This window comes from Aquarana catesbeiana, linkage group LG02, assembly GCF_042186555.1.
Source record: "Aquarana catesbeiana isolate 2022-GZ linkage group LG02, ASM4218655v1, whole genome shotgun sequence".
NCBI lineage: Eukaryota > Metazoa > Chordata > Amphibia > Anura > Ranidae > Aquarana > Aquarana catesbeiana.
Window position 1 is genome coordinate 373,628,974 of NC_133325.1, and position 1,153,433 is coordinate 374,782,406.

At 41.5% G+C, this 1,153,433-nt stretch overlaps 1 protein-coding gene across 1 annotated transcript; it reads right to left on the reverse strand.

Annotated features, from left to right (window-relative positions):
• Positions 1–68,082: 68,082 nt before the first annotated feature.
• Positions 68,083–809,309, reverse strand: TMEM132E (transmembrane protein 132E). Its single transcript, XM_073615123.1, has 9 exons — positions 807,882–809,309; positions 268,172–269,063; positions 214,162–214,302; positions 169,429–169,621; positions 169,100–169,243; positions 144,905–145,110; positions 94,541–94,820; positions 74,874–75,065; positions 68,083–70,814 (listed from the first exon to the last, which is right to left on the reverse strand). Exons 1-9 carry the CDS (start codon positions 807,991–807,993, stop codon positions 69,744–69,746), a joined length of 3,231 nt encoding a protein of 1,076 aa, XP_073471224.1. The 5' UTR covers positions 807,994–809,309; the 3' UTR covers positions 68,083–69,743.
• Between the last annotated feature and the right edge of the window lie 344,124 nt (positions 809,310–1,153,433).

Here is a 1,153,433-nt window from a genome sequence, read left to right on the forward strand (position 1 = left end):
ATTTGCGCTCTTTTAACTCCAGCATGAAAAGCTGAAAACCAGTAGAATAAAAATGGCAACAGGTTGTATTTTTTAACACAGGAAATAAAATGTCATTCTAAAGGTGGACTAATGGGTAAATATAGAAATAGAAAAAGACCCATCGCTTACTGCAGTTTCCTTTCTGCTTTTACAGAGAAAAGATGATTAAAATGTGGAAAAAAAAGAGGCTGTGTACATACTCTTAAAGCTTTCTTCAGCAATTTAACAAAATGTTAAAGCTGTGCAGCTGTTGTATTTAGTTGGCTACAAATCTGCTTTTTGGAAGACATTGTTAAAAGAAACCTATGCAGAAATAATATCATGGTTGTCATGGTAATCCATTGCCTTCAATATTTTCTGAGTTATTAGCCCAAAACACAAATCCAGGTGAGGAATTCTGACATCGTTCTAACCCAACTTGCTGTTTAATTGTTCTGGGTCAATGAGATTGATTTACTAAACAAGGCCCTGTTCACTTAGTACAGTTATTATTGATGAATAAGTTAAAACTATGGGGATGGTTTCTTACGTGGGTCATGATTGGTGGATGGCACGTTAAATGTTCTTTGCACTCTATCATGCACTTATCACATGCCTGATGATGGGGTCTTGCGTGGCCACAAACCATTGCACTAAATAAACATTTGGACATTAGTTCAAACCTTCAAAGCTTGGTGTGCAAATGATATATACTTTTGTTTCAATCATAAGTAAGTGAAACAATAATAATAAAACTGGATTTAGAACATGGACGGGAATTTTAAGTTAATAACTTACTATATGTACTCATATACATTTTAAATGAGCAGCAAATACTCCTTTAGTAAATCAAGCCCATTGACTAAGACTGTAAATAAGAGAGATGGCCAGGCAGCTTTATAGTATCTCGCTATAGGTTTCATTTAAAGATGAACTTCAGGAAACCAACTAAATAATGTACAGTGCCTTGCAAAAGTATTCACCCCCTTGGCATTTTCCATGTTTTGTTGCCTCACAACCTGAAATTAACATGGATTGTTTGAGAATTTGCATCATTTAATTTACAGAACATGCCCACAACTTTGAAGATTTTTTTTATTGTGAAGCAAACAGCAAATAGGACAAAATAACAGAAAAAGTCAACTTTTGCGGCTATCACAGCTCCAAATTGCTTTGGATAAGTCTCTATGAGCTTGCCACATCTTATCACTGAGATTTTTTGCCCATTCCTCCTTGCAAAACTGCTCCAGCTCCTTCAAGTTGGATGGTTTGCACTTGTGAACAGCAATCTTTATGTCTGACTGTAGATTTTCTATTGGATTAAGGTCTGGGCTTTGACTAGGCCATTCCAACACATTTACATGCTTCCCTTAAACCACTCAAGTGTTGCTTTAGCAGTGTGTTTGGGGTCATTGTTCTGCTGGAAGGTGAACCTCCTTACTAGCCACAAATCACACACAGAGTGGTAAAGGTTTTGCTCAAGAATATCCCTGTATTTAGCACCATCCATCTTTCCCTCAACTCTGACCAGTTTCCCAGTCCCGACTGCTGAAAAACATCACCACAGCATGATGCTGCCACCACCATGGTGTTCTTTGGGTGATGTGATGTGTTGGGTTTGTGCCAGACATAGCGTTTTCTTTGATGGCCAAAAAGTTAAATTTTAGTCTCATCAGACCAAAGCACCTTCCTCCCTACAATTTGGGAGTTTCCCACATGCCTTTTCGCAAACTCAAAACATGCCATTTTGTTTTTTGCTGAAAGTAATGGCTTTCTTCTGGCCACTCTGCCATAAAGCTCAACTCTATGGAGTGTACGGCTTATTGGCTTTCTTTGTACAGATACTCCAGTCTCTGCTGTGGAACTCTGCAGCTCCTCCAGGGTTACCCTAGGTCTCTGTGCTGCCTGTCTGATTAATGACCTCCTTGCCCGGTCCATGAGTTTTGGTGTGCGGCAGTCTCTTGGCAGGTTTTCTGTTGTGCCATGTTCTTTTCATTTGGTTATGATAAATTTGATGTTGCTCCTAGGGATGATCAAAAATGTGGATATTTTTTTATAACCTAAACCTGACTTGTACTTAACAACATTGTCCCTTACTTGTTTGGAGAGTTCCTTGGTCTTCATGGCAGTGTTTGGTTAGTGGTGCCTCTTGCTTAGGTGTTGCAGCCTCTGGGGCCTTTCAAAAAGGTGTGTATATGTAATGACAGATCATGTAACACTTAGATTACACACAGGTGGACATCATTTCACTAATTATCTGACCTCTGAAGGCAATTGGTTGCACCAAAGCTTTTTATGGGCTTCATAACAAACGGGGTGAATACATACGCACATGCCAATTATCAGTTTTTTATTTCTGAAAAATAATTTTATGTATATATTTTTCTAATTTTACTTCACCAACTTAGACTATTGTGTTCTGATCCATCACATATAATTCAGATTAAAAAAACATTGAACTACAGGCAACAAAATATGTATAAATGTATAAATATGTATAAATATGTATAAAATGTAAAATGTAACAAAATAGGTAAAAAGCCAAGGGGGGCGAATACTTTGCAAAGCACTGTATATATATTAATATGGAGCTGCATTGATTTGTGTATTTTAAATCTGCTTGGAGTTAAAGTAGAAAGGCAAAAATGTAAGGGAGCATTATAACCTTTGCTAGGGTTTTTTTTACATCTGTTTCACTCCCATTGGGGAGAATTCCTTTCACTTCCTATCCCATAGCCAAAACAGGAAGTGAGAAGAAATTCCTCCAAAGTGAAAGGTCACCAAAACCATGTTGAAAGATAAGGTGAATCTCCCTGAGACTTCAGTAAAAAACCTGACAGTTGTTCTATATCCTCTCCACTCTAGCATCCAGAATTAAAAAATAAATACGCTTTTCAGTTATACTTCAAGCTTTAAAGTATGGCTACCTCAATAAAGGAGTGCAATGTAAATGTCCAATGTACAGTAACACAGTAAAAAACAGATTCCTAATGTACTATGTATGATAATTAGAAGCCCTATCCATTCTTATTGGTTGCTTTAAGTTGCTGGGCATTGCTCTATACCTTGAGAATAAGGTTTCTTGAGCTTTTAGAGTTGGTAAAAGCTTATGAATAGTGCATCTAAATGGAACAGCAAATAAAAGTTTTGGAACATCTGCTACTAAATGCAGTGAATGTCTATTTCACCTGACTGTGGAAATTCTACAAAAGGGAGTTCACATAGAAGCAAGTAAGCAATATGTCTTTGACTTTAATGATATCTGTTTAAAATTGTATCTCCTTGAATATATTGGCGTTAGCAATTTGCGAATTGAAAATGGAAATAGACAACACTTAGTAGTTCTGTGAGATTTTATGGCAGACATCAAGTGTGTGTTCTTACATTCCCCAGGCATTATTTCTTGATGATAATTGTAGTGTTTAATTGCAATAGGAGTCACATTAATTTCTTGAAGCAGTGGTGCTGCATTACCAATGTAAATTAAATGCATGAAGAGTAACTGCTGTGGCTTTGCCTGGAAGCTGCAGCTTTTTGGTCTCGTCCCTTCTGATCTTCAAGTTTGAATGTTGCCCTGAAGCGGATATGCTCAGTTAGAATGAAAAGAGGAATGTGAATAAGGCATCTATGGGGGATAGAAGAGAAACATTGAGTTATCAGAGGCAGCTAGTGGGTGACTATCTTAAAGAGAGAGAGTGTGTATGTAATAGCAAGATGCGACTGAGCTAATCCTGATGTGCTAGTTATGCTGCTAGTGCTGTTTATCAGTGAGGGCGGCTGTGCTTTAACAGTTGTAATCCTCTTAGGAGCTGAGGAATTAAAGCAGCTCGGACTGCATGGCTCCCAGATTTAAGGCAACAAAATCCTATAAAAGTAACTTATGTGTACTTGGTGCAAAAAGTGAGAGTTTTATGATACAGTAAAATTAGGAGTGAAATATTATTCTATATGATATATTAAGTTTTTTTTTTTAATAGAGCTGTAAAATAATAAAACAAGTGGAACCAGTTACAAATAATGATTGCCAAAGCCTTCATACTAGTTTCTGTGATGAACCAAGACGGATAAACTTTTCAAATATTTTCTCTTATACGGTGTTCAGCATAATATCAAATTAGTTGATGCAAAAATGAATGCACCTCACAACAAAAACTCCCACATCTAATATTTTGTATGACCTCCAAGATTTGTAAGGACAGCACCAAATCTTCTAGGCATGGAATGAACACGTTGGCGACATATTGCAACATCCATCTCTTTCCATTCTTCAAGAACAACCTCTTTTAGAGCCTAGACTTTGGATGGAGAGTTGTATCTTCAGAATTCCCCATAGGTGTTTGTTTGGGTTCAGATCAGGAGACATACTTGGCCACTGAATCACTTTCATCCTGTTCTTCTTCAGAAATGCAACAGTGACCTTAGATGTGTGTTTTGGATCATTGTCATGTTGGAAAAGTGCACGACGACCAAGGGCACGGAGTGATGGTAGCATCTTCTCTTTCAATATAAAGCAGTACATCTGTGAATTCATGATACCATCAATGAAATGCAGCTCTCCAACATCAGCAGCACTCATACAGCTCCACAGAAGGACACTGCTACCACCATGTTGCACTGTAGGCAGGGCCGGCCCAAGACATTGTGCTGCCTGGTACCAAGAATGAAATACTGCCCCCCCCAAAAAAAAAAATCACGCCCACCAAAAGGCCCCCACATTCATACATCTATAGCATGATAACTTAAGAGGACCTGTCATGGCTCTATACATGTACAACCCCTGGCAAAAAGTATGGAATCGCCACTCTTGGAAAATGTTCATTCAATTGTTTAATTGTGTAGAAAAATAAATAATCACAGACATGCCTCAAAACTATTTTGATTTAACATTCCAACCTTTTGGCTTTAAGAAACACTTAAAAAAAAAAAAAAAGAAAGAAAACTGTAGTCAATTGCAACTGTTTTTGCAGATCAAGCAGAGGAAAAAAATATGTCATCATCAACTAATGTCCTTTCAATTGATGGAATAAGAAAAGTGTCCAAAATCTCAATATAAACTTGTGCATTTATTGAAGATTTAATGACCGTCCTCTCCCCCGTACCTTTACCTGACATGCAACCCCATATCATCAATGATTGTGGAAATTTGTATGTTTTCTTCAGGCATTCGTCTTCATACATTTCATTGGAACGCAACCAAACAAAAATTCCAGCATCATCACCCTGCCCAATGCAGATTTGTAATTCATCCCTGAATATCACTTTCATCCGTTCATCCACAGTCCATGATTGCTTTTCTTTATCCCACTGTAACCGTGTTTTTTTCTGTTTAGACGGTAATGATGGTTTTCATTAGTACAAATCAAATGGGAAGGTTGTTAAAGGGAAGTGTACTGGTAGACCAAGGAAGACATCAAAGCGTCAAAAAAACTAAAAGCGTAGAAAACTTAAAGCAATATGCCTTGAAAACATAAAATACAGAACAAAACAAATGAGGAAGAAATGGTCAGTAGGGATGAGCTTTGAGTTCGAGTCGAACTCATGTTCGACTCGAACATTGGCTGTTTGCAAGTTCGCCGAACAGCGAACAATTTGGGGTATTCGCGCCAAATTCAAATGCCGCGGAACACCCTTTAAAAGTCTATGGGAGAAATCAAAAGTGCTAATTTTAAAGGCTTATATGCAAGTTATTGTCATAAAAAGTGTTTGGAGACCTGGGTCCTGCCCCAGGGGACATGGATCAATGCAAAAAAAAGTTTTAAAAACGGACGTTTTTTCAGGAGCAGTGATTTTAATAATGCTTAAAGTCAAACAATAAAAGTGTAATATCCCTTTAAATTTCATAGCTGGGGGGTGTCTATAGTATGCCTGTAAAGGGGCGCATGTTTCCCATGTTTAGAACAGTCTGACAGCAAAATGACATTTCAAAGGAAAAAAGTAATTTAAAACTACTTGCGGCTATTGCATTGCCGGTCCGACAATACACATAAAAGTTCATTGATAAAAACGGCATGGGAATTCCCCACTGGGGAACTCCGAACCAAAATAAAAAAAAAATGACGTGGGGGTCCCCCTAAATTCCATACCAGACCCTTCAGGTCTGGTATGGATTTTAAGGGGAACCCCGCGCCAAAATAAAAAAAAAAAAACGGCGCGGGGTCCCCCCACAAATCCATACCAGACCCTTATCAGAGCACGCAACCTGGCAGGAAAAGAGGGGGGGACGAGAGAGCGCCCCATGCCCTCAACATTGGGAGGGTGCTTTGGGGTAGCCCCCCAAAACACCTTGTCCCCATGTTGATGAGGACAAGGGCCTCATCCCCACAACCCTGGCCGGTGGTTGTGGGGGTCTGCGGGTGGGGGGCTTATCGGAATCTGGAAGCCCCCTTTAACAAGGGGACCCCCAGATCCCACCCCCCCTGTGTGAAATGGTAAGGAGGTACAAAAGTACCCCTATCATTTCACTAAAAAACTGTCACAAATGTTAAAAATGACAAGAGACAGTTTTTGACAATTCCTTTATTTAAATGCTTCTTCTTTCTTCTATCTTCTATCTTCCTTCCTCTTCTTCTTCTTCTGGTTCTTCTGGTTCTTCCTCCGGTGTTCTCGTCCAGCATCTCCTCTGCGGCGTCTTCTACCTTCTTCTCCTCGGGCCGATCCGCACCCATGGCATGGGGGGAGGCTCCCGCTCTTCTCTTCATCTTCTTCTCTTCTACTTTTGTACCCCCTTACCATTTCACACAGGGGGGGCCGGGATCTGGGGGTCCCCTTGTTAAAGGGGGCTTCCAGATTCCGATAAGCCCCCTGCCTGCAGACCCCCACAACCACCGGCCAGGGTTGTGGGGGTGAGGCCCTTGTCCTCATCAACATGGGGACAAGGTGTTTTGGGGGGCTACCCCAAAGCACCCTCCCAATGTTGAGGGCATGTGGCCTGGTACGGTTCAGGAGGGGGGGGCGCTCTCTCGTCACTCTTTTCCTGCGGCCTGCCAGATTGCGTGCTCGGATAAGGGTCTTGTATGGATTTAGGGGGGGACCCCCACGTCATTTTTTTTTTAAATTTTGGCCGGGGTTCCCCTTAATATCCATACCAGACCTGAAGGGCCTGGTATGGAATTTAGGGGGACCCCCACGTAATTTTTCTTTTTAATTTTGGTTCCCCTGTGGGGAATTCCCATGCTGTTTTTATCAATGAAATTTTATGTGTATTGTCGGACCGGCAATGCAATAGCCGCAAGTAGTTTTAAATGACTTTTTTCCTTTGAAATGTCATTTTGCTGTCAGACTGTTCTAAACATGGGAAACATGCGCCCCTTTACAGGCATACTATAGACACCCCCCAGCTACAAAATTTAAAGGGATATTACACTTTTATTGTTTGACTTTAAGCATTATTAAAATCACTGCTCCTGAAAAAACGTCCGTTTTTAAAACTTTTTTTTGCATTGATCCATGTCACCTGGGGCAGGACCCAGGTCCCCAAACACTTTTTATGACAATAACTTGCATATAAGCCTTTAAAATTAGCACTTTTGATTATTCATGTTCGTGTCCCATAGACTTTAACGGTGTTTGCGTGTTCGAACAAACTTTTTTCCTGTTCGCATGTTCTGGTGCGAACCGAACAGGGGGGTGTTCGGCTCATCCCTAATGGTCAGAAACTGGAGTCAGTGTCTGTGATCGAACTGTAAGACATCACCTAAAGGAAATGGGATTTACATACAGAAAAACCAAATGAAAACCATCATTACCACCTAAACAGACAAAAACACAGTTACACTGGGCTAAAGAAAAGCAATCATGGACTGTGGATGACCGGATGAAAGTGATATTCAGCGATGAATTACAAATCTGCATTGGGCAGGGTGATGATGCTGGAACTTTTGTTTGGTGCCATTCCAATGCAATGTATGAAGACGACTGCCTGAAGAAAACATACAAATTTCTACAATCATTGATGATATGGGGTTGCATGTCAGGTAAAGGTACGGGGGAGAGGATGGTCATCAAATCTTCAATAAATGCACAAGTTTATATTGAGATTTTGGACACTTTTCTTATTCCATCAATTGAAAGGACGGTAGTTGATGATGACATAATTTTTCAGGATGTAATGTAATGCAGATGTTTGTTTTAGACTTTTTTTCCTCTGCTTGATCTGCAAAAACAGTTGCAAATGACTACAGTTTTCTTTCTTTTTTTAAGTGTTTCTTAAAGCCAGAAGGTTGGAATGTTAAATGAAAATAGTTTTGAGACATGTCTGTGATTATTTATTTTTCTACACAATTAAACAATTGAATGAACATTTTCCAAGAGTGGTGATTCCATACTTTTTGCCAGGGGTTGTATATAGGAGTATAAAGAGGACCTGTCATGGCTCTATAAAAAGGAGCTGTTATGGCTCTATTAATGTATAGGAGTATAAAGAGGACCGGTCATGGCACTATACATGTATATATAAGTATAAAGGGACCCGTCAGGGCTCTATACATGTGTATATAGGAGTATAAAAGGACGAGTCATGGCTCAATACATGTATGTAGGAATATAAAGAGGACCTGTCATGGCTCTATAAAAAGGACCTGTTATGGCTTTATTCATGTATAGGAGTATAAAGAGGACCGGTCATGGCACTATGCATGTATATATAAGTATAAAGAGGATCTGTCATGGCTCTTTACATGTATGTAGAAGTATAAAGAGGACCTGTCATGGCTCAATACATGTATGTAGAAGTATAAAGAGGACCTGTTATGGCTCTATACATGCATATAGGAGCATAAAAGGACCTGTCAGGGCTCTATACATGTGTATACGAGTGTAAAAGGACCTGTCATGGCTCAATACATTTATGTAGGAATATAAAGAGGACCTGTCATGGTTGTATACATGTATAGGAGTATAAAGAGGACCTGTTATGGCTCTCTACATGTATATAGGAGAATAAAGAGGACCTGTCATGGCTCTATACATGTATAAAGAAGTATTGGAAGTATTGTATTGGTCATGGCACTATACATGTATTTAGGAGTATAAAGAGGACCTGTTATGGCTCTATACATGTATATAGGAGTATACAAGGACCTGTTATGGCTCTATACATGTATGTAGGAGTATAAAGAGGACCTGTCATGGCTCTATATATGTATATAGGAGTATAAAAGGACCTGTATGTGGCCGTAATGTCAGCTGGCCACCTACAATCGTTCCACAGAGAGCTAGAATGGGGATCTGTCAATGTAAACAGACAGATCCCCATTCTGACAGGGGAGGAGAGACAGATCTGCTGTTCCTAGTAATTAGGAACAGAGATCTCTCTCCTCCTTCAGTCAGTCCCATCCCCCCAGTTAGAAACACCTCCCAGGGAACACATTTAACCCTTTCCCTGCCAGTGACATTTACACAGTAATCAGTGCATTTTTATGGCACTGATCGCTGTATAAATGTCACTGGTCCCAAAAATGTGTCAAATGTGTCCGATCTGTTCACCGCAATGTCGCAGTCTCACTGAAAATTGCAGATCACCACCATTACTAGTAAAATAATAATAATAATAAAAATGCCATAAATCTATCCCCTATTTTGTAGACGCTATAACTTTTGCGCAAACGAATCAATATACACTTATTGTGTTTTTTTTTTTACCAAACATATGTAGACGAATACATATTGGCCTAAACTGATAAGGAAATACCACTAACAGAAAGCTCTATTTGTGGGAAATAAAGGACGTAAATTTTGTTTGGGTACAGTGTCGCATGACCGCACAATTGTCAGTTAAATCGATGCAGTGCCATATCACAAAAAAATTTATTGAAGTGCATTATTTCTATTATTACATTACTATATAATATAAAATAGTTCAACTCACTATAATGCAGAATTAGTGGGAGCCTGAGCGTGTCACTTGCCACATCACCTGCCTTCAGATGTGGATTGTTACTTGCCGTGTCACCTGCCACCAGATGCGGATTGTCACTTGCCACATGTTGCGGATTGTCACTTGCCATGACGTGACACATTGCAGATTGTCACTTTCCAAAATGTCACAGATTGTGGATTGTCACTTGCCACGATGCCACCTGCCACACATTGCAGATTGTCACTTGCCACACATTGCGGATTGTCACTTGCCACAATGTCACACATTGCATTTTGTCACTTGCCACATCACATGCCACACATTGCGTATTGTCACTTGCCACAAGGTCACCTGCCACACGTAGCAGATTGTCACTTGCCACGACGCCACCTACCACACGAAACGGATTGTCACTTGCCACGTCACCTGCCACACATTGCGGATTGTCACTTGCCACCACATCACCTGCCACATGTTGCAGATTGTCACTTGCCACGTCACCTGCCACACATTGCAGATTGTCACTTGCCACAACGTCACCCGCCACATGTTGCAGATTGTCACTTGCCACTTCACCTGCCACACATAGTGGATTGCCACTTGCCACGATGTCACCTGCCACACGTAATGGATTGTCACTTGCCATGTCACTTGCCACGACATCATCTGCCACATGTTGCAGATTGTCACTTGCCACTTCACCTGCCACACGTAGCGGATTGTCACTTGCCACATCACCTGCCACACATTGCGGATTCTCACTTGCCACAACATCACCAGCCACACATTGCAGATTGTCACTTGCCACAACGTCACCTGCCACACATTGCAGATTGTCACTTGCCACAACGTCATCTGCCACACATTGCAGATTGTCACTTGCCAGAACGTCACCTGCCACATGTTGCAGGTTGTCGCTTGCCACAACATCACCTGCCACACGTTGCAGATTGTCACTTGCCACTTCACCTTCCACACGTAGCGGATTGCCACTTGCCACGACATCACCTGCCACAAGTAGCAGATTGTCACTTGCCACGTCACTTGCAACGACGTCACCTGCCACACGTTGCAGATTGTCACTTGCCACTTCACCTGCTACACGTAGCGGATTGCCATGTGCTGTGTCCCAGAGTGAAGGCAGCCAGCAGAGAGATGATGTAATCTCTCTGCTGCCGGTGGCTGCACAGTGAGGGCGGAACTGCAGTGATGCAGGGTGGGCGGTGAGAGATGATGTAATCTCTCTGCTCCCCGCCTGCCGGCCCGCTGATTGGCCAGCAAGCCCGCTCACACCGACTGTCTCGCCTTTTCATTCTGCCGCCAACCCGCCCCCTGACTAATCCCCTGTTCTGCCCGTGCACTCCTGTCACCTCGGTGCTGGGCTCCTTACAGTGGGATAAGCAATGGAGCAGGCGGAACAGGCTGGCTGGCAGGTGGCAATTTGCCGCCCCCCTGAAAGTGCTGCCTGGGATGGATGGTACCATCGGGTCCCATGGTAGGGCTGGCCCTGACTGTAGGCATCATGTATTTTTCTTTGTACTCCTCACCTTTGTGCCTTTCAAGGAGTTAACTTCTGTGGACAGCCTGGACATCTCTGTGAGATGGTTGCAGTCCCATCATTGTTAAATTTTTGTATCAATTTTTCTACAGTATTCTGACTGATAAGTAAAGCTTTGCTGATCTTCTTGTAATCTTCACCTTTCATGCCTAAAGAAATTATTTTCTTTCCGAGGCCTTGTGACATTTCTCTTCCATGTAGTGCCATTGCTGACAGCATGAAATGGAAAGGGGGTTTTCTTTGTTTGTCTGCTGGACATCTGTTTAATGAATAATTAGACTCACCTGTAGTTACATTCTTGTTAATTAGGATTTTGTTGTCTCTGATTCTATAAGGAAAGTAAAGATTTTCTGACAAATCTGTTGGGGTGTACTCATTTTTGCTAAGCACTGTAATATGGCCACATGACAATTGCATCATCTGCAAGTTTCCTTTGATGAGTACTCTGATGATGAATACTCCTACTGATACAGGGGAAATTGATTACCTCAGTTCAGTGGTGACCCAGCAACCCGTATGACTCCTCAAAGTATTTGTCAAGAGAATTGGAGTACTGATTCAAGTGAATAAAAAGGTGATTGCTGACTTATATGGGCAAGGAGGAATCCAGAATCATTTACTCATGGGGGACACAGAGAATTTATCAATGCCAATAACAGACGCATACAACCAGCAAGCAGTGTTTTTAGATAATTTTAGGCATCACAATAATTTATCATTCAAAAATATCACCTTTCATATAGCTGCCTGAACAGATATCAGATTCACTGGAAGACCTCCCAGATTCTTTCTATGCTCTTAGTCAACTTGAAGGTATCTATAAAGGTAGTGTGTTTTTTATTATAATCAACCCATACCGGCCAAGAAGGCTTTGACTGTCTCTTCTTTAGAGTGTAAAGAGGAACTGCAGTCTGCTCACGTAATTTTTAATAAAAATATCTTTGCCATTCTGTATGGGGATTGGACTGAGTAGGTGAGGAGACATATCGTTGTTCCTACTTACTAGGAACAAACAACATGTCTCCTCTCCTCTGACAGCACAGGGATTTGTGTGTTTATGCAGGGTAGTCATTCTGCCCCCCATAAATAGACGTGAGCCCATTGGGAACCGATTAAAGCAGATACTTATTTGTGGGCAGCACCAGCTTTAAAGACATTCGTCTACTTTGCCCATTCAGTGACAAATGGCTCCATTCAGAAAAGCATCTTACATGTGGTATGTAGGTGTCCAGACACATTTTGCCTAAATATCCTTTGCGATCCTAAAACTGTCAATTCACTTCATCGTATTTACTGCAAAATACTGAAAGCGCTCGGTAAATACCGCATGAACAGCCCTTAAACTCAATTCACAGAAGGAAATAAATAATTAAATGCATGTAATTAAGTAGTGATCGAAGCATGAGCTATTTATAGAATATGTACTGGTTGTTATGGAGCAGGCGTCTGCCGGTGTCCTTAAAAACCAGTAAATAACATATTGTTAAGGAGCGGGCAGCCGCCATGTCCTTAACAACCAATGAGTCATCAGCAATCAGCAGGATTTTTCAAAACATTTTTGACGTGAGGGTTCCCTTCAAAATTTATACCAGACCCAAAGGGCATCGCATGGATTTGGGGGATACTGCGCCATTCCTTTTCTCAATTTTTCATTATGGGCAATTCTTTTTTTTACATTCAGCTGGAACCCCACTGACAGCTGATAACTCATTGTTTCTTAGGACACGGCAGCTGCCTTCTCCTTAACAATATGACAGTTACTGGTTGTTAAGGACACCAGTGGCCTCCTGCTCCCTGACAACATGGTATTTACTACTGTAAAAAAATACATGCCTGCCACCAGGCATTAAAATAAAGCATATTTTCACTACTAAAATACCACATAACTCCATAAAATAACTCATGCAGTATTTTGACAGCGTTTTTTTGTGGATGCCAAAAAATGTTCTGAAAAACACTGAGCAGTATTTTACTACATTTTTTAAAGGTGCTCTATACATCTTCGTGAATGGAGCACAAAGTCCCTTGCTATCCCACCCCCTCATCTCACTAAAACACCCCTTTATAACTCTTCCCTGTTGCTTCCTCCTCAATTGCAATCAGCACAAAATACCCATTTCTACCAGGTATGGGGCTGTTTCTAAGAGGCATGGGAAGGAGATAACTTCCTCCCATGATTCAGTGCCCAGACCTAAGTTACTAACTGCCAAGCCCAAACAGATGATGCAGGAGAGGGCATCATCCATCCTGTGCAAGTCCCTACGCCATCTGACATGGAATTTACACGTGATAGTTTGCAGCGGCTCAGGTGGAGGAAGAAGTGGTAGAGTAGCACTACAAAGGTGATTTAAGTTTGTCATAGGTGAGCCAGCAAGGGACTAACTCAATTTGCCCATTCGTTCCCTTTAAAGTGCACCTGTGATCAGGCTATTGATTCAATTGAAATACATATTCTTAACAAGCATTAAAATAGCTCTATAACAAGCCATCTCTTAACCATCCAGCTGCTTTTTTGAAAAGCTACTCCTTCTCAAAATCTTTTGAGATTGCAAGACAGACTCTATTGTCCAGTCTCAGTAAGTTTCTAACAGCTTAGAAACAGTTGCTGGCTGCTTACATTAGAGGGTATGCATGCTGCCAATATTCTGTTCTCATTAAAAAAACAACATAATGCCTGTGTTAATTTTTTTATTCACAACACTTATAGATACATAAATGAGTGAGGGCATATTTTAAAGTGCTTTTACAGATGAAAATATTTGTGTGTGCATGATCTGGGCACAGGTTAGCTTTAAGCAGTGCTAACATTTCATCTGAAATGATGCACATTGCTGTCTACTGGTATTTGTCTGAACATCGTTATTGGTCATTACAGAATCTATGCTCTTGTCTCATCAGTTAAATTTAAGAAGTAAAATTTTTATCATGTTCATTATAGTCACTACAATTCTCTTATACTGTCTTTTCCCCCATACCTCAAGTTTTTACTTTTCTAGTCTGATCATTTGTATGCTGTCATGGATACATAAGGAATTTTTTTTATAAGGATCTGAACTGTAATTTTATTTTACTTACGAATCTCCATAGCAGCACATAGGTAGTTTAATTTCTTATTGTCTTCTTTTAGACAATGAGACTAATTATGAGACTTGGGAAAAGGAAAAAAAGAAGTGAACATTTTTCTATAGAAATGTCTTAAGGCGTAACCACAACTCATTTCCACTATTACACACCCTTCAGTTGTAGAATAATGAAGGGCATAATGTTAACTAATACAATTCCAAGTAAAACTCCAATAGTCATTAGTGAACATATCCTGACTGTTTACCTGTGTTCACAAGACTTCTGCTTAAAGTGGCATCAAACTCTTCAATTTTTTTTTATTAATCAGACATCCAGGAAAGTTATGCCATAGTGCACTAGTATGCACTGCATATTAGCACATTATGTCAGATTTACATTTCAACCAATGCCCCTCAGCTTTGTGATGTCAATACTCTGGCTGGTTCTGGGAGCATCCATCTTCTCTCAGTTTTCCTTCTAGGTTCTGTCCACTTGAATGACCAGGCCTTGATGATGTCACTCCCACGCATGAGCACAGGAGTTGTATCATTAGGGTGCAGAGCAGTGCTGCAAATGTACACTGAGCTGTGCATGCACAGCTCAGTGTTCATTACCACTGACAGCAGACATAGGGAAGGATTTATAACATAAAGACCAATAGATCTCTTCTTGAAAATGTTTATTTAAAGGATAAGTTCGCCTTTCATAACATGTTACATATTACATCTATATTCAGGGTGTAACATACAATATAACCTGTTACTGTTGCAGCAGCCCCCTTACCCCCCGATGTGACAGCGAGTAGGGGATCTTGTCCCCTCACTTGCTATCACAATTAAAAAAATGTGAGAATTACAAGTACCGATAGCCTTTGCAGCTGTCGGCTTATAGTTCTCAATGAACTACCAGGGCTCTGTTGATCTCTCTAGGTAGTTTGTTGATCCTGTTAGTCTGTAATTGCCTGCTCATATGAGGTATGAGCAGACTCCTTACACTGACAGTCTGCGAGATCTGCTGATCATGGGTGCAATGCTTTGCAGGCTTCTAGAAATAAATAAAAAAATTACATTTTTTTTACTCGCAAAAAGATGTGCATTTCTTCTTTTTTTTTTTTTTAAGGTGAACTTATCCTTTAATAAACTAAGTTTAGTAATGTAAAATAAACCTAGAAGAACGTAGGCAAAATAACATACTGAATAGTTGTAAAATGTGTAAAAGTATGTTTGATAATGTTTATGGTTTGCCACAAAGATATGGGTTTGAGTTTTTAAAATAAAGTACCTAAGCTGAGATTGTTCTATCAAAGTTAAACAATCAGACCCAACACTCCTCCAATTCACAAGTGTGGTTATTATACATAGAATATTAGGCCATCTCCCTATCCCTGCCTTTAAGGCATTACAATACACTGGCATTCATTCAAGTATAGATAAAGACCTGCTCAATTGCTTGAGATTCCAATATCAGTTTCTTGATACAATTGCTCACACACAATATATGAAATGTATATATTTCTCTGGAACATGTGTAAGGGTAAACGGGTGGGGTCCAGTTTCATGTGCAGTGATTATAATGAGTGTGCTGTACTTAATTTGTTTTTCACCTTATGCCCTGTACACACGGTCAGACATTGATCGGACATTCAGACAACAAAATCCATGGATTTTTTCTGACGGATGTTGGCTCAAACTTGTCTTGCATACACACGGTCACACAAAGTTGTCGGAAAATCCGATTGTTCTGAACGTAAAACACGTACGTCCGGACTATAAACAGGGAAGTAGCCAATAGCTTTCATCTCTTAATTGTTTCTGAGCATGTGTGGCACTTTGTGCGTCGGATTTGTGTACACACGATTGGAATATCCGACAACGGATTTTGTTGTCGGAAAATTTTATAGCAAGCTCTCAGACTTTGTGTGTCGGAAATTCCGATGGAAAATGCGTGATGGAGCCTACACACGGTCAGAATTTCCGACAATAGGGTCCTATCACACATTTTCCATCGGAAAATCCTATCGTGTGTACAGGGCATAACTCTTTATATTACTCATACTCCTAAAGGATGGCAGTCCCCTTCATATCAACAAGAAAGGGTTTATGTCTTTTAACATTTGCTTGTCCACTGGTGCTGACTGACTGATACAGCATTATTATATAACTAATTATATATTATTATAAAGGTTATTATATACCAGCTCTGTGAAACATTACTGTATATCAGCTTAGTGTCACATTATTATATACTATTTCAATGTTACAATGTTCCTTTTGCTTTGTCTGATGAATGGTGAGTCACAGTCAAGAACAGAATAAAATAGACTCAGCCGTCAACATGGCATGCACTTTGATGATATTACTATGAAGTATATTGCATGTCATTTTAGAAAAATTCAGACATATGTCTAATTCCAGTTATGCAAAACTTTATGACTAATATGAATCAAGTAATACTATTAGATACATACAGTATAAGCACCAATATTAAAAAGATGCTCTAAAAAGATCTTATGCTTTAGGGAAGAAAAAAAAAACTTTGCAGAAAAACTGGATATCTTCTGTGTATGTCATTGCTCGGCAATAAGGTTGCACCAAAGTGGCAATTATGTTATGTGATTTGACCCATATTAAAATCTATTCACATGCTCAAATGATAGATAATCACAATTACCTTTTCACACATTGGCCTGCAATATCAATATAGCAATACTGGTATGGAGACATAATGGGGGTTATTCACTAAATCTGGAGAGTGTAAAATCTGGTTCAGCTCCGCATAGAAACCAGTTAGCTTCCAGGTTTTATTGTCAAAGCTTAAAGTGGCTGTTAACCAACTTCTTTCAAATCCACCCATCCCCTCTGTACCATAATAATAAGTGTCCCTGTGCCTGTGTATTGTAAAAAATCTGCCGAACTGTACCTATATAAGCTTGGCTACCGGCGCTCAGCTGACTTGTCAGCTCTCTTCTCTCTCGGCTCACAGATCCAGTGGACGGGGCCGAGCAGTCCCACTAAAGTCAGCCGAGGAGGAGGGGGAGAGAGGAGAGAGAGCCGACAGTCAGCTGAGTAATTTCCGGGAGCCGCGGTCATATAGGTACAGATCGGCAAATGTTTTACACCACAAAGACACAGGGACACTTATTACAGTACAGAGAGGATTGTAGGATTTAGCTACAGATGTGAGAGCAGCAGGAACGGGGGGTGGTGGGGATAAGCTGCTACGAGAATACAGGGAGGGGAGAGGGGATGAGGACAGGGGAGACACAGGAGAGCAGTGCAACGTATGACAGAGGCACATACACTGACAACGGTATCAGGGCTCAGCAGCCCTGTATATCGTAGTCAGCGTACAGGGGGAAGGGTATAGCCAGGCAGGATCAACCAGGTATTACAGGTGATACAGGGGGCCAAATGACACAGCACAAGCAATGTGCTGTATAACATGCTTTAAGGGAACAGTAAGGGAACAGGATCTGTTTTTTTTTTTTTTGTTTTGTTTTTTGTCTTAATAAATGCTTTAATTTAACAAGCTGAAATTAGAAGCTGATTGACTACCATGCACAGTTGCACCAGATTCTGAGAGCACCAGTTTTAGTAAATCTCCCCTACTGTTTTTTCCTCCTAGATAGCCCTTCTTTTAATAAATCACTATACAACTGTTTTTGAGTTATTTTACAGTTCAATGGATGAGTGAGTTTGGGGTGGAAGAACTTGACTGACCTGCACAGAGTCCTGGCCTCAACCCAATAGAACGCCTTTGGGATGACTTAGAGCAGAGACTTCAAGCCAGGCCTACTCATCCACATCAGTGCCTGACCTCACAAATGCACTTCTGGAAGAATGGTCAAATATTCCTATAAACGGGTATAGTCATCTCAACACAGAGTGGGGATTTTGTGTGGCTCAATCTTGACCCTGTGTTGACTGGAGTAAGAACCAAACTGAAGGCATGGAGTAACCTACCCCTTTCCCTCATTGGATGCATCAACCTGCTAAAAATGAAAGTCGTTCCTAAATTCACATACATTTTTAGAAACGCCTAGATTCAAATATAGCTCTCTGACCAGACCTGTGGATAATGGGGGATTGGCTCTTCCTGACTGTCACAAGTATTACTTGGCCACCCAGCTTGTGATCGCCCATTGGTGGTTACACCCGGACTTGACCAACTCTGCAACGGTGCTGGAGGTGGCTATAGTTGGGTCTTTGGAGGCCTTGCAAGGGCTGCTGTTCAGGGGAACTAAAACCCCACATCATCTTACTCCTTCCATGCATACCACCATACAAGTCCCCCGATCGGGGCGCTCCCAGAGTGAAGCTCTGAGGGCGCCCCAATCGAACTCCTGGTCTCCTCACACTTCACTGTGGCTGAACCCTAACCTTTCGCAGTCCAACACTATCCCAGATCCGCAGGCCTGGGCTAAATATAAAATAGTGAAACTGGAACACATCATCACAAACAAGGAGCTGCCCCCTTTTCACATTTTACAAACCAAATTCAATGTACCTGCACATGCACATTTTCGGTATCTTCAAATTGCTCATGCCTATAGGTGCCAGTTCCTAAGCCAACCAGTTGAGTTATCATACTCAGAGCTTGAATCTACCCTCCGGGTGAGGGACTTGGAGGAACCCATGTCCCAGCTTTATGGGTCCCTGCTCGTTGCTGCCGATCCCGGGTTGTCCTCCCTCTGCAGGAAATGGGTGGGGGATATCCCGGAACTGGATAATGATGACTGGAGGGAGATTCGGGAATTTCCTTTCTCCCCTCTGGTTTCAGCAAGAGATAAACTGGTCCAATACTACATTTTACACAGGGCTCACTATACACCTCACAGGCTCCATAGGATGTTGGCTGCATACTCTCCTTTGTGTTGGCATTGCTCACACCAACCCGGAGATTTTTTCCGCATTTTTTGGAGCTGCCCAGCAATTAAACATTACTGGCAAGAGGTCATTCAAGTAATTGCAAAGGTAACCAAGACCAGTGTTCCCTATGATCCTAAATACTGTCTGCTGGGGTTGGTTGAACAAATGTCAGTGATTAGTGCGAGAAAAGTACTTATATCCCTGCTACTGTATTATGCTCGTAAAGCCATCACGATGACCTGGAAACAATCACCCCCCCGTTAGATTTTGAAAATGTCTGATAAATGCCAGTTTACCCTTATGCCCACAAAAGTTTGATAAAGTGTGGACATGTTGGCTAGAAGATGCCACCACAGCAAGTGAAGAAGTACGCAAGACCTGGACTGGTAATATATTTAAAAGTGAATTGAGCCCAGATATTCTTATTCTGAAGTATCCTGATAACACCAGTTTGAGCACAGATCCCCCCTGAACTGAACCTCTCCCCATATTGGGGTAGTAGTTAGTAGTTTTGTGTTAAGTTGTACATAGAATTCAAGTTACGGTATGTTGCTGTAGCCAAAGTCCCCTGAAAATATATAACAAAAAATTTTTTTCCTCAGTTTAGGCCAATATGTATTCTACATATTTTTGATTAAAAAAAAATCGCAATAAGCGTACATTGATTGGTTTGCGCAAAATTCATAGCATCTACAGTTAGGGGATAGTTTTATGGCATTTTTATTTTTAATTTTTTTTATTAGTAATGGCGGTGATCTGCAATTTTTATCGGGACTGCGACATTATGGCGGACACATTGGACATTTTTGACACATTTTTGGGACCATTGTCATTTATACAGCAATCAGTGCTATACAATGCATTGATTCCTGTGTAAATGACACTGGCAGTGAAAGGGTTAACCACTAGGGGGCAGTGAAGGGGTTAAGTGTGTCCTAGGGAGTGATTCTAACTGTGAGGGGGAGTGGCTTGAACACACGGGACAGTGATCACTGCTCTCGATCACAGAGAGCAGTAGATCTCTGTCCTGTCACTAGGCAGAACGGAATGCTTTGTTTACATAAGCATCTCCCCATTCTTCCTCTCAGTGACACAATCGCCGGCACCCGGCGGACATCGAGTCTGCGGGACCCGCATTCACGGAGACTGCGGCGGCATGCGCGTGCGCCTCCAGCGGTGCGTACGCGCTCGCGACAACGATTCTTAAGGGGACGTACCTGTATGCCTTTTTGCCTGCCAGTGCCATTCTGCAGACGACGTACATCGGCGTGCACTGGTCGGCAAGCGGTTAAATGGTTGGTGCGCATTCATTTTTTTTTGCTAAGAAAATAATTTTATTATCCTGGAAAGGATCTGTTTTGCCTACGTTGACTCCTTTGCTGAAACTCATTAATGCTTCTCTTCCCTTATATAGACTTACTTTTGAGCTTAGAAAAAAAAAAAAAAAAACAGATAAAATCTGGGGCATTGAATTTCTAACCCCCTTGCTTTGACCTCTCTGGATCCAGCATGCTGAAATTATGGTTTTATCCTCCTAACATAGCTTAACTGTATCTTGCATTGGAGTACCTAGATGTTTTGCACCATTATGCTGTGATTTATGCAACTGTTTTTTTTGTCTTATGAGACTTGTGAGACACTGCAAAGTTGCTGCTGTTGTTTTTGTATTTTCTGTTTTTTTGTATTTTTTTTTTTTTGGTGTACTTGATTTTGTTTTTTATGCACATTATTGAAAAACAGAAACTCAATAAAATATATAAAAAAAAATATATATATATGTAGGAAGGCCAGTATGGTGGCCCGAATTTATGGGAGGAGCCCGGGGGGTATTTAAGCAGCCCGCTCACCTGTGGTGCTTGTCGGTTTCCTGTGCGCGATATACGCCACTAGGCCGACTATTCGAATACCAGCGTCTGCAAGTTCTTGTCTCGCAAGTTCCCGCATTCATAATTTCCCTGCTCGAGAGTTTAAAAATCCGTGTTACCGATTAGAAGTTCGTACCACGCGTCTGGCTCGGCTGTTGCAGGTAGGGTCCCGTCAGACTTTTGTTTTCACGCATTGTTAGATATCATGTCACTAAACCATGATATCAAACTCACGAATCACTCGGAAATTTCACAATGTAACCGCTATGCATACCACTCGCACCATCGTTATGTTACCATTTGTCGTTATTTGAAAAACCACCGCGACGTAGACGTCGCTTCATTTCAGGCATGTCTAAATTGTTATCATGCGTCAGCAGATAACCGTTGTGATTCGCAATTCGCAATTTCTTATCGACCCATGTCAATTCGATACCAAGTAATTTCTCATTTCAGAACATTTCTAAACATTTCTAACATTTCAAACCATTTCGAATCATTTCATTCATTTCAGTCACGTACCGCGCTCCGATTTGAATCCAGTCGCATCTAAAGATGCACCGATTCACTCCGGTGTGCCCCAGTAGTTACGGCCTTATTTCAGTACATGCTCCAGAGTCATGTTCATTGTCAGTCGCTCGTTACGACTCACCGATTCGTACCTCTGTCATGGTTATCATTTCACTGCCACGTATCACGCTCCAATACGAATTCAGTCGCATGGAAATGCACCGATTCATCTCGGCGTGCCCCAGGTATTTGCCACATTTCAGTACATGCTCCAGAGTCCGATTCGCAGTCAGCCGCAACAGCAGCATGATCGATTCGTGCCTCTGTCATGGCAACAAACTGTTACACCTGCACTTACCGCGCTCCGGTTCGAATCCAGTTGCATCTTCGATGCACCGATTCATTACGGCATGCCCCAGGGCTCGGCCTCATTTCTGAACATGCTCCAGAGTCCAGATCGTAGCTAGTCGCATACATCGGGCGACCGATCCGCATCTCTGTCATGGAATTATTACCATTAATTTCACTCCCACATATCGCATCACCGTTTCGAAACCAGTCACATCCGAGATGCACCGATTCATCACGGAATGCCCCAGTTGTTTCAGCCGTATCCATATTTATACCAGAGCTCGGTTTGTTGCCAGTCGCAAATGTGGCACAACCAATTCGAGCCTCGCTCAAGGTAAAACATTTCTGTCATTTCGTTGTTTCATACTGCGCTCCGATTCGAATCCACATGCATCCAAAGATGCACCGATTCGTTCTGGTGTGCACCAATGTTTCTGTTGCCTCATTTGAATACATGCTCCGGATCCCAGTTCGTGGTCAGTCGCAGTCGCGGCATGACGGAGCCGGAGCTCTGTCATGGTAAGAGATTTCATCCATTTCATGATCAAGGCAAACTTTTCAAATCATATCGTTTTCACTATATCACAACCGGCAGGCCCCAGTTGGCTTGGCCTCATTGGCGCAGTCACGGCACACCGATTCGTGCCTCTATCATGGCATAGACATTTCACCCATTCTATTTAATTTCATGCATCTGTCGCTTAAACACATTACAAGTCACTTTTCAAGTCAGGTAGTCAAACCCTTCACCGATTGTCATCTGTCATTTCCTCCAGGTCAGTCAAAAGTTAAAAAAAAAAAACAAAGCCACACCCCGTCTTCCTTGGAAGTTCAGTCATGGTCCCAATTCATTGGTTAAAACCTGCGCCTCACTACTATCCCCCCTTATAGTCGCACAATCCGATTTATGTTGGTATCATTTCATACACCTTACAAACTGATTCGTATCAGGATTCATTGTATACATACAACATACAAAAGATTCATATCGGTTTAATTTCATACACGCTACAGCTTCGATTCAAATCTAGTCGCGTCGGTGGCAAAGCGATTCACATCGGATCCAGATTCATACTCTTCACGATCCAATTTTACATTGGATTAATTTTCATACACTCTACAAATGGTTCTTATCAGAATGATTTAATATGACCGATTCGTATCGGATTCATTCATACACCTTACAACCAGTTCATATCGGACTAAATTTCATACACAAAAAAAAATAAAAAATAAAAGCACAACGTCTTGCAATCATTGCAAGCACGCATCCAAGCACAACTCCCCGCAATCGTTGCAAGCACGCATCCAAGCATAAACTTCTTGCATTTGTTGCAAGCACACGTCGAAACATAACTTCTTCCAATCATGGCAAGCACACATCCAAGCACAACTTCTTGCAATCGTTGCAAGTACGCACCCAAACATAACTTCTTGCAATCGTTGCAAGCACACCCAAGATCAATTTCTTGCAATCATTTCAAACACGCAAGCATTCATAAACTTCTCGCAAACATTGCAGGCAGGCATTCAAGCATAACTTCTTCCAATCGTTGCAAGTACGCATCCAATTACAACTTCTTGCAATCGTTGCAAGTACGCATCCAATTACAGCTTCTTGTAATCGTTGCAAGCACACATCCAAGCATAACTCTTGCAGTCTTTGCAAGCACGTGCAGTAACATGTACTTTTCACAGTCACCACAAACACATCTTCAGCGACATAAACTCCCTTGCAACCGTTGAAGCACACATTTAAGCACAACTCTTACAATCATTACAAAACACGCATCTTAGCATAACTTCTGGCAAACATTGCAAGCATACATCCGAGCATAACTTCTTGCAAACATTGCAAGCATACATCCAAGCATAACTTTCCGCAATCATTGAAAGCATGCATCTAGTCACAACCTCTTGCAATTGTTGCAAGCACACATCTAAGCATAACTTCTTGCAATCATTGCAAGCACGTATCCAAACAGAACTTCTCGCAATCATTGCAAACACGCATCCAAGCATAACTCCTTGCAGTCCGTGCAAGCACATGCAGTAATACGGACTTCTCACAGACACTGCGAATACATATCTATTGACACAAACTCCCTTGCAATCGTTGCAAGCACGTATCTAAGCACAACTCTTGCAATCATTGCAGGCCTCGCATCTTAGCATGACTTCTTGCAATCAGTACAAACACATTCCTTAATAGGCCAGTCGTCTCCAGTGGCATCTTCATACGATCCACTCGTCATTTTCTGTATCATTTCTTGCTTAGGTCAGTTGAGTTCAGGTTCCATCCCGCACCAGGTATCGTATTGCCACACACAGCTGGCTCATTCTCATAACACTATCAGGCTATACCTAGTCAGCATCCAGCATTTCCTGTCCTTACAGTACTCCAGAGAGCCGTTTGTGTCTACGGCCCATACAGTTAGATCCCTTCTACGTGGCATCCAGAAGCATTAGCCCATAACTAACGGCAACACTTGCCCATCACAACGGCCATCTTTACGGACATGTCACAAACCTCACACATTCCCCAGTCTAGTCATCCAAGCAGCCATCTACCTGGCCTTCTGTGGTTTTCTACGGCCTAACAAATTCACTTTTACTGGCACTAGCAGCCAGGTACTACGTAGACACCACTTGACTCACTGATAAAACCATTACGTCTTTTCAGCTTGCGGTCTCCAAAACTCAACAAACGGAACCGAGGTCTACAATAACCTCTTCCGAACTAACAACTCCACGCAGGCCAGCCCCCCCCTTGACAAGCTGACCCGCATCAGGCCAGTTCCCCAAGACTTCACCCATACACGGGTGTGTACTAAGAAGCAGCTTCAGTCTTTCCCGGGAATGCTCAATTTTGCAATACAGGTCATTTCCCCAGGATCGATCTTCTGTGTCTTCCTCTCCCACACACAGGACCCCGTGCAGAGCCTTAACTTAGATGCCGCGGTGGTAGCGGTCCTATCAATGCCGGAAAGTCCCGTACTACGTGAATCGGTATATCAATGTTTATACCATCTATGTCGCCCTTATCACCCCAGGTAGTGACAGATGCCACAGCCTCCACAGGCTTTGCTGCAAATTTTGGCCACCATTGGTTTACAAGAACATGGCCTCCAGAGACACTCCTAAACCCCGTGTTTACACGGACTTCCTCCCTCTTCAAGCGATACCCGGTCATGGCAGCCGCTCAACTCTAGGGTCATATCTGGACAGGACAGGCCGTGGCTTTCGCCACCGACAACCGGTCCGAGGCGATCTTGATGAAGCCAGGTCCGCATCGCTCTGTTATATCCTTCCTGCTCAGGCTGGTGCAATTATCTTGGCAACACCAGTTTAATGTCCACTGTACGTTCATTCCAGGCTGCCATCTTCGGGGACATGTTTACTATCTTTACTAGTTCGCCATTTGGCCTTCTCCCCAGTTTGCTCATACAAGCAGCCATTTACTTAGCCTACTACGGGTTCTGGCAGCCCAGCAAGTTCACCCGCAGCAATCCCGCAGGCCAAGTCCTGAGTAGTTGGCTCTCTACCAACACCATTTCTTCCTTCACCTTGCAGCGTCTAAAACCCAGCAATCAAGCCCCACGATAGACATCCATCTCCATAAAATAAACAACGTCCGGTGTCCTGTAACCATACTCGACCGCCTACTGTCACTCCTACCGGTACACTCAAACTCTAGTCCCTTATTACCTTTTCGGGCAAACCCTTGAGTGCCTGCCAGTTCATCAAACACCTGGGGGCTCTTCTACGCAGTCTACACCTCGACCCCAGTCAGTACTCCAGTCACTCTTCAGTATCGGGGCAGCCTCGGCAGCATTTCGGCATGGGTCCCAGACCACGTCATTAAGAGACTTAGCAGGGGAAACTCTGCCTACCTCGCCCGTTACATCCCCACACCTTAGGTGGAAATGGCACAAGCATCCACCAAACTTGCTCAAATAAACAAAGATAAAACTAATAAAACTACACCCCCACCTGAATGTTTTTGCCGTCTTATTTTGGCATACCGGCCAGGTCCATTTCATATGGTAAGTCCACACTTCCAGGTCTATTTCCGATGGTAAGTCTTATGTTAACTATAAATGTTATCTATGTCCATATCAGACATAGGGCTCCAACCATAAGTAGGAAGGCCAGTATGGTGGCCTGAATTTATGGGAGGAGCCCGGGGGGGTATTTAAGCAGCCCGCTCACCTGTGGTGCTTGTCGGTTTCCTGTGCGCGATACCCACCCTCCCATCCCCATTTAAGAGCATTTCTCAACTATTCATTTCTCTTTACAGAATAATCATTTTTTAAACTAGGGTATGCCCCCTTATTTTGGCATACCAGCCATCAGACCAAGGCACACTTTCAGGTCCATTTCATATGGTAAGTCCACACTTCCAGGTCTATTTCTGATAGTAAGTCTTATGTTAACTATAAATGATAAATGTTATCTATGTCCATATCGGACATAGGGCTCCAACCATAAATATATATATATATATTTATTTATTCTATACTGGCTCTACAGTACATCGTTTGAATGTGTGAAGAACATTAGATTGTAAGCTCTTTGGCAGCAGGCACTAATGTATATAGTTCAGTGAGCTCCTTAACCACTTCCCGCCCGCCCTATAGCGGATTGACGTCCGGGAAGTGGTTCCGTTATCCTGACTGGGCATCATATGATGTCCAGCAGGATAACATGCTGAGCATCGCGGCGATCGGTGGAGCGGTGTGTCAGCCTGACACACCGCTCCACCGATCTTGGTACAGAGCCTCCGGCGGAGGCTCTTTACCAAGTGATCAGCTGTGTCCAATCATGGCTGATCACGCTGTCAATGGGAAGAGCCGTTGATCGGCTTTTCCTCACTCGCGTCTGACAGACACGAGTAGAGGAGAGCCGATCGGCGGTTCTCCTGACAGGGGGGTCTGCGCTGATTGTTTATCAGTGCAGCCCCCCTCAGATCACCACACTGGACTACCAGGGATCGCCACTAGGACCACCAGGGAAGGGGCAACATGTGGATGGCCAGGTATGTACCCCATGGCCATCCACATGTGCCCAATTTGCCCAATCTGTGCCAATCAGTGCCCACAAATGGGCACTGATTGGCACCATTATGTTCCAGATCTGCCCAGCAATGCCCCAAATATGTTTTATGAGTGCCACCTGTCATTGCCCATCGGTGCCACCTGTCATTGCCCATCGGTGCCACCTGTCAGTGCCCATCTGTGCCCATCAGTGCCCATCAGTGCCCACCTATCAGTGCCCATCAGTGCCACACATCAGTGCCACCCATAAGTACCCATCAGTGCCACCCATATGTACCAATCAATGCCACCTATGAGTGCCCATCAGTGCCGCCTATGAGTGCCCATCAGTGCCGCCTATGAGTGCCCATCGGTGCCACCTATGAGTGCCCATCAGTGCCACATACCAGTGCCACCTATCAGTGCCCATCAGTGCCACCTATCAGTGCCCATCAGTGCAGCCTATCAGTGCCCATCATCAGTGCCCGCCAGTGCCACCTCATCAGTGCCACCTCATCGGTGCCCATCAGTGCCGCCGTATCAGTGCCTATCAGTGCAGCCATATCAGTGCCCATCATTGAAGGAGAAAACATACTTATTTACAAAAAAATTTAACAGAAACAAAGAAAAACTTGTTTTTTTTCCGAAATTTTCAGTCTTTTTTTATTTGTTGCGCAAAAAATAAAAACCACAGAGGTGATCAAATACCACCAAAAGAAAGCTCTATTTGTGGGAACAAAATAATAAAAAAAAATTGTTTGGGTACAGTGTAGCATGACCGTGCAATTGTCATTCAAATTGCGACAGAGCTGAAAGCTGAAAATTGGCCTGGGCGGGAAGGTGTCTAAGTGCCGGTATTTAAGTGGTTAAAGTGCTGAGGAAAAAGTACTAGCACTGTTACAAAAGCTGAAGAGAACCTGCTATTTTCATCCCAAAACAAGTTGCTGATAATAATGTGCTTTTTTTTCAAATCTTTAATTTTATTTTGTTTAATTATCCACTTTTAGACTTTGTTACATGTACAGACAAAAAGAGTTAATTGAGAAACAGCATCAAATGGGCACGGAAATATTCCAGGCAAAACTCAGATCAGAGAGATCCACAAAGTGTAAATGCAATTTGGTTTTAAGGCACTGTAAAATAATATTAATATATGACTGAAGTGAGGAAGTTTCTAGAATTACTACAAAAATATATGCAAGCAAATGATAGCAGATCAGCCTAGCCTGCTCACATCAATGCCTTCTTCATTCTCAACTCATTAGCTGCCTTTTTATGCCAACCTAATCGAAAATCATATTAGCACGCAATGTTGTTGCTTGGACTAAAATTAATGCTAATGCACTGTGATGTTAATCAATGACAAGGTGTCAAACCAATCAGTGTTCTCATATTGTGATGTTATCAGATGTCCCTAGGGGCAATGAGCATTATCCCAAAACACACTATTAAATTCCTTTTATTTGCAGCTCTTGTCATACATGTAATGACTGACCTGTCTATTGTTGCAAAAATAGCAACCAATTATATAGAGCATGAGATGACCAAAGTGACATTCTTTCATATCTTGAATTACTGTGATAACTTACACAGGCTACACAACTGTGATCTTTATGTTTCTCATGTTCAATAATACATTATTTTGACACTAAAGTCATGCAGCAGTGAAGACAAGCCATTTCTATTCTGCTCAAGGCCCATATTTGTTAAAAGTCTACAAAGAATGTTGATGCTTGTGGAGTTCCAATTTGGATGTGATGGGGACATTTTACTTTGATTCTTGATTTTTCCCAAGCTACAAGGATACCCCCTTAGTAAAGCTGATAGTCTGAACATACTACTATAATATATACAGTGTGGTAGTGGGGTGATTAAAATGTGGTAGGTGTTTTTCCAATGAGTTGCGCAAGTCCAAACTGTATTTTAAGGCATCGCAGCCTACTTTTATTGAACAAAATGGAAAGTTCATATACACATACACATCAGTTGCCCATGCGGGGGTTTCCGCCATCAATACAAAACTTCATCCGAAAATGCCAAGCCACCTGGCTCCCTTGTTAGCAGCACTGACTGTGTTGTCCAGCTATTCTGGCTCACTTGTCTCTCTTAGCTTTTTGTCGCAGCATCCTGCTGCATGACCCAATCCTGGCCTCTGGACAGATTTTCTTGCAACACCCTGATCAAAACCACCTGACTCTTGGAATGAGACCTCCTGTCTCCTGGCTGGTGGCTGGGGCACTTCTGACCCCTGGGTGAGACCTTCTGTCTCCAGTATGGGAGCTGTCTCCAGACTGGGAGCTCTGACCTATCCTCAGGCCTGAGTATATAATGACCTTGCACACCTGTGTACTCACACAGGTTGATGGCACTTGTTAAAATCTGGACACAGGGTTAAAGGTTCTGTTGCACGCAAACATTTTGGAATGTTCAAGCTTCAGACCCCAAATCGGGACTACAGAATACAGAGAAAATAAAAAACACAGGAATTGGGACTACGGTATGAGGCTCGCCTCAGATCTGTACATGTGTGTTTGCACACGCTCATTGCAGGTAGGGCAGCTTATTAATTTTAAGAGGCACACACAACAAAGGGAAAGGAGTCCAGTCCCTTTGCTTTGAATCGCACAACGCCAGGCCAGATGGTGTTGCAGAACCATATGGTTTGGCGAGTGTGAAAATGTGCCGTAGGTGCCGATGTTTTGGGGTGGCACCCCCACGCATCTGCTAAAGTGCAGCAAGTTTCTCTGTGAATCAGGTACATATATGCTCTGCTGATATGTGGGAATGCATGCAATTTCACATGTTTCCCCATCCACAGATTTGTGAACCAAGCTTAAAAGAAGGGGTCTGTGATGTGAAGGATCTGAATCATCACACAAACATGCAATGCGGACCTCTGCTGACAGAATATTTTACTGACTGGATCGTCACAAATTTATTTTAATACTCCCAGCTCTAGGAACAATTTTTCTCAATTTAATAAGAAGAGCATAATGATAAAACTCAAACCACAAGCTAGATCATGGGTGCAAATATTTTTTTTTTTATTTAGCGCATTCATTTCTACACACACTTTTTTTTGACTATTGGGTAGATCATCCATTCTGAAAGTATGGTACAAAGTAAAGCATAGTAATTCCCAGTCTGCTAATTTGGTGGCAAAGAACACAGAACAAACAATGATTCCACCTTCCCTTCACCTTAGTAAGAACATTTGGTTTCTTCATATAAAGTTATTTAACATTTTGTAATATAATAGAGGCATTAAACATTTTATTTATTTAATTATTTATTTATATTAGTATGGACCTTGTTCATCTAATCTGTATATGTTTATTTTTTACTATATCTATTTTTTATGTACTTATTTGGGGTACCGTCATATGTCATTGCAGGATACTGGGGGTTCTCTGGTTATTTCCATTAGTTTTGTAAACATTGATATTTATTATGGTTAGGCCCAAAAAAGGAAAATTGTATTTGCAATAAAATACATTGTAAATTTGAAACATTGCATGTCTTTTTATTTTTAAAGTGGATCTTCATTGCATCTGAGCACCACAAACCAAAAACAAAATTTACTTTATTTGTAATATTCAAAGGAGATTCCCCTATCTACCTATGTCTCCGTGCTTTATTTTGTTGAAAAATCTCTTTGAAACACACCCCCCTAGAATTTCTGGCCATGGCCATCTTGAGTTAAGGGCAAATCATTCATGTAGCATTTACTTCCTGGAATCCATCTGCCCTTAGCTTAGCAGCATGGGGAATAAATCAGCGGCTAATCAGCGGTTTCAGATTTAGGTTCTGTTTTCCAGGCTGATCTTAGCTGCTTTGCTGAAAAAGCCTCTTTCTTGCACAGATCATTGGCTCCTGTTAATACAATAAATACAACTGTATGAGTATGAAAGACCAGTAGGGATAGGAATTCAATTTATTAGGCAGTAGGTGTTCAGTCTACAAAGCATTGCCCACTGGCTGCCCAGTGCTTAGCAGGAGTGAAAAACACCTGCCTAGTGACCCTTTTTGCCCTCCCTGTTAACCCAGTCTTATGGTGTCATACTGATTTGGGGTCCAGACTGTCTGTGATTTTTTTCACCATGTTTTACAGTCACGCCTGGAAAACACAGATATTTTTTTTTTTATTCAAAAGTCCTTTTCTTTTTGCTGCAGAAAAAAAAAAAAAAAAAGCACTAGACATGGAAGGGAAAAGATTCATGCTTTTATTTTGGTCATACTAAAGTAAAGTAAAGCTAAGTGCAGTGACCTAAAAGATGCTTTTACTTTTAGTGTGCTGAATAAGTATATATAAAATCAGAAACCACTGAAACTGTAAAATAGCAGCTAGACTTAACCCTCCCATCTGGTTTTGACAATACGCAGTGCTTTAGAGAGTAGGTAGAACTATTTAACATCATCCTCTGCTCCAGAGAGCTTGAACCAGCTGTAAAGGGACAAGGAGGTGACATCAGAGGATAGGGCAATTTATCAAAAAAAGACAAAACTATCCGAAGGCAGGGATACTGGTAATGTGGAGGCCCTGTTTAGCATTTCCCACTCTTCCTACACTAGATTAATCTATAATCCTACACAAAGTCATTCAGAGGCAGAGGATGGACAATTGTTCTAATGATACATTTCTGGAAACTGTACATATCCAAAAACACATGTTCCAAAGAATCTGAAAATCACTGCCTCCAATAAACTCCAGTGGTGTACTTTAAACCTACAGCTCAAAGGTTTAATGTCAAAAATATACATCACTCCTTAATGCCAGTAACAAAATGAGAACTTATCACTAACTGCGCTATATGCCTTTAAAATGAGACCCCCAACAATCCATAGATTAAAAGAGAAGTATGGGTTTACATAAAAATAAACATTGATACTCACCTAGGTGGATGCAGCATCGGTCAGATGTTACATTTGTCCCACGCCACTTCATAGACTGAGCAGAGAGCCGGTGACTGTCAGTCACCAGCTCTCTGCTCTGCCCCTCCAGCGTCACTAGAGTGCTGGGCTGTCAAGTGGGTGGGAGTGGTTGGCTCAGTCTCCCAGTGGCTGGCTGATAGGCTAAGCCAGCTGCCGGTCCAAGCATCTGGGTGGATCCCAACTGAAGAGTTGGGATCTTTCCTGAGACTGGACCAGCCCACTGTTGGACAAAATTGGACAAACTGCATTCCTGTGATCTCCAGGGAAGTATAGCCAAAAATAGCTTTGGCTATATTTCTCATTTAAGTCCCAATTCTTGCATAAAAACAACATGCTTTGATCTTCTGCAGATGTCTCAGAGTTAATCATGCACAAAGGGATGCCATGGGCTTAAATACAAAAAGATAAAAAGACACTAAGAAGCAGACAATCTTGTGCAGAACGGACACTAGCACTATAAGTGAGAGCTCCAGGCTGCAAACTCTCCAGTATGTACTCTCAGGCTGGGGAAAGCGGATGTCTCCTTTCCCTTTCACTTCCTTTCTCTGACTGAGAAAGTCAGACTTGAGAAAGGGGGACAAACAAAAAACATACCCAGCACTCAGAGGACTGCCACTGGTTCACGTTGCTGTGTGGAGCTTTGACCTCTGGGGGACACACCTGCTGACCTTTGATGGAGGTCCCTATTCCAATCCCTGAGTCCTAACCTTGTTCTTCAAGGGGAAACCCTAACCTTAACCCTTAATAGAAGAAGCTTGTGATAAGTATGGAGCGAAGTACCTTTTAACACCCTGAGGAAACACTACCATTCTAAAATTCTGAGTCAACAGAACAACATTGCATTCTATACTCAATATAATCATAAAACGTTTCATATTAAAGTGTTACTAAACCCACAACAGTACAATGTATATGCATTAAAGTATGCTTGTTATGCTCACTGTGGAACCTAGGCGACCAAAGAGAAATCCCCTAAGTGGACTTTTGAGGCACTCACATAGTTGTAGAAAAAACATATATTTTATTAAACAATGTAAGCATGATAAAAACAGAATTGTTGGAATGATTGCAAAGACTATATACTAGATACAGAGTCACCACAATGATTGACTGAAGGTTCTCGACGCGTCTCAGAGTATCTATGTCTCCTTCATCAGGGGTATTTATAAGAGAGTCAATCATGCATCTAAAGTGTAGTCAGACATAAAATATATGCAAAGCCATGCGCTAAGCAATGTTTTTCCATATATATAACATGTATTTTTTACAAAAAATAATATGTAATTTATAGACTTACATCTTTTATGCAGGTATATGTATACAAAACATTCCAATAGAGCAATTAAAAACAAGAAAAGTAACCAGAGATGTGTCCCCAGATGGCTGCCTGTGAAAGTACCTTGTTTTTCACAATGTATTAAAGTGTACCATCACTGAAAGATTTGGGTACAGCCGGACCGATATAGGAGGCATTGAGCCACACACAGTACTGAAGCCTGAGGGAGGGCATGGCCCTGTAAGTGAAAATAATAACTGTGACAATAGGGGGCACATTGGATGGTGAGAGTAGCTTAGCCTAAATGTACAAAATCTATGCAGATATTGTATGTTGATATACGTAATAGGCATATTAAGTATCCTACCTGCACCAGAAAAAGGCAAGAAGTTGTTATGAAATTGATACAAAACACTGTATGGTAGATATCAAGCTGAAAGGTAATGGATATATGACATAAAGTCACTTATACTTGTATACATATGTCAGTGAATGTTAAAGTATGAATTAGGTAGTTTATTCATAAGGAAACCTCAAACTACTTAGATTGTCTGCCGTCATTAGGTGGAACGAATTTAAAGATACTCTGGTTTACAATTTTTAAAGACAAAAAAATAATAACAAATCCCACCATTATAGTGGGATCATATATAATATAATCTATAGCCCTTAATATAGATAACTGACTAAGCCTTCAATAGACATGCGACTAAATCAAAGTATTGGTAATTTGTTTAAGTTATTTATAATTAATGAGGGTTAGCATATAAAATGCAGCAATAATGTTTTTATATAGAGGGAAATAAAATACTCTGAGGGACCAATAACGCTAATGGCCAATCAGAGGTCAAGCACATAGTCACCAACAACCACAATGTAATTCCAATCGAAATACCTGATGTATAAGAGGCCACAGCGTGGAGACACATCCCAACAGCCAAACCCTCAGGTGGATGTCAGCCATGTCTCAGAAGTGTGCCTCGTATAATAGTCCCCCTCCAATGACGGGATCCGTTATTAATTTTTTGTCTTTAAAAATTGTAAACCAGAGTATCTTTAAATTCGTTCTGCCTAATGATGACAGTCTACAGTATCTCACAAAAGTGAGTACACCCCTCACATTTTTGTAAATATTTTATTATATCTTTTCATGTGACAACACTGAATAAATCACACTTTGCTACAATGTAAAGTAGGGTGTGTACAGCTTATATAACAGTGTAAATTTGCTGTCCCCTCAAAATAACCCAACACAAAGCCATTAATGTCTAAACCGCTGGTAACAAAAGTGAGTACACCCCTAAGTGAAAATGTCCAAATTGGGCCCAATTAGCCATTTTACCTCCCCGGTGTAATGTGACTCATTAGTGTTACAAGGTCTCAGGTGTGAATGGGGAGCAGGTATGTTAAATTTGGTGTTATCGCTCTCACTCTCTCATACTGGTCACTAGAAGCTCAACATGGCACCTCATGGTAAAGAACTCTCTGAGGATCAGAAAAAAAATAATTGTTGCTCTACATAAAAAAGGCCTAAGCGATAAGAAGACTGCCAAGAGCCTGAAACTGAGCTGCAGCATGGCGGTCAAGACCATACAGTGGTTTAACAGGACAGGTTCCAATCAGAATAGGCCTTGCCATGGTCGACCAAAGAAATTGAGTGCATGTGCTCAGCATTATATCCTGAGGCTGTCTTTGGGAAATAGACGTATGAATGCTGCCAGCATTGCTGCAGAGGTTGAATAGGGTGGGGAGTCAGCTTGTCAGTAGTCATGATGTAGTCTGTACGCCACACACTACATCAAATTGGTCTGCATGGCTGTCATCCCAGAAGGAAGCCCCTTATAAAGATAATGCACAAGAAAGCCCGCAAACAGTTTGCTGAAGACAAGCAGACTAAGGACATGGATTACTGGAAGCATGTCCTGTGGTCTGATGAGACCAGATAAACTTATTTGGTTCAGATGGTGTCAAGTGTCTGTGGTGGCAACCAGGTGAGGAGTACAAAGACAAGTGTGTCTTGCCTACAGTCAAGCATGGTGGTGGGAGTGTCATGGTCTGGGGCTGCATGAGTTCTGCCGGCACTGGAGAGCTACAGTTCATTGAGGGAACCATGAATGCCAACATGTACTGTGATATACTAAAGCAGAGCATGATCCCCTCCCTTCAGATACTGGGCCGCAGGGCAGTATTTCAGCATGATAAGTTGGTGCATTCAGGATTGTGCCTCTTTGCTGGCTTAAATGCATCCAACATCCTGTGCAGAACTATACTTTTGGTTCTGGCCCCCACACTTCAGCCAGGTGCAAAGCACATATCTGCTTCGGGCGATGATGTAGTTCCGGTGCTTCACTTCCTGTGGGCGGCTAGAATTTGCATGGCGTGTTGTACTTCTGGTCCACTGGAGAGCGCAAAATCTGGTGCAGCTGTGCATGCTAGCCAAACAGGTTCTAACTTCAGCTTGTTCCATTAAGCTTCGACAAAAAAAAAACTGATAGCTGATTGGTTCCTATGCAAATCTGCACCAGATTTGCAGTCTCCAGTTTTAGTAAATCAACACCAGTGCATTTGTAAGAGTTTGAAGTTCTGTTTAAATTTCAGGTTGGTCCTGTATCTATTACAGTATGTAATGTACTGCGTGTGTTTACATCCTAGTTCTTTATTTCTGTGTGCCTTTTTGGATGGTAAACTCTGACCCTATCTGATGCTGCAACAACCCTTCTATGTGTGGGGAGGAGCTATAGGGTGTATTTGTATATTTAAAGAAGGAAACATTTGTCAGCTATATCTCTGAAGAAGGGGGTACTTCCTCTGAAACGCGTCAGTTTGCCGACATTGTAGTGTACCAGACAGGTCACTCGATACCACAGTGGATCATTATTTGACACAATACAATGCTTAAAATATTCCTCTTTTGTGAGTATTGATTTGGCTTGTTGTCTGATATATCAATAAATCTTGCGGTAATGTACTAGACATTTATATCCTCCTGTGTGCTTTTTACAGTTGATAAAGGGGGACCCATGCCCAAAATGCTCAATGAAGGCAACCATAGCCACCTGTCAGAAGAGGTAATCAGTACGTCCACCTATGATGCTAGCAGAGGGCTCCAGTGCAGGAGCACAGTCCAGAATGTTGGAAGATGTTCACTTTCCCCAGCCTGTCAGCACATACTTAAGAGGATACAGCCTGAAGCTGTTGGTTACACTGCACTGCTGGCCATGATGCGAATGTGCATTCTCCTGTACAAAGCACTTCCCTGAGGTGGTTACATGTGAGTGCAATTCTTTTGGATTTTATTTTATTCATCTCTTTAAAGAGTTTAACTGTGTCTGTTTCACTTTATTAATAATACAAGTGTTTTTACCCATATTTGTAATAACTTTTAAATTTGGTGGTAGTAAGTCCTTTTTTATTGTAATCCAAGCAAACTATATAGGAGCAACTAGTAAACCCAGCATAGGTTCAGATTGCAAACAAACACGTCATCAGTTTGTTGGTGTGTAGGTGGCAACTAAATCAATGGACTGATGTAGTTCCATTCCCTGAAAACGTCTACATGGTACGTTGGTGCAATGTACTGTAAGGGAAAAATAAATAATTGTGGTTAGCTAAAGCGGAATGCTACCCAAACTTTTTTCAAGAATACTAAACACTATAAGACTAAAAATGCCTCTTTTATATACAGCATTTTTGTTAAATAAAGCATTTCTGAAATAATAATAAAAATTGTATATTTAATCCAGTATCTTAATCATTCATGAGTTACTGTAGAAGCCAACTGCACAGAACACTCTCAGAGCCTGTGTATAAATGTATTTTGTTATTTTCTGTAATTAAGGTTTGGTACCACTAAATTATGGATCATTACCGTATTTTTATCTTAGTTATTTGGCTTAAAAAATTAAAGTTACTTTTGACAGTTAAGAATGCTTCAGTGATATTATAAAACAAGGAATGCAATGCAGTAATTTACAGTAAAACAGCATTTATGGACCAAAAGCTATGCCACCTACTGTGTGATATTCTAAAGGTAATGTGCTGGCTGACATGTGGCTCAGTGTTGATAATCACTGTGTCGTGCTTATTATTGATTAACTATGCAAACAGCCTGGCGTTAAAAGCTTGCTTCAGCACCTCGGACAGAACTCTTAACTGTGACTGTTGCCTACCAGAAAATTGTGACAGATGTTAAAAATATTGCTAAAGGTGCAATCAGGCTTTGAGCTCCTTTGCAAAATCACTTCTTAGTTTTTTACTTTAGAGAAATCCTTCTAGTACAGGAGGCTCCAAGCCAGCTGCTTCAATATATTTTTGCTATATTCAGCAATATATTTTATTTTTAGTATTTTACAGCTGCAGCCCACTAACACAAAGGTATCAGTAAACACCTATTAAAGAAGACCTGCAATTGTGCATACATTACAATCAAAAGATTAAATGAGCACAATACTTTAAACCAACTTCAACAATGGATCAGCCTATAGCCTCATACACATGATCGGACTTTGTACAAACTTTCCCTTGGATTTTTGTACAAAGGGTGTTGGCCATAAACTAATTAAGCATACATACGGCAGGACTTTTTCAGCCAACTTTCACCAAATCACGTGGTTTTTCAGCTCTTTATCGCCACCCTTTGGTCAACTTCTGTATTGTTGTCTGAACTTTTGCATTGGTTCTGAGCATGCGTGTTTGTACTTTGGACTAAAGTCCTATAGACTTGTGTACACACGATAGGATTTTGTACCATAGGACTTTTGTTGCCTGAAAGTTTGTCTGTTTGTACAGCCAACATTTGTTTGATGAAAAATGAAAACGTTTGTCTGATGGAGCGTACACACGGTAGGATGTTGCCTTAAAACAGCTAATTTGCATGTTTGTTGTCAAAAGGTCCTATCATGTGTATGGGCCTTAATGAACCATAATATCCGTGAAATGCCCTTACAGCTTCAAAGCCTCATCGAAATGCATTTAAGCACTTTTCCTACCACTTGGCCCATGGGCTCTCACCCACTGAAAATAAGAAATAACAGATCAATACATGTTTATGGTGCTGTCATTTCTGTAGCAATTATATGAAAAATAAAATAATTTTGAAAAGTTCTCCTTTCCTTGTCCTACAGCTACTGTCAACCAAGTGGCCAATCTCTTCCCTAATACCATTGTCAGAACACAGGTAAGTTGATAAAAATGTAAGGTCTTTGAAAAACCTGATCAAGGGATATTAAAATGCTGTTGTTGTACTTTCAAAACCATGACTAGTTATGATATAAAGAAACAACAAATATACAGAAAGGCAATTTTTAGTTTATAGGGACATCCTGGCTCAACACTTTGCATCCTTTCTTTTCTTTGGGAATCCCAGGGCATTTGTTGTTTTGTTTCTCAAGTTTATTTTCTGTGGTCCCTAACTTTATCTTGTCACTAATGTCTAAGTCCACATGTTTTTTGTCTGAGATTGAACACTGTCTGCTGTCCATTGGTTGTTTCAAGGACATGCTCATTACTTTTCAGACCATCATTTACAAGCTGTCTCCAGTGGGGCACATCTGAGGGTTTTGAGCATCATGCTTCAAAATCCACAGAATCTTGCAGATGCCAGATATAAGCTTGAGTTGATGAAAACACTCAATAAAATCTTTGACTTATGAGATTCCAAATTTGTTAAATCTAGGCCAAATATAAATGTGAGTGGACAAAACCACTAATTTAAAGGGTAGGTCCAGTCAAAACTTTTTTTGGACAAATTGTGAATGAGTTAAATAAATAAAAAGTCCCCCAATCTGTGTTAAAAAAGCAACTCAAGCCTCAACACTCACCTTCAGTCTGGAGTTGTTCCCTGCAGTTCTTCTTCACCACAGGATGTCCTCAGTCTTCCGGAAAGGAGTCTCCCGTGAATTCAAGGCATCATGGGCCTGCCTGCTGAGAGGGCCAAATTCTGGTGCCTTTCATTTACAATGAACTAGTGCATCACATCAATGCTACACCCAAATCAATGTTTCTCAACTAAAGTCCTCAAGTACCCCAAAAGGTCATGTTTTCAGGATTTTCCTCAGGTGAAACAGCTGTGAGGAATTACTAAGGCAGTACAACTGATCAAATCACCTGTGCAAAATAATGGCAAGCCTGAAAACATGACCTGTTGGGGGTTCTTGAGGACTGGAGTTGAGAAACACTGTTCTAGATCACCAAGCCCAGTCAAGAGGACCCTGGGGCATCACTTGATCTGTTTGAAGACTTCAGAAAAGGTAAGTAGTAAATGAAAGCACAATATATATGCTGGAGGACCTTTAGGGGAGTGAACAAGAGGTGTCAAACCAGGAGTTGGACTTTAACATACCATGTATAAATCTGTGACTCTACTCCTGAATCTAGCCTGCCTGTGAGAGCATCTTTTTACTGACCACAGATCAGATCTGCCTTGTATCTTTCTCTCATATTCTGCAAATAATCTCTGTTATGTGTTAAGGGGTCATCAGGTCAGTTAGGGATTAAAGGGATGCCACACTTAACCAGTTAAATTGTTTGTCTGATATGCTTTCACGCTGTGTTTTAGTGATCCTTTAGCACTAGCCATTGTGTTGAGCTGGATAATTATAATTTAATTTAGTTTGACACTAATATCACACCTATCTTCCAGGCAGGTGTGTCAAGAGTGGGAAACAAAAAACTTGAGTTCCTTATTCAGAATACTATCACCCTAAAGTAATGTAGGAAGGTGGGGGGGTTATATGCTATTTACCTGCCCCTACGTAAGCTACTAAATTACTTACTACCTTTGCTTATGGTAAACTGCTAGATATAACCTAATTGCTTGAGTATATTTAAAATAAAAGAAAGACATCAGGTTTAAAAAACATAATGGATAAAAAATGTCAATATGGCATGATGGATGCAGCCTGGGCCAAACTACGTTGATGGAAAGTACAGTGTGGTCCAAATCCTCAGGTTAAATCCTATGGCTTTAGGAACTGCTGAAGAATCCAGTCCAGCACACTTAACACAGCACTTCTGAGAGAGTGAAGAGATCTCTGAGGGGCAAACAGACAAAAAGAACAAAGTGCACAGACTAAGTGTGGTGGGTGTTTTAAACATTTATTAAAAGGAAGACAATTAGCAACTCACACAAAGTAAGATGGATTATGCTTATCATAGCTCTCAAAAGGATTCCCAGCTTGGGAAGACACCAATGGAACTGTCACAATTGATACACTGGAAATGGTCTGGATAGCACCGGCAATATAGTGTGTGGATGATCTCATGCATTACAGTCATTGGTGCATCTACAGCTAGGAGGAGGAGGCATCCTGGATCCCAAGATGTAACTAATGCTGCAAGGAGTGGAGAATGGTAACTAGGGTGACCAGACAGCCTCAGGACAGGAAGCAGCACGTGTGGATCGATTGAGCACATCCGAGGACAGGAAGTGATGTCAGGGGGTGGCGACATGTTTTGAAGCCAATACCTCTTTTTCAAGCCAAGCTTTGAATTTTCCTTGGTGTCTTCCCCAGCTGGGAATCCTTTAGAGAACCTTGATAAGCATAAATTGTCTTACATTATGTGAGTTGCTAAGTGTCTTCCTTAATATAATAAATATTTGCATGCCCATTACACTAAGGGGTTGATTTACTAAAGGCAAAAAGACTATGGACTCTGCAAGAGCAGTTGCTCCAGAGCTTAGTAGAAGCTCTGGTGACTAACATCATCCAATCATGCGCAAGCAAAATCACTGTTTTTTTCTTTTTCTTTCGCGTGATTGGGTATTCTTTGCAAAGTGAAGCTTTATCTCATTCACTAGGCTCTGGAGCAACTGCACTTGCAGAGTGCAACTGCACTTTGCAAAGTGCATAGTCCACTTGCCTTTAATAATTCAGCCCCTTAGTCTGCACACTCTTTACTCTTTTTGTCTTTAAAAAAAAAACATTCTTTGATATAAAGCAACACCCCAATCTTCATTATGTTACAAATAACTAGATAAAAACAATAGTTTTAAAGTATCTGTCTTCAACTTGTGTCATCCTGTACTGAGCCCTACATTAATTTTGAAGAATCAATGGTTATATTTGAAAATCAACACTCCATCTGCAAAATATACTGAATATTACAGTTTCGCAATGACTACCTCTAATAGAGAACCATGGTAATAGTAACTGGACCACAGGATTTTGGCAGCCTGTACGCTCGTATAGTTGATTCTTTTATTTACTTAACTGGAACCATTTCCATTCACCATTACTCAGCAATGCAAGAAAATAACTGCATGAATTGCTAGAATAAAAAAAAAACCTAAGATCTATTTCCGTTTGGATAAAAGAAAGTTTTGGCACAGCAGCACTATTTATAAAGTATTGTGTTGGCCAAAAATTCAGAACATGGTGAGGTAAATTAACTAAAGAAATGGAGGCTGTTCTCTTAGAAAGTGAATGTTCTCTTTGAAAAGTGTATGTTTAGTCTGCATAGTGAATATTCACCTAACCTACAGAGAACATACTAAAGCTGTGTTCACGTTAATTATTCAATCAAATATGTCATTTTCTAAATTTCTCTTGCACAGGATTGGGTACTCACAGTGAACACAGATTCACCTTATTTACTTAAATAGACTCTATTACTATAGTAAATCAATTCCAATAAGTGCACATGCTATCAAAAGCACCCCGCATATTTGCATTAACCTGGCAGTTACTCTCGTCCAGCCTCATGTGCTACTGCAGCAATGGATCGCTTAAAAAAGTGAGTTTTTAAAAAAAATAAATAAACAACAGGTCACCATTGCATTGACCTCTTGCAGCTGGGGAAAGTAAGACAGAGCTGCAAAAGTAACTTATATTATCTGATCACAATAAACCACATAAAGCACATTTTAGTTTTAATTTCTCCTTCAAAATGAACACCTAGAATTCCTGTTTGTAATGTACCATAACTCAAGTCACGTTGAGTCACTTTTTGTGACATATTTGACATTTCATATACAAGTTCTTATATTTTTGCTATTTTGCCCAGTCTTATATCAGTCAGCCTCTAATCTCTTGTAAACACTCTGCTTTTATCATCCTTTCAGTATTTATTCCCTACTATTCCTTTTTGGAACCTCATCAGGTTTGCCCCTGTGATCTGAATAAATCTGTGAGTTCTCTTTTTCCTACACAGAAGGTGACAGCTGTCAGAAGCTCCCGGGATAGGGAAACAAGAAGGCCTCGGGGCTCAGTTGACAGCAAATAAGAACTTCAGAAGAAAGAAAGGAAATCTGAAAAAGCTCTGAACTTTTATCCCCTGGGTAGTTGCAGTAAAATTAGAATCTACAGCAGATAAAGTCATAGATCACATTAAAATGAACAGTATAACACACAAAATACACACTAAAAGGTCACAGGTTGGCAATAAATTATGATGTTTTAGAGTCAAAGATCTCCAATTCTTTGCATACCCTCAAATGTATAACCCTATGCCATAGGATTGATTTACTAAAGGAATAGCAACATTCATGTTTATTTACCTTTGTAAATTAAGTGAAGTCTTTACTTTAACCACTTGCTGACCAGTCGCCGTACTTATACTGCGGCTGGTTGGCTCTCCTGCGCGAACCGACATACCCATACATCGTTTCGTGCATCTGAGATTGTGGGCGCAAAAAATAAAAACCGCAGAGGTGATCAAATACCAACAAAATGAAGCTCTATTTGTGGGGAAAAAAAAGGACATCAATTTTATTTGGGTACAACATCACACAACCGCGCAATTGTCAGTTAAATTGACGCAGTGTCACATCGCAAAAAATGGCCTGGTCATTAAGGGGGCAAATCATTCCGGGGTTAAAATGGTTAAAAGCTCAATCATTTGCAAGCAACAATCCACTGCTTTTAAATTCCCTTGCACTTGCTCAAGTACTCAAAATGAACACAGTTTCAATATATGAACAATAACTTTGCAAAGTCGGTATTCTGTACTCCTTTAGTAAATCAACAATTGCAGAACACATACATTGCAAAATGTTTTTTAGACCATGCTCTTGTTGGGTCTAACATACTAAAGAGTAGGGTGAGCTAAAGTGTAGGGAAGTAAACACGAACATTCAGTCATGTGTAGATGAATGTCAAAACTTAAAGGTTAACTAAACCTTCCTATCCTTTTCAGCCAAGGAAGCTGCCACCTTAGGGCTAGTTTACACTTGCTTCAAAACAGGGCTTCGGACACGCTTTGTTAAAGCTCTCTAAACGCCAGTCAAAGCTCCTGTCACTAAATAAAATGGTTAGCTTACAGTCCTGTTTACACCTTGCTTTTTGCTTGGTGCTTCGATGAGGCTTCAGTGGGACTTCGATGAGCCTTTGGTGACGCTTTTATGGGGCTTTGATGGGGCTTTGACGGGGCTTCAGTGAGGCTTCCTGGGGCTTCGATGAGGCTTCGGTGGGGCTTCAGTGGGGCTTCAAGGGGGCTTTGCCATAGATTTCTATGGAGGCTTTGAAGATGCTTTGGAGCGCCACTAAAGTTACATGGGGTATAATTTTTGAAGCAAAGCTGAAGCAAAACAAAGCAAAAGCAGGGTGTAAACAGGACTATAAGCTAACCATTTTATTTAGTGACAGAAGCTTTGACTAGCATTCAGAGAGCTTTAACAAAGCCTGTCTGAAGCCTTGTTTTGAAGCAAGTGTAAACTAATGTGTGTTGAAGCTGAAGCAAGTGTAAATGAGCCCTTAGTCTCTGTTTGATTTGTAACTGCCATGATGCTGCACATGTGATGAGTTCTGACACCAGCCATTTGATGATTTGACAGTTTGGTTGGAAGCACAAGCAAATGTGACAGCGTTCCTGGCATGCCAGAAATATCACAGTTTTTTTAAACCGTTAAATTGATGGGTTTAGTTTTACTTTAACAAAGCCTGTCTGAAGCCTTGTTTTGAAGCAAGTGTAAACTAGCCATTAATGTGTGTTGAAGCCAAAGCAAGTGTAAATGAGCCCTTACTCTTTTTTTTTTAATTGACTTAAAGTTGAACTAAACACAGAGATTTAATGGCTTCCCAACACAGTTACATTCGAGACATGCTGTGAATGATAACTGTAATGTTTGCTTGTGCTCTCAACTCAACGGTCAAACCATCAAATGGCTGGTGTCATAACTGATCACAGGTGCAGAATCATAGCATATCAACAGAGGCCCAGATGGTAGCTTCCTTGGTTGTAAAAGATAGGAGGGTTTAGTTCCGCTTTAACATACTCCAAGTTCAATACGACAGAGGGAGTGCAAAGTCTTACAGTTTGTTTTATTTAGAAAGCAGGCACAGCTTGAGTAAACAGTTTTGTCTCCTGCCTGCATGCTGCAGGGAAGGGTGCTTGCTCTTTTCAAGAAAACAGTAGTAGATCCAACACACCTACTGCTGAGCCTCAGCTTGAACTTCCCAATCAGCTGGGGGCATAAGCTTTGCTAATTACAAAACTATAGATCTGACTTAACAGGGGGAGTGGTGTTGGCTTTCTGAAGAAAACAAATTAAGACATTGCACACCTTTTGTATCAATTTACCAGCAATATCATTTAGCAGAGTTTAGAGCATTTCTACGGGTAGACATTGGAATTTGTATTTAGGCACAATATAGTTTTTTTTAACTCTAGATGGTGCTTCATTTATTGTTGGGTCATACTACTCTTTACAATTATTTACTAAGGGCAGTAATAGCCAATAAGTGTAATGGTGGCCATGGCTTCCAGGGTATATAAAGCATTGCAGCTTGATGGACGCCTCTCAGCCCATCCCCCTGATGACATCATCTGTGATGAAATGCGTAGGGTGGGGCCTACAAGAGTGACAATATCATGCACGCTGGGTTTGATTGGCGGCCGGGTCCGCTTGGTCTGCTTGGAGGAATGCTGACTTATATGACATGTTTTGGAGCTCTGATGTAAGTGCTCACTATGAATTTTAAATAAATAGTTTCATAAGGTATTACACTACGGTCTTGCTTTGTCTCCTTCATTTCTAAGACTGTGGTGGCTCCCATCCCACAAACACAGTAACTGTCAGGGGAGATTAACCCCTCATGCGCTTTTTGACCACTTACTAGCAGTAGTGGTCAACATGATCTGGTAAGAAGCTGGAGTGTTTTATGACGTTTTGGGAGCACCTTTCTTGTCCTACTACACATTGTTCCAGATGATTTAATCCCTCATGCACTAATAAACTATTTATTAGTTTAATAATCATCACAATCTGGTAAGAAGCAGAAGTGTGTCCTTTCTACCTGGGTGCACGGATCTGATTTATATCATATGGGTGATTACGGCTTTTAGCATTAGATCATCAATGTTTTAACTTTTTCTATGCACGTGGGCTTTTATATTGTCTATATTGAGATACAATCAGAGCATTGGTGGTTATAATTTACTTTGTATGCTTAGAGCGAACATTTTTGTTTATGAGTGGTTCTTGTGTTGGCATATGATTTTGCAGTTTTCAATATCATTCATGTTATAGCGCTGCACATTTTTCTTATGTAAGAACTGTCTGCCCTGACTCTCAATGTGCTTCTGCATTGTTATCCTGTCACACAGACTTTTGATGAAGACTACAAGTAGCAGTTTCTAAAAAAATGCATCACATAGATATGATCCACTGTTGTCATTCTCAGGATATGTGCTCTGAGAAATACCTTATAGCCATCACTGCAGTATATTACAGAGTTTGTAGTCAGGAAATAATTGCAAAAGGATGCAAAATTAGCAGCACTAAAACGCAACAAATACCGTACTAAAGGGTGAAAAGGTATTTTCTAAAAGAAAAGAAGAAAAATAATAATAATCCATGGTGCTCTAGCAAAGTAAATGTCATTTATTAGGGTCTACACATAATTTATTGTGTATGACCTTCCCTCTCCACTAAAGTCCATGAGAATTCTTACTGCGCAGAGTCAGCTTAAATGATTTCTGGATGTTAATATAAGAAAGAACACTCTTCATGAATTAAGAACTATTAGTGATTTAACCATGTACTACTTCTGCCTGTACCTGGGTAAAACTGTAGACCTATTTAATTATAGTTACAGCCTTCAACATTTGAGATAATTAGAACCTTACAGCTTTACATTTCACAAAAAAAAATCATAAATAATAATAATAATAATAAAACATAAAAGTTGTACCCTTTTGCAAAAAATTTAAAATATTCTTCCTAACGGAGCTATTAAACTTTGCTTTTGAAACCACTTTTAGTAAATTGAAATGGTTTAGTAATTGTTTTAGAAAAAACTGAGATTGAAATGGAAAACAAAATGCATTTATAAAAAGAAATATATTATATATTTTTGTATTTGCTGTCCTGTTAGAATTCACCATTAAATAGGTACATCCAGACATCATCAGGGAAAGACTTTGGGTTGATGTACTAAAGACAATCTAAACCAGTGATGGCGAACATTGGCACCCCAGATGTTTTGGAACTACATTTCCCATGATGCTCAACTACACTGCAGTGTAGTTGAGCATCATGGGAAGTGTAGTTCCAAAACATCTGGGGTGCCAAGGTTCGCCATCACTGATCTAAACTAAGGAAAAGTTCCCTTGCCAACACCTTTTTTTTTTTTTTTTTTTTTTAAATGAACTCCTGCATACAAATAGAATACCCTTGACCGATGCAAACATCCCTGGGCCAACAAGTCTTAGGAGAAGAATTAGTTGTCCATAATAGACTATCAAAAACTATTGATTGAACTGCAGGAGGGGCAATCGGGCATGTCTATTGCACAATTATCATAGAGAATAATTGTGAAATGGTCAAAAATCTTTTTGACTGCCGTCTTATGTCTACAAATATTTTGAGGGTCTGTTCATGAACCAGAAATGCATTATACAGTATTTAAAAATTCAATTATTTCTTCTGTTACTGGTTTACATCCTTGCCCTGCAGGTCAGTATGTTTTTTAAAGGGGACCTCTATGTGTACACTGTCATGCACGTGCATAAGTACAAATAGGCCCTAAGAAATGTGGGGCCATTGTAGCAAGATTGATGTACATTTCAAAAGAAATTCTTGTTTCATCCAAGTTAATAATAAATAAAGTGAATAATACTTTAAGATTGAAACTATAATATAGTTAATAACACTAATAAAGTTGGTCGACTGTAGCAAGTCTAATAAGTTAGGTGGAGTCAATGACTGGCTGCATTATATATTTAGATTATAAGGCAAAAAATATTAGGGATCAATTAAAAAGTGTATAGTAAGCAAAGGGGAGTACCAGTACCCACCTTGTTTGCCCTTGTTCTCTGGTAGTGGATGCTAGAACACCAGAGACTGGATCCCAAATGGCCAGTGGAGTTGGAAAACTTCTGCCTGACACTTAAGTAGAACTTTGGCTAGGCTATGAACTTTCAGATATTTACATTAAATTTAAAGCCTAACTATGAGCTTGTTTCTGCCCAGCACCACCCCACCCAGAAGTCTGAGGACACTACTGTAAATGCAGTACGACATGATCCCACTCACTGCCTCATCCACTAGAGGTAGATTGTCCATTGAGGATTGTCACACACTGGTCCACATTCTGCTCAGTGACTATAACCTTATAGACTTTAAGGAAGAAGAGGACGTTTGAAGATTTTCCTTTCCCTCGCTCTCTCTTTTGTGTTTTTGTCCTTTCAATGAAGTTTCTGGCCTGTGAACTCTTTTCCCTCCGTTATCCTTCTTCCCTATCCCCATCACAACTGTTGCTTGTTGAAATGTTTTGAAATGTTTTTGAATGGTTTGCTTTTGTTGTGTTGGCATGTGGGATGTGAGGAGCAGGGGTCTAATTCTGCATTGCATGTCTGACATTGTGCTGCTGGGTATTTCAGTGGTACCTTAGGGAACACATAATGCTTTTGGATAAAGCAACGTCATGCATGGCTGGACAGTTTGTGCCCTGCACAACATGTTATGCCACGTACACACGACCGGTTTTGCCGTCGGAATAAACTTCGAAGGTTTCTCCGAAGGAACTCCGACGGAATTACATTCAAGTTGTCTTGCCTACACACGGTCAAACCAAAGTCCGACCAAAGTCCAACCGTCAAGAACGGGGTGACATACAACACTTACGACGGGACTAGAAAAAGAAAGTTCAATAGCATACAGACGAGCGGTTTTCCCGATAGGAATTGAGATGAGGCATACACACGATTGGAATATACGATGAAACGCTTCCGTCAGACTTTTTCTGTCGGACATTCCACTCGTGGGTACGCAGCTTTAGGCATCATGCCATTGAGTAAATGTAATTTATTGTGTGATTGTACTGTAATGTAGTGTATTTTTGTGTTGAGTCACAGTACAGAGTGCAATATATTTTATATAAAATAAAGTATATTTTTTTCAACAAAAAATCACTGCAGCATCCTTATTTCAGTTACAGGTGTATCAGTAAGGGCCACCCAGCCTGCAGAAGAAGTTAGAGTCACTTATGACAGATTGACACTGAGATGCAAATGTATTTTGAAATTGTCTTTAACTATGTTAATGGTCAATGTGTCAACATTCCATAGTGGGTTAAGGAGTAAGTTAATGTAGGATGAAATATGTTATTCCCATGTTATCACAACTATTCCTGATTGTTGGTTGTTGATGGATGCATCCCAAAAGTCCTTCCAAGAATGGTGCCATATTGCCATTATTAACCTAGTCAATACAAAGGTTAAAACCCTAGCACTGAAATGTTAACATTAAAGCTGAACAACAGGCAGATATAAAATACAAATGAATGTAGTTGTATTTGACTTGGTATCAGGCTTTTGCAGTCTAAGCTCATCAGAAAGGGAGAAGAAAGCAGCACAAGAAGCCAATCAATTGTGCTGCAGTGCAAGGAGCATGCTGGCAGGAGGAGATAGCAGAGTGTTGTAGAAACAACAAGCTCATTTGTCTACTGACTCCTTTTTCACTGTTCAGTCACAGGGTGGTGGAGGGTCAAGACCACCAACAGACTTTTGTGGTATGGCAGAGCTGTTTAAGTCTTAAAGCTGGATCAACAGACATAAAAATCATTTAGCAGTTTATTTGGCTGCTTAGTTGCTTTATATGTATTTGAGCTATTTGCCAGTAATTCAGCCTTATCAATTAGTTTATGCCAAAAGAACATACACCTAAATCTAAAATTTTATTTTCAGAATACAGTATATAATTATAAAGTGTCATTCAGTGGATGCAATTTTAGGTGTTCATTAATAATGAAGGAAGTGACACGCAGAGTGCAGTAATCCAATGCCACCAATCAGAATTTATTGTTGTTTTTTCTGGCTATGCTAAAATGCTAAACATTGAATTAAATCAGTTATTGCAGAATCTATACACCAGTGTTCTTTAAATCAGCTCTAAAATATCATTGAGTGTCAAACAATAGGAAATAGGCAATGTTTTCCAGTAAAACAGTGTGCTTTTTTGGTTCAACTTACTGCAACCACATTTAGTAGACAGGGTAATAATTTAATTTTAGTATTTAGTCTAAGCAGCATCTACCTCAAATATATGAAAATATATTTATTCTTTTATTGCTTTTTCAAAAACTGCATAGGAGTCATTTGTTATTTACTTGTGGTCAAACCCTTGTGTTGTTTCTCAGCCTCAGATAATCACAGACACATATAAAGTATACAGGGTCTGTAGCTGATTAAATTCAGACAGGGTTTTGACTGAATCCACAGCTTAAGTATATAAAAAACTAAAATACAGAACTAAATACAGAAAAGCAAAACTACTTTCTACTACTTTAGGGCAAAAGAAAAAAAAAGTAAACCTGTGAAAAATAAATGGATACCTCTCAATATATGAAATAAGTATGCATAATGCACATATTTACTCTAAATTGACTCCTGAAATATATATGGAAACAAAATAAGTCTTGGATAGAAAAAATATTGGTTTTAGAAAATGCAATCAAAAGGTATACAGTATGCATCAATGTATTCTTTGTTCTCCCTTGTGGTGTAAAATGCAAAGGCATTCAAGCAGAAGGTCAGACTGTTAGCTCTGCAGTGTTCCATAAAAGGCTTTCCTCTATTATCTGTAACTCCTAACCCTTTAACCTAACCAGTTTCTCTTAAGGCTCTTATTTTTCTCTGAGCTTAATTTAAATCCCAAAGCCTTCAAAAACCAAACTTAATTTAACATATAAGAATATCAGATCAAACATTTTCATTGTGTAAGTGAATTCTTCAGTTTTTAAAAAGGATTTGTCACTTTTTAGGTATCTTATTCATCAATCGGTTTGATGTGAATTATGAAAATGGCTATTTTCGGACCTTACTTCCTTCCAAAGAAACAGTGGACTTTTTTGCTGAAAATCTATCCTTCCTTGTCCATATTAGGACATTCCATCTGCTTGATATTTCTCCCAAGGTTGCTGTCCATAGTAATCAAAAAGGGTGGACAATCAATTTGTGCAGATTGTGCAGCAGCACAGGGGCCATTTAGAGCTCAGCGGCACATATACACTAGATGTACAGTAGGTCTGGCAGGTGTTGGATCCCCTCTCTCTTTCTCCAGAGAGGGTAAGAGGCAGGATGCATTCCTCATAAAACAACAAAAGAGAGGGTGCAATGACCTAGTGCATTACCATAACTCAAATGTTATTAAAGCAAAAAATATGAGTGAATACTTACATATGCATATCATGCACAAGCATTTCTAGACAAACTGATGAGACCGACTCCAAATCCACCATACTTCGCTGATGGCATGAGAAGACCTCATAGCATCCAAAAACAGCTGTTTTTGGACCCTATGAGGTCTTTCCAGTGTCGGGACAAGCTCATCCAGCACCCCAGCGGAACCTACCCCCAGCAGTCATAAGGTTGTCAATAGGAGTCATCACAAGAACTGACACTGTGCATGGTGGGAGACCCCTGTGACAGAGAGGAGATAGAGAGCACAGCCACCTGGCTCTCTACTGCTCTCCTTACTGCTCCCAGCACTTAGCTGACAGGAGTCGTGATGCAACTGTCACTACTCCTGTCAGGCATACAATCAAAATGCTGGTGTACCCATCCCTGCAGTATACAACGGCACACCCAGGGCAGTCACCCCTCCTGCCCCACCCCTTGTCCCGGCCCTGGGTCTTCCCATGCCATCAGCTGAGTGTGGTGGATTTGGTGGATTTGGAGGTGGCCTCATCAGTTTGTCTAGATATGCTTGTGCATGACATCCTTTTGTGAGTGTTCACTTGTTATTTTTTGCTTTAATAAAATTTGAGTTATGGTAATGCACTAGGTCAGTGCAACCTCTCTTTTGTTGTTTTGTAGTTTGCCTAAGGATACCCGCAATCCTGAGATGTGTACTACATGTATATGAGTAGCCAAGATGAGAGTCATTTTATGTGCGCTTCTGGAATAATGGTCAAACATTCCCATAGACACACTCCTAAATCTTGTGAACGGCCTTCCCAGAGGAGTTGAAGCTGTTATAGCTGCAAAGGGTGGGCCAACTCAATATTGAACCCTATGTACTAAGACTGGGATGCCATTAAAGTTCATGTGCATTTAAAGGCAGGTGTCCCAATACTTTTGGTAATATATTGTATCTATCTATCTATCCGGAAAGGGCTTTGTTACAGTCTTCTATGTAAACACACGGAAGTGACATCACAATGTCACTTCCGGTTTACTTGGCTGCCAATGGCGCCACTCTTTTAAAAATTACAATATTCAGAATCGGCATTTTTTGGCAATCTGAATACTTTGAAGTGCAAAGGAGGGATTTAGGGTCTTTTAGACCCCCAAATCCTCCACAAGAGTACCTGTCAACACCTATTACTATTACAAGGGATGTTTACATTCCTTGTGACAGCAATAAAAGTGATCACATTTTTTTTTTTAAAGTGACAATGTCAAAAAATAAAAAAAAAATAAGAGGAAAAAAAATGTTTTAAAGCCCCCCATCCACGCAAGCTTGTGCAGCAAAGGAAACGCATATGTAAGTCATGGCCGCATATGTAAACGGTGTTCAAATCACATATGTGAGGTATCACCGCGATCGTTAGAGTGAGATCAATAATTCTAGCAAAATACCTCCTCTGTAACTCTAACCTGGTAACCATTACATTTTTTTAAAGCGCCACCTATGACGATGTTTAGGTACGGTAGTTTGTCGCCATTCCATGAGCGGGCGCAATTTTAAAGCATGACATGTTAGGTATCTATTTACTTGGCGTATAATCATCTTTCACATTATACAAAAAAATTGGGATAACTTTACTGTTTAATTTTTTTTATTCATGAAAGTGTCTTTTTTCCCAAAAAAGTGCGTTTGAAAGACCGCTGAGCAAATACCACGTAAAATATTGCAATGAGCACCATTTTATTCTCTATGGTCTCTGCTAACAAACAAAATATATATAATGTTTGGGGGTTCTAAGTAATTTGGTAGCAAAAAATACAGATTTTAACTTGTAAGCAAAGGAATAAGGTTTTAGTGGTTGGGTTTAGATACACTTTAAAAGAGCTATCTTTTTCTTGGTCCACTTCTATTTTGCGCTTACATTTTATATAAATATAAAGCACTCAGAGAAAATTATCAATAGAATTGCAGAAAGGCTGCCATAGTTGAAACATGTTAGCGTGCTATTTTTACATGAGCTGCATGCCTTTTTTGAGATATATATATATATAAAAAAAAAATCTTGAGGTCTTGGCACTTGTGCAGGAATTTTCTTATGATATGGCAAAAAGCCCAAAACACATCTAGAAAAATGAAGCCATCGAAGTGCATCAAATTCCAGCCTCTAAACATCAATATCAATGGGGAGAAGTCATTCATAAGTCCAAGATCAGCACATTTTAAATTTACATTAAAAATGCAACTCCACGATTGATAAATATGCCCCTATGGAAGGAGTTAGCTCTGAAAATAGCAATTTTTTGGCAAACAGAATACATTAGATACAATTTACGCCTTGCATCAAATTGATTGACAAGAAAGACATTTTAATAGTGATAAATATTTTTTAGAGTGCTCATACTGAGAACAAAATTTTCAAGATACGTGTTGATGTACCATAACATGCTTAATTGTACCTCTGCTATAAAAAAGAAATCATTTGTCACCACTGCTATAGTCTATGAAATTTCCTGTGCAAATATGGTATTTCTTGGTTGGGATTTGAATGAAAAGCATTCCCCCGAATTTTAAACTGGACAGTTCTCACCTGTAGTGCAAATTGACAGAGGGAACATGCCTATTCTTACTGTAGTCCAGATGTTTAGTGCTGACAAAGGGGTATTTAATATTATTTATTATATTATTATTTATTGCATCGCAGATACAATCAATTTTTGGTATATTTAACATATCTTTAAACTCAGCTGAATTTTTTGTGTCACCACAGTTTTAATTTTCAGCACATTTTGCAGAAAAATTATAGGGTAAAAAAAAAAAGATAAGTGATATATTTTTACCCCTTTCAACATTTCTCTCAATGGCTTAAAGTAGTCTCAATGGCTTAAAGTAGAACTATGGTTACAATTTTAAATAATGTATTATGCAGATTGCCTATAGCATTAAAACAAATCAGTTTGTTTTGCATAGTCTCCCCTCTGATGATATCTTTATATCTGCTGAACCTGCCAGCAAAACTCTTGATGTGCCAATTTTTTTGATTAGAGTGACAATGCTCTTTATTCTGCCCTTTCCATTAATGTATAATAAAGGCTGGTTTAAAAACATCTATTTAAGTAAAAACAAAAGTCAACAGAGTGGTTTACATTGGCCATGGTTAGAAATAATTGTGAACAGAAAATGTGTCAGATTTCAGATGATTTATATCTCCGTAGTCATTCAGTACAGAAGCTAACTGAACTACCCACATGTAAATTCTATAGCCGCTAATGAAAGTAGGTACAAATTTGAATGTGACAAACAATTATTTTGCAAATTTAGAACAGCGCACAGGTGATAATAGGAAAGCAAAAATGTGAAAGCCAATGCAAATTTAACTGTCAAACAAATTCTACAAAACAACTCCAAATGAGTTTACAATGAAAATTCCACTTATTGCTTAAACGAAACCTGTCAAAGTTCACAAAGTATCGAAATGTACAATTCTGCTGAAGTGCAAGTGCTGTTTTTAAACCTCAAAATCAGACACTGAAAAACAGCACAAATCACACTTCAGTATTATTGTCAGGTTGCTAAAGCTTTAAAAGAAAGTTAGCACTTTGTGCAAAATGATTGGTACTTTTTATAGCATATGACATGTGCAGGTGTAGGTGTATTCAAGGAGAAGTAAACCCACAAACTAACCATAACTGCTATTCCAGAATTTAGAAGCATGTAGAAGAACTAACAAATATTTTTTATATCTCACCGGCAGAGTTTCCAGTGTTTTGTGTTCCCAGGTCTGCACACCTGTCAAGTTTGTTGCAAAAGGGGTTTCATTCCCTGGGTTGGACTTATAATTTAACATTATGAATATGTAACAGGATAAACTTTACCACCCTAAGATGGTGGGAAAACTCAAAATGTCAGGGTAGGCAGGAACAGAGTCAGGAACAATGGCAGAAGGATACCCTATACTCCCCCAGAAGATATAATAAGTCAACAAGGTTGATTTACTAAAGGAACATAGAATGTGCACTTTAGAAAGTGCAGTTGCCCCAGAGCTTAGTAAATAAGTAGAAGCTCTGCTGACTTCTATCATCCAATCATGTGCAAGCAAAAATCCTGTTTTCTTTCCCCTGGCATATGGGTATTCTTTGCAAAGTAGGAGCTTTATCTCATTTACCAAGCTCTGGAGCAACTGCACGTTGCAAAGTGCACAGTCTATTTGGCTTTAGTAAATCAACCCAAGTAAAAGAAATATTACTTTCGGATGGACTGACCTTTAACATGTAAGTATAACCTAGTTTTGGGTAGAGTAGGGAAGGCTTGAAATGTCTGTTAGTTTATTCTTTGCTGTGTGTCCCATCGGGAGGCTTTACCTTCAATTCCAGTCCTAGATATGCAAAAGTATGTGAGAGAAGATCATAATAAGCAGAATCAGAATTCCTCTCTTAGTTGTCAGCAAAGCAAATGTCTCAATTGAAAGATTGTCCCTTATTTCTTATTCTAGGGACAGCGGTTTTGGATTTCTCATCACTTTGTGTCTTGGTAACACTGATCATCAGGACAATTACAGAGGGTGAAACTATATAGCCGCTAGATAAATGGCAATAAAAGCACAACACGGTTCTATTTCTTCTCTACTCTACCCAAAAAACAATTGGCTATAGAAACACTTTGAAAAAGATGTCTGACATTTTTGTTATATGAATTGGTTACACCATTGGGCTGAAGACTTAAAGCATAACTGTACTTTTGTATTAACGGCACTTTCAATGTTTTCCTTTAAATTGCTCTTCTCTTGGCCTGGAATGCTTTCAAAAAGTCTTATGCTCAATACATGTTACAATCTGATTGCACAATATTTGTACAATTAACATTAGATCTACCAAAACAATATTATATGATAACATAACTAAACTATATGTAGCGTATCCCCCGTATGTGATGCCCACTTAACTGGAACAAATTGTCTTCAGGGACACTTCAACTATATACACTCCTTTTCTTCCTCCTGCACAATCTTTAGTAAAGGGCCTTTACAGGCAGGGACTGCGGGCCCTATACTTGAGAAAAATGGGGTGACACCACTAGCACTTTCACTGCACTTCCTTTCATGGTCACTGGACCTAGCACCACCTCTTCAGGCTCTTCCAGCCTGCCTGGCTGCAGCAGCCCTTTCTAGCCCTCCTGCATACATCCCACAGTCCTCCCAGACTGCACATTCACCAGCCCACCCAGCTGACTTTTCCTGGAAACTTCCTGGACATGCTCGCTGTCTCCTGTTGTCCTCACTCTTGCTTCCATGCCTCTGGACAGGACGTCTCCATGTGTCTTCATAGGATCCCTCCAGCACCTGAGACCCAGGCACAGGGTCACCCCCCAGACTAGGGGGCTACCCTCAAGGGCGACCAACAGACTCCTCAGCACTGCATCTCTAGCTTTCACCCAAACTCTACTGCTCCTGCTGGCCTGACTCCGAGCATTTAAGAGGGGCCTACCCTCTGCCAGCCCATTTGCTGGGGATTGACTTGGGCCCCCTCAATACTCCAGCAAGCTTCTCCTACCCTCACTCCCATTTTTCTAGAAGCTTCTCCAAGATTGCAGCAAGTAGGGGGAGGTACTAGAGGTTCTGCCTGATGAGTCATCCAGCCTCCCTGAGTCACTCACCCCGACCCAGATTCAACCCAGCCTGGCTCTCAGCCAAACCAAATTTACCTACACTATCAATCAATTTGTATTAATCGGGCAGGCCCTTGCATTACATTACTACATGGTGGTAGAGATAAAGGTGATTATACAATCGGCTTGTAACATGTACTGTGAACTTTACACTCACCTATCTTCGTACCTGTCAGATCCCCATTGTGTGTCCCACTGCGAGTCACACAGCTGCAAATGCAAACTCACCCAACCGGAGAATTGTGCATGTGTGAAAAACAATCTCATTCATTTCTATGAAGAGGCCCTCATTGAAACATTTTAGTGGTGCTCTGCCTCTCTATAGGAATGCATGGGATTTTGTCACACATGCCTAGGAAAAAAAACAGACCAGCAGGCAGAGTTTGCAGAAACAGCTGTGCAGCTTTCAATTTAGGCACCTGGGTGTCTGTTTTTACCATTATATGCATATACTTCCTTAGACATATACTTGGTCCCTCCCAAGCTTTACTGTTGTCCAGCAAGGCTGCCCATCACAGGAATGGTAGGGCTTAGAACACACTTCAGGCACCCTGAGTGATTATACTAAAAATAAAAACTGACATGTAGGGTCCCAGAGGTCCATGCTGTGTGCTAATAGTGCTGGGCTCTAGTATTTTCTAGTCACATTAAATTAACACTCCAGTGTTTTTAAGAAAGCCATTACTGTCTGATCTACAAGCAGCATCCCAAGACATCCCCTTACTTCCAGTGATGCTGAACATGTGCTCATCATCCTGGAATTAGCACACAGCTTGTGAGTCAGACATTTTCTCCATGAGAAAATTATTTTTCTGTTGACATATTCTATTTAAAGAAAAAAACTTCACATTCAAAAAATTACACAGCATATAATATTTTTATTATATATATATAGGTCTCTTTCACACATACGGACCGTTTGTTAGTTTTTCATCCATCCGTTGATGGATGAAAAATGGACATCAATGCATCTCTATGGCAAAACGGATGTAAATGGATGATCCGTCTATTTACATCCATTTATATCCGTTTCCGTCAACATCCGTTTTTTGGAATGGATCAAAGTCCTATTTTTCTTCCGTTAAAAAAACGCATTGGACGAAAAACAGATGTTAACGGACAAACGTTCAGTTTTTGCGTGAAAAAATGGCTCTGGAACTCAAGTGGTTAAGCACTCTAGCAGGTGGATCTAAAAAACGGTTGAAAAACTAATGACAAACTTATGAAAAACTGATGTAAAAACGGATGAAAAACTAATGACAAACTTATGAAAAACTGATGTAAACTTCATCCATTTTTTCTTTGAAAAAACGTGACTGAACTCATGAAACAAACAATCCACACGTGTGAAAGGGGCGTTAGCCATTTTTGCAATTTAGTGTTGTCAAAAAATACTTTAAATTTTAATCTATAGTTGCAGTGAAATCCTAAGGCCTCATGCACACTGGACGTTAAAATAACGTTAGCTTTGCAATGAGTTTTTCAATGTTTTTTAACGTTTTTGTAATAGCGCTTTTTTAGCTTTTTTTTTAGCATTTTTCTGCGTTAGCGGGTTTTTTTTTATATATATATTTTTTAATGGATCAAAAACGTCAAAAAATGCTGGTTAGCCGCATTTTTGAGGGAGTATCGGCATTTTTCAGCGTTTTCAGACGTTAGAGCGTTTTTACAGCTGAACACAGCTGAAAAACTCCTCTCAGAACCCACTAGTTTTGTTTTGTTTTTTAAAGCCAAAAAACGCCCCAGCCCAAAATTGCTGATAACAGCCTATGTGTGCATGGAAACATAGGATAACATGATGTGGAGTTTATTGACTGTAGAAAAAAACATCTGAAGCCAAAAACAGCTGCTGTAAAAATCGTTCAAAAACGTCCAGTGTGCATGAGGCCTAAAACTGTAAAAAAAAAGGTAAGTGTGACTTCCCTGCAATATGTCAACTTGGAGCTACCAGAAATCAAATGTACTATTTGTCGAATTGGCTTACTTTTTTTTTTTGGAAGTCTTACAAAAGTTAAAAACACATTTCAGACATCAGTTGCATTAGGAGTCTTAAGCTGGCTATAGATATACAGTTTTTGTTTTTTTTCATTCAACCAGAAGGTTGGATGAACAAAAACGGACAGATCCGCTCATCAACAACAACAAAAGCAATGTTGATGTAGGGATCTCTCCCACTCTGCTATTGAATTTGTTCATGGGGGACTCTCACCCCCCCCCCCCCTTGTCCTAATACACAGATCAGCACTTGCAGCCATCGACCGAGAGTGCTGGTCTAATGCTGGTTTTCCAACAGGACTATTTGACAGAAGTGGGTTGTTAGGTCAGCTTCTGTTGAATAGACAGCAGTACACACAGGCTGAAATTTGTCTGGTTACTGCTGAACCAACTAATATTAACTACATGTGTATCAGGATTTATTTTGGTGAGACTCTATATAGGACTCTTCCACTGCTACATGGATGCAGGTGGTGCTTCTTTCCTTATACCAACACTGGGACTGATCAGGAGATGACAAAGGCAGAGCCTCCCATTACTAGCCAGCAGTGTCATATATAGCATGGATTAGTTAAAGGAGAGTGTAGGTGTGGCGCTGTTCTAATTAGAAAATGCTTAGGTGTTAGAATTTAAACCTGATATAGTAATACTTCTGTGTTGCACCCTCTGCAGAGTGCAATGCTATAAGACCTCAGAAGAAACAAGAAAAATATGCTGGATTTATATGCTGATATTCAGTATATATACACCCTCTGCAAAGTACAATACCATGTGATTTATATACTAGTATTCAGTGTTTTGCACCCTCTGCAAGATGCAACAAAATGGGAAAGAAGCCTTTGAGAGAATAAATGATAATCTAACTCAATGTATTTATATTAAACCAGGGTGATGGAAAACAAGAGATGTAGAAAATATAGCACCTATAATAAAAATATGCTACTGTGTTACACCCTCTGCACAATACGTCTCTGAACCAGTATGGTTGCCTTTGGTGTTACACCCCACAAATTGCTGATGAGAAACAAAAAAGGAAGTGTAAACTAAACCTTATTATCAAATTATATTGGTGTTATACCCTCAACCAGTGTGGGGTACACTGTGATAATGAAACACTTCTTCAATAATGCTGCTAGCAAAACATTTCTATAAGTGTGTTACACCCTCTTATGTATGTATGGTGCTGAAGTGAGATGTGTTTTAAATGAGTGCTGGTGCAATATTAAAATATATGGACTTAAGAATTGTTGTTTGATGTGTTATGCCCTCTGGCAGGTGCATTCACAAAATTGATGTCTACAACTGGTTGTGACCGACAATCTGCGAAATATTTAACCCAGAGGGGTTAGATACCCTGTGATATAGTGATTATTATTAACTTAATAACATAGATACCATTGGTAGGATAAATATACAAATTAAATATGGCAAAATAAACCAATATAAAAACCAAACAAAGTGACTTTTGCTCAAAAAGTAATAATTTCTCAGAATCTTCTCATTTGAGTGACAGCTGATGTTGGTGATTCTTATCCGTGCTCCTATTGTAAATGCACTCACCAAATGGCCTCACCCCCCCAAGGGGTACTGCGCAGTCACAGTATATGCCACTGTGTAGCAATCTTTAGAACCCTTGGTCCATGCTTTAATGGTGCTGTGTTGGCGGTGTTTCAATCGTTCGCCATATAGAAGGGATCCCCATAGTGTAAATCCGTATTTAAAATATTTTTATTTCATTAAAAAATAGGAGATATACTCACATCTAGTACAAACTTTTAAAGCATGCAAATAAAACAGATGGATGCCGTCAGAATAGCCAGCCCTGACCGGAAGTGACGCAAAGAAATTAGTAACTCCTATTTTTTAAGCAAGCACTGGACACTTTTTGAGCACAAGTCACTTTGTTTGTTTGGTTTTTTATATTGGTTTATTTTGCCATATTTAATTTGTATATTTATCCTATCAATGGTATCTGTGTTATTAAGTTAATAACAGTCACTATATCACAGGGTATCTAACCCCTCTGGGTTAAATATTTCGCAGATTGTTAGACACAACCAGTTGTGAACATCAATTTTGTGAATGCACCCGCCAGAGGGCATAACACATCAAACAACAATTCTTAAGTCCATATATTTTAATATTGCACCAGCACTCATTTAAAACACATCTCACTTCAGCACCATACATTTATAAGAGGGTGTTTCTTCTGAGGTCTTATAGTATTTCACTCTGCAGAGGGTGCAACACAGAAGTATTACTATATCAGGTTTAAAATCTAACACCTAAGCATTTTCTAATTAGAACAGAGCCACACCTACACTCTCCTTTAACTAATCCAAGTATACTCCACCCAGGTGATAGTATATCTGTAGGGGCAGCAGTTCATTTTAAAGTTTATCTGCTTGTACTTTTTTCCTGCGCGCAGATTTACCTATAAACTTCCATACATAGCATGGTTTGGCACCCAAGGCTAATCATTTTTTAAGTATAAGTTCACCTTTGTGAATAAAATAATAAATGCACATAATTTTGCAGAGATTTTATGCAATTTGCATTTTTTTGCATTTATTATTTTTTTCACTGGCACCTGCAGAGCAAAGCACCCACAATTAGTGGATCACGGGTGCAATGTCAGGCTCCTGCACACACTGCCCAAAGCTTTCTGCCCATACCTCTGTACAGGCAGACAGTTCCTGAGTTGTAGGCAGTGTGAATGAACTACAAGCCTGCTGATCAGCGTGCTCGCTTCCTTACAAGTATGTTTACTGCAGTGGTATTTATTTATTTTCAGCTTATTTATTCACAGATTCCTGTTAATAAATTACGCGCCTGTGTACGGAACCCCACACAGTAGTGCCATTTTCAAAATGTGACTGTGGGTGCGAGGAGAAGAACCCCTGCCGCTGTCATAGAGAGGAAAGATGAACTTATCCTAACACCCCACACCAAAAAAATGTATCTGAAACAATAAAGCAGCATGCTACACTGACTTGGATGTAGCAAAATCATGCTTACAATGGGAAGGGCTTGAAGGGACATATATCTGTAAACATATATCATAGTCCAAAAAATGCTTTAATTACTGTGCAATAAATGAGAGTCTGACAGACACATATAGCACAATCAACACCAAAAAAATTAAGCACATCCAGTATATATGATTTTCTGCACAGCCTACCTTAGAAAAACGTATGGAGTATATAATGTACTTAGAGTGCATTGGTCAGGAGTCTTTAACAGCCCGGTATATAAATTGCAGTAGTCAGGAGTATGACATATACAACATAGCACCTGTAGTGTATTTTTGCGTAGTGCAGGGGACCATGATGAGTTCCTAACCCACAGAGGCAGGGGTGCGTAATGCAGAGAATGGAGGGGCCAGGTGTGCATGATGCACAAATTTAAGGGTTCTGGAGTGTGTAATGCAATATTGCATAATAAACAAAATGCAGGGGCCAGGAGTGTAATAAACTGATGCAGGGGTCAGGAGTGTCTAACACACAGAATGCAGGTGACATAGGTTCACAGCACAGAGAGTGCAGGGTTCAGGAATGCATAATGCAAAAAGTGCAAGGCTTAGGTGCATAATGTAGAGAGGGCAGGGCTCAGGAGTGCATAATGTAGAGAATCCAGGAGCTAGGAATAAGTAATGCACAGAGTTCAGGGGTTAGGAGTGCATAACACAGAGAGTACAGGGACAGTAGTGCATAATGCACAGAAACATTGGGGCTAGGAGTGCATAACAAAAAGAGTGCAGGGCTCAGGAGTGCATACAACAGAAAGTGCAGGAGTCAGGAATGTGTGACGCACTGGCCACTGTACAGAAAATAACCCCCTCTTCTCAGTACACATTTCCCATAAGCCTATGTCCCCCATAGCACAGCCTTCCTTAAAGAAAAACTTAATGAGTATATAATGTACCTAAAGTGCTTTGGTCAGGAGTACAGTAGTTATTAGTATGAAATGTATAATATCATTTTTACTGTACTGCAAAGGGGCCGGGAGTGCCTAAAGCACAGAGTGCAGGGGTCAGGAGTGCAAAATACAGAGATTGGTGGGTTTCTGAGTGCAAGAAGCACAGAGGTCAGGGGCCATGAGTGTGCAATGTAGAAAATGCAGGAGTGCATAACGTTCATTGTGCAGGGGCAAGGGAGTGCATAATGTAATCAGTAGAGGGCTTGGAAGTGCGTAATGCAGAGATTGAAGGGGTCAGGAATGTGCAATGCCCAGGCCACTGTGCAGAATAGAATCAAAAATTTCCCCCTTCTCCCAGTCCAAATCTTCCCCCCAGTCGCATATTTCTCACAGTATAGCTCTCCACCAACAGTCCTAAATCCCCCATTCCAGCACATGTCCTTAGTACACACCCCCATTACAGACCTCACCTACCTGTACAGAGCCCCCTCTCCCAGCCTAGCTGTTCCCCCTCTTACTGACATACAGCAGCAGTTCACAGACCTCAGAAGAAGTAGCAATTCAAAGTTAGGGGAAGTCGTTCCCTAGGCTGTGTCATGATACCATAGGTGAAATGTGGTCTCCCCTTGTTTGTGAACTGCCACTGTCATACAGGCAGATGCAGCACTGCAGTGCAAATGCCTTAGGCAATAGAGCACTGAGCAACATAAAGAACAAAAAGTCCAATAGTCGCAACTCCCACGAAGTGTCGTCACTTGGTGATGACTGCGCCCCCTTAGGTATGCCACTGCTTGTCACTTTGAGAATTGACATGTTAAGACAAACATTTTGAATCTGCAATAAAGTTTGCATAAGTTGCACAGTGTATATAGATAATATACTGTATATTGTATGATATGTAAGTTCTTTGAATGTGGAGTTTTTTCTTAAAATGGAATATGTCATCAGACAAACTACATTTCCCATGGAGAAAATGTCTGACTCACAAGCCGTGTGCTAATTCCAGGGCAGTGAAGCACATGCTCAGCATCACTGCAAGTAAGGGGATGTCTTGGCAACCAGTATGCTGCTTGTAAGACAGACAATAGCAGACAGCTTTTTAGCATACAGATTTCACTTTGTTTTACAAATTAAATCAGAAACAACAGAGTAGCTTTGTGATATTTAGTTCTCTAAGCACTTTGTACTCATGAAGGTAACAGCTGCTGCACTAGGCTTATGACAGTGTCATTTAAGACTGCCCTTACACATGACTGTCATATCGTGAACATGTTATTTTGTACCATTATAATTCCTATGTTAAGAAATGTGATTCTTGTCTTGCATTGTAATCCCTTTTGGTACAAAATAAATAATTTGTTTAAAAAAAAAACAAAAAAAAAACTCAGTGCCCTTACATGGGTAAAAAGATCAATGAACTTCTGGCTCACTTTCTTAAGCTTATTATGATGTCAGGGGTTCTCTTCATCTCCATGATGAGGAGAAGTTACCAAAGTGCACCCACCCATTTCAGCGTAGCTCTATAGATCAGCGGACTATAGAATGCAGTTTTGCACATTATTAGCTTGCACGGGCCTGCACAGATATGGAGTGTATGCTACTGTAAACTCTGTTTAGCAAAAGACTGAAGAGAGGACCACAGAAAACTGTTTGAGGTCAAAGTCAGTGTAAAAGAGCAGGCCTTTAGATCTAGCGTCTTTAGCGATTTGTAAGTGCACTTCCAAACATTAAACCTTGGGTTAAAATTTAACTGAAGTTAAAAAATAAAAAAGTGCAAAGCTCTTTATTGCAAAAAAAACATGTAATGCCTTTTCTGCAACAAAATATACTTACCTGCCTATTCATAATCCCCTGTAGAATGTATACTAAACTATGCATCCGCAGTTCAGTTTACATTCTGGCACACTGGCTGTGCGTAGGGATGACTGCACTTCTGTGCATGCTTGGGAGTGGCGTCATCCCACATGGTCAATCAAGACAAACGAAGACTGGCACCCAGAAGAACTTAGGAGAAGCAGCCAGCGCCAGTGAGAGATCTTGCGGGCATTGGACTGTTAAAACTAAGGTAAGTATTTTTGTCTTTAGTTCCACTTTAAAACAAAACAAGTCAGGCGAATAAATGGTGTTCCATTAAGAGGCATATTTTTCACATTTAAGGGCTTGGATTAACATTGTAGTAATTCATAAACTGCATTGGGGTGTCATTCATTTTCACTAAAACCACAGCACACATCTTTTAGTTCACCACCAACATTTTATATCCAGCCTTCAAGCCTGCTTATCCTAATGGGGCGTACACACGGTCGGACTTTTCAGCTACAAAAGTCCGACAGCCTGTCCGACAGACTTTCGACGGACTTTCGACGGACTTGCGGCGGACTTTCTAACGAACAGACTTGCCTACACACGATCACACAAAAGTCCATCGAATTCTTACGTGATGACGTACACCGGACTAAAATAAGGAAGTTGATAGCCAGTAGCCAATAGCTGCCCTAGCGTGGGTTTTTGTCCGTCAGACTAGCATACAGACGAGCGGATTTTTCGACCGGACTCGAGTCCGTCGGAAAGATTTGAAGCATGTTTCAAATCTAAAGTCCGTCGGATTTGAGGCTGAAAAAGTCAGTTGAAAGTCCGGAGAAGCCCACACACGATCGGATTACCAGCCAGCTTTAGTCCGTCAGCGTCCGTTGGACTTTTGTAGACGAAAAGTCCGACCGTGTGTACGCGGCATAGGACTGATATTTTCATTTTGAGAGGTTTCTATCTTGGTAAATCACATGTCTAATGAATCTTTGAGAATTAAACTGTTAACAAATTTCCAACATAAATTCCCGGTTGATGATGGTGTCCCAGCCCATCCATGATAAAGTGATGTAGCATAAACAAATACTTGAACAATCTAGCTGCAAGAGAGTGAAACGTTTGCTATGACTTTGGCAGAGGTGGTGGCAATACAATTAAAGCTGAACTTCTGCTTTTAGTGAAGTTTAAATAGTTTATTTGGACCAAGCTCATCCAAACAAACTATTACCTTTACTAACAGATGCAGCGGCTGGGAGCACTGTATAAACTGTATGTAGCCTCAACTATATACATTATACAGTGTAGTATCCAGCAGAGAGATAGGAACTTTGCCAACATCTCTGACTCATAGAATACTAAGCTACCTGTGAAAGGCTAGTCTCAGTCTAACATGACTTTGATCTGGGATGTGGGACAGGAAGTTCCCATCCCAGTGCCAAAACCTAGCACTATACAATGTATTAAATTATTCATCCAAAGCAGCGCTTTTGTCAAAAATTAAAATTGACTAGCTACCAAATGTCCAACAACATAAGTGTACTTACAGAGAACAACAGAGGTAGCAGATGGTGATGAGAGCAGAAAGTTCAAAACACACACAGCTGAAACTCTTATGCCCTGTACACACGGTCAGATTTTCAGATGGAAAAAGTGCGATCGGATTGTGTTGTCGGAAATTCCGATCGTGTGGGGGCTCCATCGGACTTTTTCTGTCGGAATTTCCGACACACAAAGTGTGAGAGCAGGCTATAAAATTTTCCGACAACGAAATCCGATCGGTTAAATTCCGATCGTGTGTACACAAATCTGACGCACAAAGTGCCACGCATGCTCAGAATAAATTAAGAGATGAAAGCTATTGGCTACTGCCCCGTTTATAGTCCCGGCGTACGTGTTTTACGTCACCGCGTTCAGACCGATCGGATTTTACGACAACTTTGTGTGACTGTGTGTATGCAAGATGAGTTTGAGCCAACATCCATCGGAAAAAATCCATGGATTTTGTTGTCGGAATGTCCGATCAATGTCCGACCGTGTGTACAGGGCATTAGTGTTATCTGTAAAGCGTGCACCTTCCACCGGATTCCTCTGACTCGTGTATCACAATGTCCTCGATCGGAATCTCAAACAAAATCCTTTTTTCTGCTCCTAAGAAAAAGCTGTTCCATTTTGTATTTAGGATACTAATTAAAAATGGGAGGGACTGTTTCGATAGAATCAGCTGGTGCACATTGTGTGGAGTTAGCCCTGGATATCGGTTAAGGCTCGATTATAACAGAGGTCTGGTGAGTTCAAACCCCAGAGGGGTGTGTGATACATGAGTTAGAGGAATCTGGTGGAAGGTGCACGCTTTACAGATAGCACTAATGCCCCGTACACACGAGTGGAATGTTTGACAGAAGAAGTCCGGTGGGAGCTTTTCATCGTATATTCCGATCGTGTGTATGCCTCATCTGACTTTTTACGTCGAAAATTCTGACGGACCTAGAAAGAGAACATGTTCTAAATATTTCCGATGGAACCAATTCCTATCAAGAAAACCGCTTGTCTGTATGCTTCCGACTGTTCCAAAAACGACGCATGCTCTGAAGCAAGTACAAGATGGAAGCTATTGGCTACTGGCTATTGAACTTCTTTTTTCTAGTCCCGTCGTACGTTTTGTATGTCACCGCGTTCTTGACGGTCGGACTTTGGTGTGATCGTGTGTACGCAAGACAGCTTCAGTGGAATTCCATCGGAAATCCGTAGGAAAAACCTTCAGAGATTATTCCGACGGCAAAACCCGTCACGTGTACTGGGCATAAGAGTTCCAGCTGCTCTTATCACCATCTGCTACCTCTGTTATTCTCTCTAAGTACACTTATGTTGTTGTTAATACGGTTTAGTATTGAGATTTTATCTGACGAGAGGAAGTGATCTATTTTGATTAGGTGGCTGCTGAGGTATACATGTCTTGTGAACATTTTAATTTGAGTTTGAATATTTTGAGTTTAAATTTAATTTAATTATTTTATGCATGTCATTGGAATTTGTGCTCCATAGCACTGAGAAAAGGGAAATAGGTATCAGGAGAGTGAAAATAAGTTGTTCCCTTTTTGTTTTTACAATCTTTTTCTTCTGACTGATTTATAATGCCTAGTAACACTGTGTTTCTGAGTGTAGAGGGAATCTTGATAGAAGAGAAGACATTGCTTCCTAATGTCAGACCTTGCCCTCTGATGACTGGTAGTCAAGCTACTAATGCAGGAATAATCAAGGCAAAAGGAGAGGTGCAGAAATCAAAGTTTCACAGATATAATGAAGCAGGGAGATTCTTGTCTGCAGTTCATCAGGTACACCTCCCTCTCCTGCAAGGAGAATTGTGAGAAGCACAGAAGTGACATCACCAAATCTCACTCCCAATCCCATGAGACTAGCTGTCAGAGGTAGCAGTGCCTTACATAGTCTTACACTGCAGATATATATCTAGGAGGCTGTAACCACTGTGTTATTTTTTAGGGGGAATTAAAAAAAATGTATATTTATGGGGGTATTACTTGGGTACAATTAAATTATCTAGGTATTTGTTATAACATAGCAAGTCTGTATTTTGAGTTCAGGTTCACCTTAATGATATATGACATGGCCCATTCAGATTCTTCCTTCTTACTTGAGCCTTTCTTCATCTTCTGGTTGCTATTATACTGTGACATGATAAGACTGTACTTTTATTTTATTCTTTGAAGTACAACTTTGAAAGAAGTAATAATAATAATAATAACAACAACAACAACAACATAAACACCATTAGTATTTAAAAAAAATAATACACACATGACTTTGGTGCACTGCCAAATTTTATTTTCCCTTATATTGACTTAGGAAAAAAAATTGACATAAATGGTGGTTAAATTGTCTTATATAAGGAGAATCTATTATGCACCCATTCATCTCTTCTGGGAATTAAGTTCTCCTATGAATTTGCTCTGCTGATTTAGCAGGGACTGTCCTCCATACTGGTTGTTGTCTGTAGCTTCTATTAACAGAGCTGAGTGTTCTTCTGCCATGACACTCAAAGCATTGTCCCAAAAAAAACAAACAAAAAAAAAAAAAAACAGAAATAAATCAAATTAAAAAAGGCAGTATTTCTATAGTGTTAAGGATCCGGCAGAGTATTATTATCTTATTCCTTTGAAAATATTTATAAATCACACCCTGGTAAACTCAAATTAAGAAATAAATGCATGTTTTTATATAATAAAATAAAGATACATATACAAGGTTTAAGGTTTTGTTTGAAGAAATCCTACTACAAGAACTCTTCAGACTGAACATCACGCGAATGAAACACTGACTCATAGAATCAAGGATTCATTTTTGAATGGAATAGCTATTTCTAAGTAAGTTTTAAAGGAAAATTTTAGTTTTCCTACAGTCAAATATAATTAATTCTGTGGTGGCATGACAAACGGAATGTTGTGGCAACTTTCAAATTGGCAAAATAAACAGAAATTACTGGGTCTGCAAGCATGTGTCACTAATGGAACCATCAAGTAACATAATAATTTATTTCCGTGTAACAATCCTTGATCGCTAATCTTGCAAAGATGGCTACGTCTCCTATCTTGTGCCATGGCACAGCATCACCAGGAATAGCAATTTATAAACTGCATTAGTTGCTCTATAACCCTGAGAAAAATTGTTACAATTGAGGTGCTATATAAATCTGTTGCATTTAAGCATTTCCATGATTGGTAAACACATTCATGAAGCTGTACTGTTAGCTGTCAGCAGGTTTTTCTTTTACTGTTAGATAAGTGGAAAGCACACTTGCACTGCTAACTCCACAATAATCTTTTGGTATTAATATTACATAGTTTGGCATAACATAGTGTAATCAAAGTCTTCCAAATGTACTCATTATAGCTTCCTCAATTTGATGGCAATGTACCAATTCTATGTTCACTTTTTAAAGAAAATGTACTTTCACCAGTTGCAGTGAGCTGCCATAAGAAATTGTTTAGCTCCTGCTGTAAGGATTTTTATAGTGTATTGTACTTTACTAATAATACAAGGAGCCACACTTGTTATTTGGCTTTTCCCTTCGTTTTGTACCTCAGAACCCGAATATACATTGATGGTTAATATTTAAATAGTGTAGTATATGAAGTTGTTTGGAAAGTTGGAGGCAAATAAATGCTTATTTTTCCATCCCACAGATTACAGAGACATAAGCAGACAACATGCTCTTCTTTCTTTGCTATATGTGCATGTGTTTTGGGCAAAAGCGAAGAAGAGAAAGACAGAATAACAAATGTCTTAAGTGACTGACTATCATATGAAGGAAGGAAAAGAGGTGAGTGGCAGTGTATGGGTTTAAATACGTAGAGACATAAAAGGGAAATTGTCCCATTTTCTGTGTTCTAGAGAAAACAACAGTCCTAATGGGCGCAAGTTTGTTTTGTCTTGTCCATAATAACATCCCAAGCAAGTTCCAAGGCTATGCCATTTCTGTGACCCTCCTGATGTAGTTTCTGAGTTCATGTGGGTCCCTCAGTCCCATATCCCGACACACCCATTCAAGATCACATTCCTCTGTACCCGGCACTGCATCATAAGCACTACCTTCACTAGGCAAACTAGTAAAAGTAGTAAACTTTACACGTTTGCGCTTGGATGTGGGAGATGAGCTTAATGGGTCCTCGCTGGCTTCCCTACTTGAGCCACCCCCACCAGAAGAGCCATCTCCACGTCCATGAGATTGACTTTGCACACTAGCCTGAGAACTGCTGTTACTGCTGCTTCCTCTTGCCTCTCCTCTACAGCAAGAAGAATGATGAGGAGGTAGTGTTCCTGTTTCCAGGGGGTTTCCAGGACTTTCAGGTTGTGGTGATAATTCTCCTCGAGCCCTAAGGGGCTGTCCATTTCCCAAGAATACCCAGTGGTGAGAGTGATCTGGATTGGCCTGCCCCTCTGGGGGAACTCTTTTGTGTCTATACTTAAGAACAAATACAATGCAGTTAATGAGAAAGACCAGAATGGCAAGGCAGAATACTCCTAGAAGAGCATACATCCCAATCTCCAGGTCTGTCAATCCACGTGGGAGTTGAGGAAACACTGTAGGAAGTGGTAAGGGATATTCCCCAGGAACATGTGAGCTGTGCTCTTCAGATGTTGTGGATAGGGTTGTCATAGATGTTGTTCTTGATATGTCTCTGTTTTCTTGTACAGGAGAATGTGGTGGGACCTCAGTCACCAGTTTTCCAGGATCACTTTCTCCACCTGGTTCAATAGAGCCAAAAACAACATGAACCACAGCTGTTGCCGTTGCAAGTATACTTTTTCGCTTAGTCTTCTGGCAGCTCTCATTAATTATCATCTCTGCTTTCAGTAAAGCCCCTGTTCCTTGTTCTTCACCAGCAAGAACAAGAGGAAATGTATGATCTGGGCTCACAGATACCACCTGTTCATCTGTGCTACTTAGAGACAATATATAATCCTTAGGATCATAGAGCGACAATGGAGCTGAAGTACCATCACTGAATATTAACCAAAGGTTCACCAAACCATCCTGCAAAAGAGTGAGAATTTAATTAGTTTTACCTGTAATTGGCCTAAATCTGGTAATACATTTTTTATGGCTTAAAAAATGTAAAAAGTTAACTCAAAATTTTCACAGTGTTTCGATTATTGTGATACAAATCTAATTACACATAAAATGATAATAATAATATGGACATATGAATACAGGAGACAGTATATTGTAGCTCCACCCTCCCAAATATTTGTTTATGTGATCTATTTTAAGTCTGGCCTCGCAGAAGACATGTATGTGTAAAAAGATACTGTATAGAGAAAAATAATGTGCTTAGTGTGAATGAAATAAAAGAAAATGATCAATTGACAGCAGCACTCACAAGAATGTACACAACAATATCCAAAAACATAATAAAAAAACGTGCTGCGCTGTCTAGTAAAAATCAATTAAGAAAGGAAAAAAAATTAAATATATAAAACATCATATAATATACAAATTATATAATATATAAATATATGAGACACCATATAATAATAAAGTACAAATCCCTGACATCAGTGCAACACCAAGTGCTTAGGTAGGTGAGGCAAAAATATCTTCTTACCAGATCCAAAGATCTATCAAGGTCTATATTTGCATCTGTGAGCTTTATTACCCCTCACATTAGGTGCAGATCATCTTAGCTTATCCAGCCTCCTCATGGGGAATCATTGGTGAAAACAAGCCACAGGTAATGATCACAGGATATCCACAGAAGGCGATCCAACCATTAATCATATGAGAAAAGGAAAACTCATTGTGCAGCTTCCAGATCAAAAACGGGCAATTTATTAAAATACTACTTACAAGAAAACTGTAATCACAGGCATTTGGAAATACACCGTCCTAGCACTCTCACTAGATGTCACCACTATTTCCTGCCCTGCCTGGAAATAGTGATGACGTCAGTACGCTCGTGAGCGGAATAGGATGGTGTATTTCCAAATGCCTTTGATATTACAGTTTGGTTGTAAGTAATATTTTAATAAATTGCCTGTTTTTAATCTGAATGCTGCACAATGAGATTTACTTTTCTCATATGATTAATGGTTGGATCGCCTTCTGTGGATATCCTGTGATCATTACCTGTCACTCCCCAGCGATGAACCTGCTCAGGCCGAGGCAGCACAGATTACTTAGGAACACTTGGGAAAGGATGATTCGTTCCTCCAAGACTTCCACTTAATTGGATAGCCCACTATGTTGAAAAAGGATTTTTCCCCTGGAGGAATCTGAGGAGGAGACTATCCCTGCTGGCAGGCATTTGCTTGAGTGTGTTTGACCTCTATAACCTGAGATCCAACAGTTCTAGTAAGTGGCGCTGATTTATTAAATTTAAAACTATGAACAAGAGCACCGGATGAACACACTGTGTGTATTTTTATCACCTTGCACTCTTTGGAGTACCATATGGACTTTGTGTTATCACTTATATGCACTTTATTAGTATTTATTGCCAATCTTTTTATTTATGATTTATTTTTGATCACTATATATATTGTTCATCAGTGAATGCATGGTTTCTTTCTATATATATTCTTTCTATATACTCTCAGAAGACATACTGGCTTAAAGCAGAGCAGGGGGAGGAACAAATAACAGTAGGAATTGAAAACCTCTCTAGGCCAGTAGTGTGCACTCATCCTTATAATGGTTTTGTGGTCAAATCCATCCCTACATTGAGAGTAGAACATTAGTTACTACACCTACGGTAACTCCCAACAGATTAGGTTTGGGCAAAGAGGTATTGTAACATCCCGTAAGCTGTCCTATATCGGGATGCTGTAGAATATATATAAACTTATAATAGAGGAGGTAGATTAAGTTAAACAGTGCCATACAATGAATGTTTTATTTGCCCTTTGAACTATTCTCAGTGTCTTCTACACATTACTTTAACTCTTTAGCTGTGGGCGGGCCCAGTAGATTGGGTACCCAGTAAAAGGGCGAGCACTCACACAGACACCAATTAGTGGTATCAGTTCTTGTATTTGAATAGAAGTAGTATTGCAGAAAGTTACGGAAATACTTTTACTGATAATGGTACTAATACTTGTAATAACAGTGGTGATAGCACTTGGAGTAACACTTCCTGCAGCTAATACTCTGCTTCTACACAGTACAGTCCAGATAGTACATTAGTCCAGGCATTAATGGCACGTGTTGCATCATAAGGCATAGAGGGAATCATTGCTTTGTACCAGCATGTTACTCAGCACTGGCACAGACATGCGACAGTAAATCATACAGGCTAAAAGTAAGGGGCTATTGTTAGCAAAGCCTACTTTACCAGGATAACATACTGCTGGAGGGGTGGCTGATTGGAAACACAGATAGTGGCTCTTCTAGGCTGGCAAATATACTGCAGCAGTGGCTTCAGTGAGTGAGAACATGAAGAAGATAACCGCGTCCCTATCCTGTTCCTTCTCGAGCAGGAACTTTTCCCTATGCTTTCTCTCTTCCTAATCAGAATGGAACCTGTCCCTAGCCTCTCTCCATTTTCCCAAAGCCTGCAAAATCTAACAGGACACTGGTATTTATTAACACTGCCCACACGAAAGAAGGCCAGCCCAAGACACTCAGTGTTGCAGTGTCCTGTCAGACAGCTGCTCCTCTGGTGACATCATGGTGTTTGCAGAGGAACAATGTTTTTCTCAGCTTCTGCTCCATCTGCACAGTGGAACAGCAACACAGCACCACAAACAGGATAGAAGACAAACTGCACCTGCATACATAGGTTATTATACGGTACATAATATACATTTTTATAGGGGCACACTTTTAAAGCAGAGTTCCAGCCTGTAAAAAAAAAAATTAAATGTCAGTCAGCAAATAATGTAGCTGCTAACTTTTAATATAAGGACACTCACCTGTCCAGGTATCCCGCAGTGTTTGCACCCCTAGCTGATTCCTCCATCGGCTGTGGGTGCAGGTGCTGACATCTTCACTAAGGGAAACAAGAAGTGAAGTCTTGCAGCTTCACAGCCTGTTTCCTAATGTGCTTTCTGAATAGTCCCTGCTCTCTTCTGGGACCTGTGTGCCTCCCAGAAGGCAGCAGGGGGGAAGAAGGAGGGGGTGGAAATTTTGTAGATCACCACGATCGTTGTGCAGCGATCTTAACCAGAAGTGGGAGTGGGTACCTAATGTTGACAGGTATATGCTCCCCCCCCCAAAAAAAATGCCAAATGTGGTAGTAGAGTAGGGGGGAGAGGCTGCGAACAAACGGATCTTTCCCTTTTGGGTGAAGCTCTGGTTTAAGACTGATATTGAAGATTTTCTATTAAAATAATATGCAGTAAAATGGGATGTTTAAATTATCATACAATAGCACTTCATCATACCTTAAAACAGGACAGTACTTTTGCCTGAAATAATTTATTTTGAAATCATATAAGCTTTGCAAAAATATAAAACTGTAGATAATGATAATATAAAGTGCTCAATAAAAGTAGTTGACAATGTAGTGATGTGATGATTTCTTTGCCCAAGTGTATACTCTTGTTATGCAATGTTTGTTTGCCCTTTTCCAATATGGCTGTGCTTTCTCTCTCTCTCTCACCAAGGATGAGGTCATCAAGAAGAGCAAATGTTTTGTGGGTAAGTGGGTGGAGAGAGGGACATGTGGCAGAAGGAGAAGAGTTAATTCCTGCTAAGAGAGAACAGACTGTGTAGTGCTGCAGCTTCACCTCACTGAGACATACATAGAAACTGTTAATGATTGCATGTTCCTGTTTAGAAAATACCTTACATTGGATGGTTCACTGAATGTTATTTCTTCAATACATGGACTTTCAAATACAGTGCTGTGTGGATTACTGTCTATGTGGAGATATATTTCTCAATTGGGATTTCACTTGCTATTCACAAACCCCAATTGAGTGGAGGCACTGTGCTTGTTAGAGATCCTGTCCTAATCACACTGATTATGAAGACTCTCCTCCTAAATACTATACAGGTGATGTCATCATTTCTCAGTAGCCACAGAGAGAGAGAGAAAAGAATAGCGCTACGACATCAATGCAAATTGATCTGGAGTTATCAGGGAGCACCTACCTGTTTTGGAAATTTTAGCATGTGTTGAGCAGTAGTCTTGGCTATTATTGTGTGACTGTTTCCTGGGCTGGCATGCAGGGAGAGAGAGAGGCCAGATATCACCTGTGCCTGAAGCTCTATGATGCTGACTTTCTCCTCAGTTACTGTAATTGTTGTTTCACCTAAAACGGCCTCCATAAGAGGGGATACCACCTATTCAGTTTAGAAAGAAAGAGAGCTTAGTTAGCAATTATTAACCTACAGAATAAACATAATTATGAAAAATAAAATAGACATTCAACATTTAGCACCATGAAAAGCCCTACATTTAGGTAACACACACACACATATATATACTATATATACACAGTATCTCACAAAAGTGAGTACACCCCTCACATTTTTGTAAAAATGTTATTATATCTTTTCATGTGACAACACTGAAGAAATTACACTATGCTACAATTTAAAGTAGTGAGTTTACAGCTTGTAAAACAGTGTAAATTTACTGTCCCCTCAAAATAACTCAACACACAGCCATTAATGTCTAAATCGCTGGCAATAAAAGTGAGTACACCCCTAAGTGAAAATGTCCAAATGGGCCCATTTAGCCATTTTCTCTCAACGGTGTCATGTGACTCGTTAGTGTTACAAGGTCTCAGGTGTGGGGAGCAGGTGTGTTAAATTTGGTGTTATCGCTCTCACTCTCTCATACTGGTCACTTGAAGTTCAACATGTCCCCCCATGGCAAAGAACTCTCTGTGGATCTGAAAAAAAGAATTGTTGCTCTACATAAAGATGGCCTAGGCCATAAGAAGATTGCCAAAACCCTGAAACTGAGCTGCAGCATGGAGGACAAGACCACACAGTGGTTTAACAGGACAGGTTCCACTCAGAACAGGCCTCTCCATGGTCAACCAAAGAAGTTGAGTGCACGCACTAAGCGTCATATCCAAAGGTTGTCTTTGGGAAATAGACGTATGATAGCTGCCAGCATTGCTACAGAGGTTGAAGGGGTGGGGGGTCAGCCTGTCAGTACTCAGACCATAAGCTACACACTGCATCAAATTGGTCTGCACGGCTGTTGTCCCAGAAGCAAGCCTCTTCTAAAGATGATGCACAAGAAAGCCCACAAACAATTTGCTGAAGACAAGCAGATTAAGGACAAGGATTACTGGAACCATGTCCTGCGGTCTGATGAGACCAAGATAAACTTATTTGGTTCAGATGGTGTCAAGCGTGGGTAATGGCAACCAGGTGAGGAGTACAAAGACAAGTGTGTCTTGCCTACAGTCAAGCATGGTGGTGAGAGTGTCATGGCTTGGGGCTGCATGAGTGCTGTCGGCACTGGGGAGCTACAGTTCACTGAGGGAACCATGAATGCCAACATGTACTGTGACATACTGAAGCAGAACATGATCCCCTCCCTTCGGAGACTGGGCTGCAGAGCAGTATTCCAACACGATAACGACCCCAAACACACCTCTAAGATGACCACTGCCTTGCTAAAGAAGCTGAGGGTAAAGGTGATGAACTGGCCAAGCATGTCTCCAGACCTAAACCCTATTGAGCATCTGTGGGGCATAAATGGTAGCCTTGATCACAGCACGCCAGGTAGCATCAAGCCAGGTATAACAGACATAGGTAACCAGATCTCCATAGGTCGTTCCCAATGCTCATAACAGTGTTGCAACACCAGAGAACATCTCCAGGAAACATAAAAGAACAGGCTTCATGGCGGAGTAATCTTAACATCAATTTATTGTGAATAATAACAAGAATTGCACTCACATATTAGCAGATGAAAATTTGCTTGTGTTATGGTCTCATAACATGAGAATCTCCAACAAGATGGCCGCTGCCTCCTGGCCTACAAGCTCCACGTCTGGTCACAAGCTCCTCCGATGACAGGGAGCAGTACATCCCTGACATGTTGCTAGGCAGAACAGGGAAATGCCTTTCTTTATGCTCACGGAGTACGCGCACCCACAATGCCACATCTTAAAGGGGACGTACAGGTGTGCCTATTTGCGAAGCCTTGCCATTGTGCCGACATACATCGTCGTGCGCTGGCAAGCGGTTAATCATATTAGCCCCTCTCTAGTGTCTGATGGTGTCAATGGCATAAAAAGATAACGCAGCTGGATCTTTCTTATGTACCAATCTAAAATGATTGGACACACTGTGTTTGGGGAATCTATTATGGATGTTTGTTATATGTTCACCAACACCCACTGCCAATGTTCTCGAAGTCCTGCCCACATACTGATAACCACAGATACATTCCAAGACATAGGTTACGTGTCTGGTGCCACATGTGATACTTTTTTTATTGGATACTGTATGCTGGTTTGACGTGACTTGAAAAAGGTGCGTTTCCTAGGAGCTGTTTTTGTACTTTTACAGGGGCCACATCTTCCACATCTGTAAAAGCCTTCTAGATTGAACATGGTAGTGGAGGGGTTGAGATGTTTTTCACTAGCCTTGTTCTCAGTCACAGAGCTTTGCAGTATATAAACTTTGTGTGATGACTAAAACATCATAGGCTTGGTCTTTTTCCTTTTTTGTAGCTAGAAGGGTATCTCTGTTAGCATTTCCCACCAGATCTCTCACTTCCAGCAGGTGATCATAGGGATAGCCTTTATCTTTAATCTTTGTACCAATACAACGGTCTTTTCTATATAGTCCTGATGCATCGTACAGTTTCTTTTTATACATGTAAATTGGCCTTTTGGGATAGCCATCTTTCACTTCGGGTGGTGGCAGCTTCGGGTTGGAATGTAACCATTCTGATCTGTATTTTTGAAATAGGTTTTGGTGTTTAACATATCGTCATTCTTGAATATATGTAAATCCAGAAAGTCTATATGTTCAGATAACTTCATTCTAGGTTAATGTCATGCCCTTATGTCCAAAATTTGATATTATTCACATTCTTTTACAAAGAATTGCATATCATATAAATAATCACTTCATTAAGAATCACATTTCAGGTATTAAATATTAATTTAGAGTTAATACCCTTTTTTGACCACTAGATGGCCACTAATTAGCATATCACCTTTGTTCACTCAGTGACCACTCTGTAGGTAACTTTCAAACACATATTAATTACCACCACCAGAGGTCCTCAGTATGAGTCAAATTGCATGACATACGGATTAACTCGTTTTATTTTTAATGATATTTTTTAAATTTTTTCGTATTAAAATACTTTGACATTGTAGTACTAATGGTATATATGGTTGCATGTGTGTAACTATTAGATTGTACGCACTGCCAAGGTACTAATAGGTGATTGTAATATTCAATTACAAAATCCCGAGTGAGGGTATAAATGCCCTCACCCAAAATGGCGGAACTAGAGCTTCCTGATGATGGCCCGCTGATTGAATGAAACGTGTCAAGGTATTACCACATCACCGGGACACACTTCTGCCCAAACGAACACAAGGAATCGGACAGCGCCTCAATAGCGGTATTTACCACCATTGTGGGCCAATGTTCCCCAAAAAAATCACCTGTTACACACGCTGGGTGCTAGGATGTTCAGGCACCCTAACATGTTAGTGATACTTGTTACTTTTAAATGCTTTTAATAAATGTTTTGGAACTATATTTTGCGCAATGAGGATTCTTTTGGTCTGTTTATCTGTATGAGGAATTGCACTTCATGAGACGCCAGCAGCGGATCTCTACAGGGGTCTCCCCACATACTTAAAGGACCATACTAGAGATAGTTGGTCAACTCCAGGGGGTAAGTTTACATCTATGTGGGACACCCTTGTCTGAGCACATTGAAGCACGGATATATCAACTTTTTTTTTTTTTTTCAAGAAGTTTTTATTTCGTTTTTTCCAACATACAATAAAAGGTATGACATATATTGTTGTATACAGATATTTTGATAGTTTTGTACATTCACAGATAATATAGACATTACGGTGTTAACTCAAGTCTAAAAAAAGAAAAAGAAAGAGAGCCGTAGTTTTCAGGAGTGTATGCCTATAAGGGGTGATTGGATGGATAGAGCTAGATAGATCCTAACAGAGTAGATAATTGACTAATATGTTAAATGCCTGGATGGATCCGATTAGACATTCTCTGTGAATACTAGATTACTTGATATTAATAGGAGAACCTATGGGTGAGAGGAGAACTCAAACTAGGAGAAAAGGGGGGGGGAGGAGGGCCATGTGAAGTATGAGGTTAGGAAGTAGCCTCTTGTGGGGATGTTTTCTTGTTTTGCATCGGCTGGTAGGAGTCGTGGTATGAGAAGGTGGATTGGCTCACATTTGCTATTTCCTCTTGGGAGAGGGATGAGAGCATAAAGGTGTGCCATTTAGAGTGAAAGCGGTCTGAGGAGGATTTCTGTTTGAAGTCCGTGTTAATGCAATCTTTGGTAAGTAGATGCGATAGCTCTCGTTTGACTTGGGTGATGTTGGGGTGCGATGGCGAGATCCAGTTTCTCAAGATTATTCTTCTTGCGATTAGAAGACAGGTTAGGGACCACCCTTTGTGTGAGGCGTTGACTTTTAAATTCCCTGAGGGGGTTGTGACGCTGACGGTGTATTTTGACCAGGGTAGGAGTATTGGGTCCCAGTAGCCAAAGATAAGGAGTAGCGGGTCCTTGGGTAATTTTAATAGAGTCACTTCGAATATGTAGGCCAGAACTTGGTCCCAAAAAATTGAAATGTAGGAGCAGTCCCAGAAGCGATGGGCCAGGGAAGGTTTCCGGGTGTGGCACAGTGGGCAGAAGGCTTTGCTCATGTCTGATTTTGTCGATGAGAAGGGTATATAGGCTCTGTGAGCTATTTTTAATTGTGTTTCTCTCCATATTTCATTGGGTGTTAGCTTTTGTACAGAGTTGAGGCCTTGCAAGATTTTTTCTACTAAGTTGGAGTCCGGGAAATCTTTATTCCAGTTTTTTATCGATGATGCTGAAAGAGGTGAGGATGACTTAAGTAGAAGGGGTTCGTAGATGTCCGAGATCTTGTACGAGTTGTTTGATATCATTTGGTCTATGATGTTTGTTTGGAATCTTTTATCTGCTTGTTTGCACGTCTCTTTTAGGAAGCTGATGCATTGCCTATAATGAAAGGTATGAGTGGTAGGAAGAGCGAAGGTTTCCGCAATGTTGGTAAATGGCAGTGGTCGGCCCGTCTGGATGTTGCAAAGGGAAGAGAATTTTGTTAAGCCTTTTCGTTCCCATATTCTGAAAGGTTCGTGATCTAGTCCTTGTGGGAAGGCCGGATTACCTTGGATCGGGAGATGTGATGACATGAAAGGAGATGACTTAAGTATTTTCATTGCTTCTCTCCAAGCCACCGCTGTGTCTCTTAATAATAGATTATGTTGGTGGGAGGGGGGGACTGACTTCCATCTGCAGTGTAGAAGGCCCACTAACGAGTAAGGGTGGGCCATGTCGGATTCCAGGGAGAAATTTGAGTAGCGGGAGGATTGCGTTATCCAGTCTATGCTGGTTCTTAGCAGGCATGCTATATTGTACATTCTGATGTGTGGTAAACTGATGCCCCCTTCGCGCCTGGGAAGGTGTAGTTTTTTTAGAGCAATGCGTGGTCTTTTGTTTCGCCAAAGGAATTTTGTTAAGGAGGCATTGAGCGAAGTCGCATCTTTATGATGTAGCAGTAGCGGAATAGTTTGCAATGGGTATAGTAGTCTTGCGAAGCTGACCATTTTTACCAGGTGGCATCTTCCCAAGAGCGAGAGGGGCAGGTCCATCCAGGCATTTAATGCTTGAGAAATTTTTGATAGTAAAGGAGGGTAGTTTAGATGGTACAATGATGAAGGAATTTTTCCTATTTTTATCCCTAAATAGGTGATATGGGATTTCGCGACCGGGAAAATAGATTGTTGGGTCCATTGTGGTACAGAGTGAGTGCCAATGGGAAGAATTTCGCTTTTGCTGTAATTGATGCGAAGGCCAGAGCACAAGCGGAATTCATCGAACACCCTTTTAATAGTTAAAATATCTGAGGGGGGGTTGGCCGAGAATATGAGGACGTCGTCAGCAAATAGGGATGTGCGCATATCATGTGTGCCTATTTTTATGCCATGCAAGGGGGCTGCTGATGTTAAATATCTGGAAAGGGGTTCAAGGGCGATATTAAAAAGGAGCGGGGATAGGGGACATCCTTGGCGAGTGCCCTTGTGGAGACGAAATTCTTCTGACATGAGGCCTGCTACCACTAATTTTGCTGTTGGGGCTTTGTACATAGCAGAGATGAGATGATTGAATGGGCCAGTAAATCCCATCTTAGACATTGTCATAGATAGCCAGTCGAAGCTAACGTTGTCGAAGGCCTTTTCTGCGTCTAATGTGATAATGGCGTGGTTGGTGTTTGGGTGGTGAAGTGCATGTTCTAGGGCCATCATGACTTTTCGAATATTGAGGGTGGCGGTTCTACCTTTTACGAAGCCTGATTGAGCGGGGTGAATTAAAGAAGGGATAATGTCTGCCAGCCTGGTGGCCATAATTTTTGAGAGGATTTTCACATCTAGGTTGAGAAGTGATATGGGCCTGTATGAGCCTGGTTCTTGGGGGTCTTTACCCTTTTTGGATAGTAATTTTATAAGAGCCTGGTTTCCCGACTGTATGTAAGCTCCCCCTGACCAGATATTCTGGTATACTTGGAGGAGGGTGGGTTCCAGAAGGGGTTGTAGGGTCCTGTAGAATTCACTGGTGAAGCCGTCTGGGCCTGGGGCCTTGGAGAGGGTCAGGTGGCGAATGGTTGTTGATATTTCAGTGGGGGTTATAGGAGCGTTAAGGGATTCTAATTGTAGTGTGGAAATCTTAGGCATGGTTATTTTTTCTAGGAAAGTGCGTGCTTTTTGTGTGTCTATGGGGTCTGGGGCGTAGAGCGTAGAGTAAAATTGTTGCATGACTTTGTTAATTGTTTGTGGAGTGGAGTGGAGGGCGCCTGTGCTATCGCGAAGTGATGTAATGTGGGTAGGGCGGAACGGGCCTTTGCATAGACGGGATAGGAGTTTGCCCGCTTTGTTTCCAAATTTGTGAAAGGTGGCTTCTATGTAAGCCTGTTTGGTGTGTTCAAGGGTGTTTGCCCATGTATCGAAATCCCTTTTTGCTGCCTGCCATTCCAAACGATTGGCTGGAGAGTCCGCGGTGTATAAAGTTCGTTGTGCCTGGTGTAGGCGTGAGCTGGCTGCTTTGTATTTGGACAGGGTGTTACGTTTAAAGGAGGTTGTATAGGAGATGATACGGCCTCTTAGGAAGGCTTTACCGGCGTCCCAAAATAGGTTGGGGTCATGTATGTGAGGGGCATTGTTTAGAGAGTATTCCGTCCATGCCTCGGACATATATTGTTGGAAGTCAGTGTTATTGTGAAGGAAGGAAGGGAACCGCCAGATGTTGGGGTGTGGGGGTAAGTTTAGATTGTCGAGAGTTACCTCTATGGGAGCGTGGTCGGAAATGGTTATGTCGTGTATTGCAGTGTTCTGGAGAAAAGGGATTAGGTTGTCAGAGCCAAAGAAATAATCTATTCTTGTGAATACTTTGTGTGGGTTGGAGAAGAATGTGAATTCCCTGTCTGTTGGGTGGGATAGACGCCATAGGTCCTGTAGATGAATAGAATCCATGGTGTTTGCGAAGAGAGAGGGGGCGGGAGGGTTGGCGCATGGATTTGAGTTTTTTGGTGAGGATCTGTCATCTATCTGATGGAGGGTGTCATTGAAGTCCCCTCCGATTAGGTGTGGGAGGTGAATGTTTTCTAGGAGCCAACCGGAGAGGTCTGAATAAAATTGCTTGCCTGGGCTGTTGGGGGCATATACATTTGTGATTATAAGTTCTTTAGAGCCTACTTTTACATGTGTGGTGAGCAGACGGCCCTGATTGTCGGTTTTTGTCGACAGGATTGAGCAGGGGAGATTTTTATGTATGAGTAGGAGGACGCCAGCTTTGCGTCCTGCTGCCTCGGAGCCTAGTACAGTGCCTACCCAGAGTTTCTTCATGCGGTGGAAGTCAGGGGCTGAAAGGTGTGTCTCCTGGAGTAGGGCTATATCGGTTTTGAGCCGTCTAAGGTGCCTAAGAATTTTCATTCTTTTTTGAGGGGATCTGAGACCCTTTACGTTCCATGAGATTATTTTCATGTTGGGGGGGGGGTTGTGAAGGGTATGGGCAGATAATGACAATTTATCGTTTTGTGGATGGTGAGTGGAAATACCAGCTATGGCAAGAAGTATGCCATTTTTGTAGTGGTCAAGAGGCATTTTAGATGTGTGGGAGAGATGTTTTGGGCCCTGTAGAAGGGGGAAGAGGGAGAGGGGGGGTATGCCATAAAGAGGAGGCAACATAACGAATAACATAAACAATAATGCTGAGAACTTCACTTTTTTCCGCATGGGATCACTGTGTAAGTCAACTCCCATAACAGGACAGTGATGGTTTGGGGCCCAATTGGCCCGTGGAAGGGTGGCAGGCATCTCTAGATGGGTTTAAACCTGGAATTTTAGGGGGGGGGTGAGGGTGAACGTTGCCGTACACAGTGAGACCAGGGGAGCATAACCGTATAGAAAAAAAAAAACTGTGTTCAAACAGGTATTGCCTGATATAATGATAATAATTCTGAGAACTGAGAACCGTCAAAACATATAACATTATACATTACGTGATGCCGTAAAAGGGAAGGTAGAAAACCTGAGAAGGGACAAGTTGATACTCTGTCCGTAGGTTATATTAGGTAGCCCGCAATGGCGGTTGCAATGTTCAGTTCAGCGAGGAGTGAAGCGATGTTGGTCCGGGTATGAAGATCTGAAGCGTTTGGGGGAATCTTTGTGTGGACTCCGTTGGTCCAGGGAGCGGTTGAGTGGGGTGCCCTTGGAGGGGGTTTGCTGTTGAGTGTTGGAGAGTAACGATCGCACGTATGCTTCCGCTTCTGGTGGGTCCTGGAAGGATAGCTGTTCACCACTGGGTGTCTTGAGGCGTAGGGTGGCTGGGAATGCTAGAGTGAATTTTATTTGTTGCTTGAAGAGTTCTGTGCATATTTGTTGGAAGGCTTTGCGTTTTTTTGAGACCTCGATGGAGTAGTCGGCGAAGATCAGAACCCTCACACCATCAATTTGGAGTGTGCGGGTTTGTCTAAATTTTTGGAGGATGAGAGCTTTGTCGGAGTAGTTTAGATATTTAGCAATGATGGGGCGAGGATTCTTGCGCTCTTCATTGTATGGTCCCATTCTGTGGGCGCGTTCTACCGTGCAGGGGCTCGTTATGCCTAGCGCCTCAGGGATGCGTCGGGAGCAAAGGTCTGATAAGGCAGAAGATTGTAGCGATTCGGGTATCCCCACGAATCGCAGGTTGCTCCTTCTGGACCTATTTTCCAAATCATCAAGTTTTTGTATTATGTATTGATTTGTCTTGTCCTGCGCTTGTTCTGTGGCTTGGGCTTGGTACATCTCTTCTTCCATGTTTGAAAGGCGATGTTCTAGCTCATGTAGCCTGGTGTTATGCTCTCCTAGCTGGGCCTTAATTTGCTTCATCCCCGCATTTACAGCGTTTTCCACAGATGTTGAGATCATGGGGGACAGGAGAGCTGCCACTGCCTGTGCTATGTGCTCTGTAGCATGGTCCCCTGTGAGCTGTGGAGAGGGGGCTGATAATTGAAAGGCCTGAGAGAGAGGGGCCTGAGGAGAGACGGATTGTGGCTGTGGTTGAGCTTGGGAGGCCTGAGGAGATGTGTGTGGGGCTGCACTGCCACTTACTTCCATGTCTGCCGGCTGGGCGCCTGTGTGCAGGTCCGTGTAGGCCGAAGCCGGGGCCTCGATTTGCGGCTGGGCCGGCGGCGCCGTCTGGGCCGTGTTGGTACGGGGGCCGCGGAGTTCTACAAAACGGTCCATGTATTGGATGCTGGAGCCCGAGTTGCTTGAGGGTGGATGCGGGCTTCTGGGCCGGTTTTTTATGCAGATTTTTGTCCTGGTTGCGAGAGCTGTGAGGAGAGACAGCTACTCCATGCGGCGCCGGAACCGGAAGTCGATATATCAACTTTGAGCATGAGCACTTTATATCACTATATTACTGGGACTGTTCTATATTTGTGTATATCATTTTTTACTGGACCTAGTGCAGTGGACTGTTTACTATATTTTCTATTGCCATTTTGAAAATTTTTTTACTGCAGCTGGACTGGTATTGTGCTTATTACATTTCATATCCATTGGCGCTTGGTTCTTTTACTTTTACACAGCCATTATTGTAACAAAAGTGAGCACACTCCTAAGAGAAAATGTCCAAATTGGGCCCAAAGTGGTAATATTTTGTGTAGCCACCACTATTTTCCAGCACTGCCTTAACCCTCTGGGGCATGGAGTTCACCAGAGCTTCACAGTTTGCCGCTGGAGTCCTCTTCCACTCCTCCATGACGACATCACAGAGCTGGTAGATGTTAGAGACATTGCACTCCTTCACCTTCCGCATTGGGCAGTGACAGCTTGGCTTAAGTAAATCAAATTTTAAGTGTCTGTAAATTATGAATGATTCAACAACAGGAAAGGCAGCACTACATTTGTGTGCTGTGCAATAGTTGTCTGGACTGTCAAGGGGCTTAAAATTACTTTCTGGTAATGTCTGTTATGTAATGCAAAGTATAAATAATTTCATTTGGAAAATGTATCACACAATTTAATTTAACTTTCCAGAAGACTGGTTTCAAAAGCTCTGCATTAAACACATTAACTTCTGCAACTTCCTGGGATCATGAATAATTATTGTTTTTCACCCATTTGCAAATATATGTAAAAAGAAAAACATTAAATTATAAGCATCTTAATAAGTTTTCTTTCAAAAAAATGTAAAAATACTGTGGAATCAGGTTGATTATGTATATAAAATCCCTACCAAACCTCAGAGTAGTCACCCTGAATTAACATTTGTTAGAAGACCATGAACATAAAATAAAATAAAATATGACAAATATATGAGCTATAAATGCTCTGTCTTATTTCACATTTATATTATTTAGCAACTTATACAAGTGTGGGCTCTATCTCAGCACATGATAAAATCTGATAAAATCTGGTATTAACCTTTATTGCTTCAACTACCCCAAGACACTGTTTTAATATATTCTTTTGAAAATTAAACATGAATTACAGTCGAGTCACATACATCACAACTGCTATCATTATCAGAAATAGAAAAAGAAAAAGGAAAACGTACTTCTTCAATACTACTACAAAATCTTTAGCTCAGGTAAATAAGAAATTCAGTGTTAATCAAGTCAACTTTAATAAAGTGTGATTACTTGCTAGTAAAATGATATTTGAATGATATTCAGTAAAAGAATATAAAGATTCAATACCCTATATTAAATAAAGGAAGATTTATTTTCAAATAAAGGGATTGCAATAACAATGGAAATTGTCAATTCAAACAGAAGAGATACTATTGCACTGTAAAAATAGAGGGTCCCCAGGTATTCAGCATAACTATTCAGATATACACAAGCTCGAATCTGAATGGATAGACTTCATGTAAAAACAGTTGGCAATTGTCAAGAAAACTTGTAGGAAATGCAGGTCTGATCTCATTAACATTGCTGAGTTATATGTTCTGCAATTTGATGCTGTATGATAAAAATAAATATAGTCTAAATAAGTATTATCAGTCACTATGACATTCCTCTTCACAGAGAGTACCACGCATATCACTTTATCCTAGCTTAATTTCCATATCATAGTGCCATCATGAAAGCCTTTAACTACAGTTGTAAATATGCAGTTCAAAGGACTTTCAGTATCCTCTTAGAAAAGCTGGTAATTTGCCATCTCAGAGTAATATATGTACAAAGATGGTTATATGGAAAAATCTTTACACGCTATCTTTGCTTATGAAACTCCAGCTACAGAAATTATCAAAATGTTCCAGAAACCTGTTTTTTTTTTCCACAGTAATTGTTCTCAAACAAGTGGATGTTGATGTTCTTTGGCAAATCATATGTCAATGTTAATTGTAGAGGATAGGTACTTCCCCTTCAGGCCTGTTTATTAAGCAGATGGTCAGAGAGGCTGGATGATGGCTGTTTTTCTGTCTGTGGTGAGGAGACCTGGATGATGCATGGAAGCCTCTATACTCTGACTGTGACCTGCTGGGTGAGCTGGCCGGTAACTGGGACTTTCTTTCCTGTATGTGCTGTGGCTGGGACACTGAAAGATGCATGTAAGCCTCTCTTGTGCTGATGGGAAGATTTACCTGCCATGTGTAGACTGAATCTGAAGACAAAGACTGTCATTTTTCTGTCTGGTGCTAAATTAAGCAGATTTTAAGTGTAATGAACTGTCACCCAGAAGCCTGTTTACCCCTCTGATCCCAATGTATTTAAACATTCATCATTAAGATAATACCTGCAAAAATAGTTTTATGATTGTGTACTATATATCTGTTTAAAGTAACATGGTAGCCATAGCCATGAATAACTTTGGTGGCTGGTTCTTTTAAAGTGTAACTCCATACCAATCACAGAGTTTCTGATCCTTCATCTACCCATGCATATTCCAAACTGTTACTTTATGCCATGTAAAAATCATATACTTAAAGAAAAAACTAATTCACAACAACCTGCAATATCCTCAGCTGTGCTCACTCTTCTTGCTATATCTGGGCTCCATGAGCTACATGTGACTGCATACCCCATAAAGATTTGCAATTACAGTGATGTGCTGGGGTGGCTTTTGTGCAGTCTCAGGGGGGTTCTCTTTTCCTCTGTCACCATTCCCAACAAACCCCACCACTTCTGTTTTGTCACCAGCTATTCTTCTGTGAATACTTGGTATAAGTTTTTGGGCAGTTAACCATATCACTTCACAATTAACAACACCCACTAATAGCGTCTGGAGAATGTTCTCGTCTCCCCTGTAGCCTAATAAACTACAGGGGGTGCAAAGACAACACTTGCTGCAACTGGGAAGGCAGACATACAGTATCTCACAAAAAGTGAGTACATCCCTCACATTTTTGTAGATATTTTATTCTATCTTTTCATGTGACAACACTGAAGAAATTACACTTTGCTACAATGTAAAGTAGTGAGCGTACAGCTTGTATAACAGTGTAAATTTGTTGTCTCCTCAAAATAACTCAACACACAGTCATTAATGTCTAAGCCGCTGGCAACAAAAGTGAGTACAACCCCTAAGTGAAAATGTCCAAATTGGGCCCAATTAGCCATTTTCCCTCCCCGGTGTCATGTGACTCGTTAGTGTTACAAGGTCTCAGGTGTGAATGGGGAGCAGGTGTGTTAAATTTGGTGTTATCGCTCTCACTCTCTCATGCTGGTCACTGGAAGTTCAACATGGCACCTCATGGCAAAGAACTCTCTGAGGATTTGAAAAAAAGAATTTTTGCTCTACATAAAGATGGCCTAGGCTATAAAAAGATTGCCAAGACCCTGAAACTGAGCTGCAGCATGGTGGCCAAGACCATACAGTGGTTTAACAGGACAGGTTCCACTCAGAACAGGCCTCGCCATGGTGAACCAAAGAAGTTGCATGCACGTGTTCAGCGTCATATCCAGAGGTTGTCTTTGGGAGATAGATGTATAAATGCTGCCAGCATTGCTGCAGAGGTTGAAGGGGTGGAGGGGGGTCAGCCTGTCAGTGCTCAGACCATACGCCACACACTGCAAATTGGTCTGCATGACTGTCATCCCAGAAGGAAGCCTCTTCTAAAGATGATGCACAAGAAAGCCTGCAAACAGTTTGCTGAAGACAAGCAAATTAAGGACATGGATTACTGGAACCATGTCCTGTGATCTGATGAGATCAAAATAAACCTATTTGGTTCAGATGGTGTCAAACGTGTGTGGTGGCAAACACGTGTCTTGTCTGAAGTCAAGCATGATGGTGGGAGTGTCATGGTCTGGGGCTGCATGAGTTCTGCTGGCACTGGGAAGCTACAGTTCATTGAGGGACCATGAATGCCAACATGTACTGTGACATACTAAAGCAGAGCATGATCCGCTACCTTCGGAGACTGGGCCGCAGGGCAGTATTCCAACATGATAATGACCCCAACCACACCTCCAAGATGACCTCTGCCTTGCTAAAGAAGCTGAGGATAAAGGTGATGGACTGGCCAAGCATGTCACTAAACCCTATTGAGAATCTGTGGGGCATCCTCAAACAGAATGTGGAGGAGCGCAAGAGGGTTAAGGCAGTGCTGGAAAATAATGGTGGCCACACAAAATATTGACACTTTGGGCCCAATTTGGACATTTTCACTTAGGGGTGTACTCAGTTTTGTTGACAACGGTTTAGACATTATTGGCTCTGTGTTGAGTTATTTTAGACTGTTATACAAGCTGTACACTAACTTATTTACATTGTTGCAAAGTGTAATTTCTTCATTGTTCTCACATGAAAAGATATGATAAAATATTTACAAAAATGTGAGGGTGTACTCACTTTTGTGAGATACTGAATATATATATATATATATATATATATATATATATATATATATATATATATATATATATATATATAATGAATTCACTTAAGGTAAATAGGCTGCTCACTTTGCAAGAGAATTCTCACTTAGCTTAGTGAATACAGTGAAAATTCCCTTTTCAAAGAAACCCAATCACGTGCAAGGAAATACCAGAAAATACACAAACTCATAGCCAGAATTCTATGTAGCACAGGATGGAAAGCATGGAATTACCTCTATGCATTGAAACAGAATGACAAGGTTTGGCTGAAAAGTTCCAACTCTCCAACAATGAGAGAGATTAGAGAGATTTTCTTGAACAATGGTGTCTGTTATAGATGATCTTATTCTAGAATTCCAGTAATCATAATAAACTAAGGGTAGCGGATGGCAAGATTTTTATGTGAATTGGTACCTTTACCTGCATTCACACTTGAACAGAGTGTGAGCAGAGCATTGCTGGTGATTTTGATGTGTCTTGGGGGCATTTTAAAGTATTTTACAATTACAATACAATTTTAATAGTGTTTTACAAGATTTGTGTATTGTGGTAAAGATCTGCTAATTTCCACCATCCAACCATGTGCAAGAAAAAAATTAGGTCTTTTTCTACTTCCTTGCAACTGATTGGGTATTCTTTACGAAGTGAAGCTTCACCACATTCGCTAAGTCCTGGGGAAAATTCGTGCAACTGCACTTGCAAAGTGCGCAGTCTATTTGCCTTTAGTAAATCAACTCTACATTGTAGAAAAGTGTAATTTCTTCAGTGTTGTCATATGAAAAGATATAATAAAATATTTACAAAAATGTGAAGGGTGTACTCACTTTTGTCAGATACTGTATAATCACAGCTATTGCCCTGATTTATGACTGAACTATTTAAGGCAGAAGCGAAGAGAAAATCGAGGCTGGAAATTCTTATATATGTTTAAAAATTTAAACTGTAGTTTCAGGCATTTATCACCATAGACAATGGAATAATGAACTCTATATATTGTAAATATTATTTTTTAGATAAATATGTCATCAAGACTGAAAGATAAGTAAGGGTTAACAAATCCTTCAAACCTAGTAAAACCTTAAGGATAGTACATTTTCAATTCAGCTACAACAGTCTTTTAAGACTAGTTATAACCTTTAGGGGATTATACAGATCAGTGTTAAATGAAAGAAAAAAAAAAGTCCTAGTTAAAGATCAAAGAAACGCAAATTCTGGTTTGTAGCAAGATTCCTAAACATTGCTAAGTATTTTCACAGTTTGCATTATAGTTTTAATTTGTTGACGTTGCGTAAGATATGCTTATCTGATGTTTGTGATCCCATTTAATGAATAGGCTTATTAATAGGAATATGAACATTCTTAGGACAACACCATCAACAGAAAAACAGTCAGATGGACTGTAAGTTTGTGGCCAATTCTACTTGCTGGCATTTTCCAATGGAAACAAGTGTGTTGTAGCAAACTTTAATTTCTATGTGTACTTTGAGGAGATGGCAATGTGTGTGTGTAGTGGGCAGTTCTAGGACATGGTCATCCAGTGCCCAGGGTGAAGATTTAAAACTGTGCCACCCTCCCCCATGGCAGATCAAAAGGCAGGGCTAACAGTAGCATACTAACAGTAGTGTACTAAACATGCCATTCCAAAAGGGGGGAGGGTAGAGAGAGAGGGGACTGAAAGAGAGGGGATGAAAGGGAGGGGAAAAAGAGAGAGAGAAAGGGGGTGAACGAGAGAGAGGGGGGGTGAGAGAGATGAGAGAGAGGGAGTGAGAAAAAAGGGGAATAGAGGGAGGGTGAAAGAGAGAGATGGCGAGAGAGAGGGTGGTAGGAGAGAGGGGGTGAAGGGGGTGAGAGAGAGAAAGGGGGGAAAGGGGGGTGAGAGAGAATGGGGTGAAAAGAGAGGGGGTAAGAGAGCGAGGGGGGCAGTGGCGGGGCCCATCCATTAAGGGCGCACAGGCGCCCCCCCATCCATGCATCCAGCCCCTTGCAAGACGCCGGATGCATGAATTCCAAAAGGATGGGGTGTTTTTTTAAGCACCTGATTAGATCCAGAGGCTCTAATAGGCTTTAGAATATGGTGGGCTTAGGGCCCAGAGAATGCAAACCCAGCCCACCCAGGTGTGTTACAATAGCGAATGATTAGTCGCTATTGTAACACTGATCCTCCTACCGGCAGATCACGAAGCGGGCCTTAGGCCCATCAGCCGATTGACTGAAAGGACAAGCGATCCTATAGGATGCCTAGGAGGAAGGGATGAGACACACGGCTGCTGTGATGGAGGAAAGGACACAGGAGCCGCTGCCCAATGCCCGCCACCTAGATGGGGTAAGTGCCGGACCGAGCGGCAGACAGAGAGCCGGTGGAGGGGGTTGAGGTGCTGCTGGGGTGGTGTGAAAGAGAGAGGGGGGATGAGAGAGAGAGTGAGTCTTTGGGGGGCACAGTACAGTACTTAACATGGGGGGTAATAGCACAGTACATTACATGGGTGGCACAGCAGAGTATGTTACATGGGGGGAAGCACAGTGCATTACATGATGGGCACAACATATTACATGGTGGATACACGAATATAGCACATTACCTGGTGGGCAAAGCACAGCACATTACATGGTGGGCACAACACATGACAAGGTAGGCACCTATTCACCACATTCAATAGTGAGCATGGCATAGCACATTACATGGTGAGCACATCACATTATATAGTGGGCACAGCACATGACATGGTTGGTGCTGCACTACACAGCACATTACATGGTGAGAACAACACAGCACATGCACTCAGTGGGCACAGAGCCTTATATGGTGGGCACAGCACATGATATGGCATGATATGGCAGGCACAGCACATTACTTGATGGGCACTGCACATTACAAGTGGGCACAGCACAGCACCTTATATGGTGGGCACAGCATATTATATGGTGGGTACTGCACATGACATGGTTGGCACTGCACAGCACATGACAAAATAGGCACTGCATGACACCACATGACATGGTGGGCACGGCACAGCACAGCACATTACATGGAGGGCACAACACATTAAATGGTGGATGCAGCATATGACATGGTGAAAACTGCACAGCATATTCCATTGTGGGTACTGCACGGAACATGACATTACATGGTAGGTACAGCACATTACATGGTAGGCACTGCATGGTACAGCACATGACATGATGGGCACAACACAGCACATGACATGGTGGGCACTGCACAGCAATTTACATGGTGGGCACTGCACATGACATGGTGGGCACTGCATGGCACATCACATTGCATGGTGGGTATAGCACATGACATGTTGGGCACTGCATGGCACAGCACATGATGTGGTGGGCACAGCACATTACATGGTGCCCACTGCATGGCACAGCACATTGCATGGTGGGCACAACACATTACATGGTGGGCACTGCATGGCATAGCACATTACACAGTGGGCAATGCACAAGACATGGTGGCCACTGCACTGCACATTACATGGTAGGAACTGCACATGGCATGGAGGGCACTGCTGCACAGCACAGCACATTACATGGTGGGCACAGCGCAAGACATGGTGGGCACTGCACAGCAGATGACATGGTGGGCACTGCACGGCACAGCACATTACATGGTGGGCACTGTATGGCACAGCACATTAATTCTCATAAAATATCATCACAAACATGTGAATAAAGAACACTCATCGAGCTACTTGTCTGTTACTTAACAGTCCTGGACACAGTGCACTCCAGAGTTCTAGGGGACCCGAAATTTATGACAATTTCTTAATAAAGTGACTTTGTGGGATAATGCACTTGGCTGGTGCACCCTTCTTTGTTTGTTTTTTTGCAGTCTCTTCCCCCTTCTCCTGGCTCTTTAGTGAGTATAAAAAAGATCATTCAGGAGTTCTCATATCTGAATGCCATTTTATATGTATTAACAGCATTATTCAGAACAAAAACATCTACCTCACCTTGAGCCCCCTGTGAAAAAAGTGAAGACCCATAAACATTCCTTTTAGATATAAACCTTCACCGTTAGTTATAAGATTTACTTTGTCTTTTTCTTTGGATTTGTTTAGTATAAATACTTAATTTATTCCTAGGCTCTAAAACTGGATAATTATTTTGATGCTATAGGTGAAACAATTGTGATTTTAATACAGAGAAGAAAGGAGTATGATTTGGACGCAAGCTAGAGTACACCATCCATAATCCCCTAAAAAAATAAACATCACAAAAAAAAACTAAGCAACAATTATTCTTCATTGTATGATATTAAGTAAAATTGCAAAAAAATTGTTAAACAATAGTGTACAGGTGTTTTCATTCACAACTTAGAGTGGTTCTAAAGGCAATACATTTTTTACCTTAATGCATTACCTGCATTAAAGCGGAGTTCCACCCAACAATGGAACTTCCGCTTTAAGGGAGGTGACCCCCTGACATGCCACATTTGGCATGTCATTTTTTTGGGGAGGGGAGGGGACACGTCACAGGTCCCAGATGATTGCCTGGCCAGTCACAGCGCGCCGTGCGGCTCACGCATGCACAGTGCATACCTGGCTGTGAAGCCACAGCCGGGCACCCACAGTGACAATGCCGGCGCCGCAGAGAGGAGGGGGAGACGAGCGGGGCTTCGTTCCCCCAAATCACTGGACCCTTGGACAGGTAAGTGTGCGACTATTAAAAGTCAGCAGCTGCAGTATTTGTAGCTGCTGACTTTTATTTTTTTTTTAAGCGGAACTCCGCTTTAAGGTAAAAAATATCCCAGTAGTTGTATTACCCCCCCCAATATACTTACCTGAGTCCTATCTCAATCCAGGGCTGTGCCTATCTGCAACACTGTGGGTCTCTGTTTCTCTCCTAACAAGACACAGAGGCAGCAGTGGGAGCCAGTGGATCCTGCTGCTGTCAATTAAAGTGGGGGGCACACTGTGTGTGCTTACAGACGCACACAGCCTGGCGCGCGCCTGCACATGTGCCACCATAGCACACAGGTTTATATGGGGGCACAAGTAGAAGAGAAAGGAGCCAAGATCACCGGTGGGGAACCTAAGAAGAGGTGGTTCAGGGTCCCTCTGTGCATTACCATTGCCCAGTGCAGGTAAGTACACCATGTTTTTTTATTTTAATAATAAAAAATAGATTCTTTGCAACTGCTTTAAAGAAAGTGCAAAGGGCAAATGCTGCAAAAAAGTTTTTCATTGTAATATACAACTTTATCCCATTGAAAAAACTGACCTTAAATAATGTGGTACCAGGTTCTCTTCCTGCCAAAGTATTACTATCGACCATTTCAGCTATTCTAGAGTCTTCCACTTGCATGAAATCATTGACTAGGTCTGTAACTTCCACCATCCAGTTTGGACCCAGCATTGTAATAACTTGGTCAGTGCCTTCAGAAGATGTAGTGTGGAATTGGGTAAAAACTTGCAAAGTGGCATGTTGATATTGTAGAGTACAGCCTCGATTTAACTTTCTATCTTCCTCTTCATCATCATCATCACTGTCACGTACAGACCTGCCAATAAAAGACAAAGAGGAAAACTCTGTAAACTCATTTTATTTCCAGTAACATAGTGCTTTATAAGCATCTTTACCAAAGAGCAAGCTTGCAGCAGTTCTTTGGAGCTGGCTTTGATACAAATTTTAGGTTAGTGTTCAGTTATCCTGATCAGTACTCAGCTCTACATTAGCCAATTTATTACTACAAACATATTTAAAATGTTGTTGCTAATAATGTGTTAAAATATTTTTGCATGGAAATTACAAATGTTTCAGATATTTACAGAAGAGTCTACAATAGGTTATCACTTTCCTGTTAAACCCAGTTTTATGTAAATGAAGCCTGTTATGAGAGAAACATTGAGGCTGCCATTTCTGAAAATGCTAGTTGCCTGGCAGAAACAATGACTCTCTTGCTCCTATACTTTGAGATACTAATGTGCATGTGTAAGGCTGGCCAGAGGCTAGCCTGTATTTGTGGGAGGAGTTTGAGAGGGCTGTTTAACCCTCCTCCTCTGTCAGGGCCGGGTTGTCGGAGGTTCTGGGTGGATGCACGTCACTTTGGCCTCTTTACAGAGCGGCGGTTAGCTGCAGCCATGGTGTCGGTTCCTCTCCCGGGCACCATCGGGGACCACCCGGTCCCCCCACTGTCATCCCTGGGTTCCACCAGCATCATGGGGGCCGCCAGTCTGTCCCCCTTATAGCCCCATGCTCCATCCAGCATCGTGGGGGGGCGCCCACTTCTCCCGGTGCTCCTGAGGGGGTCAGTCCATCCATCCTCCACCCACCTACTTTCCCCACAGCTCCATGTGGCCAGCATGCCTCCCACCCGCCCACATCTCCTGGTGCTCGTGGCAGGGGGGTCGTCCATTCTTCCATCCTCCCCACAGCCCCATGTGGCCAGCGTGCAGCCCGCCCACTTCTCCCGGCGCTCATGCCGGGGGGGAGCAGGGGGGAGCCATCCTTCCCCCACAGCTCCATGTGGTCAGCCTGCAGCCCGCCCACTTCTCCCCGCGCTCATGTGGGGGGGAGAGGGGGGCCATCCTTCCATCCTCCCCACAGCTCCATGTGGCCAGCGTGCAGCCCGCCGCTGCTCCCGGCGCTAATGCCGGGGGGAGCTGTCCTTCCCCCCACAGCTCCATATGGTCAGCGTGCAGCACGCCCGCTTCTCCTGGTGCTCATGCCGGGGGGGGAGTGGGGGGGCCATCCTTCCCCCCACAGCTCCGTGTGGCCAGCATGCAGCCTGCCCGCTTCTCCCGGTGCTCATGGGGGGGAGGGCATCCGTTCATCCATCCTCCACTCACCCACTTCCCCAGGGCTCCATTTGGTCAGGGTGCCGCCCGCCCGGTTCCCATGGTATTGGGGGGGTCGGGGAGGGGTGTCGTCTGTCTATCCTCCACCTTCGCTGGGCTCAATTCCACATGGTCGGGGGGGCCCAACTCGCTTCTCCCTCATCCCTGTGTTTCCTGCCAGTGCTGGGGGGCTGGCCGCCCGCTTCTCCTGGGGGGTGGGCATCTGTTTGTCCATCTTCCACCCACCCACTTGCCACTCACTTGCCAGTTCACCTCCCTGGAACTCACACCATGCATCATGGAGGAATCGCCCGCACACTTCCCGGTTCTCATGGGGGGATGCTCACCCGCCAGCTCACCTCCCAGTACTTACGTGGAGCATCATGGGGGGGATCCCTGCACGCCTCCCGGGCATCCACCGCTTCAGTCACAAGTGTTATATCATGGTGTTTCGGCCCCAGGATTCTGTCATAGCGTTACAGCCCCAGGATTTCTGTCATAGCGTTTCAGCCCCAGGTTTCTGTCACAGCGTTTCTATCTAGGCGTTTTGTGTCAGCGTTTTTCTGTCATAGTGCACCTGTCATAGCATTTTCTACCTCAGCAGTTCTGTCGCAGCATTCTCCCCCAGCATTTCTGTCAGGGTGTTCCGCCCCAGTATTTCTGTCATGGCGTTTCTGCCCCAGCATTTCTGTCGTCACGTTCGGCCCTGCATTTCTTTCATGGCATTTCTGCCCTAGCGTTTCTGTCGTCATGTTCGGCCCTGAATTTCTGTCAGCGTTTATGCCTCAGCATTTCTGTCATAACATTCAGCATTTCTGTCTTGACATTCAAAATTTAGAAAAGAGGGACTTTTTGACTTTTTAGGCACCACTACAACAAGTATCTATAAAAGAATCAGTTTATTGAAAAATACATACAAATAGGACATTGATTAAAACCACAAATCATATATATACATCGAAGTATAATGAAGAGATAGCTATACAAAACCATCTAAATATGTAGTTGTTCAGACGTAAGGATAATCATCCCAGGTAGCAATCGGTCCGAAAAGGTGGCTGGATAGCAAGTCCGCAGTCGATTAACTCGTGTCATGTAGATATTCAATGCTCAACATGTTTCGTGTGTCTTCAAGCTTCTTCAAGAGCGAAAAAGATGTATTGTGGCTGACAAGATACATAACATATAATTAATACATAAAACCCTAGAGACTGGCATCTGAGAAGATGCCAGATATTGCAAAATCAAACAGTTCCATGCCGATTGGACCAATGCGGTAGAGTGTGGAGCACCAGCCCAAAGAGGTGATGAAAGGCTACCATGGGGGCGTGCACAACATAATACTAGATGGTATCTAGAAACTGTATGTACCAAGGTCCATCTAGGCTCATGTGTATTGATATATAAAAACTTGCAAAAACAGACTTATTCTAATTTTATTTCTTTATGAAGACTATTGCTGTTTAGAGGTTTACACAATTGCTAAAAAGTTCTATATTAATTGCTATTGATGATTGATCTTTTTGTTTTTTCTATAATATGTTTCTCCTTCTTCCTTGTTGTGTTGGCTCGATGTGGATTTTGTGGGCGCCACCTAGTGGTGGGTTCTTGGCTGCCATGCGGCCGCCTAGCGTCACACCAGCACTGTGGGTGTGACGCTCACATCAGCTGGCGTGGGTGGATCTTCCCTCATTCCCCCATGCCGCCTGTTGTGGCTCCATGCGGCGCACAGCGCCCCTCACGCTGGATGCGCCGTTGGTTTACATGACGGCGCTCCGAGTCAGGTGGCGCGCATGCGCAGTGTGAGCTCTCGGCCGGTCCGGATGACGCCACGTCGGCTACGCCGATTGGTTGACTACGGACGGGAGGTGCACACAAATAGGACGGCGTCCTGTCACTGTGTACTACCCGTTCCAGCGAAGGGAGGGCACCACGCGTCTCACACTACGATCCTTGCAATCCAGGTATTTTAATCTGACAGAGTTAACAACCATAATAGATAGGCTGTGGATCTTTCATCCAAGCATACCTTTTTATAGCTGGCTCTTTTTCCCCTGCTTCCCTTTGCATCTTAGGTAAAAGTAACACCTAGCTATCTCTTGTGACATTTTGGCTCTGGCACCTTTGTAACAGGCTGAGACCTTCCTAACCCTCCAGTTATATTTACATATATCTACATGAAACCGATATGGAGTAATATCTTCTATCTTTAGTTGCCGGTGAGTGAGCTGATGCCATAGCTTTATTAATTCTAATAAAATTTAAGATCTGTAGATTATGGTTATTTGAAGTCGTTTTTTTTCTTTTAAAAATTCTGTTCATAGGATATAATACCAGCCTATTTCCATCTAGACGCGTGCTCATTTGCAACATTGCCCGCCTCTCTCCCTGGCCTGTGGGCTATTTTACTTTTACACGATTTTAAATAAATTTATTGTGTAAGTACTTTATATAAAATACCCCTGCCATTAGCTCCTCTCTTAATTCCCCCCCTTCCTCCTTTTTTGCCCTTTCCTCCCCCCTCCTTCCGCTTTTCCTCTTTTCCCTTTTCCCCTCCTTTCCTTCCTTCCTTCTCTCCCTGTTATTCCTCCCCCTTTGTCCCTTCGCCTCCGTTCCTATTTTTTCTCCCCCCCCTCCCCCTCTTTCCTTTCCTTACACACCCCCCTTTTCTCCCCTTCTTCTTCTGTTCCTATTTTCTCCTTGTTCCCCTCCCTCCCCTCATTGTCTTTCCCCCATACCCCCCCTCTCTCTCCCTTTGCCCCCCCCTTCCTTTCTTTGGTGGGTCTCTTACTTATTAATTAAAAAATATTTCTACCCCGTCACAGTTTCTAGATACCATCTAGTATTATGTTGTGCACGCCCCCATGGTAGCCTTTCATCACCTCTTTGGGTTGGTGCTCCACACTCTACCGCATTGGTCCAATTGGCATGGAATTGTTTGATTTTGCAATATCTGGCATCTTCTCAGATGCCAGTCTCTAGGGTTTTATGTATTAATTATATGTTATGTATCTTGTCAGCCACAATACATCTTTTTCGCTCTTGAAGAAGCGTGAAGACAAGCGAAACATGTTGAGCATTGAATATCTACATGACACAAGTTAATCGACTGCGGACTTGCTATCCAGCCATCTTTTCGGACTGATTGCTACCTGGGATGATTATCCTTACGTCCGAACAACTACATTGTATAGCTATCGCTTCATTATACTTCGATGTATATATGATTTGTGGTTTTAATCAATGTCCTATTTGTATGTATTTTTCAATAAACTGATTATTTTATAGATACTTGTTGTAGTGGTGCCTAAAAAGTCCAAAAGTCCCTCTTTTCTAAATTTTGAATGTCAATACTAGTTATAGGACGTGGCACAAGCATACCTTTTATGTATCCACAGTACCACTCTGTGCTATGATACCTTTTCCAATTTAGCATTTCTGTCTTAGCGTTCTGCCCTAGCATTCCTGCCATAGTGTTCTGCCCCAGCATTTCCATCATAAGCGTTCTGCCCCGGCATTTCTGTCTCAGTGTTTTTGTCATAGCGTTTCTGCCCCAGGATTTCTGTCACAGCGTTCTGCCCCAGGATTTCTGTCATAGCGTTCTGCCCCATCATTTCTGTCATAGCGTTCTGCCCCAGCATTTCTGTCACAGCATTCTGCCCCAGCATTTCTGTCACAGCGTTCTGCCCCAGCATTTCTGTCACAGCGTTCGGTCCCTGCATTTCTGTCACAGCATTCGGCTCCAACATTTCTGTCACATCGTTCGGCCCCATCATTTCAGTCACATCGTTCGGCCCCAGCATTTCGGTCAAAGCGTTCGGCCCCAGCATTTCGGTCATAGCGTTCGGCCCCAACATTTCTGTCACACGTTCTGCCCCAGCATTTCTGTCATAGCGTTCGGCCCCAGCATTTCTGTAACAACGTTCTGCCCCTGCATTTCTGTCATAGCGTCCTGCCTCAGCATTTCTGTCATAGCGTTCTGCCCCTGCATTTCTGTCATAGCGTTCTGCTCCAGCATTTCTGTCAATGCGTTTCTGCCCTAGGTTTTCTGTCATAGTGTTTCTGCCCCAGGATTTCTGTCACAGCATTGCTGCCCAGGATTTCGGTCATAGCGTTTCTGCCCAGGATTTCGGTCATTGCGTTTCTGCCCAGGATTTCTGTCACAGCGTTTCTGCCCAGGATTTCTGTTATAGCATTTCTGCCCCGGATTTCTGTCATGGCTTCCTTCTGTCATGGCGGCATTCTGCCCCAGCATTTCTGGCTTGGCGTTCAGTCTCAGCTTTTCTGTCTTAGTGTTTCTGCCCCAGGATTTCTGTCATTACATTTCTGCCTTAGCGTTCTGTCATAGCGTTTCTGCCCCAGGATTTCTGTCTTTGCTTTTCTGCCTCAGCATTTCTGCCTCAGCGTTCTGTCATAGCATTCTGTCATAGCGTTTTTGCCCCAGGATTTCTGTCATTGCATTTCTGCCCCAGGGTTTCGGTTCTCACGTTCCTGCCTCAGCTTTCAGTTTCAGCATTTCTGTCGTAGGGTTTTCTGTCAACAATGCTGTCCGTGCGCTTCTGCCCTAAGATTTGTCATAGCGTTTCTACCTCAGCATTCAGTCTCAGCATTCCTGTCACAGCGTTTCTCAGAGGGGCATTGTTGTTCAGTCACGGCATACTCCGGTAGCTGTTTTTTATCTTCGTTGTTTGTCATGTCTCATCGTATCTTTGTTCATGTTTGTACCTGGGTCAGTTAGCTAGGGATCACATGTCAGGATCTGTCACGTCAACAGATCCATACGGGCTGAGGTTTCGTTTGTTAATGATTGTTGACCACAATTTTCTCGCCCGTATACCATACGTCATACGATGTTCATTCACCACACCTGTACGACTACCCACCACGGTCTGTGGGTACACCAGCCCTGAGTTTTTCAGTTAATTACCTGTCTCTGCACTGAAGGTTACTCGGGCTCACTTACTACTTACACGAGGGGGGGTCCGTCATCAGGTTCATTCATGCGCAGTGGTCTTGACATTTCTGTTCATGTTTTCATACTTAGTTAGGCACAGAGGGGCGTTGTTGTTCTCATGTCTGGTTGTCTGTCATTTCTCTAGTTTGTGTTCTTAGGTTGGGCTGTATTGGCATCCATACTGTTATCAACCATGCTTGCTCTCACTTTCATCAGTCCTGCCCGTTGTTAGGGCTAATTGTTTGGTGCAGATGTTGTTTTGCCACTGGGCTCACCCTTGGGTTGTAAGCAGTCGTCATTCTTCTTTCAGTTGACATCCTGTTGCTTAGAGGCCCTGGTTACCACCCAGGGATTTATAGTCTATCTCAGGGTGTGTGCTGAGCCACATCCCCTTGTCGGTCCTCAAGTGGTAGGTTGGGCAAATGTCGTCATGATTCTGGATTCCACTTTCGGCTCTGATCTCTTGTCTAGGATGTTGCCTGGAGAACTGCTCAGGGACGTCAGTCCAGTCATCTTTTCTGATCCCCAGCCTGTTCCAGGTAGGGGGGTTTCAGTCACTTTGGGCATGACTGTATGATGCCATGGGACTTATTTCCCCGGGATGGAGTCTGGCCCTTGTTCCTCGGTTCAGGATTCAGTCTCGGTTATCAAGTCACAGGCTGAAGCACAACGCGATCGTATCAGGTGGAACCAGTGTTCTGTGTCTGGCATGGTTTCTCCATTTTTTGACGATGCTTATTGCCATAGCGCATGAGTCTTATCCGCCTACTTCTTCACATCCATCAGGTATCTAGCATTTCGCACTCCTGCTAGTTGTCTTTTTGCACTCACCCTCTCACTTCCCCAGTCCAAGTATGGGTAGGCCGAGGGTTGGGGGCATTTCACTGAGCTACTTCGCTGGTGTCCGTTTGAAGCATTTCTATCTTCTCGGCCATCATTTTGCAGGGGCTCCTCGGGCCAGCCCTTGCTCCCTTTCCCCCACGTATCCTCTCATTCTCAAGCAGTTTCTTTCTCAGGTCTGGGTTGTCTCGGGCATCAAGCTCAATCCAATCTTTCACTGGACGGTCAGTTGGGTTCTGGGCAGCTTTGCAGGTTCTATGGGGGGTTCCTTCTCATCACTAAGTCAGGAGTCGGTAGGTTTCTCCTACCACAACGGATGCATACTGTTGCCATCTGGTCGCACGCTACTCCATTTGATGGATTGTTACCTTCCTTTCTTCACCTAAATTTGTGTCTTTTTGCCCTCTTTTCAGGCATACTAACCAGCTAGGCCATGGCTCACCTCAGGCCTTGGTTCTAAGGAGTATCGCATTTCTCACTCGAAGACTCTGACTACAAGTGTAAGGCTGGCCAGAGGCTAGCCTGTATTTGTGGGAGGAGTTTTAGAGGGCTATTTAACCCTCCTCCTCTGTCAGGGCTGGGTTGTCAGAGGTTCTGGGTTCCCACCCACCCATTTCCCCAGCCGCCTAACATACTCATAGTACGTTTTCTTATTTTACATTCAGGGTATGCCCTCTTTTCAGGCATACTGACCAGCTAGGCCATGGCACACCTCAGGCCTTGATTCTCAGGAGTATCGCATTTCCCACTCGAAGACTCTGACTACAAATTAGATCTAGGCCAGTAAGTCAAAGTATTAATGCTAGTGGTTCATCATAACAGCCAGGTAATTAACATTTCTAGAAGGTTTGCAATGGCAGCCCTCTTGGTCGCTTCACGAGGGTTCTACTTTATTATGATAAAAAACAAAGTACAAAAAAGTCACAGTGACTTAGAAACCACCTGCATGTTTTTGTTGTCAATATGCAAACTGTATCTTTAGGCAAAACCTTTATTTTGGTTTTAGATACAGTGGGGAAGGGTCAAGTTTTTATTACCGTCTGTGTCCTCATTGGGGAGATTCAGCCTTCTATTTATACTGGTGATCATTATCATTGAAAAAATAAGAGAGGGAAAATCAAAAATTTTGGAGTTGTCCACAGAAAAAAGGGTAAGGGAAAAACTTACAGAAAGCAGGGAACACCTGTTCTTGGGACAATTCCCTCACTTTGGCAGATTCACTCTAACCTCCATTTTAAGTCTCTAGAACAGGAAATGAAGATAAATGACGCCAGTGGTACAAAGAATACAAACAAAAAAATTCAAGCTAGGTATTAACCATCCCCTACACTATTCAAAGCTCTAAAAAAAATGTAGTTATTTGTAGATTTTAAAGTGAATTTTTAGCTAAAACGGTTCTTTCTAGTTTTAGGTAGTGCAGGTTTAGATCCTCAATCAAGGTTTTACTGCCATCTGTGTCCCTACTGCAATGATTAATTCTCTCTATATGTCCTGGTTTCAATTATCACCAGAACAAGAGGTTGGGGGTATTCCTTCAATATGGACACCTCTTCTGGTGACAACTGTCTAAGAGGGGATTTATTTAAAGGATCTATTCTCACTTCCTGCATGGTCTCCAGGACAGGAAGCGAAGGGAAATCTACCCAATTATACACAGACACCAAAAGAAACCTGACAGGCATTTTAACCACTTAAAAAAAGTTGAGATTAGAGATACAATGTTCTTACATTATCAAAAGTTATTTTCAATCCCTTTATATGTAGTTTACATTGTTGGCCATGCAATTCAATTTCTTGTTAAAAACTTCCTGGTATAGGGTGACAAAGCTTTTTCCCTCTCTCCTAATTGTTCTCTTGTGTTGCCACCCTGTCAGATGAGCTTGTCCTGGAGACTCCAAGTGCCTAATTCAACACCTAATACACAGGTATGGTGTTATCACCATCAGGAAACCTGCCTTGAAAAAAATCCATCCAGCCAATAATACAGTGCCTGTAGACACTCGGTGGCCATAAGAAAACATTTTGAGTAATTATAATGCAGTGTTTTACAACACTAAATGTGATTCACTGATGTTTGCATCTACTTAAATTGGTTGTAACGGCTCAAAGTTTTTTTTTACCTTCATCCATTCTATGTGCAGCAGCCCCCCAATACTTAACAGAACCCCATTGTGACCCAGAAATATGCTGGAGAGCCTCGGCTGGAGTCTGCCTCAGCAGAAGAGAGGGGGGTGGGGCCAGGCCACAGCTCTGTGTGTGAATAGACAAACAGGGCAGCAGCTAGGGAGCAAGCCTTCTTGGGTGCCTCCACAGCAAGCTGCTTGCTCTAGGGGCACTTAACAGGGGGGGCAGGAGCACTAGCGGGGGGACCCGAGTAGAGGGAAAGAAGGAAGAGAGTGCAAACCCATTGCACAGAGCAGGTAAGAATGTTTTTCAAAAATGCTTTTAATATCACTTTAGACTATTGAAAGAATATTTGCATTTGCTTGGTGTGGAGTGCTAGACATCACTGTCCTTTTTCAAAAAAGCAACTAAAGCTGGTCATTAATGGATCAAAATTAAGTTGGTTTAGCAGGAACCAGCCAACTTTCGATCCATAAGTGACCACCCCTGATCAACTTCTGTCAAAAGGAACAGAAGTCGTATTCTGGCTGTGGAGAGTCCCACTGTCCACCATCCACGTCCACCACCCACCTAGCTTGTGTGGACGAAGGAATTTGTTCATTTTTTTTTCATTCAGCTCACTGACAAACCCCCCACTAAAAAACAAACAAACTAGTTGTCTATGGCCAGCTTTAGGCTTATAATAACCAATCATGTAGTATGCAGTAAGCCAACATGAAATCATAAATGGTTCTGGGATTAAAGTTTGCTTTTATAATCTAAAGTAAACCTGTTATTGACCTGGTTGCACCTAGCTCCAACAGTTTGTAAACAAAAATGCAGTGAAGTCAGTATTTCTGTTCTACATAGTTATTCTGGTACAGGGCAACAGGGGTAGCCAATCAATTGGCATTATAAGAAGGATATAAGCAATGCTAGATCCCGTATTTTTTTTTTTATGGCAGGTTTTCACTCATATGAGTGCAGCATGATACATTGGAATTGCTCAGGTAAAGGATGCAGACATGTATTCTAAAACTCACATGATCTTGTGTATTTTAATATTCTAGTCTGCTTTTGCCTTCTTTATACATGAATTTATTATCTGGGTTTAGCCTGATATGTCATTTCGGAGCATTTACCTTGGTAGAAATTCAGATTTTTTTTTTCTTATTTGGAAAGCATTACATAAAAAGTATGCTAAGATTACCAGATATATATACCAGCATAAGCAGCCGCACACAATTACAACAGAATAGCCAGTACCAAGGTAATTTCTTTTTCTATACAAATATTACAATGCATGAGTGGATAACTTCAACTCCTAACTCTCAAGGTTTTGCATTCCAGTGTTTGTATGGAAACTAAAAGAAAACTGTATAGTGGAAAAGAGATGAAATAGTTGATTTAGAAATTGTAAATGAAAGACGATGATTAGCATATGCTGCACAAATGCCAAAATGTGTTTCAGGAGACGAAAAGGATACAAATAACTAAAAATGAGAAAACTACAAACAGAACTAGAGGATGCAGATAAACATAAAAGAAGCGCAATGGCAGGAAAAAGTCAGTGTGCTTCTGCACAGAAAATGGAAATGCATAAAACAGTACAAATAGCAAGGCAATTTACATCTGCCAGCCAAATCGAACCCATTTGTTGATACTGTTTTTTATTCTTATTTACAATTTATATTTAGTGCATTAGCATGCTGGACCAATTCAATGAAAACACATTAAACTGATTTGATTTCCCTTGAAACAAATTAACCAAATGCCATGAAGGATTAAAGTCTACTGCAATTCCTATTGGTCTACAGTTACAGCTATGGTGGGAATTGACAATTCTGTGGAAATGTGTCCTTTTTTCTCAAGACAGCAATGCAAAAAACATGCCACAATATATATATATATATATATATATATATATATATATATATATATATATAGTCCATGACACAGCTGTCCTTCAGTCTGTTCATCAATTAATTCTATGATCTCTGAGATCTATGCATTATCTATCACTGTCAGATCCTGGATAAGTAGTTTAAAGTGATTGTAAATGCTCACCTTGTAAAAAAAACCCATTCAGATTAAAATAGAAATGAAAGGTAAATACATTGTATAGATATAAAAAAATATATATAAATACCTTTTTTTCTCTTTTTATAAGTGATCACATGCCCTGTTCTTAGCTGCATAGTAGCTGGGGGGAGGAGAAGCAGCAGTACACTGAGCTTCCCAGTGAATAGCTGTGCTGGGGGATCATCTAAGGACAAGCCTGATCATTGGAGGAGAGCACACTGAGTTCCCAACATAGCTAGGGAACCAACCACAGTGTGCTCTCCTGCTTAGTGTGGTCAGTTTTTAATAGGAAAGTGAACAGACTAGCAGGAACACCAGGGATTTCAAACAAAAGAAGAAATACAAAGAGAACAGGATACTTTCTCATACAAGTACATGGTACAGCAGGCACATATCAGGAATATGAAGTGTTGGGGTAACAATTGCTTTAATGCAAGCTAAAACAGAAAGTTTTTTTTTGTTTTTTTTTTACATTAGGCATAAATGCTGGAGGTCCTCTAACCCTGTGTATGTAAAAAACCTTGGTGGCACACATATACACCATCCACAATCCTGACATACCCCCCCGCTCAGACCTGTGGGAAGGAGCACATTTTGCAATCATACAGTGGGAGCATGGCACTTCATCAGTATTTCATTGTTGGATTACTGACCTGTTTTCTATACAATTTAAAGTCTTGCAGAGCCATCTTATTCCATTTGTTCAAAGCTACCCCCTTTAGATGAGAATGACCTGTAATCAATTGGAACAGCCTGAATAGTTCTGCAGGGGCTAGTTTCTGGCTTAGGTATACTAATTAATGTTCTTAATTTCTTGGGACAAGACTGCTCCCAGGCAAACTTCAGAGGAATCAGTTTCTACAAGAAATTCTTGATTGAATGTTTGGATAGTAACACTTATCCACGACACAACACTACTTTCGTCTCTCTTGGCCTCTTCACTCCATTTTTTCATGAGTGATTTCTGAGGACTCCACAACCTAAGCTCTCTTGCTCCATAATAAACAATAGCATTAGCGTCTATTTATAGAGGTTTTATACAGTATCTCACAAAAGTGAGTACACCCCTCACATTTTTGTAATTATTCTATTATACCTTTTCATGTGACAACACTGAAGAAATGACGCTACAATGTAAAGTAGTGAGTGTGCAGCTTGTATAACAGTGTAAATTTGCTATCCCTTCAAAATAACTCAACACACAGCTATTAATGTCTAAACTGCTGGGAACAAAAGTGAGTACACCCCTAAGTGAAAATGTCCAAATTGGGCCCAATTAGCCATTTTCCCTCCCCGGTGCCATGTGACTCATTAGTGTTACAAGGTCTCAGGTGTGAATGGGGAGCAGGTGTGTTAAATTTGGTGTTATTGCTTTCACTCTCTCATACTGGTCACTGAAAGTTCAATATGGCACCTCATGGCAAAGAACTCTCTGAGGATCTGAAAAAAAGAATTGTTGCTCTACATAAATATGGCCTAGACTATAAGAAGATTGCCAAGACTCTGAAACAAAGCTGCAGCATGGTGGCCAAGACCATACAGCGGTTTAATAGGGCAGGTTCCACTCAGAACAGGCTTCGCTATGGTCGACCAAAGTAGTGGAGTGCACATGCTCAGCGTCATATCCAGAGGTTGACTTTGGGAACTAGACGTATGAGTGCTGCCAGCATTGCTGCAGAAGTTGAAGGGGTGGGGGGTCAGCCGGTCAGTGCTCAGACCATACGCTGCACACTGCATCAAATTGATCTGCATGGCTGTTGTCCCAGAAGGAAGCCTCTTCTAAAGATGATGCACAAGAAAGCCAGCAACAGTTTGCTGAAGGCAAGCAGACTAAGGACTTGGATTACTGGTACCATGTCCTGTGGTCTGATGAGGCCATGATAAACATATTTGGTTCAGATGGTGTCAAGTGTGTGTGGCGGCAACCAGGTGAGGAGTACAAAGTGTGTCTACAAAGTGTGTCTACAAAGAGTACAAGTGTGTCTTGCCTACAGTCAAGCATGGTGGTGGGAGTGTCATGGTCTGGGGTTGCATGAGTGCTGCCAGCACTGGGGAGCTACAGTTCATTGAGGGAACCATGAATGCCAAGATGTACTGTGATGTATTGAAGCAGAGCATGATCCTCTACCTTCGGGGACTGGGCCGCATGGCAGTATTTCAACATGATAACGACCCCAAACACACCTCCAAGACGACCACTGCCTTGCTAAAGAAGCTGAGGGTAAAGGTGATGGACTGGCCAAGCATATCTCCAGACCTAAACCCTATTGAGCAACTGTGGGACATCCTCAAACGGAAGGTGGAGGAGTGCAAGGTCTCTAACATCCACCAGCTCCGTGATGTAGTCACGGAGGAGTGGAAGAGGACTCCAATGGGAACCTGTGAAGCTCTGGGGAACTCCATGCCCAAGAGGGTTAATGTAGTGCTGGAAAATAATGGTAGCCACACAAAATATTGACACTTTGGGCCCAATTTGGACATTTTCACTTAAGGGTGTACTCACTTTTGTACTTCACCAAATTTAACACACCTGCTTCCCATTCACACCTGAGACCTTGTAACACTAATGAGTCACATGGCACCGGGGAGGGAAAATGGCTAATTGGGCCCAATTTGGACATTTTCACTTAGGGGTGTACTCACTTTTGTTGCCAGCGGTTTAGACATTCATGGCTGTGTTGAGTTATTTTGAGGGGACAGCAAATTTACACTGTTATACAAGCTGTACACTATTTTGGGCACCTGTTTACAGCTGAGAATCATCTTTAAGAAGTCTTTTTGATTTAATGACCTGACATTGAATTCGCCATCTCTGGATACCATTATTAAGTCTGAAGTGACCCCTAGACTGAAAAGCTGGGGGTCGTCTTGATCCGGTGAGTGGGGACACATGCGGGGGTGTCTCTGTACACCTGAAAATCTCTGAAGCACGGGGGGCAGGAGGCGGAGCCTAGCGGAGCAGACATGCATTGTTAGAGCTCCACACCGCTGAGGAGAGAAGAGAAGGACAAAGTGGAGCCTGCAGGCTCAAAAGGTATCCATTTGAACCTTTTTGCCCCAGGGAACATACTGTGAAAGTTTGGGCAGGAAATATGGTACTGGGAGGAAACCGTGGCAGAAATAAAAATCACCTCACAAAGAGCTCACAGGCACTTACTGCAGCTGAAGCAGCTCCAGTCACCTCACAAGATACAGCATCAGGGCGCTCTCACAGACAGTAAATGTCACAGCAAGACTCTCCATTTGAGTCAGATACAGAACAAATCCTCTCACAAACTTCTCCACAAGCCTCCTCAGTATCCCCAGTAATATTATTACAATTTGAAAAGATGCTTCATAAGGCTTTAAAACAAACCTCAGACCAAATAACAAAAAGCCTAACCAAAGAAATAAGAGAGCTGGGAAACCGCACCGCAGCCTTAGAAATAAAAATGGATGAAATTGAAATTACAACCCAAGAAAATATAACAGAATTGGAACAATTAAAAAAAGAGAATTTAATACTTCAAACTAAGCTCGAAGATTACGAAAATAGAGCCAGACGTTCAAACTTGCGCATAAGGGGAATACCTGAAACTGTGACAGACCTGCAATCTACTATTACTGCTCTATTACAAGAACTAAAGCCAGATATCCCTATTGAACGTTTAGAACTGGACAGAGTACACAGAGCCCTCACAGCCAAAAAGAAAGATGGACCCCCACGTGATATAATCACAAAATGTCATTATTACAGAACGAAAGAACAAATACTAATTGCTGCAAGAGAAAAAAAGGAACTTAATTTTCAAGGACACAATTATCAAATTTTTGCTGACCTATCCCAACTTACTATTACTAAAAGACGATCCATGAAACCCCAACTAATGGAACTGCAACGCCATAACATTATGTATCAATGGGGCTTCCCCTTTTCAGTCAGATTTAACTACCAAGGTACAATTTACAGAAGCAGATCAGCAGATGAACTACAACAAATCCTTTTAAAATTAAATCTGACAGAACCCACAAGCAGCAACACTCCACACGCAGAAGAATGGCGTCATCTTCACCTTCAGGCAGCACCCAGAAAATTTCAGAACAAAATGGGAATCATCATTCTCACAAAAGAGGCCGTTATGCCACATCATCCATGGACCAAGAAGATTCAATGGACTGACATCCTAATTCCTGATATCTCTTCATTTATTATACTAAGAGATGGTTCTCTATAAAAAACCTATATTTATAACTTAATGTAACTGCATTCTGATAGTCACACACTGTGTGGGATCATGTTACATTCCAGTTATATTTCTTATTACTTCTGATTCATATAGCCTTAGAATATATAAGTGAAATAAGGAAATTCTTGTTCCGTTATATATTATCAGGTAATAACAATAGATTTATTACTTTTTAGGACAAATATGTTCAATAATCCAGAAGTAATGGAAGCTTTTTCTTTCTTTTCTTAAAACAAATATATTATTACCTAACTAGTTCCTAGAATTATGTTTTTGTTTATTCTAATCTGAAGCAATACAACCTCAATTTTATGAGTTAACATATCTAAACAGTTACATATGAATAAAATATGTAATTGTTTACTCTAAAAGGGTTAAAATCCCAAAATAATTCAAACTATCTTCATCAATACCAAAGTTATTAACAGTACCTTTCTAACTGAATTATTTAGCCTAGGGCAAGACTAACCATATACAACCACCCTGGAATAAATAATTTCAACAAAAACTATATTCTGCACTCCAATTAATGAAACATCATTTTGATGTCTTTTGACATAGCACTTCTCTCCTGTAAGCGGAAGATCCGTGTACCCCCATTAGCCCTCCTCATTCTCCCAACCATATTATGTGGGAGTGTGACGAAGGCACTTATTCCCCTGAGAGAGATATTTATTCTCTTTCACGGGTAAATTGTGATTACTTGCAAAAAATAATTTATACAATGTATCATCTAATCTGATATGTTTTTTGTTTACTCTTTACTCCAGAATTCACTGGTTTCTTTTCTATCTATTCATCTCTTCAGTCCACACAGGTTGATCTGCGCAGACGCTGCCGCACGCTAGCTGGAAGTGACGAGCTCGGCGCTCGTGGATGTTTTACCCCCCAGCTGTTTTTAAATGTAAGTGTACGATTTTTAGGAAGGTTTTAATAAAGTATATGACATACGGATTATGCTATGTGCGGTTTCTGTTTCCTATATACCGCACTAAACAACTCTGCATAACGGGTGGTGGATTTGGAAGCAGGGAGAGTCCCTCAGAAGATTCAGAGCCTGGGATTATACGAGCTCGGCGTTCGTGGTTTGAGGCGTGCGCTCATTGTCTAAAAGTGAGTGCAACCCCCCCTCCCCCCTCTCTCCCACCTGTGTCTTTACATCAAACGGTATCATACCATATACCACTCGTTCTTTGTTGTTTATATATGATACACGGCATCACCAACCAACGTCATCTGCTGTATTGCTGGACTCCCCCGCCTGCGGGGCCTCCTCGACATATGCTGTATACCTTACAGCTGTAAGGTAAGGGGCCTGGGAACACGAAGGTGCCCCCACCTGTCAGCACACTGGTTTTTTTCCTTCCCCCTGATTCATCAACACCTTATCTATATCCAGGATTGTCACATCTGGTGGTGGGACTGTTGTCATCTTTATCATTATCATTTTTTATTTTTATGGTATTTTTTCGCCAAGTGTTGGCGGGACACCAACACCAATCACTGGGACTATTTTTATGGACACCTATATCCACTTTGTATTCACATTGTCTATTATTCACATGTGGACCTAATTATTAGTTATATACTATATTCTATTTTTATACACATGGTTCTAGTAATGTCATTGGAGTACCTTTTCATGTTATCACGATAGATTTCGGATTTATGATTCTTCTCTAGCAGATTCACATACCCTTGCACATACGTTGCTGATATACATTTATTTGTATTTTTCATTTAGATTTGATCACAGGAATTTGGGATATATTATCCCTTGATAATTTTTAAATTTTTTTTTATTTTATTTTTTCATACATTTGCATTTGTGATCTTGTTTACACATCATTTATTTATAACGGAGGTTATTTGATCCATCTAGTATAGCCCCCCCTCCCCCTTCCCTTACCTACCCGCACCCCCTTCCCTTTCCTTTTCTATCACAGCGCAGCCACCACCTTCTTAGTATATTATTGTTTTATCTGTTTTGGAGCAGTTTTGTGTGTTGCAGCAGTGTCCCCTTAGTATAGGATTCCTCTGACAGCGCAGGAGTCTTCTGCACAGCTATTTGATCTATTGCCATGGCACCACTGAATATACTTTCCTTGAATGTTCAGGGAATAAATGTCCCTCAAAAAAGGACCAAAGCCTTCCGTACTTTCCATAACAAGAAGGCTCACATAGTATGCCTCCAAGAAACACACTTCACCAAAGATTCTACTCCAAAATATATTTCTCCTTTTTATCAACAAATTTACACGGCTTCTGCCTGTACCAAGCAAAGGGGAACTCTAATTGCATTTCACCGATCCACACCATTCACCTTATCATCAGAAATTAAAGACCCAGAAGGTAGATACCTGATACTCATGGGTTATATAATGGATACAGCAATCACGGTGATTTCCTACTACGCTCCTAACAAACAACCTACACCATTCCTCTCACATATATTACAAGTGATTAATACACACAAAATAGGAACAGTGATAATGTGTGGGGATTTGAACCAGGTCCTCCTCCCATTTCTAGATAAATCACCTTTTACACCATCCAAAACAACCTCTAGATTACCTTTTTCTCAACTTCTTTCCAAATACAATCTGGTAGATTCATGGAGAGAAAGTAACCCAATGAAAAAGAAATTCACTTATTTCTCGCACCCTCATCAAACATTCACCAGAATAGATCATATTTTTCTAACAATAGGAATGATACCAGAAATTATTTCATCAGATATAATTCCGATTCCGTGGTCTGACCATAATGCAGTATACACTACTATAGCCTCAGCCATACCAAAAGCGCATGACCCAACGTGGTACTTACCGGACATAATGCTCAAACACCCACTACTTCAGATGGCCATTGAACAAGCTTTAAAGGAATACATATCAATTAATAATACAACAGACATCTCCCCAATAACACTGTGGGAAGCTCATAAGCCTGTCTTGCGTGGTACAATACAAAGACAAATGGCACTATTTAAACGGGAACGCAAAAATCTAGCAAAAAAACTAGAACTCAATTTTAATGCAGCCTACATATCATTTCAAGATAATCCATCTCAGAGTACAAAATCTCATCTGGAAAAATCTAGATTGGAATACGATCTATTTCTCACTGAGTCAGTTGATAAATCCCTCAAACGCTCCAAACACAATTTCTACATGAATACAAACAAACCAGGTACATATTTGGCTCGGGCATTAAATTCAACTAACAAATCTTTCAAACCAATACGTTTGAAATTATCAAAAAATGTTTACACTTGTAATCCAGTTAAAATAGTCCATAAATTTCACTCACATCTCGCAACTTTATACAAGACAAACAATGAATTTAATCCTACAGAAGCTGAATCCTTCTTCTCAAAAATAACTTTACCTGAGTTATCTCAGAAGCAAAAAAGCAGTTTGGATGAGCCTATAACTATAGATGAAGTTGCTAACGCCATAAAAGACCTAAAACTTAACAAAAGACCAGGCCCAGACGGCTACTCGGCTTTATACTATAAAACATTCTCAGAAATACTCTCTCCCATTCTCACTGAAACTTTTAACAAACTTCTAGATGGACATTCTTTTCAGCAAGAAACACTAATGGCAATTGTTTGTATGATCCAAAACCCCTTTCTGATAATACTTCCTGTGTGAATTATCGGCCTATCTCTCTGTTAAACCTCGATATTAAATTATTAGCAAAAATAATAGCAAAACGCCTCAATAGCATTATAGGAAAATTAATACATAGAGATCAAGTAGGCTTCATGCCAAATAGACAGGCAGGCGATAATATACGCAGGGCAGTGTTATTGGCACATATTGCTAAAAAACGGAAAATCCCTTTATGTTTTCTATCTCTCGATATTAAGAGGGCATTTGACACAGTATCCTGGCAATATATGCAATATTCATTACAAAAATGGGGTTTTGGACCCCACTTTTTAACATGGATCAAAGCATTATATAATAAACCCAAAGCCTATATAAAATATGCTGGATACAAATCTGAAGCCTTTAATATCGAAAGAGGTACCCGACAGGGTTGCCCATTATCTCCCTTATTATTTGCCCTTATACTCGAACCCATGGCCCAATACATCAGAACAAACCAAACTATAACTGGCATTGAAGTAGGAGGTATTACACACAAATTATGTATATTTGCAGACGATATATTACTTTTTCTATCATCACCACAGGTCTCTGGTCCTAACTTAATACCAGCTCTTGATGGATTTACAGCCCTATCCGGCCTTATGATTAATCCTAAGAAATGCCTAGTGCTTAATATTTCACTCACAAACATGGAATTGATCCCGGCTAGGGCTGCACTCCCATTCACATGGGCAGAAAAATCAATCCCATATCTTGAAATTCATTTAACAGCATCTCATTCTGACTTATTCTCAACCAATTATCCTCCTGTATTAAGACAGATCACAAATCTAATAAAACAATGGTCGCAACTTCCTTTATCCTGGATAGGGAAGATTAATGCAATCAAAATGACTATTCTACCCAAATTGCTTTATCTATTCAGAGTCCTCCCTATTCCAATTCCTTCCTATTTTTTGAGAATAGTACAAAAAAGAGCAACTTCGTTTATATGGGGCTCTTCTAAATCACGTATACCTATACACACACTACATCTTCCCAAAAATAAAGGAGGCCTGGGATACCCTAATTTTACTAACTACTACAGAGCAGCACATTTGGCCATTCTGTCCAAATACCATGCAAAACAGGAAATCCCATTATGGGTATTTATAGAGGCTTCAGAAAATGACCCTCTATTAATATCAAATTTATTATGGCTTGATCCTAAAGACCGCTTTAAAATTCATAATCCCATAACTAAACACTTCTTATCTCTCTGGGATAAACTAAAAACCAAATATCAGTTACAATCTCCACACAATCCTCTCCTTTCTTTTATCAGAAATCCGGCCTTTTATCCGGCATGGATCTACCCAAATTCTTTTAAAGCTTGGACAACATCAGGCATTCAGACACTAAATGACTTCATAGCATCTAAATCATTCCTTTCATTCCCATCGCTTAGAGAAAAATATGATCTACCAAACTCTGAGATATTTAGATATCTCCAAATCAAAAATTTCTATACACCATTCCTAAAGGGGGATACACCATTATCCCAATTATCCATTTTTGAATCAATCTGTACAAAAGATCCATTTGCTAAAGGTACAATTTCATCACTTTATAATCAATTATATGGAGTAGCAAATCTTAATAGACCCTCTTACGTTCAGAGGTGGGAGGAGGACCTGGGACGAACTTTAGAAGACACGGACTGGTCTAACATATGGCTCACATCTAAGTCATCTTCACCCAACATCTTAGCACTGGAGACAAATTATAAAGTCCTAACTCGCTGGTACCTTGTACCCGCTAGAGTGGCAAAATATTCACCTAATACCTCAGCTCTTTGTTTTCGAGGATGCCCAGAAATAGGCACATATTTACACATATGGTGGACGTGCCCAGTAATCCAAACCTTCTGGAAGGAAGTCTTCGTAATTGCATCTAAAATATTTAAAAAAATAATACAACCAGATCCATATTTAACTTTACTTAATCTAAAACCAGAATGGTTAACACTCTCTCAATTCAAACTTATGATCCAACTAATAACGGCTGCAAAACAAACAGTGGCCAAGGCATGGAAATCTCCTACATTGGTACTAGCAGAAACAATTCACAGAATGAATAATACAATGTCCCATGCTAAGATGGTAGCCATCAATCAAAATCAAATTCCAAAATTTGAAAAACTTTGGCATCCTTGGATAAAACAACAGTTCCTGTCAAACTTCAATGACTCTGTCCTGTTACCATGGTAACAGATTAAATGACTTACAGAGACACCCATTCTAAGGCTTCAAAGAGAACTAAAAAGAATAAAAATTTGACGAGCGGGACAACCTTGTGGACCATACCTCTACCTTTCAACCCTTTTTCTTCTTTCTCTTTCCTTTTCTCCACCTTACAATTAAAGCTCATTATCAGAATTTATTTGACCTATATACACTATACTTGTAAACAATATGTATAGTAGGTATAAATCATTTAAATACCTACAAAAGTAACTAAGGAAATGATATATATCTTTAATTTAGGTTTACGTGAACCCAATGTTTAATATTTGAAATTTCATGATATTTACCTATATAAACCCTACTGTAAAACATTGAGCTTACTTTATAGATCCTTGTAAACTTACTTTATGTATCTTTATAACATTGTATACTCAATAAACTTCTTTTGACAAGGAAAATCTCTGAAGCACTTTGCACTTTCTTCACAGTGGATTTGAGCACTTTAGTCACTTTTTATGGACTTTATGTTTATTATTTATTTTTTATTTTTTCTGTTCATATGATGTTTGTAAATGATATATGATGTTTGTAAGCGCTGTATTTATCTATTTACATTTTTCAAGTGTTTAGCACCTTGTGTATAGCAGCTACATTCACTACCCTTTTTATGTTTTTACACCATTAGTGCAAGTGTTTATATTTAGAATATACGTTTTCCTAATTTTTTTTTTTAAACGCTGCTGTCATTTGTTTAATTTGATCTGCCACATTTAACTAGTGCCTATAGTGTATTCCAGTTAATTTCAGTTTAAAATAAAGAAAGACTACCTTGATCCCGGAAGCTGGCAGGGGCCATGTCCACTGTGGGCATCTGAAGCCCTCTGGTATCTATTTCCGGGACTAAGTGCAGCTGGATACCCAGCATGCACCTCCCGATCTCGCGCCTACGCAGTAATGTCATCCTTCTGACACATTGCCATAGCAACGGTCTGGAAATAACACGAGATTTCATCACTAGGCGATTCGCAAGGATACATGACGACGCTATCCCAGGAGCCGTCGCAAATTGCCTGGTGACGTAATCGCCTAGACGGACACTGCCAGAAGTGCAGGGGAAAGAAGAATATAAAAGGTATTTCCATTGAAAATAAAAAAAAAAGAATTTGCATTGGGAAAAGGAGGGGATACCATAGAGAGCAAGTACATAAAATGAGTGGAACTCCGCTTTAAGAGTTTAGTTTACACAGAGATGTAGGCCCTTTACCTTTCTCCTTTCTCTACTACGTCTGCCTTATTTCCTGAGCAGATTTTAGGTCAGGGGTCTTCAAACTATGGCCCTCCAGTTGTTCAGGAACTACAATTCCCATCATGCCTAGTCATGTCTGTGAATGTCAGAGTTTTACAATGCCTCATGGGACGTGTAGTTCAACAACAGCTGGAGGGCCTTAGTTTTAAGATCCCAGCTTTAGGTAATGCCACAGGAAGGAGTTGACCAGCTGATCTCATTAGCGCACACCCTGCATTATTTACTCTCAGGTGGTCAACTCCTTTCTGTGTCATCATGACCTAAAGTCTGTCTAGGAAGTAAGGCAGAAGTAATGGATACATGTTTTTAAACAGCCATGAAGACAGTGAGGTAAGCCTTTGTAGAATAAATGGAAAGTAAAGTCGTTTTATTTTTGCAAAATAAGTACATTAATGCTATATTGGTACATAGGGGAGCTGGAATTTAGAAGAAAAAAAAAGGTGAACAAAAGTGAACTTAGCCCTTAAAGTCAACCTGTTGCTTTGTACTGCACAGGTTCACTTTAAGCAAGTAGACAATTCTTTGCCAACAGTTACCATACTTCATTAATACCCTTCCAAATCTGCAGAGAGATTGTGAAGTAATATATTGCAACTTTAATTGTAGAAATTCTACTGAATGCTGAACAGCACAAAATTCTCTTCACGTAAGTTATTCACATGAATCTGTTCCAAACGTTGCCCTTTTCTCCCTCTCATTTAGGCTCTGTTTCCACTAGTGCGTCCCCAAAGTCGCGCGATTTTGCCGGGATTTTTTACCGCGATTTTACCGCGACTTTTTACCGCGATTTGAAGCAATGCCTGTATCTATGGACCTCAAGTCGCATCAAAGTGGGACCAAAGTAGTGCAGGGACTACTTTGAAGTCGCTGCGACTTGAAGTCGCACAGATATGAACGGTACTCATTGGAAATCATGGGAAACAATTTGTCATGCGACTTTTCAGTCCCAAGTCGCATGAAAAGTCGCACTAGTGGAAACAGAGCCTTACTGTCACTGTACAGACTTCACATTTATTCTTCAAGGAAGGCTGCATTTTCTTGGGGGTGATGCATGCCTCAATTCTTTTTTTCTCTAAATGTGGAGACTAGCCTGTCACTTAGTGGCATATACTCTGGTATCAATAAAACAGGGGGAGGAGGACAAGCTGGTGTGGAGAGTGGAACCACCTTTAAAAATAAGCTCGTAAATCTAAGTGGAAAAAATTAATTGGAGAAATTATCTTTACATATCCAGATGCCTGTGAATTCGCCCATATTCTGTTTTCTCATCCCTAGAGTCTATGCTACTGTAGTAGAATGGAATCGTAAAGCATTACATTGAAGAGCTGAGATCTTCACTGCACAGAGCATATTATTCTCCTTGCTCTTGACAAGATTTATTCACAGGTGTAAAAGCAGCCCTGAGTCTGATCCAGCTGACTGAGCCTTCTCTCGCTTTTTGCATTCAGCCATCACCAGCCCATTAAGGCAGGTGATGCCACTTGTGTGCTCAGTAGACGTCCTCGTCTCATATTTGTGATTTAATTCTGGGTCAAAAGGACTGCAGTCACAAGCTGAAAACAAGCCGGAGACAAAAAGGAATAATGTGCATTGTTTATAAATGAAAAGAACATTGCTATCTTCTTATAGGCAAATGAAGCAGTTTTTTTTAGGCTGGAAAGAGTTAAAGGGAAAAAAAATTAAGCTATTTCTATTCTCTCTCTTGAAAAACAAAGTTACCAATTTTCCCCCTGGCTGAAATCACTAGAAGGCAGTGGTGCAGAAAATTGAAGAGGAGAAATTGGAATTTTCTTATGTTTAAAGTAACAGTGCGTAGCTGTGTGGTAGAATAGGGAACACAGGAGTGGTTTCTAAGGCCCTGTGTACCTGTGACTATAGTGCATAATGAGTGCACCGAGCTGGCATTTTATAATCACCGAGGGGGAACCTGCCAGCCTAATTATGTGTGGGATATACATCTTTCAGTCTACTGCAACAAAATTGTGCATGAAATGGCTGTGCTGTCACTCTAACTTAAGCAACTATTTACTATACTAAGTGAGAAAAGGAAAATAGTCCAACTGCTTCACAGGCTTTGCAATAAAACACTAGCAGATCTCAAGTTTAACCTTCAGTTTAGCTATGGTATATACTGTACTTATAAAGTATATACTATAAATAAAAGGCTTAAAGTCAGTTATAAATGGCTAGACATTAACTGAATAGAAGATGTATGAGTACATCTAGTACCTTTTAAAGGCAAAATACTACCTACTAGTATTAAAAGTATATACAGTAAATAAACATTCTTAGAGTCTGTCATCAACCTTGAAATGACACTGGGAATCAATGTGTAATATTCATCTCCATAGAAACGTTAACACCATAGTTGTTAAGGCTGTCTCGATTATAGCAAATTTACCTGCAAGGTGCCCATTGAAATGATAAATTAATGTAAGACGTTATTTGTTGCTACTGCTGAAGACATGGAAAACAGTAAACTGGTTTCACAAAAAAAAAAGACAAAAAAAAAAAAAAAACACACATTTTTAAACAGTTTTAAAACTTCATTTGCTCCTAGATGATTTCGAGTTTCCATTCACCAGAAATATCCTAACCTACAAGTTATTACCCTATCTCTAATTAAAATGCAATCCCAAATCATGGAGTCAGCTATTTTCTATGTTAAGTGCCATATAAAAGTTAAACACAGGCACAAGTGGCACTTTTGTATATGTTCCCTATTCTTGACTATTGTGTGTGCTGGTAAGTGAAAGAATACAATGGTTATCCTATTTATTATGCCAAACAGGTCTATGGAATTTCTAGATTCTACAAATGCTTAGGTCTATCTTTCAGTTCTACATTTCCATATTTTCTTTTTCAGACCACTTTTATCCAATATCCTGTATCATTTATAGTAATACAAAGAGACTGTAACTTCTTTGTTGTAGGTTTTTGCACCCAGAGCAGAAATAAGGTGAACAGAGTACGTTTCACCAATGAGATACCAAACCAACAAAACAAACTGGTCTCTTCTCAAAATCCTATCAAAGCCCACTAACCAGTTTCTACATCAACAGTGTACCTGTGTTAACCCCCTAATCTTTTTCCAGATGATGCGCATAAAGCTTCCATCACAAGTCACCATAATATTTGCATTAACCATTCACTACCCATTCTCCAGAACATGTTCATTAATCGCGTAGTGGCCTTGTTTCAGAGGGTGCATTATGTCCTTAGTCACCAGTTTCCACTGTGTGTGTGTGCTAACTCCTCAGCGACTAGTCTCCAGATTATATGTGTATCAACTCCTTGGTAGCTAGTCTTCAAATTATGCGTATGCTTATTAACTTTCAGTGATCAGTTTCCAGAGTATGTGTGTACACCACCCACTAAATAGTCTCCAAAATATGTGACAACCCCTCTGTGATTAGTCTCGGGTATATATTTATGAATACCTTTATTGGCCAATGTTAAGAAAATATGCAGTAACCCCTCAGTGGCTAGAGAACATACATTAACACGTCAGTTGCCAGTTTCTGAAGTATGCGCATTGATCCTTCAGAGTATGTGTAATAATTCCTCAATGTTTAGTCACCAGAGTATCCATATTAGAGCTTCATGCTCCAGAGTATGAGCACGGAACTTCAGTACTGAAGCAATTTAGTACATACACTATATTGTCAAAAGTATTGTGACACCTGCCTTTACAGGCTCATGAACCTTAATGGCATCCCAGCTATAACAGCTTCAACTCTTCTGGGAAGGCTGTCCATAAGGTTTAGAAGTGTGTCTATGGGAATGTTTGACCATTCTTCCAGAAGTACATTTGTGAGGTCAGGCACTGATGTGAACGAGAAGGCCTGGCTCGCAGTCTCCGCTCAAATTCATCCCAAAGGTGTTCTATCGGGTTGAGGTCAGGAGTCAAGCCAGTCAAGTTCCTATACCCCATATTTGCTCATCCGTGTCTTTATGGACCTTGCCTGGTGCACTGGTGCGCAGTCATGTTGGAATAGGAAGGGGCCAAACTGTTGCTTTTGGTGCTGAAAAGTCACCCCGGGCCACACTCGGGAACACAGCTAGGGAGGTTAAGAGTTCCCTTCACTGGAACTAAGGGGCCAAGCCCAACCCCTGAAAAACAATCCCACGCCATAATCCTGCCTCCGCCAAATGATTTAGACCAGTGTACAAAGCAAGGTCCATAAAGACATGGATGAGCAAGTTTGGGGTGGAGGAACTTGACTGTCCTGCACAGAGTCCTGACCTCGACTGGAAAGAACACCTTTGGGATGAATTAAAGCAGAGATTGCGAGCCATGCGCTTCTGGAAGAATGGTGAAATATTCCCATAGACACACTCCTAAACCTTGTGGACAGCCTTCCCAGAAGAGTTGAAGCTGTTATAGCTGCAAAGGGTGGGCCAACTCAATATTGAACCCTATGGACTAAGACTGGGATGCCATTAAAGTTCATGAGCCTGTAAAGGCACGTGTCACAATACTTTTGACAATATAGTGTATGTACTAAATTGCTTCAGTACTGAAGTTCCGTGCTCATACTCTGGAGCATGAAGCTCTAATATGGATACTCTGGTGACTAAACATTGAGGAATTATTACACATACTCTGAAGGATCAATGCGCATACTTCAGAAACTGGTGTGTTAATGTATGTTCTCTAGCCACTGAGGGATTACTGCATATTTTCTTAACACTGGCCAATAAAGGTATTCATGAATATATACCCGAGACTAATCACAGAGGGGTTCGCACATATTTTGGAGACTATTTAGTGGGTGGTGTACACACATACTCTGGAAACTGATCACTGTAAGATAATAAGCGTACTCATAATAGCTGCAAATGGTGGGCAAACTCAATATTGAACCCTACGGACTAAGATTGGGATGCCATTAAAGTTCATGTGCGTGTAAAGGCAGGCGTCCCAATATTTTTGACAATATAGTGTAGCTAAAATACGCATTTAGCAGTTTACCTATAAAAACATACTCCTTTGTGGATTAGCAGTACTACCTAATGGGTCACCTCCTTATCACTAGACAGAAGTATTGATTGCTAATTTATTACTCAGCAGGATGGATGAAACAGATGGACATGGAAGCTGCACTGCTGCACCAGGGAAGAAGTGGGTCACTTGCTTGGCTGAGCATCCACCACTGTTCGCATACATTGGTCATGCCAGGCACAAGAATCCACTGATTCTTATTGCTGAAATCCGATATATGCAGATAAATGCCTACAGTATGTGAAGAAGGTCATACAAGTTTTCCAGTCATGTCTGACTTAAACAGTAAACTTTCTATGTGATGGGAATTTTTCACAGCAAATGTTGATCAGAATGGATGAGCGATTACAGTAAAATATAGAAGGAGATTATCTCAGATGGATAATAGATAAATAGAATTATATAATGCAATAATTCAAATATAGTACAAGTATGTAAAACTGTGAAAATGACATAGGAAAGTGCCAATGGTTCTGTCCGAACCTAGGCCCTCTGTTCCACGGGAGTCAATCATCAATGGTTGCTAGGAAAGCAGCAGGTGCTTGCACCCACTGCGTCCTTAGGAACTGCTGAAGATACTGGGAATCCCTGACACATAAGCAAAGGGACAACAGTAACATCACTGTCCAAAACTGGCCACTAGTCATGGTCAATTATATCACCACTATCCCTGCCCCTTCTGTTATATAGCAGATGATAGCTTGAGGAGCACAGTGGTGTAGTGGTTAGCACTCTCGCCTAGCAGTAAAATTGGTTTAAATCCCAACCACGACACTACCTGCCTGGAGTTTGCATGTTCTCCCTGTGCCTGCATGGTGCTCCAACACTCCAAAGACATGGTGGTAGGTTAATTGGCTTCTGTTCAAAATTGACCCTAGTATATGAATGTGAGTTGGGGACCTTGGATTGTGGGCTCTTTGAGGGTAAGGATGGATGTGGGTGTACGACGTATGTGCGGAGTGCTGCGTGAATTGGTGGCGCTATATGGGTACCTTAAATAAAAATAGGGATAATTGTAGACACGCACCCACACTCACTCAGGTTGAACTGGATGGACTGGTGTCTTTATTCAACCTTACTAACTATGTAACTAACGATGTAACTATGTAGCTGTCATTAGTGTCAGGAGAGTAGGATTGTCTGTTTTTTGTGGGGTTTTTGGCAAGTTGGAGGTTTTCAATGAGGCACTTTTTTGGGGATTTTTATTCTTTTGTTAAAGACTTGGGTAAATGTGAGACACAGTTCTGTGATGGTTTGGTCTTGAGCCTATAACTAGTTTCCTTATTTTTTGATCTTTCGTTAAAGGAGACTTCCAGATTTCAATAGGCTTCTTGCCTGCAGACCCCCAAAACCGTTGGTTAGGTTTGAAGGAAAGATACCCTTGTCCTCATCGGCATAAAGGGGACCTTTTGGGTCTGTGTGTCATTTTTTCTTTAAAAAAAAAAAGAAAAAAGGAACCAGGAGGTAAAAGTCATTTGCTGGAAATGAAAAACATTTTTTTGGCTTTGTAAATTTTATTGTAATAAAAAAAAAAAATCACTGCTCCCAATCAAATCAGATTTTATAATCCTTGTTCCACAGGTCAGGTTCGGGGTGCCCACCATGCTATTTTTTGACTATTAGCCTTGAAAATGGGCATTTTTAATTTGAGCGATTTGGCTCCCACTGACTTCAATGGGGTTTGGGTTTGGTGTCCAAACTTTGAAATTCGCTGAACTATGCTCAAACCCAGGGCAGTTCAGCTCATCTCTAATAATGCATTAATTTTAACTAAAGATTACACTATAGTTTTCCTTACAAAAACCTTTTCATGCTGCAATAATAGCTGCTACATGCCACTGTTTGTCAATTTTTAGTTATGATAAAATGCTATTGTTTGTCTGAAGCTTCTATTTATTTATCATACTTCATATTTTGCTTGCACAGTTGAAAGCATAATAAATAAATATGAGCCTCAAATTAACATGCTGATATCACCAGAACACCAGTAAATAACACTCAGCATAGACATGTTGCAATTAAATAGATTAAGGGTAATTTTAAGGACCACCAACGGGAAAAATAATATGTTCTCATAATTGTATTCACTTAATTCTTGTAATGATAGAATTTACTGTATGCATTTCTTTTTTCCATTTCAAATGTTTTAGTTTATATTTATTTCTGCCTGTATTTACAGTCCCTTGAAAAAGTATTCATACCCAATTGACATTTTCCACATTTTGCCATGTTACAACCAAAAATGTAAATGCATGTTATTGGATTTTTATGTGATAGACCAACACAAAGTGGTACATAATTGTGAAGTAGAAGTAAAATGCTACATGGTTTTCAATTTTTTTTTTTTACAAATAAATATATGAAAAGTGTGGTGTGCATTTGTATTCAGCTCCCTTTACTCTGATACCCCTAACTAAAATCTAGTCGAATCAATTGCCTCAGAAGTCACCTAGATAGAGAATAGAGCCCACCTGTGTGTAATTTAATCTCGGTATAAATACAGCTGTTCTGTGAAGCCCTCTGAGGTTTGTTAGAGAACCTTAGTGAACAAACAGCATCATGAAAGCCAAGTAACGCACCAGACAGGTCAGGGATAAAGTTTTGGAAAAGTTTAAAGCAGGGTTAGGCTATAAAAAAATATCCCATGCTTTGAACATATCACGGAGCACTGTTCAATCCATCATCCAAAAATGCAAAGAGTATGGCACAACTGCAAACCTACCAAGACATGGCCATCCAACTAAACTGACAGGCCAGGCAAGGAGAGCAATAATCAGAGACGCAGTCAAGAGGCCCATGGTAACTCTGGAGAAGCTGCAGAGATCCACAGCTCAGGTGGGAGAATTTGTCTACAGGACAATTATTGGTCATGCACTCCACAAATCTGGCCTTTATGGAAGAGTGGCAAGAAGAAAGCCATTGTTGAAAGAAAGCCATAAGAAGTCCTATTTGCAGTTTGCGAGAAGCAATGTGGGGGACACAGCAAACATGCGGAAGAAGGTGCTTTGGTCGGTCAGATGAGACCAAAATTTAAATTTTGGCCTAAAAGCAAAACGCTATGTGTGGCGGAAACCTAATGCTGCACATCACCCTGAACACACCATCCCCATCATGAAACCTTCCAGTAGGACAATAACCCTAAACATACAGCCAGAGCTACAATAGAATGGTTTACATCAAAGTGTATTCATGTGTTAGAATCTCCCAGTCAAAATCCAGACCTAAATCCAGTTGAGAAACTGTGGTAAGACTTTAAAATTGCTGTTCACAGATGCTCTTCATCCAATCTGACAGAACTTGAGCTATTTTGCAAAGAAGAAATAGGCAAAAATGTCACTCTCTAGACGTGCAAAGCTGGTAGAGACATACCCAAAAAGACTTGCAGCTGTAATTTCAGCGAAAGGTGGTTCTCAGAGGTGCTGAATACAAATGCCCACCACACTTTTCAGATATTTATTTGTAAAAAATTTGGAAAACCATTTATCATTTTCCTTCCACTTCACAATTATGTGCCACTTTGTGTTGGTCTATCAAGGGATCTCCAAACTACGGCCCTCCAGCTGTTGTGGAACTACATGTCCCATGCATTGTAAAACTCTGACATTCACAGACATTACTAGGCATGATGGGAATTGTAGTTCTTGAACAACTCGAGGGCCATAGTTTGGAGACCCCGGTCTATCACATAAAATTATCAAACAAAATACAGTTAAGTTTTTGGTTGTAACATGACAAAATTTGAAAAATTAAAGGGGTGTGAATACTTTTTCAAGGCACTGTATATTTTTCACTATATTTCTACTCACATGCAGACCAAGCTACCAAAAGAGCTTATAGGCATTACTTTTTATTCCTTTGGTCTAATAAAAAAACATTGCTGCAAATTGTCAAGTACTTTTGTCAGTGTTATAATTTGTGCCAACATCTTTTTCTGTCATGTTTGCTGGACAGCTTGGTCTGTATACAAATGCTGAGAAAAACAGTCAATATGAGGACTACTATTGTTACATACTGTATGTTCATCCAAAACAGTTATCAGAATACAGCATTTTGGCAATTGTGGTTAAAGTAGATCCAAAGGCACAGCCTGGATTGAGTAAGGTCGGGTTATAACTTAGACCCAATAATGACCAACTGAGAAATGCATCCCAGCTTAGTCTCTCTATAAATTTATGGCAGCTTATGGGGTGGCGCAGATAGGGGCAAGGCACAGACATTATGGCTCTGTCCTGAGTGGCTCTGTCACGAGTGATGTGCAGTTTCACCGACGCAGTTATCAATTCTGATCATGTCTTCTCTGCTCTTTTACAGGTAATTGTCTCCTATCCATCTGTACATCCCTACTGAACTGACTTTGCTGTTACATATTTTTGGTAATTGTCTCCTATCCATCTGTACATCCCTACTGAACTGACTTTGCTGTTACATATTTTTGGTAATCGTCTCCTATCCATATGTACATCCCTACTGAACTGACTTTGCTGACTTTGCTGTTACATATTTTTGGTAATTGTCTCCTATCCATCTGTACATCCCTACTGAACTGACTTTGCTGTTACATATTTTTGGTAATTGTCTCCTATCCATCTGTACATCCCTACTGAACTGACTTTGCTGTTACATATTTTTGGTAATTGTCTCCTATCCATCTGTACATCCCTACTGAACTGACTTTGCTCACTTTGCTGTTACATATTTTTGGTAATTGTCTCCTGCTGCCATATCTTTAAACTTCCATATTTACTGCTAGCTCTATAACAAACACACTGCAATAGCAATATTACTGGTGATTGATTCTCAACGCCATGTGGCTTGAGTGATCAAGAGAGGTAATTAGCTTTATGACCCTTGTCTGTGTCTGTAGCTGGTCTGGCACTGGCCATCTCTTCCTCATATTCAGGTGTCTCACATCAGACCCAATAATGACCAACTGAGAAATGCATCCCAGCTTAGTCTCCCTATAAATTTATGGCAGCTTGTGGGGTGGCACAGACAGGGGCAAGGCGCAGACATGATGGCTCTGTCCTGAGTGGCTCTGTCATGAGTGATGTGCAATTTCACCGACGCAGTTTAACCTCCCTGGCGGTATGGTTATTTCAGATTTTAGGTGCTGAAAGCGGTACAATTATTTTGCACAGAAATTTGGCGTTTTATATTGTAGGCCTGTAATTCTTAGGAATAGTTCACTTAAATCTGTCCAAACAAGAGTCTAGTAGACATCCCGGGTATGATAAAGTTTGAAAAACGAAATAAAAAATTATAATATAATAAATAACTATAAATAATTAAAACACATAATAATATAATAATAATAAAAATTATATAATAATGTAATCAAATCAAAAACACTGAAATTTGCACAGTTGCAGAATTTTAGCTTTTATTACTTTTAGTGTTTGATGACGGATCTCCCCACAAATCACTATCGCTCAATTCTGCAAGTGATTATAATTTATTATCGCTTTTTTCTAGCTGGTCTAAAACCACTTTTGATGTAAAGAGACAGTTTTGGTTGCTATGGACAATCTCCAGTTTCCAGGCAGAAAGAACAGTTTTATATATATAAAACTGCATGCAGGACACTGGGCAGACCACTAGGGACAAAGGGGATGTGTAGTTATTTGATACAGTACTGTAATCTGTAAGATTACAGTATGCTGTATCTATACTATGTGTTTCACTTTTGAATTTACCGCCGAACTCCGTCCCCGTGCGTCGCAACGCTCGCAGGGAACGGAGCTCGGCACTGTGAATCGAGCGAGACACAGCGGCTCGCCGATCACAGCGGGGAGACATCGCAGGAACCAGGGGACAAGGTAAGTAATCTCTTCCTGGATCCTGCGATGCAAGCCCGAGTCTGGCTCGGGGATACCGCTTTTGGTATGTAAAATCCACCCCGAGCCAGACTCGGGAATACCGCCAGGGAGGTTAACGAAAGCAGGATAACTAAAACTGCATGAACAACAACAAGAACTCTGCTCCACTCTGCAAGGCGACAAGCAAACCAGCTTTAACATTTATTTTATTTTAGGTTAGTTTCCCACTCTCTATCCACTAACATGCTCCTTATTCTCTTCCTTCTTACATTGGTGTCTTCTATCCTCAAATTATCTTTACTCTACCCCTCCTCTCTTCCCTGCAGCATGCACATATCACCCTCACTCCTACCCTCTCCCTACTATGGCACCCATCATCTCCTGCATTTGCTGCACCCACATGCTGACATAAACACCAGGGCCCCTAGACACGTGCGCTCATGCACATCCCACTCCCACCTTGCCTTCCTAGCCCTCCTCCTTCTCCTAGTCTCAGGTGACACTTCTCCTAATCCTGGTCCGCCATTTTCCAAATGCAAGCCACATATCCAATACCCCTCCCCCTCTGGTGACCACTGCAATCCACTCAGTTTAATTTCTATCCCTCTGCGTCCTCAAAGCACCCCACCAATCTCATGCGCCCTTTGGAACGCCCGCTCCATCTGTAACAAGCTAACATCTGTACATGACCTCTTCATCTCTCATGGCTTGAACATACTCGCCATAACAGAAACCTGGCTTCAAAATTTTGACTCAGCTTCTCCTGCTGCCCTCTCCCATGGTGGTCTCCATTGGACTCACTCCCCCAGACCCAACAGACAGAAAGGAGGTGGAGTTGGCTTCCTTCTATCCCCACAAAGCACCTTCCAAGTCCTTCCTGTCTCTTACTCTCTATCCCTCTTCTTTCGAGATGCACTGTATTCACCTGTTTTCTCCCATTTCTCTGAAGATTGCAGCAATTTATAGGCCTCCAGGACTGGTATCGCGCTTTCTTGATGACTTTGCTGCCTGGCTACCCTACTTTCTCTCCTCTGAAATACCCACCATTATTCTTGGTGACTTTAACATTCCTGTCAATGTTAACAGCCCAACTACAGCTAAACTTCTCGACTTAACCTCATCTTTTGACCTAACCCAATGGACACATACTTCCACTCACTCCAATGGTAATACCCTTGACCTTGTATTCTCCCATCTCTGCAACCCTGGCAACCTCACCAACACCCCCTTTCCTCTATCTGATCACAACCTCATTACTTTCACTGTATCCTTGCCTCCAACCACCCATCCCTCCAAGCAGCAAACAATTGCTTGTAGAAACCTTCGCCACTTTAACCCTTCTCTTCTCTATTCTGCTACTGACCACCTATATGACATAATCTCTCCCCTGTCCTGTCCTGACCTGGCCACCTCTGTCTACAACAGTTCACTCTCATCATCACTAGTTGCACTTGCTCCTCTAACCACACGCAGAATCAGGCCCCGACCGTTACAACCCTGGCAAACTGACAACACTAGAAATCTCAAGAGACATTGCCGTGCTCTTGAACGACTGTGGCGTAAAACCAAATGCCTGCAAGACTTCACCCTATATAAATCTGCCCTTCTAAAATACAATTCATGCCTCCATGATGCCAAACAAGCCCACTTTGTCTCTCTTATTAATTCCTTGTCATCCAGTCCCCGTCGGCTCTTCTCAACCTTTAACTCTCTGCTTCGTCCACCACCCCCTCTACCCATTAACTCACTCACTGCCCAAGAGATTGCCAATCACTTCAAAGACAAGATCGATGCAATTCATGAGGACATCTCCACTGTGCGTACGTCTTCCCCACCCAACATACCTTGCCTAGCAGCACATTCAACACTCTCCTCTTTTGAATTGGCTACTGCGGAAGAGGTTACAAAAATTTTCTCGGATGCCCACCTAACCAATTGTCCCTTGGATCCTGTTCTCTCACAACTACTACGGTCACCCTCTTCTTGTATCCTATGCTCCCTCACCCACATCTTCAATCTCTCCCTCTCTAGTGGCATCTTCCCCTCCCCTTTAAAACATGCGCAGATCACCCTCATTCTTAAAAAGCCCTCACTGGACCCTACCGACCTGAACAACTTAAGACCCATCTCATTTCTCCCAATCACCTCTAAACTTTTAGAACGCTTAGTCTACAACTGTCTTAGCTCCTACCTAAATGAAAATAACCTTCTTGACCCCTTACAGTCTGGCTTCCGCTCGCAGCACTCCACGGAAACTGCCTTACTAAAACTCACTAACGATTTACTAACTGCTAAAACCAAAAGCCAGTACTCCATATTCCTACTACTTAACCTCTCTGTGGCCTTTGATACTGGTGACCACCCGCTCCTTCTCAATAAACTACATTCCCTTGGCCTCCGAGATTCTGCTCTATCCTGGTTCTCTGCCTATTTATCACAGCGCTCCTTCAGTGTCACCTACAACTCTGTCTCCTCCTCTCCATTGCCCCTTTCTGTGGGGGTCCCCCAAGGCTCGGTTCTTGGACCCCTTCTCTTCTCTATCCACACCTCCTCCCTTGGTCACTTAATAACTGCCCACGGCTTCCAATACCACCTATATGCTGATGACACCCAAATCTATCTGTCTACTCCTCACCTCACTCCTTCAGTCTCCTCTCGCATTACTAACTTACTAACTGACATATCAGCATGGATGTCGCACCACTTCCTTAAACTAAATCTCTCTAAAACTGAGCTATTAATATTCCCCCCCGCCCGTGCCCCCCTCCATGACTTTTCCTCAAAATCTACAATGCAACCATCAGTCCCTCCCCTCACGCCAGGGTACTAGGTGTTATCTCGCGCCTTGACTATTGCAACTCCCTTCTCATTGGCTTACCTCTCCATAGGCTATCCCCTCTTCAGTCTATCATGAATGCTGCTGCCAGACTTATCCACCTTACCAACCGCTCAGTGTCTGCCAACCCTCTACTCCAATCCCTACACTGGCTCCCAATCACCCAGCGAATTAAATTCAAAATACTAACCACAACATACAAAGCCATTCACAACTCTTCCCCGAAATATATCACCCAAATTGACCTCTCCGCTTTTCTCAAGACTTCCTGCTTTCAAGCTCTCTCATCTCCTCTTCCCATGCTCCTCTCCAGGATTTCTCCAGAGCCTCTCTCATCCTCTGGAACTCGCTACCTCCATCTATCCGGCTATCCCCTACTCTTGCTACCTTCAGGCGATCCCTGAAAACTCATCTCTTCAGGAAAGCCTATCACGTCTCCAACTAATCTCCTACCACTTCCATCAGCTCATTCCCCACAGTTACAACCATTTGTACCACCTGCCCCACCCTATTAGATTGTAAGCTCTTCTGAGCAGGGCCCTCTTAATCCTCTTGTATTTTATTGTATTATAACTGTATTGTCTCCCTTTTATATTGTAAAGCGCTGCGTAAACTGTTGGCGCTATAGAAATCCTGAAGAATAATAATAATAGTAACTCCTGTCAGGTTTTTTTGCCATCTGTGTCCCATAAGGGAGGTTTCCCTTCACTTCTTTTTCCCATTGTCAAAACATGATGTGAGAGGAAATGTCTGCATATTAAGGGAATCTCTTGGGGCCCCACAGGTCACTAAATCTTATGCATATTACTGTTCTGTGGTTTTCTTTTACTTTATAAAGATCATCCTCACCAACAATTGTTGCTCTTAGCCATTGGTTATCACTAAGGCCTTGTAGGCTGAAACACATCAACTGATCTTATCTTAGTCTGTACACTGTGGTTTCTAAGTAAATATGAAGATTTTTAAGAGCAACAATTGGTTGTTACTCATGGATTACTTTTTTTAGACAAACAACTGTGGATCAAGCACCCGAGATCTCTACTGATATTGGGGTTTATTTACTAAAGCTGGAGAGTGCAAAATCAGGCTCACTTCTACATAGAAACCAATCAGCTTCCAGGTTTTATTGCCAAACCCTAACTGAACCAGCTGAAGTTAGAAACTGATTGGCCACCATGCACAGCTGCACCAGATTCTCAGTGCTCCGGCTTTAGTAAATTTACCCCATTGTGTTGTATGGGAAGAAGCACAGAACCTTTTTGCTTGCAATATTTTCTTTAATGTCGTGTACACACGGGCGGACGTTTCAGCATCAAAGGTCCGACAGTCTTTCCGACAGACTTTTGACGGACTTCCGACCGAACGGACTTGCCTACACACGATCACACCAAAGTCCAAAGGATTTGTACGTGATGACCTACGACCGGACTAAAATAAGGAAGTTCATAGCCAGTAGCCAATAGCTGCCCTAGCATAGTTTTTCCTCCGTCGGACTAACATACAGATGAGTGGATTTTTCAACCGGACTCAAGTCCATCAGAAAGATTTGAAACGTGTTTCAAATCTAAAGTCTGTCTGATTTTCGCCCGAAAAAGTCTGCTGCAGGTCCGATGCAGACCACACACGGTCGGATTGTCCGGCGGATTCGTCCCGTCGGACCAATCTGGTCGAAAAGTCCGCCCGTGTGTACACGGCTTAACTTTCATTTTAAATGATGACAGTAAACAGGACAAATAGAGAGGGAAAATCTCCCTAACAGAGGCACAGACGGCAATAAAAACCGGGTGCTCTAATCCATCTCCTGTTTTGCCTTTAGTTATATTTTAAAGCTAAACTCCAGACAAACAGCTAATTGTACAGATGAAATACATCAAGATGAGCTGTTTTACCTGCCAACTTTTTTTACATTTTGATCCTTCCAGTCCTGAGATTTACACAGTCCTGCCACACAGCATAGCCAGGTTTTTGACACCAATTTCTCTGTTGCAAATAAAATGACTTCGTCACCACAGGGTCGCTTATAAAATAGGGCCAGCCCCTGTAAAGGAAGCCCATCCATACTTACCTTTCTAGCAGCCCATGTCTTGAAATGTCCCTGCTTTACTGCTTCCTGGTTAAGGTTTTAAGACAATGGGGATAATTTATGAAAGGCAAATCCACTTTACACTGCAAGTGCACTTGAAAGTGCACTGAAAGTGCACTTTCAAGTGCAGTCGCTCTGAATCTAAGGGGTAGATCTGAAATGAGGGGAAGCTCTGCTGATTTTATCATTCAATCATGTGCAAGCTAAAATGCTGTTTTTTATTTTCCTTGCATGTCCCCCTCGGATCTACAGGAACTTTTATTTCAAGTGCATTTGCAGTGCAAAGGGGATTTTCCTTTAGTAAATAACCCCCACTGTTTCAAGCCACAAGCTGCTGGAAAGGTAAATACAGATTTTAGGATTTTAGAATATAGGCTTTTTTACAGGGCTGCCTTTTTTCTTCAATTTGCTACACCTTGTGCAGCTCAGATCAGTGTATCCTGACAGGGGGAAGTCCCTGTTATCAGAATAAAATAGCGTAGCAGGGGAGATCCCTGCATCCATAATGCTTCTGTGGATGTAGCGAGTTGTAGTTTTTTTTTCTGTTCAACCCGCTGGTTGAATTAATAAAAGTGTCTGTGTATACCCTGCTAAATTTTATTTATTTTTTTTATTTTTTTTTTCATTAAGAACTACTTTTGTCCCTTAACTTTTGCTAGAACACATTTAAAGTTCTGAAGTGCACATTTATTGACTGTTTTGGAATGTAACCTTAACTTATTTTTGAACTAGCCAGTAAATCACAAAAGTCATTACAGCACCGTATTATTATGTTTTTTTACAATATCAATAAAAGATAGGATATAAAATTCAGCTGAGAAAAAAATGAAGCGCTTGAGGTATAAATGCATCAGTGATTGAGGTGTACATCATGCTAATGGTGTTCTGAGCCCCATCATTTTTGTGACCTTGTGTATGCCTTGAGTGTGTCTATGTTTTAGCCTACAGCTAAACTTAACAGTGCATATATAGGTCTCTGATAACAGCATTCAAGGGCAATTTCCACTCAGAAAAAAAACCTGTACTACATTTTAAACTTTGAAAAGTGAGCCATGACCTTGAGCAGTCACCTCAAGATTTTTTGAGTTACTTTTATTATTCATAAAAAAACACTTCTATGTCCCTGGACACACCCTAATCACCCTGTGTGGTGCAGACTCCCCCTGCTTAGACCCCTAATATTTCACTAAAGCCCCTTAATGGGCTCCTGAAAAAAATTGAGAAAAAATAAAAACTACTGACACTGTCCACAGCCCTACTGACACCAATCTCTGCCCTACTGACACTGTCCATTGCTCTGTTGACATTGTCAGTATACTGTATATACACATGCACACCCTAATGCAGTAGGCTGTGTACACTTATGCTTTGACTTAAAATCTATCGATAGACAAGCCTTTTTTATTCTTTGTTTTCATTTTTATTGCTGTCCGTGTCTCCGCTGGGAGACTTTATCAAGTCTTTTTGCCCTGGGAAGTGATGGGAAAGCATGATTAAGGCCAAAGGCTGAAACGTGTCAACTTGCTGTATTAAGGTTTCATGTACTGTGGAGTGATTAATAAAAAATTTTTTTTTGAGCATAATATGGAGCTGCGGATTGTTTACTTTGATGTCTTATCCAAAATTTTACAGCTGTCACAAGAATAAGATGTGAGAGAAAATCATACAAAGGGGACACCTGTTCATTGTCAATGTCTAAGAGGGGATCTTCCACCAGTTTGTAGCTTTCTTCTAACTTTCTGTTCCATTGCTGGGGCAAGAAAAAAAAAGAAAATTCCCCCAATGGGATTAACTTTTCTCTATTGTATGCAAAACTAAACAAAAGATTTTTGGCTATAGATGTGTTTTCCTGTCTAAAACAAACTTGTACCAAAACCATGCACACTAATTTTGTACATATTCTGAACAAGTGGAAAAAGCATTTTAACCTCCCTGGTGGTATGATTAATTCGGATTTTAGGTGCTGAAAGCGGTACAATTATTTTGCATGGAAATTTGGCGTTTTATATTGTAGGTCTGTAATTCTTAACAATAACACACTTAAATCTGTCCAAATAAGAGTCTAGTAGATATCCCGGGTATGATGAAGTTTGAAACACAAAAACATAAATTATAATATAATAAATAAATATAAATAATTAAAAAAAATAATAATATAACAATAATAAAATAAATTTCCCCACGATTCACTATCGCTCAATTCTGCAAGTGTTCTAATTTACTATTGCTGTTTTCTAGCTGATCTAAAGCCACTTTTGACATAAAGGGACACTTTTTGGTTGCTATGGACAATCTCCAGTTTCCAGGTAGAAAGAACAGTATAAATAATATAAAACTGCATGCAGGGCATGGGCCAAAGCACTGGGGACAAAAGGGATGTGAAATAATTTCATACAGTACTGTAATCTGTTAGATTACAGTACCATATGTGTTATGGTTTTTACATTTTTTGAATTTGCCGCCAGGCTCCGCACCCGTGCGTCGCGCCGCTCGCAGGGAATGGAGCCTGGCACGGAGAGGCTTCGGAGGAGACACAGCCCACGGACACTGCGGGGGACATCGCAGGATCCTGGGGACAAGGTAAGTAAAGCCGCACCAGGATCCTGCAATGTAATCCCGAGTGTGGCTCAGGGTTACTGCTAATGGGACTGAAATTTAACCCCGAGCCACACTCGGGATTACCGTCAGGGAGGCTACAGCAAGGTGGGATTCACTTCTGTATCTATAGCCATTGTAACTAAATTCATTTTCAAACTTCCCATCAGAGGTATTGAAATCTTATCTTTTTTTGCAGCAGAACTTGGCTGCCTGTCAGCCCTCTAATGGAAACACCTAGCAGGTGTTTCTAAGCTGTTTGAAAACAATTAACACTAGACTTTAGAGTTTTTGTTGTGACCTCTAAATATCTTTGCTTTGAGAATGAAATGTTTCACATTACAAACTGATAAGCCTCGTACACAGGATCAGATTGTTGGCCAACAAAACCGTGGACATTTGTCCGAAGGGCGTTGGCCCAAACTTGTCTTGCTTACAAACAGCAAGGAATTGTCGGCCAACAAACACGAACGTACTGACGTACTACATGGTTTTTCAGCTCTTTAGTGCCACCCTTTTGGATCCTTCTGCTAATTTCGTGTTAGTAGAAGTTTGGTGAATGTTGATTTGCGCTTTTCATTTCGCCCTTTTCTTTTTGCGCTTTTCATTTCACGCTTTTCATTTAGTGCTTTTCAGTCCAGCTTTTCAGTTCGTTTCTGAACGGCCGTTCGTCAACCAGACATGTTGTGGAATCGGAGGAGATAACATGTTATTTATTATTGGCCTTGGAGTTATTGCTTTGACATTATTTTTTTGGTTGAATAATGATTTGATTTGGTATATTTTCTATGCTTTTGGATGCATAGAATGCACTTATTGGTTAAGTTCTATTAGCAGATAGCATGTCTAATTCTATTTGTTTAGTTTGCAATAACTCCATCAGTATCACCAGCAAAGCAGCTTCATTATTATCCCATTAAAGAAGACGAGAATGTGTGCTGCATTTCGAGATTTCATAATTTGCCACGTGACAAATGTTAATTCTCCATTACGAACGCTAGTTTACAAGACTGACTGCTTCTGGCTCATCCTTGCTTCTGAGCATGCGTGTTTGTACTTTGTACTTTTGTCCGACGGACATGTGTACACACGCTCGGAAAATCCGACAACAAACATTTGTCTGCGGAAAATTTTAAAACCTGCTATCCAACATTTGTCCGCGGAAAATCCGACAATAATTGTCCGATGGAGCATACACACGGTCGGATTTTCCGCCAACAGCCTGTCAACACACATTTCCGTCGGAAAATCCGATCAAGTATACGAGGCTATAGAGGTCAGGGAGTGTGTGTTGTTAAATTACTTTACTACTTGTTAACCTCCCTGGCGGTATTCCCGAGTCTGGCTCGGGGTGGATTTTTCATACCAAAAGCGGGAACCCCCGAGCCAGACTCGGGATCGCATCGCAGGATCCAGGAAGAGTTTACTTACCTTGTCCCCTGGTTCCTGCGATGCCTCTCCGCTGTGATCGGCGAGCCGCTGTGTCTCGCTCGATTCACAGTGCCGAGCTCCGTTCCCTGCGAGCGTTGCGACGCACGGGGACGGAGTTCGGCGGTAAATTCAAAAGTGAAACACACAGTATAGATACAGTATACTGTAATCTTACAGATTACAGTACTGTATCAAATAATGACACATCCCCTTTGTCCCTAGTGGTCTGCCCAGTGTCCTGCATGCAGTTTTATATATATAAAAACTGTTCTTTCTGCCAGGAAACTGGAGATTGTCCATAGCAACAAAAACTGTCTCTTTACATCAAAAGTGGTTTTAGACCAGCTAGAAAAAAGCGATAATAAATTATAATCACTTGCAGAATTGAGCGATAGTGATTTGTGAGGAGATCCGTCATCAAACACTAAAAGTAACAAAAGCTACAATTCTGCAACTGAGCAAATTTCAGTGTTTTTGATTTGATTACATTATTATATAATTTTTATTATTATTATATTATTATTTGTTATAATTATTTATAGTTATTTATTATATTATAATTTTTTATTTCGTTTTTCAAACTTTATCATACCCGGGATGTCTACTAGACTCTTGTTTGGACAGATTTAAGTGAACTATTCCTAAGAATTACAGGCCTACAATATAAAACGCCAAATTTCTGTGCAAAATAATGGTACCGCTTTCAGCACCTAAAATCTGAAATAATCATACCGCCAGGGAGGTTAAGAATATGTACACAATATAGTGTTCATAGTCTGGCACAGGTGCATTTCATGTTCCCCTCTCCAATGAGAGTGACCTTATTAACCACTGAGTCAGTCTTAGCCCACGTTCACAGTGGGCCGATTTGGCATGCGATTTGACATGTCAAACTGCATACCAGATCAGCGGCTATTGCTGGCAATGGCACCGTCCAAATCGGTGCGGCGCCGACTGCATGAACCCACACAGATGTCTGTCAACTCTGTAGTCAGATTGTATTTCCGGTTTGAAAACCTGCGAGTTCAGCTGAACTCACACGATTTCTAACCCGTATCAGTATGAACCTAAGTTTACTGCACAATAAAAAGGCAGTATAGAGCACAATTAAGTTCTCAGTATTAAAGGGAAAGTAAATCACAGAGGTGCATAAAAGACTATTCTAGCTAAATAGGTAATAGCAATAATCTTGTGGCGCCTTTTGTTACATGGGATTTTATTTTTATATTTCAATGTTTTTATTGAAAGTAAGAAAATACAATGGTAGAAAATGTCACATAAAAGGACACATACATTTCTCAGGAATTCATAGCCATAAGAACACATTGTACACTACACGATGTACATTATTGATGCTTAGAAGAACAATCAATACAATCATCAACTATAAATCACTTAATACCAGAGAGCTCTCTGGTAGACGCTCTAAGATATAATAATGGTGAACAATCATCAATGCAAAGGTTGGTTGATACAAACTAGGTCCACGTAGAACCAAAGTAGCATCAAAATGTATAACAACATGTTATGTGGGGAATAAATTGTAAATAGCCATTTCACAGTAGGGGGTAGTAGGACGGGAAGGTAAGGGAGGGACATTGGATAGGAGATTATGGGGAACCCCAACTAGTGAAATTCCTGAAAATAAAACTGCAATAATGGTGAACCAACAACATTTGAGTCGCCAAAAAAACAAACAGGGAGAAAAAAAGAGAACAAAAAGAAATAGGGGGAAAAAAGAGAAGAGATCAAAAGGAAGAGGGTCTGTCATGAACTTGCTAAGGCACAGACAGGTATTGAATCCATGGGTCCCACCTTTTATGTCATTTTTTGGTGTTTTTACAATCCAATTAAGCTTACTTTTAACGTAAATCAAGAGGATTTGCCAACTGCTTCCAATATTTGACAATGCTAATTCTTGCTGCCAAGAATATGTATGAAATCTGTTTCACTGACTCTTTGGAGACATCTTCAGGTAAATTCTGGAAATGTCCAGGTTCAGGAGATCTACGGATATTCACTCCCGTCACTGAATAGACAAAATTAAATATCTGAATGCAAAATCTGGAGACTATAGGACAAGAAGTTTAGCATTCAGATCAGTGAGGGAAGTGTATAACGCAGATACTCCTCCCCTCCAGAAACTCCCACCTTGAAAAGAAAACCCAAGGGACTTTATTTTTAAATGTCTTAAATGGAGTACAGGTTCACGTTAATGGTAATTAAAACTTATTACAACTTATTCTTTGGCTTTTGGTTTGTAACTTGTACTATGGGTATTTTGTAATTATAAAATGGTAGAGGATATCATACAACCAAAACATTTTCAAAATGAACATGTCACCAGACTCCACGGTTAGAGCTTTGAGAACTGCAGGTCAACCAAGAGAATAAAACTACCCAAAAGTGTCAGATCTCCAAAAAATTTTACAGGATGGGATAATTTCTACTAACTCGAGACTGGATAGTACTTGGTAATGCAGGCAGTGGAAAAGGTAAGTATTTAACTTCCTGATTTGCAGTCATGGCTCTTTGCATATTGTTTTACTTAACCACTTGACCTCTGGAAGATTTCCCCCTGTTCATGACCAAAGCACTTTTTGCATTTGGCTTTTTTAACTGGCAATTGCACGGTAATGCAACACTGTATGCAAATTACATTTTTTGATTATTTTTTTTACACAAATAGAGCTTTAATTTGGTGGCATTTGATCAACAGTGGGTCATTTTTATTTTTTGCGATATAAATGTAAAAGACAGAACATAAAGAAGATTAAAAAAAATATATATATTTTTTTACTTTCTTCTATAGAACATATCCCCAATTTTTTAAATTTTTAAAAAATTTTAAAAATCGAATTTCTTCATGAAAGTTATAGCATCTGGTATAGATACTGGAATTTTTATTTATTTATTTTATATTAGTAATGGTGGTGATCAGCGACTTATAGTGATAGTATGGTGGCAATTTAACAATAACTGACGCTGGCTGGGAAGGAGTTTACATCTAGGAGTGATCAAGGGGTTAAATGTGTGCCTAACAATGTTTACTGTGTGTGTTATGTGCTGCTTTTACTAAGCAACCTTGCTGTTTTTTCCCAGCTTTGCAGGGAATAAAAAATCAGCAGGATTGCTGTCAGTGTTTGGAGCTCTGTGTTGTTTACAACACAGAGCTCCCTTCCCTGAATGACAGAGCTGATCGGCAGGTGCCGGCGACCATTGGCCAGGACCCATTGACCAGCTTGTACTGTAACAAATTATAGCACAGCCGGGGCAGCAGGTGCGTGTGCACCCCCTACCCGGGAGCACTGACCATATATCAGATACATGATCCAGTGCAGAGCAGCCGCCCTGCAGTAGTATATCGGGGCAGTCGTCAAGCAGTTAAAGCATAACTAAACCCTCCTATCCTTTAGGGCACTTTCACACTAGGGAGGGGGGGGGGGCGTTTTAGCTGCGCTTTTCAGCCGCTAGCGGGACGCTTTTAACCCCCGCTAACGACCGAAAAAGGGTTAAAAGCGCCCACTAAGTGCCGCTGCCGAAGCGCTTTGTGGGTGCTTTGGCAGTGCTGGCCATTGATTTCAATGGTAGGGGTGTTTTAGGAGCGGTGTTTTCACCGCTCCCACAATGCCTCAAAGATGCTGCTTGCAGGACTTTTTTACCCAACCTGCAAGAGCAGCGCCCCAGTGTGAAAGCACTCAGAATTTCACACTGGGGTGGCAGTGGAGGCGCTTTTCAGGTGCTATTTTTAGCCCTTTAGTACCTTACAAAACATCTCAGTGTGAAAGTAGCCTTACAGCCAAGGAAACTGACATTTTATACTCTGTTTCATCTGCAGTTTCCATGGTGCTACACATGCGATCAGTTGTGACCTCAGCCATTTGATGGCTTGACTGTTCAGTTGAGAGCTAACATAAGCACAATACTAATAGTTATAATTCAAGGCATACCTTTTTGGTGGGTTTGATTCCTTTTATGACAAGATCTACTTTTTAGTGAACTTTTTTAGTGGTTGTTAACCTTCACATGAGGTGACTAACATTAGGTGGTACACAGAGATGAAACAAATCCTCCTACATAAGTTGTAGCTATGATTCTGCAGGCTTTTCTTCTGTAGATCATTCTTAAAAACACAAAGGAAAGGATTTCTTCTTAGATCTAGGAGTCAGACTGAGATCTGAAGTCTTCACGCTCTGACTGGAGGGAAGGGACACACACCCCTTCAAATTGTACAAAGAACAAGCACAGCTGTGAATGAGTCACAGGCTGAGTGCTGCAACTCCCTCTCCCATCACAATTTTAACTCTGGGCATTGGGAAAAGCTGCCAGAAGTCATGCTGACAACAGAGGAACCAGGCAGCAGAGAGAAATCACACTAAGGGCTCTGGAGAGACACAAACACGGTATAGGAGGATGTGCTTTTTTAATACTTCATGTCAGATGTGCCCAACCACTTTACGTAAATCTGCTGCTTTGGGCAAAGCAAAGGGTTCAATTTAAAAGAATGTGTTAAGTTTTCTTTACTTTAAATCCGAAAGATCAGGACATAATACTACATTTCATACAACCAGGATGCTATGCCCCACTATAGCTACTGGATATGATATATAAATTGTATATACATCAAGATACCTTTGTACATTTAGACATCTGTATATTTCAGTTAGTCAGGTCAATGTAACGGTTCACTAGTTCAAGGCTTCCTCAGGGCCCAGAATGCTAATAGTAGGGCAGATCTTTATATTTATAGAAAAATATAGAAAAATCAATGATATAACAAAGTATATATGAAACAACAATATTACTCAATGTGTATAATGTGCGCAATGCTTACATCACTGTGGCGGATCAGGGGATGCTAATCAGCTGAGCCTGGGGGCGGGCACTGGGGCACCACAACCCTGCCAGGGGCAGCAGAGAAGTGCAGGGAGCTATCTTTCTGGGTCCTGAGGAAGCCTTGAACTGCAGAAATGTTACATTGATCTGACTACCGGAAATATACAGACGACTATATGTATGTTGCTGTATATACAATTTATTTATCATTTTCAGTAGCTATAGTGGGGTATAGCATCCTGATTGTATTAAATGTAGTTATACAGTTGCAACAAAAATGTGAACCCTTTTGGAATGATATGGATTTCTGCACAAATTGGTCATAAAATGTGATCTGATCTTCATCTAAGTCACAACAATAGACAATCACAGTCTGCTTAAACTAATAACACACAAAGAATTAAATGTTACCATGTTTTTATTGAACACACCATGTAAACATTCACAGTGCAGGTGGAAAAAGTATGTGAACCCCTAGACTAATAAGATCTCCAAGAGCTAATTGGAGTGAGGTGTCAGCCAACTGGAGTCTAATCAATGAGATGAGATTGGAGGAGTTGGTTACAGCTGCCCTACCCTATAAAAAACACACACCAGTTCTGGGTTTGCTTTTCACAAGAAGCATTGCCTGATGTGAATGATGCCTTGCACAAAAGAGCTCTCAGAAGACCTACGATTAAGAATTGTTGACTTGCATAATGCTGGAAAGGGTTATAAAAGTATCTCCAAAAGCCTTGCTGCTGTTCATCAGTCCACGGTAAGACAAATTGTCTATAAATGGAGAAAGTTCAGCACTGCTGCTACTCTCCCTAGGAGTGGGCGTCCTGTAAAGATGACTGCAAGAGCACAGCGCAGACTGCTCAATGAGGTGAAGAAGAATCCTAGAGTGTCAGCTAAAGACTTACAAAAGTCTCTGGCATATGCTAACATCCCTGTTAGCGAATCTACGATACGTAAAACACTAAACAAGAATGGAGTTCATGGGAGGATAACACAGAGGAAGCCACTGCTGTCCAAAAAAAACATTGCTGCACATTTACAGTTTGCACAAGAGCACCTGGATATTCCACAGCAGTACTGGCAAAATATTCTGTGGACAGATGAAACCAAAGTTGAGTTGTTTGGAAGAAACACACAACACTATGTGTGGAGAAAAAGCGGCACATCACACCAACATCAAAACCTCATCCCAACTGTGAAGTATGGTGGTGGGGGCATCATGGTTTGGGGCTGCTTTGCTACATCAGGGCCTGGACGGATTGCTATCATCGAAGGAAAAATTAACTCCCAAGTTTATCAAGAATTTTGCAGGAGAACTTAAGGCCATCTGTTCACCAGCTGAAACTCAACAAAAGATGGGTGTTGAAACAGGACAACGAATGGCTTAAACAGAAGAAAATACGACTTCTGGAGTGGCCCAGTCAGAGTACTGACCTCAACGTGATTGAGATGCTGTGGCATGACCTTAAGAAAGCGATTCACACCAGACATCCCAAGAATATTGCTGAACTGAAACAGTTCTGTAAAGAGGAATAGTCAAGATTTACTCCTGACCATTGTGCACGTCTGATCTGCATCTACAGGAAACGTTTGCTTGAAGTTATTGCTGCCAAAGGAGGTTCAACCAGTTATTAAATCCAAGGGTTCACATACTTTTTCAACCTGCACTGTGAATGTTTACATGGTGTGTTCAATAAAAACATGGTAACATTTAATTCTTTGTGTGTTATTAGTTTAAACAGACTGTGATTGTCTATTGTTGTGACTTAGATGAAGATCAGATCACATTTTATGACCAATTTGTGCAGAAATCCATATCATTCCAAAAGGGTTCACATACTTTTTATTGCAACTGTATGTGCTGATCTTTCTGATCTAAAGTAAAAAAAAAAACTCGGCACATTCTTTTAAATTGAACTCGTTGCTTATTATCCTGATTTTGTCAACATCTGGATCATAGAGGCAGCATATACCTATATTTTATTGATGTATTTTAATATTTTTTTAACAAAACATATATTTTATATAATTCATTTGTGTGGTCTCCAATTTTGAGCCTATAAAGTCCAATCCTATAGGTGGTGTTTGAACAATTTCCTTTTCCATGTATATGTGCAGATATGAAGTCAAATCAGTTTTTTTTTACATTTAATAGAAAGTAAACAAAATTGTCGCAGGAAATAATCTCGAATTAGTGACTTTAGCAATCCTCAGTGTATAACGTAGCTAAAGCATTCATTTTTCTTAAGAATTGGAAAACATTATATCATCATAGCCATTAATGCAACATGTGACTGACAAATTAATAATCTGTGTTCTTTTTTTGTGAATAAAAAAAAATACACAAACACCTTATTTTGTAAGCAGAGATGTCAACAACTATTTCATGGAACACTTCATCTGTGCTTTCCGCTGGCACACACCTTCTGTACTGAAAGCCCAATTCACAAGACCCAACTCTTTCATATATCAGGGCCAGGGCAAAAGTCAATGAAAAGGTTATGCAAACAGTAAGATTTGTCTGGAGCTCTAGTTTTCAACATCTGAAAGACTGATGTTCATTAGCGATATAGCCGCTCTGAGCATCTCTGGAGATAATCACACAGTCTAGAGGTTTATGAGGTTAATGAATGAAAGACATTTAGCTTACACAAGGAACAAAATGACTTCTTGAAAATCTCTGTCACCAATAAAATATCATTCCCTCTTTCCAATTTCATTATTATGAAGGATCCTCCATTCCATGAGCTCTACTAGCACAATTTAATAATAATTAATTAGTAAACAGGCAAATTGTTATTATATCATTTAGGTGAGCTACATTCATTGTAGATAAAATACGCCTACCTTCTATCTGCTAATATTGGGATTCTCCAGCCTTTAACCTGGCTTAGTTTTGTATCAGATAACTCGATCAGCAGAGGCAGTTTGGGGACCCATACAGTCATTTCTAGGGGTGCATTCAGATGTTCGTAGGTAAAAATGGCTTGGGCATTCATCGATCCCCTGCTCTCCTTCCCACTTACAAATACATAGTCACAGCTGCTTGATACCTATTAAAAGAGGGAGAAACAGTGTTATAATAGACCTTTAATCAATTTTACAAGTCTGCATAAATTAATTCCTACAGCAACAGTATAATTTTTCAAAAAAAAAAGCTGTACATTTTATCATTAAAAATCCATCCTTGAACTCCAGTCCAGTGATTTTGCCTAAATTTAGATGATGTCATCATTCTGCTGCCACCAGGAATAAGCATTTTCACAGTCTCTTATCCCCCAGTGATCAGATTTCAGCAATGTAACTTTGTACCAAGTCACAAAGGGACTGATCTGCGTGAGATGTCTGAACACATTTCACTCTGAACAAAAATGGCACCATCCTTCTGGAAAGGTCAGAAGAAGGTATTGTTAAGGGTATTATTGTGAACTTTGTAGGAGGCAATAAATATCTTTAAGTAATAAATAAGGCAATACATAATGCGGCGTACACATGACAGGTTTTGCCATCGCAATAAACTCCAAAGGTTTCTCAGACGGAACTCCAACGGAATTCCATTCAAGCAGTCTTGCCTACACACGGTCAACCCAAAGACTGACCGTCAAGAACGCGGTGACGTACAACACTTATGACGGGACTAGAAAAAGGAAGTTCAATAGCCAGTAGCCAATAGCTTCTGTCTCGTACTTGCTTCAGAGCATGCGTCGTTTTTGGGCCATCGGAACAGCATACAGAAGATCGGTTTTCCCAATAGGATTTGGTTCCGTCTGAAATATTTAGAACATGTTTTATTTCTAGGTCCTTTGACACAGTGGACCACCCCCTCCTCCTCAAAAAACTCCACTCCTTTGGTCTCCGTGACTGTACTCTTCACTGGTTCTCATCCTACCTATCCCACCGCTCCTTCAGTATCACCTACAACTCTACTTCCTCCTCTCCTCTTCCTTTCTCCGTTGGGGTCCCCCAAGGCTCTGTTCTTGGACCTCTCCTTTTCTCAATCTACACCACCTCCTTGGGTCAGTTGATTGCCTCCCATGGCTTTAAATATCATCTCTACGCTGATGACACCCAAATCTATCTCTCCACCCCCCAGCTCTCGCCATCTGTCTCCTCACGCATTACCAACTTACTAGCAGACATATCAGCCTGGATGTCACATCACTTCCTCAAACTCAACCTATCCAAAACCGAGCTCATGATATTTCCTCCCTCAGGTGCCACTTCCCCTGATTTCTCTGTCAATATCAACGGCTCAACTATCAACCCATTCCCCCACGCCAAGGTCCTAGGTGTAATCCTGGACTCTGAACGAACCTTTCGACCCCACATTCTATCACTATCCAAAACTTGCCGCCTCAATCTCCGCAACATCTCCAAGATACGCCCCTTCCTGACCAATGTCACCACAAAGCTTCTAATCCACTCCCGTGTCATCTCCCGCCTCGACTACTGCAACTCCCTCCTCATTGGTTTACCTCTAAATAGGCTATCCCCACTTCAGTCCATCATGAATGCTGCTGCCAGGCTTATCCACCTCACAAACCGCTCAGCATCTGCTACACCCCTCTGCCAATCCCTCCATTGGCTACCACTCAGTCACCGAATTAAATTCAAAATACTAACTATAACTTACAAAGCCATCCACAACCTGGCCCCCAGCTACATCTCTAACCTAGGCACAAAATACCTAATAGTTCTCTTCGCTCCTCCCAAGACCTCCTACTCACAAACTCCCTTGTCACCTCATCCCATGCTCGCCTTCAGGACTTCTTCAGAGCCTCTCCCATCCTCTGGAATGCTCTACCCCAATCCGTCCGATTTTCTCCTACTTTATCCACTTTCAGACGATCCCTGAAAACTCATCTCTTCAGAGAAGCCTATCTGGCCCCCACCTAACAACTGTACATTTATCTTCTCAATCAGCACATCACCCACAGTTATTACCTCTTGCATCTCTTGACCTTCCCTCTTAGATTGTAAGCTCTAAGGAGCAGGGCCCTCTGATTCCTACTGTATTAAAGTGTATTGTATTTGTACTGTCTACCCTCAAGTTGTAAAGCGCTACGTAAACAGTTGGCGCTATATAAATCCTGTATAATAATAATTAAAAAAAAACAAGTCCGATGAGGCCTACACATGATCGGAATAGACGATGAAAAGCTTCCGTCGGACTTTTTGTGTACGCGCCTTAACAGTATTGTTGCGTGTTCTGCTTCCAGTTGCACACATGTTTTTATTGCGCGTGGTGGCACCGTTTCCGGCTTCAGTCTCTTCAGAGAAGCCAGAGCCGGCGGCTCCATTTTGTGTGTTCCCGGAAGTGGATGTTAATCAACACAACTGACACCATAAGGCTGCAGCTCATTTCTGGGGTACTTTTTCTATATAAGTGCAGTGGCTACAACAGATGGGCACCCCAGATGATGTCTTGTGAGACGAAACGTGTTGAACACCCGGCTGAAGTCACTGCTTTCTATCTCAAGCTCTTTTTTATTTACTAAAATATGAGTGTATTTCCTTTTTTAAAAATAAATATTTTTCAATTTCAAAACGGAATTATGCTATGTGCCTACCTTCCTTTTCTTTTGTGTTTTATTTGTATATGTGTATATGCACGCTGTTTATATATTTTTTCTCATTTTCTTCTGATATTAATCATTATTAGCACTGCACTATTTTTCCACTATTTTTCCTGCTTCTAGACCTTCTTTTTGTAGACAGCATGGTATATTTGTTATATTTTTAATAAATAACAGTATTGCCTTACAGATTACTTAGCATGCATGCCTTTAACATGAAACAAAGCTAGTTCTACTTTAAATTACCTGTATCTGAGCATCCCCTCCCCCCCCCAGTCCCAGCTTTTCTAGCCATGGCCATCTTCAGTGAGGGCAGATTATTCATATAGTATTTACTTCCTGGAATTCATCTGTCCTTAGCTCAGGCATGCAGGTAGAAGGGCAGGAGGGTGTGCTTAGCTGAAAAAGCTCATCCCACCTTCTAGATGAAAGCAAAAGAAATCCCCAAGAAGACTCCTGGGATGTATGATATCACGTTGGCCTAGGCCATAAACCAGGAATCAACTTAAAAAAAATGTACAAAACTTTTTTTTTAAAACAAGTAAATATACTGTACCTTCCTATATATTTACTAATGCTAGCTGCTGAAAGGGGGGTTCCAGTCGAAATTTTTTTTTCTAAAAGTCAGCAGCTACAAACACTGTAGCTGCTGACTTTTAATAAGGACGCTTACCTGTCCAGCAAGCCCACGACGTCGCCCCCCCGAGGCCAATCCGTCCATCGAAACGGCCGCCAGCGCTTCCATCCTAACTAAGGGAAACAGGCAGTGGAGTCTTGCGGTTTCACTGCCCGTCTCCTACTGCGCATGCGAGAGGCGTGTGGCGCTTTGTGAATGGCCCCCGTTGTTTCCTGGGACACACACAGTTCCCAGAAGGCAACGGGGCCGCTCGCTGAAGAGGAGGAAGCGCTGCAGAATAGGAAGAGGCAGATTAGGACGACTGCCTAGCAACAGGGGTTTCAGGTAAGTTAAAACATTTTTTTTTTTTTTTTTCAATTTTTTTTTTTTAAGAATTTTAATGCTATTTTTTATTTTAGGGTGGCTCTCCACTTTAAGGATTAAAAGTAGTTCATGTTGATTGAGAGAAATTAGTTCCACTTTAATTTACAATGATACAGCCTATTTGAAAGGAGTAGGAAACTATATCACTTACTAGAAATGACCTTCCATTGGGTAAAGAATTCAGAGTAAACAGACACTGAGCCATTTCTACTGTGACCCCCACATTTTTGGCTTGTGAAAGGTAATCACCAATAAATGAAAATTGGATTTCGGGGGGCAGGAGGCGGAGCCTAGCGGAGCAGACATGCATTGTTAGAGCTCCACACCGCTGAGGAGAGAAGAGAAGGACAAAGCGGAGCCTGCAGGTTAAAAAGGTATCCATTTGAACCTTTTTGCCCCAGGGAACAAACTGTGAAAGTTTGGGCAGGAAATATGGTACTGGGAGGAAACCGTGGCAGAAATAAAAATCACCTCACAAAGAGCTCACAGGAACTCACTGCAGCTGAAGCAGCTCCAGTCACCTCACAAGATACAGCATCAGGGCGCTCTCACAGACAGAAAATGTCACAGCAAGACTCTCCATTTGAGTCAGATACAGAACAAATCCTCTCACAAACTTCTCCACAAGCCTCCTCAGTATCCCCAGTAATATTATTACAATTTGAAAAGATGCTTCATAAGGCTTTAAAACAAACCTCAGACCAAATAACAAAAAGCCTAACCAAAGAAATAAGAGAGCTGGGAAACCGCACCGCAGCCTTAGAAATAAAAATGGATGAAATTGAAATTACAACCCAAGAAAATATAACAGAATTGGAACAATTAAAAAAAGAGAATTTAATACTTCAAACTAAGCTCGAAGATTATGAAAATAGAGCCAGACGTTCAAACTTGCGCATAAGGGGAATACCTGAAACTGTGACAGACCTGCAATCTACTATTACTGCTCTATTACAAGAACTAAAGCCAGATATCCCTATTGAACGTTTAGAACTGGACAGAGTACACAGAGCCCTCACAGCCAAAAAGAAAGATGGACCCCCACGTGATATAATCACAAAATTTCATTATTACAGAACGAAAGAACAAATACTAATTGCTGCAAGAGAAAAAAAGGAACTTAATTTTCAAGGACACAATTATCAAATTTTTGCTGACCTATCCCAACTTACTATTACTAAAAGACGATCCATGAAACCCCAACTAATGGAACTGCAACGCCACAACATTATGTATCAATGGGGCTTCCCCTTTTCAGTCAGATTTAACTACCAAGGTACAATTTACAGAAGCAGATCAGCAGATGAACTACAACAAACCCTTTTAAAATTAAATCTGACAGAACCCACAAGCAGCAACACTCCCACACGCAGAAGAATGGCGTCATCTTCACCTCCAGGCAGCACCCAGAAAATTTCAGAACAAAATGGGAATCATCATTCTCACAAAAGAGGCCGTTATGCCACATCATCCATGGACCAAGAAGATTCAATGGACTGACATCCTAATTCCTGATATCTCTTCATTTATTATACTAAGAGATGGTTCTCTATAAAAAAACCTGTATTTATAACTGAATGTAACTGCATTCTGATAGTCACACACTGTGTGGGATCATGTTACATTCCAGTTATATTGCTTATTACTTCTGATTCATATAGCCTTAGAATATATAAGTGAAATAAGGAAATTCTTGTTCAGTTATATATTATCAGGTAATAACAATAGATTTATTACTTTTTAGGACAAATATGTTCAATAATCCAGAAGTAATGGAAGCTTTTTCTTTCTTTTCTTAAAACAAATATATTATTACCTAACTAGTTCCTAGAATTATGTTTTTGTTTATTCTAATCTGAAGCAATACAACCTCAATTTTATGAGTTAACATATCTAAACAGTTACATATGAATAAAATATGTAATTGTTTACTCTAAAAGGGTTAAAATCCCAAAATAATTCAAACTATCTTCATCAATACCAAAGTTATTAACAGTACTTTTCTAACTGAATTATTAGCCTAGGGCAAGACTAACCATATACAACCACCCTGGAATAAATAATTTCAACAAAAACTATATTCTGCACTCCAATTAAGGAAACATCATTTTGATGTCTTTTGACATAGCACTTCTCTCCTGTAAGCGGAAGATCCGTGTACCCCCATTAGCCCTCCTCATTCTCCCAACCATATTATGTGGGAGTGTGACGAAGGCACTTATTCCCCTGAGAGAGATATTTATTCTCTTTCACGGGTAAATTGTGATTACTTGCAAAAAATAATTTATACAATGTATCATCTAATCTCATATGTTTTTTGTTTACTCTTTACTCCAGAATTCACTGGTTTCTTTTCTATCTATTCATCTCTTCAGTCCACACAGGTTGATCTGCGCAGTCAGCTCTGCATAACAAAAAGTAAGTCAAAACTATTTGATCTATTGCCATGGCACCACTGAATATACTTTCCCTGAATGTTCAGGGAATAAATGTCCCTCAAAAAAGGACCAAAGCCTTCCGTACTTTCCATAACAAGAAGGCTCACATAGTATGCCTCCAAGAAACACACTTCACCAAAGATTCTACTCCAAAATATATTTCTCCTTTTTATCAACAAATTTACACGGCTTCTGCCTGTACCAAGCAAAGGGGAACTCTAATTGCATTTCACCGATCCACACCATTTACCTTATCATCAGAAATTAAAGACCCAGAAGGTAGATACCTGATACTCATGGGTTATATAATGGATACAGCAATCACGGTGATTTCCTACTACGCTCCTAACAAACAACCTACACCATTCCTCTCACATATATTACAAGTGATTAATACACACAAAATAGGAACAGTGATAATGTGTGGGGATTCAAACCAGGTCCTCCTCCCATTTCTAGATAAATCACCTTTTACACCATCCAAAATAACCTCTAGATTACCTTTTTCTCAACTTCTTTCCAAATACAATCTGGTAGATTCATGGAGAGAAAGTAACCCAATGAAAAAGAAATTCACTTATTTCTCGCACCCTCATCAAACCTTCACCAGAATAGATCATATTTTTCTAACAATAGGAATGATACCAGAAATTATTGCATCAGATATAATTCCGATTCCGTGGTCTGACCATAATGCAGTATACACTACTATAGCCTCAGCCATACCAAAAGCGCATGACCCAACGTGGTACTTACCGGACATAATGCTCAAACACCCACTACATCAGAAGGCCATTGAACAAGCTTTAAAGGAATACATATCAATTAATAATACAACAGACATCTCCCCAATAACACTGTGGGAAGCTCATAAGCCTGTCTTGCGTGGTACAATACAAAGACAAATGGCACTATTTAAATGGGAACGCAAAAATCTAGCAAAAAAACTAGAACTCAATTTTAATGCAGCCTACATATCATTTCAAGATAATCCATCCCAGAGTACAAAATCTCATCTGGAAAAATCTAGATTGGAATACGATCTATTTCTCACTGAGTCAGTTGATAAATCCCTCAAACGCTCCAAACACAATTTCTACATGAATACAAACAAACCAGGTACATATTTGGCTCGGGCATTAAATTCAACTAACAAATCTTTCAAACCAATACGTTTGAAATTATCAAAAAATGTTTACACTTGTAATCCAGTTAAAATAGTCCATAAATTTCACTCACATCTCGCAACTTTATACAAGACAAACAATGAATTTAATCCTACAGAGGCTGAATCCTTCTTCTCAAAAATAACCTTACCTGAGTTATCTCAAAATCAAAAAAGCAGTTTGGATGAGCCTATAACTATAGATGAAGTTGCTAACGCCATAAAAGACCTAAAACTTAACAAAAGACCAGGCCCAGACGGCTACTCGGCTTTATACTATAAAACATTCTCAGAAATACTCTCTCCCATTCTCACTGAAACTTTTAACAAACTTCTAGATGGACATTCTTTTCAGCAAGAAACACTAATGGCAATTGTTTGTATGATCCCAAAACCCCTTTCTGATGATACTTCCTGTGTGAATTATCGGCCTATCTCTCTGTTAAACCTCGATATTAAATTATTAGCAAAAATAATAGCAAAACGCCTCAATAGCATTATAGGAAAATTAATACATAGAGATCAAGTAGGCTTCATGCCAAATAGACAGGCAGGCGATAATATACGCAGGGCAGTGTTATTGGCACATATTGCTAAAAAACGGAAAATCCCTTTATGTTTTCTATCTCTCGATATTAAGAGGGCATTTGACACAGTATCCTGGCAATATATGCAATATTCATTACAAAAATGGGGTTTTGGACCCCACTTTTTAACATGGATCAAAGCATTATATAATAAACCCAAAGCCTATATAAAATATGCTGGATACAAATCTGAAGCCTTTAATATCGAAAGAGGTACCTGAGAGGGTTGCCCATTATCTCCCTTATTATTTGCCCTTATACTCGAACCCATGGCCCAATACATCAGAACAAACCAAACTATAACTGGCATTGAAGTAGGAGGTATTACACACAAATTATGTATATTTGCAGACGATATATTACTTTTTCTATCATCACCACAGGTCTCTGGTCCTAACTTAATACCAGCTCTTGATGGATTTGCAGCCCTATCCGGCCTTATGATTAATCCTAAGAAATGCCTAGTGCTTAATATTTCACTCACAAACATGGAATTGATCCCGGCTAGGGCTTCACTCCCATTCACATGGGCAGAAAAATCAATCCCATATCTTGGAATTCATTTAACAGCATCTCATTCTGACTTATTCTCAACCAGTTATCCTCCTGTATTAAGACAGATCACAAATCTAATAAAACAATGGTCGCAACTTCCTTTATCCTGGATAGGGAAGATTAATGCAATCAAAATGACTATTCTACCCAAATTGTTTTATCTATTCAGAGTCCTCCCTATTCCAATTCCTTCCTATTTTTTGAGAATAGTACAAAAAAGAGCAACTTCGTTTATATGGGGCTCTTCTAAACCACGTATACCTATACACACACTACATCTTCCCAAAAATAAAGGAGGCCTGGGATACCCTAATTTTACTAACTACTACAGAGCAGCACATTTGGCCAGTCTGTCCAAATACCATGCAAAACAGGAAATCCCATTATGGGTATTTATAGAGGCTTCAGAAAATGACCCTCTATTAATATCAAATTTATTATGGCTTGATCCTAAAGACCGCTTTAAAATTCATAATCCCATAACTAAACACTTCTTATCTCTCTGGGATAAACTAAAAACCAAATATCAGTTACAATCTCCACACAATCCTCTCCTTTCTTTTATCAGAAATCCGGCCTTTTATCCGGCATGGATCTACCCAAATTCTTTTAAAGCTTGGACAACATCAGGCATTCAGACACTAAATGACTTCATAGCATCTAAATCATTCCTTTCATTCCCATCGCTTAGAGAAAAATATGATCTACCAAACTCTGAGATATTTAGATATCTCCAAATCAAAAATTTCTATACACCATTCCTAAAGGGGGATACACCATTATCCCAATTATCCATTTTTGAATCAATCTGTACAAAAGATCCATTTGCTAAAGGTACAATTTCATCACTTTATAATCAATTATATGGAGTAGCAAATCTTAATAGACCCTCTTACGTTCAGAGGTGGGAGGAGGACCTGGGACGAACTTTAGAAGACACGGACTGGTCTAACATATGGCTCACATCTAAGTCATCTTCACCCAACATCTTAGCACTGGAGACAAATTATAAAGTCCTAACTCGCTGGTACCTTGTACCCGCTAGAGTGGCAAAATATTCACCTAATACCTCAGCTCTTTGTTTTCGAGGATGCCCAGAAATAGGCACATATTTACACATATGGTGGACGTGCCCAGTAATCCAAACCTTCTGGAAGGAAGTCTTCGTGATTGCATCTAAAATATTTAAAAAAATAATACAACCAGATCCATATTTAACTTTACTTAATCTAAAACCGGAATGGTTAACACTCTCTCAATTCAAACTTATGATCCAACTAATAACGGCTGCAAAACAAACAGTGGCCAAGGCATGGAAATCTCCTACATTGGTACTAGCAGAAACAATTCACAGAATGAATAATACAATGTCCCATGCTAAGATGGTAGCCATCGATCAAAATCAAATTCCAAAATTTGAAAAACTTTGGCATCCTTGGATAAAACAACAGTTCCTGTCAAACTTCAATAACTCTGTCCTGTTGCCATGGTAACAGATTAAATGACTTACAGAGACACCCATTCTAAGGCTTCAAAGAGAACAAAAAAGAATTACAAACTGACGAGCGGGACAACCTTGTGGACCATACCTCTACCTTTCAACCCTTTTTCTTCTTTCTCTTTCCTTTTCTCCACCTTACGATTAAAGCTCATTATCAGAATTTATTTGACCTATATACACTCTACTTGTAAACAATATGTATAGTAGGTATAAATCATTTAAATACCTACAAAAGTAACTAAGGAAATGATATATATCTTTAATTTAGGTTTACGTGAACCCAATGTTTAATATTTGAAATTTCATGATATTTACCTATATAAACCCTACTGTAAAACAATGAGCTTACTTTATAGATCCTTGTAAACTTACTTTATGTATCTTTATAACATTGTATACTCAATAAACTTCTTTTGACAAGGAAAATTGGATTTCCTAAATTATGCACCATGAACTTCTACTACTCATATCGTTAATAATTTTATGGCAGTCTGAAAGTGTTGCCCCTTTCTGCCTCATCCTGGCAGCCCTTTAGGTGGATCCTAAAGCAGTATTAAACCCAAAAGCAAATAATATATTCCAGCTTACCAATCATTAGATGTGGTGGCTGCATTTGTTTTTTTTTTTGTTTTTTTTTTTTAGGCTTCTGCACTCTGTTTTCACTTGGTGATCTGACGAGTAACACATTTCCTGTATTAGAGTGACCCCCCCCCCCCCGGATGAATGAGAACAGGGGGCACATTTGGACAGTAGCATTGTCAGTCTGATAGGAGGGGTCTGTTAGATGGACTAGCAGATTTAAATATACTTATATACAATTAAATACAGCAGTTACAGCTATTTTTTTTTTTGATAAAACTTTTACATAAAAAAAATAAAATCCGATCGGTAAGCACCCTTGTTTTTTTTCAACACTCTTAACTGATGCATTTGCAGTAGAGCATGTTCTGTTTAAAAACAACATACTGATTGGCCAGATCACCAGGTGAAAATAAAGGAAATAAAGCCTCAAAAAGAAAAGTAATGCAACCATCACATCTAAGAATTGGTAAGGTACAATATAATAAATGTTTGATTTTGGGTTTAATATCACTTTACCCCCAGAAGGCAGGATGGACTTCATGATCATGTGATTGCTGTGTTTGGCTAATCATAACTAGAGATCAGGAGCTTTTTTACCAGCTGGTTCAGTGTGATCGCACACACAACACAGAAACCTCCGTTTCGTGCTTCCAATTCGTTAGGAAATGTGATGGTGGCAGTCTCAAACCCCAATGCGACCCTCTAAAGCAGGGGTTTTAAACTGGTGGCCCTCCAGCTGTTGCAGAACTAAAATTCCAATGAGGCATTGCAAGGCTGACAGTTACAAGCATGATTGCCATAGGCAGAGGCATGATGTGAGGGCCGCCAGTTTGAGACCCCTGCTCTAAAGGACCGTGTCACTAAGCCAATCCCCACCCAACCATGGGAGTGGTGGGGAGTGATGTAACAGTGCTGAAGTGTTTATGATATTTCAGCAGACACCACCTCAATGCCAGTTTTTCTAACTGCATTAACATTTCCAGATGGCCATGTGTTACGATCCGACAACCAACATATTATGGAATAGAAGGAATTGTTATCAAACATGATACTTATCTCATGATATCAAACTTGATATTTATCTCATGTCTATTCTTTCTAGGAGCTGTAATGTGTTCGATCAGCTTTTTGCACTTCATTAACAGTGGTGTATGGTATCTAACTCTTCACCATTTTCTTTCACAATCAGATAGATGCTTGTTATGAATGTATTTTTTGTATAAACAGGAGTATGGATTATGAATGCATTTGACAGCTGGACATGTATGAAAATGGCAGTTTCAGGTCAAGTAGAAGCAGACTCAAATATTTGCTATTATCTGGTTTTATGATAGCCAATTACAAGTCTCTAGGCTATTGGAGGTTTACAACCCCCAATTATGTGAAGGTACATTCGAGCTTGTTGAATGCTCTGCTAGAAGTCTTGAAACATGGCAATTTTGGGAACGGCGAGGCTGTGCAGATTTTACTTGGTACCATTTGGGCATTCCTACCACATTCACTTGAGCTGGTTATTTTCTAATGTGGGGTGTTAAACCTTTTCTGTGACTGTTAAAAGTTGTCATTCCTTGCTGCAGTACAAACATCTGAATTAAATCTAAACAGTTTGTTGCAGACTTGCAAATGTTAGAGAATTAAGGGTAGCACTGTGCTCATTACGAATCCCCATTCACTTCACTCAGTTTAGGGTTCATCAGACCACATTATCATCACAGGAAGAACGTAACAAGGATCGAGTTTTCAACTGCTACCAATTGGTTAACAATCGAAAACAACTGCTGTGCAATTTTCCTTTGTTACTTCCCATGGCGTGCAGTCATATTGAGTTGGTGGGGTTTCAGTTGTTATTTTTACAGATTTTTTTTAATGAGAAATATCTGTTTCAAGCAGAAGAATCAGTACAGTACATTGAGAATGTTTTATACAAAAAGGTATGCCAATATACACAGCCCATCCATAGTAAGAGACAAGTTCGATCACAATAAACAGAAGAGAGTTACAGACAAGAAGAAGGAGCATTGAAAGTGATATGTGCACTTCTTAATGTTTTATTTACGGTATGTCATTTTAGCACAGTCAACTTTAATATTTGTGCATCTGTAGTTTGTATTTAAGGATCTGTGCTACTGAACATATATGAAGGATTCATTCCTGTTACAAAGGTCAGGATTTTTAAAAGAGAATTTCGGAACATATATACACCGTATTGTCAAAAGTATTGGGATGCCGGCCTTTACACACACATGAATTTTAATGGTATCCCAGTCTTAGTCTTTAGGGTTCAATATTGACTTGGCCCACCCTTTGCAGCTATAACAGCTTCAACTCTTCTGGGAAGGCTGTCCACAAGGTTTAGGAGTGTGCCTATGGGAATGTTTGACCATTCTTCCAGAAGTGCATTTGTGAAGTCAGGCACTGATGTTGGACGCAAAGGCCTAGCTCGCAGTCTCCACTCTAATTCATCTCAAAGGTGTTCTATCGGGTTGAGGTCAAGACTCTGTGCAGGCCAGTCAATTTCCTCCACCCCGAACTCACTCATCCATGTCTATCTGGACCAGTAGGAGGCTATGGTTTGCTGAAGACAAGCAGACTAAGCACATGGATTACTGGAACCATGTCCTGTGGTCTGCTGAGACCAAGATAAACTTATTTGGTTCAGATGGTGTCAAGCGTGTGTAGTGGTACCCAGGTGAGGAGTACAAAAACAAGTGTGTCTTGCTTACAGTCAAGCATGGTGGTGGGAGTGTCATGGTCTAGGGCTGCATGAGTGCTGCCGGCACTGGGGAGCTACAGTTCATTGAGGAAACCATGAATGCCAAGATGTACTGTGACACACTGAAGTAGAGCATGATCCCATCCCTTCGGAGACTGGGCCGCAGAGCAGTATTCCAACATGATAATGATCCCAAACTCACCTCCAAGACAACCACTGCCTTGCTAAAGTAGCTGAAGGTAAAGGTGATGGACTGGCCAAGCATGTCTCCAGACCTAAACCACATTGAACATCTGTGGGGCATCCTCAAATGGAAGGTGGAGGAGCGCAAGGTCTCTAACATCCACCAGCTCTGTGATGTCATCATGGAGGAGTTGAATAGGATTCCAGTGGCACCCTGTGAAGCTCTGGTGAACTCCATGCCCAAGAGGGTTAAGGCAGTGCTGGAAAATAATGATGGCCACACAAAATATTGACACTTTGGGCCCAGTTTGGACATTTTCCCTTAGGTGTGTACTCACTTTTGTTGCCAATGGTTTAGTGATTAATGGCTGTGGGTTGAGTTATTTTGACAGCAAAATTACACTGTTGTACAAGCTGTACACTCACTACTTTACATTGTAGCAAAGTGTAATTTCTTCAGTGTTGTCACATGAAAAGGTATAATCAAATATTTACAAAAATGTGAGGGGTGCACTCACTTTTGTGAGATACTGTATATAAAATCACCAATATATAGAATGCAGGAAAACAATCCAATTTACCTTTGCTGAGATCAGATGAGTAAAACATGAATATTAATTGGTTGCCACGACTTTCTGTATTTTGTTCTGTCATTATGCCTTTGTTTTTCCTTTTTTGCATAGACCCAACATATGTGGTTTTTGAACTAATATTTTTTAAGAAAGCAATTTAACAATGAATATAGAGCTTTAGGGGAGCCAAAAATCTATAATATGGCCATGGATGCCAGTTGCACATTGTGGCGTTAAAGCTGTTCTGTTACAGAGGTTTATATTCTATCATAATTTTTGTAAGTGTAGAAATGTTTGATACATTTATTCACAAAGAGCTTTTCATTGCAATCTCAATAATACATTGTATTTTTAATAGAGAAGCCGTGATGTGCTTTCTTTGCTAAAGTCAATCACACTTCATAATTCATGCATGATACAACATTATTTTAATCAGTTAAGGAAACTATGACTACAGTTTTAGCTACACTTAAATGCATTGTAAATGATCATACGGTGTGATAAACTTACAAGAAAGATACATTTATGTGGGTGGAAAGGATAAAATAAAGTGCTTTATTAAAATATATATGTCAAAAAATTGCAATAAAGAAATAATTAAAGGAATTGAACCTGACAATGTTCTTAGAGTATGCATTTGTTGAAAATTAACTAGTCTTGCCATTACAGATTGGTCATCTCACCAACTCATTTCAGTTATCTTCAGTAGGGAAACCTAGATCTGTACCTAGAGAGGCATGAAAACTCAATGTGGCCCGCAAATGCAGAGATTACTACGCGTTTGCACTACAGCCTAATACATTTTACATAGATAGATAGGTAGATAGATAGATAGACAGATAGACAGATAGACAGATAGACAGATAGACAGACAGACAGACAGACAGACAGACAGACAGACAGACAGACAGACAGACAGACAGACAGATAGATAGATAGATAGATAGATAGATAGATAGATAGATAGATAGATAGATAGATAGATAGATTTTTTTTGTTTAATGGGAAGCTGGGTAGGTGCTTGAATTTGATTTATCAGAAATTCACTGTGGAGATGAGCTCAGACTGGAAAAAGGAGAAACAATATAAGAAGCCAGCTGTTCCACAGTGCTAATGCCAGGGCCATCTTAAGAGCATTATAGGCCCCCGGGCAATACAGTGCGCTGGGGCCCTGTCTACACAATCACGCATGAGAATAGAAATGCAAATTATCAATGAGGCTATATTTATTGGTACTCCCAACAAAATCAGTGTTTAAACATTAACACAACGTTTGGACAAAATTAATGGGCACAGTTGCTGTGTTTGATGGGCACAGTGGCTGTGTTTAATGGGCACAGTGGCAGCTTTGATGGGCACAGTGGCAGCTTTGATGAGCACAGTGGCTGTGTTTGATGGGAACAGTGGCAGCTTTTGAGGGGCACAGACAGTGGCTGTGTTTGATGCGCAACTTGAACGTACTTAAGTGGACAATGTTAGATCTACTTGAGGCCGCCGGCCTGGTGCAGTACAGTGTGTCACTCACAGCAGCAAGGCAGCGCCAGCTATCAAGGGCCATCTTTCCGCTCCGCTCCCTCTCCACGCTGTCTGAAGAACATGGCAGAGGTGGGCGGAGCTTGTTCACTAGCAGCTGGGGCGACTGCGGCGCGCTATGAAAGCTGGTGCGGCCGCGGCCTCTGACTGATGTCACTGGTTGCTAGCTAGACGCCAGGCGGCCTGCGATTCTAGCAAGTGAGCAACCAGTGCAGTCAGTCAACTTAGGCAGCAGATTGCAGCACTGAGTATCGGCCCTGGATGGGGCCCTCCAGATAAGTGGGACCCCCGGGCAACTGCCCAGCATGCCCAGTGGAAAAAACGGCCCCGGCTAACGCTAATAAGGGACATGTTGATTGTAAGTAAATAGCAGAGTGACACAAAGATAAGCTTATCGGTATGCTGATTCATTTAGAAGTCTTTTTATTCACATTTGAATCATAGCTTAAAGGGTTACTAAACCCACAAACAAAAATGTAATATATTGTAGCTTATCGATCATTGGATGTGGTGGCCACATTTGTTTTCTTTTTATTTCCAGGCTTACTTTATTATTTTTATCTGGTGATTGGCCAGTAACATACCCCCTGCCTTAGGGTGACTACATTTACTCCTCCACTGTATCGATAGAGGGGCAACATAGCCACCGTTGAATAGCAGCATTATCAATCAGTGGTGAGGGAAGTGTTATATGGACTAGTCAATTTAGATTAACTTGTTTTAACAATTTAAAGCCAAACCCTAGCTAACACCAATAAAGCTGTTACAGTAATGCCCTGTACACACGGTCGGACATTGATCGGACATTCCGACAACAAAATCCTAGGATTTTTTACGACGGATGTTGGCTCAAACTTGTCTTGCATACACACGGTCGCACAAAGTTGTCGGAAAATCCGATCGTTCGGGACGCGGTGACGTAAAACAGCTTGGTCTGTTAGAGGAAGTTGAAAAAAAGACTTACTGTCTGGATCACCAGGTAATAAACTAAGTTACAGACTGAATTGTATATGTTATTTTTTATTATGGTCATACACTTACACTTTAAAGTGGAGTTCCACCCAAAAGTGGAACTTCCACTCATCAGATTCCTCCCCCCTCCGGTGACACAGTTGGCACCTTTCAGGGGGGAGGGGGGTACAGATACCTGTATATTACAGGTATCTGTACCCACTTCCGGCATAGATAGCCGCAGAATCTGCGGTTATTTACGCCATTTCCTGCTCCCTCCCCGCTGCCTGCTGGGAAACACACGGGTCCCAGAGGCAGCAGGGACCATCCGTATTGCGCTGCGCGACTCGCGCATGCGCAGTAGGGAAGCGGGAAGTGAAGCCGCACGGCTTCACTTCCTGATTCCCTTACCGAAGATGGAGGCGGCAGCACCCGAGGACGGAGAGACGCTTCGGCCTCGGGTGCCGACATCGCGGGCGTCCTGGACAGGTAAGTGTCCATGTTTTAAAAGTCAGCAGCTGCAGTATTTGTAGCTGCTGACTTTTAAAAAAAAAATTTTCGGCGGCGCTCCGCTTTAACAATGGGGTATCCCTAGTCTTAAACTGTCAAGCATGATTAAGTACAGGTTTATATGACAGGAGCTAAGCCTAAATGCTTGGTATTGTTATAATGAATCCTGCATTGCTTATTGAACCTGCAATTTAAGATGCTTTCCAATGAACCCCTCATGGACGGTGCTTGTTACTCACATCAATGTTGAAGTAAACACTTAACAAAACATCAGTGTAAATAATCTAGTAAGGACGTGAGCTTAGAAGGACCATTAAAGGAGCAGGAAAAGCACCAATGTGTATATGAATGCTGTGGTAAAGGGCTCTCCCAATGCAATCATTAGAATGCAAAAAGTGATTTATACAAATAGTATGTATGCATTCCAAACCATGTATAAACATGTATTAGTGAATGGCTTCACCTTATACATGTGCACAAATGTCTCAGAAAAAATAATTAATATATTTATGATTGCTCAAACAAATATATCATGAAAAGTTCAAAACAGCTCCAAAATTCTTTCTAAATGATTCCACTCCAATACCATGTGAGAAATAAAATCTGTGTTCCAAATAATATTCATGACTTTTCACTTTGACCATAAGACATGAAGTACCTCCTCCAATCCTGGTACTTCATGTCTTATGGTTACTTGCTGGCCAGGGCCATCTGGTGAGCGCAATTTGTTGTCACTTTGGGTGAAAAGTCACAAATATTATTTGGAACACGGATAAGGTATAAGGTGAAGCCATTCACTAATACATGTTTATACACGGTTTGGAATGCATACATACTATTTGTATAAATCACTTTTTGCATTCTAATGATTGCATTGGAAGCACCCTGTACCACAGCATTCATTCTTCATTAGTCTTCACTAATTTCAGGGGCAGCAACCCTTTTTTACTTTTTGTTTTATTATTGGCGCCGGTTCCATTTATTTATTAACCAATGTGTATATATCTTTAAGAATAATGTCTATAAAATATGAGCTCCGTGCTTCTAAAGGAATATAAGCTAGATCCTGACATATTCTATGTGAAGTGTAAAGGAGTATGACCTAGCTGATCTTTTCAGTATAATGGGATTTCTGATGGCTTTCTATGGGTTAAGGCATACTACTGTGCTTTGCTTAGCGTTATTAAACTCAACAGTTTTCTTAAGCCCAGAAAATTACCAGGTTGCCTGCTGTGTGCTATATTGAAAAACTGTCAAACTGCAAAGCAAAAGGATGTTCAGCATAACTGGGAGCCCAGAGTACCCTCAAAACCAGTGTGTTTTTAAATATTCCTTTATACAGAAGTCATTTCTACTGCATGCTTTCCATTTAAGATGCACAGTGTGAGCTAAGCTTGATGCAGTAGTATGACCTTAAAGAAGACCTTGCTAATCTCAGTGATGAATTGACAGCTTACTTAAACAAGTGGGAGCAAAGTATTTTAAGTTCAACCTCATGTATTTTAACTCGGTATACAGAGCAATCAAGGCTCTGGATCTGGAAAGTTGCACGTATCCATGGATACCCATTATCATTAAGGACATGTTCTTATACAGCCCAAATGGAAGCATCTCCATGGTGGAAATAGGCAGGCATAGACAGCTGCTGGAAGATGAAACACTTAGCTGATATTGTGCCAATTACAAATCACTGCGGCTAATATGCCGCATGACCTCATATCTTTTAAAAAAGATATACAGAAGGAACTGCAGATAGTCTTATGAATTGATCATCATGCATTCTAATGAAGTCTATGGACTATAACACTAATAAACTGATGCGTTATTAGGGCGAGGACTTGCATTGCATTAATATAAAACCTGCCATTCATGACATAAAAAAGCCATGCACAATTATCACACAGTGCATGCAGACATCTTAAAAGTATTAATGATTTGTTTAATCTAGGAGTAATAGTGATTACTAGTATAACTGGATTATTCATTATTATTTGTTTAATCTTAAACACTTTACTTTAATCTCCCAGGTGCCAATCTCCAAACATCTGGAGTACTAAAATACAGAACCTTTGTAGGACCATCAGGCTCTATGTCCCTGTACAGGTGAGGAAATGAAAACTGGAATGATATAGTACTGTATAGTATTGTATGGCCGACAGAGTTTTTTTTTTTTTGCCTCACTTACCTTTGTAATCATGGTTCTAAATTGCAATTTGCCAATTCATTACACAATCCTTTCACTCAAACCTGTCTGTACAGAAATCCTTGAACTGAAAATGGCCTGGGCCACACTGCTGCATTTATACTGCGTACCATAACAGCTGCAATTGCAATGTTTCTGCTATCATCTAAATTGTAATTATTCCAATACGAAAAATCCCAGCGCTGTCATTACAGCGCTGTGAAATTCATATACAAGCAAAATTAAAATAAATAATACATTTAAATATATATAAATGTGCTATTTTATGAAGTCCAATCCAAATGTGAATACATCAAGTCTTTAAAGTGGAGGGCCACCCTAAAATAAAAAAATAGCATGAAAAATCATAAAGAAATTAAAAAAAAAAATTTGAAAAAAAAAACCATTTTTTAAACTTACCTAAACCCTTGTTGCTAGGCAGTCTTCCTAATCTGCCTCTTCCTATTCCGCGGCGTGTCCTGCTCCTCGATGAGCAGCTCCGTTGCCTTCTGGGAACTGTTTGTGTTCCCAGAAAACCACGGGGCCATTCACAGAGCGTCGCGCCGCTCACGCGTGCACAGTAGGAAACTGGCAGTGAAGCCGCAACTGCCTGTTTCCCCTAGTTAAGATGGCGGTTCCGGGACCCGAGAGCCGAGGGACGGGTCGGCCTTGGGTGGCCAACATCGTGGGCACCCAGGACAGGTAAGTACTTATTTAAAGTCAGCAGCTACAGTGTTTGTAGCTGCTGACTTTTAAAAAAAAATATTCCTGGCAAGAATCTCGCTTTAAACAAAGTGCAAATGTGCTGTTACTCTTCAAAGTGCAAAAGCAAAGTGCACTTTGAAGAGCAACAGCATGTTTACATTTTGTTTAATGACTTAATTTATTCACATTTGAATTGGACTTTATAAAATAGTACACTTGTACATATTAGATTTATTATTATTTTGCTTGTATATGAATTTCATGTTTTTATATATGTAAGGACAGCACTGGGATTTCATATTGGTAACTTATGCCGCGTACACAGGAATGATTTTGCCGTCGGAATAAACTCCGAAGGTTTCTCCGACGGAATTCCATTCAAGCGGTCTTGCCTACACACGGTCAACCCAAAGTCCGACCAAAGTCCGACCGTCCAGAACGTGGTAATGTACAGCACGTACGACGGGACTAGAAAAGGGAAGTTCAATAGCCAGTAGCCAATAGCTTCTGTCTCGTACTTGCTTCAGAGCATGCATTGTTTTTGGTCCGTCGGAACAGCATACAGACGATCCGTTTTCCCGTTTGGAATTGGTTTCGTCGGAAATATTTAGAACATGTTCTATTTCTAGGTCCATCAGAATTTTCGAAAAAAAAAGTCTGATGAGGCACACGATCAGAATAGACGATGAAAAGCTTCCGTGTTACTTTTTCTGTCGGACATTCCGCTCGTGTGTAAGCAGGTTTAGAAGGAGTATTTTTTGATTTGTTTCAGCAGCAGTCTCACACCAGATAATTACATATATTTTGTATCAAAACACCCCCATACTGCGAGTACATACCTATTAAGTAAAAAATTGTATTATCATTGTTTTGATGTTGTATGTGCACCTATGACATTTATTGCATCACTAAAATCTGAAAATGGTCCCAGGATTTTCAGGTGGAAACATAGCATTTAAAATATGTCAGGGATACCGAAGGGTCTGTAAAATGATAATAAACGTAAAGTATGGTAAGAGACCTAATATAATATAATGCATCAAGCAAATTTGCCAATTCAAAGTTATGATCTGCAGACAGGACCCAACCATAGATGTCCATAGATGTCCAAAGAACACCATTTTTGGTATTGTCCCTTAGTTAATACTTTTTGAAAGCAAGTATTGGTTTATGCATCTGTGGTTATAGCACTGGAAGATCCAATGCTAATTTTGTTTAGCTATTGCGAGACCACTTCAACAGGACAATCAGAATAATCTAATACAGAATGGGTCCACATTTGTTTAATCACAGCAAGTAGGTGCATACATAGAGAATGGCTCAACCCAATGTCTCCAAATTTGGAAAGGGTATAGAAAGATATTTTAAAAATTAGCTTTATTTTATCAATTTGTTGATGGGGGGATCAAAAGTCATAGAAAAGGAACCAAGAATTGGTTCTAAAAATAGAAAAGCTATGTTGTCATCTAATTGGATGAATATACAGTGTATATATATTTTTTAATCTGTTATATTTTTATAGTCTATAATAACATTCTAGATTTCAATCTATCAGTAAAAAATGTTTATATACTAAGAGAGAGTTGGTGAGAAATCAACAGCAACTGAATAACCTAGAAACCCAATGATTAGAGTTGGTCTGGTGATTAGTACTAAAGAGAATGAGTTAGGACAAGTTCGGAATAATTGATATTATGATATTACTAAAAGATTTTTTTTATATATATAAATATTGATGTAAAACACATCTCATAATTTATGTTTGATACACCCTCTTTTTTAATGTATAATTTATTTGTTTGTTTTTGTAAAGAATAATTTTTTTTTGAGGATACTAGTATCAACCCTGTACATCTGTACTTATAGGGATCAAGCTGCTGTAGGGCGAAGAAATGACAGCCACTGTCTGTAGGTCCTAGGTTTGCCACCATCTGCTCTAAGTTGAAGAAAGAAGGGGAGAACGTATTTAAATAACCAATTAGTGATAACTAAGGATTAATCAGGGGTTAAATAAATCACACATTTTATGTATGTGTAATTTACAATATACAAAGCTACTCTTGGCATTTCCAATACAAAGCGTGGGACCCTACTGTCCAATTGACATCTGAGCCCAGTGGATTATGCCAGGACAGTGACCCCTGTGCTGCAACAGCAATTAAATGTTGTATTTCTGTTCACTTAGTTTCCCTCTGTTTCTCCATCCTATTTTTGTTCACTTGGTATGTTCCTTCTTTTCCCCATCCTGTTTGCTGTTAATATGGTCTTTAGTTAGACACGGCTCTCCTCCCTTAGCTTTGTTTTACCATTGCTGAGACAAGACTCAGGAAAGTCGGTGTATTTGCACCCTTAAAAGACTGAAACAACATTCTTTATACTTTGTAAGCTAAAATAAAACTACATCAGATTCAATATCTGTGTCTTGGTTAAGATTTAGACTGTCTGTGGATCTTGCCAAGTCAGCAAGTGCCATATTCTATGTCCACTGGGTCTAGGCATTATGTCTTTGCATAGATCATCATTTAAAACAGAACAACCCCAGATGCATTTCCCTCACTGCAGTGCCCAGTATGGATGCTTCTTTTGCCTCTGTTAGCCTGGCCTTGATTATAGCACGTCATTGACAATATCTGATACTGATACATATTTAATACATATTTGGCACCCTTGGCAAAGACTTCAAAGGGTGCTCCCTGTTCTACGTAATCTCCTTCAGAGCTGTATATTAATACTCATAGATGTGCGCACAGGGTGTGCTGGGTGTGCCTAGGCACACCCTAATCACCCTGTGCAGTGGCAATTTCCCCTGCTTCCGGTCTCCCCCCCTGCAGTGCTGCCAGCTCTCTCCCACTGACTGTTGTGGGGGGATGTTTCAGGATGGAGGGAGGAGTAAGGGGCCCAGTAAATATTTAATGTACTGCCCCCTTCCTTTTCTGAATGAACACAGTGAGTGATCTCTACTGGTCATTCCTGTGTAAATTATTAACTCAAGCATGAAAACTTGTTTGTGAATGAACAGGAAACCGCTCAGCACAGATCACTTCCCATTCATTCACTGTCCAGTGCAGCTGAGGCTGCAGAGAAAGGGACTGGGGATGCCCTGTCCTCAGTCCCTTTCTCTGTCTCAAAAGTGAGATATCAAGGGTCTGTTTAGACCCTTGATATTTCACCAAAGTCCCCCAATGGGGTTCCTTAAAAAATTGTAAAGAAATTGATAAAAATAATATTGTAAAAAAATTATGAAAAAATAAAATTATTAAAAATAAAAAAAGTAACTACTAAAGTAAAGTAAAGTAAAGTAACTAAGTAACTAAGAAACTACTGACACCAATCTCTGCTATACTGACACCACTGCTGTGTGTTTGTGCTCTAGGGTGTACACTGTAATGCAATAGGCTGCACATACGAATGCTAATACTTATAACTAAAGGTATAAAGAAAATAAAAAGACAAAAGAGAAATTAAAATGAGAAAATGAGATACAGATAGACAATGCTGAAAAAAGAAAAAAAAAACAAAGTAAACACAAACTTATCCTTAGCAAAATTATAAGCTTGTTGGATTTCTGGCAGGTTAAATATAGCAGGTATCCCCACACTGTACAATCTTTTTTTTTTCTTTAGGCTTTCTTTTCTTCGTTGTCACATGGTGATCTGGCCAGTAGGTCTGTTGTTTTTTAAAAAAAACAAGCTCTCTTGCAGATTAGCAGTGAGATTAGCAATAAGACAACCCATTTAACACTAGCAATTGTGCTTACAATGACCAGTTTTATTTATTTATGTAAAGCCATTATTCCCAAAATGCTGTAACTGCTTATGAAGTGTTAGCTGAAGTTTGGCTTCAATTGGTTACTATATTTAAATATGCTAATACACCTTAAACTCCCCTCCCCCCAGACTGACAATGCTGCTGTCCAAGTATGCCCCCTGTGCTCATTCTTTCAGAGTGGAGGCACTGTAATACAGTGTGCTGCTTGCCAGCTCACCAGGTGAAAACAGAGGGAAAAAGCCTCCCCCCCTCCCTAAAAAAAAGAAAACAAATTCAGCCACCACATGATTGGTAAGTTGTAGTATATTACATTTCGAGTTTGGGGTTTAATTCTGGTCTTTACAGCATTACATATAATTAGATGTTCAAATAATTCTACTATTACTACTGTATTTCTATCACAGTTTTATGGTAATAATTTAGGGCTGTCATTCATATACTTTTTCTTCGGCTGATGCTAAAGTCTGCCTGCATAAATGCTCTTAGTGACACAGCAGTGACAAGCAGTCTTTTTGACTCACTTTGATGATATCCTCGTTGCTAGATTTGCATGATACAAAAGTTGAAATATCTGTGATGACTCCAGATGTTTCAATAGCCAGAACTTTCACAGGGATTGCAACTGTTCGTCCTGTCAGAATAGCTGTATTAATTATCTCTGTGTCCTGAAATAATAAAAAAAAAAAGCATATACATTAGTGCACAAGTGCTCTGGTACTGATCAGACATATGAAATGGATACTGAGATGAAAAAAAAAAAAACAGATGACCAGACCTAAAAGATGAAAAAAAAATCTAATAGAGGAAAGTTAAATAACATAGAAGTATGGGATGAAAGAGGAAATCTTACCATTGCCAGAGGCACAATAGCTCGAATATCCTTCTGTATTACTGTTAACTCTGTTACTGCTTTCTCCATTTCAGGAGGGGGTTTTCGACCTTGATACTCTAGATGCCACATTATCCGCCTTATGACAGTTTGACTAGTGAAATTCTCCATCTCAAAGTCCAGTTGCATTATCAAATAAGGAGTTTCTTCAGTCCTACAGATAATTGAAAAAAAATAATTCTAAGGTCATGGAACATATATACATATATAAATATTACATATATATATATATATATATATATATATATATGAAAGAAGTGGAATTGTTGCACAAAAGTTACTTTAATAAAGCAGTTAAAAATACATGGTATTCATGGTAACAGTTTTGGGCTAACACAGATAACTTCCTTCTTCAAAACAAAATACCTTCAAATGACCACATGCATGATGGAATATATAGCTCATTAGCATAATCATGTTATTAAACAATTAAACAATCTGGAATCAATTAATTACTGAATGATAATGTGAAATTCATTATCAGTACATGATACAACTCAATATTGGAGCGAAACAGTCAACAGGTATATCAAATTTACCACATCGCAAAGATATTGTTATATATATATATATATATATATATATATATATATATATACACATCTAATAAATATTTACGATATTATATAGAAAACAAATTAACACTGAAAGTAACAACAAAACCACCCAATAAAAAATAATACAAAATATTAAAGATATATAGCAGGGATATGCAATTAGCGGACCTCCAGCTGTTGCAGAACTACAAGTCCCATGAGGCGTAGCAAGACTCTGACAACCACAAGCATGACACCCAGAGGCAGAGGCATGATGGGACTGGTAGTTTTACAACAGCTGGAGGTCCGCTAATTGCATATGCCTGATATATAGGAATGAATGAAAAAAAAAAAAAGAAAAAAAAATGAAAAAAAAAAATTTGTTCTTTTCATCTCTTTTTTTTTCATTTTTTTCATCACTGTGGTTGTTAAAGACCTTGATTCATATTTAAAGTGGATGTAAACCTGCGATCACCCTGTATCAATTAAAGGCACAATACTAAGGTGTCCATATGTATAAACATGCTTTTGGCTTTAGGAGACCTGCAAAAGTCTTGAATCGGTGGGCAGGTCTCTTTGCTGGCGCTCTGGGGGCAGAGTCGTGACATCACATGACTCCCCGCCCACCTCTACACTCCCCCTAGCCAGGCAGCATCGCGAGGCAGAACCTCACACCTTGGCAAAGAAAAGTGCACGCAGATCAGTGTCACGCTCAAGGCCCCCATCGATGTGCGCAAGTCATCTACTCAGTACTAAGATTCCTTTGTCACTGTTGATCTCGTGGATCACGCTCCCTGAGTACCATACAGTCAAAAATCAGGAAAGGCACCACATGACTTCAGCATGCCCAATCATGCTGAGGTGTGGAGCAGCCAATCCCAGGAGCATTATGAAGCTGGAATCAGACACACTCCCTCTGCTCTCATGCTTGTGCATGAGAGAAAGAAATTGGATGTCAATCACAGCAGTGGGGGTTGTGGCGACACAAATTTCTCTGTGTGTCGGTTTTTAGCCTAGCAAAAAAAGAGTATTTCAAGAGGATTGCTCAGAGTTGAATTAACTCTTCATGAAAAGACTGGGCACAGATGACTTGGCATCCTCTACTGTACTAGGTAAAAGTGTTCATAATTTTTTTTGGGGGGGGTTACATCCACTTTAAGTCCCCTATTCACATGGTTCTTGAATTTACATCATGGACTGCTTTAAAAGGTAATCATCTGCTTAGGGTGTTTTCACAACAATGTGGAAGAAAATGTAACAAAAAAGTCAGGGTTTCCAATCTACTGTAGCTGAATTACAACAGTGAGAAATGCTGTTGAAGCACTTTTCTAGTTCGGATTATTACCTGTATTTCATGAGGGAAAAGTTTATGGCCTCAGTATAACCAGCCTTAGCTAAGCATGACCTATGTTCATGTACAGAGAACCATCCTGTGGATGGGAGCTTACAGCTTGATTTTCAATTTGTTTAAAAGGTATTACAATTAATTTGTATCATATATATATTAGACATACTCTACTACTCTAAGTCTATCTCATTTTTAATTGAGGCACAAGCTCCAACTTTTTTTCCTCACCCTCTTCCCTTTGTAAAAGCCAGATTTTGACCTTGGAATCAGAATCATATTTAGGTCCCATATCTACATGGTTCTTGAATATACACCAGGGGCTGCTTTATAGGGTGATCATCTGCTTAGGGTGTTTTTACAACTCTATGGAAGAAGAGGATACAAAAATTCAGGGTTTCCAATCTACTGTAGCTGATTTCCTACGGACAGAAATGCTATTGAAATACTTTTCTAGTTCTGATTATACACTGCATTTAATTGGGGAACAGTCTATGGCTTCAGTATAGTCAGTCTTAGCTAGACCTATATATTAGTCCTAGCGTGACCTATGTTCATGTAGAGGGAACCATCCTTCGTTTAGCAGTTATTAAAATTAATTTGTATCATATACAGTATATACAGTACTAGACAGATTCTAGTAAGTCCATCTCAGTTTTAATTGAGGAACCTGGTCCAACCTCAACTTCTTTTAGTCATCCTCAATAAATAACAAGGTAGCGTAAATGCTGCTCGTACTTATAACAAATTAATACATTCCCCTATGTTTCCCCTTGGGACTTTTTTTGCAGCCTTAGTCATATGCCACACCACTAATTGTGCATAAAAAAAAAATTCCCAACTTTATACAAAGCCGTAATAAAAAAAAGCACATCATAAAATATGCATAACTCTGGTGTAAAATCATATTGATGTTAAACATACTAACAACCCCCCCTTATATATCACCTTCAGGTTGATATGAGTAATGATTAGAATGTTTCCATTAGTAAGTCCTGCCCTGTGGGCTTTTCCTTATCCTCTTCCCTTTGTAAAAGCCAGCTTACCACCCTTGAAGCTTGTTAAGCGGTGGGGTGGGGTGACAGCCATGTGTGTCGAAATGTTCTTCCTTCCTGCAGATTGAAGGCAAATCTCCAAACGCAATGTGTACAGCACTTTGCTGGTTCTTTTCTGACAGAACAGAAGCTGGCAGCTTGCTTAACGAGAAACCAAGCAGTGAGATTTTTTTTTTTACAAAGCAGAGAGGATGAGCAAAGAATAAGAAGAGGTAAGCGAAAAGAGCAGAGAGCAGGCAGACAATGGCACCGCAATTCTTCTTTTTTTAATAGTGAATATAATACCTGGCAACACTGAATCATCCTGAAAACAGGGGTAATGTAATAAGGATATGGGAGTTTCCTGCACAAGGCTATTGCTCTCCTTTACTGTCTCACCTGGAGGCAATGTGTTTTGGTGTGTATAAGGATGGGAATGGGGGGGGGGGGGGGTCACTGCACTAAAATTCTGTACAAAGTACCATATAAAATGAGGCTGTCCAACCTTATCTGCTGCACTTAAAGTTCTAGTCATCATGTCCTAATGGCTCCATACACCAACTGGTTAAAGCATGCTAAGGATGTAGATGCAATGCTGTGAAAATCACCCATGGGCAGATGCTTTTCACAGCATTCAAGAGAGGCAACACCAAATGTCAGAATATAAAGCCTTCTCTTAGCACATTCTAGAGCCAACGATACAGTTCAGCAGTGTAATTTTAATTGCCACATACTTATGAAAAATGCAGTCAACCTCACTTATTAAAATGCCAGATCTTGTGACTGGGACTTTCAGTGCACTGGACTACTGATATTTTAGGGACCAGGTTAACGAGGATATCAGAGTGAAGTGTACAACAACACTTCAATCATGTAGCATCACTACAAAGATATTTCCACTTTCTTAAGCAGTCTTAGAGAAGCTAGACTCCTAAGCACAAATGAAATGCTCTTAATAATGTGCTGGACTTCTGCTGAAGTGCAGCTCCATTGCTTCCTGCTAAGCTCAAGCCCCTTTTCAAGTTATGCTGTGGTTGGTACAAAGCACCGCACCACCATTTCACACAGTCAGAGTAGGGGGGCTTATTAGAAGGGGCCAGTGCTTACTATCAGAACAATTCTTTTTCACTTGTGCAAGTATAACACCCTCTAGTGTGCTAGAATAGGTATCGTTAGGTTTATTTTGTTAGTGTAGGTAAAACGTTTTGGCTTGGCTGGCAGCCAAGCCTGTGTTTAATCTGGGTCAGGTGAGTGATCCAGTAATGGCTGGTATGACTCAGCAGAAAGCATCTCTGAAACCTCCCCCTACTTCTGGAACTTGCTGGAAACTTCCAGAAGAATGGGAGGGAGGTTAGGAGGGGCTGCCTGGAGTATTCATGAGGGATCTGACCAATCCCCAACAGATGGGTTGGCAGGGGGCAGGCCCCTCAAATACTCAGGGTCAGCCCAGCTGGGCAGGAGAGTTCAGATGGAAGTTGGAGATGGAGTGCTAGGAGGCTGTCAGTGGGCTCTTGAGGGTAACCCCCTAGTGTGTGTGGGGGGGGTAACCTCGGGTCTGGGAGCTCGGGTGCAGGAGGGATCCTCCGATATCCCAAGAAGGAATCCTGTCCAGTGGCACAGGAGCAGGTGTGAGGACAGCAGGAGCCAGTGAACAGGTCCGGGAGATCTCCAAGGAGAAGACAGCCAGGTGGGCTGGTGAGTGATACAGTAGGGGAGGACTGAGAGGCAGACTGAGAGGACTGGGTGAGAGCAGTCTGAGATGGATGCAGAGTCAGTCTGGGAGGACCATGGAAGGAAAGGAGAAAGGGGCAGCTCCAGCCAGGTGGGCTGGCAGTGCCTGAAGAGGTGGTGCTGGGATCAGTAGCCACAGAAGGACAGCTGGGCACTAGAACTTTGCTACACAACCAAGGGGCCTGTGGTCCCTGCCTATAAAGGGAATTTGCTAAAATCTGACTGAGCCCTATTGTCAGATCACCTAACAGTGTGCCAGCTGGTCCTGGAATTTTGTGCTTCAAGCAAGTGTTGTGCTGGATGAGCTGAGGAGCATCTAAATTGATTGTACAGAAGAAGTTGTCCCTGGAAAGTTCTGCTAATGTCATGTGGGCATCCCATAGTACCCTTAACCCCATCCAAGTTCAATACCCCTAATAAAACAAAAAAACAAACAAAGTTGCATGGACTGTTTCTTGACCCCAGGGTGCTGTGAAAACTCTGTGTGCCTAGCTGTTCAGGGTGGGGGATCCCTATACACCAGCTGCTCCTGCAAGGGTAGCACTGCTCAAATGACCCCAAACTACAGCTTGATCCATATGTCTTGGAGTAGAGGAATCTAATGTACCAAGACAGAAAACTTTGCAGTTTCACACATGAGACTATGTAGTGAGGCAATTACATAACAAGCTGTTCCAGCAGAGAGCAGGCCAATATTATCACAGTTATTTCTCTATTGACAAACTCTATTAGCAGAATGGCAACTGTAGCTCTTACAGATTTTTAGCGTAGATCTGTATCAAAGCATAGATCTACATCAAAGACATACAGGAAGAAGGTGTGCAAGGAAGACACAAGGGTGAGTTTTACGGTAAGGCTTATTAAAGTAAACTCTTTGGTATGCGGAATAAGCAACTTATTACACCAGTTAATGCGCAGTTCTTCAGTAACTTGCTATCTTACAGCTGAGGCTTTCTAAAATGATGACAACTAGAAGAAAAAGATTCTTGGTCGGCATAGAAAATGTTCAATTTGTTTCACCTAACAGGTGAGAATTTCAGACAGAGGCCTGCTGAGAAGGAGTTGTGGAAGACAGCGAAAACTAAACTATGTTACTGTATCATAGAGCAATGAGACGAGCCTGCCATGCTCTTGACAGTCTCTCAGTCTCTTAAATATAATATATTCTCACCAAGAACTCAGGTCTTATATGAACACAAAACCTCATAATGTTTCTAGTAAAGACAATTTCCAGCTGTAGTACTCCTATGAAGAAATCTCCTAGTGTCTTTATACATTCCAGGTACACTCTAATCAAATATAAAAATGCTGCATTTACACTGACTCAAGGGACAAACACTACTTGCTAAATTACAGTTATTTTCATCATGGTATTTACCTTGTGTGACTGGCTGTCCAGTAAGATAAATTCCTATATACTGTATGCCAAAAAAATATAACCAAATATATGAAATATGAAGGACAAAGTAATCACATCTACAGGGACACATTTTCAAAACAGGCAACTGTTGTCTGGGGTAAGATTTTGCTAAATGTCAGTACAGTATTCTCATATATATAAAGCCAAAAGCAAATAAACATTATATCCAATTCTTATGCCCCGTACACACGGTCGGATTTTCCGACCGTGTGTGGGCTCCATCGCACATTTTCCATCGGATTTTCCGACACACAAAGTTTGAGAGCAGGATATAAAATTTTCCGACAACAAAATCCGTTGTCGGAAATTCCGATCGTGTGTACACAAATCCGACGGACAAAGTGCCACGCATGCTCAGAATAAATAAAGAGATGAAAGCTATTGGCCACTGCCTCGTTTATAATCCCGACGTACGTGTTTTACGTCACCTCGTTTAGAACGATCGGATTTTCCGACAACTTTGTGTGACCGTGTGTATGCAAGACAAGTTTGAGCCAACATCCGTCGGAAAAAATCCTAGGATTTTGTTGTTGGAATGTCCAAACAAAGTCCGACCGTGTGTACGGGGCATTAGATGTGATAGTTGCATTTCCTCTCTTTATTAGGTTTTTTTTTCCCCTTTATTTTCTACTGGTGATCCAGCCAGTAAGTCTGTTGTTTTTCGGCAGAACAAGCTGCCCTGCAGATGTAGCAGTTTGAGGGTTGAGACAAACCATTGGCAGGGTTTTTTTTATTTATTTATGTAAAAACGGAAAAGAAAAGGAAAAAACTGTTTGCTTTAACTACCTAAAAAGTGTTAGCTGGAGTTTGGCTTCAGTTTGTTAGTGTATCTAAATCTGCTACTGCATCTAACACTACCCCCCCTCCAGACTCACAATGCTGCTGTCCAAAGGTGTCCCCTTTGCTCCTTCATCCAGAGTGTAGGCACTCTAAGGTGCCACTGCCTACACTGATTCTAATTCTGTCTCTATGAATCATCTGCTTTTGTCAGTGTGGTTCTGATTTTGTCTCTATGAATTATCTGCTTTAGTCAGAGTGGTTCTGATTCTGCCGCTATGAATCGTCTACTTCTGTCAGAGTGGTTCTGATTCTGTCTTTATGAATCATCTGCTTTAGTCAGCGTGGTTCTTATTCTGCCTCTGTGAATTGTCTGCTTTTGTCAGAGTGGTTCTGATTCTGCCTCTGTGAATTGTCTGCTTTTGTCAGAGTGGTTCTGATTCTGCCTCTATGAATTGTCTGCTTTTGTTAGAGTGGTTCTGATTCTGCCTCTATGAATTGTCTGCTTTTGTCAGAGTGGTTCTGATTCTGTCTCAGTGAATTGTCTGCTTTTGTCAGAGTGGTTCTGATTCTGTCTCAGTGAATTGTCTGCTTTTGTCAGAGTGGTTCTGATTCTGTCTCAGTGAATTGTCTGCTTTTGTCAGAGTGGTTCTGATTCTGTCTCAGTGAATTGTCTGCTTTTGTCAGAGTGGTTCTGATTCTGTCTCAGTGAATTGTCTGCTTTTGTCAGAGTGGTTCTGATTCTGTCTCAGTGAATTGTCTGCTTTTGTCAGAGTGGTTCTGATTCTGTCTCAGTGAATTGTCTGCTTTTGTCAGAGTGGTTCTGATTCTGTCTCAGTGAATTGTCTGCTTTTGTCAGAGTGGTTCTGATTCTGTCTCAGTGAATTGTCTGCTTTTGTCAGAGTGGTTCTGATTCTGTCTCAGTGAATTGTCTGCTTTTGTCAGAGTGGTTCTGATTCTGTCTTTATGATCATCTGCTTTTGTCAGAGTGGTTCTGATTCTGTCTTTATGATCATCTGCTTTTGTCAGAGTGGTTCTGATTCTGTCTTTATGAATCATCTGCTTTAGTCTGAGTGGTTCTGATTCTGTCTTTATGAATCATCTGCTTTTCTCAGAGTGGTTCTGATTCTGTCTTTATGAATTATTTGCTTTAGTCAGAGTGGTTCTGATTCTGTCTTTATGAATCATCTGCTTTTCTCAGAGTGGTTCTGATTCTGTCTTTATGAATTATTTGCTTTAGTCAGAGTGGTTCTGATTCTGTCTTTATGAATCATTTGCTTTAGTCAGAGTGGTTCTGATTCTGTCTTTATGAATCATTTGCTTTAGTCAGAGTGGTTCTGATTCTGTCTCGGTGAATTGTCTGCTTCTGTCATTGTTGTTCTGATTCTGTTTCTGTGAATTATCAGCTTTTGTCAGGGTGGTTCTAATTTTGTCTCTATGGATCATCTCACCTTTTGTCAGTGTGGTTCTGATTCTGTCTCTATGAATTGTCTTCTTTTGTCAGTTTGATTCTTCCATAGTTAGTCAGATTGAAAAAAAAACACAAGTCCATCCAGTTCAGCCAAAAAAAAAAAATGATACAATCCCATATACACAATCCTATACCCACAGTTGATCCAGAGTAAGGCAAAAAAAAAAAAAAAACAGCGAAGCATGAACCAATTTGCTGACAGGTTAAATCGCATGTCAAATTGGACCCCCTTACCCGCAATAGGAGCGTCCCAATCAATGCAATGCCGACTTTGCGTTCCTGCACTACTTTTGGCGACTTGGGGGGCAATTTCAATATATATCTGTGCATGAACCCACACAGATGTCTTTCAAGTCGTCCCCAAAGTCGGACTAAAATGCGGCTTTGAAATTGTGCGCATTCAGAAGAAATTGCGCGATTTCAAAGCTGTGTTTAGTGTTTAGTAACTAAAGCTGAGAAGCTGATTGGTTACTATGCACAGCTGTACCATATTTTGTGTTCACCAGTTTTAGTAAATCTCCCACATTGTGTGTCTTTTCATTGGTTACAGTGTGTTTTGCTGTGCTGCCGTAAGGATTATGACATTTTCATGCTGGAAAATGTTTGCAGTTGTACAAAAACTGTACTTGCTTTTTTACCTGAACTTTGTCCCATATGTCATTTTTTTAATCCTAAGTGTTTTTTATTAGTATTTGTACTAGTGCATTAGTATTTATAAATAGCAATGCTGACAAAGACATGCACCTATGTTGTACACATTCAGTCATAGGAACAGATAGGACAACATATCTGCAATATAGCATACACATACCGTAGACCTTTGGAAAGTTATTAAATTGTGGAGACAAATGTGAGACCTAATTATAGACCGTTCACAGGAACAAGTGCAAGATAATATAGCAAAGCACATATAATTAGAGTATAATAAATGATAATATAGCTAAGTGCATATAATTAGAGTATATTAAGTTGAGAAACTATGAAAACCAAAACCAAAAAAGTGTTGCCTGTCATCTGAAATATAGGGATATTTTGAACTTATTAGTACCTTTAGACAGAACAGATCACAAATGAATATATGGCACTGCAGCCTGAGTACAGCGTACCTAAACACATAAGAGCCACTGCAAATCAATTAGGAGCTGCATCTAATGTTCAGCAAGTAGAAGATTCTGCTTACTACATACCCAACATTTTCTCCCATTATTACAGGCAAGCTTTATTGTCATAAATCAGTTTTTTACATGGGAGGGTTTAATTAAACTCTGTTTTTTATTGTTGTAAGGTAGGCACCCCAGATTGGATCTACACCATAGCTATTAAAGTGTTACTAAAACCCACAACAGTAAAATCAGTCTGTATATGCAGTATAGCATGCTTGTTATACTCACTGTGGAAAAAAAGGATGTTTGAGCATGTCTTCTCTGGTCCCCCCCTTCTTCCACAGTTCCCAATCCATCTTCTGATAGTACAGAGCCTTGGGGGCTCAGTTTGATGTGTATTGCTAGAGAGTTTTTCTTTTTTTGGGAGGGTGCATGTGATCGGCACAGGGTCAATTGTCCAGGCAGAGGATCAGGGGTCCTGCAGCCTCACAGGACAGTCAGAGGAGAATAAAAAACTCATCCTACAAGCTTTAACCAGTACTTGGCCAGACACTGATAGAAGTCACAAGACTGCTATATACTGATGATGAGAAAAGGTATTTAGTATTTTATATTTACTAAAATAATTGCATTTCCATGTTCTGTGTACTGTGGGAGACCACATATAGTGAATGCAGGGCCCTGGATCTAGTAACACTTTAACTTCTTGGCAGTGAACAATACCTCATGCAAAAAAGGTGCACAGATAAATGTTTAATTCTAAAGACTCAAGAGGACCCAGTTGACATGGTCTAGATGCATAGCTCCCAACTGTCCCTGATTTTGAGGGACTGTCCCTAATTTGGAACAAAGTCCCTCTGTCCCTCTTTCCTCCTCATTTGCCCCTCATTTTGGTCTGATCATCTATATTTGTATATAAAATTCACTTTTTATCTTTCAAAAAGTGTTTCCCAATGCTAATTTCTAATTTGCTGCATTTGTAAATTTCAAAAGCCAGTATATTGCAATAGTAATAGTAAAAAAATGCACTTGTGAGTTAAACTAATTTTTATTTATTTTATTTTTATTTATTTATTTATTTGTTTTATAATTCTCTTTTAGGGGGCATGGCAGGGGGTGTGTTCTATGGCTACATACTTTTGCTAATAGATGTCCCTCGTTCCCCTCTCAAAAAGTTGGGAGGTATGTAATTGTACTGTGGAACCCATAAAATCATGCAAAAATGATTAGCTCCCAGTAAGCCTGTTTCTGTGGGCAGGACCAGAGCAGGTGAAAAAGGGAGCCAGGGGCCCCTTAACACTTGTTTATATCTTGCTAACAGAATTGGTGTCAAATAGGTATGATGAAGTATAAATAGATTTGTGAGCCTATCTGTATATTTTAGGAAGACTAATCACAGGCTGGTTAGAACATCTTCCCATCAATAAGACCCAAATCAGCCTACCATAAAATATTTGTATCATAAGCCTGGGCTCGTGCTGTGGGGTCCTGAAAGGCATGGAATTCTGAAATCATTTGTTTGGGAGAAGCTCTGACCGTAGCAGCAGCCAAATGATTATCTGCAAGCACAGGTAATTGCCTAGGCTGAAGTCTAAGCTGAAGGTATCAGAAAAGCATAGAATTCAGCAAATTAAATATGAAAATATATGTCTGAGATGTGAAGTAGTATAAATTGAAGTCTCGCAGTGACAGACCTCCCTAATTCTTAGAATGTTTCAGAGTAGACTAGTTCAGTTTGTGTCTGCTGGAGCAACAGATAAAAGGTTTAAGTAGAGAATCCAACACTTTAAAATATTTCAAGGGCAAATAGATCAGAGTAGAACAAAATATAAAAGATTTTGGGGAAAAGAATCATTTTTAAAAAGGTTAAAACATCTTATGGCACCAATCAGTAGACCATAAGTCCCAAACTTCAAGTTCTAGCAAAAATAACTTATTTAGTTGCAAACTTTCTTCAGGTCAGCTCTGGAACCCAGCTATACCTCTGCTTGCATTCTTTATATCGAAAAAAAAGATTGATGTAAAAATGCAAAAAGAATTATTGGTGTTGCAGAGCCTTTATGTGGGAAGAAGCTCTAACTTTGTGCACTGAAAATAAATGGAACCAAAAGCATAAACAAAATTTTCACCCCTTAGTGTCTCAAAATGACACAGCACTACATACTGTGCTATGGTGGCTTTAACTAGGTAAGCTTATGCATTAGTAATGCAGACGAGTATTGCATCGTCAAGAAAAATGATGTATCTCCCTCCTCACGCTAAATCATGGATAAATAAAAATAACTCCCCACTGGTTGCTATGGACGAAGGCACTTTTTACTGTAACACTGAAGAACAGGCAGAGTGCATAAGTCCTTCCCCAAGGTTGAATTCCTCAACTAGTAGTGGAACAAAGCATAGTTCTCTGGCTCAATCAACTTTGGTTGCTAGGGGCAATGGCTGGCAGGTTAACTGTGAACAGGTGATCCCGGACGACGCCCGCAAATGTAGCCATGCCCTGTAGGGGTTGCTGAAAGTTGTGGTTCACCTGTCACACTGCCCAGCCCGGCATCCATCTTTAAGGCACTCAGAGACACAGACCAGTCCATAAGCTTTGTGGGTTTTTTTGTATTTCACTGAGGGTATTGAACTTGGATAGGAATAGGAAATTATGGGATGCCCAGAAAGATTTAGTGCAAGTTGCTTGGGACTACTATATACACACTCCTTCAGTCTTCTCTCCAGCACTCTTCCTTAAGACCTCTTTCCCTTTACTCCTCCAGCACTTCACTTGTTGCAGACCAAACTAACTAGCACCACATGGTTAGGCCTGACACTGACTCAGCCAGGCCTCAGTGAATTGCCTTTGGCAGGCAAGGACCACAGGCCCCTACTGTATTTGTAGCAAATATAAAGTTCTTGGTGCTAACTGTCCTCTTCCCAGCTACTGATCCCAAATAACTCTCTTCAGGCCCTGCCAGCCAGCCTGTCTGCAATGACCTCTCTTCACTGCCCTTCCCACACTGATTCTGCACCCATCTCAGACTGCAAACTCACAGTTCTCTCAGGCGTGCCTCCCCAGTCCTCCTTACTGTGCTTCATTCATCAGCCCTACAGGCTGTGACCAGTTGTCCTCCCTGGAGTCTCTTAGCAGTTCTCTCCCGCTGTCCACTCCTTGCTCTCTCATGTGCCTCTGTTTCCAGGATCTCTTCTCTCCTCCTGGATGCACCCAAATCCTGGCCCAAGGTCACTCCCCCCCCCGGGGAGTTCCCTGTGGGCCCCCGCAGCCTGAACACTCTCTCACTCCAGCTCTTCCACCCAACAACTCCTCCCCAGCTGGGCTGACCCTGGGTACTTATGGAGGCCTGCCCCCTACCAATTCAAGTTGGGGATTGGTCAAGGCTCCTTAATATACCCCAGACAGCTTCACCTCTCCTTTCCTCCTCTCTTTCTAGCATCTTCCAGAAAGAAGAGGGAGGTGACAGTGATGCTACCTGTGAGTTACCCAGCCCTGGCCTGAGCCACTCCCAGCCCAGAATGAAAACAAACAGGCCTAGTCACTAGCTAGGCCTGCCTAAATTTTCCTGCCCTATGGAAAAATCCTCACCCTAGCACCTACCTAACTAGAGGGTGCTACACACATATATATATATATACAGTGCCTTGAAAAAGTATTCATACCCCTTGACATTTTCCACATTTTGTCATGTTACAACCAAAAACGTAAATGTATTTTATTGGGATTTTATGTGATAGACCAACACAAAGTGGCACATGTAAACTAATATTCCGCGCTTAGGACGAACACAAATAAGAACTGCAGCCCCCCCAAAAAAAAGAAAAAAAAGGAAAAACACCTAAGTGAAGTCCAAATAATATAACTATGAAAGGGGGATTGGCGCTGTTCACTATTCAAATCAAGAAACCTTATCTCACTATAAGGGAAAGTAGTGTAACAAATCTGGGTGAGAAAAATAATGTATAAAAAAAAAAAAAAAAATTTTTAGCGTGTAATCACAAAAACATGAATATCAAATATCCAAATCACCCCAAGAAAATTAGTGTCATATAAAAATGTGAAAAATTACCGTAAGTATGGCTGAAAACACTGGTAAACATAAAGACTAATTCATGATAAATGAATAAAAATAGTTGCAGATGATAAATGAATAAAAACGAATAAAAATGGATAAAAAACACCCTAAAAAGCAGTGAATAACCCAAATTGCGTTATACAAATGTGTATATGTAAGATATAAATCGTGAGATAACAAAAAGTGAAACACTAAAGAGAATAAAAATAAAAATTTTTTTTGATAAAAATGGTTAACAAATATGTGATGGTTATCCATGCGAACAGACACTGCAAAAGTTCGTACAAATATCCAAAAAATTGTCCTATGTGTAAAAAATCCTAGTCACCAGCTAGGCCTGCCTAAATTTTCCTGCCCTATGGAAAAATCCTCACCCTAGCACCTACCTAACTAGAGGGTGCTACACACACACATATATATACAGTGCCTTGAAAAAGTATTCACACCCCTTGACATTTTCCACATTTTATCATGTTACAACCAAAAACGTAAATGTATTTTATTGGGATTTTATGTGATAGACCAACACAAAGTGGCACATAATTGGGAAGTGGAAGGAAAATGATAAATGATTTTCAAAATTTTTTAAAAATAAATATCTGAAAAGCGTGGCGTGCATTTGTATTCAGCCCCCTTTACTCTGATACCCCTAACTAAAATCTAGTGGAACCATTTGCCTTCAGAATTCACCTAATTAGTAAATAGAGTCCACCTGTGTGTAATTTAATCTTAGTATAAATGCAGCTGTTCTGTGAAGCCCTCAGAGGTTTGTTAGAGAACCTTAGTGAACAAACAGCATCATGAAGGCCAAGGTAAACACCAGACAGGTCAGGGGTAAAGTTTTGGAGAAGTTTGAAGCAGGGTTAGGCTATAAAGAAATATCCCAAGCTTTGAACATCTCACGGAGCACTCTTCAACCCATCATGCGAGAATGGAAAGAGTATGGCACAACTGCAAACCTACCAAGACTTGGGCATCCACCTAAACTGACAGGCCAGGCAAGGAGAGCATTAATCAGAGAAGCAGCCAAGTGACCCATGGTAACTCTGGAGGAGCTGAAGAGATCTACAGCTCAGGTGGGAGAATCTGTCCACAGGACAACTATTAGTTGTGCACCAAACAAATCTGGCCTTTATGGAAGAGTGGCAAGAAGAAAGCCATTGTTGAAAGAAGGCCATAAGACGTCCCATTTGCAGTTTGAGAGAAACTACGTGGGGGACACAGCAAACATGTGGAAGGTGCTCTGGTCAGATGAGACCAAAATTGAACTTTTTTGCCTAAAAGCAAAATACTATCTGTGGCAGAAAACTAACACATAACCCTGAACACACCCTCCCCACTGTGAAACATGGTGGTGGCAGCATCATGTTGTGGGATGATTTTCTTCAGCGGGGACAGGGAAGCTGATCAAAGTTGATAGGAAGATGAATGGAGCCAAAAACAGGGCAATCTTAGATGAAAACCTGAAATGCCGCATACACACGATCGGACATTCCGACAACAAATGTTCGACAGGAGCTTGTTTTTGGAAATTCCGACCATGTGTAGGCTCCTTCGGACATTTTTTGTTGGAATTTCTGACAACAAAACTTTGGGAGCTGGTTCTCAAATTTTCCAACAACAAAATCCGTTATTGTAAATTCCGATCATGTGTACACAATTCCAATGCACAAAATTCCACGCATGCTCGGAATCAAGCAGAAGAGCCGCACTGGCTATTGAACTTCATTTGTCTCGGCTCGTTGTACGTCACTGCGTTCTTGACATTCGGAATTTCCGACAACATTTATGCGACCGTGTGTATGCAAGACAAGTTTGAGCCAACATCCGTCAGAAATAATCACAGGATTTCGTTGTAGGAATGTCCGATCGTGTGTACACGGCATTAGAGTCTGCAAAGGACTTGAGACTGGGGCGGAGATTCACCTTTCAGCAGGACAACGACCCTAAACATACATAATATAAATCACAAAGACTGTAGCGTCAATAAATAATAAACAAATTAGACACGTGCGGTTCGTTTCGTACAAATCAAAAATTTGTACGAATTTCCGAAAATGTGTTCATTGAGAAGCATCCGAAATACGAATTTCTATGCTTCCGAACTGTATACGAAATACGAAATTTCGTTGACGAATTTCGGATCCAGATTCCGTTACAACAGAAACGTGACTGGTGTTTTGTTGACCAATCAGAGGTTTTCTTCTGCTGCTGAGTGAGGGTTGGGAAAATTACCTTTTTTAATATGGGAGTTGGAGACTGGTACTGGTAGTCGATGGGAGATTCAAAATCGGACAAAATAAGAATGCTCATTAATATTGTTTTATTATTGTCATAATAATTAAGATTATTCGTTATGATGAAGTTAAAAACCCAGGAAGTCAGCACAGGGATGGTGGGAGCCCCTCATAATGAGCACAGCAGGGGTACAGCCCCAGGAGGAAGTCAGCACAGCACAGGGATGGTGGGAACCCCTCATAATGAGCACAACACAGGGATAATGGGAGCCCCTCCTAATGAGCACAACAGGGCTACAGCCCCAGGAGAAAGTCAGCACAGCACAGGGATGGTGGGAGCCCCTCATAATGAGCACAGCAGGGGTACAAACCCAGGAAGTCAGCACAGGGATGGTGGGAGCCCCTCATAATGAGCATAATGAGTCGACGACTGCCATATTGAGAAAGGTATTTTTTGCTTTTTAAATTCATCATAACAAACGTTCGTAATTGTTAAGAAAAGTTAACGAACCTAACAAAATTTCGTACGAATCCAAATTACATTTCGGACACGAATTACGAAATACTAATTAACGGCTAATAGGGATGAGCCGAACACCCCCCGGTTCGGTTCGCACCAGAACCCGCGAACGGACCGAAAGTTCGCACGAACGTTAGAACCCCATTGACGTCTATGGGACTCGAACGTTCGAAATCAAAAGTGCTCATTTTAAAGGCTAATTTGCATGGTATTGTCCTAAAAAGGGTTTGGGGACCCGGGTCCTACCCCAGGGGACATGTATCAATGCAAAAAAAACTTTTAAAAACGGCCGTTTTTTCGGGAGCAGTGATTTTAATGATGCTTAAAGTAAAAAAAAAAAAGTGAAATATTCCTTTAAATATCGTACCTGGGGGGTGTCTATAGTATGCCTGTAAAGTGACGCGTGTTTCCCATGTTTAGAACAGTCCCTGCACCAAATGTCATTTTTAAAGGAAAAAATCTCATTTAAAACTGCTTGCGGGTTTAATGTCATGTCGGGTCATGGCAATATGGATGAAAATCAGTGAGACAAACGGCATGGGTACCCCCCAGTCCATTACCAGTCCCTTTGGGTCTTGTATGGATATTAAGGGGAACCCCGCACCCAAATTAAAATAAGGAAAGGTGTGGGGCCACCAGGCCCTATATACTCTGAACAGCAGTATACAGGCGGTGCAAACAAGACAGGGACTGTAGGTTTGTTGTTAAGTAGAATCTGTTTGTAATTTTGAACATTTTTAACGTGTTTAGCTCCAGCCAAAAAATCTTTTCTAAGCTTTTTGGAAAACATAGGGAAGGGTTATCACCCCTGTGACATTTGTTTTGCTGTCTTTCCTCCTCTTCAGAAGATTTCACCTCACTTTTTTGTCCCAATGAAAAATGTTTTTTGAAAATTTGGGTTTTTTTGTGGAACAAGGATTGGAAAGCATCAGTGGAAAGGAGAACTTGTTTTCCCATATTAACTCTTACAGGAGAGAATTTCCCTTCCTAGGGGTAGATTTCATCTCACTTCCTGTTGTCTCCTTCCGTTTGCAAGTAGGAGTCGTTTGTAAGTTAGATGTTTGAAAGTAGGGTCCTGCCCTATATACTCAGCAGAAATTTGGGCCTTAGGTGTTGCTGTGGCCACAACACTGTAAGCCCTCACAGGGCCCTGCTGTGAAATATTAGATCAAGAATTGTAATTACATGCCCCTGTTGAACAGGAGCTGAAAAATTAGGCCTTAGGCACTGGTGCTGGTGCCACAACACTGCAACCCCTCACAGACACTCTAGTTGGAACGCAGGAACGAGCCCTGCTGCAAATTATTGCTTCAAAAATTGTAATTACACGCCCCTGTTAGACAGGGGCAGAAAAATTGGGCCTTAGGCACTGGTGCTGGTGCCACAACACTGCAACCCCTCACAGACACTCTAGTTGGAATGCAGGAACGAGCCCTGCTGCAAAGTATTACATCAAAAATTGTAATTACACGCCCCTGTTAAACAGGGGCTGAAAAATTGTGCCTTAGGCACTGGTGGTGGCGCCCAGAACCAAAAATGTTCTTACAAGCTATCAGCGTGATGATTGAGGAGGAAGAGGATAATTACTCAGGGATAGTCACTCAGCATCAGCATAGGCAGTCTTTGAAGGGATCTGAGATTTCAAAAAAAATTATTCGGTTACATCAGCATCAGGTGCTTGGTAGCTGGTGGTGATCCAAGACTCATTCATTTTTATGAAGGTCAGCCGATCGACCGAGTCGGTGGACAGACGCACCCTGTGATCGGTTACCACGCCTCCAGCAGCACTGAATGTGCGTTCCGAAAGAACGCTGGATGCAGGACAGGCCAGTAGCTCAATTGCATACTGTGCAAGCTCTGGCCAGTGATCCATCCTCAAGACCCAGTAACCCAGAGGATTTTCGGTGGGAAAGGTGTCCAAGTCTGATCTTGCCCCTAGGTATTCCTGCACCATGTAAAACAGACGCTGGCGATGGTTGCTGGAACCGATCATACCTTGGGGCTGCGGACCAAAAAATTGTCTGAACGCATCGGTCAGACGGCCACCTTCTCCACCGCTCCTTCTTTGACTGACCGAAGCCTCAGCAACACGTTGTCCAGAAACAGGAGTTTGTAACCTCCCAGTCTCTGGGAACGCGTTGCACAGACCTTTCTGCAAGGCCTCCCGAAGATGTTTCATCCTCTGCTCCCTCTGCGATGGCAAGATAAGGTCCGCAACCTTACCCTTGTAACGTGGATCAAGGAGGGTTGCCAGCCAGTATTGGTCCTTCTCCTTGATACCACGAATACGAGGATCCTTACGCAGGCTTTGCAGGATCAGGGAGGCCATGCAGCGTAGGTTTGCTGAGGCATTCGGTCCGGAGTCCTCTGGGTCACTAAGAACGACATGGTCCGCAGCCACCTCCTCCCAGCCACGTACAAGTCCATGTGTTTCTTGGGACTGATCCCTTAAAGACTGCTGCTGATGCTGAGTGCCAGGCTCCACCTCCATACTGACACAATCTTCCTCCTCCTCCTCTTCCTCCTCGTCCTCTTCCTGTGTGATCGGCGGGCACGCAGGAACACTGTCTGGATAAAGGGGGCCTTGAGAGCTAAGGAAGTCCTCCTCTTCCTGCCTCTGTTCTGCCTCAAGTGCCCTGTCCATTATTCCACGCAGCGTGTGCTCCAACAGGTGGACAAGGGGGACAGTGTCACTGATGCATGCACTGTCACTGCTCACCATCCTCGTGGCCTCCTCGAATGGTGACAGGACAGTGCATGCATCCCTGATCATGGCCCACTGGCGTGGGGAAAAAAAACCAAGCTCCCCTGACCCTGTCCTGGTGCCATAGTCGCACAGGTACTCATTGATGGCCCTCTGCTGCGTGTGCAGCCGCTGCAGCATGGCCAACGTTGAGTTCCACCTGGTGGGCATGTCACAGATTAGGCGGTTCTTGGGCAGGTTAAACTCCTTTTGGAGGTCCGTCAGCCGAGCACTGGCATTATATGACCGGCGGAAATGCACACAGACTTTCCTGGCCTGCCTCAGGACATCCTGTAAGCCCGGGTACCTGCCCAAGAACCGCTGCACCACCAAGTTAAGGACGTGAGCCAAACAGGGCACATGGGTCATTTGTCCCTGTCGGAGGGCAGAGAGGAGGTTGGTGCCATTGTCGCAAACCACCATTCCTGCCTTAAGTTGGCGTGGCGTCAACCACCTCTGAACCTGCCCCTGCAGAGCTGACAGAACCTCTGCCCCAGTGTGGCTCCTGTCCCCCAAGCACACCAGCTCAAGCACCGCATGGCATCTTTTGGCCTGCGTACTTGCGTAGCCCCTTGAACGCCTACGGAGCACCGCTGGTTCCGAGGAAGAGGCCATGGAGGAAGAAGAAGAGGAGGGGGTGGAGGAGAGAGGTGTGTCACAATCAGCATTTTGGAGGCGTGGTGGCGGAACAACCTCCAACACTACTGCACCTTGTCCTGCATCCTTCCCAGCTGCCAGCAGAGTCACCCAATGCGCCGTGAAACTTAGGTAACGTCCCTGTCCATGCCTGCTGGACCATGAGTCAGCGGTAATATGCACCTTACCGCTGACCGCCCTGTCCAGCGAGGCATGGACATTGCCTTCCACATGCCGGTAGAGAGCCGGAATCGCCTTCCGTGAGAAAAAGTGGCGTTTGGGTACCTGCCACTGAGGAACCGCACATTCCACAAACTCACGGAAGGGGGCAGAGTCTACCAACTGAAAAGGCAGCAGTTGAAGTGCTAGCAATTTTGCCAAGCTAGCATTCAACCGCTGGGCATGTGGATGGCTGGGAGCAAACTTCTTTCGGCGGTGCAGCAGCTGGGGCAGGGAAATTTGCCTGGTACAATCTGACGTCGGTGTACCAAAAGCAGATTGCCCACAAGTACTTGGCTGTGACACACCTAATTCTACACCTTCATTCCTCTCACTGCAGGTCTCAGAGAGGACTGAAGGTCTAGTGGGGTTGGAAATCTCAGCTGATGAGGAGCAAGGAGAGATCCTCTTTGTTCTTTGGTGTGGGTCTTTTAGATACGCTTGCCAACGAACTGCATGGCAGGTCAACATATGTCTGGTCAAGCATGTGGTACCCAAGCGGGAGATATTTTGGCCACGCGAGATACGCTTGAGACATATGTTGCAAATAGCAGCGGTGCGATCTGATGCACTCGTCTCAAAAAAGGCCCACACCAAAGAACTTTTTGAATAACGCGCAGAGACTGCAGCGCCCTGCACATGTGGAGCTTTGGGGTGTGATGCAGTCAATGTGCTGCCCTTAGGCTGGCCCCTGGAGGGCATCCTGCCTCGTTGGTGATGTGCTGCCGCCTCCTCCTCCTCCTCCTCCTCCTCCTCCTCCTCCTCCTCCTCCTCTCTCCTATCAGGCACCCACGTTGAGTCAGTGACCTCATCATCCCCTCCCTCCTCATCACTGGAGCAAACCTGGCAGTATGCTGCAGCAGGGGGAGCATGACTGCCAGATTGCTGTCCTTCTTGGGCACCCCCTCTGTCCGCGCTCATGTTACTGCCTTCATCGAGCTCAGTATCGTCATCAGAGCCTTCCAAACGCTGGGCATCCTCCTGGAGCATGTACCCAACACTGTGGTCAAACAGTTCGAGGGAATCCTCATGAGGACATGGTGGAGCTAGGGAAGGAGTCACTGATGACATTGAGCTGAGGGAAGAGGCCGCTGCTTTGCCAGACAAAGCACCCTGGGCATGGGTGAGAGAGGATGAGGAGGATGAGGACGGCTTGGTCATCCACTCGACCAAGTCTTCCGCATGTTGCGGCTCAACATGGCCAGCTGCCGAAAAAAAGGCCAAGCGTGTCCCATGGCCACGTGCTGATGAGGATGCACCGTCTCCACGACCAGCACTAGACACAGAGCCTGCTTGCCCTCTCTTATTGGCTTGTGACTGTCTGCCTCTCCTTCTTGGCCTTCCAGACATACTAATGGCCTGTAGCTGCACTAAGCTGGGATAGAACACCTGTAATTTTCTTCAAGTAGCTTTATATACTGTAACCAGACAAGCCTGCCTGTCAGTAGGAAGATAACAGGAACGGATCTAGCTGAACACTGTGAGCAGGACGCACTGTACTAAATGTAAATAGTCTAGCTGCCTGACCGTGGTACTAATAGGATCAAATAGAACACCTGTAATTTTCTTCAGGTAGCTTTATATACTGTAACCAGACAAGCCTGCCTGTCAGTAGGAAGATAACAGGAACGGATCTAGCTGAACACTGTGAGCAGGACGCACTGTACTAAATGTAAATAGTCTAGCTGCCTGACCGTGGTACTAATAGGATCAAATAGAACACCTGTAATTTTCTTCAGGTAGCTTTATATACTGTAACCAGACAAGCCTGCCTGTCAGTAGGAAGATAACAGGAACGGATCTAGCTGTACACTGTGAGCAGGACGCACTGTACTAAATGTAAATAGTCTAGCTGCCTGACCGTGGTACTAATAGGATCAAATAGAACACCTGTAATTTTCTTCAGGTAGCTTTATATACTGTAACCAGACAAGCCTGCCTGTCAGTAGGAAGATAACAGGAACGGATCTAGCTGAACACTGTGAGCAGGACACACTGTACTAAATGTAAATAGTCTAGCTGCCTGACCGTGGTACTAATAGGATCAAATAGAACACCTGTAATTTTCTTCAGGTAGCTTTATATACTGTAACCAGACAAGCCTGCCGGTCAGTAGGAATTTAACAGGAACGGATCTAGCTGAACACTGTGAGCAGGACGCACTGCACTAAATGTAAATAGCAGGAACGGATCTAGCTGAACACTGTGAGCAGGACGCACTGCACTAAATGTAAATAGTCTAGAAGATAACAGGAACGGATCTAGCTGAACACTGTGAGCAGGACGCACTGCATTAAATGTAAATAGTCTAGATAGAAGATAACAGGAACGGATCTAGCTAAACTGAATACAGTGTATATATATATATGCAACACCTGGGATGCATATATATACACAATACACTGTAAGTGCAGCTAACTGACTGACTGTTCTGCCTAATCTATCTAACTCAAATCAAATGACACTGTCTCTCTCTCTCTCTATCTCTCAGCACACCGCACACCGGAACACACACTACACAGGGCCGCCGTGCAGGCGGCCTTATATAGTGTGGGGTGTGTACTAAATGCCCTGAGCCGTAATTGGCCAAAGCCACCCTGGCTTTGGCCAATTACAGCTCTCTCTACTGACAGCGCTGTGATTGGCCAAGCATGCGGGTCATAGTGCATGCTTGGCCAATCATCAGCCAGCAATGCACTGCGATGCCGCAGTGAATTATGGGCCGTGACGCGCCACACGAATTTAGCGCGAACGGCCCATAACGTTCGCAATTCGGCGAACGATCGAACAGCCGATGTTCGAGTCGAACATGGGTTCGACTCGAACACGAAGCTCATCCCTAACGGCTAATATGAAACGGAACAGAACGAAACGAAACAAATTTATTGACAGCGCACATGTCTAAAACAAATGTCCTAAAAAGACAGATCACATAAAGTCCGCCAAATATAGAGGATAAAGATGGTAAAATTGAAGATGATATAGTCTCTGAACCAACTAAACTGGATAGGAAATAGATGCACTCATCACCGCTGTGATTGAAAGAGCAATCCTGCTTAGCAGACTGTGTTTACCCTCAGATTTTAAAGGGTCATAAACGCATATAATCTGTCTTTTTAGGACATATGACCCTTTAGTTTGTTATTTATTGGCCCTGCACTCTTTGTGATTAATATTCTATATTAAAAAATATAAATTCAAGTCAATCAAACTGTGTATCAATAGAAAGAAACGTGGTGTGTCCAGCAGATCATTTCATTTGGATGACATGATGCAATAGTTTGGGCCTTTTGTTAATGTTTGAAGCATCTGAAATAACATAACAACATAATGAATGATCCGAATTGCTTCAGATCCATTTGTCTTTATTCTAGAGAGCGTAGTGTGAATATTCTAATAAGAGTCTTTTTGTATTGGGGTTGAGAGACCATTCATCTAATTTGTATGTGCGCAGCCCAACAAACATATTCAGTTGGGAATAAGGAAATTAATTCAACTTAATAATATACCGAATGAATATTTATGTTTGGGATGAGAGCACCGCGATAGTCTTTGACTCTTGGATAATCAGCTGATTCTTTTTTTATTAACATTTTTCATTATTATACAAAGTGCACTACATATGAAATGGAAACATTGCAATGAATACAGTAAGGTATAAAAGTGAAACAAGATGATTCCTACATATTGTGTTTGGGATGGATGGAGGTGGCTCAATTGGAGTCCCCAAATCATAACATAACAAATTAATCCAAAATTAATTTTGTTCCATTTGTTACTTTCAGATGCACATAACTCTAGTCAATATTGTCCAATCAAAACATTAAAGAATGTAAGGCGCTACTAAACCACCCTAATATCCCATATAAGTGATACTGAATATAACACATTCCAAAATAAATCCATAAATATTTTCTCAAGTCATACTGTATAAGTGCATAAATGTCCCAAAAAACATAATAGTCCTTTTCAAAGTTCTCCAGCCACCGTTCTTAAAGTGATTGTAAGGGTTAATTTTTTGTTTTTTTTTAAATAACAAACATAGCATACTTACCTCCACTGTGCAGCTCATTTTGCTCAGAGTGGCCCCAAACCTCATCTTCTGGGGTCCCCCAGTGGCTTTCGCGGCTCTTCCCACATCAGATAACCCCCTAGGAGAAGAGCTCTCCCGGGGGGGGGGCGCTCCAGAGTCCAGCATTTGTATCCATAGACTCAAATGCCGAGCTCGGCCCCACCCCGGCGCTCGCGTCATTGGATTTGATTGACAGTAGCGGGAGCCAATGGCTGCGTTGATTTCAATCTATCTCCGTAGAGAGCACATCTCCGTAGACAGAAATACGGGGCTCAGGTAAGTTAAATGGGGGGGCTGGGGGGCCGGTCACTGCCAGGTGTTTTTTCACCTTAATGCATAGGATGCATTAGGTGAAAAAACACAAGGGTTTACAACCCTTTTAATGATGTGAAGTGCTTTAATCTCCTTCAATTAGTGCTCCACCACAGTGTGTATAAAATGCACACTCGTCAACCATGAGCTTTAATCAAGCCTCAAATGATTTTGGATAATAACCGATGTTAATCCTCAGATCATAATTCAGATAACCCACATGTGGTATTGTATAAGATCCACCAACACCAGGCACTCCAGATATCTATCTTTCTCACTCACTAGTGAAATGACCCAAAAAGGATGATAAATCGTGATAGTGTAGTACTTTTTTTAAAGGATGAATATAAAACTTCAAATGCACATTTACATTTTTGGGTACTTCCGTTAGCACCAACATAAACAGCCTTAGGTTTTGTTGCAAGTAGCTTGTATGGAGCCGGCTGCATTCCAACCCCCGAAAGTGATGCACAAGACCCGACAGAAAGTGACGTCAACGATCGAGGAAGCGCAGTCTCAATGCATTTCACAAAGTATACATCATCAGGAAGCTCCAACTTCAAATATGAACTGAGAAAACATTTATAGATTTATTTTGGAATATGTTATATTCAGAATCACTTATATGAGGTATTGGGGTGGTTTAGTAGCACCTTAATTTCTTTATTATTTTGATTTTAAGGTGGGTTCATCCACTTTTAGAGGAAGCTGCACATACATACATACACATATTTTATTTCTTCACGTTGTTGGCCTCCAAATTAATTATATTGTTTAAGATATTGTCAGCTAATCAGCTAATTTCATTTATCTTTGTGGGTTAGACTAGTAGGGATGACTCAGAGTGCATAAATAATCACCTAAAATTACAAATGAACACGTTAAAATGAATATTCCAATCTTCCCAAATATCTTCAGAAAATATAAAATTATTCGTAACAATGAATGTACGCAACAAATCAGAATATACTAAACATATTCAGTGAACAAATCTTTCTAACATAACAAATATGATGAAATGAATCCAAAATGAAAAGGAAACACATTTTTTGTCACTGGGTATTGATTTGGTTCCTCCCACCCACATATTAGACCCACATATTACTTGCAGTGAGCCTTACACTGGTAAGACACTGGAAGGACCCAAAGATCCCAACCATAGGAAAAATAATTTGAATGACCCAAACGCATGCCACTTATGAAATACTTTTTGCCTCCTCTATGGGTAAATATAATGCAGTCATTAACTCCTGGAAATCTTGGACAGAATGATATGATAGATATATATTTTTTGAACAATGAAGCTCTTTTCAATTGGTTTTAGCCATGTGACTAAGCTTTAATGACTAGGCTGATTACTAATAAATGACTTTTGACTGTATTATAAATATGCCAAAAGTATTATGTACTATTTCTTTCTTTCTTAAATATTCTGTTATCCCTTTAGTCAGTTTGACTGGTTTGTTTACTAATGGCCTCTTCAGGCACAATGTTGTGTTTCTTCTTTGTTTTTTATAAACTATGAAAACGTAATAAAGAAATATTGAAACTAGGAAAGACATTTTTTCCGTCATGCACTTGTACTTGTAATGTCTCTCTCTTAGGCAGAAAGCAGCTATCTGGCTGTTGGGTCCTCCCTGTATATCTTCTATCAGCTTCAGATGATTTTTAGCCAGTGGCTCAGTAAAGAAACAAAGTGTCGCATAGTGTAATCCCATAAAAACTTTCCACATTTATTAAAAACACAAATCTACTCACATTAAAAACATTATGTGAAAGCTTATCTAACAGGCATGTGTAGCAGCAAAGGCAGACAGTCCAGTTATGCTGGGATCCAAGTCTTTAACAAGCAACTTCAATGTGTCTCTCCTGAGCCACCGGCCTCCCACTATATATACTCGCCTCACACACTATCCAGTTCCTCCCCTGACACACGTTTCGCCATCACTGCATCTTTTTTTGAGAGTTTTATTTTACGGTTAACATGTCATTTTGGTACCAGTGTTTTAAATTCCTTCAAGACTATCCCTTCTCCACATAACGATTATTATTAATGTGCGGACTAATACAGATTTATGTTTCAAACCGCTATTTTTACCATTTCGGGCTACCATTTCCGTAAAATTCCTGTTGACAGCATCAAAATGTTTTTTCAAACTCAATTTTTGTAATGAACTTGTGCGTGTCTATAAATACCTCAAATTTCTTCCGGGGCTTCCTAGGGTAACATATTGATTCAAGGTTTAAGATGTTTAATTCCTGTTTATTTAAAGTACCATGATTGAGGTAAACAATCTTGTTATTATTGTGGGACTCTGTGTAGTTTCAAATGGACACATTGTTTTGATTTATTGGACACTGGTTTATATTGTCTTTGATCTGCTGGACACATTTTCTTTCACTGGATACACAGTTTGATTGACTTGAATCTATAGATTTAATTAGAGTATCAAGTGCTGTGTCAATAGGCTTAGCCTAGGTCAGGGGTAGGCAACCCCTGACACTGGTGTCGCAAGCGGCATGCAAAGCCTCTTTTGCCGGACTCAACTACCTCCCCATCAGCAGAGCAGTGCAGGGAAGTGTCGGTGAGACACTAATGCATTCCAATTTCAGAATTCCCCATGCCGCACTTGCACTGAGGGAGAGGCACTATGCCCCCACACATTGTAAAAGATTGTTTGGTTCTCTAACTTTTCTGTAGCTGTGATCGTCAGCTTTTGTGATGGGGAAGAGATTGGGTGCAGTTCTGCTAGGGACAGCGGTCCCTGTTTGCAGGAGGAGGAGGACTGTCTTGGCCAATCACAGTCCTGCTAGCCCCGCCCACCATCTGAAGGAAAATGACTCGCTTAGTTGCCACTACCAATTTCAGAAAGAGGGGATTTCACTGTGATTGGTAAAACCACAATAAGGTGACAGTTTGTGGAATTACTGTTGCGCTTCTGGGAACTTTGTTGAAACTTTGTTGAAATTATTCCTGAACTTTTGTGTCACTTACTACTGAACCCCTGCACTCTGTGTCCCTTTAAGCCACAGCCAGTATTCAGCACAATGAAAATCACACCGAACCACTTTTTCTAAAGCTGCGGGGGCTCAACTTATGATCTTGCACACAGGCCCACTGCTTTCAGAAAATGCCCCTGACCTGAGCTTATCATTGCGCATCCATTCCATATGCTCGCATGTGACATCACATACATCAAATACATCCCATACATCTCATACATCACATAGAAGCATGTGGGCTGGATGTGAGAGGTGGATCAGCAGGATGAGTGTGCCAGGACAGGTAGATGTGTTTCATCTCTGCTTCCTTTCACCATCTGCATATCACGCATATCATAGATGAGAAGAGGGTGCAGTGGTGGAGCAGATGAGCAGGAGGATACAGCGGTGGGGAAAAAGAATAGGAGGGGTTCAGAGGTGAAACAGAAGAGCAGGAGGGTACAGCGGTGGGGCAGATGTGCATAGAGGTACAGTGGTGGAAGAGATGAGAAGGGCGTTCAGCAGTGGGACAGAAAAGCAGGAGGGTACAGTAATGGGCCAGATGAGCAGTGGGGTTCAGTGTTGGGACAGAAAAGCAGGGGGTAAAGCAGTGGGGCAGTGTGAAAGGAGGTGTATTAGTGGTGCAGATGAGCAGGGGGTTACAGTGGTGGGAGCAGGAGAGCAGGGGAAAAGTGGCGGGGCAGGAGAGCAGGGGGAACAGAGGTGAGACAGATGTGCAGGAGGTACATTGGTGGGGCAGATGAGAAAGTGGGTTACAGTGGTGCGGCATATCAGTAGATGGGTTCAGTGTTAGGACAGATGAGAAGGTGATTCAGTAGTGAGACAGAAGAGCATTGGTATACGGCGGTGGAGCAGATGTGCAGTGAGATACAGTGGTGGGGCAGATGAGAAAAGTGGTACATTGATGGGGCAGATGAGCAGGGGGGTTACAGTGGTGGGACAGAAGAGGAAGGGGGTACAGTGGTGGGGTAGATGTGCAGGAGGTACAGTGGTGGGAGGGATAAGAAGGGGGTTCAGTGGTGGGACAGAAAAGCAGGGGGTATACAGTGGTGGGACAGATGAGCAGGGGGGTTCAGTGTTGGGCCGATAAGAAGGGGGTTACAGTGGTGGGAAAGATGAGCAGGGGGTTCAGTGTTGGGGCAGAGGAGAAAGGAGGTACATTGGTGGGACAGATGAGCAGGGGGTTACAGCCATGGGGCAGAGGAGCAGGGGGTACAGAGGTGTGACAGAAGTGCAGAGGGCTGCAGAGGAGAAAGGAGGTACATTGGTGGAACACATGAGCAGGGGGTTATAGTGGGGCAGAAGAGCAGAGGTGGTACAGATGTACAGGAGGTACAGTCGTGGGACAGATGAGAAAGGGGTTACAGTGGTGGGGCAGATGAGCAGATAAGTTCAGTGTTAGGATAGATGAGAAGAGAGTTTGTTGTGGAACAGATGTGCATTGAGGTACAGTGGTGGGGCAGATGAGAAAGGGGGAACATTGGTGGGGCAGATGTGCAGGGGGTTACAGAGGTGGGGCAGATGAGAAAGGGGAAACATTGGTGGGGCAGATGTGCAGGGGGTTACAGTGGTGGGGCAGATGTGTATGGGGTTACAGTGGTGGGGCAGATGAGAAAGGGGGTACATTGGTGGGGCAGATGAGCAGGGGGTACAGTGGTGGGGCGGATGAGCAGGGTAGTACAGTGGTGGGGCAGATGTGCAGGGGGTTACAGTGGTGGAGCAGATGTGCAGGGGGTTACAGTGGTAGGGCAGATGTGCAAGGGGGTACAGTGGTGAAACAGATTTGCAGGAGGGACAGTGATCTAAGGTGTGAAGGTGCAGGAATTGGGGCTGATCTGAGGCGTGAGAGTGCAGGATGTTAATTTTAAAAAATCCTTTTCGCGATTGAGAGTGTGAAGTTGACATTTTTTTGTTATAAAATCGGCATGCTCAATTTCTTTCAAAATATTTTTCGGCACACTGTGCTCAAAAGGTTGCCTACCCCTGGCTTAGGTGATATTCAAGAACAGTTGCTTGCATAACAACAGAAGTGATGGGTATTTAAAATAAAGTAGCAATAAGCCAGCATCTTATACTGTATTTGTTGTGTCTTGCAGTTTATTAGCTTAAAGATGAGCAAATTGATTTGTGAATTGAGTGATTTTGGCACAGCGTTTTTTTTTCAGAGAATCAAACATTTCCATAAAATATATGTGTATATACAGTACATTGGTCTTATTTGTGACATCATGACATCAAATATCATTAAATATCCTGATTGTTATTAATCCAGAGATTAGCCAAAAATCACTTGATTTGACTTGATATGTGAAAAGACTCATTCATCCCTACACAGAAGGTATCCCGGACAATTTTAGTTAATAAGGATAGTGATTTTTTGCATGTCAAAGTGGATCGGTGTAATTGTGTGATAGCTTTTTCAGCTAGACAGATCTGCTCTGATACCCAATCATATGTGTGACACTGTCATAATGGTTTGAGACTTCTGGCTATCAGGGAACTAACAGCCACTGTGGCCATACAGCAGAAATAGCTGCCTATATTAACCAAGGAATAGAGGCCATTTTTTGTTTTTTCTGCTGCTCTAACCTGATGGATGGTGAAAACTCTCTTAACGCTGGGGGTAACTGCACCCTGTTAGTCTTTATTATGTAAGTCCAATTATGTGCACGGCAAATATGTGCGGTATATTAGGAAAGGTTTTCTTGTGTTTCACATTTAAAGGGAGACTTTAATGATTTTTAGTCATTTTTTTCCCCTGAAAATTATATTTTTCTCTGCTTTGAGTTCTCGATTTCTCTTCAAGCTCTTTGGTCTCTTTAACCTGAAGAATAAGATCAAATTTCTTTGTGGTTCCTGGGAATTAACTTTTTTAAAGCAGATCTTCACTCATAAAGTAGAATTTGCCTCATTGGATTCCCCACACTCCAAAAAAGTTAAAAGCCAAACTCTTGTCTGTTCATTTTTTTTTTTTAATTGTTACCTTTTTTCAATTCCTGCATCACACACATCCCAGGAGGCTTCTGCTGAGGCATACACAATTTCTGGAGGAGGATGCATCCTCAGGAGGCCAGCTGCCTTAGCCAAGAAGTGACAGGTGCCTACCAATGGCTTAAAGTGAAGTGATTGTGGCAGGGGGCCTAGTTTACAGCAATCTAGCTCTAGATCACACCAAATCAGCAAGTGCTTTGCTTGTAAGTGAATGAAGGATATCCCAGCAAACCTGGTAAGGGGGGATTCAATTTTTTTTTATGGGGGTTAGTGATTTAAACCTTTGTCAATCATGCCTTCTCCCCTCATCCCTCTTTTTAGTAGCCAGTGCATTACTCTACTGTCAGCCTGATTTCTACTGGTCTATTGTCAGCTGGTATGTAAGGAATGATAGACATCCAATCTAAGATAGGAATTATATCCAGAATCAGATAAACAAGCTTCCTGGTACATAGCCAACTTTACATTACAAAAATAATTAGGTCCAGGTTATTTGCCCTATCCCTTTAAGTATATTCTTTCTCTGTATTCAGAACCAAAAGCCCTGACTGCAATATAACTGCTTTCACTGTTTTCTTTTTGGAATGACATTGCAGAAAATAAATGTTAGCTATATATTGTGACATGCGTGTATATATTACATATTGCAGTTTTTTTAAACAAGCGCAGTCTGCTAAAATGCAAGGCTCTGGTGTGCCATTTCCAATGCAGATTGAAATCGGCCTTCAAAAGGTTAGAGACAGACGATGAATTTAAAGTGATCGCAATCACCTTTTTTTTCGGAAAACAACCCGATGAAATATTAATGGAAAGGAAAAAGCAAACCGCTTTAGACCTCTTCCCCGCAGGGCTTTTACATTTCAATGCAATTACACTTTTCCTCTTCCTCAGACCTGTATTTAAACTATACTTTAAGATCTCTTATGAAGCCTCTTAGCATTCTGATTCAGAAAGTGGAAACTGTTGCCTGCATCGTTAGTAGAATCAACAGGGTTTTCCAAACAGAACAAAAAGTATAATAAATGATAGTTTGGCCACCCATACACTCTCAAGTGTCAGTAACCAAAGAAGTCAAGCAGAGTGAGTTTAGCAGCTAAAGTGATTGTTCTTCAAACATACTGTGTTGTATAAGTTATGCAAAAAATATGTACAAAACACTGGTCAAATTGAAAAATACAATTCTATTGGATTCAGTGAGCCCTCACAAGCACAGATCTCTCAGTGTCCATCATTTTTGAATAATAATCAATCAATGGTAATTCCTAGATTTCTCAAGTTTCCAACACGTGTTTCAAAGTTAGTCCAAGTCTCTGACCTGAAAACAATAAAAAGTGTCCAATAAACTACAAGCTAAGTTTCTTCTGAAGGTCTGTTTATTAAAGTGCAAAGGTACAAGTCCTGGTATTTAAAAATGTTATTTTATGAGAAAAAAAAGGTAATAGAGTAGGAGATAAGCGGACAGATTGGGGTAAGGCATTCAATAGGATTGGAGAGGCTTTGGAAAAGTCCTGGAGGCGAGCATGGGAGGAGGGAGCTAGAGAGCAGGAGATCTTGAGAGGAACAAAGAGAACGAGTAGGTTGGTATTTAGGGACTAGGCTAGTGATGTAGCTGGGGCTAAATTGTGGATGGCTTTGTAAGTAGTTGTTAGTATTTTGAATTTAATTTGTTGGGTAAGCGGAAGCCAGTGGAGGGATTGACAGAGAGTGGTAGATGGGTGTTGTCAGCGTAGATGTGGTATTGGAAGCCATGGGAGGCTATCAGCTGATCCAGGGAGGAGGTGTAGATTGAAAATAGGAGAGGTCCAAGAACACAACCTTGGGGGACACCAACAGAGAAAGGAAGAGGAGAGGAGGAAGTAGAGTTGTAAGAAACGCTAAAGGTGCAGTTGGATAAGTAGGAAGAGAACCAGCGAAGAGTACAGTCATGGAGACCAAAGGCGTGGAGTTTTTTGAGAAGGAGGGAGTGGTTAACCATATCAAAGGCAGCAGGGGGTCCAGGAGAAGGAGTACAGAATAGTGTTGATTAGTTTCCACCGTTAGCCAATTATTTGTTAGTTTTAGGAGAGCAGTTTCTGTGGAGTGTTGAGGACGAAAGCCAGACTGAAGGGGATCAAGAAGGCTATTATCAGCAAGGTGGACGCTCAGTTGGTTGTAGACCAGATGTTCAAGGAGTTTGGATAAGAAGGGGAGCAAGGAGATGGGGCGTAGGTTGTTAAGATTGGATGGGTCCAGTGAGGGCTTTTTAAGTATGGGGCTGACAAGTGCATGTTTTAGAGAGTTGGGGAAGATTCCAGAAGAGGGGTAGAGATTGGGGTAGAGATTGAAGATGTGGGTTAGAGAGTGTAGCATAGAGCCAGAGGGTGAACATAGCATTTGCGAGGGAACAGGATCCAGAGGGCAGGTGGTAAGGTGGACGTTAGCAAGTAGTTTAGCAACCTCGTCTATAGTGGTGGGGTTGAAAGAGGGAAGTAATGATTTTGTACCTGTGATTGTACCTGTGGGCATGAAGTGTAAAGCGTGGAGGGTATCTGAACAGTAGAGATCTCCTCGCAAATTGTATCAATCTTCTGTTTGAAGTGATTGGCGACCTCCTGGTAGTGAGTGAGTTGGCAGGTGGAGCCGGTGGAGGATGAAGTAGAGATTTGAAGGTAGAGAAGAGTTGACGGGGACGGGATGATAAGTTTCCAATGAGAGTGATAAAATAGGTCTGCTTGGCAGTGAGGAGGCTGGAATTGTATTTTTGGAGGGCAGATTTATATTGGTTGAAATCTTTTTAAGACTTATGCTGTGTACACACAACCGGACTTTCAATGGACTGAATCACGTCGGACTTTCGACTGACTTTTCGTCTGACTTTTGTCGAATCGGACTTGTCTACACATAATCACACCAAAGTCTGACAGATTCGACCGTGATGACGTACGACCAGACTAGAATAAGGAAGTTCATAGCCAGTAGCCAATAGCTGCCCTAGCATTGGTTTTCCTCCGTCAGACAAGCATACAGATGAACGTATTTTTCGACTGGTCTCAAGTCCGTCGGAAAGATTTGAAACATGTTCTAAATCTGAAGTCCGTCACATTTTCGACAGAAAAGGTCCGCTGCAGGTTCGATGAAGCCCGCACACGGTCAAATTGTCCAATGGATTCGTTCCGTCGGACAAGTTTGGTCGAAAAATCCGGCCGTGTGTACACAGCATTAGTCTTACGCAACAGGTGCTCATGAGCATGACTATGTTTTTTCAGACTTCTAGTATCATCTGCTTGCCAAGGTTGAAGGGGTCAGGGCCTGAAGCTGTGTGTAGTGAGGGGGGCCAGTGAGTCCAGTGAGGCTATAAGTGAAGCGTTGTAGACAGAAGTGGCTAGGTTGGTGCAGGATAGGGGTGAGATTTTGTCGTAGCAGAGTAGAGAAGAGAAGGGTTGAGATGACGTAAGTAAATAAATAAATAAAGAAAATAAAATTTGTTTTCATGAAGTTAAGAAAAACACACACAGCATAGGCATACGTATAAGACCCCTAAAACACATTCTGCTACAATACCACATGTGTGAGGCTTTTTCATAGCCTAGCCGCATAGAGAGGCCCAAAATCCAAGGAGCACCTTCAGGCTTTCTAGGGGCTTAACCAGTTGCCGACCGCCGCACGACGATGTACGTCGACAGAGCGGCACGGGCAGGCAAAAGGACTTACATGTACGTCCTTGCCTGCCCGCGGGTGGGGGGTCCGATCGGACCCCCCCGGTGCCTGCGGCGGTCGGCAAATCTCCCCCGGCGATCGGTGGTGAGGGGGAGGCCATCCATTCGTGGCCCCCCCTCGCGATCGCTCTCAGCCAATGGGATCATTTCCCTGCCTCTGTATTGTACACAGAGGCAGAGGAAATGATGTCACCTCTCCTCGGCTCGGTATTTTCCGTTCCGGGCCGAGGAGAGAAGACTGTAATGTGAGTGCACCAAACATACACACACAGTAGAACATGCCAGGCACACAAAACACCCCGATCCCCCCGATCGCCCCCCGATCCCCCCCCCAATCACCCCCCCCGTCACAAACTGACACCAAGCAGGTTTTTTTTTTTTTTTTCTGATTACTGTATTGGTGTCAGTTTGTGACAGTTACAGTGTTAGGGCAGTGAGTGTTAGGCCCCCTTTAGGTCTAGGATACCCCCCTAACCCCCCCTAATAAAGTTTTAACCCCTTGATCACCCCCCGTCACCAGTGTCGCTAAGCGATCATTTTTCTGATCGCTGTATTAGTGTCGCTGGTGACGCTAGTTAGGGACGTAAATATTTAGGTTCGCCGTCAGCGTTTTATAGCGACAGGGACCCCCATATACTACCTAATAAATGTTTTAACCCCTTGATTGCCCCCTAGTTAACCCTTTCACCACTGATCACCGTATAACTGTTACGGGTGACGCTGGTTAGTTCGTTTATTTTTTATAGTGTCAGGGCACCCGCCGTTTATTACCGAATAAAGGTTTAGCCCCCTGATCGCCCGGCGGTGATATGCGTCGCCCCAGGCAGCGTCAGATTAGCGCCAGTACTGCTAACACCCACGCACGCAGCATACGCCTCCCTTAGTGGTATAGTATCTGAACGGATCAATATCTGATCCGATCAGATCTATACTAGCGTCCCCAGCAGTTTAGGGTTCCCAAAAACGCAGTGTTAGCGGGATCAGCCCAGATATCTGCTAGCACCTGCATTTTGCCCCTCCGCCCGGCCCAGCCCAGCCCACCCAAGTGCAGTATCGATCGATCACTGTCACTTACAAAACACTAAACACATAACTGCAGCGTTCGCAGAGTCAGGCCTGATCCCTGCGATCGCTAACAGTTTTTTTGGTAGCGTTTTGGTGAACTGGCAAGCACCAGCCCCAGGCAGCGTCAGGTTAGTGCCAGTAGCGCTAACACCCACGCACGCACCGTACACCTCCCTTAGTGGTATAGTATCTGAACTGATCAATATCTGATCTGATCCGATCAGATCTATACTGGCGTCCCCAGCAGTTTAGGGTTCCCAAAAACGCAGTGTTAGTGGGATCAGCCCAGATACCTGCTAGCACCTGCGTTTTGCCCCTCCACCCGGCCCAGCCCAGCCCACCCAAGTGCAGTATCGATCGATCACTGTCACTTACAAAACACTAAACGCATAACTGCAGCGTTTGCAGAGTCAGGCCTGATCCCAGTTTTTTTGGTAGAGTTTTGGTGAACTGGCAAGCGCCAGCGGCCTAGTACACCCCGGTCGTAGTCAAACCAGCACTGCCGTAACACTTGGTGACGTGGCGAGTCCCATAAGTGCAGTTCAAGCTGGTGAGGTGGCAAGCACAAATAGTATCCCGCTGCCACCAAAAAGGAAGACAAACACAGGCCCGTCATGCCCATAATGCCCTTCCTGCTGCATTCGCCAATCCTAATTGGGAACCCACCACTTCTGCAGCGCCCGTACTTCCCCCATTCACATCCCCAACCAAATGCAGTCGGCTGCATGAGAGGCATTTTTATGTCCTCCCGAGTACCCCTACCCAACGAACCCCCCCAAAAAAGATATTGTGTCTGCAGCAAGCGCGGATATAGGCGTGACACCCGCTATTATTGTCCCTCCTGTCCTGACAATCCTGGTCTTTGCATTGGTGAATGTTTTGAACGCTACCATTCACTAGTTGAGTATTAGCGTAGGGTACAGCATTGCACAGACTAGGCACACTTTCACAGGGTCTCCCAAGATGCCATCGCATTTTGAGAGACCCGAACCTGGAACCGGTTACAGTTATAAAAGTTACAGTTACAAAAAAAGTGTAAAAAAAAAAAACACAAACAAAAATATAAAATAAAAAATAATAGTTGTCGTTTTATTGTTCTCTCTCTATTCTCTCTCTCTATTGTTCTGCTCTTTTTTACTGTATTCTATTCTGCAATGTTTTATTGTTATTATGTTTTATCATGTTTGCTTTTCAGGTATGCAATTTTTTATACTTTACCTTTTACTGTGCTTTATTGTTAACCATTTTTTTGTCTTCAGGTACACCATTCACGACTTTGAGTGGTTATACCAGAATGATGCTTGCAGGTTTAGGTATCATCTTGGTATCAATCTTTTCAGCCAGCGGTCGGCTTTCATGTAAAAGCAATCCTAGCGGCTAATTAGCCTCTAGACTGCTTTTACAAGCAGTGGGAGAGAATGCCCCCCCCCACCGTCTTCCGTGTTTTTCTCTGGCTCTCCTGTCTCAACAGGGAACCTGAGAATGCAGCCGGTGATTCAGCCAGCTGACCATAGAGCTGATCAGAGACCAGAGTGGCTCCAAACATCTCTATGGCCTAAGAAACCGGAAGCTACGAGCATTTTATGACTTAGATTTCGCCGGATGTAAATAGCGCCATTGGGAAATTGGGGAAGCATTTTATCACACCGATCTTGGTGTGGTCAGATGCTTTGAGGGCAGAGGAGAAATCTAGGGTCTAATAGACCCCAATTGTTTCAAAAAAGAGTACCTGTCACTACCTATTGCTATCATAGTGGATATTTACATTCCCTGAGATAACAATAAAAATGATAAAAAAAAAAAAAAAATGAAAGGAACAGTTTTAAAATAAGATAAAAAAGCAAAAAATTAATAAAGAAAAAAAAAAAAAAAAAAAAAGCACCCCTGTCCCCCCTGCTCTCGCGCTAAGGCGAACGCAAGCGTCGGTCTGGCGTCAAATGTAAACAGCAATTGCACCATGCATGTGAGGTATCACCGCGACGGTCAGATCGAGGGCAGTAATTTTAGCAGTAGACCTCCTCTGTAAATCTAAAGTGGTAACCTGTAAAGGCTTTTAAAGGCTTTTAAAAATGTATTTATTTTGTTGCCACTGCACGTTTGTGCGCAATTGTAGAGCATGTCATGTTTGGTATCCATGTACTCGGCCTAAGATCATCTTTTTTATTTCATCAAACATTTGGGCAATATAGTGTGTTTTAGTGCATTAAAATGTAAAAAAGTGTGTTTTTTCCCCAAAAAATGCGTTTGAAAAATCGCTGCGCAAATACTGTGTGAAAAAAAAAAATGAAACACCCACCATTTTAATCTGTAGGGCATTTGCTTTAAAAAAATATATAATGTGTGGGGGTTCAAAGTAATTTTCTTGCAAAAAAAAATATTTTTTTCATGTAATCAAAAAGTGTCAGAAAGGGCTTTGTCTTCAAGTGGTTAGAAGAGTGGGTGATGTGTGACATAAGCTTCTAAATGTTGTGCATAAAATGCCAGGACAGTTCAAACCCCCCCCCCAAATGACCCCATTTTGGAAAGTAGACACCCCAAGCTATTTGCTGAGAGGCATGTCGAGTCCATGGAATATTTTATATTGTGACACAAGTTGCGGGAAAGAGACACATTTTTTTTTTTTTTTTTTGCACAAAGTTGTCACTAAATGATATATTGCTCAAACATGCCATGGGAATATGTGAAATTACACCCCAAAACACATTCTGTTGCTTCTCCTGAGTACGGGGATACCACATGTGTGGGACTTTTTGGGAGCCTAGCCGCGTATGGGACCCCGAAAACCAAGCACCGCCTTCAGGCTTTCTAAGGGCATAAATTTTTGATTTCACTCTTCACTGCCTATCACAGTCTCAGAGGCCATGGAATGCCCAGGTGGCACAAAACCCCCCCAAATGACCCCATTTTGGAAAGTAGACACCCAAAGCTATTTGCTGAGAGGTATAGTGAGTATTTTGCAGACCTCACTTTTTGTCACAAAGTTTTGAAAATTAAAAAAAGAAAAAAAAAAATTTTTTTTTTGTCTTTCTTCATTTTCAAAAACAAATGAGGTCTGCAAAATACTCACCATGCCTCTCAGCAAATAGCTTGGGGTGTCTACTTTCCAAAATGGGGTCATTTGGGGGGGGGGTTTGTGCCACCTGGGCATTCCATGACCTCCGAAACTGTGATAGGCAGTGAAGAGTGAAATAAAAAATGTACACCCTTAGAAATCCTGAAGGCGGTGATTGGTTTTCGGGGTCCCATACGTGGCTAGGCTCCTAAAAAGTCCCACACATGTGGTATCCCCGTACTCAAGAGAAGCAGCAGAATGTATTTTGGGGTGCAATTCCACATATGCCCATGACCTGTGTGAGCAATATATCATTTAGTGACAACTTTGTGCAAAAAATAAATAAATAAATAAATAAATTGTCACTTTCCCGCAACTTGTGTCAAAATATAAAATATTCCATGGACTCAACATGCCTCTCAGCAAATAGCTTGGGGTGTCTACTTTCCAAAATGGGGTCATTTGGGGGGGGGGGTTTGTGCCATCTGGGCATTTTATGGCCTTCAAAACTGTGATAGGTAGTGAGGAGTAAAATCAAAAATGTACGCCCTTAGAAATCCTGAAGGCAGTGATTGGTTTTCGGGGCCCCGTATGCGGCTAGGCTCCCAAAAAGTCCCACACATGTGGTATCCCCATACTCAGGAGAAGCAGCTAAATGTATTTTGGGGTGCAATTCCACATATGCCCATGGCCTGTGTGAGCAATATATCATTTAGTGACAACTTTTTGTAATTTTTTTTTGTCATTATTCAATCACTTGGGACAAAAAAAATGAATATTCAATGGGCTCAACATGCCTCTCAGCAATTTCCTTGGGGTGTCTACTTTCCAAAATGGGGTCATTTGGGGGGGGTTTTGTACTGCCCTGCCATTTTAGCACCTCAAGAAATGACATAGGCAGTCATAAATTAAAGGCTGTGTAATTTCCAGAAAATGTACCCTAGTTTGTAGGCGCTATAACTTTTGCGCAAACCAATAAATATTATTGACATTTTTTTTACCAAAGACATGTGGCCAAATACATTTTGGCCTAAATGTATGACTAAAATTGAGTTTATTGGATTTTTTTTAGAACAAAAAGTAGAAAATATCATTTTTTTTCAAAATTTTCGGTCTTTTTCCGTGTATAGCGCAAAAAATAAAAACGGCAGAGGTGATCAAATACCATCAAAAGAAAGCTCTATTTGTGGGAAGAAAAGGACGCAAATTTAGTTTGGGTACAGTATTGCATGACCGCGCAATTAGCAGTTAAAGCGACGCAGTGCCAAATTGGAAAAAGTGCTCTGGTCAGGAAGGGGGTAAATCCTTCCGGGGCTGAAGTGGTTAAATCACACATCTAATTTCTTGACGCACCAATTAAACTTTTGGAGGTCCTGGAACACCAGGACAGTGGAAACATCCACAAAATGACCATATTTTGGAAAGCAAACACCCAAGGTATCTTCCAAGAGGCATGAGAAGTCTTTTAAAGGGCCACAAGGTTTTGCCACAAGGTTTTGTAGCCGGCAATACATTACAGCTGCGAGAAATTTTAAATTACATTTTTTCCTTTAGAAATGTAATTTTGCTGCAGCACTCTTCTAGACATTGCACATATGTGCCACTTTTACAGGCAGACTAAGGGGGCCCCCCAGGCACGATATTTAAAGAAATATTTCATTTTTATTGTTTAACTTTAAGCATTATTAACTGCTTTAGCACCGGAAGATTTTACCACCTTCCTGACCAGAGCACTTTTTGCGATTCGGCACTGCGTCATTTCAACTGACAATTGCGCGGTTGTGCAATGTTGCACCCAAACAAAATTGACATCCTTTTTTTCCCCATAAATAGAGCTTTCTTTTGGTGGTATTTGATCACCTCTGTGGTTTTTATTTTTTGCGCTATGAACAAAAAAAGAGCGACAATTTTGAAAAAACTCATTATTTTTTAATTTTTGCTATAAAAAATATGCCCCAAAAATATATAAAAAAAATATTTTTTTCCTCGGTTTAGGCCAATATGTATTCTTCTACATATTTTTGGTTAAAAAAATTGCAATAAGCGTATATTGATTGGTTTGCACAAAAGTTATAGCGTCTACAAAATAGGCAAGAGTTTTATGGCATTTTTATTAGTAATGGCGGCAATCTGCAATTTTTATCGGGACTGCGACATTATGGCGGACTCATCAGACACTTTTGACACTATTTTGGGACCATTGTCATTTATACAGCGATCAGTGCTATAAAAATGCACTGATTACTGTGTAAATGACACTGGCAGTGAAGGGGTTAACTATCGGGGGCGATGAAGGGGTTAAGTGTGTCCTAGGGAATGATTCTAACTGTGGGGGGATGGGCTTCAAGTCACATGACAGTGATCACCACTCCTGATGACAGGGAGCGGTGATCTCTGTCATGACACAAGTCAGAACGGGGAAATACTTGTTTACATAGACGCTTCTCCGTTCTGAGGCTCCATGACACGATCGCCAGGAGACCGGCGCACATCAAGTCCGCCAGTCCCACAGGCACGGTCACGCCTCCGGCGGCGCGCACGTGCCTGCTATTTGCCCACCGCTGTCATTGTGCCGACGTATATCAGCGTGCAGCAGTCGGCAAGTGGTTAAAATCACTGCTCCTGCTCCAAAAAATGGTCGTTTTAAAAACTTTTTTGCATTGCTATATGTCCCCTGTGGCAGTACCCGGCTCCACATACACTTTTTATGGCAATAACTTGCATATAAGCCTTTAAAATGATCACTTTTGATTTTTCATGTTCGTGTCCCATAGACTTTAATAGGGTTTGCATGTTTGCTAGAACTTTTTGCCTATTCGCATGTTCTGGTGCAAACCGAACCGGCGGGGGGGGGGTATGGGAGTGTTTGGACCTTCCCTAATTGCATCTTGTGTATCACAAAAATCAACCAATACTGCATAGAAAACAGTTTACTAAATGTCACCTCTGTACGAGTGGTCAGGGAAAGCTGTACCGAAAAGCCAAGTAGGTACGTGGCTGCCTCCATAGCACAATGCTATGTTCCAAACATATGCCCTAAAATTTCTTCAAAGTCCCATTATTGCCCTTTTCTAAAATATCTTGTATATAGTGAAGGAATCCTTGGTACAAAAGATCTACCAGGAGAAAAACAAAAAATAATTTTAAAAAAATGTTGACTCACCAACACTAACCTTACAAAGAAAAGAGGGAAGGTGTACCAACTATTCTATTGCGAAATATTACAATCCAAGATATTATTTTCTTAAGAAATATAAAGAACAATTAATGTAGACAAAATACAGTTTAAAATAAACTTGGCCAAGTATTTAAAAGAAAATATATGCAATTTTTGATGGAATTGGTCATTAATATTGATTTGCAAATGCCATTTATTTACCCTATGATATATTATGTTATCATGTATTTATGTTTTGCTTAACTCATAGGCCCCTTTCACACGTACGGACAGTATGTCCGTATTTCATCCATCCGTTTTCGGATGAAATATGGACATACATGCATCCCTATGGGACAGCGGGTTTCAGCGGATAAATATCCGCTGACACCCCATATCATCCGTCCCCGCTATCGTCTGATTCTGCAGACGGAAGAAAATCCTATTTTTCTATCCATCTGCAGTGTTCATCCGATCCGTGTTCATCCGATCCCCCATAGGGGAGAGCGGAGATCTGACAGGGCAGTCCCTGCACTGTGTGCAGGGACCTCCCTGTCATCTGCCAGCTCAGTGGGGATCAACGGAGCGATCCCCGCTGAGCAAAGCGGATGTTCATGGGGTGGATCATCATGGATCCGTCCCGTGTGAAAGGGGCATTATGCTGCGTACACACAATCGGACATTCCGACAACAAAGTTCTGGATTTTTTTTTTTTTATAACCTAACCCTGACTTGTACTTCTCAACAACATTGTCCCTTACTTGTTTGGAGAGTTCCTTGGTCTTCATGGCAGTGTTTGGTTAGTGGTGACTCTTGCTTAGGTGTTGCAGCCTCTGGGGCCTTTCAAAAAGGTGTTTATATGTAATGACATTTCATGTGACACAGATTGCACACAGGTGGACATCATTTCAATAATTATGTGACTTCTGAAGGTAATTGGTTGCACCAAAGCTTTTTATGGGCTTCATAACAAAGGGGTGAATACATACACACATGCCAATTATCAGTTTTTTATTGCTGATTTTCTTTTATTTCAGTCTCCCTGTAAAATGTACGAGGGACTCATCAATGCAGAAATTTTATTGGGAGTATACATTTCGGAAAATTATGAGGAAAAATAATTGAGAAGTGGCCTAATTTTGTAAAGCCTGTCATATCGGTGACTTTGGGGAGGTCAGGAGGCAGGAATCTTTTAATTATTTTATACCGTGTCTTGGTCATAGTCACGGAATAAAATGGCATAAAATGGTAGTGAATGTGGGTGTGTGATACTGGTTCTGATTGGAGATCAGGTTATGCAGGCTCTGGTGACATTGCATCGGTGTGGCGGTGATTAGGAACATTGTTGCTGCCTTTACTGGATCTACTGACACTGGCACTGGTATGATTAATCATCAGAACAGTGTTGTTGGCTTCACCTACTCTGTTGACACTGGAACTGGTGTGGTGGCAATCAGGACACTGGTGCTAGCTTACACTGACTTGCACCACTCTGGTGACACAGTAACCAAGGGTACTGGCTGGCATTTTACAAGCTTTAATGTTGAGTTAAAAATGCTCCCCAAACACCCTATGAGCAGTTTTGAAATATTCTGTGTTGTTTTGGGCAGTTTCATCTTCCTGTGTCCCCATTCAACTCTCCTTGCGCGCTGGCGGATGCCTGACACGTAACATCACCCCACCGAGGGTCAGGGCTATGCTGCGTTCCCAGCGTCCGGGGAATCAAGCTGGAACACATGCCAGCCTAACAGGAAGAGGCAGGGAGGGTGGGCTGGTGGATGATTTTCCCACCGCTCAGACTTCATAACCGCGCTGTCTATCTATTCAAACGCACCTTCTTACTTAGCTATGTGAGCGTTAACCCCAAATATAACACACCTTCTCCCCATTCACACCTGAGACCTTGTAACATTAACGAGTCACATGACACCGGGGAGGGAAAATGGCTAATTGGGCCCAATTTGGACATTTTCACTTAGGGGTGTACTCACTTTTGTTGCCAGCATTTTAGACATTAATGGCTGTGTTGAGTTATTTTGAGGGGACAGCAAATTTACACTGTTATACAAGCTGTACACTCACTACTTTACATTGTAGCAAAGTGTCATTACTTCAGTGTTGTCACATGAAAAGATATAAATAAAAATAATTTACAAAAATGTGAGGGGTGTACTCACTTTTGTGAGATACTGTATGCTATTATACCCATGCATGCAATGTTGTGGATTTTCATGTATCCACTGTCTATAATACATAGTTAACGATTATTCAAAAACTTTTTTGATTGTTTTGCAACATAGATATATGTTGTACAAATCCTTATAATATCTAGTTTCCTTTTTAGTATATTTTTTCCTCTTTCATTGTTTTCCATCAGGCCTATGGTGACTCCTGGTGACTGTCACTGGTGTACGTCTCAATGGTTCTCGTTCTGATTTCCTATGTGGACATTTGGGTGGATTGTCTCACTGCCGCTTGGATGGATGCTACTGTTTTTAATGTTACTTGGCTGCTGTACAAGCACTTTCTTCCTAAATAGCTTGCTGTTTGTAACAATTCTGTAAATTGTAATGATCTTGGTCGCTTATCTGTCTGTCTGTATGTTTTTATCTTTAGAAGTGACTATGTTCTATCATCATGCACCCCTGAAGAAGAACCCTTTTCTAAAAAGTGTCGGGTGATTCTGTTTGCATCTGTCACTTGTGACATCAACAGTATTATGTAGAGCATTGTGCACTTTAAAATTTTGGATGAATAGATTATTACACCAGCCAAGAAAGTGTTTTTTAACCACTTCCATACAGGACCATTGTAAAATGAAGCCAGCAGGAACATTTCCTCCCTCCAGGTGGACGTCATCTGATGTTCAGTTCTCGCCGCTCACAGCCGGTCACATGTTTTGTGTTAGTAATCACCGCTCGTGAAAGCCCCCGGGGGCGCGCAGCGTGCCGAACGGAGATGAGGCATGTCCCCCGGACACAGCCCATCCCTGATCAGGGTAAAGAGCCAATGGTTTCTATGCAGAGCTGCACCAGATTTTTCACTCTCCAGTTTTAGTAAATCAACCCCACTGCCTTTTGGCTTGACAAAGATCCCACTTGAATCTGACTTTTATGAGCTCGGGGGTTGATGCTTTTCACCACTCAATCTCCTGCTGACTTTAGCATCCTATGGAAGAAGTAAGTGCTAACTTTGAGTGGGATTTAAGATATCTGGCAATTTTTTGTACCCATGATGACTATTTATTGTACAGAACAGGACAATTATTTATTGTTTACTGCTTATAATTCATGTTTTTTTGTATTTAAAAGGCATTGAAAGCTTTGCCTCTTTGGTTCAATTCACAGGCAGATATTTGTGCTATGGTCATTAATTTATTTTTATCTCTTATTTTGCTGAGCAATTTTCATAGTTTGATTGGATTTAACATATATCAATGTTTCAAATAAAAAAAACAGTACATTTCTGGAATGTGCTGAATATAGATTAAACAATTCTGTACCTGTGTGGCAACCCTTGAACTTTTGACACATCTATGGTCGCTGTTGAATGTTTTCCTCCTGTCTGAAGCTCTGAGTTAACAAACCATTGAGAATCCCGGGACCTGGTGTTCTGCAGATTTATCCCCTTCTTAGCCTTCACCCTATACATGACAAAGAGAAAGGAGAATATTAATGAAGAAGGCCCCATTTCCAGCTGACATACTGTTGATTCCATAGCAGCTCCATTCTCTGGTCTGTTCTTTTTTGATATCACCAACTAAAATAACCAACACTCTGTAAATTAGTTATGCTACACAGATGTTCTGCCTAGGATGTCTAAGAGACCAATATATATTTTTTCTTTGAAATCCTACAGGATCTTTTTTGACTTTGTTCAAAGTTGTTTCACAGTTTGGCCTCTTTGATTAACCATTTCTTTCAGGGAGCAACAGCTGTACCTAAAAAGTGTGTTAAAACCTCTGTGCGTCTCAGAGAAATAACTGTGCCAAACATAAAAACTGCCTTACTAGATTAGGATAGTTTTGAAGTGATTGTGTGCATCCTAGGATTTTTTTTTATCCTGTTTATGTGAGTATTCATTGTAGACATCAATGAAGTCAAAAAAGGGCAAGGAGTAGTGTAGATAAAAGTAGGGAAGGAGGGGGTGACTTGGATCACTGCCAAGCAGCGTGAGACCTTCTGAATGAGACTGGGTAAAAATAAAAATATATATTAACTGTACTGCACAGGAGAACACAGTTACAATGGGAAAACCTTTTATTAGAAAATAGAAGACTATACAACCAAATTTAAAACTACATACCGGTCAACAAAAAATTATGTATTCATGCTAAATGCAAAGTGGTAACATTTCTTTGAAGTCATCATACAGCATTATTATGAAGCAAATATTCATTCACAAGTGTCAAAACCGTTATGTTGGTGAATTCATTTTCAATTATGATTGATGTGAGAAAATAATCCTGGCCATACAAAATCCAGTTTTCACCAGCTCAATCCCCCTGGAATGCTGTTTTCACTGTTTCACCAAATTACTTCCTGTAAAATTTCACAAACTGTTCCCATATCTATTTTACTGGGATCTATTTATTGTATCAAGAAGCATCTTCTCTGTTTAGTTTAGCTTGTGTTGTGACACTGTGCCATTGGAAATCTCCAATAAAGCCTAGTACACATGGACCGAATGCCAGACGGCATTGGTCATTCAATAGAAACCGGCCGACATTCGGCCCATGTGTACGGCAGCTGCTCCTACAGAAGCCGGACATTTGGCTGGCTTCTGCCTATGGGGAAATAAGGAAGAAATTCCTAATGCCACACATCCGCAGAGTCATGTAGTGATGGTGGTGAGAGTGGCAACCTCAGCCTGGGCTTTGGCCAGGCCACAAAGGGGCATAACCGAAAATGGTATGGCAATGGCTGAGAGCGCTGACCAGAGTGTTCTAGTGGGGGGGGCCGCCCTCCCCTGTCAGAACACAATAGCACAGCAGGGGAGATTATTGTACTAACATCGGATTGTTAGTACAACAGCCCCGGCTTGAGCTGTCATTTTTTTTCATTCAACCCAGCAGAAAAACTAGTATTGTGTACATGGCTTAAGACCTACTACTGCGGAATGGGCTAAAGAAATGTGTCATGCCATGAGAATGGAAAATCTGACTGCACAATTGCATCATAGACACACAACTCACTTTGAAACCTGATGTCCCTGGCTTTTGTATATGCACTTGGAAAATGCCACATCTTATTTATAGCTTGGATCTGATAATCCTAGGTGACAACATTGCCCATAGTTAGTGATGTCTGTCAGTTGCATGTCCAGTTTGTTTCACAATCCTTTCTTGCCCTATCTCCTCCTTAGGGCTCCTCTTTTTTTCTCTTTTTTCCTCCTCTTTCCTCAACTTCCTTTTCATACATGTGGTCTCTTATCTGTCACCTGTCGATTTGCAGTTTGAATGATGATGTCTCATAAAGACGATTGATCTTTGTTCTTTTTGACATGTTACCATTTGGGAGTCATACATCTATTTTAGTTATCATCCGGAAATGCCACGGTTAAAATCTGTCACCAGAGAGGTTTCACTGAAATTTTGCAATAGGATGACAGCTTTCCAAAGAAGATTTTTGCTTGTTTTGGGTAGATTATTATTATGTATACAGGATTTATATAGCGCCAACAGTTTACAAAGCACTTTACAACATGAGGGCAGACAGTACAGTTACAATACAATTCAATAGAGGAGGAATCATCAAAGTAGATGTTGTCTCATTTCATGTCTTATACATTTGGGGGAAATTCCCCCAAACCAGCATAAAAAATTGAAAGGAGATCTAAACCTTCGCCACTATCTAAAACAAAAAAAAACCAGTGCTTGTCAGAGTTCCACTTTAACAAACAATATCAAGGATGTGACAAGTAGTTTAGGAAATCAAATGAGAAACATTATGAGAAACAGAGGGTGGCACTGTTGCAGAGTTTTGTTTTGGCGCGGATCAGTGCTGAGGACAAGTGTGGAGTGAGAGGGAGGAGCGTGAAGAAGACCGGACCAACCCCCCACCCCCTAGAGTGGCAGCACAGTGGACCAACCCCCCAACCGGACTGTCCCCCCCACGACCGGACCGGACCCCCCCACAACTTTTAGCGGCAGTGGGTGACCCCGGGACGCACAGCGGTCGCAGAGCGGGACATTGTGGTTTGGGATCGGGTGTACTGAGGATAGTATCACACCACAGATGTGAACAGAGGAAGTGGGAGGACATCGAGCGGGAATGGGAGGTGGAAGGCTGACAAGGAGAGGCGGCAGACACGAGGAGGGACAGTGTGAGAGACTGATTAGTGAGACGTGGCACTAAGGGTGACTGACTGACTGCTAGTGTCAGATTACAAGGGGAGGCTGTGCAGAGTGACACAGAGACACAAACTACAAAACCTGACTGACAGTGTATGTGAGTACCTGAGTATTGGGTGTACCTGAGTATTATGCCACGTACACACACGCGGACTTTACGGCAGACTTTGTCCGGCATACTTTTCGACGGACTTTACGATCAGACTCGGTTTTTGTCCGTATGTCCGTCGCATACAGACAAGCGGACTTTTCGACCAGACTCGAGTCCGTCGAACAGATTTGAAACATGTTTCATTTCTAGGTCCGTCAAACTTTTGAGAAAAAAAAGTCCCCTGGAGCCCACACATGATCGAATTGTCCGACGGACTCCGGTTCACCAGACCAAGTATGCCGTAAAATCCAGTTGTGTGCACGCAGCATGAGGAGTACCTGAGCATTGGGAGTACCTGAGTATAGTGTGTACCTGAGTATTGTGAGTACCTGAGTATTGTGCGTATCTGAGTATTGGGAGTACCTGAGTATTGTGTGTACCTGAGTACTGGGAGTACCTGAGTATTGGGAGTACCAAAGTATTGGGAGTAACTGAGTATTGTGTGCATCTGAGTATTGGGAGTACCTGAGTATTGTGTGTACCTGAGTATTGTGTGTACCTGAGTATTGGGAGTACCCGTGTATTGTGTGTATCTGAGTATTGGGAGTACCTGAGTATTGTGTGTACCTGAGTCTTGGGAGTACATGATTATCGGAAGTACCAGAGTGTCGTGAGTACCTGAGTGTTGGGTGTACCTGAGTGTCCAAAGTACCTGAGTGTCCGGAGTACCCGAATTTTGGGAGTACCCGTGTGTTGTCTGAGTGAGTAGTGGTGGGGATCATTAGTACCTGTGTATTTGGTATACTTGTGTATTGTGTGTACCTTTGAGTGCACGTGGATCTGCAAGTGCACGTGGTCTGTGAGTACATGTGGTCTGCGAGTGCATGTGGTCTGCGAGTGCACATGGGTCTGTGGGTGCACGTAAGTCTGTGAGAGCACGTGGTCTGTGAGTGCATGTGGTCTGTGAGTGCACGTGGGTCTACGGGTGCATGCGGTCTGCGAGTGCACGTGGTCTGCGAGTGCACACAGTCTGGGAGTGCACGTGGGTCTGCAGGTGCATGTGGGTCTGCAGGTGCACACGGGTCTGCAAGTGCACGTGGTCTGCAAGTACCTGTGTATTGTCTTGTTGAGTATCTGTGTATTGTATTGTTCATTATTAGTGTTAGGAAGCTAGTTGTTAGGTCATTTGGACAGGGTGTAATCCCCAATCCTCATTAAATTGGTAGGTAAGATGCCCAGTGGGTGTGGAGATGCAACTCGGTATGCATCTTGTGGCATGTATGCTTTCCTAGATTATCTGATCGAGGGTGAATACTGCTGTGCAAAATGTAAGCACATTGTTTCACTGGAAGCCCAGGTTCTGAATCTAGGGAAGCAACTGTCAGCACTAAGAAGACCCTCCATACTAAAGGATAGCCTGGAACGTACTCGGCAGGTGCCAGCACAAAGGCGGGTGGAGACAAAGAGGTGCAGGTACTAGAAAAGAGTAGATGGGTGACAGACAGGAAGGATAGAGAGGGAAGTGCCAGGGAGGCCAATCCAGGGCTCGAGTTTCCCAATAAGTACGCTCCATTGAGTGACATTGGTGAAACCAGTCAGGGACCAGCACTGCTGGAGCTGAGGGACTCTCCTAGCTGCCAGGAGAAGAACTCCTCCAGCGAGAGTGGGGGGAAGCGAAGGGAAAGGATTGACAGATTCTGATGGTAGGGGACACAATTCTTAGAAGGACAGAGAGGGCAATCTGTGACAAAGACCTGAAGCGCAGAACTGTATGCTGTCTACTGGGCGCTCGGGTTCGGCACATCACGGATGTGGTGGACAGATTACTGGGAGGAGCTGGGGAAGACCCAGCTGTCATGGTGCACATTGGCACCAATGACAAAGTCAGAGGCAGATGGAGTGTCCTAAAGAGCGATTTTAGGGACTTGGGAGCTAAATTGAGGAAAAGGACCTCCAAGGTAATATTCTCAGGAATACTACCGGTACCTCGAGCCACGCCAGAAAGGTAGACGGAGATTAGGGAAGTAAACAAGTGGCTGAGGAGCTGGTGTAGTAAGGAGGAGTTTGGGTTCCTGGAGGACGGGGCCGACTTCTCAGTCGGTCACCAGTATTATAGAAGGGACAGACTGCACCTAAATGAGGAGGGCGCAGATCTGCTGGGAGTAAATATGGCCAAAAAGTTAGAGGGTCTTTTAAACTAGGCAATGGGGGGGAGGGTCCAGAGGTAGAGATAGTCAGTGTGGAACATATTCCACAGGGTAGTTTTGGGGGCATTATTGGTAGGTTGACTAAAGCACATAAACCCAAGGTAAGTATAGTAACAAGTCCTAGTTGCAATCTCGGAACACCCAATAAGAGGATAGTATGTGCCCGGTCTAAACTACGTGGCATGTTCACCAATGCCAGGAGCCTAGTGAACAAGATGGGTGAACTAGAGATACTGTTGTACGAGGAGGATTTGGATTTTGTGGGATTTTCAGAGACCTGGTTCAACAACTCTCATGATTGGCTGGCAATCATTCAAGGATATACCCTTTATCGCAGGAAGAGAGAGGGTAAAAAAGGGGGAGGAGTATGTCAGTATATAAAGAATAATGTACAAGTGAATGTGAGAGATGACATCACTAAGAGAGCTAGGAATGAGGTGGAATGCTTATGGGAAGAGCTCCAAAGGGATGAAGCTAAGGTGAAAAAAATACTGGGAGTATGCTATAGGACCCCTAACCTGAGGGAAGAGGGGGAAATGGACCTCCCATCACAATTTGGGTTAGCAGCAAGGATGGGAAGTGTTATCATAATGGGGGATTTTAATTATTCACATATAGACTGGGCGGAAGGAACCACGCATTCATCTATATTGCTGTGTACACACAGGCGGACTTTTTCGACCAGACTGGTCCAATGGAACGAATTTGTTGGACAATCCGACTGTGTGTGGGCTTCATCGGACCTGCAGCCGACTTTTTCGGTCAAAAATCAGACGGACTTTAGATGTGGAACGTGTTTCAAATCTTTCCACTGGAACTCCGCCGGACCCAGTTCCTATCGAGAAATCCGCTCATCTGTATGCTAGTCCAAAGGTTGAAAACTGACACTAGGGCAGCTATTGGCTACTGGCTATGAACTTCCTTATTTTAGTCCAGTCGTACGTCATCACGTACGAATCCGTCAGACTTTGGTGTGATCGGGTGTAGCCAAGTCCATTCATTCGAAAGTCCGTCGGAAGTCCGTCAAAAGTCCATCAAAAGTCCGTCATAAAGACCATCAGACCTTTGATGCCGAAAAGTTCTCCCGTGTGTACACGGCATTAGGCTCACCAGTTTCTAAATGTCTTGCAGGGCAATTTCATGGGTCAGATGGTAGACGCACCAACTAGAAATAAAGCATTACTAGATCTACTGATTACCAACAATACAGACAGGGCAATTTAAGAAACAACTATCACAGGACAATTGGCTTCAGTATAAATCACACAAATAGGACACATAAGGGGAATACAAAGACACTGCATTTCAAAAAAGCCAACTTCCCTAAACTACGGACCTTGCTAGAAGGCATAAATTGGGATAAAATATTAGGAACAAAGAACACGGATAGATGGGTTCGCTTTAAGAGCATATTAAATATGGGCATTAGCTAGTGCATCTCATTGGGTAATAAATTTAAAAGAGCAAACAAAAGTCCTGGATGGCTTAACTCCAAAGTAAAAGTGCATATAAAAGCAAAGGAGAAGGCCTTCAAAAAATACAAGGTTGAGGGATTATCATCAGCATTCAGACTTTATAAAGAATGCAACATGAAATGTAAGGGTACAATTAGAGCGGCTAAGATAGAACACGAAAGACACATAGAGGAGGAGAGCAAAAAAAATCCCAAGAAATTCTTTAACCACTTCCCGCCCGCCCTATAGCGGATTGACGTCCGGGAAGTGGTTGTGTTATCCTGACTGGACGTCATATGACGTCCAGCAGGATAACATGCCGCAGCGCGCCCCCGGGGGCGCGCATCGCGGCGATCGGTGGAGCGGTGTGTCAGTCTGACACACCGCTACACTGATCTTGGTAAAAAGCCTCCAGGGGAAGGCTCTTTACCACGTGATCAGCCGTGTCCAATCACGGCTGATCACGCTGTCAATAGGAAGAGCCGTTGATCGGCTCTTCCTCACTCGCGTCTGACAGACGCAAGTAGAGGAGAGCCGATCGGCGGCTCTCCTGGCAGGGGGGGTCTGCGCTGATTGTTTATCAGCGCAGCCCCCCCTCAGATCACCCCACTGGACTACCAGGGATGCCACTAGGACCACCAGGGAAGGGGCAACGTGGATGGCCAGGTATGTACCCCATGGCCATCCACATGTGCCCAATCTGTGCCAATCAGTGCCCACAAATGGGCACTGATTGGCACTATTATGTCCATGATATGCCCAGATCTGCCCAGCAATGCTCTATCAGTGCCACCTGTCATTGCCCATCTGTGCCACCTGTCATTGCCCATCTGTGCCACCTGTCATTGCCCATCAGTCCACCTGTCATTGCCCATCAGTGCCCATCTGTGCCCATCAGTGCCCACCTATCAGTGCCCATCAGTTCCACACATCAGTGCCACACATACGTACCCATCAGTACCACCCATATATACCAATCAATGCCACCTACGAGTGCCCATCAGTGCCGCCTATGTGTGCCCATCGGTGCCACCTATGAGTGCCCATCAGTGCCGCATACCAGTGCCACCTATCAGTGCCCATCAGTGCCACCTATCAGTGCCCATCAGTGCCGCCTATCAGTGCCCATCATCAGTGCCCGTTAGTGCCACCTCATCAGTGCCACCTCATTGGTGCCACCTCATCGGTGCCCATCAGTGCCGCCGTATCAGTGCCCATCCGTGCCGCCATATCAGTGCCCATTATTGAAGGAGAAAGCGTACTTATTTACAAAAAAATTTAACAGAAACAAAGAAAAACTTGTTTTTTTTCGAAATTTTCGGTCTTTTTTTATTTGTTGCGCAAAAAATAAAAACCGCAGAGGTGATCAAATACCACCAAAAGATTTGTGGGAACAAAATAATAAAAAATTTGTTTGGGTACAGTGTAGCATGACCGCTCAATTGTCATTCAAATTGCAACAGCGCTGAAAGGTGAAAATTGGGCTGGGCGGGAAGGTGTCTAAGTGCCTGGTATTGAAGTGGTTAAGTATGTAAACAGTAAGAGGCAGACCATATTGGCCCCATAAAGAATGAGGAAGGACATCTGGTTACAAAGGATGGGGAGATGACGAAGGTATTGAATTTATTCCCTCCTCAGTCTTCACGAGGGAACCAGGGGGCTTTAGTAATCAAAACTGCAGTATTTATCCTAATGACACATCACAGGAACCACCCTCATGCTAACAGAGGACAGAATTAGAATTAGACTTGGGAAAGTTAACATTAATAAATCACCAGGAGCGTATGGCTTGCACCCGAGGGTACTTAGGGAACTCAGTCAAGTAATTGCCAGACCATTTTTCCTAATTTTTACTGACAGTCTACTGACTGGAATGGTACCAGCAGATTGGAAAAAAGCCAATGTAGCACCAATGTTTAAAAAGGGCCCAAAATACATCCGTGGGAATTACAGACCAGTTAGCCTAACATCAATAGTATGCAAGCTCTTGGAGGGGATGATAAGGGCTATATAAACTATTCTAGTAGTTTTACATAATGGGGCAACATCCACAAGTCCATATAGGACACCCAGCGCTAGAGGTGAATTATTCTTCCAAAGCAAATACACTTTTGCAAACTGGTACTGACTAGTATTCCAATGTTTCTCCATCACCCCACCTCTGATGGAGAAGGGCAGGGGAGGGTCAACTGAAATCTTCCCTATCATTTGATGACGCCATTGGCCATTAGGACTATATAGGGATATACAATGTACTATTGACATAAACACAAGCCCACTCACACACCACAGTTTGAACTGGATGGACTGGTGTCTTTTTTCAACCTGAAAACCTGTAACTTAGTGTAACTAAAAGGCATGCCAGCTAGTATACAATTTTTGAGCTTATTTTTAGGCATTTTGCCAAGGCACCCTGAAGAAACCTATTAAAAATAAGAAAAGGTCTGGTGTCACCGGTAACCCACCTCCATCCCTGTAATATGCAACAAAAAAGTATTCACCCTTGGAACTTTAAATGAGGTGGGCACCATTTGGCCAAAAAGCATCATAACAGTAATTGAAATATAAAGTATATGCTCTTATTCAGGTAAGACTCATGCATACATTAGTATCATCAGCAATGGTCAATTGTAGAATAACATACATATGAATTGAACAATAGGTACATAAATGAGTAATAGACATGTAATACATGGGCATCTAATGTACCCTAGGAGTAAAAAACATGTGATACATGGGCATCTAATGTATCCGACGCGTTTTGCGAGACCCAGCTCACTCTTCAGGGGTTGATGTGTGTATGGATGTACCTAAGATGAAAATAAATGGGTAGATGGTATAATATTGATAAAGTAGTTGCAGGGCATGGGGGGCATGATGTAAGAGTCTATACTCACCACTAAATGAAGCCAAAACGGCAGGTGTGCGATTCCCAGAAGCAGCAGCAGGTGTCCTACCCGGGAGCTGAGGAGGCAAACCGGTGGGGCAAACCAGAGGAAAGGCATGGTGCGCATGTCAGAGTGTGTCCCCAAGAAGCTCACTAGGTCCATTTGTAATAAAAGCTGTAGGCGTAAATAAGTATAATAATGCATTAAGTACTAATGATATGTATGTGTCTCTGTATGAATAGAGAGCCTGAGCCAAGGATAGTAAGGACATAGGAGACTAAAGGGGAAAGGAAAATGGCAAAGAATTGCCAGCAAGTGGTGAGAGTCAAAGGAATAGACAAGAGAGAGAGAAAAGGAGTGAAAAAAGCCAGATTAAAGTTGAAAAAATGGTGTCAAAAAAGCAAAAAATAAGATGAATGCTCAGAGTGAGCCATGTGAGAGTAATGAAGTGTACCTGCAGTTGGTGTAAAATAGGTGAGTCTGGCAAGTCTGTCAGGTGAATCAACAGTTGTTGATTACATTTCATTTCATATTTCATTTCATTACATATGGACCTAGTGAGCTTCTTGGGGACACACTCTCACATGCGCACCAAGCCTGTCCTCTGGTTTGCCCCTACGGAGTCTCGTTTAACTCTGCCTCCTCAGCTCCCGGGTAGGACACCTGCTGCTGCCTCTGGAAATCACACACCTGCCGTTTTGGCCTCATTTAGAGGTGAGTATAGACTCTTACATCATAGCCCCCATGCCCTGCAACTACTTTATCAATATTATGCCATCTACCCATTTATATTCTTTCATCTTAGGTACATCCATACACGCATCAACCCCTGAAGAGCAAAATGGGTCTTGCGAAACGCATCGGGTACATTAGATGCCCGTGTATCACATGTTTTTTACTCGTAGGGTACATTAGATGCCCATGTATTACATGTCTATTACTCATTTATGTACCTATTGTTCAATTCATATGTATGTTAATCTACAATTGGCCATTGCTGATACTAATGTATGCATGATTCTTACCTGAATAAACGCATATACTTTATACTTCAATTACTGTTCTGATACTTTTTGGCCAAATGGTGCCCACCTCATTTAAAGTCCCAAGGGCGAATCCTTTTTTGTTGCTGAAGAAACCTAGGGCACTCCAGGGTACCTGGGCACCCTGGTTGAAAAAGGCTGTTCTAGAGTGACACCCAGTAGGGTAGTCGCTTCCGAGGTCACTTTGCCACTGGAAATATGCCCCGAATGGTAGAATCGTCTATCTTACATTAGATTTACAGATCTAGATTTAGATTTAGATTCACAGATTTAGATTCACAGATTTATCCTAACAGATTATAACAATAGCATTATGGACAGATACAAAGTCTACAAGATTGCTCAAATTTTTTTCCAATATGGTTAAAAGAATATTTTTTTTTTTTCTATGGAAAAAACGATCCATCACAGCACACAGGGTGGAGAGACAACTCTGCAGCCACTTCAGATACTCTGTGATCTTAATGACTAAAATGAGAGAGAAATGACTTCCAAGAAATCAAGAGGATAAAAGTAAATTGCAGTTCCCCAATTCTCTTCAAAATACCAAACAACACATTTGCATGTTCATGTTAAGATTGCAATAATTAAGATAAACATACTAAAGAGGATCATCATTTTTCCAATTTGCTTGGAAAGCATTAGATTTTCCCAATTTGCATCAGTTTGTAAATCAATTCACTCATCTCTAATTTTTACAGCTGCGCAGATTCTCATTATATATCAGTATACCTGACATCTGCCTGCCTATGGCCAACTTAGGAAATATATAACAGCCCTACAAGATTAAATAAATGAAGTCCTGGCAGGCTGGCATGAGATAGTGTTCGCTCCTTCACAGATACATTCATCCAGTACATCCTCATTGTGCATGGCTGACTAATCATTCATCCTCTTCCAAATGAAGGGTCTAATTGAAAGGTACAATGTAGATCCCCTGCCTCCCTACCCCCAATCAGAAAGCCTGACAGGAAGGGAGGTAGATACACAGAATCGGGAGTATGATTATTCAGAAGCTGGAATAACAGATTAGAGAGCAGCCCCTCCCTCTACTGCGCGCCCTGATTACACAATTAAGAACTAAAGATAGTGACAGCCGGGGGAGCAGCTGACAGGAGCTACCTGTGCTACTATCATTGTAGCCTCCCTAACATGTGCAGTCAGGGCAGCCATTGCCCGGCAGGGGGCTCTGTTATCATTTACTTATACTAAAATCTTATACTAAAAAGAAATAAAGACAATAAATGATCTACTAGTGCATAGGTATGCTTTGTGTCTATAACAATCTAGGTCTTATAGAGGTCACAGTCTTAGAACATGGACAAACTACAGCAACTGCAGTGCAAAAGCTGCAAATGATAAATTGTTATGGCTCTAGTCTAGAGCATTAACTGGATTACATAGAGCCAAGTGTAAACACATGACATTCTGGAGGTGTAATTGTGAGATTAAGAATCATCAGGTCTCACCAACAGTGAATAATTTGCAGATCTCCGTTTAGGAAATGTAGTGGGTTACAATGGAAGAAATGCCTAAGCCTAACTATAACCATCCTTAAAAGAGAATTGCGGGTTTTGAGAAAAACAAACAATTCTACCGAGACCGCAGTTTAATGTTTCTTCAGGCACAATACAGCAAGCAGCTACTTTAGTAAGGCTGGATTGTTTTAGCTTCTTGTGAATGTGTTTTTAATACAAATAAAGCACATTTTAGTAAAATGGTTTTTTCACTGTTGGAGACCCTTTTTTCATTCTTGTTTACCATATGGGGAGTTCCACAAGAGAGGAGAGACAGGACTGGAAGCCATATTATATGGATGTCATCTGTATGATGCATGATATGCCAGTGTATAAGAAGAGAGGCATTGTTGTCAGTGAATCCTAGTCTGCTGGGGTGAGGCGTTTGAGCACTGGAGCCATTTTTATTCATGGTGGAGAGACTGAACTTTGTTGAGAAGAGTTTATTTAGAACTGTTGTAGGATGGACTAACCTTTGTTTGTCATACGCTTTGTCTGTTTAGTGTTTATTTAATATAACTCATATTTTATGTTTGTAGCCCCTTTCTTGTTATTTTGTGTTACATATTTTGGGTATATGAAAAGGAAGGCTGCAGCGATATTACACATGTATTAATATTTTTGGGGTATTGTACGTCTTTAGCGCTGAGTTGGGTGATTATATTTAAACAATTATACTCACCTAGGTGGATGCAGTATTGATCCCATGCTGCATCTGCCTCTCCACCCTGAGAATTGAGCAATCAAAACCTGCTGATCGCTCAGTTCTTGGTCTTCAGTGAGCAGTAAACTGTTCTGCTGTGCCCCTCCAGGGCTCACTGGAGCGCTGGGCTGTGTAAAGGGCAGGAATGACTGGCTCAGGTTCAGGCATCTGGGTGGATCCCGACATTAAAGTCAGGATTTCTCCAGAGTCTGGACGTGCTGAGTGATGTGGGTCCCAGGAGTTCAGAAAGAAGTGCACTGTAACCTACAGGAGAATTAGGGCTAAAAGAACTTTGGCTTCCTCCTGCCTAACCTAGCCTAAAAGATCTGTGTACTTACCTAATTTTAGAACATTCTGGTCATGCTGTGGATCACCTGTGTCAGTGAGTATCTGCTGCAGGGGAGAGGACGGAGTGCCAAAACAGCTGGTGGAATGGGAGCCTATAGGTAATGTCAAGGCTAAGTGAGAAAAATTAGCTGCACACCAACATCCGTCCAACAGGTTTTTTGAAAGACTGCCACCAGTCCTGGTGAGCAAACCACAAGGACTGGTGGTCAAAGTTCTTTTAGCCCTACTTCTCCTGTAGGGCTCACAACCATAGGGCTCACAACTGTGAACATGTAGACCAAGTGAGAAAAATTAGCTGCACACCAACATCCGTCCAACAGGTTTATTGAAAGACTGCCACCAGGACTAAAACAACGGACCAAGGGGTGACGACTTTCACACATACATTGTGCTTCTTCAAAAGGTTTTTTTTAGTCCTGGTGGCAGTCTTTCAATAAACCTGTTGAACGGATGTTGGAGTGCAGCAAATTTTTCTCACTTGGTCTACATGTTCACGGTTGCTAGCCGGAGCTAGCACCCAGCCCTTCCTTTTTAGTGGATTATATTACTTATCTGGAGCAGCGATCTGTTGGGTGCTCCTTTACACAGAGCTGCAGGATTACTTCACTGTACTGGAGTGGTTTGAAAATAAGTAAGTACACAGGTATTTTTTTTTACAGTCTAGGAAGGATAGGTAGGAGGAGGAAGGAAGCCTTTTTAAGAATAGTTATAGTTAGGGTTTTCTTGCACTTTATAGACCGACTGAAGTAGGGAGCTGTAATTTCTGAGGTCATATTAGGAGAACCACAAGATATGTACTATTGGAGGGCCTGAGCACAGGATGGGTTGACCGCAACTTACTGTTCCTCATTTGAAGGAGCTATCCCTCTTTTGGAACCGATATCTCTCATTCCTCATCAAAATTCACTATTTTTGCACTAGGGTAGAGGTGTATATAAATAAATGTACTATTTCACTGCAAAAAGTAATTATAAAACACTCAATTTTTATTCCATCCTTCAGGTTGCTGCAATGATTATTTTTAAACAATAATATGAAGGAAAATGAATGGTAATAACAGCTCCAGTGGGTTCAAAGTGTATGTAAACCCTAACAATGCATTTCTCTCATTTGCTTTTGTTTGCTGAATACACCATTGATACCTGTTTACTCTACTAGCTACTACCTGGTGAGCTTTGTTATCCCAGGACAGGAACTGTGTTATTGGCAACATCGCCACATGAAAACAAAGGAAAAAAAAGAAAACAAATGCAGCCACTGACAAGCTGAAATATAATATAACATTTTTGTTTGTGGGTTCAGCTACTCTTTAAACATTCATTCTTGCAATTTTATTAAACATGATCCATGTTATCGAGGTGTGTGGCAAGGGTACATCTTTTGCCTAAATCCTGTTCTTGGAAGGTTTGATTGCGATGAATGCAGAGAAGGAAGTAGATGGTCAGTATTTTGTAAAGTGTATGGTAGAGATGTCAGGACTCAAACTCTGCCTGAACAGAATAAAATATTTTTGGCAGGTAAGACAGCTCACAGATATGTACTTCAACTGTGTATTTAGCTGTTTGCCTACATTTATACTTTACATCTATGGAGAGGAGAGGTATCGGGATGACAGCTCCAGCATCAGCTTGTCTGGAGGGGAACAACAGCCATCAGAAAAAGCTTTCTAATCTATTTGATCAATCGTATGCTGCAGACAACGGTTGACCAGGGATGTCTAAGAACAATATGGCTGTGACCGCTGGAGCAGGAAATGCTCATCTAATGCCTATGAGTACCCTGTAAACATATTATAGACAAACTCCTTTTGAGTGGATAAACATGCACAGGCTTATAGAGCGAGCATTTATACCCATGGCATTATAGGGATTTTCGTAACATCCTCACTATAAGCTTTATTCCACAATACTGATTTGCTAAAATATTAATTCCAACTGATCACATTTTCCCTTGAAAATGACTGGCTCTATGTATCTGCAAAATCAACCTTATTTGGCAATGATTGACTTACCTCTGAGTACATAGAAAGTAATGCTAAACTGAGTAATACCATAACACACCAGAATTTCACTTTACTTCTCATAAAATGTTAATACAATTAGTATCTCAGCTTGTGCTAACATAGTTACCGTATTTATCGGCGTATAACATGTACAGGCGTATAACAAGAACATTAATTTTAAGAGGGAGGTTTCAGGAAAAAAAAAAATTAAATAAGGAACTTTGAAGCAAAATAATGGTCAGTGCCCATCTGCAGCCTCACCATTGCCATCAATGCAGCCTGATCAATGCCCATCTGCAGCCTCACAAGTGCCATCAAAGCAGCCTCATCAGTCCAAATCAATGCAACCTCACCATTGCCATCAATGCAGCAGCCTCGCCATTGCCATCAATGCAGCAGCCTCACCATTGCCATCAATGCAGCAGCCTCACTATTTCCATTAATGCAGCAGCCTCACCATTGCCATTAATGCAGCAGCCTCACCATTGCCATCAATGCACCAGCCTCACCATTGCCATCAATGCAGCAGCCTCACCATTGCCATAAATGCAGCAGCCTTACCATTGCCATAAATGCAGCCTGATCGATGCCCATCTGCAGCCTAGAGGGGACAGGGAGGGGGGCAGGATGAGCGCTGACAGATTACATACAGTGAGAATCTCCTATGTTAGATACAACAGTTGTCCAATGGCGGCCCAGGAGACAGGACTTTCTATTACAGAGGCTGCCAAGTAAACAGGAGATTCTCACTGTATGTAATCTGATGGCGCTCATCCCATCCCCCTCCCTATCCCCTCCGAGGCAGCTAAAATTGAAGTATTGGAATATAACACGCACACGCTATCTGCACCCGATTTTCATGGTGAAAAAGTGAGTGTTATACGCCAATAAATACAGTATATCAAATCTAAAAAAAAGAGACATAAACATCTAGCTCAGCAATAAATGACATAATACAGTGTCAGAAACTCTATTCGCTAGTTCATCCAAAAAAAATATGCTAAACAAAAAGTCCATACAATTTTTTTTTGAACTGTACCATTGAGTTCCAGAATATTCTTTTTCTGAAATGGTACCCAAAGGCAAATTTTCAACATGAGAATATACTAATGCTTTGTACAAAACAATGCCTTTCTCAACAATAAATTAACACAAGATCTTGCTAGACTTAGTAGCAGAATGACATTGCATGTTGTTATTAACCACCAAGTACCTAGGACATACATTGTATGTCCTAGAGTTCTTTCTCCCAGAGCCCATGCTTGTAGCTGTCGAGAATTGCTGTCAGTTTGACAGAGGAGGTCCTGATATTTGTATTAGACCTGCTATTAAATACTATTTCATACTGGTGGTGGTGGGGAGAGAAACAGCTAAGGCCGGCCATACACAGTTCAAATCTCGGCTGGTTCAGCAGGAACTGGCTGAGATTCAAACTGTTAATGGCCAAATTGAATGTACCAAGGTGATTGATCGATCAACTTGGATACAACCAGCCTTCCAAATTCTCTTATGATTATCGCTAGTGGCTGCTACAGCTTCTAGCGATAATCACTGTCTTCTCTCAGCAGGGACAGCTTCTCCCGTCCTCCCCCCGCAGGGAGAAGACAGTGGCCTGGCAGGAGGGATTCCCGCATAAACCCTGTCTGTGTTGTTAGGAGAATTGAGTGAATTTCTTTCCTGCTACCCGGATTTCAGGAAAGAAATTTGCTCCATGTCTGGCCAGCATAAGTCACTTCAGTGTTTGTTAACATGTTAACAAACACTCATACACTGTAGAAACCATCGAAAGCATGCTGACCAGCTGCATCATTGTCTGGTATGGGAACCGCAGTTCCGCTGACCGTAAGACCCTGCAGCCGCTAGTGAAGACGGCTGAAAAGATTGTTGGTGTCTCTCTTCCCTCCATCCTGGACATTTTCCACACACGATGCTCCAGAAAAGCTACCAGTATCGTGAGGGATCCTACTCATCCCTCCCACAGTCTCTTTCAGCTCTTTGCCATCAGGTAGAAGGTACCAGAGTATCAAAACCAGGACTGGCAGACTGTTCAACAGTTTTTTCCCCCAGGCTGTGGGAGCCTTCAACTCCAATCCTCTTTAAAACCTCTTCTATTCCTATATATTGTAATCAGGAATGTCTCACATCTCTCCTTTTTACTCCTGAATATGCACTAGACACTTTTATAAACACTTGCTGCTACAAAGACTTTTGGAAACATATAGTATATGTACAGTTACGTAGTTCCCAGATGTGTATTCCTCACTGTGTTTTTATTCTTTGTACATCTAGTATAATTATGTTTAATTTGTATGTAGCACCGTGGCCCTGTGAGATATGACATTTCGTTCTACTGTATGTTCTTACGTGCAGTGGAATGACAATAAAGCTTGACTTGACTTAGCTAATTGAAGTTCTCAGCAGAACAATATGCAATGGGGTTAATTTACTAAAACTGAAGAGCACAAAATCTGGTGCAGCTGTGCATGGTAGCCAATTAGCTTCTAACTTCAGCTTGTTCAGTAAAGCCTTGACAATAAAACCTGGAAGCTGATTGGTTTCTATGCAAAGTTGCACCTCATTTTGCACTCTCCAGTTTTAGTAAATCAACCACAATATGTTTGTGTTTTGTTTGTACATACGTTACTGAAGAAATCCTAAAGTAGAAACAGAGTCTAGTTTTCTTTTTTTTAGATCTTTTCTTTTTAAATCTTAATTAAACTCTCATTATCATTAGTTAGTCCTAATCAAGTTCTTTCTCTATTCACTCTTTTGCTCCATTAAAAAAATACTGTTCCTACAAAAAATAGTTTTTGTTTTGGTTTACTTTTACTTTCATTTGTAAATAATCTATCATGCTTGGTATTGGGAATATTATCTTGCTGTCAAGGTAAATGGGGCAAAGTGCAGAGTAAAATTAGCTGAAAAATAAAAATGACTTTGAAGCACAAATGGTAAAAGTAAACATCAGCCAAAACATGTTTTCTCCATTTCCAATAGTGAGGTAGACTTAAAACCTCTGTAGGGCTTTTACTCTGCTTTTAGCTGTCCAATGAAGCAGTCAAACGCTCCTCAAAAGAACATGCTGGATCCAAATGTTGTGCTATACAAAGCAGGCCAAATGTAGCCTTTGAATTGCCATGCGTACTACTCAGTTAGAGTAAGTTGGATTTTGCTGACCTCCATGTGACATTTGTCCCAAAGATATAGATTTATTTTGTGCATGGTCCGTTACCAACCCTTGAAATGTCTTTCTTACAGATGAAGTGGGTACTCTAGCAGCTTCTTAGCACCATGTCAGATAAAATGCATGTCTTTGTCTCATTAGGCAAGCATAAAATGATAATGAAACGTGCTCTGTCTTTCTTTTGTTTAATGAAAGAAAGACATAAAGGAGAAAGTACTTTAACAGCTGCTCATGTGCACAGCTAAAAGGTACCCGTACAAACTGGATGACGGTAATTTGTTGGGAAGTCATCCAAGCACTGGAAGACCTTTTATGTACTGATATACAGATATGCAGCTAGGCATATGCTGCACGTGCAGAACATGTCTCTATGTATCTGGCTTATGTGCAGAATCCAAAGCAATGGAACAACAAGTGAAAATGTAGGTATACTTTCTGTATGATGTGCATAGATCAGGACTGGAGCATGGGCATCGCTAAATACCAGCAGCTGAGGCATTTGCCCAGGGCCTACTGCTGAGCATCTGGAGTCTAGCCAGCTTTCAGCAATGCTTTGCAGAGTGACCCCCTACCCATATGTGCTTGCATAGTTCTGGCACCAAAGTTACTAAACAGTGTGGTAGCAGTGAACCCTCTCCTTTCATAAGTAAGTAAACACAAATCTATTTAGCTCCCACTGGCCACAAAGGTAAGGGGGAATTTAACCATTAATGTGAGGGGCACGTCCTCGCTGAACATTATGTAGCACCGGCTTAGTATTGCCTCTGTAATATATGCAGAGTATTGCTCTCTGAAACATTGCATTGCATTTTCTGGCTAAACTGATAGCAGGAGGAGAGACTCTATTAGGTACAGCTATAGGATTAAATACAAAGAGAATCAACCAGCGCAACAGCTACAGTACAGCTACAGGATTGAAGGCAGATTGGTTACTGCTGTAGCTAAGAATGAAGCCAACCCCTAACAACAAAAACAGGGAAGTACAGGATTGGCTAGCAGCCCAGGAGAGCCGTGATTGGGAGAGAGAGAGGAGGACACAGGAGGAGAGACAGACTGGCATCGTGGCAGTCAGACAGAAAAAAAAGTATCCCATGTGCCTGTCTCCTGAGCACTTCCAGAGCCTGTGATGCTGTCCGTGACTCTCCTAAAGGGAGGTGCACACTTGAGAGGGGAGTTTGCAGTGGGTTATTCTGGCTTTCTTTGCCTGATTACTGAAGATGTGCTAACAGTGCAGTGAAATCTAGAGACAAATTTCAGTACTGCAGCAATCATCATCATTATCCTGTTTGGAGAATTTTGTGGCCTGTGTTGCTCCCATCGCCATCTGAGTACTCAAACACAGGATTTAAAGGGCCCCAACGCTGGCAGACTCTGTGTGTGTGTGTGAATAGAATTCCCACTGGCCAGTGGTTAGCTAGAACCTACAAGACCTTGATAGGCTTTTATAGTCAGTAATATCACTTTTGGGTAATTGTTGAACATTATTTTTGTATTGTGCAACTGACAGTTTCATTCACCACTCATTAAGTGCATTTTTAGGCAAGGCCTCCCACTGGCGGTTAAAGTGAACGAACACCAATCCTGTTTTAATTTGCTGAGCGGTTGTACTATATCATTGCATTTAATATTGGTATTCTGTTAATCAATTTATCTATTTTCATGGCTTATTGCTAGTTCTAATAAAGCCCTGTTAAAAGTTTAAACGGTGTATTGGTGTTACTTGGACCCAGGTGAGGGTGAGTCATCACTGGTGTGGGACAGAAGACCTGTATATTACAGCTGCCCCTTGCGGGGGTAGCGCTACAATTATATAAGAGGGCTGTTACCATTAACCTCCAATCTAGAGGGCCCTTCTCTACTAACCACTAATGTAAGACATTGCTTCAACATTGATCACCAATGAAAGAAGGCCCTTTTTCACTGGCCACCAATATAAGGGGACACTTCTCTGCTGATCACCAATATAAGGGGACCCTTTATTAACCACAAGTGTAAAGGATCACTGTTCCACTGTCCACTAATGTAATAGGCTATACATTTAACACTCTAAACAGTACCCCAGATATACTCCTGACCTCTGCACTCTGTAAACTTTGCTGTATGTTACATACTCCTATCCACTGAACTTTTCCTGTGCTGTACATTTTATATAGGCTAAGACAAAGTGGTATATTTATTAAAAAAAAATTCTCTCAAAATAGCTTTCACCCAAAATGCACACATTTTTCTAATTGCATTCAATATGAAAAATGTGTCAATCCTTAGTTATAGTTGTGTGAAGCATATGTGAAAAGCATTTGTAAAAGATACCAAAGTGTAAGCTCTTTGTCTACATTCTTCATGCAGAAAAGTGTAAGTAGTGGAAGTGTTTTTTTAAAGTAATCTCTTGTTTTGAGGTTATAAGTGTCCATGCAACGTTTACTTGTGACATACATTTGCAGTTACAAGACTACAGAAAATGTATGCAGCATATACAGACTTTATTTTTTCATGCCTCTTTAAAGTGGGAGTAAACTCCCATGCATTAATTTTGCCTATAGTTAAGCTTATAATAAGGCTTACCTATAGATACTCTAAATATCTCCTAAATGTGCACTGCTTAGGAGCTATTTACTATAGATACAGCCAGTGACATCACCAGCACATGCACTCTGAAGGAACGGCAAACCCGTGCTGTTCTTTCAGAGTCCTGTGCCATAAATGATGGCGCCAAAGTGCATGCAGGGGAGTGATGTCATTGTGGCTCCGGACACTCCCACAGCTGGAGTCCACGAACCCGGAAGGAAGAATGGATGAAAATGGAAGCACCTTCAGCTTTAACAGCACCGATGGAGGGCTTTGTTTTAAGGTAAGTTTTACATAATGTGCTAGTATGCCATGGTTAACACAGGAAAAGAAGTCCCCGAACCTTTTTTGAAATTATGCATGCAGAGTTGTGCTACAGTTGACTGCGTAGGGTGCCATTAATAATTAATGGCGCCTCTGTGCATTTGCTAAAGTACAGTGCGGTTCTCTGCTGATCAGGAACGCAAACAATTTTGTGGGCGTTCCCACCTAGCCCAAAGGAACCTGTAGTATTTTTCATGTCTTTTTTCTACTGAAAAACATAAGAAAAAGGTTGGTTATCGATAATTCTCTTTTTTTTTTACCATTTTTGCATGGTTTGTAATGAAGTCTGTACATGAGGCAACTATATTTGCTTCCAGTTAATCCTCTTATCTCACAAATATGATCCCTGAATAGGCTCTGCAGTCTCTAATAATGTCAAACACCAGGTACCAGATAGTCAGAGACATGATTTTTGCCAAGGCTGTAAATGACAAGATAAATCAGCATTTTTTTATTTATAGCAAAGAAAGAGGTATAATTTTGCTAAAAAAATCCTCGCATTCCCAGTTGATTCATATAGAGTGTGATTTTTAATGAGAGGTCAATTTTAAGGCAGATAAGTCAGCAGAAAGCAAGTTATAAGAAGAAATCAATTAACACCACTCTCAGCTCAAAATGGGGCTATTTCCAGCCTGTGTCCTCCTCTAAGCTCAATGACCCTTTAGGCCTCATATGACTTGTTCTCACACAGTATGCTGTTGTCTTTTTTTGTTAGTTATATGTATAGTTTTGGTGCAGTCCCAGTGGAGATTTGATACAGATACTGTTGGAGTTGCATCCAGTTGAGTTGGCCTATATGCGAACAACCACTGGGTCTGGGGCGGTCATCTATAAGTATGTGTCATCCTTTGCCACTGGTTGACATTGAGTGATGTAGAGGCCTGGCATTATGCATCAATTCAGGTTCGGTGCTGGTAGTTTGGTGCCATCAAGGTCACTTACGGTTATCCCAGAAGCAATGTAACTAGGGGAGAAGCAGTGGATGTGTTTTACCCAGTCATATAGGTAGGTGCCGTCAGGGGGGTGGAAGACCTGCTTACCTCTATTTAATGAGGTAAGCAGGCTTAAGAACATTATTTCGCCATTTATGAACACATGGGAAGAAATGATTTTACCAGAGTTTAATTTATAATATTTTTATTAATTGGGCTTCCTTCTCTGTCTTATTTTAGATATCCTTATGCATTGGAGGAATTTTTCTCAGTTGGATTATATCAGAGGGGTTTTCAAAAGATTTGGCGTTACACTTTGGCATTGTTTGGTCTTTTTTCCTTGCTATTGAGGTAATTCAGGGTAAGTTTCATTTGACCTCTGATTTGTATTATGCATCTATATATATTTCTTACTAGATATGGTTACAAATTTTTAGTTTTTTGTAAGGGGGAACCTTTATTATTCACAGGGATGTTTTATGGAGTTTTGCCCCTGCGATGGCATAATATCCACCTTTATACATGTGTCTCTTATAGTCTGTGTTTAGACTCGGAACTACCATAATTATGGTAAGTTTATAGTTATGTGTTGTATACACTGGGTGATTGAATTTACTTTTATTTTTAAGGTGTAGTTATATTTAGCCATATAGTGTGTGGTGTTATGAAATGTTATGTGTAGGTGATGGGATTTGGTTGTTCGTTGTTATTCCTCTGCCCCTTTTTCTTCTCTGTGTTTTCAAATCAGGGACAGATTTTGTTTCTTTTCTACGTATAAAAGATTTTGATTTGATGATTGTTTTGTATTATATTTATGCATAATAATATTTGAATATCTGGGTTATTTTCAGGTGACATTCCTCTTTCCAGATTTGATTTCTTGTATATATAATTCCAGCTCTGATCCTGAAGAAGTGAGTTTATCTCGAAAAGTGTCAATCCTAAAGTGCAAAACCATGAATATGTCAATCTGGATATTTATTGCTTTTAATGAGTTACATTTTTAAATTTGTAAAAAAGTTTGTTTTAAACTGTATGGTTGTCTGTTTCTATGTGGTACACGGAATGACTCCCCCCAATTTGGGCTTAGCGTTGTATTTATTGAATTTAACCGCTTCAGCCCCGGAAGATTTTACCCCCTTTCTGACCAGAGCACTTTTTGCGATTCGGCACTGCGTCGCTTTAACCGACAATTATGAGGTCGTGCAACGTTGCACTTAAACAAAATTGACGTCCTTTTTTCCACAAATAGCACTTTCTTTTGGTGGTATTTGATCACATCTGCGGTTTTTATTTTTTACGCTATAGACAAAAAAAATAGCGACATATATATATATATATATATATATATATATATATATATAAAAACACATTTTTTCCTCAGTTTAGGCCGATATGTATTCTTCTACATATTTTTGGTAAAAAAAAATCACAATAAGCGTATATTGATTGGTTTTGCGCAAAAGTTATAGCGTCTACAAAATAGGGGATAGTTTTATGGCATTTTTATTTATTTTTTTTTAATTAGTAATGGCGGCAATCTGCAATTTTTATCGTGACTGCGACATTATGGTGGTCACATCGGACACTTTTAACACTATTTTGGGACCAGGATTGCCACAATGATCTGACCGAAATTGGGAATAAGTACATGTCAAAATCAGGTACCCACACTCCTCCCTAAAAAAAAAAAGACATTCCAAATATGGAAGAGGGTGGGTGGGGGCGACTTCCCCTTTTTAAGGATGGTACCCATGGAAATATATTTTTCAGCAAAATAGACCCATCCACTCTTTGTTAGGTAATTAAAGAGGGAATCAGATTAATAGCAGATACTCTGGGTGAACTGTCTTATATTTTCCTCAGGTCATACAGTCAAACATATTATGAGTGCATTTTTTTTTTCACTATGGGAATAGTACATCATGTTCAAGTCCAGTAATCATTTCCTTCCTTTTTTAATTTTAATCAAGGCCAAGGGAATGTTCATTAAAACAGTTTGAAGAAAGTATAGAGCATGAACAAGCTTTATTGGCAAATATGCTGAAGAATGTAATGGCATTTTTTTTTCCTACAGAATGCTTTTGCAGCATTTGAGCTGTCTTCTCTCTATAGGTACCTTTTGCTTAGAGCCCTTGCACACTGGGGCGGCGTCGGCGGTAAAACGCCGCTATTATTAGCGGCATTTTACCGTCAGTATGCGGCCGCTAGCGGGGAGGTTTTACCCCCCGCTAGCGGCCGAGAAAGGGTTAAATACCACCGCAAAGCGTCTCTGCAGAGGCGCTTTGCCGGCGGTATAGCCGCGCTGTCCCATTGATTTCAATGGGCGGGAGCGGTATACACACCGCTCCTTCACCACTCCGAAGATGCTGCTGGCAGGACTTTTTTTACCGTCCTGCCAGCGCATCGCTCCAATGTGCAAGCCCTCAGGGCTTTCACACTGGAATGAAAGCAGCGGCACTTTCGGGGTGGTTTGCAGGCGCTATTATTAGCGCAATAGCGCCTGCAAACCGCCCCAGTGTGCAAGGGCTCTTAAAACAGCATAACATATATAATTTCTAAATTATTTTTTTTGTAATGCTCAGACGGCAGCCGACCAGTGTACAGAAGCCGCGCCTCCTCCTCGTTCTCGTCCGTGATAGGGGAACGCTCAGTTTGATATCAGTGAGTCATTGTTCAGTGTTCCACCATTTACAGACCTCCTCTCGTCCTCATCCCATGGATGAGGACGAGAGGATGTCCATGAAAGGTGGAACACTGAACAATGACTGCTGGGAAACTGAGTGTTCAGCCTATCATGGACAAGGACGAGGAGGAGGCGCGGCTTTTGTACACTGGAATGGCCTCTGCAGGGAAGGGCTGCAATGGACACGGAGAAGGGCTGCAATGGACACAGGGAGGCTGCAATGGACACGGGGAAGGGCTGCAATGGACACAGGGAGTTATGCAATGGACACAGGGAGGCTGCAATGGACACGGGGAAGGGCTGCAATGGACACAGGGAGTTATGCAATGGACACAGGGAGGCTGCAATGGACACAGGGAAGGGATGCAATGGACATAGGGAGGCTGCAATGGACACGTGGAAGGTATGCAATGGACACAGGGAGGCTGCAATGGACACAGGGAAGGTATGCAATGGACACAGGGAGGCATGCAATGGACACAGGGAGGCATGCAGCTGCAGATGGGCATTGTTGACCCTCTTTTCCACTTACAGTAGCTGCTGCATTTCTCACCCTCGGCTTATACTCGAGTCAATAAGTTTTCCCTGTTTTTTTGTGGTAGGTGCCTCAGCTTATATTCGGATTGACTTATACTCGAGTATATACGGTAATAAATTTTGTAATTCAATGTTAGTAAAAAATAACTTTTCCAATACAGTCTGTGAAACCTCCATGATTTTCTAAAATTGCTAAAAAAAAAAGTTGCTTCCCAGCAATAAGTCAAATGGGGGGGGTGGGGGGGTGGTCTGTACTCCATTTTTGTAAAGAAATCCTCTGGAAATCGAATGTCCTGCTTATGTGATTAACTCATTGCTTTTCCCAAATGTCTGAAATGTCTGCACAGAGCTGAAAGACAAATGTAAGCAGACTAAACAAATAATGTTTAAATACATATTTATTCTTACAAGGTAGTTGATTCTAACTTAAAACTTGAAGCTTTGTGCATTTATTCTAGATCTGTGCAGTGATCCTGCATGAAACAACTCCTGTACCTTGCCATTGTGCATGAGTTTTCTGCAATAAAGAGTGGTCAATGTTGCCTTAAAGTGATTGTAAACAATCACCTTGTAAAACAACCTTTTCAGTTTAAAATAGAAATGAAAGGCAAAACATTTTTGTATAGATATAAAAAAATATATATATATATATATATAATGTATATATTATGATCACATTCCCCCCTAAACTCAACTGCATAAGAGCTGGGGGGAGGAGAAGCTGCAGCACACTAAGCTTCCCAGTGAATGGCTGTGCAGTTGGGGCGTGTCAGGACAAGTCTGATCATTGGAAAAGAGTACATTGATTTCCCAGCACAGCTAGAGAACTGACCACAGTGTGCACTCCTGCTTAGTATGGTCAGTTTTTAATAGGAAAGCAAGGGGACTAGCAGGAAGAAACAAAGAAGCAGTACATAGAGGACAGGATACTTTCTCATACAAGTACATGGTACAGCAGGCACATATCGGGAATATGAGTGTTGGGGTAACAAACACTTTAACTACTTATGCAAAGTCTTATATCTGCCCCGATTACGTTTTTTTCTTTTTGCAGGCAGTCTGTAGTGGGTGGATTTGCTGGGTCATTCCCACAATTCTACTTTCTGCACAAATATGTACAGTGATAATGTCTTAAAAAAAGGGTGGGCTCAGGGCACAGAGCACTGCGCCTTGAGCCAACCCAGTTGTGTGACAATAGTAAATTAATATTTGCTATTGTCTTTCTGATTCTCTTCTTGGCCAATCAGGAAGTGGGACCAGAGACCCAATTGGCTAGGGAGTCTTAGGTGCCTTTTTAGGTGCAAGACCCGACTGGCTCTTGAATCTCATGTGCCCTTTTATGTGCGAATGGATCACCGATCGAGCAAACGCTGGGGGCAGGGGTGGGGTATATAGTGCAAGTGCCACCTCCCCACAATATTGAGCACCAGCTGCCACTGCCTACAACAGTAAAATCAGTCTGTATATGCAGTAAAGCATGCTTGTTATACTCACTGCGGAACCTAAGGGGTTATTCCTCTGCATTGTGTAAAACAGCTGTTTGATTCTGGCTTCTCTGATCTTCCCCTCCTTCCGCTGTCCCCTGATAATTTCCTGATAACACAGAGTCTATGGAGTCAGGCTGCATATGCACAGTTTAGTGTGTATTGCTAGAGAGTTTTTTTGCTTTTCTTGGAAGAGTGCATGTGATCAGCACAGGGCCAATCAGCACTGTCCAGACAGAGGGTCAGGAGTCCTGCAGTCTAATAGGACAGTCAGAAAACTCCTTCTACAAGCTTAAACCAGTGCTTGGCTGGACACTGCTGCTTATGAGAAAAGGTATTTAGCAGTTTATATTTACTAAAATAATTGCATTTCCATGTCCTGTGCACTGTGGGAGACCAGATATAGTGAATGCAGGGTCCTGGGTTTAGTAACACTTTAAAGGGATGCAGATGATGGTCTTTATTATGACATGGAGATTGCTTAGCTGGCAAGGCTAAAGCCAGACCCTTCAACTGTAAGTTTGAGAAGGAACATTGTAAGACAAATATCAATTTGCTTTGCAGAGTTTTATGAATCGCAAAAGTGGCTGAACAGAATATTTTAACTATTTTAGCAGCAAAATGGTTTTACATCTATAGACACTTCAACTGTGTATTTAGCAATTTGTGATTTGCTCTGATTATTCGGTATTAAAAAAGTGTAAAAATCACAGACATAGTTAAGCAAATGTTTGTTTTAGAATGATCTGCTGGTGAGATGTTTCAGAGCTGAGCGGGTTAGGAATTTCCACTTGAATGCAGCACGTTATAACAGCAAACGGTGGATTGTACGTGCAGTGTCAATGCTGATATGAATGACGTCAGGTCACTTGTACTAAACCCTGTATGAAGAGCCGACATTTTTTGTATTCTAATATCTTCCACCTAATCAACGTTACAACTCTGTATTTATGCAGTTGTCATGCATCTCCCAAGTCACTCGTTTCCTTAATCCGTGCTGGCATTAAAAGGGCTCATTAAACAGGCAGATCGTAACGTATTAAGGTACATGCGTCCAGCACATTGAAGGAGATGGAAATTGTTGTGAGCCAGTGTGAGAATTGGAGCGCTCAGCATTCTGACGTGCCGCCGAGGCTTCACGCTCGCAGCCGCCATTCCCTGGGGAAAATGTGTACGCAGGCGCAGCCATTACTCTGATTAGGGGCAGTGAGCACGTTGGGCCTAATAAAAGGATACACGGCACAGCATATGGTTTGTCTCGGTTATGTTAATAACCTGAGCAATTACAGCAGAACAAATGGTACAATTGTAAATGTATCTCCTTGGGGACTCATTTCTCTCTCTCAATCTCTAATAGTTTTGTCCCTCACTCTTCAATTCCTTTGCAGCAGACTGCCAGCAGAATTCTCCTTGCTTGGAAAGCTTCATGAATTTTGCTTAGACAGTCTGCGTAATTATGCATTTTGTGATCCTAGTGTTGTTTGTACACGAAATGACTTGAGTCTGAAGGAGACAGAAAGCCAGTCGGGTACTAAGTGTCCTTCTACTTTAGCAAGTGACTGTATACCACATGACATATGTTCTGTATGTACAAAGATTATGCTGTCCTATGAAAAAAAAAAAAAAAAAAACATTTAGTAACAGTGTGCTGCAAAGGAAATAATAAAAGAATGCATGATTAATACCAGGATTTAAAGGGATGTGGGCAAACCTTATTTCAGGACAGCTGTTAGTGGTCACAGGCAAGGCTTTATACTAATTCCTAGCAGCATGTTCCTACATATGGTTCTGGGCAAGCATGTTCTCCTATGACACTAGTTATGGTAATGGCTTGTGTTGATGGATTTTTCATCTTAATAAGAACTGCTTCTTTCTCATACAAATCTGTGGGAATGCAAAAGAAACTGAGGAAGGTTGAGAGAGTGCGCATGAGCGGGACTTCCGGGAAGACGTGCTGACCAGGAGCTCCGATCCGGCCGAGCCTTCCGTGGTCCCCAACAGCTGCATCCACTAGCAGGAACCCCCGATCTAGACCCCACCAGGCTTAGAACAGTCTCAGGCACAAGCCTGTACATGTATGTGGAGATACCCTCAAAAATCAGAGGTCAGCCGGCAACTGGATTTCGGCCTGCCTGCCCCCACTGCTTCCAAGATGGTGGCAGCGGCCTCTCCACGCGGAGACACAGGGGACGGGGACTCTATAGCTGATCCCCCTACGACCGACCAGCACGCTATCTCTCTGATGACGACTCCCATGAGTACCCAGCCACCACAGTCCGTTTCCCCGGCCTCTACCGAGTCACTCATTGGCAGAGCATTGTCTGACATGCTCCATACCCCCCCCCCCCGCTGCAATCACCTATTAACCTCCCAGGCTCCCAGCTGGCTCCCCCCTTGCACTCCCCCCTCCAGTCTGATATGGCCCAACTATTGAACTGTTTCTGAGACATGCTTGCAGGCCTGGCTCAGAATGCCACACAAATAACCACTTCTATTAAAGCTGACCTACAAAACTTGGGGGCTCGCATTGATGTGATTGAACAAACCGTTGATCACATAGTAGCACGCACCAATCAAAATACTAATTGCATTCAATCGCTGCAAGACCAACTCAAAATTGCACTAGGAAAAATCAACGATTTGGAGAACAGAAGTCGGAGATACAACTTCCGCATCAGAGGTATCCCTGAAACTGTCACCAACATCCACAACACAGTAAAGCTCTTTATGAAAGAAGTCATCCCGGACATTTCAAGCCATCAACTTGAGATTGATAGAGCTCACAGGGCGCTCCAACCACCCCGCCAAGATGGGCTCCCGAGGGACAGTGGTTAAACCCCACTACTATGAGATCAAAGGGAGAAATTATGAAAAAATCTCGGAATCTGGATAGCTTTTCCTTCCAGGGAAATAAAATTCAAGTTTTTGCGGACATCTCCCAGGCCACAATTCAAAAGAGGAGAGCCCTAAAACCTCTCCTGGAAATCTTAACGCAGAGAGCCATAAAATACCGCTGGTCCTTCCCTTTCCAACTTCTGTTCCAATACAAGGATAGATCCTACGGTTTCTCCTCTTTTCAAGAAGGCGAACATTTACTTTTGCGACTCGGTTTCATCACCCAGGAAGTTTCCCCCCAGGAGCCCCCCAACAAACTAAGCTCTTCCAAGAGACCCCCCCCCCCAGGATGCCCCATCACTCCGATCTGGAATAAGCAGCAATCGAAGCGACGTCGGGACTCTCATCCGCCCGGATGATTCTTAACCCAATGGGCCCTCTAAGGTCCTTGTTTCCTTTTTTCCAGGACTTCCTCCTCTATTTGTGTGGTGACTGGTTACATACCAACTGAACCCTTCTCTCCATCCTTGAGAGCAGAACAATTTCTCCTCTTCCTCCTCCCCCGACCTCTCCTCAAAGGTAATGGGTGAAGGCTCCAAATTTTTGACATTTCCTCTCTAAGAAAATGGACCCCTGTCTCCTCAGGATTGACCTGATAGCTCGAATCTCCTGTGCCTAGGTGGTCCTTAGCTTCAACCTCGAAATTATAGCTTACCCCTTCCTTCTCCCCTTCCCCTTCCCTTTCCCTTCCCTTCCTCACCCCTCCCACCTTCCAGCAAACATCCGCTTAGAGCTTGGTCTTCAGTTCTGTTTGAATCGTATATGTTTTGTTATCTGTTATAGTTACTCATTTTTATTTTTTCTCAAAAGCTCTTTATCTCTCACGCTTTGAGGTTCCAAAATTTATTTATTTTATTTATTATTTATTTCAGGTACTTATATAGCGCCGTCAATTTACGCAGCGCTTTTACATACACATTGTACATTCACATCAGTCCCTACCCTCAAGGAGCTTACAATCTACGGTCCCTAACTCACATTCATACATACTAGGGACAATTTAGACAGGATCCAATTAACCTACCAGCATGTCTTTGGAGTGTGGGAGGAAACCGGAGTACCCGGAGGAAACCCACGCAGGCACAGGGAGAACATGCAAACTCCAGGCAGGTAGTGTCGTGGTTGGGATTCGAACCAGCGACCCTTCTTACTGCTAAGCGAAAGTGCTATCCACTGCACCACTGTGCCTTTAAAGTTGGGCCCGGTCGGGTTAGCTTGTCACTCCCTCTGTTGTGATCGAGCGGGGTTTTCCCTCTGGTTACACCAGACACACAACCTCGGCTGAGGTTGTCTTTGTTTTTCCGAGACCCTATATTTTTTTGGGTCTCGGTCTAGGACTGAGCTCATTAGTTCGGTCCTCCATTTTCCTAGGTGCCTACGCCTGGTTTTGTTCATTTTTAGTATGTGGAATTCACTAACCTTTCTCTCTCACTTTATTTTCTCCTTGTCTCTTTTTTTCTCACTTTGTCTCCCTTTATAGCTATCCCAGGAGTTTGCACAGAGGACCATCATAATCCAGACTCTCCTGCTGGGGTACCGAGCCCACCCTCCCAGACTCAAGTTCGGTTCAACAAGGATCCGGGTAGGTCCACACCACACACGCTCGTATTCCTCCTCTCGTGACCATGGCTGACTCTTCTCCATTACAGAGGGCTCTTAAGATTGCCTCACATAATACCCAAGGCCTTAATTCCCCCGTGAAAAGACGCAAAGCCTTTCAAAGCTACAATTCTAGGGGCTTAGATGTAATTCTTCTCCAGGAAACCCATTTCCCCTCCAATTACTCCCCTTCCTTTCTCCACAATAAATATCCCACTTTCTTCCTAGCAAATGCTAATTAAAAAAAAATGGGGAGTTGCTATATTATTTTCTAAACAGACTTCATTCACACACTCTTTAACAATTAGGGACACTGAGGGTAGATATATCTTAGTCAAAGGTTCGATTGAGGGAAACCTCTACACCCTCATCTCCTATTATGCACCTAACAGAGGCCAGGCCAAATTTTTCTCTTCCCTACTTGCAAATCTTTCACCCCACTTCGAAGGCAGGGTGATCATGGGCGGGGATTCCAACATCACTTTTGACCAGGTTCTAAATAAATCAGACATAGGGATCCCCCACCTTAAAAAACCCCCCAAACAAAGTCTCCGGATCGCCAGACTCCTCCACTCTCTAGGTCTTATTGATACCTGGAGGGAACTAAATCCATCAACAAAAGATTATACACACTACTCAGCCCCTCACAAAACCTATGCTAGAATTGATCACATATTCATGCCCACTTCTGAAATACACACAGCCTCCCAGGCCTCCATACAAGATGTCCCGTGGTCCGATCACTCCCTAGTGACTCTAAAACTTTTAAATTCTTTATCGCCCCCAGGATCACGACTTTGGCGCCTGAATGAAAAACTTCTCTCCAACCCTGTACATTGTATTATGCTGGAAAAAGATATTAAAGAATATTTCCGGATCAATGACACCGGGGACGTCTCTCCTAGCTCCCTTTGTAGTGCACACAAAGCGGTGATTAGAGGGAAGCTTATCCAACTTTCCTCCCAATTAAAACGCGTACGACAAGCGGACATTCTAAAATTAGAAAAAGAGTTCAAAGAACTCAGTTTTTCCCATAAGCGGAACCCCAATCCCACCACTCTCTCTAAACTAGCCTACACCAGATTGATCCTAAATTTAGCATTGACTTCCAATGCAAATAGACATCTTCATTGGATCAGCGGCAGTCACTACATGCGCGCTAACAAGTTTGGCCCTCAGTTAGCAGCCAAACTCACCCCGAACATAGGATCTTTGCCCTCCCCAAATAAAATCCCTGTCGGGTTCTCTTACCCAACACCCTAAAAAGATTCTAGATGCCTTTCAATCCTTTTATTCCAACTTGTATTCTTACAGCTGTCCTATTTCCCACAAAGACCTAGACTCCTTTCTAGAAAATATCCCACTGCCAAAACTATCTGACTCCCATCTATCTTGGAGTCCCCATTTCAAGAATCTGAAATCCGAGCGGTCATAAAAGACCTCAAAAAAGATTCTGCCCCGGGCCCCGGACGGATTTTCAACCTTCTACTACAAAACCTTTACAGACATGCTCTCTCCATGTCTGGCCCGTCTCTTTAACCCCTTAAGCAAGTCCTCCCCCCTTGATCCTGATGCCAATCTAGCCTTCATCTCGGTCATTCCCAAACAGGGTAAAGACCCCAGCGAAGTGAGCAATTACAGACCAATCTCGTTAATCAATAATGATTTAAAAATTATGACAAAGATATTATCGAACAGACTAGCATCATTTATAGGTTCTTACATACATAAAGATCAGGTAGGGTTCATCCCGGGGAGGCAGGGACTGGACCAAATACGGAGAGCAGTAAACGCAGTCTCCCTCATGAAGTCAGGATGGGATGGCAGCCCCCCTCAAGAGGGCTTCCTCCTCTCCATCGATCTTCAAAAAGCATTCGACACTGTTGCCTGGCCCTACCTTTTTACAATTCTACGGAAATGGGGCTTTGGCCCGAATTTCATTAATGTACTAGAATCCCTTTATCATCAACCAAAGGCACAAGTCAGAATTCAGGGTCACCTTTCAGATCAATTCCCTATAAAGAAAGGCACGAGGCAAGGTTGTCCCCTCTCCCCACTTCTTTTCGCAGTAGCTATTGAAACCTTAGCCATCGCGATAAGACAACATCCAGATATCCATGGAGTCCGCTGCGGCCAATCAATGCACAAATGTGCTTTGTTCGCGGACGATGTCCTCCTATTTATTACATCCCCCCTTATTTCTACCCCCAACATAATCCAGCTTCTCCACGATTTTGAACTCGCCTCAGGACTCAAAGTAAATATGTCAAAATCAATTGCTCTTAATGTATCAACTCCCCAAGACATTGTATACAGACTGAAATGTCAATTCCCATTTTCCTGGAACCCCACCTCCATTCCCTATTTAGGCATTAATCTCACATCCGGCATAGACCAATTGTTCAAATATAATTATCCTCCAATGTTTAAAAAACTCACCGAAGACCTGAATCAATGGTCCCTCTATAAACTATCCTTGTTAGGCAAAGTGAACGCTATTAAAATGACTCTTCTGCCCAGAATATTATACCTCTTCCGCTTCCTCCCTATTCCAGTCCCCAAATCACACATTCTACACTTACAGTCCGCCATCATCTGCTTCATATGGGACAAAAAGGGACACAGATTTTCCAAGGATGTTCTTTTTAGACCCAGAATGAAAGGAGGCCTAGGTTTACCTAACCTGTGGTGGTACTATCAGGCAGCGCAGTTAAGCCAATTCTCCATAATTTATCTTAAAGGGCCTAAACCAAATTGGGTGAACATGGAACGAGAAGCTGTCCCTAATTATACCTTAGATTTCTTGCTTTGGAACCTTCCTAAAAGACGCCCCCCTATACTAGCTCCTACTTTATCCCGTTTGATGAAGTTATGTGATTCCCTACATAAGATGAGACCCCTAACCTCTACCTGGCAACCACTTGCCCACATTTTCCGTAACCCCAAGTTCCCCCCAGGTCTAGATATCCTAGCTTTCAAATGGTGGTTAGACAAAGGCCTCTACAGAATTGGACATTTCGTTAATTCTAATGGACCCCTCACTTTACCACTCTGCACCTCAAAACTTGATATACCCCATCCAAAAAATGTAGGTTCTATCAAATATCACATTTTCTGAACCATTTATGGAAGAGCAGTGAAAGCCCACTCTCAGTAACTCCCTATGAACAGTGGTGCTACTCGGCCGTGGACACGAGAGGAGGAATTTCTCTCATATACTCTTCTCTAGCTGAACCATCGGAGAAAACGGCCTACATGTTGAGCTGGGAGCGCGACCTTGACCTCAGCTGGGACCTGGACCTATGGCATTCCAATTTTGCCCGTTCTTTTAAAGGTATACTGAATATGTCCCTGATTGAGGCTAGCCTCAAAACTTTAACACGCTGGTATTTGGTACCTTCTCGTCTGGTCAAATATTACCCTCGAACATCACCTCTCTGTTTTAGAGGTTGCAACCACATAGGCACTCTTCTACATATTTTATGGGAATGTCCTAGAATCAGAATGTTTTGGAATAAGATTTTCTCCCTTATTTGCAGAACCTTTGGTTTTGCGATTAAGCAAGACCCAACTATCGCCTTACTTAATTGTCCAATCTCTAACACTTCTAAACCTAACCAGACTCTGATTCGGTTTATTCTCCTTGGAGCCAAAATGACTATTACCCGGTCATGGAAATCTCCGACAGTTTCCTTCCGCTTAGCAAAACAAAAATTTCTTGGATAATGTTGCAAGAAAAGATTTCCAATACCATCCTGGACAATTTAGACAAATTCAAAATCTATGGGAACCTTGGGCTACCCAGGTGGGGATCTCCCTATAACTTTGAATCATAAAACATAGGCTCGATTCTTTCCCAGGGTGGACCTCGGATACCCTCTTGTGATAGTCTTCTGTGCTTCTCCTCCCCCCCAACCTCTGTCACACGCACTTTACCTTTTCTCTTTTTTCTCCCTTTTTCTTCTCTTCAATCCCTTCACTATACTTCTTGATACTTCTTTTCTCTGGCTCTCTGTATTAATAGGACCTCCTTTAAATAATCAATGGGTTGATCTCGGGAAAGGCTTCCCTTCATTGCTACCTCAAGTCCTTTCGTATAAGATACTCTAGTTCCTGAGACCGACCTCTTTTCAAACCGAAACTGTCTTTTTACAACCCAGACTGTTGCTTCTTTGGTAATGACTTCATTCTTGTTTTTCTTGTCATTATTGCGTTACTCATTGTTCATAATGATTTGAATGCTTTATGCCTCTGTATTTTCTCTCTTCAATTTATGCTCTGGGTTTCTGGACCTCTCAACCTCCTGCACAGCAAGATCCCGGATGGGGTGTTGGTGGCGGGGGGTGCGGAGACCTCAGAGCCTTACCATATAACCTTATAATGGTCTATAAGCCTGGTTTTATGAATACTACTTGTTTTCTTTGTACTAGAAATCTTCTATGCACCCGATGAGCAAAACGTTCAATTTTATTTTCTGTTGTATTGTTGAAATTCCTCAATAAAATTATCTTTAAAAAAAAAAAAAGAAACTGAGGAAGGTCAAATGCATCTTAAAGAATATGCAAACCCAACATTTCAAATTCCTGATATGTGCCTGCTGTACCATGTACTTGTATGAGAAAATACCCTGTTCTCTTTGTATTGCTTCCTTTGTGAAAAATACCTGGTGTTCTTGCCAGTCCTTCTGCTTTCCTAATAAAAGCTGACCACACTAGGCATGAGAGAACAATGTGGTCAGTTTTCTGGTTGTGCTGACATCTTAGCCTGCTCTCCTTCAATGATCAGAACTGCCCCCTGCCCACACACACACACACACACATAGTCAGGAGAGCAGTGTGCTGCTGTTTCTCCTTCTCTATCTCTCTGAGCTCCTTATCCACTTAAGACTGGAAATAATGGTGTTTATCCCTTTCATGACTAAGCCTATTTTTGACATTTGGTGTTTACAAGTTAAAATCCGTATTTTTTGCTGGAAAATTACTTAGAACCACCAAACATTATATATATATTTTTTAGCAGAGAATCTAGAGAATAAAATGGCGATTGTTGCAATATTTTATATCACACAGTATTTGTGCAGTGGTGTTTTTAACACAACTTTTTGGGAAAAGGGACACTTTCATGAGTTTTTAAAAAACCAAGCAGTAAAGTTAGCCAATTTTTTTGTATAATGTAAAAGATGATGTTACACCGAGTAAATAGACATCAAACATGTCCCGCTTTATAATTGCACGCACTCGTGGAATGGCGACAGACTACGGTACCTAAAAATTTCCATAGGTGATGCTTTACATTTTTTTTTACGGTTACCAGCTTAGAGTTACAGAGGAGGTCTAGTACTAGAATTATTTCTCTTACTCTGACGATCGCGGTGATACCTCACATGTGTGATTTGAACACCGTTTATATATGCGGGCACGACTTCCGTATGCGTTTTCTTTGCTGCGCAAGCTCGCCGGGACGGGGGCGCTTTAAATTTTTTTTTTCTTATTTATTTTATTTATTTTTGTATTAATAAATTGTGTTTAAAATGAGTGTAAACATCCCTTGTGACAGTAATAGGTGGTGACAGGTACTCTTTATGGAGTCATTGGGGGTCTAAAAGACCCCCGATCCCTCCTTTGCACTTCAAAGTATTCAGATTGCTGTTTTCGGCGATTCTGAATACCGTATATTTCTTTAAAACCGACGCCATTGGCAGCCGAGTAAACGGGAAGTGACGTCATGACGTCGCTTCCGTGTTTACAATTAGTAGGCTGGAACGAAGCCACTTACGGCTTCGTTCCAGTCTGTCCCCAGCCCCCGGTGGCGGCGGATTGGTGATGGGGCCTCCCGGTGGAACGGGAGGCCTGGTAAGAGCGGCGGGAGGCGGCGGCATCCCCTCCCGCTCCTCCGGTATAACAGCAGCGGCTTTTATCCGCATTGGTTGCTATACCTGGAAAGCCAATCGCCGGCTCTAAAAAACAGTACTGGGATGACACCTGCAGCTGCGGGCATTATCCCGGTAAAACCCCCGAAAGCCGAGTACACACATCTGTGTACGCTCGGCGGGAAGGGGTTATATATGTTTTTTAATGTATATACACAAATGTTTTGCCTTTCATCTCTATTTTAAACAGCAAATGCCAGATTGTGCGTACAGTGTCAATGCTGATATGAATGACGACAGGTCATTTCTTCTAAACCCAGTATGAAGAGCCAACATTTTTGGATTCTATTATCTTCCACCTAATCAATGTTACAGCTCTGTATTTATGCAGTTGTCATGCATCTCCCAAGTCACTCATTTCCTAAACCTGTGCCAGCATTAAACAGGGCTCAAACAGGTAGATCACTAAGGTGCATGCGTCCACCACGTTGAATGAGATAGAAATTGTTTCATTCCCTAAGAACTGCTGCTTTCCCCTTAAAAATTTATGAGACTGCAAAAACACCTGAGGGAGGTCAAATGCTGCTTAAAGAATATGTAAACCCAACATTTCATATTCCTGATATGTGTCTGCTGTACTATATACTTGTATGAAAAAGTATCCTTTTATCTTTGTATTGCTTCCTTTGTGTGAAATCCCTGGTGTTCCTGCTAGTCCCCTTGCTTTCCTATTAAAAACTGACCACACTAAGCAGGAGAGCACAGCATGGTCAGTTTTCTGGCTGTGCTGAGAACTCAGCCTGCTCTCCATCCCCCCCAGGAGAGCCATTCACTGGAATAAATTGTGCTGCTGTTTGTCCTTCCTTAGCTCTCTGAGCTCCTTATGCAACTGAGAATAAAGAATGTGTGATCACAAAAAGGGGAAACATTTTTTTATTTTTTTTATTTAAATACACAAATGTTTTGCTTTTCATTTCTGTTTGAAACTGAATGGGTTGTTTTACAAGGTGATTGTTTACATATACTTTAACTCCACCTGTAATGAATTCTGATGATATAAGAAGCATCTCTAACTGATGTAAAAAATGCTGTGTTTGCCCATTGAAGAACATGGACAGCTGCCTTTATACAGTATAATTCATGCAATTTGAAGTTTTTAATTGGATGCTCTTATAGGGACCATGCAAAAGTAAAGTTTTCGTTTTTAACGGAGCCTGGTGGGGACCCGGCCACTTATATGTCATGTAACAGTGACTTCGCCCTATTGTAATTCCTTCTGTTACTGTCCACATTTCTGTGTATTTTAGCTTCCTCTGTATAAATCGTATTATAATATAACGCAGCAACCTCCTACAATAGCCACAACAGGTGTGCAGACCAAAGATCTCCAACATCTACTAAAATAGTTAAAGAATCAGTTTTGGGTAAAATAACTCATTAAAACTTTTTAAAAATGTAGCTTGAAAAGTCAGAGTCCCATGATTTTTTTTTTGTTGTTGTTTTGGATAGGAACCTCCACCATGTACTGCTGTCTGTGTCCATTGAGATTTTCCCTCACTATTTATCTATTTTAAATTAAAAGTGTTGCTGCAAGTCCTAAACTCATGGCCATACATACAGGAGGTTGCAGTCCTAACTACTAGCACTATACAAGTGGACATATCCATCACTTTCTTTCTGGATGACTGCACAGAAAGTGAGTGCACATCTCTTCAGTGGAGATGTAGACAGCAATAAAAACCTGACACCTGACAACTTATGTTTTTGCGCATTGCACCATTTGTCAGTTATAGCAAATTAGGAAATTCGATTTATCAGTTCACTGAAGACATTATTACATATGAACTTTCTATATGTATATATTCTGTATGTAGGCATTTTGTATGTAATATTTCTATAATTATCCTAAGGGTTATTGCTTCTTAATATATCTCTAACTTCAGGCTGGTAATAATTGTGAGTTGTCTATTTAACTGGACCCTGCACTCCTAACTTTAAAAAAAAAAAACCTGTGTGTGTACTGTATATGTGGGAAAGGGGAGGGGGCAAATTAGTTACCATACAAACTTTTACCCTGCTTCTGCCCATAGTCCTTTCGGCTAGATCTGAGCTACTGGGGATTTTGTAGGAAATATACTGACACTGGATCGCAAAGCTGGCTAAACAGAACTACATATTTTTGGCAGGTAAATCAGTTCACATACACTTATATATATGTAAAGATGCCTGCAATGCTACACAATCAGAGTGCAACAAATAATCACAACGTGCAACAATTAGTCACATATCTATATAAAATACAAAAACATACATATAAATATATCAATCTTATAGTGCAGTATAATATCACAATGAAAATAAATTATATATGTATAAAAGTCCATAAAGTGCAGATAAAGTGCAAAAAAGTCCTGTATAGTCCAAAAAACAAAGGTAATTCCTCCACCAATGAGATTGTTGCCACACTCTTCCCAGTGTAAAGAAGCACCAGCCACCACCTCATGAAATGAGCACTCACCAGAAAATGTGCTACATGTGTAGCAAGCTTAGCGTGTCATCATAGGTGGGTGAGAACCCAGGTAGCCTATTGATCTACAGTGCTCTCCTCTCCAGTTCCCAGCACCAACCCAAGCTGCAGTAGATAAAGCTCACACTTGAGCCAGCAAAGAGTATTAGTGTAATATTTATTGCACCATGAGAATCACATACATAGCTCACCAAACAAAGAGACCGATATGCAAAACCGCTGTTACTCACAAGGAAAGCAGCTGCTGAACAATATCATACAGAGGCTTGACGTCAACACTAAAGTCTCTGCCCCATGCACATTTCAGCCAACGTATATTTACCCAGTAAATGTGTAGTATACTACTAAAAGTTTATAAAATACCTAAATTCTAAGCTACAAAGAGCTGACTCCTCAGAGGCAGTGTCTCGGCTATTATGGTTAGTTTTTGCAGTTTTTTTTTTTCTCTCCAGACTAAGCTACACAACAGACAGCTTAATGACACACAAGTCTCAGTGACTCCAAGAATAGATGATGAGAGCGATGAGCTTAATTGGTTATCAATTTCCTTACGTCCTCCCCTATAATTGTTCTGTCAGTTACTTTAAAAAGGAAAGTTAATTTTGACTTAAAAAGTACCACCTATCTGTGCCCTAACTTTGCAAGAAGTGTAAATTTAAACCAAAAAATAGACATTTTAATTATCCTAAAAAAAGATTTTAATATAAATCAACAGTACAGAGCCCTTTTAGGACACTGGTGGGCCTATGTTAGACATGTAGTGATCATCCCCAAAGGGGCCAGTGGAAATAACCCAGATCTCCCTTACTTGTTTAGACGCTGCCAGGCCTGGGTACAAGTGCACACTGACAACATTCAGACTAGAAGTGTCTTTTTGAAGATTTATTGCAGTACTTGAACACAGGCGGATAGAGGAATGAGGGTTCAAGATACTCCACATATGCACACAGGCATTAGAGGACAGATAGATTCTCAAGCAAAGTCTTTTAGTGGCAGCCTTAAGTAGGTAAAGGTGACAGCCAACCCTCAAAACACAAGTACACCTGGAGCTCTTTGTGAAAGGTCCTACTCACAATGTCCAGAGGCAGCTCCCCAACCCACTCCCCTGCAACACTCTTCAGTGAAAGGTTTCCCTCTCCAGCTCAGCTTCCTCAGGTGATTCCAGCAAGCTTCTTTAAATCCAGGTTGCTCCAATGCCCTCAGCCAAGCACTTGCTGAGGCCTAACATCAACAGATCTTCAGTAACACAGCTGCCTCCCAGGGGCAAAGGCCCCAGAAGAGAGAGACCCCCTCTAAACAGACCTTCACAATCATTTATCTTCTCCCCAGCCACACCTTCTGGGCCTCCCTCCCAAGGATCGTCTGAGGTCGTCAGACAAATATTCATAAATCAATGGCTAACCCTTCTACTTTATTTCTGACAGCTTTTTCCGAAGGCAGGCAAAAACAATCAATCACCAAGCTTAGGGATAGTACTGATCAGACTTTAAGAATAAATTGCTGCTCAGCTGAGTACAACAGAGCCAAAAACTAATTTTAGTCAGCCAAAAAATGGTCCAAAGAGGTGCCTTGTGGAAGAACTGGTTGGGTCACCTAGAGTAGAGCTCCTGTGTGAATTGTATGTGTATGTCGGACTCAGTACTCAGTAGACACTCACTACTCCTCTATATGGTGCTGGAACCAGAAGCCCATCTATTGTGTTGATTGTATTCTTGCTCCAGGTCACCAGCTTAAAAAGTACTGAAGTACATAGCAGCCAGTTTCCTAGACTTTTCAGCTGTAGGTCAGTAATAGCAGCCCCAATATTTGTGTTTGGGTTAGATAGAAGCTGGACCTTTTAAGAGGTATAGTTATTCTTCTTTTAGGAGCCGTTAGCAAAGCTGCTCTTTCGTTACATCACTGATTATTTGGTTTTTGTGCATTACAGGAATCTTAATCAGGCATCACAGTGATCATGTCAGGGCTGGGCTCAGCCCATCCTTCTCAAATCTGGCCGCTCAGCTGTCGGCAAATTGCCAGCTCCTATCTCTCCACAGTGACTCACCTGTTGATGATATCCTGCTCGTCAGTCCTGCCTACTTAAGCCATCCAGTCCAGATGATCTCTGCTTTCACCTTGGTCACATCTCTAGAGACACTCTCCTGTGCTCCTGTTAAAGACTTGTTTGGCTGACATTCCTTCTGGCTCCAGATCCTGCTTGCTGTTCTACTACGCTAATTTCTGGCTCCCTGACATTTTGGCTTGTCTGACTATCCGTTCCGGTTCCTGAACTCTGGCTATGTTTTGACTATGTTTACTCTGTTTACCTTTTTTTATTATTATTAAACAAGTGTGATTTAACTGTACTTCTGTCTCAGTCTGATTCATGGTTTCTAACAGATCATAAGGCACAATGCCACTCTGATCAGCTTTGTGCCTTTGCCTGAGGTGAGTTAGGAAAGGTTTGTTAAGGGCTGTGTGCCCACTGGCTGAGGAGGCAACCAGCAGAGAGACTGCGAAAATATGGGACAAACTGCATCCTGCATTGAATTGCTATGAGAGACAACCTTTTATGCTGAAATGGTGGTGGTAATGTTCTAAAGGGGAGTATGGAGGATATGAGATGGGGCTGATTGTGCAGTAAAGGTATGGGGAGATTGTGACAACAGGCAGTATGTTCTGTAGAGGAATATGGAGGAGAGGACACAGGGAAGATTGTGCAAGAGAGATATGGGGAGATTATGACAGCCGGCAGTATGTTCTGTAGAGGAGTATGAAGGATAGGAATTGAAGCAGAATGTGCAGGAGAGGTGTGGGGAGATTATGACAGCAGACAGTATGTTCTGTACCTGACTATGGAGAATAAGACATGGGGCAGGATGTGTAGAAGAGGAATAGGGAGAATGTGACAGCAGGCAGTAAGTTCTGTAGAGGAGTATAAAGGATATGATGTGGGGCAGATTGTGCAGGAGAGGTATGGGTAGATTACGACAGCAAGCAGTATGTGCTGAAGAGAAATGTTTATGATGATGGATAGTAAGTGCAGAGGACATGACGCCCAGAAGAAGAGTGTAGATGGTGAGCAGTATGTGTTTGAGAGGAGTGGGTGAGAGTGTTCAGTGAGAGTTCAGAAGAGGAGTGGGTGAGAGTGTTTTCAGAGAGTGTTCAGAGAGTTCAGAAGAGGAGTCTGGGGAATATGGCAGTGAGCAGTATGTGTAAGTTTGTGATTGACTGATGGTTGGTACCAAAAAACCCAAGCTTCCGCCCACTTCTTCTTGGATAGGACAGGGACCTACCTGCTGGTAGTTGTTTATCTTCGCTATATTGTGCACAACTCCTTGCCAGAGGCCTTCCCACAACATTCCTGGCCATTAGCCTTTATATTCTCAAGAAAGGAATGTCCACACAAAGATTAAAGTTTCTGAACTTTACTGTTGTTGTTCAAAGATAGCAGTGACACATTGCATCACACAGACATACTATCCAGGTTTATTTGGCATTCTTTGCCAATCACATATAGTGGATTAACCATAGCAGTCGTTATGTGAAAGCTGCACACTGTCACCACTAAGCCATCTTTCCGTATTAATTTTCTCTCTCTTTCCCAGGGTCATTAGTACTCACTCATGACTCTCCTTTATGTCGCTCCAGAAAACAGGACTTCTAAAGTTACCCCTCTAGTGTCTGGATCTCCAGGTGGATTAGCACTTAAACAGAGAACACTTAGCCTGGCCTAAAAGGTCTTTGCAACCTGCTCCTAGCCTAGGTGACATAAACGGATGACCCCGCCTTCCTCTAACATCACCTACTGTCAGAGGGGATGGGGTCACCCGTTTGCGTCACCAGGTGGCCCTCCCCTCAGCTATATAACAGCTGTCATCACGAAGAGGCTTCAGTCGACGGGAGCCTCCCATGGAGGCGGAGTGGATGCCTTTTTGGGGTTTTTTCAGTTCGTTGGGCGGCGTGATGGACGATGGATTTACATCGGGACATTTTTATTTTTTTATTTTTTAATAAAGGATTTGTCCCCATCAACATGGGAGGAGGCCCTAGTCCCCATCAACACGGGGACAAGGTGTTTTGAGGGGGTCCTAAGCCATTTAAAGAAAAAAAAAAATTGGTGCAGGTTTCCCCTTAATATCCATACCAGACCTGAAGGGCCTGGTATGGATTTTGGGGGGACCCCCACATGTTTTTTTTTTCAATTTTGGTGCAGAGTTCCCCTTAATAATTATACCAGATTCAAAGGGCATGGTAATGGACGGGGGGAATCCCATGCCATTTTAAATTACTTTTTTTCCTTTAAAAATGTAATTTTGCTGTGCTATTGTTCTAAACACGGGAAAAATGCGCTACTTTACAGGCATACTAAGGACACCCCCCAGGCAAGATATTTAAAGGAATATTTAATTTTTATTGTTTCACATTAAGCATTAATATAATCACTGCTCCTGAAAAAACGGCCATTTTTAAAACTTTTTTGTGCATTGATATATGTCTCCTGGGGCAGGACCCAGGTCCCCATGCCGTTCTTTTCAATGATTTGTATCTATATTGCCAGGATCCGACAATTCATTACAACCATGAGCAGTTTTAAATGAGATTTTTTCTTTAGAAATGTCATTTTGCTGTGATATTGTTCTAAACACGGGAAAGATGCGCTACTTTACAGGCATACTAAGGACACCCCCAAGGCACGATATTTAAAACAATATTTCATTTTTATTGTTTCACTTTAACCGCTTACCGCCCACCGGCCATCATATGACGGCCAGGCTGCGCGGCTCTTGTTCTGGGCAGGCGTCATATGACGTCCGTCCATTTAAACAGGGCATGCACATGAACATGTGCGCGTAGCCCTGTACTATCGGTGGTGGCATGTCACGGAGACACCGCTCGTCACCGAGGGGGTGAACAGCCATGCCCAATGTTTACCGCGTGATCGGCCGTGATGAAGTCATGGCTGATCACAGATGGTACCTCCCCACTTTGCACGGTGCATGCGTACAATCTCGCTACCTGTGCATGTCGGTGGCAGCGTGTTCCCGGGAACACTGCTCGTCACCGACGCTGGTAAACAGCCATTGGCTGGCGGCTGTTCACCACATGATCGGCTGTGATCCTTTCACTAAATGTAAACACAGAGGGGTAACGAGATGTTACCGGCTTCTCCTCCTCACACACCGATTGTGTGAGAAGGAGATTGCAGTAACATCTCGTTACCGCTTACAGTGTACACCAATCACACTGATTACCCCCCAATAAAGAGGACCTGTCACAGTCCATCAAAGTACCTGTCACAGTCCATTAAAGTATCTGTCACAGTCTATATGAGTACCCGAGTACCTGTCACAGTCCATCTGAGTACCTGTCACAGTCCATCTGAGTACCTGAGTACCTGTCACAGTTCATCTGAGTATCGAGTACCTGAGAACCTGTCACAGTCCATCTGTGTACCTGAGTACCTGTCACAGTCCATCTGAGTACCTGTCACCGCCCTTCAAAGTACTCGAATACCAGTCACCAGGCCATCGGGGTACCCGAGTACCTGTCACCAGCCCATCAGAGTACCCCAGTACCTATCTGCAGCTCATCACGTTACCCGAGTACCTGTCACAGTTCATCTGAGTATTGAGTACCTGAGTACCTGTCACAGTCCATCTGAGTACCTGAGTACCTGTCACCGCCCTTGAGAGTACCCAAATACCAGTCACCAACCCATCAGAGTACCCGAGTACCTGTCACCAGCCCATCAGAGTACCCCAGTACCTGTCAAGGGGCCATTAGAGTACCCGAGTACCTGTCACCAGCCCATCAGAGTAACTGAGCACCTGTCACCAGCCCATCAGAGTACCCGAGTACCTGTCACCAGCCCATCAGAGTACCTGAGTACCTATCAAGAGGCCATCAGAGTACCCGAGTACCTGTCACCAGCCCATCAGAGTACTCGAGTACCTATCTGCAGCCCATGAGAGTATCGGAGTACCTATCAGCAGCCCATGCCTCATAGAATATACGTTGGGGTGTTTGCTTTCCAAAATGGGGTAATTTTGTGGGTAATTCCACTGTCCTGGTGCTCAAGGACCTTCAAAAGTGTGATAGGTAGGAATGAAATGAGATGTGTAATTTATGCTCCTAGAACGCCTGAAGGTACTACTTCAATGTTGGGCCTCTGTATGTGGCCAGGCTGTGTAAAAGTCTCACACATGTGGTATTGCCATACTCAGGATGAGTAGCAGAATGTGTTTTGGGGTGTAATTTATGCTATATACATGCTATGTGTTAGAAATATCGTATAAATAATATTATAAAACTTTGTGTAAAAAAAAAGCATTTTCATTGTTTTTCCACATTTTCCAAAAACTTCTGAAAAAAAAAGAACCATTCAAAAGACTCATTATGCCTCATAGATTATACGTTGGGGTGTTTTCTTTCCAAAATGGGGTCATTTTGTGGGTAATTCCATTGTCCTGGTGCTCCAGGGCCTTCAAAAGTGTAATAGGTGGTTGAGAAATGAGATGTGTCATTTATGCTCGTAGAAGGTGCTATTTTAATTTTGGGCCTTGTATGTGGCCAGGCTGTGTAAAAGTCTCACACATGTGGTATCTCCATACGCGGGAAGAGTAGCAGAATGTATTTTGGGGTGTAATTTGTTGTATGCATATTCTGTGTGTGAGAAATAACCTGATAATATGACAATTTTGTAAAAAAAACAAAAAACTTCATTTTGCAAAGAATTGTGGGAAAAAAATTCAATTTAAAAAAACTCACCATGCTACTTACTTAATACCTTGGAATGTCTACTTTCTAAAAAGGGGTCATTTGGGGGGTATTTGTACTTTCCTGACTTGTTATGCCCCGTACACATTATCAGACTTTCTGACAACAAAACTGTGGATTTTTGTTCGAAGGATGTTGGATCCAACTTGTCTTGCATACACACATGGTCACACAAATGTTGGCCAACAATTACGAACATAGTGACGTACAAGACGTATGTGATATCTCCATTACGAATGCTAGTTTTACAAGACCGAGTGCTTCCGGCTCGTACTTGATTCCAAGCATGCGTGAAGTTTTGTGCAACGGACTTGTGTACACACAATCAGAAAGTCCAACAACAAAGTTTTGTTCGCGGATAATTTGAGAACCTGCTAGCCAACATTTGTTGGCAGAAAATCCGCCAACAAATGTTCGATGGAGCATACACATGGTCGGACTTTCAGCCAACAAGCTCACATCCAACATTTGTTGTCGGAAAATCCAATCGTGTGTATGGGCATTAGTAGGAACTTTCTCCTTCATGATAAAGCCTCATGGGTGGGGTGAAATGTGTTGGGGGTGTGGCCTGGATGAGGTGTGGCCTGGATGGAGTCCGGCCTGAGACTGTCTTCACTATAGTCACTGTCAGGCTTTGATGGATGTGCAACGTTCATGTCGTGTATGGAAGTATAAAAAGTAACTGGCATGTATGGGAGTATAGAGAGGAACTGGCATGTCTGAGAGTTAGGGTAGTAGTATATTTCAATCCTCAGGAAGAATTTAAGGAGAGGAGAGGCCTGTTTTTTTATTTATTCTTGTAAAAGTATGCAGCTTTACTGGTTTTGGACTCAGGATGCAGTGCTGAAGTAGCAAAGCGCCCAGCAATGGATACTTTTAACCTTTGGAAGGCCCCTTGAACTGGTGTGCCTGGATCAATTGCCCCTTTTACTATTACAGTAAATGAAGTCCTTTAGCAATATCACTCAATATCATTCAAAATACATTTATCAGTATATATTTAAAAAAAAAAATCACCTACACTTGTGGGTTTTGCTGGGTGTCCAGTACTGTTATTTGTTGGCTGAGCTGTGCTGTGTTTTTTTCCCACTTAGAGCTGGGTTTATAAAGGTCTTTCAGTGCATTGCTGTTAGAGTATTGAGTGTTTTGTAGCGCATTGGGTACCTTTTGTTGAGAATTCAGCATGTTGTTTTTGACAGTAATACTTTTTGTCTACCTCATTTGTGCTGATAACTGTTAGGCTTTCAATGGTAGCCAAAGTAACCTTGTCTTCGAGCACCCACGGAACGCGCCATAATGAATGGTGAGACCGTCAATGCACTGCGAGATTGCAGTGCATTGATGGCTGCTGATTGGCCAAAGCATGCACCTGACCTGCATGCTTTGGCCAATCACAGCGCACTCTGCTGTGAGAGCCATGATTAGCCAAAGCCAGGGTGCCTTTGGCCAATCATGGCTCAGGGGGCTGAGTCCACATCCCACACTATGTAATGCTGCTTACACGGCAGCCGTACATAGTTTTATGAATGAGAGCAGAAAAATTACATTTGCAAAGGTAAAAATGTCATTTAACTGCTCTCGGCTTTAATGTATTGCCGGATCCCGGCAATGTAGATAAAAATCATTGAAAAGAATGGCATGGGTCCCCCCCCAGTCCATTACCAGCCCATTCAGGTCTGGTATGGATATTAAGGGGAACCTCGCATCAAAATAAAAAAAAATGGCGTAGGGTCCCCCCCAAAATCCATACCAGACCCTTATCCGAGCTTGCAACCTGGCAGGCTGCAGGAAAAGGGGGGACGAGAGAGCGCCCCCTCCTGAACTGTACCAGGCCATATGCCCTCAACATGGGGAGAATGCTCTGGGGTACCCCCCAAAGCACCTTGTTACCATGTCGATGGGGACAAGTGCCTCATCCCCACAACCTTTGCCCGGTGGTTTGTAGGGGTCTGCGGGCGGGGGGCTTATCGGAATCTGGAAGCCCCCTTTAGCAAGGAGACCCCCAGATCCCAGACCCCCCTATGTGAATTGGTATCGGGTACATTGTACCCCTACACATTCACCAAAAAAAGTGTCAAAATGGTTAAAATGACAGGAGACAGTTTGGGACAAGTCTTTTATTAAAAAAAAAGTGTCCCATAATGTAACTCTATCTTCAATCACAGCTTCCGATGACCCGAGAAAAAAAAAAGAAACTGGAAAAAACCCTGCCTCGATGGGAGGCGTTCTGTTGACTGCAGGCCTTTTCCAATGACAGCTATTATATAGCTGAGGGTGGGGCCACCCGGTGATGTAAACGGGTGACCCTGCCCCCTTCTGACGTCATGTGACACCTGAGCTGGGGGGCACCCGGGCCGAGCTGCAGATCTGTGTGTCCATTCCTTGGCTAGGCCTCATTGGCTCACTGACTTTGATTGACAGCAGCGGGAGCCAATGACACGCTACTGCTGTCTCAGTGAATGAGGAGGGCGCATCCCGGGCAGTCGAGTTTCTCCTGCAACATCGCTGGATAGAAATGAGCTCAGGTAACTATTAGGGGGGCTGGGGGGAGCTGCTGCACGCAAAAATGCATAGGATGCATTAAGATAAAAAAAAAAAACCTTCTGCCTTTACAACCACTTTCATTTTATTACTCCTATACACTACAGTAAGTATATAACATCCTGTGCTGAAATTTACAGTTCTTACTGAAGTATGGTTCTCATAGTAGTTGCTCGCTCTCAACCTCAGCCAATCATAAAACTTTTGTATTCATGTCAGTGAATACAAGGTGTTCTTTGATTGGATGAATGGGATCCTAATGCTCACCCGTCCCTTCACCAACACAATATGCCTTGTATTCAGTGAAAAGAATACAAGATGTTTTATGACTACTGAGGTCGAGAGTGAGCAACCTGATATGAGAACTGTCATCCAGTCAGAACTAAGATTTATTGCTGAATATTCAGCGTTTATGGTGTTATATAAGAATAATACAACTAACGGTTATAGCAAACTCAGCAGCCGCCTATAGGACACACAACATTGTTGGTTCATACCATGCAATTGTCTAAAATGTGTTTTTATCCTGGAGTCTAACTTTAGTTTTTGGCCTTAGATAGAGTAGGGAAGGATTAGAACTCATCCTTCAAGTCAGGAAGAGAGACAAAAATCAGCAGCAGGGACTAAGATAACAGTAAAAGGTCTGGTGAAACTTTAGTGCTGTTTAAGCCGCGCTTTTTGGCTGCTAGCGGGGCGCTTTTAACCCCAAAGAAGGGGTGTTGTGGCGCTTCCGAAGTGCTTTTAAGACAATGGGCAGGGCGTTTTGGGAGTGTGGTACACAGCACTCCCAAACTGCCCCAAAGATGCTGCTTGCAGGACTTTTTCTAACATTCTGCAAGCGCACCGCCCCAGTGTGAAAAGTCACACTGAAATGAATGGGAGGTGGTTTTCAGGCTCTATTTAGAGGCTATTTCTAGCGCTAAAATACCTGAAAACCGCCTTAAAGGGGTCTAAATGAGAAAACATTTAAAATAAGCACAAACCTGCAGATGTGAGAGAAACATCTTATTGTTCTCTTGTAAAATTGACCCCTTTCACACTGGGGCCGTGGCTGCATTAGCACTAAAGCGCCGTTTGTTTTAGCGGCACTTTATCGATGTTTAAGCGGAGCTTTTCGCCCACTAGTGGGGCGCTTTTCGGGGTTAAAAGTGCCTGTGTTGCGGCGCTTTCAAATTGCTTTTCAGGCGCTTTGGAAGCGCTGCCCATTAATTACAATGGACAGGCCATTTTGGGAGTGCTAAAAACAGCGCTCCCAAACCACCCCAAAGATGCTGCTTGCGGGACTTTTCCTAATGTCCCACAAGTTCACCTCCCCAGTGTGAAAAGTCACACTGAAATGAATGGGAGGCAGTTTTCAGGCACTTTACAGGAGCTATTTCTAGCGCTAAAACATCTGAAAACCGCCTCAGTGTGAAAGGAGTCTTACAATTTAGTTTGTACCAGTATGACATTTTGATGATTGCAAGCATTATTATCATGACTTGAATAGAGGAATGACCATTTGTGTGGAACTATAGATGAACTGTAGCAACTTTGGAACAGTCACAATAGATGTCAATTGGTAGCATGCTGGAGTGGCTTACTGCAAAAGACAGCTGTTTGCTTGACTCATGGGACAAAAATACAACTTAGAATTTTTTGTATCATTTTGGATTACTTTTGTGCACTTTTACAAGCTTAGTAGGCTCATGTTGAAATGTGCCATAGCATGTTGCTGAGCCTACAAATCATAGGCGTTTACCCATTTCTGGCCCAATAACTCCAATTTATGCCCATACAAAGCAGCCTAAAAGATCACTAATGCAAAAGACCAATTTTAAACGCAGCACTGCTTTGTGCATTTTCCAAGCTGCTGTCATTGATGAAAACCTGTGACATTTTCAAATTCAAGCATTGCAGAAGCTTGTTAAAGTCAAGGAAATTGAATACATGTCATTAGTAAAGAGCACAATTTTTTTCCTGTGCAAGTCACAACTGCTGTCACTACAGGCTCCTGAAATGGGTTGAACATAACATCATGTACAGAAACAGATAACACATTTGCACAATGTCATCCATCTGTGATGTGCATTTCTATAGAAGTCACTGTGCTAGAAAAGGACACTGAGGCTCCTATAGTGTAAGTAAACCTCTTATAAGTGGCATGTATACCTCTAGCCTCACTGCCAGAAGGTATTTCTAGCAATCTGTGGCACCAACTTGACTCAGGAGCCACTTGTTCCTTTTTAGAAATCTGAGCATTAACATCTCTACAGCTTTAAGGTTCCCTTGGTTTTGAGGGACATTTGTGAATATCTACATGCACCAAATATGAAACTGGTCTTACTGAATGCCCTAGATTTTAAACATTTTAATGCAAAATAGTTTGTAGTATGCTTTTAGGCTAGAACAAACTACTAGGCTGATTGTAATAGAACAGCTCACAGGAGCTGAAACAAACCCACAAATCCTTTCAGATTGAACAGACCTTCTGGCCAATGTCATAATTGCAAAGAAACAAGCCAAGGCCGGGGCTCAAAAGAAAGGTAATCTTCTCATTTTAGTACATTACATAAAAAATCTTAATGTGAGTGCATCAACACAGCATAATTTAATACTTTATCATTTTCTATATAAGTATATAGACATTAACTAAATAGTGTTCCAGCTTCAGGAGCCCCTGTAGTTCCTATATTTCCCTAAATATATAATGTTAGTGCTGCAAATTTTCTAATGCTGCTAATGCATGTAGTTATGTTATTTGACTTTGTGATGTTGACAAAAAAATTATATTTCTCAGCATAGGCTTACCAAGTCTCAGCAACAACTTACAGTAATGCCGCGTATACACGAGCGGACTTTTCGACCGGACTGGTCTGACAGACTATCCGACGGACTTTCGGCAGACTTCCAACGGACTTTCCCAAGGAACGGACTTGCCTACACATGATCACACCAAAGTCTGACGGATTCGTACGTGATGACGTACGACCGGACTAAAATAAGGAAGTTGATAGCCAGTAGCCAATAGCTGCCCTAGCATCAGTTTTCGTCCGTCGGACTAGCATACAGACGAGCGGACTTTTCGATAGGAACTGGGTCCGGCGGAGTTCCGACGTAAAAATTCGAAACATGTTCCAAATCTAAAGTCCATCAGATTTTCAACCAAAAAAGTCTGCTGCAGGTCCGATGAAGCCCACACACGGTCAAATTATCTGCTGGACTCGGTCCGTCCGACCAGTCAAGTCGAAAAGTTAGCTCGTGTGTACGCAGCATTAGAAGACATATTCAAACTTTCAGAACTGAAGAATCTGGGGAAAACAAGGCAGTTGTAATGTAAGACAGTGGTTTTCAAACTCAGTCTTCAAGTACCCCCAACAGGCCATGGTTGCAGGTTTTCCTTTATCTTGCACAGGTACTTTTAATCAGAGTCAATGGCTCAGTATTTTGGACAGTTATTTTATCTAAGAGACATTCCCAAAACATGGCCTGTTGGGGGTACCTGAGGACTGAGGTTGAAAACCACTGATGTAAGACACACTGACAAATGAGGCCATGCATTGGATGCATGTAATTTATTACAGTGAATTGTTTTATAAGTGTATTTTGCTGCATATATAGAGTGTATAACCAGGCTTAAAATGCTAGTATGCGATGTGCTTTTTAACGTGCATTTGTTCTACTGGCAGTATGTGTACAATATTCCTAACTGCCCTGAGTACACAGTGCATCATTTGATAATATGAAGTGACCTGTTCTTATATGTTATGAGGCTAGCTTGAAGGACTGCTGTATGCCAATGCCATCGATACTCCTATGGCATTCTGTTTTTCGTGTTAGTACAGTAAGCACCAAAAGCAGATTGCATGGGTTACTCAGGACTCAAAATTTCAAGTCCTGAGCTACTAGCCAGGCCTCAAGGGTTACTCACCACGAGTTGCCCCACCCAACCCCTACATGGCCCCACCCCTAATTCTGCCCCTAAACACACCTTCATAAATTATCTCATGAAATGACACTTAAATGTTTTATGCAGAATTAAGTTATAAAAATAAATATTAACAACAACTTTATCAGTGCCCATCAGTGCAGCCTCACCTGTGCCCAACAATGCAGCCTACCTGTATCCATCAATGCCGCTTCATCTGTGCCCAACAATGCGGCCTACCTGTGTCCAACAATGCCGCTTCACTTGTGCCCAACAATGCAGCCTACCTGTGTCCATCAATGCTACATCACTTGTGCCCAACAATGCAGTCTACCTGTGCCCATCAATTCTGCTTCACCTGTGCCCAACAATGCAGCCTACCTATGTCCATCAATGCATCCTACTTGTGTCCATCAATGCATCCTACCTGTGTCCATCAATGCATCCTACCTATGTCCATCAATGCAGCCTACCTGTGTCCATTAATGCAGCCTACCTGTGTCCATCAATGCAGTTTACCTGTGTCCATCAATGTAGCCTACCTGTGTCCAACAATGCAGCCTACCTGTGCAGGGGAAGAGAAAAGAGGAAGAGGATTGCCAGCCGGATCATCAGAGCGCAGAGGAACATCACTGTAACAGCTTTCATTTCAATTGCTGTGTATTCCCCACACTTGCCATCACATACAGCCCCCCTCATGGCCTAGGGACTTTGATATATGTCACACGCCCCAGGATTGGACGGGTGTCCAGGAGGTAGGGCTGTATGTGACAGCGAGTGCGGGGAACACACGGCAATTGAAATGAAAGCTGTTACATTAATGTTCTGCACTCTGATGATCCAGATGGCTCTTTCTTCTCTCTTCCTCTGGGCGATCACTGGGAGAAGAGCTCCTATTCAATCCCGCCTGCTGGTGGTGCTCCTCCCCGCTCCCAATTTGAGGGCTGGGTTACTCTATATTTTTACTCTATACATTTTTTACTCTACATTTTCTATGTAAAACACACCATTTACATTAGAACATCACACACTATGAACATAAATAACATTGTTTCTTTGAAACAATACATACTGAATTGATTTAGACTGCAGTATTACCTGAGAGTGAAGTGCTCCACTGTGGAGTTTGGTTGCAAGTAAAGCAAGATGCTAAGGATCTCTCCTGGTCTTAGAGGTCGGTCTGGTAGCCTTATGAAGATATTTGTATCCAAATGCTGTTCCTGTATTTGCTGCACCTGAATTGGTTGATACAGACTTACACTACCAATGCGGAGAAGGGGATGCTGAGTTGGAGCTTCCCCTCCTCTCCGTGACCCTATTTCATTTTGGCAATTTCCATTTGAGTCTGGTGCATGTAAAGTATAGAATAATTCTATTTGCTGACTCTCTCCATTAAGGTCTGCTGCATCAGGTGAGGCTTTCCGTCTTCCCAGGGGTGCAGCTGGTAACCCAAACCAGCTTTGTGGGAGTTCAGCCTGGGCAAGACAAGTAGCAAGACTTCCCCGTAACCGGCAAGAACTCTTGAGTTCCCGCATTTCCCGGAAAACATGTAACCGAACACAGGGAAGACGTTCTGTGACACCAAAATCATCCCAATCCCGGCCAGCTACATAAAAGAGCACCTGTACTACTGGTTGGGTGGTAGGCACCCTTGTACGAATTATATAAGCTCTCATTTTCCAGTTTACAGTTAATCTGTCTGGAACCTCCAAGATGCTAGAAGGCTGAAGAAGTTCCTTTGGCAAAACTTGTCCAGAAGCAAAAGGTCCCAATGTGACATTCAGAATTGGTAAATCCTTTGTCTGAAACACCACAAAAGGCTCCGACCGTTGTAGGAGGGGCATACTTGAATTCCATGTTGGTAGAGGACCATCTTCTCTTAAAAAGAAGGCTAAGCGGGTATTGGAGAGGCGGTAACTCACTGGCAGTAAAGCAGATGGAGATGGTGGAAGGGCTGTTGGATGGATTGTGGGGAGCACTTTGCAGGATGCTGAAAAAGAAAAATGTGAAGGTCAGGAAACAGGTAAGAAGCTAGGCAAGACCTATCAAATTAATACTTAGCATGGCATGGGTCTGTATCCTCTACTTAAAAAAATGTGTTGCATGGGTAGAAAAAAAAATTAGTTTAATTCTTAAAAAGTCAGTTGAGAAGTTTCTCCTTTAACATAATGTTCTATCTATCTATCTATCTATCTATCTATCTATCTATCTATCTATCTATCTATCTATCTACTACTCTCTCATTTTACTGAAAAACAAGTCATACACTGGCTTTTGTTAGAAAACTTTTTAATTAAATGCTGTTAATATAAATGTTTAATCCTCATAATATTTGCTGTAATCACAGCATAGACCTTTGCTCCAGGAAATGTATGTTATTTATTACAATCTTCACCCTTAGAGATAGAACAGATACGGTAAAAGTACTGTAGGACTTAAGATTTTCTTTCTAACATAACCACTAAAAAAAAAAAAACATTATTATAATTAATGGTGATTTCAAATAAAGTATCACAGAAAACAACATATTCAGGCAAAAAAGGAAAAATTGGTAAAGCATCTAAATGATGGCACTGTTATGTATATATACATAATATATATAAATATATATATATATTTATAAAAAATATATATATGTATATATACATAACATATATATCAGCTACTTTGCCACAGCTATTTGGCATGATTGCATCGAATTGCAGAGATGAAGGAACAGGGAAAAAAATAAGACAAGCTGAGAAAATCACTAAAGCATCTCTGCAAACCTCTAAAAATGTTCAGAGGAGAGATCACTTGGTACTCAGTGCTCTGATGGTTTCTTTAACAGTCAGGTTCTGAATTCTAGCATGGAAAGATCTGTGAATCGTGCAGAGTTGTAGAGGGGGAGCATGTGTCACTGCTTCTAATGGGGGTTAGGGAAGAGTATTTTCCTGCTTAGTATTCACACCCAGGCTCTTTGCTGAATGCAGACTCACTATGCATCCAGAACTTGACCAGAGCTCATCAGGGAGATGGGTGTTTGCCAGACACATGGAGGACAGAGTTGATTTCTTAACCCGTTTATGAAACAAACATGCTAATCAAATATTTGTCTGTAAGGACATAAATAACTGTATGGCTGCTGTTACACTGCATGTTTAAACAACACACATCATTTGACCTAACGCTGCCAAAGAGATACGTCTCCATAAAGATAATGAACTGCTTTTATCTGGGGATCTGCAAAATCATAATCAATGCAGATGATGGATAATGTTTGAAATTTTGGCTACTTTACTTTGGTCCTCTTATGCTCTTGTCTAATTGCAGCTGCCGTACTATAAGGATAGGAGTATGGCAGCTGCCTCTGCTGACTTGTTTTTATAATGTGCTGACTGGGTTTGTCATCCTGATCCTGGCTGCGCAACCTAGTGAGCCATTGATCTGGAATGTGCTTGCAGCTAGTGAAGTCTGCACTCATCCCTCATATTTGTTCTAGGTTGGTGATGCTACACATAGTTACATAGTTAGTCTGGTTTAAAAAAAGACAAAAGCTCATCCAGTTCTAACATAAAAAAGTACACAAACACAAATAGAAAACCACCATATACACAGGGGTAGATTTACTACTGTGCATGGTAGATAATCAGCCTCCAACTTCAGCTTGTTCAATTAAGCTTTGACAAAAAAAAACTGGAAACTAGTTGGTTTCTATGCAGAGCTGCACCAGATTTTTCACTCTCTAGTTTTTGTAAATCAACCCCTATATCCATAGTTGATGCAGAGGAAAACAAAAAACAAATAAAAAAAATCCTTCCTGATCCCTCATAAGGCAATCAGTTATTCCCTGGATCAATTTTACCTATTAATATTAGTATTCAGTTAGACTATTGCAATTAGGAAAGAATCCAGGCCTCTTTAAAAACATTCTACTGAGCTGGCCAAAACCAGCTGTTCAGCTGTTGAGGGAGTCTATTCCACATTTTCACAGCTCTTACTGTGAAGAAGCCTTTCCGTATTTGGAGGTTAATTTTTTTTTTCCTCCACACGTAAAGAGTGCCCCATTGTTCTCTGTCATGACCTTAAAGTGAATAACTCAACACAGAGTTCACTATATGGATCACTTATGTATTTATACATGTTGATGATATCCCCCCTTAACCACTTGACCTATTGAAGATTTACCCCCCTTCATGATCAGGCCACTTTTTGCAATACAGTACTGCAGCCCTCAAATTTTCCATGCCTTTTCTAGTGGAAAATGGGGGCTGGCGAGGAGCTGGGCTGTCTTGGAGCAGGGGGCAGCACCGCCGGCGGGCGGGTTGATCAAGAGCTGTTCTCCCAGCGATCACCCCGGAGGAATAGAGCATGGAGGAAGAGGAAAGCCACTGAATCACAGAGCACGGATAGCCCGCTGTAGCAGCTTACATTAGAATTGCCTCCACTCTGCTCAGAGTCACACACAGCCCCGCCTCCTCCTGATCCCACACCTGTGATAGACAGAATGTGGGTCCAATGCTAGGGTGCGTTCTGCCTATCACAGGCATGGGGTCAGGAGGAGGTGGGGCTGTGTGTGATGGGGAGAAGAGTGGAGGCAATTGTAATGTAAGCTGTTCTGGCATTCTATCCTGCTCTGTGATCTTGCGGCTTTCCTCTTTTTCCATTCATGATCTGGCCGTTCTCTCTTTTCCTCTGCCCAGGTGAGGCTGCAATGGTGGGCACAGTGAGGCTGCAATGATGGGCACAGTGAGGCTGCAATGGTGGGCACAGGGATGCTGCAATGGTGGGGACAGTGAGGCTGCAATGGTGGGCACAGTGAGGCTGTAAGGGTGGGCACAGTGAGTGAGGCTGCAATGATGGGCACAGTGAGGCTGCAATGGTGGGCACAGTGAGGCTGCAATGGTGGGGACAGTGAGGCTGCAATGGTGGGCACAGTGAGGTGGCAATGGTGGGTACAGTGAGGCTGTAATGGTGGGAACAGTGAGGCTGTAAGGGTGGGCACAGTGGGGCTGCAATGATGGGTATAGTGAGGCTGCAATGGTGGGCACAGTGAGGCTGCAATGGTGGGGACAGTGAGGCTGCAATGGTGGGCACAGTGAGGCTGCAATGGCTGGGACAGTGAGGCTGTAATTGTGGGCACAGTGAGGCTGCAATGATGGGCACAGTGGGGCTACAATGGTGGGCACAGTGGGGCTGCAAAGATGGGCACAGTGTGTCTGCAATGGTGGGCACAGTGAGGCTGCAATGATGGGCACAGTGAGGCTGCAATGGTGGGCACAGGTCACGCTGCAATGATGGGAAAAGGTCACGCTGCAATGATGAGAAAAGGTCACGCTGCATTGATGGGAACTGAGGAGGCTGCATTGATGGAAAATGGTGAGGCTGTGCTGAGGGGCACTGATAATGTTGTTGTTAATATTTATTTTTGTAATTTAATTCTGCATAAAACATTTAAGTGTTATTTCACAATATAATTTATGACGTGTTTAGGGGTGGAATTAGGGGTGGGGCAGGGTTGAGGTTGGGTGGGGCAACCTGTGGCGAGTAAACCTTGAGGCCTGGCTAGTAGCTCCTGACTTGAAATGCCTGGCACCCACAGATTGGCTTCTGCTGTGAATAATCACAGCAGAAGCGGACCAGAGGCAGCACGTGCATTCCCCCTGCAGGCAGAAGTGCAGGATTACATATACTGTATATACGTGATCCTGCACACAGCTGCCGCCCTGTAGCAGTAAAACTTCTACAGAGCAGTCAGTAAGTGTTTAATAGCCTCTTCCCAAGAGAGAATACATTTGGTTCCTCTAATCTTTCCTCACAGCTGAGCTCCTCCATGCCTCTTATCAGTTTCGTTGCCCTTCTCTGCACTTTCTCCAGTTCCCCCGATATCCCTTTTGTGAATTGGTACCCAAAACTGAACTACATATTTCAGATTAGGTCTTACTAATGATTTATGTACTAGGTAGTGACTCTAGGATTATGATGACAGCCCTGGTACCTGCACCATTTAAAAACAAGTCTGCAATAGTTCCCCCCACCCCATTTCTCCTTCTCTATCTTCACCGGTCCACACTAATTTATATCATAATGCAACAATTACATGTATCACATCAATATGACTCATACCAATATGGAATTCCCTAACAAAATTAAAATAAACTGACAAAACACAATTTAAAGAAAATTAGTCTAATTTTCAAACTATACTTAAAGCGGTAGCAAACAGCTGAAACCTCCACCCCCCCAAAAAAAAAAAAAAAAACAAACCCCTGCAAGACAATGGCATAATGTTCTAGTATTCACTTTTTTGATGGCAGATAAAGTATAGGTGGATAGGTGTCATAGATCCATTTGGTTTCTTTTTATCTAAGGACACTTTCACACACGGGCTTTGAGTTTTAAAACAGACTTTAATATGCATTAATGCACCTATAGTGTTATTGAGTGTTTTGGACATGTTGAATATGTGTTAGGTGACACTTCTCAAATGCCCCAAGAGATATTTTCTTTTAATCTTAGAAGGGAAAAAATGGGCAATGGCCACTTTTGATCATTTGCAATTGTGTTTTAAATGCACAGTAAACTCAGGCGCATTTAAAGTGTGTTTATGATGCATGTGTAGCATGTTTCAATTTAAGTAAATAGAGGTGGTTGCAAAGGGATTTATTTACTAAAGGCAGACTGTGCACTTTGCAACGTGCAGTTGCTCCAGAGCTTGATAAGTGATACTGACTTCCATCATCCAATCATGTGCATGCAAAAATGCAGTTTTTTTTAATTTACCTTGGACATGATTGGGTATTCTTTGCAAAGTGAAGCTTTACCTCATTTACTAAGCTCTGGAGCAACTGCACTTTGCAAAGTGCACAGTCTATTTGCCTTTAGTAAATCAATCCCAAAGTGTCAACAACTGTCAAACTCTGCAGATATCATCATTTTTTCGGTGCTGCAACACAAGGCAATGCTTACACTGCGATGTGTACACCTCCATTCAATCCCGCTTTTAGCAATTTTGAGTGGCGTTGATAAGCAGCCAGAAAGAGATACAAACACAATCCTATTGTCAATTTTCATTGCCTGTGTGCAACAGCCCTGAAAGCTGTTTAAAAAAATTTGAAGTTGCCTGAAACCTGCTGTGTGTATGACCTGCATCACAGCTATGCATACTCACTGCATTAGTGGTTTGCATATATTGACATAAAGGGGTTGATTTACTAAAGGGAAAAAGACTGTGTACTTTGTAAAGTGCAGCTCCAGAGTTTAGTAAATGAAGTAAAGCTTCACTTTGCAAAGAGTACCCAATCACGTGCAAGAAAAACAAATTAAAAAAAACAGCATTTTTACTTACACACGATTGGATGATGGAAGAGCAACTGCACTTTGCAAGGTGCACAGTCTTTTTCCCTTTAGTAAATCAACCCCACTGCATGCAAATGCAATTGCAAAACATGAGAGTAACATTTTAGCTGCCAGTTAAGAACACAGTGGGCTTGGTTTACTAAAGATGGGGAGTGCAAAGTCTGGTGCAGCTCTGCATAGAAACCAATCAGCTTCCAGTTTTTTTTGTCAAAGCTTACCATGCCGGCTGTATCAGATTTTGCACTCTCCAGTTTTGGAAAATCAATCCCAAAATATTTTTAATATTTGAATGTGTTAAGGAAACTCTCAATCTAACAAATTAATCTATATTAGCATGACAGTTAGTTTACTTTTGCAGAGTTGTAAGCAGGTAAACTTTTGCAGTATTAGTAATTCTGCTCAACATGAAGCAGTGATAGATCAGTGATTTCTTTATAGTGTTCATAACCCGGGGCAATGGTCTCTGGAGGACAATATTAGGCATACCTCTCTACTAGTAATGTGTTTACCTCTAGCAGTAGTTTGAAATATTGACACCACTACAATAGTATGATACTGCAGAAGAATGTTGGCATGGCAGTAATGACCTGTAAAAAGCGGAGAGATTGCTCCCTAATGACCATGCAATGACAGGGTGAAGGAGCTTCAGGGGTGCCAGAGGCATGCTGGATTGTAAACAGGTGCAGCGGGTTGTTTACAGCTGTGGTGGCTATACTCTGACATGCCATTATATCCACTATGATGTCCCGTTTTAGAGCAGGCAAAACACCTTGCAATCACAAGATAACCTGAAAAAAACCGCGGCAGGAGTACAGTAGTATACTCAATACCCTACATCTTATACAGCAACAAGATTTTACTGGGAGCATCATAGACAATACTGGACTGTGAGAGGTCAAAATGGCAACAAATGACAGAATACAAGCCAAGGGGGAGGAAGCAGATCAAAGATTAGGAAATCACAAGTCTTTGAAGCATGAGATCTGAATACAAAAATGAAATATATATAAGAACAGCTGATAACCTGCTATGACAGATAAAGCAGAATGAGATTTTTGACATACCTGGACCTTAATATGCACAGTGGAAAAGTACAGTAATAAGCAACATTTCTATTCATGTTTTTTTATAAGTTTATCAGTCATTTCAACATAAAGCTGCTCCACTTAATATGCAAAGTTAATTTAGTCGACTAATACGAATAAAACATTTTAGTTGACTAAATGAATACTATTTTAGTCGACTAAAACTAAAACAATTGAGATGACTAGAATACAACTACAACTAAAATGCCATTTTAGTCAAAAGACTAAGACTAAAACTAAAATTAACACTGGTATGTAGTGCATATTCATACCTCAATAGCATAAATAATAACATTTTAGATTTTTCACTCCAGCAGTATATACAGGCATACCCCAGTACACAATGTAGTTTATTTACTAAAGCTGGAATGTGCAAAATCAGGCTCACTTCTGCCTAGAAACCAATGAGCTTCCAGGGTTTATTACCAAAGCTTAATTGAACAAGCTGGGGTTAGAAGCCCATTGGTTTCTATGCAGACGTGAGCAATGATTTTGCACTTTCCAGCTTTAGTAACTAAACCCCATTGTGTACTTTCAAGTAGGGTATGCCTGTAATGAGTTTGGAAATTGTAGAGGAATGTTAAGTAATGCATTACAATTTAATTACACTCATTAGATTTTAGATAGAATGAGTTTTAGTCGACTAAACTGTACTGGAGATTTAGTCGACTAAATAGGACTGAAACTAAAACAATTGCAGAAGACTTAAATGGACTAAAACTAAAATGCCATTTTAGTCCTAAGACTAAGACTAAAACTAAATCGAAAATTTCTGCCAAAATTAACACTGTTAATATGATATGAAGCCAACTACTGGAATCATGCATTAACTGGGAGAAAAGCATGTGTTTAGCATTTGTTGTAATGTTTTTATTGGAACTAATGTAATATAATGCAATATTAGGTGCAAAGAGTAACTAAGCAGGTTTAATCTCCTGTCAGCTTACAGTGGATGATATCTGACAGGTTACTAAGGATTTCTGCTATCTAGGTGTACTCCTTTATTCTGCATGTTCAGGATTCATCCATTTACAGTCATACTTAAATGTTACTGAAGTGTTCTTCATTTCATTGCTTTTGTTCCCCTAAATTATGAGGCTTTTACACAAATGCCTGCCAATAGTGTTTGATGAAGAAAGAGTAATAGAAGACCTGAATTAAGCCTCATACAAACGATCGGATTTTCGGGAGGGAATTGTGTGATGACTGACTGTTTGCCTTAAAATCCAACCATTAGTATGCTCCTTCAGACAAATTCTTTCCAACTTTCGGCCAACAAATGTTGGATAGCAGGCTAGTAAATTTTCGTCGGACAACAGTCTTGTCAGATCTTCGTATCATGTGTACACAAGTCCGTCACACAAAAGTCCAAAGTACAAACACGCATGCTTGGAATCAATGCTCACCAAACACAACATTAGCAGAAGGTGCCCAAAGGGTGGCGCTCAAGAGCTGAAATTCCACATAGTATGTCACTACGTTCGTGTTTGTTGGTCAACAATTGTGTGCTGTTAGTATACAAGACAAGTTCACGGCACACGCCCTTCGGAATAAAGTCTGAGGCTTTGTCTGCCAACAATCTGTTCGTGTGTACGAGGCTTAAGTTTCCCTTCCAGGAGTAAATGCTGCTACAGGCTCCCTCCAATGCTGCTTGCAAAACCTGTGATGCCTAATAAAGGGGAGGATCAGCGATTAAAAATAGAGCCCTATGATTTTGGTCAATGGGGCCAACATTGGGAGAAGCCTACAGCAGTATATTCTCCAGGAAAGGTAGTTTCAGCCCTTCAATTTTATGTATCAGTACAGGCAAAAGTATTAACAAAGAATACAGTTCACATGTAAATATTGGCCACTTAGAAAATAATCAGTTACAGCTGGGTTTATACAATATGAACATTTAGGCTGGGTTCACACTAGTGCAAATTGGATGCGAGTTTCCCTGCATCCAATTTGCATGTCAGAGATTGTGAGCAGCTCTCTATTGAGCCGGTTCACACATCTCCGGAGTGGCTCTGGTGCGAATTTGTACAGGAATCCTGTGCGTCTTTTGGTCCTATTCAGGTTCGAACGCAGCCCAAAATTTGGGCTGAAATCGAACCTGAAACGGTGAACAGGGACGCACCAAACCCCTGCTGTGAGCCGCTTGGACGTGCAGTGTGAACCCAGCCTAAGTCTTAAATTATTAAAATATTAAATTATTTGTGGGGTTTACCTATAAAAGATTTAGATCTGATTTCTTATTTAACTTCTTGTATATCGGTGGGTGTTAACTGCTTTACATCACAGATGCTCTCCAAGCTTCTGCATGAAAAAGCTATATATATATAAAGCTTTATTTATATAGATATCTATATATATATATATAGATCTATATATATATATATATATATATATATATATATATATATATATATATATATAGATCTATATATATATAGATCTATATATATATAGATCTATATATATATATATAGATCTATATATATATATATATATGTAGCTTTTTCATGCAGAAGCTTGGAGAGCATCTGTGATGTAAAGCAGTTAACACCCACCGATATCCAAGAGGTAAGTAAAAAAATCATATATAGTACGTGACCGTAAGTAAGTCTGCACAGTTATGTATTCTGTTTCTGCATAAGCCTATCCGTGACTAGTTGACTGGTTCTCATTAAGATTTGGGACATTCCTCTAAAAAGCAGTACATGGCCTCATACTATATTACATGGAACTGTGTTACTCTTTAATAATTCAATAATATGTATAAATGTAGATAAATAATTCTGTTCTGCACTGCAGATGTTGGTTTGTATCACTGTTCCCCACTTTAGCTTTAAAAAACTTGTCTCAATTTATACTAACATTGTTTTTACCGGAAATATTTACATATGCTATAAAAGGTGCTATATTGTCATGCAACGACATATGTGATCTACTAAGATGTAGGAAAATACACAGAAGTAGGTGAACCTGATGCAACAGTGAATAATTGTTTTTTTTTCTATTCATATCTCTTAGGTTGGGTACCCATGGGTGTTTTTTTTTTTTTATTTTCTAGTGCAATCGGACTACTAAAATTGCTCACTGTTCTGTTTCAAATGCTACTTTGTGCATTGGCATACCTCTATTGACCCAGCCTGTCCAAGCAGTATGGTCACCTGGTGAAATGGCACCATCCAAAGGCAGCTTAACTCTTCAAAAAGACACAGAACTTTAATCCAATGAAAATGACCTCAGATGTTTTTCCAGTTTTAATAAGTATAAGAAAACAAAGGGGTCAATTCACAAAAGGATTTCAAATGCGATACGAAGGTCATGTGACTCATTTTCATAAATATTGCATGATAAAGTAATAAAAGTAAAATATTGAACGTTAGGTAAATAATACAAAATGAGATAACTCATTAAAGTAAATTCACTAAAGAACACACTATCCGTTATTTATCACCTGCCAGTAGTCTGTATTTTAGCAAAGTACAAAATAGGAATGAGGGGAACTCTGCAGTGTCCAGCGAGATAAAAGTATACAATGTATCAGTGTGGAAATGTTCTTCCCTGAGCTCAGGAATGAAAATAAATTGTAACATTTCACCACAAGGAGATGGTTCTGTGAATGAAAGCATGCTAGAAGCTTTCACAGTTTCATAATATTTCTATGTACATTTATTTACAGAACAATCTTCCTCTGGTGCAGTGCTAGAATGAAAAAAAAAAAAGTGAAATAAAAAAATAATGCATAAAACATGAATATTTAATGCATTCAGTAAACAACGAATGTTTTTTAAACTGACTACTTTTGGTATACACGCCACATGTGTTATTTTAACTCCAAAATGAATGTGACATTTATCTCTTAGTGAATTAACCCCAATTACTTTCCAAAACTCAGTTTCTATGAAGAGCTAACACTTACTGAGGGAACATGAAAGAAACAGGGAGGGTCTATCTAGGAATAAACTAACTAGTGCTGAACAGGGGAAAAACAGTTGGAGATACCAATTCACACAAGTTGTAGTGGTTCTAAACTACCACCTGACATCAGCATGTTACAGAACTATAATAATGTGATGCAATTAATGGGACAGAACACCCACGTCTGCCCATGCTTAATCGCTAGATTGCTTAGATTGCTACATATGCAGCCTCATCTAGTGGCAATTGATGGCTCAAATTTAAATTATTGGGGTTGATTTACTAAAACTGAAGTGTGCAAAATATGGTGCAGCTGTACATGGTAGCCAATCAGCTTCCAACTTCAGCTTGTTCAATTAAAGAGGAGCTCCAGTCTCCCCCCCAAAAAAATTAAAAGTCAGCAGCTATAAATACTGTAGCTACTGACTTTTAATATAAGGACACTTACCTATGAAGGAATCCAGTGATGTTGTCACCCGAGCCGATTCTTCAATTGGTTTCTGGTTCAAGTGCCGGCATTGTAAGTAAGGGAAACTGGCAGTGAAGCCTTCCAACTTCACAGCCAGTTTCCTACTGTGCATGCCCAAGTCGTGCCGCACTTTTTGAATGGTCCCGCAGTCTTCTGGGACCCGTGTGTGTCTCAGAAGGCTGCGGGGAGAAGGAGGAGCCGAACATGCTCGTAGATAACTGTGACGATCTGAGTCGGAAGTGGGAGTGGGTACCTGTCAAAACCAGTAAACCCGCCCCCACAAAAAAAAGTGCCAAATATGGCAGTGGAGGGTGCAAACAAGCGGATCTTCCACTTTTGGGTGGAGCTCTGCTTTATGCTTTGACAAAAAAATCTGGAAGCTAATTGGTTTCTATTCAGAGCTGCACCAGATTTTGCACTCTCCAGTTTTAATAAATCAACCCCATTAGGTCACTATTGGCGATTATTTGCTAGTGCATGCTACACTCCTTCATTAATTGTTTGGTCATCACTGCGGATGAGTGTGGTTGCAAAAGTTGCCTACTGCACTCAGCCTTATGCCCCGTAAACACGGTAGGACATTGATCGGACATTCCGACAACAAAATCCTAGGATTTTTTCCGACGGATGTTGGCTCAAACTTGTCTTGCATACACACGGTCTCACAAAGTTGTCGGAAAATCCGATCGTTCTGAACGCGGTGACGTAAAACACGTATGTCAGGACTATAAACAGGGCAGTAGCCAATAGCTTTCATCTCTTTATTTATTCTGAGCATGCGTGGCACTTTGTGCGTCGGATTTGTGTACACACGATCAGAAATTCCGACAATGGATTTTGTTGTCGGAAAATTTTATAGCAAGCTCTCAAACTTTGTGTGTCGGAAAATGTGTGATGGAGCCTACACACGGTCGGAATTTCCGACAACAAGGTCCTATCACACATTTTCCGTCGGAAAATCCGACCGTGTGTACGGGGCATTACAGTTTCAGCACTAGGACTAGCCTACTAAGTCAAATGTCCTACATGAAAAAATATTTCACTTTGAATCTTCGGTGCTGAGTGAATTAGCATTTTAAAATGTCTGGCTGTTAATAAATAATGCTGTGCAGTAACTGTGCAGTAACTCAAAGAGTATTGTTTACTGAAGTGATCTGAACCAATGTTAATATCAAGGAAATTCTTGTTTCCAATTATCGGACAAGTTTATTTATTTTCGCTTTAGTAAATGGACTTCAAATCCTCTCAGACCACTTTTGATGACATATTTGATCTGATTTGTATGTGTTACCATACATCATAACTTTCTCCAGCTTACACTCTCAGGATTATTAAATAAGGCGGTACAAAAAAAAGCATATGCGTAAGGTTAATTACCCCACCGTAATCAATCAGTATTACATTTTTCATAATTAGATTAGAGGGCTACGTTCACATTTCTGCATTTCGCATGCATTGCAACTGCAAAGTGTTTTAGAAACGTTTGCATGTGTTTTTTTTCATCTTTGTGGGAAATGTGTTTTGCTGAAATATGCCCCAAAGATGAAGCAAGTTTATTTTTTTTCAAAACACACAGCACCTAAACATATACAAGGTGTATTGGAGGCTTAGCCTTAGATGATCACTTACAGTGAGGGAAAAAAGTATTTGATCTCCTACTGATTTTGTATGTTTATCCACTGACAAAGAAATGATCAGTCTATAATTTTAATGGTAGGTTTATTTTAACAGTGAGACACAGAATAACAACAAAAAATATTCAGAAAACCACATTTCAAAAAAGGTATAAACTGATTTGCATTTTAATGAGTGAAATAAGTATTTGATCCCCTATGAATCAGCAATAATTCTGGCTCCCAGGTGTCTTAAAGAGAGTGCTTCTAATCTCAGCTCGTTACCTGTCTAAAAGACACCTGTCTACAGAAGCACTCAATCAATCAGATTGCAATCTCTCCACCATGGCCAAGACCAAAGAGCTATCCAAGGATTTCAGGGACAAGATTGTAGACCTACACAAGGCTGGAATAGGCTACAAGATCATCGTCAAGCAGCCTGGTGAGAGGGTGACAAAAGTCGGTCTGATTATTTGCAAATGGATGAAACACAAAATAACTGTCAATCTTGCTCGGTCTGGGGCTCCATGCAATATCTCACCTTGTGGTGTTTCAATGATCATTAGAATGATGAGGAACCAGCCCAGAACTACACGGGAGAATCTTGTCAATGATCTCAAGGCAGCTGGGACCATAGTCACCAAGAAAACAATTAGTAACACACTACGCCCTGAAGGACTGAAATCCTGAAGTGCCCGCAAGATCCCCCTGCTCAAGAAAGTACATGTACAGGCCCATCTGAGGTTTGCTAATGAACATCTGAATGATTCAGAGGAGAACTGGGTGAAAGTATTGTGGTCAGATGAGACCAAAATCAAGCTCTTTGGCATCAACTCAACTTGCCTTGTTTGGAGGAGGAGAAATGTTGCCTATGACCCCAAGAACACTATCCCCACCGTCAAACATGGAGATGGAAACATTATGCTTTGGGGGTGTTTTTCTGCTAAGGGGACAGGACAACTTCACAGCATTAAAGGGACGATGGACGGGGGTCATGTTCCATAAAATCTTGGGTGAGAACCTCCTTCCCTCAAAAACTAGTACTGCCGAACTCATTAGATTGTTTAAAAAAAATGCATTCCTACATGAATAAACATAACAGGATATTATCATTTTTAGGCAAGCACACCAGGGGCAGCTAATCTAGGGAATATCAGGAATTCAGGAAGAATTTTTTTTGTTCCCCATTGGAGCAAATTGGATAATGCTTGATAGGGTTTGCTTTTGCCTTATTCTCGATCAATGTAGATTTATAATTGTCTATATGGAGGTTTTCTTTTTATTTTTTTCTGTTGGTTGAACTAGATGGACTAGTGTCTTTTTTAAACCTGACCAACTATCTAACTAGGTAATTACTTAATTGTCTAGCATGTTTCAGGAAATAGGGAGTTTACTGGGAAGAGTAGAGAGCTGACCTTATCAGTGTGACACTCCTTCATCCAATCCATGGCCTGGGGATGGGAAATGACCAAATTATTATATTTGTTAGTGATCATTTACACCTGCAATTTGATTGTTACAAATAATCAAAGGTAGATTGCTTTTCTCAGAGTGCCAAGGGGGCAGCTGACAGGCATTCAGGAGGTGATACTGCAGCCTCCTAAATACCTGTGTTTTTTCCCTGACAGCCAAATAGGCATTTAATTGAATATTTTGCAATTAAGCTGCAATAGCATTTTTTTGCCTTTGCAGCTTAAAGTGCTTGTAAATGATCACCTTATAAAACAGCCCATTCAGTTTATCACTGAAATGAAAGGCAAAACATTTGTGTATAGATATAAAAAAACATTATAGATACCTTTTTTTGCCTTTTTATAAGTGATCACTTTCCCTCTGTTGCCTCTGTTGGCAGCTGCATAAGAGCTGGGGGAGGAGAAGCAACAGCACACTGAGCTTCCCTATGCAAAGAGGGTGTGTCAGGACAAGTCTGATCATTGGAGGTAAGTACACTGAGTTCCCAGCATAGCTAGAGAACTGACTATGCTGTGTTCTCCTGCTTAGTGTGGGTAGTTTTTTTATAGGAAAGCAGAGGGACTGGCAGGAACACCAGGGATTTCTCACAAAGGAAGCAATACAAAGAGAACAGGAATGGGATACTTATTTATACAAGTACATGCCACAGCAGACACAGATCAGGAATATGAAATGCTGGGGTAACAAACACTTTAAGGGGGACAGTTGAGGGACTAAAAATGTGGCTCAGCCACCCCCCAACTGCAAGTGTAAGTTAAGACTAATAGACAGAAGTGATGTCAGCCACCTAGCTATGCATCAGACAGAGGTGTGATTAGTGTCAATAGTGAACAAACAGAATAAAAAATGGCCACATAAACACAGCATAAACTCTATATAGGGTATGCAAATGTGTATTTAACAGTTTGGCTGGAATTCAGCTTTAAAAAAAAGTCACTGTGCATTCTTTTAGGAAAAAAAACAGACAACATGCAGGACAGATAATGAAGTATATTATCCACAAGCTATGTAAACTATATGATTAAACCCAGCTACGGAAAGGCTTTTGTACATAATCATCAATGTTTCCGTTGCTAAACAACAAAAATATCCTCTAAAATAAATACGTTCTGGCACCGTACTGTCATTGTCAAAGGAGCTACATTCCCGTGCGTCCTTGCTTCTTATATCCTGTAGACTGTAATCATGCAGCAGAAAGGGAATTATCGACTATGTTTCTCTGATATCCCCCACAGATCACATTTAAAGATTTCTTTATACTTTAACGATGTAAAATAATATATTTGGCTGGTTTGGAAATAATTATAAGTTCCACCGTTGAAAACTTGTAAAATACTTAAAAGACAGTTGCAGTCAGAATACAGATCACCAGTTCATTTCTATCAGATTATATGCATTTGGTAGTATTCAGTCAACATTTTCATTTTATTTTTCAAATTTTTATTAATATTATATTTTACTATTATTAATGATACTTTTAACAGACTTTTTTTTTCACTCTACTGGATTGCCTCTGCAAAATTGAAATTAGAGGAATTTATTAAAACTTGAGCATCCGGAATCTTGAGCAACTGTGCATGGTAACCAATCAGCTCCTATATTTCATTTCCAAAGCTCAACTGAACATGCTGACAATAGATTGCTGTGTACAGATGATCCAGATCCTGTCTGCTCCAGTTTTGATAAATTCCCCTAAATGTATGATGTTCTTTCTCATGGACATTTTTAGGAGAAAGAGGTACAAGGAAGGCTTCGCAAATAAATGATCACTGGAATGGGCCATCACGCGATCAGGAGCCTGCCTTACCAGCTTTTGGTTGCTATCCTAAAAGCGGGAGCTGGCCTCAATACTGGGTGGCACACACACCAAAGCACACTCCCAAAACAAACACATAAATATGTCTCAGCATGGTATAATGATTAATGACCAGCCAGCAAGAAGCTGTTAAAGCTGTATTGTGAACGAGGTTACTTTAAACAGCCAATCATGAGAAGGATCTCTATATTTCCAAACCCCCTACACATGATTGTATGCTTGAACATACAAAAGCAGGAACTTTCACATGCACATGTGTTTTTCTTTTGAATCCCAGTATGACATAGGGTACATCTTACAAATCTTATGAAAGATATAGTTATTGCTCAGCTTTCTGCTTTATTTAGGATTCCCGTTGAGCACATGTACCTGGTTCTAGATGACAGCATAAAACCAGTATGAATTTACTTATAGCTATAAATAAAAGATGTAACATAACAAGATGACATGGTTCTGAACGTGTATTGACGTTTTTCTTTGCTATTACTGCTATGTACTTTATGACTGTTTCTGATCCACCATGTTTGGCACACTACTTTTTATTGTACTGTACTATGTGCTTTGCTGAAGAGCGAAATAAAAACTATAAATATTACAAAAAAATAAAAATAAAAAAAGAGACGCAACATAAAGTGCCAAAAAAAGACACTGTTTGGGTGCAGCCATATGCTTGTGTCTAGTGAAGTATCCTTGATTCTGTGTGCAATTGGTTTATTAGGTAGAAACCAGACATAATGAAAGTTTTTTATTGGCAGCATACTCAGTATATGTGTGAGGATTAAAGACAGATCATGATAAAAGGTGGATAAATGTGATTTACAGATCACACATATATATACAGTACTTATCATACTATAGCTTACCATAGGATTTTATTTGGCTACAATAATGTCATTGCATGGAAGAGGGTAAATGTAAAGCACCGTAACTGCAAGTTAGTGGTTGAAGCAGTATTTGTTATTAGAACAAGTAATTCATCTTTCCTGCACAATTTATTTATTTCGCCACTCCAGTTATAATTCCTAATATTGTGAAAAATGTTTTTCAATATTAAATAACTATTCAATGAATTCAGGGCGATTAATTTTACTCAATTCTGTTTTTCACTATAATGACCTATAACACTAAAACTATCCCTTCTCAATTTACTGTATTTCCAATGTGATTACTATTTTATAAGCAATTATTAAGCTTAAGATATTAGACCGTTGTGCCTCTGGGGCATTAATATAGCAATGAACAACATATGCAGGAATGTGTTATGAATAGTAATTAAGGCTATTTCAAGTCACTAGAAATATATTATATATATTTTCACAGATCCAATATTTAATTCACTTTTGTTATGAGGTACCAATAATAAAGAAATGAAAGTCTCTGGAAATTGAACATTTTAATGCTGATATATAGTGTAATCTTGTAGTGTAAAACTAAATACAGTGGAACTCAAAGCATGATTTTTTCTGAACAAATAATCTACCAGGAGATAGCAGTCAATAGAGATCTTGCCACTGGTTATTTTTAAGAGATCAATACAGGGACCCTAAAAATAGAGGATATGTAGTTCAGCAATTATTTTCCACATATCCTGTTTAGGTGCAACATGACCACCGTTATTAGCTTGGACCTTCCCTCAACAGGGACAATTCTATCCTGTATTTATATAGCACTGGCATATAATACATCATTTTACAGAGTTCAGAACTATTCAAGTTAGTCCCAAGTGGAGCATAAAGTCTAATACCACTAGCACACAACATACAATCTAGGGCAAATTTTTAGTAAAACCAATTAACCTACTAGTATGCTTTAGATATGTACGGAAAATTCATGAAACACAAAGGTGAAGCAAGCCAAATCTGTGTAGCGAATGTTCTAATGGGATTCAAATCCTGTAATTTAGTGTTGAACAGTGTCAATTGCTAACTACTATATCACATTTTTGGAGAACTTTTTTTTATAAACTCATAGTCAACCTGCTTTATTAAGTAAGTTTTATTGAACATAGTCTCGTGGTCGAACTTCAGTCATCTGATATTTGTTCAAACCTGTTAGCAACTGCACATTTACTGCAGTCAGTTTATCCCCACAAGCAAAAAAAGGATTATATGTGATCTACTTGTGCATTCATCATAAGCGAGCTTAAGTAGGTCAAGGAAGCATTCCTAAGTTTTAATCTACCAACTTCATGTTAAGTAAACAATGGGAGTAATTTGTTTAAAGATGGCAATGTGAAGCACACCTGATTTTTGTATTGACATAAAATTTAAAAAGTTCTTATTTTTTATAACGCTCATTTGTAGAATCGAAGGGATCATAGCATTACTTCACTTTTCTTCAGGTGATTTTAGCCGATAGCTAACTTTGCAAAATTTTGGAATTTCAATAGAAGATAGTTAAAGTATATCTAAATGTCCCACCCTTTTTTTTATTTTTGGATAGATTATGATTACAACCCTTATCAGTTGACACAATCCTCACCAGAAAAAGTTGTTCCTTTTGTTAGATGTTTCCTAAATTGCCATTTTGGTGACAAATAGAGAATGTTATCTAACAGGAACACAGACGACAATTAAAACTGAAAAGGGTTCTAACCCCGCCCCATTCTATAAAAAAAAGGTTTGTTTTAAACAAACAGTGATAGCCTATTTTTTTGTTAGGATATATGGTAGACTCAGTTCAAAATAAAAGGTCGAAAATTCATGTAGAGAGTACAGTCTACCTACTCTTCACTTCAAAGAGAAGTATGACCAAAGCTTCTTTGGTCATATGTCTCTTCTGGATCACAAGAGTGCATTTACTTTTGCTTTTCTGTGATCCAGAATCTCTTGGCTGACATCATGGAGCCACTCCAGTCTCTCGCAGGAACCCGACCATATTGTCAGGGTCCACCCAGTTGCTTGATTGAGAGCTTGCTCTGGCACGTCACTGCTCTCTGCTCATGTGATCGCTTAGTTCTCAGTCTAAGAGATAACGTGGGACAGCTGCAACATAGAGGTGAGTGTGTTTGCTTGTTTTTTTCTATACCCCAAACTTCTCTTTTCCGTTTATCATCCAATATTACTTTAGTGCTCCAGCTCAGCCCATTCCCTTTTGTCAGTAATTTGGTCATTTAAGAACCCATTTTTCTTACCCTTAGTACTGCAAGAAATGTAATCCTAAACACAACCACTGTATGTTCCTTGTTTTCTCTCTCATACGTTAAGGCTGATGTATCATTTCATCAATGCTAAATTTAGTGAAGCCGCTCAGGTCACCAATCAAATTCAAACCGGTCTTGATAGCCTGAACATTACTGGTAATTCATGAGAGATGAAGCTGAACATTGCATCACATTTTAGTTTTAAGGAGCCCACTGTGTCCTATTCCCCACTCTCCTTACATATGTGTGGACCTCTCTTGAATCAAGCCTGTGTGGATTATTAAGAACTCATATTAAGGTATATTGAGTGAGCATTTTAAATGTCCTTCTTTGCTAGCATTAACAGTTTAGTGACCTGGAATTGCTCTTTGGCCAATTCTAGAGTATTCTTTTGATGGTTTCTTAATGCATCATTAATTATGTGGTGTTAAGGGCATGGTTTTCTTTTCAAGAGAATATTCTCCATAGCTTAGTAAATGCAGTGAAGCTTGGCTGACTTCTATCATCCAATCAAGTCTGAGCAAAAAGGCTGTTGTTTTATTTTTCTTGCACGTGACTGGATATTCTTTGCAAAGGGAAATGTCACCACATTCAATAAGCCCTGGCAAAGTGCAACTTACCTTGTGGCCTTTTTGCCTTTAGGTGATCAACCCCTGTATGTCATTTGAAAAACATTTTTAAATACAACTGTTCCACCACGGCTTTGTAAACTCTGGGAGTTGGTTTTACTAAGCTCCATATTCCAAACTGTTAATTGATAATAGCGTAGAGGAATATGTGAAGAGCTATCAAAATACAAATATTTTATTGTATGAAATACACCTGTATATAATGATACATTTATTTGATTACCTTGTTAAACAGGTTTCCACATTATAAGTGCAATGGCACTGCATTGCTTGGCAAATATATATATCATTAAAGTGATCAGAATATACATGTGCAACCACAGACAGTCTAAGTATGTTATAATGCAGTATCAATCTAAACGTTAAATCCAACAACAAATCATAAAAGATGTTTGCATGGCTGAAAACAATCTTATAGGGAAGAAAGCTCACAGTAGTGACTTTAGTCTCTCAGTACTAATCAGAAGGTGATTACTGCATGCAGTCTTATTGGAAATAATTTAACGATTAACTTCTAATTTGTAATACCCTAACATTACATTGTTATGAATTACCATTGCCTAGCTATCATTTTTAGTCAGTTTTGAATTAATGACTGTTAAAGATGCAGAGGTTAATACCTTGGAAAGCAGTATTATTTATAGTACATCCATTCTTCATTTTTCTTCAGCTATGGATGAACTTTAAAGTTAATACAGACTATTTAGAAATATCCAACAGTGAGTATTTATATCTTTAGCCAAGCTGTATTTGTACATTATTCTAGGCTAAATAAAAGCTAAGTAAAATGTAGTTTAGGCCTAAAAAATGACTAAAAACATAAGCACACGAAATACTAAAATTATTATTCTACATTATTATTCTTTGTTTTCTGTCCTATTAGGGTAATTTTCCTTCATTTTCTGTCCCAGAGATGCAACAGGAAGTAAGAAGAAATCTCTCAAAATGTGGGATGTTCCTCTCTTAGACAAATATCCCCAGTGGAACATTTACCCTCACCTCTTAATCAAGTAGCAACTCTAAAATAAGGATATTTCCTGATTTTTGCCTGAAAGGACACACAAAGAGACTAACTCGCTTCAGCAGAAGTCGGGGTAAGGTTATTGTTGCTCTAAATAAAATAGAATAAAAATCACCTTTATACATAATTTAAAGTGGATGTAAACCTTCACATATACCCAGTGAAGTGAACAGCCTCTGATGATACACAGAAATTAAACAAATCTCCCTACATAAGTTTTACATGTATATCTGCTGTCTTCAGCTTTCTATACTCTTTAGAAAATGCTCTTCGTGTTAGAGATTTTCTATTCCAGTTCAGCGCTGGGAGTGGATTATTGGCATTATGGCATACAGCCAAGAAAGCTGATTGGAGGAAAGGCACACACCCCCACTCCACATTGGAAAAGGAATGTGCAGAGCTCTGCCCTGACAAGTCAAGCTGTCTGCTAATCTATTTATAGCAGCCTCCCACGACACAAATTTCAGGCTGCTTTTATCTCCTGTGTCGGAGAACTTGTCAGAAGTTATCTGTCTCATAATATAGCTACAGAGCAGGAGAAAGCCACAGGACTTAATGCTTTGAAGAGAGAAAAGAAAACACTGCAGATATATGTGCTCAGCTCAAATTTCATGAATTGGGTTTACATCCACTTTAAGACCTCCTTCTGCCTAGTTAGAAGTTTTCTGAAGCAAAACATAGACTTTAAGAAGAGGAGGTTAGACACTGTATTCTTCTGAGATGTAGCAGAGAGTAGGGATAAAATGGAAAGACAGCCTCATTGATATCACAGTGGACAAATCTGATTATAACTTTATCCATTCATATTTCTACTTATAGTGCTTGCTTTTTTTTCTACCACCTTCTTAAAAAAAACTGCTGTATATATCAAATTTAAGTTTTTTTCAAAACTTGATTGAAAGCTCAATTTAAATCAATTGAATACATTCTAGGTGCATCAAAAAAGAAATGTTTCAGGTGGAGTTGGAACATGACATCACCATGTATCATTGAGTCTGCTGATCACTGCCTCCAGACATATTTTATTGTATTAGCAAAGTGTGTGCCCTACCAGAATGGGGCACAGAGGAGGTGCTTGTTCTATGTGTGGAGTTGTGGAATTAGCTAGCAGTTTAGAGGCAGAGTCTTCTGGGCCCGTCCATACATGGAGCTTTCCTGTCTGTGCTATATGTTTTTAATCAGTTGCAAATGTTGTTAACTTCTACACAGGTAGTATATAATGAATGAAACAAGTTCCAACACAATATTATATTTGTCGAGTTATAAACGCAAACTGACTACTGTCTCTTTGTATCCACAGATATTTGTAGGGTGTTGATTTTCCTGAAGAAGCAGGCTCTGACATGTGAAACGCATTGAATAAACAAGATGACCCCTGTCTGGATAATGCGATTAAGGATACTATGATTTTATGCATGTCTGCATTATAAGGAACCCTGCCCAACGTGTTTCCCCACAACTGTTGTCCTCTGAGAATGGAGATCTCAATTGGAAATTGGGATCAATCTCCAATCTCAGAAGACGCCAGACCTCGGGAAATGTTTCAGGTGGAGTTGGAACATGACATCACCATGTATCATTGAGTCTGCTGATCACTGCCTCCAGACATATTTTATTGTATTACTGCATCTATCATCTGTTTTTTATGCAAGTGCAATAAATTTTTTAATAAAGAAGAAGGTTTTGATACACAGCACCATAAGGCTTCTCACTATTTGTGCTTCCCATATATGACTGCGGGTGAGCAGCATTCGGCACAGAGGTAGTGATAGTTTCCTGTATATAAAGTATGCTCCATGGAGGAGATGTTTTAATCACTGAAGGGTCTGGTAGTGACGATACCTATCCTGGAGTAAACAAGCTTTTTCGATCTCTGTGATTCTAGATCATTATTGTCTGATAAGAGTCCTTTTCAGCTTAAGGAGCACCTGGTTTGCACTGGAGCACCTTATATGGAAGTTCATGAGCACAGAGCACTTTAATCACACTGAAATTTGATATTGACTTTATAGTTATTTCACATTTTTTAAAAAAAAGTTTACTATTTTTTATTTTTGTATTTTCTTTGAAGTATTGTGCATATGCATTATTTATTATACATATGAGTTGTTGCATCATGTTGTATTTATTTTATGTATGAGCACTGAGTTATCTCATTTTAAGTTAGTCACTATTTAAAGGGGCAGTGCACCATTTACACAGTCATCGTGTATATATATTATGTATTGTATACTGTATATGAATTGTTTTATCACTTTATATTTTTTTCTGTATGAACACTAGGCATTGATCTTTTGATCAATCACTATTGAAAGAGACAGCACACTATTAACAAAGCCAATTAAATAGTCCAGTATTCAGGATAATTTATTTGCAGCAGTCCTATTACCACTTTGGAGCTGAGAGCAAGGGCTGATATATGTATTTGAAGCTTCAGTTTGTGTTGGTTGAGCCAGCACCTTCTGTCAGCAGCAGGGATGAGTCATTGGCTGTTAAGGAGCTGGCACCTGCCAGTAACACTAACGACCAGTGGCTCATCTCTGCTAGCAACCAAATCACATAATCTCATTGAAAATTGGACCAAATTGCAGCTGCACTAGTTGCAATCTCCCTACATAAGTTTTACATGTATATCTGCTGCCTTCAGCTTTCTATACTCTTTAGAATGTGCACATTGTGTTAGAATTTTCTCTTCCTGTTCCAGCAAGTGGAGGGGAGTCTTGCCATATGCTGTGAGACAGCTGATTGGAGCAAAGGCACACACCCACTCTCCTCATAGGCAGAGACTAGCAGAGCTGTGTTGTGAATGGACCAGCTCTTTGTAATCTATTTATAGCACCCGCCCTGACAGAAATTTCAGGCAGGTTTTATCACGTGTGTCAGAGAACTTGTCAAAAGTTATCATCAAGCTGATAATAGGAGAAAAGAGCAGGAGAAAGCCACAGGACTTAGTGCTTTAGAGAGAGATAAGAAAACGCTGCAGATATATGTGCCTAGCTCAAATTGCACGAATCGGGTTTACATCCACCTGAAGGACAACTTGACCTCTGCATCCAAAATGACAGTGGCAGCTTTAAGAATGTAAACATTAACCTCATGGCATTCCTCCCTCATAACTAAGGTCTTTTCTATGATCTGTTGTAATAAAAAACATAATGATTTCCAGTTTTCAGATGGACGCAAGAACTATATGATTGACAATGTTTTGCCACCCTGAGTTACCTATTGTACCAGTTTTAATTTTACTGCAAGTCTTTTCTTGTCTTACATTCTGTTTTCCTATCGTCTTCCTAAAATCAATTAAAGGTTCTTCACCTATTCTTTGATCTGCTCGCAAAGTTTAGTGCACAGAGACACCCTTGGATTCATACAGCATTACGAATGTCTAAAGCTGATGAATGATAGACAAATATATATATATATTTTTCCCTGATGAAAGAAGGATCATCTATCTTAGAACACATTTAATGTTTCATGAGCAAGATTATACCAAACAGTATTGTTAAATTTATTAGCATGAGGCCGTGCAGCTTTTTTCACCTTTCATGTAGTCCAGTTGAGAATATAAAAAGGGAATATGTCTGCGTGTGAGGGCCCTGCAGATCAATAATCTATTTGCTTTCTACAATTCTTGAATCAAGTGCCCCATTAAAAGCAATAAAGTGATAGGTGCTTGCTGAGGCTTGCCACATTATCTGGAAAATCCAGTAATCATTCAGTCATCAAGGTTTTCTAAAGCTGTAAGAAAAAGTTAGCTGCAGAAGTCCAAGCACAAGCATAATCAAGTTAAATAAGAAGAAAAGTGACTTATCCTTAAAAGACCTTGCATATACAATATAAAAAATGGGTCATTGCTACAGAACTCTGTATGTCACAGTAGAGAATGGGCTTATTTAGTTTACCAAAGGCTTAATAACATACTTTCTTGAAAGTAATCACATAGTTTAAAGGCCACTGTTGTGGTTTTAGGTAGATTTTACCTTAACCACTTAAGGACCAGCCTTGTTTTGAGATTTTGGTGTTTACATGTTTAAAACTGTTTTTTTTTTTGCTAGAAAATTCCTGTGAACCCCCAAACATTATATAATGTTTTTTTTTCTAACACCCTAGATAATAAAATGGCGATCATTGCAATACTTTTTTTCACACCGTATTTGCTCAGCGGTCTTACAAGCACACTTTTTTTTTAAAAGATTCACTTTTTTTAATAAAAAAATAAGACAACAATAAAGTTAGCCAATTTTATTTTTATATTGTGAAAGATAATGTTACACCGAGTAAATTGATACCCAACATGTCACGCTTCAAAATTGCGCCCACTCGTGGAATGGCGTCAAACTTTTACCCTCAAAAATCTCTATAGGTGACGTTTAAAAAATTCTACAGGTTGCATGTTTTAAGTTACAGAGGAGGTCTAGGGCTAGAATTATTGCTCTCGCTCTAACCATTGCGGCAATACCTCACATGTGTGGTTTGACCACCGTTTTCATATGCGGGGGATACTCACGTATGCGGTGTTTGCATCCCTAGAAGTAATTAACCCTTAAGGAGTATCTCACTAATAATATACAGTAATTCCTATTGCAGAGAATGTCTAAAATGTTACTTGTATCTTAGTGTAGACTTCTGGGAAAATCAGTGAGCTGATCACACAAACAGGAAACAAAATTTGTGGGGAAGTTCTGTACCCCAACTGTGTACAGAAGGCCTCTAGGTATCCATATTGCATTGAATTTTACAGAAAATGGCAGCAGCTGCAGACTGAAAATGAAAGGCAATTTGTAATAACATTATTTTACAATATAACTTGTGAATCAATTATATATATGCTATTTTTTTTTTTTTTTTTATGAAAATGGAGTAACCCTTTAAGTTCATGTTTTTAATTGATGTTTTATATAGGTTTTTTTTGCTCTTCATACAAAAAAAAACTTGTATTACAAAAATAATAATAAATCAGGGTGTCCCCATTACACCGGATCCGCAGAACACTATGGGTTCACTTCACTGACTTATTCTGATCAGTGTTTAAATTTCCACTTGAGCTTTTAAACTATTCATACAGGCTTTTTTTAGCAAAACTGATATGAATCACACAGAAAAAAATCTGAAATAGCACCCAGAGCACCATCTACTGGCTAAGAAATGGAATGCATAGCATTCATTTGCAGTAAATCTTGAGTAAAAAAGGGAAACATTTATATATATTTTAGCTCTGACCAAACAATTACATTTATACGTGATAATATACAGAATAAATAAATAATTTAAAAACATAAATCAATGCAAATCCATATACACTACAATTCCATTAGGGTTTGGTCATTTAGTAAAAAAACAAAAACAACAAAAAATTGAAGCATAATTAAGGGTGTACAAGATTTCTGCACAGGAACCAGGGCTGTTGTTATTATTTGCGCTAAGTAGGTTGGCAAAATCAGACAAAATCAGGCAATAAGGCAATGGGGTTGATTTATTAAAAGAGAGTACAAAATCTGGTGCAGCTGTTCATGGTAACTAATCAGCGTCTAACTTTAGTGTGCTCAATTAAGCTTTGACAAAAAAAAAAATCCTGGAAGCTGCTTGGTTTCTATGCAGAGCTGCACCAGATTTTGCTCTCCCCAGTTTTAGTAAATCAACCACAATATGTTGGTTTACTAAATGCAAATAGACTTTGTAAGAGATTGTTTACTTTGCAAGGGAATTTTCCCTTAGCTTAGTGAATGATGTAAACTCCTGCTGTCTTCCATCATCCAATCATGTTATACAATTATCAAGATGATTGAATGTGGTTGGGTGTTCTCTGCAAAGTGAAACCCCCCCTGCAAAGTGAGCTTTATAATATATTTTGATAAATCAACCCCTATGATCTTAGGAAAAAAATTGGGATACATCTTATTGCCTACCAAGAGTGATCTGGGCCTCCAACATTTATCAATGTCCTGATAAGAAAAATTCCAGTGGCAATTCTAGCACAGCTTAATTTATTGATGTATGCACATTAAGCACTTCCAAGATACTTTTATGCATACAGGTGAAGAACATTGTTTAGTGTTCAGGAGAAACCCAAAACCCAACTGACTTTATTGTGCAACCATTGATGTTTGGATAGTGGAAACATCAGGGAAAGTCCAATACAGTATGTCAGGAGGAAAACAGTAGAATATAGGTTGACTGTGTCTGCAGGTGACCCATAGCCATTTTTAGTTGGGTAGTGGTGCACAGGTCTGAGCCTTGGAAGATACCCCTATATCATGTCAACGAAGCAGTAAAAGTGAACTGTCCTGCTGCAATGCTCTGGAGCAGGGGACAACCTTGGGTGTTAAATGCTCTATCAAATGGGGACCTGTGTATAACCAGATCATCTGCTCCAACCAGATCCCCCTGTTGTGCCAGTTTTTTTTATCATATGTAGAGCAAAGTTGACGGAGGGGACAGGAGAGCCAGAGAAAGCCGTGGGAGAGGGAAGGCCCCCTCCTGCTGGTTGTAATAGAAATCAACTGGCTAGTTAATCGCTCCAATTTCTTTTACAAGAGATACCTGAAGCTGCAGGTATCATTCCGGTATAACCACCGAAAGTCCATGTCTTTATGGACCTTGCTTTGTGCACTGGTCCAAATCATTTGTTGGAGGGGGGATTTTGGTATGGGGTTATTTCTCAGGGGTTGGGCTTGGCCCCTTAGTTCCAGTAAGGGGAACCCTTAAGGTATCAGCATACCAAGACATTTTGAATAATTTCATGCTCCCAACTTTGTGGGGATGGACCCTTCCTGTCCAACATGACTGTGCACCAGTGCACAAAGCAAGGCCCATAAAGACATGGATGAGCGAGTTTGGGGTGGAGGAACTTGACTGGCCTTCACAGAGTCCTGACGTCAACCCAATAGAACACCTTTGGGATGAATTAGAATGGAGACTGCGAGCCAACCCTTCTCGTCCAACATCAGTGCCTGACCTCACAAATGCGCTTCTGGAAGAATGGTCAAACATTCCTATAGGCACACTCCTAAACCATTTGGGCAGCCTTCCCAGAAGAGTTGAAGCTGTTATAGCTGAAAAGGGTGGGCCACTTCAATATTGAACCTTACGGACTAAGACTGGGACTACGGACTAAGACAGGCTTCTGCATGACAGATGTATTATAAAGCAAAGGCCTGTTCCCATCATGGTGACTAACTAGTAAACACAATAATTGTGCTATTGTGGAATACAAAAAAAAAAGTAACAAAAGAGAGTCAAAGAGCAGGATAGCATTGTGTTAACTTTCATAGCTGAAGTGAATACATTGGCATGAGTACTACTGTAAGCTTTTAACCATCCATGTCCATTTGTGCTAATTGTGACAAGGTTTTGGATCCCAGTAATCCTTCAGATTTAGACCCCTTTCGCACTGGGGCGGTTTTCAGGTGCTTTAGCACTGGAAATAGTCTCTGCTAAGCGCCTGAAAACCTCTTCCAATTCATTCTAGTGTGACTTTTCACACTCAGTTGGTGCGCTTGCGGGACGTTTTGAAAAGTCCTGCAAACTTCATCTTTAGGTGGGTTGAGAGTGCTGTATTTAGCGCTCCCAAAATGCCCTGCCCATTGAAATAAATGGGCAGCGCTTTCAACGTGCCTGGAAAGTGCTTTGAAAGTGCTGCAAAACCAGTATTTTTAACCATTTTTTGGGGTTAAAAGTGCTTTAGAGATAACGGCCGGCGCTTTCAGTGTAAAAGCACTCTTAGGGATTACACTTCAAAGAAGAGCTTTGACAAGGTAATGTGGCTTCTACATATATTTGTAAATGTATGCAACTAATACTGGTTTTAATGTTGTAGATTTTTGTATTGTATTGTTGTATGAAATGCCTTGTCCATGTGCACCTTACTTTAAAAAGCCAGTAATGAACTGACTAGAGTTATGCCTCGTACACACGGTCGGATTTTCAGACGGAAAATGTGTGATATGACCTTGTTGTCGGAAATTCCGACCGTGTGTGGGCTCCATCACACATTTTCCATCGGATTTTCCGACACACAAAGTTTGAGAGCAGGATATAAAATTTTCCGACAACAAAATCCGTTGTCGGAAATTCCGATCGTGTGTACACAAATCTAACGGACAAAGTGCCACGCATGCTCAGAATAAATTAAGAGACGAAAGCTATTGGCTACTGCCCTGTTTATAGTCCCGACGTACGTGTTTTACGTCACCGCGTTCAGAACGATCGGATTTTCCGACAACTTTGTGCGACCGTGTGTATGCAAGACAAGTTTGAGCCAACATCCGTCAGAAAAAATCCTAGGATTTTGTTGTCGGAATGTCCGATCAATGTCCGACCGTGTGTACGGGGCATAACAGTAATTTTTGTTTTGCTTGTTGAATTTGGTGCAGAGAAACACTGGAAGTCTTCAGCTGCCATTATGTTGTGCTCGGTAGACATGTGCAATTTGTATCGTAACAAATTGAAATTCGGTCAAATTTTGCATCTTTCGGACATTCGAATGCATATGAATGGCCGAAGAAAAGAATAACGAATTTCAACCAATACGAAAGAAATTATAACGAAAATAACAAATTAATTAGTAATGATTGGTTAATTCGTTAAAGGTCTAATGAAACAACAGGTCGACTTGGAGTAAATCTTACTGTTGTGTTACACTATGTGATTTATTGTCATTTCATCTGTGTTGCGTTGTTTGGCTTATTATTGCTCTGTGTCTTTAAGCTGTGTTCTCTTGTCTAAGCTGAACTCTCTCTCCCACCGTACTTCTGCATATCCCCTCCTCTTTCTTCTCTCTGATTCATTGCTCAGTATTCCACCATGCTGTAATCATCTTTCCAGGTGGCTAACAACATCAAAGTTTTTCTACCTATGAATATCCTTCATTAAACGGAACATTCAAAAGGCTTCATCGTCTGTTTCCTCCACAATGATTTTATTCATCGAGTTAAGCTGTCTGAATTGATGCAAGGGATAAAAAAGGTCACCAGGTCCTATAAGCCCTATTTGAATCTGGAGATAAAGTTTATGGCATTGTAGTTGAATCAGAACACTTATGCCCTGTACATACGGTCGGATTTTATGATTGAAAATGTGTGATAGGACCTTGTTGTCGGAAATTCCGACCGTGTGTAGGCTCCATCACACATTTTCCATAGGAATTTCCGACACACAAAGTTTGAGAGCTTGCTATAAAATTTTCCGATAACAAAATCCGTTGTCGGAAATTCCGATCGTGTGTACGCAAATCCGACGCACAAAGTGCCACGCATGCTCAGAATAAATTAGGAGATGAAAGCTATTGGCTACTGCCCCGTTTATAGTTCCGATGTATGTGTTTTACGTCACCGCGTTCAGAACGATCGGATTTTCCAACAACTTTGTGCGACCGTGTGTATGCAAGACAAGTTTGAGCCAACATCCGTCGGAAAAAATCCATGGATTTTGTTGTTGGAATGTCCTCATTGTCCGACTGTGTGTACAGGGCATTACAGTCCAATCAGCTGATTCATTTTGTGCTGGAGGTTGGATTACTGGCAAAATGTATTCCTGAGAACTGAGTGAGAAGGGTGTTGCACAGTATTTGGGCAGAGGAGAAGAGCTTTGGGAAGAAGCAGAAGAGATATTGCATGTATGTGTTAATGGATTCAAGCTCTCAATATCAGATTCCTCCTGGTACCAGCAGCAGTGACACAGCACAACCACTGGCAAAGTGCATTCCTGAGAAGGGTTTTTATTGTATTGTATTTGAGCAGAGGAGATGAGTTTTGAGAAGCAGCAGAAAATATATTATTGTGTGTTTGTTAATGTATTAAATAAACAAACAACTTTCTGAATTACGAATCATTATCACTAGTATAGATACATACATAGGTGTGCCAGATGTACCCAGGCACACCCTAGTCACTCTATGTGGTGCTGATTCCTCCTACTGCCCTGGCTTCTTTCCGTGTTGTCCCCCCTCCCACTGCAGTGCTGCTGGCTTCCATCCTCTCCAGCATCCAGGGGGTGTTTCAGGATGGAGAGTGGGGTAAGGGGGTAATCAATATGTCATTTACCAGCCCCTTCCTTTCTAAATGAACACACTCATTCACTGTGTTCCGTCATAACTGAAGCATTGTAAACTGTGTTTCCTATGCTTCAGTTTGTGATTGAACAGGAAACCGCTCAGAACAGAGCACTTCCCATTCATTCACTGTCCAGTGCAACTGAGGCTGCAGAGAAAGACATGTGTGTCTGAGCTTTGGGGTGCTAATAACTACAATAAGCTGCATACACCTAAGGATACATGCATGAATAACAAATTATCCCAAAACGAAACAGTTAAACAATAAAATGAATCGATTCTTTAAAACTAATATATATACGCTACAGAAATAACAAATTAAAACTAATATCTATACTCTACAGAAATAACGAATTATCCGAAAATGAATTAACGTAACATAACGAATATAACAGGATGAAATTATGCATTTTACGAATGAAGATGAAACTAAACAAAATTTTCAGTCGTGCACAAGTCTAGTGCTTGGCATCTGGACTTTGCACCTTTAAAGTGATTGTAAAGTCTAATTTTTTTTTCTATAAAAATAACAAACATGTTATACTTACCTGCTCTGTTGCAGTGGATTTGCACAGAGCAGCCTGGATCCTCCTCTTCTCTGGTCCCTCTTCTGTGATCCTGGCCCCTCCCTCCTGTTCAGTGACCCCACAGCAAGCAGCTTGCTATGGGGGCACCCAAACCCCCTGACACGGTGCTGCGGTTAGGCCCCGCCCATTTTCTCTCCTAAATGGCTAATTGACTTTGATTGACAGCAGTGGGAGCCAATCAGGAAGGAGAGTCCTGGATGGCTAAGACACTTGTGGACATTGCTGGACAGGGATTGGGCTCAGGCAAGTGTTAAGGGGGCCGAGGGGGGCTGGTGTACATAGAAGGCTTTTTATCTTAATGCATAGAATGCATTAAGATAAAAAAACTTCTGACTTTACAAACCCTTTAAGGAGAAATTACCTACCACCAGGCATACTGCCCTCAATTTATTAATTGCTATATACAGTATGTCCCAAAATGGGAGCTCTTGAGTTAGGGACCACAGTTCACAAAGGGACTTTGACAGGTCAATGTGAAAGGAACCTGGATTAAACAGCGTTTCCTGCCACTCTGTCCCAGGTTCCACCACGCTTATTCCTTGGATAGACCCTCCCCATACCTGTCTTTAGAAGTGACTCCACCACCTAGTGTCACACTGGCCCGTACACTATAACATTCCTGGCTGGAGGTCTGATCCCAAAATAATGGAATTTGCACTCCAATTTCATTTTAACACTTTACCACTTTGGATAAGCTCTTCTCGTACACATCTCCATTATAGAATAATTTAACAGTTGACTTACTGACAGGGTCTTGAAATGCAGCGGAAAAACACCTGTACCATGGAATGATATTTAAACAGTAAGCCTTAGACAGTGCACATCACTAGTTAACTAGTTTCGGCCATCTTCCTACTCTTTCATAATAAATCCCACACAGTTGGTTCATCACACCATATTGACCCTCAGTTCTAGACCCCAAAGCCCTTCTGCACCAAGCCATAGACCCTCTGAAGGTCAGAAGTGGCACGATCTCTCCATCTATATCCTTTAATATGCAAAATTGTCCCACATGGCAGTCTTTTCCAGCCGGGCACTCTTGCTCTCTCTTCCAGAATTCTGCTATACATGTTGCTGTCCAGGGGTGACCCAATCCCATATCCCAATTCACCTACAGCTGGCATTTATAGGGGCACTATTTCTAGACACTACAAGAGGGGAAAAACTTAAAGGGACACTAACACCTGCCATCAAGTCTGACTTATATATATATATTTCCAAAAGTATGCTATTAAGACCTTGGTTTTTAATGTAAATATTTAAAAGTATAGAATTTGTTTTGCTGACTAGCTGGCTAGTATGCTGAGAAGATTTTTTTCACATTGCATTGTTGTATGGAATGTCCTGTCCATTGTCCACATTTCTTTAAAAAGTTAGTAATGAATTGATTGGAGCTGTTTACATTTTTGTTTTGTGTGCAGTAAAGTAGTTAAGCTATCCTTGGGGCTACAACATAAAAAGGGTGAGCATCTCTGCTCTAATGCATTTGTAGATATTCTAGACCTGGCTCTGATCCACAAGCCAATAATCTGTTATTGTACAGAGCAACACTACAGGCACCCTGCACAACATGTATTTCTAGATGAAGTGAATATGTAATCTCCCACTATCACATCACTGATCTCTTTATAACTCAATGGGTTAAAAAATTAATGAAGCAAAGCTGTGAAGCTCTTTTTGGCAGTGCAAGGGATAATCATTTTCACGTTGTCTAACTCTTTTAGAGATAGCCCTTCTAGCTGCAGGATAAGAAAGGCTTCTGTGGAGCTTCAGAAAGTAATATTTTTTTTGGATTTCATTCAAATTCTTTTTCTTTTTTTTATCAAAAGACTTTCTGGGTTAGTCGTGCCTGTTACAGAAAAAATTGCATTAGGAACATTCATTTAACCCTCCCAGTTATTATTGAGAAATGAGGTTATCAAGAAGTATGAGTTGGAACTATTCAATGTATATATAGTTTAATATGTTAAGTCAAATAACCCTACACTTCCTCTACTTAATGGACCTATAATCTATTTTTCATTAAATTATTTCTTTGTTTTTCTACCTCTTTGTAACGTCCTGGGTGATCTCTTGAACCTCTCCCTCACTTTGTTTATTTGGAATGAGTAGTGCATATAAATTGCAGTTGTGTGTGCTACATTATGCACACTACGCATCCCATAGTCCCTAGTCCATCTCAGGAGAGAGCAAGAGAGCATGGTTACGTTCCTGCTTGCAGTGGGACAATGGGGAATAAATGAAGCCACCTCTAAGAGGAAATAAGATCACAGCAGCAACAAAAAAACAAAAAACAAAAAAAAAAAGCATTTGGAGATTCAGAGGAGAACAATATTAGGAGATGTACAGTAGAAGATGTAGAAGGAGTATGTTGACAGTTTTGTCTACATTTTTAGGTATTATACTGCATATCTGTTTTTTCCTCTAGATCCATGTGCCAAAGGCACCCTCCAACAGGTCATTCCTCCACTATTTTTACTAGCAGGTTAGTGCTGAGATCTGCTTGTTATAATACAAATCATGTATCTAAAAGTTCCTATGTGAATCTTTTAGCGATATTGCAGCATGCACTCTTATAACAGTACAACTGACAACTACTTCTATAATGTACATGAAATTATATCCTCAGTGTGATGGGTAAATATTTTTGTATGTATATGTAGTTACAAGTTTTTTACACAATACTTGTGCATAGCATTCAGTAAGTGATTGTTTCTGATTGTGGCCCTTTGATTTCAAGTATTTATATATATATATATATATATATATATATATATATATATATATATATATATATATATATATATATATATATATATATTTGCTTTTGTCCTTGTTTTTTCTTACACTTTTTATTACACTTTTCAAAACAGCCCTGATGAAGGGGAAGTCTCTAGTCCCCCCAAAATGCGTTGGCCTCATATTGCTCAAACTTCAAATAAAATACAAATTAATTACCTCTTTGATCACCAGGCGCTCCTTTATCCTCATTTCTTCTACATTACACATGGAGTTGACCGTAAGGACGCACACCAAGCTAGCAGTCCAAGCCCATAACAGGGCTCATCACCACCATTTTCCAAACTGAGCATGGACTACTGGACACAAATTCTTTCCCTCTGCCCACACACTACCAATCTACAACACTGACTTATAGATTCAGTCCAGCGCAATCTATACCCATTCTTCTCAACCATCGTCTAACATACAGGCAGTGAACACCTTTTGTACAGATTATGCAGACCACAATTGTACATTTGTTGATGTCAGTGAAACCATAGGAAAAATGTGTGAGTGTGTCTCTCTTGGAAGGGGAAGGGCTAGGATCTGAATAGGCTGCCACCCTAAATGCTCTGCAGGGAATGAGCGCATACCTGTGTGTTTGGCAGTCTAACAATTCAGCCTCTTGGAACATGGTATTTTAACTGGTGTGAAAATTGCAATGCAACAAGGCAGTTTCTGGAAAAATGGCATTTGAACAAGGCAGTTTATGGGAATATAGCATTCTCAAAAGGCAGTCTTTGGGAACATGATAGTTTAACAATGCATTCTCTAGGAGGGTGGCAGTCTATCAAGGCAGAGGTAGGAGGAAGGAGGTTCTGATTCCCTTATATAGATCTTTTGTGAGACCTCATTTAGAATAGTGTGTCCAATTCTGAAGACCTCACTTAAGCAAAGATGTTGATAAAATAGAATGAGTCCAGAGAGAGGTAACAAAATGGTGGAAGGTCTGGGGGATAAAACCTATCAAGAGCGACTTCAGGAACCTAATATGTACAGCCTTGAGGGAAGAAGGGTAAGGGGAGACATGGTTTAAACATTTAAATACATCAAGGGAGTAGAAAAACTCTTTCATACCCTATATCATACTATGCCCTATTATGATAAGAAATGGTCACCATGGTCAGATCATTGCACTATTTTTGCATGAATCCCTCTACCCACCCTTAATTGTATACACAAGGATTTGTCATTGTTGATGTTTTTGTATTTTATATTCTAGATTTGAAAATATACAACTATCGGACACCACCACTCTCACCTTATAATGTGATTGATACATTGTTAACTGTTCTATGCTATCGTAAAATGACAATCTCTTTGTACCACCTTTTGCACTCTTCTATTAAAAAAGTTTGTAACCAAAAAAATAAATACATCAAGGGGGTGAATAGGGTTCAGGAAGGCGTTTTTTCAATATAAAAACCAAAATCAAGAACGCAGGGACATGACCTCAAACTAACTGAAAGGAAGTTCAAAACTAATCTTAGAAAGTATTATTTTACTAAAAGGGTAGTTGATGCTTGGAATAAAATTCCAGCAGGGGTAGTGAGACAGTCATCAGTAAATGGCTTCAAACATGCTTGGGACAAACATAGATCTATAGTCAGACAATAAAGTTAATGAAAAAACTAATGAAAAAAAAACGCTGCCCAGGTGGATCCTGTTGGCTACGACTGGGTGCTGTGTGTGGCTGCATGGACACCCAGGGCTTGGGTTCCTTTATGACCCCTCACCTATTTCTGACCTTTGTCAACTGTGCTGGTGTCATGATCCCTTCTCTGGCCTACTCTCCATCACTGGGCTGCCCTATCCCACTTTCTGGGCGGGTCGCCTTCGGAGGTTAACTCCTCCTGCCTCTGCATTCATTGGTCCCTTGGTGCTAAGTTGCGCTGCGCATCACATGGTACACTAGACCTACCGCCCGGCACCCCGGGAGATATAGGCAAATGGAGGACTCACTGGCGCATGCGCACTGGCCTCTTTACATCCGCACTCGGTTGGTGATGTCAGACGCCGACCGAGTGGGGGTATATAAGGCCGGAACATCCAGCTTTCCATCTGCTGGATCCCAGGGGCGCCTATGCTACTACTCTGAATTTCAGGTATATTTTTTCCAACATATCTATTTTTAATGGCTTTATTTCGATTGGCATAGCATTATTTGACCCAAACTATTTTTGTACTACCACGTTAAGGTCTTGTTCTGACATCTGATGCTCTGAGCAATTTTTGAGAGTTGCCTTACCCTGCTGTATATGTCTACACAGTGTGATTGTAACTTTGCTGGGTTGCAACTATACCAGGGCACCTACTCACACACCTGACACTATAGATGAGTGATATACTGAATGCCCTACTTTGCCTGAATTCCATTTCTTAGATTGATAGCACTATATGCATCCCTGTCCCTATTAATTTAATTTAATTACTATATATTTTTTTATTACACTTTTTTAATTTCACTTTTATTGTTTATTTATTTTCTTACACACATGTCCCAATTAAGGCATATGTTCTTTTTGCGACATGTGTCCCACTCTTATCATTTAATTACCTCATTATCTGGTATTTCATCCTTCCCATATATTGATTAATTAAAGTCATAGTTTTTCCTTTGACTTACTTTATACTTTTTTCTCCCCTGCAGAGAGCCTCTTGGTCATGTTAGGAACCGTAGCCTTGTTCAATTTAGAGTCTCTGGTGCCCCTGTATGCGTGTCTCTTTCTAACCGAGTTTTTGTAAGTATTGAGGCTATGTTAGCCCATTATATAGGACCATACTATGTCCTTAATATTAAACTTCCTCCCTCCTTATATTTTTTTCTCCATTTATATTGAGCCTGGTCCTTATATGTCCCCTGTAGCCACTTGAATACGTCGCACTCTCCGTGGTTGCTGGATTCCTTTGGTGCGCGCCCATGGGGGGCACTCTTAGGTAGGTAGGGACTATGTGGTGGGTGATATCACGAGCCATGCCACACGATCAGTTTGGTATATGCGTTTGTTATTTTGTATGCTTTGTAAATCAAGTACTAATCTGTTACCAATTACTGAAATGTTGTTTTTGTATCCATTGTTATTAGAGCTATTGTCTCACACTGGTAATTACGCATTCCCCTGGAGAAGCCAATGTTTGGCGAAACATGTACGTATTCGCTACCAGTAACTACTACAGACATATGGATAATCTGGCCAGTATTAGTTACTATATGTTACTTTATTTAAAGTGTTACGTTATTTTAAGCACCTATGATTGTTTTGTTATACTTGTCTTGTAATAAAATATTATACAGTTTAATATATATATATATATATATATATATATATATATATATATAATGTTGGGCACCGTCATAATCCCAATCCCCAATTTCCTTATTTTCTACTATTACCAGGGATGAGGTGCCGCATCTGTTGAAGTCACTCAACCTACACCCTACAACAACCTATCAAAGTATTCTCTGAGAGTAAGACAGCCAGCAAAGCAATTATTGAGAGCAGTACAGTCTATCAAAACAGTCTTTGGGAGAAGGACAACCTAACAAAGCATTCTTTGAGAGTAAGGTAGCCTAATAAAGCAGGCCCCAGGAGCAAGGCAGCCTCACAAAGCAGTCTATAAAAGCAGGTCACTCTAACAAAGCAGTCTCTGTGAGCAGGGCAACCTAACAATGCAGACTCTGAGAGCAAGGCTTCCTAAAAAAGCAGCCCCTGGGAGCATACCAGTCTAGCAAGATAGTCAGCAGTGTTGGAAAGCTGTCTCTAGGAGCATGATAATCTAAATGGGCATCTCTGGAAACATGGCAATGTTACCCTGCTGTTTCAGTGGTAGCAGGTCAGTCTCTGGAGGATGCCCTTTCATTTCTTAACAGGAAACTCAGACAGAAATACAAAAAGCTGCCAGGGATTCTAATCCTTCCCACTCTTTCCAAAACCAAAGCAAAAACATTTTGGAGTTGTGCTTTAAACTTTAAGCGCCACAATATTTCAGCGCTCCATGTATAATAGTTACCATGACCCTTATGATGACTGAGCCTCCAGTCCCTTCCTGGGCCAAGAAGCATCAACATCCAGGATTGAAAATTACCAGTGTAACTAGAAGGACCAATGATAATTTATCAGCTTCTGTAACAGTTTTATCAAGAAAATGAAAAATGCACTTAAAATCCTAGCTAATTGTTTATTTAGACTCTTTCAAGTAGAGGGAATAACAAACAACAGCCAAAAACATGTCATGCCAAGTACCGCTTGTATAATATACATTTTCCTCATTTTCAAGACTACCAGTACGCTCATTAGCAACAGTAATAAATAAGGTTCTACCCACAGGTAGTCAAAAGATTTCTAACTAGGGAAATAAGACAAAATCTTTGGATGCGAGTCAGTAAACTGGAACAATTTGCAAAAATTAGCATACCCTGAATCATTTCAGTTTGCAAATATTTGAGCTCAGTATCAAACGAAAAAGCAAATATACTCTGTTAATAACCCAGCTTGAGAACATACTGAATTATACAATAATGCTTGCTGCTTTCATGAAAATAAATGGAGCAAAATGAGAAGCAGTGATTTAAGATGAAATATATATGAAAATAGCATTGTATTTACTATAAATATGTGTTGTGAATTATTTTTGATCAACAGCTTAAGCAGTGCATACATTAAAATATTACAGTAAAAATACATTCTAGCCCTAAGCATTACGCTAATGTAGACACTGTTGCAATTGCCGTCTATATATTATTACTGGAGAAATGTCTTTCTTGTTCTATTTTCTGGTTGGAAGATGTTATAACCACACCAACAGGATAGTGATGTCACCATTAGCTTGATGCAGTACTACTTATTGTTGCTACTATATATTAAACCTGCAAGTTGTGTGAGGTTTTGCACAGTACATTAAACAATGTTTATCTATATACCAATAATGTTTATAATCTGATATTCCTTATATTATTGCATGTGCTCTTTACCATAAGATAAGGTAAAATCAATAAACTTGTTACTAGATTTTTGAGGTGAATTGCTAGAAAATATTTAAAAACAATGTTTATATTCTAGCTTTGGTTAGACTGGGAAGAGTTAGAATGCTTGTTGGGTTTTTATTTCTATCTGTGTCCTTGCTGGGGATATTTAACAACATTATGGGGTTGTTTTACAAAAGTAGTATAGACTTCTCACTTAAAGTGAATGGTCTCTGAAATTTGAAAATAAAGTGAAACTATTCACTCAATGTAACTAATCATGTGCTTGCATAAATCCAGTCATTTAATTGCCCTGGCACAAGATATTTAAAATGAACGCAGGCTCAAATTGAGCATTCAGTTTGGTTAGTTATCACCCTTTACACCTTTATTAGCTCAATCCCCATTTGCACCGGTGTCCATTGTTATCAACACCAAAAGTGAGGGGAAAAGCAAAATATTGTCATTGGAACATGAGTAAAGGAAAAATATGCCAGCTGAGAGACCCTTCTTCCGATTACATTTCCCCTAGTTTTTGGAGAGATTATAGCTTTATGGGTGGATATGCCATTTGCATAGACTGCACAGCTGCAGAAGGTTCTACTGTAACTTATGAGTCAACTCATGCTAGATGTCGGTAAGGTGGGGACTGTTACATGGACCTGGACACACCTCACTTTAATCTGGCTGCCAATAAAAACACAGTGAAGTGGATTTACAAAAACTGGTGCACTCAGAATCTGGTGAAGCTGTGCATGGCAGCCAATCAGCTTCTAACTTCAGCTTGTTTAACCACTTGCCAATCACGCTATAGCCAAATGATGGCTACAGCGAGGCGGACCAATTTTGGGAGGTAGTCATATGCTGCAGCGCGTGGGCACCACGCTCCGTGATCACTGTGTCCCTAGGGCACAGCTGATCATAGATTGGGGTAAAGGGACAGCCAGCAGCCTTTTACCATGTGTTCCGCTGTATCCAATCACAGCCGATCACAATGTAAACATAAGTCAGTTTTCGGCATTCCTTTCTTCACACTGACAGCGTAAGGAGAGGTGAGCAGAGCCAATAACCAGCTTGTGTGAAAGGGACATCTACACTGATAATCAGGGCACTGATTATCAGTGAAGTCCCAACAGTGCCCACCAGTGCTGCGAATCAGTGCCTCATCAGTGTCACCTATCAGTGCTGCCTACCATTGCCCATCAGTGCTGCCTATCAGTGCCCATCAGTGCCTTTCAGTGTCACCTATCAGTGCTGCCTATTAGTGCCACCTATCAGTGCCCATCAGTGCCACCTTTCAGTGCCCATCAGTGCAGCTTCATCATTGCCTCCTCATCAGTGCCCACCAGTGCCACCTCATCAGTCTCCATCAGTGCAGCCTAACAATGCCCTTCAGTGTTGCCTCATCAGCTCCCATCAGCGGACATCAGTGAAGGAGAATAATTACCTGTTAGCAAAAGTTTATAACAAACTAACAAAAACATATTTTTTTCAAAATCTTTGGACTTTTTTCGTATTTTTTTTAGAAAACAAATAAAAACCCAGTGGTGATTAAATACCACCAAAATAAAGCTTTATTTGTGTGAAAAAAAAAGTTTCATATGGGTACAGAGTTGCATGGCTGTGCAATTGTCAAAGTGTGACAGCGCTGAAAGGTGAAAATTGGCCTGGGCAGGAAGGGGGTAAAAGTGCTTAGTAGGAAAGTGATTAATTAACCTCTGATGATGTCATCTATGACGAAACGATCATTGGGACGCTACACACGCTCTGCGCATGTGCAATTGCTTTAATGCTTGTTTTATGGACTTTTTACCTGTAAGGAATTCCTTTTAGTTTGTTTGTACTGAAGATTCGTTTTGAGCTAGATGTTGTGTATGCAGCATTTGCCATTAAAAATACCCAAATAGACAATATCACACTATTAGAGTCTTTGTTTCCTTGCATATCTGCATTCCCTGAACACCCCCCTGTTTGGTTCGCACCAGAACATGCGAACAGGTAAAAAATTTGTTCGAACATGCGAACACCGTTAAAGTCTATGGGACTCGAACATGAATAATCAAAAGTGCTAATTTTAAAAGGCTTATATGCAAGTTATTATCATAAAAAGTGTTTAGGGACCCGGGTCCTGCCCCAGGGGCCATGTATCAATGCAAAAAAAAGTTCTAAAAACGGCCATTTTTTCGGGAGCAGTGATTTTAATAATGCTTAAAGAAAAATAATAAAAGTGTAATATTCCTTTAAATTTCGTACCTGGGGGGGTGTCTATAGTATGCCTGTAAAGGGGCGCATGTTTCCCGTGTTTAGAACAGTCTGACAGCAAAATGACATTTCAAAGGAAAAAAAAGTCATTTAAAACTACTCGCAGCTATTAAGGGTCGTGGTGCTACCCCAAAGCACCCTCCCAATGTTGAGGGCATGTGGCCTGGTACAGTTTAGGAGGGGGGGGCGCTCTCTCCTTCCCCCCTCTTTTCCTGCGGCCTGCCAGGTTGCGTGCTCAGATAAGGGTCTGGTATGGATTTTTGGAGGGACCCCACGCCATTTTTTTTAATATTGGCGCGGGGTTCCTCTTAATATCCATACCAGACCTGAAGGGCCTGGTATGGAATTTAGGGGGACCCCCACGCCATTTTTTTTTTTTTATTTTGGTTCGGGGTTCCCCTGTGGGGAAATCCCATGCTGTTTTTATCAATGAACTTTTATGTGTATTGTCGGACCCACAATTCATTAACCTCCCTGGCGGTATGATTATTTCAGATTTTAAGTGCTGAAAGTGGTACAATTATTTTGCATGGAAATTTGGCGTTTTATATTGTAGGCCTGTAATTCTTAGGAATAATTCACTTAAATCTGTCCAAACAAGAGTCTAGTAGACATCCCAGGTATGATAAAGTTTGAAATCATAAATTATAATATAATAAATAACTATAAATAATTATACCAAATAATAATATGATAATAATAGAAATTATTCAATAATGTAATCAAATCAAAAACACTGAAATTTGCTCAGTTGCAGAATTGTAACTGTCATTACTTTTCAGTGTTTGATGGTGGATCTCACCACAAATCACTATCGCTCAATTCTGCGAGTGATTCTAACTTATTATCGCTGTTTTCTAGCTGGTCTAAAACAACTTTTGTTGTAAAGGGACGGTTTTGGTTGCTATGGACAATCTCCAGTTTCCAGGCAGAAAGAACAGTTTTTATAATATGTAGCACTGACCCCCGAAGGAGCTGCTGATATTTTGATTTGGGCTTACCGTTACCATCTTCACAGTGTTCATCATAGAGGTCCCATAGTAGTTACTCGATAGAAAACACTGGCTCCAACACTTAGTCCTTTTTTCAAGTTTTATTAAAGAAAAAATAATGTGCAATAGTAAGGTAGAGGGTGAAAGGGATTCAGGTACCTTGAATCTTGCGATTAGCGGTAACTTCTATATTCAGCAAGCAGCACTTCCACAGCTGGATTTAGCAACCACCGGATAGGTCTCTCTCACCAACCTAGCAGCCGATGCGATGCTCTGACACGGTCTCTGCCACAGACCTGACAATCTTGAATAAACTGATTGCTGTACTTGTTACGGTCTCTGCCACAGACCTGACAATCTTAAATAAACTGATTGCTGTGATTGATACCAGATGCGTCTCCGACTGAGTTCCCAGGCTCTTCTCAAGATACCAGCCTTATGCTTGGTCCTCTCCTGAAGAGTCCTCCCCTGGTCACTACAATCCCTTGCTTCTTCCCGCAGGCCAGAAAGGAAAGAGACCATCCTATGGACCAATAGGCCACTAAACTTTGGGCCTTCTTCCAGTAGCTGGGCCTTGGGTCCACCAACCCCAAGGCAAAATTTTAAGCAACAGCAATTCCCCAGGCCAGGAGGGCCATGAGGTCAGGAAGCGCCAACCCAACAATATGGTGTCTGTTCCTTAAATACCCCTACCCAGAATACACGGTGGATGAACCATTCCCACCGAACTGTGTCTGAGCAAAGAGTATTAAATATGTCCTACCAGACTGTATTTACAACATCCACCAATGGTAACAGCACCACCCTTGGTCAGATGGAAATTTGCACTGTCCAGCCAAACTGGTACAGAAACCAGTAAATTTAGGTAGTAATAAGCTGAGCCAAACTGTAGCTTCAACTAACTTAAGTTTGAAAAGAATAGTGTCTGCTCTTCAGGAGCAGGGCGCTACAAATATAAAACTGCATGCAGGGCACTGGAGAAACCACTAGGGACAAAGGGTATGTGTAATTATTTGATACCATACTGTAACCTGTAAGATTACAGTATACTGTATCTATACACTGTGTTTTACTTTTTGATTTTGGCACCGAACTCCATCCCCATGTGTCGCAACGCTCACAGGGAACGGAGCTCGGCACTGTGAATCGAATGAGACACGGCGGCTCGCAGATCACAGCGGGAAGACATTGCAGGATCCAGGGGACAAGGTAGGTAACCTCTTCATGGATCCTGCGATGCGATCCCGAGTCTGTCTCGGGGTTACCGCTTTTAGTACTGAAAATCCACCTTGAGTCAGACTCGGGAATAACGCTAGGGGGGTTAATAGCCGTGAGTAGTTTTAAATGACTTTTTTTCCTTTGAAATGTCATTTTGCTGTCAGACTGTTCTAAACAGCTCTGCACTTTACATTTTATAAGTGATTAATTAAGCTTTGACAATAAAACCTGGAAGCTGATTGGTTTCTATGCAGAGCTGCACCAGATTTTGCACTCTCCAGTTTTAGTAAACAACCCCCCCAGTGAATAAGTGTTTTTTATTTAGGAAGTAACTGAATAGGGGGCCGAAAAATGGACTTGCACTGGGGTCCTTTGATTACCCTGTCTGCCACTGTTCCATTTACTTCCTCTTGTACATAAGAATTTCAGAGAAACCCTACCCAGTTGGAAGCACAGAAAGCAAAAAAATCTAGAGGGGGGCTAACCTTTCCACACGCTATACAAAACAGCAAAAAGGGTTACGCTGTAAAAATGGAAACTACACTATTACACTAATCCTCTGTTATAACCTCAACTGTCATCATGAGCACTACATGAATGACAATTAAACTCCAGAGACGCAACCAGCTAGAAGGATCAATTGCATTGTCTGTTCATGATTTTGTGGATAATAACTAGATTAGCAAACAGGGGACAGTTGAGGCAGATCTCATCAGAATCCAAAAAAAAAACTCACTAAGTGCTTTCTGTTGTCCAAATGCTCCACCCCAATCACACAGGTGTTAACCCCTGAAAAAACACGGCTTGCTTTTTTCTACAGCTACACTTACGCATGGTAAACTGTCCACAAATACAAAGTTAGAAATGCAGACTTTCCCAACAACTTTTTGTTTAGACTACTACAGTACATCCGTAAAGTATTCATAGTGCTTCACTTTTCCCACATTTTGTTATGTTACAGCCTTATTCCAAAATGGAATAAATTCATTATTTTCTTCAAAATTCTACAAACAATACCCCATAATGACAATGTGAAATACGTTTGTTTGAAATATTTGCAAATTTTGTTAAAAATAAAAAAGGAAAAAAATCACATGTACACAAGTATTCACAGTCTTTGCTCAATAATTTGTTGAAGCACCTTTGGCACCAATTACATCCTCAAGTCTCTTTGAGTATGATGCTACAAGCTTGGCACACCTGTTTTGGGCAGTTCCTCACTTTCTTCTTTGCAGGACCTTTCCAAATCCATCAGGTTGGATGGGGAGCATCAGTGTACAGCCATTTTCAGATCTCTCCAGAAATATTCATTCGGGTTCAAGTCTGGGCTCTGGCTGGGCCACTCAAGGACATTCACAGAGTTGTCCCATAGCCACTTCTTTGTTATCTTGGCTGTGTGCTTAGAGTCATTGTCCTGTTAGAAGATGAACCTTTGCCCCAGTCTGAGGTCAAAAGCTCTCTGGAGCTGCCAGTAAAAAACATCCGCACAGCATGATGCTGCCACCACCATGCTTCACTGTAGGGATGGTATTGTCCAGGTAATGAGTGGTGCCTGGTTTCCTCCAGACATGATGCTTGCCATTCAGGCCAGAGTTCAATCCTTGTTTCATAAGATCGGAGAATTATTTTCTTATGGTCCGAGAGTCCTTTAGGTGCGTTTTTGCAAACTCCAGGTGGGCTGTCATATGCCTTTTACTGAGGACTGGAGTGGCTTCCGTCTGGCCACTCTACCATACAGGCCTGATTGGAGTGCTGCAGAGATGGTTGTTCTTCTGGAAGGTTTTTGTCTCTCCACAGAGAAAAGCTGGAGCTCTGTCAGAGTGACCATCGGGTTCTTGATCACCTCCCTGAATAAGGCCCTTCTCCCCCGATCACTCAGTTTGACCGGGTGGCCTGCTCTAGGAAGAGTCCTGGTGGTTCGAAACTTCTTACATTTACCGATGATCGAGGCCAATGTGCTCATTGAGACCTTCAATGCTGCAGAAAGTTTTCTGTACCCTTCCCAAGATCTGTGCCTCAACACAATCCTGTCTCGGAAGTCTACAGACAATTCCTTGGACTTCATGGCTTGGTCTGTGCTCTGACATGCACTGTTAACTGCGGTATCTTATATAGACAGGTTTGTGCCTTTCCAAATCATGTCCAATCATCTGAATTGACCACAGGTGGACTCCAATCAAATTGTAGAAACATCTCAAGGATGATCAGTGGAAACAGAATGCACCTGAGCTCAATTTAGAGTGTCATGGCAAAGGTTGTGAACACTTATGCACATATGATTTTTTTGTTTTTTTATTTGTAATAAATTTAAAAAGATTTAAAACAAACTTCTTTCACGTTGTCATTATGGGTTATTGTTTGTAGAACTTTGAGGAAAATAATTAATTTAATCCATTTTGGAATAAGGCTGTAATATAACAAAATGTGTAAAAAGTGAAGCGCTGTGAATACTTTCTGGATGCACTGTAAATGACCCCTACTGTATACTGCAGAACTGGTTTATTTCAACCAGTATTAGAAAACCCATTCACATTCTTTATAATTATTATTTCTAATAAAACAGTTCTAGAAGTGGCGATAGAAAAAATGTGATCTATGCATAGTAGTATGGATTAAGCGATTAGTGTAGTACCGTACAAGTTGAACAAATACATGGACAATTACTTACAAATGTCTAAAATCCCAGGATAGTATATCGCAGGATCTTTTTTTAAATCAGCAGCTTGGCTGTGTAGTTTTGTGCAGACAAAAATTAGGCATCCTGTATCTCCTTATCAAGGCCATTTCACTTTTATCCGCCTAATTAACCTCTATCCATGTCTCTGTTTGCTGTGCAAGGCTAATATGAAGAAGATCAATACAGATATCTTGGCAAGGGTTGTCCTATTAACTGGCTCACAGTTAGAGAGAAGTGAAGTTGTGAGGGCCAATGAGAGTAGCAGTCCTACAGCTAGGACTCCATAGACAAGTATAGTTTTTTTCTTGGCTTTCATTTTTAAAACACTATTAGAATTAATGGTCTCTCTTTTCTGAAAAAAAAAATGTTCTTATAGTGGAAAGTTACATTTTCAGTACAAATGATGCACAGAAAGTAATGACAGTGGAAAATGACTAATTCTCTTAATATTCATATACCTAAGTAAAGTAGACAATGGGGGTTATTTACTAAAGACAAATCCACTTTGCACTACAATTGCAAACTACAAGTGTAAAGTGCACTTGAAATTGCACTGAAAGTGCACTTGGAAGTGCAGTTGCTGTAGAACTGAGGGGGATATGCAAGGAAAACAAAAAACAGAATTTTAGCTTGCACATGATTGGATGATAAAATCAGCAGAGCTTCCCCTTATTTCAGATCTACCCCTCAGATTTACAGCAACCGCACTTCACTTTCAGTGCAATTTCAAGTGCACTTTGCACTTGTAGTTTGCACTTGAAGCGCAAAGTGGATTTGCCTTTCGTAAATAACCCCTTCTGTGTCCCCATCTACCTCACATCGCAAACTATTGTGAATTTTAAGGACATTTTCTTCCACTGTGGCTGCAGCTGAAGAGGTCAATGAGGGCTTGTTTTAAAGTCAATTTACTGCCCAATACGAATATAAATGCTTGATGGTCTATAGCTTGGCACAGGTTCACTTTAGGCTCATGTAGCACAATAAATACAGTGCACTTGCTTTCTATGATCAATTCCTGCCAAATACCCAGCTTTTTGCTTTACAGATATATGTATGCAACCTTTAATGCACTGACAAAATGTAATTTTATCTAACAGTAGTTACAGTAAAAAAGCATAATATATCTCTGAAAATGTATATAAGCAGTCAACAACTATGTTGTTATATGCACAAAGAATTTTGAGTGGTCAAGCAAAAAAATGAAGATGACATGATAGTGTGTCGAGTAGGGGTGGGACACCGTACAGAGCTTTCCATTGGCTTTGTAATATGCAACAAAGAAATGTCTGACACAGTTAGATGGCGAAGAGGGAAAAATATACAGCTTCCAGTAGTATACTGAAAATTGATAAAATGCTCGGGTGGACATTTATTAGGCAGTTGTGTATTAATTAATGTGCAATTTACATGCAAAAATGTTAGAATGAATCTTTGGCTCCATTTTGCAATCAAAGCTGCATACTTAGTAATGTGTGATTGTTCAACCAAATAGCAACTGTATGCTTATTTCTGCATGCCTATTTTCTGTTGTCTATCACAACTGTGATTATCTCTTTTGCAAGCTAATTTAGCCTTACATCTGTCACAGAACTAAGATGTGCTAAAGAGCACTTCTTAAACAGACAAAGATATGCTCATTGCTTCTCATTTATTATGCAACGGTGTACTGGTAATAAATCTGTCCCTAACCTGTGACATCAAATATAAAATGCAACAGATTAGCAACTGAAGTCATGAAGTATTGATAACTGTCCTCCCCCGTGCCTTGCAAATAGACATTAACTGTCATGTGGTAAGTCTCTGGATCTTAAACATGTTTATAGACATGTTAGAGATGGTGGGTATATTTAATGGGTAAAATGCTCGATGAATACGGAATGGTTGCTTTTACTAAAAGAGTAGAGAATGCTTACTCGGGCAAGTGCATGTTCGTTTAGCTTAGTAAATATTCAATAATTTACATAATTGGATAATTGATGGGATAATTGAAGTGAACACAGCTTTGCTACATTCACTCATGTTAAATTGGCCATAGATGGATAGACTTTCGAAATGAAAATTCTTAGGAAAATTTGTACAAACATTTTCAGAATATTTGAATGTCATTTGAAAAAAAATTTTACCAAAGACTTTACCAAATGAAAACACATACATTCTTAAGCTGGCTATGCATGTATTCAAATCCGGTTGCTTCAGCAGGGACTGGCTGAATTTTGATCCATGTATGGGCTGGCTGGTTGTACACAAGTCGATCTATAGATCGTCTTGCATACAACCAGCCTGCCAGGTTTTTCTTGAACGATCAGTGCCGCCGGCTATAGCTGGTAACACTAATCATTTGGCTGGGGAGGCTCCTGCCTTAGAAATTTGTTTGTTCAAGAAAACTTTGCCATCCTGCTCCTTGGAATTTTCCCATCACTGCCATCAAAAACGAACATCGATTTGATCCACTAATTATTAGAAAAATGAGCAAACTTTTTTAGAACATTCTTTTCCTAAGAATGTTCATTTAAAATGCTACCCATCTACGGCCGTCTGTGCTAAGTAAACATACTCTTCTATATTCTTATAGAAATCAACTGTAATGAGTTTGGCATTCTGCTGGAAAGTTTTATATTGGGTCCTGATGAGTGGAATGATGTAGATGTGGATCTGTATTTTAACTAGACATGTGCATTCATTTTCATCCGAATGCATTTTCGTCTGAAATTCAGGTATTTTTGTTATCATTTTAACAAACGATAACGAAAGTGCAGAATCCGAAAAACGAAAGATCCGACATAAACGAATGCTTTATTTTCATTTTCGTTGCTACAACAGTTCGATATAGATAGGAGATTCGACACAATGATAATAACAATCTGTGTCCATCAAATCTGTAGTCGAATGTGTCTAACCTTAACTCTATTAGTCTAAGATTATTCTACATAGAGAGAAAAGATTTGACATAGAGAGAAAAGATTCGATGTAGGGGAGAAAAGATAGATAAAAATAATGCTGATGATGAATGTTATTGGCTGATTGTAACCAAAGAGAAGGAGCAGTAAAATAGCTAGAACTAAGTACACACGTACTTTGGCTTATGGTGTCTGTTGAAAGTTCTAAGAAGATTCGACGGAGCAGGTAAACTATACAGTGTCGTATAGTTTAGCTGCTCCATCAAATCTTCTTTGAACATTCGACAGACACCATAAGCCTTCAATGACAGATTCGACCTTAATTTGGATTTTCGGACGAATGCAATTTTTAACGAAAAAACCGAGATAAATAAAAACGAATTTTGGGAGTAACTAAATAAATGTATTTTTCGGACGAAAACAAAATTCCGAAAACGAAATATTTCAGTGTGCACATGTCTAATTTTAACTAGCTTCTTATTGTTGATTTATTATAACAATACTCCTTTAAACAACACTGTATTTGAACATGTCCACTATTTGTGGCCCTCTGAAAAACTTTTAATTTCACTCTGGTCCCTACATAGATCTGTGTTGGCACCCTTTTGCACAGGATACATGATATTTTGGCAGAGGCAGGTAGGTTTTTCATGCCATTTTGTCAGTGAAAACTCAAATGTTTTCTAGGAAGTTCAATCAGGAGATCTAAATAATTTATTATAATGGACAACATTGGAGCAAGAAGATGGAGCCTTCCTTTGTGCAGTGAGCAGTGTGACATTCCAAACATTGACAGAGCAGAATTGGGATCCATGGACAGAGATAATTTACCAGAATCCCGAAAACTTAGACAGTTTTGTATAGAATAACCCTTTAACAGCTTTGCACAGTGAAAGTTGATCAACTGCAGCTGGATACAAGAATCAAGAATGAGGGTTCTTGTGAAAATATTTCTATACCAATTATATTCCGTTCATAACAAGGACAAGCACTTATAAGTGATTATCGCTGTAAAAAAAAAGACTTGTCAGTTTACCAGACTCGTAAAACTGCTGATTACTTAGTAAATTTAAATCACAGATTTATCATTCTTGACATCTAAAGTCAGATTCCATTGGTACAATGATAGGACAGTTGTCACATGTTGTAAAGAAGGTTTACTTAACCTAACATGACAAAAAAGCTGGTAAAGCACCAATGTTTACATGCAATCATTCTTGCAAACATGCATTATAGACATAATGTTTTAGTTCCATGAATTTCACCTATTCCTTCTGACCCTTTCATTCATTTTAAAATGTTGTAGTGCAAACAGGGGATGGTGTATACAATATCCACACACACCTTATTTTGTGTAACACCAAAGTTGGTAATTTAAAAAATGAATACATTATCACAAATCAAATGAACTATACTAAAATATACCTTACATGGTAATATTTAGAAAACAGTGACTGTGATCAATTACCAAACATTCACTGTCATTTAAAACACATAAACCAGGAAGATATGTGATCAGTGAAGGTTTGGTGTATGTCAAATTCACCACTTTATAAATATACCTCCTATGTTTTGACCTACTTCAAGTACCAGCCTTACGATATACAGATTGCATCATTAGCTATACTTAGCTTATACTTTCACACCTGATTAACATGGTTTCCTATAGAAAATGTTCACATATATGCGTTTTTCAACCGCTGCTTTTTTTGGAAAGGGTCAGGGACTTTTTTCCCACAGCAGATTGCATTTTATGTGTAATAGACTTAAATGGACCCACACCAAAAATGCAAGAGTTTTTCATGCATTTTTACATACATTTTGTTTATTGTTTTTTTTTGTCTCCATAACAAACTGTGAATAGCCAGTTATTAAAAAGTGGGCGGCTGCAGCGTCCTTAACCACCGATGAGTCATCAGCTGTCAGTTGATTGTAAAAAAAAACAGTTGCAGACAAAGAAATAAAAAAAGGAAAAAACATGTAGGGTCGCCACCCAATCCATATCAGACCCTTCGGATCCGGTATGGATTTTCAGGGGAACCCCATGTCAAAATTTAAATGTCAAAAATGGCGTAGGGTCCCCTGCAAAATCCATGCCAGACCCTTATCCAAGCATGGGGGGGTCTTGGAGAAGGGGGGCTCTGCACCTCCAAAGCACCTTGTGCCCATGTTGATGGGGACAAGGGCCTCTTCCCCACAACACTGGCTGGTGGTTGTGTTAGTCTATGCCCAGGGTGTTTATCGGAATCTAGAAGCCTGGAAGCCCCCCTTAGCCCCCCAGATTCTGGCCCCCCCATGTGAATGAATATGGGGTACATTGTTGGAGTTCATCATAACTGACGTTGTATCTACACCGGGGGACATTGTTTTTGTTTTTTTAAAGTAAAGGAATTGTCAAAAACTGTCTCTGTGCTTTTATTTCTTTTTGACACTTTTTTTGGTGAATGAGTACTCATTCACAATGGGGGCGACAGGATCTGGGCTCCCCCTTGTTAAATTAGTATTAGACTGTGCTGTCCTTAAAATGTGAAAATAAAAAAGTATCTATACACATATATATTCAGCAAACAGGTGGTGAACAGCACATCAGCAGTCTTCCAGTGCAATGCAATCAGTCCATCCCAAATGGTCTGATATAGAAAGAAAGTTCAGAGAATTGCTGCACAAAAGTTTATTGACATGAAAAACATACAAAAAAACATACACAATGTATCAAAAACATCCCATTATATAGTTACAGTTTCGGGCTATATTGCCTCCTCAGACTGGAACATATCACAACTGAGTATTCTTTTCACATCATTTATAAGAAAACATAAATGGAATCAATTGCACTAACAAGATCATTATGCATCATCACATGTGTCAGAGATCTCTTTAATCAAAATAACTTGGACCCGCAAGGTTATCCTGAAAATTTGGATGTTAGTGTAAATGAAAAAAGGATCACGGACAGTACTTGTTTTTGTTTCAAATGCACTAATATGGCTACCATCATCTCAAGCCTTTCAAAAATACATTTTAATTAAAAATGGGATTCGTTTAAAAGAAGTTAGGACAATTAATGTACACTGAGCAGCAATGAAATGCAAAAATATACATTCATAGGGCAATTTGCTACATCAGCTCTATGACAATACAGCAATATGGGTTAAAAAAGTTCCACATATAAAGAAATTAGGTGGAACTCCCATGCCATTATATGTTATTTTCCTACTATTTTACTCGTATAAAGTCATATAACATTTTAGTGTCTATCCATTTAAAATAGCCAGAACAATGATTGATCATTGTGACTTGATGTGATATGCACATTTTTCTTTTCCTTTATTAAATACACGATAAAGCATAATCAAAATAATAATGACCAAACAGAGACCATAAAAACTGAGTTCTTGGGGACAGTCAAACACTAAAGAAATAAGTAAAAAGAAAGTATGACTGTAATCCTTTGAGGCCAATAATTGATGACCAACTCTTGTCATTAGGAGTAACAGAAATGTGTATCCATAAGTAGCGCATAAATTCCAAGTTCAATTTTATACAGATAGAAAATGCATAAATGATTATTAAAATATATACAATAAGAATAGCAAAAGAAAATAGGGAATATCTGAACAGGCCTTAATCACAATACAGAAGTTTTTTTTCGTAACTTCATTTGGGAACATTAAACATTGTTCACATTCAGTTACTTTTCCTGTTCTGCTCATAATAACTATATTTAAAGCTTCACCTGAAAAGACACGATTTTATAAGGATATGGTGAAACAGCAGAGAGTGAATAGCCTGGCATCACAGATAGGTATCATGCTAGGTGCAGCACTTTAAGAGTTATCTATCAGTATCCCTATATTCCCTGAGCACTGCACTTGTCCTTCCAGTGGTGCATACAGCTCTCTGTCAAATTTATTAGGCATGTAACCTTTCAATGTGCTCCTCGCTGTGACTCTTTATCAACTGACATGCCAATAGCAATGGTACCAAAGAAAATATATACCATGCAGTGACAGTGATGAGAACAGATAGTCAAACTGTCTGCTGAAGTCATGTAGAAAAAATTTGCAGTGTATCTGGGTGCTACATAGAACCTATGTCTACTACACCACTAGAGCAGTTCTGTTGATTATTCTTAAAGACTCCTTAAACCTACTTTACAAAAAAAATACAGTAAAATTGGTAAAGGCATTGTTGATAGAAACTAGATTTTAATTGTTAATTTTATTGTGCAGTTTAGAAAAATAGTTGACATCTCACAGACAGATCTGTTAGACAATATTCACATTGGTAAGAGTTTGTTAATATATATGGTGAAGAAATATATATTTTGGATGAACAATTTTTTAAGTGTTTTCAGGCTATACATTCATTTTTAAAAGTACTCTTTGGGGTTGATTTACTAAAGGTAAATGGACTGTGCAACGTGTAGTTTTCTTCTGCAAGTGCAGCGGCTCCAGAGCATAGTAAATGAGGTAAGGCTTCAGTTTGCAAAGAGTACCCAATCAGGTGCAAGGAAGATAAAAAAACAGCATTTTTGCATCGACATGATTGGATGATGGAAGTCAGCAGAGTATCTGCTCATTTACTAAGCTCTGGAGCAACTGCACTTGCAGAATGCAACTGTACTTTGCAAAGTGCAAAGTCTTTTTCCCTTTAGTAAATCATGCCCTATTCATCAGTCTTCCGGCAAGCTGCCAGGTTATTTGTATTGTTTTAGGAAAGTTTAAGCACAAATTTTGGATTTGTTTTTTTTTTACTTTGACGCGAGTTGCACTACGTCATTCATATTATTTATTATACAAATATTCTTTCAACACAATTTACATATATAGCCTCTCCAGTCCATAAGAACAGTTATAAAAAAAACAGTAAAACAATTATAATACCCCTGATATGTATTGGATATTCTCCATACAGGTTTTACAGACAGTCATAATTAGCAAACTTCACATCTCATAAACATTGGGCTTCTTTAAATCCTAACCAATATTTTAGACCTGGGTCTAAACTTTGCTGAGAGAGATACTTAGGCTGTCGTTGTTGACCTCATTCTAAAATGTTAGGTGTGTGGTTGTACCACGGATCAAATAGGGTTGATTTACTAAAGGAGTAGCGGTTGTTCATCTAGTAAATTGAATATTAGTAAATAAGGTAAGCCTGTGTTCATGAACACCAAATCATGTGAGGAAAATGAAACAGCTTAGAGCCCCATCTTCTCAGGCCTAGGTTCAAAAGGAAGCAAATTGAGATAGGAAGTGATCCAAATATTTACCACTTGACTTTTTCAGCACACATAATCAGGTCTACCAATTTTAGTGGTTGGCTAGATTATGAAATATTTATAGCACACATTGCTACCATTCAGACATAGCCTGCTGGAGAATACTTAACAGAACCTGGCAGAGAAAAAAAACAAACTGTGCTAAGGCTAAGTTCATATATCTGTTGGTGGAAAATTAGCAAAAGCGCAAATGTTACCAAACCATAGAGCAAGGGTCTGCACTTAGGCATTAATTCTTAATGGCACCCCCCATGCATCAGCAACTGCAGAGTATTTTTTCATGTGCCAGACCTCAGTTTAGAGTGGCATGATATTTTAAAAAATTGTCAGGGACTTCTTTCCCTGCTTCTCTGCTGGTAGGGCAGCCCATTGGAATGAATGATCGGCCCTACATGCAAAGCCCAGCCTGCACATGTGTGAAGCTTAAACAAAAATACAAAAAGCAAATCTGGAAAATAAGTCCCTGCAGACTATATCTCAGCAGTCTAGCAAGGTGGCTGACTGCATTACTTGATGTGCACCTCACCCCTAAAAAAAAGAATCAACACATTTGTATGTGAAATATGATCATAAATATATTATATAGCAAACAAGTAAATATTATATTAAAATGTATTTTTGTGACAGGTGCTCACTGAAAATACCCAGTGGCTTCTTCTAATTTGCAAGCTCTTCAGTAGACTGTATGCAGTGACACAGCTAACGTGGAGGTTTCCAAATTTGCATCAGGTATCTCAGTGCTAATGCAGGCTTGCCTGTGGGCATATCTCCTAGTCAAACACTAGACTTGTAAATTAGTCAGGAAACAATTCATAGATTTAAGAGATCTAAGATGTCTTTGCTGACAGATAATACCATTGTTTCCCCTGAGGCATGTTATGAGGACACATTTCTAAGCTAGTGTGGATTTGATGCTCATTCCTTCACGATAATAAAGACAACCTATATTTTAGCAGGATGTTTATAAGAATGATTGCAATGATTTCATCTTGTCTCTGAATTTGTTTTCATTAGATAACATAAAAATTGCATGCTCATATGAAACATAGGCATTTTAGCGGCCATATAAAAAATAAATATAATATCGGTAACATGCTATTATTAGATGATACTGTATATTTTTGTACACATTTTTATCCTTTTGATCACATAAATTTGAATTTACAAATGTATGCAGTTAATGGTTCTCCTCCAAGCTTAGTAATAATGCACATGGCAGGGCAAATAGTTTTATTGAAATTTTACTGTTTCAACCTTATACTACGGTTTACCACATCTACAGTTTAGATATGGTACCATTTTTATGGCTAAGGCCTGCCATAGACTGAGCAATTTTCTTTTCTGCAACCCATTGGGAGAACACAGTGATTATTGCTAGCGGCTATAACAGCAATTAGTAATAATCACATGTCAAATCCGACAGGCTGGTTGTACTCAAGTTGATTAATCGGTCAACTTGGGTGCATTCAGCCTGCCCATATTGTAATGGAAATATTGAGGCCTACAATTATTTTTACCTTCATGAACATTATTGTGAACTTTTGATAAGGGTCTATTTCTCAGTTTCAAAGAAATTCCAGGAACTGGACAATCTGAGAACAGCTGTAATAAATAGACATTATCAACCAGCCCTGGAGTTATGTGGCCACCTGGTAGTGTAATACTCTGTGGGGGTTGTCATTTTCTTTAAAATACTCAAATGAGGTGATGGGGGAAGGAAGGCAGTTGGAACGATCTGTCTTTATGACAGCTGATGACCTCCAGCTGACCAAATATCTTGAGATTCTGTCATAGCCTAAGAGTACCCTCTCCCCCACCCCATGTTGACTGAATGTGGCAAAGTCTTAGGATATGCGAGCGGGTGTGTCTTTACCTGGATGGGTGGGAGTAAATGGTTATAATAGGGGTGTCTTTGCAAGAATATATAACACAAAAGCAAAGCCCTCTGCTCCCTATTTGATCAGTGGCTGCACCAGGGGAACATAAGGCCTCTATGTGTAACGTATCTCCATTATTCTTTTTCCTTATACTGTAACTTTCTTTCATTCTGCATTTACATTGCAACATTATTCTTTTTTGTTTTACTTACTTTGTATTTTATTTGTAATGTCATTGCTTTTAAAGTGTTACCATCTACTCTATATTTAGTTATTTTTGATTAACCCCCCTAGCGGTATTCCCGAGTCTGGCTCGGGGTGGATTTTCAACACCAAAAGCAGTAACCCTGAGTCAGACTCGGGATGGCATCACAGGATCCTTGTAGAGTTTACTTACCTTGTCCCCTGGATCCTGCGATGTCTCCCCACAGTGTGAGCGCCTCGTTCTCCGCTCGATTCATCATGGAGCCGATCTCCATACCCTGCGAGCGTTGTGATGCACGGGGACGGAGTTCGGCTCCAAATTCAAAAAGTAAAACACACAGTATAGATACAGTATACTGTAATCTTACAGATTACAGAACTGTATCAAATAATTACACATCCCCTTTGTCCCTAGTGGTCTGTCCAGTGTCCTGCATGCAGTTTTATATTATAAAAACTGTTCTTTCTGCCAGGAAACTGGAGATTGTCCATAGCAACCAAAACTGTCCCTTTACATCAAAAATGGTTTTAGACCAGCTAGAAAACAGCGATAATAAATTAGAATCACTCACAGAATTGAGCGATAGTGATTTGTGGGGAAATCCGTCATCAAACACTGAAAAGTAATGACAGCGACAATCCTGCAACTGAGCAAATTTCACTGTTTTTGATTTGATTACATTATTGATAAAATTGTTATTATTATTATATTATTATTTGGTATAATTATTTATAGTTATTTATTATATTATAATTTATGATTTCGTTTTTCAAACTTTATCATACCCGGGATGTCTACTAGACTCTTGTTTGGACAGATTTAAGTGAATTATTACTAAGATTTACAGGCCTACAATATAAAATGCCAAATTTCCATGCAAAATAATTGTACCGCTTTCAGCACCTAAAATCTGAAATAATCATACCGCCAGGGAGGTTAATAGAAAGTTTATTTTCTGTATAAATAAATTAGATCTTTATTTTTTAGCACAGCTATCATTTGTTATTAATTTTATTGGTAATAGCCACATCAGCATTGGCTAGATTCTTATTCTAGACAAAAGGTTGTAGGCACTTATTATATTTATCATCAAGCAAATAAGTGAGGTAGGAGAAAGCTCCAAAACAATACATGGTTCGAATCTCATCCGGTTCCTGCTGAACCCGCTGAGATTCGAACCGTCTATGGCCGGCTTAACAACATTTGTAGCCAGTACAGATAAAACTGTTAATCTTGCCAGAATTTAATTGTCCTTGTCACTTCTGTCCTGTGATCTGCACTGAAAACACAAAAAGCTATCTTTCTTATCTAAATTAAAATTATTTTAGCCACCACATAAAGACATACATAATAGTAGTCCAGCTTGGGTGGCTGCCTCCATAAATACAATATTGGTCTTATGATTATGAGGTGAAAATAAAACAATAAAAGCCTGAACAAAAAAAAAGAAAAAGAAATGCAGCCACTACACCTAAAGACTGGTAAAGCTGCAGCATATACCATTTTTGGATTTACTTATGCTTTAAGTCATACTGGGTTTTAGAGGACTTAGATAACAAAAAATAGGTTTCCAGTAAATATAGTTAACTGCTTTTAAAGCCCTTCCTGGGTTGAGAAAGACAGTGTAAAGAATTATGACCTATGGTATAGTGATATACAAGTCAGTAAGGTGATGCACACTATGGTAAAGGACACTATTCCATAGCAACATTTTGCAGCAGGACTAGAACAAATATTTACGAAAGCTAGTTTATGAAAAGTGAAGCACTCAAGAAGAAAACAATAATCAGATAAATGCCTGTACTTTACGGAAGAATAAGCAATCCTCAAGTAGAGCAAGCTGTTAAACTATTAACTCTCCTCTCACTTTATTATGTTCTCTTTATCCATGTTTAAAGTACATCAGTGGCCTGGTTATGGATACTAAAATACTCCAATATGGAACAATAGTAGCTATATGGAACTGTTTAAACTGGAAGGGTTTGAAATTTGGAGGCAGAAGGGACTAAGGTACATGATACAGTTATTTCAGGAAGATGAGATGAAAACCTTTAGTGAATTAAGAAATAAATATAATATCCCAAACCAAAGATTTTTTCAATTTTTACAGCATAGGCATGCATTAAAAGCACAGGGTCGATGGCATGAATTGAAGTTTAATAAATCAGTGGTAATAGCCTTGCTTGATAAGATGGAAAGAAAAAAGGGTTTGATATCACAATTATATGATATATTATATGAGAAAACTAAAGGTGCTGTAAATATACCTGCAAGATCAGCATGGGCTGGCGATATAGAGCCAATTTCTGATGAACAGTGGGCATTGGCACTGTCGGCAATACCTTTGGTTTCTCTATCTCCAACTCAAAATTTAACACAATTCATCCTACATAGGGATATTATACACCTGAGAAATTATTTAAATGGAAACGGAGGAATACAGACCAATGCCCTAGATGTAAAGGGAGGGCAGCCAACCTAATACACATGATATGGAGATGCCCTAAACTCCATCACTATTAATAATGTATTTGAGATTAAGCTGTCTATAGAACAGGGGGGATGTCTCCTGGGTATCATGGACAAACTAAGAATTCTGGGGGAATACATGGTATCAATAAATTGAAGTTTATTTCAGGCTCGTAAGCTTATAGCACAAAAATGGTTGTCACCATATGCACCTACAGTAGCAGAATGGAAAATGCAAGTAAGGAAAACCATAATTAAGGAAAAATTTACCTTGTTACATAGAGGCAGTCTAGGGAAATTTGAAAAAATATGGAGAAGATGGTTTGATATTCTGGATGTATGATGAAAGGGGACCAGATAGTTGTGGGGGTGATGGGGTGAGGGGGGGGGGCATGGGGGCCAGGGGTGGTGGTGGGGGTTTTGTCTTTTTTTTTATTATTCCCTCTCCCATATTCCTAAGCAGAAAAAGAGTTTCATGACAACCCTCACTAGGCTCTGTGGGTACAGTCACTGTGGATTAATTCATCCTACACAGTGTAACTAAGGACCCTGAAGTAGGGTTGCAGTTGGTTAGTTACTCTTAAAACATCTGTTTGTGTACAATAAAGGGCTAGCAAGCTGTCATTCCCTGGCTGGCAGAGGATGCAAGGGGAATGTGCTGCCATTTCAGTGCCTCTGTTATGAAATTTGAGGGTGAGTGTTTTCAGCTAAAAAGGTTGGTAAGGGCTTGTTTTAAAGCTCATTTTCTTTTAAGACTATATAAGTACTATAATGTCTATACACTGGCCAAAGATTAGATGTTTGATGCAAGCATAGCTTTGTTTAAAAACATTTAGTAAATTGCTTTCATTCATTTTCATTAAATCAGCAGTGCTCAAGAATATGTAGGTTTATTTAGAGGAGTACAGAGGTGTGTTTTCAAACAAGGAAAAGACGAGTACATTCTACTTTGTGCTATGCCATATCATCAGCTATAGATTCAGCATTCTTTAAAAGGTGCTGTGCTTGCACTTGGGAGACTGTCTTTGTTTATTAACTCTGGAGGTAAATTCATCCCAGTGCAAAATCAGGTAATTGTCAGTGATCATTTATCGTCTGTCAGTGTCAACTATATACAATAAAATGTGCATTTTGCACTTAATTTTTTATTGTGCAATAAAAGTTTATGCAAAGAAAGCAATTGCAATAAATTAATGGAGCAGATCTCTAGGAGCATGCAAATTAACAAGTTTTAGAGAAGTAAATTAATTTCTTTTTTAAAGTTTGAAAACACATGAGGCATCATTTTTGCATTGTTGAAGATAAGAACAAAAAAAAAAATGCCACAAGTTTTACTGTGTGTGGTCAATTTGAAAGATCATAAAACATTAAATAGATAACTTCCACGTTGTCAGGAATCATAGTTTCCAGTATTAGTGCCATGAGACATGGGTTGTAAAAAAGCATACCTACCCAGAATATTAAAGTGACTATGGTTCTGAGACTGGATTAGCTATCATCACTGTTTGTTGTGGCTATTATCCAAGGAATAGCACAGATGTTTCAACAAGGCTCTATAAAAAGCCCCAGGGAAACAGCATGAAGCCAAAATAAAGACATTAAAAGTATGCTTATAATCATTCCAACTATTAGGGAACCTCCTATGCACACCAGTAAGCAAGCTATCTAGACAGAGGACATTCAATGCATTAAAAGTATAGCTCCTAATTGTTAAAAGTGCAAACAGTTAGCAAAATGTACTCTACTTTGTATTTCTACATCAGCAGGACAGATAAAATAAAGAGCATCAGTGTAACTAACCATGAAGTAGATGGTTGAGTGATTCCTACAGTCAATGATAAAGTGATTAAAAATTAAAAGGACGCACATTTCCAAGGAACATGAGTCTCCAAGGTGTGATACAGTGTGATAAATAGTGCAGAAAACACAAACAATGACTCTGTATTAACTGGAAATGGAGATGTCACATACAACTAACTTTACCCCATTTGCTTTCCTCATTTCAGGTTGAAGAAACATAATTATCAAAAAATAGGACTAAGCAACTTACCCTAAGTAAATCAGTCACAAGGGAACTATATGAGATGCTGTTTCTGCCCTTCTTGTTTTCTAGTTGACAGGTAATGCTGATCTACTGGCTTCAAATTGCAAACATGGTATAAGCATGCTGATACAGAAAGTAGGAGAAAGTCCTAATTTGTTTGCTTATTCTGGGTCAGTGGCTTGAAGTCCCAACCTACTTTTTTATTTTCAGATAGAGTTTGCAAGGGTTAGACACTCTGTCAGGATTGCACTTCCCAATGTAAGCAGCTACACCACATTTGCTCAACTCAAAGTTCAGATTTTGGATTGTGGGTTCCCTAGTGATGTCCTGGATGCAGCCTTATCTTAGGTACATCTTATGCTGTTTTAAATGCCACAAATAAAATATCTGCAGTGTGTTAAAATGTGGTTCTGTGTTTACCCATCTCCAGTCTGCCCAGGAATAAACAATTATGAAATACTTTAATTGTAACATTGACTACTGTATTTCCATTTTGAAGTGTCCATGTTCTTTTGTATATGTGGGAAAAACATTGACTCTTTTTAGTGCCAATTTCCTAAGAGGTGCTGAAGCATAGAAACACCATCACATTGGCACTTTGACAACCCTGTTCCCCAGTAGCATCACTAGGGTGTCACCTGGTGTGGTAAAACATGGTGTCATTGCTTGTTACAGAAAGAATCGTTTTCGATTTTTACCCTGCAAACGGCAGCTTCCAGGGGCCCCAATATTGTGATTGTCCTACCGTTGTTCTCCCTTGTGACTTAAATTTTTCTTTTTGTTTGCGTTACTTAGTACTAATATGTATGATACTTCCGATTAAGCATTAAACTATGCTTTAATGCTCAAGTTGTGCCCGATTCCTCACATGTCAGCCACCCTCTCTTTGGGCACATTCCTGTTTGGTGCAGATTAGGAAGTGAATATGTTTCCCAACATTACCATCTTGTGACAGGACAATACCAAGTCCTGTACTTCTCTGTGCTTTGCTTCCATATAGGTGTAACCTACTAGTTTTTCCTTTGTGGGTATGAATTTATATTTAGATTAATGTAACCATATGATCCCTTAAACCAAATGAGACCACTATTTTGAGATGGAATTACATGGATGTCTAGTAGCCTTTTCACTGCATGTCCTGATGAAAGGGATTTACATGAAGACACCATCATATCATCATATGTGATTATTTATAATATCCTAAATATCCTAAAAAGTCCTTGGCTTTTAAAGTAATTGATTAGCTAATTTGGGGTGATGGTATCCTAGGACTTTCACTCATCATTCTGCTAACACCCCTCCCCCCTTCTCGTTTTTGAATGGACACAAGTGCATGCAGATAAAGCATGTTAAGAGTAGATATAAAACTTGTTGCCTGAAAACTTGCAGTTCTTTGACAAAGGCAAACTGGGCACTGGCTGGAGAAGGTGACTTCACAAGGTTACTGATTCAATTTGTGAACAGTCAATATATAATGCCCAATGGCCTGTTTGTTGGCTGCTTATACAATAAGAGGTACCACTCAGCATTGCTTCAGTATGCCACGTGTTTTATTCTAGGTGCCACTTTATGCATTGATATACTTCCTTTAAACTCCGGGTCCATCCAGGCAGGATGGTCATCTCCTGAATAAACATCCTTCACAGATAGCATAAAGCAAAACTTCACTCTCTCAGTCAACAGGAACTATTTTTAATCCTTATGCTGCTATCATTTGTAATTAGATAAGAAGGTCTTCAGTTACTTCCTGGTTTCCATGCCTCAGAAAATAATATCATACATCCCAGGAGTCTTCAGGAGGGGAGAAGGAGTTTTCTCAGCTAAGCACACACTCCTGCTGGCATGCCTGAGCTAAAGGCTGATGGATTCTAGGAAGTAAATGCTACATAAATCATCTGCCCTTGCTCAAAATGACTATGGCTACAAATGCTGGGGGGGGGGTCAAAGCGATTTCTTAGCAAAATAAAGCATGGAGACATAGATGGAGGGGGGAGTGTGCTTTAAATTATAAAAATGAATTAAAAAATGTTTTCGGTTTGTAGTGTTTAGATATAGTGTAGTTCAACTTCAACTCTTCAATAAGGCACATAAATGTAATCCAATGCAGTTTTACTTCAGTAGATAGGATATTCACTGATCATTTAAAGAGCCACAGCTTTATGTTTGCTATGAAGGCTAGAAGCACACTGAGCAAGCAAGGAGATAAAGGGAGGATCTAGCTAAAAGCCTCAAGGGAATAGGGGCATACCATTTAGAAATGCAGAAATAAATAAGTTATAGTAACATCAAACTGATGTAAGAGGAGTCATTTTCTAAAACTGGAGAGTGCAAAATCTGGTGTAGCTCTGCATAGAAACCAGTGAGCTTCCAGATTTTTTTTTTTTGTCAAAGCTTAATTGAACAATCTGAAGTTAGAAGCTAATTGGGTACCATGCACACCTGCACCAGATTTTGCTCTCTCTAGTTTTAGTAAATCAAACCCAAGATGTCAGCACAAAGACATTAACATATATATTATGGAATCCAATGCAGTAATGTATACATGGTGTGTGTCCGGAAAGTTTCTATTAACAGTCTTCTTGTGTTCTTACTATACAAATACCTGTCAAACACTATTTCTAAAAAAAAACAAACAAAAAAAAAAACCTGAATTCGTGGGTCAAACAGTTGTAGCAGCATGCTATCAAAGAAATCTCTTCATTGTGAGTGAATCTATATCTTGTCTTGCATGTATTATTTACAGCTGTATTGCATTCCTTAAGGATCACGGCTCGCATTAGTTATAGCAAGCAATGAACTATTACTTAAATGGGCTTATATAAACAATACAAGTAGTGATGTGCAGTAAACAACAGTAAACAATCAATTCACTGATGCCACAGTGTGTTGTGATTAGGAGCTGTGGGACACTGCACTTAGTGCATTGCTTCTTGCACTGCAGTAATCATTTGCCTCCTTGTCTTATCATATTGGGGTTTTGCTGCTTTAGGTAAGGAATAATGTAAAAATAAACAAACTGAATGCACGTGCAATGTATTTGATGCCAGAATATGGTGTTGCTGATGCTGTTCCAAACTAATTTAATGTTCCGTAAAACAGCTGTACAGCTTTAAGACTCCCAAGCATGTTAATTTAATCATTTATGTAATTTCATGGTTGCTCTTTCAAGGGAAAAACAGCTACATAATAACGTAGCTCTTCAGAAAAAAAAAGTTCCCTACTCCATAGAAGCTAACATGTTAAAGTTCCCTACTCATAGAAGCTAAGAGCAAGAGTTATTAAAGAGTTTGTTACCCCAACACTTCATATTCCTAAAAATCTAGCTGCTGTACCATGTACTTGTTTAAGAAAGTATCCTGTTTCCTCATTGTATTGTTTCCTTTAGGTGAAATTCCTGGTGTTTTTGCCAGTCCCCTAGATTTCCTATTAAAAACTGACCACACTAAGCAGGGGAGCAAACCATGGTCAGTTCCCTAGCTATGCTGGGAACTCAGTATGCTCTCCTCTAATAATCAGACTTGTCCTGACATGCCCCTGCTGCACAGCCTTTCACTGGGAAGCTCAGTTACTGCTTCTCCCAGCTCTTATGCAGCAAAGAACAGAGGAAATGTGATCACTTATAAAAAAGGGAAAAAAGGTATTTATAATTTGTTTTATATATTTATACAAAAATGTTTTTCATTTTAAATGCATTTAATTTCTATTTTAAACTGAATGGGTTGTTTTACAAGGTGATCGTTTACAATCACTTTAAAGGGTTTGTAAAAGTAGAGGGTTTTTAATCTTAATGTATTCTATGCATTAAGATAAAAAACCTTCTGTGTGTAACAGCCATCCCAACACCGCCCGATACTTACCTGAGCCCCCTCTCTGTCCAGCGATGTCCAGGAGTCCCTCAGCTGTCCTGGACTCTCCCTCCTGATTGGTTGAGACACAGCAGCGGCACCATTGGCTCCTGCTGCTGTCAATCAAAGTCAGTTAGCCATTCGGGAGAGAGAGGGGGGCCGAATGGCAGCTTTGTGTCTGAATGGCTGCTTGCTGTGAGGGCACTCAACAGGAGGGAGGGGCCAGGAGCAGCGAAGAGGGACCCGAGAAGAGGAGGATCTGGGCTGCTCTGTGCAAATCCACTGCAACAGAGCAGGAAAGTATTACATGTTTGTTATTTAAAAAAAAAATGAGACTTTACAATCACTTTAAAGCGGAGTTCCACCCTAAAGTGGAACTTCCGCTCATCGGATTCCCCCCCCTCCGGTGTCACAATTGGCACCTTTCAGGGGGGAGGGGGGTGGGGGGTGCAGATACCTGTATAATACAGGTATCTGCACCCACTTCCGGGAATAGCTAGCCACAGCTAGCCGCAAAACCCCCGCCCACCCCCGTTGTGTTGTGGGAAATACACAGTTCCCACAACACAACGGGGACCAGTGTAGACGCGCAGCGCGACTTGCGCATGCGCAGTAGGGAACCGGGCAGTGAAGCCGCAATGCTTCACTTCCTGATTCCCTCAGTGAGAATGGCGGCGGCAGCACCCGAGGATCGAGGGACGGTTCGGGTGCCGACATCACTGGACCCTGGGACAGGTAAGTGTCCTTATTTTAAAAGTCAGCAGCGATTTTTTTTTTTTTTTTGCAAAACTCCGCTTTAAGTATGTATTATGTGGTTGTAATAGTATTATTAAGTATGTATTGTTTTAGATTTGTTTAGTGCTTCCTGCAGTTGTTTAGTATTGTTTGTAGCCATTTTTTCTAATTTTACTAGAGTATATTATTATACAGTATGTTTAATAGTTACTGCAATTAGAAGGCGAAGGACCACGCAGAGTATTCCATGCTCTTTTTTATACAGGGAAGAACCTATTGCAACATATTTAATTTATTAAGAAGGTTTTTTACTTCCCCATGTATCTGTTCAGACAGAAAAAGACATTCATCTTTGCTACAACAGTTCTACATTGCAGTTCTCAGATGCGTACAAAATCTGAATTCAGTCCCATGTGTTAAACATATCAGAGAAGGGATGAAAGGTTTATCCAGCACAGACTTCTCAAAATGCACTCCTTGGCCTTGCTAACCTCTCGCTCTGTAGCTGCGCATGTCTGAGCTGTTCAGAGCTAATTAGCTTTTTCTAACGAGGAATAAAGAGTCAGAGCCAGCATGGGGGTACATGGTTAGAAGAAAAAAAAAAAAAAGATAACACTAATGAAAAGATTTCTCCTCATACCCTCTGGCAAATATGAGGCAGCTTAGAACTCATTTATTTGAGGAACAAAAAAAAAAAAAAAACATCCAAGTTTAAATTTAAGAATGGGGAGACTGGAGCAATTCAGTACACATTAGATGCTACACAAAGCCAAGAATTGAGGGGGAAGAGAACCCCTACCGTGGGCTTTGTGAAAGAACATTGTAACATTCTCCAACTGTTTCAGTAGTCTTCTCAAGGGCAAAAGAAACAATGTCCACTGCATTTCTTGCTTGACACATGCTAGAAACAGACAAATCTGCTTATTATAGTCAATTAAAGAAATTCTAACACTAGCATTTCAGATCAGTAAGGGATTCATTACAGCACAGGTGCTCATTACTAAGAGTTTCTAATGAGCAAAATGCCAAAACCAGAAATCACTGAACAGAGGTGAGATAATGAATGGAAACACTTCTAATGCACACTTGTTGGCAATGCCAAAGAAAAGTTTTAAATGTCTGAAAGTTCTTGTTTAGATGCTGAAAGCTGTATGTGCAGAAATAGCTAAAACATGACGTTGATGTTGCTTTTCGACAACTGGTTGAAGGAGTATGTGTGTCTGCCAGTGCTACCGTGTTGAAAAAGAATTCAAGAAGGGTGTAGCTTTGTTTTTCAAAAACCAAGCTGCTACGTTTTTATTAGCTTATATCTTTTGGGTTCTGGCAGTAGGACTTTGGCAATACTCAACTCCTCCATTTACTGGAGTCATGAAGGCGGCTTCTCATTTTCACTGTTTCATTTTTGTATATTCTATTACATAACATTCCTGGGCAGCAATTGAATTCATAATTTCATACTTGTGCGTCAGTGACTCAGAAAGAACTGAAACAATTAAATCTACAGGACAACCAGGCAATTAGTATAATCAATAGCAGCCTACATATTTTCTTAGTACAGGTTCCCTTTAAAGCGGAACTAAAGCATTCTATCCTTTACAGCCAAGGAAGTACCATTTTAACCCCTGTTTGATTTTCATTGCTATGGTCCTACACAAGTTAGTTATGACACCAGCCATTTGATGGCTTGATAGTTTGGTTTAGAGTATAAGCAACTGTGTCAGTTATCATTCACAGCATTTTTTGAATATGGAAGATCTTGCTGCCTTTAAAGATACAAACTAGCAGAGTCTTTCCAAAATATGAAACTATAGATGAAATTTTCAAATAACTTTCTTTTTCCTGCAGCCAAAGTAAAAAAAAGTTTTGGCTATAGATGCACTTTAGGTTTATATTCAATTGTATATTGTTACTAAGGCTGGCCATACACGGTGCAAATTTCTTAACTGCAACTACGGGTTCAGTGATAATTGAAATAGAATCTGGCAGACTTGTTGTACCAAAGTTGATCGATCAATCAACTTGGTACAGTCATCCTGCCCTTTAATGGTTCGAATCCTGGCTGATTCCTGCTGAACCGTGTATGTCTGTCCTAAGTATAAATACAACTTATTATAGTTTTAGGTCTTCAGTATGCCTCATAATCTGAGTTTAGTCTGTAGTTTTGGGCTTTTACATACACTATATTGTCAAAAGTATTGGGACACCTGCCTTTACATACACATGAACTTTAATGGATCCCAATTTCCGTCCGTAGGGTTTAGTATTGCATTGGCCCACCCTTTGCAGCTATAAAAGCTTTAACTCTTCTGGGAAGGCTGTCCACAAGGTTTAGGAGTGTGTCTATGGGAATGTTTGACCAGTCTTCCAGAACCACATTCGTGAGGTGTTCTATCAGGTTGAGATCAGGACTCTGTGCACGCTAGTCAGGTTCCTCCACCCCAAACTCGCTCATCCATGTCTTTATGGACCTTGCTTTGTGCACTGGTGCACATTCATGTTGGAACAAGAAGGGGCCATCCCCAAACTGTTCCCACAAAATTGGGAGCAAGAAATTGTCCAAAATGTCTTGGTATGCTGATGACGCCTTAAGTGTTCCTTTCACTGGAACTAATGGGCCAAGCCCAACCCCTGAAAAAAACCCACACCATAATCCCCCCTCTACCAAATGATTTGCACCAGTGCTCAAAGCAAGGTCCATAAAGACATGGATGAGTGATTCTGGGGTGGAGGAATATGACTGGCCTGCACAGAGACCTCAATCTGATAGAACACCTTTGGGACAAATTAGATCAGAGACTGTGAGCCAGGCCTTCTCATCCAACATCAGTGCTTGACCTCACAAATGCACTTCTAAAAGAATGGTCAAACATTCCCATGGACACACTCCTAAACCTTGTGGACAGCCTTCCCAGAAGAGTTGGTGGGCCAACTCCCATATTGAACCTTACAGACTAAGACTGGGATGCCATTAAAGTTCACGTGCGTGCAAAGGCAGACGTCCCAATACTTTTGACAATATAGTGTATCTTGTGAGATGTGTTAATGTGTATTTAGACTAAAAAATGTATTTGTTCTGAATAGTGTAATAATATGCCCAAACCATTGTGACTCCATTTTGATATGCTTTGCCATCTCAGTATACAAGATAGCTTAAATCTGCAACTATAAAAGAATGCTTAGAAAATTGCTCGCGCAAGCACTGAACTCTATATATATCATTGTGGGTTGGTTTGTCTTTTCCTGTTCACTGTTCTGTAGGCCATGGGACAGGATGCATTACATATGACTCATAACCAGATGACCTGTTGACTCTTGTAACCTCATGAAATATGTATTTTAGGGGTCATTGACTTGTATAACCATATATTTTATACCAACATATCATTTGCTAACCACTCCCCCCTCCCCTCTTTCTATTGGTATGTTCAACCATATATAAGCTGTAACACACCTAATAAAGGCAGACATTTTTCAAATGTACAACCTGCTTCTTGTTTCATTCGGTGTCTCCAGATATCTGAAGGCCCTGTTGGTGTACCTATAAGAAGGGTGGTCATCCAGAATACCTACTATTTCCTTTCAAATAGCACTCAACATCTGGCCAACAGATGTGCACTGCAGCACACTACAATACCTGATAACACAATACCATGCATTATAGTGCACTGCATTACAAAAATACTACAAGCACCTTTTTTTCCATGAATTTTGGTGAGTTAGGCAGTCCATTCTGTTAGGCAGACAACACAACACATAAATATGAGCTGGTCCACACTGTTCCAGCCCACTTAGGTGCATTAAGAAAGCTTCTCACACTAACGTGAATTAATTTGAATGAGTTGTCAAACCACTACAAACGATGCATGCATGCAGCATTTTCAGCAGTACACTACAGTTAGTAAGTTGTCACAGACTGCGCTTCGAAGATGGGTTAGAGTATCATTAAGAATGAATGGCACTGCATCATGCCAACGTCACGCCAACGCACATAACACATGCTGCATTATATTGCACTACTGTGCATGTTGCTGCACCACAATCATGTGAATGTGAAACCTTTAACTTTTGGGAAAGTGCCTATATATCCCTTATAGCGATCTCACATTGATATAGTATCTATAAACAGAAAATACACTAAAACCCATAAACATAGGAAGGTCAAACATCTTGCATTTCAAAAAACACTATCCTGACACTTAAGAACATTAGGTCCCTTTACACCTCTGTGCAGGTGTAGTTGTAATTACCTGGGAGCATAATGGTAAAGGTATTAAAAACCTTCATACCTGCATAAGATGTGTATTGATTATTTTTTTCATGCTGTTGTTTGCAGCTCTGCACACACAGCCTATAGTAGTGTAAATAATAATATTCTTTTGTCATAAATTTCTGCTTGCTTGAAGCATGAGACATGCGACATGGCATTGCATTGGTTAATCCATGACCTCTATCTGTAGTCTGAAAACTGACACTTCCTTTGGAAAAAAAAAAAAAGAACAACACATTCCACAATCTCTTGATTTCTCAGTCTAGCACTCTTCAGGTGAAAGCTAAATCTGGCAGACACATGCATGCAAACTCACAGATACAGAGAGCTCACTGATGAAGTTGGAAGATTGGAAGATTTTTTTCATTACAGCAGCACTCGAATATTTGTTATGTGACACAAAGTGGAAGACAAGGCATACACTGGTCAATGTGACCATGAACAGGAAGCTGTGTTGTCCCTTTGGTGATTGGGAACAGCCAACTGAAGCAAACTATGGAGAAAGAAGGTTTGAGAGCTAGGTTGTTGAAAAGTTAATTTTTATAGTGCCACATCCCTTAAATATGTATAGAATATAGAAAGGTTGTTTTGGGACTTTTTAAGCGCATATGAGACAAAGATATAGAAAAAAATATAGAAATTTAATAGATTAAAAGCAAACCATGGACAACCATGGCACTACAAACTTCAGCCCCAACATGTGAGCCCATCATTACTAGGTAAGGCAAATAAACCACACTGGAAATATAATTACACTAATACCTAGTTAAAACAACAAAAACATTTGAAAGTGTACAATGCACTTAAGTATTATTACCTGCCTGGATTATATATGGTTTTGAGAAACAATACCACAATTCCAATCTGTCAAAAAACACTACTATGGACAGATATAAAAATATCACTCACAATATATATATGTATATAAAATGCAAACCCCCTCAAAACTCACCACTGACAACCCCAGGTACCTCCAACATGTCATAGACAAGTCACAAGGGCTGTGTGTATTCAACATAAATGTAAAAAGGAATAGCTATTGCCCCTTGTAGGAATAACCTTGTCAGACATAAATAGACATTTATTGTACAAATAGACTTCATGCATAAATATATAGTTACTGCCTGCAAACTCAATAAGAAAAGTGATGAAAAAATTGTTTTAGAAGCTTCAAAAATCACTCTGCATACTGCAAAGATAAATATGACTTGTCATAATATCCCTAGCAGCAAGTTAGATGACCCATAAATACAAAGTCTGTATGGAATTCATTTGTTTGGCAAAAGAGAGCTATATAGTTTGCCCCATTAATAAATCCCTCAACTTATGTCACAATTATTAGTGATTTCTTCAGTCCATATTAATATTCAGCTTCACACGGGTCATCGCATACTGTATTTAACCACTTCAGCCCTGGAAGGATTTACCCCCTGGGATGTAAATTTTCAAAAACCCAGCGAACCCTTTTTGCGATACAGCACTGCATCGATTTAACTGACAATTGCACGGTCCTGCGATGTTGTACCCTAAAATTGACATCCTTTTTTCCCCACAAATAGAGCTTTCTTTTGGTGGTATTTGATCACCTCTGCGGTTTTTATTTTTTGCACTATAAACAAAAAAAGAGCAAACATTTTGAAAAAAAGCAATATTTTTTACTTTTACTATAATAAATATCCCCAAATATATATTTTTAGATCCCTGGGATACAGAAAATGAAAACTATGAAGTATTAAATCTCATCCTTCTGTACTCTATCTAAATAAAAAAAATGGTTATACATGCACTCTAATACAGAACTCTAGACAAAAACACAAAGCTGAAGTGATGTGACTTTGACACTGGAGGCACCATTTGGGATATAAAATTATGTTCCATTAACCGGCAGAAGAAGCCTGCAGAAGCACATATAACATACCCTTGCCAACACAACATGTTTCTTCTGAGTGTTTTGGGCACCAACTAATCTTTGCTTCCAATTCAAGTGGGCACAACAGTAAAACCTCCCCTTCAACAAAACAATTCATTAGGAACTAGTGCTCACTTGTGGGGAGCTAGCTGTCTGTAACCTTCCTCAATACAGGTACTGTTGCTTAACTCTCCACTGGCACTATAAAGTTGTTATGAAATTAAGTCTAAAATTGTCATCAATGTGCCTAGTAGTAGATGCATACACATTAAAAATGCCATATCTGCAATGCTCAGTTGTGCATTTTGTTGTTTTATGTTATTGTCGACAGTTCAAAAATAATGAAAATGTTCTACTGCATATGCTGGAATCTAGAGTTTACTTAAAATCCATTTTTTTTTTTGTTCAGAATTGGACTTTGATGCTCTAGTAATGAAAGTGCATGTTAGATATAAAATCAGAAAAGTATAGAATTTCTTGAGCTGAAGGCCATTTCCAAAGCAACGCTTTTGCAGAGGAGAGTAGAACAAAACTTTTCTCTGTCCTCGATGAAGAGCACAATATGAGCTAAAGAGCTGTAATGTGTTGTCGTCATAGCAACATGGATAAGTCTGCCTAAGAGAACAGCTTGGACCAGCCAGATGTCAGCTTAATTGGCATACATTCGAAAACGGAAGCTCAGGCTTGTCCACTACTGTAAACTGGGACCAGAAGAATCTCCCTCAGTAATGTAGTGTTAGTTACTTGGGCACAGCTACATAACACAATTTTTACAGCTAAGAAACAGAAAAAAAGTACATGTGTACATTTTCAAAAACCCAGCTTGGATGAGCTAAGTTACTACCATCAACTTCAATAGATGGACAGCAAAATATTCTAATATGTGAAGTGCTCAGGCCTTGGTTGACGAGCAATTTTTGGTATTTCATAGTATGTTTCTTTTTATAAAGATTTGGGTGCAACTTTTGTACATTTCATCGGGGCATCCATCCCCTCTTTGTTCTCCTGGTATCTTCCTTTTTGAGCTGTGCTATCTTATTTTGAAAACACAGCTCATGCATGCTTAAGCATGCATGTCAGGTCATCAGGATACAATAATTAATTCTGCCTAATGGTACCCCCTTATTGTATTCTAGCACTCTCTGAACTCTGCCTGTCCTGACCTCAGTTTGTTAGCAGGCTGTAGACAATGGAAAGCCTGAAAGGTGCAGCTTATGGTGTCAAGTTGGGAAACCTCCAAGACTATTTAGGAAATCTAGCAATGAAACAACAATCATTGTAACGTAAACATCTTCTACTGTTAGCCCAAAATCCTGTACTTATTGTGAATGTATAATCCTCCACTTCTCATGCTAAACTTTGAACACAGAAATTATTTTTAGATTCAGTCTGGCAGCATGAAAGTGCAATATATATATGCCACTACATAAATCTAAGTTATAACACTAACTCATTCTAAACTACTAGGCACATCTCAACGCCTGTAAGGCACTTTACTGGGAAAACTTATAATGATAATTACAGGTCTTACTACTGAAAGCTGCTGTCACCCACAGGACTAAAATGTACATATGATCAGTGGAAATAATAAAGTATATGCAGCTGCATAAAGGGAAAAAAAAATGGTGCAAAACCATCTTACTATTTTTATTTTTATCACATTGCAGCAATGATCCACAAAAGAGCTGCTAGAAAAACTGGGTACTCCTAATGTTTTCAGTGATGACACACCCTGTAACTGGACCGGATAGTACATACAAACACCTATAAAGATATAATGGGATTTTATTAGGGCAGAAATAATCTCTGTTAGTAGTGAAGGCAACAGGCTGATAACAGCTAGATTATGAAAAGGTACAATGAGGTGAATAAAATAGTATTTACCCCTTTTACTGCCAATGAAAGGTGTTGCCGAAAACACACTAGACTTGTAAAACACAATTCTGCATGCAATAATAATAATAAAAAAAACAGTATTCATAATAAAAAACAAGATGGATGCAGGTAACTGCTGGTGCCTAGCATAAATTTATTTGCACTAACTAACCACAGGTAGTGGATAACTCTGCACTCCTTTAAACTCAACAGTGGAGCACTCAAACTTCAAAGGAAATTTATTGTAATCCACAGAGAATAAAGGTTAAATTTGCAAAGTGTTCCAGCTATCCACAGTGAAAGAGTGCAGAGATCTCCTTCCAGAGGCATTAGTGTTCCCAAACAGGTGTATGAATTGTTCAACACACCCTCAATCCCAATGTCCCAATGGGGGATATCCACTTTGAAATATCATGTCTTCTAATATCTGCCCCCACAGGCTGGATGAAGATGGATGAAAGGTAGGCTGCACTGTCCTGGCTGGATGGTGGTGGATGATGGGTAGGCCACACTTCCTCTTTCCCCTAGTCTGTACTCTGTCACCATTCAGGTCCCTCAACTTCTGGTGGTCCACATTGTTTTCCACCACTCTGCTCTGGCAGACTGCCCTAGAAAGTTCCTCTTATGCTATGTATTAGTAGACTCCCTGCCTCCAGGCTTATATCCCATGCTCCGTCACTCTTTGTGACTACTTTCCTCACATCCCAGTCTAGTTAGTGGGACCTAGCTTCCAGGTTGCTGATACCGCTAGTCAAATTCCTTTTATCTCCCTTGTTTTAACACCCTATCCATCAATAGTCTGGGGCAGGAGAAACCAGATGCAGTGTGACTGCAAACGTGTCCAATATGCTTAAATGGACTGCCTTCCGGGCTACAGTGTATACCTGAAATTAGTTTTAAACATGCATATCCCAGGTTTATTTATGCAATATTTGATTACTCAGAATTTCTGATGTCTGCATTACAATATGTTTTAATAATTAAAGTTTGGTCAAAGTGTAATATTAGTGCACAGTAAGATTGTTTTTTTAGAGTAATAAGTATGAACTATGCATTGGCTTAAATAAATAGAGCTTAACAATTCTATTACACACTCAATATCAGTGCTGGAGAGCACAGGATTATGATGTGAGAAGCTTAGAAGATTATAGATCATCATTAAATGATAAGGTCAGGTAAATCATAACACCTAACCAAGTTCTTTCCAGGGGCAATGGGCTGCCTGTAGTTATAACAGTTACTTTTAATCATGGCAACACATTCATTCTTTTTCATTAGGATACTGAGTGTCTGTTCATTTGTACACAGCATCTAGCACCGGGTAGAGACTAATGCCTCGGAGGTAGGCTTATTCATACATTATATTTATAGAGCAAATAAGCTAGCAGACACAATACTTTCTGGGCAGCCATAAATCCTGTATTGTTATACCATGAGGATTCAGAATAATTTCGCTTAGTACACAACATGTGCGTCCTGTAGAACTTTTATTGGCATCAATACATTTAAGGACCACTACCAGGTTCAGAGGTAGTTCCTTGTTTGAGCAGCAGTGGATGCAAAACATATACATGTCTACTGAAGCTAGTTTTGTGTTGGGCAGAGAAATGATTCAATGACTACCAAGGAGTCATGCATGTTCAGCTGATAAAACACCAGTTGGGTGTAGATGTGATTAAAAATAATTGACTTAAACTTATAGTAGCTCCATTGAATGGGATTACCAATATTTTTTGAGAATTGTACTGGACTGTAGATTTAACTGGTTGAACTTTAATTTTTGCTGATACATATTGGTATAAGAGCAGAATTCTTATCCAAGAAGTGACAGGTTCAAAGGGGAGAATAGAAGACAAGATGCCTTCATGCCACAAAATGATGAGTGTTTCTAGCAATTATGTATACAGTTATGTTTATAAACAACTACGAGTTAATTGCACCAGCCTTAAATGCAATAAAAACTACATGGTTAAAAATTATATCATCATTTTGTATATGTACAGGCATACCCCACTTTTAAGTACAAAATTGGGTTTATTTATTAAAGCTGGAAAGTGCAAAATCAGGCTCACTTCTACATAGAAACCAATCAGCTTCCAGGTTTTATTACCAAAGCTTAATTGAACAAGCTGGGGTTAGAAGCTTATTGGTTTCTATGCAGAAGTGAGCCTGATTTTGCCCTTTCTAGCTTTAGTAAATAAACCCCATTGTGTACTTAAAAGTGAGGTATGCCTGTATTAGGCCTAACTCCTCCAATTGATACTTTGGGTTTGGGGATTATTGCTGTGATTGACAAGTCATCCTGTGAACAACTGATAGCACTCTGAACTGATAGCGCTCTGAACTACAGTTCAGAGTGGATCTTGGAAAAAATAAAATAATTGCAATTGCAAAGCCTTTTAAATACCTTTTAAATACCTATTTTAATTTATGCCACTGACTACAAACAACAACGCTATTTTGAAGTGTAACGTACACAAACAATGTTTTGCATTTTTCTGATATGTGACAAGCATATGCAAACTTGGCAAACAAGAAAGCAACATTTATGGTAACAGCAGTTTTTATGAGCATAGTATTTTCTAGATGAAAATCCCTTACAAATACTGGTCTAGTGTGCTAGCAAAATCTAATTTATGAATACCTTAAATGGCCCATGAATATGTAGAGAAGATCTGTGTCATTGGCCATTGTGTCATTGCAATATATTGCATCATAAAACCAAGAATTTCCTTAATTTTCTTGAAGTAACCATGTACAATAAAAAAAAATGATGATAGATTCTAGCAAGTATTAGCACAGACAGTGACTTATACAAAGGAGACTGCATAGGAAACATCCACAGTGCATTTTTAGAAAAGAATAATTGTACACACTAAACTTAAAAACTAAGCTAATCTTTTCCAGAAAATAAGAAAATAGCTTATGCAGTCAGGGGGCCCAGTAAATATTAAAAATCTGTGCCACTTTGTAAAACGATCATTAATTTTATTGTTTTATCCACAGACCATTTGTGTCCTTTCAGAAGCCTGGCTAAAAAAACCCTAGTTAGAAACCCTGATGTCCGGCCTTGTTGTTAGGATGCAAAAAAAAACATAGTTTTTTCACTCCTAAAATGCTAATGCCCCGTACACACGGTCGGATTTTCCGATGGAAAAGTTGGAGAGCAGGAGATAAAATTTTCCGACAACAAAATCCGTTGTCGGAAATTCCGATCGTGTGTACACAAATCCGACGGACAAAGTGCCACGCATGCTCAGAATAAATAAAGAGATGAAAGCTATTGGCCACTGCCCCGTTTATAGTCCCGACGTACATGTTTTACGTCACCGCGTTTAAAACGATCGGATTTTCTGACAACTTTGTGTGACCGTGTGTATGCAAGACAAGTTTGAGCCAACATCCATCGGAAAAAATCCTAGGATTTTGTTGTCGGAATGTCCGAACAAAGTCCGACCATGTGTACGGGGCATTAGAGTGAGCATCCAACATTTTTCACATCCAAGCAATAAGTCGGGATGTGGGATTTGCTAACCAGGAATTTTTTAGCCAGGCTCCTAAAGTGGGTTCCTTGACTGCATAGGCTATTTTCTGGAAAAGGTGAACTTAGCCTTTAAAGTAAAAAAAAAAAAAACTAACAATGAATTTGCTAGCCTTTTGTCTGTTAAATAAATCATTACAGGTATTTTGTTAAATCTATTTCATTAATACAAAAAATAATGATCATTTCAGAAATTCTAAAAATGTCCTATGTCCTGTCCAAACTTCCTTTGTTATAACAAGCTATTTATCTCTTCTCATTGTTCTTTTTTATCATGGGCAAAAGAATAACTCACCTTTATTGTTGTAGATATCTGATAGCGGGATTGGTAGAGCAGTTCAGCAAAATACACTAGGCAGGTCTGTCAATATTTATTCCACAAAATAGCTGTGTGTTGGCAGCCCTCAACAGGGCTTAGTAGCTGAGTGTATTTTGGGTAAATCAACAGGTATTTGTTTGCACTTGCAGGGTCTTTAAAGGAATAAAATATGGGAAATGTGCAGAGATGTACTGCATGTATTGTACTTTATATTCAACCTTGACATACGCTTTAAATTCATAAAATAGCATTCTTTTTTCTGTAATTTGTTATAGTGGTATTATATTCAAAAACAAAAAATAAAATATACATCAGCTTATCAATTCTTAGATATGATGGCTGGATTTATTTTCTTTTTTAGGTTTTTTTCACCTGTTGATCCAGCCAGTAACACACTTCCTGTAGCATTGTCAATCTGGGGAGAGGGTAGTGTTGGATGGACTAGCACATTCAGATGGACTTGACTAATGCCGCGTACACACGAGCGGACTTTTCGGCATACTTGGTCTGGCGGATCAGAGTCCGCCGGACAATCCGAACATGTGTAGGCTCCGGCGGACATTTTTGAAACATGTTTTAAATCTTTTCGCCTGACTCAGTTTCTGATGGAAAGTCCGCTCGTCTGTGTGCTGGTCTGACGGAAAGCCTGCTCGTCTGTATGCTGGTCCAACGGACCAGATACGACGAAAGGGCAGGGTATTGCATTTCGCGCTCGCTGCAATAGGAAAAACAAATTTTCCTATTGCGGCGAGCGCGGGGCATACCAGGCCCTTAGGTCTGGTATAGATTTTAAAGGGAACCGCCTACACTGAAAAAACGGCATGGGGTCCCCCCTAGAATCCATACCAGACCCTGATCCGAGCATGCAGCCCGGCCGGTCAGGAAAGGGGGTGGGGATGAGCGAGTACCCCCCCTCCTGAACCATACCAGGCCGCATGCCCTCAACATGGGGGGTGGGTGCTTTGGGGGAGGGGCGCCCTGTGGGGCCCCCCACCCCAAAGCACCTTGTCCCCATGTTGATGAGGACAAGGGCCTCTTCCCGACAACCCTGGCCGTTGGTTGTCGGGGTCTGTGGGCGGGGGGCTTATCGGAATCCAGGAGCCCCCTATAATAAGAGGGCCCCCAGATCCTGGCCCCCCACCCTATGTGAATGAGTATGGGGTACATGGTACCCCTACCCATTCACCTAGGGAAAAAGTGTCAATAATAAAACACACTACACAGGTTTTTAAAATAATTTATTAAACAGCTCCGGGGGGTCTTCCTCCGGCTTCGGGGGTCTTCCTCCGGCTTCAGGGGTCTTCTTCCGGCTTCGGGGGTCCCTCCGGTTCCTCTTCTCCCGGCGTCCGGTTGGTTCTTCTCCACTCTCTCTGGCCTCTTCTCCCGGTGTTCCAGTTCTTCTGCCAGCTCCTCCGCTGTCTTCATGCCGCTCTTTTGCCAGTGGAGGTCCGGACTTCTGGGCTTCTTGTCTTCTTCCCTCTTCTCTTCTCCAGATGTTGACACGACGCTCTCTCCGGCTGGACTGCTCTCTGAGCGCTCCGCTGTGACTTATATAGGTGGATACCCCGCCCCCTTATGACGTCACAGTCCCTGGGCATGCTGGGACTGTGACGTTTTAGGGGGCGTGGTCAACATCACCCGCTGGCAAAAGAGCGGCATGAAGACAGCGGAGGAGCCGGCAGAAGAACTGGAACACCGGGAGAAGAGGCCAGAGAGAGTGGAGAAGAACCAACCGGACGCCGGGAGAAGAGGAACCGGAGGGACCCCCGAAGCCGGAAGAAGACCCCCGAAGCCGGAGGAAGACCCCCGAAGCCGGAGGAAGACCCCCCGGAGCTGTTTAATAAAGTATTTTAAAAACCTGTGTAGTGTGTTTTATTATTGACACTTTTTCCCTAGGTGAATGGGTAGGGGTACCATGTACCCCATACTCATTCACATAGGGTGGGGGGCTGGGATCTGGGGGCCCTCTTATTATAGGGGGCTCCCAGATTCCGATAAGCCCCCCCGCCCGCAGACCCCGACAACCAATGGCCAGGGTTGTCAGGAAGAGTCCCTTGTCCTCATCAACATGGGGACAAGGTGCTTTGGGGTGGGGGGGCCCCGCAGGATGCCCCCTCGCCCAAAGCACCCACCCCCCATGTTGAGGGCATGCGGCCTGGTACGGTTGGAGTGGGGGGCGCTTGCTCGTCCCCACCCCCTTTCCTGACCGGCCGGGCTGCATGTTCGGATCGGGGTCTGGTATGGATTCTAGGGGGGACCCCACGCCATTTTTTCGGCGTAGGGGCTTCCCTTTATAATCCATACCAGACCTAAGGGCTTGGTATGACCCGCGACGGGGCTCACAAGGTGTCAATCTCGCCGATAAAAGCGGCAAGATTGACTTCCTTTTGTAGTAACGTCGTACCTGAGTCAAAATGAATGGATTTGTCCGTGTGTGGGCAAGTCCGTTTATTCTGAAAGTCCGCCGTAACTCTGGCGAAAGTCCGTCGGAAAGACGGGTGGACTTAGCCCGCCGGAAAGTCCGGTCGTGTGTGGGCAAGTCCGTCCGTTTTTAAGTCCGGCGCACCTGACGGACAAAGTCCGTCGGAAAGTCTACCGGACCAAGTATGCCAGAAAGTCCGATCGTGTGTACGCGACATAACAAGTTAAAGCCAAACTCCAGCTAACAGTTACAGCCACCAGTACACAGTGTTTTCCTTACTTAGAAGTATACTCAGGGACAACAAAGGAAAATTTTCATTACACTGGTGTCTACTAGGTAAATGATTTTGTTTATTAATATCACACTTTCATATTTTTTTTCAGTGTTGGTCATTCTTTTTTTCTCTTTTTTTGCATTTTTTTTCCTCCGACCTTTTATAATGGATCTAAGGGAAATATATCAAAGGCAATGCTAACGTTTTTTAAGTGGCTTTAAGGGCATCTCTGGAAGTCCTGTCTCTTATGCCACGTACACATGATCGGTTTTCTCATCGGAAAAAGATATGATGGCTTTTCCGACGCGATTCCGCTCAAGTTTGCCTTGCATACACACGGTCACGCAAAAGTTTGCTGTAATTATGACCATCAAGAACGTGGTGACGTACAACACTACGAGAAAAACCGAGAAAATGAAGTTCAATGCTTCCGAGCATGCGTAGGGATTTTGCGCATCGGAATTGCCACAGACGATCGCATTTTCGTTTAGGAACTTTTCCCGACCGAAAAATTAAGAGCATGCTCTCAATCTTTTGCTGGTTGGAATTTGGCCAGCAAAAGACCGATGGAGCATACACACGGTCGCATTTTTGACAAACTGTCATCTGTCTTTTGCGGGCCGAAATTCCGATTGTGTGTACGCGGCATAACAGTCTTCTTCAACATGACAGCGGTCACCCCAAAATTGGTAAAACCTGAACAAGAACCTTCATAGCAGATTTAGTAGGTGGAGTATTTTTTGAACCAAAGCTGCAGATTTAAGAAGCTTGAAAAAAAAAATATATCATTGTGTTAAAGCGTATATGATATTCAGAGGCTGGGTTCCAATCAACTTCAGCTTACTGAAGGTTAGTTTGGTGTTGTTAATTATTATTATTATTATTATTTATTTTATTTTTTTTTGCTCTGTATTCAACTAAAGAACATGCACGATGGAACAAAATTATGTCTGACTCAGAAAGACATGCTAAATTAGAGTGATTCATAGCAGAACTGAAAAAGCATGATAATGGGATATTAACATAACAAAAAAACATAACTTTTTCATCTTAACTTTCAAATGCATACATTTATGTGTCTTCTAAATCATCTAGATGCCCTTTTTATCTATAAAAAAAGGAAGATGAATAAGAGGAGTATTTATAAAACAGTGAATGTCGCATTCACCAAACATCACTGTATATAAATAAATCAATTAATCTTTAAAATGCATGCAGCAAAATGCACCTGCAGCAAATATTTGGTGATGTCACATTCATTGCTTTAGACCTGGTCATGTTTTCAGGATTTCCCTCAGATGAAACAGCTAAGGCAGTGAAACTGATCAAATCCCCTGTGCAAAATAATGGCAAGCCTGAAAACATGTCCTGTTGGGGCAACTTAAGGACCGGAGTTGAGAAACACAGCTTTAGAAACATACCTTGAAGACTTTGGCGTTGATTTACTAACGGCAAATAAACTGTGCAGTTTGCAAGGGCAGTTGCACTTGTTTTCCCCAGGGCTTAATGAACGTGGTGAAGCTTCACTTTGTAAAGAATGTGATTGTGCAAGAAAAAAAATAGATTTTTGCTTGCACATGATTGGATGATGGAAATCTGCATAGCTCCCCAAATTCACTAAGATATGGGGAAAATGAGTGCAACTGGACTTGCTAATTACACAGGGTATTTGCCTTTAGTAAATCAAACCCTTTATCTTTGGTTCCCATACAAACTCACATGTAGAAACAAGCCTTTGCCTGGAATTCATAAAGAACATTGTAGATGTCTTGTGGTAGTGTAACAACTAATGGAACTTGTGACAGATTCATGTATGAATTAGTAAGGTGTATGTGACACAACTCTGACAGATCTGTCACAAGTATCTCTCCTGTGAAGTGGTGGAATGTTACTTGCATAGAAGCTTTTGGAGAAGTTGGGAGAATAAGGGTTCTTTCAAATTGGTGGCCAGGGGGGTGGAAAAAACAGTGGTTGAGAGCCACACCTGAATTTTAACACTACAGCTAGACAGGGCTGTTCATATGCCATGCCAAAAATGCTTTACTTTATGGCATTTTTAACAGGGGGTGCAGATTTTTCCAGGCAGCACCACCTGTCAACCCACCCACTGACTTCAATGGGGCCACACTGCAACCATGAGCTGAACGATCAGCTCGCATTTGTGGCATGGTCTCATAGTGTAAAATTGCCATGGATAAAACATAAAGCTGTCAGCTACTGCTATTCTGCCCTTTGAATAACAATCCATTGTGAATCATTGTTCAAAGGGTGGTAAGCAGTACTTCTAATGTGAAAGAAGCCTAATGGAAATGTATCAATTATGGGTTTCAGGAGAACTTAAAGACAAATTCTGTCACAAAAGATGTTGCGGCTTCATTTATTGCAATCAACTATTTACTTCAATATGAAAGAAGTCCTATTTACTTCTATTTTCCTTATCATTGATATGGTGGTATTTCTTTATAAATAGGTCACAACAGCGCCATAAAGCAACAATTTCACAAATAAGAACTACTTTGTAGCACACATTGAAGATGTTGCAGGGTTTACGTGGATTTCTCATGGATTTCATGGAAGACTTCCAACTACATACACACCAGAAATATGTTGCAAATGGCTTATTGAATTGCCCCCTTTTTATTTCAATGAATGAATCCAGAGATAATGTTGTTGATAGACAGTAGCATAATGATACACTGGGGTTTATTTACTAAAGGTAAATCCACTTGGAAGTGCACTTGGAAATGCAGTTGCTCTAGATCTGAGGGGAAGATCTGAAATGAGGGGAAGCTCTTCTGATTTCTATCATCCAATCATGTGCAAGCAAAAATGCTGTTTTTTTATTTCCCTTGCATATCCCCCTCAGATCTACAGCAACGGCACTTCCAAGTGTACTTGTAGAGCACAGTGGATTTGCCTTTAGTAAATAAACCCCAACGCTTCTAAATGTGAGGAAGCTCCCATGGCAAAAACTTGCAGTAGGATGCCAATGCCACCATCTATTATATTTATCTTAGTTGCATCATGGTTCACATGTCAGGAATTCAGTATAATATTCTTTTTAAAGGAAGTTATGAGACCATTTCCAATTAATGTTCCTTTAGCTGCTAAATTCTGCAGTAACCACATCAAATAAAAATATAATCATTTTAGTTTACTTTCGGTGTTCAAATGACAGATTTCTGCCAGCGCATTATTTTTCTTACATAATATTTCATTGTATGGATCTGTGTAACATCTATACTCCCTGTTGAGAAGACCTCACACCAAGAACACCTTATACACCAATCCTTACCTCCTGCGTAACATGGCAGAGAAATATAAACACACATTACTCTCATTTATGATCTCAATGTGCTAATGAACTAGCTTGTATAAGAAGGCACGAACCATCTTACAACACAGCTGTAGTCTGTATCTGCAGAGATACAAGTTATACCTCCAACTGGGAGAAAACATTACATTTGTATATACACAAAGCTATGCCTATGTGTCACTGGAAAACAACACACAATTAATATTCCACTAGTAGCAGCAAAAGAAACAATTAATTAATAACATAATCAAACCAAATGGTGCCAGGTAATTAGATCATTGTACTTTGCTGCTTTAAGTACAGTAATTATACTGAGAATAAGAAAGCAAAAGTATTACATTTATCCATAGTGACTTGCAGGCAAACAAAAATATAAAAAAAAAATGAGATTTTCAATTTAGGCCTTAACAGTTGCTCTAAAAATAATTTTCTTATGGCATGAATTCACATCAATTTCCCTGCTGTATAATTATCCTAAAATGAAATTTTGTTTTGCCATTACATTCATGCTGTAATTCTAGAACATGCTGAATCCTGCACCCAGACTCATTTATGACAGTGCCAAGTCTACAGACAGATGGATCAATGAAGTGTCCTACCACATTTTCCTTATGTGAGCATCACTGCACAGCCACTCTAATGGATCCCCTTGCTGCAATAGTGGAGACCCCAGTGCAAGTGAAATGTGTCTAATTCCTTCTAAGACCCATCTATTTGCTCTAGACTTGTGTAGAAAAGTGCACCACCTCTTCATATACACAAAACATTATGAATACTATACACAAAAAAGTGTACAATATTTCATTCCAGCCTACAGGATGGGACAGAACAAAAATGAGACAACAATTTGGTATTTATTTACAATACCCCTATTTTCATGCATTCAGCTTTGTGTATAGTTGATCAAAATCTGTTGCTTTTGGCTTACCCTATTTTCTTTTCAATCTTTCTTTAATGTCTCAATAAAGATAGGTATTACAGTTTATATTAGAGTAATAATTTTACTTGTAGAATGTTGTGCTATTATTGATGGTGAGTACCGTGAAATCCTAATATTGTCTGATAATGTTTTCTTTTGATTCTAAAATGGGATGTTGTGCAGTTTGGATCATTTTTCAGTTCACATGTTATAAACTAGTTTACAATATAGAAAAATATTACATATAGGGAGTCAAAACTATTTTTACCATGTGCTTACTGGGCACTTAAACCCCCTTCCTGTTCAGACCAATTTTCAGCTTTCAGAGTAACAATTGCGCAGTCATGCAACGCTGTACCCAAATACATTTTTATCATTTTCTATCACACAAATAGAGATTCCTTTTGGTGGTATTTAATCACCGTTTGTTTTTTACTTTTTTGCTAAAAAAACAAAAAAAAAAACAGTTTCATATTTTATTATAAAATTTTGAAAACAGGTAATTTTTCTCCTTCATTGATGTGCGCTGATGAGGCAGCACTGATGGGCACTTATAGGCTGCACTGATGGACACTGATAAGCTGCACTGATAGGCTGCACTAATGGGCACTGATGGGCACTGATAGGTGGCACTGATGGGCACTGAAAGGTGGCACTGATGGGTGTCACTGATGGGTATTGATGGTTGGTACTAATGAGTGGCACTGAAGGGCACTGATAGGTGGAACTGATGGGCAATGATGATCACTGATGGGTGGCACTGATGGGCACTGGTAGGTGACACTGATAGGCAGCACTGATTGGTGGCACTGATTATGAGGCACTGATGGGCATTGATTGGCAGCACTGGTGGGCATTGATAGGTGGCACTGTTGAGCAAAGGTAGGTGGCACTGTGGGCACTGGTAGGTGGCACTGTGGGCACTGGTAGGTGGCACTGGTGTGTACTGATAGGGGGCACCGGCAGGTGGCACTGGTGGGCACAGATGAGGCAGCCATGGTTCTCTGTGTGAGGGACCTATGTTCCTCTGACAGAAGCCGGTGATCGGCCTTTTTTCCCCCTCACGCTGACAGCATGAGGGAAAAAAAAAGATTACCGATCTTCTGTTTATATCATATGATCAGCTGTCATTGGCTAACAGCTGATCACATGGTAAGGAGCTGGGATCGGCCCCTTACTCCAATCTGTGATCAGCCGAGACTCATAGATTCAGTGATCACAGAGCGTGCCGTGGGAAACTCATGACAGCCTCCCAGCAATTAAGGCCCATCCTGTAGCCATCATTCGGCTATGAGCAGGAGATGGTTAATATATTGTGAGTAAAAGGTCTAAATATATTGACATTCGTAATATGCACTGGTATTGCCTAGGTTATACACTTCATCTGAATAAAAATGGAGGTAATATGATCAAAAGGCATGGGTATCCTAGTTTTTATTAGTTTAGGATTGACAATAATCACATAAGGTGTTGAAAAGGCTTCAAAGGTATAGCTATTGGAGGAGAATTTTTAAGATGTTAAATGAATACTCTTTTTTTTTCTAGATGTATCTTCAGAGAATAATATAGAACATCAGGAGATTGATGAAGAAGAAAGATATAAGAAAAGAGAAAGAAGAAGCTTTGGGGTTTTAGGGAGAGCAGGAGAAATGGTATTATAGGATGGTTCAGTTGGCCCCATTCTCACAAACATGTTGCATTACAGTGGATTGTGAGAAGTATTTTAAGTCTCTAGAGGAATTAAATAAATAATTGTATTTTTTAACTGCATGTACATGTGACAGTCATTTTGCATGTTTTTAAATGTCACAACACATCAAAAACACATTTAAATGGATATGTTTTCCTATGATAACATGCATTTTGGAATGCACACATTGTGGATGAGCCTTATGTTTAACCCAGACATTGATCAATGGCATCAGCATATCATATGTGATAGCACTCTCAATCAAAATAGGACCACCAATCTATTGCTGCTTGGGGACTGATTGGTTTATTAAAACTCGACATAAACAATATTATTACTACTACTTCCGATTCTACACCTACCAACCAAAATAACACACGTGCTTCCATAACCAAACCATTTACCTAAAGGAATACAATAAACTATTACTTGCAGGTTTAAATTAAAGTCACAGAACTCTGTTGCAAAATGTATTTCTTTTTCTACTTCATAAAAATTCGTATTCATTTATATAACTAGCGATGTCATTCATTTTCCAACAAAACAAAAATGACAGCACTCTGGTATTTTTGAAGATGAAATTAGACTCAGCAGTAGAGAGTATTATAAAAAAGGAGCAATAAGTCTTCAGTACTCCATGATTATAATATAATGCATAGACAGCCTTTAGTCAATATTGATGTGTGTCTTCGAAACAGACTGTCTACAAATCCATGCACTGGCTTTAAATCAATTTCATAAATAGCCACTTACTTATTTTTATCTTAGCATATTTGTCTATCATTAATGTGACAGATTGCAACAGGACCAGACAGAAATCTTTGCATATTTTTCTCCAAGCAGGTACTTCTTCTAATGATAATAACAGGGCACAGTGTTAAATAATACAGCTATTACTAATTCAATCAATCATTCTCTGTATTTTGGGTGAATACATGCAGAAAAAACGCTGTTTTGCTGTCTGTGTCCTGCTAGGGAGATTTTCCTATTACTTCCTGTCTTGGAGATGCAACAGGAAGTAGGAGGAAATCTCCTCAAAGTGAGGGTAATTCACATGATGTAACACAGTTGTCACCAGAGCATTTGGAAGATTTCCCCTCATTTCTTACTCTCAGGACAGCTCTAAAATTTAGGATTGCTCCTTACTTTCTGTCTCAGTGACAATGGTCACCAGGTCCATTAGAAGGCTAATTCTCTACACCGGGGCACAGATCACAATAAAAACTTGGCAGAGGGCCTACTCTTCCCCACTTAATAATTTTTTTTTTCCTTTGCATACACTACAATCTATAAAATAAGTAATTCTAAAAAAAAGTAATTATTCTTTTTTTTTTAACCACTTGCCAACCAGCCGCCGCAGTTACACTGTGGCAGGGTGGCTCTATTGTGCGCATTGCTGTACCGGTATGGCGATTTGTGTAATAGATACAGTGGGTTTCGCGCCAAAGCCGATGTGTGTGGCCGGCGGTCGCGATTTTTGCTGGCCACCCACGATCACTTCACAGAGAGCCAGAATGGGAATCTGACAGTGTAAGCAAAGAAGATCCCCATTCTGACAAGAGAGGAGAGAGATCTGCTGTTCCTAGTGATCAGGAACAGTGATCTCTCTATACTCCCAGTCAGTCCACTCCCCCCACATTTAGAAACACCTCCCTAGGACACACTTAACCCATTGATCGCCCCCTAGTGTTTACTTCTTCCATGCCAGTGTAATTTACACAGTAATAGATGCATTTATATAGCACTGATCGCTGTATAAATGTCACTGGTCCCAAAAAAGTGTCAAAAGTGTCCAATCTGTCCGCCGCAATGTCACAGTCCTGCAAAAAAACACTGATCACTGCCAATACTAGTAAAAAAAAAAAAAAAGAAGAAGAAAAATGCCATAAATCTATCCCCTATTTTGTAGACACTATAACTTTTGCGCAAACCAATCAATATACGCTTATTGCAATTTTTTTTACCAAAAATATGTAGAGGAATACATATTGGCCTAACCTGATGAAGAAATTGTATGTATTTATAAAAAAAGGGCATACATTTTAATTGGGTACAAAGTTGCACGACCACGCAATTGTCAGTTAACCTCCCTGGCGTTATGATTATTTCAGATTTTAGGTGCTGAAAGCGGTACCATTATTTTGCACAGAAATTTGACGTTTTATATTATAGGCCTGTAATTCTTAGGAATAATTCACTTAAATATGTCCAAACAAGAGTCTAGTAGACATCCCGGGTATGATAAAGTTTGAAAAACGAAATAAAAATTATAATATAATAAATAACTATAAATAATTATAACAAATAATAATATAATAATAATAAAAATTATTCAATAATGTAATCAAATCAAAAACACTGAAATTTGCTCCGCTGCAGAATTGTTGCTTTCGTTACTGTTTCGTTAGTGTTTGGTGACGGATTTCCCCACAAATCACTATCACTCAATTCTGCGAGTGATTCTAATATATTATCACTGTTTTCTAGCTGGTCTAAAGCCACTTTTGATGTAAAGGGACGGTTTTGGTTGCTATGGACAATCTCCAGTTTCCAGGCAGAAAGAACAGTATTTACAATATAAAACTGCATGCAGGACACTGGACAAACCACTAGGGGCAAAGGGGATGTGAAATTATTTGATACAGTACTGTAATCTGTAAAATTACAGTATACTGTATATAATACTGTGTGCTTTACTGTTTGAATTTGCCGTCGAACTCCATCCCCGTGAGTCGCAACACTCGCAGGGAACGGAGCTCGGCACTGTGAATCAAGCGAGACACAGCGGCTCGCCGATCACAGCGGAGAGACATTGCAGGAACCAGGGGACAAGGTAAGTAAACTCTTCCTGGATCCTGCAATGCAATCCCGAGTCTGGCTCGGGGATACCGCTTTTGGTATTGAAAATCCACCCGAGCCAGACTCGGGAATACCGCCAGGGGGTTTAAAGAGACACAGTGCCGTATCGCAAAAAATGGCCTGGTCATTGAGAGGGTAAATCCTTCCGGGGCTGAAGTGGTTAATAAGTCAGCAGCATTGTTATTGTATGCTAACTAGACCCATGTTTGAATTCAAATAGTTTAGTTTCCTCACATGCAGAGATTGTGTTCACACAATTATTAATTGTCATTACATGACAGAATTAGTATATATAGTATTATTGATTTTAGTAGACACTTTGGCATAAAGGGCAGTCCAATGTTGTAATAGCATTGTGTGCTATTTTGAATATCGAATACTGTATAATTTTTTAAACACTTGTCTTTACCCGCTTGCCGACCAGCCACAGTCATTATACTGTGGCAGGTCGGCACGATCCCGTCAACCGTCGTAGCTGTACGTCGGTCCCTGTAAGCAGGATAGCAGGCGCGCGCCTGCTGCACCGTGGGGGTGCCGATGCACGTGGCCGGCAGTCGCGATGACCACCAGCCACGTGCGATCACGGGCACGAGAGCCAGAACAGGAACGTGTGTGTGTAAACACACAAATCCCTGTTCTGTAGGGAGAGGATAGACAGATTGTGAGTTTCTACTAGCTAGGAACAACGATCTGTCATTTCCTCCCGTCACTCCCATCCCCCTACAGTTAGAACACACACTAGGGAACACGGTTAACCCCTTGATCACCCCCTAGTGTTAACCCCTTACCTGGCAGTGACATTTACACAGTAATCAGTGCATTTTTATAGCACTGATTGCTGTAGAATTGTCAATGGTCCCAAAAATGTGTCAAAAGTGTCTGATCTGATCATAATGTCGCAGTCCCAATAAAAAACGCTGATCACCGCCATTGCTAGTAAAAGAAAAATAATAATAAAAATGCCAGAAATCTTTGCCCTATTTTGTAGACGCTATAACTTTTGCGCAAACCAATAAATATACACTTATTGCGATTTTTATTACCAAAGGTATGTAGAAGAATACATATCGGCCTAAACTTAGGAAAAAAATTGCTTTTTTAAAAGAAATTGGGGATATTTATTATAGCAAAAAGTACAAAATATTGTTTTTTTTCTAAATTGTCGCTCTTTTTTGATTATAGCGCAAAAAATAAAAACTGCAGAGGTGATCAAATACCACCAAAAGAAAGCTCTATTAGTGAGGAAAAAAGGACGTCAATTTTGTTTGGGTAAAGCGTCGCACAACCGCTCAATTGTCAGTTAAAACTACGCAGTGCCGTATCGCAAAATATGCCCAGGCCATTGAGTAGCCAAATCTTCTGGGGCTGAAGTGTTTAAAGAAGAATTCTAGATATGGAGAGTTGCCTTGTCCAATCAGAGAATGCTTTACATTCATTGAGAATATGCAAAGCATTCTCTGATTGGCACCCATGCTGAGCAGCCTACCTCCTTTGTTCAGAATGCAGCAGGGAAGCTGAAGATCAGCCAACTTCAGGCAAGGCAGGTGCCTACTACAGTGATTTCCAGCTTCTGGAGGGATCCCACAGGTATGGTACATGCATAGTTACATGTCCAAACATGTAACTATGTAAAAAATGGCATACCTGGAATTCTTATTTATGTTCAATCTAATTTTACTGAGACATTTTTTATACAAAAGAAAAGAAATACAAAAGCAAACAGAAAAGACATAATAAAATTAATTAAACAAACATATGTGTGTGCCTCAGGATGAGAATGGGTATTATACCTCAGGGAAAGAAATAACAAATGTTGTAGGACAGAGCTTAAGGGTGGCAGAGAGCCAGGTACAGCTTACAGGTTGCCATCAACAACATAATATAATATGTAAATAAGGATCGTATGGTCAAAGTGGCAGACAAAGGCCCTCCAATGTCCTGACCCTCTGAGCAGCAGGAAATGCTAAGTTTAAAAAAAAGGGGGGGGGGGAGGGGAGAAACAGTAGAGGGGATGTATATGAGTAAAGGAACAAGAGAAAGAGGGGGAGGGAGCAAGTGGAAGAAGGGTGGGGACACAACCCAGGTAGACACCCAGATAGAAAGAAATGGTGCACGGACCTAGTATATTACCCTAAAACCATATCAGTACTACATTGCATAATTACAATTGCATAAAAGCTCATCACAAGGTCTAGCATCAAGATTCCTTGCATAGTACGAATGTGAAATTCAGTTCATATTACAACAAATTGCAAAACAGGAGGTGAAGATCCTCAGAACCTTGAAACGCGTTAGCCTATTGGATCTTCACCTCCTGTTTCGTGAGTATAATTCTTACCTTTTTTTAATATTAAAATATGGTTTTAGGATAATGCACTAGGTCAGTGCGCCCTTTCTTTCTTTTTCTTGTGGTTCCAGACTATCAGACTTCCTCTGTCTTTAGAGGGCAGCAAGACATGGTTAATCCTTATATAACCAAAAGGAAGATACAGAACATCCTTCCCAAGCAAGTCCACTCCCAAGCGCAGGAGAAGTTGTGTTTGTGACTATTTGTAGAGGTACCTAGATAGGGTGCCACTCAGCAAGAGGTAGCTAAAAGGGTGTACTGTTGCCCTGTAAGGAGCTCTCGGAGTTCAGAAGATTATCTGTATATGTTTCTGGAAAGCCATGTCTGATAGTATTATTCATATGTGTCTTGTTTATGCACCAGAAGGGACTTCATGCTTTCAATGTGATCCATCTCTGTGACCCATTTAAGGAGGGATGGAATATGTGATGTCCACCAGTGACATGGGATAATAAATCTTTTGAAAGATCCAGGCAGGATAGAGAGCAGGACCATCTGGGGTGTGTTAGGAACAGTTCTATTGGTAATACGAGCATATATGCACAGAATTAAAGGGATTGTAAACGATCACCTTGTAAAACAACCCCTCAGTTTGACATAGAAATTAATGTCAAAACATTTTTGTATAGATAGAAAAACATTATAAATACCTTTTTTCCCTTTTATAAGTGATCACATTCCCTCTGTTCTCAGCTGCATAAGAGCTGGGGGGAGGAGCAGCAGCAGTACACTGAACTTTCCAGTGAATGGCAGTGCATTGGTGGCATGTCAGGACAAGTCTGATCATTGGAGGAGATCCCACTGAGCTGCTTGCAAAGCTAGAAAAGTGACCCTGGTGTGTTCTCCTGCTTAGTGTGGTCAGTTTTTAATAGGAAAGCAGAGGTTCTTACAGGAACACCAGGGATTTCACACAATGGAAGCTATACAAAGTGAACAGGATATTTTCTCATACAGGTACATCGGTACAGCAGGCACATATCAGGAATACAAAGTGTTGGGGTAACAAAAGCTTTAAGTGTCCAGAATCCATGGATGGGGAGACACTCCCACCAAATATGTAACAGCGAGCCTGTTCTTGTGAGCTAAAGCCAATACAGATCAGTTACTGTGGCATAAATTCGGTGTAGGCAAGGAACCTGAAGTTGGTCTCCTGTGTTTTACTGACTAAAGACAAATGGTGCGTAAGGCAAATGATTTTTCCCAATCTTCCATGGATAGATGAACATTAAAGTCTGATGGCCATTTAGCTGTATATTCTGGAAGGTCAGGATGGATTTTTTTTTAAAGGGTTTTATATACCGCTGAGAAGCTATGCACAGATGGAGAATCCTGCAAAAGCAAGACTTCCAGTGGTTCAGGGTCTCTGGTCAGTAATTCCCTGTTGGGAAGGGAGTGGAGGAATGATTAAAGCTGATAATATTCAAGCCATTGGGCGAAGGAAGCCTTTCTCGCTGCCATGAGAGCCTGAAGCACCAGGAGCAGTCCCCTTCAAAGTATTTGTACTAACCATCAGTGTGTGGCCTTGTGCCAAATTAAGAAGCGTGATTGTGTCAGAGCTGGGGGAAAATAAGAATTTCCAAAAAGAGGATCACCAGGCCCACATGCATGGACAGAGCCAGTTTGGAGACTAGCTTATCCTTTTTTCTCAATAAGTGGGAGGTAAAGAGAGGCAGTGAGGAAGACGGGCCTCTAGAAGTGGGTTAATTCAGGGGTGAAAATATGGAATTGGCCACTTTGATGACAGTAGATTCTGCAAAAGAGGCAACACTTTGCAGACCTGTGGTTCACTATTAGATTCTTAGTTTGCAGAAACCCAGACACACAAATATTTACAAAGCTTTCTGATAGGAAATATTGGAAGACAAGTCAGGTGCATGCTTCTTCATGTTAGTCAAACATTTGAAAATTTATTTGGCCTCAGTGGCTTTTAAAGCTGAAAGAAAACAATTATGAATACAAAAGCTTATGGATGCAGAAGCTCACTATGATAGGACGTATTCCACCACTGAGCGAAAATAGCTATTATATGGGATAGTTAAAATCCTCCCTTGTTGTCTTACAAATTAAAATGGGTTTCTACGCCTCTCCTGTGTAGTAAAGAATATGAATTAGCAAAAGACTCATTTGGCAGAATAACCTGTCTACCCTCTGAAATGTCAGACAGCCAGCCAAGAACCTAATATCTACGGGGGCATTTGTGGTAGTTATGTTGTTAAAATGGTAATCAATATTATTTTTTCATACTGTAAATACACATTAGGAAAAGACTCTGGCTTCACTGAGCGCTTCAAAAACATTAATAAAGAACAAGTAAAATACATTGTAATCTTCTGTCTTCTACTGTATGTAAAAATCCTAATCCTTTTTTTTTTTTAACAATCTCTGTAACAGATAAATAAACTCTTCTCTGGACAGAATGAACTCAAAACTTGTTTAACGTTTTGTCCAGAAAATGTCTATACCCAATACTATGGAGTTTAGGGTTAACATAACAAATGCTAATGCTTTAAAAACCTGTAAGAAATACATGAAATAATACAAGAATAACAAATACAAGATAGCAGAGAACATGGCAGGAGAGAGAAATTACACATAGGGGTTGATTTCAGGGGTGCCTTCCCCTCTCTCCAGCCACCCCCTCTATGACTAATGAATAGATTTATGCATAGCATGAATTTATCCATGGCTGCCGCTGCCACCCCCTATTTAGGCGTCCCGCTCCTTTTCGGACGTCGGGTGCCTGAATTCCAGCGACAAAGGAAGTGTTTTTTTTTAAGCACCTCATTAGAGCCATAGGCTCTAATAGCCTTAAAAAAAGGTGTACTGGAGCGCAGAGCATTGAGCTCGCAGTCCACCCAGATGTGTTAGAAGAGCAAATTATTATTTGCTTTTCTAACACCGAGCCGCCTCTCCACCAATCAGGTAGCTCGGGTCTAATACCCTTCACTTGATTGGCTGAAGGCACAGGTGCCCAGATTGGATGCCTAGCAGACCGAAGAAGAGAGGAGGGGGAAGCATGTAGGACACAGGAGCCGCGCACAGCTCGCTGCCGTCACCCGCTGCCTGATCCGCCACTAAGATGGGGTAAGTGCCGGGCAGACTGCAGGCGGACGGGATCACAGTGGCGGCATATGGTAGGCACAAGTGGCTTGATATGATGGGCACAATGGCTGCATATGATGGGCACAGTGGCTGCATATGATGGGCACAGTGGCTGCATATGATGGGCACAGTGGCTGCATTTGATGGGCACAATGGCTGCAATTAATGTCACAGTGGCTGCATTTGATGGGCACAATGTCTGCATTTGATGGGCACAGTGAGGCTGCAATTGATGGTGTTTTTTCAGTATTTTTCAGTTTGTTTGCGCCCCCCCCAAAAAATTTTGAGCACCAGCCGCTACTGGTTGATTAACTAAAGACAAATAGACTGTGCACTCTTCAAGTGCAGTTGCTCCAGAGCTAAGTAAATGATCAGAAGCTCTGCTGACTTCCATCAGCCAATCATGTGCAAGCAAAAATTAAGTTTTTTTATTTTCCTTGCACGTGATTGGGTACTATTTGCAAAGTAAAGTGTTACATCATTTACTAAGCTCTGGAGCAACTGCACTTGCAGACAACAACTGGACTTTGAAAAGTGCACAGTCTATTTGCCCTTGGGTAAATCAACCCCTTAGTGCTCTGGATAGAGACAAGTACATACTATAAGGATATGCTGTGTTCATATTTCTGAGGTTTACAACCACTTTAAGCTGGCTTTTCATATATAAAAGTTACTACATGTAATTTTCCGACTTCTAACTAAACCTCTGTGAGAGGTTGTTTTCTGTAGAAAGGGAATGGTCCACTCACCATGTGTGCACAGTTAAGTTCACAGTGATCTTGAGGATAGTGGGTGCATTGTTCATGACAGTAATCTGTTCATTAATGAATATCCTTATAAATACTCTTGAAGAAGAAGAAGTACCCATTCACATGTTGAAAACACCAAAATGCAACATAAAAGATGTATGCAGCATTTTTGGCAGCACGGTGCACAGTAAACCACATCAGTACATTTCTGCATGCTGTCCTGAGCTGTAACGCAAGTGTTTTAAAAAGGTGCATTGGCGTGCTATTCGGAATAAATAAGAGAGCATAACACCAACACACTTAATACACATTACTGCATATTACCGCAGAGCAAGAGTATGAGTGCAGCCAGAGTCTCCAAAATTGAAAACAGCAGCATTATAGCTAATGATTGCAGGTGAGAAAAGACAGCAATAGCTTTTATAGCAGCTACCATTAAAACAACCTTTGAGAACAGGGGAAAAATCTGCCGTGATAAGTAGGAGATAAAAAAGGACCAGATGATGTTAATCCTAAATATCACAGAGAAAGTACTCTTTAGGAATGATGTAATTCAATAAATGTTAATGGATGTCAATGCATTTAGCACCAGAGGGGCCATTTTCACCATGACCATTATATGCTAATATAAGTAGATTTCCTAGAGCATACTATTGACCAGTTAAAAATGTCATTGTTTGGCCTTTCAACAAAAAGGAAATGAAAACAGACTGCTATAGCAGTTAATTTTTACCTGCTCTAGGACACATATAAGGTAATGTATTTTTATAGACTGGTTAGTTCTTCACATAAAAATTAAACTGTTTCTACTGTCTCTGACTAGCTCAGGATGTGAGAAAAACATGGTCAGCCACTGCTGACCTCCTTCTAAAGTTGCTCAATTTTTGGCTATTTCACTTACCCTTGAGCTTTTAAAGTTTAAGAGTCACTGACCCTGGACATACAGTATGTGCAGATCAGGAAAGTCAGAGAAAACTGAAATGTCCATATTTGCAATTGATTCTTGCAGCAACAGGGCTTAAAGGCACAGTTATTCAAATTTGGTAGCTGTGTCCTATCTAAGAAAGAGGCATATACAGAGCAGCAGTCAGGATGCAGGGGTCAAAACTAAGTAATTTACAGAACAGCTTGCAGATTTCAGTGGTCGGGAGTTAGTGTACCCTTACAATGGTTGTCGGTGGTGAGTGCCCCTCTAAATGTTGATGATCAGTGTTGAGTGACCCATAACTCTTGGTGGTCAGTGGTGTTTTTCACCCCATAACATTAGTGGTCACTTGGTCACCTTTATGGTCAACATACTGCCAGTATAGTCCCTTGCTGCTCAGTGGTGCTCCATTGTGGTTAATGCCTGCTTTAAGGTCAACATATCCCCAGCAGTGTAGTCCTTTGCTGCTCAGTAGTAGTCATTGGTGGTTAGTGTGCCCCCTGTATGGATAACATACACTATAATGTCAAAAGTATTGGGACACCTGCCTTTACATGCACATGAACTTTAATAGCATCCCAGTCTAAGCCTGTAGGGTTCAATATTAAGCTGGCCCATCCTTCGCAGCTATAACAGCTTCAACTCTTTAGGGAAAGCTGTCCACAAGGTTTAGGAGTGTGTCTGTGGGAATGTGTCCATGGGAATGTTTGACCATTCTTCCAGAAGTGCATTTGTGAGGTCAGGCGCCGATGTTGGACGAGAAGGCCTGGCTCACAGTCTTCACTCTAATTTGTCCTAAAGGTATTCTATGGGGTTGAAGCTAGGAGGTTATGCAGGCCAGTCAAGTTCCTCCACCACAAACTCGTGCATCCGTTTTGTTGATGGGACTTTCAAGACACAAATTAATCAATTGAGTTAATTAAAATATATAAAGTTTATTACAAACATTCAGTTTTTTTTAAAAAACAAGAACAACCATTTGTTGTTGGTTGTTGTTCTAGTTTAAAAAAAATATATTTTTGCAACAAACTTTATATACTCTGATTTGTGCCTTCAAAGTCCCACCATACCTATGGTTTTTTTTAACTCTTTTGAATTTAAATATGAATTAGGGATGTGGCACTCAAAGGCCAGATAAATAAGTTATCTGTATATTCAGATATTTGCCATGGGCAGCAGTTATCGACACATTGCGAATTCCAATCGCTTAGCACATGACATTTCCATATTACAGCAGTAAGAATATTGTGATCAATTTGAAAGTAACGAAACATGTTGGGGGCGTGGCTACACGGCAACTGAATTTTGACGCTGAGCATGTTATCTGCGAGTGCGAGTGAGGAGGGGTTGGAGACGCAGCACGCAGGCACCCGGCATGTAACTAACATATACCAAAGGCAATTTGTTTTTATCTGCGATGTAAGCACATTACTTTTTCATTAAAACTGTTACCTAAGAGGTTTTTACGCTATTGGAGGCTTCATGTTGATTTTATCTCTACATGTGAAGAAAGCTGTCATCCATTCGAATCTGAGGAGATCAGAGTAAAGTGATTCAATCAAACATGTAATTGAAATCTACAATCTGGTGAGCCTCATTCTATTAGTGTGTGGATTGGCACTTGTCCATTTTGGTGAAGAATCTACGGTATCCAAAATTTTCCACTTTATGGAGAGTTGCACTATTTTCACAATTGATTCTGTTTTGGATATTTGAATTTATTTATGATGGACATTATTTTTGATTTTATTACTGACACTTTTGAATAGTTTTTATTGTACTTTTGCACTACTGTGATTGTGTAGATTGGCACTACGATGTTTTTCACTCTTTATTTTAATAAGAAAATTATCTCTGCATTAATAAAATACAAAATTTTTGCCTGTTTAAAACCCCCCAAAAACAATGCACAATTTTGCTCCAGAATAGCAAAAAATGTCTCAGGTATGTTTGCATGTTTCAACCATGCCCTCTCTAACTTACTGTTTCCATAGGTTATACGAGCATTTTTCAACCAGAGTGCCATGGCATGGGGTGCCCCAATTGACCAAAAATTGTCAAGTGGATCAAGCCTGCCTTTTTGTTACACCAATCCACAGTTTTTTATTGTGCGGCATTAAACCCCTGGACACCGTGCGGCCAGTCACTGGTATTCTAACAACCAATGTTATCACTGGTTAATAAGGAGGACATCGGGGACCTACACAGCATCCTTGTTTGCTCCTCTGCTGACCGTCTCTGTCATCACTGGGATCATTTAGCTGAGTGAGGGAAAGGAAATGAGGAAGAGGAGAAATGCCAGGATACTAGTCAGTACCAGTTTGCAAAGATAGAAGAATAAATCACCTCTAACGCTGGGTGGTCCAAACTAAATTATTAGTTTAGTTTTTTACAGATTTTAGAATGGGGTGCCTTAACATTGTGCATAATTGCAAAGGGTGCCTTGACTTAAAAAAGGTTGAGAAACACTGGATACCACTTTAACATTCCATAAGAATTCTGAAAACTGCTGTATTGAATTGAATTTTTTTCAGTTCCAATTATAACAGTAAAATATCTAATAGAAATAGGCTTTAGTCTACAAAGTGAAATTAAACAACAATGGAGAGATTTAACTTTATCAGGAGAGATTACTTTATCATGGAGGGGAAGAATATAGAAAGAAGGGGAATGGGAATGTAAAGAAGTGATGCCAGCCAGGTATCACTCAAAATCTGCAGTTAATGTTTTCATGTCTGTGCACAGATTGTCTGCTACTTCAGAATACAGCAGTTTATCAAGAAATGGATTTGCAGTGGATTGATATCACTTAACAAATGACTTATGTCCTTGGTGTAAGAATTCATACTTACTGTTATGCCACGTACACACGATTGGAAATTCAGCCAGCAAAAGGCCGATGAGAGCTTTTGGTCGGAAAATGCGACCGTGTGTATGCTCCATCAGACTTTTGCTGGCGGAATTCCAGCCAGCAAAAGATTGAGAGCATGATTTCAATTTTTTGGTCGGAAAAAGTTCGGATCGGAAATTCCGATCGTCTGTACCAATTCCGACACGCAAAATTACAACGCATGCTCAGAAACAATCCAACGCATACTCGGAAGCATTGAACTTAATTTTCTCGGCTCCTCGTAGTGTTGTACGTCACCGCGAACTTTTGTGTGAACGTGTGTATGCAAGCCAAGCTTAAGCGGAATTCCATCGGAAATACCATCCAAGATTTTTCAGGCAGAAATTCCGCTTGTATGTACGCAGCATTACAGTATTTTCTCAGAGCAAACAAATGGTGCCTATTCTGTTTGGTTGGGTTTGTTGCAAGCATGTTTAATGCTGAACAAAGACATCTGGCACCCAAAAAGAAACATTTTCTCTATAGTTGTAACTGCCCATTGTTCGGTTATTCAGTTATTACAGCTGAAATTGGTGGTGCATAATTATGATGTCCATTTACCAATTCTTGCTTGCATTAAAGCTACCAATAGACAGACAAATGCAGCAAAGTATCCGCCTGCCCATTTTAATATCAGTGTAGTGATGGCACTCAACATGATTCTCTTCCTAATTTAGTTAATGCCCAATTGAAGCCTTGCTTTCTATACTGGATATACATATATATATATATATATATATATATATATATACAGTGGGGCAAAAAAGTATTTAGTTATCCACCAATTGTGCAAGTTCTCCCACTTAAAATGATGAGAGAGGCCTGTAATTGTCATCATAGGTATACCTCAACTATGAGAGACAAAATGTGGAAACAAATCCAGACAATCGCATTGTCTGATTTTTGAAAGAATTTATTTGCAAATTATGGTGGAAAATAAGCATTTGGTCAATATCAAAAGTTAATCTCAATACTTTGTTATATATCCTTTGTTGGCAATGACAGAGGTCAAACGTTTTCTGTAAGTCTTCACAAGGTTGTCACACACTGTTGCTGGTATGTTGGCCCATTCCTCCATGCAGATCTCCTCTAGAGCAGTGATGTTTTGGGGCTGTCGTTGGGCAACACGGACTTTCAACTCCCTCCAAAGGTTTTCTATGGGGTTGAGATCTGGAGACTGGCTAGGCCACTCCAGGACCTTGAAATGCTTCTTACGAAGCCACTCCTTCATTGCCCAGGCAGTTTGTTTGGGATCATTGTTATGCTGAAAGACCCAGCCACATTTCATCTTCAATGCCCTTGCTGATGGGAGGAGGTTTGCACTCAAAATCTCATGATACATGGCCCCATTCATTCTTTGTACACAGATCAGTCGTCCTGTTCCCTTTGCAGAGAAACAGCCCCAAAGCATGATGTTGCCACCCCCATGCTTCACAGTAGGTATAGTTTTCTTTGGTTGCAACTCAGCATTCTCTCTCTTCCAAACACGACGAGTTGTGCTTCTACCAAACAGTTCTACTTTGGTTTAATCTGACCATATGACATTATCACAAATTCCTCTTCTGGATCATCCAACTGCTCTCTAGCAAACCTCAGAGGGGCCCGGACATGTACTGGCTTAAGCAAGGGGACACGTCTGGCACTGCAGGATCTGAGTTCCTGGCGGTGTTGTGTGTTACTGATGGTAGCCTTTGTTACGTTGGTCCCAGCTCTCTGCAGGTCATTCACTAGGTCCCCCCGTGTGGTTCTGGGATTTTTGCTCACCGTTCTTGTGATCATTTTGACCCCACGGGGTGAGATCTTGCGTGGAGCCCCAGATCAAGGGAGATTATCAGTGGTCTTGTATGTCTTCCATTTTCTAATTATTGCTCCCACAGTTGATTTCTTCACACCAAGCTGCTTGCCTATTGCAGATTCAGTCTTCCCAGCCTGGTGCAGGTCTACAATTTTGTTTCTGGTGTCCTTCGACAGCTCTTTGGTCTTCACCATAGTGGAGTTTGGAGTGTGACTGTTTGAGGTTGTGGACAGGTGTCTTTTATACTGATAACAAGTTCAAACAGGTGCCATTAATACAGGTAATAAGTGGAGGACAGAGGAGCCTCTTAAAGAAGAAGATACAGGTCTGTGGTGAGAGCCAGAAATCTTGCTTGTTTGTAGGTGACCAAATACTTATTTTCCACCATAATTTGCAAATAAATTCTTTTAAAAATCAGACAACGTGATTGTCTGGATTTGTTTCCCCATTTTGTCTCTCATAGTTGAGGTATACCCGTGATGACAATTACAGGCCTCTCTCATCTTTTTAAGTGGGAGAACTTGCACAATTGGTGGCTGACTAAATACTTTTTTGCCCCACTGTATATATATATATAGATATATATCTATATCTATATATCTATATATATAGATATATAGATATATATATATCTATTTATGGTTGGAGCCCTATGTCCGATATGGACATGGATAACATTTATAATTAAGATAAGACTTACCATCGAAAATAGACCTGGAAGTGTGGACTTACCATATGAAATGGACCTGAAAGTGTGCCTTGGTCTAATGGGCGGTATGCCAAAATAAGGGGGCATACACTGGTTTAAGAAATGATTATTCTGTAAAGAGAAATGAATAGTTGAGAAATGCTGTGAAATGGGGATGGGAGGGTGGGTATCGCGCACAGGAAACCGACAAGCACCACAGGTGAGCGGGCTGCTTAAATACCCCCCGGGCTCCTCCCATAAATTCAGGCCACCATACTGGCCTTCCTACTTATGGTTGGAGCCCTATGTCCAATATGGACATGGATAACATTTATAATTAAGATAAGACTTACCATCGAAAATAGACCTGGAAGTGTGGACTTACCATATGAAATGGACCTGAAAGTGTGCCTTGGTCTAATGGCCGGTATGCCAAAATAAGGGGGCAAAAACATTCAGGTAGGGGTATAATATTTTATTGGTTTTCAGTTATTCATTGAGCCAATTTTGAAAATGCCTGTGCCATCTCTACTTGAGGATTGGGGATATACCGGGCGAAGCAGGCTGATTTCCACCTGCCTAGTCTTTTGATGACGTGGTCTGGAACCCCATGGCGGGATGCTGCGGAGGCTGCTCCGATGCGAAAGGAGTGTCCGGAGTACTGACTGGGGTTAAGGGGAAGATTGTGGAGAAGTATCCTTATGTGTTTTACAAACTGACAGGCGCTTAAGGGTTTAACTGGGAATGGTAGAAGAGGACTGGTGTCCGGTTGTTCAGGCAGGAGTGACAGGAGACGGTTGAGTACAGTGACTGGACACCAGCTGTTATTGGTTTTGTACAGGTGAATGTCCACTCCAGAGCCTGTTTGTTGGGTTTTAGAGACCTCGAGGTGAAGGATGAAATGGTCTTGGTAGCGAAGCAAGTGCCGTCTGCATAGTACTTGGTCTGTGGGGTTGTTATAGGTGAATTCGCCAGGTCGCAAGAACCCGTAGTAAGCCAAATATATGGCTGCTTGTAGGACCGTGCTGGGGAGCAGACCGAATGGCGAAGTAGCCAGCATAGTTGACATATCCCTGAAGATGGGCCCCGTAATGGGTAAGCGCTTGGTGCTGGTCGCTGGTTGTTGTTTCTGAATGCCCCTTAGGATGGCTCGTATGGCGTGTGATGAGAATAGTGAAGGTTTTGTGGGGTCTTGAAGCGTCAAGAAATGTTGTATGCCGGCTAGGTATAGCCGAATGGTATTGTAAGATAAGGCCAGCTGAGTGTGGCAGTATGAAGTGAAGGCCAGTACCTGTTTGACATCTGTTGGTCCTTTACGGCAGGATGTGAGAAATTTATTGAACGCCTTCCAAGTGTCTGGTAAGCTTTGAGTGTGTTATGAGAGTGAGTGATTGATGAGCTGCGTTGCTCCGTGTAAATGTTGAACTAGTCCAGGGTCAGTTGTGACCAGACAGGGATAGGGGCCGACACTGGTTCGGCTCCGGGAACCTGTTTGAAAAAGGAGGTGTAGTTAAAACGTGACAGTGCGTCAGCAGCTAAATTGTATCTGCCTGGAATAAATGCACAGTGTATGTTAAACTGATGTTGTAAAGACAGTTGTACCAATCTGCGCAGGAAGGACATGACTGCTAGGGATTTGGACCTGCCTTTGTTAATGATGTCTGCCGTGGCCTGATTATCGGTGGTGAAGACTACGGTTTGCCCTGTCCAATGGTGACCCCAGAGTTGTGCAGCTGCCACTATGGGATAGAGTTCGAAGAGGGAAGATGTTCGAATAAAGCCGGGTATCAACAGTATCTGTTGAGGCCAGGGTCCTGAAAACCATTGGTGGCCAAAAATTGCCGCGAAACCTGTGGAGGCTGCAGCGTCTGTCACCACCTGGGGTGACTGGGCCGAAACCATGGGTATAAATAGGGATATGCCATACCAGGCTCACAGGAATTCCTCCCACAGAGATATTTCCGCTATTGCTGCGGAGTCTAGATTTAGGATCTGGTCGGGGTCTTGTGTTTCTGACAGGAATCTCAGCAGGCGTGACACGAAGGTGCGGCCTTGTGGAATAATTCACATGGCGAAATTAAGCATTCCCAGGAGAGATTGCAACTGCTTTTTGGTGCACCCTTTGGTGTGGGTGAATTTGTGAAGGACCACCCTGATGCGGGTTAGTTTGTCGAGGGGGAGACTGGCTTGCATAGCGCAGGTGTCTAAGTTGACCCCGAGAAAGGTGATGTTGTGTGCTGGGCCGTCGACTTTGTGCTCGGCGATGGGAACATTGAGATTTCCGAATATCACTCTGAGTTTGTCGAGGTCTTCTGGGGGCTTGCTGGGAGGTTCTATTAGTAGGAAGTCGTCCAGGTAATGGATGACTTCTTGGCACTGAGCCTTGTGTAACAGTATCCAAGCAAGGGCCTGAGCGAATGTGTCGAAGAGCCAAGGACTACTCTTCGAACAAAACGTCAGTTTTGTGGCAAAATAATATGCCTCCTTCCACTTGATGCCATGCCAGCACCAAAGGGATGGGTGGATAGGCAGGAGCTTGAAGGCATCCGAGATGTCGGCTTTGGAAAGCCAGGCACCTGTACCTGCTTTTATGATTGCTTGTATCGCCATGTCCACGGAGGAATATTTTAGGGAGAATTCTTCGGAGGGGATCAGGGAATTGAGACTGGGGATGTGGGAAGAATGAGGCGCAGACAGGTCGTACACCAAACGTAATTTATTTGTGAATTTGCCCTTGACAAGCCCAATAGGGCTGACTCTCCAAGTGCTGAAAGGGGGCTGAGTGAAAGGGCCTATAACGTACTCTCGGTCTACTTCTGCTTGTAAGAGCCGATCTATGGCTTGTTCGTCAATGGCTGCTGAACGAAGATTCCCACATTCGTAAGTACTGTGGGGTAGTGAAATGAGGCCGGTGTGAAAGCCTACTGTGAAGCCCTGGATAAGGTAGGTGGCCAGGGAGGGGGTGGGATGTGAGGTAGAGTCCTAGCCATAAGACGTTGATCTGGCTTAGTCATGCCCTCTTCTGTTGTTTGACTTCGCACAGGTTTCTTGGGTGCGCTCTTTGGCATAAGGTGCAGATGTGGAGTAGGCGGCACTGACTGAAGTTGCAGGACCCGTAATTGTAATTATTGCAGATGGCTGCCCCTCCCACGGTTCGGACTGGGCGTCCGAATTTGTCCACCTGAGGCATTTGTTCAGGGGCCGACTGACCCTGAAGTGCACCGGAGGTAGAGGGAAATTCGAAGGGACGTCTGGTTGTCGCATTGGCGCACCAGGTGGCAGTGTGGGTGGAGGACTGGCAAATCGCACACAGGGGTGAGCGTAAGCCGGCAAAATGGCGGCAGAACAGCTCTGTGTCCATGAGACTCCAATTTGTTGTTGTTTGGAACTGTGTGAGTCTGGCAGCAGCCTTTGCGGAAAAGGAACGGTGGTAGTCATAAAAGGAAAATCCTCCATACTTGTAGCCCAAGTCTACTACCGTATGGAGGTATAAGTCCAGCTCTTCCCTTCTGCTGGGGGCGGCTGAACATAGGACGTCTCTCAGCATGCCAAAGGCCAGGGTGAATTCTGGGACGGATAACTTGCGGTTCAGTCTGGGGTCTTTGGCTTTAAGGACCACCGATATGTCACCCCAGGAGTAGGCCTTATTTTCTGCCAGATCGTGCACAGAAATAAGGAGAGAGGCCAGGTTGACGTCCCTGCCGTCCAAAATGTCCTTCCTGATGCTGGTTGGAACCAAATGGGAGGGGTAGACAATGGGGCTCCAGCCTGAGGTACCTGCAGGAAGGGGTGTTAAGGTTTGGGTTGCGGTTGGGTCGGGGATAGCCGCGGCCGGTCGTGCCTCCAGGAGTGCCACCCTGGTTTGTACGTCTGTGACCGAGGTAGACAGGGACGACACCATCGTGTGAAGTTGTGAGATGGCTGAAGATATTGACTGGAGGGATGCCTGCTGGGTACTGGGTCCTGCTGCTGGTGGGGGAAAGAGGAGTTTGAACAGCTCGCCTTTCCTCGCTGTGGCGGGGAAGGGCACACCTCTGTGTCTTAGCTCTGCCGTCAGTTTGGGGATAGTCCATCCCCTGAGGGACTGCACGCTGCCGCTCTCTGAGAGCGGGGAAGGTGACAGAGGGGCCGTGAAGTCTTCGCTGCCGGCCTGTGACATGGTTGATCTGGTGAGAATATCCTGTCTTTGAGCTCTTATTTTTGGTTGACTGTAACCTATTGGGGGTGACATAAATTTCAAGTTTTTTCTTTGATTCCCTGAGTCATACTTACCCGACTTATTTTCTCCCACTTTTTTTTTTTTTTTTTTTTACCTGGGGGGATATCGTCCAACCTGGTGCAGGGTGGACCTACTGAACTTTGACTGACCTGGAGGAAAATGAAAGGTGATAGTTCGTGAAGGGTTTGCTGACTAACTTGAAGCAATGACTTGTATGGTGCTTACAATCTTGTGACAATGAAATGATTTGAAATGTTTGCCTTGATTATAAAATGAGTGAACTCCATGACAGAGGTCCGGCTCAGTCGTGTTGTGACTGATCCGACCGTGAACCGGGCTCTGGAGCATGTACTGAAATGAGGCAACTGAAAAACATTGGTGCACACCAGGACGAATCGGTGCATGTTTGATGCATCTGGATTCGAATCGGAGCGCAGTAAGAAACGAAATGAGAGAAATGTTTACCTTGACCGAGGCTCGAATTGGTTGTGCCGCATTTTGCGACTGGCAACGCACCGAGCTCTGGTATAGGTATGGATACGGCCGAAACAACTGAGGCATTCCGTGACGAATCGGTGCATCTCGGATGCGACTGGTTTCGAAACGGTGATGCGCTGTGGGAGTGAAATGGTAGCAATTCCATGACAGAGATGCAGATCGGTCGCCCGATATCTGCGACTAGCTATGATCCAGACTCTGGAGCATGTTTCAGAAATGAGGCCGAGCCCTGGGGCACGCCGTAACGAATCGGTGCATGGAGGATGCGACTGGATTAGAAGCGGAGCGCGGTAAGTGCAGGTGTAACATATTGTTTGCCATGACAGAGGCGCGAATCGGTCGTGCTGCTGTAGCAACTGACTACGAATCGGACTCTGGAGCATGTACTGAAATGTGGCTAATACCTGGGGCACGCCGAGACGAATCGGTGCATATCCATGCGACTGAATTCGTATCGTAGCGTGATACTTGGAAATGAAATGATAACCATGACAGAGGTACGAATCGATGAGTCATAATGACTGATAATGACGTGACTCTGGAGCATGTACTGAAATGAGGCCGTAACTACTGGGGCACACCGGAGCGAATCGGTGCATCTTTTAGGTGCGACTGGATTCGGATCGGAGCGCGGTACGTGACTGAAATGAGAAATGATTTGAAATGGTTTGAAATGTTAGAAATGTATTTAGAAATGTTTCAGAAATGAGAAATGATTGGTATCGAACTGACGTGGTTCGAAAAGATTTATGCATTTACGAATCGCTATGGCTGTCTACTGACACATGTTTAACAATTAAGACCTGTCTGAAATGAAGCGACGCTTGCGTCGCTGTGGTTTCCTCAGATAACGCGAAATGGTAACATGACGACAGTGCGAGTAATACACATGCGGTTACGTTCGTGAAATTTGTGAGTGATTCGTAATTCTGATATCACGGTTTAGTGACATGACATAACGTACGTAAAAACAAAAATCCGAGGGGACCCTACCTGCGACAGCCCAGCCAGATGCGTGGTGCGAACGAATCGGTAAACGCGGACTTCAAAAACTCTCGGGCACGGAGATCACGAATGCGGGAACTTGTGAGCCAAGTATTTGCGAATGCTGAAATCGGAATAGTCGGCCTAGTGACGTATATCGCGCACAGGAAACCGACAAGCACCACAGGTGAGCGGGCTGCTTAAATACCCCCCCGGGCTCCTCCCATAAATTCAGGCCACCATACTGGTCTTCCTACATATCTATATATATATCTATATATATATATATAGATATATATATATATATAGATATAGATAGATATAGCTATATCTATATAACTATCTATATCTATAGATATATATATAGATATATCTATATATATATCTATATATATATAGATATATCTATATATCTAGATATAGATATATAGATATAGATATAGATATATCTATATCTATATATATATAAATAGAAAACGCGAAGAAGGATTGCTGCACAAAAGATTTATTTACGATGAAAAGATTACATCAAATATCAAATACCAGATACAGCTGGTGACATATTGGGCTCCAACAGATGACGCCCTTCCTCACAACCACATATCTGCACGCCAGATTTGTGGTTGTGAGGAAGGGCGTTATCTGTTGGAGCCCGAAACATCGCCAGCTGTATCTGGTATTTGATATTTGATGTAATCTTTTCATCATAAATAAATCTTTTGTGCAGCAATCCTTCTGCGTGTTTTCTACATTTTGGTCCGTGGGAAGCACTAGATTGCTAGCACAGCTAGCACAGCTTAAAGTGGACACAATCAGTGCACCTCACCCCTTGAACATTTTCTATCTATCTATCTATCTATCTATCTATCTATCTATCTATCTATCTATCTATCTATCTATCTATCTATCTAGATATGTAATGTGGTCATAATAGAAACTGCCCTGTGATGGCAGTGAGCTGGAGAGCTTGGACACTGCTCTCACACAGAGTGCAGTGGTCAGGCACACCCCAGAAAGACACAAGACTAAAAATTGCTAGGACCACATCTAGTTGCATACATATATAAATATTCACCATCCGCCAGTTTGTCGCTGTCTCACTTCAAGTAGTAAGTGCAGTCCATATAACCCAAAAAGAGCATCTAAAAAAACATAGGGTTAAAGAAACCCACCAAAGGAGTCATAGAATGAACCAAGCAGCATGCTCCTTGGTCCATTTTATGACTCCTTTGGTGGGTTCTTTAACCCTATTTACCCCCTACACAATGCTCAAATCAACAATGCTGCTCATCAGGCATGAACATTTTTTATTGGAGTACTATGTAGGGGCACAGACTAGTACAATCTTTGTGACAGCATAGGTCTGGCTCTCTAATGTGCTGCCCCAACAGAGCTTCATCTTACAGTTTTATTCACAAAAACATAATAACAATACAAATCACGTTCTTTACTTGGTATGCAGCCTGACTGCATAAAAAGTATAAAAAAGAAAAAAAATAGCTTAATAATAATAACAGATAGATGAAGTACTTGCACATTGAGAATGTTGTTTCTCATTCTCCTAAGAAAAGCTTAGGATTGATACCAGTTCAAACGTTCAAACAAGAGCTCTTGAACACTCTGTGTAATAATCAGTTTTTTGGTTAATCAAAAGCACTCATATTCACATACTAGTGAACCCATACATGATCCAATGGTCGAGCAAACATCACAAGTGAATCTATCTTTGAATGTCAAAATACTGTATGTAAGGCTAAAAATATGAAATTCCTTGAAGATTTATTTTATTAAATTTTATAGATAGAGAAAAGCATATTTTTAAAATACATCATAAACTTTCATCTGTGCTTGGACAGCTGTTACTCTTTTATGACTGTGGAACTACAAGAGAAGAGATTTGCTGAGACTAGCAGCTTCCTAAAAACCCGTTGAGAAACAGGTGGCCCAATTCTATTTTAAGACTAGTTCACAATATCGTGTATAAGCGAGTTGGTCTTATAGTTGAGTAGAAGATATAAATCAAAAGGAATACAAAAGGAAAGCAGGTGGGCTAGAGTCTGGCAAGATAAAAAGTTAGTTTCAAAAGCACGTGGAACTATAAGATCAAAATATGAGATGTCATTTCACAGAGGAATGGAAATATGTGGGGTACAGAGAAGGAGAGTGAATGTTAAGCAGACAACAAGGGAGAATCAGCGCAGGCTTCAAAGCAAATGAATATGAAGAAGAGCCTTGGGAGAGCAAAAACACAGCGTTGTGGGTTTTCAAGGAAAATCAGTCAAGGGAGTTCAGGAAAGCAGATAAGAACAGAAGAATACAGGGTTGGCTAGACGACTCCACCAAGATAATTCACAGTAGCTGATTTATCTGTCATACCTACTATATTTCTGCAGAACGTGGTTTGTTTTGAAGATTGGCAAAATCGCTAAAGAAACACGCACTGGATACATCTTACAGTAATATAATTAATCACTCACTCTTTAAGTAACAAAACACTGCAGGGTTATACATAATAACATTTTGAACTCTCAGTACCCTTTGTGCTACCAGAAAACATCTTGCTGCACAATGCAATTAAAACATTTTATTTTATTTTTAAACTTTATGTTGGATTCAAAATTGTAACCACTTATATTTAGAGATCTAAGATACTTAGAAACAATAGAATTATGTCTTATACACCGGAGCTCCTCCTTAAAGGAAGCACTCCTTGCAAAAGAAGGCAGTTAATTTGTAAATGTCCCACAGCCCGCTCCGTGAAACTTTGCTGTATTGAAGAGAGAAGCTGGATGAAAAATGATCAGCATCCAGGCACATTTTCAGGTATGTGTCCACCAGCCCCTATATCAGTACTGTGTCCTGCAGTGATGTAGGGTTGACAGATCAAACCTAGGGCCGGATTAACATAGGGGCTATTGGAGCTGTAGCTCCAGGCCCCTTACCTTAAGATAGGCCCATTTGCCCAGAAAAAAAAAAATCACAAATAAAACACACAAAAAAGCGATCGAGCTTTAAGGGTCGTAGAGACCCCAAATTTTGGGGATAGGTAGCCTAGCCCGCTACTGGTCAAAATTTGGGGCTCCTAGGACCTATAGTACCGGAGATACAGTGCTCCTTGTGCAGCCTGTCAGAAGCTACGTACAGAGTGGCCAGTTTAAAGCTGACACACTAAGCAGACTGAGAGGATGAGTTTACAGTGCATCTCCTTACTTCTTGTCAGAGGCACTGAGCTCAATGGACAGCTTGGAGTCTTGGACCAATGGTAAAGTACCATTGGTCCCAACTGTCCAAAAAAAGGCTGTCTTCTCACTGCAGTGTCATAGAAGGGGCATGTGTCTAAAAGACAAATACTCCCTTCCAGCCCAGCCCTCTTAATTAGAAGGAAAAAACACGGGTTTATGGGTATAAAATTTACCCATAATCCATGTTTTTCTCACACAGTTAAGAGGGAGAATGAGGATCTTCTGCTGCTGAAAAGGTACTGTTTTAATCAAGCTAAATTATATATTATTATGCTATATGTTATAACATAATCATTTATTATTCATCTATTTACTGTGAAATTACTGGTTTGAAGTTATAACTTTAGTAATTTGTCCATTAAGCCACCTGCTTGAGTACAGTTTTTAAAAATATAGTAAATTACCTTAAAGCAAAAAATAATAATTATTTGTATATTACATACTTATGGTAATTAACCCCTTGCCACCCAAGCCAATTCTGACACTTCTCTCCTACATGTCAAAATCATATTTTTTTTTTTTTGCTAAAAAATTACTCAGAACCCTCGAGCATTATATATATTGTTTTAGCAGTCACCCTAGGGAATAAACTGGTGGTTGTTACAACTTTTTATGACACACAGTATTTGCGCAGCAATTTTTCAAACGTGTTTTTTTTTTAAATCAATAACAAAAAACACTAAAGTTAGCCCGAATTTTTTTGTATACTATGAAAGATGATGTTACACCGAGTAAACAGATACCTAACATGTCACACTTTACAATTGCGCACACTTGTGGAATGGTGCCAAGCTTCAGTACTTAAAAGTCTCCATAGGCGACACTTTAAAATTTTTTACAGGCTATATGTTTAGAGTTACAGAGGAAGTCTAGTGCTAGAATTATTGCTCTCGCTTTAGCGATTGCAGCTTATGTAACCTGTGTGTTTCTGGCTCTGATACTAGCCAGTGTCTCACTAGCCACCTCCCTTCAACTTATATCACAGGTGACCCTTTCCCAACCTGCAAATGACAGACCCTACTCCAAAAGATATCACTTTCAGTTACTCCCCCCACCTGCTGATTGATATCCCTCCATGACCACCTTTCACCCCCCTGCTGACAGACCTCTTCCTCAGCCTGTCCCCACACACCCTCTCACCTGCTGACCTGTGGATGGGGGAATCACTCCCACAGTGTTATTGTGTTCTACCAGTGGGGAGCCTTCCCTACCCACAAAATACAATGATCAGTGTTGCTAACTATAGCTGGCAGCACTGATTGTTTTGGGAAAAACCTGACAGGCTGGTTGTACTCAAGTCAATTAATAGACTGACTTGCCTACAACTAGCTAGTCCATACACAGATCAACTATGCTGGTCTATGCTTAATTGGCTTAATTTCAATCCATGTATGGCCCACTTAACCACTATGTGGTCCCTAAATATCATTCCACAAACCATTACATTTTTCCTTCCCAGATTCCTTCATTCTCCTCACGTGTACATAGTGCTCACGGTCATACTCTCCAAACTTCTCTCCTATACATACTGCCCTTTGTCATACCCTCCACACTTCTCTCCTATACATAGTGCCCACTGTCATACCCTTCACACTTCTCTCCTATACATAGTGCCCATTGTCATCCCCTCCACACTCCTCTATTGTACATACTGCCCACTGGCATACCCTCCACACTCCTCTCCTGTACAAACCGCTCACTGTCATGCCCTCCACACTTCTCTCCTATACATACTGCCCTCTGTCATACCCTCCACACTTCTCTCCTATTCAAAGTACCCACTGGCATACCCTCCACACTCCTCTCCTGTACATACTGCTCACTGGCATCCCCTCCACACTCCTCTCTTGTACATACTACCCACTGGCATATCCTTCACACTCCTCTCCTGTAAATACTGCACCCATCATACCCTTCACACTCCTCTACTGTGCATACTGCCCAGTGTTATACCCTCCACATTCCTCTCCCTTACCTGCACATACTTCTCACTTTTATACCATTCATACTCCTCCCCTGTGCCTCTTAACCACAAAAACAGTTCTTTAAAATTATATTGAATATCCTCAATGTTACCAACTCTAGAATGGGCACACTTGTGTTAGTTCAACTAAAGGAAATCTTCTCAGTCCTCATATTTGTTCTGCCCATTATTAGTACTCATTTAATTTTGTGATTACTATTGTGATGTATAGTGGAACATAGGGGATGTCAGCTACTCTAAATATACCACTGGTAAAAAAGTGTCCCTGAAAATATTTTTGAAATGTTGGCAACTATTAGGGGTGCAACGGATCGTCCATGATCCGTAATCCGTACGGATCAACCTCCGCGGATCGGGACACCCGCGATCTGCGGAGCGCTCTGTGGCCTCGGACATAGGAAAGGCCGCGGCTTCGGCCTAGCTCCGGAGCGGCGGCCATCTTGGTACACCCGGCGGCTGGAGCGATCACTTGTAACAAACCGGCGTCATATCATGACGCCGGTTTCTCTCTCCCCCCTGACAAAACTCTGCAATGCCCTGACAATACTCTGCAATACCCTGACAATACTCTGCAATGCCCTGACAATACTCTGCAATACTCTGCAATGCCCAGACAATACTCTGCAATGCCCTGACAATACTCTGCAATACTCTGTAATGCCCTGACAATACTCTGCAATGCCCTGACAATACTCTGCAATACTCTGTAATGCCCTGACAATACTCTGCAATGCCCTGACAATACTCTGCAATGCCCAGACAATACTCTGCAATGCCCTGACAATACTCTGCAATACTCTGCAATGCCCTGACAATATTCTGCAATGCCCTGACAATACTCTGAAATGCCCTGACAATACTCTGCAATGCCCTGACATAACTCTGTAATACTCTGCAATGCCCTCACAATACTCTGCAATGCCCTCACAATACTCTGCAATGCTCTCACAATACTCTGCAATACTCTGCCATACCCTGCCAATACCCTGCCAATACTCTGCCAATACCCTGCCAATATACCCGCCAATACCCTGCTAATATATTATTACAGTGGGGGAGATTGTGGATATTACAGTGGGGGAGATTTTTTTTGTTGATCCGAAAATGATCCGAACCGTAACTCCTGATCCGAGGAACGATCTGAACCGTGAGTTTTTTGATCCGTTGCACCCCTAGCAACTATGCACTTGGGCACTGCCCAAGAGCCACTAGGTCAGTAGGGGGTCCCATGAGAGGCTCCTGGGATCTATGATATTAAAGCGGTAGTAAACTTTGCTAACATTACTACTTTTTAGAGGCCCTGAGGTGGGTTATGCCATAATGTACAAGTATGCACAGCATATTAGCACATTAGGGTACACTTACCTGTTAGACTGAGCCCTCCAGTGCTGTGCTATGATCAATCCGGCGGGTACCGGATGCTTCCATCTTAACCAGGTCTTCCTTCTGGGTTCTGTGCCTTCAGTCACTTGCCCTGGCCAGGCTGTGTTGCTGTCACTCCCACGCATGCTCATGCGCATCCTCTCTCTCTCCCATCCCCCTCTCCCTCTAATCCTCCCTCCCTTACACCTCACCCCCTTTCTCTCTCATCCTCCCTCTCTCTATTTAATTTAATTTGTTATAACAAAAACAAATTTTATTTTTATTTATTTATTTTTATAAAAAACTCCACCAAAATCCTTAGCACCAGGCCCATGATGTTCTTAATCCGGCCCTGATCAAACCACAGAGTACAGCCCAAGGCACCTGGCACTTCTTCAATTGTTATATGCAAAAAAATCAATAGCAAGTTCCATGTAGTGGGAAAAGTAAGTTTCTATGGTTTTGTTTACAGGGAGCTCTTCTTTTAAATTTGTTTAAAAAACAACAGAGTCACTTTAAAGCGTATTTCCACTTCTGCAGCAGAATTAGGATAACACCTACTTTATATTTGTTACATGTTCCCATTCATATAACGTGGCTTTAAAAATACTTAAAAATTGCAGCCTACATTTATTAGTCTTTTCTCTCTCTAGTTTTGAAAAATCCTACTTAGTGCTCCCTGTTAATAAGGGGACTGCGGACTTGTGTTTGCCATAATTAGCCTTGTCTGTACTATGCTGAAAGATTTCTTTAATACTAAAGATGGCCAGAGATAGATCAAAATTCAACCAGTTTAGCAATGTGCAATGTGTGGCTGTTGCCACTCGACAGAAGTTGATCTAATGATCGCCTACTGTCGAACTGAATTGTTGGAGAATTTTCCTTGATTAGTGGCTGCAGCCAATGCGCTGCAACTGCTGTTCACTGTATTTTGACAGCAGAAAGCCCCCACTGTCAGAGTACAATGTCTCAGTGGGGTGGATTCCCTTATCCACTTTGACAGGTTTGTTTTGAAAAAAAAAAAAACAAACATGTCATACTTACCTCTGCTGTGCAGATGGTTTTGCACAGAGTGGCCCCGATCCTCCTCTTCTGGGGTTCCTCCATGGTGCTCTTCTCGAGTGAACCGTCGGAGATGCGCTCTCCTTCGTGGACACCCATGCGGGCGTGCTCCCGTGTCCTGCTGCTGCGTCCATAGACATAGATAGCAGGACTCGGCTCCGCCCCCGTCACCCGCGTCATTGGATTTCATTGACAGCAGCAAGAGCCAATGGCTGTGCTGCTATCAATCTTTCCAATCAGGACACGAGAAACCGTCCGGAGCTGGTGTGCTCGTTCCCATCGTGGGAATTGCGGGGCTCAGGTAAGTATAAGGGAGGCTCGAGGGAACTGCTGCAGCACAGGAGGTTTTTCACCTTAATGCATAGAATGCATTAAGGTGAAAAATGGCAAGGGTTTACAACCCCTTTAAAACTAAATGAGCAGGACTGTATGTCTTAATAAAGGGTTAATGTTTCCCAGGCCTGGCTGGTTCATTGTATGTTTATTTTTAAAAATCTGTTCTTCATTTTTGTTCCTTATTTGTACATTGCCATCTCTTCAAAGAAATAGAAACTGCCCATAGACTCCTGAGTATATTCCTGCTCCAAGCAAACAGCTAAAAAGGTAAAAAAACATATGTTTTCTTTCATAAGAAAACATATTTTTCCAATTATTTTTAGGTATGCTATGTAAATGAGAACACATAACAGACATAAAAAGGTTGACTGCTAAAGTGGAACACTTTTACAGGTAAGGCTACTTTCACTGGAAGTAGCCTCACCCCGATTCCCTAGCCCAGTGGTCATCAACCCTGTCCTCAGGGGCCACTATCAGGCCAGGTTTGCAAGATAACTGAAATACATCACAGGTGATATAATTTGCTGTTCAGCGATTGCAGTATTCTAGTCTGCATCTCCCCAAGGTAATATAAAACCTGGCCTGTTAGTGGGCCCTGAGGACAGGGTTGATGACCACTGCCCTAGCCCTTACCCTATTCTGTTCTATAATCTTTCACCCTAGCTGCTTACTAACCTCTGGAGGAGAGCTACTATAGCTTATTGGTGACTTAGTTACATTTTTCCAGTTGCAATCCTCTGTTCTTGCACAGTGAGCCCCCATACACTCTTAAGAAAAACTGATAGATGCAAAAGATAAATGTAGAATTAAATGTGTACAAACAATACCTCTGCTTGCAAATGTATTTTCAGAACTGAATTTCTTCATAGTCATGTCCTACATCAGCAATACCACCAGGGGCAGCATATAGCTGCCCACAAGCTTGTGTAGAAGAGCAGGAAATATAAATTCAGTACTACTAACAGTAGAACTCTAGCCACACCATTTTTTTTTATTTTTTTGGATATTGTGGAGCAGTGTTAGCATATCTGCCAGGTTTATTGCTGTATTTGTACCCACTGGGAAGACTTTGCCTAACTTCCTGTGTGATCACTGGGACCGGAAGTATGCAGAAGCTCTCAAGAGAAGACAAGATTAGGACATAGTTAGTATTTGGAAGTTTTGTTCTGCTCTTTAACTGGTTGTTTGCTTTAATTTAAAGTGATTGTAAAGGCAAAATGGTATTGCATAGAGCAGTCCCTTACCTCCTCTTCTGAAGTCCCCCACCGGTGATCTCCATTCCTTCTTCTTCCATGTGCCCCCTTGCTGTTGGACAGCACTGGATCGTGAGAGGAGTTGGGTAATTGTCTGGGGTTGGGGGGGGGCAAATAGTTGGGGGGGGGGTTCACCTTACTGTAGAGAATGCATTAAGGTAAAAAACCTTGCAACTGGCCACGGAGAAAAAGGGAAGTTTCTCAATAATCTACTGGTCACTGGCAATAACCTCTGCTAAACTCTCATATATGATAGCATGGGAGAGTGATCCTCAAGAACACCGGGACTTGAAGGAATGGCATTGAGCCTTCTCCAGATCCTTCAAAGGAATCTACAATTAATCCCTAATACAAGCGAGTCTTAAGGTGCTTACAAGATGGAATCTGGTCCCAACAACACTAGCTAACATCTTTCCTTCTTCCTCTATGCTTTAGAGGTTGCCATATGTTAGGCTCGATGATACACGTGTGGTGGGACTGCCCAAAAATTAGGGGTTTTTGGAAGAAGATTTTTTATCTCATCTGTAAAGTCAAGGGTTGTTCGATTCTAAAATCCCCATAAGTGGCTCTTCTGAACTTCCTCATTCCGAAAGTCCCCCAAGTCCCCAAACATAACAAAAAACAAATCTTCTTTATTTTGTAGGGAGCCAAATTATCCATAGTTAAGGCCTGGAAACAACCCAGAGTTTCAATTCTAGCAACTAAGAGGAAAATCTCTTGGATAATGTCCCAATAGAAGATGGTAAGCACCTTACTAGATTCAGGTAAAAAAAATTGAGGCGACATGGGAACTGTGGGTGCAACACATGGGTATACCACTGATTCCGGGAATCAACCAATCTTGAGGGGGGGGGGGGTGTGAGTCTGGGGGGGTTGGCTAACCTAAATCTACTCTTTTCCCTACTTTGCTTTCTTTGGAGATTCTGTTCTTTCCTTTCTCCTTTATTTTTCTAGAAGATAACTTAGAAATATGACTCTGGCCTTAGGGCCCAGAGAATCTCTTTTGTTGACAACCTCCGTTTGAATAGTTTATTGCATACTCAGTTCAAGTTAGACTAGTTACAGGTTTACAATCATCATAATGTGCTCAGAGACAGTAGTCTACAGGCTTAGACAACTCACTTTTTCCCTTTTGATCGTACTTCTCTTAGCCCTAAGATTTCCTGATTTAAGCTTTTTTGAACTGGTTTAAGTGAAGAGAGCCTAAACTCAAACTTTATGTAGATGAATAATCTCCCTGTCTCTTCACTACAATGTCTATGATATCGAACTTTGATTAATATTTTGGACAATTTCAATGCAGTGTGGGAAACTTGAGGCTGACGGTGTTGTCCACCAGCCTAGGGATGCAGCTTGTACCCATTTGGGGTGTCGGGGTGGAGGTAAACACCTCTAACATATGTATCTTTAATGTTCCAACTATCGTTCATGTTCGTATTATACTTCCACGTATGACTGGAAATGCCATTGTCATATCTATTTCTGTACTAATTTTTTCTGATGAAAACCAATAAAAAATGCTGAAAGAAAAAAGCTTGCAATTTTAGAATCACTTTAATCTATATACTGCATATACTTTTAGATGCCATTTTCCTATATTTTCCACATTTAGGTTAGAAAAAGTGAGCAAGCATCTTACTGGTAGCCCCAATTGTTTATAATTTTTTTTTTTGCTTGGAAACAGATATTTTTCACTTCCTGGCACTGTTTAAACTTTTTTTCTGTTTATGTTTGTTCAACATTAAAAACGTATACCTCTTTTATACCTCTTTATAATTGCATTATACGTGAACACAAATCAGTTTTTGGTATACACGCTATCATGGTGTACAAATGTAATTAGTTACTCTGAACCAATGTGAGGCATTTTGCACCCTTTATTTACTGTGATGACCAGCAAAGGAGCTGGTGGTCAAATCTAAGATGTCTGAATGCTTTTAGGGCTTCTTGAGCATGAGAGATTAAAGACAGCTACTCGATGGGACACCTGGAAACAGTGACAATAATTGAATGCAGTAAGCTAGAGCAATCAGTGAACAAAGTATTCCTTTGCAGGAGAGACATGCAAAAGAAGAAATGAAAAGTACATTAGTTTGGCACCCAACTGCAGCACACTGCAAGCATACTCTATATGTATCTGTGTAAGCAATTCATTTTCAGACAATACACTGTGTATATTTTTTGTTTCATGTGACTAAATGTAATGACAGGCAGCACATGTCATTTTTTTGCAGGATGACAGGATGGGGAGGATGCTATGTCCCAAAAAATAACTATGGTAGTCAACATGGCCCACTATTACTGTATATAGATAACACAAAATAAATAGCCAAGTTGTTTCTCACAGAATGCTAGGTTCACTCTATATTCTGAAAAGCGTTCCACGGTGGATCACTGTTCAGAATGTGGCTAAGCAACCACTGTCAGGAGTTCAAGAGATGATCCTGCTGCCTCTCAAGTGCTAGTTTTTTTTCTCTCTGCCAAATGTCATCTTATAATGGCGCTAATGCGCTATAACCACAAGCCAAAGCTCTCACAGTTGCCGCATGGCTACATTTGACTGGCCAAGTTTGATGGGTAATGCCTCCTGTCAACTTGGCAAGCTGTGTTAAACTTTCTGTGATGCAGAACACTGCTACTGCAGCATGTGAACAGCCTCTGCCAGCTCTTTTTTACATCTTACACTTTGAGACCCAAATGCAAAGGGAATCTAACATGAACCACAATCTCTTTCTGATTCAGAGAAGCAGATGTTCCTTTATAAATGTGACACATACTAGTTTTAGAATATTGTCATGCAGATCCAATGGTTTCAGTATTTTATGAGTTACTGACCTGGATCAAGTATGCAAATTAGAAAATCAAACTTTCTTGATTTGCATACTTCTACCATGTTCGCTTTTGATAAAGTATCAAGACCAGAAACAGCCAGGTGTCTAGCAGATTTAAAAAGAAGCTGTCAATGGCAGCCTTAATCATTTTCTCAGTACAGGTTTCAATGTAACTAAACCTACTGTATTTGAAATCACTTCCCTCAAACTAATACACAGCAAAAGTCAGAAAATGGCTATTGTCAACACAAGTGTCTGTATCACTGCAGGCAAACATTGGTATCACCTAAATAAATTTGCCCATTCATATATGAGTCACTGCCGGTCTTGCCATAATCTTTTGAGGCTGAATGAAAATGAACTGCCCACATTTTACAAGTTCACAAATACTGCCATATGTTTAGCTGAGTGAGCAAATAACAGATCCTGCTGTACCACACAACCAAATTATTTGCCTATCTCCAGCTTGATCCTCACAAAATGCTTGAATCTGTTAAGTAGCCTCCATTTTTTACTACAGGGGATGCCACACTTTCTAAACAAAAGACCAGATTACTGTCATTCAGACTTTAGGGGGGCCAGACAGTGGTCAGTGGGAGTAGAAAATGTCTTGCATCACTGGGATTAAATAATTCCTCGGGCTTGGTTGTCAGCAGGAGTAAGGAAATTGAATAGTGCCTGTGGTCAGTAGGAGGAGGAATAGGGCCTCATTATTGGTATTGGTAGGAGGAATAGTGCCCCATCATTGGTGTTAGTGGTGAGAATAGGGTTCCCTTGTTGGTGTGAGTGGAGGGAATAGTGCCCTCTCATTGGTGTCAGTGGGAAAAATAGTGCCCCATTGTTTGTGTCAGTAAAAGGAATAGTGCCCTGTCAGTGTCAGTGGGGAGAATTGAGCCCCATGGTTGGTGTCAGTGGTAGAAATGTTTCCCTTATCTTAGGGATCAGTGGAAGGAACAGTTCCCCATCATTGGTGTCCATGGAATCAATGGTGCCTCGACATTTGGGCCAGTGGAAGGAATAGTGTCCAGTTGCTGATATTAGTGAAAGAAATGGTGCCTCGTTGTTGTCAGTGGAATGAATAGTCCTCATATCAGTAAGCAAAATGGTGCCCCAAGTGCCAAATAAAGGCAAGCAAAGGGCTTTATCTGACCAGTAGGCCACAGTTTGGAAGCTTTACTAGATTGTGTAGGGCCAGGACTTTCCTTTATGACAAAGCCCTTTTGAGAAAAGGTAAAATACCTACAGCCACATTTAAAAACTGGGTATTATTAATTTTATCACTATGATGACTGCTAATTGCTATGTGTAGATGACTGAAGTAAGGCTTCCAATCATGCAGTGTCAGTGCAATTATATATCAAGATCTGAAATACTAAGTCTTATCTTATTAAATGGCTCTCAAAACATAAATGTACACGAGCTTTCAGCACACATACAAATTTTAATTTGAAGCTTAAGAAAAAGTAGGAAGCTCTTTACAAATTAGAGTAACCAGTTTAGGATTTCGTTTTTTTTAATATTTTTTCAAACAGAAAGTAATCATAGAGTTGTGTTAAATATCTAGGGGATCAGAGGATAAACTATTTAAAGTAAACATGTTCTGTTAATATAACATAAGCTGTCATTGCTAACGTCTCTCTCTTCTAGATGCCTTATCTGTTATGCTGATCCAATAGCTTTGGTATATTCTGAAACTTAGACTTGGAATGAGTATACTGACAAAAGATGCTAACTTCGCTGTCTGCAAGCTTATTCTAGATCAGAGAAAGCATTGAACCCATTGGATCACCATACCAACAGAACCGGCATGTTAAGAAGGAGGTTAATAATGGCAGTCTACACATTTTCTGTCCACTCACATTTCATAGCTTGGTATTTGTATGTTCTAGTTATTTTCACTGACACTGAAAACCTACAGAAACTGGAGTGGAGTTACTAAAGGTAAATAGCCTGTGCACTTTGCAAGTGCAGTTGCTCCAAAGTTTAGTAAATGAGGTGAAGCTCTGCTGACTTCCATCATGCAATCATGTGCAAGCAATAATGCTGTTTTTTTAATTTCATTGCATGTGATTGGGTATTCTTTGCAAAGTGAAGCTTCTTCTCCTCTACTAAGCTCTGGAGCAACTGCACTTCCAATGTACATGGTCTGTTTGTCTTTAGTAAATCCACCCCATTAAATCTACCACTCATAGGCAATAAAAGTAGTGGCTGATTAAGACCATAATGTTAAATAAAGTAAAAAACACTGCTGACAAATGTAACATTTAGCTTTTATTTATTGTAGAGTGGATAACAGCTCTATGTAGTACTTTACTAAGATGCATTTTCTCTCAAACTCAAAAGTTTTATATCTGAACCAATAAGCCATAGTTCTAGATTATACCCGTAGGTGGCACTGTAGGCAGAATCTGAAACGGTGGCTGCCAGTTCTAATGAAACTATAGGAGAACTGGGGAAACTCTTTGTTTTTTTCTACATGCTGTTTAGAGAATACTGCAACCATTTAACAAAAATAAATAATGAGCCAAAAGCTAAATGTGTTACAGGCACCTTCTGACTTAGTAGCAAAGGGTGTCACATGCTAAACTATAGATACATTTTAAATTTGGTGTTGTTATCCTTTACATGAACAGGATGGCATTTGCTTGTGGCTTTAAGGGATTTCAAATGAGATCAATTCATTAAAGCAGCATGCTACTAATATGAATGTTTACGATTTTCATACCTACTGTAATGAAGAAATTTAAGCCACATTAATAAATGTTCTGCAAACCGTTGCTAGCCTCAAGGCAAAAAAGGATTATAGTGCTAAGCAGAACCCAGAAGAAAACACTGCAATATGTTTAATTTTCCAGTAAGCTTAATTCTTTTTAATACTCTTTTGGCTTTCATTTAGGTTGAAGAAAGAAGTCTATGCTGGCAATGCAATTCATTTAATAGCAGACATCTCACAGAATAGAAGCAAAAATGAGCATCGAGGTAACTCCATGGAGGTGTCACCTTTTTTTTTCTAGGTCATCGTGTTGTATAGATGAAGGATTTGTCACTGGTCTGTGTTGAGAGGATTCCCTCACAGAGAGAGTAGCTGGCTGGCTGTTGCTTAGTCATGGAGCAGGAAATGAACAGGTCATTGAAAGGAGAGATTTCCTGGGCATTCACTACCCTTGGGTCTGTACAGCTGAGGTTTTTAGACATTAATGGATACAATAGCCAGGGAATAAGAGCAAAGGAACAGCACTAGAGCTGCTAGAAGCTCAGCACAACATCCCGATCAGACAAGAGAAAATACGTCTAATAAAGACTTGGCAAAATGAAAGAAAATAGATGATGTAATCAGATTTGTTTTACACCTGTGACACTGTAACTAAATTCATTTGGATGATATTGTCAACACGTTATAGCAAATTACTGCTGAAAAGTGAAATCTTATCTCTAAATCTTTGTGAATATTTGATTTAAAAACCTGCCCCACTGTTATTTGTTTTATTGGCACTTGAATGTACATTGCTATCAAGAAGAGGGATCATTACTGGCAGGTATCAAGGATAAGGATCATTACTGGCAGGCAACCCTTCTTGATCCACTGACAAGGGTAATGTTGCAGAACTCATCCTGCCTTCTCAGAGGGAGCAGAGGATCAAACATCTTCAGGAGGCCTTGAAGAAATGTTTGTGCAATGCATTTCCAGACCCTGGGATGTTACCATTTCCTGGTGCTGGGCAACGTGTTGCTGAGGCTTCATTCAGTCAAAGGAAGAGCGGTGTCGAAGGTGGCCGTCTGACCGATGCCTTTAAACTATTTTTCAGTCCTCATCGCTAAGTTCTGATCGGTTCAAGCAACCATTGCCAGCTTCTGCATTATATGGTGCAGGAATATCTAGGTGCAAGAACAGACTTGGAGACCTTTCCAACAGAGCATCCACTGGGTTACTGGGTCTTGAGGATGGACCACTGGCCAGAACTTGCTCAATATGCAATTGAGCAATTGAGCTACTGGCCTGTCCTGCATCCAGAGTGCTTTCTGAACGCACATTCAGAACATATGAACAGGCAAAGAATACAGACGAACACGCGAACACCAGTAAAGTCTATGGGACACAAACATGAAAAATCAAAAGTGCTAATTTTAAAGCTTATATGCAAGTTATTGTCATAAAAAGTGTTTGGGGATCTGGGTCCTTCCCCAGGGGATCAATGCAAAAAAAGTTTTACAAACTATGTTTTTTTTCGGGAGCTGTGATTTTAATAATGCTTAAAGTGAAACAATAAAAATGAAATATTCCTTTAAATATCGTGCTTGGGGTGTCTATAGTATGCCTGTAAATTTTCCCGTGTTTAGAACAGCAAACTGAAATTTCTAAAGGAAAAAAGTCACGTAAAACTGATCGCGGCTGTAATGAATTGTCGGATCTCGGCAATATAGATGAAACTCATTGAAAAAAAACGGCATGGGTCCCCCCCCCCCAGCCTATTACCAGGCCCTTTGGGTCTGGTATGAATATTAAACCCTGAACCAAAAATGTAAAAAAAATTGTGTGTGGGACCCCCCAAAATCCATACCAGGCCCTTCAGGTCTGGTATGGAAATTAAGGGGAACCCTGCGCCAAATTTTTTAAAAAATGGTGTAGGGGTCCCCCCAAAATCACACCTTCCTCTGATGTCACGTGGCGACAGAGGGGGGTGGGGTCACCTGTTTACATCACCAGGTGACCCCGCCCTCAGCTATATAACAGCTGTCACTGAGAAGAAGCTTCACTCGGCAAGAGTCTCTCATGGTGGCAGAGCTGTTGCAGCTTTTTTTTTTCTTTTTTCAGCTCGTCAGGCGACGTGAGATGGATTTACATCGTGGGACATTTTTATTCTTTTATTTTTTAATAAAGGACTTGTCCTAAATAGGGATGAGCTTCGAGTTCGAGTCAAACTCATTTTCAACTCGAACATCGGCTGTTTGCCAGTTCGCCGAACAGCGAACAATTTGGGGTGTTCACGTCAAATTCGAAAGCCGCGGAACACCCTTTAAAAGTCTATGGGAGAAATCAAAAGTGCTAATTTTAAAGGCTTATATGCATGGTATTGTCATAAAAAGTGTTTGGGGACCTGGGTCCTGCCCCAGGGGACATGATCAATGCAAAAAAAGTTCTAAAAATGGCCGTTTTTTCCGGGGCAGTGATTTTAATAATGCTTAAAGTGAAACAATAAAAGTGTAATATTCCTTTAAATTTCGTACTTGGGGGGTGACTATAGTATGCCTGTAAAGGGGCGCATGTTTCCCATGTTTAGAACAGTCTGACAGCAAAATGACATTTCAAAGGAAAAAAAGTCATTTAAAACTACTTGCGGCTATTAATGAATTGTCGGTCCGACAATACACATAAAAGTTCATTGATAAAAACGGCATGGGATTTCCCCACAGGGGAACCCCGAACCAAAATGTAAAAAAGAATGGCGTGGGGGTCCCCCTAAATTCCATACCAGGCCTTTCAGATCTGGTATGGATATTAAGGGGAACCCCGGCCAAAATTTAAAAAAAAATGGCGTGGGGGTCCCCCTCAAAATCTATACCAGACCCTTCAGGTCTGGTATGGATTTTAAGGGAACCCCGCACCAAATTTTTTTAAAAAATGGCGTGGGGTCCCCCCAAAAATCCATACCAGACCCTTATCCCAGTACACAACCTGGCAGGCCGCAGGAAAAGAGGGGGGACGAGAGAGCGCCCCCCCTCCTGAACTGTACCAGGCCACATGCCCTCAACATTGGGAGGGTGCTTTGGGGTAGCCCCCAAAGCACCTTGTCCATAATGGGGGACCCTACCCCCCTCTAAAGTCACGAGGAATGCCACAGGGAAGTCCCCATCAAGTCCCTGTGCGTCTTATTTAAGAACCGTCAGAAGATGAGAAGCATCACACAGCGGGAGCCTCACATCATGGATGCAGAGCGGCCCGAGAAGAAGAAGAGGAGAAGACACCGCGGAGGAAGATGCCGGATGAGAACACCGGAGGCAGAACTAGAAGAACCAGCAGAAGAAGATGGAGGAAAAAAACGTAGGAAGATAGAAGAAAGAGGATAGAAGAAAGAAGATGGAAAAAAGAAGACTTTAAATAAAGGAATTGTCAAAAACTGTCTCTTGTCATTTTTAACATTCTTGGCAGTTTTTTAGTGAAATGGTAGGGTACCCCCTTACCATTTCACACAGGGGGGGGATCTGGGGTTCCCCTTGTCAAAGGGGGCTTCCAGATTCCCATAAGCCCCCCCGCCCGCAGACCCCCACAACCACCGAGCAAGGGTTGTGGGGATGAGGCCCTTGTCCCCATCAACATGGGGACAAGGTGCTTTGGGGGGCTACCACAAAGCACCCTCCCAATGTTGAGGGCATGTGGCCTGGTACGGTTCAGTAGGGGGGTGGCCGCTCTCTCATCCCCCCTCTTTTCCTGCGGCCTGCCAGGTTGCGTACTTGCATAAGGGTTTGGTATGGATTTTTGGGGAGACCCCACGCCATTTTTTTTTTAAATTTTGGCGCGGGGTTCCCCTTAAAATCCATACCAGAACTGAGGGGTCTGGTTTAGATTTTGAGGAGGACCCCCACACCATTTTTTAAAAAATTTTGGTTCCCCTTAATATCCATACCAGACCTGAAGGGCTCGGTATGGAATTTAGGGGGACCCCCACGCCATTTTTAAAAAAAATTTTGGTTTGGAGTTCCCCTGTGGGAAAATCCCATGCCATTTTTATCAATGAACTTGTATGTGTATTGTCGGACCGACAATTCATTAAAGCCGCGAGTAGTTTTAAATGACTTTTTTCCTTTGAAATGTCATTTTGCTGTCAGACTGTTCTAAACACGGGAAACATGCACCCCTTTACAGACATACTATAGACACCCCCCAGGTATGAAATTTAAAGGAATATTATGCTTTTATTGTTTCACTTTAAGCATTATCAAAATCACTGCTCCAGAAAAATGGCCGTTTTTAAAACTTTTTTGCATTGATCCATGTCCCCTGGGGCAGGACCCAGGTCCCCAAACACTTTTTATGACAATAACTTGCATATAAACCTTTAAAATTAGCACTTTTGATTATTCATGTTCGAGTCCAATAGACTTTAACAGTGTTCGTGTGTTCGAACAAATTTTTTGCCTGTTCGCATGTTCTGGTGCGAACTGAACAGGGGGGTGTTCGGCTCATCCCTAGTCCCAAAGTGTCTCCTGTCTTTTTTACTATTTTTGACACTTTTTCTTGTGAAATGGTAGGAGTACAATGTACACATTACCAATTCACATGGGGGGAGGCCGGGATCTGGGGGTTCCCTTGTTAAAGGGGGCTTCCAGATTCCGATAAGCCCCCTGCCTGCAGACCCCCACAACCATCAGGCAAGGGTTGTGGGGATGAGGCCTTTGTCCAACATGGTGGGGACAAGGTGCTTTTGGGGGCTACTTGTCCCCATGTTGTCCCCATCTTGTCCCCACAAAAAATGTTGTGGCCATGTGGCCTGGTATGGTTCAGGAGGGGGGGTGCTCTCTCGTCCCCCCTCTTTTCTTGTTGCCTGCCAGGTTGCATGCTCAGATAGGGGTCTGGTATGGATTTTGGGGGTAAGACCTACACTATTTTTCTTTATTTTGGTGCAGGGTTCCCCTTACTATCCATACCTGACCAGAAGGGCCAAGTAATGGACGGGGGGGAACCCATGCCGTTTTTTTCAATGAGTTTCATCTATATTGCCAAGACATGACAATTCATTACAGCTGCGATCAATGTTAAATGACTTTTTATCCTTTAGAAATTTAATTTTGCTGTGGTACTGTTCTAAACACTGGAAAACTTATCCACTTTACAGGCATACTATAGACACCCCCCAGGCACGATATTTAAAAGAATATTTCATGTTTATTGTTTCACTTTAGGCATTATTAAAATCACTGCTCCCAAAAAAACTTAAGTTTTTAAAACTTTCTTTTGCATTGATACATGTCCCCTGGTGCAGGACCCAGGTCCCCAAACACTTTTTATGACAATACCTTGCATATAAGCCTTTAAAATGAGCACTTTTGATTTTTCATGTTAATGGATTTTGAATTTGCCGCGAACACCGCATGATGTTCACTGTTCAGTGAACAGGTGAACATCGGGCTCATCCCTATTTGTAATAGATCACAGAGTGCGCCTGTCCACAGACTCTGTTGATATGCTCACATTCATAAAAATTAATCATTCTTGGATCAGCAGCTATCAAGCACCTGATGTAACTGATTGAATTTGGTATGGATCTGGGATCCCTTGAAGACTGCCTATGCTGACTATCCTATTCCTCCTCAATCCTGATGATGCTAGCTTCCAACAATATTTTTGGTTTAGGGCACCACCACCCAAGGCCCAACTTTTCTGCCCCTGTTTAACAGGAGCATGTATTTACAATTTTTGATCTAATATTTCACAACAGGGCCCGTTCCTGTGCCCAACAAGAGTATCTGTGAGGGCTTAGGGTGTTGTGGCACCATCACCACCACCCAAGGCCCAGTTTTTCTTTCCCTGTTTAACAGGGCATGTATTTAATTTTTTTGATCTAATATTTAAATGCAGGGCCATTTCTGTGCCCAAGAGTATCTGTGAGGGGTTACAGTGTTGTGGCAACACCACCACACACTCAATCAAACAGACTCCAACCTCTCCACAATGGCCAAGACTAGAGAGCTGTGTAAGGACATCAGGGATAAAATTGTAGACCTGCACATGGCTGGGATGGGCTACAGGACAATTGACAAGCAGCTTGGTGAGAAGGCAACAACTTTAAGCGCAATTATTAGAAAATGGAAGAAGTTCAAGATGACGGTCAATCTCCCTCGGTCTGGGACTCCATGCAAGATCTCACCTCGTGGGGCATCAGTGATCATGAGGAAGGTGAGGGATCAGCCCAGAACTACAGGGCAGGATCTGGTCAATGACCTGAAGAGAGCTGGGACCACAGTCTCAAAGAAAAATTAGTAACAGACTAGGCTGTCATGGATTAAAATCCTGCAGCGCACGCAAGGTCCCCCTGCTCAAGCCAGCGCATGTCCAGGCCCATCTGAAGTTTGCCAATGACCATCTGGATGATCCAGAGGAGGAATGGGAAAATGTCATATGATCTGATGAGACAAAATAGAGCTTTTTGGTCTAAACTCCACTCGCCGTGTTTGAAGGAAGAAGAAGGATGAGTATGACCCCAAGAACACCATCCCAACCGTGAAGCATGGAGTTGAAAACATCATTTTTTGGGGCTTCTTTTCTGCAAGACAGGATGACTGCACCGTATTGAGGGGAGGATGGATGGGGCCATGTATCGTGAGATCTTGGCCAACAACCTCCTTCCCTCAACAAGAATCTTGAAGATAGGTCATGAATGGGTCTTCCATCATGACAACGACCCGATGCAACAGCCAGGGCAACTAAGGAGTGGCTCCGTAAGAAGCATCTTAAGGTCCTGGAGTGGCCTAGCCAGTCTCCAGACCTGAACCCAATAGAAAATCTTTGGAGGGAGCTAAAAGTCCATATTGCCCAGCGACAACCAAGAAACCTGAAGGATCTGGAGAAGGTCTGTATGGAGGAGTGGGCCAAAATCCCTGCTGCAGTGTATGCAAACCTGGTCAAGAACTACAGGAAATGTATGATCTCTGTAATTGCAAACAAAGGTTTCTGTAACAAATATTAAGTTCTGTTTTTCTGATGTATCAAATACTTATGTCATAAAATCATACAATGTGATTTTCTGGATTTGTTTTAGATTCCGTCTCTCATGGTAGAAAAGAACCTATGATAAAAATTACAGACCTCTGCTTTGTAAGTAGGAAAACCTGCAAAATCGGCAGTGTATCAAATACTTGTTCTCCCCACTGTATAGGGCAGGCCATATAGTATATATATGCTGTTCATAGTATATAGCGCCTGGGGGGCTGGGGAACCCCAATGCCATTCTTTAAAAAACATTTGGTACAGGGTTTCCCTTAATATCCATACCAGACCTGAAGGGATTTTTGGTATTTTTATGTATATTGCCAGGATCTGACAATGCATTACAGCCGTGAGCAGTTTTAAATGACATTTTTCCCTTTAGAAATGTAATTTTGCTGTGGCACTGTTATAAACATGGGAAAGATGCGCTACTTTACAGGCATACTAAGGACACCCCCAGGCACGATATTTAAAGGAATATTTCATTTTTATTGTTTTCACTTTAAGCATTATTAAAATCACTGCTCCTGAAAAAAACTTTTGTTTTTAAAACTTTTTTTGCATTGATACATGTCCCCTGGGGCAGGACCCTGGTCTCCAAACACTTTTTATGGCAATAACTTGCATATAAACCTTTAAAATTAGCACTTTTGATTTTTCACGTTCGTGTCCCATAGATTTTAATGATGTTCGCTTGTTTGCACAAATTTTTTGCCAGTTCACATGATCTGCTGCGAACCGGGGGGGTGTTCGGCTCATCCCTACTCAAGACTACCAGCTGCCTGTACTCATAACAAACAATCATCTAGGCAGGTTGGATGATCTCCTCTATCCTTAGCAATGCCAGCATTTGAAGCCATGAAACTCCTAATTGCCTTTCTCCATTCACTTAGGCAAGAACATCACCTGAAAGCAGCCAGAGAAAAAATCTAGGTAGGTTGTTTGATAGCAAACCTGAAAATTATAAGCAAGGGTTATCTGCTTCTACTCAAACATCGTCATCTGCTCTTGTCAAAGTCAGACAGTTCCGTTGGTAATCACTTTGTGGACTACGAGCACCAAAAACTCAGTCTTTAAAGTGGACTTATCATTACGATCAAGCATTACACGTCACATAGCTTATTTGGGCATGCAGTGTTAACAAGTCTCATGTTTATTTTAAGTCAACAAGCATCTCTTGCTTGCAATAGAAGAAAACTGCTGATTTCTCCTTCCTCATGTGGTCTAAAATCTAGGGGACCTTGGAAACAAGGAATAAGTGTTTAAAAACATCAGAAAGTAGAGAGACAATTGCTTCCAATGACATTAAAAGCAGTATTAAAACACCAAATAAAAAATATAATAATATTATTATTATTATTATTATACAGGATTCATATAGTGCCAACAGTTTGTGCGGAGCTTTACAAATTGGAGGCAGACAGTACAGTTACAATACAATTCAATACAGGAGGAATCAGAGGGCCCTGATCATTAGAGCATTACAATCTAGAAGTGAGGGTCAAGTGATACAAAAGGAAATGACAAACAATCAAAGGGTTAATACGGCACACTCTGGAAGTAGCTATGTACATATAACTGAAAAAGCAGGGGGGGGTTGGAAAGGGGAAGGTTAGGGTCGGGTGAGAAAATGGGAGGGGGAACTTGGTGGTAAATGTTAATGTTTCACAACAAGTTCAGTTTTAGTCCATGTTAGGATGAAAAAATGCTGAGTATGTGGAAGGCAGACAGTCCGTAAAAACTAGAAGGAGCTCTGGAACAACACAAGAGAGAGAAGGACCGTGCCTTCTAAATGCAGAATGTAGATAAAATCCAGCATATAGAACAGTAAGATGGGTTCATCCGCATGTTCCCGGGCCAGTGGAGGGGATCCTGAGTCCTGGATCCTGTGTCCTGGGTCCACTTGTCCAAATGTCATTTGTTATGTTATTTTCTGCACAGTTATGTAAACTTATTTTTATGGTTGGAACTCTGCTTTAAACACAAACAATTGTGTTTGGCATATGCAGAGTGGAGAGTACACACTTCCCTGCATTGGATTATTAGGGTAATGCATAGAGTCTGGATAGGGTTCCCTAACGCCATAATATTTCAGATTTTACTGCATTAATTTTGTACCTAGTTGCAGACTTTAGGCATACTAGAAATGCCCCAAAAAATGGGCATGTGCATCCAGTGTCTCTGCCTTGCTGCTGGGACCCCCCCCCCCCAAGTATACAGCCATTGTCAGCTTTAATTAATCAAAGACGGGATCATTATATACTCAGAAAAGGCGTAGGCAGCTGCAGCTGTCTAAAACCTAGTATACACTATTTTTTTTTTAACCCAGCAGGCTGAAGAAAAAAAAAATGAAGAGCTTGGGAGGAGATCCTGTACTAACTATCTGATGTTAGTACAGTGATCTCCCTGATGAGCTACTGTGTTCTGACAAGGATTGCCCTGATCGGATGAGGATTGGCAGGTCTTTTTCGGTCTGCCCCTCCAGCTGCCGTACACACAAGCAGAATCTATTTCTATTGAACTGGCCAATACCGCCCAATATTCAGATGTGTGTACGACCCTTTTAAAAGGCCATACATTATTCAATTTTTAGATAGATAGACAGATAAAATGTAAGCATACTTACAAACACATGAGATCCTCATTAATATCAAGACACTATCACACATATTCCATTGTTATACTAATACATTAGGCTTCTGTATCTTCCTCTTATGCCCCGTACACACGGTCGGACTATGATCTGACATTCCGACAACAAAATCCTAGGATTTTTTCCGACGGATGTTGGCTCAAACTTGTCTTGCATACACACAGTCACACAAAGTTGTTGGAAAATCCGATCATTCTGAACGCGGTGACGTAAAACACATGTGTCGGGACTATAAACGGGGCAGTGGCCAATAGCTTTCATCTCTTTATTTATCCTGAGCATGCGTGGCACTTTGTGCATCGGATTTGTGTACACACGATCGGAAATTCCGACAACGGATTTTGTTGTCGGAAAATTTTATAGCCTGCTCTCAAACTTTGTGTGTCGGAAAATCCGATGGAAAATGTGTGATGGAGCCTACACATGGTCGGAATTTCTGACAACAAGGTCCTATCACACATTTTCCGAAGGAAAATCCGACTGTGTGTACGGGGCATTAGGCTATTTTTATCCTGATCTTGTCAGTTACAATCTCTGATAAGTGAGGGAAACCATTTTTTGTGTTTTTATTACTAATGGGATAAATGTAATGAGAGAATTTGGTTGCTCAAATAAGAATTATATCTGTAATCAGCAGCTTCATTGTATTTCAACATGCCGTAATGACATTCACAGGGCTCTCATTTTTTTGAAGCAGAACATTGGGACACACACATAAGAAATGTCTATAATTGGTACCCATCACTTTTGCTAACAGCAGTAAAACAGGTATAAGTATCTGCTCTCTCCAGTTAATTCAAACGCATAGCAAGTCTATCTGCAGTCTGTAATAATAAACAGTTGAAGCTGCACCTTTCCTGTAAAAGCTAATAAGCCAAGCAGTCCTGGATTCTCTTGCTCCTCTTTTAAATGAAAGCTGTATACCATGCCATTCATTTTTAATTATTTATGACACTTAAGATCATTGTATATTGTTGAACACAAAGCAAGTGCCAAACTGAAATGCTTTAGAGTACTGCATCAACCAATTACATTCTTTACAAATGTTAATAGATCTTATAAACAGATGAAGAATGAGTATTGTCATCAAAGGGTACATTATACACATGGGGTTAGAGTTCATTTCAAATACAGTAAGGGCCCATTAGAGGTTAGAAAATGTGTGTAACACCCCTCCTGCATTGGGGGTAGAGAAGCGGACTCACTTCCAGCAGGTAGAAGGCTAGCATTTGTCTCAGGGTGGATCCATGGCCACAGTGGAGCACCGCACGACAAGGAAGGGCACTGGTCACTCTTTTGTAGTTTTATTGCTCTGATTTCACAGAGAGAGAGGATTAGGTCTCCAATAACAACTAGAGCTTCCAGACTTCATTAGTCCAAAGGGGTGCCAGGACCCTCCCCTCATGCAGGAATCTTCTGGGCTTTTCCTCCTTGGAAATATATACTCCTCAATGGCGTATGTGCATAGTGGAATGCTTTGAGGGGCCCCTAGACGATGAAATGACTTTGCACCAGCAATGGTGGCTTTAAATGTGGTATCCATTTACACTGGCGGATGCTTTGAATTGATTTGGATTTGTCTGGGAGTTGCTGGATTTCTGGGACATCTCACAATATAAAGTATACAACCCCTGGCAAAATCTATGGAATCACCAGTCCCTGAGGATGTTCCTTCAGTTGTTTATTGTTGTAGAAAAAAAGCAGATCACAGACATGGCCAAAAACTAAAGGCATTTCAAATGGCAACTTTCTGGCTTTAAGAAACACTAAAAGAAATCAAGAAAAATAATTGTACTGGCCGGTAACAGTTAGATTTATAGAACAAGCATAGGGAATAAATTATGGAATCACTAAATTCTGAGGAAAAAATTATGGAATCATGAAAAACAAACAAACAAAATAACACTCCAACACATCACTAGTACTTTGTTGCACCACCTCTGGCTTTTATAACTGCTTGCAGTCTCTGAGGCAATGACTTAAAGTGGTGTTCTGGCTGAAATTATACTTTTTAAATAAAAATACGCCTATAATACACAAGAATAATGTATTCTAGTAAAGTTAGTCTGTAAACTAAGGTCTGTTTTGTTAGTTTATAGCCGTAGTTTGTTATTTTATAAACTTACAGCAGGCCGTGGCCATCTTAAGTGTGGGCATCTGAAGCCAGACTGTATTTCTTCCTCAATCTCATCCTTGCAGATCTCCCACATGCTAAGTGCAGCACAAGCAGTGTAATAGGTTTCAGGTCAGGTTTCCATAGCAACGGCAGTGTCAAAGGAAGTTGCCGCCCCTTCCCAGAAGGCATTGCAAACAGGAAATGATACGATGGGCCACGGCCAGGGAGGAGGAAGTGAAAAATGAATACAGCACATATACAGTAGGTGCTGAGAAAAAAAAATAAAAAAATATCCAATTTGTTTATAGTGCACAGTTTAGTGAGGGATGCTGAAGAGTTGTAAAAGTGGGCGGAACTCCACTTTAATGAGTGATAAACAGTACTCTTCATCAATCTGGCTCCAGCCTTCTCTGATTGCTGTTGCCAAATCATCTTTGCAGGTTGGAGCCTTGTCATGGACCATTTTCTTTAACTTCCACCACAGATTTTCAATTGGATTGACTGTTTGCAGGCCATGACATTGACCTTATGTGTCTTTCTTCAAGGAATTTCACAGTTTTTGCTCTATGGCAAGATGCATTATCATCTTGATAAAAGATTTCATCATCCCCAAACATCCTTTTAATAGATGGGATAAGAAAAGTGTCCAAAATTTCAATGTAAACCTGTGCATTTATTGAAGATTTAATGACAGCCATCTCCCCAGTGCCTTTACCTGACATGCAGCCCCATATCATAATTGACTGTGGAAATTTGCATGTTTTCTTCAGACAGTCGTCTGCATAAATCTCATTGGAACGGCACCAAACAAAAGTTCCAGCATCATCACCTTGCCCAATGCAGATTCGAGATTCATCACTGAATATGACTTTCATCCAATCATCCACAGTCCACGATTGCCTTTCCTTAGCCCATTGTAACCTTGTTTTTTGTGTTTAGGTGTTAGAGATGGCTTTCTTTTAGCTTTTCTGTATGTAAATCCCATTTCCTTTAGGCGGTTTCTTACAGTTCGGTCACAGATGTTGACTCCAGTTTCCTCCCATGTGTTCCTCATTTGTTTTGTTGTACATTTTCTGTTTTCAAGGCATATTGCTTTAAGTTTTCTGTCTTGACGCTTTGATGTCTTCCTTGGTCTACCAGTATGCTTGCCTTTAACCACCTTCCCATGTTGTTTGTATTTGGTCCATGTTTGTTCCAGCCGACTGTGAACAACCAACATCTTGTGCGACACTGCGTGATGATTTACCCTCTTTACCTACATACTAACAAGCAGATTTAATCTGATGCAGGTGTTAGTGTTTGTAATGAAAATTTACAGGGTGATTCCATAATTTTTTCCTCAGAATTGAGTGACTCCATAATTTATTCCCTGTGCTTGTTCTATAAATCTAACTGTTACTGGCCACCACAATTATTTTTCTTTATTTCTTTTAGTGTTTCTTAAAGCCAGAAAGTTGCCATTTGAAATGCCTTTAGTTTTTGGCCATGTCTGTGATCTGCTTTTTTTTCTACAACAATAAACAACTGAAGGAACATCCTCAGGGACTGGTGATTCCATAATTTTTGCCAGGGGTCGTATGACTGACTTCTGATGATGGGTAAAAGCCTTGTGAGCTGCCACACTAACCCTAAATTAACCTAAAATAAACACAGGAGATATAAATATAATCAGCTGCCCGCACTTCCCACACTTCCCCAGATGGTGATAATACAATCTATATAACACACTGTGTAGCGCTGATAAATATGGAAACAATACTATATAAATATATGAATCCAATAAACACTATACATAACATAAATGTCTAAAGCATAACAACATATAAACACTATAAATAAAGTGCTTGTGTTTCGTGATATTGCAATCAGTCCTCAATGAGGTTATTAAACTAAACAGCAACAGTCCAAAGTGCTCATGCTCCGTGACTTTCAATTATTCCTTGATGAGTGTTTAAACTAAACAGCAAAAGTCCATTGTTTAAACACTCATCAAGGATTAATTGAAAGTCACGGAGCACAAGCACTTTATTTTCATATATATGGACTGGTGCTGTTTAGTTTAATAACCTCATTGAGGACTCAGTGCAATATCACGGAGCACGAGCACTTTATTTATAGTTTTATATGTTGTTATGCTTCAGACATTTATGTTATATATAGCATTTATTGGATTCATATACTTATATTGTATTGTTTCCATGTTTATCAGCGCTGCACAGCGTGTTATATAGATTGACTTCTGATGAGACACAGATGGATTTTCACCTAGGGAATGTACTCAAATTTACTATTATCTTTCCTCTAAAGGGTTTTCGGCAGTAGTGACCTTGCTGGTATTATTATCCAGTGCTCAAAGCATCTCTAATTTTAGGAGAGAAAAATTTTGAAGTGAAATGTAGCTGATGGTTGCCTACATCCCTGAATTAGTAGTACATGGAACAGAAACCCTCATAAGGGTTTCTGTTCCACGTACAAATTTTTGGAGAGAATTCTTTGGATTGGATTGAACATGGCATAGTACCTTATCAGGCACTTCCATGCTACTGTTGCCCACTGGTTATCTGCTGCCATATCTTTTCCACCCATGAATAATATCATGGCTGCTCATGGTTATATTCAAAAATATAAGGTCTTGAGGAAGCAAGGATTGTGAAACACATCAACCTTTTTTGATCTCTTGCTGTAACTATGGACATAATAGAAATTGAGTAGTCTTCTCTGGTTGAACTTGCTGGTTCTACGGGATCGAAATGTGGAATTTAATCTCATATGTGTTTTTTATATTTATAATAAATAAGAATGCCCTCTTTGTACCAGTAAAGTCTATATTTGATTTGATTTAGATATATTTATCTAGGGGATGTGGTACATTATTTACAGCCATTTTTTTTATACTAATACACTCCTCAATCAGACAGGGCAGCTAAAATGATCCTGTGCTAAGCCCCATAGGACTCCTACACAGTACAACACTTTGCACACAGCTTTCCCTGACTGCAGCCTGGGGGAGAGAGTTCATCAGGCCATTCCCCAAGCTTTTATAGCCTCCCTCAGCATGCACCACTGAAAGAGTGTAGTGGGAGCCAGAGAAGACACAAATGCTCAATAGCAAAACGTTGATTTTGTCCAATAGCTTTAGCTATAAGTGTGAGGGACACTTACTGTAGTGGCAACAGTAGGGTACTGCAGCAATCCTGAAACAAAGGGGAGATCCTAAATGGGAAACTAGTAATTGTCCTAGGTAAACTACTACCCAGGAAACGTAAATTTAGATACCAACTAAAATACAGAGTGGCAATATTTATAGCTGCAGAGCATGTATACCAGCTTTGTTTTGTTTCGTAAATAGGTGGAATCTGCTGTTTAACAAAGTATGTGAGTGGGTAGGTGATTCTATAGAACAACGTTTATCAAACTTGTATATATGTAAAGTTACCTACTGAACAAGCACTACTAATGGGACTTAACAGGTTTGGGAAGTACTGATGAAAAGTAAAAAACCTGTGAGACATCAAGCTGCAAGATATGTTATGGTTTGGAGAGGAGGCAGCGACACAAATTATTGAAGATAAACCTTATTACTTGGAATTTTAAGGGAGATAGAAGAAAATGGGCTGCCAGAATATGTGTCTAGCCAAAATTGAAATATAATTTGTGGTTATGGCTTTAAAATAATCTGGAAGGTTACATGTTTCTAAGATCAAGTAAGTTAAATCTAATCACAGGTTTTAAACTCAACAAAAATTTGCGAGGGATTACTGTACTTCGGATTGAACAAGCAGGAAATAAATAGTACCCCTCAATACATCCTTCTGCCAAGTGTCTCTTTCATTAACTGGTCATGTCCCATGTCCTTGGACTGCTTGCAATTAAGATACAAATCGATTAGTGCTTATTTTACTCAACTCACTTATACAGCTTATTCTCTGCATGAAGTGAAAGTGAATAGACCAGTTAGCTGTCTATAGTCAGCATCACAGAAGGCGGTTTGTGGCATGAACCTACCTAATGTATTGCATCAGTATTCTGAGACTGCTGTGATGGCATTATTGGGTTGCAGTATCGGCTGATTTGGTTATAAAACTGGAGATTTAAAATCATAACTAATTCAGCAAGTAAATCCTAAAAGCAATCAAAGAGATGGGGTTGAAGAGATATTTGTTCTTTAGAGCTTGGAACCTGATTTCAGATGGGCAATACAGAACACATAGAGGACTTTGTGCATGAGGATCTCTACTATGGTAATACTGTGTAAGGAATATAACTGAGCTTGTGCATGACTTGAGTTATTTCAGAATTCTTCATTTTCTTATTTTTTCCCTTTCGTATTACTGTATGCTCAGATGTGTAACATGGAACAGGAAGAGAGTATGGCTTTAGCCTGAAAACAACAAACTTGAATTCATGCAGAAATTATATATTTATTTTTGTTATGTAAAATAGTGACAATATAGACTACATAAAATCTTGATCCTAAACTGCTTAGGGTTTGTTTACCAAAAGCACAAAGGCGTATGTCTGGGAAAATGAAATAAAAAAACAAATGTATTTAGTACATCTTTCCAATACATTCACATTACTCAGTGTTTTATCCATTTAAAATGCTGTGAGTTCATAAAAATATCTGCTGACCCTGTCAGAAATCCAGTGAGTTCCTAACTATCCATGGACTCTGCCTTTGATGGAGTAAAATTCCAAGCAATGTTATCAGCCCTTCATGGTTTTCTGTGTGGACAATAGAGAACACATACCTTGTGTTATATAGATGAGGGGAGGTGTTCTGTAGTCAAGAGAACTGGGTAGGGCTGACAACATTCCTTGGGATTTCAGTGCAGAAAATGTCATTGTTTGTCAGCTCACTGCAGGAATTTAGGAGCACAATTATTTAGTAGCATTCCAACAGGTATTTTTCTATACTTGCAGTGTTTTTAAAGACATGGTAGATACAGGTGCAGCTGATAAAGTTAACCAGTTTGGTAAATTGTCAATTGTTCTCCACACTTTTCAGTGCAACTAAAGCCCGGTACACACATTCAGTTTTTTTCGTTCAGCCAACTGAACTAAGAGATTGATGTACTAACTAAGAAATGTTAGTGCAGTGATCTCTCCTGTTGTGCCTTTGTGTTATGACAGGCATGCCCCCCTGCCATTGGCTGCAAGCGTTGATCAGATGCTGGTTTCCTAGGCACATCCCTTCAATAAGGGCCCTTTCACACTGGGGCGGGCGTCGGCGGTAAAGCGCCGCTATTGTACAGTAAGTGGCGCTTTACCGTCAGTATGCGGCCGCTAGCGGGGCAGTGCTTTCATTCCAGTGTGAAAGCCCTCGGGGCTTTCACACTGGAATGAAAGCAGCGGCACTTTCGGGTCGGTTTGCAGGCGCTATTATTAGCGCAATAGCGCTTGCAAACCGCCCCAGTGTGAAAGGACCCTAAAAGTCAGTCCTTAGACTGGCTTCTGTCAGAAGAACAACTATACACATAATCTAAATGTCAGCTGGTTCAGCAGGAACCATGTGTACCCAGCTTAAGGGAACAGAGGTGTGAATATTAAGCATTTATTTAGGATATTGTTTCAGGGGCCTATTCACACCAGTGGGAGTGTATTATGATTTGTATAACATGCTCCCGCTGGTGTAGGGGCTGCGAGATGCATTGTGTTACAAACAATTACAATGTTTACCTTTTTGTTTCTTTTTTAAACTTTATTGAAATGACACAAATGTCATTTAATTCATCTATATGTATCACAGTACAATCCGTTGTAACACACTGTGCTGTAATTGGACATAAAGTAAATTGCTTTGTCTATGCATTGGAACTGCATTGGGCAATGATGACTAATGCAGCTCAATGGCGCTGGTGAGTCCAAAATGATGCACAGTTGTTTATATGCCATTTCCTTCGAACAGATACCGTATATATCAGCGTATAACACGCACTTTTTCCGCTTAAAATCAGGGGAAAATCCCCCGTGATCCCCCACCAATTCTGAGCCTTTTGGCGGCTTTCGCCCACTCTCAGCGGCTCTTGGCGGCTTTCGGCCGTTCTTGGTGGCTTTCGGCCATTCTCGGCGGCTTTCGGCCATTCTCGGCAGCTTTCGGCCGTTCTCGGCGGCTTTCGGCCCCTTTCTGCCATTCTCGGTGGCTCTCGCAGTCCTACGTGAGCCGCCGAAAGCCGTGTGTGTCCGAAGGCCGCCGAGAATGGCCAAAAGCCGCCAAGAGTGGCCGAGAGCCACCGAGAGAGGTTGAGAGAGGCTGAGAGCCGCTGAGAGAAGCCAAGAATGGTGGCACAGATGGACACTGACAAGGATGCAATGGGGGACAAGGTACAGATGGACACTGACAAGGCTGCAATGGGGGACAAGGTACAGATGGACACTGACAAGGCTGCCATGGGGGACAAGGTACAGATGGACACTGACAAGGCTGCAATGGGGGACAAGGTACAGATGGACACTGACAAGGCTGCAATGGGGGACAATGGTACAGATGGACACTGACAAGGCTGCAATGAGGGACAAGGTACAGCTGGACACTGACAAGGCTACACTGACACTGACAAGGCTGCAGATGGACACTGATGAGGCTGCATTGATGGGCATTTAAATATAAGTTTTTTTCCTTAAACTTCCCTCCTAAAAGTTTTTTTCCTTAAAATTCCCTCCTAAACTTGGGGTGCGTGTTAAACATCGGCGCGTGTTATACGCTGATAAATACGGTAATTATCAGAACCCTAACCGAGAGATTATTATAAAAAGATCAATACATTTGTAAACACCAACTGTTTTTATTACTCTTGAGCTTAATAGCTAAGGTGACAAGCAGTAACCTCATAGTGAGGTAATTATTTCCTTTGTTCTTTTAATTTATTAGTCACATATAATTAGCTAAGTGTGATGTGAATTAGCTGTTTCCAATGTCATACCAGTAATTAGCTTATTTAGCATGGAAGCACCAGTGGCAATAAGGATGTTCAAAGTGCTATTATGTGGCAAGCAATGGATTGTACTTCTGACACCATGGTGCAGGACATGTGCACATAGACACTAAGTTGCAAGGGCAATTTTATTTTAATTATTTATTTATTTATTTAGCAGGAAAATCCAAAGTCCAGTAATGAGCTGTGTTAGCTTGAACACAGTTTTTATAATGGTCTTTACAATCCAGTTCAGTTGGAACCTTTCAGGGAAGTAACAGCAGTTTCATCAACCATGAGGATGAATACTTTCAAAGACAGTCCAAAGTTGTGGCATGCAAAGTTCTTTAACTGGTATTTATCCAACTCAGTTAGGTGCAGCCAGGTTGTAAAACCTGTTTGAATATGGTACAAATGTTGGCTTTGGATTGTGTTACCTGAGCTATGGCATCGTCAGGGACTTCACACTTGACCCACTCATGTAGAGCTTTCCATATTCTATTCTCATTTCACTGTTGGTCCGGTCACCAGGGGAGCACACAAACACACATTTCCTGGCTTGCAAAGGCTCATATAATCTCACTGAACAAGTAGTGTCTTTGCTCCATAATTGTCTCCTCATAAATCAACTGGGGCATCACACCATGCCTATAGAATAACATGGATTGGTTTATTTTTCTTGTAAAGCCAACATGCCCAAAATGGCAGATGACTGCCATGCTGACAGTGATTCCTGCACTTCTCAGCTGTACACAGTCTAAGCTCCATTCTCAAAGGTGAACTCAGATTAGTCAGATTCCTGGGCACTTGTAGAAGCCACAAACAAAAACCTGTTAATCAATTAGGCCTGCAAAGAATGTTTGACGGCCCTTTATACTTGCATTAATCAATCATATTTTAGTTAACTATAATCACATTTGTGACATACGTGGCTGCTTTTTGCTTAGCATGTGCACTACAATTAAAGAATAGCATTAGGAAAATTGACACTCAAGGTACATTTTTTTAGCTCTTTTACTGCATAAAAGCAATTGCCAACATTATGTATTTTGTCAAAGTATGACTTGACATAAAGGTCTTGCATGTCCTCGAAACATGACATTTATGATTGCTGTTAAGCTGTAAAAGAGCTAAAGAATTTACATGAAATGCTGGCCTTTCCTTATACAATGTTCTAAGCATTACAAGCACCGACTGTGCAACCCTGAAACTACAAGGTGATTTGTGTGCAGAATGGACTTTACATTTCTATTACCAAAAAAATCCAAAACAGTCTAGGGGGGCCTTTTTAAAGGCTTTTGCAAGTTAAATTGGATGGGGTTCAGGGAAGTGTGTGATACTCCAAGAAACAAACAGGAACAAAGAGGGCACGCTCCTTTGTAGCAGCTTCTTCACCCAGTCCCCTTACTAGCAGGGAATGACGTTAACAGCACTGGGGCACCTTTATTAGTGTCTCAGACCAGGCAAGTCTCATGCCGCGCACACACGACCAGACTTTACGGCAGACTTTGTCTGGCGGACTTTTTGACTGACTTTCCGAATGAACGGACTTGCCTACACACGATCAACCAAAGTGAACAGGCTGGACACTCAGCAGGATGGCCAGGAAGGGCAGGGAGCTCTCCTGGCTGGGAACCTATCCTCCAGGGAAAATAACCACTCTCTCTGTGGTTCCAAATTATTTATACATACTCCAACTTCCCTTTGGGCACACCTCCCCAGGGATTGGCCGGAGCTGCATAAATATTCAGGCTGTTTGTTTGACTCTCCCACCGACTAGATTCTGGAAATCGCCAGAAAACAGGGGGAAGCTATCAAACCTGCAGCCCATAGATCACAGGGAAGCCCAAAGCAATTTATACATGACTCAACTGATAACAAGAGAGCCAAAGAACTAAATTTGCCTTACCAGACTTAGCAGCCTAACTAGGAGGGTGCTGCAATAATAAAAAAAATAGTAATCATAATAATCAGCAATGAACATTACAGACTGAATTTTAGTAAATGCAATTATAGCGTGACAAAAAGCATCTGAGAAGTCCTCTACAGGTGGAGAACAGGAGCTGAAACCATCTTTCACCCATATCATTCACATTCATGTAACAGGGAGTCAGTGCTTGTGTGCAGGAGGTCACCGTTTTGTTGAAATGCAATTATAGCTTGTTGTTCTAAATTAGAATCTATGTAGAAATATTTTCATGCAGTCTCTGACATTTTTTACATTGCTACCCAATGCCATTTGTTTTGAAAAGAGCATAGTTGGTGAGGCTGAATAAAGATACCAGTCCATTTAGTTCAAACTCACAGTGTGTGTATGGGTGCATAATTACTATTTTCCATATCCCTGTATATTGCGTTCACTAAGAAATGCATCTAGAAGTTTTTTGAATATTTTTTTTTAATATTTTCCAAACTCCCCACTGACACCACCAACTGTGGAAAGTTCCACATCCTTACTGCTCTAACAGTAAAGAACCCCTTAAACAGTTTGTAATTAAACCGTTTCTTGTCCAACTTCATTGTGTGGATATAGACAAAAATAATTCTGCGCTGCCAAGATATAGAATGAGCAGCTAACACAACCAGCAAGGGAAACAACAGTAAGATATAAAATAAGTGTAGCGTTATAAAAAATAATATATAGAAAAGTCCAATGTCATAAACATTAAACCGGCAGTCCAAAGTAGACCTGACAAAGAAGAGACTTTCTGAGGAATGGGACGGAAAAATCTTCAGAAGCTAGACACTTCAAATTCATGTATCATCTGGAGTGAAAATATACACAACACCACCAATAATGAAGAGGCTTACCAGATTGAGTGGACCCGCCAGGGCATACGCCAAGAGGGGTCAGATAGGCTTAGGTGGTGAGTGTCTGCAGACAGCCTGGAGGAGCGATGAAGTGGCTCTCACGTTGCTGTGTCAACCAAACGGATGTCTGAACCGAGGAGTGTGGAACAGCCGACACGTAGACCGGGTCCCCCGGAACGGTGTTGAAAACCAAATGGTGGTGGTGAAAAGTGGGGGCCCCACTGTCGCCACTTTTATTACAGTGCTGTCTTTTAATGGATCTGCATGTGAGTGTATACCCATTTTAATAAAATTCTCAGTTTTATAAAGATTTACACTATTTGGCCCTTTTTTTTCTTTGCCTGTTTTTCACCACCACCATTTGGTTTTCAACACCGCTCCGAGGGACCCGAACTACGTGTCGGCTGTTCCACACTCCTCGGTTCAGACATCCGTTTGGTTGACACAGCAACGTGAGAGCCACTTCATCGCTCCTCCAGGCCGTCTGCAGACACTCACCACCTAAGCCTATCTGACCCCTCTTGGCGTATGCCCTGGCGGGTCCACTCAGTCTGGTAAGCCTCTTCATTATTGGTGGTGTTGTGTATATTTTCACTCCAGATGATACATGAATTTGAAGTGTCTAGCTTCTGAAGATTTTTCCATCCCATTCCTCAGGAAGTCTCTTCTTTGTCAGGTCTACTTTGGACTGTCGGTTTAATGTTTATGACATTGGACTTTTCTATATATTATTTTTTATAGCGCTACACTTATTTTATATCCAACTTCATTGTGTGGCTGTGTGGCTTTTTTAGAGACTTAACCCCTTGGTGCTGCCACCTTCGTGGCCCTTTAAGGGGTTTCAAATGCTGGGAGGCAGGGATGGGGTTTATGATCATGTGACCGCCGTGACTGGCTGCCAAGGCAGTCACATCACTGGAAAGTTCCCGATTGCGAAAAAGGTGATCAGGAGCTTCCCCTTAGTCACTGGTAACTGCGCCAGGAGTGCACAGGAAGTGTGCTCTCGGCACAGCTGTGTTTGCAATCTGGTATGCAAATCTGGAATCTCTCTGTGCCAAGGCCCCATGCACCAAGAGGTTAACATTAATCGGTTTCCTTCCAGTGCTAGAGTCACCACTCAGACTTATAAACTGGTATCATGCCCCCTCTTAACTAAACCAATTACACTGGCGGTTAGTGGAAACAATCCACCTAGCTGCTGTATACAACACATTATCCAATACACAGCATTATACAACAATAACAACTAGTATTAACAAAGCGCTATAGCAATAAAAGTGCATTATGTGATATTAATTACGTGCAAATAAATTTTATGCACGTGCCTTATTAAAGTGAATGTTCAAACGCCTTTGCAATAAAGTTCCTCGCACAAGGTAATGTGCACCACAATTCACAGCATGAATCTTTAGTAAATCACTCCACCAATGTGCCTCCACGAACGCTCAGGAAAACTCACCAAAGAGCCATGACCTCCCAATTTGGAGTAGGTCAATATGCACCTTATTCCCTCAGGGATCAAACATCCATGGGTTATCCTAATTCTTCAAAATAAAACTTAATTGCGCTAGCAGTGATAATATAATTAAAAAGTGTTTAGGAAACACGATATATGCATGTAAATCCCAATCAAAAAATAACAATAAGTGCATAAACCTTATAACAAAAAAATAGTTATGTGCTAAAAATCGATAATCAGGCATCAACACCACCTATAATCTGTCCATAAAAGAATGATTCCAATAAAAATAAAAGTCCGTTTGATTTGTCTAGTCACCAAGCCATAAGGACTAATAGATCGAAGTAATTTCTATCGGACGTGCATTGATTGCAGAGAGAGAGTAATAGGTGTGCGCTTACCCCTATTGTTGGACCTCCTCTGTGGCAAGGTCTTACGAGCTTGCAGATTTAGCCCTCTGCAGGGACCAAATGTTAGTAACCAGGTCTTGACAGCGTACACCGCAGACTTCAGGATGGTCAGGATAGTCCAACTGCTCCAGCATCAGAGGGGGGACCCAAGAATGGAAAGGCCCATGGACAAAAAAGACATAAGGAAAAAAGAAGAAGCTCCTATGGTGTAATATCGTTGGGGTTTTATTGGATAAACCACAAATGAACATTTAAAAAATCTCGTAAAATATTCATAAAAAGCCGGCATAAACAAAGGCAGAACGCCCGTGCAAAGTAAACCTTCAGAACACGTGATGGCAAGCACTGCGAGGCCACGCAGTGCTTGCCATCACGTGTTCTGAAGGTTTACTTTGCATGGGCGTTCTGCCTTTGTTTATGCCGGCTTTTTATGAATATTTTACGAGATTTTTTAAATGTTCATTTGTGGTTTATCCAATAAAACCCCAACGATATTACACCATAGGAGCTTCTTCTTTTTTCCTTATGTCTTTTTTGTCCATGGGCCTTTCCATTCTTGGGTCCCCCCTCTGATGCTGGAGCAGTTGGACTATCCTGACCATCCTGAAGTCTGCGGTGTACGCTGTCAAGACCTGGTTACTAACATTTGGTCCCTGCAGAGGGCTAAATCTGCAAGCTCGTAAGACCTTGCCACAGAGGAGGTCCAACAATAGGGGTAAGCGCACACCTATTACTCTCTCTCTGCAATCAATGCACGTCCGATAGAAATTACTTTGATCTATTAGTCCTTATGGCTTGGTGACTAGACAAATCAAACGGACTTTTATTTTTATTGGAATCATTCTTTTATGGACAGATTATAGGTGGTGTTGATGCCTGATTATCGATTTTTAGCACATAACTATTTTTTTGTTATAAGGTTTATGCACTTATTGTTATTTTTTGATTGGGATTTACATGCATATATCGTGTTTCCTAAACACTTTTTAATTATATTATCACTGCTAGCGCAATTAAGTTTTATTTTGTATGTCTATCACTTCATGGATATTTGAAGTTTTTTTTGCTGCTGCAATCTTTGTGAATACACATTATACATTATTTTCACGTATTGCTCACTAGCGCAGGTTGACCCCACCAGTTTTTATCCTAATTCTTCATCTTAGTCTCTCCAAGAATATGCAAACCAGAGGGAAGCCAGAAGAAAGAAGAGCGCTAATAGTATACAACCCTTTATTAAAATTACATTTTACACCACAAAAGCAAGGATTAATGTGCTTACATTAAAGTGTGCATTCTGCCATGCACTTGGGTTATCACGCTTTATAGTGTGGCGGTCCAGCTCCAATATTCCTAGTGAAGCATGGCTTCTTTTCCCTGTTCAACCTGGGTGTATTTCACCACTTTGGGGTTCCGGCAGAATGACGTCAGTTTCTGTAGCTCCACCTCGATGTATGTTTCGTCATGATGACGATCTCAGGAGGCGTTACAGGAAGATCCATTTATAGCTCTTACTTACATGTCCCCTCTTTACTTTCTTTTCTCTAGGATGAATATGTTTAATGATTGCAGTTGTTCCCCATAAATGAGGTCCTCCAGGCCTCTTTTAGCTTTTTTGCCCTTCTCTAGACTCTCTGCAGTTTAACATATAACTTATTCTCGATGCCTTGTTTATAAGACAACCTTGGGAAAGTACTTGAAGACATAAAAACATATCTGGCTAGGTTGTTCTGGAGTTGCTTTTCTGGCATAAAAGAATCACAGTACTCTACTTGAAATTATGACTCCTTATAACCAGATCTCATAGTCCTGCTCCATTTTACAAGAACTACTGAGTAGCTATGTTTGCTAAAAAAAAAAAAAAGCTTAGGAAATGGCACAATTTTGCATTTGAAATAGTTGCACAAACCATATGGTTACGCATAGAGAGTGATTAGTACTGTCAGTGTTCATACATACCAGATCATTATCTAATCTGAGACTTTCTGTGGGTTGAGAATCGGATGACACAATTATCAATGTTGGAAATGTGGCTTGTACATAGTTCAATGTAACAGACACAGATGTGAGGGATTATATATTCCATTAGACATGACAAAACTGCTCTGTAGGGTGGTATTTAGATCTGAAAACAGACCAAAGCATATTTATTAAAGAAAAGTAAAAGGGTTTTCAGCCTGAGCACTGAACAGAAAATAATTAGCCGACATATCTATTATTAGGTGAAGAGTTGGAAACTACTGTTGTTTGGGAAAAACGACAGAAAATTGAGCTGTAAATCAGAAATCTACCTGCTGTGTAGCTCTCAACGGGCAGGAGAATATGGCCATGGGAGCCCTAATTACATTTCACGTCTTCATCGAAACTGCTTCTTGGGGGTGTGTGACTAAACGCCCGCCTTACAGACTGTTGCATGCAAATTGCAAATTGAAAGATCACATTGTACATTGTGACACTGTTCCATATCTGGAGCCTCAGTTATAGTGCAAGCCTTGTTCCTTTTTTCTCAGACTGGTTTCATAAATATCACAGATAATGCTTTGCAGTGCCAAGGGACTACCATGGGGATTTCTGTGCTGTCACATCCATGCTGCGCTGTGGCAGATGTAACAGAAGCAGCAGGGCATAGATGATTCAAGAAGAGGAAAAATGAAGTATGCATGTGAGTGTGAATCAGAGGCTGGATAGAAGGGGGTATTATAGCGAACATCATTTTTCCATCAAAACTGCGGCTATCATAAGCGTGCTGACTTAACTGCAAGACAGAGGCATGAATAGACTAATCTTGCTATACACGTCTCTCGAGCAAGTCAGCATTGCTTGGGAGAATGCAAAACTTTTTCAGTAGAAGGACCAGAGACAGACAGAAACAGGAATGGAAAAGTTGTTAGTGAAATTTGGCTTACTTAATGAGGCATAGTGCAGCAAGCAGAGGTAATTACAGTAACACTAATACCCAAGTCAGAATTTGTCTTTCTCTGAGCTGACTTTAGTTTGCTGAATCTGATTAGGTGTTCTGGCTTATTCACTAAAATATCAATGCTCTTTGCACAATGAAGGAAAATAAGAACATAAGGCAATGGGAACATTGGCTCAGCAATCGTAAATGTTTTACATTTAATAAATAACAAGCACTTTTAATGATCCCCTTACTAATTATTGTTGTAGTTATGGGCAATGCACCATGTGTCAAGCATGCATATGTCTGCATTTTATGCCACAAACTGTATAACATACTTTATCTACAGTAATAATAACACAACAGAAATGTGGGCGGCACAGTGGTGCAGTGGTAGCACTCTCACCTAGCAGTAAGAAGGGTCACTGGTTCGAATCCCAACCAAGACACTACCTGCTTGGAGTTTGCATGTTCTCCCTGTGCCTGCGTGGGTTTCCTCCGGGTACTCCGGTTTCCTCCCACATTCCAAAGACATGCTGGTAGGTTAATTGGATCCTGTCTAAATTGTCCCTAGTATGTATGAATGTGAGTTAGGGACCTTAGATTGTAAGCCCCTTGAGGGTAGGGACTGATGTGAATGTACAATGTATATGTAAAGCGCTGCGTAAATTGACGGCGCTATATAAGTACCTGAAATAAAATAAATAAATAATAAATGCTGTACTGGGTTCATAGCACTGGTCTTCTTTATGTCACTAATGTTGTGCTAAATGGTGGGAGTGCACGGGCCCATGATTAAACAAAGAAAAATAGCAATCAGCAAAATACCTCTGTTAAATAACAACAATTAGACACCAATGTTAAATAACTGAAAGCTACAAGTCAGCTTCGCCCTGTGCCCTCATCTTAAGTTAATTAGATGTTCTTCTTAGTGTATGCAAACCACAATGAACTTCTCTTAAAGGATAAGTTCACTTAAAAAAAAAAAAATGGTAAATGCACATTTTTTTGCAGGTAAAAAAATATGCATTTACTACTTTTTTGTAGGGGCCTAGAAAGCATTGCACCTGCGATCAGCAGATCATGGGTGCTATACAGGTCTCCTATAGACTGTCAGTGTAAGCTTCCTGTCTGTACATCATATGGGACCCAAAGAACACCATCCCCACAGTGAAACATGGTGATGACAGCATCATGCTGTGGGGATGTTTTTCAGCAGTCGGGGCTGGAAAACTGGTTAAGGTTGAGGAAAGTTGGATGGTGCTAAATACAGGGATATTCTTGAACAAAACCTGTACCACTCTTATGCCCTGTACAACAGTCAGATTTTCCGACGGAAAATGTGTGATAGGACCTTGTTGTCAGAAATGCCCACCGTGTGTGGGCTCCGTCACACATTTTCCATCAGAATTTCCAACACACAAAGTTTGAGAACTTGCTATAAAATTTTCCGACAACAAAATCCGTTGTCTGAAATTCCGATTGTGTGTACACAAATCCGACGCACAAAGTGCCACCCATGCTCAGAATAAATTAAGAGACAAAAGCTATTGGCTACTGCCCAGTTTATAGTCCTGACGTACGTGTTTTATGTCACCGCATTTAGAACGATCGGATTTTCCGACAACTTTGTGTGACCGTGTGTATGCAAGACAAGTTTAAGCCAACATCCGTCGGAAAAAATCCATGGATTTTGTTGTCGGAATGTCCGATCAATGTCCGACCATGTGTATAGGGCATTAGTGTGATTTGAGGCTGGAACAGAGGTTCACCTTCCACAAGGCCAATGACCCCAAACACACTGTTAAAGCAACACTTGAGTGGTTTAAGAGGAAACATGTAAATGTGTTGGAATGGCCTAGTCAAAGCCCAGACCTCAATCCAATCGAAAATCTGTGGTCAGACTTAAAGATTGCTTTTCACAAGTGCAAACCATCCAACTTGAATGAGCTAGAGCAGTTTTGCAAGAAGGAATGGGCAAAAATCCCAGTGACTTAAAGCTGTGATAGCCGCAAAAGGTGCAATATAAAGTATTGACTTTAGGGGGGTAAATAGTTATGCCCATTGACTTTTTCTGTTATTTTGTCCTATTTGTTGTTTGCTTCACAATAAAAAAAAAAAATCTTCAAATTTGTGGGCATGTTCTGTAAATTGAATGATGCAAATCCTCAAACAATCCATGTTAATTCCGGGTTGTAAGGGCAACAAAATACAAAAAATGCCAAGGGGGTGAATACTTTTGCAAGGCACTGTACATTGACCCCTTTTGAAAGCCTCCGCAGAGCAAGATCCCAGCAAGATTAATATCTTTACTTTACTCATCGATCATTTCCTTTAAGAAGCCCCCAGTGAAATCATACTATCTCCAATGGGAAAAGGATTTGGGAAAACAATCAGATCCAGAGGACTGGCAGATTATGACAATAACTCCTTACTAAGAACTAAGAAGGTGTTCTATAGATGGTACTATACACCAGCTAGGCTAGCTCGCTTCATATCTTCCTATCATCATCCTATCATCATGGGCCATAGGGAATTATGGCCCATATTTGGTGGGCTTGTCCTAAGGTATGAAGACTGTGGGTCAGGGTTTACACCCTTCTTGGTAATATGTTTCCTTCCAATCTTAAAAGAGACCCCTATAAGGCCCTTCTTTGTAAACCCATTCTAGAATGCCTTTGTCGGGAACGCCAGTTGGCTCTGCACCTATTTAATGTAACTAATTTGACCATTACGAGGCATGGAAAATCCCCATGCTTAGCCTTGAAGCAGTTCAAAAACACATAAATGACATCATGATCAATGAGAAACTGATGGCCCTTGCCTCGGACACTCACAATACATTTTGTAGTGTTTGGCAGCCATAGTTAACCACTTCCTGACCGCCTCACAACGATATACATCGGCAGAAGGGCACGTACAGGCAGAATCACGTACCTGTACGTTGTCCTTTAAGAGGCGGCTTGCGTGCACCCGCCGGGAGCTTTATGAGTGTGATCGTGGGTCCCACGGACATCGAGTCCGCGGGGATACCCGTGTTCGTCTCACGGAGAGGAAGAACGGGGAAATGCTAATGTAAACAAGCATTTCCCCATTCTGCCTAGTGACACTGTCACTGATCACCACTCCCTGTAATCGGGAGCGGTGGTCAGTGTTGTGTCACACACAGCCCCTCCCCCCACAGTTAGAATCACTCCCTAGGACACACTTAACCCCTACAGCGCCACCTAGTGGTTAACCCCTTCACCGCCAGTCACATTTACATAGTAATCAATGCATTTTTAGTTGCACTGATCACTGTATAAATGTGAGTGGTCCCAAAATCGCGCCAAATGTGATCCGATCTGTCCACCATAAGGTCACAGTCACGATAAAAATCGCTGATCGCTGCCATTACTAATAAAAAAATTATTAATAAAAGTGCCATAAAACTATCCCCTATTTTGTAGACGCTATAACTTTTGCGCAAACCAATCAATAAACGATTATTGCGATTTTTTTACCAAAAATATGTAGAAGAATATGTATTGGCCTAAACTGAGGTAAAAAAATGTTTTTTTATATATTTTTGGGGGATATTTATTATAGCAAAAAGTAAAAAATAATGCGTTTTTTCAAAATTGACGCTATTTTTTTGTTTATAGCGCAAAAAATAAAAAACGCAGAGGTGATCAAATACCACCAAAAGAAATTTATATTTGTGGGAAAAAAAGGACGTCAATTTTGTTTGGGAGCCACGTCGCACGACCGTGCAATTGTTAGTTAAAGTGACACAGTGCCGAATAGCAAAAAGTGCTCTGGTCTTTGGCCAGCTAAATGGTTCGGGGCTTAAGTGGTTAACATGCAACCAACCCTCCAGGTTCATTAACATACTTCTTTCAATTTAACGGTCTCCCGATGCACCCTCGTTGGACTCCCCTTTCTTTCTCCCATTTCTCTTTTCTCTCTTTTTTCCTCTTGCTTCCCACCTTCTGTTTAAACACTCTTCTCTTTCTGTATAATTGTCTCTCTGACACACCTGGTTTCCAGGGGTGGGTCTAGTGAAGATAGTTACAGGGATAAAAAAAATTTGCAACTAGTATACAGTTTATATATGTACGTATCACTTTTTTATCACTTGGGGTCTCCAAGTTTTTGCTCATCATATGGTATAGTTCGAGTAATGTTCCAGTGCCCGGCTGTGGAGGCACAGCCGGGTGCCCACAGTTAAAATGCTGGCGCCGCCGAGCTGAGGGAGAGATGAGCGGGGCTTCATTCCCCCGCATCGCTGGACCCTGGGACAGGTAAGTGTCCGATTGTTAAAAGTCAGCAGCTGCAGTATTTGTAGCTGCTGACTTTTCATTTTTTTTTTTTTAAGCGGAACTCCACTTTAAGTGGTTAATAAAAACGCATCTATTTAAGCTATTGCGTTTTCTTTTTGCTCTGAGCAACTTCAGAGAAGCAGTTTCCAGTGAGGAGATACAGAGGATCAAAGATAAAGGGGTGTTTCCTTTCAGGGTTATTAAAGACCACTAAACCAGAAGCGTGATTTGACCTGAGGGGTCTTTTCCTAAGGTGAGCGGACAATTCACCTGGAGGTGGCGGTGGTGGTTTCTATCACTGAATTTTTACTGCTATGTGGTACATATTGGAGCAAGGTGTCTAAGGAAGGATCCTAGATTCATTATCATTTTGTGGGATGTTTTCACTTTTATCACATATTTACTTGTGTGTAATTTATTATCATTTACGTTTAATAATAATTTTCATGCTGCTGAAGTATCAGCAGTGGTAGGCTTTATATGTGTCAGCTAAGCAGTAGTTTTTTTGGATTTATGCACAGGTTGAATTAGCACACTATTCTTTTGAATGTGTTAAAATTTATGTTGGTGTGAGATCACTATCTAATGGTGCAGCTGTTATAGTTATACATTTTTTGGATTCTTGCATAGCAATGCTCAAGTATTCCATACTTTTTTCTTTTTTTTTTTTTTTTTTAATGAATGCAACCAAAACATCTAAGGACTGGTAAGCTGCAATATATTACATTTTTAAGCTCATCTTTCAGTAACTTGATTGACGAAACAAATGAACAATATAAGTATAATGGAAGCACAGAAATGCTAGAGCACCAAGCGATGTATATATTCATTTATATAAAACATTATTATTTCATACCTATCTCAAAACATCTTGACTTCTGTTATTGAATATTCCTCCTCCTCCTACTGAAGTTTAAAAGCTGGGCCCATTCGGAATGAGCTGTAAAATCCCTCTAAAGCTATTACAGGAGCTGACATTATGATAAAAATCCTCTATAAATTCATCAAGAAAGGCTGAGATGTTGGATAACAGCAAAAAAGGAGTTATTTTATGACTAGCTTTGACATATTACTACTGTAGAATATTTGATTGTGTGGGAAAATATTTTACTTTGGCTTTCATGGGTTCATTGCTTCAACACAATTAAGAATGTAACATTTACCAAATAAATATATAGTGGAATTGCTGAGAAGTGCCAGCTAGTTCTATGTATGCAATTTGAAAAAGAGAAAGAGACAATGAAAATAATTCATTTTTTATTTTCTGAAAAAAAAAAAAAAATAAGAAGTCTGGTCAACTTTTTCCCTCCAGTTTCTTTTTTCTAAAAATTGACAGAAAAGGCAGCTGTAAATGTTATCACATTATGTAACCCTAAAACACATATACGCATGTTTATTCTATATATTTCCAGTGCACATTTATACTGTATATATATATATATTGTAACCTGGGGGACAGGTAGCAGGTACAAAGCTCCCTGGGATGAGAAGTCTTTCAGGCACAGATACCAAATCCAGTGAAATAGTGACAAACAGTGTGGTATTTATTTGTGATATATACAAGTCTATATACAGGTGCTGTACAGTGTTCCAAAAAACAAATAGGAACAAAAATAGCCAAAACAAAACCTAGCCGTGTCTCGGCACTAACTAAACAATATTTACAGATCCTAACTACCAGGCTGAGCAAGCCTACAGCTTGTCAGCTTCCACATACCTTTTTGCTCTCCTACACAGAAGATGTCTGAGTATCCCAGGCCAAGAACAAAAGGCTGTCTGCTCAGGTGAACTTAAATTAGCCTGGGGGAGAGGACCAAGACCTGAACTGGACCATGGATCAGAGATCCCTGAACGTGTATAAGAGGAGCCTGGGAGATGTATAAACCCCAAACAGGACTTTTCCTGGCTCTCTCTGGGACGCTCTGCTACCTATCCTCCCCCCTTGTTTCAACCCCAGAGTTGGAACACCTGTAGCCCAACTGGAGTGAACACGGGACAGGGCATCTACATTCCCCATCTCAACACCTGGCCTGTGTTTTACAGTGAATGAGTAATCCTGTAGAGCAAAAAACCACCGGTTCACCCGTCTATTAGTCTCCTTCTTTTGGGCCATCCATTTCAGAGGAGCATGGTCAGTTATTAACTCAAACTGGCGCCCTAACAAATAGAACCTGAGTGTGTCCACGGCCCACTTTATGGCTAAACACTCCTTTTCAATGACTGCATACCTTTGCTCATGGTCATTGAGCTTTCTGCTTAGGTACACCACAGGGTGTTCTTCCCCATTGTATACCTGTGATAGTACTGCCCCGATACCAACATCAGACGCATCCATCTGAACCAAAAAATCTTTGGAGAAATCGGGGGAGTACAGTACTGGTTGTGCACAAAGAGCCTTCTTCAGGACTTGGAAAGATTCCTCTGCTACTGAGGACCATTTCACCATTACAGAGTCTTTCCATTTCATAAGGTCTGTCAGTTGGGCAGCTATAGTTGCAAAATTTGGGATAAATCTTCTATAATACCCCGCAATGCCAAGAAAGGCCCTGACCTGCTTCTTGTTTGCAGGACGTGGCCATTCCTGGATGGCTTCTATTTTATTCACTTGAGGTTTTATGACACCACGCCCAATAGTGTAGCCCAAATACTTGGCTTCCTCTAGACCAATGGCACATTTTTTTGGATTTACTGTAAAACCTTCTTTGAAGAGGGAATCAAGGACAGCCTGGACACGGGGCAAGTGAGACTCCCAGTCAGTGCTATGTACCACTATGTCATATAGATATGCTGCTGCATATTGTCGGTGGGGTCTTAGAGTCCTGTCCATGGCCCTCTGAAATGTCGCGGGGGCATTTTGCAACCCAAAAGGCATTTTTTTATATTGAAAGGAACCCTCCGGGGTCACAAATGCAGTCTTCCCTTTGGCGCTACCAGTCAGGGGTATTTGCCAATAACCTTTTGTTAAGTCCAAAGCGGTCAGATAGCGAGCCTTGCCAAGTCGGTCTATAAGTTCGTCCACTCTGGGCATTGGGTACGTGTCAAACTTTGTCACTGCATTAAGCTTCCTGGAGTCATTACAGAACATCCAAGTGCCATCCGGTTTTGGGACTAACACGATGGGGCTAGACCAGTCACTATTGGATTCCTCAATGACATCTAGCTCCAACATTCTTTTAACTTCCTTGCTGATGTCCTTTCTCCTCGCTTCAGGAATTCGGTACGGTTTGAGCTTGACATGGACCCCTGGTTCAGTAACAATATCATGCTGAACTGCTGAAGTTGTGCCAGGTAACTCTGAAAATTTGGATTGACATAAATGTGACTATCAGCTGTGCAACGTGATAGTGTGTAGCTAAATGTAAGAAAATATATAAAAAAACCAAATACAATATTATAATGAGTCCATGATCATATCAACGACCAATAACATAGACATCATGGTCATGTGAATGTTCAATGAAGGTGAACAGTATAAATGTAGGATGAGTGAGGTTTCTCAATTGTGATACATGGTTCACAGAGGTGGTGTTCCAATACTCAGTATCCACAGCAAAGAATAGATGGAGCAAATATGCTTACCGGAACTGGTGGACACGTTTGCCATACGGCTAGGTGTCATACAGGCTTGAGGATCGATCGATCCAAACAGATGTAGAGGCGTATACGGTAAGTTCCACTGGTTCCTCTGTAGCAATGGTAAACGGCCTGGGGACAGCAGATGTTCAAAGTCCAGTTACAGGCATTTCTCCAACCGGTGTATATTGGGGGGAATACACCTTTCACATAGCCACCATGGGGATATGGAAAAGGAAAAAAAGGCTCCACATAGTGCTTTAAATCCAAAAAAGCAGGTTTATTATAAACCAAACAGGGTAAAAAATTCAGATAACAGCATCCAGGATAAAAGTGATCACAATAAAGAATAGCGTGGTACCAAGAACAAAAAAATCAATTGCAAACCGACATGTTTCGGACTAGAGGTCCTTCTACTGGGGCATATGACCTCGGGGATCAGAAGGGACTCACCACCCTTAGGCGTTACCGGGAGGGACCTTGCAGTTAACGCCAGTCTATCTTTCCAGGGCTTTAACAGGTTTATATGGTAAATCTGTTCGGGCTTCCTTTTCCCTGGTTGATATACCTTGTAATTGACCTCCCCAACTCTTTCAATTACTTCAAAGGGACCCTGCCACTTAGCCAGGAATTTGCTCTCAACAGTGGGAACTAACACCAGGACCCTGTCACCAGGTGAGAAAACACGGAGTTGGGCCCCCCTGTTGTATATCCTCTGTTGGGCTGCTTGGGCCTGCAGTAAGTGTTCTTTTACCATCGGCATGATTGCTGCAATCCTGTCCTGCATTTGAGCGATATGCTCAATGACACTTTTATGGGGTGTCTGCTCCCCCTCCCAAGTTTCTTTGGCTATGTCTAAGACTCCCCGAGGGTGTCTCCCATAAAGCAACTCAAATGGAGAGTACCCCGTGGAGGACTGGGGAACCTCCCTGATGGCAAACATCAAGTATGGTATCAGGAAGTCCCAGTTTTTCCCATCCTTGTCAACAACCTTTTTTAACATGCTTTTTAATGTCTAATTGAAGCGTTCCACCAAGCCATCCGTTTGAGGATGGTACACCAAGGTTCACAATTGCAACACCTTAAATAACTTGCACAGCTTTCTAGTTATTCGTGACATAAATGGGGTGCCCTGGTCTGTAAGGACTTCTTTAGGGATTCCAACACGACTAAACACCATAAACAGCTCTTTGGCAATGTTTTTAGCAGACACAGTGCATAAGGGAATGGCCTCGGGGTAACGGGTAGCATAATCCATGATTACAAGGATATGCTGATGACCTCGGGCAGACTTGGGGAGTGGACCCACAAGGTCCATGGCAATCCTCTCAAAGGGCACTTCAATAATGGGCAAGGGCACTAAAGGACTTTGGAAGTGTTGTAGTGGGGCTGACATCTGACACACAGGAGAGGATTGACAATAATTCTCAATATCCTTCTGTATCCTGGGCCAATAAAACCTGCGCAACACCCTTTCAGTAGTTTTCTCAACCCCTAAATGACCTCCTAGCAAGTGCCCATGGGCAAGTTCCAACACCACCCGTCTGTATGGCTTAGGGACCACCAACTGTTCAACCACTTCATCATTTTTTTTACATACTCGATACAGTAAATCCTCATTGCTGCTAAAATAAGGAAAACAGAGCCTGTCCCCTGATTCGACAGGTACATCATTAATCACCATTACATTTTCCCAGGCCCTGGCAAGGGTTGGGTCTTTTCTCTGCTCGGTACCAGAATTTTCCTTGTGTACATTAAGGTCAGCAAACTCCAACGTAGGCTCAGATTCAGCAGATGGCTGTCCAGCTCCACTGGTTGTGGGGACCTCCTCAGGCTCCTCCAGCTCTCCTGTCATAACTGAGAAAGGAAAACCCGGGGAGCCCTGAGAAGAGTCCCCTGAACCCACATTGTCAGTAGCGGCCAGGAATTCTGGCTCTTTCACCGAGTCAGCTACTGCGACCGGGTCGGGACGATCCCACAGTTCCCAAAACTTAGGGAAGTCCCTACCAACGATGGCCTCGTGCACCAAGTGGGGCACAAGTCCGACCGGATGGGTCACCGTACCTAAGCCAGATTTAAACTGAACAGTGGCTATAGGATACTCGCGGGTATCCCCATGTACACAGATTACAGCAACTTTTTTAGCATGCAAATTCACAGTTTCAACCATCTCAGCTGTAACCAAAGTCACTAGACTTCCAGAGTCCAGCAAGGCCTTAATAGGCTTATTATTAACAGTCATTTGGCACATGTGTTTTCCCATACTTGGTGCTGCAGCGCATGAAACAGCAGCAAACATAGACTGCCTTCTTGTTTGCTGCTGTGTAGCGTTTGCTTGATGCAGTGCAGCGTTTGCTTGTTGCTGTGCAGCATTGGATTGTTGCTGTGCAGCGTTGGATATCACCAATTGTTTTAGGATTTCCTCCATGTTTAGTCACTCTAGGTACTAGTAACTTACTACAGCTGGTCGCAGTCTCCACCATATGTAACCATGGGTTCATTGCTTCAACACAATTAAGAATGTAACATTTACCAAATAAATATATAGTGGAATTGCTGAGAAGTGCCAGCTAGTTCTATGTATGCAATTTGAAAAAGAGAAAGAGACAATGAAAATAATTCATTTTTTATTTTCTGAAAAAAAAAAAAAAAAATAAGAAGTCTGGTCAACTTTTTCCCTCCAGTTTCTTTTTTCTAAAAATTGACAGAAAAGGCAGCTGTAAATGTTATCACATTATGTAACCCTAAAACACATATACGCATGTTTATTCTATATATTTCCAGTGCACATTTATACTGTATGTATATATATATATATATATATATATATATATATATATATATATATATATTGTAACCTGGGGGACAGGTAGCAGGTACAAAGCTCCCTGGGATGAGCAGTCTTTCAGGCACAGATACCAAATCCAGTGAAATAGTGACAAACAGTGTGGTATTTATTTGTGATATATACAAGTTTATATACAGGTGCTGTACAGTGTTCCAAAAAAACCAAATAGGAACAAAAATAGCCAAAACAAAACCTAGCCGTGTCTCGGCACTAACTAAACAATATTTACAGATCCTAACTACCAGGCTGAGCAAGCCTACAGCTTGTCAGCTTCCACATACCTTTTTGCTCTCCTACACAGAAGTTGTCTGAGTATCCCAGGCCAAGAGCAAAGGCTGTGTGCTCAGGTGAGTTTAAATTAGCCTGGGGGAGAGGACCAAGACCTGAATTGGACCATGGATCAGAGATCCCTGAATGTGTATGAGAGGAGCCTGGGAGATGTATAAACCCCGAACAGGACTTTTCCTGGCTCTCTCTGGGAAGCTCTGCTACAATATATATATATATATATATATATTTGAATCATAATTTGATTCAAATATTTCCATGTGTATCAGTTTATTTATTTTTTTAGCCAATCCGAGACTGTTAACCCCTGCTTCTCCTGTACCTTGCTATAATTTATTTTTCACAAAATTATTTACTGATTGGTCTGCTGGTTGTTCTAGTTCCATGGCCACACCCACATGCTCTCCATTGTGTATATATAGCTGTCCTCCTCTAGAGGGCAGCAGGCCAATAGAAGGAGCAGCCAGCTCCGAGCGTGTAGCCTTCACCACTGCAGCTCTGACTGACAAAATTTCAGCCCTGCCTAGGTCCAATCAGATGCCGGTGACATCACTTCCTGCGGTCCATGTTGGCCAGTGTGGAGCTTCCTGCTTCCTAGCTCCTGGAGAAACACTGATTCATTCTAGCCAGCTGCTTAATCCTTTCCAGCTATCCAGAACAGTAGTGGGACCCACGGAGCCATGTGGAATGCCAGGACTGCACTTTACTTTGACGAGCATGCATCTTGTAAGTGTTTTTAATCTTATTCTATTAAAGTCATAATTTTAATACTACACTCAGGTTGGTGCCTCCCCCTACCTGTTTCTTCCTTACATGTCTTGCAGAGTTCTGGACACACTCTGAAGGATGGCTGCCTTCCTTTTTAACCCTTAATACCCCTTTCTTTTCCAACCACCCAACCTATGGATACATCACCATCCAGCGATTACAGCCACAGACTATAACCCTAAGGATTACTCCATCTGAAGCGCCAGATAAAGACTGACTATACTATTAATTCCTCATATGGGTCGTGGAATTTGGAGGCTTGTAGAGATTTTAAATGGGATAGAGCCTCCAACCTTTACTACGAGAATCAGCCAGCAGGTGTCCATAAGATGTAAAGTGGAGCAGGAGACAGTTATAAAAATATTGTGGACTGTTTGGGCTACTGAGGCACTGCTGGATCCTGTGACCCTTATTTCTGGTACCCTGAAGCAAGTGGGAACTTTAAAACCCTGTTGTGGGGCAGGTTTATGCTGACAGTGAGCTGAATCTTTGTTTTTGTACCAGAAGATTATCAACTGTTTTGTTTGTAAATATGTATGTCTTACATACTCTATAACTATTTAATTGGGGCACCCAGCAGGGCTTGCCCATCAGCACCTACTCTACTGTGCGTTGAGGTACTATTGTAAATGAATGGCACTGCAACGCACCACACAGTGTGCCCTGTTTTATGGTGACTCACAGTAAATTTTACTGTGCTTTACTACAACACATAAGTGCAGGGCACCTCAATTATTTTAAATTAACATATATCTGCATTAACTTTTTTTTTTTTTTTTAACTGGCTGAAGTTCAGTTTTAAAATCTGTCATATCTTCACCAAAACTGAACTTTAGTCCATCTTATAAAATCTGCATTCAGACTGGTGCAAAAATGTAATACACATAACCCTAAAAGCAGACATTTCAAATCTTAAGAAGTAGATTTCATGGCACGTTAAAGCTGAACATTTAAATCAGTGGCCTGAAAAATGCACTGAAGTATAAATAGAGCATTTTTTTATAAGGATCAATCTGAATAATTAAAAGGTTCTATTAGATTATGTATTGTGACTGGCAACTGTTGAATGTTATTTTTAAATTACTGGTTCATGTGAAAGCTGTCACAGTTCAGAGCTATGGTGTGAAATGTGGGTGTAAACTATGATTATTGCCTCTATTGCTGATATTAGGACAGCGTGACAGTATGTTTACCTGCTTATGCGCCTGCCCCTTGTTTAAAAACATTGCTGCTGGAAGGGGAGGGGAGGAATTGGTGCAGGAGTAATATATTATAGGTTCTTGTACAAAGTTAAGTCTGCAGACCTGTCAGAAAAATTGTCCCTCACTGCCTTATTATTCTCATGGAAATGAGCAAGGTGATGTAAATAGAGTTTCTGCATTAATTAACTTTCAAAGGGGAGAAACACTGTAAAGATTAATAAGTGCAGATTTTATAATTAGACCTAATTAAGGATTCAATGAGAGGGACATGCAGCCCATCCGTCGTAGTATAGACAAGCAGTCCCAATGCACTGCTGCTGTTGTGGGGGTAGGAACAGTGAATAGGATTAAATATAGCACTGACTCCTAAAAGGTGGATAGGGTAATGTATCCTGTGCAACTACAAGTCCCAACAATGCTTATCCTGTCTTGGGTAATGGTTACATCATAACACACTGTCAGTCTAAATACTGCCAAAATATGTGCTTGTATTGTTAGGAATAGTATTACCATAATCTGCATTTTCTTTATCAATTGTGTATAAATGTGTCTAAAAGGAAAGGATCATCACCCAACCCAATTCTAGCTGTCAAAATATTTTTGACTACCATGGAAATATAGACACTTTTACTTTGAGAATATAGTGTGATATAGAAGACCAATTGTTGTTACATGACAGAATATTGCTTCTATGCAGGTTTTCTGTGGAAGGAAAAGAGAAGCTGTCAGCGCTGACTTTTTCCTTTTGATACGGACGTGACTGATAGTCAGCGGCTCTTTGCTCTCCCTCCAGTGCACACTGGAGCTCTGGTCTTTGGAGGTGGGGGGAGAGGCTGGCTCAGGTTCTTAGTGGATCACTGAGAGGCTGAGCCAGGTGCTGGTCCAGGTTTCTTTCCTAAGCCTGCTGTCAGCTAAAAACAGGTAACATGAGTGCAGAACGAACTGCCCTCCTGCGATCCATAGGAGAAGTATGTCCAAAAAAGCTGTGGCCATACTTCTTTTTTTATAATAATTAAAGTTTTGTTTTAGAGGCTTATCACCAAGTGGTGATTCTGGATCAATTAAGATATTGGTGGACCCCATCACCGGATCATGTATGGTATTCCCTTGAGTGTTCCCTTTTGGGATCATCCTTGCAATGAACACTTGGAGCAATCCTACTAGGTTTCCACCCTCAAGCACCTCCTAACTATTAGAGCAGCTTTAACCACCTGGCAGAACCTGTGTCCCCAGCCCCTGAAATCTTACTCATCAGATATAGCTTCCCTTTCACTCACTTTCCTGGAAACTATGTCACCAGACCTGTCCCTCTCGCAATGGGCGGCAGCTGGAATATCCACACTCGGATGCCTAATTGAATCTACACACTGCAGACTTTCCAAGCCTTGCAACGTTCCTTTGGACTGTCTAAATCTGATTTCTACAAATACCTTCAAATCCAATCCATCCTCTCAACTCTCTTCAAACGAAGATACCACATTCCAACAGATATTATATATTTTTTAGATAAAAGGGGGATTTTGCAAGCCACAATGGTATATTGCCTCAAATGTGGAAATCACCTAGCTGCCCGCGCAGAACACGTTTCATATGCCGTGCAATACAATGTATACAAAAGATTTGCTGCGCTAAGGTGAAAATATCAATCTGGAGATTATTAATGCATATGAGGTATACTGAAAACACTGCATAAGCGGCTTACCCAGCCACAGCAAGGCACAAAGGATATATATATTGCATAGTTAGTACAGTGAGCTCCTCCCGAGCTCCTCAGTTTTTTTTTACCCTGTGCGGATCATATACAAAAATGGATATAGAACCATGAGGTTATGGTGTCCTAGACAGTTTAAAACAAGAAAGCCACATCCTGTTTCCCCATGGGCCAACTGTCAGAAATCTATAACAAAGGACTTGTCCCAAGTTGTGTCTTGTCTTTTTTAACATTTTGACACTTTTTTTGTGAAATGGTAGGGGGAATTGTACCCCGTTACCATTTCACATGGGGGGGGGCGGGATCTTCGGGTCCCCTTTTTAAAGGGGACATCCAGATTCCAATAAGCCCCCCGCCCGCAGACCCCCACAACCACTGGTCAAGGGTTGTGGGGATGAGGCCCTTGTCCCTATCAACATGATTTAGGTGATTTAGGGGGCTACCCCAAAGCACCCTCCCCATGTTGAGGGCACATGGCCTGGTACGGTTCAGGAGGGGGGGCGCTCTCTCGCCCCCCCTCTTTTCCTGCGGCCTGCCAGGTTGCGTGCTCAGATAAGGGTCTGGTATGGATTTTCGGAGGACCCCTACGCTATTTTTTTTTAAATTTTGGCGCAGGGTTCCCCTTAAAATCCATACCAGACCTGAAGGGTCTGATATGGATTTTGGGGGACTACTACACCATTTTTTTTAAATTTGGTGCAGGGTTCCCCTTAATTTCCATACCAGCACCAAGGGGCCTGGTATGGATTTAAGGGGGACCCCATGCAATTTTTTTTAAATTTTGATTCGGGGTTCCCCTTAATATTCATACCAGACCCAAAGGGCCTGGTAATGGATGGGGGGGATCCCATGCTCTTTTTTTCAATGACCTGTATCTATGATCTGCATGTCCTTCTGTGATCTTCTACATGGGTGACATATACCAGGTCACATGCCTCCATCTTGGTCCCGTTCAGCTGGTTGTCTCTTCTGTGTGCAAGCAGCCAGCTACCAGTGATGAGCTGGGCCCACTCCCTGGCCTGCCTTTCGACACCTCTGTGTGCTCGATCCTGCAGCCTCATTTGAGATTTCATATATCCTTGGATGTTGCAGGACCCAGGACAGAAAGGTGACGGGGCCAGGGCCAAAAAAAGGAGATAAACACAGAAAAAAAATGTAATTTTGCATGGGCAGAAAGGGGCGTTTTAAAGGAGCTAACTCCTTTTAAGGAGTAAACTTCTGTCTTTAAAATATATCTAAAGCTAAAGTTGTATTTTTGGATAGACTGATGAGTTATTATAACCCTGTTGGGATTTTATTGCTGTTTGTGTCTGCATTAGGAAGATATACTGTCAATATGTCCTGGTGAACATTAGCACTGGGACTGAAAGTGAGGGAGAAATCTTCTAATGTGGTGATAGCTGTCACAGAGGGCATTTCATGCATTTGCACAGATTTTCTCTCATTGCCTGTTGTATCTATAGAACATGAAGTAAAAAGAAATCTCCCCAATGGGACACAAAAGGAAAAGAAGAACTTTTACAGAGGTTTTCACCATCCTCTATTCCATCCAGAATGAAAAGAAATGTTTTGGCTTTAGTCATATTTGAAAATGTACTATTTCACTTTAGCAAAAAAAATGAATTTCTTAGTTCATTGAGTAGAAAGAAATGATTAAATACAGCACTGTTCACTAGTATATAGAAACTCCAGGTTTAGAAAAATGAGTTTGTTAGATTATTAAAGGAGTACTTAGTCAAACTAAGTATCAGTCAACATACATAAAATCAAGTCATGTCTACTATACCTTTTTTGTGAATGTGTATTTCCAGAACTCTCTGTAGGAAAATTTAAATCCTTCATTACCCAAACGGTGTACTGTCAGGACCAGTTTTAGAAAACTAGGGCCCTGAGCAAACAATAAAATTATGGCTCTTTAAACTAAAAGTCTGTACTGTGTTATAGTGGTGTGTCAACAAATCGAGGGTCTTCAAATGTAGCAGAAGCAAAATGCGGGTCTGATTGAAAGTGGTGCAGTAAATAGTGCAACATCTTTCAGCCTCTACAATACATGCTAAGCACATAAACACCTCCCACAGCAGTAGCATAACACCTCCTGTAATCAGCAGCATAATAACTACAATAGATTACTCTAATGGATTAAAAACATTTTTTCTGGAACCCGCTGCCAATCTACAGAATGGGGCCCTAAATGAGGTGGGGGCCCTAATAAATTGTTCAATTTGCCCTTCCTCCTCCCCAACGCAAGCCATGAGTACTGTTTACCATTGGTAAACTTTATGGGTCTACTTTTTGCTCAGATCACACAGTTAGTGGCCAGTGTTGTTCGAAACATACACAGAAAACCTTGAGTAATGCTCAGGCCATTTAGTGTACATTGGGACAAAATACAATGCAGATCGTTAGATTTTCTGAAAAATAAAATACTTTTAGAAACAAAAGTAGGCAACATTTCATACAGCATCTTTATAGTATCTTATCCTTATAGGCTTTTGTGTTTTGACTTTAGTTTTCTCTAAAGGATTAAAGGCTTAATGACACAGCAGTTGTTACACAGTGAAACAGTCTACAGAATGAGCTGCTGGCTTGAGAAAGGTGAAAAGGTAACATGCTCTGAACATCTTTAGTGACACAAAATAATTACATACAGATGCATTGTCTAGTTTCCTTAGTTCAGTATAGTGTTTTTGTCAAGGACATGGCATGCGCAGACGTGCATTTGCAGGTGCCCGTCTTGCCAGGCATAGGCTAACGCCTATGCGCATGCGCAGGGAACGTAAGCGCTAACAGGTGAAAAATATACGCATGAGCGAAAATACGCGTGTACGTTAGCCATTAATGCTGGTGCCAAATGGCCTATATAAAGTCAGCAGCTGCACTCATGCAGCTGCTATATGATCTGCAGCTGTTCCCTGTGTTCTGATCCTGTGCCTGTATCTGATCCAATGTTGACCTGGCTTCCTTACCACGCTGCTATCTCCAGTCCTGACCTTTGGCTTGCTTGACCTTGCTATTCCTGCCTGTTTGCCTGATTCCGCATTGCCAAACCCTGCCTGGACTCTGACCACTCTCTGCCTGCTGCTTATGCTGATTGACCCTCTGTGTATGACCTGGCTTGTCTGACTCCGCTCCAGCCTTCTGCCCTCCAGCTCTGCAGCACACCTGCATCCGCTATCATGTATCTGCCGCACACCTGCATCCGCTATCATGTATCTGCAGCACACCTGCATCCACTATCCTGTATCTGCAGCACACCTGCATCCGCTATCCTGCGTCTGCAGCACACCTGCATCCGCAGTCATGCATCCGCAGCACACCAGCATCCACTGCTCCTGCTACTCATCAGCTGCTACCTCTTCCAGCAAAAGACTTTGCGGGCACTCTAACCTCACCGTGCTCTCACGGCCACTGTCGCAACTCCAGTGGTCCCTGAGCCGGGGCTGTATGAGAGGTCTCCCTTTGCACATCAGGCTCATCTTCAAGGTTCGTGACAGTATTAAGTAAAGCAATATATTAAAGATATTCTCAAGGGTTATTAAGGGTGACCTGTCTCTTTATTACTTTTTTCTCTTCTGTACACAGTGTCCAGTGAGCACTCAGGCAAGGTTAGGGTTTCAGTGTTCACTTCAGCTCATAAGAGGGCCTCCTTAATAGGTAATATTCATTCTGGGAAGTGAAGCAGAAAACACCTAATAACAATAACAGCAATGTACAGTTTTGACTGGTAGCTCATTTATGTGCATTTGAAAGGGACACAGAAAACCATGGAGCTTTGAATAAGTCCTCAATCACATCTTCGTCTTTGATATATATATATGCCAAAGTATAAAGACATATTATGCTTTCTTTTTGTTATGATTTGAAGGAAGATTTAGGAGTATTGTGGACCTATTATGTCACCTTTGTTTTTGTGTGACAATTTAAACGGCAGTAATTTGTATGGGAGAAAAATTATGACTCATATGTTCATTTCAGGTCTGACATGTTTTGCGGAGGTACAGAAAGCTACAAACTATTAGACGTGAACAAAAATATAGGCAAGGTAAAACAAAACACACTCTAAAGAAAAACCCCAGGATGCACATTTTTTTTCCCTAAGCTTCCCTTCCTTGTGCAAACAAAATACAACAGCAACAGAAAGTTTTTCTGTTACTTACTATTCTGCAAAATTAATGTTAGGTGTAAACAAATTATGTTCTTGATGTGCTCTTCTGGTCCTGCAGCTATGTCTGACTGATGTCACATCCTGAGGATGTTAGGTGCACCTCAGAAAACTACAGGGGTCTGTCAATCCAATGCTAATGTTGGGTGGGTCATACCAGCAACTGGGTTCCCTCATTATACTGTGGGAGAGATGAACTGGAATTTGGTTCTGTCCATAGCTACAAATAAACTACACAGTGGGCTAGTCAGATGAGAACCCAGGTCCTCCCACTACACAGTCAATGAGGCTATATAGGGATGTTACAAGGCCAATGACTGGGACAGCGGGGATAGTGGTCATCAATCTTATGAAACAGAAATAAAGGGAAAGACCCCTTATTATGCAGGAGTAAAAATGTGATTACTAAGTGGGTGAAATACTGCTTTGGAAGACATAAATAAAATGTTTAAAGGTAAGGACTCACTTATTAAATATATCAAATATTTTTTGAGACTTACCAAGTTTTCTTTTGGTAGTATTTAATACCCACTGGGTGTTTTGTTTCTTTTTAATTTGTTACTATATAAAGGAAACAAGACCAAAAACATATATTCCAAAAATAACAGGACAGTACGAAAACTCTGAAAATTATCCCTTTTTTGGAAAGTAGGCAGGTGATCTAATTTTCTACCACCATTTTTGGAAAATTAAGAATCATGCTGGTATTGAGGTGGTAAAATATGGAGCTTGGTAACTGTATATATAACAGTAAATATACAGGTCATACACAGAGTGCGGAGGCAGTGAAGAGTTTAACCACTTCAGCCCCGGAAGATTTGGCTGCTCAATGACCAGAGCACTTTTTGCGATATGGCACTATGTCAATTTAACTGACAATTGCGCGGTCGTGCGACGTTGTACACAAACAGAACTGACATCCTTTTTTCCTACAAATAGAGCTTTCTTTTGAACAAAAGAAAAGGGAGTTGGGGTAAATAACCCCCAGGAGTTTTAAGATGCTTAGAATAAATGGTAGTTGAAGTAAACAAACATACAAAATCTATCCATACAAAAGTTTTTTATTTAATTTTTTACATGTTAACAAAAAAGTTAAAAAGTCTCTCAATATCCATATCTAATTTGACAAAGACAATGGAAGAAAAGCCACACAATAAATACTTGAGTGGCTTTTCTTCCATTGTCTTTGTCAAATTAGATATGGATATTGAGAGACTTTTTAACTTTTTTGTTAACATGTAATAAATTGAATAAAACATTTTTGTATGGATAGATTTTGTATGTTTGTTTACTTCAACTACCATTTATTCTAAGAACCTTAAAATAACCTTAAAATGTTATTTACCCCATCACCCTTTTCTTTTGTTTATTCTTCTCATGGGATGTGGTGCTAAGGTTGATTGTTCCTGTCCTCTTCATTTAAATAGAGCTTTCTTTTGGTGGTATTTGATCATCGCTGCGATTTTTATTTTTAGCGCTATAAACAAAAAAGAGCAACAATTTTGAAAAAAACACAATATTTTGTACTTTTTGCTATAATAAATATCCCCAATTTTTTTTTTAAAAAAGCTAATTTTTTTCCCAGTTTAGGCCGATATGCATTCTTCTCCATATTTTTGGTAATAAAAATCACAATAAGCGTATATTGTTTGGTTTGTGCAAAAGTTATAGCGTCTACAAAATAGGGGATAGATTTATGGCATTTTTATTATTATTTTTTACTAGTAATGGTGGTGATCTGCGATTTTTATCATGACTGTGACATTATGGCAGACACATCAGACACTTTTGACACATTTTTGGGACGACTGACAATTATACAGCGATCAGTGCTATAAAAATGCACTAATTACTGTATAAATGTAATTGGTAGGGAAGAGGTTAACACTAGGGGGCGATCAAGGGGTTAACTGTGTTCCCTGACTGTGTTTTCTAACTGTAGGGGGAGGAAACTGACTATAGGAGATGTCAGATTGTGGTTCCTAGCTATTAGGAACTCACCATCTGCATCTCCTCTCAGAACAGGGATTTGAGTGTTTACACACACACGTCCCTGTTCTGCCTCTCATGCCCACGATCGCTCGTGACCGCCGGTCACGAGCATCGACACCCCCACAGTGCATCAGCACACGCGTGCCTGCTATCCTGCTTAAAGGAGCCGATGTATAGCTATGACAGCTCACAGGATTGTTCCTACCTGCCGCAGTATAATGATGGCGGCTGGTTGGCAGGTGGTTAATGTACAGGTCACATACAGTGGAAGAAGGGAATTAATATGCAACATAGGAGAAGTGAAAAAGGCAAATATGCAGGTCAGACAGAGAACGCATGGAGATGTGCTGTACAGGTGATGAAGGGGGAAAAGAGTTACAAAACATATTCCACAATCAGTTACAATGAATCTGCTGCTGCTGATCTTTTCATTCATTCATTTTCCACACATCTTTACTTCACTCCCCCTTTCTTGTAAGAGGAAGGGCAGGGCTCATCATTCACAGTGATCACAAGGTATAGAGAGAGCCGATCTGATTAGTTCTGCACATTTTGCCTGTGATCTAAGCCAAGCTGTCTGATGATAGCTCAGATCAAAGCCATTCATGGGTGCTGTGGCCACTTACATGCATTTTCTGAAGTGTCACACCAGAAATACATGTTTATCATTCTGCCATTCATAAACATACAGCAGTAGTGAAGTGGTTAATCACCATATACATGGGGGGATGTAATTTATTTTCTATCACACCAAGACAACACCTGGACAGATAATGTTAGGGCCTCCTTTACATGTATTGCAGCTTCACGTGTGAACAAGAATCATGGCTCCTTAAAGGGTAAGTTGACCTTTTGGAGCATGTTACATGTTACACTCATATTTAATTTCAATCGTTTTTATTAAGTTTTAAAACTACAAATACAAAGATGAGCAAAATGAATATTTTAACAAAAAGTGAACAAATATCTCAAGAGAATATATCATATACAGTAATGTATAACAAAACCTGAGAATCAGATATAGAGCAGAATAATAACAAGACAACGGGAACAGCGAGCCATACACAAGGTATCAATCATTATTAAACGCGACATGGTCAGATTGTTGAAACAAGCCACACCGTTGAAATAACTATATAAAGAATTCAAAGCTCAATAAGACTGTTCAAGTATACTAAGAAATAAAGTGCATGAAATATGCTGATATGAAGATAAGGATATGTGTACTGAATTTAAAAACAAGAAGAAAACCCTGCCAGATACCCCAAAATAGTGAGGGAGGGAGAATCTTGTATAACATACTGTATAGGATGGCTTCCCAGAGAAAGACAATGGGTGTTGCTGTGCCATCATTGCGGACATGCTGCGTAGTACGGGTGTTGTAACCAAGCTGACCATTGTGCCCAAAAGGAATGGCTTTTGCTATTGGGGGGAAAACAGAAGTTCAAATTGGGTCTAAGGTTACACCCATATTTAAGGTGTAACATGTAACATTCTCCAAGCACACCCCACCGATGCCCCAGGAATCTGTAAATGAATAAACTACAAGGTCCATCTTCCATTATGGCAGATGGCTACTAGTTCTCAATGAGCTATGAGGGCACTGGCACTCTTGTAGTTAACCACTTTTTACCCCCCTTCCTGACCAGGCCATTTTTTGCTATACGTCACTCTAACTGACAATTGGGCGGTCATGCGACAGTGTACCCAAATAAAATGTTTGTCCTTTTTTTTCCCACAAATAGAGCTTTCTTTTGGTGGTATTTGATCACCTCTACGTTTTTTTTGCGATATAAACAAAAAACAACTGACAATTTAGAAAAAAAAAAAAAACAATATTTTTAACTTTCTACTATAAAACATATCCCCCCCCCCAAAAATGTAAAAAATCGAAATTCTTTATTAATTTAGACCAATATGTATTGCTAAATACTTTTGGTAAAAAAAATCTCAAAAGGCATATATTTATTGGTTTGTGCAAAAGTTATAGTGTCTACAAACTATGGGAGATATTTATGGATTTTTTACTTTTTTTTACTAGTAATGGCGGTAAATTGGACACTGACATTTTTGACACTTTTCTGGGGACCAGTGACATTAATACAGTAATCAGTGCTAAAAATATGCACTATGACTGTACTAATGACACTGGCTGGGAAGAGGTTAACAACAGGGGTGATCAAATGGTTAACTGTGTGCCTCGCTGGTTTTCGACTGTAGTGGGGGAAGTACTTGTACTAGCTTGAAGGCACAGGTCCATGTCCCTGCTTTTACAGAACAGCGATCTGCCTTGTTTATGTAGGTAGGATAGGTTTTACAGCAGGATCGAGCCTCCGGCGGAGTGCGTCCAAGCCCCGGAAATGCAGGATCACATATACATATATATATATATATATATATTTTATATATATATATATATATATATATATGTATATATATACATATATATATATATATATATATGTATGTGTGTGTGTGTGTGTGTGTGATATCCTGCGCGGCCGCCCTGTAGCAGTAATTGCGCTATAGGGTGATCAGCAATTGGTTAATTGATATTTCCTACAGCTTTTAAACACAAAGGAGGTAAAGAGGTACAGGAATAAAGCTGTAGCAAGCATCTGCAGGAGCCTGATATTGCACCCACAATACACTGATCATGGGGGTAATGCACTGCAGGCTCCTAAAAAAAAACACACATTTTTTACCTCTAAGAATATGTTCCCTTTTTTTAGAATGCATTACAAAAATGTCTGCCTTTACAACCACTTTAATCACAAGAGATACTCATGGAGCCAAATTATAACTGTTGTCCTAACTAATGGTGATTCCAGCTGTCGTTATTTTCCAGTAGTTAAAGCGGGATTCCGGCCTGCTAATTTTTTTTTAAAGTCAGCAGCTACAAACACTGTAGCTGCTGACTTTAAATAAGTACTTACCTGTCCTGGGTGCCCGCGATGTCGGCCGCCCGAGGCCGACCCATCCCTCGGCTCTCGGGTCCCGGCATCGCCATCTTAGGTAAGGGAAACAGGCAGTGGAGCCTTGTGGCTTCACTGCCAGTTTCCCACTGCGCACGCGCGAGCGGAGCGGCGATCTGTGAATGGCCTTGTGGTTTTCTGGGAACACACACAGTTCCCAGAAGGCAACGGGGCCGCTCAGCTAGGAGCAGAACACGCCACGGAATAGGAACAGGTAGATTAGGAAGACTGCCTAGCAACAAGGGTTCAGGTAAGTATAAAAAAATGTTTTTTTCAAATGTTTTTTTTTTTATTTTTTTAGGATCTTTGGTGCAATTTTTTTTCAGGGTGGCCCTCCACTTTAATGAACTGAAAGCAGGCAACTGAGCATTTGGGCATTTGTGAGCAATGCCTACAAATCCTTTCACTGTTATTTCTACTTCATTCATGGTGTTCCCTATTGTAATATGTAAGAAAGTACTCTTATGCCAAGAAATGGCCCACATACAATCAGAATACAGGCACAAAGGAAACGTCCCTAGCAATATCCTCAGACACTTTCACAAGCCCCTGCTTTGAACTTTTAGAGCTGTTCAGACTTCGGTTTGAACTGCTTTGAAAATACAGACCATTGATCGAACTGTAAAAACATAGGGTGGACACTCATTACACATTAATAATTATTTCAGTAGTTTTTCTTAATGATCGTTATTGATCTTTCATGGAATATTAGCTTTCTTGTAACGAAACAGGAAAGAAAATCCTAATGAATGGTTGTGCTGTTGGATGATTGAATGATAAACCAGAGTAAAATAATTAATATATTAATGTTGCCCCCTGTATAAGGCAGGATACAAAGGTTTTAAATAAAATGACCAGCAAACACAATTGATACAGAATAATTTGGTATAAAAAGTCAGTATACGTTCATTTTACAGTAAAGTATATGTGATATTGCTGTGTATGCTTTTGTTAACTTAAACAATAGACAGCACAGCAGGAAATAATTTGACCACTGAATAACTCCCCCATCACAAATGTACACATACAGTATATCTGCTGTGGCATGATATTATAATCCTTGTTCTGACAATGAGGAGCAATACACTATAAGGAAAAATTGGTGGTCCAAATTCTAGGCTTTTCCTCTACTAGATATTTGATGCAGACATTAGCAGATCCAGTTTAATTGAAAGGCAATATAGTGTTGCAAGGGGGGCACGTAGACATCTCTTTTTCATATTATTTTTTCTCATGTAAGTCTTCAAGTAGTAAAACAATAGAAAATAAGAACATTTATGAATGGGCTCACTTTAAAACCTGAATATCTCTGTGATATTTCTTTTCCTGTAAAAGATGGCATTGACCCCGCTTCTCGTCAACATTCCCCTGTTGTCCTTTATTATGATGGGTTCCCCTCGCAAAATAGTTTGCAGACTATTTTGCAGGGATGGGGTCATAAATGACTTCTACAGGAACAGAGGGGATTTGCATATTTCCCCTATCGTCTTTCAGGACAGCCACCATGAGAGATAGTCTCCTCCTCTTCCTCTTAGGAAACACTGCGCCAGCCCATAAATTCTCACTTCCCCCTGCCAGACCTCAGTATTAGTGTTTCCTCCGGTGGGGAGACACTGTGCAAGGAACCAGGCTTTTCAGTCAGGGGACTGTGGCTGTTATTTGTTTTTTTGAGCCTGTAAATGGGAGCAGGGGCTTCCTATGGGCATGGGGGGGACTTACCCCTCGATTCGGTGGCCACCACTTCCTAGCTGAGCGCAGCTTCAGGCTGTGGGGGTTCCCTATCGCGGTCACAGGGCTGCAGCAGGCTGGCGTCCGCCCTTCCTGTATACTTTACAGGCCGCTCTCTTTTTGGAACTAGGCGGGCCGGACGACGGGCGACGTCATTTCCGGCGGAAGGGCGGGGGCTTGCCTTTGACCCGCGGCTTCCGGTTCCGGGTCGCAGGGCTGATAGGGAAGCCAGGCACAGGCTGGAGACGAGTCTGGGACGCGCACAGGCAGCGTTGGACTCGGTAGTAGCAACCACCTGCAAGTCATGTCGGAAGCGGATGCTCAACCAACGGACACTACCTCCAGCCTTCCTAAGGTAAGAGTGCCTTGGGGAAAAGTACTCTTTACCTAGGATTGTCCCTCCATGTATGGTTCCTGTCATGGGGGGGCAGATACCCTGGGTGGTCAGGGGAGGGAGGCTCAGATCCCCATAGATGAAGGAGGGTCTAGTGCACTCCCAGGGTTGTATCCTTGTTTTTTTAAAAAAAAAAAAAAAAAAAAAAAAGTGACAGAAATGTTTGTTTTTCCTTTCTTGTATTTCAGAAAGCTACAGAAAAATCTAAGTCTACCCATAGCTCTAAGAGGAGGTGTGCCTCTTGCAGGGACACATTAGGGGAGGCATGGACAAAGGTCTTGTGTAGGGAGTGCATAGACTCCCTTGTTAAGGAGAGGGACTCTGAACAGGAGTCAGGACTTGCAGCCTCAGTTAAGGAGCTCTCGTCCACCTTTTCTTCATTTAAGGCCTTATTTGAAAGGTTTCAACCTCCCATTAGTCCAGCTCCCCAGGATACAACCCCGCCTCAGGCGCAGGGCTCTGCTCCTGCCCAACCTGCAACTTCAGTTAGGGCAGAGGAAGCTCCAGGGCCTTCCGGAGTGGAACTAAGACAGCCAGATAGTTCCTCCTCCGATTCCCAGGATGGTTCAGAGGGGGAGGACCAGGACGGGGAGTCCAGGAGATCCTCCAGATATAAATTATCCCTAGAGGAGGTAGAGGACCTCTTAGGGGCTATTTATACAACCCTCGGTATTCAGGAGGACAGGAAACCCCTGACCCTTCATGACCAGATGTACAGAGGCTTGGGGGAACAAAAGAAAAAGGTTTTTCCAGTTCATGAAGTACTGGTTGAAACTATCAAAAAGGAGTGGCAGGATCCCGAAAGGAAATCCTTTTTTTCTAGATCCTTAAAGAGGAGATTTCCGTTTTCGGATGATCCTACATCTGTCTGGAATAAAAATCCCAAGTTAGATGCTGCTTTCTCCCAGGTTTCCAGACACACTGACCTGGCTTTTGAGGACATGGGGGCCCTGGTGGATGTCATGGATAAGAGAATAGACTCTCTCCTTAAAAAGACGTGGGATTCAACAATTGGTAACTTGAAACCTGAGTTGGCTGTCACAGTAGTGGCTCGCAATCTGGAGCACTGGCTCTCTAAGATTCAAGAGCATATTGAGGCTGGAACGGCAAAAGAAACCATTCTGTCTTCTTTCCCTACGATTCTGCGGGGTATCGCCTACATAGCTGATGCCTCGGCAGAGTCAGTACGTATGACGGCCAGATCAGCGGCTCTGGCCAATTCGGCCAGGAGGGCCCTCTGGCTAAAAACCTGGCCGGGCGATAGCGCCTCTAAAGTCAAATTGTGCGGCATACCGTTAACGGGAGACCTTCTCTTCGGCCCAGGCTTAGAGACTGTCTTAGACCGCACAGCAGACAGGAAGAAATCCTTCCCGGTTAAGCGGAAAACCCCTGCACCTACAAAGAAGGGGTTTCGTCCGCAAAAGCGTAAAGAGACTCCAAAGCCGGAAGGGCAAAGGAAGTTCTGGGGTCAGAAAGGCAAGGGCAGAGGAGGGGCGATTTTTCGCCCTCCTAAACAGCCCCGTAAAAGTCAATGACTCCCCAACCATGGTGGGGGGAAGATTGGGGGCCTTCCTCCCACAGTGGGAGGCAATATCCCCCAATCGCTTTATCCTAGGGATTATAAGAAGGGGGTACCATATCGATTTCACAAATCTTCCTCCTCGGAGATTTTTGGTCACGCACCTACCCAGGTGTACGGCAAAAGCCGAGGCTCTGTTGGAAGCATTAAGAGATCTGGTAGATCAGAATGTGGTTCTAAAAGTTCTAAAAGCCGAGGAGGGAGAGGGGTTTTATTCACACATCTTCGTAGTGAAGAAACCCACAGGGAAATTCAGACTGATTCTGAATCTAAAGCCCCTGAACAAGTCAGTGACATACAGGAGATTCCGTATGGAAACAATTTTCACGGTGAGAACACTGTTGCCCCGCAACTGCTTTATGGTATCCCTGGACCTAAAGGACGCGTATCTACACGTTCCCATAGCAGAAGCCTCACAGAGGTTTCTCCGGCTAGCGGTAGATCTAGGTGGAACAACGGTACATCTACAGTTTCAGGCGCTGCCTTTCGGGCTATCCTCCTCGCCCCGCATCTTCACCAAGGTCTTGGCGGAGGTGATGGCCTTTCTTCGGCTCCAGGGAATATCAGTGATAGCATACCTGGACGACCTGCTCCTGTTTGCAGCGTGTCCACTGCAGTTAGTCAGGGATCTAGAACTTACAAGAAGAGTTCTTACAGGTCTAGGGTGGCTAATGAACTTGGAGAAATCCAGTTTGATTCCCTCCCAGTGCATTACCTACTTGGGCTACCAGTTGGACTCAACACTACTGAGAGTGTTTCTTCCAAGAGAAAAAATACTAAAGCTGGACAGGGCAGTGGCTGGTCTCCAGTGCAGCAGTCGGGTCTCCATAAGAGTTCTGATGTCGGCCCTGGGTCTTTTGACCGCGACCCTCCCAGCAGTGCAATGGGCAGGTCTGCACTTTCGTCCCTTACAGTCCTTTGTCCTAGGGGTATGGGATCACAGCCAGAGAAGTCTGGATGCCTTGGTTCAGGTCCCATCCCAAGTAAAGAGATCCCTCTGGTGGTGGAGGAGGGTCTCAAACTTGTCGCAGGGTCGTCTGTGGTTCATCCCAGTCTCTCAGGTGGTAACCACAGACGCAAGCGGCAGAGGTTGGGGGGCGCATCTGGGTTCCCTTGTAGCACAGGACACCTGGGAGGGAAACGAACTCAGAAGGTCGTCCAATTGGAAGGAGCTGAAGGCAATCGGGCTAGCACTCAGGTTCTTCAAAAAGGAGCTACAGGGCCACCATGTACAGGTGCAGTCGGACAACTCGTCCGCCGTAGCTTATGTGAACAAGCAGGGAGGCACAAAGAGCGGAGTACTGCTGGCATTGGCATCAGACATTCTGAGCTGGGCCGAGACTCACACTCTCTCACTCTCAGCAGTCTACCTGAGAGGAGAAAAGAATGTGATAGCAGACTTTCTCAGCCGAACCAAGCTGAGAGAGGGCGACTGGATCCTCAACCAGGAGGTTTTCAATCTCATCTCAGAGAAGTGGGGTCCTCCAGAGGTAGATCTGTTCGCGTCAAAAAACAACGCGAAAACCCCTTGTTTTTTCTCCCTAAACAGAGGGGAGGGAGCACGAGGGGTCGACGCATTGATCCAGGACTGGCATTTCAGAATCTGCTATGCCTTCCCGCCCCCAGCGTTATTACCAGCAGTTCTCAGGAAGTTTCAGATGGAAAACACGTCCCTGATTCTGGTAGCACCACATTGGCCAAAGAGGGCTTGGTTCTCAGTACTCAAGCAGCTAGCGGTCGAACCTCCCTTATTCCTGCCACCTCGAGAGGATCTCCTCTCACAGGGCCCAGTCCTCTGTCCACAGGTTCACCAATGGCAGTTAGCGGCCTGGCTACTGAGGAGGGTATGCTGAGAGCTAGGGGTTTTTCTGAGAAATTAATCTCCACCCTCCTCAATAGCAGGAAGAAGGAAACACGCCAGATATATAAAAAAATCTGGGTACGTTTCAATAAATGGTGTGCAGAAGGCTCCCTTGCGGTACATAGTCCCACAGCTGTGTTGGAATTCCTTCAGTGCGGGGCAGACAGGGGTTTATCCATAAGTACCCTTAAAGGTCAGGTGTCAGCACTTAGTGCTTATTTAGAGAAACATCTGGCCACCAACCCCTGGGTGGTCAGATTCTTTAAGGCTCTGTCTAGACAAAGACCGGTTCAAGGTCCTCCCTTTCCCAAGTGGGACCTATCGTTAGTTTTGCAGGGCCTGACGGGAATCCCCTTTGAACCTTTAGAGGAATGTCTACTAAAGGATCTTACGTTAAAAACAGTTTTTTTGGTAGCAGTGACAACTGCCAGGAGAGTCAGCGAGATTGAGGCCTTATCTGTTAGACCTCCTTTTTGCGTTATTTTTCCAGATCGGATCATCTTTAAGACCGATCCAGCATTTTTACCTAAGGTTGCTTCTGGTTTCCACAGAAGTCAGGAGGTAGTTTTACCCTCATTTTGTCCCAACCCCTCGGGGGAAAGGGAATTAAAATTTCATTCTTTGGATGTAAGGAGATGTATCCTTAGATACCTAGAGCTGACCAAGATGTTTAGAAAGTCAGACTCTTTATTTGTTTTGTTTTCTGGGGCCAGAAAAGGATGCAAAGCGTCTCGACGCACTATTGCCAGATGGCTCAGAGTAGCCATTGGCCAGGCCTATACATTGGCAGGGAAAGAAATCCCAATGGGTATAAGAGCACACTCTACTAGAGCTATGGCAGCTTCGCAGGCAGAAAGGGCTGGAGCAACGCCAGAGCAAATATGCAGGGCTGCAACATGGTCCAGCTACTCCACTTTTGTAAAGCACTACAGAGTGGACCTGGTGTCGGCTAGTGAGCAAGCCTTTGGGCGAAAGGTATTGCAAGCGGTAGTCCCACCCTAAACTGGTAAGTGCTCGTTTATCCTCTCATGGTGGCTGTCCTGAAAGACGATAGGGGAAAATTAGAGTTACGTACCGGTAACGTCTTTTCCAGTAGTCTTTCAGGACAGCCCTAGTTACCCACCCGAAATTTTTGGGGGGGTCTTACAAAAGACCAGAACGCAGCATGATAATGATATGGAATAGTATGTTATTAATGTGTTCTTGTGTCTCCCCAGCTGACCGGAGGTAATCTCGGAATATACTGAGGTCTGGCAGGGGGAAGTGAGAATTTATGGGCTGGCGCAGTGTTTCCTAAGAGGAAGAGGAGGAGACTATCTCTCATGGTGGCTGTCCTGAAAGACTACTGGAAAAGACGTTACCGGTACGTAACTCTAATTTTTCTGCCTATATTTCTACTGATCAATTTAACCACTTCAGCCCCAGAGGATTTGGCTGCAGAATGACCGGGCCATTTTTTGTGATTAAGCACTGCGTCGCTTTAACTGGCAGTTGCACGGTCGTGCAACGTTGTACCCAAACAAAATTGACGTCCTTTTTTTCCCACAAATAGAGCTTTCTTTCGGTGGTATCTGATCATCTCTGAGATTTTTATTTTTTGTGCTATAAACAAAAAAAGAGAGACAATATTGAAAAAAAAAGAAATATTTTTTACTTTTTGCTGTAAAAAATATCCCCCAAAAATATATAAAAAAACGTTTTTTTTCCTCAGTTTAGGCTGATATGTATTCTTCTACATATTTTTGGTAAAACAATAGCAATAAGCGTATATTGATTGGTTTGCGCAAAATTTATAGCATCTATAAAATGTTTTAAGGCATTTTTATTATTATTATTTTTTTATTAGCAATGGCGGCGATCTGTGATTTTTATCGTGACTGTAACATTATGGCGGACACATCGGACATTTTCGACACTATTTTGGGACCATTGTCATTTATACAGTGATCAGTGCGATAAAAATGCATTGCTTACTGTGTAAATGACACTGGCACTAAGGTGCAATGAAAGTGTTAAGTGTGTCCTAGGGAGTGATTCTAACTGTGAGGGGGCTGGGTCTGAACACACAGGACAGTGATCGCTGCTCTTGATTACAGAGAGCAGTAGATCACTGTCCTGTCACTAGGCAGAATGGGGAATGCTTTGTTTACAAAAGCATCTCCCCATTCTACCTCTCCGTGACACGATCGCCAGGAGACTGGCTGACATCGAGTCTGCGGAACCCGCAGGTGCGATCACGGAGCAAACAATGGGGGCGCATGTGCACAGGCATGGCGGGAAATTGAAAGGGACGTACAGGTACACCCATTTGCCCAGCCGTGCCATTCTGCTGACGTAAATGTACATGCGGCGGTCAGCAAGCGTTTAATGTAGTCTTTACTTAAGCTCCATACACATGGGCCGAATGCTGGGCGACATCGGCTGGTTTAATAGAAAACATCCGACATTCGGCCCGTGTGTATGTCAGACGGTCTTAAGGAAGCCGGTCATTCAGCCGGCTTCTGTCAGATGAGCATGCTGGAAAACCAGCAGCAGGCTTTCCCCTGTCAAAACACAACAGCTCAGCTGGGGAGATCACTGTACTACTGGTAGATCGTTAGTACAGAGGCTCCGAATGGAGCTGACAGTTTTTTTTCATTCAACCCGCTGGGTTGAATGGAAAAAACTCATATTGTGTACCAGGCTTTAAGGCGAACTTAGATTATTCCTCCTGTTCTCAGTGAGAAAGACCAGATTTTGGAACATATTTACATGAAATTGTATGTATAGCCAAGAGCATTTTTAATGTTTTGGTTAGAGAGATAAAGGATAAAAACTCCTGTCAAATTTTTATTATGAAGAGTCCAGGTTTCATTTCTTCAGATTCTTATATCATAAAAATCTGACACTTTTTGGGGGTTGAAAAGGGTCTCCTTTCTCAGGGCTTAAAACTGTTAAAGTGTGTACTGGACTGATAGGAGGGATCCTGTGGGGTAATTAGTTTGATGATCGTTCCCGGTACCGGTTAGGTCTTCAGTCACCACTCCTGGAAGAACTTCCTGAGCAGAATCAATCCTTCTATACAGCTTAAGATCTGACTGGAAACACCTGCTCTTTTACGACATCCAGCCCCCCATATCTTTTTTCTATTTTCTGACTGTTGTCACTGAGACAGAATGTGATGTAAAATCCAAAATTTGAGTTGACACCATAACAAGAGTTGAGGATAAATCTTTACCCACTTCAGCCCCGGGAAGTTTTACCCCCTTAATGAATAGGCCATTTTTTTGCAATGCGGCACTGCGTTATTTTAACTGACAATTGCGCGGCCATGTGACGATGTACCCAAATAAAATGTATGTCCTTTTTTTTCCCACAAATAATTTCTTTTGGTGGTATTTGATCACCTCTGCATTTTTTGTGTGTGCTATAAACAAAAAAAGAGCGACGATTCTGAAAAAAAACTATATTTTTTACTTTCTGCTATAAAACACATCCAATAAAAAAATTTCTTCATCAATTTAGGCCAATACTGTATGTATTCTGCTACATATATTTATTTAAAAATCCCAATAAGTGTATATTGTTTGTGCAAAAGTTATAGTGTCTTCAAACTATGGGATTTTTTTTTGGCCTTTTTATTTATTTTTTTACTAGCAATGGTGGCGATCAGCGATTTTTAGCGAGACTGCGACATTGCGACAGACAGATTGGACACCTAACTGACACTTTTGATACTTTTTTGGGGACCAGTAACATTATTACAGTGAGGAGTGCTTAAAATATGCACTGTTACTGTACTAAAGACACTGGCAGGGAAGGGGTTAACATCAGGGGCGATCAAATGGTTAAGTGTGTGCCTAGCTGGTGCTTGCGAACTGTGGAGGGGGTTGCTCTGACTGGGTAAAGAAAGAAATCGATCTTCCTGCTTAGCGGGAACACAAGATCTCCATCTTCTCCCCTGTCAGAGCAGCGATCTGCCTTGTTTACATAGGCAGATCGCCATTCTGCCTCTTCCGGGAACAATCGCAGGTGACCGGCGAACGTCGGGTTCGCCGGTGACCGGCGGACATAAGGTCCCCCGGACCCGCTGATTGGCATCCCCTGTCTCCAATCAACCCCCCCAGTGGCTATTGCACAAAATAAAATACAGGTATGTCATTTCGTGCAATAGCGCCAACCTGCCACAGTAATTATGCGGTAGGCAGACGGCAAATGGTTAAATGGAGACACAATGTTCCAATGAGCGCTTTTTTTTAGTTTATAGGGATTTCCTGTCTCTCTTTCTGTTGTGTCTCCAGAAAAGGAAGCATAGGGAAGTTTCCCCAATGGGATACAGATAGCAAAAAATTTAACTAAGAGAGGCATTAGCACTTCTCTACCCTATTTAAAACTAAAAAGAAATGTTTGGCTTTGCATACATTTTAAAGCAAGGCTTAATTATTTCCAAAGAGCAACAGCAATGTTACATTGGTATTAAAACAGTATAAAAACAGATTACCAATTAATTTACAACAAAAACATGGATTATTAGATTTCCAAACTGAACAATCATAGAAAACTAACTCTTAAAGAGGAGTTTCAGGTTCCAAACGTCTGTAGCTGCTGACTTTTAATATTAGGGCATTTAATTGTCCAGGAATACAGTGGTGTTCTCACCTGAGCCAATTTTCCATTCAGCTATCGGGTGCTGGCATCTTGACTAAGGTAAACCGGCAGTGAAGCCCTGTGGCTTCACATCCAGTTTCCTACAGTACTGTGCATGTGCGAAGTGCGCCGTGCTTTGTGAATGGCTTAGCTGCAGGGGAAGGAGGAGGGGCAGCGGTGAACTGAGACGGAAGTGGGAGCGGGTACCTTTCAAAATCAGGTACCCGCTCTCCCCCAAAAGATCCCTAATGTGGCAGTGGAGGGCGGGAGGAGGCAGACAAGCAGAGCTTCCTCTTTTGGGTGGAGCTCTGCTTTAAGTACTTCTACTACAATGGATGCAAACATTTGAATATTTTTTACCAGAAGACAGTTTTAAAAATAACAATGCCCTCTAACTACATTGTAATCTTATTGTCAGATGAAGTATATTTATATTCAGGCTTTTTGTAGAATTCTCTTGTTAATGGTAAGGTCGAAGTAAATTGGCAATTAAATTATAGAAAACAGGAATGAAATGTTCACTGAATCATATTAGATGATACATAAACATACTTTCAACCTGAAGGCCAGTCTCCTGGTAGAGATGCAGAGACATATTGAAATCAGCACCTTATTGTTTAATGTGTCAAAACATTCCTCCTTATTTAAACACATAAACCAATAGGGAAAATAAAAAACTGAACATTTTTAAGGTCCTTTTCCAAAACATCCCATGATAAAATCCATTTTAATATAGTTTTCTTTATAAAGAAAGCTAATTTTATTGTAGCTCAACATCCTGGGTTTTTTTCTGGAATGTTTCAGAGGTCTTATTTCTTGAACTTGAAAAAGTCAGAGAAGCATGTTGGGTATTTTTGTTGTTTTTTATTTTATTTATAATGCTAATTAAAGATGAACTCCAGCAGATATAAAAGACACAATTAATGCTTGTAATAGTTAATATACCATTAAATGTATTTTAAAGTAGTGTAAGTATCTAAATTTGGCTTGGTATCAGGTTCTTGCAGTCCCCAAACAGAAGGACTGGAGAAGCGAGAGAAAGAACCACAGAAAGCACAGTGAAAGAGAAGTAAGCTCATAATTGTGCCTATTCTACGTTCACACACTCACAGGCTGAGGCTGTTCCAGGGTGACATGGGATTAAAGGAAATGGGTTGAATGATGCTGGCCATTGGACTAGCAACAGAAAAAAAAAAAAACTCTGAAAAAGTCTCTGAACTGAAGCTTAAAATTAAAGCATAAGCTGGTTTTGTTAATTTAGCTTTTAATGGGCTAGTCATTTTCTATCATGTTATTTCTACCCGGAGTTGTGCTTAAAGAACTATAATGAAATGTATATTTTATTGTGAAGACTATGTTAGTCTGGAGATGCATTTAAATAATGAAAACTAACAAAAAAGTGCGCTAAGAATAGTATATGTGTGCAAACCGCATTTAAAGCAATCCACATTAATATAAATCATATATTAGAGTAGCGATTGATCAAAAGAGCTGATGATAATAAAGTGCAAACTGTGCTATAGTGTTAGCAGACATAAATTAATAAAGCAGCTTGTATATAAAGTGCAAGGTATACTAGAAAGCTGCCAAACTTCAACAAACGGACAGTTTAAATTGTCCCACATTCAATGCAGGGTAACCCCTAAACAGTCCTGTAAAGAGTGAACCTCCTCAGCAGTGAGAAGAAATAGTCCATATTTGAATATCAGAAGGAAGAAAAGGGAAGTTCCATAAGCAGTGCACCACTTCAAGGGGGCACCTGAAAATTTCACAGTCAGTCAGGTCACACAGCCAAAAGGTACATGAAGAAGAAGGAGATATGTATATGGAAGTTTCCCCGTGCTCCAAAGATGTAACAGATGGACTCTTACCCGAACTGATGGACCTCCCTTCTGGCGAGGTCGTACTGGCAGGCAGACTTAGCCCTCTGCAGGGACAGTGGATGGTTCCGAGTCCTCCGGTGTAGCGTTCATCTACGATCTGGAGCAAACCAATGCTTCCTCCTGCCGGGGGGTGACAGACCCACTCAACCCAGAGGGGAGTGGGTAAAAATAGAGAAAGGGCTCCGATAGTGTAGTATTGGTAAAATTTATTTTGAAGGCCCCTTTGAAGATGTCAGAGTATGACGAAACATGTAGGGCGTGGCTACGCATCATAAGCCCTCTCTCAGCCTGCCCCATGATCTGCACGGGTGTATGCTATTTTTATGCCGGCAAATTTTACACTTGTCTTTTTTTTTAATTGTTACAGAGCCCATTTGTTGTGGCTATGCTGTTTGTAATATACAAATAAAGTTTACCAATACTACACTATCGGAGCCCTTTCTCTATTTTTACCCACTCCCCTCTGGGTTGAGTGGGTCTGTCACCCCCCCCGCAGGAGGAAGCATTGGTTTGCTCCAGATCGTAGATGAACGCTACACCGGAGGACTCGGAGCCATCCACTGTCCCTGCAGAGGGCTAAGTCTGCCTGCCAGTACGACCTCGCCAGAAGGGAGGTCCATCAGTTCGGGTAAGAGTCCATCTGTTACATCTTTGGAGCACGGGGAAACTTCCATATACATATCTCCTTCCTCTTCATGTACCTTTTGGCTGTGTGACCTGACTGACTGTGAAATTTTCAGGTGTCCCCTTGAAGTGGTGCACTGCTTATGGAACTTCCCTTTTCTTCCTTCTGATATTCAAATATGGACTATTTCTTCTCACTGCTGAGGAGGTTCACTCTTTACAGGACTGTTTAGGGGTTACCCTGCATTGAATGTGGGACAATTTAAACTGTCCGTTTGTTGAAGTTTGGCAGCTTTCTAGTATACCTTGCACTTTATATACAAGCTGCTTTATTAATTTATGTCTGCTAACACTATAGCACAATTTGCACTTTATTATCATCAGCTCTTTTGATCAATCGCTACTCTAATATATGATTTATATTAATGTGGATTGCTTTAAATGCGGTTTGCACACATATACTATTCTTAGCGCACGTTTTTGTTTGTTTATTTGAATGTTTTTTACACTGATATTGGTGTTATATCCGTGCAGCTTTGAGCTTGGAGTATTCTGAAGCTTTAGCGCGGTTACACTTCTTGTTTTAAATAATGAAAACTACCTGCTACTGGTGTAGGAGAAGCTGCATGTCACAAGAAGTAGTAAACCTGGTGCATGCAAAACTGGAATACACCAGCCACGTTAAAGCAACTGCCATCATTCATGGCTATTTTTCATGATTTGTGATCAAAGACAATGGTAACTTTGGTGAACACACCAGCAAAATGTCTAATTCTACTGTAAGCCACATGTCCATGATATATAGACAATGCCACTTTTTTCTTATGTATTGTATTTGATCTTTGTCTCCCATAATGCCCTGACAACCACCATATCAGCCTCCCCTGGTTACAACTCTAACTTATACTTTCTTTGAGCAATAATGTTTTAATTTGCTTTAATTATCGATGCTTAAGTTGCTTAAAGTTGTTCTATTCTCTATGTTTCAGTTTCCAATTATTATTAGTACATATATTACCAATTAAAAAAAAAACATTCAAAACTAAAAATGCATGTTATTTTGTAAAGACTACTACCAGAAGAGTTTCCTTACGTGGTACCAAATCCTTGGAGGGCAATAATGAGCTGCAATTATCTGACTTGGTCAGATATGTAGCATGGACACCTGTCCACATGAAATAGAACGCTAACTGCAGCATCCATTAGAATGCTAACCACTAAGACAGACATGGCAGACTGCATGCATTTAGCTACCAGGGCAAATGGCAGGGCCAAAGGTTAACATGTGACTCAATGCTATAAGGACCAGCTGCTCTGATCACTTACTGAATTTTTAATGCTGCATATTCTTCCACTTGATGCATCCATTTTCTCTAATAGGATGAAAGAACAAATCATGTCAGGCAATTGTGACATTTTAAACATAAAAGAGAAGCCACTTGATGTAGGACCAGGGCACACAGCATCAATCCACTTGTTATCTTGAGGACCAATCTTGCAGTACACATTCGTTTTTTCAGCATTTTTAATTCAGTTTAATACAATTGTTTTATTTTTAGGTAACTGTGAATTTTCTTTCTTTTCTTTCTTTGGATGTCTTATTTATCTTGATTTGATTCTGTACATATCTTAGTTTTCTTTCTTTGTTACTGACAGGACCAAAAAAAAAAAAAAAACGTTTTTTTTTTTGTTTTTTTTTTTTAAATGCAAATTGGAAGCTCATAAGAAAATCTAATACTCAAGAAGCAGCCCAGCTCACTGACATGCCCCCCATACACTGTCTAATCAAAGCACTGCTCAGGGATCAAGAGTAATGTTGAATAGACCAGTGTTCAATGAGGAGTGTCAGGCCACAGGAGAGCTTATGTGTGAGAGATGTGGGTCTGTCATTCTAAAATGCTGGCAGCAAAAGGATTGTTTAACCCTTGATGCAGCATTTTGATAAAAAAAGTAAAAAAACAAAAAAACAGCACATTTATTACAGTATAAGCAGCCTGACTGCAGTAATGAATAAAAAGGATCCACTTGGGCTTTAAAGCTGTTGTAAACTCTTTTTTTTTTTTACTAAAATAATAAATATGTTACATTTACCTGCTCTGTGCAAGGGTTTTGCACAAAGCGACCCGGTACCCCCTGGGTTCCCCCACTGGCTATCTTGGCTCTTCCTCTTCTCTGTGGCCCACCATAGGAAGCCACTTCCTGTGGTGGCACATGTGCAGGTTCACTCCCAAGCTGGGCTGTGTGTCTGTAGACACACATAGCGCAGCTCGACCCGACTCCTTGTTCCCTCCTCATGAGATCTGAGTGACAGCAGTGGGAGCCAATAGTTCCCACTGCTATCAATCTGCCCTGTGAGACTAGGGAGAAAGCAGCACTGCTGCAGATCACCACAGTGCTGGATTGATACAGGACTCAGCTACTGAAAGCTTTGTTTACCTTAATGCATATAATTCATTAAAGCAGAGCTCCAGCCAAAAGGGGAAGCGTCACTTAACTGCCTCCATCCCTCCCTCCGCTGCCACATTTGGCACCTTTTGGGAGGGAGCGGGTACCTGGTTTTGACAGGTTCACCCCCCCTCCCCTCCTTCTCCCATAGCCGGCCCATTCACAAAGCACAACGCACTTCACGCATGCGCACTAAGTTTCCCTTAGTCAAGATGGCGGCACCAGGACCTGATAGCCAATTGTAAAATCAGCTTGGGTGAGGATACCGCTGGATTCCTGGACAGGTAAGTTCCCTAATATTAAAAGTCAGCAGCTACAGTATTTATAGCTGCTGACCTTACTTTTTTTTTTGGGGGGGGGGGAGCCTGGAGCGCCTCTTCAAGGTAATAAGGAAAAAAAAGACCTTTTGACTTTAGAACCACTTTAACGCACTTGAAATAAAACATTGCATATTAATATTTAGTAATCGTTTATCTGGCCAGCAGGTGGAGTTTGAATCTCCTTTTCATATTGTAATAATCATAGCAGTGACTCAACCTTTATTAGAGGATATATATTCTTTTTTGGGTCTGGTAGTGGATAGGATGGTGTCGTGATTGATGATGGATTTACATCTGGGGACACTGTTTTTTTAATTTTTAATAGAGGAATTGTCAAAAACTGACTGTTTTTTTTTTTTACACTTTTTGGTGAATGGGTAGGGGTACTATGTACCACATACATTCACATAGGGGGCGGGACCTGGGGCCCACTTTTTAAAGGGGGATTCCAGATTCTGATAAGCCCCCTGCCTGCAGATCCCCACAGCCCAGGGATGAGGACCATAACCCCACCAGCATGGGGACAAGGTGCTTTGGGGCTCCCCTGCCCCAAAGCACCCACACCCCCATTAAGGGCATGTGGCCTAGTATGGTTCAGGCAGGGGGGTTTGCATTTCCTGACCTGCCAGGCTGAATGCTCAGATAAGGGTCTGGTATAGATTTTGGGGGGACCCCGACGCCATTTTTTTAAACATTTTACTATTGCCGGCAATGGTATTGTATTGCCAGCAATTTAAATGTAATTTCATTCATTTTGTTTTTTCTTAGAAATGTCAGTTTTGCTGCAGTAGGTTCTATACATGGTACAGATGAGCCACTTTACAGGCAGACTAAGGGGACCCCCAGGCACTATATTTAAAGGAATTTTTAATTTTTATTATTGCACTTTAACCACTTCAGCCCCGGAAGGATTTACCCCCTTCCTGACCAGAGCACTTTTTACAATTTGGCACTGCGTCGCTTTAACTGCTAATTGCGCGGTCATGCAATGCTGTAACCAAACGAAATTTGCGTCCTTTTCTTCCCACAAATAGAGCTTTCTTTTGATGGTATTTGATCACCTCTGCCGTTTTTATTTTTTGCGCTATACATGGAAAAAGACCGAAAATTTTGAAAAAAAATGATATTTTCTACTTTTTGTTCTAAAAAAAATCCAATAAACTCAATTTTAGTCATACATTTAGGCCAAAATGTATTTGGCCACATGTCTTTGGTAAAAAAAATGTCAATAAGTGTATATTTATTGGTTTGCGCAAAAGTTATAGCGCCTACAAACTAGGGTACATTTTCAGGAATTTACACAGTCTTTAATTTATGACTGCCTATGTCATTTCTTGAGGTGCTAAAATGACAGGGCAGTACAAAACCCCCACAAATGACCCCATTTTGGAAAGTAGACACCCCAAGGAAATTGCTGAGAGGCATGTTGAGCCCATTGAATATTCATTTTTTTTGTCCCAAGTGATTGAATAATGAAAAAAAAAAAAAAATTACAAAAAGTTGTCACTAAATGATATATTGCTCACACAGGCCATGGGCATATGTGGAATTGCACCCCAAAATACATTTAGCTGCTTCTCCTGAGTATGGGGATACCACATGTGTGGGACTTTTTGGGAGCCTAGCCGCATACGGGGCCCCGAAAACCAATCACTGCCTTCAGGATTTCTAAGGGCGTACATTTTTGATTTTACTCCTCACTACCTATCACAGTTTTGAAGGCCATAAAATGCCCAGATGGCACAAACCCCCCCCAAATGACCCCATTTTGGAAAGTAGACACCCCAAGCTATTTGCTGAGAGGCATGTTGAGTCCATGGAATATTTTATATTTTGACACAAGTTGCGGGAAAGTGACAATTTATTTATTTATTTATTTTTTTTTGCACAAAGTTGTCACTAAATGATATATTGCTCACACAGGTCATGGGCATATGTGGAATTGCACCCCAAAATACATTCTGCTGCTTCTCTTGAGTACGGGGATACCACATGTGTGGGACTTTTTAGGAGCCTAGCCGCGTACGGGACCCCGAAAACCAATCACCGCCTTCAGGATTTCTAAGGGTGTACATTTTTGATTTCACTCTTCACTGCCTATCACAGTTTCGGAGGCCATGGAATGCCCAGGTGGCACAAACCCCCCCCAAATGACCCCATTTTGGAAAGTAGACACCCCAAGCTATTTGCTGAGAGGCATGGTGAGTATTTTGCAGCTCTCATTTGTTTTTGAAAATGAAGAAAGACAAAAAAAAAAATTTTTTTTTTCTTTTTTTAATTTTCAAAACTTTGTGACAAAAAGTGAGGTCTGCAAAATACTCACTATACCTCTCAGCAAATAGCTTGGGGTGTCTACTTTCCAAAATGGGGTCATTTGGGGGGGGTTTGTGCCACCTGGGCATTCCATGGCCTCCGAGACTGTGATAGGCAGTGAAGAGTGAAATCAAAAATTTACGCCCTTAGAAAGCCTGAAGGCGGTGCTTGGTTTTCGGGGTCCCATACGTGGCTAGGCTCCCAAAAAGTCTCACACATGTGGTATCCCCGTACTCAGGAGAAGCAACAGAATGTATTTTGGGGTGTAATTTCACATATTCCCATGGCATGTTTGAACAATATATAATTTAGTGACAACTTTGTGCAAAAAAAAAAAAAAAAATGTGTCTCTTTCCCGCAACTTGTGTCACAATATAAAATATTCCATGGACTCGACATGCCTCTCAGCAAATAGCTTGGGGTGTCTACTTTCCAAAATGGGGTCATTTGGGGGGGTTTGAACTGTCCTGGCATTGTATGCACAACATTTAGAAGCTTATGTCACACATCACCCACTCTTCTAACCACTTGAAGACAAAGCCCTTTCTGACACTTTTTGATTACATGAAAAAATTATTTTTTTTTGCAAGAAAATTACTTTGAACCCCCACACATTATATATTTTTTTAAAGCAAATGCCCTACAGATTAAAATGGTGGGTGTTTAATTTTTTTTTTTCACACAGTATTTGCGCAGCGATTTTTCAAACGCATTTTTTGGGGAAAAAACACACTTTTTTACATTTTAATGCACTAAAACACACTATATTGCCCAAATGTTTGATGAAATAAAAAAGATGATCTTAGGCCGAGTACATGGATACCAAACATGACATGCTTTACAATTGCGCACAAACGTGCAGTGACAACAAAATAAATACATTTTTAAAAGCCTTTAAAAGCCTTTACAGGTTACCACTTTAGATTTACAGAGGAGGTCTACTGCTAAAATTACTGCCCTTGATCTGACCGTCGCGGTGATACCTCACATGCATGGTGAAATTGCTGTTTACATTTGACGCCAGACCGACGCTTGCGTTCGCCTTAGCGCGAGAGCAGGGGGGACAGGGGTGCTTTTTTTTTTTTTTTTTTTTTTTCTTTATTATTTTTTTGCTTTTTTATCTTATTTTAAAACTGTTCCTTTCATTTTTTTTTTTTTTTAATCATTTTTATTGTTATCTCAGGGAATGTAAATATCCCCTATGATAGCAATAGGTAGTGACAGGTACTCTTTTTTGAAAAAATTGGGGTCTATTAGACCCTAGATTTCTCCTCTGCCCTCAAAGCATCTGACCACACCAAGTTCGGTATGATAAAATGCTTTCCCAATTTCCCAATGGCGCTATTTACATCCGGCGAAATCTAAGTCATAAAATGCTCGTAGCTTCCGGTTTCTTAGGCCATAGAGATGTTTGGAGCCACTCTGGTCTCTGATCAGCTCTATGGTCAGCTGGCTGAATCACCGGCTACATTCTCAGGTTCCCTGTTGAGACAGGAGAGCCAGAGAAAAACACGGAAGACGGTGGGGGGGGGGCATTCTCTCCCACTGCTTGTAAAAGCAGTCTAGAGGCTAATTAGCCGCTAGGATTGCTTTTACATGAAAGCCGACCGCTGGCTGAAAAGAATGATACCAAGATGATACCTAAACCTGCAAGCATCATTCTGGTATAACCACTCAAAGTCGTGAATGCTGTACCTGAAGACAAAAATATGGTTAACAATAAAGCACAGTAAACGGTAAAGTATAAAAAATTGCAGACCTGAAAAGCAAACATGATAAAACATAATAACAATAAAACATTGCAGAATAGAATACAGTAAAAAAGAGCAGAACAATAGAGAGAGAGAGAATAGAGAGAGAACAATAAAACGACAACTATTATTTTTTATTTTATATTTTTGTTTGTGTTTTTTTTTTTTACACTTTTTTTGTAACTGTAACTTTTATAACTGTAACCGGTTCCAGGTTCGGGTCTCTCAAAATGCGATGGCATCTTGGGAGACCCTGTGAAAGTGTGTCCTAGTCTGTGCAATGCTGTACCCTACGCTAATACTCAACTAGTGAATGGTAGCGTTCAAAACATTCACCAATGCAAAGACCAGGATTGTCAGGACAGGAGGGACAATAATAGCGGGTGTCACGCCTATATCCGCTCTTGCTGCAAACACAACATCTTTTTTGGGGGGGTTCGTTGGGTAGGGGTACTCGGGAGGACATAAAAATGCCTCTCATGCAGCCGACTGCATTTGGTTGGGGATGTGAATGGGGGAAGTACGGGCGCTGCAGAAGTGGTGGGTTCCCAATTAGGATTGGTGAATGCAGCAGGAAGGGCACTATGGGCATGACGGGCCTGTGTTTGTCTTTTTGGTGGCAGCGGGACACTATTTGTGCTTGCCACCTCACCAGCTTGAACTGCACTTATGGGACTCGCCACGTCACCAAGTGTTACTGCAGTGCTGGTTTGACTACGACCTGGGTGTACTAGGCCGCTGGCGCTTGCCAGTTCACCAAAACGCTACCAAAAAAACTGTTAACGATCGCAGGGATCAGGCCTGACTCTGCGAACGCTGCAGTTATGCATTTAGTGTTTTGTAAGTGACAGTGATCGATCGATACTGCACTTGGGTGGGCTGGGCTGGGCCGGGCGGAGGGGCAAAACGCAGGTGCTAGCAGGTATCTGGGCTGATCCCGCTAACACTGCGTTTTTGGGAACCCTAAACTGCTGGGGACGCCAGTATAGATCTGATCGGATCAGATATTGATCCGTTCAGATACTATACCACTAAGGGAGGTGTACGGTGCGTGCGTGGGTGTTAGCGCTACTGGCACTAACCTGACGCTGCCTGGGGCTGGTGCTTGCCAGTTCACCAAAACGCTACAAAAAAAACTGTTAGCGATCGCAGGGATCAGGCCTGACTCTGCGAACGCTGCAGTTATGCGTTTAGTGTTTTGTAAGTGACAGTGATCGATCGATACTGCACTTGGGTGGGCTGGGCTGGGCCGGGCGGAGGGGTAAAACGCAGTTGCTAGCAGGTATCTGGGTTGATCCCGCTAACACTGCGTTTTTGGGAACCCTAAACTGCTGGGGACGCTAGTATAGATCTGATCGGATCAGATATTGATGCGTTCAGATACTATACCACTAAGGGAGGTGTACGGTGCGTGGGTGTTAGCGGTACTGGCACTAACCTGACGCTGCCTGGGGCTGGTGCTTGCCATTTCACCAAAATGCTACCAAAAAAACTGTTAGCGATCGCAGGGATCAGGCCTGACTCTGCGAACGCTGCAGTTATGTGTTTAGTGTTTTGTAAGTGACAGTGATCGATCGATACTGCACTTGGGTGGGCTGGGCCGAGCTGGGCGGAGGGGCAAAATGCAGGTGCTAGCAGGTATCTGGGCTGATCCCGCTAACACTGTGTTTTTGGGAACCCTAAACTGCTGGGGACGCTAGTATAGATCTGATCGGATCAGATATTGATCTGTACAGATACTATTCCACTAAGGGAGGCGTATGCTGCGTGCGTGGGTGTTAGCGGTACTGGCGCTAATCTGACGCTGCCTGGGGCGACGCATATCACCGCCGGGCGATCAGGGGGCTAAATCTTTATTCGGTAATAAACGGCGGGTGTCCTGACACTATAAAAAATAAACAAACTAACCAGCGTCACCCGTAACAGTTATACAGTGATCAGTGGTGAAAGGGTTAACTAGGGGGCCATCAAGGGGTTAAAACATTTATTCGGTAGTATATGGGGGTCCCTGTCGCTATAAAACGCTGACGGCGAACCTAAATATTTACCTCACTAACTAGCGTCACCAGCGACACTAATACAGCGATCAGAAAAATGGTGACAGGGGGTGATCAAGGGGTTAAAACTTTATTAGGGGGGGTTAGGGGGGTATCCTAGACCTACAGGGGGCCTAACACTCACTGCCCTGACACTGTAACTGTCACAAACTGACACCAATACAGTAATCAGAAGAAAAAAAAAAAAAAAAAAACCTGCTTGGTGTCAGTTTGTGACAGGGGGGGGGGGGTGATTGGGGGGGGATCGGGGGGCGATCGGGGGGGGGATCGGGGTGTTTTGTGTGCCTGGCATGTTCTACTGTGTGTAGTGTGTTGGTGCACTTACATTTCAGTCTTCTCTCCTCGGCCCGGAACGGAAAATACCGAGCCGAGGAGAGATGACATCATTTCCTCTGCCTCTGTGTACAATACTGAGGCAGGGAAATGATCCCATTGGCTGAGAGCGATCGCGAGGGGGGGGCCACGAATGGATGGCCTCCCCCTCACCTCCGATCGCCGGGGGAGATTTGCCGACCGCCGCAGGCACCGGGGGGGGGTCCGATCGGACCCCCCACCCGCGGGCAGGCAAGGACGTACCTGTAAGTCCTTTTGCCTGCCCGTGCCGCTCTGTCGACGTATATAGTCGTGCGGCGGTCGGCAAGTGGTTAAGCATCATTAAAATCACAGCTCCTGTAAAAAATATCTTTTTGGAAAAATGTTTTTGCATTGATAAATGTCCCTCAAGGCAGTATCTGGACCCCCGTGGCCAATTACTTGCATATAAGCCTTCAAAATGGGGACTTTTGATTTTTCAAGTTTGGGTCCAATAGACTTTAATAGGGATTGCCGAGAGGGTCAGAACTTTTTCTCTGTTTGGGAGTTCTGATGTGAACCGAACAGGGGGGTGTTCAGCCCATCTCTACTGCTAGGGCCATTTTACCCTTACCCTCATAAATCCTGTATATTATTAATAATACTTGGCAGAAGAGGAAGTTAGGAATGGTTAATTCTGACAATGTTTTTATTGTTAACTTTGCTTTTCTATCCTGATGACAACTCACACCCCCACCTCCCATTTCTTGTACAGACATCAGCAGGGAACAGAAAGTGAGGAAAAATCTTCCCAGTGGGCTCACAAACTGATGTAAAAACATGAGAGAAATGTTAACCTTTCCCCTCGCTATCAAAAGCTAAACATTTGCCTAGGTTTAGAATTTAATAAAGACAGTATGGCTGCAAGATAATAGCTTTCTGACCAAATGCTCCTATCTGGTCCAGCTGGCTCACTCATGACCACATACTCTATAATAAAGTGAACTTCTCAGGATATAGATATGGGTGCTGCCATTGCTGACTTGTTTTAGAATGTTTATGTCCAGAGTGTGTCATCCTTATCCTCCGACCTCCTGCCTATGAAGGGTGGGATTAAGAGATTGTAATTGATTGTTATGCAGTTTAGTACCAAATGATTTACTTTATTATTAGCATAGCTAACATTGAATATTTCATTCTGGCTAGTGCCAACAGTGCCTTGCAAAGTATTCAAACCCCTTGTAATTTTCCACATTTTGTCATGTTGCAACCAAAAACATAAATCTATGTGATAGACCAACACAAAGTGGCACATAATTGTGAAGTGGAAGGAAAAAGATAAATGGTTTTATAAATAATTATGTGAAAAGTGAGGCGTGCATCTGAATAGCCCCCTTAACTCTGATACCCCTTGCTAAAATCTAGTGGAACCAATTGACTTCAGAAGCCACCTAATTAGTAAATAGAATCCACCTGTGTGTAATTTAATCTCATTATACATACAGCTGTTCTGTGGAGCCCTCAGAGGTTTGTTATGCCGTGTACACACGAGCGGACTTTTTGACGGACTTTCAACGGAGTTCCGATGGAGTTCCGATGCAACGGACTTGCCTACACAGGATCACACAAAAGTCCGACTGATTCGAACGTGATGACGTAGGACCGGACAAGAATAAGGAAGTTCATAGCCAGTAGCCAATAGCTGCCCTTGCTTGGTTGTTTGTCCATCGACTAGCATACAGACGAACAGATTTTTTGACCGGACTCGAGTCCATCAGAAAGATTTGAAACATGTTCTATTTCTAAAGTCTGCCTGATTTTTCGACAGCAAAGGTCCGATGAAGCCCACACGATCAAATTGTCCGGCGGATTCGTTCCGCCGGACCTTTGCTGTCGAAAAGTCTGGTCGTGTGTACACGGCATTAGAGAACCTTAGTGAACAAACAGCATCATAAAGGCCAAGGAACACACCAGATAGGTCAGGGATAAAGTTGTGGAGAACTTTAAAGCCATGTTAGGTTATAAAAAAAATATCCCAAGCTTTAAACATATCATGGAGCACTGTTCAATGCATAATCCAAAAATGGAAAGAGTATGGCACAACTGAAAACCTGCCAAGACCTGGCCATCCACCTAAACTGACAGGCCGATCAAGGAAAGCATTAATCAGAGAAGCAGCCAAGAGGCTCATGGTAACCCTGTAGAAGCTGCAGAGATCCACAGCTCAGGTGGGAGAATCTGTCCGAAGTATAACTATTAGTCGTGCACTCCACAAATCTGGCCTTTATGGAAGAGTGGCAAGAAGAAAGCCATTGTTGAAAAAAGCCATAAGAAGTCCCATTTGCAGTTTGTGGGAAGCCATGTGGGGGACACAGCAATCGTGGAAAAATGTGCTCTGGTCAGATGAAACCAAAATTGAACAATTTGGCCTAAAAGCAAAATGTTGTGTGTGGTTCAAAACTAACACTGCACATCACCCTGAACACACCATCCCCACCGTGAAACATGGTGGTGGCAGCTTTATGTTGTGGGGATGCTTTTCTCCAGCAGGGACAAGGAAGCTGGTCAAAGTTGATGGGAAGATGGATGGAGCCAAATACAGGGCAATCTTAGAAGAAAACCTGTTAGAGTCTGCAAAAGACTTGAGACTGCGGCGGAGGTTCACCATCCAGCAGGACAATGACCCTAAACATACAACCAAAGCTACAATGGAATGGTTAAGATCAAAGCATAGTCATATGTTAGAATAGCCCAGTCAAAGCCGAGACCTAAATTCAATTGAGAATCTGTGGCAAGATTTGAAAATTGCTGTTCACAGATGCTCTCCATCCAATCTGACAGAGCATGAGCTATTTTGCAAAGAAGAATGGGCAAAAATTTCACTCTCTAGATATGCAAAGCTGGTAGAGACATACCCAAAAAAACTTGCAGCTGTAATTGCAGTGAAAGGTGGTTCTACAAAGTATTGACTCAAGGGGGCTGAATACAAATGCACACCGCACTTTTCAGATATTTATTTGTAAAGTATTTTGAAAACCATTTATCATTTTCCTTCCACTTCACAATTATGTACCACTTTGTGTTGGTCTATCACACAAAATCTCAATAAAATGCATTTACATTTTTGGTTGTAACATCACAAAATGTGGAAAATGTCAAGGGGTATGAATACTTTTTCAAGGCACTGTAACTGTTCCCACTCTACAGGTTCATCCCCTGAATCTATGACTTTGTTTCCTAATGTTGGCCAAACAAGTGTAAAGTATTTCAACATCCTCCTTGGCTATTGAACATAGGGGGTTATTTACGAAAGGCAAATCCACTTTGCACTACAAGTGCAAACTACAATTCCAAAGTGCATTTGAAATTGCACTGAAACTGCACTTGGGAGTGCAGTCGCTGTAAATCTGAGGGGTAGATCTTAAATGAGGGGAAGCTCTGCTGATTTTATCATCCAATCATGTGCAAGCTAAAATTATGTTTTATTTTCCTTGCATGTCCCCCATTGGATCTACAGCGACTGCACTTTCAGTGCAATTTCAAGTGCACTTTGCACTTGTAGTTTGCACTTGTTGTGCAAAGTGGATTTGCCTTTCGTAAATAACCCCCACAGTGTGTGTTAAGTGATAATAAGCATACAGTATAGGAAACTCCCTGATCAATGATTTTCCCCTTTGCCCATTTGCATGATTTAGAGGGTGATGATCAGAAATATATTTGATAGGGATATGCACTGTCATTTAATTAGCCCTTGTTTGTGTGTCTGTGTTGCACAGTCATATTGCAAACTGTAGATCAACCAAAAAGGAAAGACTAAAGAATGAAGGTGACTTTATAACAACCCCCAAGTGTATAGAAATAAAAAAAAAACATAAGTATTCTTGTAATACTAAAAGTTTATACAATGCTATTGTACACAATTGTCTCAAGACGTATTCCTCTTTAGACTGAATTGCACCAATTTGTACAAAATTGCAATCTCTTTATGTGCATTTTCCTCAAAATGAGATAACTGAATAATTTAGTTAACGGCTCTTCATCATTCAATGCAGACTTTTGATTAGCAAACAAAGCAGAAACTTTGCATATCTGGCAAGTGAAACACCAGTGCAAGCAAATTAGTGTTTAAATGATAATTTACAAGATGATCAGTAAGCATAAATTACAATTTATCTGTAAAACTGAAACATTATATATACAGTATATACACAATATTTTATTATACATCAATGCACATTTCTTGCCACAATTATATATATATATATATATATAAAAAAAAAATATATATATATATATATATATATATATATATATATATATATATATATATAATTCTGAGGAGAAATGTGCATCCAAAATCATCTGACTTAATGTACAGTAATTCCATATAAAAGATAGCCAGAGCCAAACTTTTTTTTTCATTTGAGACTTGAGAATAGGGGAGTGTTAAAACTGCTGTTTTTTTCCCCCATTTGTTTGTCATTAGGATAAGTTGCCTTCACTTCCTGTCCTGTGGACCTAATAGAAAGTGAGATAATATCTTTTTAATGTAAGAGATATACCGTTTAAGGTAGCTGTCACAGGAACAAATATCCCCATTGGAAGATTTCCCCTCTATTCCTGTTCTGGTTGCAACTCAAAATTTTGGACTTGACCATACTAGTAACTTTGGTGATCAGAACAAATCAAGAGTGTGAATTTCGCTTAAGGGGACAGGTACAGCAAAGGAGGGGAGAGAGTAAAAAAATGAAGGAAGTAAGGAAAAGAAATGAAAACGAAAGAAGAAAGATAGAGAGAAAAAGAAGACAGGCAGGTGGGAGGGGGAAGGAAGGATGGAGAAAGAAAGGGAGTGAGGGGCCTTTTTTTTTAGGAAGATAACACAATTAATATAAGCACATTTTTCAATATACTTTCATCATGATTCATTCCTCCTTATGAATCAGTTATGCTCTGTCCATTTGAATGAAATCCCAGAGAAAAGATTAATCATCCATTAGGAGCCAAGTGACTTGTGGTTTAACTTTAAATTTTGCTCAGATTCTTCTCAGCTAGCAAAACTCTTCTAGCCAGACATCTTTTGCTTCTGTATAGTTTGATGTGGTCAATCTATAAGTCAGGCATTTTGGATTGACAGCTATTGATATGTCTGGCAGTGGGGGTGTCTAATTTATTATGGATGAAGCTGACATGCTCAAGGACTCGACTGCATAACTGTGTCTGAAAATCTTGATGATCTATAGCTTACTGCTAATATATACAGTATAACCAGATAAACAATTTAGAGGGTAATGTTTATGAGAAAGGAGGAGGAACAAGGAGTGCTAACCAGTTTAATCAATATTAGGGGAAGGGGTATTTTTATAAAAGCCTCATGGAATGCAGATGCACTGTATGCTGATGCATTTTAAGGTATCTAAAACATTGTATTACAATATCAATCTAAATACTGAATTTGAATCTTTTTTATTAACTCAGATGACCTTTTATCAAGTACCTTTATTTATTATTAAACCTATACAAAATGACATAGTACCCATTCAACATGCCTAAGAAATATGAACCCATATAAAATGTCTGCTATTTGAAAAAATTTGAATAAATGTTTAATGTTAAAAATGCGGGGAAACTAATACTATGCCTAGGTAAAGGAGTCCATACACAAACTATTATATGTGAACATATTCAAAATACGGTAATCTATAAGTGTACCAATATTTTCTTTTTTTCTCACTTATTCCTATTAATAAGAGCAAATACAGTATATAAAGGACCAAAAAAATGAAAATACTGGGATGTATTCAAAGACAGGCTTTGTGTGGCAAATCTCTCATCCTTCTTGAATTTCTATTTACAAATCGTATTTACCAACAGTTGATGCATTGAACCCAATTTGTATGCATAGTTCATGGTCTGCCTTATTTGTTACAGTAAATAATAATTTAGCCTATGCAAAATGTGCTTACATTTTATACATTTCCAGTCATGGTAGATATTTTTTCTGATGTATATTATACAGACATAATGCAGTATTTTTAGAAACATTTCACAATGCCCTCATTTATTTGATAACCATCTACTATATCAATATGAGACATTTTTTTCACTGAGTTTCAAGATTTTCTTTCAATTACAAATGTAAGGTATGAAGGCCAAGTGCTGATATTTAAGACAGGATGTCTTTCCATTATATAGTAATTCAGTTGAAGACAGCCAGATAATAATGTTTGGTTTTTTAAAAAGAATAGCCCATACTATTGTAGCAGGACATTTAAGTGCATTAGAGACATTAATATGACCACAGAAGACAATCTACCTAAATAAATGAATTATGCTGTGCTCCATCAGACTACTATCTGACATTCACCCCACCAGATGTCATGGCTATTTACCCCATCCCAGCATCTGTGCCTCTCTTCCTTGCATTAGCACTAAAGCTATTAGGCAATCCATGGGGAAAAGATTTGAGGGCCCATGGGACTGACCTAAGCGACTCCTTCCTACACAAGTCTTGACTAATAATAAACAGGTCACTGTTCATACTGGAAAAGAAATTTCCCTAAATGAGCTCATCATCATTACATGCCACTATCGATCCTCTTCCTGCAAATATATGAGATGAATACATTTATAAGAAGGTCAAATATGACAGGTGAATAATAGAACACCGCCTCACTCCTACTTGACTGAAGCCAGGAAAGCTCTATTAGCATAATCTACATGAGAAACAAAATAAGGTTTATATTCCAAGGAAGTACAGATAGCAGTGTAGGTGATCAAAGTGCAGTAAGCCACCAACAGCCAATCAGAGGTCACAGACATGAGTTTACAATGTTTGATCTAAGTTACACTACTATATACATCATTATTTCCCATTTGAATTGACTTGATTGCAAAAGTCTAAATGTGCTATAATGAGCAAACTATTTAAAAACACTTGCTTCTATAGGACAACTTCCATAGCATATAGCACCAGAAGAAATGTATATCTAAAAACAAGGCAGGTGCAGTAACAATAATTAGAAAAATTGTGTTTAATAATATACATTTACAATGCTCTCTGATTTTCAAAGGGCCACAAAGAGACATTTAGAGTTAAAACACAAAAAAACCCCCCACCACAAAACAAACAAAATACAAGACGTATGTAACATCAAGCATATTATAGAGGCCATAAAGTCTTATGAGGCGCACTTTTGACCGGACTGGTCTGACGGACCAAATCCGGCGGACAATCCGATCGTGTGTGGGCTCCACCGGACCTTTAGCGGACTTTTCCAGTTGCAAATCTGATGGACTTTAGATTTGAAACTTGCTTCAAATCTTTACGTCGTAACTCCGCTGGACCCAGAAATCCGCTAGTCCGACAGACAAAAACCGACGCTAGGGCAGCTATTGGCTACTGGCTATCAACTTCCTTATTTTAGTCCGGTGTACGTCATCACGTACAAATCCGTCGGACTTTGGTGTGATCGTGTGTAGGCAAGTCCAGTCGTTAGAAAGTCCGTTGAAAGTCCGCCAAAAGTCAGTCAAAAGTGTGTCGGACAGGCTGTCAGACTTTTGTAGCTGAAAAGTCCGATCGTGTGTACGTGGCATTACCATAAAAACTGATGCAAACGATTAAGAGAAAAAAAGTTCCATTACAATAACATCCAGGTGTACATATTTCTGCAAAACCTTCTAAATAACTGACCGTTCAATCTATAATGAGAATGCCATTAATTTGACTTCATGATCAAGGTGAGTGCCAAAAGCCAAAATCCAAATACATTAATTGTGGATATAGCACAATGATGTCAACAATCTGCAGCAGAAAATTATCATCATTACAAGACAAAGCTGCATCCTGTGTGCAGTTAGAATGGAATATAGGATTACCTGTCATGCCCAGGCCTGTAATGCTAGATAGCAACTATCCTCGGTATGTTATGGGATCAGTGGCCTCCATAAGAATAAGAGGTAGAGTCTACTGATCCCATTCCCATAACATACATACAGTAGGATAGCAGCTATCTAGCACTACAGGCCTGGACATGACCACTAATTCTATTTTCCATTATAACTTCAAAATCTTAGAGTGAGATATATCTGGAACATCTCTAAATGGTATTAAAAATGAATTATTGAAGGTAAATCCTTTTAATTTAGTATACTACAATTTTCTCTTACTAAAATATAAAATTATATTTCTGAGCTTAAAGAGGAGTTCCAGTCAAAAAAAAAAAAAAAAAAAAATGAAAAGTCAGCAGCTACAAATACTGCAGCTGCTGACTTTTAAATGGACACTTACCTGTCCCAGGGTCCAGCAATGCGGGGGATCGAAGCCCCGCTCGTCTCCCCCTCCGTTCAGCGGTGCCGGCATTGCAAATGTGGGCGCTGGGCTGTGGCTTCACAGCCTGGCACCCGCTGCGCATGCGCGAGCGGCGCTGCGCGCCGTGATTGGCCGCTCAGTCACCTGGGACCTGTAATGGGTCCCAGATGATTGACAGGAGGGAGGGAGCAGAGCCGAGCCCTTCCTGTGCCGAGGGGGAAGTGATGTCACCAGCCCAGGCACTGGAAGAGGCAGACTACGAGGGACCCCCTAGCAACAGGCATTTAGAGGTAAGTAAAAAAAAAAAAAATATCCAAATTTTTTTGTATTTTTTTTTTTAGGATTTTTCATGTAGTTTTGTTTTTTTGGGTGGAACCCCACTTTAAAGTGGAACTTCAGTAATTTTTTCAACTTTACATCTATTAAATCTTCTGCCCTTGTTGTTTTAACTTTGGATAGTAAAACATTTTTTTTTTTCTGCCAGCAAATACCTTATACAGCTCACTTCCTGCAGTGTAAAATTTTCTCGCTATGAAGTGGAGGGATAATAAGAATGTTTTCGTTCTTACCTCCCTTCATGCAGACATGACGGTCCAAATTACTACGGCGACTGGTGTTGTGGAGAAACCCCTCTGTGTCCACGAATATAACCAAAATATGGGAGGGGTGGACCTCAACGACCAATTGTTGGCGCCGTACCTAGTTGCCCGTAAGGCCAGACGCTGGTACAAAAAAGTGTCTGTGTATTTATTTCAATTAGCTTTGCTGAACGCTTAGTGCTATACAGAGCTTCAGGATGGACTGGATCCTTCCTTAAATTCCAGGAAGAGATCGTCAGAGCCCTTCTGTTTCCAGACGGTGCTCCACCTCACCTTTCCCAACCAAATGCAGTAAGCCAGTTGCATGAGAGGCATTTTCTTTATGTCCTCCCGAGTACCCCTACCCAACGAGCCCCCCAAAAAAGATGTCATGTCTGCAGCAAGCGCGGATTTAGGCGTGACACCTGGTATTATTGTCCCTCCTGTCCTGACAATCCTGGTCTTCGCATTGGTGAATGTTTTGAACGCTACCATACACTAGTTGAGCATTAGCGTAGGGTACAGCACTGCACTGACTAGGACACACTTTCACAGGGTCTCCCAAGATGCCATCGCATTTTGAGAGACCCAAACCTGGTACCAGTTACAAAAGTTAAAGTTACAAAAAAAGTGTAAAAAAAAAAAAAAAAATAACACAAAAAAATAAAATAATAAAAAACAAAAATAGTCGTCATTTTATTGTTCTCTCTCTCTCTATTCTCTCTCTATTGTTCTGTTCTTTTTTACTGTATTCTATTCTGCAATGTTTTATTGTTGTTATGTTTTTATCATGTTTGGTAACCATTTTTTTGTTTTCAGGTACGCCATTCAGCTGCAGAGTGGATTTATTTATCTTGACAGCAACAGCGTTTGCTCCCACGATACATAAAGCCGTGACTCCAGCGCTGTCGGAGGTGATTTCACCACCACAGTTACATACTTCAGCATATATGCAGAAGTGTGGGGGCAGCAATGGGTGGAGGAGCGATTTGCTTCTGCCTTTTGCAGGAGGATGCCCCCATGCTTCGGCATATATAAACGGTGCATGTATGCCCATCATTAGAAGTGGGTGGATGAAAGGAGGTATTCTAATGGTGGGCATACCCACCGATCGACATCTTTTTTTCATTCAGCTCACAGGCTGCATGGAAAAAAAAGTTTACAATATATGCCCAACAAGGACCAGCAACGTACTGGTATGTTGCTGGACTTTGAGTGGTTATACCAGAATGATGCCTGCAGGTTTAGGTATCATCTTGGTATCATTCTTTTCAGCCAGCGGTCGGCTTTCATGTAAAAGCAATCCTAGTGGCTAATTAGCCTCTAGACTGCTTTTACGAGCAGTGGGAGGGAATGCCCCCCCCCCACTGTCTTCCATGTTTTTCTCTGGCTCTCCTGTCCCAACAGGGAACCCAAGAATGCAGCCGGTGATTCGGCCAGCTGACCATAGAGCTGATCAGAGACCAGAATGGCTCCAATCATCTCTATGGCCTAATAAACCGGAAGCTACGAGCATTTCATGACTTATATTTCGCCGGATGTAAACAGTGCCATTGGGAAATTGGGAAAGCATTTTATCACACCGATCTTGGTGTGGTCAGATGCTTTGAGGGCAGAGGAGAGATCTAGGTTCTAATAGACCCCAATTTATTCAAAAAAAGAGTACCTGTTACTACCTATTGCTATCATAGGGGATATTTACATTCCCTCAGATAACAATAAAAATGATTAAAAAAATAAAAAAATGAAAGGAACAGTTTAAAAATAAGATAAAAAAGCAAAAAAAAAAAAAGAAAAAAAAAAAAAAAAGCACCCCTGTCCCCCCCTGCTCTCGTGCAAAGGCGAACGCAAATGTCGATCTGGCGTCAAATGTGAACAGCAATTGCACCATGCATGTGAGGTATCACCACGACGGTCAGATCGAGGGCAGTAATTTTTGCAGTAGACCTCCTCTGTAAATCTAAAGTGGTAACCTGTAAAGGCTTTTAAAGGCTTTTAAAATGTATTTAGTTTGTCGCCACTGCGCGTTTGTGCGCAATTTTAAAGCATGTCATGTTTGGTATCCATGTACTCGGCCTAAGATCATCTTTTTTATTACATCAAAAATTTGGGCAATATAGTGTGTTTTAGCGCATTAAAATTTTAAAAAGTGTGTTTTTTCCCAAAAAAATACGTTTGAAAAATCGCTGCGCAAATACTGTGTGAAAAAAAAATGAAACACCCACCATTTTAATCTGTAGGGCATTTGCTTTAAAAAATATATAATGTTTGGGGGTTCAAAGTAATTTTCTTGCAAAAAAAATAATTTTTTCATGTAAACAAAAAGTGTTAGAAAGGGCTTTGTCTTCAAGTGGTTAGAAGAGTGGGTGATGTGTGACATAAGCTTCTAAATGTTGTGCATAAAATGCCAAGACAGTTCAAACCCCCCCCCCAAATGACCCCATTTTAGACACCCCAAGCTATATGCTGAGAGGCATGTCGAGTCCATGTAATATTTTATATTGTGACACAAGTTGCGGGAAAAAGACACATTTTTTTTTTGCACAAAGTTGCACAAAGTTGTCACAAAATGATATATTGCTCACACATGCCATGAGAATATGTGAAATTACACCCCAAAATACATTCTGTTGCTTCTCCTGAGTACGATACCACATGTGTGAGACTTTTTGGGAGCCTAGCCGCGTACGGGGCCCCCAAAACCAATCACCGCCTTCAGGCTTTCTAAGGGCGTACATTTTTTATTTCACCCTTCACTGCCTATTACAGTTTCAGAGGCCATGGAATGCCCAGGTGGCACAACCCCCCCCCCCCCCAAATGACCCTATTTTGGAAAGTAGACACCCTAAGCTATTTTCTAAGAGGTATAGTAAGTATTTTGCAGACCTCACTTTTTTTCACAAAGTTTTGAAAATTGAAAAAAGAAAAAAAAATTTTTTTTCTTGTCTTTCTTCATTTTCAAAAACAAATGAGAGCTGCATAATACTCACCATGCCTCTCAGAAAATAGCTTGGGGTGTCCACTTTCCAAAATGGGGTCATTTGGGGGAGTTTGAGTTATCTTGGCATTTTATGGCCTTTGAAACTGTGATAGGTAGTGAGGAGTGAATCAAAAATTTACGCCCTTAGAAATCCTGAAGGCGGTGATTGGTTTTTGGGGCCCCGTAGGAAGCTAGGCTCCCAAGAAGTCCCACACATGTGGTATCTCCGTACTCAGGAGAAGCAGTAGAATGTATTTTGGGGTGTAATTCCACATATGCCCATGGCATGTTTGAGCAATATATCATTTAGTGACAACTTTGTGCACAAAAAAAAAAAAAATTGGTCACTTTCCCGCAACTTGTGTCAAAATATAAAATATTCCATGGACTCAACATGCCTCTCAGCAAATAGCTTGGGGTGTACTTTCCAAAATGGGGTTATTTGGGGGGGGGTTGTGCCATCTTGGCATTTTATGGCCTTAAAAACTGTGATAGGCAGTGCCCGAGTGGCTCAATGGTCAGTCCGCCCCTGCACACTATATTTGCGCAGTGGTCTTTCAAACGCAGTTTTTTGGGGAAAATTTTAATTTAACAAATAAACAAAAAACAAAACACAATAGTTACCCCAGTAAATAGATACCTAACATGACATGCTTTAAAATTGTGCACGCTTGTGGAATGGCAATAAACCACAGTACTTAAAGTGTTACTTAACCCAGTAATATGAAAATAATTCATCTGCCCCCCTGCCCCACAATATTGCCATTATATATCTTTTTGGCTGATCTGTATACCACGGTCAGTGATAAACTGCAATGTTTCTCCAGTCCTGTGAGTTCAAGAAGGTGGAGAGTTACACTGCAGCCTATATGCACGCCCACATGTGTGATGCAATATCATGTGACCTAGCTAGCTCTGATCAACAAGTAATTATTCTCTCCAGCATATAAGACACAACTGAGCATGGTTGGTTACTCTGCCTGTGATAGACAGTGCAGGATGGGAAGGATCTGTGCACACAGGATAAAAACAGTCTTTTGACATAATGCAGAGGATTAACCCCTTAAGTTCCACAGTGAGTATAACAAGAATGCTATGCTGCATATACAGACAGATTTTATTGTGGTGGGTTTAGTAACACTTTAAAAACTCCATAGATGACAATTTAAAACTGTTTACAGGTTACCCGTTTAGAGTTATAGAGGAGGTCTTGTGCTCAAATTATTGCTTTCACGCTAATTATCACAGTGTGATACCTCACATGTGTGGTTTGAGCACTTACAGTACGTATGCGTTTGCTTCTGTGTGGGGGCACAGAGGGATGGGCATGCTTTATTTATTTATTTATTTTTTTCTTATTTATTTTAGTTTTTATTTTTACACCGTCCCTTTATATTTTTTTTCTTTTGATCACTTTTATTCCTATTACAAGAAATGTAAACATCCCTTGTAATATAAATAAGCATGACATGTCCTCTTTATTGAGAGATCTGGGTTCAAAAAGACCCCAGATCTCTCATTTATCTTTAAAAGCAAAAGAAAAAAATATATTTTTGACATTATAACTTAAAATAAAAAAAAGAACCAGATTTGATGTCAGAGGTCATTCAAAGGGCATAAAGCCAAGTGGGGGCCATCTTGCCCTCATTTGAATTACTGGCCAGCAAACGGCCACACTGGATTACTTCCAGGTTTATTGACAACTCTGGAAAGCTAGGAAATGACGGGAAGCGGGGGGAGGGGGTTCACCTCTCCCACCGCCCATAAAAGTGATCCCACGGTGAATACACCCAAGGGAATCACTTTTATTTTGTAGAGAATCGCTCACAGTAAAAAATGATACTGGGGTTATGGCAGCTAGCTACTGCCATAACTCCAGTATTTAATGTCAAAGTGATAACGTATATTTACTGTGGGCGGTCGGCAAGTGGAAATCAAAGCTAAAATAGTTAGATAATATACTGCAAAATAGTATGAACAACATTGTACCTTTTTCCAAAAAACCTGGCCTATACAGGACAAATGCAGTGCTTTTATCCTCAAATTCTCTTTACATGCTTAGTAGGATAGGAGCCTACCCGAAGCTGAGAATGGGGTGGGATCTGTGTTAGACTGACCATTATTCACTACAAGCCAGTGGGGTTTATTTACAAAAGGCAAATCCACTTTGCACTACAAGTGTAAACTACAAGTGCAAAGTGCACTTGAAATTGCACTGCAAGTGCACTTGGAAGTGCAGTCGCTGTAGATCCGAGGGGACATGCAAGGAAAATAAAAAACAGCATTTTAGCTTGAACATGATTGGATGATAAAATCAGCAGAGCTTCTCCTCATTTCAGATCTACCCCTCAGATTTACAGTGACTGCACTTCCAAGTGCACTTTCAGTGCAATTTCAAGTGCACTGTGCACTTGTAGTTTGCACTTGTAGTACAAAGTGGATTTGCCTTTTGTAAATAACCCCCAGTATGACTCAGCTCCTGCATTCCCCTTTAGTGTTTAGTAAGCAACTTCCCCATACTAAGCATTTACAAAAAATGTAACACCTGAAACAATCTTGCGGATGCCACGTGGTGGCATGCAGTGTTTATGGACAAACAACATGAAGATCATATTTTTCAATATGCCCTTTAACTATTACTAAGAGCCCTTTCACACTGTGCCGCCTAGGGCGTCAGCGGTAAAGCGGCGCTATTTTTAGTGCCGCTTTACCAACGTTTTAGCTGCGCTATTCGGCCACTAGCGCGGCGGTTTTAACTCCCCGCTAGCGGCCAAAAAGGGGTTAAATCTGCCCGCAAAATGCAGCCGGAGTGGCGTTTTACCGGCGGTATCGCAGCGCTGCCCCATTGATTTCAATGGGGAGCAGCGGTGGAGGAACGGTGAGTTCACCGCTCCTTTACTGCTCCAAAGAAGCTGTTGGCAGGACTTTTTCTGACACCCTGCCAGCGCACCGCTCCAGTGTGAAAGCCCTCAGGCTTTCACACTAGAGTGAATGGAGCAGCTGTTTTAGGGCAGTTTGCAGGCGCTATTTTTAACGCTATAGCGCCTGCAAAACACTCCAGTGTGAAAGGGGTCTTAGGGAAAGACAGTAGCATTTTGCTGTGTCACTACAACGTATTTCCCTGCAGAAGACAGCTGTAGAGATACTAATGGCCCATACACACAATCCAAAAATCATACAAAACATACCAATTTTGAAGGGATTGTACGATAATATGATCGTTAGTATACAGCTTTCTATAGTCAATCACGATAGTTCATCTGATATTATCCGATGGGACAAGCAGGAAAATATTTCTCGTACGATACCAAATCATACGATTTGCATGTAATCAGTACAGTTGTACTGATTACAATACAAATACAGTACACTACAACCGATTACATCACTACCAAATTTTTATTTTGATGTACGAGAATTTTGTTAACTTTAAAAAAGTCTGACGATCTGTTGTCTGATTTTCAGGTCTCGTGGGTATGAGGCATTATATTTCCTACAAAACACCATGAAGTCATGACATTGTTTAGACAGATACAAATCTTTGGTAGCAATTATAAATATAATGACCATTTTGGGGAAGCAGTACCTAAAAAACACTATAATATGTCTTCTTGCTACCAAGATGGGGCATCTGCACACTGCTGTTGTGCATTCAGTATCCATGGAAAACACATTTCTTCTCTTATCTGATTAAGCGTGATCAATGACATGCTCATTATGGACCAAAAGACATTTTGGACCATAATCAAATAGCATTCAGGACTGCTTCTTTTGTATATTCACAAATGACCCTTCCTATTACTGATGTCTAAAGCCACTTTTAATGTTTATGATTTGCGGTACATAGCGGATCCAGCCAAATTCTTTATTTTGGCCTATTACAATTGTAGCATACAGCATCATGTAATGGAATTGGATGCAGTCAGTTACCCAAAATGTCATGAGTCATTTAATTTCCTGCTATAATTATTCAGAAGACAGATAATCAAAACCATTGAAAATATTGCATGAGTGCCAATAATAAAGCATCTGGCTCATAAAAATAAAAAACAGTCAATAGCCAAAGCTTACTGCGTTCTGGAGCAATGTTTCAGCTAATGGTATTAGATACACACACACACACACACACACACACACACACACACACACACACACACACACACACACAAACACACTTTCATTCTCTATAAAGTTTGTCATGGGATAGTGTGCTAGTAACAACATTATTCACAGTTTTACAAATCATGAAAACACCCCATTAATAGACACAAAAAAAAGATACATTTCAGTAAACATTTTAGTTTTAGTTTGGAATACCACTACTATAGCAATATGGTATCTGCTTGGAAGTAGACACACTTCGTCTTCAAGCAATGGCCCAGACAATGTTGTGTCTCTCTTACTAATGTTCCGGATAATTATGCAACCTGTAAAGAATTCCAGTGGATTGTATAAAGTATTGAGACTCCCAAGACTATTTTCTGTGACAAACAAACAAGTGAATGCCCAGCAGCTTCGACATCAGAGTTTCTACCCAATTTGAGTAAGAGCTTGTAATTTTTAATTGCTCTCTTTGAAGATGCAGAAAGAGGATTTTCAGTGGGATTCATTAAATTCAAGAAATGGACTGTGTACGATTAGGAAGAAGCAGATGGATACAAGAATGCAGGGTTATTCTGTAAAAGAAAAAGCACATGCAAGAGAAAAAGACGGAAAGGCAGAAAAAAAAGCATTAAAGAGTAGAGGAAGTAGAGATATTGAGGAAAGTGTGATGCTCCGCAGATATCAAATGGGATATAAAGCATGTGTTAAAACTTCCATAGCTCTATAATTTCTCAATTAAAATTCAAAGGTGCTGGGAAGCAGGGAAGATGCTTGGAGCTGTTAGCAGAATGGTTAAAGTTACTTAACATTATATAGAATAAACTGCAGCCGATTCTGCATAATAATAGAGTCATTTTGGTATAGCTTTCAGATAATATCCTAAAGGTTTTCACTCAAATCTGGGCAGCAGAGTTTAAATTACACCTTCTTACAGGTCTTTTCTATTCTTATTTTAATATGTTAAGCTTCAATCTTGTTCCCTCTTACTCAAAGTAAAAGTACATTAGATCCCATTGGAGAAAGAATTGTCACCAAGTGTCACTTAATTAAGGTTACTTTGTTTACTCGGGGCAAAGTGATGGACTGTCTTTTAAAACTCAATCCCTGACCTACTTTTAAGCCTAGCACACACTAGTTGTACAGTGATCTTCCCTGCTGTTTTAATGTCTGTTCTTACAAAAGGACTGCCTCTCTCCGTCAGAACACTCTAGTCAGTAGACTCAGCCATTTGATGAGATCGGCGGCCTTTTGTCGGTCATGCCCCTTCGACAGAAGACTGCTGAATGGACGGCTTCAGTCTGACCGACTTCAGTACACACAAACCGAGTTTTGACAAGTTTCTATTAAATTGGCTGATGCCGCCCGACATTTAGCCCATGTGTGCTAGGTTTTAATCACCTTCACAATGCTCCCCTTCAACTCTAATGGGAGTGCCAAACAAATGTCCAAAATTTCTTAATGATAACATTGGTTTAGAGCAGAAAAACACAGGACAATCAACATATTTCAGGGAGTCACAGAAATCCCCCTTCTTCACCACACCAGATAAAAATGTATTTAGACCCCTTTCACACATCGGCAGTAAAACGCTGCTATTTTTAGGCGTTTTACCGTCGGATTAGTGGCGCATTTCAGCCACTAGCAGGGTGCCTTTACCCCCCGCTAGCGGCCGAGAAAGGGTTAAAACCGCCCGCAATGCACCGCAATAGTGGCGTTTTGCCAGCGGTATCCCAGCGCTGCCCCATTGATTTCAATGGGGAGCAGTGGTGGAGGAGCGGTAAACACACCGCTCCAAAGAAGCTGCTAGCAGGACTTTTCCTGACGTCCTTCACACTGGAGACAATGGAGCAGCTGTTTGAGGGCGGATTGCAGGGGCTATTTTTAATGCTATAGAGCCTTCAAAACGCCCTCGGTGTGAAAGGGGTCTTAAAGAATAGGTACACAGGCTCAAAGTAGGTTGTGATCTACCACATCTAAGTGTATATCTATATATTAAAATGTATTTAATACAGAATTTACTTAAAAACATTTATTTTATCAAGACTACTCTTAACCACATTTTAAGAATAGTTTTATCCCAATGACATGGTTTTAAAGCATATTCTATGTTAAACAGATTTTATTTAGCTTTGTATACACTTAAGTAATATAGTGTGTTGCCTTACAAATCATATATGCGCAAACTCAAAATTCCATTAGAAATAATTGAAAAACAACCTCATACTAAAAAACTTACAGTGCTTTGAAAAAGTATTCCTACCCCTTGAAACTTTCCACATTTTGTCATGTTATGACCAAAAACATAAGTATATTTTACTGGGATTTTATATGATAGACCAACACAAAGTGGCCATAATTGTGAAGTGGAAGGAAAATGATAATGGTTTTCAAAACGTTTTACAAATAAATATGTGAAAAGTGTGGCGTGCATTTGTATTCAGAGTCAATACTTTGTAGAACCAACTTTCACTGCAATTACAACTGCAAGTCTTTTTGAGGAGTTCTCTACCAGCTTTGCACATCTAGAGAGTGAGATTTTTGCCTATTCTTCTTTGCAAAATAGCTCAAGCTCTGTTAGATTGGATGGAGAGCACCCGTGAACAACAATTTTCAAGTCTTTCACAGTTTCTCAATTGGATTTAGATCTGGACTTTGACTGGGCCATTCTAACACATGAATATGCTTTGATCTAACTCATTCCATTATAGCTCTGGCTGTATGTTTAGGGTCATTGTCCTGCTGGAAGGCCAACCTCTGCCCCAGTCTCAAGTCTTTTGCAGACTCTAACAGGTATTCTTCTAAGATTGCCCTGTATTTGGCTCTATCCAACTTCCCATCAACTCTGACCAGCTTCCTTGTCCCTGCTGAAGAAAAGCATCCCCACAACATGATGCTGCCACCACCATGTTTCACGGTGGGGGTGGTGTGTTCAGATTGATGTGTAGTGTGAGTTTTCCGCCATACATAGTTAAATTTGGTCTCATCTGACCAGAGGACCTTCTTCCACGTTTGCTGTGCCCCACACATGGCTTCTTGCAAACTGCAGGACTTCTTATGGCTTTCTTTCAACAATGGCTTTCTTCTTGCCACTCTTCCATACAGGCCAGATTTGTGGAGTGCACGACTAATTGTTGTTCTGTGGACAGATTCTCCAACCTGAGCTGTGGATCTCTGCAGCTCCTCCAGAGTTATCATGGGCATCTTGGCTGCTTCTCTGATTAATGCTCTCCTTGCCCAGCCTGTCAGTTTAGGTGGACAGCCATGTCTTGGTAGGTTTGCAGTTGTGCCATACTCTTTCCATTTTCGGATGATGGATTGAACAGTTCTCCATGAGATGTTCAAAGCTTGGAATATTTTTTTATAACCTAACCCTGCTTTAAACTTCTTCACAACTTTATTTCTGACTTGTCTGATGTGTTCCTTAGCCTTCGTTATGCTGTTTGTTCACTAAGGTTCTCTAACAAACCTCTGAGGGCTTCACAGAACAGCTGTATTTATACTGAGATTGAATTACACACAGGTGGGCTCTATTTACTAATCAGGTGACTTTTGAAGGCAATTGGTTCCACTAGATTTTAGTTAGGGGTATCAGAGTAAAGGCTGAATACAAATGCATGCCACACTTTTCGTATATTTATTTGTTTTGAAGTTTTGAAAAGCATTTATCATTTTCCTTCCACTTCACAATTATGTGCCACTTTGTGCTGGTGTTTCACATAAAACCCCAATAAATTACATTTACATTTTTGGTTGTAACATGACAAAATGTGAAACATTTCAAGGGGTATGAATACTTTTTCAAGGCATTGTATAACAGTGCAAAAAGGGTTTAAAAAGTGTCCATAAAGTGCCTATTAGAAAGTGATCCAAACTAGTCCCATAAATTCCAGAAAAGCCAAGAAAGTTCCTTTCAATGTGTCGAATAAAGCATTTCTTCTTCAGGAAAGAGCCCTCTGTGTTCACCAACACAAGAGATCGTAGCAAGATGGAGGCTTACCAGATTGCAATGACCCCCTTATTCAGAGCAGTCACAAAAGGCAGATAAACTCAGGCCTCAATGGTGTCTCTCCACATACATGCCAGGATCGTCAGTAAACAACATTCCTCGCACAGCACATTTGATTGGCAGTGGCAAAAACTCACGTGGAGGCAAGCATATCAAAGTTGCTTATAGTGTAAAATATCATTTGGTACATTTATTCAACGTAAAAATTGCAATCTCAAGCATATAAAAACAATGTGTATTAGAAAGTCACCAAAGGAAAACCATGATTACTTCCTGTAAACAATGTTCACCAGGAGTGTTTCCCAGATAGCAAGGAATTGAGCTGAAAGTTTGAAAATGACTTGCTAAGCTATTGCTAGACTTGCCAGGCTTCACAGGTTTGTAGCACAATTGCAGCAAGTCTGCATTGCATAACTCCAGATCAGCTTTCTTTGCAAACATTCTGCAAGTCTGCTGCAAGTTCTGGTTCAGTTATGTTGTGCAATAGTCATCCCACCACAGGGGTCACTGTGACTTGCAGAGCTCGTGCTGTAAACTCACCACTGCAACCTTGCTCTTGCTAGCGACTTGCCACACAAATTTGTTTCAAATTGGATAAGTGTCAACTGGAACTAGTGCTTCAAGTACATTCTGCAAGTCAATAATTTGCCAGTGAAAATGTGAAGCATTACTATGCTTCAGTTTAGGAATGAACAGGATTCTCCGTACAGAGCTCTTCCTTCATTCTGTAAAGTTGAGGCTGCAGAGATAGAGATTGAGGACTGTGTTCAGCTGGCTCCAGGCTTGAAAGCAAAAGTGATGCGGTGGCTATATAGCCGCCTACTACTGTAACATTGCAGGCTGCACTGTGCACCCCCCACCCAAAAGCACCACCCATCATGGTTCCCAGGTACCCCCCGCTCTTACTAGGAGCCCACCAGGACCACAGCTGCCAAATTCAGGATGGATAGCGGGTGAGACCGAGGCACATCCATGCCTTTATCTCCCCTGTACTGACAGAAACCAGAAGCAATGATGATTTTGTCACTTACGGTTTCAGATCCTCCATTCCCTGGCTAGATGTGTGACCCTTAATGTCTCCATAAAGTGTACCTGTCACCTGCCAAATGCTATCACAATGGCAATTATTAACCTCTTGTGATAGAAATAAAGTAGAAATAAATACAAGAAAAAAGTTAAAATAAACAATACAATTATAATAAAATGCATAAAAAAAAAATGCCATAACCCCTGTTACCTCACATACGCCCGTAAATGCAAACTCACAGGGTGCACATGTGTATGTAAACCGCAGAGGCACCACATGGGTGACATATTGTTGTGAGCGTCAGAGTGAGAGCAAAAATTCTAGTACAGGAACTAGAGGTTAACTCTAAATTGATGAGCTGTAAAGGCTTTTAAAGTGTCACCTAGGGAGATTTTTGTGTAGTTTTTTGTGATATCACAGTTTCATGCAATATTAGGACTTGACATGTGTGGTATATATTTACTCGATACAACCTCATCTTTTATATTTTACCAAATAATAGGTATTATATTGTGTGTAATAAAGTAAAACCACTTATGGGCTAATCAAGTAAGTAGTCAAAGGAATTGCACCATCAACAATAAAGGAAGCTGCCGCCACTACAAATTGTGTCCCGCTATTTGCATCCTTTGGAAGAGCCTGGGCTAATACAAGTTTTTTTTTTTAATATGTGAGTTTACTACTTTTTTATAAATAATGTTTTAGAAAGTACTTTACTATGGCAATCTTTTCTATTACATATTCCACTCTCTGGAGAGGAGGAATTTCTGCCTGAAGCGATATCATGCGGAGGATAACTGAGGAAACCTTTTATATCAATTGCTGTTTGACCTATATGAAAATATAGGTCTCAATTTCAGGTGAGCTACTAAATTACAGGGTGGTGGAGCACAGATTTTTAATGGTTTGGGATCACATAACGTAAGAAGCTGCTTTGTTTTTGTGTAACCATCACTGGACTTCATAACTTTTTTCACTATATTTTATCACTATATGGAGTTGTTTCTATTAATGACAGCACTGGAAACTGGTTATACCACTTAGGAGGACTATTACTTCTATTTATGGGTTTATTTTATTGGTTTATTTTATTGGCACTTAATGTATATCACTTTTGTTGTTTGTTCATTTATATTAACATCATTAGAATCTTTTTGAATATTGTATAAAGCACTGAAAATTGTGAATACATAATTAATATAGATTTTGGTTGATATTTACAGCACTGGTACACGCTTCACAACCCAGTAGGGTGTCATAATTAGCATTTCATTTTTTGTCATATTGGGTTTCATATAGATTTGGCAACATCAATTATGATTTATTTCTGAGCAAGAGTATCTGTTATGTCTTTTACACATTGTGCTTTTTTGAGTTTGATTGTTATCACATTTTTAAATTTGAGGATTCATTAAATTTGCTGGCTGTTTAAGGTAGCCTGATTATATTATGTGTGTTTGCACTAAAATTCATTATATTATAATTTTTTACAGAAAATTAGCTTTTGATAAACATTTGCACAAATATCATTTAACATAAAATTCTATCGGCAAAAAAGAAGATTTTAACTTGTGTGCAGAAAATGTAAAAATTGTTCTAATGCTGAACTAGGTAAAATAATTCCCTCATCAAGATATAAGCTTTATCACCATAGATACTGCTATACGGTAAAGCGTCTGTTGTTCTTTCCATTTATATAATGTGCATGTTTGTTTGTTAAATGGCCTGGTAAAAATATTCTACACATTTGAATTTCTGTTCCATTTATTGAAATGAAATTGTACAAAGATACTCTGATGCTGAGTGACTGCTGATTGGCTATGCTGTAAAGGGAACTTCTGATTTATAGTTACCCTTTACTCCTCCTACCATGGATTTCAGCTACATAAGGCAGTTGTGTGTGACAATATGTCATCATGCATTTATGGTACATTTACTGAATGTCATTACCGTCTAACCTGTAGAGAACTATGCTGAAGCATATAACATGATGATGCCTTATAAATAAATGATGATGCTATTGCATGCTGTTAGGAATTGTTTTGTTTCTCGTAGTATGCTTTTTAACAGAAAGCAGGTATTTATTTTCTGAAAACTAGGGATATGTAAATTGGGCAAAATTCAGTTTGCAGAATGTTTGACAAACCCAAGCGGAATGTCTACTAACCCCAAACATAGTGTTGAACCCTACTGAGGTCTATAGGAGTAGCATAGAAAAATAAATAAATCCTTTAAATAACTTGCTTCGGGAATGCCTTGAAGCAGGGGTGTCAAACTCAATTTTGTTGTGGTTTTATCAACAGTATTGTATTGAAGTATTGAATCTCACGTGTGCTACATACAGAGTGCAGGGTTCAAGAGTACAATACGCACAAAGTGCAGAACTCAGGAGTGCGTTACACACAGAGTGCAGAGTTCAGGAGTGCGCTACACACAGATTGCAGTGTTCAGGAGTGCGTTACATACAGAGTGCAGAGTTCAGAGGTGCGCTGTTTACAGAGTGCAGAGTTCAGGAATGCACTATGCACAGTGAGCAACCCCACCCCCAAGCTTCCCCTTGCATCTCTACTCTCTCCTACCTTGCCTAGCTCTAGTACCTCCCTGTGTAGGTGGCTCTGGGAGCCGCTGAGAATAAAGCTGCTCCTTGTGAACACAGAAGGCTTCTGTGTTTACAAGTGACAGCGAGAAATGGGAGTGGAGGGTAAGAGCCAGAATGGAGTTCTGCCATGATCTGGCTTCAAAAGGGTACGTGAGCCATGTGACAATGCCTGGTGGGCTGGATTGGCCCGGAGGGCCTTGTGTTTGACACAAGGTGCCTTAAAGGATACATTACACCTATTCATATTTAGGGTGTACCAAGTTACTAAGTGAGCAGCCCCCCCCCGAGTCTCCATTGTGTCAGCGGCTGGGGATATTCTCCCTGCACCCACTGTCACAATTTAAATAAATGTGGCACTGCAGGACCCCCCCCAACACATCCTTCATTCACAGATCTGTGAACGGGACAACTACAACTACCACCATTGCGGCTGATGGCTTTTGGTTCTCAATGAACTACCAGGGCACTGATGAGCACTCTTGGTAGTCCATGGCTCCTTCATTTCATTCGGTAACTGTTGGCCCAAACCTTGATGTGCATTTATTATTTTTTTAATAAAAGGTGAACTTATCCTTAAAGCTTCCCCATTAAGTTATAAAACACTACAATTAGGAGGTACTTTGCAAAGCAGGAGTGACCAAGCCTCCCTTGCAAGGCACTTTGCCCCCCATGTTTGTGGACAAGGGCCTTATCCCCACATCTCGTAAATAAATAAGGAGTACATTGGTACCCCTTATTACTAATTTTTCATAAAAAAAAAAAGTAAAATGTAAATAAATGCACACACTGTGAAAAAGACCATTAATAAAAACGTAATGAAAAAAAATATCGCTCAATGTAAATATATTGTAAATCATGTCATCCAGAATCATTCACGAAGATCCGCTTACCTGATACTGTTTCCCCACCTCCTGATGATGTATCCCTGCTGTTACAATGAGTGATCAGATCCCCAGCTTCTCTTTGTACCAAAACAGCTGGCAATCCTGAGTGACATCATTTAGCAAGATACTTAGGAACATATTAAGTCAATGATATCAAACAGGAGCTCCAGACCACATGCCTTTCAACACTGGAGGGGGGGCACCTTGCAATGCGGTGGGGGTCCAGAAAATACTCCTCCCCATGCAAGACACTTTGTTCACATATTGAGAAGACAACGGCTTCAACCTCCCCATCTGTTGGTTTATCAGAAGCTAAAAGCCCACCTAGATATCTTCTCCCCTGGAGGAATTAGTATGAGGTACATGTATACCCCTTATTACTGTTGTCCTGAGAAACTTCAAAAATATATAAACCCACCTCCTAATAAAGTCTTAAATTGCAATATATATCTATAATCTATAGATAGATAGATAGATAGATAGATAGATAGATAGATAGATAGATAGATAGATAGATAGATAGATAGATAGATAGATAGACAGTATATAAAAACAAGGTCCCACAATGTAAATTAATCACCAGTCAAGTTGTCAAGAAATGTAGATCCAGTGTCAATGACAGTCTGTTTATCATATTTCCCCACCTCATTTCCACCTCATTTCCACTACAAAATGACAGATTCCTGGCCAGCTTCTGTTTGTAAACAAGCCAGCTGGGAATGATGGGTGACATCATTGACCAAATATGGTCATGGCCATATTTGGTCAAAGTCATTACTCAGTATTCCTGCCTTTTTTGTTTATCGGCAGAAGCTGGCTGGGGATTTTCCATTTAGCAGTACAAACAGCAGCCAGGGACTCACATGGGTAAACTGGCCAAATATGACCAGTTTGTGCATCTGGGGTCAGGTTGAACTCACGTTTGACTCTAAGCCATCCTTACCGAAAACGAAGAATGAGCATTCATCATCATTTTCTTTTAGTATGTGTGTGTGCATTTTTAAATTTAACTGCAAGGAATCTCTGATTACAACTTAGATGTTTTACTTTTAATCAAGTTTGCTTAACTCCAGCAATGAGAACATTACAGGGGTCGGTGAGCTTAACAATTCAGATATGATTGCTCTTAGCAGGAGGTTTAGTTACTTCAAGAAAAAACAAGATACATCTGCATATCTTGTCTCGCTTTATAATAAGAAAAGGCGCTGTAAGGTAGTGCAAGAAAGGACAAAAAAAAAAAGGTAAGCAATACTTATACCCTATTATAGTTATACTGAGCCTGCATACTAAAAATGCCTTACTATAAAAATGGAAAACTTCAGTTACCGTGTATTATGCTTATTTTACTGCAAAATAGGCCTACATTTCCATAAACACAGTACTCTAAGTGTAATCAGATATATTTTTAACTGCTAACCAGGAAAATAAATGATATATTGCTAAAAGGCACCACACACACATCTATGTAAATTTAAATAAATAATTGAAGAAAAAAAATGATCAATATGATTATTTTTCATCATGATTAAACAAGTAAAAAATTTGAAAATGGGTCTGCACATACAGTGCATCCGGAAAGTACTCACATGCTTAAATTTTTCCACATTTTGTTATGTTACAGCCTTATTCTAAAATTGATTAAATTGATTATTTTCCTCAACATTCTACAAACAATGCCCAATAATAACAACCTGAAAGAAGTATTGTTTGAAATCTTTGCAAATGTATTAAAAATAAGAAAAACAAAAAGTAAAACTATACATACGTATTTAAAGCCTTTGCCATGACACTCAAAATTGAGCTCAGGTGCATCCCTTTTCCACTGATTATCCTTGAGATGTTTCTACAACTTGATTGGGGTCCACCTGTGGTAAATTCAGTTGATTGGACATGATTTGGAAAGGCACACACCTGTTTATATGAGGTCCCACAGTTAACAGTGCATGTCAGAGCACAAACAAGCCATGAAGTCCAAGGAGTTGTCTGTAGACCTTTGAAACAGGATTGTATCAAGGCACAGATCTGGGGAAGGGTACAGAAAGATTTTAGCAGCATTAAAGGTCCCAATGAGCACAGTGGCCTCCATGATCTGTAAATGGAAGAAGTTTGGAACCACCAAGACTCTTCCTAGAACGGGCCGCTCGGCCAAACTGAGCAACTGGGGGAGAAGGGATTTATTCAGGGAGGTGACCAAGAACCCGATGGTCATACTGACAGAGCTCCAGCATTTCTCTGTGGAGAGAGGAGAACCTTCCAGAAGAACAACCATCTCTGCAGCACTCCACCAATCAAGCCTGTATGGTAGAATGGTCAGATGTAAGCCACTCCTCAGTAAAAGGCACATGACAGCCCCCCCTGGAGTTTGCCAAAAGGCATCTGAAGGACTCTAATGCCCCGTACACACGGTCGGAATATTCCGATGGAAAAGGTCCGATCGGAGCGTGTTGTCGGAAATTTCCGACCGTGTGTGGGCTCCATCGGACATTTTCCATCGGATTTTCCGACACACAAAGTTGGAGAGCAGGAGATAAAATTTTCCGACAATAAAATCCGTTGTCGGAAATTCCGATCGTGTGTACACAAATCCGACGGACAAAGTGCCACGCATGCTCAGAATAAATAAAGAGATGAAAGCTATTGGCCACTGCCCCGTTTATAGTCCCGACGTACATGTTTTACGTCACCGCGTTTAAAACGATCGGATTTTCCAACAACTTTGTGTGACCGTGTGTATGCAAGACAAGTTTGAGCCAACATCCGTCGGAAAAAAATCCTAGGATTTTGTTGTCGGAATGTCCGAACAAAGTCCGACCGTGTGTACGGGACATTAGACTCTTAATACACTATTTGATTTTCTACAGATTTTTGTCTTCAGATTTACCAAAACCATGTAGTGCAAGGGCCTGCCTGATTGCATACAAATTGAAACTCTTAAGGTTTGACCTCATATTATATGATTTGGGTAAATCTCAAGACAAAAATCCGCAGAAAATCTAATAGTGTGTATGGGGTCTTAGACCATGAGAAACAAAATTCTCTGGTTTTATGAAACAAAAGATTGAACTCTTTGGCCTGAATGGCAAGTGTCATATCTGGAGGAAAACCTAGGCACCGCTTATCACCTAGCCAATACCATCCCTACAGTGAAGCATGATGGTGGCAATATCATGCTGTGGGGTTTTTCAGCAGCAGTAACTGGGAGACTAGTCAGGATTGAGGGAAATATGAATGCAGCAATGTACAGACACATCCTTGATGAAAACATGCTCCTGAGCGCTCTGGACCTCAGACTGGGGCAGAGGTTCATCTTCCAACAGGATAACGACCCTAAGCACACAGCCAAGCTAACAAAGGAGTGGCTATGGGACAACTCTATTAATGTTGTTAAGTGGCCCAGCCAGAGCCTAGACTTGAACCCAATTTAACATCTCTGGAGAGATCTGGAAATGGCTGTGCACCGACGCTCCCCATCCAAACTGATGGAGCTTGAGAGGTCCTGCAAAGAAGAATGGGTGAAACTGCTTACCAATAGGTGCGCCAAGCTTGTAGCATTATACTCAAAAAGACTTGAGGCTGTACATGGTGCCAAAGGTGCTTTAACAAAGTATTGAGCAAAGGCTGTCAATACTTATGTACATGTGACTCTTTTTTTGTTTTTTTATCTTTAATAAATTTGCAACATTTTAAACAAACTTCTTTCACATTGTCATTATGAGGTATTGTTTGTAGAGTTTTGAGGAAAATTATGAATTTATTCCCTTTTGGAATAAGACTGTAACATAACAGTATGTGAAGCAGTGAAGCGCTGTGAATACTTTCCAGATGCAGCACCTCTTATTCCTATATGTTATTCCTTTTGGTGCTAGTACTTACTATCAGCTTTCTTTTTATTAAAGTGACAAAGTCACAAATGGTGTTTGGCCATTTGCACAGTAAAAATAAGCTAGTTCTAATGATGTGTTCCCCATTTTTTGGTTGCAATATATACTTTTACTCCTCTTGGCACCAAAGTTCCAGTGCTGCAAAGTGTAGTTCTAGCTGCAATATATTCAGTATTTAATTCATTGCAGGTCACTCGCCTCTGCACCTATCATTAAAAACATTTTCCTTGATAAATGATTATCTTTATGCTTCACAACTCACACCTCTACACCATTGGCTCCAAAACTCTCAAGAGATATTATGGACAGATATTGAAACCGCACTTACTAGTGCTAGCAAACTTTTGCATATCTTACTGGCAGACTCCTGGAAACCTTTAAACATTAAATCCTTTCCCCTACCCACCAGTGCATCCATGTTAGCATGGAGAAAGTAAACCTCCCAATCTCTCCAGGACCCCCTCCCACACCACATTCGCCTCTCACTAAGATCATTGGAACTCCTTATTCTCCTTATGTATATCTCTTCAGCAATGGGATGAAGTAGGTATCCACTGGATAGTTAACCTCTACCAAACTAGCCAACTGAAAACATTTGAATCTCTACGAGCGGAGGATGACCCTCAGATCTGCCATTTACTCATGCATGAGAGTATCTAGCTTTAGGGATGAGCCGAACACCCCCCCCCCCCTCGGATCGGTTTGCACCAAAACTTACGAACTGACAAAAAAGTTGTGTGAACATGCGAACACCGTTAAAGTCTATGGGACACGAACGTGAAAAAGTGCTAATTTTAAAGGCTTATATGCAAGTTATTGCCATAAAAAGTGTTTGGGCACCCGGGTACTGCCCCAGGGGACATGTATCAATGCAAAAAATAGTTTTTAAAACAGCCGTTTTTTCAGGAGCAGTGCACTACTTTACAGGCAGACTAAGGGGACCCCCAGGCATGATATTTAAAGGAATTTCTGCTAGCAAACTGGTATTCTTCCTTACTTTTCCATAGACTTAAACATGCATATTGGCTAAACAAAATACAAGTGTGTGAAAAGACCTATTGCATAAAAGATCTTACAGCATTTGAATCATGATAGCACATTTGACCTCCATCCAAATTCTATAGGTAATATTATTTAAAAACAATTTCAGTCACCTTATTTCAATCCACACATAACATTTAGAGGTGTTACCCTCTGAGGTCCACTGACCTCTATACTGACATCAACTTATTTTGTCTCTATTTCTTTACAAGGAAACAGTTCCTAGTAAGGAAAGCTATAGTCTGAGAACCAAAGTAAAACTACTGCAAGCTTCCAGGTTTGTTAAGTATATATAAGCGAACTGCAAAAAAGCTGATTATTTTATTATAGACAATGTAATACGTAGTATGCCTAAGATCATCAATCAACACACTGCACATAATTTCTATTAACATCACCAAAAACTATTAAATATCTATGGGGTCAGTTAATTTAAGCATAACTTCTGAGATACTTTCATTACCACAATCACTTTTAATTTTAATTATAAAAATGTTTAATTTTACAAAAGATAAAATATTTTTTCATGAGAATAAAATATCTGTTCAACAGTAATAAAGAACTTCAAAAGTTATACAACTTTTTCAATTAAAAAAAATACCCATTCCACGTCTATGTGAAATTCCTGTAGGCAAATTAAAATTAAATAAAGTAACAAACCCAGGTTTAACCCCTGTCTATACTTCACTACTTTATAACTACAGTAACAGAGTTATGTAACTATAACATACATAGAGACATTATAGTAACCCCATCAGACAGTTTTTAGGTCTCACTTAATTTCTCAGTTGAAAAATTCAAGCATGAAGCCCATTACAAATTAGACACTTTGTTCTACCTTGTCACATTTTAAACATACATATTTTAACACATTTCAATGAGTTTCTATAAAGGAAATCATTTTAACTATAAATTGTGACCTTTTAAGTGTAGCATTATTTAAAATGTGTTTGACTAGTGTCATTTTCTTTAATACCCTTCACATGTCCTTGTTGCAAACTACATTTTTTTAAAATGGAGACTTAATTCCAGGGTTAACCAACTGAATGCTTTCCTTAAAACCTAATCCAATCAAACTTTTTTCCTTTGGTTTTGAATAGAGTAGGTAAGGGTTAGAACCTCTGGTGATACTCAGTTGCTGTTTGTGCCCCTATTATGAGATTTCCCATTATTAGTGACTATAGAAACAGTGAGGAGAACATTCCCCCACAGAAATAATTCCTAACTCTTCCCCAAACTATTTAACCACATAAAGACCAGCCTCGTTTTGGAATTTAGGTGTTTACATGTTTAAAACAATTTTTTTTTGCTAGAAAATTACTTAGAACCCCCAAACATTATATATTGTTTTTTTTCTAACACCCTAGAGAATAAAATGGTGGTCATTGCAATACTTTTTTTCACACCGTATTTGCGCAGCGGTCTTACAAGCACGCTTTTTTTTTGGAAAAAATTCACTTTTTTGAATAAAAAAATAAGACAACAGTAAAGTTAGCCCAATTTTGTTATATTGTGAAAGATAATGTTACGCCGAGTAAATTGATACCCAACATGTCACGCTTCAAAATTGCGCCCGCTCGTGGAATGGCTTCAAACATTAACCCTCAAAAACCTCCATAGGCGACATTTAAAAAATTCTACAGGTTGCATGTTTTGCGTTACAGAGGAGGTCTAGGGCTAGAATTATTGCTCTCACTCTACCGATCACGGAGATACCTCACATGTGTGGATTGACCACAGTTTTCATATGCGGGCGCTACTCACTCACTCGCTTCTGCGCATGAGCTCGTTTTATTTATTTTATATGATTTTATTTATTTTTACACTGTTTAAAAAAGAAAAAAATTGTGTCACTTTTATTCCTATTACAAGGAATGTAAACATCCCTTGTAATAGAAAAAAGCATGACAGGTCCTGTTAAATATGAGATCTGGGGTCAAAAAGACCTCAGATCTCATATTTACACTAAAATGCAATAATAAAAAAAAAGTAATTTAAAAAAATGACATTGAAAAAAATACGTCTTTAAGACGTATGGGCGGAAGTGACGTTTTGACGTCGCTTCCGCCCTGCAGTGTCATGGAGATGAGTGGGCACCATCTTCCCCTCACTCATCTCCAGGCACAGCAAGGGGACAGACGCGATTGCCTCCACCACTACCGATGGCTCCGGTAAGCGGCGGAGGGCACTGGATCATGGCAGGAGGGGGGGCCCTCTCCTGCCACTGATAAAAGTGATCTTGCGGTGAATCCACTGCAGAGACCACTTTTATCTTGTAGCCGACTGCCACATGAAAACGGGGATACCGGGGTTATGGCAGCTAGCTGCTGCCATAACAACGATATCCGCTGCAAAGTTAGGACTTACATCGGTGTGCAGCGGTCGGCAAGTGGTTAAAAAGGGTATGTTTTTCCATCTGTTTTTGTATTGGTAGTGGATGTAAAAAAAATGAGAAACTAACAAGCAGCTGATGAAAAACTGATGAGCAACTGATGAAAAACTGATGAGCAGCTGATGAACAACTGATAAAGAACTGATGAAAAACTAATGAGAAGCTCATAAAAAAGGATGAAAACTTCATCTGTCTTTTTCTTTGAAAAGTCATGGCTGAACTGATGAAATGAACAGATTCATATGTGTGAAAGAGGCCTTACAATCTTGGGTAGAGAAAGAATTTACAAAATGATGGAAATCATAATGACCAGTCAATCATATTTTTATCGGAGGTGTTGTTAAATTATTGATCACATTATTGAACTGCCATCAAAGTATAAAAAAAATGTTGAATGTTTGGGAACAGGTGATCTACACAGGATCTCATAATGACATTGTACAGACAAGATTACTTAAAGTTGTTCAACACTGAGAAAGGCATCAGTATGTAATGTTTTAAAACAAAAGATACCTTCATTTGTTGAAGTTAATGTTGCGTTTAAAGCCTATGAAACACAATTTCTTACACACAGCTGGATTGAACTAGTAGCGTGTTGAGGGCTAATTACAGAAACAGAGTGCATATGCTGCTGTGCAGGTATACACATCAAGGATGAGCAATGAAGAACAGCAATAGACAGACCACACTCTCATTAAAACATTTCTAAATCGATTTAATTACATTTTCTAGCTGGAACACTGAATTTGACACTGCACTGTGTACATGTCATATCTCTATTGTAGACACACAACAAGCATGCAGTCATAGCTTGTAAAAATCACATTGGACAATTTTTTTGCTGCAGCTGATTTTGCAGCACTGAAATGCTGAAACATCGAGCATCTATTGAAGAAAAATAAAAACATTACATAGTTTGTATCCTACCCTTTATATCTCATGTTTATTTTCATCAATAATTATAATACTCTTCTCTTTATTTCTCTCTGCTCATCTTGCTTGGGGCCATGTTCCCATTCTTGTGTTGGTAAATGCTATGATCAGATCTTGAATTTGAACAGATCTTGGCACAGTTAAAAACACATACCCATGAACTCCTTTTATGTCATTCAGTGGGAAACAAACCAAAGTTCTAGCATGCAGACTAGATCATTAATGCATTGGCAAAAATGGTTAAAGCAGTATTAAACTCAAAATCACACATTTATTATATTGCAATAGTACTGGATAGGCAGCACTGATGAGGAACTACTGATGGGCATTACTGATTGGCATCTGAATGGCACTAACAGGCATTACTGATGGGGCATTGATTGTCTCATTTATGGGCACTGAATGGTACTTTGATGGGCACTGACTGGCGTTACTGATGGGGCACAGACTAGCAGCTGATGGGCACTGATTGGTAGCTGATGGGCACCTCTCATGGGGGCTGCACTAATAATCAATGTGCTGATTATCAGCGTAGACCCCCCTCTGACAGTGAGAGCCGCCGATCGCCTCTCCCTGTCAGCGCAAACCAAGGAAAGCTGTTTACTGGCACTTCCTGGTTTATGCTGTGATCAGCTGTGATTGGTCACAGCTGATCATGTGGTAAGGAGCCTCCATCAGACGCTCCTTATCATGACCGGAGATGCGTTGTGTCAGAGTGACCCACAGCACCACCGATCACTGCACTGTGCGCCCCTGCGGGTGCCGGCATGTTATCCTCATATGACGCCCAGTCAGGGTAACAGAACCACTGCCCGGCTGTCATTCTGTTATAGGCCGAGTGGGAAGTGGTTAACAATAGATGACTCATCAGCTGTCAGCACATTCCCTACTGACAGATAAGTCAAATAAAACATGCACGCAATAAAAAATTATGAAAAAGAAACAGTGTGGGCCCTTTGGGTTTGGTATGGATGGTAAGGGGAACCCCACATTAAAGTAAAAAAAAAAAAATAGCACGGGGTCCCCCCCCAAAATCTATACCAAATCCTTATCTGAGCTTGCAGTCTGAAAGGTCGGGAAAGCTAGGGGACGAGTGACTACTCCCCTCCTGAACCATACCAAGCCACATGCCCTCAACATTGGGGGTGCTTTGGGGTTGTAAAGGGTGCAGCTTCCCCCGCAGCCCCCCCAATACTTACCCGAACCCGATCCAACAATGTGCACAAGAGCAGTGGCTCTCTTGGGTCTCTCTCTCCTCACTGGCTGTCAATCACAGCCAGTGAGGAGGGACCATTGGGAAGTACTGAGCCATGATTTATGTGTTCCATAGACACACAGTGGCGGCTCGGGAGAGAGCATGCACATGTGCCCCCATAGCAAGCAGCTTGCTATGCGGGCACTCTGCAAGGGGAATGAACCAAAAGCGCAGACGTGGGGCCTGAGGAGAGGAGGATTGAGGCTGCTCTGTGCAAAACCATTGCACAGAGCAGGTAAGCAGCATGTGTTTATTATTTTAAAAAAAGGGGGAATCTTTAGGACAACTTTAACTTATTGGCCCTGGTTTCTCATCCCAGTTACACAGTCTACGAAACTAAACTGAACTAAAATAAAATTATACATTTTACAAGCAAAAAATAAATTAGGTATAATTATTACCCAATGTATGAAATAATAAATATCTTTGAATAATGTTTGACAGCAATTCTTTCCTGGAAGAACCATTTACTTTAGTTATCCTGTCTAGCCAGAGACCTTCAATAAGCATCAACTTCTGTCAGTCTTTCCAAAGCAGTGCCAGGCTTAGCTTCAACATTTATGAAAATATTAGAATCATTGCTTATGAACAGCTTGTCCTGTTGTATGAACAAGAACATTTTCATTACCTTTCTCTTCAACAGCTTAGAACCTCTCTCAAAGAGGTAATGTACCGAAGCAAAGCAGAAATATTGAAGAACGCATACTCTGATGTATCTTGTATATAACACATTTTCATTGTTGTAGTATTCAGTTTTTAATTTCAAGTTTGCAACTGTGATCTAAAATGCATAAACATAGGATTTTCTTTCTTTTGTTTCCATCAGCGCATTTTTATGGTTGTATCAGCTATTTATTTATTTTTTTCAGCACGAGCAGAACACTACGAATTCCATGCTGCACAATGCATAAGGTAATGTTACATTGCTGTGCGCTGCACCTGCTCTTTCCATAATAAAAGGCATTTTGCACCACAGCATGTGCATGAGGTTGAAAACATTCTTGTGAAGAGAAGAATAAGAAATAGAGAAACACAGCATCAAGTACAATATGTCATCCATGAATGTTCAAGGAGTCCAAAAATTCCTCCCATTTAATTGGAAATCAGCTAAGTGAATAATTGCTACAATTGCTGAATTACCACGCCAGCTCAATTCCTAAACAAGCCAGCCAATGAAGCAGAGGAAAAGCATGTTATTGAACATTAGAGCTCATCGCCCAATGTAGATGGTGACTGCTTTAAGCACAAGACAGTTTTTTATTACGTGCAGACATACATTATTAACATCAGGTTGCAATGTTTTCTAGGGACAGTTTACAACTGCATATGTGCACATTATTTCTGAGTATTTGTCCATCAAGTTCTACCAACAGAAAAATGAATAAGTACATCGAAATACTGCATTCATTAAAGCCAAAATCCACAGTCAAACCAGGTGAAAGCAAACAAAAAAAAAAAAAAGAAAAAGAAAAAGAAAAGCATGGTCCAATGGCCTAAAAGTGAAGAAAAGAATCCTTCCCGATCCCGTCAGCCATTTGGATAGTCCCTAGATCAACAATCTATGGTGTTACTACTACTACTTCATGCTTAATTCTATCATCATAATGAAATAAAAGTAAAAAAAAAGATGTTTTTCATTCAGGAACTTCTTCAGTTCCCATGTTAGATTTCAAAAGCAAACATGAAAGCTGACTCTATGATGAATACAAAATATTTTACTGTGGGGGGAGGGAATGGTGTCTGCCGACCAAGATGGCTGCATGAGCTAGTAGCTCCTCTGCATGCCAGAAATCATCTGCCTGCCTGAGACTCCAACCACCCTCCTGACCATGTTTTCCGGTACCCGCCATCTCCCTGCACTGTCAACAATGCCTAGATGCAGGAGTGCCGCCACTTTTGAAGAAACTCTTGAGTTTCTTCCCAGACCTCAGCAAAGGACCACAGCAAAATAGCAGCGGGACCTAATATACGCTTGTCGCTGCCGGACCTCTAGCGGCCGCTCTACAGCAAACTGCTTCAGCCCCTGCAGACCATGGCCAAGGCCCTGAAGGCCACAGCAGCTCTGGAACATCTATTCCTTCTTCAAGGAGCCTGGTGAAGTCCAGGCTTCACAGAGACTTAACCCAGGCATCCAAAGATGACCAGCATATGGAGGTAGGTGCACAGCCACTGTCTCTACCTTCTGTGCCTTCACCTGATGACCCTAACAATGCATTCCCCATGTTGGGCCAACCAGTCCCAGACACAACATTGAAATGCATGCTGCTCTTTGTGAGCTTCCCTACAGGCAGCTTTATTCTCATGTGTCCACAAAGTGTCTACAGGGGTTCAAGATCTTGGGGATAGGCTGAAACACATAGAAAACAAGATAGTAGAATTTGCCACCACATTTAAGACCCTAGCAGATGTGTACGAGGTCCAAAAAAGATTACTTAACCTTGGTGAAAAACAAAATCGTGGCCCTAGAGGACAGGTCCCGGCACAACAATTTAAAGAACCGTGGCATTCTGGCAGCAATACAATCCTCTCAACTACCACACTATGTTTGGGACTTATTCCAGGATGTCATACCTTCACTGACCTCTGCGGACCTTACCATTAATAGAGTCCACAGCATCCCAAAGCCACACTTTCTCCCCTCTAATGTGCCACGAGATGGTCCTGCTACACGTTAATTTTTATCAAGTGAAGGAGAGATTGCTGGAGGCCTTTCAGAAAAAAAGACCACCTTCCTAAACAAGCTGTAAACTTACAGGTTCTCCCAGATCTCTCAGCACATGCTCTGCGTCAATGCAAAAAATCTAGATACTATAACCAAGGCTCTACGTAACCACTCACTTGGATACCAATGGAAATATCCTGCTAAATGACTTATCACTCAGGAAAGAACTACCTTAACCGTCACTTCTCTTGACGAGCTTGGGGCATCCTCCCAAAACATTCAACTCGGCCCTCCGCTAGATCCTCTCCTTTGGGACTCTCAGGAGAGTGGCAAGTGGTTTCCAACAAGAGCAATCACGAGCCGCGCCAACAAGAGGGCCCCAGTTCCTAACTTTCATCACTCTTTCAGACCCCTAATCTCAAGATTACCATCTCACAGAACTCATCATGATGTTGCTCTCTAACTCCTCCCAAAAGGGTTGCAGCCCATCTGCGCTCAGTTTTACTAGAACCTTATGGTTCTGCCAACCTACATTGGCTTAGTCTAACCCTACTACCTAGTTTTACTGTTTTTTATGTTTCTACTCTAGCCTCATTAGTATGGTGTCTGTTATCAACAGCCTCCACAATTATGCAAACAAGACCACTAGTTCTTTATTAAAATAGGCCTTTGCAGCTCTTCCACCTTGATTCTTGAGTTTTATTACCCATTGTTATATACGATACTTTGATGGTTCCTTTAAATAACTTCATAAATGCAAGGGGCCTCAACCACCTGGCTAAATGACACTCTCTCTGGCATAAAGCACGATCACTACAGGCGGATATACTTGCTTTCCAGGAGACACATATCCATACCATTGCCATCACCAAGTGTATCCATAAAGACTTTTCCCACATATTCCTGTTTACATATGTTTTTTTTAAAAAGTAGGGTGAAGTTAGCGATTAAAAATACAGTGGCATTCACATTGCACAGTGGCCCAGGCAGCCATTTTATAATCTTGACCTGTGATATCAATAAACCATACACGCTGGCTAATTTATATGACCCAAATACCAAAAACATTACTTTCTTTGCCAAGCGTTCAATAAATTGTCCAGGATTAAATATGGTAGTCTCCTCATCTGTGGGGATTTCAATCTGACAGTTGACCCTCACCTGGACATATCCACGTCTCCTAAAGGTCGTGTTCCCACCTTGTGGCCACTATTTCAGGAAGATGTTTATAATGTGTGGCGTTGTTTACATGCCAATGAGAGGGACTACACTTTATTTTTCTCAAAGCACTATTTCTACTCTCGTATAGACCTGTTTGTAACTGATAAATGGCTGTTACAGCAAGTATACCATTTCAACATCACAGATATCACATGGTCGGACCATGCTGCTATCACTATTACTTTGGTGGAAAAGAATGCTTGCTTACTGTTAGTGTATGGTGATACAAGCATAAAATAATTAAGGACCTGTGCATTGGTGCTTTGCTCTCTCAGCATCTCAGGTAGTATTTTCTCCAAATGACACTGATGATGTTAATACCTTTACAGTATGGAATGCCCATAAGGCACTTATGAGGGGTGTAATTCTGAAACTAATTCTGAAACTATGTGCCCACACTAAACACAAATTCAACACTCATTATAATGCTCTGTTAAGTGAAATTTATGCACTAGAAACTAAAAATAAATCAAAGCCTAATCAAGACACCTCTGCTTCTCTTATCAGGTTGCAGACAAAACTTTGTGAAATCTTGCAACTTCAACATGATAAATGTTTACGCTTCCTAAAACTTCAATATTATGCTCATAATAGTGGCCCAGGCAGCCATTTTATAATCTTGACCTATGATATCAATAAACCAATCATAATAATCAATAATAAATCAGGCAAATTTTTAGTCAACAGACTCAAAGCTCAGTGTACCAAAAGCAAGCTCACTCATATTTTCCACCCTTCCACCAACCAAAAAATACTGAGCTCCCAACTCACTCTCTGCATATACTTTCACGGATGCTTTCTTTTTCTACACATTGAAAGACAATTCAGCAATACCTCAACCCTCAGATTCTGATATTGAGGCTTTTTTTGTCCCGCCTAAATCTACCAAGTTTGAGTCCAACTCAATTAGGCCACCCAAATGCCCCTATCACCTCAGATGAAGTTATTAATATAATCAAGACCCTACCTTATAACAAATCACCGGGCCCTGGTAACTTTACAAATGAGTTGTGCTTCCTAAACCTGGAAAGGATCCAACCACCCCATCTAACTTGAGGCCGAATGCTGTGCCTTGAAACAATATTTATACACCTTGAAATTTTCCACATTTTGTCATGTTAAAACCAAAATCAAAAATGCATTTTATTGGAATTTTATGTGATAGACCAACACGCAGTGGCACATAATTGTGAAGTGGAAGGAAAACGATAAATGGTTTTCCTAATTTTTTACATATAAATATCTGAAAAGTGTGGCGTGCATTTGTATTCAGCCCCCGAGTTAATACTTTGTAGAACCACCTTTCACTGCAATTACAGCTGAAAGTCTTTTGGGTATGTCTCTGGAAAGTAGCATCACTGCTACTTTCTGCTGGCTCCTATCCTCGGAAGCACGGTGAAGAGTAGAGCTGTCTATGAGTGTTTTTATGTAACAAGGCATTGTACAAGATTTCCCAATTGTGAGTGGAATATTTTATGTTCAAAAAACCATCATTGCTTTTACAATCTTGAGCGATGATGCTTTTTCGTTTGCTTTGCACATTTAAGCCTACGGAGTGAGTCCCAAGGTGTGCAGAGAGGAAACACACAGGATCCATTACCCATCAGTGAATGGTCCATTCCAATGTGATTACTTACTGTATATTACAAAAGGGTGATTTGACCCAAGGCGGTCTATCGATGAGGTGAGCAGGCATTGCACATATAGGTGGTGGTGATAATCTATCCTTTAATCTCACACTTTTATTATAAATATGTGGCACGGATTGTGGAGTGAACTATTCTATGTTTATCACAGAAGAATCTGCATAATTATTTTGTGTTTCATGTGGACTGTTTTATATATACACACATAATTTGCACATGTATTTTTATTTATATTTGATGTCTTTTACATGGTATTATTTTTACACAGTACCACATGTGTTTTTTCATGTATGTCATTTGATTTACAATTTTTAAGGATAAGAGCACTATTATTTTTATCACATTACTAATTATTTGTGTTAGATCACTATTGAATAGTTGCAGCTGTTCCATATATCACTATAATTTGAATTATAATGTTATATAGCAGCGCTTGGGTATTCTCACTATACATTCAATACAAGGCCACATATTATAAATATGTTTGCAGATGATGTCATGTTCCTTTTGACAAACCTTACTGAACCACTATTCCAGGCTCACAATGTCTTTAAACAGTTCAGTTCTGTTTCATACTACAAGATCATTTTTCTGCATCGCTAAAGTGTGAACCCAGGCTAGGAGTTTCATATGAAATCAAAAGAGAGCCAGATGCCCATACGACCAGCCTATTAAACATTAATATATGTTTAAAAAACAGCAGGAGGTATAGGTATAGTTGACCTCAAAGATTATTATCATGCTGCCCCATTTAGATCAAATGCGCCATTGGTTCCATTCTTCACATGAGACACTATGGGTGGATATAGAAGCGGCTTTAGCCCCTACACATGATCTGCTCCTCCTGCTGCTAGCAGATATTTTGGCACCTCCCCCCAGATACTCTCCCCTTACAACTAAAGCCTAATTTTCAGTGTGAAGAGCACTTCTCACAAACCTGAATCAGTCCCAATCAACTACAGAGGTCAGGGTGCCTACTACAATTTATGGTGCACTTTTACCTCACCTGAATCGCTCTGAATGGTATTGTTTCAATATACACTGGGTTGATGACCTTTATGATGTTAACAAATTCAAAAGTAATATCTGCATTGTCTTTTTGTGATACAGTAGTCAAACCTTTTCTACTGTGCTTGATGTTTGGTTTTATTCATTTCCATGAATGCATGCCTTCCTGAAGATGTCCAATTAGAGATGAAACTAGTTGAGGCAGTGTTCTGCAGCTGATATGTTACATCCCATCCTTAGAGCGCAAGACAGCTTCTGGTCTCAGAGTGGCCATCTTAACCATATGCGCTGTAGGTACCTGCTGTTGGTCCTTAGGCACATACACACATGAGCGCAGTGTAATTGTAAGGTTTTATATGGTTTCATAAAGTTGGCTGCTTTGCACAATTAACCTTTTCCCTGATTTTGAATGGTGATGTATGGCATTACAAGAAATCACTTCCTGGTACATGTGAAAGGTCAAGTTGGGGACAAGATACACAGTGGGCCCAACCAAAAAAAGTACAGTGAGACCTATCTAGTAATAGAACGTCCATAGTGGTCACCTGGAGCACCTGGAAGCGGCCATGTGTTTATCTGTTACTAATTGCACCAGCACCTGTTCACTTACCTTTTGTTTTTTAAGCAACTATCATTTGAATGGGACTTATTGATACATTGGACATTAGTTATTTTTGGTGCTGTTCATGTATTTTATTTTTTTTTTTTGCACTTTTATATGTGGTAAACTGTTTAGTAATCTTGATTCACATTTTTGACAGTGCCGTCTATATACACATTTATAGGCTTCCTAACGTTGCAGCTTAACACCTAGGCTTCAGGCCAAAAGGAATCCTTTCTTTCTAAGTACCTCTAGATCTCACAACACCAAGAAAACTGTCTAGTTTCCTCAAAGTGATCAAAAAGGATGAGGCTATGTTTATCAAGAATTTTTAATTATTATCAGAACATTGCTATCAGAACTGTTGCAATAAAACTGCTATTCAACTGTTATCCAAGTTCCTAAAAAGTTTTAAACATGCTTATATATTAAAAAAACAAAACCCCTTACTCTACAACTTCAAGTAACGTTGACTGCACTAGCATTTGTTTCCCTGATGGTCCAGCACCCGATCTCTGGCAGGTGAGTGCATAGCTTTGGAGCGGAGAACAATTTCTCTTCCACATTTGTACCGTATATTAAAATTATTTGTTATGAAAAAGCTGATTATTTTAATTTCCTATAAACAAACAATGTAAAAATGACCTTTCAAATGAATACCTCTATGAGCATCTGAATATATCAGTTAAGTACAGTACATCACTTTAGTTAGCATGTCTTTGACACATAAAGAAAATGATGTAGTGCTTCAGGCAAATTTTTATAAGCAGATTGCTTTTTGGCTGATTCAAGTACAGAGATAAAAATCCTTAACATATTGATAAAACTTGATAAAATAATGACTTATAGATGGTTTAACCCCTTGAATGCCAGTGATGTATTACTTGTATTACAGCTGTCCCCTTTCTTAGATAGCCAATGTTATGCTGTATATATCTATATTTTTTTTCTTACTTTACATATACAATCTTTGCTTTAACACCAAAAAGTTAAAACATTCAATGAATTTCCAGACCGCCATAGTTACGTAATAGAGAGCACAGTAAAAATACTTCCATTTTTGGCATGCAGTCTCTTATTGAAACATTGGATGGAGCCATCCAAAAACTGTTCTGGTTCATTTCCTGATGTTTAAATTTCAGCTTTAGCTATTGAGATCTGTAAACAATAGGGCTTTCTGCATCAGAGGGGTTAAGGAGACTCAGAAAACATGTGCAATGGTGGTATCCCTATTTACTTTTCTGGGTAAGGAAACATTTTAAAGGCATTACAAAGTGAAGGATAAAAGCAGTAAAGATTTGAAATGTAAAAAAAAAAAAAAAAAAATGTAAGCAACTTATTTACAGTTATGTGTATTTACAAATGTTCAGTGCATCATGTAAATGTTCGAGTTTAAATCAAGACATATTAGTAAGATATTAACTCAACACAGGCTTCATATTTCATAGAAACTTTGGGATTATATTGTGTTTGTAAATGCAATAATTACAATGCTAATTTTTCTGTATTTTTGTATTAAAAATATCGTTATAATTAACATTTGCACAATTATTATGGGGCATGCAAAGCCAGTAACACTATATAAAAGACGCTATAGGTTCACTTCTCATAAAATAGATGGCTTGGTGTCTTAAGTAAATCTTCAAGTCTGTAATACATTTTTACACTTTTGAAAAAGTAATAGCTTGGGTTTCTGTGATGCAAAATGAGAGGTAACTCATCTCAATAAAGGATCCATTTCTAGGACAAACCTACATTCATATAGAAGACAGCAAGGCAAGAATATGGCCACTAATATAGAGATACAGCCCTGAAGCACTGTAAAAATAATTTATTGTTCTTTCACACAGTAAATTATAAACTTTGATAATACTCTCACAATTTCTAATCTGCATCAGTCAATCATAATTGTATGAAATGAAAAAACGAAGATGTATGTTGGTACAACAGTAGAGACAGGCCAAGAATCAATATTCAATATAAATGTAATCATGTTCAATTTTGCATGCAGCCATTTTATAGCTGAATCAAAGAGACTTTATATATGATACAAATACTAATCTAGTAAGAAGACTTTTTTCTAAAGAATGGTTATATTTGCAGATTATTCTTACTTTTACAACAAGATTACATGTCTGCATCCCATACTATGAGGTACATTCATCTGAATCAAGTGTATTTAAGGCAGCAGAACCACTAGACATGGGTACATAGGGCATGTGTCCCAGTCTCTACTTTGGTGCCTTTGGTCAGCGATGCTCAGCTTTCTGCAGGCACCCTCCAGAAGATTGGTTTCTTTCCTGATAGAGCCTTCTTTTTTTCACTGCCAATGACACTGGCAGAGTCGGAGTGAAAACTGATTTCAATGCTGTGGCTTTCTTCTTTACATTGACATTAATCTGCCTCCCATGTATTAGGGAGAATTGGGCCCTATGTAAGGTATCAACTTCCTTATCTCTTCAAGTTCAAAAGGTACCCAAACCTAGCCTGCCTTGTGGTTGATCCAGCTCTGAATTCTTCCTCCCACTATAATCAATGTAGAGGCCAATCTGCCTCTCAAAGACTTCTAATGGGAGTTCTTGCTCCTTCAAGTAATCAATTCTTTGGATGTTTCTGCTCCTGCTGACTACTAATTTATGGGGCAGACTTCATCTTACTGAGTACTAATTGTCATTCCTGCACCCACTGGCCACTACTGCTGGGGCATACCTGTTCCTACTGATCACCAATGGTGGCACATTCCTCCTGTCACTGAACACCAATGCTGGTAAATACCTGCTGACAATGAACAACAATGCTGGTACATTTCTGCTCCCACTGACCATCAACCTATATGGCAGTCTTTCTCCTCCTGACATCTACCGTATATAAAGGGAAATCCTACTTCCCTTTACTCCAATGTAAGGAACTGTCTTCCTCCCAATGACCACCAACGCTGGGACATTACCACTCCCACTGACCACCAATCTAAGGAACATATTCCAACCTAAAAGTAACAATAAGTAGCAATAGCTCTGAAGTGAAAACACCTCGTAACCTCACCTCCTATATGAAAACCCACTCCTTGTCATTAAAAGATAAGGATAGTGTTTTAGTAGAGGCTCTAGCATTTTACATATTGGGATGAAAAGAGCCTAACCTCAGCTTTTAGACTACACATTGTTTACAACCTGGGGTAGGAACTAATGGACATCTTAGAGATACAGGGATTGACTTGAAGAGTGACAAAATACTTGCAAGTGCTTCACTAGTGTTGTTACCTTAGACACATTTTAGTCAGGCCTAGTTCACGTTAACTCACAGACATGCAGAGAAGTAAAATAAAAAAAATTACATTTTAAAAACAGACTACAACCTTTTTCAGAGCAGCTTTTCATTTATTCTACTAGAATAGTTACGGGCTCAGGAATGCATTAAAGAAAATACATTCATAAAGTAGTGATAAGTGTTGGGGGTCCAGCGTCCAACAAACCTACAATTTCACAACTGAATATAGCCTATGAATAGCTGATAGATAGATAGATAGATAGATAGATAGATAGATAGATAGATAGATAGATAGATAGATAGATAGATAGATAGATCAAAGATAATATTAATTGTATTTAATATACTGCTAAGAAGTTAAATTTGTATGTATTTATAATCTATAATCTCACAGTGATCATTATTTTAAATTACACTGCTAATTATATTCTCCAAGTCAATAATCCTCTCTATATTTAGCTTGGGCTATACCACTATTTCCATTAATATGAAAGGGTCAAGTGCTCTTAGTATTTTATGCAAATTCAGAATTATAAAATAAGTCCACAAATGATTACCATACTGTTGGTGCATTTTGTAGTAGGTGTTGCAGGACATTTCATGTTTGCTTACAAAGGCTAGTCGCTTGGGGAGGATTTTACAGAGGCACTTGTTTGATAAACACATTAAGCACACTGAGATAATTACAGATAATCTACAGCCGGCAAGCTCTTTATCACAGCTCAACAGAGGAGGCTTGGGAGTAGACACTAGACTGGCGGGAAGCCTTGCAGAGAGGCAAATTATTTAGCATACGTCCAGGAAGTGTGCTTACAAAAGAGGATAATTTGGCTCAGAGTTTCTAGCACACAGAGAAGCACAACATAGGCTCATTGCTGCATGACTGATATTCCAAAGTTGGATCTTCATAGACTAGCAGAGGACAAGCTCAAGAGCGCTGCCAAGAGAAGATGCAAGCAAAGTCAGCCAGAAACAGAGCAGAAAATATATCTAAAAGCAAGGAATTAAATCCATGCATCCTTACGTTACTGCACAGGGTGATGAAACAATGGGGACCAGGAGCAATAATTTCTCAACTTCCTGGAAATCCACTTTAAGGAGCATATTCACATTTGCACTGAAAATACATCTTTCCAGTATATTTAGTTCAAATACAAGCAATTGCATAATCAATCACCAAGCTTATTTATGAGATTGATTAATATAAACCTCAGTAAGAGAAGCTGAGTAAAGAGAATCTCTTTGTTAATGTATCCATGGAAACCAAATGCCCATTGTCTGACACCCATGGATTTAAAATGTTTGGCCTGCATTCTGGAATATAATTACTATATATATGGGGGCGGCACTGTGGTGTAGTGGAAAGCACTTTTGCCTAGCAGTAAGAAGGGTTGCTGGTTCAAATCCCAACCATGACACTACCTGCCTGGAGTTTGCATGTTCTCCTTGTGCCTGCGTTGGTTTCCTCCGGGTACTCTGGTTTCCTCCCACACTCTAAAGACATGCTGGTAGGTTAATTGGATCCTATCTAAATTGTCCCTAGTATGTATGAATGTGAGTTAGGGACCTTAGAGTGTAAGCTCCTTGAGGGTAGGGACCGATGTGAATGTACAATGTATATGTAAAGTGCTGTGTAAATTATATAAGTATCTGAAATAAATATTATTTGCTCCTCATATTTATATTGCATTAGTATATGTTCAGGCACTTTACAGTGTACAATGAGCTATTAATATCAGTCTCTGCCTAATAGGAAGTTACAAGCTATTGTCAAAAATTGGCAAACAAGCACATGTACACATTTTAAGGCTAACTTGTTTGGATGCTGATTAACCAAACAGCTTGATTTTAGCCTGGGAGAGGAATTTGGAGAAGGCAGTAAAAACTCACACCCCCGATGGAAATCAAATCCCAATGCAACAAGCCAAGAGAGTCATAGTTTATGCTTGTAGGATGCATGAATGTGTGTTTGTGTATATATCTGACAAAAATGAATATTTTTTTTGTCTATGAATATCCATTGTGGGTTCATACTGTGCATATGTGGCCTGTGTAGAGAATCTAAGAGCCAGCAAAACTAACGTGTTTTAAGTTGCGAGTACTTATGAGCTCTGTAGATACCGGTGTGGCTATACCTAATATGTGTGTCACAATTTTTGTTGTTGTACATAAGCACGCACCTAAAGCACACATTTCTGATCTTATGTGTGGGTACATGGGGACGGAGGCTTTAAAAAATTTGGGGGTGATTTTTTTATATATTTTATTTAAAGCGGTTATAAAGGCTTATTTTTTTTCTCTTAAAATAATAAACATATGAAAAATAGTGACAAAATATGTGCTGTGCTAAATCAATATAGGCAGCTAACACAAAAGGCAGTAAATAAACCTCAAAATTGTATATGTAAAAAGTGTAGCGCCAAAATAACGGTGCTAATTAACTCAATCATAAGGTAAATGTGACAGTAAATGTAAAACAAAAAGGTCCATATGAAATTGATATGAGTATCCACAAAAGTGTTCAAAACAAACTTCAGTAGTCCAAATGCATATAGCAGTGAAGGAAAGGTCACTGGTGTGTTCACCAGTGTTAATTTTGTTGACTAAAATATTTTTGTCGGTTAACTTAATACTATTTTAGTTGACTAAATACGACTAAAATGAAAACAATTGAGATGACTAAAATACGACTACAACTAAAATGGCATTTTAGTCAAAAGGCTAAAATAGGACTAAAACGAAAATGGCATTTTTGGTAAAAAGACTTTGACTAAAACTAAATTTAAATTTGACATCAGAATTAACACTGCACTACCACATAAGAATGTGTAAGGGGCATCTACTAAGCTGCTAAAAGAAAAAAAAAATAAGGAAAAATGCTTTTCTTGATTTTTTCATGATATATAAAAAGTTCCCCACCAGGCGCTGCAGTTACTGCGGCAGGTTGGCTCCCCTGTGCAAATCGCCGTACATGTACGGTGGTCTGTGCACTAGCTTTTGCCCGATGTCTGCCGGCCACCCACGATTGCAGTTTAACCACTTCAATACAGGGCACTTATACACCTTCCTGCCCAGACCAATTTTCAGCTTTCAGTGCTGTCGCAGTTTGAATGACAATTGCGCGGTCATCCAATACTGTACCCAAACTAAATTTTTATAATTTTGTTCCCACAAATAGAGCTTTGTTTTGGTGGTATTTGATCACCTCTGCGGTTTTTATTCTTTGCTAAACAAATAAAAAAAGACTGAAAATTTTGAAAAAAATAAAAGTTTTGCTTTTGTTTCTGTTAAAAAATGTTGTAAATAAGTAAGTTTTCTCTTTCACTGATGGGCACTGATAAGGTGGCACTGACAGGCACTAATAAGGCGGCACCGATGAGGTGGCACCAATGAGCGGGCACTGACGGGCACTGACGATGGGCACTGATGGGCACTGATAGGCGGCACTGATGGGTGGCACTGATATGCAGCACTGATGGACATTGATAGGCAGCACTGACGGGCACTCATGGGTGGCGCTGGTGGGCACTAATTGGCGACACTGATGGGCACTGAAAGGCTACAAAGATGGGTTCTTATGGGTGGCACTGATGGACACTGATAGGGAGCACTGCTGGGCACTGATGGGCACTGATAGGCGGCACTGCTGGGCACTGATGGGCACTGATACATGTCACTGATGGGCACTGATACGCGGCACTGATAGGCATCCCTGGTGGCACTGGTAGGCATTGTGAGTGGGCACTGATTAGCAGCTGCCTGGCCATTGATTGGCAGCTGCCTGGGCACAGATTAGTATTTCCCTGGGGGTCTAGGGGGCATACCTGGTGGTCCAGTGTGGATGGCTTCCCTGGTGGTCCTGGGCAGCTTCCCTGGTGGTCATGGGCGGCTTCCCTGGTGGTCCTGGGTGGGATCCGAGGGGGGGCTGTGCTGATAATCAATCAGCACAGACCCCCCCTGTCAGGAGAGCAGCTGATCGGCTCTCCTCTACTCGCGTCTGTTAGACGTGAGTAAGGAAAAGCTTATCAACGGCTCTTCCTATTTACATCGTGATCACCCGTGATTGGACATGGCTGATCACGTGGTAAAGAGTCTCTGTCAGAGACTCTTTACCTAGACCTGTGTTGCGGGGTGTCAGACTGACACCCCCCTGCAACAACGATCGCTGCGATGTGCGCCCCCGGGGGCGCGCAGCGGCTCAATATCCTGTGGACATCATATGACGCCCAGTCAGGATATTGAAACCAGTTTGCCGCCGTCATTCTGCTATACGGTGGGCGACAAGTGGTTAAACAAGGCAGATCCCCGTTTTGACAAGGGAGGAGAGAGAGATCAGCTGTTCCTAGTGGGACAGCGATCTCTCCCTACTCCCAGTCAGTCCCCCCCGAGAGGTAGAAACACCTCCCTAGGGAACACTTAACCCATTGATCGCCCCCTAGTGTTAACCCCTTTCCTGCCAGTGGCATTTATACAGTGATCAGTGCATTTTTAAAGCACTGATCATTGTATTGGTGTCACTGGTCACCAAAAAGTGTCACTTAGGGTCAGATTTGTCCCCCACAATGTCGCAGTCCCGCAAAAAAATTGCAGATTGCCACCATTACTAGTAAAAACAATAAAAAAATAAAAAGTCCCTAAATCTTTCCCCTATTTTATAAACGCTTGAACTTTTGCGCAAACCAATCAATATACGCTTATTGGAATTTTTTACCAAAAATATGTAGCGGAATATATGTTGGCCTAAACTGAGGAATACATTTGTTTTTTTTATATATTTTTTTGGATATGTATTATAGCAGAAGTAAAAAATATTGTTTTTTTTTTCAAAATTGTTGCTCTTTTTTTGTCTATAGCACAAAAAATAAAAACCGTGGAGGTGATCAAATACCACTAAAAGAAAGCTCTATTTACCAGGTTGCAATTCTGACTTTTTCACACTGGGCAGGGGTACTCGACAGGGATGTCCCCTGTCATCTTTATTATTCGCCCTAGCCTTGAAACCAGGTACCCTATTGAATCCTCTCAATTTAAACTCTGCAAGTATGTAGATGACGTTATTTTTTTTGACTCAACCCCAAATCTCTCTACCCAATTTATTTTCCATAGTATCTAAATTTGCCTCTATCTGTGGCCTTTCAGTGAATATTACAAAATCTACTGCTCTCCCAATTAATATACCCGCTGCTCAGTGTGAGACACTCCGAGGATCCTTTCCATTCTAATGGTTGATTGACAAAATGCTCTATCGCGGCATCTACATCACACCACAGTTGTCTTCCATTTTCACTGCAAACTATCCACCATGTGTATCCCGACTTCGGAACTTGCTTAAAGTCTGAAGTTCCTATCGCATCTCATTTTTGGGAACAGTCCCGGCTGTCAAAATTACCCTGTTACCAAAACTCTTATATCTGTTTAGAGCCCTCCCCATCACTATCCCAAAAACCTTTATTGACAATCTACAAAAAGAGGATAATAGATTTATCTGGCAGGACAAAAGACCTAGATTTTCTAGACACGTTTTATATAAATCTGAATCTACTAGTGGCCTAGGATTACCTAATCTATGGTTTTACTTTCTAGCATCCCGCTTTTATCTGATTGTCCTATGCAATATCCCAAACTCAAAGGTGCCTTGGGTTAAGTTTGAATTCAACAACTCCCATATATAATATGGTCATCCTCCATCTCTAACCGTAAACTTACCTCACTCAATTCTATCGTAACGCTATAAAAGTAAGCTTAGTCTGATGTCATCTGCACCCCAATGTTCGTCCATCGTAGGAAAACTTCATTTTCCACATCTTTTTACTAACCAGAAAGCTTCTCATGGTGGAAAACGAATTCCATGGTCACTTTAGCAGATCTCCAATTAGGTGGTACATTTGCCATTTTTGATCTCCTCTGCTCACAAAAACAAATCCCACTTTGGGAACATTATCACTATATGCACCTTTATATTCTCATTATAGTCTTACCCCATCCTCCCCACCTACATCCTTTGAACAGATCTGCCGTGACTCTGCTAGAGGCCAAGGCCTTATTTTAGTGCTCTATAAAACTGCATTAGCCTATTTCTCTAGAGAACTTCCATATAGGAATAAATGGGAAAATGACTGTGATGCACAGTTTGCTCCAGGGTACTGGGACATAATGCTGGCTAACCTACGCAGATGTACAAAGTCCTTAGCAGTCAGACAAACGGCCTTTAAGGTATTGACCAGTTAGAATTATACCCCCTCTAAACTCCAGCCATCTTCCCAGGAACATCTCGACTTTGTTTCCGGGGATGCCAGCTCCTGGGTACCTTCAAACCCATTTTTGGGGAGTGTGGGTTACTTTCTCCAGTATGGAATAAAATAACCTCTATAGCTTCCACAATATCAGGTACTCCCCTACAGCTCACAATTTCAATGTGTCTCATTGGAGCACCAATCCCAAGTGTCTTCCGCAAGGTCTATTGCCCTACATTGGAAGTCCCCAGTAGTACCCCTATCCTCCATACTAGATAGGGTTGATGCTGTTATGCTAATGGAAGGATTTTGTGTACCCTACAGGATAATATGCACTTGTTTGATCGTAAATGGGACACTTGGAGAACTCATAGGCATATTCTGCTATCCTAAAATGATATATTGAAAATATGTGAAAAATTGCTGCGCTAAACCGCTGATCAAACTAAAATAATGAAATATATACAGCTGCTAACACTAAAATGAACAAAGTCCAAAATAAGTGAAGATAAAAAAGTGTATCTCTTGTGAATGTAAATCACTGTGATAGTGAAATATGTTTCAAAATATAAACAAATGTGGTAAAACGAATAAAATGAAATAAGATGTGATACAACAATGGTGTATGCTGACTAAAGTAAAATAAAGTCCAAACACTGCTAGAGCAGTGGGTGGACATTCATCAAATGCAAAGTAATAGATGGGCACTTCTTACCAGACACGGTGGGCACACCTGTCGTACGACAGTGGGCCAATCAGGCATATGTTTTGACCTACAGTCAAAAACTTATCAGTGCTCCCAACTGGACGGGGGACGATATCAATGAAGAAATCTCTCCAGAGGCAGGCGTTGTTCTGATTGGTCAGTCCAGATCCAAATGTAATAGCCGAATAGACTCAGGCAAATCTTCCAAATAAAATATAAGCCAGACCTCAGGAGGAAATCAGTAGACAAGTGAGTGACACAATGGAACGGTGCCACATGCAGACCATAAAGAAAGAGAAAAAGAAGAAAAAAGTTTTTGACTCTTGGTCAAAACATATGCCTGATTAGCCCACTGTCATATGACAGGTGTGCCCACCGTGTCCGGTAAGAAGTACCTACTGCCAGTTTCCTGTTGTGTCACACTGCCATCACTGTGTTCACTTTACTCTCATCATTTGCCACAGAGGATATCACTTCAGTTATATTGACAGGACTTCCATTCATGAACTTTTTGTGTTTCTGCTCTAGCAGTGTTTGGACTTTATTATACTTTAGTCAGCATACACCATTGTTGTATCACGTCTTATTTAATTTTATTCGTTTTACCACATTTCTTTATATTTCGAAACATATTTCACTATCACAGTGATTTACATTCACAAGCGCTACATTTTTTTATCTTCACTAAAATGATATTTTACCAGTTTAAGTTACCATGCTTTGCACGAACAATACCCTCAGGTATACACCCCCCCCCCCACACACCGATTCTTTATATATTTGACATTTTTGACAGTGATTAATCAGTATTTTTCAATGACTCTTCTGTATGCTTTTAAATTGTTCTTTATTTTTGTATTCAAGAATATCCTTCTGGCATCAATTTTATGTTGTATATTGTCACAAGAATGTATATTTTATATACTTTAATAAAAAAAGTTTGTAAACAAAAAAGAAAGGTCTATTTAAGGGAAAAAAGGACGTCAATTTTGTTTGGGTACAATGTCGCACGACCACGCAATTTTCAATTAAAGCAACGCAGTGCTATATGGCAAAAGATGTCCTGGTCATTAAGGGGGTAAATCCTTCCGGGGCTAAAGTGGTTAATGTTGGTAATATATTCAGATAATATGTGCAATGGCATTACAGCTAATAGAGTCTACAGTTTTTTTTGTTTTTTTTTATAATTTCACGTTGCACTGTTTGTATAAAAGCAATATTTTTGTTTGTTTATGAAACTTTGTTTTATTTATAAAGACGTTGTATATCACAGCGGCTAAATCTGTGTCTGTAGTGCATGTTCAACCCTTAATACCATAAATAATAACATGTTATTAGATTTTTACTCCAGGAGTATATAACGAGTTAGTAAATTCTAAAGAAATGCTTAAATAATGCATTAAAATTTACCTAAACCCATTAGATTTTAGACTACTAAAATGTCCTGGAGATTTAAGGCTACTAAAATGTACTGGTGATTTTAGTCTACTAAAATGTACTGGAGATTTTAGTCTACTAAAATGTACTGGAGATTTTAGTCTACTAAAATGCGACTAAAACTATATCAATTCAGATGACTAAAATATGACTCAAACTAAAATGATATCTTAGTCAAAAGACTAAAATATGACTAAAACTAAAATGGCATTTTAGTCAAAACACTAAACAAAATTGAAAATTGATGCCAAAATTAACACTGGAGTCCACTCCAGTGCACAAAAATTGATCAGTGGTGTCCAAATCACTATGCCACTACCATCGAGTGAATTGCAAACTCACCATAACAAATTGCTGCTGTTAAAGCAGCATGTATGCCTTACAGCAAACATGGAAAAATCTCTCTGTATGTAACACAGCACTATCCTTGCGCTGCTCTAAGCGAAGTCCAATTGGGAATTTAGAAACCTCACGGGGAGCCCAGATAGATTTATCATAGTGTAGTAAGGTTTATTGATCCAACGGTATAAAACAGAATAACATTGAAGGTAAAATCACTCATATAAACAGCTACTGGTGACCTGGAATCGCACAGCGGCAAGATGTCAGCACCAAATCCCCCGAACTGATACGTTTCGTCCAATGGGACGTTATCAAGGGGACTTTTTCTTTACATTTATTGTCACATTTACCGTATGATTGAGTTAATTATCACAGTTATTTTGGCGCTACACTTTTATATCTATAAAAAACACATTATGATTACCTGCTATTACTTGTTTTTACACATAGCAGCCACTTATTTCATCTTCTGGGATCCCATGCTGACTCTATCTACTCCTCTTCTCCTCCAAATGCCCCCATAGAAAGCTGTGTGCTATGCCAGGTAAATGTTTAAGGGGGGGGATCTGATATTTGAAGGTTTTTTTACCTTAATGCAGAGAGTTAAAACCACGTTAACTTTAATTTTTAAAACCTTGTATTTGTTTTTTACAGTTAACTTGCTATCACAAGGGGACTGCATAAAACTTTTTAGCCCAAATCACAACACATTTTACAATATGTTGGCTAGATATGGGCAGTCTAGCTATGTGTTAACTGCTTATAACGTGTGTTGAACAGTAGAAAAAGCTGTTATAGATTTGCATATGGCTTGATAACATTGTCATTGAGCAATCACATCCTCTATCCCATCTACTTTTTTTTTTTACGTAAAATGTGGGCCATGCACACATGTAAGTACCTTCAAAATGAATATAATGAATAATATATATATATATATATATATATATCATGTATATGCTTCTTGATGCAGGTTCTAGCTTAGATGATCAAAACAACTTTTCAATTCTTATTTTCCAAATCACAAATAGAGGATGGAAATTACATGGTATCTGATCCTTCAAGAAAGCCAGTGTCATTGAGTCATATATGTAAATTTGCAGAAATTATCAAAGAACAATCTGAATCTAGCTGAATTAGTGTTTTGTAATTTGAAGCAATTAAACATACCCTAGACTTAGATTATTCACTATTGTGATGATAATACTGTTCAAGGTTATTCAGTGCATAACAAAATGTTTCTACTTTTATTTAATTATCTTTCTTCTCTTGACTACACAGTATACTACACTATAGTTTTAATTCTGCAGTTCATGAATACTGCTGGTTGGAATAAATCTATATTGCATAAACACAAAAATAAAAAAATGTCTAGACAAGATCTTAATTTAACAATACTAACATTTTGAGAATTATTAGAGATATTGGATAACAGTTATAAATCATTTTTCTGGGAAATATATCAAATTATAGCATTTTCCCTATCCAATAGTTAATGTTTTAGGTCTTTACCTTTGATGTGTGCTTCAAGGTAAATAGAACTATGACCTCCTTTAAAAAAATATGTGCTGCAGTATTTAATTATGTACAGTGGGGCAAAAAAGTGTTTAGTCAGCCACCAATTGTGCAAGTTCTCCCACTTAAAAAGATGAGAGAGGCCTGTAATTGTCATCATAGGTATACCTCAACTATGAGAGACAAAACGTGGAAACAAATCCAGACAATCACATTGTCTGATTTTTGAAAGAATTTATTTGCAAATTATGGTGGAAAATAAGTATTTGGTCACCTACAAACAAGCAAGATTTCTGGCTCTCACAGACCTGTATCTTCTTCTTTAAGAGGCTCCTCTGTCCTCCACTCATTACCTGTATTAATGGCACCTGTTTGAACTTGTTATCAGTATAAAAGACACCTGTCCACAACCTCAAACAGTCACACTCCAAACTCCACTATGGTGAAGACCAAAGAGCTGTCAAAGGACACCAGAAACAAAATTGCAGACCTGCACCAGGCTGGGAAGACTGAATCTGCAATAGGCAAGCAGCTTGGTGTGAAGAAATCAACTGTGGGAGCAATAATTAGAAAATGGAAGACATACAAGACCACTGATAATCTCCCTCGATCTGGGGTTCCACACAAAATCTCACCCCGTGGGGTCAAAATGATCACAAGAATGGTGAGCAAAAATCCCAGAACCACACGAGGGGACCTAGTGAATGACCTGCAGAGAGCTGGGACCATAGTAACAAAGGCTACCATCAGTAACACACTACGCCGCCAGGGACTCAGATCCTGCAGTGCCAGACATGTCCCCCTGCTTAAGCCAGTACATGTCCGGGCCCGTCTGAGGTTTGCTAGAGAGCAGCTGGATGATCCAGAAGAGGAATTTGTGATAGTGTCATATGGTCAGATTAAACCAAAGTAGAACTGTTTGGTAGAAGCACAACTCGTCGTGTTTGGAGGAGAGAGAATGTTGAGTTGCAACCAAAGAACACCATACCTACTGTGAAGCATGGGGGTGGCAACATCATGCTTTGGGGCTGTTCCTCTGCAAAGGGAACAGGACGACTGATCCATGTACATGAAATAATGAATGGGGCCATGTATCATGAGATTTTGAGTGCAAACCTCCTCCTATCAGCAAGGGCATTGAAGATGAAACATGGCTGGATCTTTCAGCATGACAATGATCCCAAACACACCGCCTGGGCAACGAAGGAGTGGCTTCATAAGAAGCATTTCAAGGTCCTGGAGTGGCCTAGCCAGTCTCCAGATCTCAACCCCATAGAAAACCTTTGGAGGGAGTTGAAAGTCCGTGTTGCCCAACGACAGCCCCAAAACATCACTGCTCTAGAGGAGATCTGCATGGAGGAATGGGCCAACATACCAGCAACATTGTGTGAGAACCTTGTGAAGACTTACAGAAAACGTTTAACCTCTGTCATTGCCAACAAAGGATATATAACAAAGTATTGAGATGAACTTTTGATATTGACAAAATACTTATTTTCCACCATAATTTGCAAATAAATTCTTTCCAAATCAGACAATGTGATTGTCTGGATTTGTTTCCACATTTTGTCTCTCATAGTTGAGGTATACCTATGATGACAATTACAGGCCTCTCTCATCTTTTTAAGTGGGAGAACTTGCACAATTGGTGGCTGACTAAATACTTCTTTGCCCCACTGTATGCATATGCACTTACAGTTCTTATTTAGTCTCCCTGCAAAGTCCCACAATTATCATTTAAAACTGCCAGTGAAGTCCACCTAAATGTTGTCTCCTGTAATAAATTTTGTCACTATTTTTCATAATATGTTTATTATTTTAAGAAAACAAAAATAATCCTTTATAAGCACTTTAAATAAAATATATTAAAAAATCCCCCCCCACCAAATTTTTGAAAGCCCCGTCCCCATGTACCCGCACATAAGATCAAAAATGTGTGCTTTGGATGCGTGCCTATGTACAACAAAAAAAATGTTGTCCTGCTTGTATTATAGTGGGATGAAAAAAATCACTGCTGATTCACACCTGGCCACACTTTGTTCACACTACTTTCTGGTTTGACAATACTGCCTGTGATGTTGCAGTGTTTCAAAGGGAGAGCATTTGAGACACAAAGAAGAATTTGGCTCAATCAGGGAAGGTAAAGGAAGTTTTTTGTTTATTTGAGGCTTGTGCATTGCTTAGGTAACTGGATTAGTCTGAGGGGATGAGAGATGCCGCACACCACTAGCTCAACAGGTGAAAAGAAATATGAACTGCCTCAGCCTCAAGCTCCTCCTGAGCCCCATCTCTGATGCATATCACCCCTTTCATCGGGGCTTAATCATAGAGATCTCTAAGTTGATGATTGCCTCCATTAAGTTTTTAGCTGCCGTAAGTGTGGTATCTCTAATAATTAAGAAAAATAAAACATTTGATTTGAACATATGATTTTTATGCTTCTAAGCCAGCCGCTGCTGCAATCTGATAGCATATACTAGAAGAAGTTTTCAGATTGATAAACCTGTAGATATAGCTGTGAAACTATATATGCAATACCCGGAACAATGTTTAATACCTGTCTGTTTATATAGCAGAACATCAAAAGATACAGAGCTACACAGACATAACTACATGTAACTCAGATTTTATTTTAGGAATGTTGGCTAGTATAGGCAGACAGAATTACTGTTGAGATGTCAGAATGACATTAAAAGGGCTTTATCTTGAAAGGAAAACCAGTTATCTTACATACAGCTTTTAGTTTGGCCCACATATAGCTAATAGAATATATGAAATGTTACATATTAATAGTATGCCTTTTCATTGATAGCCAAGCAGGTAGTGCACTAGTTACTAGTCAACAAGTTTAGCATTGTACCTTTTGCTGATACTATGCTGAAAGGCCGCTGTTTACAGAACTTAATGAGGCTTATTTACTAAGGGGTTGAGATTCTTTACATAATTAGCCAATCATGTGAAAAGCAAACTTCTGACTTATGTTATCAGCACATCAGTATTTAAATCGAACAGGATTTTACTATTTACATGACTGAAGTTAATATTCACACAATTTATGGCCTTAATGGTCATAAGAACAATGACCCAAACCTTACTATAAGGCTCAGTGCAGGGTTATACTCAGACAAAAGGAACTGCAAAGCAAGCAGTGACTGATGTGCTGTTTCTTTAGATAAATATTGCATACAGATATAAAGCTATCATTTAAAATTGTATAATCTCTAAAAACAAAAACACAAAAAAAACTTTGCTTGCTTACAAGTGTTTATTTATGACAGATGGAGCATGTCAACTAACAAGAAACATAACACAATATGAGAACAGACTGAACAATGAGAACTTATGCAATTTACTATATCTTTTTACTGTTTAGTGCAGTTAATGAGGAATTCCAGCTCTTTCGATATTATTTTTAGTTCCAAATAGCAGAAAGTGCCTCAGTTACCACACACTAATGTATATAAGCTGGAATCTATTTATTATCGTTACCTGTATCTCTGGGTCACAAGATAATCAGATCTACTGCACTTGATGGCTTTTAGGCAGCATGGCATGTTCTAAAGCTATGGAAGTCACTACCATCAAAAAATTATTAACAGAATTGACAGAAGAGTAACTGTGTTTTGCTAGTTTGTAGCTCTTCTATGACTTGCTGAGTTTGAGCTTTACATCCACTATGATGCATGTCTACAATGTCTACAAAAAGAAAAAACAAATTAAAGAGACGTTGAGCTTTTTTTTTTTTTATTTTTTTAAAAATCATACTTATCTAGGTGGATGCAGCATTGGTTCGATGCCGCATCTGCCCCCCCACTGACTGAGAACCGAGTGATCAAACACAGCCCATCACTCAGTTCTCAAAGCTCTATGAGCAGGGAGCTGGTAACTGTTTGTCACCGCTGTCTGCTCTGCCCCCTCCCCCTGTGCTCACTGAAGCACTGGGCTGTGGCGGGGGGCGGGAGCGGCCAGCTCAGGCTCTTAGAGGATTGCTGAGAGGCTGAGCCGGGTGCCAGTCCAAGCATGTGGGTGGATCCCAACTTTATTGTCGCGATCTTACCTGAGCCTGGACCGGCTCTGTGATGTCAGCCAACAGCGGGCTACAGCCTACTGTCTGCTAAAGACGGGTCACAGAAGTGCAGAACAAACTGCACTCTTGTGATCCTCAGGAGAAGTAAAGCCAAACAAGCTTTGGCTGTATTTCTCCTTTAAGGAATATTACTTAGCAGTAAAAGAATGAATACTAGAATTCTGCAGGAATCCACATCCTTGTCTTTAAACTGTTTAGAGATTTGATGGGCTGCTAAAAAGATCCATAGATAAAGTAAAAAACCCAAGCACTAGCAAGCTAATTACAACATATTTTAAGCACCAAATTCAGTGTCTTAGGTGACAGGTCATAGCTATATAGCTATGCACAAAACACTACATTAGTAGTTTATCACTTCTAACAGTGACAAATCTCACCAAGCAGTTACACATAAAGGAAATCCTGATATCTCTGGTTTGATCATGTGAGCATCTCCAAGCAAGGAGCATACAGACAGGAACATACAGTGCAATCATTTGTCTTTAACAAGAGACATTTTTACTGCCTATAGTCATGAGGAAAGCAATTCTTTAATTTCAAATTTAATCAAGAAGTATACTGTAAATCACTCAATAACTCTCAGTGTAATTAACTTGGTCATGGCAGCAGGATCATGGGAGTGTGGAAATGTACTCATTGTACATGTATAGAGTGCAATGAAATACGTCCCTCAGTACTTGGAAGATGACATACTGTATATTATTTGAGGTTTGTCATAGAAGAGTCCTCATCATTATGCTTGAGGGAAGACACAACGTAGTCACAGCACAAGAAAAAAATATAATGTGATCTATTACAAAATCAAATTTTCTGTTAGTTTTACTAAGCATACATGTTGCCCATTCTTCAGCACTGGCAGTTAGGCCTCATTCACACATTCAAATACAGGCAAGTGGGTTTATAGTCTGTTATCATAGACTTCAATAAAAGGAGTTGAGATGATTCAACTCCTTCCAGACTCCACATGAGGCTTAATTTTCGAAGCGCAGTGATGCAACACAAATGCTTCATGTTTTCATAATGTGAACAGCACTGTGTGCTCTCCATATTATCAATTGCAGACTTGCAGGTCACTATTTCAGGACTGAGAGCAGCCAGCGTTAAGCCCACCCTCTATCCAATAGAACGACACCAGGATGTGGACTACTAAGATTGAGGGAGATATAGTTTGTTTCAGATTGAGCTGGCTGGAAAGGCTGGAAGGAGAAAAGTGCATATCCCATAATGCACTGGGGGCAAAGGGGCAAATTGGTACTCTGCTGTTTTCTCCAGCTAAGAAGACATGTGAAGTCTGTTCTGGGAGGACTGATTACATGCCAGGCTGCTAACAGTTGGTTCATTGCTGCCCCAGAAAGAGTGAGAGGCACAGTGACAGACATTCCAATAGTTGGTGGGAGGCCAAATACAAATATGACACAGGAACAGGGGACCCAACACACCCAGAGGCACCTTTGGAGTAAGCGCTACATACTTATTACTATGACTTTAGTCAAAGTTGATGTATGATAAACCCTAGTTGAGATACATTTAGTCGCTAATGTGGCATGTATTATAAACAATTACCATTTTGCATGGCATATCTTAGTGTGTGTTTCTGATGGTAACATGCCTGTGCAATGTGTGTAATCTCCTTCCAACAACTCAGAAACAAAATTGGGATAGAGCGCTATCATCCTATAAAAGGAAGTGCCTGAACAAGAACATTTATGGCAGGATTACCAAATATTATTTAATTGAAAACTGCAGATTTAAAAATATTTAAAATGCATTTTTTTTAGAATTACTCCTAACACATTAAATCTTATGTAAGATTTTAGTGATTGGGTGTACAGATGCTTTAAGCGTCTATGCATTTGTTATACTAGACATCTCTTAGATTGGGATTCGGTACTTATGGTACCATTAATTTTTCTCAGAAAGGTATTCTCTTTGTTTATGGGTTTACAAATGGTATACTTTAATGAGACCATAAAGTCAGGCATAATAAGTTAGTGCGACTTGCTAAAAAAGCTTTGATATACATCCTGCAAACAAGACTGTAGCATTTTTATGACACAAACACTAACGAAAATCCAAAATGCACAAAAAAATGAAGAATGTACTCAAAGTATTCCCTACTAGCAAACTGACTAGATCATTTCCAGGCTGGGATGACAAAACATAACAGAAGAATGAATAAAGGCAAAGGTGTCAAACTAAATGGAGGTTTAAGACCCCGGTTAGAGGTGGGGAAGTGCTCCCTAAGACATTCTTATCAGTGCTCTATTAATGTCAACAGCACTAAGAAGAATTGCTTTTGTGTACACAAGATGATTTACAAAATAAGTAGTACAAAGAATACAATTCCCAGCCTGCTCCAAACTTACTCAAGTAGTGATGAGCTATGAATCTTCCAAAAAACATTTTACGACCCATGCAAATTATGAGTTTACTGCTATTTGTTGTTATTTATGTCACCTTTTTATCTGTGAATTGAACATAAACTTGAAGCCAATAAACATTTATTAATGGTAAACTGTAAAAAGTATACAATGAATACAAAGAAATGCAATTAAGATATGATGACTACTATTACTACCACAACTACTATTAATAAAACATATAAAAAATATTGATATTAATGTCACACTTGTGCGACTTGTTCTGCGACTTGGGACTGCAAAGTCGAACCCCATGATTTCCAATGAGTACTGTTCATATCTGACCACAAGTCACGGCGACTTTAAAATAGTCCATGCATTACTTTGATCTGACTTTGATGCAACTTGTGGATCATAGACCCCAAGATTACACAGGCATTTCTTCAAGTTGCGCCGAAGTTGCGTCAAAGTCGCGTGGCAGAGTCTTGCGACTTTCAGGTCTTACAAGTGTGAAAGGGGCCTAATGCCGTGTACACACAGGTGGACTTTCCGACCAGACTAGTCCGACGGAACGAATCTGTCAGTCAATGCGATCGTGTGTGGGCTTCATCGGACCTTCAGCGGACTTTTTCTGTCGAAAATCAGACGGACTTTAGATTTAGAACATGTTTCAAATCCTTCCGATGGACTCGAGTCCGATCGAAAAATCAGTTCGTCTGTATGCTAGTCTAATGGACAAAAAACATTGCAAGGGCAGCTATTGGCTACTGGCTATGAACTTCCTTATTCTAGTCCGGTCGTACGTCATAACGTTCAAATGACCAGACTTTCAAACGGACTTTAGTCCATTCGTGTGTGTGCAAGTCTGGTCGTTCACAAGTCCATCACAACTCCGTCGAAAGTCCGTTGGAAAGACCGTCGGACATTAGATGTTGAAAAGTCCGCCCATGTGTACACGGCATAAGAGTGTGTGTTTATTTGTTTACCCCTGGAGATAGTTTTAAAACTCCCAAATGGTTTATGGAGCATATCAAAGGACTGCCAAATATAACCTATATATTAGTGAACAATGAGCAAATACTTATATAATAATAAAAATGTATGCACACACATACACTATATATATTAGGAGGAGATAGCAGAATAACAGAGAACTAAGCCTATCAGTGTACTGTTTCTTTTTAAATATTTTATTGGTAATTTCACATACAACTGTTACATTAAGCTCAATACATAGTACTATACGAATAGTTGACAGTGTATATAAAAATAAGGTAAAAGAACATGAGCATATAGAAAACTGAATAATATAACAGCGGGTACATTCTTAATCAAGCAACATTCTGGATCAATGTAACTAGATACATGAATGGTTAAAGGGAGCTACATTCCCAGTTTTACTACAATAAAGTGTTGGCCATTCCCCAAAAACAGTGGTGGGGAGGCCACCGAAACTATCACATGTAACAGAGTACATTACCAGTATTTAACTTTGGTGGGTAGGTTAGGGCAGAAGAGTAAAAGAAGGAAAAGTAGTAGTAAAGGGGGAGTCTAAGTGAAGGAGATGTGGATGAGAGAAGCAGAGGGGAGAAAAGTACCGGTCGGTCCACGCGTGCACAAGAACCACTTCATAGTCTCCAGGTGGTACTGAGACCCACCTAAAGTAACAAGAGGCTTTCGTCAATATCAGCGGGTAAAAAATGTTCAACCCAGGGTTGCCAGGTTCTGGAGTGTTGAGGGACTTTATCAAGGGCTTTTCCAGGCCTTAGCAATCGTCTGTTTGGCTGCGGTAAATAAGTGAAGGAGGAGACGGAGTTGTGATCTGGTGTAATCTTGCGGAAAATGATTAAGGAGGGCCATTGTTGGGCTAGGAGATAAGGCAACTTGGTGGAGGGTGGATGCCATCCGGAATACTGTTGCCCAGAAGCACTGCACCAGGGGGCATGTCCACCAGATATGTAGGTGTGTACCCCTGTCTCCACACCTTCTGAAACAGCTTGGAGAGGACTCAGGTAGAAATTTAGCGATTCTAGCTGGGACAAGATACCAGCGCATTAACACTTTATAGTTCGCTTCTGAAGCAACAACATTTTGGGATGAGTTTTTTGTGTTAGACCATATGGTCGTCCAGTCATCCATTTTAAGGCTAATGTCTAAGTCCCTTAACCATCGCTGTGCATAGGTGGGGAGATCCGGGGGCGGTAATGTAAGGTGGGAGTATAGACGGGAGATAATACCTGGGGCATGCGGGTCCGAGTCGCACATATGCTCAAACTCAGTTAGAGTATCTAGCCCAGAGTTAGATTTTATGATTGTTTGAGCAAAGTGTTTAATTTGAAGGTAGCGGAAGCATTCTCTGTGGGGGAGCTGTGCTTGCTCCTGGATATTTGGGAATGTTTTTACAGAGTCTCCACTAACTAGATTGCAAATGCGAATCAGGCCCGCCTGGACCCAGGCATGGAAAGAAGCTGGCTCTGTGCGAGCTGGGTAAAATTGGGGGTGGCCTAAATAAGATAGAAGTGGGGAGTGTGGAGAGATTAATTTAAAGGGGGTTTTCAGTCTGTCCCATAGCTTAAGCATGTGTTTTGTTAATGGATTGGTTATGGGTCCTCGTGCTGATGTAGGGAGCCATAGTAAATTCGCTACATTAATCGGGTGTAAGTCAATGGCCTCGAGGGCAACCCAAAGTGGTGTCTCAGTTTTAGCGTGGTATAATATTGACTGGGCTAGACGGGCTGCATGATAATAATGCGAGAAGTTGGGAATGCCTAGGCCGCCACAGAGCTTGTTACGGAGGAGAATCGATCTCGCCACTCTGGGCCTAATAGGGCCCCAAATGTATTTGAAAACTTTGTTTTGTATGATCCTATGGTAATAGGGTGGGACTGTAATAGGGAGCACTCTGTATAAGTACAGAAGCTTTGGCAATAGGGACATTTTCACAGCTGCGATATGCCCCAACCATGAGACGCATAGAGGTAGCCATGAATTAAGTAGAGAAGATAGCTGGGTGAGCATTGGAAGGTAGTTAGATTGGAACAGGTTGGATGGGTCTTTAGTTAGCTTGATCCCTAAATAGGGAATAGATGAGGAGGACCAGTGGAAGGGAAAATTTTTACTTAATGTTTCGAGATCAGCTTGTGGCAGAGACACATCGAGGGCCTTAGACTTGGATTGGTTGACTTCAAGTCCAGATATGCGAGAAAATTTACCTAAGGTGCTCATAAGGTTTGGTAGTGTAGTGTGGGGTGATGTAATAAACATTAGTGCGTCGTCAGCAAAGAGACACAATTTATGAAAAACTGACGCTACTTCCAAGCCTCGAATATCAGGGTTAGATCTAATCAGGGCTGCTAAAGGTTCAATTGTGAGTGCGAACAACAGGGGGGATAAGGGGCAGCCCTGTCTAGTCCCCCGTGCAATAGGGAAGGGATCCGACGAAATCCGGAATAGTGCACATATGCTTGTGGGTGGTTGTAAAGGGCATTGATCCAACTTAAAAAATTTGGGCCAAAGCCCCAACGCTGAAGGATATAAAATAGATAAGGCCAGGAGACTGTTTCAAAAGCCTTCCGTATGTCTAGGGAAAGGAGATGCATAGGGATCTTACGGGATTGGGCCAGGTGTTGTAGGAGGATTACACGTCTGATGTTGTCACTCGCTTGTCGTTTGGGTATAAAACCAACCTGGTCTTTATGTATCAACCCTCCGATGATGGGATTGAGACGTAGGGCAAGGATTTTGGCTAGGATCTTGATGTCCACGTTGAGAAGTGAAATTGGGCTATAGTTGGACCATAATGTACTGTCAGTGTTTGGTTTGGGGATCATTGAGATAAGGGCTGTCAATGTGTCTCTGCCAAAAGAGTGTTGCTTTAGTATGGTATTAAAAGTATTGATAAGAAGGGGAGATAACTCTGCAGCAAATTTCTTATAATAGAGACTGGGGAGGCCATCGGGACCCGGCGCTTATGAGGTTTGAGGGTTTTGATGGCTGCTAAAACTTCATCTGTCGTGATCGTACTTTCCATGAGCTCGCGACTGGTTTCAGACAGGGTTGGGATTGGCAAATTATGAAACAGCTTCTCTGCTTGGCGCAATGGAAACGCTGTTTTAGAATAATAAAGATTTGCTAGCTGTTTACGGAACTCTGAGAGAACCTTAACAGGATTGCTGGTGATTATGTCTTTAGCCAGTCTGAGTCTGATGGGAATACGAGTACGGTCTGGTCTGCGTAGACGTAAAGCCAGGTAGGTGTCTGGTTTGTTTGCTTTGGTGTAGATCGTGTGGTTAGTCCTACGGATAGCCTTATCAGCCGTCTCAGCCAGAAGTAAGTCTAATTCTAGTTTAATTTTTTCTAGCATTAATTTGTGTGTTTCGGTTGGGTTGGCTTGGAATAAAAGGAAACTATCGTGGTAATCTGATTCGAGTTGACGCAATTTGAGTTTCTTATCTCTATTGAGATGCGATGCCACTGAGATGCATGTGCCTCGTATCACGGGTTTATGTGCTTCCCAGAGCAAAATGGGAGAGATGTCAGGGGTGGCGTTGTGTGTAAGATAGTCTTTAAGAGCTACCTGGATATCCAGACAGTATGATTGATTGGTAGTAGAGAGTCATTCATGCACCATGATCTGTTGGTAGCTTGTGGAATTAAGGATGACACTGTGGTGAGAACAGCACAGTGATCTGTCCATGTGATTGGTTGGATGTGTGAGTGGAGGAGGTGTGGAGCAGATGCTATGGAGATAAATATATGGTCGATCCTGGAAAAAGATTTATGTGGGTGCGAGTAAAATGTATAGTTTTTCTTAGTGGGGTTGAATTCTCTCCATGTGTCTAGGAGGGAGGCCATTTGTATTAATTTACGAAATTGTGTAGAAGGGGTGTAATGTTCTGGGGCATAGGGCGATTTATCTATGTGTGGCTGCAACACTGAACTGGAGTCACCACACAGGAACAAGGTTCCCCTGCAGTGTGTTTTCACAACCTGTAATAAATGCGAAAAAAAAGGGTTCGGATTTGTGTTGGGGGCGTAATAGGAGACGAAGGTTGTGGTTATGTCCTGTAATAGTCCTACAAGGATTAGATAGCGACCTTCAGGGTCTTTTATCTCAGACAGGGGGATAAATGGCATGGTGTGGTGGAAAGCTATTAAAACTCCTCTATGCTTTGTGTTTGCTGAAGCAGTAAATACCTGTGGGTATTTAGAGCTAAAAAAGCTCGGGGTTTGGCGTGTGGAGAAATGGGTTTCCTGGAGGGCTACTACTTTAGCCTTTAATGATGCAAAGGTTTGAAACGCTTTCACTCGCTTATGTGGTGAGTTTAGTCCCTTAACGTTTAGGGTAAGGATTTCAAGTGGGGCCATTATAGGGTGTGTGGGGAGCCAATAGCAAAGAGTACAGGGCCCGCACGAGCCGACCGGCTAAGAGAAAGTGAGAGAGTAAAGGTATAGAATCAAAGAGGGGGGAAGAAGAAGGAAGGGAGAGGGAGAGCATAGGGTGTCGGGCGAAGTACTGAGTGATCCCCCTGATAAGGAGGCAATAAGTCAGTAGTGCCCGACTAGTGTGTGCACTGAAAGTCCAGTCAGAGAGTGGGCGCACCGTAGAGAGGGTGAGCATTGACTGCTCCCCGCCGCAAACGGGGATAATAAAGACAATTTAAAGTAAAGTAAAGAAGAAAACAAAAAAAAAGAAAAAAAAATGTAAGTTTTTCCCCCTTACCCCCTAGCAATGTATATAACAGTAAAGTATCAAAATAAAAATGGGGGGGGGGAATGTAAGAACGCAAGGTACATTTCACTTCAGTAACTGATAGGCACGTGTTTGAGTTTTCGTTTAAGGTCATTCCCATGAGGAGTAAATATCTTGGGATTACAGGAGAGGATGAGAAGGGAAGGAAGGGGAGGGGAGAGGGGGGAAGGACATAAGGAAAGAGGGGGAGGGGAGAGAAATAGACAGGAGGAAAGGGGGGAAGGGGAAGAAGGGGGAGAAAGAGGGGTAAGGGGGGAAAAGGGGGAAGGGGGGGAAGAGGGGGGGAGAGAGGGGGGTAAGAAGGGGGAAGGGGGGGAAGGGGGGAGGGGAGGGGGGAGAGGGGGGGGGAAGGGGTGAGGAAAAAGAGGGGGAAAGGGGGAGGAGCGGGGGAAGGAGGGAAGTAGGGAGGGGTGAAACGGAGAGACATGGGATGCATACCAAAAAGGTATACCTGACAATAGTAACATATTAACCAAAGTGCAAAAGTTATATAACTGTTTCATTACCATTACTTGATCACGGAAGTGGCGAAATAACGGGATTGAACTGGCTCACCATAAGCGGGCCAGGACAAGCGCCTGTTAGGTATGTTCATTGTGCAATTACGTTTTTAAGATCAGCATGGCAGTAGTATCAAACAAAAACTTTTATTATATAGTGCCCCCAAAACGCCCCGTCCATTGGAATGAATTGGCAGCACTTCCGAAGCACCGCAACACAGGAGTTTTTAACCCCCTCTTTGTGGTTAAAAGCACCCCTATGGCGGCCGAAAAGCACTGCTTAAACAGCAGTAAAGCGCCACTAAAGCGATCGGCGCTTTACTGCGAATGCAGCCGCAGCTCCAGTGTGAAAGGGGTCTTAGGCATTTACAAAGACAGCATATGCATACAGAGAAACACAAATACACACTTTTAGTTTTCTGCATTTTATAAGTCACCCTAGGCCACCCCTTTACATACTGTATTTCATGTGCTTATTTATTTTATGTTATGTTATATTATAAAAAAAATATGTAGGAAAGTTCAAGGGTTATCCCACATTATGTCACAGTGTAACATTCTGTCATGAGTTATCCTAGCAGAAGGATCACAAACACGCTTTAAATAAATAAATAAATAAAATGTGGTTATTTTGTAGTTTATAAGTCACCCCTTTGATATCTGTCTACAGTTCATACATATTTTATATACTTACTTATTTATGCTATGGAAAAAACAAACCAGCAGCAAGGAGGAAAGTTCAGGGGTTATCCCACATTATGTCACAGCAGAACATTCTATCTTGACTTATCTTAGCAAAAGACAAGGTAGAAGTGTAAAAATAATTCTCTTGCTTGTCAGTGCAGATTAATTAGAGTGAACTTGTGAACTTGTGTGAACTCGGAAATGGCCCCATCTAAGAAGACAAGAGCTTTAGCAAATGCTGAATAGCAGGTAATATCAAAAAATATGGCCCTTTATAAACATATATTTCTCTGTAAGTTTTCTATTTTTTATAGCATGGACATCTGTTTGTACAATTCTCATTTTGGTTAATTATAGCACAATATTTAGGGCACATTAGATGTAGTCTGATGTAGTATGGTGATGCTGTGCATATATGAAATTATGGGTTCATGAGAATAAAGAAATGTGTCATCGTTGCCAAGTGTAGAGTGTATTCATTCACCTTTCTGCCCACCGCAATCTGTTTCTATGTGTGTGTTTGTTACATGAATTGCATTCCAAATCTTTGTAGCCTTGGTTACAAAAGAAAGATGTAAGGGAATGCTGCAACAATGGCTTCATATCACTACAGAGCATGGTTTCTGTGTCTGGATAGATAAATTAATAAATTCAATTTTCGGGAACAAGCAGGTTGTTAAAACTATTTTCTAAAGCCATTTCTGTTATACCACATTATCAATTCATGGCAATACAAGTTGGTTAATTAGGTTACAGGAATGTATCCCCATTTGTTCAGGTAAATATATATGCAGCATTTTTTTTTACCATTCTTTGCTGACTTAACTGGAAAAAAGGAGGAAAGAAAACGAATTGCTTGGTAAAAAGGTGTAAGAATAGTCCATAAATAACAGATAGAGCTTGGGGATTCGGAAGTGATTTGAGAAGAAAATGATGTCCTGCTGAGAGGCATATAAGCACATATTTGTATGCTATCAGAATGTGGGTCCCTTGCTAGACAGTAGGTTATTGGCTGAAATAAAATTCAACTCAGGCTTTCTTAAAGCTGGACTCCAGACAAATAAAAGTAATTTACTGTAAATATATTCCTCAAAAGCTACACCAAGGACTGGAGAGTGCAAAATCTGGTGCAGCCCTGCATAGAAACCAATCAGCTTCCAGGTTTTCTTTATCAAAGCTTTATCAACAAGTTCCAGTTAGAAGTTGATTGGCTACCATGCACAGCTGCACCAGATTTTGCACTCTCCAGTTTTAGTAATAAAATCAGTTCTCAACCACCCACCGCACACATACTGCAGCAGGGTGGCCGCTCTGCACCAGATCACGTACTTAGTACATGATCTGACACTTCCAGGCCCGGGGCATGTGCACGCAATGCAGGTGAGCCACTTCTACTGTGATTATACACAGTGCGAGCCCAGCAGCGGGTACTGCAGACTCGATTCCCACCAAAAACCTGGTGATTGTACAGGGCACAGGCAGAACAACAATCTGTCTGTAAATGAGACAGTGTGCTGATCTTTTGTTTCTGCTAAGAAACACCAATTTTTGCCTTCCCCTAGTCAAAACACCTCCCCCACATTGAGTAAGCACAACCTAGGCATACTTTTAACCCTTTGATGGTCCCTGATGTTAACCCCTTTCCTATCAGTGTCATTAGTACAGTGACAATGCATATTTTTTAGCACTGATCACTGTATTAGTGTCACTATTCCCCAAAAAGTGTCAAAGGTGTCAGTTAGGTGTTCGATTTGTCCATCGCAATATCTCGATCCCGCTATAAGTCGTTGAACACCTCCATTACTAGTAAAAAATAAATAAATAAAAATATCCCATAGTTTGTAGACGCTGTAACTTTTGTGCCAACCGATCAATATACGCTTATTGGGATTTTTTTTTAGCCAAAAATATATATGATATAGGATATGTTTTATAACAGAAAGTAAAAAAATGTTTTTTTTTCAAAATTTACGGTCTTTTTTTGTTTATAGTGCAAAAAATAAAAACCGCAGAGGTGATCAAATATCACTAAAAGAAAGCTCTATTTGTATAAGTAACTCGGTATCATATTGCAAAAAATGGCCTGGTCGTAAAGGGGCGGTAAAGCTTTCCGGAGCTGAAGTGGTTAACCTCCAACTATCTTTACACCAAATGTCTTTACAATCCCAAATATTATTTTGTAAAAGTAGCAGTGACATCACTAATGTGCTGTGCATAGCCTGTGAAGAAATCAGAGCTGTGGGAGGGACACAGAAGACCCACCCACTACAAGCCGCCTGCAGAAAACTACAGGAGGGGGCAAAGATAAGACAAATCACAATGCATAAGAATAATGAGCAGCAATGACCGGTCTTTATTACAGGAAGCTCCTGCACAGAAGCGAAGTTTTAAAATGGATTACTACACAGATCTGGAAGAAATACATGCTTTGAGAAGACCGTGATAATTGCAAGCGGCTATAGCAGCGAATCTGGCAGACTGGTTGTACCCAAGTTGATTGATCGATCGATCGACTTGGTACATTCAGCCTACCCATTAACGGTTCAAATCTTATCTGGTCCTTGCTGAACCTGCTGAGATTTGAACCATGAATGGTCAGCCTTAGTGAATGTGGTGAAGCTTCACTTTGTAAAGAATACCCGATTAGGTGCAAGAAAAAATGTTTGCTTGCACATGACAGGGCGATGGAAAAATCAGCAGAGCTTCACCACATTCAGTGAGTTCTAGGGAAAATGCAAAGTCTGAATGCCTTTAAAAACTGTCTTGGCCCTCCTCCCCACACCGCACACCAGCACAAACTGAGCAATGTGTTGATTGCCTTTGCATAGAGGGACTATTGCATATGCATATGTTGCTAGATATGCATATGTTTGAGTGACTGCAAGATTTGTGTATGAATAGGCTGCCTCACAATTTGCATATGAATGTGCTGTGCGCCTATCTTTACAGGGCCAGGATTAATGGGCGGAGATAATGGCAACACAGCAAACCGTGATCCTCGGACACTAACCTTCGAGGAACAGGTTAATTAAAAGGTGGCATTGTCCCAGAATATCAAGAATGATTGGTAAGTATGTGTTAACTTGTGCTATTTTGTGCATTACTGCGCATGAAGTTAAAAAAGCCAATTGAAACATATCCATAATTTAGGACAGTTTTTTCTATATAAGGAACATCTATTTTTTTCTTACTAAACCTTTGAGATTGACCCTTGCTGGTCTTCAAATTTTCCAGCTTGTCCCTGCTAAAGAGCCCTGAATTTTGAAACTGCTTTGAAGTCTGCCATTGGTTTTGTCTGATTCATTTGTTCTCTATAGAGCTATGCTTATATGGTAGCCTGAATAGTTACTTTTATGGCTTATTCCTTCTTTATGCCATGAATTTCAACAGAAAATGACTACTGACACCCTTAGCATACGTTTATCTCTAAGTAAAAGCTTTAATTACTACTTTCTGCTTTCCTGATGTCAGTCAATTCCCCAGCCCATTCACACATCTTCTCAATAAGACATGCATCTGACAGACTTTTTTCCAATTAAGAATGAGTAAAACTCCTTTCAACAAAGCCCATAAATGTTTTATCCACATTATTACCATTCTAAAATATGCTGCTGCTGGCATATCTACAATAAATGCATGGAGTGTCTTTTACAGTTAATCTAGAACCATGCTGTTTCAGTGTAACCATGTATTTCATAAAGTATATATTTAAAACTCCTAAAAATTAAGTGTTAGAAATTAAGCTTAGATAACTGTCCTAATACAATTATCTATTGTTACATAGGTTGAATAAAGACACCAGTCCATCCAGTTCAATCTGAGTGAGTGTGTGTCTACAATTATTTCCATTTTTATTTAAGGTACCCATATAGCGCCACCAATTCACGCAGCACTCTGCACATACATCGTACACCCACATCGGTCCCTACCCTCAAGGAGACCACAATCCAAGGTCCCCAACTCACATTCATATACTAGGGCCAGTTTTGAACAGAAGCCATTTAACCTACCAGCATGTCTTTGGAGTGTGGGAGGAAACCCACGCAGGCACAGGGAGAACATGCAAACTCCAGGCAGGTAGTGTTGTTGTTGGGATTCGAACCAGCGACCCTTTTTACTGCTAGGTGAGAGTGCTAACCACTACACCACTGTGCTGCCCTTAAAGATAGAAGATTGATACTGTAGTTATCTATAGTTATCTATAGCAAGCTCCAGACACACTTGCTATACACATATGCAAAGTATATAAGTATTTGCAAAATGACTCATAATTTGTAATTTGTAAACCTCTTCCAGACAACACAACCAGGATGGTGACATCACTTTCTGTAAAGGCCTATACACATAACAGGACTTTTTGACAACAAACATGCAAATGAGCTGTTTTGGGGCAACATCCTACCGTGTGTACGCTCCATCGGACAAACTTTTTCGGTTTTCATCGGACAAATGTTGGCTGTGCAAACAGACAAACTTTCCGGCAACAAAAGTCCAGTCATCTATGCCTCTTAGCCTCATACGAAAGTGGAGGCATGAGGAGCTGGTGAGTGGTTGCCCATAGGGAGAGTGGTCACTGAACACAAAGGTGTGGTGGAAGAGTATATTAGAAGAACTCACATTCCTATAACAGAAGGACTTGCTGTGGCACAATTTATGCTGTTTATGATCACTATCACGGACACTATTTGTTGCACTTTCATTTATAGACTGTATATTAATTTTTATCACAAGGGAATTATTTATAGCAGCATCTGAGTAATATTAGCACTGAAGTCACGATATGTATCAGTTATTATGGTGTTTATAATTGAATATTTTTTACTGAGTATGATGTGGGGGTATCATTAAGATACTTATTTATTGCACATATTTTTACAAAAATTAATAATTTGTGTGTAATTTGAGTTGCACTATATGTAGATACACACCAGTAAAAAGGTGGTAGTTAGATTTTCTATTTTTCACCGTAGGGAGTGAATTAGATGCGTTGGGAATAGCGCCACAATTTAATTTGTCACGGGAGGTGATTGTTAGTTACCACTCAGTACAGATTTAAATTCCATTTCAAATATGAAATATTGATTATTAATCATAGTATTATTCATACTTACATTTTCAGCTAGCAGGTGGATTGGCAGGCTCATTATCTCATGCTTAGCAATGTAACCTTATCTGTGTTACTGAAAATAAGCCAACTGTTTATAAAGCTGAGAAGTTTATACATCAATGACCCACCTCTTCTCTCCCTGCCACTACTTGACAGCTTGATATACTTTCAATCAGAAAGAGACAGTCTAAAGGCAAACAGTATCTCTCTTTAGAAGGTCCACAAACATAACTGACATGGGTGCACCTTTTATTAAGTGTTTATTTTACAAATAAAGCTTTTTTTAGAAAAAAAAAAAAAAAAAAACATAAGCCGTGGCTTAGGCTGATATAGCTGCCAGGGAAGGCACACAGCCACTTAAAACCATACTGCTGTCCATTGCACATTTATGTGTATAGTGAAAAGTTCCAGACTGCTGGCTGTCAGTGCAATCCTGCTCGTTATTAGTTTCCTAAACAGGTTCCCTACACATAGGACCAAACTGCTAGCAGACTAAAGCCCCGTAAAGATGGGCCGAATGTCGGGAGACAACGACCAGTTCAAGAAAAAAAGCCCAACATTCGGCCCGTGTGTATGTCGGGCTGTCCGACCGAAGCAGGCTGTCCAGCCAGGTTATTTTGGACGTGCATGCTGGACAACCAGCAGCCGACTGACTCCCGATCAGTGCTCTCAGCCAATGACAGAGAGTGTTGATTGGAGTGTTCTGGTGGGGGGACCGTCCCCCTGTCAGAACACAATAGCTCAGTGGGGGCGATCACTAAACTTACCTCACATGGTTAGTCCAGCGGCTAAGGCAAGACATATAATATTCAATTTTCTTTTCTTCAACCATGAGTTTAAGAAAAGAAAATTGCTTGATTCCCCCACCAATGCAGTCGGTGTTGATGGAAGACTTTGTCCCACAGTGCTATTGAGTTCTGCCAGAACAGAGCACGAGGTACCTTCCCCACTGGCAGAATACAGTGATCACTGCCAGCCAAATTTTGATCAGTCTAACGTCCGCTTAAGTTGTAACAGTATGCCCTGCTCTTTCAGTAGGAGGTACTAGGTTTACTGATATAAATTGTGAAAACGGTCTCTTTCATCCTCTCTACCTCCTGCCTCGACTTGCCTTGTGTGAGTAATGTCACATATAATTAGATTAATATCAAGGTTAGCATTCAACTGAGGTAAAAGAGAAGTGACATAGGACAGTTGGCCTGATGGGGCAGGAAATAAAGATCTGGCCCTACACACAGAACAATTTGTTGCCTGTGCCTCCTCCACCTTCATAGGATCACAGGGAGGCAGGAAGCAAAGTGATGTGTTTGTCACTGACCTCCCCATTTCTGGCTGAAGACAGGGAGCAACACCCAATTTTTAAAAACAATATCACCTGCATGACTATTAAAGACATGAAGATACCATAAGTATTTCTTTTTCTTTGTAGAAATAGCTTTTCTAGTTCTGAAACTGTACTGCGGATAAGGTATGCGGTCAGTTTAGATGCAGACAGCACATAGAGTTTTTTCTTGAAATAACCCATCTAATCCGGCTTTTTGTAAAATTGTATTGACTTCATAATTAAGAGATAAATATAATTAAGCAATTGTCCCTGGAGCCAGAAACATTAAAATGGAAATATTTAGGATTATATAAGCTGCTTTCTCTAGCTATCTGGTTGTGAACTTATCAAGCATCACTTTATAAATATTAGCTGACGATGCCGGCAGCATCCTAGCAGGGGGCAGATTTCCTGTGTAGCTGCTTCTTTTACTGAGGAATCTTTTCCTACTGAGCAGACAAAAAACAGAACAGACTCACACTTTAGTATATTTAAATGATATAATTCAATACATTATACATGTATACGCACACGGAGGCTGACACAATGGTGGTGAGATATTAGTTATGGACATTATTCCTTATCCAGTTATTATCTAGTATTCATACTTTACATTCTATCCATTCTCTAAAATTACCCTAGTTTCATTTAAAGGCACATGAGATCTTTTTCCTTGGCTATTGCTTCCTAATAATGACACAGTGTATGTTTTAGAACTGCCGTGAGCTTTCAAAGCTAAGTAGATAGTGGCTTTCCTATCATAAAGGCAAGTTTTATATAATGTCTTACCTAAGTCTTCCTATTTAAACAAGAAGCACCGTGGACTTGAAAAAAGAGAAATCACTTTTATCATGCCAACCTCATGGGGACTCAATATAAGGAAATGCATGCTACTGTTAGCTTTAAAAGCATTTTTTTTACATCTAAGACTATGCATGTAAATAATAGAGTACAGTTAACATTCATGGCGGTTTCCTATTTCTGTCTGTGACCCCATTGGAGAGACTTTTTCCCACTCCTGTACATATGACACTCGGTGCCTGGGGGAACAGTTGTCACTGGAATAGGGGCGGGGGGGGGGGGGTAGTTACGTTTTTTCAGTTTCTCTATGAAAGTAAAAAAAAAAAATCCTAAATCTCTTTAATTATACAGAGACGTGTGTAAATTAGAATACCACAGATCAGTGACTGGGAGAATTTTGGGTGAAGAAGATGGGTGAAGAAGAATCTGGGTGGTTTGGTAGATCATAAGTTTAATTATGGCATGCAATGCCAAGCTGCGGTATCCAATGTGAGCAAAGTTCTTTCTTGTATTAAGAGGGGTATAGACTGCAGAACGAGAGAGAGAGATCATTTTGCCCTTGCACAAATCATTAGTAGGACATCATTTGGAATATGCAGCTCAGTTTTGGGCACCAGTTCACAACCAAACTAATAAGAGGCATGGAGGAGATCAGCTATGAGGCAAGATTAGAGGAACTGAATTTATTCTCTCTTTGAGAATAGGAGATTAAGGGGGATATGATCAACATGTATAAATACATAAGGGATCCATATAGTGAACTTGGTGTTGAGTTATCCACTTTAAGGTCATCGGAGAGGACAAGGGGGCATGCTTTGTGTCTGGAGGAAAAGAGATTTCATCTCCAAATACAGAAAGGTTTCATCACAGTAAGAGCTGTGATAATGTGGAATAGACTCCATCAAGAGCTGTCCAGCTCAGTACATTGCATTAAAAAATGCCTGAATTCCTTTCTAAATATGCATAATATAACTGGATACTAACATTTATAGGTAAAGTTGATCCAGGGAATATCCAATTGCCTCTCGGGGGATCAGGAAGGAATTTTTTCCCCTGCTGGAGCAAATTGGTTCATGCTTTGTTTTTTTTTTAGCCTTCCTCTGGATCAAATGTGCATAAAGGATTGTTTATATCGGGTTGTATGATTTTTTTCCCCTTTTATGGGTTGAACTAGATGGGCTTTTGTCTTTTTTCAACCAGACTAACTATGTAACTATGTTATAAACAATTATAAAATGAAAGAACTGACTTATAAACAAGAAGTGTTGTTTATTTTAATGTAGTATTTTTTTTACACTTTACTATACAATTAATTAAAAGTGATTGAACATACCAAAGCAAAGCGTTAGGTCAAATGCTAAGGCACACAAGCCCTTGCAATCTGCAGGAAGGAAGTGGACAAATGAGACAAGAGCTGTCTCAGGAACAGGCTGTATGATATAACTGAGCACTAAAATCTTTAAATAATACAAGACATAAAAGCACCATATTAACAAATACAGACTTGTTAAAAAAAAAAAAAAAGAGCATGTGTAATATTTAGGAAAGAGTAACACCAATTAAGTGATTATCCGAGAAATGCAGAATGCAGAAGTGATTATCCCAGAATGCAGAAATTGAAGCGTGCTACCCTGTGCTAGAATACTGTATTGTCCATTTCTGGGTAAACGCAGTGCCTTGCTCCAAAAGCCATAATCAGTGTCAACTTATCACAGCAATAAAGAAGTCATGCTAATAGAACTAAATTGATGCCAGGCTTCTAGAGTTATTAGATTTTGCCATGTTACTAGAGTTAATTTAATCAAGTGCTTTAATATGAAAGTGAGCATGATGCCACGTTACTTAAACGCTGCCATGTAACTACTGTGATGCCATTTTACCGAAGCAGTTTATTATTGTAAACAAATGACAGCTCCTCACTTTTCTTGTTTGCAGTTGGCAGCTCAGCTAGTAGATATGCTAAATGTAATGTGTTATTTATTTATAAACCACTTTGGACTCTCACACCTGTATACTTCCTGTGGACCAGAGCAATCATTACATTTCTGCTATGGCCCTGTTTATTTAGCAGTAGGGATGAGCTTCGTGTTCGAGTCGAACCCATGTTCGACTCGAACATCGGCTGTTCGATCGTTCGCCGAATTGCGAACATTATGGGCCGTTCGCGCTAAATTCGTGTGGCGCGTCACGGCCCATAATTCACTGCGGCATCGCAGTGCATTGCTGGCTGATGATTGGCCAAGCATGCACTATGACCCGCATGCTTGGCCAATCACAGCGCTGTCAGTAGAGAGAGCTGTAATTGGCCAAAGCCAGGGTGGCTTTGGCCAATTATGGCTCAGGGGATTTAGTACACACCCCACACTATATAAGGCCGCCTGCACGGCGGCCCTGTGTAGTGTGTGTTCCGGTGTGCTGAGAGATAGAGAGAGAGAGAGACAGTGTCATTTGATTTGAGTTAGATAGATTAGGCAGAACAGTCAGTCAGTTAGCTGCACTTACAGTGTATTGTGTATATATATGCATCCCAGGTGTTGCATATATATATATACACTGTATTCAGTTTAGCTAGATCCGTTCCTGTTATCTTCTATCTAGACTATTTACATTTAATGCAGTGCGTCCTGCTCACAGTGTTCAGCAAGATCCGTTCCTGCTATTTACATTTAGTGCAGTGCGTCCTGCTCACAGTGTTCAGCTAGATCCGTTCCTGTTATCTTCTAGACTATTTACATTTAGTGCAGTGCGTCCTGCTCACAGTGTTCAGCTAGATCCGTTCCTGCTATTTACATTTAGTGCAGTGCGTCCTGCTCACAGTGTTCAGCTAGATCCGTTCCTGCTATTTACATTTAGTGCAGTGCGTCTTGCTCACAGTGTTCAGCTAGATCCGTTCCTGTTATCTTCTAGACTATTTACATTTAGTGCAGTGCGTCCTGCTCACAGTGTTCAGCTAGATCCGTTCCTGCAATTTACATTTAGTGCAGTGCGTCCTGCTCACAGTGTTCAGCTAGATCCGTTCCTGCTATTTACATTTAGTGCAGTGCGTCCTGCTCACAGTGTTCAGCTAGATCCGTTCCTGCTATTTACATTTAGTGCAGTGCGTCCTGCTCACAGTGTTCAGCTAGATCCGTTCCTGCTATTTACATTTAGTGCAGTGCGTCCTGCTCACAGTGTTCAGCTAGATCCGTTCCTGCTATTTACATTTAGTGCAGTGCGTCCTGCGCACAGTGTTCAGCTAGAGCCGTTCCTGCTATTTACATTTAGTGCAGTGCGTCCTGCTCACAGTGTTCAGCTAGATCCGTTCCTGTTATCTTCTAGACTATTTACATTTAGTGCAGTGCGTCCTGCTCACAGTGTTCAGCTAGATCCGTTCCTGCTATTTACATTTAGTGCAGTGCGTCCTGCTCACAGTGTTCAGCTAGATCCGTTCCTGTTATCTTCTAGACTATTTACATTTAGTGCAGTGCGTCCTGCTCACAGTGTTCAGCTAGATCCGTTCCTGTTATCTTCTAGACTATTTACATTTAGTGCAGTGCGTCCTGCTCACAGTGTTCAGCTAGATCCGTTCCTGTTATCTTCTAGACTATTTACATTTAGTGCAGTGCGTCCTGCTCACAGTGTTCAGCTAGATCCGTTCCTGTTATCTTCTAGACTATTTACATTTAGTGCAGTGCGTCCTGCTCACAGTGTTCAGCTAGATCCGTTCCTGTTATCTTCTAGACTATTTACATTTAGTGCAGTGCGTCCTGCTCACAGTGTTCAGCTAGATCCGTTCCTGTTATCTTCCTACTGACAGGCAGGCTTGTCTGGTTACAGTATATAAAGCTACCTGAAGAAAATTACAGGTGTTCTATTTGATCCTATTAGTACCACGGTCAGGCAGCTAGACTATTTACATTTAGTACAGTGCGTCCTGCTCACAGTGTTCAGCTAGATCCGTTCCTGTTATCTTCCTACTGACAGGCAGGCTTGTCTGGTTACAGTATATAAAGCTACTTGAAGAAAATTACAGGTGTTCTATCCCAGCTTAGTGCAGCTACAGGCCATTAGTATGTCTGGAAGGCCAAGAAGGAGAGGCAGACAGTCACAAGCCAATAAGAGAGGGCAAGCAGGCTCTGTGTCTAGTGCTGGTCGTGGAGACGGTGCATCCTCATCAGCACGTGGCCATGGGACACGCTTGGCCTTTTTTTCGGCAGCTGGCCATGTTAAGCCGCAACATGCGGAAGACTTGGTCGAGTGGATGACCAAGCCGTCCTCATCCTCCTCATCCTCTCTCACCCATGCCCAGGGTGCTTTGTCTGGCAAAGCAGCGGCCTCTTCCCTCAGCTCAATGTCATCAGTGACTCCTTCCCTAGCTCCACCATGTCCTCATGAGGATTCCCTCGAACTGTTTGACCACAGTGTTGGGTACATGCTCCAGGAGGATGCCCAGCGTTTGGAAGGCTCTGATGACGATACTGAGCTCGATGAAGGCAGTAACATGAGCGCGGACAGAGGGGGTGCCCAAGAAGGACAGCAATCTGGCAGTCATGCTCCCCCTGCTGCAGCATACTGCCAGGTTTGCTCCAGTGATGAGGAGGGAGGGGATGATGAGGTCACTGACTCAACGTGGGTGCCTGATAGGAGAGAGGAGGAGGAGGAGGAGGAGGAGGAGGAGGCGGCAGCACATCACCAACGAGGCAGGATGCCCTCCAGGGGCCAGCCTAAGGGCAGCACATTGACTGCATCACACCCCAAAGCTCCACATGTGCAGGGCGCTGCAGTCTCTGCGGGTTATTCAAAAAGTTCTTTGGTGTGGGCCTTTTTTGAGACGAGTGCATCAGATCGCACCGCTGCTATTTGCAACATATGTCTCAAGCGTATCTCGCGTGGCCAAAATATCTCCCGCTTGGGTACCACATGCTTGACCAGACATATGTTGACCTGCCATGCAGTTCGTTGGCAAGCGTATCTAAAAGACCCACACCAAAGAACAAAGAGGATCTCTCCTTGCTCCTCATCAGCTGAGATTTCCAACCCCACTAGACCTTCAGTCCTCTCTGAGACCTGCAGTGAGAGGAATGAAGGTGTAGAATTAGGTGTGTCACAGCCAAGTACTTGTGGGCAATCTGCTTTTGGTACACCGACGTCAGATTGTACCAGGCAAATTCCCTGCCCCAGCTGCTGCACCGCCGAAAGAAGTTTGCTCCCAGCCATCCACATGCCCAGCGGTTGAATGCTAGCTTGGCAAAATTGCTAGCACTTCAACTGCTGCCTTTTCAGTTGGTAGACTCTGCCCCCTTCCGTGAGTTTGTGGAATGTGCGGTTCCTCAGTGGCAGGTACCCAAACGCCACTTTTTCTCACGGAAGGCGATTCCGGCTCTCTACCGGCATGTGGAAGGCAATGTCCATGCCTCGCTGGACAGGGCGGTCAGCGGTAAGGTGCATATTACCGCTGACTCATGGTCCAGCAGGCATGGACAGGGACGTTACCTAAGTTTCACGGCGCATTGGGTGACTCTGCTGGCAGCTGGGAAGGATGCAGGACAAGGTGCAGTAGTGTTGGAGGTTGTTCCGCCACCACGCCACCAAAATGCTGATTGTGACACACCTCTCTCCTCCACCCCCTCCTCTTCTTCTTCCTCCATGGCCTCTTCCTCGGAACCAGCGGTGCTCCGTAGGCGTTCAAGGGGCTACGCAAGTACGCAGGCCAAAAGATGCCATGCGGTGCTTGAGCTGGTGTGCTTGGGGGACAGGAGCCACACTGGGGCAGAGGTTCTGTCAGCTCTGCAGGGGCAGGTTCAGAGGTGGTTGACGCCACGCCAACTTAAGGCAGGAATGGTGGTTTGCGACAATGGCACCAACCTCCTCTCTGCCCTCCGACAGGGACAAATGACCCATGTGCCCTGTTTGGCTCACGTCCTTAACTTGGTGGTGCAGCGGTTCTTGGGCAGGTACCCGGGCTTACAGGATGTCCTGAGGCAGGCCAGGAAAGTCTGTGTGCATTTCCGCCGGTCATATAATGCCAGTGCTCGGCTGACGGACCTCCAAAAGGAGTTTAACCTGCCCAAGAACCGCCTAATCTGTGACATGCCCACCAGGTGGAACTCAACGTTGGCCATGCTGCAGCGGCTGCACACGCAGCAGAGGGCCATCAATGAGTACCTGTGCAACTATGGCACCAGGACAGGGTCAGGGGAGCTTGGTTTTTTTTCCCCACGCCAGTGGGCCATGATCAGGGATGCATGCACTGTCCTGTCACCATTCGAGGAGGCCACGAGGATGGTGAGCAGTGACAGTGCATGCATCAGTGACACTGTCCCCCTTGTCCACCTGTTGGAGCACACGCTGCGTGGAATAATGGACAGGGCACTTGAGGCAGAACAGAGGCAGGAAGAGGAGGACTTCCTTAGCTCTCAAGGCCCCCTTTATCCAGACAGTGTTCCTGCGTGCCCGCCGATCACACAGGAAGAGGACGAGGAGGAAGAGGAGGAGGAGGAAGATTGTGTCAGTATGGAGGTGGAGCCTGGCACTCAGCATCAGCAGCAGTCTTTAAGGGATCAGTCCCAAGAAACACATGGACTTGTACGTGGCTGGGAGGAGGTGGCTGCGGACCATGTCGTTCTTAGTGACCCAGAGGACTCCGGACCGAATGCCTCAGCAAACCTACGCTGCATGGCCTCCCTGATCCTGCAAAGCCTGCGTAAGGATCCTCGTATTCGTGGTATCAAGGAGAAGGACCAATACTGGCTGGCAACCCTCCTTGATCCACGTTACAAGGGTAAGGTTGCGGACCTTATCTTGCCATCGCAGAGGGAGCAGAGGATGAAACATCTTCGGGAGGCCTTGCAGAAAGGTCTGTGCAACGCGTTCCCAGAGACTGGGAGGTTACAAACTCCTGTTTCTGGACAACGTGTTGCTGAGGCTTCGGTCAGTCAAAGAAGGAGCGGTGGAGAAGGTGGCCGTCTGACCGATGCGTTCAGACAATTTTTTGGTCCGCAGCCCCAAGGTATGATCGGTTCCAGCAACCATCGCCAGCGTCTGTTTTACATGGTGCAGGAATACCTAGGGGCAAGATCAGACTTGGACACCTTTCCCACCGAAAATCCTCTGGGTTACTGGGTCTTGAGGATGGATCACTGGCCAGAGCTTGCACAGTATGCAATTGAGCTACTGGCCTGTCCTGCATCCAGCGTTCTTTCGGAACGCACATTCAGTGCTGCTGGAGGCGTGGTAACCGATCACAGGGTGCGTCTGTCCACCGACTCGGTCGATCGGCTGACCTTCATAAAAATGAATGAGTCTTGGATCACCACCAGCTACCAAGCACCTGATGCTGATGTAACCGAATAATTTTTTTTGAAATCTCAGATCCCTTCAAAGACTGCCTATGCTGATGCTGAGTGACTATCCCTGAGTAATTATCCTCTTCCTCCTCAATCATCACGCTGATAGCTTGTAAGAACATTTTTGGTTCTGGGCGCCACCACCAGTGCCTAAGGCACAATTTTTCAGCCCCTGTTTAACAGGGGCGTGTAATTACAATTTTTGATGTAATACTTTGCAGCAGGGCTCGTTCCTGCATTCCAACTAGAGTGTCTGTGAGGGGTTGCAGTGTTGTGGCACCAGCACCAGTGCCTAGGGCCCAATTTTTCTGCCCCTGTCTAACAGGGGCGTGTAATTACAATTTTTGATGCAATACTTTGCAGCAGGGCTCGTTCCTGCGTTCCAACTAGAGTGTCTGTGAGGGGTTGCAGTGTTGTGGCACCAGCACCAGTGCCTAAGGCCCAATTTTTCTGCCCCTGTCTAACAGGGGCGTGTAATTACAATTTTTGATGCAATACTTTGCAGCAGGGCTCGTTCCTGCGTTCCAACTAGAGTGTCTGTGAGGGGTTGCAGTGTTGTGGCACCAGCACCAGTGCCTAAGGCCCAATTTTTCTGCCCCTGTCTAACAGGGGCGTGTAATTACAATTTTTGAAGCAATAATTTGCAGCAGGGCTCGTTCCTGCGTTCCAACTAGAGTGTCTGTGAGGGGTTGCAGTGTTGTGGCACCAGCACCAGTGCCTAAGGCCTAATTTTTCAGCTCCTGTTCAACAGGGGCATGTAATTACAATTCTTGATCTAATATTTCACAGCAGGGCCCTGTGAGGGCTTACAGTGTTGTGGCCACAGCAACACCTAAGGCCCAAATTTCTGCTGAGTATATAGGGCAGGACCCTACTTTCAAACATCTAACTTACAAACGACTCCTACTTGCAAACGGAAGGAGACAACAGGAAGTGAGATGAAATCTACCCCTAGGAAGGGAAATTCTCTCCTGTAAGAGTTAATATGGGAAAACAAGTTCTCCTTTCCACTGATGCTTTCCAATCCTTGTTCCACAAAAAAACCCAAATTTTCAAAAAACATTTTTCATTGGGACAAAAAAGTGAGGTGAAATCTTCTGAAGAGGAGGAAAGACAGCAAAACAAATGTCACAGGGGTGATAACCCTTCCCTATGTTTTCCAAAAAGCTTAGAAAAGATTTTTTGGCTGGAGCTAAACACGTTAAAAATGTTCAAAATTACAAACAGATTCTACTTAACAACAAACCTACAGTCCCTGTCTTGTTTGCACCGCCTGTATACTGCTGTTCAGAGTATATAGGGCCTGGTGGCCCCACACCTTTCCTTATTTTAATTTGGGTGCGGGGTTCCCCTTAATATCCATACAAGACCCAAAGGGACTGGTAATGGACTGGGGGGTACCCATGCCGTTTGTCTCACTGATTTTCATCCATATTGCCATGACCCGACATGACATTAAACCCGCAAGCAGTTTTAAATGAGATTTTTTCCTTTAAAAATGACATTTGGTGCAGGGACTGTTCTAAACATGGGAAACACGCGTCACTTTACAGGCATACTATAGACACCCCCCAGGTACGATATTTAAAGGAATATTTCACTTTTTTTTTTTTTACTTTAAGCATCATTAAAATCACTGCTCCCGAAAAAACGGCCGTTTTTAAAAGTTTTTTTTGCATTGATACATGTCCCCTGGGGTAGGACCCGGGTCCCCAAACCCTTTTTAGGACAATACCATGCAAATTAGCCTTTAAAATGAGCACTTTTGATTTCGAACGTTCGAGTCCCATAGACGTCAATGGGGTTCTAACGTTCGTGCGAACTTTCGGTCCGTTCGCGGGTTCTGGTGCGAACCGAACCGGGGGGTGTTCGGCTCATCCCTATTTAGCAGTAACCTTTTTATTACTTAAGATGACAAAATAATGCATACAGTGCTGTATGCGTGAAAACGTGTGTGTTCCCTTCCTGACTTTTTTTTTTTTTGCATATTTGTCACACTTAAATGATTCAGATCATCAAATAAATTTTAATATCACACAAAGAAAATCCGAGTAAATACAAAGTGCAGTTTTTAAATGATGATTTCATTTATTAAGGGAAAAGAGCTTTCCAAACTTGCCTGGCCCTATGTGAAAAATTAATTGCTCCACCCCCATGCTAAATCATGAATCAATTGTGATTATTACCCACGTTTTTTGGAAAGCTCAGTTAAATGTCACTTGCCACACCCAAGCTTGATTACTGCCAGACCTGTTGAATCACAAAATCACTTAAATAAAAGCTATCTGACAAAGTGAAGCATGTTAAAAGATCTCAAAAAGCAATACATAATGCCGCAATCCAAAGAAATTCAAAAACAGAAGAAAAACAAAGTATTGTATTTATCGGTGTATAACACGCACAGGCGTATAACACGCACCCCAATTTTAGGAGGGAAGTTTAAGGAAAAAACTTACATTTTAAATAAAGAACTTTAAAGCAAAATTAGGGTCACAGCTCATCAATGCACCCTGCTCAGTGCCCATCTGCAGCCTCTAAATTGCCCATCAATGCACCCTGCTCAGTGCCCATCTGCAGCCATTAAATTGACCAACAATACAGCCTGTTCAGTGCCCATCGGCAGTCTATACATTGACCAACAATGCAGCCTGTTCAGTGGCCATCTGCAGCCTCACCTTTACCATCATTGCAGCCTCGCCAGTATTGGATTATCCCTGTTGTCTCCGAGGGAAGAGGAGGAGTGACCACTGCTGAATTACACAGAGCCGTGGTCTCCTGTGTACCCGGCGCTCTGTCACTCACAGCCACGCCTCCTGGTCCTGCTCATATGATAGACAGAGCAGTGGCCCAATGTGGGACCAGGAGGCGTGGCTGTGTGTGACGGAGCGCCGGGTACACAGGATATCGCAGCTTTATGTAATTCAGCGGCGCTCACTCCTCTTCCCTCAGAGATAGTAGGGATTGGTGTTTAACACGCGCCCACGATTTTCCCCTGGTTTTATATGCCGATAAATACGGTAATTGGCTTGTATCAGCTGAAAACTGTTACAATGCCATTTCTAAAGCTTTGGGACTCCAGTGAACCATGGTGTGAGCCATTATCCACAAATAGAGAAAACTTGGAACAGTGGTGAATCTTCCCATGAGTGACCGGCATACAAAAATTACTCCAAAAGCACAATGATGACTCATCCAGGAGGTCATTAAAGAACTCAGAACAACATCTAAAGAACTGCAGGCCGCACTTGGGTTATGCAGCAGGACAATGATCTGAAACACACTAGCAAGTTCACCTCTGAATGGCTCTAAAAAGTGGATTGGTCAAAGTCCAGACTTAAATCGGATTGAGATCTTGTGGCAAGACCTTAAACAGACCAGTCATGCTCAAAAAGCCTCCAATGTGGCTAAATGAAAACAATTCTGCAAAGAAGAGTGGGCCAATATTCCTCCACATATGACTCATTGCCATGTATTGCAAACTCTCGATTGTAGTTGTTGCCACCAAGGGTGATACAACCAGTTATTAGGTTTAAGGGGCAATTCCTGTTTCACATAGGGCCAGGCAGGTTTGGATAGATTTTTTTCCTTAATAAATTAAATCATAATTTAAATAGTGCATTTTGTATTTACTCGGATTTACTAGGATTACCAACTAATATAAGGAGTTAAATAGAAACAAAAACATGTTTTTCTTTTCAGATTGCTTTATATATATATGCAGACTGACTCTCTCTTTTTGACAGCAATTGCCAGCACATGGGGGGTGCAAAGGACAAGGTTTATTATACATGCTCTGTGTACTTTGATGAAAGTCCAGTGAAAAATATTTTTCTAAAGTTTGACACCAGTCTTTGGCAATCCCTTGTAGAGTAGAATTCAAATTGGGACAGTACTTTGAGCCAATCGGATTCTGTTCCATGCACATGTGCTGGAAAGAAAAATTCTACCTGGAGGAGAGAGCAAGAGACATGAACTCATCAGTATGCTGCTGCTCCTGCAATGTTCAATCAGGGGCTAAGTCCAAGGAAGCGACCAAGTGGAATTGTGATAAAGAAAACTGTAATTAGCAACCTGGCTGTATGGTCTGACTGGGCAGTGAAGATCTCAAGAGTGGCTAAAAAAATTGCAAATTCTTTGACTGATAAACTGCTATGTTCTTGTAGTGTAGGCTTTGAGTATGTTTTAGAAAACAGTACCACACCATCTTTAAATGTTTTCACTGATTTGTCTCTTTTGAGAAATGTTTCCGTTCATATTGTATAATAATTACTAGGCAGCCTAAAGACTAAGGCCATTCATGCATGGTTTGAATCGTTAATGGGGAAGCTGAGTTGATCGATCAATCAACTTGGGTACAACCAGTCTACTGAATTCTCTTGTGATTATCGCTAGCCGCTGCTCCACCGTTAGTGATAATTGCTGTCTTCTGCCGGCGGGCTCCCCCCACTCACCCAAGACAGTGGCTCAGTAGGAGGGATTGCCGTATCAACACTGTCTGTGTTGATGGGGGAATTGAGAATTTTAGAAAAGAAATTTGCTCGGTCGGCTTAAGGCTAGCTAGATATGTTAAGATTTCCTCCTTCAGCCACATAGGCTCATTGAGAGAAATCAAAAGATTTGTCCTTCCTTGCTTAACAGCATGGATAGAGGAATCTGCAGTGCCAGCTTTTGTATTCAGACGGCTGCTTCTTTTGTTCAGAATACCTGAACAGTGATTGCATCTGATAGGCTGTAGTCACTGTTTTTCTTTTTTCTGCATAGTCTGTGCGATTTTCATATCCAGGTTTGTCAAGTCGGAATCAATAGGAATTTTAGGGCCTTGTATGGCCAGCAATAATGTCAATAAAAAATTAAAAAAGAAGGGAACCAGGGGCTAATGTGCTAAAACAGGGAAGCTAAGACACAGAGGGGTTGATTTACTAAAGGCAAATAGATTGTTCACTTTTGAAAGTGCAGTTGCACTCTGCAAGTTCAGTTGCTCCAGAGCTTAGTAAATGAGGGAGAGCTCTGCTGACTTCCATCATCCAATCATATGCAAGCAAAAATGCTGTGTTTTTTTTTTTTTTACTTCCCTTGCATGTGATTGGGTATTCTTTGTAAAGTGATGTTTTATCTCATTTAGTAGGCTCTGGAGCAACTGCACTTGCAGAGTACAACTGCACTTTCAAACGGGCACAGTCTATTTTACTTTAGTGAATGCTCTGGAGCAACTGCACTTGCAGAGTGCAACTGCACTTTCAAAAGGGCACAGTCTATTTTACTTTAGTAAATCAAGCTTAAAGTTTCAGATGATGTCAATAAGCTAGCACAATAGGTCAGGTATGCAGTTTAGGGGTTTAACTTCTGTAGCATGGAGAGTGTATGTCATTATTAGGGATGGGTGAACGGCTCAGCCTGAGCATGAGTTTGGGCTGAACATTTGCCTGTTCGGACGTGCACCCAAATTTGCAGGGTGTTCGCCCAATCAGGGTGTAGCATAAGCTGGTTGTTAGGGAATTGGGTTGGGAAGCCAGCCGCAGAGTCCTCAACAACTGATGAGTCATCAGCTGTCAATGGATTTCCCCGCTGACAGCTGAATAAAAAAAAGTGCCGGTAAAAAAAAAACATTAAAAATTAAAAAAAAAAAAACGGCATGTGGCATCCAGAAGGGGTGGTGTCACTGAATGACATCAACATGGGGACAAAGTGCTTTGAGGTGGGGGGGTGCCTGCCCCAAAGAACCCACCCATGTTGAGGGCAGGTGGCCTGGTATAGTTCAGGAGCTCGCTCGTCCCCCCTCTTTTCCTGATCTACCAGGCTGCATTCTCGGAAAAAGGTCTGACATGGATTTTGGGGGGCCCCCATGCCGTTTTTTTTTATTTTGGTTCCCTTTAAAATCCATACCAGACCCAAAAGCCCTGGTATGGACTGGGGGGGACCCCATGCCGCTTTTTCTTTTTTTTTTTTTAATAGCTGCTGGCAATTGTAACCACAAGTCATTTTAAATGGGATTTGACTCATTTTTTTTTCTTTGTTCTGTATATATATATTATGTTCTGTACGTGCTACAAATGCACCACATTACAGGCACATTGAGAGGGCCCCCCAGGCATGATATTTAAAATAAATTTTAATTTTCAAAAAATATTGATACATGTCCCCCAGGGCAGGCCTGGACTGGCCATAGGGCACGCTGGGCATTTTCCTGGTGGGCTGGGCTGCCGGCCCGCATTTCTTAGGGAGGCTGTGACATGCAGGGCTGGACATGGGTGGATGGGCGAATCGCGGGGCCAGACGCGGGTGGATTGCAGGGCCAGCTGCGGGTGGATTGCGGGGTCGGCCACAGGTGAATGGGCGGATTGTGGGGCCGGCCGCAGGTGGATGGGCAGGATTCAGAGCCGGTCATGGGTGATGTGCTGTATATGCGGGAGGAGTGGAAGGAGTCTCATCATTCCCCCGCCCACCAAGACGCTCCATAGCAACCTAGGCCACTGCTGAAGCAAAGGTCCCGGTTCACGCATGTGCCTCGCAGCCGCCGGTCACCTGGCAACCAGGACACCAGGAGAGAAGGAGGGACAGAGAGGCTGAGTCCTTCCACACCACCACCTTCTTTATGTGCAGCTGCAGGATCTCAGACCCGCCTCCTGCATATAAAAGCTGGCTAGGTGCTCCCGCTGCTTATAGGGAAAGCAGTGCGCCTGGTGTACACCCACCTATCTTCCCGCCCACTTCTTTTCCTGCTGGTGAAGGGATATGGATCTGATGCTCCAGGGCCAGAGAGTGATCCTTTGATAATGGTAATTATGCTATTTTTCTCCTCTTATGTGACTGCAGTCTTCTAATCAGCCAGCTCAAGACCAGGCTTTTTAATCAGTGTGCACCTGCAGTGGCGTAGCGCGGGGGAAGGGGGGGCAGACCGGCTATGGCCCCGGGTGCAAAATTTAGAGAGGCGCTGTCCAGAGTGTGCTGCCCTTGATGTCATGTCAGGTTCCAAGTCCACGGATTAAGGGGTGCAAATTACCTGCCTTGCCTCGGACACTGACAACCTACACTACGCCACTTTCTCTGGACACTCCTCTAATTTTAGCGGCGCATTAACGCTGTAATCTTACGCGCTTTTTGGCCTCTAGTGGGGTGCTTTTAACCCCAGCTAGCAGCTGACTAAAGGGTTAAAAGTGCCACTGCCGAAGGCAGCAGTGCCCATTGGTTTCAATGGGCAGGGGCAGTGGAGGAGTGGTGTATACACTGCTCCTGCATTACCCGAAAGACGCTGCTTGCAGGACTTTTTCTAACGTCCTGCAAGCGCACCACCCCAGTGTGAAACCACTCAGACTCTCACACTGGGGCACAGGGGAGGCGTTTTTCAGGAGCTTTACAGGTGCTATTTTTAGCCCCAAAGCGCCTGAAAAATGCCCCAGTGTGAAAGGGGTCTTAAAGTAATACTCAAAAAGACAGTTATAAAGCAGTACTCCTTTATAACTGGCTCAGTGAGTAATGCTTTATAACTGGCATTGCAGTATTCACAAAGCCAGTTGTAATATAATATTCACAGAGCCAGTTATAAAACATTGCAGAGCCAGTTATAAAGAAGTTTTTCTTAATAACTGGCTTTGTGAGTACTCCATTATATCTGGCTTTGCCCCCAATCTGTCACATTAAACTAAAAAAGTTACCATAACCGAATCCACACATCCTGAAACCCCAAATCCTGTAACCAAAAGCCCCCCGGGCTGCTCAGTCTAAAATGACCAAGCCTATTTTTCGTCACAGTCCGGGCCTGCCCCAGGGCAATACCCAGCCCCCCATACCCCTTTTATGGCTAATTACTTGCATATAAGCCTTTAAAATGGGCAGTTTTGATTTTTCCTATTCAGCTCCCATAGACTTCAGTGGGGTTCGCTGTTCAGGTTAGAACATTTCCCCTGTTTGGGAATTCTGCTGCAAACCGAACAGGGGGGGGGTTTGGCCCTTCCTTGGTTATTATTATTGTTATTATACATGATTTATAAAGCTCCAACAATTTACACAGAGCTTTACAATATAAAGGTATGTTCTCATCTTTGAATTGAGGTTTGTCTTCTTAGGATGTTTCTGTGCAAATTATTCTGCCAGGTTAATTGACTTCTTAAATCACTCTATTGTGCATATGTCTGGCTATTTTGGAAACATTAGATGGTTAGCTCCTTGAAGGGGAAATACAGATGTAAATGTTTTATGTACAATGTTGGTTGAATAAATGTAAATAAAGGTAATAAAGAAATTACTAGCACAAACAAATCATCTGTTATTTAGTCTTCAGCTCTTTAATTACATTAAATTATCCAAAATATAAACATGCAGTGCGCAGAAGCACACAATGTCAAACTTATATTAAAATAGATAAACATCCCTAAAAACAGCTGTCACCTGTAATGCAATGAAACAGCAATATAAATCTCCATTATTGGTCTGATAAATTACATATTAATGTTGTGCTTATTAAGAATAATTAGGATCTCAATCCAGTAACTTTCCACAGAATATCTTCACGATTATTAAATCAGGTTTTCTATAATTTAATATAAATATACTGTAACTTGGATTTGTATTTCTGTGTTTTCAGTCCTGAGATTACCAAATCTCTACCATAGAGCAATGCACTGTCTCTGTTTCAATCAAGTAACACTTACAGGTCTTGCCCCTCTCCAATAACAAACAAACAAATATTTCCCAGCACACTTACCAGCTAGCCTGCAAACAGACAAATTTGACCCTGTCTAACAATTCACGTTAAAAACAGAGGGTTTTTTGCACACATTTGCAAGTATATGTGGAAGCCCACGTCAAGGCTCCTCTGTATACTGTGATTCTAACTCTATAGTTTTAAGAATCTCCAAGTTTGAATATATATATCTTATAAGAGGGGTGGGCTCACTCCAGGCAATCCTGAACTCCTGAAAGTGATAGTCCTTTTTTTTTGTTAAAAATAACAAACATGTTATAATTACCTGCTCTGTGCAATGGTTTTGCACAGAGCGGCCCAGATCCTCCTCTTCTCGAGTTCCTCTTTGGCGCTCCTAGCCCCTCCGTCCTGTTGAGTGCCCCCACAGCAAGCAGCTTGCTTTGGGGGCACCTGAATGGCGCTGCAGCTCCCTGCCAGTATATATATATATATATATATATATATAACAATGGATAAATGAAAGTGGTTGTAAAGGCAGAAGGTTTTTTATCTTGATGCATTCTATGCATTAAGATAAAAAGCCTTCTGTGCGCAGCAGCCCCCCTCAGGCTCCCTAACACTTACCTGAGCCCCTCTTGATTCAGTGATGTTGCACAAAAGACTCAGCTGTCCAGGACTCTCCCTCCTGATTGGCTGAGGTGGCAGCGAAGCGCCATTGGCTCACACTGCTGTCAAAATCAATGAGTCAATGAGAAGAGATAGGGGCCGGGGCCGGGCCATGGCTCCATGTCTGAATGGAAACAGGGAGCTGCAGCGCCATTCAGGTGCCCCCAAAGCAAGCTGCTTGCTGTGGGGGCACTCAACAGGACGGAGGGGCTAGGAGCGCCAAAGAGGAACTCGAGAAGAGGAGGATCTGGGCCGCTCTGTGCAAAACCATTGCACAGAGCAGGTAATTATAACATGTTTGTTATTTTTAACAAAAAAAAAGGACTATCACTTTCAGGAGTTCAGGATTGCCTGGAGTGAGCCCACCCCTCTTTATAAGGCACAGTTACACATGTGACACCTAGAAAAAGCACAATGGCAGTGAAGACATCCATTGCATTGGGTGCAGGAATGGGGTGGGCTTCCTAGAGCGAAACCTGCCCTAAACCTATCCATTGTTATATGTGCTCCTACTATGGAGACTTTGGAGATTTTAGAGTTAGGACTGCTGTAAATACAAAGGCCCTTGTCATGGGCACTGCGGCTTATGCAAATGTGTGCAAACAAAGCCCTCTGTTTTTAATGTGAACTGTTAGACAGGATCAATTTGGTTGTTTTGCAGACTGGCTGGTTAGTGTGCTGGGAAATATTTTGTTTGTTTCTAACTTGGAGACTCCCAAAACTATCGAGTTAGGACCATAGTATACAGAGGAGCCTTTACGTGGGTACTGTGGCTTCCACATATATTTGCAAATGTGTGTAATGGAACCCCTTGTTTTTAATGTAAAATTTTAAGACAAGGGTCAATTTTGTCTGTTGCCAGGCTAGCTGGTAAGTGTGCTGGGAAATTTGTGTTTGTTTATTATATGCATTGCCCTTCCATGTGCACCTTGCTGCAAAGGCTAGATAAAAATTGCCATCTATTCTTAAAGCTTACCCTTCTCCAAGCCTGTGACTGACCAGTCAAGAGAGAGACACATTTATGAGCTAATTCTTTGCCACTCTGATTTCTACTCTTATCAGCATGCTTAAAGTTAGCATATGAGAACTGTAGCAAACCCGATTAGCTCTGCGCTGCTTCTGCCTTGCCCAGTCAGAGCTCTGATGTATATGGATAGCAAGAGAATGATACCAAGTCAGACTCAGGTACATAATCTGCTCGCAAAAAAAATTCATTGACACATTCACAAATAAGGAACTGTATTAAATTGTGTTTTTCGTACCTGGCTGGAGTCAAGCTTTAAACATCTTCTTGTTATGTTAGTTTAGATTTGAGCATTTTTGAGATGTCAATTCCATATGCTACCAATATTCCGGAAAAATGTCATTGGCCAAGTGAAAATAATAAATGCCTAATAATCGCCTAATTTTCACTTACTGGTCTACAAAAATTTCCTAAATCTGTCCATTTTGCATTTAGCCTGACTGCCCATCAGAAACTCTAATAGATGGAAGAAGCCAAAGATAGCTAGAAAATCATGTTACATTTGAAAACATGGTCTTGTAAAAAATACACTAAACATTTTGTATCAACTGAAAGACATAAGATTTGACAATTAAAATACATTTTCCTTTTAAAAAAAAAAAGGTTCATTCTCTCATTTATGATATCCAGTATCAGGAATTACAGCATACCTCTCGTATTTGTATATCAGACTGTTTATTTTATTAGTAAACCCTTTTTTGTGCATAGCCCCAATGTATTCTTGTTTGGCTTCAATGTATTTGTAAATCCAACTTAATCCATAATGCCTATCTGGAGGATCTCACTCAGAGCACTGCAGACTTATTTATATAAATCTATTTGAGATAAGTGAAGCACAATGGAATGTCAAACAGCATGGTGTGGTGAACAGCATACTTAAACGTGTTGGAAACCATTTCAGTTCTGATAGTAGTAGGGTTTGGGTGATCAATCAGACTGTGTAAATTAAAGTATTTCAAAGATACAGTCAGGGTTATGATCACATCCCATGATTATGGTCTAATGCTTTGTACAGGGTTGTATACATGAACACTGTCAGTCTGTGTTTCCTCTTTGAGAAACAGAGAAAAGACTAAATAATAATAACAATAATAATAATAAATAGTAATAATACACACTGTATGTGTCTCAATAATTATATCAGGAAAAAATACACATTATAAGATTCTGCACTACTTGCTCATTGTTTGCACAGGCAGTCTATTACCATGTGCTCTTATCTTCTTTGTTTTACTCTCCCTTATAGATAACTTTTGAATTGTTTTTACATGAAACTGTGGAAATTAAACTTAGCCATTTGATGTTCAAAGTGAAATCTCCCTTTTAGCACTTTTATAAGATGTGAATGAATTTGTGCAGGAAAACATACCACAGTTCACATCCATCTTTCAGAAGCCATCATTTTTAATTGCATTTCATAAAATGAAACAAATTTGATTTATTGCCCTGCATTACAGAAAACTATCCACATGTATATAAAACCTTCCACTCTCAATTCACAAGTATGAAAATCTTTTTTTTGTTATAATCCACTTGCTCACCTCTATCTGTTCACCAATGGCAATAAAATGAAGACCTGGCAAGTGCAAAAACGTTATCCCTACCTGATATGTGTACCTATAGCAATAATGTGTATCATAATATTATGCCTACCTTATATTTGGGTGCAGTGATTATTATTATTATTTAAGGTACTTATATAGTGCCGTCAATTTACGCAGTGCTTTACATATACATTGTACATTCACATCAGTCCCTACCCTCAAGGAGCTTACAATCTAAGGTCTCTAACTCACATTCATATACTAGGGCCAATTTAGACAGAAGCCAATTAACCTACCAGCATGTCTTTGGCGTGTGGGAGGAAATCTGAGTACCCGGATCATATATCCTGTATATAGGCTGTACTCTTTGCTATTTCATTGGAAATGGGTATATCGAAGCTGCTGGTAGAAAAAAAAGTTCAAGGTCCAAACAAGAAAAACTATGTAGACATCCTTAGTAGTATTTATATTTCAATTTTATATTGTGCTAGGACCCCAATGGGTACATCAGGGGGACCATTTTCTGATATTACTCCATCTAAAACATCATGCCAAATGTGTAACAAATGAATATAGGACTTTTATCAAAATATAAATTGGAGGGGGGATTTGAAACCGATGTAAGTTTTTACTTTGCCATCCATATCTCATTGAGATTTCACTTTACTTCTTGTGTAGTTAACAGAAAGTGAAAAGATAGCTTTCCAATGTGAGGTAAACCCCCTTTTAGACAGTATCTAGTGAACAAGTGCCCCCATAAGATTTCCTCTTATTCCTGTTCTGATGGCAACTCAAATTTCTTTATTAACTCTTAGACCCCTTTCACACTGAGGCAGTTTTCAGGTGTTTTAGTGCTAGAAATAGCACCTGTAAAGCGCCTGGAAACTGCCTTCGATTCTCTGTAATGGGTGCTTTCACATCCGGGTGGTGCGCTTGCGGGATGTTTAGAAAAGTCCTGCAAGCAGCATCTTCGGGTAGGGTTGGGAGCGCTGTCTACAGTGCTCCAAAAATGCCCCTGCCCATTGCAATGAATGGGCAGCGCTTATGAGGCGCCTGAAAAGCGCGTTGAAAGTGCCACAACACAGGCATTCTAAACCTCTTCTTTGGGGTTAAAGGCGCCCCACTAGTGCAAAATCGCCTCTTAAACAGCTGTAAAGTGCCGCAGTGTGCAAGGGGTCTAAGTTACAGTGACATTGGTGATCAGAGCAATTAACTACCTCCCGACCATGCTATAGCCAAAACACAAAGCTAAAGCATGGTCATCAAGTTCTGGGAGGCTGTCCTCCCAGAATCCTGCCTCCCCTGAGCCCCCTGAACCACGCATCCAGTGTGCTCTGTGATCCCTGTGTCCTTTGGAGAAAGAGGCCAATAACAGTGGTCCTTTACCATGTGATCATCTGTGTCCAATCACAGCTGATCACATGTAAACAGACTTGCAAGTTAATTGCAGTCCTTTCCTCCCATGCTGTGTCTGTGGGAGGAAAGGAGAGCCATTAACAGCCAAGCCTGTGAGCACATTGTACACTGATAATCAAGGCACTGATAACCAGTGCCCTGATTATCAGTGAAGCCCCATCAGTGCAGTCTATCAGTACCTATCTGTGCAGCCTGTCAGTGTTGCCTATCAGTGTCACCTATCAGTGCTCATCAGTGCCACCTCATTAGTGCCCATCAGTGCTGCCTCATCAGTGCCCATCAGTGCTGCCTCATTAGTGCCCATCAGTGCCACCTCATCAGCGCACAACAGTAATGAAGAAAAATTACTTATTTACAAAGTTTTATAACAGAAACTAAGAAAACGTTATAAAAATCAGTTTTGGTCTTTTTTGTTTAGCAAAAAATAACCCACTGGTGATTAAATACCACCAAAATAAATCTCCATCTGTCTCAAAAAATTATAAAAATGTCATATGGGTACAGTGTTGCAAGACCACGCAACTGTCATTCAAAATGTGACAGAACTGAAAGCTGAAAATTTGTCTGGGCACGATTGGGTGAAATTGCCCAGTATTAAAGTGGTTGAAGAGAATGGGGCTGGTTTACTGAAGGCAAATAGGCCTGCCTTTACACACAGACACACATGAACTTTAATGGCATCCAAGTCTTAGTCCGTAGGGTTCAATATTTATTTGGCCCACCTTTTGCAGCTATAACAGCTTCAACTCTTTTGGGAAGGCTGTCCAGGGGCTTAGGTGTGTCTATAGGAATGTTTGACCATTCTTCCAGAAGCACACTTGTGAGGTGAGGCACTGATGTGGATCAGAAGGCCTAGCTCGCAGTCTCCGCTCTAATTCATTCCAAAGATGTTCTATCGGGTTGAGGTCAGGACTCTGCAGGCCAGTCAAGTTCCTCCACCCAAATTCACTCATCCATGTCTTTATGGACCTTGCTTTGTGCACTGGTCCAAATCCTTTTGTGTCTAGAAGGAATTATGGCGTGGGGTTGTTTTTAGGGCTTGGGCTTGGCCTCTTAGTTCCGGTAAAGAAAACTCTCAAGGCGTTAGCATACCAAGATATTTTGGACAATTTCATGCTCCCAACTTTGTGAGAACAGTTTGGGGATGGCCCCTTCCTATTCCAACATGACTGCGCACAAGTGCACAAAGCAGGGTCCATAAAGACATGGATGAGTGAGTTTGGGGTGGAGGAACTTGACTGGCCTGCAGAGTCCTGACCTCAACCCAATAGAACACCTTTTGGGTGAATTAGAGTAGACACACCCCTAAACTTTGTGGACAGCCATTCCAGAAGAGTTGAAGCTGTTATAGCTGCAAAGGGTGGGCCAACTCAATATTGAACCCTACGCACTAAGACTGGGATGCCATTAAAGTTCATGTGCATGTAAAGGTAGGCATCCCAATACTTTTGGTAATATAGTGTAGTAGCCGTACTCTGTGTATATGTGGATTCAAAGCCAACGTGGCACTTGCACAGGCAATTTGGAGGTAGCTCTCCTGGGTATATGTAGTGTGTGAGTGGAAGGTTAATATCTATAGACTTTAATTTTTAAATGTTTTTTTCTAAATTTCCCAGCTTCCTTTAAAGACCCTTTGCTCCCATGGAAGGGTAAAATAGAAGAACAAAGACTAACTGATTGATTCACTTGTTAAATAATTTATGAGTGTTTTATACAAATACTGTATGTTTAATGTTTATAGACCTTTTAAAACCTACCAAACTCATAACATAAGGTCTTAAAACAGGGTTATTCAGACAGAACGTACGTAAATTTGGCCTGCTTTTTTATCAGTCTGTTAATGGGAAAATATTATAAACCCTGTGTCATATTTAATAGAAATGGTGCAAACACACAAATATATCTACAAAGAAAAAAAACATAGAACATATCATAAACCATATTCCTGTAACAGCAACAGAATGTCAAACACAACAACACTATGTGACCAGGCTGCCGAGATCTAGAATCCAGTTGAAGTCCAAAGAGATTTCACTGGACTGCCTGTTCACTCCAGGTAATTATAGAGCAACTTGGATTTCTGGCCTTTGTCCAGCCTCATTTTATTCATTCTGTTGGCCAGAGGTTACGGCTTTGATTGCTTCCTCCACATCTCCCCCGCCATGCAGAGTGAACAAAAGACATAAGTCAGTGAGCTGAAGGTAACAACATTTGTTGATTCACCCTTTTTCTTTGCCCTGGCTCACTCCAGCAGTCCGCGTATTTACATCACCTCAGGGAACTGGCTGAACATGCTGTCGTGCATTTTGTGTTAACCAGTCCCACGCCGGTCAGGACAAGAGCCGTTGATTAAATCAAGTACAAGCATCTAAAAATATGGAGAAATTATTAAGGGTGAACAGTACAAATTATTTACTGAGATGATTACAAACAGGTACAAGAATGTTAATCTCTCATTCATGGTTGGATTAAGAAAATATTTTTGAAAAGATAATCACCTTAGAGAACTGCTAGACCTTAAGCAAAGAATGAGCTACAAATAACAACCACTATTGGGATTTAAGAGTTTCTTAAACTTGAAATTTAGACAATGCTTGGATTATAGGGTGGTGTTTTCTTCCAGTGCACATTAGACTTCCAGCCAGTTAAATTGATCATATGCATAAAATTTTGATTTGCATTAGCAATAATTCCAGTAACTAAATATCTTTTGTGTGCCTACCTAGGCATACGTTGTTTTGGATGTTTAGTAGACATAGATAGTCTTGTTAATATAGTAAACGATTTTGGTGAAAAAAGGAAACCTATTTCTAATAATTTGGTATTTTAATGCTAGAGCAGGTTTAGTACCCACTGATATGTTCTTTCAAAAAGTAAATAAAAAGTTTTAAAAATATAAAGTAAGAGACAGTAAAGGTTGTGCTATCTACAATACATTTTGCTAATGAGCTGCACATTTGAATACATCAGACATTCGGATAAAATGTGCATATCTCTTTTTTTGCCCAATATTTTGTCTATTTTTCACCAGAGTTCAACTCCAAGGTCATTTGTGTCTCCTAAGTAAATTACTGTTAAAATAATTTGCACTGAGCAAGGGAAAAAGTTAATCTTAAAGCAGAGCTGAAGACAGAAAATAAATTAGTTAAAAATGCCCAATTCATTCTTACTTTCTTCTGCATACCTATAGTTCCAAAAAACAGCAGTGATTTTCACCTGCTCTCCTGTGAATAGCTTGTTTTGTGCTGCTTTTTCCTACCAGATAACTGAGCTCATCCATAGGTTTCTCCTCCTCCGTGATTGGCTATGACATCCCAAGTGACAAAAGTGACTGGGAGCCAAAGATTGTAGCTCAGGGGGTCCTTTCATAAAGCAGCAGCATGGTCTTACTGCAGTCATATTGTGATTTAAAAAAAAAAGAACATTGCAGTCATAAGGCACAGCAATGTGCTTTACAAATGTGCATTGCATGCCATGTTCTTTGGAACTTTGAAGCAAATGGAGTGTTATAAAAAGGAATGGCAAAAAAAGCCATCATAAAACACTGATCTCATGACCTGTAAAAGGCATATGACTTTCCTCCTTCGTTGTGTTAAAGAGAAAGTTCACTGGTGTTTTTAAAATCTTAAGGTTGGCAACTTCCAATACTTTAACATCTGACTTTTAGCCAGCAGGTACTTAGCAGCCCATGGAGTCCAGCACTGCCTTTCCCAGATCTCATACTTCACCGGGCTTAGGATCCCTGGCAACACCATCTTGAATGTGGGAGCCAACTGTAAATTCTTAACTCGCAGCTGGCTCCTCACTGTGCGGCAGTGTGGGACTGGTCCTACAGCCTCCTGGGATGTGTGACATGTCCCAGGAAGCAGCAGAACGTGAGCGGGAGGGTCAAACTGACATAATCCTTATCTTGGTGAGGATTGAACAAGTGGAAGCAGATACCTGTCAAAAAAAAGGCACTCATTTCCCCTTCCCCCTTCCAAAAAAGTTAGAAAATTAGGGGCTGGGGAGAAGAAAAAGGATAAGTGACACTTTTTGTGGGTGTAGATTCGCTTTAAAACAGAAATTCAATGGTACCATGCGGGCTCCACACCACAGCTCGCATTTTATGGTATAAACTGACATTGTGGGATATAGCAAGGAACAGATAGAGATATCAGAACTATGTTTTAAAGTGGTTGTTAGGCCACTATAATCTATTCATCCCATCCCCTCTGTTATATAACAATATGCGTCTCAGCGTCTGAGCTATTTAAAAAAGAGCGCTGGTAGATGCTCTGATATAAGGTACAAATTGGCATCTTTTTTATATAGATCAGACACTGGGACACATAATGTTATATAATAGAGAGGATGGGATAAGCAGATTATAGTTTTTAAAGCAGCAGGAGGGGAGGGGTGGGCAGTGTCTCGAGCTGACGTGCAGGAAGTGAGGGTGGAGAGGAGGATAGAGAAGGACAGAGCAGAGCTGCAGATGATGAAAGCATGTAAACTGACCACTGTGTCAGGGCTCAGCAGCCATGATAAACCGTGGTCAGTTTACAGGGGGGGACAGAGCCAGGCAGGATCAGCCTGGTTTTTTAGGTTATACAGGGGGCCAAATGACACAGCACAAGCACTGTGCTGTTATGCATGCTTTAAGAGAACAGGATCTATCTTTTTTTTTTTTTTTAGGGTAACAAACACTTTAAATGTTCCCTTAACTCACCTGAGCACCGCAAACTGTTCAGGGCAAGATTCATTATACTATATGTATATTGTCAAATATGGCTACAATCTTCAGATACCTTACATTATTTTAGGGAGAAAAGAAGCTTCATAAATAGTTAAATGCAAATATGCCTTTTTTAGTAAAATCCCACTGTAAGGCTAATAAAGAATACCATAGTATAATATTCCCTCATAAACCAATAAAAAGCATTCTAAGGCCTCATGCACACTGGATGTTTGGCCATCTCTCCTAGGTGTCTTTCCTCCTGGCAGAGGTGTTTTGGCAGAAACGCATTTAGGGATGTCAAACACTTGAGCATTAATTCATTTAATTGGCCAGAATAATAGTTTATTCTGGCCTTGGAAATAAATTAACGCTTAGTGCTAAATGCGCCTAGCATTCGCTCATGTTTGGGCACGTTTCAATGTGTTTAGATGCATTTTCTGCCAAAAATGCTCCTAGATGGGCTAGCAGTGCCTTTTTTTTCCTGCCTCTGAACACCTCTGCCTCTAACTGTCCTATGTGTGCATGGTCACTAACATGCTAGCATACAGGAATGTTTGGAGGTATTAAAAAAATATTGCCAGACGGCTCTAATTGCCAGACAGCGTTAAAAATGTCCAGTGTGCATGAGGCCTAAAAATACAATAAACAATAAGTCTAATGCCAAAATGATTTAAAGTGCCAAGTCACCGAAAGAAGAACAGTTTTTATGTCTCCTGTGGTGATAAAATCCAGAGTCACTCTGGATTTAATTGTTATAGAATATTTAACACACATAGCTTTTGAATATACAGGCTGTGACACAATAAACACAAATATCAAGAAAGTGGATACAGTAGTTCCAGGCCTGATAACTTTTGCTCCCTTGAATGGAAATAAAAAATGACTGATTCATTTTAATGCTCATCTCATGACATATACAGTCAGTACAGATATATACAGAAAGGCATAACTCTGTTCTACTGATTATATTTTTTAACAATTGCGATTATTGTGTCTAGCCTAAACTTTCCAAATTTAGTAGCTGTATACTGTATATTCTTATTCTCATTTAACTGATAAATGTTATATTGTTATAAATGATACATTATTATATTTGTAGGCTCATTTAACTGATAAATGCTCACATTGTTTAAATTTCTTTTTGTGTAACACCAAGCAATAGCATTGTAACAAATGGTTTACTAAAGCAGTAAAGACAGTAACATTTTGCCTGACAATATAGACAAATGTATTTGACAATTAAACCTCTATTGTTTAGTAGGTTTTAGCACACTCATTTCTGTAGGGGTGGATATGGTTGGTACAAAATCATATCCCACTGCCTCCTACAAGAAACAGTAAAGATTGGAAGTTTGCTTTCAGGACAAGTGCAAGGACACTGCTAACAAGCAATGGCTTTTATCTTGGAGCGCTTTTGATTTCTCCCACGTACCGAGACAGCATTTGCATTTCAGTAAGAGCTTTCTGTTGCATGTAGTATCTGTCCAAAGATTCCCTGGACATGTCTAACATCGTTAAGTGCTTAACCACTTCAACTCTGACAGCCCAAACATGAAGGGTCTGAAGAAGACCGCTTTGATGCTTAAGAACTTAAAAAGTTCTTCATACATTCCACACAGTAATTGCTGCTTGCCAGTAACATCAGGTAAGGTAAGGTACATGATGGCACAGTTTGAGCATTACTTCCAACACCTGGCTGAGAATAGGACACATAGGGCTTCCCTAGGGAGACAACATGCACATTCAGTCATCAGAAGCTCTTAGTGCGTACACTACGGACTTTTTAGCTTCCTGGATGCCAACCGATCTCTTCCAGTGGAGTATTTGGCCTCATCTGTGTTTGGCCAAGTTAGAGAGCCCACCTAACATGTTAATGTTTTTGATAACAGTCAGACAGATATTTGTCTATGACCAACTGTAAGTAACTTTGTTTTGATAAATATACTTTATTAAAGAGGAGCTTCACAGATACCTATCAGCACATGGTGTGCAGGACTACTTTACCCACAGCTTATTCTTCTTAGGGCTGTGACCCCACCATCTGGGATGTGAGAGCCAGCTGTTACTTCCTGATTACTCAAGCTGGCTCTCGACTGCACATGTGTAAGATTAACCACTTCTGCCCCGGATGGATTCACCCCCTTAATGACCAGGCCCTTTTTTGCGATATGGCACTACATTATTTTAACTGACAATTGTGCAGACGTGCAACGCTGTACCCAAAATAAAATTGAAGTCCTTTTTTTCCCATAAATAGAGCTTTCTTTTGGTGGCATTCGATCACCTCTGGGGTTTTTATTTTTTGCACTATAAACAAAAAAAGATAGACAATTGTTTTTAAAGAACAATATTTTTTACTTTATGCTATAATACAAATCCAAAAAAAAAATGTTACATATTTTTGGTAAACAAAGTCCCAATAAGCATATATTGATTGGTTTGCATGAAAGTTATAGAGTCTACAAACTATGGGATAGATTTATGGACTTTTATTTTTTTTTATTGTTTTTACTGGTAATGGTAGCGATTTTTAGTGGGACTGTGACATTGCGGCAGACCTAATCTGACACTAAGTGACACTTTTTGGGGATCAGTGACACCAATACTCTGATCAGTGGAAGAAAAAATGCGCTGACACTATATAAATGACACTGGCAGGGAGGGGGGTTAACATCAGGGGTGATCAAAGGGTTAAGTGTGTTCCCTGGGAGTTTGTTCTAACTGTGTGGGGATGGACTGACAGGAAGAACACAGAGATCAATGTTCCTGCTTACAAGGAACAGAAGATCTCTGTGTACTTCCTTGTCAGAACGGGGATCTGCCTTGTTTACATAGGCAGATCCCCGTCCTGCCTTTCTGTAGAGTGATTGTGGGTGGCCGGCGGACATCAGGTCCGCCGGACCAGCTGATTGGCTCCCGCTTCATGCAGCGGGCATGCGCCCACAGTATCTATTGCATGAAATGACGTACAGGTAGGTACTTTTACACAATAGAGCCGCCCTGCCACAGTCTATATGCGGTGGGCGATCTTTAGGTGGTTAAGCTGTGCAGTTAGACTAGTCCTGCAAAATATGTGACACTATCCCAGGAGGATGGGGTTGACAGATTGGGATGATGTCAATCTTGCCTAGGTGAGGATGAGGAACAAGGAAGTGGGTGGAAATAAAGGCTAAGGGGAGAAAGATGACAGCAACTTTCATCTTGGGCAGAAGGTCTGCTTTAACTGACAACAAGGGAACACAAATAAGCAATGAAAGCTCCACTTTAGTTTTCCCTTTAGCATCAACCAAAAATACAAGGGACTGGCATGTAATGGTTAAGTATTTGTCAAAGTGATATTTGTTTCATTAACCCCAGTACTGCCAGTGAATGTAGCGGTGATGCTCAATTAGCCTTGCAATACTTGGCAAGCCAGCATGCACTGGTCCATCAATCTTAATAAAACAAATACATTGTGCACAGGGCATAGAAGCATGTATGCTTTTATTTATTCATTGTACAATCCAATAGGACTACAATCCAAAGAGTTTTTCTATTTTATTTACTCTTTGCGCTGAACCTTTTAAGAGCATTGGCTATGTGAATATGCAAATGCAAAGCATAAATTCAACCTGCCTTTTATTCTAACACCACTTATCTTTAAAGAAAAATGCCATTTTTAGTTTACTGTTTTCTTTTGCATGGGATGTAAGGAGGATTATTGTATTATTCTATAATATCCAGTTCATAATAAGGTGCATTACGATGTAGGCCCCATACAGCTTCATAGTCTTTGCAGCCGTGTATAGTCTTGGATCACTAGATGTCATTTATGTAAGTAAACAGTTCTACATAATCTCCCTGTTATAGTCACGGACAGTTAACAAATGTCAGCTTTATTTAGACTGTGTTGAAGATAATGAAAAGAAAAATCACTTTGTGATTCTTTCACTACATATTAATTCTCTGCCATGTACATCTTATTAGTGACAAACTTGACACTAGACAAAAGGATAAGCAATGAAATAGAAATATGTATGGGAAACGCTGAAAGACACTGTTGTGAAAAAAAAAAAAAACCTGCTGCACCTCTAAAACCTGGCTGCTACAATTGAATGCCAAGATGTTCTGTAAGGTGTAATAATATCCAAATAGTATCAAAATGTGCCCCCATTTCCAGTCCTCACACATTGCTATTGCCCCACCACTTTAATGGGCAGCCTCACAGGTCAACAGGACTGTGCAGAGGCAAGGACAGACAAGTTTCAGCACTACTAGCAAGTGACGGAGCTTTGTTTGCCCAAATAGACTGGTTTTCAGCCATCATAGCAAGGTTTCAGAGACTGCTACAGGACTCTCTGTACTTTACACATTTGGAAGTTTTTCCCCTGTATGATAAAGTGTATGCACTTAATAGTGATTATCTTCAGCACCCTAGCTAAACTGTAGTACACATACAAATACAAACTCAAGTTTTACATTCATGAAATCCATTTTGGAAAACAAAAATTCATTTCAATTTAACTTTGAAAACAAACCACCTAAAACTCCCTGTAGCCAGGTCTTCAGTGAAAGTCTTTAACCACTAAGCCACCGCCCACCGTCATATGACGGCTGGACGAGGCTTCTATTGTTCTGGGAGGACGTCATATGACGTCCTCGCCCTCCCGAGCCACTAGGGGGTGCCCGCTGTGTCACTCGGGACCCGGTGCGCATGCCCGGCGGCCACGATGTCCGCCGGGCACCCGCGATTGCCGGGTAACAGAGCAGGAGCGTGGATCTGTGCATGTAAACACAGATCCACGTCCTGTCAGAGAGGAGAGGAGACCGATGGCGTGTCCCTTGTACATAGGGACAGCGATCGGTCACCTCCCCCAGTCAGTCCCCTCCCCCCACAGTTAGAATCACCTCCTTAGGTCATACATTAACCCCTCGAGCGCCCCCTAGTGTTAACCCCTTCCCTGCCAGTCACATTTACACAGTAATCAATGCAATTTTATAGCATTGATCGCTGTATAAATGTGAATGGTCCCAAAAATGTGTCAAAAGTGTCCGATGTGTCCGCCGCAATATTGTAGTCACAATAAAAATTGCAGATCGCCGCCATTACTAGTAAAAAATAAATAAATAATAAAAATACTATAAATCTATCCCGTATTTTGTAGACGCTATAACTTTTGCGCAAACCAATCAATATACGCTTATCACAATTTTTTTTTACCAAAAATATGTAGAAGAATACGTATCGGCCTAAACTGAGGAAAAAATGTGTTAAAAAAAAAATTGGGTATTTATTATAGCAAAAAGTAAAAAATATTGTGTTTTTTCAAAATTGTCCCTCTTCTTTTGTTTATAGCGCAATAAATAAAAACCACAGAGGTGATCAAATACCACCAAAAGAAAGCTCTATTTGTGGGGAAAAAAATGATAAAAATTTAATTAAGGTGCAGTGTAACATGACCGCGAAATTGTCATTCAAAGTGCAACAGCGCTGAAAACTGAAAAATGGCTTGGGCAGGAAGGGGGTGTAAGTGCCCTGTATTGAGGTGGTTAAGCATCATATCAGTCACAATATGATCCCATCCTACATGCTCAATTAATTTGTGTGGATAGTGCAGGAGAAACTTGACCCGACTCTAATAACTCCCTCACTAAAACTGATGTCAGCAGTTCATATGCGCATTGGGGATATACATGCTGGAACAAAACAATTCTGCAAACCGATAACTGTGTGCAAACAACAAAGTGGTATTGACACTCAGTATGAACAATCTTTATGTGTTGACATTTGATCCTGTATCTTTAACCTGAGTCATAAGCAAATATTGCTCTTCTTTTTCAGCGTTAGCTATAATCCCAAGATTTATATTGGACTGCATGACCTCATGCCCTTGCTTTGGCAACATCTTTATTTCTAATAATGCAAACTTTGCTTGGTGGTGTTTAAAGATCAGACCTCCATTGATATTGCTGTCTCAGGGGTGCACAAGCAATGAACAAGGATGGAACGTTTACTAACACTTGCTGTAAAACCTGTAGTGAGATCAAGATCTGTGCCAATAAAGTTCTCTAATGGGATATCAAGGCAATAAGCCAACATAGCCAACAAACCAATGTGGCTACACTAAAGGGGATCAGTCATTAAGTAACATGCCTGTTTGATGATGGGTTCTTGCAAATGGCTATTTCCTGACTCATTTGCCATTTGCTAGTAACGGAGCACTGTAACGTAACCTATTAACTTACTCACAAACCTGAAAGTAGTATGCAGTATAAGTCAAGGAACAACTGCCATTATGAGAGCCCAGGAGATAACATTTACACTTCACCTGAAATAACAGGGCACATGTCAACATTACCAAATTGAAATATTTTGAGAAAAGCAACTCTCTCTTTCTTTCTATAAACCAAAATGCTACGCCTAAGGAGCCAAACAGTGACCAATGAGAATGAGAACAGAAACCAATGTTAACTGGGGGGGTTTCACTCCCTAATTGATAGATACTGTAAGGCAACAGTACCTAACACATGGCCCACCAGTGTTTAGTATAAAGTCCAAAGGTCTGAAGTACAGTGAGCTGCACATTGAGTGTCAACATTCAGAAATGGCTCCTCCTAGCAGCTCTTAAACCTGGTACACACTAGTAGTTTTTGTTCTGTTCAACCCAGCGGGTTGGGAGGAGTCGCTTTACTAATTTTCCAATGCCAGTACAGCGCTCTCCCCATTGAGCTATTGTGTTCTGACAGGGATTGGCAGACCTTTTTGGGTTATGCACCTTAGACAGAAGCCAGACATTACTCTGACTTTTGTCAGACCAGCTGCCATACACACAAGCTGAATGTTGGTTGGTTTCTATCGAACCAGCTGATACTACCCGATAAACCCCCCATGTGCAGGGGGGTTTAGTAGCAGCGTAGGAGCACCAGCTGATACCAGCAAGCAATAGATTACTTTCAGAAGTAATCTGCTGGACTAGATCTCCACTGACCTGATGCACACCCTTCTCGCAGAAAAATAATGTAAAGAAAATAATTAATTACATTACATAAAAAAAGAAATCAGTTAATAAAAAACCCTATCCATTAAATCCTAGGTCCCAAATATACAGGTCTGGCAGCTCTGGATGAAATTTTCTTTAATAGCTTGAGCGTGAAACACTTTCAAGCTCAATGTCATTCCATATTTTTTACGATCACAAACCTGCTAAACTGTTGCCATCATGCTAATTTCTGTCCATGCAAAGCTGATTTGATCATATCTTGATGTTCCAATTCCAATTTACATTGCATTATTATTTCCAGGGCATGTTGTGATGTAACTCTGCAAGGGGAAAACAGCAATCCTAAATTAAAACTTTGCTGTTCCAGCACCTTCTCTAATTGGTTATATGAAAAAGCATAAACTCCCAAAAAGCACCATTCTAGAAGAGTGGCAGCTTTTGATGATGGTTAATCTTCATTTTATTTTTCTGTTTATATAGTACGGTTTTCATTTTTTTTTGGTTCAAAAAAGCAAAGCATATAATATTTGCAGAATTTTCCCTAGAAGTACAGAACTGCATCTCAAACAGTCAGTCAAGTCAGCAGATAGTGTGGTTTAATGTGTCTTTTGAGCTTATTACCTACACCATGCCTTTCACTTCTACCAATAACCAATAAACAGCCCAACAGTAGTACCATGCTAGCCCAAAATACTGCCTCCTGCCAAAGTATAGCAAATACAGTACTTAAAATACATGAAGTCAGTTATGCATTACTAAAATACTTTATATGAAGAGCATATTAGCAAAATATCTCTTAACCACTTCAGCTCCAGAAGATTTACCCCTTCATGATCAGGCCATCTTTTGCGATCACTGTGTTACCTTAACTGACAATTGCGTGGTCGTGTGATGCTGTACCTAATAAAAATGTATGTCCTTTGTTCCCATTTGGTGATATTTGTTCACAAAGGCATTTCTGCTTGTGTCCCAAACGATCGCCAGGTCCCAGCGGACATCAAGTCCACTGATTGGCACCGGCTGTGTCATTTCACAGCAGGAGCGGGTCACCAGGCAGTGCGCGTGTGCACACCCCAAACCCAGATATGCAGGATCACGTACTAGGTATCCTGCGCAGGAGAGACGCCTTGCCACCGTATATATACAGGATACGGTCAGAAAGCAGGTAAAGTGATACTAAGGGCTCTAAAAAAAAATACCAAACATATTTACCTGCATTGTGCAAGCGTTTTGCACAGAGCAGCCCTGATCCTCCTCTTCTCAGGTCCCCTGCCAGTGCTCCTAGCTCCTCCATCCCCATTGAGTGCCCCCATAGCAAGCCGCTTGCTATGGGGGCACTCATGCGTGCTTGCTACCGAGTTCTGCTCTGTGTGTCCATAAGACACACAGAACAGGACTCAGCCCTGTATTTACTGGCTGTGATTGACAGACTGTCTCTGAGCCAATGAGAAGGCAGAGAGACTGGACAGCAGCAACTCTCGCTGCACATCACTGGATTGCGGTCAAACTCAGGTAAGTATTAGGGGGGCCTGGGGAGGAAGCTGCACACTGAAGGTTTTTCACCTTCATGCATAGAGTGCACTGAAGAAATATGAACAAGACCCTATTAGTTGTGATGAGGGCTGAAGACTTTTTAAACTTGGTAATTAGCAGTTAGGGGGCTATTGGATCAGGTTTAGGTACTGAGCACTCCAAATTTATTACAATGATCCATTGGGGGCTTTTATTTTTAAATGGTAAAAAAAAAAAATGTACATTTTAGGGGATTGTTAGCAAGTTGCATGCACAACTTATAGCAACACTGAACAATTGCATAAATTTGTTCTCAGCAAGACTCAGTAACTAATGGTTCGAACCACCTCTTCCCTTCGGAGCACCTATGACAAGTTATTGTTGTTTGACTTTCACAGTGTGATAAAAATTACTCATACATAACTAAAACTAATAGTAGTAATAAAATCTCATCTTTTGACACTTAAATAAGCAATCCATCTCAAAACACAATTACATGACATCCATTTTTATGACATTTCTAGAAACAAGTGACTGCAACTGTTCAGTTTGTTTAGCCTGAATGGTTTTATTGCTGTACCTAGAGTTATTTAACCTACTGTTGTAATAATTATTTCACCTAATCAGCATTCTTGAATGTACAAGAACAAAAAAAAATGACTATGTCTGGATGCTTCCTTTGCCTTTCCTATATGCAGAAGATTGATTCACTTTCAAAGATGCAAACATTGCCAGCATAACCATTTCTATCAAACATAAATAACATCTATAATCTAAACACAGTTTATCCAATAAACATATATGAATGAAATCAAGCTTCATCAAGTCTTTAAGGGGTTTGATTTTCTTACATTTCATCAATTTCTATAGTTAAGTAAAATGACTCAACAAAGCAAGCTGTAGTTTATGGCACACAATTATTTTTCCTGTTCTACTTGTACCTTTTCTTCTTTGTACGTGGCTTTTGAGGACAACATTGATGTAACAGACCATAGACTATTAAACGGTACTCAGCAATGATTAGGGATAAAGCATATATATATATATATATATATATATATATATATATATATATATATATATATATATATATATATATATATATATATATATATATATATATATATATATATATATATATATATACTACAGGTTACCAGACCATAGATGGGGTGGCTGCAATAGTTTTCTTATTTTCAAGTTTTCTTTTCCTTTCTATTTCTAACTAATTTCCTATCCTAGGGTGGCACAGCTCACTGTTCACTGTATCTATGGGGAAGCAGCTTTGTCTGCATCTATGGAGAGCATGGGAAATTATCAGCTCACAATATTTCTAGCAGGATTTTTGCACTTGTCAAACAGACATAACAAAATGCGTTCAATGGTATATTTAACCGGCCAAAGGGGAGAAAAAAGAGAAGGCGTTGTTAGATTTAACATACACTTTAAAGAGTATACATGTTTTACATACACTTTAAGAAGTTATGATCTTTCTATTAAGCTGGTTTAAAAAATGGCTTTCACCTTTCATGATTGGCACATTAGCTATTTTCTCAAATTGGCACTTAACCATCTGTGTATACAATCACCAAGCTTTAGACATAAGCTGCAGTGTTTATTGCTGCAGGGTACAGCTTAACTAGATCTCAAACTGTGAAAAGTGCCTAAACACTTTCTTGATTTCTACAACAAAAGAAGATAAATGAAAGTGGTACAAAATTATAAATCTAAACATGACAAAAAAAGTTTGAGTCAATAAATAATTTTGCCTTGTGGAGAAAATATTTGCAATAATATGGATCACTGCTTTCCAGTCCTAGAGTTTACTAGGCTATGCTGCTGCAGGTAAGGTACACAGCAGAACCAGAACCAGTATGAGCTCATAAGTATACCGTTATGCTAATTATAACTTTCAGTGAGTAGTGACTTCAGTGTACTCACATTAAGGCCGGTCATACACGGTGCAAATTTCTTTCCTGCAACCACTGGGAGAAAACAGTGATTATATTCGCAGTAATTGATAATCGCAAGAAAAAACAGCACCCATTCAGCCTGCCCATTAGCAGTTTGAATCTCGGACGGATGAGATTTGAACTGTGTATGGCTGGTCTAAGACAAGTTGCTTAAACTCAACTGAGAAAATAATGGACAATGTTTGGGCAGATCATGTGTCACAATATAAGATGTTTTTCATGACAGTGGAGTCTGAGTTAGCTGATGTTTTGTTAGAGACCCCCCATGGGAGTCTTGGCTTACCTGAAGGCTACCCCCAGGTCACTCAACAGGTATTTACAGATGTGGAGGAAGTTGGGTGCCAGGTAAAAAGAAACTGAAACATAAGGACTGAACCACTGAGAATCTGGAAGCAGAGGCTTATCTGAAGGCTACGAGTATGAGTAGATGCTACTGAAACTGTGGGTGTATAGATAGCACAGCAGAGGCTCAGACTGTGGATGCCACAGAGACTGTAGATTCTGAAGATGTGCAGCAGAAATCCAGACTGTAAATGCAGCTGGGGGTGCAGTTGCAGCAGAGGCTAAAGCTGTGGATGCTTCAGAGGCTGCAGGAGCAGTAGATGTACAACAGAGGCTGCAACAAAGGTGCAGCGAGGACTATGGATGCAATTGTAGTGCTATAGTTGTGCAGTAGAAGCTACAGGTAGGCATATACTGGCATATACACAGGTAGGCATATACTGCAAATATAGCTAAAGTGCTGTAGAGGTTGCAAGGGTGTAGACGAGGTGTGGTTTAACAGAGACACAGGAGAGTCTGTGAATGTTGGAAGGGTGCAGCAGGACTGCATGTTCAGTGATGCCGCTGAGTCTGTAGAGACAGCAGGCACTGAGGATCCAGGCTTCAGGTTTTTGATGATGATACTGAGATAAATCCCTTCAGTAGCTCAGGGCAGCAATTTCAACTCTATGCTTAAGAGAGTGACAGCTTGTCTTGCATTCAAATAGAAGATACAGTCATGTGATATGTCATGTGACACATAATATGGTGCGATGCTGGAAGTACCCATGGCCACAGAAGACAGAATAGTTGTGGGCACTGGAATGTGGTAACCATGACACAATGAGAGCTTTGAAATATTCAGAGGCATATTATATCAAAAGAGAAATTCAGTTTAATCCAGGCAAAATTTACTTCATACATTGTATAAATCAGTACATGTTTCCAGTATTTGGCACAAATATAAAATTAGAGTTTGCAGCCATTACAGGCTTTTAGATCTTCAGTAGTTTACAATATGTGGCCTTGGTCACTTATAGTCTGCATGTGACAGGAAGACAATACAGGTGTACAGTTGGGAGACAGGGACAGAGCACTCTCCTATTTAACAAGAAATAAACAAGGACTTTTTTGGTAAGATCAGCAGGTATCTTTGAAAAATGTAAATCACATTAGGATGTTAATGTTTTTTTTATGAGATTTTAGTGATTCCTACGCTTTATACTATCCACACAACCACAAGATGATACTGTAACCTGGATAAGTTTGGTGAAAAAAGTAATTGACCACTTTCATGTTAATATAAAATAAGGATGATCTGTTCTAAGGCTAAAAGGTAATTCTGTCTTTTGACAGTCATACCAATGTGGAGTATAAGACAAAATTCTCAGCTTGTTTGGCTGCAAATAAGAGAAAAGCTCTACATACAGTATCTCACAAAAGTGAGTACACCCCTCACATTTTTGTAAATTTGTTTTATTATATCTTTTCATGTGACAACACTGAAGAAATGACACTTTGGCACAATGTAAAGTAGTGAGTGTACAGCTTGTATAACAGTGTAAATTTGCTGTCCCCTCAAAATAACTCAACACACAGCCATTAATGTCTAAACCACTGGCAACAAAAGTGAGTACATCCCTAAGTGAAAATATCCAAATTGGGCCCAAAGTGTCAATATTTTGTGTGGCCACCATTATTTTCCAGCACTACCTTAACCCTCTTGGGCATGGAGTTTACTAGAGCTTCACAGGTTGCCACTGGAGTCCTCTTCCACTCCTCAATGATGCCATCACAGAGCTGGTGGATGTTAGAGACCTTGCGCTCCTCCACCTTCAGTTTGAGGATGCCCCACAGATGCTCAATAGGGTTTAGGTCTGGAGACATGCTTGGGCAGTCCATCACCTTTACCCTCAGCTTCTTTAGCAAGGCAGTGATCATCTTGGAGGTGTGTTTGGGGTCGTTTTGTTGGAATACTGCCCTGTGGTCCTCTCTCTGAAGGGAGGGGATAATACTTTGCTTTAGTATGTCACAGTACACGTTGGTATTCATGGTTCCCTCAATGAACTGTAGCTCCCCAGTGCCGACAGTAACCTCTGCAGTAATGCTGCCAGCACTCCTACATCTATATCCCAAAGACAACCTCTGGATATGATGCTGAGCACCTGCACTCAACTTCTTTGATCGACCATGGTGAGGCCTGTTCTAAGTGGAACCTGTCCTGTTAAACCGCTGTATGGTCTTGGCCACCATGCTGCAGCTCAGTTTCAGGGTCTTGGCAATCTTCTTATAGCCTAAGTAAATCTTTATGTAGAGCAAGAATTCTTTTTTTGCAGATCCTCAGAGTTCTTTGCCATGAGGTGCCATGTAAAACTGCCAGTGACCCGTAAGAGAGAGTGAGAGCGATAACACCAAATTTAACACACCTACTCCCCATTCACACCTGAGACCTTGTAACACTAACGAGTCACATGACACTGGGGAGGGAAAATGGCTAATTTGGCCCAATTTGGACATTTTGACTTAGGGATGTACTCACTTTTGTTGGCAGCGGTTTAGACATTATTGGCTGTGTTGAGTTATTTTAAGGGGACAGCAAATTTACACTTTTATACAGGCTGTACACTCACTACTTTACATTGTAGCAAAGTGTCATTTCTTCAGTGTTGTCACATGAAAAGATATAATAAAATATTTACAAAAATGTGAGGGGTGTACTCACTTTTGTGAGATACTGTACATGCCAGATAATGTTATTCTATCATTCACCTACCCACATGATGATTCTTTACAATTTAATGAGATCCTGGAACTGCTTTTTAGACATGGACGCACGCAGAAAAATAAAAATAATATTTTCACATAACATCTAGATAAACAATGCTTAAAGCTGACCTTACACCAAGCATTTGACTAGCTAGTTTTTCCAATTATCATGTAACATGAAACCATACTGAATTTATAAGTACGGTAATACGGTAGCATGCATAAACAGCATTATCCAGTTTTTTTAGAAGGAGACACACAGTATTCAAAAGTACAAAATGTACACCTGTCATAACTTTTTAAGGGTCTTGAACAGGATCTAGCACTGAAATACAGGCACCAACTTGTGCTTCCACATACCTTTGGTTGCTCTGCAACCCAAGGGCCCCCAATTCTGGGATGATGTAATGTGAACAAATTGACACTTCCTGGCAATGTTGATCACTGGCACCAAGTTCCCTCTTGATACATTATTATTGTAAGTAGTCTTACTTGCTAACCAAAACATTACAGAATTGAGAAAGGGCAGAGAAAACACTACATAAACTCACGAATCAGGGTTCCTAGGCTGCAGAAAAGAACAACTATATGCTATGAGCAAGCACCCCTTGGTACCCACATTGCAGCACTGGAGCCTGTTTACTACTATTAGATTCAAGCATGCAATAAAAAATGTCAATAAAAATAATTTAATGCTTGAATTTAGTGGGGTAACGTAGGACAGAACTGACTTAACCACTTCCTGTGAAACAACGTACCTGTACATCGTTTTTAGGAAGTGGTTGTACTGGGGTGAAGCCTGCAGCTGCAGGCTTCACCCCAGTACCATTTTATAGAGCTGGCGGTCGGCTTTCTGGTGTTAACAACTGATGCAGATCAGCAGTCACTCGGCCATTATCACAAAGCATGGTAGGGGATGCCCGCCGCCTTCTGCCTTTTTCCGCCGCTCTGCCTGGGTCTCCCGTCACACCAGCAGAGCGGCAATGATTCCCACTGGCCAGAATCAGCTTTGATCAGGTATCTGATGTAGTAACCTGGATGTGAAATCATGACGTCACTTCCGGGTTACTCGTCTGCCAATGGTGCCGATTTAAAAAAATCCAAGGTATTCAAAAACACTGATTTTGGCATTGTGTTTACTTTCTAGTGCAAGGGAGGAATTTGGGGTCGTGCCCACAAATGTAAACAGTGTTCAAATCACACATGTGAGGTTTTGCCGCAATCATCAGAGCGAGAGCAATAATTCTAGCAAAAGACCTCCTCTGTAACTCTAAACTGGTACCCTTTAAAAAAGTGACGCCATTCCACGAGTGTGCGCAATTTTAAACCGTAACATGTTAGGTATTTATTTATTCAACGTAACATCATCTTTCATAATATACAAAAACATTTGGCTAACTTAACTGTTTTCATTTTTTTTAATTCAGTAAAGTATATTTTTTCCCCAAAAATTGTGTTTGAAAGACCAATGCGCAAATACCGTTTGACATAAAATATTGCAATGACCACCATTTCATTCTCCAGAGTCTTTGCTAAAAATATATATATATATAATGTTTGGGGGTTCTAAGTAATTTTCTAGCAAAAAATACTGATTTTAACTTGTAAGCAGCAAGTGTCAGAAACAGGCTTGGTCCTTAAGTGGTTAAGACATGAAAAAGGAGGTCAATTGTGCAGACACTAGGTAACATTGGCTTTTCACAAAACAAGATTACCATGTCTAGAATAGCATAAAATATTTGTATATTGAAAGAAAAAAATATCTGTTACGTTGATAGGCTGCAGTTACATTATGTCGCTTTCATCTCATCCTAAGCTTTCTTTGATGTATAAAGGAATTATAAAGCAAACATGTTGAGCAATGATGTACAATATAATAAGTGCCTATGAATATGTATTTCAGTGTGTTTCCTCCTCTGCTGCACACCAGTGAGTGATTCCAATACTTATTGGCACTGCAGTGTGAGAGCTGTAAATGGCAATAGCAGAAAAGATCCATAGCGATACTTCTCAGAGGGCTAGCAATTAATATCTGCTTTCCCTACTTGTTTTCATAGCTGCCAAACTGCCAATTTTCTTCCCAGTTATTGTTCATGCTCCCCTGTGTCTGGAATGGGATTCAGTTGATTTAGGTTTTTCTTTTTATTATTCTGGACAAATGAGCTTGCTCCTGGACTGTTGGCAAGAGATGGAGTAGCTGTATGATGCTTTTCGTCTTATTATATACAGCAATTTGGATCTTTCAGTGGGAATGCCTTTTTTATTATCACACATTCACTTTTAGAGCTCGTAGTGCTTTCTTAGAAACACATAAATAAAACATTCAAGAGACGAAACTGATGAACGCATGTGAGCAGGCTAAGAGATAAAACCATACACATACACGGGAAGAACATTAACAGCAGACAAAGCTGGATCACAAAAGACCCAAAAGCTTTATGACATGACTGTATCTGAGCTAAATATTTTACACTGGATGCAAATTACTAGGTACTGAATAAAGATTTCTGTAGAGGGGAAAAACAAATCCTTTCTCAGAGGAGTGCTAACAATCACACCAGCATGCGTCACAGCTTAGTGAACGATTTGTGAAATCATAGATTTAATCAGGAGGTATTAATGGCTCCCAAAGGGTAATTAATGCTTGATTTTTGCATCAAAAGGGGCCTTGAAAGTGTGTGGAAATATTTTCAAAGCATTCTTGCTGTTAAACATCAATACTATTTTCCTGAATTCTTACTAAGTGAAATGCAAATGCCATTAAAAAAAAGAACAAAATATAACTCTCATCAAAATGAAATATCTAGGTATCAAATATCTAAATTGTAATTTCTAGATGACCAAATTTTCACAAATGAAAGGAAACACATAGCAGGGTCTACCATAGCACTGTATATTTTTTATGTTGGATACAAGTAAAGTGATATTTTTAAAAAAAAAGTATTGTAAGAGAAGTTACCTGAAAAGTCCCATGGGAAGTGAATTGTTGAGTCTTTTTATGTTCTCAAGGAGAAAAAAAAAATACTTCAATCAATGGTTCAAGAATACATTTTACACTATATGAGGTGAACTTTTCAGCCATGAAGACCAGCAGCCAATGGGTACCAGATAAACAACCACAAATATCTGTGGTTATGTGATAGGGGCTCCAGGAAAATATATACAAAAAGCAATGGTCAAAGGGGCACCAGCACCAGGAAATGTGAGCTATAACTGTAATATAACCTTGCATACTAATAAAGCAAACCGTTTCTATATTATTTTACAGTACACCCAGTCCCCCTCCTTGCTGCTGGCTAACTAAAGTACATAAAAAATGCTGAAATATGTATCAATAAACAAGATCAATATCTCTGAATATAGGCAGTCAACTTCTTCCCTGCCATCTCCTCCTTAGTACAGAGTCACTGTGTGGCTGCTTATGCCCATGTCTGAACCACTTTTTTCCTTTACAAGTAAAAGTGAAAGCAAAATTAACTTAAACTTCTCAGAAACAGCTAAAATCAACAGATAAGCAACCAGAGGCACCACAAAGCAACCTGCAGCAACTCACAAAAAAAGCAGAAGGAAGTCAACAACACACAAGGATAGATAAGAAAAAATATTTTTATCATTAAACATTCTGAATTTCACTTGCCCTGAGTCTGAAGCCTGTGCACATGAACCCATAAAATTGTATTTCCCTTTGATACTGCTTCTGCAAATGTACATTACTTGCTTTTCTTCCTCATACAAGTCAATGGTCATTGACAAGCAACTGTAACCAAGTAAAAAACATCTCAAAGAACAAAGGCCTCTAATCATTCAGATGTAGATAAGAAAGCAAGACTTTTGCAAATACTTAAAAAAAAAAACATGCAACGCCTGGAAGGACTGTGTATGGATGACACTCGCTGCATGGGTGCCAAAGGATTATTTACCCCCTGTCTTCTCTCCTGCAATGACTGTTGGAAATATATAACACACCTCCCCCTTTTTTATTTGTGAAGACACCGTCGGCGGTGCCACTCACAGTATTTAATCAGCTAGTCTTGATCCAACTGGGGTGCCCAGACACTAGCGCCCTGATCTATCATTCTGGGGCATTCGATAGAACCAGGGTTGGTAACGTCCTTTTGGCTTTGTCATCCAGGCAAGGACAGTGACTCCTTCCTTTAAATACCTACACAGCCACATATCATGTTATCTATCTTGATGAATACTGTTGAACAGAAGCATCTCCTGTAAAATACCCCTGAAGAAAGGTGCGGACCTGAAATGCCTTGGGTTTACTGGAGAGAATTATTATATTGGTTGAAAACATGTATTGACATACAAGATGTCTATAGACAGTTGTGTAATTTTTATAATTTTTATGTTTGGTGTTTTGGATAAACTTATTTTAACATGCATCAATAAAACATTGTTTTATACAGATTTTTGGTGGTTGCCTCTTAACCACTTAAGCTCCGGACCATTTGGCTGGCCAAAGACCAGAGCACTTTTTGTGATTCGGCACTGCGTCATTTTAACTGACAATTGCGCAGTCGTGCGATGTGGCTCCCAAACAAAATTGATGTCCTTTTTTCCCCACAAATAGAGCTTTCTTTTGGTGGTATTTGATCACCTCTGTGATTTTTTGCGCTATAAACAAAAAAAGAGCGACAATTTTGAAAGAAAAGCAATATTTTTTACTTTTTGCTATAATAAATATCCCCCAAAAAAATATAACATTTTTTTTTTCCTCAGTTTAGGCCGATAAGTATTCTTCTTCATATTTTTGGTTAAAAAAAAAACTGCAATAAGTGTTTATTGATTGGTTTGCGCGAAAGTTATATCGTCTACAAAATAGGGGATAGTTTTATGGCATTTTTATTAATATTTTTTTTTTACAAGTAATGGCGGCTATCAGTGATTTTTATCATGACTGCGACATTATGGCGGACAGATTGGACACTTTTGGCGCTATTTTGGGACCATTCACATTTATACAGTGATCAGTGCGATAAAAATGCATTGATTACTGTGTAAATGTGACTGGTAGTAAAGGGGTTAACCAGGAGGGGGCACTGCAGGGGTTAAGTGTGTCCTAGGGATGTGTTCTAACTGTGGGGGGATGAGCTATGTGTGACATGACACTGATCACCGCTCCTGATTACAGGGAGCGGTGATCAGTGTCACTAGGCAGAACGGGGAGATGCTTGTTTACATTAGCATTTCCCCATTCTCCCTCTTCGTGAGACGATCGCGGGTATCCCCACAGACATCGAGTCCGCCGGCAGCGCACACACGTTGACATGGCGGCAAATTTAAAGGACGTACCTGTACGCCCATTTGCCTGTCCGTGCCATTGTGTCGACGTATATGTACATGTGGCAGTCAGCAAGTGGTTAAAGTCCTAATTCATCAGGGGGGGTTTTCTTTTCTCTAAAAAAAATACTTAAACAGAGCTCAAAGTGCAATTACGAGCAAAATCAAACATGACACATATAATGAGTCACTAGCAATAACACAGCAGTTTTTGTTTTTCTGCCCTGTAACATTGTTTTCTTTCCTTGATTTGAAAAAGAGGACAGAGCCCTGAAATGTGTTGTGCCCCCCACATTGCGGCATTGGTAGTAGCAGTGGAGCGTTAGAGGGAGGCCATTAGACGGCGTTAGTGCCATACTTTTTTGGCTGGTTCGGCTTTCCTTCAACTGGCTCATTGATCTGCTGGTCAGTATGATTTGAATGTTTACCCCCACCTCGAAGCTGCTCTTGCCTTGCCTCCTTGTAATTTTGGATATGTATTTGAAAATACACATTGTTACAATGTATTACTCCGGTGCCTTTGTTACTCTGTTCACCAGTAATTTTTTTTAAGCCATACAATTAAAAGCTATCCATTGTTATGTACCCCTGTCAGTTTTAAATAGCTTGTGCCAACACCTGTAACTGAAGCTATGGCCAGACAGCTTAGTACAGAAAGTGGAAAAAATAAATGTACTGGCAGGATTAGAGGGTAATTAAACAATGGAAAAAGTACATATACTCCCATGCGCTCTATCAGCTTGATGGAGAGAGTACGGGCAATTAAAAACATTCTATCAAAAGGAGTCCATATGTGGAAGTTCACATATGGTAGAAGCACTAATAGTCGTCTTGGATAAGATGACTGTGGATGACTGCCGACTCATAACAAGCTAGAAGAAACTCTGTAGAAGGCAAAAACACCATCTAAGTGCAGCAGTGAAATACTTTTCAATCCATAAAAGACAAATGGGAACTCACAAGATCAATGAGATGTCAGCGCATGTTAGGTAATGTGCCTGATGAAGGAGCATTAGCTCAGAACGCACGCTCCTCCCCACTCTCTCTCCAACTGGAAGTGACATACATCGCTGTCTCTGAGCCATCCTGAGTGTCAGGAAGTGCTGGGAACCACCAGATTCATCAGCTGTTTCTAACCCAGCGAGCAGACCGTCTTCCCCATGAGTGAATGAACCCCATCATTTACCTAACATGTACTCATTGATCTTGTGAGTTCCCATTTGTCAGTAAAAAGTATTTTACTGCTGCACTTAGATGGTGCTGCTCTCTTTTTGTTTTTGGTAATTAAAAAATGTTAAACGGCGGATTCAGAAACACAAAAAGTGTTGTGTTAATGTTAGTGCCAGACTGAATCATATATGTCATTTTTTATTTTTTCCATATTACACTTTAATTGGTTGTAGAAATTTTCTAGTGTGTGAGCTTACAATCAAATCTAACAGAGAGATGGCCATTTACTATAGAGCATTTTGGTGTCATAATGCCTGTCCTATTACCACGTCATACAGTTTGCTCATCAATTTTAATATCAGAATTCTCAAGGTAAGATTTAAGACTGGGGTAGTAAATCTTTTTACCTGCTATGCCCATTTGCATTAACTGTACAACACAATGGATATACTGGCTTGCAGAACTCATTGACATATCAGAGGTGCTATGTGCATAATACTGCCAGCACAAAACTCTACCTTCTTTGAAATAATGCTCCGATTTGCTCACATTTACTTATGATGACGGTGAAAACTTGACATATACAGTAGAAACATTCTGTACCGTGTGCTAACATTTAAATATAAAATAATTGTCTGGTTATCAGTATATGCTAAAACTTCTGCAATCTGCATACTTTAATTCCACAGGTATTACTGAATGCATTACAACTATCATTGCATTTAGTAAACAAAGATATGAAAGTGGGGTGGAACCAGCACAACACTTAAGTAGGGTGCACACTTAGCTATTATAAGCCTATTTGTTATGACTTCATCTCTATTCAGTAAAGAGTCCATATTCTTAAATAATAAATTTTGGGTGCATTAACTTATTGCAACCAATAAGCATTCATTTTGAACTGGCCTGATGGCAGAGTCAATTGTGACTAGTTGCTATGGTTTACTACACTTAAAAACATGAGCTTTAAGCCCCAGAAGGGAGCTTGTTTAATTTTAACAATTCCTCCCTCCCCAAGAGGATTTTCTGTATTTTGTTATCTAATTTTTTTTTTTCTGTATTTACAGCCCTACTTTATCACCATTCTTGCCTAAGTCAGAATAACAAGTACCTGATTCTGCAACATCCTGGGATAATAACATCACATCTCATAGGAGGCTATAGGATCAGCACCCAGAGCAGTCATTGGGTGGGCCGGAGAGTGGGCCAGGGGGAAGATTTGATGCTTCATCAGGTCTGGCTACCTGCACCCAGAAGAGGCAGCCAGCTGAAGAAGACCAAGATGGTGGAGCGGGTCCCGCTTTTTGGCATCCGAACAGTGGTTCGCAGTAGAACAAAGCTGAATTTGATGTGCAGGTAAGTATGTGTTTTAAAGATAATTCAACACTACATGTAAGAGAAGAGGGAAAAAAACATGGGTGAAGGAGGGGGAAGTTGAGTACCACTTTAAGGCTTAATGTACACATAGCCTACTGTGATCGCCGGCCATGGGAAAACTCACAACGCGGCAAGATTTTGCCATGTTTTGTTGCCGGCAGTCAAAACATTCCTTTCCTGAACGTGATTCTTCGGCATTCAGGAGAGGGAGGTTGAGGGTGGTTGAGGGAGGTTGAAGCTCCCCTAACTGCAGCAGCTCCTAAACTCTGCTAAAAGCCTATGTGTACATTAAGAGTGACACAGGCTTTTATGCAGTTGAGTTTAGGAGTTTTGGCAAAAAAATATCAAAACTCAAGTTTAGGAGCTGCCAGTGTACATGAAGCCTAAGAATAAGAAATCTTTATGAAATAAGGTCAGTTGTTGTTATGGAAACAAATAAAAGTAGTAATCCAAACTAGTAACCTCAGAGAACAGCATATGTTTTAAGGTAATTTCTTTTATCTTATCTGTTTATCCAGCGTTGTCCACATAGCTACCAAAATATCTATGCAAACACAAACTTTTTCAAAGAGGATATTTCAACAGCCACAAGCAGCACTCCCCTTCCCCTACCCACCTTCTGTGTGGTGCAATTATCTTCTTTCTGACAGGTCCGTCATGCACCAAGTATTACAATGTGGGATGCTAGTGTAGATGCTTGCCTATTCTATGTGGTAGCTGAGAGATTTCAGGAGAGCTATAACTTTTGCTTGTTATGTGTTAGCAGAGAACTTTATTTCCAGTGAAGGTATCTATAGTCTTTTTATTTAATAAAACATGTCTTTTCAAGCACTATGATCTATAAACCAAGCATTTACTCTACCATCTATATTAAACTGTCAAACATAAGTTCAGTTAAGCTTAAAAGAGTTAGGAGACTGGATGTAAGCTAAGGCAACTGGCAGCAACTGTCAGACCTAATGAAACATTTGACCCCTAATATTAACAAACATTATTAAAGTGTAAGTTCATTTGCAGCAAGATTTTTTTCCCAAAATCTCCATACCCTATGACTAGTAAATACTAGGGATCCTCCTGTTTTAAATAGTGCATTGCCCCAATTCATCTAAAGAGCTACTGAGCACAGCTGGAGCAAGAGAGAGCACATTGTGTGGATGCACAGTTTGAAATGCCTGAAGCATCCACTAGGGCAGTGATAGCAAACCTTGGCACCCCAGATGTTTTGGAACTACATTTCCCATGATGCTCAACAACAATGCAGAGTGCATGAGCATCATGGGAAATGTAGACATTGTACAATTCAAATGTCCAGCCTATCTTGTAAACGCAAATTTAAAAGTTCCTTTTGTAATGGTCTGAGGACATGCACTATTTAAAACAGGAGGAGCGCTAGTATGTAGCATTCAGAGGATATAGAACTGCACGGGGGGATTTGGGGAAAATCTTAATGAAGGTGAACTTACATTTTAGTCATTTTAGATCCTCCATGTGTGTTTTTCATTTAACTATTTACCCCCAAACACAGATTGAACTAGTTAAAAAAGAAGTAAAGGATACACCCTTTATTCCCATAGATGATAGATGAAGACACTGAAACATTTTTCCAATTTACTTCTTTAGCACACAAACCATTAATCTAAAAAAAATGATTAAAAGACACGCAGGAGAGGCTAAGTTCCCTGTTCGGGTGAGATCTGAACAGCATTGTTGGGATTCTCCTTACTAATCTGTCCTGCCGATTGGCTGTTAACGATATGTAGGCACAGGCATAGCTGTTCCTCCTCTTTATACTGCTCAATCTAAATTGTAACTTCAGTGTGTACATGTATGGAAAGTGTGGCTACAACACAGAAGCAAAGGAGGAAACAAACGACCGCATGGATGGCTTGTTCTGTAACTACCCCCTCTGGACCTTTAAACAAATTACAGACATTACTTGGTCTGCACCAGGAATTCAATTCATTACACTGCTGAAATACAAGGAAAGGAAGAAAAAACAATGACATAATTATGGCTTGGATAATATTATTGATTACTATATATTGAGGTACATTATATTTATCCTTTAAGGACCTGTTTCTACTTCAACACATTGCCCTTGCTAGATGTGTAAATGTGCCAATGCATTGGTAATGGCACCCCAAAGGCATCCCGCCAGCTGATTTATTTTAAAAAGTTAATACAGCAAATACATCTTGGCATTATACCACAGTACCACGTGGTTTGGTCCGGTGTGATTTGTAAAACCAGTGCTTTTTTGCACATTCCAGTGTGTTTTGCATCCCATTCCAATGAATGGGCTGTCAAAACCAGAACACAGTGTAAACAGAACAAGACAAGGAATCGGTCGCACACTGGAACTACAAATTATTTCAATGTTATCTTTATTGTCAAAAGGGTCAGACAGATACAGGCAATGGTAGACGTTTCACAAGCGATATCAATAAAGATGACATCGAGATAATTTGGAGTTCCAGTGTGCGACCAATTCCTTGTCTTGTCCGTCTTCCACGGTGGTGAGCCGAGGTCTGCACCTGTGATCCATCCGGCACCTGATTTTGCCTGGAGCTGTGTGCGTCTATTTGTACAGTGTAAACAGGCCCTAACTCCTAAAGAAAGCCTGCATCTGAAAGGTTTCACAAATGCACTCTTTTCCAGGGACTTTTTCTTAAAGCAAAAAAAAAAAAAAAAAAAAAAGGTCCCCTCGTATTGCTCAAACCATGTAAACTAAATCAGCACCACGGAGAGCTCCAACCAGCAGACCTGTTTATTGTCTAATTGGCATTCATTGGCTGTCCCATTTATCAGGTGCACATTTGCTGTATTAGCATTTTAATAAATCGGATCTATTGGTTTTACACTTGCTTCATGTGGGGGGCATTTAAGAAGAGTGGTGGAGTCATACCTGGATTCAGTAATCCTGAAAAGATTCATGCTGTTTATGACCACTCATTGGTAAGCCCTCTCTTGTGGCACTAGATTGGTGTGGAGACACTGGAACATCTTGTGCATGAGGGGAGCTCTTACTGGCGTGGACATTTTTTACTTGCACTTAAAAGCCTGCTGTGAATTTTCACAACTGTTTTGAATTTGTATTGCAAGTGTTTTCACTGTGTCACATAATGTTATATCACAGAAAATATCATTTAGATCATTTACACTGAGTAGGTTTTACATATTATTTTGAGAAATTAGTGCAAGCTGTTTTTTTTTTTCTTCTTCTTTTCTTTTAACCGAGAGTGTGGTTTCACATACTGTATTATTAGGTTAACACATTTACTGTATTATCAATACAGTAAATATAATATATTTTTAGAAAAGAAAGAGTATTGTGACTGTGCTATAAAAACACCCACCAGTCACTATACCAGCAGTTGTTTCATAATTTTCATTTACTGAGATGGGTACTTTAAACTGTAAGTTTGTATGGTGGCGGGTGTAAATTCTCTAATGTTTTTTGTAAAGTATAGCAATGATGATATAAAATGAATAAAATAATTTTATTAAAACAGTCAACATACATTCTAGTAAAAATATTTAACGTATTTCTGAACCCAGTAACAAAAAAAAATGTAATATATTGTAGCTTACTGCTTTTTTGATGTAATAGCTGTCTTAACTTTCTTTTCTTCAAGATACTTTCCTCTGGTGATCCTTCCAATAACACACTTCTTTTACTAGGGTGACAACACTCACTTACTGCACTGTATCTATGCAGGAGCAGTGTTATCGCTCTAGGGCAGCAGGTGAATGAGGACAACAGAACACCTCTCCCTCTCCTTTTTCCCAAAAGATAACATAAGGAGAGTTATTCTATAGCTCGCAAAAAGAACCAAAAACAATACCAACTGATAACAGTAAGCACAGAAACAGGCCACAGGAAGTGGGTACAGGAAGTTATCATCTCACAATATTTGTAGGACCAACAAGTATTCTATGCAATTTGGAACAGGCATACCATACCACTTTCAATGTTATGTTTAACAGACCAAAATGGAGCAGAAGTCCATTTGTTAGGTTTATATATGCTTTAACCACTTGCTGACTGCCCTTTAGCAGTTTTATTGCAACAGGGCAGCAGCTGTGCCCCAAATCATGTATATATACATGTACCTGCACTTCCGCCTGCAGGAGGCATGTGTGCACCCTCCGCCGGCCACTTCTGCTGTGATTATTCACAGCAGAAGCCAATCTGAGGGTGCCTGGCACTCGATGTCCGCCGGCAACCCCGATGTAGACAAAGCAGATGTCCGTTCTCACAGGGGGGAATGGCTGGATTTTGTGTTCCTGCAAAGCAGAGATTTCTTCCCCCAGTAAAAGCAGCACACACAGTAGACAAAAACACTGGCTAGGCACACCAGTTAACCTTTTGAATGCCCTAGATGTTTAACCCCTTCCCAACCAGTACCATTAGTACAGTGACAGTGCATATATTTAGCACTGTTCACTGTAATGGTGTCACTGGTTCCTGCAAAGTATCAAAAGTGTCAGTTAGTGCCTGATTGTTCACTACAATACCACAGTCCTGTTATAAGTCGCTGGTCACTGCCATTACTAGTATAAAAATTAAATCTATATACAGTATATATATATATACAGTATATACATTAGTTTGGAGATGCCATAACGTTTGTGCAAAATAAATCAATATATGCTTATTGCTATTTTTTTTTACTAAAAACATGTTGCAGAATACATATTGACCTAAATTTATGAAGAAATCTTTCTATTATTCTATTGTGTTTTATAGACAGTCAGTGGTTTTTTGTTTATAGTGCAAAAATAAAAAAAAAGTGGTGATCAAATACCACCAAAAGAAAGCTCTATTTGTGGGAAAAAAATTACATAAAATTGCATAAATTTTATTTGGGTACAGCGTTGGGTGACTGCGCAATTGCAGTATCGCAAAAAGTGCCCTGGTTAGGAAGAGGGGTAAATCTTCTGGAGGTCAAGTGGTTGACACTGAAAGATAAAGAAACACCTTTGGACACAGTTCAAATTGCAGCATAACTGTTAGCCTGACCTACCTGACACTGAACGTATAATGTAGGTTATTTAGTAAATACACAGATTTCCTGGTATAGGGAAATGTTTTTATGTTGGTATGCTATACCATGCTGAAGAAAGCCTCAAAAGTCTTGTGAATTAGAATTTTCAGTGTGTAACAGAGAAGAATGTCAACACTCTGGGTTTGTATCACATTACAAAAATATCTTCGTATATATTTTTCTTGTACTGTAAATGACTGTGTCCTTTGAATGCAACACACGTTTGCTGTCTTTGAACAACAGCAGTATAAAAGGTCCCTGGAACTCATTATTTTATCATAGATTGGTCATTTAATTAATTTTGCTGGTTCACACTCATGTGGAATGATCCAGTAAAAATATATTGACTGAAATGTGTACGTGAGTCCGGTGAAAAGGTGAAGCAAACCACTGTAGCTAATATATTTTGTGTGTGGGCTGAAAGGTGTCAAGCAGTTCCACACATGCTTTGCTGTACTTATGAGCTCTAATGAAAGCAAAACAATACCGTCTGGCTTGGCAGTACCCAAATGCAGCTTTTCGAAGGAAAGCAATAGGAAAGCAATAGAAAAAAAAAAAGCTCAAGTTAACACTTTAACAAACTCATTTGAAACAAAAGTTTGTATTGTTTTTATTCAAAAACATATTTACATCTTTTTTTTTTCTCAGGCATTTTGGCAGTATACTTCACAATAATTGTAAAACTGTTCTTTGCAATGCAAGTGGAAACAACATAATTAATTTGAGTAGATATTAAGAATATTATTAGTGTTGTGTTCTGAATGGTGAAAGCTTTATTGATTCTCTAAATTAAAAAATGGAGTTATCAGTGTTTAATGGCAATTTTCTTTATTGATCTTTTGCCAGTGATAAAGCAGCTGCTTTTATTACAGCAGTATGCCAGTTGTATTTTTAAATTGGTGCATTCCAATAAGCATGCAAATGAGCAATTAGATTCTAATTACATATTCGCTTGCTGTTCATGAAACATGTATACCTGGTTCTGGGACACTACATTTACTACAATCTAGATTATATTGGTTGCACCAAAAAGATAGGCTTTATTATAATGCAGAATCGCAGCATTCTGATGTTGAATCCAGGTCTTGTCCTCTGCTTTGCAGCCCACATACCACTACTTCTGATCTTTTGATCCATAAAAGCCAAGCAGTAAAATCCTCATATTAGTCATCATGGGCCTCATGTACCATATGAAAACCTAAAGAGACATTGGGCTCAACTAACAAACAGGTATTTTCCTCTTTAAAATCTGAGGTAAAATAGCTCATAGTGTTATTCAAAATTATTTGCAATTCACAAAAAAACACTACTAAATTAAAGCATTAGTTATTTCATCAAAATAGGCAGTATTTATCTCATCAAACCATTTGGTATTTTATCCCATGACGTGATATCCAGGGATGGATGGAGATGGATGAGAACCCATGTCCATTTTTATTGCTAATATAGAGGTAAACAGTAGAAATATGAAACTCACTAAGTCAGTGCGCTCCCTGCAGTATATGTATTAATACAAAATAAAAAAGGTGACTAGAATACCAGTCAAAGGGAAGCCCCTTTCACAGGACACATGTGGTGTATCAAAAACAACAAAATATCTTTATAAATGTCAAATATTGCCACCAAAGCGGCCAAATAAAACACCTGGTGCTTTAGGGTATGATGGGGCAAGTAAATTCTTCTCAATGCTCAGGTCTAGCAGCCAGTAGCTCAAATAGCTGCAGGGGAGGCAGGAGCTGTAAGGGAGTATAACCAGGAGGGAATTGGGGGCTCTAAAAACACACTGTTACTCAGCTCTGCATGGGCAAGGTGACAGTGTCTCTTTGAGAATTGGCAAAACTCTGGGGTGGGTATTAACACCTTCCCACTTTACCTATAATAACATGATGACCAAGCAGGAGCACTTGTTCTGGGACGACATCATATGACGTCCTCCCAGAAGGCGGTACTGTGCATCTGTCCTGCTGTGTCAGCAGCCAATGACTGATTACTGCACCAGCTTGCTGCCAGTGTCATATGATTACTGTGACCAATCACAGCAGATCACATGACAATTGTAAACAATGAATGGCTTCCTTTCATGCCATTCGTTGTATACACTTGTTTTGCTAACTGTCACAGTGCTCACCAGACAGGCCAATCACAGCCCCTCTGTACCATGTATGGTAACACTGGATTGCTCTGGTCACAGTGTGCTAGAAAAAAAAAACAGTAATAAAAAATAATAATAATACATTTCTTCATTTTCCAAATAATTGTGACAAAAAAATTACAACTTTAAAAACTCGCCATGCCTCTTACTAAATACCTTGGACCGTCTATTTCCAAAAAAAATGGGTCATTTGGGAGATATCTGTACTGTCCTGGTATTTTCGGGCCTCAAGAAATGACTGTACTTCCTGAGGCTTGGGCTGTGCAGCGTTTTTCATTTTTGTGCTAATGATAACAATTTTAAGTAATTTACAATATGTTATTCGCACCCACAAATATACAGTGGGGACGGAAAGTATTCAGACCTCCTTAAATTTTTCACTCTTTGTTATATTGCAGCCATTTGCTAAAATCATTTAAGTTCATTTTTTTTCCTCATTAATGTACACACAGCAACCCATATTGACAGAAAAACACAGAATTGTTGACATTTTTGCAGATTTATTAAAAAAGAAAAACTGAAATATCACATGGTCCTAAGTATTCAGACCCTTTGCTGTGACACTCATATATTTAACTCAGGTGCTGTCCATTTCTTTTGATCATCCTTGAGATGGTTCTACACCTTCATTTGAGTCCAACCGTGTTTGATTATACAGATTGGACTTGATTAGGAAAGCCACACACCTGTCTATATAAGACCTTACAGCTCACAGTGCATGTCAGAGCAAATGAAAATCATGAGGTCAAAGGAACTGCCTGAAGAGCTCAGAGACAGAACTGTGACAAGGCACAGATCTGGCCAAGGTTACAAAAAATTTCTGCTGCACTTAAGGTTCCTAAGAGCACAGTGGCCTCCATAATCCTTAAATGGAAGACGTTTGGGATGACCAGAACCCTTCCTAGAGCTGGCCGTCCGGCCAAACTGAGCTATCGGGGGAGAAGAGCCTTGGTGAGAGAGGTAAAGAAGAACCCAAAGATCACTGTGGCTGAGCTCCAGAGGTGCAGTGGGGAGATGGGAGAAAGTTGTAGAGAGTCAACCATCACTGCAGCCCTCCACCAGTCGGGGCTTTATGGCAGAGTGGCCCGACGGAAGCCTCTCCTCAGTGCAAGACACATGAAAGCCTGCATGGAGTTTGCTAAAAAAACACCTGAAGGACTCCAAGATGGTGAGAAATAAGATTCTTTGGTCTGATGAGACCAAGATAGAACTTTTTGGCCTTAATTCTAAGCAGTATGTGTGGAGAAAACCAGGCACTGCTCATCACCTGTCCAATACAGTCCCAACAGGGAAGCATGGTGGTGGCAGCATCATGCTGTGGGGGTGTTTTTCAGCTGCAGGCACAGGGCGACTGGTTGCAATTGAGGGAAAGATGAATGCGGCCAAGTACAGGGATATCCTGGACAAAAACCTTCTCCAGAGTGCTCAGGATCTCAGACTGGGCCGAAGGTTTACCTTCCAACAAGACAATGACCCTAAGCACACAGCTAAAATAACAAAGGAGTGGCTTCACAACAACTCCGTGACTGTTCTTGAATGGCCCAGCCAGAGCCCTGACTTAAACCCAATTGAGCATCTCTGGAAAGACCTAAAAATGGCTGTCCACCAATGTTTACCATCCAACCTGACAAAACTGGAGAGGATCTGCGAGGAGGAATGGCAGAGGATCCCCAAATCTAGGTGTGAAAAACTTGTTGCATCTTTCCCAAAAAGACTCATGGCTGTATTAGATCAAAAGGGTGCTTCTACTAAATACTGAGCAAAGGGTCTGAATACTTAGGACCATGTGATATTTCAGTTTTTCTTTTTTAATAAATCTGCAAAAATGTCAATAATTCTGTGTTTTTCTGTCAATATGGGGTGCTGTGTGTACATTAATGAGGAAAAAAATTTACTTAAATGATTTTAGCAAATGGCTGCAATATAACAAAGATTGAAACAATTAAGGAGGTCTGAATACTTTCCATCCCCACTGTATATAGTATGGCTTTTATGACTTGTTGTTAAAAGATTTTCACCCTGAAAGGAGATATCTAATCTATCCATCACTCATTTGTATTATTTTGTGTGCACATAATGTATTTACAGTCATTAGTCAATCCACAGCAGTAGTTACACAGTTTGGCCAATATATAAACCCACTCACTACAAGCTTGTTAAACTGAACTTGCATATGCAATAATTACCTTAGTATGGCTTCAGTTACACATTGCACAAAGCAATACAAAAAGGAGCGAAAGCAAATGGGACATGTATGAGAAGACATAATGACCACAATATTACCCTGGATGAGGATCTTAAGACTATGGCAGCCTTTGAAAAGTACCTTTCTGTCATTTTTATAGCTGTATTCAGAAAATATTGCAAAAATGGGCTATAGCAGTAACGTCATCTATAACAAAAAGACATCAAAGGTGACAATAAATAATATAAGCATAACTATGCTTCTTCTTTTTTTAAAGAGAGAGATGTCTAGGAAAAATATTATATCCAAAATGTACAGTAAAGTTGTAACAATAACAGTAATGCCAAAGGGTAGGACTAAAGAGCTTGAGTTCAACAGAATAGAAAATGTTTTCTGAATTTAGATTGCTGTCCTATCTGGCCAGACTCAGAATAGATTCCTGGAGTTGATATTACCTTGATGTTTTTCAGTATGCACAGTATGTAGATATGGTGAAAGTGACGGAATGCAACTAATACATGATAGTATCATATTAAAGGATAAGTTTACTTTTTATAAACTAATAATAAATGCACATTTTTTTGCAAGTAAAAACATGTGCATTTACTATTTTTTTAAGAGCCTGGAAAGCATTGCACCAGTGATCAGCAGATCGCTAATGCCAAGCAAGTCTCCTGCAGAATGTCAGTGTGTGCTTTCTGCCCAGTACATTGTACGGTCAGGCAGTTTCAGACTGAAAGGAAGACTCAATAAACTACCATAGCGCTCAACAGTGCCATGGTAGTTTATTGAGAATTACAAGCCAACAGCTGCAAAGGTTGTTGGGACTTGTAGTTTATTCATACACAGAGCTCTGTGAATGAATGATGTGCCATATGGGCGGAGCTGCTTTCAAAAAGTGACAGCACAAAGTACAGCAGTAGGAACATGCCCCCCCCCCCCCATAAAAAAGGGTGGAACATGTAACATGTTCCCAAAGGTGAACCTATCCTTTAAACCTTATAGAGATCAAAGTATTTCCTTTCAGGATTATTTTTTCCAGTTGGAAGGAGAAAGGGAGCATACAGGTCTCATAAGAAATAGGCCTTTCTCTCCTCTCCAGTGGATAGAAGAAGCAAGAAGGAGAATGGAGAAAAAAGAGAGGGAGAGATGGAAGCTTAGAAGAATGGGGGGGAGGGGTAGTAAAACAGGGAGGTAAGATTAGGAAGTGGAAAATCCCATTGCATCCTTTTCTGTCCCTAAGGACATAAATATGCTTTTTAAATTGCTTCAGTCAGGTCTGTCAATAGAAGGCAGCCTCAGGTCAAGTAGTGGAAGTGTCTAAACAATTGCATTATATTACCAGAGGTAGCCTTTCAGCCATCTGGTAAGTGTATGCAATTTTTTTTCCAAAAAATAAAAGTACAACGCCAGCTCTAAAAAACATACAACATACATTTCAGGTTTGTGTGAGTACCAAAGGATTGAATCATCTCCATGTTTAATACACCCATTGTCATAGTTGTGATATCCCACAGTTTGCATAACCGCTGCTTCCTATGAAATCATGTCCAAGAAGTTACTTCACCACAGCTTGATGTCTCAATTAATTGTCTGTTCTAGTATACACACTCAATCAGAGGGAGTGTTTTACAATCTTTTGACCTTGTAATCTTTGTGGCAGTTGGGCACAAATGGGTATTTGTGTGGACATATTTCCCCGCTGGAGTCCCCAAGATGTATAAGAAGCCAGCATGTGATCAAACTATGAACCATGTAAAAGTGAAATGGATCTGAGATTATGGTTTTTGGTAAATGGCAAAGAAGCAGACCAATTAAGTGGCTCTAAAGGCTCAAGAATTCTATGCATGAAGGTAAAAAACCTTCTCTGTGCAGCAGCTCCCTCAGCCCCCCTAATACTTACCTAAGCCTAATCTTTCTCCAGCGCTGTGCACAGGATCATTGGCTCTGCCGAATTGCTTCCTCCTCATTGACTGAGAGAGCGGCAGGAGCCATTAGGAGCCAGTGAGCCAATAAAGAGAGAGAGAGAGGGGTGGGGCCGAGACACGGCTCTGTGTGTGAATGGACACGCAGAGCAATGGCTCAGGAGCGCACCTGCTTGGGTGCCCACATTGCAAGCTGCTTGCTCTGGGGGCACTTAACAGGAGGGAGGGGTCAAGACTGTCCAAAGGGGACACCAGTAGAGTAGGATTGGGGATGCTCTGTGCAAAACGATTGCACAGAGCAGGTAAGCATAACATATTTTTTATTTTTGTTTTAAAAAGTTATTGACTTTAATATCACTTTACCGGCTTCTTAGGTATCTTGCAGACTCCATGACAAGGTTTCAGTTCCAAGGTCTTCCTGTTTAACTGTTTGGCAGTGCTTGAAGGAAGAAGTAAGACTTCCAGGTTTCAGAGAGAAAAAGTGAAAACCTTATGTAGCGAGATCATTCTATGAGAAGAACCCAATAGTTGATTCAGCCCATTAATGACCACCTTACTAAATGGTTTATACCGTTTCTCTTGTTGTGTGAACAGGCAGGGTAGCAGTCTGCACACTTACAGCAGGAGATATGGCTTAGTGTTGTTGGGCAGGGTTTAGTGTGAACACAACCTGGGCTCAGTTATGAAACACCAGGCAACATTTCATACATACTGGAGAGTCAGTGAAGAGTTAAACAGCCCTGTGTATTATAAAAGACTCTTTAGTCATTTGCCTGTTCCAGCAGCAGGCCTTTTCAGCAGGAGTCCAAGTTGTAATATTACAGTTAGAATATGCTTTTCCTTTATGTTTTTGACTACAAAATATACTGTATATTTTTTGGGCAAATTTTGAATATTTATCACTTGCGGCAAGAAGATGACAAGCTTTAGGTAAGAGCACCAGCTTTCTGGAAGCAATTAGCAGCTGTTGTTCTGAAACAGATCTGAATAGCAAGAGAGATCAGATTATATAAAAAAGCCTTTTTCAACCAGGGTGCCCTGAGATTATATAAACCAGCCTTTTTCAACCAGGGTGCCCAGGCACCCTGGGGTGCCCTGAGGAGTGCCTTGGCAAAATGCCTAAGAATGTATAAAAAAATTGTATACAAGCCAGCAACTGGATCAAGCCTACCTATTAGTTACACAAAGCCACAGGTTTTCATTATGCACCATTATGACTTTCTAGACACTGGCATCCTAAGAACCATTGACATCATCAGTTAATAAGGAGGATGTCTGTTGCCTCCACAATTTTATTGTTTGACCCTCCTGTGCCCCTCTCTGTCATTATCTGACTGATGGAGAGAAATTGAGGAAGAAGAGAAACATTGGAATACTAGTCAGAACCAGTGTGCAAAAGTGTGTTTGCATTGGAAGAATAAATCACCTGTAACATTGGGTGTCCTACCTGTGGATGTTGCTGCATTATGTAACCCTATTAGAATCGTTTTTTTACATTTTAGAACGGGGTGCCTCTAGACTGTCCATAATTTTAAAGGGTGTCTTGACTAAAAAAAGGTTGAAAACACTGATATAGACTACCAAATGACTCGGTACCATTTGGCTTGGTCATTTATACAAAGTCTACCTGTAAGCATGTAGGAAATGTATGGTTTGGAGACTGTATCAAGGAACATTTAGTCAAAAAAGAAAGATTTTATACAAATAATTAAATATAAACATGTCATAAGTTAGTGTGGGCAGAATATGCTACACAAACTTATGAGTATTCAGCATATTAAATGTTTACTTAAGAAATATAGATTTTTTTTAAATTATTACAAAACATAATTTTACACACATGAAAATATAAAAAAAACTAAAATAACATTGTCTAAAAAACATTTTATTTCCCCTTCAAGGTAGATCATTTGTAAAGTCTCAGGTTCATTTCTAAGAATTATTACTCAAATACATATATATTTTGTGTACTTAGGGTAAAACAAAAAAATGCATTACACTCAAAATAAAATTAATTTCCAAACAGGAGCACTCCCACTTAATTAGTTATGAATATTCATTGTATATTACTACCTTACAGCATCTCGGGGTCCAGGCACAGCACAAGTTTCTCATAGTGTAGTGATGTATTGTTATATAATGCAGCATTTCTCAGCTCCCTCATTGCTGTCTCACTAGACAATAGTTCTTGAGAAAATGTTCATAGTTTTTCACATGATTATACATATTTTTCCAAATACCACTTTTATGAATCATCAAGGAGTTATAAATGCTTGCGTAGGTTTCTCCTTTGCGGAATGAATACAAAATTTGCATTTCAAATTTTCATGCATGGAAAAGTTAGTGGGCATATGGGCTCGATGAATCAAGAGGAAAATGTCACCCCAAATTTAGGTGCAAACCAGTGAGTTTCTGATATACAGCTTTAAAGAAATGATTTCAATGACTTTAGTTTGCCTTCCAGCTCATAAGCCAAGAACTCTCAAGAGTTCTTGCTGAGTTGACATCCACAGCTTATGGACCCTGCAAATTACACCTCTTATGTATGACAGCTTTTCTTATGATTTTTACATTCATATTCACAAAAAGGTAAAACTAATATAGGACTATGACTAGTGGATGGTATACTCAGCTACATTATGTACATGTTTTTCATATAACAAAATATATGTATTGGAAGCTCTGAACACGTTGGCATTTATTATGTTGTAAAATATATATTACTCTGTTCTGTCTACTGTAGGCTAACATACCAACCCAAACCCTGCTTTTAGCTTCTAATAGCATTACATTGTACACAAACACCATTCTATCCTAAATTTCACCACAAAACAGTACTGCAACTCAATGTATTTACACACTGGTCCTGTTTTATTAGTATTAAAATAAAAAGGTATGATTCTAATACTAAGCACATTTTTTAGGGCTCATTCATACTATATGCGGTGATCTGACACTTTCTGCATGCAGGTCTCTGCTGGGCGCAAGAAACAATTGTTTTCTATGTGCCCTGTTTAGACTATAATTCTGCAGTGATTTATGGTGTGAAAAAATGCAGACATGCAAGTGGCACCGTGGATCACCACATCGCAGAAAATTGCATTGTGCTGCTGTTCAGATACTTGAATGGAGTGTACATTTGTACACTCTTAATAAAGTAAAATAAAAAATTAAAACCGTCAGATGTGCTGAAATGTGCAGATTGCACTGCTCCCTCTTTGCCCAGCAAAATAGACACCAGCTTGTGCACAAAAATGGAGTATTTACTCATGTGGGTAGTGTGAACGGGCCCTTAAACTTCAGTCATTTGAAAATTTGAATGGTTAATTTAGGTAACACATTGAGAATGATGGTGTGCTATACATGGATCAAGCAATACTTCCCTAAATACTTCGCTAAATAAATGTATCTTTATATGTTTTATATACTATTATTTTGCTACTTGAACATATTTGGATTTTTTCTACTACAAATATTTTTTTTTGTCATAAAAATATTTCTCATCCTCGAATGCTTCTTTCACATGGGTGGACAATAGCATAAATCTGTGCGATGCCAGTGTTTGCCCACACAAGGATGCACAGGTCTGGCTGCATTAGCGATTGCGTTGTCCAGGTTTAGGCGCAGGCGCATTCAGTGAGGCTGGACCTGTGATATTACCTGTTGTCCCTGGGCAGCATGGATGTGCCGGCTGGGATAGGCTTAAATAAATGTGGTGAAGCAATAAGAGGGGCATCATATTCTGCCACTGACCCTTTGAATGGTTAGTTCACCACCACCATTTGCCTACCAAGGTGCATATGCAATCTTCTACAGAGGCTGTTGTCTAAATCTTTTAACTGTCTTGGGAATTTTTATTGTAAACAATCCCTCCTCTGTACGCTCTGTTCTAATTAGTTTGCACATTATATTTTTATATGCAGGCTGAACTTGCGTCACAGGACAAGCATCCTGAGTCTTAGTAACTCTTTGTGATTAAAGGTGTTTGCACTACTCAGTGGTTAGCATTGGTTATACACTTGGTACATATTATATATAGGTACACTGTATGCAGTATATACAGGCCCATGCTCCCAATTTGGTAATTTATTATGCTCATATACTGATTTCTATACAGTTCTCACGGATTACTCGTTTTCAGATCTGACCTCCAGGATTGAAATTGTGAAGCATTTGACTTCAATTTGTGACTATATCTACATCCTTTAAGCAAGCCCTGTATCTGAGTCTGTCTGAATAATACTTACATTTTGTGAGTGTTTTCTTCTATGTTGTTTGGGCTGTATATCTTGGACATATTTAATTTAATCTATGAGCCACTGTATGATTGTATGCGCATGCCCCCATGTCTATTTGGACACTCCTGACTTGGATAACCTGTGCTGCCCCATCTCTGTATGTTTTAAGGGCTTGTTATTAAATATGTTGCTATACCATATGAAAGCTGGTATATGTTGTGACCTATGTATGGTCAGAGAGATTTATTATATGTATTTTCACTTATTCTGAATTTTTGCTAAACACTTGAGGAAGGGGTCACTCGCGAAACGGGCTTCTCTGTTCTATACCAACCTTCTTTGGACTGTATCAGGCTCCAAGCAATTAGCTGTCATTACTACATTATTATAGGATTGGTGTGATCTTTATGCTTTTGCCTGATTTGACTATGCATTTTAATTCATGTTTTTATAAATGTTTATCATGGATTATGTAGTTTAATATAATTATGTATTTTAACTATTAGGTGCCTGTAACATCCATGTTTCCATATACTTCTTTTCCTGCTGCATAGACATAGCTGATGCTGCCAATTTGACAGACATGTGGGTGCAGGTGCACAGACCCAAACACACATTGTTTGCATTCTGGGATGGGTATCCACATTCACACAACTGTCAAATTGGGAGCAGCAGCTGTGTCCATGCTGCTGCTGCATTCCAATTTACTTGAATGGGACTTCCTGCAAGGGAATGCATGGAACAACTGTACAATGCCATGTGGGCAAACACAGCTCTCACATGGATGTACACTGTAGTACACCTGTGTGAATGAGGCCTAAAGATTGCTGTCAATGCCTAAAAGCTGGTACTTTAACTAAATATCCATTTTATAATGTATGTTTCCTCTTCAAGTACTGCCAAGATTTTTAACAGGCAAGAAAGAATAAGATTGTTTCATGGCAATGTATAGCTTTGAAGGGCTCTCCATCATTTGTACAGCTGTGCATTGAATCAAATTCAACCTTTTGTCCAGTTATGTACTCATGAACAAAACTACATGTATTTTAAATATGGCTAGTGTAAGAGTCTGCAGTTTGTGTTTATATAATCTTTCCACTCAAGGTGATTTTAATCATAGAGCACTTGTAGCACCTAGAAAATGCTAGATCCTACAATGCAAAGAAAAAAAAGAACAAGATACTATCAATAACTATATGTAATAAACTACTAGGAAGTTAATGGGAAACATTTAAAGAGCTGCAGCCAGCCATAACAGAGGAACAAACCCTACACTTCCAAAAGCCTTCAATCCTTGCCTTTAGCCAACCACAGAGCCTCAGACATGAATCTAACAGGAAGACATGTTCACTTTGACTATGGGGACATTGACAAGGGAAACAAAGCCTTTCAACAATAAAAGCTGCAAGCTGCCTAGGTGCATCAATCAGCCCACAAGTGTCACATAATAGGAACTTATCATGTACAAACTGCTATACTTCCATTGATGTGCCTCTCACAATTAAACAAATGTAGTCCATACATTTTACATTGAAGACACTGCTCAGAGAAGGAGGAATATTACATAGCTATAGGTTATAATTTTACACACACAGTGATCACTTCGTGGACAAAGCTGTGATTTATAGCACCAAGATTGCCATGTTGTTAGATCCTGACGTGGGAACAGTAGCTTCCACAGCTGATGTCTAAGGTAAGTATGTTAATTTTGTGTTAAAGAGCCAGGTTAGACATTAGATTAGGGTCAAGGGTTAGGAACTATGTTAAAAATGTAGGACTAAGGTGAATTATAAAATTTAGAGCATTTAGAGGTGGAAGTGAAAGATTAAGTAATAGGGTACATTATGGGTGAGATTTACTAAAACTGATGCACACAGAATCTGGTGCAGCTGTGCATAGTAACCAATCAGCTTTTCCTTCAGCTTGTTCAATTAAGCTTTGACAATAAAACCTAGAAGCTGATTGGGTACTATGCACAATTGCACCAGATTCTGTGTGCACCAGTTTTAGTAAATCTTCATCTATAAGTGTTAGGCTTAAGAGTTAGGTTATCAGGGGTACCAGTTCATTATTAGAGTCTGATAAGTGTAGACTCTTTGCTGTTACTTCCTTTCTATATGAACTTGCTCTAGTGGCAGCTGCAAGCCATTGTTCTAGACTGGTGTTCTGATGGGGAAAATAGTTGCCAATGCCTGCTTGACATGTATTGGCATGAGGCCAATAGTAGTGCAAGGCACATCAATAGGGAGCAATTGGGAGACAAGGACAGAGTGATGTCACCCTACTACACCCATTCATGAAAGGAACATATTTCAACTAAGAATGTTCATTTAATTTGATAAGAATGCTAAAGCTGGAGTTTAATCTGTTTATATTTTGCCCCCCCCCCTCCATCAATATGCTTATAAAATGTTTATATAGAACCCCTCCATTTTCATTACATACCATACGTTAGACTCAGTGACATCATTATTGGGTCTCTCTGCTTCTCTGTTCAATGCAGACAGATCACGACTGGTAGGAAAGGCTGGCAGGGTATACAGCTACCTGAAAACATCACTCCCTGCCTCAGTACTCCCCTCAAGAGCATTCAGCCCTGATGCAAGCAGTGGGCTGGCTTTTGGGATGAGTTATGTAAATACAAAAAAGCCTTGATAGTTTGATGACAGTCTGGGCATTCCTATGCAGGTTGCATTTGCATGCAGACCACACACATGTGAGGATGAGCCTCCATGACCGAAATAACTGAAATCCAATGAATGAAAGGGATGGGCCAGGAGCAGTCAGGTTTTAGAGGAAAGAGCTAGATGATGCTGAGACAGGCTCTAACTGACTTACTGCAACTTCTAATGCGCATCATGGTAAGTTTACAGTGTGCAGTGAAATCATACTAAGCACTTTAAGTACAGGAGAGAGCCGGCTCCATACATTGCATTCATTGGAATTCTCAGTGATCACTTTGATTTGAATCTGTACACATCAGCCTTGATGTCAGTACTCATGTCTTTTAAATAAATCCATCCATTTTTGACCTACGCTAAGGCCTCTTCTTTTTTCTTTTTTCTATGATCTTATCCATGATCATCAGCTGGACAAGACATTGGCCCATTCCTTTCAGATTTCCAGTGACGGTTCGCCAGAGTTCCTGTCTCGATTTTCAAACTTGTCTGACTCACTGCCACTGGCATGCGAGTCCATTCCCTCTGGTAAGAGTACCTACCCCTACCCCTGGGTGGCCAACGCACTATCCCTGGTGATCCTGTAGCAGATGATTATCCACTACTGTCTTCACTGAACAGACTCTTTCAGATTTTTATATTCATTTATTCCCTTTTGCTCAGTTTTTCACACAAACTTTATTTGCTGATGGAGGACATTTCACCTTCAACTGAGTCTCATGGTTCATTGATTTTTGCCCATGTTTATTTTTAGTGCCAATAGCAATTGAATTTACATTTATGATATGCTTAGCACTTATGCACTTTAACATTGGTATCCAATCTTTGTTACTCATATGCTTTTTAGTGTTTGTTCTACTCACATGGTATTCTATTTCAGCGCTACACTTTTTTCTTCTACACAATTTTGTCACATTGCAGTGTCAGCAGCTTTTTTTGCATAGTAGTGCAGTCATTTTTTTATTGATTTCTGTTTAACTGTGGAAGACTAAAGGTAATGCCCTGTACACATGACCGGTTTTGCCATCGGAATAAACTCCGAAGGTTTCTTCGACGGAACTCCAACTGAATTCCATTCAAGCAGTCTTGCCTACACACGGTCAAACCAAAGTCCGACCATCCAGAACAAGGTAACGTCCAGCACGTACGACGGGACTAGAAAAAGGAAGTTCAATAGCCAGTAGCCAATAGCTTCCATCTCGTACTTGCTTCAAAGCATACGTCGTTTTTGGTTCGTTGGAACAGCATACAGATGATCGGTTTTCCCGATAGGAATTGGTTCCGTCGGAAATATTTAGAACATGTTCCATTTCTAGGTCCGTCAGAATTTTCGAAAAAAAAAGTCCGATGAGGCATACATATGATCCGAATAGACGATGAAAAGCTTCCGTCAGACTTTTTGTGTCGGACATTCCGCTTGTGTGTATGCGGCTTAAGGCTGGAGTTCAGCTTTAATGTACTCAGATTCTTTGATGATGACGTTTCACCTCTGTGACTCCTACCACTTCTTTCTATAATCTACTCGCAATCTCTTACCTGGCTCATTTGTATGTACAATGTCACTTATATAACATGTTTGTAGATACTGGGAACTAGAACAGCTTAGTTAATTTACAAGAGGAAAAGAGCATAGGTATGATACTCTTGCATTATCAATCACCAGGCAGATGAAACAGAAAACTTCAATTTTGCAACAATGAATAGCAGTCATCTTCCTAGAACCATGGTATGTGAATTATAATAGGGGCTAAAGAGGTTTCAAATCTATGGAAAGGCAAAAAAAAATCACGTGAAAATATGGAAGAACAAAGGCCATGAATTCTTTTCACTAAAATAACTTTAATAGCCACCAAAAGAAACAGCAAACATTTCCACCTCTCATTATATGCCATTACACCTTTGAACATTATCTACAAATGAATCATGGCTCAATTACTGCTTTTGTTTGATTAGCTAACAGCTCTCAATGGGTACAATATTTTAACGCACCACATTCAGTAACACCTTTTGTTTTTTGTGCCAATCATTAAGTGCTTTGAGTAAATGAGTACAGAGAAAGCAAATCCAGATAAAAGTACCCCTAAACATTTTGCTCTTCTAATGAAATTCTAAAGGTGTTGTTAATGAGCCCATTCAGCTTAATGTATAATAATGTTTAGTGCTGTACAAACTGTCTAAAACTGCCCATAGACACTTCAGAGTAGTCAGACTTTAGAAAATAGTCTTACCATTCAAATTCTGCTCTGACATTCACATATACACACGCATAGATATCTTGAGAGCGAGCATGTTCTGTGACTGTGAGCTATGGAGTCACACTAATCTTTGGCCTGATAAGGAAGAAAACAAAATATGTATAAAATTGGCTTATAGACCTTTTGCTGACAGAGTCCTGCCAAGGTTATATCCTGCAGTCATTAGTGCCCTTTAAATAGCATCATACTAGTTCTAGCCTGTAAAAAACACAGACTATAATGACAGGCATAATTCAGTAGAAAAGCCAGCAATTGTGTATAATGTTAATTTAAAGCAGATGTTTCATCAGCATATATTTTCTATTTCCTGGTGACCCAGCACATTCCCATCAACATGCTAATGGGGTTTCTTACATAAAACCTTTCCATTTTCATTACAAACCTTATTTTTAGACCCAGTGACTATATGCAAACAGGTCATGCATGGTGGGAGGGTTTGTACGCAGTTTCCTGAAACCAGCAGACCACCCTATATAATGCCCAGGCTTCATGATTGAAAGAGCTGAAATCCAATAAATGAAAGGGGTAGACCAGGGCATTCAGCTATATATATATGTGCCAGACTTAGTATAAGCAGTTGAGCGAAGAGTTATCCTCTACCAGCTATACTGAGATACTGATGCCCTAGGTTTTCGGCACCCACACAACAGACATAGATTGGTGCAGCTACTGCCACCAGGGTCTAAGTTTAATAAACTCATAGATCAAATTACATACAGATGGCTTACTAGCACACATTTTAGTTAATGACAATCTATTTGCTTAGAACCAGTTATATTACTCATCTAAATTCACATTTTTTTTGCAGCAGTGTGCTTTGGCAACATGAGCATTACTGCAATGCACATTAAGTGCATTATAACGTTGCTGTGCCATTCATTTTGAATGGTACCCCAACTCGCTAAGGCAGCACACTCAATGAGCGGTAATACACTGCTGTGCTTTGTGGTGTGCTGCATTGCCAAAAGTGGTGCATTTCTGTCTCTTTGGCTGTTTTGGTACATTGCCAGCTAATTTATTTGAATTGCCTTTTTAAAAGCAACACACATTAATGTGCCAAAGCGCAAAGTTCACAGTTTACAAATGCACAGCCATGATTGTCCTGCATGTTGCTGTGATGCTTATATCCTGATTGTATGGTAAAAAAAATGGCCATCTGTATCTTGGCTGGTACATTGTAGCTTAAGAGAATTATACTTTTCCCACTGCCAAACTTTCAATGCAATATTTTTTAGCCCTTGCCACATTTTGCTGACTCATAACCTGTTTGATTTTTGGGCTCCTACAGCCCCAAGAACCACTTACAATTACCTCCACATCATAACTTGCTAAATCAAAGCTCAGGGTATCTCTTGCACTGGAGAGCCTTTCTTTGTCTCTGTACCATACCTGAAAGTTAAGCCGGCCATAAATGATGCGATATTCTTTCCTGCAACCATGGGTTGCAGAAAAGAAAATTGATTACCCCATCAACACTGAAAGTGTTGATGGGGAATCCTTCCCGCTGAGCTATTGTGTTCTCCAGGTAAAGGGAGGGGTGGGGGAGCTGCCCTGCCGGAGAACATACAGTGATTATTGCTAGGGGCTATAGCCTCTGGCAATAATCTCATGAAAAATCTGACAGGCTGGTTGCACCCAAGTAGATTGATCAAACAACTTGAGTACAATAAGCCTACCTATACATGGTTTGAATCTCGGCCAGTCCCTGCTAAAGCAGCCAAGATTCAAACCATCTATGGCCGGCTTAAGAGACAACCTTAACACCCTGTTGTTTAATATGCTTTAGGGCTCATATCAATGGGTGTGGATATCAAGAGTTTGACGTGCATCCAGCAAAATCCCATTGACTTTAACTGAGCAGTACACAGGGCAATTTAGATTTTGACCAGGTTTGCATTTGTTTATACACAGTATATTCTATGGAGGTGTGCTTGAACCACATGCTAAATAGGTCAAACACAGCCTTTTCTGGTTGAACACATGCATTTGTGTTTAAATAGCAAGCACATCGTTTGACAAGAACTCCCATTGGCATGAGCCATAAATGTTATATCCAACTTTATTTTGGCTGCACTATAGTACACTTAGCTTAGAGCCTACTGTATATTTTAAGACAATAACCCCCACAGAAGCACACTAAACATTATAGGGATACTGTATACCCAAGCACCCATTTTGGTCATATAAAATCTGGCATGATATGTTTTTGAAAAAAATAACATTTCTAAAAACTCACTCAACTAAAATCATTTTTCAGATAAATACAGTCTAACAAGCACAGAGAGATAAAGATAGGCTCTTCTATTTTTATCCATGGAAGCTAAAAATAAGTAATTAATACGTGGTCATTGTTTTTTTAAAATGAATAGCTTTGATTAAAGCACAAGCCATGTTCTTTTTTATAGTTGGCACTTTCTTTTATATCCTGGGTTAAAGTTAGGAACTAATCTTTGTTACAAAAAATAGCCAGGGGAGCTTATTTATTTGTCTCTACCAACCTGAAGGTTAAGTGGTTGTTTTCATGTTTCCACATCTTTGGTGTAAAACAATGCCCAGGAAGAATGAATAACACTGCCCTGCTGTTCTATTTATCCAGAACCGGCAGGACTTAGTATTGCCAACAAACCAGCTTGCCAAACCACAGGTTTTTCTGCATTATGGTAGTTAATTGTAATTAAGTGGTAATTGTAAAGTAGGCAACTCAATAAGTATACCTGCTTAGGATGTTATGTTCGGAACACTTCTTAAGGGTTATTTTTCTCTCTCTAAGGACTGTCTGCAGTAGATGACTTATGAATTTAAATTCTACTTTTGTTTAGATATGTTCATGCTTAAGCTAAAGGGGTTGTAAAGTCAGGTAGTTTTTTATCTTAATGCATTCTATGCATTAAAATTAAAAGCCTTCTGTGTGTATCAGTTGCCTCAACAGCCCCTAATACTTACAGTGCCTTGAAAAAGTATTCATACCCCTTGCAAAATTCCACATTTTTTAAAACAATTTTAAAACCATCTATCATTTTCCTTCCACTTCACAATTATGTGCCACTTTGTGTTGGTCTATCACATAAAATCCCAATAAAATACATTTATGTTTTTGGTTGTAACATGACAAAATGTGGAAAATGTCAAGGGGTATGAATACTTTTTCAAGGCACTGTACCTGAACCCCATCTCTGTCCAGCGATGTTCTTGAGTCCCTCGGCAATGCAGGACTCTCCCTCCTGATTGGCTGAGATGCAGCAGCGGGGCCATTGGCTCCCGCTGCTGTCAATTAAAGTCAGTTAGCCAATCAGGAGAGAGAGGGGGCGGGGCCGAATGGCAGCTCTGTGTGTCTTAATGGACACACAGAGCTGCAGCTCGCCTCAGATGTCCCCATAGCAAGCTGCTTGCTGTGGGGGCACTTAATAGGAGGGAGGGGCCAGGAGCAGCGAAAAAGGACCCGAGAAGAGAAGGATCCAGGCTGCCCTGTGCAAAACAACTGCACAGAGCAGGTAAGTATAACATGTTTGTTATTTAAAAAACAATAAAATGAGACTTTACAATCACTTAGAGTGAACTAATTTTCAGGCTCAGCATAATGCTGCTGCACACTTAGGCCATTTACCCAAAATGTTAAGCTCTTATAATTTGTTAATGTCCATTTATTCCAACAGCTAATAATGACTGACAAAAGCATCTTGACATTACTGTGTATTTCTTAAGTCTACATGCTGCTTTAAGATTCTTTTAAGGCTTACCCCAACTGACACACACAAAAACAAGCACACACATACACAAACACATAAAAGCTTGTGAGGTAATTATCTCAATGCGATATTTAGGAAATAATTGTGGAATTGAATTGACATTAAAGGAATTCTTCAATTAATTCTCTTTACTTTTCCAACCACATTCCCATTACAAAACAGTATATTATACTATAAAGACATTTACAATCATCTAATGACAGCTTTATAGAGCAGGCTGCTAGCGCTTAATGTTCTCTCACTGATCTAAGTTGTGGCTTTTTGTGTGGACTGAGCAACACTCTTAAGAAAACATGAAAGAATAGCGTTCACTGTGTTATTCTCCTATATAAATGAGAATATTTTTATTTCTACTAAATGCCAGACTACAAAAGCTGGCCATACAAATAGTCTTGTGTGATACAAACAATTCTAGCACAGTTCTCTGTGTGCGTGCTACTAATGAGCACAACAAAGTAGCTCAGGAGACTTTATTCAAACCTGAACAAGGAAATGGAAGCATGGTTCATTTAAACTCCAACTCTGGGAATTACAAAAAAAATTCTGCTACAGTGTTCTCTTCCCACACTGCAAATGTTAAAGTGGTTGTAAACTCTCCCCGACAACTTTGTCCCATGTAAATCAGCATAAAAAAACCTAATGAACACTGCTTGTAGATATCGCCTTACTTGCTTAGTATTGTTGTAGTCCTTTTTGTTCTTTAGAATGACTTCACTGAGCATGCCCAGATCTCCCCTGATTTATGGCACACTCTGTGTACTTATCTGTCTATTATCAGATCTTCCTACGGCATAACTCTGAAATCTCACGAGACTGCATAATCACTCAGAGCTTCATACTATACCCCATGTGACCATTTCACATCACATGCAGTGTAAACTTGGGCATTGGGCAGGATTACTGCAGCCTTATCAGCTGAAGCTGATAAGACTGACACAGGCAAACACTAGATAATCGGCACAAGTAAATATGAAATAAAACAAGTCAGCTATGAGCAGTTAAACAGGGTTGACATAGAAACGTTGGATTGAGAAGGAGGCTTGGTTAAAAGTACAGGAAGTGCTCAATGTAAGTGCAGAAATACACTCTACTGTAGACTCAGAAAACAATACTTAAGATGGCACTGGAAACAAGTTTTTTAAAGTTTCATTAAACAGTAAGTAATATGCGATTTGGGCTGGATTACAGTGACTATAGTTTGATAATTACTTATGTAGCGCTGGTAGATTTGTGATCTACCATATGTTAGGTAAATTTAGTAACTTGTTCGTTAGGAAGGTTAGGTTTGCCTCTGTTCTAGCTTGGCTGACGTTGTGTGTGTTTCCAGACTGACTGGTGTCGCTGTTATCGCTGGTCAGTGTTGGAAAGGCAACGTGTCGAAGCGTATGGATGCTCTTCTGTCCCGGAGACAACTCGGTGGAGGTGGTCCTTCGAGTTGCATTCTGGGTGAGGGTATTTATGGGACAGATGCCATATTGTGGGTTCATTTTTTACAGGCACCTGCTGGCCCTCCTGGCCGACAGGTATGCGTTAGAGGGCAATCTCGTGGGCGGTGCATGGGTGGGCCCTGAAAATTGTCTGGGGCCTACCACAGCAGCCGAGGAATAGTCCTGAGCTGTCTATCCAGAGTGAAGAAGCTGGACAACCGAGGAGATCCCAGGGGAGGACCCATCATGGAAGGATCACGCAGCGTGCTGGTCTGGAGAGGAGCCTGGTGACTCGGTTGGAGGACGTATCCTAAAGTAACTATACAGCATAGTGTTGCCGGGTTGGCTTAAAGGTTCAAGCACTGTGACTGATGTTCATTGCAGAAAGACCAATACATCCTGTGGTAGAGGATTGTACAGGTTTATCCCAAACAAGTCTGTGGCAGAGACTTTTGTTCGTGCTACGTACTGGCTGCTAGGCAAGTGAGAGAGGCCTATCCAGGCGAACAAAGAGTGTGTTCCACGAGGAGAGTGCATTCTATTGTAATATCCAAATTCTACCAGGACATTTGTCAAGAATCTTACAAGAAGATATTTGAGTTTCTTCTGAAGTTTACCTTTTGCCTCTTTCCTGCTATTTCCTTACTAAATTGTTTAATAAAGCATTGAAAACGTACTCAAGTGTTGGTGCGTGTATCGTCCAGAGGTAAACTCAGCGGAACCCTAGACCCGGTGTCGGTAAAACTAAGGGAAGGACAGTGAAGGTAACAAGCCCGCTTAAACCAGCAGCTCCGACGAGAGTAATTGCTACACTTATTATAATGGACTAAATGAAAAGCAGCATCAGAGTGGGAGAGTTTACTTCCTCTTTAAATGCTTGTTAACTCCAGAGGATTAAAAATGAAATGTAAAACTTACCCTGTCCATCTGGATAGCTCTACCACACTCCTCCATTCTGGGTTGTGGGCAGGCCCTTACTGTCCTCAGGTACAATACAGGGTAATTGGCTCCTTATTGTACTTGATGGTATCATGGCTGGGCTGAGTACCTTAGAGAAGAGGCTCCAGAGGACCTGTCTCACAGATGGAGGTAGAATGACAGAGCAAGGAATAAAGTAATTATTACAGCTTACTCCTCTACATGTAGACTTTACATGCATTTAGCACATGTAGTGCCTGATGAAGGGTCCATTGTAATTTTCTGCTGTGCTGGTGATATATACTTTCCCTTGCAATGCTGATTAATTTTGCAAGGTTGCAAGGTTTATTTGTTTGTAATTCCCAGTGCTGGGCTTTAAGATGATTCACATTAGTTTTATGATGAATGAGCAGAGATAAGATGATGCTGTGCAACACAGTCTGTAGATCTACCAACATGTTGTAAAAATTGATGTATGTGTAGATATATATAAAAGATGTGAAATATCTTTTAAATGCTTCATATTTCAGAAATGACTAATGAGATCTTACACAGTGCTACACAGAGGCAATAGAGGGCAATGTCATCTAAGACATACTGCAGTGCCCCAGACTTAGTGCCAGATTCAGAATGGCCAACTACAGGACTCAAACTTCAGACTCTGCAGGTGACTCATAAATGTGCAGCTTTTCTGCAGCTCCTGTTTCGAGGGTTGGAAAGTGACATCACTTCCTGAACTGGCAAAGCACTCGTACTCACTTGAGGGTTGCTGGTACTAACAGAGTCTGATTTGTTATGGTTCACAATGTAATTAACACTTACAACTATTTTATACTCTTATAAGCAGTACCTTGGTTTTAAAACAAGTCAACACCGACTTCTGTAGCTGAAAGCTCTGTGGAGAAATTAATCTTTAAAGTTCACAACTAGGGATGAGCTTCGGTTTCGAGTAGAACTCATGTTCAACTCGAACATTGGCTGTTCGCCAGTTCGCTGAACAGTGAACAATTTGGGGTATTCGTGGCAAATTCGAAAGCCACGGAACACCCTTTAAAAGTCTATGGGAGAAATCAAAAGTGCTAATTTTAAAGGCTTATATGCAAGTTATTGTCATAAAAAGTGTTTGGGGACCTGAGTCCTGCCCCAGGGGACATGGATCAATGCATAAAAAAGTTTTAAAAACAGCCATTTTTTCAGGAGCAGTGATTTTAATAATGCTTAAAGTGAAACAATAAAAGTGTAATATTCCTATAAATTTCGTACCTGTGGGGTGTCTAGAGTATGCCTGTAAAGGGGCGCATGTTTCCCGTGTTTACAACAGTCTGGCAGCAAAATGACATTTCAAAGGAAAAAAGTCATTTAAAACTACTCGCGACTATTAACGAATTGCCGGTCCGACAATACACATAAAAGTTCATTGATAAAAATGGCATGGGAATTCCCCACAGGGGAACCCTGAACCAAAATTAAAAAAAAAATGATGTGGTGGGTCCCCTAAATTCCATACCAGGCCCTTCAGGTCTGGTATGGATTATAAGGGAAACCCCGGCCAAAAAAAAATGGCGTGGGGTCCCCCTCAAAATCTATACCAGACCCTTCAGGTCTGGTATGGATTTTAAGGGGAACCCCGCGCCTAAATTTAAAAAAAAATGGCGTGGGTCTCCCCAAAAATCCATACCAGACCCTTATCCGAGCACGCAACCTGACAGGCCGCAGGAAAAGAGGGGGGGACGAGAGAGCGCCCCCCCTCCTGAACCGTACCAGGCCACATGCCCTCAGCATTGGGAGGGTGCTTTGGGGTAGCCCCCCAAAACACCTTGTCCCCATGTTGATGGGGACAAGGGCCTCATCCCCACAACCCTTGTACGGTGGTTGTGGGGGTCTGCGGGTGGGGGGCTTATCGGAATCTGGAAGCCCCCTTTAACAAGGGGACCCCCAGATCCCGGCCCTCCCCCCTGTGTGAAATGGTAAGGGGTACTTGTACCCCTATCATTTCACAAAAAAAGTGTCAAAAATGTTAAAAATGACAAGAGACAGTTTTTGACAATTCCTTTATTTAAATGCTTCTGCTTTCTTCTATCTTCTATCTTCTTTCTTCTATCTTCTATCTTCCTTTGGTTTCTTCCTCCATCTTCTTCTTCTTCTGGTTTTTCTGGTTTTTCCTCCGGTGTTCTTGTCTGGCATCTTCCTCCACGGCACCAGCGTCTTCTTCCCTTCGTCTTCTGGGCCGCTCCGCATCCAGCATGATGGGATGGGAGGCTCCCGCTGTGTGACGCGTCTCCTCCTTCTTATATAAGGGAGGGTGGGGCCACCCGGTGACCCCGCCCCTCTCTGGCGCACGGGGACTTCCCTGTGGCATTCCCCGTGATGTCAGAGGGGGCAGACAGGGAAGTCACCGTGCGTCAGAGGGGGTCGGGGTCACCGGGTGGCCCCGCCCTCCGTTATATAAGAACCGTCAGAAGAGGAGAAGCATCACACAGCCGGAGCCTCCCATCCCATCATACTGGATGCAGAGCGGCCCAAAAGACGAAGGGAAGAAGACGCCGGTGCCGCGGAGGAAGATGCCAGACAAGAACACCGGAGGAAGAACCAGAAGAACCAGAAGAAGAAGAAGAAGATGAAGGAAGAAACTGAAGGAAGATAGAAAAAAGAAGATAGAAGAAAGAAGAAGCATTTAAATAAAGGAATTGTCAAAAACTGTCTCTTGTCATTTTTAACATTTTTGACACTTTTTGTGAAATGGTAGGGTTACTTTTGTACCCCCTTACCATTTCACACAGAGGGGAGGGCTGGGATCTGGGGGTCCCCTTGTTAAAAGGGGGCTTCCAGATTCTGATAAGCCCCCCGCCCACAGACCCCCACAACCACCTGGCAAGGGTTGTGGGGATGAGGCCCTTGTCCCCATCAACATGGGGACAAGGTGTTTTGGGGGGCTACCCCAAAGCACCCTCCCAATGTTGAGGGCATGTGGCCTGGTACGGTTCAGGAGGGGGGCGCTCTCTCGTCCCCCCCTCTTTTCCTGTGGCCTGCCAGGTTCCGTGCTCAGATAAGGGTCTGGTATGGATTTTTGGGGAGACCCCACGCCATTTTTTAAAAAATTTTCCCCTTAAAACCATACCAGACCTGAAGGGTCTGCTATAGATTTTGAGGGGGACCCCACACCATTTTTAAAAAACATTTTGGCCAGGGTTCCCCTTAATATCCATACCAGACCTGAAGGGCCTGGTATGGAATTTAGGGGGACCCCCCACGTCATTTTTTTTAAAATTTTGGTTCCGGGTTCCCCTGTGGGGAATTCTCATGCCATTTTTATCAATGAACTTTTATGTGTATTGTCGGACCGGCAATTCATTAATAGCCGCAAGTATTTTTAAATGACTTTTTTTCCTTTGAAATGTAATTTTGCTGTCAGACTGTTCTAAACATGGGAAACATGCGCCCCTTTACAGGCATACTATAGACACCCCCCAGGTACGAAATTTATAGGAATATTACACTTTTATTGTTTCACTTTAAGCATTATTAAAATCACTGCTCCTGAAAAAACTGCCGTTTTTAAAACTTTTTTTTGCATTGATCCATGTCCCCTGGGGCAGGACCCAGGTCCCCAAACATTTTTTATAACAATAACTTGCATATAAGCCTTTAAAATTAGCATGTTTGATTATTCATGTTCGTGTCCCATAGACTTTAACGGTGTTTGCGTGTTCGAACAAATTTTTTGCCTGTTCGCATGTTCTGGTGCGAACCGAACAGGGGGGTGCTCGGCTCATCCCTATTCACAACAGAAGTACTAAGGTTGGCTCCAATTGGTGTGTTAAGGGGTAAATTAGGGTAGTTATGAGAGGTACTTGTCTTACAGATAAGTGTCATTTTGTGTCAGCTTTAAAATAGAAATGGTCACATAGTTCACCACATTAGTGGTTGCTTTTGTGAACATATCAAGCCATAAATATATCATCAAAATATCCCTTGGGTATTACTTGATTTGCATTGACTATGTTTAAGAAGAAGCACAAGCCAGCTTATACATAACCTTTGATGTTTTAGTTCAATTCTTCTTTCATATGGCCACATTCATGTTTCTTAAAATTTAGTTCTAGCTAAATGTAAGTTTTGGATAGTGTGGAGGAAAGGTTAATACTGCTGTATGTGTACCCAATGGGAAGAATACCTTAGCTTCCTATTTTGGAGGTTGTGGTTACCAGAGAGTAGAGTGGGGAAGGTTTGGATCTACTGTCAGGTTCTTATACCTGTTTATTAGCATAGGCAGTTAGCAGAAATCTCAGACAGCTGGGCCACTCCCCATGCTTGAGCTACACACAAAGGGAAAAAGCAGGAACAAGCAGTGTCTTCCATCTCCTGTCTTCATGATGTATCTGGCTAAATATACTAGTGTAGAAGCATTCAGGAGAGAAAAAAAAACACTGGCTAGGGAAGCAAATGTCTGCCAAAAGCAATCTTATAAACTGAATCCAACAGAAGTTTCTACTAAAATCGTTTGATTATAAGGTTGGCATTAAAAATATAAGTAAATATAAAACAAATCTTCCTAAAACTGAACTTAGTTTCTTATACTCTACAATGCTGAAATAATTAAACCTTATCAAATGTGTATAAAAATGTATAATTCACCTGTTAACACCATGCAACCAATGGTATGACACTATAGCTAAAGCTGCTTGGATACATTACTGTTACTTTACTGTTCACACCTGGCCACGGCTGGGTCAGCATTGCATGTTCCCTCTATGCCTTGCTGATGGAAGGATTTTATGAATATAGAACCAGATGGCCATTTTATAAAACAAAATGTTGCAAGTTTGACTCTAACAGAGCAGTCTACATACAACTGTTATAACATTTAAACAAATAATATACTCACACAACAGTCACAGAAAGTCTGTATCATTGCCACATTTACAAATCATTGAAGTCAGACACGGTAATAATTGAAATCAAACCATTCTTCAAGGTAAATCAAATCTTTACCTGTGATCCAGGAAGATCCAGGAACCATTTAAAGGAAAGATAAGCAAACTCACTTTCTTATTTTTAGCAAAGCCTTGGGCACACAGAAGCAAATGAGAGAAAATGTATTTGATCTATTATCTAATTGCCAAAATAATTATTTTATCACAGCTAGTACAGTTAATATTTGATGCTAGCAGCTGCTGGAATACAGAGAATTGCATATGCAGTAAATGTTTCATATATGGGAAGGATGTGCTTTACTCCCAAAGAAGCCAGAGGAAAACAGTTCAAAAATTGTCTGCACTTTAAGCTTCAAGGAGGCCCACAAATACCATACTTCTTTTTAAGTGCATATTTGAAAGCTGGATTTACAAGGATGTTTCACAAATAACGAGATTACCTAAAATTTGCCACAGGATTACAGTAGATAGCAATTCTTTCAGTGAATTCAGACAATAGTAACATCATAATCAAAGCTTTTTATTTTTTGCTTTGCTTTGAATAGAGTGAGGAACAATTTGAACCTCTGTTAACCACTTCAGCCCCGGAAGGTTTCACCCCCTTTATGACCAGGCCATTTTTTGCGATTTTATCTGACAATTGTGCGGTGGTGCGATGCTGTACCCAAACAAAATTTATGTTTTTTTTTTCTCTCCCACAAATATAGCTTTCTTTTGGTGGTAATTGATCACCACTGTGGTTTTTATTTTTTGCGCTATCAACATAAAAAAACCCAATATTTTTTACTTTCTGCTATAAAACACATCTAATAAGAAAATTTTAAAATATCGAATTTCTTCATCATATTTTTGGGAAAGAAAATCCCAATAAGCATGTTTTGATTGGTTTGTGGAAAAGTTATTGTGTCTACAAACTATGGGATAGATTTATGGCAACTTTTTTTTTTTTTTTTTACCAGGAATGGTGGTGAGCAGCAATTTTTAGCAGGACTACAACATTGCCGCGGATAAATTGGACACTATGTGACAATTTTTGGGGACCAGTAACACTAATACAGTAATCAGTGCTAAAAAATGCACTATCACTGTATAAATGACATTGGCAGGGACGGGGTTAACAATCCAGGGGCAATCAAAGGGTTAAGTGTGCTCCTAGGGAGTGATTTCCAACTTTGCCTAAACATTGCTGACATCTGCTTGTTCCTGACCTTGATTCTACGTACAATTTGGTGCTTTATTGCTTGTCTGCTACTGATCCTGGCCTGTAACCTGACTTTGCATGTAAATGTGCCTGACACATTCTCAGTTCATTACCATCTGTACTCCTGCACATCTGATATCCCCACTCCTGAGTTCCAGTTGATAGTTCCTGCACCTAAGCATGTGTGTCCTTCATCATCCTAGCACCATGTTAAATAGGGCAAGTGTTACATGGAGACCAGAGCAAGCCAAAGCAGAAGAGGCACCCATCTTGGGCGGTGTGCTTTGCAGGGAACAACTGAGGCAGGAGTCTCTCTTGCCTCTTCATCACCCAGTCATTTCCTGGACTCTGCAGGACTAAACTGTCAAACTGGTAGTGCAGTATTGTAGATGGGAGTGTATACAGTGGCACTCCACTCTGCTGTCAGTGTGACAACCACCTACTCTGTAGCTGGAGGTCACAAAGCTCTGATGATTATACAGGGAGAGTGATGTTCCCACTGTATAATCTGCAGAACTGAGTCATCCTCCAACAAATAGGGTAATTCATTCATTCATTAATAAAAGCTACTATAAAATAAAAATTAAAAAAAAAGACAAACAACAATATAGTCTCATTTAACCCTAAATGGACCCAATTAGAGTTCAATAACTCCCACGTATATAAGCTTTTTAAACTTGTACTTGATTTTGTAGCTCTAAATAAAAAAATCCTTTATACAAGAAGCATGATTCTAGTGTCTTTATAAAGAGACAAATCGCAGAACAACAATTGCAGTTAACCCTAATTCATTTTTGTAACCCTAAAATGTGTAGTTAAAATTTTAGTTAACCCATGTTATTCCCCAAAATTTTAATTCCCCAAATTTTAAATTTGCGTTAACGTTTGTAGTTCTGAAATAAACAGCACTTTGCACTTTGTTTTGGATTGATAGCCTAAAAAAAGTACAAACACATCTACATTGGTACCAACATTTTACTTTGGCCAATCTACTCAAATTTCATCCAGTCCAATGAAAAAATGTTTAAAGTTTAACTAAAGATAGAAAACTGAACTAAACAGAGTGGTGTGGGGTGAGAAACACTGTCAGGTTTTTATTGTCATTTATGTCCCAGTTATAGAGATTCACTCTCCCTAAGGCAAGCCATATTTGATTCTTTTTTTTCTCCATTTAACCAGCATGTGGAACCAAAAAAAAAATTTAACTGATTCCACCATCCATACATTCAATGTGGATTGGGACATTACTCCCACTGAGCTATTATATTCTGCTGGAGGCAGCCATCCCTGCCAGCAAATTATAATGGTCAGTGTTGTCGGCTATAGCCAACGGCAGTGTGAGTTTGGGAAAAACCTGATAGCTTGGTTGTACACAAGTCGATGGATAGTTTGTCTTGTGTACATTCAGCTAGCCTATACACAGAGGTGGCTCTAGGCTTTGTGAGGCCTTAGGCAAAACTTACACATGAGGCCCCATGGACTGGGACGCTCCGTGATGAGGCCGCTATTCCTCAGGCTGCGGGCAGTATCTGATTTGTCTGTCAGCTCCTAAGCCACAGAGTCCCAGTGGGGGTAGGCGGAGCCGCCGGCGTCAACTTCAGTGATTGAGAACAAGCAAATTAGGCGGCCGCGAGGCCCCTGTGAGTGCGAGGCCTTAGGCGACCGCCTATTTTGCCTAATTAGAGAGTCGCCTCTGCCTATACATGGAGCTAAATTCGGCCCAATCCTGCTGAACCTGCCAAATTTTGATCCATGTATAGCCTGCTTAATTGTTCTGTTTATAATGAAACTGAGAGTAAATCCAAACTTTAGAGTTGCCACAGGAATAGATGAGAAATGTTCTAATGGAAACAATTGTTCCTGTGATAACGGTCAAAGAGGGAATTTTCCCCACATTCCAAAGATAATCTCTCACTTTCTGTTCAGTCTACAGGACAAGAAGTGAAGGAAAAGGGAAATCTCTCAAATGAGATATGGATAGCAAAGAAAATAAATAAAAAGAACTCTCCAGTACTCTGTCCAAAATTAAAAAAAAAGGTTTTCTTTAGATAAGCTTTGTTCCAGAGGTTTAACTTTAATTTTTTCTACATTTGATAATATCTGATTTCACCCAAGCTGTGATCACTTTCATAATGCAATGCCTAAACTGAATAATCTGTACCAAGCAGCGGGGTAAAACCCTTAAAAAAATGCAAATTTTGATCGTCCAACAATGCGTCACGTTAATTTTAAGTGCTATTGTGCTTTGTACATTCCAGTCATGTGCGGTGAAAGCCTTTCTAAAAACTGTTTTTTTTTTTTAGGGGCCTACCTGTTAAACATATTTGTACTGTAATAACTTACATACCAGTCAGCACCACAAGTTTAGAATTTAAATGTTCTGCTGAGTTCCCTGCCAGTTTCCTGAACGAAAATGGGGTTAGTATTTAAATCACTACTAAATCATTGCTGAAAATGAAAAATTGGAGCCCTGGAACATCTCTACAATGTGGGTGCCTTGTAATTGACTGGTACCATGCATGCAAAGCAGTGTGGGATATGAGGCACTTAGCACCAACTTAGCACCTAAGCTACAAACTGTATACTGAGTATGCCTTGGTTCAGAAGCAGATAAAATAAACAAAAGAAGATTCAATAAGGTATGTGGTGACTACATTTTCTTCACAAGCTCATCTTAACTACGGAATTACTTTAATTCTGTTTATGTCTGCATTGTAACTCTGTCATGAACAAAATAATAAAAGAAGCATTCAAACATTTTAATGATTTACTCCCACATCCATAAAAGCTTTAGTATTTTATCATTTCTGTGAATGCTTTTATTTGCATAGTTTTAGATTTGTGATATAATGACTGCTAAAAAGTGAAGGCATCTTAAAAACAAAATCCCAGGAAACTTTAAATATACTTTCTTTTGCAAAGTAGCAGAAACTCACTGACTTTTGTATGTATTTATACCTAGTGAAACAATGGAACTTTAGTTTTCTCAATGGGGCTATTGCTAAAAACTAATGTAGACAAAAGTTTGTGCAGCCCTTTTTCTAACCTCTAGTTTATCAATATGCTTTTATCTAACATTCACAGGGACTCTAAGTCCATTACAATTAACCCTTAACCCCTTGCAGAACCCTAACTCTCAAACATCACCGGAAAATTACTCTAATCCAGGATATTAACCTTAATTTAAACAGGACCCATCTAACACCTTTGGCTTTACCCTTCTAAGCCGTGTGCCTAACCTTAAAAAAATGATGTTGCTCAAATAAAACTGCCAGTAATAAAACGATACCTGCAAAGAAGATTGTAAATACTACCCTCTCCCTACTGCCCACACCGCTAGACACCTCTCTGACAGAGAAAAAATGCTGCCTGAAATCACTTCAGAAACTGACACTTCCAGAAGTATTGATCTCCTACCCCCCCCCCCCCCCCCCATTGCACTCAGTGGCTCCTTCTGCTAAGCGCAGAAGTGTTGGTTACCAAAAAAAAATTTAGATGGAATTTTCTCTTTATCAGTGTCATTTTCGGCAACTTGGTTGGCAGGAAAGTAGAATATTTACAACCTTCTATGCATTAGGTTTTAGAGAAGCCTTAACCTAATCTTTAGCAACATATTAAAACTTTCAGGAAACCTGTGTGGATACACATGGACACTGCAGTCAGCGCTTCCTCCTTCTGAAAATGCAATTTGCCCATCTGTTATGCTGACCCAGGGGTTTCAATACTTAAGGAGATATTATGTTTAAGGTGACAAAATGCTGTGGGATAACTAGATTTGGTCAGAAATGAGTATGGCCAAATTTATAATATCTAGAAGCATATCATTTGAGCACATGCTGCAAAAATGCAAAACCATACAGTACAAAGAAGAAAACAGTAGTATGATGAAGACATACACATCAGATGAATTTACTTATGGACTCTTTTATTCTAACGGTTCCCTACTACAACACAATTATTTCAACATCAGACAATTTCTGTACTGTATATACAGTATGATTATTGGCACATTAGGACTTATCTTTGATGAGCAATATTATGGTATCCTGAATGATCCTGTACTATCAGTTACAATTAAAAGACACATGTTAAATCAATTTAAGTTAAATATGCTTTTAAATATACTTGATCCCCACTCTTTAGAATGATCATCATTCTTTGTAATAAACAAGCTGCTTTGGATGACCTTGTGTAAAAGGCTGTACATCCGGGTCGAATATCAGGTGGTATCGGAAACAGGCCAGCATTCGGCCCCTGTGTACAGAAGCTGGTCCGACAAAAGATGGCAAAACATCCGGCTTCTGTCGAAGGGGCATGATCGAAAAAGGTCTGCCAGTCGGCATTCGATCAGTGCTCTCACCCACACTGGCCAGTGTGTCCCCCCCATCAGAACACAATAGCTCAGTAAGGGAGATTGCTGTACTAATGTCGGATTGTTACAGGATTTCCTCCTGAGCTCTTCAGTTGTTTTCATTCAGCCCGCTGGGTTGAATAAAAAGAAAACTGATAGTGTGTACCAGGCTTTAGACAATAAAGAATACTTTGAATAAAAGCAGTAAAAAAAATGTTATTTGCTACATTCTATAAACTATAAACATAAACACAATGGAAAGATATCAGCATTACAGATCTGTTGAAAGACAGCAGACCCACAGGTCATAATTGGAATAGAGAGATCCCCACTCATAGCTGACTTCCACCGATGATGTCTATGCAACTGGGAGTGCGATGTGCAGAACAGGTCCACTATATTCAATTAAAATTTAACTTAAGGCAACAATTTTGAGTAGTAATGGGCTAGTACCACTGTCAATTTTTTATTTACTCTTTATGTCCCCTTAGGATGATTTTCTCTTTCTAACTGTTCTGATCGCCAATGTCACTTGAAATGAAAGTAAGGGTTAATCCAAAATTTTGAGTTGCCACAACAGGAATAGAGGGGAAATCTACCAATTGGCACACTTTATCCTGTGACAACTCTCTTAAAGGACATTTCTCTCACATTAGAAAGATAGCCTCTCAATTCCAAGTATACAGGACCACAAATGGCATAAAAATAACAGTGATTTTAACCCTTCACTACTCTATCCCAAATAGAGTTTTAGATTTACTTTATTGAAAAGATAATGAGATTAAAAAAAATAATTGTTTACTTGTTCTATATTTCCCCTTAAACACTGAAATTATAAAAAGAATGCATCATTCGCTATTTTGGTTTGTAGTACCAAGGGGGCTTTATTAAAGTCTTACAAATCTGTGGGAGACTGTGAGAATCTACTAAACATCATCATAGTAACACATTTATTCACTGTAGTTTTTAACACTTAATTATAGCACTGCATGATACTTTGGAAACTACAGCTACAGCTTTATCGAATACTGCCATAAAATAGTGCATGCAATAATATCATTGCAGGGAAACATTGTATCTTCATGGCTCATTAAACTAGAGCAAATACCAGTATGAAAAAAAACCTCCTGTAAACCAATCCAGTAAAAAAAATTGCAAGAAACAAAGCTCTAAGTGCAAAATATAGAATCCATATGTTCCTGGTCTAACCAATGAATTAAAAAACCTATTAATTGACGTGGGTTGCTGCACTTGTACCATAGCATGTAGTGATATGCTATCCAGGTGCAGATATTTGCTACATGTAGAGTGAAAGAGTGAAAGAAAGAATATATGAATGTTGATGCAATACGGTTGATTTGCTAAAGGCAAATAGGCTGTCATGTGTAAGGGAAGTTGCACTTTGTAAAGGAATCTTTGTCAGTGCTTAGTGAATGTGGTGTAACTTTGCTTTCCAAAGAACACCCAATTACGTGCAAGGAAAAAAAAGAGACATGAATCCCTTGCAAATTAAGTAATCTATTTGCCTTTAGTAAATCAACCCCAATGATTAACCACTTTACATCTGGACAGATTCTGGAATTTCTCTCCTACATTTTTTTTGCTAAAAAAATTACTCAGAGCCCCCAACAATTATATATATTTTATAACAAAGACCCTAAAGAATAAAATCGCGATTTTAAAATTTTTAATGTCATATGGCAAGGGTCTTCAAACTATGGCCCTCCAGTGGTTCAAGAACTACAATTACCATCTTGCCTAGCCATGTCTGTGAATGTCAGAGTTTTACAATGCCTCATGGGATGTGTAGTTCCACAACAGCTGGAGGGCCGTAGTTTGAGGATCCCTGTCATATGGTATTTGCCCAGCAGTTTTTCAAACACAATCTTTTTTGAAAAAATACACTTTAATCAATTGTAATGAAAAAAAAAACCCACCATAGATAACCCAATTTTTTGGTAAAATATAAAAGATGATGTTATGTTGAGTAAATAGATATCAAACATGTCACACTTTAGAATTGCGCATATAAAAGATGATGTTATGTTGAATAAATAGATATCAAACATGTCACACTTTAGAATTGCGCATATTCGTGGAATGGTGCAAATTTATGGTGCTTAAAAATGCTTAAAAAAGTGCTAAAAAAGTTTAAAGTTACAGAGGAGGTCTAGTGCTAGAATTATTGCTCTTGCTCTAATGTTCATGGCGATAATTCACATGTGTGGTCCAACCATCATTTACATGCGTGACTTATGTATGCGTTTGCTTCTGCGTGGGAGCATGAGGGGACAGGGGTACAATTTTTTTTTTAATTATTATTGTTATTATTTATGTTATTACTTTTTATTTTTACACCATCTCTTTCTTTCTTTATTTTTAATCACTTTTATTCCTATTACAAGAAATGCAAACATACCTTGTAATAGGAATAAGTTGTGACAGGTCCTCTTTATGAAGACATCTGGGGTCAATAAGACCCCAGATATCTCCTCTACCCTGGAAAGAATAAGATTAAAACAAATAAATCTCTGCTTTCCAGGGTAAAAAAAAATTGGCAGTGTTTACATCTGCCAGTGCAGAAAGTGACGTCATAGCGTTGCTTTTGGCCTCCCAGGATCACAGAGATGGCTGGGGACCATCCAGTCCATGGTTAGCTCTATGGTAATCTGGCACCACCACCTGATCTGTTCTCCGCGTTCCCCAATCACACGTGAGAGCCCGGTAAGACACAGGAAGGAGGCAGAAGCGGGGGGGACACGTCTCCTCTGGCTGCCTGTAAAAGCAATCCAGCAACTAACGTGCCGCTAGTATGGCTTTTACAAGACTCTGGCTGAAAAAAAAGCTATCTGGATGATGCCTGTAGCTGCAGGCATCATCCAGCTATCACCACTATAAGCCCAGGACGTCATATGATGGCCTTCCAGCGGGAAGTGGTTACATAAACAAAATATCTCAAACTGTGTTATGTACTCTAACCCAGCTCTGCCTACTTCAAGCAGAACAAGATATAGAGGGGTTGATTTATTTAAGGCAAATAGGCTGTTCACTGTGCAAGAGTAGTTGCACTTTGCAAGTGAATTAGTCTCGTGAATGGGGTGAAGCTCTGCTAAAGTTTCATCATTCAATCATGAGCAAGCAGAAATGCAGTTTTTTTTTATTTTCCTTGTATGCAATTGTGTATTCATTGCAAAGTAAAACTTCACAGTATTTAGTAAGCAAATTTCCTTGCCAAGTGCAACTTCCCTTGCACCACGAATAGCCTATTTGTCTGTAGTAAATCAACCCAGTAGTTTTGGATGCAACAATTATAACTTGCAATTTCAGAGTGTTTGTATTCAAAAAATGTTATCTCTACTTTCAGTTCATTCATACCATGTAATAAGATGCATCTAGAAAGGTCATATGTTCAATGTTTACTAAAACATTTACATGTAAATGTAAAATTAAGTGCACTTTAGTCAACAGGCCTTTGTGTTCATGTTAATATATATATATTTAACTAGGGATGAGCTGAACACCCCCCCGGTTCGGTTCGCACCAGAACCTGCGAACGGATCGAAAATTCGCACTTTAGAACCCCATTGACGTCTATGGGACTCGAACGTTCGAAATCAAAAGTGCTCATTTTAAAGGCTATTTTCATGGTATTGTCCTAAAAAGGGTTTGGGGACCCGGGTCCTGCCCCAGGGGAAATGTATCAATGCAAAAAAAAGTTGTAAAAAGGGCCGTTTTTTCGGGAGCAGTGATTTTAATGATGCTTAAAGTAAAAAAAAAGTGAAATATTCCTTTAAATATCGTACCTGGGGGGTGTCTATAGTATGCCTGTAAAGTGGCGCGTGTTTCCCGTGCTTAGAACAGTCCCTGCACAAAATGTCTTTTTTAAAGGAAAAAAAGTCATTTAAAACTGCTTGCGGCTTTAATGTAATGTCGGGTCCTGGCAATATGGATGAAAATCCGTGAGAAAAACGGCATGGGTACCCCCCAGTCCATTAGCAGGCCCTTTGGGTCTTGTATGGATATTAAGGGGAACCCCACACCCAAATTAAAAAAAGGAAAGGTGTGGGGCCACCAGGCCCTATATACTCTGAACAGCAGTATACAGGCGGTGCAAACAAGACAGGGACTGTAGGTTTGTTGTTAAGTAGAATCTGTTTGTAATTTTGAACAGGTACATTTTTTTAACGTGTTTAGCTCCAGCCAAAAAATCTTTTTTAAGCTTTTTGGAAAACATCACCCCTGTGACATTTGTTTTGCTGTCTGTGCTCCTCTTCAGAAGATTGAACCTCACTTTTTGTCCCAATGCCAAATGTTTTTTGAAAATTTGGGTTTTTTTGTGAAACAAGGATTGGTGATAAAGCATCAGTGGAAAGGAGAAATGTTTTTCCCATATTAACTCTTACAGGAGAGAATTTCCCTTCCTAGGGGTAGATTTCATCTCACTTCCTGTTGTCTCCTTCCGTTTGCAAGTAGGAGTCGTTTGTAAGTTGGATGTTTGAAAGTAGGGGCCTGCCCTATATACTCAGCAGAAATCTGGGCCTTAGGTGTTGTTGTGGCCACAACACTGTAAGCCCTCTCAGGGCCCTGCTGTGAAATATTAGATCAAGAATTGTAATTACATGCCCCTGCTGAACAGGGGCTGAAAAATTGGGCCTTTGGTGGTGGTGCTGGTGCCACAACATTAAGTCCTCACTCGCTCTTGGTGGGCACAGAAACGGGCCCTGCTGTGAAATATTAGATCAAGAATTGTAATTACATGCCCCTGTTTAACAGGGGCTGAAAAATTGGGCCTTTGGTGGTGGTGGTGGTGCTGGTGCCACAACACTGTAAGTCCTCACTCAATCTTGGTAGGCGCAGAAATGGGCCCTGCTGTGAAATATTAGATCAAGAATTGTAATTACATGCCCCTGTTGAACAGGGGCTGAAAAATTGGGCCTTAGGCACTGGTGCTGGTGCCACAACACTGCAACCCCTCACAGATACTCTAGTTGGAACGCAGGAACGAGCCCTGCTGCAAAGTATTGCATCAAAAATTGTAATTACACGCCCCTGTTAAACAGGGGCTGAAAAATTAGGCCTAAGGCACTGGTGCAACAACACTGCAACCCCTCACAGATACTCTAGTTGGAACACAGGAACAAGCCCTGCTGCAAAGTATTGCATCAAAAATTGTAATTACACACCCCTGTTAAACGGGCTGAAAAATTGGGCCTTAGGCACTGGTGCTGGTGCCACAACACTGCAACCCCTCACAGATACTCTAGTTGGAACGCAGGAAGGAGCCCTGCTGCAAAGTATTGCATCAAAAATTGTAATTACACACCCCTGTTAAACAGGGGCTGAAAAATTGGGCCTTAGGCACTGGTGGAGGCGCCCAGAACCAAAAATGTTCTTACAAGCTATCAGCGTGATGATTGAGGAGGAAGAGGATAATTACTAAGGATAGTCACTCAGCATCAGCATAGGCAGTCTTTGAAGGAATCTGAGATTTCAAAAAAAATTATTCGGTTACATCAGCGTCAGGTGCTTGGTAGCTGGTGGTGATCCAAGACTGATTTATCTTTATGAAGGTCAGTCGATCGACCGAGTCAGTGGACAGACGCACCCTGTGATCGGTTACAAAGCCTCCAGCAGCACTGAATGTGCTTTCCGAAAGAACGCTGGATGCAAGACAGGCCAGTAGCTCAATTGCATACTGTGCAAGCTCTGGCCAGTGATCCATCCTCAAGACCCAGTAACCTAGAGGATTTTCGGTGGGAAAGGTGTCCAAGTCAGATCTTGCCCCTAGGTATTCCTGCACCATGTAAAACAGACGCTGGCGATGGTTGCTGGAACCGATCATACCTTGGGGCTGTGGACCAAAAAATTGTCTGAACGCATCGGTCAGGCGGCCACCTTCTCCACCGCTCCTTCTTTGACTGACCGAAGCCTCAGCAACATGTTGTCCAGAAACAGGAGTTTGTGACCTCCCAGTCTCTGGGAACGCGTTGCACAGACCTTTCTGCAAGGCCTCCTGAAGATGTTTCATCCTCTGTTCCCTCTGCGATGGCAAGATAAGGTCCGCAACCTTACCCTTGTAACGTGGATCAAGGAGGGTTGCCAGCCAGTATTGGTCCTTCTCCTTGATACCACGAATACGAGGATCCTTACACAGGCTTTGCAGGATCAGGGAGGCCATGCAGTGTAGGTTTTCTGAGGCATTTGGTCCGGAGTCCTCTGGGTCATTAAGGACGACATGGTCCGCAGCCACCTCCGCACAGCCACGTACAAGTCCATGTGTTTCTTGGGACTGATCCCTTAAAGACTGCTGCTGATGCTGAGTGCCAGGCTCCACCTCCATACTGACACAATCCTCCTCCTCCTCCTCACCCTCTTCCTGTGTGATCGGCGGGCACTCAGGAACACTGTCTGGATAAAGGGGGCCTTGAGAGCTAAGGAAGTCCTCCTCTTCCTGTCTCTGTTCTGCCTCAAGTGCCCTGTCTATTATTCCACGCAGCGTGTGCTCCAACAGGTGGACAAGGGGGACAGTGTCACTGATGCATGCACTGTCACTGCTCACCATCCTCATGGCCTCCTCAAATGGTGACAGGACAGTGCATGCATCCCTGATCATGGCCCACTGGCGTGGGGAAAAAAAAACAAGCTCCCCTGACCCTGTCCTGGTGCCATAGTTGCACAGGTACTCATTGATGGCCCTCTGCTGCATGTGCAGCCGCTGCAGCATGGCCAACGTTGAGTTCCACCTGGTGGGCATGTCACAGATCAGGCGGTTCTTGGGCAGGTTAAACTCCTTTTGGAGGTCCGCCAGCTGAGCACTGGCATTATATGACCGGCGGAAATGCACACAGACTTTCCTGGCCTGCCTCAGGACATCCTGTAAGCCCGGATACCTGCCCAAGAACCGCTGCACCACCAAGTTAAGGACATGAGCCAAACAGGGCACATGGGTCATTTGTCCCTGTTGGAGGGCAGAGAGGAGGTTGGTGCCATTGTCACAAACCACCATTCCTGCCTTAAGTTGGCGTGGCGTCAACCACCTCTGAACCTGCCCCTGCAGAGCTGACAGAACCTCTGACCCAGTGTGGCTCCTGTCCCCCAAGCACACCAGCTCAAGCACCGCATGGCATCTTTTGGCCTGTGTACTTGCGTAGCCCCTTGAATGCCTATGGAGCACCGCTGGTTCCGAGGACAAATCACAGGAAGAGGCCATGGAGGAAGAGGAGGGGGTGGAGAAGAGAGGTGTGTCACAATCATTAGTAGTGGCATTTTGGAGGCCTGGTGGTGGAACAACCTCCAACACTACTGCACCTTGTCCAGCATCCTTCCCAGCTGCCAGCAGAGTCACCCAATGCACGGTGAAACTTAAGTAACGTCCCTGTCCATGCCTGCTGGACCATGAGTCAGCGGTAATATGCACTTTACCGCTGACCGCCCTGTCCAGCAAGGCCAAGATATTGCCTTCCACATGCCGGTAGAGAGCCGGAATCGTCTTCCGTGAGCAAAAGTGGTGTTTGGGTACCTGCCACTGAGGAACCGCACATTCCACAAACTCACGGAAGGGGGCAGAGTCTACCAACTGGAAAGGCAGCAGTTGAATTGCTAGCAATTTTGCCAAGCTAGCATTCAACCACTGGGCATGTGGATGGCTGGGAGTGAACTTCTTTCGGCGGTGCAGCAGCTGGGGCAGGGAAATTTGCCTGGTACAATCTGATGTCGGTGTACCGAAAGCAGATTGCCCACAAGTACTTGGCTGTGACACACCTAATTCTACACCTTCATTCCTCTCAGTGCAGGTCTCAGAGAGGACTGAAGGTATAGTGGGGTTGGAGATCTCAGCTGATGAGGAGCAAGGAGAGGTCCTCTTTGTTCTTTGGTGTGGGTCTTTTAGATACACTTGCCAACGAACTGCATGGCAGGTCAACATATGTCTGGTCAAGCATGTGGTGCCCAAGCGGGAGATGTTTTGGCCATGCGAGATACGCTTGAGACATATGTTGCAAATAGCAGTGGTGCGATCTGATGCACTTGTCTCAAAAAAGGCCCACACCAAAGAACTTTTTGAATAACGTGCAGAGACTGCAGCGCCCTGCACATGCGGAGCTTTGGAGTGTGATGCAGTCAGTGTGCTGCCCTTAGGCTGGCCCCTGGAGGGCATCCTGCCTCGTTGGTGATGTGCCTCCTCCTCCTCCTCCTCTCTCCTATCAGGCACCCACGTTGAGTCAGTGACCTCATCATCCCCTCCCTCCTCATCACTGGAGCAAACCTGGCAGTATGCTGCAGCAGGGGGAGCATGACTGCCAGATTGCTGTCCTTCTTGGGCACCCCCTCTGTCCATGCTCACGTTACTGCCTTCATCTAGCTCAGTATCATCATCAGAGCCTTCCAAACGCTGGGCATCCTCCTGGAGCATGTACCCAACACTGTGGTCAAACAGTTCGAGGGACTCCTCAGGAGGACATGGTGGGGCTAGGGAAGGAGTCACTGATGACATTGAGCTGAGGGAAGAGGCTGCTGCTTTGCCAGACAAAGTACCCTGGGCATGGGTGAGAGAGGATGAGGAGGATGAGGACGGCTTGGTCATCCACTCAACCAAGTCTTCCGCATGTTGCGGCTCAACGCGGCCAGCTGCCGAAAAAAAGTGCTGATGAGGATGCACCATCTCCACGACCAGCACTGTTGCCTCTAGACACAGAGCCTGCTTGCCCTCTTTTATTGGCTTGTGACTGTCTGCCTCTCCTTGTTGGCCTTCCAGACATACTAATGGCCTGTAGCTGCACTAAGCAGGGATATATATATATCAGCTAGCAAAATCAACTGCCTGCCTGTAGTATGAGAACACCACCAACCTTCTACAGGTAGCTTTAGCTGAACACTGTGCAGAGCTCGCCAAAAAATAACTTGTAGCTTATTTAGCTGCCTGCGGTAGTGATGGGATCAGGAAAACACCACCAATCTTCTACAGGTAGGTTTAGCTGAACACTGTGCAGAGATCGCAAAAAAATAACTTGTAGGTTTAGCTGAACACTGTGAGGAGGATGCACTACACTAACTTGTAGCTTTAGCTGAACACTGTGCAGAGGTCACACTACACTAACTTGTAGTTTTCACTGAACACTGTGAGGAGGACGCACTACACTAACTTGTAGCTTTAGCTGAACACTGTGCAGAGGTCGCACTACACTAACTTGTAGTTTTCGCTGAACACTGTGAGGAGGACACACTACACCAACTTGTAGCTTTAGCTGAACACTGTGAGGAGGACTCACTACCCTAACTTGTAGCTTTAGAGGAGGACGCACTACACTAACTTGTAGTTTTAGCTGAACACTGTGCAGAGGTCACACTACACTAACTTGTAGTTTTCACTGAACACTGTGAGGAGGACACACTACACCAACTTGTAGCTTTAACTGAACACTGTGCAGAGGTCGCACTACACTAACTTGTAGTTTTCGCTGAACACTGTGAGGAGGACACACTACACCAACTTGTAGCTTTAGCTGAACACTGTGAGGAGGACTCACTACCCTAACTTGTAGCTTTAGAGGAGGACGCACTACACTAACTTGTAGCTTTAGCTGAACACTGTGCAGAGGTCACACTACACTAACTTGTAGTTTTCACTGAACACTGTGAGGAGGACACACTACACCAACTTGTAGCTTTAGCTGAACACTGTGCAGAGGTCTCACTACACTAACTTGTAGTTTTAGCTGAACACTATGAGGAGGACGCACTACACTAACTTGTAGCTGTAGCTGAACACTGTGTAGAGGTCGCACTACACTAACGTGTAGTTTTTGCTGAACACTGTGAGGAGGACACACTACACCAACTTGTAGCTTTAGCTGAACACTGTGCAGAGGTCACACTACACTAACTTGTAGTTTTAGCTGAACACTGTGAGGAGGACACATTACACCAACTTGTAACTTTAGCTGAACACTGTGCAGAGGTCTCACTACACTAACTTGTAGCTTTAGCTGAACACTGTGAGCAGGATGCACTACACTAACTTGTAGCTATAGCTGAACACTGTGCAGAGGTCGCGCTACACTTACTTGTAGTTTTCACTGAACACTGTGAGGAGGACACTACACCAACTTGTAGCTTTACCTGAACACTGTGCAGAGGTCCCACTACACTAACTTGTAGTTTTCGCTGAACAATGTGAGGAGGACACACTACACTAACTTGTAGCTTTAGCTGAACACTGTGCAGAGGTCTCACTACACTAACTTGTAGTTTTAGCTGAACACTATGAGGAGGACGCACTACACTAACTTGTAGCTTTGGCTGAACACTGTGCAGAGGTCGCACTACACTAACTTGTAGTTTTTGCTGAACACTGTGAGGAGGACACACTACACCAACTTGTAGCTTTAGCTGAACACTGTGCAGAGGTCTCACTACACTAACTTGTATTTTTCGCTGAACACTGTGAGGAGGACACACTACACCAACTTGTAGCTTTAGCTGAACACTGTGCAGAGGTCGCACTGCACTAACTTGTAGTTTTAGTTGAACACTGTGAGCAGGACGCACTACACTAACTTGTAGCTTATTTAGCTGCCTGCGGTAGTGATAGGATCAGGAAAACACCACCAACCTTCTACAGGTAGCTTTAGGTGAACACTGTGCAGAGATTGCTAAAAAATAACTTGTAGCTTATTTAGCTGCCTGCGGTAGTGATAGGATCAGGAAAATACCACCAACCTTCTACAGGTAGCTTTAGGTGAACACTGTGCAGAGCTCTCCAAAAAATAACTTGTAGCTAATTTAGCTGCCTGCGGTAGTGATAGGATCAGGAAAACACCACCAACCTTCTACAGGTAGGTTTAGCTGAACACTGTGCAGAGCTCGCAAAAAAATAACTTGTAGGTTTAGCTGAACACTGTGAAGAGGACGCAGTACACTAACTTGTAGCTTTAGCTGAACACTGTGCAGAGGTCGCACTACACTAACTTGTAGCTTTAGAGGAGGACGCACTACAGTAACTTGTAGCTTTAGCTGAACACTGTGCAGAGGTCACACTACACTAACTTGTAGTTTTAGCTGAACACTGTGAGGAGGACGCACTACACTAACTTGTAGCTTTAGCTGAACACTGTGCAGAGGTCTAACTACACTAACTTGTAGTTTTAGCTGAACACTATGAGGAGGACGCACTACACTAACTTGTAGCTGTAGCTGAACACTGTGCAGAGGTCGCACTACACTAACTTGTAGTTTTTGCTGAACACTGTGAGGAGGACACACTACACCAACTTGTAGCTTTAGCTGAACACTGTGCAGAGGTCGCACTACACTAACTTGTAGTTTTAGCTGAACACTGTGAGGAGGACACATTACACCAACTTGTAGCTTTAGCTGAACACTGTGCAGAGGTCTCACTACACTAACTTGTAGCTTTAGCTGAACACTGTGAGCAGGACGTGCTACACTAACTTGTAGCTGAACACTGTGCAGAGGTCGCACTACACTAACTTGTAGTTTTCACTGAACACTGTGAGGAGGACACACTACACCAACTTGTAGCTTTAACTGAACACTGTGCAGAGGTCGCACTACACTAACTTGTAGTTTTCTCTGAACACTGTGAGGAGGACACATTACACTAACTTGTAGTTTTAGCTGAACACTATGAGGAGGACGCACTACACTAACTTGTAGCTGAACACTGTGCAGAGGTCGCACTACACTAACGTGTAGTTTTTGCTGAACACTGTGAGGAGGACACACTACACCAACTTGTAGCTTTAGCTGAACACTGTGCAGAGGTCTCACTACACTAACTTGTAGTTTTCGCTGAACACTGTGAGGAGGACACACTACACCAACTTGTAGCTTTAGCTGAACACTGTGCAGAGGTCTCACTACACTAAATTGTAGCTTTAGCTGAACACTGTGCAGAGGTCGCACTGCACTAACTTGTAGTTTTAGCTGAACACTGTGAGCAGGACGCACTACACTAACTTGTAGCTTTAGCTGAACACTGTGCAGAGGTCTCACTACACTAACTTGTAGTTTTAGCTGAACACTGTGAGGAGGACGCACTATACTAACTTGTGGCTTTAGCTGAACACTGTGCACTACACTAACTTGTAGTTTTAGCTGAACACTGTGCAGAGGTCACACTAAACTAACTTGTAGCTTTAGCTGAACACTGTGCAGAGGTCTCACTACACTAACTTGTAGTTTTCGCTGAACACTGTGAGGAGGACACACTACACCAACTTGTAGCTTTAGCTGAACACTGTGCAGAGGTCTCACTACACTAACTTGTAGCTTTAGCTGAACACTGTGCAGAGGTCGCACTGCACTAACTTGTAGTTTTAGCTGAACACTGTGAGCAGGACGCACTACACTAACTTGTAGCTTTAGCTGAACACTGTGCAGAGGTCTCACTACACTAACTTGTAGTTTTAGCTGAACACTGTGAGGAGGACGCACTATACTAACTTGTGGCTTTAGCTGAACACTGTGCACTACACTAACGTGTAGTTTTTGCTGAACACTGTGAGGAGGACACACTACACCAACTTGTAGCTTTAGCTGAACACTGTGCAGAGGTCTCACTACACTAACTTGTAGTTTTCGCTGAACACTGTGAGGAGGACACACTACACCAACTTGTAGCTTTAGCTGAACACTGTGCAGAGGTCTCACTACACTAACTTGTAGCTTTAGCTGAACACTGTGCAGAGGTCGCACTGCACTAACTTGTAGTTTTAGCTGAACACTGTGAGCAGGACGCACTACACTAACTTGTAGCTTTAGCTGAACACTGTGCAGAGGTCTCACTACACTAACTTGTAGTTTTAGCTGAACACTGTGAGGAGGACGCACTATACTAACTTGTGGCTTTAGCTGAACACTGTGCACTACACTAACTTGTAGTTTTAGCTGAACACTGTGCAGAGGTCACACTAAACTAACTTGTAGCTTTAGCTGAACACTGTGAGGAGGATGCACTACCCTAACTTGTAGCTTTAGCTGAACACTGTGCATTACACTAACTTGTAGTTTTAGCTGAACACTGTGCAGAGGTCACACTAAACTAACTTGTAGCTTTAACTGAACACTGTGAGGAGGAAGCACTACACTAACTGTAAATAGTCTAGCTGCCTGACTGTGGTACTAATAGGATCAAAAGAACACCAGCAATTTTCTTCAGGTAGCTGTAAATACTGTAACAAGACAAGCCTGCCTGTCAGTAGGAAGATAACAGGAACGGATCTAGCTAAACTGAATACAGTGTGTATATATATATATATATATATATATATATATATATATATATATGCAACACTGTCTCTCTCTCTCTCTCTCTAAGCATGCCGGAACACACTACACAGGGCCGCCGTGCAGGCGGCCTTATATAGCGTGGGGCGTGTTCTAAACCCCCTGAGCCATAATTGGCCAAAGCCACACTGGCTTTGGCCAATTACAGCTCTCTCTGCCGGTCATAGTGCATGCTTGGCCAATCATCAGCCAGCAATGCACTGCGATGCCGCAGTGAATTATGGGCCGTGACGCGCCACACGAATTTGGTGCGAACGGCCCATATCGTTCGCAATTCGAATAACGATCGAACAGCCGATGTTCGAGTCGAACATGGGTTCAATTCGAACACGAAGCTCATCCCTATGTTTAACTAACAAAAGCAATACACATCTAGATTGATGAATGTATATACACATACTAGTTCTACTGTCAGTTCATTCCTACTGTCTAATAAAACACAGTCTTGAAGGTCATCTGGTCATCTTTTACACATTTCTTTATTTTATTTTTTATTGTTATGTAAAATTAAGCAAGCTTTAGCACACATACTTATGTGTATGTTAATAATTATAACTGACAATAGCAAAACACATTTAGATTGTTGACTGAATATACATGAAGTAGTTAATTTATTACACTTATGTCATCCATAACCTAAACCCTTTAACTGTAAACAATCTTATACAAATGCATAGGATTTAACCTTCCCATTTACATTACTAAGGCAGTAAGCAGTGCTGAATTAATTGATTTATGTTAAAGGCCCTTCTCATCAATTAGTTTATACAGGCCAGGTAGCTGTAATGGTAAATTAACTGGAGAGTTCAAGAGCAGATCATTTCGTACTGTTTAAAAGGGTTCAAGCTGTAAACTCAGTTTATTAATTTATAAAACTACACTTCTAGGCTGATGCAGACAATACCTATGCTTTAATTGTACAGTTGTCTCACAAAAAGCTTCCACACAACGTGTTTAATCTTATTGTGGAGGAACAATATGAATGAAAGTGATATTCAATGGGAACAGCTAAATACTCAGTTGAAATACTTAAATGTTAACAAACATCCCTTACCTGTTGGCAAATACTATGATAAAGTATTTCAAAACTAGTAGTCTAGAATGATAACTTGATATGGAACACACTTATGTTTCCATGAAGCGAGTTGCTCGTGCCATCTTATATTGGATGCATTGTTGGCTTTTGTACCAATGTACTGGTGTTTAGTTATACCATCAGGCTAAGATATTTTACCTGGACTCTTAAACCTAAAAACAATTGAGCAAAATGTGAGATAAACCCAAGATTCTTTGCGTTTCCTCTGAAAATTTCTGTTTTTATTCAAACATGCCATTAAGGCCCATTTTACTGGTTGCTAGGGCTATATGCTGTTGGATGTGTTAAGTGGACTATCAATTTCTCATCTGACTGCACTAAGCAGAATATATAGAAATCCAGTCATTACCCTCTTTTTGATCATCACAAATGTAAACATATTCACATTCTGGGTGTGTAGTTGATGATTGTACACTTTTAGGTTAATTTAAAAAGGTTTTGTTTTCCAGTCAAGGAAAAGATTTTGATCACCTTTGCATTATAATAGTGCCCGTATCCTCTAGGTGACACCATATAAGAAGATCACAATTTAAGATCTTTTGTGACAAGAGGATACAAATATTCCTTGTTAAATTTCAAGACAAGATGACAACCTGACCAGGTCATATTTTGATCGAAACCATATGGAATTGTTGACAAAATACATTTATTGTGCAGACCCAGTTTGGTGGGGATGCTATTTGGCACCAACTTCCAAATATTCAATTTTTTCAGATAATATTGCCAAGGTAGAAGAACTTGTGTGAATGGAATTTCTTGGACATTCCTTCAGTGGATCCAGTACATTAATGTTTAAGATCATAATTTCCTTGCCTTCAGTCCCATCTGTAAAAGGGGAGTGACAATGGTGGCTGTCAGCACAGTATCTGCCATTAAAAGTTCAGCATTCCTTTTTGAAGTTGTTTTAATATTTCTTCATTATTTTATTGATGTGATGATCCAAAGTGCTTCGGAATCCTGGATTTGGACTGTATTCTCAGATTGATGTCTAAGATTATACTGAAATTTCCATCTAAATGGATTTCTTTATCTTTCCAAACATAAGAAAACATCTCTCCTTATTACTGACAACGGCTGTACATCACTATACTGTTTCATTTACTAACGCTAGGTTCACACCAATGCGTGTGACTGTGGGTGTGAGAATCACAGCGATTTCCACATCAGCAACCACCCTTAGTGAAAACGCGCTGCTCATAGGAGACACGTGGGGCTGCCATTCATTCTTAATGGCACCCTCATGCATCTCAGCATCATTGTGGGTGTGGGAACCACAGGGAAGTTTCCCTGAGGTCGCATTTTTGAAAAGGTGCATGCACCTTTAATATTTGTGGAAACGCAGGCACCGCAGGCCATTCATTTGAATGGGCTGCCGTGCCCGCACAAAAGCAGGCAGCAGAAACGCATAGGTGTGAAACCAGCGCAAACGTGGCCTCTTTCCATTCTCATACAATGTACCCGATCCATGTTTCCTATGGCTCAATAATATTTACCAATCTAATGGTGATAATTGAAGTAATTTGTTTGGTAATTGTTTTTTTTTATTTTAGAACTGTTCATAAAATTCATCTTTTCTGTTTTTTTTTTTCCTGTTGTTTGTCAGCGGATAAAACTGAATCACAATTCCGAAAATATTGGCATGCCTTCCACTCAGCCTTGCTGTAATTAGCCTGCTATTAATTGGCTTCCACTCTATTAAGCATATGCCATTTCCTTTTCTTAGAGTGACTACAAAACTCTTACAAACCAGCAATCGTTCCAAAAAAAGAGACAAAAAAATTGTACAATTCCTATACAAAAATAGTAGTAATATTAGATTGTAAGCTCTTCTGAGCAGGGCCCTCTTAATCCTCTTGTATTGTATTATATTATAACTGTATTGTCTCCCTTTTATATTGTAAAGCGCTGCGTAAACTGTTGGCGCTATATAAATCCTGAATAATAATAATAATAATAATAGTAATAGTAGTACAGGCAACCTAAACACATTAGCATTTTTTAAATACACTCCTGTTGATAACTGTTCCTCCTTCTGTAAAACTACTCAGAACCCAAAAGCTAATTAAAAGTTCCAAAATATAAATTTGTCACAGGAACACTTTGCAACATGTGTATAGCTGTAAATTTCAGAGTCAAAACAGTTTGTTGCTAAAACCAACCACCTTTGTGCAGCTTAAGATCATTAACACTCTAGAAGTAATCCTTGACTATTAACATAAAAAGCTACAAAACTGCAAAGCAAATGATCAAAAAACATTTTCAGATTAGACAAGGGTTCCGTCTCCATCTCTCAGTAGGATAAGATATGTAATCTGCACAGAAAGCTCATCATATCCAGCTGAGAACAGGTTAATGTGATGGCACAGTCAATGCTATCAGCCTCCACACCTCCAACCTTAATGTGTCTTTCCAGTCCAGGGAATCACATTTCATTTGTGGTTGTTTCAATGATTCCACACGCAGGGAGTGTTCTCTCCAATCACTTAGACAACAAGCTGTGCTGATGTTTTTCTTTTTTGTTTTCTGACTGAGAAAAAAAAACTCCCCTCAAATAAATAAATAAATAAGCTGAGAGTAAATTAAATTTTCCACTGGGATCATTAATCTCTTATTAAAATTCTGTATTTGTTTAAGAAAACAAGAATCCCAAACAATGCAGAATGCGAGTCAAACATTTTACAGGCAGTTTCCCCTGTTAATGAAATTGTCTTTATGATGAGACAGTTGAAGCATTTTACTCTGCATGGCTAGATTACATATTCTCTGGGCAACCTCCTGCCATGACAATGTCAGGATGCAATGCAGAGGTAAGAAAAAGGAATACCAACCAGAGGATAATGGTTTCCACCATTGGTATCAAGATACAGATTGCCTCAGATGGAACAGAGTAGGCCAAAAAATGTAAGATTAAGGTATTAGACAAATTTTTCCCATACCTGTTTATCCCTTTCATTCTCTTGGTAAACTGTTTTGCTACAGGCAGTGTGAAGACAGGCCTTTGTAAGCTCAAGTAAGACTTCCAGTTGGTGCTTAACCACTTGCCGACCAGCCGCCGTCATTATATTACAGCAATGTGGCACCATCCCGCAAATTGCATTAGGTGTACGTTGGCTCGGGAACCTTGCTTTTGTGGGCGCTCCCATTGGCCAGTGGGGAGCCAATCAGCGGGTCTGGTGGACTCGACCATGATCGTTCCCCGTAGTGACAGAATGGGGATCTGCCGGTGTAAACAAGGCAGATCTCCGTTCTGACAGGGGAGATGTGTTTCCCCAGTCACACAGTCACCCATACAGTAAAAAACACCTGCAGGGAACACATTTCACCCTTTGATCGCCCCTGATGTTAACCCCTTCCCTGCCAGTGTCATTAGTACAATAACTGTGCATGTTTTTAGCACTGCTTATTGTAATAATGTCACTGGTTCCCAAAAAAGTGTCAAAAATGTCAGTTAGGTGTCCGATCTGTCAGCTGCAATGTCGCAGTCCCGCTAAAAATCACTGATCTCCACCATTACTTGTAAAAGAAAAAAAAAAGAAAAAATTCCTTAAATCTATCCCCTATTTTGTACACGCAATAGCTTTTGTGCAAACCAATCAATATACGCTTATTGAGATTTTTTTTTTTTAACCAAAAATATGTAGCAGAATACATATTCGCCTAAACTGGTGAATACATTTTGTTTTTACATTTTTTTTTAAATGTTTTATAGCAGAAAGTAAAACAATTTGTTCTTTTTTCAAAATTGTCGCTCTTTTTTTGTTTATAGCGCAAAAAATAAAAAATGCAGAGGTGAAAAGAGAAGAGAAAAGAGAAAGCTCTATTTATAGGAAAAAGGATATCAATTTTGTTTGGGTACAGCATTGCAAGACCGTGCAATTGTCAGTTAAAATTACAGGCAAAAAATGGCCTGGTCAGAAAATGGGTAAATTCTTCCAGTTCTGAAGTGGTTAAAGTGGGTTGACTGCCCCATCTGACAGTGCTGAGCCAAACGACTGTATTGTCACATGGAGAGAGTCCCATGACCCTCCATATCCGGGGAACTTCTGGCTGAATGGAGCAACATAAAAGAAAAAAGGAAAGGTGAGTGCTGACTGAGGGTGCCAAATACATAGTCAAACATTTCATTACTTTCAAATAAACTTGACTTGTTTAACCACCTTCATCCATTCAGTCCCAACCCAATCACAGTAGTTATGAAGAACCAGCAAGGGGGGGAAGGTAAACTATAATACAAAATCTGACATTGAAAGTTGAATTGTGCTTACTGCCACTAAAAGAATCAATTAATATACTCACTGTAACCTAATGGTTGCTTAGAATACCAACACAACATATATCACTTTATTTACTCACGCTAGGATCATATGACGTGCCTTTAAATTAAACCCCCCCAAAAATTAAAATTAAAATGAATGGTGTGAAAATATGTGAAGAGTTTGCTGCTGTTACAAGGACGGAATTGCTCCAGATGATATCCAAATCCAGCTAAAACAGTATGAGTGAGCGATCTAGAGGGAGATAGCAACTAGCAGAAAAAAAGGTGATCGGCCAACCTTATATTAAAAATACAAAGCGTAATAGTGCAGTGCTCAAAAACAATTCAAATACACAGACTCCGATGATATGCTAAGAGAATTCACAGCGCAACCCCTTTCAACCTCAGTGCTTTTAAACGTGTAAATAACTATATTCAACAATTACATTAACATAATTACAGCGTTACTGTGTTACTGACCTTCCCTTGCAATAGAAATCAAGATGTCACAATGCTATACTTCCAATGTGACACCAATGTTCCATATATGACAAATGGCAAAAAATTCTAGCCCAAAGGCTAGCGCTGCGCTAGAAATGTAGAATATAAAATACAGCTGCTAGCACCTTCAAGGTGAAAAAAGACTGGAAAAAGGAAAACTAATGAGGAGTCCCAAATGGACAGTCCATAGAAAAAGCAGAAATCAAAATCTATGCTTCATATAGATGGAAAAACCACAGGTAAGGGAAAAGGTGATGATCCTTCACACAAGATAAATTCTGTTCCACACCCCGATGAGAGTAAGTAATCCTGCTTACCAGCTTCCCGTGACCACTATAAAATGGTCTCACCAAGGGAAATGGGTCTCCCCAGAAACCTTTAGTAATGGCCGGGGTCTCCACTTTGTAGATGGAACTCAGAAATAAAAGATAAAAAAAAAAAATGCTCCCATAGTGCAGTACTTTAAAATTCCAAATGTAATGGTATAAAAACAATTGCACTTACAAGATAGAATTGTCAAAACAGCATGTCTCTGTACTAAGACCATGGCGTCCCTGCAAGCTTCACTCCACTTTCTGCTTTGCTTGTTCGTCAACCTCCTGGGAGGTGTAGGGTGATGACGTAACCATTGTAGGACCTAACCTACGCGTTTCATCACTAAAAGGACGTCGTCTGGGGTTTGGCAATATTTTGATTTCTGCTTTTTTCTATGGACTGTGCAGCTGGGACTCCTCATTAGTTTTCCTTTTTCAGTCTTTTTTCACCTATATAAATTTTAATTGTATTAGCGCTGCACTATACGTTGTATTTTATTCCGTATATGATACTTGTGCAAAAAGATATAATTTTAGTAGTCCAATATTGTCCCAGATATTATTTAGTGCATTATTAAAGTGCAGTCTCTTGTGCCAATGATGTGATTTCTTATATAGTGCAGAAACTGTGCGTTGCTCCCCTCTGTGGTGTCCTCACTCACCAGAGAAAGTGGACTCTATGCTATAGCATATAAGTCAAACACACTTTTGACCCAGATATTCCAAAGCAGCTGTTCCCCGGCTCCTGTGTATTCCTTTGTTGTGCTCTCCTCCTTCTTCTGTTTTCCCCATCAGTGTTTGAGAAAGCTTAGTGTCTCTCACATGTAAAAGGATAGACTAAGGAAAATCCCCATAGTGTGATTCCACTTTATTTAAAAATAGATAAAAAAAACTTGGTTACACTTAGACATGTGCACACTGAAATATTTTGTTTCGGAATTTCATTTTCGTCCGAAAAATAAATGTATTTAGTTACTCACGAAATTTTTTTTTATTTATTTTGTTTCGTTAAAAAATGCATTCGTCCGAAAATCCGAAATAATTAAGGTCGAATCTGTCATTGAAGGCTTATGGTGTCTGTCGAATGTTCTAAGAAGAATCGACGGAGCAGCTAAACTGTAGGACGCCGCAATCGTACATTTCCGGTTGAATGTTCCGCCTACAAGCTATAGTAGAATTCTAATGTTGTATGACACTAGTAATAACTATATTTGTTAATTATTATTACTAATCAACCAACAAATTCTTCTATAGCCTATGGGTGGAACATTTGACCATAAATGTCCATTCGCGGCGACTGCTTCGTCGAATCTTCATGTCGAATCTTTTCTCTCTATGTCGAATAATCTTGGACTAATAGAGTTAGCTTGGGCACATTCGACCTCTTTTGCTATTGTTATGTTAAATCTTTTCTCTCTATGTAGAATAATCTTGGACTAATAGAGCTAAGGTTAGGCACATTCGACCACATGTTCGATGGACACAGATCGCTATTGTCAGCGTCATGTCAAATCTCCTATCTATATCGAACTGTTGTCGCAACAAGAACGAAAATAAAGCATTTGTTTATGTCGGATCTTTCAGTTTTCAGATTCTGCACGTTCGTTATCGTTTGTTTAAACAATAACGAAAATACCCGAAATTAGGATCAAAATGCATTCGGACGAAAACGAATGCACATGTCTAGTTGCACTCACTATTTTAAAAAGGTACAATCACATGTACAGATGTCGTACTCAGAAGTGCCGCCTAAGCGTGCATCTCACTGGCTGGATGTGACATCTCCGGTTGACTCTGCTTTATGAGTTTCACCTTCTCACAGGGCATCTCCAGAAGCTCTGCTACTGAGATTCTGAAGATGCCCTGTGGGAAGAGGGAAACATGAAATATGTACTTATCCTCTTTTTTAGATGCCAATGATCAGAATCTTAAATGGTGCAGCTTAATGGCATTTAAACAGAAAATTTCTCAGATCTATGACTGAGAAACATAGAACAGAACCAAAAATAAGGAATCTTACTGCCTGATAGGTCCCAAATGTAACTATTGACAGGCCAATTACTGTGACTCTTTACTGTAGCACATATAAAGGCGACTACAATTGATTTGTGTTTTCTGAGACAACACAAATTCCATTTTATTTTTACTTATTACTCATTATAACCCCATGTGGAAGCATCTATTTAGTAACCTTCACATTCCTCCTGGGGGAGATTTCTTGTAATATCAACAGACCAGATAACACACTGAACAAGAAATGCACTTGTAACAGAGCTAGAACATAAGCCCAGGCATTAACTTTTTAAAGTAAATCTTTATTCCCTTGGCCAGTTTCAATGTTCTGTTGTCGCCTGTGACATCTAGATTCCACGCTCAACTTTGAACATGAATAACGTTATTTTCTGTTTCTGTTTCTAAAGATTTTTTAAGGTAAGAGGAAAGAAAAAAAAATGGCCTTAACAAACCATGAATGATAACTCCATACTGGAGAGAAAAAGGCAAATTCAAATATCCATTGTATTTAATTTAGCAGTTGTGGTGCCTAAAATGCCATGCATTAGACCTGTCTGTAACATTAAATGATGGATTGCTTCACGGGAGGATAATGTTCTCTTTAGAAGCTGCTCCTAGCACACTGAAGAGATAAATACCACAATGAACGCAAGCTTGAAATAGCCAGATGACTTACAAAGGAGGGACAGGTGATATTTGGAGCTTAGTTATCTCTAATCATGATCAAATCAAACTAAAAATACCTGATAATAGCAACTCCAGTCCATCAGAAAGACATGCAACATCATTTAAGTAGAACCGCCAGTCATTTTTAATTTTTTTTTTTTATTATTGCCAATTTAAGTAAATGTGATTATCTCAAAGTCCATTTGAACTTTCAGTTTAAATAAACTAAATACATTTCAGATGCAATAGGCTCAGTTTACATGTCCAGGCACATTTCATTGCGATTTTTCAAAGGAGACTGGTGTGGTTTTGTTCACCGGTTCAGGTGCGATTCAGGTGCAAATTTGTTACGTGTATGACACTTGAAATAGCACCTAAAATTGTACAGCCCGCCCCGCAGATATGTGACCCAGATTCATAGAAAGCCTCCTCCTCTGCTTGTCCCACCCATCACTGATTGGTTGACTGAGTTTTCTGAGCCAAATTAAATGGTGTGGCCACCATTTAGGTTGATTTTACTAATAGATTTAAGTTAGACAGCACATGGAAAATCTTAGTTCACATGAGAAAGAAGGTATAGCATTTTATCACTGATTTATTAAGCCTGTTAGGCTTATTATAATATTGTAATTAATTATAACAGGTGTACAAAGTCTTACAATTCTTTTTTTTTTTTTTTTGCAATCCATCCACATCCTAAGTAGAAAAAGATAGAGGATATAAATTCAGTTTGTGTGCATGAAAGGTCAACCTGTTATTACATTTCAAAAGTAGCAGGGATATCATCAATGTCCTGTACATAACCTGTGCAGAGAGCAGATCTGTAGGAGGGGCCCAGAATCCCCACCCACTACAGGCTGCCTGCAGAAAACTACAGGAGGTAGCAGATACAAGACCCAGTCTCCCTGTAGGGATCAGCAAGAGCAGCAGTGACGTGTAAGCGGGGCCTTGATTCACCAGCAGCAACGACCATGCTGGCCAAGGCCCTCCCACTATTTTTCTGCAATAGGAAATAGATCGGGTATACACACACCTATAACAGGGAGAAACTCCACAATTTTAGGTTACTTACATTCTCCTGGTCTGAGGTCCTCCTCCAGAAATAAGGAGTATTCAGGTGTACAGCCTTTTAAGATTCTTTACTGTGACAGAAGTATAATATACAGTCCTTTATATCATGGCCTTCATTCCCACACTTCCAGTCCTGCCATACATATTCTGCACAGTGCATCTCTTACACAGACTTAAAATGGTCTTCCCACTCTTCTAATGCCTAACTGCAAGTATCCCATAGGTGGATTCTCCCAAAGAGCTTGTGCAGACCTATCTTGAAGGGTGCTCCTCTTCAGGCTGCATTCTTACATCTTAGTATACCAAGGGTAGCCTATTCCCACATCCCTCTTTCCCAAGCTCTTCCAGATCTTGCTTAAATAAGGTATACTAGATCCACCCACTATACTCACCCAGGGGATGAACCTCACTAAAGGAGATATTAGCTTCTACTTACGACCAGTGTGTTTTACAGGAAACTACAAATTACTGCACAGATCTACACCACACCAATATTTAAGTAAGAATAGACATGTCTCTTATATTTAGGCAATATTTAAGTTTTCCGAAGTTCAACTTTAAAGCAATGGAATAATAAGCTAATGGAGGTGATCAATTAGGATAAGAACACATTTAGAATAGTTAGTATGCAGCAAGTGACTTAGCAACCACACTGAAAGACTTCTATGTCTGTTTTAGAACTGTAATTATTCCACTGTGAGCTGTACGTTTTCTATATTGCTGCACTTAATATATTAAAAGAGGTATATTATACAAGAAACCAGGGGTGGCTACACACAGTCATACAATATTGATACCCTGTTCACAAAGCAAACCTCAAATCAGGTGGTGGCTATGGACTTATATTACTTAAAGTGGACCTGAACAGGGTAAAGATTTTCAATTTTATAGGGGACATCACATCTAGAAATGTTAACTGTGATTAAGCAGTACCCTGAAAAATGTATCTTTTCTATTTCTCCTATAGTGGTGTACTGGTATCTGGTATCTGAGTTTGCTTAGACACTCTTGTAACTGCAGACTGTTGCTTCTGTATAGCTACTGTGTGAGATCTAATGAAGTGTTGCCTCTGACTGCTAGTCTCACCAGATTTGGAAAGAGATTTAGTGATGTCACTACTGAGCTGCTCACTGATTTTCTTGCTGAAGGCTCTGACATGAGGAAGCAAAACCTTGCCTCTACCAAGGTAGAACTAAATCTGAAACAACATAGGCCCAGCTTACCATAGTCTTCTGTGTATATTTTACTTTGCACCATTAATATTTAACCTGGAATGGCTTTATGGTCATTGCAAAATTTGGATGGACTTGCCAAACATACAGTGTTCATCAAATAAATTGGACAAGCCAATCAGATAGTCATTTGTGTATTATGTAGATTCCAAACTTCTTCTGTGGACCTCAAAATTCATATTTAAAGACTAGGGAATTATTAGTCATGAAGTATACCACAGAATGGCACATATAACATATGTATATAGCTAAAAATCACCCTGCCGATTTTAAAATTGAAGGAGTCAAGTGGAAAATGATTCTTATCAGATGCAGTCACTGTTCAGCAGCGCCAATGTAAAAGTCACATCCAATGCTTTATAAACAGACCTATAAATATTCAAAGCCGATTCTATTTTTTTCCTTTTGGATAAAGTAGGGTAGGGTTAGAACCTCAGGTTTTTATTGATGTCTATGTCCCCACTAGGAAGTTTTACCTAACCCTCTAAAATGTAACCCTAAACTAGCAAAACTAAACCCCTAATCCTTAACACTAAAACTGGACATGCACTGATAGCCAATGGCTGAGAGCGCTGACCGTGGTGTTCTGGCGGAGGGGCTGTTCCCCTGTCAGAACACAATAGCACAGAAGGGGAGATCATTATACTAACATTGAATTGTTAGTACAGCAGCTTCCTCTGAGCTATCAATTGTCAATCCCACTGTGTTAAACTAAATAAAAATTAGTAGTGTGTACTAGGCTTAAGTACGCCCTTCCTCTACATAATTACCTTATCCTGTGCTGGAGATTCTGCAAACCATTATGGTTCTAACCCCAAAAGTTGCAACATTGAAAGCCAATGGTTCATCTAAGTTTATTACCAGGTAGAGACTACAAACAAAAAACAAAATGGGAAAAAAATGAACCCCCCCCCCCCCACATGCATAAGACAAAGGGAGTATAGCATGCCCAAAATGTAATATTTGTACCTGATAATAAATACTCAAGCCTCCCAAGCTGAATTTGCAAGAGAGCCTTTGTGCACTCAATAACAATTTTGAAAAGCAGGATCTGTGCTTTTGTACCTTCTTAAAATATTTTTTCAGCTCCAGAACAGCGAGAAAAGGCGAGATTGCTATCCACTTAGCAACCATGCTGCCCTTTATTTGACAGAAGAGAACAGATTTTTACAAGACATTAATCACATAAGCATAATGTGATTAAAAGTTTAGCTCAGACATGACTGTGCTGACAACTGATTTTGAAAACCTGCCAGCCATGCTTCAGTATGTTCGCCCTGTCCAATTCTGCATGGAACTATGGCGAATTCTCACTATGCAGTATACACAAACAAGCAATTGCATTTAAGTATAACATCTAGGGGAAGGAGGAACAGCGGGAACAATCTTAATCGTTTCAAGCAGCTCTGTGATCCCGGCTTGGTGTCGCTTTCCTTCTCCCTCCTCTACTTTACCTACCCCCTCCTTAAAGCAAGATAGCTGACAGGCTGCTCCAGTCTATTTCCCTGCAAGTTGAAAATAAATTGCTCTTGGATTAGTCCAGATCTTCTGTCACACTAACACCTTTGGGAGAATCATAGCCGGATTGCAACATGATTAGAAGTGACACAGCAAACTATTCCACCTCCCGCCAGCACAAGTATGTATGAAGCTTTTTGAGCAGACAAAGAGACAGAAGTTCTGGAGGTATTCTGCTCACATGCACACATGTAATAGAAGGTGTTGGAAAGACAAGATGAGAAAGGAAAACAGAGCAGGCACTACAGCAAATAATGCAAAAGGATGCTGTTCAGTGCCTTGAATGTCTTTGTGATATTCCAAAGGATAGATGGATACCAAAGTTTAAAAGACAAGCTAATTATTTATCCCCCCCAAAAAAACAAAAAACTCCCATTTCTAGCTCCCTAGCCGCTCTAGGATGAATTATTTCCTCCGCAGGTGCTTACTATCTTTGACAGTGGCATCTTCCTTTATTAGCTCCCTCCTAGCCCAGCTGCCTGCACTATAACTTTCAGTGTGAATAAGGTGTAGTACGGGTACATGCAATTTTGCTCCATTTTTTGTGATAAGACACTGAGTCACTTTAACTGACAATTGCGCGGTCGTGCGACGCTGTACCCAAACAAAATTGAAGTCCTTTTTTTCCCCACAAATAGAGCTTTCTTTTGGTGGTATTTAATCACCTCTGCGGTTTTTATTTTTTGCACTATAAACAAAAAAGAGCGACAATTTTGAAAAAAAAAACAATATTTTTAAATTTTTTGCTGTAATAAATATCCCCAAAAATGTTTTTAAAAGTCTAATTTCTTCATCAGTTTTGGCCAATATATATTCTTCTACATATTTTTGGTAAAACAAATCACAATAGGTGTATATTGATTGGGTTGCGCAAAAGTTATCGTGTCTACAAACTATGGGATAGATTTAGGGACTTTTATTTTTTTCTCCTGTTTTTACTAGCAATGGCGGCGATCTGCGATTCTTAGCAGGACTGCAACATTGCGGTGGACAAATCTGACCCCAAATAAAACTTTTTGGGGACCAGTGACATTATTACATTGATCAGTGCTAACAAAAAAATGCACTGATCAATGTAAAAATGACACTGGCAGGGAAGGGGTTAACACAAGGTGTGTTCTAACTGTAGGGGGGATGGCAAGGCCATCTTTAATATTGACAGGACCCTGGGCAAACATTTTCTTGGGCCCCCTCTTCCATGCAATTTTACTCTCCACATGCTTTGAGACATATAATAAATAGCAGCTAGACTCAAAATCAGTTTACTGAATCAGATCAGGCAGCGATTGCGATTGGTTGCCAGAGGTTACAGTGTATCATTACCACTCACTGACTGGCTTCTAGAGGTTACAGCACACATTATGGCTCACTGTTTATTTTCTAGAAGTTACAGCACATGACTTATGCTTGTTGATTGGTTGCTAGAGATTACTGTACATCAATATTGCTCACTGATTGATTGCTAGAGGTTGCTGCATATCCTTATCACTCAATGATTACTTGCAAGAGGTTAGTGCACACCATGGACTGGGGAGGTGAAGGGACCCATCAATAGACAGAAAACTCATAGTGTTCCTAGGACTCCTGGGATTGGTGGCAATGCTGGGGGGTTGATGGGATCAGTGGCAGTGGTGGGGGGATGGGATTAGTTAGGAGGAAGTACACTGTGACAAATGCTGAATCATGTAGAGCAAAGCTGGAAATCTTTGGCAAGTATATAGTGGGGCATTCTACCAATGTAATGACCACCAATGTGAGGAAGATTTTGCACTGACCACCATGTAACAGGGAATTTTACGCCACCCACCAATAGAAAAGAGGGATTTCTACACTGACACCAATGTAATAAGAGCATTTACACCAACCACCAGTGTAAGGGGGATTATACAATGACCTCCATGTAAGGGGGGATTTACACTGACAACCATTGTCGAGGAGATTTGTACTGACCACCAACGTAAGGTGACACTTCTACACCGACCACCAATGTTAGGGGGGATTTACACTGACCACCAGTGTAAGGGAAATTCTGCACTTACCACCAATGTAAAGGAAAATGTACACTGATCACCAATGTTATGAAGAATTTACACTGACAATCAATATAATGGGGGATTTTACATCAAGAACCAATAAAGAGGGATTTCTACACTGGTCACCAGTGTAAAGGGGGTTTACACTCACCACCAATTTAAAGGAACTTCTACATGGACCATCAATGTAAGGAAGGATTCGAAACTGACCACAAATGCAAGTTTGGATTTTTTTTAACGATTACCAATATAAAGAGGAGTTTCTACACTGGCCCACCAATGTAATGGGGATTTACACTGACCACTAATGTAATAGGAGTATTCACAGTAACCACCAATGTAAAGAGGGATTTACACTGACCACCAATGTAAGGGGGACCGTCACACTGGCCACTAGTGTGAATGAAAGGATTGTACACCAAGCCCCAATGTAATGAGAAGATTTACACTGACCACCAATGTAACTGAGACATTTAGCCTTGTGTTCACATTAGTGTATCAGGAATACGTGCAAAATCGCTTTCCTGACACCACAGAAACATGCTGCCCTTTAGCAGATACACAGAAGTGCCATTAATTGTTAATGGCACCCTCTCACATCTGCTGAAATGTGGGTATTCACGTGCACCAAAATTCAGGGTACTGTGGCGCCATGTTCTTTTGAAGAAGAGTTCCACCTCCAATTTGCTTACCTTTGCAGAACAGGCTGATGTTAGGCTTAATAACCACAGTTGTAGGCAGGACTTCCAAGCATGCCCCTTTATCTCCCCAGTGGGCAGCATTCAGCAGAAGTGATGGTAGATATTACCTCAGGGGGGCATGATACACATATGAACGCCACCTCTATTTACATATCAATGCAGTGGTCCACAACTATTTACATATTAATGCTGCTGCTATTTACATATCAATGCAGGTTGTTTACATGTAAACACAGGGTCTGCAGGTGAGTCATCTGTACATGGCAATAGGGCAGAGCTGGGCAGCAGCAACTGAACTTTACACTGAGATATAAGGATAAAGCATGGGACTAAAACTTCAAGGGACAAGGGAATTTAAACTGGGATAGTTGGCAAGTATCAGGCAGCTGCTTTGGGCCCCATAACAATGATTGGGCCCAGGGCAGCTGCCCCTTTTGCCCTGTCTTAATAACGGTCCTGGTGGATGGGCTACCAGAGACATGACAGAGATCACTGTTCCCGATCACTGGGAACAGTAGATCTTTGTCATATCTCCTGTCAGAATGGGGAATCGGAGGACATCGAGTGCGCCTGACCCACAGGCATGCTCCCGCAGTGTGCAGTGGGCGTGCGCCCAACAGCGGCTAGTCGGCAAGTGGTTAAAGTTTCACTAAACCCACACCATAAAAAAAAAGATCAATAAATGCTGTATTACATGCTGTTCATACTCATTCAGTCACTATGAGATTTATTTTCTGTATTCTGCAAAAAAACTGGTTGATCCTACTGCTCCCTATCTCCACCTTCTGTTCATGTCCCCAATTCTGCTAGGGATTTTGCAGCTGGTGGCAACTCTGCACATGCTCAGTTTTCAGTGAATTTCTATGCTAAACATTTCCTCCCTATCACACCTGAGCAGCCTCCGTGACCATTGAGTCACACATTTGGGCATATACACAGTGCTAAATGTCAGCCCACTAAACACACTGGGGGTGGGATATTATATCTTGATTCACCTCTCTCTTATTCTAAGACACAGGCTGGAGGGGTGTAACACAGCCTGTGACTGTCAAAAATCTTCCCACACCATGTAATTTCCACCAAATAATAAATATTTCATTTCAAATATACAGTATATTTGTATGGCAATTTAAAACAGTTTATTGATATTTATTTATTTTTACTCTCTATTCCAAAGGCTGTTTCTTTTTTATTTTGAACATGTGACCAGCCGCAGAGGACTAGAAGCTCCTCCTGCATATGTTTCCCTGCAGACAGGCTGGGAAAGATCTGGGTCATGTGACGGCTGTATATTGATTAGCAAAAAGGCACATGGATTAATTATTTTACAGAATACAGAATATAAAGAAATATACAGAAATAGAAGGGACAATGTAAATTAAACAGTGTGTGTTTAGTATCATCTTAGTGTATTTAGGGGGCTAGGAAGAGTGACTGGGGTTTTTTAGATAATTACCAAACTTGTCCTTTAAAAACTCCAGGCAGATATGAAAAAAAATGCAGCACAGATGTCTATACATTAAAGGTCATATATTTTTAATTTAAAATTTACATTTTTAAATTGAATAAATGTATCTTGCATTAGCTGTATTGTAATCGATTGCACAGCAATATTCAACTTCTACCTAAAAAAAATTCCCTGAAGTACTTTTAAATACTTTTTACCCCCATAGATGTCCCCAGTCTGATTGCCAGCATCATTCAATTCACTTCCCCTAAGCCCAAGTCATCCTAAACTCACCTCAGTCTGTCACTGGACGGTGAAATAAGAAGTAACACAGTAATGAGCTTGTCTCTATAACTCTGCTTTCTCTTCCTATCAGTATGCTTTTTGTCATCACATAAAATGCCTGTCACCCTGTACTGCTTCTTCCCCTCACACGCCAGCCCTGCTGCACAGGGACTTCATAAGGCTTATACAAGGTCAAATTGTGGTACTTACACTTAAAAAATTAAAAAACTATATATTAACGATTATGGTGGTGCAATCATCTGCGTTTTTATTGGTTTAGAGTTCGGATTTAATTTCTCAACTCTGCCTATTTTTATATGGGATCATTGTTATTCCATAGATGGAGAAATCTTTGTTCCAGAAAAACATACTGTAGGCATATTATGTCTGATTGTCCCAAAACTGGCTTTTTCTTTTCTATACTCTAAAAAAAGGAAGTAAAACATTTTACAAGGCATTGTTCTCTATGTTAAAATGTATTTCTTTAAATCAGAATTCTATTTTTTCCCATATCTCATAGCAGTAAGGATTGAAGACAACCTTGCTCATTGAGCATATATCATTTAAGCAGCCTGCACTATACTTCTGCAAAGAAGGACTTTCAGAACAAAGAAATGTGTTCCGTTTGGTCTCAAGCCAGGGACATAGAGAAATGCACAAAATTTCTGGAATCACATTTTTACTGGAACAATGAGCAGACATAACAGATGTATGATTATTGTTTTCTGTGACAAAACTATATATTCCATTTTGTACATTACTTCCACTGCCACTGACAAATTACAGAGCAGGCTCAATGCTGATGGGACACGATACTCTGAAATTTAATTGCCACTCGTGGAAATGAGAGAACCAAAACGTGAGGCCACAATTACCATGGAAAATTGTATTTAGCAATCCCTTACAGCATTTAGATATTTCTTGAACCCTTTGACCATTGAACCTTTGGAGTAAAATATGAATCCCCGCAGCTTAGCAAGCCCTCTATAACGCTGCAGAATGTCACCTCATATATTATGGAGAAGCTTGTGTGCTTCATGGAAATATGTTCCTGTTGGTGATTTAGGTCGGATAGAAATGCAGTGGCTCCAAAATGAGATGCACAGAGCTCTGGTGAGATATATCTCTATTTTTATCTTTGTATGAAAGATGTCTGGATTTATAGACCCTGGCTAGAATTTATATACTTGAAGGCACTTATTAAAGAGATAGGCTATTTCTCTGCCGTATAGCTGGAACTCTGTTACCACAAGACATTCACTCCATTATTTGTACGTTATTTCATGTGTGATTGCACTCACGGTCATTTGCCGGCATGGCAGATATCTTATGTGTTAGGAAAGGAGACTTCTCCTATAAGAAAGCTTGTCATGTTTCACTGACTGTATTGGGCTGAATCAATGAAGACAGTTTCTCTTCACAGAATCAATGAATGAACTGGCTACGGCACAGCAAGATTGAAGAATCTCATATAGAAGTATCTTCTACCTTCACCTTACCAATTCTAAAAACAGCTGTATGTCTATCTCTCTTTAGACCTATTCTTCATGTCATATATGGTATTTGTCCTTTGAGTCTTTGTTCTGGCATCTACTGGGGGCTGTATTACTTATGGTTTAGAAAAGTATATGCGATGAAAGATAAAGTAAATGTAAACTATTTTACCAATTTTTATATGTAGCATGGTACCTACCGTATATACAAGTGCCAAAACCATGTCTGTGTTCTACAAACTATTTTTTTTAGGGTGCAATGTTCTTTTTAGGCGCATGCACTTTACTGTATATACCACCTTGATGTATAAATAGTGAAAGAATTACACTTCTCATGAAAGATATACAGATGAGAGAGTTACTCTTCTAATATAGGTTAACATCATCATGTTGTCTTGTATTCCAGCTACATCACACATACAAGGCTGAGTCCATGAAAGAAAGTTAGGTACAGCCTTTATTTCTGGCAGGATCGCCATACATTTTTAAATTCTAAAGGGCAACACAGTGGCTAAGTGTTTAGCACTTCCACCTAGCAGCACTAGGGCCGTCGTTTCAAATACCAACCACAGCACTACCTTCTTGGAGTTTGCATGTTCTCCCTGTGCCTGTGTGGGTTTCCTCCCACACTTCAAAGACATGCTGGTAGGTTAATTGGCTCCTGTCTAAATTGTCCCTAGTATGTACACAATGGGGGAGATTTACTAAAACTGGAGAGTGCAAAATCTAGCTGCACTAGATTCTCAATGCTCTAGCTTTAGTAAATCTCCCCCACAATGTATGCATGTGAGTTAGATTGTAAGCTCCTTGAGAGCAGGGACTCATGTGAATGTGCATTATATATGTAAAGCGCTGCGTAAATTGACGGCGCTATATAAGTACCTGAAATAACTAAATAATAGTGGTCTGAAGTAATAACAAAGGATGATATGCATGCATGAGCAAGCTTTGCTGATATAAAAGCAAACTACCTTGCGCTAAGTGTAATGTAAATCAGTGGAATTTTATATTCAAAATGTAAAATAAGGGATGCTGCACACTAACAAGTGTCAGGATATCAAAATACAACTACAATAAAAAATAGACGTGCTGTCCCTTTCAATCATATCAGAACAATTTAAAGCAAATATAGTGACACCATTCAGTGCTATAAGAGCTAAGACACAAATGTGATAATAATCAAAACAAATTATTATTGTGAATGGTCCATATAATAAATGAACTACAAGTGCCAGTGATCCATGATGCATTTCCAGTGCTCCATCACCACAGACAAACTCCATATGCTTACTGGAACAATAGACCCCAAAAGTTAGGAGGCCAACAGTGCCAAGGCACAGGACAAAGCTTGTCAATAGCTTGGCGATTTTGCAATAGGAGCTGTCAGATCTTCTGCTTTCCAGCCTCAAGCACAATAGCAGTGGACCCAACTATAGAATTCCCCACAGCAACAACAGGTACACACCAGTAATGGCTCAAATAAAGTTCCAGCTATCATGAGAAAGAATAGAGAGACTAGATTGCAGTACCACTATATCACTATTGTATTTTAAAAATGTACTCACAAGGGATCACAAGGTTACGCTGGTCCATCAAATGTGCATGAGCAATGCCATCAGCACCAAAGCTCTGCTATACTGTATGTAGAGTTTGATACTGTAACTATAGTATACATATAACAAACCATCTAATCTTAACCCCATAAAAGATCCTCTCTACCCTTCTATATACTGTAAATAAATAATTAAAGTGGTCGTACACCTCAGTCATAAAATCTGAACAAATCACATATATCTGTAGTGTTTACTTGTCAATTTCCAAAGCTCTAATGTTGTTTCTCTCTGGTGCTTTGTTCCTCTGTTTTCAGCATGAGTCACTTCTGACAAGTTACACATGAGATACATTTTGTGACAGGGAAGGAGCTCAGAAAGGAGCTTGTCTATTCACAAAACAGCTCTGTATCCTTCCTTTGTTTCTGTGCCGTCTCTGAAGGGGGGGTGTCCCTTTCCTCCAATCAGCTCTCACACACTATATAAGAGCTCCAACTGCAGCTCTCCACTCCCTCCTCTCTGCTCCTCACAGATGAAAAGAGATTTTATCACAAATCTTCACTTTTGAAGCGAAGTAGAGAAGAGAAGGCTTCAGATAAACAAGTAAAACATGTGTTGGAGGATTTGTTTAATCTCGGTGAAGCTTTTCATCTCACTGGGTATATGAGAGGGTATACAACCACTTTACCATAAACTAATCATTCTACTATTTTTAGGGGCACCTACCACAGTAACCTAAATGTTACCCTTCCAAAAGAGTGTTCCTTTCCTTACTTCTAGAAAACTCGATGCATACCCTCTCAAGGATAGCGCTATAAAATCAAAGAAGACCAGTCACACACCCCCTGCCAGATGCTGAGGAACCATGGCCAATAAAACTGGCAAAATGCATCTTGTGAAAAACTAAACCACATTTTGGCACCAGTAGCAGACAGTCCATGGCAAAAAAAGAGAGGAAAATTGGAGTTTATTATGTAATCATTCCAACTACATAATGCAATCATGTGCAATTTGGACCGGAGCTCAACTGAAGTAAAGCAGATGTGCCATCTCTTGGATGGCTGTCAGAAAGCAGAGTTCATGACCAGTAGCCCAACTTGCTGCAGTTCAACATTTACAAATTGTTAATACTTGAAGCTTTCCCCTAGAAGTAAGGTAAGGAGCACTTCACTGGGAGGTTAACACTGACATAGTATGAGTTAGTTTGTGTGTTAAATCAATTAAAATGTCCTGGGCTGTATTAAGTGATCTATAGTTTTTTTAAATCAGATTTTTTTTATTTATAAAGCACTGGAAGAGAAAAACTCTTCCTTAAAAACAAAAACATACATCAAATAGCATTGCCAAGGACATATTATTATCTAAATGTACAACCAATCAGATTTGCTTCTCCTGCATCGTTATATTATGTGTAAACTTACAATCAATTTAAGAAAACAATTCTCTACACGTCCATTCCAGTATCTACCGTTTCGTGTATTTTCCTCTTTTGGTAAGCGTGTCCTTTTAGTGTTTTGTACCAAGTGATCTATAGTTGATTATTTTTAGATCATTCTTCCAAGCATCATTAATGTACCAGTGTTTTTTTTTGCTATGCATTCCTGAGAAATCTATGGGGTAGATTTACTAAAACTGGAGCACTCAGAATCTGGTGCAGCTGTCCATGGTAGCCAATCAGCTTCTAACTTCAGCGTGTTCAATTAAGCTTTGGCAATAAAACCTGGAAGCTGATTGGTTTCTATGCAGAAGCAAGCTTGAGTTTTATCTCTTCAGCTTTAGTAATTAAACCCCAATGTATCCTTTTATGTGACATTTTTTACCATTTGTATTTTCTTACATTCAATAGAAACATTGAAATATAAAATGTCCTGGGCTTAGTGAATTAATACTTGTGAAGGGTTTGCTTAAAGCGGACATTAAGTCCTTTTTCCAACTTCCCATCTGTTAAATTGTCTGTCCTTGTTGTTTTAACTTTGGATAGTAAAACATTTGTGTCTACCAGTAAATACCTTATACAGCCCACTTCCTGTTTCTTGTCTGGTCATTAACCTAAGCTTTTGACATCATGCACAGCTCTCTCTTTCACTCTTGTCAGAGTTTGCCAGGAAGGGAGGGGGGGTGAGTCATAAGAGGGCAAATGAAAGCTGCAGGGCTGCAGAGCTGGAGGTGTGCCTCTGTGTGTCTGTGTAAAGCCAGGAAGTGAACAGGCAGCAGCCTCAGCTGCCCACAGTTAAAATGGCTGCAGCCAGACTCAGTGGAGGGAGATTTCTGCAGCATATTTGGCAAGTACAGAATCACAGTATATATATAGAATAATATGCAAAGTGGTTGGAGGGAAGCTTCAAAATGGCAAAGATGTTTTTATTACAAATTATATAAGCAGACTGCAGTTCCTCTTTAAGGTACTAATCCAAGGGCATTTTTGGGAGATTTTGAATAGAGTGAGGAGGGCAGCACAATGCAGATCACAATATTGTTTTAAATTATTGAAAGAGGGCATGGAATAAAGAACTCCCACTATGTAATATCCTTGTATAATTCACAATATGTACGCATAAGAACATCCCTATCAGTGACTTATAAAGTGATATTTAGTAAATTATCTAAAAAAATATTAGTTTGTAGTGACAACACCAAAAACCCAACAAAAAACAGTTGTTAAAATTCCTGCCATTCACGAGTCAAACTGATTTGAATATGACTGGAGTCAAGTGCAGGCATATAAGGACCCAAATAGACAAACACATTTGTCGTATTCAGAAACAGAGGTGTACAGGAGAAGTTCCATGGAGGAGATACAAATATCTGGCATCCCCAGTTCCTGCTGAATGCATGTCAGCTTCTACACAACAAGAACATTTAGCTCTGGCTGCACTGAATCACATATGTTGGAGTTTGAGCTCATTTTGCTAGGTACATCAATTAGTATACGAAAGCTATAAATATGGCTGTGGATAAGATGCGGCAGGGATCTGAGGTACAATAAGCGGATGCCTGAAAAAAGAACTTAAGAATACAATATTTATTCTCAGGAAGCTCTCAGCATAGGCATAAACTGGGTTTGTGGCAATTTTGTAAATGGCTTGCAACATCTAGCATAGGGGAAACAGGGTTTTTTTCTGTGTAGGGGCTACATCACCATTGCCTTCCAGTGAGATCTCGTGTGTAAACTCTGAGACTTTGTGAAATCTCATAGGATCGCATCTGAAAAAGCTTTTGTCCATTGATGATATGATGGGGTTGATTTACTAAAGGCAATAGACCGTGCAGTTTGCAAAGTGCAGTTGCACACTGCAAGGGAAGTTGCTCCAGAACGTAGTAAATGAGCAGAAGCTCTGCTGACTTCCATCATCCAATCATGTGCTAGCAGAAGTACAGTTTTTTTTTTCCTTGCATGCGATTGGGTATTCTTTGCAAAGTGAAGCTTTATCTCATTTACTAAGCCCTGGCGCAAATGCACTTGCAGAGTGCACAGTCTATTTGCCTTTAGTAAATCAGCCCTGCATTGTCAGGTTTGCAAGGAAAAAAATAAAGAGCTATGTGTGAATTACCGAAATCCTATGATATTTTCCTTAATATATATATATATATATATATATATATATATATATATATGTATTTTGTTATATTAATTTCAGTTATGGTGGCATCATAATATAAGAGGAAGGACACTGCTTTTTATAATTTTTTGTGTGTAGTAAAGCTTTGGATTTTTTTTTTCTTTTTATACATTTTTTTCTAGTGGAAAAGAGACCTGAAGATACCCCCAAACAACATTCAAGTTTTGGAGCATGTGCAAAATGCCTTTGCCTCTCATTTTCCTCACACAAGGCACAAACCCTGTGAGTAGGCAGACATGTCTAGAGGGTTGCCAAAGAAAGCTTTTGTTGATGTAGAGCATCCCAAAACCAGATTTTAGATGTGCATGGATGTCACTAGTTGACAGCAAAATCAGAGACAGTGTTAAAGAAATGCTGCAAATGGAACAGATAAATGGGAATTGATCTCTATATTTGCAATTAAGCTGTTTAAATAGGCAGAAGCAAAAGGCAATATAGAACAAAATGTGTGTCGTACTCATTGAATAAACTGGATGTGCTAAATAAACAAGCAGTAAATTCCAGCTGTGCCAAATAATGATGATATAGCAATAATGACAAGTCAATTCTGACATTGTTTATTATTTCAGTGTTGCTGTCATTTGGAGGTATTGATTTTTTCCCAACTCTTCTATCAAATTGCTTCTCTGCATGTATTCACTGTGTACACTTGTTCTTGTCTCACCTTTACAAATGCGCTGAGAGTAATCAAAAATGTTGTTAGAGCTTGAGGAATGACCTTCTTAAGATGCTTATTTATTAATTAAACCTTCACATTCTATGGCAGCCAGTTGTAAAAGTTGTAGACGTGAAGAAAGAGAGAAAAGAAGCTTGCTCATTGTATAACTTTTTATTTGTAGGTAACCACTCATTGTACTGGTTATATGTGAATAGAGCCTCTGACCAACCTTGGATGCAGTGAGTGTGTGTTCAGGGTTGGCGCTTCTGCATTGGCCTCACACAAGCTGACCTCAGCTAATCAGGCAATTTGGATGCGGCTATAGCACAGGTTTTTTTTGCATCCAAAGGCAGTGTTTGACTGCCTCTGAATGCAGCAAAGTAGTCGCATATATTTGGCCGTCTGAACGATGATGCTTCTGAGATCACTCAGAATTCACTGCAGGCATGGCTGACCTGCATCAGCTGCTTTTGCATTCCCATATACTTGTATAGGAAGTGGAGCAGTTCTAAAGCAAATTAAATCAATTTTAACATTTATTTTTTTTTAAATAACAAAACATGTTATATGTGCTTACCTGCTCGGTGCAGCAGTTTTGCATAGAGCAGCCATGATTCTCCTCTTCTGGGGTCCTTCATGGGCACTCTTGGCCCCCCTCCTGCTGAGTGCCCCCAGAGCAAGCAGCTTGCAATGGGGCACCCAAGCATGCTAGCTCCCGAGCTGCAGCTCTGTATGTCCATTCACACACAAAGCCGTGTCTCGGCCCTGCCCCCTCTCTCTCCTGATTAGCTCAGTGGCTGTGATTGACAGCAACGGGAGTCAATGGGAACAACTAGCCAGAACAAAAAGGACAGCCGGCAACTCCGTACTCTTTCAGATTCTTTATTGTCACATCCCAGTGCATAAAAAAGTATTGGCTACTAAGGATGGGCGAATGGTTCGGCCCGAGCATAAGTTCGGGCCGAACTTTCGTACAGCCAAATGAGCTTTGTCTGTACTTCTCCTGTAAGTCCCATTGACACAGGCCCTTCATCTGTCCTTCAGCAACAGCAAAGCAGTGATTCCAAACATCAACCTCTCTACAAGCCCGCATCATCCTTACTTACTCATACTATAGTTTGTGAGGTTGCACAATGCAGAATCATAAGACAAGAGGCTGCATCTCTGCAGGTAATCTAATTAGATGTTTTTAGCACACTTGCAATGTTTTTAGTTGCTGCAAGCCATTTACTCTCTGCCTAGAGCTGCAGTAACAAGACATTTGAGGCTTTTTGTAATGTGTGGTATTTTTTATATACAGTATATTTCATCAGATAGCGGAATAGTGTACACGGTTACATTTCTTAACATCACCGAAAGCACATCTGTTTACAATACCCTTCAATGTTCTCCACCGGTCACCTCAAAGTTGGGAAGAACACGTAACTAAAAATGAACTTAAAAGACAAAATTGGGCACAGAGGGAGAAAATCTGCTTTCCAGGTGGCAAATATCAAGGCAAGTGTTTGCCTTGCACTTTGGAAATTCAGTTCAGTAGCAAAAGTGATATCGTTTGGAAAATTTGAAAGCAGATGAGAGAAAAGAGAAGAAAAAAAAAAAGATGACTCACACAAAAATTTACAGATGAGACAACGGATGAAAGAAGCTTCAAAATACTAAAACATCAGCAGAGGAATCTGGAAGGAGCTGGTAGAGACAAATAACTTTAACGGAAATGAAGACCTTCAGGAAGCTACACTGACAAACATCTGTGCTGGAGAACATTTAAAAATGTACATAGCTGGTCTAAGAACAAAACAGCACATAATATGCTTGCTGTTCAGTTTACAAAACATGTAACATACAGAGAGGTTTTTTTTTTTTTTTTTGCTGTTTAGAAACTAACTCTGTCCTGTCCTTTTACCATGAAAAAAATCAAAGAAGATCGAAAGTGAAAACCCAAGTGTAATTTACTGTAATAATGTACTATCCATTATGTCACTGGATTCTAATAGTGCAATAGTAAAGTTAAAGAGGTTGATAAACTAAAAGAAAATAGGCTGTTTACTTTGCAAAGGATTTTTCCCCAGAGCTTAGTGAATGTGGTGAATATTTTCTTTGCTAAGAATATCTAAACGCATTCAACAAAAAATAGAAAAAAAACATCCTTTTTTCTTGCACATGATTATACCTCTTTTACTCTGCCTGGGGAAAATTCCCTTGCAAAGTGCAACTTCTCTTGCAAAATGAACAGCCTATTTCCCCTTAAAAAAATAACCCCAAAGTGTATCTAAAGCCCATTTCGTTTTTTTTTTTGTTTGTTTTTTTTTTTTTTTTTTAGATTGAGTGTGGATGATTTAAACCTCTGTCAAATTTTAATAGTTGTCTGTGTCCCACTGGGGAGATTCACCCTTTCCATTTGTCCTGGGACAGGAAGTGTTGCTGAGTATAAATATTGTGGATGGCTGTGCTGATGAGAATTATCTAAGAGGAAATTTCCCTTCCGAAGGGATTTCTCACTTACTATTGTGTCATTGGGACAGTAAGTGAACAGAAATGTGAAAGTGTTTTTAAACACTCTCTACTCTCTACTGAAAACTAAAGAAAAAAAGTTTGCTTTTGCATACACTAAAGGGATAATTTAGACTTACAGTATCTCAAAAAAGTGAGTACACCCCTCACATTTTTGTAAATATTTTATTTTATCTTTTCATGTGACAATACTGAAGAAATGACACTTTGCTACAATATAAAGTAGTGAGTGTACAGCTTGTATAACAGTGTAAATTTGCTGCCCCCTCAAAATAACTCAACACACAGCCATTAATGTCTAAAACGCTGGCAACAAATGTTTGTACACCCCTAAGCCAAAATGTCCACAATGGGCCCACTTAGCCATTTTCCCTCCCTGGTGTCATGTGACTCATTAGTGTTACAAGGTCTAAGCTGTGAATGGGGAGCAGGTGTGTTAAATTTGGTGTTATTGCTCTCACTCTCTCATACTGATCACTGGAAGTTCAACATGGCACCTCGTGGCAAAGAACTCTCTGAGGATCTGAAAAGAAGAACTGTTGCTCTACATATAGATGGCCTAGGCTATAAGAGGATTGCCAAGACCCTGAAACTGAGCTGCAGCACGATGGCCAAGACCATACAGCGGTTTAACAGAACAAGTTCCACTCAGAACAGGCCTCGCCATGGTTGACCAAAGAAATTGAGTGCACGTGCTCAACGTCATATCCAGAGGTTGTCTTTGGGACATAGATGTATGGGTGCTCAGACCATATGCCGCACACTGCATTAAATTGGTCTGCATGGTTGGTGTCTCAAAAGGAAGCCTCTTCTAAAGATGATGCATAAGAAAGCCCGTAAACAGTTTGCTAAAGACAAGCATACTAAGGACATGGATTACTGGAACCATGTCCTGTGGTCTGATGAGACCAAGATAAACTTATTTGGTTCAGATGGTGTCCAGCGTGTGTGGCGGCAACCAGGTGAGGAGTACAAAGACAAGTGTGTCTTGCCTACACTCAAGCATAGTGGAGGAAGTGTCATGGTCTGAGGCTGCATGAGTGCTGCAGGCACTAGGAAGCTACAGTTCATTGAGGGAACCATGAATGCCAACATGTACTGTGACATACTGAAGCAGAGCATGATCCCCTCCCTTCAGAGACTGGGCCAAGTTATTTTGAGAAGACAGCAAATTTACACTGTTATACAAGCTGTACACCTACTACTTTAAATTGTAGCAAAGTGTAATTTCTTCAGTGTTGTCACATGAAAAGATATAATAAAAAAAAAAAAAAAATATATATATATATATATATATATATATATATATATATATATATATATATATATATATATATATATATATATATATATATAGGCACTATATTGGAAAGAATTTTTCATTTTTAGGCTTCCACTTTAAAAATCAAAAAATCACTACTCATTTAAAAATGAAGTTTTTCACAAACTTTCGTGGTGTTCGAAAGTTCTGGTGCAAACCGAACAGGGGTCCGTTCGGCCCATCCCTATTGCATACTTATATTGTTCCATCTTGAAACAGTATAACTATGCATACCTCATACCTGATGGGCTGCTAGGGAAGCTGACAACCACAGTAAGGCTCTTTTAGCACAAGAGGTCCAATCGGGTCCGCCTGTCTGTTTTTCAGGTGGATCCAATCTGACCCACCATTCTCTTGGGTGGATTGCTGTTCAAGTAGGGTGGCCAATACAGCTTTACTTGCAAGTTTCCCTTGACCAAAACCTTGGTCTTTAAAAAGTTATTTGTGTAGTAAATATGTATGTACGTATGTAAATATCACTTATTCCCCCACCAACAGCCAAAATGTGCTGCTCTTTTGCAGACACATGGGACTGTCATTCATCCTTAATGGCAACCCCAAACGTCTGAAAATGCAGTGCTTTTGCACCATGCAATTTCCCTGCGGCTGCATCTTTGACAAGGTGCAGGGAGCTTTTTCCTGAGTTTCCCACAAGTACAGAAGCCCATTACAATTATTGGGCCGCTGTGCCTGCTCAAATGTGAACTGCAGCAAACACATAGGTGTGAACCTAACGTTAAATGAAAGACTAAAAGAACTAGCATTAGAATTCATGGTATTGATTCCTGTAAAGCCAATAGAAAAGGAATGGCAAAGAAACCAAGTTCTATTAACTCCTCTCACCCTGTTTGATCAGAGTCTACTTGCTACAGTATAAAAATATACTGAGGTGCTCCAGTCTTTAAAGTGTTACTAACCCAGGACCCTGCATCTGGGTAAAACTCATAGGAGGTGTTTTCATTCTACTCTAACTGTCCTATGAGGCTGCAGGACCCCTGGCCCTCTGTCTGGACAGTGCTGATTGGCCCTGTGCTCATCACATGTACCCTTCCAAGAACAAAAAAACTCTAGCAATACACACCAAACTGAGCATGTGCAGAGTGACTCCAAAGTCTCTGTACTATCAGGAGATGGATTGGGGACTGTGGAAGAAGGGGGGTCTGAGAAGACAGGATCAAACAGCCTTTTTAAACATTGCACAGGATTAACCCCTTAGGTTCCACAGTATATAACACGCATGTTTTTACTGCATATATAGACTGATTTTACTGTTGTGGGTTTAGTAAGCAAAGGACAGACTATGAAAAGAGAACAAAATGAAAACAGAGCTATGAGCTTAGAGAAAAGAGCTCCCTACTGAAGCGCATGCAGCCCTTTATAGAGGCATGCAGCATATGTGACAATTTTATTTTATTTTTTAAACAAGCAATTTATTAAAAATAGATTTTCCTTCACAGATAATATTATTTCTTTTATCAAAAACAAGTACTGCAATTATTGAAACAGCCTCATTAGTACGGTATCCATAGTAATGAAGATTCTCATAGGTAAATGGTCATTAAGGTAAAATAAAAATGTGTTACTGGCCAGTAATAAACAGAATGTATCAGTTGTAACGTATTAGTGTCTTGCTAAATATAAGCTGCACATATTTTCCTACATCAACATGTTAAAACACTGTGAGCCCAATACATTAGCGCAGAGAGCTTAATTTTAAGACATCTGGGAACATTTCCCACCTCTTTCATAGTGTTTGCATGGTTTATAATTAATACTTAGTCACATGTTATACAATTTGTCAAAACAGTACGGTTGTGCACTTTCCATGATATAGTTTATTCGGCACCAAAATGGGAATTGCAGTGTTCATGTCCTGGAGGTCCCTGAAATGATGTACTCACTTGTACTTGCAAGATTCAATGGTAAGCGTCTGTTCCATGTGCGTTTATAAGATTTGCATACTTTGATTTTCTTCCATTCAGACTGTTCTCTTTATAATAATTTTCTAAGAAAGCATTTTAAAGAAGGGAAGTATAAGCCAAAAAGCATGGAATAGCATGTTAAAGCGATGTATTTTGGGCTGCCTGTGGCTCTTTTACTGTGGTTTTGGCCCTTGGCCGGCTTAAGCTTTTAAAATTAATGAGGCCGCAAACTGTTGTATGGGTCATCAAAGCTAGGCTTTCTTACGTAATTTTGCAGTTAAGTAGCTTAGAACACATTTTCTTGCACCTTTACCAGGTTTAAACTGTGCCAGAGACAATAATTTAATACAGAAAATCAATGACTAGATATATTTTGATGAATTATTTCATCTTTTGTATGTTAATCCCAAGGTGCTGTAGTAGTTTTAGCAATAGCTGCAAATGGAGTACCTTGTAAAATTTTGCTATGCAACTCAGCACTCTATTATATGGTTGAAGAGAACATTTGCTGATTCAAGAGAAAATCATTAGCTAAAGTTGCAAAAACATAAACTGCCACAGGTAAATTGAGCACAGCAGCTTTGAGCTGGCAAGGTTTCACAGGACTCTGGCTGAAATCTCCTTGCACTGTGATGGGCAGTTTAGGAAAGAAGCTTTAGATCCTAATTCTCAAAAAATGCAGTTAAATGGGCTGACTTATTGCAGTAGTTGTAGAGTGGTGATATCCAACTATTACCATGCAGTCCTTTGACAGTTTTTGTGCCTCTGAGCTCCTGCAGACAATGGTCTGGTTGCCTTACCTTTTTCCACACTCAAGCTAGTGAAAGAAAAATTATCCTTTAAACTGCCTTCTAGTAATTAAATGTTTTTTTTTATTTATTTAACACTATAGTGCTTTTTTTTTCTGTAATGCCCATGGGATCGCAGGCCACATAACCCCCTCAACCCCGAACTTACCAAAACAAATTAACACAAAAAACAACAGTATGGCTTGAATAATGGCCACAGCACTTTATTGGTATAAATGAAATTAACCATTTTTTCAACCAATTTAAAGTGGAGTTCAACCCAAAAAAAAAAAATTGTGCATAAAAAAAAATATAAAAAATATAAATGGAGAACAATTTTTTTTTTACTCACCTCTTTAATGCCTGTTGCTAGGGGGTCCCTAGTAATCTGCCTCCTTCGCCGCCTGGGCTCCTGACGTCACTTCCCTTGGTGCAGGAAGGCAGATCAGCTCTCCCCCCTCCCTCTAGGTAATCATCTGGGACACGTGACAGGTCCCAGATGATTGCGCGGCCAGTCACGTCGAGCGGCGCGGCCCGCACATGCACAGTGGGTGACTGGCTGTGAAGCCACAGCTGGGCGCCCACAGTTACAATGCCGGCGCTGCCGAGTGGACAGGGAGATGAGTGGGGCTTCGTTCCCCTGCATTGCTGGACCCTGGGACAGGTAAGTGTCCGATTATTAAAAGTCAGCAGCTGCAGTATTTGTAGCTGCTGATTTTTAATTTTTTTTTAAGCGGAACTCCGCTTTAATCACACATAGAATAATGTGGGGGATCAAAGTCCAGTGGCCAACCAGCAGCACGAAGCACATGCTGCTGCTGCCTTATATACTAGCTAGGTTTTTCTCTTTGATCTTTTATAATAGATTTTGCTGCAGGAAATATGACATGAGGCACAAATAATTTTCAGAAGGGCTGTAGGGAGCACAAATATGGATGGAATAACTTTAGCAGCAGTGATTTTTAGCAGATCTGACCATCTTCTGTAGAATTTCTGCAGTCTCTGACCATCTAATTTTGCATGCCTGTAGTCTCCAATCATCACATGTAGTATTCCTGCAGTCTCTGACCATCTCATATACCATACGTGCAGTCTCTGTCCCTCTCATATACCATACGTGCAGTCTCTGTCCATCTCATATACCATGTGTGCAGTCTCTGTCACTCTCATATACCATGTGTGCAGTCTCCATGCATCTTATGTACCATGCCTGCAGTCTATGACCATCTCCAGTAGCATGTCTGAAGTCTCTGACCATCTTAGGTACAATGCCTGCAGTCTCTGACCATCTCTAGTTGCATCATAAGCTGTAACGAGCAGGGCCCTCTGATTCCTCCTGTACTGAATTGTATAATAACTGTACTGTCAGCCTTAATGTTGTAAAGCGCTGTGCAAACTGTTGGTGCTATATAACTCCTGTATAATAATAATAATGTCTACAGTCTCTGGCCATCTTCTGTAGTATGTTTGCAGTCTCTCACCATCTCTAGTAGCATTTCTGCAGTCTCCGACCATCTCATGTAGCATGTCTGCATTCAATAACCATCTCCAGCAAAATATTTGCAGTCTCTGGTAATCTTCAGTAAGATATCTGCAGTCTCTGATCATCTCCAGTAGAATGTCTGCAGTCTCTGACCATCTCATGTAGCATGTCTGCTGTCATTGACCTTCTCAAATAGAAAGTCTCCAGTCTCCGACCATCTTCCATAGCATGTCTGCTGTCACTGACCATCTCTAGTAACGTGTCTGCAGTCACTGACCATCATCAGTAGAATATCTGCATGATGACCATCTCCAATAGAATGTCTGCAGTCTCTTACCATCTCACGTGGTATATCTGCTGTCTCTGACCATCTCCTGCAGTATTACATTCATTGAATATTCTGTGTGGCCCTCTGACAATATCCCCTATGGCAAGTAAGTTCACAACAACTAATCTATATTCATTTTTCTATTAAACTGTTAAAGCGGAGTTCCAGTCCTCCAAATCATTTTCACACTCCGCTGTAATTATGTACACTTATACTGCAAAATTTAGATAATGTCAATATTTGTTCCTTTTAGTTTATGTTTAAATAGTTGAAAACTTACCAGATCTCAGAAGCAGGCAGGTTCCATTTCTACTGTGGGCATCAGAAGCCCCAAAATTCTGGGATTCAGTGCAGCTGGCTACCCAGCATGCACCTCTCGATCTTGTGCCTGCGCAGTAATGCCATTGTGTGGCGCTCTATCTTCCTGACAGGTTGCCATAGCAATGGCAGTGTCTGTGGAAGTTCTTGCCCCGTTGCTATAGCAACCTGTCAATCAGGATTAGATTGTAAGCTCTAAGGAGCAGGGCCCTCTGATTCCTACTGTATCAAATTGTATTGTATTTGTACTGTCTACCCTCAAGTTGTAAAGCGCTACGTAAACTGTTGGCGCTATATAAATACTGTATAATAATGATAATAATCAGGACATTCCTGTTCCCCCGATCGTGTCATTTCCAGTCCAGAAATCACGCAGGATTTCGGTATTAGGGGATTTACATGGACTCCTGGAATAAATTACACAAATAATCCAGTAGTCCATGGGAGTTGCATAGTGATGTCATCGCCAAGGTGGCCGGAGGCAGAAGTGCTACATACTACATGGAAAAAAAGGTATTAAAAAAAAAAAACGATTTGCCATTTTAAATATAGAGGAGGATAGGCAATGGATTGATCCCAAATTAAAAAAAAAACGTGTGGAACTCCACTTTGAAGCTATGTATTTCTATTTATTCTAGCAAGTAAGAAAAACAACAACTTTTTCTCTTGCCTCTGTACTGTATACTTCTATTTTGCTACACAAAAGACAGACAGCGATACAAATGTAACTGAGGTTCTAACATTTACCACTTTACCTGAAATAAATTTATAAATTTAACCCAAAATATAGACAAAAAAAAAGTTCTCTTTAGAGTCCAACTTTAATATGAAAAATGTTTCAAGGCAAGCGTGACTATCCACTAGCAAACATCATGATGTTTCCATGACAGGCCGAGGCTTTTACATTCTACTTAAACTTCACAGGAGATAGTATGTGGGCGGATAACATGCAGTAAACCATTAAGAGCACATTTTTTTTCATTTTCAGGAAGTCTTTGAAATGCTATTTTAAATGTGACATGTTGACACCAGGAAAGAGCATTAAAATTGGCTGGCATATTTTAACCAGATCAAATGGAGGAAAGATTATGCACACGTGTAGTGACATATCATTTCAAGGTATGATATTTTCATCTCAGTATTTGTATTAGTTATCCCTTATCTGGTTCTGTCCTGTCAGCAGTATGCCTATGATTTGAACTATGGTCGCTCAGTCCATGAGATTCCAGGCTTAGTAAAGCAAAAAAGTGTATTAATGATGTGCCAAGTGCTTATGAAGTGCAAGTGCAGTAGCCTTCAGACAAAATTTTTCTGATCACAGAAAATGTAAATCTGGTTGCTATAGGTTAGTGTAGGCGAAACATCACCATAGCTGTTTGCTATGCAAAATGAGATGGTTTGCTATCTCTTAATGAATAAGCCCGCCTAGGTGTAAATTGATTAGGCTGCATTGTAACTGCATATTCTTTGTTATCAACCCATCTGGATACAAGTCACTCACTGCCCAGCTCTTGCCACTCGATGCTCAGGAGTGTACGGCTGTTTGTCTTCTGCTCTGCGTTCCTGTCTCAGAGCTAGAGGGGGTGAACCGCAAGTCTGATCTTTAGATAGAGAAACTGTGATTTCTTTTTTACCTCCACATGTCTTGCTGGCATAGAAACATTACGGCCTCCCAGTCAGCAATTTTGCCTCCATCCTCAGTTACTGTATCATAGATTGTGATATCTCACTGGGAGTGAAATTGGCACCTCTCAGCCAAGCTCAAAGACATATGAAAAACTCTTCTGTATAAATCCTCCTGCACGCATATTTAAACTTAACGTCGATGTTGGTTCCTATCCTAATCTGTTTCAAGGCTTTCTGTTTAAATGCTTGCTATACAGCAGGGGGGGGGGGGGGGGACTTACTGAGCACTGATAACAGAGATGCAAGCAGCATATTCCCAGAGCTCATGGGACAGACTCTTGGCTTCTTGGAGATGAACGGTTCACTTTGTCCATCTTATTTAAGAAAAACAATTGTGTTGCTTATTAACATTACACAGAATATCCAAGTCATTGTGTATAGTGCTGCCAACAAAACAAAGTAATCACAGCATCTCTGCAGGAATTGTCTACCCTTGCAGAAACAGTTCTATTAATCTACCTCATCTGCTGGCAACAAGGAGTGGCCAATTTACAGCTCTAATATGAAATATGCAGCTGGGCCTGCTTCTATGAACTTTTTTTTTTTTTTAGAAAAATCATATACACTATATTACCAGAAGTATTGGGATGCCTGCCTTTACACGCACATGAACTTTAATGGCATCCCAGTCTTAGTCCGAAGGATTCAGTATTGAGTTGGCCCACCCTTTGCAGCTAAAACAGCTTCAACTCTTCTGGGAAGGCTTCCACAAGGTTTAGGAGTGTGTCTATGGGAATGTTTGACCATTGTTTCAGACGCGCATTTGTGAGGTCGGGTACTGATGTGGACTCTGGACTCTGGACTCTGGACTGTGCAGGCCAGTAAAGTTCCTCCACCCCGTAACTTTGAATACATTCATATTCATTACATTCACTAACAGCCAAATTTGAAAGGAAATTTCAATACCTATAATTTAATAGAAAGAGAACTGTCGCTCCCAGGTGAGTTACACAGACCATAATCTTCAGAGCATGCTGCAAACCGTGGGGTGCATGCCCTGCCACTGCCAGCAGAAAATTAGTAGAACCAAAAGGATGAATGGCTGCACTCCCATATGATGCAAAAAGGCTTTATTGATATCCAAAAATCATAAAAAGCAACAAAATACAGGCAGGGAACAGAAAGGTTGACGCGTTTCACACGAGATTCATCCTTTGTCAAAACACGACAAAGCACGAATCCCATGTGAAACGCGTCAACCTTTTTGTTCCCCTACCTGTGTTTTGTTGCTTTTTATGATTTTTGGTTCTGGTGATTTTTGGTAGTTTTTTCTAACTATCATTTAATAGTTAGTAATAGTTACGTTATTATTATTAGTTGTTTCAGATATTCGAATTTCCAAATTTTCGAATTCCCGAACTTACGAATTTTCTAATTTACAAATTTATGGGTTTACGAATTTTCAAATATTCTAATTTACGAATATTTGGAAAATTTGTTAAATGGGTTTTCGTTAATTCAAATAGTTCCGAATTAACGGATTTGTCAAAAAACAAATTCAGAACAAAATGAATTGCACATGTCTACCCTTTTGTATATTTGTGTATTGTAACTGTACTGTCTCCCTTTAGGTATACTGTACACCAGTAATTTTTACACCATTATTCATCTGGAATATCATGTTATGTTGTAAACCTGTATCGGCCACCAGCCATCTCCAACCAGTTCAGTGGTTACATGTCAGACTGACCACAACTGCGGGTTTTCACCGGACCCTCCTTTAGTGCAAAATTGAAGACCTCAAGGCCAACTTTAAACAAACACTATCATGTAAATTACCTGTCGCGATTTCCAAGAGATGGTGAAGAGCTGCAATAATACCCATTAGACAGATACATTTTGACACTACTTTATTCATTTTGAATTAGGACCTAGTCAAAATAGCTCGATCAATAGCTAGTTGACACATCAACCTTGGAATTATTTCTGATCAGACTACCACAATGTCTGGACACGCAAAAAGAAAAAAATAATGTCTCTAATTATTTTGTGCATGGGAACAAAACCATCATCATTTACCCACATCCTCACCAGCTGGAAAAATTTAGGCAACAGCTGATGCCACACCAAACCAGAGAATCCAAACCTATGTACTTCAACCTCTTCTCTCTGAAAGCCATATAGTTTTTCTACTATTTAGGCATGGTCCTGCACATCATTACACCCAAAACATATAAGCATGGCCCATAACCCACACATTACATTTTTTAGGACCTAGGCAAAAGAGAATATCTCATAATGGCAAGAAAAATTCAAAGATCTTTTTTTAATGAATGAAAAATTACATAAATGTGTTTTCATACTTCCACCAAATGAGGACACATATAAGACTGGAACCTGGTGGATTGCTACCGACCGATTCCCAGCCCTGATCTGGTTGCTTCTGTAACCACCCCAATCCTGAAAAGTGAGAACCATAGTCTGCTACCGCACAGCCCATCCTCCTCAAGCATTGTTTAAACACTGACACAAATTGGTAATGCTTGCAAGACACATCCCTATGAAGCAATACAGTGCAAACTTCCATAAAACTAACATAACAATGCTCCAGGCAGATACTGCATGGTTTTACCCCCCTCCCCCCATGCCATGGCCATGACATTTTCAAGCAATAAGCCGCCTGCTTTGTCTCTCTGGGGGCTGACCAATTCACTGATTTCAGCAAGCAAAATGTTGCAGGGCTCCTTCTGTCCACCAAGAACTTACCCCATCATGCACCTTTAGCCACTTGCCACACCAAAAATTTCTTAGTAATGTCAGGCCAACTTTGTAATTTGAACAGAAAGGAAAGGGCAGACATTTCACCATCCACCCCAGATGGTCAAACCCCAGAATTACACCAAAAAACAAAGCATCAGATCTCATTTAACCACATCTGAGGATGTCCTGAGCTTCTGCCTCAAACTTCCATCATCTCTTCCATACCCTATTGTATGAGTCCCTGGTCATTTTTGCAATCAAGTTCTTTACTCACCCTGCCAATTGTATGAAGCAATCCTCCATAGAATCTCTGGAAGCAGAAGTCCCATCAAGTCTGCCTCTGGAGCCAGCTCCTGAAAACACTCAAGCTGAAACCAAACAAACTAAATTCACTACTGGGGGAGAATGTGCCGTGAGCCTATTCATGGTTGAAACTGCAGCCATGTTGTTAGAATGAAAAAATCATACATTTGTTTGCCCACAGGGGACCCCGGATGACAAAAGTTACCACTAAAGAACTCCAGAAATCAAATTCTTAGTAAGGCCTCTTGCAGCCCACTCCACAGTCCAATGACCTTTGCAAATGTCCTTGAAAATATGATAATCTTTATTCTGTAAAGGAAGCAACAGAGAGGAAATACTCTAGACCCACCCTTCAGCCTGGGCAGCCACAGTAACCCCAACACCAGGTCTCCTATGCAGGCCACCAGCCTGAAGCCTATCACCCTTTCTGTCCAAGTTACTACAAGGAGCCCAGCACTGCTCTGCCCTGCACAGACCATTGAAACTTCAGCAGGCATCTAGAGCCTTCTCCCTGCAGAACTAACTCTTACAGGTGCTGCAAGAGTTAACAAAGCTTCTCAGCAGCTCTGGTCTCCTTCCACTCTCTTTACCTTGCATGGATCCAACCTGCATGCTGCCTGAGATAGCAGACACAGGAGCCCTGTGTGAGTTTTCTGCCCTGGCTGAATCCACAGATCTTCCAAATCTGCTGCAGATGCTGCTCCAGAGAAGCATCCTGAAACCTACTGATACAACACCCTGGAACTCACCAGGAGGCTGTGGGAAAACAGGTGAGATACTAATACAGTGCACAAGTCTACAAATTGTTGACCACATTTTCTGTTTCTTCTTCAGGTTTCCCTAAGCTTTGTTCATATCCTCCCTGCTCTCTACATCATATCCTTAAACCATTCCCCTGCCCATTCTTAACCCTTCTCCTGTCTTCCAGACCACCCTGCCATGTTCCCTTTCTCATTTGTGCTCAGGGCAGCCCTCTCAAATGGTGGACTTTCTAAAATTGTCCTGTTGATCAGGAGACAAGCATTTTGAATAAATTAAAAACACAAAAGTTCCTGCATGCAGCAAAACAGAAGAAAAGGAAAAGACCAAGTGTACATTTAACCACTTCAGCCCCAGAAGAATTTACCCCCTTCCTGACCAGGCCATTTTTTGGGATACAGCACTGCGTTGTTTTAATGGACAATTGCGCGGTCGTGCAACATTGTACCCAAACATAATTTATGTCCTTTTTTCCGTACAAATAGAGCTTTCTTTTGGTGGTATTTGATCACCTCTGCGGTTTTCAATTTTTGTGCTCTAAACAAAAAAAGAGCGACAATTTTGAAAAAAAAACACAATATTTTGTACTTTTCGCTATAATCAATATCCAAAAAAAATAGTTTAATCAACTTAGGCCAATATGTATTCTTCTACATATTTTTGGTAAAAAAAATTGCAATAAGCATATATTGATTGGTTTTCGCAAAAGTTATTGGGTCTACAAAATAGGGGATAGATTTATGGCATTTTTATTATTATTATTATTATTATTATTTTACTAGTAATGGCAGTGATCTGCCATTTTTATCAGTATTGCAACATTGCGACAGACACATCGGACACTTTTGACATATTTTTGGGACCAGAGACATTTATACAGCGATCAGAACTAAAAATAGCCACTTATTATTGTATAAATGTCACTGGCAGGTAAAGTTAACACTAGTTGTGTTCTAACTGTGGGGGGAATGTGGCTGACTAGAGGAGGAAATAGATCATTGTTCCTACTTAGTAGGAACATACAATATCTCTCCTCTCCCCTCACAGAACCAGGATTTGTGTGTTTACACACACAGATCCCGGTTCTCGCTCTGTCACGAGCGATCGCGGGTGCCCAGCGGTCATCACGCCTGCCAGGTACTGACGTTGGATCTGGGCACACGCTGTGGGCGCACGCCTGCTACAGCGTCTTAAAGAGCCGATGTACAGCTATGACGGCTCGCGCAGCAATGCCATCCTGCCGCAGTATAACTGAGGAGGCTGGTCAGGAAGGGGTTAAAGTGTATTGGTTCCTTTAACATATTTGGGAAAATAAAGCAATTTGTATCTCCTTTCAGTTACTGTAAGCTGTTTTCCAAACATGAGCATGATCTTTGTGTGAAGAGAAGAGGGGACCTATGAATTCCTTTCCCCTGCGACTTCTCTCCTATGTTTTGTTTGTGAATAATCTAACCAACAGACTGGCAGAAAGGCTAGCTCTCACATCTGGGAGGGAAGGATTCCAAACTCTTTTTGACATCATAAAAAAAGGTTTTGTTGATGTTGAATATTGATGAATAACCATCATTTTTTAATTTATTAAAGTAAACCCATCTTAAGACAGCAGCAAACCACAGCTTGGGAAGGGAAGTAGCAGTAAGCAATGATTAATATTTTTAAATTGGCATTGTGACTCTTGTGATTAGAAATGGATACATGGGTATTTTTGAATAGTTTTGCTTTACTTTAAATGTAATTTATTATTCTCTGTAATGCTTGGATTGCATTCTTACAATAATTATACTAGATACTGTATATACATTTGGGACTTCTCTGTCAAAAGATGTGTTTATTAAAAGATAAAAGATAAAAGGCAAAACTTAAAGAAATTCATGTCATCGATCACGCTGACATATTATGGAATGGATTCAATAACAGGCGTGCATGGGTCTATATGACCCAATTTCTAAAAAACGTTACATATCATTTGCGTTGAAAGGTTGATCATTAGTAATATGCTATTTAAAAAAAAAGTGTATTGTCTCCTTCCTAGCTATAGCTGCTTTTTAATGTTTAATATATTATTGTGCAATTTAGTTATAAAAATTGCTCAGAGAGACAAAAAACACAAACTTTTCAGACTTAAAGGAGTTGTAAAGGCTCGTGTTTTTTCACCTTAATGCATCCTATGCATTAAGCTGAAAAAACACCTGTCAGTCACCGGCCCCCCAGCCCTCCCATTTTACTTACCTAAACCCCTTCATCTTCTTTGGCGGTGACGCGCCATCCTTCTCTCCACGGAGTCCCGGCTTTGATTGGATAGATTGATAGCAGCACAGCCATTGGCTCCTGTCAATCAAATCCAATGACCCAGGCACCTGGGGGCGGAGCCCAGTCATACATTTAGCTTCTATGGACGCCAAATGAATGACTAGGGAGCGTGCCCACGAGGTAACCCCCTTGGGAGAGCACTTCTCCTAGGGGGCTAACTAATGTAGGGAGGAGCCGCGAGAGCCGCCGAGGGACCCCAGAAGAGGATGTTCTGGGCCACTCTGTGCAAAACGAGCTGCACAGTGGAGGTAAGTATGACATGTTTGTTATTTATTTATTTTTAAAGGAAGCTTTAGTATCACTTTAAACTAATTAATATGGGCCGTCTCTATAAATGTAACAGATTTTTCTAAAGTAGCGTGGTATTTGTAAGGTTAAAACTAAAAACTTGTATCTGTATCTTTGTGGATATGTGACTATACAGCTGAACCACTAACAGTAATGGTTTCATCTTGATATTAGGGCTACCTTTTTTTTCTTTTTTTTGTCGTATACTTCGGATTCTCTTTTTTTTTTACTTTCTTTTGGTTTTTCTTTTTAGTTTGTATTGGTTCTTTAGTTTTTCAGATCTCTTATGTGAGGCTTTTATAGCTTTAGTGAGACTATTGTTTTAAAAAGGTCTATACCTAACAATGTATTAAATGCCTCAATGATTCTTATGCTGCGTACACAAGAGCTGACTTTTCGATCGGACTGGGACAATCTGACCAGGTGTGGGCTTCATCGGACCTTCAGCGGAGTGTTTCTGTCGAAAATCTGACGGATTTTAGATTTGGAACATGTTTCAAATCTTTACGTCGGAACTCCGTCGGACCCAGTTCCTATCAAAAAGTCCGCTCATCTGTATGCTAGTCCGACGGATGAAAACCGACGCTAGGGCAGCTATTGGCTACTGGCTATCAACTTCCTTATTTTAATCTGGTCATACATCATCACGTACGAATCCGTCAGACTTTGGTGTGATCGGGTGTAGGCAAGTCCTTTTGCTTGAAAGTCCATCGGAAAGACCGTCGGACTTTTGATGCTGAAAAGTCCGCCCGTGCGTACGCTGCATAACTTTCAAAATTCCAATGAAAGCATTTGTGATAAAAAAAACACAAAAAAAAAACTTGCAATTCTGTTTATTTATACTTCTGACTGAGATACCTGTTTGAGGTAGTACATCAATGCTCTTGACTTTTACTGCAGTATACCAAATTAGATGGGATAACACCCTTGATTGCTGACTGGACAATGAAAGAGCAGTAGCAAAATGATAACGTAATCACTTCTCTCTCCTCCAGTCAGAATGTTGACTGCCAGCACTTATGCCAAGCAGCAGAGCCTAACTGGCTGATAAAAGTAGTCCAGTGCATGCAGGACATTGTAGGAGAGTGACATCAAGACAAATCCAGGTTTACACTAGTTGTATTTATAGATGCATTTATTTTATTTACTACTGCAATACTTTTTTCTAGAGTCCAAACCAAATTAGTATGTAAGTTGTTGGCCATCTTTTGCTACCCAGAACTAGCCATCATTTGTTAGCCAATAGAACCTATAGGGAAGGAAAATTTTCTGTACTGTGGTATTACAAGTTTTTCTATGAGGCCTAGTAAATATACAGTAGGATTTGGAGCAGCCGGGCATACTTTTTTTTTTTCCATAATTGAATGTAGCATTTTTCAAATTTACAGACATCTGCGATATTAGTACACATGCATATCTACTAGAAAATTTAGCATTTAGAGCATTAAGAGCTAGGCACATTTAGGAAGTTAAGAAGGAAATCATTGTTAGGTATTTCTCTGACACAAAGAGTGCTTTGACTTGAAACGGACCAAAAGACGCACAGGACTCCTGTGCAATTTGCACTGGAGCCGCTGCGAAGATGTGTGAACCGGCTCCATAGAGAGCCAGTCACAATCTCCTGCTATGCGAATTGGATGCGAGGAAACCCTCATCCAATTCGCAATTGTGTGAACCCAGCCTAAGTGTTGGGATATCTTTTGGACTTTTGGGCTTTTTTTAAATGTTTTCCTGTGGTTTCTATTTTATACTATGTTAATGTGATTGCAGGGATGGAAATGTTATAAATTAAGAATTTAAAATCCCCCCATAGAAAAGGTGGAATATGGGAGAAACGAGAATAATGTAAGGATTGGTAAGGATGGTTTTTGAGAATATAAGTTGCTATTTGTCAGATAAGCTAATTTTCCTTAGTCACCAAGGAACGGCCAGTGCAGGAACATCTGCAGCGTTAAATTAGCAGTCCTCTTTATCAAGAAACGGTGATGGCAGGGACCTAGATGGTGGACTTGGGCAAGTATATCTTGCTTCACAAGGTGTGGAAAAAATGTGCAGGAATGCTTAGATCTGTAATACTTGCTCAGATATAAGCTTTAAAATGAATGTAGTGACAAAAGTATACTTGCTTTAAAAGATAACAAAACAAGAAATACAGTCAAAGTAGAGAAACCTGAAAATAAAAGTGAAAATTTGGCTCTCCTCATAACTTCTAGATATTAAGTTTGACACAAAAAGAATTAATTCATTAAGCATCAGTAGCTACAACAGCTTTCAAGCCAGAAATAATAAGGACCCGTCTGTGAAAACCTATTTGTGCCAACCCATGATCTTCTCCCACTGTTACTTCCAAACCACAGTTTTCTTTAAAACAAACTGTGCCAAGTATTCTTTTCTGCTATACAGGTAATACAGATTACTCACTTTTTATAAAACCTACGTTTAAGAAATTTCAGCTACTGCATAAAAAAAACCTCCTTTTTTTGCCAATTTTTCAATAATGGCACTTTACAAAGGTGCAGGAATAAGTGTTTCTGAGTTTCTTAGATACAAACAGCTTTACTAAAAAAAACATACATCACTCTACTTTATATATATTCTATGCTGGGTCACCAATACTGTTCCTTGGCATCAATGTAGAAACATAATTGTTCTACTGGGCTTAATAATGTTTGATGACATATAACGATGAGAGCTTGTGCCTTTTATATGTCAAGAATACTTTTTAGTCTAAATCCAACCCTGTACTATTATGCTCTGCAGCTGTAAGAGTTTCTAACCATAGAGATGTCAGTAGCAGTACTTTGAGTGTTCATGTGGTTTGAAAGAAAAACAGCTTTGAAAAGAATAGGAGCACTGGGCACTGACAGTCCTGAAGATCATACTAAATAATAATTCAAGCAATTTGCATAGCCAAGTTAATACTTTTTGGACTATAGTGCACCTGTTAAGAGGGATTTTTATGTTCTTTGGATAGTAATGGAATCTAAGCCAAAAGTTAAATGTCAGCCAGACTTGTAATGGAGTAATTAGAGTGTTGCGATGCTTTCTTCAAGTATATACTAACACCAGGGGTGAAAAAAAGATATTTCTTAAACCAGAGTTTTACAAAATTTATATTAGTAATGCATGCTTCCATGGTAGTATCTCCACCACTCATTAGCAAGTAGGTAGGGAGGGTGCCAATACAGATTTTTCGTGTCTTTCACCTCCCATTTGAGAACAATTATTTATGGTGGCATGTTAGCACACTGGGGTTGATTTACTAAAACTGGACAGTGCAAAATCTGGTGCATAGAAGCCAATCAGCTTCTAGGTTTTATTGCCAAAGCTTAATTGAACAAGCTGAAGTTAGAACCTGATTGGCTACCATGCACAACTGCACCAGATTTTGCACTCTCCAGTTTTAGTAAATCAACCCCATGTCTTCTAATAGTTTTTGCTCAAATCCAGCCAACCTTTTAAACAGCTATTGAACAAAGCTGGTGAGAGTAAGCACTTCTGTCAGGTTTTTATAGCTGTCTATACAACCTGCAAAATCAGGAGAACAGTTGTCATTGGGACAGGAATACAAGGACAAATTGGGGTCCCCATTTGTTTCATTCTATGTCCCCCCGGAGAGATTTCCTCTCACTTCCTGTCCTGACAGGAAGTGAGGTGAAATCTCCACAGGCTGACATAGATTGAAATAAAAACCTGATAGTAGCTTAGCCCCTTTCTGATGTCCGACTCTAACTGAAACATATATTTTTAGTTTGATTTTTGATAGTGGTATGGGATCAGAACTTTTGTTGGGTTTTATTTAGAGTCTGTGTTACCATTGAAGAAAAATAAAGAAGAAAGAAATGGAGAAAAATGTTACAGATAGATAGATAGATAGATAGATAGATAGATAGATAGATAGATAGATAGATAGATAGATTAGATAAGCTGTTCGTGTCTACTGTATCATGCATTTTTCACAAATCAAGCACCATCAGTACTATGGAATAGCTGAATATATATCATAAAGTTTACTAGAAAAATGCAAAAAACCTGTAATTGTTTGACAAAAAAATATATTATTTAAATAACAACATGAAAAAAGACATATAGCTAAGATACTAGTTTTCCGCAAGCATGGGCAAACACTAATAATTTCTTTCTTATAGCTTTTTTTGGCTTATTTCTGCAGGAAAACAGCAATTTTCAAAACTCTTTCTACAAATTTCTTTCAATTTATGTCTGTTTGTACTTGTATGCATAATGACTTCAACTAGAAAATCCCATGGTTTCTATCCAAGTTTTAGCTTAATTATTAAAACAGAAATTGGTCCTGCGTGAAAAATAAACCTTAATATCATTAGTTTTCATACTATAGCAAAGTTCTTCAGTTTAGAAACATTTTGTTCCCCTATATCATGTAATTCTCTACATTTCCTATTCCTGTTTTGAAAACAGGTAAACAAGATAATAATAATTAGGTGGTATCCAGATGTGTGGCATGATCCTCATCATGTCCATGCAACATTTTTAGAAAGCCCCACCACTGGTTTTATCGTAAGAGGAAACGTCAATATCTGAGAAAATCCAGTTGTTCCTAACAAATGTTCCAATGCATAAGACATTTGCAAGTCAGCATTGTATCTATAGTCATAGCAGCACATGCAGCTGTTATGGGGCCTGGGGAATGATAGGGGGTAGGGGGGCACCACTTGGGAGTCTAAGGCAAATTAAGCAGAAAACCTGTGTGCATGTGAACATAACATTGATCAAACAGGAGAGGTTGCAGCTGACCTGATCTGTGAAGTCTACAGTCAATAAAATCTGACATCAGAAGCACAGGATAAGTCTTTAGGGTCATTACAAGTCACAGCACTTCCTTGCTTTATCTGTGCAGCAAAGTAGCACTTGCTTAGCTGATGTAAAAATTGCTGGGCATCTTAGCTGTACAGCTGATCCTCCTTCCCATCTAGGAGTAGATGTTTTGCCTTCAGTAGGTCTAAAAGTCTTCCTGAGACTGTATACAATTCCCAATGTGTCTTCTCAGCTTAAAAAAAAAACAAACAAGACAACTGACGTTTGTAGCTCCTTAAAAAGGTACCTTTGTATTAAAGTGGTAGTAAACGCAGTATGTTTATTTTTACCTACCGTTTAGGAGATGTTCTAGTGAGCAGCAGCTGGTGACATCACCGACGCATGTGCTCTGAAGGAACGGCATACTCGTGCTATTCCTTCAGAGCCCTGTGCCATGGTTGTGACTCCCACATGCATGCGCAGGAGTGACATCATCGCAGCTAGGCCATTCAAGCTCCCACAGTCCGTGAACATGGAAGGAAGACCAGGTGAAGATGGAAGCCTCTGTAGTGGATACAGTGTTCCGCTGGAGGGCTTCTTTCAAGGTAAGTCTTTCATAATGTGCTAGTATGCAATGCATACTAGCACATTATGCCTTGACCTTGCAGGTTTTTTTAAACCTTTATTACTGCTTTAAGGTTAGGATATGATGATCTTACACTGCATACATGCAACTATGAGGCTACAGGAATAACTAGGTACAGTCATATGTCAGGATGTGCACTGCTATTTGTCAGCAGCAATTAATAACATTCCTCAAGGGACAGCTTAGTCACGATAACCATGTTAGATGTTCCCTAAAAGACAGCATATCTTCATTTTTTGAGTAGAGACCCACTTTAAGAAATGTCACTTTATTAGACTCTTTATTGAATATTATTGTGAAAACACAAAGAACATTCATAATAAAAGGAAAGCATATTGTCATCCAGCAACATAATGCTTAACAAAAGGGACCGCCATAATGATCTTTTGGTACAGTATTGTCACAGATAGCACAATATTGGATTGACGCTTCATTATCTTCTGCCCCCAACCTAAAAGCATAAGATAAGATTTTGGACATGCCCAGTTATTTGTACCTTCTGGACAGCGACTTTCCAATTACTTACACAAATTTTAGGGATAAATATTCTCTTATCACCAAGCATGGCCATTCTTTCCCTGGGTATAGAAGCGATACCGGCAGCTCTTCGAGTCATTCACATCCTTTTTAAGTGCATGATTATCACTGGTACAACACTGGAAAGACCATATAGCTCCTTCTATAAGTGAGATGATAGAGGTAACTCACATGCATGCCACATATGAGATATTATTTGCCTCTTATCAAGGCAGGCATCAAGTAGCTTACTCCTGGTGGAAACCATGGACTGACTGGTACAAGACAACCACTACTGAATAAAGTTAATGTATCTAATGTGGAACTATGATTTAAAACCTTATGACTGTGCTGTTCTGTTTTGTTGTGTTGCTTTATCTTGTTTTTTTTTTTTATCTGGTCTCATGTAGTACATTGATACTGAATAGTAAATCAATGTTTATGTACAAATGTATGTCTTCTATGGACAATTATTGTCATCTTCAATGTCCTTTTTTTCACTTGGTACTGTTTAAACTTAACCCCTTGGCGCCGACATCGCACAAATATGCGGCCCCACTGTACTGGACTTTTTGCTGTGTGGCCGCATATTTGCATACTTTGCATACTTCCCGTCTCACCGAGAGGCCCGGGCCCCATTCTAACGATCGGGACCCAGAATGTCCACATCTGCTTTTCATTTTAATATTTCTTTATTAACCCCTTTGTGCCTAAGGGTAAAATAAACCTTAATGCCTAAGCCCAATTTTGCAACTTTGACATGTGTTAGTAAAACCATACATATCATCACAACTACAGTTGTGCTCATACGTTTACATACCCTGGCAGAATTTATGATTTCATGGCCATTTTTCAGAGAATATGAATGCTAACACAAAAACTTTTCTTTCACTCATGGTTAGTGTTTGGCTGAAGCCATTTATTATCAATCAACCGTGTTTACTCTTTTAAATCATAATGACAACAGAAACTACCCAAATGACCTTTATTATGTACCCTGGTGATTTTGGCCTGATAACATGCACACAAGTTTACACAAGGGGATTTGAATGGCTATTAAAGGTAACCATCCTCACCTGTGATCTGTTTGCTTGTGGTTAGTGTGTGTGTATAAAAGGTCAATGAGTTTCTGGACTCCTGACAGACCCTTGCATCTTTCATCCAGTGCTGCACTGACGTTTCTGGATTCTGAGTCATGGGGAAAGCAAAAGAATTGTCAAAGAATCTGCGGGAAAAGGTAATTGAACTGTATACAACAGGAAAGGGATATAAAAAGATATCCAAGGAATTGAGAAAGCCAATCAGTAGTGTTCAAACTCTAATTGAGAAGCGGAAAATGAGGGGTTTTGTTGAAACCAAACCACGGTCAGGTAGACCAACTAAGATTTCATCCACAACTGCCAGGAAAATTGTTCGGGATGCAAAGAAAAACCCACAAATAACTTCAGGTGAAATACAGGACTCTCTGAAAACATGTGGTGTGGGTGTTTTTTTTTAAGATGCACAATAAGGAGGCACTTGAACAAAGATGGGCTGCATGGTCAAGTCGCCAAAAGAAAGCCATTACTACGCAAATGCCCCAAAGTATCCCACTTACAATATGCCAAACAGCACAGAAACAAGCCTCAAACCTTCTGGCACAAAGTCATTTGGAGTGAGGAGACCAAAATTGAGCTTTTTGGCCACAACCATAAATGCTTCATTTGGAGAGGCAAGGCCTATGATGAAAGGTACACCATTTCTACTGTGAAACGCAAAGGTAGAGCGCTGATGTTTTGGGGATGTGTGAGCTACAAAAGGCACGGGAAATTTTGTCAAAATTGATGGCAAGATGAATGCAGTATGCTATCAAAAAATACTGGAGGAACATTTGCATTCATCAGCCAGGAAGCTGTGTATGGGACGTACTTGGACATTCCAACATGACAATGATCCAAAACACAAGGTCAAGTCAACCTGTCATTGGCTACAGCAGAATAAAGTGGAGGTTCTGGAGAAGCCATCTCAGTCTCCTGACCTCAATATCATTAAGCCACTCTGGGGAGATCTCAAACATACAGTTCATGCAAGACAGCCCAAGAATTTAGAGAAACTGGAGGATTTTTGCGAAGAGGAATGGGCAGCTTTACCATCTGAGAAGATGAAGAGCCTCATCCACAAATACCACAAAAGACTTCAAGCTGTCATTGATGTAAAAGGGGGCAATACACAGTATTAAGAACTGGGGTATGTAAACTTTTGATCAGGGTCATTTGGCTAGTTTCTGTTGCCATTATGATTAAAAAGAGTAAACACAGTTGATTGATAATAAATAGCTTCAGGCAAACACTAACCATGAATGAAAGAAAAGTTTTTGTGTTATCATTCATATTCTCTGAAAAATAGCCAAGAAATCATAAATTCTGCCAGGGTATGTAAACTTATGAGCATAACTGTACTTTGTGCATCCAAGTGGATTATACCTTGTTTTTTTCAGGACAAATTGGGCTTTTGTTTGGTGGTAAATGGTAATGTTATCTCCTGATTTTTTTTTTTTTTTTAATAGCAATGGAAGACCGGCCCTTTGAATTGTAGAGGACACCATAATTTACACTGTGCCATGACATCATTCAACTAAAACCATAATCATAGAAATACATTGTACTAACAAAAATTACAAGACAACATGCAAACCGTCTGCATCAATTAATACCAATGACATTAGAGAATTTTAAAGTAAAACATTTAGTACACAACAAATAAGTGTCTTATTCTGATGATTAGTGTTCTCAACACAGATCAGTATTTGTGTGCCAACAGGAACATTTTTAAAACAGGCACAAACCACCTGGCAGTAGCTTAAAGCAGTTCCAAATTGCCAAACAGGATACTGTAGTAATGAAATAGCTTACCAAGAGCTGTAAAGATGCCAGACTCATTTGTATGTAGATTTTATCTTGACTTTAATGACACTGAATGAGATCATGTTTTTACCTGTAATCATTAGTAGCTGAGTGCCTATGCCGCAAAAAAAAACATATGCATTCTATATAAAACATGAAAAAAGTGATGTATGATTTGAAAAACATATGTAGTATAATAAATTCAGTGTAATCATAACATTATTTTGAAATGTAACACCATTTCTGAAGTGCTGTAGGACAGACTATATATTTACAAAGAAAACACAACCGATAAATGTATCTATTACATTTCATTTCCATCCACCTTGAAATGGCATCTCTAATTTTTTTCAAAGGTGCTAGTAATGGTAGATCTGGTTTTTCTGCATTAGGAAAAAGCTGACACAGTAGCCTTCATCAGTACTATATCTGTGGGAACCCTTTTGCAGACCAGGACTAAGGTTCCAATAGTGGCATTGGGACCCTATATCTATGATAGGTGTGAAATATGGCTGACAGAAAATCTAAGGAAGGGCTGTAGTGCTGCAGAAAGCAACCAATAGAGGCACACTCTGTAGTTACATAGTTACATACCAGTAGTAGGTAAGGTTGAATAAAGACATAAAGTCTATCCAGTTCAACCTGTGTAGGTGTACGTGTGTTAGTGTTGATAATCATTTCCAATATCCCTGTATGTTCTGTTCACTAAGATGCACGTCCAAGAGTATTTTAAAAATATAAATACTCCCCACTGACACCACCAATTGTGGAAGAGAGTTCCACATGCTTATCGTCCTCACAGTGAAAAACCCCTTACGCAGCTTAAGGTTAAACCGATTCTCCTCCAATCTCATTGTGTGGCCCCGTGTCCTCTTACACTACCTGAGACAGAATTGTTTTTTTCCTACGCTGGGATCACCATTGAGATATTTGTTTATCGCTATCATATCTCCTCTCAAGCATCTCTTTTCCATGGAGAATAAATTTACTTGTAGTTGTTCCTCATAATTGAAGTCCTCCAGTCTGCTTAATCATATTGTTGCCCTTCTCCAGACTCTCTCCAGCTCCAGCACATCCTTTCTGAGGACTAGTGACCAGAACTGGATGAAATACATAATTGAATGATGGTTCCAGTATTAGAGGTGACACTCTTTTGAAAACCAGTGGTTATAGGTGGTGACAGGGGTCCTAAAATTAGACTGGAACTTCCTAGAGCATCCTGTGATTTACACCATCTGGGGGAGAGCTGTAAATACCATAAACTGCACTGATTATTATAATCTCATGCTAGTCAGTGACTTAACCACCCAACGTAACAACAAGAGTCAGTCACCTTGTGTGAAATAGGTTAATTTTAGTATGTTGCATAGAAATGTTTGCTCAAAAGAGCTTAAATTCCATAGCTGTAAGCAATTTAGAGCCAGTGTCAATGGACTTTTGCTCACATATGAACTGCCTCTCTCTATAAACAAGTCAATAGATATGCAAATGCAGCTTGAATTTTATTGAGAAGAGAGATCAAATGGTGGTAAGAAGAAGGTCAACTGCCGATCAAAAGCACCTGTCAATGAACTGTCATAAGAAGCTCAAACTGACAACACAGCCACACAGGGCTTGTGTGCGGATTGACAGAAGCCCTTATATTGCCAGCGTTGTTTAGCTCTAGGCTGTGTGCTGTATATTTTATTTACCTGTGCATTACAGTACTCTACAAATATGAAACAGGGAATATTATCCCCTAAATTGAATAAAACAAAAAAAGACAAGCTCATATACCCTAGAGTAACTTGGCACATTACAATTTCGGATATGCTTTTATGCTTTTATCTAATAAATATGTTAATTCTAGCTTATTGTATTTGCTAGATAACAATGTATTTATTAATTCTTATATGACTATTTCAGAATAAATATGTTTAGTGTTTTTTTTTTTTACTGTCAAGAGCATCACTAAATCCCTAAAAAAAGGTTGATTGCCTTGGAGCGTGTGTATGTGTGAAGGGTTTAAAAGGAGGTCTAAAATAACACAGATCTGATGGCTAGAAGGATTTTATACAGAGGGTATATTAATCCTTGCCCTAGTGAACTGGTAAAGGATAGATTTTCACCTAAGGTTGATATTTACAGATACTGGTAAATTAGACCTATCCAGACTATCTCCAGTAGGCAATTGGGAAAAAAACAAGTGTTTACATTTATTGAGCAGACTTCTGCCCTCTGTTTTAGGTATATTTACAGTGCATTCAACTCATTGGAAAAAAATGGAGCTTAGCCAGGACTTCACATGAGGCTTCCAAACAACATCTAAAATGCCAACAGTAAATGCAAAATTCTGACAGTGAATACTCATCCAATATACGGTAATTACAAATATGTGTTATTGCTTTTTGTCACAGTGCTTACTGTGGATCCTTCACGTGAGTACAGACGTGGTGTTCTCAGGTAATACAAAGCAAATAACCTCAGTAAAATGGACTTCTGTATAATATATCATATCAGCATGGTTACTGTGAATACTGATGGAACTTTTAAAGCATTTTAAGAACTACAAGTACATTCAATTATTACATCACTATAGTTACACTTTAAAAGCTTTAAACCAATACACACATATACATAAAAGAGTAGGTGAACCTTGCGCTCAAATGACTGTAATGTCCTGCGTACATCAATAATAACACAGAAAATGAAAGGAGATTTATAGTGTATAAGCTTTAGTCTGCAATCAATGTTTTGGTGGGATGCATCCCACCTTTATCAAGGCAGAAGTAGGAAAATAAAGCTTTATGATACAGTATTATTCTCCTTTCAATCCCTGTGAGTGCTCTACCAGAACAAACACATTAGAAGAGGGTATTCCATTTGGTATAGTGGTAATATTTTGGCAAAAAAAAAAATATACTTTGTAGGGCACTCACAAAGATATGAAGGAGCATATGATGTATAGAGAAGCTTTTTCGCGCAACTAACATTTCCATGGGGTGGGTTGCATCCCACCAATACAATGTTAATAGAATAAAGCTACTTGGAGCATATGCTCATTCAGGTTCCTGCCAGTGCCTTACCACTATATATTTATATGTGTGTGTATATACAGTATATTTGTAGGAATTTATACTGATATATTATTGACTACCTTTTTATATCTCCTGGAAACTGATCTCTGATAGCAGAATGGGAAGATGCTGTTGCTGAATTTCACAAAATCCCAATGCTTATTTCATCCTAATAATGTTATACTATACCCTCATAAATTATGTTGTCTATGATTTACACAGTAATAACACACTACAACAATGAATGAAATTATTTAGTGACAAGGCAGCTATAATGACAGTGTGCTTTTTTTGTCTGCACTTTATACAACACATAAATATAATACTCGGTCGATAACTACATGTTGTATTTCATTTTGGCAAAGTTGAGTTTCTTTACTCTCACAGTAGCTCAAGTTACATTGTATATTAAAATATGTGATATATAAAACATGATGCAAGAAGAACAGTGGGATAAATATTTTTCTTATCATATGTCGCTATGTCTTTTTCACACCACCACACAAACGTGTGCTGATATATATATTAGACAGACACGTTATTTTGCATTATGTTTTTGAAGGAATTGTAACTGTATTGCAGCACAACACATTGCTGATAATAAATCAAATTGTAAATTTGTGTTTGATTCAATAGCAAAGTAAATGTTTGTTTTGTAAAGTGAGTTTTCACTGAGCTTCGTAAATAAGGTAAAGCTTTGTTGGTTTTGATTACCAAATCACGAGCAATCATTTTTTTGTTGCACATGATTGAAATGAACATAGCTTCATTCTATTTACTAACTAAGTAGACATTCATTTTGCAAAGTGAACCGTTTCTATTGCTCTAGTACAGGGGTATTGAATTAAAATTCACGGAAGTCCAGTCAGTAAAATATTCTTCCAGAGGTCTGAATCACATATTTGTGCGATGGCCCTGCATCCTCACAACCAATCACCTGTTAACTCGGCAGCGCCCGACCTCTGTCCAGCACTGTCCTGTCTCCAGCTGTCGGCTCTGTGAGAATGACAGCAACAGCTGTGATGGCTGTGGGCAGAACAGCTCCTAAAGGGTGAGACCATGGCAGTCAGGATGAGACATTGGCTTGTTCCAGATCCGGAACGTGGTCCACCATTTAATGATGCCTGCTCTAGTATATCAACTCCAATGAAAACACTTCTTGTGTTCGCCTGTTTAATGTTTAGTTTCTGTTTTGGAGCCAAAATCTTAAAGCCTACATCACATTATCGATTCTGTTGGTGGTTCTTCAATGAGAGTATTGTTAGGAGAGAACTGAGAATCATCATTTAAGGCAGGGGTCCTCAACTACTACCAGAGGATGCCCGCTCCCCTTCTCCTAGCACCACTACTACCTTCCCTCTCTGTTGTCACCTTACCTATGGAGAGGAAGGGGGAAAGAAGAAGAGAAGGCCAGAAGTGACAGGCTGAACATGTCTACACCTGTAACAGGTTGTGCCAACACATGACCCCTCCCTCCAGGAGACAGGCTACACACACACCATTCCCCTGGAGGTGACCAGCGGTGCTCACACAAGGGAGGTGACAGGCTGCACACACCACCTCTTCAACCGGAGGTAAAAGGCAGTACCCACCCCAGAGGTAACAAGCAGCACCAAACCCCATCTTGGTCTGTGATGGTATTGTTGTTGCTGAGGCTGGTCCCTGGTGCCAGGGAGGTTGGGGACCACTCATCTAAGGCATGGCCCCTTGCTGGTGAATAAGATCCTGCAGTGCTTTAGCCAGTGAGGAGGCAACACAGTAGTAGGATATTTAATTTAAGATCGATTATATTGACAGAGGAGAAAAGACTGAGGAAAATCTGGGGACTTTACTGGTAAACCTGGACTTTCATTAAAACATTTCTTAAACCTGTGCCTATCACCACTTTTTAATGTTCATTAGAACATTATATGTTGCCCTGAAGAATATAATGTATCTCTTCAAATAAAGCACAAAAATGTAATACATTATTTTATAGGGGACGCCATGATCTAGCTAGCCAGCCAAATCATTATCTTTTACAAAATATGCATTGGCAAAATGTCTTAACTCATTAGAGTTGATGTTCATGCAACAGGTATGAAAGAACAAAAGATGAGTTATGATTTGAGTCTGGTGTCCATATATTATTCAATTCCATGATACAAACTGTGCAAGATCACTTTGGCAAGTATACCAGTTTTCCAGGCCTCACCAGCTTCATGCTTGGATGCTTACATTTCTAGATTTATGAAGGCCTGTCACTTGACACATGTAGAGATGCACGATGACGCCACTTGGGCATGCTATAGAATTCTGCCTACTTAGGTGGGTGAGAGATTAGGGACTCTCATAGTCTAGGAAACATGGACCATTGTCCTAGCCATTATAAATGATGGCTCCAGCTTATCCTTATTCCTGTACCTCCCCGTTTTTTAAGCTTTGTTTTTCCTTTGGCACCATCTGTTTTTGTTTTTTTTGTTTTTTTTATGTTCTTAGACAAATTAACAGTAAAAATAAAGCAGCAGTGTCAGAAAAGAGCCTGTCAACATCGGAAGGTTCCTGTGCGTTTGCGCGGCGGAGCCGCGCTTCGGCGCATGCGCGTTAGCAAAGTAGCGGCACACACGGGTTCACTACACGGCGTAACGGCGTAATGGCGTACGAACGTTCGCTCATCAGCGTCACGCCCCCTTTCTGGCCTATATAAGGACTGACTTGTGCCCTGTTTAATTGCTGGTTTGTCTTTCAGCTTCCAGTGTTCCGTTCCTGATTCCTGCTTCTTGTGTTTACCTGTTTGACCCGGATTTGCCTGACCTACCTTGTCTCTCTCCAGCATTTTGACCTCGGCTTGTTTAAAGGACTTTCCCACAATCTGCTTCCAGTGTTTGACCCTCTGCCTGTCTCCGGATTCTCCTGCCTTCTCGTGTATGACCCCGGCTTGTTTAAACGGACTTCTCTGCTGACATCTCCAATCCCCTACCTCTGGCTTGCCTTCAGGATTCCTCTACTTACCATCTGCTGTGTTTGACCCTCGGCCTGCTTCAAGGACTTCCTCATCTACCAGTCTCCAGTATTAAGTTATCGGTCTGCATCATAGACTCTCCACTACTGGGTTCTCAGTGCCTGATCTCCTGCACTTATCCCAGCTCCCATTGTGTTTGCGGGTTAGAACCCCGGCCGGGTCTTCTTCTCCAGCTCTGGGTCAGAGCCACCGTTGCTCTCATCTCTGCATGACTGAAGTCCTCCTCTCAAGTAGCTTCCTGCCTGCAGGCGACCCGTGCCTCTCTGTGCCCTACACCCTCTGTACCACTACCAGGGGTGTGGTGCGCTTAGCCGCAAGGGAAGCCACTCCCAGCATCTCGGCCTCGGTGAGTACCCGTGATAGTACAAACCAGCCAGATGTCTGAGGCCGACAGAGTGGGTTCCCCTCTCGAAGCTCTATGCCAGCAGGTAACGACCCTTACGCAAGCAGTCCAGAGGCTACAAGATGGCTATTTCCAACTAGAAGGTCGTCTCCAGCACCTAATCTTATCTCCCGGGGATGCAACTTCCACATCCCCCAGTGGGGCCAGCTCTTCACAAGATCACTCCAGCACAGCTCCTGCAGTTGTTATGACTCTCCCAGAACCTAGGGTGCCCACACCCGAACGATTTTCCGGAAATCGGAAGAGGTTTAGAGCATTTAAAAACGCCTGCTTGTTATACCTGGCTCTCCAACCTAAGACTTTCAGCTCTGAGACAGTAAAAGTAGGGTTCATCATTTCCTTGTTGTCCGAAGAACCCCAAGCTTGGGCTCACAACCTCCTGGAGCAGAAAAGTCCCTTACTAAACTCCGTGGAAACCTTCTTTGAATCTATGGGAAGATTATATGATGATCCCCAACGCATAGCCACGGCCGAGTCCATCTTACATACCTTAGTCCAGGGAAAAAGACCAGTGGAGGACTATACGGTCGAATTTCGGAAATGGTCAGGGGACACTGGATGGAATGAGGCGGCTCTCAAATACCAGTACCGCCAGGGACTCTCAGAGACTCTCAAAGACGAATTGGCACGTGTGGATTCTCCTTCCACCCTGGAGGAGTTGATCCAGCTAGCCATAAAACTAGACCGACGTCTACGGGAACGACGTTCTGAACGTCTTCAATCTCCTCGGCCTACATGGATGCTACCCAGGGTCCCCACAGGTCATCCTCTTCCTGCAGTCCCTTCCTCCTCTACCTTGGAGAGCGAGCCAATGCAACTGGGACTGATCCGGGCTCCACTTACACCTGATGAGAAACAACGCCGGCGGGAGGCCAATCTCTGCCTATACTGTGGAGGGTCAGGCCACTTTTTGCGCAACTGTCCTATAAGACCCAGTAAGTCCCAATTACAAACAGCTATGAACTTTCAAGTCAATGGTTCAAGTACAACTCATCTTGTCCTTCCTGTCTCCCTACAGGTGGCAGGCGAGGAGATCCGGCTACCAGCCATTATTGATTCTGGCGCCTGCAGTTGCTTCCTGGATACATCCCTATCTCGAAGTTTACGCATCCCTCTGCAAAATAAAAGACAAAGGCTCCAAATCCACCTGGCCGATGGATCATCCCCCTGTTCCGGGCCTGTTACCCAAGAAACTAAACCCATTCTCACCATCACAGATTCAGGACATCAAGAATTTCTGTGCTTTGACATCATCTGCTCCCCCATGTTCCCTATCATCCTGGGACTTCCATGGCTGCAAGCTCACAACCCCCATATCAATTGGAGTGAGAAGAAGATCTCCTTCTCTTCGGCTTACTGCTCCCAGCACTGCTTCACCTCTGGTCCTGTCTGCACAGCTTCCTGTCTAACTGTCCAGCCAGTTCCTGATCACCTTCAGCACGTCCCTGCAGCCTACCATGAATTCATGGACATTTTTGACAAAAGGAGAGCTGACAGTTTGCCTCCTCACCGACCATACGACTGTCCCATTGATCTCTTACCTGGTTCCGAGATTCCTTTTGGTCGTATATTCCCTCTATCAGAAAAGGAGTTGGAGGCTCTGCGGTCCTACATCAACGAAAACCTTGAAAAGGGATTCATTCGTCCTTCCTCTTCTCCGGCTGGAGCAGGGATTTTCTTCGTTGAAAAAAAGGATGGTACTTTAAGGCCTTGTGTGGACTACAGGGAGATCAACAAGATCACCATCAAGAACCGTTATCCACTTCCCCTCATCCCAGAACTGTTCCAACGGTTTCGAACCGCACGAGTTTTCTCTAAACTTGACCTAAGGGGCGCCTACAACTTGGTGCGGATACGCCCAGGGGATGAGTGGAAAACGGCTTTTAGGTCTAGGTTCGGACATTTTGAATATCTAGTGATGCCATTCGGTCTGTGCAATGCCCCAGCTACATTCCAACACCTAGTAAATGATATTTTTCGTGAATACTTAGATGACTTTGTGATTGTTTACCTTGACGATATTCTGATTTTCTCTACAACCATTGAGCAACACCAGGTCCATGTGAAGAAGGTACTCACGATCCTCAGGAAGCACGGACTTTACCTAAAGGGAGAGAAATGCGAATTTGAAAAAACAGTAGTCCAATTCCTAGGGTTCATTATCTCCACTGAAGGGGTCTCAATGGATCCTCAGAAAGTGAAGTCTATCCAAGAATGGCCAGCCCCTACAGACAAAAAGGGGGTCCAACGATTTGTGGGCTTTGCCAACTTTTATCGCAGGTTCATAAAAGGATTTTCATCGATCATTTCTCCCATAACCCAACTGACTCGCCAGCAAAGTCGATTCCAGTGGTCCTCAGAAACTCAGGAAGCATTTGATAAACTGAAGAATCTATTTACTTCTGCCCCGGTACTACTGCATCCAGACCCCGCTTTTCCCTATGTGTTGGAAGTAGACGCCTCAGAATCCGCTTTAGGAGCAATTCTATCCCAAAGACGAGGCCAGAAGGCCCTTCTTCATCCTGTGGCATTTGCCTCCCGGAAACTGTCCCCGCCGGAGAGGAACTATGACGTGGGGGAGCGTGAACTACTGGCCATCAAATTTGCTCTTGAGGAGTGGAGATATCTTTTGGAGGGCGCTTCTCACCCCATTATGATCTTCACAGATCACAAGAACCTGGAGTACCTCAGAACAGCAAAACGCCTCAGACCCCGGCAAGCCCGCTGGGCTTTGTTCTTCTCCAGGTTCAACTTTCACATTTCCTATCGGCCTGGTTCCAAGAATGGGAAAGCGGACGCCCTATCTCGAATGTTCCCAGAAACCTCTCAAACAGCAGAACCTGGTACTATTCTATCCTCACAGAATTTTCTTTGTTCAATCCAGCCAGATCTAAGAACTGCTATTGAACAGGCCTCCAGCCAATGCTTAAACCCTGAAGTACCCACACTGAGGAAACAGGATGGTTTACTATGGGCCCAAAACAAAATATTTGTTCCAGCGCAAGTAAGACCCTTGGTACTAAAGACATTTCATGATAACAAATTTGCAGGACATTTCGGGGTACAAAAGACCTCGGAACTAATACATCGTTCCTTCTGGTGGCCAGGGTGGAGTCAGGACTGTAAGAACTACGTAAACTCTTGTATTATTTGCCAGCGCAGCAAGGGATCCAATGCAAAAGCCTGGGGTCTATTAAGACCATTACCCATTCCAGAGCAACCCTGGAAGGAAGTGGCTATGGACTTTATCGTTGACCTACCACCTGCTGAAGGATTCTCCACCATTCTGGTAGTGGTCGACCGCCTTTCAAAAATGGCCCACTTCTTACCCATGAAGGGCACACCCTCTGCCTCAGATACCGCGGATATATTCATCAAGGAAGTGGTTAGGCTACATGGAGTACCCGTTAGCATTGTGTCTGACAGAGGAGTCCAGTTCACCTCAAAATTTTGGAGAGACCTTTGTAAATCCCTGGAAATCAAGGTATGCCTATCCTCAGCATATCATCCTCAAAGTAATGGCCAAACAGAGAGGACGAACCAAACGCTGGAACAATATCTGCGCTGTTTCTGCTCGTGCTCTCAAGACAACTGGGTTTCACTCCTCCCCTGTGCAGAATTTGCCTATAATAATTCCATACATACAGCAACCAATCAAACTCCTTTCTGGGCTAATTATGGATTTCACCCCTCTTTTTTGCCTAATTCTTTTTCAGAAGTATCAGTTCCCGCGGTGCAAGACCGAATAAATTCCATTCAAGCCAATTTTCAAATAATTCAGGAAACTATGAAGAAGGCTCAGGACAGCTACAAGAAATACTATGACAGGGGGAGGAGGAGCAACCCAATTTTTAAGATTGGGGATGAAGTCTGGCTATCTGCAACAAACCTCAAACTTTCTTGTCCTTCACGCAAATTAGGCCCAAGGTTTATTGGTCCCTTCAAGATAAAGAGAGTAGTGAACCCCGTGGCTTTTGAACTCTCTTTACCCAGCTCTTACAGAATTCATCCTGTCTTCCATACTTCCCTTTTGAAACCAGTAACTCCCAGTTCTTTTCCAGGAAGGGAGAAGTTGCCACCTCCTCCAATTAATATTGAAGGCGAAGATGAATTCGAGGTTGAGGCTATAATGGACTGTAGAAGGAGGGGGGGTCATATCCAGTACCTGGTCAAGTGGAAGGGGTACCCCCCAGAAGATAATTCTTGGGAACCCTCCTCCAATATACACGCCCCACGGTTAATACAAACATTCCACAAGAAATATCCGGGAGTACTGGCCAGATTGGGCACCCGGAGGTTGCCCTTTGGGGGGGGGCACTGTCAGAAAAGAGCCTGTCAACATCGGAAGGTTCCTGTGCGTTTGCGCGGCGGAGCCGCGCTTCGGCGCATGCGCGTTAGCAAAGTAGCGGCACACACACATTCCATGATACAAACTGTGCAAGATCACTTTGGCAAGTATACCAGTTTTCCAGGCCTCACCAGCTTCATGCTTGGATGCTTACATTTCTAGATTTATGAAGGCCTGTCACTTGACACATGTAGAGATGCACGATGACGCCACTTGGGCATGCTATAGAATTCTGCCTACTTAGGTGGGTGAGAGATTAGGGACTCTCATAGTCTAGGAAACATGGACCATTGTCCTAGCCATTATAAATGATGGCTCCAGCTTATCCTTATTCCTGTACCTCCCCGTTTTTTAAGCTTTGTTTTTCCTTTGGCACCATCTGTTTTTGTTTTTTTTGTTTTTTTTATGTTCTTAGACAAATTAACAGTAAAAATAAAGCAGCAGTGTCAGAAAAGAGCCTGTCAACATCGGAAGGTTCCTGTGCGTTTGCGCGGCGGAGCCGCGCTTCGGCGCATGCGCGTTAGCAAAGTAGCGGCACACACGGGTTCACTACACGGCGTAACGGCGTAATGGCGTACGAACGTTCGCTCATCAGCGTCACGCCCCCTTTCTGGCCTATATAAGGACTGACTTGTGCCCTGTTTAATTGCTGGTTTGTCTTTCAGCTTCCAGTGTTCCGTTCCTGATTCCTGCTTCTTGTGTTTACCTGTTTGACCCGGATTTGCCTGACCTACCTTGTCTCTCTCCAGCATTTTGACCTCGGCTTGTTTAAAGGACTTTCCCACAATCTGCTTCCAGTGTTTGACCCTCTGCCTGTCTCCGGATTCTCCTGCCTTCTCGTGTATGACCCCGGCTTGTTTAAACGGACTTCTCTGCTGACATCTCCAATCCCCTACCTCTGGCTTGCCTTCAGGATTCCTCTACTTACCATCTGCTGTGTTTGACCCTCGGCCTGCTTCAAGGACTTCCTCATCTACCAGTCTCCAGTATTAAGTTATCGGTCTGCATCATAGACTCTCCACTACTGGGTTCTCAGTGCCTGATCTCCTGCACTTATCCCAGCTCCCATTGTGTTTGCGGGTTAGAACCCCGGCCGGGTCTTCTTCTCCAGCTCTGGGTCAGAGCCACCGTTGCTCTCATCTCTGCATGACTGAAGTCCTCCTCTCAAGTAGCTTCCTGCCTGCAGGCGACCCGTGCCTCTCTGTGCCCTACACCCTCTGTACCACTACCAGGGGTGTGGTGCGCTTAGCCGCAAGGGAAGCCACTCCCAGCATCTCGGCCTCGGTGAGTACCCGTGATAAGCAGTGATGTGAATATGTTGTCATATCACATTCCTCTTTTTTGAGACAGCAATACAAAGCCAGGTTCTATTTTCTGAAATTGTGATTAGCCGAATATAAAAAAACAAAAACAAGTAAATATTTTCCTCCTCTTATTCTGTTTACACTTGTGCAACTCCCAATATTGCACTCCAAAAATAATCATCAAATAACACAAACAATACATAAATCTAGACCCAGGATTCCGGTTGTGCGACATGTGGCTTTAAGTGCAGGATAAGTGGGGAGTCAAAAATAAAATGATAATTATATTCTGATTGCCAATCACATCATGCTAGAATGCAGCTCCAATTCATCATCAAGACACAAGGACAAGCACAGTCTCACAGTGATTGAATATGAAAAGGAAATTCAATTCATGGTGACATGACGTTGGTTTTATATGGCTGGGAAAGCGCTGAGAGCTACATGAAGATCGGCTCAAGAGACCACAAGCACCATATCGCTGAAATGTATTTCTGAAATGCATATTGACAGCCCTTAACAATCATGATATCCGTTATTCATCTGCAATCATTGTTAGAACACTCGCTAACCTTTAAACCCTGCATAATAAGCAAGAAAATCTTGCCAATTTTACAGTGCAGAAAACAAGGTCTAGAGCTTCCAACAGGTACAAAGAGAATGTTGGATTTGGAAAGAAGTTGTTTATTTATTGCTTAAAGTAAACCCTTAATAGAAATATAGGGGCTGTCACTTATGTCTTCCTTCTGAAAATGATAATTGCCTGCATGTTTTAGTAACCTACTTGTTTAAATACTTTCTAAGGGACTGCCCTGGAATAAAGTATGCAGGTTAGGAAAAATGTCAGAATTTCTTCTCGGCTTATTTGTACATCTTAGATTGTATGTATTAGGGCTGTTAGGATGAAAGCCAGTTAGCTGGCATCTTCAGTAAAGCCCAACAATGGCAGTCTTCATGCTATTCTCAAAAAAAGGTTTAATTTAAGGTTGTATAATGTTAGTTGCCTTACTTTCCCTATCTCTTGGGGTAATAAGCTCAATAGCGTTTTTTTGAACAGGCATGTAGAGTCCATGGAGCAGAACAGGTTTCAAACTACATACACAAAAAAAAAAGAAGAAAAGTTAAAAATATAATTTATCCTAGCCTCTTACTACACAGTTCAAGGCCATCTCTAACTGGCAATTGAGCTGTTTGTACATCTCCACAAAACAATATCCTTGTACTTACAAGGCTGCCAAAACATAATTAACTAGCCAAGTAAGAACATTTATGAAGAGGCAAAGAAGAAACCAAGACAGGCAAAAACACAAGTCATTTAGAAACAGGTCAGGGTATAATGGCTTGTTCTCACCAAACGCATTTTTAAAAGCAGTAAGATCACATATATAAGAACAAAGAGTATATTTCAATAAGCCTAGTTTACACCATTGTGATCCTTTCATGTGCATTAAACCACTTGTTGATGGAGCCTTTTTTTGACATTTGTTGCTTACAAGTGAAAATCAGTATTTTTTGCTAGAAAATTACTTAGATCCCCCAAATATTATATATTTTTTTAGCAGAGACCCAAGAGAATAAAATCATTGGAATATTTTATGTCACACTGTATTTGCGCAGCGGTCTTTCATAAGCAATTTTTTTGGGGAAAAATATGCAGTAGCTTCCCTGGCGGTATGATTATGTCAGATTTTTCTCAAAGCGGTACATTGCTTTGCATATAAATTTGGCATTTTATATTGTAGGCCTCAGATTCTTAGTAATAAGACACTTAAATCTGTCCAAACAAGAGTCCAGTAGACATCCCTGGTGTGATAAAGTTTGAAACACGAAATCATAAATTATAATAAAATAAATAACTATAAATAATTATAAAAAAAAATAATATAATAACAATAAAATGAATTTCCCCACAAATCACTATCGCTCAATTCTGCAAGCGTTGTAATTTATTATCACTGTTTTCTAGCTGGTCTAAAACCGCTTTTAATGTAAAGGGACACTTTTTGGTTGCTATGGACAATCTCAAGTTTCCAGGCAGAAAGAAAAGTATATATAATATAAAACTGCATGCAGGGCGTTGAAAGCACTAGGGACAAAAGGGACAAAAGGGAGGTGAAATGATTTGATACAGTAATGTAATCTGTAAGATTACAGTGCACTGTATGTGTTTTTTTTATACTTTTACAATTTGCCACCGGGCTCCGCCCCCATGTGTCGCAAGGCTCGCAAGAAACGGAGCCCAGCACAAAGAGCATTGGGCAGAGGACAGAGCCCGCAGACACAGTGGGGGGACATCGCAGGATCCTGGTGACAAGGTAAGTAACCTGGACCAGGATTCTAAAATGCAATCCTGAGTGTTGCTCGGGGTTACTGCTAATGGTACTAAAATTTAACCCCGAGCCACACTTAGGATTACCGCCAGGAGGGTTAATGAATAGAAAAAAAAACACAATGATTTACCTCTGCCATTATCTATAAAAGTGATCTTGGGGTAAATCCACCACTGGAATTGCTTTTATCGGAAAGCCTAAGGGAAAAAAACAATACCAGGGGTTATGGCATCTAGCTGCAGCCATAACACCAGTATTTAACATCAAATTCATAACGTACATTCCCAGTTAGGCGGTTGGCAAGGAAACATACAGAGTGCACATGAATGCACTCCAAGCTTATGTAAATACAATGCAGTAAGAAGAAAAATCACAAATAATGCCTAAAAAATACACTGCCAATGCATCATAAACACGTGCATATAAACGTGCATGTAGAACTGCACACTGGACACAGAGATTGCGGTGTAAATGAGCCCTAACTCAGCACAACTGCATGCTGCAAGAAGATTGATGAGGGACCTCTTAGGTATTATAGTGTGAGAGTATCAGACCACCAGGATGATACTTGATCAGGATTTTCAAATTGTGGTCATTTATGAATGATCTGTTATTGGTGTCTTATTTTACAGGGCGGCCAGTGGTTAATGCTGCATGTATTGCAATTATTTAAACCCTCAGACTCCAGGTGTCCATTTATTCTGGTCTCTCTGAACCAGGATTCCAAGAATATCCTGAAGGGCCAGTAGGACAAAGAGTATACTAATATGGAAATAAACAATTACATTTGCATACAATAAGATTTTATAAAACCAATCGTGATTGACATACCATACATATAATACAACTAAATATTAGCAAACATTGAAAGTTAAGAACTAACAAAAAGCTAAATAATTGTTGATGTATAGTCCTTGAAAATTCCTTTATAAATTTCAGCAGGCTGTTGTGTGTCTAATTCTACTTGCCAGCGACATGAAAAAACACCAGCAATGTGCGCTTTCATTTAACAATTTCCTTAATGCATGAGCCAAGTCAAATTCTGCTACACTATGACAGCTGTTTCTGGCAAAATGAGGCAATTTTCCTCAAAGCACCATATGGACACTTGGGATAACAGTACCTGCAGCTTAATGAATACCTAACAACCTTATTGCCTAAAATAATCCGTAAATGAGGAGGAAATGTAACTACCAGCTTAAATCCTGAAACATCCTTTCATGGAATAAAAGAACCAAGTAGTTTAACATATGTTTGCAATGTAAGCTGTGAAGTAAATTATTGATATTATTTAAGTGATTTGAGAACTAATGGATGTTGTTGTTTAATGGGTCAAAAACGCAAAAATAGTATGTTTAAGGTAACTTAAAAATTACTACAGCAACATAAAACATTAAAGTGTATCTAAACCTAAAACCAAAAATGTAATATATTGCAGCTTATTAGTTGTTGGTTTTGTGGCTGCATTTGTTTTCTTTTTTCAAGCGTACTACTTTATTTTCATTCAATGATCCTGCAAATAACACACTTCCTGTTTCTGGGTGGTTTCATCACTCCTCCACTGATCTATGGAGGGAAACATGGCTGTCATCGCAGGCTGCTCTCCTAATATGGACTACAAATATGTCTGTATCCCTTCATTTCTATTACATGGGAGACAAGGCAATCATAGCTTAAAAATATTTTATTTTTAGTTTAATTGCTTTACTGTATTCGAAAGTGTGATGTTTAAAGTGGTTGTAAACTCTTATATATACCCAGTGAAATGACTGGCCTCGAGTGATACACAGAGATGACACAAATCCTCCTATCTAAGTTGTATCTGTCTATCTGCAGTTCTCTCTGCATCTCTTTGAGAGAGTTCAGAAAAAAGGGGGTAAAGCGCTGAAAGTAAGGAGTCAGGAGAGCTCCGAGAGCTGATTGGAGGGAAGAGACACACCCCATCCACATAGCCCACAGGAATAAAACTGTGGCTGTCAATCTGCTGGAGGTTCTTCCCCTGTCACCATTTTTCTTTTCATATCAGCAAAAATTGTCAAAAGTGATTCATGCTGATAGCAGAGGAACAAAGCAGCAGACAAGTACACACTACAGAGGGATATGCTTTGTTCTTATTTCATGTCTCTGGTTTACAACCACTTTAAAGAGGAACTGCAGTCTACTCACACAATTTGTAATAAAAACATCTTTGCCATTCTGAAGCTTCCCTCCAACCACTTTGCATATTATTTTATATATACTGTGATTCTGTACTTGCCAAATATGTTGCAGAAATCTCCCTAAACTGAGTCTGGCTGCAGCCATTTTAACTGTGGTCAGTTGAAGCTGCTCTCTGTTCACTTCCTGGATTTACACAGACACACAGAGGAACACCTCCCCTGCAGCTTTCATTGGCCCTCCTATGACTCCCCCCCCCCTCCTGGCAAACTCTCACCAGAGTGAGAGTGAGAGCTGTGACTGATGTCATAATCCTAAGCTAATGACCAGACAAGAGACAGGAAGTGGGCTGTATAAGGTATTTACTAGCAGAAAAATAAAATGTTTTACTATCCAAAGTTAAAACAACAAGGGCAGAACTTTTAATAGATGGAAAGTTGAAAAAATGACTGAAGTTCCGCTTTAAGCAAGGATCTGTTTTAAATCTGTGTTGAAGAAACTGCTCTCAGCCTCAACACAATTAGAAAATGCAACATAATGCGGGTGGTTTTATGTTAGAGACTCCACTGTTGGAACCATCATTAAATGCTGGACTTCAGTACTATGCTCAAAAGAGGAACTAATCACCTCCTGGTCTTATGATCCTGCTAGTGAATGTTTTATAAGACCTTATTACACTCGTTGTTGGGGGGCAGTAAAAAAAAGGAAGTTGAGCCACCCTTCAACTGCTCCCCCTTAAACTGCAAAGGCAGCGGACGAGGGAGTACACATGCCACAGCAAAAATTATCCCCCAACCTGTACTTCTGACTGAATGCAAACCAGTCAACTGAATAGGGCCACACTGCAGCTGCCTCACAAACTCATAAGCGGGTAGAGGCAGTAGGTGTGTACCCCAAAACTCTGCCCTTGGGCCCATCCTATTGTCTATACTCCCCAGCTCACCCCCTCAATTTCCTTAAATATGACAAATTTACTGAGTGATATATCAGTAAGGATGTCACACCTTTTTCCTCAAACTGATGCTTGCAATGTTTACTCTTTCCCTAATATTAGGCTAAATCATGCCGCCTTAACCTCCACAAAATTTCCAGAATTTACCCCTTCTTAACTAATAACACCACAAAACAACCTATTATCCCCACATCTCCCACATTGAATATTGCATCTCCTATCTCACTGGCCTACCTTTATCATGAATGCTGCTGCTAGTTGCATACATAACTGATCCGTGATTGCTGGCCCAGTTTGCCAAAACCCTTCACTAGCTTTCACTAGCCTAATGTATAAAAATCAAGATACTAACCACAGCATGCAAAGCTATCCTTAACACTGCCCCCAGATACATCACCAACCTCATCTCGAGATATCACCCAAATCATCCACTCCTCCTTCCAAGACCTCTTGCTTTCTATCTCCCTTGTTACCTCCTCCCATGATCACCTCCAGAACTTCGCCAGGACCTCCTCCATTCTCTGGAACCAACTACACAGTATGTCTGGTTAGTGCCTAACCTGTCCGCCTTTGGGGAATCCCTGAAAATCTATTTGTTCAGGAAAGCCTATTCCACCCTCAACCTAAAAACTGTACTTCAGCCACCTCCATCAGATCATCCCCCACATCCATTACCTTTTGTACCACCTCCCTCTTCCTTTAGATTGTAAGCTCCATGAGCAATCCCCTCCTATTCATTCTATATTGAACTGTATTTTAATTGTACTATCTCCCTTTATATTGTAAAATGCTGCACAAACTGTGGCATTATATAAATCCCATATAATATTAATCCTGTATAATAATAATGTGTTAACCATTATGTAAAAGCCATTTAAACCTACTAGTCCATCTAACAATACTATCTAGATAATGCTGCTGTTCAAGGGTGGCTATGATGCTTCTCCATAGAAATAGTGGAAAAAATAGGAAATAAAAACCTAAAAAAAAACACTAATGCAGCCACTACATCTGAGGACTGTGCATTGTGTTGCAGGCTCAGGTGTAAAAGTAAATTGTCAGGACAAATCTGCTTAGTAGAGGCTTCTGCTCATGCAACATGGAAACACAAGGAATAATGAAACCAGTACCACCAGCAGGACTGGGCCATGCAGACTCATCATAATAGCATTAAGGTTATATGTAAATGCCCATGGCAAGCGTGGTACGAAATTGAACAATTTTCTGTAACGACAGTTACAAAAGAGCTGACACAGAAATGACCAGAGTGGGAAGGGAAGTAAAGGAAAGTTGGCAGTTTTTCTCCAGAGTCAACTGAAGCTGTCACTAAGACATTTTCTCATCTGAAGAAAAGATGGGATAATATTTCTGGAGTACTCAGACTTCTCAGACCAGCAGGTACATGGAAAGTGTTCCAGTGCTCGCCATGGTTAGCGTTAAGCTTTCAGCTGCTAAAGATTACCTGCAGAGACTGGTAATAGCACAATATATAAAAAAGCTATTTTATAGCATATCTCCATCTGCTGGTCTTAACAATTCCTTTCCTTACTGAATATTGAAGATTAGAATCAGTTCTACACTATGATAAGCACAAAAAGTAAAACGAAAATATATTTCTAAATATATGAAGAGATAGTTGAACCCCTTAAGTTAACAATGTAAACACATTTGATTTGATTTACTAAAACTAGAGAGTGCAAAATCTGGTGCAGCTCTGCATAGAAACCAGTCAGCTTCCAGCTTTTCCGTAAAAGCTTAATTGAACGAGATGAAGTTAGAAGCTGATTGGCTACCATACACAGCTGCACCAGATTTTGCAATCTTCAGTTTTAGTAAATAAATCCTATTTTGTCAATTAACCACTTCGCATCCAGGCCAATTCTGACACTTCGCTCCTACATGTAAAAAAATCATCATTTTTTGCTATAAAATTACATAGAACCCCCAAACATTATATATGTTTTTTTTAGCAGAGACCCTAGAGAATACAATGGCGGTCATTGCAACTATTTATCTCGCACGGTATTTGCGCAGCAATTTTTCAAATGCATTTTTTTTTTTTAAAAACAGTTTCATGCTTTAACCACTTGGCATCCACGCTATGGCCGAATGACGGCCACAGCGCGGACCTGAATTCCCGGGAGGCCGTCATATGACAGCCTCCCCTGTGCACACACTCTGCGCGTGCCCTGCAGGGCACGCGCCGAGCGCGCTGTGATCACCGAGTCACTGAGACTCGGGTGATCACCGATCTAAGTAAGGGGCCGATCCCGGCCCCTTACCATGTGATCAGCTGTCAGCCAATGACAGCTGATCACATGATGTAAACAAAAGATCGGTAATTGTTTTTTTTTTTCTACTCACGCTGACAGCGTGAGTAGAAAAAAAAGCCGATCACTGGCTCAGATGTGGGGGACATCGGTCCCGAAGTGGAAGAGGCACATCTGCTTCATCAGTGCCACCTAATAGTGCCACCTAACACTGCCCACAGTGCCACCTAACAGTGCCCACAGTGCCACTTAACAGTGCCACCTAATAGTGCCCACAGTGCCACCTAACAGTGCCCACAAGTGCCACCTATCAATGCCCACAAGTGCCAGCTATCAATGCCCACCAGTAGGGCCAATCAGTGCCACCTAGCAGTGCTGCCTATCAGTGTAACTGATCAGTGCCCATCACTGCCGCCTATCAGTGCCCATCACTGCCGCCTCATCAGCGTACATCAATGAACGAGAAAAATTACCTGTTTTAAATGTTTTATAACAAAATATAAAAAAATTATTTTTTTTTTAATTCAGTTTTTTATATTTTTTTAACAAAAAGTAAAAACTGCAGAGGTGATCAAATACCACCAAAAGAAAGCTCTATTTGTGGTGAAAAAATGATAAAAATTTCATAGGGGTACAGTGTTTTATGACCGCGCAATTGTCATTCAAAGTGAGTCAGCGCTGAAAGCTGAAAATTAGTCTGGATAGGAGGGGGGTTTAAGTGTCCAGTAAGCAAGTGGTTAAAAAAAAAAAAAACAGTAAAGTTAGCCAAATTATTTTGCATAATGTGAAAGATGAAGTTACACTGAGTAAATAGATACCTAACATGTCACGCTTCAAAATTGCACACGCTCGTGGAATGGCGCCAAACTTTGGTACTTAAAAATCCCCATAGGTGACACTTTAAAATTGTTTACTGGTTACATGTTTTGAGTTACAGAGGAGGTCTAGGGCTAGAATTATTGCTCTCGCTCTAACGTTTGCGGCGATACCTCACATGTGTGGTTTGAACACCGTTTTCATATGTGGGCAGGACTTACATATGCGTTTGGCTTCTGCATGCGAGCATTTTTTTTTTATTGTTAATTTTACTTAAAAAATTTTATTTTGACACTTTAAAAAAAAAAAAAAATGTGACCACTTTTATTCCTATTACAAGGAATGTAAACATCCCTTGTAATAGGAATATGGCATGACAGGACCTCTTTACAGTGAGATATGGGGTCAATAAGATAGCGCCCGGCTTCCGAACGATCATAGAGACTCTGGCGACCATTTGGTCCGCCAGAAATCTCCATGGTCAACATCCGGGGCCGGCGGATCTGCTCTCTGACTCACCGATTGCTGAGGTGAGTCGGTAGAAGCACCGCAGGGCGGCGGGAGGGGGGGACGTCCCCTTTCGCCGCCCGTAAGAACGATCAAGCGGTGGAACAGCCGCTATGATCATTCTTATGGTGTACGGAATCGCTGGCTGAAAATGCCGATATCTGAATGATGTCTGTAGCCTCAGGCATCATTCATCATCATTCATCATCATTGGCTACCGTACACAGCTGCACCAGATTTTGCAATCTTCAGTTTTAGTAAACAAATCCTATTTTGTTAATTAAGAAACGATCATCATAAGCTGGACTACACACATACAGTATCTCACAAAAGTGAGTACACCCCTCACATTTTTGTAAATATTTTATTATATCTTTTCATGTGACAACACTGAAGAAATGACACTTTGCTACAATATAAAGTTGTGAGTGTACAGCTTGTATAACAGTGTAAATTTCCTGTCCCCTCAAAATAACTTAACACACAGCCATTAATGTCTAAACCATTGGCAACAAAAGTGTGTACACCCCTAAGTGAAAATGTTCGAATTGGGCCCAATTAGCCATCCCCCCCCCCCCCCCCGGTGTCATGCGACTCATTAGTGTTACAAGGTCTCAGGTGTGAATGTGGAGCAGGTGTGTTTAAAATTTGGTGTTATCGCTCTCACTCTCTCATACTGGTCAATGGAAGTTCAACATGGCACCTTATGGCAAAGAACTCTCTGAGGATCTGAAAAAAAGAATTGATGCGCTACATAAAGATGGCCTAGGCTATAAGAAGATTGCAAAGACCCTGAAACTGAGCTGCAGCACGGTGGCCAAGACCATACAGTGGTTTAACAGGACAGGTTCCACTCAGAACAGGCCTCGTCATGGTCGACCAAAGGGGTTGAGTGCACATGCTCAGCGTTATATCCAGAGGTTGTCTTTGGGAAATAGACGTATGAGTACTGCCAGCATTGCTGCAGAGGTTGAAAGGGTGGGGGGGTCAGCCTGTCAGTGCTCAGACCATACGCCGCACACTGCATCAGATTGGTCTGCATGGCTGTCATCCGAGAAGGAAGCCTCTTCTAAAGATGATGCACAAGAAAGCCTGCAAACAGTTTGCTGAAGACAAGCAGACTAAGGACATGGATTACTGGAACCATCTCCTGTGGTCTGATGAGACCAAGATAAACTTATTAGGTTCAGATAGTGTCAAGCGTGTGTTGCGGCAACCAGGTGAAGAGTACAAAGACAAGTGTGTCTTTCCTACAGTCAAGCGTGGTGGTGGGAGTGTCATATTCTGGGGCTGCATGAGTGCTGCCAGCACTGGGGAGCTACAGTTCATTGAAGGAAACATGAATGCCAGCATGTAATGTGACATACTGAAGCAGAGCATGATCCCCTCCCTTCGGAGACTGGGCCGCAGGGCAGTATTCCAACATGATAACGACTCCAAACACACCTCCAAAAGAACCACTGCCTTGCTAAAGAAGCTGAGGGTAAAGGTGATGGACTGGCCAAGCCTGTCTCCAGACCTAAACCCTATTGAGCATCTGTGGGGCATCCTCAAATGGAAGGTGGAGGAGCGCAAGGTCTCTAACATCCACTAGCTCTGTGATGTCATCATGGAGGAGTGGCAGGGGACTCCAGTGGCAACCTGTGAAGCTCTGGTGAACTCCATGCCCAAGAGGGTTAAGGTAGTGCTGGAAAATAATGGCAACTACACAAAATATTGACACTTTTGCCCAATTTGGACATTTTCACTTAGGGGTGGACTCACTTTTGTTGCCAGCGGTTTAGATATTAATGGCTGTGTGTTGAGTTATTTCGAGGGGACAGCAAATTTACACTGTTATACAAGCTGTACACTCACTACTTTACATTGTAACAAAGTGTCATTTCTTCAGTGTTGTCACATGAAAAGATATAATAAAATATTTACAAAAATGTGACTATATATAGCGATACCTGCAATTCATCTTCAAACACCACCCCATGCAAACGATGCAGTCAAGATATAAATTCTTATGTTCTGCGTAGGCAACTTCTCTCTGTGGCACCTTGCATTGTCAACTATAACAAAATGTACACTGTATTACTGATCTCGAAATCAAGGCCGCTTGCAGGGGCAGCCCATCCAATAAAGACGCATGGGCGCCACCCCCCTATCCTTTGCCGCCTCCCCCTATCCATGCGTCCGGCCCCTTTCAGAATGCCTGATGAATCGATTCCAATGTGGTATGGGTGTTTTTCTGAAGCACTGATTAGAGCCAGAGGCTCTAATAGGCTTCAAAATAAGGTGGGCTTGGGGCGCAGAGAATGCGCTGACAGCCCACCCAGGTGTGTTACAACAGCGAATGAATATTCGCTGTTGTAACACTGATCCTCCTCCTGGCCAATCAGGAAGTGGGTTTTGACACCCATCACCCGATTGGCTGAAAGGACAGGTAATCCTATTGGGTCCCAAAGAGGAGGGGAGCAGCCACAGATGGCAGAGAAGACACGGAGCTGCTGCCCGCCACCCGCCTAGATGGGGTAAGTGCCGGACTTGCAAACAGCGGGGGGAGGTGCTGCCAGCCACTTGGGGGTGGTCGTTCCCCCCCCCCCCGAAAAAAAAACACTAGCCGCCACTGGCCAAGTGTCAGAATAGTCAGAATACTAAAGCCCCACACATATGGGGCGAATATCGGGAGACCTCGGGGGTACAATTTGGCCTCTGTCGGATGAGCATGCTGGAAAACCAGCAGCCGGCCGACTCCTGATCAGTGACTGGAGTGTTTTGCCCGGGGAGATCTGGGTTGAATGAAAAAAAAACTATTAGTGTATACCAGGCTTAAGGGACAATTGCTGTGGATAAAGCTTGCTAGGGAAAAGAAAGTAGTAGTGCAAGAAATTTACTTAACTTTTAACACTATACTTGTCTTACATCAGCATTATAATAGCAATACAAACAGTAGTTATTTTTGACAATCCAATATAAAATCCTTTCATGTTGTGAGTACTGCCTGTCTGCCAGCCATTTCTTTCCACCACTTCCCAGATTGCTGCATGCTTTGTAGCTTCACCTCTGTCATTTACTTTCAATTTACATATCCCATGGTACTTTTCTGCCTGCATGCAGGGATTCTTGTACTGACTCCACCTCCTGAAACACCTCCTCTCAGTCCCTCTGTAGATCAGAAGGCAGGATCTGTGAAATGTGTGACACAGCAGTGACTACTCACAGGACATAGTGATTACATGTTGCAGAATTTAAGGAAGGAAATGTGTGGGGATCTTCACAAAGTAAGTTTACAAACGTCAAGATCATTCAGAATAATAGGAGTAAACTAGAAATAATTGAAACACAATGTGGACATGAATAAAAGATTTTACATTGTCACCATAGATAGATGTTAAAGCTCAAATACAGGCACATTGGCTTTTGTATTTTTTAAATCATTTAATATTTTCTATAAATTCAATTAAATCTGTGTTTTCTTACTTCATTAGCTGTTTGTAAGCTCCACTGAGCTTCTACTGGAAAGTACATCAGGTCCAACACTTCAGACTTCCAGCCACATGAAAACAGTGTCTATGACAGTCAGCAGCTTTAGTGTTGTGATTGTGCCTCCACCGCCTTCCTCTGCATGGCCTTTCACAAACATGTGATGACACTGAGTAATGATCTAGACAGGGGTGTTGGCGCTGTCCGGCTATATGCACATAAAGGTATATAAAAAACTACTCAGATAAATAAAGCAGAAGTACTTGTGAAAGAGGTGATGCGTGTAAACAATACGTAACAGGGCTAGGGTGTATTAAATGCAAACAATACCCTAGGCAGATAATAATACTAATAAAGTGCTACGTGCTCCTGAAAGTGAAAAATGTGCCTTAGTTCCAATTAATCAAATGTCCATATGTGTGTAAAAGAATATACCACTAATGCAAAGTGTGTAAAATACAACCAGTCTCCCTGGCATAAAAATGCAGTAAAGTGCAAAGTGCTCCTGAACAAATATGTCTTAACCTCAATGCATCAAATACCATAAAAATAAATAAAAATAAAAAATAAAAAATGTACCCGCAGGTGAATAAACAATAGTGGCAATCAAAACAGAAATTTTGCAAATCAAGCACACAATTTGTGGCATAAAAATGGAAAAAATAATAATTTAGAAGATATCCCCAACAAGTGTGCATAAAAATATATAGAAAGGTATATAAATGTCCAAAGTTCAAAATCCCAAAAAATGTGTCCTTATAGTGAAAAAACAGTGATCTCAGCTTTAACTGATGTAGTCCCCGTCCTCCACCGCACACCCACTCGTGCTTGCACTCACCGGACTACCTCACCCCTGCAGGGGTAAAGGCATATGTGGAAAAATCCCACGATGGCGAATCCAGGGGGGGGGGGGGAGGTTTCCTCCGTTGAAGGGTGTTATGTCCTTAGTAATATCCCCGGTAACGAACATCCATGTAAAGTGAGGAAGAAGGAAACTTCATAGCGTAACTCCACAAAAATTATATGAATTTTATTGATAAAAGTCCATGACAAACGTGCTCTCTCCACGCTGCCTTGCTTTACGCCCACCAATTAGAACGGAGAACCTACTGATTGGTCAGAGGTATATTCTTTTACACACATATGGACATTTGATTAATTGGAACTAAGGCACATTTTTCACTTTCAGGAGCACGTAGCACTTTATTAGTATTATTATCTGCCTAGGGTATTGTTTGCATTTAATACACCCTAGCCCTGTTACGTATTGTTTACACGCATCACCTCTTTCACAAGTACTTCTGCTTTATTTATCTGAGTAGTTTTTTATATACCTTTATGTGCATATAGCCGGACAGCGCCAACACCCCTGTCTAGATCATTACCCATTTTTTGGATATCACCTTGGTGATATTCATTTGTAGGGGGGCAGCAGTCCCTTCTCTTCCTAAGCGCGGAATTACTGCCATACATGTGATGACACTGAGGCTGTGCTTTGTGAATGTCACAGCACTAGAACTAGTGTCTGCAATAAACACTGATCTGAGGTGGCAGGGAGCTGGAAGTGCACCTTCTGATATACTTTCCAATAGCAGCTCAGTGGGTCTTATAAACAGCTAATGAAGTAAGAAAAACACTTACATATTTAATGGGAGTTATACAAAATATAAAAAAAATGTAAATCCACTGTTTCTGGAGTTGGGATTTAATATCCCAGCTAGCTAGTCTGTCCTCAGTAGCTCAAATGCCTTTACTGTAGCAGCAACCAATCTGTTAAAGGGGTGTAAAAGTGTAAGGCCCTCCTAGCGACTGTGTTAGGCAACAAGGTTCATTTCAAAATGATGACCAGGAGTAGGGATGAGCCGAACACCCCCCTGTTCGGTTCGCACCAGAGCATGCGAACAGGAAAAAAGTTTGTTCGAATACGCGAACACCTTTAAAGTCTATGGGACACGAACATGAATAATCAAAAGTGCTAATTTTAAAGGCTTATATGCAAGTTTTTGTCATAAAAAGTGTTTGGGGATCTGGGTCCTGCCCCAGGGAACATGGATCAATGCAAAAATAGTTTTATAAAATGGACGTTTTTTCGGGAGCAGTGATTTTAATAATGCTTAAAGTCAAACAATAAAAGTGTAATATCCCTTTAAATTTCATACCTGGGGGGTGTCTATAGTATGCCTGTAAAGGGGCGCATGTTTCCCGTGTTTAGAACAGTCTGACAGCAAAATTACATTTCAAAGGAAAAAAAGTCATTTAAAACTACTCGCGGCTATTACATTGCCGGTCCGACAATACACATAGAAGTTCATTGATAAAAACGGCATGGGAATTCCCCACAGGGGAACCTCGAACCAAAATTTTAAAAAAAATTACGTGGGGGTCCCCCTAAATTCCTTACCAGACCCTTCAGGTCTGGTATGGATTTTAAGGGGAACCCCGTGCCAAAATTTAAAAAAAAACGTCATGGGGTCCCCCCAAAAATCCATACCAGACCCTTATCCGAGCACGTAACCTGGCAGGCCGCAGGAAAAGAGGGGGGGACGAGAGAGTGCCCCCCCAAACCGTACCAGGCCACATGCCCTCGACATTGGGAGGGTGCTTTGGGGTAGCTCCCCCAAAACACCTTGTCCCCATGTTGATGAGGACAAGGGCCTCATCCCCACAACCCTGGCCGGTGGTTGTGGGGGTCTGCAGGCGGGGGGCTTATCGGAATCTGGAAGCCCCCTTTAACAAGGGGACCCCCAGATCCCGGCCCCCCCGTGTGAAATGGTAAGGGGGTACGAAAGTACCCCTACCATTTCACTAAAAAACTGTCAAAAATGTTAAAAATGACAAGAGACAGCTTTTGACAATTTCTTTATTTAAATGCTTCTTCTTTCTTCTATCTGCCTTCATCTTCTTCTTCTTCTGGTTCTTCTGGTTCTTCCTCCAGTGTTTTCTTCCAGCATCTCCTCCGCTGCGTCTTCTTCCCTTCTTCTCCTCGGGCCGCTCCGCATCCATGGCATGGAGGGAGGCTGCCGCTCTTCTCGTCATCTTCTCTTCTTCATCTTCTTCTCTTCTTCATCTTCTTCTCCGGGCCGCTCCGCATCCATGCTGGCATGGTGGGAGGCTCCCGCTGTGTGACGTGTCTCCTCTTCTGACAGTTCTTAAATAACGGGGGGCGGGGCCACCTGATGCACGGGACATGACGGGACTTCCCTGTGGCATTCCCCGTGACGTCACAGGGAAGCCCCGTCAAGTCACTGTGCGTCAGAGGGGGGCAGGGTCACCAGGTGGCCCCGCCCCCATTATTTAAGAACCGTCAGAAGAGGAGACGCGTCACACAGCGGGAGCCTCCCACCATGCCAGCAAGGATGCGGAGCGGCCCAGAGAAGAAGATGTCTTGTCATTTTTAACATTTTTGACAGTTTTTTAGTGAAATGGTAGGGGTACTTTTGTACCCCCTTACCATTTCACACAGGGGGGAGGGTTGGGATCTGGGGGTCCCCTTGTTAAAGGGGATTATAGATTCCGATAAGCCTCCCCGCCCGCAGACCCCCACAACCAACGGCCAGGGTTGTGGGGATGAGGCCCTTGTCCTCATGAACATGGGGACAAGGTGTTTTGGGGGCTACCCCAAAGCACCCTCCCAATGTTGAGGGCATGTGGCCTGGTACGGTTCAGGAGGGGGGGCGCTCTCTCATCCCCACTCTTTTCCTGCGGCCTGCCAGGTTGCGTGCTCGGATAAGGGTCTGGTATGGATTTTTGGGGGGACCCCACGCCGTTTTTTTTTTCAATTTTGGCACGGGGTTCCCCTTAATATCCATACCAGACATGAAGGGTCTGGTATGGAATTTAGGGGCACCCCCACGTCATTTTTTTTTTTTTTTGGCCAGTGTTTCCCTTAATATCCATACCAGACCTGAAGGGCCTGGTATGGAATTTAGGGGGAACCCCCACGTCATTTTTTTTTTAAATTTTGGCCGGGGTTCCCCTTAATATCCATACCAGACCTGAAGGGCCTGGTATGGAATTTAGGGGGATCCCCCATGTCATTTTTTTTTTGGTTCGGGGTTCCCCTGTGGGAAATTCCCATGCCGTTTTTATCAATGAACTTCTATGTGTATTGTCAGACCGGCAATGCAATAGCCGCGAGTAGTTTTAAATGACTTTTTTTTCCTTTGAAATGTCATTTTGCTGTCAGACTGTTCTAAACATGGGAAACATGCACCCCTTTACAGGCATACTATAGACACCCCCCAGCTACGAAATGTAAAGGGATATTACACTTTTATTGTTTGACTTTATGCATTATTAAAATCACTGCTCACGAAAAAACGGCCGTTTTTAAAACTTTTTTTTGCATTGATCCATGTCCCCTGGGGCAGGACTCAGGTCCCCAAACACTTTTTATGACAATAACTTGCATATAAGCCTTTAAAATTAGCACTTTTGATTTCTACCATAGACTTTTAAAGGGTGTTCTGCGGCATTCGAATTTGTCGCGAACACCCCAAATTGTTCCCTGTTCGGCGAACTTGCGAACAGTCGATGTTCGAGTCGAACATGAGTTCAATTTGAACTCGAAGCTCATCCCTAACCAGGAGACGGAAATGTTACGTTGCATCTTTCAAAGGAATTCACACAAATATGCTTCTTAACCCCCTTCTCACAATCCCCTATACCTTCCTATTCACCCCCTTGCTGCTTCTTTCCCACCCCACCCTAAACAAACCCTTAAACATTTCCACTGCTAAATAGCCTCTGAATTTCACTTAGTCACTTGACCCTGGGCCCTACCTAGGACCAGGGTAACTATATAATACCCCAATATTCTGACATGACCAAACAGGAAACTACAATTACAGACCCCATTACATGCCAGCCTTCCTGTTTACTCTATTACTACCTCTTCTTCTATCTCCTATCTCCTATGCTATCTCCTTTCTTTATATACCCTGATATATGACAAAGTCAGACACAAGACTCCAGCTCATTTCAGTTGCCTGTTATACCAAATGCTACTTTGTGCTATCTAAAGTTATGTACTTGACTACTTTAGTAACCCTGTATTGTTTTAATTTGTTGTAAAACTCAATAAAATTCTTGGAAAAGATAAAATGATGACTAGACTGCATTGTAATCTCTGAAGGAAACAGCTCTAGTACAAAATGGATTACTGCTAAGAATGCCAGCAACCTTTACAGCAGCGAAACAAGTTAAGAGAAAGTGAAGAGGTGACCAGCGATGATCCAGAACACAGGTGTTAAACTGGCAGCCTCCCAGCTGTTGCTGGCAGTTACAAGCATGACTCCCACAGACAGAGGTATAATGGGACTTGCAGTTCCACAACAGCTGGAGGGCTGCTAGTTTGACACCCCTGATCCAGAAGACTATTCCTGCTTATCTAATGTCAGCTCTTCTATACTGGAGACTACATAACTGGCTAATCTTAGTGCCAAGGCCAACCTTTCTTATCATTCATACTACAGTACTGGTATTGTGTTATTTTTACATACACATAGAACTCCTAAATTAATTTGCCTTAACTGCTTTCCACCTGCACTCCCTCCCACTACCAGACCCTATGGCAGCCGCATGGGCTGCTATAGCTATCATTTTGTCACTGGAGGGTTGATTTTTTAAAACTGGAGAGTGCAAAATCTGGTGCAGCTGTGTATGGTCAGCTTTTAACTTCAGCTTGTTCAGTAAAAGGTGTTGTAAAGTCAGAAAGTTTTTTCATCTTAGTGCATTAAGACAAAAAGCCTTCTGTGTGCAGCAGCCCCCCTCAGCCCCCCTAATACTTACCTGAGCCCCATCTCTGTCCAGCGATGTCCAAAAGTGTCTCGGCCATCCAAGACTCTCCCTCCTGGCTGAGACACAGCAGCGGCGCCATTTGCTCCCACTGCTGTCAAACTCAGTTAGCCAATCAGGAGAGAGAGGGGGCAGGGCTGGGTTGGGGTTCTGTTTCTGAATGGACACAAGGAGCTGTGACTCGGCTTGGGTGCCCCCATAGCAAGCTGCTTGCTGTGGGGGAACTCAACAGGAGAGAGGGGCCAGGAGCACAGAAGAGGGACCCGAGAAGAAGAGGATCCAGGCTGCGCTGTGCAAATCCACTGCAACAGAGCAGGTAAGTATAACATGTTTGTTATTATATTAAAAAAAACAAGACTTTACAATCATTTTAAGCTTTGACAAAAAAAAACTGGAAGCTGATTGGTTTCTATGCAGAGCTGCACCTGATTTTGCACTCTCCAGCTTTAGTAAAATCAACCCCTGGCTCTGCTTGTATCAGAAGGCTTAAAAAATGGTGGCAGCCAACAAGAGAAGATAATTTTTGCTCTGGAGATCGTTCTTCGTGCTAGAGCTACAACCCACAGAAAGCTCAGTGTATAAATTTCCATACCAAATCTCATCCTAATCAAACCTTTCTGGTTTGTGTAGAATGGTTTTATAAAGAAAGGCAAGTGACATGTTTTACTGTTGATTTAATAACTGTATGTATGCGTCTGTTTACTGATTTCATACAGCAAGTGCATTCTCTGTTCTGGAATAAAATCTGAATTAAAATGTTTTTGCAATTTAACTGCCATATCTTTAATGACTTAGAAATTTGTATGCAGCAAGTGTAGAAACATCCGTATAAGCTAATTTGCATTTAGCATTATCAGAATTAATTTCATAATAGGTGAGTTTGCTGTTACATGGAAGAAGCCCCTTGTTTGGCTGCACCCAAGCTAGCTGTATAAACTACTTTAACCAGGTGAACACGTATGATCTCCCTTCTTAGTTAATGCTAGAAGGTCATATATTTATTATGCACATCTATACGTTAAGTGCATACTTTTTATTCACACATACAATACGCTGCTAGGTAGAATACGATCTTACAGATGCACAGTAATTGTTCATAATGCAATTCCATAACTCTTTTCACTTTCTTTCTTTTTTTGTACAGACCATATATTAATAAGATAACCTTGATCCCTCCCATGTTTTCAAACAAGCTAATGCATAATGCATTAACTCATCATACAGAGGCGAGATTTGCAAACAACCATATTAATATACATCAGACAAGCAGAGCAGACTGCGGAAAAAGCAGAGGGTGGTAATAGAAAGTCTATAATACAAATGGGGCCTCAGTCTACAAATAATCATCACTACACAACTACTCATGGCCAAGTCCAGCCACAGCCTCCTCTGCACCGAGCATCCCATACCCTTTTGGCTGACGGAGAGACCTGGCATCTTCACATACATTCATTCTCTATGCAATCAAAGTATCACTGCAGAAACCTCTGTTAGCATGTTTCCTATACCCAGAGCTTACCTTTTTTTTATTTGTAACTGCAGTAGAGTAGGAGATAAGGTGATTTTCACTTTCCGTAACACAATAAAAAGGTCAGTTTACACAACAGCTTCTGAGTTTAGTTTGCAAACAAGTATTCTTTGGTGACTGCGAAAGAGAAGTCTAATAATCAACAAAGAAGCATGTCCCTATTGAATATGACTGGCGTTTAAGACAGTTTTGTCTCAATAGCTAATAAAACTTGTACAGTGTCATGATGTGATGGTTCAGGACAAGAAAAACAATTCTCTTATAAGGTTTAGGGATAAAGGGAATAGGGATACAACATTATCTGAAAACAGCTGAAGCAGAAAACAGTGAAGTGTTGTAGATTTCTTTTTTCACTGCAAACTAAAGTCCAAGTTTAGATATATTTTTTTTTTTAAATCAGCACAAGAGACAGTTATCTTCAATGAAAAAAGTCCTTTGGGTAGCAACGAAAAGCAGGTTATGAGTAAAGGAGGTAGACCTTTGATTCATCCGACCGTCCCTAGTTCATACATAGCTTTTTATTGATGGAAACTATAGTACAGCTCCATTAAATGAAGGAGGGTTCAGAAAGGACAGTCATAACCACAACTTGATGAGTACTTATGGCAGACCCAGCAGGTGCATTAAACCCTACATTATGGAAGATTACCACTGTTGGGTTTGGGGTTGGGGGGCCAGAAGTTTAAAACAAACAGAGCAGTCATCATCAAAATGCACACTTCTCTTTAAATGCCCCTTATGCTGATAAAAAAAAAGAAAAAAAAGGAAAACGAAACCTAAGCTTTGAAAGTCAAAATGCACACTTCTTTTTAAATGCCCCTTATGCTGATAAAAAAAAAGAAAAAACGAAACCTAAGCTTTGAAAGTCATTTTGTGTTGACAATAAATCTATATTGCCTTTCCTGGCCATTAAAGCCTAAATTCAGGTTTCTTGCTGTGCTCCGACAATGGAAACCACCTGGAGCAAAATCGAATAGGAATCATAGAAAGCTGTGTATTCACTGATGAAATACAATGCTTCCCATGAATGGCTATTCATGGGGAGCATTGTATTTCATCAGTGAATACACAGCTTCCTATGATTGGCTACAAAGGACTTTCTGATATCATCCCCCTGCTCTATGGGCCTCTTGAGTGGACTTGCCCCCCAGACCTGAAGCTGCCAGCCCTCCCCTGCTCCCCTTGCCTGTGATTGGAGAAAGAGGAAATTGGTGAGCTTGTATCTTAGTCACTCTGCTCTCATTTGCTATCAGAACACTTATATCAGTGAAACTCAGATACTTTCATTGTGTGCAGCTGCATTATTTGTGTCTTTTATATTTTCCTGAAGTTCAGCTTTATGTAAACCTGTTACAGTACTTTGCTCTGCATAGGCAAAAGCACAGGCTCACTTAAATTGCATAAATATAACCAATATAACCAAGCAATATAACCAATTAAATTAGTACTGTCGCATTATTCCTGTAAAACCTTGGAAAGTTTTTAATGTTATTGCAAAAAATTATGCAAAATGATGCTGCTTAGAAAAACATGTTACAAGAAATTGTTGAATACACACAGCTTGAATGAATAAATTGTGGCATTCTGGGTTTTACAAAGAGGAATCCATTAAGACAAAAATATGAATAAACCGTTTCTCTCTATCTTAAAATGGCACAATGTAGACTTCCTAGTTACATAATATTTCATTCTGTGATAATTATACAATAGCAAATTTGTGAAAAATTAACATTTTTTTAACTCAATAGAAGCAGAAGATCTACTTGATGAATCTTCTATTCACTATCTGCTTCTGGTCTGTTAAATCCTTATACACTGCATCCTCTATATGGCTCTAGATATGGTATTGTAAAAACATATTAAAATGTGTTCCATGGTTCCAACAGCTGTTCCCTGCTGTTCTTGTGGAGGTTCGAAGAGCCCACTGAGTGGGAAAGTACCTCCAAACCTTGACTACAGGGATTTTGGTCCTGAAGGTGTTAACCCATCTGCAGTAGAGTCCAGAAGAGGAAGAGGAAACAGCCACCACCTGTTTTTGAGGTGGACTAGAGCAGTGCCCACCACCACTTCCTGACCCAAAGACATATATATATGATCATCAGTTAGGAGGTGATTGAATTAAAGCAGAATCACACAGCTGTGTGCAGAGTGGAATTATGGCATACTTTCCTTTCTTTGCCCTCTTTTAAGCTACAGTATGTACCGCACAGAAAATCAAAAATTGCTAGAAAGACGATAACTTTTTTTTTTAGAAGAGACTTTGCAATTTTTTTATTTTATGGGTTTAAAATAAGCTTGACTTTAAATAAGCTAAAATAAAATAATACAAAATAACAAATCAGTTTGGAACATCAACAGATACATGGCACACTAGTAGAATGTGATATTTTATTTGCGCTCACTCATTTCCATCCAAAACAACATTTTAAAAAATTCAAAATATAAATAGAATTGTTATCTGGCTTAAAAAAGAAACTGAATGATATGAAATGGAACAGCGGGTTATTCCCATTTCCAACTAGCAAAGATCATTTCCAAGTATGAGTAACCATATGGCTTGCTCTATGCTGTAAGAAGCACAGTTGTTTATGAATAAATCTACTTTTTGCTACATTTTAACCTGCTGTCGTGTCCCCTTTTCATTTTAAAAGCACTCTATGTCTCACAGTGGAGTACGGTAAAAGAAATTTTAACTAGTTAATTCAAACAAACTCAGTAGTAAGCACATGTAAGGCAGTGTATCATAAAACATTTTCAAAGTACTTCGACCCTAATGTAGTCTAAGGGGTAAAAAGGAAGCATGTTTTATAGTTCCACACCTTGGAGGTAAAAGCATCTCATTCTGTTAATATAATTGCAGCTCTTGAGTCTTTGCAACAAGAAGAATCTATTAAAGGAAAATGTATGAGGAGTCAAACTGAATTAAAAAAGGATTCCCATCTTGATAGTCTAAATCTTTCTCAACCATGGTTCCACACAGCCCTAGGGTTTCTCCAAAGATTGCTATAGGTTCATCAAGTAATGAGCAATTTCAGCCACTCGTATAACACTACTGATCACCACTGTAAGAATCTTTCTTTCTTCTGACCACAAATCTAAGGGAGCATTTTACTGGCTACCAACAATAAATACTTTTGTTGTGTAGGGCAGCGATGAGTGCATGAGTGCATGATTCCCTATTCCTTTACTTTTTCTTTTGTCTCAACAAACTGTTTACATTAATGCACAGCAAGCTTTAAATATAGTAAATATTAGCAGGTATTCTCTGAGACTTGATTGTTATTCCAAGGGTTCTTTTATGTTCAAAGGGTGAAAAAGGCTGGTCTCCCTATATTGTGTATATATATTCACCCTCTGCCATTCTTGACAACCCCCTACCTATTTGTAAGCATTTATGAAGGTGACCTTTACGAAAAAGTTAATGTAAAGAGAACCAGTTTTGAATGGGCAATTGTAAGAATTTGAACCTTCCCTCTGCCACACAGGCATTCACACATTGTATATTGCCCTAGCATTGATTGATGCATCCAGAATCTTTATTTTATTAGATACTAATTTAAGCAATAAAACCCTGATGAAGGGGGGTTGTTTTGGCCCCCGAAATGCATTGGTTGCTGTTTGTCTTCCATTAGGTCACTTGTGGAATCAAGTAAATACTTTTAAACTCTATGAAACGTGTTTGGTGCGCCTTCTTAAAAAAATACATACATTAATAAATCCGGGAGACCTTAACCCTTCAGGAGGGGTCCTAATTTTATGGAGAGCTGACTATCCTAAGCTATCAAACTGAGCTAAGAACTTATATTTGTATCAGTTAGAAATTTATGCCCAGCCTCTCACCTCAAACTCTCCTTTAGATTGGCTTAGTATTACTCTCACCAGAGATCACCATATATTTAGGTAGGTATAACAGGAAGGTGACTTGACAATCTTTAGCAACAGCAGGATCATTGTCCCTCAGTACCCTGATGTACTAAAGTCTGTCAATTACAATACCACACTACAAGAACCATTTTAGTTTATGGTTGCACCACCATATCAACTGTGACCAAATAAATTTACATATGAAATATGTAGTGTTTTTCAGCCATTTCTAATACAAACATCCATTTCAGACAGCACTGCCAGGATTTGACTTCACATTTAAACCAATACAACACCACTCCATACTGTGAATGGATAGTGTGGAAGGAGCAACATATGGATTGAGTCAAATTTCATTCCCACAAACCAACCAGTTCCATGTTTACTGTGCAATGTAGTAAGACCTTATTGGCTTGCAGGGATGCTCCTCTCTCTCCCAGTCTGAAGCCTGCTGATCAGAGAACTAAAAGGGGCTAATCGAAAGATACACTGAACTACTTTTTATGGCTGGATTCACATGGGCTTCAGCTTGAGTAGTGTGAGCAGCAAGCTTTGACAAAGCATTTTCAGACCTTTCAACAAGCTTGTTTAACGTTTTTAATGTATCATTTAGCTCCAGTTTGTAAATGTAGAAGACAGATTCTAACAGGAGTGTTGACTGCCACTTTAATCAAGCTGCTAGAAGCCTTCAGCAAGCTTTCAACAGGCTTCAAGAAGTGCTGAAGCCTGCTAGCAGTGTGCTTAAAGTCTCAAACAACACTCCCATTAGGATCTGTGTTCAACATTTACAAACTGGAGCTGAATGGTATTTTAAAAGCTTCAACAAAGGTTGCTGAAAGGTCTGCAAATGCTTTGTCAAAACTTAATTTTCAGACTGCTCTTATACAAGCTGAAGCCCATGTGAAACAGGCCTAAAAATAAATTTAGTGGCCATTCACACATATGTGTTATTGTGTGATGCGCTTTACATTGAAAACATAACTACACATTGATGTGTTTTATGACATTAAATTGATGTGCAATATAAAGTTCATTGCAATGCACATTACCATGCACAGGTTAAATGAGCTGCTTCAAGCCCACAAGTTGTGTTTCTTTAGTTAGTGAGGAAGCAGTCTCCCTGTGTTAAAAGTCTGTAAACTTCGACATTAAAATGCTGTTCTCTGTTAAGATCACACCAGGGCTTTCTAGAAGGAATTACAAGGTTAACTTGCATTAAACCTCTCATTGGTACACTCATCCACTGCACACATAAAGAGGAAAAAGCTAAACCATGTAATTGAAAATATAAGTGATGTTTTAAACATTGCATCCTGGGACACAGGAGCACTTTCATCAAGAAATGTTCAGGCTATTGATGATTCTCTGCCATACTGCTTGACAAATAGGGCAGCCTCATGTTTTCCACTCTTGTGCTTTTCTGTCTCCCTCCAATGCTGCTCTGCAAACATTCGCTAAATTAAGAAATGCTACTTTTACCCTTTGCATGTTATTTATACGCCAGCGATTTGCATTGTTTTACTGGAATAAAAGTCAAAGCAAAGAAATGTTTCCTATGAAGCCTTTTATTTTTAAAAAGCAAAGGTCACTTCCATTTGCTCCAAATGAAGTAGACTTCGTAGATGATAAATAACTTTTAAATTCTTCTTGATTAGATTCAGTGATAGTTACAAATACAGTTCAAAGAGCAGCAGACAATAAAATACTAAATGCATGGCTCATTGCCTGCTTGTCAATTTACAAACAAAACATATTTGTTTTCAACATGGCAAATTCCTCCTCAGAATCCGAGATGTACATGGCATCTTAAAACATATACATTTCACACGCAATTCAAAAATGGCTCTCTTTTTTCCAGTTTTATTGTCTTCAGGACATATGACAATACATGTGTGTTTAGTTGTCAGTTAGATATATTTTAACAATGGTGAATACATATGGTTTAAACAACGTATCCAGCTTTAGTTAAATATAGTCACATTGGCACCATCCTTTGGCGAGACCCATATCAGGATTTTCAACAATAATAACCATTTTTTTAAAATTAATTACAACATCATCCTGGAAGCTTGTTAAGCCATGAGACAGCAGGTCTCTATCACAGCTTCCCCCCCCTCCAGCATGGGAAAGCTAAGCAATGCATTTAGTTACTTTCTGTTAGTCAGGCAGGATTGACATATCAGAAGTCAGCAGAGCACGGTACAGCTTACATTTAGCAAGTAATGTTTAACCCTCCATAAGGGAAGAAAGCTTTGATAAAGAATGCCACGCTGCCGCCCAACCCCAACTGCCTTCCAGAAAGGTGAGGTTTTTTTATATAATGGGTGGAATGACAAGACAGAGGTAGAGGGAGGAAGCAACAATTATTACAGTTTGGACTATGGCATCCAATTCTTTACATTTAGATCAAGATTGAAATTTGGTAACATGGATACACAGATTTTAGTACCATGCATCATTGTAGAAAATTACATAACACTAGTAACCAGTTAAAGTTTTAATAACGGTATAAGGAGTGATGAAGAAGATCTGAACAAATAGCCACTTTCCTTGAAATCCATTTAAAAATTATTATTATTAGAGAAAGTATTACCTGCCAGGGGTAAGACCCCAACATTTAAAGTGGTTGCAAACCTCTAACATGAAAAAATGAGCAAAGCATATCCTTCTATAGTGTGTACTAACCTGAATCCAAAGCACCGATGGTCATTTCTCTCTGTTCTTTCTTCCCTCTGCTATCTCTATGAGTCACTTCTGACTCATAGACACTTCACTTCATAGTCTATGTCTACTCAACAGAATCCCGGGTGATGGCTCCATCCTGAAAGCACACAGCAGGTAACTGACAGCCTGTGTATGTTTCCCTGTGAAGCTTTTTCCCCCCACTCTCAGATTACCATGAAGCTCTAGCTGTACATTGTGTGACATTAGATCCCCGTTCCCTGCCTTCTAATACTGAAAAATAGCCTTTAAACTGTGTACTTTGAACGGATCTGGAGGGAATAGATGGCTGCAGATAAACAGGTACAACATATATACGGGGCCTTGTTTCATCTCTGTGTGTAACCTGAGGCTAGTCACTTCATATGGGTATATGTAAGGGTTTACAATCACTTTAACTATAGTTTCTTAGCACAACTGCCACTCCTCACTGAAAACAGGGAAACATTTCAGTTCTCATGCACTGGACGATTGCCTTTTTTTTGCCCTGGTTGGGGATATTTTTTATAATCATATCCTTTTTGATAGTAGCATGCTGATTATCAGCACAGACTTATTATTAGGTGATAATATGTTGATGTTTTTGCTAGTTTATGCACACCCAACCATTGAATATACACAAAGTTTGAACCCCATAATTGAAGCATATAGATCGCATAACACCACGCCATATGTGAAGGAGATTATAGGTAAGCCAACTATTATCCACCTTGTTTCTCTTCTATATGTCAAAATTGGTTTTAATTGGCATCACTATGTGAGGACATACCGGACACACAGTTGGTATTTTTGTTACTTCAGGCATACATTTTTGGTGCTTTTTACCCTGGGATGCTTCTCCAATGGGCTAGCAGGCGTAGTGAACTGACAGCAGCCATCTCTGCCACTTTGGTTGGTCCTTGCCCTACCCTGTTTCCCCGAAAATAAGACCTAGCGTGATTGCCGGTGATGGCTGCAATATAAGCCATACCCCCCAAATAAGCCCTACCCTGTTTCCCTGAAAATAAGCCCTACCCTGAAAATAAGACCCACAAGGACTTTAACTAGGGCTTATTTGGGGGGTAGGGCTTATATTGCAGCCATCACTGACAATCACGCTAGGTCTTATTTTCGGGGAAACAGGGTATATTGTCTGAGGGTAAGATTCCTATATTGAAAACTGAAGGTATACAGGTTCAAAAAACGTCGCCCCAGACCTGTATTTCCACCTTTGCGCTATAATTCAAATGTCAGAACCCTATCGGAGCTGCCACGTGACCGGCTGGCTCTCTCTGGCTGACATCAGTGGCAGTGGTGTATTTAGGTTTTGTGCTGCCCTAGCTAGGGCACTAAATACACCACTGCCACTGATGTCAGCCAGAGAGAGCCGGCCGGTCACGCGATTGCGGGGAACCGCTGTGAAATCCGGAAATCGTTTGATCTATGGAGCAGTGGATGTGTATGCTCGCATGCTCACCCCCATGATAGTGGGTTAGAGGCTCTGTCAGGCCAAACACGAGAGTGAGAGGCCTTAATAGCTGGTGAGTTTGAATTTCAGAAGGGAGTGGAATCACGTCACAGAGGTGTGGTGGATGGTTTGAGACACAGCTGAGCAGTTTTTGGAGTCACCTTCACTTCTGTTGGACTTTTCTTTTGGACTCTCTATATTTTTTGTTTCACGATTTATTGGGACTATTCAGTACACATTTTTTGGTTGCTGCATTTTTCTTTTCAGTATTCATGGAGTTTTTTTGGATATACCGTATTTATCGGCGTATAACACGCACAGGTGTATAACATGCACATTCATTTTAAGAGTGAAGTTTCAGGAAAAAAACTTAAATTTTAAATAAGGAACTTTGAAACAAAATAAGGGTCAGTGCCCATCTGCAGTGTCACCATTGCCATCAATACAGCCTGATCAATGCCCATCTGCAGCCATCATTGCAACCTCATCAATCCACATCAATGCAGCAGCCTCACCATTGCCATCAGTGCAGCCTGATCGATGCCCATCTGCAGCCTAGAGGGGACAGGGAGGGGGAGGGATGAGCGCAGACAGATTACATACAGTGAGAATCTCCTATTATAGACAGAACAGTGGTCCAATGGCGGCCCAGGAGACGGGACTTCCTATTACAGAGGCCACCAAGTAAACAGGAGATTCTCACTGTATGTAATCTGACAGCGATCATCCTGCCCCCCCCCCCCCCCCCCCGTCCCCTCCGAGTCAGCTAAAATTGAAGTATTGGCGTATAACACGCACACGCTATTTGCACCCGAGTTTTAGGGTAAAAAAAGTGAGTGTTATACGCCAATAAATACAGTATATATCTGGTACCACTCTCACAGGGTGATTTCTATATATACATGAATTAATTCTGTTTGCAGTTCATTAGCTCACATATATAATTTAATTTTGGGCAATAATATTTATTTTCCTCATTTAGTAGTAATTGATTCATTAGAGTGTATCATCTAGTACACATCCATACCCAGTTCACTGGCTGTATAGGAGTGTTCTACATTTCCCCACCACCTGGGTATCAGCACCACTATTCATCTTTAATTTTCCCTTGGTGAATTCAGTCTTTATAAGATTCCTATATTATCTATTAGAATTATTTGTATGTTTGATATCACACATGGAGGGTGGGTAATATATGTTAAGATATATTGTTTGTCCATATGGCTATTTTTTTTCTCTTTCTCTGTAGAGGTGTTTTTATGATTATGATAAACTCCTTTGAATGTATAAATCCTTGTGGGTCCTGAGTGCATGTAGACCTTTTCTAAGGATACATCAAAAGTGTGATTGCTTTGCTGCAGCATTTTATACAATGTTTACAAATGTTACATCAGAATTTTAATCTATATTCAATAAAATTGTCCATTTTTATATAAGTTGGATGTTATTGTATTTAGTGGTCACCAGTGGTATAGTCAAAGTCAAATTCAATTAGGATTCCATACAGTACATTCTAATACACATTGCCATGAAAATTCATATATACTGAATGGATTTTACCATTAAGGCTAGAGAGATCACACCAAACTTAATATGTGAGAATTACATCATAGGTCTAGAGTTTATGGGATTTTAGGAGACAGTTCCTATTATCATATATCATTTTTTTCATAAAGAGTAATCCAATTAACTAATGATTTCACTGGGCTACATTAGGGGAGGGTGGACTCATTAACTTAATTGTTATGGTTTTGGGAACCATAAATATATATTATTGTATTTTCTAGCATAGTGTGGCCAACATTCTTTGTCTGTTATAGCAAATAAACAAAATCAAGTGTACAGGGAAGAGGGAGTTGCATTAAGGTGGTGAGCACAGTAGCCACTTGCTGCCAAAACTCAGCAATACAGTTGGCTGTCTTCTGGCCATACATCACATTTTGTGTGTGAACAGGAGATAGGTATGTTTGGTGTACAATATACAACTAAATTAAGCTATTATTAAGCGGTGGATTAACCAATATATGAGAGGAACATATATCATTCAATTCCTCAGCAGACATAGTAGGTAGTAGGGTCTGTCATTCTTAATAGCCCTAAATGTTTTACCCAGTTTAGTGGGTAGCAAGTGAAAATAGAGAGTGGATACTAACTCTTTGGAAAGATAGATTTTACTATTGGGTAAATCATGTCTCTCTTCTAATTGCATGATTGAGTACATTGTTTTCTCCTAAATAATTCTATTAAATGTCTGCATGATTTACAACGCCAGGGGATTTCCATAATGGAGCATCTGGAATCACAATAAAGCAGGCCATAGTTTATGCAATTTTCTTTCCTTTTACCATGGTTGGGAGGAAAGAAAATAATTGCTCGATTCCCCCATCAACACAGTCAGTGCTAATTTAGGGTTGTCATAAGGATAAGTGAAGGGATGGCTTTTTGGCACTAAAACGTGGAATATTTTTTAAAATTATACTGTTGCTGTATATATTAAAATGGAATGAATTTATTCAAGCAATCCTGCAAATGAAGTTAGGTTTCACCTGTGCTGTACCTCTAACATATAAAGCAACACAAAATTGAATGGTTAGCAGTATGTGTAAATTTTTCTGCAAAATGACACATCATAATAAACTTGGTTAGCATAGGTGTGCACAGGGGGTGTGCGTGGGCCTACCCTAATCACTATGTGCATTGCTGATTCCCCCTAGTTCCCCGGCTTCCCCCCCTTGTTGGCCCCCCCACCCGTCAAAGCTGCTGGCTTCCCTCCTCTCCCCCCGGCTGCTGCAGAGGATGTTTCAGTATGGAGAGTGGGTGAAGGGTCTAGTAAATATGTAATTTCCACTCTCTCACTTTGTCCATTTTTAACTGTAACAGTTTGTGAATGACCAAGAAGCCACTCAGCACCGAGGACTTCACATTCATTCACTGCCCCTTACAGCTGAGGCTGCAGAGAAAGGCATGTGTGTTTAAGCTTTGGGGTGCACACCCTAATGCAATAGGCTGCACACACCTATGTTGGTTTGATATTTGTGCATTCATACACTGGCACAGGTAATAACATATTTTGTGTTACATGAGTGAATTACATTGACTTTGTTTGACGACCATTCGGACACTTGCAAATGACAGCTTGTGTTTACACACACAAATCCCCGTCCTCACTTTGTCAGGAGTGATCGCGGGTGCCCGGCGGAGATCGTGGCCACCGGGCACGAGCATCAGCTCCTTAGGGATGTGACGCACATGTGCTTGCCCCCTATACTCCCTGAAGCACCCGCTGACTTGCGCAGGAGTACCATTCTGCCGCTTTTCAATTGACAGCGGGCAGTTGGCAAGTGGTTAATCTGGGGGGCTGGGAGTGCTAAATGTCCTAGCAGATTAAAGCCTTGTACACACTACTAGTTTTTTTTCCTTCAACCGAGCAGGTTAAATAACAAATAAAACTGACAGCTCCGACCACTTTACTAACAATCAGATAATACAGCGATCTCCCCTGATGTGCTAATGTGTTCTGACAGGGGGACACCAGGGAACACCGGGGACACCGGGGGATGCTGGGGGACGCCCTCCCTGCCATTGGCTAAGAGCACTGATTGGGAATGGTCAGCTTCTGTTGGGCCGACTGCCATACACTTGGGCTGAATGTCGTACTAAGCTACAGACACACTAATAAATTAGAGCCAAAGTCCAGCTAACACTTAGAAACAGTTACAGCAGCAGCATTGTTTCCCCTTGTGGGGTTAAGGTTTTAATTTTTTACATAAATAAAAGCTGAACGTTGTCAGCACCCCTGTCAGTGGTAAATAATTTATCTCATCCCTCTAACTCCGAGATCTGCAAGAGAGCTTGTTCTTTTGTCAAACAACTAACTTACTGGCCCAGATCACTAGGTGAAAATAAGGGGAGGGAAGCCCAAAAGAGAAAACTAATGCAGCCATCACATCTAATTGGTAAGCTGTAAAATAATACATGATTGCATTTAGGTTTAATACCACTTTAATGTTTAAAGGGTAACTCCACTTCCGTGGGGAAAAAAAAAAAGCAAATAAAGAAAAAATAATATAGCATATACAATTGCGACACAAGTTATATTGTAATTGAATGCTCTTAAAATGTACCTTTCCTTTTTAATCTGCAGCCACTGTAATTTTCTGAAAATGCAATGCAATATGGCTACCTGGAGGTGTTCTGTACACAGACTGTGTACAGAACGCCCCCCAGAAACATAATTTCCTGCTTGTGTGATTGATTTACTGATTTTCCCAGAAGTCTGCTTAAGATACAAGTCAGATTTCAGGCATCCCCTGCAACAAAAATGTATTTTTTGGTGAGATACTTTCTATTGAAAATCACAGATAAAGGGATGCAGACCCAAAAGCTTTCCTCAGTAGAGCTTTGCAGGTGCACATCTGATTGATAATTATGAAACTACTCCCATTAGACCCACTCAGCACAGGGGCACAGAGAAACAAATAGTGATTTCTTCAGAATAACAAAAGGTAGGAATCTGCAACAAAGATTGTTAAAATCCCTGCAATGTACATAGATCACCCAGGGTGATGTTTTTTTCTCAACAAAAATGGAGTTCTGCTTTAAGATAATTACCATCATTAAAGGGGTTGTAAACCCTTGCCGGTTTTCACCTTATTGCATTCTATGCAATAAGGTGAAAAACCTTCTTTACTGCAGCAGCGCCCATGAGCCCCCCTTATACTTACCTGAGCCCCGAAATTTGCACGACAGGAATGAGCACACCAGCTTTGGCCGGTGTCTCATGTCCTGATTGGATAGATCGATAGCAGCGCAGCCATTGGCTCCCGCTGCTGTCAATCAAATGCAATGACGTGGGCGCCGAGGGGCGGGGCCGAGTCCTACATTTGACGTCTATAGACGCCGAATACTGGACTCGGGAGCGCTCCCGCAAGGTAACCCCCCCGGGAGAGAGCTTCTCCTAGGAGTTTATATGAAGCGGGGAGGAGCCGCAAGAGCCGCCGGGGGACCCCAGAAGATGAGGATCGGGGCCACTCTGTGCAAAATAACTGCACAGTGGAGGTAAGTATGACACGTTTGTTATTTAACCACTTCAATACAGGGCACTTTCACCCCCTTCCTTCCCAGGCCAATTTTCACTTTCACTTTTCACTTTCTTGCACTTTCAATGAGAATTGCGTGGTCATGCAACACTACCCAAATGAAATTTTTTATTTATCATTTTGTTCAGACAAATAGAGCTTTCTTTTGGTGGTATTTATTCACAAATCAATTTTTTATTTGTTTGCGATATAAGCGAAAAAAAGAGCGGAAACTTTGAAAAAAAATATTTTCTACTTTCTGTCTTAAAAGAAATCCAATAAGATCAAATTTTGTGATAAATTTAAGCCAAAATGTATTCTGCTACATGTCTTTGGTAAAAAAAAATCCTGTTAAGTGTATAATAATTGGTTTGTGTGATCACAGATAGATGTACGCAGATGATCATGTACAGATGTGCGCAGATGATCATGGACATATGTGTGCAGATGATCATTGGGACATATGATTTTAGTGTTACGTATGTGGGGACAGGTGTTTTTACTGTGTGGGGACATGTGTGTGGGGACAGTGTTTTGGGGACACTATTTTGGGGACATTGTGTGTTTACATGTGTGGGGACACTGTACCAGTGATCAGTGTGTAAAAAGCTGTAAAAAAACAGCTCATACTCACTGATCACCAGCTGGCTGCAGCAACCTGCTCTCCTCTCCTCACTGCCAACTTCCGTGTGAGGAGAGGAGAGCTGATCACCTAGCAACCAGCTCTCTATTTACATCACATGACAGCTCTGATTGGACACAGCTGTCATGTGATCATCAGGGCCAATGACAGAGCCCTCCTGCCAATCGGAGATGCGCTGTGTCTGGGTGACACGAGCGCATCAGGATCACGCCGCTGTGCGGGCACGCACGCTCACAATCCCCCTAGTTCTGAGGGATGTTCCTGAATGTCCACTTTGAAGGAGGAAACTCCCACTCCGGGTGGGAGGTGGTTAAAAAAAAATGAAGCCTTACAATCACCTTAACTTTCTTTGTAATGGCAGATCTCATTATACTGGATGTGCTCATTGTCTGTACCAACAAAGGATTAAAGAGCTCAATTCTTGGGTAGTACATGTTGTTAATGAACTTAAAAAAATGGCCCTCAGTCTCTCCTTGGCACATCTAGGGTTGCCACGTCATCCCTTCAAACCCGAATACATATGAATTACACAGGTTCTGAGGCTAATTTAATGCGTAAAAGGGACCAAGTGAGTTTTATTACCACCTTAATCAGCCACAGAACCTGTGTAAACAATATGTGTTCGGTTTTAAAGGGATGAGATGGCAACCCTAGGCACATCACATGCTATTTTGAGCAATTTCAAGCTGCCTATAGAGTCCTAGTTAGAAACCTACTCTAAAGAACCATTTTAAACCATTTTATGTATGATGTATGAATAGAAACAGATAGCAAGCATAAAGAGAGGGTTTCTCAAATCTAACTGCAAATAGAAGAAATACATTTTAAAATTATGAAAACCACTATTAGAGCTCATCTCTGCAACCAATGTCATGAAGAATAACCTTTTTCAATTTTGCTACAGTAATGTATCTTGTATTTTTTAAATATAAGTTATATAAGTTATTTAACCCACCCCCAGGATTTTCCTGCCAAGCCTGTCCTGTAGAGTCACCTTTGTGTAATGTCCCCACATTGCTAAAGGTAATGGATGTTATGTGGAGAAGAGCCAGCTCTTTACTGGCAGGTCTGAGAAAAGCACAATCTTCCCTCAAAGCTTCTGCTCCCCGCTCCTTTCATTCTGTGACACTGAATGGAACTTTACCTGAAGAAGCTTTTATCCTCATACCACAGTTGCCTAAGTATTTGAAAGAAATGAAGAGCAGCTGGTAGCAATAATGGTTACATGAGGGTTTAACTGTAATTCAAGCAGAACTATAGTTATTAATGGCGATGTAGGCTATTCCTGCTTTTATGATACATTTAGAGGCACAGGGATAAAAAAATCAACGAAATAGACTACACTATAATTTAAAAACAGGCAGCAAGGAAAACAACGATCCAAAATAATAGAGAAAAAAAGGCCAATCTTATTGAAGTTGAAACCCTCCATCTGACAGCGATAAAGCATAGGCAACGGAGGTCAATGTACAATTACAGCATGGAAGTAAGAACGTAATAAGAGATTATGGCTGGGGAAAATTGATGAAAGAAATAGTCATCCCGGTGTGCAATGGGGTTGATCTACTAAAGGCAAATCCACTTTGCACTACAAGTGCACTTGGAAGTGCAGTCGCTGTAGATCTGAGGGGTAGATCTGAAATGAGGGGAAGCTCTGCTGATTTTACCATCCAATCATCTGCAAGCTAAAATGCTATTTTTTAGTTTCCTTGCATGTCCCCCTCAGATCTACAGCAACTACACTTCCAAGTGCACTTGTAGTGCAAAGTGGATTTGCCTTTAGTAAATCAACCTCAACTAGTTCCTTTTTATTAGTATGTTCAATGCTCAATGTTTATTGAAGCATAAGCCTCAGATCTTATCATCAGGCAATCATTCATGTTCATAATGCCACATACGTCATTTATAAGGCAATTATGCAACAGAATAAAATCATATTTAAAAAAAAAAACAACTTGAACTTTATAAGTCTAATCTACAATACTGGGGAACAGAACAAAAATCCGAGTGGTAATACCCACTTCAAATGGGTATCAATAATGGTGTCACATTTTCTAATATACAGTAAAACCTTGGATTGTGATTAACTTGGTCTGTGGGTGAGCAAATTTTTTTATACATTTTAACTTGATAAATGAGCAAGGTCTTGCAATACGAGTAGCTTGGGATCCGACTTGTGAGACTCCAAGTCGCGTGACATGTAAAATCCCATTTTCGTCAATGAGAGCTGTCTTAAGCTGGATACATATTATACAACTTTCTTTAGATTTTTTTTCCTTTAAATTTACCAAAACCATATAATATGAGGTCAAACCTAAACACTTTCAGTTTATATGCAATCAGGCAAGCCCTTGCACTACATAGTTGAAGGTAAATCTAGAGGAAATCGAACAACAAAAATTGTATAGTGTGTAACCAGCTTTAATTAGCACTAGTGAAGTTGCTCCGACTTTAGAAAAGTTTCCTGTACTACTTCAATCTGACTTGTGCCCCTAGCCTTTAAGAAAAAAACACTTGCTCAAAAAAGCTCAAAGAAGCTCAAAGGAGCTCAAAGAAGTTTAATAAAAATGTGTGCAAGAGCACAAAAAAAAGCACAAGCTTCTTCAACCTGAAATAAAAGCTCAAATGAGTGTAAAAGCAGCTTTTTTTTTGAGCTGTAGTGTGCATGAGCCCAAAGTCAGATCCTCAACTTAATGCGGAGTCCCACCCAAAAATGGAACTTCCGCTTTTTGGAATCCTTCCCCCCTCCGGTGTGTCACATTTGGCACCTTTCATGAGGGAGGGGGGAGCAGATACCAGTCTAATACAGGTATTTTGCTCCCACTATCGGGCATAGATAGTCGAGCCACCCACGGGTATCTCTGCCACTTCCTGTGCCTTCTCCATCCCCCCTGCTGTCTTCTGGGAGACACACAGGTCCCAGAAGACAGCAGAGACCAGTAGGATCATGCATCGCGAGTCACGCATGCGCAGTAGGGAACCAGGAAGTGAAGCCACAAGGCTTCACTTCCTGATTCCCTTACCGAAGATGGTGGTGCCTCCACCCGAGAGCCAAGGGACGGGTCGGCTTCGGGTGCCGACATCGCGTGTGCCCTGGACAGGTAAGTGTCCTTATTTTAAAAGTCAGCAGCTGCAGTATTTGTAGCTGCTGGCTTAAAAAAAAAAATAGGTGGAACTCTTTAATTGATGTGATTTGGGTCTGACATTACAGAAAGATTAATCAGGCATTCCCTGAAGTTGCCTTGAAGTTGCCTTGAAGTCACATTGCTATAATCTTTTTATATGGACTATAGACTGAAGGACTTATGAAAAAATGGTTGTGGAACAAATCATTTGGGTTTCCATTTTTTCTTATGGGGAATTTTGATATACGAGTGCTTTGGATTACAGGCATGTTTCTGGAACAAATTATGCTCCCAATCCAAGGTTTTACTGTATAGCTTACATTTTAGCACATTTTTGAGTGACATGTCTAGTATTAAACTGGTTCAGGAAAGTGCCAGAATTTATGAATGTTGTAAAAATTTAGGAGGTTAAGACATAGACCAGTCCTTGAATTACATTCTGTTCTCATAGACCAACCAGGTAGCATTGCTCTGTTCCTTATTAAGAGGAGTTGATGTCCTCCATGGCCATAGCTAGGAAAAAAAATGATTTGGCTTTATATTCAAACATGAATTTATGGTGATTTCCACAATATTAATCCCTACACTGATGCAAAATGCTAATTCCTACCAATCACTTTGTAATGCCTGTAAGCACTCCACTCCAAGGACCTATCTAGCACTATATCATGTCTGACACATGCTAAACATATGTTAATGATGTCAATAAGTTGTGCATTAAATACTGTTGATAAAGCAGGAAAATATACACATCCGACCAACAAGGTGACATAAATATTTTAGCAAAGAGGGAAGCATGAAGGCTTTAAAAATGTATGTTTTGTGCTTTGTGCTCTACAGCAAAAGGAAACAGACTTTGAAGTTGATGACAGATGAATATAGACAGGTATTATGACCTTCGCTACATCCATTCTTTAAGTAATCCTGTGAAAAATAAGTTTAATTCAAACTAAGCATATTTCTTATAAAAGTAGAGATTGGCCCTACCCACTCTTCTCCTAAGCATCCCTATTAGCCAACGGGGTTGTTCATTACTACAGCAACCTACTTTTACATGAAAAGTTCGAATTTCATATTATTTCAGCTATAATTCTAAATTTGCTGATCATTTTATATGGTAGAGTATAATTTCACTCTCTAACTCTTTTGCACAATTCTTCAGTTACTTCCTGGTTTCCATGCCTAGGCAAATTATGTCATACATCCCAGGAGTCTTCAGGAGGGGAGGAGGGGTTTTTCAGCTAAGCACACCCTCCTGTCTGTATACCTGAGCTAAGGGCAGATGGATTTCTGGAAGTAATTGCTACAGTAAACATCTGCCCATACTCAAGATGGCCACAGCCAGAAATACTAGGGGGTGTTATTCAAAGTGATTTCTAATAATAAAATAAAGCATGGAAACATTGATGGATGAATGAGTTTGTTTTGAATATTAAAAATGAATTAAATTGTGTTTTTGGTTTGTGGTGGTCAGATGCAGTGTCGTTCTGCTTGAAATAGCGAAATGAAATTGAGCCCATCTATACCATCTATACATCTGCTGGTGTGCCAATCAAACTTTGATAATTTTACCTTTTTTAACTCTCTCCCTTTTGATATTAGAGATCACTTCATTATTCCTAAAATCCTCTGTTGTAACTCTCAGATCTCCTTTCATGTGTATAATCCATACTGACAAAGGGTTACATCTTTCTGCACAAATTATATGGTCAAGACTATCAAATCAAATTAACACTTGCTTAGTGTTTGCATGAAGATAGATTTTAATTTCTTAGAGGCATTAAACAAGGTAGACGTCAATTCTGCTCTGAGATTCTTGGGATCCTTTGAACAGAATCCTACTTCACCAGAGTGAGGCCTATAAGCTAAAGCTGTAAAGTGGCCTCTTAACTCTTTTCAGGATCAGGTGTTGTGTCCTGGTGTATTACCCATGAGAAAGTGTCTAGATCCATTCACCAGAGCTGCAACCTGTGATGACTCTTCTTCAGAATAGTAAAGCACATTGCTAGCTCCTGGATTGCTCCCAGAAGCAATGGAGCTGTACTTCTCTCTGATATGATAGTTTCAAGTCTCAAAAACGGAAGCACTGTGTCATTTTACTGCCACTCCCCTTCCTTTGGCCATTCACAGAATTCTATATACTCTGTGATTCACAGAATACAGTTGTATGAATACATGTGAATGTTGCATTATTTTCAAGTACAGAGAAAATTTTAAATTTATTAGAGAAAAATAAAATAACAACATTAAGACTTTTATTTCTGTTTATCTTACATTGTGTTATCCATCCAGTATGCCAACTGAACACTGAACAATTATAACCAGAGCCCCAATTACATGTGAATGGATTAGACATACAGCTGTCTGTAAATCTATGAAAACATATATATTATATACATATATATATATATATATATATATACATACAACTGCCTTTTAAATCATTTCAACTCTAACCCAAAATGTACCAAACAAGTACAATAATAATACCACAGAAAACGTCTCTATACCTACTGCCTGTTATTACAAAGTGCATAGAAGACAATCAAAAAACAAAGCTGTAACCTGTAATTACCTATGATGAGACTGAAAGAAATGCTGTTTTAGTACCCATCCCTGACATTCAGATAACCACCTAGTCATAGAAAGCTGAGTTTCAGTCTGAGGACACAGACAAAAGACGCCAACCATATAATTGGGCAAGTTACAATCATATATAACTCAATCGCAAGGGAGGGCACATACAAGAAAGGCTTCTATGTTAAAAAAAAAATCCATTTGTTGTCCTTCCAGTAAATATCTATGTATCATAAACTACAAAAGTTCAATTTTAGAAACTACGGGCCCCTATGTATCAATGGGGTTTATTTACTAATACTGAAAAATGGAAAATATGGTGCAACTCTGCTCAAAAATCAGCTTCCAGGTTTTTTGTCAAAGCTTAATTGAACAAGCTAAAGTTAGAAGCCGATTGGCTACCATGCACAGCTGCATCAGATATTGCACTCTCCAGTTTCAGTAAATCAACCCCAATGTTTTCACCAAAGATTTACCCACCTTTCTCTCAAGAGTCACTAGTTTTCCTAATTAAATTAATTTTGTAAAATTGGTAAATTTTAGATGAAAGGTGGGTCAATCATGTTTTACCATAGTACATTTGAAATAGGGCAACATAAAAAATACTGAATTCCAGGAAATGTAAAAATTCTCCATTGCAGTCAAATTGTACCCACTTAAAGAAGTAGTAAACACCTCTTGAATACATGTACCTGCAGGTCAGCTTATAATAAAGCTGACCTGTAAGTACAAGGAATGTCTTCTAAACGTGCACCATTTAGGAGGTATTCTCTATTTCTGCAGCCTGTGAGGTCACCAGTGCATATGCACTGCCCTCTAAAGGGATGGATTTACTTACCTTATCTTCTGCTCCCGCAAACTTCTCTGTGCTGCTAGACTGGTCTCTAAAGCCTCTTCTCCCCTATGATCCAGCGGTGTAAGGTGTTTGGTGGGATCCAGTGTTTGAATGGGCTAAAAAAAAAAATCGCACCAGGCTGAATCTCATGGGAATTATACAGGAACACAACCACGTTTCTAGATGATTCAGGTGTGAACAGCTCTAAAAAACGTTGTCTTTGTAGTTATATGTTTTAAAAGGGTTTTAAAGTTTTGTGTGACATTTTTGTTACAATATTTTTGTTATAATGTTTCAATATGTTCAATTAAAGTGATATATTGTTATTTTTATAATATTTAGCAGTTTCTACTCAGTTTAATCTCCAATAAGGGTGCATGAGTTTTCAATTTATGAGTTTAGGAGTTCTTGAGTAGCTGATAAATTATTTAACTATTTAGCTATTTGATGCTGCACATGCTTGGTTAAAGGGGACCTTCAGTCATTTTTTCAACTTTCCATCTATTAAATTCTCTGCCCTTGTTGTTTTAACTTTGGATAGTAAAACTATCTTTCTGCCAGTAAATACCTTATACAGCCCACTTCCTGTCTCTTGTCTGGTCATTAGCCTAGGCTTATGACATTGTGCACAGCTCTCTCTCTCACTCTTGTGAGAGTTTGCCAGGAAGGGGGGGGGAGTCATAAGAGGGCCAATCAGAGCTGCAGAGCTGGAGGTGTGCCTCTGTGTGTCTGTGTAAATCCAGGAAGTGAACAGGCTGCCCACAGTTAAAATGGTTGCAGCCAGACTCAGTGGAGGGAGATTTCTGCAGCATATTTGGCAGGTACAGAATCACAGTATATATAAAATAATAAGCAAAGTGGTTGGAGGGAAGCTTCAGAATGGCAAAGATGTTTTTATTACAAATTATGTGAGCAGACTGCAGTTCCTCTTTAAGTTAAAATTAAAAAAGAAACATTTCAAACTAGGTGAAGGAAACATTACTTTTTTAAGTATCCCTGTAAGTATTTGTTTTTCCCAAAGCCCAGTCACTGTTGCTGGACAGGTGGGTCTGTATGTAAATTTTAAACATAAATAAAGCAGGTGCAATGAAAAAGAAATTAAAGCACTAAATACTATCATTGCAACTTAATTAAGGCTTCCAAGTATTTCCTGTATACTGAAGACGCATAATATTCACCTGGACTAAATTATTTTCTATATTGCCAGTTAGCCAGTTGTCATAGGAATTCCTTGATAGCCTATATATCAAGAAAAACACCAAGAAGCTTTTAAACTTTACACACTTTCCTACAAGATAACATGAAGATCTAAAAAAAAAAAAAATATGTGTGAAATAAAAGCGTTTAGCCATATAGCAACTTTTAAATGCATCAATCCCCTTTACAGCAGCAATAAAGTTAAGGCACTCATCCATGTAATACCTACTCTGCCAGTGTTTCACCCGTTAAAGCAAAACTTTGGTTTTGATAAAAATGTACATGTGCAAAAGAAAAGATCAGAAAAGATGTAAACTTTCCTCAAAGGACTACAGTTCATTCAAATGTCTTTAATGTTGAAAGTCAGATATGTACTACAGGTCTTGGCCCTGCAGTCAGCCTAAACCAAAGTCAAATAGCTGATACGCAGCTATGCAGTCCTTGATCCTTACAATTCAAACTGAGTATCACAAATCTGATATGCCACTTTCAAACCGCTGAAGTTAGTGCAACTTCAATTGGTAATGTATCAGAAGAGGGAATGGCCAGGAGACCAGAATTATAACAGGACACGTCTGACACTTTATCCAAGCTGCTGGAAAAGGGGTAAAACTGTCAATTAAAGCTTTAAAGCAGAACTGTGGCCTTAAAACAAAGAATTGTGAGCAGTAAGGCTGTTTTTTTTTATTACAGAAGGGGCACACTATGTCTCTTCTGCAATAAAGATGTCTTATCTTCCTTTTCGCAATATTCTTTAAACTGTACACAAAAATGTACCTCGCAATTGGAGGAATCCAGGGAGAAGATGTTGGCATTGGTAAGGGAGCTTGCAGAAGTCACATTTTTGGAGCAATGAGTTTAATTTCACCTAAAGTTTTGTTTCATGTTATCCTATCAGCACCTGTGTTATAAGAGTTTGAGAGAGAGTGTTTGTTTTCAGCACTGAGCCCCATCAGGAGAGGGAATTACCTTACAACCCGGCATGTAATTTAAACAAATTAATACAATTAAGTAACTCTGAAAGGTTGAAAGGTTCACCATGTTAATTCAGAGAGAGGAAATTTAGAGTAAGAGCCAGTTCACACTGAGGCAGCATGACTTGCAGTGCGACTGCCTCAGGCGATCTGCACACGACAGCAGCGGCGACTTGCAAAACGACTTCTATATAGAAGTCAATGCAAGTCGCCTCAAGTCACCCCCAAAGTAATGCAGGAACCTTTTTCTAAATCGGAGCGACTTGAGTCGCTTCTATTAGAATGGTTCCATTGTACAGAATGGAACGCGACTTGTCAGACGGCTAAGTCGCCTGACAAGTCGTCCCAGTGTGAAACGGCTCTTAGGGCCCTTTCACGTAGACATTACAATCAGGTCCTGTCAGTTTTTCAGATGGATCTGATTGAAAGCTTCATGCAGCTCTATGAACAGGCAGATGTAAATGGAATTGCATCTGTTTATGCCCTCCGACCACTGAGTCAATCCAAAATCCCAAAAGACTGCATCTTTTTCCATTTTTCTGGACCTAAATGTGAAGGATCTGAGGTAACCCGATTTACATCCAGCCTGTTTATATCCAGCTAGCACAGGTTCACCGGGCACAAACTGAACAGGGTTTTCAAAAACTGACATCTGTCCTGGTCAGTTCCGATTCAGCAAGGGATCTGCTCATGTATCCCCTGCTGATCAGAGTGGATCCCACTACATTTTCTTTTCTGCGATAAGAACCAATAAAAACAGAAGTCATGTTACACATTATTAAGCTCTGTTTTTGGCATACAAAGATGGAGATGTTTGGTTAATACCAGTGTACACGATTTCAGGAGACAAAACTATTTAAAATGATTGTATACCAGCACAGATTTTTTTTTTAAACAGAAAAACCTGTTAGGCAAAGGCATAATGAGCTAATATGCACCGCATACTAGCTCATTATGAAATACTCACCTTAGAACGAGGCGTTGGCATCTGATCCCAGTCCACGTCGAGGGAGCTGACCATTCCCCTTGGCGTGTCTTCCGGGTTCACTGCTCCCGCGCTGTGAGTGCATGCGCACGGGTGTCTTCTTCCCGGCAGGTTCCGGCAGCGTCTGCCAGACCTTCAGCCAGGCCTTCACAGCGCATGCGCCGCTGACGTCAGTGGCTGCATGCAACGTGAATATCTCCTAAACCATACAGGTTTAGGAGATATTCATTTTACCTACAGGTAAGCCTTATTATAGGCTTACCTGTAGGTAAAAATAAAAAAAATAGGGTATACAACCACTTTAAAATACATGAAGTACATTTAAAATACTGCTACAGGCAACTTCTGAACTATACTAACAATATTACAATATTACAATATTTTGTTTACTATTTATTTTAATGTAAACTTATTATATGTAATAATGCATTTTTAACAATCAGCACTGGTTTTACCATATTTTTTTAAACTAAAAATACAAATAATAAAAAAAAAAAATCACTTGGAAAAGGCTTCTCCATCCTCAATAGCACAGTGAGGTATTGTCTATGATACATTATTTTGCCACTTTTGGCACTTACCCCCTTCTCCTAAGCTCTAACAGGCAAAACATGTCTTGAAAATGTACCTGTTAGTGCAAACAGTACCATGGACAGTATATTGTTGCAATAGTGCACTAATACGGCTGCAATCATCTTATCCACCCTCAATATAAATTCTTAGCCTTTGCTTGACCTCTAATAGCCTTGCAGTGACAAGGAGAAGAGAGTCTTTTTCTTCCTGCAGCTTTTGTAAATAAAAGCAAGACCTTTAACCCCCTAGCATTTTAGAACTGTTGATGGATTATGGTCCAACCTATTTAGAGTTTAAGGCACTCATAGAATGCCACAGTAGTAGTAATAATAATAATAATAATAATAATACCAACAATAATTATTGCATTTCTAATGAAACTTCTATTCAGATGCATACTTGTATCTCAGGCTTTGTTGCCAATTTAGTAAAGATGTTGAGACTCTTCACACAATAAATGATGTGAATATGCAATTCATTTATCCAATCATGTGAAAAACAAATTCCTGTTCACATTGAATACCCAATACTCATGTGCAGATAAAATTAAGCTATAGTCCCTCCCTATTCTCTTTTTCTTTTGCATAAAATTAAGTTAGCCATAGACAGAAAAAAATTTAGCCAGTTCAGCTGAATTTCAGTCTATCTGTGGCTGTCCCCACTTGGCAGAAGTCAATCGTTAAATGGATTTATGTTGGCGGAATATGCTGGAAAACTTTTGTCGATCAGCGGTTACAGCCACTAATTAATGTATTCTGACAGCACCATGCCCACTGTCAGAATACAATAGGGGGGGGGATTCTGCCATACAACTCACTTGTGTGTATGGAGAAACATGTTAGGTGTTTTTTTTTTTTTAAATCCACTGGCTGTTGTAGAGGATGCTTATATAATTATTTTTGTGAAGCACCTCAGCTTATTTAGTAATTCATCCTTAGAATTGCAGCAATAGATTTTTGGTGAGCTGATTTTTCCATTTTCAAGAAGCTGGATACCAAAGTACTGTTACTGAGGTTAATTAGTAAGTACAGTTTAGCACGCTTCACTAGTCCACTGACATGCTTTAACCATTTTAACTACTCAGCCAATATGAATTATCATCCTACAAAAGGTAACATCGAATAAATAGTTTTAAAATCTGTGTCAGCTGATGAATTACAGCTGTCCTCCTTGGAAGGGTCTGTAATGGGCATTGCTTCAGGGTCATTACTGTTTGTGTAAATACATTTTGTTTTTAACATTTATCTTACCTTGCTAAGGTTTGTTACTCTCTACCATCAATGTTTTTTTTTTTTATTTTAAAATTCAAGATTCATTCGATTTTGTACTGCAGAAAAGATGAACATTTTTGCATAGTAAGTGACGTTTGCAAGAATGTTATTTAACTTTTAAGGAATTGGAACCTTTGTTCATCATAAATCTGTATATCTGATCATCATTAATAATTAAGGAGTAAAAGTGCATGTTTACTAATCAATACTGATTTTAAGTACTTATTCTATACTTCACACATAGGAATATTTCCATGCAATGCCCCATTCCAGTTAAGTATTCAACATGCAACTGTAATCATTCTGTACCTTCTGTTTTTGTAATAGAGCATTTTCATGAAATTGTTCTTCAGTGCTAACTTTAAGACTTCTCCATATGTAACAGTTGGCAAAGCCTGTCAAAAACCATGAAAATTGTGTATGCCAATGGATTACTTTAGGTCTTTGAATTTATAAAAGAGAGACTGAACACTGTTTCCAGAAAATGGTAGGTAGTGGGAAAAGAACTATTTATCACCCTTCTAAGACAATCTGCCTATGGTCTTTTTGCAGCTGATATTTTTCCATCAGTAACTTATTATGCCTTGTTCTACATTGGGGTTGATTTACTAAAACTGGAGAGTGCAAAATCTTGTGCAGCTGTGCATAGTAGTGAATCAGTTTCTAACTTTAGCTCGATCAATAAAGCTTTGACAAAAAAAAGCTGATTAGTTTCTATGCAGAACTGCACAAGTTTTTGCGCTCTCTGGTTTTACTATCAACCCCAATGTGTCTCTCTATGAAGAAGACCATCTTGGTAGAGGCAAAGCTTTGCATTGTTAGAGCCGCCAACAAAGGGAACAGTGAGCAGAAACAGTAGTGATATCACCTGATCTAATTCCAAATCTTCTAAGATTAGCAGTCAGAGACAGCAGTGCCTTAAGCTCAGTACACATGAGCCGAATGTTGGGCGTCATAGGCCTGTTCAATAGAAACCGGCTGACCTTTGGCCCGTGTGTACTGCAGCTGGTCTGACAGAAGCCAGCTGTTAGGTCAGCTTCTGTCAAAAGGGGCATGGCTGAAAAACCTAGCAGTGTATACTAGGCTTTAGATCCTACACAGCACAAAAATAACAATAAGGCTGTAGGTACAGGAGTGCCTTGGCACTCTCACATACCAGGAAGCACATTTTTATTTTTTGGGAGGAATCTGTTTAGGCACCACTAGCATCCTAAGGATTCTCTTCTTCACTTTTTTGAGTTTAAGTCTGTTTTAATAAACTGCATCAAAATGAATAATATTGGTATGATGAGGAGCCTTCTACAGAAATTTCCCAGCAGATCTACCCAATGTAGATTTTCAAACAAATACTGCAAAAAAAGGCTAGAGTGGATAATGAATTCAGGCAACAGAGTAAAAAGCCCTGACCTGGTCCTTTATGGTACACACTAGGACCCCATAGTAACAGGAAAAACATTTGTGATACACATTTTCTTAAAATGCTGATTTAATTAAACACATTTTAAAAAAATTGAATTACCAAAGTAGAGGGCAAAGGAGACTAACCTGCTGTAAAGAATGGTAGTGTGTTAAAACTCACAATCTAGATATGTTATTATCACCATGAGAAAAAGAGGTGTGCTAAACCAGTAGCTCTACAGCAGACTAATTTCCTCGGTTTACATAAAGAACTACAGGATATGATATAATGTGAAATGGTTATTAAAATTTATGCTTCACATACATTATCAAAAGGGCACATGCCAGCATTATAGATGCTCCTGAGCTTATTCTTGTGCTCTAAATCATGAAAGATTGCATGATCTCTGGCTACCAGGAGCATCATCTCAAAAGCCTGCCACTATTTTATATTCAGTGTTATCTATTATCTATCTACTGTCTACTATTTTCGATCAAATACTGCTCAATAGATTTGTAATGCTGTAAGAGCATCTCACTTCTAAGCAGGAACCAAAGCCAGACTTTGTAATGTGAAAACATGGCTTCTCATGTAGATTCATAACTGCAAAATATACATGGAAACAAGGTGTTTATTACATTAACACACACTGATTGACGATACTTTATATTAACCTACTCTCTTTCATATGTATATTCAAAAAGCATTAAAAAGACTGCAGTGTCTAAAATGTATAATTATCATTTAGCCATTGGATTTGATTTAATAAAGGCAAATATGCTGTTCCCTTTGCAAGGAAAAGGGAGGGGTGGATGTGGTGAAACTTTACTTTGCCAAAAAATACCCAATTGAGTGAAAAAAAAAAACAGAAAAACAAAAGTATTTATTTCTTGCACATAATTGGATAATGGAAGTCAGCAAAGACTCATCTCATTCACTATAATAAGGAAAAGCACCCTTGCAAAGTCCAAGTTCAATATTAGCCCTTAGTAAATCAACTCTATTGCGTCAGGCTTTAAGAAAGGGAAAACTGAAACATTGGCCTTAATGTCAGTTTGTTTTATTGTTTCAGCATCACTGAGTAAATACACATTTTAAGAATATAATATGTTACCAGCCAATATTTTTCACTGTTAACAGAAATAAATATCAATAATGTTGACTTCACATGCCAATTCACCATACTTAATCAAAAAATGTGACCAGTAGTCAATAATTCCCACTACATCAGACACATTTTCATGAATTTGTTGATAATGTGTAAAAAAACATAAATAATTTCATTATTATACAACTTCCTTTACTCTCGGCATACATAGAACAGTACCTCCCACTGCAATAGATCATCACAGCAGCCACAGTCAGCAATGGCTGAGATTGAAAACATGATTTAAGTCACTATAAAATACCAATTTCCCCTTGCAAATGTAGGAGTGTTCTTCTCAAATGTGGTTTTAAAGTGTGAGTTTTAGTGTTTTTTTAGTTTCTCTGTATTATATGCACTTTAAATGAAATATCACACACATATGTGGGTAAAATTAAGCTAGATTTAAGAAAATTTAACAAAATGTACAGAATTTGCTTGCCACCCACAAGTTTTTTTGTTTTTTTTAAGACAGAAATGAAGGAAGACTAATATATGCACAGAGACAGGGTTTTGCCAGCAGCTTTGGGGAAAGGTCAAATATCTGGGATAGGACATCAATGGACATGGGAACTCTATACTGTTTAAGGTAATAAAGATCTCTATATTTGTTTTTTTTTCCATTTTCTGTCATCCACTAGTTTATGAACAACAAAATGACAAAATGAGATGGACAAAAAAATCTATATACAAAGTTAACATGCAAAATCAAATGTAGGTATTTTGCACTACGGTTCAACCAGTTAGGTGTAAAATGACAAAGGTGTACATTTATCAAACAGAGAAGAGCCAATATCCTGATGATCATGGCTGACCTTTCAGGTGTGCCAGTTTATGAAGCTGAGATGAGGAGTGGAGAACATGTTCTTCACTTCTCATCACAGGACACACCCTTTTGTCATTCACTTTCACACAGTGTACATACATACGTTTTCTTTCCCCGTAAAGACGTAAGTCATTGTTTGCAAAGTTTGTTTGTATGGTATTCATGTTTAACTTTGAACTATAATAGGGTTTTTTGGAAGTAGAATATTTTGAGGCTAAATTTATTGTATGAGGTTCAGAAAAGAGAAGAAGGAAGAAAAAAAAAAGGGTGTATAGGTAGGGTAAGGGAGGAGAAAGGGTAGATGGGGTGAGGGGGGAAGGAGGTGAAGGGAGGGGGAGGGGACTTCCCAGACTCCCTTCTCTCTTGATTCAGATTGATGATGAGCAATAGGAAATTTGAAGAGGTAATATCTTATTGATAGGCGAATATGTAGGTTAAATTTTTTCCAAGAGGATTGCATTAGGGACCGGAAGGGATAATGTCAGGTAGAGTGGTTTTGGATTTTTATTACAGTAAGGTTCTTGTGTCACCTGTCATTCGTAGAATATGCATCTGTAGTCTTGAAGTGTTGCCAACTGTTCCAGTGTAGATGTGAATTTAGGTAGTTTTTCGTGAGAGATGCTGATGAGTTCTTCAATTTTTTCTATGTTGTTGAGTCTACGGTACCACTACCACTTTCGTTGGGGCAGATGGAGAACGCTAATGGCATGGAATGCATTGCCTGGCTGCATTTATCATAAACATGGTAAGCGACTTGAAATATCACGTCTTAGGTATGTTGGTGTGATGGAGCAGGAAAACAGCAGGTGAGAAGTCAACTTTATTTGAGGTGATTGAAATGATGGTGTCGTGAACTGTCTGCCAAAATGTTTGAATTACAGGACACGCCCACCAAATATGAAGCATTGTTCCTTCCTTTGCATCACAACGGCAACATCTGATAGTGATTGAGCTTGAAAATTTGTGAAATAATGCAGGGGTTCTATACCATCTTGAGAGGATCTTAAATCCACATTCTTGGGTGGCTACATTGAGGGAACCCCTATGAATATAGGAGCAAATTAGTTCCCATTCAGGGTCAGTGATTCTTAGACTTAGGTCTTGTTCCCATGTAGACAACGCCTTGCTAGAGAACGCTGAACTATCTTTGAATAATGATAAGTACAGGGCAGATATAACATTTCTTTGGGGAGATTTTTTGGAACATAGTTCTTCAAGAGTGACAGGTCTCTTGTCCAGTGATGCATAGTTGCGTTTCTGGACAGAAAGTGTCTCAATTGCATGTATGTCCACTGTGGTATACGTTTGGGAGATAATTTAGGATTTAGGTCTTCCAATGTTAGGAGGGCTCCTCTATTAAACAATTGATTTGCTAATATGTCTCTGTGGGGCCAAATATGAACAAGGAAGTTGTTATTTGTGCCTGGGGGGAAGTCTGGGTTGGTGCATAGTGGAGTTAGTGGGCTCAGCCAGGGAGTGGGGTATGTTGCTTTGGTTGCGTTTTGGAATATTGTTAGTGTGGGGCCTATTGGGGATGATGTTTGGTTTGAGAGTATATGTGTTTAGGGGTGTAGCCATGGTAGGGATCTCAAGCATTGGCAGGTGATGGAGTGTCCTAGTGTGACCCAATCTTTTACTTCCTGGTGGATGTTCCAGTCCACAATCCTTGTAAGGTGTGTTGCCCAATAATATCGGCGTAGATCTGGGAGGGCTATTCCTCCTTTGTCATTTTGGAAGGGAGAGATGGTCAAATTTGATTCTGGGTGGTACGTTTCTCCAAATAAAGGAAGAGCAAGCTTGTCAAAAGAAAGTGGTAGGGATTTGTATTGGGATGATTTGTAGTAAGTACAGGAAACGGAGAAGTATGGTCATTTTGAGAATCGAGGCTCTGCCGAACCAAGACACATTAAGAACGTTCCATCTTTTTAAATCTTCCCTAGTTTCTTTTATAGCTGGGGCAAAATTGTATTGGAAGAGGTTTGAGAGAGATTGTGATATTTTAATTCCAAGATAAGTGATTGATTTCTTGGCGCAGGTGAAGGGAAAATTATTTTGGCACTGTGAGACAATCTCTGGCGGCAATGTTATGTTTAAGGCATTTGATTTAGACTAATTTATCTTTAGGGTGGAGAAGGTCTGGAAATGTTTTAGGTCTTTTAGCTGGTTTGGTATTGAGATATGTGGGTCTGTTAAGAAAAGTAGGAGATCATCAGCAAAAGCTGCAAACTTATAGATTTGTTTTTGTATTGTAATACCTATGATGTCTGGGTTAAAGCGGGGGTCCACCTATCTATTCATTCACAAACTTTTCTTCTCAGCATTACATACTCACATATTGTGTGTAATATGTCCGCCTGTGTCAGATTTCGTCGGAAAGAATAACTTATATTATTCACTGCAGGCGGCTTCCATCTTCATTGTGGGCATTTGTAGCCCACAAGCATTTATTTCCTGGATGTGGTGAATGCTGTGCTCCCAGCATTCACCGCTCGTTCCCACACATGCTCAGTGGCATCCTGGGAAGTCTGAGACTAGCTCCCAGGAGTCTGGGAGAGGCTAGAAACATGCCTACTCCCACGGGAAGAGAACCAGGAAGTGCAAAGAAGAATAGAAAAATAAAAGGTAATTACGGCGATTTACATTTTTTTAAACAGCATGTCAGCATCTAGGCAAGGAAGAGAATACATACAGATATTGTTCAAAATTTGGGTGGAACCCCGCTTTAAGTCATATTTTGTTGAGTAAAGGTTAAGACTAAGGACAAAGAGTATCCGGGAGAGGGGGCATCCCTGTCTGGTGCCATTGTGGAGCTGAAAGGCCATTAAGGATGAGCCGAACACCCCCCGAACTTGTGAACAGGCAAAAAAATTTGGACGAACACACGAACACCGTTAAAGTCTATGGAACACAAACATGAAAAAATCTAAAGTGTTCATTTTAAAGGCTTATATCAAGTTATTGTCATAAAAAGTGATGGGAACCCGAGTCCTGCCCCAGGGGACATGTATAAATGCAAAAAACAGTTTTAAAAATGACCGTTTTTTTGGGAGAAGTGATTTTAATAATGCTTAAAGTGAAAAAAATAAAAATGAAATATTCCTTTAAATATTGTGCCGGGGGGGTGTCTATAGTAAAAGTAAAAAGTCATTTAAAACTGATCAAGCTGTAATGAATTGTCGGGTCTTGGCAATATAGATAAAACTCTTTGAAAAAAAACAGCATGGGTTCCCCCCCAGTCCATTATCTGGTATGAATATTAAGGGGAACCTCGAACCAAAAATTAAAAAAAAATTGCATGGGGTCCCCCCAAAATCCATACCAGGCCCTTCAGGTCTGGTATGGATATTAAGGGGAACCCTGCACCAGAATGTAAAAAAAAAGCATAGGGGTCCTCCCAAAATCCATACCAGACCCTTATCCAAGCATGCAACCTGGCAGTCCACAGTAAAAGAGAGGGGGTGAGAGAGCGCCCCCCCTCCTTAACTGTACCAGGCCACATGCCCTCAACATGGGGAGGGTGCTTTGGAGTAGCCCCCCAAAGCATCTTGACCCCATCAACAAGGGCCTCATCCCCACAACCCTTGCCCGGTGGTTGTGGGGGTCTGCGGGCGGGGGGCTTATCGGAATATAGAAGCCCCTTTTAACAAGGGGGCCCCCAGATCCAGGCCTCCCTCCATGTGAATTGGTAACGGGTACATTGTACCCCTACCATCTCACAAAAAAGTTTCAAAAATAGTAAAAAAGACAGGAGACACTTTGGGACAAGTCCTTTATTAAAAAATAAAAATGTCCCGCGATGTAAATCCATCTCACGCCACCCGACGGACTGAAAAAAAAAGCTGCAACAGCTCCGCCTCCATGGGAGGCTCCCGCCAAGTGATGCTTCTTCTCGGTGACAGCTGTTATATAGCTGAGGGTGGGGCCACCTGGTGACGTAAACGGGTGACCCCGCCCTCCCTCTGACACCACTTTTTTTTGCATTGATAAATGTCCCCTGGGGCGGGACCCGGGTCCCTAAACACTTTTTATGACAATAACTTGCATATAAGCATTTAAAATGAGCATTTTTGGTTTTTCATGTTAGTGTCCCATAGACTTTAACGGGTTCCACGGCTTTTGAATTTACCGCGAACACCGCATAATGTCTGAACAACCAAAGTTCAGCCCAAACTTAAACTCTGGTCGAACCATTCGCCCATCCCTAGTGGCCATTGACACAGACCCTGGCGGTGGGTGAGGAGTACAAAGCTCTTATATATGACAGCATTAAGTTTAGTATTCCAATAGCTGCAAGGACCGAATCAATATAATCCCAGGCCACCCTGTCAAATGTTTTTTCGCATTCAAGGAGAGAAAGAAACCTTGTTTACCATATAAGTTGAGCCGGTGGTGTATGTTTAGGGCCTTGATGGTGTCTCTACCCTCTTTTCCGGGTATAAACCCTACCTGGTCAAGAGAAATTAGGGAAGGGAGAAGCAGTAGTAAGCAATTAGCAAGGATCTTGGTGTATATCTTTACATCTACATTAATAAGAGATATAGGGTGATAGTTCGATACAAGAGAAGCGTCTTTTCCTTCTTTTGGAATAACCGTTATGTGTGCTTCTAGTATTTGTGGGGGGCATGTGTGTTGGAATCAAAGGAACAGAAAGCGGAGAGGAAGCAAGGTTTTAATATTTCTTTAAAGGTTTTAAAATATTGTAGTGGGAGGCCATCAGGGCCTGGGACTTTACCTACTTTCATTTCGTTAAGAGCTTTTTCGAATTCTTCACCAGTCAGAGGGACATTCAATTTTCGGGCCGTTTCAGTAGATATCGATGAAGGGCCATATTTTGAAAGGAAATCTGGGATGGTGTGTTTTCTTGTTTCTGAGTTAAGGGGAAATTAGAGCTAGAGGAGATGTGTATAGCGTATGATAGTATTTTTCGAATTGGAGAGCTATGTTGGAGGAATGTGAGATCCCTTGTTTATCTTTTATATGATCTATAGTGGCGCTACATTTTTTGTTTTGAACCACTCTGGCAAGAAGCCTGCCACTTTTATTTCCTTGTTCATAATAGATTTTGTGTCTTAGAATGTACTGTCTTTTGGTTTTCATGTTTAGTTCTTCCAGGAGAAGAAGTCTTGCTTGGGTCAGTTCTTGATATGTTTTAGATGCTATGTTTTGTTTGTGTGCTGCTTCTAATGTACGTATGTAATACATAAGTGATGAGATTTTAGATTGGTGTTCTTTTTTGATTTTGGAGGCGGTTTTTATGAACTCCCCCCGGATGATGCATTTATGTGCTTCCCATTGAGTTAGGGTAGATGTTTTTGCTGTGTCGTTTAAAGAGAAGTAATCTCTAATACAAGTTGCAAATTGTTCTATGTTTATTGACTCTTTTAGTAAGGAGGAGTTAAGTCTCCAGGTTTTCGTCCTAGAAATTGTTTCCGGAAGGAATAGAAGGATTGTTATCAGATGGTGATCTGAAAATGTCATAGGTTCTGTTGTAGTTTTTCTCAGTAAGGGGATGTCGGGTTGGGAAATGAAGAAGTAGTCAATCCGCTAGTATTTTTGATGTAAGGGTGTGAAGTATGTGTAATCTTTACCTTGTGGGTTCAGTGTTTTCCAGGTATCATGTAACATGAGGCCTTGGAGTTGTAACTTGATCTACTTTAATGCCCTGTATGGCATAGCTAAGGTACCTGAGGATGTATCCAGGAGTGGGCTGAGAAAGACATTAAAGTTCTCTCGACGAATTAGAATACCTGTTGAAAAGGAAGACAAAAGGTCACAGATATGTCTTAAAAATGGAACTTGTTTGGTGTGGGCGATTGTGATGGGCCGAGATTTTATTTTCCCCTTGAGGAAAATGTATCTTCCTTCCTGATCACATAATGAGTCACTTGAAAAGGTGTGTTTTTGGAAATGAGGATGGAAACCCCCTTTGTTTTAGAGTCTTTATTCGTTGAGTGAAAAGCCTGAGGAAATTCTTTGTCTGAGAGTTTAGGAGTTTTTTTTTTCTTATAAAAAGTGGGTTTCCTGAATGCAAATGATGTTTGCTCTGAGTTTGTGGCATTCCCTGAGAATTTGGGATCTCTTTTTAGGAATGTTTAGGCCTTTGGCATTAAAAGAGGCCATTTTCAGCGGAAGAGGAGTGGGGTGAGGTTTTGGTAAAGGCATATTGTGGTGAGTATAGTTGGAATGTTTATGGTGTAGGGCACATAACACACTAAGAGTATGTGCCATATCAAAATGCGGGTGTTCTAGATATAGCGTAGGTATTCCTTTACAGAGAGAGAGAGAGGGTTATCCAGGAGAAGAGGGGTGTTTAGGGGGGAGGGGGAAGGAGGAGTTAGGGAGGAAATGTGTGGGTTAAGTCTGTGAAAGGTACTTTGTTAGGTGAGGGAGGAGGGGGTTGATAGACCTGTGGAAGAAATAGACCAGCTATTCTTCTAGATGTGTGTATTTAATCTGGTTGGGTCAGAGAGGAATAGATTTTCTCTCTGATCAAGGTTTAGCTGTGTGTGATGGGTAAGAGAATCCTGCATTTTTTGGAAATGTGCTTATGGATGTTCTGAGGAGGGAGATCTTAGTTAAAATTGCATGTTAGGCTAAATGAGTTGGGTTCTATATTCTGTGGGGGAATCTTTATAGCATTTTTGAAGGTATAACATGCATTGAGCTTTGGGGAGGATGTTGGCTTTGGCCTAGGTGCATTTATGGGGCGGCACAGTGGTGTAGTGGGTAGCACTCTCGCCTAGCAGTAAGAAGGGTCGCTGGTTCGAATCCTGACCACGACACTACCTGCCTGGAGTTTGCATGTTCTCCCTGTGTCTGCGTGGGTTTCCTCCGGGCACTCCGGTTTCCTCCCACACTCCAAAGACATGCTGGTAGGTTAATTGGATCCTGTCTAAATTGGCCCTAGTATGTATGAATGTGAGTTAGGGACCTTAGATTGTAAGCTCCATGAGGGTGTAGGGACTGATGTGAATGTATAATGTATATGTAAAGCGCTGCGTAAATTGACGGCGCTATATAAGTACCTGAAATAAATAAATAAATAAATAATTTATCTACAAACCATTAATAATGAGATAAATTTGGTCTTGATACGCATCCAAGGGGTTTAAACTAAATATGTAGGTATTAGTGGGGTGACAATTACTTTCCATTTGAGGTGATGTTTCAATGGATCTTTGGACCTCAATAGGTAGGTAGTTCAAGTAGTATTTTTTTAAAATAGAAACCGAGGAAGAACATAATATAGACAAAAACTGCGTACAAGAGTCTATAGCTAGGGGTAAAACTTTGGGAATAACTTGTAGAAATGATTGGTGTTTTGTAGAGTCTTCCTAAATCCATAAAACTTAGATTCTGAGATCAAAATAATACAGCTATTCTAACAGAACAGGTTTAACTTTAATAGTGCATATATAAATGTTCTTCATCATTTCTTTAGATTGTTGCAGGGTGTCTGGTTTTGGAGAGAGCCAACATGTCAAGGGCTCTAAAATCATAGTTTTTAGCACTAAGGTGTGTTGTCACACTGATTAACAAACAGTACCTAAATGTGGTAGATTGGGTTTAATAGCTGAGCAATAGGTACCGTAACATTTCTCTATTTTCCAGCTGTGCCAATCAGGGCTTATTATCCTTCCAAGCTAATCTGTTTTTAGAGCAGGTACATGACAGTGTCTGTATGGTCAAAGCAGGTTAATTATAATCCAGAAAGCTTGAATTTATGGTGTAGCCCTAGGAGACTTATAAAGTAAGGTACTTCTATTGACCAATACCTTCAATTAGAGGCATCCTGATTAAATGTTTCTATATAATAGCTTGTTGTAGTCAACTTGTGTAATCAAGGTACTTTAAACATCAAAAGAATGAGAAATCATAACAATATCTGACACTGGTTATTTTAAAACATAAATGTCTGTCAGATAACTTATTTTATAGTTAACATTTAACAACTGGAGTGTTTCTCGTGTATTTGAATAACCAGCAAGTCTCTCAAAAAGGATTTTCCGACGGTGATGTTAGAGCATCATGGCATTTAGTTAGTATGAGGGCAGTTTGTGAAACAAAAAACTGGCAATAAACAATAGAAAACAATGATAGCAAATGTATACTTGCTGCGGGTGCGGAGGGCACAGTTCAGGATGGTTAAGTAGGTGTAGTAAGTGCCTTGCAGATCAGGGAGGGTTGCAATGTTCTTCTTAAAAGTAGATCTCTTGCAAACACTGTGGAAGGTTAACTGGGTAAGCAGCAATTAATCAGTGTCTCTAATCAGTTAAGAGCATTTAAGAGAAAAGAGAAAAATTCTATGGTTGACACTTAGTTGGCTGTTAGAGCAGAGGTGTAGAACAAAAACCTTGCTCCTAGCGCAGGTCTATTTAGTTAGGGAGTTCTGTTAGATATAGTTGCTGAGACAGGGTTAAGGTGTCCATGCAATCTCTTCCCTGAGGAGGTGAATGGCCTGGGCTTCTGGGATCTTCTCCTCTGCGATTCGGGGTATGATTTGAAGATAAAGAGTTGTTTCTGTTTCTTCGGTCCCTTTGTCTCTGTGCTCTTGGTGTGCAGTTGTTAGAGACTTCAATCCAGGTTTCTGAGATGGAAAAAGAGCTATACCACTCTGGAACTTCGATTAGTTGTACATTTAGTGTTTCGCAAAATGTCTGCAGTTCATCGGGTGTACGGAGATGGGCTGTGTGACCTCTCCACATGGCAGACAAACAGAAGGGAAATTTCCACCTGTATGAAATTCCTCTTGTGCGAAGCTGATCCAGCAGGGGGTGCAGGACTCTCCTGTGCTGGAGAGTAATGGTGGAAAGATCCTGAAAAAGTTTAATTTCAGGCCCATTGAAAAAAACTCGATTGCGCTCCCTTGCTTTCCTGAGGATTGCTTCTTTTAATGGAAAATTTACAAGGCAACATATTATGTCCCTAGGAGGGTCATTCTCATGGCCCCTTGGTCTGAGTGCTCCATGAATTCTTTTGAATTCTATGGGGGAGTCTGCCGGCCTATCTAGCAGTTCATTGAATATTCCAGTGATAGTCTGCTCGATATACTGTTGTTCCACAGACTCTGGGATCCCTCTAATATGGATATTATGGTGGCAACCTCTATTATCGAGGTCCTCCAGATGTCTGTGGATTTCTAGTATATGGGACAGATTTGTATCTGATGAGTGTTGGACTTGCCTGATAGCGTCTGTGTGGCGGGTCACTAATTGCTCCATTATCCCCATCCATCTGCTATATAGTGGAGGTTGGTTTTCAGATCCATGATGGCAGCTGATAGAGTAGCCTTGATGTCCGACGCCCCCCGCCTGGAGACCTGTGAGGCATAGGGAGTGTGTGGTTGAGGCAGGCAGGCCTCCACCATCCCGTTGTGTTATTGCATGGGTGTTGGCCGAGCAGGCTTGATCCGTCTCTGAGGCCGCATTGCCCTCACCCATTGCCATTTAGAACATCTCTGGTAAGTTTTCCGTGGATTGCGAGAGCGGATCTTTGAGACTGTGGGATGCCGAGGGAATGTGGTAATTTTTCCCCATTTTTCCCCCTGGCTCGTTTGGTCCCTGTAGCGCTTGGTGAAAGCTTTGTGAAGCAGGAGAGTTCTGTTTAGGTGGCCATCTCAGAGCGGAGCCAAACCACGCCCCCCCCCCCATTTTCTTTTTAATTAGCAGATAAAAAAGTAAAAAAGGTATATCCATTGCTATAAATGCTGTCTGATCACAGTAATAAAAAGAAAATAATAAAAAAAGGTTTTACTTGGGCTTTAAACTGTCAAATTAGGAGAAGAGACTAGACACAACATTTAATCAATACTGGCCCAACTTTCAGCTGTTGTATTTCATACTCATTGCTAGCTGATCCACCAGATTTTTTAATTCAAATTATGACACACACACACCCACTATCGCTGAAGCCAGGCTGGCGGCATGTGAGAAGTTATCTTCTTAGAAAAAGGGCTTGAGAGTGTGTTCCCAACCCACTGATGTGCTGACACCAGCCTATTTTCTTTTTAGCATCAGGCAGGTACTTCAAGATGCTCATCTAAAATGTAATTTTACAGCCAGGGTCACATGCTGCAATTACTTTAGATGCCAATATTGTGTTTTTTGAAGTAATGATGGCTCTTTAATTATTGATTAAATTATTATTAAATTATTAAATTATTGCCTTTCAAGCTATTTTCAGTAGCAAGGCTTTTTAATTTGAAATGCACAGTGTACACAAAAGGGTCATGATATTCACAAGCAATTGTTTTCCTGCGTATGTCTCTGGGCTTTGCTCTTTTTCACTTCTGCGAACAGCTGTGGAATCAGTGTGGGATATTTGCTAATGAAGAAGATTTACAACTGAAGATAACCTCAGTCTTGACACAACTACGGTTCAATTTCATGTAATCCTTTCCTTTATGCCCACCCGTTTTAATGCATTTTTTGCCTAAAGGAAAGCAGTCAGAATTTACTTTTTTGTATTCAGGGTCATATTAACAATACAATGAAATGGCATCCTGCAATAGTTAAAGCAAATTTTCATGTTTATTCAGCATCATTATATAAACTGCAACATAATTTGTATACAGTATATGTAGAATTTGGTAATAAAGAATATACAGAGGATATAGAATATGAAAGATGAGGAAAACCATATAAAATGGTTTATCACTAGTTATGTAAAACTGCTGGATCCTTGAAAGATTCCTTTCTTTCCAAACACGCACATCCAAAGTATAGTGTTTGGGTGGCTTTTCTTAGGCAGCTGAGACACTAGGGTTAATTTACTAAAAAGTAATAGGCTGTTCACTTTGCAAGGGAAGTTACACTCTGCAGGAGAATTTCCTGAGTTTAGTGAAATAAAAATAAAAAAAAAACAGCATTTTTACTGCTTCACTTCATTCGCTAAGCTCTGGGATAAAATCCTTTGCAAAATGTAAGTTCCATTGCAAAGTGAACAGCCTGAATCAACCCCACTGGCTTATCTTTGCTCAGCCAGCTTTTGATTTTATAACTCCACCTCTTCCAAGTTACATAGTTACATAGTTCAGGGGTCTTCAAACTACGGCCCTCCAGTTGTTCATGAACTACAATTAACATCATGCCTAGTCATGTCTGTGAATGTCAGAGTTTTACAATGCCTCATGGGATGTGTAGTTCCAGAACAGCGGGAGGGCCATATTTTGAAGATCCCTGACATAGTTGTTCAGGTTGAAAAAAGACCATCTAGTTGAACAAAAAAAAAAGAAAAACAACCATACAATCCCATATACACAATCCTATACCAATAGTTGATCAAGAGGAAGGTGAAAAACCCCAGCAAAGCATGATCCAATTTGCTACAGCAGGAGAAAAAAATTCCTTCCTGATCCCCCGAGAGGGTATCGGATAGTCCCTGGATCAACTTAGCTATAGATGTTACTATCCAGTTATATTATATACAGCTAGGAAATAATCCAGGCCTTTTTTAAAGCAATCTACTGAGCTGGCCAGAACCACCTCCGGAGGGAGTCTATTCCACATTTTCACAGCTCTTACTGTGAAGAAACCTTTCCATATTTTGAGATGAAATCTCTTTTCCTCCAGACATAAAGAGTGCCCCCTTGTCCTCTGTGATGACCTGAATAACTCAACACCAAGTTCACCATATAGACCACTTATGTATTTGTACATGTTGATCATATCCTCCCTTAATCTCCTCCTCTCAATAATGAATTCAGTTCCTCTAATCTTTTCTCATACCTGAGCTCCTCCATGCCTCTTATCAGTTTGGTTGCACTTCTCTGCACTTTCCCAAGTTCCCCGACATCCTTTTTGAGAACTAGTGCCCAAAACAGAACTGCATTTTCCAGATGAGCTCTTACTAATGATTTGCACAGGGACAAAATTTTATCTCTCTCTCTGCAGTCCATACCTCTCCTAATACAAGAAAGGACTTTGCTTGCTTTGGAAACCGCAGCTTGGCATTGTATGCTATTAGTGAGCTTATGATCTGCCAGAACACCCAAATCCTTCTCCACTATGGATTCATCATTTTCATTTGGCATTCCATATTTAGTCAGTCTTTAAATCAATTTTACCAAAATTATTTGTTAAGTTTGGCAATCGGACACTGTATAGACACTGTTTACATATAGATATATACTGAGGGGTTGATTTAATATAACTGGAGAGTGCAAAATCTGGTGTTGCTCTGCATAGAAACCAACCAGCTTCCAGGTTTTTTCTGTCAAAACTTAATTGAAAAAGCTGAAGTTAGAAGCTGATTAGCTACCATATACAGCTGCACCAGATTTTGCACCAGTTTTTAAATCAATCCTTGTGTAGCAAGTGTATTCAAAAAGTTAAAATGCTTACCATGGACCTTTTCAGTAGCTTTACAAGCACGCATTAGTAAATTCCTGGTATGTCACAAAACATAGCACCTACTTTTTCAGAAAAGCAGAACATGTTATCAATTAAAAACCATCACTATTGGCTTGCCTTTCGATTTGGTGCAAGGGGTAGGAAGATGAATGCATATATGTGCCCTACACCACTCCTTTGCCCTTAACCTCGCCGTTCGCCATTCTATTCCCCTCCCATATGTCTCCTTTTCTTCCTCTTACCCCCTTTACATTTTCTACTTCTTCTTTCTTTATTTTTTCTCATAGTGCTCACTATGGGTTTTTTTTCACTCTTAAGTGTCTCTGACAGGATACAAATACTTCTCCGTTCTGTTTATGTTCTGATACACATACACTTGTGATGTCCTCTATATTGACACCCAAGATTTTGTCTGTCTTTTTGATTTGTCCCTTTTTGTGTATATTACATGCGTCTTCAGATCTGGATCTATGTGCATTACCTGTGTGAGACTGTTACTTTGCTTTTTCTTATTGTTCTTCAATTGTACTTCTGTATTGTACTTCAATAAACATTTTGTGTAGGAAAAACAAAACAAAATAAAAAAAAACACAAAAAAAAACCCACCAGTCTCTGGCCTCCAGTCTTAAATTATGATGCTGATTTACTAAATCAAAATGGAATTTTTTACTAAAAATGCAGTTCATTTCAATTAACCACAGCCAAGAACTGCATGGGCATTGAGATTTATATAATTATGTCATCTCTGATCCAGCCTCTCAGTTCAAGAAGTAGATGCTAACTCTAAATGATGCCTGACCAAAGATAGCTTGGTCCTACTGGAGAGAAGACCAGATGAAGGCATTGTTAGATGAGTACTGCAATTTCTGTACGACGTAATACCTAAGTGTTATACTTATACATTATTTAGCACACATGCACTGAACATGAAAAAACATATTTGATATTAAGTTCATGCGAAATGCTTAAAAGCCCAAAATATGTTCCATTCCTCTTGTTATTGTAAATAAGCTATACACTTGAATTCTGCTGCCTCTCTGCTCTGAAAAGGTTACGGAATAGTCAGACAAATTTTTTCATGAACATTTGTAGACAGCTCACCTAACTGCCCTACTGGTTATGGAATGCAGAGATGTAGCTGAAAAACACAGAGAAAAAAACACAGAGCTTAAAAGATAACAGCATACTGCTTATGTCATCTTTTTTCCATGCAAAGTAAACTGTCTTTTTCAGTTTTGGGTAGCAATGATAAAACACATGTTAGATAATATTCTAAAAAGCACAGCCCATTGAGCATACTGTCAAGATCCATCACACTCAAATAAGATTATATGCGTACCCAGATTTTTTTGTTTAACATTTCTGAATATAAGTTATGGAACATAAAAAATAAATAAGCAGGGTCTAAAAAGGTAAAAGCTGAAAGTGGGCACAAGGGTAAATGGCTGTCTTGTCACATAATATGATGTATAATCTAGTGAAGTCAAACTCACCTCTTAATAGCCTACTTCTTTACTGAGACTGATGTATGGGTCCCCTAAGAGACTTTTAGTCTTTTCCCAAACAAACAAGACATGTGCTTCCACATTAGGTCTCTGTTATATAGACTACAGAAATGCTTGTTTTGAAAATAAACATTTCAAATAGCATTTCATAGATATATAATAGAAATATAAACAGACAGACTTTTTGATAAAACAATACTCATTAGAAGCACTAATTTGTGCTTCTAAGCTTACCATTCCTTAAATGTGGCGGCTTCATTTTCAGACTTTTTTTAACCTCATTTTCTTCTGGTAATCCAGTAACACACTTCTGTTAACAACACTTACCTACTGTATTCTTATCTATATAGGAGCAATGTTGCCACCATAAGACAAGAAGTGTTTTAGGACCACAAAATACCTCCGCTTCTCTTCATCTCTATAATATAGGGTAGCAGTGTTTTATAGTCCACGTAGATAGTAGATAACAATGTTAAAACAGAACTTTACCCATAACAACTTGATAAAAAATAATGTTGTTTATCAAAGAACATACATTTCACATTAATAATAATGTTACCAACATTAGTGTGTGCTGTAAATTGCCTCCAGCATTGCTCCTGTTTCTTCTTGCTGGAGGCTGCCATTTTGCTGAAGCTCAGAGCCCCTGAGCCAAAGTAAACCATAAAGCAGAACTAAGATCCATCAATTTAACAGTTTCAAAAAAGTTACATTCCTGGGATGCCGGGATTGCTAACTGTCACATTTGCTTGTGTCCTCAACCAAACTGTCAAACTATCAAATGGCTGGTGTCATAAATGATCACATGTGCAGAACATGGCAGTTGCAGATCAAACAGAAGCAGCTCCCTTGGCTATAAAGGATAGGAGGGTTTAATTCCTTTTTCAGCTTATCGGCTTCTACAAATTTGTCAGCGTCTAAAAGTGTCTGAAAATGGAGAGCAACTGAGCATGTGCAGAGCAGGGTGAGACAATACGGTTTATTTACTAAAGGAAACTCCACTGTGCACTACAAGTACACTGCAATGGCACTTGGAAGTTCAGTCGCTGTAGATCTGAGGGGCACATGCAAGAAAAAAAAAAAACATTTTTACTTGCACATGATTGAATGATAGAAATCAGCAGAGCTTCCCCTAATTTTAGATCTTCCCCTCAGATCTACAGTGACTGCACTTCCAAGTGCACTTGCAGTGTTTGCCTTTAGTAAATCAACCCCAGTGTTTTACTGGATTTTAAGCAGTATAGACATTTATTTTTAATGTTTTACATAGTGTGGCAGAGAGTTGCCCTGCCAGGCTCTAGAAAGAGGTTGTGACCCAGAATTCTCAACCAGATGGGTTGAGGGGCTCCAGGGAGCTTGTGTTATAGAGAGGAAATTGGCTTTTCAGTTTCCTCAGTGTTTTCTAAAGTCAGTTTTGAGATCTGGAGCCTGGAGATTTCTAAGCTATCTGGGTGGGGTGAAATCTCTGACCCTGGGTCCAGGTATTCGGAACAGCCAGCTAACTAATTGGTCAGGTGTGTGGTGGGCTTTTAGTAATGGCCTGACCATGATTCTGGGCTCCACGTGGGGGCCAGTGCAGCAAGAGGCTACTAGCTGTGTGCACCAAGTTGGTCAGTCTGTAGGAGACAGACAAGGGCCTGGAGTGTAAGGCCAGAGCGGCAGTGCTGCAAGTACAAGCCAGATGGGCTAAATGTTAAAAAGAAGAAAAGCGCGTGGCGGTGTCCTTCAAAGCTCTACATTTGATGCAAGTTCTCACAATAGCTATACCTGCAAAAGGGGCTAGCCTGAAGTGATCTAGCAGGACTGATTTTCTGACTAAAGTTCCACTTTAAGTGCTAACAGTGCAGCAGAGACAGATAGGAAAATTATAGGATCATATAAAATCTGTCAGGACCAGCAATAATTGTGACGTTATTAGGCAGATATAACCAAACCCTACAATGGTATATGTTTAACAGTCTAAGGAGCAGTCCATTGTTATAGTTTAAATACAATTAAATGGCATTTTTATATTAAGCAGTTAATACCAGGTTTTAAAGATGCATACACTTTTACAAGGAATACAACAAATCTGTAATTGCTACTGAGAAGCAATAGGCCATATATTATGCAGGTTGCAAGAGAGAAAAACACTAAATTCCACCATCAACACAGTGAGTGTTGATGGGGGAATGCCTCCCATGGAGCTATTGTGTTCTTTCAGGGGAGGAGGGGGGGAGCACGGGGAGCCATCCCTGCTGGGAGAATACAATGATTATTGCCAACAGCTGTAACCATTAGCAATAATCACATGCTAGAAATCGGATATGCTTGTTGTATCAAAGTCGATCAATGGATTGACTTGGTTACAACCAGCCTGCCCATAGATCAGCGGTTCTCAACCTGGGGTTGGGACCTCCTCGGGGGTCGAATGATGATTTGCCAGTAGTCACCAAATCCTGGGCTGTTCCTGAAGCCCGCACCACTCTCCCAGAGTTTTTGCAGCCGCCCAGCAGGGCTTTCCCAGGAGCCTGTGTCCGCCCAGCCCGGGCTGTTCCTGGAGCCCGCGGCTGCCCATTCAGCCTCTTTGCAGGTGCCTATTCAGTTCACAGCATGGCTGGTTGCATTTAGTATTCATTTTCTTTTAGAGTAAACTTTCCAAACTTATTGACCCTTGAAATAATTTTCAGGTCAAAGGGAGCCCCTGCTAAAAATTATTATATCCTAACATTAGAGATCTGTGTAGAAATGACCCCTTACATCATTGACAACGTCTGCTGATGACGAAACATGTCTAGAGGAAGGCACATAGTGACGTCACAACGCGCTCTGAGTAGGAGGATGGGCTCCGTGTGCTTGTGCCGGCCGGCATTCTTTTTAGCGATATTATTTCCTTTTAAATGTAAGTGCAATACCTTGTTTTAATAAACGATCTCTAGACTTTATTACACTATGTCCACTTTTCTCTTTTCCTGAGCATCCAATTGAGTGTAACGGACACTTTAGCGGGACAGAGGGAGCGATCTGCACCATCCGATCCACTGTCCTTATTGTGGTCATCTGCAAGCTAAAAGGCCTAGGCTGGGTTATAGCCACCTGCCTTTTAAACTTGCCGTCTGGTAAGCAGAATCTACAGCTACGGTGGTCGGGCATTCTTCTTGTTTGTGTGTGCACATTGTGGTGGTATCAAGGTCTCAACTAGTTTATATGGATTTTCTTGTCTCCATGCAATTTTTGTGGACATAATCATCGAGAATTTTCAGCGCAGCTTTTTTAAATTTTATTGGATTCTCTGTGTTATTGCACTGTATGCTGCTGCTTTTTACTCATTTTTTTTCTCTAGCGCGGTACCCTCTTTTTGCACATTACTGTGTAAGTGTAAACACCGACAGGAGGAAGTGATGCCATCTCTCCTCGTGGAGTCTTTTCGATTCCAGTGAGAGGAGAGATAACATCTAACCGTGAGTTGCACCAACACTACACTAACACCAGTACACACAGGTACACTTGCCAACCCCCCGATCGCCCCCCAGTTAACCCCTTCACTCCCTGTCACTGTGTCACCAATTGCAGTTTTCAGATTTTTCACTGATCACTGCATTGGTGTAATTTTTGACTGAAATGAGTGTTAGGCCAGTTAGTAGTAGGCCCCGTTAGGTCTAGGTTACCCCCTTTACCCCTCTAATGAAGGTTTAACCCCTTGATCGCCCCCAGTAAACCCTTTCACCTCCTGTCACCAGTGTCACTAATTGATCACCATATTTGTGTCACTGGTGACGCTAGTTAGCCAGTTAGTTGATTTGTTTCACCGTCAGGTTTTTATAGCATCAGGTACCCCCATATATTACCTAATGAAGGTTTTAACCCCCTGATTTCCCCCTAGTTAACCCTTTCCCCCCCCTGTCACCAGTGATTACCGTGTTAGTGTTACGGTGACGCTGGTTAGTTTGTTTTTTATAGCATCAGAGCACCCGCCGTATATTACCCAATAAAGGTTTAACCCCCTGATTGCCCGACGGGTGATATCAGTTAGGTTTTAGCATCAGTCAGAGTCTGCATTGCCCCAGGCAGCCTCAGATTAGTGTCAGTAGCGATAATACCCACGCACGCATCATACACCTCCCTTAGTAGTATAGTGTCTGCACGGATCGATATCTGATCAGATCTATGTAGCATCCCCAGCAGTTTAGGGTTCCCAAAAATGCAGTGTTAGCGGGATCAGCCCAGGTACCTGCTAGCACCTACATTTAGCCCCTCCGCCCAGCCCAGCCCAGCCCTGCCCACCCAAGTGCAGTATCAATCGATCACTGTCACTTACAAAAACTGATCCCTGTGAATGCTAACAGTTTTTTTGGTAGTGTTTGAATCAGTCGCTGACAGTCAGAAGCTCTTTTTCCTGTGAGTCTCACTAGTGTACCAGTAAATTTAGAGACCAAAATGTCAAATCGGAGGTACACTAGTAAAGAGGCCTACAAGTTTCTGAGCATGACAGATAGCGAAGAGGAAGTCACTCATCTGTCAGATTCAGGCTCAGAATACAATCCTGTAGACAGCAGCGGCACCCTGACAGATAGCTCTGATGGCGGAGTTGTGGTCCCTGCCAAGGTCAGGTGTACCCGACCCCATTCTTCTGCTGTGGTTGAGGTGCAAGAACCACAGGGCTCTCATATGGAGCAGAGAGCCAGTACTAGTGCTGCTCATCCTTCTGGTGAATTGGCAAGCACCAGCAGCCTAGTACACCCTGGTTGCAGTCAAACCAGCACTGCAGTAACACATGGTGATGTGACGAGTCCCATAAGTGCAGTTCAAGCTGGTGAGGTGGCTAGCACAACTAGTGTCCCGCAGCCACCAAGAAGACAAAGACAGGCCCGTCGAGCCCATAGTGCCCTTCCTGCTGCATTTGCCAATCCTAATTGGGAACCCACCATTTCTGCAGCACCCGTACTTCCTCCATTCACTGGCCAACTTGGAATTTAGGTGGAAACAATTGATTTTACGTCACTTGATTTTTATTTGCTGTTTTTCACGGAAGATCTCTATAGATCTATCGTGGACCAAAGCAATTTGTATGCTGGTCAATTCATCGCTGCTAATCCCCATTTGACCCTTGCCAGAGATTGGAAACCTATTACGGTTTCCAAATTTAAGACCTTTCTGGGCCTATCCCTCCTCATGGGTATAACTTAAAATAGTGAGTTGCAGTCATATTGGTCCAGTGACCCAATTCACCATATGCCCGTGTTCTCTGCCTCCATGGCCAGGGCACAATATGAGCAAAGCTTGCAGTTCATGCACTTCAATCATGATAAACTTTGTCGGCCTTGGGGTGACCCTGGATACGATCGGCTCTACAAAATTCGGCCCCTTGCAAACCACTTCAACCAACAGTTTGCAGCCTTGTTTACTACCCATCAAGTTGTCTGCATTGATGAGTCCCTGATTAGGTTTTCTGGCCGCTTGTCTTTCAAACAGTATCTTCCCAGCAAGCGTGCCAGATATGGGGTCAAGATGTATAAGCTCTGTGACATAGCCACAGGCTATACATATAGTTTTATGGTTTACGAGGGAAGAGATAGTAACATAAAGCCAGAGAACTGCCCAGATTACATAGGGAGCGCTGTTAAGATTGTGTGGGACTTGGTGCCACCCTTATTCAGAAAAGGGGTGCCACTTGTATGTGGACAATTATTACATGACACTTTTTATTCACTTGTTTGATCATAGAATTGGCCCATGTGGCACAGTGCGATGTAATCGCCGGGGCTTATCCCAGTGGCTTGTAGATTGGGCTGGGGAGAGAGCCTGCTTGAAGTGTAATAATTTGCTTGCTGTGAAGTGGAGTGATAATCAGAATGTTTTCGTTTTGTCCTTCCCTGATGCAGACATGATGGTCCAAATTCCTACGGCGACTGGTGTTGTGGATAAACCCCTCTGTGTCCATGAATATAGCCATAATATGGGAGGGGTGGACCTCAACGACCAGTTGTTGGCACCGTACCTAGTTGCCCGTAAGGCCAGACGCTGGTACAAAAAAGTGTCTGTATACTTATTTCAATTGGCTCTATTGAATGCTTATGTGCTATACAAAGCTTCAGGACAAACTTCCTTAAATTCCAGGAAAAGATCATCACAGCCCCTCTGTTTCCAGACGGTGCTGTGGCCCAACTTCCCAATCCAAATTCAGTAAGCCGGCTGCGTGAGAGGCATTTTCTGTATGTCCTTCCTGGTACCCCTACCCTAATGAGCCCCTCAAAGAAAATGTTGTGTCTGTAGAAAGCGCGGATATAGGCGTGACACCCGCTATTATTGTCCCTCCTGTCCTAACCATCCTGGTCTTTGCACTGGTGAATGTTTTGAACGCTACCACACACTAGTGGAGTATTAGCATAGGGTACAGCACTGCACAGACTAGGGCACACTTAGACAGAGTCTCCAAAAATGGCATTGCATTTTGGGAGACCCAAACCTGGAATTGAACCATTACAAACATTACAGTTACAAATAAAAGTTTAAAAAAAAAAAAAGTTAAATATATAAAATAAAAAAACAAAAATAGTTGTCGTTTTATTGTTCTCTCTCTCTATTCTCACTGTTCTGCTCTTTTTTATTGTATTCTACAATGCAATGTTTTATTGTTACTATGTTTTCTCATGTTTGTTTTTCAGGTATGTAATTCTTTTATACTTTACCGTTTACTGTGTTTTATTGTTAACCATTTTTTTTGTTTTCAGGTACGCCATTCAGCTGCAGCACTGATTTATCCATCTTGACAGCAACAGCGTTTCCATACGCGATACATAAATCAGTGACTCCAGTGATGTAGAAGGTGATTTCACCATCACAGTTAAAAAAAAAGAGCATATATGGGGAAGCATGGGGGCAGGGGTGGAGGGGCGATTTGCTCCTATGCTCCTTTGCTTCCGCATATATTTTTTAGGCACAAATTGCATCAAAAAATGTTTTATTTTTACTATGCTTTATAGTATTTGCTTTGCAGGTATCGTAAGTCTTACTGTTATACTGTAATGTTACTTTGTTTTATTGTTAACTATCATTTGTTTAGCAGGTATGCCATTCAGCTGCAGCGCAGGTTTATTTACCTTGACAGCAACAGCATTTGCTCCCACAATATGTAAAGCCATGACTCCAGTGCTGTCAGTGGTTATTTCACCCCCACAGTTAAAAAAAGAGCATATATGCCAAAGCATGGGGGCAGCAGGGGTGGAGGAGCGATTTGCTCCTAACATTAGGGGAGGATTCCCCCCATGCTTCAGCATATATTTTTTAGGCACAGATTGCGCTAAAAAATGTTTTATTCTTTACTATATTTTATTGTATTTGCTCTGCAGGTATGGTAAGTCTTACTGTTATACTATAATGTTACTTTGTTTTATTGTTAACCATCATTTGCTTAGCAGGTATGCCATTCAGCTGCAGCACTGATTTATTTATCCTGACAGCAACAGTGTTTGCTTCCACGATACGTAAATCAGCATCTCCAGCACTGTAGAAGGTGATTTCACCATCACAGTTTTAAAAAAAAAGAGCATATATGCCGAAGCATGTGGGCAGGGGTGGAGGGGAGATTTCACCACCACAGTTAAAAAAAAAATGGTGCATGTATGCCCATGATTAGAAGTGGGTGGATGAAGGGCGGTAAGCTAATGGTGGGCATACCCACCGATCAATCTCTTTTTTTTTCATGCAGCCCACAGGCTGCATGAAAAAAAGAACATTACAATGTATGCCCAACAAGGACCAGCAACGTACTGGCATGTTGCTGGACTTTGAGTGGTTATACCAGAATGATACCTGCAGGTTTAGGTATCATCTTGGTATCATTCTTTTCAGCTAGCAGTCGGCTTTCAAGTAAAAGCAATCCTTGTGGCTAATTAGCCTCTAGACCACTTTTACAAGCAGTGGGAGGGAACATCCCCCTCCCACCATCTTCCATGGTTTCCATGTCCCAACAGGGAACCCGAGAATGCAGCAGGTGTTTCCACCAGCTGACCATAGAACTTATCAGAGACCAGAACAGCTTCAATCATCTCTATGGCCTAAGAAACCGGAAGCTATGAGCATTTCATGACTTAGGTTTCGCCGGATATAAACAGCGTCATTGGGAAATTGGCAAAGCATTTTATCACATTGAACTTGGTGTAGTCAGATGCTTTGAAGGCAGAGGAGAGATCTACGGTCTAATGGACCCAAATTTTTTCAAAAAAGAGTACCTGTCACTACCTATTACTATCATAGGGGATAGTTAGATTCCCTGAGATAACAATAAAAATTGTAAAAAAAATGAAAGGAACAGTTTAAAAATATAATAAAAAAAGCAAAATAAAAATAATAAAAAAAATATATATTTTCCCGCAACTTGTGGCAAAATATAAAATATTCCATGAACTCAACATGCCTCTCAGCAAATAGCCTGAAGTGTCTTCTTTCCAAAATGGGGGGGGGGGGGTTGTGCTATCTTGTCATTTCACGGCCTCCGAAACTGTGAGGACGTGAAATCACCATTTTACGCCCTTAGAAAGCCTGTCCTTTTTTTTTATAACAAGAAGTAGAAAATATAATTTTTTTCCAATTTTCTGTCTTTTTCCATTTATATCACAAAAAAATAAAATCTCAGAGGCAATCAAATACCATCAAAAGAAAGCTCTATTTGTGGGAAAAAAAGGACGCAAATTTTGTTTGGGTACAGCATTGGATGACCGCGCAATTACCAGTTAAAGCAGCTCAGTGCCAAATTGTAAAAAGTGCTCTGGTCATTGAGCAGCCAAATCCTCCGGGGCTGAAGTGGTTAATTCAATAAAACGAATCGTTACATTTTAAATAATTGTGTGGTAATTAGCACCTTCAAAGCCCCTTTCTTTTGGTATATTGGTGTATTTAATTAAAAGGGATGTGGTGCAGGATGTAAACCCTCTCCTACCCAGATCAGACAACATATAGTTACTAATATTGTTTTATTATTTTTTAACTTTTTAGTTTTAATCAGTCTCCTATAAATTGTAAAGTTAATTTGAATTCCTAATTCTATGTACTTCAACAGAATCAACAGAATCAACAGAGAATGCCGTGTGTTCTGCTTCTGTGCATGGCCATATTTATTTGTTACACAATAGCATTAATTATATATGTCCTGCCTTCATTAGCAAGAGATCTCAAATATCCAAGGCATGTCTAAATCATTAGGACAGTAAGGTGTGGAGCTGCATAACAGAGTTGAATAGCTGAACGATACATGCTTCTAGTGGGTGATAGATTTTGAAGAAAGTGAATTTAGGTGTCCAGAATCATCCTTATTTGCATATATGGGTGAACCCAGGCAACTTTGGACTATAAATTAACTCATTTCCCAACAGGGTATATGTGTCATATTCTTTATTACTAAATGTAAAAATACATTTTAATCAAATACAAATAAAGAAGAAATAAAAAAAACAACGAAATTTCACAACTCTCCCCAACCTTCTGGCTGACTTCGTCCTTTTCAAACCCCTATCCAACCTACAAATCAATTTCGAAAAATCTAAAGCCCTCAATATCAATCTCCCACCCGAATCTGTCAACTTATGCAAGCTCAACTTCCCATTTGCTTGGGAAAACTCCGAAATATCCTATCTGGGCATTAAAATCACTAGCAACTTAAAAGATCTATACGTCAAAAATTTCTTGCCGTTACTTAAGTCCGTTCAAAATGATCTCCAGAAGTGGCACCTAGGCTCTTTCTCTTGGATGGGCAGAATAGCGGTAATAAAAATGAACGTTTTACCCAGAATCCTCTACCTCCTCCAAGCCATACCGATCAAACTTCCATCCTCCTTCTTCGCTTCCTACAAAACTATATGCAGATCCTTTGTATGGTCCGCCAAGCGCCCGCGACTTAGCTGGGAAAGACTAGTTCTACCCAAACAACTGGGAGGCCTGGGTCTCCCAGACCTTCAAAAATACCAGTGGGCTTGCCACCTGACCAGACTGGTGGACTGGCATGTCCATTGCTCTTCCAATGACTGGATTCAGATCGAAGACTCCTTTACACACTCCCACATAGCTGACCTACCCTGGATCACCCACACTCGCATGACTACAGAACTCTTATCACACCCGTTCATTGGCGCTACCCTTTCGATATTCAAATTGGCATGCAAATCGCTTGCACTTATCCCCACGCCAGGCCCAATGACCCCTTTAGTTGACAACCCAGACTTCCCCCCGGGCTTGAAACTGAAAGACCCAACTACTGAAACCATCCCCTCACGAGCCAGAGCACATGAATTCTTCGTGAACGGGACCCTCCTACCCCACCCCACCCTAACTGCACACTTACCGAACCACGACATACCTTTCTACAAGTATTTACAATTGAGACACTTCTTCCAATCTCATCACCGCAATCCTTCTTGGCACAGGGAACTCTCACAGCTCGAAACTCTCTGTTCTAACACAGAACCCAAAAGTCACCTAATTTCAACTATCTACTCTCTCCTTTTCTCCGGACACAAAGTCAAAGAGGACAAAATAGTGAGACATTGGGAACACGACTTATCCATAGACCTCACACCATTAGAATGGGACCGAATTTTTACCATCATGCACAAGGGCTCCATCAACGTCTCCACCCAAGAGAATAGGTATAAACTGTTTTCCAAATGGTATAGGACGCCAGACAAAGTCCATCACTATCACCCCACCATAACCCCGATGTGCTGGAGATGCAAGGCATCTCGCGGTACCCTACTTCACATCTGGTGGGAGTGCACCCTTCTACAACCATTCTGGTCAGAAATTCACCGACTCATTTCCCACATCACCACGTACACCCCAACCTTCTCACCAGCCAACTATTTACTTCACCATAACTCTATATCGTGCAGTTCCTATAAAAAGTCCCTGACTTTGCACCTAATCAATGCAGCCAATTTATGCATTCCCGCCTTATGGAGGAATCCCACACCCCCAACGGTACAGGACTGGATCCGTAGGGTAGACAAAATAGCCAACATGGAACAACTTATTTGCCAAGCCCATGACAACCCGACCAAATACAATACTACATGGGCGTGCTGGTTACACTATCGGCAATCCTCCACGCAGAACGTTCTACCTACACCATCAACACCAGCACCCTGAAAGCGCCTAACTGTCTTCCAACTCAGGTCCCCTCCACCTATTCAACCGCCATCACCCCCCCCTCCCCCTCTCCAGCCCACACCCCCACTCCCCACATTAAACTGATTCTGTCCCAATCTACGAAGCCCCATATCCCTGCTTAAACTCTTCATCTTTCTGCAGGCTCTTACAAATTTGACCTTAACCCCCGACCCCACATTCATTATATACACACTTCTCTTATTACCTTGCCCCTCTCACCCTCTTGCGGGAGCCAGGATTATAGCTTGCCACATCGTCACCCCTCTCGATACAATTACTAACTCTTCGTACACCCCCCCGTTCACAGTGATGATCCCGTTCGGGGTGAACGGAGAGGGGGCAGAAACTCCACGATGTGGACATATCTTCCTTACTCTTCCCGCCACACACAATGCCAGACTCAATGTACAAGGGGGCAATGTCTATGAGCACTTCCGATCGACTGAATGTTTCTCTCGTTCCTTTTTATAACATTTAACCCGCCTTTCATGGTTTTTTTTTTCTATATATATTATATTTCGTTTATTGACTTCATTGTTACCCTCATACGGTTTGTCAACCTATTGCAAAAGTATGTTTATACGCATCAATCACCTGTATCTCTACTTACTGCAACTGTATGCTTTGTATTACTGGTGAACTTGTAATTTGTAATTTGTAATATGCAATAAATTCAATAAAAAGTTTTGAAAAAAAAAAAAAACAACGAAATTGACCATGAAAAAGCAAAATAAATTCTGTGTATCTTGTTTTTCCTGTTCAATAAATTTTTATGATAATTTTAACAGGGTTACATTCAAATAGAGAAATAGTAAACGTAGGTTTGCAATTGGTAGGAAAATTAACACGTCTCTAGGACTGAGATAGAGTAATTGTCAATTGGTGTTTAATATACAATATATTATATTAACATAACAAAGTATTGCTTAAAGGATTACAGAATATAAGATAGTGAAAAAGTTAGAGAAATTAAACATGGATTTAGGTTGAGAGTTGTACAAACAGGGACATGAGAAGGTGCTTAGCACTAAGTAAAGAGACTACTTATCTTTTAAGTCAAAAAGCTGATATCTTTGACAATAAATAAAAAATATCAAAAAACAAAGAATTAAAAATAAAAAACTAAAGACTTTAAAACATCTTTATGAAATTCTAGCTTCACTTGGTAGCATTATTCACTACACTAGTCTAGGTTTGATTCAACTGTCTTTTGCAATTGAGATTGTGGCAGCTGGCATAGTAACTGCTGTTTTAATTTGATAATAAAGTATCATAAATAATAAAAAGTATAAAGAATTTATATAGCTTTCCACATGAAAAGCTGAAACAAAAAGCCATTAACACAAGACTCCATTAATTGCACTCGACTATGTTATTAGAGCTAATTGCGTTCAACATTAGTTGAAAGAGCAGAAGCGTTAAGAAGTCAAGGTTTTAAAGCTGACCATTAAGTATAAATCAGTAAACCGATGAAGCAGATACTTTACATTTCAGGCCAAGGGGTAAATATATGAGAAGTCAGAAAAATTAGCAAATTCGAGAAGTCATTTCATTATTCATCCCTCTTCAGCATTAGACTACAGTCTACCATTTGTGACCTAGTTTAATAAAGCAATTTTTTAGTCAGTGTATTATCCCCTGATAAAATACTCCATTGTAGTATCAGGATCTAAAGTGAGATGGGTTTCTTTGTACCCCGGGAACAGCACAGAAGATCCAAATAGATGGATTCTTTATAAATACCAGTTTTGCTGCAGCAGGTTCTATACACGGTACAGATGCGCCACATTACAGGCAAACTAAGAGGACCCCCCAGTCACTATATTTAACCACTTCAATACCAGACACTTAGACACCTTCCCGCCCAGGCCAATTTTCAGCTTTCAGCGCTGTTGCAATTTGAATGACAATTGCGCGGTCATACTACAATGTACCCAAACAAATTTTTTATCATTTTGTTCCCACAAATAGAGCTTTCTTTTGATGGTATTTGATCACCTCTGTGGTTTTTATTTTTTGCGCAACAAATAAAAAAAGACCGAAAATTTAAAAAAAAAACAAGTTTTTCTTTGTTTCTGTTAAAATTTTTAGTAAATAAGTACGTTTTCTCCTTCAATGACGGACACTGATATGGCTGCACTGACGGGCACTGATACGGCAGCACTGATGGGTACCGATGAGGTGGCACCAATGAGGTGGCACTGATGAGGTGGCACTGACGGGCACTGATGATGGGCACTGATATGCGGCACCGATGGGCACTGATAGGTGGCACTGATGGGCACTGATAGGTGGCACTGGTATGCGGCACTGATGGGCACTCATAGGTGGCACCGATGGGCACTCATAGGCAGCACTGATGGGCACTCGTAGGTGGCATTGATTGGTACATATGGGTGGCACTGATGGGTACTTATGGGTGGCACTGAGGTGTGGCACTGATGGGCACTGATAGGTGGGCACTGATGGGCACTGATGGGCACAGATGGGCACTGACAGGTGGCACCGATGGGCAATGACAGGTGGCACTGATCAAACATATTGGGGGCATTGCTGGGCAGATCTGGAACATAATGGTGCCAATCAGTGCCCATTTGTGGCCACTGATTGGCACAGATTGGGCAGATTGAGCACATGTGGATGGCCATGGGGTACATACCTGGCCATCCCCATGTTGCCCCTTCCCTGGTGGTCCTAGTGGTGATCCCTGGTGGTCCAGTGTGGTGATCTGAGGGGGGCTGCACTGATAAACAATCAGCGCAGACCCCCCTGTCAGGAGAACCACCGATCGGCTCTCCTCTACTCGCGTCTGTCAGACACGAGTGAGGAAAAGCCGATCAACGGCTCTTCCCATTGACAGCGTAATCAGCCGTGATTGGACGCGGCTGATGACGTGGTAAAGAGCCTCCGCCGGAGGCTCTTTACCAAGATCAGTGTAGCAGTGTGTCAGGCTGACACACCGCTCCACCGATCGCTGCGATGCGCGCCCCCTGGGGCGTGCCCCCTGGGGCGTGCAGTGGCATGTTATCCTGCTGGACGTCATATGACACCTAGTCAGGATAACGGAACCACTTCCCGGACGTCAATCCACTATAGGGCGGGCGGGAAGTGGTTAAAGGAATTTTTCATTTTTTTGTTTCACTTTAAGCAATGCTTAAAGTAAAACAATAAAGATTAAAAAAATCCTTTAAATATAGTTGGTGCATTCTAATTTAAGTTCCATTATACAATTTTAGGGGGCCCAAAGGTTTACTTTAATACTTGTCCTTAAGTGTGTTCTCATATGAGACAGAGATGGTAAAGCAAATAAGACTCCAGGAATATTATGAACAGACAGCAGTGAGCTTTGTATCTAAACAAGGAAGGTGTTTGGTTTAGTCATACCAACCAATCTTTCATTTTGTAGACTTCAGAATAATAGTATAAAACAAGGAAGGGACTGTTGCAATCTACAGTAATACAATATTGGCACTAATAATTCAAACACACTTCAGGTTTGGCATATTCTTGTCCACTGTATAACATCCCTTTGCATTAGTAGGAATAAAGTTAAATGTCCAGTCACACTAGATAAAACATACAGCAGAGGTAGCCATCCTTCCCACGGCTTTTGTTTTTCATCCAGGCATGTTCATCCTTGTTTTAAATTAAAATCACTAAATTCAAGCAGTACTACTTTCTCAACAAGTGTATACTGCACATGTCCCCATATGGTAAGTCAAGCCTATATAAGTTATCTGCAAGATCAAATATAGTTCCGCATAAAATGATTCACATTTGAGATTTGCTACAGCAAAGTCATTTTAAATTTGCAGACCTCAAATGGCAATATGCATACAACAAAAATAATAGGACTGTATTATGGAAATTTTGCTTAGAGAACACCCTCAGTTAAACTCTGCAGTGTTGTATGCATACCAAATATTTTTTTTTTTACATATCCACCAGTCTACACTCTGTCAGTCATAACTCACAGCTCCCACTCGTTATTTTATGAAGTCCCAAATATAGATTCATGAAACAATCTCTGGACCATTTCTGTACAAGAAAAGTTCCTACCAATACTGCATGCAATGGAAGCAATACTCATACATAAAACACTCTCTAACACTCGAAGACACATGAACACTCTCTTCTTCTCCCATAACAAAAAATATATATATATTCTTATCCCTGAGACACAAATTCAATCATTATACACGCCAATCTGAATTAAATAGAAAATTGTAAGATATATCTAATTGCAGTATATTCATTTGTTAAAAATAGGCATAGATTTATCTCGTAATGATAACAACAAGTTTAGGGAGTGAGTACTACTGTGTACCACTGCACGAGGAAGAAGTCTTCACGTTTTCTAGTAAAGAGATCCTTTAATTTCAGTAAAATCCTACAGTGTGTTTGACTCTTCTTTATTTCTCGTTTCTGTAATCCCACTGAAAGCAGCAACAGGGTCCTCATCTTTTCTCAACCAACATAGCACAGACAAGTATACAAAGCCAATATTGCAAGATATAGTACCTAGTACTATAATTCTGACCCTGCTACAGGACATGAGCATATTAAAGTATAATTTCAACTTCAGCAGCCAATTCTTCCTCAGTGGGGAGAAGGTATAGAAATGTGCACATAGTTGCATATCTCAAAATTATGATTTTTCTGCCTGGAGTTGAGTCTTAAAGCTGGACTCCAGGCAAACTTAAACTGAACCTGTGCCCAGGCTATGCCTAAAGTATTTAAATGCAGTAAAAGTAAACCATGCCCTCACTAACTTGGATGGTTATATACATTGTAAAGAAATATTTAACTTGTATAACAGAGGCACAGACATTTCAGCAGATCCTCTACCAGCTTTCTAATTTAAGCACATAGCAGGTGTTTCTAGTGTTTCTATGCTGTTAGATACTGACTAACATCTAGCCTTAGAGTCTTTTGTTGTGCTCCTTGAGGATATTTGAGAATGAATTACTTTATAGTACAAGCATCTAGAAAGGGTTTGTTATACATCTATTCTGCTGACTTTTAAAGTGATTGTAAAGTTTTTTTTAATTTTTTTTTTTTTTTAATAAAAAACATGTTATACTTACCTGCTCCGTGCAATGTAATTGCACAAAGCAGAACTGTCCTCCTCTTGTTGGGTCCCCCACTAGTGCTCCTGGATCCTCCACTATTCGGTTTGCCACAACATAAAGCCGCTTTCTATTGTGAAACACTTGCGGGTTCGATCCCGAGCTTTGCTGCCTGCATCCATAGACATGGACAGTGCAACTTGGCCACACTCCCTTAGCTGCCTGGAGTTCAGTTTTAAAACAAAGCTATAATGTGCCATACTAGGTAAAGTATCAGGTCTGAGCTAAGTTAGTAGAGCTGCACAAGGTTAATGCCAAGACAAAAATTTGAGATCGTCAGCAGGTAGGCTAAATCTACAGAGTGAGTTAAAATGGAAAATATTCAGGTTTGACTGAAGTACACCTATAATAAAGCACTGTAAAATACAGCGCTAATATGCAAAGTGCTGTAATGCAAAGCAATCAAACACATTTCACCTTTTATCTTTTTAAAGCAATCTGGTTGGTTGCTGGGGTTACTGCACTTTGCAGGTTGCTCTCTGCCTTATTAAATAAGCTAGATCATTTTACTTGTTTAAACTTCAAGATCTGATGAGATGTAGGAGTGCTTTCTGCTGTCATGCATTTACCTAAATCATAGGGATTTATTGGTTGTTCTATGGAACAGAAAAAAATATATAACACATTAGTTACATATTTTGTTATACCAATCTGTTGAAAGCAAAAAAGCAATAAATGACATTATTCTTAAAGAATAACTTTTTTCTGGTATAACTAAAGCTAAAATTATTTTTGTTCTAGTTAAAAAATACACAGTTTTTAAAAAATGAAATATATGTTGTGAGAAATATGTAGGCTGTGTATACCAGTCCTCAAAACCTCATCTCTAAGATGCTCCAGCTGGAAGTTGAATCAAATACAATGCAGGACCAATAGCCTCTGGAATTGGGGGGAGCAAGGAAAAAAGTTATAGCCTTTTCCTCTACCCCCAGACTTAACAAGCTTTTGACCCTTGCAGCATGGGGGCAGGGCCCACTGCAAAGGTATTTTTTTTATTTCAGAGTTCCATTTAAGTCAATAAATAAATAAATACTGTATTTGTCACATAGGGAGCAGACTTTGGCCACAGCTTTTTAAACAAAAATTTCTGCAAACACACAAACACCATTAAAGTCTATGGGACACAAACATGAAAAAACAAAAGTGCTCATTTTAAAAGCTTGTATGCAAGTTATTGTCATAAAAAGTATATGTGGACCTGGGTACTGCCCCAGAGGACATGTATCAATGCAAAAAAAAGTTTAACGTTTTTTTCAGGAGCAGTGATTTTAATAATGCTTTAAGTGAAACAATAAAAATGAAATATTTCTTTAAATATTGTACCTGGGGGATCTCCTTAGTATGCCTGTAAAGTAGTGCATCTTTCCCATGTTCATAACAGTACCACAGCAAAATGACATTTCTAAAGTAAAAAATGTCATTCAAAACTGCTCGCGGCTGTAATGTATTGTCAGATCCCGGCAATATAGATATAAATCATTGAACAAAAATGGCGTGGGTTCCCCCAGTCCATTACCAGGCCCTTCGGGTCTAGTATGAATATTGAGGAGAACTCTGTGCCGAAATAAAAAAATGGCGTGGGCCCTTATCCGAGCATGCAACCTGGCAGACCACAGGAAAAGGAGGGATGAGAGAGTGCCTCCTCCTGAGCCATACCATTCCCCTTCCCCTTAACATGGGAGGGTGCTTTGGGTCCCCCAAAACACCTTGTCCCCATGTTGATGGGGACAAGGTCCTCATCCCCACAACCCTTGCCTGGTGGTTGTGGGGGTCTGCGGGCAGGGGGCTTATAAGAATCTGGAAGCCTCCTTTAACAAGGGGGCCCCCAGATCCTGCCCCCACCTCTATGTGAATGGATATTGGGTACATTGTATCCCTACCCATTCACCAAAAAAATGTCAAAAATTTAAAAATGACAGGAGACAGTTTTTGATAATTCCTTTATTTAAAAAAAAAAATTTAAAATGTCACGTGACACCAGAGGGGGGCGGGGTCACCTGGTTACATCACCGGGTGGCCCTGCCCTTGGCTATATAAGAGCTGTCAGTGTGAAAAGGCTGTATTCGTGGGGACACCTGCCATCGAGGCAGAGTTTTTCGTTTTTTCTTTTTTTTTCGGGTAATCTGTGATTAAAGATGGATTTACACTTTTTTTATTTTATTTTTTAATAAAGGAATTGTCCATAACTGTCCCGTCATTTTTACTTTTTTTACGCTTTTTTTGGTGAATGAGTAGGGGTACAATGTACCCCATGCCCATTCACTTAGGGGGGGTGGCGGGATCTGGGGGCCCCCTTGTTAATGGGGACTTCCAGATTTTGATAAGCCCCCTCCCGCAGACCCCCACAACCACCGGGCAAGGGTTGTGGGGACCCCAAAGCACCCTCCCCATGTTGAGGGCATGTGGTCTAATATGGTTCAGGAGGGGGAGGCACTCTCTCATCCCCCTTTTCCTGCGGCCTGCCACGTTGTGTGCTCGGATAAGGGTCTGGTATGGATTTTGGAGGGACCGCCACGCCATTTTTTATTTTGGCATGGGGTTCCCCTTAAAATCCAGACTGTCCTGAAGAGCCTGTTATGGATTTTATGGGGGGACCCCAACGCCATTCTTTTTTTATTTTGGTGCAGGGTTCCCCTTAATTTTCATACCAGATCTGAAGGGCCTGGTAATAAACTGGGGGGGACCCACACCGTTTTTTTCAATGAATTTTTTGTATATTGTCGGGATCCAACAATACATTACAGCTGCGAGCAGTTTTAAATGACATTTTTTCCTTTAGAAATGTCATTTTGCTGCTCTCATTTATTACACTATGTACAGCTACTATGTAAGCAGCCGTACATAGTGTGGGGTGTGGACTTAGCCCCCTGAGCTATGATTGATCAGAGGCACTCTGCTTTGGCCAATCATGGCTTTCTCAGTAGAGCGTACTGAGATTGGCCAAAGCATTAAGGTCAGGTGCATGCTTTGACCAAAAAACGGCTCGCCTTCCCCAGGAGTGGATGAACTTCCTATACCATTTTACATGCGCTGTAATCTCTACAATCTTGTGAGTTTAAAATTGTCTGTCCTATATTTAAATGTTTTTATCACGCTGCACTTAGATGGTGCTGCTCTCTTCTTTGTGTTTTACCATCTACAGAGCACCTTCTAGCTTGTTATGAGCCGGCAACCATCCAGAGTCAGCCCATCTGTGAACATCTACACACCTCTTGCTGCATTTGAACGCTCATGCATGGACTCCCCACTATAGAGAGTAGATTAATTGCCGATGTATCTCTATTTGGAGCTGACAGAGCACACATGAACATATGTATACAATATTTCTGTGTATGCGTTGGCCAATCAGCAGCCTTCAATGCACTGGGATATCAGCGAACTGGCGAACACCCGTTCGATTTGAACGGCAGGCTCATCCCTACAATGCGCACACCACACCACCGACACATTTAGACTAAAAGTCTTCACAATACTTCTCTATAACACGGAGCTTGGATCAGCACTGTCCCTAAACGAGAGGACATTGAATGCAAAAGCTCTGTGATCCCTTATTGTAAGGATTAATAAAAACACACACCTCAAAAAGCACAGTTTTTATACCCTGACTGACATATTGAGCCAACAACTGAGATGGTGTTGGGTTAAATACTGTAGATAATATAGAGAGCATATAATTATATAGTGTACTGCTGTGGTTTGATAAAATGTGATGCTGCAGCTATATGGTAATGTTAAGTGTTATAATATACCATTCCTAGGTGGTAAACAATCTTTACAGCATATGGCTGTTTGATAAATTATACTTCTTCGGTGTGATGCTCTTGTTGCATGATATATTACTCTTCCGGGTGATGTATTATACCATTGCTGTGTTATATACTATTTTGCTAGATGATATAATGTTGCAGTGCACTATTGTTTACTACTATGATATGATATACTAAACCAGACCTGTAGGCAGTAGGAAGTATAAGCACTATACTAACAAGACAATGTAGGTTAAATGATCAGTCTGTCATTATTCAACTTAAACCCAAGCCACATTTGGCCACATTACTACTTGAGCCTCATGACCAAACTTGCTCTGAGTATTTTAAAACAATAGCAACACCCCAGCCTATTCCCGAGGAAGGAGACAATTGAATGCCTGGGCAAGACTGCAGGTTAGGATAAAAGTGGCAATGACTTACTAGGTTTGCAACAGACTGTCTTTAGGAAAGAGCTGTAGCACTGTTGTCTTTTATGCCAGAAAAGGCTCCACTTGTCTGTAATAGCTTCTCTAGAGTCAAGCAGAAATGTTAAACTTCTTTAATTATCTTTCTTTTTTCCTTGTGAATAAACTTCTGCTGCCTGCTACTAATTTGTGTGGATTGCAAAGCTTTGCAATACAAAAGGAAACATTTTGAAGAATATATCAAATATATTTATTTTTGCTGGTATTTTTTTAAGTGGTGCTTACATAAAGAAGTAGTTATTGTTTGGAGAGTTTTAATGTTAAATTATATAATATGTTAAATTTCAATACTCTGTGTGTATACACATTTGGCAATATTTACATTATACTACATTATACTACAAAATCTATTGTATATTTTTAATTTGTTTTTAGACCCTTTTAACTGGTGGTGGTGGTGGTGGTGGTGGCTGGGGGAGGGGTCTAATAGTGGCCCATAAATTGAACTGCTCAAGAACAAAGCTATTCATAATCCACTACTAGCTTTCTAATTTGAGCAGCACATGTGGTTTGCACTTCCATCTAGCACCTGTTAGCACAACCACAACACTACTTGACTGGTTTCTGCATGTTCTCTCTGTGCCTTCGTGGGTTTCCACCGGGTAATCTGATTTCCTCCCACACTCCAAAGACTTACTGGTAGGTTAATTGGCTTCCACCTAAATTTACCATATTATGTGTACATATGAATGTGTGTTAGGGACCTTAGATTGTAAGCTCCTTTAGGGCAGGGACTAATGTGAATGTACAATATATGTGTAAAGAGCTGCATAAATTGACAGTGCTATATAAGTACCTGTAATAATAAATAAATGACAATTACAATATCTCCCAAATGTCACTGATATACCAGTCAAAAGTAAACATATAAAGAGAGGGACAATAGATATTTATACCCTCAGACTCTAAAGCCTAGTACACACGAGCCGAATGTCGGGTGGCATCAGCCTGTTTAATAGTAACTGGCTGACATTTGGCCCATGTGTACTGCAGCTGGTCCAGCAGAAGCCGCTGGAGGCAATCAGTGCCAGATTGATGCCAATGACTGAGAGCACTGACAGGAGTGTTCTGGTGGAGGGGGCATCCCCTATCAAAACACAATAGCACAGCAAAGGACATTGATGTACTAACATCGGATAGTTAGTACAGCAGCTCAACCTGAGCTGTCAGCTGGGTTGAATGAAAAAAATAAAAACTACTAGTGTGTACTAGGCTTAAAACCTCATTCTTCAGTCAAGATATGACCTGTCAAAAAATGTGCTTGCTCTAATTTCTCTTAACACAGGCTTAAAGTGTAACTGTCAGGATTTTAGCAAACATTTTTGCAGATTCATAGCCTTCTTGATTTTTAAGGAATTTCTGCTTGCCTGTATCCTCTGCCAATATCTTTTTTACACTGGTTATTAAAAGGTAGGGCTTTCCCTTATAATACCCATCTTAGCAATCTTAGTGTTGCAATAAAAAAATGCTATTTTCCATCCCTATAGGTATGATTAGCCTCACCAACAATTAAAGCTTTGTTGCAAAGAATGCTGGAATTTGATCTTTAAAGTTGTTTTCTATGTATGACCAAAAAAATGAAGGCCAGAGCTACAGTATGTTGTTTGGGAACTTCTCCATGCAGCCACAGCCTCTCTATAGTCTTAATTCATCATGAAATACTACCTACTAACCGTTGTAGTGGCATTGCCTGTTGAGGAGAACAGTCATCTGCGTCAGCTAGTTGAGTGTCTGGTCTACTTAACACCCCCACCCTCAGACTCCTCCTCTCTACACCACTAGATGAGCTGAGCAATAATGATATGATGTCAGGGAGGGCTATCTACAGAGAAGAGAGAGGTAATTAGTGTAGAGAGGTTGACTGCAATGTTGTAAGAAAGTGACCTCTACAATTTTTGACAGTTAAAAAAATCAATATGTGTGGATATTGAAATGAAATACTAATTTTTATAACATAAAATTACAAAGAAACTTGTACAGTGTGTATATATATATATATATATATATATATATATATTTTTTTTTTTTTTGGTGTTTGGCCAGCCATTGGCTTGTAAACCCACAAACAGAAAATGTCACCAATGAACCACAAAAGAGAAATGGAGAGGGTGACAAAACTTTAATTTTAAGACCTAAAAGAAATATATAATGAAGTTTCAGTTTAGCTACTTTGTATTCCAGAACATAATTACTCAGTGTTTTCTAAAATACATCTTTATGTCCTTAAATTTACCTAAGTGTACAGATAAATAACATGCTGCTCTAAAGAGGCTTACTTTCAGGGAATTCTAATCAATTGTATTTTCTCCTTCAGCACAGAATGCCAACATGGCATATTTTTTTAGTAACAAGTTGGCTTTTTCAGCTTTTACATATTCATCTGTTATTCCATTGGTTGTGTAAAGATGTATCGCTGACAATATAATTTTTAACAGATTAGGGAGGCTAAAATAGATTAGTGATAGGAGAAAGTTGCATTTATTATTATTGAAATTCACAGTTTTCCTGTTAGAATAATAAATGTCCCAATATGATTGTTTTACCCCCTACTTCTCTAACATAGTTATTTATAACAGATTTTCAATGATATTTTAGGGTACAGATGCTAAACTGGCAACAGTAAAATATATATTCTTACCTCCACCCCCAATGGGTCTAGATCCATATTTTTGCTGTGGTTGGGAGCTTGGTCAAGATGCAAACAGCAACGAGGATATGTTGATATCCAATGTTGTGGGCTATCTACTGCTAATGTTATTTGCCATGTATGATTAGGCAACAGGTTTATTTTATTTCCTATTTATGATGATAAAAATTGTGTTCCTTTGAAATGGGAGAGCTACTCAACTGTGGGCTTACAAATTTATCCGGAGCCCCTAGCAATTCAGATCTACCCCCAAGCACTGTCACAGTTAGGTGATATATTCTTACCTCCACCCCCCATGGGTCTAGATCCATATTTTTACTATGGTTGGGAGCTTGGTCAAGATGACTCTCACAGTTATCTCTTATACTAGAAATATATTGGATAGACTCATGAAAGGGACATGGAGGACAGAAATGGACTGAGTTCTCTACCACTGACATATCTATTTACTCACCTGTAACTTTAATGACCAGCCTCACAGAGGGCACATGGAAGTCAGGAGAATCAGTGTAGTCTTGGTCTACCTAGGGCTCCTGATTTTGCTTTACATCCTGCAACTGATTAGGCACATTTGTTTGCTTCTATTCGATAAGTAACTATGACACCAGGCATTGCATTATCAGCAATTTCAGGCATTGTCATGCAGGCAGCAGGAGGAAATGTCTACTCTTATGCAAACAGCAACAAGGATATGTTGATATCCAATGTTGTGAGCTATCTACTGCTAATGTTATTTGCCATGTATGATTAGGCAACAGGTTTATTTAATTTCCTATTTATGATGATAAAAATTGTGTTCCTTTGAAATGGAAGAGCGATTCAACTGCGGGCTTACAAATTTATCAGGAGCCCCTAGCAATTCAGATCTACCCCCAAGCACTGTCACAGTTAGGTGGTTTGTTTTTATTGCCATTTATTATTAACCACCTACATATATAAAGTAGAAAAATAGCCTCCTAGTAAACAAATAAATAAATAAATAAAATATATGTGCTACAGTTTTCTCTTAAACTCCCGTGAAAAGTCCCTGTTGCGCCTGCCATTGGAGTCCACCTGTTGCAGCTTCTGGTGATGGTGTGGCAACAATGCTGCACCACTCTTAAATTGAGTGCAGAGTTGACACTTTCATGTAGGCTGTGCCTGCTTGCACTACAGTGGGATGGAATCACCCTTTCCACTGATTTCTGGATTGACAGCATTGCCTTTGTGGCTGAAATCCTCCCACTAAGACAGTAGTTCTCAGCTCCTGTCCTCGGGACCCACTAACAGGACATATTTTAAGTATTACCTTGGGGAGATGTGGACTAGAATACTGCAATCACTGAGCAGCAAATGATACCTGTGATGCATTTCAGTTGTCTTGCAAACCTGGCCTGTTAGTGGGTCCTGAGGACAAGAGTTAAGAACCACTGCAAAAAGGGTTGCATCATCTGGGAGGTACAGCACGTGAGACATAAAAAAAGAGCATTTGTCTTATTCAGGAGAGGTAAAGTAAGGTTTTTGTTCATTTTAGGAGGCTTGTGCATCACAGAGTAACTGGATTTGGTACTTGTTTTAGATTGTCATACAAGGACCATTAGTTGTACTTTAATAAGTGCTTTCATGCACTTTAATGCTAATTCTTTAGCAGACAGATTTTAATAGACTTCTTCTACTAGTTACCTAACTTTTTTCCCGTCAGTCATGCATTTCAAAGACTAAACACATGCTTTTGTTATTCTGTGAAGGCTGTAACAGTTTGAGGTAATGCATAAACATTAAAAAGTACAAAACACTTGTTTAGACACATGGGATGATTTTCTGCTTTGATTTGTCAGACACTGGCAAGTGTCTGACATTGTTCTATATATTGTGCAATATTATTATGCTTGAAAAACTACTTACAGGCTCATTGAATTTAGAAGAGGAAAAAAATTCCCTTTTAAAGTCTTACTGGTAATTTATCTCCTTAATGGATTTTACTGATGTAAGCGACTGTATTGGCTGTTAGGTTTACCAAATGGAAAGAAATATGCAATCTGTCATTTAAACAGTTTCCCATTAGATGTCTATTCACAGCACCCAAGGTGTTAAAAAACTTTTTTAAGATTGGCAGAAGGGAAAGGCATCCAATTTAAGGACTGTTCATATTCAGTAAAATACTATATGTGTACATACAAACATTTTTAAAATTTGCAGTGCTAGCAGTTGTTAACGACTATATGTTACTAATAAAAATAAACACTTCATTTTTTAAAGTATAAGTTCACCTTTCATAACATGTTACACCCATATTCAGGACATAACATATAACAGGTTATAAAAGAACTGCTCCCCGCTCCCATGCTGTGACAGCTTATTTTCTCCCCCTGTTAGCTTATATTTAAAAATGTGGCCGAGCATGGCTCCACCCACCCGGCTGCGTCACTCATTCACAGTCCCCTGTGAATGGAAAACTACCAGTCTCAAAAGCCTTAGCGGCTGTCGGCTTGTAGTTCTCAATTAACTAGCACGGTGCTGTGATTCTATCTGTCAGCTTGTAACAGCTTCCTCGTACGAGGTAGGAGGTACGAGCACACAGATACATTGACAGATCTGCAGGAAACCTGAATGGCATCAGTGATTTGCAACAAAAAAGAATAAATGCACCTTTGTTTTAACTGCAAAAAAAGGTGCATTTATTATTTTTTGTTAAAAGATGAACTTATCCTTTAAGGCCTGTTTCACACAGGCTTCAGCCTTTATTGGAAACATTTTTCTAAAGAAAACAATATCAAAATTGTGAAAACCAACTAAAGTGAGAGGTAAAACTTCCTCAAAAGGAAACATTAGGAAACATTAGAACAAGGTGCAAAAGACATTACAAAAACAGGCCACGTAAAGCAAAGGTATGCAGCAATTGAACAGCAAGCTTTTATGAAACTTTCAGCAAGCTTTTGCAAACCTTTTGGCAAACTTTTCTCCTAAGCTTTTAAAGCAACTTTCGGCTCTTGTTTGAAAATATTATACACAGATCTTAATAGGTGTGTTGATTGTCACTTTAAACAAGCTGCTAGCAGGCTTCATCAGGTTTCAACAAGCTTCAAGAAGTGCTGAAGCCTGCTAGTAGCTTGTCTAAAGTGACAGTCAGCACTCCCATTAAGGTCTATGTTTAACATTTACAAACTGGAGCTGAAAGGTGCTTTAAAAACTTCAACAAAGTTTCAAGCATTACTTTTATACAAGCTGAAGCCCATGTGAAACAGGTCTTATCCTAATGTAATGACCAAATATTCATAATTAATAAAATGTCTAGTTTAAACTTGTGTTGATTAGTAACACACATTAAAGTGCTTATCATTTTGACATGCATTTTTTATGTGTTTTTGATGCTTTTGTAATGCTTTTCTGAAGCTTTAATGAAGCTTGGCAAATCCCCTGTGTGTGTTGGTTTTCCATTCTTTCCAATACATAAAATACACAGTGAAGCTAACTCTGAAGCCCTGCTCTACCACCCCAGGTTTGTAAGTCGCATTATTAGCCCTTTGGTGTGAATATGGCCAATGTCAACATTTTAAGATAATACTGCAAAATGAAACATGTCATATCATATCACAACCCATTAAAAAGTATTCCTTATATACTGTATTTTTTATTTTTTTGGCATGTTGGAGAGATTTCCACCTTGCTTTTTGTAGTAGTGGGGGGGTCAGAGAGACAAAAGACACCTTCCTGCACCTATTTTTTTCTGTTCCTCTAATGTTGCAGAGTTAACACTAAAGCTGGCTATACAATGGTAGATTTTCTCATGAATGTTTATATGAAAAATCATACATTCGATAATGCCAACAAAATTTAACAAATGTCATTTGAAAGAATTAAATGTAATGTACTTTTAACATTATATTTTGGTATGAATGGAATTCTCTGAATGAAAACCATAAACATTGTTAGAAATTAATTTATTTGAATATCATTTTTCATTCTGCTTTGAGCTGACACTACTAACCATTATAAAATCAAATGAACATCCCGAAAATCAAAACATTTTAGAACAGATTTTTACTGGTGTGTGGGCATCTTTAGAGAAAATATCCCCAGTGAATCACAGATAGTTAAATAATATTAGGGATTCATGTACACTAGCAGCTCCTAAACTGAACTCCATAAAAGCCTATGTGTCCATGTAGACATAGGCTTTAATCAGAGTTTAGGAGCTGCCGCATTTAGGTGCCACAATTTTGCCGCATTTTGCATTTTCCTGCGGCCGCGGTAAATGTAGGCCAAGTGTAATTCATGCCTAACAGAAGCTCTATGCCCTTTTCACTGTATTTTGTTTAAAAAAACATTTTGTTGACTACCCTTACAGTGTTGTTTTAATTACTTGTTACCTCTCTGGGCACAATGGATCACTTGGTCCTTTATATCTCTCTTCCTATTCCCATTCTCTATGTTTATTTTTTATTTTTTTTCTCCTCTCTTCTCCTTTCCCTCTTCCTTTTTCATTTTCTTCCCCCATTCTTTCTTTCTTTTTATCTTTTTATGAATAGTTTTGTGATTTTATGGTGTACAAGGCTTAGACCTGCTTGTCCAACCTATGAATCCAGATGATGGAAGTCCTATTGGCCTTGCCACATATGTATTTGATACTCCATTGATATGAAAAAACACATGACATTTCATTAACTGAGCTGTCCATGCCTTGACCACTGAAAATTATGTTTCTGCTGCTATAGTTAAAGGCACACCAAGATGTTGTTCTGTTCCATCAACAGGGATGGATTTACTCTCCCATGTGTGCTCTATTAACGTAAACCATACACTCATCCCTGCACTGCAAGCTCTTATTCAGCCAATGTGCCTACCTATCTTAAGATATTCCTCTGTCCCAGCAATTTACTGCCTTTACTATGTAAATTATGAACAGCCTTGTACACAACGGCAGCATTGTGGCTGAATAAATTCTGAAATGGTAATAAATAACATTCCCAATATGCTTGTGTCACAGCTCTGCGTGTGACATCTAAAACCCCGGGGCGATATCAAATAAAAAGATCAACTTTAAACCAAATAAAGTACAGCTATAAGGAAGATAAACAGGATTATACCTAGCTGACGGTCGTGTTTGACTTTATTTTCAACGTATTTACTAAGTAAGTAAATAAGCAATAAGCTGTCAAAGGTGATATAATAACATGACACAAGTGAAATGTGCACAGCGACTGCTAAAGCAGTTTTCTTTGTAAGTCTATGCGTGCAGTCTGGTCTCTCCCCACCAGCAGTGGAGTAAACCGAATAACTAACAGAATCATCTGGAAAATCTACTCTTTTCTCTCCATGGCATGTGGCATATCAACTGCTTGATTCTAACCATTTTTAGCACGGGCTGCGAAGGACCTTGACAAAATAGCTTGGTACTTTTAATTAAGCGACAGCTTCTATTCTGTTAATCAGAGCATTATGATTGTATTTTACTTACAGTACACAAACAAGAAAGTGTGTTGCCTGCGCTACCATGTTTCTATTTTTCTGCAGTCTCTAGATATCTAAAGGGAAGACTGTTTCTGATTTGTACAACTAATCAGATTTACAATCATCCTTGTTCTATCAATGACTGAATCTTTAATGTTGGCAATATTCAGAAAATGTCAGCTTTCTGTGAGCACTTTCTTCTATAAAATCAAAGATACTGTATGTATAGGATCGATACAGCAATGATCAAGAAGCCCTACTCGTCACAAGTAGAGCTCAGATCCCAGAGGAACATTGGACCATTTCTGCTGGTTTTGATCTCCTCTATTCTGTCAGGTATAAAAGTCTTCACTGATCCGGAGAGGATTTGTAACACATGCAATGTTTCAGAGATGTTACCAAAGATATGGGAAGTTATCTATAGGAGTTTTTGAAGAAGACCTTGCCCGGGCCCCAACCAATTACCAGTCTTGCATCCCTAAAAGGCATGCTAAGAAGACCTCAATGGTAAAGGCCACAGATCCCCAGGAACGCATACAAAAAGAGACTCTACATTTCTAACAATCTGTATATACGCTTGGTTTACTAAACGTAAAGTGAATTGCATTAGATTGCTGCATAAGCTGATAAGCTCTGCTTACATTATAACTTGGCACTTCCAATATGGTAACCATATGGCTATTTTGTATGTTAAGTTTGCATTTTTCCTTATTCTGTCTGTTCTTGCTTATTGTTCTGTGCTTTCACCAATGGGTGTCTAAATGTTTGTAATCTTTCTCCTGTTTTGCAAATTTGAATAAAGAGATGGAAAAATAAAAAGCAACTCTAAGCAGCTTAAAATTGACATTTGGGTGGACCTCATTGCATTATATAATGCCAAAACATTACACTTGTTTGGGGTACATTGTGCTTTTATTCAGCAAGCCACCAGCCTCAAACATGTGATATCTGAGCGTTGAGGTAAGTATCATTTTTTTTTTAAGTAAAGTGAAAAAAAAATGATCTTAAAGTGATATTAAACCCTCAGTTTTTTAAAAGGGTTGTAAACCTTCGTGTTTTTTCACCTTAATGCATCGTATGCATTAAGGTGAAAAAACACCTGGCAGTCACTGGCCCCCCAGCCCCCTCATTTTACTTACCTGAGCCCTGAAGCTTGACCCAGCGGGGACACGCTGTCTCTCTGCCAGGGGTTCTCAGCTCTTGATTGGATAGATTGATAGCAGTGCAGCTATTGGCTCCCGCTGCTGTCAATCAAATCCAATGACGCGGGCGCCCGTGGCGGGGCTGAGCCATACAATGCTAGACTCAGGAGTGTGCCTGCAAGGTAACCCCCTCGGGAGATCGCTTCTCCTAGGGGGTTATCTGATGTGGGAAGGAGCCATGAGAGCCACCGGGGGACCCTAGAAGAGGATGTAAGGGGTCACTCTGTGCAAAACGAGCTGCACAGTAGAGGTAAGTATGACATGTTTGTTTAAAAAAAAAGAACCCTTACAATCACTTTAAGTACAACTGATTTAAAGTATATGTAAACCCTCACCTTGTAACACAACACATTCAGCTTAAAATAGAAATGAAAGACAAAACATTTGTGTATAGATATAGAAAGAACTTTATAAATACCTTTTATTTCCCTTATAAGTGCTTACATACCCTCTGTTCTCAGCTACATAAGTGCTGGCTGAGGAGAAACAGTAGCACACTGAGCTTCCCAGTGACATGCTGTGCGGGGGGGGGGTGTCAGGACAAGTCTGATCATTGGAGGAGAGCAGGCTGAGTTCACAGCATGGCTAGAGAACTGACCACGATGTGCTCTTATGCCAAGTGTGGTCAGTTTTTAATAGGAAAGCAGAGGGACTGGCAGGATCATCAGGGGTTTCACACAAAGGAAGCAATACAAAGAGAAGAGGATTATTTCCCTTACAAGTAGATGGTACAGCAGGCTCATATCTGGAATATGAAATGCTGGGTTTACATATTCTTTGATCACTTAAGTAGTGAGTAGCTTCTTTATTTCCTTTTTTTTCTCTCTTTCTTTCCATATTCCTATGTACCAATTTAAGCTGGTTTCATGACCTCTGTCCCAGGTTTTCTGTTTCATAATGGCTGCTTTCTCTTGTAGCAGCCTATGGATCCACCCTTGCATCCAGGAACTAGAGTTGTGTCTCCCTAAACTGTGTACATCAATAGAAACACATTGTCCCATAGCCTAGGATGGCAAGGCACTCCCCTGTTCCTAACTTCTCCTCTCCCTCCCGTCTCCAAGCGAACTGTCAACAGTGAACAGTGCAGTCTCCAGTCAGTCCATGTTTTGTGAAGACTAGAAGTTCAAGGAAGCAGCACAGAGAACAGGTGTCAGCATTATTGAAAAGTTGTAAACTGAAAATGCTGGGATAAGAATTTTAACAAATAATTTACTCAGGAATGTTTATTTTATTGTAATCAGTGTGTTAGGCTAAAAAATGCTGAGGGGTTATTATTACTTTTTAAAAAAAAATATAGGTCACTGTACAGGCGGCAGGCAAAATAAAACGCATTAAAAAAAGTCAGGGATCTATTACACATTGGGTTTTGTTAATGCACACACAATGCACATGTTAATGACCATTCATTATAAATGGCTGCCAATGCAACACAGTGCCTAAAAATAATGCATGAACCTTTTTAGCAATATCAAGCACCCCAGCCCATTGTATATGTGTTATAGTGCACTATGGAAAGTGTTGTCGGTGTGTTGGAATGCCATTCACAATGAATGGTACTGCAACGCACATAGGGCAGTTTGCCAAGCGTTGTGGCAAAATGCATTTCCACAATGTATGCACAAGTGTGAATGGGTCCTCAAAGCTAACCTAAAGCCAAAACTTTTTAAGTTTTGGATAGTGTAGTTAATGGTCAAAAGCCCTGCCAGATTTTCTTCTTGTTCAAATGGGCTTCAGCTTGTATTTGTTAAGTCTGTACAGTGTATTTGCAGCACTTTGGCAAGCTTCATTGAAACCTTTAAAGTACCATCCAACTCCAGTTTGGGAATAACAAACACAGATCGGAATATTGAAGTACTGATTGTCACTTTAAACAAGCTGCTAGAAAACATCAGTAAGCTCCAGCACTAATTGAAGCTTGTTGGAAGCCTGCTAAAACATATTAAGTACTTGTTTAAAGTGACAGCCAGCACTCCTATTAAGTCAGTTATCCTAGCTGAATCCTGTGTGAACAAGGCCTTACATAGTTGACACCAGAACAAATGTTTCAGTTGGAAGATTTCCCCTCTATTTCTGTTCAGAGAAAATTGTAAACCTTTGGATTTTCTATTATTATCTGTCTCTTTGACAATTGTCACCAGGACATAGATAGCAAAACCTTCTACAAGGGACAAAACAAACAGAAAAAAGATAACACTGTATCAAAAGCTAAAAATACATTGAATTTAGATATATAGCACTTTAACTTTGCAGTTCCTTGCCAACTAGCAGTATGTAAGATGACTCAGTTAAAAAAAAAAGAAAAATGTTGACAAAATGAGGTGAAGTGTGAAGGAAATTGCCTTAAAATAATGACAGCATATGCCAAAGGTGAACAAAGTCCATTTGCAAACAGGAACGCTTATCAAGGCTCATCAACAAGGATACATAATGTAACAGAATAGTTGCTAAATACCTTAATATCCTAAATACCCAGTCAGGGCATAGCACATCCCCGTATGAAAACCTAAGCCGACCATAAATAGACCAATTTTCTTTCCAGCAATCGCAGGTTGTAGAAAAGAAAATCGATCAAATCCGTCCCATGGAGCCATTGCGGTCTCCCGGTAGGAGGCGGGGGGAGCCATCATCACCGAGAGAACACAGTGATTACTGCTAGAGGCTATAATAGCCACTAGCAATATATTACATATAAAACTTGACAGGCTGGTTGTACCCAAGTTGATCGATCGATCGATCAACTTGGGTACATTCAGCCTGCCTATACATGGTTCAGATCTCGGCCGATTCAGCAGATTCAAACTGTCTATGGCCGGCATAACTTTGGGTCTAGAAAAAGACAGGCAGCAAAGATTATATTACTATATCTTGGTTTTAGCTACCAAAATATATTCCTCTGGGTATAATTTTTTTGAAATTATATGCATTCTAGTGCATTCTTTTTTTAAGTTTTTAGCCTCCTATCGATAGATTGAACAAACCATACATTTATTACATTTATGAGCCTTTTTATCCCTTGACAACATTGGCAAGCCTATTTTTCTAAAAAGTTATTCTTACTATTTCTTGCAGTTTTCAATGACCTGGGGGGGTAGGAGGGGGGGGTGAGTTTTTTTTTTTTTTCGGGGGGGGGGGGGTTAGTGACAGGTAACTAAGACTATATTACCAAAGCCTTGTATAACTACCAAAATATATTGCTCTAGATCTAATTCATCTAATTTAAGTTGACTTATACACATTATATTGTATTCATTCATTTATTTTTTTATTTTTTAGCCTTCTATCAATAAAATGAACAAGTCTACAGACAAATGCATAGATGATACCTATATGAACATGGGTCATAAAAGAACAAAAACACACATTCACAATCAAAGAATCAGGCTGGGTTCACACTTTTGGGAATTGGATGCGGGTTTCCCTGCATCCAATTCACATAGCAGGAGATTGTGACTGGCTCTCTATGGAGCCGGTTCACACATCCCTGCAGCAGCTCCGGTGCGAATTGCACAGGAGCCCTGTGCATCTTTTGGTCTGTTTCAGGTCCAAATTCAGCCCAAAATTCGGGCTGAAATCGGACCTAAAATGGTGATTGAAGATGCACCGGCCTCCTTCTGTGAGCCAATGTGTTCTCAAGTGTGAACCCAGCCTAAAAAGAACAAAGGAAAACACAGTCAATTTCAGTAACGATACTTGTTACACTTTCACAATATTAAAATCAGCATCCCATTACTATTAAATTTCAGTTACTGCTTATATTATTTATAAAAGCTTTTCAGTTTGAGCATAAACAGAGATAAATATTTAATTTTTTATACATGGAAGCATATATGCTATATTTATAAAACATAATTACTTCTAACCATATTTACAAAACATCATCAATTGCAGAAAACAAGGAAAATGAGAGAAAAAAAAAAAAAAAGATTAAAGAGTAAGACTTTCAGAAAACAGTTATAAACAAATGCTTAAAGTACAAGTGTACCACAAATTCAGTTTATAGACAGAAAATAAAAATAGGGGATTGGGGCATGAAATTGAGCTTCGACATTGAAAAATTGTTTATAAACCAGGCAAAGTCTTACACAGCATAATCTCATTTTCCAATGAGATACGCTATGCAAGGCGAGGTTACAAATGAGACCAAAATAAGAACATTGTTTTTTTTTTCTCAGCCCTCTGCAAACTCAAAAAAGGGTTTTAGCACATCAACTGTTTTGCAAAAGTTCTGCTCTTTAACCACATGTATACCATTCCTTTGTTAAAAAAAAAAAAAAAGTTTGGCAAATTCAATTTTCTGGAGTGCCATTTATAAATGGCAATACATAAAATACAAATGAGTGGCCAGTGCAACTGGGCACCATTTATAAATGGCAATACATAAAATACACATGGGTGGCCAGTGCACTATTTAAATTCTTGAGAGTAAGCTGTCAGTAGACATTGCAAGTCACAGGTAAAATGCACAGAGCCAGTCAGAGTGGCTCTATGCTTTGTGATGGCTGTAAACCAACCACAGCCATTGCGAATGTAAATACTGCCCATATTTAAACACATTCAGCCCTCCCCTTCCTCCTCTGGAGAAGGATTGCAGGAAAGAAGAGACTGTAGGAAGAGAAAAGCAGCAGTGAAAGGTGCTGTTGGTTGGAGGTTAAATGCCACTGACTACCAATGATTATGAGATAATATTTACAGGTAGGAAAGGGTTTTAAGGTTCCACTGACCTCCAATCATTATGGGATAACTTATACAGGTTGGGAAGGGGTTATAGTGCTACTGACCACCAATGATGGGGCGGGGGGGGGGGCAAATGCCACTGATCATCAATGATTTGGGGAGGGGGGGAGTTAAATTGCTACTACAAAACCAGTGGTTATTAAATACCACTAAAAGAAAGCTCTATCTGTCTCAAAAAATAAATAGAAAAATTCCTCTGGGTATATGAATATATGTGTCAGTACACAGCACAGCACTAAAAACTGGCCAGGTAATGAAGGAGTATGTACAAACTATCACTCAAGTGATTAAAACTTTACTCCAAACAAACAGCTAAATCTGCATACTGATGACAGTTATTGGTGCCTTTTACCTGCCAAAGGTTTGTTTTTCTGTCCATCCAGTCCTCAGATTTACACATCTCTACCCTGCAGCACAGGCAGGTATGTATGTTTGGCTGTATCTGGCTGTATGTTTAGGGTCGTTGTTCTGCTGGAAGGTAAACCTCCACCTCACAGGCTTTCTTCTAAGATTGCCATGTATTTGGCTCCATCCATTTCCCATCAACTCTGACCAACTTCCCTGTCCCTGCTGAAGAAAAGCATCCTCACAACATGATGCTGCCACCACCATGTTTCATGGTGGGAACGTTGTGTTCAGGGTGATGTGCAGTGTTAGTTTCCCGCCACACATTGCTTTTAGGCCAAAAAGCTAAATTTTGGTCTCATCTGACCAGAGCATCTTCTTCCACATGTTTGCTGTGTCCCCAACATGGCTTCACACAAACTGCAAATGGGACTTCATATGGCTTTCTTTCAACAATGGTTTTTTTCTTGCCACTCTTCCATGAAGGCCAGATTTGTGGAGTGCATGACTAATAGTTGTCCTGTGGACAGATTCTCCCACCTGAGCTGTGGATCTCTGCAGCTCCTCCAGAGTTACCATGGACCTCTTGACTGCTTCTCTGATTAATGCTCTCCTTGCCCAGCCTGTCAGTTTAGGTGGATGGCCATGTCTTGGTAGGATTGCAGTTGTGTCATACTCTATCCATTTTCGGGTGATGGATTGAACAGTGCTCTGTGAGATTTTCAAAGCTTGGGATATTTTTTATAACCTAACCCTACTTTAAACTTCTCCACAACTTTATCTCTGACCTGTTTGGTGTGATCCTTGGCATTCATGATGCTGTTTGTTAACTAAGGTTCTCTAACAAACCTCTGAGGGCTTCACAGAACAGCCGTATTTATAATGAGGTTAAATTACACACCGGTGGACTCTATTTACTAATTAGGTGACTTCTGAAGGCAATTGGTTCAACTAGATTTTAGTTAGGGGTATCAGAGTAAAGGGGACTGAATACAAATGCACGCCACACTTTTCACATATTTATTTGTAAAAAAAAATTGAAAACCATTTATAATTTTCCTTCCACTTCACAGTTATGTGCCACTTTGTGTTCATCTATCACATAACATCCCAATAAAATCGTTTTCGGTGGTAACATGACAAAATGTGGAAACATTCAAGGGGTATGCATACTTTTTCAAGGCACTGTATAATGGAGATGTTTTACCTATCAAAGTATCTATCCAGTTTGGAGATTTATTTACCTCTACCCAATACCTCCACCCTGTCTGGCAGTTTTTTCTCTGCTGCAGGTTAGTAACACGTATAGGTCTTTTCCCTCCCTTAGCTGATTACAGAGAACAGAGTAGCAGCAGACTGATAAGCTAATCTCTCTACCCCCTTGTTCTCTGCACCTATTGGCATGTTTCTTGCTAGAACACGAGTAGAGCTTTGCTCATTGTGTTTCTTCTCCCTCTTCCAGTACGGGAACTGCTATATAGAGGGTAATTAATCATTTATTAATCTATACAGTACATAGCTACATTTTTTGTTATATTTTTCTAGAGTTCAGCTTTAACCTAATTCTCATCTCTACTATTTTGTACTACACATGCCAAAGGGACATGCAATAGTGATAAATGATAGATGATAAATAAAGATCTCCGCAACCTGCAGAGGAAGGCAGGCTCATTCTATTCATTCCATGGTCTTTGATAAGGAACAAAGGGGTGGGGGCAATTATTGGCCATGCCATATCGATACCATGATCTCCAAATCACCCATGTTGCCAATTCTGTGAACTCGAAGTCTTTGAAAATGTTCAAAAACTGGAACAAATGGACAGATTTGTCAAATACATTTTAGCAAATTCTAACTGCTCAGAATGTAATATAATGATGATGGAACGTTTGCCGTAAACTTTTTCCACAGTATCAATCAAGAACAATAGGGTGCTGTAGTCACAATTTTTGTCTTCAATTTTTGCACTCATCGTTGTACAGCTAATGACAAGCTAAGCTCAATAATAATTATTTTATTAGCTGCTGCACACACATAACATGTTCCTATTAAGACCTCAGAGTGGCCTCTATTCCTATATCTTCAGATCTTGGATGAGACCCAATTACCTCGTATCCACCCCAATGCATGAACTTCAGCCCTCACATCAGCTCTAATGCATGGACTTTAGCCCTCAGATCAGCCCCAATGCATACATGAAATGCAGCACTCAGATCAGCCCCAATACACAAACCTCAGCCCTCAGATCAGTCCCGATATATGAACCATAGCCCTCAAATCAGCCCCAATGCATGAACTGTAGCCCTCAAATCAGCCCCAATGCATGAACTATAGCCCTCAGCTCAGCCCCAAATGCATGAACTGTAGCCCTCAGATCAGCCCCAATGCATAAACCTCAGCCCTCAGATCAGACCCAATGCATAAACCTCAGCCCTCGGATCAGCCCCAATGCATAAACCTCAGCCCCCAGATCAGCCCCAATAAATGATCCTCAGCCCTCAGATCAGACCCAATGCATAAACCTCAGCTCTCAGATCAGCCCGAATGCATAAACCTCAGCCCTCAGGATGAGCCCGAATGCATAAACCTCAGCCCTCGGATCAGCCCCAATGCATAAACCTCAGCCCTCAGATCAGCCCCAATAAATGATCCTCAGCCCTCAGATCAGACCCAATGCATAAACCTCAGCTCTCAGATCAGCCCCCATGCATAAACCTCAGCCCTCAGGATGAGCCCGAATGCATAAACCTCAGCCCTCGGATCAGCCCCAATGCATAAACCTCAGCCCTCGGATCAGCCCCAGTGCATAAACCTCAGCCCTCAGATCAGCCCGAATGCATAAACCTCAGCCCTCGGATCAGCCCCAATGCATAAACCTCAGCCCTCGGATCAGCCCTAATGCATAAACCTCAGCCCTCAGATCAGCCCCAATGCATAAACCTCAGCCCTCGGATCAGCCCCAATGCATAAACCTCAGCCCTCGGATCAGCCCCAATGCATAAACCTCAGCTCTCGGATCAGCCCTAATGCATAAACCTCAGCCCTCGGATCAGCCCCAATGCATAAACCTCAGCCCTCGGATCAGCCCCAATGCATAAACCTCAGCCCTCAGATCAGCCCGAATGCATAAACCTCAGCCCTCGGATCAGCCCCAATGCATAAACCTCAGCCCTCAGATCAGCCCCAATACATAAACCTCAGCCCTCGGATCAGCCCCAATGCATAAACCTCAGCCCTCGGATCAGCCCCAATGCATAAACCTCAGCTCTCGGATCAGCCCTAATGCATAAGCCTCAGCCCTCGGATCAGCCCCAATGCATAAACCTCAGCCCTCGGATCAGCCCCAATGCATAAACCTCAGCCCTCGGATCAGCCCCAATGCATAAACCTCAGCCCTCGGATCAGCCCCAATGCATAAACCTCAGCCCTTGGATCAGACCCAATGCATGAACCTCAGCCCTCATATCAGCCCTAATGCCTGCACCTTCAGACCTCAAATCAATCCCAAAACGGTAGTAATTATTCTAGCTCAGGCTGGATAACTTGTAGAAAACTAGCAACAACTATCTTCCTTCTTTTTGTCATCCCCAACCTTCAAAAAAGACTCCTCGCTATGTGGCTTTCGCACTTCTACAGCTGTCTGGCTGCTTCCTTTATGCCAAAATGACACCAAGCGCTTAAGCTTACCACACACACATTAAATTAAATTGTACAATCCCCTTAGATCTACTTAGCAGTATGTAGTGCAAGAGCCTGCCTGATTGGATATAAATTGAGTGGATAGTTTATGTAGGCTGTCATTATGTCATTACATAGTTTTGGTAGATCTAAAGTTGATTATACAAAGATTGTATGGTCAGATTGTAAGATGTATGGTTACCCCTAGTCACAGCCACCACTAGAGGTTGCTGTTTTGCCATCAGACAGGAGGAAGTGACCTCAGTTCAGGAGAGGAGACACACAATGGCAGCAGGCGCTATTGAAAAAGGCATTGTGTGCCCACCTGGGCATGTGCCAGCAGTTGCCGACCTCTGAACTTACAGATACGATCATAATACCACTTACTTTCTATTTAATATCAAAATAGATAGTGATTGGCTATGAGACTTGGCTTTGTTCCTCAAAAAGGCATAGGACCAGTCTAAGGATGAGCTAAAGCTCTGGCCAAGCACTCTGAAGCTTAATGTAACCACAATGCTTCTGTATTGTAGCAAAAAGAAACATTTTATCAAAAACATGATGTCAGTTTTTCTTTCTGCTTCAGTAGCCACTGCTCTAAATCAATTGTATCTTAAAGCTGAAATCCAGGAAAAAGATTACATTGGCAGCTAAAATATGTATATGGGAGACAGGTATTCTGCAAAATGATTTGTATTTTAACCCACCTAGTCCTGAGATTTATACAGCTCTGCCAGACAGCACAGCCAGTCTGGTGACCTCACTTGCCTTTCCTGCAGTTAAGCAGCCCTTTTGATCACCTCCCTGCCCCCAGCCTGTGCTTGGACAGTTAGGAAATAGCAGAAGGCTACCACCACCAGTCAGCATGTGCTATGTCACCACATGTAAATGCAGGACATCTGATTGGCTGCAAGTGCCTCTTCTTCCCTCTCCCAGTCTAAGTGCTGCTCTACAGGAAATTAAATCAGGTCAAGCTCAGATATTTATATAAGTTGCATGTAAAATATGTTATAACTACATTGATTTTATTTTCATCTCTGCCTGGATTTCAGCTTTACTGTTACACTAATATACTTTACAAATTATGTATCTTGCATGCCTCAGATTGTAGTTAACGTCAAAAGGGAAGACATCTTTCCTGAATTAAATAGCAAATTCTGACTTTGAGCTTAATAATTTCATACATGTTATCCTTGTGGTCAAAAGTGTTTGTGAGTTTGTCACTTTGTCAGTTACAGTTTAGGGTACATATGCAATAGTCATGGAAAATATTGCAAATGAAAATTAATATAGATATATATACACTGTTATAACATGAGACTGATGCAGCAATTGGACTGAACTTTCTTCTGTTTCTTCTTGCAATTTTATTAATCTATAACAGCAGCTTTAATGTTGAGTGTCTTTTATCCGCTTGATTGCTGAGAAGTGATTAAGGGATTTTTTTATGTTTGATTATCATTTAGCTGACTTGGGAACTGTGAAGTAATTTGGCGCTGAGCAGTGTATTTAGGCCGTGTTTTTACACTTAGTTTTTTACATATGTACATATATGGCTTCCAAAAAAAGTTATAGGGTGAAATCCAACACATCTCTAGAACAAAAACTGTATTTGCAGAAGTGAAGAAGTTCTGGAACTGAACTGGTTAAATTATCACTGCAACTAGTCAAAATGTAATATCATAAAGTTTCATATAAAATATCATTAAAAAAAACCCTGACATTTACCATTCTGAAAAGAATAGCCCACAGCATCCAGTCTGTAGGTTATTTTCTTATTTTAATTACTGCTCATTGTTACTTTTTAAGTCTGCCTCGACAACATACTATGTGTTAATAAACTCTGTGTCAATGCTTAACTTAATTCTTGCACGCAGATCTAACAGCAACTGCACAACATGAGTATTTGATATATTTGCTCCTGGGCACTCTCAAACAGCTCATGGATGCTCCCTATTGGACAGTGGTGTTATTGCAACAAGCAGACTGGTGCTATTTTAAAGAAACCAAGGCTATCATAGTTGACCTCCTTCTAAAAATGATCATTCCCTGGCTGTCGTATTCATCTATTGGCTTCAATATGTCTGAGCCGATGACCCAGAGCAAGTGTGCAGATTAAAAAGTCACAACTAATAATGTTCTTGTTCTGGGTCAGTGACCTGAAGAGTAGGGAAACCATTGATTCAACTTGACATGTAGACACCTAGCATTTTTAGGAGAGGTCAAACTCTATACTTTATACAGAGGTCTCTTTTGAGGCAGAACAAATTTCACCATCAAAACAGATCAACTACAACAATAAATTTATTTTCCAAGATAGTATAGTAATGCCACCTATATTATTTTATATTGTATATTATATTATTATTATTTTTATGTTATTATAAAATATATGATTATATTATACATTATTATCACTATACATGATTATTATTATTATTATTATTATTATTATTATTATTATTATCATCATCACCATTAATTATAGTTATTAAGTATTATTATTTATTGTATATTATATTGATATGCAATCCAAAAGTAATATCTAGTAAAATCTAGTTTAAAAAAAATCTAAATAATTAGATTTGTTTTTCAGGTTTTTAGACAATAAATGTTTAAATATTTAAATACAGGTGGATGTGCATATTGCCTTCTAGTTTTCTATAACAAAGAAGTGAAGAAATCTACTTTGACAGTCTCTTGCAAGAGTGAATGTGTATGGGGCACACTACTTTATAGTTGACTATAGGGTAGGAGGGGTGTTACTGAATAAGAAGGCCCACATTGAATAATAGCACCCTCAGTGGCAATAAGGTTTTCGGCCTGGTATGCTTTATACAAAGCCAGTTATGTCTGTTGCTCCAGAAATCACAGGTATTGATTGACAGACATTTAATGGGCTCATTGAGCTACACATTAACTAAAGCAGATATTCAACTCATCATGTAATTATAGTGAACAATAGATAACCAAATCACAAAGGATTTTTTATATGTTCTATTTTATTCCTAGTAGCTTTGTAATTCATAGCTAATAAAGATCTCTTTTGAACTTGGAAACATTTTCACAGATTTCTCTTGTCAACATGCTGTTTCTCAGCAAAATCTGGCCATACGACAAAATCAATTTATATCCTATCAGGTAGGCCCTCACGCTTCATAATTGTAGGTAAATCTAAAGGGAATTGTGTAATTGGAATCAGTAGTGCACACAAAATTATTATTCCCTTATTTATGAGGACCAGAATGGATCTCATGTTCCAACCTACATCCATGTCCATTATTTCCTGGGACTTTATGTTTAGTCACATTACTGGTCAATATTGAGCATGTAAAGATGACCTAGCCCTTTGCAGTTATAGTGCTGTCATTTGCACATCTGCCATCCCCATTTTTATCATAGCACATGTAGATGTTGTAAAGTAAACCTGTGCTTTGCTTACACAAGGAAAATTAAAAGTTAACCTATTTTTTGAGGGGAAAAAAAGCAAATTAAAAGTAATATAGCATATGCAACTGCTACACAAGCCATATTGTTAATGAATGTTATTAAAAATTGTCTTTCCTTTTCAATCTGCAGCGCTGTAATTTTCTTTCAAATTCACTGCAAATATGCCAACCTGGAGGCGTTCCTTACACCACTGGTGTGTGGGTGTGATTGGCTCATTGATTTATCCAAAAGCCTGCACTAAAATACAGTCAGATTTTAGGCATCCTCTGAAACAAAAATTTCATTTTTGCTGAGATACTCCCAAATGGTTGACTACTTCTAAGGGTATGCCAACACTGCAACTTTCCTCAGTAGAACACTGCAAGTGCATTAGCTAATAAATAATGAAAAAAGTTACTCCTATTCAGATTCACTCTACCTAAAACAGCTTTATCTTCAGAGAAGAAACAGGAAGGACTCTGCAACAAAGTTTACTAAAATCCTTAAAATATACACTGATCACCCAGAGGGGATTTTTTTTCTCAACACAAGTGAAGTTACTCTTAGTAAGTTCACCTTAACCTAGCCACCCCATAATCATACCTTCCTTTCACTTCCCTTTTGTTCTGTTCAGCCACAGGAAGCAAAAGGAAAGTCCTATGTGAGTTACGAATCTGGGAAGCCATATTTTACACAGGGCTATTTACTCCCTCCGCGACATCACTGATTGGCCCAGCCCGACCACATGAGGTGAGTCATATGCACCTTCATACCTGGAAATACTATCCATTTCCTTAAAAGGTTAGTTCACCTTAAAAACACTTTATGCAGTTCATGGACACTATTATATCATCATATTTAGGGTCCTTATATACCAGGAGGCAATTCATGCATGCAGTGGAGCCTGCCCCATACATTTCTGATATTTTTACAGCTCCATCCTGTCCTCTGATGGATCAGTTGTTAGGGTGATCACCCAAGAAGGGAGTACCTTCTTCTGAGCCACACACATGTGCATTATGCCCTTTACTGAGTAGTTGAGCTTAGTGGCTGCAACGGGAAAAAGAGTGTTGAACCTGCCAAGGTCATCTGTGTGCAAGGCTCAAAAGGACAATGCTGGTTCCTTTACCACTAGGGGGCACTCATCATAACGGCTGGTCCATCATAGAGAGGGGACAGAATGGAGCTGTGAAAAATTTCAGAAGTGTTTGTGGGAGGCTTCACTCTGCGGTGTACAGATATAGGTATTTTTAATTTGATTACTTTGGAATCTTGGAATACTTTCCAAGGACTGTACACATTTTTTTATTTTTAGATAAACTAACAATCTCAGAAGCGCCAAATGCAAAAGAAGGAGAGCAAAAGAAAAATTTATTTTGAGGCGGTGAGGGTGATTAAAGCAAATTTGTTACTTGTCTTGGATGGGCAAAACACAGATTTTTAATTATAATTGTATGTCAACAATTAGACATTTGCTTAGTTATTGTAAAATCAAAAGCTTTAGTGCCACAGGTCTTCCATGCTGCTCCCTAATTGTAAAGGTTAAGGTAAATTGATCTAAGGAACAGGGAGCTCTTATTACATTTCATATTAAGAAGCTGCTAAGAGGGCAGTGAAACTAAAGTTAATTTTTGACTTAAAGTGGTGGTTTTCACCTTTGCATTCTGATGCCCCGTACACACGGTCGGACTTTGTTCGGACATTCCGACAACAAAATCCTAGGATTTTTTCCGGCGGATGTTGGCTCAAACTTGTCTTGCATACATACGGTCACACAAAGTTGTCGGAAAATCCGATCGTTCTGAACGCGGTGACATAAAAAACTCGTACGTCGGGACTATAAACGGGGCAATGGCCAATAGCTTTCATCTCTTTATTTATTCTGAGCATGCGTGGCACTTTGTCCGTCGGATTTGTGTACACACGATCGGAATTTCCGACAACGGATTTTGTTGTCGGAAAATTTTATCTGCTGCTCTCCAACTTTGTGTGTCGGAAAATCCGATGGAAAATGTCCGATGGAGCCCATACACGGTCGGAATTTCCGACAACACGCTCCAATCGGACATTTTCCATCGGAAAATCCGACCGTGTGTACGGGGCATTAAAGGTTTTTAATATGTGGTCTATTTTTTTTATATTTGGTCTATTTTACTTTTTAAATATAGTTTATACTTGACATAGTTAAGTAGCACACACTATTTTCTTTCATTCACTTCTCAATTGTCCTTAAAGTGATACTGTGCTTGCCCATGTAAGTAAAAGCAACAGGTTCACTTAACAGCTTTCAATTTCAGGGGGATGAGGGAGCATGGGAGTTGGCTATACAACTAAAATTTCATTTGAACATGTGTAGGAAAATCTTTTAACAGAATATTCTTTCTTGCCATCACTGAGTCAACTAGTTTAGTTTGACAGCCCTTAATCCCCGTACACACGGGCCGAATGTCATGCGGCATGCGGCATCGGCTGGTTCAATAGTAACCATCTGACATTCAGCCCATGTTTACTGCAGCTGGGCCAGCTTCTGTTGAGGGGGCATGACTGAAAAAGGTCTGCCGACTGGCCATTGCCTGATAGGGCTAACTGGAGTGTTTTGGCGGGGGGACCATTCCCTGTCAGAACACAATAAAACAGCAGGGGAGAACGCTATATTAATATCGGCTCTGACCTGAGCTGTCAGAGCAGAGAATTAGAAAACATTTTTTTACCTTAATGAAAGGAATGAATTAAGGTAAAAAATGTTTTCAGCTTTAGTATCACTTTAACTTAAAGTAAACCCATCCATTTAACCGTTTATAAAAAAAGTTACATTTCTGGCACGTGCAGGGAATGTAACACTCTCATTGGTTGTGAACTCAACCAAATTGTCAAACCATCCAATGATCACATGTGCAGCATCATTGCAGTTGTAGATTAAACAGAGGCAAAGATGTCAGTTTCCTTGGCTGAAAACAATAGGGGGGGTTACTTCCACTTTAATTTGTAATAATGCATATTTGTCAATTAACTTAGGTTTATCACACAAACTATCCCAAGTGAATTAATTAAGACAGTAGATTATTAATTCCAAGAGCACCACACATTCTCAGCATACTGGAAAATCTCTGTGCATGAGGCACTCATCCTTCTAAAAGATAAGAATAAAACGTTGACTGTGCAGATATGAAGTATTTCGTCCAGCCTCATAAAAGATTGTAGCAGGTTTGAGTATGGTAAGATGTCAGCATGTTCAAATATGGAAAGGTGTCAGTTCATCCATTATTTATGGCCACCTTTAAAATATCTGTAGACCAGAGATTTCCAACCTCAGTGCAAAAGAATTCTCATCAGGTCATGTTCTCAGGCTTTCCTTCACATTGCACAGGTGCTTTAAATCAGCCTTTAGCAACCAGGGTGCCTTCAGGTTTCTTTAGGGGAGCCTTAGGTAAAATGCCCTAAAACTGCCCAAAAATGGTATACAATCCAGCAAGTGGATGAACCCTGTCTTTTAGTTACACTAAGCCACATGTTTTCATTGTGCACCATTACAAACTTCCAGTTGCCAGCATCCTAACAACCAATGATTTCATAAGTTGATAAGGAAGATATCAGATGCCTGCATAGCATCCTCTCCTGCTCCTTTCTGTCAGCACTGGGGTCACACTAACTAAGTGAGCAAGAGAAACTGAAGGAGAAGAGAAATAATGGAGCATTACCAGTGTGCAAAGTTGTACTTGCTTTTGAAGAATAAATCATCTTTAACGTTAGGTGTCCTACGTGTGTAGATGTTGCTACATTGTGTAAAACTATTGGTTTAGTTTTTTACATTTTAGAATGGGGTGCCTCGAGACTGTGAAAAATTTTAAAGGGTGCCTTGACTGAAAAAAGGTTGCTGCTTTAAATGAATGCCAGTGAATGTCAATGTCATGGTATTTATGCCAACTATTATATCTGAGGGAAATTCCCAAAACATGGTCTGTTGGGGCTACTTGAGGCTTCTTGAGGCGTACCGTTAGGAAACACTGCTATAGACAGAAGATAATTGTTGCCTAATCCAATGGTCTAGTCAGGAAACAACTACCAAAGAGAACAATCAATCCCCCTTGAGTGCACTATCCTTGACTGTCTCTAATGTTTCCCTGAGATAATGCCAGTGCTGGAGGTGTCTGCACAAGGTATAAACATCCATGCTAGCTTAGGTCTATAGCTTGATCGTTTCGCAGAAGAGTTGTGCAGAATTTTAAGCCTATGGATACATTTGGTGGTAAACACTGGGTGTGAGGTTATGGCACAGTGTTACTGGATTTAACTCCCACCACAAGCACTAACTGCATGTATATTATGTATTCTTCTCCCAAAACACAAATATATACTTATAGCGTAATTGTTCACCATGCAAAATTTGGTTCTGCTGTGTGCAAAAATGGATGAAAATAGCAGGAGAGATTTAACGAGAGAGATACACCTAACTCACATACAGGCGTAATAAAAGCATAGTGTATAAAGATTGCCAGAGGACAAATACTACCTACGTGTTAGCCTTTTTATTGTATTTTTGTCTTATCAGCAGAAATGACAGCCGATCATGTCCATGCTCTTTATCATATACATAACTCAATACCCATGCCTCTCCCTAGAGAGCCAGTGTCCTCCCTGACCATGTACGTCCAAGTGGATTTAGCACAGAACGACAAATACACTGTCATTTTGAGAAGTCATTTACATTTTCCAAGTAAAATAAACAGCCAGATGACATAGCACAAACAGATTGTGCTAAAAGGAACACATTCTGCAACAGGCATTGGTGTAATAAAATTACATTCTAGTAAAAATTCAAACATGATAGGATTTCAGCTGGGGAATGTAAAATCAAAGCAAAAAAGCCAAGACAGCTTCACCTTATCTGACTTGGATTAAAGCAGACATATATTTTTAAGGGTGATATCACATAGGTGGTTCTACACACAGGGCTTTTGTTAATAGAAAAGGCACAATTCTTCCCATCTGCTGAGCTGCATTAGCTCAGCAATAGACATGAATGGGGATCACTCTTTGTGACAAGAGCATAGAGAAGGGCAATCAAGTTCCAAAAACGCCACATGCAATGATTGCCACCCAAGCTTGTGTGACAGGGAAAGTGATTCCTATTCATGTCTATGCTGAGGCTCTCCAACTTAGAATAGGTCACACTTTCCTGTTACAAAAAGCAATGAGTTGAGGGGTCCTATAGCTAAAGATGGACAATATTTGTCACAAAACAATTTGACTTATTAAGTGCAAAAACAGTATGCAGTAAACCATTAACCAATCAGAAATCAGCTCTCATGATTTGTCCACAATAGGATGCTAAAGCTGATTTCTAATTGGTTGTCCTGCATCCCTCTGCACACCTCTTAGCATTAAATACACAATACATAAAAATGTTAATAGGGTGTTTTATTTTTTTGTAGTCTGTATGTGTTTTTCTTACTAATCATCAATCAGCATGGTAATACACGTATATGAAAAAATACATGCATTCTACATTTCAGTGTCCCTCTAACTGTTTGCCCTACTCTTCCAGCTGTATTGCATTTTGCATTTCAATCATGCAACAAATGGACCTTGTAATCGCATTAACTCTTTACTTTTCTATTAGTATGCAATGCTACACACGCTTCGCTTCTTTAAATAACATTAGCAGGCACTGGGAATGCAAAGAGACAAAGCTCAACAGTGCACAAATCCCTATGCTGAGACACATCCACTGAATTTCTATTTAATTAGTATCTGCATCGCCACAATATGTCCCATGATGTTGTCATTCTTTTTTTTTTTTTTTTTTTTTTAAGCCTCTGCACAAAAGAGTTAAAGGAGATCCACAGGGGGGCCACATTTACCCAAAGAACAGCATGTATGTGACATCTCACAATACACATCCTTCGTGTCAGAGCAAAGTGCCCAGCGTTTTTTATGTTTTTTTTTTTTTTTTTGAGGACCAAGCAGAATATGTCACACTTTTAGCAGAAAAAGCTTCATTTATGACATTTGTAAGAAATGAACTGCTCATGAAAGAGGCAGGAGCATCCTCCATCCAGCCTGATGATCTATGAGTAATAATTCTGCGGATTCTATAAAACATTATTTCACAACCAGTTGCAAGTTGGGCCAGCAGACACATACAGTGAGGACATATAACCAACCATGAATACATATATGACAGAAAGTGGGAGATCTGGGCGCCCTGCTTTAAGAACCTCATCATTTAATAGAATTACAAAGCACCAACAAAACCCAACCACACCTCTGGTGGTACCCATACAGGGAGTGTGCTGAATTTAAACGGAAAGGACTCTAGGATACTTCATTCTAGATGCATCAATTTAAAGCTTCTAATCAACATGTGATTCATAGACCTTCTACAGTCCCATGCCAGACGTAGGTTGGGAAGAGTGTCTGTTGGCTGTTGGATATGACTTACCCCTGGCAGTGATGAGAATCAGAAGGCAACAGTAGATGTAGCAGTTGTCATAGTGGCCATGGTAGTGTGTGAAGCTCCACAACAGCCCTGGGCACCTTCTCTTGGCAGTCATAGTGAGAATCTGGCACCTTAGTCTCAGGAGCCAAAAAAGCAGTGTCCAGCTCCTATGGCAAGCTTGTGTTGTAGTTCAGCTGCAACAGTATTCTTTGTATTCTCCTTTCCACTAGATTACATTCACCAACAATTTGACACACAAGCTACTCTATGCATATTGTTCAGTATGCAAAATACCTATGGGATGCAAGGCATCAGCACTGACATTACATTTCATAGCTCCTTCTTCTTCACTTGTAATCACTCAAATTTTGGCATGTTGCCTTTTTATAAAAAATAAATGCAGCAGGAATACTATAGCAGTGTTTTTTTTTTTTTTGCGCTCCACTTAGCGCTCCACTTAGCGCTGTTAACAATCACATGACCGAGCCGGATGCTACGCTGGGGCCGGGCATGCGAGAAACTGGCCAGCGGAGATTGAACCACTGCATCAACCTGTTAATGAAGTGCAGAGGCACAGTTAGCATTCATTTTGTAATAATCCTCGAAGCAAAGATCTGCTCATAAAAGCAGAATGGATGTAGCCACTAAAATTTCCCAAATCCATAAGCGGTTTATTGAGCTGAGTCAAAGGCAGCTATTTAAAGTTTAGATAGAAAAAAAAAGTTATAGGTTGTGCATTCCTTTCTGTTAGATTCTTAGTTAATCCAGACAGCATCTGACAGGAGGCATAACCGACGACCCCTGTAGGCTGCTGACAAATCCTGACCAGGGCAAAAGTAGCTTAGTTCCCAAGGCACGTAGTTTATACAGTCTGCAATGTTCACGGGAAACAACAATTATCCAAATCCAACCAGGACCAATATCATCCACACCATAAGACTCTGCTCATCGCTAGGCACCCTATGCTCTTCCTCGATGAGTTTAACCCGTGCTGCCCAAGTTTTGCTCACAGCCTTAGTAACAACCTGCAGGCGTTTGCGAAGAGAGGCATTATCGCTCCGACCAGCCGTCCTTCCCGACTCCAGATTAGGATTCGATCAGCCCAGTGCACAACGACCCCAACCTTGCCTGAGAGCTTGATCTCTCTATGCACTTGTGCCACAGACTGAGCTGGTGAGACAGGACTCTTAACTAAAGAGAGAGCAAAGATGCTCAATAGTGAATGACAAAGCCACAGAAGAAAATGGGGAAAAAAACAGGACTTTCCATGATTTTTTTATCAGAGACGCCTGAAGCTAGCACAGGGTGAAGAAGAGGACAGGATGTGATGGGGAGGGAGAAGAAGAACTCAGCTTCCCTGCTGCTGTTGGTTACCTCCTCCTGTCTCCAGCGCTGCTAGCTGCTCAATGACTTGGAGGAGTCAGGAGCTCCTGTGTTATATGAAAGAAGGCATCTCAGGCATCCCTTTAGATGTGCATGCTCTTTGATTGTCCCCGCCAGCCACTGTGTTTGCTGCATATCACTTGCACCCTAAGGACTGTGCTAAGGGCTGGTCACTTTTAGGGCTTGTTCACACCATGTCCATTGACCTGCCTTGACACGCATAGAAAATAATTGTTTACAGTTGCAATGCATTGCAAAAAAATGCAGCATGTATGCACTTTGATGCCTGGTTCACACTATCCAGCACGATAAAACTTGGTGTTTTACCACGAGGGTAAGCTCAGTGTGAGCTCATCTAGGGAAATGTATACTATGCATTTCAGTTACTTACTTTTTTTCTTGTTTGTTTTAACTTTATTTGAAGTGTGATGCGTTGCGCTGCCATATCATGACATACTGCACCATTCAGGGAGCTGTGAAAAAATGAAGCACTACGCTGCATTCCTGTAAAAATCACATGCAATTTTGTATGGGCTCAAATTGCACCACAACGCACGAAAAAGGTTTCAGTTATTTGAGCATTTGCACGACTACAAGTTCAAATACTATGGGGGTTATTTATGAAAGGCAAATCCACTTTGCACTACAAGTGCAAAGTGTACTTGAAATTGCACTGAAAGTGCACTTGGAAGTGCAGTCGCATTTAGCATCCAATCATGTGCAAGCTAAAATGCTGTTTTTTTACTTTCCTTGCATGTCCCCCTCGGATCTACAGCGACTGCACTTCCAAGTGCACTTTCAGTGCAATTTCAGGTGCACTTTGCACTTGTAGTGCAAAGTGGATTTGCCTTTAGTAAATAACCCCCACAGTATTGACACTGATACAAGTATCAATATTGGTGCAGCATGCTAATTTTAACCGCTTTCCGACCGCCTCACGCAGATATACTGCGGCAGAAGGGCACGTACAGGCAGATTAATGTACCTGTACATTGTCCTTTAAGAGGCGGTTCGCGGGCGCGCGCACCCGCCGGGAGCTCCGTGACCGTGATCATGGGTCCCACAGACTGGATGTCCATGGGCATACCCGCGATCGTCTCACGGTGAGGAAGAATGGGGAGATGCTAATGTAAATAAGAGTCTCCCCGTTCTGCCTAATGACACTGACATTGATCACAGCTCCCTGTAATCGGGAGCGGTGATCAGTGATGTGTCACACACAGCCTCTCCCCCCCACAGTTAGAATCACTCCCTAGGACACACTTAACCCCTACAGCGCCACCTAGTGGTTAACCCCTACACTGCCAGTGACATTTTTACAGTAATCAATACAATTTTATAGCATTGATCGCTGTATAAATGCCAATGGTCCCAAAAATGTGTCAAAATTATCTGATGTGTCCGTCATAATGTCGCAGTCATGATAAAAATCGCTGATCGCCGCCATTACTAGTAAAAAAAAAAATGATCAATACCATAAAACTATCCCCTATTTTATAGAAGCTATAACTTTTGCGTAAGCCAAATAATAAATGCTTATTGTGATTTTTTTTTACCAAAAATATGTAGAAGAATACGTATCGGCCTAAACTAAGGAAAAAAAAGTTTTTTATATATTTTGGGGGGATATTTATTATAGCAAAAAGTAAAAAAAAATCTTTTTTTCAAAATTGTTGCTTTTTTTTGTGTATAGCGCAAAAAATAAAAACTGCAGAGGTGATCAAATACCACCAAAAGTAAGCTCTATTTGTGGGAAAAGAAGGACGTCAATTTTGTTTGGGAGCCAAATCGCACGACCACGCAATTGTCAGTTAAAGCGACGCAGTGCCGAATTGCAAAAAGTGCTCTGGTCAGGAAGGGGGTAAATTCTTCCAGGGCTGAAGTGGTTAATACAGTTAAAAAAAAAAAAATAATAATTTTGACCCTACTGTGGCCTGTACAGAAAACAATAAGACAATAAGACATAGCACAATAAAAATGTACGTTACATATTAACTACTTCAGCCCCGGAAAATGTGGCTGCTGAATGACCGGGCCATTTTTTGCGATTCGCCACTGCGACGCTTTAACTGACAATTGCGCAGTAGTGCAACGCTGCACCCAAACAAAATTGACACCCTTTTTTTCCCATAAATAGAGCTTTCTTTTGGTGGTATTTAATCACCTCTGCAGTTTTTATTTTTTGCGCTATAAACAAAAATAGAGCAACAATTTTGAAAAAAACACAGTGGGGGTTATTTACGAAAGGCAAATCCACTTTGCACTGCAAGTGCAAAGTGCACTTGAAATTGCACTGAAAGTGCACTTGGAAGTGCAGTCGCTGTAGATCCGAGGGGGACATGCAAGGAAAGTAAAAAAACAGCATTTTAGCTTTCACATGATTGGATGATAAAATCAGCAGAGCTTTCCCTCATTTCAGATCTACCCCTCAGATTTACAGCGAATGCACTTCAAGTGCACTTTCAGTGCAATTTCAAGTGCACTTTACACTTGTAGTTTGCACTTGTAGTGCAAAGTGGATTTGCGTTTCGTAAATAACCCCCATGATGTTGTACTTTTTGCTATAATAAATATCCCTATTTTTTTTTTAAATGTATTATAATAAGCTTATATAATAAATATAATAAGCTTATCAATAAGCGTATATTGATTGGTTTGCGCAAAAGTTATAGCGGCTGCAAAATAGGGGATAGATTTATAGCACTTTTATTATTATTTTTTTTTACTAGTAATGGCGACGATCTGCGATTTTTATCATGACTGCGACATTATGGCGAACACATCAGACAATTTTGACACATTTTTGGGACCATTGGCATTTATACAGCGATCAGTGCTAAAAAATGCACTGATTACTGTGTAAACATCACTGGCAGGGAAGGGGTTAACACTAGGGGGCGATCAAGGGGTTAACTGTGTTCCCTGGGAGGTAATTCTAACTGAAGGGGGAGGGAACTGACTAGAGGAAGTGATGGATTGTGGTTCCTAGCTAATAGGAACACATGATCTGTTACTCCTCTCAGAACAGAACAGGGATTTGTGTGTTTACACACACTTGTCCCTGTTCTGTCTCTCCTGCTTATGATCGCTTGTGGCCGGCGGTCATCGCAACTGTTGGCCACGAGCTTCAGCACCCCCGCTGTGCAGTGGGTGTGGGCGCGTGCCTGCTATCCCAATCCCTGCGAGCCGACGTACAGCTACGATGGTTCACTGGATTGTGCCGACCCGCCGCAGTAAAATGACGGTGGCTGGTTGGCAAGCGGTTAATGCACATCAAATTGCATGTGTTTTGCGTGCATTTTTATGTGTGTTGTACTGTATTTTCCACATTGATCACATATGATAGGCATGTTGTACATGTGGTAAAACATCAATTTGCTATTGATAACAAAGAAGTCCATTACCAGTTCCTTCGGGTCTGGTATGAATATTAAGGGAACCCCAAACCAAAATTTTGTTTAAAATTGCGTGGGGGTCCCCCCCAAATTTTAAAGGCTTATATGCAAGCTATTGTTATAAAAAGTGTTTAGGGACCTGGGCCATTTTTTGGGAGCAGTGATTTTAATAATACTTCAAGTGAAACAATAAAAGTGTAATATTCCTTTAAATTTCGTACATGGGAGGTGTGTATAGTATGCCTGTATAGTGGTGATTGTTTCCCAAGTTTAGAACAGTCCTTGCACAAAATGACATTTCTAAAGGGAAGAAAAGTCTTTTAAAAGTACTTGCGGCTATAATGAATTGTCGGTTCCGGCAATACAGATAAAATAAGTCATTGAAAAAAACGGCATGGGATCCCCCCAGTCCATTACCAGTCCCTTTGGGTCTGGTATGAATATTAAGGGGAACCCCAAACCAAATTTTTTTTAAAAATTGCGTGGGGGTCCCCCCAAATTTCATACCAGGCCCTTTAGGTCTGGTATGGATTTTAAGGGTAACTCCGTGCCAAAGTTTAAAAAAAAATGGCATGGGGATCCCCCCAAAAATCCATACCAGACCCTTATCTGAGCACGCAACCTGGCAGGCCACAGGAAAAGAGGGGGGATGAGAGAGCGGCCGCCCTCCTGAACCGTACCAGGCCACATGCCCTCAACATGGGGAGGGTGCTTTGGGGTAGCCCCCCAAAGTACCTTGTCCCCATATTGATGGGGACAAGGGCCTCATCCCCACAACCCTTGCCCAGTGGTTGTAGGGGTCTGCGGGTGGGGGGCTTATCGGAATCTGGAAACCCCCTTTAACAAGGGGACCCTCAGATCCCGGCCTCCCCCTGTGTGAAATGGTACAAATTTACCCCTACCATTTCACAAAAAAGTGTCAAAATGTTAAAAATGACAAAACCCGGTTACGTAACTGGGTGACCCCGCCCCTCTCTGTCGCCCCGGGAAAGCCATAGGGGTGTCCTCATACATCAGAGGGGGGGGTCACCCAGGAATGTCACGGTGTGGCCCCATCCTCAGTTATAAAAGAACTGTCAAAGCGAAGATGCGTCATATGGCAGGAACCTGTCAGGTTGTTTGCTCGGATAAGGGTCTGGTATGGATTTTTGGAGTGACCCCCATGCCAATCATGGAAACATGCTCCACATTACAGGCATACTATAGACACCCCCAGGTACGAAATTTAAAGGAATTTCACTTTTATAGTTTCACGTTAAGCATTATTAAAATCACTGCTCCCGAAAAAACGGATGTTTTTAAAAACTTTTTTTGCATTGATACATGTCCCCTGTGACAGGACCCAGGTCCCCAAACACGTTTATGACAATACCATGCATATAAGCCTTTAAAATTAGCATTTTTGATTTTCTCCCATAGACTTTTAAAGGGTGTTCGAATTTACATACATTCCACTCGAACATCGGGCTCATCCCTATTGGTCACAATAGCTTACAACTATTGTTAGTTTTTTCGTGTTGTAAATAGCCCATCTGCCAATATTTTAGCAAATAGCATGTTATCACCTGGAAAGAAGAGGGATTTAAAAATTATAACTTTTTTATATCCCCCGGGGCAACTAATCTTAGCAGTATTTTGAAAAAAATTAAAGCCAAACTCCAAAAAAACGAAGTCCTCCCTTGCAGTGGAGTTGTGCATGCATTGCAAGGGTTAACTGTTCATTTAGTCTAGGGGAGGGTAAGAGCACTTTAACAGGCAGTCCCTGAGTTACAAACATCCGAGTTACATACAACTCATTCATAAGAATGGATGCAGCGCATTGTCAAGCTGGTGCCACCTACTGTCCGATGGACCTGTCAGCAATCCCACATCACTGCATGGCCAGTCAACCCTTCCCTTTGCTGTCCAAAATCTAAAAATAAAACTTTTTTGGCTCGAGTTACACTTAAAAAATTTACCTGTTACAACATACATACAAATTTAACTTAGGATCAAACCTAAAGAACCTATCTTCTTCGTAACCCAGGTGCCTTGAACAACATCACATTTGACAAAATGCGATGTAAGTGCAATCGTTATACTTTTAATAAATGATACCTAAGGATTTTATTCTATTGGAGCATATTATTTTCTATGATCCTATATATACTTCTATGAGAGGATGTTTGGCAGAACATTATAAGTACCCTGGGTCCCCTTGATGTGCGGGTCGGAGCTGCTACTAGAGGATCATTTATTGGACAATTGTCTTGAGCCTTTGTGATCTATCTAGAGATAGAGGGTCATGTATAGTGGTAAGCATGCAATCTCTCCATTCATGGTGGTAGTTCACGTACTGTAAGGATGTCATCCATTATTTGGTGGTAGATTCACTAATACAACCAGAACTCAAAAGGAGTTTTTCTTTCTTCACAAAAAGTCTTTATGGACTTATATATATTTTTCTGCATTTTTTATTTTAATTTTTTATCTCATTATATGTTATACCGTTATAGACCGCTTATTTATTTTAGTGCAGCCCTGGATTTGATGTAACCCGAGGACTGCCTGTACTAACTTTATCCCCTAGCAAATGGCACTCCCTAATTCTCTTGCAGTGGACTGTCCCTTGGCGTCTTCATGTCCAGTGCAAGGCTATGGTCCCTGCATTGGTTTTGATGATGTCAGAAATCCTTATCGCCAGAGTGCAAGAGAAAAAAATCTGCAGGGACCAAGTAAGTAAAACTGCTTTTCTTGCTCCCCCTTGACTAAAGTTAAGCAATTAATCCTTGAAGTGCAGATGCAGCCCTCCTGCAAATGAGGACTTTTAGTTTCACTGGAGTTCAGCTTTAACCCTATCATGACTATTCAAGCCTGGTTAAAAAAAACAGTCTTTTTTTAAAGATAAATGGATAAATGTGATCAGCTTGACGTAAAACTATTATATTAACCACTGATGGACTGCCCGACGTTGTTATACGTCGGTTGTTTGAAGAAGGTTATCGTTGTTATGGCAGGAGCTAGCTGCCATAACCCCGGTATCCTCTTCTTCAGCGGGCTGTCAGCTTTCAGATAAAAGTGGTCTCTGCAGCAGATTCACCACAAGATCACTTTTATCGGCAGTGGGAGAGGGCATCCCCGCTGTGCTCTGGTGCCCTCCGCCACTTACCAGAGCCATCGGCAGCGGCGGAGGAGATCGCGTCTGCTCCCACCTGTGGTATGGAACTGAGTGAGGGGAAGATGGCCCCCACCTGTCCCCATACCATTGTAGGGCAGAAGCGACGTCAAAATGTCTCTTCCGCCCATAGCTCTTAATTAAACAGACTTTTTTTTTCAAACAACATTTTTTTTATTGCGTTTTAGTGTAGTCTTTTTGACCCCAGATCTCATATTTAAGAGGTCCTGTCATGCTTTTCTTCTATTACAAGGGATGTTTACATTCCTTGTAATTGGAATAAAAGTGACACATTTTTTTTTTTTTTTTTTTATAAGAACAGTGTAAAAATAAAAAATAAAAGGTAAAATGAATAGTATTAATAAAAAAAAAAAATTAAGCGCGCCTCGTCCCGCCAAGCTCGCGTGCAGAAGCGAACGCATACTTCTGTAATTCAAAACCCCCTCTGTAACTCAAAACATGCGACCTATAGAATTTTCAAAACATTGCATATGGAGATTTTTAAGGGTAAAAGTTTGTCGCCATTCCACAAGCGGGTGCAACTTTGAAGCGTGACATGTTGGGTATCAATTTACTCGGCTTAACATCATCTTTTACAATATAAAAAACAATTGGGCTAACTTTACTGTTGTCTTAGTTTTAAGTCAAAAAAGTGTATTTCTTTCCAAAAAAAGTGCGCTTGTAAGATAGCTGCGCAAATACAGTGTGACAAAAAGTATTGCAACGACTGCCATTTTATTCTCTAGGGGTGTTAGAAAAAAAAAAAGAAAAATTATATATATATATATATATATATATATATATATATATATATATATATATATATATATATATATATATATATATATATAATGTTTGGGGTTCTAAGTAATTTTCTACCAAAAAAAAAAAAAAATGATCTTAGCTTGTAAGCAAGTCTGAAAAATAGGCCCGGTCTAAAAGTGGTGAATCTTAATGTTTCAAAATTCCTTTATAGTTTGTAAATATACTTATACACACACTTGTTCAGGATGTGCTTTCTGCCTAATAATGCAGCATAACCAATGGTATTTGTGTTTAGTTTATCATTCCTGCTAAGTGGTACTGCACAGTTCACCGCTCCTTTTTAGTGTGTGCCCACAGATCAATCTGACCTGCCTGAACATAGTAGACTGTGCATTAATACAATATTATCTCAACAATTTTAACCACATTCCCTGATATTCAGATGACCAGTAGAGGGAGCATCAATAACCATTATACAATATACCATAATCAAATATGAAACAGCAAGCAAGCAACTATGTAATGCATTTGTAATGTAAAATGTGTACTTACTAAAAAACAAAAACAAAAAAAAAACTCTTTTGTTTCTCATCCCATACTGTACATTATTTATCCTCATTTTAAAAGTAATGGTGCTAGCCTGTGATAATTGTAGCAAAGAAATGGAGCTGTTGCCAATACATAACAGCCAATATCTACAGCGGGCACAAAACTTTAGGACCACTTTCATGGGATTGCGCCCGCCCCAGCCCAGGCAGTATTTATTTTTGTTATATGATTGTGTGTATTTAGAAATTTAGATGTAATGTCTCCTTTAACCATTTGGCTACTGGGCACTTTTACTCCCTTTCCTGCCCAGGCCAATTTTTAGTTTTCAACACTGTCACACTTTGAATGACAATTGCGCGGGCATGCAATACTGTAGCCATATGAAATTGTTATCATTTTTTCCACACAAATAGAGCTTTCTTTTGGTGGTACAGTATTTAATCACCACTGGGTTTTTTTTTATTTTTTGCTAAATAAATGAAAAAATACCTACAATTTTGAAAAAAATAAATAGATAGTTTGTTATAACATTTAGCAAACAGGTCATTTTTCTCCCTCACTGATGTGCGTTGATGAGGCTGCACTGATAGGCACTGATGGAAACTAAGAGGCTGCACTGATAGGCACTAATGAGGTGGCACTGATGGCACTGGTGAGGAGGCACTGATGAGGCTGCACTGATAGGTGGCACTGATAAGTGGCACTGATGGACACTCACTGATAGGCGGCACTAAAGGGCACTGATAGACAGCACTGATAGGCGGAACTGATGGGCACAGATAGACAGCACTAATGGGCACTGATAGGCAGTACTGATATGTGACACTAATGAGGAGGCACTGATTGGCATTGATTGGCAGCACTGATGGGCACTGATAGGCAGCACTGGTGGGCACCATTGGGATTTCCCTGATTATCAGTGTAGATGTCCCTTTAACATAAGCCGGTTATCGGCTCTCCTCTCCTCACGCCGTCAGATTGAGGATAGGAATGCTGATAACAAGCTTGTGTTTACATGGTGATCAGCTGTGATTGGACACAACTGATCACGTGATAAAGAGCCGCTTATTGGCTCCTTACACTGATCTGTGATCGTCTGTGTCCGGAGGACACAGTGTTCACAGAGCATGTCACCAGCGATCAAAGAAGGACGTCATATGATGCCCTCATAGAACTGGCTGGCCTCACTGTAGCCGTCATTAAGCTATAGCGTGGTTGGCAAGTGGTTAAATATGCAAATGGAGGATCCAAATTGAACCAATAGTTATACATGGAAAATTCTGGAAAATCCTGGGACAATATATAAAGGATAGCTGGAATGGTTTACAGCACTGTGGTCATTGGCAGCAAAAAAGCTCCCTCCCTCCCGTTGTGAGTGCTTTATGTGGTGGTATCACCCTGGAATTCTAGGGAGAGGAGGTTGTTTTATTAATATATGATGGTTATGCTGGCTTGAGTTCTAAATAACTGAGTCAAGAGTAGGGATGAGCCGAACACCCCCCGGTTCGGTTCGCACCAGAACCCGCGAACGGACCGAAAGTTCGCACGAACGTTAGAACCCCATTGACGTCTATGGGACTCGAACGTTCGAAATCAAAAGTGCTCATTTTAAAGGCTAATTTGCATGGTATTGTCCTAAAAAGGGTTTGGGGACCCGGGTCCTACCCCAGGGGACATGTATCAATGCAAAAAAAACTTTTAAAAACGGCCGTTTTTTCGGGAGCAGTGATTTTAATGATGCTTAAAGTAAAAAAAAAAAAGTGAAATATTCCTTTAAATATCGTACCTGGGGGGTGTCTATAGTATGCCTGTAAAGTGACGCGTGTTTCCCATGTTTAGAACAGTCCCTGCACCAAATGTCATTTTTAAAGGAAAAAATCTCATTTAAAACTGCTTGCGGGTTTAATGTCATGTCGGGTCATGGCAATATGGATGAAAATCAGTGAGACAAACGGCATGGGTACCCCCCAGTCCATTACCAGTCCCTTTGGGTCTTGTATGGATATTAAGGGGAACCCCGCACCCAAATTAAAATAAGGAAAGGTGTGGGGCCACCAGGCCCTATATACTCTGAACAGCAGTATACAGGCGGTGCAAACAAGACAGGGACTGTAGGTTTGTTGTTAAGTAGAATCTGTTTGTAATTTTGAACATTTTTAACGTGTTTAGCTCCAGCCAAAAAATCTTTTCTAAGCTTTTTGGAAAACATAGGGAAGGGTTATCACCCCTGTGACATTTGTTTTGCTGTCTTTCCTCCTCTTCAGAAGATTTCACCTCACTTTTTTGTCCCAATGAAAAATGTTTTTTGAAAATTTGGGTTTTTTTGTGGAACAAGGATTGGAAAGCATCAGTGGAAAGGAGAACTTGTTTTCCCATATTAACTCTTACAGGAGAGAATTTCCCTTCCTAGGGGTAGATTTCATCTCACTTCCTGTTGTCTCCTTCCGTTTGCAAGTAGGAGTCGTTTGTAAGTTAGATGTTTGAAAGTAGGGTCCTGCCCTATATACTCAGCAGAAATTTGGGCCTTAGGTGTTGCTGTGGCCACAACACTGTAAGCCCTCACAGGGCCCTGCTGTGAAATATTAGATCAAGAATTGTAATTACATGCCCCTGTTGAACAGCAGCTGAAAAATTAGGCCTTAGGCACTGGTGCTGGTGCCACAACACTGCAACCCCTCACAGACACTCTAGTTGGAACGCAGGAACGAGCCCTGCTGCAAATTATTGCTTCAAAAATTGTAATTACACGCCCCTGTTAGACAGGGGCAGAAAAATTGGGCCTTAGGCACTGGTGCTGGTGCCACAACACTGCAACCCCTCACAGACACTCTAGTTGGAACGCAGGAACGAGCCCTGCTGCAAATGATTGCTTCAAAAATTGTAATTACACGCCCCTGTTAGACAGGGGCAGAAAAATTGGGCCTTAGGCACTGGTGCTGGTGCCACAACACTGCAACCCCTCACAGACACTCTAGTTGGAACGCAGGAACGAGCCCTGCTGCAAAGTATTGCATCAAAAATTGTAATTACACGCCCCTGTTAGACAGGGGCAGAAAAATTGGGCCCTAGGCACTGGTGCTGGTGCCACAACACTGCAACCCCTCACAGACACTCTAGTTGGAATGCAGGAACGAGCCCTGCTGCAAAGTATTACATCAAAAATTGTAATTACACGCCCCTGTTAAACAGGGGCTGAAAAATTGTGCCTTAGGCACTGGTGGTGGCGCCCAGAACCAAAAATGTTCTTACAAGCTATCAGCGTGATGATTGAGGAGGAAGAGGATAATTACTCAGGGATAGTCACTCAGCATCAGCATAGGCAGTCTTTGAAGGGATCTGAGATTTCAAAAAAAATTATTCGGTTACATCAGCATCAGGTGCTTGGTAGCTGGTGGTGATCCAAGACTCATTCATTTTTATGAAGGTCAGCCGATCGACCGAGTCGGTGGACAGACGCACCCTGTGATCGGTTACCACGCCTCCAGCAGCACTGAATGTGCGTTCCGAAAGAACGCTGGATGCAGGACAGGCCAGTAGCTCAATTGCATACTGTGCAAGCTCTGGCCAGTGATCCATCCTCAAGACCCAGTAACCCAGAGGATTTTCGGTGGGAAAGGTGTCCAAGTCTGATCTTGCCCCTAGGTATTCCTGCACCATGTAAAACAGACGCTGGCGATGGTTGCTGGAACCGATCATACCTTGGGGCTGCGGACCAAAAAATTGTCTGAACGCATCGGTCAGACGGCCACCTTCTCCACCGCTCCTTCTTTGACTGACCGAAGCCTCAGCAACACGTTGTCCAGAAACAGGAGTTTGTAACCTCCCAGTCTCTGGGAACGCGTTGCACAGACCTTTCTGCAAGGCCTCCCGAAGATGTTTCATCCTCTGCTCCCTCTGCGATGGCAAGATAAGGTCCGCAACCTTACCCTTGTAACGTGGATCAAGGAGGGTTGCCAGCCAGTATTGGTCCTTCTCCTTGATACCACGAATACGAGGATCCTTACGCAGGCTTTGCAGGATCAGGGAGGCCATGCAGCGTAGGTTTGCTGAGGCATTCGGTCCGGAGTCCTCTGGGTCACTAAGAACGACATGGTCCGCAGCCACCTCCTCCCAGCCACGTACAAGTCCATGTGTTTCTTGGGACTGATCCCTTAAAGACTGCTGCTGATGCTGAGTGCCAGGCTCCACCTCCATACTGACACAATCTTCCTCCTCCTCCTCTTCCTCCTCGTCCTCTTCCTGTGTGATCGGCGGGCACGCAGGAACACTGTCTGGATAAAGGGGGCCTTGAGAGCTAAGGAAGTCCTCCTCTTCCTGCCTCTGTTCTGCCTCAAGTGCCCTGTCCATTATTCCACGCAGCGTGTGCTCCAACAGGTGGACAAGGGGGACAGTGTCACTGATGCATGCACTGTCACTGCTCACCATCCTCGTGGCCTCCTCGAATGGTGACAGGACAGTGCATGCATCCCTGATCATGGCCCACTGGCGTGGGGAAAAAAAACCAAGCTCCCCTGACCCTGTCCTGGTGCCATAGTCGCACAGGTACTCATTGATGGCCCTCTGCTGCGTGTGCAGCCGCTGCAGCATGGCCAACGTTGAGTTCCACCTGGTGGGCATGTCACAGATTAGGCGGTTCTTGGGCAGGTTAAACTCCTTTTGGAGGTCCGTCAGCCGAGCACTGGCATTATATGACCGGCGGAAATGCACACAGACTTTCCTGGCCTGCCTCAGGACATCCTGTAAGCCCGGGTACCTGCCCAAGAACCGCTGCACCACCAAGTTAAGGACGTGAGCCAAACAGGGCACATGGGTCATTTGTCCCTGTCGGAGGGCAGAGAGGAGGTTGGTGCCATTGTCGCAAACCACCATTCCTGCCTTAAGTTGGCGTGGCGTCAACCACCTCTGAACCTGCCCCTGCAGAGCTGACAGAACCTCTGCCCCAGTGTGGCTCCTGTCCCCCAAGCACACCAGCTCAAGCACCGCATGGCATCTTTTGGCCTGCGTACTTGCGTAGCCCCTTGAACGCCTACGGAGCACCGCTGGTTCCGAGGAAGAGGCCATGGAGGAAGAAGAAGAGGAGGGGGTGGAGGAGAGAGGTGTGTCACAATCAGCATTTTGGAGGCGTGGTGGCGGAACAACCTCCAACACTACTGCACCTTGTCCTGCATCCTTCCCAGCTGCCAGCAGAGTCACCCAATGCGCCGTGAAACTTAGGTAACGTCCCTGTCCATGCCTGCTGGACCATGAGTCAGCGGTAATATGCACCTTACCGCTGACCGCCCTGTCCAGCGAGGCATGGACATTGCCTTCCACATGCCGGTAGAGAGCCGGAATCGCCTTCCGTGAGAAAAAGTGGCGTTTGGGTACCTGCCACTGAGGAACCGCACATTCCACAAACTCACGGAAGGGGGCAGAGTCTACCAACTGAAAAGGCAGCAGTTGAAGTGCTAGCAATTTTGCCAAGCTAGCATTCAACCGCTGGGCATGTGGATGGCTGGGAGCAAACTTCTTTCGGCGGTGCAGCAGCTGGGGCAGGGAAATTTGCCTGGTACAATCTGACGTCGGTGTACCAAAAGCAGATTGCCCACAAGTACTTGGCTGTGACACACCTAATTCTACACCTTCATTCCTCTCACTGTAGGTCTCAGAGAGGACTGAAGGTCTAGTGGGGTTGGAAATCTCAGCTGATGAGGAGCAAGGAGAGATCCTCTTTGTTCTTTGGTGTGGGTCTTTTAGATACGCTTGCCAACGAACTGCATGGCAGGTCAACATATGTCTGGTCAAGCATGTGGTACCCAAGCGGGAGATATTTTGGCCACGCGAGATACGCTTGAGACATATGTTGCAAATAGCAGCGGTGCGATCTGATGCACTCGTCTCAAAAAAGGCCCACACCAAAGAACTTTTTGAATAACGCGCAGAGACTGCAGCGCCCTGCACATGTGGAGCTTTGGGGTGTGATGCAGTCAATGTGCTGCCCTTAGGCTGGCCCCTGGAGGGCATCCTGCCTCGTTGGTGATGTGCTGCCGCCTCCTCCTCCTCCTCCTCCTCCTCCTCCTCCTCCTCCTCCTCCTCCTCCTCCTCCTCTCTCCTATCAGGCACCCACGTTGAGTCAGTGACCTCATCATCCCCTCCCTCCTCATCACTGGAGCAAACCTGGCAGTATGCTGCAGCAGGGGGAGCATGACTGCCAGATTGCTGTCCTTCTTGGGCACCCCCTCTGTCCGCGCTCATGTTACTGCCTTCATCGAGCTCAGTATCGTCATCAGAGCCTTCCAAACGCTGGGCATCCTCCTGGAGCATGTACCCAACACTGTGGTCAAACAGTTCGAGGGAATCCTCATGAGGACATGGTGGAGCTAGGGAAGGAGTCACTGATGACATTGAGCTGAGGGAAGAGGCCGCTGCTTTGCCAGACAAAGCACCCTGGGCATGGGTGAGAGAGGATGAGGAGGATGAGGACGGCTTGGTCATCCACTCGACCAAGTCTTCCGCATGTTGCGGCTCAACATGGCCAGCTGCCGAAAAAAAGGCCAAGCGTGTCCCATGGCCACGTGCTGATGAGGATGCACCGTCTCCACGACCAGCACTAGACACAGAGCCTGCTTGCCCTCTCTTATTGGCTTGTGACTGTCTGCCTCTCCTTCTTGGCCTTCCAGACATACTAATGGCCTGTAGCTGCACTAAGCTGGGATAGAACACCTGTAATTTTCTTCAAGTAGCTTTATATACTGTAACCAGACAAGCCTGCCTGTCAGTAGGAAGATAACAGGAACGGATCTAGCTGAACACTGTGAGCAGGACGCACTGTACTAAATGTAAATAGTCTAGCTGCCTGACCGTGGTACTAATAGGATCAAATAGAACACCTGTAATTTTCTTCAGGTAGCTTTATATACTGTAACCAGACAAGCCTGCCTGTCAGTAGGAAGATAACAGGAACGGATCTAGCTGAACACTGTGAGCAGGACACACTGTACTAAATGTAAATAGTCTAGCTGCCTGACCGTGGTACTAATAGGATCAAATAGAACACCTGTAATTTTCTTCAGGTAGCTTTATATACTGTAACCAGACAAGCCTGCCGGTCAGTAGGAATTTAACAGGAACGGATCTAGCTGAACACTGTGAGCAGGACACACTGTACTAAATGTAAATAGTCTAGCTGCCTGACCGTGGTACTAATAGGATCAAATAGAACACCTGTAATTTTCTTCAGGTAGCTTTATATACTGTAACCAGACAAGCCTGCCTGTCAGTAGGAAGATAACAGGAACGGATCTAGCTGAACACTGTGAGCAGGACACACTGTACTAAATGTAAATAGTCTAGCTGCCTGACCGTGGTACTAATAGGATCAAATAGAACACCTGTAATTTTCTTCAGGTAGCTTTATATACTGTAACCAGACAAGCCTGCCGGTCAGTAGGAATTTAACAGGAACGGATCTAGCTGAACACTGTGAGCAGGACACACTGTACTAAATGTAAATAGTCTAGCTGCCTGACCGTGGTACTAATAGGATCAAATAGAACACCTGTAATTTTCTTCAGGTAGCTTTATATACTGTAACCAGACAAGCCTGCCGGTCAGTAGGAATTTAACAGGAACGGATCTAGCTGAACACTGTGAGCAGGACGCACTGCACTAAATGTAAATAGCAGGAACGGATCTAGCTGAACACTGTGAGCAGGACGCACTGCACTAAATGTAAATAGTCTAGAAGATAACAGGAACGGATCTAGCTGAACACTGTGAGCAGGACGCACTGCATTAAATGTAAATAGTCTAGATAGAAGATAACAGGAACGGATCTAGCTAAACTGAATACAGTGTATATATATATATGCAACACCTGGGATGCATATATATACACAATACACTGTAAGTGCAGCTAACTGACTGACTGTTCTGCCTAATCTATCTAACTCAAATCAAATGACACTGTCTCTCTCTCTCTCTATCTCTCAGCACACCGGAACACACACTACACAGGGCCGCCGTGCAGGCGGCCTTATATAGTGTGGGGTGTGTACTAAATGCCCTGAGCCGTAATTGGCCAAAGCCACCCTGGCTTTGGCCAATTACAGCTCTCTCTACTGACAGCGCTGTGATTGGCCAAGCATGCGGGTCATAGTGCATGCTTGGCCAATCATCAGCCAGCAATGCACTGCGATGCCGCAGTGAATTATGGGCCGTGACGCGCCACACGAATTTAGCGCGAACGGCCCATAACGTTCGCAATTCGGCGAACGATCGAACAGCCGATGTTCGAGTCGAACATGGGTTCGACTCGAACACGAAGCTCATCCCTAGTCAAGAGGTAATCTGTTTTTGAATGGTTGAAACAGTGTTATGGATTTATTCCTATGTCTGAATTTATTTGTTAAGACACCAGTAAAGTGCCACGGCCATTTCTTGCCACATTTGTCTAATGCTATATTCACACTGGGAATCAATTCCTCTTGATAGAAGCAGGTCAATCACTTGCCAAAATGAATCTGATGTGATAAATAATCATGAGGGTACGCTTACCGGACCAGGTGGACCCCTTAATTACAGGGGGTCAGACAAGCCTTAAGCAGCTGGACTGGATCTCCTTTGCAGGGAACAACTCCACTGAGTCTCATCTGTAGGGAATGGTTAACGGTGGTCCAGGGAATATCCGTGCCTTAAAGCAGAGTGGAAAACGGCAGTCCCCCAGGAAAAAGAAAAGATTCTAAGAGCGGTCCGTATGGCAAAACTTTCCAAGTTTTATTAAATATAAAACAGTCTATATAAAAAGCGCTACAACAGCGCAGCAATAGATAAGAGAAACTCTCGTTGTAAACAGAAACAGTCTGTTCGCATCCGAACAGCTGTTAGCAAGAAATGACAGCGGGTGACGTCGGCCGTGAAGCTCCGCCCCCGTATGCGGCGTTACGTCCAAAGGACTTCGTCAGCGAGGGTGGAGCTAGCCCATCACCCGGGGAGTTATATACACGCTAGGAGACCACAGGGAGTGTCCGAATCCCGGAAACGGAAACTATCACTAGAAATCCATAAGATTGTAAGCGGGGACATCTACCAAGGGCTTTAGCTAAAAAAAATATAAAAAGGAAAAAGTGCATAAATCCTGTTTCATGCAAATAGATAGGCACCCGCGGCCATCTCTTACTCACTAGTAATTAAAAAACCTAAAAATGATCAACAGTTATATAAAAACAAGAATAAATATATATGCATATTCCTGATAGCAGATCCAAGGAAAAAGACTTTAAAGGCAGAAAATCACTTAAACACCAAAACAAGGGGCTAAAAAACTGGTGGATATTGAAATGCCAAGAGTGTGGTCAGTTTATTTATTAGAGATAAAACAGTTGAGGTCGAACTCAACGTTTAATCCTCTCGGGACCGACACTCGGGTTTCATGAATCCAGAAGGATTCTCTCTGGCTAAGTTGCCTAATAAGGTTACCCCCCCTCCAGTGTTTCGTGACCTTTTCAATGCCCCAGAATAACAGTTTTTTAGGGTCCCTGTTGTGACATAATCTAAAATGTTTCGAAACAAAATGAGTCTTAAGACCTCGCTTAATGTTATTTACATGCTCAGAAATGCGGACTCCCATTGATCTCAAAGTCCTCCCCACATACTGGAGACCGCATTCACACTGCAGCATGTATACTACGCCTACAGTGTCACATGTAATTAAATTTTTGATCTGATAAGTTTTCCCAGTGGCACTGGCAGTAAAATCTTTCTTTCTCTTGTTATTAAGTTTGCATTGTCTACATGCCGGACATTTTCCGCATGCATAGAAGCCTGACATGAAGTTGAAGATGTGGTTTTCTTTAATAACAGGAGGGTCCACCACACCAGGAGTTATCAAGTCTCGTAAAGTAGGTGGTCGTCTATAGACAAATTTAGGGTGAGCTGGAAGGGAGGGCCCCAAGATATTGTCTTTTTTTAAAATGTCCCAGTGTTTTAAAATGATTTTTTCTATCTTCTTACGCTGTATGTTGTAATCCAGGATTATCCTGTATTGAGAATATTCCTGGATAAAATTCTTATTCCTATTTGAGTCTGCTACTAAAGTGGATCTGTCTAGGGCGCCAACTCTCAATAATTCCTCCGTGATATGTGATTTAGTGTACCCTTTCTGAACAAATTTTTCTGCCATAATATTGGCTTGTGAAAAATAGTCACTGTCCAGAAAGCAGTTACGCCGAAGGCGAATAACCTGCCCTTTGGGTATATTCAATAACCATGTATTGTGATGGCAACTATCCAAGGGAATGTAGCCATTCCTATTGGTTGGTTTACAGTGTTCTATAGGTGCCTTCATGTTTAAAAATCTCCAAATCTAAAAATGGTATGCTTCTAGCATCAGCATTCCATGAGAGATGGATATTCTTGGTATTGCCATTAAGCCTGGACATGAATAACTGGAGACTGATCAAGTCTCCATCCCATATCATGAACAGGTCATCTATATATCTTTGGTAGCAGACCAGTTGTACCGGTCTGCTACCAAAGACAACCTCTTCCTCCCAGTGTGCCATGAATAAATTAGCTACGCTCCGGGCGAACCGAGCGCCCATGGCTACACCGAGGATTTGCAAGAAGAATTTCCCACCATACCAAAAATAATTTCTGGCAAGGCAAAACTCTAGCACTCTTAAAATAAAGCTGATGAGTGGGGGAGATAAGTTTGATTTATCCAGGGCCCATTGGACAGACCGTACAACGTCGGAATGCCCAATAATAGTATATAGTGAGCCGACATCGGCTGTCACCAATAGACTATTATCACTGAAGGGTAGGTTTTCCACGATTTGTATAATGTGTTTCGTGTCCCTGAGGAAGGCTGACGTGGTAGTAACCATAGGCTTCAAAAAATAATCTATATATTGTCCCAAGCACACCGAGACAGAATCTATACCATTTATGATGGGTCTACCCGGCGGAGTCAGGGGATCCTTATGAATTTTGGGTAAGAAGTATATAATTGGTCTTCTACAAGCGCTAGGGTTCAAATAAGATGCTTCTTTTTTATTCAGCACTCCCCCTGTCTTTCCTAAGTTAACAAATTCCTCCAACTCCTTCTTAAATTGGAAAACTGGGTCTTTACTGAGAACCTGATAAGTCCTTCTATCCGACAATAATCGTTCCATTTTTCCCTGATAGTAAGATTTGTTCATGACCACAAGCCCGCCCCCCTTATCGGCGGGTCAAATCACCACATTTTTGTTTTTTTCCAATAGACTGATCCCTTTTTTAAGAAAAGAGGGATCCCCAACTTTTCTAACTTTCAGGTCCTCTAGATCACTGAACACCATATTTTAAAGACCTCTACGTGTCTATGGTCATTTCTTGGGGGGTTAAAAAACGATCTGTTGGCTAAATTAGAATGTGTACCCACGTTAATTATAGGGTTACCACAAGCAGCCCTTTCACCTGGTCTGGAAAGAAAGTACCTCTTGATGTTTAAAGCTCTTACAAAGTTTTGCAGACTAATATAGGTTTTGAACTTATTAAGGTTACAAGCTGGAGCGAATTTGAGACCTTTATCCAGCACCTTTAATTTATCCTCTGAAAGATCTATACTGGAGGGGGGGTAACTTTATTAGACAACTTAGCCAGAGAGAATCCTTCTGGATTCATGAAACCCGAGTGTTGTTCCCGAGAGGATTAAACGTTGAGTTCGACCTCAACTGTTTTATCTCTAATAAATAAACTGACCGCACTCTTGGCATTTCAATATCCACCAGTTTTTTAGCCCCTTGTTTTGGTGTTTAAGTGATTTTCTGCCTTTAAAGTCTTTTTCCTTGGATCTGCTATCAGGAATATGCATATATATTTATTCTTGTTTTTATATAACTGTTGATCATTTTTAGGTTTTTTAATTACCGTATTTATCGGCGTATAACACGCACTTTTTTCCCCTTAAAATCAGGAGAAAGTCGCAGGTGCGTGTTATACGCCGATCCCCTGCGATCCCGAGCTGTCAGTGTCAAAATCGCCGACCGCGATTTGAAAATGGCGCCGCCGGCGCCGAAATACACAGAGCCGGTCCTCGGCTCTTTCCAGCGGCTCTCGTTTACTTTCGGCTCCACTCGTAGTCCCGAGCGGAGCTATCCGAACCTACTCGGATAGCTCCGCTCGGGACTACGAGTGGAACCGAAAGTGAACGAGAGCCGCCGGAAAGAGCCGAGGACCGGCTCTGTGTATTTCGGTGCCGGCGGCGCCATTTTCAAATCGCGGTCGGCGATTTTGAAGCCCACAAAGCAGGGACAGGGGATCGAAGCCTGCACTGGGGACAAGGCTGCACTGGGGAAGGCTGCACTGGGGCAAGGCTGCACTGGGGAAGGCTGCACTGGGGAAGGCTGCACTGAGAAGGCTGCACTGACATGGCTGCACTGACATGGCTGCACTGACAAGGCTGCACTGGGGAAGGCTGCACTGACATGGCTGCACTGACATGGCTGCACTGACAAGGCTGCACTGGGGAAGGCTGCACTGACATGGCTGCACTGACAAGGCTGCACTGGGGAAGGCTGCACTGACATGGCTGCACTGGGGCAAGGCTGCACTGAGAAGGCTGCAATGATCGGCATTTAAATGTAAGTTTTTTTCCCTTCAACTTCCTTCCTAAAAGTTTTTTTTTCCTTAAAATTCCCTCCTAAATTGGGGTGCGTGTTATACGCTGGTGCGTGTTATACGCCGATAAATACGGTACTAGTGACTAAGAGATGGCCATGGGTGCCTATCTATTTGCATCAAACAGGATTTATGCACTTTTTCCTTTTTTATATTTTTTTAGCTAAAGCCCTTGGTAGATGTCCCTGCTTATAATCCTATGGATTTCTAGTGATAGTTTCCATTTCCGGGATTCGGACACTCCCTGTGGTCTCCTAGCGTGTATATATAACTCCCCGGGTGATGGGCTAGCTCCACCCTCGCTGACGAAGTCCTTTGGACGTAACGCCGCGTACAGAGGCGGAGCTTCACGGCCGACGTCACCCGCTGTCATCTCTTGCTAACAGCTGTTCAGAAGCGAACAGACTGTTTCTGTTTACAACGAGAGTTTCTCTTATCTATTGCTGCACTGTTGTAGCGCTTTTTATATAGACTGTTTTATATTTAATAAAACTTGGAAAGTTTTGCCATACGGAACGCTCTTAGAATCTTTTCTTTTTCCTGGGGGACTGCCGTTTTCCACTCTGCTTTAAGGCACGGATATTCCCTGGACCACTCTTAACCATTCCCTACAGATGAGACTCAGTGGAGTTGTTCCCTGCAAAGGAGATCCAGTCCAGCTGCTTAAGGCTTGTCTGACCCCCTGTAATTAAGGGGTCCACCTGGTCCGGTAAGCGTACCCTCATGATTATTTATCACATCAGATGCATTTTGGCAAGTGATTGACCTGCTTCTATCAAGAGGAATTGATTCCCATTTTGAATTTATGGACTTTTTATTAATTATTTCTTAGTTGTTTTTTGCGCTGCACTTATTTGTTTTATGAATGTTTTTTGAGGTTGGTTTATTCCTTTAGTGTTCAGCTTGCATATATTATTTTGTTTTAATTTGGTTTGCACTGATTGCCCTCTATTTTGTATATTCACACTGATCTGACACGAAAATCATACGATTTCTGATCCAACTTTGCCCTACGGCTTCATGTCTGACTTCCATGTGACTTTAATGAATGGGATCCACCTTAGATCTGACCATACCAGACCCTTCAGTCTTTAATGAATTTTAAGGGGAACCCCAAAGCCATTTTCTTTTTAAAAAAATGGTGTGGGGTTCCCCCCAAAATCCAACCAGCATCGGAGGAGGACCGGGTCGGCGGAGGAAGAAGTAATCTGCAGAGGGAGAAGAAGCGGAGGGAGAATAACCAGGAGTAGATGCAGAGGGAGACGAACTGGGAGAAGAAGCAGAGGGAGAAGAACTGGAGAGAGAAGACTGGAGGAAAAAGACACAGAGCTACGATGGAGGGACATTCTTACTTTTTAATAAATGACTTTTTGAAAACTGTCTCTTGTTTTTTGTAACACTACACTTTTTTGTGAATGGGTAAGGGTACAATGTACCCCATACTCATTCACATTTGGGGGTGGAATCTGGAGGCAGGAAGTAGTGCAGAAAGCATTTTCAAAGTCAGACCGACACAAGTCAGACCAGTTAAGACGGCTCTCATAGGGAACCATTGATTTTGACTTGTGCTCTCGAAGTCGGAGCGCATGTTGGACCAGTGTGATTCGGCCCTAATGGTCTCTTATTATTTGGTTGTATTTGGGGAAAATGTTGTGGTTTGAGTGGGTGTGGCCTGCAGACCCATGCCTTTTCAAGAATTTTACTATCTGCTTTAAACAGGAGCTCCCACATTTGCTCCAGTTTTCATAGATCACATCTATAATCTTTTGCTTTAAATTAGATGACTGCCATCAAGAGGTTAAAATTACACAGCATGGATGAAATTCAAATAGTCTGGCTAGGTTAGCCATAACTCAAATGGCACATGGGCATTTGACATGCAAGTGCTTCTCCTAACAGAGTGTGGAGCAAGCAATCAACTTTCCAAAATGCAGCTGTAATCACTCTCCCCTAATGCTTGTGGAACACGGGAGGAGGGAGTGATCTCCATTAATTTGAATGTTGAGATGATGCAGCTCAGCAGGACAGAGGTATATAGTAGTTTTCCTATTAAGAGGTGCACTCAGTGTCAAATCACCTGTTTGACATTGGCCTTACAGACATAAGACAATTTAAAATGTCCAGTGCTGCTTTATTTGCTTTAGCACTGCAATTAACCCTTACCTTACTACCTATGCTAGTATTTTTTATTTTTTTGCCTGGTTTCTTATGTGGCAGCAATGTGGGATATACTGTATATAGCTATTGATTGTGGTACACTTTGATTATATGAAGATTTTTTTACGTTTTGGGGTGATACATTACATATGTACAGTAGTGGTGCTAGGAGGATGGATTTATTATTTGTTCAATAAAAAATAAAATTTCTCAAACAGTGATCGAAGATATTGCATGAAGATATAGGCAGTTAGACTAGAGGCATAAGGTAGATACCACGGGGGGATGCCATATATTATTAGTAGTAACAGCTATGTAGTTGGTTGTATATATTATTAGATGGTACAGCAGTGACGGCCATGCGCCTGGCCCATAACTTACGGGCAAGGCGCCGGACGCATGGATCCCAATGGTTTATTTATTTATTTTTTTTAGAAGCACGTCATTAGAGCCTGAGGCTCTAATTGGCTTAAAAAAAGGTGAGTTCACAGTGATAATGCATCAATAATGAAAAGCAAATAAATAAACATGAAATCCATAAGTTATAGAAGCCCAATGCTTAGTGAGTCCAAAAAATGTAAATGAATGAAAGCCAAGTGTTAATAGTGTCCATTTGACATCAAAAGTAAAAATAACTCATGAAGAGGGTTTTACAAGTAGATAATCCACCACCAATTAGATGAAGGCTTACCAGAATGTTTGAACCCAAAAGGGCATACGCCCTATGAGTCAAACAGGCTTGTGGTAGCATACACGAAAGATGGAGGCTTCAGATCTGGCTACCTTTGATAAATAAATCAGATAATCCTATGAGTCCTCAGATGGCTCTCAAGGGTAGTGACCTCCAAGGTAGGTATTCATGAAGCAAGATGGATAAATTCTCCTATGCATTTGTATATATAGTTGGAGAGAAGAACAAAATGCTACATAGCATGATTCTGTAAAAAATATTGGATATTTATTTGAAGTTAAAAAACTCACATTTAAGAAGATAAACAGTGCTTTTGGTACATGTATAATGGCAGCAGTGGAGCCTGTCCCAATGCGTTTCTTCTAACTAAACATCATCTGGGGTGCCAGCCCACTGCAGCCATTGTGATTATATATGAAGTTTGACCCCAATGATGAGATACAGACCCATAGTGAGTCATCAGATGCGGAAGTGTAATTCCGCAGTCACTTCCTGTAAAAACAAGATTGCGACATGGCGTGCACTACACGCCTCACTATGAAGAGTGGATCACTTCCTGTTTTGGCCGGAAGACCTAAAAACGCGCGTGTCACACCTCGCTTTAAAGGGAGGGTCGTAGGCACAGCATTAACGTCATCTGTTCGGTGCCTTGTTGACAGAAATAAACCAAGCCTTGTTTTCAGATGCCGAGAACAAAGATCTAGCCTTGTTTTAAATTCGAGAAGAGCCCAAAGGCTAACGCTGTGCTAGAACCAGTGAAAAATTATAATAAAAAAAGTCACAAAAAAAAACAAATAAGTGATAGTGACAAGCAAAGCAGCCATCATCAAAAAAAGTCCATCCAGTACACAAACTTCAAACAAGATATATAAAAAGTGGATGCAGCGCTAAAATATTAATAATCAAAAAATGAAAAAATCTGAGTAAAAAGAAAAGTGACAAAAGAAAAAACTAAAGCACAATCCCATCACATAAAAGAATCCATAAGTGTCTGTTTAAAGTCCATCCATAGAAATAGGAGATGAAGTGATAATACAATTTTCATATACAATATATGTAGTGCATCCGGCTCCGCACACCCAAGATGATATAATATTCTGCTTACTAGATGGCAATGACTGCCACCGCAGTCTCGCCCAGCACAGGGATTTAGTGGTTTCATACACAATATATGTAGTGCATCCGGCTCCGCACACCCAAGGTCATATAACATTCTGCTTACCAGATGGCGATGACTGTCACCGCAGTCTCACCCAGCACAGGGATTTAGCGGTTTCCCCAAAACCTAGGTGGTAATCAGAGCTTCCAAGGAATGATTCCTAGGGTGATCTAGCCTCACTTGAGACTTTTTTCAAAAACTCAGTAATAATGATAAAGGCATCTCATTGCAATATGAAGCTAGTAACACACAAGAGCACTTAGATTTAAACATTGTGGTCAAAGAGGGGCATTTTATTACAAGTACCTTCTTTAAGGAGACTGACCGCAATGCTTACATCCCTGTATCCAGCTGCCATCATAAATCGTGGCTAACTGCAGTCCCAAAAGGACAATTTCAGCGTATAAGACACAATTGCACTGAGATCTCTGAGTATTACCAACAGGCATCAATTTTCAGACAGAGGTTCATTGCTAAGGGATATCTTGAAAATGAAATAGATGATATTATTGTTAGCGTTGCTGGTATGGACAGGTGTGAAACGTTGAATAAGATTGGAAAAATGAATCCACCAACAGTTAATAATCAGGAACAAAACAAATATGGATGATCTATGATTACCCGATCATAGTACTTGGCCCTATTATTCCCTACCACCCTCTGGTAATCTATAGAGGGGTCATGTCTTTAAGACACAATTTAGCCCCCAATGTAGTTGATCCCCCTAAAACTATTTCCTTTTTTCGGACCATGAAGGGCTTTTTTCCATACCAGAAATGCAGTATTTGTCAAATAAATACCTTCAGAGGGCAGAAATGTGAGATTTTCCAATCCTCTGAGATTAATAAGATATACAATATTGAGTCTTTCATTACTTGTTCTACTGTCTTATCCAATGCCCATGTTCTAAACAATACATCGGACACACAAAAAGGGAATTACATGTGCGGCTGTCTGAACATGTTGGGAACATCAAGCGGGGTTTTAAAAAACATAATCTATTCAGGCATTATAATGAATGTCATGATAGGAAACTCGATGGAACCCTATTTCTGGCCATAGATAATATTCGTCCTCACTGGAGGGGGACCAATATGGTCAGATCCATTTCCAGACTTGAAACCAGATGGATCTTTGACATGAAATCCTATCTGCCTTTTGGTTTAAATGTAGATTGGGATATAAACTGCTTCATCAGCAATTCTTAGGCATTGATTTGTTCTGTTTTTTATAAAACTTTTTTATATATCTTTTATGCATTTTACTTATCTCTCTTCGGCCTCTCTATACTTCCTTTTCAGACTCAAATATCTGAATACATCATGGCCTTCCACTTCTATTTCTCGTTTTCTAATTATACATTACCACCACTAGATGGCAGATTTGTTTTATTCATTGCTACTTCCTGTTTTTTCCGTTTTTGCTTTTGCCCTTAATGCGGCCAGCAGTTAAAATGGCGATGCCATTCTTTTTTCCCCACACATATTATACAGCCGTCAATAGTCAAAATGGCATTGGAGGAGTATATAACCACCTAACGTAATGACAATGGCACCTGGCCAATCCCCAGTCGACGTCCTATTGATGACGAAATGCGTAGGGTGGAGCCTATGATGGTGGCGTCGTTAAGTTTGTTCTTTACGAGACGTGGATGGGCATTTTGTGATACAGGAAGTAGAGTGAAGCTCGTGGAGACGCTGTGATTTCTATATATCCACATTGAACGATTCACTGGTTAATGAACTACTTTATTGTAAGTGCAAAACTTATCTTTTATTAAATTAATCTGCATTTGACATATTACACTATGGGAGCCTTTCTATTGTATTTTTGAGCAATATGATCCACTAGCTGGTGACACTAGGAATCATTCCTTGAAAGCTTCGATTATCGCCTAGGTTTTGGGGAAACCGCTAAATCCCTGCGCTGGGCAAGACTGCGGTGGCAGTCATTGCCATCTGGTAAGCAGAATATTATATGAAAATTGTATTATCACTTCATCTCCTTTTTCCATGGATGGACTTTAAACAGACACTTATGGATTCTTTTATGTGATGGAATTCTGCTTTAGTTTATTCTTTTGTCACTTTTCTTTTTTATTCAGATTTTTTGATTATTAATATTTTAGTGCTGTATCCACTTTTTATAGATCTCGTTTTAAATTCGCCCAGCCACCTTATGGGACCGGTCATAGATTGCGAACAGCTAGTAACCCACACCAGCACATCATCAATCACAAAACATGGGTGGCCAAAAGGTGTAATCTTGCGATGAAAATATCGAGATCAAGCCTGTAATGGCAACATCATACGTAAAGACCAAAAAAGAAAATGAGACATAAATCATGTGCTAAATGAACAAAAATTCATAGAGAAAGCCTAAAATATATTTAAAAAATGCCTAAAAGTTACAGAAATTCCAAAACCATCAAAAAGGAATGAAAAATGTAAAGTAAAAAATGAAAAAAAAATGAAAAAAAGAGAACCAAAGAAGGAAGACTCTTTAGAAAGAGAGAGAAAAAAAAGACTCTTTAGACCAAATTTTTACTTCTTTGAACATGAATGACATAGGTATTTCTCTGTCTTATGAGTCCAGTCAAAATAAAATTCACTTTTTAGATCTTGAAATGGAGGTTTAGGGATCGACAATTCGAATTTCAAACTTATTTTAAACCCACCGATCATAACAGCTTTATCCATATGGATAGTTGCCATCATAGAACCTGTCTTCGCTCCATTCCATGTAGTCAGTTTCTGCATATACTCAGAAACTGCATTGAAACTGAGACTTTCAAAACACAAGCCATGGTGCTTAGACAGATGTTTCTTGATAAGGATTATGACCCGGCTGAAGTGGACTCTGAATTACAGAACACTTTGGGAGTCGAGAGAGGTTCACTATTGGTTGTGAAACCCCGTCAAGATCCAGACGACAGCTTCAAATAGTCAATGGTTACTACATTCTCTGTACAACACAAGCAAATTAAAACAATCATTAATAAATATTGGAACACACTTAAAAGTATTTTAGGTACTCTGTTGCCCGACCAGGCCAAAGTCATCTTTAAGGGTGCTCCTTCTCTACAGAGCAGAATAGCGGCCAATATTATTAACCCACCAATTCGTGCTTAATTTTTTCATAACTTTTTGGTTTTTACCCATGCAAAAAGTGTGGTGTCTGTCAACACAACACACGAGGAAGGCGGAAAGTTACGAAGTTTAAATCCACCATAACTAACGGCGTGTACCCCATCAAACAATTTTGCACTTGTGCCTCCAAACATGTTGTCTATTTGATAACCTGCCCCTGTGGCAAACAATATGTCGGTCGAACGATTCGAACATTTTCGATCAGAGTCGAACAAACAAACATATTGCTTTAATCAAAAGTGAAGCCGCTAAACATAGTGTACCCAGACATCATAGACAGTACTATAACCGAGATGGTAAAAGGGACAGAGTTTTTAGTGATCGATAGGTATATTCCCCCTTGGAGGGGGGGCATGACCAGAGGGGTCACACGTCTTGAGACCTCCTGGATCTATGAGCCACAGTCCCATTCCCTGTTTGGGATGAACGTGGAGTGGGACATTAATGCCTTTATCAATAAGGCATAAACCAACCATCTAATTCTAATCGGTGATTCTGGGCTTCTAAAATGTATTAATTGTACTTCAATTTAATTTCATTTTATCATTATTATATATTATATGTATATTCTATCATGTTCGGCATTGTTTATTAATGATGGACATGTATGGTTGTTGACCCCAGATGCGTGTCAGACCCGCTGGAACATCACAAATTAATTTTTAATAACCAACATGAAATTCCTTGTTTTGTTCTCTTTTTTTTTTTTTTTTGTTTTTTTACTTCACATTTTTCATCTCTATTGGATGCTTTTGGAATTTGTGTGACTTTTAGGCATTTTTTAAATATCTTTTAGGCTTTCTCTACGAATTTTTGTTCATTTAGCACATGATTTATGTCTCATTTGCTTTTTTGGCCTCTACATAAGATGTTGCCGTTACAGGCTTGATCTCGATATATTAATCGCAAGTTTACACCTTTTGGCCACCCATCTTTTGTGACTGTGGATGCGCTGGTGTGGGTTACTAGCTGTTTGCCATCCATGACTGGTCCCATAAGGTGGCTTGTGTGAATTTAAAATGGGTCTAGATCTTTGTTCTCAGCTTCTGAAAACGAAGCTTGGTTTATTTCTGTCAACAAGGTGACGTTAGTGCTGTGTCTGCGACCCTCCCTTTAGAGTGAGGCTTGATGCCCACGTTTTTTACATCTTCCAGCCAAAACAGGAAGTGATCCACTCTTCATAGTAAGGCATGCAGCGCACGCCGTGTCGCTATCTTATTTTTACAGGAAGTGACCGTGGAATTACACTTCCACATTTGACGCCACACTATGGGTCTGTATCTCATCATTGGGGTCAAACTTTGTATGTATTTGCAATGGCTGCAGTGGGCTGGCACCCCAGAAGATGTCTAGTTAGACGAAGTGCATCAGGACGGGCTCCACTGATGCCATTATGCATGTACCACAAACGAAGTTTAACTTCTTATATGTGAGTTTTTTTAACTTCAAAGAAATATCCAATATTTTTTTACGGAATCACGTTATGTAGCATTTTGTTCTCCTCCCCAACTATATATACAAATGCATGGGAGAATTTATCCATGTTGTTTCATGAATACCTACCTTGGAGGTCACTACCCTTGAGAGCCGTTTGAGGACTTACAACTTAACAACAGGAGGCTATCATGTTCATACACGCTGAACACTGTAAACGTTCAACTTTTGGACTGACATCTCAGCAGTGAATGTTTGAGTTGAGCATTCATTCAGACAGAACAATCAGCTCATCCCTTGTTAATGACATCTGCCACTCCCTTCTATTTAGGTGCATAGTGGTAGGGGTAATTAATTGTACAATACAAGACAAACTTTTCTGGCCCTCGGCTCTGCCAGTCAGCAAAGGATACCGTAACCTATCTATTCAATTTCAAATAAAAAAAATGGTTGTCTAAGTTGCAAACGTACCTACTGTATAATGTTAACATATTTAACAGCTGCACCGACTTGTCACTGTATGATATTGTGCAGTCTTCATCTATAAGAGTGTCAGGGCTGGCTCAGCAGTCTTCATCTATAAGAGTGTCAGGGCAGGCTCAGCCCTTCCTTCTCTGAGCTGGCCGCTCAGCTGTCGGCTAATTGCCAGCTCCCATCTCTCTCCACAGTTAACCAGCTGGTGTGGATCTGCTTGTCAGTCCTGCCTACTTAAAGATCTCCAGCTCACTTCATTCCTGCCTTCGCCTTGGTCACATCTCAAGAAACCATCTCCTCCATTCCTGTTTAAAGACTGGCTTTTCTGACATCCCTTCTGGCTCCTTATCCTGCTTGCTGTTCCTCTACTTGGATCCCTGACTTCTGGCCTGGCTGATTACACGAACTGGTTACTGAACTCTGGCTTGGCTGACTACCCGATCCAGTTACTGGACTCTGGCTATGCTTTGACTACGCTTAATCTATTTACCTTTTTATTTTTATTAATAAACAAGTGTGACTTTACTGTACTTCTGTCTCAGTCTGGTTTATGGTTTCTGACAGTAGACGAAGGCCATGAATTCAGAAGATACAGTCAATCCACTTGTTGGTAATATTTTTTCCAGATTGGATGAGCATGATCACCGCATGGATCAGTTTGCCATGGCATTACAAATGCTCCTGAGTCACACGGCTCACCTGGAATCCCCCACTGTGGCTGCTCTGGTTCAACCTGAGTTGCAGGCCATCCCTGCTGCTGCGCCAGTCTCTGTGCAGGCACCCGCCTTGAGTATAACCTCTATAAGAGGTATGTCTGGTTCCGCCCCGCCTCACCAGCAATTTGGGGGCAATCCAGTTCAATGCCGAGGGTTTATCAACCAAGTTGAGATATACGGTGAGATGCTGCCCCAGGTGTTTCCCATGGACAGAAGCAAAGTAGGGTCCATGATATCTTTGCTTTCTGAGAAAGCCTTGGCCTGGGCTAACCCTCTATGGGAGATGCAAAAACCTGTTGTCTTGAGTTATCCCGAGTTTGTGGCCTCCTTTAAAATGGTATTTGACGTGCCCACACACTGCGCTTCTGCTGCCAGGTGCCTCATATCCAAACAGAGTGCGAGAACTGTTGCTGACTACGCCATTGAGTTCCGTACTCTGGCAGCAGAGGTTGCTTGGAACAATGAGGCCCTCATGGCTGCTTTTTCTCATGGTGTCTCTCTCTCTCTCTCTCGGATTCCATCAAGGATGAGATAGCAGCCCGAGATATACCCACTGAGCTGGAGAGCTTGATCTCGTTTGCCATCCTCATTGACTCCAGAATCAGAGAAAGACTTTCTCATTCTTACTGACCATAAGAATCTCACATTCTTGTCTGAGGCTAAATGCCTCTCTCCCAGATGGGCGTGCTGGGCTCTTTTCTTGTCAAGTTTCAATTACATTGTCTCATTCTTACCCGGTACTAAAAATGTAAGGGCTAATGCCTTGTCACGACAATTTTCCTCCACTTCCAAGTTGGAGTCAGTTCTGGTTCCTATGATTCCTCCTGATCGTATTCTAGCTATGGTTCGCACCAGTCTTACTTCTCCTTTGGGTGACAAAATTCTTGCTGCTCAAGTCGATGCTCCTGCTGAGAAACCTTGTGACTGCTGCTTTGTCCCAGAGTGTCTCTGTACTGCCATGCTCCAGACTTACCATTCTCCCAAGGCAGCTGGCCATCCTGGTAAGAATCAACTAGTTTGGGCCATTTCTCAACAATTCTGGTGGCCTAGTCTACGTGCTGATGTAATGGTCTTCATAGCTGCCTGTTCCCTGTGTGCTCAGAGTAGGACTCCACGACACCTTCCAGTGGGCCTCCTACAACCCATACCCTATGGAGAGAGGCCCTGGACCCACCTGTCTATGGATTTCATTGTGGAGTTGCCCAACTCCCAAGGCAACACAGTAAGGGCTTATGTTGGTTAACTGGTTCTGAAAGATGTGTCATTGTATTCCACTTAAGAAGTCACCCACTTTTAAGGAACTGGCTTCCATTTTTGCTCGGGAGATCTTTCGCTTACATGGGCTACCCAAGATGATTGTCTTGGACAGGGGTAGTCAGTTTGTGTCCCGGTTCTGGCGAGCCTTTTGTGCACAGCAGGGAATTCAGATTGCTTTCTCCTCTGGGTATCACCCGTAGTCTAATGGGGCCACAGAACGAGCCAATCAGTCCTTGGAGCAATTCCTATGTTGCTGTATTTCTGACCATCACAACAACTGGTCAGACCTATTACCATGGGCAGAGTTTGCTCACAACAGTGCCTTGAAAAATTCTTCCCGATTGTCTCCCTTTATGGCGAATTATGGTTTCCAACCCTCCATGTTGCCTGACTCGTTTGTTCCTAGACTAGAGCAGCATCTCTGTGGTCTTCGTTCCACTTGGGCACAAGTCCGGGAGGCTTTGCGTCATGCTAATGATAGGTACAGACTCCATGCTGACCGCAGACGCCTGCCTGCACCTTCCTACCAGGTTGGGGACAGGGTCTGGCTGTCATCTCGCAACCTCCGACTTAGTGTTCCCTCACTGAAGTTCGTACCTTGGTTTATTCGGCCTTTCTGTATCCTTCACAGGATTAACCCAGTAGCTTACGCGTTGGACCTTCCTCCTAGTATGCGCATCTCAAATGTGTTTCATGTCTCCTTATTGAAACCATTGGTCTGCAGCTGCTTTACCACCTCAGTGCCATGTCCTCACCCTATACAGGTTGAGAACCATGAGGAGTATGAGGTACAATCCATTGTTGACTCCTGTAGATTCCGTGGGCGCATACAGTACCTGGTGCATTAGAAGGGGTACGGTCCGGAGGAAAGCTGCTGGGTCTCATCCTCGGACGTACATGCTCCTGCCCCTCCTCCATGATTTCCATAGACGTTTTCCCCTCAACCCCAGTGGTCCTCCGAGGGGGAAGGGTCATTGAGGAGGGGGGTACTGTCAGGGCTGGCTCAGCCCTTCCTTCTCTGAGCTGGCCGCTCAGCTGTCGGCTAATTGCCAGCTCTCATCTCTCTCCACAGTTAACCAGCTGGTGTGGATCTGCTCATCAGTCCCGCCTACTTAAAGATCTCCAGCTAACTTCATTCCTGCCTTAGCCTTGGTCACATCTCAAGAAACCATCTGCATTCTTGTTTAAAGACTGGCTTTGCTGACATCCCTTCTGGCTCCTTATCCTGCTTGCTGTTCCTCTACTTGGATCCCTGACTTCTGTCCTGGCTGATTACCCGATCTGGTTACTGAACTCTGGCTTGGCTGATTACCCAATCTGGTTACTGAACTCTGGCTTGGCTGACTACCCGATCCAGTTACTGAACTCTGGCTATGCTTTGACTACGCTTACTCTATTTACCTTTTTATTTTTATTAATAAACAAGTGTGATTTTACTGTACTTCTGTCTTGGTCTGGTTCATGGTTTCTGACAAAGAGCTGGGACAGCGGGATATATATTATAGCATAATATAAACTTGTCTGCAGACTACTCTATTTCTCCTTCTGTTGAAAACTAGAGATGAGCATACCAAATAAATTCCAATTCCCCTCACTGAACCAGTAAATGTTTTGTGCACAAGCTGCAGTTTTTACTGAAACTAAGCTTTGTGTTATTCAAAGTTTGTGGGTGTTGGCTACTAGGGATGGGCGAACGGTTTGGCCCGAGCATAAGTTCGGGCTGAACTTTAACTGTTCGGACGTTTGACGAACAGCCAAATGGGTAGTTCGACCATTTGTTCGGCCCCCCCAATGCACTGTGGTGCTGAACAGTGCATTGCAAGCCCTGATAGGCTGAAGCAGTGAAAGCTTCAGCCATTCAGGGCACAGACCCCCGGCAGAGTCATGATTGGACACTGTCATCATGACTTTATCCCGCTCCACAGTATAAAAGTATTCTTTCAATGGCAGCCATTTTCAGTGTGATATTGGCATGGAGAGAGATAGAACAGGGCTCTCTTCAGTGCTATCAGTTAGTGTGCTATACTGTGCTATTTTCAATTGTCAGTGTAGAATATTAGTTTGGTGTCAGTCTAGGGATAGTGTGAGTATAGTGAGGAGGACCATCATTTAGCTTTGCATAACGTGCAGCTAGAGTAGGGACAGCACAGATAGTTTCACTGTAGTGTAGTGAGACCGTGTCATTCATACATACATTAGTGTGGAGTAGGGACAGCTCATATAGTTTCAGTGTAGTGTAGTGAGACCGTGTCAGTAATCTTGACATTAGTGTATAGCTAGAGTAGGGACAGTTCAAATAGCGTCAGTGTAGTGATGGTTAAACACTGTCTATTTGATTGTGTTACTGCCAGTTTAACGCCATTTACTTCTGTGTGCATTACTGCCAGTTTAACGCCATTTACTTCTGTGTGTGTTACTGCCAGTTTAAAGCTCTATCGTTTTGCGTGCTTTACTGCCAGTGTAACGCCATATAGTTTTGTGCGTTACTGCCAGTTTAACACCATATAGTTCTGTGTCCGTTACTGCCAGTTTAACGTCATATCATTTTGTGTGCGTTACTGCCAGTTTAACACCATATAGTTCTGTGTGTTACTGCCAGTTTAATGCCATATAGTTTTGCGTGCATTACTGAGAGTTTAATGCCATATAGTTCTGTGTGCGTTACTTCCAGTTTGACGCCATATAGTTCTGTGTGTGCTACCGCCAGTTTAACGCTATATAATTTTGTGCGCGTTACTGCCAGTCTAACACCATATAGTTCTGTGCATCACTGTACGTTTAGCACATTATATTGCAGTATATGATGGTGTATCCATGGAGTGTGTTTGTGTAGGATGAGTACTCAAATTAAAGTGCAAACACCCCTTTACATTGATTAAAGCGCATCTACATACAGATTTCAACTTCTTCTTTACATCTGCTTATAAGCACCGCCCCCTCCCTCCCAATAATGTCTGACAGGACAACAAGGAGAGGCAGACATTCCCTTGGCACTGTAAGGGGGCCAGAAACAAATGTGTCCACAGGCAAAGGTGGACGTGGTGGTCAGTCCTCAGGCAGGGTATCATTTCCTCTGTTTAGTGAGTTTGCCCGTGCTATACAGCCACAGCATGCAGAGGAGGTGGTGGACTGGCTTACTAAACCTTCCTCATCCTCTTCATCCTCTGTCATGCAAGTAGAGACAAGTGTGCCATCCCCTGCAGTTGCCGGAGTGGCTAAATCTGCCTCCTTGTCCACATCTATTCCTGCCATAGCCCCAACATTAGCCGTTGAGGAGTCAGCTGAGTTATTTGACCACAGCATCAGCCACTTGCTCCTTGATGATGCCCAGCCATTACTGGATTCAGATGTTGGTTCTGAGGTTGAGGATGACAGGCACATGAGCCTAGAGAGAGGGAGGAACACTTGTAGACAAATTGGCATTCATGTTCCCCAAGCTGCAGCATATTGCCATGTTGTCTCCAGTGGTAATGATGAAGATGGAGGAAATGAAGATGATGATGATTATGATGATGATGAGGTCACTGATGCGACTTGGGTGCCAGATAGAGCAGAGGAGGAAACTGAAGGTGAGGTGGCACAACCCCAAGGAGGCCAACATCAAGAAAGAGTAGAGAGCAGCCACCCTATTCCATCACATTCTGTAGCCGTTACCTCCCGGACCACTCCCCAAAGCTCAGCTGTCTGGGCCTTTTTCAGCACATCTGCAGCAGATCACACTGTTGCTATCTGCAAACTGTGTCTCAGGCACATCAAACGTGGCAAAAATACCAACCATTTGGGTACCACATGCCTAACAAGGCATTTAACGTCCAACCACTCAGCCCATTGGCAAGAGCACCTAAAAGCCACACAAAAGGGGCACAAATCTGTCCCTCCTCTTCCTCCTTACCCACTTCAGTCTGCCCCTGCTTTATCATCTGAATGCAAGCTTGTGAAAGCTGTTGGCTCTCCAAATTCTGCCTTTCAGTCTGGTGGTTTCTACCCCCTTCTGTGAATTCACATAATGTGCTGTACCACAATGGCAGGTTCCCAGTCGCTACTACTTTTCACGTAAGGCCGTTCCATCTCTCTACCATCACGTGGAAGGGAATGTTCTGGCATCGTTGGGCAAGGCAGTCAGCTGTAAAATTCACCTTACTGCTGCCATGTGGTCCAGAAAGCATGGGCAGGGATGATATATTTCATTCACAGCACACTGGGTAATGCTGCTTGCAACTCAAAAGGATGCAGGACAGGGCTCGGTGCTGCAGCTTGTTGTTCCCCCACGTCTCCATACAGCTGGTGGTGATGATGCCAGACCTCTGAGCTCTACCCCCTCCTCCTCCTCCGCCACTTCCATGCCCTCCTCTGCAGAATTGTCCTATGAACATCAGGTACCTCTAAGAATTCAAAGGGCTATTCCCAGGGCCAGGCTAAAAGGTGCCATGCAGTGCTTCAGCTGGTGTGTTTAGGTGACAGGAACAACACCAGAGCAGAGATTCTTGCAGCTCTGCAGGAACAGGCCTAGAGGTGGTTCGCACCACGCCAGCTGGAGCCAGGAATGGTGGTGTCCGATAATGGCTCAAACCTCCTGTCTGCCCTTAGACAGGGAAAGTTGACACACGTGCCATGCCACGCCAATGTGCATATCATTTTTTACAGCAAGGCCAATTCTTGCTTTCATCAAGAGTACCTCTATAGCAGAGATATGCAATTAGTGGACCTCCAGCTGTTGCAAAACTACAAGTCCCATCATGCTTCTGCCTCTGGGTGTCATGCTTGTGGCTGTCAGAGTCTTGCTATGGCTCATGGGACTTGTAGTTCTGCAACAGCTGGAGGTCCGCTAATTGCATATCTCTGCTCTATATGGTGTTACGGTGGGAAGGCACCCAAAGACCAATTTTTCAGCACTTGTTTTAACAGGTGTATAATATCATTGCAATTTTTTACAGCAAGGCCAATTCTTGCTTTCATCAAGAGTATCTCTATAGGGTTATGGTGGGAAGGCACCACTGACACCCAAAGACCAATTTTTCAGCACCTGTTTGACAGGTGCATATCATTGCAATTTTTAAGGCAAGGCAAATTCTTGCTTTCATCAAGAGTACCTCTACAGGGTTACAGTGAGAAGGCACCACCAACACCCAAAGACCAATTTTTACGCACCCGTTACTTCTATCCAAAGTCAAAGTGACACCAGAATGTATTAAAAACATCCCTAATCTTGTTCCCAGTGCACTACATTGTGGCCTCATCATACACACACTGGCTCCCCAGCTGTTGCTGAGCAAAATAAAGGCAGCTTGCAGGGAAAATGTCATTTTTTTTGGCTTTATAGATGCAATTATTGCTGCAGCAGATTCTAGACATGGTACAGATCTGCTACTTTACAGGTAGACTAAGGGGACCCCCAGGCACTATATTGGAAGGAATTTTTCAGCTTTATGCTTTCACTTTAAAAATAAAAAAAAACACTGCTCATTGAAAAATTAAGTTTTTCACAAACTTTTTTTTTTATTAATACATGTCCCCCAGGGCAGGACCCGGACCCCTATAACCATTGTATGCCCAATTACTTGCATATAAGCCTTCAAAATGGGTACTTTTGATTTTTGATGTTCGGGTCCCATTGACTTCAATGGGGTTTGTTTTTCGGGTCCGAACTTTCGCAGTGTTCAGAAGTTCTGCAAACCGAACAGGGGTCTGTTCGGCCCATCCCTATTGGCTACCATTTCAACCTCCCAATATTCTAAGCCATTTCCTGATTATGGCAGGTCTAGGAAGGAATGAAACAACCTAATTAAGTATAACTATGCCAAGCACCATTAATTCTTCTCCAGAAATGGCATTAAATAACATTAGATAACATTAGGTAAGGATTTCTTCTCACTTCCTGTTTTGACTATGGGACAAGAAGTGAAGGTAAATCTCTCCAATGGAACACCAATGGCAGCAAAACTGGTAGGGGTTAAAGTTCTCCCTTACTGTATCCAAAATGAAAAAAAAAAAGTTTTGCCTTTAGTTACATTTTAAATAAACTGGTCACAAAGCTCACACTTCTTAATAACAGTTTGGTTAAGACACCTTCAAGGACTTTTATAAATATAAAATTGAGTACAGCTTACTTTTTAAAAAAGGACAACATTACTGACAAGTTCTACAAGGTGCAATATATTCAGGTGGCTGACAGCCTTCTCATATGTAAATTTGGAGAATTCACAGACAGCTTAGCCTAGTAGGAGTTTCAGTTACTACTATAGAATGCCACCGATGTCTCTTTTTTTCTCACAGTGAATATTGTCAACAATTTAAGAAGTGCCATCTTTGCTGGTAAGTACAAATGAAAGGCTTGATGTGAGTGTCAGATACTAGTAAAATATGCTACAGATGTGTTTTCTCAACACAACAAAAGTCAACAATTTAGCAAGTGCCAGCTTTATTTCCAAGTTAAACACATGCTGGCTGTCTGTCTCTTTTGTTAGTGATTAGTCAAATCCACTGGTTCTTGGGTGGCTAGTGTGAGTCTCAGATGAAAGGCTCCAATTGCTATTTTACCTTTAACTTTTAAGATATAAATGACAATAGGAGCACAATACTATTTTACATTTATCCCACTTTTCTTAACATAACCACTGCCAAAATTGAATTGCAGAATGTGCATGCCTAATGGCAGTTTCTACTCGTAACTGACCTTTATCCCCCTACCCAACATTTAAAGCGACTGCCAACTTTGTAATAATATGGGCCAGTGTAGATGAGCTTTTGGCTTGTGTTAATGACATTTAACATGCCTTGTAGGTCATTAGGAACTCAATGACAGGTGCATTTGACTTGAAATTGACCTCCTTCTGACATGTATTTAATCTGTATCGAATGGATTTTGAATGCCTAAAAAATGTTTAGGTATTAGTACTCCCCCACACGCACACTTACCTGAGCCCTCATTTGATCCAGCATTGTGCCAGTCTGCAGCTCTTCTCTCCCCTCACTTCTGGGTCTCACTGATTTTGCTGTGGCTGCAGGAGCTATTGGCTTCTGCTGCTGTAAAAGCCAATGACAAGGGAGCAGGGCAGGGCCAAATCCCTTTATCATGATAGACGCAGACAACGAGGCTTGGGAGCGAGACCACAGAATGTTTACATAAAAAGTGGCTTTCTATGGATTCACTCACCAGATAGGAGAAACCAGGAGCACTGGCTGGGGACCCAAGAGGATCACATTACCCTACTTGCATTCAAAGGCATTTTTTAGCTTGATACCACTGCTAATGACTCTTGAAAAAACCCTTTACCTCCATGAAAACCCTTCCACATGCCCCATGATATAATAGCTTATGTAGAATATGTTGTTATTCCTTAATGTGGACATTTCTGTTTGTTTGTTCAATTAACAGGTATTTGGTACATAGACATTTAAAATAAATAAATAAAAAACATTTTGCAACAACCCTTGTGCCACTAAGTCAAACAGGTAACACTAGAATTGCTGCATGCATGTTTGAGGCACGTAGCTTAAGCAGCCTAATAATTTTGAATGGTCTGTAAACACATAAGTATGATCATCATCTTCTCGGTATTGTAGGCCCTCAGACACCATAGTTGCCAACAGTCTTGATCTGCCCGGGACATTCACGGATTTCAGATCCATGTCCCGGTCTGAGCCTGTCCCAGGCAGAATCCCAGAAAATGGGCCTTGTCCCAGGCAGAGTTAGACTGGGCTGGGGGAATCTGATCCCCATAAAAAGGGTGCTCTGCCGTCACCCAGTACAGCATGCGGATGTTGCATCCCGTCCCGCCCACATAGTAAGATGGGTAAGCTGGGAGTCGGGAGGTTATCAGTGATGTGAAGAGAGAATGAACAGTGAAGAAGAGCAGCTATTGGCTTATGAGGTAGCAGGAGGCTGCATCACAGCCAATGGGTGCGCTGTCCGGTTGGGCATGGAGCTCCTGTGCAAAGAAGTGGACTGCAAAACCGCAAGAGGTGAGGAAACTTTTTCAGCTGCTGAATGCAATTCTCTCTTTCTTTTTTTCCTTCTCTTTCTCTATTTTTTACTTCTCTTTCTCTCTTTTTTCTTCTCTTTCTATTTTTTTCTCTCTCTTTGTCTCTTTATTTCTCTTTCTCTCTTTCCTTTTCTTTCTCTCTTTCCTTCTCTTTCTTCTTTCTCTCTTGCTTCCACTGCATTTCTAATTCCTTTGAAACCATGCCTACAAATGAGATGCCTCACTCCTAATTAAAATAAGACTCTGCCTACATACAAAAAAGTTCCCTAAAATGTTTTTATGAATATTGGCAACTATGCTACACGGCAAGCCTAATCTAATCTATTTTGAGTTTTAAATTAAAGCTCTCTGTTGCATATGTATGCTCCATCTATGGGGCATACATAATAGAATACCATAACAGAGAGAACCTTTACTTGGAGGTAACACCATTTCTTATATTTTATGTTTTTTTATAAAAAAATCAGATTTGCATAAAGACAGCTGGAAATGTTTCATGCATGCATGAATAAACATATTTTTCTAATGGAACACTTTTTTCCACCTCTGTTGCTAACTCTATTACCTAGACATTAAATCAATCAACAGAATTTGGGAGAGGGAAAATTGAAGTGTTCCACAAGCCCTTCATTTCACAGTTCCTGAATCCTTATGCTGCATACACACGGTCGGAATTTCCGTAAAAAAAAGTGTGCTGGGAGCTTTTTTGTCAGATATTCCGACCGTGTGTAGGTTCCATCCAACTTTTTCTGTCTGAATTTCTGCCAGCAAAAGATTGAGAGCTGGTTCTCTATTTTTCCGACGGAAAAAGTTCTTGACGGAAATTCCGTTAGTCTGTATGCAATTCTGACGCGCAAAAAAACATGCATGCTCGGAAACAATTCGACGCATGCTCAGAAGCATTAAACTTCATTTTCTCGGCTCGTCGTAGTGTTGTACGTCACCACGTTCTTGACGGTTGAGAGTTCAGAGAGCTTTTGTGTGACCGTGTGTATGCAAGTCAACCTTTAGCGGAATTCCGTCGGAAAAACCATCCAAGATTTTTCCGACGGAAATTCCGCTCGTGTGTACGGAGCATTAGTGCATTCACTCTGAAGGATTACTCCAGGCCTCCAACCTCCATCCTCCTATTAGTTTCATAATGCATGGTGCTCTTAGTTCGTACAAGTGCAACCTTTTACATAAGACAAAGACAACCTGATCTAACAAATGTTCAGATACAGCAAAATCCATGTACAAATTATTATTATTATACAGGATTTATATAGCGCCAACAGTTTACGTAGCGCTTTACAACTTGGGGGTAGACAGTACAAACACAATACACTTTAATACAGAAGGCCCTGCTCCTTACAAATTTATTTTGGTATCTAAAGGGATGCTAGGGATGCTTACTTCAATATAACACTGGCTTTGCAGTTAGCCATGAGAAAAGGGGGGGGGTAGCAGTAGGTGAATAGCAGTTTGGGAAAATACACTTGTCAGTATAAACCTGGCAGGGACCACTGTGGCTTGTGTGAGGATCAACTAACCTGAATGTAGACAGTCTGAGTCATATGGGAATCTCAAAGACACAGAGCTGTATTATAATGTACTGTACATTCTGCTGATTTGTTATTTGTTAACACAGTTTATTTTCCGTATTTTTCGGAAATCATTATCTGTAATACAAAATAAACCAAACAAACAAAAAAGCATGGTATGGCTTGAAGATAGTGATGTCTGACAAACCTGAACTGTATTGAAAAAATTGGGGAGTAGTACTGAACACCCTGACACCATTATTTCCCCAGAATTATCAAGTTAAAAAAATCTCATATCTATGTTAGCATCACACATTTGACAAAAAAACAGTCCAGCTTAAGGCCCATTTGACACAAAGTAGAACAATTATAAGGCATGCAGAGATTTCATTATCCTCCACTATTGAGGGTATTTTAAGGACTTCTAGTAGACAGCCAAGTCTGGTGAGCAGCTTAATGGCTAGACATTTGTGAGTCTAGTATACTGACCTGGGGCTGAACTTTCAATTTTTGGCTTAAATCCATAATTCCTACAGTAATGAAATTACCTGCCTAAAACGTGGCTACACTAATGTTGAAGAAAGTACCAATCAGATAGACACCAAACATACCTAATTTACAGTGTCCAGAAAATTAATAAGACACGTTAGACATCCTAGGAAAAACATACAGTACATTGGGAATATATCATGTTTGGTATGATAAATTCATTCTGCTAAATGATATGCTAATTTGTGGATTAAGAAACCTTGTTATATGCCCAGGGTAGTTTGCCATAAGAGTGTGTGTCCTGAGCATAATAAAAAATTTTCGCACGCCAACATGTCCCTCAGACCCTTTGATTGGTTGGAGTTAGCTACATGACCCTCTCCAGGGCCAAGTAAAGATGGCAGTACTATAAGGTGAAAGCTATCATTTTCCCACTGAAAAAACTACAGATACTGAGAATCACTGTGAGTGACTTTTTCAAGCATCAATTTGGACTTACTCTGCAAATGAACCAAACTGCACTGAACGAAAGATCATGCAAACTCCATGTTTTCACTATAAGACCCCTTTTATTTTCACTGTTTATGTTTTGTACCATTTTCCTGCTAATATTTTGTTCACGATTTTTCTTTTATTTTTCATGAAGATTTTTTTAAAAATCATTAAATTTATTCTGTGACTGTTCTTACTAGAAATGTGCCTTTTTGAAGGATCTACCATAGTACCACATTTCTGTTTGGGCATGGTAACAAGTAAAACTGACCAGATCAGAATTGGGACAGAGGATGCTGTAAATGGTGCATGTGAAGGCTATAGTGTGTGTAAAGGGTTAATTACTCTGTTAATCTTGAATCATAACAAATAGAACATATTTGGGGAGAACAAAATGGCACCACATTTCAAATATCCAAATATTCAAAGGAAAACTGAAAAAGCATGGGACATTTTAGGTGCCAAATGAATGAAACTATATGTAAATCCAATATATTTTATAATATATTGATAACATAATATCATGATTTTATGATAACATAATGTGTTTAAAAATTCAAAGATTAATTAAAACAATTACGAAATTCACATTGTGAGCACATATAGGGGGTCATTTATTATAGCGCTGCAACGCTAATTAGTGCTAAAACAGTATTCACTATAGGGCTGGTGAAAAAATATTCCCAAAATCGAATTTATTATAGCTCCCTGAAAACAAATAGCGCCCAAACCCTTATTCTGCTGAAATCTGGAGTAGTAGATATGGAAACAGTGGCGGCCCCTGCACGGTGAGCACCTTTCCGGACGCCGGATGCATGGGGTCCTATGGCGGGGGTGGGAGGGGGTGGTACTTTTTGAAGCACCTGATTAGAGCCAGAGGCTCTAATAGGCTTAAAAATAGGGTTTTCTAGCAAACTAAATATTAAAAAAAAATGTTTGGAGGCGAAATCACAAGAAAAGCAGGTCAAAAGATACCAATTACACACATAGTGGTCTTCAAAACAAGTCCACTTTCAATCCTAAACCATATGGTCATAAATTCATTGACATTTTAAAAATATGGGACAAGAAGATATTAGAAAAATAAAAAGTGATAAAAAGAGAAAAATCAAGTCAGTTTGGGAAGCGATAAAAAAGTTGAAAAGGAAAAAAGAAATAGTTATCCACCCTGCCGATAAGGGAGGGGGTCTTGTTATTTTAAAAAAAATCGGCTTATAAAGCAGAAATGAACAAAATTTTAGGGGATGGAGACACATATGTCAAATTAAAAGATAACCCCACTCCCAAATTAAAAAAGAAACTAGAAGAATGGTTGAAAAAGGGAAGCAAGAAGGGCATTTTGGATAAGAAGGAAGCTAAGTATCTTAGTCTTAGAGCCCCTAGGATACCAGTAATGTACCAAATACCCAAGATGCATAAAAATAAAACTAACCCACCAGGTAGACCCATTATTAGTGGGATTAATTCACTTTATTCCCCCACTGGAGAATATTTGGACAAATTTTTTCAACCTTTGGCAGCTAAAGGTCAGGCATTTTTGAGAGATGGTAAGGATCTCAAAAATTTGTTGCAGGATGTGAGTGTTGAGAGCCCAACACTGCTGGTCACAGCAGATGTTGAGTCTCTTTACACTAACATTAAACAGAATGATGCGCTGGATGCAATAAAATTGTCCGTACGTAAATATACTAATCTAAAACAAGAACAAATTGCCTTTTTAATCGAGGGATTAAATATGGCCATGTCCAACAACTTCTTTTGGTATTTAGGAAATTTCTACAAACAGATAAAAGGGGTGGCTATGGGGGCCAAGTATGCCCCCAGTGTAGCTAATATATTTTTGAATAGATGGGAAGAATAAGACATTTTCACAGATGAGTGGCCTCAGCTAAATTTATATCGGCGATACATCGAAAATTTGTTTTTCATGTGGGAGGGATCAGTGGAGGAATTACAGGAATCCATGGCCCACATGAACAACAATCGTTATGGCATTAAACTTACTGGAAAATGGAGCTATGAGGAGATACAGTATCTGAATTTGGAGATTTTTGGAAAGGGTACCCATCTGTATACCAGAACCTTTTTTCAAGATGTAGACAGAAACAGGTATATCTCAACCCAGAGCTGTCATCATCCGGGGTGGATCAAGGCCATCCCCAAGGGACAATTTGCACGCATCAGGAGAAATTGTGATCTGGATGAGGATTATTGGACACAATCTGAAATCCTGTTGGAAAGGTTCTTAGAATAAGGATACAGCCACTCTGAACTTCATAAAGTCAGGTTGGAGATATTCAATGCCAATAAGGAACACTCGATTAATAACAAGAAAAAAGATAATCAGTTTGAATAAATTGGCATTTGTTACTGGGTACAATGTAGATTATAAAAAGGTTGAAAAATCTGTTACCAAGTATTGGCCTATACTTCTCAAAGATAGCACTTTGAACAAAATTCTACCACGTAGACCCTTGTTTATTTATAAGAAGGCCCCAGGTCTTAGAAACATGATATCAAAAAATGTAGTAGAGCACCCCAAAAGCTGTAAAAAAACTTTCTTCTCTTCTTTTAAACTAGGCGATGGGGGGGAGGGTCCAGAGGTAGAGATAGTCAGCGTGGAAGATATTCCAGAGGGTAGTATTGGGGGCATTAGTGGTAGGTTGACCAAAGCACAAAAACACAAGGTAAGTATAGTAACAAGTCCTAGTTGCAATCTCGAAACACCCAATACGAGGACAATATGCGACCGGTCTAAACTATGTGGCATGTTCACCAATGCCAGGAGCATGGCGGACAAGATGGGTAAACTAGAGATCCTGTTGTACGAGGAGGATTTGGATTTTGTGGGAATTTCAGAGACCTGGTTCAACAGCTCTCATGATTGGCTGGCAAACATTCAAGGGTATACCCTTTACCGCAAGGATAGAGAGGGTAAAAAAGGGGGAGGGGTATGCCTTTATATCAAGAATAATGTAAAAGTGAATGTGAGAGATGACATCACTGAGGGAGCTAGGGAGGAGGTGGAATCCTTATGGGTAGAGCTCCAAAGGGATGAAGCTAAGGGGAAAATAATACTGGGAGTATGCTATAGGCCCCCTAACATGAGGGAGGAAGTGGAGACAGATCTCCTATCTCAATTTGTATTAGCAGCAAGGATGGGAATTGTTATCATAATGGGGGATTTTAATTATCCAGACATAGACTGGGCGGAGGGAACTGCACATTCATTTAAGGCTTGCTAGTTCCTAAATGTCTTGCAGGACAATTTTATGGGTCAGATGGTAGATGCACCAACTAGAAATAAAACATTACTGGGTCTACTGATTACCAACAATACAGACCTGATCACGGATGTGGAGATATGGGGCAATTTAGGTAACAGCGATCACAGGTCAATTAGTTTCAGTATAAATCACACAAATAGGAAACATAAAGGGAATACAAAGACACAGAGTTTCAAAAGAGCCAACTTCCCTAAACTACAAACCTTGCTAAAAGGCATAAATTGGGATAAAATATTAGGAACAAAGAATACGGGGGAGAGATGGGTTTGCTTTAAGAATATATTAAATAAGGGCATTAGCCAATGTATCCCATTGGGTAATAAATTTAAAAGGGCGAACAAAGGTCCTGGATAGCTTAACTCCAATGTAAAAATGCATATAAAAGCAAAGGAGAAGGCCTTCAAAAAATACAAGGTTGAGGGATCATCCTCAGCATTCACACTTTATAAATAATGCAACAAGAAATGTAAGGGTGCAATTAGGACGGCTAAGATAGAACATGAAAAACACATAGCGGAGGAGAGCAAAAAAAATCCCAAGAAATTCTTTAAGTATGTAAACAGTAAAAAAGGGAGGACTGACCATATTGGCCCCATAAAGAATGAGGAAGGACATCTGGTTACAAAGGATGGGGAGATGGCGAAGGTATTGAATTTATTCTTAGCCTCAGTCTTCACAAGTGAATTGGGGGGCTTCAGTAACCAAAATTGCAGTGTTTATCCTCATGACACAACACAGGAAGCACCTCCATGGTTAAAAGAGGACAGAATTAAAATTAGACTTGAGAAACTTAACATTAATAAATCACCGGGACCTGATGGCTTGCATCCAAGGGTTCTTAGGGAACTCAGTGAAGTGATTGCCAGACTGTTGTTCCTAATTTTTACAGACAGTCTACTGATTGGAATGGTACCAGCTGATTGGAAAAAAGCCAATGTAGCACCAATATTTAAAAAGGGCCCAAAATACATCCCTAGGAATTACAGACCAGTTAGCCTAACATCAAAAGTATGTAAACTCTTGGAGGGGATGATAAGGGACTATATACAAGATTTTAGTAATGAGAATGGTATCATTAGCAGTAATCGGCATGGATTCATGAAGAATCGTTCTTGCCAAACCAATCTACTAACCTTCTATGAGGAGGTGAGTTGCCATCTAGATAAAGGAAGGCCCGTAGATGTGGTGCATCTGGATTTTGCAAAAGCATTTGACACAGTTCCCCATAAATGTTTACTGTACAAAATAAGGTCTGTTGGCATGGACATAGGGTGAGTACATGGATTGAAAACTGGCTACAAGGGTGAGTTCAGAGGGTGGTGATAAATGGGGAGTACTCGGAATGGTCAGGGGTGGGTAGTGGGGTTCCCCAGGGTTCTGTGCTGGGACCAATCCTATTTAATTTGTTCATAAACGACCTGGAGGATGGGATAAACAGTTCAATCTCTGTATTTGCAGATGATACTAAGTTAAGCAGGGCAATAACTTCTCCGCAGGATGTGGAAACCTTGCAAAAAGGTCTAAACAAATTAATGGGGTGGGCAACTACATGGCAGACGAGGTTCAATGTAGAAAAATGCAAAATAATGCATTTGGGTGGCAAAAATATGAATGCAATCTATACACTGTGGGGAGAACCTCTGGGGGAATCTAGAATGGAAAAGGACCTGGGGGTCCTAGTAGATGATAGGCTCAGCAATGGCATGCAATGCCAATCTGCTGCTAACAAAGCAAACAGAATATTGGCATGCATTAAAAAGGGGATCAACTCCAGAGATAAAACGATAATTCTCCCGCTCTACAAGACTCTGGTCTGGCCGCACCTAGAGTATGCTGTCCAGTTCTGGGCACCAGTCCTCAAGGATGTACTGGAAATGGAGCGAGTACAAAGAAGGGCAACAAAGCTAATAAAGGGTCTGGAGGATCTTAGTTATGAGGAAAGGTTGCGAGCACTGAACTTATTCTCTCTGAAAAAGAAACGCTTGAGAGGGGATATGATTTCAATATACAAATACCATACTGGTGACCCTACAATAGAAATAAAGCTTTTTCGCAGAAGAGAGTTTAACAAGACTCATGGCCACTCATTAAAATTAGAAGAAAAAAGGTTTAACCTTAAACTACGTAGAGGGTTCTTTACTGTAAGAGCGGCAAGGATGTGGAATTCCCTTCCACAGGCGGTGGTCTCAGCGGGGAGCATCGATAGTTTCAAGAAACTATTAGATAAGCACCTAAATGAACGCAACATACAGGGATATACAATGTAATACTGACACATAATCACACATAGGTTGGACTTGTGTCTTTTTTTCAACCTCACCTACTATGTAACTATGTAACTTGAATTGTTTTGTGACCGATTATTAAATGCAATTTCATGCCTTTTTGTTTTAATATTATTTGATTTATTAGTCTGTAGTCGGTCCTTTTTTTGAGGGGTCTTTGGTATTTAGTTGGCTTTTTGGATGCGATTGTCTGTCCCACTGGGGGCAGATAGTCATATCTAGAAAATCAACCATAAGGTTATTTCCTTTTTAAAATAATCGGGAAGATGTAATCCATGTACATATGTGCATATGCATTAGGTGTGTGTTTTTTCAGTCTAGGAATTCTCTGCATGTTGCAGTGGGGAAGTACTATTATGCCCCGTACACACGGTCGGATTTTTCGATGGAAAATGTCCGATCGGAGCGTGTTGTCGGACATTCCCACCATGTGTGGGCTCCATCTGACTTTTTCCATCGAATTTTCCGACACACAAAGTTTGAGAGCAGGCTATAAAATTTTCCGACAACAAAATCCGATCGTGTCAATTCCGACCGTGTGTGGCCAGTTCCGACGCACAAAGTGCCACGCATGCTCAGAAGAAATTCCGAGACGGAACAGCTCGGTCTGGTAAAATTAGCATTCGGAATGGATACAGCACTTTCGTCAGGCTGCAATGTAAAAAATGGTTTAATACAGCACACTCTCTTCTTCTTTATAATGTGAGAAGAATGAAGTAGTTTTGCTACTGATATTCACACAGACTTCTCACAAACTTCTTTCTTTATTATTTATCGTGATTCCCTCAATATATTTTGATTTGTCACATCTGACCAAATTTCTTTTTTGTTGTTTTATTTTTGTTTTTTGTTTTTTTCAAGGCTGTTTATTTTTTTGGGGTTTGTATTTTTTTCAAGGCTGATCTTTGTTTTATTTTATTTTTAGTTTTACTCCATAATATTTTTGTGTGTGTTTTGTGTGTCAAGTTACCACAACACCATTGATAGCTTGTATTATTTAATCTCAAGGAGATTGTTTGGTGTTGGTGTCCCTTGTTAATTTCACATTGAATTTTTGAAATGTACCTGAATCCTCACAAACAAACTGTCCTTTTTGAAGGAAAACACACATAGGCGAGTATAACTGAAACAAAAATTCCTTTGTTAAGGGCTCACAACCAAACAAAGAGGATGGCAACGCTGGATAAACATTATAAATTGGCGAAGCCTTGGACCCCCAGGGCAGACATCAATTCTTTTACTGCAAAATTGGTGGCCTGAGGAGTCCATATGTAAGGGAGTGCAGTCTGGTCCAGAAGTCCCAGAGATCTGGAAAGCAGCAGACAGGGATGGACTGGCCATGGGGACTACCGGGAGATTCCCGGTGGGCCGATGGCTCAGTCTGGGCCAGTTTCACTTCCAGCCGCATCTGCGGTGCGCGGCGATCTACCCGTCAACCGCCGACAGCTGGCGCCTGATGGGTAGATCGAGATTAGCCACAGCATGCAGAGTAGAGCAGGGAGCTTCTGTAATAGTAAGTTCTCTCTCGTGTCATCACGCTGTTCCCCGGCGGCCTCTCCTCTCTTCTTGTCTATACCAATTGGCTTGTAAGATCATCTGGTATAGACGAGAAGAGAGGAGGGGCCGCCGGGGAACAGCGTGATGACACGAGAGAGAACTTACTACTACAGAAGCTCCCTGCGCTACTCTGCATGCTGGCTGGTAAGATCCCACAATGTGCCATGTGCCCCACAATGTACCCTGATGATGTGCCCTGATGTGCTATGTGCCCCATCATGTGCCCCGATGTGCTATGTGCCCCATCATGTGCCCTGATGTGCCCGTGCCCTGATGTGCCATGTGCCACGTGCCCTAATGTGCCATGTGCCCTGATGTCCCCTAATGTGCTATGTGCCCTGATGTCCCCCGTGCCCTGATGTGCCATGTGCCACGTGCCCTAATGTGCCATGTAGCCTGATGTGCCCTAATATGCTATGTGCCCTGATGTGCCCCATAATGTGCCTGATGTGCCCCATCATGTGCCCTGATGTGCCATAATGTGCCCTGATGTGCCATGTGCCCCGTGCCCTAATGTGCCACATGGCCTGATGTGCCCCATGCCCTGATGTGCCCCTATGTGCCCTGATGTGCCCCATGCCCTGATGTGCGATGTGCCCCATAATGTGCCATGTGCCCCATCATGTGCCCTGATGTGCCCCGTGCCCTGATGTGCCCGTTCCCTGATGTGCCATGTGCCCTGATGTGCTATAATGTGCCCTGATGTGCCCCGTGCCCTGATGTGCCCTGTGCCCTGATGTGCCATGTGGCCTGATGTGCCCGTGCCCTGATGTGCCCCGATGTGCCTGTGGCCTGATGTGCCCGTTCCCTGATGGGCCATGTGCCATGATGTGCTATGTGCCCCGATGTGCCCTGATGTGCCACGTGCCCTGATGTGCTATGTGCCCTGATGCGCCCTGATGTGCCCTGATGTGCTATGTGCCCTGATGTGCCCCGTGCCCTGATGTGCTGTGCCCCGATGTCCTATGCCCTGATGTGCCTTGTGCCCCGATGTGCTTTGCCCCGATGTCCTGTGCCCTGATGTGCCCCGGTGTACTGTGCCTCAATGTCGCGTGCCCTGATGTTCTGTGCCCTGATGTGCTATACCCTGATGTGCTGTGCCCTGTACCCTGATGTGATGTACCCTGATGTACTGTGCCCTGACATGCCCTGATGTGTTGTGCCCTATTAGCTGATGTGCTGGGCTCTGTACCCTGATGTGCTGTGCACTGTACCCTGATATGTTGTGCCCTGTACGCTGATGTACTGGGCACTGTACCCTGATATGTTGTGCCCTGTATGCTGATGTACTGGGCACTGTACCCTGATATGTTGTGCCCTGTACGCTGATGTTCTGGGCACTGTACCCTGATATGTTGTGCCCTGTACGCTGATGTACTGGGCACTGTACCCTGATATGTTGTGCCCTGTACGCTGATGTACTGGGCTCTGTACCCTGATGTGCTGTGCCCTGTACCCTGATGTGGCCTGGTGTGCTGTACCCTGATGTGCTGTGCCCTGATGTGCTGGGCTCTGTACCCTGATGTGGCCTGATGTGTTGTGCCCTGATGTGCCTTGTGCCCTGTGCCGTGATGTGCTGGGCTCTGTACCCTGATGTTGCCTGATGTACCGTGCCCTGATGTGTTGTGCCCTGGGCCGGTCTGGATGAAGTCCAGGGCCACATTTTTGTCCCAGTCCAGCCCTGGCAGCAGATGACATCTATGTCCCCAGGCTGTGGTACTACAAGAGCCTGCATCTTTTGCCAGACCAGACTGGACCCAGGGTCATCGCTCTCTGGTCTTCTTTCTATGCGCTCTCTTCTTGCGCTCCCTTAGATAAGTGCTCCTCAGGCCACCAATTAGGATCTTCAAATAGGTGATGTCTGCCGTGGGGATCACCGTCTTCACAAATGCCAGAAATTGATCCAGCACTGCCTTCATCTTTGTTTGGTTCTTATATTCAGGGTGGTTTATCTCCCATAGACAGGGCAGCTCCCTGAACATATCAATGAAGATTGGCATAAAGTCCTTATCTTTCAAGATATCCATTTTCACTGCAAGACACAACACAAGACGAACCCTAATGTCAGCCTAAAGTCTTCTAAACTTGTGCAAATACAGGCCTCAATCTAGAAGCAGTATAGGCCCAATGTTAAATCTTACCTTCGCAATCACGATCGGCGCCTCCGTTACTCCTTCCTCCGCTCACAGATGGTATGTACTTTGCACGTGTGTTACGCTTTATAGACACTGCGCATGTGTGAAACTCCGCCCACCCCTGACATTCTTTCTAGTCTATTCCCCGCCCCTTCCCGTTCATCGCAGTGGGGAAGAGCACATGGCGGAGTCAGAGCAGGTGTCTGATATTTACACCAATGAGGAGGAGGAGGAGGAAAGCCCAGAGGCAGAAACGTCACGATCCAGAAGGAGACGATTTACGGCATCAAATATGTCCTTTGGGGAGATGTTGGAGATGGTTGACATCCTGAAAAGGGCCGACTATAACGGGAAGTATGGACCTTACCCCAACCCCAATGTCCGAAAGGCCAAGATCATGGCCAAAGTGGTCAAAAGTCTGCACCGGAATTTCGGGGTACGACGATCAAAAGATCAGCTCAGGAAGCGGTGGTTGGACCTCAAATTAAGAGAGCATGAGCAGTACAGAAAGATCCGGAGAGTGCTGCAAAAAAGTAAGTAGTTGTGCTGTGTTCCTATTGTTCTTGTGTTTATTACGTTCGTGCTGCTCCATGTGCTTTTAGGAACTGTTGTACAGTTTAAAATGGCAACTTTCATGTTCATGGGCACATTATTCGTTCGTATCAAACATTTTTCTTTCGGCCTATAAAACACCATTGTTTTGGCCATATGCATTTGCCCACATTTTTAAGGGCCTACTTGTGTGAAACTAATTTGGTTGTGTAGATGGGTTTGTTACTAGAATAAAATGCAAACTAGATTCTGTGTAAGGAGAGGACACTCAGCAGCTGTTTACACATCTGCACGCTGGAGCAATAGTGTGGGACACAAGAACACCCTTTTTATTAGGGGGCTCACACAGGTGCTCCAGTGTATACTATAGGGGTGACTCCATCTGTGAAGCTTGTACAAAACAGGTAAGTACTGAAGCTTCACAAAGGACAAGAAAAATGCAACATCTTAGAACTCTGCCAAAACAGACAATTGTACCCCACTTCCAAGCAATGTTTCATATTTATAGTTCTGCCATCAAATATCTGTGTGCTAAGTAGACCTATTTTTTTTTTACAAAGGGGAGAAAAGACTCGGAGGACACCCCTCATCTGAGGAGACCAGAGTCCCCCCACCTCTGGAAGAAGGGGAAATCCACCCAAGCCAAGCAGAGCAGGAGGAGGAAGACGTGGTGGAAATTGGCACCACAACAGGTGAGTGTCTGTGACCACAGGCTCAGGTAAGAGATGGATGCAGCCATATTTATAATACATGGTATTTCTTTGTTTCAATCTTTTTAGGTGATCGTGATGTTGTGGATCCAGATCCTTTCACCTCGGAAAGTGCCCAGATCCTGATCGGGGAGATCATGGGGTGTAATAGGGACTTGGAAAACATTGTGAAAGTCATCAATGATGTTCAGCAAAAAATAAAGAACATCATTGATGTTTTAGGGAGAGTTTAAAACCACGCAACATCCCTTGGGTTTTGTTGTGCCAAAATTTTTCATATTTTTTATGTCAATTTGTAGCAAAGCCAAATTTGGAAGAGGCACACAGTGTTGTCAACATGTGCTATCTGCCATCACGGGAGATCAATGGACGCGTTTTGGGGGTGCAACCCCTTCCTCAATAATAAAGTAGCTGTGAGGAAGGGGTTGCACCCCCAAAACACGTTCCTTGATCCCCCGTGATGGCAGCTAGCACATGTTGACATTTGGAAATTTGTGTGCATCTTCCAAATTTGGCTTTTCCTGGGGTGACTTCACCCCATCTGAAAGCAATATCAAACACAGTTTGTAAATACTCATGTCTGATATTGCCTTCAAGTTCTAACAAATGTGAACTTTGTAAGTTCTAAATTTGTGTTTTTCAAGTGGGTTTTACACATGCCTGTTTTTTCTTAAATGGACATTTCTACTTTTTCTAATGTGACCCCAAAAATTGTTAAACATCAAACATGTTGGTTTGTTTTAAAAATAGGATTTTTTAAAACAGCTTACCTGTAAAATCCTTTTCTTTCGAAGGACATCACGGGACACAGAGCCACAGTAATTACTGATGGGTTATATAGGTATCACTGGTGATTGGACACTGGCACACCCTATCAGGAAGTTCAACCCCCTATATAATCCCTCCCCCTTGCAGGGATACCTCAGTTTTGTAGCCAAGCAATATAGTGTATTAGAAGAGGGGTGGGACCTCTGTGTCCCGTGATGTCCTTCGAAAGAAAAGGATTTTACAGGTAAGCTGTTTTAAAAAATCCTATTTTCTTTCTCGAACATCACGGGACACAGAGCCACAGTAATTACTGATGGGATGTCCCAGAGCAATGCTACCTGAGGGGGGGGAACCACGACCAAGTAGGGTGCAATCAGACCTGAGGACCCTGTACTGCTGCCTGCAGCACACTACGCCCAAAGGCGATATCCTCATGCCTTCTCACATCCACCTGATAGAATCTGGTGAATGTATGAACTGAAGACCAGGTTGCGGCCTTGCAGATTTGAGCCATAGAGGCCCGGTGATGCACTGCCCAAGAAGCACCAATAGCCCTTGTGGAATGTGCCCTGATCTGAAACGGAGGAATCTTCTGTTTCAAACCGTAAGCTTGAATGATCAACTGTCGAATCCATTTAGAAATGGTAGCTTTTGACGCTGCCTGTCCTCTATTGGGACCCTCTGGCAGCACAAACAAAACATCCGTCTTGCGGATCTGAGTAGTTGCCCCTAGATAGGCCTTAACTGCTCTTACTACATCCAACGAATGTAGAGATCTCTCTTCCGGAGAACAGGGATCTGGAAAAAAGGAAGGTAGAACAATGTCTTGGTTTAAATGAAAATCAGAAACCACCTTCGGTAAAAAACTAGGATGAGGGCGTAGTACCACTCTATCCTTGTGTATAATCAAATAAGGCTCCTTACAGGAAAGAGCTGCTAATTCTGATACTCTTCTAGCAGAAGAGATGGCCACCAGAAAAATTAATTTCCTTGTCAACAAGACCAAAGGAATCTGACTTATTGGTTCAAAAGGCCGTTTCTGTAACACAGCCAGGACCAAATTCAAGTCCCAGGGGTTTAGGGGCGCTTTAACCGGAGGATTAAGACGCATCACCCCCTGCATAAAGTTTCGGACCAAAGAATGCGAAGCAAGTGGCCGCTGAAATAATACTGATAAAGCAGAGACCTGGCCCTTGATGGTACTCAAGGCCAGCTTCATCTCTAATCCCATCTGTAGAAAATCAAGGATTCTACCTATGACATATTTCCTGGGATTCCAACCTCTGGATTCACACCAGGTTATATAAGCTTTCCAGACTCTATGATAAATCATCCTGGAAGCTGGCTTCCTTGCATTAATCAAGGTAGATATGACAGGACCTGATAGCCCACGACTCTTCAGAACGTGGGTCTCAATAGCCAAACCGTCAAATTTAGTGTTTGTAAGGCAGGATGGAACACTGGACCTTGAGATAACAGGTCTGGGCGTTCCGGTAGTGTCCACGGGGAACCTACCGTCATCCTTACTATTTCTGCATACCAAGTCCTTCTGGGCCAAGCGGGGGCCACCAGAAGTACCGACTTCCTTTCCTGCCTGATCCTGCGAAGGAGTCATGGTAGTAGCAGAATAGGCGGGAATGCGTAAATCAGTGAGAACCGATGCCACGGGATCACCAACGCATCCGTCCCGCATGCAAGAGGATCTTTTGTCCTTGCCACAAATCTGTCTATCTTTTTGTTGAATCGGGATGCAAAGAGATCTACATCTGGAACCCCCCATCTTTGGCATATGGCCCAAAAGACATCGGGATGCAGAGACCATTCCCCTGGAAGTAACTGCTGGCGACTTAGATAGTCCGCCTGCCAATTCTCTATTCCCGGGATGAAAACTGCCGATATGCATGGCACATGCATCTCTGCCCAGACTAAGATCTGGTTCACCTCTTTTTGAGCAGCTCGGCTCTGGGTGCCTCCCTGATGATTGACATAAGCCACTGCTGTGGCATTGTCGGACTGGATCCTGACCGGACAACCCTGTAGCCTGATAGTCCAGGCTTTTAGAGCTAGATGTATCGCCCGGATCTCCAGAATGTTGATGGGTAAGGTCCTCTCTGTCTTGGACCATACTTCTTGGACCGCAGCCTGTTCCAGAACTGCTCCCCAACCTGACAGACTGGCATCTGTTGTTACCACCGTCCAGGTAACCGGTAGAAAGGATTTCCCCTTCTGCAGGTTTTCGGGTATGAGCCACCAATTGAGGCTCTGACGCACCGCATGCGACAGATGCATCGGAAAGTCTAATGCCTGAACCTTCTTGTTCCAGGTCGACAGAATACTGTGTTGCAGCATTCTTGAGTGAAACTGAGCATAGGGAACTGCTTCGAATGAAGACACCATCTTCCCTAGTAGCCTCATACAAAGGCGGACTGAGGGACCCTTCTTGGTCCTTACTGTCAGAATCAGCTCTCTCAAAGCAGTGATCTTTGCCTGGGGTAGAAATATTTTCTCCTGGCTTGTATCTATAATCAGACCTAAATACTCCAGTCTTCTTACTGGTTTTAGGAAAGACTTTTCTAAGTTGAGGATCCAACCCAGGTGTTCTAGATACCTGACCGTGGTCCTCAAGTTTCCATTCAAAGAGGCTACCGACCGGTCTATCAAGAGCAGGTCGTCTAGGTATGCTATGACCGCTATACCCTGAGCCCTTAATCTGGCCAGAGGAGGAGCCAAGATCTTTGTGAACACTCGAGGTGCAGTGGCTATCCCAAAGGGCAGAGCCATAAACTGGAAATGGCGCCCTCCTACCTCGAAGCGCAGAAACTTCTGATGAGCAGGAAAAATGGGCACATGCAGATATGCATCTCTGATGTCTATTGATGCCAGAAATTCTCCTCCCTGCAGGGTGGGAACTACTGTTCGAATTGATTCCATGCGGAAGGATTGAATCCTTAGGAATCGGTTCAGATCCCTTAAATCCAAAATGGGCCTGACATCCCCATTTGGCTTTTGGACCGTAAAAAGGTTGGAATAGAAGCCCAATCCCTGGTCCTTTGCGGGAACTATCATAATGACCTCCTGCGACAAAAGTCGCTCTAACGCTAGAAGGAGCGACTGCTTCTTCTCTGGGTCTCTGGGAACATTTGATCTGAGGAACCGAGGAGAAGGGAATTCCTGAAACTCCAGCTTGTACCCTAAGGTTACCGTGGAGACTACCCATCTGTCCTGGAAGTCCTCCTGCCAGAGCTCTGAGAACTGTCGCAGTCTTCCCCCCACTCGAGTGAGCGGGGGCGCCCCCTCATGCAGAGGTCTTAGTGTTTTGCCTAGTAGGCTTCTTTCCCCAGGACTTCTTTTGTCCCTGGGGTTGACTCTTGTCTCTGGACCCCGATGGAGGCGGCCGTCGAGACTGCCTGGAGGCTGAAGCCCCCGGCGCTGGGGAAAGAGTCAGTTTGAAAGAGGGACGCTTACTCTTCTTTTTGACAGGTAAGAGAGTGCTTTTCCCACAAGAGATTCTCTTGATATAGTTATCCAAGTCCTCTCCAAACAACCTTGCACCACGAAATGGAAACCCAGCCAGTAGCTTCTTACATGGTGCTTCGGCTGACCAATTTTTCAACCATAGGATTCTACGTATATGCACCAACCCCAGTGAAAGACGGGAGGTTTGCACGATAGAATCTCTAATGGCGTCAACCACAAAGCATAAGGCCGCTGGAAGGTTAGCAAACCCCTGGGCCTGCTGTTCAGGTAATACTTTGATGACCTGCTTAACATGGTCTCTTAAGTATTGACAGACTCCAATCGCTGCTATTGCAGGTTGGGCCACTGATCCTGCTAAGGAGAAAACATCCTTCAATAGGGATTCCATCCTTTTATCTACAGGATCCCTGAGCATCTGAGCATTGTCTACAGGACAAGTCAGGCTATTATTTATGGAGGAAATGGCGGCATCAATAGCTGGTATTCCCCACATTTTAATAAACTTTTCTTCCATCGGATAAAGTGTTGAAAACTTTCTCGGCGGAAAAAAACGTTTGTCTGGGTGATCCCACTCAGAATAAATAAGCTTTTCAAGTAAAGTATGAACAGGAAAAGCATGTGCTGCTTGGAAAGGTTTCAGTGACCCCAAAGCAGAAGAGGATTCTTTAGCAGTTTCAGGTATGGGCAACTTAAATGTGGAGCGGACCAATCCAGTGAGGATCTGCACTAAGACTTTCTCCTCTTGGGAAGTCGCAGAGGGTCCCTCTCCACCTGAATCCTCCGAAGAGGAATCATCCATCCCATCCCGATCCTCTGAAAGGGATTCATCTCCTTTATCCCAGAGCTCCTCTGTCTGAGGGTCTTGGGGAACAGAGGAAAGCCTAGTGCGTTTTCTTCCACTGAGTGAAGACGTAATCACGGCCATTAATCTTTCCTCTAGACCATTAATGGTTGAGGAAAAAACCTCTTGTGTAATATATACAGGGGCTGAAGTGCCAGAAGCAGGTGTAGCCCCTGACCCCGATGGCTCTCCCTGGCTAGCCGTCCCTGGCCCATCCTTAGGGGGGAAGGATGCTGCCGACAGGGGGCCCTCAGAACCTGAACGAGATCCCCTAGTGTCTCTGGTTCCTGGGGTGCTTGAACCTCTTCTACCCATAGTGCAAAGCAACAAGGTGTGAGGTATACAAATGAACACTGTCCACTGAGCGATGTAGTCTGGCTAAAAGCCTTGCTACCCAATGCTCAGTCTGGTGTTACTTCAGTAAATGCTGCCTAGGAGAATGCCTGTGTCCCACCTTACATGCGACCGTCAGCTCTGTGTCTCTCAGAAGGCTGAGTGCACCTGTACAGAGTGCCTTTAATAGCCTGCAGCTGGCCTGAGTGGGAGTCTAAACACTCTGTGCTGACATCCCGCCCCCTCCTCTACCGCCCCCCCCCTCGAGTTTTGAAAAAAACGAGCGCTTCCCGCACTGCCGACTCTCCTGTCATGCTCTGGAGAAAAGGCTGGGGATGGGGGGGGGGAAGGAGGGAGACTGGTAACAAGATTTGCCTGAACGGCTATCTTCAGAGATGGTGGCCATTAGGCCACAGAGCCCGGGTGGTATAACCACTTTCTAGACCCCTGTGGCCCCTCTCTAGCCTGGGGGGGAACATTCAAACATGAGAAATCCCCCCATCCACCTTACCTGCTTGCAGCCTGCTTGATACGCTGGGACATACACAGCGATTACAACACCTGAGACAGACATTCAGCATGTGTAGGTTTGTGCTCTTGGCAGCCCCCGGTGGTCACAATAGGCATAGCATGCATTTACCTTAAAGGAGAAAAGCCACTAGAACTCAAAAATTCTGTGGAATCTCCTCTTACCTTATCCAGCCGCAGGGTGCCGTTTACACAGACCCAATCTTCACCTCTCACGGTGGGCTCCGTTTGAAAAAACCGTCAGAGACTGGGGCCCCCATCAGTAGGGGGATCCAACAGTTCTGGGACCGTAAAGCACCTCGCCAGAAATTAGGAAGTTTAAAGCCATTTTCTGATCTGCGGGGTCCAGCTCTCTAAAAAGAGAAGCATTACGGGTAAAACCTCGTTTCTTCGGACACGAGGCCCGGGTACCATTCAATTCGGCCATTAAAAAATGGCACTTTGAATGGATCCGGTTCGCCTGGCTTGCCCCAGTATAGGATCTTAGGATATTCCCTTTGGAGCTCAGCACAGGACATCTTTACACGTCCATCACCTAAGACACTGGCGTAAAAACTGAGGTATCCCTGCAAGGGGGAGGGATTATATAGAGGGTTGAACTTCCTGATAGGGTGTGCCAGTGTCCAATCACCAGTGATACCTATATAACCCATCAGTAATTACTGTGGCTCTGTGTCCCGTGATGTTCGAGAAAGAAAACCTTTTGGAAATGCACATGTGATTGTGCTGTTATTAAAAAGATTGTTAATCAAGATTGTGTGGATTATTGTCTCAACGCTACAACACTTTTGTGGTGCTCTAATTGGTGTATTCTGTGACAATGGGGGCTATTTCCTAAGGGAAAATACACTTTGCACTACAAGTGCAGTTTCAGTGCAGTTTTCAAGTGCACTTGTAGTGCAAAGTGCTTTTGCCTTTAGTAAATAACACCCAACAGTGCTTTGTAAAGTTACACAATCACACCATTTTCAGGACCACATTTCTGTCAGGGTCAGCTAAAAAAAACACAAGCAGTAAATGTCACCAAAAATTTGAGTTCTTTTTTTTTTAAATTTTAAAAAGGTTTTACACATTGTCTGGCATATTGATAGCCCCCCTACCTGCAAAGAATTCAAGGTATCTTAGCCGGACATCACGGCACTCAGGGGGGACAAGCCAGGACGGCCACTTTCAAGCGCCGTCAGGGTTTATTCATGTTGAATTCTGGCCTCAGGCCCAACTGAGCCAGCATAGTTGGCAGAATGTTGCCGTAAAAAGTTGTGTAGAACACAGCACGCCAGGATGATGGGATTCAGTTTGTACTCCGCCATATGTATGGGTGTAAGAAATAGGCAGAACCGGCTGGCCATGATTCCAAACGTGTTCTCCACCACTCTTCTGGATCTAGCCGGTAATTAAAAACCCTCTGGTCCGATGTGAGGGTCCTCATCGGGAATGGCCGCATAAGATGGTCCGCCAGCGCAAAAGCTTCATCTGCAATGAAGACGAATGGGAGTCCTACCACATTGTCTTCTGGAGGTGGCAAGTCCAAGCTGCCATTCTGGAGACGCCTGTAGAACTCGGTCTGGGTGATGATTCCACCATCGGACATCCGGCCATTCTTCCCCACGTCCACATACAGAAATTCATAAGTAGCCGACACCACCGCCAACATCACAATACTATTATACCCCTTATAATTATAATAGTATGACCCCGAGTTGGGTGGTGGGACGATGTGGACGTGTTTCCCATCAATTGCCCCTCCGCAGTTAGGAAAGTCCCACTGCTGGGCAAAGTGGGAGGCCACAGTCTGCCATTCCTGTGGCGTGGAAGGAAACTGTGGAGTCAAAACCAAAAAAAAAAATTAGTCTTTGTGCACAAACAGGGAAAGCAGATTAGACACATACATTGTTGGCCAACATCAAGATAACATTTATTAGAGGAAATTTTTAAAAAACAAAGTATAAGGTCCAACTATCAGATTCCCCCTCCCCTCCTCTCCTGGGCCATTTCTAACATTATGGGGGGGGGGGGGGAACTCTGGGACAGGTAACCCTCTCCACTTCATTGAGAGATGAATGTCTAAATAATGGGTATTACTTTGAACAGCCCCTCCCTAGTTACACTATTGGCAGCCCACTGGACAGGTAAGAAGTGTCATAATACAAAGATATAAATACACACTGTACACATATGAGCACATTTGGACATTCTGCTATTACCTATCAAGATAATAATGGTATACAAAAACTTGAAACAGTACCATTTGAAAGTATTCAGGTAGGCCCTTGCACTACATGCTTTGGGGAATTCATCCATAAATCTGACCACAAAAGAGATGGGTATAGTGTGTATGGGTTTAGCAAAGTCAGCAGATAGATGATTGAGGATAGATAGAGGATTGGTATCAGCTGACTTAGCAGTTGGGGGGAGGGAGGGTTCCAAATGATTTGATGACCCCCCAAAAAAAGCCTCTGGCACTCTGCCTGAATTTAAAGCACCAATCACATTTCAAAACATTTTAGGGGTGTTTGGGGTAAAGCACTACTATGGAGCTGATAAAATACATTGTTAAGTGATTACATGAGGTGAATATAGGGCCAGGAGAGCATGCTGGGGGGTAAGTGAAGGCAAATATGTATGAAGGAGCAAAAAAATAATTACATAAAAATCCAGCATGCATAAGGACAAAGGGGACATTCACAGCATATTCCAATCATGGTAATTAGGGAATGAGGAAAGAAATACAATATATTATCAAACATTAAATACAATAAAATGTGATGTTATAAGTATAAAAATCTTACCTTAATATACTCCTTCTGCAGGACCTGTACGATGGCAGAACAGGTCTCTGGGATAATGATCCCCAGAGCCTGGGGGGAGATGCCTGTCGAGAACTTGAGGTCCTGCAGGCTTCTCCCCGTCGCCAAGTACCGCAGCGTGGCGACGAGCCTCTGCTCCGGAGTGATGGCTTGCCTCATGCAGGTATCCTGCCTGCTGATATAGGGGGTCAGCAAAGCCAACAAACGGTGAAATACGGGGTCCGTCATCCAGAGAAAGTTCCTGAAATCATCAGGATTATTCTCATGGATCTCACGGAGCAAAGGCATATGACAGAACTGGTCACGCTGAAGCAACCAATTCTTGGTCCATGAACTCCTCCCCACCCTGTTCATGGACTGGACTTGTGTCAAGGTCAGGACCCCAACACCAAGCCCCCACACAGCATGAACTCTACAAGGAGTACGTATACGCAACATGGCTAGAAAGCGGTCGGCTGCTCAGAACGAAGTAACAGAACACACTGAAGAACAGCAAGGCCTGTGAAGAGCGACCTGAAAAACAGTAACGAACGAACAAGAACACAATGACAAGTCAATGGTACTCGCTGCACGCACTGAAGAGCAGATACAAACCCACAAGCACAAACTGAACAGCAGAAAACGATCTGAAAACCACGAGTCTGAAAAAGCGCGAATCATCTCTCAACAAACTTTTACTAACACTAGATTAGCAAAAGGAGCCCAAAGGGTGCCGCGCTTGGTTCTGAACTGGCCTTTTCTAGTCTCGTCGTACGTGGTGTACGTCACCGCATTCTTGGTGATCGGAAATTCCGACAACTTTGTGCGACCATGTGTACGCAAAACAAGTTTGAGCCAACATCCGTCAGAAAAAATCCATGGATTTTGTTGTCGGAATGTCCGATCAATGTCCGATCGTGTGTACGGGGCATTAGTCTCTCACTGTAGGGGGTGCTAATCATAATTTTTTTTTGTATATATTTTTTAATACTAATTTCATTAATTTTTTTGGTGATTTAATATATTTTCTTGGGGATTTATTAAACATTATTTTAGCTATTCATTTTTTATATATATGGTTTATTTATGTCCTGTGCGGTTGTGGTGTGTACTGTGATATAAATATATATATATAAAGTTATTGTAATGATTTTGTATGTTTTTCATAGTACATGATATGCATATGGATATTAGATCTTATGCTATGCGATTTAGCAGGTAGATAGCTGGGGCTTATATAGTTAATCATTTACAGGAATTGAATACTGACCACTCACATTAAAGGCATTACTATTTAGACTCCAGTAAAATGGTGCTGAGTCCATTTCCTGAAGACGCGTGCAGAGCGCGAAATATTTTGAAAGGGAGGCTCGACACGCAGCAATGAGTCCTCCGTTCTTGGATCAGCTGGAGCGCACGCTGAGACGCTATTGAGTACCCACAGAATCGTAAGGTACTGCTTGGTCTCTGCTTCTCCTCCTTAGCTGCAGCCCAGTCTGTTTCTCGTCCTGTACCTCGCATACCTGTTTGGCTATACAGTTTTATCTAAATTAAAGACGTTTTTACACTATCCAAGCTTCTGTGGCTTTCATGGGGAGCCACTCTTTACAGATTTGGTTGGTGAATTGATGCACTGAGGCTCAGGTACAAGAAGTTATATATATACAATTCTGTTGTCCGGTGATTGGAGTCCTTCTGCATTGATTTTGTTTATGCCAGGATACCAGGAAAGTTACCTTTGATGAATTACATTATCCAACCTTTTTTATGCCTGAGGGTCACTCTGTGGCCATTACTGTCTGGTGAGTGCTTTGTTATACCACTTCGGGTGAAGCACAAATAAGTTAGCATTTGCACTTTATTATCATGTGGTGATTGGATCTACTAAGAAGATTATGTTTTTGTTTCATACTAATAAGAGGAGAATTTGAATTTTTTTGCACTATATTCACTTTATTGGCATTATATGATTTAATATATTGTATATGCACTGTTGCACCTTAATATATGATTGAGTCAACACGATATATATCTATTATTGCACTACTGATGCGCCCTTTTCTGTTTGTTTTTAAAAATAGGGTGGGCTCAGGGCGCAGAGAGTGCTGCCTGAGCCATGTGCGTGGGGGGTGGTGCCAGAGACACACGGGGTGGGGGTTGGTTGCTGCCAGAGACACGCATGGGGGGGTGGGTGCTTCCAGAGCCGCGAGTGGGGGGGTTGGTGGGCACAAGTGGCTGCATATGATGGGCACAGGTGGCTGCATATGATGGGCACAAGTGACGGCATATGATGGGCACAAGTGGTTGCATTTGATGGGCACAAGTATCTGCATTTGATGGGCACAAGTGGCTGCATTTGAAGGGCACAAGTGGCTGCATATGACGGGCACAAGTGGCTGCATATGATGGGCACAAGTGGCTGCATATGATGGGCACAGGTGGCTGCAAATGATGGGGACAAGTGACTGCATCTGATGGGCACAGTGGCTGCATTTGATGAGCACAAGTGGCTGCATTTTATGGGTACAAGTGGCTGCATTTTATGGGCACAAGTGGCTGCATTTGACGGCACAAGTGGCTGCATATGATGGGAACAAGTGGCTGCATTTGATGGGCACAGTGGCTGCATATGATGGGCACAAGTGGCTGCATATGATGGGCACAAGTGGCTGCATATGATGGGCAGAAGTGGCTGCATTTGATGGAAACAAGTGGATGCATATGATGGGCACAAGTGGCTGCATTTGATGAGCACAATGGCTGCATTTGATGGGCACAATGACTGCATATGATGGGCAGAAGTGGCTGCATATGATGGGCAGAAGTGTCTGCATTTGATGGGCTCAAGTGTCTGCATTTGATGGGCTCAAGTGGCTGCATTTGATGGGCTCAAGTGGCTGCATTTGATGGGCTCAAGTTGCTGCATTTGATGGGCTCAAGTGGCTGCATTTGATGGGCACAAGTGGCTGCATTTGATGGGCACAAGTGGCTGCATTTGATGCGCACAAGTGGCTGCATATTATGGGCACAAGTGGCTGCATATTATGGGCACAAGTGGCTGCATTTGATAGGCAAAAGTGGCTGCATATGATGGGCACAAGTGGCTGCATTTGATGGGCACAATGACTGCATATGATGGGCACAATGACTGCATATGATGGGCACAATGACTGCATATGATGGGCACAAGTGGCTGTATATGATGGGCACAAGTGGCTGCATGTGATGGGCACAATGGCTGCATGTGATGGGCACAATGGCTGCATATGATGGGCACAGTGACTGCATATGAAGAGCACAGTGACTGCATTTGAAGAGCACAGTGGCTGCATTTGATGGGCACAGTATTTTACAGTTTGTTTGCGCCCAAAAAAAAATTTTGAGCCTCAGCCACCACTGCATGGAAATAATGTTTAGAGCATGATATAATTACCTAAATGGTACTGAAATATGCAGTATATTGTTTAACCTCCTTAGTGGTATTCCCGAGTGTGGCTCTGGGTGAATTTTCAGTACCAAAAGTGGTAACCCCGAGCCACACTTGGGATCGCATCGCAGGATCCAGGAAAAGTTACATACCTTGCCCCCAGGATCCTGTGATGTCTCCCCGCTGTGTGTGTGAGCCGTGTCCTCCGGCGGATCTATCACAGTGCAGAACTCCGTTCCCTGCAAGCATTGCAACGCACGGGGATGGAGCATGGCACCAAATTCAAAAAGTTAAAAACACACAATACATACAGTACACTGTATCAAATTATTTCACATACATTTTGTCCCTAGTGGTTTGTCCAGTGCCCTGCATGCAGCCTTATATTATAAATGCTGTTCTTTCTGCCTTGAAACTGGAGATTATCCATAGCAACCAAAAAGTGTCCATCAAAAGCGGTTTTAGACAAACTAGAAAACAGCGATAATAAATTAGAATCATTTGCAGAATTGAGCAGTAGTGATTTGTGGGGAAATCCGTCATCAAACACTGAAAGTCAGCTGGGCTAAAATGCATTTTTGAGAGTGAAAATCTGCGCTATATAGTCCAATGCAAATTTCAGCCATTGATTCTAATGGTACAATTGTAACTTCTCCAAATAAATACTTTTTTTTTTTTTTTTTTTTTAATCTCTTTATTTGAGAAAGTTATCCATTACAGCTTACACAAAACCACCAAAATACAAAAGGAAGAAAGTACAAAAAAAACAAAAAAAGAAAGAGAAAAGAGCTGTCTCTAAGATCATAAACACATTAAAATCATCCATTTTTCCCGTATATAATTCTACATCTAATCCAGTATGTGTCAATTCAAGATACCCATAAGCTGTAACCTTCAGAAAGGGGAAGTAAAAAGGTTTCTTCACTTTTCCCCTCATTTTACCCCCCCCCACTCTTCCTCCCTTTCCCCCCCTCCCCCCCCCATTGTCACTCACCCGCCATACACCCTCACATACACCCTACCCCAGTCTCATCTCTTACCATCCTCACCCCACCTCCCCCTCCGGCCCCACCCCATCCCGATCCAACCATGCTTTCCAGATCTTCACAAATTTCTTGTAGTTACCCCTCTTCTTATAGATATACTTTTCCCTGCAAATCACCTCCCTTACTGCATTCTCCTATTCCGTCACCGTCGGAGCCTCCTTCCTCTGCCAGTGTTGTGCAATGAGCTTTCTTCCCTGAAACAGGCATCTAACTCTTGTCGTCTGTGTGTCCCTTGAGGTCCCTCCATCCCCCATCAGTCCCAGCAGGCACTCTCTCGCCTCCAACCTCAGCGACGTCCCAAACACCAGGTTTATTTTTCCCACCACTCCTACCCAGTATCTATGCAGTTTGGGGCATCGCCAGAACATGTGGATCAAATCCCCGTGCCCCCCTCCACATCTTTGACATTTCAGGTCGGGTCTCTTACCCCACTTGAATAATTTCAGGGGTGTATAGTATGCCCTATAGGATAAATACAGGTGAGACATCACTTGTGAGGGGGAGAGAGTGACCCTGGGCCCAGACGCCAAGACACCACATCTTTTTCCCATTTAATCCTATTTTTATTTTCCACCGGGCCTTCCTGGGCTGCTGCCTTCAGGCATCCATACATATCCGAAGTCAACCCCTTCATGGAGCTTGCATCAACCAGCTTTCTCAAAGAGGCCATTTCGCACCACACCGGCGCCTCCCTCCCAAATTGTACCTCCAGGGCATGCCTAATTTGCAGATATCTGTAAAATGACCTGTTAGAGATCGCATATTCCTCTACGAGCTCCTGAAAGGACTTCAACCTCCCCGCCCTGTATACCTGTGCCAGGTAATGAATACCCTGGCGGTCCCATTCCTCAAAACGCCCCATTTTTTTAAGCTCATTGAGGCTGTTGTTATCCCAAAGTGGCGAGAATTCTGCAAAACCGGTATATCCCAAGGTTCTCTTAGCTTGTACCCAGACTTTAACCATCATCTGGGTGGTGGGGCATTTAGTAAAAAATGAATCTGCCTCTAATCCCTCTGCAATTGTATCATGTCTGGTGTCATTCAACAAAATGCTATCCCCCGCTCCCTCTTCTCCTGACCTATTGCTGCCTCCCATTTGTTGCAATTGGGCTGCCAGGAAGTAGCCCCACGGGTCAGGTACCGCCAGGCCACCCTTCCCCTCTGATCGCCGCAGCGCCCGCAACCCGATCCTGGCCACCCCCTTTTTCCAAATGAGCTCCCTGAACACACTGTCCATTTTTTTGAACCAATGCTTGGGAATCCAAACAGGAGAGTTCTGCAGGACGTATAAGATTTGGGGTAACCAAACCATTTTAATCAGGTTGCAGCGCCCGGTGACCGAGAGGGGCAGGCGTCTCCACACTTGACACTTCTGCTTCAGCTTTTTCATCAATGGGACTAGGTTTCCGGTTATGTACTGGCCTGGATCTCTAGTTATATTAATCCCCAAGTATTTCATTTGCCTGACTACTTGAACTTGGGATGCCTGGTGGGGGAGAGGCCCGCTCAAGGCGTCTACGGGCAGGATCACTGATTTCTCCCAGTTAACCAGTAGCCCAGAGAAAGCACCAAACTCTTTTACTATCCCTATAGCTGTTTCCAGTGAATCCTGCGTGTCCGCCAAAAACAGCAGAGTGTCGTCGGCATACAGGGCTACTTTGTCCACCCCTCTTTTTCTCCTAAACCCCTGTACGCCCTGTGCCATCCTCAGAGCAACCGCTAAGGGCTCAATTGCAAGGGCAAAGAGCAGGGGGGACAAAGGACACCCCTGTCTCGTACCCCTGCTCAACTGGAACCACTCCGAACACTGCCCGTTGATTTTCACCTTGGCCCTCAGTTTATTATATAACAATCTTAACCACTGAGCAAATCCGGGGCCAAACTGATATACTGCCAACACCTTCCATAAATATTGCCATTCCAAAGAATTGAAGGCCTTGGCTGCGTCTAGTGAAAGGATTGCTCTCCTACCGCTGTTTTCTATAGGGATTTGCATGTTAAGGTACACCCGTCTTATGTTCGTGCTTGTAGATCTGTTCGGGATGAACCCGGTCTGGTCTGTGTGTATAAGTTTGGGGATTATCTTAATCAGCCTTGCGGCTAGTACTTTGGCCAGGATCTTCACATCCGAGCACAAGAGCGAGATGGGCCTATATGAAGACATATCTGTTGGGTTCTTCCCTTCTTTTAGCAGGATTATTACTATGGCTTCTGACATAGAGGGGGGCAGAGCCCCTTCCTCCCTAGCTCCGTTGAATACCTCCAATAATAAGGGTAGCAATACCTCCCCGTATTTTTTAAATAATTCTATGGGCAGGCCATCCGGGCCCGGGGACTTTTGAGCCGCCATATCTCCAACAGCCCTTTGTAGTTCTTTGAGAGTCAATGGGGCGTCCAACATTTCCTGGTCCTCATTTGATAACGGAATTATCCCCAACCCCTCAAAGAAGCCCTGCATTTCCCCCTCTACATTCCCCCTGGAGGAGCTATATAGCTTCTCAAAGTATGTCCTGAACTCCTCTATTATTTCTGGGGTATTTTTCCTTATTACTCCTTCCCTCCCCTCAATTGCTGGCACCGCACTCGGGGGGCCATTTGCCTTGATTGTCAGAGACAGAGCTTTCCCAATTCGTTCTCCTTCTTCAAAAAAGCTCCGCCTCTGAAAAGATCTAATCTTCTCCATCTTCTCTCGGAGTACCTTGCTATACTCTTCCTGTCTCCTCACCCAACAGTCATAATTAGCTTGGGATGGTATTGTCACGAAGTGCGCCTCCGCCCGCCTTGCATTTTCTTTGGCTCCCAGTTCCTCGGCTTGTGACTGTTTTTTAACATGGGCGATTCTCTGAATTAAAACACCTCGAAGGTATGCCTTCAGGGAGTCCCAAACCACCCTCAGTGGGGCCGAACCTAGATTTATATTAATAAACTCTAGTAGCCCCTCCATCATTTTTTCTTCCTCTCCTATCAATTCAAGCCAAAAAGGGTTAATCTTCCAGCTCCCTCTGTTATATTGCCCCCCTACCTTCACGGAGGCAATAACTGGCGTATGGTCCGAGACGCCTCTCGGCTCATAGGTTATTTCCTCCACTACGTTTAGTGCCTCCTCGTTACCCAGTACTAGGTCAATTCTGGATAAGGTGGCATGGGTCCTGGAGTGGCATGAATACTGCCTCTCTCCAGGATACCTCCTCCTCCAGATATCCACCAGCCCTATTTCGTCACAGTATTGCGAAAGGGGGCTCCTGTTGACCACTCCAGCTCCCTGCCTTAGCGGGAACCTATCTATGCTACTGTTCATCGTCATATTGAAATCTCCCAATGCTATTACCGGGGTCCCAGGGAAATCTGCTATGAACTTGGCTAGGTCTTCCATTACCTCCGTGCTAAATGGGAGGGGATATACACATTGGCCAGTATATATCTTTTATTTTCTATTAAGCAAGAGAGAAAAATATACCATCCATTTTCATCCAATCTGCTCTGCCCACAGGAGAAAGCCAGGTCTGTGCTCATCAATACACTCACCCCTCTTGAATATGATGAGTGAGTGGAATGAAACTGTATGCGAAACTGCTTATTACTTAAAGTTTCAGTTGTGTCTTTTACCAAATGGGTCTCCTGGAGGCAGAGTATCTTGACATTCTCCTTTTTAGCTATTGAAAAAATTACCTGTTTTTTGAGTTTATCCTTTATCCCCCTAACGTTCCATGAGCATATATTAATCCGTTTTCCCGTATCCGGGATTCTACCACTCTTCTTTCAATGCTCATGGGCCGTTAGGTCTAATATCTTTGCAATATTCTGGTCACTTATCAAACCCTCCCTCGTTGTACATACAGTAGGGGAATATGCCAAATACCGCCCTGTCTTTTTCCCGTCCCTTTAATCTGGTAACCTGGATCCACTCGCATCCTCTCACAACAACATTCCCTACTTTCCCTCTCTGATTGTGTTCATGCATCTTCCCCCCCACCCCCCCACCCCCCGTGTCCCCTCTCCCACCCAACATCCCTCCCTTTCTCCCCCCCACCCCCCCTCGCCCCCCCACCCACACCCCACCCCCGTGCCCACTTTTGGGCCTATCCCTCGAGCTTCTATTGTGACCTTCAAAACCCTTTTGAGGTGTAAGAAAAGAACCGTGAACCAAACCCAGTAGGGGGGGATATTACCCCCCAAAATATTTGTGCTTATTACTGTGTGTGTAATTTGTGCATTTATCTCTATTTAGTGTATTATAATTCCATTTATTTAATCCCCCCCTCCCCCCCTCCCCCACTCCATGCCCAATTGGCATCATCAAAAAACAAAAATCCAGTAACCCAAAAAAAAAAAAAACAGGGAAGAGTAGGACACCATACAAAGGGAGACAAAATAAGCAAAAGTCCCAAAAGACGCCTAACTTCCTTCTTCTCGCCTGATTCTCTCTTCGTTGTGCTCTAGCCAGGTTGACACTTCATTGGGGGTAGAAAAAAACCTAACCTCCCCCAGAGCTGAGACCCGCAGTCGTGCCGGGAACAAGAGCGCATAATTGATTCTGAGTTGTTGAAGCTTCCGTTTACATTCTCCAAATTTAGCTCTTTGTCTCTGTAGCTCGGGGGAAAAATCTGGGTAAATTGAGATCCTGACTCCGTTGTGCTGGATATTCCTCAACTCTCTTGCTTTCTGTAAAATAGTGACTTTGTCCCGAAAACATAGAAGCTTAAAAATGAAGGGCCTAGGGTGGCCTCCTGGAGCCAGAACTTTAGGGCCTATTCTATGTGCGCGCTCGATAGCAAAAGTGTTAGAGAATGAGTCCCTGCCGAGTTTCTCCCTCAGCCAGTCCTCCATAAATTGAATGGGGTTGTTCCCCTCACATCCCTCTGGGAGCCCGAGTACCCGCAGGTTCTCTCTACGTAGCCTGTTCTCCATACTGTCCATTTTCTGCAAACAGTCCTTTAATTGAATTTTCATAAGTGCTACCTCTTGTTTTAATGGATACACATCATCCTCCATTTGGCTAAATCTCTCCTCGAGCGCTGTTGTCTGAGTACAAACTATACGCACTTCCCCCTTAACCGAAAGCAATTCATCTCTAATGCCTTTAAGTTGCTCAGACAGCTCGTTGATTGATTGCTTGCAAGTGTTGACGGCTACAAGAATATCATGCAGGGATGGCTCCCTTTCCTTTACCGGGCTGCCCTGGCCTCCCCCTACCGCCCCCTCCAGGCCCAAATCCTGTTGCTTATCCAGGGTCCCTCTTGCTGCTGGGCCTGCCGATGGTATAGCTGATGGCATAGCTGCCAAAGTCCCGTTTTCCTGGGTCTGGCTTCTCCTCCCAGGGTGGCCCGCTTGTTGTTGCCCCCCCCCCTATGCTGCTAGGTTTATTAGGGGTTTGGTTTGGGGTATGCGCAAAGCGCTCTAGTTTAGCGGCTGCTTGGTTCCCCTTCTCCTTAGCACTGCGAGTTCCAAGGGCCCCTTGTTGGACTGGCCCGTCCTCCATCCCCTTCTTCCTTGACATTTCCAATGATGTTCTGTTAACCACTGTACGTTGCTAGTCCCTGCCGTGGGACCTGGACCTGTGTGACCACCGACCCCCTGTCGAGATTACAGCAATAATGTCTTTTCCTGCTGAGCCTCTATGTTAGAGATGTGCTAGATGTGAGTGTGCACACACCCACTGACTCACCCCTCTGGTGCTCCGGGCGGGATCCTCTGCTGCTTGATGTGCTAGATGTGAGTGTGCACACAGCCACTGACTCACCCCTCTGGTGCTCCGGGCGGGATCCTCTGCTGCTTGATGTGCTAGATGTGAGTGTGCACACAGCCACACGGAGATGCTGGACGAGAACGCCGGAGGAAGAACCAGAAGAGCCAGAAGAACCAGAAGATGCAGGAAGATAGAAGAAAGAAGAAGCATTTAAATAAAGGAATTGTCAAAAACTGTCTCTTGTCATTTTTAACATTTTTGACACTTTTTTCGTGAAATGGTAGGGGTACTTATGTACCCCCTTACCATTTCACACAGGGGGGGGCCGGGATCTGGGGGTCACCTTGTTAAAGGTGGCTTCCAGATTCCGATAAGCCCCCCGCCCGCAGACCCCCACAACCACCGGCCAGGGTTGTGGGGATGAGGCCCTTGTCCTCATCAACATGGGGACAAGGTGTTTTGGGGGGCTACCCCAAAGCACCCTCCCAATGTTGAGGGCATGTGGCCTGGTACGGTTCAGGAGGGAGGGGGGCCGCACTCTCGTCCCCCCCTCTTTTCCTGCGGCCTGCCAGGTTGCATGCTCGGATAAGGGTCTGGTATGGATTTTTGGGGGGACCCCACGCCGTTTTTTTTTTTTTTTTGGCGCGGGGTTCCCCTTAAAATCCATACCAGACCTGAAGGGTCTGGTATGGAATTTAGGGGGAACCCCACGTCATTTTTTTTTTTTAATTTTGGCCGGGGTTCCCCTTAATATCCATACCAGACCTGAAGGGCCTGGTATGGAATTTAGGAGGACTCCCACGTCATTTTTTTTTTTTAATTTTGGTTCGGGGTTCCCCTTTGGGGAATTCCCATGCCGTTTTTATCAATGAACTTCTATGTGTATTGTCGGCAATGCAATAGCCGCGGGTAGTTTTAAATGAGTTTTTTCCTTCAAAATGTCATTTTGCTGTCAGACTGTTCTAAACACAGGAAACATGCGCCCCTTTACAGGCATACTATAGACACCCCCCAGGTACGAAATTTAAAGGGATATTACACTTTTATTGTTTGACTTTAAGCATTATTAAAATCACTGCTCCTGAAAAAACGGCCGTTTTTAAAACTTTTTTTTGCATTGATCCATGTCCCCTGGGGCAGGACCCAGGTCCCCAAACACTTTTTATGACAATAACTTGCATATAAGCCTTTAAAATTAGCACTTTTGTTTATTCATGTTCGTGTCCCATAGACTTTAACGGTGTTCGCGTGTTCGAACGAACTTTTTTCCTGTTCGCATGTTCTGGTGCGAACCGAACAGGGGGGTGTTCGGCTCATCCCTATTGTTAAACATAACTCCTGATTCAGGTCCTAAAACTATGTCTAAATGTAGTATTTATAAGTAGGAGGGTTCCACCACCATTGTAAATCTTGCCAGATACACTATCTAGCCAAAAGTATTGGGACACATGCCTTTACACATAAATGAACTTTAATGGCAGCCCAGTCTTAGTCCGTAGGATTCAAATTTGATTTGGCTCACCCTTTGCAGCTATAACAGCGGCTGGGAAATCTGTTCACAAGGTTTAGTGTGTCTATGGGAATGTTTGACAAATTCTTTTAGAAGCGCATTTGTGAGGCCAAGCACTGATGTTGGATGAGAAGGCCTGGCTTGCAGTCTCTGCTCTAATTCAGCCAAAAGGTATTCTATCGAGTTGAGGTCAGGACTCTGTGAGGGCCAGTCAAGTTCCTCCACCCCAAACTCCCTCATCCATGTCTTTATGGACCTTGCTTTGTACACTGGTGTACAGTCATGTTGGGACAGGAAGGGACCATCCCCAAACTGTTCTCACAAAGTTGAGAGCATGAAATTGTCCACAATGTCTTGGTATACTGATGCCTTAAGAGTTCCCTTCACTGGAACTAAGAGACCAAGCCCAACCCTTGAAAAACAACCCCATATCATAATCCCCCTTCACCAAATGATTTGGACCAGTGCACAAAGCAAGGTTCATAAAGACATGAATGAGTGAGTTTGGGGTGGAGGAACTTGACTGGCCTGCACAGAGTCCTGACCTCAACACAACAGAACACCTTGGAGATGAATTAGAGCATATACTATAAGCCAGACCTTCTTGTCCAACATCAGTGCCTGACCTCACAAATGCACTTCTGGAAGAATGGTCGCACATTCCCATATACACACTCCTAAACCTTGTGGACAGCCTCCCCAGAAGAGTTGAAGCTGTCATAGCTGCAAAGGATGGGCCAAATGAATTTTGAACCCTACGGACTAAGACTGGGATGCCATTACAGTTCATGTGCGTATAAAGGCAGGTGCCTCAATACTTAGGTTAATATATTGTATATTGCTTGTGACACTGAGCATGGCTATGGACTTAGGGCTGGTTCACACCACAGAGGTGCAGACTACATGTGTGAGGCTGCTCACTGGCTAAGTGGGTAGCAATTCCATTTAGTAGTACTGGGGTTGCTGAAAAATTTACAAGTTATGCACTGCGCTTAGGTGACCACCATATCCCCCTGATGATGACACATGATCCCTGTGTCGAAGATGCATAGGGGAGGGGCCAGGACGGAGAGACTGACATGGACTTCACACCAGCGCTGTCCCAGCACAGCATACCGCACCAAACATCCAGTGATTTTGCATAGAAAGCAGTTATAGTATGGTGCCCTGACGCACCAGTGTCATGTGAGTACCCCGGTGTGGGGAGCTTTTTCTTTTGATAAAAGTATTTTGACTATATTACACTATATAGTTTCCTTTTCATTTATATGTATGGAGCCACATTGTTTCCAGCTGGAGGAGTGCAGCAGACACTGAGACTGAGCCCAGGGGTGGCTTCAAAGCGTATTTGGACTCAGGGTAGCAGCTGAGTCACACGCTCTGAGGTGAGTACACTAGCTTAAGGGGGTCACGAAGGTGCACCGGAGCATGTTTTGCAGCACTCAGGATATCTTCGGCATAATGTTGGATTGTTGTCACAGCTGAACACCACCTGCACGCATTGTTTTATTATCACTGCTGGACATTATTTGCATGCACTATTTAGAGTGCTAAAGAGAACTTTTTTCATGATTTAGTTATTAATTTATTCATTCAGACAAGCAGGATACTTTATATTGAGCACTAAGCACTTTTTATTGTTATTAAGATACTATGTATGGTGTAATAAGCACTAATAAGCACTAATTTATGGTGTAACAATCACTTGTTTTTTCAAACCTTGTTTATTTATTCAACATTCATATTATTTGTATTTAATATTATTTGACTAGTAAGCACAGAGTTGGTTAATATTAATTTTGTTTTTGGGGTCACCTAAGCGCAGCGCATAACTTGTAAATTTATCCTATGCACGTTATATGAAGCGTGATTAGCGCATGCAGCTGGAGGTAGCACAAGCAAGGCATAAGATTATTGTGGCTCACAGAATTTTTCCAATTTGACTGGGGTTGCTGGTTCAATTCCCCAACATGCTAATGCTTGTGTTGAAGTTTATATGTTCTCCATGTGAGGGTTTCTCACCAGTCCAAAGACATGCTAGCATGTTATTTGTCTCCTGTCGAAATAGTCTCTAATGTAAGAAAGTTAGTTTTGGACCTTAGATTGGAAGCTCATTGCAGCCAGGGACTGATGTTAATGTTTGTTAGCACTAATCATGCCCAGGGACTTGGACATTTAAAATTGTAGGGTTTATACTGCACAGGTACATATGCTTAGAAAACCGTTGCTTTGTTTATGTGCATGCAAATGGACTTCGATCTTTGGCCTGTAGCTGGAGATTTGATGCACATAGCCAAGGGCTAGCACCGTTGCAAATAGTATTATGTGTTCCTGCTCATCAGGTTCAATCACTTTAGACATACATGAAGAGACAGATTGAAAGATACTGGTGGGCGTGTACTTCTATTGGGCATTTGTCAGTGTGCCAACAATAGTATACAACCAATCTTATATAAAGGACTGCAGTGGGGTGGAGGGAGTGTTTGGCCTGTGAAGAGGCCAGTTTATTTTGCTGTGATTTGTGGGGGAGAAGGCATGATATTGTGCATAATGATAAATGTCCAACTAGGGCTGTTTGTTTCCTGAAGGTCTTGTGCATTATTTCCCTCAAAAGTGGGTTTATGTGCCTATGCTGTCAATGTTGTGTGTGTATTGTTCCTGTCTGACCATGCATTCATGGTTTGGGAGCATCTGCTGACCTTCTACTCTTTGATCTCATTGCTTAATCATGTACACAGAAATGCAGCTTCCAGCAGAACATGGTCACCAATGTATGTGTGTGGATTGTGTGGTGGTGGTGGGTGTTAGTTTGAATATGAGCCTTTTTTAATATTATGTTGGAATGCTTTGTAAGAATAATGACTGTTAAGTATGTTTCTATAATCTTGCAGATAAAAATGTGATGTGGGTTGGTGGGCGAGTAGTTGTACTTCGAAATGTGTTGTACGTTATACTCTGAAAGTAAAGCTGTGTCCACTCTAAAGTTTAGATACATTTTAGATTGTAAGCTCCTATGAGTAGGGCCTTAAAACCCAATTGCTAACTGTTTTGATAAATATAGCACCATATACAGTATAATTTTTTTATGCTAGTAAGTAGGGATGAGTCGAACACCCAGTTCGGTTCACAGCAAAACATGCGAACAGGCAAAAAAATGTGAAAGTGGAAACTCCTGCGCTGTCGGGGGGGGGGGGGGGGGGGGCTATGCTAAAAGGACACTGCTGCAACACCTAAGTACTGATCCAAGGCAGGACAAATGGGACAAAAGTGGGGGAAGATGGTAGTTGCGCTGTGATGAAGGGGGGGGGGGGGAGGGAAGCTACAAAGATGACTAAAGTGGCAAAGTGAACTAAAAAAGCAGAAACGGGCCAATGCATGAATAGATCCTACATGCTAAAAGAACATGGTGGGGATGCAGTGCAGTGCAACGTAGCTGATCAACATGACATGTTGCAGGCAGACAAAGCCTAATATATAAAGGTAATCGTGAAACAGTGACTGCTTGAATATAGCAAAACAAAAATGCATATACCAACACAAATAGGGTGAATAATGACACAATGCAAAAAAAAATATATAATGCAAGAAAAATATATGTGGGCTAGTGCCCCATTAGCAAAAACGTGCCAGATCCTGGTGAACTACAAGTGACAAATCCCTAGGACAAACATGAATATTAGTTCTATCATCCAGTCCAAAAAGCAAAAACACGTAATGAGAAACACAAAACAAGTCCAATCGTGAAGGGAGGGGGGATCTTCAGTGAGGACACCTCCGTGTTTGCAAGCCGCTTACCTTACAGCTGTAAGGTGTACAGCCTGTGTTGCAAATAACCCGCAGGTGTAGACGTTCCGTGTATACAAGCAGTGACAATGATGAACTTGCCAAGCGAAATATAAAAAATAAAAAGTATACAGCATGTAAAATAACTCTGCAACGACCACAGTGGAGGGGGGGCAAGACACACACAGGGGGAGGTTGCACTCACTTTCATGAAGTGAGTGTGGGCATCAATCCACGAGCACCGAGCTCGTATGCCTCCAGGAGTGTCACCAATCTGGAATCTGTCCCCGTGCCTGGAAACTGGAATATGTCCCCGTGCCTCTCTCCTCAGTGTTCGTCAGGTAGAGTAGTGATGTACAGTGTGAGGGGGAAAGAGACGCACATAGCGTGATCCCATATAAAAGGTATATTTATTTAATAAAACAAGTCCAATCAACTTACATTTAAAACAATGCTGCAGTGTGTAGTAACTACGAGCGCCGAGCTCGTCTCCTGTTGTTTGTCTATGGCAGCGTCCCGTGCTCCAAAAAAATGTGTTCGAACATGCGAATACTGTTCAAGTCTATGGGACCCGAACATGAATAATCAAAAATGCTCATTTTAATGGCTTACGTAAACGGGTAAAACAGAAAAAAATATTTACCGCGCTACCTGATTAGATTAATTTTTAAAAAGCTGCAGCTCAAAAATTGTGAGATATACACAAATACAGTAAATACCATATTTATCGGCGTATAACACGCACTTTTTTCCCCTTAAAATCAGGGGAAAATCGCGGGTGCGTGTTATACACCGATCCCCTGCGATCCTGACCTGTCAGAATTAAAAAATCGCTGACCGCGATTTGAAAATGGCGCCGCCGGCGCCGAAATAAACAGTGCCGGTCCTCGGCTCTTCTCGGCGGCTTTCGGTTTCACTCGAGCGCCGCCCGAACCTAGCCGAGTATACTCGGCTAGTTTCGGATAGCTCCGCTCACCGTCCGAGTGGAACCGAAAGTAAACGAGAGCCGCCGAGAAGAGCCGAGGACCGGCTCTGTGTATTTCGGCGCCGGCGGCGCCATTTTCAAATCGCGATCGGCGATTTTGAAGCTCACAGGCTTCAGCAAGGCTGGACTGGGGCAAGGCTGGACTGGACACTGGGGAAGGCTGCACTGATATGGCTGCACTAGCAAGGCTGCACTGACATGGCTGCACTAGCAAGGCTGCACTGACATGGCTGCACTAGCAAGGCTGCACTGACATGGCTGCACTGACATGGCTGCACTGGCAAGGCTGCACTGGCAAGGCTGCACTGACATGGCTGCACTGGCAAGGCTGCACTGGCAAGGCTGCACTGACATGGCTGCACTGGCAAGGCTGCACTGGGCAAGGCTGGACTGGGGCAAGGCTGCACTGAGAAGGCTGCAATGATGGGCATTTAAATGTAAGTTTTTTTTCCCTTCAACTTCCCTCCTAAAAGTTTTTTTTCCTTAAAATTCCCTCCTAAATTGAGGTGCGTGTTATACGCCGGTGCGTGTTATACGCCGATAAATACGGTAATATAAAAACATGAGCAGCGCTACAAAAACAAAAAGTAAAATATATATTGAAAATAAATAAATAAAATCAAAGGATCTGTGATGGACCCAAAGAGGTATAACAAAACAAGCAATATTAGTGCCAAAAACCATAAAAGGGCGGTAAAAAAATAGTCCCAACAGTAGGAAATGTAGGTGTAATAATAAAAAGTCTGTGTAAAGGGCCAGAGGCAAACAGGGTGGCTCCATCCGGTACGACAGTCAGTAGGGTATCTGTAAGCTGGCCGGTTGCTGCTGTTTTTTATCAATGCTTTTATCTGCATCTTCTACGTAAGTGCAACCTTTAACCTTTAATAAACTTGGGTCTTATTGATTTACACTATGGAGAGACTTTTTTTTTATTTCTTTGGGTCCCCCCTACTTACTGTCGTACCGGATAGAGCCACCCTGTTTGTCTCTCGCCCTTTACTGGAAAGCCGTGTTGTGATGTTACCAGTGATTGAGCGTCAGGTTGCCATACAAGCTTACTTAAGCTTGCCTTCTGGTAAACGTGTAATTCATACAGTGGTGGATCTCCTCACGTGTTGGTGTCTGTGTAATCGATTAACCTTGTTTTTCACTTTCTTTGAATACTTTGGATGTTTCATTCATGGACTTTTTATTATTTTATTATTACACCTACATTTCCTATTGTTGGGATTATTTTTTACCACCCTTTTATGGCACTAATATTGTGGATCCTTTTTATTTATTTATTTTCAATATATATTTTTCAATTTTTGTTTTTGTAGCGCTTACGTAAGCGCCCCCTCTGATGCCATGGGAAAGCCATAGGGAAGTCCCTGTGCTTTAGAGGGGGGCAGGTTCACCCGGGAACATCACCGTGTGGCCCCGCCCTCAGTAACAATAGAACTGTGAAAGCGAAGATGCGTCATATGGCGGGAGCAACCCATGGAGGCGGGTCGGTCACATTTTTTTTTTCTTGTTTTTTTTTTTCGGTCCATCGGCGGAGCAAGAGAAGAAGAAGACTTTGTGGAACATTTTATTTTTTATTTTTTAATAAAGGACTTGTCCCAAGTTGTGTCTTGTCATTTTTACCATTTTGACACTTTTTTGTGAAATGGTAGAGGTACATCCGTACCCCGTTACCATTTCACACAGGGGGGAGGCTGGGATCTGGGGGTCCCCTTGTTAAAGGGGGCTTCCAGATTCCGATAAGCCCCCTGCCCACAGACCCCCACAAGCACAGGGCAAGAGTTGTGGGGATGGGGCCCTTGTCCCCATCAACATGGGGACAAAGTGCTTTTGGGGGCTACCCCAAAGCACCCTCCCCATGTTGAGGGCATGTGGCCTGGTACAGTTCAGGAGGGGGGTGCTCCCTCATCCCCCCTCTTTTCCTGCGGCCTACCAGGTTGTGTGCTAGGATAAGGGTCTGGTATGGATTTTTGGGGGGACCACCATGCCTTTTTTTTAATCTTGGTGCGGGGTTCCCCTTAACCACTTCAGCCCCGGAAGGTTTTACCCCCTTCCTGACCAGAGCACTTTTTACAATTCGGCACTGCGTCGCTTTAACTGCTAATTGCGCGGTCATGCAATGCTGTACCCAAACGAAATTTGCATCCTTTTCGTATTTGATCACCTCTGCCGTTTTTATTTTTTGCGCTATACACGGAAAAAGACCGAAAATTTTGAAAAAAAATGATATTTTCTACTTTTTGTTCTAAAAAAAATCCAATAAACTCAATTTTAGTCATACATTTAGGCCAAAATGTATTCGGCCACATGTCTTTGGTAAAAAAAATGTCAATAAGTGTATATTTATTGGTTTGCGCAAAAGTTATAGCGTCTACAAACTAGGGTACATTTTCTGGAATTTACACAGCCTTTAATTTATGACTGCCTATGTCGTTTCTTGAGGTGCTAAAATGGCAGGGCAGTACAAAACCCCCACAAATGACCCCATTTTGGAAAGTAGACACCCCAAGGAATTTGCTGAGAGGCATGTTGAGCCCATTGAATATTCATTTTTTTTGTCCCAAGTGATTGAATAATGACAAAAAAAAAAAATTACAAAAAGTTGTCACTAAATGATATATTGCTCACACAGGCCATGGGCATATGTGGAATTGCACCCCAAAATACATTTAGCTGCTTCTCCTGAGTATGGGGATACCACATGTGTGGGACTTTTTGGGAGCCTAGCCGCGTACGGGGCCCAGAAAACCAATCACTGCCTTCAGGATTTCTAAGGGCGTACATTTTTGATTTTACTCCTCACTGCCTATCACAGTTTCGGAGGCCATGGAATGCCCAGGTGGCACAAACCCCCCCCAAATGACCCCATTTTGGAAAGTAGACACCCCAAGCTATTTGCTGAGAGGCATGGTGAGTATTTTGCAGCTCTCATTTGTTTTTGAAAATAAAGAAAGACGAGAAAAAAAATTTTTTTTTTTCTTTTTTCAATTTTCAAAACTTTGTGACAAAAAGTGAGGTCTGCAAAATACTCACTATACCTCTCATCAAATAGCTTGGGGTGTCTACTTTCCAAAATGGGGTCATTTGGGGGGTTTTTTTGCCACCTGGGCATTCCATGGCCTCCGAAACTGTGATAGGCAGTGAAGAGTGAAATCAAAAATTTACGGCCTTAGAAAGCCTGAAGGCGGTGCTTGGTTTTCGGGGTCCCGTACGCGGCTAGGCTCCCAAAAAGTCTCACACATGTGGTATCCCCATACTCAGGAGAAGCAGCAGAATGTATTTTGGGGTGTAATTTCACATATTCCCATGGCATGTTTGAGCAATATATCATTTAGTGACAACTTTGCGCAAAAAAAAATAAAAAAAAATAAAAAATTGTCTCTTTCCCGCAACTTGTGTCACAATATAAATTATTCCATGGACTCGACATGCCTCTCAGCAAATAGCTTGGGGTGTCTACTTTCCAAAATGGGGTCATTTGGGGGGGTTTTGAACTGTCCTGGCATTTTATGCACAACATCTAGAAGCTTATGTCACACATCACCCACTCTTCTAACCACTTGAAGACAAAGCCCTTTCTGACACTTATTGTTTACATAAAAAAATAATTTTTTTTTGCAAGAAAATTACTTTGAACCCCCAAACATTATATATTTTTTTTAAAGCAAATGCCCTACAGATTAAAATGGTGGGTGTTTCATTTTTTTTTTTTTCACACAGTATTTGCGCAGCGATTTTTCAAACGCATTTTTTGGGGAAAAAACACACTTTTTTACATTTTAATGCACTAAAACACACTATATTGCCCAAATGTTTGATGAAATAAAAAAGATGATCTTAGGCCGAGTACATGGATACCAAACATGACATGCTTTAAAATTGCGCACAAACGTGCAGTGGCGACAAACTAAATACATTTTTAAAAGCCTTTAAAAGCCTTTACAGGTTACCACTTTAGATTTACAGAGGAGGTCTACTGCTAAACTTACTGCCCTCGATCTGACCTTCGCGGCGATACCTCACATGCATGGTGCAATTGCTGTTTACATTTGACGCCAGACCGACGCTTGCGTTCGCCTTAGCGCGAGAGCAGGGGGGACAGGGGTGCTTTTTTTTTTTTTTTTTTTTTTTTTTTCTTTATTATTATTATTTTTTTATCTTATTTTTAAACTGTTCCTTTCATTTTTTTTTTTTTTAATCATTTTTATTGTTATCTCAGGGAATGTAAATATCCCCTATCATAGCAATAGGTAGTGACAGGTACTCTTTTTTGCAAAAATTGGGGTCTATTAGACCCTAAATTTCTCCTCTGCCCTCAAAGCATCTGACCACACCAAGATCGGTGTGATAAAATGCTTTCCCAATTTCCCAATGGCGCTGTTTACATCCGGCGAAATCTAAGTCATAAAATGCTCGTAGCTTCCGGTTTCTTAGGCCATAGAGATGTTTGGAGCCACTCTGGTCTCTGATCAGCTCTATGGTCAGCTGGCTGAATCACCGGCTGCATTTTCAGGTTCCCTGTTGAGACAGGAGAGCCAGAGAAAAACACGGAAGACGTTGGGGGGGGAGGGGCATTCCCTCCCACTGCTTGTAAAAGCAGTCTAGAGGCTAATTAGCCGCTAGGATTGCTTTTACATGAAAGCCGACCGCTGGCTGAAAAGAATGATACCAAGATGATACCTAAACCTGCAGGCATCATTCTGGTATAACCACTCAAAGTCGTGAATGGCGTACCTGAAGACAAAAAAATGGTTAACAATAAAGCACAGTAAACGGTAAGGTATAAAAAAATTGCATACCTGAAAAGCAAACATGATAAAACATAATAACAATAAAACATTGCAGAATAGAATACAGTAAAAAAGAACAGAACAATAGAGAGAGAGAATAGAGAGAGAAAGAACAATAAAACGACAACTTTTTTTTTTTATTTTATATTTTTGTATGTGTTTTTTTTTTTTACACTTTTTTTTGTAACTAACTTTTATAACTGTAACCGGTTCCAGGTTCGGGTCTCTCAAAATGCGATGGCATCTTGGGAGACCCTGTGAAAGTGTGCCTAGTCTGTGCAATGCTGTACCCTATGCTAATACTCAACTAGTGAATGGTAGCGTTCAAAATATTCACCAATGCAAAGACCAGGATTGTCAGGAAAGGAGGGACAATAATAGCGGGTGTCACGCCTATATCCGCGCTTGCTGCAGACACAACATCTTTTTTGGGGGGGTTCGCTGGGTAGGGGTACTCGGGAGGACATAAAGAAAATGCCTCTCATGCAGCCGACTGCATTTGGTTGGGGATGTGAATGGGGGAAGTACGGGTGCTGCAGAAGTGGTGGGTTCCCAATTAGGATTGGCGAATGCAGCAGGAAGGGCACTATGGGCACGACGGCCTGTGTTTGTCTTCTTGGTGGCAGCGCGGCACTACTTGTGCTTGCCACCTCACCAGCTTGAACTGCACTTATGGGACTCGCCACGTCACCAAGTGTTACTACAGTGCTGGTTTGACTACGACCGGGGTGTACTAGGCCGCTGGTGCTTGCCAGTTCACCAAAACGCTACCAAAAAAACTGTTAGCGATCGCAAGGATCAGGCCTGACTCTGCGAACGCTGCAGTTATGCGTTTAGTGTTTTGTAAGTGTCAGTGATCGATCGATACTGCACTTGGGTGGGCTGGGCTGGGCCGGGCGGAGGGGCAAAACGCAGGTGCTAGCAGGTATCTGGGCTGATCCCACTAACACTGCGTTTGTGGGAACCCTAAACTGCTGGGGACGCTAGTATAGATCTGATCGGATCAGATATTGATCCGTTCAGATACTATACCACTAAGGGAGGTGTACGGTGCGTGCGTGGGTGTTAGCGGTACTGGCGCTAACCTGACGCTGCCTGGGGCTGGTGCTTGCCAGTTCACCAAAACGCTACCAAAAAAACTGTTAGCGATCGCAGGGATCAGGCCTGACTATGCGAACGCTGCAGTTATGCGTTTAGTGTTTTGTAAGTGACAGTGATCGATCGATACTGCACTTGGGTGGGCTGGGCTGGGCCGGGCGGAGGGGCAAAACGCAGGTGCTAGCGGGTATCTGGGCTGATCCCGCTAACACTGCGTTTTCGGGAACCCTAAACTGCTGGGGACGCTAGTATATATCTGATCGGATCAGATATTGATCCGTACAGATACTATACCACTAAGGGAGGCGTATGCTGCGTGCGTGGGTGTTAGCGGTACTGGTGCTAATCTGACGCTGCCTGGGGCGACGCATATCACCGCCGGGCGATCAGGGGGCTAAACCTTTATTCGGTAATAAACGGCGGGTGCCCTGACACTATAAAAAATAAACGAACTAACCAGCGTCACCCGTAACAGTTATACAGTGATCAGTGGTGAAAGGGTTAACTAGGGGGCAATCAAGGGGTTAAAACATTTATTAGATAGTATATGGGGGTCCCTGTCGCTATAAAACGCTGACGGCGAACCTAAATATTTACGTCCCTAACTAGCGTCACCAGCGACACTAATACAGCGATCAGAAAAATGATCGCTTAGTGACACTGGTGACAGGGGTGATCAAGGGGTTAAAACTTTATTAGGGGGGGTTAGGGGGGTATCCTAGACCTAAAGGGGGGTAATACTCACTGCCCTAACACTGTAACTATCACAAACTGACACTATGCAGTAATCAGAAAAAAAAAAAAAAATACTGCTAATGTCAGTTTGTGACGGGGGGGGTGATTGGGGGGGGATCGGGGGCGATCGGGGGGGGATCGGGGGTGTAAAGTATGCCTGGCATGTTCTACTGTGTGTGTTTGTGTTGTGTGCACTTACATGTCTTCTCTCCTCGGCGCTGGACGGAAACTGCCAGACCGAGGAGAGATGACATCACATCCTCTGCCTGTGTGAAACGACACACAGGCAGAGGAGGATTCCCATTGGCTGGGAGCGATCGCGAGGGGGGGGCCACAATCGGATGGTCTCCCCCTCGCCCCCCGACGCTCCCAGTCAGATGCCGACCGCCGCTGGCACCGGGGGGGGGTCCGATCGGACCCCCTGCCCGCGGGAGGCAGATCACGTACAGGTACGTGATTCTGCCTGCCCGTGCCATTCTGCCGACGTATATATACGTTAGGCGGTCGGCAAGTGGTTAATATCCATACCAGACCTGAAGGGCCTGGTATGGAATTTAGGGGACTCCACGCAATTTTTTTTTAAATTTTGGTTCAGGGTTCCCCTTAATATTCATATCAGACCCAAAGGGACTGGTAATGGACTGAGGGATCCCATGCCATTTTTTTCAATGATTTCTTTTACCTGTATTGCCGGGACTAACAATTCATTATAGCTTCGAGTAGTTTTAAAATTACTTTTTTTCCCTTTAGAAATGTCATTTTGTGCAGGGATTGTTCTAAACAGGGAAACATGCGCCACTTTACAGGCATGCTATAGACACCTACCAGGTACAAAATTTAAAGGAATATTTCACTTTTATTGTTTCACTTTAAGCATTATTAAAATCACTGCTCCCGAAAAACTGACGTTTTTAAAACTTTTTTTGCATTGATACATGTCCCCTGGGGCAGGACCCAGGTCCCCAAACACTTTTCATGACAATACCATGCATATAAGCCTTTAAAATTAGCACTTTTGATTTCTCCCATAGACTTTTAAAAGGTGTTTGAATTTGCCCCAAATTTTTCGCTATTTGGCGAACAGGCGAACACCCAATGTTCGAGTCGAACTTATGTTCGACTCAAACATCGGGCTCATCCCTACTAGTAAATTAATGTACATGATTTTGTTTCTGCTGGCAAAGTAAAAGTACATTATTGAGCTTGTTTGTTGTTTTTTTCTCTTTTCTTTCTTCTTTTTAATTAGTTTTTTGAAAGTGCAATATCTTACTTATACCCAAATATATAAAAACAATTATAAGATATAATTGTGCACCAAAAACCTAATCTCTTCAGCACACCTGCAAGTAAATGATAAAGGTGGTTAGGTGGATTCTTCGTATTTAACAGCTGTGGAGAATTGCAGGTAATGAATTCACCTGGTGGATGTTGGCAGTGTTGTATGTGTCAGCCCTGGTTCACATTGGTGTGATTTGACATGTCAAATCGCATGCCAAATCGGCAATTGCACCGTCCTAATCAGCGCCGCAATTTCCAAAAGTAGTTTCTGTACTACTTTTTTTTACTTCAGGGTGCAATTTCCATTGACATCTGTTCAGAAACCTGCACAGATGTCTCTGAAATTCCCCCTGCAGTCGGGACTGATGTGGGAATGAAATCGTGTGAGTTCAGCTGAACTCGCACAATTTCCTCCCGCTGCCAGTGTGAACCAAGGCTCAAACTTTGCAATTCTCCTACTGTAATCCCAGGGACACCATTTCTTATCAAACTCCCTTAAGTTTGCCTTCAAATACCGTTATATGTAGAAATACAGATGCGCATATCTGCAAATAAACAAAATTAAAAAATTTGAATCATGGTTGCAATCAAATATTTGCAGCTACTATCAAAAGAGTGTGGTTTCACCTTCTGATCCGAAAATGAGTCATTGTAATCACCCAGAAGTTCCTTTGCTGGTCAGGATTTGCATCTAGGTGGACATGGTGAGGTCCCTCTTTAGCAAAGAGGAGGTGCTGCTCATTTGCCGGGTAAGTGTAGGATATGTACTTGTGCTTACTCAATGTGGGGGTGGATGTGGTAGTTAGATTTGGTGTGGGTGGGGTTCATTAATTTGTTTATTTGGCATCACCACACATTTGTTTCTGGCCCATGTGCACACATCACTTCCTGCATTTGTTCTGCTGATGTAAATCAGTAAGAACTATGCAAATATAAATGAAAGCTCATTTTATTAAAAAAAAAAATATATATATATCTATATAGATAGATATATATCTATATAGATATATATATATATATATATATATATATGGCTTGTTTCACACCTGGGTGACTTTTACAGCAAATTTGGACCTCCGAGTTGTATGACAGGTTGTACCCCATGATTCTCAATGGTAACCATTCATATCTGTGCTACTTCAACTCGCACTAACTTCAAAGTAGTCTCTGTACTACTTTGGTGTGACTTTGAGGTACATAGGTCGCTGTATTACACAGGCATTCCCAGAAGTTTGGGCCAAGTTGCAGCGGAAAGTGGCATAAAAATAGTGTGACTTTCAGGTCGCAGCAGTGTGAATGAGATTCGTGAATAACACCTTTGAATTTGGCCCTATCACTTGTGCATCCTGAAAGTGGGGCAAATTCGTCCTTGCATTACCTTGGTTTGACTTTGATGTGATTTGATGTACATACACGACAAGATTACAAAGGCATTGCTTCAAGTCACGGCAAAGTTGTGCAATTTAAAGGTCGCACAGGTCGCAAAGTCCAAAATGGGGCCTAATTCAAAGGTGTTATCAATTAATCTCATTAGGTTACTTTCACACAGTTTTGGATCTCAGAGTCACATGAAAAGTTGCCCCCCCCATAATTTCCATTCATATCTATGCAACTTCACCCATGTTCACACAGCTCTGAAGTGACATGTCAATTAGCAGGCCAAATTGGTGCCTATTGATGGCAATGGTACTGTCCAAATTGGTGAGACGACGCACCAATTCCAAAAAGTAGTTCCTGCACTACTTTTGGCGACTTCAGGGGGCGAATTCTTACCTCCTAAATTTTTGAGATGGAAATGAGGGACACCTATTAGCAAGACTATGTAGGCATAGCACACACCCCCTAACATACCTCCTTAAAGGAGAATTATTAAAAAAAAAAAAAAGATTAGTTAAACCCCCCAAGTGCTTTTTTTACCAATAATATTCCTTTAGATTGGCTTTGGAATTGTACAAACAAATCAATTTAGAAATTAGATGAAAGGTTTAGCAATGGGAAACCCTTTTTGAAAGATAAAAAATGCATTTTATATACAACTATATAGATCACAACAAAATGAGGGACAAATGAGGAGGAAATAGGGACAGAGGGACTTTATTCCAAATCAGGGACAGTTGGGACCTATGCGATTTCACTAGACATCTGTGCAGGAAAGTGCACTGATGTCTCTAAAATAGCTCATAAAATCGGGCTGAGGCCCGTTTCACACGTGTGGGACTTTTCCGTCAACTTTGGACATCAGAGTCACATGACAAGTCATACCCCATAATTTTCAATGAGTACTATTCATATCTGTGCGACTTCAAGTCACACCGACTTCAACGTAGTCCCTGTACTACTTTGGTCCGACTTTGACACGAGTTGAGGTGCATAGACCTCAAGTTTACACAGGCATCCTCTGAAATTGCGGCAAAATTGACGCCACAAAATTGAGGGAAACTTCCTGCAAAATTGTGCGATTTTTTCTGCGACTCCTGCATCCAAAGACCTCAAGATTACAAAGGCATTGCTTAAAGATGCATCAAAATCATGGCAAAAAAGCACTGCAAAATTGTGCGACTTTCAGGTCGCACAAGTGTGAAAGGGGCCTAAGTCAATGTGTTGAGTACTATTATACCTAGAATATAAAGTAGTCCCACCATCAAACACTAGTAAATGTATGTTCTCAATATAATAGTGCTCAAATGGCTGAAAATCATACAGATGGTATCACCTACTGAAAGCTTGCATTGTACTCAGCAGCATATGCCGAAAAGAGGCAAACACCTATTAGCCAATGCCACATCAGCATAATATTAATGCCTGAAATGCAAAACATTATTGTATAGAAAAACAAACATTAGTAAATGTATTTTCTATGTGGGTTTGTGCTCAGCTCTGTAGCATAGTGGTATGCCCTGCTACATTCAAGCCATGAGTTTGAATCCCACTGAAAACGTGCATTATACTCAGCAGCATAATTAGCCAATGCACATCACTTTGGTTTATTCCATTATTTTAACTCTTCAAATGCATGCAATGGTATGTAAATATTTAATAATATTATGATGTGGAATTCCAAAAATAAAGGAAAAAAATGTTGTAGCCCCCCCACCCCAGTACATACCAGGCCCTTTGAGTCTGGTATGGACTTTGAGGGGAACCCAACACCAAAATGTAAAAAATAATTGACATGCCCCCCCAAAATCCATACCAAACCCTTATCTGAGCATAAAGCCTGGAGGTCAGGATGGGGGGGCAAGCGAGCACCCCCCCTCCTGAACCGTACCAGGCCACATGCCCTCAACATGGGGAGGGTTCTTGATGGGGACAAGGGCCTCTTCCTGACAACCCTGGCCGATGGTTGTCGGGGTCTGCGGGCGTTGGGCTTATCAGAATCTGGAAGACCCTTTAACAAGGGGGCCCCAAGATCCTGCCCCCCCTATGTAAATGGGTATGGGGTACAATGTATCCCTACACGTTCACCAAAAAAAGCAGTGAAATGTAAAAAAAAACAGTAGCTGGTTTTTGACAAAGCCTTTGTTGTAAAATAGCTCCAAACCGTCTTCTTCCCTGAGTCATCTTCTACTGCCGCTGTCTCTCCCACCACCATCTTCTCCCCGAGCTGTCTTCTACCCGAGCCGTCTCTCCTGCTGCCGCTGTTTCCTCCATCCACTGTGTTCTTCCGTGCAGCTGATTACCCGCTAATAAAAAAAAAACACTCTTCTTCTGTGGCAGTCTTCCTCCACTGTGTTGTCACCCGCTGTATGGGGTCTCTTACATAGCCATTGGACAGGCTCTCTGGGTAACATCATCAGATGGCCATGGAAGAATGCCACAGAAGAAGAGTGGCTTTTTTTTTTATTAGTGGGTAACCGGCTGCGCGGAAGAACACAGCAGCGGGAGAAGACGGCGGCGGCAGGAGAGACGGCTTGGGAGGGAGAAGACAGCTCAGGGAGAAGAAACATCAAACACTAGTAAATGTATTTTCCATGTATGACTGTGCTAAACCCAATAGGCTAGTGGGCAATGTTTCTACCTTGGTAAAAAAAAAGCCAATTAGCCAAAACAGCATATGCTGAAAATAGGGGAATGCCAATGAACTTTAGTTTGGCTGATTCTATTATATTAACTCTTTAAATGCATGCAATGGTATGTAAGTATTCAATAATATTATAGTGTTGAATTCCAAACATAACACACTAGTTAACGGGCAGTTTACATTTCTTTGTTTGTTTATTTTAATTCACTTGTGCAGTGAAAAATTAAACACAGCTGGTGGATGGAAGGTTGGCTGGGATTTAAACTCATACCTTGAGTGCTGTGGAAACATCTGAGCAGACCACCAAGCCATTGTGTTAAGTACGCTGAGACCTGTATAATAGTATAGTATGATTAAAGAATGAACATAAATAATTACCACTTTATAATCACCTAAATAAAAAAAATAACATAAAACATGAAAAAAACAACATACAACAAATAGGTAACCTAAATGATCAATACATGTAACTTTACAGAATAGCAGACATTACTCTGGAATTAATTATTCATAACTGCATTCTTTAGCAAAAGAAGGAAAAAAACTAGGAACACTAATTGCAATATACATCAATAGATGCACACGAGGTAGAGCACATCTCACATAAAAATGTTTCTTTCACATACATGGATCATGGTTGCAGTACAGTGCTATATAATAACTTAGTAGAAATTGGCATTTGCATATTCACGGAATCGCTAATTAGCGCTGAATTCCAAATTTACTAATGCATTTTCGCCACTAATAGCGCTCTTTTTCATTCGCTCGTTTGCCTGTTGAAATCTTAATTGCCTAAAATGTAATAGTGCCCAGTACTTCCCGGCGCTATAGTAAATGACCCCCATAATACACACATTCTGCATTTAAAAATTACAGGAGTCTTCATATAATAACAATATCAATAAAGATGTTTTTCTCATGTTTAGTGAACAAGTAGGTACATCAACGCATTTCACAGTCAGTTTCATTATGGAGGGTACACTACTTTAGGAACACTTCTGCTCAAATGGAGGCCACAAAACACCCATATGATTCCCTTGGCAGCGGGCTCAGCCACCAACCAAGTCCAGTGATAAAAGGAACAAGTGTACTGATGCTTATTCAGTTCAATAATAGAGATAAACACAAGAGGGCACCCAAATGCTACATCTTTAAGATCTCAGAACTTGACCGAATTCACCTGATTTCTTTGAAGAAGCTTTGGCTGTACTCAAGCATGGGCAGCCTCCTGGCTCCGGCTCTATGAGGATTCCCATGCTTGAAAAAAAGCTTAAAAAAAATCAGGTAAATTTGATCAAGTTCTGACATCTTAAGGCTGTGGCACTTGAGTGCCCACTTGTGTTTATCCTCATTACTGCATAGGTGTTAGTACATTAATTCCTTTTATTTCCTCTCCTGCAGTCTATAATTTGCATCCTCTTTCTGGACTTGATTGATGGATGAGCACACTGCCATGGGGATCCTATGGGTGTCTTGTGACCCCCGTTTTGGCAGATGTTTTCCTAAAGTAGTGTATCTTCTTGATAAAGCTGACTGCAAAACGTATTGAAGTAACTACTTTTTCACTATACATGAGAAAAAAACTTTTATTGACATCACTGGCATTTGAGGACACCTGTATTTCATATTGGAGAATGTGCCTGTATTAAATGTGCAGACAATGTGGATTTTGTAATTGATTTTATTATCCTTTGATTTTTTAAACAAATCATTTTATCATATTAAAATATATTGGTTTTAAATATTGTTTCATTTTTTTGGTACCTTAAAAATTCCCACGCTTTTTCACTTTTGCTTTGAATCCTCAGTTAACTGCCCCAGTGACAATCACTATTAGTGTACCAATGCTTAAATTGTTGTCCCTCAAGTTGGAAAATGTCTGACCAGGGTGAAACTGAGACCTAAATGGTAACATGGCCTAAGTATTTGTATGATCTATAACTGGTGATTGTTAATTTTTGTATAGTTACCCTGTCTTTTATAGACTAAATTATAATAATATTAATACAGTATGCAAAACATAGCCATTTGATTGTATAAATAAAACACATGGCAGTTTAGGAACCATAGCTACATAATTAGCTACCATAAGTACATAATCTCTGTTACAAAAAAGTCAGAGGAGAGTGTGTTTTATTCAGATGAATTAGTACTGTGCCCTCAGCACAAAAGTTATAATAACTTCCCTGATGTCAGAGAGGTTCCCTTAACAGATCCAGTACTGGGCACCCTGGGGTGCGCCGGCTCGCGCGCATGAGGTTTGGCACCAATCGCTCTATTTAAACCATTGATGCACTTTGCTCAGTGCTGTTGCCAACCCTGCTTGTGACACGGACTCTGAATCTGCCTTGTACTGTGCTGACCGCCTGCTGCCAACCCTGTCTGTGCCTGGACCTGTCTACTCCGCTCCTGCTCTGCATCTGCTGCCTGTGCTTCAGCTTGCCAAGGACTATCAGTCATCTTACACCTGGATCCTGGGCCTTATCTTTGCAAACCACCCGCCAGGCTCTCATACCATTCTGTGCTCTCGTGCCTTCTGTTCATACTACCAGGGTCGGGAACCAGATACGTAAGGGAGACCTATACCCTGCTGTATCGGGTTTGTCAGTCAGGTACGTGAAAGTCTGACACCTGACTAGGCATTATTTAGCTATCCATTCCTATTATGAATACAGTTTAAGTGAGATGACACCATAATCAGCATAAATTAACCCATCTGGCACTGATGAATCATAGGAGATTTAAACTTCTACATCCACACACAGGTAGATTGAAACCCCCTATGTATGTAAGTCCCAGACTGTATGCAGGAGCTCTGTGTTTCCTTAATAGAACCTCACTGTATGTAGGAACTCTGTGCCCCCTTAGTAGAACCTCACAAAGTCCCAACACTTGAAGAAAATACCAGCCCACCTGGTTGCCTTGAAAAGTGTCCCAGAGCAAGGGATTTAGGTTTAGCTGTGACACTGCCCCAGTTAAAACAGGTTGGATATTGCATTTGGCAGCCTTCTCCCTTGTAGGCTCTGAGGGGTGTAGAGGTACTTACACTGGCCCTTAAATCCTGCTGCTTTGGATAAGACTGCTGTTCAGGCCTCCTGCTGGACAGATCTTCCCATGCTAGCCAGGGTGTCTCCTGGATGAGACTAAAGGGTAGTGGGGATCCCTTTCCTCAGCGTCTCTCCTTCCTTCCCCAGCTCTAGCCTGGAGGCAAAGCCCCTCAGCCCCTGGGTCCCCTCCTAGGCCTCACAACATTAACGTCAGCACTCCTTCTTCCACCCAACAACAACCACCACTGGCCAGGCTATTCAATATTTAAGGGCCTGTCTGACCACCCTACTAGTTCTCCTGCCTGGGTATTGGTCAAAACTCCCTTCAATATCCAGACCCCACCCCCTTACCTCTACCCACTAGTTTTTAGAAGTTTACATGGATCTCCAGAACCAGGGGGAGGTGATAGAGGCCATGCCTGCAGAGGCTTCCAGCCTGACCTTTAGCTGAACCCCCAGCAAATCAGACCCACACAAACTACTATGAGTCAGCATAAATTTACATCACTACACTGTACACTAGAGGGTAGGGATGAGCCGAACACCCCCTAGTTCAGTTCGCACCAGAACATGCAAACAGACAAAAAATTTGTGTGAACATGCGAACACCGTTCAAGTCTATGGGACACGAACGTGAAAATACAAAAGTGTTCATTCTAAAGACTTATGTGCAAGTTATTGCCATAAAATTTTTTGGGGACCTGGGTACTGCCCCAGGGGACATGTATCAACGCAAAAATGTTTTATAAATGGCCGTTTTTCAGGAGCAGTGATTTTAATCATGCTTAAAGTGAAACAATAAAAATGAAATATTCCTTTAAATATCATGCCTGGGGGTCCCCTTAGTCTGCCTGTAAATTCCCATGTTTATAACAGTACAATGACATTTCTAAAGGAAAAAATGTTATTTAAAATTGCTCGCGGACGTAATGTATTGCCGGATCCCGGCAATATGCATAAAGAATAATTTAAAAAAATGGCGTGGGTTCCTCCCCCTCAAGTCCATATCAGGCCCTTTGGGTCTGATATGGATATTAAGGGGAACTCCACGCCAAAATTTTTTTTAAAAATGGCATGGGGGTCCCCTCCAACATCCATCCCAGGCCCTTAAGGTCTGGTATGGATTTTAAGGGGAATCCCGCACCAAAGTTTAAAACAAAATGGTGTGGGGGTCCCCCCAAAATCCATACCAGACCCTTATATGAGCATGCAGCCTGGCAGGCCGCAGGAAAAGGAGGGTGAGAGAGCGCCCTCCCCTCTTGAACTGTATTAGGCCACATGCCCTCAACATGGGGAGGGTGCTTTGGGGGTTCCACAATGGCCTTATCCCCACAACCCTGGCCATTGGTGGGGTTGTGGGGGTCTGTGGTTGGGGGGCTTATCAGAATCTGGAAGCCCCTTTAAACAAGGGGGGCCACAGATACCGCCCCCCCATGTGAATGGGTATCTGGTACATTGTACCCCTACCCATTAAAAAAAAAGTGCAAAAAAAGGAAAAAGGACAGGAGACAGTTTTTAACAATTCCTTTGTTAAAAAAAAAGTGTTCCGCGATGTAAATCCATTGTCAATCATGCCATCCGACGGTCCCGAGAAAAAAAAACTGAAAAACTCCACCTACATGGGAGGTGACCTGCCGACTGCTGTCTTTTCGCTTTGACAGCTGTTATATAGGCAAGGGCAGGGCCACACGGTGATGTAAACGGGTGACCTCACCTCCTCTGACATCACATGGTGTCAGAAGGGGGTGGAGCAACCCACTTATGTCACTGGGTGGCCCCGCCTCTGGCTATATAACAGCTGCCACAGAGAAAAGACAGCAGTCAGTGGGGCACCTCCCAATGAGGCAGAGCTTTTTTTTTCTATTTTTCGGGTCCACCAGCACCGTGATTGAAGAAGGATGGACATCGCAGGACACTGTCAAAAACTGTCTCCTGTCGTATTTACTTTTTTGACACTTTTTTGGTGAGTGGGTAGGGGTACAAAGTACCCCTACCCATTCATATTTGGGGGCGGGATCTGGGAGTTAAAGGGGGCTTCCAGATTCCGATATGCCCCCCCCCGCCTGCAGACACAGTGGGAACGGAAAGTATTCAGTCCCCCTTACATTTTTCACAGAAAAACACAGAATTGTTGAAATTTTTGCAGATTTACTAAAAAAGAAATTACTCATATGTATATGTATATATATATATATATATATATATATATATATATATACATAGTATCTCACATAAGTGAGTACACCCCTCACATTTTTGTGACAACACTGACAAAATTACCGTTTGTGCAGCTTGTACAACAGTGTAAATTTGCTGTCCCCTCAAATAACTCAATACACAGCCATTAATGTCTAAACCCTAAGTGAATATGTCCAAATTGGGCCCAATTAGCTATTTTCTCTCCCCAGTGTCATGTGACTCATTAGTGTTACAAAGTCTCAGGTGTGAATGGGGAGCAAGTGTGTTACATTTGGTGTTATTGCTCTCACTCTCTCCTACTAGTCACTGGAAGTTCAACATGGCACTTCATGGCAAATAACTCTCTAAAGATCTGAAAAAAATTGTTGCTCTACATAAAGATGGCCTAGGCCATAAGAAGATTGCTAAGACCCTGAAACTGAGCTGCAGCGGTTTAACAGGATAGGTTCCACTCAGAACAGGTCACGCCATGGTTGACCAAAGAAGTTGAGGGCACATATTCAGCTTCATATCCAGAGGTTGTCTTTGGGAAATAGACATATGAGTGCTGCCAGAGGTTGAAGGGGTGGGGGGGTCAGCCTGTCAGCACTCAGACCATACGCCGCACACTGCATCAAATTGGTGTGCATAGCTGTCATCCCAGAATGTTCTAAATTGTGTGAACGGCAAACACCTGATGTTCGAGTCGATTAGGGATGAGATCGGGCTCATCCCTAATGAGGAGGATGAGAATGGTTTAGCAAGCCATTGCACCACCTCCTCTGCATGCTGTGGCTGGATAGCACAGGCAACATCACTAAACAGATTAAATTGTGCCCTGCCTGAGGACTGACCACATATGCCTTTGCCTGCGGACACATACACTGCTGGCCCCCTCACAGTGGCATGGGAATGTCTGCCTCTCCTTGTTGTCCTCCCAGACATGATGGGGGGGCTTATTAACAAAATGTAATATAGATGTGGAAATGTGTACTTGGATGCACTTTAATCAATGGGAAGTGGTGTTTGGTGCACTTTAACTTGAGTACTCAATACAAACTCTACTGATAACCAAAAAAGAAAAACTGCGCTGGACAAAAACTAAACTAAAAATAGCTGCAACACCAAGCGAGATACACACAAATACAAATAAAACACAATAATAGTTGCGCTTTAAATTCCAAAACATGATAAACAAATGTTCAGTGAATGAAATTTATAATAGGTCACACAAATAGATAATAATAAACTCTGTAGGTGTTTTGGGAGGAGCGACGTACTGACATCACCGCGTGCTAGGTCCCGTTGTTTGTAGCACGGGCGTGTGTATTGCAGCCGGCCGGCCGCACATCTTATCTGTATTAGCTTCATTTATGCACTTTTGGCATTTGTATTTTACTATCTTTAATAAAAGTACCCAGCGGGTTTTACCTATGGCCATCTCAATATTTTTTCTTTGAGCCACAATTGCACCAAAATTGCAACAAGTTTCCAGCAGAGGATTTGCAACAAGCTTCCAGCTGAGGATTTGTGCTGCCTTAAACTCCGACCAGAGGACCTCTCATAGATGTGACGATCTATCCAATTGATGAAAAGGCCCTGGCTGGGTGTTAGCCGCATGCATTATCTGTCTGTGCAGCTGGTAAGCGCACACTTCTTATGGTGGTGGGTTTGTCAAGTAAAGTCACATTGATTTCTGGATTTGATCACAAGTTTACCTAAGCACCATTCATCATCAGTCGTCTATTGAAACTTGATTGACACTCAACTGATACACTATAATATACTGCAGTAAAACTGCACTGATGCACTGCAATATACTGCATCAAACGTGCAGTAACGCACAGAAATATACTGCGTTAAACGGAAGATAACGTACTGAAATATACGGCGCTAAACTTGCAGTAATGCACTGAACTATACTGCATTAAGCGGAAGGTAACGTACTGAAATATACGATGTTAAAAAAAGGGAACGCACTGCAATATATGGTGTTAAACTTGCAGTAATGCACTGAACCATACTGCATTAAATGGAAGATAATGCACTTAAATATAAGGCGTTAAACTTGCAGTAACGCACTGAAATATATTGAGTTAAGCGTGCAGTAACGCACAGAAATGTACTCCATTAAACAGCACATAATGCGCAGAAATATACTGCGTTAAGCGTGCAGTAACACGCAGAAATGTACTGCATTATACGGCATGTAACGCACTGAAATAAACTGCATTAAACGGCGTGTTAAACTTGCAGTAGCGCAATTAAATATACTGTGGTAAATGGTCACTACACTCACACTGACTGAACTATACCTACATTCACACTAATGTAAAGATATATGGTGGCCGCACTACACTCACACTGACTGAACTATCCCTACATTCACACTAATGTAAAGATGAATGGTCGCACTACACTCACACTGACTGAACTATCCCTACTGTAAGTGAAATAATCAGTGGTAGCAAACACAAGTCCAAAATTCTTATAAGATAGGAGTAATCTTACTAATCCATTGACATATTGTGATAGCACATATAAGATGAGCAGGTTCAAAATACTATTGCCATTATATACAATTAAAAGTTTTAATTGTATATGATGCAATTCAATATGTTCGCTTAAGGACAAGGATGTTAAAAGAAATTAAATGATATTATTGAAATGATGGAGGCTCCGCTCCTCTCTTCTCTGCACTATTGACACAGAGCTTGGGGGAAAGTTACAATTGTAGATGCAGAGCATTAGGCTGCAAACTGCAGTGCCACAGATCAGTTGTACTAAATGTGGCCAGCATCCGCAGGTCTGTCCAAACGTCCTCACCAGCCGGTATTATCATAGTGGCAGGTAGGGATGAGCTTCGAGTTCAAGTCGAACCCATGTTCGGCTTGAACATCGCATGTTCGACCGTTCGTCGAATTGCGAACGATATAGGCTGTTCGCGCCAAATTTGAGTGGCGCGTCATGGCCCATAATTCACTGCGTCATTGCAGTGCATTGCTGGCTGATGATTGGCCAAGCATGCACTATTACCCGCATGCTTGGCCAATCACAGCACCGTCTATACAGAGAGCCATAATTGGCCAAAGCCAGGATGGCTTTGGCCAATTATGGCTTAGGGGGTTTAGTACAGGCCCCACACTATATAAGGCCGCCTGCATGTCGGCCCTGTGTAGTGTGTTCCGGGGTTGAGAGAGAGATAGAGAGAGACAGTGTAATTTGATTTAAGTTAGATAGAGTAGGCAGACGAGTCAGTTAGCTGCACTTACAGTGTATCGTGTATATATATATGTGTGTGTGTACACTGTATTCAGTTTAGCTAGATCCGTTCCTGTTATTCTCTTCCTACTGACAGGCAGGCAGGTGTTTTTACAGTATTTACAGCTACTTGAAGAAAATTGCGGGTGTTTTTCTGATCCTATTAGTCCTATTAGCTACAGTATTTACAGTTAGTGTAGCGCGTCCTCTGCATAGTGTGCACCTAAAGTTACCTGAAGAAAATTGGTGGTGTTCTTCTGATCCTATTAGTACCGCAGGCAGCTTCAGTATTTACAGTTAGTGCACTGCGTCCTCTGCACAGTGTGCACCTAAAGCTACCTGAAGAAAATTGGTGGTGTTCTTCTGATCCTATTAGTAATGCAGGCAGCTGCAGTATTTACAGTTAGTGTAGTGCGTCCTCTGCACAGTGTGCACCTAAAGCTACCTGAAGAAAATTGGTGGTGTTCTTCTGATTCTATTAGTATCGCAGGCAGCTGCAGTACTTACAGTTAGTGTAGTACGTCCTCTGCACAGTGTGCACCTAAAGCTACCTGAAGAAAATTGGTGGTGTTCTTCTGATCCTATTAGTACCACAGGCAGTTGCAGTATTTACAGTTAGCGTAGTGTGTCCTCTGCACAGTGTGCACCTAAAGCTACCTGAAGAAAATTGGTGGTGTTCTTCTGATCCTATTAGTACCTCAGGCAGCTGCAGTATTTACAGTTAGTGTAATGCGTCCTCTGCACAGTGTGCACCTAAAGCTACCTGAAGAAAATTGGTGGTGTTCTTCTGTTCCTATTAGTACCGCAGGCAGCTACAGTATTTACAGTTAGTGTAGTGCGTCCTCTGCACAGTGTGCACCTAAAGCTACCTGAAGACAATTGCTGTTGTTCTGATCCTATTAATACCACAGGCAAACAGCTGCAGTATTCACAGTTAGTGTAGTGTGTCCTCTGCACAGTGTGCGCCTAAAGCTACCTGAAGATAATTGCTGTTGTTCTGATCTTATTAATACCACAGGCAGGCAGCTACAGTATTTACAGTTAGTGTAGTGTGTCCTCTGCACAGTGTGCACCTAAAGCTACCTGAAGAAAATTGGTGGTATTCTTCTGATCCTATTAGTACCACAGGCAGGCAGCTGCAGTATTTACAGTTAGTGTACTGCGTCCTCTGCACAGTGTGCACCTAAAGACAATTGCTGTTGTTCTGATCCTATTTATACCACAGGCAGGCAGCTACAGTATTTACAGTTAGTGTACTGTGTCCTCTGCACAGTGTGCACCTAAAGCTACCTGAAGGCAATTGCTGGTGTTCTCATACTAATAATACTACAGGCAGGCAGTTGATTCTGCTAGTTGCAGTATCAGTATATATATACATCCCAGCTTTGTGCAGCTACATCTCACTGCAGGCCATTAGTATGTCTGGAAGGCCAACAAGGAGAGGCAGACAGTCAGAAGCCAATAAAAGAGGGCAAGCAGGCTCTGTGTCTGGCAAAGCAGCTGCCAACTTGGCCTCTTCCCTCAGGTCAATGGAATCAGTGACTTTTTCCCTAGCCCCACCATGTCCTCCTGAGGAGTCCCCCGAACTGTTTGACCACAGTGTTGCTTACATGCTCCAGGAGGACGCCCAGCATTTTGAAGGCTCCAATGATGGTACCCAGCTAGAGGAAGGCAGTAACGTGAGCCCAGAGAGAGGGGGTGCCCAAGAAGGACAGCATACTGGCAGTCATGTTCCCCCAGCTGCAGCATACTGCCAGCTTTGCTCCAGTGATGAGGACGGAGGGGATGATGAGGTCACTGACTCCACGTGGGTGCCTGATAGGAAAGAGGAGGAGGAGGTGGTACATCTCCAACAAGGCAGGATGCCTTCCAGGGGCCAGCTTAAGGGCAGCACACAGACTGCATCACACCACAGAGCTCCGCATGTGCAGGGCGCTGCTGTCTCTGTGCGTTATTCAAAAAGTTCTTTGGTGTGGGCTTTTTTTGAGATGAGTGCATCAGATCCCACCGCTGCTATTTGCAACATATGTCTCAAGCGTATCTCGCGTGGCAAAAACATCACCCGCTTGGGCACCACATGCTTGATCAGACATATGTCGGCCTGCCATGCAGTTCGTTGGCAAGCGTACCTAAAAGACCCACACCAAAGAACAAAGCCGACCTCTCCTTACTCCTCATCAGCTGGGATCTCCTACCCCACTATACCTTCAGTCCTCTCTGAAACCTGCAATGAGAGGAATGAAGGTGTAGAATTAGGTGTGTCGCAGCCAAGTACTTGCGGGTAATCTGCTATCGGTACACCGACGTCAGATTGTACCAGGCAAATTTCCCTGCCCCAGCTGCTGCATCGCTGAAAGAAGTTCACTCCCAGCCATCCCCATGCCCAGCGGTTGAATGCTAGCTTGGCTAAATTGCTAGCATTTCAACTGCTGCCTTTTCAGTTGGTAGACTCTGCCCCCTTCTGTGAGTTTGTGGAATGTGAGGTTCCTCAGGGGCAGGTTCCCAAGTGTCACTTTTTCTCACGGAAGGCAATTCCGGCTCTCTACCAGCATGTAGAAGGCAATGTCTTGGCCTCGCTGGACAGGGCGGTCAGCGGTAAAGTGTATATTACCGCTGACTCATGTTCCAGCAGGCATGGACAGGGACGTTACCTATCTTTCACAGTGCATTGGGTGACTCTGCTGGCAGCTGGGAGGGATGCAGGACAAGGTGAAGTAGTGTTGGAGGTTGTTCCGTCACCATGCCTCCAAAATGCTACTACTGGTGATTCTGACACACCTCTCTCCTCCACCCCCTCCTCTTTTTCTTCTTCCTCCATGGCCTTTTCCTGTGCTTTGTCCTTGGAACCAGCGGTGCTCCGTAGGCGTTCAAGGGGCTATGCAAGTACGCAGGCCAAAAGATGCCATGCGGTGCTTGAGCTGGTGTGCTTGGGGGACAGGAGCCACACTGGTGCAGAGATTCTGTCAGCTCTGCAGGGGCAGGCTCAGAGGTGGTTGACGCCACGCCAGCTTAAGGCAGGAATGGTGGTTTGCGACAATGGCACCAACCTCCTCTCCGCCCTCCAACAGGGACAACTGACCCATGTGCCCTGTTTGGCTCACGTCCTTAACTTGGTGGTGCAGCGGTTTTTGGGCAAGTACCCGGGCTTACAGGATGCCCTGAGGCAGGCCAGGAAAGTCTGTGTGCATTTCTGCCGGTCATTTAATGCCAGTGCTTGGCTGGCTGACCTCCAAAAGGAATTTAACCTGCCCATCTGTGACATGCCCACCAGGTGGAACTCAACGTTGGCCATGCTGCAGCAGCTGCACACACAACAGAGGGCCATCAATGAGTACCCGTGCGACTATGGCATCAGGACAGGGTCAGGAGAGCTTGTTTTTTTCCCCACGCCAGTGGGCCATGATCAGGGATGCATTCACTGTCCTGTCATTATTTGAGGAGTCCACGAGGATGGTGAGCAGTGACAGTGATGCATCAGTGACACTGTCCCTCTTGTCCACCTGTTGGAGCACACGCTGCATGGAATAACGGACAGGGCTCTTGAGGCAGAACAGAGGGAGGAAGAGGAGGACTTCCTTACCTCTCAAGGCCCCCTTTACCCAGATGGTGTTCCTGCGTGCCCGCCGATCACACAGGAAGAGGACGAGGAGGAGTAGGAGGATTGTGTCAGCATGGAGGTGGAGCCTGGCACTCAGCATCAGCAGTAGTATTCAAGGGATTATTTACAGTTCAAAGAAACCCATGGACTTGTACATGGCTGGGAGGAGGTGGCTGCGGATCATGTCGTCCTTAGTGACCCAGAGGATTCTGGACCGAATACCTCAGCAAACCTATGCTGCATGGCCCCCCTGATCCTGCAAAGCCTGCGGAAGGATCCTTGTATTCGTGGTATCAAGGGGAGAGATGATTACGTTACAAGGGTAAGGTTGCGGACCTTATCTTGCCGTCGCAGAGGGAGCAGAGGATGAAACATCTTCGTGAGGCCTTTCAGAAAGGTTTGTGCAACGCGTTTCCAGAACCTGGGAGGTTACAATTTCCTGGTCCTCCTGGACAATGTGTTGCTGAGGCTTTGGTCAGTCACAGAAGGAGCAATGGAGAAGGTGGCCGTCTGACCGATGTGTTCAGACAATTTTTTAGTCCGCAGCCCCAAGGCCTGATCGGTTCCAGCAACCATCGCCAGCGTCTGATTCACATGGTGCAGGATTACCTAGGGGCAAGATCAGACTTGGACACCTTTCCCACCGAAAAATCCTCTGGGTTACTGGGTCTTGAGGATGGATCACTGGCCAGAGTTTGCACAGTATGCAGTTGAGCTACTGGCCTGTCCTGCATCCAGCGTTCTTTCAGAATGCACATTCAGTGCTGCTGGAGGCTTTGTAACCGATCACAGGGTGCGCCTGTCCACCGACTCGGTCAATCGGCTGACCTTCATGAAAATGAATCAGTCTTGGATCACCAGCTACCAAGCACCTGATGCTGATGTAACCAATTGATATTTTTTTAAGTGTGATCCCTTCAAGACTGCCTATGCGGATTTGACCCTTGATAAAATCACGTGACGGGGCGCATGCGCGGCGCGATGCGGAACGGACGTGGGTGATCACAGCTCCGTCGGTCCCGGTTATCACAGGCCTAAAACACCAGGGCTACATCGCTCATACCCAGGCGAAAGTGAAACCATCTGCTAGAGTACACAGCGGTCCATGCCTGGAAGAGAATCGGGACATTTTAATCGCTCCAAACACCACTTAACTAACTTTCTGCTGGACGCTGCAGACAGAAAGCACAGGAGAATGTCCCAAGATGGCGCCGGCGCCAGCTCACAGGCGGCCTCAAAGAAATCTGCATCCATCCCATCCAGTCTCTCATCTAACGCTGGGATCAGTGAGTACACATCTCCCCTCTCCAAAGCTGACTTAGATGCTAGTTTGACTACCATTTTTGAGAAGTTAGTGGACAAGATTGAAAGTGAGGTCCATAAATCCACTACAGCCCTATCACAAGAGATTGCTAGTATTGGCACTCGTACTGACATACTAGAAACAAAACATGATGAACTGTCGTTGGCCCATAATGATCTAAGGAAGGATTATGAAACATTAGCGGACAGCTTTGCATTTATGCAAGCCCAAGTTGAAGATCTTGATAACCGAAATAGGCGCCATAACATCAGATTACGCGGCGTTCCAGAATCAGTCACTGATCTTATGCCTACAGTTTCTAAAATATTTCATAACCTTCTACCAGATAAACCTTTATCAGCATTTGTCTGTGATAGGATCCACAGGGCTCTACGCCCCAAACCCACCCCTGACAAGCCACCCAGAGATGTTATCATGTGCATGAAGGACTTCCTGGTTAAAGAGGACATCATGCGTGCTGCAAGAAACTCTCCTGATATTTCTCTTGATGGTAAAAAGCTGCAGATATACCCAGATATCTCCCCTGCTACACTAGATAGAAGACACAGGATGAAAGATGTCACTAGCATCTTACAAGCAGCAAGAATAAAATATAGATGGGGCTTTCCATTCAAGCTCACTATCCCATACAACGGATCCACATACACAGTCTACAATATTATTGAAGGCAAGGAACTGCTTGTAAAGTTGGGCCTTCTAGACCCAGAACCACCCAACAAATTCCCATCATCTCCTAGACCTTCCCCGATCTGGTCCACTCCTTCCTCCAGATGAATCGCAAACAACCAAAGAAGATGGCGTCAACCATTTCAAGAGGACCCCTCATGACCACATACAACACATTTACAACTTTCTGTTGTATAGAGAAAAAAGGGAAAGAAAATTTTCTTTTTTTTTTTTTTTTTCTTCTCCCATTTTGAGGATGGATTTTCACGCTCACGCGACATGATCCAATTGACTGCCACCAAGTCTGTTCTTGTCCAATTGACATCTTGAATTACTCTTCCTCTTGAATCAGAATCCCAAGACCCTTCCTCTTCCCACAGGAAAATTTTTTATTTCTTTTCCTCCCGGACGATGTCGAGAAGTCCCCAGCAACACATATCCCCCTCAGAATTTGGGATAAAGGAATGAAGAGGAAAAGGGAAGAAGAGAGAGGGATTTTCTTTATTTTTTTCATTTTGTTTGTCTAAACAGACTTTCACTTTAAACCTCCTCCCTCATTTAGAGTTATAAATTATTTGATATCTCTCATACACATTATTGAGACGGGAGGTGACAACATTGCTTCCCATCTGGTACCTTACCCCTTCCCCCCTCCTCCCCCCTCCCCCTTCCCCTCCCCTCCTTCCTCCCCCCTTTTCCCTCCCCCCCATTCTTTGCAATTTTCATTTCCCCCCCTGGTTACTTTAGATAGTTTTGTATTTAAAACTTTAAATTATCTCAGTATTAAGGCCTGTGACATCCGCCGCCGCTGGATTGTCCCCCATCCTGCTTGTGTTATCAGTTGCGACGCCACTGATTTTTGTTGTTGCGCCTGGTGGCACTCGCAGGACTAGGACTGTATTGTCCTCTCGAAGTTAATTAATTTATCAGTGACAGGATGTTTCTTGTCCCTTTGTTACTATTTTTTATATTTTGTTCTTTCACAATTTTATTGCCCTTAAGGCAAAAAACATATTTGTGTTAAAAAATGGAAGTTTTCATGACATCTTACGACCACAAAGATCTGAATGTTGGTATAAATGCTCTTATTATGACACATCACTCTCATGGTATGTTTTACTATACATAATATTCCTTGTATTCTCACATTACTTCTCTCCCCTCTATTCCAGAAACATTAATATTTCACTGACCAAACACACACCAAAAATATTTTGGGATATAGCACATCTCACTCTCAAGTTGGATTCTATTCATATGCTTATTACCCCACTCACATATAATGGTACTTAGAGTAATATCACATAACGTCCAGGGCTTTAACTCACCCCACAAACGTAAAAAAGCCTTCCAACACTATAAAAGATTGGGAGTAGATATTATCCTCATGCAGGAAACCCACTTTTCATCCAATAACCACCCTAATTATTTTGACAAGACATACAATCAGTTTTATTACACCACCTTCCACAATAAAACTCGAGGTGTAGCCATATTTATACGCAACACCATTATCCTAGACATACAAAACATATATAAAGATGTTGATAGTAGATATATCATCATTAAGGGTCTTGTTGATAATAAAGCAATAACATTAGCTTCAGTCTATGCCCCAAACGAATCTCAATCTACCTTTTTCACAAATTTCTTTGATAAACTTGACCAATACAGCTCACCTCATATAATCCTAGGGGGCGATTTTAACCTAACTGCACACCCAACCCTAGACAGAAGTAAAACTTCCCCCTCTTCTAAAGCATTCTCCAAGTCTATAAACCGTTATTTAAATAATTTTCAACTTATAGACTCATGGAGATCCCACAATGTAGGGCTTAGAGCCTATACACACTATTCTTATCCCCACGACGTCTATGCTAGACTGGATTATATCTTTTGTACATCCATATTATTGGCTAATTCTTCCAATGCCCTAATCCATCCCTGCCCCTGGTCTGACCATGATATTACCTACTTTGAAACATCTCACATAGGTCTCTCTCCTTCCCCCTACAATTGGCGACTAAACAATTCTATTCTAACTGACCCTTTAATAACACAAACTATCTCTTCACACATTGAAAACTATTTCACTGAAAACGCTATTGATGATATCTCCCCCACAACTCTCTGGACAGCACACAAAGCAGTTCTACGCGGCCATCTAATCAGCATAGCTGCCAAAAGAAACAGAGAAAAACTCACAAACATAAAAAATCTTACCAGAGATCTAAACCTTCTCTACAATAAGTTACAACAAAACTCCACCCAAGAAATCACAAAACAAATTCAAGATAAACGCAAAGCTCTAGATCAAATATTATCAGCAAACACAGAAAAATCCTTAAGATTTCAAAAGCTAAATTCTTACTACACAGTAACTCCCCTTCTGCCATGTTCGCCAAAAAACTCAACCATGATCATAAACCCCCTCATACATATAAGCTTAGAGACCATTCTGGAAATATGATCACTCATCCGCAAGGGTTGCTGGAAATCTTTTCCTCCTTCTATAAAGACTTACTTTGTAGCCCACAACCATCTCTTGACCAACATTCTAAATCATGGCTAGACAACATTCAACTACCTACTCTTAATGCTCCTCAAATAGAATCCCTTAACGCACCATGCACAGAAGCAGAAATAAGCAAAATTATTAAATCTCTTAAAACATCTACTGCCCCTGGCCCAGATGGCTTCTCATCTTCATACTATAAAAAATATTCCTCCCTCCTAACCCCATATCTATCCAAACTCTTTAACCATATTCTCAATGGTAATCATTTCCAAGATGAAATGCTTCTAGCAAACCTTTCCCTTATTCCCAAACCACTTAAGGACCATCCTCTACCCCAAAACTACCGACCTATATCAGTCCTTAACAATGACCTTAAAATTTTTGGTAGATTGCTCTCAGACAGACTAGCAGCAGTCATTACTAATCTAGTACATATAGACCAAACCGGTTTTATCCCCGGCCGACAGATAGTCGATAATACTAGACTAGTTACCAATATTATCCAAGATGCCAACCTAACCTCCCACAAATTATGCCTTCTCAGTCTAGATATTCATAAGGCGTTTGACAGCGTTAGCTGGTCATATCTAAATTATCTATTACCCAAATACGGAATTTCAGAAAAATTCTTACAAGGTTTTAATGCACTCTACCACAACCCTTAAACTAGAATTAGACTCCCAGGACATAACTGATTTTTTCCCCCTCAGTAGAGGCACCAGACAGGGATGCCCCCTTTCACCTCTTTTGTTCGCTTTGGCAATTGAACCTTTAGCCCACAAGATTAGGAATAGCATTGATATAAAAGGCTACACTAAGGGTGATAGAGAATTCAAACTCAGCCTATATGCAGATGATGCTCTTCTATTCCTCACAGACCCCCTCACTTCTATTCCATCCCTCCTAAAAGAACTTAAATCTTTCCAATACATCTCAGGCCTCAAAATCAATTCCAATAAATGTTCTGCCTTACTAATTAATTATTCCCAAAATCTCCAATCCCTATTATTAAAAATTTTTCCATTTGATTGGTGTTCCAGCTCATTCAAATACCTAGGTGTCACAATTTCCTCATCCCACAACCTTTTGTATAAGTCTAATTATATCCCATTGTTTTCACACATCACATCCCTCCTAAAATCATGGTCTTCCTTTCATATCTCCTTCCTTGGTAGAATATGTGCTATCAAGATGACGATTCTTCCTAAACTTCTGTACTATTTTCGCGCCCTACCTATCAATGTTCCCAAATCTAAACTGACTTCCCTTCAAAGAGAAATCAACAAATTCATATGGGCAGATAAAAAACCAAGATGCAGTTATGCATTAATGCATAGACCACATACTATGGGTGGCTTAGGCCTTCCAAATTTGTGGCTTTATTATCTAGCCTCAAGACTTACACAACTTACCCAATGGTTCACTCCCTCAATAAACACCCCATGGAAGTTGTTTGAATCCATCTCAATCCTCCCATTCCATTTACAGGGAATTCTATGGTCCAACTCTATCTCATATAGTAGACTTATGAAACAAAACACTATAATAGCTCAATTTTATCAGTTATGGACTAAATATAAAGACATCTACAAACTCTCCTCAGACACACCACCTTTAGCCTCCTTTTTAGGTGATCCTAGATTCATACAGTAGGTGACCGCGATATTGTGTCAATCTCGCCGCACTTCTCGGCGAGATTTGACACCTACGAGCCCCGTCGCAGGGGCCAGCGCCGAGATGGCTCACTCATCGGGAAAGGAAAACTTTGTTTTCCTTCCGCGATGAGTGACAGGCAGTGCTGACAGCTGTCTGGTATGAATCCTGAGGCGGGAACACCACGCCAAATTTTAAATGAAAAAACCGGCGTGGGTTCCCCCCTCGGGGGCATACCAGGCCCTTAGGTCTGGCATGGATTGTAAGGGGAACCCCCTATGCCGAAAAATCGGCGTGGGGGTCCCCCCCAAATCCATACCAGACCCTTATCCGAGCATGCAGCCCGGCCGGCCAGGAAAGGGGGTGGGGACGAGCGAGCGCCCCCCCCCCTCCTGAGCCGTACCAGGCCGCATGCCCTCAACATGGGGGGGTGGGTGCCTTGGGGGAGGGGGGCGCCCTGCGGCCCCCCCCACCCCAAAGCACCTTGTCCCCATGTTGATGAGGACAAGGGCCTCTTCCCGACAACCCTGGCCGTTGGTTGTCGGGGTCTGCGGGCGGGGGGCTTATCGGAATCCGGGAGCCCCCCTTAATAAGGGGGCCCCCAGATCCCGGCCCCCCACCCTGTGTGAATGAGTTTGGGGTACATGGTACCCCTACCCATTCACCTAGGGAAAAGTGTCAATATAAAAAACACACAGTACACAGGTTTTAAGAGTAATTTATTAGTCAGCTCCGGGGGTCTTCTTCCGACTTCGGGGGGTCCCCTTCCGACTTCTCCCGGTGTTCGGCCTCTTCTCCCGGTGTTCGGCCTCTTCTCCCGGGCCCCACCGCTATCTTCTTCCAGCTCTATTGCCAGCGAGGGGCCCGGTCTGCTGCCGCTGTCTCGCCGCCGCTGTCTTGCCGCTTCTTCTCTTCTTTTCTTCTTCCCCGATGTTGACACGATGCTCTCTCCGACTCGAATGCTGTGTGCGAGCTGCGGAGCCATTTATATAGGCGGTAACCCCGCCCCCTTACGACGTCATGGTCCCAGCATGCGCAGGGACTCTGGGGTCACGCCCCCTTATGACGCCAGAGTCCCTGCGCATGCTGGGACCATGACGTCGTAAGGGGGCGGGGTTACCGCCTATATAAATGGCTCCGCAGCTCGCACACAGCATTCGAGTCGGAGAGAGCGTCGTGTCAACATCGGGGAAGAAGAAAAGAAGAGAAGAAGCGGCAAGACAGCGGCGGCGAGACAGCGGCGGCGAGACAGCGGCGGCGAGACAGCGGCAGCAGACCGGGCCCCTCGCTGGCAATAGAGCTGGAAGAAGATAGCGGTGGGGCCCGGGAGAAGAGGCCGAACACCGGGAGAAGAGGCCGAACACCGGGAGAAGTCGGAAGGGGACCCCCCGAAGGTATCGCGCTGGAAACACAATCTCGCGGTCAGGTACTGTATGTGCCTATAATAACAGACAATCTTTCTCTACCTGGATTGACAAAAATTTAATTACACTGAGATCTCTTCAGCAAAAATGGGAATTTATCTCATTCCCCGAACTTCAAGCCACACACAATTTACCTGCTGATGAATTCCCAAGATACCAGCAAATCAAATCCTTCTATGCTAAATATTTTGCACTAAAAACACACCCTTCATACACAACCTTTGAACATATATGTATTTTATCCTCTAGAGACAGAGGCCTTATCTCCAAGTTGTATAATTATATTAATTGTGTTGGAGTACCAGATAAATCTACTCAAATGCTCAAATGGGAAGAGGATATGGTGTCTCGATTAATGTTGAGGATTGGCACTCCATGTCAGAAAATTTACGCAAATGTAATAGAGCTATCACCTTTAGAGAAACTCCAAAAAAAATGTTTTCTAGATGGTACCTTACCCCCTCAAAACTCCACACTTTCTACCCATCCATCTCCCCCAATTGTTTTAGGGGGTGCTCGGATTCCGGTACCCTCTTACACATTTTTTGGAGCTGCAGCCATATAAACAGTATATGGCACAAAGCATCTGATTTAATAGAACAATCCTCAAGTAAAAAAATCACCCTTTCCCCTCAGATATGCTTGCTATATGCTAATATTCCAGACATACCTACCCCCTGTCTGAGACTGTTCCACTCCCTGTGCAGTTCCATACACTGGATGACTGCCTATAATTGGAAATCCACTAATTTGTCATGGCAACAAGTAATAAATAGAATGGAACTCCTTAGACTATCTGAGTGGATTTATCACACCCTTAATGATACTATCCATATTCACAAAAAGAAATGGGCCTATTGGAACCCAACCTAACTGTCTTTAACATAATATTATCATCTCCTCTCATTACCCTGTGAGAATGCTATGTTATATCTTGCTTGTTTTTTTTTTTTTTTTCTTTATTTATATATATTAACATTCGTTCATTATATATAACCTCATCTGTTATACGATGTTAAATATCATCCTTCATTGTATACAACCAATCACTTTAATGCAATATTTTGATGTCATTTTATACCTAATGTCTGTTTATCCAAACTTCCAAATAAAACTTTTGTAAACAAAAAAAAAAAGATAAAGTCACGTGACATGTGATGCAACGCGTCAGGAGGAGCCTAGTGATGTCATCCATAGTGCTGTAGTGTTACTTGCAGCTCAGCGCGAGGAGGACATTGGTGGACGGCTGACTGCTCTATGCACTTTTACAATAGATTGGTACAAGTGAGTGTATCTGCTTTATATCCAAGAGAAGAGTTAACAGCATATTGCGCAATGAATGTCTTTTTATTTTCAATTGCATGATTGGAATACATGACTGGAGATGGTTAACAGCAGATTACCGGTATAAACAGATGATCAACAGCGGATCACCAGCCTAATCAGTGAGCTGACAGAGATTGCAATTTTAATATATGCCTCAAAGGAGACATTTATTTAACTTGAATGTCTTTTGATCTATCTGTGTCCTACTCAACGTTTGTCATAATATTTATAATGCAGTAGATGGACTTGTGATTTTCAATAGATTGCTGCAAGCTATTTGTTACGATTCATTTTGAGTTTTTAGAGCACATCATTATTTTTATAGCACATTGGAAGTAGAGTATTTAGTGCACTTTTTATTTATTTATATATTTGATTTCTATGCTGATGCTGAGTGACTATCCTGTTATACTGAGTCACAATCCTCTTCCTCCTCAATTTTCCTGCTGATAGCCTGTAAGAACATTTTTGGTTCTGGGAACCACCACCAGTGGCCAAGGCCCAATTTTTCTGCCCCTGTTTTACAGGGGCATGTAATTACAATTTTTGATGCAATACTTTGCAGCAGGGCTCATTCCTGCACTCCAACTAGAGTATCTTTGAGGGGTTGCAGTGTTGTGGCACCAGCACCAGTGCCCAAGGCCCAATTTTTCAGCCCCTGTTTAACAGGGGCGTATAATGACAATTTTCAATGCAATACTTTGCAGCAGGGCTCATTCCTGTGCTCCAACTATAGCATCTGTGAGGTGTTGCAGTGTTGTGGCAATTTTTCTGCCCCTATTTAATAGGGGCGTGTAATTACAAATTTTGATGCAATACTTTGCAGCAGGGCTCATTCCTGCGCTCCAACTAGAGTATCTGTGAGGGGTTGCAGTGTTGTGGCACCAGCACCAGTGCCCAAGGCCCAATTTTGGTGTGTAATTACAATTTTTGATGCAATACTTTGCAGCGGGGCTCATTCCTGCGCTTCAACTAGAGTATGGAAGTGAGGTAAAATCTACCCCTAGGAAGAGAAGTTCTCTCCTGTAAGAATTAATATGGGAAAAACGTGTCTCCTCTTCACTGATGCTTTATCACCAATCCTTGTTTCAATAAAAACCCCAAATTGTCAAAAAACATTTGTCATTGGGACAGAAAGTGAAGTGAAATCTTCTGAAGAGGTGCACAGACAGCAAAACAAATGTTACAGGGGTGATAACCCATCCCTATGTTTTCCAAAAAGCTTAAAAATAGATTTTTTGGCTGGAGCTACACTTTAAAAATGTACCAGTTCAAAATTACAAACAGATTCTACTTAACAACAAACCTACAGTCCCTGTCTTGTTTGCACCGCCTGAATACTGCTGTTGAGAGTATATATGGCCTGGGGGCCCCACGCCTTTCCTTTTTTTAATTTTGGTGCGAGGTTCCCCTTAATAACCATACAAGACCCAAAGGGTCTGGTAATGGACTGGGGGGGTGGGTGTACCCATGCCATTTGTCTCACTGATTTTCATCCATATTGCCAGGACCCGACATCATCATCATTGAAATCACTGCTCCCGAAAAAACGTCCGTTTTTAAAACTTTTTTTTTCATTGATACATGTCCCCTGGGGCAGGACCCGGGTCCCCAAACCCTTTTTAGGACAATAACATGCATATTAACCTTTAAAATTAGCACTTTTGATTTCTCCCATAGACTTTTAAAGGGTGTTCCGTGGCTTTAGAATTTGCCGCGAACACCCTAAATTGTTCTCTGTTCGGTGAACGGGCGAACAGCCAATAAAGCCCATCCCTACCCACCAGTGGTGCCAGTCAGTTCCCTTCACTGATGCCAACCAGTGCCCATCATTGCTGCCTTTCAGTGCCCATCAGTGGTGCATGTCAGTGCCTCCTCATTGGTGCCACCTATCAGTGCCATCTATCAGTGCCCATCAGTGCCACCCATCAGTGTCCATCAGTGCCGCATATCAGTGCTCATCAGTGCCCATAAAGGCTGCCCATCAGTGCCGCCTACCAGTGCCCATCAGTGCTGCCTATTAGTGCCCATCAATGCTGCATATGAGTGCCACTTATCAGTGCCCGTCAGTGCTGCTTATTAGTGCCTCCCCATCAGTGAGCATCAGTGCAGCCTATCAGTGCCCATCAGTGCATCCTCATCAGCGCCCTTCAGTGAAGGAGAAAAATGACTTATTTACAAGATTTAGTAACAGAAACTTTTTTCATTTGTTTAGCAAAAAATAAGAAAAAAACAGTGGTGATTAAATCCCACCAAAATAAAGCTCTATCTATCTCAAAAAATAATAAAAAGTTTGTTTGGGTACAACATTGCATGACCGCGCAATTGTCATTCACAGTGTGACAGCTCTGAAAGCTGAAAATTGGCCTGGGCAGGAAGGGGGTAAAAGTGCCCTGTATTAAAGTGGTCATAACCACTTCAGGGACATTGTGTTAGGAAATCTAACCAGAGGATACCAACATTTTACCAGCTGGCTGGTGAATGCATTTTGTGCAATTTCATCTTTGTTAGGGCAGAAGAAAACATGGCTCCAGATTTTCATTTTACAACCTATTTGTACAAAAGTGTCAAACACCATGTGTGTGCACATCAGGCATACCAAGAAGAATGGTCAAATGATTTCTCTGTATCCAATATGTACAGGTTCTTGTTTTTCCTTCTTTTAACATGATGGAACCTGTAATTACATTTCAAAAGGACAGATAATCTTTTTATTCGGTACATCCAGTGAGTTAAGGTATACACAGTGAATGACTATATTTGCCTTTTAATTTATAAATTTGCATACCATAATTGAATACTGTCACTAAGCTACATACTGGAGACAATGTATAAGTATATAAAATTAAGTGTATTAAACCCCAAAACAGCACTTTATTAACCATTTCCAGTCAGGGCCAATTCTGACATTCCTCTCCTACATGTAAAAACAACATCCATACTACATGTAATTTTTTTTTGCTAAAAAATTACTTAGAACCCCAAACATTATAACACAATATAATATCCAATTTTTTAGATAAAATATATAAGATGATACAAAGTAAAGTAACCAAGTAAATAGTTATCTAATATGTCACTATTTAAAAGTGCATTTGTCCTTGGAATGGTGCCAAATTAAGGTACCTAAAAAATCCCCATAGGCAACACTTTACTGATCCCAGATCTCTCCTCTGGCTTCCATAGCAGCTGATCAGACACAGATCTGTCTGATCTGCTGCTTCACTGGCAGGTAATCCGCCAGTAAACACAAAGCCGAAACCAGAAGTGATGAAATCCTCATCGCTTCCGGTTTTTGACATCACACAGTGGGAGGAACAACATCAGTTCCTCTCACTGTGTGCCCATGGCCCAATGCCACTGGTTGCATACTTACCAGGCTTCCTGATCGCTCAGGAGAGCCCGGTAAAGGAAGCAGCGGTGACAGGAGGGGGCAGGGACCCCCTTCTGCTGACTGTAAAAGTAATCCAGCAACTCTTTAGCTGCTCAGATTACTTTTACTGGCTTCAGAACCGCTGTCTGAAAAAACGGATACATTGGTCATCTCTGCAGCTGCAGCGATGACCGAGATATCATTCTTCCTATCCAGTAATGTACCAGTATGCCATTGGATGGGAAGCAGTTGTGACTGTAATCCTTTAATTTTTTATTTAAAAAATAACAAATATGTTATACTCACTTGCTCTGTGCAACGGTTTTGCAGAGAGCCTCCCCCATCCTCCTCTTCTGGGGTCCTTTACTGTACCTGTGATCTTGGCTCCCCCTCCCCGCCTGTCACATGCCCACCAAGCAGCTTGCTATGGGGGCACCCATGCAGGCTTGCTCACAAGCCCTGCCCTTGCTCCCTCCTCACTGACTGCGGTCTCTGAGTCTATGAAGAGAGTCACTGCTTTCATGCACATTGCTGGATTGAGATTGGGCTCAGGTCAGTATGAGGAGGATTGGGGAGGAGAAGCTGCACAGAGAAGGTTTTTACGTTATTGGAGAGAATGCATTAAGTTAAACAAAAAACTTCAGCCTTTAGAACCATTTTTGCAGCTTACGAATTCTTAGATGTGATGGCTGCATTTGTTTTCTTATTTAGCCATTTTATTTCATTTATTTAACCTGGTGATAGTAATTGTGAATTATTCCTGTGATTTTTAATGGCACCCACACAAATATAATAATGAATATTTTTTTAAACATGTCTTTAGAATGTCTTGAACCTTTTTTAGTTTTGGATAGAATGTGGAAATAAATAAATAACCATCATTAAAATGCTACAAGCTTCACATTGGTCACCCTACAGGACACTCCTTGCTGGCAGTTCTTCCTCTGTTTCTGTCGTATTTATTTCCTCTTATGTGCTTCCTGGTTCTGCCTTTTGGTCATTGCTACTCTTTGGCTTCCCAGGCTACATTCACAAACACTCCATATTTCCCTCTTGTGTCCACACCTGTGCACCAACATTTCCTTATGTTTTATATGGTAAGGGGCAACCCCAGGAACCACGTCCCAAGACTAATGACTCTATGGTCTCTCCAAATCCTGTGGTCATGGTGATGATAAATGGACAAGAAGTTCCATATCTAATTGACACGGGGTCCAAAGTCAGCACTATGGAGTATGACTTTTACACTTTAACACAATGGTTACCCCTGAAAGCCAATAATCTACTTACAGTATAGTAGTGGAAGAGGTCACATGGATGTTGGTTGCAGGTGTTTGACCAAATGGTGGAGCTGATAGAAATGTTGACCCGCAGACCTATTGCTTTTTCCATGCTCGTGGTCTTGGGCATGCACATCCTCAAAGACTTGGACTTATCCTGGAATGGTCCTGTAGCCCTGCTCAGGGCTGTGAAGGTTGGGTAGTGTGGCAAAATCTGATTCATGCTTATGAGCTGCATCGGAGAGAGAGGTGGCAGCAACCAGAGAAGGTGGGAATGGTCTGCTTGCCACCTAAGCAGGAATTGCAGCTGTTCCCAAAGCAAGACATTCTGCTCCATTCCTATAGGGGCCTGGAAGAATCTACAAGGGACCTCTGTCATGGTTGATCCTCGGAGAGGTGTTGAGGTGCCAGGGGAATGGCTGGCAGTCAGAAATTGGTTACAAGGTCCAAAGGGGCAAGGCGCTGGTTCAGGTTATGAACTTGGGAACTACACACATTCTCCTTCCTAGTTAAATAATCCTTACAGACATCTATGTAGTGCCCAATACCTGTATCGCAGCTTCTCAACCTGTGGTCAAGACCATATGTGCTTGCAAGTCTACATATATTCCCTATTAGACACCCAGTACCAACAGCTATTAGATCAGCTAGCTCTCCCCTTTCAGGAGTTTCCACTTTTCTAACAGGAAATGCATTTCTGTGTGGAGTATCGCAAACATAATGCCTGTACCCACCAGGCTGCCCACTGCCCCAGGGGGAGTCTCTTATGGATTTGGGCCAAGCCTATTTCTCCACCCTGGACCTGGCCAGTGGCAGGGCCCAATAAGAGAAAATGATTGAGAAAAAACTGCCTTTATAACACTATTACTGTACAAATTTAATCGCATTCCCTTTGAGCTGACTAATCCCACCAGCACCTTCCAAAGCCAAATGGCAAATGCCTTGGAGACTTCAACTTCAAAATGGTGTTAATCGACTGTGACCGTACAATTCTCTGTGATAGTGTATCTCACCCAGGATTCTCAACAAGGCAGGTTGAGGGGCTCCAGGGTTCTTGGTAATTTTGGAGGTTCCGAGCTCCATCCTCTGTCTGCTCTATCAAATTGCACCATGCAGACATGCACACTTCTGGCTGCTCCCTTGCACCCACATGGACTCATTGGGAGGGTGGAGCCCAGAACCCTAGTCCTGACTATCAGGAAAGTACTTACCGAGGCCTAAATGCCGAGAGTGGTTCACCCTTGCGACTAAGCGCAGTCCGCCCCCTGGAGATGAGACAGGGAGTGGACGCACGAAGAGGCACAGGCTACCTCAGGAAGCAGAAGGTCGCTGGCGTGAAGTCCTTAGTAGAGGGAGGTAGCTGTGCAGAGACTGGCAGGTGGATGATTAGCTGGAGCAGGTACAAGAGAAAGTCCAGAACCAGGCTGAGGGTCAAACACACACAGGATCAGTATATTCACAATAGGCTGAGGTAATGAAGCCGGAAGGTACAAGGACAGTCCAGGATACAGGCAGAGGTTCAAGGGCAAGGAGACAGCAGGCAAATCCGGGTCACAGGCAGAGGGTCAAACACTGGAGAAGAGCGGAAATCCGTATAACAAGCCAAGGGTCAAGTTCAGGAGACAAGCAGAGTGGTCGAGGTCAATCCGGGTCAAAAACGGGTAATCAGGTAACAACAACAGGAAGCAGAGATTTCACAGGAAGCTGAAAACAAACCAGCAATTGATCTGTGTGCCAGAGTCCCTTTTATAGGCCAGCCCAAGGGTCACTTAGGGCGTGCGCTATTGCGCGTGCGCCGGATTTCCGGCCCGCGAATGCGCATGCGCTGCCGTGCATGTGCGCAGGGACACAGTTTTGATGTCTGGAAGGCATATTCTCCTGACACTGACTCTGCAAAAAGCCCAGTACACACCTGCATAATCAGTGTGCTGGCTGTTCCCAAAACCTAGTCCCAAGATTGGAGATTTCATCTCACCTAGATCATTATGAAATCTCCAGGCTCCAGGTGCCAAACTAGAATTTACCAACCACAGAGGAAACTGAAATTAAACAAGCACCCTGGAGCCCCTCAACCTGCATTTTTGAGAATCCTGGGCAACATACACCATCACAGAGAACTGTATTGTCACACTACTTAGATGATATTATCATTTTTCCAAGTCCTTTCAAAGAACACATTCAAAAACTGGACTGGGTGTTCACATATCTATTGCAGTACACCGGCTGCAAAAATGAATTCAATACCTGGGACATGTGGTCAAGGCTGGCGAGGTGTCACCTGACCCCGCTAAGATTCAAGCTTTACAAAACTGGAGCCCCCCCAAGACCTTAACTAAATCGTGCTCTTTCCTAGAACTCATGGGGCATTATCACCACTTTATACCTAGGTTTGCCCAAATCACTGCACCCCTCACCCAGCTGCTGTGTGGACAACCTACCCAACAGAAGGGGTGTCATCTTTAATCCAGGCCCAATGGTGTGTACCTCAACAGACCAACACCCTTAAACAGCGCCAACTTCCTGCTGTGGTCTGAACCCCCCCGCGGCAGTGGGATTGTCTAGAGATCCAGGACAATGTGCTATATTGTTGGACTTGTAAACCCTCTGAACAGCGAGACATTCTTCAGATATTGATTCCCCAGTCAGTTATGCTAAAAATCTGCTGCATGCATCAGTAGGACATTTTAGAGTAGACCGCACAGAAGCCCATGTCAAGAAGTATTTTTACTGTTCTGGACTAATCGACTGGGTGCAGTAGGCTTGCCATGAATGCACTACCTGTACCCTCAGGTTGTCCCATGACAATCTCCACTTAAAAGCCCTATGAGCTCTTCACTCTGTACTTACTAACATGGTCAGCCTCCTCCTTGGGTTTCCTCAATGCCCTGGTGTATATCAACTACTTTTCTAAGTTCACCGTCATTGTGATTACTAAGGACCAATCCACATTCACCACAGCACAAACTGTTCTGGAGCAATGTGGTGTAACCCTATGGGTTCCTGAAACAGATCCTGTCAGACCAACTTTGAATCACAAGTGTTCTCTGAACTATGTCGGCTCAGTGGTATTCGTAGGTCCCATACTACCCCATATCATCCTCAGGGTAATGGGGTATGTGAGTGTTTTAAATGCACTCTACTGAATATGCTAAGAACATTAGGGCAGGGATATTGGAAACGCTGGTACCAACATATGGGCAAAGTTATGTGTTCCTACCATAACACCATCCCCAAGGCCATGGAATGCACACCTTTCTTTTTGATGTTTGGGCATAGTAGTTGGCTGCCTGTGCACTGTTGCTGGACACAAAAGAATCAATTCCCCACTGCACACTTACTGAATGAGTCCAGGAACAGTGGGATCAGTTGAGGAGGACCAATCAGTTGGTCCTTAAATGACACAAGGGCTTAACCAATGATACTGCCCTTGATCTTCTGCCACTATGGCGGGGGGAGTGGGTGTTACTTAAAAACACAAAGTTCAAGAGAGGTAGCAAGTTGGAACCTTGATTGGAGGAATATTGTTCTTCTGCAGATTCCATAGGTGTCTTCAGGGAAGCAGTGATCAGATTGGACACTGCAAAACTGGGTGACTTTGGGAGCCATCTTTAGTGTGAGCATTGCTAATAAAATGCAGTGCCCTGCTTCGTTTGGCTCACAGTTGCAAGTTGCGAGTAGGGAAAGGAACCACACTTGCTAGGGACAGTGTGTTAGCCTTAAAGAAAGGCTCCTGCTCTAGAAGGGAGAGATTAGGGGCACTACTGTCTGCTCTGCTATCATCCAGGCTCCAGTACTACTTCATAGAACCAGCAAATTTCTTCCATGTGCCACTTGTGCTCCCAATCTGCCTGTCAGCCATCTCTCTTGCAGATGCTACTATGGTAAAGTAGGCTGTGCCATTAAGACTAAAGATCTACCAATGTACCACTAGCATTTCTATGCATTACACTATCAGGGATATCACTATCAACTATCAGTGTTCTGCTGCAGTTGCTACAGCAACATTACTACTGCTAGTGACTGCCAAGTGTTGCTCAACCTGTTTTACCTGCAACTCAACAAATAATATCTGTTCAACCTTTTTCTGGACTCTGTGTGCTGTTCTTCCAACATAGGTGCCAACCTCCTGGCCCCACCCACACATTGCAGTTAATTAACTCATGGTTGTGACTAGGGATGAGCTGAACACCCCCACGGTTCGGTTCGCACCAGAATCTGCGAACGGACCGAACATTTGCGCAAACTTTACAACCCAATTGAAGACTATGGGACTCGAACGTTCCAAATCAAAAGAGCTAATTTTAAAGGCTAATTTGGATGGTATTGTCCTAAAAAGGGTTTGGGGACCCAGGTCCTGCCCCAGGGGACATGTATCAATGCAAAAAAAGTTTTAAAAATGGACGTTTTTTCGGGAGCAGTGATTTTAATGATGCTTAAAGTGAAAAAAAGTGAAATATTCCTTTAAATATCATACCTGGGGGTGTCTATAGTATTCCTGTAAAGTGGTGCATGTTTCCCGGGCTTAGAACAGTCCCTGCACAAAATGACATTTTTAAAGGAATAAAAGTCATTTAAAACTGCTTGCGGCTTTAATGTAATGTCGGGTCCCGGTAATATGGATGAAAATCAGTGAGACGGCATGGGTACCCCCCCCCCAGTCAATTACCAGGCCCTTTGGGTCTTGTATGGATATTAAGGGGAACCCCGCACCAAAATTAAAAAAGGGAATGGCGTGGGGCCCCCAGGCCCTATATACTCTGAACAGCAGTATACAGGTGGTACAAACAAGACAGGGACTGTAGGTTTGTTGTTAAGTAGAATCTGTTTGTAATTTTGAACTGGTACATTTTTAAAGTGTAGCTCCAGCCAAAAAATCTATTTTAAGCTTTTTGGTAAACATGGGGAAGGGCTATCACCCCTGTGACATTTGTTTTGCTGTCTGTGCACCTCTTCAGAAGATTTCACCTCACTTTCTGTACCAATGACAAATGTTTTTTGACAATTTGGGGTTTTTAGTGAAACAAGGATTGGTGATAAAGCATCAGTGGAGAGGAGACACGTTTTTCCCATATTAACTCTTACAGGAGAGAATTTCCCCTCCTAGAGGTAGATTTCATCTCACTTCCTGTTGTCTCCTTCTGTTTCCAAGTAGGAGTCGTTTGGATTTGGATGTTTGAAAGAAAGGGCCTGCCCTATATACTCTGCAGAAATTGGGGCCTTAGGTGTTGGTGTTGCCACAACACTGTAAGCCCTCACAGTTACTCTTGGTTGGTGCAGGAACAGGCCCTGCTGTGAAATATTAGATCAAGAATTGTAATTACATGCCCGTGTTGAACAGGGTCAGAAAAATTGGGCCTTTGGTGGTGCTGGTGCCACAACACTGTAAGTCCTCACAGTTACTCTTGGTATGTGCAGGAATGGGCCCTGCTGTGAAATATTAGATCAAGAATTGTAATTACATGCACCTGTTGAACAGGGGCAGACAAATTGGGCCTTTGGTGGTAGTGGTGGTGCTGGTGCCACAACACTGTAAGTCCTCACAGTTACTCTTGGTAGGCGCTGGAATGGGCCCTGCTGTGAAATATTAGATCAAGAATTGTAATTACATGCACCTGTTGAACAGGGGCAGACAAATTGGGCCTTTGGTGGTAGTGGTGGTGGTGCCACAACACTGTAAGTCCTCACAGTTACTCTTGGTGGGCGCTGGATTGGGCCCTGCTGTCAAATATTAGATAATCGTATTTACATGTCCCTGTTGAACAGGGGCAGAAAAATTGGGCTTTAGGCACTGGTGCCACAACACTGCAACCCCTCACAGATACTCTAGTTGGAGCGCAGGAACGAACCCTGCTGCAAAGTATTGCATCAAAAATTGTAATTACACGCCCCTGTTAAACAGGGGCTGAAAAATTGGGCCTTAGGCACTGGTGCTGGTGCCACAACACTGCAACCCCTCACAAATACTCTAGATGAGCGCAGCAATGGACCCTCCTTGCAAAATATTGCATCAAAAATTGTAATAACATGCCCCTGTTAAACAGGGGCTGAAAAATTGGGCCTTAGCCACTGGTGGCGGTGCCCAGAACCAAAAATATTCTTACAAGCTATCAGCATGATCAGTGAAGAGCAAGAGGATAGTCACTCAGGATCAGCATAGGCAGTCTTGAAGGGATCTGACATTTCAAAAAAAAATATTCAGTTACATCAGCATCAGGTGCTTGGTAGCTGGTGGTGATCCAAGACTGATTCATTTTTATGAAGGTCAGTCGATCGACCGAGTCGGTGGACAGGTGCACCCTGTGATCAGTTACAAAACCTCCAGCAGCACTGAATGTGCGTTCTGAAAGAACGCCGGATGCAGGACAGGCCAGTAGCTCAATTGCATACTGTGCAAGCTCTGTCCTGTGATCTATCCTCGAGACCCAGTAACCTAGAGGATTTTCGGTGGGAAAGGTGTCCAAGTCAGATCTTGCCCCTAGGTATTCCTGCACCATGTAAAACAGACGCTGGCGATGGTTGCTGGAACCGATCATACCTTGGGGCTGCGGACTAAAAAATTGTCTGAACGCATTGGTCAGACGGCCACCTTCTCCACCGCTCCTTCTTTGACTGACCGAAGCCTCAGCAACATGTTGCCCAGGAACAGGAGTTTGTAACCTCCCAGTCTCTGGGAACGCATTGCACAGACCCTTCTGCAAGGCCTCCCGAAGATGTTTCATCCTCTGCTCCCTCTGCGATGTCAAGATAAGGTCCGCAACCTTACCCTTGTAACGTGAATCACGGAGGGTTGCCAGCCAGTTCGATACCACGAATACCAGGATCCTTCCGCAGGTTTTGCAGGATCAGGGAGGCCATGCAGCATAGGTTTGCTGAGGCATTCGGTCCGGAGTTCTCTGGGTCACTAAGGACGACATGATTCGCAGCCACCTCCTCCCAGCCATGTACAAGTCTATGGGTTTCTTGGGACTGTAAATGACCCCTTAAAGACTGCTGCTGATGCTGAGTGCCAGGCCCCACCTCCATGCTGACACAATCCTCCTCCTCCTCATCCTCTTCCTGTGTGATCGGCGGGCACGCAGGAACACCATCTGGATAAAGGGGGCCTTGAGAGGTAAGGAAGTTCTCTTCTTCCTGCCTCTGTTCTGCTCAAGTGCCCTGTCCATTATTCCATTCAGCGTGTGCTCGAACAGGTGGACAAGGGAGACAATGTCACTGATGCATGGACTGTCATTGCTCACCATCCTCGTGGCCTCCTCAAATGGTGCATGCATCCCTGATCATGGCCCACTGGCGTGGGAAAAAAAACAAGCTCCCCTGACCCTGTCCTGGTGCCATAGTCGCACAGGTACTCATTGATGGCCCTCTGCTGTGTGTGCAGCTGCTGCAGCATGGCCAATGTTGAGTTCCACCTGGTGGGCATGTCACAGATTAGGCAGTTCTTGGGCAGGTTAACTTCCTTTTGGAGGTCAGCCAGCCAAGCACTGGCATTATATGACCAGCGGAAATGCACACAGACTTTCCTGGCCTGCCTCAGGACATCCTGTAAGCCCGGGTACTTGCCCAAAAACCGCTGCACCACCAAGTTAAGGACATGAGCCAAACAGGGCACATGGGTCATTTGTCCCTGTCGGAGGGCGGAGAGGAGGTTGGTGCCATTGTTGCAAACCACCATACTTGCCTTAAGCTGGCGTGGCGTCTACCACCTCTGAGCCTGCCCCTGCAGAGCTGACAGAATCTCTGCCCCAGTGTGGCTCCTGTCCCCCAAGCACACCAGCTCAAGCACCGCATGGCATCTTTTGGCCTGCGTACTTGCGTAGCCCCTTGAACGCCTACAGAGCACTTCTGAGGACAAAGCACAGGAAGAGGCCATGGAGGAAGAAGAAGAGGAGGGGGTGGAGGAGAGAGGTGTGTCAGAATCACCAGTAGTAGCATTTTGGAGGCGTGGTGGTGAAACAACCTCCAACACTACTGCACCTTGTCCTGCATCCTTCCCAGCTGCCAGCAGAGTCATCCAATGCACCGTGAAAGATAGGTAATGTCCTTGTCCATGCCTGCTGAACCATGCGTCAGCGGTAATATGCACCTTACCATTGACCGCCCTGTCCAGCGAGGCCAAGACATTGCCTTCCACATGCCGGTAGAGAGCTGGAATCGCCTTCCGTGAGAAAAAGTGGCGTTTGGGAACCTGCCACTGAGGAACCACACATTCCACAAACTCACGGGAAGGGGGCAGAGTCTACCAACTGAAAAGGTAGCAGTTAAAGTGCTAGCAATTTAGCCAAGCTAGCATTCAACCGCTGGGCATGGGGATGGCTGGGAGTGAACTTCTTTCAGCGGTGCAGAAGCTGGGACAGGGAAATTTGCCTCGTACAATCTGACTTCGGTGTACCGATAGCAGATTGCCCGCAAGTACTTGGCTGTGACACACCTAATTCTACACCTTCATTCCTCTCAGTGCAGGTCTCAGAGAAGACTGAAGGTATAGTGGGGTTGGAGATCCCAGCTGATGGGAAGCAAGGAGAGGTCCTCTTTGTTCTTTGGTGTGGGTCCCTTTAGGTACGCTTGCCAATGAACTGCATGGCAGGTCAACATATGTCTGGTCAAGCATGTGGTGCCCAAGTGAGTGATGTTTTGGCCACGTGAGAGACGCTTGAGACATATGTTGCAAATAGCAGTGGTGGGATCTTATGCACTCGTCTGAAAAAAGGCCCACACCAAAGAACTTTTGGAATAACGCACAGAGACAGCAGCGCCCTGCACATGCGGAGCTCTGTGGTGTGATGCAGTCGGTGTGCTGCCCTTAGGCTATTTTAGTATAGTATATATGTATATACATATATGTATTTAGTATATTTATTTCATATTTTTTTTCATATTAAAATCTTAAATTCCCCATATATACATTTTTCTTGAATTTTGCATGAAGATAAGACATTGGGAAAAGATAGGAAAAAAGGAGAGGGAAATGCAAATGGCTATTGTGGGTGTTAGCACTGAAAATCACTTTAAGCACTAAGGAGAAAACAGAGCATCACAACAACACAACGGCAGTGGAGAACCCACTTAGGGACCCACAAATTTTTTAGCACAAGTGTATTTAAGCTGGACTTTATACAATTTAATTTATATACAATTTAATTTATATATGTTTTTTAGAATGATAAATCTGAGTGGTGATATTAATAGTTAATGAAAATCACTGATGTATATGTAGATTGGTTTAGATGGTAGCGCAACCAACACTAGATATACACATATTTACACATTCTTTCACAAGTTGAAGGAATAGTTTTTTTGACTGCAGCAACCAGGGGTCTCTTTGAAATTTCACAATTTATGTAAATAATTTTTTTGATTTTTTGATCATTGAAATTCACATTGAAGCACATACACATTGTGCGCCGGTGGCACATATATTACACATGACTGCCAGATTGCTGTCCTTCTTGGGCACCCCCTCTGTCTGGGGTCACATTACTGCCTTCCTCTAGCTAAGTACCATCATCGGAGCCTTCAAAACGCTGGGCATCCTTCTGGAGCATGTACCCAACACTGTGGTCAAACAGTTCGGGAGACTCCTCAGGACGAAATGGTGGGGCTAGGGAGGAGTGACTGGTGCCATTGAGCCAAGGGAAGAGGCCGCGTTGGCAGCTGCTTTGCCAGACAAAGTACCCTGAGCCTGGGTGAGAGAGGATGAGGAGGACGAGGATGGCTTGGTCATCCACTCTACCAAGTCTATTGCATGTTGCGGCTCAACACGGCCAGCTGCTGAAAAAAAGGACAAGCATGTCCCATGGCCACGTGCTGATGGGGATGCACTGTGTCCATGACCAGCACTGTTGTCTCTGAACACAGAGCCTGCTTGCCCTCTTTTATTGGCTTGTGACTGTCTGCCTCTCCTTGTTGGCCATCCAGACATACTAATGGCCTGCAGTGAGATGTAGCTGCACAAAACTGGGATATATATATAAACTGATTATACTGCAGCTAGCAGAATGCCTGCCTGTGGTATTAATAGGATCAGAAGAATAACACCAGCACTTGTCTTCAGGTAGCTATAGGTGCAAATGTGCAGGGTACACGGTACACTAACTGTAAATACTTCAAGCTGCCTGCAAGTGGTATTAATAGGATCAGAAGAAGAACATCAGAACTTGTCTTCAGGTAGCTATAGGTGCAACTGTGCAGGGGTACAAAGTATACTAACTGTAAATACTTCAAGCTGCCTGCCTGTGGTATTAATAGGATCAGAAGAAGAACAACATGACTTGTCTTCAGGTAGCTATAGGTGCAACTGTGCAGGGGTACACAGTACACTAACTGTAAATACTTCAAGCTGCCTGCCTGTGGTATTAATGTGATCAGAAAAAAAACAACATGACTTGTCTTCAGGTAGCTATAGGTGCAACTGTGCAGGGTACACAGTACACTAACAGTAAATACTTCAACCTGCTTGCCTAAGGTATTAATAGGATCAGAAGAAGAACACCAGCACTTGTCTTCAGGTAGCTATAGGTGCAACTGTGCAGGGGTACATAGTACACTAACTGTAAATACTTCAAGCTGCTGCCTGTGGTATTAATAGGATCAGAAGAAGAAAACCAGCACTTGTCTTCAGGTAGATATAGGTGCAACTGTGCAGGGTACACAGTACACTAACTGTAAATTCTTCAACCTGCCTGTGGTATTAATAAGATCAGAAGAAGAATACCAGCACTTGTATTCAGGTAGCTATAGGTGCAACCGTGCAGGGGTACACAGTACACTAACAGTAATTACTTCAACCTGACTGCCTATGGTATTAATAGGATCAGAAGTAGCACACAAGCACTTGTCTTCAGGTAGCTATAGGTGCAACTGTGCAGGGTACACAGTACACTAACTGTAAATACTTCAAGCTGCCTGCCTGTGGTATTAATAAGATCAGAAGAAGAACACCAGCACTTGTCTTCAGGTAGCTATAGGTGCAACTGTACAGGGGTACACAGTATACTAACTGTAAATACATCAAGCTGCCTCCCTGTGATATTAATAGGATCAGAAGAAGAACACCAGCACTTGTCTTCAGGTAGCTATAGGTGCAACTGTGCAGGGGTACACAGTGCACTGACTGTAAATACTGCAAGCTGCCTTCCTTTGGAATTAATAGGATCAGAAGAAGGACACCAGCACTTGTATTCAGGTAGCTATAGGTGCACCTGTGCAGGGTACACAGTATACTAACTGTAAATACTTCAAGCTGCCTGCCTGTGGTATTAATAGGATCAGAAGAAGAACACCAGCACTTGTCTTCAGGTAGCTATAGGTGCAACTGTACAGGTTACACAGTACCCTAACAGTAAATACTTCAACCTGCTTGCCTGAGGTATTAATAGGATCAGAAGAAGAACACCAGCACTTGTCTTCAGCTAGCTATAGGTGCAAATGTGCAGGACTACATAGTACACTAACTGTAAATACTTCAAGCTGCCTGCCTGTGGTATTAATAGGATCAGAAGAAGAAAACCAGCACTTGTCTTCAGGTAGCTATAGCTGCAACTGTGCAGGGTACACAGTACACTAACTGTAAATACTTCAAGCTGCCTGCCTGTGGTATTATTAGGATCAGAAGAAGAACACCAGCACTTGTCTTCAGGTAGCTAAAGGTGCAAATGTGCAGGGGTTCACAGTACACTAACTGTAAATACTTCAAGCTGCCTGTGGTATTAATAGGATCAGAAGAAGAACACCAGCACTTGTCTTCAGGTAGCTATAGGTGCAACTGTGCAGGGGTACACAGTGCACTAACTGTAAATACTTCAAGCTGCTTGCCTGTGATATTAATTGGATCAAAAGAAGCACACAAGCACTTGTCTTCAGGTAGCTATAGGTGCACCTGTGCAGTGTACACAGTACACTAACTGTAAATGCTTCAAGCTGCCTTCCTGTGGTATTAATAGGATCAGAAAAAGAACAACAGCACTTATGTTCAGGTAGCTATAGGTCCAACTGTGCAGTGTACACAGTACACTAACTGGAAATACTTCAAGCTGCCTGCCTGTGGTATTAATAGGATCAGAAGAAGAACAGACCTTGTCTTCAGGTAGCTATAGGTGCAATTGTGCAGGGTACACAGTGCACTATCTGTAAATACTTCAAGCTGCCTGCCTGTGATATTAATGGGATCAGAAGAAGAACACCAGCACTTGTCTTCAGGTAGCTATAGGTGCAAATGTGCAGGGGTACACAGTACACTAACTGTATATACTTCAAGTTGCCTTCCTGTGGTATAAATAGGATCAGAAGAAGAACAGCACTTGTCTTCAGGTAGCTATAGGTGCAACTGTGCAGGGGTAACAGTACACTAACTGTAAAATACTTCAAGCTGCCTTTTTGTGGAATTAATAGGATCAGAAGAAGGACACCAGCACTTGTCTTCAGGTAGCTATAGGTGCACCTGTGCAGGGTACACAGTACACTAACTGTAAATACTTCAAGCTGCCTGCCTGTGGTATTAATAGGATCAGAAGAAGAACATCAGCACTTCTCTTCAGGTAGCTATAGGTGCAACTGTGCAGGGGTACACAGTATACTAACTGTAAATACTTCAAGCTGCCTGCCTGTGATATTAATATGATCAGAAGAAGAAAACCAGCACTTGTCTTCAGGTAGCTATAGGTGCAACTGTGCAGGGGTACACAGTACACTATCTGTAAATACTTCAAGCTGCCTGCCTGTGATATTAATCGGATCAAAAGAAGAACACCAGCACTTGTCTTCAGGTAGCTATAGGTGCAACTGTGCAGGGGTACACAGTATACTAACTGTAAATACATCAAGCTGCCTCCCTGTGATATTAATAGGATCAGAAGAAGAACACCAGCACTTGTCTTCAGGTAGCTATAGGTGCAACTGTGCAGGGGTACACAGTGCACTGACTGTAAATACTGCAAGCTGCCTTCCTTTGGAATTAATAGGATCAGAAGAAGGACACCAGCACTTGTATTCAGGTAGCTATAGGTGCACCTGTGCAGGGTACACAGTATACTAACTGTAAATACTTCAAGCTGCCTGCCTGTGGTATTAATAGGATCAGAAGAAGAACACCAGCACTTGTCTTAAGGTAGCTACAGGTGCAACCGTGCAGGGGTACACAGTACACTATCTGTAAATAATTCAACCTGCCTGCATGTGGTATTAATAAGATCAGAAGAACACCAGCACTTATCTTCAGGTAGCTATAGGTGCAACTGTGCAGGGGTACACAGTACACTCACTGTAAATACTTCAAGCTGCCTGCCTGTGGTATTAATAGATTCAGAAGAAGAACACCAGCACTTGTCTTCAGGTAGCTATATGTGCAACTGTTCAGGGTACACAGTACACTAACTTTAAATACTTCAAGCTGCCTGCCTGTGGCATTAATAGGATTAGCAGAAGTACAACAGCACTTGTCTTCAGGTAGCTATAGGTGCAACTGTGCAGGGTACACAGTACACTAACTGTAAATACTTCAACTTGCCTGCCAGTGGTATTAATAGGATCAGAAGACGACCACCAGCACTTGTCTTCAGGTAGCTATAGGTGCAACTGTGTAGGGGTACATAGTATACTATCTGTAAATAATTTAACCTGCCTGTATGTGGTATTAATAGAATCAGAAGAAGAACACCAGCACTTGTCTTCAGGTAGCTATATGTGCAACTGTTCAGGGTACACAGTACACTAACTTTAAATACTTCAAGCTGCCTTTTTGTGGAATTAATAGGATCAGACGAAGCACACAAGCACTTGTCTTCAGGTAGCTATAGGTGCAACTGTGCAGGGTACACAGTACACTAACTGTAAATACTTCAAGCTGCTTGCCTGTGGTATTAATAGGATCAGAAGAAGAACAGCACTTGTTTTCAGGTAGCTATAGGTGCAACTTTGCAGGGTACACAGTACACTAACTGTAAATTCTTCAACCTGCCTGCCTGTGATATTAATAGGATCAGAAGAAGAACAGCACTTGTCTTCAAGTAGCTATAGGTGCAACTGTGCAGGGTACACAGTACACTAACTGTAACTACTTCAAGCTGCCTGCCTGTGGTATTAATAGGATCAGAAGAAGAACATCACTTGTCTTCAGGTAGCTATAGGTGCAACTGTGCAGAGTACTCAGTACACTAACTGTAAATTCTCCAAGCGTCCTGTCTGTGGTATTAATAGGAACAGAAGAAGAAGAACAGCACTTGTCGTCAGGTAGCTATAGGTGTAACTGTGCAGGGTACACAGTACACTAACTGTAAATTCTTCAAGCTGCCTGCCTGTGGTATTAATAGGATCAGAAGAAGAAATCCAGCACTTGTCTTCAGGTAGCTATAGGTGCAACTGTGCAAGGGTACACAGTACACTAACTGTAAATACTTCAACCTGCCTGCCTGTGGTATTAATAGGATCAGAAGAAGCACACCAGAACTTGTCTTCAGGTAGCTATAGGTGCAACTGTGCAGGGTACAGAGTACATTAACTGTAAATACTTCAAGCTGCCTGCCTGTGGCATTAATAGGATTAGCAGAAGTACAACAGCACTTGTCTTCAGGTAGCTATAGGTGCAACTGTGCAGGGTACACAGTACACTAACTGTAAATACTTCAACTTGCCTGCCAGTGGTATTAATAGGATCAGAAGAAGACCACCAGCACTTGTCTTCAGGTAGCTATAGGTGCAACTGTGTAGGGGTACACAGTATACTATCTGTAAATAATTTAACCTGCCTGCATGTGGTATTAATAGGATCAGAAGAAGAACACCTGCACTTGTCTTCAGGTAGCTATAGGTGCAACTGTGCAAGGGTACACAGTACACTAACTGTGAATACTTCAAGCTGCCTGCCTGTGGTATTAATAGAATCAGAAGAAGAACACCAGCACTTGTCTTCAGGTAGCTATATGTGCAACTGTTCAGGGTACACAGTACACTAACTTTAAATACTTCAAGCTGCCTTTTTGTGGAATTAATAGGATCAGAAGAAGCACACAAGCACTTGTCTTCAGGTAGCTATAGGTGCAACTGTGCAGGGTACACCGTACACTAAATGTAAATACTTCAAGCTGCATGCCTGTGGTATTAATAGGATCAGAAGAAGAACAGCACTTTTTTTCAGGTAGCTATAGGTGCAACTTTGCAGGGTACACAGTACACTAACTGTAACTACTTCAAGCTGCCTGCCTGTGGTATTAATAGGATCAGAAGAAGAACATCACTTGTCTTCAGGTAGCTATAGGTGCAACTGTGCAGAGTACTCAGTACACTAACTGTAAATTCTTCAAGCTGCCTGCCGTGGTATTAATAGGATCAGAAGAAGAAGAACAGCACTTGTCGTCAGGTAGCTATAGGTGTAACTGTGCAGGATACACAGTACACTAACTGTAAATTCTTCAAGCTGCCTGCCTGTGGTATTAATAGGATCAGAAGAAGAAATCCAGCACTTGTCTTCAGGTAGCTATAGGTGCAACTGTGCAAGGGTACACAGTACACTAACTGTAAATACTTCAACCTGTCTTCCTGTGGTATTAATAGGATCAGAAGAAGCACACCTGCACTTGTCTTCAGGTAGCTATAGGTGCAACTGTGCCCGGTACACAGTACACTAACTCTAAATTCTTCAAGCTGCCTGCCTGTGGTATTAATAGGATCAGAAGAAGAATACCAGCACTTGTGTTCAGATAGCTATAGGTGCAACTGTGCAGGGTACAGAGTACACTAACTGTAAATACTTCAAGCTGCCTGCCTGTGGCATTAATAGGATTAACAGAAGTACAACAGCACTTGTCTTCAGGTAGCTATAGGTGCAACTGTGCAGGGTACACAGTACACTAACTGTAAATACTTTAACTTGCCTGTCAGTGGTATTAATAGGATCAGAAGAAGACCACCAGCACTTGTCTTCAGGTAGCTATAGGTGCAACTGTGTAGGGGTACACAGTATACTATCTGTAAATAATTTAACCTGCCTGCATGTGGTATTAATAGGATCAGAAGAAGAACACCTGCACTTGTCTTCAGGTAGCTATAGGTGCAACTGTGCAAGGGTACACAGTACACTAACTGTAAATACTTCAAGCTGCCTGCCTGTGGTATTAATAGCATCAGAAGAAGAACACCAGCACTTGTCTTCAGGTAGCTATATGTGCAACTGTTCAGGGTACACAGTACACTAACTTTAAATACTTCAAGCTGCCTTTTTGTGGAATTATTAGGATCAGAAGAAGCACACAATCACTTGTCTTCAGGTAGCTATAGGTGCAACTGTGCAGGGTACACCGTACACTAAATGTAAATACTTCAAGCTGCTTGCCTGTGGTATTAATAGGATCAGAAGAAGAACAGCACTTTTTTTCAGGTAGCTATAGGTGCAACTTTGCAGGGTACACAGTACACTAACTGTAACTACTTCAAGCTGCATGCCTGTGGTATTAATAGGATCAGAAGAAGAACATAACTTGTCTTCAGGTAGCTATAGGTGCAACTGTGCAGAGTACTCAGTACACTAACTGTAAATTCTTCAAGCTGCCTGCCGTGGTATTAATAGGATCAGAAGAAGAGGAACAGCACTTGTCGTCAGGTAGCTATAGGTGTAACTGTGCAGGATACACAGTACACTAACTGTAAATTCTTCAAGCTGCCTGCCTGTGGTATTAATAGGATCAGAAGAAGAAATCCAGCACTTATCTTTAGGTAGCTATAGGTGCAACTGTGCAAGGGTACACAGTACACTAACTGTAAATACTTCAACCTGTCTTCCTGTGGTATTAATAGGATCAGAAGAAGCACACCTGCACTTGTCTTCAGGTAGCTATAGGTGCAACTGTGCCCGGTACACAGTACACTAACTCTAAATTCTTCAAGCTGCCTGCCTGTGGTATTAATAGGATCAGAAGAAGAATACCAGCACTTGTCTTCAGGTAGCTATAGGTGTAACTGTGCAAGGGTACACAGTACACTAACTGTAAATACTTCAGCCTGCCTGTGGTATTAATAGGATCAGAAGAAGCACACCAGCACTTGTCTTCAAGTAGCTATAGGTGCAACTGTGCAGGGTACACAGTACACTAACTGTAAATACTTCAACTTGCCTGCCAGTGGTATTAATGGGATCAGAAGAAGACCACCAGCACTTGTCTTCAGGTAGCTATATGTGCAACTGTGTAGGGGTACACAGTATATTATCTGTAAATAATTTAACCTGCCTGCATGTGGTATTAATAGGATCAGAAGAAGAACACCAGCACTTGTCTTCAGGTAGCTATAGGTGTAACTGTGCAAGGGTACACAGTACACTAACTGTAAATACTTCAGCCTGCCTGCCTGTGGTATTAATAGGATCAGAAGAAGCACACCAGCACTTGTCTTCAAGTAGCTATAGGTGCAACTGTGCAGGGTACACAGTACACTAACTGTAAATACTTCAACTTGCCTGCCAGTGGTATTAATGGGATCAGAAGAAGACCACCAGCACTTGTCTTCAGGTAGCTATATGTGCAACTGTGTAGGGGTACACAGTATACTATCTGTAAATAATTTAACCTGCCTGCATGTGGTATTAATAGGATCAGAAGAAGAACAGCTGCACTTGTCTTCAGGTAGCTATAGGTGCAACTGTGCAAGGGTACACAGTACACTAACTGTAAATACTTCAAGCTGCCTGCCTGTTGTATTAATAGGATCAGAAGAAAAACAACAGCACTTGTCTTCAGGTAGCTATAGGTGCAACTGTGCAGGGTACACAGTACACTAACTGTAAATAATTCAACCTGCCTGCATGTGGTATTAAAAGGATCAGAAGAAGAACACCAGCACTTGTCTTCAGGTAGCTATAGGTGCAACTGTGCAAGGGTACACAGTACACTAACTGTAAATACTTCAAGCTGCCTGCCTGTGGTATTAATATGATCAGAAGAAGAACACCAGCACTTGTCTTCAGGTAGCTATAGGTGCAACTGTGCAAGGGTACACAGTACACTAACTGTAAATACTTCAACCTGCCTGCCTGTGGTATTAATAGGATCAGAAGAAGCACACCAGCACTTGTCTTCAGGTAGCTATAGTTGCAACTGTGCAGGGTACACAGTACACTAACTGTAAATACTTCAAGCTGCCTGCCTGTGGCATTAATAGGATTAGCAGAAGTTCAACAGCACTTGTCTTCAGGTAGCTATAGGTGCAACTATGCAGGTTACACAGTACACTAACTGTAAATACTTCGACCTGCCTGCCAGTGGTATTAATATTATCAGAAGAAGAACACCAGCACTTGTCTTCAGGTAGCTATAGGTGCAACTGTGTAGGGGTACACAGTATACTAACTGTAAATAATTCAACCTGCCTGCATGTGTTATTAATAGGATCAGAAGAAGAACACCACCTCACCAGCATGTCGGAGGGCGTGATGACGTAGCGCGCATCACGGAGGGAGGGAGGTGAGGGTGTCAGAAGGAGAAGCAGACTCTCCTAGGATCCCCGGAGCGTGTTCATCCAGCCGCCACACAGGACATGCCCGCGGCTAAAGAGGGGAGGAAGATCCCCGATCGCCATTACGAGCGCCGCTGCTGAGGTTCCCTGATTCCAACAGGGGAAGAACACAGAAGCTCCACACGCCGCTCCATACGCCGCTCCACACGCCGCTGTTGGGACATGAGAGGCGGCTGCGGATTCAATACAGACAGAGAGGAAGGGAGGATCTGACGGCGTCCCCCCCTCCTCCCCCCCTCCGGCTTCCCCCCCCCTCGGTCACCCCACAAGATTCTCCAGGCAACGTGTGACCCCGTCGGAGTTCGGCTGAGTCCGGTGGTGGTAAAGTAGGAATAACTCCGTATATAATGTACACAATACCTGCATACAATACCTGTCCATACGTACCAGTTTATATGTTTCAGTGACATTTCACCACAACAGCTTGATATAACGGCGTTAGAAGCTAATGACTAAAGATGGTAGCTGAAACTGCTGTATCTATGTGAAACCTTCCTTAGCTTTGGGATTGTAAGTAAGATCTATTATAATATCTGATATGTAGATGACAAAAGCTATTTGAAGGAGGATAGAATTTAAAGCTATTGCTGTACTGGAAACCTGCAGACATGATTATATAGAGAAAATTCTCTTCACAACCTACTATAACAGTCTAAGAGGTTAATGAATGACAAGGTGTCTGGAGCAGGTGTTCTGATTGATTCCCTCAGCTTGGGTGTTATCGCTAATGTTATTACTAATATCTGTTAACATATGCTGGATATATCGGGGACAGAAGTAAACTGATTGAAGTTTCGGTTTTGGGAAGGTATTTTCCCCCGATGGAGCAATGAAGCCTGTCTCAAATCTGTGAAAAAGGGTTCCTAGGTGGAAAATCCCAGACTGGGGACTGATAAGAGTGATGCATCTCTGAGATACTGGTCCCTGAGAGGGCCTGGGTCATTTCTGGGAGGCGTTTTACCCCCCCCTTCCCCCGGACTGAATATTTTAAATAATATAAAGGTGGGGTACTGTCTAGAGCAGGACTCAGAAAATAACCACCAGGGCTGATACCCCTGAAGGATCCATACCTATAAGAGGTGGGAAGAGGTTCAGTTAATCCTGGGGAAACCAACAGGGGGTCAGAGGAAGAAAGGAGGAATGAATAAAGCGACAACAAAAAAAGGAGGGGCACCTAAAACGCCGAGGGATAGGACAGCTGGAAGCTCAATAAAACAGTTCATGTCCCAAGGTGGGAGTCCAAAAGGAGGGGAGCAAGGAGCCCAAGGAGGAAGAGGGGGAACTCCAGATAAAAAGGGGGACAAAACGATTCAATCAAAAGAAAACTCAGTAGTGGAAAGTGTTGAAAGTGAAGGAGATTTAAGCCGGGTGGAAGGGAGAAGCACAAGTGCCCCAATGCTTTCAAAGGAGGAAATGAGAGACATGCTTAAAAATCTGGAGCTCTCAATAAAAGTTGAAATAGGCCTGGTGAGAGCAGACCTGGGAAACTTACTGGAGAGGGTAGAAACAACGGAAAAAAGAACGGAGGAATTGGAAAAGGAGATAATGAACCTCAAAGAACAAATTAAAACCTCTAGACAAAATCAGAAGATAATTTTATATAAGATCGAGGATCAGGAAAACCGAGATAGGAGACAAAATATAAGACTTCGTAATATCCCAGAAAACAAAGGAGAAGATCTGAGAAGGATGATTCCTCAAATACTGGGGCCTCTGGTTGGAGAGGAGGATAAGGAATTCCCAAAAATAGAAAGGACTCACCGAGTTGGAAAATTACTCAACTCGGACCACCAGAGGCCGAGAGATATAATAATTCGTTTTAGGTTCTATGAGGACAAAGCTCGAATCCTATCCAAAATGAGAGGTAAACCCCCGGAAAAATTTGAAGGGTCAGAGTTCCAAATCTATGCGGATCTTGCCCCCGAAACCCTCGCTAGGAGAAGGCTGTTGAAGCCCTTATTAGATCAGATGAGAGAACTAAACATTAAGTATAGCTGGGGTTTCCCGGCGTGTCTGAGAGGCTTTAGAAATGGAAGATTGGCAAGATTGAGGTTTCCAGAGGATCTAAGGGACTTCTGTGATAGGCTTGATATGAAAGAACCGGAGCTGCCGGGCTGGGGAGAGGGGTGACTGGGTGTGTGTGTGGGGGGGGGGGCGGGGGGGGGTGAGGTGGGGTAGGGAGGGTTGGTTTGGTGGTTAATTAGATTAGTGGAGTGGAAGGGTGGCGGGAGGGAGGAGGAGTTGCTCTGTGTGTATCCGGTTTGCCCCTCTCTGCTTAAAACACCAGGCAGGGGGGGGTAAAGGGCACAACTCGGGCTCCCACCTCAAATAAGTGATTCGTTAGGCTCCATGGTATCCATGGCGCTGGGCGAATGGGGAGCCAGGGGGTGGCTGAGGGGTAGGGAGGGAGGGTTGGGGAGAAGAGAGGGGAAAGGGAAACCCGGTGTACAAGGAAGTAAGAGTGAAGAAGAAAAGAAACAAGATAACAAAGATAGGAATCAGAATAGCTCAGTAATACGAATCCAACAAAAATCAAAAAAAAAAAAAAAAAAAAAAAAAGGCGAGGAGATGAGAAAATTGAAGTTCATGACCTATAATGTAAAGGGTCTTAATGAGCCCACTAAGAGACATAAGATCTTGAGGGAATTAGAGAGATACGGGGCTGAGGTTGTGTTCCTCCAAGAAACCCACTTAACATATTACTCAAAGATTAAGATAAAGTCAAATATGTACCCAACTTGGTTTTACGGAGACTCAATAACATCAAGAGCGAGAGGAGTGGCAATAGGAATAGCAAGAGGGATAAATTTTAGGGTCGAAGAGAGGTTAATAGACCAGGGAGGAAGATATATGTTCCTGAGAGGTTCTTTGGAGGGATGGAAGGTTACACTGGCAAATATTTATGCACCAAACAAAGAGCCGAGTGGTTTTCTAGTAACAATATTAGAGAAACTAATAGAATTTAAAGAAGGCAACCTGATCATGATGGGTGACTTCAATGTCTGTATGGCTCCAGGGGTTGATAGTACGTCTCGTGCGCAGGGGACATTGAATGGGAAGTTGAAGAAACTAAAACAGAAGCTGCATTCGTGTCAACTGGTGGATGTATGGAGGATTATGAACCCAAAGAAGATGGATTTTTCGTTCTATTCCTCTGCGCACGGGACGTACTCTAGGATTGATTATATATTGACGGAACACTCATTGTTGGAAAGAGTCCGGGAGGCTAAGATAGAAGTTATTACCTTATCAGACCATGCCCCAGTTAGTATGAGATTGTCGATACCAGGAAATCAGAGAACCCCAATAACTTGGAGATTAGACGAAGATCTTTTACAAGAAATATCTAATGTGGAGAAAATAGAACAGGAATTAAAACAATATTTTTCAACGAATGATACAGCAGGGATCTCAGGATCATCTTTGTGGGAGGCCCATAAGGCCTACATAAGGGGAGTAATAATGAAGTTAGGGGCAATGAGGAAAAGGGAAACAAGGGAAAAAATTAAAAAACTAACAGAAGAAATATATGATCTGGAGCAAGAACATAAGGAGGGCCCGGGCCAAGGAAAGAAGGTCTATCAAAAATTGGTAAAAAAAAGGGAAGAGCTAAAGGAGCATACAGATCTAGAAATAAAAAAAGCATTCTATAAGGTGGCGAAAGAAAATTACCAGAGTCGAAATAAGAGCAGTAGACTACTAATTAAAACAATAAGAAAGAAAAAAACTAGAAACTACATTGATAAAATCCAAAATAGTAAAGGAGAAATGCTCCATACAACAAAAGAGATAGGGGAATCCTTTAAGGAATATTACAGTGAATTATATTCAGTAGCTAAAAATACAAGGCTAAGAGGTGCAAAGGACAGGAAAACAGTAGAATTCTTGAATAAAGCCAACCTCCCGAAGATTAATGAGATCGACAGAGAAATCCTAGAAAACCCCATAACGATAGAAGAAATTAACAGAGCATTGTCAGAATCAGCTTCAGGCAAAAGCCCGGGGCCCGATGGATTTACTTGTAGGTACTATACAAAATTTAAAGAAATATTGACTCCCAGACTATGTGAGTACATGAACGGGTTGGGTAGAGACTTTGACTTGAGTAGAGAAGCTCTTAGAGCAGAGATCACGGTTATCCCAAAAGAGGGGAAAAACCCTACACTATGCTCTGGCTATAGGCCGATATCGTTGATCAACACCGATGTTAAATTATATGCCAGAGTTTTAGCAAATCGGCTAAAAGAGAGCCTCAATGGTCTGGTACATCCGGACCAAGTGGGGTTCATCCCAAAAAGAGAAGGGCGAGACAATGGCGTGAGGGCACTCCTCTTGCTGCAGCATATCAAGGACAGGGGACCCCCAGGTCTACTCTTATCTATAGACGCGGAGAAAGCGTTTGATAGAGTAGACTGGGGGTTCATGTTCCAAACTCTGGAATTTATGGGTATAGGTCCAAAAATGATGAATAGGATACGTGCTCTGTATAATCACCCTACTGCTTCGATAAAAATTAACGGCTCCCTTTCAGAGGCTTTTGAAATGGAAAATGGAACGAGGCAGGGGTGCCCTTTGTCCCCCCTGCTTTTCGTTCTTTCCCTGGAGCCACTGTTGTCAGTAATTAGGGCGGACCCGGACATTTGGGGTATAAGGGTTGGGGATGAGGAGCACAAGATCGCGGCCTTTGCCGACGATGTTCTGCTGTTCATGACCAACCCCAGAATTTCGATGCCTAATTTCCTCGAAGTCATGAGGCAATATGGTGAAGTATCAAATTTCAAAATCAACTTGGCAAAATCGGAAATCCTGAATATCAACCTGGGAAAGAGGGAGGAAAAAAAGTTGAAAAAGGAATTTAAATTTTTATGGAAAAAAGAAATAAATTATTTGGGTATAAAACTGGCCAATTCACTAGGGAAGATCTATAAAGTAAATTTTATCCCACTACTAGACGAAATAAGATCAGAGAGTAAAAAGATTATAACTAAACCACTTTCATGGTTCAGGCGTATCAACGCCATAAAAATGATATTATTACCTAAAATCACCTATAAACTACAGATGCTTCCACTGAATATCCCTCAGTACTATTTTAAAAAATTGAAATCAATCATTATGAGAGCTGTTTGGAAAAATAGAAGGGCTAGAGTGTCTTTTGATATCTTAAAACAGGAAAAAAGAAAAGGGGGCTTGGCGATACCTGACATTCAGGGTTATTATAGGGCAATACTGGTTTCAAGAGCGATAGAGTGGTTTAGAGAGAACACACAGAAAAGATGGGTAAATATAGAGAATAGTTTGAGTAAGGCGCACTTAGGACATTTGATTTGGAATCCTCCACACTATAGGGTATTAGATATAAATACACATTCACTGACAAAGGTGGTCTTTAGAGTCTGGGATATAGTTTACAAACAAGTAAATAACACTTATAATTCTCCGTTAATCTCACTTTCAGAGAATGATTATTTTGCACCTGGTAAAAAGGAAATTGGGGGGAGCTGGATAAAAAAGGGAACACTACAGTTGAGAGATATTATTAAAGAGGGGAAGATAGTCACGTTTCAGGAATTAAAGCACAAAACAGATATTTGGGTATTAGATCGCTGGAGATACCTGCAGTTAAGCCATTTTATCAGCCGCCTACCACATCCAATAAGATCAGGAGAGGAGCTATCGGACTTGGAAAAGATATGTACGTCAAATAACACTAAAGGTATAATATCAAAACTTTACAAACTGGGTTTGGCAAAGAGTAGCAGGGAGATACCACCATTTATTATTAAATGGGAAAATGAATTAGGAGTACAGTTAGATAGTAATAGATTAAAGAAAACTCTGGAGCTGACCCACAGTTCGTCAACTGACATCAGTGTTGCCGAAATGAACTACAAAATCCTAACAGGCTGGTACATTACCCCGGATAAGGCAAGTAAATATCAAAAAGATAAAACTGCGGAGTGTTGGAGGGGGTGTAAAGGTGTAGGAAACATGGCTCACATCTGGTGGGATTGCCCCGTAATTAAACGGTACTGGCTAAAAATTCTGGGATACATCAAGCAGATAACTAAGATTGAGGTTAAATTAGACCCCTGGATAGTGCTACATCATGGGACAAGTGGGGAGGTAAAAATTTATAAAAACACCCTAGTACCACACCTGTTGAATGCGGCAAAAAAGGTTATAGCAAAGAACTGGAAGAAGCTAGAGGGCCCATCAATATGGGAGTGGGTTGATGTAGTAGAAGGGATTCGGTATATGGAGGAAGGAGGACCTGAAAGAGAAGTTGAATCAGCAGAAGGGAGGAACAACTGGCAAAACTGGAAGGAGTTTAAAAAATCATGGAGTATTACTGAAGGTTTGAGAATAAGAATTGATTAAAATAGAGATAACATCTAATGTACACAAGAGGTGCGGGGGGGGGGGGGGAGGGCGGGGGGGTAGGAGGGCGGGATAGGGGTTGGGGTTCCTTTTCCTTTTGTATTTGCTGAATTGAATATAAGATATGTACACTTGTTCAGTAAGCTACAAATGATGTGAAAAAAAAGGAGAGACACAGATGACACTGACTAAGTGGATCAGGTCTCCAACTATAATCACTGAGGTGGCAAAAAAAAAAAAAAAAAAAAAAAAAAAAAGAAGAAGAACACCAGCACTTGTTTTCAGGTAGCTATAGATGCAACTGTGCAAGGGTACACAGTACACTAACTGTAAATACTTCAAGCTTCCTGCCTGTGGTATTAATAGGATCAGAAGAAAAACTCCAGCACTTGTCTTCTGGTAGCTATAGGTGCAAATGTGCAGGGTACACAGTACACTAACTGTAAATACTGTAAAAACACCTGCCTGCCTGTCAGTATATTAGAGAATAACAGGAACGGATCTAGCTAAACTGAATACAGTGTATATATATCTATATTTATAGATATATATAGAACACCTGGGATGCATATATATAAACAATACACTGTAAGTGCAGCTAACTGACTCGCCTGCCTACTCTATCTAACCTAAATCAAATGACATTGTCTCTCTCTCTGTCCAATTCTCTCCGCCGCTGCAACACACTACACAAGGCCACCACGTAGACGACCTTATATAGTGTGGGGCGTGTACTAAACCCCCTGAGCCATAATTGGCCAAAGCCACCGTGGCTTTGGCCAATTACGGCTCTCTGTGCAGAAGGCGCTGTGATTGACCAAGCGTGCCACTCGAATTTGGCGCGAACGGCCCATAACATTTGCAATTCGGCGAACTGTCAAACACACAATTTTCGAGGCGAACATGGGTTCGACTCGAACTCAAAGCTCATCCATAGTTGTGACTGCCATTTCTTAGTTTGCCTTTAGTTGAGAATTTCACTTGCCATCACCTTGCTTTAAATCTACCTGCCCTGATCTTGCTGTAATCTGCGGCTTGCAATATACTTGTTATCAGCCCCCCAACACATAGGTAAACTCTTTTCTAATCCTTTTGCACCATCCATACCCCAGCTGGTTTCCAGCCTGTTTGATGATCTATTGTGTACCCTGTGGCATTTTATTGCTGTCATGACCAGTCTCAGGACAGCTGGTCTACCTGCAAGTCATAGGTTGCCCCTTTGGGACTATAACCATCCCACCCACACTCTGTGATTTACTTGTGACTGCTAAGAGTGATGTAGCAGTAGCGACAGAGCATGCGCTAGTTCATTACGCCTCTTCTGAGAAAAAAATAGTTAGAACTGAGTTGGTTGTTATATTGTATATTTATTTGTCAGGCACATTGATAAATAATCTAAATTTTATGTATTTTTATTCTGTAGGGCTGCACACCCATATCAAGCACCTGAACAATTACTCATCTGAATCCTAGGAAATATATGCTAAGCTGATATACACACATCTTTCCAAGTTATACTGAAAATTGATGTTTTCATAGTAGAAGTTTCAAATCACTGTTTTTTATGGAAATCTTGTCAGAGCAGTGAACCTCAAAACATTACTTGGCCAACTCCATATCATTATAACACACAAGTGTCAGGCTCAATAAGACTTAGATGAACACACATGCTTTTGGCAGATGGTTGAGTGCACTGTCAAGAGGAGCAAAGAACTGTTATTTAAGACTCAATCCCCGCTTTTAGCACTAATCTTATCACTACTTGTTTAATGCAATGCAGAATGCATACTAGCACCTAATTGTGTTTGACCCTGAGGGGAAAACTGCTTTACTAGGCAGTACAGATACATTTTTCAGGGTTGTAAAATAGCATACAAAGTACAAACTACTTTAGTTTCAACATATGGAATTTTTTACATTTTCTTGGTGGTGATTATGTTGCAAAATCTATTGCAGTAAAAATGCCTGTTTAGTAGTTTTTAAATGTTGTTGAAGCAATATTTGATGATAGTGTATTATATAATAAAAATAGGTATAAAATAATTTCAACAAAAACCCATAACTGTTGGTGCTCTCATGCTTCATAATAAACAGTTGTGAAAAATTAAAATGTTCCCATTAAAAGCTGGAATTGCCCCATGTAGCAGAAATTACTTCTTGTAGGCATTTTTTATGTAACTGCCATTCAGTTTCTGACATTAACTCTGTGAAATTTTAGATTACTTCTCCATGCAAAATTCAATCTGTTGTGTGTTTCTTTGCATGAATAGCTTGTTTCAACACCCTCTAATGCAGGTCACTTTCTACCTGATTGTAATGCATGCCCTTTGACCACAGTTTTCACAAGATTTACCTGTACACCCCACAAAGAAATTTCTAGGTTCTTGGAGACTTCTTTAAGCAACAAGCGGTCAGCTCTTGGGTTGAATTTGCTGGGTTGCAGAAGTTCCAGAACCTATTTTGAAAACTCTGGCCCTTCTACCCAATTTAGTCAGCAATCATGTGATTCAGATGTTGTCGGCGATTGTTGCTTGCAGGCAGGCTTCGCTGTTGTAGCTTAGAGCGGTATTAAACCGAAAACCTAAAATGTTATATATTGCAGCTTACCAATTCTTAGATGTGGTGGCTCCATTAATTTTCTTTTTTTTTCCAGGCTTTATTCCCTCTGTTTTTTCCTGCGGATCTGCGAGTAACACACCCTCTGTAGTAGAGTTCTCCAATAGTGGATGAGGAGCACAAGGGGAAGTTTGGACAGCAACATTGCTAGTCTTGGGAGAGGGGAATGTTAGATTTACAAGCAGATTTAGATACACTAACAAATTGAAAACAAACTCCAGCTCACACTGCAGTTACACAAGCAGTTAAAGCAACAGTTTTTTTTTGTTTTGTTTATAGGGGTAATGGTTTCACACAAATAAATAAAAGCTGACCATTGTGAACACCCCTGCCAGTGGTAAATAGTTTGTTTCAACAATCCAACTGCTACATTTGCAGATCAGCTTGTTCTGACTAAACACAACAGACTTGCTGGCTAGATCACCTGGTGAAAATAAGGAAAAAGGAGCCTAAAAAAATGAATGCAGCCATCAAATCTAAGAATTGGTAAGCTGCAATATAATAAATATTTATTACCACTAAAAAAAAATAAAAAAATGCAGCACTGACACTGTCTCCCTTTCAGGGATCAGAGAATCAGAGGCACAATAGTCATCAGATTGAGACCCTACCATTAGGAAATGAGGCAACAAGTTGCTTATGCAGCACCTCCCTAAATTACTGTATTTCTGACTCCTTCTGGAGTGGTCGCAAGAAAACAGCCATATTACCTTTGTGTTGGTGCTGCCCACCCTATACTGGTCTCTCTCTTTAATGACCCAATTCCTAGTATGCTTTTGACGCACACCATTTGACGCAAATTGCCTTCAGCTGAAGGTCCTGAGTTCTTGGTGTCACTAAGTACAACACTCCACAAAATGTTCTCACCTCAGCCATGTACAACATCTGGAGTTTCAGAGGGGTTAAACATCCCTCTTAAAGCCTAAACCATTTCCTCGTCCCCTTCAGCACCCAACCCTTCTTATCCTCTTGTAATTCTTCCTCTGCTTTCCACCATGTCTGCCTAACAGGTATAGTGGTAGTGGGCAAATGTTCCTATTGGCCCTCAGACAACAGCAAGTACTCTTCCTCTAGTGCCTCCAGTCCCTGGTCTTTTACATCATGCATGTGTCATTCAGGAGGAATACAAGCAGTTGTCAAGCCATGTGACATATCAGCTCACCCTTTTGGTCACCTACTTAAAAAGTGCCAAAATGCATTGTTTGAGGATGCTTCTCAAACTAATGCCTTGGTAACAAGTACACAGGCTGTCCTCAAACAATGGGAATTTAGATACCATTGTTGCATTTCAATTGACTGTTGAGCACAGTCTATTGTCTTTGTCAGTACAGTAAACTAGTAACCTGGTCAAATAGAATGTATGATATCGGAGTGTCATCTTGAGGTAGAATTTGAGAACACCTCTCAAATTGAAAATAGTACAGTGCAGCAGTCTGTTATTTTGTTGTTAAGGTAAACAAGTTTGTAACCGTTGTCGGTAAACAACATACATTGTACATAATTACATAGTAGGTGAGGTTGAAAAAAGACACAAGTCCATAAAATCCAACCTATGTGTGTGATTTTATGTCGGTATTACATTGTATATCCCTGTATGTTGTGGTCGTTCAGGTGCTTATCTAATAGTTTTTTGAAACTATCATTGCTTCCCGCTGAAACCACAACCTGTGGAAGGGAATTCCACATCTTTGCCGCTCTTACAGTAAAGGATCCTCTACACAGCTTAAAGTGACTGTAAGGGTAATTTACTGTGTAGCTCGTTTTGCACAGAGTGGCCCTGAACCTGCTCCTCTGGGGACCCCCCGGCGGCTCTCGTGACTCCTCCCCACATCAGATAACCCCCAGGAAAAGCGCTCTCCTGGGCATGGGTCCATAGAGGCCAAATGCAGGATTCGGCCCCACCCCCAGCGCCCGCGTCATTGGATTTGATTGACAGCAGCGGGAGCCAATGGCTGCACTAATTAAACCGAAGGAGAGTCAGGTGACACCTAATTAATGAAGGTGTTCTTTAGGTAAGATTTGTCTAATTAACTAGTACTAAATACATCATAGAAATGGACCTAATAAGGACACTATACCTAGTACCTAATTGTAAAAAAAGTTAAATCTTACAAGAAGGCCGGTTCCTCTGAAACAGTTAAATGCATGTAGAAAAAGGAGACTAGAGCGTCTAAGAGAAAGGTATCTTAAACGAGGAACACACAGATATTATGAAAATACAAAATTTAATCTTTACTTAAAGACCATCCACCCGTATAAATTATTGGCAACAATAACCTCCACCAAGAAATGTAAAAATCGTAAGTAGTACTGATAACAGACACACCACTCGCAACCTCCTCATACACTCACACTCCCCCAGGTGGCCAGCTACCAATTGAGATCACACTTTTAAATGGGCGTAACAGAGCAGCAGAAAAAATTATTATTCAGTAAGGTGCCAGAAAAAATGGAATAAGACCTCAACAAATAGCAAACTCTATTAGTAGTAGATGGCTGATCTGCCAGTAAACGGTAGAGTAATACAATGTATAAAAAAGTAAAGAGCAGTGTGTAAACTGAGCAGATTAGGTCCTTGGAAAATAAATCAGCTGATAATCAGGTTGAAGCACAATAGGGCATATAGAAGATCTGTATATATCTGTAGTAAAAGCCACATCAGGCATAGCAAACTTGTGAAACTGACACATACCTTTGCTCCATGCCTGTACAGAGCTAAGAATGTGTGTGACCGATGAGCTTACCACATCTGATGTCTGGAGGTATAAATTAATGAATCAGACCTCACCAGTGATGGGAAATCACAAAAAGTTCAAAGAAGAACAGTAGTTCGTTGTTTGTTCTCCAGCATTAGTTGATTCTAAAGCTGAGAACAGGCTGGTCGGAGCGGATGTTAACACTTCTCTGAACCCTGCACACTTTGCTCTGTGAACGCTTCCCACTAGCATGCTGGGCACTTCAGCCATTCAGTGCTGGGAGCGGAGCCCTTGTGAATAGGGTCAAGGCGGAAGCTGGATGATGATTCACGGCTATGCACAGTTCTCCAAAGTCCTGTCTGTTTTCCAAGGCAGTAATGTGTTTGGCTCCCGGGGATCACGCTGTTCCAAGAAATTATTCTGTTCAACTGGCAGTAGAGGAGACGGTAGGGGGAGGTTGGAAATTAGGTAGCAGGGTGGGTGCTGTGAATGTTGGGGAGTCTAGTTGATGCGTTTCAATCGGCAGGCGATTTTCTTCAGAGCTAGAGTAGTACTGGAACACTAACAGCTAAGTTGTTAAAAAATAAACCAAATCAGCTGCAGCGGTTTCCAGTCAGACAGCCCACATTCAAAGGTTAACCCTAAAAACTCATTTAACACTGTGCAGATACAAATCTCTGATAAACCCCGACCCGAGCACACACACACGTTCATATAGATAAATAATTAAGCCTAGCTTACAGTACTTAGAAAGGAAAAAGAAGTAAGATAATCTCTGTAAAGGAATAAGAGAAGAATAAATAAATAGTAAAACAAAACAGAAAATACATAATTAGGGAAACACCTGTTAGACATAGTCAAGTGAAAAATTAGAAGTTTAAATGCCAGCTTAAGAAAATAGGCTGACAGTCATAAATGAATGTTTTACAAGTACCTAGTTAGCTAGAAAGGGAGAAAAACATATAGAAGTAATCTAAGATGTCTCTTAACTGAGGAGAGGTTACAGTCTCATATGCACTATCAGTATGAGTATCAGTCTACATATACTTGTATGCCTATTGACTAGGACTCTAAAAAGACCGACAGATTACACTCATTGTTGGAACCGGCTGGCTGGAGGGAATTTAAAAGATAGATCCACATTTTTTCTTTTTGGTAATAAATTCAGTCGAAGTCTCCCCTTCTGAGGGGCAGGTTCAATCTATAGATACCTTTGTTCCAGAGGCCACTTGGATCCCCTCCATGTTCATTCAGAAAATGTAGGGGGAGTGGACGTTCATCATCTTTCTTGAGGATACTTTGGATGCGCTCACTGATCCTGACCTTAAGTTGTCTTTTTGTTTTTGCCCACATAGATTTTACCACAAGGGCAAGTGCCCATATAGATCACCTGTGTGGTGGAGCAATTAATAAATTCTTTAATTCTGAACTCTTTTTGGCCTGTAGAATCAGTGAACACATCCGTCCTCTCCACATATCTATAGAATATTTTCTGCATGAGTAGCAACCTCTCAGAGGGGGAAGATCACTAACCCAGTTCTTACTGGGAGATCTAATGTATTCAGAATGAGACAGGGTATCCCTGAAATTTTGGGATCTACGTGCTGTCATCACCAATGAATCTGCCCAAAATAGGGGCATCCGATAGAATGTGCCAATGTTTGGAGAGAATATCTCTTACCTGAGATATTTTCTCCTTGGGTGAAATAGTCAAAAGTTTGTCTCTTTTAGTATTTATAGCTCTTTTCTTAGCCTTCCTAATGGACCTATGAGAATAACCTCTATCCCTGAATCTTGTATAAAGTTCAGTTGCCTCTCCTCGGAAGTCAACATCCAAGGAGCAGTTCCTTCTGATTATCAGGAATTGTTCAATTGGAATTCCCTGGATCAAAGCACGAGGATGGTGGCTAGTTGCCTCGAGGACGGTGTTAGCCGATGTTTTATTGCGGAACGTCTTCATCACTAGACGCTCACCCTGGAGACTGATGTTAAGATCGAGAAATGAAATTGTGTCTGGATCATAAGTATGAGTGAAACAAAGGTTTCTCTCGTTGGTGTTTAGTTCCTGCATAAACTTATCCAGCTCTTGTGAGGTGCCCCCCCAAATCATGAAAATATCATCAATGTACCTCAGCCACAGCTTGCTGTGGCTGGGGTACAGTGGCGAGACGTACACCGACTCCTCCTCCCCCTTCTTCTCTTATTCCTTTACAGAGATTATCTTACTTGTCAGCTAGACGCCCCAACATTCACAGCACCCACCCTGCTACCTAATTTCCAACCTCCCCCTATCCTCTACTGCCAGTTGAACAGAATCATTTCTTGAAACAGCGTGATCCCAGGCAGCCAAACACATTACTGCCTTGGAAAACAGTCAGGACTTTGGAGAACTGTGCATAGCCGTGGATCATCCAGCTTCTGCCTTGACCCCATTCACATGGGCTTCACTTCCAGCGCTGAATGGCCGAAGTGCCCAGCATGCTAGTGGGAGGCGTTCACAGAGCAAAGTGTGCAGGGTTCGGAGAAGTGTTAACATCTGCTCCGACCAGCCTGTTCTGAGAACCAACTAATGCTGGAGAACAAACAACGGAACTACTGTTCTTCTTTGAACTTTTTGTGATTTCCCATCACTGGTGAGGTCTGATTCATTCATTTATACCTCCAGACATCAGATGTGGTAAGCTCATCGGTCACACACATTCTTAGCTCTGTACAGGCATGGAGCAAAGGTATGTGTCAGTTTCACAAATTTGCTATGCCTGATGTGGCTTTTACTACAGATATACACAGATCTATATGCCCTATTGTGCTTCAACCTGATTATCAGCTGATTTATTTTTCAAGGACCTAATCTGCTCAGTTTACACGCTGCTCTTTACTTTTTTATACAACGTATTACTCTACCGTTTACTGGCAGATCAGCCATCTACTACTCTTAATAGAGTTTGCTATTTATTGAGGTCTTATTCCATTTTTTCTGGCACCTTACTGAATAATAATGTTTTCTGCTGCTCTATTACGCCCATTTAAAAGTGTGATCTCAATTGGAAGCCAGCTACCTGGGGGAGTGTATGAGGAGGTTGCGAGTGGTGTGTCTGTTATCAGTACTACTTACGATTTTTACATTTCTTGGTGGAGGTTATTGTTGCCAATAATTTATACGGGTGGATGGTCTTTAAATGAAGATTCAATTTTGTATTTTCATAATACCTGTGTGTTCCTCGTTTAAGAAACATTTCTCTTAGATGCTCTGGTCTCCTTTTTCTACAATAGCTGCGCTGCTATCAATCTATCCAATCAAGAGCTGGGAGCCCGTGGAGAGAGAAACAGCACGTCCCCGCCGACTGAATGAAGGGGTTCAGGTTAGTAAAACGAGCGGGCTAGGGGGCTGTTGACTGCCAGGTGTTTTTTCACCTTAATGCATAGGATGCATTAACCACTTGGTGAACAGCGCACACCGATGTACATCGGCAGAATGGCACTGGTAGGCAAAAGAGCACACAAGTACATCCCCTTCAAGAAGTGGTTGGTCTTATAGCAGCACCATCTTGAATTTAAACACATTGTAGGGTGTGCCCCCCAAATATGTTTTTGTATTTTGCCCTTCAAGAAGTGGTGTCGCAGGTGCACGCCCACCGCAGTCTCCGTGACCGTGACTGCGGGTTCGGCGGTCTCAATGTCCGCCAGGTGCCCAGGATAGTGTCACAGAGAGGAAGAACGGGGAGATGCTTTTGTAAACAAAGCATTACCATGTTCTGCCTAGTGACAGGACAGAGATCACAGCTCTCTGTCATCGAGAGCAGTGATCACTGTCCTGTGTGTTAAAGCCCAGCCCCCTAACAGTTAGAATCACTCCCTAGGACACATTTAACCCCTTCACTGGCCCCTAGTGGTTAACCCCTTCACTGCCAGTGTAATTTACACAGTAATTAATGCAATTTTATTGCATCGATCGCTGTATAAATGACAATGGTCCCAAAATAGTGTAAAAAATGTCCGATGTGTCCGCCATAATGTCGCCGTCCTGATAAAAATTGCAGATCGCCGCCATTACTAATAAAAAGAATTAAAAATAAAAATGCCATAAAACTATCCCCTATTTTATAGATGCTATAAATTTTGCGCAAATCAATCAATATACGTTTATTGTGATTTTTTTTTACCAAAAATATGTAGAAGAATATATGTAGAAGAATACATATCGGCCTAAACTGAGAAAAAAATAGTTTTTTTAGATTTTTGGGGGATATTTATTATAGCAAAAAGTAAAAAAATATTGTGTTTTTTTAAAAATTGTTGCTCTTCTTTTATTTATAGCGCAAAAAATAAAAACCACAGAGGCGATCAAATACCACCCAAAGAAAGCTCTATTTGTGTGGAAAAAGGACGTCAATTTTGTTTGGGTACAATGTCGCACGACCGTGCAATTGTCAGTTAAAGCGATGCAGTGCCGAATCACAAAAAGTGCTCTGGTCAGGAAGGGGGTAAAATCCCCTTGGGCTGAAGTGGATAAGGTGAAAAAACACGAACCTTTACAACCCCTTTAAGGTTAAACCCCTTTTCTTCTAATTTTAATGAGTGGCCACGTGTTTTATTAAACTCCCTTTAGCGTAAAAGTTATATCCCTATTGTGGGGTCACCAGTATGATATTTGTAAATTGAAATCATATCCCCTCTCAAGCGTCTCTTCTCCAGAGAGAATAAGTTCAGTGCTTGTAACCTTTCCTCATAACTAATGTCCTCCAGTCCCTTATATTAGTCCTCCAGTCCCTTATATTAGTTTTGGTGCCCTTCTCTGTACCCGCTCCATTTCCAGCACATCCTTTCTGAGGACTGGTGCCCAGAACTGGACAGCATACTCCAGGTGAGGCCGGACCAGAGTTGTAGAGTGGCAGAATTATCACTTTATCTCTTGCGTTAATCCCCTATTTAATGCATGCCAATATTCGGTTTGCTTTGTTTGCAGCAGCTTGGCATTGCATGCCATTGCTGAGCCTATCATCTACTAGGACCCCCAGGTCCTTTTCCATCCTTGATTCTCCCAGAGGTTCTCCCCCCAGCGAGTAGATTTTATTCATATTTTTGCCACACAAATGCATTATTTTACATTTTCCACATTTTTCCACAATAAACCTCATTTGCCATGTAGTTGCCCCCCCCCTTTAATTTGTTCAGATCTGCTTTCAAGGTTTCCACATCCTGCTGAGAAGTTATTGCCCTGCTTAGCTTAGTATCGTCCGCAAATACAGGGATTGAACTGTTTATCCCATCCTCCAGGTCGTTTATAAACAAATTACATAGGATTGGTCCCAGGACAGAATCCTGGGCGACCCCACTACCCACCCATGACCATTCCGAGTGCTCCCCATTTATCACTACACTCTGAACTCACCCTTGTAGCCAGTTTTCAATCCATGTACTCACCCTATGGTCCATGCCAACGGACCTTACTTTGTACAGTAAACGTTTATGGGGAACTGTGTCAAATGCTTTTGCAAATTCCAGATACACCACGTCTACGGACCTTTCTTTATCTAGATGGCAGCTCACCTCCTCATAGAAGGTTAATAGATTGGTTTGGCAAGAATGAGTCTTCATGAATCCATGCTGATTACTGCTAATGATACAGTTTTCATTATTAAAATATTGTATATAGTCCCTTATCATCCCCTCCAAGAGTTTGCATACTATTGATGTTAGGCTAACTGATCTGTAATTCCCGGGGATACAAAGCCTTCACAAAGCCTTCTCCTTTGCTTTTATGTGCATTTTTACACTGGAGTTAAGCCACTCAGGACGTTTGTTCGCTCTTTTAAATATATTTCCCAATGGGATGTACTGGCTAATGCCCTTATTTAATATGCTCTTAAAGCAAACCCATGTCTCCTCCATGTTCTTTGTTCCTAAGATTTTATCCCAATTAATATCTTCTAGCAAGGTTCGTAGTTTAGCTAAGTTGGCTCTTCCTATTTGTGTGATTTATACTGAAGCGAATTGACCAGAAATCACTGTTTCCTAAATTGCCCTGTATTTCCACATCCGTGATCAGGTCTGTATGTATTGGTAATCAGTAGGTCTAGTAAATCTTTGTTTCTAGTTGGCACTTCTACCATCTGACTCATGAAATTGTCCTGCAAGACATTTAGGAACTAGCGAGCCTTAGACAAATGTGCAGGTTCCTTCCGCACAATCTATGTCTGGATCTGTATCCCCCTCCTCCCCCAGGTTAGGGGGGCTATACTCCCAGTATTACTTTCCCCTTAGTTTCATCCCTTTGGAGCTCTACCCATAAGGATTCTACCTCCTCCCTAGCTCCCTTAGTGATTGCATCTCTCACATTCACTTGTACATTATTCTTGATATACAGGCATACCCCTCCCCTTTTTTTACTCTCCCTATTCCTGCGATAAAGGGAATACCCTTGAATAGTTGCCAGCCAATCATGAGAGCTGTTGAACCAAGTCTCTGAAATTCCCACAAAATCTAAATCCTCCTAGTACAACAGTATCTCTAGTTCTCCCATCTTGTCCGCCAGGCTCCTGGCATTGGTCAACATGCCACATAGTTTAGACCGGTCACATACTGTCTTCTTATTGGGTGTTCCGAGGTTGCAAATCGGATTTGTTACTATACTTACCTCGGGTTTATGTGCTTTAGTCAACCTGCCACTAATGCCCCCATTACTACCTTTTGGAATATGTTCCGCGCTGACTATCACTACCTCTGGATCCTCCCCCGCATCGCCTAGTTTAAAAGCCCCTCTAACTTTTCGGTCATCTTCACTCCCAGCAGATCTGCACCCTCCTTATTTAGGTGCAGTCCATCTCTTCTATAGAACTGGTGACTAAGAAGTTGGTACAGTTCTCCAGGAACCCGAACCCCTCCTTTCTACACCAGCTCCTCAACCACTTGTTTATTTCCCTAATCTCCCTCTGCCTTTCTGGTGTGGCTTGAGGTAACGGTAATATTTCTGAGAATACTACCTTGGAGGTCCTTTTCCTCAATTTAGCTCCTAAGTCCCTAAAATCGTTCTTTATGACACTCCATCTTCCTTTGACTTTGTCATTGGTGCCAACATGCACCATGACAGCCAGGTCTTCCCCAGCCCCTCCCAGTAATCTGTCCACCAGGTCCATGATGTGCCAAACCCGAGCACCCGGTAGACAGCATACAGTTCAGCGCTTCAGGTCTTTGTCACAGATTGCCCTCTCTGTCCTTCTAATGCCGTGTACACACGATCGCACATTCTGACAACAAAATCTATGTTTTTTTTCCAAAAGATGTTGGCTCAAACTTGTCTTGCATACACACGGTCACACAAATCTTGTCGGAAATTCCGAACATCAAGAGCACGGTGACACACAACACGTACGATGGCACTAGAAAAGGGAAGTTCAATAGTCAGTGTGCCACCCTTTGGGCTCCTTCTGCTAATCTCGTGTTAGTAGAAGTTTGGTGAGAGACGATTCGCGCTTTTCAGCCTCGTGCTTTTCCGATTGTTACTGCTCTTCAGTTTGTGCTTGTGGGTTCATATCTGGTTTTCAGTGCGTGTAGTCAGTTTGCATTTGTTTTTCAGTGCGTGTTATTATACAATAGTACGTATTTGATTATCTTGTCCGCTCGTTTCTGATTTTCAACTCGCTCTTCTCAGGCCTTTCTGATTTTCAGTGCGTTCTGTTCGTTCTGACCAGCCGACCATTTTGAAGCCATGATGACCCTCACCCCGGACCAGAGGGTTTTTAACTACTGGCTGGCCAGAGCCAGAAGAGTGGTGGAGAACGCTTTCGGGATAATGGCCAGCCTGTTCCGCCTACTCCTTATGGCAATCAACATGGCGGAATATAAACTTAACCATATAATCCTTGCATGCTGCATTCTCCACAACTCTTTAAGGAGAAATTCAATGAACTATTTTGCCTCAGTTGGGCCTGAGGCCGGACTTCAAGAAAAATCCTTGATGGCGCTTGAAGCTGGCCATCCTGGCTTGCACCCCCAAAGCGCCCGCAAAGTAAGACAGAAGTATGTTGAGTACTTTGCGGGTAGGGGGGCCATTGATATACCAGAAAATATTTAAGAAACATTTTCAAAATAATTTTTTTTAGTTAAACTGAAATAAGATTTACTTAGATTTACTGCTTGTGTTTCTTTAAGCTGTCTCCTAGGTTCTCCAATGGGCTTTTCTTTTTGGCCATTTTCTTCAATAGTGCAAATGTAATTTATTTGATACATGAGGTGACAATCTCTTCTTCAGCGAACTATTATTATGTTGTGGGTCTGCTACACACACACCTTGTTTTTGTTGTTAATGTATGTAATGCATTACTGATAAAAATATACATAATTTTCAGCACCATGAATTTTTTTTGTTGAGTTACGAAAATGGCATGATTGTGGCAAATTATAAAGCACTGTGGGAGTTATTTACTAAAGGAAAATCCACTTTGCACTCCAAGTGCACTGCAAAAGTGCACATGAAACTGCACATGAATCTGCACTGAAAGTGCACTTGTAGTGCAAAGTGGATTTGCCTTTAGTAAATAACCCCCATTTCAGTGTAAACACCAACTTAGTTCAAAAATGATATTGAGCCTTGAAAGAAGAAGCCACACATTGTTGATTAGAAAACTCTTTACTCTGTGCACATTCACATGTGCACTAGAAAAGGGTTTTTGAACAAACCAACATATTTTAGTAATAGCCTTTTTTGTGTTAAAACAGACATGTTTAAAACCATAAACAATACACAACTCAGGAACTTACAAAGTTCAACTTTGACAAAGTGAAGGCAATATCAGACATTAGTATGTCCAAACTGTGTTGATATTGCCTTCATCAGATGGGGTGATGTCACCCCTGTGAAAGCCAAATTTTGAAAATTGAGAGTCAAAATGTGGATTTCCCTCCTGATCCCATGGCTAAGGTCAACATGTGCTAGCTCCCATCATGGGGGATCAATGGACGTGTTTCGGGGGTACAACCCCGTCCTCTCATCTACTTTAGCTGCGAGGAAGGGGTTGCACCCCCAAAACGTGTACCTTGATATCCTGTGATTAGTGACTGTGACTGTGTGCATCTTCAAAATTTGGCTTTCGAAATTTTGGAGAAAAGTTAGAAAAATAGAAAGAGTTTTATAAATGTTGGTGTGTTTTCCATTCTGAGTCTTTTTTCAACATCATTGATGTCTTCCTTGATCTTCTGTAAATCCCGATTGCACACCATGATCTCCACAATGAGGACTTGTGCACTTGCACTTGTGAAATGTGTTTCTTCTTCAACAACATCCACATCACCTAAAAAAAAAAAAAACACCATGTATTATAAATATGCAGGCATCCATTTATTACTTGAAGCTGTGGTCTCAGACACTCACCTGTTGTGGTCACTATTTCGCCCACTTCATAAACCTCTCTTTCCTCCACATCCTCTGGTTGTTGTTTTTGGATTTCCCCTTCTTTAGGAGGTTGGGGGTCTCTGGTGACTTCAGACGTCCCAAGTCTTTTCTCCCCTATGTGAATAAAATAAAGGTATACTTAGCACACAGATATATCTGAGGCAAGAAATAGGAATATGAAACATTGCTTGAAAGTGTCGTACAATTGTCTGTTTTGGCAGAGTTCAAAGCAGAAGACATGATTTTTTCCCTTTACAAAGCTGGAATACATACATTTTTTGTTAAAGTATGACACATGTAGAGACCCCTAGTATCCACTGGAGCACCTGTGTGGGAAAAAGTTTGTTCTGGTGTCCCACACTAGTGCTCCTGCGTCCAGATGTGTAAACAGCTGCTGAGTGTCCTCTCCTTAAACTGAATCAAGTTTGCATTTCATTCTAGTTACAAACCCATCTAAACAACAATGTACTAAACTTCTTTTAAGACAAAAAAGGCATGACCAAATTTAGTTAACCTGCATCTGCAAAAAACATCGTATTAGTGGGCGAACAAACAATGTTTACTATGAACGATTACTGTGCCCACAAACCTGAAGCTTGTCATTTTAAGCTGTACAACAGTAAAGAAAAGCACATGGAGCAGCACGAACGTAATAAGAAGAATAGGAACACACAACAAAATACTTACTTTTTTGCAGCACTCTCTTGATTCTTCTGTACTGATCCTGCTCCCTCAATTTGAGGTCTGACCATTGTTTCATCAGTTGATCCTTGGATTGCCATACCCCAAAATTCTTCGGCTGTCTTTTCACAACTTTAGTCATGATCTTGGCCTTTCTGACATTTGGGTTTGGGTAGGGTCCATGCTTCCCCACATAGTCGGCCCTCTTGAAGATGTCCACCATCTCCACCATCTCTGTAAAGGCCATATTTGAGGCCTTAAATATCCTCCAGAATCGGGACGTTCATGGCTCCAGGCTTTTGTCGTTGCTGCTGCTGTCTTCATGCACCTGTTGTCTCTCCGCCATGTACTCTCCCACTGTGCTGAAAGACAAGGGGTGGGGAATATACTAGATAGAAGGTTGGGGGCGGGCGGAGTTTCACACATGAGCAGTGTATATAAAGCGTAACACGCGTGTGTCTTACGTATGATCTGTGAGCGGAGGAAGGAGTATCGAAAGTGACGATCGTTAGAACGAAGGTATAATTTTAACTTGGTGCATCAGTGGCCTATACTGCTTCTAGATTGAGGCCTATATTGGGACAAGATTAGGAGAGTTTAGCCTGACATTAGGGTTTCTCTTGTGTTGTGTCTTACAGAGAAAATGGATCTATTCAATGATGAGGACTTCATCCCCATATTCATTGCTATGTACAGGGAGCTGCCCTGTCTGTGGCAGGTAAACCACCCCTTTTATAACAATAAACCAAAGAGGAAGGCAGCGTTGGATCAATTGCTGGAATTTGTGAAGCCGGTGATCCCCACAGCAGACATCCCCTATTTGAAGGCCCTAATTGGTGGCATGAGGAGAACTTTTAATAGGGAGCGCAAGAAGGTCCAGGATTCCCACAGAACAGGAGCTGCAGCAGATTACATTTATGTACCCAGGCTGTGGTACTATGACAGACTGCATTTTCTGGCAGGCCAGACTGAACCCAGGCCAGCACTCTCCAATCTTCCTTCAAGGCTTCCTTCTACCTCAGCTGAGGCTTCCGATGTCCAACCTAGGCCTTCCAGCCAGGAAGAAGTGGAGGAGACCAGCTTGAGCCAGGTATAGCATTGTTCAACATATTTCTAGTCAAATAATTAATGATGTTAACTAGATGTTATTATTGATCAGTCATTTCTGATTTTACAAAGTGTTTTACATATCAATAGACAACAGTAGCCACAAATGATTGGGACAAGAATGAAAAATGCTGGGGTCAGAATCATAGTCTTTTCTATTTATTAACATTCAATTTGCAACAGTCATGAGCTGAAAATTGTGTGTGATTGATTAACCAAAAACTAAAACTATGTCACTTTTTCATACACAGGAAAGTCTCAGCCAGGAGGAGGCCATGGAAAGTGGCAGCCAGGAGGTGGTGGGGGTAAGTGGCAGCCAGGAGGTGGCTGGGCCCAGTAGCCTGCCCGAATCCCAGGTCCCTCCCCTCTGCCTTCCAAAAAAAAGGCCCAGGAAGAGGAGTAACCTGGAGGAGGCTGCACTTGGGCTATTTCGGAAGTCTACTGCGGCCCTCAGAATCCCCCAATAATCAAGATGACTATGCCTACATGACAGCCTGCAAAATGCAGGAAATGGAGGAGGGCCAACGCCTCTTCTGTGAGGAAGTTATCTTACCAGCCCTAAATAAGGGGTTGAGGGGCAAACTCACAAGCCAAAGCCACATTTGTGAGCTCAACCATGGTCCTCCTTCTCCTCCTACACCTCCTGCCACAACTACAACACCAGAGCCACAGCCTGGAAGCAAGCGGATCCATAATCTGGATCCAAGGATCTCATTATCTTGATGCTTCATTGATGATATATTAAAAATACGGAAGGGGTCTAAGGCAGATCTGGAAGTTTTTTTGCAAAATATGAATGACAATGAGTGTAACATCATGCTGTCATGGGATATTAGTAATGAAACTATACATTTTCTTGATCTAGAGATTAAAAATACACTCCAAGGTTTAGAAACGAAAACATATTTCAAGGCCACGGACCAAAATTCATATACACCCACATCCAGCTGCCACTTTAGGCCATGAATTAATAACATCCCCAGAGGGCAGTTTATGTGTATCAAAAGGAATTGTACAAACTATAATGATTTCAAGATACAAACAGAGAAGTTGATGGAGATGTTCATCGAGAAGGGATACTTTTTAAAAGCAGAAAAGTATAAGGTTGGAGGTATATATAGGGAACAGCTCTTAATGGACAAGGATGGAAGTGACAATAATAAGGATAATATGGGTACTTGTATAGTTTTAGACTATAATTTACAAAATAGAGATGCGGAAAAGATCAATAGTAGTACTGGGGGGTGCTGAAGCAAGATATGCAATTAAAAGATAGATTGCCAGAGAAACCTAACCTGAGAGATAAACTGGTACACAATATTGTTGAGCCACCCATATCCAAACCTTTGATGTTTTGGGATGTCAAAGGCTTCCATGGTTGTGGAAGGTGCTACAGCTGTATAAGGGTTCCAAACAACATTAGCAAAGTGAAAAGCTTCATAAATCCAAAAACGCAGCACCTACATACTATTAGAGACTTCATCTCGTGGCACGATTGGAGTGGTATATGTTATTAAATGCCCTTGCAACCTATTTTATGTAGGAAGAACTAAAAGGACACTAAAAGTTAGGATGGAGGAACATGTAAGAAATATCCGTAAGGGTTTTGACAAACATCATTTGTCAATACAGTTTAGGGATGTTCATAATCAAAACCTAGCAGAGATGCAGTTTTCAGGTATAGAGGCTCCCAAAAGACACTGGAGGTGGTCTAACTATATAAGAGAGATTAGCAAAAAAGAGTCCTGGTGGATATATCATTGGGGTCCTTGGCGCTGGGGGGTTAAATAAGGAGTTTGATCTTAAATGTTTCCTTAGTAATAGTTAATGTATACACCTGGGTTTTGGTCCATACCGAGTATTAGTATTAACTGAAGTAGAACTTATCAAGGAAGGATCAGTACGGTCACATAATATAAGGTAATTTCATGTAAATATAAGAATAAGGCATATGGGCATCAGTTGAGATTATGACCATCATAGTGGGTCATTAGGTTCCCATCATATATGCGATGGGGAGTGTAATGGTTAGTTTGCACCATCTCATATGTAGGTACTGGGTTAAGGAGGGTCAGGGTGTTAGTCCCCTATTGTGTCCCATTAGGGTTTTACATTGGGGCCAGTTTGGTTTTGTTTTCCCTTGTGTGGGTACACTTAGGTTATGGCTTGCGGGGGTACACTTAGGCTATTACTAGTATAGTTTATATCCTATGGGAATATGAAGGTTATCTATAACCCACAGTTTGATTGACAGGGGTATTTTTCATACAGGCACACATGTTTACGTGAGCATGTGATGACGCATGCACATGCTCTTGTATGTGGGCTTGTGCTTAAATATATTACATATTACTATTTACAATTTGCAATTTAATACGAAGCATAAGTCCGGTCTGTGTTAGTCTGTGCCTCATGTGTATATGCAGATGCCCATTGGGGTGCATGCGCACGCACATGCATATATGCCTCAGTATATATACATGTATTTTTAGATTTTAATATATGTGTTGTCCCATTTATATTAATATTAAAATATTATATTAATGATTCCAGGGTGTAACATGTATTTTAATACATTAGCAACTACGTTTATTTTAATTATATTTATTTTTATGTTAATTTTTATGGATTAGTAGCCACTTCATGTAACCTGAAGCAACAGAGCATATTATTGCTAGTTGAATATTTTACTCACAGGTAGAATAATGATTTATTACCGTATTATTATGACAACTTGACAGTGTGGCTATATAGTTGGGAAGATGTGTCCTTTCCTTACACACCACCCTGAGTATATTACGCAAAGGGAATATATTATAGTATACAAATGTATGTTCCTCTGAGTGATGGAGAATCTTTATAGGTCCACATGTGGATGCTGTATTCTATTCTGGTTTGTGATGCGATAAGTTTTCATACACTACTGGGAATACGGAAAGCGTGTGGGGTATTATTGATTGCTCCTGTCTACTAGATAATGGTCACGACCATATAATAGGCAATAGAGTGTCTGCAGTCTACAACAAAATGGCCGCTATGACGCTATATAATGATTGACATCTCAATCGTCCAATAGAATTCCCCTGAGGAAGATACGTCATTTCCCGGTATCGACGCGCATTGGGGAAGGGACAGGGTGGTGTGTGAGACGGCGGAGCGCTCTCAGCATAGGGCAGGATACATCAGCGCAGCTTGTTATGATTTCTGGCTTTTATAGAGTGGTGCACTGTTAGCACACTATCAAGTTTCCTCTGTTATATTTTATATGGATAAATGCACAAGCAACCAGCCAAGGATCTGAATGCAGACATTGAACCCAGAGGTGGTTTAAAAAGCTTGTTTTGACCAAGCTTAGTTGCAAGGTCACACGCTCCAAGGTGAGCACATACACCAAAGGGGAGAACAAGAGTGGACACGAACACCTGTTGTTATATTATCTTCATTAAGAAACAGATGAATGGACTGCATGGTAATGCATTTTGCTTATTTGAATGAATTTTATGCTTTATCTCATTAAGGGCACATTAATGCATGAAATATTACTTTGCACAAGAGCACTTTAATGCACTATATTTGTTTGTGTATTATTCTAGCAATTTAATATTGGTTACTGAATTAATGTGGATGTACTTTATACAGTTTTATACGATGTCATGAGATAAAATCGCATAGGATCGCAATTTATTTTCAGGTTGTTGATGTTTATGCAATTGATGCGGATGCACTTTATATGGATTTATGTATAATTTTTCACACGGTACCACAAAATTTAATCGCATAGGAGTGTAATAAAAATATTGAGCGTTTATATGTTAGAGACAATCCTAACACTAGTGCATGCAGTGGTTGCATGACAGCAGTTGGATAGCGCAGCACTTTAATAGATTATATATATGGATGTATATTCCTCACACTATACCCTCCTCAGCCAGCATCCCCCCTACCCACAGTCAGTCACACACACACAATCAGTCAGTTTTCTATTAGCTTTGCCGCTTTGTGTCCCCTCTGCTCCTGCTTAGCCTCCCCTACAATCTGTCAGCTTCCAGTCTCTCTTGGTCAGCCTGCCTCTCACTACTGCCTCTGATGCCCAGGTTTACCTGGCGCGCTCCCCTATCAGGTCTGCGGCTTACCCATACACGCCGCCGCCTCACCTGGTTACCCTGTCACCTCTGCTTTCCTCAGTTTTCTGGTCCATCTCTTCTGTTGGAGACACAGGAGTGGCACAGTCTTCAGTCACTTCCGCTCCTCGGTCCCGACACCTGCACCCGCGCCTGTCCCCGCTCTCTGTGCCTGCAGCCTCTCTCAGTCTCAGTGAGGGGGTCCGCAGTTCTCACACACACACACACACCATGCTGCACGCTGCTCTCCCTGTTCTTTGGTGCCAACACAGCAACACAAAACAGCTCAACAGCACCACCTAGAGCACCAATGCACAATGCCCACATATATAAAGGTTGATATATATAAAGGTTGTCAGGGATAAGCTGGAGGGGACTCCATGATGCATTAACACCATAGAAGCAAAGTCTGTGCCAGACCAGAAAAAGACGCTTTCGCCTGATTCTCCAGCAACTGCTTGAGAAGCCTGAGTCATCGTTGTCAACGGAGATCATACAAACACACACAGAGTAACTTGAGTTAAGTAACTTGTAAGCATACTTCTACTGTTTACAGACCATAGGTTGTTTATTTGCCATGAAGTAGTTAGCATTTGGCTTGTTATAGGTACCTGTATATCTGTCAGTCTTGTCTGGTATTCCTAATATTGTAATAGTTTTGTATGTACAGCATTTTTATAAAGTAAAAGCACATTTATACACTGCAGAGGCTTCCTTGCTTATATCGCAAAGTAACCTTATTAGATAGACAATAGCAAAACAGTGCTGTCTCTGCAGCATAGTCAGTATTGAGTTTCAATGCTTGGGGGTTTTGCAAATGAAACAATTGGCAGGCAGTCTGTTGGTGTTGCATTTCTGCCAAGTGAGCCATGGATATGACTGCCTAAAATGATCATAAAACCTTCTGTTTTTAAAAAGGACCTTCTAGAAGCCAGGGTATTTTGTGATGCAGCGCTGCACCACTAGGTTGAGAATATGTGCCAGACAAGGAACATCTGTAATATTTCTCTGGTGAAGGGTGGACAGTAGATTAGTGCTGTTGTCACATACAACTTTGTTTGACAGAAGATGGTGTGGAATCAGCCACCTCTCAGCCTGGGCCTAGATAGATGCATTATTACTTGGCATTATTTACACTGGGGTGTTGCATAAGCCCTGGGGAGCTTGGGAGGAGCTATTAATTCAGAGGAGTCAAAAGATGAGGCCAATGAGGAAAAAGAGAAGAACAGGCCACTGTGTTGTCATGATCTGACAAGACAAGTGATGTCACCACTAGTTACAGTGGTTTGCTCAGTCCTGCATCCATCTCAACCCCCAAAAGTGTAAACTGAAAGAAGTGATGTCACCACTAGTTACAGTGGTTTGCTCAGTCCTGCATCCATCTCAACCCCCAAAAGTGTAAACTGAAAGATATGTACAGTATCTCACAAAAGTGAGTACATCCCTCACATTTTTGTGAATATTTTATTATATCTTTTCATGTGATAACACTGAAGAAAGTACACTTTGCTACAATGTAAAGTAGTGAGTGTACAGCTCGTATAACAGTGTAAATTTGCTGTCCCCTCAAAATAACTCAACACACAGCTATTATTGTCTAAACCGCTGGCAACAAAAGTGAGTACACCCTTAAGTGATAATGTCCAAATTGGGCCCAAAGTGTCAATATTTTGTGTGGCCACCATTATTTTCCAGCACTGCCTTAACCCTCTTGGGCATCGAGTTCATCAAAGCTTCACAGGTTGCCACTGGAGTCCTCTTCCACTCCTCCATGACGACATCACGGAGATGGTGGATGTTAGAGACCTTGCGCTCCTCCATCTTCCCTTTTAGGATGCCCCACAGATGCGCAATAGGGTTTAGGTCTGGAGACATGCTTAGCCAGTCCATCATCTTTACCCTCAGCTACTTTAGCAAGGCAGTGGTCGTCCTGGAGGTGTGTTTGGGGTCGTTATCATGTTGGAATACTGCCCTGCAGCCCAGTCTCTGAAGGGAGGGGATCATGCTTCAGTATGTCACAGTACATGTTGGCATTCATGGTTCCCTCAATGAACTGTAGCTCCCCGGTGCCGACAGCACTCATGCAGCCACAGACCATGACACTCCCACCACGATGCTTGACTGTAGACAAGGCACACTTGTCTTTGTACTCCTCACCTGGTTGCCGCCACACACACTTGACACCATCTGAACCAAATACGTTTATCTTGGTCTCAAAAAACCACAGAACATGGTTCCAGTCATCCATGTCCTTAGTCTGCTTGTCTTCAGCAAACTGTGGGCTTTCTTGTGCATCATCTTTAGAAGAGGCTTCCTTCTGGGACAACAGCCATGTAGACCAATTTGATTCAGTGTGCGGCATATGGTCTGAGCACTGACAGGCTGACCCCCCACCCCTTCAACCTCTGAAGCAATGCTGGCAGCACTTATACGTCTGTTTTGCAAAAACAACCTCTGGATGTGACACTGAGCACGTGCACTCAAATTCTTTGGTCAACCATGGCGAGGCCTGTTCTGACTGGAACTTGTCCTGTTAAACCGCTGTATGGTCTTGGCAATCTTCTTATAGCCTAGGCCATCTTTATGTAGAGCAGCAATTCTTTTTTTCAGATCCTCAGAGAGTTCTTTGCCATGAGGAGCCATGTTGAACTTCGAGTGACCAGTATGAGAGGGTGAGAGCAATAACACCAAATTTAACACACCTGTTCCCTGTTCACACCTGAGACCTTGCAATACTAATAAGTCACATGACTCATGGCTAATTGGGCCAAATTTAGACATTTTCACTTAGGGGTGTACTCACTTGTGTTGCCAGCGGTTTAGACATTGATGTCTATGTGTTGAGTTATTTTAAAGGAGCAGAAAGATACCGGTACCCAGAATAAGGCTTCTGTTAACCCATACGGCAACTCTTTCAACAGTAAAAAAGCTGTCAACTCAGTACATTCTTTATTGATTCACATGGTAAAATTCAGACCATACAATGGGCTTACCTGTTTCAGTTGTAAAGCCTTAATCATAGCACATTACACAAATAGTCACAGACCCACTGGACATAGGAGTAGGTGGAGCTAATTTTATCTGATACAGTTAAAATGTATGAATAAGCTAAATAAAAGAAAAATCAGCATCAAAATTGCAAAAAAGGGGATGAAGGAAAAAATCCTGCAATCATAGCCGCATCACCACATTGATAGGCATCCAGAATCCAATAGCAATCATTCATTGGATTCTGGATGTCCCCCTTTTTTGGAATCCACACTTGTTGAAACCATTTGTGTTAAAGGGGTTGTAACGGCAGAAATCTTTTTATCTTAATGCATTCTGTGCATTAAGATAAAAAGCCTTCTGTGTGCAGCAGCCCCCCTCAGCCCCCCTAATGCTTACCTGAGCCCCATCTCTATTCAGCGATGTCCACGAGTCCATCAACCATCCGGGACCCTCCCTCCTGATTGGCTGAGACACAGCAGTGGCGCCACTGTGTATAAACAGGAAGCAATCAGCGCAAACAAATAGGTGAAATGAATGGATGCAAGCTGAACACTATAGGTAATCACAAAGCCTATTAACAATCAATAAAACAATGTTAGTACAGGGCAATAATATGAGGAAAAAAGTCAATTTTAAAATATTGGGACTCAGATGTCCAAAATGAAGAATGGCAAGTTCCCTAGTGATGGAAAAGGAAATAAATTCTCCAGTGGTAAGTATATATCCTCCACCACAGACAAACAGATGCGCTTACCGGATCAGGTGGTCAGAAACGCATATATCCACTGAGAGATGAAGGCACACTCCAATGCAGCTGTAGGGGTCCCCAATCCAACACCATGAAACAACGATCCAGCAGTGAGATGCAGCGGTATTGGTTCCCAAAGCGGCAATAATAATGCGGAGACACAACGGTCCCAAAAATAGAAAAAGCGCTCTAAGTGTACTCCGTAGGTTTATTCAAGTAAGTAAAATGCATAAAATATGGCGCTAACAAGCGCACGCAATAAAAATATCAATGAAAAATTTCAATGGATAAAAAGGCATGTTCTCATGCAAACAGCTGAGAGATGGCAGCGGGTGATGTGCATAGTATAAGCTCCTTCCCCGTATGCGGCGTTACATCCAATAGGACTTCATCAGCAAGGGCATCGCTGGCTCCTGCTGCTGTCAATCAAAGTCAATTAGCCAATAATGAGAGAGAGGGGGCAGGGCCGAACCACAGCTTCATGTCTGAATGGACACAGGGAGCTGCATCTTGGCTCGGGTGCCCCCATAGCAAGCTGCTTGCTGTGGGGGCACTCAACAGGAGAGAGGAGCCGGGAGTGAAGAGGAACCCGAGAAGAGAAGGATCCAGGCTGCTCTGTGCAAATCTGCTGAATAGAGCAGGTGTGTATAACAAGTTTGTTATTTTAAAAAACTGTACAATCACTTTGAATCTCCTTTGAAGCCTTTATACTACATCTTTCCATTTGAAGAGGATTGTCTTGCCACCTGTCCTTTTAGATTGAGACATTTTAAGGTGATCTGCTGGGTCATTCTGTGGGGAGTCTATTGCATCCTTTGTGCTATATTGGAAGCTGTCATGTGACTGCCCCTGGTAAAGACATCCATCATACATAATGTTATGTTGAGCAATTCTATGTATCATACCACTATACCAACCCCCTGAAGAAGACTCACAACTGTTGAGTTGAAATGCGTTGGGATCTTTTGCAAACTTTAGGCTTAGAAGATGTGCTTTAGTTTGTTGGCTTTTAATATGTTGCAAACTATTGTCATATTTAAGAAATTGTATTAATAAATATTGTGAATTTTAATTCAGTTGTTTGTATTGTTGATGCCAATTAAAAACCACAGGCCACTAATTCACCTTCTTGAAATAAGTACAGGTGTGACATGGTACAAAAGATGAAGTTAGCCTTTAAAACATGACTGAAATAGAAGAAGTATCCTATGCTCCTATCCTATGCTTCATAATGGAACAAAAGATATTAAAGTGAATCTGTCTCATCCCCAAGCCTATTCAGAGCTCACCCAAACAGGCAGAAAAAATGCTGCGTTTACATGCGTACAGCAGATCATTTTGAACACATCTAAATGCAGCAATTTACTCAATTAACCCATACACACAGCTGCATCTACATATGAAAATGTGTGCTGCGTTTAACCACACACAAAATGAAGTAGGACACAGTTATACATTTTTTGCACACAGATCTGTAGATTTTACTGATGTATGTGCATACTTTACTATTTTACACAGGATTTTCTAGCTCTGAACTTTTCCTTCATGCAAAAAATATGTGTATGCCTGTGTGAATGAGCCCTTTAACTAACAGTAGCTGGGCAGCTGTCTATGAGCACATTAAAGCTGAACTCCAGCCTCATATTAGACTTGCACACTTGTACAGATGTCCCTCCTCAACTGAAATTGCTTAGTATGATTTCACTGTAAACTGTAAGCTTCTAACAATGTGCATTAGAAGGTCCAAAGTCAGAATGATTCCATTGCATTTCCTGGGTGGAGGATGTTCAGCAACCTTTTCTCCCCAGCCTTATTGTTTGTGCCCCCCCTTCATTCATTTTAGTTCTTATAATCATGGAGGCTGAGAATGAAATTTGGCCAATACCTAAGACAGTCTGTATCTAAATACATGTCCTAGGAATGCTCACTCCTCCAGACTGAAACTCACCCATTTAGGCCTTTTGATATGTGCTTAACTCCTCCCAAGAGCCCACCCACTGCTTGCATCAGGACTAGGGGCTCTTGGGAGGAGCACTGAGGCAGGGTGCTTTAATACAGTATTTTCAGGACACTATTTGCAGCACCTTGCTGGGTCCTCCAACTTGCCATGATCTGCCTGCAATGCATAGAGAAACACAAGAACCAAACAATGTGACCATTAGGTCTTAAATATGGTATGCAATAAAACTGGAAAGGTTACCTTCAGAAGTCTGATGTCATCAAGTCTGATGTCCAGAGCGGCAGAGTGTCCTTGCATGTGGTAAATCTGCTTAGATACAATTACATCATCCCTCCTTTCCGAATTGGCTGGAATCATTTTTTTAATTGCCTGGTGCTTATTGTCTTAGCATTGGGGCCTGATAGGGGGTACGGGCAATTCTCCTGTACTAGGCTTTGGGCTCCATCGAGTCAGTAGGGGGTCCAGCAATTTCTGCCTGTGGCTCCTCCCTCTCTTTTGTTAGATGGTCCTCCCTTGTGCCCTGTACAGATGAGTCAGAAGCCAGCGAGTGCTACCTGGGGCAGCCAGGGGTGGTGGGCTCACTTCTCACTGACTGCTCTACCTCTACATACTGGCCTACCTTGCCACTAAATACTGCCACTGCCACTAAACACTGACTGCCCTGCCACTACATACAGCTCACTCACTGCCTTACCACTACATACAGTTCTCTCCTGTTACATAATGGGTTTATGTGAAATCTCCATTAACAGCTGTAAATAATATTGCAATTAGAAATATATTTCAGTTAGAAGAAAATATATTTAAAGTATTGATTGTTGTGTTGGTGTTACAGTAATTAGTTCAACTTCAAAGCTTGGCCCTTTGTTTTCACTGATAACATCTCACCTGGATAGTAAACAACAGCTTTCTTTGACTAATCCAATCAGGCTGTGCCCAATATACATTTACTAGATACAGTGACCAATTAGGGAGAATTATATTAGCCACAGTACAGAAAGGAGGTGGGGGGATATAATGCTTTGTGACCAAGCTAACTCGTTCTTTGGTGTGGGGACAGAGAGCAGTCACCATGGGCTGACCTGAAGTTAACAGGTAATCTAACGCTATACTTGCAACTTATATTGTATTATAAATGGTTGTTGTGGGTAATTTGTAAATATCATGTAAGCCAGGGGACCTACACTGTATTTTGTGTTGTAAATACAGTCTGGTGTGTAATTTGTATATATTATGTAACCCTGTCAATAAATGTGTATTGCGGATGGAACTACCTCTTTTGTGTAAGATCTCTCAGATCTAGATATGTATATGTCCATACTACTACAATGATTGAGGTGTATGCACATAATAACAGAAACTAGGCAACACCCCCCTGCCACTACCTACTGCTCACTAATCATCCTGCCATTGCGTACTGCTCACTAACTGACCTGCCACTACATACTGCTCACTAACTGCCCTGCCACTACATACTGCTCAATAACTGCCCTCCCAATACATACTGCTCACTAACTGCCCTCCCACTACATACTGCTCACTAACTGCTCTTTTACTACATACTGCTCACTAACTGTCCTCCCACGACATACTGCTATCTAACTGCCCTGCCACTACATACTGCTCACTAACTGCCCTGCCACTACATACTGCTCACTAACTGCCCTTCCACTACATACTGCTCACTAACTGCCCTTCCACTACATACTGATCACTAATTGTCCTCCCACTACATTCTGCTCACTAAACACCCTTCCACTACATATTGCTCACTAACTGCCCTTCCACTACAAACTGCTCACTAACTGCCTTTGGACTACATACTGCTCACTAACTGCCCTTCCACTACAAACTGCTCACTAACTGCCCTTCCACTACATACTGCTCACTAACTGCCCTTCCACTACAAACTGCTCACTAACTGCCCTTCCACTACATACTGCTCACTAACTGTCCTTCCACTACAAACTGCCCACTAACTGCCCTTCCACTAAATACTGTTTACTAATGGTCCTCCCACTACATACTGCTCACTAATGGTCCTCCCACTACACACTGCTTACTGACCAGCCTACCACTATATACTGCTCATTAAGAGAGCTGTGCTGAAGTGCTATCACCAGACTAGCCTTTGTACTCCTTTAGTTCTGCTTGTTGAAAATCTTGAGACACACTGAACATACATTGATTTTCTACATGTTAATTGTCTGTTCCATCTATGTAGGAGGCAGTTGGGACTCTGCTTTTAGAGATTCCAGATTCCTCAGCATAAGCGGAAAATCCCTTATAAAGATCAACATGTATATTGGATGACTTAAGAATCACAGCTACATGTAAAAATAGAATGCAGATTTGCAGTAGCTTGCTTCATGTACAGAAAATAATAAGCATATCTAACTGACTGGACACTACTGAGATGAACTAAAGTGTGTATACCTTAAACTCATATAACGCCTTGTTAGGAAGTAAGTAATGTGTATAACATGTATTTAGTGGACAAGCAGTTTTGTCAAATCTCTCATCATAACTGCAATGTGGTGTTATTAGCGGTATACGCCATTATAAACCCTTGGCCTGAAAATAACAGTTAAGCAACCAATATTATGACACTTGTCTTAAGCCTTGTAGTAGGTCTCATGTAATGAGAATGAGGTATTATAATAAGCAACTGTAACAATACATTTCATACTGGAATGCAAAGCTAATATGTCCTATATAAGTTATTTGCAGTTTTGCATGTTTAGGTCAGAATAATATTGATAGTCTAAGTTCACCTTTTTGGACAGAATTTGACTTTTCATAATAATTAGAAGCCGTTTCTAATGTCATTTCTGCCCAAGCCATCCCAATGTGCTTATTCCTCACTTAGCTAGTCCACGGCAGCTTTGAATCTGCACCTCTCTGTTCAAAATTTTAAAAAATGCATTCTAAGCCCATCACTTCCTGTATCATCATGTGACCATTCAGGAAAAGTTATATCTCTTCACGCACTGCATCACAGAATAGGGTGTGCCTTTCTGATCCACACCCTTCTTATCACTATACCACCTCTTTTTATTTCCACCTGCTTTCCTACTTCTTCCTTTAAGGTGGACATACACTATACAATCTGATTGCACAATCTCCTTTAGATCTACCATCAACTATGTAGTGCAAGGGCCTACCTGATTTGATACAAATTGAAAGGTTTCTTCAGTTGGATACTCCTATTAAATAGATTTGGTATAATTAAAGGAAATTATACAGAGATTGTACAATCAAATTTCATAGTGTATGGCCAGCTTTATACAAGTACATGGGAGGGAGAAACACAGCTCTTATTGTTCTTGTAATCCAGCTCAGAGAAGGGGAAGGTGTAAACACACCATTTTCACTTCAAGACCCCATTTACACCTAGTATAGTGGAATGCATTTTTTTTTGTCATGTATAATCAGATTGTACAGTGTATGGTGAGCTTTATAGACTTCCAGTAACACATTTCTCCTGTTTTCAGTAGTACAGCTCTACTCCTGTTATGTGATTGCTCAGCTCCTGCACACGCTGCCAAATAAATAATCTATGCAAGAAGTTTAGATACAAAAGGGTCTATCATCAGGAAGACACTGGGTGTGTATTTATGGAGAACAGTGATTACTGACAATGACTTCATATAACTACAGGAGTGGGCAGGAGCAATCTCCTGGAGGAAAAGGGCAGAAGCACAGTGTGTTTTAAAGAGGTCAGCTGCTGAAATACTTCCTCACTCTGTTGACTGTTTTCCCATCCTAGGGCTTCATGTGCACTAGCAGCTCTTAAGCTTGAGTTTACAAGCTTTTGCTGTTTTTTTGACAAAGCTCCTAAACTCAATTCCAAAATAGCCTATGTTTAAATGTACACATAAGCTTTTAGCAGAGTTTATAAGGTGCTGCGGTTAGCTGAGGTTTAACCTCCCTTAACCTCCCTCTCATGTACGCAGAAGAATTGCTTTCAGGATAAGAACCTTTTGTCTGTTGGATGCAGGAAAATCCAAACACGGCAAAACCGTGGCACAAGCACTGTAAAATTGAGGTTTTGCCACGTTTTGCATTTTCTCACAGCTGCGGTAAACGATGGCCAAGTGTACATGAGGCCTAAGAAAAAGAAATATGAGCCAGGTGCTGCGCTATCCTCCAGAAAAAATACTGTGCATAGCTGTGCAGAAGAAGAAATATTAAAAATCACTCATGCTAATGTTAAAAATGTAAACCATAAATTCATATATGTAATTATATCAAAATACAGATCAATGATCTCAATTATATTTTTTATAGGGCTCTTCCACCCAAACTCTCCACTAAATATGGTATGTTGTACGATCAAAAATCCCTGTCTTCCCAAGGAAAAACCACATACTCCTGTGCATGCAATTATACTATGCACACACCAAATGTTTATGATTCTCATACATTAATAAGTGGGTTCCAAAAGCATCAATACAACTCTTTCAATCAGCCTTCCAGCCATCCAAGTCCTTCAGGCAATGGTATCCCTCTCCTATCCAACTCCATTCACTTATTGGCCATATTTAAAACAACAAGCAACAAAGGAGTAGTTCAGTATTCTTTATTAAAAATGTGTTAAAAAACATCCTCCCAAGTGCACACTTACATCAACAGATTGCAATATTTGCCATTATTCAATAATAATAATTGCCACAAATGCCGTTCATATTTCTTTTTTCTTAGTACATAACTGTAACACCTATTTATTTGGGGGGCTGCTCCCAAGATCAGATAGTAGGTGTAGTATAGCAGTAAAAAACATATGGTACAGTAAAAAACTTTTTTTCATTCTGTGGGACAGATACCAGGAAGTCATGAAGGAGTAGAAGAAACTGGAGGCTGAGGGAATTCCTGCTCTAGAATATAGGGAAAGCTTTTTCTTTTCTGCAACACAGGTACATTAATGGTATATTGGTGCAGAGGGAAGCTGATATTTAGAAAAAAAAAAGTGAACAGCCTTTAACCACTTTCGGACCGCCCCATGCACATATATACGGTGACGGGGCAGCTGCTCTGCACTGGATTTTGTACATGTATGTGATCCAGCATTTACGGGTAGGGAGCGTGGTGTGATCTGGTACAGCACAAGACTGTCAGCAGGTCCTGGCCAATGATTTTCACAATACAGAGCCCTGTGTTTGCTAACAACACAGGGCTCTGTACATGGAGCAGCAATGTGACTGTTTTTTCAGCCACATTGATTAGTAAAAGTGGCACACATTACACATTGTTAGGTACACAGTTAACCCCTTGATTTAGATTTTTTTTTATTGGATTTTTTTTATAGCAGTAAAATAGTTTAAAAAAAATAATGTTAATTTATGTTAAAATAAGGGCAGAAAAAAAATTCTACTTTATAAAGCTCTATTCTAGAAATGTTTAACACATGCTTACTTATTTTCTGAACTTAATACTGTACAAAATGATATGCCTTGATAAAGGTGGGCTATGCCCCACTGAAACATTGGTTGTCTAATAAAATTTCCTGTACCAATTTTGCAGTTTCTGCCTCCAGTGCTGAATTTAGAACAAAGCATGCTCTATCCCCTGAACACAATTTAGCTACCAGTTTCTATCCCAGCAGAGAGATGCCTCTCCAGTATACAGAACTTAGAGGTCTGTTTTCAGCCCATCAGTGTACATATAATAACCTTTCAGTGATTATCATGCAGTGTGTATGCATTTACCCCTTAGTGACAGGTCTACAAAATATAAGAATTATGCCCCGTACACATGATCAGACTTTCCGACAACAAAACTGTGGATTTTTGTTCGAAGGATGTTGGCTCCAACTTGTCTTGCATATACACGGTAACATAAATTTTGGCCAATAATTACGAACGTGGAAACGTGGTGACGTACAAGATGTACAACGAGCTGAGAAAGAGGAAGTTCAATAGCCAGTGTGGCTCCTTCTGCTTGATTCCAAGCATGCGTGAACTTTTGTGCACTGACTTGTGTACACACACTAGGAAATTCCGACAACAAAGTTTTGTTGGCAGAAAATTTGAGAACCTGCTATCAAACATTTGTTGGCAGAAAGTCTAACAGCAAATGTTCGATTGAGCATACACATGGTCGGACTTTCAGCCAACAAGCTCACATCCAATATTTATTGCCGGAAAATCCGATCGTGTGTACGGGGCATTACTCTTTAGACACCAGCAGTATTAACCCATCAGCAATTACACCCCAGTTCACATGCATTAACTCCCCAGTGGCCAGTTTTAAGTGTACAGTATCTCACAAAAGTGAGTACACCTCTCACATTTTTGTAACTATTTTATTATATCTTTTCATGTGACAACACTGAAGAAATGACACTTTGCTACAATGTAAAGTAGTGAGTGTACAGCTTGTATAACAGTGTAAATTTGCTGTCCCCTCAAAATAACTCAACACACAGCCATTATTTTCTAAACCGCTGGCAACAAAAGTGAGTACACCCCTAAGTGAAAATGTCAAATTGGGCCCAATTAGTCATTTTCCCTCCTCGGTGTTATGTGACTTGTTAGTGTTACAAGGTCTCAGGTGTGAATGGGCAGCAGGTGTGTTACATTTGGTGTTATCGCTCTCACTCTCATACTGGTCACTGGAAGTTCAACATGGCACCTCATGGCAAAGAACTCTTTGAGGATCTGAAAAAAAAAATTGTTGCTCTACATAAAGATGGCGTAGGCTATAAGAAGATTTCCAAGACCGTGAAACTGAGCTGCAGCACGCTGGCCAAGACCATACAGCGGTTTAACAGGACAAGTTCCACTCAGAACAGGCCTCGCCATGGTCCACCAAAGAAGTTGAGTGCACGTGCTCAGCTTCATATCCAGAGGTTGTCTTTGGAAAATAGACGTATGAGTGCTGCCAGCATTGCTACAGAGGTTAAGGGGGTGGGGAGTCAGCCTGTCAGTGCTCAGACCATACGCCGCATGCTGCATCAAATTGGTCTGCATGGCTGTTATCCCAGAAGGAAGCCTCTTCTAAAGATGTTGCACAAAAAAGCCCTCAAACAGTTTGCTGAAGACAAGCAGACTAAGGACATGGATTACTGGAACCATGTCCTGTCATCTGATGAGACCAAGATAAACTTATTTGGTTCAGATGGTGTCAAGCGTGTGTGGCAGCAACCAGGTGAAGAGTACAAAGACAAGTGTGTCTTGCCTACAGTCAAGCACGGTGGTGGGAGTGTCATGGTCTGGAGCTGCATGAGTGCTGCCGACACTGGGGAGCTACAGTTCATTGAGGGAACCATGAATGCTAACACGTATTGTCACATACTGAAGCAGAGCATGATCCCCCCTTCAGAGACTGGGCCGCAGGGCAATATTCCAACATGATAACGACCCCAAACACACCTCCAAGATGACCACTGCCTTGCTAAAGAAGTTGAGGGTAAAGGTGATGGACTGTCCAAGCATGTCTCCAGACCTAAACCCCATTGGGCATCTGTGGGTGTGACGGATCCTATCCCTCACTCCGCTGAGTGCTTCCGTCAGTAATACTGCTTCCTCCAGTCTGACCATCAGAGAGATATATTATTATAGCTGCATTGAATACAAGTCTAGCCGAAAATAGCTTGTAGAATCTTGAATGCTTTACTGGACAAAACACAGCCTTTTTATACACATTTAACACAAGGGGTTAGATAACGAGGTAAGGCTGACTCATGGATACCCCCCTCCCCTCTAGCAAAAACTTAAAAGACAATTATATAATTAACATGTTAATTAACACAACACTTAAGGCATCCCTGGTGACCAGACAGTTCGTCTCCGCATTTCAATGTGATCAGCTCTTTCAAGAATCATGTATTGTTCAGAATTAATAACCAAGAATAGTCTTTGGGCAAGTCCCAGAAAATAGTCTCTCAAAAATGTAACAAAAAAAAGATTAATATAGCAATACCAAATAACAGGGTGAATGTGGACAGAAAAAGGTCCTTGCAACCAGTGTCCGTGACAGTGCCCTCTCCCCCCGTCCCATAGTCCGGCAGACCCAACTAGATCCACCACAGGTCAGCTTGGGGCTGTCCGGGAGAGTTTTATAGTTCAGTTTGCCGGGAAAGTCCATCAGCGTTCCCATTCTGCTTTCCTGGCTGATACTGTATGGTAAAATTGTAAGGCTGCAGTGCCAAGCTCCATCGTAACAAACGTCCATTATCCTCGATTAAGCCAGATTAATGGATTGTGGTCGGTGAGCACTGTAAAAGATTGTCCGTAGAGATAAGGTTGGAATTTCTTGAGAGCCCACACCAGCACCAAACATTCCTTCTCCATGGCTGCATAACCGACTTCCCTGGGTAGCAGCTTCTGACTGATGTAGGCCACTGGGTGCTCACCGCCATCAGGTCCTACTTGGTTCAGTACTGCCCCCAGCCCAAATGTAGAGGCATCTGTGTGGGCACAAAAACTTTTGGTTGGGTCAGGGGCAGCTAGAACAGGAGCTGAAGTTAGTGCATTCTTTAATCGTTGGAAGGCAACTTCACACTCTGGGGACCACAGTACCTGTCGGGGAAGGTGCTTCTTAGTCAGGTCTGTCAGGGGCTTAGTGATGGAACTATATTTCGGGACAAATTTCCTATAGTACCCAGCTGTGCCGAGGAACGCCAGGACCTGGGTTTTAGTACGGGGGGTCGGCCACTTGGCAACTGCCTCAATCTTAGCGGGCTCGGGTCGTTGTTGTCCACTGCCTACTCGATGTCCAAGGTACTGCACCTCGGACATCCCTATGCTGCATTTCTCTGGCTTAAGGGTTAGTCCTGCAGCTTTGATGCGGTCTAACACGACACCCAGGTGAACCAGATGGTCCTCCCAGGTATCACTGTAGATCGCAATGTCGTCCAGATATGCACAAGCATAGTCCTGGAGGCCATCAAGGAGTTGGTCTACCATCCTCTGGAAAGTTGCCAGTGCATTCTTCATCCCAAATGGCATTACTTTAGACTGGTATAAGCCAAATGGGGTAATGAACGCCGATTTCGGAATAGATTCCGCATCCAGAGGAATTTGCCAGTACCCTTTGCATAGGTCAAGAGTTGTCAGGAATTTTCCCAGAGCAATGCGATCTAACAGATCATCGACCCGGTGCATAGGGCAAGCATCAGTGGTGGTGCACTCATTTAATCTGCGGTAGTCTACACAGAAGCGAGTTGTGCCATTCCGCTTCAGTACAAGGACCACCGGGGCTGCTGGGTAGCTCAATGACTCCCAACTCAAGCATCTCCTTAATCTCTTGACGCATCCCCTCTCTCACTGTGTCAGGTATCCAGTAAGCTGCCTGTCTTATTGGCAGTTGTCCCGGGGTCTCCACACGGTGCACTGCCATAGTAGTGTACCCAGGGACTGTGGAGAACATTTCCCTTCTCTGACTAAGGACCTGTCTAGCTTGTTCTCTCTGCATCGGCCCTAGCTGGTCGTCTAGCTTTATCGTCTCTATCCCTGCAGTAATTCTATTTAACTCCGGGAGCACCAGCAGGGGAAGATTCTCAGAATCTTCCACAGCTGGAGCACATATAGTGGCTACCTCTCCTGATCTTTCCCAGTATGCTTTCAACATGTTCACATGAAAGGTCCGTCGGACTCTTTCATCCGAACATTTAGCCACTAGGTAGGTTGTGTCACAGAGCTTTGCCACAATCCGGTAAGGTCCCTGCCAAGTGGCCTGCAACTTGTCCTGCTTGGTTGGCCTGAGGGCAATAACCTTCTGCCCAACCTCCAGAGTGCGGTTCCAAGCAGTACGATCATACCATCATTTCTGCCGCCTTTGGGCAGCCCGAAGGTTCTCCTGGACGGTGTCCGTGAGCTCCTTCAGCCTGTCCCTAAACTCAAGAACGTATGCTACGATAGAGGACCCTTGGGGATCAATTCCCCCTTCCCAGTGGGCTCTGACTAGATCTAGGGGCCCCCTCACCCACCTCCCATACAGTAACTCAAACAGGGAGAACCCAGTAGATTCCTGCGGCACCTCCCGATAAGCAAAGAGAAGGTGTGGCAGATATCTCTTCCAATCCCTGTGAGAGGTTGCAAATGTCCTAAGCAGCTGTTTCAGTGTTCCATTGACCCTCTCACACAGTCCGTTGGTCTGGGGGTGATAGGGAGAGCTCTGTAGGGGCTTTATCCCACAGAGCCTCCATAACTGCTGAGTGAGCTCAGCAGTGAACTGGGTCCCCTGGTCAGAGATGATTTCCCATGGGAAACCCACCCTGGCAAAGATCTGGAGCAAAGCATTAGCCACAGTTTCTGCATAGATATTTGCCAGGGGAATGGCCTCCGGGTACCGGGTGGCATAATCCACCACAGTAAGGATATATCTCTTCCCAGAAGGACTAGGTCGGGGGGCAATGGTCCAACCAGGTCTACGGCAACACGGCTAAAGGGTTCATCAATGATTGGTAAAGGGTGTAGGGGAGCTTTCAGCGGGCCCCCATGCTTACCCACCCGCTGGCATGTGTCGCAGGTCCGGCAATACTGTCGGACATCCCCTGTAATCCCTGGCAAAAAAAAGACCGAGTCAGATGGTGGAGGGTCCAGAACATCCCCAGGTGTCCAGCTAAGGGTACGCCATGCCCAATGCGCAGCAGGTCATGCCGATATTTCTGCGGCACAACCAGCTGCTGCTTGGGTGGATGGGACGCTGTCTTTCCCTAGTAACCCGATAGAGTAATCCCTGGACCCACTCTATCTACTACTCTACTCTACTCTACTCCAACCCCCCAGGGTCCAATCCTGCTCTTTCCCTATAGCTAGCTAGGGAAGGGTCGCTAAGAGTTGCCTGAGCAAAGTCTTGGGGAGAAGCCCAAGTCGGGGTAGGAATAGCTGGGGTAGTACAGTCTAGGTCAGGGGTGACAGGTCTTACCTGGGTCCCATCCTCGAGGGAGCGCACCTCCATCTGGGCTTGCTGGTGGGTGGTAACAGGGTAGGCTTCCGGGGATACATCCAGGGAGAAGGCTGAATTTAAACGTCCCAAATTGTTGCCCAACAAAACCTCTGCAGGTAAGTTCTGCATTATTCCCACTTCCACTTCTTTGGCCCCCGAACCCCAATCAAGGTGAACCCTGGTAGTGGGGACCCGCATAACATTTCCCCCGGCCACCCGCACAGCCACAGACTGTCCCGTCTGCTTTGCCGGGTTTATCATTCGGGACTGTATCAGGGTAATAGTAGCTCCTGTGTCCCGCAGTCCCTGGGCAGCCCGACCATTAATCCACACGGCTTGTCGATGGTGCAAACGATTATCTGTAGTGGCAGCTTGCACAGGGTCTGCCTCATGTAGAATTCCAATATTCTCTTCACTTGGGTAAATCACATCATCTCTCTCCAGACAGTGTGCAGCAGCCCGGGCAGGTCCAAGGGGCCTGTTGTTCCGCGCGTCCTGGGAAACATTCTGCGGACAATACCTCCTAACATGCCCTGCTTGGTTGCATCTGTAACAGAGGTCCCCTTTTTCTTGTGAAGATGGTAGCTGAGTGGGGCCGGGGATTGATGGCTGGTGTGGAGGGGCAACGCTCCGTGGAATGTTGGGGACAGGCCGAGCTGGGGTCTTAGGCTCTGGTTGTACAGTCCACCTTGAATCCATGTGTTGGTCAGCTAGGGTGGCAGCTTCATCTACTGTGACTGGCCGCCGATCCTTTACCCAGTCTCTAACTTCATGTGGGGTATGATCGTAGAATTGTTCCAGGAGGATTAGCTGGAGAGCATCTGCCATGGTAACAGCCTGGCACCCGGTCATCCAACTCTCCGCTGCTCGGGTCATTTGATGAGCCCATTCTGTGTAAGGCTCTCTCTCCTTTTGGCAGGGGTTGCGAAACCTCAAACGGTGTGCCTCTGGAGTAATGCCGAAGCGAGCCAATAGTCTTTCTTTTACCCGGTCATAGTCCTGGCTGATCTCGTCAGGGACATTATTGTACACCTCTGCAGCCCTTCCTGTGAGCCGGCTGACCAGGAGCGTGACCCAATCTGCTTTATTGACACCTTGGAGACCGCATTGCCGCTCAAAAATTTGCAGGTAAACATCCATCTCATCTTCACCATCTTGAAACATGCGGAAGGCAGCATAGGGTAGCTTTTTGTGGGCTGCTGGAGCTTCCCGGTTGAACATAACTGACGCTCCTTGGTCCCGCTAGAGTTCAGCCATTTGCAGCTGGGACACCTCTCGTAACACTTGACTGATAACCTCCTGCGGGGGGGTGAGTACCATCCAAGGCCAGTCGCCACTGGACATCATGCTGGAACTCTGTCACCTCTGAGGTATCTTCTGGTGGGTTGCTGGTCTGGTCAATCTCAATTAGTTCGGTGATGAGAGTTGCTTTGGATTTGTTGCTGGAGACTTTTCCACAGGCTTCCAAGAGATCCTTCAAGGTGCTGAGCTTAAGTCTGGCGTAGTGATGTTCCATCTGCTGTTAGGAGCAGGGGGTCCCGGTGGTGATTTGGGTGTGCCTAGGCAGGAGGAAGCATCCCACAGCTTGCCACCAATTGTGACGGATCCTATCCCACACTCTGCTGAGTGCTTCCGTCAGTAATACTGCTTCCTCCAGTCTGACCATCAGAGAGATATCTTATAAATCTTGAATGCTTTATTGGACAGAACACAGCCTTTTTATACACATTTAACACAAGGGGTTAGATAACGAGGTAAGGCTGACTCATGGATACTCCCCCCCTCCCCTCTAGCAAAAACTTAAAAGACAATTATATAATTAACATGTTAATTAACACAACACTTAAGGCAGCCCTGGTGACCAGACAGTTCGTCTCCGCATGTCAATGTGATCAGCTCTTTCAAGAATCATGTATTGTTCAGAATTAACAACCAAGAATAGTTTTTGGGCAAGTCCCAGATAATAGTCTCTCAAAAATGTAACAAAAAAAAGATTAATATAGCAATACCAAATAACAGGGTGAATGTGGACAGAAAAAGGTCCTTGCAGCCAGTGTCCGTGACAGTGGGGAATCCTCAAATGGAAGGGGGAGGAGCACAAAGTCTCTAACATCCACCAGCTCCGTGATGTTGTCATGGAGGAGTGGAAGAAGACTCCAGTGGCAACCTGTGAAGCTCTGGTGAACTCCATGCCCAAGAGGGTTAAGGCAATGCTGGAAAATAATGGTGGCCACACAAGATATTCACACTTTGGGCCCAATTTGGACATTTTCACTTAGGGGTGCACTCACTTTTGTTGCCAGAAGTTTAGACTGTGTGTTGATTTATTTTGAGGGGACAGCAAATTTACACTGTTCTACAAGCTGTACACTCACTATGTCACATGAAAAGATAAAATATTTACAAAAATGTGAGAGGTGTACTCACTTTTGTCAGATACTGTATGTGTGCTAACTCCTCAATGGACCTTTCACATTGCAAGCATGTTAACCACACAGCTGCTAGTTCCATATGTGCTTTAACACTTCACCACCCAGTCCCCAGCACCTGCACTATCCCCTCTGTGCCCAGTCCCTGAGGATGTGCGTTAAGTTTTAAACACCTGTTTCAAATTCTGTATCCATCCAGCCACTTTTTGGGCCCCCTCCCCTGTCATCTATTTATCTCTTGATGTTAGTAAATCTTGTCTTAGGTGACTCATGCAGATAGCAGAGGAACACGGCAAAAGACAGAAATGGCACAGTGCATTGGATGGAGAGTACACACTATAGAGGGATATGCGTTGTTCCTATTTCCTGTCTGAGGTTTACAACCACTTTAAAGTGATTGTAAATGATCACCTTGTAAAATCAACCCATTACGTTTAAAATAGAAATATAAGGCAAAACATTTTTGTATAAATATAAAAAAAAAAACATTATAGATACCTTTTTTTCCCTTTTCTATAAATGAGTACCTTCCATCTGTTCTCAGCTGCATAAGAGCTGGTAGGAGGAGAAGCAGCAGGGCACATCTTCCCACTGAAAAGCTGTGCATGGGGGGCCTGCCAGGACAAGTCTGATCATTGGAGGATATACATCTAGTTCCCAGCAAAGCTAGAGAACTGACCACGTTGAGCTCTCCTGCTTAGTGTGGTCAGTTTTTAATAGGAAAGCAGAGGGACTAGCAGGAACACCAGGAATTTCACATAAAGGTAGAAATACAAAGAGAACAGGATACTTTCTCATACAAGTACATGGTACGGCAGGCACATATCAGGAATATGAAATGTTGGGGTAACACACGCTTTAAAGTAGGCTCAGGAAAAATGTTAGTTCTATGTGTATATTCAATTTTATTTTTATTTTATTGATCCTTTACGCTTAGGTTATGGAAATTCATTTATAGCACAGTAATTAAGATCAGTTTTGTGGGTCCAAGGACTGCAGATTATATACATACAATATGTAAGCTGACATTTTATTTAACCATTCCACTTTAAGCCACCCCAAATATTTAGTGCAAAGGGGCCATGCCCATTCTTTTCTGTCCTGAGTTTTCCCACTTTCTGAAGTTGTAAGTTGGGAGATATGGTTTATGAGGTTCTGTTTTTTTGCAGCACTGCATTTCCTCATAAATGGAAATAAAGTGTAAAAACAGCTACACCAAAAACACATCCCACCCAACATTCCCACACACTCAAGTACCTCTGCTACATCTAGTGAGAGTGAGGTAAGATACACTAAGTAGTTCAATAGACTGCTTTCTACCTCTAGCAGTGTGGAAGGAGGCAAGATCAAAGACCATGAAACATAAGCTAGAACCTCACCCCTTGCACATACATCATGGTCTCCAGCTGCAACCATCACCCACCAGACTTCCTTCTTTGGTTGATGAGTGGCAATAAAAGCTTCCCTCAAACCACTTGCAGAGCTAAGCTCTTAGGCCCGGTTCACACTGATGGGACAATCGCACATGTCGCATGGCATGTCAAAATCAATGAGCCAACTTAACTGGTCCGACTTGTGTAGGTCCAACTTTGGAAAAGGTTCCTGCACTACTTTGGTCTGACTTCTGTCCAATTTCAGCCCATAGAATTGAATTGAATTGGAGTCGCATCCAAGTCGGATCCTCATCTTAGTTGAGGTGATTTGCTTCCGACATTACAGGAAGATTAAACAGACATTCCTTGAAGTCGCTTCAAAGTTGCGCCAAATCATGTCGAAAGTCCATATTCCCATCACACACGTTCCTGGAATAAGCTCTTTAAGGTATTGGGTTATGTAGCGACTGCCAGCTGGATACTGGAACCTGTGCCATAAGTAGATATTCGCCAGCACACCAACGATTATCAATTTCATCCAAATGTTTTTTATTCAAGAAAGATCACATAACAAAATGGTATAGTGTAACGTTTCGGAGTCACGCAGGACCCCTTCGTCTGACATGTGATAAGTCATGCCAAAGTTGCACCAAAGTCGCACCGAAGTCACCTGGAAAAGTCACATGACTTTCAGGTCATGACAGTGTGAACCAATAATTAGTGCTGCAACTCTTTCAATACCAACATTTGGAAAGAAAACTCTTCTTCTTCCTATAAAACTGTTCTCCTCCCCTGCCCAAGTCAAGAAGAAAACCCCAAAGCTTCATACAAGGGCAAAAACCCTTGTAAATTGCCTGTAACAAGCCTGTAAAATGCCTGAAAAAACACCTGCAAAAACGTTTCAGAATGACTACAATATGCTCTTAGGTATGAATACAGAATCATAGTCCTCTCATTAAATGTAACATTTATTCCATAACATATACAAACAAACAACATAAATAAATAATTATCTTATGAAACATTGCACTTGCACAAATATAAAATAGATAAAAGGATATCCATAGCAACTAGATTAATCTTTCAGTGGTTTAGAACAATGAGGACAATGAAAGATAATTTCTTACTGGATACTGTCGATTCCTGTAAGACTTCAGAAATCATTGTATGATATGGTAAGAAGTGAACCAAACAAGGGCAGCACTGCGGTGCTTCAGAATTCGGTTACACATTGGCTTTTGATTCTGAACTTAAAAAACTTCAGCATAATACAGCATGATACTTTATACAAAAGACAATAAAAAAATCCTGTCTCTGCTATGGCTCCTGTTTATTATTCCCAATTTACTCATATTCCACGTACACACGATCTGAATTTTCTACAACAAATGTTTGACGTGAGCTTGTTGTCGGAAATTCCGACCGTGTGTTGGCTCCATCAGACATTTGTTGTCGGAATTTACAACAACAAAAATTTGAGAGCTTGTTCTCAAATTTTCCGACAACAAAATCCGTTGTGGTAAATTCCGAGTGTGTGTAGACAATTCCAATGCACAAAATTCCACGCATGCTCTGAATCAAGTACGAGATGGAATCGCTCAGTCTGGTAAAACTAGTGTTCGTAATGGAGATAGCACATTCGTTGCTCTGCAAATGTTTTAATCTTTTAATGCAGCGCATTCTCTTCTTCTTTATGAAGCTAGAATAATAATGTTGTTTTGCTGCTGATGTTCACACACAGTTCTGACAAACGGATTTCTTATTACTTCTCGTGATCTCCTGAATAATCTTTTTTTTTCACCAGATCTCCAGAATAATGTTTATAATTTTTGTTTATCTCCTGATTTTTTAATTTTTTAATTTTTTTGTAGTGATCTCCATAATATTTGTTGTCGTTTTGTGTGTCAAGTTACCACAACACCATTATTATCTTGTATTTTTTAACCTCAAGGAGGTTGGTTGGTGTTGGTGTCCCTTGTTAAATTGACATTGTATTTTTTAAATGTACCTGCCTACTTACAAACAAACTGTACTTTTTTAATTAAAACACATAGTCAATGATTTGTGCAAAAAAATAGACATTTATTAGGGGGCCATAAAAAAAATAAAGAGGAAGGCAACGCTGGATAAACTGGTGAAATTTGGGAAGCCTTTGTACCCCAGGGCAGACATCAACTATTTGACAGGCAAAATTGTTAGCCCGAGGAGTCTATTTAATAGGGAGCACAATCCAGTCCAGGACTCCTAGAGATCAGGAACAGCAGAAGATGACATATATGTCCCGAGGCTGTGGTCATACAACAGCCTGCGTCTTTTGTCAGACCAGACTGAACCCAGGCCATCACACTCTTGCCTTCCTTCCATGCTTGCTTCCACGCTTGCTTCCAGGCTGTGGCTCTGGTGTTGGAGTTGTGGCAGGAGGTGGAGGAGGTGGAGGAGGAGGATGGTCCAACTCACACAGGTGGGTTTTGCTTGTGAATTTGCCCCTCAACCCGTTATTTAGGGCCAGATAGATCACTTCCTCACAAATGAGGCATTGCCCCACCTCCATTTCCTGAATTTTGTTTGCAGCCATGCAGGCATAGGCATCAAGAAGACTGGGGGGTTCCGAGGGCCACAGAAGCCTGCCAAATTAACCCAAGTGCTGACTCATCCACATTCCTCCCCTTCCTGGGCCTTTTTTGTTGTAGGCAGAAGGGAGGGACCTGGGATTCAGTCAGGCTACTGGGCCCGGCCACCTACTGGCTGCCACTTACCCCCGCCACCTCCTGGCCTGCCACTTACCCCCACTACCTCCTGGCTGCCACTTTCCCCCCGCCACCTCCTGGCTGCCACTTTCCACAGTCTCCTCCTGGCTGAGGCTTTCTTGTGTATGAAAATGAGACATAGTTTTAGTTATTGTTCATCAATCACACACAATTTTGGGAAATATGTTGAACAATGCTATACCTGACTCAAGCTGGGCTCCTCCACATCTTCTTCCTGGGTGGAAGGCCCAGGTTGGACGTCGGAAGCCTCAGCTGGGGTGGAAGGGAGAGTGTAAGGAAGGGTTGAGAGTAATGGCCTTATTTCAGTCTGGTCTGACAGAAATTGCAGTCTGTCATAGTACCACAGCCTGGGTACATAAATGTCATCTGCTGCTGCTCCTGATCTCATGGAATCCTGGACCTTTTTGCGCTTCCTATTATAAGTGCTCCGCAGGCCACCAATTTTGCACTTCAAATAGTTGATGTTTGCCGTGGGGATCTGCCGCTTCACCAATTCCAGCAGTTGATCCAGCGCTGCCTTCCTCTTTATTTTATTATTATAAAAGGGGTGTTTTGCCACAGACAGGGCAGCTCTCTGTACATATCAATGAATTTGGGGAGGAAGTCATGATTGTTGAATCGATCCATTCTATCTGCAAGACACAGCACAAGACAAACCCTAATGTCAGGCTAAACTCTCATATTCTTGTCCCAATATAAGCCTCAGTCTAGAAGCAGTATAGGCCACTGCTGCCCCAAGGTAAAATTATACCTTCATTAGCTTGATCGGCGATTCCGATACTCCTTCCTATGCTCACAGATCGTACATACGACGCACGTGTGTTACGCTTTATATACACTGTGCATGCGTGAAACTCCGCCCACCCCTGACCTTCTTTCTAGTATATTCCCCGCCCCTTCTCTTTCGGCACAGTGGGAGAGCACATGGAGGAGAAAGAACAAGTGCATGCAGACAGCAGCAGCAATGAAGAAAGCCTGGAGCCACAAACATCACGATTTAGGAGGAGATTTAAGGCTCAAATATGTCCTTTATAGAGATTGTGGAGATGGTGGATATCTTGAAGAGGGCCGACTATGATGGTAAGTATGGACCTTACCCAAACCTAAATGTGAGAAAGGCCAAGATCATGACTAAAGTTGTGAAAAGTCTGCACAGGAATTTTAGGGTATGACGATCCAAGGATCAATTGAGGAGACGCTGGTCAGACCTGAAATTGAGGGAGCATGATCAGTACAGAAGGATCAGGAAACTGCTTCTAAAAAGTAAGTATTTGTCATGTGTCGCTATTATTATTATTATTACTTGCATGCTGCTCCATGTGCTTTTCTTTACTGTTGTACAGTTGAAAATGGCAACTTTCGTGTTCATGTGCACAGTAATCGGTCATAGTAAACATCGTTTGTTCACCCCCTAATACAATGTTTTTGACAGATGCAGGTTAACTACACTTGGTCATGCCTATTTGTATTAAAAGAAGTTTAGTACATTGTTGTCTAGATGGGTTTGTAACTAGAATGAAATGCAATGATTCAGTGTAAGGAGAGGACACTCAGCAGCTGTTTACACATCTGGACGCAGGAGCACTAGTGTGGGACACCAGAATAAACTTTTTAGGGTGTCCCACACAGGTGCTCCAGTGGATAATAGGGGTGTCTCAATGTGTGAAACTTGCACAAAACAGGTAAGTATTCCAGCTTTGTAAAGGGAAAAAAATTGTACGACACTTCCAAGCAATGTTTCATATTCCTATTTCTGGCCTCAAATATCTGTGTGCTAAGTATACCTTTTTTGTATTCACATAGGGGAGAAAAGACTCGGGACATCAGAGGACACCAGGGACCCCACACCTCCTAAAGAAGGGGAAATCCCTACACCACAACCTGAGGATGTGAAGGAAGGAGAGGTTTATGAAGTGGGCGAAATAGTGACCACAACAGGTGAGTGTCTGAGACCATAGCTTCAGGTAATACATGTATGCCTGCATATTTATAATACATGTTTTTTTTTATTATAGGTGATGTGGATGTTGTGGAAGAAGAATCTCATTTCACAAGTGCAAGTGCACAGATCCTCATCGGGGAGATCGTGGTGTGCAATCGTGATTTACAGAAGATCAATGAAGACATAATTTATGTGGAAAAAAAGACTCAAAAACATCATTGTTTTAGGCAGAATCTAAAACACACCCAAATTATTCAAGTTTGTTTTTAATTTTCTTATTTTTCAAACTATTTTAAAGTATTTTGAAAGCCAAATTTTGAAGATGCTTGCAATGGGGTTGATTTACTAAATGCAAAAAGACTGTGCACTTTGGAAAGTGCAGTTGCACACTGCAAGAGCAGTTGCTCCAGAGCTTAGTAAATGAGCAGAAACTCTGCTGACTTTCATCAACCAATCATGTGCAAGCAAAAATGCTGTTTTTTATTTCCCTTGCATGTGATTTGGTATTCTTTGCAAAATTAAGCTTTACCTCATTTACTACGCTCTGGAGTAGCTGTACTTGTAGAGTGCAATTGCACTTTCCAAGGTGCACAGTCTATTGGCCTTTAGTAAATCAACCCCAGTGTGTCAACATGTGTTATCTGCCATCACGGGATATCAATGTATGCGTTTTGTGGGTACAACCCCTTCCTCGCAACTAAAGTAGATGAGAGGAAGGGGTTGCACCCCTGAAACACATCCATTGATCCCCCATGATGGGAGCTAGCACATGTTGACATTAGGCATGGGATGAGGAGTGAAATCCACATTTTGACTCCCAATTTGTGTGCATCATCAAAATTTGGCTTTCACAGGGGTGACATCACCCCATCTGATGAAAGCAAGATCAATACAGTTTGGACATACTAATGTCTGATATTGCCTTCACTTTGACAAAGTTGAACTTTGTAAGTTCCTGAGTTGTGTATTGTTTTATGGTTTTAAACATGCCTTTTAAACCAAAAAAGGCTATTTCTACTGTCAAACATAAAAATGTTATATAACAAATATGTTGGTTTGTTTAAAATCCCTTTTCTAACGCACATGTAAATGTGCACAGAGTAAAATGTTTTCTAATCAACAATGTGTGGCTTCTTCTTTCAATGCTCAATAGGTGTTTACAGTGACAATGGGGGTTATTTACTAAAGGCAAATCCACTTTGCACTACAAGTGCACTTTCAGCACAGTTTCAAGTGCACTTGTAGTGCAAAGTGGATTTTTCTTTAGTAAATAACCCCCACAGTGCTCTAAACTTTGCCACAATCAGGCCATTTTTGGGACTCCAAAAAATTAATTCATGGTGCTAAAAATGAAGATTATTTTTATCATTAATGCATTACATACATTAAAGTGGGGTTCCACACAAAAAAACAAAAATACCTGAAAAATTAAAAAAAAAAAAAAAACATTTGGATATTTTTTTTTAACTTACCTCTAAATGCCTGTTGCTAGGTGGTCCCTCGTAGTCTGCCTCTTCCTTTGCCTGGGCTGGTGACATCACTTCCACCTTGGCACAGGAAGGGCTCCGCTCTGCTCCCTCCCTCCTGTCAATCATCTGGGACCCATTACAGGTCCCAGGTGATTGAGCGGCCAATCACGGCGCGTGGCGCCGCTCGCGCATGCGCAGTGGGTGCCAGGCTGTGAAGCCACAGCCCGGCGCCCACAGTTGAAATGTCAGCGCCGACGAGTGGAGGGGGGGACGAGCGGGGCTTCGATCCCCCACACCACTAGACCCAGGGACAGGTAAGTGTCCAATTAAAAGCCAGCAGCTGCAGTATTTGTAGCTGCTGACTTTTATTTTTTTTTTTTTAATGGAGCCCCTGGGTGGAACTCCTCTTTAACAACAAAAACAATGTGTGTGTGTAGCAGACCCACAACATAATAATTAGCTGAAGAAGAGATTGTCACCTCGTGTATCAAATAAATTACATTTGCACTATTGAAGAAAATGGCCAAAAAGAAAAGCCCATTGGAGAACCTAGGAGACAGCTAAAAGAAACACAAGCAGTAAATCAAAGGAAATATTATTTCAGTTTAAAATAAAAAATAATATTAAAAATGTTTCTTAAACATTTGCTGGCATATCAATGGCCCCCCTACCCGCAAGTATTCAAGATATTTTTGATGGAACTTGCCATTATCCCGAAAGCATTCTCCACCACTCTTCTGGCTCTGGCCAGCCGGTAGTTAAAAACTCTCTTGTCTGGGGTGAGGGTCCTCATTGGGAACAGCTGCATCAGGTGATCACCCAGCCCAAATGCTTGCCAGCGACACAGACAAACGGGAGACCAGCCACATTGTCTTCCAGAGATGGCAATCCCAAGCCACCACTCCGGGTTCTATGGATGGCTACAGAGTGGTGGCTTGGGATTGCCACCACTCTGTAGCCATCCATAGAACTCGGTCTGGGCGATGACTCCACCATCTGAGATCTGGCCATTCTTCCCCACGTTCACATAGAGAAACTCATATGTCACTGACACCACCGCCAACATCACTATACTATTAAACCCCTTATAGTTGTAATAGTATGACCCCGAGTTGGGGAGTGGGACAATCTGGACGTGTTTTCCATCAATTGCCCCTCCGCAGTTGGGAATGTCCCACCACTGGGCGAATTGGGAAGTCACAGTCTGTCATTCCTGTGGTGTTGAAGGAAACTGTGGAGTGAAACAATAAAAAAAAAATTTGTACTTTTGAACAAAACATTGTTAGCAGATTAAACACAAACATTCTTGGACAACATCAGTATAACATTTATTTTAAGGAGTATTTAAAGAGAAAAAGATAAGGTCCACTTATCAGATTCCTCACCCCCTCTGATGGCCCAAAATTTAGGGGGGGATGTTTTGGACAGGTAACCCTCTCCATTTTATTGAGAGCTGAATGCATACATAATGTGTGTTACTTTGGCCAGCCCCTCCTTACTTACAATATTGGCAGCCCACTGGACAGGTAAGAAGTGTCATAATACAAAGATATAAATACACACTGTACAAATTGAAGTACATTTTTACATTCTGCAATTACCTATCAAGATAATAGGAGAACAAAACTTTAAACAGTGCCATTGAAAGTATTCAGGCAGGCCCTTTCACTACATGCTTTGGTGAATTCATCCATAAATATGACCACAAAAGAGGTAGGTATAGTGTGTATGGGTTTGGCAAAGTCAGCAGATAGAGTATTGGTATCGGTTGACTTAGCATTTGGGGGGGAGGGAGGATTCCAAATGAGTTTGTGACCCAAAAAAAAGCCTCTTGCACTCTGCCTGAATTTAAGGACAAAAATCACATTTAAACACATTTTAGGGGGTGTTTAGGGTAAAGCAGTACAATGGAGCTGACAAAATACATTGTTAAGTGACTAGGCTAGGTGTGTATGAGCCCAGGATAGCATGCTGGGGAGGTTAGTGAAGGCAAATATGCATGAAGGACAAAAAAGGAATATAAAAAACTTCCAGCATGCATGAGAACAAAGGGGACATTCACAGCATATTACAATCATGGTAATTAGGGAATGATGAAAGAAATACAATACATTAGCAAACATTAAATACATAGAGTGTGATGTTAAAGGATAAAACTTACCTTAATATAGTCCTTCTGCAGGACCTGTATGATGGCAGAACAGGTCTCTGGAATAATGATCCCCAGAGCCTGGGGGGAGATGCCTGTCGAGAACTTGATGTCCTGCAGACGTCTTCTTGTTGCCAAGTACCGCAACATGGCGACTAGCCTCTGTTCAGAAGTGATGGCTTGCCGCATGCAGGTGTCCTGCTTCGAAATATAAGGGGACAGCAAAGCCAACAAACAGTGAAACACGGGGTCCGTCATCCGGAGATAATTCCTGAAATCATCAGGATTAATCTCACGGATCTCCCACAACAAAGGCATATGAAAGAATTGGTCACGCTGGAGCAACCAATTCTTTGTCCATGAACTCCTCCCTGCCCTGTTCATGGACTGGGCTTGGGTCAAAGTAAGAACCCTAACACCAAGCCCCTGCACAGCACGAACTCTACGATGAGTACATACCCGCTACATGGCTTAAAAATGGTCGGCTGGTCAGAACAAACGAACAGAACCTACTGAAAATCAGAAAGGCCTGAGAAGAGCGACCTGAAAATCAGAAACGAGCAGACAAGAACGCACTGAGAATCAAATACGTACCAGAAATAGCACGCACTGAAAACCAGATGCGAACTGACTACACGCAATGAAAACGAGATACGAACCCCAAACACAAACTGAAGAGCAGTAACGAACTGAAAAGCACGAGGCTGAAAAGGACGAATCGTCTCTACCAAACTTCTACTAACACGAGATAAACACAAGATTAGCAGAAGGAGCCCAAAGGGTGATGCACTTGGTATTGAACTTCCCTTTTATAGTGCCATCGTACATGTTGTACGTCAGCACGTTCTTGGCGAACGGAATTTCCGACTACATTTGTGCGACTGTGTGTATGCAAGACAAGTTTGAGCCAACATCCGACAGAAAGATATCCAGGATTTCGTTATCTGAATGTCTGATCGTGTGTATGCGGCATTAGATTTTACCGACAGACAAGGCATGGTTTATTAAAGTGTGAAGAGGGAAGAAATGCAGTGAAGTTAACAGAAGAACTAGCATTCCATTGACTTGAAATAATTAATCAGGTAGGGAAGAATTCAAAGTAGAAACTTTGGATGCTTGTTACTAGAACCCATTTCACTTCACATCACATTGCACTTTAGTAAATTAGTCCTGTTGCGTCAAACTTTTACATTTACCCTGTCACATTTCCATAATTTTTTTTGGTTTTGTGTGCATAAGTTGGAGCATGCTATATTTTCTAATACAGTGGTGCACAAGGCATTTTTTTTTCTTCTCTGTAGTAATTCTTACCTTTTAGATTATTGCTCTGCAGCCATCATTCTGGATATTTCCACATTAGTTGCTAAGTCTTGGACCTGATCTAACATTTTGTAATGACTGTAGTAGTGACACCAAAACAAAGACACTGATTCTGCCATTAAAAATGTCACCAGAAGTCACAGTGTGAACTAATGATGAAACCCTTCAATGACATCAGTGCCTATCCACCTCCAACGTTACCCATACAGGATGATTGACAGCATAATCCATCCCTGGGTATGCCCAGTGAGGGTTTTCCATAGAAATTCTCTTAGTGTCATGTGACTATATGTAATGAAATATTGCTGAATAACATAGTCCCCACTTGTACACACTGGCCTATATAGGATATACTGTACATATGTGAGAGTTAAGTTGGTTAAGAATAGGTACAACCTCACCTGCAACTTCTATACTCTAGGGATAGCAGTCACTATCTGTGGAGAAGATGCTTGAGGGTGCCTGACCATGAAATTTGGGATACACAGCATCCCCCAAGATCCAGGAAAGGTGGTGACATAACCCCCGCCTAGGAGCCATGGGCAGAACTTGGGGTGACCAACTTTTGTTACCAACTTTTTTAAATTCAGTACCTCTAAGTTGCAGGGGTTTCTGTACTAACTAGGTTGTTATTCTGGTGCCATGACTATCACTTGATATGTCTACAACTCTAGTGGAATGTTTTCAGTTCCACCCCTCACTGTTGCCATGAATGTCTATCCCTAGGCAAGAGGGACTGCCAGGCTTTCCAACCAAATTCTCTATAACAATGTGAATCAGCTGAGATGACCTGAGGTTTCCTACTGCTGTTCTAAACACAATCAGGAGATTGTTTATCAGGGCATATAATATCAGTAGCACTGGCAACTAGAAAGCTGCACTATTTTTGTAGGTTTGAATGGTACTTTTAGGTTTGGATAGCAAAATGTATGTGGCTCTTAGAAAAACAAGCAAATGCAAAAATATATTATTGCTTCCTAAAAGTCTCACACTTATTTATTTGATCCAATGTGCTTTATTTGACAGGTTTGACAGCAGAAGTATGCTTTTGCAGGTAACAGTAACTAAAATCACATAGCATAAACGAAAAACAAATATACAATCCTACAGTCACAATATTCATGCCTCATTTGTCTCACCTGGGAGTTATATTTCAGGTCTCTGACACTGGAGAGAATCTACAAAACAAAGAGAGGAATTCTGTAATCATAAAAAGCCACACATTACTGTATAATTCAAAAGCTGCATCCAGCAGCTAGCTGGTATTGTGATCAGGAATGTATATGACTGTGACAAACAAATGTTGGAAGCTGTATGACATTCAGAATTAGCCATCTGACCCAATTATAAACTTTGGCAGACAAGGATATGCAGTCTCCAGCGCCAGTTTCCAAACTCTACCAGTGCCTCATATTTCATTTACATGACCATTTTTATTACTTCTATCCACCCCTTCTGGTTTTCTTGTTATTGTTTTGGTGTGTATGTAAATATATATATATATATATATATATATATATATATATATATATATATATATATATATATATAAAAATATTTCACTCTTTGTTATATTGCAGCCATTTTCTAAAATCATTTAAGTTCATTTTTTTCCTCATTAATGTACACACAGCACCCCATATTGACAGAAAAACACAGAATTGTCAACATTTTTGCAGATTTATTAAAAAAGAAAAACTGAAATATCACATGGTCCTAAGTATTCAGACCCTTTGCTGTGACTCTCATATATTTAACTCAGGTGCTGTCCATTTCTTCTGATCATCCTTGAGATGGTTCGCCTTCATTTGAGTCCAGCTGTGTTTGATTATACTGATTGGACTTGATTAGGAAAGCCACACACCTGTCTATATAAGACCTTACAGCTCACAGTGCATGTCAGAGAAAATGAGAATCATGAGCTCAAAGGAACTGCCTGAAGAGCTCAGAGACAGAATTGTGGCAAGGCACAGATCTGGCCAAGGTTACAAAAAAATATTCTGCTGCACTTAAGGTTCCTAAGAGCACAGCGGCCAGCATAATCCTTAAATGGAAGACGTTTGGGACGACCAGAACCCTTCCTAGAGCTGGCCGTCTGGCCAAACTGAGCTATCGGTTGAGAGGAGCCTTGGTGAGAGAGGTAAAGAAGAACCCAAAGATCACTGTGGCTAAGCTCCAGAGATGCAGTTGGGAGATAGGAGAAAGTTGTAGAAAGTCAACCATCACTGCAGCCTTCCACCAGTCGGGGCTTTATGGCAGGAAGCATTTCCTCAGTGCAAGATACATGAAAGTCTGCATGGAGTTTGCTAAAAAACAACTGAAGGACTCCAAGATGGTGAGAAATAAGATTCTCTGGTCTGATGAGACCAAGATAGAACTTTGGCCTTAATTCTAAGTGGTATGTGTGGAGAAAATCAGGCACTGCTCATCACCTGTCCAATACAGTCCCAACAGGGAAGCATGGTGGTGGCAGCATCATGCTGTGAGGGTGTTTTTCAGCTGCAGGGACAGGATGACTGGTTACAATCGAGGTCCCCAGATGAATTTGCGAGAGGCAACGAAACGCGTAGGGATTGGCCGGGAGAGCCGGGACCGGAAGTGACGTGAGAAGGCGAAGAACAACACCGATTTTGTTCCCTGTGCTATTTTTTACTTTTCTGTGTAAGAGTCCATGCTATTATGTTTAAATAAATACGTTTTTAGCCCTGACATACTACACTATTGGAGGCTTCTCTTCCTCTTTGTCCCCTTTCTTACACTGAGGTACCTCTTTATACCATTTTGATCTGACAACACACCGCTGTACCCTAAGAAGGAATACTGTTAAATCCATCATCCAGAGAGACCACACCGACTATCCAGGGAGGTCAGTGGATATCCCAGACGGTGATTGTTTGCTATTTATAGCATTGAGGTAAGAGTTTGGGGAAACCAAATTGTTGAAGGAGCCACAACAGGATTATATATGAATAAGCATCTCCACCTATTCTAACAGCCACAGAACTTTACCACTCCCCATTCACTGTAGCAATTACTGGACTTTTTTGTCACTACTTTATTGAAATTTGAAGCTGTGTTTTTATTATTTTTTACTTTTTTCTTTTTGATATTTTTTTCTTTTTAAAGTTTATTTATGGCTTACACAAGGTGATACACATCCAATTGCACATGAGTATATTAAGTAGTTTGAGTACACACGGCAAGATTGAGATTACATCTGTGACAGACCTAGCCGGAAAAGAGGCTTTTGGAGGGGACTGAATGCCAGCCTCCTGCAAACCAATGTTCTATTATGTTTGTCTGCCTTGCATCACAGTATGTGTATTGCATTGGAGGGTTTGTGTTTGTCTGTCTTTGATCACAGGATGTGTATTGCATTGGAGGGTTTGTGTTTGTCTGCCTTGGATCACAGGATATGTATTGCATTGGAGGGTTTGTGTTTGTCTGTCTTTGATCACAGGATGTGTATTGCATTGGAGGGAGGGGGGATTTTTCCAACAGCTCTCCCTGCTAACACTGTGTACTGATGAGACCTTAAACACACCTGACCTGTGTGTCCATTGTCATTGGACAGTTTAACCCGCCCTCTTTTCCAAGGGTGGGGGGGAAGAGTCTCTGAGTTATTTTATCTGTTGTTTCCATGTGTTATAATAGATGAGTTGATTCCTGCTGAAAACCTGAAGACAGAGCCTTGTCTAGTTTTTGGGGTGGATTATTTGTATGGGTTCCTTGTTCGGCTGATTGGAGTGTTCGGTAGCTGCCTTTGTGTTTGGGTATAGAATGTCCTAAACGACTTTAACCCCTTTCATACTCGGGGTGTCGTTACACTGGTGGCTAGCAGCGGGATCATTCCCACAGCCCAGAAGGACAGCTACAAGAGGACACAGGACAATGGAAGCACAGTATGGACAGCTAAAGCTCTCTACCCTCAAGGACTTACTGGAGAACCGGGGCCGACCGGCCAACAACCGTAAGAAGAGGGACATTATCGCAGAACTAGTCAAAATGGATAGAGCTGAAAGACCCAACATAATCGAAAGGCCCAGCGTAACAGACAGGACACCCGAAGAGGCAAGTTTTGATCGGGCTGTTAACATAAGACTGGCACATTATGGCCCTAACCCTACAGCGGAGATCATAGACCGAGTTATAGCGGCTGTTGATGCAAATTGGCTACAGCAAAGAGGTGCTGCAGCAGCGGGAGTCACAACAGCACAACTGAAAGGAGAAAGGTACATTTTGCTGCTTTTAAAAATGTAATTGAAGCAGAAGGGGAGATTGATGTGTACCTTGCAGATTTTGAACGGCAATGTGCCCTACACCAGGTGCTCACAGAGGAATGGGTTACCATTTTGTCTGGGAAATTGTCCGGCCAGGCCAGTGAAGCGTTTAGGGCCATCCCAGAGGATATTATGAACTATGGGCTGGTAAAAGAAGCACTTTTGGCCAGGTATGCCGTCACACCGGAGGCGGTTCCGAGAGACGAGCAAGCAGACTGGAGACTCATATACCGAGTGGGCATGCCGCCTACACCACATGGCATCCCACTGGGTCGCTGGATGCCAAGCAGTATCCGGTGAAGAGGTGCTGCAGCTGTTCCTGCTGGAGCACTTCTTTGACAAGCTGTCCCCGGAAGTCAGAGAGTGGGTCCGGGACCGAAAACCTTTCACCTTGCCTGAAGCAGCTCGCCTGGCGGACGAATACACAGACGCACACAAACTGGATAACCCTGTGGTCAAGACAACAGCTCTGGTGAATTATCGATCAGTGGCACCCCCTCCAGCTGGTGCCTACAAACCACAGTTGTACCGCCCTACAGCACCACCTCCAGTGGCCACTTATCCTTGGCAGCCCAGGTTCAACTTCCAGGACTACTCACAACCCCTCAGGTGTTTCAGGTGTAAACAGCTAGGGCACAAAAAGCCAGACTGTCCATTGAATCCAGCCAGGCAGTCCTACTCATGGAGAAAGCCAGCAGGGGGGAATCCTCACACATCCATGCCTGCGGCTCACTGCATTGAGGAGGAAGAATGTTGGGGCGTCCTGCATGAGGCTGATCTAGTACAAGCAGCTAACCAGGACAACCGGTAGCAACACAGGCAGAACGTCCAGGTTAATGGAAAGGTAGCCAATGACCTACGTGATACTGGCACCACCATGACCCTACTATGGAAGAACCTCATACCAGAGAGCCAACACACCGGGGACACTATAGTCGTAAAGGTAGCGGGAGGCACCATTTTCCAGCTACCCGTTGCCCGTGTTCACCTGGATTGGGGGGTTGGTTCGGGACACGTGAATGTGGGGGTGATGAAGGATTTGCCAGCGGATGTACTACTGGGGAATGATTTGACCCCCTTCATTTCTGCTTACGCCCCGATAGGCCCCGCTGAAGCCAACCCAGTGACTACCCGTGCCCAGATCCCCAACAGCATGATGGCATGAGCCCAGTCACCCTGTCTTCTCTCCAGTGGCTGAAAAGACTACAGGGAGAAGGGCCAGTCCAGGCCTCTCCCCAGTGGCGGGCGTGTTCTCCGAGAGAGGCAGAGGTTGGCTGGGTAAGTAATGATCTGGTTGGAACAATTTGTTTGGGGTACGGTGTGGATACCAGCATTAGAGAACTGGAACTACTGACTAACTTAAGAGTCAACCCGTCTGGGGTCTCCTCCTGTGTTAGTCTCCTGCCGAAAGGGGAGAAATGTGACAGACCTAGCCGGAAAAGAGGCTTTTGGAGGGGACTGAATGTCAGCCTCCTGCAAACCAATGTTCTATTATGTTTGTCTGCCTTGGATCATAGGATGTGCATTGCATTGGAGGGTTTGTGTTTGTCTGTCTTGGATCACAGGATGTGTATTGCATTGGAGGGTTTGTGTTTGTCTGTCTTTGATCACAGGATGTGTATTGCATTGGAGGGAGGGGGTATTCTTCCAACAGCTCTCCCTGCTAACACTGTGTACTGATGAGACGTTAAACATACCTGACCTATGTGTCCATTATCATTGGACAGTTTAACCCGCCCTCTTTTCCAAGGGTGGGGGGGAAAGAGTCTGTGAGTTATTTTATCTGTTGTTTCCATGTGTTATAATAGATGAGTTGATTCCTGCTGAAAACCTGAAGACAGAGCCTTGTCTCGTTTTTGGGGTGGATTATTTGTATGGGTTCCTTGTTCGGCTGATTGGAGTGTTCGGTAGCTGCCTTTGTGTTTGGATATGGAATGTCCTAAACGACTTTAACCCCTTTCATACTCGGGGTGTCGTTACAACATCATCTACACATATCACTTGCTTATGGTTATTGTAGATAAACGTCTAATACACAACTTATTTATCCTTAAAAATATTTAAAATATTCTTCATTTTTATATCCCATATGGGATAATTTATTTTGAATCCTATATCACTATTTACGCTAAATCACTTCATTCACTTAGATTGTTTAGTGTTATGTGTTACACTTATAGATTTTGCTGCACTTTTATTTATACCACATATTGATTTAGTTCACTGCTTTCAAGTAACGCAAGAGGCTTTTTCAAAACTATTAATGACGCACACAGCTAAAATAACGAAGGAGTGGCTTCACAACAACTCCGTGACTGTTCTTGAATGGCCCAGCCAGAGCCCTGACTTAAACCCAATTGAGCATCTCTGGAGAGACCTAAAAATGGCTGTCCACCAACGTTTACCATCCAACCTGACAGAACTGGAGAGGCTCTGCAAGGAGGAATGGCAGAGGATCCCCAAATCCAGGTGTGAAAAACTTGTCGCATCTTTCCCAAAAAGACTCATGGCTGTATTAGATCAAAGGGGTGCTTCTATTAAATACTGAGCAAAGAGTCTGAATACTTAGGACCATGTGATATTTCAGTTTTTCTTTTTTAATAAATCTGTAAAAATGTCAACAATTCTGTGTTTTTCTGTCAATATGGGGATCTGTGTGTACATTAATGAAGAAAAAAAATGAACTTAAATGATTTTAGCAAATGGCTGCAATATAACAAAGAGTGAAAAAAGTATATGTATATATATATATATATATATATATATATATATATATATATATATATATATATATATATACTATATTAACAAAAGTATTGGGACGGCTGCCTTTACACCCCCATGAACTTTAATGGCATCCCAGTCTCAGTCCATAGGGTTCAATATTGAGTAGGCCCACCCTTTGCAGCTATAACAGCTTCAACTCTGAGAAGGCTGTCCACAAGGTTTAGGAGTGTGTCTATGGGAATGTTTGACCATTCTTCCAGGAGTGCATTTGTGAAGTCAGGCACTGATGTTGGTCGAGAAGGTCTGGCTCGCAGTCTCCGCTCTAACTCCTCCCAAAGGTGTTTAATCAGGTTGAGGTCAGGACTCTGTGCAAGCCAGTCAAGTTTCTCCACCCCAAACTCGCTCATCCATGTCTTTATGGACCTTGCTTTGTGTACTAGTCCAAATAATTTGGTGGAGGGGGAATTATGGTTTGGGGTTGTTTTTCAGGGGTTGGGCTTGGCCCCTTACTTCCAGTGAAGGGAACTCTTAAGGTATCAGCATACCAAGACATTTTGGACAATTTCATGCTCCCAACTTTGTGGGAACAGTTTTGGTTGGCCCCTTTCTGTTCCAACATGACTGCACACCAGTGCACAAAGCAAGGTCCATAAAGAAATGGATGGACAATTTTTGGGTGGAGGAACCTGACTGGCCTGACCTCAACCCAATAAAACACCTTTGGGATGAATTAGAGTGGAGACTGCGAGCTAGGCCTTCTCATCCAATATCCGTGCCTGACCTCACAAATGCACTTCTGGAAGAATGGTGAAACATTCCCATAAACACACTCCTGAACCTTGTGGACAGCTTTCCCAGAAGAGTTGAAGCTTTTATAGCTGCAAAGAGTGGACCAACCTAATATTGAACCTTCCGGACTAAAACTGGGATGGTGTTAACATTCATGTGCATGTAAAGGCAGGTACCAATACATTTAACAATATAGTGTGTGTATGTAGGTGGAGGAGCGCAGGGTCTCTAACATCCACCAGCTCCGTGATGTCGTAAGTGCGGAGTGGAAGAGGACTCTAGTGGCAACCTGTGAAGCTCTGGTGAACTCCATTACCAAGAGGATTAAGGCAGTGCTGGAAAATAATGGTGGCCACACAAAATATTGACACTTTGGGCCTAATTTGGACATTTTCACTTAGGGATGTACTCACTTTTGTTGCCAGCGGTTTAGACATTATTGGCTGTGTGTTGAGTTATTTTGAGGGGACAGCAAATTTACACTGTTATACAAGCTGTACACTCACTACTTTACATTGTAGCAAAGTTTCATTTCTTCAGTGTTGTCACATGAAAAGATATAATAAAATATTTACAAACATATGAGGGGTGTACTCACTTTTGTGAGATACTGTATATGTCTATATATCTATATATATACTGTATTTATTGACGTATAACACTCACCTTTTCACCATAAAAATCGGGTGCAAATAGCATGTGTGTGTTATACGCCAATACTTCAATTTTAGCTGCCTCGGAGGGGACAGGGAGGAGGGCGAGACGAACGCCATCAGATTACATACAGTGAGAATCTCCTGTTCACTTGGCGGCCTCTGTAATAGGGAGTCCTATCTCCTGGGCCACCATTGGACCACTGTTCTGTCTATCATAGGAGATTCTCAGTTTATGTAATCTGTCGGCGCTCGTTCGGCCCACCTCCCTGTCCCCTCTAGGCTGCAGATGGGCATCGATCAGGCTGCAATGATGACAATGGTGAGGCTGCTGCATTGATGGCAATGGTGATGCTGCTGCATTGAAGGCAATGGTGATGCTGCTGCATTGAAGGCAATGGTAAGGCTGCCGCATTTATGGCAATGGTAAGGCTGCTGCACTGATGGCAATGGTGAGGCTGCTGCATTGATGGCAATAGTGAGGCTGCTGCATTGATGGCAATGGTGAGGTTGCTGCATTGATGGCAATGGCCAGGCTGCTGCATTCATGGCAATGGTGAGACTGCATTGATGTGGACTGATGAGGCTGCATTGATGGCACTTGTGAGGCTGCAGATGGGCATTGATCAGGCTGCACTGATGGCAATGGTGAGACTGCAGATGGGCACTGACCCAAAGTTCCTTATGTAAAATTAGTGTTTTTCTTGAAACTTCCTTCTTAAAATGAATGTGCGTGTTATAGACCTGTGCATGTTATACGCCGATAAATATGGATTTATATATGTAGGAAGGCCAGTATGGTGGCCTGAATTTATGGGAGGAGCCCGGGGGGTATTTAAGCAGCCCGCTCACCTGTGGTGATTGTCGGTTTCCTGTGCGCGATATACGTCACTAGCCCGACTATTCGAATACCAGCGTCCGCAAGTTCTTGTCTCGCTAGTTCCCGCATTCGCAAAAATTTCCGTGCTCGAGAGTTTCAAAGTCCGTGTTACCGATTCACATTTTGTACCACGTGTCTGGCTCGGCTGTCGTAGGTAGGGTTCTGATTGATTTTGTTCTCACACATTGTTAGATATCATGTCACTAAACCGTGATATCAAACTTATGAATCACTCGCAAATTTCACTACGAACCACAATGCATACCACTCGCACCATCGTTATGTTACCGTTCTTGTTATTAGTAAACCACAGCGACGTAGACGTCGCTTCATTCAGGCATGACTAACAAATGGTTACCATGCGTCAGTAGACAACCGTTGTGATTCACAATTCGTTATTTCTTATCGACTCATGTCAGTTCGATACTAAGTCATTTCTCATTTCAGAAACATTTCTAAACATTTCTAACATTTCAAACCATTTCGAATCATTTCATTCATTTCAGTCACGTACCGTGCTCCAATCCGAATCCAGTTGCATCTAAAGATGCACCAATTCGCTCCGGTGTGCCCCAGTTGTTTACAGCCTCATTTCAGTACATGCTCCAGAGTCACGACTCACCGATTCATACCTCTGTCATGGCCATCATTTCACTGTCACGTACCACGCTCCGATACGAATTTAGTCGCATTAAATGCACCGATTCATCTCGGCGCGCCCCAGGCATTTGCCACATTTCGGTACATGCTCCAGAGTCCGATTCATAGTCAGCCACAATAGCGGCATGATCGATTCGCGCCTCTGTCATGGCAAACAAACCATTACATATGCACTCACCGCGCTCTGGTTCAAATCCAGTCGCATCTACGATGCACCGATTCGTTACGGCGTGCCCCAGGGTTCGGCCTCATTTCAGTACATGCTCCAGAGTCCGGATCGTAGTTAGTCGCAGATATCGGACGACCGATCCGCATCTCTGTCATGGGAATTAATTACCAGTCATTTCACTCCCACATATCGCATCACCGTTTCAAAACCAGTCGCATCCGAGATGCACCGATTCGTTACGGAATGCCCCAGTTGTTTCGGCTTTATCCATACCTGTACCAGAGCTCGGTTCATTGCCATTCACAGATACGGCACAACTAATTAGAGCCTCAAGGTAAAAAACATTTCTGTCATTTCGTTGTTTCGTATTGCGCTCCGATTCGAATCCAGATGCACCGATTCGTCCCAGGGTGCACCAATGTTTTCTGTTGCCTCATTTCAGTACATGCTCCAGAGTCCAGTTCATGGTCAGTTGCAGTGGCGGCATGACCAAGCCGGAGCTCTGTCATGGCAAGAGATTTCACTCATTTCATGATCAAGGCAAAACATTTCAAATCATTTCATTGTCACTATACCGCGAATCACCATACTAGTTACTACTTCAAGCTAGTTAGCAAACCCTTCATGAGTTATCATCTTTCATTTTCCTCCAGGTCAGTCAAAGTTCAGTAGGTCCACCCTGCACCAGGTTGGACGATATCCCCCCCAGGTAAAAAAAAAAAAGGGAGAAGCACAAGTTGGGTAAGTATGGCTTAGGGAAACGAAGTAAACTTGAAATCCGTGTCACCCCTAATAGGTTACAGTCAACCAAAACAGGATCTCAAGGAAAGGATATCTTAACCAGATCAACCATGTCCCAGGGTGGCAGCGAAGACCTCACGGCCCCTCTGTCACCTTCTCCGGTTTCAGAGAGCGGCAGCGTGCAGTCCCTCAGGGGATGGACTATCCCCAAGTTGACGGCAGAACTAAGATGCAGAGGCGTGCCCTTCCCCGCTACAGCCAGGAAAGGCAAGCTCTTCAAGCTCCTCTTCCCTCCACCAGCTGCAGCAGGACCCAGTACACAGCAGGCATCCCTCCAGTCGATATCCTCTGCCATCTCACAACTTCACACTATGGTGGCGTCCCTTTCTTCCTCGGTCACGGACGTACAAACCAGGGTGGCACTCCTGGAGGCTCGGCCAGCCGCAGCTATCCCCGACCCTACCGCAACTCAAGTTTTGACACCACTTCCCGCAGGTACCACAGGGTGGAGCCCCATTGTCTACCCCTCCCATTTGGTTCCAACCAGTATCAAGAAGGACATTTTGGATGGCAGGGACGTCAACCTGGCCTCTCTCCTGATTTCTGTCCATGATCAGAAAATAAGGCCTATACCTGGGGTGACGTATCGGTGGTCCTTAAAGCCAAAGACCCCAGACTGAATCAGAAATTATCTGTCCCAGAGTTCACATTGGCCTTTGGCATGCTGAGGGATGTCCTATGTTCAGCCGCTCCCAGCAGAAGGGAAGAGCTGGACTTATACCTCCATACTGTAGTAGACCTGGGCTACAAGTATGGAGGATTTTCCTTCTACGACTACCACCGTTCATTTTCCGCAAAGGCAGCAGCCAGACTCACACAGTTTCAAACGACGACAAATTGGAGCCTCATGGACACAGAGCTGTTCTGTCGCCATTTTGCAGGCTTACACTCACCCCTGTGTGCGATTTGCCAGTCCTCCACTCATACTGCCACCTGGTGCGCCAATGCGACAATCAGACGTCCCTTTGAATTCCCCTCTACCTCCGGTGCACTTCAGGGTCAGTCGGCCTCTGTACAAATGCCTCAGGTGGACAAATTCGGAAGCCCAGTCCGAACCGTGGGAGGGGCAGCCATCTGCAACAATTACAACTATGGGTCCTGCAACTTCAGTCAGTGCCGCCTACTCCACATCTGCACCTTATGCCAAAGAGAGCATCCAAGAAACTTGTGCGACGTCAAACAACAGAAGAGGGCATGACTAAGCCGGATCAACGTCTTGTGGCTGGGACTCTACCTCACCTCACACCCCACCCCCTCCCTGGCAACCTACCTTATCCAGGGATTCACAGTAGGCTTTCACACTGGCCTCATTTCACTACCCCACAGTACCTACGATTGTAGGAATCTTCGGTCAGCGGCCACTGACAAACAGGCCATAGATCAGCTCTTACAGACAGAGGTAGACCGAGAGTTCGTTATAGGCCCCTTTACTCAGCCCCCTTTCAGTACTTGGAGAGTCAGCCCTATTGGGCTTGTCAAGGGCAAGTTCTCAAATAAACTACGTTTGGTGTAAGACCTGTCTGCGCCTCATTCTTCCCACATTCCCAGTCTCAATTCCCTGATCCCCTCCAAAGAGTTCTCTCTAAAATATTCCTCCGTGGACATGGCAATCCAAGCAATCATCAAAGCAGGTACAGGTGCCTGGCTCTCTAAAGCCGATATCTCGGATGCCTTCAAGCTCTTACCTATCCACCCATCCCTTTGGTTCTGGCATGGCATCAAGTGAAGGGAGGCATACTATTTTGCCACAAAACTGACGTTCGGTTCCAAGAGTAGCCCTTGGCTCTTCGACACATTCGCTCAGTCCCTCGCTTGGATACTCTTGCACAAAGCTCAGTGCCAAGAAGTTATCCACTACCTGGATGACTTCTTACTAATTGAACCGCCCAGCAGGCCCCCAGGAGACCTCGACAAACTCAGAGTTGTATTCGGAAATCTCAATGTTCCCATCGCTGAGCACAAAGTCGATGGTCCAGCACACAACATCACCTTTCTCGGGGTCAATTTAGACACCTGCACCATGCAGGCCAGTCTCCCCCTGGACAAACTCACCCTTATTAGGGCGGTACTTCATAAATTCACCCACACCAGGGGGTGTACCAAAAAACAATTGCAATCTCACCTGGGAATGCTTAATTTCGCCATGCGAATTATTCCACAAGGCCGCACCTTTGTGTCATGCCTGCTGAGATTTCTGTCAGAAACACAAGACCCCGATCAGATCCTAAATCTAGATTCCGCAGCTATAGTGGACCTATCTATGTGGGAGGAATTCCTGTCTGCCTGGAATGGCATATCCCTATTTACCCATGGTTTCGGCCCTTTCACCTCAGGTAGTGACAGACGCTGCAGCTTCCACAGGCTTCGCGGCAATTTTTGGCCACCAATGGTTTTCAGGACCCTGGTCTCAACAGATGGCTTTACCCGAACATCCTCCCTCTTCGAGCTCTATCCCATAGTGGCAGCCGCACAGCTCTGGGGTCATCATTGGACAGGGCAAACAGTGGTCTTCACCACCGACAATCAGGCCACGGCAGACATTGTCAACAAAGGCAGGTCCAAGTCCCTATCAGTCATGTCCTTCCTGCGCAGATTGGTACAACTGTCTTTACAACATCAGTTTAACATCCACTGTTCATTTATGCCAGGTAAATACAATCTAGCTGCTGACGCACTGTCACGTTTTAATTACACCTTCTTTTTCAAACAGGTCCCCGGAGCCGATCCAGTGTAGGCCCCTATCCCTGTTTGGTCTCAGCTGACCCTGGACTAATAGAACATTTACAAGGAGCAACCCAGCTCATCAACCACTCACTGTCCCATAACACACTTAAAGCCTACCAGACAGCTTGGAAGGTGTTCAATAAGTTCCTGGCACCCTGCTGCAAAGGAACTACAGATGTCAAGCAAGTACTGGCCTTCATTTCATATTGCCACACTCAGCTGGCCTTATCTTATAATACCATTCGGCTATACGTAGCATACAACATTTCTTGACTCTTCAAGACCCTGCAAAGTCTTCACTGTTCTCATCCCACGTTATCCGAGCCATCCTACGTGGCATTCAGAAACATCAATCAGCGGTCAGCACCAAACGCTTACCCATTACGGGGCCCATCTTCAGGGATATGTCAACCATCCTAACTTCTGCTCCATTTGGTCTTCTCCCCAGTACGGTCCTACAAGCAGCCATATATTTGGCCTATTACGGGTTCTTGCGACCTGGCAAGTTCACCTGTAACAACCCCGCAGGCCAAGTACTACGCAGACGGCACTTGGTTCGCTACCAAGACCACTTCGTCTTTCACCTCGAGGTTTCAAAAACCCAGCAAACAGGCTCTGGAGTGGACATTCACCTTTACAAAACCAATAATAGCTGGTGTCCAGTCACAGTACTCAACCATCTTCTGTCCCTCCTGCCTGAACAGCCGGACACCAGTCCTCTTCTACCATTCCCAGTTAAACCCTTAAGTGCCTGTCAGTTTGTGAAACACATAAGGATACTTCTCCGCAACCTTCACCTTAACCCTAGTCAGTACTCCGGACACTCCTTTCGTATCGGAGCAGCCTCCGCAGCATCCCGTCATGGGGTCCCAGACCACATCATTAAAAGACTAGGCAGGTGGAAGTCAGCCTGCTTCACCCGGTATATCCCTAACCCTCAAGTGGAGATGGCACAGGCATTTTCAAAATTGGCTCAATGAATAACTGAAAACCAATAAAATATTATACCCCTACCTGAATGTTTTTGCCCCCTTATTTTGGCATACCGTCCATCAGACCAAGGCACACTTTCAGGTCCATTTCATATGGTAAGTCCACACATTCAGGTCTATTTCCAATGGTAAGTCTTATGTTAACTATAAATGTTATTATGTCCATATCGGACATAGGGCTCCAACCATAAGTAGGAAGGCCAGTATGGTGGCCTGAATTTATGGGAGGAGCCCGGGGGGTATTTAAGCAGCCCGCTCACCTGTGGTGATTGTCGGTTTCCTGTGCGCAATACCCACCCTCCCATCCCCATTTCAGGGCATTTCTCAACTATTCATTTCTCTTCACAGAATAATCTTTTCTTAAACTAAGGGTATGCCCCCTTATTTTGGCATACCGTCCATCAGACCAAGGCACACTTTCAGGTCCATTTCATATGGTAAGTCCACGTTTTCAGGTCTATTTCCAATGGTAAGTCTTATGTTAACTATAAATGTTATTATGTCCATATAGGACATAGGGCTCCAACCATAAATATATATATAGATATATATATCTATATATCTATATATATATAGATATATCATAGGAGATTCTCCTCTATATATAGATACATATATATGTATCTATATAGAGAGGAGATTCTCCTCTCTATATAGATACATATATATCTATTTATAGATATAGATATATATATAGATATATATATCTATATAGGTATATAGATATATCTATATCTATATAGATATATATATCTATATAGATATAGATATATCTATATCTATATAGATACAGATCTATCTATCTATCTATCTATCTATCTATCTATCTATCTATCTATCTATCTATCTATCTATCTATCTATCTATCTATCTAGATCTATATGATATATATCTATAGATAGATAGATAGATAGATAGATAGATAGATAGATAGATAGATAGATAGATAGATAGATAGATAGATAGATAGATAGATCTATATATATATATATATATATATATATATATATTTATATATATATATAGATCTAGATCTATATATATATATAGATCTAGATCTAGATCTATATATATATATATATATATATGTAGATATCTATAGTATATAGATATATCTATATATATATAGATATATCTATATATACACACACACGCACACACACTATCGATCAGGGTACAGGATCAACACACTGGTAAGTGTGTTGAGTGGTAAGTGGTCCAGTGGGAACATGGTCCCCCGGCATTTGTCTCATCCATAGGAGACAGCTGTAACATTAGATGGCAGAGTTTCTATATTGAGCTGATTAGAGGTTTTTTTTAATCATACGCCTGTACGCTGTAGAGATGTGTGTGCTTTTTTTTTTTTTTTCTCCGTGTTAGGCCCACTGTAGAGGTGGTAAATTTTTCTTTTCTTTTCTTTTTCCCTGTGTTAGGCCCTCTGAGGAATTATTATTTTTTTCTTCTTTTCTCCGTGTTAGGCCCTCTGTAGGGGTGGTAATTTTTTTTTTCTTTTTTAATTTTTTTTTCCGTGTTAGGCCCTCTGTGGGTTTTTTTTCCGTGTTAGGCCCTCTGAGGGTTTTTTCTTTTGCTCGTGTTAGGCCCTCTGTAGGGGTGGTAATTTTTTTTTGTGTTAGGCCCTCTGTGGGGTTTTTTTTCTACTCTCCCTCCCCATCTCCTCTTTCCCCCTTTCTTTTGCCTGGGTTCCTCCTGAGTTTAGAGATTTTCCCCCTAGTTGGGGTGAGAGGTAAAAGAATTCTGGAGAAAGAGATTACTCTTTTTTCTCAGCCCCACACAAGACATACTCTCGTATAGATTATTTTTTTACTCCGCACAGTCAATTGCATGCAATAGAGGAAGTAAATATTGGGAAGATAACCTGGTCAGACCATGCACCAATTTTTTTGAAGTATAATCTCTCAGATATTCAACTACCCAGTCATGCGATGTGGAAACTGAATGAAAGCCTCCTACAAGACCCCTCTGTGATAGAGGAGGTACGTAAAGAGGAAAGGTGGTATTTTCTGACTAACGACACTCCTGAATGTAATTCGGGAGTGATTTGGGAAGCCCACAAAGCAGTGATGTGGGGAGTTTTGATCAAGCATGGGGCTAGGATTAAAAAAGAGAGAGAAGCCAAGATAACATCGCTAATGGCAGATATACATCACCTGAAGATGCTGCATAAACGAACCCCTACTTTAACCGAGGACCGGGATCTTTTGACGACACGCAGACAGATCATAGATTTACTTCGATATAAAGCTAAAAGAGCAATACAAGTAGGAAAAAAGCAGAGCTATGAGTATGGGAATAAATGTGGTAAACAACTCGCTGACTCTCTGAGGGAACAGCAATTAAGGACCTATGTCCCAATGATTATGGGAACTGAGGGTGAAAGATATCTGCTGCCAAGAGAAATAGCGCAGAGGTTCGAGGACTTTTCTTCAGCTTTGTACAATTTACACTCGAACCCCCAAAATCAGACTGCGGTAGAGGAATATGTGTCAACTTCTGGTTTGCCTAGCCTGGCGTCTATTGCATGGCAGGAATTGGAAAAACCAATCACATTGAAGGAAGTTCATGAAGCGGTGAATTTGGCAAAGATGGGGAAGGCCCCGGGTCCAGGCGGTTTTACCGCCCAATATTAAATGCGGATCTGAAGCTTTTCTCTAAGATCTTGGCGATGTGGCTCCAACAGCATCTACCCTCCCTGGTCCATTTGGACCAGGTAGGGTTTATCCAGACACGGGAAGCACGAGATAATACGATTAGGACTTTGAATTGAATTCATATAGCTAATACTTCCAAAATCCCATCCTTATTTCTGGGAACAGATGCAGAGAAAGCTTTCGATTGCATTAATTGGCAGTTTATGTTTGCGGTGTTAAGACAAGTAGGGATGGGTAACAATATGATTAGATGGATTTTGAGTATCTATACACAACCATCAGCTCAGGTTAAGGTGAACGGGGTGCTATCTCAGCATTTAGTGTCACGAATGGAACGAGGCAGGGATGCCCACTGTCCCCAATATTATTTGTTTTGTCGTTGGAGCCCTTAATGTGTAGGATCCGGTCAAATCCAGATATAGGGGGTATATCAATAGGAGGTATGCAGTATAAAGCTTCGGCATATGCAGATGATATGTTGTTTTCATTGACTAATCCGATTGTATCATTACCTAACCTTTTTCAAGAAATAGAGACATATAGCTCCTTATCAGACTTTAAGATCAACGTATAAAAATCAGAGGCAATGGGAGTTGGGATATCTAGCAACATATTAGGAACACTGAAGGCAAGTTACAAATTTAAATGGTCAGATCAAGCCTTGAAATACCTGGGAACTTTTATCCCAGCAAATCTTTCCCATACATACAAACTTAATTTCCCACCAATATTACATAGAGTGCGAGTCCTCTTGGAAAGGTGGCAGAGAGGGTTCCACTCCTGGTTTGGGAGGTGTAATATTATTAAAATGAATATCCTGCTGAAGTTTTTGTATTTATTCCAAGCATTACCTATCGCTATACCTAAATATTATTTCAAACAGATACATTCCCTTCTTGTCGGATTTATCTGGGCAAATAAACACCCAAGGATTAGCAGAGCCCTGTTGACTATACCCAAACAAAAGGGTGGACTAGCTGTACCAGACATGTACAAATACTATCAGGCGGCTTTATTAAGCCGCTTGATTGATTGGAGTAGACATGGAGATGGGAAGTTATGGCCGGGCCTGGAGCAGGCTCAGAGCAGTGCTTTACTGCAACGAGATGCTTGGTGTTATAAAGACCTTCCGACTATTACGAGGGCACACCTTGTGATAGGACCCACCCTAAAGATAGGTTTTGAGCTTTTTTCTAAGGGTAAACATTCGGCAATAATCTCACCGTTGTTTCCAATATTGGGGAATCCCCAGTTTGAGCCAGGTCTGAGGAAGGGGAATTTTACAGCATTGGTGGAACAGGGGATCTTCCAGGCCTCTCATTTTTTAACAGGGGAAGCATGGCCCACAATATTTTCATTGACAACAGGATCTTTACCATACTTTTGGATTTTTGGCGTGCGGTACAGCTAAGACATTTTTTGAACACTTTAATCCTGCCAAGTAGTTATGGGCGCACTCTAACAATCTTTGAGGAATATTGTAATGGAAGCAGTGTATTCCACCAAACCCTTTCTAAAACGTACGCGCTGCTGGTAGCACCCTCGGAGGACTTTAGGTTGCCCTTTTTTAGGGGGTGGGAGAGAGATCTGGGTCGAACCTTTACAGAAGAGCAGTGTACTAATATGATACACAATATATTTGAGTCGTCAATCTGCATAAGAATGCAGGAGACAAATTTTAAGATTCTGTCCCGGTGGTACCGCACCCCAGCATTCTTAAACAGATGCTACCCGGAGGTATCAGATAATTGCTGGTGTTGCGGGGGGAAGGAGGGGACGCTAATACATATTTTTTGGTGCTGACCCAGAATAGAGAACTTTTGGAAGGAAGTCTGGAGAATTGCTCAAAAATTTAGTGATCAGGAGATTCCGGAGGCTCCATCTTTCTTCCTATTACAAGATACTAAAATCCCAGTTAAATCATATAAGAAATCTATTCTATGTCATCTGCTAAATGCAGCTAGAGCATGTATTCCACTCACTTGGAAGCAGGCACAACCACCAACGGTAGGATTGTGGCTTAGAAGAGTAGAACAATTGAACCTTATGGAAGATTTGGTTTGGACATCCCGGCAAAAAAGAGGGATATATCTGAAAACATGGTCTCCATGGAATCTTTTCATTAATACAGAAGAGGGAAAAAACCTTATGTAAGTTCTAATGACTGAAAACAGAAGACGTGGCCATTGGATTCCTAGCAGGGGAGGGGGATGTGGGGGAGAAGGGGAGGAGGAGGGGATGGGGAGGCGGGAGATGGGCTTTGCCCCTCCCTCCCCTTAGGGTTTTATTTATTTATTTTTTAATTTAATTTTTTTTTATGTCTTTGTTTTTTTTTTTGTTGTTGTAAATATAGAGATAAGAGAGAGTTAGACGCTTAAGGAAAATATAGATAGAACCCCCCAGGACGGAGTTGGAGATATATATTGATTAGGGACGGGAGAGGATCTCTGCCTTAATGCGTTTGGGGGATTGTAATGAGGTTTTGACTTTGTTGTAATTAGAGAGCATGGTCTTGGCTTTAGAAGAAAATTAATTTATTTGTATATTAGATTAGCATATAGACATGCATAATATGTTATATTTGATGTTGGTAAAGTGTATGCCTTTCTTCCTCTTAAATCAGTAATAGAGATGTGTGTGCTTTATTCTATTAAAACTCAAACTCTATTGTGAACTGACAGGTGGGTGTATCCAAGCAGCATATTGTAACTGCTTCGTTTTCACAGAGGGTAATCATAGGAGCTCAGAGCATTTTCATTTCCATTGTGATTAGTTAACAGTGAATTGTAAAAGTTATTAGTCATTGCAGCTCTCTTTTGGTGGGGTTATGAGAAATGTCCCTCCTTAAAGCAGAGTTCCGCCTGAAAAAAAAAAAAAAAATTAAAAGTCAGCAGCTACAAATACTGTAGTCACTGACTTTTAAAATAAGGACACTTACCTGTCCAGGGCACCCGCGATGTCCTCACCTGAAGCCAACCCATCCTTCGGCTTCAGGTTGAGGCGCTGGCATCTGCAGTAAGGGGATCAAGAAGTCAAGCCTTGTGGCTTCACAACCTGCTTCCCTACTGCGCATGCGCGAGTAGCGTTGCACGTTTTGAGTGGTCCCTGCTGTCTTCTGGGACCTGTGTGTCTCCCAGAAGACAACGGGGGGTGGAGGAGGGGCCAGACATTGCGTGGATCGTTGATACTGAGGCGATCTTTCGCCTGAAGTGGGAGCAAATACCTAGATTAGACGGGTATCTTCTCCCCCCTCCCCCCTGAAAGGTACCAAATGTGACACAGGAGGGAGGGAGGAACCGGATCAGTAATTTCGCTTTAAGCAGTATATTCTGCTACACCTGTAGGTAAATAAGAGAACCAGAACCTTCGTTAAGTGGAAGAGTGGATTTGATAATAAAGTTGGTAGTGCCTCCACCCCAGGGCAGGGCCTCTGTGAACAGAAGGATTCATTTCCTTTCCTGGGAAATGAATCAGTAATCTAATCAAAGTAATTGAGTGCAGAGGAACTACTGAAACCAGCATATTGTAATGGATATGATGTATATAAGAAAAAAAAATAATAGTACATACATCCAATGTACAACAAGAGCCCTGACAGAATTGTGCAAATATTAGTACATATAGTTAATAATGAGGATACCTCCAGATGAAAGTTGCAGAAAAGTTTGTTTGCAGGGGTCCCTGAGGATGATTGTGATGCAGCGTCTGTCTTTGTGTCAGAGACCTGGAGACAAGATGAGCAGTTATAGTTATGGGAGATCCTCTGCCCATTGTCCAACCAGTGAGCATGCAGAGTCTCACCAGCCAAACTGTGGTGTGGCAGTGGAATTCAGAGTCAGTCTATCTACTCTGCTTCTTAGTTCCTATTAGTTTCTAATCTGTCATGCAACTGGACCTCTAACTACCAGAAGTGGCCATCTGATGCCTAATCTGTCTCTGGCCTATGCGTGCTATTGAGCCCTAATCTAAAACTAGCTATAGAATCCCAGACCAGAAGGGACAAGGTTAATTAAAATAACAAGAGCTGCATATGAACTCTTTTTTGTAATAAATATGTTCACCTACTAATCTTGGAAGGTGACCTCTACACATTTACAGTAGCATAGACCCAAATATATGGCACTGTGCATATGAGATAATAACAACAGGACAGATATATGTATGTCACAAGGATTTAGAAACACACTAAAGAAGCTATGGGCAGTTGCAGCTAAACTAGAATATATGAATACTTGCCTAATAGTCTCTTCCTCTGGTCTGGTTGAAATACAAATGCAATAGCAGCTCCAGTGTATATAAGGTCATGAGGCTCAGTTCTGCATATCTACTTCCTGGAAAAAACATCACAGTCCTCAACTGGGGGTCCCATTAAACTAGCGGGGACTGGAAGTAATTGTATGTAACCAGCTAACTCTGTGGTAATAAGCAAAGCTATTTTCAAATACAGACAGTAGACGGCAGCAGATTCCCACATAAATAACAGGGGGGTCAGTATTGGGTGTATAGATAACAGGGTCAGTGCTAGGTGCATGAATAACAGGAGCTCAGTGGTGACTGTAAGGACCACCGCAGACTTGGCGTCCTTATATACCTGTTTACCTCACGCTAGAGGTATAGAGGCAGTCACACATTTTCTGCAACGTGATGATTCTTTGACATGCCAACAAAGGGAATATATGGTTGAATTATTAGAATTTGCCACAATGCACAATTATTTTTGGTTTGACCAGAAGTTCTTTTTGCAACAAAAGGGCGTTGCTATGGGGGCAAAATTTGCCCCCAGCCTCGCCAATCTTTTTATGGCTAAATGGGAGGAGGATGTTGTTTATTCTGAACACAGACCATCTCTTGTTCTGTGGGCCCGATATATAGATGACATCCTCCTCCTATGGGAAGGCACACCTCAATCCCTTAAGGACTTTTTCATCTGTCTTAACGACAACGATCGTGGCATTTCATTGTCATATAAATTTAGTTCTTCCAAAATACATTTTTTAGATCTTGAGATAGAAATAGCTTCAGGAAAATTCAATTTTCAGACCCACTTTAAGAATACTGATTGTAATAGTTTTGTTTCTATAAATAGTTGCCATCATTGATCATGGCTGGAATCAGTTCCTCGCAGCCAATTCCTTAGACTGCGTAGGAATTGTACAGATGTTGACACTTATTTTGTTTAGGCTTCTATTCTTAAACAAAGGTTTATTGAAAAGGGCTATAATGAAATATCATTAAATTCAGAATTACACAGGGTGGCGTTGTTGGATAGGAACTCTCTCCTTGTACCAAAACCTCCACGTGAATCCGGTGATGCCTACAAGTGTTCTATGCTCACGACTTTTTCTGTTCAACACAAAGATATAAAGAATATTATTAATCGTCATTAGGGTATTCTTAAATATGACCGTATTCTGGATACCATTCTTCCAGAACGTCCTAAGGTTATCTTCAAGGGTGCACCTTCACTTCGGGGAAAAATTGCCCCTAATGTTATTGATCCCCCACATGCACATCATTTTTTCACAACATGGTTGGTTACTTTCCCTGTAAAAAATAAGTGGTTTGTAAACACAATTTATGTGGGAGACGTAAGAGTTCAGAATTTAGGTCTAACGTCACTAACAAGACTTATTCCATCAAAATATTCTGTACTTGTGCCACTACACACATTGTGTATATGATCACCTGCCCTGGAGGAAAACAGTATGTGGGACGTACTATTCGTTCCTTTTCTGTAAGGGTAGGTGAACATATTGCCAGGATTAAGGCTGGTGAAATTAAACACAATTTGCCTAGGAACATTGAAAACATCACAACCAAGACCCCAGTGGTTGCCAATTTGTCATTATTGACAAATATACCCCCCCTTGGAGAGCGGGTGCTATGACCTGGGGTGTCTCGCGTCTAGAAACTTACTGCATATACCAGCTACAGACTCATTCCCCTCTTGGCTTAAATATAGAGTGGGATATTAATGCTTTTATTAATCAAAGCTAACACACATTTTGTTGGGTTGACATACCTAGGTGCAATTGATATTTTTCTATTTCTTTATTTTGCTATTTTTTATTTTTCTCATGTTTTATTCAGTTGATTTTATTATCCCTATTTTTATTATGTATTTGTAAAATAATTATTAACAATTTTTTAGGTTTTGCTCATATTTACAGTATTTTTTATACGACATAATAAATATGATTGTACTGTTTATACATTAATATGAGCCACCATTCTGCACAACAGCTCTGAGATACATTATTTCCACTCAGCTTTTTATATTTCTTAATAGAAGTCATTTCTATAGAATATTGTTCATTAATATTCTTTATTTTCATTTAAATCACTCAATTCACATATTGACCTATTTGCATCCCTTCTAAAATGGATGCTATTGTTTTGGTTATTACTATACTGCAATTTGGTTTTTTAAATTTTTAATTTTTTAAAATTTTTTTTCTATCTCACAATATGTTCACTAATTAAGATTGTTTTTTTTTTATTTTTGCTATCACTCCACCTGGCTGCTTATGTGGTTATGTGTTAGTGTCAGCGCTTATATTACCATGTGGTATATTCAGATCGGTTTTCTTTGTGATATTGGGCCACTTCCTGTTTCATAATTTCAGAATGAGACTTGCAACACACATGTCAGAGCCATTTTCTAACCGGAAATGACCTGTTAACCATCTGGATCCACTTCCTGTTTTTCAGAATGAAGCTTGAAACACACATGGCAGCGCCATATTACCTAAAACAGGAAGTGACCTCAGAAGTGTCAGCAATTGGTGTCAGAGCTGCTGTTCATTATGGGGGCTCATATATCGATATAAAGGCGATAACTACCATGGAACAGCACCCCAGATGATGCCTATTTAGGCAAAACGCATCGGGTTGTTACGCTGATCCACGGTTACTGTCTATTTTGAAGCGCTTGTTTTTACTCTGGAAAATGTAAGTGCAACTTTTATGTTTACAACAATAAATATTCCTTATGGAATTATGCTATGTGCCCTGTTCTTCCTCTCTTTTCTCTTTATGGTTGGGCTTATTTGCCCATTCGGTTTACCTGCTTTATCCATTGTTTTGGAGTGTTTGCCTGAAGACCATATCCACATAGTGAGCCTGAATTCCCTGGTCATCCTGTAAAGCCTGTTTGACCCATCAGGTGTACACCTGTATGAGTCAATCCTTTCTGGTAAGTGGCTGGTGCTTTTGGCGGCAGATCATCAATGTTACCTCTGCCACATTTTGGATGTTCACTCAGGAGTTCTGTGACTGTTACCCATTTATGTTTTGAACTTCACCCTTTTGGAATACATTTGGGACTTGTCTGTGTCCCCCCCCCTTTTTTTTTTTGTTTTTTGTTTACACCTTGGACATTAACTCTCACAGCACGTGTCACTATTTATATTCTTTTTTTTCATATGTCAATTTTATTTTTGATATTGATCATTATTTGCTTAGTGCTGCACATTTCCCATATATATTCCAGTGTGTATAAGGTCATGAGGCTCAGTTCTGCGTATCTACTTCCTGGAAAAAACATCACAGTCCTCAACTAGGGGTTTCTGATTCAACTAGCGGGGACTGGAAGTAACTGTATGTAACCAGCTAACTCTGTGGTGATTATTAAGCAAAAGCTATTTTCCTTGTCAAAAGAAGTTTATTGAGTATACAATGTTATAAAGATACATAAAGTAAGTTTACAAGGATCTATAAAGTAAACTCATTGTTTTACAGTAGGGTTTATATAGGTAAATATCATGAAATTTCAAATATTAAACATTGGGTTCACGTAAACCTAAATTAAAGATATATATCATTTCCTTAGTTACTTTTGTAGGTATTTAAATGATTTATACCTACTATACATATTGTTTACAAGTAGAGTGTATATAGGTCAAATAAATTCTAATAATGAGCTTTAATCGTAAGATGGAGAAAAGGAAAGAGAAAGAAGAAAAAGGGTTGAAAGGTAGAGGTATGGTCCACAAGGTTGTCCCGCTCGTCAGTTTATTATTCTTTTTAGTTCTCTTTGAAGCCTTAGAATGGGTGTCTCTGTAAGTCATTTAATCTGTTACCATGGCAACAGGACAGAGTCATTGAAGTTTGACAGGAACTGTTGTTTTATCCAAGGATGCCAAAGTTTTTCAAATTTTGGAATTTGATTTTGATCGATGGCTACCATCTTAGCATGGGACATTGTATTATTCATTCTGTGAATTGTTTCTGCTAGTACCAATGTAGGAGATTTCCATGCCTTGGCCACTGTTTGTTTTGCAGCCGTTATTAGTTGGATCATAAGTTTGAATTGAGAGAGTGTTAACCATTCCGGTTTTAGATTAAGTAAAGTTAAATATGGATCTGGTTGTATTATTTTTTTAAATATTTTAGATGCAATCACGAAGACTTCCTTCCAGAAGGTTTGGATTACTGGACACGTCCACCATATGTGTAAATATGTGCCTATTTCTGGGCATCCTCGAAAACAAAGAGCTGAGGTATTAGGTGAATATTTTGCCACTCTAGCGGGTACAAGGTACCAGCGAGTTAGGACTTTATAATTTGTCTCCAGTGCTAAGATGTTGGGTGAAGATGACTTAGATGTGAGCCATATGTTAGACCAGTCCGTGTCTTCTAAAGTTCGTCCCAGGTCCTCCTCCCACCTCTGAGCAAAAGCTATTTTCAAATACAGACAGTAGAGGGCAGCAGATTCCCACATAAATAACAGGGGGGTCAGTATTGGGTTTATAGATAACAGGGTCAGTGCTAGGTGCATGAATAACAGGAGCTCAGTGGTGGCTGTAAGGATAATAGGGTTCCATTGTTGGGTATGTGGATAGCAGGGGGGTCAGTGCTGGGGATCCTGTCTAGTTGGCTTGATACCCTGTCACACATAGGCTATATGAGGTTCTATGATTTCTAATGGCAGCCCTAATGCAAGGTGCTGGAATGCTAGTACTTAACAAAAAAAGTCAAAACTAACCAGTGTTGGGGGGTTATTTTTACAGTATGGTACTAAGCAGCTAACAATGCTGGTGAGTTAATGTTATTACCATTACCACAAATAAGGCTTAATGTACACAGGACGTTTTTACAATCCCTCCTGAACAATTTAACTTGACAGATAGTAACCCACGTTTAAAATGTCCGTTTTGCCACGTTTAGCCATGTTTTGCCGTGTTTGCGTTTAGAAGCATTTGAAAAAAAAAAGTGTATATATATATATATATATATATATATATATATATATATATATATATATATATATTCAATCGTAGAGGAGAACCGCACCCAGCTTATGATTCAGTGCCAGCAATCAGGTCCTCCCACCAACCTTATATATAAAGAAAAAGTCCAAAGGGTTGCTGCACTTAAAAACTTTCAGTTACTTTATTTTGCATAGTCTTGAGGAAAAATGATAAAGCAAGCATAATCATTCCAGACAAAATCATGGCAATAAATGCCTATACAATACAGATATGGATGGATTACGTTTCGGGCTAGTATGCCTACGCCCTTCCTAAGATCCGTCAAAGCATATCTAAAGATTTCACTGCAATCATTCATTTAAATACAAATTAGTAGAATACATAACACGTGGAAGCAATATGGTTAATTAGTTCAACCCACATTGTGTTCAGTACCTATGTAAATACGTGTTTTTTGTACCATAGACACAAGATCTAGCAAATAGCAGCCGATATCTCTATCTCTTCATTCTTATTCTTCAATATGTTTTATAAACCTATAAAAGATATATACATAGATAAAATAAGTATCTCCACATATAGAATTCCCTATTACAAAACATTTTTATGTTCTTTTCTTTGTTTAAACAATCAATTGTAAGTTTATGTTGCTAAACAAACAAATAAAGATCTAAATCAACATTTAAACCATGTGGAGCAATGGTATTTAAAAAATGTATCCAGTATACCTCTCTTTTCCTCAAAATCTCTTCACGGTTTCCTCCCCTCCTATTTTTCTCTATTCCCTCTAGGACCATGTATTTTAATTGTGATACATTATGTCCGAATTCCAAAAAGTGTCTCGCCAGCGGTAATTGTGTTAACTTGTCGCGTATTGAATATTTATGTCTCGCTATCCTATCTTTAACTTTTTGCGTAGTTTCTCCAACATAAACTAAGCCGCATGGACACTTGATAGCATATATCACGTATGAAGATTGACAAGTGTAATGTCCACGTATAGGGATATTAAAGCCCCTATGTGGATGTGTAAAATGTTTACCTTTAATCATAGAATTGCATTGTATGCATGACAAGCAAGGATATGATCCTAAATTTCTTGGTCCTAAAAAAGTTGGTTTTGCTGTTATAGATGTAGGTTGGTCCGATTTTATTAATCGGTCCCGTATTGTTCTACAGTAGGTGACCGCGATATTGTGTCAATCTCGCCGCACTTCTCGGCGAGATTTGACACCTACGAGCCCCGTCGCAGGGGCCAGCGCCGAGATGGCTCACTCATCGCGAAAGGAAAACTTTGTTTTCCTTCCGCGATGAGTGACAGGCAGTGCTGACAGCTGTCTGGTATGAATCCTGAGGCGGGAACACCGCGCCAAATTTTAAATGAAAAAACCGGCGTGGGTTCCCCCCTCGGGGGCATACCAGGCCCTTAGGTCTGGCATGGATTGTAAGGGGAACCCCCTATGCCGAAAAATCGGCGTGGGGGTCCCCCCCAAATCCATACCAGACCCTTATCCGAGCATGCAGCCCGGCCGGCCAGGAAAGGGGGTGGGACGAGCGAGCGCCCCCCCCCTCCTGAGCCGTACCAGGCCGCATGCCCTCAACATGGGGGGGTGGGTTCCTTGGGGGAGGGGGGCGCCCTGCGGCCCCCCCACCCCAAAGCACCTTGTCCCCATGTTGATGAGGACAAGGGCCTCTTCCCGACAACCCTGGCCGTTGGTTGTCGGGGTCTGCGGGCGGGGGGCTTATCGGAATCCGGGAGCCCCCCTTAATAAGGGGGCCCCCAGATCCCGGCCCCCCACCCTGTGTGAATGAGTTTGGGGTACATGGTACCCCTACCCATTCACCTAGGGAAAAGTGTCAATATAAAAAACACACAGTACACAGGTTTTAAGAGTAATTTATTAGTCAGCTCCGGGGGTCTTCTTCCGACTTCGGGGGGTCCCCTTCCGACTTCTCCCGGTGTTCGGCCTCTTCTCCCGGTGTGCGGCCTCTTCTCCCGGTGTGCGGCCTCTTCTCCCGGGCCCCACCGCTATCTTCTTCCAGCTCTATTGCCAGCGAGGGGCCCGGTCTGCTGCCGCTGTCTTGTCGCCGCTGTCTCGCCGCCGCTGTCTCGCTGCCGCTGTCTTGCCGCTTCTTCTCTTCTTTTCTTCTTCCCCGATGTTGACACGACGCTCTCTCCGGCTCGAATGCTGTGTGCGAGCTGCGGAGCCATTTATATAGGCGGTAACCCCGCCCCCTTACGACATCATGGTCCCAGCATGCGCAGGGACTCTGGCGTCATAAGGGGGCGTGACCCCAGAGTCCCTGCGCATGCTGGGACCATGACGTCGTAAGGGGGCGGGGTTACCGCCTATATAAATGGCTCCGCAGCTCGCACACAGCATTCGAGCCGGAGAGAGCGCGTCGTGTCAACATCGGGGAAGAAGAAAAGAAGAGAAGAAGCGGCGAGACAGCGGCGGCGAGACAGCAGCGGCGAGACAGCGGCGGCGAGACAGCGGCGGCGAGACAGCGGCGACAAGACAGCGGCAGCAGACCGGGCCCCTCGCTGGCAATAGAGCTGGAAGAAGATAGCGGTGGGGCCCGGGAGAAGAGGCCGCACACCGGGAGAAGAGGCCGAACACCGGGAGAAGTCGGAAGGGGACCCCCCGAAGTCGGAAGAAGACCCCCGGAGCTGACTAATAAATTACTCTTAAAACCTGTGTACTGTGTGTTTTTTATATTGACACTTTTCCCTAGGTGAATGGGTAGGGGTACCATGTACCCCAAACTCATTCACACAGGGTGGGGGGCCGGGATCTGGGGGCCCCCTTATTAAGGGGGGCTCCCGGATTCCGATAAGCCCCCCGACAACCAACGGCCAGGGTTGTCGGGAAGAGGCCCTTGTCCTCATCAACATGGGGACAAGGTGCTTTGGGGTTGGGGGGCCGCAGGGCGCCCCCCTCCCCCAAGGCACCCACCCCCCCATGTTGAGGGCATGCGGCCTGGTACGGCTCAGGAGGGGGGGGGGCTCGCTCGTCCCCACCCCCTTTCCTGGCCGGCCGGGCTGCATGCTCGGATAAGGGTCTGGTATGGATTTGGGGGGGACCCCCACGCCGATTTTTCGGCATAGGGGGTTCCCCTTACAATCCATGCCAGACCTAAGGGCCTGGTATGCCCCCGAGGGGGGAACCCACGCCGGTTTTTTCATTTAAAATTTGGCGCGGTGTTCCCGCCTCAGGATTCATACCAGACAGCTGTCAGCACTGCTTGTCACTCATCGCGGAAGGAAAACAAAGTTTTCCTTTCCCGATGAGCGAGCCAGCGCGACATTCACAGTACCCTGTCGCCGAGAACCAGCGCGATGGTATCGCGCTGGAAACACAATCTCGCGGTCAGGTACTGTACCTTTTCTATAGGAGGGCATAGGTGGATTCCAGAATTCTTGTATCGTGGGTTAGCTAGTTCTTAGGAGGTTCTAATGTCTCTTAACTATTTGGGAGATTTTTTTTGGAAAAGGGGTGATACTGCATAATAAAAGGAATTCTTTTTGTTTCTCTTCAAATTATCTTAGTATGATTAGTATTAGAAGGTTCCATATCCACCAAGGCTCGAGGATATCTTCTGTTGATAAGTTTATTTTTAATTTCATTAAGTCTCTGATCACGGCACAGGGGATCACTCACGGTCCGCTGTACCCTCATCATCTGACTCTTCGGAATAGATGAGAAAACATTAGGAGGGTGAAAGTTATTAAAATGTAGTAGTTGATTACGATCTGTAGGTTTCACATACAGATCAGTGGTGATTTGCATGTTACTCAGCTTCAGTGTAGTGTCTAAAAAAGATATCTCATCTTTGCCGATTTCGATACTAAACTTGAGACCAGGTATTAAATAATTAATATACCTGTCAAACAGAAATAGGCTTTCCATGTTGCCATCCCATATAGCGAAAATATGTTTTCTCATCTATACCGAAGAGTCAGATGATGAGGGTACAGCGGATCGTGAGTGATCCCCTGTGCTGTGATCAGAGACTTAATGAAATGAAAAATAAACTTATCAACAGAAGATATCCTCGAGCCTTGGTGGATATGGAACCTTCTAATACCGATCATACTAAGATAATTCGAAGAGAAACAAAAAGAATTCCTTTTATTATGCAGTATCACCCCTTTTCCAAAAAAATCTCCCAAATAGTTAAGAGACATTGGAACCTCCTAAGAACTAGCTATCCCACGATACAAGAATTCTGGAATCCACCTATGCCCTCCTATAGAAAAGGTAGAACAATACGGGACCGATTAATAAAATCGGACCAACCTACATCTATAACAGCAAAACCAACTTTTTTAGGACCAAGAAATTTAGGATCATATCCTTGCTTGTCATGCATACAATGCAATTCTATGATTAAAGGTAAACATTTTACACATCCACATAGGGGCTTTAATATCCCTATACGTGGACATTACACTTGTCAATCTTCATACGTGATAAGTGTCCATGCGGCTTAGTTTATGTTGGAGAAACTACGCAAAAAGTTAAAAATAGGATAGCAAGACATAAATATTCAATATGCGACAAGTTAACACAATTACCGCTGGCAAGACACTTTTTGGAATTTGGACATAATGTATCACAATTAAAATACATGGTCCTAGAGAGAATAGAGAAAAATAGGAGGGGAGGAAACCGTGAAATGATTTTGAGGAAAAGAGAGGTATACTGGATACATTTTTTAAATACCATTGCTCCACACGGTTTAAATGTTGATTTAGATCTTTATTTGTTTGTTTAGCAACATAAATTTACAATTGATTGTTTAAACAAAGAAAAGAACGTAAAAATGTTTTGTAATAGGGAATTCTATATGTGGAGATACTTATTTTATCTATGTATATATCTTTTATAGGTTTATAAAACATATTGAAGAATAAGAATGAAGAGATAGAGATATCGGCTGCTATTTGCTAGATCTTGTGTCTATGGTACAAAAAACACGTATTTACATAGGTACTGAACACAATGTGGGTTGAACTAATTAACCATATTGCTTCCACATGCGATGTATTCTACTAATTTGTATTTAAATGAATGATTGCAGTGAAATCTTTAGATATGCTTTGACGGATCTTAGGAAGGGCGTAGGCATACTAGCCCGAAACGTAATCCATCCATATCTGTATTGTATAGGCATTTATTGCCATGATTTTGTCTGGAATGATTATGCTTGCTTTATCATTTTTCCTCAAGACTATGCAAAACAAAGCAACTGAAAGTTTTTAAGTGCAGCAACCCTTTGGACTTTTTCTTTATAAACTCAGTGTCTGAACTCATTTTTTTGCTTTCCAAAAAAGGCCTCTAAACTCAACTGCCTAAAAACGACACTAAACGAACCTGTGTACATGTACACATAAGATAACATTGGATGAGTTCAGGGGCAGCTGAAAAAAGTTTCCAACTGCCTCTGAACGTCCGTTTACCAGCAGTGTACATGAGGCCTAAAGGGGGGGTTTTTTGCAACCAGTGGCACCTGCACAGTACTGGAGGTTACTATTGCTGCTGATGACACCAATGCTGGGACAGGCACTACAAACCAGACACTTGCTTTATTGGCACTCATCCAGGTTTTTTTTTTGCAAAGAAAGCCTGCCAGCCAGTTGAAAATATCCCCCTATAACAATGTCTGAAAAAATAATGCAATGCTAGAATACTTAGTAAAGAGCCTTAGCATCTGTTCAAAAATATAAGCTAATACACCTGTTTTAACTTAAAGCTGATCTCCAGTGAAATACAGAAAAAGCAAGTTAATGCAAGAAAGAAAGAAAGAAAAAAAGAAAGAAAGGAAAAGCTATAAACAATGAACCCCTAATGTGTGACTATTTTGGAAAATAGCAATTTTTGGTGAAGACTGAAAGGGCTCGTTTACACTTGCTTCGGCTTCAACACACATGAACGGCTAGTTTACACTTGCTTCAAAACAAGGCTTCAGACAGGCTTTGTTAAAGCTCTCTGAACTCTGTCACTAAATAAAATGGTTAGCTTACAGTCCTGTTTACACCTGCTTTTGCTTTGCTTTACTTTGACTTTGCTTCACAAATTATACCCCAGGTAGCTTCAGTGATGCTTCAAACCGTCTTCAAAGCCTCCATAGAAGTCTATGGCAAAGCTCGCTTGAAGCCCCACCAAAGCCCCACCGAAGCTCAACGAAGCTCTATCGAAGCCTCATTAAAGCCTCACCAAAGCCCCATTGAAGCTCCACCAAAACCTTATCGAAGCCCCACGAAGCCTCATTGAACCACCAAGCAAAAGCAGGTGTAAACAGGACTGTAAGCTAACCATTTTATTTAGGGTGCTTTCACACCGAGGCGTCGGTGGAGTTGGCAGTAAAGCGCAAATATTTTTAGCGGCACTTAACCGTTGCTTTAGCGGCGCTATTTGGCCACTAGCGGGGCACTTTTAACTCCCGCTAGCAGCCGAAAGGGGGTTAAAACTGCATCTTTCCTGCACGTGTGGAGGTGTTGGTGACAGCAGCTTTTTCTTTCTGAATTTGGAATATCACTGGACTTTCTTACCATTCTGGGTGTAATTAACACCCCATCTCTCTGCAATTTATTATGGACTAAATAAATGTTCTATATGTATGTCCTTAAGTTAGCACACTGTGAACACTACAGGCGGTGTGTGTATAGCGCTACCTTTTATCTATTGATTTTGTTTTATATGTGTCTCCTGCCACTTGGCAGGCTATATGGTAGCAGTTTCTTTATCCATTGAGGGTATTTACTTATTTTACCGTTACATAAGCACTTGTTTGATAGGAACGGGCCACGCTTCTTCTCTGTTAATATTTAACACAAGCAGCCACCACCATAACAACCAACATCCCTATATTCAATAGCAATACAGTTTAAGGGTGCACCTTTGAAAAAAGACTGAAAGATTCCAGTAAACAGAGGAATGTATTTCTATGATAATACAACCACAGCCCCAGATATGAGACTACAGATAAACTTGCTGGTTCCATAGTAGTCCTAGTTCACAATCAATGTGTTCACATTGATATAAGGGTAGATCCATGTGTAGGGGCCTACAGATTAATGCACAACAATGCATACATTCACACAATGGCATATCTTCCATGGGTGTAATGTGTATGATGCACACAGCCCTGAGGGGAGTGGGGTCCACTGTACTCTGACCATAGGTGTGCACCCTAAAGCTTAAGAACACATGTGTGTCTACATATATATGGCACTGGCAGGGAGACCAATCTCCCTGCCGGCACAGTGAAAGAAGTGTGTAAGTGTGTAAGCACTTCTGTTATGACAGAGCATTAAGATGAAGAGCTTTCCTACCTTCCCACTGGCAGACAGACTGATAATGCTAAGGTGCATGGATCGATTAGGGTGTGCCCAGGCACATCTGGCACACCCTGTGTGCACGCCTATGGCTCTGACACACCGTACCCATGAAAGAGAATTGTAATTACAAAAAATGGCAGCTGTACGCCTTACAAGTCTAAGACGCTTAGCCAAACGTGTCACTGCCTACTGTCTAGCTCTGTTCTGTCACAAGGTTCCTGTGTTACTCACATTTATACAAATATGCTGTTGCTTTTCTGGAGCTGCGGGTGCCTGTCTAGGGTTGGGTTCAGCATCACTGGGGAGGAGGGGTGCAAATGTCGTCCTAACCTGGGTAAATCTCCTATTCTGCTGAGGTCTGAAAGTTTAGGGAGTGGGATTGTGCAGACTGATAAATGGGGCATTGTACTGGGGAAAAGACTGACCTGAGGGCATTGTACTTAGGGATAGACTGACCTGGGGGCATTGTACTTGGGGATAGACTGACCTGGGGTGCTTGTATGGGGGGATAGATTGACCTGGGGGCGTTATACTGAGGGACATACTAACGTTGGGGGGGTTTGTACTAGGGAATAGACTGACCTAGGGGGCATTGTACTGGAGGCTAGACAGACCTGGGGGCATTGTAATGGGGAGCAGACTGACCTGGTGGGGAATTTTACTGGGGGATAGACTGACCTGGCAGGGAATTGTACTGGGGGACAGATTGACCTGAGGGGATTGTACTGGGGGATAGATTGACCTGGGGGGATTATACTGGGGGACACACTGATCTGGCGGGACTTTGTACTGGGACAGACCATGTCCAAGCAGGAGGGATTTCTCTATCAACCTAATTTGTGTCAATGGAGGACTTTGTTCATTTGATTTTTCCTTCAGTCAATTAGCTGGACAAAAATAAGCTAACCTTCTATGGCTAGTAGAATGAGCTGAACACCCCCTGGTTCAGTTTGCACCAGAACTTGCGAACAGGCAAAAAATTTGTGCGAACACCGTTAAACTCTATGTGTCATGAACATGAAAAATCAAATGTGCTCATTTTAAAGGCTTATATGCATGTTATTGCCATAAAAAAGTCCTGCCCCAGGGGACATGTATCAATGCAAAAAAGTTTTATAAATGGAAGGTTTTTTTTGGAGCAGTGATTTTAATAATGCTTAAAGTGAAACAATAGAAATGAAATATTCCTTTAAATATCGTGAATGGGGGTGTCCTTAGTATGCCTGTAAAGTAATGCATCTTTCCCATGTTTAGAACAGTACCACAGCAAATTTACATTTCTAAAGGAAAAAATGTTATTTAAAACTGCTTGCGGCTGTAATGAATTGTCGAATCCCGCTATATAGATAAAAATAATTGAAAAAAAATTGCATGGGTTCCCCCAGTTCATTACCAAGCCCTTTGGGTCTGGTATAAATATACTGAGTGGGAACCCCACACCAAAATTTAAAAAAAAATGATGTGGGGTCCCCCCAAAATACATACCAGGCCCTCCAGATCTGGTATGGATTTTAAGGGGAACCCCGTGCCAGAATAAAAAAAAAATGGCATAGGGGTCCCCCCAAAATCCATACCAGACCCTTATCCGAGCATGCAACCTGGCAGGCCACAAGAAAAAGGGGCTCCCTCCACAACCATACCAGGCCACATGCCTTCAACATGGGAAGGGTGTTTTGGGGTCCCCCAAAACACCTTGTCCCCATGTTTGATGGGGACAAGAGCCTCTTTCCCACAACCCTCGCCCGCTGGGTGTGGGGGGCTTATCAGAATCTGGAAGCCCCCCTTTAACAAGGGGACCCCCAGATCCTGCCCCCCTATGTGAATGGGTATCGGGGACATTGTACCCCTACACATTCACCAAAAAAAGTGTCAAAATGGTAAAAATTACAGTAGACAGTTTGGAACAAGTCCTTATCCCTATTAAAGTCCCTATTAAAAAAAAAAAACTGTGATGTCCATTCATATTAGATCCAAGCGCAGACAACCCAAGAAAAGAAAATGGAAAAACTCTGCCTTGATGGGAGGCGTCCCACGACTGCAGGCTTTTTGCAATGACAGCTGTTATAAAGCTGAGGGCGGGGGCCACCGGTAATGTAAATGGGTGACTCCGCCCCTTCTGATGTCATGTGACGTCCCATAATGTCAGAGGGGGCGGGGTCACCCTTTTACCTCACCGGGTGGCCCCGCCCTCAGCTATATAACAGCTGTAATTGCAAGAAGCCTGAAGTCGTGGGACGCCTCCCATTGAGGCAGAGTTTTTCTGTTTATTTTCTCGGTCCCCATGTTGAAGGCATGTGGTCTGGTACAGTTCAGGAGGGGGGCACTCTCTCGTCCCCCCCATTTCCTGTGGCCTGCCAGGTTGCGTGCTCAGATAAGGGTCTGGTATGGATTTTGGGGGGACCCCCACACCATTTTAAAAAAGAAAATTGGCGCAGGGTTCCCCTTAAAATCCATACCAGACCTGAAGGGCCTGGTGTGGATTTTGGAAGGACCCCCACGTAAGTTTTTAAAAAAAATTTTGACAAAGGGTTCCCCTTAATATCCATACCAGACCCAAAGGGCCTGGTAATGGACTGGGTGGGAACCCATGACATTTGTTTCAATGATTTTTATGCATATTGCCGAGATCTGGCAATACATTACAGTCGCGAGCAGTTTTAAATGAAATTTTTTTCCTTTACAAATGTAATTTTGCTACTCTCATTCATATATAACAAAATTGTTACATATTGTACTACACATTGAATATACATTATCTCACAAAAGCAAGTACACCCTGCACATTTTTGTAAATATTTTATTTTATCTTTTCGTGTGACAACACTGAAGAAATTACACTTTGCTACAATGTAAAGTAGTGAGTGTACAGCTTGTATAACAGTGTAAATTTGTTGTCCCCTCAAAATAACTCAACACACAGCCATTGATGTCTAAACCGCTGGCAACAAAAGTGAGTACACCCCTAATTAAAAATGTCCAAATTAGGCCCAAAGTGTGAATATTTTGTGTGGCCACCATTATTTTCCAGCACTGCCTTAACCCTCTTAGGCATGAAGTTCACCAGAGCATCACAGGTTGCCACTGGATTCCTCTTCCACTTCTCCATGACAACATTATGGAGTTGGTGGATGTTAGAGACCTTGCGCTCCTCCACCTTCCGTTTGAGGATGCCCCACAGATGCTCAATATGGTATAAGTCTGGAGACATGCTTAGCCAGTCCATCACCTTTACCCTTAGCTTCTTTAGTAAGGCAGTGGTCATCTTGGAGGTGTGTTTGGGGTCGTTATGTTGAAGTACTGCCCTGCAGCCCAGTCTCCAAAGGGAGGGGACCATGCTCTGCTTCAGTATGTCACAGTACATGTTGGCATTCATGGTTCCCTCAATGAACTGTAGCATCCCCAGACCAAGACACTACCACCACCATGCTTGACTGTAGGCAAGACACACTTGTCTTTGTACTCCTCAGCTGGTTGCCGCCACACACGCTTGATACCATCTGATCCAAATATGTTTATCTTAGCCTCATCAGACCACAGGACATGGTTCCAGTAATCCATGTCCTTAGTCCGCTTGTCTTTAGCAAACTGTTTGCAGCTTTTTTGTGCATCATCTTTAGAAGAGGCTTCCTTCTGGGACGACAGTCATGCAGACCAATTTGATGTAGCATGCAGTGTATGGTCTGAGCACTGACAGGCTGACCCCTTCAACCTCTGCAGCAATGCTGGCTGCATTCATACATCTATTTCTCAAAGACAACCTCTGGATATGACACTGAGCATGTGCACTCAACTTCTTTGGTCCACCATGGCAAGGCCTCTTCAGAGTGGAACCTGTTCTGTTAAACCGCAGTATGGTCTTAGCCGCCATGCTGCAGCTCAGTTTCAGGGTCTTGGCAATCTTCTTATAGCCTAGGCCATCTTTATGTAGAGCAACAATTCTTTTTTTCAGATCCTCAGAGAGTTCTTTGGCATTAAGTGCCATGTTGAGCTTCCAGTGACCAGTATGAGAGAGTGAGAGTGATAACACCAAATTTAACACACCTGCTCCCCATTCACACCTTAGATTTTGTAACACTAATGAGTCACATGACACCGGGAAGGGAAAATGGCTAATTACCCTCAATTTGGACATTTTACTTAGAGGTGTACTCACTTTTGTTGCAAGCGGTTTACACATTAATGGCTGTGTGTTGAGTTATTTTGAAGGACAGCAAATTGACACTGTTGTACATTCTTTACACCCACTACTTTACATTGTAGCAAAGTGTCATTTCTTCAGTGTTGTCACATGAAAAATATAATAAAATATTTACAAAAATGTGAGGGGTGTACTCACTTTTGTGAGATACTGTAAATATTAGCATGGCGATCTGACCAGTGCATAAAAGGCACATATGTTGGACTTAGTCATGCAAAATAATATGTAACAATTAAATTAAAGCTAATGTACTATTTAGGTGTCTATTCCTGTGATATAAATGTAAAGTATATAGATTCAAAGAGTTCACTGGTATCTCAGTATTAATTCTTGCTGGTAAATTATAGGCATATGCCAGTTTGTTTACTGTATTGTAGGTGTCACTTTCCCAACCAATGTGATGTTCCATATCCAGCTATAGCAAAATCTAAGTCTCTTTGAAATAAAGCAACTCCAGCATATAGGAATTCCACCTTCAAAAACTGTAGAATGGTGCTTGCCTGGGTGATGGGGTATAGGTTGCAAACCCCCAACAAGTCCAAAGCTGACTACTTCAAGGGGAGAAACAGGTGTGATTGTTGAGCATTTACAGAGAGCAAAGTATGAAGGTCATACCACAAGGCCAATTTTTCTGGTCAGGGTCATTTTATGAACAAATTGTATTCCTGCGGGCACTCTGTCAGCCAGCTGTTTTTCATGGGAAGAACTGATAACCCAATTTGGATTTTTTAAGCAGGTTGCTATCCCCCAACTTCTCAAGGTATACCTGTGCTGGTTCTTTAAAGTCGTATTGCTCTGTCCTCCACAGATATAAACATGCATGTTGAGTGATCCGATATTTTTGGAAAAGTCCTTTGTAATAAGGTAACCATCTGCACGTCCAACTGTTGCCTGCAGTCCATAGATATCTATACTATTTATGTTTCTTTTTTAATTCTAAACTGAATATGTTTATCATAGATCGATACAGAAAAATTCACATTATATATGCATTAAATGGGTAAAGGGACAAAAACTGAACTGAAATTTTTGATCTCAGAAAAAGGTGTAGGAGAAGATAAAATCAGGACTGGGCTAAACGGTGGATGGGAAAGAAGTAAAAAAGATATATATATATAGATATATCTATATATATATATCTATATATATATATATATAGATATATATATATAGATATATATATATAATATTCATTTTAACTAAATGAAAGTTGCTCTACAAAAACAAGTATAGCTGTAGTATGTGTGATTAGAGCAATATAGGATTACTGTGCAGGAATTGTTTAATATTTTTTAGTACATAACTGACAAGTAAGCTTTACCATGGTCAATAAATAATAATTACAGAGGCATCTTTGTAAATAAAGCTGACACAACTGGATAACAAAATATTTAACTGGTAATTTATTATACAACAATATTTCTGAGTTACAGTAGTAAAAAAAGAAAAAAAAAATCTCAGATTGCTGTTAACACTCCCTATTCTGGAACGTGTAATCCATCAAGCAGCCACGTTAAATTTCCAGCTCCTGGGAATGGTCCAGCTACAAATATCTTATTATGCTTGGGACACAGTGAACTCAATTCACCTAAGTAACTTTGATTTATTGACTATAATGTAATTGGACCTGGTTATTTTATCTACCAAGCTACTGCAGCACTTTAGTGTACTTCAGGCTCATAAACATACATAATTAGAAAAACCTAGAGAAAAACTAAAAGAAAATAAACTTTTTATAAATGTATTTAATCATTTATATTTTATACATATACAAAAACAAGTGTTCTAAACTTGAATAATAAAAATAAAAACACAACAAGAGAATAAAGGCAGGGAATTTTAAACTGAAATTCAAAAAAACATTTTATGCAGTTATAATAGACATTGCTTAGGAACACCAATATGTAGCCAGATTACATCAAACAGAAATGGGAATGACTTAAAGAGAGAAGGTAAAAAGAACCTGTGCCTATACACTGCATATGTATGCTGCAGTCCTCATACCCACTAAATATTCATGACTTACAGTGCAATGACTGAATTACCCACATAAGTTTACACACAAGCCTTTAGATAAAAGATCATTTTTAAAAATGAGTCTTCCATTACACATGCTTTTCTGAACACAGAACGTAGACATAGAATTAAAGCATTGGGCTCAATTCACAAAGCCTTAGCACAAATATAACAATCTTTATTTTAGCCATGTGTCTATAATTTTCAAATCTAATTGGATTTAGCTCGACATAACATTAACCTTTGGGGAAGTAAGTAGCCTTATCCTGGTGTGGTAACTTGGCGAATTCAGCCTTTGGTCTTAATATAGCTTAAAAAAAGAACCTCATTAAAATGGGTTGGGGCTACAAAGCAACTAGCAGCTGCTAAAATGATAAAGACATTGGTCAGAAGAATGTAATGTTCAACACTGTTTACAGAGTGCAATGATAGAACAATGTAATGCAAAGCATTTAAATTTATGCAATAGACATCCCAACGAAAAAGTGCAGCAGTCAGGGGTATGTAATGTATAGAACATTAACCTGGTGGTCAGTGACGAGTGCCTCTTTAACCTGATGATCAGTGGTGGTTACCTTTTTTCGTTGGTGATAAGTGCCCTTTAACTTGGTGGTCAGTGGTGAGTGTCCCCTTTCATTGATGGCCAGCGAGAGGGCAGCAATGGGTCATTGATATTTAGATGTGACTTACCTGGAGAAAATCTGCATGGGTCCCATGCTGCTGCCTTCTTCTGCCTCCCAGCTCTGCAGAGTTGGTGCTGAAAACTTGCAGGTACTGATGAGTGGGATATCAATCTGCTAGGTCCTCCCTGCATACAGGTGTCAGTAGATGCACAAAACTAGCATTATTGAGATGTTCAATGTATATAGCTAACTAGGACTATTCTATACTCATTGAACATTTGCATGCATACCATACCACAATGCAACTATGGTAGTATGGTACAAAGCGTTTCTGCTTAGTTTTCTATTGCTTTAAAAATAAGCTGCTGATTATGGAAAATGACATATCAATTCAAGAGTAATTTCAAAGGACAATGGAAATATAAAATTATATAGCTTGCAGCCAGTTACAGATAGCACAGTTTAAATTTGTTTAGATACAGATTTATTTCATAAAGTTTTTTTGTATTTTATTATTATTTATTGTTATTTAATAATAAACTGTGGTTGAGTGTGTGCTACCACACAGAAATTGTCTTTAAAATGATCTGACCACAGTGAAATATAATGCCATATGTTGCTTTTGGTTATTGCACCGCCAGTCACTGCACTTGAAACTGAACTTCTTTTAAACAAGTCCAATGCTACATTTACTTGTTAGGAAAGAATAATGGAAGCTGCCAGTGCTGACTTGTTTTCTAATGTGCCAGCTTTGGGGCTGTCTTCTCTTGTGAGTCACTGATCTGGAAATAGCATGAGTTTAGCAGATGTTGGAATATCTGATACAATATGTGTGTGCTTTTCAAGGTCAGTGACTAACTAAGTAATGAAGCTAAAATAAAGATGACAGCATTAGATCATGCACCTTCAAGTGCACATTAGTAGTCACAGCTTCCCTGTATCTATTCTGACAGGTTACTTTTAAAGCAGAACTCTAGCCAGGGCTATATTTAGAGATCATTCATCTCCATGAACTTATGGATGATGAAGCCATTTCATTTACTCCCTGCCCCTTGTATCATGTAGGCATTTCTGAAAAACAAATACTAGAATGTGCTACTTAAAGTGTTTGTTTTTTAGTTTTAGATGAGGTGTGGGTCTTCTGTCAAGATTTTGTTGTCTGTGTCTCTGCTAAAGTAATTCACCCCTCTATTTGTCCTGGAAAATTTTACAGTTGTCATCATAACAAGAAGTTTTTTTTAAATATTTTAATGGGACACCTGTTTCAGTGACAGCAGTCTAAGGAAAGGGGAATGGGGGTTCTCCAACTTTGGGTGTTTCCTCCCCTTTGCTGTTATGTCTTCAGGACAGGAAGGGAAACCTCCCCAATGGGATACAGATAGCAAAAAATAGACTGATGGAAGACTTTTACATTTTCCTTTTATTAAAAACTAAAAAAAAAAAATTTGGCCTTTATAGAATTGAAAAATACGACAGGTTTGAGATTTGAGGTCCTAGCAAATTTATATGCAGATTCACCCGGGAGAATTTTTAAAAACTATGATGCATCGCTTACTCTCTGAATTATGGCCTGCAGACTAGAAGGGTCAATAAAGGGGCTTTTTGTTAAGCCCGCCCCTACAATATAAAGGTGGGGTTACATAGTGTTAATGAATAGGAAACTGTTGCATGGAAAGAATAGTAAAAGTTGACCCCTATGCTGCCTTTTTTTGTTTTTCATTATGGGGGGGGGGTCTTTTTTTTATTGTATGGTTGTTTGGAGGTCAGCATTCACTTTTAGCTGCTGTCCTACCTAAAATTTTCCTTTTTTGCTGCAAGGGTTCACAAAAAAAATGGGCATTTATTGAGGTGGAGGGTGGGGGTTATTTTGAGGGTATATTGATCTTTATTTTATTATAGGACTTTTTTTTTTTCGGTTGCAGTTGCTGCAGTTTTTGCTGTAAATCTTCTCGTCACAAGAAGTAGGGTATTTTTGGTTTTCATTTTTTTCTTAAGCTTGAGGGTCTTAAAGTGGGACATTCACTTGTTACTGATCAGCTGTTCCTGGAGCTGCTTTTTATTTGCAGCACTCTTCTGCATCGTTTGAAAATAAAAAATAAAATTAGAAAAAATGAAATGCAGCAACAGTGTACGCCTAAACCACCTTGCATTATTACATCTCTCACTTCCGTCGCACCCCCCTGTCCTCATAGATAAAATAAAGTTTAGCCATACACTAGTTAGTCCTATTAACACTGATTAAAACTGTCTTTCTGTTGACCATTTTTACACTGCTGGATCCTCTGCAGTATCCTAATTTTTGTAGAAAAACCCCTTCTTTGTTTTTTGTTTCCAGTATATTTGAGCCTTACTTTGCTCATAAAAATTGTCATCCTGCTAGACAATTTTACACGACTGTATCATCTGTACCCTCTTAATTATTTTGGTAAAATATCTGCCTGTACTATTTGTCTCTAGTACATTTTAGCAGTTTGGCCATGATTACAAATGCCCTAAAGACAGACAATTTTGCACTACTGTATCCTTGGGAATATCTTAATTCTTGTAGTAAAACACCTGTTTTTCCTCTTTTTCTTTAGTACATTTCAGCCAGTTCTCCCTCATTAAAAAAGTGTCCTGCTACTGGCCAATTTTACACTGCTGTTAAATTTGCTAAATTTTTTGGTTTTATTTTACATGTGTTTGCCCTTCCAGTGCTCCTTGCTGTGAAGACCAGTTATAGGTGGGGGCAGTGACCTTTTTTTGTATTGTTGACATATTGGTCAGGCAACGCACTGAAACCTTTGCTGCCATTGTGCAATGTCCTGGGTGTTCAGTGTGCTCCTGCACCTTTAAGGAGGGTTGGGCTCCCTCCAGTCATCTGCCCTTCATCTATTCATTAGAATACATGTGCTCCCACTGTGGAGACTCTTCAAAGTTAGAGTTAGGATCTGCAGGATACAGGGTGCCTTGCCTGCATCTTATACATGTATTTGCAAATGTGTGCAACTAAACCCCTGTTTTTAACGCATACTGTTAGGCAGGTTAATTCGGTTGGTCGCAGGCTGGTTGGTAAATTGAGCTTGGAAATTTTTTGGCTTTATTTTACATGCGTTTGCCCTTCCAGTGCTCCTTACTGTGAAGATCAGTTATAGGTTGGAGCAGTGACCGTTATTTGTATTGTTAAATTTGCAGTTTCTTAATTTTTAAATGAAAGCTTGGTATAAATCAGTCATCTGAACAACAGTTTTGTATCAGCAAGCACAGGGACATCCACAGAAAACTTCAGGCCAGTTTATATCTACCAATCAAAACAGGTTGATTACCATTTGATGAATAAGCATGTGCCACTGCTAAAGCTATCTGAAAAAGTTGAAATGAAAAAGTGAAATGATTCATTGGAGTGCTACTGTTGTATGTAAGCAAAGCTAATTGTAAAAGGATAATTAATTCCACAGCTAAATATGTACTGCAAGTGTACGCTGTTGTTGTACTGTTACACAACAGCACATACAGCTGTAAGGCATCCCCCATGCATGTGATTTAAAAGGATTTATGTATTTTCAATGTTGCCCTTTTTTCACATTAATACATGTCCTCTGTGGCAGTGAGCAGCTTTCAATGCATTTTTTTTTTTTTTTTTAGCAAGTATAGCCAAACTTTTGAGGAATTCAACCCCGGTAGATTGATCAACACTACTTATAGTAGATAACCTAAACACACTTTATAGTCAGAAAGTACAGTCTATAAAAATGGAAATGTAGTAAAAAGTAGCTGAAAGGTGGGCACTTAGTTTCATACACTTTCTGGATCTAATAGGAAAATGTCATTGGAGATCAAAATAAGTGGGTTGAGATGGATAGCAAATGACTGATACTGTTGTATGACAGTCTCTTGTTAGCCAACTCCAAAACCACATATACGCATTCTCACCATGCTCCCCCACAATTCTGTTCCTCTGTGGAGTCAGAAGTCAATACCTTTTGGAGGGTGTTGCCGTTTGTACAAAGTTAATGATGTAACTTTCTCTCCCAAGTCAGTGTTTGGTCTGGCAATTGGCCTCTGAAGCTCAAGGAAATGTTTGGAGGTCACATGCTCCTCCCAAACCTAAAAGAGCTGGGTATTTTACCAGAATTCTGACAGAGGGGAGTACAAGAAAATTGGTATTTAGAAAATACATAGGATGGCACTAGCAGAGCTATTATGAAAATATGGCAGTTATGATGCACCAGGGGCTTTAAAACTATCCAAATTACTGACCTGACAAAATCACACAGTTTAGGAAGTTTGACTTCCTTTTGAATTCACTAGTTGCATTCTTGTTCCTGGGCTGTGCTGGGTCAAGATTAAGATGGTTAACTAAAGCACCAATGGAAGTCCTTTGACTTTTCTAAGCACAGGTTGCCTTTAAGGGGTGCTTTAACCTGAACTTCCCCTTTTTGTTTTTTTAAAGAGTGTTTCCATTTTTGCAGCATACCCAAAAAAAAAATATATATATATTTCTTACCTTTGAGGTTTCTTAGAAGAGGGTGCCATGGCTCACTGGAAGCATTACTGAACAGTGTGAGTCTGTCTCAGTAAAAAGGCTTCAAAAACGGTAAGCTGCAACATTTAAAATTATGTTTTAAAGTTATGCTAAGCGAATGGGTACATTTAACAGATATAAAGGGGGTGATAATTTGGCTGCAAACATGGAAATACATTTTATTGCTGATTTATATACTAAATAAACATTATATAATGCTGTGTCAACCTTAACATATAAAGCATTTTATGTGAGTAAGGGATATAAAACTCACGAAGCAGGCTGTATTTTAACAGCACTGCACAAAGGCAGTAAATTACATAGCCTATTATAAAGTTAGTCAACATGGCTACTGTTAGCCAACTTGGCTAATGGACGTAGACACAAGAAAAAGAATGTGATAAACCTGTCCCAGCTTTCTCCTCCAAAATGCTGATGAAACTGTCAAAGATGCTGCCAAGCTGGAAGCTAAACTTGACGAAGCGTCTGGCTTCAGCACTACCTTCATATCACAGTGCATCTGAGTAATCTGCTAACCGCTGGGACACTGTGTCTCAGAGGACATTGTGATTACATGCATTGCTGGTACATGGGAGTCATTTAAAGGAGATATTTCATCCATCCTCTTGCTTATAATCTCTTTCCTTTTTATTTATTAGAACTGTGTAAGGGTATAGGTTATCAGAGAGCTGTACGCTCTGCATAAATGTATTGTAACATACTTTATACACTTTGTACAAAATCTTTCTTTGAAGTGAGAATCCTGTATTTTAATATAATGACTGCCCTTAAGTTTCATGTGGCAAAGTACAGGATATCAAATTTTATATGGTTCATCAGGTTGAAAAACTAGTTGATTGAGGTAAACCAATTGAAAAATGAATACATAAATATAAAAATGAATAAATAAATTGAAAACCTACATAACAGAACCCTAAACTCACAGTTGATTAAAAAAAAAAAGCAACATTAAATAAATAAATAAATAAATAAATAAATAAAAGCATCCAATTTGCTCCAACAGGAAGAGAGATTCCTTCTTGATACACTTAAGTCTTGTACATACGGTCAAAAAATTCGACAAATTTTCATTAGTTTTTTGTTTGATGCTAGTCTCAAATCGAAAGTAAAGAGGGTACTCACCATCAGAAAGTTTTCTGACGACAGAATTCAACGTCAGAAGTGACGTAATGTGTTAAATTGTTTTGTATGTGTTCTTTCATTTCTGAGCATGCCTAGTCTTGCTCTTCAGATTTTTTTTTGTCAGAAAACCATACTAATGAAAAGAAAATCGGACGTTGTGGTCACATCAGACAAAAATTTTCAAGCCTGCACATCCAGTTTTTGTCTGTTGAAAATTTATAATCGGCTGTCAAAAGCAGCATACTAACGATCAGAAAATCATCAGATCGTTCATCGGATGAAATTTATCTTCAGATTTTCTGACCGTGTGTATGGGCCTTAAGTCTAGGTCCACATCTATGCAGCTGCGCTCGATGCGTTTTTCAGGCACGTTTTACAGTTCATTTTTCTATGCGTTTTTGCATCTTCTGGGTCTAGTATGGATCCCCCACGCCAAAATGTAAAAAAAAATAATATGGCGTGGGGGTCCCCCTAAAATCCATACCAGACCCTTACCCGAGCATGAAGCCTGGCAGGTCAGGAAAGGGAGGGGACGAGCAAGCTCCCCCCCTTTCCCGAATCATACCATGACTCATGTCCTCAACATGAGGGTGATGGGTGCTTTTGGGGGGGCTCTTCCCTACAACCCTAACCATTGGTTGTCGGGGTCTGCTGGTGGGGGGCTTATCTGGAATCTGGAAGCCCCCTTTAACAAGAAAAGAAAGGGGAAAGGCTTTTAGATTGTAATTAGGTATATCTAAAATACCAATGGTATTTCACTTTTTTCACTTCACTTCCTGTCCCATAGCCAAACAGGAAGTGAGAGGAAATCCCTGCAAACTAAGACATTCCCTTGGGGACCCCCAGGTCACAAGAACTAGTGTCCCCGTTGGAAAATTTCCCCTCTATTACTTTTCTGGGGACAACTCAAAATTTGGGATGTTCTTTACTTTCACTTTCAATAAAGATAGTAAACAAGATAAATAGTGAGGGTGAATCTCCTTAACGGGGAGAACAGACAGAAATAACAAACTGACAGGTGTTCTAATCCATCACCACTCTATCCAAAACTAAAAAAAAAGTTTTGCCTTTAGTTATGGCCACTGTCTTACTTTCACTGAATCAGTGTTGAGACATGTGCAATTGATGTGTAAACATTTTGTGATTTACCTACAATCCTGCCTGACCAGTACGGGTTTATAGCTGTGAGGAGCCCAAGGGTCTCACATTCAAGACCATTGGTCCAAATATAGTCTTTAGAAGAAAGAAAATAAGGCCGATGCGAGGGAGTATGATGGTCTTTAAGGTAACATTCACCGGTACAGTTTTGGATGCAATTCACTGTTGGTAATGGTTTATAAGAAATACATGTTAACCACTTCTCGACCGGCGCATGCCGATGTACGTCGGCAGAATGGCACGGCTGGGCAAATGGACTTACAGGTACGTCCATTTGAATTCCTTGCCGTGCCATTGCGTGTGCGCACGTAAATCGGGTCGCTGGTCCCGCAGACTCGATCGCCGAGGGGATACCTGCGATCGCCTCACGGAGAGGACGAACGGGGAGATGCTGATGTAAACAGCATCTCCCCGTTCTGCCTAGTGACAAGTGTCACTGATCACAGCTCCCTGTCATTGGGAGCAGTGATCAGTGTATTGACACACACAGCCCATCCCCCCTACAGTTAGAATCACTCCCCTAAGACATACTTAACCCCTCCCCGCCCCCTAGTGGTTAACCCCTTCACTGCCAGTGTCATTTACACAGTAATCAGTGCATTTTTAATCGAACTGATCGCTGTATAAATGACAATGGTCCCAAAAATGTGTCAAAAATGTCCGACATGTCCGCCATAACGTCACAGTCACAATAAAAATCGCTGATCACCGCCATTACTAGTAAAAAAAAAAATATTAATAAAAATGCCATAAAACTATCCCCTATTTTGTAGACGCTATAACTTTTGCGCAAACCAATCAATAAACGCTTATTGCGATTTTTTTTTTTACCAAAAATATGTAGAAGAATACGTATCAGCCTAAACTGAGGAAAAAAAATGTTTTTTTATATATTTTTGGGGGATATTTATTATAGCAAAATGTAAAAAATAATGCATTTTTTTCAAAATTGTCGCTCTTATTTTGTTTATAGCAAAAAAAATAAAAATCGCAGAGGTGATCATATACCACCAAAAAGCTCTATTTGTGGGGAAAAAAGGACGTCAATTTTGTTTGAGAGCAACGTCGCACGACCGCGCAATTGTCAGTTAAAGCGATGCAGTGCCAAATCGCAAAAAGTGCTCTGGTCAGGAAGGGGGTAAAATCTTCTGGAGCTGAAGCGGTTAAAGATTATCTGGCTTACATCCTTTCCACTTTTCTCCAATATCTTTATAATAAAGACAGGAAAAAAAAATATTTTGATGGCCACACTATTCACCTTTTACCTGTAAATAAATGTCACGCTTTAAAATTGACATAGAAGCAGAGACTATGGGGGAGATTTAAGAAAGCCGTGCACCATCAGTACGGTCGCACAGCAAGGCGCAACACACATTTCCATATTTACGACACAGTGCTCCTATAACAGAGCTCGAATCCCCCATTTACTATAGTGATCTCAGCGCACGGGAGAATCCAATCTGTGTGCCACTATGGACATGGTGCACGGCATCTCCAATTTAATATTAACAGAAGATGGAGGCGCCAATATTATGGGGTGATGTGAGGAAGTTTAGTTACCACTGCCCAAGTAAGAAATATGCACAAAATAGAATGAGAAAGTAACTTTTTCAGAGAACCCTGCTGTGCCTGCAAGTACGTTTAGAACTGCGTGGGATCAATGTAAGCAGTGCGCATGCGCAAGCGGCTCTCACGCTCGTTCACATGAGTTTGTTCACTGCGCAGCTAAAATATTGGTAAATGTTAAGCAACGTACATGCAATTGCATGGGTTGAATGGGCGAACCTCTAAACTTGAGAATTTTTTTTTTACGCTGGTTCACCTTTATGTATTTTTTTAAGGAGATTTGCACACAGGTCATGTTAGCATGTTACGTTGTCAACATGTGACATGCACCTTGTTAAAATGATGTAAAAAGTCTCTCGCTCCTCTAGCTCCTCCTAAAAGGGCATTTAACCTCCCCCCTCTATTGCATATGAGTTCCTTCCTTTTGCTTTTAAAGGGGAACTCCACACTCCATTCTCCAATACTCCCCATTCTAATTTCTTGGATTTCCATGGGCTAGCTTCTGCTTTTAAAGGGGAACTCCACTCTCCACTCCATTCTCAATCGGCTGTGAGCTGCCTTCACCAATCCAAACCACATCCTTTTTCAGAGCCTACAACAGGGCTAGCTAGAAAAGGGGCTCCTGAACCATACAAGGCCATATGCATGCTACATAGCTGTCTGCCTTTGGGGCATGTTGGGCTCAGCCCAATACCAACCACAAAGCATCCTGTACCCACTAGTTTAAAGTGGCTTTCCACATTCCGTAAAGCCCCCTGTCTGCAGCCCCCCAAAACCCCAGCCTAGGGTTGTATGAAACAGGCCCTTGTCCCCCTGAATATGGGAACAAGGTGGTTGACGTTTTGGGTGCCTAAGCCCCTCCTGCCCCCAAGCATCCACCTCCTTTAATGGGCTGGCTTGCTGTGTGTTTGGCTAGGGGTTTGTTAGTGTGTGGGAGGGGCACAATATTTTTTTAGTTTGGGGTGGTATTTTTCACGTGGGGGTTCTCATTTTAAGCTTTTAACAGATCCAAATGGCCTTGTATGTATTGGGAAGGCAGGCTTTTTTTTGTTTTGGGTTAAAATCTTGCAGCTGCAATGTAGATTTGTAAGTTTTAAAGTAGTACATCTTTGAAGCAGCATTTTGGATACGTGCTACAGATGCACCACTTTACAGGCAGAGTAAGGCCCCCCCCTCAAGTTACTAGCTTTTAAGCAGTTTAGCATTTTAAAGGCACTCCTCCTTGGTTCATTTTTGGAGTTGTCCAAATTGGTGACATTGATATGTCCCTCAGGGTGGGACCTGGGCCCCCATACCCATTATAAGGCCAATAACTAGAATATAAGCCAGCCAAGTGGGGACTAGTAAAATTCAGTTCCCATAGACTGCAATGGTATTTGTTGTATACTTTTTGCCCATGTTAGGCTCTTTGTTTGCCCCTCTGGACTGGGGGTGTTTGTCCCATCTGTAATTTTGTAGCATGCTGGATGATGTGCTTAATTTTGTGCTAGCTGCATTTGGGTTGCTCTGGGAATCCTCAGGGACTTTGTTTTTTTTGCTGTGGCTTTTGGTGTGTGAAATACATATAGGTTGGTCTGGGCATGCTCAGGGACTTTGTTTTTTTTGGGGGCTTTTTGTGTGCGAACAGCACTTGGATTTTTCTGGGCATGCTCAGAGAGTGTGTTTTTTTTGTGTTAGTAATTTAAGGACATCCTTAACAGGTGTACTCACTTTGAAATAATGTCTCTACACTGGATGAACTTGCATTTTGTGTGTTTCATGGACTGTGCATGTGTTTTCAATGACCTCATTAGCATCTTAGTTATGAGGAAAGGTTGCGAGCTCTGAACTTATTCTCTCTGGAGAAGAGACGCTTGAGAGGGGATATGATTTCAATTTACAAATACTGTACTGGTGACCCCACAATAGGGATAAAACTTTTTCGCAGAAGAGAGTTTAATAAGACTCGTGGCCACTCATTACAATTAGAAGAAAAGAGGTTTAACCTTAAACTACGTAGAGGGTTCTTTACTGTAAGAGCGGCAAGGATGTGGAATTCCCTTCCACAGGCGGTGGTCTCAGCGGGGAGCATTGATAGCTTCAAGAAACTATTAGATAATCACCTGAACGACCGCAACATACATACATATGTAATGAAATACTGACACATAACAACACACATAGGTTGGACTTGATGGACTTGTGTCTTTTTTCAACCTCACCTACTATGTAACACACACATCTATGTTATATAAAGCTTGCAGATAGCATCCTTTACCTTGAAAAGAGGCCAGATTGCGCATGTGTGTGGCAAGAGAGTACATTTGGGTGTCCTTATAGAGTTTGTAACACATGTATTTTCTCTTTGTATTTTGTTTGTTATGTCTTTGCAAAACAGATGTGTTTTAGAGCAAGTATTTTTTTCATTTTCTTTTTTTTTCGGGGGGATGTTTTTCTCTGAAATATATTTGAAGTTGTCAATGTGTGTTTGTAGATTGTTAGTTTCACTTTGATATCATTGTCTGTGCTGCATTACTTTGCAAAATCTTCCTCAAGATTAGGGATGAGCTTCGAGTTCCAGTCAAACTCATGTTCAACTCGAACATCGGCTGTTCGCCAGTTCGCTAAACAGGGAACAATTTGGGGTGTTCGCGGCAAATTCACACCCTTTAAAAGTCTATGGGAGAAAAAAAAGGTGCTAATTTTAAAGGCTTATATGCATGGTATTGTCATAAAGTGTTTGGGGACCTGGGTCCTGCCCCAGGGGACATGGATCAATGCAAAAAAAAGTTTTAAAAATGGCCGTTTTTTCGGGAGCAGTGATTTTAATAATGCTTAAAGTGAAACAATAAAAGTGTAATATTCCTTTAAATTTCGTACCTGGGGGTGTCTAAAGTATGCCTGTAAAAGGGGTGCATGTTTCCCGTGTTTAGAACAGTCTGACAGCAAAATGACATTTAGTCCGGGCTATTAATGAATTGCCGGTCCGACAATACACATAAAAGTTAGTTGATGAAAAACGGCATGGGAATTCCCCACAGGGGAACCCTGAACCAAAATTTAAAAAAAAATGACGTGGGGGACCCCCTAAATTCCTTACCCGGCCCTTCAGGTCTGGTATGAATATTAAGGGGAACCCCGGCCAAATTTTTTTTTAAAAAATGGCGTGGGGTCCCCCTCAAAATCTATACCAGACCCTTCAGGTCTGGCATAGATTTTAAGGGGAACCCCACACCAAAATTAAAAAAAAATGGCGTGGAGTCCCCCAAAAAATCCATACCAGACCCTTATCTGAGCATGCAACCTGACAGGCCGCAGGAAAAGAGGGGGGGACGAGAGAACGCCCCCCCTCCTGAATCGTACCAGGCCACATGCCCTCAACATTGGGAGGGTGCTTTGGGGTAGCCCCCAAAACACCTTGTCCCATGTTGATAGGGACAAGGGCCTCATCTCCACAACCCTTGCCCGGTGGTTGTGGGGGTCTGTGTGTGGGGGGCTTATCGGAATCTGGAAGTCCCCTTTAACAAGGGGACCCCAGATCCCGGCCCTCCCCCTGTATGAAATGATAAGGGGGTACAAAAGCACCCCTACCATTTCACAAAAAACTGTCAAAAATGTTAATGACAAGAGACAGTTTTTGACAATTCCTTTGTTTAAATGCTTCTTCTATTTTCTATCTTCCTTCGGTTTCTTCCTCCATCTTCTTCTTCTGGTTCTTCCTCCAGTGTTCTCGTCCGGCATCTTCCTCTGTGGCGTCTTCTTCCCTTCTTCTCCTCGGGCCACTCCGCATCCATGATGGCATTCTCCTCTTCTGACGGTTCCTAAATAACGGGAAGGGAAGTCCCCGTGCGTCAGAGGGGGTGGGGTCACCGGGTGGCCCCGCCCCCCATTATTTAAGAACCGTCAGAAGAGAAGCATCACACAGCGGGAGCCTCCCTCCATGCCATCATGGATGCGGAGCGGCCCGAGGAGAAGGGAAGAAGACGCCGCGGAGGAAGATGCCGGATGAGAACACCGGAGGATGAACCAGAAGAACCAGAAGAAGATGGAAACTGAAGGAAGATAGAAGATAGAAGAAAGAAGATAGAAGAAAGAAGAAGCATTTAAATAAAGGAATTGTCAAAAACTCTCATCATTTTTAAAATTTTTGACAGTTTTTTGTGAAATGGTAGGGGTACTTTTGTACCCCCTTTCCATTTCACACAGTGGGGAGGGCCGGGATCTGGGGGTCCCCTTGTTAAAGGGGGCTTCCAGATTCCGATAAGCCCCCCACCCACAGACCCCCACAACCACTGGGCAAGGGTTGTGGGGATAAGGCCCTTGTCCCCATCAACATGGGGGCAAGGCGTTTTGGGGGGCTACCCCAAAGCACCCTCCCAATGTTGAGGGCATGTGGCCTGGTACGGTTCAGGAGGGGGGCTGCTCTCTCGTCCCCCCTCTTTTCCTGCGGCCTGCTAGGTTGCGTGGTTGGATAAGGGTCTGGTATGGATTTTTTGGGGACCCCACGCCATTTTTTTTAAATTTTGGAGCAGGGTTCCCCTTAAAATCCATACCAGACCTGAAGGGTCTGGTATAGATTTTGAGGGGGACCCCATGCCATTTTTTTTTTTCATTTTGGCCGGGGTTCCCCTAATATCCATACCAGACCTGAAGGGCCTGGTATGGAATTTAGGGGGACCCCCAACGTCATTTTTTTTTTTAAATTTTGGTTCGGGGTTCCCCTGTGGGGAATTCCCATGTCGTTTTTATCAATGAACTTTTATGTGTATTGTCAGACCGGCAATTCATTAATAGCCACGAGTAATTTTAAATGACTTTTTTCCTTTGAAATGTCATTTTGCTGTCAGACTGTTCTAAACATGGGAAACATGTGCCCCTTTACAGGCATACTATAGACACCCCCCAGGTATGAAATTTAAAGGAATATTACACTTTTATTGTTTCACTTTAAGCATTATTAAAATCACTGCTCCCGAAAAAACGGCCATTTTTAAAACTTTTTTTGCATTGATCCATGTCCCCTGGGGCAGGACCCAGGTCCTCAAACACTTTTTATGACAATAACTTGCATATAAGCCTTTAAAATTAGCACTTTTGATTATTCATGTTCGTGTCCCATAGACTTTAACGGTGTTCGCGTGTTCGAACAAACTTTTCGCCTGTTCGCAAGTTCTGGTGCGAACCTAACAGGGGGGTGTTCGGCTCATCCCTACTCAAGATGTTGTGACTAATAAATGTTTTAACCCATAAGAGACTGTCCGTTTGTGGGCACAGTCTTTTTAACTCCTGTTAATTTCCTCTGAAAAATTGTCAGACCTCAAAACCATATTCTGTTAGTGTCTCAAATTAACATTGTTTTTTGCTTTCCTTGCTCTTTTTCAAGTCCTATTTTGTTGACCAATGAAATTTGTAGCAATTTTTTATGTTTATGTGTTTTGTTAATAATAATTTGTTTTGCAGATGTATGCTCAATATAAGTAATGCATTTTACACACTTGTAGTGCAAAGTGGATTTGTCTTTAGTAAATAAACCCCTAAGTCCAAGATACCTAATTTTGGAGTGTACACAGCAAAATGCTAGAGTGCAATTTACTTAATGGGGAAACTATTTAGAATGACCTGTGTGTCCCCAAGGAAAGACATTGGTAGGGTTTTACCCTCACTTCCTCTTTGGCTATGTGACAGGAAGTGAATAAATTTGAAGGAGAAACTGGCAAAATTTGGGAGGTGTCTTCACCCTATCAGGGGTGCAGGCATCCCCAAAAACTGACAAGACTTCTAATCCCTCTACACTCTATCCCCAAGCAAAAATAAGAAAGGATTTCATTTAGTTGAACTTTGCAAAGACACATTCCTAAGTTAAACTATGATGCATGTCAATGGCCCATTTAGACCTTGTTTGATAAAAAACACACCAGTTGCCTTTCACTATAAACATATGTCAGTCCAGTCCTGGAAATCTGCATCTACTTTATTATTAATTTCCATAAAAATTGGGTTCAAATGCATCTAGATGCATCTAGCTGTGCGTGGAGGTATGTACCCGTGGCGCATATCTGGTTCCCGGAAGTGGTGGCCAGCAAACAGGAATGACGTCACGCCCCTCCAGGAAGTTGCTTGTACTGCTGCTAATTTCTTCCCACCATCATGCCCCGCTCACTGTTCTCTGAGGAAGAGATGATCCTTATTTGCAAATTAAGATAATTTTTTATTTATTTTTACATGGGGTGGTGTTTGTGGTGTTTGTGTGGGTCATGTGTGGGTCATGTGTGTGTCTAAATGATTTGGCCTTAAAACACACACTTACTGCTACTACTACTGTGTACAGATTCACTTCCAGGCCAATGTATATTGCTTCCTGCTTCAGTGTGTGTGTGTGTGTATATATATAGATATATCTGTATATTTTAGATGTAGGTTCTTGTGTCCACCAGCAGAGAGAAGTTGGGTAGATGCCACACTCCCAATTCTGGAGGTATAATAATGGTCTAGCCCAGGGGTCTTCAAACTACGGCCCTCCAGTTGTTCAGGAACTACAATTCCCATCATGCCTAGTCATGTCTGTGAATGTCAGAGTTTTACAATGCTCTATAGGATGTGTAGTTCCGCAACAGCTGGAGAGCGGTAGTTTGAAGTTTCCTGATCACTCTAGCATGTCTTGAAAAAAGGTGGTTTCTCATGTGCCTTGTATAATGCCCAAAAATATAGTTTGGAAAATACAAGTGGGTCATGGCACATCTACATTCTAAATTTGGCACTTAAGATGGTCATGCACTATGCAATCGGATTGGCCAATCTCTGTACAACTCGATGTTTGCACTAAATCAAATTTATGTAAGATCTAACTGATTGCAGTGCATGGTCACCTTTAAAAATCAAGATCCGAAAATATTCATTTATTGGGTTTAGAAACACTTCTCTGTTCTTTGTAATGTATTGAAAGATTTGGGTAAAAAAATAGGAAAAAAACACATTTCAAAGCTATATTAGAAGTGATAAGAATAAGATTAGCATCAAAAGGGTTAATTAACTGAGAACACCTACTAATTGCCTAGTAAGACACATCCAATTTAATGAAATTAACTAATTGTATTGGACGTGCGCTATTATCAATGAGAAAGACGCATTTACCCTAGTACCAATTGCAGTTTACATATGCGGGTATTTAATATCGCTATTTGCGCCTCAATGTGTGCCTTTTCGTACGTTCGATTAATGACTTTTCCAGTGCACCAATTAATGTATGAACTGGTGCAGTGCCTTCTTCTTAGTAAATCACCCCCTATGTATTACTGATTCTCTTTATTTCATACCACTGAGTTCATTATTACTCGTTTCTTTTTCCTTAACATACTTTTTTCCCTTTTCCCCTACCACTTATAAGATGCATCTTATATGTTATAACTATTGTGATTGAATAACTCAAAATATTAAGTGAATTACCACAAGATCCACATTATTACTGGTTAAGATAAACTGTAAATTAAGATGTTATGCTTTTGTTCACAACCTACTTTGTATTAAAATATATTCTCTTTATTATTTCTTTACAAACATGTTTAAGATGGAAATTCTTATACACAATGTAAAACAGCAAAAACGTGTAGCGCTAAACAATAATGAGTAGGTGTATTGTGAAAGGAATCACCCCTATGGGAAACTATAAATAAGTGGATAGTCCTGGGTAGTCCTGGTGTGGTTGATTATAACAAAAAGGATAGTGATGGTTAGTCCTTTGTGTAAATGTGATGCAAACAGGTATTCCAAATGCAAATAAGCTCACTACCACCGAGAGAAGGGAAGGCTTACCAGATGAAGTGAACCCAATAGGGCATACGCCGAATTGGGTCAGATAAGGCTTGGGTGGTAAGTGGCTGCAGGTGCCTGTGATCTCATGGATGGCTGGATTCCTCTAGGTGGCGCTCGGGTCCTGGGAGATGTAGAAAGTCCCAAAGGTGTAAACGATCCCGTGGGTCCTAGGGGGGATGGGGTATTCCGTAGGTGGATCCCTCCAGACAGTGTTCCATGGATTAAATGATGATGTAATTGTGGAGAAAAGGAAGGAAGGGCCACATAGTGTAAATCCGATAACAGAAAAAATTTATTAAAATAGAAAGGATATACACTCACGTGAGAATCCAAGGTAAAAAACAGCGCTGTACAAAGTGGCGACAGTGGGGTCCTACCCGACGCGTTTTGTCCTAAAAGACGTCATCTTTTAGGACGAAACGCGTCGGGTAGGACCCCACTGTCGCCACTTTGTACAGCGCTGTTTTTTACCTTGGATTCTCACGTGAGTGTATATCCTTTCTATTTTAAAAAATTTTTTCTGTTATCGGATTTACACTATGTGGCCCTTCCTTCCTTTTCTCCACAATTACATCATCATTTAATCCATGGAACACTGTCTGGAGGGATCCACCTACGGAATACCCCATCCCCCCTAGGACCCACGGGATCGTTTACACCTTTGGGACTTTCTACATCTCCCAGGACCCGAGCGCCACCTAGAGGAATCCAGCCATCCATGAGATCACAGGCACCTGCAGCCACTTACCACCCAAGCCTTATCTGACCCAATTCGGCGTATGCCCTATTGGGTCCACTTCATCTGGTAAGCCTTCCCTTCTCTCGGTGGTAGTGAGCTTATTTGCATTTGGAGTACCTGTTTGCATCACATTTACACAAAGGACTAACCATCACTATCCTTTTTGTTATAATCAACCACACCAGGACTACCCAGGACTATCCACTTATTTATAGTTTCCCATAGGGGTGATTCCTTTCACAATACACCTACTCATTATTGTTTAGCGCTACACGTTTTTGCTGTTTTTCATATATACTTTGTTGGTTGTGTTAGCGGCTTTCTATCTCTTTTGTGAGCAGCGCAGAATTATTTTGCACATATTATACACAATGTATGCTTTATTCTTTATAATAAATCTTTATTGCAAAAAAAAAAAAAAAAAAAGAAGCAGCGCTGAGTTTCAATCTCTACAGTCCTAAAATGCAGAATTAAGTGAATTTCTATGCAACTTTGGAAAGTTCCAATATCCCTGATTAGTTCATTGGCTCATTGAACCAGTGATGCAGATAGCAAATCAATGAGCCAATAAAACAGTCAAAAATGTGAAAACTTTTCCAGTTTTAGGTTCCAAAGCTGCAAGCAGCATTGAACCTGTTTTTCACAAGTAGTTTTATCCTGTTCATTTTACCAGTAATTAAAATTGTCCCACTGAAAGTAACAGAAATCACCTGGTTCAGCAGAAGAATAACTATGGCAAAAAAAAAAATGTAAAAACTGTCAAAATGGCCACAGTGAAATACCAGTTAAACATTTTTAAATAAATTAAATGTGCAAACCGGGAAAATGCTGTTTTATGTAAAATTACAAAGTAAAAATAAAAAAAAAACAAGATTCCTGTTGATCCAGCACCTGAAAGTCCCTGCAGGGTACTGTCTGTTTGAGCAGTTTTGTTTTTGTCTGTCAGATAATCTTCCTATTGTGTTCTTACTGAATAATTGCTGTGAATATGTGTGAAAATTGACAACATAAATCCCTCCTATATAAACAAAACTTTCCCGAATTGTAGGAGTGGTGCTATGCTTTACTCAGTGTAAGCAGTGCATAGGAGAGATCAGGATTTATGGTGTGAATAGAGTTATAGAAAAATATGCTCATCCCAGCTACTAGTGGAAGGCACTAGAGGGAGCATGTGCATTTAAAGGAAACTTGACATTAGAGAAATATTTTTTGAATTACTGGCCCAAAACAAATACAGATATAATGAATTTTAAAATGTATCTGATTGTGTTTCAGTGTGGTGTGTTGCTATTAATAGTGTATTTGCATTTATTAATGTATTGTGATGTCTGAGCAAATGGTAATGCATGCAAAGGTATAAACAGTTCCTATCCCTAAAATGTAAGAGCAAAAGGAAGCCCTTAAACCCCTTCCCCTAGAAATGCAGCTTTGGCCCCGGAAGGATTTCCCCCCTTAATGACCAGGCCATTTTTTGCAATACGGCACTGCATTAATTTAACTGACAATTGCGCAGGCGTGTGATGCTGTACCTAAATAAAATTGATGTCCTTTTTTTTCCCACAAATAGAGCTTTCTTTCGGTGGTATTTGATTACCTCTGCGGTTTCTATTTTTTGCGCTATAAACAAAAGACCGACAATTTTTAAAAAAAAAAATATTTTTTACTTTCTGCTATAATACATATCCAAAAAAAAAATGTAAAAAAACATATTTCTTTATCAATTTAGGCCAATATGTATTCTGCTACAATTTTTTGGTAAAAAAAAATCCCAATAAGCGTATGTTGATTGGTTTGCGCAAAAGGTCTACAAACGTCTACAAACTACAGGATAGATTTTTGGACTATATATTTTTTATTGTTTTTACTGGTAATTACGGCGATCAGCAATTTTTAGCAGGACTGCGACATTGCGGCAGACAAATCTGACCCTAGGTGACACTTTTTGGGGACCAGTGACACCAGTACAGTGATCAGTGCTAAAAAAATGCATTGATCAGTGTATATATATGCGGTGGGTGGCCTTTAAATGGTTAACACTTAACCTTGCCTTGCTAACACTAATTCTATATCCTGTCCTTTAACCTCAATACAGGGCACTTTCACCCCCTTCCTGCCCAGAGCATTTTTCAGCTTTCAGCGCTGTCACACTTTGAATGACAATTGTGTGGTCATGCTGCATTGTAACCATATGAAATTTTTATAATTTTCTTCACAGAAATAGAGCTTTCTTTTTGTGGTAATTAATCACTTGCTAAAAAAAAAAAAAAATATTAGTTTCTGTCAGTACATTTTGTAAATAAGTATTTTTCTCCTTCACTGATGGGCACTGAAAGGCTGCACTTATGGGCACTGATGAGGTGGCACTTATGGGCACTGAGGTGGCGGCACTTATGGGCACTGATGAGAGGGCACTAATATGCCGCACTTATGGAAACTGATAGGTGGCAATGATATGTGGCACTGGTAGGCGGCACTGATGGGTCGCACTGGTGGGCACTGATAGGTGGCACTGGGCACTGATAGGTGGCACTGATGGGCACTGATAGGTGGCACTGATAGGCAGAACAGATAGTCAGCACTGATGGGCACTGATGGACATTGATGGGTGGCACTGATGGGCATTGATGGACAGCAGTGGTGGGCATTGGTGGGCAGCACTGATGGCCAGCACTGACTGGCATCAGTAATGGGCACTGATTGGTGGCACTTGTGGACACTGGTGGGCACTGATTGCTGGCACTGGTGGGCACTGATTGCTGGCACTGGTGGGCACTCATTGCTGGCACTCTGGGGGCTCTATTGTAATCAGGCAACTGATGATCAGTGCCCTGATTACATATTTAGATGTCCTCTGCGATGAGATGTCACTGATCAGCTCTTCTCGCCACACACTCTGTCAGTGTAAGGTGAGGAGCGCTGATTACCGGCATCTCCACGTTTACATGTGACTGGCTGTGATTGGACACAGTCGATCACATGGTTAAAGAGCCACGGCCATGGCTCTTTACAGAGATCAGAAACATGGGGGGGGAAATCGCCCTGGGACTTTGAGTGAGGTGGGAGAGATTAGGCACACATACATGACAGTGTAATAAAATAATTTTATTATTTACACAATGCTGCAACCAATGGGAATAGCAATGAGTGTGCATTACCCGGCATAGTGGCCAAATTAACAGCAATAGCAAAAAAGGAAACATCAATCATTACACACAATACATATCTGTAAAACAACAGTACAATCCATAGTAAGTAGCTGCATCAGTTGGTAGACGTACAAAATAAAAAATGGGTAAATTGTTACATACATGAATAAAGCAATGTGTGAGTAATATACCCACAACACAGCAACAACCCAACAGTAAAATGCATATAAAGAGCATCGATAGTGCCCTACGCGTTTCGCGAGTCTCTGCTCGCTCTTCAGGGGCAGATGCGTCAATATAATATCACTCCACTGGGTTGAGTCACCAAGCGTTGATGCCAAAACGGTGGTGAAAGAAGGTCCAGCTCGGGAGCTGAGGGGGCTAAGCGAACGGAGACCGCAAAAGGGAGAAGCCAGATCCACGGCAAGGACTGCGTGGGGCATGTGATAAAAGATGTACGATGTAGCCCAAAGGCATATCTGATAGGAATAAAAAACGACCCCATTGCATTGCATTTGATCTTCACTGGTCTAACGCTACGGTCATAGACTTGGGAGTGCACCGTTCAGGTTGGGGTAGTTTTTTATTCCTATCATCCTAGGATTTTGTTGTCGGAATGTCCGAACAAAGTCCTACCGTGTGTACGGGCCATTAGAGTTCATTTTATGATCATGTGAAGGAGAAGTCCACCTGACTCACCTCAATATCAATTTAGAACATCGTATCACCTGTAGTGGGCGTACACGATACCTAATTATACCAATTATTGTTTTGCTTGCTTGCATATATATGTCTTTGTCATTATTTTAAAACTTAGCTATGAATAAGCACCTGCTATAACGGTGTCAAACGTGTCAGTGGTTTTATCCTTACTGTATGGATTTATCATAACAATAAAGAAATCTTTTTCATTGGAGTGTGGCTATCCAGGCCTTTTCGTTCGGTTCTTGCATACACTGCAAATACCAATGGTCAGGTTCCCAGGTGTTTCAATGACCAGTGTCCTCTAAAGCTGGCCATACATTATACAATTTTCTTGTTACATTTCCTTTAGATATACCTCCAACTATGTAGTGCAAGGGCCTGCCTGATTGCATTCAAATTGAAAGTGTTTAGGTTTGCCCTCATATTATATGGCTTTGGTAAATCTAAAGGAAAGCTGTACAAGAAAATTGTATAAAGCCTTGTACACACCTAAATTGTATAACGCCTCGTACACACAATCCGATTGTTAGCAGGGGATTGTCTGTTGACAGACTGTTGTCCTAAAGTCTGACCGTTAGTACGCTCCTTCAGAAAATTGTTGTCCAACTTTCGGCCAACAAATGTTGGTTGGCAGGCTAGTACATTTTCGGTGGACAATGGTCTGTTGTCTGGTTTTTGTATCATCTGTAGATAAGTCTGTCACACAAAAGTCAAAAGTACAAACACACAGGATCAAAAGCAAGGATGAGCCGGAAGCGGTCGGTCTTGTAAACTAGCATTCATAATGGAGAATTAACATTAGTGACTAGTCAAATTATGAAATGTCGAAATGCAGCGCACATTCTCTTCTTCTTTAAAGGAATAATAATGAAGCTGCTTTGCTGGTGATACTCATGGCAAGCGTATTTTAAAAGGTTTTTTTTCTAGTGATTTCAAGAAAAATATTATTATGCTTGTTGTTTTATTTTTTGGGGAAGTTACCACAACATCATTATCCCGTAGTTTTTAAGATCAAAGATACAACTATGTTGGTGTCCCTTGTTAATTTTACATTGTATTTTTTAAACTGTAACTTCCTATTCCCAAACTGTCATTTGAAGTAAAACACATCGCCAAGCATTATTCTCCACAATTTTTTTTTGTGCAGAAAAAATAAAAATTAAAAGAAATTAAATTAGAGATGCTATCTGCCATCCAAATACAAAAAACTTAACCAAAAAGTGCATTCTTTGCATACAAAAATATAGAAAATATAACAAATAAAATAATTATTCAACCAAAATAATAATAAAAAAATTAGTAAGTGGTAAAGGGGTGAAAATCCCCAGTCCAGCGTGTGTGTTTTCAGAGATTTGGTCCCTCACCCCCTTGTTGAGGACCTCACACCTGCTCCTTTGCTAACCAACCATCTCCCTTAATTTATTGGACGTCACCACGGCAAATCCCTCAGCCTCATCTGGGTCTGTCCGGATGGCAGTAGTGGCCTGGCTGAGGAAGACAGCTGTGGCCTCCTCCAGATTCCTGCTCTTCCTGGCCCTTTTAGCAGGAGGGCATTGGGGAGGGATCTGGGACTCTGTCTGGCTGCCGACCGCTGGCTCCTCTAGACTGACATTTTCCTGTGTATGAAAATGGGACATAATTAGAATCTTTTTTAGGGTTTGTTCATCAATCACACACATTTTTGGTCTCCTCACCATTGCAAATTCAATGTGGACAAATAGAAAAGACTATGATTCTGACCCCAGCATTTTTAATTCTTGTTCAAATCATTTTTGGTCACTACTGTCTATTGATATGGAAACCACTTTGTTAAGGCCAAAATATTTTTACAATAACGTCTAGTTATCATCATTGTATTTTTGGATACAAATATGTTCAACAATGCTATACCTGGGTCAAGCTGGGCTCCTCCACATCTTCTTCCTGTGCAGCAGCAGATGTCGAAGGGAGTTTAGACAGTGATGGCTTGGGTTCTGTCTGGTCAGTCAAAAAACACAGGCTGTTGTAATACCGCAACCTGGGGACATATGTCATCTACTGTTGCTCCAGATCTCTCTGAGTCCATGACCTTATTGAGCTCCCTTTTAAAAGTACTCCTCAGGTTTGATATTTTTGTCTTGACATAGTTGATATCTGCCCTGGGGTACACTGTTTTCACCAACTCTAGCAGTTTCTCCAAAGCTGCCTTACTCAATATTTTATTGGAGTAGTCTCTACTCTTGACCTTCCAGAGACAGGGCAGCTCCCGTTCGAGTGTGTGAGTACTTGCGGGAGTGTGTGAGTACTTGCTATGGGGGAACTGGGTACAGACAAGTCATAATTACATGCTGCATATTTTCTGCCTATCAGAGGGGCTTGTACATCTTACGGGATCGAGTCCTCCAGAAAGGGTGCCATCTGCTGAAACTGTCCAATGGGGAAGAAGTACCTCTGACCGTCTCACTGCAAAACACTAGGAGTCCGGACACGGCAAGGAATCCACCAGGATTGGCCAATTACCACGATCTCAGCTTCCACTGTGGATATCAGTATAGGTTAGTGGGAGACCTGCATTTCCCAAATGCCTGGTGAGACTACCTGTACGGTGGTCATCTATAGTCGGTAAGGAGTCTCAATTCTCACTTGGGTGTGAACTACCTTGGCTTTTGGATTTGACTTTACCACCATTTCTTTTGGAGCATCACTTTCACAATGTATATGGACTCTTTTGTTGGTCTTTGCACCAATTTATATTGGGACTTTTTTTTGCACTACTTTGTTATTTGTGTTTATTCTAGTGATTGGTTTTTGTTAATCTCTCACTGATCTTCTTCTTTTTTCACTTATGTAGATTTACAATTAATTTTAAGAATTTTTTTGTGATATCTGCCTTAGTTTTTTATGTGAGTTTTTTTTTCACCATTACTCCTACTTTTATACATTTGTATTTTTCAACTTATAATATTGTGTAGACTGTGTCAGAAGTAATTGGACTATCACCCTTAGTCACTTTTAGGTGTGCTAGTCGTTTTTAGTTTTTTATTTTTTGAGAGTTTTTTTCACCATTTCTGATTTATCATTTTATTAGCGCTGCATCGTATTCTATTACAATTTATTTGAGTTTGGTATTGGACTTTTGGTGCTGGCAGCTTTTTTATACTCTTCTTTGTTTTTTTAAACTCAATTCACTATTTTTGTAGCGCAGCGTTAACCTTCGGGTTTTTTTTGTTTCAAGATTACAAAGTAGTTGCAGTGTGTATATTCCTAGTAGTGTAGGTGTCTGAAGGGCAAGCAGGTTTCAAGCAACAATAGACTGGGTGGGTAAGTATTTCCTGAATTTAACTAGTAACTAGACCATAACTTACTATGTAGGGCCTCAGCCACTTGACCATTGTTCCCTTAATACTTTTTACTCTTCTTACTAGGTCATGATCTTCCATAATGCACTATTGGCAGAATGAGTGCAGATGTGTTGCATTGTTTGAAGGATCTGGAGCAAATCAAGGAGGCTGCCACTGCTTGACACGGAAGAATCCGAGATTTTGTGGACATGCTTGCCAAATTTTAAGTTCCTCTTGCCTGTTCAGAAGTTTACTGTTCCACTTGTTGGCTCCTGTTTGCCCTTTTAATCTTTACCATGTTTTGATGACTTTGAAATGTGAAAGTTTAGGGACACGACTCCAGTGTTTCTCCACTCCTCTAGGTGCACCACCAGGTCATGTTTTTTGTATTTTCCTCATTCTAAAAAGGACTGTGCGAATTACTAATAGTGATCATGACAACATAACCTGTGCCAAATTCTACAAGTATAGAAAACATGACCTGGGTTTGCATCTTGAGGTGGAGAGTTGGGAAACACTGCCCAACTAATGTGAATTTTAATGGTTCTGTGTTTTTAACAATATAAATCCCCAAATTTGAAGGTGCTCCCAAATTGTGCCTTAACATTCTTATTTCCCTGATGATCCCATGCCTAAAATGTGTGTATTTCCATACGTCTAGTTTGCAAAAAGCCCCAAAACACACAGTGTGTCAACATGTGCTATCTACCATCACTGGGTATCAATTGGCGCGTTTTGGGAGCGCAACGCCTTCCTCTTAAGTCTTAACTAAAGAAGCTCAGAGGACGGGGTTGCAGCCCAGAAACACGTCCATTGATACCCCGTGATGAGAGATAGCACATGTTGACACACTGTGTGTTTTGTGGGTTTAGGGTAATTGTTATACCTCTACGTGTACGTGGCATCAAATTTTGGATTTTATAGGGGTGAGATCACCCCATCTGAGGAAGGCAACATCCATACAGTCTTGGCATACTAATGTCTCATTTGGCTTTCACTTTACCAAAATCGAACTTTGTAAGTTCCTGAGTTTGGGATGTGTATCGAATGTTATAGAACATGTCTGTTTAGCCACAAAAAGGAGAAATAATGGTAAACATACATGTTATACACCAAGATGTTGGTTTGTTTTAAAACCTAAAAATGCACATGTGAATGTGCTTTGAGTAAAATGTTTTTTTAATAAACAATGCATGGCTTATTATTTCAATGCTCAATACCACTGTATTTGTTAAGTTGTTGTAGTTACAGTGACAATGTGCTCTTAAATGTGGCAAATTGTGCAATTTTTAATCCTCCCAAAAATTTGAAGAGTTGAAAAGGCATAATATTTTTGAACTTAATGCATTAGATCCATTAAGAAGAAAAACATTGTGTGTGAGTAGCAGACCCACGACTATCCATAATAGTTAGCTGAAGAAGATATTGTCACCTCATGTAGCAAATAAGGTATATTTGCACTAGGCAAAGGCCTTGTCTGCCAGAAAAACAAAATTGAGGCCCTCAACATTTTCCTCAGCAGGTGGCAAGTTTAAGGTGCCATTCTGGAGCCACTTGTAGAACTCTGTCTGCATAATCACTCCTCCATCAGAGTTGCGGCTGTTCTTCTCAACATCCAGATACAAAAAATCATAGTAGGCAGACACTACAGCTAGCATGACTATGCTGCAAAAGCCCTTATAATTACAATAATATGAGCCAGAATTAGGTGGTGGGACAATATGGATATATATATATATTCTGCATCCAGTGTAGCCTATATCTACAGTGCATTCCACGGTGTACTATTTCTAATATACTTCAGGTAATATTAATATATTTATATATTTAGATTTACAGTTATATATATATATATATATATATATATATATATATATATATATATATTATATTATATTCTGCATCCAGTGCAGCCTATATCTACAGTGCATGCCGTGGTGTACTGTTTCTGTTTCTACTTCTGGTGGTGTACACAGTATACACAATACAGTGCAGCTGTAGTGCAGTTACTACTACTTTTCTGGTGGTGTACACAGTATACACAATACAGTGCAGCTGTAGTGCAGTTACTACTACTTTTCTGGTGGTGTAAACAGTACACAATACAGTGCAGCCGTAGTTCAGTTGCTATCACCTTTCTGGTGGTGTACGCAGCACACAATACAGTGCAGCCATAGTGCAGTTGCTACTACTTTTCTGGTGGTGTACACAATACAGTGTAGTGGTAGTACAGTTGCTACTACACTTCTGGTGGTGTTCACAATACAGTGCAGAAGTAGTGCAGTTGCTACTATTCTGGTGGTGTACACAGTACACAATACAGTGCAGCCATAGTGCAGTTGCTACTACTTTTCTGGTGGTGTACACAATACAGTGCAGCTGTAGTGCAGTTGCTACTACACTTCTGGTGGTGTACACAGTACACAATACAGTGTAGTGTGGTGTTGCAAACAAAATATACATCATGTCCGGAAGGCCACCAAGGAGTGGCAGACACTCACAGGCCACTAAAAGAGGGCAAGCAGGCTCTTTGTCTACAGTCAACAGTGCTGGTTGTGGACATGGTGCATCCTCTGCAGGTGGCTGTGGGTCATGCTTGTCCTTTTTTCTGCTGCTAGCCGTGTTATTGAGCCAGAACCTGCAGAAGAGATGGTGGAGTGGATAACAAAGCTGTCCTCATCCTCCTCATCCTCTGTCACCCAGGTTTAGAGTAGTTTGCCTTCCAATGCAGCTGCCAAAGCGGCCTATTCCATCGGCTCCTTGTCCACAGTCACTCCTTCTGTAGCCCCACCATCATGCGCGGGAGAGTCCCCCAAACTAATCAAGCACAGTGTTGGGTACATGCTGCTGGAGGATGTGCAGTGATTTGAAGGCTCCGATGTTGGTTCCCAGGTTGAGGAAGGGAGTAACGTGAGCCTAGAGAGAGGGGGTGCCCAAGAAGGACAAGAAATTGGCAGTCATGTTCCCCCAGCTGCAGTATATTGCCAAGTTTGCTCCAGTGACGAGGAGGGAGGGGATGATGAGGTCACTGACTCTACTTGGGTGCCTGATAGAAGAGAGGAGGAGGAGGCACAAATCCAACAAGGCAGGATGTCCTCTAGGGGGCAGCTTAAGGGCAGCCACCCTATTGCATCACACCACAGAGCTTCACAGGTGCAGGGTGCTGCTGACTCCCTGCTGATTTTGAAACGTTCCTTGGTGTGGGCTTTTTTGACACATGTGCAGCAGATTGCTGTTTGCAACCTATGTCTGAAGTGGATCAAGCTTGGCCAGAACAGCAGCTGCTTGGGCACCACATGCTTGACCAGACATATGATGACCTCCCACGCAGTCCGTTGGCAACAGCACACTGCAGGGGCAGGCTCAGAGGTGGTTGATGCAACTCTAGTTTCAGCCAGGAATGGTTGCAAGCGACAATGGCACCAACCTTCTCTCCGCCCTCCGACAGCGACGCTTGACCCATGTTCCATGTTTGGCACATGTCCTGAATTTGGTGGTGCAGCGGTTCTTGAGCAGGTACCCAGGCTTACAGGATCTCCTAAGGCAGGCCAGAAAACTCTGTGGTCATTTCCACCAGTCATACAATGCCAGTGTTCGGCTGGCTGACATTCAAAGGGAATGCAACCTGCCCACCAACCGCCTCATTTGTGACATGCCCACCAGGTGGAACTCAACGTTGGCAATGCTGCAGCAACTGCACACGCAGCAGAGGGCCATTAATGAGTACCTGTGTAAGTATGGCACCAGGACAGGATCAGGGGAGCTTGGCTTCTTTTCGCCATGCCAGTGGCTACTGATCAAGGATGCATGCACTGTCCTGTCACCATTTGAGGAGGCCATGAGGATGATGAGCAGCGACAATGCATGCATCAGTGATACTGTCCCTCTTGTCTTCCTGTTGGAGCACACGCTTCGTGGAATCATGGACAGGGCACTTGAGGCAGAACAGCGGGAGGAAGAGGAGGACTTCCTTAACTCTCAAGGCCCCCTTTATCCAGGTAGTATTCCTGCAGGCCCGCCAAACACACAGGAAGAAGAGGAGGAGGAGGCTTGTGTCAGCATGGAAGTGGAGGATAACACTCAGCAGCAGTTTTCAAGGGATGTTTTCAGTCCCCAGAAACCCAAAGAGTTGTACGTGGCTGGGGGGAGGTTGTTACGGATCTTGTGATCCTTAGAATCAAATGTCTCTGCAAACTCACGCTGCATGGCCTCCCTGATTCTGCAAAGCCTGCGAAAGGACCCTAGGATTCGTGGTATCAAGTAGAAGGATCATTACTGGCTGGCAACCCTTCTTGATCCATGTTACAAGGGTAAGGTTGCAGAACCCATCCTGCCTTCGCAGAGGGAGCAGAAGATGAAATATCTTCAGGAGGCCTTGAAGAAATGTTTGTGCAATGCATTTCCAGACCCTGGGAGGTTATAATTTCCTGGTGCTGGACAACGTGTTGCTGAGGCTTTGTTCAGTCAGAGGAAGAGTGGTGAAGAAGGTGGCCAGCTGACCGATGCCTTTAGATAATCTTTCAGTCCTCAGCGCCAAGGTCTGATCAGTTGAAGCAACCATCGCCAGTGTCTGCATTACATGGTGCAGGAATATCTATGGGCAAGAGCAGACTTGGAGACCTTTCCAAGAGAGCATCCACTGGGTTACTGGGTCTTGAGGATCGACCACTGATCAGAACTTGCTCAATATGCAATTGAGCTACTGGCCTGTCCTGCATCCATCGTTCTTTCTGAATGCAGATTCAGTGCTGCTGGAGGGTTTGTAATGGATCATAGAGTGCTCCTGTCCACAGACTACGTTGATAGGCTCACATTCATAAAAATGAATCAGTCTTGGATCAGCAGCTATCAAGCACCTGATGCTGATGTAACTGATTGAATTTTCTATGGATGTGGGATCCCTTGAAGACTCTCCTCAATCTTGATGATGCTAGCTTCCAACAATATTTTTGTTTTAGGGCACCACTACCACTGCCTAAGGCCCAATTTTTCTGCCTCTGTTTAACAGGGGCATGTAATTACAATTTTTGATCGAATATTTCACAGCAGAGCCCGTTCCTGCGCCCAAGAGTAACTGTGATGGCTTACAGTGTTGTGGCACCACCACCACTACCACAGGCCTAATTTTTCTGCCCCTGTTTAACAGGGGCATTTAATTTATAATTCTTGATATAATATTTCACAGCAGGGCCCATTCCTGCACCCACCAAGAGTAACTGTGAGGGCTTACAGTGTTGTGGCACCACCACCAAAGGCCCAATTTTTCTGCCCCTGTTCAGCAGGGGCATGTAATTACAATTCTTGATCTAATATTTCACAGTAGGGTCCATTCCTGTGCCCACCAAGAGTAACTGTGAGGGCTTACAGTGTTGTGGCACCACCACCAAAGGCCAAGTTTTTCTGCCCCTGTTTAACAGGGGCATGTAATTACAATTTTTTATATAGTATTTCACAGCAGGGCCCATTCCTGCACTCACCAAGAGTAATGCCCTGTACACACGGTCGGATTTTCCGACGGAAAATGTGCGATCGGAGCTTGTTGTCGGAAATTCCGACCGTGTGTGGGCTCCATTGGACTTTTTCCATCGGATTTTCCAACACACAAAGTTTGAGAGCAGGCAATAAAATTATCTGACAACAAAATCCGATCGCATCAATTCCAACCGTGTGTGGCCAATTCTGATGCACAAAGTGCCACACATGCTCAGAATAAATTCTGAGACGGAACTGCTCGGTCTGGTAAAATTAGCATTCGGAATGGATATAGCCCTTTCGTCATGCTGCAATGTTTTAAATTGTTTAATGCAGCACACTTTCTTCTTCTTTATAATGCTAGAAGAATGAAGTAGTTTTGCTGCTCATATTCACACAGACTTCTCACAAACTTCTTTCTTATTTATCGTGATTTCATCAATATATTTTGATTTGTCACATCTGACAAAAAAAATTTCATTTTTCTTTGTTTGTATTTTTTTCAAGCCTGATCTTTTTTTTTTTTTTTTTAATTTTATTTTTTTACTCCAGAACATTTTTGGGTGTGTTTTGTGTGTCAAGTTACCACAACACCATTATTATCTTGTATTATTTAATCTCAAGCAGATTGTTTGGTGTTGGTGTCTCTTGTTAATTTCACGTTGTCGTTTTGAAATGTACCTGCCTCCTTACAAACAAACTGTCCTTTCTGAATGAAAACACACATAGGCGAGTATAATTGAAACAAAAATTCCTTTATTAAGGGCTCACAACCAAACAAAGAGGGAGGCAACGCTGGAGAAACTACAGAAATTGGCAAAGCCTTTGGCCCCCAGGGCAGACATCAATTATTTTACTGCAAAATTGGTGGCCTGAGGAGTCCATATTTAAGGGAGTACAGTCTGGTCCAGAAGTCCAAGAGAATTAGGAACAGCTGCAGATGACATACATGTCCCCAGGCTGTGGTCATACAAGAGCCTGCATCTTTTGCCAGACTAGACTGAACCCAGGTCATCACTCTCTGGTCTTTCTTACACGCTTCCTTCACAGCTGTGGCTCTGGTGTTGGAGGTGTGGCAGGAGGAGGAGTAGGACCTGGAGGAGAAGGAGGAGGAGGACCTGGAGGAAGAGGAGGAGGAGGAAGACCATGGTGAGCTCACAAATTTGGCTTTCGCATGTGAGTTGGCCCCTCAACCCCTTATGTAGAACGTCTAAAATGACAAACTCAAATAAGAGGCACTGGCCCTCCTCTATTTGCAGCATTTTGCAGGCTGTTAGGTCAGCAAAGTCCTCTACCACACTGTGGGGTGTTCTGAGGGCCTCAGTAGCCTTCCAAAATAGGCCAATTGCTGCCTCCTCCAGGTTACTCCTCATCCTGCCACTTTTTCTTTGAAGGCAGAGGGGAGGGATCTGGGTATCGGGCAGCCTACTTGGCCTGGCCACCTCCTGGCTGAGACTTCCCTGTGTATGAAAAAGGGACATCGTTTTAGTTTTTGGGTCTTCAATCACAATCAGAAATTAGTACTCCAAACTAACATCTATTTAATATCATTAATTGGACAACCAGAAATATTTAGAAGAATGCTATACCTGGCTCAAGCTGGGCTCCTCCACATGTTGCTGCCTGGAAGGCCCAGGTTGGGCGTCCGAAGCCTCAGCTGGGGGGGAAGAAAGCGTGAAAGGAAGAGTGGAGATTGCTGGCCTGGGGTCAGTCTGACCTGACAGAAAATTCAGTCTATCATAGTACCACAGCCTGGGGACATAAATGTCATCTGCAGCTCATGGTCTCAAGGAATCCTGGACCTTCTTGTGCTCCCTTAGATAAGTGCTCCTCATGCCACCAATTAGGGCCTTCAAATAGGTGATGTCTGCCATGGGGATCACTGGCTTCACAAATTGCAGCAAATTATCCAACGCTGCCTTCCTCTTTGTTTGGTTCTTATAATGTGGGTGGTTTACCTGCCACAGACAGGTCAGCTCCCTGAACATATCTATGAATATGCTGAGAAACTCCTGATCCTTCAAGATATCCATTTTCTCTGCAAGACACAACACAAGACAAACCCTAATGTCAGGCTAAAGTCTGCTAATCTTGTCCCAATACAGGCCTCAATCTAGAAGCAGTATAGGCCCAATTTGAAATCTTACCTTCGTTATCACGATCGGCGCCTCCGATACTCCTTCCTCCGCTCACAGATCGTACGTACTGCGCATACGTGAAGCTCCACCCGCCCCCGACGTTCTTTCTAGTCTATTCCCCGCCCCTTCTCATTCGGCGCAGTGGGGAAGAGCACATGGCGGAGACAGAGCAGGTGCATGCTAATTACAGCAACGAAGAGTAGGAGGAAAGGCCAGAGCCAGAAACGTCACGATCCTGGAGGAGACGATCTAAGGCATCAAATACAGTATGTCCTTTGGGGAGATGTTGGAGATGGTCGACATCCTGAAAAGGGCCGACTATGACGAAGTATGGACCTTACCCCAACCCCAATGTCAGGCCAAGATAATGGCGAAAGTAGTCAAGAGTCTGCACCGTAATTTTGGGGTATGGCGATCCAAGGATCAACTGAGGAAGTAGTGGTTGGACCTCAAATTAAGGGAGCACGATCAGTATAGAAGGATCAGGAGAGTGCTGCAACAAAGTAAATAGTTGTCCTATGTTCCTATTCTTTATTTTTATTACGTTTGTGCTGCTCCATGTGCTTTTCTTAACTGTTGTATAGTTTAAAATGGCAACTTTCATGTTCATGGGCACATTATTCGTTCGTTTGGCCTAGAAAACACCATGTTTTGTTCAGATGCAGTTCAAAACATTTTTTCAGGCATACTTCTGTTAAATAAATTTTGTTGTCTAGATGGGTTTGGAACTAGAATGAAATGCAAACTAGATTCTGTGTAAGGAGAGGACACTCAGCAGCTGTTTACACATCTAGACACTGGAGCACTAGTGTGGGACACCAGAACACCCTTTTTATTAGGGGGCCCACACAGGTGCTCCAGTGGATACTATAGAGGTGTCTCCATCTGGGAAGCTTGTACAAAACAGGTAAGTATTCAAGCTTGACAAAGTGACAAAAATATTTCTTCATCTTGGAACTCTGCCAAAATAGACAATTGTACCCCACTTTTAAGCAATGTTTCATATTACTATTTCTGTCATCAAACACCTGTGTGCTAAGTATACCTATTTTTTTTAACATAGGGGAGAAAAGACTCGGAGGACACCACTCATCCGAGGAGACAACAGACCCCCCACCTCATGAAGAAGTGGAAATCCCCCAAAGCCAACAGGAGGAGGAAGAGGAAGGAGACGTGGTGGAAATTGTCACCACAACAGGTGAGTGTCTGCGACCACAGGCTCAGGTAAGAGATGGATGCCGGCATATTTATAATGGTGTGTTTTTGTTTCTATATTTTTAGGTGATCGTGATGTAGTGGATCCAGGTCATTTCACCAGTGAAAGTGCCCAGATCGTGATCGGGGAGATCATGGGGTGTAATAGGGACATGGAAAACATCAAGCAAAACATCAATGATGTTCAAAACAAAATGAAGAACATCATTGATATTTTAGGGAGAGTTTAAAACACCTCCAAATCCCTGACTTTGTTCTGCTTTTTTTACTGGAAATATTTTTCACATTTTTTACATATTCCAGAAAAGCCAAATGTTTAAGATGCACACAGTGTGTCAACATGTGCTATCTGCCATCACGGGAGATCAATGTATGTATTTTGGGGGTGCAACACCTTCCTCAATAATAAAGTAGCTGAGAGGAAGGGGTTGCACCCCCAAAACATGTCCCTTGATCCCCCGTGATGGCAGCTAGCACATGTTGACATTCGGCAATTTGTGTGCATCTTCAAAATTTGGCATCTACAGGGGTGACTTCACCCCATCTGAACGCAATATCAAGCACAGTTTATTAATACTCATGTCTGATATTGTTACATAGTTACATAGTTAGTCAGGTTGAAAAAAGACACAAGTCCATCCAGTTCAACCATAAAAAAAATATCGTACAATCCAATAGACCCAATTCTATACCCACAGTTGAATCAGAGGAAGGCAAAAAACCCCAGCAGAGCATGCTCCACTTTTCTACAGCAGGGGAAAAAAATTCCTTCCTGATCCCCCAAGAGGCAATCGGATTTTCCCTGGATCAACTTTACCTATAAATGCTAGTACCCAGTTATATTATGTACATTTAGGAAAGAATCCAGGCCTTTCCTAAAACAATCTACTGAGCTGGCCAGATCCACATCTGGCGGGAGTCTATTCCACATTTTCACAGCTCTTACTGTGAAGAAACCTTTCTCTATTTGGAGATGAAATCTCTTTTCCTCCAGTCATAAAGAGTGCCCCCTTGTCCTCTGTATTGACCGTAAAGTGAATAACTCAACACCAAGGTCACTATATGGACCCCTTATATATTTGAACATGTTGATCACATCCCCCCTTATTCTCCTCTTCTCAAGAGTGAATAAATTCAGTTCCTATAATCTTTCCTCATAGCTGAGCTCCTCCATGCCTCTTATCAATTTGGTTGCCCTTCTCTGCACTTTCTCCAGTTCCCCGAAATCCTTTTTGAGAACTGGTGCCCAAAACTGAACTGCATATTCCAGATGAGGTCTTACTAATGATTTGAACAGGGGCAAAATGATATCTCTCTCTCTAGAGTCCATACCTCTCTTAATACAAGAAAGGACTTTGCTCGCTTTAGAAACCGCAGCTTGGCATTGCATGCTATTATTGAGCATATGATCTACCAAAACCCCCAGATCCTTCTCCACTACAGATTCCCCCAGTTGTACTCCCCCTAGTATGTATGATGCATGCATATTCTTAGCCCCCAAGTGCATAACTTTACACTTCTCAACATTAAACCTCATCTGCCACATAGATGCCCAATCAGACAGTGCATTGAGGTCAGCTTGTAAATTGGAGACATCCTGTAAGGACGTTATTCCACTGCATAGCTTGGTGTCATCTGCAAAGACAGAAATGTTACTTTTGATCCCAGACCCAATATCATTTATAAAGATATTAAAGAGTAAGGGTCCCAGCACTGAACCTTGGGGTACACCACTTATAACCTTAGACCATTCAGAGTAAGAATCATTAACCACTACTCTCTGAATTCTGTCTTTTAGCCAGTTCCCTATCCATTTACAAACTGATATTTCCTAGCCTGTAGACTTTAACTTACACATGAGCCGTGTGTGCGGAACTGTATCGAACGCTTTTGCAAAATCCAAGTATACCACGTCCACAGCCACCCCTCTGTCCAAGGTTTTACTTACCTCTTCATAAAAAGAAATCAGGTTTGTCTGACAACTTTTGTCTTTCATGAATCCATGCTATCTGTTGCTTAAAATGTTTTTTTCCAGCAAGAACTCGTCTATGTGGTTTTTTATTAAATGCTCCAGTATCTTCCCGACTATAGAAGTTAAACTAACAGGTCTATAGTTACTTGGTAAAGACTTTGATCCCTTTTTAAATATAGGCACCACGTTCGCCCTGCGCCAATCCAGTGGTACTATTCCCGTCATTAATGAGTCCCTAAAAATTAGATACAATGGCTTTGAAATTACAGAGCTCAATTCTTTTAGGATCCGTGGGTGGATGCCATCAGGTCCAGGTGCTTTATCCACCTTTATTCTGTCTAAATATTTCTGGACCTTATCACTTTTGAGCCATTGTGGATCATTCGGGGCTGTGTCAATACCACCCCCATTATGGACATGAGCTCCCCTATGCTCTTTTGTATACACAGAGCTGAAGAAAGTATTTAATAAATTAGCCTTCTCCTTGTCCCCAGTCACCCACTCTAGATTATTTTGTAAAGGGCCTACATGCTCAGACCTGACCTTTTTACTATTAATATATTTGAAGAATTTTTGGGGGTTTGTCCTACTATTTTTTGCGATCTGTCGTTCATTTTGAATTTTTGCATCCTTGATTTCCTTTTTAAATATTCTGTTAAATTCTTTGTAACATTTAAATGGCACTAGTGTTCCTTCATTTTTATATTTTTTAAAAGCTCTTTTCTTATTGTTTATAGCTTTTCTAACTTTGACCGTGAGCCACATAGGTTTTATTTTTAGCCTTTTAAACTTATTGCCCATGGGAATATACTTTGCAGTGAGGTCCCAAACAGTCTTTTTGAAGAATTCCCATTTCTGTTCTGTGTTTATCGATGCCAATATTCCCTCCCAGTCTAAGTCCTGGAGAGCAGCCCTCATCCTTGGAAAATTTGCTCTCTTGAAGTTAAGTGTTTTTATCTTTCCCGTATGTATCTCTTGTTTACAGCTAACATCAAATGAAATCATGTTATGATCACTGCTACCCAGGTGTTCCTTTATCTGAACATTAGTAATAAGCTCTGCATGGTTTGAGATTACCAGGTCCAACAGAGCTTCATTCCTAGTTGGGGCCTCAATAAACTGGACCATAAAATTGTCCTGTACTAGGTTTATACATTTTTGCCCTTTAACTGTCCCAGCAGTGCCATTACTCCAGTCAATTTCTGGGTAGTTAAAATCCCCCATTATTATCACTGTCTCAGCCCTTGCAGCCCTTTCCATCTGTGCAAGGAGTTGAGTCTCCACCTCCTCGTTAACGTTGGGTGGTCTGTAACAAACTCCAATGATTAACTTTGAACTACACACATCCATATGCAGTTCCACCCATAATGCTTCAGACTCATCACACTCTCCATCAATCAGGTCCTCTTTCACACTTACTTTGAAATCACTTCTCACATAGAGACAGACCCCACCACCTTTCCTTTTTACCCTGTCTCTCCGAAAGAGTGCATAGCCAGGAATATTAATAGCCCAGTCATGTGAGGATTGAAACCAAGTTTCAGCAATACCGATTACAGCATAGTTCACCTCATGCACCAGAGCTTCCAACTCACCTATTTTGCTTGGTAGACTTCTGGCATTGGTGAACAAACACTTTAATTCATTATTACATTTTTCTCTGGTGTTTTTCATATAATTTTTATTAGTACAAATAGCACTACAGTTTCCAATGGCTGTTTGCCTTTAATTTATAACAAAGTTGAACTTTGTAAGTTCCAGATTTGTGTATTTCTTGTTGGTTTGAAACATGCCTGTTTTACCTTAAATGGACATTTCTACTTTTATTAATGTGACCCAAAAAATTGTTATACAACAAACATGTTGGTTTGTTTTAAAAACCTTTTATAAATGCACATGTGATTGTGCTGGTATTAAAAAGATTGATAATCAAGAATGTGTGGATTCTTCTTTCAATGCTCCAAAACTTTGGGTGTGGTAAAATTGCTGTTTTCTTTGACAATGGGGGTTATTTACTAAGGGCAAATCCACTTTGCACTACAGGTGCAGTTTCAAAATAAATGTAGCGCTAGTGAAAATGATGGTAAGCAAGTCAGTGGTATTAACCACAAGGACAAACACATAAATGTAACTCGTGTCACACACTGAACAAGTGAAATTCAATGGTGTCCATATGGATGAAAATGACAGTCCCAAAATAAACAGTTGGTGGAAAAAGTCCAGCATACATGGAAAATCTTCACGTATGCGTATCATAGGTTATACAATCTTGTACAGGAAACAATTTATTTTAGGGACTATTTAAAGACAAAGGTATAAGGTCCACCTATCAGATCCCCCCCCCATGGGCCATTTGTAAAAATGTATGGGGGGGGTGTTTTGGACAGGTAACCCTCTCCACTTCATCTCTCAATGAAGTGGAGAGGGTTACCCTCTCCACTTCATCTCTCAAAAAATTACATAAAAATCCAGCATGCATGAGGACAAAGGGGACATTCTCAGCATATTACAATCATGGTAATTAGGGAATGAGGAAAGAAATACAATATATTATCAAACATTATATACAATAAAATGTGATGTTAAAGGATACAAATCTTACCTTAATATACTCCTTCTGCAGGACCTGGATGACGACAGAACAGGTCTCTGGGATAATGATCCCCAGAGCCTGGGGGGAGATGCCTGTCAAGAACTTGAGGTCCTGCAGGCTTCTCCTCATCGCCAAGTACCGCAGGGTGGCAATGAGCCTCTGCTCCGGAGTGATGGCTTGCCTCATGCAGGTATCCTGCCTGCTGATATAGGGGATCAGCAAAGCCAACAAACGGTGAAATACGGAGTCCGTCATCCGGAGAAAGTTCCTGAAATCATCAGGATTATTCTCACGGAACTCACGAAGCAAAGGCATGTGACAGAACCGGTCACGCTGGAGCAACCAATTCTTGGTCCATGAACTCCTCCCCACCCTGTTCATGGACTGGGCTTGTGTCAAGGTAAGGACCCCAACACCAAGCCCCCACACAGCAAGAACTCTACGAGGAGTACGTATACGCAACATGGCTAGAAAACAGTCGGCTGGTCAGAACGAAGTAACAGAACGCACTGAAGAACAGCAAGGCCTGTGAAGAGCGACCTGAAAATCAGTAACGAATGAACAAGAACACAATGACAAGTCAAGGGTAACTTGCTGCATGCACTGAAGATCAGATACAAACCCACAAGCACAAACTGAACAACAGAAATACGATCTGAAAACCACGAGTCTGAAAAAGCATGAATCATCCCCAAACTTTTACTAACACGAGATTAGCAAAAGGAGCCCAAAGGGTGCAGCGCTTGGTTCTGAACTGCCCTTTTATAGTCTCGTCGAACGTGGTAACCACGTTCTTGGCCATTCGGAAATTCCGACAACTTTGTGCGACCTTGTGTAGACAAAACAAGTTTGAGCCAACATTCGTCGGAAAAAATCCATGGATTTTGTTGTCGGAATGTCCAATCAATATCCGATCGTGTGTACGGGGCATAACTGTGAGGGCTTACATTTTTCTGGTACCACCAACATCTAAGGCTCAATTTTCTGCAGTGTATATAGGGCAGGCGGTATAGTATACTGTATATACTGCTGTTTAGAGTATGTAGTGCCTGGGGGCCTTGGGGACCCCATGCCATTTTAAAAAAAAAATTTGGGTGCGGGAAATTCCCCTTGATATCCATACCAGACCCAAAGGGCTTGGTAATGGATTGGGGGGGGGGGAACGGACCCGAGCCATTTTTCTCAGTGATTTTCATCTATATTGTGGGGACCCGACAATACATTTGCAGTTTTAAGCATTTTTAAATTACTTTTTATCCTTTAGAAATGTCATTTTGCTTAGGTATTGTTCTAAACACTGGAAAACTGCGCCACTTTACAGACATACTATACACACCCCCAGGCACTATATTTAAAGGAATATTTCATTTTTATTGTTTCACTTTAAGCATTATTAAAATCACTGCTCCCAAAAAAACATCCGTTTTTAAAAATTTTTTCATTGATACATGTCCCCTGGGGCAGGACCCGGGTTCCCAAACACTTTTTATGGCCATAACTTGCATATAACCCTCTAAAATTAGCAAATTAGCACTTTTGATTTTTCACGTTCATGTCCCATAGACTTTAACAGTGCTTGTGTGTTCGAACAAACTGTTCGCATATTCTGCTGCGGACCAAACGGGGGGGGGGGTGTTCTGCTCATCCCTAATGGCTGAGCAGGTCTCTGGAATAATGAGTCCCAGAGCCTGGGGGGAGATCCCAGTGGTAAACTTGAGGTCCTGGAGACTTCTCCAAGTCGCCATGTAGCGCAAGGTGGCTATGAGCCTTTGCTCTGGAGTGATGGCAAGCCTCATGCATGTGTCCTGCTTCTTAATATAAGGGGTCACCAATGCCAAGAGTTGGTGAAAGCAAGGGTCCGTCATCCGGATATAATTTCGAAAATCATCGGGATTATTCTCCTGGAGCTCCCACAACAATGGCATATGACATAATTGGTCACGATTAAGCAACCAATTTTTGGTCCAAGAACTCCTCCTCCTCCTGTTCCTGGACTGGACTTGGGTCAAAGCAATAACTCCAAGCCCAATAATAGTTCTCTCCTCTGATTCCGCAACATGGCTAGTTGACGAATGGCCGTTCAGAAATGAACTGACAAGCACGAACTAAAAAGTGCAGATCAACACTCACCAAACTTCTACTAACACAAAATTAGCAGAAGGAGCCCAAAAGGTGGCGCTTGAGAAATAACTTCCTCTTTGTAGTCTTGTAGTACGTCTAGTACATCACTACGTTCGTGTTTGTTGGCCGACAATTGTGTACCGTTAGTATGCAAGACAAGTTCCAGGCACACGCCCTTTGGACAAAAATCAGACGCTCTGTTAGCCAACAATCGGATCGCGTGTACGAGGCTTAAGCCTGTAAAACTAAATTATAGGATAAAAGAAGTTAAGGCTGTCCATGGCCAAAAGCTTGTATCTGCAGGTATCCACACATCCAACTGTTGGCTACCTGCAGTTAAAGATTTGAATGATGGGCCAGATAGATTATGCCCAGTGATGGACATCTGTCCCTAACCACAGGTAACCACTGTATATGCAGATATCTATGGGATAATTTTCCCCCGTGAATGAGACCTTATACTTAACCTACTTCCTACAGGGCGGCCCTTATCATTTAGGCCTAGCTCACACTGATGCAATTTTAGATGCGACTTCGGTCACACTAAATTGCATGACAATGGAAAAGACATTGTTTCCAGCGGTGGCTGTTCACATCAGTGCAGCGCAGCTGCGATGTGACTTTGGGGAAGGGTACTCTGCTACTTTAGTACAAAGCAATGTGATTTTGTGGTAGACCCCAATAAAAAGACATTAAAATCACATTTACATTACTTTTTTGATGAGATTTTGTGTGCGATTTGTGCTGTTTTTTAGGAGCCAGCACCTGCCAGCATCCTAACAACAATGAGTCATCCATGCTGTCAGCAGGGGATTCCCCGCTGACAGATTGTAAACCAAAGAGCAGTGTTGGTTCTGGTATGGATTTTAAAAGGAACCCCAAGCCAAAATAACCCTCCCAAAAAAAGTAACAAGGTGGCATCCCCTATAATGACATACTGGTCCATGGAAACTCCGCCCCTATGATGTCACATGTTGTACCTCTGTGACCCCACCCCTTTGTTTACTTAGCAGTGCAGGGAAGCAGATTGGTCATTCAGCGATTGTCAACCTGAATGTGCAGGTCAGCACCCAGTGTTCACAGCCTTGTCAAAAACTGTCTTATGTTTTTATTTACTTTTGACTTTTTTTTTGGAGTCAGTAGGGTTACTGTGTACCCTATACTCATTAACATGGGAGGCTAGGATCTGAGGGCCTCCTTTATTGAAGGGGGCTTTCAGATTCCAAGAAACTACCCACCGCACCCTCACAACAAGAGGGCCAGCATTGTGGGCAAGAGGCCTTTGTCCTCATCAACATGGGGGCAAGGTGCTTGGCCAGGCTAGGGGGGTCCCTAGCCTGGCTATGGTTTGGGAGGGGCTTGTTTCCTTGCCTACCAGGCTTCATGCTCAGATAAGGGTCTGGTATGGATTTTTGCGGGTGACCCCAACCAATGATTCATCCCTGTTGGCATTTTTTAGCAAAAGGCAAAAGGCAGGGGTCAGACGCAGTTGAGGAGTCACAATACAGTCAATAACGCAGCAACTCACCCCCCATGCCTAGGGAGTATAATTTGCCTAACAGCTCTAAGGAGCCAAACCTGATGAGGCAGTTGGGCAATTGATCTTCAGCCAGATGACAGGCTCTCCACTTTCAGAACCAGCGTGTGGGCAGCCAGGCAGTAGCCTGATAGCTCACAGCTTCTCCGGAAGAGCCAACCACTGTGGGTTGCACCTCCCCAATTGCTGTCAGAGTACTGCAGTTCCAGTGGGGTGACCCTTTCCCTCCAGCTGTTCACCAGTGTTATTAGAGTTACCCTGGACTTCACTGAGAGGAGTCTATAACCATAGTTTCACATAGCTGTGTTCTGTACTGTTTTACTGAAGGTTGAAAGCTTTATGCCCTGTACACACGGTCGGATTTTCCGTCGAAAAAAATGTGATAGGGCCTTGTTGTCGGAAATTTCGACCATGTGTGGGCTCTATCACACATTTTCCATCGGAATTTCCAACACACAAAGTTTGAGAGCTTGCTATAAAATTTTCCTACAACAAAATCCGTTGTGGGAAATTCTGATCGTGTGCATACAAATCCGACGCACAAAGTACCACGCATGCTCAGAATAAATTAAGAGACAAAAGCTACTGGCTACTGCCCCATTTATAGTCCCGACGTACGTGTTTTATGTCACCGCGTTCAGAACAATCGGATTTTCCAACAACTTTGTGTGACCGTGTGTATGCAAGACAAGTTTGAGCCAACATCCGTCTGAAAAAATCCATGGATTTTGTTGTCGGAATGTCCAATCAATGTCCGACCGTGTGTACAGGGCATTACGCTGTGTTTTTTAGAGTCCTAAAAAGACTATACTATGCACATGACCCTAATCGAGCCACAGAGACATTACTGTACAGACTTCATGAACAATGTGCCGCTGCTCCAGGCAAGCCCATTGTAATCCTCCACACCTCTCTTAAAACACAGGTGTAAGACCCGTTTGTGCAACTGTACTAAAGAATAACTGAAGGATCAGGACAGTTGCACTCTGCAAAAAACACCCACCTTTATTGGCATGTAGGGATGAGCTTCGAGTTCGAGTCGAACTCATGTTCGACTCGAACATTGGCTGTTCGCAAGTTCGCCGAACAGCGAACAATTTGGGGTGTTCGCGGCAAATTCGAATGCTGCGGAACACCCTTTAAAAGTCTATGGGAGAAATCAAAAGTGCTAATTTTAAAGGCTAATATGCAAGTTATTGTCATAAAAAGTGTTTGGGGACCCAGGTCCTGCCCCAGGGGACATGGATCAATGCAAAAAAAAGTTTTAAAAACGGACGTTTTTTCAGGAGCAGTGATTTTAATAATGCTTAAAGTCAAACAATAAAAGTGTAATATCCCTTTAAATTTCGTACCTGGGGGGTGTCTATAGTATGCCTGTAAAGGGGCGCATGTTTCCTGTGTTTAGAACAGTCTGAAAGCAAAATGACATTTTGAAGGAAAAAACTCATTTAAAACTACCCCCGGCTATTGCATTGCCGACAATACACATAGAAGTTCATTGATAAAAACGGCATGGGAATTCCCCAAAGGGGAACCCCGAACCAAAATAAAAAAAAAAAAATGATGTGGGAGTCCCCCTAAATTCCATACCAGGCCCTTCAGGTCTGATATGGATATTAAGGGGAACCCCGGCCAAAATGTAAAAAAAAAATGACGTGGGGTTCCCCCTAAATTCCATACCAGACCCTTATCCGAGCACGCAACCTGGCAGGCCGCAGGAAAAGAGGGGGGATGAGAGTGCGGCCACCCCCCTCCTGAACCGTACCAGGCCACATGCCCTCAACATTGGGAGGGTGCTTTGGGGTAGCCCCCCAAAACACCTTGTCCCCATGTTGATGAGGACAAGGGCCTCATCCCCACAACCCTGGCCGGTGGTTGTGGGGGTCTGCAGGCGGGGGACTTATCGGAATCTGGAAGCCCCCTTTAACAAGGGGACCCCCAGATCCCGGCCCCCCCTGTGTGAAATGGTAAGGGGGTACAAAAGTACCCCTACCATTTCGCTAAAAAACTGTCAAAAATGTTAAAAATGACAAGAGACAGTTTTTGACAATTCCTTTATTTAAATACTTCTTCTTTCTTCTATCTTCCTTCATCTTCTGGTTCTTCTGGCTCTTCTGGTTCTTCCTCCGGCGTTCTCGTCCAGCATCTCCTCCGCGGCGTCTTCTATCTTCTTCTCCTCGGGCCGCTCCGCACCCATGGCATGGGGGGAGGCTCCCGCTCTTCTCTTCTTCTTCATCTTCTTCTCTTCTTCTCTTCTTCTTTTCTTCTCTTCTTCATTTTCTTCTCCGGGCCGCTCCGGACCCATGCTGGCATGGAGGGAGGCTCCCGCTGTGTGACGGCGCTCCTCGTCTGACAGTTCTTAAATAATGGGGGGCGGGGCCACCTGGTGACCCCGCCCCCCTCTGACGCACGGTGACTTGACGGGACTTCCCTGTGACGTCACGGGGAATGCCACAGGGAAGTCCCGTCATGTCCCGTGCGTCAGAGGGGGGCGGGGTCACTGGGTGGCCCCGCCCCCCGTTATTTAAGAACTGTCAGACGAGGAGCGCCGTCACACAGCGGGAGCCTCCCTCCATGCCAGCATGGGTGCGGAGCGGCCTGGAGAAGAAAATGAAGAAGAAAAGAAGAGAAGAAGAGAAGAAAAGAAGAAGAGAAGAAGATGAAGAAGATGAAGAGAAGAGCGGGAGCCTCCCCCCCATGCCATGGGTGCAGAGCGGCCCGAGGAGAAGAAGATAGAAGACGCCGCGGAGGAGATGCTGGACGAGAACGCCGGAGGAAGAACCAGAAGAGCCAGAAGAACCAGAAGAACCAGAAGATGAAGGAAGATAGAAGAAAGAAGAAGTATTTAAATAAAGGCATTGTCAAAAACTGTCTCTTGTCATTTTTAACATATTTGACAGTTTTTTAGTGAAATGGTAGGGGTACTTTTGTACCCCCTTACCATTTCACACAGGGGGGGGCCGGGATCTGGGGGTCCCCTTGTTAAAGGGGGCTTCCAGATTCCGATAAGCCCCCCGCCCGCAGACCCCCACAACCACCGGCCAGGGTTGTGGGGATGAGGCCCTTGTCCTCATCAACATGGGGACAAGGTGTTTTGGGGGGCTACACCAAAGCACCCTCCCAATGTTGAGGGCATGTGGCCTGGTACGGTTCAGGAGGGGGGGGCCGCACTCTCGTCCCCCCTCTTTTCCTGCGGCCTGCCAGGTTGTGTGCTCGGATAAGGGTCTGGTATGGATTTTTGGGGGGACCCCACGCCGTTTTTTTTTTTTTTGGCGCGGGGTTCCCCTTAAAATCCATACCAGGTCTGGTATGGAATTTAGGGGGAACCCCACGTCATTTTTTTTTTTTAATTTTGGCCGGGGTTCCCCTTAATATCCATATCAGACCTGAAGGGCCTGGTATGGAATTTAGGGGGACTCCCACGTCATTTTTTTTTTAAATTTTGGTTCGGGGTTCCCCTTTGGGGAATTCCCATGCTGTTTTTATCAATGAACTTCTATGTGTATTGTCGGCAATGCAATAGCCGCGGGTAGTTTTAAATGAGTTTTTTCCTTCAAAATGTCATTTTGCTGTCAGACTGTTCTAAACACAGGAAACATGCGCCCCTTTACAGGCATACTATAGACACCCCCCAGGTACGAAATTTAAAGGGATATTACACTTTTATTGTTTGACTTTAAGCATTATTAAAATCACTGCTCCTGAAAAAATGGCCGTTTTTAAAACTTTTTTTTGCATTGATCCATGTCCCCTGGGGTAGGACCCAGGTCCCCAAACACTATTTATGACAATAACTTGCATATTAGCCTTTAAAATTAGCACTTTTGATTATTCATGTTCGTGTCCCATAGACTTTAACGGTGTTCGCGTGTTCGAACGAACTTTTTTCCTGTTCGCATGTTCTGGTGCGAACCGAACAGGGGGGTGTTCGGCTCATCCCTATTGGCATGATAAAAACACTCAAATATAGTACATCACCTTGATACTGTGGAAAAAGTCAACACGTCTGTACCCACTGTCAAGCCACTGTACCAAGGTGCTGTATTTCAGTGTTTTTATCGAGCCAGTAAAGATGGATGCTTTTTGCAGTGCAGGTGTCTAGATCCTTTAAGCTGGCCATACATTATTAAATTATCTTATTCAATTTCCTTTAGAATTACCTTCAACTATGTAGTGCAAGGGCCTGCATGATTGCCTAAAAATGAAAAGTGTTTAGGTTTGACCTCATATTATATGGTTTTGGTAAATCCAAAGAAAAATTGTACAAGAAAATTGAATAATGTATGGCCAGCTTTAGTTGTTCATGTAAAAAGTTAATTTTTGTGTAGCTTTTATAGTCAGAGTCTGGAGTGCATGTGGTGTTTTTGCCATCATCATGCAGTTTTTCAGTACTGCAGTTTATGCATGTTTGTGCCATCCTGAACCTGTTTTGCATTATTTCACCTAACTTTGCTCCTATTTAGTAAACTGCATGGTACAGTCCTGTTACAGTTAGTGTCTATGTCATCAACCAGCCCATTACTTATTCTGTTAAACTATTTAAACAACATACTAATATGTGTCTACTTTAATAGATTCTGGTGCCTTTTATGAAGATATCAGCAGGATTTTGAACACTGATTCTCTAAGGACAGAGTTTTGGTTTGGAAATTAATATAATTCTTCTGAAGAACCCCCTGAGTAATAGGAATGAGTGTGATTTTGTGAACAGGTTCCTATTAAAAACTGAAGTGACATCTAGTATGGATACTGCTGTGTTATGGCAGCTAGATGAGGTACAGTATATACATGATGGCATATACAAATATCTGTTGGACTTGGACACTGCAAAATCAGTGGTGGTGCTACTTTGCTGACCATGATCTGGGAAATTCTAAATTCTTAACACCATGATGTGTGCTGGACCTATGTGACTAGGTTAAAATGCATGAGTAATATTAAAGCAATTTTTGAGTGTTGATGGCTGCCTACACAAGAACAAGAGCACATGTGGGGCCTATTTAAATGAAGAATAACTCAATATATGTTTTTTCATTGGAAATATCAGTTTTGAAAGGTTAGCTTATCAATCACTCTGCTTTAGACATTTGTTCCAGTCATTTTTACCATATTTTATCAAAGGTAGGAATAGTCCAGCAAAATCTATTCTCTATGCAGAGTATGTATATATATATATATATATATATATATATATATATATATATATATATATATATATATATATATATATATAATTTCTTTATCGTACATCACGGGACACAGAGCACCATAATAATGACTATCTGGGTTATATGCTACCTTTAGGTGATTGGACACTGGCAACCAATAGTAAGAAGGTTCCTCCTATATAACCCCTCCCATACGGGAAGTGCCTTTAGTTTTTTGCCAGTGTCTTGAAGGTGATGGTCATGGCTGTTGAAGCTCTTCAAATTCTTCAATGATGTCCCAGTGATGATGTTATAATCGGATCCATTCTGATGGCATGAAAAGCTAATGTGGATGGTACCCGAGCCTCGGTTCAAGAATGAGGTTTTGCCTGTAATGTGTCCTTTATGGTGCTGAACCCTTGTTATATGGTATTCCTGGTCTATTACTTGCCCAAGGGAACCAGAAGGGTGCCTTACAGGTCCAAGGGTGTGGACCCTGAACAGAGGGGGGACCCGGTCCTTGAAAGTCTTCAGTGGCGCTACCCACCGTGATGGGAGAAGATTGGACCTGTATCAGGCCCTGCAGCAGGGACCGGTGAGTGCTCCCTCTGGGAGGCCTAAAAATACTACTGTTGTTGCCTATCACATGACATGTTTTAGATCCAAAATTTGCATGCCTTGTGCCCCACTGTATCTGAGGTTACAGAGGACGGCCGGTGGGTGCACTTATGCAGGTGTCTCCTGCACGTGGGCCGCATGCACCAGGCGTGCGTGTGCGCAGGGAGCGTGCGCATGCGTCAGGGGCGTGCACCGCATGCCTGTGCGTGTGTACTCATCCACATGTGCCACAGCTTGCACGAGTGACGGTCGCCACGTGCATCGCGGCATACCTGTCTGTGCACCGAGCGTTCTTCAGGCGTGCCCGCGCATCCGCTGTGAGGATTCCCGGGCGTGCGTGTGTTAGTCATGTGGCGGCGTGCACATATAGATGGAGGTCATGCGCCCGCATGTGCCCATGCTGCTTGTCAGTTTAAGCTCATAAGAGCCAGGATCCTAGTGTGCGGTGGGACAGAGGTCTGGGCACGTGAGTTGGGCAGTTGCAACAGGTTGAAGGCTGGTCAAGGCTGTGGAAGCTGCTATATGCTGGATTCAGCCATATAGCTCAGAGGGAGTACTTTTATTCCTCAACTCTTGTAAGCAATGTCTTCCAGAAAACGAGGTACAGGGAGCAGGGCCAGTCCAGGGGTTAAAGTGCCTCCTTCAAAAACAGGATATCAACCTCAGTTTACTGCAGAATCAGTCTCACCTGAAAGACCTGGGACATTTGGCCTGGCTGAGCCTTTGCATTTGTCAGTCTGTATACAGACTGGGAAGAAGTGGTATATGACGGAAGCACTCAAGCGGAGTGTGGGACGTTCCGTGACAATATCCTATGGAGGAAAAATTCAGATAGAAGTGGGATACACCTTTGGTTAATGCTGCCATTTCTTCAGTGAATAAAAGCCAAACCTGTCCAGTGGATAATGCCCAAGGGTTTAAGGATCCTTCAGGTAAAAAACTGGAATCCTTACTAAAAGCTTCCTTTGCGGTGGCTGGGTCAGCAGTACAACCGGCAGTTGCGGCTATCAGTATTTGCCAGTCCTTGAGGTTGGTCGGGAACCTGCCTGTTCAGGAGGAATTTTGTGAAGAATTGTCGGAACTTCCTCGCGCTTTATGTTTTACGGTAGACGCGTTAAAGGACTCGATCCAGCAGATGTGTTGTTTTGCGCTACTCCCAATTCATACGCGCAGGGTCTTGTGGTTGAAGAACTGGTCAGCTGAGACGCCATGCAAAAAGCTACTCGCGGCTTTTCCTTTTCATGGTGAGCGTCTATTTGGCGAGGATCTGGATAAATATATCCAAAAGATCTCAGGAGGAAAGAGCTCCTTGCTTCCGGTTAAAAGAAGGAATAAGCAGCCTTCCTTTAAGATTCCCAATGCTCCAGGGCCAAGTGCTTCTTCTTCCAAGAGGTATCGACGGCCTCAGCCGCCTACTTTTAAGAAACCTCAGGGTCAGAAAAGACCCTGGACCCAGAAGCCGACCAAGACCAATTCCAAGTCCTCCTTGTAAAGGGGCGCCCCCACTCTTATGGGTGGGGGGCAGACTGCGGCGGTTCGCAGATGCTTGGGGGAAATTGGTTCAGGACAGGTGGGTCATTTCCACTATAACACAAGGTTACAAAATAGAGTTCCGGGATTTTCCCCAACTCGGATTCTGGTATCCAGAGTCCCATCAAATCTAGGGAAAAAGAAGGGCCTGTTCCTGGCTTTAGAACAGCTGGAAAGGCAGGAGATAATTATCGAGGTTCCGCACAAGGAAAGATTCAAGGGGTTCTACTCAAACCTTTTTATAGTGCCGAAGCCGAACGGGAAGGTAAGGCCCATTCTGGACCTCAAGTCCCTCAATTCCTTTCTAAACATCCGATCCCTCCGTATGGAGTCGGTCCGTTCAGTAATCGCATCCTTGAGAAAAGGAGATTTTTTAGCATCCATAGACATCAAGGACGCATACCTGCATGTACCAATTTTCGGTCCACATCAAAGATTTCTGTGCTTCGCAGTAGAGGGGTGTCATTTCCAATTTGTGGCACTTCCATTCGGTCTAGCCATGGCCCCTCGGGTCTTCACAAAGGTTGGACAAATCGGCCCTTCGTCCAGCTCAGGTCTTGACTTATCTGGGCCTGATCCTGGACACAACCCAAGAAAGGGTAATTTTACCTCCCTTAAAGGTCAACTCCATAGTGGAGCTGGTTCAAGAGGTCAAAGGGGTAGAAAGGCCTTCGATTCGACTGTGCATGAGGCTGCTGGGCAAGATGGTGTCATCTTTTAGCGCAGTTCCCTATGCGCAGTTTCACTCCAGGTTGTTCCAGAAAACTATCCTGGAGGCTTGGGACAAGTCTGTTCAAACCTTGGATCATCCCTTGTCTCTATCCCTACAGGTAAAACGGGACCTCTCTTGGTGGTCAAAAGACCAGCAACTTGAGGGGCGGAAAATCCTTTCCACCTGTAACCTGGAAGGTGGTAACTACAGACGCCAGTCGTCTCAGCTGGGGAGCAGTCCTGGAAGAGGCTTCCATCCAGGAAATATGGTCCCAAGTAGAGAAGACCTTGCCCATCAATCTGCTAGAGATTCGGGCAGCTCCCTTGGCTCTCCTATTCTGGACGTCCAGATTGCGGGGTTTTCCTGTCCGAGCCCAGTCCGACAACTCCACAGTGGTGGCATACATCAACCACCAATGGGACACCCAGAGTCGGGCGTCCCAAAAGGAAGTAAATCACATATTAACTTGGGCAGAGAGATAGGTGGCATTTCTGTCAGCAGTCTTTATTACAGGTGTGGACAATTGGCGGCAGACTACCTAAGTCATCAGCAATTGTTACCGGGGGAGTGGTCCCTTCATCCCGAAGTTTTCCTTCAAATCTGCCAGCACTGGGGGATGCCAGATGTGGATCTTCTGGCATCCAGATTCAATGCCAAGGTGGCAGGTTTGTATCCAGGACCAGGGATCCGCTTGCCGTCAGGACGGATGCATTGTTGATTCCCTGGGATCGGTATTCCCTAATTTATGCTTTTCTTCTGATCCAGATGCTGCAGCACCTGTTATGCAGGATACAAGAAGAACAGAAACCAGTGATTCTGGTGGCCCCGGGGTGGCCCAGGAGGTCCTGGTACTCAGAGATTGTGAGGATGGCGGTTGGGGATCCATTGTGCCTCCCATACCATCCAGACCTGTTGTCCCAAGGTCCCATATACCATCCTTGATTTTGATGGCATAGCTATTGAGACCAGGGTACTGAAAGACAGTGGTATTAGAGATTCAGTCTTGTCTACTCTGATAAATGCTAGAAAGCCAGTTTCTAGAAGTATTTACCATGGGGTCTGGAAATCGTACATTTCCTGGTACGAGAGGAGAAGTTGGCACCCTTGCAAGTATACGATTGGGAGGGTCCTTGCCTTTCTTCAAACAGGAATTGATTTAAACCTATCTTTAGGGACCATTAAAGGACAAATTTCGGCCTTATCAGTTTTTTTCCAGAGGCAAATTGCATCTCATTCTTTAGTACGAACCTTCGTCAAGGGGGTACTGCACTTAAGGCTGCCGGTTAAGCCACCCTTATGCCCCTGGGACTTGAACTTGGTGCTATCAGCTCTACAGGGTCAACCCTTTGAACCTATTAGGCATGTTCCTTTAATTCTATTGACCAGGAAATTGGTCTTTTTGGTGGCCATAACCTCGGCTAGAAGGGTGTCAGAATTGGCCGTCCTTTCTTGTGAAAAACCTTTTCTATTTTTACATCAGAACAAGATGGTGATGCACCCCCTTCCGGATTTTTTACCTAAGGTGGTTTCCAATTTTCATTTGAAAAAGGATATCATTTTACCTTCCTTTTTTCCCAACCTTAAGTCTAAGGAGGAAAGGTCGTTTCACTCACTGGATGTGATGAGAGCAGTCAAGGTTTATTTAAACATGTCAGGTCCTTTTCGGAAAACTGACTCCTTTTTGTCCTGCCAGAGGGTCCTAAGAAGGGACAGGCAGCAACTAGTTCAACTATCTCTAGGTGAATTCGCCAGGTCATTATCCAGGCTTATGAGTTGAATGGCAAGGTTCCACCTCGGTATCTCAAAGCTCACTCCACTAGAGGAGTTAGTGCATCATGGGCAGTGCGCCAACAGGTGTCTATGGCTCAGGTTTGCAAAGCGCCCGCTTGGTCTTCGGTTCATACGTTCACCAGGTTTTACTAGCTGGATGTTAGATCTCAAAGGGAGACTGTTTTTGGCCACAGCATGCTGCAAGCAGCTTTATAAGTCCTGGGCCTGAATGGGGTCTAGGAAAACTATGTTCCCTCCCCTCAAATGCATTGCTTTAGGACATCCCAGATAGTCATTATTATGGTGGTCTGTGTCCTGTGATGTACGATAAAAAAAAAAATGGATTTTTAAAACAGCTTACCTGTAAAATCCTTTTCTTGGAGTACATCACGGGACACAGAGGTCCCTCCATTCTTTTCTTGGATCTTCATTGCTTGCTACAAAACTAAAGGTACTTCCCATATGGGAGGGGTTATATGGGAGGAACCTTCTTACTATTGATTGCCAGTGCCCAATTACCTAAAGGTAGCATATAAGCCAGATAGTCATTATTATGGTGCTCTGTGTCCCGTGATGTACTCCAAGAAAAGGATTTTACAGGTAAGCTGTTTTAAAAATCCATTTATATACACAGTGGGGAAGGTATTCAGACACCCTTTAATTTTTCACTCTTTGTTATATTGCAGCCATTTGCGAAAATCATTTATGTTCATTTTTTTTCCTCATTAATGTACACACAGCACCCGATATTGACAGAAAAACACAGAATTGTTGACATTTTTGCAGATTTATTAAAAAAGAAAAACTGAAATATCACATGGTCCTAAGTATTCAGACCCTTTGCTCAGTATTCAGTAGAAGCACCCCTTTGATCTAATACAGCCATGAGTCTTTTTGGGAAAGATGCAACAAGTTTTTCACACCTGGATTTGGGGATCCTTTGCCATTCCTCCTTGCAGATCCTCTCCAGTTCTGTCAGGTTGGATGGTAAACGTTGGTGGACAGCCATTTTTAGGTCTTTCCAGAGATGCTCAATTGGGTTTAAGTCAGGGACAATCACGAAGTTGTTGTGAAGCCACTCCTTTGTAATTTTAGCTGTGTGCTTAGTGTCATTGCCTTGTTGGAAGGTAAACCTTCGTCCCAGTCTGAGGTCCTGAGCACTCTGGAGAAGGTTTTCGGTCAGGATATCCCTGTACTTGGCCGCATTCATCTTTCCCTCAATTGCAACCAGTCGTCCTGTCCCTGCAGCTGAAAAACACCCCCACAGCATAATGCTGCCACCGCCATGCTTCACTGTTGGGACTGTATTGGACAGGTGATGAGCAGTGCCTGGTTTTCTCCACACATACCGCTTAGAATTAAGGCCAAAAATTTCTATCTTGGTCTCATCAGACCAAAGAATCTTATTTCTCACCATCTTGGAGTCCTTCAGGTGTTTTTTAGCAAACTCAACGCAGGCTTTCATGTGTCTTGCACTGAGGAGAGGCTTCCATCGGGCCATTCTGCCATAAAGCCCCGACTGGTGGAGGGCTGCAGTGATGGTTGACTTTCTACAACTTTCTCCCATCTCCCGACTGCATCTCTGGAGCTCAGCCACAGTGATCTTTGGGTTCTCCTTTACCTCTCTCACCAAAGCTCTTCTCCCCTGATAGCTCAGTTTGGCCAGACGGCCAGCTCTAGGAAGGGTTCTGGTCATCCCAAACGTTTTCCATTTAAGGATTATGGAGGCCACTGTGCTCTTAGCAACCTTAAGTGCAGCAGAATTTTTTTGTAACCTTGGCCAGATCTGTGCCTTGCCACAATTCTGTCTCTGAGCTCTTCAGGCAGTTCCTTTGACCTCATGATTCTCATTTGCTCTGACATGCACTGTGAGCTGTAAGGTTTTATATAGACAGGTGTGTGGCTTTCCTAATCAAGTCCAATCAGTATAATCAAACACACCTGAACTCAAATGAAGGTGTAGAACCATCTCAAGGATGATCAGAAGAAATGGACAGCACCTGAGTTAAATATGAGTGTCACAGCAAAGGGTCTGAATACTTAGGACCGTGTGATATTTCAGTTTTTCTTTTTTAATAAATCTGCAAAAATGTCAACAATTCTGTGTTTTTCTGTCAATATGGGGTGCTGTGTGTACATTAATGAGGAAAAAATGAACTTAAATGATTTTAGCAAATGGCTGCAATATAACAAAGAGTGAAAAATTTAAGGGGGTCTGAATACTTTCCGTCCCCACTGTATATATGTAGCGTTATGTTCACCAATTGGTTACTTAGCAATCCGCCAATCACCCTGCTGCCAGACCCCCATCTATCAGTTAAGACAATGAACAATCATTTGTGCAGTTTTGTTACGTTTATTGCGGGATACAACTTGGGTGGAACAAGGGATGACATGAGATTCCCATAGCATTTAGCACATTGTAAGACATTATTCAGTGGCCTTGGCCTTGCAAGCTGATGAGCACCCTGCACCTCTAGTTTCCTTCCTCTGCATAACTTCTCTGCAGACTGTAGCTCCTTCCTTCTGGTGCTACTCCTTTACTTTCATTGGGACAAGAAATAATCACTCTGAATAATTCCATCTTGCAGACCAGAATGGTTTTGCCTCAGCAAATCAAAGAGTCAAAGACCTACACAGCCTCTCCCCGGGGACTCAATAAATCAGACAGCCACCCCGGTCTTTGGAAGGTATTATTATGTGCTAACCAGGCCAGAGATACATGGTACCCCCCCGATGGCCTGACACATGGTAATAGGTGGTCTACTGTTCCCAGCCAGTCCTTTACTGTCAATGCTGTGTTCCCCGGTCACAGCTTTCTGCACTACTCTTGATATCTTCTTCTTCTGTTTCTCTCACAGAACACTGATCTACTCTCCTCCGCTTGACTGCTACTTGCTCCGTACGGATCTTCTCCAGCATGCAAGTCCTGTGTTCCTCAGTCATAGAAGCTTGATACCTCTTAGAGATGAAGATCTTTATCTAGGGCTCCCTCCTAGCGGTTCCTCCATCCCTCCTCTGTGCTCAGCGCATCCCCACGTGGGGACGCCCGGAACAGCAACTCAATACTCCATTCTGTCTTTTCCTGCTCTCAGAACTCTTCCCTGGTAGCATGTGACCCCAGCTTGTATGAAAGGCCTGCCCCCTGCCAATACCAAAAGATAATTGGTCAGGGCTCCTCACATGAGCTGCCTGCCACTCAGACTTCAGGTCCAACCTCTGTTCCAGAACCATCTTTCTGGAAGCAGGGGAGGCACCTCTGAATCAGAGCACAAGTGACCACACCCACCACTACACTGAACACTCCCAGTCCCAAAATCAAAACAGACAGGCCCAGCGCGCAGCATAAGCCTGCCCAAATTTACCTGTACATACCCTGAGTTTAGAAAAATACTTTTCTAGCACTTACCTTTAGGTAGAGGGTGATATATATATATATATATATATCTAACTCATGAACATCTTTTATCTATATTTTTCTCCAGACATGTAATAAAGTAAAACTAGAAAAAAAAAACTCTTCTGTTATTCTGCACATCATACAAAATATAGACATAGGATCCATATTTTGTCTGGGCCTACCTTTGATTATAACTTAATGCAAAACTTTTTTTTGTTTTAAACAGAATGGAGGGGCATTAGATCACCTGTTTATTGCCCTCAGAGATGTGCCCTCTGAATTTTTTTTATTTTTACCATTCTCTGAAAGTGAAAGCAAATCCCACATTTTGGGTTGTTACTAGAACAGGAATGGAGGGGAAATCTTCCAATAGGGACACTAATTCAGGAGGGATTTGCTCTCATTTGTTTCTTTGACAGAGAGTGAAGGGACACAAATGGCAAAAATAAAACTGAGAAGGGTTAAAACCCTCCCTTACTCTATCTGAAAAAAAAGTTGGCAAAAATAAAAATGGCAAATGGCAAAATAAAACTGAGAAGGGTTAAAACCTTCCCTTACTCTATCTGAAAAAAAGTTGTACCCTTAGTTCTACTTCAAATAGGAACTTAAAGGAGAAGTCCAGCCAGAGCTTTTTAGGCTGGGCTTCTCCTATGGGTCACAGGGGCGCAATTCGTTTTGCACTCCTGTGATCTGTTTTCAGCGGAGAGTGGTCTGAAGTCCGCTCTCCGCTGACGTCACTGCAATCAGTCGAGGCAGTGCATCATCCCAACTTAGGAAGTCTGGATCCGCCAGCTGCCTGGCAGTCTCAGCCTCTTTGTGAGCCCCTGAGATGACCTCTCCCCGCCCCTCCACAGGTCATCGCTTCAATGAGCGTGGAGGAGCAGAGAGAAGAGCTGCTGACTGATAGTCAGGAGCTCTCCTCTCAGGGAGGAGTGAGAACTGAGCCATCGGCAATGTTCGGTGGCTTAATTCTCAGTGCAGTTAGCAGTATAGTCAGTGCTTATCTGGCACTCCAGATGGAATAATCCTTAGGGGTATAGTCTGTGGCTGTAATAGCTGGATGGTGATATCCATAGAAAGCGGTATTAAAAAGGAAGGCAGCCAGCCTTCAGAGCATGTCCAGAACTCTGCAAGACATGTAAGGAAAAAACAAGGGGGGGGGGGGCGCCGACCTGAGTGTAGTATTAAAATGATGACTTTAATAGGATAAGATGAAAAACACCTCCTTTCCAGCTATCCAGAACAGCGGTGGACCCACAGAGCCATGTGGAATGCCGGGACTGCACTTTACTTTGACGAGCATGCATCTTCTATCATCTTGTAAGTGTTTTTAATACTATCCTATTAAAGTAATTTTAATACTACACTCAGGTCGGCACCTCCCCCCCCCTGTTTTTTCCTTACAATTCTCAGTGCAGAGACACCGGGGGACAGATACAGCATCGGTCTGATGCTGCATCCACCTAGGTAAGTAAAAATATCCCCAGAAAAAAAAAAAAAAACATACTTCTCTTTGAAAGCGGAGTTCCAGCCTGTAAGAAATAAAATGAAAGTCAGCTGCTACAAATACTGTAGCTGCTAACTTTTAATATAATGACACTTACCTGTCCAGGGATCCTGCGATGTCGACACCCCAAGCCGATTCGTCTATCGGCTTCGGGTGCAGGAGACGGCATGGTGAGTAAGGGAAACTGGCAGTGAAGCCTTCAGGCTACACAGCCCGTTTCCTACTGCGCATGCGCGAGTTTCGCTGCACTTTGTGAATGGTCCCGTCATCTTCTGGGAAACGCACAGGTCCCAAAAGGAAGCGGGGGGTAGGAGGAGGGGCTGGACATGATGCAGATCGCTGTGTGGTGATCTTACCAGGAAGTGGTAGCGGTCTAAACCAGATACCCACTTCTCCTACCCCCAAAAAGTGCAAAATATGGCAGTGGAAGGGGGGAGGGTGCAAACAAGCAGAGCTTCCCGTTTTGGGTGGAGCTCCACTTTAATTAAACTAGTTTGGGACTGGGGATAAGGTTTGTGTTTGTTGCTACCATGGATTCATGGCGAATACTTTGTCTTCAAAATCTATGATCCGCATGAGGGAATTTTTTTAAAAAAACAGTGCATTGCATGGCCTTTAAACCATGGTCAGGAGTAGGGATGAGGCGAACACCCCCCGGTTTGGTTCGCACCAGAAACTGCGAACAGACCGAAAGTTCCTGCAAACTTTAGAACCCCATTAAAGTCTATGGGACTCGAACGTTCGAAATCAAAAGTGCTAATTTTAAAGGCTAATATGCAAGTTATTGTTTCTAAAAAGGGTTTAGGGACCTGGGTCCTGCCCCAGGGGACATGTATCAATGCAAAAAAAAGTTTTAAAAACGGGATAGATAAAAGGTGATTTTGCGAGCCACAATGGTATATTGCCTCAAATGTGGAAATCACCTAGCTGCCCGCGCAGAACACGTTTCATATGCCGTGCAATACAATGTATACAAAAGATATGCTGCACTAAGGTGAATATATCAATCTGGAGATTATTAATGCATATGAGGTATACTGAAAATACGTCCTCCTCTTCCTCCCTCTGTTCTGCCTCAAGTGCCCTGTCCATTATTCCATGCAGCGTGTGCTCCAACAGGTGGACAAGAGGGACAGTGTCACTGATGCATGCACTGTCACTGCTCACCATCCTCGTGGCCTCCTCAAATGGTGACAGGACAGTGCATGCATCCCTGATCATAGCCTACTGGCGTGGGGAACAAAAAACAAGGCCCCCTGACCCTATCCTGGTGCCTTAGTTGCATAGGTACTCATTGATGGCCCTCTGCTGCATGTGCAGCTGCTGCAGCATGGCCAACGTTGAGTTCCACCTGGTGGGCATGTCACAGATTAGGCAGTTCTTAAGCAGGTTAAATTCCTTTTGGAGGTCTGCCAGCCGAGCACTGGCATTACAAGGCCTGCGGAAATGCACACAGACTTTCCTGGCCTGCCTCAGGACATCCTGTAAGCCCGGGTACCTGCCCAAGAACTGCTGCACCACCAAGTTAAGGACATGAGCCAAACAGGGCACATGGGTCAGTTGTCCCTGTCGGAGGGTGGAGAGGAGGTTGGTGCCATTGTTGCAAACCACCATTCCTGGCTAAAGCTGGTGTGGCGTCAACCACCTCTGAACCTGCCCCTGCAGAGCTTACAGAATCTCTGCCCCAGTGTGGTTCCTGTCCCCCAAGCACACCAGCTCAAGCACCGCATGGCATCTTTTTGCCTGCGTGCTTGTGTAGCCCCTTGAACGCCTACGGAGCACCGCTGGTTCTGAGGACAAATCAGCACAGGAAGAGGCCTTGGAGGAAGAAGAATAGGAGGGGGTGGAGGAGAGAGGTGTGGCAGAATCAGCACTAGTAGAATTTTAGAGGCGTGGTGGCGGAACAACCTCTAACACTACCGCACCCTGTCCTGCATCCTTCCCAGCTGCCAGAAGAGTCACCCATTGCGTGGTGAAAGATAGGTAACGTCCCTGTCCATGCCTGCTGGACCATGAGTCAGCGGTAATATGCACCTTCCTGCTGACTGCCCTATCCAGTGAGGCCAAGACATTGCCTTCTACATGCTGGTAGAGAGCCGGAATAGCCTTCCGTGAGAAAAAGTGGCATTTGGGAACCTGCCACTGAGGAACCACACATTCCACAAACTCACGGAAGGGGGCAGAGTCTACCAACTCAAAAGGCAGCAGTTGAAGTGCTAGAAATTTAGCCAAGCTAGCATTGAACCGCTGGGCATGTGGATGGCTGGGAACGAACTTCTTTCGGCGGTGCTGCAGCTGGGGCAGGGAAATTTGCGTGGTACAATCTGACGTTGGTGTACTGATAGCAGATTGCTCGCAAGTACTTGACTGTGACACCTAATTCTACACCTTAATTCCTCTCAGTGCAAGTTTCAGAGAGGACTGAAAGTATAGTGGGGTTGGAGATCCCAGCTGACGAGGAGCAAGGAGAGGTCCGCTTTGTTCTTTGGTGTGGGTCTTTTAGGTACGTTTGCCAATGAACTGCATAGCAGGTCGACATATATCTGGTCAAGCATGTGGTGCCCAAGCGGGTGATGTTTTGGCCACGCAAGATACGCTTGAGACATGTTGCAAATAGCAGTGGTGGGATCTTATGCACTTGTCTCAAAAAAGCCCACACCAAAGAACTTTTGGAATAACGCACAGAGACAGTAGCGCCCTGCTCATGCGGAGCTCTGCAGCGTGATGTAGTCGGTGTGCTCCCCTTCAGGCTGGCCCCTGGAGGGCACCCTGCCTCATTGGAGATGTGACTCCTCCTCCTCTCTCCTATCAGGCACCCACATGGAGTCAGTGACCTCATCATCGCCTCCCTCCTCATCACTGGAGCAAAGCTGGCAGTATGCTGCAGCTGGGGGAACATAACTGCCAGCTTGCTGTCCTCCTTGGGCACCCCCTCTCTCTGGGCTCATGTTACCGCCTTCCTCCAACTGAGTACCATCATCGGAGCATCCTCCTGGAGCATGTACCCAACACTGTGGTCAAACAGTTCAGGGGACTCCTCAGGAGGACATGGTGGGGCTAGGGAAGGAGTGAGTGATGCCATTGAGCCGAGCGAAGAGGCCTGTCACAGAACGTCCCTCACTCCACTTGAGTGCTTCCGTCAGTATACCACTTCCTTGTAGTCTGGATACAGATATCAGATATTCCAAATGCTCTGAGCAGAAAACAAGGCGACACTTGCTTAGATGCTAACATGAACTGTTTTATTTAGAATCAAAATTACAAGACTTTATATGCCATTGGAACCTCCTCTAACAATACAACTGTAACCTAATTAACATGAGCTAATTATCTAATTCTTTATACAGCCTAGGTGACTACGTCTCCTAGCGCATTGACTATTCAACACACATTACCATAAACATCAACACAGGGTTAATTAGAACAAACAACAATGAGTTGAATATACTTAGAACCTGTAGTAAGCCAGACTAAACTCATTTACATTAAACACATTATAGCTGACATCAGACAGGTGAGTGGAGTTGATGAAATTAGCATCTTCTCACAGTATGAGTCCCAACAGTATGACTCAGTCACTATTGCTACTATGGCAAATACAGGGTCCCCAGAGTCTGTGTATCCTGGGAGACAAGGACCCGAAGTCAAAGTAACAACACCTCAAGTGTACCCCAAATGCCAAGGCCCATAATCTTTAGGCAAGAGTCTCACATTCAGTCCCCTCCAAAAGCCTCTATCCCGGGTGAGTCTGTCACAAGGCCGCGTTGGCAGCTGCTTGTCCAGACAAAGTACCCGGAGCCTGGGTGAGAGAGGATGAGGAGGATGAGGACGGCTTGGTCATCCACTCTACCAAGTCTTCGGCATGTTGTGGCTCAACATGGCCAGCTGCCGAAAAAAAGGACAAGCATGTCCCATGGCCACGTGCTGATGAGGATGCACCGTTTCCACGACCAACACTGTTGCCTCTGGACACAGAGCCTGCTTGCCCTCTTTTATTGGCTTGTGACTGTCTGCCTCTCCTTGTTGACCTTCCACGCATACTAATGGCCTGCAGTGAGATGTAGCCGCACAAAGCTGGGATGTATGTATGTATATATATATATATATATATATATATATATACTGATACTGCAGCTAGCAGAATCAACTGCCTGCCTGTAGTATTATTAGTATGAGAACACCAGCAATTGTCTTCAGGTAGCTTTAGGTGCAAACTGTGCAGAGGACACAGCACACTAATGCCCCATACACACGGTCGGACATTGATCGGACATTCCGACAACAAAATCCTAGGATTTTTTCCGACGGATGTTGGCTCAAACTTGTCTTGCATACACACGGTCACACAAAGTTGTCGGAAAATTCGACCATTCTGAATGCGGTAACGTAAAACACGTACGTCGGGACTATAAACGGGGCAGTAGCCAATAGCTTTTTATTTATTCTGAGCATGCGTGGCACTTTGTGCGTCGGATTTGTGTACACACGATCGGAAATTCTGACAATGGATTTTGTTGTCGTAAAATTTTATAGCCTGCTCTCAAACTTTGTGTGTCGGAAAATCCAATGGAAAATGTGTGATGGAGCCTACACACGGTCGGAATTTCCGACCGTGTGTACGGGGCATTACTGTAAATACTGCAGCTGCCTGCCTGGGGTATTAATAGGATCAGAACAACAGCAATTGTCTTCAGGTAGCTTTAGGTGCACACTGTGATGAGGACACACTACACTAACTTGTAAATACTGCAGCTGCCTGCGGTACTAATAGGATCAGAAGAACACCACCAATTTTCTTTAGGTAGCTTTAGGTGCACACTGTGCAGAGGACGCACTACACTAACTTGTAAATACTGCAGCTGCCTGCGGTACTAATAGGATCAGAAGAACACCACCAATTTTCTTCAGGTAGCTTTAGGTGCACACTGTGTAGAGGACGCACTACACTATTTTGTAAATACTGCAGCTGTCTGCTTGTGGTATTAATAGGATCAGAACAACAGCAATTGTCTTCAGGTAGCTTTAGGTGCACACTGTGCAGAGGATACAGTACACTAACTGTAAATACTGTAGCTGCCTGTCTGTTGTATTAATAGGATCAGAACAACAGCAATTGTCTTCAGGTAGCTTTAGGTGCACACTGTGCAGAGGGCGTACTACACTAACTTGTAAATACTGCAGTTGCCTGGGGTACTAATAGGATCAGAAGAACACCACCAATTTTCTTCAGGTAGCTTTAGGTGCACACTGTGCAGATGACGCACTACACTAACTGTAAATACTGTAGCTAATAGGACTAATAGGATCAGAAGAAAACTAGCAATTTTCTTCAGGTAGCTGTAAATACTGTAAAAACACCTGCCTGCCTGTCAGTATGAAGTGATCTAGCTAAACTGATTACAGTGTGTACATATATATATATATATATATATATATATATTATTATTATTATTATTATTTATATAGCAACGACAGTTTACCCAGCGCTTTACAACATTAGGGCAGACAGTACAAGTACAATACAATTCAATAGAGGAGGAATCAGAGGGCCCTGCTCGTTAGAGCTTACAATCTAGGAGGGAGGGTCAAGTTATACAAAAGGGTAGTAGCTGTGGGGGATGATCTAATGGAGAAAATAGTGCAGTTGTTAGATGGAGGCAGGATAGGCTTCTCTGAAGAGGAAAGTTTTCAGGGATCGCCTAAAAGTGGATACATTTGGAGACAGTCTGACAGATTGGGATAGGGAATTCCAGAGGATGGGCGAGGCTCGGGGGAAGTCCTGGAGGCGGATATGGGAGGAGGTGATGAGGGAGCTAGAGAGCAGGAGGTCTTGGGAGAAACGGAGATGGCGATTAGGTTGGTATTTTGAGACAAGGTTAGTGATGTAGCTGGGGGCAGAGTTGTGGATGGCTTTGTAACTTATTGTTAGTATTTTGAATTTAATTTGTTGGGCGACTGGTAGCCAATGGAGGGATTGGCAGAGAGGGGTAGCAGACACTGAGCAGTTTGTAAGGTGGATGAGTCTGGCAGCAGCATTCATGATGGACTGCAGTCTGTTTAAAGGTAAGCCAATGAGGAGGGAGTTGCAGTAGTCAAGGCGAGAGATAACCAGGGAGTGAATCAGGAGCTTTGTGGTTTCATTGGTTAGAAAGGGACGTAGTTTAGAGATGTTGCGGAGGTTGAGGCGGCAAGCTTTGGAAAGTGATTGGATGTGGGGCTGAAAGGAGAGTTCAGAATCCAGGATAACACCTAGCACCCTGACATGTGGGGACGGGTGGATGGTTTTGCCATTGCTCTTGACAGAGAAGTCAGGGGAAGAGGCACGTGGGGGAGGAAATATTATAAGCTCGGTTTTGGACAAGTTGAGTTTGAGGAAGTGGTGTGACATCCATACAGATATGTCGGTTAGTAAGTTAGTGATGCGTGAGGAGACTGATGGGGTGAGTTGAGGGGTGGAGAGATAGATTTGTGTTTCATCAGCATAGAAATGATATTGAAAGCCGTGAGAGGCTATCAGCTGACCCAGGGAAGAGGTGTAGATTGAAAATAAAAGAGGTCCAAGAACAGAACCTTGGGGGACCCCGACAGAGAAGGGAAGAGGAATGGAGGAAGTAGAATTGTAAGTGACACTGAAGGTGCGTTGGGATAGGTAGGATGAGAGCCACTGAAGGGCACAGTCACGGAGACCGAGGGAGTAAAGTTTTTTGAGGAGGAGGGCGTGGTCAACCGTGTCAAAGGCAGCTGAAAGATCCAGAAGTAGGAGTACAGAATAGTGTCCGTTGCTTTTTGCAAAATCAAATAAATAATTGTGTATGCGCTAAAAAGATGAACTAATAATGTGATATAAATCAAATCAAAAATAAATATATGCACTAGCGTAAAATCTATAAATCACATTAGAATATTCAATTTTCAATAATAAATGTTATAAACAGTAATCAGTGCCAATCATCTGTGAAAAAAGAGAACAAAATATATAGATATATAAATATATCGACATGCAACAGGCAAAGCGTGAAAAATCCAAGTGTTGATTAAAAAATACAGTGTCCAACAACTAAATTAAAATCTATTCATAAAAAATGAAAAAATAAAGTGCAGAAATTAGTGTCCAAAAAATATATGGGCATTCCTCATGTTCTTCCTATATGGTGTGCAAATAACAGCATGCTCCAGTGCCCTCCAGTGACCCCCAATTGTTGTGCTCACCTCTGAGCGTGTGACACAGTGGTTAAACCGTGTCTAAACACGCATTAGAGCCACTCCTGGGCTCATATAGGATCTGCTGGGAATGATCTGCACCTCGCTCAAATAACCATCAGTGGCAACATGTATAGAAAAGAAAGAGACTCCATAGCATAATAACGTCAGGGATTTATTGAACAGTTTAAAACCAATTCCCTCCAGGAGGGTACTCACAATGTGTGGGTGCGTCAGTGCACCATCCTTTCTGAGTGTAGTATGCAGGAATACAGGGAAAACGTATGGCGTGCGGTGCGGTGTATATTCCTCTGCTTGTCTGTGTGTTAGTAGCTCCGTCCTGCCCCTCCCCTACGCGTCTTCGGCACAGGGAACAAGTGCCTTCATCTGGGGGATCTAATAGGACGAGCGCTCACTGTATTATATATAGTGTGACGGTGGCCATTTTGCCTGAGACCGCAGACACAACTAGTGTTGGACTACGGCTGTGTAAAAGCAGCAGCGAACAGCGCTGACTGTCAGCAATAGTAGTTTAAGATAAGCAGAGGATATCTGATCAAGGATAGCTAGCAATGTTAACCCTATTTATATGTATATAGTATAAGTGGATGAACTAGACTGTGTTGTTACTTCAGAACAGAGCCACACATCTGAGAGGACACCACATCGCACCTCATATATAGATATTCACATCAGCCGCCAATTTATAGTGATAAAAACATCTAAAAACATAAACTTATAATTAAAATTAATTTGATTAGTTGATATAGTGATATTACTGATGTATGAAAAAAGCATCCGAAAAAACTTCTTGCATAGAAAAATATTGGAATGAAGTTTTGGGGAATAGAGGTACCCAAACGTCACTGGAGGGGTTCCAACTTTGTCTTCGTTGTCTCCCGGAGGACTTAACAGGGAGTTTGATTTGAGATGTTTCCTAAGTAACTATTGATTTCAGCCTTTTACAATACCTTACCCAGATACCTATATTTTATGGATTATTTATATTGGATCTGCGATTGGTAACTTGATGTTGGTATATGGCTATATTCTACTGGAGTAATAGGATTATACATTGTGGAGTAGCTATGTTGATGTAGCATTATTCAGAATGCAATGTGGAGTAGTTATGGTGATGCAACATTATTGATATAGCATTCTCCCAGATACAGTATTAATTTCTCTGATATATTATTATTACATTTTGTCTACATATATGTATTTATGCCCCCCTTTTTTCAGTACTCCGCAAGGTAGCATACATATATATATTATTTTAGGATGTTTTTAATATAAATAGTGTTAATATTCTCAAAAAAAAAAAAAAAAAAAAAAAAAAAGATTTTTTATAAACATTTTTTAAATACATATTTTTCAAGCATTTCGCATAATTTTTCTGCTTATTTTTAGTATATATAATATATATTATGAATAGGATCCTTTTATCAGTGTATAGTAATTGTAATAAAATATTTATTGGGTATATATTCCCCTATAGCATATTTAACAAGATCCACTATTGATATATGTATTGATTGATATTGTGATTTATTTTATTTTATTTTTAATATTTTTCTATGCAAGAAGTTTTTTCGGATGCTTTTTTCATACATCAGTATTATCACTATATCAACTAATCAAATTAATTTTAATTATAAATTTATGTTTTTAGATGTTTTTATCACTATAAATTGCCTGCTGATGTGAATATCTATATATGAGGTGCGATGTGGTGTCCTCTCAGATGTGTGGCTCTGTCCTGTAGTAACAACACAGTCTAGTTCATCCACTTATACTATATACATATAAATAGGGTTAACATTGCTAGCTATCCTTAATCAGATATCCTCTGCTTATCTTAAACTACTATTGCTGACAGTCAGCGCTGTTCGCTGCTGCTTTTACACGGCCATAGTCCAACACTAGTTGTGTCTGCGGTCTCAGGCAAAATGGCCACCGTCACACTATATATAATACAGTGAGCGCTCGTCCTATTAGATCCCCCAGATGAAGGCACGTGTTCCCTGTGCCGAAGACGCGTAAGGGAGGGGCAGGACGGAGCTACCAACACACAGACAAGCAGAGGAATATACACCGCACTGCACGCCATACGTTTTCCCTGTATTCCTGCATACTACACTCAGAAAGGATGGTGCACTGACGCACCCACACATTGTGAGTACCCTCCTGGAGGGAATTGGTTTTAAATTGTTCAATAAATCCCTGACGTTATTATGCTATGGAGTCTCCTTCTTTTCTATACATGTTGCCACTGATGGTTATTTGAGCGAGGTGCAGATCATTCCCAGCAGATCCTATATGAGCCCAGGAGTGGCTCTAATGCGTGTTTAGACACGGTTTAACCACTGTGTCACACGCTCAGAGGTGAGCGCAACAACAATTGGGGGTCACTGGAGGGCACTGGAGCATGCTGTTATTTGCACACCATATAGGAAGAACATGAGGAATGCCCATATATTTTTTGGACACTAATTTCTGCACTTTATTTTTTCATTTTTTATGAATAGATTTTATTTAGTTGTTGGACACTGTATTTTTTAATCAACACTTGGATTTTTCACGCTTTGCATGTTGCATGTCGATATATTTATTTATCTATATATTTTGTTCACTTTTTTCACAGATGATTGGCACTGATTACTGTTTATAACATTTATTATTGAAAATTGAATATTCTAATGTGATTTATAGATTTTACGCTAGTGCATATATTTATTTTTGATTTGATTTATTGTTTCATATCACGTTATTAGTTCATCTTGTTAGCGCATACACAATTATTTATTTGCTTTTGTCACATACACGATATGAAACGTGGTTAGTGTATGTAGCTGACGTAGGTATTGGTATTCACTTTAAAGGCATCAATCCATTTGTGGCTCACAAGATCTTTGTGCAATAATCGTTGGTTTTTGCAGTTAGTAGGTCATTTGTGAGTTTTAAAAGAGTAGTTTCTGTGGAGTGTTGAGGGCGAAATCCAGATTGAAGGGGATCAAGAAGGTTGTTTTTAATGAGGTGGTCGCTCAGTTGGTTGTAAACCAGGCGTTCAAGGAGTTTAGAGGAAAAGGGGAGCAAGGAGATAGGGCGTAGGTTGTTAAGATTCGTAAGGTCCAAGGACGGCTTTTTGAGTATGGGGGTGACCAGTGCATGTTTTAGAGCATCGGGGAAGATGCCAGAGGTGAGGGACAGATTGAAGATGTGGGTTAGAGAGTGTAGGATGGGGTCAGAGGGTGACCGTAGCGTTTGAGAAGGAATAGGGTCCAGGGGACAGGTGGTTAGGTGGGCGATAGAAAGGAGTTTAGCAACTTCATCTATAGTAGCAGATTTGAATAGGGGGAGTGTCAATTGTACCTGTTGACATGGGGTCTTAGCTGGGGGAGATACGTGTAGAATGGAGATTTCATCACGGATTGTATCAATCTTGTTTTTGAAGTGATTTCCTGGGCAGTGAGTAAGTCTGTGGGTGGAGGCGGTGGAGGACAAAGTAGAGAGTTGAAGGTAGAGAAGAGTTTATGGGGATTGGATGATATATATATATATATATACACACACACACAACACCTAGGATGCATATATATATATATATACACAATACACTGTAAGTGCAGTTAACTGACTCGCCTGCCTACTCTAACTTAAATCAAATGACACTGTCTCTCTCTCTCTATCTCTCTCTCAATGCCAGAACACACTACACAGGGCCGACGTGCAAGCGGCCTTATATAGTGTGGGGCATGTACTAAACCCCCTGAGCCATAACTGGCCAAAACCACCCTGGCTTTGGCCAATTACGGCTCTCTGTACAGATGGCACTGTGATTGGCCAAGCATGTGGGTCACAGTGCATGCTTGGCCAATCATCAGCCAGCAATGCACTGCAATGCCACAGTGAATTATGGGCCGTGACGCGCCACTCGAATTTGGTGAGAACTGCCCATATCGTTCGCAATTCGATGAACGGTCGTACATGCGATGTTCGAGTCGAACATGGGTTTGACTCGAACTTGAAGCTCATCCCTAGTCAGGAGGGTTAGAAGGGTCAAAAAAGGGGGCTTTTGTATAAGACAACCCTTTTACTCTAAAAGTAGCTAACCATAGCATCAGCGTACTAATAACTGCTGTATGGCAAAGTAGGGAAGGATGACAAACTGCATAAAGACAGATTAGGGCCAGTGCTTTATTTCTGATTGCTAGCTCTTTGGGCAATCACTCCCTCTTACTCTGTACTCCTACTTTTATTATTAATGAGGGATTTCATCTTTACCTTTATTTTGGGGTTGATTTAAGAACAGCAGTCACTTTTAGCCACTATCCTCTTTCTCGCAGAGGGGTGGTGGTATTTTTTGATTTTCAGTTCTTTTTTGGGGTATATTGGCTTTATTTTATGTTGATAGGGCATTTTTCTAAAGTTTGAGATGCTCGAGGCACATCATTAACTTGTTTCTGATCACCTACTGTTTTTGTAGCCATCTTGTGTTCACAGCACGCTCCCACATTGGTGTGGGGTAACTGGACAATATCAAAGTGAAGAATGACCCCGATCCTAGCGCTCAAATGAATATAAATTTGACGCACTTCTAGCTGCTGTTATAAACCAAAACCTATTTTGCCATTAAATGTATACGTTCCTAAAAAACAGAAGTATTAATAGCGCACATGATGAGTGTTCATTCATGCAAATAAATCATTAAGTGCTATACCCATCCATTCTTCAACATTAAACTCGTAATGTAGAGATAAGGTATTATGCAAAAACAGTCCACTTGACAAGTGAAATGTAAAGCAATAATGAAAGGTTAATCCTTATTAGGGATGAGCCAAACACCCCCCCGGTTCGGTTCGCACCAGAACCTGCGAACAGACCGAAAATTTGCACGAACGTTAGAACCCCATTGACGTCTATGGGACTCAAATGTTCAAAATCAAAAGTGCTAATTTTAAAGGCTAATTTGCATGGTATTGTCCTAAAAAGGGTTTGGGGACCCGGGTCCTGCCCCAGGGGACATATATCAATGCAAAAAAAAGTTTTAAAAATGTCAGTTTTTTCGGGAGCAGTGATTTTAATGATGCTTAAAGTAAAAGAAAAAGTGAAATATTCCTTTAAATAGTATACCTGGGGGGTGTCTATAGTATGCCTGTAAAGTGGCGCGTGTTTCCCGTGCTTAGAACAGTCCCTGCACAAAATGACATTTTTAAAGGAATAAAAGTCATTTAAAACTGCTTGCGGCTTTAATGTAATGTTGGGTCCTGGCAATATGGATGGAAATCAGTGAGACAAATTTCATGGGTACCCCCCAGTCCATTACCAGGCCCTTTGGGTCTTGTACGGATATTAAGGGAAACCCTGCACCCAAATTAAAAAAAGGAAAGGTGTGGGGCCATCAGGCCCTATATACTCTGAACAGCAGTATACAGGCGGTGCAAACAAGACAGGGACTGTAGGTTTGTTGTTAAGTAGAATCTGTTTGTCATTTTGAACTGGTACATTTTTAACGTGTTTAGCTCCACCAAAAAAAATCTATTTTAAGCTTTTTGGAAAACATAGGGAAGGGTTATCACCCCTGTGACATTTGTTTTTCTGTCTGTGCTCCTCTTCAGAAGATTTCACCTCACTTTTTGTCCCAATGACAAATGTTTTTTGAAAATTTGGGGTTTTTAGTGAAACAAGGATTGGTGATAAAACATCATTATAAGGAGAAATGTTTTCCCATATTAACTCTTATAGGAGAGAATTTCCCTTCCTAGGGGTAGATTTCATCTAACTTCCTTTTGTCTCCTTCCGTTTGTAAGTTGGAGGTTTGAAAGTAGGGGCCTGCCCTATATATTCAGCAGAAATTTGGGCCTTAGGTGTTGGTGTTGCCACAACACTGTAAGCCCTCACAGGGCCCTGCTGTGAAATATTAGATTAAGAATTGTAATTACATGCCCCTGTTGAACAGGGGCAGACAAATTGGGCCTCTGGTGGTGGTGGTGGTGCTGGTGCCACAACACTGTAAGTCCTCACAGTTACTCTTGGTGGGCACAGAAACAGGCCCTGCTGTGAAATATTATATCATGAATTCTAATTACATGTCCCTGTTGAACAGGGGCTGAAAAATTGGGCCTTAGAGACTGATGCCACAACACTGCAACCACTCACAGATACTCTAGTTGGAGCGCAGGAATTAGCCCTGCTGCAAAGAATTGCATCAAAAATTGTAATTACATGCCCCTGTTAAACAGGGGCTGAAAAATTGGGCCTTAGGCACTGGTGGCGGCGCCCAGAACCAAAAATGTTCTTACAAGTTATCAGCATGATCATTGAGGAGGAAGACTCAGCATAACAGGATAGTCACTCAGCATCAGCATAGGCAGTCTTTGAAGGGATCTGACATTTCCCCAAAAATTATTCGGTTACATCAGCATCAGGTGCTTGGTAGCTGGTGGTGATCCAAGACTGATTCATTTTTATGAAGGTCAGTCGATCGATCGAGTCGGTGGACAGATGCACCCTGTGATCAGTTACAAAGCTTTCAGCAGCACTGAATGTGCGTTCCGAAAGAACACTGGATGCAGGACAGGCCAGTAGCTCAATTGCATACTGTGCAAGCTCTGGCCAGTGATCCATCCTCAAGACCCAGTAACCCAGAGGATTTTCGGTGGGAAAGGTGTCCAAGTCAGGTCTTGCCCCTAGGTATTCCTGCACCATGTAAAACAGACGCTGGCGATGGTTGCTGGAACCGATCATACCTTGGGTCTGCAGACTAAAAAATTGTCTGAACACATTGGTCAGATGGCCACCTTCTCCACCGCTCCTTCTTTGACTGACCGAAGCCTCAGCAACACGTTGTCCAGGAACAGGAGTTTGCAACCTCCCAGTCTCTGGGAACACGTTGCACAGACCTTTCTGCAAGGCCTCCTGAAGATGTTTCATCCTCTGCTCCCTCTGTGATGGCAAGATAAGGTCCGCAAACTTACCCTTGTAACGTGGATCAAGGAGGGTTGCCAGCCAGTATTGATCCCTCTCCTTGATACCACGAATACGAGAATCCTTCCGCAGGCTTTACAGGATCAGGGAGGCCATGCAGCATAGGTTTGCTGAGGCATTCAGTCTTGAGTCCTCTGGGTCACTAAGAACGACATGATCCGCAGCCACCTCCTCCCAGCCACGTACAAGTCCATGGGTTTATTGGAACTGTAAATGGCCCTTAAAGACTGCTGCTGATGCTGAGTGCCAGGCTCCACCTCCATGCTGACACAATCCTCCTCCTCCTCCTCCTCCTCCTCTTCCTGTGTGATCGGTGGACACGCAGGAACACTGTCTGGATAAAGGGGGCCTTGAGAGCTAAGGAAGTCCTCCTCTTCCTCCCTCTGTTCTGCCTCAAATGCCCTGTCCATTATTCCATGCAGCGTGTGCTCCAACAGGTGGACAAGGGGGACAGTGTCACTGATGCATGCACTGTCACTGCTTACCATCTTCGTGGCCTCCTCAAATGGTGACAGGACAGTCCATGCATCCCTGATCATGGCCCACTGGCGTGGGGAAAAAAACAAGCTCCCCTGACCCTGTCCTGGTGCCATAGTCACACAGGTACTCATTGATGGCCCTCTGCTGCGTGTGCAGCTGCTGCAGCATGGCCAATGTTGAGTTCCACCTGGTGGGCATGTCACAGATTAAGCGGTTCTTGGGCAGGTTAAATTCCTTTTGGAGGTCTGCCAGCCGAGCACTGGCATTATATGACCGGTGGAAATGCACACAGACTTTCCTGGTCTGCCTAAGGACATCCTGTAAGCCCGGGTACCTGCCCAAGAACAGCTGCACCACCAAGTTAAGGACGTGAGCCAAACAGGGCACATGGGTCATTTGTCCCTGTCAGAGGGTGGAGAGGAGGTTGGTGCCATTGTCGCAAACCACCATTCCTGCCTTAAGTTGACATGGCGTCAACCACCTCTGAACCTGCCCCTGCAGAGCTGACAGAACCTCTGCCCCAGTGTAGCGCCTGTCCCCCAAGCACACCAGCTCAAGCACCACATGGCATCTTTTGGCCTGTGTACTTGCGTAGCCCCTTAAACACCTACGGAGCACCACTGGTTCTGAGGACAAAGCACAGGAAGAGGCCATGGAGGAAGAAGAAGAGGAGGGGGTGGAGGAGAGATGTGTGTCAGAATCACCAGTAGTGGCATTTTGGAGGCGTGGTGGCGGAACAACCTCCAACACTACTGAACCTTGTCCTGCATCCTTTCCAGCTGCCAGCAGAGTCACATAACGCGCGGTGGAACTTAGGTAATGTCCCTGTCCATGCCTGCTGGACCACGAGTCAGCAGTAATATGCACCTTACCGCTGACCGCCCTGTCCAGCGAGGCCAAGACATTAGCTTCCACATGTCGGTAGAGAGCTGGAATCGCCTTCTGTGAGAAAAAGTGGCGTTTGGGAACCTGCCACTGAGGAACCGCACATTCCACAAACTCACGGAAGGGGGCAGAGTCTACCAACTGAAAAGGTAGCAGTTGAAGTGCTAGCAATTTAGCCAAGATAGCGTTCAACCACTGGGCATGTGGATAGCTGGGAGTGAACTTTCTGTGGTGCAGCAGCTGGGGCAGGGAAATTTGCCTGGTACAATCTGACGTTAGTGTACTGATAGCAGATTGCCCACAAGTACTTGGCTGTGACACACCTAATTCTACACCTTCATTTCTTTCAGTGCAGGTCTCAGAGAGGACTGAAGGTATAGTGGGGTTGGAGATCCCAGCTGATGAGGAGCAAGGAGAGGTCCTCTTTATTTTTTGGTGTGGGTCTTTTAGGTACGCTTGCCAATGAACTGCATGGCAGGTCAACATATGTCTGGTCAAGCATGTGGTGCCCAAGCGGGAGATGTTTTGGCCACGCGAGATAAGCTTGAGACATATGTTGCAAATAGCACCGGTGCGATCTGATGCACTCGTCTCAAAAAAGGCCCACACCAAAGAACTTTTGAATAACGCGCAGAGACAGCAGCGCCCTGCACATGCGGAGCTCTGTGGTGTTATGCAGTCAGTGTGCTGCCCTTAGGCTGGGCCCAGGAGGGCATCCTGCCTCGTTGGTGATGTGAGTCAGTGACCTCATAATCCCTTCCCTCCTCATCACTGGAGCAAACCTGGCAGTATGCTGCAGCAGAGGGAACATGACTGCCAGATTGCTGTCCTTCTTGGGCACTCCCTCTGTCCGTGCTCTTGTTACTGCCTTCATCTAGCTCAGTATCATCATCAGAGCCTTCAAAACGCTGGGCATCCTCCTGGAGCATGTACCCAACACTGTGGTCAAACAGTTCGAGGGACTCCTCAGGAGGACATGGTGGGGCTAGGGAAGGAGTCACTGATGCCATTGAGCCGAGGGAAGAGGCCGCGTTGGCAGCTGCTTTGCCAGACAAAGTACCCTGAGCCTGGGTGAGAGAGGATGAGGAGGATGAGGACGGTTTGGTCATCCACTCGACTAAGTCTTCCGCATGTTGCGGCTGCCAAAAAAAAGGCCAATCGTGTCCCATGGCCATGTGCTGATGCATTGTGTCCACGACCAGCACTGTTGCCTTTAGACACAGAGCCTGCTTGCCCTCTTTTATTGGCTTGTGACTGTCTGCCTCTCCTTGTTGGCCTTCCAGACATACTATTGGCCTGCAGTGAGCTGCACAAAACTGGGATATATATATATATATATATATATATATATATATATATATATATATATATATATATATATATATATATAATATACCGATTATACTGCAGCTAGCAGAAGAATCAACTGCCTGCCTGTAGTATTATTAGTATGATAACACCTGCACTTGTCTTCAGGTAGCTATACTGTAGGTGAGACTGTGCAGGGTACACTGTACAGTAGCTGGAAATACTTCAATGAGCCTACACTAGCACCTGGCTGCAGGTAGCTTTACTGTAGGTGAGGCTATGCAGGGTACACAGTACAGTAGCTGGAAATACTTAAATGAGCTTACACAAGCACCTGGCTGCAGGTAGCTATACTGTAGGTGAGACTGTGCAGGGTACACAGTACAGTAACTGGAAATACTTCAATGAGCCTAAACAAGCACCTGGCTGCAGGTAGCTTTACTGTAGGTGAGACTGTGCAGGGTACACAGTACATTAGCTGGAAATACTTCAATGAGCCTACACAAGCACCTGGCTGCAGATTGCTATACTGTAGGTGAGACTGTGCAGGGTACACAATACAGTAGCTGGAAATTCTTCAATGAGCCTACACAAGCACCTGGCTGCAGGCTGCTATACTGTAGGTGAGACTGTGCATGGTACACAGTACAGTAGCTGGAAATACTTCAATGAGCCTACACAAGCACCTGGCTGCAGGTAGCTATACTGTAGGTGAGACTGTGCAGGGTACACTGTACAGTAGCTGAAAATACTTCAATGAGCCTACACAAGCACCTGGCTGCAGGTAGCTTTACTGTAGGTGAGGCTGTGCAGGGTACACAGTACAGTAGCTGGAAATACTTCAATGAGCCTACACAAGCACCTGGCTGCAGGTAGCTATACTGTAGGTGAGACTGTGCAGGGTACACAGTGCATTAGCTAGAAATACTTCAATGAGCCTACACAAGCACCTGGCTGCAGGTTGCTATACTGTAGGTGAGACTGTGCATGGTACACAGTACAGTAGCTGGAAATACTTCAATGAGCCTACACAAGCACCTGGCTGCAGGTAGCTATACTGTAGGTGAGATTGTGCAGGGTACACTGTACAGTAGCTGGAAATACTTCAATGAGCCTACACAAGCACCTGGCTGCAGGTAGCTTTACTGTAGGTGAGGCTGTGCAGGGTACACAGTACAGTAGCTGGAAATACTTCAATGAGCCTACACAAGCACCTGGCTGCAGGTTGCTATACTGTAGGCGAGACTGTGCAGGGTACACAGTACAGTAGCTGGAAATACTTCAATGAGCCTACACAAGCACCTGGCTGCAGGTAGTTATACTGTAGGCGAGACTGTGCAGAGTACACAATACAGTAGCTGGAAATACTGTAAAAACACCTGCCTGCCTGTCAGTATATTAGGAAGAGAAGAACAGGATCTAGCTAAACTGAATACAGTGTGTTTGTGTATATATATATATATATATATATATATATATATATATATATATAACACCTGGGATGCATATATATATATATATACACAATACACTGTAACTGCAGCTAACTGACTCGACCTGCCTACTCTATCTATCTTAAATCAAATGACACTGTCTGTCTCTCTCTCTCTATCTCTCTATCTGAACGCTGGAACACACTACACAGGGCCGCCGTGCAGGCGGCCTTATATAGTGTGGGGTGTGTACTAAACCCCCTGAGCCATAATTGGCCAAAGCATCCTTGGCTTTGGCCAATTACGGCTCTCTGTTCAGACGGCACTGTGATTGGCCAAGCATGCGGGTCATAGTGCATGCTTGGCCAATCATCAGCCAGCAACGCACTGTGATGCCACAGTGAATTATGGGCCGTGACGCGCCACTCGAATTTGGCGCGAACGGCCCATATCATTCGTAATTCGGCGAGCAACCGAACACACAATGTTTGAGTCGAACATGGGTTCGACTCGAACACGAAGCTCATCCCTAATCCTTATAAAGATTGAGCAATGATATGGGTGCAGAAGTAAAAATGTAAATAAAAACTGATTAAAAAACTAATATAGTTCAAATAAACAGTAAGTAGTTCCAGGTGCCACCAATCAGCTGAAATGTGCAACGAATCGGATGCACATCAGAAAGTGATAAGTCCCATGTGTAAGTGGAATAGCTATAGCAGGAGAAGGCTTCTATACTGAATCCAGTGTGCTATCCTCAGACTGATGTACCTCCACCATAGCACCTCGTGGACAGCCCCTTTTGGATATATTCTTACTACAAATATGGTTTTAATAAAGCCTGTAGTCTTCTTTGATATGATCCGCTCTGTAACTGCTGCTGATCGCTCTCTCTCAGTTTCTGGACCTTCACTTAGCACCATGTATCATGTAAAACAATAGGGGAGGCTCTCCATAGTGTAATATTGTTTATTAATATAAAAATTTCCCCCCTTACAGAAATGTGCTTACAATGATTCAAGATAAAAAGAGCCTGTCACATCAATTACGTTTGCTCACCGCTGGTCGGAGCGCTGGCGTACCGCCCACCTCGATGAGTCCCGGGATGACGCTTGGTGTGTACAGCTGTAGGGTCACGTGGTCACCGCTGGTCGGTCACGCCCTACCACAATAACCTGTCATTATTGCTTCACGTTTTACTTGTCAAGTGGACTGTTTCTGCATATTACCTTATCTCTACATTACGAGTTTAATGTTGAAGAATGGATGGGTATAGCACTTAATGATTTATCATTTGCATGAATGAACACTCATCATGAGTGCTGTTAATACTTCTGTTTTTTAAGAAAGTATACATCTAATGTTGTGGGATAATTATTGTGCACCAAAGAACCACACATTCACGCACATATGCTAAATCTTCTAAAGAAAAACTCCACGTCCCATGCTTGTGGCTCTGCTTCTGCCGAGTAGTTGGTGCTGGAACTTTGCAAACACTATTGGGCAGGAAATTATTCCATAGGGCAACAACAAGAGATTGGCCTCATGTACTGGGATCTAGAGATGCTTATAGTTTTCACCATGTATTCACATCAAGATTGGACATGACAGCATTCCATTTAAAACTGGAGACATTTAGAGGCAAAATAAGGTAATTTACAGGAAAAAATATAATTATTTTATTGATCTTTATAAATATTCTTTAAGGTTGATAGCAAACTAGATTTTCAAGTTGTAGTTATTTGAATCTGTCAGTACTGTAAAAGTCTGTTTCACTAAAATAGACAGTGCTGATGAGTTAATTCAGACAGGCACAATGATCTCATGAATACTGCAAATATACCTTGGGCTAGATGGTGTGCTGTGACCAGCCCTATGAAATCAAATGGTTAGGCTGTCAAAAAGGCTTCAGTGAATTGGTGCTGTGGAGTTGTGTATGAAACCTCTAATAGCACTGGTACTAAGAAATCTGGAGCATGCAGAACTATAGGGCAAACTGAGTGATTACAGTACCTTTAGAATTTCTTTTCTTTTTTTGTGTGCTAGTACTCCTCCCAACCAGACTATTCCTAGAACAAAATCAGGTTCCAGCAGCAGACTTTTGTATCTTACCCACTGAAACAGCCAGCCTTACTGATGGCGAGTTATTGTAATCACTTAATAAGCTAATCAACATTTAGAGGAAGAAGGAAGCATGGAAGCATCTGTGTCAAGAGAAGTCCAGTTAAGCAATGTAATGTCCAGCGTGGCAGCCATTTTGAGAAGATGTGGACGCTCGTAGCCATGTGCGCGGCCGGCTTTTTCCCTTTATGATTATAGCGGGTCACTGCTGGCAAAAGGAGACGTGGCCCTTGATTGCTCGATGGGGAGTCCTCCATGGATGGAGGAGGTCCCCCGCCTATTGGAGGATCCTCATAGTGTGGGTGTTGATGGGTGTGTCCTCGGGATGCCCAGGAACTACATTAGGCTGGAGGTTCATAGGTCTTTCCCTCAGCCACTGGTCTCAAAAGCCAGAAACTCAGCAGCGTGTATTGACAGAGTGAGTACCCTGTAGTGTTGTATGGAGCATGCTATAAGTGAGCTAAAGGAGCGATGGACTGATATAATATTGATTTTTTGTTTCAGTCATGTTTTAGAGTTTGGTCTGTCTGATCTTTACATGTGAAGGGGAGTGGATTCTTGGCAGTCTGCATTTTGGCTAATACGAATGGGCTCCCTCTATGTACATTACAAGTCCAGTCCCTAGAGGCTTTATATTATAGACATGGTACCGAGAAACCTAAGTGTGGTGGCTGTCTTTTCTCGCTGTTGGTGGTCCTACATTAGAACTTAATAAAAGTGAGTATTATTTTTCTTGGGGGAATAAAAGTAAGTTTGAGATACCATCTTGAATGATTTGAAGCTGCGGTGCTTTATTACTATTGTTTTCTGATATACCTACGGATTTACTTCTTCCCCTTCTTTCTAGAAGGGTTTTACTTAAATCTAATTGTAAGTACATCCAAATACCTATGCATGTAATTTATAATTATGTATACTTCGTTTTCTGAGATTTTGCATTGTTTAACTGTCACAAATGAATATGGCAATCTGAAGAAGCGGTATTTCATTGCGAAATGTGTTATTGATCCATTATATTTGACAGTAATTCTTTGCATAGGATGTTTTCATCTATGATCTAAAATGTGTTACATTTTTTATGCTATTTTAGCATAAAAAAGGTAAAGAATTTTTTTCTTTGTACAATAACACTTATGACTTTTTATAAGATGTTTTGGTGTACCTTGTAAGCTATATTAATACTGGCAGGTCACCCTGGAACACCCATTTTTTCCCTTTTTTGTTCTTTACTAAGTAAATGTCATTCATTTGATTTCCAAAGCACTGACAGAATAATTGTATTTTGCACCGTGTTTGTAGCTTAAGGCTTGGATAACTTTAAGGAAATGTGTATTCCACTTATAACAGCACAGTCGCTGGGATTTATTTGGACTGCCATATACATTTTAGTTCACTTGTTCTTTATTAGAGCAGTATGAGCAGTGCCAGTTCAACACAGACACTAATGTATGTGGAATATGGTATGGATTCATGTTAGGTCAAAGAACTCTGGCTTGGCACTGAAGTGACTGAAGCATCCTTCTCTAGCGATTATTCTGGGCGATATTATTGGATGGATATACTTTTATTTCTCCCATGCTGCAACCACTCATGTTCCTCCCCTTCGGGTTTTCGTGGGTCCACTTTCCACGGCTCCCTGACCAGATGTTTCCTGGCAAGGACACTCATTTTAATAAGTGCCATGTGCATTTAATTATTGCTGATTTTGATTATTCTTGGCGATATTATTCGATGGATATATTTTTATCTCCCCTCATGCTGCAACCACTCATGTTTGTCCCCCTTTGGGTTTTCACTGGACCACTTTACACGGCTCCATGACCATACGTTTCTTGACAGGTCACTTATTGGAATTAGTGCCATGTGCATTTACTTATCGTTGATTTAAATTTATTGTTACTTGCACATTACTCCTGAGGAAGTAAGTGTTGACTCACAAACGCATAGAGTTTTCAAGATACAATCTTCTATCTACATATGTCTTAATACATTGTACTTTTTATATGTACAGTTATGTAATCATTACAAGTCAGAGTCACACCCTACCAATTGCACTCTATGGGATGAGTGTTTTATTTATTTATCAATAAACGTTATTATGTCTATAATGTCTACAATGATTATGGGTGATGCACCTCATTTAAAGTCCCAGGACATATTTATGTCTTTTGTATTATTAGAGCAGTAATAGCTGAGTAATGGTGCATACACACGAGCGGACTTTCCGGCATACAATCCGACCGTGTGTAGGCTCCGGCGGACTTTTCAGACAGACTTTTTCCCAAAAGTCCACCGGACCTAGATTTGAAACATGTTTTAAATCTTTCCGTCGGACTCAGTTTCTGACGGAAAGTCCGCTCGTCTGTGTGCTGGTCAGACGGAAAGCCTGCTCGTCTGTATGCTGGTCCAATGGACCAGATACAACGCAAGGGCAGGGTATTGCATTTCACGCTCGCTGCAATAGGAAAAACAAATTTTCCTATTGCGGCGAGCGCGGGGCATACCAGGCCCTTAGGTCTGGTATGGATTATAAAGGGAAGCCCCTACGCCAAAAAAACGGCGTGGGGTCCCCCCTAGAATCCATATCAGACCCCGATCCGAGCACGCAGCCCGGCCGGTCAGGAAAGGGGGTGGGGATGAGCGAGCGCCCCCCCTCCTGAACCATACCAGGCTGCATGCCCTCAACATGGGGGGTGGGTGCTTTGGGGGAGGGGGCACCCTGCGGGGCCCCCCCACCCCAAAGCACCTTGTAGGGGCTTCCCTTTATAATCCATACCAGACCTAAGGGCCTGGTATGACCCGCGACGGGGCTCGCAAGGTGTCAATCTCGCCGATAAAAGCGGCAAGATTGACTTCCTTTTCTAGTCCCGTCATACCTGAGTCACGTTTAAAATGAACAGACTTGTTCGTGTGTGGGCAAGTCCGTTCATTCTGAAAGTCCGCCGTAACTCCAGCGAAAGTCCGTCAGAAAGACGGGCGGACATAGCCCGCCGGAAAGTCCGGTCGTGTGTGGGCAAGTCCATCCGTTTTTAAGTCCGGCACACCTGGCGGACAAAGTCCATCGGAAAGTCTGCCGGATCAAGTATGCCAGAAAGTTTGATCGTGTGTACGTTGCTGTGAAGCCTGGAATTACACAGAGCCTGCAGGGAGGAGCAAGGTCTTGTGGGAAATTTAGTCCCCAGAGAGACTGTAACTGGTGTTGCAGGGTGTTTTGGAATTACAAGCCCCAGCAAGACCAGGGAGCTGCAGAAAAGGGAAAGGCAGAGAGTTCATGGGCTTAGGGCAGTTGTTTGGAAGGCGATGTTCCGTAGCACATGTCTCTGAAAGGAATGGGCCGAACAGACCCCAGAGCAGTGATTTTTTTATTTTTAAAGTGAAAGCCAAAAAATGAAAAAATCCTTCCAATATAGTGCCTGGGGGGTCCCCTTAGTCTACCTATAAAATGGCAAATCTGCACCATGTCTAGAATCTGCTGCAGCAATAATTGCATTTATAAAGCCAAAAAAATCAACATTTTTCCTGCAAGCTGCCTTTATTTTGCTCAACACCTTCCCACCATAACCCTACAGAGGCAATCTTGATGAAAGCAAGAATTGGTCTTGCTGTAAAAAATTGCAATGATATGCACCTGTCAAACAGGTGCAGAAAAATTGGTCTTTGGGTGTCGGTAGTGCCTTCCCACCTAACCCTATAGAGGAACTCTTGATGAAAGCAAGAATTGGCCTTGCTGTAAAAAATTGCAATGATATGCACCTGTCAAACAGGTACAGAAAAATGACTCTTTGGGTGTCGGGGGCACCTTCCCACTGTAACCCTATAGAGGTGCTCTTGATGAAGGCAAAAAAAATTGCCATGAATCAAACAGGTGCTGAAAAATTGGTCTTTGGGTGTTAATTGTGCCTATGAAACCTATACCAAAAACATTTTTCTAGGTGAAATGATTGAACACCCTCAAATCCAGGCAGCCTCAAAGTCTTGCAGAGATTCCACATCCCAAAAAGACGTAATCAGTGACATCGGCATCAGGGACTTCATAGCTGGTAATCCAGGACTAATTCATTTTAATAAAAGTCAAACGGTCAACGGAGTCTGTGGACAGACGTGTTCTATGATCTGTAATGAAACCTCCTGCAGCACTGAAGGCCCATTCTGAAAACATGCTGGATGCAGGGCAGCTCAACAGCTCAATAGCATACTTGGCAAGTTCTGGCCAGTGGTCTATTCTCATGACCCAGTAAGTCAGTGGATCGTCAGCTGGAAAGCAGCTCTAAATCTCTGTTTTGGCCCCGAGGTAATTGTCCACCATGTGATGCAAACCCTGCTGATGTGAAAACTGACAGCTCTAGGCGGCGACGACTAAAAAAATTCTGAAATGCCTCACTTAGGCGGACACCTTCTCCAACGCTCATCTCTTGACCAACACAAGACTCAAAACAATGTTTTCCACGACACTGTAGCCTACCAGAGTCAGGAAAAACGTTCAATAAAATCCTTTTTAACGTGTCCTCAAGAGATTTTATCTTCTGTACTCTCTATGGGGACAGGATGAGTCCTGAGACCTTCCCCTTATAATGATGGTCAAGGAGGGTTGCCAACCAGTAATCATCCCTCTCCTTTATGCCACATATTCTTAGGTCCTTTCGCAGGCTTTGAAACATGAGGTTGCCCATGTGCCTCAAATTTGCCAAGGCTTGAGAAGCAGACTCCTCGGGGTCACTCAGGATGAAAGCATCTGTAACTTCCTCCTCCCAGCCACGTACTACTCCCAAGGGTCCTGGGGTTGGAAAGCCATCGCTTACAGATTGACGCATGTCTTCCTCTTATTCAAAGCCTATGAAAGTGCCAGAATCCTCCTCCTCATCCTCCTCCCTCTCTCCTCCTGTGTGTTCTCTGACATAGGAATGATGGTGTCTTGATAAAGTAAGCCTTGAGAGGAAATGAAGTCCTCCTCTTCCCCTTGCTGCTCTGCCTCCAGTGCCCTGTCCATAATGCCACGCAGAGTCTGCTCCAGCAGGAACACAACAGGGATTGTGTCACTGATGCATGCACTGTCACGGCTCATCATCCTTGTGGTCTCCTCAAATGGTGACAATACAGTGCATGCATCCTTAATGATCAGCCATTGGTGTAGAGAAAAAAAGCCGAGGCGGCCTGAGCCTGTCGTCATGCCATATTCGCACAGGTACTCGTTGACTGCCCTCTGCTGCATGTATAGCCGCTGCAGCATTGACAAAGTTGAGTTCCACCTGATGAGCATGTCACAAATCAGGCGGTTTACGGGCAGGTGGATTTCCCGCTGAATTTCAGCCATCCGAGCACTGGCTGTGTATGACCGCCTGAAAAGGCTACAGACTCTTCTGACCAGCTTTAGCACATCTTGCAACCCTGGGTACGTATTTAGGAAATGCTGCACCACCAAATTGAAGACATGTGCCAGGCATGGCACATGTGTCAACTTTCCCTGTCTATGGGTGGGCACATTTGTTGCTGGCCCCCTTACAGTGCCAAGGGAATGTCTGCCTCTCCTTGTTGTCCTTCCAGACATTATTGGGAGGGGCGGTGCTTATAAGCAAATGTAAAGAAGTTGAAATTTGTACGTAGATGCACTTTAATCAATGTAAAGAGTTGTTTGGTGCCCTTTAATTTGAGTACTCACACTACACAGACACACTCCATGGATACACTATAATATACTGCTATATGATGCACCAAACGTACAGTGACGCACAGAACTATATGCATGGGAGTGACGCCATCACAGCTTTGGCCAATCACAGCGACGGAGCCGCGATACCCGGAAGTAACCCCCGGGAGAGATATCGCTGGGCCGGAGGGGGAGATGAGGACGGCTGCGGGGGCTTCATTCTTGGGTAAATAATTCATAATGAGCTAGTATGCTATGCTTACTAGCTCATTATGGCTTTGTCTTGCAGGGGTTTTTTTTATTTTTTTTAACAGGGTTTACAACCACTTTAAGTGCTGTGCTGTCAGTGCTCAAATGCTTCTATCTTCTCCTGGTCTTCTTTCTGGGTTTGCTCAGTTTGGCTGCTTGAATGGCCAGGCCACAGTGACACTCACTACTGCGCATGCTCATAGAAATCACTTCATCACGGCCCAGAGCGTTGCTGTGAATATACTCTGAGCTGCACATGTGTGGGTATATGTACATTACCATTGACAGGCAGATGAAAGCATTTATGACAAGAGATCTTTAGGGTCTCCTCTGTTGTAAAAACCTTGCCTATGTAATTGTTTTAAACTTTTAGTTAATGATCACTTTGAGTTCTTCCCACCCAGTCAACTGTACATAAACGGCCGGATGGGCCTTTCGTTGTTCGGAGTGGATGTACAGGACGTCCCACAGTCAAGACAGGATCGGGATATGGTCGCTTTGATTGGCTTTCCCGATCCCAATCACAGACTTCAAAGTGTAAACAGAGACACGTGTCTCTGTGTCAGTTCTCCCCACTGAAGGGGAATGTGCAAGGTCTGTGGTTCATAAGGTCTGTGACATCTCTGTGTGTAAGGATGATTTTACACACAGAGCTGTCACAAATCCCCCCAAACACACAGTACACCAATCACCACTGTCCCTGTCCCTATATACATCTGTCACAGTGCCCCCATAAACATCTGTACCAGTGCACAAAACATCTGTGAGTGTCCCATCACATCTGTACTAGTGCACAAAACATCTGTCAGTGTCCCATCATATATGTACCAGTGCAAAAAGCATCTGTCAGTGTCCCATCACATATGTACCAGTGCACAAAACATCTGTCAGTGTCTCATCACATCTGTACCAGTGCAAAAAACATCTGCAATAGTGTACCCTTGTGACAGTGTCGTCTGTCAGTGTCTGCCGGTGGCCGATTAAAAATCTGTCAGTGTACAAGTGTATAAAAACATCTGTCAGTGCACCAGTGTCCCACCAATAAATAAATAAAACATTTAAAGCACCCCCCCATGCTCGCTTGCAAAGGCACACGTTGGTCCCGTATGCATACGTAAACAGCGATAGCACCACACATGTGAGGTATTGCCATGAACATCAGAGCGAGAGCAATACTTCTAGCACCAGACTGCTGTGTAACTCTAAACTGGTAACCAATAAAGGCTAATAATGCGTCGCCTATGGAGATTTTCAAATACCGTAGTTTGGAGTCATCTCACAAGCGTGCACAGTTAAAGAGTGATATGTTTGGTATCAATTTACCCAGCACAACACCATATTTTATATTTGACCAAAAATGTGGGTATTATATTGTCTCTGTGTACATTGAAATTCATTAAAATGTATTTATGCGCTAGTGTGTAAAATTGCGTTTGAAAAACAGCTGCACAAATACCGTGTGACAAAAAAATTGGCAAAACCCACCATTTTATTCTCTAGGGTCTCTGCTGCAAAAATATATAATGTTTGGGTGTTCTAAGTCCTTTTCTAGCAAAAATACAGATTTTTACTTGTAATTGTAAACAAAAAGTGTCAAAAGAAGGTCTGGTCTTAAACTGAATAATGGCTGAAGGTGTTACTTGGATGTTGGGCCTCTCTATGTGGCCAGGCTGTGAAAAAGTCTCACACATGTGGTATCGCCATACTCAGGACAAGTAGCAGAATGTGTTTTGGAGTGTAGTTGCAAGTATGCCTATAACTTGTTAATATGACATTTTGTGAAAAAAAAAATCTTAATTTTCAATGAATTGTGGGAAAAAAGTTTTCAAAAAACTTGTCATGCCTCTTACTAAACACCTTTGACTGTCTACTTTCCAAAAAGGGGTAATTTGGTTAATATCTGTACTGTCTTGACATGCTAGGGCCTCAAGAAATGAGCTGTCAGTACATCAGTTTTCAATAATTGGTACCATAGCTTGTAGATTCTTTAACTTTCACACAGACCAAAAAATATACACTGATTTGGGTTATTTTTACTAAAGAAATGTAGCAGTATAAATGTTGGTCAAAATTTATGAAGAGAAATTACTAATTTGCAAAGTGTTATAACAGAAACGAAGAAAAACGCATTTTATTTCAAAATTTTCTGTATTTTTTATTTGTAGCACATACAATAAAAACCCAGTGGTGATTAAATACCACCAAAAGAAAGCTCTATTTGTGTGAAAAAAATTATAAAAATTTACATTGGGTACAGTGTTGCATGACAATTGTCATTCAAAGTGTGAAAGCACTAAAAGCTGAAAATTGGCCTGGGTAGGAAGGGGATGAAAGTATCCTGTATTGAGGTGGTTAAAGAGTAACACCACTTTACTAAGAAAAAAATATTTCCCTCTAAGTGGTCTATGTACATTGCAAGGATTTTATCAAACTTTGTTGCAGATTCCTAACATTTGGTATTCTGAAGGAATAGCTGTTTGTCCCTGCGGGGCTCCATTGAGAAAAATTGCAGGGTCTGCATCCTGACTTTCTGATCTTTGGTGATCATGTGTCTGAGAAGTGCATACATACAAGAGATCAGCAGTCTGAGTGGTCACTCCATGATGGGAACTAGAGAAGAGGACATTATGGACTTTAAGGACTTTCTACAAGATGGAGGTATGATAACTAATGGGGCAGGGAGGCACTACAGTAAGAGTTTGATTGAAACTGTAAACCATGCTAGAAGAGATGTAATCTTCTGTGTGCTGTAATAAAGTTTTTTTTTTTTTCAAATAAGGATATGATGATTGTTGCCATCAGCAATTGCCTGGTCTAATTTTATTCCACTCACTATACAGAGAATGGTTGCATGCATGACATATCACAGAACTTGGTTCACACCAGGAGATAAGACAATATAGAGGGTAGATGCAGTACAAAAGTCTGATATGTGGTAAAGCTAACCAAAAGGCTATACGGCCACTGCTAATAACTACAGTACTGGTGTCTATATACGTATATCAGCCAGCCAGTCAGGACACTGAGGTGACATGGCATAGGTAACGGATGGCTGGAGATTAATATGAGTCCAACTTGTAGCATGGAGTATTCTAGGGACCCAGCCTGTAATATCGTAAAGAATGGAGTGAGGCCTCAGGAGAGAAACACAGGATATGTACATAGACTAGCTTCCTGGGAATCAAGTTTGACATACATGTGGCATCAACTCAGAAATGCTGCACGGGTGCGGGAAGCATTGAGAGACTGTGTCCATAGTATACAGTGTGAGAAGTTATGGAACTGTGCCATGGATGACAAGGATGTCTGCTTGGAGAAGTGCCGCCTCTACAGGAAGCACTGGCTTAACTCTTTAATCGTGTATAGGCACCTGCCTCTGTTAGACATGGGGAGCATGAGCATGCACTCCTCCCCATCTCTGCCTGGCATGGCCAAAAACAGTGAGCCTGGGGGTTAAAGGGGCTAGACGATGTTGGATGATGTTGTTGACCTTCAGCCAGAAAGCCAAGCTCTATCTGACTTGCTGCAGCTTTCAATGAACACTGTGAAAAGCTCACAGTGTGCAATGAAAACAAAGTAAGTAAATATAGTACAGGAGAAGAGACTGTACAACTGAGAAAATAATGGCATTAATAGAAAGTATGGCTTTAGTCAAATCTATTCTAAATAGATCTTCCAAGGTTCAGTGCTAGATGGATGAGGGATGTGAAAAGAATATGTGAGAAAGATGGCGCAATGCGTCGTGGATGGAGATTTTATAAACTTCCCTGCAATTTTTTAGAACGCATGACAAATCATAGATTGATTGATTCCTTCATGCTTCAGACTCTGGTTAAAGTGTAAGTACAACTAAAATGATTTGCAGGAGGCAGAGGAGCTTACAGTTTTGGATAGACAAGGAGAGGATAAGAACACCTTACTGCTACCAGGCAGAAAATATGGGAGGATCTCCAACAGCAATACAAACAGAAATATGTTGATAATCTCCTCTTCTGGTAATCTACCACTGGTGCTGCCTTCTCCTCCCTCCTCTGAAAGCCCCCCTAGCAAGCCAGGTGTTAAGGAGGGACCCATGCGTGTGCTCTTCCGAGCAGGGCTGTGTACGTGTATAGACACACACAATGTCGGTAGGTTATGTCCCTGGTCCCTTTTCACAGGTGTTTGACAGCAGCAGGAACCTATGGCTCCACTGCCCTCAATGTCTCTTGTGAAAGCAGGAAGTAAGAGAAGCGAGGCTGCATCTGAGGCAGCATTTTATCGGTGACAGAGCCAGGAACGTGTTTGGGGGCGTGGGCAGGGGGACCAGTTAGTGTATTTTTTGTTACCTTAATGCAGAGAATACATTAAGGTAAAAAAAAAAACACCTTTAGACTTTAGAACCACATTAATACCGCTTTAAGGGGCACATCAATACAGTAATATTTTCATCATTTATCTAGAAATAATTTCAAACCCTTATCAATAAGGTCTTTTTAGTGACTGTTTTAGTGATTTCTCTTCTTGATTTTATCCCTTCACTCTTCCTGCACTTACCTCACTTATCCTCCCCTTCCCTCGCCTTTTTTCTCTACCCCACCCCTTGTGTTTTTCAAATGCTACATCTTTAATCAATCAATGCTAACCATGCTTGAGTATAACTATGGAGGATTCAGAACCACACTATGAATATTAACCACTTGCTGGCCAGCCGCCGTCATTATACTGCGGCAGGTCGGCACAATATCGTGAACTGTCGTAGCTGTACGTTGGCTCCTTTAAGCGCGCACGCGCCCGCTGCACTGCGGGGGTGCCGATGCTCGTGACCACGAGTAATTGCTGACACGAGAAGCAGAACAGGGACATGTGTGTGTAAACACACAAATTTCTGTTCTGTGAGGAGAGGAGATGCAGATCGTGAGTTCCTAATAGCTAGGAACCACGGTCTGTCATCTCCTATAGTCAGCCCCCTCCCCCCACAGTTAGAACACACAGTCAGGGAACACAGTTAACCCCTTAATCGCCTCCTAGTGTTAACCCCTTCCCTGCCAGTGACATTTATATTGTAATCAGTGCATTTTTATAGCACCGATCGCTGTATGATTGTCAGTCGTCCCAAAAATGTGTCAAAAGTGTTTGACGTGTCCGCCACAATGTCGCAGTCATGATAAAAATCGCAGATTGCTGCCATTACTAGTAAAATAATAATAAAAATGCCATAAATCTATCCCCTATTTTGTAGATGCTATAACTTTTGCGCAAACCAATCAATATACACTTATTATGAATTTTATTACCAAAAATATGTAGAAGAATACATATCGGCCTAAATTGAGAAAAAAATTAGCCTTTTTTTTTTTTTTTTAATGGGGATATTTATTATAGCAAAAAGTACCAAATATTGTGTTTTTTTTTCAAAATTGTATCTGTTTTTTTGTTTTTAGCACAACAAAAAAATAAAAACTGCAGAGATGATCAAATACCACCAAAAGGCCACACCTTTTTTGGGAATATTTGCAGAATACTTTTTTTTTTCTGAAAGGATCAAATATCACAAAAAAACTGTTCTGTGCATTAAAGTGGTAGTAAACCCAAAACAAAAATGTAAGTTGTTACAGAGGTACCACCAAAAGAAAGCTCTATTTGTGGGAAAAAAAAGGACGTCAATTTTGTTTGGGTACAGCGTCGCACGACCGTGCAATTGTCAGTTAAAGCGACGCAGTGCCGTATTGCAAAAAATGGCCTGGTCATTGAGCAGTCAAATCTTTCGGTGCTGAAGTGGTTAAATCTGTCTTATTGTCTTGTAAAGGTCATTTTCTGCTGTTTACCATGGCACATTTTGTTCCTGTAGTGCCTTAAGTGACTGGAATATTTAGAAAAAAATCAATAGCTAAAGAAAAAGTAAGTTCACACATCTATTAGAATATTAATAATATTTAAGTTTATGATTAATTTAGTGCAGCCCAAATGAAGGACACTATTATACGAAAAAACCATGACTGTAATGGAATTCAAAGGCTGATACTGACCTAAACTTAGAGAGACCCCTTCTTGACTAGATCTGATCCAATTCATAAATCAAAAGGCAAGTCTCTGTTCACAAATACATACATACATAAAGAACTCTATTTGAAGCATAACATTTGGTAGTCTTTAATGCGTGTCTGTATAGGCAGTCTCTGGGAATATAAATCTCACAAACCCCTTGCTGAGTTCATAAATTCACTAAAAGAACTTCAAATAACAGCTTGCATTGCACACAGCAGATATGCAAATAGCATCACCGGAGCCTGCCGAAGCTGTGCCATTGATAGGTATGTATTTTTCAAGCAACACAGTTTTCCATTATATAATCAGAATATATGTATGCCTATCATGATAGTGGTGTATATTTGGTTGGTACAACTGATGAAAGCAAGGTGATGCAGCCCATGTATGTAGAACAATGTAGAACAATGTAGAACAAAAATACATAAAATAAGAGCTATTGCCACTGATAATTATTCAACATGGCTGCACATTGAGCAAATGTAGTATTGCATTAATCTAAATGCTAATCAAATCAGTGTAGATATGATACTTCAACTAGCAATCTGGTGTATGATCAAACATTATTTGTATGGTGACAGATTGACTTTTATGAACGTTCTATGTAATACCTCTTAAATATTTCCCAAGGCAAAAATCAACATACCACCTGTGACGGACCGCTTGGCACCCCTCTTGGGTGCTTTCATCAGTATACAGCTTCCTCCAGTCTGGAACCAGGAACTAGGTATTATAGCTGAATTTTGCACCCAAGATCTAGAGGACACTAGCTTAGGTGCAAACTGGAACTGACTTTATTGTAAACTCACACAAAATATATAACACTCAAAATAAGGTAAGAGATTAACCACATATTGAAAACTGTAAACAGTACGATAATTAACACAGCTAAGGAGCAGCCAACATGCCCATAAACAGTAAGCTATTTACAATTAGTCACCTAGACAAGCCTAGGTGACTTAGGTCACTGCCCATCCAGGCAATCCTTTGATTATTCAGGGATCCCACCCCACCTCAGACTGTCTGGCACCAGTCTGCAACAGTCTATTAGACGGAAACTCATACAATTTCCCAGTAGTCTGAAAAAGTGGAATTAATTTATCTTCATAGATTTAATGAGGGATATTGTTGATAAATATTTCTGTCCCAAGTGGAGGAGCTTCTCCAACTCAGTCTGCAGGAGGGCTACCATATTTCTCTCTTACCATTAACCTGTACAAGAATAATATTACACCTTTCCATCCACTCCAGAAGGGAAGCCTTGTTGTCCTTTAGAGAATTAATCCAAGCCTTGCTCTCAGTGTTCATCACTGTCTTGAATATTCAGTCAGAATAAGTTGTGCCTTTTTAAGGACAGGTTTCCCGCACAATAATTATCATTGAGTAATTTTTAACGAAGATATTTTTAAGATACAAAATCAATCAATATGACACAGTCTATGCTTGTGAAACTTATTCACGGAGACGTGTGGTCATACGAAATAGAAATTTATTGGTAAACAAACACAAATAATCACATGAAATTACGATACCGATTGGGTTACATGAACGTCTTGAAAATCAATAAAAACACTTGCAAAATGGGCGTACCGTCCCTTTGACATAATACCACCATGATAACTTCTCGGTGGAATCAATAACCTTGTGAACTTGACAATTAAACAGAACATCTGTATTTCACACGTACAACCGTTACTATACTGCAGGTAAGTGGTTAAAATTGTGAAATAAATTAGACGTTTGTTCTGTCAATAAATGTGGCAACTATGCAAAAAGAAAAATATAATGAAAAATTTGAATCTTTAGAGAAAAATCTACAAGGCGGTTATTGATTCGGGAGAATGATTATCAATTGTAAAATATTCAATACATCAATATTTGAGAGAACATATCAATATTTGAGAGAACATACAAGATAAAATCAACATGACATAATTACCCATTCCAGGATGGCTACAGTTCCTATTGGCTGGTTACCAGAGTTAAGATGGCTGCCGTAGTTTTAAAAATGGATACTTTTAAAGAGGATTTACTTCTTGTGACCTCCGAGTTCTAAGTATTAGGTGTTGAGGAATCTTCATGAATGTAAAGATATGTATTCATGCATGGTGCATGAGTGTCAGTCTGGGAGTCTGTGTGTCTCCCAGTGTCCCCCCTTCAGGGTGGATCCCTGAGCTCTCCCCCTGAGCTCTCCTCCTCCTTTCTCTCTTTCTCTCTGTCTTACTTGCCTCTAAATACCATTTCAGATAATAAGACCATAAAAATTATAATGGCTCTGCCCAAAAGGACGTGGCTCAATTCCCATTGGGTTAGGAGACTTAATTATTAACTTCCTCTGGAAATTTAGTGAGTTCAAATAATACCACCTTCAACCACCAGGTGTCTCACACGTGTTTTGAGTCTATCTTTTTAAGTTAATACGTTCTATTTTCATAAGGTGTATAATGGTAAGGATAGTATATACCTTTAAATATTCTGGTAATCGGTCTAATGTAAAATACACTCAGTATAAGTTTGATTAATCCTCATTACATAACTTGGTTATATAACTGTAACTCTATAAATGTATATCTGTAAAAACTGGTCTATCTATGAAATACACACGTTGTTATATATTTCATCAATACCACATAAAAATGATTATCTATATGGATACCTGTATCACTTCTGGTATCTCCACTGAACATTTGTTTATCTTAAGTGTAGGCTACAATCTTATATGATTATAATCATGATTATATGTTTTTCCTAATACTAATTCGTTACTTAAAATACTTCTACTTATAAAATCAAATTTTTATATCCATTTTCTTCATAGCAAAGATGCCAACATTATAATATGTCTCTGTGACCTACAATGTCATAGATAGTTTAAAATGACTTTATAATAACCTTATCGATACTTTAAAATATTTTTGACTGGCACAATATTCAACTTTCTCTAACGTGTTGAGATGGACCATGAACATTCTCACTGGGTGTTTAGAAATGACTTGTTTGTCTAAACCATCCTAAAAGTTCATACAATGAGTTTTGTTAGCCAAGGTGTTAGCTATTTAAACAGTTCTTCACTCGAACACAATAAGTTAGGTTATCTCTATGCGAGAAAAGTCTATATAACCTTGTGTCCTGTGGCAGCTTTTGTTTATTCACCATACAATGTAAATATCTCCTTGTTTTGTGACGAGGGCAGCCTTTGTTCCAACAGTTTCCTTTACAATACATGCTTGTAAAAGTCTTCAATATTTGAAGAAGTAGAGAAGGGCTTGTTCAAACATGAGAACATCCATTTTGTCCTAAAGGTCAAAAAGGGCAACAGTTCATCTGCTTTTTGAGGCCTAAGCATCTCTCATGTTTCTGCCAGGAAATATAAAATATGTTTCTTCATGAATTCACAACATCACGTTGTTGTCCATCATTAGAGAATGATCTGCTCTCTCCATAAGATCAGAGGCTGAACTGAGCTCTTCACCATGCTCTGACCGGGAGAAGCAGAACAAATCCCTGGTCTCCTCCATGGGCCATAATCAGTGGATAGGAGGCTTGCTCTTGGTCCCCTCCAAAAGCCTCTGTTCAAGTTGGGTCTGTCGCACCATCAATGTTTCATCAAATATATTATACACTCACATACAAACCACTATCAGGCAGGGTAACCAACCCCCACGACCACACAACCTTTTTAGGGAAAATTTGCAGAACGCTTTTTTTTTCTGAAAGGATCAAATATCACAAAAAACTGTTCTGTGCATTAAAGTGGTAGTAAACCCAAAACAAAAATGTAATATATTACAGAGGTACCACCAAAAGAAAGCTCTATTTATGGGAAAAAAAAGGACATACATTTTGTTTGGGTACAGCGTTGCACGACCGCCCAATTGTCAGCTAATGTAACGCAGTGCCACATTGCACAAAATTACCTTGTCAGGAAGGGGGGGTGTAAATCTTCCAGAGGTGAAGTGGTTAATGGGTGAGGCCAAAGCAACAGACAGGGTGGAATAGAGAAAACATATGAAGTAAATGCGACTTTTTAGGTACATCATAGTAACTACACTTACACTTAGATACATTTGAAACATCCTTGTATTAGTATTTGCTGTGACAGTGTGATTTCACAGCTCTCTCCAGGTTTTGTCATTCCTGGATTGGGCTCTGGAGTTTGGAGGTAGTCTTGGGAAGGATAAAGCTTCTGATCCTGTTGTCACATACCTGGTCTTGAAGTTGAAATGATGAGAGGGCTCTCCTTGCGGCTGAGTACTCAGCACCCCAGAGGATGGCAACAAGGGGTGCTGAGCCCAAAGAAGCAAAGGTTGCCAGCTGTACTGAAGATAAGGAGTGCTGTAGTGATGAGACCTATTCATATGAAAACCAGCTGGTCCTTGGGAGGATACTGGATTATGCAGGTGGAACACAACAGGGGAGTGACAGTAGGCAGATCACAGCCAGCAGGTCACAGCAGGCCGGGAAAAACAAGAGATGAGTTCAGGAGTGAGTGCCAGGGTCAGAACAATGTAGTAAGTAGAGGAGAGATCAGGAGCGTAGTCAGGCACTAGCCAGGAACATACACAGGAATCAGACAGGAACAGATCTGTGGAGCAACCCAAGGTCAGAGCCAGGAGAGAAGCAAGGGTAAGTAGAAGCAAACCGGGTCGGCAACAGGAAATCCAGTAGTATAAACACACAGGAACATGGGTAATAGGGAGCTGAAGACCAGTCAGCAAAGTCTGTGAGCATCTGTCATCCTTATAAAGGCCACAGGGCACCAAGAGCTATTGCTCATTTCCATTAAGTCTGCATGCATTTTTGTGCAGATGGGTGTGACCATGCTGCATGTTGGCAAATGTGCTAGATATCTAAGCCAATTTTCTCCAGCTTATCCCTCTAACACCTGTGTCTGGGTCTTGCCGAAGGCATGAGCAGTGGTGCTTCAAGAGCGATTCAAAAGGTCTGAGTTTGAGGCCTGAGAGCAGCAGTGCTGCAAGATAGAGCCAAAAGGCTAATTATCATTTATTTTCTTTGAGTTGATGGTGGAAATCTCTTCAGGGCAACAGTTTATTTTGTTGAACTCTTCTTTCGTTTTAAATAAAAGTGGGCTGCTAAGCCCTGAAACATAGTTATTGACTATCGTGGACTCACTGGAAAGTGCTACACACTTGAGCAATATCCCTGTATATCACAACACATACGTATTAAATTGTCATCCTCAAAAAGCATATTTAGACTGATTGTGTGAGAGTTGGGTACATCATATATCCTTCAAAGTATTGTCTCACATGAAATGATCCTAAAATCATCCAGAATTAATACACGAAGCCATATTATCTTGTTTATTAAAGAATTAGACTTTTCTTAACTCGTTTTGTGAAGTAAAGTCCACATCTTCAGGGTACTGTACATGTGCACAGGAGTTGATGTATCTAAAATTATATAAATGACTTGTTAAAAAAACACATTTATCATCAAATGTTGTATCGCAACACAACATTTTTATTGTACTTACACATGTAAATAACAGTTTTAAACCAAACCAGCCATGAAACATTAACACCCAAAATATCCACTGTTATGCACTGTCATAAGTCTGACCCGGGGACTGTGGGGAGATGAAGATTTTATATATATATATATATATATATATATATATATATATACACAGTATCTCATAAAAGTGAGTACACCCCTAACGTTTTTGTAAATATTTTATCATATCTTTTTATGTGACAACACTGAGATGAGCAACAATGTAAAGTAGTGTAGGAGTAGGAGTGTACAGCTTGTATAACAGTGTACTTTTCCTGTCCCCCTTGGGCATGGAGTTCACCAGAGCTTCAAAGGTTGCCAGTTGAGTCCCCTTCCATGCCTCCATGACAACGTCACGGAGCTGGTGAATGTTAGAGACCTTGTGCTCCTCCACCTGCCATTTGAGGTTGCCCCACAGATGCTCAATAGGGTTTATGTCTGTAGGCATGCTTGGCCAGTCCATCACCTTTACCCTCAGCTTCTTTAGCAAGGCAGTGGTCGTCTTTGAGGTGTGTTTGGGGTCGTTATTATGTTGGAATACTACCCTGTGTCCAGTCTTCGAAGGGAAGGGATCATGCTCTGCTTCAGTATGTCACAGTAGATGTTGACATTCATGGTGCCCTCAATGAACTCTAGCTCCCCAGTGCCAGCAGCACTCATGCAGCCCCAGCCAATGACACTCCCACCACCATGCTTGACTGTAGGTAAGACACACTTGTCTTTGTACTCCTCGCCTTGTTGCTGCCACACATGCTTGACACCATCGGAACCAAATAAGTTTATCTTGGTCTCATCAGACCACAGGACATGGTTCCCATAACCATGTCCTTAGTCTGCTTGTCTTAAGCAAACTGTTTGCAGGCTTTCTTGTGCATCATCTTTAGAAGAGGCTTCCTTCTGGGATGACAGCCATGCACACCAATTTGATGCAGTGTACGGCGTATGGTCTGAGCACTGACAGGCTGACCCCCCACCCCTTCTACCTCTGCAGCAATGCTGACAGCATTCATATGTCCCAAAGATAACCTCTAAATATTTTATGCTGAGCATGTGCACTCAACTTCTTTGGTCGACCATGGCAAGGCCTGTTCTGAGTGGAACCTGTCCTGTTAAACCACTGTATGGTCTTGGCCACCATGCTGCAGCGCAGTTTCAGGGTCTTGGCATTCTTCTTATAGCCTAAACCATCTTTATGTAGAGCAGCGATTCTTTTTTTCAGATCCTCAGATAGTTCTTTGCCATGAGGTGCCATGTTGAACTACCAGTGACCAGTATGAGAGAGTGGGAACAATAACACCAAATTTAAAACACCTTCTCCCCATTCACACCTGAGACCTTGTAATACTAACGAGTCACATGACCCCAGGGAGGGAAAATGGCTATTTGGGCCCAATTTGGACATTTTCACTTAGGGGTGTACTCACTTTTGCTGCCAGCAATTTCTTCAGTGTTGTTACATGAAAAGATATTTATATATTTATATATAAATATATATTATATATATATTATCAATAAAAGGATGTTGTAAATGTGCAAGTGTACTTGCCATGATGTATAAGGTGTGCTCCTCTTTTACCATGCTGAAGACAACAGACACAATGTAACAGACTGTATAGGTAACTGACATGTGTAGGTAACCAACATGTTGAAAAAGACTGCAGGAGGTCATTATAATGGTAAAAGATGACCAGACCAGAGACCACCAACATACTTAAGAGACAACAAGGGGCCGCTGATATGCTGAACGAGATCACTAAAAGCCTTGAAAATGACCAGCAGGTTAAAAAGACCCAAAAAGTACTGCTGCTCAGACAGCAGATGGTTGTCATTGGTTTGTACAGTAACTCTGTTCCAGTAACCACTTAGGTACATTCTGCCTTGGCCCGGTAAAGTCCGTCTACCAACTAATTTCTTGCTCATGCAAAAAAAAAAAGAAAATAGCGGCAGATGCACTCCAAGATATGATCCCCTTCCAACTTTATTGTGTAACTGGTTGATTAATCCACCTAAGCTCCTCCCATTAGCACACTTCACTCTGGAAATCTTGATTGTAGAGGTAATTGTTGTTTTATCAGCTATCAAATAGTTTACAGAGGTTGTCTTATACTGCCTCATATCAAACAATATATTATTATATTAATAATAAGATGGCAGATGGGAAGTTTGGTAACCTTTTACTTTGCTGCAATACTTTGCTATGCTGCATGTTACAGGATGGCATCAAACTAATGTAGCAAGATGTAAAAATAACATTCATTGAGGCCGCAGTAGGATAAGTACTGTAAATAGTGTTTCATCCATTACAGCAAATGATGCTAATGGTTGCAAGATCATATCACACCGTAATAGAAAATTACATCAAACAGAAAATTATATCACACCACAGCAGTACATCATATCACCCAGTAAAAACACATTAAGCAGCAAAAGAAATGTTATTATATCTGGAAGCCAGTGATGGAATTATGAAATTAATTAAAAAATAACAAAAAAAATCTCATCTGTATGGGTAGAGTGGATGCGTTAACAAGAGCCAATTCTAACACAGGCTAATCCAGTATGTTACCTTCCGGAAGCTGAAGGTAGGAGGTTTGCCTACTTCTACTCAGGAGGCTGGATCATCTTAGTGTGTGGTGGGGAACAATGAAATAGAAGAGAGCTCATCTCACGGCCCTCTGTCTCTCTTACAAAACACTAATGGGGCGTAAACACGGTCGGACTTTTCAACCGGACTTGTCTGACAGATGCTGACGGACCAAATCTGGCTTCACCGGACCTTCAGCGGACTTTTCCAGTCGCAAATCTTACTGACTTTAGATTTGGAACATGCTTCAAATCTTTACGTCGTAACTCCACCAGACCCAGAAATCCGCTTGTCTGTATGCTAGTCCAATGGAAAAAACTGACGCTAGGGCAGCTATTGGCTACTGGCTATCAACTTCCTTATTTTAGTCCGGTGTACGTCATCACGTACAAAGGTGCCTACCAGATCGTCAATGCATGACAGCCTAGCAAACTAGATCCTGGCTTCTGTTCTTCCAAGTAGTGCTACTGCTAATGTGCTGCAGAGCACATGCCCAATAATCCCGGGGAGAAGTGGGACTTTACTCATTTACTAAAGGAGTTGTGAATCTTCACTCAGTAAATCATAACTGTTTCCACTTCAAAAGGTTAGTTATGTGCAAAATAAATAAATAAAGGAGGATTTGCTTTTCATGTGATTGGATTATTTAGGTGAAGCTTCACTCAATTTATAGCATAATACATTTAGTGATGCATGCATGTTCCAGGCCTGTGACATAAAATTAATACAATCAGATAAAGTCTGACAAGTAGCATTTTCAGAAGGAGGCCAGCAATGACAGCCTTCATACATCCATCCCAAAAGGTTTACTTTAAGCATAGCGTGTCTTCCTAAAGCTAGCCATAGATGGTTTGAATTATATATGATTGAATAAATCAAATTGGGTACAACCAGCCTGTCAGATTTTATATGAAAATTTTATCTCTCAGGGGGACACCTCCCCCAGCCATCGCCGCCAGGATAACACAATGGCTCAGCAGGAGATAGTCCCCCTTCAACACTGACTGACCATTGGTTGCAGGAAAGAAAATTGCTCCTATTCTATGGAGCCTTTACAAGGCTGAGGTGCAGATAGAGTCACCAATGGACTATTTAAGCATTCACATCAACTTTGCATACATTCTGTTTCTAGAATTAAAAATAGAATAAAATATGTTTTCATCAAATTGTCTATATATGGATACATTAAAAGTCCCAAGGGAAAACAGATGTATAGCCGCTACATCCTTCCCATATAACAGCTCCGCCCGGTGCTCTAACCTCGAAGACTGCCGACACCCCCAACATAGCAGAATAAGGAAAGGGATGGTCAGCACTCAGGATGACATCAAAAAATAGTATTCCTTAATTAAGTAAACATTTACAATGCTGTAAAAACAGCCTACGTGTTTCAGACATTAGTCCTTAATCATGGCTTAGCCATGAGCAGATCAGGTCAAACAAAGACTACAGAAATGACAGGGAGAGAGGGAGGGGGAGAGGGGAGATGCAGAGACACTGAGGAGAGAGCTGGATGATGGAAACACATAAAACTGACCACGGTATCATGAATTACCAGCCATTAGGGATGAGCTTCGTGTTCGATTCGAACCCATGTTCGACTCGGACATCGGCTGTTCGATCGTTCGCTTAATTGCAAATGATATGGGCCGTATGCGCCAAATTCGTGTGGCACGTCACGGCCCATAATTCACTGCGGCATCGCAGTGCATTGCTGGCTGATGATTGGCCAAGCATGCACTATGATCTGCATGCTTGGCCAATCACAGCGCCGTCAGTAGAGAGAGATGTAATTGGCCAAAGCCAGGGTGGCTTTGGCCAATTATGGCTCAGGGGGTTTAGAACACGCCCCACACTATATAAGGCCACCTGCAAGGCTTAGAGAGAGAGACAGTGTCATTTCATTTGAGTTAGCTAGATTAGGCAGGACAGTCAGTGAGTTAGCTGCACTTACAGTGTATTGTGTAGATATATATATATGCATCCCGGGTTTTGTATATATATATATATATATATATATATATATATATATATATATATACACTGTATTCAGTTTAGCTAGATCCGTTCCTGTTATCTTCCTACTGACAGGCAGGCTTGTCTTGTTACAGTATTTACAGCTACCTGAAGAAAATTGCTGGTGTTCTTTTGATCCTATTAGTACCACAGTCAGGCAGCTAGACTATTTACAGTTAGTGTAGTGCGTCCTCCTTACAGTGTTCAGTTAAAGCTACAAGTTAGTTTAGTGTGACCTCTGCACAGTGTTCAGCTAAAACTACAAGTTAGTGTAGTGCGTCCTCTGAACAGTGTTCAGCTAAAGCTACAAGTTAGTTTAGTGTGACCTCTGCACAGTATTCAGCTAAAGCTACAAGTTAGTGTAGTGCATCCTCTGAACAGTGTTCAGCTAAAACTACAAGTTAGTGTAGTGTGACCTCTGCACAGTGTTCAGCTAAAGCTACGAGTTAGTGTAGTACGTCCTCTGAACAGTGTTCAGCTAAAACTACAAGTTAGTGTAGTGCGACCTCTGCACAGTGTTCAGCTAAAGCTACAAGTTAGTGTAGTGTGTCCTCTGAACAGTGTTCAGCTAAAGCTACAAGTTAGTGCAGTGTGACCTCTGCACAGTATTCAGCTAAAGCTACAAGTTAGTGTAGTGCGTCCTCTGAACAGTGTTTAGCTAAAACTACAAGTTAGTGTAGTGTGACCTCTGCACAGTGTTCAGCTAAAGCTACAAGTTAGTGTAGTACGTCCTCTGAACAGTGTTCAGCTAAAACTACAAGTTAGTGTAGTGCGACCTCTGCACAGTGTTCAGCTAAAGCTACAAGTTAGTGTAGTGTGTCCTCTGAACAGTGTTCAGCTAAAGCTACAAGTTAGTGCAGTGTGACCTCTGCACAGTATTCAGCTAAAGCTACAAGTTAGTGTAGTGCGTCCTCTGAACAGTGTTTAGCTAAAACTACAATTTAGTGTAGTGTGACCTCTGCACAGTGTTCAGCTAAAGCTACAAGTTAGTGTAGTACGTCCTCTGAACAGTGTTCAGCTAAAACTACAAGTTAGTGTAGTGCGACCTCTGCACAGTGTTCAGCTAAAGCTACAAGTTAGTGTAGTGTGTCCTCTGAACAGTGTTCAGCTAAAGCTACAAGTTAGTGCAGTGTGACCTCTGCACAGTTTTCAGCTAAAACTACAAGTTAGTGTAGTGCATCCTCTGAACAATGTTCAGCTAAAACTACAAGTTAGTGTAGTGCGACCTCTGCACAGTGTTCAGCTAAAGTTACAAGTTAATGTAGTACGTCCTCTGAACAGTGTTCAGCTAAAACTACAAGTTAGTGTAGTGCGACCTCTGCACAGTGCTCAGCTAAAGCTACAAGTTAGTGTAGTGCGTCCTCTGAACAGTGTTCAGCTAAAACTACAAGTTAGTGTAGTGCGACCTCTGCACAGTGTTCAGCTAAAGCTACAAGTTAGTGTAGTGCGTCCTCTGAACAGTGTTCAACTAAAACTACAAGTTAGTGTAGCGCGACCTCTGCACAGTGTTCAGCTAAAGCTACAAGTTAGTGTAGTGCATCCTCTGAACAGTGTTCAGCTAAAACTACAAGTTAGTGTAGTGTGACCTCTGCACAATGTTCAGCTAAAGATACAAGTTAGTGTAGTGCGTCCTCTGAACAGTGTTCAGCTAAAACTACAAGTTAGTGTAGTGCAACCTCTGCACAGTGTTCAGCTAAAGCTACAAGTTAGTGTAGTGCGTCCTCTGAACAGTGTTCAGCTAAAACTACAAGTTAGTGTAGTGTGACCTCTGCACAGTGTTCAGCTAAAGCTACAAGATAGTGTAGTGCATCCTCCTCACAGTGTTCAGCTAAAACTACAAGTTAGTATAGTGCAACCTCTGCACAGTGTTCAGCTAAAGCTACAAGTTAGTGTAGTGCGTCCTCTGAACAGTGTTCAGCTAAAGCTACAAGTTAGTGTAGTGCATCCTCTGAACAGTGTTCAGCTAAAACTACAAGTTAGTGTAGTGCGACCTCTGCACAGTGTTCAGCTAAAGCTACAAGTTAGTGTAGTGCATCCTTCGAACAGTGTTCAGCTAAAACTACAAGTTAGTGTAGTGCGAGCTATGCACAGTGTTCAGCTAAAGCTACCTGTAGAAGGTTGGTGGTGTTTTGCTGATCCTATCACTACCGCAGGCAGCTAAATAAGCTGCAAGTTAGTTTTTTGCGAGCTCTGCACAGTGTTCAGCTAAAACTACAAGTTAGTGTAGTGCGAGCTCTGCACAGTGTTCAGCTAAAGCTACCTGTAGAAGGTTGGTGGTGTTTTCCTGATCCTATCACTACCGCAGGCAGCTAAATAAGCTACAAGTTAGTTTTTTGCGAGCTCTGCACAGTGTTCACCTAAAGCTACCTGTAGAAGGTTGGTGGTGTTTTCCTGATCTTATTACTACCGCAGGCAGCTAAATAAGCTACAAGTTAGTTTTTTGAGAGCTCTGCACAGTGTTCAGCTAAAACTACAAGTTAGTGTAGTGCGAGCTCTGCACAGTGTTCAGCTAAAGCTACCTGTAGAAGGTTGGTGGTGTTCTCATACTACAGGCAGGCAGTTGATTTTGCTAGCTGCAGTATCAGTATATATATATATATATATATATATATATATATATATATATATATATATATATCCCAGCTTAGTGCAACTACAGGCCATTAGTATGTCTGGAAGGCCAAAAAGGAGTGGCAGACAATCACAAGCCAATAAAAGAGGGCAAGCAGGCTCTGTGTCTAGAGGCAACAGTGCTGGTCATGGAGACGGTGCATCCTCATCAGCACGTGGCCATGGGACATGCTTGGCCTTTTTTTCAGCAGCTGGCCGTGTTGAGCCGCAACATGCCAAGCCGTCCTCATTCTCCTCATCCTCTCTCACCCATGCTCAGGGTACTTTGTCTGGCAAAGCAGCTGCCAATGCGGCCTCTTCCCTCGGCTCAATGGCATCAGTGACTCCTTCCCTAGCCCCACCATGTCCTCCTGAGGAGTCCCTGAACTGTTTGACCACAGTGTTGGGTACATGCTCCAGGAGGATGCCCAGCGTTTAGAAGGCTCTGATGATGATACTGAGCTAGATGAAGGCAGTAACGTGAGCACGGACAGAGGAGGTGCCCAAGAAGGACAGTAATCTGGCAGTCATGCTCCCCCTGCTGCAACATACTGCCAGGTTTGCTCCAGTGATGAGGAAGGAGGGGATGATGAGGTCACTGACTCAACGTGGGTGCCTTATTGGAGAGAGGAGGAGGAGGAGGAGGCACATCACCAATGAGGCAGGATGCCCTCCAGGGGCCAGCCTAAGGGCAGCACACTTACTGAATCACACCCCAAAGCTTCACATGTGCAGGGCACTGCTGTCTCTGTGCGTTATTTCAAAAGTTCTTTGGTGTGGGCCTTTTTTGAAACGAGTGCATCAGATCGCACCACTGCTATTTGCAACATATGTCTCAAGCGTATCTCGCGTGGCCAAAACATCTCCTGCTTGGGCACCACATGCTTGATCAGACATATGTTGACCTGCCACGCAGTTTGTTGGCAAGCGTATCTAAAAGACAGACACCAAAGAACAAAGAGGACCTCTCCTTGCTCCTCATCAGCTGAGATCACCAACCTCACTATACCTTCAGTCCTCTCTGAGACCTGCACTGAGAGGAATGAAGGTGTAGAATTAGGTGTGTCACAGCCAAGTACTTGTGGGCAATCTGCTTTCGGTACACCGACGTCAGATTGTACCAGGCTGATTTCCCTGCCCCAGCTGCTGCACTGCCAAAAGAAGTTCGCTCCCAGCCATCCACATGCCCAGTGGTTGAATGCTAACTTGGCAAAATTGCTAGCACTTCAACTGCTGCCTTTTCAGTTGGTAGACTCTGCCCCCTTCCGTGAGTTTGTGGAATGTGCGGTTCCTCAGTGGCAGGTACCCAAATGACACTTTTTTCCATGGAAGGCGATTCCGGCTCTCTACCGGCATGTGGAAGGCAATGTCTTGGCCTCGCTGGACAGGGCGGTCAGTGGTAAGGTGCATATTACCGCTGACTCATGGTCCAGCAGGCATGGACAGGGATGTTACCTAAGTTTCACCGCGCATTGGGTGACTCTGCTGGCAGCTGGGAAGGATGCAGGACAAGGTGCAGTAGTGTTGGAGGTTGTTCCGCCACCACGCCTCCAAAATGCCACTACTAATGATTGTGACACACCTCTCTCCTCCACCCCCTCCTCTTCTTCTTCCTCCATGGCCTGTTCCTGTGCTTTGTCCTCGGAACCAGCGGTGCTCCTTAGCTGTTCAAGGGGCTATGCAACTATGCAGGCCAAAAGATGCCATGCGGTGCTTGAGCTGGTGTGCTTAGGGGACAGGAGCCACACTGGGGCAGAGGTTCTGTCAGCTCTGCAGGGGCAGGTTCAGATGTGGTTGACGCCATGCCAACTTAAGGCAGGAATGGTGGTTTGCGACAATGGCACCAATGGCACCAAAATGGCACCAAACCTGCCCAAGAACCGCCTAATCTGTGACATGCCCACCAGGTGGAACTCAATGTTGGCCATGCTGTAACGGCTGCACATGCAGCAGAGGGCCATCAATGAGTACCTGTGTGACTATTGCACCAGAACAGGGTCAGGGAGCTTGCTTTTTTTTTCCCACGCCAGTGGGCCATGATCAGGGATGCATGCACTGTCCTGTCACCATTTGAGGAGGCCACGAGGATGGTGAGCAGTGACAGTGCATGCATCCGTGACACTGTCCCCCTTTTCCACCTGTTGGAGCACACGCTGCGTGGAATAATGGACAGGGCACTTGAGGCAGAACAGAGGCAGGAAGAGGAGGACTTCCTTAGCTCTCAAGGCCCCCTTTATCCAGACAGTGTTCCTGCGTGCCCGCTGATCACACAGGAAGAGGAGGAGGATGAGAAAAAGGAGGAGGATTGTGTCAGTATGGAGGTGGAGCCTGGCACTTAGCATCAGCAGCAGTCTTTAAGGGATCAGTTCCAAGAAACACATGGACTTGCACGTGGCTGGGAGGAGGTGGCTGTGGACCATGTCGTCCTTAGTGACCCAGAGGACTCCGGACCGAATGCCTCAGCAAACCTACGCTGCATGGCCTCCCTGATCCTGCAAAGCCTGTGTAAGGATCCTCGTATTCGTGGTATCAAGGAGAAGGACCAATACTGGCTGGCAACCCTCCTTGATCCACGTTACAAGGGTAAGGTTGCGAACCTTATCTTGCCATCACAGAGGGAGCAGAGGATGAAACATCTTCGGGAGGCCTTGCAGAAAGGTCTGTGCAATGCATTCCCAGAGACTGGGAGGTTACAAACTCCTGTTTCTGGACAACGTGTTGCTGAGGCTTCGGTCGGTCAAAGAAGGAGCGGTGGAGAAGGTGGCCGTTTGACTGATGCGTTCAGACAATTTTTTAGTCCGCAGCCCCAAGGTATGATGGGTTCCAGCAACCATCGCCAGCGTCTGTTTTACATGGTGCGGGAATACCTAGGGGCAAGATCTGACTTGGACACCTTTCCCACCAAAAATCCTCTGGGTTACTGGGTCTTGAGGATGGATCACTGGCCAGAGCTTGCACAATATGCAATTGAGCTACTGGCCTGTCCTGCATCCAGCGTTCTTTCGGAACGCACATTCAGTGCTGCTGGAGGCTTTGTAACCGATCACAGGGTGCGTCTGTCCACCGACTCAATCGATCGACTGACCTTCATAAAAATGAATCAGTCTTGGATCACCACCAGCTACCAAGCACCCGATGCTGATGTAACCGAATAATTTTTTTGAAATCTCAGATCCCTTTAAAGACTGCCTAGGCTGATGCTGAGTGACTATCCTAAGTAATTATCCTCTTCCTCCTCAATGATCACGCTGATAGCTTGTAAGAACATTTTTGGTTCTGGGCGCCGCCACCTGTGCCTAAGGCCCAATCTTTCAGCCCCTGTTTAACAGGGGCGTGTAATTACAATTTTTGATGCAATACTTTGAAGCAGGGCTCGTTCTTGCATTCCAACTAGAGTATCTGTGAGGGGTTGCAGTGTTGTGGCACCAGCACCAGTGCCTAAGGCCCAATTTTTCTGCCCCTGTTTAACAGGGGCGTGTAATTACAATTTTTGATGCAATACTTTGCAGCAGGACTCGTTCCTGCATTCCAACTAGAGTATCTGTGAGGGGTTGCAGTGTTGTGGCACCAGCACCAGTGACTAAGGCCCAATTTTTCAGCCCCTGTTTAACAGGGGCATGTAATTACAATTTTTGAGGCAATACTTTGCAGCAGGGCTCGTTCCTGTGTTCCAACTAGAGTATCTGTGTGGGGTTGCAGTGTTGTGGCACCAGCACCAGTGCCTAAGGCCCAATTTTTCAGCCCCTATTCAACAGGGGCATGTAATTACAATTCTTGATCTAATATTTCACAGCAGGGCCCGTTTCTGCGCCCACCAAGAGCGAGTGAGGACCTACAGTGTTGTAGCACCAGCACCACCACCACCACCAAAGGCCCAATTTTTCTGCCCCTGTTCAACAGGGGCATGTATTTACAATTCTTGATCTAATATTTCACAGCAGGGCCCTGTGAGGGCTTACAGTGTTGTGGCCACAACAACACCTAAGGCCCAAATTTCTGCTGAGTATATAGGGCAGGCCCCTACTTTCAAACATCCAACTTACAAACGACTCCTACTTGCAAACGGAAGGAGACAACAGGAAGTGATATGAAATCTACCCCTAGGAAGGGAAATTCTCTCCTGTAAGAGTTAATATGGGAAAAACATTTCTCCTTTCCACTGATGCTTTATCACCAATCCTTGTTTCACAAAAAACCCCAAATTTTCAAAAAACATTTGTCATTGGGACAAAAAGTGAGGTGAAATCTTTTGAAGAGGAGCACAGACAGAAAAACAAATATGTTTTCCAAAAAGCTTAAAATAGATTTTTTGGCTGGAGCTAAACACGTTAAAAATGTACCAGTTCAAAATTACAAACAGATTCTACTTAACAACAAACCTACAGTCCCTGTCTTGTTTGCACTGCCTGTATACTGCTGTTCAGAGTATGGAGCCTGTATACTGCTGTTTCCTTTTTTAATTTGGGTGCGGGGTTCCCCTTAATATCCATACAAGACTCAAAGGGCCTGGTAATGGACTGGAGGGTACCCATGCCGTTTGTCTCACTGATTTTCATCCATATTGCTAGGACCCGACATTACATTAAAACCGCAAGCAGTTTTAAATTACTTTTTTCCTTTAAAAATGACATTTTGTGCAGGGACTGTTCTAAGCACGGGAAACACGTGCCACTTTACAGGCATACTATAGACACCCCCCAGGTACGATATTTAGAGGAATATTTTACTTTTTTTTTTTTTACTTTAAGCATCATTAAAATCACTGCTCCCGAAAAAACAGCCATTTTTAAAAGGTTTTTTTGCATTGATACATGTCCCCTGGGGCAGGACCCAGTCCCCAACCACTTTTTAGGACAATACCAAGCAAATTATCCTTTAAAATGAGCACTTTTGATTTTGAACGTTCGAGTCCCATAGACGTCAATGGGGGTCTAATGTTCGTGCAAATTTTCGGTCCGTTCGCAGGTTCTGGTGCGAACTGAACCGGGGGGTGTTCAGCTCATTCCTACCAGCCATGATAAACATGGTCAGTTTAAATAGGGGAAGAGAGGAACAGACACGATCAACCAGGTATTGTACAGCATAGAATGGGACAAATGACACTAAAGAAACACTATGCTATATAGTATTCCTTAAATGAACAAGAGCATTTTTTTTAGGGTTACAACCACTTTAACTTGTTTGATAGTTTACGATCTAGCCATGATTATTTTTAATTAACCGCTTGCCAACCAGCCACCGTCATTATACTGCAGCAGGTCAGCTTGATCCCGCAAATTGCCGTAGCTGTACATCGGTCCCTTTAACAGCTATAACAGGCACGCGCGTCTGCTGCACGGCGGGGAAGCTGATGCGCTATTGCTTCACAGAAAGCCAGAACTGGGATCTGTCAATGTAAACAAACAGATCTCCATTCTGTCAGGGGAGTATAGCGTGATCGTCTGTTCCTAATGATTAGGAACAGTGATCTCTCTGTACTCCCAGTCAGTCCACTCCCCCCACAGTTAGAAATACCTCCCTAGGGACACCTCCCTAACACTTAACCCCTTGATCACCTCCTAGTGTTAACCCCTTCCCTGCCAGTGTCATTTATTCAGTAATCAGTGCACTGATCGCTGTATAAATGTCACTGGTCCCAAAAAAATGTCAAAAGTGTCCAATTTGTCGCAGTACTGCTAAAAATCGCTGATCACCGCCATTTCTAGTAAAAAAAACATTATAAAAATGCCATAAATATATTCCCTATTTTGTAGACGCAATAACTTTTGCGCAAACCAATCAATATATATATATATGCTTATTGCGATGTTTTTACCAAAAATATGTAGAATACATATTGGCCTAAACTGATATAGACTTTTTTTTTTGGATATTTATTATAGCAAAAAGTAAAAAATATTGTTTTGTTTTTTCAAAATTGTCGGTCTTTTTTTGTTTATAGTGCAAAAAATAAAAACCGCAGAGGTAATCAAACCACCAAAAGAAAGCTCTATTTGTGGGAAAAAAAAGACATCAATTTTGTTTAGGTACAGCATCGCACGACTGCGTAATTGTCAGTTAAAGCAACGCAGTGCCATATGGCAAAAAATGGCCTGGTCATTAAAGAGGTTATAAACCTCGGAAAGAAAAGAAAAAAAAAACCCTGCAAGACAAAGGCATAATGAGCTAGTGTGCATAGCAGCGTGGACATCTTCCACCAGAGTTACTTCTGTGATTGGCTGGAGCCGCAATGACATTACTCCCGTGCATACACACAGGACCCACCGGTCACGGTACGACTCCTGAAGAAACGGCACCAGCAGCCTATTTCTTCAGTGCGCATGCGCCGATGACATCAGCAGCAGCGCATATACTGAATATCTCTTAAACTGTGCAAGTTTAGGAGATATTCAGGGAACCTACAGGTAAGCCTTATTATAGGCTTACCTGTAGGTAAAAGCGGTGTAACAGGGTTTACAACCACTTTAAGGGGGTAAATCTTCCGGGGATGAAGTGGTTAAAGAAATAATTGAGAGATTTTCTGGTCAGGAAAGTGGAAATTGGTTTCTGTAGAAAAAGTGTGCTTTGTCTAAGGTTTGTTCTTTGAATCTAGTCCTATTTCAGCATACATCACGTGACAGTTTAAGAGCATTTCTTTTAATATTTATGAATGCAATTTTTACATTTACTATTTACATTTTTCTGGCTAGTGATCCACTCCAGCATTGTGCTGTTAGCACTCCTATCGGTCACAGGTGCTTCTATCTTCTTCTGGTCTTTCTTCAGGCTTCCAAATCTTCAGCTGTTGATTAACAAGGGTCACAGTGATGTCACTCCCATTTATGTGGATGGGAGTCAGCTCATCATGGGGCAGAGCAGTCCTGTAAATGTACCCTAAGCTGCTCATGCTTGGCTCAGTGTACACAAATGCTGACAGACTGAGAGAAGGGTTTATGACAGAATAGACCCAATAAAAATCCTACCTGTCAGCATTATTTTTCTTTTTAAAGAAATTCCACTTAAATGCTAGCCCCATAAGCTGTATGTAATTCACTTCCTGCTCCATTCAGCCTATAGGAATGATTGCATTCTCAAATCATGACTTAGCATTAATATACAGAGCCTGTACAGAACAACTGCCCCCCTGTCCCCGGGTCAGCAACAGGGACATTCCAGAGATGTGTATATACTTCATTCAGACTAGCACAGACATCCCAACCTGCAAAAACTCATTTCAGCGAGGTGACAAACTCATTTCAGGGAGGTGGCGCTTCGCACCCGCAAATGCCCCCCACTGCAAAATATTATTTAAATCACTTTCTCAATATTTTTTCGCAGTGCTTCTGGGGAAGGGAGTGGGGGTGGGTGGCAGTGGACGGTGTCAGTATTTTTTTTTTACTTTTAATAATTGATTTTTTTACATTTTAATTTGTTTTTAATTTTTTTTCACAGTGCTTTTTTTTCATTTTTTTACATTTTTTAGAATTTTTTTACAATATTTTATTCTTTATTTTTGGGGGGGCTTTGGTGAGATGTCAGGGGTCTAAACAGACCCCTGACATCTCCCCTTTGAGACAGACAAAGGGACTGAGGACACATTCCCAAGTCCCTTTCTCAGCACTAAAGATGAATGAACAGGAGACAGAGGCTCCTGTCCATTCATAAACTGAGCAGAGGACACAGAGCGATCTCGCTCGCCGTGTCCAATTACTATTTCCCCCCCACAGCTGGTGGGAGAGAAGGGGAGCCAGTTGAGGGGGACGAGGGGGGGTGGAGAAGGACACAGAGGGGGCGGGGGAGGAGTACACAGAGAAGCTGGGGACGATCGGTGCGCAGCAGGAGGGACAGCCACCACACCGATCATTCCCGGGAGATCGGGAGGTGCTTGCGGGTGTGCAGGAGCCACCGCAGAAATGCGGGAGTCTCTCACACCTTCCTGGAGACTTGAGACGTCTGCTAACACCCAAAGGTTAGTACATTTAGACAACCATCATTTTTCAAATGTCGTAACACACTTGGATTACAAATTCTTTCAAAATTAGATAGATTTGTAAAAAAAAATCTTAAATGTTTGTGGGCTCACTTGGGTTCCAGGGGAATTTGGAAAATATGTTGTAGATTACTAATTGAAAAATTGGTATAAAAATAATAATTTGTCTGTTGCTAGTTGTCCAATCTGTTTAGAATTTTAAACATTTTCCAATTTTCTTATTGTAAGATATTTTCTTTTTTACCATTAAACCTAATCTGAGAAACATTGAGAAACTGAGAAAGCTGGCCACACACACACACACACACACACACACACACACATTACAATTTGATTACACACTCATTTGAGTATAGGTTAAAAGGTGAAAAAATGACTATAGTGCCTGATACAGTATCATGATAATGTAGTTTATACAACCAAGGTATCTTCTACTTACACAAGACCCTTCTATCTGAAAGCTAATCTTCAATCACTTGCCATCCCTTAGGCCTGATTTACACAAATCAATATTGCGAATCAAATTGCTTTCAATGGGGTCCTTCGCATCAATGCATTTTGTGATTCTGGAGCGATTTTGGAAAAGGTTCCTGTACTACTTTGGTGCGATTTCAGTGTGATGTTTACCCCATTGAATATACAAACTTTGCAAAGTTGCATCCAGGTAGCACTACATACGATCAAAGTCATATCACAGCAGTATGAACCTAGCCTAACCACAGAAGCCCATAACCCAAGCTGTTTACTTTTTTAAAAATATTCTCACATACCCAACACACTGTATATCACACACGTTTAACACTATATTACAAGACTATATACTAATATGCAAAGAATTAGTTTGTAGTGAATCTGAAGCCAATTTTTTACCCCCTCTTTTTTTTTTATTAACTCAAAATATTTTCTAAATACTGATCTTGAGAGTGAATAAAGTAATACCAAGTTTGATTCCCTGATCAAATATGGTATTTCCTTGGTAGCCCATGTCTGCTACATATCACACCAGTTAACTCCCAACACTAAATAAAATTAGGAGACACCTATTCTGGTGACAGTTGCCTCAAAGAAGATTTCCCCACACTTTTGAGAGATTTTCTTCCACTTCCTTTTGTATCAGACAACGATTTCCTGTGATGCAGACAGCAAAATAAATACATATATACAAATATAAATAAATGCATAAATAAGTACATACAAAGAAAGAAAAAAGAAGAAGAAAAAACTGACAAGGATTTTAACCCTCCCTTACTTCAATGTTAAACTTAAAAAAACTTTTGGCTTTGGATAGAAATATTTATTGAAATATATTTCCCAATAGGCAAAAATGATATATACTATATTGTCAAAAGTGTTGGGACGCCTGCCTTTTACACGTACATGAACTTTAATGGCATCCCAGTCTTAGTTTGTAGGGTCCAATATTGAGTTGGCCCACCCTTTGCAGCTATAACAGTGTCAACTCTTCTGCAAAGGCTGTCCACAATGTTTAGGTGTGTGTCTATGGGAATGTTTGACTATTCTTCCAGAAGCGCATTTGTGAGGTGATGTTGGATGAGAATGCCTGGATCGCAGTCTCTGCTCTAATAGCTGCTAAGGGTGGGCCAACTCGATATTGAACCCTATGCACTTGAGTGCAATTAAAGTTCATGTGCATGTAAAGGCAGGTGTGACAATACTTTTAACAATATAATGTGTATTCACTTTGTGTGCACCAAATGCCTTTGCAAGCCCAGTTTTTGTCTTGTAAAAAGTAGTGTGGATATGACCACTGCACTGCACATAACAGAGAACAGAGACATGATAGGGACCCAACAAGTCCAACCACTACAGGTTGCCTTCAGAAAACTACTAGGGGGCAGATACAAGACCAATCACCCTGCACAAGGAGAGAGAGCAGCAGTGCCTGGTATTAATATACAGTGCCTTGAAAAAGCATTCACACCCCTTGAAATTTTCATCAAAGCACGAGTGGTGCGTGTATTTTTACTGAATATTGGAGCTTTGCATATTTCTTCCAAATACGTGCAATAAGCTATTGTGTGCCTCAATGCAGGATGTTCCTACAGTGCCCTGAAAAAGTATTCATACCCCTTGAAATTTTCCATATTTAGTCATGTTACCACCAAAAACGTAAATGTATTTTATTTGGATTTTATGTGATAGACCAACACAAAGTGGCACACAATTGTGAGGTGGAAGGAAAACGATAAATGGTTTTCAAAATTTTATACTAATAAATATCTGAAAAGTGTGGTGTGCATTTGTATTCAGCCCCTCTGATACCCCTAACTAAAATCTAGTGGAACCATTTGCCTTCAGAAGTTACCTAATTAGTAAATAGTGTCCTTCTGTGTGTAATTTAATCTCAGTATAAATACTGCTGTTCTGTGAAGCCCTCAGAGATTTGTTAGAGTACCTTAGTGAACAAACAGCAACATGAAGGCCATGGAACACACCAGGCAGGTCAGGGATAAAGTTGTGGAGAAGTTTAAAGCAGGGTTAGGTTATAAAGAAATATCCCAAGCTTTGAACATCTCATGGAGCTATGTTCAATTCATCATCCGAAAATGGAAAGAGTATGGCACAACTGCCAACCTACCAAGACATGGACGTCCACCTAAATGGACAGGCTGGGTAAGGAGAGCATTAATCAGAGAAGCAGCCAAGAGGTCCATGGTAACTCTGGAAGAGCTGCAGAGATCCACAGCTCAGGTGGGAGAATCTGTCCACAGGACAACTATTAGTCATGCACTGCACAAATCTGGCCTTTATGGAAGAGTGGCAAGAAGAAAGTCATTGTTGAAAGAAAGCCATAAGAAGCCCCATTTGCAGTTTGGGAGAAGCCATGTGGGGGACACAGCATACATGTGGAAGAAGGTGCTCTGGTCAGATGAGACCAAAATTAAACTTTTCGGCCTAAAAGCAAAATGCTACGTGTTGCAGAAAATTAACACTGCACATTGCCCTGAACACACCATCCCCACTGTGAATTGTGGTGGTGGCAGCAGCATGTTGTGGGGATGCTTTTCTTCAGCAGGGACAGGGAAGCTGGTCAGAGTTAATGGAAAGATGGATGGAGCCAAATACAGGGCAATCTTAGAAATAAACTTGTTAGAGTCTGCAAAAGACTTGAGACTGGGGCGGAGGTTCACCTTCCAACAGGAAAATGACCCTAAACATACAGCCAGAGCTACAATGGAATGGTTTAGCTCAAAGCATATTCATGTGTTAGCATGGCCCAGTCAAAATCCAGACCTAAATCCAATGGACAATCTGTGGCAAGACTTTGCTGTTCACAGACACTCTCCATCCAATCTGACAAAGAAGAATGGGCAAAAATGTCACTTTCTAGATGTGAAAAGCTGGTAGAGACATCCCCAAAAATACTTGCAGCTGTAATTGCAGCAAAAGGTGGTTCTGCAAAGTATTGACTCGGGCATGTCACTTTTCACATATTTATTTGTAAAAAAATTGAAAACCATTTTCCCTCCACTTCACAATTATGTGCCACTTTCTGTTGGTCTATGACATAAAATCCCAATAAAATACATTTATGTTTTTGGTGGTAACATGACAAAATGTGGAAAATTTCAAGGGGTGTGAATACTTTTTCAAGGCATTGTAGGAACATCCTGCATTGAGGCACACAATGGCTTATTGCACATATCTGGAAGAAATACACAAAGCTCCAATATTTAGTAAAAATATGCACACCACTCATGCTTTGACAATATTTGCTTATCCTGGAGTCAAGCTTTAAATTTATCCATGGGTTGGGA

What these genes read in the sequence shown, in the direction of transcription:
- TMEM132E (XM_073615123.1), bottom strand. Translation starts at nt 807,993, where the DNA reads ATGACTGCCAAGAGAAGGTGCCCAGGGCTGTTGTGGAGCTTCACACAC. An exon ending in GATTCTCATCACTGCCAGGG is followed by an intron (nt 269,064 to 807,881) that starts GTAAGTCATATC and finishes TTTCTTTTTCAG; the next exon opens with CATCCTGCAAAGTGCTCCCC. An exon ending in CTATTGTGCCTCTGGCAATG is followed by an intron (nt 169,244 to 169,428) that starts GTAAGATTTCCT and finishes TTATTATTTCAG; the next exon opens with GACACAGAGATAATTAATAC.